This window comes from Mustela lutreola, chromosome 3, assembly GCF_030435805.1.
Source record: "Mustela lutreola isolate mMusLut2 chromosome 3, mMusLut2.pri, whole genome shotgun sequence".
Taxonomy (NCBI): Eukaryota; Metazoa; Chordata; class Mammalia; order Carnivora; family Mustelidae; genus Mustela; species Mustela lutreola.
In genome coordinates, this window is record NC_081292.1 from 18960351 (window position 1) to 20113783 (window position 1153433).

At 40.9% G+C, this 1153433-nt stretch overlaps 10 protein-coding genes, 3 long non-coding RNA genes and 1 pseudogene across 24 annotated transcripts; 9 read left to right on the forward strand and 5 right to left on the reverse strand.

The window, feature by feature from the left end:
* The first annotated feature begins 230 nt into the window (after nucleotides 1–230).
* SNTB1 (syntrophin beta 1) lies at nucleotides 231–229818 on the forward strand. Its single transcript, XM_059165709.1, has 8 exons — nucleotides 231–1095; nucleotides 100662–100881; nucleotides 142290–142497; nucleotides 199839–199978; nucleotides 217318–217514; nucleotides 223087–223277; nucleotides 226376–228040; nucleotides 228254–229818. Exons 1-7 carry the CDS (start codon nucleotides 543–545, stop codon nucleotides 226466–226468), a joined length of 1602 nt encoding a protein of 533 aa, XP_059021692.1. The 5' UTR covers nucleotides 231–542; the 3' UTR covers nucleotides 226469–228040; nucleotides 228254–229818.
* LOC131826451 (bolA-like protein 2) lies at nucleotides 39009–39360 on the reverse strand. Its single transcript, XM_059165710.1, has one exon. The coding sequence runs from the start codon at nucleotides 39306–39308 to the stop codon at nucleotides 39048–39050; it is 261 nt and encodes an 86-aa protein (XP_059021693.1). The 5' UTR covers nucleotides 39309–39360; the 3' UTR covers nucleotides 39009–39047.
* A 12385-nt stretch (nucleotides 229819–242203) lies between the features above and the next one.
* Nucleotides 242204–317877, reverse strand: MTBP (MDM2 binding protein). Of its 3 annotated transcripts, XM_059165711.1 has the most exons (22): nucleotides 317710–317877; nucleotides 316776–316856; nucleotides 312322–312395; nucleotides 312078–312226; nucleotides 310364–310422; nucleotides 308104–308248; nucleotides 307005–307122; nucleotides 304346–304480; nucleotides 302183–302277; nucleotides 301305–301377; nucleotides 296497–296614; nucleotides 280544–280717; nucleotides 278911–279018; nucleotides 271175–271336; nucleotides 266368–266485; nucleotides 260058–260213; nucleotides 256577–256672; nucleotides 249559–249825; nucleotides 247455–247704; nucleotides 246750–246863; nucleotides 243328–243393; nucleotides 242204–242559 (listed from the first exon to the last, which is right to left on the reverse strand). In XM_059165711.1, the coding sequence occupies exons 1-22, from the start codon at nucleotides 317825–317827 to the stop codon at nucleotides 242521–242523; spliced, it is 2715 nt and encodes a 904-aa protein (XP_059021694.1). In that variant the 5' UTR covers nucleotides 317828–317877; the 3' UTR covers nucleotides 242204–242520. The 3 variants fall into 3 exon arrangements, with proteins under 3 accessions (XP_059021694.1, XP_059021695.1, XP_059021696.1); XM_059165712.1 differs by lacking the exon at nucleotides 278911–279018; XM_059165713.1 differs by lacking the exons at nucleotides 301305–301377; nucleotides 302183–302277.
* A 70-nt stretch (nucleotides 317878–317947) lies between these two features.
* Nucleotides 317948–363920, forward strand: MRPL13 (mitochondrial ribosomal protein L13). Its single transcript, XM_059165715.1, has 7 exons — nucleotides 317948–318229; nucleotides 320274–320397; nucleotides 330960–331053; nucleotides 337876–337936; nucleotides 345130–345216; nucleotides 351082–351203; nucleotides 363631–363920. Exons 1-7 carry the CDS (start codon nucleotides 318203–318205, stop codon nucleotides 363650–363652), a joined length of 537 nt encoding a protein of 178 aa, XP_059021698.1. The 5' UTR covers nucleotides 317948–318202; the 3' UTR covers nucleotides 363653–363920.
* A 17932-nt stretch (nucleotides 363921–381852) lies between these two features.
* Nucleotides 381853–600874, reverse strand: COL14A1 (collagen type XIV alpha 1 chain). Of its 2 annotated transcripts, none has more exons than XM_059165716.1 (48): nucleotides 600584–600874; nucleotides 584246–584371; nucleotides 574355–574471; nucleotides 566854–566997; nucleotides 562406–562495; nucleotides 537116–537271; nucleotides 535968–536087; nucleotides 534104–534268; nucleotides 531051–531212; nucleotides 523424–523575; nucleotides 522138–522267; nucleotides 521243–521388; nucleotides 518548–518677; nucleotides 516485–516624; nucleotides 510785–510911; nucleotides 508847–508986; nucleotides 508235–508367; nucleotides 506851–506910; nucleotides 505044–505195; nucleotides 499465–499594; nucleotides 496377–496499; nucleotides 493896–494045; nucleotides 490497–490613; nucleotides 482080–482226; nucleotides 478375–478431; nucleotides 476819–476958; nucleotides 473859–473982; nucleotides 473521–473664; nucleotides 472147–472311; nucleotides 471317–471355; nucleotides 471037–471175; nucleotides 467321–467463; nucleotides 464546–464655; nucleotides 460959–461117; nucleotides 451801–451878; nucleotides 448730–448816; nucleotides 437439–437492; nucleotides 433737–433832; nucleotides 432505–432558; nucleotides 431900–431953; nucleotides 420026–420079; nucleotides 419518–419589; nucleotides 410486–410521; nucleotides 409414–409480; nucleotides 405997–406185; nucleotides 386045–386122; nucleotides 384368–384523; nucleotides 381853–382746 (listed from the first exon to the last, which is right to left on the reverse strand). In XM_059165716.1, the coding sequence occupies exons 2-48, from the start codon at nucleotides 584331–584333 to the stop codon at nucleotides 382667–382669; spliced, it is 5394 nt and encodes a 1797-aa protein (XP_059021699.1). In that variant the 5' UTR covers nucleotides 584334–584371; nucleotides 600584–600874; the 3' UTR covers nucleotides 381853–382666. The 2 variants fall into 2 exon arrangements, with proteins under 2 accessions (XP_059021699.1, XP_059021700.1); XM_059165717.1 differs by lacking the exon at nucleotides 381853–382746 and adding an exon at nucleotides 383001–383583.
* Nucleotides 600875–621897: 21023 nt separating this feature from the next.
* Nucleotides 621898–667323, forward strand: LOC131826456 (uncharacterized). Of its 3 annotated transcripts, XR_009351602.1 has the most exons (5): nucleotides 641178–641283; nucleotides 641942–642041; nucleotides 656288–656426; nucleotides 666288–666582; nucleotides 667107–667323. It is a non-coding gene; the product is annotated as an uncharacterized LOC131826456 (long non-coding RNA). The 3 variants fall into 3 exon arrangements; XR_009351603.1 differs by lacking the exons at nucleotides 641178–641283; nucleotides 641942–642041 and adding an exon at nucleotides 621898–622002; XR_009351604.1 differs by lacking the exons at nucleotides 641178–641283; nucleotides 641942–642041 and adding an exon at nucleotides 653323–653449.
* On the reverse strand, nucleotides 645091–777582 carry DEPTOR (DEP domain containing MTOR interacting protein). Of its 2 annotated transcripts, XM_059165719.1 has the most exons (10): nucleotides 777257–777582; nucleotides 732805–732983; nucleotides 731423–731546; nucleotides 708842–709020; nucleotides 687861–688046; nucleotides 685624–685758; nucleotides 680773–680843; nucleotides 678755–678859; nucleotides 650362–650494; nucleotides 645091–645902 (listed from the first exon to the last, which is right to left on the reverse strand). In XM_059165719.1, exons 1-9 carry the CDS (start codon nucleotides 777394–777396, stop codon nucleotides 650366–650368), a joined length of 1248 nt encoding a protein of 415 aa, XP_059021702.1. In that variant the 5' UTR covers nucleotides 777397–777582; the 3' UTR covers nucleotides 645091–645902; nucleotides 650362–650365. The 2 variants fall into 2 exon arrangements, with proteins under 2 accessions (XP_059021702.1, XP_059021701.1); XM_059165718.1 differs by having other exon boundaries at nucleotides 645091–650494; nucleotides 777257–777581.
* On the forward strand, nucleotides 758189–764765 carry LOC131826458 (uncharacterized). Its single transcript, XR_009351605.1, has 2 exons — nucleotides 758189–758315; nucleotides 763567–764765. It is a non-coding gene; the product is annotated as an uncharacterized LOC131826458 (long non-coding RNA).
* A 12733-nt stretch (nucleotides 777583–790315) lies between the features above and the next one.
* On the forward strand, nucleotides 790316–804570 carry DSCC1 (DNA replication and sister chromatid cohesion 1). Its single transcript, XM_059165720.1, has 9 exons — nucleotides 790316–790755; nucleotides 792652–792820; nucleotides 794002–794136; nucleotides 795572–795662; nucleotides 796821–796959; nucleotides 797657–797709; nucleotides 797893–798047; nucleotides 800531–800679; nucleotides 803481–804570. Exons 1-9 carry the CDS (start codon nucleotides 790577–790579, stop codon nucleotides 803587–803589), a joined length of 1179 nt encoding a protein of 392 aa, XP_059021703.1. The 5' UTR covers nucleotides 790316–790576; the 3' UTR covers nucleotides 803590–804570.
* Nucleotides 804571–804950: 380 nt separating this feature from the next.
* Nucleotides 804951–896656, forward strand: TAF2 (TATA-box binding protein associated factor 2). The gene is made up of 26 exons (XM_059165721.1): nucleotides 804951–805319; nucleotides 805731–805785; nucleotides 814986–815146; nucleotides 823122–823240; nucleotides 824529–824670; nucleotides 825891–826122; nucleotides 828469–828653; nucleotides 830154–830267; nucleotides 831406–831505; nucleotides 833089–833174; nucleotides 836013–836148; nucleotides 837180–837334; nucleotides 838014–838128; nucleotides 838468–838577; nucleotides 840610–840675; nucleotides 841891–842143; nucleotides 843973–844113; nucleotides 847092–847202; nucleotides 851798–851991; nucleotides 852616–852755; nucleotides 855606–855675; nucleotides 862791–862900; nucleotides 872492–872721; nucleotides 874663–874768; nucleotides 884283–884405; nucleotides 895227–896656. Exons 1-26 carry the CDS (start codon nucleotides 805237–805239, stop codon nucleotides 895487–895489), a joined length of 3600 nt encoding a protein of 1199 aa, XP_059021704.1. The 5' UTR covers nucleotides 804951–805236; the 3' UTR covers nucleotides 895490–896656.
* A 23312-nt stretch (nucleotides 896657–919968) lies between these two features.
* On the forward strand, nucleotides 919969–921256 carry LOC131828010 (uncharacterized). The gene is made up of 3 exons (XR_009352182.1): nucleotides 919969–920128; nucleotides 920505–920659; nucleotides 920824–921256. It is a non-coding gene; the product is annotated as an uncharacterized LOC131828010 (long non-coding RNA).
* An 18459-nt stretch (nucleotides 921257–939715) lies between these two features.
* ENPP2 (ectonucleotide pyrophosphatase/phosphodiesterase 2) lies at nucleotides 939716–1047666 on the forward strand. Of its 6 annotated transcripts, none has more exons than XM_059165727.1 (26): nucleotides 939716–939736; nucleotides 968587–968689; nucleotides 978862–979017; nucleotides 983387–983512; nucleotides 985515–985575; nucleotides 987776–987873; nucleotides 988093–988172; nucleotides 989199–989318; nucleotides 997423–997478; nucleotides 1003120–1003185; nucleotides 1003855–1003927; nucleotides 1010554–1010662; nucleotides 1013423–1013548; nucleotides 1017146–1017177; nucleotides 1017876–1018003; nucleotides 1020103–1020190; nucleotides 1020357–1020444; nucleotides 1021571–1021755; nucleotides 1024501–1024552; nucleotides 1033778–1033852; nucleotides 1035145–1035281; nucleotides 1036324–1036459; nucleotides 1037315–1037392; nucleotides 1040436–1040568; nucleotides 1042304–1042460; nucleotides 1047066–1047666. In XM_059165727.1, exons 1-26 carry the CDS (start codon nucleotides 939731–939733, stop codon nucleotides 1047234–1047236), a joined length of 2640 nt encoding a protein of 879 aa, XP_059021710.1. In that variant the 5' UTR covers nucleotides 939716–939730; the 3' UTR covers nucleotides 1047237–1047666. The 6 variants fall into 6 exon arrangements, with proteins under 6 accessions (XP_059021710.1, XP_059021705.1, XP_059021706.1 ...); XM_059165722.1 differs by lacking the exon at nucleotides 939716–939736 and adding an exon at nucleotides 940844–941107; XM_059165723.1 differs by lacking the exon at nucleotides 939716–939736 and adding an exon at nucleotides 940844–941107 and having other exon boundaries at nucleotides 1021571–1021743.
* LOC131827692 (U6 snRNA-associated Sm-like protein LSm3) lies at nucleotides 995327–996429 on the forward strand (annotated as a pseudogene).
* A 69228-nt stretch (nucleotides 1047667–1116894) lies between the features above and the next one.
* Nucleotides 1116895–1124501, reverse strand: CCN3 (cellular communication network factor 3). Its single transcript, XM_059165728.1, has 5 exons — nucleotides 1124159–1124501; nucleotides 1123802–1124027; nucleotides 1122414–1122665; nucleotides 1121216–1121430; nucleotides 1116895–1118412 (listed from the first exon to the last, which is right to left on the reverse strand). The coding sequence occupies exons 1-5, from the start codon at nucleotides 1124228–1124230 to the stop codon at nucleotides 1118116–1118118; spliced, it is 1062 nt and encodes a 353-aa protein (XP_059021711.1). The 5' UTR covers nucleotides 1124231–1124501; the 3' UTR covers nucleotides 1116895–1118115.
* Nucleotides 1124502–1153433: the final 28932 nt, after the last annotated feature.

The window sequence follows — 1153433 nt, forward strand, 5'->3', positions numbered from 1 at the left end:
GCCGTGCTGGGGAGGGCAGCGGGCGCGAGGAAGCCGTCTCTGCCGCGCCGTGGGCTCCCGGGAGCGCGGCGGCGGGGGTCTGAGCCGGCGAGCGGCGAGCAGCGGGAGCGCCGGGGCTGCGGCGGCTGGAACAGGTGAGCGGCCGCCGGGCCGCGGGCCCCGCCCCGCCCCGCCCCGCCCCGCGGGCGCGCCTCCTCCTCCCCGCCCTCCCCGCGCCCAGCTGCGGCGCGGCTCCCCTCGGTTTGGGCTTTTGCAACTGGCGCCGGGCTTGCCTTTTTTTTTTTTTTTTCCCTCTCCCCTCCCCTGAGTCTGTCTGTCCTTCTTTTAGGTCGCTCCACCCCTCAGGCGAGGGGGAACGGGCCGGGCTGCGTCGGCCAACTCGCGCCGAGCGCGCGTGCGAACTCCCGGAGCTGCGTCCCGCGCCCGGCCTCCTCCCTGCGGGGCGCGCGCTCCCCGCTCCCCGGGCCCGCGGCCTCCCCCGCAGCCCTTCCCCACTTTTCCCCCCTTTGGCAATCACATGGCATTTTAAGAATGCCGGAAAGATGGCGGTAGCGGCGGCGGCGGCGGCGGCGGCGGGGCCGAGCGGCGGGGGAGGCGGCCGGGCGCAGCGGAGCGGGCTGCTGGAAGTTTTGGTGCGGGATCGCTGGCACAAAGTTCTGGTGAACTTGAGCGAGGACGCCCTGGTTCTGAGCTGCGAGGAGGGCGCCGCGGCGTACAACGGCATCGGCACCTCCACCAATGGCTCGTTCTGCAGGGGCGCCGGCGGCGTGCAGCCCCCGGACTCGCCCGCCGGGGTCCGCACCGCCTTCACCGACCTGCCGGAGCAGGTGCCCGAGTCCATCTCCAACCAGAAGCGCGGCGTGAAGGTGCTGAAGCAGGAGCTGGGCGGGCTGGGCATCAGCATCAAGGGGGGCAAGGAGAACAAGATGCCCATCCTCATCAGCAAGATCTTCAAGGGGCTGGCGGCGGACCAGACCCAAGCCCTGTACGTGGGCGACGCCATCCTGTCCGTGAACGGGGCCGACCTGCGGGACGCCACCCACGACGAGGCGGTGCAGGCGCTCAAGCGCGCGGGCAAGGAGGTGCTGCTGGAAGGTAAGGGGTTAACGCCGCGCGGGCCGCGCACACACCCCCTCACCCTCCCACCGCACGCTCACGCTTACCCAGGTGCCGGCACCACCCCGGGGCCCTGCGTGGGGGGCGGTGGCGGGGAGTTGGGACAACTTTAACCCACCTGGGGGGCCACTTGTCCCTACCCTAGAGTCGCTGCGGGCTTGGACCCAGCACGGGTGTGTGCAGAGGCTCGGCGAGCTGGGTTTCTTGAGCTACGTGGCAGGCGCAGGGTCAGATGCTTAGGGCACCGTGCGTCATTTTTACCCGCGGATAATCCGAGGGTAGCGTACGGACCGGAACGTGGCACTGGTGAGGAGCGGCAGCCGTCCGCGCTGCGGTGAAGGCTCCCTGAAAAACCGCAACTCTCTTAGTTTTCCGCTTGGGCACCATGTTCTCAGAAGCCTGGGCAATCCATTTAAGAAGGTTCAGTCCTAAAGAAGTCAGAAGTGGCCCTGTTTGAACGCTAAAAGCCCATTATCCTTCTGGACTTTCCTCCTCTCGGATTGGAACCCGGGGTTATGCTGGCGAGTTGTGCCCTGAGCTGGGAAGTATTTTGCAGCTTTACGCAGAAGTTCCCTTTCGGTGCCAGGTGTTTGGCCGGTCAGTCTGGATTCCAGGCTGCTCTGGGTGGAGGGTTGCTGAGGCAGTTTTTCTGCCTGCCTTTTCCCGGGATTTTTCCCTAGTGGGGTGGAAACAGTTTCGCATTTGTAAACAGTTTACCCTGAGTGTGAGGCTTCTAAGAATGGACTTTGAGATCCTGTGTGCATACCCTCCTAATTTTTCAAGTGGAGAGAACAAGTAACCCTGGTTTTGTATCCTTTTGCGGTTATGTGCAGAAAGGCAGTAAGGTATTAAGTGGATAATCACTCTTCGTTTCCCACCTCATCTGTATTTCTTACTTGATATCTGCCTCCCTGGCCCATAACTTAATTTGTACAAACCTCAGTCAGTACAAATATCATGTAATTATTTTTGTCTATTTATTCAGCTTCCCCTCACTGTAGGTGGAGATGTCTGGGGTCTTTTATTTAGTTACAGTTCATTTCCCCTGAGTTGATTTGCGTCCTGAGTGAACAAATCAATGAACCCATAGCCATGGAAACAAGAGTGTTTCAACTCAGATCTTGTAAACTGGTAGTTGATTTAAATCCTAAATTAAGGACTTAGGTCAATTTCCTGCTTACCAGATGTGGTGCTGGTGTGTGAAACTGAGAAAGTTCAAAGTTGGGAAACCAGCTTTGTTACATGTGACAGCTGATGCAACACATGGTGTCTGCCTCCTGCTGAGAATACAGAGGGCACCCCCCCCAACACACACACACCTTTATTTACCTAGAGGATTTGTGATGTCTTCATATTTAATTGCTACCCTGGATCCAGAAACTGGAAGGCCATTTGCTTTGGCTTGATGATTAACATAAGTAAACAGAAAAAAAGTTTTCATGACTCAAGTGTGTGTTGGTTTGTGTGACAGGGGCAGGTGGGATCTGGGGCAAGTGTAGTTTGGAGTGTAAACCGCTGGGCCACCTGCTTAGCTTGCAGTGTTTACTATAAACTATCAGGGGACCAGGAGACAAAAAACAGGTCAGTTCTGTTTCAAGGCACTGCCCTTCATTATGTCTTTTCTTTTCCTTGGTTTCAATTTAATGAATAATGACTTAGCAAAGAGATAAAAAATACCTCTCAAAAAGAGGAAGGTAAGGTGATTCCCTGCAGTTGAAAATAAAGAAAAAGAATCAGTTATGTGACTTTAGAGATGCAGCAACTGAAGAGTGAGTGTTGTAAAAGCCTCTAATGTGACATTCTTGCAACAGGTCGTGCTGTGTTGCAGACAGGACCTCTGGGGGAAGCCCGTTGAGTCTCCTAGACGTGAACCACCTGGGCTTGGGGCAGCAGTCTTAGCCCTTACCCCAGCCTGTGTTTTCAGAGATCAACTGCAATCTAGAGAAGCAAACAGAGGCCCTCCTTGAAACAGTGTCTCTTGTTCTGAGTTCCAGTGTTGGTTCTAAATGCAGTAGGAGAGATCATAGACCATGAAAGCCAGTATCACACATCTCTTTTGTAGCTTAATACATGGATTCCCAACTGAAGGGGCATATCAGAACCACCGGAAGGGCTTTTTAAAATCACATACCTTCTTGCCTGTATTCTGAAGTGCAATCTCAATGGCTGAATTTCTACATAGGAGTGGCTTTGCAGATGTAATCAGCTGGGACAGGAGGCTTAGGGAGATGTTTTAAAGATATGTTTATATGGAAAATGCAGTTTTTTAACTTAGACTGGTCTTGTTTTGTTTTTTGTTTTGTTGTTGTTGTTTTTGTTCTGGAGCGGATTTGGTGGGTTTTTTGGTTTTGTTTTGTTTTTTTTTTTTTGGGCCAGCGGGCAGCCAACACACCCCATTCCATGACATGCGCCCTCTAGTGGAGAATCAGCACCACTGCTCATGGAACACCCTGAAATGAAAAGCTGAAGAGCAAGTTTCAAAGCCTGCCTTCTAGTTCCAGTCTCTCACAGAGTTATCTGAACCGCGTTGAGCCTTAGTGTCTCCTGAAAAATGGCAGTAAGAAAACTCGGCTGGACATTCCTGCTTTTCAGGGCCGCTCTATGGAAGAGAATCTGAGAGTAAAAGAAAAAAAAACATGCATCAAATGGCTGCTATGATTAGTTATAATTACATGAAACGAAGCTGAAATTGTCCCTCCCAAGGGATAGTCCATTCCTCATACTGTGCTAGGGTTTATAGTTCTTATTTTTAGTATACTTATTATTATTATTATTATTATTATTACGTAACTGTAATGTTAGGAGACCATTCCTCTGTGGGAAGGGAATCATGGCAACAGCTAACATTTCTTGAGCGTTTCTATGTGCCGGGCTTTACTTGCATTTGTTCCTTACACTTTTTGTAACTCTGTGAGGCCAGTACTGTTGTTCCTTTTACGGATGAGGAAACAAGATTATAGACAGTGGGTTATTTGCTTAAAGTAACACAGGGAGGAGGCTTCCAGGTCTATCAGACTTCAAAGCTCATCCTTGTAACTTCTGGGTGAAACTGACACTCGGAGCTTCTCCTTCAACTATGTACTTAACGCAGTTGAAGATTCTTCAGCTCTTGCGCTCAGGATGTTCTTCCCCATTTCTCAAATATGCTGAAATGCTCGAGACAGCCTTGAGCAGGAGAAGCAATTGTGTGGGCTGCGCAAAAGGGAGGAACAGGGAAGAGGATTGAGTCTAAAAACCTTAAGGCACCGAGTGCCTGGCTCCCTAAAAAAGGGAGCTGCTGCCACATTGGGGGCTGTTTTGCAAAGAGGCAGGGTCTCTGTCATTTGAACACCTGGCCTGCAAGGAGATTACATTGTAATTCAAGCTGAAAATAAAGTGTGAATATACTGTGCTAGTGAAGTCAGTGTTTCACCAGATAGTCATCAGAGTTAAGACCAGATGTCTTCACGTTATGAACTCACTTCCCGTTTGCGGGAGTAGGGCCAGGGATCCTGCATTCAGCCATGGAGATATGGAAGCCCATACCAGCAGGGGACACGGTGTACACAGACACGGAGTGAATGGCCCCCTGTGAAGTGGAGCTGGGCACAGCTGCAGAAATGCCCTGGTAGTTCTGAGTCAGGGGTGGGATGCGGGTTTTTTTGCCCTTAGATTGATAGCGAAATAGTAATTTGGAATCTTTCAACATTTTAGTAACTGAAACTACAATAAGGTTAGTTTCTCCATAACTTTGTCCAGATTGGAAAGTGCAGAATGTTCTGGAAGACTCATAGTGGGATAGGGAAGGTGGGAGTGGGTGGTGAAAAGAATCTTATCTGGGTCCAGAAGGTATCCTAGGGAGCTGGACCAGAAGAAGTAGAAATTCAATGGAGAAGGTCAGAGACTCTTGTTGACAGGAACCCTGTCCATCAAAGCTCCTCCCCCAGCACTGCTCCCAGGAATGCCTGGCTGCTGAGATCATCTAAAATGTCACTTGCACAGTCAGTTCCTTAGTAGTAGAAGTAGGGACGGCAGGGCAGGGAGATGTGGCGCACGGCAGAGGCAGTGGTTTGGTTGGCGTGAAATCTCAGGACTGGACAAGAACTTGCATTTTAGAGAATCTTAGTTTACTTAAGATACAGGATCTTTTTTTAAAAGATTTACTTATTTTTTGAGAGAGAGAGCATGAGCTGGAGCCACCCTGGCGCCCCTGGGATGTACGGATTATTAAAGAATATCCAAGAACTGTGGAATTTAGAGTCTTGAAACTCGGGTGCTTACATTTTAACTAGCGGTTACTCTTTTCACAAGATGCTTTTTCTTGTTGGGCCTTGATTTTCTTCATTGGGAAGCTAGGAAGCTAAGTTAAGCCATTGCTAAACCTTATTTCACTTTATATCCTATAAATTCAGACCCAACACCCTTTTGTTTTTCCCCCAAAGATTTTATTTATTTGGCAGTGAGAAAGAGAGGGAGAGAGAGAGCACAAGCAGAGGGAGTGCCAGGCAGAGGGAGAAGGAGAAGCAGGCTCCCCACTCAGACGTGGGGCTTGATCCCAGGACTCTGGGATCATGACCTGAGCCGAAGGCAGAGGCTTTGACCCATGGAGGCACCCAGGCGCCCTGACCCTCCACTCTCCTGATGAGCCAGTATTCTATAAGAACGCTGATTCTGGGGGCACCTGGGTGGTACGGTCAGTTAAGCCTTCACCTCTTGGTTTTCAGCTCGGTTGTGATCTCAGGGTCATGACCTTGAGCCCTGTGTCAGGCTTTGTGCTCCGCAAGGAGCCTGCTTCAGATTCTCTCTCCCTCTCCCTCTGCCCTACCCGCTCTTGCACGCATGTGTGCTCTATTTCTCTCTCTCAAATAAATAAATAGATCTTTAAGAAAAGGAACGCTGATTTGGCTTTGCCCCTCTATATAGTAGTCCTCGTTATACGGGGTTTTGCTCTTCCACGGTTTCAGTTTCCACAGCCTGGAAAGCAGACAATCCCCACTCTGAGAAATTCTCAGAAGGTCACCGTAGCCTAATGCTCTGTCACAGTGCCTGCGTCACTCCCCCGGCTTCACCTCCTCACCTAGGCCTCTTAGCATCTGCCCTCATCATGGGAAGGGCCAGTACAGGACAGTAAGATATTTTGAGAGACAGGCCACAGTCACAGAACTTTTATGACAATATATTGTTGTAATTGTGCTATTTTATTGGTTATTGTCGGTGCTAACTAACTTATTATTACTGCCTGTTTCATAAATTAAGCCTTACCATAGTTATGTTTGCATAGGAAAAAACCGTAGTATATATAGGGGTCAGTAGTACTGTCTGTGGTTTTAGGCAGGCATCCCCTGGGGGTATCGGACCATATCCTCTGCAGGACCCTGTGGTGCCTACCGTTTTCCAGACTCTTTACATATGTAATAAAAGCTAACATTTATATATTCCTTGCATCACAGGAGATGCTTTTCTAAATGCTTTACGTGGACTAAATCACTGGATTCTCACAGTCACCAAAACTATTTCCAGATGAGAAGACTGAGGCACAGATCACCAAAGTCACTTGCCAAAAAAACACAGAGAATAAGTTCCAATGCTGAAATTCAAACACAGATTTATCGCTTTGAAGCCTCACGAACAGCCTTATGTGAGAAGCAGGTTAGGGACGCATATCCCTGGTTTGTTGATTAGAGTGAAGCTCCAAGAGGTCCCATGATTTGTCCAATTCAGGTCTTCTTGCTTTCTTGTCTACTGTATTTGTTTTCTATTGCTGCTCTAACAAATTACCCAAAACCTTAGTAAATTAAAACACAAATTTATTATTTTACAGTTTTTTAGAGTCAGAAGTGTGATGCAGATCTCACTGAGCTAACTTCGAGGTGTTTATAGTGCTGTGTTCCTTTCTGGAGCCCCTAAGAGAGAATCTGTCACCTTGCTTTTTCCACAAGCTTCTAGAGACCACTCAGGTGCTTTGGCTCCTGACTTCCTTACATTTTTAGCCTGTGGTGGCAGCTTGAGTCTTTCCCACATCAAAATACTCTAGCCAGCGTGCCTGGGTGGCTCAGTTGGTTAAACATCTGCCTTCAGCTCAGGTCACAATCTCCAGGTCCTGGGATCGAGTCCCACATTGGGGCTTCCTGCCCAGCAAGGAGTCTGCTTCTCTCTCTCTCTCTCCACCCCCTGCCCCTCCCCACCACTCGTTCTCTCTCTCTCTCTCAAATATATAAATAAAATCTTAAAAAAAGATACCACTTCAAACTTTATTCTGCCTCCTTGCATTGTCAAGGACTTGTTTGTGATGACTTCAGTCATACATAGATAGTCCAGGATAATTTCCCTTCTTAAAATCTATTTTAGGGTGTCTGGGTGGCTCAGTGGGTTAAGCCTCTGCCTTCAGTTCAGGTCATGATCTCAGGGTCCTGGGATCGAGCCCCGCATCGGGCTCTCTGCTCAACGGGGAACCTGCTTCTTCCTCTCTCTCTGCCTGCCTCTCTGCCTACTTGTGATTGCTCTCTGTCAAATAAATAAATAAAATCTTAAAAAATATATATATTTTAAACTATAACTTACCTGATTAGCAACCTGAATTCACTTTGCAACCCTCCTTCCTCTTTGCCAGGCAAGGTAACCTATGGTTGGGATCTGGAGACTAGGAGGTGTGCATGTTGGGGGTGGCGGAAGGGGGCATTTTTCTGCATATTGCATCTGGTTTGCTGAAATGGTAATGGTACAGAGTTCCCAGGTAGCTCTTCAGGAATGTCCTCCACCATAGTAAACAGTCCTGTCCTGTCACGTGGCAGAGGAGTTCCTCATTCATTCATTCATTCATTCATTTGCCTAACAGGTAACTTACTGAGTGTCCTCTGTGTGCCATATACCACTAGAGCTTGTGCATGACGGACAATATCACAGTGACCAATGCAGATAAGTCCCATACAGGCAGCTGCAGGATGCAGGGGAAAGTGCTACATCACAGGCGTTATGGGATGCAGTGGGAGCCTCGGAAGGGCATCCGGCCCATTCTTGGACAGGACTGTGGAAGGCAAAGGTCTCAGGGCAGCCCGACAGAGAGCTTGGCTCTCAGCTGTAGCTCCGTGTGGGTAGAGGTGGGGGGAGTGTGGCCTTCTGGCCTTGCTAAAGGGTGAGAATGGAAAAAAAAGACCGGAGAACTGAGCAGGAACTGCGGCTTCTAGGCCTTGCTTGTTACAGAGTTAGATTTCCTTCTCTGGGTGAAGTGTGCGAGGCAGGGAAATGTCATGCTGAGTTTCACATTTCAAGAAGTGCAAGGTAGGCGAGGCTCTCTTGAGGTGACCCAGCCTCACGGGCCCACAGCAGCCCGGGGTTCAGACGCTCGACCCTGACTTGTGCTTAGGAAGGAGCCCCCTCCGCCACGGGGCTTAGGTTTGTAAAAGTGGCTTCCAGCACATTGTGATTTTGTCACCAGGTCAACCCTCTGTGGGTGATTGGGCTGGGGGAATGAGCCCCCCTTTTTGTAGAGGAGGAAAATGGAAGTCAGAGATGAGGGGACTGGTCCAAGGTTACCTTGTGAATGGGGCAGCTGGACATCGGATTCTCTCCCACCCGCCAGGCTCTAACTACTGCACGAGACATTGTGTCAAGACGTTGTACAGTGGACGAAAGGAAGTCTGACAGGTGTAAGGCATGGCCTCTTGATTTTGGGGAGTTGACGGTTATTGAGGAGGTGGGGCATTTGAGGCTGATGGTGAATTTCTTGAGATTCATCATAGAAAGGGTGTGATTTTTTTTTTTACCCCAGCCTGTGTGGCATAGTACGCGGCAATGTATTAGGCTGATGGGAAAATGTCTTGGGAAGGAAAAGAATAGAAGGACAGAAGGGAGGAAGAAGGGGAAGAGAGTCAGTGGGGGCTAAGGGAGGGAGAAGAGGAAGGAATGACAGCAAGCTCCTGTTCTTGGGCCGGCTCTTGGTTCTTTTCCTGGCAGTTTCCTTCTCACGGCAGTATAATGCTGTGGCTTAGAGGATGGGCCTTGGATTTGCTCTAAGAGGGAAGAGGGAAAGTAATTTGGGGACCTGCTGACCTTTTCTGATGACGCCCATCCTCCAGCCCTCGAGCCCTTGGACTGTGGTAAGGATCCACTTTTAGCGTCGATAATGAAAACTCGATCCGGGGCTGTAGCGAAGAATACAGAAGCCACTTTATAGCCAGGGACGCGCTTACTTAACATAGACCGGTCTTGAAAGGCAAAAGAGGAGCCAGACATGATTTTTAAAAGTTATTGGAAAATGTAATTATCCTTTTAATGTTGTATTTATAACCACCTTTCCTCTGCCCCCCTGTGGCTCAGGGACCTACAAGTCTGAATATGTAAGAACACTTTCCACCTAGGGAGATAAAAACTGTCTGCTTAGATATTTTAATTCTTTCTTTCTTTTTTTTTTTTTTTAAAGCTGATGTATCAGCCTGAAAATTCAGACCATATTCCTTATGTGAAGTGGATCAAGACTGTCCTTCAGTTTCATGTTTCTGCTGTGGAGGGAAATGCTTTCCACGTTCCGTGGTGCATTGTAGCACTCACCCCTTGGAGTGTGTTTTAAAAATAACTCACTGCACACAGCTCCACATTTGTGAAAGACATCTAGCCGAAGCTACCAGTGGTCTGTTTGGTGAAGGGAAATTATTCTCCGGCAGCTAGTGGCCTACTAGGAATTCTATTGCAAATGATGCATTTCAAAGCAGTCCATGTTAAAGAAAGGCCAGAATTTCCCCTGCATTTATACCAAATGTTTTATATACCAGACCTCATTACCCACTTCACTGGCTTTGATCTATAATAATCGCTTGCCTTCAGCTCCGGCCTGCAGAGTGCGACTCCAGAGAAAATATGTAACACCACGAAGTAGTGTCCTAACAGACCCATGCAGATGAGGCCCGCTCCCAAAGTGGGACAGACAAGATGGGAAAGTTCACGCTCAGTAGAGATTATGACGGAAATTAAGATGATGACCCATCCCGTGGCTCAGTGCTTTTTAAAACTACTTCCCCTGCCTGTGATTGGAAGCGTCGTTTGTAGCTCATTGATAAATGTGGGAAGCTCCATCTCAGATTTGAGGACCAGTTGCTGAGTGTTACCATAGTTGGTAGATCCTGTTCTTGGGCCGGCTCTTGGTTCTTTTCCTTGCAGTTTCCTTCTCACGGCAGTATAATGCTGTGGCTTAGAGGATGGGCCTTGGATTTGCTCAAACTGGGCTTACATTCTTGTCCTGCTTCTTGCCTAGCTGTGTGAGCTTGAGCGAGTGACCTACTTACAAGCCTCAATTTCTTAATCAGTAGGTTCATTGTTAGGAGGAGAGCAATTGTGGATGGAAAGTGGTTAGCTCATTGCCTGGAACATAGTAAGCACTAAATATTTACTAATTAAAATATGTCATGTCGCACGCTTAGCTAAGTACGGTTTGCAGATAGAGGATCCAAGCATAGACGGGAAATGAGGGGGTCAAGCATATGTGATAGAACGTCTTTTAGGGGACACGAAGGAGAGTTTGGGATTTGCCATGTTTGGGAACCAAAGGATGCAACTGATGGCCCCGGGAGAGTTAGTTTGCCTTGTAAAGGTGAATTAGGATCCCGCAAGGGTCTGTTTCATTGATGACGTTTAGCAGCATCAGATGTTTTCCATCAGCCAAATCACAGTGTAGGCTGCTGTGGTTTCTGGTGGGCAAATGCGAACTTTGTCTTAAAATGCTGATCTGCAGGAATGTGCAGAAAAGTGTTTTGTAAAGGGAAAGTGGGCAAGTACAGATTTAACCTACACAGCAAAATTCAGAATTCTTTGAAAAATTGTCTAGGACTTATAGGAATGTGGAGATCTTATTAGCCCAAAAAAAACCCCAATATTTCCTTTGTTAAAATGTGAAAAGTGAAATATTTTTTCGCATTTTTAATATTTTGTTAAAATGTGAAATATTTACATAACTGTTACTAAGCCAGCATTATACTTTGGTTTTTTATTTTTTTATTTAATACTGTATTTCATGGAATCCAAGAGACAACCCAGTGGAAGACAGATCATTGTTCATGTGCCCTTGAAAAAGAAAAGATAATGTTTAAGATGGGCGTGTCTTAATAGGATATCTGCTTAGAATTAACGGTGTCGGGGCTATCCCTTCAATACAGGGATAAGTGAAAAGTAAATCCATCCCCCAGAAAGGGACAACAAAGGAACTCGCACATCTCAGATTGGGTTTTGGTAGAAGGAAGGAAAAATATTGTCTACTGAGGTTTTTTTTTTTTTTTTTTTTTAAAGATTTTATTTATTTATTTGACAGAGAGAAATCACAAGTAGATGGAGAGGCAGGCAGAGAGAGAGAGAGAGGGAAGCAGGCTCCCTGCTGAGCGGAGAGCCCGATGCGGGACTCGATCCCAGGACCCTGAGATCATGACCTGAGCCGAAGGCAGCGGCTTAACCCACTGAGCCACCCAGGCGCCCCTCTACTGAGGTTTTGAATTGCAAGTTGGTTCTAATAAATATTGAGGTCTGAATGTACAGTGTCAGTGTAAGTTAAAAAAAAAAGACGTAGGCAGATGATGTAAAGTGGTTTCAGATGCAGAGGGCCCCTAATGAATGATTGGAGTAGTTGTAAATTCTGTCTGCAAGAACTCAGCTTCCATCTGGGCCTCCAGCAGTGTTAAGGCACATTCCTCAAATCAGAAATGATAAAATCTGAAAAAAAGAAAGGACAGTTGGATTGATGACATATGGTGTATAATAATTACACAACTAGTTATTAAAATAATTTTTCTTGTAGTGTTTGAAAGGTGGCACCTTGTCAGTAGATTGAAGTAAAAATCTGCAGGGGGATGAGATGAAATTCCTCTTCTGAAATCGAACGTTCCAGAGGGAGACAGGTGTGGAGTAATAAATCAACATTTATATAAATTACAACTATTTCTATAATTATAAGTTATGTAAATACTGTAGCGGAATTTAGGGAGTATCAGAAGCTACTAAGGATACCTGGTGTGCAAAGGAATGGCTTACAGAAGAGGTGACTTGTACAGTGGGGTTACATAAGCAAAGTGAAGCTTAAAATATAGGTAATTACTTGGCTATTTGGGACCCTGCATTTCAGATGCTTTCATCTGAAAGCTTTTTATCTGCAGTAAAAATCAAGCTTAATGATTTTTCTTTTTTGCTTGCAGTATCCACAAACTATCCTCTGTTCTTTACTTCATGTTTAGAATTTGTCTAAATTAAGATAATGTAATGCTATATAATATATAATATAAATATAATATAGCATTCCTTTGCCCACCCTTGCCCAATACCTTTTTCATTGTCCCCCAGAATGTTAGAATACAGGTTTTACTTAATAATTTAGTAATTATTATTAGAATATATTAGCACGGTAGGCACATAATATTTGGAATATTTGAATATATTTCTAATTCTAATATACATATATAAAGTATATTCTAATATTCCAAATATAATATGCCTATGTTCTGCTTCTTCATTTCTCAGTGTCAGCCATTATTGACTAAATCATTCTGTTTTTATAAAATTGTCATCATGTCAACATTGTTTCATTTTCCGGCCACAGGATAGTTTTGATCAAGTTTCTTGCAGTTTCTAACAGTTTCTCTTTTTTTCCCGTTTGCTTCATTTTCATATACCTAATTTTTTTTTCCCCAAAAGAAGTACTAGACTTATCAAATTTCTAAGAATAACTTCAGACTTTATCAAACTTTATCAAATTTCTAAGAATAACTTCAGACACTCTTACATGGCAGATCACACCCCCATTCTGTTGATTTTCCTGCTCTGTCAACGGACGACTTCTCCCTTGGTCTGGTGCGTGGCCATCTTCCTCAGGCTGTCCTGAGCTTTCTCCTCTGTTTCCATGGAGCCTCTGTCCCCTTCACTTGTGGTTTACTCCCTAGTTTTTGCTGGAGCACATTCACCAGTCGCTTCCTGAGAAAGAATGTGTGGGAGGTAAATAGGTGAAAATATCTTTAATCGGTTCTCTCACTGGACTTACACTCTGGGTGTGAAAAGTCTGAATGAACATTTTCCCTCAGCAGTTTTCAGAGTTTCTGTGAGAAGTCTTTCTGCAGTGAAATGTCTCATTCTCTTTCTTTTACGTGTGGCCTCCTTTTTCTTGCTGGAAATTTTAAATTCTTCTTATCACTGATATTCTGAGTTGCATCTAGTGATTGGCCTTGGTGTGGGGTTTTCATTCATCAATTTTCTAAGCCCTGGATGGACACAGATGAGCTAAAACTATGGCTCCCAAACCGTGTGCCAATATGCCATAGGGTGCCCCAGTGAACTCACCAGGGGGCCATGGAATATTTTGAAATTTGGGGGAAAACAGCAACATCTTTTGGACACTGGGAAAATCATTAACTGGCGACTCAATAGGAGATTGCTACATTCCTTTTATGATGTCAGTATCTTTGCAAAACTGGTTTTTTGCAGTTGCCGTGATTTCAAAACAAACAAAAACAAGTGCCACACAAAATAAAAAGTAGTGTGGAATAGGAAATGAGGGTGGCAGCATCCGGTAGGATTCCAGCTTTTGGGGAGTTGTATAATGTCCAGCAGGTGCTACATTTTTAGGACACAATGATGTAGTACATTGTTTGGATTTAACTACTTAAAAACACTGAGTTGGAAAGTATCTCCTCGGGCCCCAGGGTGTCATCAAAAAGGTAACTGTGACATTAAAGGTGCCATTTAATGAGTAGACTGGGACCTGTGGTCTGAATACTCTTGCACTTCATTTCTGGAACATTTTCTTGTTTTATTTCTTTGACGGTTCTCCTTCTCCCTCTTCTTTGCTCTCTGTGCATGGAAATTCTTTTGGTTGGTGTCGGACCCTCTGTATTGATACTGTGCTGAAAAATAAACTGATTTTTGTTGCTGTCTTCTTGCTGTTTCTCCAATTGTCCCTTTCTGTTTATTTTTGTTCTTTTTCGTGGAGAATCACTAGATTTTTATCTGCAACTCTTATATTGATCTTTTTTTTTTTTTCAACATTTCATCTGTCATATCACTGAGTTCCAGGAACATTTTCTTATTCTCATTGCTCATTTTTTTAATAGCACCCTCTTGTTTTGTGGATGCCACGTCTTTGCTGATCTCTCTGAACGTATTAATAGTTTTTTGAAGATTTTTTTCCCACTAGTATTGACTCGGATGTCTCCAAGTTCCTTTCCCTCTGCTTTGCTTTTCAGTGTGTTACGTCTGCATAATCTAATAGTTTCATCTATTTCAAACTATTTTAAGATTTTATTTATTTATTTGTCAGAGAGAGAGAGAGCGCAAGAGCGAGCACAGGCAGAGAGGCAGGCAGAGTCAGAGGGAGAAGCAGGCTCCCTGCGGAGCAAGGAGCCCGATGCGGGACTCGATCCCAGGACGCTGGGATCATGACCTGAGCCGAAGGCAGCTGCTTAACCAACTGAGCCACCCAGGCGTCCCTATTTCAAACTATTTTAATAGTTTCAATCTATTCTGAGATTTGCTCCATTTTTGTATTCCCCTAGAGGCAGGAACTGACTTGAGGATCTCAGGGTAAGATGTTTACTTGGGATATGATCCCAGGAAGTGCTGGTGGTAGAGTGGGGACAGGAGATAGTAAAGGGAATGAGCCCATCAAGGCCATCATGGCCCCACAGTGGGCCACTTGGTCACTCTGGAGCTTAGCATATTTCCCCCTGAGGTGGGACGAAACAGGTAAAACTTACCCACTCTCCACTCATCCTTTTGTTAAGGGCTATTGCTGGGGGCATACCTCTCCGGTGCTTCTGTTGGGCATCCCCCTGAGGTCACGAGTACTCCCCTGCCCAAAAGATGCCCCCAGGCCGAGAACTGCAGGCACTCCCTGCCAGCAGCCTCCCTGGTGTGGACCAGACTGCAGAGGAGATACATGCCAGCAGGCTCCAGCGGGACCATGTGGCCTAATTTAAAAGTGTTCAGAGGAAACCTGGTGGAAGATGGACTGCGCTCAGATCCGGACAGACTTCCATCCCAAATCTCTCATAAAGGCTGGTCTGGGCACGATCAAGATGCCATATACTGCCCTGGGAAACTTTACGAAGCAGAGCTCTGGCTACCTGTGCCTATCTTTTAATTTCTTTTAATGTGAGGTCAATAGGGAGTTTTGCCTTCCCTGTTAGTTGATCGCAGTTCCTGTAAGTTGATGATGCACAAGTTAGATTAATTGAGTCGAAGGGGAGTGTAGTGTTTCTCAGCTTCGGTCCTGTTGACCTTTTTAGATAAGGACTGGCCGTGAGCAAAGTGGACCAACTAGCTGTGTGACCTTGGCAATAGCCTTACCTGCCTAGAACTCCATTTTCTCATGGAGGACAATAGTACTTTCTTTATAGGACTGATGTGGGAACACAGAACTCAGTACATAAAGAGTTCAAAGTGTGTTGACTGTCTTTGAAGTATGTTTGTTTGTCTTTCCCCACTAGACGGTGTTTCTAAGAGAAGGGATCAATCAGGTCTTTTCTGTCTTAGAACCTCGGAGAACCGAAGAGAATTGGCCCACTTATGGCAATTATGTTGGTCATTAGTGGTGGCCCTAACATGGCAGGATTTGGGGAAAAGCAAGAAACAGCTTTGGCTGGTGAAACTTGCTGACTATAAAATAACATACATGGTATTGGGTCCACAGCTGCTCAAGAGGGTCTTCAGGCCATAGGCCTTTATTATTTTAATTCTCAGTTGAAAGAGGGCCTAAGGTAACAAAGGTGATCCTTCCCCTTAAAACTTGGAAAATAGAATTTTGTAATGGATTTACTAATTTTCAAATATTTTAAAAACTTAAAAATTTTTTATTTTATATGGGCACATTTTATTTTGAGCTATAACTCATATCAGAATCATTATTTCTTATTTTGCCAGAAAATGTACTCTCTACCTCAGTAATAATGAAGTAACAGGAGACCTTGTGTTCCTGGTATGGTATGTGTATCAATCTATATCTATCAGGGAAAAATAATCAATATAATTTTATAACTGCTCCAAGAACTCACTTAAGTTGTGTATTCTTTGAAAAGACCCCGGGGTGCCTGGGTTGCTCAGTGGGTTAAAGCCTCTGCCTTTGGCTCTGGTCATGATCTCAGGGTCCTGGGATCGAGCCCCGCATCGGGCTCTCTGCTCAGCGGGGAATCTGCTTCCCCCTCTCTCTCTGCCTGTCTCTCTGCCTACTTGTGATCTCTGCCTGTCAAATTAATAAATAAAATCTTTTAAAAAAATTTAAAAAAAAAAGAAAAAGCCCATAAAGCCTGGAAGAATGATCTGAAAAAAGAAACCTTTTTTTTTTTTTTAAAGATGTTATTTATTTATGAAGGAGCAAGCTCATGAGCCTGGGAGCGGCAGGCAGAAGGGGAGGGAGAAGCAGACTTCTCTGCAGAGCAGGGAGCCTGACACTTGATCCCACGACCTGGAGATCATGACCTGGACGAAGGCATATGCTTCACCCACTGAGCTACCAAGGCACCCTAAGAAGAAACTATTTAAAGAAGGAATATCAGACACTGATTTGTAAAATTCCATTCTCAGCTAGTTTATTTTTTTAGATGTGTTCATATATGTCTATTTGTGTGCATCTAATGTCAAACATGCACGCAAAATACACTTTGGGACAATCAGAAGGTTCCTTGATACAGTTGTAGTGACAGAATGTCCAGCAGGAAACACATAGAACAGTTTTGCCAGGGGTGTGTTACAGACAGTCAGTGTCACCGTAGAGTGAGGGAGGGGTCCTGAAAGTGGGGACGGTGGGGAATGATTGTGCAGAACCAGGGCAGGGCCTGATCTGGACCCGGAAGAAGTCATTCTTGTCTAGCACTGCCTGCTTCCAGGCTGTGTGGAGACAGGATCCTTGCCATGCCAGCAGCTTTCCTCTGTCCACTTACCAGCCCCTTCCCGCCGGCGTGTGATGGACAGATTCTTGTGGCAGGACTCGGGCTCTGGGAGCCTCCCACTTCCCACACCCTGCCTGTTCGTTTTCGTGTACAGATGTGTTTGGTTGGGTTTTGGCTTCCCTCTCCAGTCTTTCTGACACTTTTGCAGATTTACCCCCTTCATAGGTTGCCTGTGTTCCTTCCAGATTCATACACTAAAGTGCATCCCCCTCATACCTCAGAATGTGGCATCTGGAAATGGGGTCAGTGCAGATATGGTTGGTCAAGATGGAGTCACCCTGGAACAGGGTGAGCCCCCAGAAGACTCCTGCCCTTAGAAAGAGGGAAGCTTGGACACAGACATCACACACAGATAATACCATAGGAACCTGAAGGCAGAGACTGAAGTCAGACATCTAAAGCCAAGAAACTCTAAAGATTGCCAGAAAACCATCAGAAGTTGGAGGCTGCCTGGAACAGACTCGCCGCCACAGGAGGAACCAACCCTGCCAACACTTTGACTTCAGAGCTGGGAGAGATTGCTTCTGTGCTATAGGCCGCCCAGTTGGTGGCACTTCGTTAAAGGGGGAAAAAAATTACACCTCCCATAGGAGGCTTTGGAATACAGTTCATAAAAATTCGGCAGGGAGTTTAGGGAGTGAGCAAATAGTAATTGAGACCTAGCACAGTTTTTTCTCTTTGTCAAATGTCTAATGAGACCATCTGTCGTTTACTAAGTGTTCAGAGATTTCTCTGTGAGTCAGTGCTGAGAGGGCTAGGTACTGGCAAAGGTTGTTCGAGGTTGCTGCAAGACATACATATGGCACCACTGAATTTTGCTCTCATGCATGTTAGCTTTGCCATGTTACTGTTACTTTGGAGCAGTTTCTCTATTTTTTGTGTGAGCCAGAACTCGAGATCCATGCTTCTGAGATCATTAATCTAGTTCCCAAAGTCTTCATATGCAGGGTTCCTGGGTGAAACACAGTTATTGGATACAGAGCATTTTTCCAAATATAAATATGTCCCGAATATCGCACGAGACATACATAGGCTCAAAAACATTTGTTGCTTACCTGCAGGTCCCATTTAACCGGGCATCCTATGTTTCTACATGCTAGAACTGCCTCCTTATTTACATGGCTTTCAAAATCGTGGACTTGCTGCCAACCAGTGACAAAACCGTGAGTCAGCAGAGAGAGACTGATCGGCGGGTGGATCATTGAAAATGGTTTTGTAAAGATGAAAGTAAACCAAGGAGCTGCTCAGAAGGTGTGGCTGTGGCCTTTCTCAGGCCCTTCTCAGAAGAAAAGAGCAGCAGAATGAGGGTGTGGTTCCTTTTCCAAAGACTGTGCCTCATCCCCAATTTTAGAAGGACCAGAGTTAGAAGCAGCCCCTAAGAAATGAGGCCAAAGGGCAAGCAATAAGATTGCCATAAATCCAGAATCAGCATGGACTGAATTACTCATAAAAACTATTATTACTAACATGATGTGAAGTAGAAGAATTCTGAGAATTGAAGAGTAGGTATCTTGATGTTGTAGCTACAAAACTAACTGTTAAAAAAAAAACTGCTAATAAAAACTAATTCTTATTAACAACCACCCCTTTTATTTTTACCCTGCTTTCTTTCTGGCACCTCGAAGTACATGTTTATATACATATCTATATGTGTGTGTGTATATGTATATATATATATATATATATATATATATATGCACACACATATGCTATACTCTATATTGTTTATTGGTTTCTTATTTGTCTCCCCTGTTCACAGCTATATTCCCAGTGCTCAGAGCATTGCATGGAACTCACTGCCACACTCAGTAAATACCAGTTGAATGGATGAACCAACCAATAGCTTTCTTTAACCCACGGCTTTGCCGAGGACCTCCAGTTGGTTTAAAAAAGGGGCTTTACCCTTTGAGCTTTGCCTGAGAAGTTTCTTCCACTGTGAATTAACTTGGGCTGCGGGGGGGTCTGAGAGCCATGGGGAGAGTTTAGACAGAGCAAGATCCCCTTGTCCAAAATTTCCAGCATTCCATTGGAAGTCAGTGAGTTGTATCCGGCTTTGGGACATTGTATGGTCTAAGGGACTTCTGCAGTCTCTCCAGCTTCTTACTGATTGGTGGAGAAGTTGCCCTTCTCGCATACTAAATCCACCAGCTGTTTGCACTTTTCTTCTAGTTTGATCCACTAAGGGGAAAGGAGACACATGGGAAGAAGATTTCATTTCCTGGATCTTATTGTCACAACTCAACCCAGCTGCAGGATTTATTTCTTTCTACATCTTAAAAAGTTGTTTGTTTGTTTTTTAATCGTGCTTGACCTGTATTAAAAATAAGTTGAGGGATGTATTTATCACCGAGAAAGACACTGTAAACTAGTCACAGTTACAAAGTTCTTTGAGGGGCGCCTTGGTGGTTCATTCGGTTAAGGGTCTGCCTTCAGGTCAGGTCTTCATCTCAGGGTCCTGGGATTGAGTCCCCCCTCCTTCCCTGCTCAGCGGGGAGCCTGCTTCTCCTTCACCTTCTGCCCCTCCCCCTGCTCCTGCTCTTTCCCTCCCTTTCTCTCAAATACATGAAATCTTTTTTAAAACAAAAAAGTTCTTTCATGTTCTTCCGATCCCATGTATGTATGAAGATGGCAAAACAACTCCAGTTTTTTTAGTTGTTCTTCTTTGGCAGTAGCATTACAATTCAGATTAAATCTTTGATTGTTAAGGTGTTCTAGAATCTTGTAAACAGGATTTTTTAAAATCACCTTAGAAAAATCGTTATTTTGGGGCGCCTGGGTGGTTCAGTGGTTTAAAGCCTCTGCCTTTGGCTCAGGTCATGATCCCAGGTTCCTGGGATCAAGCCCCATGTTGGGCTCTCTGCTCAGTGGGGAGCCTGCTTCCTCCTCTCTCTCTCTCTGCCTGCTTCTCTGCCTACTTGTGATCTCTGTCTGTCAAATAAATAAATAAAATCTTAAAAAAAAAAAAAAAAGAAAAATCAGTATTTTGTTACCTAAACCAGTGTAGAGTTTGAAGTTAAATAGCTGGTTTGCACAAAAACTTGGACCCTGATTGCCCAAATCTTTGTAATTCTAGTTGTCAGAGACCTAGGACTGGTGGGGGGCAAAAATTTTTAAATAGGAAGTTTGTGACTCGGATAGATTGTGTGCTGATAGATTACATTTGGGGACAGCGTTTCTTCACGGACAGCCTGTGTCCTCCCTTTCAGACCTCAGCCTGCCTTATCTTTTTAGCAGCATGATTAGAAGTGGTTGCTGCAATTGCTGTGGAAAAATCCACCAGGAGGTTATCATATTTAATGTTTCAGAAAACTTCCTTTGGAAGGCGATAACAGTATTTCTTAATCACGGTGCCGCTGGGCAAGCACAGGTGTGTTGCATACCGTTAAATCACTCTGTCCTTAGGACATAGTGTTGTTCTTTGAAAGTATTTGGCTCTCCTTCCCCCTTTTTCCTCCAACCCCCTCTTTATGCCAAAGAAAGCGCTTTTCCCAGACTTACTCTCCACACCCAGCAAGGTATTCATTCAGAAACCCTGAGTGATTTTTTTTTTTTAACACATCCCCCACCCCCCCACCCCCCCGCCCCGTTGCATCTCCAAGCTCAAATGATGCATGTTTCTTACTGGGTTTGGGTCCGCACATGTTGACTGAGAATCTCCAGTGTTCCAAGCATTAGAGCAGATTACAGAGATAGAAGCTTATTAACAAAGCACCCCCCTGCCCCCCAGGTGCTTCCGATCCCTGGGCCAGGAGCCCCCTAGAGAGGCCATGTTCTTCTCTCTGCTTCCATTGGAGTTTGCCTTGCACTGAATCGGAAGAACCACGGTATGAGAGATAGTTCAGATCTAGTAATGAAAAAGGTGGGTTGGAATTGATTTCAGTCCATTTTGGTTCCGTTCAAGGTATGAGTCATAAAAGGCAAGTGATGGGAAAGCAGAGGGCTTCTCTTTACGAACCAGTTCAGAAACATTTTGTAATACCAGCTTCTATTTCATTGTAACTGCAACATAAAACCCAAGTCTTTGGTCTGCCATCTGAACCAACTACAGGTTTAGCCTCAGCCTACTTTTCTAACTTTCCAGGTAAAGGCAATGCTTTAGCTAAATTCTTCTGCCTCCTACCTCTTGAAAACCCTGTGCCATATAGGACCTTAGTACTTGGCTAGCCATGGGCAATTAGTAAGTGCTCGGAGGATGAATGAATGAATACGGATGTAGGTGTCTCCTGGGCCATGCGGTTTTTTCACATCATTTCGCATTTTGAGTGGAGAGTATTGCAATTCCAAATTCCTCACAGAGAGGGACTCTGTTTGGTGTGACCTGGGTCAGGGAGCTCTCCTTTGCCCAGAGAGCCGTGTCCAGGAAAGGGCACGTGGCCAGGAGCTCACTTAGGGGGGGTTCTAAGCACATTCCCTGGAAAGGGTATCATGAGTATGACTGGCCACGCCTCCGAAGAGCTCACTGGGGCAGAGTTCACTGAGAGATCTTAGGGGTTTGAGTATTGAGAAGGGACAATAGGGAACGAGGAGTTTGCTGGTTTTTCTTCTTTGCCTTTGAAGGTGGACAGAAGTCAAAGAAATGGTACAGAACTGGAAAGAGTTACAAAGGAAGTGGTATTTTCAAGGGAACGCCAGGCTTCTGTCAGGGCAAGTAGAAGGAGGAGGAGGAAGTATCTGAAAAAAGATTTAAGATAAGGAGAAAAAAATTTTTTTAAAGATTTTATTTATTTATTTGACAGAGAGATCACAAGGAGGCAGAGAGGCAGGCAGAGAAAGAGTGGGAATCAGGCGCCCCACTGAGCACAGAGCCCGATGTGGGGCTTGATCCCAGGACCCTGAGATCATGACCTGAGCCAAAAGCAGAGGCTTAACCCACTGAGCCACCCCAGGTGCCCAAGGAGAAAGAATTTTTTATGACAAAACATAATTCATTTTATTTTATGCTTTCATTACACGTATTGACATATTTTTTGCTCATTATCTCATTTTTGATTACATAGGTGTTTAGTGAGTATTCAGGGCCAAGTCTAATATATAATATTGCTTTTAATTTAAACAGTGCCTTCCAATTTTAAACAGTAATATTACAAATTTGAGGAAAGTGACCCACTTTTGGTTAAGATTTGTCAATAATTGTTGAGTGACTCAGTGAAAAGTGAGTGAATGAATGAATGAGTTAGCAAAAACAAACGAAGAGTGAAGAGTAGGTGTATTTGGAAAATTATCAGTTTTATAATTTACTCTAATGAGAAATATTTCCTACTCTCTCTGAGTTTTCTGCCAGCATTTGTTTTCAAAATTAACCTGAAGAGTTCTCCCAAGTTAGATAGGTTTGCAAATGCCCTTTAAGCTAATAAACAGTTGCTTATTTTAGGAGAACTGTTGATTAGACAGACTGAATAAAAGGAAAATTTTCCCCTTTTAAGTTTTCTGTGATGTGCCCTTGCTGCAAAGACCTGTAGTTAGAAGATTTGACTAGGAATCAAAAGGAAACCTGTTGTCTTTGTTTTTCTTTCTGGGTGAAAAGCAAAAGGTAAATATCATGGTCAAATGAAAAAGTAAATTGGATTTTAAATTTTTATGTGTGTCTCCCCAGGTTAAGGCTCTCTGACTTCATTCCGCTCTATGGTTATAATTGACAAGACCCCCTAAAATGTGACATATCCACCTGAGGGTTGACAGAACTAAGGTAGTTATAGGATGAATGCTTTTACATTGTTGGGCAATGACTTCACTGGATAACAGCTGTTACATTTATAACATTCCATGTGTGTGGATAAACATATGCATATTTATTCATAATTTAAATTATTATTACTTCCTTTGATCCCAAAGCATCCTAGAGTATACAGTCACTTAGAGGCCATAATATTATGGTTAGCATTCTCTCTTTTATTTAGTGGAGGTTCAAACCTAGATAATGTAAAATGAATTTCTAACCAGTAAATTTTGTTATCCACTTGGGTTTAACTTTTAATGGGCTATATTCCTAGAAGAAAAAAATCTTTAGAAAACTCTGTAAATGTTTGGGGAAAAGCTTCAAGGATTTGGTTTTCTCCTAGTGTTATGGGTTGAGTTATGTCCCCTCCTCCCCACCAATCATATCTTGAAGTCCTAACCCTCCCCCTTCCCTGTGCTCAAAAGAGGAACTTATTTGAAAACTGAAATTGTTGCAGATGTAATTAGTTAAGAGGTCATACTGGAGTAGGGTGAGCCCATAATAATTACAAAATTCTTTTTTTTTTTCTTTTAAAGATTTTATTTATTAATTTGACAGAGAGAAATCACAAGTAGACAGAGAGTCAGCCAGAGAGAGAGAGAGGGAAGCAGGCTCTCTGCCGAGCAGAGAGCCCGATGCGGGACTCGATCCCAGGACTCTGAGATCATGACCTGAGCCGAAGGCAGCGGCTTAACCCACTGAGCCACCCAGGCGCCCCTACAAAATTCTTATAAGAAGGGAAATTTGGACAGGCAGCCAGCCACAGAAAGAAGACCCTGTGAAGGGTCACAGGGAGAAGTTGGGTGGCTCCCAGCCATTGGGAGAGCCTTAGAACACAGCCCTCAAAGGGAGCCACTTCCGACACCTTGATTTTGGACTTCTGGCCTCTAGGACTGGAAGATGATAAATTTCTGTTGCTTCAGCCACCCAGTTTGTGATACTTCAATAGAACAGCTGTAGCAGGGGCGCCTGGGTGGCTCAGTGGGTTAAGCTGCTGCCTTCGGCTCAGGTCATGATCTCGGGGTCCTGGGATCCGGCCCTACATCGGGCTCTCTGCTCAGTGGGGAGCCTGCTTCCCTCTCTCTCTCTCTCTGCCTGCCTCTCTGCCTACTTGTGATCTCTACCTGTCAAATAAATAAATAAATAAAATCTTAAAAAAAAAAAAAAAAAACAGCTGTAGCAGATTGGTAGACTTTGGCTGCTTAGAGGCGATCATACTGGGTGTCAGTGCTCCTCCTTCCCCCATATGCTGACTTCTTGGAAATCAATTCCATATTCCGGCCTCTGGTACTTTCCTTCTTCTCAATATTATTTTATTTATTTATTTAAGAGTTTATTTATTTATTTGAGCAAGAGAGAGCATGAGTAGGGGGAGAGAGATGGGAGAGGGAGAAGCTGACTCCCCACTGAGCAGAATGCAGGGCTCAATCCCAGGACATTGAGATCATGACCTGAGCCAAAGGCAGATGCTTAACCACCTGAGCCACCCAGGCGCCCCTTCTCTGTAACATTTATGATGTCTAATAAGGCTGAACTGTGATAGAATAATTGTCCAGGAGGACCTGTAGTGTAGCCTAAAAACTTCCCGAATAAGAATAAATCTATTTCCTGTTTCGGGAAATTCATCCAAAGGGGGCAGCTTGGAAATCTGTGGATAAAATACAGACCTACTAGAGTGGCTGGATTCTTGCTTTGGCTGTACTGTTTGTGGCCTTAGGTAGTGTATTTAACTTACCTGGATCTCAGTCTTTCTATTAAAGACTGTTTATTAAAATAAAAGAAAATCTCTATCTTTCCGCTTTGTGGTTACAAGTCCAAAAATCTATATCACGCAGGATGAAGTAAGCGTACATGCAGTAGTAACATTTCAGTGCTTTTTCTCGCTTTCGTACTATCCAAATAAAAATGTCACTGGTTAAAAAAATTGCAAAGTACAAAATGTCTTATAATGAAAAGCACAGCCTCCTGCCCCAACCTCCCCCCCCCCCAACCAGCCCACTTCCCAGAGGAAACCACTTTTAACAGTTTCCATATTTAGCTCTTTTACTGGTTACCACCCTAACTTTAATGATATGCTTATGCTACATTTCCTTGATGATCAGCTCTAGACATTATCTCTTCACTCCCCCAGCACTTACTAGTTTTAAAAGTGAAGAATCACTGATTCAGCAGACATTCCTGATAGCCTGCAGGTCATCGGGCCTCTTTAGGGCTCTTATTCTCTATGGATCTAATTTGAGAAAAGAGAAACCCAGTCAAAGGAAACCCAGGGATGAGATGATCTCCACCGGGCATAACACAAGATGACAAGAGTTTGGTTTAATTACTCAAGCTCAAACTGGGCCTGACTTGTTATGTTTTTGCTCTTTTATATTTTTCTGTCTGCATATATTTATTTTAAATAAAATAAGGCACAAACTGAACTTGGAACATCCTATGTTACTTTTATAAAAGGAAAAATATCTATCCTAAAGCTTGGAACAATAGATATTTAACAGAGATAAGATGCTCTTTTTTCAGACTTAAGAGCTGACCAGACTGCTGTGAAATTGTCAGCTGATGTTTTTGGGGGCACTAGCCTGATTTGGTTTGTACCTTACCCCTTCCAGAAAACTGCAGTTGGCTATCCAAAGACAGGGAGCCGAAGAAACCATGACAGTTTCTTGGAAACACAGCATTTCTGTAGTTCAGATTTTTCTGGAAATGCTGTTAAGCAAATGACTTTGACTTATAATTTAGAAAATGCCTTGGTCATCCATGAGGACAAATCAGATACACTTTAACAGGGTTTTCTCCTGTTCACCACTTGGGGTTCCTTTGAGCCCAGTCAGATTTCTAGCCCTTGATCACATTGGGTGTCTCACCAGCACTGGTGTTCATGGGGTCTTGGTCTCAACTATTACAATTACTGTAGCCACAGATCAGTATTCAGGCATGGCTGGAAAAGATGTTAAAGGATGTGTCTGAAAAAGGGACAAACAAATTTTGTGGGGACTTTTCGTGGGGACTATTTTTTCAGGACTGCCTCTGTCCTGAACTTCACGAAGGCCCACTGGACATTCTTGGGGTGGTGAAAGGAGTAGACAGGCGTGTGTTTCGGTGCTGATTGCTACTTACAGCCCTCTTTCTGGAATCTCTCTCTTGCCTCGTTAACTTCACACTAGCAGCCTTTCCCAGTTCTCCTGTTCTGCCGCTTATCTCTTTTCCCAAGGTCGCAAGGTCGTCATCCTCCGTAGGTCTCTAATGGGCTTTGGTAAGATTCTGTCTGTTTCTGCTTCTTTTCTACTCAGTGTTTCACCTGTCCTTCTCTGCACACAACATTCAAATCCCTTTTTCTAGCAACTGCCTCTGTCCTGAGCTTCATGAAGGCCCACTGGACATTCTAGCGTGAGTGACCCAGAAGTTTCTCAAACATGGTATGCCCCCAGCTCGTCTTTCACTTTCCTGCTCAAACTTACCTCCTCCAAGGCCCGTCAAGTGAGTAACAGACTCACACTTTTCCCACTGATCCAAATCAGGAAACTGAGGCTCGGGCGCTCTCTACCTGCCCATCTCTCGGAGCTCTGTTCATTGCCCCCAGGCAGTGTGCAGATCCTTACCCTTGCCTCTGTGCCCACGGCTCTTGCCCTGGTCGGGTCCTACCATCCTGTTTCTCCAGTGTGGCAGTCAGTGTCTTCATGTCTGGGCTATCACTCACCGGCCTTTCTAATCCTTCATTTTCATATTTTGGTTTTGGCCAGAACTATTTTACTCAACAGAAGTTGTGATCATGTCATTGGCAGCTCAGAAATCCTTGGCTGGATCCCTAGTGACATCAGGATATAAATGAAACTGTATAGCCTGACATCCGCCACGTTTTCATCTGTCCCCACTGGGCTTCATTCAGTATAACATGTCCAGGGCTCCATGTGGAGCCTGGGACACAGTAGAGGCCTGGGGAACGCATGAATAATGCATGAAGGCATGATTGGATGAATATATGAATGAATGACTCAGCAGGTGATAGGTATTGAGCTTGGCAAACGTGCGTGGCTCATGCTGCCAGGAAAGCTACTTCCCTCCTTTTCAGATGAGTGAGATTCTGTTCAGTGTGTCATTTTTGTGAAGTTCTTCCTTACTGTCTAGTCTCAGCGTCCTCCCAGTGTGCAATTTGGGGACATTTTACTTACGCCACAGTCATAGCAGTTAAGAGATGTCATGGTGATTTATTATTTTTTAATTTATTTTTTAAATATTTTATTTATTTTATTTATTTATTTGTCAGGGAGAGAGAGCGAGCATGAGCAGGGGGAGCAGCAGGCAGAGGGAGAAGCAGGCTCCCTGCTGAGCAAGGCAGCGATGCGGGACTCGATCCCAGGACCCTGGGATCATAACTGAGGGCAAAGACAGACGTTTAACCAGCTGAGCCACCCTGGTGTCCCTGTCCTGGTGATGTATGTGTGTCCTGGCTGCTCATAGAGCCTGGACCCTTCTATGGCAACAAAGACTCAGCCCCTAGCACAAAACCCGACACACACCGGAAATCGTCCACCTTTGAATTCCCACCATGACCACTTTCTTTCAGAGTCTCACTGCATTTCTTCCGAGGTTCTGCAATAGCTTCTTGAGAGTTTTCCCCACCTCCATTCTCTCATCCTGAAATCTACTCTTCACGGCCCTGCTAGGTTCATTTTTTTTTTTTTTTTTTTTTGTCCAGAAAATGGAAAGGTTTGCAGAAATGCTAGAAAAGCTACTTCCCTCCTTTTCAGATGAGTGAGATTCTGTTCAGTGTGTCATTTTGTGAAGTTCTTCCTGATGATAATAGGAGTTGGGACTCTTGATTTGGAGGTTGTTGCCTTCCCAAAAGCAACTGGCATTTTCCCTTTTTGGGGTGACTCTGATCATTCTAGAGTTTCAGGCATGCTCTGTAGCAAGATAAATAGAGTATCATTTTGCAGGGTACAGAAGATCCTTCAGTAAATTTTAGCTGCTTAACCATTTCACAGGATTTGTGCTTGGAGAGTAAATAGAGTTAGTTAGGAGGCAATGTTCCAGGAAGGAGACATATTTAAGCCTAAAATGAACTTAATAACTCTGTATTTTCCCTGCTAATGGGAGTCTTGGAAACCACCTGAGTTATATCAAATAAGTACAGTTATTGCAGTCTGACTAGATTATGTCCGTGTGCGCATAAAGTCTGGATGTGGCCAAAGCAAACGAGTGCACCGTGTTCACAGAGCTGTAGTTTGCACAACAGCTAAATAAGTTTCCGACTTGAGAAGGGACAGAGTTCAGGGAAACATCAGTCTCACCAAAGTGTTTCTGCTGCTGCTGCAAAATGCCACTGTTAATTGGAATTGCTTATTACTTCGGTTACTTTCAATAGTGCTTTGGGGAATACTGTTGCCTTCATATTGGGTAAATCTGTCCCTGCCACCAGTGACTGGGCAACCTATGGCATTTTTACAGGCGGCCTGTTACCCAAGACCAGACATCCAGTTTCCCGTATCTGAAGGACACATTTCTCTTGGGATTTTTACCTTCTGATCAAAGCCTGAACCATTTGGGGAGGAAAAAATGTGGTCCTAATAATATTTGCCAGTCACCTGTGGCTTGCGGAGTACTAAATGCTTATTAACTCATTAATCCTCTCCATGAACCCTGGGAGGAAGGTACATGTCAAGTCATGTTTGCTTCCTTCAAGGCCTATGAATTTGAAGCACAGATTTGCATGGGCAGTTTGGGCCACCCATGGGCAATCCCAAGAACTGACCCTCCCATTTTGAGGTGTCCGAAATCAACATTGGGCAGCTGATTCTCACCTTTTTTTTTTTTTTTTAAACCTATCTCTCCAAGATGGCTCTCCACTCCATAGCCACCAACTGGGAAAATCTAGCAGGAGACATTGGCTGAAAAATAAAACTTTGAGAGCAATTGCAACTGTTTGTCTGGGTGGGGACTAGATACTTATAACATCAAAACAATAAGCATGGTCTTGGAGTTCTTCTGAATCCAACATTTTTGTCGGTCTTTGGCTGTCCCATTTATCCATGGGGTAAAGTTTTGCTTCAACATAGGTTTCTTCCTAATCCCCTCAAAAACATTTATGAACAAAACTCTGGCATGTGCTTTCTTGGGGACCTAGTCTCTGGCTTCTGGAGAGTTCTGTCCTTCCTCATTGTATAAATGGTAGAAATATATCCCAGTTGAAGATTGGTATTGGAGACTTACAGTGAAGACGGGGATATTGTTTCTACTTAATAGTTAAGAGTCTTAATATATGCCCCCTTAGATCTATAGATTAAAGGGGATTTCTGAGGATCTACCCAGTTACAGGGCCGGACTATAATCAGCATGCTTTTCAGAGAACCATATTGTCACCTTACCATTTTCCTAATGAAGTATGCAGACCCCTAGGACATGCAGACTATTGATTCATCCATGTGTGCATTTTTCATTTAGCAAGTACTTCTTTATTATCCACGTAATTTTAAGTCCTTCTTTATGAACCACATGATAGCGATGTGCTCAGCTCCTGGCAGTACGGAAATGACCCGATTTATGAAAGAAGAGCAGGTGGCCCATTTTGCCTTAGGCCTCAGATTCATAAAAGGACTCAAATTGGGACTTCTGATACTGTTCCCAAATGAAGTTTTATTTTGGTTGTAAATAAGAGTCATTTGTGAAATACAAGCATTTGCGGATATGCGAGAATTTTGTTGGTCCCGTTTTGGCTTTTTTTTTTTTTTTTTTTAAGATTTTATTTATTTATCAGAGAGAGAGAGGGGGAGAGCGAACGAGCACAGGCAGACAGAGAGGCAGGCAGAGGCAGAGGGAGAAGCAGGCTCCCCGCCGAGCAAGGAGCCCAATGCGGGACTCGATCCCAGGACGCTGGGATCATGACCTGAGCCGAAGGCAGCTGCCTAACCAATTGAGCCACCCAGGCGTCCCTGTTTTGGCGTTTCTTAATTTCACAGCATATTGGGAGTTTCAGAAGTGGAAGTGAGCTGGGCCCCTGACAGCCTCTGAGAGTTTTCCGAACCTGTGTCTCATTACCCCTAGGAGAGATCAGGCATCCTTCCCTGCCAGAGAGAAAGAAGGTGGCACGCCAGGAGAAAGAGCATCTCCTGGGAGCATCGTGAAACAGGGATGTGGGATGGCTGGAAAGGACTGGAAACAGTTTCTATAGCCTGCAAAGGTGCAGGACGTCCTAACGCCCCACGGGCAGTTTATGGCAAAATGAGGCTAGAAGGAAGGTTTCCTGACCCAATGTGCTCTGCTCTTTCCGCCACAGAAGTGGATCTCAACAGAAGATACTTCTTGCTTCTGCATCACTCCCTGGGAATGACATTAGTTCCTTTATTTCTTCTCTTTCCTTCCTTCCTTCCTTCTCTTCTCCCTTTCTGTCTCTGTCTCTTTTATCGAGTACACTCTATTTTATACTTACAGCTAGGGTCCTCTTGCTGCACTACTGCATTGTTCCTACCAACAATAGAGGCTAGCTTACATCAAAAGCAGAAAGTTTGGTTTTAATCAGCACAATATTTATGTTGTGAGCTTTGATCTTGGCTCTCCTGCCCGAGGCCATAGCAGGACTTCACCACAACAGTGAACTTGGGGCCACGTGTTCTCTCCGGAGCTGGGATCATCAGGGTGCGGTTAGCCTGTTGCGGAATGAATATCCCTTGGACCAAAAGCCTGCAACTGGTTTTTCTCAGTAGATCCCAACTATATGAGGAAGAGCCGGAGGAAAGAACACACCCTCCCCAACCCCCCACCCCCCGCCCCCGCACACAAGCCACCCCATCCTCCCAGCAAAACACGCAGGAAACTAACCAGGCGCAAGGGACCATTTACCTGCCCCGTCCTGTTTGTATTAACTCCTTTTCTTTGGGTCTTAGACACATGCAGTATGACAAAAGTTTAACTCCATGACTTTTATCAAGTCTTCCCTGGAATTTTGTAATTATCTTTGGGCTGCCTCATGGGAGCCCCACTTGATGTGCCAAAGGCTTTTCAAACTCAGCACGCCAGGACGGCGCGTACCACTTTCCCCTAGAAACCTCTGCCTCCCGAGTTTTTGTAATCTGCCACCAGGCTCTCGAGCTAGAAACTTCGGATTCATCCTACACTCCTTTCTCTCACGCACTGCGTTCTGTCAATTTAACCCCCAAATGTCTGCAAATCCAATTACTGCATTCTAGCCACTCTGAACCCCACATGGCTGCCAGGGAGATGTGTCTAAAATGCAAATCTGATTGTGCTTTTCGTCCTCTGTAAAAAGGTCTGAGAATCCCCCAGGCTCCGAGAATCACGTCCATCATCCATACCCTTGAAAATGGGCTAACTGGGTGGTCCTCCACACCCGGGCTCAGCTACTAAGGCTACTGTGTTGTAAACCCCTCTGCAGCTACCCTGAATGTCTCCCTGTGCCCTCATCAGGTGTGCTTATGAGTCCTGTGTCTTTGCTCCCATCAGTCGCACCACCTGGAATATTCTTCTAAAACCAGTCGCATCGGGCACCTGGGTGGCTCAGTGGGTTAAGCCTCTGCCTTCCGCTCAGGTCATGGTCTCAGGGTCCTGGGATCGAGTCCCACATTGGGCTGTCTGCTAGGCAGGGAGCCTGCTTCCTCCTCTCTCTCTCTCTCTCTCTCTCTCTCTCTCTATGCCTGCCTCTCTGCCTACTTGTGATCTCTCTTTCTCTCTCTGTCAAATAAATAAATAAACTCTTAAAAAAAGAGAGAGAGAAAATGCGGCCTCAAATTCAGAACATGTGGCTTTAACCCCTCCCCACTGATATCGGTGACCTTGAACAATTACATTTGCTTGAGCAAATAACTCACCTTTCAGTACCTTCATCTGGATGGTCACAGTACCTGTGATGTAGGGTATTTGGAAATATTAAATGGGATCCGTGTAAAGTCACCATGTTTGGCAGGCAGCAATCATATAGTGGATGTTGGATGCAATCATTTTTTCCTGTGTTTGCCATACTGGATTGTGATTATTTCTTTACGTGGTTCTTTTCCTGTTAACTTGAGGATTCCGGAGGGGACCAGACCGTATCTTATTTATGCTTGTATCCTCAACTACTACCAGGAAGATTTTGGAATAAGCATTCAGAAGTTGTTTCTTCGAGTGGATAAAGCCAGGAGCATCTCATCTGAAGTTTTTCCCATCCCTTTCTTTTCTTCTCTGTCCATTCCCTCCAGGGACCCCTCCAGCCCTGAATGAATGCTAGAGCACTTCCATTCTTGCTCTGGACCCCAGAATCCACTAGTTTAGGGCCTCTTCTCTCCTCTTTCCTTTCTGTGGCAGGTGCACAGCAATTTGGGTATCCCCCAGCCTTCTCATTTCAGTTTAGTTGACTCTAGTGGTATTGGATGCAGGGAGATGTTTATCTGCCTCCTTGGTTATAATACATATTTTAAGAAAGTGTGTCCCTCACCTCATATCTACGCAGTCTAGAGAGTTCTTGACAGCACAAACAGAGGAAAGAGATAAAACGTGTAACATTGTTACCCAGCAGAATTCCTGAGAGTAGCATATTTTGGGAGACCTCTGTTAGTAGGGCAAAATTCTGATATAAAGATGCTTAGAGAACTTGATTACAGCTCTATTTGGTGTTAAGTGTCAAAAGGGCACAGTTTTGTTTTAAGCATGTTTTCCATTGTTTTCAAGTCAGACCCTTGAGCTGAAAATGAGTCTTGACTGGGAAGAAGGCTGAAAACAATAAAAGTTTTCTCCTGTCCAAACCGATTGACTAAGAAAAAACATGTAAGCATTTACATAATCTTAGTTGTATTCACTTCTTACCAAAGAAATTTAATCACTTGTGATCTAAGGGAACAGAAATTACTTATACATTTTCCCCTAAATCCTTTTCTTTATAATTGTATGGTAACAAATTTTCCACGTGCTTTTTCCTGAAAAACAATTGTTTCTCTCCTCTTCAGAAAACAGAAATAATAGAGACTAGAAGAGAATACCTCCCAGGGTTTCTATAAATTTTAATTCCATAAATTCTGATCTTCTTTTCTCTCACTCTCTGGATTCTGAGATTCTAATTTTTGACCAGGTCTCGACCTTTCTCTTTTCCCAAAACTTTGTTCACCTCCCTCTGGGACAGAGCAATTTCCTTTCCTGGGGATATGGGGCTGCTGGCTCCATTCTCTTCCAGCCACAAATCCGGGGTCACTGTCGCTGTTAGATCTGCCCAGCCTCCCCCCAGGATAATTTCTTTCAGCCTTCCATTGAGGGAGCAGTCTGGAGAGAGATAGTGTACTGTGCCTCTTCCTGCTAGAATTCCACCGTGCCTCCATACTTCTCTCTTTCCCATTCCCCAGCCCAGTGAAAACAGAGGCAAAGATTGGTACCAGAAATACACTGCTTGAGAAAATTAAGCATGGTCCATTTAGACTAAATGATTCCATTGTTAAGAGACTGTATTTTAAGAGGAACTTCATACACGCAAATTTTATATGTTCCTATTTAATATTGAAGGCTGAGTTGTTTTAAGGTCTAATGTTTTTCGGTAAGCACTGGGCAAAGAATGCCCAGTTCTTAGGCATAGCTCATATCATGAAGGCAGAGATGGGTATAGGGAATGAGGTGAGGAAAGTTTAAGGAAAAGATCCACACAGACCTGCCTTTTGGCAGAATGAACGGCCCTTGTTTTTCTTCTCTTTGTGTCTGTCCCTCTATGAGGATCAGTGTTTGCTGGGAAGAGAAAACCACCTGGCCGTGTGGGACTAACAGGAGAGAGCCTCGCAAGAGTGGTTATTGTCGTGGCAGCAACTGCTCACGGATTAGCGAGAACAGCCACTTGGAGGAGAGAGTGAGCCTTGGGCCAGGGGTGCGTGACTGTTGATGTTCTAGGCCCTGCGCAACAGCAAATTCGCTTTGTGAGTTTGGGTAGGTCACACAATACTAAGAACATCACATGTTAGGACCACCTTGAACGTTTGGTAGGTGTTTTTATGTGTGCTGGTGGTTTGTTGTTTTATTATTGGTTGAGCTCACAGTGTGGTGGGCTCAGGCAGACAGACTCCTGAGGCAGCTGCTGGGATCCCCTAGAGCGAGCGTTCCAAGGGACAGGAGGGGGTGGCTGCCAGTCTCTTCAGTCTGGACCCAGAAACTGGCACAGCGGGTCATTCCAGCCGTGCACCGAGTAAGTGAAGGCAGCCCCAGTGTCCATCCACATGAAGGAGGAAGAGAAGTCAACCCCACCTCTCCACAGGAGAGTCCAAGAAGGCTGCGGGCTGCGTCAGCCGCTCCTGGCTCTAGGGTACCGACACATGGCCAGGGGCCTCACGACTGGTGGGGTGTGAACGTGTGCCAGCGGGGTAGCCTCCATCCCAGGTGAGCCGTTGCTGGCTTTGCTGCTCTTTTCTTCGGTGAGTTTCATACACAGGAACCACTGGCTGTCTTCCCAGCAGAGGCCCCGGATCATCAGAATGATTGTGTGGCTCTTGGGAAGCTCAGCAAACCCACTGAGTGCGGCTGCCGTGAAATGATCCAGGCCCCAGCAAGATCCCGCTGCTGGGCTGGGCTGTGACCCCCTTCGCTCTGAGGGATTGCAGCGGGACTCTTGCGGGGGGACAGAGGGTAGCGTTTCTCCTTCCGTTCCTCAAGTTCTCATTGCCAAGGTCCCAGGAGTGAGACAGGTGAGTGTCAGAAAGGACAGAAAGGTAAACTGCAGTTACTTGTGGTAAGAATCAGACCACGGTGCTCAAGAAGCAACAGAGCTTGCTGAACGCCGGGGAACAGACAAGACTTTTAGGGAGGTGTCTTGGAAGGACTCTCTGTGTTTTATCCCACTGAAGGCCCAGAACGACCCTCTGAGGGGCTATGATCCCCATTTCAGGCTGAGGTACAGAGATGCTAGTGAATTCCCCAAGGTCACACAGTAATAAGCATCAGAGCCCAGGTCTAAACCAAAATAGTCTAGCTCTAGGGCCTGTTAACAGCTGCACTGCTAGAACCTTCTAGTGCCTTTTTTGTTTGTGACTGTTAGCATTTGCAAGGTCTAAAGAGTATATAAGCAAGCCAGGTGCTCCACTGCAACAGGAAGCTGATTGTATTGTTGAGCTACATAAGCCTGGGGTGCGTCTGAACACTTAATACACATCGCGGACAGCTATGAAGTACCTTGGGGCAGGAGGGGATTTTAGAAGCAGTTGATTCCAGCTTCCCACCCACTGCAGGGGTCCCCAGAGGATCCTTGTTCAGCTTTGTTTGAACTTTAAGTTCAGGCGAATAAAAATACTGATGGTCAGCATAAGAACTGATGCTAATAATTGCTGTAACTATGGAAACAAGCTAGATACAAAGGACGAAAAAGGTTTTTGAAAGCGAGTGAACACCATGTGTGCATGTGCATACACACACATGCACACACACACACACACACACGAGTGCACACGCACAAGGTAATGACTAGTTTTGGGAACCCAGATTAATTACGCCTGGATAATGGAGGGGAGTGCACTTCTGGTATCCTGTAAAACACGGCCTAACACTTTGTTACTTGTTTTGATTAGATAAATATGATTTTTTTGGTGTGTATTTGTGGAAAAAATCTCTGTGATAACCATTCTTATAACTGAAAATAGGATACTTGTCTTTAAGTGGATTTAGGATAAAAAAACATAGGTTATACAGGAAAAAAATAGCAGAAAAGAAAAAAGCCAGGAAACAAACGAACACTAACAATAAACCCCAAAGTGTATACATTATGGTAAATACATAGGTTTACATTTTTCTCTTAAAACATAGAATATTGCAGAGTGGATTAAAAAGACAGTAATCTGCATTCATTGCCAATTGAATAAAATTTGTCTAGTCCGTTACTCCACTGTACAGTGTTCTATCAGTTAATACCGTCTTCAGTTACCTTGAAGATGGACTTTATTCACTTTGGTATTGCCAGTAGATAGCTGGTATATGGTTGGTACTCAAATATGTGTGAAATGATTTAATAATAAAATAGACGGTAAGTGGATAACAATGAGAAAAATAGCATTGAATCAAAAAGTACTCTGTACAATGATTTCACATTGATAAATGGCACAATCAATAGTGAAGATATAATAGATTCAAAACTTTATGTGCCAAGGAGCATTGCTGTAAAATATATGGAGCAAAAACTGTTAGGAACACAGAGATGAATGGGCAGGAAGAGGCTAGGCTTTGTAATCAGTCACATCTGGGTTTGAATCCCTGCTCCGCTGCCTATGCTTGAGTCAATGATCTCTCTTTTCTGAACCTCATTTTCATCAGTTACAAAAATAGAAGTAACCTCATTGTTGTGAAGATTAAGTAAGGGAAAGTGGATAAAATACTGGCCCAGAGTAGTCAGCCTTTCTTCCCCATCAGGGCCTTTACTTTTTTTTTTTTTTTTTACTTTTTTTTTTTTTTTTTTTGACAGAGATCACAAGTAGGCAGAGAGGCAGGCAGAGAGAGAGAGAGAGAGAGAGGGAGGGAGAAGCAGGCTCCCAGCTGAGCAGAGAGCCCGATGCGGGACTCGATCCCAGGACCCTGAGATTATGACCTGAGCCGAAGGCAGCGCCTAAGGCAGCGCCTTAATCCACTGAGCCACCCAGGTGCCCCAGGTCCTTTACTTTTTGAAAGAGGAAGGAAGGGAGGGAGGGGGGAGGGAGGGAGAGAAGGAGAAGGACCGACATCCTGGACGTCGTCACATCTTTGCATTTTGATATCAGCCCATTACGTTACATTATCAAACTTTTTGATCTTTGCTGGTCTGATCAGTGAAAAAGGAACAGCATGGTAGGTGTGATCTGCATTTCACTTTGAGTGAGGTTGAGTATCACGTTGTAGATTTAAGAGACTTAAATATCTTTTCCTGTTTATATTCTTTGCCCATTTTTTTTTTCCTTTTTGTTTTTGTTGTTAGGCTGATTAACTCTTGTAGGGGTTCTTTATCGTTTAAGGAAATCAGCCTCTCCTTATTTGCAAGTAAGTTTCCCATTTGTTTTGGGACTTTGTTTTTAGTGGTTTTTTTTCATTCAGTAATTAAAAAATTTTTATATAGTCAAGCCACTAATCTTTTTAAATGGCATTCTGGTTTTATGTCATATGTGCAAAGGGCTACCTCAGCTTAAGATAATTTTAGAAGGTCATTTTTCTCCTAGTATCTGTATGGTTCCTATATTTAAGTTTATATCTTGATCCGTCTGTGATTTATTTTGTTAGAGGTATGTTATTTTAAAATGCCCTATAAATTGTATGTGCTAAAAATAAGTTGTGCTCTTTATTAATATCATGCCATTTGGTATCTTAAAAAGGGTGGGACTTTGTAGAAAAATGTTAAGTAGAGACACCTGGGTGGCTCAGTCGATTAAGTGTCTGCCTTCCATTCAGGTCATGATCTCAGGGTCCTGGGATCCAGTCCTGTGTAAGGCTGCCTGCTCAGTGGGGCATCTGCTTATCCTTCTTCCTCTGCACGCCCCCTTTCTCTCTCCTTCTCTGTCTCTCTAGCTCAAATAAATAAATAAAATCTTTTAAAAAATAATGAAATAAAATAAATGTAGGGAGACCAGGCAATAAGCTACAGATGGCCACCAGGTTGGTTGTGGAAAGGGGGTATGTCAGTTCCCTTAAGACAAAGGCCCTTGAGGGGCACCTGGGTGGCTCAGTGGGTTAAAGCCTCTAACTTCGGCTCAGGTCATGATCCCAGGATCCTGGGATCGAGCCCCACGCCGTCGGGCTCTCTGCTCTGCAGGGAACCTGCTTTCTCCCCTCTCTCTCTCTGCCTGCCTCTCTGCCTACTTGTGATTTCTCTTTCTCTGTCAAATAAATAAAATCTTTAAAAAAAAAAAAAAAAAGACAAAGGCCCTTGAAACTGTGAGCTAGCTACAGGGAGGCAGAGTTCAGCTCCTCCAGGAAGAAAGAATATTTTAACAATTACAGAGCCCAACAATAGAATCGGCTTCTTTCATCGATGGTGGAGTAAGTGAAACGGTTTTCTGAGTATTCCGGGAAGCCTGCATTTCTTACTACTATAGTCCTCTCTCTGATTTTTCATAAAGAGCTTTGCATTTTACAATGGGCGTCATTAGCAAGCAGTTCTTGGGAAATAAGTGTGTGTAGGAATGAGAGGTGTAGGGCTTCTCTTTAAAAACAACAAATAAACCCAACACTGTATTGGATTCCGGGGCATGAACGAATAAGATTAAACAAGGAAACTGTCCCCAAAGACCACAGCCTTAGCTTGTACAGAGGTAGGGACAAAATGTTAATAAAATCCACTCTTAGATCAACAAGGCCAAAAGCGCTGTACAGTCCAATCTAAACCGAGAAGGAATGGTGCCTATGGTAGAGTCACTTACATTGGCAGCGAACCCAGGGCTGACTAGCAACTGGATTGGAAATTCACCCCACCCTCCAAACCCAAACAATCCCCCTTCTTTCATGCAGGTAACACGAGATGACAGCACAGGGATCAGACCCTAATGCACAGCCTTTCATGAACCCCGTCCCTCTTTTCATCCTGATCAGGGGATAAAGGAAGTGGGTTTCCTGGCTGGTCTCATCCTGGTCAGCATTTTGCCTGCTTTGCAGAACCACTATCCTAGTTAAGTGCAATCTGTTGGACCTGCATTGGGTTGAAAACAGCAGGGTCTTTGTCAGTGAAAATAGCTGTGGCGACAGGGAGGACATTTGTAAAAATGCTGGCCTGGCTCACGTTCCCTGCCAGCTGGTGCCACGCTCTTTGATGTGACTCTTGAAATTCCCGACACTCAGCCCTTAAGGTTTAGCCAGGACCTAATGAGTATTGAGATTCAGTTCTCTGGGATCATGGTACCAGTGGCTTCTAAACATGGGTATTGTCCCACTGAAGCTGGCCAAGACTTCTGAGAAGTTGAGAAAAATAGGTTGTTCTTGAAGAGGTATCGAGATATTTTTGTAAAGAATTTTTTGGGTTCTTTTCCAGTGGTTTTATTTTTATTGGGTACCAGCGGTCCAGGAGTTGAAGGTCATGTGTCTTAGTCCATTCCAGCTACTGTAACAAAATACCATAGACTAGGTTTCTTATAAAGAACAAAAATTTGGGGCACCTGGGTGGCTCAGTGGGTTAAAGCCTCTGCCTTCGGCTCAGGTCATGATCCCAGGGTCCTGGGATCAAGCCCCATGTCGGGCTCTCTGCTCCGTGGGGAGCCTGCTTCCCCCCTCTCTCTGCCTGCCTCTCTGCCTACTTGGGATCTCTCTCTCTGTGTCAAATAAGTAAATAAAATCTTAAAAAAAAAAAAAAATTATTTATTTATTTATTTATTTATTTATTTTTTGGCCCTGATTCATTATTTAATGGCTGTGCAGGCCTTGGTCTCTTATTTCTGCTGCTTGCGGGCCCACTGCTCTGGGGTCAGGGTTTTCTGCTCAAAGGCATGAATGTGCAGAAGCTCTTCTGCTAGGCACGTGTTCACCAGCCGGTGTCTCTGAAGCAGTGGCTTCCCCTCGAACTTGGCCGACACCACCAGGACTCGGAAGCTGGACGCGCAACGGTGGGGAGTCATGTCCTCGACTTCCACATGCTCCGCCTCCAGGTCCCGCTGCAGCTTCTCCCAGAGGTATTCAGCGCTGAGTTCCATCGCGGCGGCCCAGAAGGGGCGACAACCTAGCCGGGAGGGAACCCCAGCTCCGACCCCCCAGAAATTTATTTCTTACAGCTCTGGAGGTTGGAACTCTTAAGATCAGGGTGCCAGCCGATCAGATGAGGGCCCTCTTTTGGGATGCAGACTTCTCATTGGATTCTTAACACAGTGGAGGGAAGGGTGAATGTTCCTTCTGGGGTCTCTTGTTAAGGCCCCCTCATGACCTTAGCACCTCCCAAAGGCCTCTCTCCTGGGGCCATCACCTGTGACATTAAGATCTCAATATGTGAAGTTTCGGGGGTGGGGGGTGGCCACAGTCAGACTATGGCAACATGGATAGCTGGAACCCAGCCTTCATGTGAGACCTGTGTCACAGTCCAGGTTATGCTTTTGATAAAAAGAAACCCTCCCACTAAAAGTGTCTGGTCGCTCCACAGAATGTCCTCTACCTATTCCAAATTACAAGTATAAAGATTGTACAGCAGTATGGAAAACGTCTGTGAAGTGATGCTTTGAAAAGCCTATTCCAGCTGCCTCTACCTTATGATCACTACTATCTGTATGGAGAAGGTCTAGGAGAGATCTCTTCAGTTAAAAATGTACGGTATGTCTAGGTAATGGAACGTGTTCAGAGATTTCTCTTTGCCTTTTAAAATTTTATGTGCTGTAAAAAATAAGGAAAAAATGACTTAAAACAGAAGGACTGTGTTTGGGTAAGTCTGTAGGCCCCTGTTCATTCTCCCTTATGAGCATGGACTAGGCCAGTGTTTGCATGTGGGCCTGAGCGTCCTATTTGCTTCTATAGAGAGTGGCAGGGAATGCCTGGCTTTCCCAGACCATTGCATAGGGGTGGGAGAACTGTGGCCAATTCTGGCCTACCACCTGGGTTTTTTGTTCACCTGCCTGGGAGCTGAGCCGGGTTTACTGATTGCCATAGGAGCTCTCCATGTCAGAAGCTAACTTTCCTCCGATGTCCTTGTTTTGATCTTCCCTGTTGTCTTGGGCTTCCCTAGAGACTCCTTCGTAAGTAGGATCTGAGCCTTGCATTTCTTTTCAGTTATCCCGTTATTACACAGGAGCCCTGTTGACGGTGGTAAGACATGGGGCGGGGGGAAGCACTCTGTTATCTCGTGATAACAGATAACTCTCAGTGAGTTTTTTGTCATTGCAGATTCAAGAGCCTTTTCATTTCTTTTCCTGTTTAGATGTTTTGCTCATTTTTTCCTGTTGTGTTGATTACCTTTTGTAGGCGTTCTTTATAGTTTCAGGAAATTAGCCTCCCCTTAGTTGCAAATATGTTTCCCATTTGTCTTTTGGTTTTGTTTATGAACTTTTTATTTTCCATGCAGAGAGTTAAAAAAAATTAATAAATTTGACTGCATAAAATTCTTCACAAGTTCTTCTCACGAGTTTTTTTTTCACACCATGGGCGAGACAGGAAGCCAAAAGGGGCTCAAGTTGGGTATTTCCCTTCTCTCACGTCAGTTAGGCTCTGATAAAACCCCTGTTAGTGGTTTAGGCTCTGGTAAAATAGTTTCCATTGAGGGCAGGTCTTGTTAAGGAGAACAGAACAGTCTGGGTGTATTTCAGAATGGCATCTTCCCCTTCCCTCTGCTTGAAGCCTGAGGAGAATTTCTACCAGTTACAGTGAGAAACTTTATGAGGTTCCTTGAGACAAAACCCAGGCAGTTGTGGGAGCCCCTCAAGGCTTGGCTTCAGAAGTTTTTAATCTCTCAGTATCCATTAATTAATAATTAAAGGATAGTCAGCCAGTTACCTATTAAATGTTCTTACCCAGTGCTGGTTCCAGCAAAGTCCTTGTTCAGGTAAGATGTGATTCTCTGTAACTACCCATCTCTCTAGGTTTGAGGGTATTGATTTGCTCTATGATCTCAGTTCTCTAAGGGACTTGAGAAGAGTTGTTGATTTCCAGTTTTTCAGCTTTGTTCTTGCCATGAGTATGGGAGTGATGACATCTGAGCTCTTCCCATGTCAAATCAGAAACTGAAATTCACCATCTTTTTTTTTTTTTTGTACAGCTGTACTGTGAATGGTTTCTATATCATTAAATGGCTTATAAAAGGAAAAAATATTTTATGACATGTAAAAATTATATCAAATTCGGTTTGGTAAATTTCAATTCAAATTTCAATTATATCAAATTCACATTTCGTATCCAGAGGTAAAATTCTACTGAGGCATAGGCACTCTCGTTCATCTGTGCATTGTCTGTGGTAGAATTGAGTAGTTGTGACTGAGACTCTACGGCCAGCAAAGCCCAAAGTATTTACTATCTGACCCTTTCCAGGAAAAGTTTGCTGAGCCCTAGGTTACCCCAGTCTGGTCACAAGTCCTGGGTAAGTTCAAATTCTTTGGTGCTGCGCTTGAGTTGAAAACGAACAGTTACTGAGCCCCTGTGAAGTGCTGGAGAGGATTGTTACATTCAGAGATGAATGAAGACTTAGGCCTGCCCCCAAGGAGCTTACAGGCTTGTGGGGTATACTGGAGGGCCAACCAAAGCAGCATTTAGTGGCCTGGTTCAGAACGAAAACCACTGGCGTTAGTCTCGGACAAGAGAGAGTCAGTAGAGCCCAGCCGATCTGATAAAATGGGAAGTACCAGAGGATGGGCTAAGGGCTGCCTCTTGTAGGAGAAGGTCTCTGTTGCCGTTTCTGACAAGCAGTGACTGTTAACAGTTATGCACACCCAGTGTTGGCTGTGGGCCCCTCAGTATTGTAAGGCCACTTCTGAATATGCACAACTATGTTCAGTGTGATTTTTAATTCTTAAAGTTAACCAGGAAGTAACTCCCATTTGGGAAGGAATTGGGCTCATTTCTGAAAAAAAAAGAGTTCAAAGTGGACCGCCTGTCGAATCTCAGATAATCGCCAATGATCAGGGAGAATCTCCTAAGCATTTATAAGGAGGTAGACATGCGTGAATATTTTTAGGTTGGTCTTGACTCTTGTCGGTAGTGTTTCCACTCGCTCTGTCCTCTGAAGGGGTCATGTAGGAGAGAAGCTCGGCCTCAAACTGTTGAGCACGGGTATGTCCTCTAACACAGGGTGGCTCTGTTGTGATCTCCATAGAGAACAGGAACCTAGTTCTCTAGAACCAAGCTCTAGCATCTGGAGATGCTAGAACTTTCAAACTCTTGGCCACAACCTGCTGTAAACTCCTTATTGTAAACAGCCCTTATTGTTATGAGCAACAGCTGTAAGACATCAGAAACACTTCCTCCTCTTGAGTGGGTTGTCGCTGACGAGGAGGGTCTGTGTGGGCCCAAAAGAGTAAGATGGATGTAGGCAGCAAGCAGATACACAATCTCAATGGCCTTATTCGCTAAAGACAACTTCCCTGAGGAGAGTAAGATGGCCACACTAGCGTCTTGAGCTCTCTTTGGAGACCATAGCATTAAGGTTCATGATCAGTTAGTAGCTTTAAGTCTTTCTGGCTATGTCCTGAGACTGAAACCCTGGCACCCTGGGCCCTGGTTTGGCAAGGAAACAAAGGTAAATTCTCTCTCTCTTTTTTTTAATCAGAGTGATTGTGAAATCTCCCCAGGAGGTCTTATAAGGAGGCCATCGCCAGATGCTATCAGACATTAATGGGGCTGGAGATAATGAAGCCAGTGACCCATGCAGAAGGGACAGAGGCACAAATGAAGAGCATGTTCTTGACCATCTCGCAGCTCTCCTTGAATTTAGACTTAAGAGGACCTCCAAATTAGTATGCTAAGATCTCCTTAATGAGAGTCGTGTCTTACGCCTTCCTTAATTATGTCCAGAGGTGGGGAGCTCGTGCCCTTACCTCAACCCGCACTGGGGTTCGCTAATGACTGGGCTAGGGTTCTTATGGTTGCAAGTGACAGAATCCAACTCACACTGGTTTGAAAGAAAAAAAATCAGCATTTTTTTTTTTTTTTTTTAAATCTCTTGACAAAACGTGGAAGGGTAGGTTTCAGGAGTGAGTAGAATCTGGGCTTGACTACTACGAATCAGTCAATTTCAATTTCTCCGTCCCTCTCCCTGCCTCCCTAACACTCCTCCTTTCCTCTTTCAGTCTGGAATTTTCTCTGCTCATCTTCATTCTGTGAGATTGGTGTTCTCCACTTCGCAGAACACACAAGTAACTTCCCAAGCTCACATACACATCCAGCTCCCAATAAAGGCTTAGGTATTTGTTCTTTCTGTTTCCCTTGTTCCCTGGGCGGGGGGTGGGGGGTGGGGAGATCTGGCTAACTTCACCTCCCTCTAGTGTCTATGTCTTTGCGGTCCCAGTGGCCAGGAAGGAAGGACACTCCCAGGTTATGGTTGGCATACAGGAAAGTTTTTCACAGACGAAGGGAAAGAGTGCCAGGCCAAGGAGACTAGAAATGGACATTAGAAACATCTTGGGTGATTGGGATTGCTTTCACCAATGCTGTACTTCCTCATTTGGCCTTCTCTTGAAACACAGAATGAATGAGTTCTTTCTTCGGCGTGACCTTTCCATTGCTTGAACACGGCTGCCACATCTGGCCACTTGGCCTTTTATGGCAAGCTCCTGGCCCAGGTGTCCTGTGTCTGCATTCCTGTGCACCCTTCCTTTCCGCTCCAGCAGGACCCTCGTGAGCTCCTCCCTGCTTCCTCTCCTTCAGCCTCCTTGATCACCCTGCCCTTGCTCCTCACCCTGCTCCTGTCCCCAGAATTCCCCTTAATCATTGCTCACTCGCCTTTGACAGCTGAGGACCCATTACCCAGTATCATGTAGGAATGCAGTCCTTTCAGTAGAAAACAGGTTTGGGAACCCAATAGATCTGTCTGGATTCCATCTTCCCCACTGAGTAAAAGTGTGACCTTGAGAAATTGAAAGTTAGCATTTTGCAATGTTGTAATAGGATTGTGGACCAATTAAGATCTACCACCTTGTCCCCAGCCCAAAGCCGGACGTATGAGCAAGCACCAATAAACTGTGGCCCTGGTTACTGTCAATTCTGACATCTCCTAGGAAAGGGACATGTAGTTAGAGACCTTATATTCCATCCTGTGCCTTGGAGAAAAAGATGGGATTCCTCCTAGCCTGGGAAGGACAACTTTGAAGATGAGACCTGACTATATAGGCAGGCAAAAATTGGACCTTTGGACTTAAATTTCTTTCTCCTGGAGGCCTTAGACACCTGGTCCACAGGGAGTGTAGCTGTTGATTGAGTTTCTCTTCTTTTCTATCTCGGATCCTGAGCTAATTGTCTTGATGAAAGTTAAAGCCCCATTAGCCCAAGCTAGGGAATTGGACAGAACATGATGCCATCTAGGTCAGCTACTACGGACCCTAAAGGTATAGATGGTTCCTTCCCAGGCCTTGCTGCAAGGGCCCACTCAGCCTGTTCAGTTCAACAGAAGAAAGATGGTTGTCATGTTCCTGCTTCTGCCAAGTATCTTGGCATTTGAGGCTCTCCATATGTTGTCTCTAGCCTACTTCTCCAACTTTAACTCCCTATACCCCCTTATACTCGCCTTCTACCCATTCAGATCATGTTCCCAGACCCTGCCTTTTGAATACAAGCCCCCCTCTGAAATTTTCCCACATCATTACCCAAGTGGGTTTCCTGCCACAAAATAAATTCTTGCACCTTATGCCCCCATCCCTCCATGAACAGCCATCCACTGAATGAACCCATGTTTGTTCTGTCGTATTACTCTTGTTCTGTTCCAGTATTAGAGATGTGGGTATGAATGACCTCGAGTTCCTGACCTCATGGCGTTTACATTCTAGTGAAAGAAACAGAACACACACACAAATAGATACTTTATGCCAGGTGTGTTAAGTATTGTGTTGAAAACGAAAGCAAAGTAAGAAAATAGAAGATGCCGTTGGGGTTGGGGAGAGGGGAGGGAATGACAATTTCAGATAGTCTCATCATGGATTTTAGAGTTTTAAGGATTTGGAGGATTGGGAAGTGGAAGGGCATCTAGTCCAGAATACCTCCTAATTTCAGGATCTCTTTGACAGCATCTCTGAAATACTATGAACCATAGAGGTAATACACTGTTGCTATTAAGAGCACAGGTCTAGGAGTTAGATTAACCTGAGTCTGAATTCTAGCTCAATTGCTTGTTACAACTTCCATCTCAGAGATGCGACTTTTAAATAATATATGTATCATTATATATATATATATATATATATATATATATCACTTATATAAACATATATATAATATATAAATCAACATAAACATTAAAATTTAAAATACTTAAAATCATTTAAAATGATGTATTTAAAATATGTAAAATTATATGCATATATGATATTAATTATATATTTAATATTTATTTAAACTTACTTATAATGCATGTATACATATGTGTTTGTTTGCTTATTGCTAACCCTAGTGTTTCTGGGAGGTTTAACTTAACCAGGTGGTCTGGCCTAAGATCAAATTGGATTTTTCATTACCTTTTTGGCTAATGAACCAAGTAAACCTGCCTTCTGCTAGGCTTGGTTTTTGTTAATTATCTCTTCAAACTTGATGTTCTTTTTTTTTTTTTTCTTTTCTTATTTTGCATGTTGTTTTTAATGAGACAGTGTTTTGGGGAGGTTTTATAGGCAAGAGAAAAAGGAGCCTGTCACCAACAACAGGTAGCGGGCTATAATGCCGACCTTCCCTAAAACATTTTAAGGGACATGGCGAGCCGTGTGCTGAGTTGCACCGTTTGTGGCTAACTGCTCTCAGCTAGAACAAGATGAATAAATGCGAATGAGTGGGCAAAGCTACGTGAACATGATGGCTGACGTTTCTTGGGCGCCCATAGTGGGCAGACACTGTACTCAACTAACTCTCATACTTAGTATCCACATGTTACAGAAAAAGGGATGGAACAGAACCAAGTTAGTAGCTCAGGATGATCTAACTAAGAGCTGAAAGAACTGCTGGGATGAGAACTTGTTTTTATTTGTAATAAAATATCCCATTGGCATACAAGGGAATAAAGCTGTAATCATGAGCCAAATGCATGAGGGAGAAGGAAAAATGGGGCCAGCTGTGAGACCAGACATTATCTTCCAGGGCCAATAGTAACAGTGCCAGCTCTGCGGGTAGAGACACAGTCGTGGGGACAGACCTCTTGCATGCAAAACCTAGCTTTTTTTTCTTTTTTTTAATAAATTTATTTATTTTCAGAAAAACAGTATTCATTATTTTTTCACCACACCCAGTGCTCCATGCAATCCGTGCCCTCCATAATACCCACCACCCAGTACCCCAACCTCCCCACCCCCCCCGCCACTTCAAACCCCTCAGATTGTTTTTCGGAGTCCATAGTCTTTCATGGTTCACCTCCCCTTCCAATTTACCCCAACTCCCTTCTCCTCTCTATCTCCCCATGTCCTCCATGCTATTTGTTATGCTCCACAAATAAGTGAAACCATATGATAACTGACTCTCTCTGCTTGACTTATTTCACTTAGCATAATCTCTTCCAGTCCTGTCCATGTTGCTACAAAAGTTGGGTATTCATCCTTTCTGATGGAGGCATAATACTCCATAGTGTCAGAAAGGATGAATACCCAAAACCTAGCTTTTAAGACATACGTTGTATGGCTATCTGAAAAGGTTGAATGAAAAAGAAGCAGAAATAAACATATATTTGGAGTCATTTGAGGGGCTTCATCCAACCCTCCTGTCCCAAATTACCTCCTCTGCCAGGGTGTCATGTCTGAAATGCTTTTAGTTAGAGATAATATCCTCGCATAGTTTTTCCAGGTGTCCTGTTCCTGAGGGCCGTACATTTCGCCTTTTCACATCGACTCCCCACTGTTCCCTACCCTGAGATAATTTCAGGTCCTTCCTTGACCTTTTGCTCACACGCTCTCACTGCTTTGTCCTCTCCAGGAGAACATCTCCATTCCTGACTCTCTGTCCCTCCCTCTTTTGTTCCGTGAAGCTGCAGTGGGCCCTCATGGGTTTGTCGTTAGATGGAACCCCTTAGCCGTCGGTTATGATTCCTCTCCTTAGAAAATAGCATTGTAATGTTGAGGGAGCTGGCTGATTCTGTGTGCTTGCAGTTTGAACTGTAGTTTACTGGGTTGGAGGGATGGATGAAGGGCGGCGGGCAAGGTTCTTATAAATTCACCAGACGCCTTTCCCAGTCTTCAATCCCGGCTCCCTCTGCTTATGCATCAAGCTGGTTCTGCTTGTAAAATAGAAACCAGCCCTTCGTTTTCCACCTGACACCTCATGACAGATGGCAATGTCCCTTCTGCTTCTCATCCTTATCTCTCAGCATCCTTCTTCTGTGAACAAATGAGCATCCGTGACTCTTCGTGAGTCCATTCCGTTGAAACAGAAGGCCAGATACACCCTGGTGTATTCAATTATTTTATAATCAATTCTCTCCTCTGCAGCATCTTTCTTCTGAGGGTCAGAGAGCGCTTTACAAACTGTATTGACAACAGAATGGGCTCAGAAGGCAGAGCCCAGTGACTGGCATCTGAGGACCATGATTTAGGAGAGAGGGAACATGAAAAGATGGATTTGACTTTGGTCAAGGAACGATAAGCCCTCTGTGCGTTACCTGCAGAAAGTGACACCGGGAGAAACCAGATCAGCAAATAAATCACGAACGAAAGCATTTCCGGCAAGCCAGTTGGTGTTGGGGGCAGTTGAGAGCCCAGCAAGTGATCTCTTGCTGGGGACACTTAGCAGATCTCTATGGCTTGATTAACGTTTTGAATGCATTAATTCTCACTATTTGTTCAGTGCCTGCGATGAGCCAGACACAGGGTCTGTGCAGCCCTTAGCATAGGGAGGCTTAGGCTGCTGCTGGCGATAGAGTTGTGAACGGATATCCCACACTGCTTGCCTTCAGGAGGCTTATGAGAAGACCCAGGAAAACGTGATAAAGAGGATTAGCAGAGATGAACAGAGGAAGCCGAGTGAAGACTGAATGTCAAGAGCAGAGGTTATAAACTGGTATATGCATAATGGCCCACGCGGTCTAAAAAGGAAATGTCCTTTTAAGTCAAAGTTGAAAAATAATGGAGTGATTGCACAACTGCACCCTGCCACGTGCGTGCCTACACGTGCTGCCACATGCACTAACACATACGTGCTGTAACACACACAAACACATACGTGCCCTCTGATCTCGAGCTGGTTTGGAAGAGCTCAGATCTGCTAACTTTAGCCCCGGTTCCCATGGTAAAGACTAGTTAAAGCAGAGTAACGTTTTAGACGGGGCTGTCGTGACGAGCCGCAGCTTCCCCACCCCCACCCAGTGCATAATTCGAACACATTCATTGCTGCGCAAAGTGGCCGTCTTTTGCAAATATGCCTCCTGGGCAGTCTAGCATTTAAGCCCAAAGTCGGCGGCCCGGAGGGGCAGGAGGGAATGAAGGAAGAAGGTGTCAGTCCTATTCTGAGAGGTGTCGGAGAGGAAGTGACTGTCTGTCGGATGTTGTTAAAAGCTGAAATGTTAATTAGGTGGAGAAGGTGGATGGACTTCCCCAAACGGGATTCGGAAAGGCAAGGCGAGCAAGTGCGTGGGAGCTGTGAGCTTTTGCCTGAAGCGTAGTGTTGGGGAAGGGATGCCAGAGAGAAAGAAAGGTCAGACCACTGGGGGGCTTTGCTGGACAAGCTAAGGAATTGGGACCCATTTGCAGCGTTTCTCTCTCTGCAACCCTCCCTCCCCAAAGACACTAATCCAGTGAACTAAAATTCTAAAAATGAGTTCAAGATAAAGCCACTTAGTTACTAAGGCCAGAATCGTGAGGCTTTACTTGATTCTTCTGTTCCTGCCCCTTCATGAATGTATTTCTCGAGCTCTGCCATTTCCACCTTCTGAATATCCCTCAGTGTCCGCCCCTTGCCATCTCATTCTGCCCCGTCGGCCGCGTTCCTGCCAAGGCTCTGTGCATTCTCAGATGTGCTACTTCTCTCCTCAGGGCTGCCTGCTTGCTGTGTCCCTGCCTCCGTCTTAATTTCACTTTGACAAGCTCTTACCCACCCTTTCGCTTCCAGCTTAATTGTCACTAAGTCAGGGTACCTTGCTCTGACCCGTGCCCATTCTCTACTTTTTTCTTCACAAGACTGGGTCTCCCTCTGTATGTTCTCAAAACATCCTTACGCTTCTCCACCCAGGAACATATAACAATGAAATGGTACTGCTTGCATAATTATCTGCTCAGTGGTTCTCACCATCTTTCAAGTGTTAGCTCCGAGGGAACAAGGGTTAAGTTGTATCCGGCCTGCCCATTGCATCACCTGCCCCAACCCCGAGCAGGGGTCAGTGGCATTGTCCCTGGGAAGTTATAGTTACAAAATAATTGTCAAAAACAATGCTGTGGTATAGTATACTATACTATAGTATACTATACCAAATACTGTGGTATAGTAATGCTTACTGCATTACGGAGGAGTAATGGCAGTGTGGCTATATGAGCAAAGGGACCTTCTTTCTTTCTCTCTCTCTCTCTTTTTAAGATTTTATTTATTTATTTGACAGAGATCACAAGTAGGCAGAGAGGCAGGCAGAGAGCGGGGAGGAAGCAGGCTCCCTGCTGAGCAGAGAGCCCAATGCGGGGCTCCATCCCAGGACCCTGGGATCACGACCTGAGCCGAAGGCAGAGGCTCTAACCCACTGAGCCACCCAGGCGTCCCTCTTATTTATTTCTTCATTCAAACAGTATATAATGAGGCTCATTATGTGCCTGGATTTGTTTTAGGAGATAGGGATAGAGGACTCTGTGACTCTGTAGGGTGCATTTTGATGAATACGTGAATGAAAGAGGCAGAAAAGGATGGATGGTTGGATGGATGGAAGGGGGAACGGAGGGGCGGGAGAGAAGGAAGGAAGGCGGGCGTATTCCCCTCAGTAATGGAATAATTTGTCTCTGGTAGAGAAGGTTGGCCTTGAAAATTCACATGAGATTTCTTAATACTTATTAATAATGAAAATCATCATGTATATGATGACTTATTTGAAAAACCAGAAGTAGAAATTTCTGTTCACATCCTGTGTTTGCTAGAGATTTATAAAGTAAAAACTTAAAAACTTGGAAAGGACCATTTAAGGGCTTCGGTACAAAGACTTGGACAATCTGTTCATCCAAGGAGGAAACAGAACCTAGACAAATGAGGAGTTAGGTGAGTCACAAGTAAACACTCAGCAGACAGGGATCCAAAGGCCAGTGCAGACCTTGCCCTACTGTTTCAGTCTGACATGAGGGTTGCTGCTGCTGCTTTCAGTGGAAATAGAAAGACAGGAAGTTACTCGGTTCCTAACTTCCCCTAAGTCTGTTTCAGTTTTCTTCTTTGCAAACGTTTATCAACATATTTTCATAAGACTTTCAGAATAACCAAACACTCTGCCATCAGCCCCAAGAGAGAGCCTCTTCACAGCACACAGACAACCACAAGATACCACCAGAGAAGGAGAATGAAATGTACTTGGCAGAAACATAGAGGGACTGTATAGTAGTTTTTGTAGAGTATATTGATCCAACTCTTGACATGGAAAGATCAATACATTTTAAGTAGTCTTAAAAAAAAAAAAAAGATTTGGCTTTTCAGTTAGTAGTCTGGTCAACTAATAGCGTACGACGAAAGGAATAATTTAAGACTTGGCCTCCATTGCAGCTAGACTCTGCAACCCTGCATAAAAGAAGGAGCATGTTTATCCTTTCTCTTTTACTTCCTCCCTCTATCGTGGGGCTGTTGAAGGTTTGCCATAGCAGTTAATTTATAAAGTTGGGGAAAACAGGTCGTTGAAAGAACGAGCTAGAAATAGGCTTTGACCGAGACCTTCTTGACTAATTCCTGGAAGGCTGTTCTCTGAATTTTTTTCAGGCATTTCCCTGATTCAGAGTTTAAAAAAACAGGCAAGCTAGAAGATGATATTATCTAACCGGCGTTAGAAATAGCTGTATTTTTGGGGTGCCTGGGTGGCTCAGTTGGTTGGACGGCTGCTTTCGGCTTGGGTCATGATCCTGGAGTCCCAGATCGAATCCCACATCAGGCTCCAAGCTCCATGGGGAGTCTGCTTCTCCCTCTGACCTTCTCCCCTCTCATGCTCTCTCTTACTCTCTCTGTCTCAAATAAGTAAATAAAATCTTTAAAACACACACACACACACACACACACACACACACACACACCATATTTTTATCACTTATATTTCTTTTATTAGTAAAGTAGCTAAACTTTACTGTTTTCCTTTTGGGTGTCAGATAGGATGCTGCCCACTACGTATATAATTACTGACAATTACAAAATCCATACAAGGGTGGGAGCAGTATGTCTGTTATTTTCAGGAAAAGAAACTGAGGCCCAGAGAGATGGATGCCAATACCTCACTCAGCGTCCTGCAGCTGCAAAGTGACATGGCCGGGGACCTAAGTGCCCGAGACTGCGTGGCTCTCTACCTGGACTGTGGTCACCACAGCAGGCTCACTGAAACCAGAACGCTTGCCCTACGCAGTGACACAAACATAGGTCATCAGCGCCATTCTAGTCTGTAGTTGGGCCCAGAAGTAGTAACCATGTGGCCCTTAGAAGAAATTCTTGTAGTTTAGTTTTCTGTGGAATTCTCTGCCTCAAAGTGACACAGCAAATTCAGGAAACTTCCCACGTCTCCCCTTCTCTGGGCAGTTCCAGAGCAGTCCTGTAGCCTCCTGTTGGAGAAGTTGGGCTTTTCCCAGGCAGCAGATCATTTCACCAATCCCCCTCCCCCTCTCGTCTCCAAGCTCCCCGCATGTGCCAGATGCTTCAGAAAACAAATCCTTTGTGTTGGATTTCCAGACCACAATTCCCAGACCACGGAAGGATGAGGACCAAGTTTTTTTTTTGTTGTTTTTTTGGTTTTTTTTTTATTCCGTCATCTTTATTTTTGTGCATATATTTTTAGAACAAGTTAAAAAAGGAGGGGGGAGAAAAACCCACTCCCAAACAAACAACTCCCTGCTGCAAATACAGAGAATTACAGGAGTCCTTACGTTCAGGAGAGTGGAGCAGGATGTCAGCTGTTGCTACAACAGAGCTTATTTGAGTGGACTCAGGGTAACCTACCTAAGAGAATGCCCAGTTGCCCAGGACAAAGGGGAGTGCAAGGTTTGGGTGACTTAGAGAAGCCAACAGACATTCTTTCCCAAGAGTTGAATAGTTAAAACTGACAGACAAGTCACTTCAGCATCTCATTCAACAGAAAATGCCTAGTAATGTGTGAAATGTATTTCTTTTTTTTTTTTTTTTTAAGATTTTATTTATTTATTTGACAGAGAGAAATCACAAGTAGACGGAGAGGCAGGCAGAGAGAGAGGAAGGGAAGCAGGCTCCCTGCTGAGCAGAGAGCCCGACGCGGGACTCGATTTCAGGACCCCGAGATCATGACCTGAGCCGAAGGCAGCGGCTTAACCCACTGAGCCACCCAGGCGCCCGTGAAATGTATTTCTTGTGGGGAAAAAAAAAAAATAGAAGAAAAAGGAAAAAATAATCACTTTTTATCTCTCCACCCAGTGGCAACTATGTTTTCAAAATTGGTGTGTTCTAGATCATTTTGTTTGTATAGGTACACAGGGAGCATGGATATGCTTAAATATTTTTAAAACAAAAATAGGGCTGTACTATATATTCTGTATTTTCACCTGCTTATTTTTAGTTTAAAATACACCATGGACATCTTTATTGGGTTAAAAAAAAGGGGGGAAGAAGAAGTCGGGGGTGGGGAGCAGGGCAGTGGAGAGGGAGAGAAAAGAAAAGAAAAAAGGAAAAAAGTACTTAATTATTCTTCATTGCTTTAGAGTATTACTGGAATGAATATCCAGTAGTTGTTGGCTATAGACATTGCTTTCTGCTTACCTATTACTAAGTATCCACATTGATATACTAAATCTTTATGCAGTACTTACTAATTTTCTTAGGGCAAATTAATAAAAGTGACATTAATGGGCTAAAAGCTCTGCACATATTCAAGGCTAAACTGCCCTTAGTCCCTTGTTTTGGTTTCCGGAGACTGAAATATGTCCCAGATTAATCTATGTGTAGCATCCATTCAGAGTTTCTTTTTTCCAGGAAAAACTCTACCAACGTCTAAAAAATAAGTAGTAAGATATTGAAATAAAAGGAAAAAGTTATGCCTATTGAGTCCTCTGCAATTACAGTGATGCATTCTATTTGCTGGTAAACCATGGAATTAATGCCATATCAAACATACGAAGAGTTACTGGAAAGTTTTGTTTTGTATCTGAGTGAATGAGATGATCCTTCTTCTCCAGACGAGTCAGCCTGAAGGCTGGGTAGAAGGATGAAGACAAGTGATAATTCATAATCATCATCTTGTGTAGCCCCAGGAACCCGTATGTCTTCCTAGTTCAGGGAATTGCATTAACATTGATCTTGGCTTAAATGGATCTGTCTGCTTTTAGAGGAAATGAGAAGTACTAGTTAATTCTTCGTGTGAGAGAAGTAAAATGCCCTTCTTCCAAGGCTGATTGAATCAGCTTCTCTTCCTAATAATACTAGAAATAAATGCAGGCAAAGACATGAATTTCCTTAGCACATTAGCTTTTTGTGGGAGGGATTTCCTGATCCAGAATAAAGAAAAAGCCCTATGTTTCTTTCATCGGACACTATGGTATAACAGTATAACAGTACTTTCAAGCCCGGGGCTCCGTGCTCTAGTATGAGACACACACGTTAAGGAGAAGATTTTAGCTATTTCTGTGCCACCTGCCAACATAGTAATGATGACACCCACGAAACCCAGGAAGTCCTGCCCCCCTCAGTGTGCCTCAGTCCCTAACTACTTGCTGTTCCTTTAATGTTGCATTCAGAGACTACAGGAGGGTCTTGGTCTATCAGGAGATGGAGAATCACTCCTTCTACCCCTGCTGCAAATCAGGCTCTGTTAGATTTTGACTTCCTTCACTGATGCTCAGGCCCGTCACCATAGAACCGTGTATGACCCTTCGCCCAGGATTTCGTTCCTGTGGTCTGGTCACTCTGCCTGCATTTACAGCCATCCGTTAACTAGAGTGATGCTGGCCAGGTAGCAGGAACATTGATCAAGAAGCCAAGGAAAGGGTGTCAAATGTGCTTCCATAATTACCTCTGCGTTATTTGCAATCTTCAGACTCTGAGTGATAATGAAACACAGTCAGGGGCTCGGTGTCGTTTTAAGATCTGTGTCCTTTGAAGATGAAGCTTCATTGGGATTGCCCTCACATACTCTGTTCCTACAAATCAGAGGTTTCCTTATGCAACTGAATGGAAAGGTCCAGAAAGAAGAATTTCTGATTCCATAGTGCAAGTCACTGTTCCAGAACCCAAAGGTGCCAGGCAAAGCTGCCAACTCCACACCTTCCCTAACACTCATGAGAGAAAAGCAAGTCTGTGAATTGGCATTTTGGGTTATGCTAATGGAACGACCAAAACCCAGCAGGCAAGTAAGATCACTTTAGACTGTACCTGTCTTCCCCGCACAGCTTGAGTTTTGATAGTTGTCTTAAAGGAAGAATCTTGGCTCTATTGTCCGGACACCTGCTTGTAGAACTTTTTGACCTTTTCTTTAGGAGTTCTGTTGTTCTAAGGACTTGAGTGTGCACAAGAACGATGTTAGATTTGCACGCAGAGTGCCACGGAGAGAACACTGAGAAATTTCTCCTCCTTCAGGTCTTTGTCTTGAATTTGGGAACCAGATGCCAGCCCCCACCATTGGCATGTGGTGAGCTTTCACTCTCATTCAACACAGAGATTCTGTCCTGGGTTATGCCTGCTCCTAAAGGTCCCCAGTATCCTAATCAGTAACTATGGATTGTTCCCTCGGTCTGTTCAGGCTGCTGTAATAAAAACCTATAAATGGGGTGGCTTGTAAACAATAAATATTTACTTACCACAGTACCTGGGGAACCTGAGATCGAAATGCTGGCTCATTCTAATGTCTGGTGAGAGCCCACATCCTGTTTCATACACAGCGGTGTTCTCACTGTGTCCTCACACGGAAGAAGGGACAAAGGAGGTTTTCTGGGCCTTTTAAAATTTTATTGCTTATTTTTTATTTTCTATTTTGTTAATCCTAAAACATTTTCATTCCAGTATAGTTAACACACAGTGTTATATTAATTTCATGTGTACGATATAGTGATTTTAACAATCCTATATCTCGGGCCCCTTTTACTAGAGCACTGATGTCACTGACGAAGAAGGGGCACCCCCCAGGGGCCCCGCCTCCTAACATCATCACCCCGCGGATGAAGAGTTCGACATCGGCATTGAGGGGGACACCAACAGTCCGTCCGCAGCGACTGTAAAAGCAGATAGACAAAAGGCTTTTTAGTCCTTTGGTTTTAAACAACTTTAGTTATGGTATTTTTCCGATCATAACACAGAATAGGTATAATGTCGATGGGGGCAGAAAGAACAAAACAGACTATTTGTGATGCAGAATTTTTTGCCGACCTTAGATGCTGTCTTTAGGATACAGTGTCCTTGCTTCCTCCATGTTTTTCTCCGACTACAAGGGTGGTTTGGCATCCTTTTTCTGTAGGTATACTCTTTCCCTAAATGCACTGTTCTATTCACCTTCAGGGAAGGGGCAGCCTCTCCAGTGACCCTCTGGGGCCCCAGAGAGCTTCCTGAAGATTACATCACCTCACTTTATATTTCTCTGGAATGTCTTATTTTTGCACACTTGGAAATCTTTATACTTTCTCTCCTTCCAGTCATTATTAAAAATCTGAATTGAGGGGTGCCTGGGTGGCTCTGTCGGTGAAGCATCTGCCTTCTGCTCAGGTCATGATCCCAGGGTTCTAGGATCGAGCCCCACATCGGGCTCTCTGCTCAGTGTGGAGCCTGCTTCTCCCCCTACTGCTCCTTCTGCTTGCACTCTCACTCTCTCTCTGTCAAATGAATAAATAAATAAGTTCTTTTAAAGAAGTCTTAATTGAGACTTGGCGTAGGTCTGATCTCTGGGGTCACTATTGGTTTTACTTGTCCCCATACCCCCTACCAGACTTGAGTTGACCTGTCTTCCTCCCTCTCTTTTGCAAGAGCCACAGGAGAGCCCTTGCTTCATTTTGAGACATTCGTGCTGTGTTTGGGGCCTTCTCTGATGTTTGTGTGGGGGTCCCCATCAAAAACAAAACCCAAAACCTATCAGTCTAATAATTTCCAGAAAGAGGAAGGAAAACCCATGATTCTAGTCTGTCTGTGATCATTTAAAGCTCATGAATGGAACAGCCTATTGAAATGCCACCCATATGGTTGAAAGAGTTAACAAATGTCCAAAAAGGGGAGAACGTCTACCCTAACTATAGGCAGAAGCTCCTACAGCTGGAGCAGGTACTTAGGGGCTGTCTCACCAGTGAATCCCTCTGCCTTCCATAGGAAAATAAATGGCCTCTGACAAATGTGATCCTTTCAGTTGAAAAACATCCTCTGGGACAGGTGAGCCTGTTAACCTCTTTCAGTAATTCTTCTCTTACTCAATAATCCTGCATCGGTGCACTTTTCCTTATAGCTCATGAAAATCCTTTTTATTGCTTTTTTCTTTTCTTTAAGATTTTATTTATTTCTTGGCGAGAGAGACAGAAATAGCAAGAGACAGCATAAGCAGGGAGGAGAGGGGGAAGCAGGCTCCCCGCTGAGCAGGGAGCCCCAGGTGGGGCTCGATCCCAGGACCCTGAGATGATGACCTCCGCGGAAGGCAGCCCCTTAACTGACTGAGCCATCCAGGTGCCCCCTAGAAAATGTTTTTAAAGGCACAGTTTTCTATCTCAAAATGTTTTCCTGAAGCCATTGGCCATAAATTGTCAGGCAGTGTTTCGCTTGAGTGGCAAAGGGCTTGCTTTTCTTCTTTTTTCCTTTCGTTTTTAAAAATTTGAACTTAGATTTTATCCTCTTGTTTGCACAGACTTGTCATTTCCTATTGTTGTTTTTTTTCCACTTTTATTTTATTTCTTTTCAGTGTTCCAGCATACCTTGTTTATGCACCACACCCAGTAGTCTGTGCCTTCATAATAGCCACCACCAGGCTCACCCAACCTTCCACCGCCCTCCCCTCCAAAACCCTCAGTTTGTTTCTCAGAGCCCACAGTCTCTCATGGTCTGTCTCCCCCGATCCAGGCCATTCATTTGCATAATCTACCCTCCCAGCCCTTGTGGATATTTGGGTTTGTGATTCTTGATTTAAACTCCTACTTTCTCAACAACTTTTTTTTTTTTTTTTTTTTAAAGTAAAAGGCAGTCTTTGTATGTATCTCCTATACATACCCAACTTTAATCCTGACCCTGGGATGGTTTTGGAGAATGAGGAGTTACTATGATGTATTTTTCTCCCATAAGGTTAGGTAAAATGTGCCAGTGTTTGCCGATTCCCATGCCGTAAATACTCCCACCGTGGCTGATGCCAGGTACCAGGACAAAGGCATCGAGTGCTGACTTGGGCAGACGTGCATGTGATCCATTATGCTCCACTATCCCACTAAATACTGCCACATCAGACCTACCATCTCTCTTTGATTGATTTACTCAGATAGGGGCTCATCAGATAAAGAAGATATTTGATTATGGCAGTGGACAGAACAAAATGCCTAGGGACAAAGGGACATACCTTTCTCCAGCAAACTCTAGAAATTATATAAAATATGAGATTGGCAGTTTTCTTCTATACAGGGCCAAAGAGTAAATATCACAGGCTTTGGAGGTCACATACGCTCTTTAATACACACTCTTCTTTCTTCCTCTTCCCCTTTTTTCTTCCTTTCCCTCCTCCTTCTATTTTACAACTTCAAAAACATTAAAAACAAAACAAAACAAAAATACTTTTCTCATATTCTCAGCAAGCAGACCTTACAAATGCAAGCCAAGAGCCAAACTGGCCCATGGGCTTTGGCTTGCAGCCCCCTTGATATAGAAAAGTAAAAATGGGCAAGATGCTCAGATTCATATTTTTAAAAACCAGGATAGGGTAAAATACCATATTATATGGTTACAGTTTTAACCATGTGTATCTGAGTATGAGTGTAGAGGACATGAATCAAAGTTACCTAGAAATTTTTAATTCAAAGAAATAAAATCACTGAACGGTTGCTATTAAGACTTAGGAAACTTGGACACACCTTGGGAATAGCATCATGTAAAGATAATGTCTCATTTAAAAGGAAAAGAGCTATAAGAAGTGGACGTGGGTGCACAGAACACCAAGAAGATACGTCCTTGTGTGCAGACTTATGGCCTCACCTAAGGGTGGGGGCAGAAGGCTGAGAGACTATAACTGGGCCTAACGGATTGAGAGCTTGAGCTGTGGATCGAAGTCCTTGCTCTGCCGCTGACCAGCTGTGCTGGAACCAGTCTTACAGATCACCTGGGCTTGGGTAGGGCTTCCTAATTCTGAAATTTTTGCCTTCCACACAGAGAGGGGAATATTGCTATTCCTCCTCTACTTTATTGGCGAGGAAGTGAGGGAGAGGGTCATAAATGCCAAGCAACTTATTCAAAATGGCAAAGTTAATGGAAGAGCTGGCGTGAGTGAAAATGGCGCAGGGCCTCCATTTCCACATCTGTACAATGGGAGTAATCATTGTAACCGTCTCGTCATGTTGTGGTGAAGATGGAGTCAACAGATTTAATGTGCTGAGAATGTGTCTAGCACGTATAAATGCTCTTGTAACTCTTAGTTATTATTATCGTTTGATGGCAAAATCCAGTAAAGGAAATGGATGATGCCTCCTTGAGGGGATCACTCTATAGAAGAAAGAGGTGCAGGTGATGGAGAACTTGGATGAACTTGGATGCTTTATTGTGCAAAGTACAGAAGCTAGCACGTGTCCCATTCTCACATGACGGTTTCATGGCTTGGCACATAGTGAGCATGATCACGGCCATGTTCGCTGTGGACTCCGCCTTGTCTTCGGCCATATCTGTAGGTGGTACATCACTCCCCTTCCCTTCCAGCTCTTCTCATGTCACTAAAATTAAAGAATTTTTTAAAATAGGTGGTGTGTGTGTGGGGGGGAGGGGTGGGGTAAGAATCCAGTATCTCGCCTGTGGCAAACACAGATCATAGAAATTTTTTTTCTTCATAGAAAGGAAGCAGGCAACTGCTTTCCTGTTGAATTTCTTTTAGGCCCATTAGCACATTTCTCCTGGGTCTGGATTGGTTCCTCTGGGAAGATGGGTTCATGCCTGACTGCATCATTTTCCCTCACACCAGCCCCAACTTCCATTAACTGCCATTTTGAATAAGTCACTTGGCATTTATGACCCCCTCCCCCCATTTCTTCACCAATAACAGAGGAGTAATAGCAACACTTCCCTCTCTGTGAGGAAGGCAAAAATTTGAAGAAGAATTGGTTAGCGCTATCCAAGCCCAAGTGATTTGTAAATATTTAATACCTAGTAGCTGAGGTAAATGTCAGGAGAGTGTGGAACTCAGCATTAATCTTTTTGTTCCAGAAGCCCTTGAGGTGTGTTTAATTCCCCAATCCAAACACTGGGGACCACAAACTCCTCTGACCATTTCTTCTTTTCCTTTTTCCACGACGCCCAAATAATTTCCTATCCAACATCAAATTAACAGTTCATTCTAATTCCTCTGCAAAAGGTAATTTTAGTTCATTAGGAGCCCCGGTGTCCTGTTCTCTAAATGCTTGCACAGATACACTAAGGCTTCCTTGGGAAATTCCCTTTTTTGACAGGAGCTCGCCTTTGTGTTTGAACCCAGACTGAATGCCGTTGCCCCAGAACCACAGCCACTGTTGGAATTCCTCTGTTCTTAGCTAGCTTACTTCCTTGGATCGGCTGGGACAGTTTCCCCTCAACTTCACAACCCCGCTGGGTCCTGATACCGAATGAGACCCTCCATCTGCTCCCGCCAGCAAGGTTCCCTGATTGAGGCTACAAAGGGTGTAGGTAAATTGGGGAGGGAAAGGGATCATTTTAACAATAATTTCAATAATGCCTGGAGCTCTCTCCAGATTAACTCTGTTCTTTCTCTTGAAATTACAAGAGCTTTTCAATAAACACGGCTCTGTTCACAGTTTCATGGGGAAGACTTGCCCCAGTCTGAGGATGGCTTTTGCTTCTGTTGTTCTCTGCTGTGCCCATATCACACCCACCTCGGCTGCCCGACAGAGGAACAATTCTCATGAACAATGATTTGCTTTGCAATTTTAGCTTATTCCTAAATTGCAGAAATGGTTGACAAGTGAAGTCTTCTGGTTACTTTTGATTGGAACAGAATGGAGCCCAGATGTAGGAATTCTTGGAGCTGCCCTGTTTGGTGAAGGAGAACAACCCCCAAGCAACAATAAAAACGTTGTCATTTTTGTTGAAAAAAAAAAACAAAAATGAAAAACTGATGCTGAGGTATGCATTCTGTGAAGCTAGATAGCTTATGTTTGCATAGCATTTTGCAATTTACATAGGGCTTTTAGGTACCTGATGTGTTTTTGAGGCTTTTGGTTGATGATTCAGTGACAGCTTTTGAGGACAGAGCTAGGATGAATGGGGAATTGTAGGGGGGAAAGTTTCTGTTACATTTCAGAAGGAAGGAAGAGGTGTATTAAGGGAGGGCAGGAAGGATGAAATCACTTAGCCTCTCCAAGACTTGCTTTCCTTATTAGAAAAAAAATATATTTTTTAAAATTTTATTTATTTTTTTAATTTTTTTAATGAGATAGAGAGAGACAGCTTGAGTAGGCAGGGAGGGGCAGAGGAAGAGGGAGAGAGAGAATCCCAAGCAGGCTCCATGCCCACTGCAGAGCCTGATGCAGGGCTTGATCTCCAGACCCTGATCATGGCCTGAGCCAAAGTCAGGAGTCAGACGTTTAACCAACTGGGCCACCTAGGCACCCTGAAAATTATAATCTTTATCCTATTTTTTGCATAAGATTTTGGATCATCTGCCATAGACTCTGTATGAAAGTGCTACTTCATTCAAAACATCCTTTGCAAGTTTGGGTGAATGTTACAGCCTATATCGGGATGATTCATGACAAGTAGGCCTACCTAAAATTCTTCATTCACTGGCCTACCACACGGTCAGGTTCCCACTTTGGGGGGCAACACAGTAACTGCTTAGCACTCATCAACACTTCAACCAGATTGGTTTAGCCACTTATGTGTTGTCTTCTAGGGGGAGCTACTAGAGATGAAAAATGGGATTATACTTATTACAGATGACAGAGGTTTGAGAAAATGTCTGAACTGGAGAATCACAAGGAACCAGTGAGGACTGCATTACAAGAGTAGGTGGAGAGCTTGCTGAAGCCACATTCATGAAGATAGACCTTGGCATGGTTGGCCCTGGATTTGCCCGCAGCCATAAAAGTGTCAGCAACTCCCTGTTCTCCTAATCGACATCAGAACTCCAGTGTCCTCCAGTCTCTCCGGAGACTGTGCTAGCAGTTAGGTTTTTCTGAGCTTGTTTTCGTTTTGGCTTTCATTTCTTTATCAAAAACTGCTAGTTTAAAAAAAAAAAAAACTGGTAATTTATAGGAGATGATGTTAGGTTTGGATATAAATTGCTTTTCCTCCTCCCCTTAGAAAGCACCAGTAGGAACATCCACTATACAAATCATGAGATTTGTTTAAACTGAGAACAAATTGATAGCTAACTAACATTTCTTTAGTGCCCCGTAGTCGACAAAGTATTTTTCTCATGTTGTATAATTTATTTAGAGCATTAACTCTGTGCAATAGGTACCCTGAATATTTTTGGAAAAATGAAGGTCATAATACACACTTGTCTCATGAAATTGAGAAGATTAAATGAAACAACATTTGGAAAGAACTTTCCATAGCCCCGTGGCATATAGAAAACACTTATTACTAATGCTTCTATTTTATGGGTGAAGAAACAAATTCAGGGAGATCATGTGATATGTTCAAGGTCACAGAACAAGTTGAAGGTGTACCCATCACTTAGGTGGCCACTCTTCCATGCTAGTGTGTCAGTGGACAAGCAAACCATTTGACATTTAAGTTTGGATTCCATGTTACAAACTGTTGAGAGAGAGAGAGAGGAGAAAGCAGAAAGAGAGAGAGATGTGGACAGATCGATAGAAGAAGCAGAGAGAGGATGCTGTGGTCTGAATGTTTGTGTGCCCCCAAATTCTTATGTTGAAGTCCTGATGCCTGACAGGAGAGTTTTAGGAGGTGGGGCCTTCGGGAAGTGCTTAGCTCTTGAGGATGGATTCCTCACCGATGGGGTTAGCACTTACGACAGAGACGTCCCAAGGCTCCCTAAGCCCCTTCCACCATCTGAGCTGCAGTGAAAACCCTGGGGCCCGGAAGGGAGGCCTCACGGGACCCTGCTGGGGCCCTCACCTCAGACTTCCGCTTCCAGAGCCGGGGGAAATGATTTCCTGTTGCTTACAAGCCACCCAGGTCTGTGGATTTTGTTATAGCAGCCCAAACAGACTAAGACAGAGAGAATTGAAAATGTTAACGCGTCACGACACAGGTGAGAGCTAATGAGTACTTCACCCAGGTGTGATTGAGGAGAAACGCCCAGGCGCACCTGCGCCTTCCGTATGGTAATGCAATCAGAGGGCTTATGGGAATGAAGTGGGTTTAATTTTCCTGCAGCTTCTGGCTTGCAAGACTTCCATGCCTTCGCCCAGCCACATCAGCCCTTGCAGGTTAATCGGTGGTTGGTTGGCATGGCAAGCCCTGGGGGGCGCAGGCTGAGGGAGAAGCGCCCTCTTCAAATCCAGCCTGGTTCACGTGAAGGTGTTCATGAGGCCTTTTGGCATATACTTGGCTTCTTGACCTCCCCACGCACATCATGGAAATGTAATTTCCCGCCACAGAAGTTTTGGTCTCAAATGAAAGTCGCCCTTGATAGACTTCTGAGGTAAGCAGATTCATGTTCCTTGGCTGTCAGCTTTCCTTTTCTTTTTTCTTTCCTCTTCTCTTCTCTCCTTTCCTCCCCTCCCTTCTGTCCTCTCCTTTTCTTTCCTTTTTAAGATTCACTTATTTACTTGAGAGAGAGCGCTCTCGAGCAGGAGGGCCAGAGGGAGAGGGGGAAGGAGAGAAGCAGGCTCCGTGCCGAGTGTGGAGCCCTACGTGGGTCTGGACCTCACAACCCCGAAACCATGATCTGAGCCAAAACTCGAGGCAGAAGCTTAACCGAATGAACCACTCAACGCGCCCCTCACAGTTTTTCTTTCTGTCTCCCGTGGACCACCACCATGCTTTGAGCTGACGTCTGCCTGCTGCAAAGCCTTATACTTGCCAAAGGTCTCTTCAGAATATCCTGAGTCTTAGCTATTCTGTCTCTCACTCCCCACGATCCATTAGTCTAAGGGGTACCTTCCAAAGGGCAAGGTTCACAACAAAAATGCTTGGGAGAATCGTTGAGAACTGACTTTGACTCTGCTTCTCCTTCCTCCTCCCGGGCTCTTCTTCCTTCCTGCGAGAATCCCTGCCTGACGCATGTCTCCCCCGTGTGTGGAGGTGCTAGGGGCTGCCCTAACAATTTGCCACAGACTGGTAAAGCCTCCCGGGAACCCGAGAGTTGCCATCTGCTCGTTTGGTAACTAAAGGAGTATTATGTCCCAAAGATCGCAACATCTTCATCTATAAAGTGGTCTTAACATTGCTGTCAAGCATAGATAGAGGAGGTAGCGGAGAGCCCGGCCCGTGGTAAGCCCTCAGTAAATATTAGCTTTCAGGACTGCTGTGCAAATAAAATTGAGCGCTGGTCTTGAACTTCTCAAGTTATAATCTGCCTGCTTCCTCTCTGTGTGTCTCTGTTATTTTTATTCAACAAAGTATTTATCGAGTATCTGATATGTTCTAAACACTGTGCTAAGGTCTTTACATTCATCGCTGGTATTTAATTCATGATGAGCCTCCAGGTTGATATTATTACTAACAGAACTTTATAATCCTGGGGTGATAGCCTTGAACTAGACAGATACTATACCCTCCTGCAGTACAGTGGGCAAGTCTGGCGTTAACTAGTTTAAACTAGCAATTGCAACAAAGTGATCATGGCAGCTACTCCTCCTTGAAGCATTGCCTACTTCTCCAGAGTGATTACTGGATCCTGAAGTTTGAATAGAGTTTGCCGGACTATTGCTAAGTGCTGGGAGTTGTGAAATTTATCACCAGTTGTGTCCCTTAGGGAGCTTATCAATGAAAGCGTAGAGATGGCAGGGGATCGAAAAGATGGGGTCGTTTGTACGTGGAGCTTAGAGGTAATTATTCCTCATTACCTAGTAAGCAAGAGACACAGATCCACACTCCGTTCCTTCTTCCCACAGGGCCCAAAGAGCTTGGAATTCTGAGCCAGCATCCCTAGGGAAGGCAGGTGAAGACAGAGAAAGGTTACTTGGTTGGCTAAGTGGGAGTTTAAGACAGACTCAGTGTCACTGAGACTGGGCCCTGCAACTCCACGAGCAATGTATTGACCATAGAACCGATTTTTTAAGAAAAAAATGAAACCAACACCTATGCCTATACCACCAGTGGCCGGCCCTGGGTTTTCTTCCTACCCCTCAATTTAAAGCCACAACCAGATTTTTTTTTTTTTTTTTTAAGATTTTATTTATTTATTTGACAGAGAGAAATCACAAGTAGGTAGAGAGGCAGGCAGAGAGAGAGAGGAGGAAGCAGGCTCCCTGCCGAGCAGAGAGCCCGATGCGGGACTCGATCCCAGGACCCTGAGATCATGACCTGAGCCGAAGGCAGCGGCTTAACCACTGAGCCACCCAGGCGCCCCCACAACCAGATTTTTAACACGGATAGAGTCTGACTTATGCAGAGCAGTCCTTAGGTATGATGATTCATTTCAGGAAAAGGAAGGGAACAGGCCACCAAATGATTCTGGAATCAGTTATCATGTGTGTGTTTTTAACCACTTTGTAAGTACCTCTTAGAGACGATATTTGGCCAACTCATACTTTGCGTACATATAATTTTACTCCCAATCAGGGTCTATTAGGTAAAATTAGTTTTTTCTGTCACTTCCCTCTGATTGATGTCCGTCCCCTGGACCAGCATTCCTGATAATTGCTAACAGCTATGGTTTGAATTGCCCCTTGAAAGCAATGTGTTTTATCCCAATGTACAAACTCCCCAAGTGAAAGCAGATACAGTTGACTTAATGCCCATTATGGAAGCAGTCATGCCCTTTCAATCTGACGGCCTGCAGGTGTCTCAAAGCAGCGTTGTATGCCTTCCCTATTCATAGATTATTTCTTTGTTTCAAAAAGAAAATGATCAGCTCTGAACTGAAGTAAATGATTTGAAATGATTTGGTATAATGATTTGAAAGCAAAAGAAAAACTGGCACGTTCAAGACCCCAGAACCCCCATCCTCAGAGTCTCTAGAAAAGTCTCCTTTAAATGTGAGCTCTGCTGGAGATGGCAAACATCATTTTGGATGTTTTTGCCTTTTTTTTTTTTTTTAATCATAAACTGTAATGTTGTCTTTCCCTCAGTGGCTCAAGGTTGCAGAAATGAGTAAACACACAAATTGTTGGAAGCTATTTGATAACCAGAGGGGACTTCAAAAAGTAATCAATTTACCCACAAGTCATATGAGCCCTTGGAAGAAGAGAACACAGCCGCCATATCCTACTGAAAGTGTCAGTAGTAAAGCTCTTTACAGAGGTTTTTGAGCTTTCCAACTTTTAATTTTCATCCCCTCGTGGAGAGATAAGCATCTTGAAAAGAGCCAAATTGCTTCATGCGGCTGTGGGAGGAAACTCCAGTTTTGAATCACTGCTTGCTACTTCTACACCTCCCCCCCCCCCCATTTTCATGAAATAAAATCATCGTACTAGTTGCCTTTGCAGAGATAATACGACATTTGGGAATGCTGAGTGTTTTCAGTTGAAGTTCGTTTCAGGGGGAAGTTAAAAATTTAACAAGTCATGATAATTTCGCAGAATTAAACCCATGGTATCTTGTAACAGCTGAGGTGCGGAACGACAGAGGGAAAGGTTCTGCTGCAGGCATCTTGCAGTTTTGGCTTCTGTTTCTGGGTTTGGCACTTGCTCTCTGAGTGACTTAGGGCAAGTGTCCCCCTCTGTGGGCCCCAGGTTCCTCCCTGGTGACCGGAGCCTGATGTCTGAGTGCTCACTCGGGTCCTTTTCTGCAGTGACACCCTGTGACTCCTGGAAAGGCCAAGTTGCCAGGCTTTTCTGATGCAACACTAAATAGTCAAGAAGTGTCAGAAGTCAGCTCTCGCAAACCTGGCCCATGGGGGTTTCCAAAACCAGCCAACCGAGTCGATGTTTGCTCTGTTGATCCATTCCCGTTCTCCTGCCGTTGACCATTTTTCATTCTTTCTGGATCTGGAAGAAAGCAGCTGCTGCCTCATTTTATGGAACTGTGTGGTTCTTCTTCTTCTTCTTCTTCTTTTAAGATTTTATTTACTTTTTTGGCAGAGAAACACAGCAAGAGAGGGAACACGAGCAGGGGGAGTAGGAGAGAGAGAAGCAGGCTTCCTGCCGAGCAGGGAACCCGATGCAGGGCTTGATCCCAGGATCCTGGGATCATGACCTGAGCCGAAGGCAGATGCTTAACAACTGAGCCACCCAGCACCCCTGGAATTGTGTGGTTCTTAATAATCATGGTCATGTATTTTCTTTACTTTAACTGGTAGGAAAAAAAAAAAAAGTTGAGAGAATGAAGCATCCTTTCTCCCACTCTTAAGCAAACTAAAATATACAAGGTATAATTTGACTTAGATTTATAAAACTGCAATTTATTCATTTAAATGAAAGTACCTATACTTTTTCTTCATAGCTAGATTTATTAAGCCACCCTGTGACAGGCTAAGCTAAGCCAAGCTCTCTTCAGATATACACTATTTAAAATCTTTAAGTCGCCATGAAAGATAGATGCCACTATACCCACTTTATAGAAGACGAAACTGAAGGGGAAAGATATTAAGTAACTTGCTCCATTTGTAGTGGAACTGAGATTCCAACTCAACCCAGTGACCTTAACTGCAGGACACTGTACCCAATGATTATGCGTGTGTACATAAAACATACTGAAGAGGCGTGAGTGACGGTAACACTACTGTTCGCAAAACAGTTTGTGGCAGAATGAAACTCATTTTGAGGTTCAGTTTGAGGTGAAGGTCTAGAATTCATTAGAACAGCCCCTGGTGTCTATGGCAGGTTCTCAGCTCAATTGAGCAGATACTGGGATTTACAACAATGGAATTTGTGGTTGGGTCGTCACACTGGGGTTGGTGATAGACTTGCCAGTGCATCCTTGTATGTTGAGATGATCGTTTTTACAATTTCTGTGTTTGCAACTTGACTTGATGCAACAGTCATTGGCACAGTGGCCATGGGACAGTAGCCATTGTATTCAGGGTTCTGGGACATTACTCCTCACTCTCTGCTTAAAAATATGTGGGTGGAGGGGCATCTGGGTGGCTCAGTGGTTAAGCATCTGCCTTCATCTTGGGTCATGATCTCAGGGTCCTGGGATTGAGCCCCGCATCGGGCTCCATGTTCAGTGAGGCATCTGTTCCTCCCTCTCCCTACAGCCCTTCCCCCTGCACATGCTCTCTCTCTCTCTCTCTCTCAAATAAAAAAGAAGTATGTGGGTAGAAATACTGGATCCAACAAATGGAATGTCACATCAGGCATGATTTCCAGTGGCACTGTCATTTTGTGAGGTTAATGCTAAGTTAGGTAGGGCTCCTGCCCTCCTTCAGCTGGCTCCAAAAGTGACAGGACTCTCATTGTGGGCATCTTTGATAAGCATAAGAACATATGGGTAGAATATGGAGTTATTAACAATAACCTAATAATAATTATAGCTCCATAGGGGAACATTTAAAAAATAATCTAACAATTTAATACTAATTAATAATTAAATAATTAAATTAATAATAATAAATAATAATCTAATAATAATTATAGCTCCATAGGGAAACACTTAAAAAATAATTCTAAGTATTGAACGCATGCTCGAGTACATAATTCAACAAGAATCAAAAGTTTCACCTCCCATTCTCTCTCTCATTTACCCCTCCCAGAAGCAACCACAATTACCAGTCTCTTCCAGAATATTCCAGAACTATTTAAGACATATTCAGAACATTCTGTATGTATGTATTCTTTTTCCACAAAGTAAAACACATTTTACACAGTTCTGTACCTTGGTTAGGAAATAGGATTTTCTTTAAAAAAAAAAAAAAAAGAAAAAAGCTTCCAGCACATAGGGGTTCATTAATAAATATTTTGTTCAACTAATTAATTCACAAAGGTTACAGGCAAGAGAGAGGGAATGGAGAAATGATATTTGCATGGTAACACCATCCCACAGTAAGGCTCAAGAAAGATTTGCCCAGGAAGCTGGCTTCTAAGCTATGAGATATAAGGTAGGAGGTGTAGCTAGAAGACCAGAGGGCTTGGAATCACACTCACACAGAATTCGTTAGGCGTTATTCACTCAGTGATCTGAGAATTCTCATAGGAAACCACCCAGCCCAGTGTTAGGCACATGGTGGGTTTTACACAGGAATGATAGAAACTTCCGTTGTGTCATGAATCTTCTCTACAGCATTTTGTCTGTACTTCAGCGTGAGTCTTGTCATAATATTCTACATATTGTGAGAAGAAAATCTGGCCTTAGATTTCCTTGTCTCTGAAAGCAGCGGCCATGAGTATTACTCACAGGTGGCATGGGAAGCACTTTGCCTACTGATCGTGTTGAAGGCTCACAGCAACTCTACGAGGTCGTTACGGTTATTACCATTATTTTTCAGACCAGAAACTGAGCAGAAAAATATTTTTCTCCCAGTGACCCCTCAAGTAAACAGCAGCTAAGGAACTCGGACCCTGATCTGCACGCTTCTTTTTTTTTTTTTTTTTTTTTTTTTTTTAAAGATTTTATTTATTTATTTGTAAGAGAGAGAGTGAGAGCTAGCACAGGCAGACAGAGTGGCAGGCAGAGTCAGAGGGAGAAGCAGGCTCCCTGCGGAGCAAGGAGCCCGATGTGGGACTCGATCCCAGGACGCTGGGATCATGACCTGAGCCGAAGGCAGCTGCTTAACCAACTGAGCCACCCAGGCGTCCCGATCTGCACGCTTCTAATGCCACTTGCCTGCCCCTTCTCTGGATTAGATGGTTACACTCCCTGTATACAGCCCTTGGACACCAAAGAGGAGAAGTGAACTTTCTACCTCAGCCTAGGTCCCAGCAGACATCCCTGAAGTTCCAGGAAGATTTCTGGAGCTTTTAAGTTATTGCAAATGCAAATAACAAGATGAGACTCACTTTGCCCCCATGTGTCAGAGATCCCGTACTGTTTCTTCCCATGTTGGTCAGCAGGGGAGGGCATGTACTGAGATGCATTTTCTGATCTCTCCTACTCCCACCTTTCAGCCCCCCTGTTCAGGAGAACCCCGGTGCCTCTTCATCTCTTGATCACAGCAGGATCCATACAATTCCTGAGGCTCAACACAAGAAGAGAGAGAGACAGTGTTGACTGAGAATCCTGGCAAACATTATTTAAGCTGAAGAGGGGCACTGCAGATGGACTGCTAGACTATTAGTGCTAGTAATGCCAGGCTGCTTTCTTGTCAGCGTTCCAGTTTCAGATGTTTATGACTGTTTAATTGCCTCCGCCATTGCACAGTGCCAGGATGTGCCTCTTGGAAACACCACTGGAAGTTCATTGTCAATTACAGCCCGCTACCCGCACTCTTTGCATTTTGGGTTTGAATAGCTTTTTTCATTCCGAGGACTGTCACCAATAGTCCAGATAACGGCTCTAATTTTCCCTTTTAGAACTCAGATTTTTTTTTCCCCAATTTGTACCATGAGAAGGAAAAAAAAAAAAAATCTAGTGGAACTGTTTTCTTTCTGCTGAAGGTGGGATTTTTCCCTTTAATGATATTTAAATAGGAGTCTTTTTCAAAATGTCTACCCTCATTCTTATATGCTATCTGAAATTTACTCGTAAATTTGTTTAGCCATTTGAATATTTCTGGGAATTGCGTATTTGACATCAAGGTTGAAAGAGAAATTTAATCCACAGAGGGTGATTTTATCAAGAAAATAGCTTTGCTATGAAAATATATGGTTCTTTTCTTTTACAGAGCAACAAAATGAATTCATATCCAATAAAATTTATAATTTTTATCAATGTCTCTGAGAACATCCAAGAAGCTGGAGAAGAGAGAGCCTAAGAGCTAAAATAATATTCAGGTTGTTAAGGGATACCTAATAATTTTTTTTAATGCAAGTGTTAAAAAATAGATTTTCGAAACTCAATGAGCACAGAGCTTTTAAATCATTTTGCTTATACAGCACCAGTGAGCAGGGAAAACTTTAGCTTTCGTCCAATACATGACAAAAGCAGACGCCCTTACTGAGGTGGGAAAGGAGGTTGTAATTCAGGATAATGAGCCCTGAACTCACACCCTGACCTTCCACGTGGCCATCAATCAGCTTGATTGGATTGGTTTATAACAAGCTACGAACAGTATCTTTTTTTAAGCTTTTGGTACTCGTGGTCTAATTCATTTCAGTGATAATGATAACCCTTAACTTCATAGAGTTTATGAATGATGTTGAGGAATTTTCCCACAGCAACTTTTAAGAAAGGCTCTGCCGTCTAGCATGATGAAGTAGCTGCCTTAAGGTAAGAAGACAGACATAGGTAGTGTCTTCAGATCGCTTTCAGCCCAATGTCACCGTGATTAATACTGGGTGTTGTAGGACCTACGTGGACATAATATGTGCTCTTTCTCTCTCGTGGCTGCTGCCACCAACAGCTTCCTTCCTTCCATCCTCTTTTAGTTTGGGGTCCCCTGAAAGAGAGTCTGAGATGAGGACTGAGGGGCAGCTCGTTTCCGTGGGAGGCGACCTCCAGAAACTGGAGTAAGGGCAGAGAGATGGATGGGGGCAAGAATGGGAAGTCCTTGGCGAGTGCAATATTGAGATACTGAGCTGGTTACCGCTTTGGGCAGGGAGGGCTCAGTCTCACTGGCGACCCTGTGAGGAAGTGCTCCGAGTGCACCTAGAGTGGCTCCCCCCACCCCGCCCCCACCACCATGGGTTGGAAGGCTGGAGCGTGACCCACCAACTCCTCCCCCTACCCTTGTTCTGTCCCCCGCCTCCCACTTCCCTGCCTCACGTTAAATCCTCCACACTTGGCTGAGTGGGTTCTGCAGCTTTGGAGAAAGTTCGGAAGCTTCAAGATGGGAGGCTCTCAGGAAACTGATGGCAGCCAGAGGGGAGAGGGGTGGGGAGTGGGCAGAATGGGTGAAGGGGAGTGGCTTCCAGTTAATGAATAAGTCGCAGGAATGAGAGCCGTGGCATAAGGAATATAATATAGTCAATGGTACTGTGATGACGTCCTGTGGTGACAGATGGTGGCTGTACCCCTGACGAGCATAGCGTAACGTGTAAACTTGTGTAGTCGCTGTTATACACTCGAAACTAATGTAACATCGTGTGTCAAGGATCCTTAATAAAAGGACGGGGTCGGGGTGGGGGGCAGGGGGATGTTCTCAGGGTCTGAGGGAATGGCCCGCCACAGCCCGACCTGAAACCCGATGTGAGTCAGAAGTGGCTGGAGGGCTATCGCATGAAACCCCAGCAGCAGCTGCCGTGATATGCTGACTCCTGTCCCTCGCCGCCTGCTCCCCCCGCCGCCCCGCCTGCTTCCCCCCTAGTCAGGCTCCACCTGGTACATTTCCTCCCACCACCCTCGGTGCTCCCAGCCCACCTCTCCCTGCTTCGCCCCGCTGTGCTTTTCTGCCACCCCTGCCTCTCTCCCTGTCTAGCTGATGTCATCCCTGTTTGGGGGCCCCTTTTCTCTTATCTGCTTTCTATTTCGTCAAAACAATGAAAGACCGCACCCCCCCCCCCCAAAAGTGGTTTTCAAAGCTCCAATCTCACATTGGGTTAGAGATCGTACGAGATACCGTGAGCTAGTTTGCAGCCCTGTGTTTAAAATCCAGTGCTTCCTTGCCATCAAATTATTCAAAACTCTCCTGTATTCCATGTTCCTTAGAAGGGACTCACTCCTGAAAATAGCTGTCAGAGTCAGAAAGCTGGAATAGGGTGTGGGTTGAGGAGTTCAGCTTGTTGGGGAGAGAACTTTATTCTGAGAGTTGCAGGAGACACACACCCCTGCGTAGCAGGTGACACACGACGATGGGACTCTGTGTTCCATAGCAGCAGCAAAGAACGTACGCCAACTAGAACTAGTGAAAGTAGGCAGGGCTGGGCCCGCAGCTGTCATTCCGCACCCACAGCTTGCCAGGGCGTCCAAGAGCTTTGACAGTCGTATTACCCAGGCACGTGTTGTTCACTGTCCCCTGAAACAGGGCACCTTTGCTGGGAACCTAAGCTGAAGGACTGACAGACAGCCGAGGGCCTTCTGCTCTTTGCTGTTTCTCCTGGCGTTCTAGCTTCGGGGGGCCTAAAAGAGTTGGCAGAGCCAGAAGTAATCTCTTTCCTTCATGGTGAATGAGCGAGAAGTTCAGCTGCCTCTCCCATTGGACTGAAAGCACCTTGCAGCAGGAGACACATCCTAGGACCTTCACTATGAGCTAGGCATAGTACTCAGGCTATAAATGTATCTCGTCTTTTTTTTTTTTTTAATATACAGTGTCCTCCTAGGTAGGTATTCCTATCTTCATTTTGTAGTTGAGGAAATTTGAGTGTGAGAATGGTCAAGCGTGAATGGGAATATACAGCTTTTCAGGACAGAATTAGAACTTGGACCCAGTTGTCTCTACGTCTAAGCCAGCACACAGGCCACTGCTCTGTATGTCCTCACTGCGTCTGTCCATGTGTCTCTTCGCCAAGCAGCCAACTGGGAGAGAACGAAGGAATAGAGAGAGTACTTAGCAAACCCCGGGCTGATCTCACACATCTATTTGCTTGCTGCATTTGGAAGTACGTGCCAATCACACCTATCTTTCTACATTGAGAAATGTCATGTTTCTTTGCTTTGCTTTATTCTAAAAATAATTCTAATTGGCTTTTTGTATAACATATAACATTGACATACACCCTTTAAGACTTTTCTGAGTATATATAATATGTAGCGTACATGCGTGTATCTATGTGCATATATTTATATATAAAATATGCTGTATAGGACTCATTGGAGCCCTCTTTGCTCATTTAACAACACCACATCACCATGAATATACTTCCATATTAAAATTTCATGTCTCTGTTACGGTTGGAACAAATGGTGAGATAACAAAATCAGACCAGAAAGGACTATTTGAAGTTATTACCCACCTTTATCTAAACCAATGGTCTCAAACTAATTTTTAACCATGACTTATTTCTTTTCCAACTAAGTAGCAGGAATAAAAATTCCCCCAAAGACAGAGCATTAATAAAAATGGCGGTAGGGTTGTGTTTGTATGAATTTATTCTGTAAGTGCAGCTTATGAAGCCAATTAGAGTAATAAGGCTGTTCCAATTAGCCACTCTTTGTAATTGGAAGTTGGGGATGCCAGCTGCAGTTTTCTGTGTGTCTCAGCACCTTATGTTGATTGTGTACTGATGGGAAGACCACAGCCACGCAGGTAAGTATTAGGAAGTGGTCCTCATTATGTAACAGAGTCCACAGCAATTAGCCAAAGATGTGCTGCAGAAGAAGCTCGATGTCAGAGCTTCTGCAGAAGTGAATTAGCCGCGTTAAGAGCAGTCTTGACCTTGTGTGCTCCGATGTGTCAGAGTTCCGGGTAAGAAACATTAGAATACACGAGCACTCCTTTTTACTACCGCTTTGCAAATAGTCAAAAGTAAATTCTTATTAAAAAGTGAAATCTTAACCAAATATCCTTGTAACCCCTTAAAGCACGTTTTGTAGAAATGAGGGATTCCATGACACCTTAGAGGTTTCTGGAACTTAGCTAAGAAACCACTGATTTAGCTACCCCCAGAAGTCCCAACAAAGGTATCAAAGCGGGGAAAACAGGGAGACTAGCCAAGAGCGCCCCAGGAACACACCCAAGTATTTAAATCCTGTCATTAGGCTCAGAAAATCGTTCCTCATGCCTGACTCGAGTCCTTTCACCTCCTGCCCAAGCTTACTGTATAGAAGCTCTTAGAAAATACTTGACGTATACTTGAGGTATCTTGGAGGAGTTTGGTCATGGATCACCCTCCTTCACATCAGGTAACTCTGAGATGTTCTCCTGCTTCCGCCGGGCACTGATTACCCGAGATTAGGCAGCCGTATTTTCTGATCAGCCCAACGTCCTGCCAGAGCAGTAACAACATCCATAAGTCACCTCTATATGGACGACACTTGATTCACTCAGTGTCTTTTCAGAGGTTGGGTTTGTCAAAGATCCTGGCTGAAGCCCTCACAGCACTCGTGTGTGTCCCTCTGACTCGCCTTGTTGTAACTCACGCTGGGCTAGCGGTCCTCACCGTGGGTCAGGTGGAGAGGGGAAAGCCAGTAATGTGATCCGGCCACTTGAGTCAACTAGTTGCTTGGGAGGTTGGATGCACTCAGCAGGGCAGGGCAGGAGGTCCTAGGCAGATCTGATGAATAAAGAAAGACCCCCCAGTTGTCAGAACAGGGTCACAGGGTCAGAGAGTCCAAGGGACTTGACATCTGACTGTGTGTTGTCAGGAGGGTAGGGAATCTGTCCTTTCTGGCTCATGTTGGGCCTGTGTGCTGGAGCCTCAGACGGGGGCAGAGTGGGGAGCAGGGGGAGAGGAGACTTGAGAGCGTGGGTGGAGGCAAGGTCTAATATGGCTCAGCCTTGGGCATATGGAGGTTTCCCCCCGCAGCGTATGGTACAGCTCGGGCTGTTGTGGACATGGCACGCCAGGAGGTGATCTAAATTATTTCGTGAGCTCTTGCTTCTCTTGCTGCCAGTCCCTTTACCCTCGCCCGTGCGGTTACTGTAGGACCCATCACCAGAAGGTGTAGTGGTAGCCCAGACGTCAAAGAGACTTTGCAGCTGTGGTCTAGTCTTGGCAGTGAGTATACAATTTTTATTAAGATATGGATAATTCGAAATCGTTTTCCACACATGAGGATGAGAGCTTTTAGCTCTCTGAGCATTTGCCATGACTCACATAATTGGATTCCTGCATAAAAGAGGAGGGAAAAAAAGGTCAGGCACCTCCCAGCATAGCAAAGGTGAAAGCTCAGAGTAGCCCCTGGCCTGCCATATTGCCTTGTCTCCCTTCCCTGTCTCTCTCTCTCCGCATCCTCACTTGAGTTTCTTGATATCACCTCCTAAATACGCCACCTGCCCCCAAGTCCTTGTTTCAGGCTCTGCTTTTGGGGGCAGAACTCCAGACTCCGGTGAGTTCGGCACTGAGACCATCTTCTCACACCAGAACATTGCATAGAGCAAAGGCGAGGCAGTGACATCAGCCCATGGGCCCTCTCAGCCCGAGCGAGCCAGAGAGGGGCCTGGCCCACCAGTCATCTGTGTGTCCACAAAGTAGGGGTGTGCCTGGGGTGCGAATTTGTGCGGGGTGCCGTGAGCGAGAGGCACTTGGGGGATGGTCCCTTGGAACCAGCTATGGAAAACTCGGATTATTGTATGGGGGATGGTCACTTGGAACCAGCTGTGGAAAACTCGGATTATTGTATGTTGCTTTTCTGTTGACTCTCTCCAGTGTGACACAGGGCTTTTTGTCACCCCGCTACTTGTCGAGGCAGAAGAGCATATTCTTCCTTATACAGAATCGACACCTTTCTGCCTGAACGCTCGTAACATCTGGAGTTAGAAATGCAGGGGGCGAAGGTGCTCTATTTTGATTTCTTCTGGCAATTTTCATTTTCCTTAACTTCCCCGTGGGTTCGAGGCGCTCTGTAGTACCTCCCACCTGCCCTCTAACCCTCACGCCCCAACTTCCGAATAACGCTTACTCTTTCTTTCCCTCCCAGAAGTGGGCAGGTGGGGGTGGGGCAGGACGAGCATTAGGACCAGACCCTAGTATCTTCAAAGCTCTGGGCGTGAGTACAAACGGAGGTTCACGTACTATTTCAGCACTATCAGTCAAACTCCTAAACATGAGAGGAAATCTGTCTGGCCACCTGCAGGGCTGGCTATCTTGAAACCTCAGATCCCTTGGAGTTCTACTCGTGGAAGTAGTGGAGGGGAAAGCTGGTGGGGGCCTAGGGGAGCAGTGGGCCTGGCCTGAAGCTTGCCACAGAGCTCTTGGGCCACATGTATGGACCCCCCCCCCCCCCCCCAGTCCACACAGACTCTGTCCACACCTTGCCCCTGCAAGCTAGTGTCCCTTTTGCTCCTCTTGAGCCTGGACGGTGGCATAGGATGGTTCAGTGGGCCTCAAGACAGACGGGGAGGAGAGATGCCTACATGCCCTCAGCCAGCTTGGAAGCATTTGGACAGGAAATTTCAGGGTCCTGAAGGAGGGACACAGGCTCCAAGTGTGTGCATCCCCTTGGCCTGGAGGACTCCGCAGCCCTTGGGGAGGAGTGTGGCCAGAGAAGGACCAGAGCAGAGCCCTCTGGGAGTAGAGCTCAGGGGCGTGGCCTCTCTTGCCTGGTTCAGAGGGCGGGACTGCACCAGGCTGGTGGATAGACACATCAGAACCTCTTGCCTTCTACCTGGAGCCTGTCCTCAGGCACCACGGATGTTCTTCTTTGAAGCACTTGAAGACAGAAGGTTCTGTTTCCCATTTCATTTTTGTTTTCTCTAGAATGCACTGAGGAGCTCTCTAAAAGCGTGGGGATTGAATAAGGAGTTTCTGACCTTGGCCCCGTTTCTGTTTTGAGCAAAACAGTGGACAGTCTGCCTTGACCCTCCTCAGCTTTCTTCCACCCTGCATGTCATCCTTGGTCCTGGATCTTCTGGGCCAGAGGAAGGACCCGTCTGAGGCTGAACCCAACCGTGGAGACCCCCGTCCAGCCTCTACAGCAAAGCTGGGAACTTCCTCGTGTTGGAGAAGGCAAACCTGAGTGCGCTGGAGGCTTAGCGTTATCGGCTAGCCGAGAATCTCCGTTAGTAAAACCGAAATCAGAGGGAACTTGTGCTGGCAAAGCTGGAACCAGAAAAAAAAAAAAAAAATGTAGCTGATGAGCAGGGAGTTTTAGTCACATACCCTGGGCCGTTGGAGTCGTCCAAGCAATTCTTTGACTTGGGCTGCCTTTCTGCGAGGGCCCAGTGTCTCAGCTCCCCACTCGCGTGGTTGGGAGAGCAGCCCTAATGGAGAGCGGGCCCATTTGAGTGGGGTTCAGTGGGTGGCATCTCAGGCTCCAAGATACCAGGTGATATTTTCTATCGTCTAGGCAGAACTGAGAGGAACATTAAACTGCATTTCCATTATCAGTGAGGTCCTTAGTGGCCTGAGGACCAGAATCAGAACATTCTAATCAGTCTGCCTCCTGTTCTGCGCAGCCTCCTACTGGCCCGAGATTAGTTTGCAAGGAAGGCGGAACCCCCTTCCCCAGGGAAAACAGTGCTGGACAGGAAAGTGTAGAGTGTTGACCCAGGGAAAGATTCAATGACATCTTGGAGGGCCTTGTACTGTGAGCCAAAGGGTCACTTCTGGGGCTACCAGAGGATTTCTGCAGGGAGGACTGGCTCCCTTGGCTAGAATAGTGAAGTTCTTGAAGGTTCCCGAGAGGAGATCAGGAAGGATGTTGCTGTTCAGAGAAGCCCAGCCTGGAGTCCTCTTTGTCTTTCCCTTTATCCCGTCCCCGAAACTACTTCACAGTACTAGCAAAAACTTCATTTGCAGTGCCAAATGGTGAAATGTTAGGATTTCGGGTTGAAGAGAAGGTCAAGGGCATCTCAACTGAAATGGGATCTTGGGTTCCTCTCCACAGTGCTGCCCGCCCACCTCCAGCCTCATCCAGAAACCTCCAGCGAGAGGGAGCTCTCTCTGCATGTAGCTGTGGGCATTTCTCCTTGTTAAATCTCTTCTTATCACGTGTTAAGATCCTGAACATCACCTGTCCAGAACCGGGGATCTGTATCTTAACGTTTAGCATCTCCGCAAGGGAGGAGGGACATCTGTAATTTGCAAAGCATTGACTCTCACAGGATAGGATAGTTTGCCTAGAATGTTGGCTAAGACATCATTTCTTTCTTGTATGAATGTGTGAAGAAAACAACAGTATTGTTAGGTGAACAGCTTAAACAGGGATGCAAATTTAAAGTTACTAGTATCTGCAAACACTTTGAAGTGTATTTTGAGTGAAAATAATCAATAATAAGAGAATTCTGCACAGAGTGTATTCTCTATCCCCAGGCAGTCAGTCTATGGCAGACGTGCCTGGGGTGGAAAAATTCATTCCCTGTATTCTCTCGTTCATTTATTCACACATTCATCAAACATTTATTGGGCACCGACGATGAGGTCAGCCCTAAAACAACAGGGATGGAAGACCTGAGTTTTCTCCCCTGCAAAGGAGCCCAGAATCCAGCGGGAGGGATGATTTAAACCATCCCTTATAACTCCCCAAGAAGAAGATTCCCGGGGTTCTAAGAGGACCAAGGGATTGTGTCTAGATTAAATCAGAAGGAATCTCCCAACATAAAATAGGACCAGCACAGGCTGTTATTAGCTGGTTCTCTTCATCACTTTCTCTAGAAAGCCTAGTTCCTTGATGAGTTTGAGACTAGGCTTTTTGATTAGTCCAGACTCTTGATTAGTTTCTTAAAATATTTCCTGCCACTGCTGTGCTAGCAGGACCCAGGGGTGCTTCCAAGATAGGAGATGGTTGAAGAGGAGAAGACAATGGAGAAGCAGTGCCCCCTCCTTTCCTTGTCATTTCAGCCTCCAGTAATGGGACCCTTGGGTCCTGCCAAGTAACTTTCTCAGTGCTTGACATCACATGAAATCTTGCATAGAAATGTAATCAAGTTCCTACCCACATTCTTTGTTTTTCTATATGTTCTAGGCATCTTTTGTTTATTACTCTTTTAAAGGGGACATCCTTAAATCATAAAACCCAAGTCTGTTGTTTTTTTCTTTCTTTCTTAACCACTTTTCTCCCCCAGATCCACAACTCATATGATACAAACTCATTTGCTGATGTTTTCTGGCTCTGTTGAGTAACTGCCAGCCACACATTTTGATGAGAATTGAGACACTGGAGCAGTGGATAAAAATAAAATGTAAACCCCCACTTAACTATAAGCAATTTATCCTTCATTAACAGGATAATGAACCAAACTCTCTGTTTCTCCCAGAGGGACATTGTGAGCTTAATGGGAACCAAACACATGCTTCTACTTTTCCTGCATTTAATCTAAACCTGTTTTGGAGAAGTGAATGGGTTAAGTCATGACTGAATGACCTTGGAGGTAACTTATTAAAGGGGACGGAGCTATGCGTGTATAGGAAAATGAAGAGAACATTCTAAGATAAAGGCTGGATGTCTTCTACAACTTCAGTAGAGTAGTGTATTGAAAGAATTCAGTGGTGATAAGGATTTATGTCTTTGGGGTACATGGAATTTCTCCATTTTGTGCTATTATGTAGCTCATCTTTTCACTGCTGACAGATCAAGAGGTTTAACATTTCAGTTGCTTTCAGCATTCAGCCAATGCAATAAATATCAGGGGTGGTTTGTGCTGAGTGTAAGAACAGATGTTCCTGCAAGAAGCAGGGTAGAAACTTACACCCACAGGCTTACACCTTCTCTCTTGCGGGAGATCTCTCCTACACCTTGCTCTAATTGTGACTTGATATTTTGATAAACTTTGTATACTTTCATGTTTCCCTGCAGGGGGTCCTTCTTGCCTGAGTTACCACCTGAACAAGGGGTCATATCCAAAACTTATCTGGCTTCTGAACTTTTTGCTTGAGAGTTTGTGATTGGACTTGGAATATTTCTACCTCACCTTCTGCTAAGGGTAGTTTGGGGGAAAATTCCGTTTGGGAATGATACCTGCTTCTCCTTTACAGCATGCTTTTAGTGAAGAATGCCTCTGCCAGAAAGGACTTAAGATATGCATCTCAGTGATTCTGTTTCCTTCTAGAGCGTGGATTTATTTATTGTGGCCAAATCGCCTTCTGTGAAATGCAGTATTGGTTTCATGCTTGTGAGGGCAGGTTCCTGCTCCCTTGTGAACACTGAATGATATAGCTGGGCAGAAGTGACAGCATAAACTTCGCTTCCTGCTGCAGGCTAGTGTTAATGCGTGGCTTTGCTTATGCTGGTCTCTCAAATGTAATCTTCTGACGTAGGTGGACCTCCATCTCTGAGGTGGGCAGAACTGGGAAAGTATGTTATCAGAGTTGTCTCTGCTTGGCAGAAAATTAATTTCTGGTCTGGTAGGCTAAATTCAATCCGCTTTCACCCAAAACGTCAAATATAAGTGTTTCGGCCATCGGTGCCCTTAAATATATAAAGAGTGTGACATGAGAGCCACTAATAATGAACGCCTTTCTCCAAATGTGTTTCAGCCTGTGACAGAGTTAGATATTCCTCCCCTTCTGTTCCTGGGTTTCCTCTTTTGAATAATAACTATTTTTGGGGGAAAGCCTTTAATTGGTAATAATATACATTATCTCTTATAATGCTTATATCCTGGTGTTATTATTGGGAATGGACAGTTAATAACACACTACAGCGTGGGTGAATGTCAAAGACATTATGCGCAGTGGAAGAAGCCAGAGAGCTGCAAACAATTACATACAGTACAATTCCGTTATAGAAAATTCTAAAGTAAGCAAATCAGGTTGCCTTTCTGTGGGATGGCTTGAGGGACAGTTGACTGAAGATGAACATGAGGGAAATTTCTAGACCGACAGAAATGTTCTGTATCTTAATATGCTTTCATCTGAACTCACTGAATGATACACTTAAGACCTGAGCACTTTGCCGTATATAAAGTATGCCTAAATTTTAAAAATTACCATTTCTATTGGTATATATAGACGAAGAGGCTGAGCTTTAGGAAGATGGAATGTGTTGTCCATCGTCATGCAGTTGAAGGAGAGAGCTGTGCCTCCAGCCAGGGATCCTAACTCTCAAGTCCAAGGTTTTCCAGTCTAGCTCAGTGTCCAAGAGTAATGATACTTATATTACTCCAGTCTTCGGTCAGTGCATTTTCAGATGCTTTTCATCCCGGGAGTAGAGATGGGTTTCTGAAAGCACATGCTGGATGCTAGAAAGAGCCAAGAGAAGACTGGCATCTAAGGTGTGCAGCACATGTAATGATTAATGGCTAGACCTACATTGATAAAGTGGGTTCAGATTCCCACTCTGCAGCTTACCTGTGTGTGTAATGATTCACCAGCAAGCCTGTCTGGGCGTCAGCTTCTCCCTGTGTGCCGTACTTTGTCGTGAAGGCATAAGTGTGGTTATTCATAGATAGTTCATAAGTGTCTGTGAATTACCAATGAATGTTTCCTATTATTCAGTTTTGGTTAAAGGAGAAATAAATGATCCTGTGGCATTAATGGGTTTATCATTATTCTGTGTCTTAACAGTGTGAAACCTTTGTGCTGTACCTTTCCAAGTAGCCACATAATTAATTTTTCATCATATTAGAGAAATGCGTATATAGCTAAGATTTAGTAATTCCAGTGCTTCTCTCCCTACATCTTTGTTTTGGCAGTGGACATTACTGAATAATTTAGAATTGGATGTACTTCATTCACTGTATAAATAATACCATGTATTTCTAAATTCTGGTAGAAAATTCATTCCAAGTATAATGCATTTATAAACCTACGATTCCATGAACTCTGGGTATGATTCACTGAAATATGTCTTAATGTTTGTAAATGATTGTTGAACTAGAAAGAACTATTTCTGGGAAGTAATTAGTATAGTATATAGTTTAAGGTGGGTGGGCTTTCTTAAAGCAGAATATCCATTTAAGAAGTATTTGGGGTGGGGGGGTGCCTGGGTGGCTCAGAGGGTTAAGCCTCTGCCTTTGGCTCAGGTCCTGATCTCAGGATCCTGGGATCAAGCCCTGCCCTGCTGAGCAGAGAGCCTGCTTCTCCCTCTCTCTCTGCCTGCCTCTCTGCCTACTTGTGTTCTCTATCAAATAAATAAATAAATAAAATCTAAAAAAAAAAAAAAAAGTATTTGAGGGCATTACTCAAGAATAGAAGACAAAGGAAGTCTTTTTTTGAACATACATATTTGACCAACAGAATATACTGCTGTAATAGCGTAAGTTCTGCATCTGTCATTTTAAGCATGTAGGACTAGAAGTATTTGATTATTTTATATCAGAACCCTCTTGGACCTTCTCTGGTCACAAATCCTGTATGACTTGTCAGCTTATCCTAAAAGGTAATATATTTTAGATAAGCATTATCTGTTGAACAGAAAAGAAGGAGTGAAAAGTTTAGAGCCTAATAGACAGTAAAGGGCTTATATTTTTCCAGCAGAAATACTTTGGACTCTCTGGTTCAGGCTCTTTGGATCTATCTGCAGCTCTCTCCACGGCAAGTTTGCATGGAGGGAAACCCGGATGGCCAGGTCAATGAACAGTGAGAGCGTTCAGTCTGTAATTCATAGCCAGGATTTCCCATTTCACAATACTAATCTCCTGGGGTTACTGTGTGTATTAAACCAGGTAATATATTTATAGCTTCTTACAAAAAAAAAAAAATTGTACCATAAATGGTATCTCCCTTTCTCATTTCCAACCAAGGCAGACCTTCCAACAACAGACAGAGAGCAAGGACAAAGGGAACTGGCAGGTACCGAACACCCTAGGATCACTGTAGAGATGGCAGCCTTAGTGATATTTTCCTGTTTGAATTAATCTGTATCTCCACCATCTTTCCCTTCTCCCACCTTCTTTGCAGACAGCCAAGGGCCAAGCAAAGGGCAGAGTGAGGCTCAGAGCTCAAAAGGGAAGTAGCCGTTGAACTGGACAGATGACTTAAAAGCCTTCCTCCTGTTCTAAAACACTGTCTCTGCTCTGAGATCTAATCTAGGAGCAGAAAAGATGAGGGAGGAGGTTGTGGGTGTTGTGAACAGAAAGCTCAAACTGAACAGGAAGCTTATTGGGTTATTCAAGAACCAGTATCGTTTAGCTACAGGATTACAGGCTTCCAATCAGACCAGTATGGCTCATGTTCTGACGCCTCCGCAAATGGCTACATGGAACATTTCCTGACCTCCCCAAGCCTCAGTATCTGCATCTGTTAAATGGGGCTAGTGACCCATAACTCGTATATTTGCTATAAATATTCAACTGGATAGTATTTAGCACACATTCAGAAATGTTCCAAAAGGCAGCTTTACCTGAGTACCAATATGAACCTCAAAATAATCACCAGAAAATGTTTTAAGGCATATCTGTCAGCCCTTAGAAAAGGATCTAAACCAGAAATCTTATTGTCTTGTGCAACAGACAAACCATCGTTTGTGGTAGAATACTGGAAACCATAGATATTCATTGATAGAGGCCAACACCAGAGTTTTAACAAGTCTGGGGCCAGCAACCTGAAAAATATCTCAGATCAATTTTTTTGATTCATGATTTGGCTTTTATAGACAAGTACTGATATGGTGGTAAGGTTTGCTTATTCTAGGTATTAAATTCAATGGTATATTATAGGCCGAAAGAGTACTTGAAATATATAAAAGTATATAACACCTTTAATATTGCATAATTTGAAAAAATAATGAAAAATGTATATTTACTTTAAATTTCATTGCACTAAGGCAAAGTCTGTCAAAAATGCCTCCGAGGCAAGGTCTCCCAGATCCCCCAGGCCAAAGCTGTGCTGTCTTCTGGATATATTGATGGATTTGGTTTGCTAATATTTTGTTTAGAATTTTGGACTTCTATTTATGAATGAAGTGAGTTCCTTTCTGGAAAGGAAAGCAAGTGTCCTTTCTGAAATTTTCTTTGTCTAGTTATTAACATTATACTAGTTTCACAGTTTGAAACAGTTTGAGTAAGATTTAATGATTTGTGTTTGAAAATTTAGTAGAATTCTCTGATAACATCTTGTTCTGGTGTTTTATTTGTGGGAAAAATATTAACCAGGGTTTCCATTCCAAGTGTTACAGGACTAGCCACACTTCTTATTTCTACTTAGGTCAGTTTTAGTAAGTTTTCAAATTTATTAACATAAATCTGTCAAAAGTGTTATCTTGTTATTTTTTTATTTTAATTACTTTAATTTGTTTTATTTTTTCAGTGTTCCATTGTAATTACTTTTTTTTAAATTTATTTTTTATTTTCAGCATAACAGTATTCATTATTTTTTGCACCACACCCAGTGCTCCATGCAATCCGTGCCCTCCTTAATACCCACCACCTGGTACCCCAACCTCCCACCCCCCGCCCCTTCAAATCCCTCAGATTGTTTTCCAGAGTCCATAGTCTCTCATGGTTCACCTCCCCTTCCAATTTCCTCCAACTCCCTTCTCCTCTCCTATTATCTTTTTAATCTCTTTTGTATCTGTTATTTTTCCCATAAGAATACTGGTTTTTCTGGGGCATCTGGGGGGCTCATTCAGTTAAGCATCTGAATCTTGATTTCAACTCAGGTTATGAACTCAGGGATGTGAGATCACGTCCTGTGTAGGGCTCAATGTTGGGTGTGGGGCCTGCTTTATTTATTTATTTATTTTTAAAGATTTTATTTATTTATTTGACAGAGGGAGAGAGATCACAAGTAGGCAGAGAGGCAGGCAGAGAGAGAGGAGGAAGCAGGCTCCCTGCCAGGCAGAGAGCCCGATGTGGGGCTCGATCCCAGGACCCTGGGATCATGACCTGAGCTGAAGGTAGAGGCTTAGCCCACTGAGCCACCCAGGCGCCCCTGGGGCCTGCTTTAGATTCTCCTCCCTGTCTCTCTGCTCCTCCCCCCCAAAAAAGAATACTGATTTTCTGTTACCTTTTTTATTTCATCAAATACTGCAGGGGGTTGTCTGTTTTTTTATTTGTTTGTTTTTCCTACACTACCTCTAGATTCTTCCCTTATTACAGATCTAGGATATTTTGATAATTTGAATTCTGATATGACCATTAGAGAATGTTTATTAGTTTAACCCCTGCCTATCCATAGACTTTGCCAGCTTTCCTAGCAACTCATTACTCCTTAGCTATAGTCATTTAGCCTGTATCTCCATGGCACTGGATCTCTTATATTGTTACAGCTGTGGTTATTAGATTTATTAGATGAAATACTAGATTTAGAACATGAGGGACCCAATTCCAGGGCTTCTGCTTCCCGGAAGTAAGATATTTAAACTCTCTGAAGCTCAGTTTCCCCCCACCTCTTCTATTGTTAAATTTTCCTAGGGGTCTAGTTATTATAAAAAGTCTTATTACCTCTTCTCTGGTGCTCACCAGCATCCCTTCCAGACTTCTTTAAAAACCAAAACAAACAAAAACAAGTCCTTCTATCTTGACTGGTCAGAGTCCATTGAAGTTTCTGGAAGTTCAGAGGAGAAACATGTAAGGTTTTATTCCCCTGGCTCTGACAGGCAGATCCAAGAAGCTTGCTCGTAGGTCTCTCCTCGGCCATCTTGACTGACTTCTTATAGTTCTTGGCAATTCCTCGTGCCAAAGAGTTACAAACAAGGCCAAGCTACATTTGGCCTTTAGGAGAAAATCTAGTACATCAGGTGGGTTCTGTAGGCATCGTTCTGTTGAGCAAGATGTGTTTGGGTGTGCATAATACACATGCTTGACCGAATTTGGTGGGGAAGGTTGCTAGGCTCTTAGCTCCTGGGGTATAGAGGTCTCAAGCAGATATGTGCATAGGCAGCCTCTTGAAGGACTTTTTGTTCACGCGTGGCTCTGTGGAGGCCCGTAAGCAGGCAGTGAGAAGGACTTTTTGTTCATGCGTGGCTCTGTGGAGGCTCGTAAGCAGGCAGTGAGATTGTGCACAGTAAGTGTTTTAAACTGTAACACACTTACAGTGTGTTAGTGGGTGTTCGTTCATAACATCGTCTAGTTGGGGAGACCCTGATGTTTCAAAATCCCTTCCTGCAGTCTCCCTTTCTTCCCTACTCCTGTATAATTGCTTTGGGTCCATAGCATAGCTTAGGGTAAAAAACAAACAAACAAACAAACAAAAAAACAAGAACAAAAAATTCTCAGACCTGGCCTGAGTCTGCTCTTGGTAATGACATTTTATTTACTTAATGTGGTTTCCTTTGGAAAAGCTTTATGACTCTGGGCCTCTGCCACCGAAAAGTAGCTGCAAATTTACTGAGGCTGAGTTTGAGTTGCAGGATGTTTTCACCAAGCTACACCTGGAATAATAGAGGGTTATTTTCCAGAGATGCCTGTAAAGAGGGAGTGAGAGCAGCGCTTCCTGCCTTTTGACGTAAAGTCCTATTCACATAGGATCCTCTGTATAAGAAAGAGTAAAAACAATATTAGGGCTTGAGTATCAGACATCCTTTCTACCCGTTACTCACTTCCTGTCTTCAGATGTCAGGGGATAGCTGTTAAAATAGTTACTGTATTTTCCCAAGGAGGAGAAATTACGATTATTTGCAGCGGTGAAGAGCCTGCAGCAAACTGTTGAGAGGTCAAGTCTGCAGACATAAGAATCCATGTCTTCTCAGTGCTTGCCACTCTAACGAATACACGTGAGGCTGTTTGTGTGTGTGTGCTGACTTACATTCAATAGCAATCCCCAGGTTTTTGGTTGGTGTCTTCTCTGATTGGCACGATCATAAAATTCTCAGAAGCAGTAACTTGTAAGTCTAACCAGTTATCCATCTTGCTAAGTCTAGTCCCACTGAGCACAGAGTAGGGGCTTAATTTATCTGCAGCGAATAAATAATGAAATGATACTTTCAAGCATTGATGATTTTGATAGCTTTGATAGAAAAGATATCGGTGTTCCCGCTATGCATTTTCTCATTTAAATCTCAGAAGAGCAACAACGACACAATAGTAATAGTAGTTAAATGTGAGTGTCAGGTATATCCTAAGTATGTCAAGTATGCCAGGCGCTGTCCTAAGAGCTTTGCATACCTTTTATTTATTTATTTATTTGAGAGAGAGAGAGAAAGTGAGAGTGTGAGTGGTGAGAGGGACAGAAGGAGTGGAAGAGGGGAAGCAGACTCCAGGCTGAGCAGGGAGCCAGATGCTGGGCTCTATCTCTTGACCAGGAGATGATGACCTGAGCTGAAAACAAGAGTCAGACGCCCAACCAGCTGAGCCACCCAGGCAGCCCTGTATACATTTAAAAAAAATTATTTAATCTTCATTAACAATTCTTTGAGATAGGTCCTGTTATTATCAGGTGAAGAAACTGAGAGACAAGGAGATTGCATACCCTGCTCAAAGAAGCCCGGCTTGGAAATAGAAGAGTTGGGGTTTAAACCAAAATCCTTTGACTCTGGAGCTCATTTATTGAAGTAATGCATTGTATGGCCTCCCTAAGGAAGGCACTGTGTTCTCTTTGTACAGGTGAGGATTCTAAGGCTCAATGAACTGTCCTCATGTCATATAACTAATATGTAGCTAATAAGCACGTAAGAGTAAAGAAATGGAGGCATGATTTTATTGGTATACAACCATGACCTGTCTCACTGTATTGGAGTCTTTTTGTAGTAGACATCTTAATCACCCACATTCCAGAAGGAACATAGAATGTGAGAACTTGAGGGGGGTTTAGAAACAATCTGTCCTTCCAAGGAGGAGACATCCTTTCTGAAACATGGAACATATCACCCTCTGGTTTCTGTTTGAATGTCACAAGCAATAGGGAACTCCCTACATCATAGTCTTTCTTACATTGAGCCCAGATTTTACCCTGATAATCTGTATTCACAAACTGTGACTCTACCCTACAGAGAAGCACAGAGTGAGCTTAGCCCAACCCACCACTTATTAGGTCCCATCATCTCTTTCTGAGGCTAACTCCTGACAATGGTATCTGACTCTTATGGTGTTTACTATGTCAAGTACCCTGTACATTTTTTAGTTTGAATTAAGTCACTCCGTCCTCACAACAATCCTCTGAGATAGGTGAAAGAATTAACATATGGGGAAACTAAGTAATTTGCTCAAGGCCACAGAGCTCAGCGATAGGAGAGCCAGGAATGGGACCCCAGCAATCAGACTCCAGACCCTTCCCTTCTGTGCTCTAGGGCCTCTTATTTAATTTATGTTCTCTTTGCTTCTTGAACCTTTCCACAACCTGGTGATTCTTCTTACCCTCATGTAAACATTATTCATCCTGGGGCACCTAGGTGATGCAGTTGGTTGGGTATCTTACTCTTCGTTTCAGCTCAGGCCTGATCCTGAAGTTGTGAGATTGAGCCCCATGTCCGGTCCTGTGCTCAGTGTGGAGTCTGCTTAGGTTTCTCTCTCCCTCTACCTCTGCCCCTCCCCACCGAGCCCTCCTCCCTCCCCACGGTGTGCACTCTCTCTCTCTCTCACAAATAAAAATAAATAAATCTTAAACATTGTCCAACCTATTAGGATTTCAGCTATGGACAAATGAGGGTGATAAAGAGGGGAACCATCCTCTCCTTTTGTGATCACCATATTTCGATCATTGGAGCCTAATGTCCTATTTATTATGGGGGCCATCGTTATGGAAATCCCTGGAACTCTCCTTCACAGTAACTATAATGTAGGTTTTCCTATCCTGCATGCTACAGTGATGCTTATTTTGAATCCACAGTGACAGAATGTTCCATCTTATATATATATATATATATTTTTTTTTTGGCGGGGGGGGGGCACGTGTGTGAAACTCTTAAAATCTTAGTTTTATCTTCTAAGGCTTTGGGTGCCTCTTCCAGCTTTATCTAGGAACCTGAAGTATAAAAGCAACATCTGGCTTATCTTTTTATTTATCAAGTAATCTGGCTTATCTTTTACTTTAAAGAAGGCCAAACACTTATGTATTAATAGTTTATACGACACTCAGGATGCTTTGTGTATTTCTGCAGAGTCGAGCCATGATCAGTGAACCCTCAGTATAGGAGTGAGATTTGGGTTCAATATGAGAAAAGGAATCTATGGAAGACATTTCAGACAAAATGGTGTTTGAAGAGCTTGATTCCTAAAATGTTCATGGTTGGACAAACAGGACTCAGGCAGCAGCATTTGGCTGCATGGGGAGGCAGTGTAGAGAGGGCAAGGGAAGAGCTCGTTCCCTTTCTAGTGATCAGGACTGGACGCTTTGGAGCTGGGATGCATCGGTCCAGGTCCTAGCTTGTCAGTCACTGCTCTGAGACCTTGGGCAAGTCTCTCTAGCCTCCACACCACTCGCCTTTCTTGTAAGGTAGGCATAATAATAAACCTACTTCATAGAATTTTTTTTTTAAGATTTTATTTATTTATTTGACAGACAGAGATCACAAGTAGGCAGAGAGAGAGGAGGAAGCAGGCTCCCTCCAGAGCAGAGAGCCCGATGCGGGGCTCCATCCCAGGACCCTGGGATCAGGACCTGAGCCGAAGGCAGAGGCTTTAACCCACTGAGCCACCCAGGTGCTCCCATAGAATTGTTTTTAAATAAGCTAATAGACCTCAGACATTTTAAGTGAGGCCCCATGCATAGTAAGTAGCCAATAATTGCTAGTTATTGCTACTTTTCTAAAGTTCCCAGGGTTGAATCAGGCCCACTGCCTATTTTAGTAAAGAAAATGTCATTGCCAGGCTGATTTGTTTGCATATAGTCCGTGGCTCTTTGATGCTAGAATGGGATCGTTGTGACAGAGACTCGAAGGTCCACAGGCTCCACCAAATTTTCTTTCTTGATTTTTTCCAGAAAAAGCTTGCCAACCCCCATTCTACAGGATAGAGGATATAGACTTCTGACCTTCATCTGTTGCTTCTTTGTCTTAAAACTTTGGACATGTGACAAATATCCTCTGGCCTCTTCTGCTTAGTTATAAGACTCCTCCCTAAGAACAAATCTGTGAAAAAGATCCTATTAACATTGCCATTCATTTGCTCAACAATTCCACGTTTGACAGCCGGACATTGTGTTCATTGCTTGGATATAGATGTGAATGCCGCGTTTTCTTTTTCTCTAGTGAGCACTTACCATGTGCTCGACACAGTTCGGAGCCCTCTGTCATTTGATCCACCAGCAGCTCTCTGAGGCTGGCACCTCTATTTATCCCCATTTTACAGATGGACAAATGGAGGAAGGAAATGCAACCTCGCAGGTCATTGCCTGCCATAGGTGCAGAGGCACCTATGATTTGAAACTATGTACTGTGACTCCAGACTCTAGAGTTTTAACTTCTCCTGTAGAGTAGTCACTCAGCTGGGAGGGCCTCCTGCTTGCACCAGAGAGACTTGTGTATAAATAAAGAACTGTGATGTGTAAGTGCTCAAGTGTGCGTAAGATCATGACCACGGTGCGTTGCGTGGCATAAGCCCTCCCATAACATTTCTGTCCCGATGCTGCTGCTACCAGGAGAGGTCACAAGGAGCTTCAGGTTGGCATATCTGGAGGTCTTGAGGAGGTTTTACCTGAACTGAGGCTTACAGGATGCAAGTTTTCCAGAAAGATGTTTCCCTGCAGAAGAAACCACATGTGCAAAGAGCAGAGGCAGGAGAGAGCCAGCGTGCCATGTTCAGAGAATGAAAGGTAATTTCTTCATGGCTGGTGTGTGAACTGTGGAGACCAAGAGGGAGTCAGTCAGCTGAGATGACAAGATGTGGGCAGGAGCCGGCTTGTGAGGGGCTCTGTGTGAACTGGGGACAGACCCCAGTCCTCCGGGGTGTGTGTCCTTCAGAGCAGTGCCCTATATTTATCCCCCACATGCATGGACACCTCACCATAGGCAGCTCAAGGGTGGGCACCCAGTCTGTCTTGCTGACTGTGATAATTCCAACACTCAGGGCCCTGTACGTAGCTGGAGCTCATTAAATGTTGTATTAATGGATAACCAAACCAGTCAGTGTGTTTCTGAGCCATGTGAGGACTCATGGGATAGGATAACCCCCTGGGTCTCTGGAGGCAATAATTTTGCTTCGTTGAAAAATTAGGGCAGAATACATCGAATCACTGTACTATCTAAAATAGGGTAATTTTGAGATAGATTTTTAATAGGAGGCCAACAATTACTAAGCAAATTCATAACCAGTTTATTTTACTCCTGATGCCACACATTATAACTCAGTACCATGTTGTACATAAACAATGAATCTTGGAACACTGCGTCAAAAACTAATGATGTATTTTATAGTGACTAACATAACACAATAAAAATAAATAAAAAATAAAACTCGAGGGGCACCTGGGTGGCTCAGTGGGTTAAGCCTCTGCCTTCGGCTCAGGTCATGATCTCCGGGTTCTGGGATCGAGCCCCACATCGGGCTCTCTGCTCAGCAGGGAGCCTGCTTCCTCCTCTCTCTCTGCCTGCCTGTCTGCCTACTTGTGATCTCTATCTGTCAAATAAATAAATAAAATCTTAAAAAAAATAAAATAAAATAAAACTCGATACCCTCACCCAGAATGTCCTTATGACTTCATCAGTGACTTGGGGTCATCCTTCAAATGTCCCTTAGAATCCTGCCTTGAAGGACCCCCTCCCCCAGTGGAAGGCAAGAGAAATAAATACTGGTAGGTGAGAATGAGAATAATGATCCTTCTAGACAACTCTGCAAACCAAAGGAAAAGTGACTTGAGTACATAATCTCCACATAGACTTCCTGTCACATGTGTCAGATGCCCATAGAGTTTGGTTAAAAAGTCACAGGATACATCCAACCTAAAATCCAAGAATGGGGCCCACATTTTAACAGAGCTATTTATTGGTGAAGACACAAAGAGCAAGGTGAGGTAAGAAAAAACCTAAAAATATATATATATTGTCAGAAGAGGCAGCTTCCCAAAGAATTGTAGACCGTTGGAAGGGTAGGGACTTCATTTCCCTCTCTTGACGGGTACGGAAAATGAGATCCGGGAGGGCAGTGACTGGCCCGGGGCTGGAGAGCTAGTTAGTGGCAGAGCTGAAGCTGTAACTCTGGTCCTCAACTCCCAAGGCCAAATTCTCTTGCCAGCTCAAGACTGCCTCCCCTGAGGTTCGCAATCCTGAAGATTTATTCCTTCCTTCACCATTTCTTGGCCTTTTTGGAAATATTGATGATCTCCCTTCCACTCCTTTCTTCTCTGAGATGACCTAGGCTAATGCCTTGAAGGGAACATCTTAACATTTCTGTTAGCAGATCCCCTTGTCACCAACCTGTCCCCAACCTGCAACCTTCACCCACAGTCCCAGTGCCCAGATTTCTTGCCTCCGGCTGGTCCCCTCTCAGCTTCCTTCACATTAGAAAATGCCCATTTTGTGTTCACCTCCCCCAGAGTAATGAAATATTTCTTTCCCTTCCTGTAATCTGGAAATCTGTTTTTTTGGGTTTTTTTTGTTTTTGTTTTTTGGTTTTTGGGGTTTTTTTGTCTGTTGTTGTTTCTGTTGTTATTTTTAAGAAGAAGATTTGCACGTGTCTGAGGGACTCGCTGGCTCCGGAGCAACCAGCCTGGTTGGCAAGCTGATTGGATTTGCCGCAAGCATTTCCTCATTAGTAGCCTGTGTGTTGCCTCTCCTTCCAAATGTCATCTGGCCGCTTCAACAAAGATTTAATTGTGGCAACTTGGGGCCTTCGCAAACGTGGGCTCTGCGGAAGGCTCTTTGGAAAGCCTCACTGCTGCTCGTCCTTGAGATGACAAACCAGAAACATATTGAAAGTGACTTGGTGCATTATTGGTTTGAAGACCACTCCTTCTGGGCTCCGGTCCCCCTCCCGCTTTATTTTTTTGCAAGTGAAGACTGGAATGTTAATTGCTCCACCACAGTTTTTTAATTCATGATGCCCAGAAAGGGCATGGTTTATTAATTAGTTCTGATTATGAGCACCCTGAACTGGGGCCTGGCTGCTTCTTGATCGGTTTCAACAACTCTTTGCCTGAAATTACGGTCTGTAAGCACATGGAGGTGTAATTATGCAAACACTAGCTGTTAAACCCTCTATTATGCATACGTATTACAATATCTTAAGAGGCATTTATTGAAATGCCATAGTTTAATAGTTTAGGCTTACAGAATCAAGCTCTCTTATATGACAGGCAATAGCCACTTAATTGGATGTTTTCTCCCAGTGCATAAAAATGTTGGCTTAAATACACACACATACACACACATTCAATTAATTAAAAAAAAAAAAGTGTGAGAAACAGTAGTACCTCGTCGTTAAAAGCATGAACTGTGGAGCCAGGCCGACTGGCTTTGACTCATGCTTCTGCCTTTTCTCGCCCTGTAATCTGGGGATATGACTTAACCCTTTCCTGACACTGCATCCTTGGTAAAATGAGGACTCCCATCACGGAATTGTTGTGAAGTTCTAATGAGTTAGTACACAAAAAACACTTAGTAGAGTTTCTGAAATCTAGTCATTGTGCCTTTTAATGGATCTCTCCAATGCATTTATTTGTACGGATGCGGTATAATGTCTAGTTGTGATGGGCTAACAGAATTAGGGGCATCTTTGTGTGGTAGAAACTGAGAGTCCTCCCCCTAATATCTGTTCTCTTCTTCTTCTGCAACAATAGCCTCCCTTCCCCACCAGTGCTTAGCTGGTTTGGCACCAGAGTTAAGAGTAAAATTTCTTTTCCTTCTAGACATGGCCGTGTGGCTAAATTCTGGTCTATCTAGAGTGTGTCAGCTTCTTAAGGGAGGAAGCGTCGTGTGTCCTACACTTCTTCCTCCTTCCTGCTGATGGGAATTTGGTCAAAATTCCCATTTTGGCTGGAACTCAAGCAGCCATCTTGGGTTATCAGATGGCAGGCTAGAGATGCAGAGCAGGAAGGGGGCAGAGGGCTGAGCTCCTGACAGCTTTAGGGAGCAAAGCTATCCTGGCAGCTCTTTTCTTTTGCTCTAGACTTTTAGTAAAAGAAAAACAAACCTCTCTATCATTTAATACACTGTAATTTGGGATACCTGTTGCAGTCAAATCTACTCTTTGGGTAACATTTTACCCTCCCTGAATTAGACTGTCCTCTCCTTACTTTAATTGCAATGTGAGGAATTATCTCAAGAGTCTGAAGCACAAAGAAAAGAAAAGGTTTCACACATGCTTTGTTTTCTGTTAGAGGCACCGCTTTACCACACCCAGGAGTCACTGTTCTTACTCTCTGCTTGAGGGGAGAAGGGACTTAGCCTCAGGCCTCCCTTGGTGATTAGAGAGGGACAGCTCAACAGTAGAATTTTCCTCATAACTGATGACCAAGTTTGTAGCAAGAAGGGATATTCTGACAATTTTATCATCAAAAACCCACCAGAAGCTGTGGGCCCTTGGAGAAATCCAGTGGCAATGTTCTGTTGCTTTCTTTGTTGTACACAAAACCAAGTTCTCTTTTCTATACATGTCAACAAGAAGCAAGATTCCTGAACAAAGGGGCTTTTTATGCAGGGATGAGTTGATGTTACCTGTTCTTCCTCAAGATTGATGTGAAAATATTTTGGTGATTTCAGCCTATCTTGTTCAGGAATGGTAATGATAATCTCTTTGTTTCCTTGTTGGTTTCCCCCTCCTCTTGAAATTGCAAACTTGTTTTCTGGTGGTACCAGAGACCTCTGGACTCATTTAGGGATTTGGCTGAATCTTCCTCACAAAACTTGTGAGAGGGAAAGGTGATCGATAAAGTTCTCTGAAGAAGCATGGTTTCTAAGGAGAGGATTAGCCTACTTGAGGTTGAAAGCAGGATGACCCCTTACTTCTCTTTGTCTTGACTGGGAAGAACACGGGTATTGTTTATCGAAGTTCAGTCAGGTTTCTTGAAGTCCCTCAGGAAAATCCTTAGCCTCTGGCATATTCTCTTAACTTCTGGGGCTCCAGTTAGACATATCGTAGACCTTCTCACTTAATCCTCTACATTTCTATTCAGTGTTATCCATGTTTTTATATTTTCATGCTACCTTCTATAAAATGTCTTCTGATCTACAATTCACTAATTTTTTCATTGATATGTCTACTATTGAAGTTTTAATTCTGGTTTATTTATTATAATTATATAGCAATACTTCTTATTTTGGCTACTACTACTAGATATTCTGTTTGGTTATTTTACCAATCTGTTAGGTCACTTTTTAAAAAATAGTCTCTGAAAGGGACACCTGGGTGGCTCAGTCGGTTGAGCATCTGACTCTTGATTTGGGCTCAGGCCATGATCTTGGGGTCTTGAAATCAAGCCCCATGTCCAGCTCCATGCTCAGCAGGGAGTCTGCTTGAGATTCTTACTTTCCTTCTCCCTTTCTCCCTCCCCCCTACTCTCTCTCTCTCTCTCGCAGATAAATAAATTAGATCTTGTAAAAAAATAGTCTCCAGAAGTTTCTCTCAAACTTTCCTTACATGGTAAACTGATTTGTTGCTTTGTAGTTTCTGTTGGGACTGTCACTGCTCTCCGTTATTTTTACCAGTTCTTGCTCATACTACCTCGTTTCTATGTGAACAACATTTTCTTAGAATTTATGCTGCTTATTGCCCTTGAAAGTGATTCACAGGGACTCTTTGAAGCCTAGGATGAAACTGTCTTCCTCTAGAAGGGATTTGCATTTGATTTTGCCAGTGTCCTAGACTTGTCTAGCTTGGGACCTCCTTAAACCAGGTATAAGATTAACTTAAGATCTCATGTCACCTACTCACTTCCCTTACCCCTTTTCTAGGCTTATATATATATATTTTTAAACAGGGACATATATTTTTGATCATCACACATGGGCAGTGTAGTCCTCAGCATATGATGAATGACTGGTGGATTTTAGATGAATGCATAAACCTTTAAATTATCATCCCTACTTTGTTAATGTATTCTGTCCTTATTTTCAGTTGGTCAGTTAAAAGGATTACTATTTTGAATATCCAAAATTACTATTTTGAATTTCCAGTCCTTTCTTCAAGGTATTGCTGCATCTTCTCTCTCTCCTTCATAAATTCCCCAAGTTCTATGCCATATAGGAAGTGGTTACCTGGTCAGTATTTGCTTCTAGGCTAGGACTTGCCATACTTCCCATGCTTCTGCCCATAGGTGGGTCAAACCATATATTTCTGGGATTCATCATGCTTTCCATGGCTATTTTGAGTATAGCTCCAGGTACCTCTGACAGTAACTCCCCATGGCTCTGTAATTAATGGGTCTACTTCTGCTGTCTTTTCTCTTTAGTACACCTGATCTTACTTTGCCAGAGTTCTCTCTATAGCGAACCTCTGATTCTGTCATCGCCTCACTCATAGACCAAGACCACTATGGATATCACCACTGCCTATGGAATAAAGTCCACACCTGTTAGCTTGTCATTTTTGCCTCCGTTATTGAGGTGTGGTAGCCAGATTTCATTAAAGAATGTGACCTCTGGGGGGCACCTGGGTGGCTCAGTGGATTAAGGCCTCTGCTTTCGGCTCAGGTCATTGATTCCGGGGTCCTGGGATCGAGCCCCGCATCGGGCTCTCTGCTCAGTGGGGAGCCTGCTTCCTCCTCTCTCTCTCTCTGCCTGCCTCTGCCTACTTGTGATCTCTGTCTTTCAAATAAATAACTTAAAAAAATAAAAAAAAAAGAATGTGACCTCTGGGAAGTCAGACCAGCTCCACCACTTACCAGCCACATAAGTTAAACTTCTGTGCATGATTGTGCTGTGCGTAAAATAATGCTAGCCTTGGAAAGGATAATATATGTAAAGTTCCTGGTGTCCATCAGAATAAGAATAGCCTTCCACGACATTTCTTTTTAGCAGAGTCTGAAAGGAATAGCAACTTACTCTTTCATTGCTTGCGGGTATGTGGTTATTCAGAAAGTGAAAGATCCCTTACCCATTTTTTCTCTGGATCTTTGTTGTCTTATAAATATGGTGGTGCTTTGAATAGTCATTTTGAAGCTTAAATGTGGAAAGACATGTTAAGTCGCTGGTTCCATAGATTGTTAGGTATATAAGAAATGTTGGTTCTTTATTCCCCTTCAAACCGAGGCCCAACTTTCCTTTCCTTTTTTTTTTTTTTTTAAAGATTTTATTTATTTATTTGACAGGCAGAGATCACAAGTAGTCAGAGAGGCAGGCAGAGAGAGAGAGGAGGAAGCAGGCTCCCCACTTAGCAGGGAGCTCGACATGGGGCTCGATCCCAGAACCCTGGGATCATGACCGGAGCTGAAGGCAGTGGCTTTAACCCACTGAGCCACCCAGGCGCCCCCAACTTTCCTTTTTTATGGGATGCAATATGATCTGTAAATCAGAGTACATTATATAAAAGAGGGACTGTTATTCCTATCTCTACTTTTTAAAGTCTTTTCTACCCTTTAAGGCCAAGTTCAAATGACACCTGCTTCATGAAGCATCTCTGCGTTCCCACTTAACCACACTCACGCCTCTTCCATCCGGAAGAATAATAATACAACCAAAGGAGAGCCTTCAAACTGTCTCAGCCGACACTTGAATTTCCTGTATGTAATAAGTTTCAGTCTATAATGTACAAAGCTAAGCAGTGTTCTAGCTTCTACTAAAATGTTTTTAGAGAGAAAAAAAAATTCAGTGTCTTCAAAACAGGTTTATTTACTCCAGCTTTGGACAGCTTACATCTGTCCTCCTAAATTTTCTGCATTTGTTCTTAGGTATGTTTGTGTTCCTCTTTAAGCATATTGCCCAGGAATAAACAATATTCTTTAAAAATACACCTGTCCTTTGGGCGCCTGGGTGGCTCAGTGGGTTAAGCCGCTGCCTTGGGCTCAGGTCATGATCTCAGGGTCCTGGGATCGAGTCCCACATTGGGCTCTCTGCTCAGCAGGGAGCCTGCTTCCCTTCCTCTCTCTCTGCCTGCCTCTCCGTCTACTTGTGATTTCTCTCTGTCAAATAAATAAATAAAATCTTTAAAAAAAAATAAAAAAAAAAAATAAAAATAAAATAAAAATACACCTGTCCTTTCTTCTTCTCTAACAGCACCTTGTGCTAACAGGTTTGTGGTGACCTTGGAGCTGTTTTCTCCTAATTGCACTTATATTAAGTGAATTATATTCACTTATATTAAGACCCTGAAATCTTCTTTTCTTTTTTAAAGATTTTTAAAATTTATTTATCAGAGAGAGTGGGAGAAAGCGAGCACAGGCAGACAGAATGGCAGGCAGAGGCAGAGGGAGAAGCAGGCTCCCTGCTGAGCAAGGAGCCCGATGTGGGACTCGATCCCAGGACGCTGGGATCATGACCTGAGCTGAAGGCAGCTGCTTAACCAACTGAGCCACCCAGGCATCCCTGAAATCTTCTTTTCAAATGTTTTGGTACTAAATGACATCTCTGTCTTGAATTAGTATGGCTATTTTTGATACCTGTGGTCGAGTTCCCTAATACTTGTCCATATAGTTTGCATCTTGGTGTGTTTGGCTTTATTAAATCACTGTGAACCTAACTGGTCACTCATATGCCTGGATTCAGTTTCTTGTGAGTTCTTCCGGCATACTTTATTCCTGTTATAACACTCAGCTCATTCTGCTTTGGGCTGTCGTTTATGGATTTGTATGAAGTCCCTGTCTTAGGTGGGGTTCCTGAGAAGCAGATCCTCTGTCTGGGGGATCAAGCAGTGACTCTGTAGCTTCCCAAACTTGATGGCTTCTGTTGGGTCAACACCTGTTTTCTGGAACAGGTGGGCAGCTAAGAGTTGTTCTCAGCCAACACAGAGCATCTAAGAAAAACGTGCTCAGGCTGGTGGAAGGGATCAAAGGGGACCCAGCAGCATCCACTAGAGTCACCCATGATTTTGGATTCTTGAGGATGGAAACTACCTATTGCTTATTTTGGTAGGCTCTATAAGCCTGGCCCCATGTCTTGCCCCATAAAGGTGTTAGTTTGTGGACTTGAATCATCAAAGATCTGGAGTAAATATCCTCCAGTGTGTACCCATTCCAGTCCACTGCCATTTGTACTAACAGATAGCAGTAAGGAACTTAGCCACACTCCCCTCTGCAGAGCAGCACAGAACCGAACTGTGTGAGCGACAGGGAGAAGGGTATAGAAGTTCATGTTGCACATTCTAAGAATCTAGTTGGCCTCTCAGTACAAAAGCTATCTAAGGACCAAAGGCTTAAATTCAGAAGAGGCAAATAACTTCTTAAGCCCGAGGAAACATATCAAAGAGCAGACTTTCGGTCTGCTCCACTCAGCTCTGGAAATTTTTTTTTTTTTTTTTAAAGATTTTATTTATTTATTTGACAGAGAGAAATCACAAGTAGATGGAGAGGCAGGCAGAGAGAGAGAGAGGGAAGCAGGCTCTCTGCTGAGCAGAGAGCCCGATGCGGGACTCGATCCCAGGACTCTGAGATCATGACCTGAGCCGAAGGCAGCGGCTTAACCCACTGAGCCACCCAGGCGCCCCTGGAAATTTTTTTTTTAATTTTATTGAAGTAATAGGCGCATATTGGCCAAACATAAAAACGGTATAAATGGGTTAATAAGTGAATAGTAAAGTCTATCTTTCCATCAGCTTGGCTTTTATTTCCACTCCCAAGAGCTAACTGCTGTTAACATATTCTTATGTTCCTATCCGGAAATGGTTGTATATATGCTAGCCTATGAATTTATGATTTAGGTACAAAAGATTACAGTATGTGCACTTCTCTCTACCATTTTTAAACTAATAATAGATCTTGTAGGTCTTTCTTCATCAACACATCTAAATCTATCTCATTTGTAAAAATGACTATAGATGTCTTACAATTTATTATTTTTATGATGGACATGTAGGTTGGCCCTAGTTTTCAGCTCTTACAGAAGGTATTTTTGCTCTTTCAAGTTCTTTCCATGCAAAATAAGTATCCTTTTATGTGAGGGGTTTTTTGGTTGTTGTTCATCTGTATGTTTCTTTGCATATATGTTTTCTCAGCACCCTTAACTTGAAAAGCCTGTTCTTAATTCTGAATAGGGGCGTGGTTAGAGAACATGGTGACCAGAACCCCTGCTTCTTTATGGAACAATTACGTGTCTTTAAGCCCTATGCTTTCTCCTCCACTTGTCTTTCAGCCTCTTCACCAGAATGTATCTTAAAGTCAGAAAAGATAAAAGTTGCCATCATTGAAAAAAGCTGAAATTAATTCTCAAGTTCAGGTCATTGTAATAGCAAGTTCTAAATACCACTTTGCGGGGAGCTGGGTGGCTCAGTGGGTTAAGCCTCAGCCTTCGGCTCAGGTCATGATCTCAGGGTCCTGGAATCGAGTCTCGCATTGGGCTCTCTGCTCGGTAGGGGAGTCTGCTTCCCCGACCTCTCTCTCTCTCTCTCTGCCTACTTGTGATCCCTCTCTGTTAAATAAATGAATAAAATCTTTTAAAAATAAATAAATAAATACCACTTTGGTATAGAATTTAAATAACAGAAAAATTGTTTTGAGAGGAAAAGAACTTGTGAGTCTTGTTCAGAAATTAAGAGGTTGGGGATCAGGAGCTCGTCTAATGCAAGTTTCAGAAACACAATCAGACTTTCCAGAAATTCCCCCTGACGCGCTTTAAAAGCACCGTTGTTGTCCGTTTCCTTGCAGTGAAATACATGCGAGAAGCCACCCCCTATGTGAAGAAGGGCTCCCCGGTGTCGGAGATCGGCTGGGAAACGCCTCCGCCCGAATCCCCTCGCCTCGGGGCCGGGGCCTCCGACGCCCTGTCGGCCGCCCAGCCCTGCTCCTTCCACAGAGATCGGAAGAACATCCCCCTCAAGATGTGCTTTGTCACCCGGAGTCTGGCCTCTGCTGACCCTGAGAACAGGTAAAGAAGGCCAGGGGTCTCTGGGTCTCAGCCACGGGGCGGCCGCTGAGGGTGTGAGGGCCGTGCTCGTGTTCGCCAAACACTCAGCAGGTCCCAGAGAAAAGCCTGGAAGGGCCCCGCCGAGATCCCGTGTATGTTGAAGCGGCGGCCGGCCTCGCTCTCTTCCTCCGTCCTCCGTCCTTCCTGTGATCCTCATGACTCACCTTGTGCTGAGCTTTGCTTCTGGGAAGAGTTAAGAATTGGAGTCAGGATCCTAAGTTGGTCTTCCCTGGTTGCTAGTGTAGGTGACTTTGGGCCAGTTCGGCAAACCAGTAACCCTGTTTTGTCATCTGTAAAATGGGAATCGTTGAAATAGATACCCCACTGAGCCAGGAATCCATGTGAAGTGCTTAGTGCAGGAAAACCTTCACGAATATAAGGTAATAATATTTATTATTAATATCGGGTAGTAGTAAGCAGGTCAGCCCCCCCGGACCTCAGTGCCCTCAGCTGCGTGCTCAGAAGTTTCCATGAGAGGATCCCTAATGCCGTTTTCCGCTCTAAACCTCTCTTTTGCTCAAGAGAGAAAAAGGAGTGGCTTTGATCCAACCCTGGAGTGATGTTTCTCGAAGTCCGCACATGATTTCTCACACCAGGGGAGAGATACATCACCTAGTTTGTGGTGATTATAAAAAGTTTAGCGAGACAAGCAAATATTTGGGGTCCCTGTTCCTCTAGATATCTTACTTTAGCTCCTTGGAACAAGAAAACATCTATCTGAGAGGAAAAATAAGAGCTGTGTGGAGGAGAGGGAGCGGCATTGAGCCAGCAAATGGGGAATCTTGGAGCTCTTGGCATCCGCATTCAAGTGCTAAAAATAGGGACAGCTCCACTGGCCCTTATTTGTAACATGTGTGGGACAGCTGCAACCCACCCGAGCAGGATGTAGTTGGCTCTGTTCTGAGTCGCTGATGGGGAAAAGCCAAAGGGAATAGGGAGAGGAAGTTACCTCCTTGGCTCAGAGCTCAGAGTTTTTTTTTTTTTGCTCTCTTCCTAATAAGCTCGCTTTAATGAAGCTGCTAGCCTTTCTGACTCCAGCGGCTGCAGGATCTAGCCTGCTCCTCTCCCATAGCAGTTAGGTCTGCCCGGGGATCAGAGCTGCGGTTGCAGGAGAGAGAGGGGAGTGTCAGCCCAAGAGGAGTCAGAGCAGGCAGACTGGAAAGGATTCAGCTGAATTCTACCATAAGCTCTCTCCAACCTGCTCTCTGTTTTGTCCTGCCCGGTTTCTGCTGATGTCCTGGGCCTGCAGCTGGATGTTCTGTTCAGTCGGGGCCTGATCTTTCCTGGTCTCCAGGCTACCCAATCAGACAAGTCCTTTCTTCCAAGAGTCTGATGTCTAAGGTGTCTAAGATCTGGTGCATTCATAATTTACCGAGTACCTATCTCGTGCTGGGCATTACGCTAATTACTTCAGCCTAGAGGCTGCCAAGTGGCTGCTGACAGGTGTACCCAGCCCACAGATATGGCCTGTCCAGTGTTTTAAAGAAATTGGAATTACTTACCACATCGAATCATTGGGAAATTCCACATGAGAAAGCCAGATTTCTGCTTTTCTAGAACCATGGAAAGATCTGGTGAGATGATTTGGCCCATTTTGCTGCAGGCGGGAGCCCAGTAGAGGTTTCTCCTTGTATAGGGGGGCAGACTCTCCTGGTCGCTCCTATTGCTGTACCCTTGGTTAGGGGGCGGGGGCGAATTCTGTTAGCTACCTGCCTGCTTCTTCACATCTCCTGTCCAGTCCTTAAATCTGTGACCCCCTTGGCCCTCTTAATGGCCCTCTGAGTTTCGCTTTGTCCCTATTCTATAGATAAAAAAACAGAGGCTCAGCTCTTATATAAGTTCCAAACATCCTAGACCTAATATGTGGTTTTCCTGGGTTTCAAATGCAGGCCTGTGTGGGTGAGAGCGTCAGCTTGCCAATACCAGAAAAATGCAGAGACTAGAAAGTGTGGAATATTGTAGAAAAGATTCATGCCTAGGGAGAGAGTTTAAGTAAATGATTTCTAGGCTGTGGACTGTATGCTATAACTAAGGCATTGAATTGTGTTTGAAAGAATATTCTGTTTGAAAGAATATTCTGGGAGACATCAGGTCTTGGCTCAAACATTGGAGACTTCCATCTTTAAGCCAGAAGAAGGAATGTATTTTTAAAGTGGTATATCCGTGTTCTTTAAGGCCACCATTGATGGGAGGTATGGAAGGCCCTCTCCTGCCAGGGTGTGAGAACCACAGGGCAAGACTGAAAACGGGAATCCAGCTAAACCAGAGCGTCCGAAGGGGACTTGCATCCGGACAGACTCAGAACTGTAGATAATGAGACTGACCTCTGACAGTGTACATGTGTATCAAATCACCATGCTGTCTGTTTTAAAAATCTTAACATTTTGTTAATTATACCTCAGTTAAGCTGGGGGCCGGGTGAGAAAAGAGCATGGTTTTAGCTGAGTCTTGACCCTGGTTGAGGAAGAGAAGAAAGGAAAAAGGAAACAAATATTTTATGGAACTCTGGTTACATGCTGAGCCAAGTACAATGTACCCGTCAGGAAGGCAGACTCTGCAAACCCCGACTCGGGGCTGAGCCCAGGACAAACCTAGCACAAAGTGGTTTTAAAAGGCAAAAACCAAAGAGATGGGCAAAGCGTACAAGGTAAATGCAAACTAACAGCGCTGACCAATGGTACCGGTTTTGATCTGGAAACATGATAAGGTAAAATGCAGACTGAAAGCATGAAACAGGACAAAGGACAGGTTGCTGCTAAAGGCCAGGGTGCACGAGGAACATTGACCACTTGTGAATGCGCACCAAATAACCCAGCAGTGGCCTTTGCAGCGGAAACTGTAGAAGACGCGAGACGAAATAGAAATGTACTAATAGCAGGTAATTCAACACACTCTCCGTCCAAGTGGACAGAAGGTCAGTGAAGATACAAAAGACCCAGACAACATAATTAATAAGGGAGATAGGGATACATCACACACTCTGTGCACTGATAACAAAGAATACATTTTCCTTTCAAATCCCAGATAGACCATTGATGAAATTAACTATAGATTAGCTCACCAAAAAATGCAATAAATCTCCTGAGTTGGAATACCGTACGCAGCATTCTCTGAGGATAGTGGAATCAAAGGAGAAAATTATTTGCAAAACCAAGGCACAGAAAGCCTTTCTTCTTGGATTTTTAAAAGCTCTTTGTGAAATATCTCTTGGGTCAAAGGGGAGATAGAAACTGAAATTGTAACATTTCTTAAAAGCTGAAAATAATGCATATGTTAACCATGAAAGAGAAAGAAGGAGAAAGGGAGAGTTGACTCTGCATCAGCTAGATCCACGAAGGAATCGGGGTTCTACCACTATGTGTGAATTTAAGCAACTATCTCATTCAGTCTAAGTAATGACCCTGGGTTGTAGGTACTTTAATCTCTATTTTATAGACAGTGAAATTTAGTTCAGAAATGAGAGCTGAAACAGACGGTAGGTCTAGGGTTCCAACAGGAAGCCTGGGTTCTTAGTCATGATACCCTAGTTCCCTGTGACTTCAGCACCTGGCAGAATGGCTCTCCTGAACCATAGGGACAATGGCCAGGGCTTAATGGGCTCCTGGATGCTAAAACCTGAGCGCTGATGACAAATGCCACAGCATCTTGGGGCTAATTCCCTTGGCTGGTGACACACAGCTACTTAGAGTTTGCATTAAAAACTCCAATGTTCAATTTCCCAAATAGAAACAGCCATAGAACAGCAGGCAGGATTGCTGCTCTTTCTATGGAAAAGGTTACCCAGCAGGCACCGAATCCACAAAAATATGCCACTGCTAGTGGTTGTCAATGATTACAACACTTTTTAAAAAATTCTGCTTCATAAATACCTCGTTGTTCATATTGAGCTCTTTGCTCGCCTAGTCCAGGGCTATATCCCCCGTTCTGTAGACTCTTTCGACCTATTCCCTACAAGGCGCTTCCTTTCTAACTTGCCTCTTCCCCATCCTCTACCATGTCCTCTTCACTAATCTCAAAACTCCACAGTATTACATAAAAACCTTATAAGGATCTAGATCTTCCCTAAGTGTCCAGTTCTACCCATGTCATCATTTATGGCCCAGTCACCCTTAAATAATTCACTTCCCTGACATTTCCTAAACACCTTTTAAAATTCAGCATAGGTAAGGCACTGGTCCCACTCTACCTTGTGTGTAGATCTTATCGTGGCACCCTTTATAATGACTTGAGATTTTTTTCTTATGTACCTACCTAGATCTTAAAGTCATTAAGACCCTTGAGGTCTGGAACACCCTTGTTACCATTTTAAAATCTCAGCTTTCTAGATCATTGCTTGATACAAAGCAGGCTTTCAAAAATATATGTTAACGATAAATGGCAGATTTACCTGTCCATTTTCAGTATTCTTATCTTCTCAAACTTTAAAAGAAAAAAAAACTTCCATTAAATAACCTTGAGAATAAAAGAACAAATAAAAATGCATTTCTAGGGGTGCCTGGTTGGCTCAGTGGGCTAAAGCCTCTGCCTTTGGCTCAGGTCATGATCCCAGTATCCTGGGATCAAGCCCCACGTCAAGCCCCTCATCGGGCTCTCTGCTCAGCAGGGAGCCTGCTTCCTCCTCTCTCTCTGCCTGCCTCTCTGCCTACTTGGGATCTCTGTCTGTCAAATAAATAAATAAAATCTTTAAAAGAAAAAAAATGCATTTCTATTCTGCCAGGCTCAGCAAACTTAAATAAACCAGAAAAACCCATTAGTGAATTTTGTTCAAGTAATAAAACCAATCTGGACTTTCAAGGCAGCCTAAGCAATGCATTCTCTCCATTCAAGAAATTAAATTGTCACCAAGGTTATCAATACAAGAGATGCTAACAGACCTTAAGAAGTGTTTTTTAGGGCACCTGGGTGGCTCAGTTGATTAAGCGACTGCCTTCAGCTCAGGTCATGATCCTGGAGTCCCAGGATCAAGTCCCGCATCCGGTTCCTTGCTCAGCAGGGAGTCTGCTTCTCCCCCTGGCCCTCTCCCCTCTCATGCTCTCTCTCTCTCACTCTCTCAAGTAAATAAAGAAAATCTTTTTAAAAAAGCGTATTTTAGACAAGGAAGCTGGAAGCCACTCCTCCTGGGATCAGGAGAGCCTTGCCAAGGTGGCCATTATGGAAATTACTATCTTAACGAGACCCCCCCCCCCCAATCTCCTTTGGGCTGTTCCTAAGGGCACGGGACTCCCTAGGTAGATGCCCCCCTCCCCTTGTGGTCACCCGGTTTGATTCCTGATGGGGATCAGAATTTTGGATTTCATTTTTGCTCATCAAATTAAATTGCTTTCTACTCTTGACTCCCCAGCATTGCTCCCATATCACTTTATTCTGAATCTTAGATAATCCTGAGTGCTTTAGTTCACATTTGTAAAGACATGGTCTTTTGGCGACCACCAGAAAAGAGTAATCATTTTACCATTTTAGCCTTATTTCCTCCTTTTCCCAGTGTTTAGGAGTGCTGTATTGTCTCCCTCACCCAAAGCTTATGTCAAGTTTTCAACCATACTCTTTAAACTTGGAATACTATTGAAAAGGCCCCTCTGTTAGTCCATCTGGGAATGAGGAAGATTCACACAATTCTCCTCTCCATCTCCTCTCCACAGTAAATCCTTGGATGTGAAAAGGGCTTCTCTTAAGAGGCTCATGCAGTGTGTACTTTCTTGGTTCTGTTTTCTCAGATGGACAGACCATGGTGGACTCATAATGGAAAGTATTGCCAGTGTACCATGATGGCATTGCATTTTGCAAAGGGAAAATATAAAATCGATTTACAGTGGCGCTATGGTCAGTGGACACAGTTTTAGTGTCTAAAACAGAGGCCCAAATTAACCACCTGCTAATATCAGTGAATAAAATTCTGGAGTTGAGGTTAGAAGAGAGGAGTTTGATTCCCAGCTCTGTCACTTGGTCCTTTCACTTTAGATAAATTACCAAATCTTTCTGATTTCTGGCTTCCTTATGTATACAGTATGCTTGCTAAGCTGACCATGTTTAACTGTTGTGATGATTTGGTGCCAGTGTAGACATCCCCCTAATTCCAGGCAGCATAACTGTGCCATGAATGCAACTTTCTTTTTTCTTTCTTTCTTTCTTTCTTTTTTTTTTTTTTTTTTTAAGATTTTATTCATTTAACAGAAAGAGGTCACAAGTAAGCAGAGAGGCAGGCAGAGAGAGAAAGAGAGAGGAGGAAGCAGGCTCCCCGCCTCGCAGAGAGCCCCATGCAGGACTCGATCCCAGGACCCCGAGATCATGACCTGAGCTGAAGGCAGAGGCTTAACCCAATGAGCCACCCAGGCGCCCCATGAATGCAACTTTAAATCAGAATACCTCCGTCCTGGATACAAGGGGAGGAAGAAGGTTTTGTTTTGTTTTCCCCCAGAAGAAAGGAGTTTCCAGGTCACCTCCCCAAACTGTTGAGCAGAGATTATTTTGTAAGACATTCTTTCACAGAGGTTTTTATCCTTTGGGGATTTCTGGTTCTGTGCAGGAAACTCGTTCCAGTTTCCCAAGTCATGGGCTCACAGACCCTTAACTGTCATGTATGTATTGAACGCCAAGTCCTCAGCGCCTCCCACTACTGACCCACTACCTGCCATGACCCCACTCCACTCTACTTTCTAAGAATGCCTTACGATCAACTTGAATAATACCCACCACTGTTGTTTTGAGTGCCTTCCCATCCACCTACCCACCTACCCCCTTTTTGATTGACATCTGAGGGTTTCCTTTTCTTTTTTCGCAAGCTCGGTAGTACATTAAAGCCCAAACAAGCAAACTTTTCTTATTACATCTTACCTAGTATATCCAGGTGTTCACAGCAAAAGGATTTCTGAATTTGTGTAGGCCACCATGGACCTGGAAGCTTCCTCACATGTCTAGGTTAAACTTTTACAATCATGTATAAAACTAAAATCAAACAAACAAAAAAACCCATAAATATTATCTTTTGAATGATCTACCACTTTTATTAGATAGTGCTGACTTCTCTCCACCACCAAGAGCACAGTTTTGGTCATGCTTATTCATCTGTCTGTCTCTGTCTCTTACCTCTGTCCCTCTCTCTGTCTGACTGTCTGTCACCTCTATCTACTACAGCCTTTATTACATATCTATCATCTATCTCTTCTTGCTTCTTACCTAGACAACCACTGAAATAAAATGAAATCTTTTTATTCCTCTAGAAGGGTACACATAAAAAGAGAGATGACCTTTGTGTTTGATGCAACCATGCTCACATTCTGCTTTTGAGAAATTCAGGAAGTGAAATACATAGTAATAAGTTCAACAGTTTGCTTAAAGGTGGTTGGGAAGGGGAAGTTCAGAGAGGTAGGGCTGAATTAGTAAAACATCTGAAAAAGGAAATGTCCTAAATAGTTGTGTTCTCTTTTAAGTATCCATAGTTAGGCAAAGTAAGGGGACATGGCTTTAGCATTCACAATAGTCCTAAGAAAATAGAAAAGATACTCCTTTTCAAAAGTTACTTTATTTTATTTTTAAAGATTTTATTTGTTTATTTGTCAGAGAGAGAGAGAAAGCACAAGTAGGGGGAGCAGCAGGCAGAGGGAGAAGCAGGGTCCCCAATGAGCAAGGAGCCCGATGCAGGACTGGATCCCAAGACCCTGAGATCATGCCCTGAGACAAAGGCAGACACTTAACTGACTGAGTCACCCAGGCGCCCTCAAAAGTTATTTTAAATTACAGTTGAGGGGCGCCTGGGTGGCTCAGTGGGTTAAGCCGCTGCCTTCGGCTCAGGTCATGATCTCAGGGCCCTGGGATCGAGTCCCGCATCGGGCTCTCTGCTCAGCAGGGGCCTGCTTCCTTCCCTTCCCCTCTCTCTTCCTGCCTCTCTACCTACTGTGATCTCTCTCTGTCAAATAAATAAATAAAATCTTTAAAAAAAAAAATAAATAAATTACAGTTGAAATGTTATTAAAACAATAAAGATAGTTTAAAAAATCAAATAGGTCTAAAAGATTTATTATTAAAAAATAACGGGTGTTTATCATTCTTTTTGAAACCTGTTTGTAAACTAATCACGAGACACATATCTGAGGTCTCAGAGATTTTTTCATATTATGTATTTGGCAATGTCCTGCTCGGTTTTCTTTTTCCTGCGTCCCCTGTTGCAAAGATGACCTCCTGGATTGATTTTCTAAGTCTGTTTCTTTCTCTCTTACCTCTGTCACTTTTTTTTTTTTTAAACTATATTTTTGGGACCTTTCTCATGAACACAGTGTGTTTAAATTTCAGCTATTATGTTTTAGCTTATTATTCTCTGGGTGTTCCTTTTTAAAGGAATTTTGTTCTTAGGGATACTGTATTTTCCTCTTACGTGTTGAAGACGGTTCGTTAGCTTTGTTTTCTTTGTGCTCGTTGTCTCTCCTGTTGTTAGTATTTTTTTTTTTTTTTTTTTTTGTCTCTGTTTGGATCTTCATCGGACCTGCTGGAGTTTTCCTCAGGTGTTTGGTGATCCTTTGCTATCTGCTCTTTTTTTACACTGAGGGATGAAGAAACCTATTGGAACCTCTGTGGAGCGGCGGGGGAGGAATCATCTGTTGGTGGAAATTCTTATACAGTTACTGTTTGGGAAGTCAGCTTTACCAAGAGACCTCTTCCAATTCTGCAGATGTTGGTGTTTGGAACTTTGGTCTGGGTCCATTGAATTACTTTCGAGAATTATCCAGTCTTTGGGTGGGTACAACCAGGAGAACACCTGGTTGAAAGCTTTCTGAGGGCCCCATCACTCAGCTTGCAGACCTCACGTGGGACCTTGTTTCTAGACCTGCATCACCCTTAATTCTCTCTTTCTCTCAGAAGGTTCCAAGCCTCTGCAGGTGTCCAGAGCCAGGAGCTCACACTTCTCTAGAATTCTACAGAGAATACAAGCCCTTTAGATTGTAATGTTCTTGGCTCCTTTTTCACTCTGCAATTGATCACTGGGCTGTCTGACCTCAGACACTGTCTGATCCATTGCTATCTGCCCTCTAGACACGTGGTGAGCACTCATTCTCTTGGGCTTAGATATATTTTACTGGGGTCTTTTAAGGGAGTGGCGATGAACACAAATGGCCAAGTCACTGTGTTTCCCTCCCAAAAGAACCCTTGCATGATTTGCATCTTTGTATACAACAGAGTGCACAAAAGGTTCATTTTAATGAGCTTGAAAAACATTTTCCTAGCCTTGTTATTTTTAAGAAAATCTGTTCCCTCCATAGATAAACTTGAGTATTCATCCTAATTATCATATATTTTTAATCAGTGGGAGATAAATTAGTAAGGTTTCCCTGGCAATGGTAAGCTAGTAAAAAGGGGCATTTAACTATTTTTGGGTAGCCTTGAGAAAAGGAGTTGAGGAGAATGCTTACCAACCATGGTTCCGTGATTTCATCAATACCCAATAAGATGAGTTCATTTTAGTTCTTTCCCGTGCCTCAAAGTACCATTCCAGGAAAATCTCAGTTTCCCCTCTTCTAAGACCATTTCAGGAGGTTGAAGTTGACCATCTGGGAGCTGAGAGACTTTTGCTAATGTTGACTCTCAATATTTAGGTCTTGATCCTTTGCTCTGGATACATTAATTGAACTCCATTTGGTTTACAAAAAGCTGCCCCAGGATTTTCCAGCTGAGATAATGAAGCCTCTGAAAATAGCCCAGTGCTCTAATGCAGGCATCTTCCATTCATCAGGTATCACCTGCCATGGGATGGGTACAAGAGGGTGAGAGGGGGATCCACAGAGCAAGCCTTCCCCTCCTTCCTCAGCTCACACATGTAATTTTACTTGCCTCAGCATGGATGGTTTGGGGGCACAGAGAAGCATAGATACAATTAGACAATACCTACTTAGGCATACATTTCCTGTGTCTGTTGACAGGTGCCTTCTTTGCTCCTAAACAATACTAGGATAGGAATTTTCACATTGCTGCAACATCCAGCCTGGTTGAGATTTCTTTCATTTTCTTAAATTTCAACATTTTGATGGACAGTCTTGACCCTTCGGGGTTTTGGCTAGGTCCTGAGCTGCCGCAGTGGCAGAGTGCTTGCCCTGACTCACCTTACTGTTGGGGGAGGGGGTGGAATGTGTGCAGACAAGCGGACAGTTACAGAACAGACCCTAAAAGGCGAGGCAGAAGGAAGGAGGTTCTGGAAGCTCCTTCACAGGCACACTACCTAATCCAAAGTTCTGTTTCTGGAGGGGGGTGGCGGGTGCGATTGTCAGAGGAAGTGATGTCTGGTGCTGAGAGTAAATAATAAAATAGAAGTTAGCCAGATCCAAGGTTGGGGATGGCAGACAGAGAGGGTATTCTTGGCAACAGAGATAGTAATAAGTCTAGGCACCGAGGCAAGAAAATGCATAGCGCTGTTTAAGAACTGGAAGTTCCATCTCTTTGGAGCACTCCATGGGAAGAATGTGTCTAGTGTCTGTGGACATGGTCATGATCAGAGCTAAGCCATTCTATTTTAGACGGGAGACTGAGGCTGGGGGAGCAGTCAGAGGGCTACTGCAGAAATGGAGGTGAGACATCATCCCGCCCGGTACTAGAGCAGAGCAGGAGCACTACAGAGAAGTTGGATGAATTAGAGAGATTTTAAGGACCAAAATCTGCAGGAGTTCCTGATAAAATGGAATGCAAGTTGGTGCAGCCTCTTTGGAGAACAGTGTGGAGATCCCTCAAGAAATTAAAAATAGAACTTCCCTATGACCCTGCCATTGCATTACTGGGTATTTATCCCAAAGATACTGATGTAGTGAAAAGAAGGGCCATCTGTACCCCAATGTTTATGGCAGCAATGGCCATGGTGGCCAAACTGTGGAAAGAACCAAGATGCCTTTCAACGGACGAATGGAAAAGGAAGATGTGGTCCATATACACTATGGAGTATTATGCCTCCATCAGAAAGGACGAATACCCAACTTTTGTAGCAACATGTACGGGACTGGAAGAGATTATGCTGAGTGAAATAAGTCAAGCAGAGTGAGTCAATTATCCTATGGTTTCACTTATTTGTGGAGCATAACAAATAGCATGGAGGACATGGGGAGATAGAGAGGAGAAGGGAGTTGGGGGAAATTGGAAGGGGAGGTGAATCATGAGAGACTATGGACTCTGAAAAACAATCTGAGGTGTTTGAAGGGGCGGGGGTGGGAGGTCAGGGTACCAGGTGGTGGGTATTGGGGAGGGCACGGATTGCATGGAGCACTGGGTGTGGTGCAAAAATAATGAATACTGTTACGCTGAAAATAAAAAATAAATTTTAAAAAAATGGGCTTCAAGGCATGAGGCAAAAGAAGTCCAGAAGTAGTTTTGCTCTGTCACCTGTAGACATAGAGCTATGGTCAGTCATCCCTGAGTCCTACTGCTAGGTGCTTACACTGGCGTTCAGTGGAGGGACCAAGGACAGGTGTGTTGTGGTGGAGGGTGGGAGTCGCTAGAAGCACAGGACAAGTTTCAGCCTTTGGAGATACTGCCTTGATTCAGAGTCAGAGTCTGACTGTCTTTTGATGGTCTTATGTCCCTGCCTGGATTCTCCAGCAAGGTAAGAGGAGCAGCGTGTCCTGCATTTCTTCTGTACTTGCCCCCGTTCTTAGAACAGTATGGAGGAGTCCCTCAGTAAATACAGAATGGCAATTGCAGTGATGCTAGGCAGGGTGGCTGGTGTCACTCCTGAAAGGTTAACTGAAGAGTGTTTGGTGAAGGGACCATTTCCAGAAGGGCAGGTTGCTATTAGCGGAACCAAGGACACATGGAGACACACCCAGGGCTCAGCCACCACGGGACTCTGCTTCTGCCCTGGGGCCAGAGCAGAGAGAGAAATTCCTGCCACCTGGTGAGGCCTGGAACCCTGAGAGGTACACCGAGGCCCAGGGAGGGTTCGGGGCATGGCCATATCCCTAACCTAACCCCCTCCTGCCCTAGCATCTCCTCTTGGTGCTTCTGATTGGCTACGTACAACTGGACACCAGAGTAGACATGTGTAGACATGTGTCTGCCCAGACACATGCTGGGTGGAGCTGTACTTACAGCACTGAGCAAGGCAAAGAAGAGCAGAGAACAAATCTGGAGGAGGCAAAAAACAGAAAAACTAAAATCACAAGAAGCATATTTACTCGGCGAATGGGTCTAATGTATATGCAACAAATGATACCTAGTTCTGAGAAAAAGGTAGTTTAATCAAACACTTCACTTCCTGATCTTGTTGGATAAAAACATCTCGGACAGCCTCAAATCCATATTTACAAGGTGCTGCTACATAAAAGGTGCTATGCTTCTTCTAAGTTTTGATCAAGATTTTCTTTTTTAAGATTTTATTTATTTGAGAGAGAGAGAGAAAGAGAAAGAGCACAGCAGCAAGGGGGCAGTGGGAGAGGGAGAAGCAGGCTCTCTGCTGAGCAGGGAGCCCAACCAGGAGATTCCATCCCTGGATCTTAGGATCATGACCTGAGCCAAAGGCAGACGCTTAACCGACTGAGCCACCCACCGCCCGGATCGAGATTTCTTTTAGGCCAGTGATGCTCAGGAAAAAAGCCTGTTGACTTCATTCCAGGCGGGAGCTGAGGATGGGCCCGGCGGCAAGACGTGGTCAGGGCGCCTTAGCCGAGAAATGAATGGCTTTCCTGATGCATTGTCGTCCTCTCCTCGGAAAGCAGACGTGCAGCGGGAGTGTCCCCTTCCTTTAGGACAAAGCTGGGGAATGGGGGTAGGAGTGCTGCAGTTCCTGCACCAAGCCGGCTTTAACAGTGACACTGCCATAGACACACGGAGATGTGAGGAACTGTTGTTTGTGCCGTAACTGTTGATCAGTGGCGTGAAGACTGCAAAATCCTTTTCATGTTAATTTTCTCTCATCTAAAATGCCAGATCATTTACCCTGAAGAGACACACTTGCGGTTGGAATGTGGTGCCTTTCTTCCCCTTAGAATAAAACCCTCTCCTCCACCTCTGTTATGAAACACACAGGAAAGGCCAAATAGTGCAATTTGTTTTTGTTTCCTGTACTGTTAAATATTCAGGCAATCAGAAGATGTTTCCTCATGTTACCTGGAAACAAAACACTAGATCCGGCCGTTAGAATTCTGAGAGCTGGTTTTCTCTGGCAATATTTTTTGTGGGATGTGTTATGCAATCTGGAGATGATTGACATTCAGGCCAGGCCAGTCTGAGTTTCCTTGCTAGCTCTTCTATAAATTATCTGCATGACTTTGGTCAATTTACGTACCTTCTTTGAATTTTTTAAATATATAAAATTAGGGAGATAGTGTTTCTATGTATGTACCGTTTTAAGGATTAAATAAGGTACGTACCTAATGTCTTAGTCTGAAGTAGGCACTTAGCAAATGGCAGCCTCTTTCCATTTACCTCTTTTATTCTAGAAATCTCCATTTCTCAAAAGATCACCAAAGGATTCTTTCAGTGGCAGGAAGATGCGTTAAGCATTTTTTTTTTAGATAGTTTTATTAAGTGCCGGGAAAACCCTGGGTAGAATACTGAGTTGAAAAGTATACGACAGCTGTTGGGACAGATGAACACCACACTGTGACTTTATACGTTTCTCTGTCTGATGCCGCAGCCGTAGGAGCTGGCAGCTTGAAGAAGTGGGTCAGTTTGCAAATAGTATCTTTAATTTCTCCAGGAAAGATGGAGACAGGGTTTGAATCACTAAGCAGGGGTGGAATTTTACCACGGCCACACAGTTTTTTAGAAATACTCCAGTAAGCCTTGATGGCAGAATTCACCAGCCTGCAGCCAGATACACAGAGAAGGAGAGGGACAGATAGAACAGCGTGCGTGTGCACGAGCCAGCGAAGGAATTGGAAGCAACATTTCTCTTGATGCCGTAGTCCTCTCAGAATCCTGTTGACTTCAGTTGCTATGAGGTTTCCAGGCTTCACGAGTCTATTACCATGAGGTATAGTGCCCAGAGTTAGAATAATACTGTCCGTGGGTGACCAGCAATGGAGAACATGGGTTTCAGTCATTTTTTTGTTCCAGTTCTACGATCTTTCTGCTGTGTTCCATCCATGTTTTCTTTTTAATCCTTCTTAAAGTGGGAAGTACACCATTTTGAGACAGATGCTTATAGCTTTTGAGGTCTTGGAAAAGAGAGAAGAGCTAACTAGTAATACCAGTCCTGAGCTAAGTGAACTAACCAAACCATTTATAAACCAGTGTTTGGAGTGGCTGAAAACTAATGAACTGTAGCTCTCTTAGAAGTCTGCGTGTTGCAGTGGAAAGAGCTCATGGCTTTGAAAACTGAAAGACACTAGGTTTAAATCCTGGCTGTTTGTGATCTTGGACACCTAATTTTAACCCTGTAAGCCCCAGTGAATCCATCTGTAAATAATAAAATAATGAAAGCATAGTAAGGGCCACTTTTTAGGATTTTTACATAGATTAGATGAGCTCAAGATGAGGGGTGTAGGGGTGCCTGAGTGGCTCAGTCATTAAGCGTCTGCCTTCAGCTCAGGTCATGATCCCAGGGTCCTGGGATCGAGCCCCACATCTGGCTCCCTGCTCAGCAGGAAGCCTGCTTTTCCCTCTCCCATTCCCTTAGCTTGTGTTCCCTCTCTCACTGTCTCTGTCAAATAAATAAATACAATGTATTTTTTAAAAAGATGAGGGGTGTATACCGTCTTGGATAAGGTTGGTTAAATCAGGGAATATATAAAGCCACTGAATGGAAAGGTGTACTTCCTGGAATGTGAATTACCCTGTGAATTTTGGGAGAACAGAATTTATTACAGAGTTCATTCCCATGCATTGTAAAGCTATAATGTGAGATTTAAAACAAATTTATGCCTGCAGTTATTTGCGCTCAAACCTAGATTCCCTAAAAGTACAGGTTTACTCGTTTCAACATTTAAGAGTTCTCAGAAAGTTGCTGGAGGAGCTCGCAATTTTTATTATATATATAATAATATGTGGTAAATGGGGTCGCCTGGGTGGCTAAGTGAGTTAGGCCTCTGCCTTTGGCTCAGGTCATGATCTCAGGGTCCTGGGATTGAGTCCCATATCAGGCTCTCTGCTCACCAGGGAGCCTGCTCCCCACCCCCGCCTGCCTCTTTGCCTACTTGTGATCTCTCTCTCTGTGTCAAGTAAATAAAATCTTTTAAAAAAAAAAAAAAATGTGGTAAATGTCATCCGTCAGGTTGCCATGAAAGAAACAAGAGACTGTTCTAGGTGACTTAAGCAGAAATGTATTTAAGGAATTAGTTGCTTGCAAAAAATGGGAAGACCTTAGACTAGGTCTCCATTAATGACCCCCAAGAGTCTCTAAAACTGATACAATCAGGAAAATAGAGAACTAGGAGGTTGCCATTGGAACCCTCAAAATGATGCAGGACCAGGGGAGTGATCCAGGAATCAGGGAACTGGGATGAGGGAATTTGCATTTTGGGATTATCTCGTGACACCCAGGCTGCTGAGTGAATGGATGCTGGCAGTTCCGGCTAGCTGCCCTTGCTCCTTGCCTTTGACCCTGACATCCTTGCTCACCACCAGTGGCAGTCTGAACTTCCACCTTCCCAGTCTCCTGGGAGTACATAAAAGATATATTGGGCAGAACCTATTATATTTACAAAACCTTCCCTATAAGGGAATGTGGGAACATGGGTTATTTATTTATTTGTTTACTTACTTTAGAATTCTACATTCTTTTTTTTTTTTTTTTTTTTTTTTTTTTTTAAAGATTTTATTTATTTACTTGAGAGAGAAACAGTGAGAGAGAGCATGAACGAGGAGAAGGTCAGAGAGAGAAGCAGACTCCCCATGGAGCTGGGAGTCCGATGCGGGACTCGATCCCAGGACTCCAGGATCATGACCTGAGCCGAAGGCAGTCGTCCAACCAACTGAGCCACCCAGGCGTCCCTAGAATTCTACATTCTAAAGAGGGTGCAATGAGGTTGAGTTAGCCAACTCACAGTACCCGTTACACAGCCTTGGTTACATGGTAGGAGCTCAAGAAAGGCTAATTCTCTTCCTTCCCCCGCCAAGACTCAAAATAAGAGCTTAAAGGAGACTTGGCACCTTGATATGGTTGGAGGAATTGTGGCAAAGATAGTACCTCTCCTACTGCATCGGTTTTGTTGAGTTTGGGAAATAGGTTGCTGTGGCAGAGAATAGTCCTTTTGTTCCCACAGAGTTTCCCAGTCTTCCTGTAGCTGTGTTGGGCCTTGTGACGAATTCTGGCTAATGAAACATGAGCAGAAATGATGTGTGTGCTTTTGAGGTGAGGCCCTGATGGGCACATGTGCTCTTGGAGCTGCAGCTTTGAAATGGCGGCGTTTCTTTACGCTGGGCGTCCTGAGTGACCTGCTGGAGCAGATCCCCACCCCACTCACGTCAGGGGATGAACATGTTATTTTCATAAACGTTGGTTATGTTAGATGACTGAGATTTCAGCCAGTCTGACACCACAGTGTAAACCTCTTGTGACCAATTAGGTCATCATGGAAATGACCAGACAACTCAGTCAAGCTGATATTTACTGGGAGATAACAGTAATTCTCATGCAGCTGGGTGTCGTTAGTAAATGAAAAATTTCCCCCTCTCTTTCTCACTTTGTATCGTTTTTTCCCCCACATTAAATAGTTTTTAATGTAGAGTCTTAAAGCAATCCATATGGCTTCTTTGTTAGTTGACATTATCCAGGTGAGTGAGCATGACCTAGAGGTACCTGATAAAGGACAAATCGGCCTTTTCACACTAAGAACATGTGAAAAGCATGCTGTGTTACTGCGGTTAGAGGTGTTGCTTTGGGAACTGTTATTATCTGTGGATAATGCTCTTTCCCTGTGAGTTTAGAGAATACCTTTGTCCAAAAGGAAGTCTCGCCTCTGTTGGTTTCAGCAAAAGTAGATGCCACTAGAGTATAGCCAGATTCTGTCCCAGCTGAAATGCTAGGATTTGTGTGTTTGTTTCTGGCCTTTCTTCTGCCTTTCTAGATTATAACGGCTTACATTTGAAGTATTGGCCAAGACCACCGATTTTTGATAAATGAAGAAAAGACTTGAAAATGCTCTATTCTCTTATTTACCCTCACCTCTACCAGTCTCTTATTTTCAGGCAGATGAGCTTCCCCTGCAATAATTCTCAACCTTTTTTATTTTTTTTAAACTCTTTTTTTTTTTTTAAGATTTTATTTATTTGAGAGAGAGAGAGAAAGAGAGTACAAGTTGGGGGAGGGCAGGCTGAAGGAGAAGGAAGCCACTGAGCAGGGAGCTCGGTGCAGGACTGGATCCCAGAACCCTGGCATCCTGACCTGAGCTGACGGCAGACGCTTAACTGACTGAGCCACCCAGGCACCCGCAACTTTCTTTTTAAATTCTTGTCATTGCAGCATGGGTATGAAAATAAAATGGTATATGTTGAATTATTTCATAAGGTATGAAGCTGAAGAATGTAAGAGAAAAATATGCCTCACTAAAGAAGGCTGCACTTCATCACCCCTTCACTGGGACCCAGGAGAAACCCAGGGCTTCCTCAACTTGAGTCCCCCTGTGTCACCCTTTATACCTCTTGCCATGTGGTGGTTTTGACATTTATTTGTATCTTGATTTGACTGACCTCTTATTGTCACTAACTCCATGAGTACAGTGATCTGGTTTGCCCCTGCTTGACATGCTTTCCCAGCCCAGTCAGTGACTGGCTCAGGACAGGCACTGAATGCATAGTCCCTGGACAAAGGTGTGTGCCAAGGAACGGACCGATGAGCGGGTGAGGGAAGGAGAACTCAAGGAAGACCCAGGAGATAGGGCAGAGCTTCTCAGCTTCCCCACTCTGCATTCCTACGGTCTGCCTGTTACCACTGATGGGGCCAAACAGACATTTAGAATTTCTTCCGCTGTGATCTCTGTGGGGCCTTGGAAGTTCCTCAAGATACTCTTGGTCCCCAGATGGAAAAATCCTTTACCATGATTGCCTCAGTCACTATATTGGGTTGCAAAAGCCCTAGCACACCATTTCTGAGAGAAAAACAACCCTACGTAGAGCGGCATGGACCTTGACCTCTGTGAGCTTATTTGTAAGAGTTGGGTGGCATTCCTACTGTGATGAGCTCCAGAGAGCTTCCCGACTTCTGTGTGACCAGTGTTCTGATTGCAGGGGCAGACCTGAAGCATAGAAATGCTTGTGGAGGGGTGCTTGGGTGGCTCAGTTGGTAAAGCGACTGCCTTTGGCTCAGGTCATGGTCCCAGGGTCCAGGGATCGAGCCCGACATCGGGCTCCCTGCTCAGCTGGGAGCTTGCTTCTCCCTCTCCCTCTGTCTGCTGCTCCCCCTGCTTGTGCTCACTCTCTCTCTCTCTCTCTGTCAAATAAATAAATAAAATCTTAAAGAAAGAAAGAAAACAAAGAAAGGGAAATGCTTATGAACTCAAGCCCAGAGGGGCTGGTGGGGAGGAGGGGGTGGCCTTGGGGGCGGCTTGGGGAAGGTCAGCGTCTGTCCCCTGGGTTTCAGGTGCAGGCCCTGGAGCCAAGCACTCATAGTGAGTCTAGAGGGCCCGAGCTGCAGGCACTTCTGGGACTCTGGCAGATCTGTGCTGTTCCAGACTGTCCAGCTGTCCCCGCGTTGACCTGTGTAGCCCAAGCAGAGAGGATGGCTCACAGCCAGAGGAAATCCACATCCAGCCGGCAGAAGCATTTCCGTCAGCGTCCAACCAGGAAAACAGAGTACTCTGGGCATTTTATTTTATTTTTATTTTTATTTGGCTTTTTTTGGGGGGGGAGGGGGTGCATTTTAAACAGCAAATGGAATGCAGTGAATTGGTTTTAATGGTCAAAGATGAGCTGAGAAGCCAGCTTGAGTTTTTCCTCCCTCTTGCCCTCTGGTCTCCCCCTTTGTCTGCTGCAGGCAGAAGCCATGTGACACAGAAGCCTCAAGTATGGATCCCCTCGTGATACTAAGCAAAGTCAGGGAAAGTGCAAGGAATGGATTTGAGGGCCGACAGGCCCAGGACAGGCCCAGGAAGGCACCTGATGCATCTCGATATTTCTAGTGGTTAGCACACAGGAAGTGCCCAAGAAATATTACACTGACCAGAATGAATGATCCCGTGGCTCTCATACTCATGAGGTTACATGTGTGTTACCTGACTTAGGTCAGTTTATCTCTTGGAGTGTGTTCTTGTACATAAAGGAGTGGCAGTTGGGTCCCCCATTTTCATCCTAACAAATACATGATTCTGATCTTCCGTGTCTTGCCAGAATTCTGTGTCACTTTCAAGAGCTTCTGTTCTCATTGTACAAGCGTTGTCACCCTGACCTCCAAGACAGACTCTGGAAGTCACTCTTGAGTGAGCCCTTCATGTCAAATGGCTTTAAAAGGATTTCTTCCTTTGATGGAGAGCCACTTCATGGCTCTGGTCCCAAGTGTGTTGCTTGAGGGCATCACTTTAAAATTGTTAATAATTTATTTATTTGTTCTTTTATTTTTTCAATAGTTAATACATACATCCAGTTTACTATGCACAAAAGGACATTCAGAGAAAAATAACCTTTAATTCCTCTGTCCATGCCACTTGGTTCTCCTCCCAAGAAGCAACCACTGTTGCCAGAATTTCATGTCAGAATGTTAATTTAATACAATTACCCCGAGGCAAATATATTTGTTTCCTAGGCCTGTAATAAGAAATTACTAAAAACTGAAAGTCTTAAAACAACAGAAGTTTACTGTCTCAGAGTTCTGGAGAGATTTAATCTGCTCTTCCCAAAGGATCTAGGAGCTGGTGGGGAGGAGGGGGTGGCCTTGGGGGCGGCTTGCTTCTCACATTTCTAGTGGCTCCCAGCAATCCTTGGCATTCCTCGACTTATAGCTGGTCACAACACTCCAAACTCTGTATGTCTTTTCTAACCTTGCCTTTGTGTGTGTGTATCTCTGTATCGTCTTTTTTTTTCTTTTATTTTTAGTGAGAGAGAGAGAGAGAGAGAACATGCAGGCATGAATGGGGAGGGAGGGGCAGAGGGGGAGAGAGAATCTTAAGCAGGCTCCGCACCCAGCGTGGAGCCTGACATGGGGCTCGATCTCATAACCCCTGAGATCATGACATGAGCCAAAATCAATAATCAGATGCTTAACTGACTGAGCCATCCAGGCACCCTGTATCCTTTTCATATAAGAATACTAGTCATTGGGTTTAGGGCTACCCTAATCCTTGATGACCTCGTTTTAACTAATTACATCTGTAAGGACCCAATTTCAAGTAAGGGGTCGCCTTGAGGTTCTAGTAGATAAGAATTTGGGGGGGGGGCATTTTTCAACGAGGTCTCAGTATCTTCCAGCTCCTTGTGACTCAAGCATGCGACAGAGACAACCAGCAGCAAAGCATCACATAAGGACTTGTGAGAAACACTAACTCTCAGGCCCCACTCCAGGCCTGTTGAACCACGATCTGCATTTTAATGATAATCCATCTCATTACCGTTGGAGAGGCACTTTCATTTTGACTCGATCACTGGGCTCTCCCAAAACTAATCTCTCCTCCTTTGGTCAAATGTCCTTTTTTCTGGTTTGTTTTCCAGAGCTGAAATTTAATTTCCTAGTGAATCCACAGGTGTGAGGAATTTATTAAGGAGGGGACGGTGATGGGAAAATTAAATGCACTCAGTGCCTTGGAAATAAAGCTTTAACAAATGATCAGGAAAAGTTCCTTCAGTGCAGATGGGATAACTGATTTCTGGTTTAGAATAGCACCCACCCTGGCTGAGATCCAGGCAAAATGTCAGTTGCTCCAACTCCTGAAAGGTCAACATATTGCTTCGAATGACTTTTATGAAATGCTCATCTCAAAATTGGAAGCACCGTGGAGATGGCTCTATGTAATCCAGCTCCTCGATGTCCTCAACCTTGTACCTTACCCCAGCCTGTTTTGTTCCCTCAGATCCTCGGGGGTGGGGGGAGCATTTACTGCTTTATCTCCTCCTGTCTGAAGTAGAGCCAGCTTTCTGTCCTGGTTACGGGAGCAGAACAGTAGCGTGAACTAGAGAAGTCGACAGCTCATCAGCATAAAGCCTTTCCCTCTAGAGTTTCAACTGCTGCCCCTAAGTTTAAGCCTAAGGGCTGCTTAAAATTAGCAAAATCCTGTGACTCGAGTTTCTTATTCCCTCCAGCTGTCTTTTATGCATAATTAGCGATGGTGTTAGCAGGTGCCATTCAGAAAGAGGGACTGCTAAAAGCATGGATAATATACAAGCCCTATAATTGGTTCCTTCCAAAGTTGTCTGCTGTATCTAGAAACTGGGGCCAGGAAGGCAGAGCCCGTTTTGGGTGGGTTCATCTTTATAAACACAGTAACTACCTAATAAATGCCTTTGAACTGACATGAAGTGAGGACAGTCTAATCTGTTCCTTTATACATCAGTGATGGTGAATGCCATAATGCCTTCATTATGAAGACTATCATGCTGAAAAGACTTTATCGTAAAGGCTTATATTGTTGGGCAAGGTACAAGACTTCCACTCTGAGCAAGACAGAGTAACAGAAAGTTGATTTATCCTCCCTCCTACCTGAAACATCCAAACACAGCCGAAATGTGTGCTCGAGACCTTGGATTTCAGGCAGCGGTTTCTGTGAGATGGGAAACAAGACAGTCCCTGAGATTGCCCTAGCTTTCTGCCTTGAGAGTTTTTAGGCAATGGCACAGCGGCAGAGCACCCCAGTGGAGCTTAAAAGGCCCCCTAAGTTGGGAAGACAAGGAGGAGAGAGTCCAGAAAGATCAACACAGCGAGCCCCCACAAGACAGGTGGTGGAGAGGAGAGAGCTGCACAGAGAGGAATCTGGAGATTTAAACAATCTGGAGATTTTAAAGAGATTTAAAGAGGATCCCCTCAAGGTGAGCGGAGTACTGATCAGCAGGCATGTAAGCAAACTTCAAGAGACCAAGGGGAAAACTACCCCCAAAGGATTAGAGGTAACATTGCTCAGCACTCACGTAAGGCCAGGAATAATGCCTTTCCTGAGGCAGGACTGGAAGATGTCAGGATTCACAGGAGTAGAGAGTCCAGAATGCAGAGAGGGACAGAATTCATTCTAGGTGGAACACCACCCCAGTTCTGCCTAACAAGTCTTGCAAACAACACCTGAAAAGATCAAATGGTTTCCAAGTAACTTAACTGTGTCCTGGGAAAAACAAACAAACAAACAAACAAACAAACACAAAACTCTCAAGAATATTTTTAGGAGTATAAACATAACCAGTGCTCAACAAGGTAAGATTCATAATGTCTGGCATCTACTAAAACATGAACAGACATGCAATGAAGTAGGAAAAATATGTTTCCTGATGAAGACGAGAACCAGTCCATTGAAATTGATCAAGAAGCGACCCGGATATTAGGATTAGCCAACAAGGACATTAAAACAGTTCACGTAACTGTACTCCATGCCTTCAAAAAGCTAACCAAAGACTTGAAAGATACAAAAAAGATCCAAATCAAACTCCTGGAGATGAAAACTACATTGTATGAAATGAAAAACACATTGGATGACATTAATAACAGAAGAGACCCAGTAACAGAAACTGTCCATAGTGAAACAAAGAAGATAATTTTTTAAAGACATGCACAGAGGGACATCTGGATAGCTTATTCCTTAAGCATCTGCCTACAGCTCAGGTCATGATCTCAGGGTCCCGGGATCAAGTCCCATGTCAAGTTCCCTGTTCAACAGGAAACGTGCTTCTCCCTCTCCCACTCCCCCTGCTTGTGTTCCTGCTCTCTGTCTCTCTCTCTGTCAAATAAATAAATAATCTTACAAAAAAATACATAAAGACGTGAACAGAGAATCAGTGAGCTATGGTACAAATTCAAGCAGCCTAATATACCTATGGTTGGCTCCTCAAAGTGGGCAGAGGAATAAAAACTTCCAAAGAAAAGCTGATAACTGGCTGGTAATTGTCCCAATATGATAAAAACTACAAACCCACAAATCCATCGAAGCTCGATAAACTCTATACACAAGATACATGGAGAAAGTGACACCATGGCACGTTATTATCAAATTGCTCAACACCAGTGATGAAAAGCTTAAAAGCTGCCAAAAAAAAAAAAAAAAGACACAGTACATAAAAAGCAGCAAAGAAAGGGCAACTTCTCCAGATGAATGTTTGGGTCCCCGTCCCTAATTCCCTGTTGGAACCTAATCCTTAGTGTGATGGTGTTAGGTGGTGGGAACTCAGGGAGGTGTTCAGGTGTGAGGTTGGAGCCCTCATGATGGGGTTACTGCCCTTTTAAAGAGATCCTAGAAACTCCTGCTCCCTTCCACTATGTCTTCTCACCAGACATGGAATCTGCAGGATCCTTGACCTTGGACCTCCCAGTATGCAGAACTGTGAGCAGTAAATTCGTGTTTATAAGCCACCCAGTCCATGGTACCCCATGATAGCAGCATGAGTCAACCAGGACAGCAGCTTATTTCTCTTTAGAAGCAATGCAAATGAGAAAGTAAAGCAAGATCTTCCCATGTACTGAAAGAAAAAAAAAACTGTCAAGTTAGAATTCTATATCTAGTGAAAATACCTTTCCGAAATTAAGGTGAAATAAAGATTTCTCCTGACATACAAAAAAAAAAAAAAAAAAACCACCTAAAAGAACTGGTTACCTGCAGGTGTATGCAACAGTAGCTAAAGAAAGTCCTTCAGGCAGAAAGAAAATGATGGCAAATAGAAATATGGGCCTACAGAAAAGAACGACTATCTCTTTAAGAAGACAGCTCTCCCCTCATTGATCTGTGGGGGCATCGCCACAGTCATCAAAATCACTATGAGTTTTTCTACGAAAATTGATTAAAAAATTCATATGGAAATGCAAATAGAATATGCATACAGAAATAGCCAAAGAGCTTTGAAGAAAACCAAGTTGGGTGACTCGCACCATATCATTCAAGAGTTTTTATAAAGTTTACAGTTATCAAAAAAGTGGGATAATGATTGGTTGATGAAATGTAATACAAAGTCTGGGAAAAGACTCCTGCATAGGTGCACAACTGATTTTTCAAGAGAACCACAGAGGCAATTCAGTAGAGGAAGAGTAGTCTTCTTTGTGAGTGGTGTAGCAAAAATGGCGTATTCAGATGCCCCCCCAAAAAATGAACTTCCAATCCCTGCCTTATACCCTAAACAAAAACAAGTTTAAATGTGTCATCAATTTAAATGTAAAACCTAAAACTATAAAACTTCTGGAAGAAGACGTAAGAGAAAACTTATGTGGATTTAGATCAGTCAGAGTTCTATATGTCACCTAAATCACAATCCATAAAGAAATGTTGATAAATTAGATTGTATGTAAATTAAAACTTACTCTTTTTTTTTTAAAGATTTTATTTATTATTTATTTGACAGAGCGAGATCACAAGTAGGTAGAGAGGCAGGCAGAGAGAGAGAGGAGGAAACAGGCTCCCTGCTGAGCAGAGAGCCCGATGTGGGACTCGATCCCAGGACCCTGAGATCATGACCTGAGCCGAAGGCAGCGGCTTAACCCACTGAGCCACCCAGGCGCCCTTAAAACTTAAGAGAATGAAAACACAAGCCACAACCTGGGAGAAAATATTGTTCACCACAGAAGATAGCTGAATAGGAAATAAGCACAAGAAAAGATACACATCATCAGTCATTACAGACATGTAAGGTAAAACCGCAGTGTGATACCGCAACACAGTTTAATTTAGCTAGAATTAAAACCCTGATCATATCAAGTGTTGACAAGGATGTGGAAGAATTAGAACATCCATCCACTACTAAATGGGAATGAAAAATTGTACAACCACTTTAAAAAAAAAAAAAAGATTTTACTAGTCATTTGAGAGAGAAAAAGTAAAAGCATGAGGGGGGAGGTGCAGAGGAAGAGGGAAAGAGTGACTCTCAAGCAGCCTCTGACTGAGCCTGGAGCCCACCATGAGACTGGATCCCACGACCCCAAGACCATGACCTTGGCTGAAATCAAGGGCCAGCCACCTAACTGACTGAGCCTTCCAGACATTTTGCTATAACCACTTTGATACACAGTCGTGTAATTCCTTAAAATGTTAAACACAAACCTACCTACAGTATGAATCAGTGATTCTACTCCTAGCTGTTTACCCAAGAGAAATGAAAGCATGTGTCCATAAAAAAAACACATGTTCCCAGCACCATTATTTGTAATAACCTAAAACTAGGAGGAACCCACATGCCTATCCAGAAGTGCACGGAGAAATCAACAGGGGTGTATCGTACATTGGTTACTACTTGGTCACAAAAGGGAATGAACTCCTGATACATGCTACAATATTTATGAATCTCAAAATAATTATACTGTGTATGAAAAAGGAATATATACTAAATGATTCTGTTTATTGAAATTCGAGATCATGCAAACTGAGCTGTAAGAGAAACGGAGGGAAGCAGAGTCATCACGGTGGATGTGCATATGTCTAAACCTATTGCTACTGAAAGTACATTTCACTGTATGTCAGTTAGATCTCAGCAACACTGTTAAAAAAATACAGTGCAGTTACAGAAATAGTTTTCCAGAAAAACTGGGCTATTTGCTATTCTTAAATACCCTTAGCATCTCTGTCGCTGGTCATGGGTGGTCCCCACAAACCGGAATGCCCCCGCTTCCTTCCCCATCTGTCAAAATCCTCTTATACGAGAGCCCCATCTCAAATGCCTTTCTCTTCCTGAGCTATTTCCTGATCCTTACTCTCCAACATGCCTCCCTTGGATACTGTGTGTTTCTTTAATGGCACACCTGTTGTGCCCTGTATTATAATTATTTTGGTACCATCCCCCTCACTAGGCTATAAATGGCTTGGGTTCCATCCAACTTATCTTTGTATCCCACGGCCTCCTCCCATGCCTCCCAGACTCCTGCATCCATGCCTGGGTATTTTTGAATTCAATATTTGGAGGAAACATTGTCCCAAAGATACAAAGATAAGATTCAGTATTAATTAATTCAATCTTTGTATTAAGTATATCAAAGTATTCATAAATCAGATGATCATAATAGAATAGAATAGAATAGAATAGAATGCTCTTCTTACTCTGCTATAGTTTAACCTTTAATATCTAAAGTGGTCTTTCCTTTGCATTTCTACTGCTGCCACCCCTTTCCCTTCAAAGATGTCCAAGCAAGTCTCCACGCCTCCAGTCTCTGTCCCTTCCAATCCCATCTTCCCAGCGTGATCTCACTAAAATACAGCTTGATCACGTCCCTTGCTTAAATGAAATTCTGTCGGTGTGTCCTCTCTGGACTCACCCATTTCTGTTCCCACTTCCTTGCCTACCTCTCCCCTAAATTTTGTCTGAGCCTTTCAAGTACTGTACACACTTTCCATAATGTACAATGCAGTTTTCCCCTTCTGCCCTTTGCTCAGGCTGCCCCTCTCCCTGGGATACTCCCCTTGGCTACTCCTCCTTTTTGATTTAGCCAACTTATCCCCTTCCTTGAAAAGGAAGGAAAAATAGAACAAGATAAAAACAGAGAAGGAGGCAAACCATAAGAAACTCCTAACTCTAGAAGACAAACTGAAATTTGTTGGAGGGGAGGTGGGTGGGGGATGGAGTAGCTGGGTGGTGGGCGTTAAGGCGGGTACTTGATGTAACGAGCACTGGGTGTTGTATGCAACTGATGAATCACTCATTTCTGCCCCAAAACTAATAATACACTATATGATAGCTAGATTGAATTTAAATAAAAAATGTTCAAACTAATTAAGCTTTAGGATTGTCACTGTTCCAGGGGTTGTATTTGTTTAGAACTCAGCCAACTCCTGTTTGTAGATGAAGAAACTAGGATGCAGAGAGGTTGAGGTCTTCACTCAAGGATGCTCAGCTCATAGGCAGTGCACAGACCAAGGTCAACTGACTCCATTAATGACGTTCTAACCACTGTCCCATGTGGCCGCTCCTGAAGGGTGATCACTGGGTTCTTGTCTGCTAGCACATCCCTTCCACCCCATGGACAATAAGCTCCTTGAAGGCCATGGCTATGTTGTTGGACTCAGTGTCCTTGGCACCTAGCAGACTGCCCGGCCGAGAGTAAGTGTTCAATAAATGTTTTTGAATGAGTGATTCAGATGTGATTAAGGTTACCGGAACTTGCCCCACATAAGTATCTGGTTTGTTTTAGGTTTTGTGGTTTTTTTTTTTTTTTTTTTTTTTTTTTGGGAGGGGATATACTGAAATCTTGAAATAAATAAATACATAATTAGATCAGTCCAGGCTAATTGATAAGCAGCCCTCGTGCAGATTGCCCAGGGGCACAAAGCCAAAAATAGAAAGTTCAATCAGTTGACTTGCACATCTGGAGGGAACACATACTTGGAATGCTATAGGCAGAGGCAGGCATCTGAGCAGCCCAGAAGCTCATCTGTTCCAGGTAGCAACCGCAGAATCAGGGCACTCTCCTCTCCCCTCCATGGCGTGCCCCCGCCCTTTCTTCCTCCCCATGCACCTTCATGTCAAGAAGTAGAAGCTTTAAGTAAATTTCCTTCATGGGTAACAACTTTTCTGTTCTACTGTCTTAACACATATTTTCTTTAAGGGGAAAAAAAAACTAATAAAATAAAAAATAAATTAAACAAACCTAACCCATAGCTTTGCTCCTTCACAGAGAGATTGACTCTCTTCCCAACTTGTTTGGCACCGTGGCATTTACTGTAAGAATGAAGAAGATTGAATTTCATGTAGCGTGACCTTTTGAAACTTGGGATGATCATTAGCAATATTCTGATTTTCACCCTCTCTTGCAACCAGTACAGAATTGCATGACAATTTAAAACTTGTCTAGATAGTTCAGATACAGATTTTTTTTTAACATAGCAATTTTGTGGGTAGCTGATTTGTTTGTGCTTGTTTAAATCCTTCAAGTAATGAAATGATTATTGCTATCTACAGAAGAGGTGAACATGTCTTTGAGCAAAGACCTCACAGAGAAAATAATTATAAAGCTGTCATTTCTATAAATACTTTGACAGTGAAATATCTACAAAGTATTACAGTGACTGTTTCAAATGCAGAAAGAGGTATTGGCCCCCAATTCAGGACCACCCCTCTGGAAGACTGTAAAGAAATGTAAGGTGGTCTCCAGCGTGTGAGCTCTCTGTACCCATCCTCTGACCTTGAATAAACATCGTTGTTAGGAATTCTGGATTCCAGGTTCAGTAATTCTACTACCTGCAGGTGTAACCACAGATAAATAAATTACTTCTCCTCCTGGAGATTTTTCACCTTTGAAATTAGTGGTTGGGTTAAATGACCTTTGAATTCTTTCTGGATTGCTAATTCGGTTTTTGATCATTCGTTCGTTCATCCATTTAACTGGCTCATTTTGGTTTCTGCTTCTCTTCCTCTAGTGCTCCCTTGCTAACTAAAATTGCCCGTGGCCCTTTCCACTTTTCCGAACCCCAGTTCCGTGGCTATTCTAGTTCCTTTGGGTGGCGTAGATCCTTTTCAGATCCTTCTCATCTCATCCAGCTTTTCCCTCGTCTTTTCCCTTCTCCTGGGGCCCTCTTCTCTGCTGAGTGGTGGCTACCAAGAATCCTTGTGGGAAGACAGTAACAGCTTCATGGCCTTCCACCAGTGACATCTTTCTCTGTATAGGGGCACTGGAGAGACAGTGCTTTTGTCCTTCTCCCCTTTTCCTCTCCTCCCCACTTAAATAGAAAGACTTAGTAGAAATTAAAACAGAACGGACGAGTGATATTTTGGCTTTGGTGAAGTACTATTACTATGTCTAAGCAGCTGTGGACATCACGGTGGTGAATTACTGCTTAGTTTATTAAGAACTGAATGAAAGATTGTTCCTAAAACAGATACAAATTATTCTCTCATGGTAGGAATTTTGCATGTTATTTGAAAACTTAGTGTGTGCTTGTCCAAGATTGCTAGCCTAGAATCTCAGGAACCACAGAAACCATATCTGTGTTCACTTCCCTTCCCCTCGTGTGCCTCGTTTCACGGCTAGGTGCCAGGCACTCAAAATAATTGATTAACGAATGACAATCCGTCTTGTAATTTTGTCCAAACATCCCACAGAAATGACTTAAAGGGCATCCACTCCTGTTCTTACCTCTGAGATAGAAGTATTCCTTGTTGCGTTAATTTTGTGTCATCTTTTGACCCTGATTTACACAGTTGCAAGTCTGTCTGCTTTTACATCCAACATGGCAAGGCTGGCAAGATCACAAATCGATTATTTTAGCCCAAGAAAATTACGTATGACAAATTGTCTGATAAACAAGGTAATGTGAAATTAACCAAATGCTTCAGAATTGACTGTTGCACATCATCTGTGGAAACTACCCTCCTGGGACATTAAAACATGTTTGACTTTACTTACTTAACTATAGCAAATAAATCTTGTGATTTAAAACTGAAGCACTTTGTACCATAGAATTAAATTTCATTATGCAAGACCGAAAGAGTTCACATGTAGTAAGGCGAAAACACAATATAAAGGGAGGTGGTTGTAGAACCTTAACAAGGAGTTAGAAGTGGGGTGGGGGACGCCTGGGTGGCTCAGTGGGTTAAAGCCTCTGCCTTCAGCTCAGGTCTTGATCTCAGAGTCCCGGGATCAAGCCCTCTGCTCAGTGGGGAGCCTGTTTCCCTTTCTCTCTGCCTGCTGCTCTGCCTACTTGTGATCTCCGTCTGTCAAATAAATAAACAAATAAATGAATAAATGAATAAATAAATCTTTAAAAAAAAAAAGAAGAAGAACTTAGAAAGGGAGCCACCATCGAGTCTGGCAAACTTTTAGTAATAGAGCCGTCCGTTCACTTAGCCCAGGAGAAACTTATGGATTAAAAAATAAATAAATAAAAATAGAGAAAGGAAGAGAAAGAAAGAAAGAAACTTATGGATTATGCCCCTCGTGTGTGTCAGGCAACAGGAGGAGATTAACAGAATTCATATCACACCTTCAGAGAATTTACGGTTTGGAGGGAGAGATACAATCTAAAAGGATAAGCCTTGAAAGAGAAACTGTTGGATGATGGAAAGCCACGACTCTCTCCAAGCTTGGGGTAGTGGGGAACTACATGTGAGAGCTACATTTCAAAACACTTTCTGGAAATATCAACTAGACAGCATGAGTGCTGCCAGTCCCCACGCCCATGTCCATGGCAGATGTCAGTATATGACGATGCTCCTTTTTCTTGTTGAGTCTAGAATGAGTCCTCAGGCTCTCTGATATCATCTCAGGCAGCTGAAAGCTGGCCTACAAAGTAAACCTTACATCCCATCCTAGACAAGCGCTTACCCTAGTTTCGCTGCGAAAACTTGCTAATTTACAGTGTAGCCATCTCTTTTGAAAGGGAGATACCACCAGTATAATATTGATAAAACTTGGAGACGGGATGGATCCTGGGAGAAGAGGACTGGAGACATCAAGAATGATTGGGTCATCTAACCTGAGTTATTGGGAAGATGTTGATCCCGTGGAAATAAAATAAACATAGAAGAGACAGACCCTTGGGGGATAGGTGGTCTATGTTTACATTACAAGTTTGAGGTTATTACAGGATACCTAAGTGAAGATGGAGAAATTTACCCAAACTCGTGTTTTTTGCCCAATCTGGACCATTTTCAGTTTTTAATCTTAGTAACAGACAGACACTGCCCTTCATTCAGCTCAGCTGGAAAACTCCGTGACCAACCTCCCTCTTCCCTATCCCTCAGAGCTGATCCATCATGAAGATTATCAGTTTTATTTTCTATGCACTTTCTAATCCCTGTTCTTTATACCACGTCTACCACGACATATGGCACAAGACGTACCTAACCCTAAAAACCTTTCGTTATTTACTTGCAATTCAAATTTAACTGAGCATTGTATATTTTTATTTACTAACTCCGGCCCCAAATAATCTAATGCGAAGGAAGCAAACATAGATGTTCAGACTGCAAATGCTTTGCTCTGGACCAGGCTCTGGGATGGACTGTTTATGCTGTCAGTGTAGGATATTAAGAATCTAGAGACAAATATAAATTTATTTGACCTGCATAGCACATTGTATATTTAAATGGCTTTAAAAAAAAAACCAGTTGAGCAAGGTCAAATCACAGAATATTCTGTGAGGTACAGATGAAGTCAGTAGTGGAAAAACAAAATGTTTCTGTAGTTTGACATTAGCTGACTCGTCTCCTAAAACTTTGATAATGATATCATTCCCCTAGGAAAGTCGAAGTGCTGAAATTCTTCACATATTTTGTAAATTTATGTGTTACCGAAAAACTGAAAGCTACCCAACATGAAAGATACCGTCAGGTTCCCTCCGAGCCTAGCAGAATACTACATCATGCATGACCTGTTTTTGAAATGGAATTTTGTGAAAAATAGCAAAACACCTTTTCTGGCTCCTTTTCTCTTTACTGCTCACACTTGACATATTCCTTAGGTGATCTCAGTAGCCCCCATCATGGCAATGAGATTCTGAAATCTGCATTCTTAGCAGGGGATTGTAGTGTCAGGCAATAGAATCAACTCTGGCTGAGGATATGAGAGTGGTCACCTATTTCTCAAAGAGTTCAGAGAGGCAGGCTAAGCTCAGTGCCCATTTGCATTGTGAATTCCGTTCTAGAAGAAATCCCACTGCTGTTGCCATCTAACAACCATGCCACAGTTGGGCAACTGCCTCAGCTTGCACCAGTAACAGCTCACGACTGGCCAAGATCTGCCGCCGCTGCCAGTTAGAGCTGGATGCCGGCGCCGCCATACTTGCCAAAGATGTCTTCCCTCCACAACCACTTTCTCACGGTGCCTCCTTGCCGTTTTGGGTGAGGGGCTCTGAGCCCCACCGGTAGGAAAGATGGGGAACCCGAATTCTGGCTTCTAGCATGGGGAAGCACAACTCATAATTTTGAAAACTTTCCAAATACACAGGAAGGGTGTCTGAAAGATACTGAGTAGCAACCAAGAGGAGAAATGTTCTCTACTCTTGTAAGCAACAAACCACATTTTGCAAACACCCTGCTCAATGGAGCTGATGATTAAGACTCAGGCTGTGTAGTCACGTGCTAGGGATTCAGTTCCAGCTTTTCCTCTTACTTACAGGAAGATTGAACAAGTTAGCCCTGCTGTGGGGCCATCTTCTCATCTGTAAAGTAGACACACTAATACCATTCATCTCACAGGCTGGTGGAAGAGACAAAATGAGGAAAGGGAATATCCTTTCACTTGGCGGTGATGGAGTTCTCATCCCCACAGGACAGCTTCTCCTCCTCATTATGAATATTGTAAATATAGATCTCTTATCTCTTTCTTTTGAAGTCTTTTTAGTTAACAACCAATTTGAGGATTTAAGAAAAGATTCTAAATTTTTTCTAACTTTTTCTGTCGTGTTTTCTTATTCACCTAAAGATACTTTTCCTAGTGAAAAAGGGATGCCAACATTCCTTTTCTTAAACTTTTTTCCTCTTATCTGTCTGATTATATTGCAAAAAATTTAGAAATGCAGGAAAAGCAGAAAGATGAAGATAAAAAATATCTCAAAATTCAACTATCTAGAGATAGCCAGTATTCATGGCGTGCCATATATTTGTCTGTGAGGAAATCTTTTGTATCAGCCTTGGGAATCACAGATTCATGGAGCTGGGAGCAACCATAATGACAGGAACCACGTGGTTTGAATTCCCCTCCATTCCCAATGGTGGCAGCAAGCCCTCAGGCCTTCTCTTCAGAACTACCTTCATCTGTGTTTTCTCCAGCCTCCCATTGGAGGGGAAAGGTCACGTGAAGCCTTTGTTGCCAGGCTGCAGGTTCTACTCATCAATTTTGTGTTGGGAGGCTTCAAATTTTATGTGGCAGCCTCATGTTTCTGAACAGGGGAGCAGAGAATTCTGGGAAATGTTATTTGTCTCAGCGGGAGCCTTTAAAAGAGTAAGAGGGTAAGAAAATTACTCTTTTATTGCGAGGTTTGCCAAATGATCTCTGAGAAGCTGTGATATCATTCACAGGCTGTGCCAAGCTGGATCGAAACTGCTCATCTTGGCAGACATCTCGAGTGAGCGTGTAATTCCTTGGGGTTGGTATGGGCCTTTATCAGAAATAGTTCCATAGGCAGTATTTACATAACTGTGGTGGAGTGTGAGAATAAACACAGCTGTGGCATTGCCCTAAATATTTCTATTCAGCGGAGAATTAAAAGAACTTTATCGCTGAACTACAGATAAATACAATTCATCAAGCAGTGGTCAGTTCAACTGGGGAACAAAACAGGAGTCGTAAAAGACTGTCCTGCTGAAAATAGCTCCAATCAACTGTCCTAACTTTATTGCTCCTTGAGGTGCTTCCTCCCTCCTCTTTCCCGGCTCCAGAAATGTAGGACTCATCAGCTTGCAAGGAGGTTGTCTAGATTTTTTTTTCTTTTTTCTTTTTTTTTTTTTTTTTAATGCCAGGAGGGGAGTAGAAGGCACCCTCATTTACTGAGCAGGGGTTACTATGTCCCTCATTTCAGGAGGGTTTCCTTTGTCGTTCTGGTTGTAGAATTGAATGTTGGTGGGGGTAAGAATATTTTTTGGTGTTTTTTGTTTGTTTGTTTTGTTTTGTTTTTGCCAAGGAAAAAACTGTGTAACTCCCACATGCCACTGAAATAGAAGCATGATTGCCGTAGTCCTAAGTGATCTGCATCTTACGAGTTACTTTCAACACCTCCATATTTCACACATTAACGCAGTTCCCATTCAACTATGCGCAAAAAGATGGTTATACCGTGTATGAGTTTTCTAAGACCACCGCAACAAAGTGGGCACTGACCGGGAAGCTTAAAGCAACAGAAATGTACTCTCTCTCTGTTTTGGAGGCCAGACATGTGAAATCAAGGAGTTGGCGGGGCTGTTCCCTCCAGAAGCTTTGAGGGAGAAACCACCCCATGCCTCTGTCCTAGCTTCCGGTACTTGCCGATCTTTGGCAGTTGTTGACTGTGGACGCATCACTCCAGGCTCTATGGCCATCTTCACATTGCCTTTCTTCTCTGTGTCTCCATGTCTTTTCTGTCTCTTACAATGACAGGTCCTTGGATTTAGGACCCACTCTAATTCAGTGGGTAGCTGAGTGAGATAAGAATCTCCTCACCATCCTTGCTCTAATTACTTCGCCAAGACTCTGTTTCCGAACCAGTCACATTCTGAGGTTCTGGGCAGTCATGAATTTGGAATGATGCTATTCATCCTGCTATATACATGGTGAGCTTCGTGGGGATAGGGACGCCCAACACATGCTATAAACACCACGAGTTCTCTTGAAAACTCACGTATAGACACAGCATATCTTTGTGTACATGTATTAAGAAATCACCGCATGTTTCCAGCTCCATTTTGTAACTCAAGAGATTTACTTGGATTTTGTTTCAATGTGCATGTCTTGTCTCTTTATTAATGGTGTAGCTAAGAAAGGACTAACTTGCTCATATGGGCCGACAGTTCAAAAGCATTGTCTTCACTAATATAGTGCCTTTTCCCAGCTACTGAGCCTACAGAAGAGTCTTAAAATGCCGAAAGCACACATGGCACCTGCTAATGTCAGGATTTACAAGTCGCAAAGCACTTTCACAATTATTATCTCATTTGATGCTCTAGTAACCCCGTGAAGGTTTTATTATTATCACTTCCGTTATTATCGTCATTATCACTTCATCATCATTATCATCATCACCATCCCGCCCCTGTTGTCCAGGGGATAAAGAAACTCAAGCCTCATAGAAATTATGTGACCTATTTGTGGTCAGTGAGTCAGCACTCGTAGTTGTATTTGACAATCCAATTCAAATAGGTTTGTGCAAAAAGGGGACCATAGGAGAAAAGTACAAGGATATGCTGTGTGTCAGGTATGGCTGGATCCAGGCCCCTCAGCTTTGTTTTCCTTTGTGTTGGCTTCATTGTAGGCAGACCCTCTCCTTTTGATGGCAAGATGGCCTTCAGTAGATCCATGATTTTCTCTGACCCCACAGTAGATGTGATAAGGAAAAAACATCTCCTTGGCAGTTACTCCTACAGAAATCCTGGGCCAGATCTCCACGAAGCTAATTAGATCACACCTACAACACTCAAACCATTGAGCCCCCAAACCACTGAGGCTGAGAATGGGGGTAAAGCCTTTTGCCAGAAAGGGGAATGGAAACTGGGTAGACAGAATCACAGATGTGATTGTGTCACTCAAAAGTGACAGAGCTTGGATTTGAGACAAGGTTGTTGGAACCTACAGCCCGGTCCTCCTGCTCTTCCTCCTCCTTCTCCTCCTCCTCCATCACCATCCCAATACAGTGAATACACAATGGATACCTGGGACAAAATTCAGAAGACAGAATATGAGAGAGCAAAGTCTCCTTTCTAATCTTGTCTTCTTTTCACCCCATTTCCCTCCTCGTCGAACCCTCCTGGATACATTTCCCAGCCTAGTGTCCACATTTACAAGCATTTATAAAAACCAGCTTGACATCAGTGATAGGACACTACTCTCACTGTTCTGTCCCGTGCTTTTCCTTTTTCTAAAAGATTTTATTTTATTTATTATTATTTTTTTTTAAGAGAGGCGGGCTGGAGGGAAGAGGGTAGAGAACATCTTAAGCAAACTCCGCCCTCAACACACAGCCCCGTGTGGAGCTCTTGAACTCACAATTCAGAGATCATGGCTTGAGCTAAAACCAAGAGTTGGTCTGCCTGTCTCACTGAGCCCCCCAGACACCCCTGCCCTGTGCTTTCTTTGCTTCCATTGTCTCATGCATTTGGGGTCCCCCGACTTTAATGACTTCAGCTCCCCAGCCACAGTAGCGTTTCCACCCTAGGCCTTTTCTTATTTCCCTTTGTTTCCTGTCCGCACGCCTCACCTCCTCTATTTCTACTTCATTTCTTCATCTCTATCTCCTTCCGTACATTTACAGATGGACGAAGTACTTACTGGAGTTGAAATTGCTTTTGAAAAATGGGCTATGTGAAATATATGAAAATGGTTCTTTTATATATGTTATCAGCAAAATATTTCCAGAAGGTAAAACAACTCCCCATCTCCTTTCACCCTCACCGTTGCCAGTTAGTTCAGCCATTGAGAAAACAAAGGGGCCTTGGCAGATGCTTGTAGCTCCAGTGTTGGCCCAAATTCCTATCAGCATCCTGAACGTGGGTCTCATGGGGCTCTTTTAGGTAGAACAGAGGTAAAGGGGATAACAGGGGTTGGATTCTCAAGTTTACCCCAAATCATCCAAGCTCTTGCAGAAGACACTCATGCCTCTCCCCAAAGTTACCCTTCCTTTTCCATCCCAGGATATTAGGAATAGTCCTTGTTTACTTTTTTTGTTTTTCCTGCATCTGGATTTTCCTTCAAGTCCACACTGGACTTGGGGAAAGAGTTGAACCAAAGCCAATCCTGGAGGACTCTCCCCGCCATGGGGGGGGGGGGTGCTCTCCTTGTGTTGCACGCCTTTGGGAAGACTATCCATGGCAAACCAGAATCAATCAAGACCGGTTGGCATTGTGACAGCTCGTGTACACGTTATCTCATTTGGTCTCTCCAAAAATCTTAAGAGGCAAGGTTACTGAGCCATTTTACAGATAAGGAAATTGAGGCTTCGGGAGGTTAGTGACTTGCGTGATGCCTCACAAGCCAACAAACTTTAGAGCCAGCCTCACCCCAAACCCCACGTGCTTCACAGCTTCCATCTGGCACGTGTGCTTTAAATTGGTGAGAAAGTAGGCTGGTGAAGAAGGAAGGATGACACTGCCTGCCTGGGAATGGAATTTTGGACTTTCTTTCTCTAGCTCTTCATACTCTAAAACGTACACTGACAGGATCACATTTTGGTAAAGGGAGCTTCAGTGACAAATTAGGCCAAAGTGTGTGTATTTGAGACCAGGTCATAAAAAGAAGAGCAACTCCTTCTTGCTTTCCGGGGAAACCAGCTACTATGCCATGAAGAAATTCAGTGACCTCTGGAAGAGCTCACATTGCGGGGAACTGAGGCCTCCCCACCAACAGCCAAATGAGTGCAGCATCTAAGAAGTGGAGCCCCAAGTAAGCCTTCAGATGCCTGAAGCTGCAGCTGACACCCTGCCCGAAAACTCACAAGAGTCCTTGAACCAGAACCACCCAACTGAGCCACTCTCTAATTCACATGCCACAGAAACTGTGAAATAATAAATGTTTTGCAGCCATTGGCCACTAAATTCAGGGGGAGGCTGTTACTCAGCAGTGGATAGCTGATACATTGCCTGCCCAGAAGCCTTCTGGTAACAGTCAGCTATAGGCACAGCTTTACAGGGGACTTGAACTTGGGCTCAGAGAGGCCTGCCATGGTCCTTAATCAATATAATTTATGGAACATTTATTTTTTTTATTTTAAAGATTTTATTTATTTATTTGAGAGAGAGAGAGAGAGAGAAAGAACAAACAGAGGGTATGGGCAGAAGGAAAGGGAGAAGCAGACTCCCTGCTGAGCAGGGAGCCCCATGCAGAAGCTCGATCCCAGGGGCCTACGATCATGACCTGAACCGAAAACAGACGCTTAATCAACTGAGCCACCCAGGCGCCCCTAATTTATGGAACACTTAAAGTGAACACCCAGGCCTCAACCTCTGGAAATTCCTACTCAGTAGATCTGGAATGGGGTCCAAAGCATCTGTGTTTAGTCAAGTGATTCAAAACAAAAGCAAAAACCTATTCAGGGGTTTCTGAAGAACACTTTTGATTGAGAACTTCTGTCATCTTTTTTCATTTTCCTTTTTTAACTATAAAAAGCCACAGGTCGCTCTATTGTGTCCTCTGAGTTCTTTCTTTGGGCTTGCAAGACTGATTGGAGGAGCTCAGTGCACCTTTTGGCTACAGGAACCCTGGCAACCAACCAAGCTCAGGGCTTCTTATGAACTCCTAGAGCAACCTCCCTCAAACTTGAGTTGCATCAAACTTACCTGGAGGGTGATTCCTGGGTCCCACTCCCAGAATTCCTAATTCCGTGCCTTCAGAGTTAGATCCGAGGATTTGCTTTTCTAGTTAAGTTCCCTAGTTGGTGCTGCTGCCGGTGGGCATCACTTTGAGAACCACCACTAAAAGCACAGGACCTGTTTGCCCCGGAAATAGTCCAAGATCCTCCCTGTATTTCAGGCAACAGCAGCCAGGGAAGACTAAAACAAACAGATTTTGGCTGAGATAAAAGTAATCTCTGGTAATAGAAATCCGAATAGGGGCGATTTGTTTGGGGGTGGGGAGGTAATAACTGGGAAGGGGGCATGAAGGGGACTTCTGGGACCCCGCGTGTCATGTCCCGTTCCTTGATCTGAGTGGCGGTTCCACAAATGTATTCCCTTTGCAAAAGTACATTTGTGCACTGCGATTTGTACACTTTTCTGTCTGCAGGTTATACTTGAAAAGTTTACTTAAAAATTAGTGATGATAAATGCTGTGAGGGCCTGGGAGAAACAGGTCTCTGTATCATTAGCCTGTACCTTTGTTTACAAGTCAGCTTTCCTCTGGGGACAGGCTGGCAACCCAACAAAGATGTTCTTTGTTTCCTTTCTTCCTTGCTGGAATATCATTTGTGTCTGTGTATGTGATATCTGGGGAGTGGCGGCTTCCCAAACCATCATTTGTTTAAAAACAAATCCGGATCTTCAAAAGAAAATAGCGTAAATGAAATAGTTGCAGGATTTCAATTTCTAGAATAGCGGATCATGTTAGAATAAATTGAAAAACACACTGAGGGGCACCTGGCTGGTTCAGTCAGTGGAGTCCTGCAACTCTCAATCTTGGAGGTTGTGGGTCTGAGCCCCATGTGGGGGTAGGGAGGACTTACAAATAAAATACTGGGGTGCCTGGGTCAGTGAGGTGTCCAACTCTTGATGTCAGCTCAAGTCTTGATCTCAGTGTCGTGAGTTCGAGCCCCACGTTGGGCTCTATGCTGGCCAGGGTGCCTACTTGAAAAAAAAAAAATCGTTAAAATAAGGAAAAAAGAGAAAAAGAAAAGCGCATGAATGCTTTTTGAGAACCCTGGTTGGTATTTGACTATGTAACTTTACTGAAGAGTGAGATCTGCAAGCAAGAATTACCTCTTGTTTCTTTGAAAAGTGCCCAAAAGGCACGAGATTTTTTTTCTTCTGAGGACAGATGTCACCTGAAGAAGTCCCCGTTTTATCACACACACACACACACACACACACACACACACAAGCCAAAAGCCTTTGGAGTCTTTGTGAGGAGCCTCGTTTTGCAAATTTTTGACCAAAAAAAGCGCTAATTTTTGCTAAAACTCCCCCAGAGACATTCTACTTTCTAATTCATTCCTTTTCTACAATTTTAGTTTGTGAGTAAAAAGGTTTACTTGCTCTAAAAGTTTGGTTTCGAATGTTAACGAGGCCAGGTTGTGTTGGGACTTCCGATTTTCAGGGGATCTGCAAATTGTTATTTTGAAACTCAGGACACTACTGAGCATGAGAATGAGACTTCAGACAGCTGTGCAAGAAAACGAGTGCCCCCCTATGGGATGTTGTCCCTTTTAAAGGAGAGACACTGTAATACAGTAGCTAAATTCCTGGGATTTGGAGCCTAACCAACCTAGATTTGAATCCTAACATCACTGTGTGGCCTTGGGTAACTTCTCTCTCCCTCCAAACTGTAGTTTTTTCCTTCTATTAAATTGGACTAATAATAATCAGTCCTAGAGAAATGAGGAGATCCATAAGTAAATAGTAAACATTCAACGCTTGGTAGCATAATAATTAAGGGACGAAGTAACAAATGGATCATTTTTCTTCAGTTTTGAATTTTCCCAATTCCTCTCTTTCTGGTGCAAACGTCAATGTAAAAATATTTACTTGGATGTATACATGAATGAATAAATGTGGGTTTTTTTCTCTCCCTGCAATACAAATGAGCTGTGTAAAAAGTACAGGTGTGAAGGACAGGTTAATGGTTGCTGGGGATTTGGGGGTGACAGTGGCGAGGCGAGCATTGTAACTATCAGGAGTGGCTGGAGGGAGGGTTTGTGGGATTGGAATAGTCGTGTGTTCCGAGTGTTGTGATTCACAGGAGACAAAGTGGCACAAAAACACCACACCTACGTTGTACCAATGTCAGTTTCCATATTGTATTCCATAACCTGAGGGAAAAACTGGGAGAAGGTTATAATGGACAGAGGGTTCCATTATACAGTCCATATATACTGTTTTTGCAATATCTTGTTAATCTAGGAGTACTTAAAAAAAAAATCTATCTAGAACTTCCTTTTACCACAATCACAGTATGCAAATCTCATTTATATCTCAGGTGGTCCCTGTGGACCTCCAGGGTAGGCTTGGTGTTTGACTTTTGCCTGCTTGCTTGCTTGCTTTCCTTCTTTCTTTCTTTCTTTTTTTTTTTTTTTTAAAGATTTTATTTATTTATTTGACAGACAGAGATCACAAGTAAGCAGAGAGGCAGGCAGAGAGAGAGAGAGAGGAGGAAGCAGGCTTCCCGCTGAGCAGAGAGCCTGATGTGGGACTCGATCCCAGGACCCTGAGATCATGACCTGAGCCGAAGGCAGTGGCTTAACCCACTGAGCCACCCAGGCGCCCCTTTCTTTCTTTCTAAAGATTTTCTTTATTTATTTGACAGAGAGAGAGATCACAAGCAGGCAGAGAGGCAGACAGAGAGAGAAGGAAGCAGGCTCGCTGCTGAGCAGAGAGCCCGATGTGGGACTCGATCCCGGGACCCCGAGATCATGACCTGAGCCGGCTTAACCCACTGAGCCACCCAGGCGCCCTCTTTCTTTCTTCTTCTGCCTTAAAGAGAGCCCTTAGTGTACCTCTCTCCTCCACTATTACCCCTTCCTAGGCCGATTCATTTCTTCATTACACATGCCCAAGGATTAAATGGTAGGAAGTGTGCCACAGACAGGATTCCGAAGGAATGCAAAGTGTGGTCATCTTTCGTTCTTAAATATTGACAGTTACCTCTGAACAGTAGGATGAAGCATGTGCTAGCTATTTCCAGTTGCCTTCCTGTGTTAGCAGCAAGCATGTAAGTATATTCTTAAAATCTTGAGGATTGAGAGGGAAAGCAAATTAGTATCAGCTCAAAGTTTGGAAGTCCTGAAATGATACTGTGGATAAGCCAGTCAGCTGAATAACAGGAAAACCAGACATCCTTAATTCAGGTGATCTGGGGGTTGAATAACTGTGTCCCCAGTATCTAGACCAATGCCTTAGCTCTCGGTGGATGTTTGTGGATAAACAAATAAGTGAAGGAATGAATGAATGAATGAGGGGAGCATTAAGATAAACCAGGCAAAACTGGCAAAGTCCGAAAGCAAGAGCAGAGAATTTAATTCACCTTTGTGTCCCAGGACTTGGCAAAGCATGACCTACTAGGGAGCATTCTAACCCTTCTCTCTCTGTGTCTCTAGGCAGCTTGAAATCCACTCTCCAGATGCAAAGCACACGGTGATCCTAAGGAGCAAGGACTCCGCCACCGCCCAGGCCTGGTTCAGTGCCATCCATTCCAACGTTAGTGACCTGCTGACCCAAGTGATCGCGGAGGTCAGAGAGCAGCTGGGGAAAACGGGCATTGCTGGGAGCCGAGATATCAGGCATCTCGGCTGGCTTGCAGATAAGGTAAGGAAAAGGCTCCCTCGGGAGTAGATATTCCCGCCCCCTTGCCCCTACCCCTGGGTACGCCCAGCACTTGTGGCAACCATGCTTTCAGTTGCTTTGTTCCATAGGCTGGATCTCTCATTTGCATACTGTTTGGACTTTCTGTCCAGCTCCAGCAGGCTTGTGTCGTACATGGCGGTGGGTGGGGCGCTGTGTCCTAATCAGCTTTGATTCCCCCACGTAGAGTCCAGTATGTTGCAGATTGCAGGTGTTAGCAGATTGGTGAATGGGTGAGTGAGGGAGTAGATGCGTAGCTTGACTGTCACACACGTGAAGGTGAGGGAAAATAACTCAAACGTGCAATGGACCTTTTGCCTTGTGAGGTGAGGAAGTGGAAAGGTTGCTTAAAAAGGGGGTTCCTGTGAGCTTTCATGAACCTGCTTATTAATAATGTAGATATGAGAGGGTGCCTGGGTGGCTCAGTGGGTTAAAGCCTCTGCCTTCCGCTCAGGTCATGATCTCAGGGTCCTGGGATTGAGCCCCGCATCGGGCTCTCTGCTCAGCGGGGAGCCTGCTTCCCCCTCTCTATCTCTGCCTGCCTCTCTGTCTGCTTGTGATCTCTGTCTGTCATATAAATAAATAAAATCTTTTAAAAAAATAATGTAGATACGTTCATTTAAAGTAATAGCAATAATAACAAAGAGCCTTAGCAACTACCAGGTGTGGACTCTTTTGATATGTTATCTTATATTTTATCTGTATTCTAAAGCCAGCAGGCCCTGAAGGTCGTCATTTGTGAGCTCCTGTTTTGTGCAGGGCCAGGTACTAGGCAGGAGTAAAGTATTTAAGGATGAATGAAGATTTAATCTTTGTTCTCACGGAGGACAGTGACTGTGGAAAAGGACCTGGGGACATGTTAACACTGTCCCTCTGATTTCTTTTCCCAAGCTACATGATACCTTAAAGACAGTAAAACTCACTTTGCAGCCGTCTGCTGGGAGTTAACCCTTCTCTTCATGTCAAAGCATTCAGCCTTTGCCATTATCTATACCTGACTGCTGTCCCTTGAACTTGACCTGGAGTGCTCAGGAACACTGGGCTTGTGGACCAGTCTGACCTCCCAGTGACTCACATTGTAATAGGCAGTAAATGGGAATGATGATTGTCGCAATAAACAGCTTTCCTGCCGGGGAACCATGTCATCTGAGAAGGCCCAGTCAAACAGCACTTGAAAATAATACTTGAACACAGCATTAGGCTGTTTTTCCACCATTGTTCTTTGTTTGTACCAGTTCATGCCTGGGTCTCAGCCACAAAGTTCAACACAGAGTGGGTTGTTTGATTTGGTGTTGTCCCATCTCAAACAGAGTTCAAAGGATGAAAGGAACAGTGCAGGTGGTGGTAGCACTGAAAGTGTAATAAACAAGAACCCAGGTAGCCTCTCATGACCTGTGTGCTGGGGTTCTCGATGAAAACAATACAGCAGTTGGGGATGGCATCATTTTATAAGTCAACAGTCTCCAATACTCTCTGCTTTTTACTTCCTCCAAATATGTGGGGGGTCTTTCCATTGAAAATGACAGAAAGCTCAACTCAGCTTGAGCAAAAAAGGGATGTATCACTTTTGAGAACACATAGAGAACAGTACCCAAGGATCAGCTTCAGGCATGGTGGGATCCAGTGATCCAAATCATGTTATTAGGCCTGCTTCTCCATCTTTTTGCACCCTGCCCACTTCATTGGTGTACATGTAGGCAAGCCCTCATCCTTGGCCCGACAGTTCCAGGCCTACGTTTTCCATTACGGCTACTTGTCTACCCGAATAAAAGCCTCTTTGCCCTCATGGTTCCAACAGAAGTCCTGAGATTAAGCCTAATGGAACTGACTTAGATCAGATGTTCACCCTGAGTTGTGCTGAGATCAGTCTCATCCAAACCTTGTGCCCTGAGAAATGAGGAGAGGTGGTTCTCTAATGGAAAGTTTGGCTGTTGTACAAGCAACAGACTGAATGGATTCTGGGGAAGCCAAAGCAACACAGACATTATCTGCTAGAGGAGGAGAAAAGGATTGGGATGAAAAGGTGAACTCGACTGCTTGGGGCCTGAGTAGATGGGCAGATGTTCTGGAGATCTCAGGGTCCTGGCAGGAAGTGGATGGCAAACTCAAAAGTGATTGGAATGGATTTAATGAAGGGATAACTTGTAAACTGTGGCCAAGGTAAGGAAAACCAGGAAGAGATGGAGAAGCACTCCAGCGCTAACAACAGCAAGAGGCCACAGCCACCCCTTAATCTGAAATGGCAAGAAAAGGAGCAGTTACCTGAAACTAGCTAGACTTGTAGCTATAGAAAAGGGCCACCGCTGAGAGCTATGGTCTTTGGGAGGGAAGTACAACCCCTGTGACCCCGCCCACTGATCTCCTGCTGGTGTCTCCCATTGGCTGAGGCTGACCACAGGCCAGAGGCAAGGGAGCCCCTCTGATGCATCTGGATAAGCGGTCTCCAAAGGCATAAGCAGGGGGAAAATGGGTAGAGACTAGACCTGGGGGGGCAAAGGGCGCTGTCGAGCCCACACATCTCTCTACTTCAAAGAGACTGAGATGCTCTCAACTCCTGGAGGTTCTTTTTTTTTTTTTTTTTTTTTCCTTTTTTCCCTCCATCTCTTTTAACACAAACTTCATTACTATTTGTGTAGCTGGAAAATAAAATTGTGTCATTAATAATGTTGAAATTTTCCCCAAAGTTTCCATTTTCTCGCTTATAAGTTGTCTGCTTATACCATATTATCAGTAGAGTCATTATTAGGCATTCCCATGGAGCAGGAATAAAGGCTCATAAAAACTCTTTCTGGTTTTAGAATAGTATTGTTTTTCCAATTTCAGGTAATCATTACAGATGTTTCTTCAAATTGTATTATGTGTTGTATTCCTAAGAGCGATAATGATTTACCATGGACAATTACCAGAAGCAAGAATGTCTTTTATTGCCTTCAGAGCTTCAGAACTTCTGAAAAGATTACCACAGATCAAGTCCTAGGGAAAAAATCCAAGCTGGAATCTTTTTTGATTAAATATTTAATACTGAATCCTAGTGTGGAGGCATACAAATGGTTTTCAGCAAAATGTTACAACGAAAGGCAAATCCCTAATACTGTGGCCTTCTTATATTATCACAAATATCAGAGAATTTGCTTGGTATTTGTAAAGCTATAAAGTGTGATCCTATATATATTCAGCTGTAATTTACCTTAAATTGATGTCCTTTGTCTTTTCTTATGCTGTTAATCTTTGATTTTTGTGATTAATAGCAGCAGCTCTGGGCCATGATTTATACATATTAAATTTAATTTCAGATTTTTAGAACTGGCATTTACATGAGCTAAAACAATACGAAACAACAACAACTTCCCTTTTAAAATCCTGTCTGTGGGGCACCTGGGTGGCTCAGATGGTTAAGCATCTGCCTTTGACTCAGGTCATGATCTCAGGGTCCTAGGATTGAGCTCCACATTGGGGTTCCAGGCCAACAGGGAGTGTGTTTCTCCTTACCCCTCTGCGTCTCCCCCTGTTTGTGTGCTCTGTCTCTGTCTCTCTCTTCTCTCTTGAATGAATAAATAAAATCTTAAAAATAAATAAATAAGATCCTGCCTATGCCAATCCTAAAATTTCCTCTATAGTACACAGAAGGAAAACTTTGTATTAATGTTATTCTTTCCTCTGAGATGGTCTGAGGACTGGAAGAATGGCTCCCACAAAATGGCTAGTCCTTGAGGCAATGGGGAGAGTTCAGTGGTCTCCAAGAGAGGAGAATGAACATGGAAAAAAGTAGAGGCAATGGATTAATATAGCTTGTAGTGAAGGCATGCTAGAGATTGATCTTAAGGCAGGTGAAGGTTCATCAGACACATGTGATACCTTGGGTGGCATCCAATTATGGAAGACTTTAAAAGCTGGATAGATGATTTGAATTTGATTTGGTGGACAAGAGGGAACCTTCATCTACAGTATCAGAGAGAAGGGACTCAGAGGTAATTGCTAGGGACTGAACATTCCTGTCCTCCCCAAATCCATATATTGAAGCAGTCATCCTCAGTGTGATGGTATTTGAAGGTCAGACCTTGAGAGGTCATGAGGCTTGGATGAGGTCATGAGTGTAGAGTCCCCACGAAGGGACTGGTGCCTTTCTTGGGGATGAAGAGACCAGACCACTCTATTCCACCATGTGGGATAGAGCAAGATGGTAGCCTTCCAAAGGCCAGGGAGAGGACCCTCACCAGCACCCTGTTCTTACACTTCCCGCCTCCAGAACTATGAGAAACAAGTGCTTGTTGTTTGAGTCACCCAGTCTGTGGTAGTCTGTGATAGCAGCCTGAACTGCGACAGTGACCTGAACTGACCTCTTCTTTGTACAGATGAGAAATCTGGGACCCAGAGAATGGAAAGTGTTTGATCTGAAGTCACACTCTAAATCAAGATACAGGAATAATTAAAGAGTGGAAAATGTGATGATATCCTTATTTCTCTAATTTTTAAAAGAATCCGCTGCAGCTTATCCATTGCAGTTGATTTTAGTCTTTCCTTGAACTCTCATAGCCATTCTCTGGACTTCCTACAGTGTCAAGGTCAGCACTGGGCCAACTGCCCTTGGGCTGGGGCCATTTTTTTTTTTTCTTTCTCCTTCACTTCCTGGCCTTCTGAACTGTGACAGTAACAGTCCAGGCCCTGTGCTGCTTTCCCTGTGTGCACACTCAGCTGTAGATGGGTCAAGTGTACCAGTGTGGTTGCTCCCTTGTTTGTCTTGGTCTTAAACCTCTTACCTCCTTCCAAGCCCTATATCCAAAGGGCCTATCTATACCCAAAGGGCTTATCAATGCTGATCTCTACCTGGAATTGTAAAATATAATATGCCCCAAACACAGTCTTTCAGTCATTGTTCTTTCATGTTTTTGCAGTCATTATTACTGAGGTGTTTCAATGGTCCAGTTTCAAACAAGAGAGAAAGAAGCTAGGCTCTGATTCTTGCTACTTAGATAAACGCTAACCAACAGGGACATGGCAGAATTGTTGGATTTCCTTTTGTGCTCAGTTCTTCATGTGTTGCCTTTGCTTTACTTTGTTTTCTTAGTTTGCAAACTATTTCTTATCGGATTAAAAACACAGAAACAGCACAGGGAAACAACAACAAAAAATCCAGTTGGGAGCTCTGAGATGCAAATTCAGTTCTCAGCTTTCCTCATTTCCACTTCAGATTTTTAAAAATGGGAACATTTATATAGCTGTGCCTCCCCAGGGTGTTATTGGAGGAAGGGAAGTTGGTAATTAGTATTTATTGTGTGCCTAGTCTGTCGCCTGCGATGTGTTTAAATAATTCCTATCCTATGAGGCTAGCCTGCAGTAAATTCACTCCTCCAGCAAGTGGCAGGGACAATGTGAACCCTTCTTTCCACTCAAGTCCAGAATTTTCCACTAAGCTGAGCTCCTACAGGGACCCAGGGAACATGTGTCCGTCTACATGAAACCACCGGAATCCAAAGTTAGAGCATTATCACATACCAAAAGCATTGTTTCCTCATAAAGAGACATATCAAAAGAACTCAAATATTTTATGTGTGTTTATGAAAATAAAGGGGGTCTTCATCCATTCAGGCTGCTGAAACAGAGTACAGTAGATCAGGTAGCTTATACACAGAAGTTTGTTTCCCGCAGTTCCAGAGTCTGGGAGTCTGGGATCAGGACACCCACAGAACTGAATACTGGTAGAGCCCTCTTTCTGATTTATAGACAGCCCTCTCACTGTTGCCTCACTGGGCAGAGAGAAAGGAATGGTAGCTCTCTTCTTTTAAGGACGCTAATCCTATCATGGATTCCACCCTTCTAATCACCTCCCTTGAAGGCCCCACTGCAAATACCATCACATTAGGGCTTCAACCTGTGAATTTGGAAGGGAAGCTATTCAGTCCATAGCCGGGGACATGCTCATATGAGCACAGTGCAACCCTTACTAAAATCTTTTTTTGCTCCTATCCACTTTCATCCTAATCTTGAACTACTTTCATTCCTTTCGCGGTCCTAAAAAAGGAAATCCAAGAGAAAGAGATTATTCTCTGTTCTTCCTGTCACACCTAGCTGGCAGGTCTCGGTCTTTATTGTCCACACAGTGATCCTCTGCCTTTCTCCACTTTCTTCCTGTCTTGTGCTGTAGAAGTCCAATGAACAGGACCGACAAAGACTGAAATGGTCTTTGTTAGGACAGGTTAGGGGAAGACTAAAACACACACACCCACACACAGAGTTGGCCTTGTTTTGAGTGTTTCCAATATCTATGAATTCAGTTATGTTCCAATTTCAGTATATGTGCTGCTGAAGCAAGCACTATGAATTTGGTTATCATGATTCAAATCAATGCCCACAGTCTCTCAACAACACAGTTCATAGTTCAGTTACTATGGTCTAATAACTGCGAGTAATTTTATAAAGTACAGACCTTGCTGCCAGCTCCTCATTCAGAAAATCATTACGTGAACAGCCAATGTGTGTTGCCTGGTGACCAATCCCGTGATGCTCTCGCAGTCGGTCAGTGACCGGCCACAAATGTGTGTTCATTCACACAGACTGCAAAGCGGGTCTTGGTGTTTCCTCCTTGTTTCCTGGTGATAAATCTATGACGTTTGCTAAGCATGGATAATAGAAAGGGGGAGCTGTCCAAAAAAGATGAAAGTATGGTCAAGTAGAAAGTGATCCTTGTGGAAGTGAGCTTCTGATCAAACGGGAATAGAATTATGGAAGAACTGGTTGACTCTGGGAGTTTGGGGGCCAGTGCTGTTCCAGAGAATCTTGCTTTGCGTGCAGAAGGCAGTGAAGAAAGGATGAAGATGCCCCAGAAGAAGTGAGAAGCTTCCCAGTGTGGGAGCGCTCCGAGACATTTCGCCTCGCTGAAAGTAGAAAGGATAAAATGTTGCCGGCTGATCCAGACTTAGAAAGGAGTAGGATGGCTTGTCAAGGCCTGGAAAAGACGCTCACTGAGAACCTCACTTACATGATGAGGAGAAGGCAACAAGCACTGTTCACACTGCACTCAAGTTTTCGACAAAGGAATAAAATACATGAATTCTCAATCTTCCTAATGTCTTAAGGGCTAGGTTACTAAGTAAATAGGTTTGACTACTTTTTTCATTTCCCTGTATATCTACAGTTGACAGAAAGACCATTTTTAATGTTTCAATAAAAAATTTTAAGTGTCCAGAGAACAATACTAATTTTTCCACGTGATGGAGAGCACTCGGTATGGTTTCAGCTCGCACAGTCATTTTTATTGGCCAGCACTGCTGTGCCAAGGCAGAACTGTCTCTCTCTCTCTCTCTCCACCTATCCATCTGGCCCTATACCTGTTCATCCATCCGTGTCGTCCTCCGTCTCTCTCTCATCCCTCTCTCCATCCATCCGGCTCTCTCTCTGTCCCTATCCATCTGTCTCTATCTACCCGTCTCCCATCTGTCAACATATGTTCCCTATAGCTCACATCATTCCCTAGACCATCATTAATTTTCAGCTCCAACAATAACAATTTATTTATCCACCCAAATGCCACATGAATATCACCAGTTTCATCCTGTGGCTGCGCGGCCCAGCTCCCTTAGAGGAATCTCAAATGCAAATGTGCAATAGCCTTGGTCAGAGTGAAACAAGCTGCCGGTAATCAAGATCTTGACAGTGTAATTAAGGGAACGATATTTCTGGAGCCTCTAAATATATCAGCTTCACCATCTGCCTAAAAATCACCTACGTAGGAATTTCCCACCACTTCCCAGAGTGAAAATAGTCTCTGACCTGAGGGAACTCCCATCAGATAAGTAGAAATAGAACTATGGTCCAGGCTACCCCTGATTTGCCTCATCCCTAAATCAAGTCTGTTTGTTATGCTAGGAAACAGACTGTTAATGCAATTAAGTGCTAATGGGCCTGTTGTGCTGCTTTTAAAAGGCAAGTCATCCAGTTCCGGAGTGATTCACCTCTGAGATGGATCAAGACTGGGGAAAACTGGCAACAGCCTGGTTATCTTCCTGTTAGTCTTCAAAGCCACCGCACACATGTGAATGCAGATTGCGCCCATCTGCCATTCTCTGAGAAATGGGGGCTCTAAAATGGGGGTGGCTAGGTGGGCGGAGAGGCAGCTCTAATGGAAAGATGGAAATATGCCCACTTTGCTGTGTGACTTCACAGCACAATTTGGTAATGGGAGGCCTTGTGGGGCTGATTCCCACCAATTCATATGAGCCCTTCTTGATCTCTTGGGAGACATGTGTAGACCTCAAGATGGAAAGCTCTGTGCCTGGCTGTATGGCCAGCACACTCTGCTCAACTCTATCTTATTGGTCATCACCGATCACCGTGCCTTTATGAAATCGATCTCTTCCAGAAAACCTTCCTCTCTTCAGTAAAGAAAAAAAGATTTTCCTCTTGATTTCCATTACTTGATTATTCTGATCACCTTCTATTCACCCCCTTGGTGAGGGAGAGAGCCTCACCTTGAACAGCAGGAGACGGCAGATCCCATGACCGCAAACACTGGACAGAGGAGCCTGGCGGCAGCTCATTACTGACATTTACCGAGAGCCTGGGGACAATGCTGCAAGCCTCGCAGGACCCCGTAGGGTTCCTAGGGGGCAGGGGAAACAGCAGGGACTGTGAGACAGGCTTTGTAGTAACTAGAGGGCGAGATGCTCTCTGGATCCAGTGGGAGTATGGAATTGGCTTGTTTGAATCATTTTGCGGGCTGTCAGAGAAGTAAAACCCATTAGGGTTAGGACTAGGGTGAGTGCAGGGAACGGAGGTTGGGAGGCATATCCAATGAGAGCAGGAGCCCTGGGAGGCTCCAAGAGATCAAGACAGCACGTACGGCATGTCCAGTGTCTTAGGATTCTTTAGAAGCCAAGTTGGAGATGGAGATTCTAGAGGAGGGACTTACAGAGAGGGCACTCAGGAGAAATCTGTAAGGCAATGGTTAAATCGAGAGAGGTTGAGGAGGAAGCTAATAAAATGTGCTATCAGCTAGAGTCTAGCCTCATCCCAGTCGCTCCACAGGGGGCTCTGGAACAGGAGGGGCAGCCCAGACTACCCACCCCCACCTTACACAGAAGAGTTCGGATTTTATGTCCCCATATGAGTCAGCCACTGGCTGTAGGCTACTTTGCAGGTAAAGAGAGGCCACTCCTGTGGGCCAGGGGCAGGTCTGGAGAGGAAGAGAAGGCTTATACTGTGGGCAGTCATTATTCACATACCATGAAGTCTGAGGGCTCTAACCTAGAGAAGGGAATTTTGGCAGAGGACCAAGCGATACCTGCTGTAATCCCTGGTGTGTTCACGCAGGGAAAAAACATTCCAGCCCACATACATAAGATCTTCAGGGGGCAAAGGGATACTGATAGCCAGTTCTGAGACACGCAGGGGGCTCTAGCCACCACCTAGAAGTTTCCTTTTCTTTACAACTATAGTCAAATCCTAGTAACTCACCCTGGCATTTACTCATGACTTTATCCCCCACACCCTGGAAGAATTACTTTCTAATGCTTTGAAATTCCCAGTGTCATTTTCAGAGTCCCTCCACAGCCTTACGTTTTTGGCGTGGGCTTTTTATTAGTTCTGATAGGACTAGGTTGCAATATTACAAATGCAATGCAAATAACCACGTTTCATTTTTCAGCCTGAAACTCTTTCAAGTTGGTATTTTCAGGTTTTGTAAGCTGAATCAGAGTGATTAAATTTGAAGTCCTTTATTGATTTTAGGTAGAATTAGGAACAGGCATGCAGATGTATCTAGAGTTGTAGAATCTGATTTAAGAACACCCATAATATCATAGGGCCTGAGTCAAAATGAAAATGAGGGTCTTTACGGAGCTTCAGAGGGCAAGAGGGATTCTCAGAATTACTCTTACCCATTGCCCTTTCATAAGGATTCAGGGAGAGACCCTAAACTACTTCTTGATCTGTCTTGGTCATGCAAGTACAATCTGGCAGAGAGAAGAGGCAATTTCTTATTGAGGCTTCTTGCTCCAGAGCCTAGACAGTGTCTGTAGCGTCAGATGCGTGACGTGAGTCAGTGGACTAGTGGCAGTAGCCAGAAACGTATTCTCCGTTGCCAGCAGACCCTGCAATAGAGTCCTCTGAGAAGAAATACAGTCTCACTTTGCCTGTTCAACACGGCTTTGTTGGCAGAGGAGAGGAGCAACCCCAGGCACCTGACCCTCATTTCTGTGTTTTAAAAAATCATCTTTCCACATGAGGATTCTTGGACCATAAACTCGGTATGACTTAGGGCTTCCTTTATTTGAAAATGTCAAGCTTCTCAATTTTGAGTGAGATGCAGGAGTGATGAGTGGTGGTCTTTGAGTGCCTTTAATGTTTTATGAATTTATCATCCTTCCTAATGAGAGCACTAGATTTAAAATCAGAAAAGGGGGCGCCTGGGTGGCTCCGTCATTCAGTGTCTGCCTTCGGCTCAGGTCGTGATCCCTGGGGTCCTGGGATCAAGCCCTGCATCAGGCTCCCTGCTCAGTGGGGAGTCTGTTTCTGCCTCTCCCACTTGCCCTGCTTGTGTTCTGTCTCTCTATCAAATAGAAAAATAAAATATTTTTTAAAAATAAAAATAAAAATGGAAAGGAGGTTTCTGGACTCAGGCGGCTCTGGGCTCTCTTGCCCCCAGTAAGTAGCACAATTCAGGTACATGATTTACTTATTCCATGGGTTCTAAGAATCAGAACTTTAGAGCTATAGGAGGGACAGGAAAAAAAAAAAAAAAACAGAATATGAATTGGCAGTGTCATGTCACTTGACCGTAATCATGTAGCTAGTTTACTCGAAATGTGAGACTAAAATTCGTGTATCTCTGACTCTTAGCCCAGGGCGTGATTGGCTCTACCCAGGACACCCCACCATCCACGTGAAGTGTCCTAGGAACGGTTCAGCATTATGCAAATATAAAATCCTTTGATTGCTGTTTTGCCTTTGGGGATCGAGAGGGCCTGCTGGTCTGGAACTTTGGTGAGATGAGAGGTCGGGATAGAGATTGGGAGTACCTTGTAGAGAAGATCAAAGGGTTGAAGAGATCTCTGGGGAAATAGAGAAGGAAAGAGTAAAACGTTGGGGAGTACCAGGAAGAGGAGATAGAGGAATGTAGGTTTCTGGTCATGATGGCTCCTGGGCCAAGGCCCCTCTCTCCCTAATTAATATGGACACCTTCCTCTTGTCCTGAAAGACTTCTAGAGTAGCACCAGCAATGCCTCTTACTGCACTTGTCTAGGAGACTTTGTTTTGGCTTACGAAACATGTCTGTGTAGCTCATCTACCTCTCCAGTCTCCCTCTCCTACCCCCAGCTTCCCCACTCGTCACTTCTTCTTTGCTCCACGTACAGAGAGACTAAGTCTTGTGGGAACCCTACCCTGGTTTCCTCTCAGATGCAGCATCCCTAGAATTTCTTTTCCCTGGTTAGCCGTCTACCTTAGGGCTGCTTTCTGCTCCTTAGAAGTAATGGGTTTGAAAGGGAGAAATGCAAATGAACCCGATCTTTATCAGAGGCAGTGGGGAAAAAAATGTTTCCGGGGACTCTGTCCGTGAAGACGGAGCATGAAGGCCTGTCTGTGTTTCACAAAAACTTCAGATGAACATTCTGTTTTGTGCACGCAGATCTCCCAACACAGACACACAGCACAAAGACAGCCCGAAGTCAGTAGTGTCAGCGCTCAGAACACATAAAGTGTCCTTGGTGTGTGTGTGTGTGTGTGTGAGAGAGAGAGAGAGAGAGAGAGAGAGCACAGTGGGCACTGTTATTGTCTCTGGCTTAGCAGTTGAATTCAGGAACCAAGCATTTTGGCTAAGGTGAATTTAGGGCCTTGAAATGAGGTTGGAGTCAAATGAATCGAGTAAGAACTGACTGAGTGAATGTGTAGGAGGGGTTGTGATGAAGCAGGATCTCGAAGAGGAGCACAGGGCTTTGGACCGGGACCTACCTGCATTTTAATCCCTGCTTTGTTACTTACTGGTTGAATGACTTCAGACAAGTTTTGTTTGTTTTGTTTTTTTAAGTCTCTGATCCTTTGTGTCTATAAAAAAGACATTAATACTGGGGTACCTGGGTGGCTCAGTGGGTTAAGCTGCTGCCTTCTGCTCAGGTCATGATCCCAGGGTCCTGGGATCGAGCCCCGCATTGGGCTCTCTGCTCCGTGGGGAGCCTGCTTCCTCCTCTCTCTCTGCCTGCCTCTGCCTACTTGTGATTTCTGTCTGTCAAATGAATAAATAAGATCTTTAAAAAAAAAAAGACATTAATACTTACCTCAAAAGAGAATTTATAGGGTTTAAATGAAATATTTTATGTCGCTGTCTGGCACAGGGCCTGACACACAGCAGGCTGTAGATCGAAAGCAGTCTAAGAAAGCAGTCTACGAAGGCCGACCCGCGTATTTTACTGGAAAGGTAGCTCTCTTTCCAAAGCAGCTGTTTTGAAATGGGATGTCTATAGAGGCCTTTAGAAATCCCCAAATCTGTGAATGCTAATAAAATATATGTATATATATTTTCTTTTATTAAATGTGGTAAAAAGGATTTGCTCTGGTTCTTTCACAAAGTACTGACTTCACGGTGAACTCAGAACTACCAAATCAGTGTTCTAGTGTTTCGTTTGTCTTTAACTTCTGTTTTCTGGCAGGAAACCATCACTTTCATAATCAGTACTATCATTTGCCTTTTTAGGCTGTTTTCCAAAAAGAACAGAGTAGAGTGTACACCCATGGTGTGTGTGTGCATTTTTTGTGTGTGTGTGAGGTTTTTGTTTTGTTTTGTTTTTTTAAAGATTTTATTTATTTGGGGCACCTGGGTGGCTCAGTGGGTTAAAGCCTCTGCCTTCAGCTCAGGTCATGATCCCAGGGTCCTGGGATGGAGCCCCGCATTGGGCTCTCTGCTCAGTGGGGAGCCTGCTTCCTCCTCTCTCTCTGCCTGCCTCTCTGTCTACTTCTGAGCTCTGTCAAATAAATAAATTAATTTTAAAAAAAAGATTTTATTTATTTATTTGAGAGAGAGTCAGTGGGAGAGAGCATGAGAAGAGAGAAGGTTAGAGGGAGAAGTAGACTCTCTGTGGACTGGGAGCCTGATGGAGGACTCGATCCCAGGATTTTGGGATCATGACCTGAGCGGAAGACACTTGCTTCACCAACTGAGCTACCCAGGCACCCAGTGTGTGTGTGTGTGTGTCTTTAATGACGTCACGTATGAAGAGAACAGCAGAGCCAGACAGGTGTGTGGCGGGAAGTCAGCCTGCACCTTTAGAACTGGTCCCTAGCAAAATTACAAATGACTGCAAGCAAGCAGCATTTGGGGTCACGCATGGTAACAACTGTATTAAATCCGTGAAGGCCAAAGATCTGCTGTCTGTAGTGGACTGAAACCTGAATAAAAATATATACCCAACAATAATGCTGCCAAAATTAGGAAAGGAGAAAGAACAGTATAAATTGTGTTTTCTAGGAGAAGCTTGGTGGCAAAAACCAGACTTGAGTTGGTCCTCAAAAAGTGAAAAGATTTGTACTTAGCCTCCTTTTTAATTTCACAGAGAAAGTCCGTAAATAAAGGAGCTTATTACATGATGCCTGGGAAAGAGGTCATAAGTCATAAGTACAATTGATTGATTGTGAATCTGTCTCAATTTCCCTGTAAACACAATATGAAATTCATATATATGTGTAATTTTAACTAAGACCTTATTTATTAAGCTTATAGAGGTAATTCCATATTTAACCAACTATAAATTATAAAAACACCTTTCTAAAGTTTATATAAACTCAATTAAATAAAGCAATAAATAATAAGTATTATAAAGTTTAAATAACTAAACGTGTAAAAATGAATTTCAAGCAAAAGCATACAAAAAGGTATTCATAATCCCTGTTTTTTCTTTTCCCTAGAAGAGATCAGAAGTTGAACAAGTATTTGTTCAAAGTTTAGGTTCTAATACATAAAGTTGTATTTTGTTGTTTTCTCCATTTTATATTTAAGCTTTCTTTTTTTTTTTTGAGAGAGAGAGAGAGAGTGCGTGTGGTGAAGGGGTGGGGAAAGGGCAGAGGGAGAGGGAGAGAATCTTAAGCAGACTCTGCGCCCAGCTCAGAGCCTGATGTGGGGCTCCATCTGCCGACCCTGAGATCACAACCTGAGCTAAAATCAAGAGTTAGATGCTTAACCGACTGAACCACCCAGATGCCCCTGTATTTAAACTTTCTTGGTAGCAAAAGAGAGCCTTAAAAATAATTGCTAGTTATTCAGGTTTCTAAGAACCTCACCCCGTACCCTTATATTATTTTGAGAAAGCAGACCTTAGAATTATAGAAGCCCAACTTTTTATTTTTTTTAAAGGTTTTACTTACTTGAGAGAGGGTGTACAAGCGGAGGGGGGGGTGGGGTTGGAGGAGGGTGTAGGAGCAGAGGGAGAAGGAGAAGCAGAAGTTGTGGGAATAGAACAGAGAACAAGTGGGCCAAGTTCTCACTGCAGTGGAGCGTGCATTTCGGCAGACGAGATAGAGGACACACAAAAAACAATCCAGATACAAGTGCTAGGAGGGGAATGAGGAATGTGAAGTTAAGGGCTTAGGTGAGTTATTCTAGATAACTGTTTAGAAAGGGCAAGATACCAAGATGTTCTCTGACTCACAGACAAATGAGAACAATAGATGTGGAAACTAAGAATTTTAAATATATCTGCTCTAAATTTCTGTGTTGTAATGGTGCCTAGGAGTGTAAGAACAGTATTAAGTGGAATCTTAACGATGGGGAAAAGAAAGACTTTCTTGGTAGCAGGAATTGCGTGTGCAAAAGGCGCATAATGCATGGCCTCATTTCAGAATGGCCATTAATCTTGGGTGGCTGGAACGCGGAATATATATATTCAGATGATGCTGCCTTTCTTAGCAACACCCTTAGGCAGTTGTACCTTCACTCCCATGGTGCTGTATTGCATTTTTAGAATTCTTCTTTGGAATTGCCTTTCAAGACCATTTCTTAGTAATGTAAGAAAATCTACTCTACGGTCACGTGGGCATCCCTCCTGGTCGGAACGTGTTCTGTTTTTCACTTTCCCCCTGCTTGGCTCAGCTCAGCACCCTCCATTCCTGTAGACAGTGGTTCCCGCCTCTCAGACCCAGGTGCCTGAAAATTAGTCTTGCCAAGAGCCTTGGAATATAGTTGGGCAATGGTGTGGTGCCAACTGAGGCCGACCATGAGGGACATCACACCCAAAATGCATGATGAAACCGAATGGCATAAATTCTTAAGGAAAATAATTCAACAACATTTATGAGTGCCTACCACTGGGCCGGGTACTCTGTTCTGCTTTGCTCCTAGTTCTAGTGAGCTTTACTTACTAATTTCATCTTCACCCCATAACACAAATCTGCAAGCTCATGACTCTCCTTCTTTTAAAAAGTTAGAAAACTGTAGAATATTGCTTCTTATGAGATACAGCCTAGGGCCTTGTGTATTGGTCCCAAATCCATTTAGAAGTGAGCACTTCAGTGTCTCTCCCACACCAGTGTTCTTCCTTGGTAACTCAGAACTGCAGAAGTTATAATAAACAATTGTGTTGATCTGTTTGGGCTGCTCTCTATAATAAAATACCATACCATAGACTCGGAAGCTTATAAATAACAGAAATGTATGTCTCACAGTTCTGGAGGCTAGAAGCCCAAGTTCAGGGTGTCAGCAGGGGCAGATAAGGACTGTCTTCTAGACTGTCAACCTTTTGTTGTGTCCTAACAGGGGGAGGAGCCCCAGGGTAAAGGACCTCTGTGGAGTCTCTTGAGCACTAATTCCATTCACGTGGGTTCCACCTTCGTGACTTTATCACCTCCCAGAGCCCACCCCTGCCTCCTAATACTGTCACCTTGGACATTAGCTTTTCAACATATGAATTTGGGGGAGACATAAACATTGAGACCATAGCAACAATGAGATATTTGCCTTAGGGCTTTATGAAGTGATTTCATGTCTATTTCCCTTAGCGCTCCTGAGAACGCCCTGTTTCTATGACCCACGACTCCCAGAGAACGCGTGAGCCCATGCCTGTGTGCAGGTGTACCCAGGTTAGAGACGTGAACCTCATTCCTCCTGTGCTCTCGTGTAGAAGCCACATTCCCTTTCAGGAGGGACACAGACACCATCCGAGATGTTATGCCTGCCTCGCGGTTGTCATGGTGCAAAGTGCTTATTGGGATTCTGCCAAGATAGGTGTGATCATGGAGAACAGAAGCTCCTCTTTGAATCGTGCTGACAAGAAGGCTGATTCTCAGTGTTGGAGTGATTAGTTTGACCTTTCATTTTTAAGTGGTTTTATGAAAATGTGAGCCCTGCGTGCTCTGTAATTTTAAACATGGAGTTTTCTTTTTTCGTTTGTTTGTTTCTTCTTTTTCAAACCAGGCCTACGAAACTCAAGCTACTCTTAAACACCCATGTGGGTCGGGTAATCATCTCCCCAAATCACCAGCTTCTGGTGATGTCTACTCGTTTTGCCAGCCTTAACAAAAAGGGAAACTGTTAGTAAAAGCATGAGAGTCCTACCCAAAATGACCTAGCAAATCATTGCTTAGAAACATGACAGGCATGGAGATCTGAGGAAGCCCTTCTTTCCTAATAGAATTTTCCCGCTCCTACTAAAATTTTTTGTCCTCCAGAAGGGGTGATAAGAAGCGTTGAGAGCAGGATTTATGTGCCAAATGAGGCATGGCAGGGGGTGATTTGGGAGGCCTCACTCTGGGGAGAACAGTTAGTTTTTCCTTTAAGATTTATTTGTTTAAGAGAGAGAGTGCATGTGTTTTCGTGTGCAAGTTTGCTGGGGGAGGGTCATAGGGAGAGAGAGAGAATCCTGAAGCAGACTTCCTACTGAGCAGGGATTGGGGAGCTGGATGCAGGGCTCAATTCCAGGACCCCAAGATCATGACCTGAGCCAAAAGTAAGAGTCCACTGCTTTACTGAGCCACCCAGGCGCCCCAGAATGGTTAGTTTTTTATTTGACAGAGATCACAAGTAGGCAGAGAGGCAGGCAGAGAGAGAGGAGGAAGCAGGCTCTCTGCTCATGCGGGGCTCAATCCCAGGACCCTGAGATCATGACCTGAGCCAAAGACAGAGGCTTTAACCCACTGAGCCACCCAGGCAGCCCAAGTTTTTTAAAGAGCTATTTATTACTGTCTCGTTAGTAAGAGCTTAAGGAAGAAATTGGTAGGAAGCAAAAAAGAACAGACAAAAGAAAAGAAAGGAAGGGGGAAATAAACAGGAAAAACACATGCCATTATCATTTTACCTCCATTGGATTTAAACCAGTTTACATCAGTTAAAGGATAGAAATAACATTTGGATGTAAGAGACGTGCTATAAATCTTTTCACCCTGACCTTGAGGCTGCTTACTTGGATCCCTGATGAATGGTGTTTGATTCCTGGAAATATGATAATGCCACTTGTTTTCTTATTTTGGGTGATAAACCCAGCACATTCCTCATGTGAGCAGAAAGGCACATCGATAACCACGAAGGCCCATGGGTCCTGCGGAGGGATTTTCCCTCCCCTCAGTATGTAATGCCCCACACTTGCCTTTTCCCCCATGGCTGCTCTGAGCCCAGAATACTCAGAGTGTGCTCTAGAACCAGTGCCAACCTGCTGACTTCTGCGTCTGATGAGGCCTCAGTTGAGGCCTGACCCAAGTTCCAACATATTGTTGGAGCGGTCGGTTTGATTCTTGGCTCCGATGCTAACGGGCAGCTCCTGAGTTGCACGGCGTCCAGAGGAACCCGGGCTCTGGCAACGCTTACACCAGACGCGCGATGAGATGCGCTTGGGAGGAGGGCAGCGAGACGCCCTGTGCAGGGGCATCTAAGAGACGTGAGCAGTGAGAACAGTGACATTGCCCAATCACCATTTCGTAGCTTAGGGGAGGCCATAAGCAATCAGGAGGTGGAAAAAAACATGCTGTCTTCTAGCTCCTCTTAAATTTAAAAAAAAAAAAAAAAAAAAAAAAAAATCCCCCCACATCAGAGAGGTGCTTTATGAGCTGTGAAATGGGGAGGAAAGTTGAAATGTTTAAAGAGTCAGGTAATAGCTTTTATCATCAAAGGGAAGCTGACTTCCAGCCCTGCTGGTGAGTCACGGTAGATTTCAAAGCCTCGGGCATGGCCATGTGGCACTAACCACAAGGACACCGGTGATATTTCATTGCAATGCTCTGCTGTCCCTGCTGTCCAGCCCCTCTCCCCCCGGAGGTGGCAGGCCAGAGTCAGGTCACAAGAGGGCATGGTACTCTGGCCTGGGAAGCAATTTTTCAAAAGGCAGCTGCACACAAACATTTCTACCGGCACATTCCGTGAGACCTAATCCTGTGTCAGAAAGGAGCTGTGCCTCTCTCATTGCCGGCAGAGTTCCTGGCACGGTGAGTGCCTCCTAGTTCAAGACAGATCTCTTGGACTCACTAAGGAGCTATGAAAACGGACTGTAAGAGCCTTGCTACTAAAGATAGCTATTTGACTTCGGGTGAGGTACTACTGCTCTTAAGTTTGTTCCAGATGACTCATTGCACAGATGAGAAAACTGAGGCAAGGAAAAGGTAAAGAGCTTTGCACTTTTACTGCTCAGCTTCCCTTAGGCGCTAAGGTTATATGGGAAGGAAGCGTGTCTGCATGTGCCCTGGGGAAGCAGTGGACCCCGAGCCCAGGGGCCCAGGTCTGATGCTCGCACTGCATTTGTGAGCTCTTTCTTCTTAGATGAACTCTTGCTAGTCTCTCTGAGCTTCTGCTTCCACCCCTAGAAATGGCGATGGTAGTAATCCATGCGAAGGCACTTTGTAAACTGCAGAGCCCCATGTAAATGTAAGTGATGATTGATTTTCCAAGGCACCGTTCCCCAAACTCTGTCATTACAGTTGTTTTTCTTTTGGCTTTTGTTTTGGTCTTTGTTTGAAGGGGTCACGTAAGAGTAACGGAAGGAGTGGAATCCATGACCAAATGACTGTAAAGTGAGGGTGCTTGGGTGGCTCAGTCAGTGGAGCTTCTGACCCTTGGTTTCGGCACCCGTCATGACGTTGCGGTTGCAGATTCTCTCTCCTTTCCCCTCTGCTCCCCCCAACCCATGCACATTCTCTCTCTCTCAAATAAATAAATAAATAAATAAATCTTTTAAAAAATTACCTTGAAGCAAATGCTGCATTTTTCCATTAACATTTTGCTTATATTAAAGGCTCTGAGAAGTCCTGATATAAAGAAACCCATTTGAATGTGTTTTTATTTTGTTTTAAGGATTTAGCTATTTATATATTTGAGAGAGAGAGAGAGGGAGCCCGTGAGCCAGGCTGTGGGGCCGGGAGGGTGGGTAGGACGCAGGGCAGGGGGAGGGACAGAGAGACTTTAGCAGACTCTGTGCTAAGCACGGAACCTGACATGGGGCTCAATCTCATGACCTGAGATCATGACCTGAGCTGAAACCAAGAGTCGGCCACTTGACCAGCTGAGCCACCTGGGTGCGTCCATTTGAATATGTTGAATACCATGACTTAAATCAATCTTAACCATTATAATTTTTCATCTTTACCCACGGAGAGACAGATGTGAAGAATGTCACGTACCTATTTTGTGTGACTGTTGATAACTGTTAAATTCATTCATTCACCATCGCTGATTGAGTGTCTGGTGGGCAAGCAGCAGACTGTAGTGTTTCTCTGTGGGCACTGCCCAGAGAGGGAGTTGTGCTAGTTAAATTGCATCTGGGTCCTGCCCCAGACCTCCTGAATCAGAATAACTCCAGGGTCGGAGCCTGGGAATATGCATTTTCCACCAATCCCTGGTGACCCTGACCTGCGCTGAGGTTTGATAACCACTCCTGTGTGCTGTGCTAAAGAAGAACTTGGTTTCTTGGGGTTTAGGAGTTACTAGCTGTGTGACCCCGGGCAAGCTACTTCCATGTTTCTGAACTCCTTTGTAAGAAAAGTGAAAAGGGGTATCACCACTTCATGAAGCTTTTGTGAAGATTCAATGCTATAATGTATGCAAAGTGCTAATTACATCTGTATTCGTCTTTCTGGGCAGCTGTTACCCAAATTAACACAGATTGGGTGGCTTATAAACCGCAGAAATGCATTTCTTACAGTTCTGGAGGCTGGGCGTCCAAGACTACAGTGCCAGGTGGGTAGGGCGAAGGCCCTCTTCTGGGCTCTGGATGTCTCCTTGGATCCCCACATGGGGGAAGGGGGTTTCTGGGATCTCTTTCATAAGAGGGCTAATTCCATTCATGAGGCCTCTGCCCTCATGACCTAATCACCTCCCAAAGGCCCCATCTCCAGTACCATCTCTTTGGGGATTAGGACTTCAGCATATGAATTTTGGAGGGATAAAACATTCAGACCATAGCAACATCTGCTGTAGTGAGATCTCATTAATGGTGATAACAGCTGTTGTTGTTGTTGTTGTTGTTGTTGTTGTTAAATGTTATTCCTGGGACCACTATACAGGTGGAGACATAAAATAAACATGATCACTGTCCTCCAGTGTTCTGTCCAGCCCTGGAGTGAAATTTTAGCAGTCAACCACAGACACCATGATCTATGTGCTATAGGAGTGAAATCTAATGGAAAGCCAGACATTCACTGTGTAGAGGGGCTCATGGAAGGCTGTACACAGAAGATATTTGAGCTAACCTAGAAGAAGGGGTCATTAGTTAAGAACCAGTCAACCCTGCTAATACATAGAAGAAAAAACCATGAAGAGTCCTTCGAGCCAGGACTCTTGCTAGAAGAGACATCAGAAGGAATGTCACCATGAACTTGGCCTTGCCTTTTTGGTAACTCTGGCAATTGCCTTCCCACTCATCACTTTGTGTTCCAGAGGTCTTCTTTCTCTGATTTAATTTTCTTCACAGATTGTCATAGGGAATACTTTTTCCTTTAAAAAAACAAACAAACAAACAACTCTGCAAATATTCAGAAATAATTTAAAATAATAATTCTAGTTTCTTTGTTGACTCTTCCCCTGACCCTGAGCTTCTGGTGGTGATTTGATAACTTTTGATTTTGTGGCTTCTCTCTTTTTTGCACTCTTGGTTCTCTTGCCAATAGGTGGCTAAAAATGACCATGAAGAAAGATCTAATTAATTCCAGGCTGAGTGGTGGATAGGACTAATAACAACTGGCATTAATTTCATAAGTGTTCTATTTAGCATTAATAAGAAAATTCAGCCAATTTTAGTTGATTGCCTGCTATAGGATCGGTCTTGCTCAAGGGTGTTAGTAGGCTCTAAATGCATAGTCCCTGTCCTTAGGTAGCTGATTAAAGAAGGAAATGACAAAGTGAGAAGTTTCAGAGTCAAGTAGTGATCCACAGAGAAACTGCAAGGCAAAACATAATCCTATTCAATTCAATAACTGTCAGAATCTTTCCATGATTAATTATGAAATCAGGTGGGCTAAGTACATTGGTCCAGCCCTGTGCAGTATTCCAAAAGAAAAGATTTGTGTGGAAAATACAAATTTAGTAAATTTCCCTTCTGCCCCTCTGAGGGATGCGTATTTTCTCGTGGGGCAGCTGGTCTGTGCCATGTTTCCAGAGCAGATGGAGCCAATTTTTCAAGTATTTTATGCAAAGATTGGAAAACATCAGGCAGAGCAGTGACCCAGCATTGCTGCAATGTCCATGCACACAGACAGGTAATAGGAGATAAATTGAGACACATCTCTCTTCCCTCCCCCCAAGCAGAAAAGGAGGAAGAATAAATGAGAGGATTGATTTGGTTTGGCTTTAAGCCATTTTGGTGATTTTTTTTAAACTGATTTTTAAAAATTAATGTGTGCCCATTGTGAACACTATTTTCCATTCATTTTTCAGTGCGATTTGGATATTGCAAGAGTGGCTCCCTTGGGGATGGGAGGTAGGATGGGTTAGAACTGCTCACCTTGCAGAACCAGAGTCTTCTGATGGCTGAGGGAATCCTGCCTGGTGGCGGGACTCTGGCTGGTGGTCACTTGATCCCCCGCGTAGGTCTTTGGTGAGAGAAATACCCTAGCACAGAGCTGTATACGTGGTCTTCCCTGTCATTTCCCTCAGTTTAAGGAACACAGAACATGAACCACAGAGGAAGGAAGCAGGCAATTTGACACTGAGTTCTTCCTATGTTACGATCTTTGCTTTTTCTGTTGTTTTCTTTCTTTTCTTGCCCATGTCTTATTTTTATTTTGTTCTTCCTCTTATTTTTCCTTTCTGCTCATTTTGGTAATCGTATAGTCTTCACCTGTTGTTTTAATAGTTACCCTTTAATTTTTGGTATGTGTATATGATTTAAAATCGAAACAAAATTATTATCTCTAACCCCTTCTCCTCAAATACAAGGATCTTAGGAAGCTTTCACACCACTCCTGTCTTCCACATTATTTTGTTCAGGATCTTACTCACCACCTCCTTTTACATTCCCCAGACTGGTCGTCACTCTTGTTACCCAGCAGTGATATTGGCTTGGATTTTATCATAAGTTGACTGGTTTCTTTGTTCCCTGTTGTTCTCCACTCCCACTCCTGTGGGATTCAGTTTCTTTTTCTCCTGAAGCACTTCTTTAGTGCTTGTTTGGCTTTTCAGCAAGAGTACTTGTCTTATTTTATGAGTATGGCTTCTAATGCTTTAAACAGACTTCTGCTACGTGTCTGTCCTTTCTTGTGTTATAGTGCATCGTATTTGTTTCCCCGGGGCCGCCATAGCAAAGTAGGACAGCCCGAGTGGCTTAAACAATGGAAACATACTTTCTCACACTTTTGGAGGTTTGAAGTTTGACAATAGGTGTCCGCTGTGTTAGTTTCTTCTGAGACCTCTCTTTGGCTTGTGGGTGGTCATCTTCTCCCTCTGTCCTCACATGTTCCTCTACCCATGTGTGTCTACCTCCTAACCGCTCTACTTACAAGAACAAACACAAATAGTAGAGTAAGCCCCACTCTAATGACCTCATTTTACCTTAACTGCCTCTTTAAAGAACTCTTGTCTCCAAATACAATCACATTCTTAGATACTAGGGGTTAGAACTTCAACATATGGATGTAGGGGCCAACAGAGACACAGTTTAGCCCATACCATAAGGTTGTAGTGGTCTAAGAACCCTCATGTGATGTGTCTGTTGACTCATTCTCATGGAGGATTTTCATCCCATGTGCTTTGAAATTTTGGACTGTGAGCTCATCTCTGCTGGGTGTTTAACCGTGGGAATGTCATATGTGTGGGTGAAAGGTGTGTCCCTATGGAGCAGCTGTATCCAGAAAGATCTAACAGGTGCTGCCAGAGTTTCAGTGGCTCAGGCCAATGTTTATGATAATTACCCTGCTTGGGGTTTCCCCGATCATGTAGGCTATAGAAGTATCAACCCCAGACCCTCATGAATCCTCTAAGCCTGTGGTTCTAAAGCATCAGAGGAGAACTTTTATCCTATTCAAATTATAAGATGCTATGAAGACAGGTTTTTTTCTCTCTACTCTTTCACTAGCTGTGAAGCCCTTAAAAGGTTCAGATTTATGCAGAGACGTTAATTACAGCCTCTCACCTTGTAAGCGTGGCCACCCACAGAGTTGCCCAGTAAATAATCATACGTGATGCTGAAACCTGTTTGGGGTTATAGAGACTAATTACCTCTCTTTCGTTCTATCCCTGCTTGGTCATAGCATCAACTCATTGCTTCACATCACTTCCCTCTTTTTCTCTTGCACCCGAGGCTTTCACATACTCATTCAAATCCGGTTTTATCTGGCATGTTCAAGTGTTTGGAACATAAGGATTTTCAAGACATCTGGTCTTCCATTACCAGAGCGAAAAGTTAGGTGGTGGGGTTTATTGAGATTGGTTTAAACGTATAGATTAATTTAAGGAGGGGGTGACATCTCTATGATAATGAGTAGTCCCTTCCAAGAAGTGGAGATTTGTTTAGATTTTCTTGGTGTCCCTCCACTAGGTTTTTAAAATTTTCTTTGTGTAGTTTTGTACTTCTGTTTCTTAGTTATCTTTAGCTATTACACATAGGATCTTCTTTCATTTTGATTCTTACTTACTTTGCATATGTGAGGCTATGATCTCCATATGTTAATCTTGTTCCTAGCTAACTTGTTGAATTCTTCTATTGTTTCTCTCAGTTTTCTAATTGCCTCTCTTGGGTTTTTCAGGTATGCAATTATCTCAGCCCTAAAATATGACACTCTTACCACTTGTCCTCCCCATTTTTTATGCCTCTATTTTATTTATTTTGCTATATTGATAGTACTTTTGTAACAATGTTATGTAATAGTAAGACTAGAGAGCATTTTTTTTTTTTAAGATTTTATTTATTTTAGGGAGAGGTGCATGCAAGGGAGGGAGAGAGGGAGAGAGAGAATCTCAAGCAGACTTCCCACAGAGCAGGGAGCCTGACTCGGGCCTCAATCTCACTCTACCTTGAGATCCTGACCTGAGCCAAAACCAAGAGTTGGATGCCACCCTAGTGCCCCAAGAGTAGAAAGCATTCTTATATTTTTCCTAATTTAAACAGGAATGCTGCTGTTGGTGTCTTGTTAAGCTTGGCTTTGGCTAACTCGCAAATTAAAGTGACTGCCATTTATGTAAGTCTCCAGAATTTAAAAGCACTTTCGTGCACATTGTCATGTTGAATTCTTGCCCCCACCTGGTTTTATAGGACACGGAAAATACTCAGTTTGATCAATTTTTTTTAAAGACAGCTTATTGAAAATTTTCCCTGAGTGGCCAGTGATCTTCAGTTGTCCTGGCAGGTGGGTTTTATCCACTTTTGGTTACCAGGTAGAGGGATAAGACCTACGTAGTCACAAACATCCTATTTTATGTTTTCATATTGAAAACCAAAATCTGGTTTTCTTTTCTTCAACTAAAAAGCACCTAGGAAAAATTTCAAAAAAGCAGTGTAATGTTTTGGACTGAAATATATATGTCTCAATATAAACTTTTAGAGTAGTCTCTCTTGCTTTAAAGGGTATTAAAACCCCGGTCTGGTCTGTTTGTCTTTATGCAGTTGGCATTCACGGAGCTGCTTTGTAAGCCTCCTTGAGCTCCTCGGAGGTGCCCAGCAGTGGGGGCTAGTTGGGGAAAAATCCAGAAAAATCCACTGACATTCTACTTGCTAAGCTTCCTGTTGTAGATGGTGGCGGGAGCCTGACCCCCAGGAGAGGAAAGGGCTCTGTTTTTCAACATAAAGGCTCATTGGTCGGCCCTGCAGGGCTGCGTCCAGAAGAGGGTGCCTTTCCCAATTCTCTTAGAGAGTTCATAAGGCTGATAATTACAACCTATGGGTTGAACTGACCCCCCCAAAGCCTAATTCCGTGCAGTCTCTCCTTAGAGCTGTAGCAGGTTTTTTCTCATCCCAACTTTAAGAAATATGGGAGAATCTTCATAGAAGTTTTTGTAACTCTTTTATAACCCTCTCTGCTTTGCAACACAATGCCGTCTCCCTAGCCATCAACTTAGCATCTGTGAAGCAAGGATCCCTAATGAGCACAGGGTAGGAAAGGAGCTGACCACACAGCTTCGCGTGGCTACATAACAAGCACTAGCCAAGGCTGTATGTCATGGGTGGTCTTGTGAATGTACATTACTCCTGGCCAAAGTGAAATTTCTGAAGAAGCACAACCAGATGCAGTAAGGGGCCCTGGGAATTACATAGTCCATTAGCTGTGTAGCTGTTTCCTGGGAGTTTGGCAAGCCTTGTGGAAGAATGAGTAAGTAAACTCTCCTTCCAGAGCCAGTCATGAAGAATGAGGAGCACACTGACTCCTGATAGAGGTCCTGTGCCTCTGTCCATTGCGGACGACTCAGCCCTTCTCTTGCTGTTCCTCCACAGTTTGGAGAAAGGGGGCTGCAGAGTCAGCACTGATGAGTCTGATAAATAGAGAGGTGGAAGGAAGGAATCATATACATCGTCTGTGCTGTACTCCTCAGATATGAGGAATGTGGGTTCGGGAATGTTCTGTACCATCCCAGGAGCATAAGCTTGTCAGTGGGAAAGTAGAGACAAAAATGCAGTGTGGGTGTGCCTGGGTGGCTCAGTGGGTTAAGCATCTGACTATTGATTTCAGCTCAGGTCATGATCTCAGGGTCATAAGATCGAGCCCCGCATCTGGCTCCACACCGGGCATGGAGCCTGCTTAGGATTCTCTCTCTCTGCCCCTCTCCCCCCACACCCTCTCTCTTCTCTGGAAAAAAAAAAAAGAAAAATTGCAGTATGGACCTCATCTTTGAGATTCAAGATGTCACTCCTTGTGAGGTTTCAAGCACTTTCACTCCTTCAGTAGAAACTTATGACATACATACTGTGTGCATTCATTGTCTCTGGAATCGCGATAGCTTGAATAAAGAAGCACGTCTTACTAGACACAAGTGCCTGGTTCTGAATCCTGATTTCTAACTTTCTTACCCAGAAATCATTACTGTTGTTCAGTCTTTAGATCTGATGCTTCTATTTGTGGAATCGTTGGATGTATGAATATACGACACAAAAGTTGTAAGCCTTCATAGGCTAATCAGTGGCCTATGACAAGACCACATGAGAAAAGAAGAGTTGATATTTGGGGAGACAGAAGAATGGGACACTTAGCAGTGGAAGCCTAATGGACAGGTGATGGAGACTCAGGTAGGAGAGCTCCTCCATGAACCCTGAGAAAGCTGTGCCCTACGCCATATGCACAGACCGGCGAAGGGAGAGATGGAGAAGTACTCTGCTGGCTTTCCCCTTTTCAGAAGGCCTGGCTCAGCTTCCCCCATGGTCTTTGGGTTCCATGAAGCCTCTGCATCCTCACCTCCTACTCTCTTTATTGGCCCATATGAGTAATTTTTCCTCTTTCACACAGCGTCTCTACCAAAGCAACCTGCCCCTTGCACACTTGGACATGGGCCCTCCAGGGGGGAGCAGGATTCCCTTCCCCAAAGCCCCAGCCTGACCACGCTCTTAGTCCCTCTGGAGAAGGACAGCAGCCCCTCTTTTTCGTCATTCACACTCAAAACCCACCAGTGGGGAGGTAGGAACTTCACACAAACACGTTCTAATCCTGTTAGAATGAGCTGTTCCTGCAAGTGATTAGTGAATTTTAGGTCTGAACCTGTTGAGGTGATTTCTGCATGAAACTTGAATCCCACAGAACCTCTGGGCACTGGGGCACTCAGCGGATGCCCCTTCTCATCCTTGAGCAGAGAACACTCGAGCACATGGGCAAGGGCCCCCCTCCTTTCAGGTCATGTTCCACAGGGCAGGGCTTCTCAGACTTTCCCTTGCAACAGAATCACCTGGAAAGTTGCTTGAATCACCACCTACATGGCTGGGCCCTACCCCAGCAGTTTCTGGTTCAGGAGGTCTGGGTTGAGGGTCCAAGAATTTACATTTTTAACAAGCTCACAGCCAATGCTAATGATGCCAGTTCTGAATCACACTTTGAGAAACACCGCTTTAGACAGTGCTTTTCAGAAGACAAGTGATAACTGGAGAATGACCAAGAAAGCATCCAGGGGCTCCTCTGAGGATAACAGAAATATTCTAAAATCAGAATACAGTGGTGGCCATACAATGCTATACATACAGTGAGACTCATTGATCTTTATATTTTAAAACATCGAATGCTAGGGGCACCTGGGTGGCTCGGTGGGTTAAAGCCTCTGCCTTCGGCTCAGGTCATGATCCCAGGTCCTGGGATCGAGCCCTGCATTGGGCTCTCTGCTCAGCGGGGAGCCTACTTCCCCCTCTCTCTCTACTTGTCTTTCAGCCCACTTGTGATCTCTGTCAAATAAACAAACAAAATCTTTAAAAAAACAAAAAAAGGGCGAAGTCTGTGGTACATCAATCATGATAATAAAGCTGGTTTTTGAAAGTCATTACTTCCTAGAGTGAATGGCAAACAACATCTTTCTTTCAATTAATTAGAATGAAAGAGAAAATACCCTGTGTTTTACATAATGTATGAGGAACAGTATCCTGATAGGATACTCACACACACACACACACACACACACACACACAGAATGAGAGAGACCCAAATCCGCAGGGCAGGCTGGCCGTTCTGGCTTGAGTTATATCTGCATTCTTGAGCCCAAAGGCAGCCGAGACCAAATCTTTCCTCTTCGGGGGATCTCAGAGCCCTTCCCACCTATGGAGGGTAATCTGCTGTACTCAGAATGCACTGATTTAAACAATCACATCTAAAAAAAAATGCTTTCACAGCAACACCTAGACTGTTGGATCAAACAGCTGTGCACCAGAGCCTCGCCGGCCTGACGTGGAATATTCACCATCAGACACAATAAAAATACTGTTGGGCAAAATGGTCATTTCCATTTTCACACACACACACGTACACACACACACACACACATACACAGAGGCACACATCTGGGTGAACTGGCCAGTGGTTTAAAATGTCTTCATCACCGTGAGTCGCTGCTGAAAAAATACCGAAGCCTCTGCTTTAGAACACTTCTTCAGAAAATAGACAAGATGAGCCGGGAACCAAAAGATCGGCTTTTATACTCTTGGTAGAAGCACACTAAATGGAACTCAATGGAATCTTTTTACGCCTTGAGCTTAAAGACTCGGTTGAAAGAAAGTAGTCCCCAGACTCCGGGAGCCCTATCTGGCTATCACCTTTATTACTCTAGACAGCCATATGCTTGTGACTGTCTGAGGGCTCGTAGTGCCAAGTCTGGGTTGATTGAACCGAGTGGAAAACGCGTGTAGGCTGGCAGGCACATCTTGTAGACAGATCCAGATGATTAAGCAGAGCTTCCCTGTGCCATTAACATGTGACCAAAGCAGTTCCTTTGGAGGAGGCTGTTGTGCTCTGCATTCTTAACCAGTTCTGTGCCTGGCTGGTGATCCTGAGTTCCCACTGCATCCCCACACAGGGCTTGCTATACGAGTGGTGGATGGGTTGAGACACAGGAAGTGGACGGTGGATGATGTGAGGAACAGGAAGTGGACAATGGGTGGGGTGAGACGCAGGAAGTGGACGACATGGTTCATGATATACATTACTTTTATTTTTTGTTTTGGAGAGGGCTTCACAATGAGGGTCTTTGCTTTTTAGCTTGAGGGAAATGATGAGGTTAGAGATGGGGTCAGGCTCAGCATGACAGAAGGATGTCTGTGAGATATTTTGGGGAACACCCTTCCAATTTACATTTTTTATGGTAATTTCAGATCGTCTCATCCAAGTAAGATGTCTTCAGATATCAGATATTTTCATCCTCATGTGACTTGAGAAATCTAAATCTAACATCCAAGTTCCCCACGCACCCCGCATGCTGCCTCCCCCTTCCCACCTTGAGACCACCCTAATGATAAGTAGCGGGAGCTGGCCCCATTCTTCGCTGAGATTCAGGATTATTCCCCAGAGTGGGGTGGAAGGACTGGGAGACAGCACCCAGCCTAAATGCTATGGCCCTCGTCCTTTGTCTGAGACTCTTGGGCACCAAGCTCTCTCACCTGCTTGAGTGTGGAGAAGTGTTAGCATGCTTTCCCACCCACCTGAACTGTGTGCTTTTTCTTCCAGTTTCAGTCTAACCAAGTCCCTTTTCTCAGTCTGAACCGGACTGGGCCTAGCTATGCTGGGTTCTCATTCTGTCTTCCTCTCTAGTCAGATTTTCCAAGATGGCCCTGCTCTGCGGTGTCTGTTTCTGCCTCCTTCACTCCACAGGTTGCAGCTGTGGTCCATCCCACTTCCCGAGGACCAACCCCAGTTTTCCCTCCTCTCCTGGCCAGCCCACAACCATAGTGACACAACACTGTGCTGACCAAGACAGTTTGTAGGTGAATTCAATGATGAATTTGTAGATAGAAGAGACAAGTGGAGAATTTCAGCTATCTATTCCTCAGTAATATCTCTACCTATTGATTGCAGTTTGCAGTGGCTTAAAACAATCATTTATTACCTCTCACAGTTCTGTGAGCTGACTGGACTTAGCTGAAAAGTACTTCTCCATTTACTATCATCTGGGGCAGCAGTGTGTGGAGGCTTGACTGAGTCATCCCATCCAAGATGGCGCTCACACATGTCAGGCAGTTGTCAGCTGGGACCTCGGCTGGGATTGTCGACTGGATCACATGGGTTCTCCATGTACCTTCTCCATATGATCTGGACTCCTTGCTGCATGGCGGCTGGATCCCATGGGGGAAGCAGTCCAAGTGTACAAAAGCAGAAGTTTCTCCCGTCTAGAACCCAGCCTCCAAAGCTAACATAGCATCAAGTCTGCTGCACCCTGATAGGCAAAACTAGTCCCAGGACTAGCCTGCAGAAGGGAACTAGATCCCACTTCTAGATGGGTTTGTCTTTAATCTGTCACGTTTTTAATCTATCATCACATCAATACACGTAGATAGATAAAGAATAGCTGAATTGAAACATTCCAACTACAGTTTTCAGGAAATAATGGTGGTGGTTATGTACTTCTTGTTGTTGTACTGCATTTTCTGATTGTTCTAGCAATAAATGAATTGCGGCTTTTTAACTTTGATAAGTATCATACATACATAAATGTGCATATGTTATCAGTATGGTGAGGCGAATGTTAACAAATTGTGCACGCCCTTGTAACTTGCATCTAGATCAGTAGAGAGAACATTATCTGCATTCCAGAGATCTTCTTCAATAGCTGTTACTTTTTGCTAAGACAAGAAGCATTTAATATTTAAAGAGAAGCGTCTATTATAAGAAAAACAACAGTCCTTACCAATCTTCTATTCTTTACAAGTAAAACACATCTTTGACATTTGCAAAATAACCACAAGCCCTTAATGATTCTTTAAATTATAGATTTCAAGGCTCAATTGGCTAATATCCAATAATTTGCAGCAAATGAATAGAAGTGGATTTTCCCAACAGTTGAATGGCTAGTCTGAACATTTAGTGAATTGACCGATGGCCTATATCCTTATCAAAGCTTTTATCATTGTCAACGGTTATTTAATTCTTCAAACTTGTTTTGAAGTGAGGCATAAATAAATACAAAATCAGGGTTTTTAGCAAAAGCCTCTAACCAGCAATTAGCTTCAGGAACATAGAAAAAACAAATCCTCATATGCACTAGTGTCATTTCTGTCCATCTTACCATTTCAAGAGGCAGTAAGCTTGATTTTCATGAGCTAGAAATGACACATTTCTACAGCTCACCATTATGCAGATAATTTGCATAGAATTTTGATTAACTTTTAATGCACATTTATATTTCGAGATGGGCCCTGATGAAGAATCAAGGTCCAAGATTTGTTCTCATTCTTTAATTCTTGACCTAAATGTCCCTCATGGCATTCACCTTCCCTGGCCATGTCATTCAGAGGCAGTGTCCTTCTTCCCATCCTGATGGTTTTCCGCAGAGCCCTTGTGGTCATCTCAGCAACGGCCTCCAGGTGTATTCAGGTCCTAATCCCTGAAACCTGTGAATGTTATCGTCTATGGAAAAAGGGTCTTTGAATATGTAATTTAAGTTAAGGATTTTGTGATGAGTAATCCTGGATTATTTTGGTGGGCCCATGTGCAATCATAATCCCTCTTGTCTTTCTGAGAGGTGGTCAGAGAGAAACTCACAAAAAAGCAGAGGAAAGCATTCAGGGCGAGAAGACACTGTACTCTCTGACTTGGAAGGTGGAGGAAGGAGCCCTTGAGCCAAGGCCTGCAAAAATGCAGCTGTAGGTACTAGAAAGACAAGAAAAAATTATTCTCTAGGGCCTCAGATGGGCTCGGGTTTGTAGGCACCTTGACTTTAGCTCAATGTCAGTACTTTCAGACTTGAACTTGAACTTCAGACCAGAACTGTAAGAGAATGGATTTTTTAAAAAGGATTTTATTTATTTATTTGAAAGGAAGTGACAGAGAGAGCATGAGCCTGGGGTGGGGGATGGACAGAGGGAGAGAGAGAAGCAGGCTCCCCACTGAGGAGGGAGCCTGATGTGGGGCTCCATCCCAGGACCCCAGGATCATGACCTGAGTCAAAGGCAGACGCTTAACTGACTGAGCCACCCAAGTGTCCCCGGATCTCTGTTGTTTTAAGCCACCAAGGTGTGGTAACCATAGGAAACCTATACAGTACCTGTCACAATTTGAATTATTTATTGACTTACCGTTTTTAATTTTTATCTCCCTTGCTGGACACTAAGCTCCTGGAGGTAAAGACCTGGTTTGTCTTCCCTGCTGTAGCCCCAGTACCGAGTTAGGAGCTTGGCATAGAGTAAGTGTATGCCAAGTGCTTTTGCAGCTAAGGACAAGTTGGAGAGGGTGCATGGACATTAAGGGATGGGGATGGTAAGAAGGCGGGGGGAGAGCATTCCAGATGGTTCTGTTGTGAACAAACATGAAAATGTGAGGATGGAGAATTAATGTCGGGTTTGAGGAATCCCAGGAGAAAAAAAGACCAGATAAGCCTGGAAAATCAGAGAGACCCCCGGAAGGAAAACAGGAGGCCAGATTAAGGACTTCGAGGACCATGAGGAGCCGGGAGTAGCAGCAAAGGATGTGGTAAAAGCCGATGGCTTTGGTCCATGTGCAGCTGGCTTATCCGGTGGTCATTTCTAAGCACCAGCAAAGTGGTGCTCTCCAAAAAAGAGAGAGGTTGAGCCCTGGGGAATGAATGAGGAATTTTACAGCTGGAAGGAATCTACCAGGAGACTCCCTCCTTCAGCATACAATATATGTTCTATTTTGAAGTGAAGTCTTGATGTTAGTTTGAACTATGTGTAAGTAAGCAGAACCACAACACAACCTTTCTTAGGATTTCAGGCCTCTGCAGATCTCAGGCCTTCAAGACCACAGAATGGGATCATCCCTGGTAGGAGGCCGGGTCCCGTCGCTGTGCGTGTGGCACGGGGTACCGCACGGTTCCCAGTCAGCCCAGTCAGCAGAGATCAGCAAATGAGCTCGCTCTGCTTCCTTCTTGGAGGTGCTCCCGCACCCTCGCTTTGCATAATTAGCTGCTGACTTAGTCCTCATTAAGGGCTTACCAGTGAAAGTGGTGATCAGTTAGCGAACTCATTCATTAGGATCTTTCTTTGTGGCTCTGTTGTGAAGGATACTCTTTTTTCTTTTCTTTTCTTTTTTAAACTGGTACTCTTGAAAACTGCCATTCTGTTAAAAAAAAAAAAAAAAAAGCCAATGTAGCAAGAGCACTGGCTATTCAGCAGATGTGTGCAAATCACACACACTTACAAAAATCCTTCACACTACTTGTGGGAGGCAAATTAATGCCCCATCCCACATGGGGTACTACTTTCTGATGGCTGCTGTAACAAATTACCGCAAACGTTAAGGTTTGAAATTCTACACAAATATCACAATCATTTGAGGTTCCTACATCAAGACATGAGCTCTTTAGAAGAGACCCCCCTCCCACACACACACATGTACTTTGTGAGTGACAGAAATCATAAAGACTCATTAAAAACTCAAACAATACAGAATTGGGTAAAATAAACAGTGAAAGGCCCTCCTCCCTTTCTGCGTGATCCTAAGAAGAAACGCCTTGAACAGTTCCATATTTATCCCCTTCTAGACAAGGACTTTTTTTTGTATCTGTGAATTCGGGCAAGCTTTAAAAATAGGCTCCCCGGATGGTTTCCTAGATGAGGTGATTTATGGGATTAGGAAAAACCCCTGTCTGATGTGCCGTCTGTCTCTCCAAATAACTTTCTCATTATGCCATTTTATGGCTGAAATCCCATCATTAACGATTCATTTCTTTGGCTTAGTGGTTTGTCCCTTCTGAAGATGCAAATACTTCGTACAAGACTAACCCTGTAAGCCCTAACAATCCTTGTAAGAAGGAGCGTGTTTAAATGGAGCCGTTCCCTCTCTCTGACCCCTCATCTTGTCTTTGATCACGATCACAGTTCGCAACTTTGGGGGTCCCCTTGCCTTTTTCTTCTTCGTCTTCTTCTTCTTATTATTATTATTTTTAAGATTTTATTTATTTATTTGACAGACGGAGATCACAAGCAGATAGAGAGGCAGGCAGAGAGAGAGGAGGAAGCAGGTGCCCTGCTGAGCAGATCCTGATGCGGGGCTCGATCCCAGGACCCTGGGATCATGACCTGAGCTGAAGGCAGGGGCTTTAACCTACTGAGCCACCCAGGCGCCCCATTGCCTTTTCCTTCTGTCACCACCACTGACTCGAGTCCCGTGAGGACAGGGAGTGCTTGTGCCTTCTTCCCAACCACTTACCGGGCGACAGTGACATAGGCTGTGATCTGTCAGCATTTGATTGGATGAAAAACCTTGGACTACAGGACTCAGGCATGGGTGCTGGAACTCAATGGAAGGCCAGAAAAGTGCCATGTGAGCTGGTGAGGCTGCCTCCCAGGTGGCCCCGAGGCTGGTGCCTCCCGCTTGGGACCCAGGGTTTGCTTCCATGCTCCCCGCCCCTCTTCGATTGGTGGCTGTGCTCTTGTTAAATAGTTAGACTGTCACTCCTGGTGTCAGAGCGAAATGTTACTGACCTCACAGTGCTTGCCATTCTCCACCCTACAAATCAAAACCCTCTGGAACTGATTGTTTAAAGTCTGAGAAGGTGGAAAAATCAAAGCAGGAGAGGAGTATCTATTTTGGTTGGATATTGTGTGTTGTTTTATTGAGTGAGTCCCAAAAGCTGATTCTTCCCCCCTTTTTCCTTTTAACAGCTGTATAAACATTCGCCCCCCCCCCCAAAAAAAAAGAAAGAAAGAAAAAGAAAAAGCCATGGGAACAGGGTGTGGGTGAAGGATCTGTTATTTGCAAAAATACATCCAGAAAGCTGGCAACACCCGTGTCCCCTTTATTCCAAGTGGCATATCGGATTCACTGACCTGGCTAACACTTGCCATTAATGGCGATCAACGCAGGGGGAACGGCAGAATGAAGAATAGCAAAGCTTTGTACATGAGAAATGAGCATAACCTGGCATCATCTGTTCTTCAATAAAAATTAAAACAAAATAGGGGCGCCTGGGTGGCTCAGCCAGTTAAGCTTCTGCCTTCGGCTCAGGTCATGGTCTCAAGATCCTGGGACCGAGCCCCGCATCGGGCTCTCTGCTCAGCAGGGAGCCTGCTTCCTCCTCTCTCTCTGCCTGTCTCTCTGCCTACTTGTGATCCCTCTCTGTCAAATAAATGAATAAAATCTTAAAAGAAAAAAAAAAAGAACAAAGCAAGAGAATAGCAAAGCATCCAGAGTAGGAGAAAGTGGGCTTGACTCAGTTGCACTCCTACTGTGTAAGCCTCGTAAGTGGCAGCAGTTAGTACCACGTGTAATTGTATATTTATTGTTTGTTTGATGCTTTATGGAGCATCTGTCCCCCCTTCCAGCCTAGAAGCTCCATCTGGGGAGCTCTGTCACGACTTGCCCAGTTGCTCGCACAGCACTTGGCATACAGCGTGTGCTCGGGAATCTTTGTCCCGTGACTGAATACGTATCACCTCATTTAGCTGGGATGGCTTGTTCCACTGTGAATGGATTTGTAAAAATTGCTCCACATCTTAGTTTGACATAGGACTCTTCATATTTTTTTTGTCTAGGTAGCTTTCTAGCAAGGCTTTCAGCCTTTTTTTTTTTCACACTTAAAAAAAAAATCTATGTTTATAGATAACTTCGTTGTTCTCATGCATGGGGTCAACTGTAGATAATTAGTGACTGTTATAATAGAAGTAGTAAGAAGAGATTGTTCCCTAATATCCTCTTAATGAGAAAGTAGTGAAGCTAAACTCAAGTGGTCTGTTGTTTGTGGGTTGTTTTTTTTCTTGTATCGTGTCTTGTCAACTGGATGATCCCTTCTTCAATTTAATTTAATGAGAATGGATCTTTGCAGCCACTGAAACCAAAATGCTTGCTGATCAAGTAAAGCACTTCTTTAACCTAAGTTACACCTCTTTGCACAAAATGCAAATGACAGAGAACTGAGCTCTTATGGGGGCGGGAGAGAAAGAGCGGATAGAACTGTGTGGGACACTCAGGAGGACAGGGAGGAAAGGACTCCAGAATTCGTTGGAGGTGAGGCTTGTCTCAGGCCAAAGAGGTCCAAAGGAGTGTATTGACAGACTCATAAAACTGAGAGCGGTAGGTAAGCAGCTGCCGTACATCAGGGAGCCATGATGCTGTCATTTGGTTAATGTGTTTTCCACCCAAAACCTACTCCCCACATTGTGAATCTAAAGCCAGAGTTGTTCTGAGATACTCCTTCCTGGGAGAGAGTGAGGAGGTCCCAGAGTTGCTGTGCATCTCTGGCCAATCTATCAAGAATGGCATGAATGCCTTTTGAGCCTTTTGATCCTCAAGTCTTAAGATGGCTCGAGGGAAAAAGTGAGTATAATGGAAAAGGTCACCAATTCTCTAAGGCAGAGATGAAGTAGACTAAATCCAACAGCGTGGTAAATGAGAAGCACATCAGAAGACGCTGTAGGAAGAAATAAACGGTTGGAAGCGAAAGATGAAAAGACGGAAAGTGTGTTCTTGAGTTTGAAATGGCTAATTTTCAGGACTTACTGATGATCCAAGGACCCAGGACGGAAGTGTGTTTGCGACTCCATGATGCTGAGTGCCAGGCGGCTTAGGGTCTAGGTTTTGTGCGTTACCCTCCCCTACAGAGGCTTCCTTCAGGGAAGTAGGATGCCTTGCAGACAACCCATTCCAGGCAATCAGAAGGCCTGTCGTTAAAACACGTGATTAGCACTGGGTAGCGGGGATCAGACTTGGTTAGGGGTGTGCCGATAGGACAGTGATGTCATTTCCTATCTGATGAGTCCTGCAAGGCCAGCAGAGGAACCATGGTTGATAACGTTTGACCTCATGTACTCCTCCTGTTAACACTCCATGTAATACTTAATCGTGCTTGCTCCTTTTCGTATGATACTTCATTTGATTTTCAGTTATCCTGTGAAGTAGATACTGTTACCTACTTAACTTAGGCCAGTGTGAGGCACAGGTAGAAATTGGAGGGCAGGAGCATGGAGGAGCTGAGGTATTTCTTCCCTCTCTCTGCTTGGAGGACCATCTCCTAGAGCAGCTATGCCTCGTCTCATTCTAGCTTCTTCCTGACAGTCCCTTCTTCCATGGGCCAGCTCCCTGTCATCCCACCATGGTTCTGTTTCCTTTTCTGGTCCTCAAAAGCTCCCCCTCCTGAGCTATTCTCTTGTTACTACCCTTTCTCCGTCCTGTTCGCTGTACCATGGGAAGAGCTTCAAGCCTTGGCTGGCCTAGGGTTGATCCTTCATTCCAGGATCTTGACTTTGACTTTTTGACTTTTCAGCTGTTCCAAAGACTTTGTAACCAGCTCCATAGAATCTGTCCTCTGGACTACCAGACAGTGCTCTGTTTTCTTGACTGGACCCCGAGTAATACATCGTAGACTGATTTTTATTACATTCAAGGTAAATACTACTTTCCAGATGACTTTTGAGTGTCAGGGAGCACAGGTGTTTACCTGCGTTTCTGAAGCCAGAGAAAGAGACAGAAAGAGAAATTGATTTAGTTCAAGGAATTGGCTTGTGTGATTGTGGGCGTTGGCAGATCTGAAATCAATAGGGTAGACTGTTGAGAAGGACAGGCTGGACACTGAGAGACTTAGAGGACTTATGGGTGGACCCGAAGCTGTCTTCCACAGGTGAACCCTCTTTTTCCTCAAAGAAATTTCAGTTTTGCTGATAAGACTTTCGGACTGATTAGATGGGGTCCTCAGATTATCTAGGATAATCTCCTTTTTTTAAAAAAAAATCTATCATGGGAAATGCTCATGGCCCAGGGCATAGTCCAAGTGGGTGTAGTGTAGGATTTCCCAGGAAGGGAAGCAGGACATGCTGGAGGCCTCAGGTGTGATTCTAGGTGGTTCTGGGTGTGTTGGGGAGAATAAGTTTGGGTCCAGATGGAGGGGCAGGCAGAGTATGCCCCGCGATATTCTGAGCATCAGAGGGACTTCAGAGGACCGACCATGGAGTATAATATAAACAACTGATTATAGATATAAGCCACATCTACACATACGTTCCCAGCAATACCTTGATTAGTGTTTAATCGAGTAAGTGGATAGCATAACCCAGCCACATTGACACATGAAACTAACCATCTCACTGGAGGAGAGCAAGAAATGGAACAGAGAGCAAACAGACAAACGAGTGATTCACTGTCTGAAGACACACACACTATTACAAAAACACAATAGAGCACAGGTATGCTTACAGCAGTGATGGCAGTCTCAACCATTTGGTAGAGTCCTAACCCTGTCTGTGAAGTCTACAAGTATCTACCTCCTTAGGTCACTCCCTTTGAGACCAGTGCCCCCTTGTCTAGTAGTCTTGGTAATAGCCAAGGGCTCTTTTGTGGTTTCCTGAACATTCTAGACTCTCCTGCCTTCAATCTAATTTGAGCTTCTTGCCAAAAATTTAGAGTCTCTTGAGTAAGTCATTGGCTTCTTCTTCAAGTTAATCTTTCATTAAGCCAACAATACACACACACACACACACACACACACACACACACACACATAAATATACATTGTAGCTCCTCCCATCATCCATGGGATGTGATCCCCCTCCCCTCACTAGATGTCTGAAACTACAGATAGTACCAAACGCTATATAAACTTTGTTTTTTCCTATAAATATCTATATGGTAACATTTAATTTAAAAATTAGGCACGGTAAGAGATTAATAACAACTAAGAACAAAGTAGAACAATTACAACACTGTACTATAACAAAAGTTCCGTGAATGTGGTTTCTTTCTCTCAAAATATCTTATTGCCCTGTACCCCTATCATATGATACTATATCCCTCTTCTTCTGATGCAAGATGATAAAACACCCGTGTGATGAGGTGAAGTGGGCGGAATGATGGGGACTGGGTGGCTCAGTGGGTTAAGCCTCTGCCTTCATTCAGCTCAGGTCATGATCTCAGGGTCCTGGGATCGAGCCCTGTATTGGGCTCTCTGCTCAGCGGAGAGCCTGCTTCCTCCTCTCTCTCTCTCTCTCTCTCTCTCTGCATGCCTCTCTGCCTGCCTCTCTGCCTACTTGTGATCTCTGTCTGTCAAATAAATAAATAAAATCTTTAAAAAAAGGTATTAAGAATTCCAGGACAGCAATAGAAGGCATTAAACCAAGTGTGAGACCCTTCTAAACACAGGGCGTTTGCCTCTGAAGCTAGCGTAGATTCCAGTGATCTGGCCTTGACCAGTTACCCAACAGAAGTAGGTATTTCTGGTCCTCTTCTTCCAGTGGGAGTAAAACGTAGAGGAAAACTATTCTGTAACTGTGGTCCTCTTCCTCAGGGAGGGATTTCCCTGTTGGCCTTCTATAGACAATAGTGAGCGTCTCTTATATGCTAGGCACTGTTAAGTGTTGGGGTCAGGCATCCTTTGTGTGTCCATCAATAATAAACCACAGAATATTGTGTCACAATAAACAATAAAGTAGAGTTGTATAAACTGGGTATGGGATTCGAGATCTCTGAGCAACAGCTTGCCTAATTTTATAATGAGGATGGTAATTGTATACCTCACAGGATTGTTTTAAGGTTAAATGAGATATGCTTATAAAGTAATGCCTGGTGTTTGGTAAATACTAAAAAAAGTATTATTATTATTATTATTATTATAGCAACTTAACTAGACTAAAGTGGTAAGAAACTGCAGAGTCTGTTGCCTAAATACATACTCAGGAACTACCGTGGAGATAGTTTACCGTATGTTTAAATTAAAACTCAAATAAATTCTCACAAAGGAAACTCCTTCTGCCGCAGTGTTGGAATGCTCATTCAGTAAAACAGGGGTGGTACCACAGAAGGAAGTTGGGGCTGAAGGAGAAGAGCTAAATGAAAACATGTAGCTCATTCTAGTAGGAATAAGGCTGAGTCAGGCAGTAGGGCTTCATTTGAGGGGTAGCGCTAGGTCCAGTCTATAAAAATTATTTACGATACCAAGAAAAGCGAAATGGAATGAGCTACGCAGTTGGGGTACATGCAGAAGTCCAGGGTGTTGCCTGAGTGGGAAGCACCGGCTAAGCTCTGCAAGCGTCCCCTGAAAGTAGCTCAAGAGATAGAGAGCCAGCTCCCTGACTCTGCCTCGGCAAGATGTCCTAAGGGATTCCTGCTGCCAGTTGAGCAAGGCATACAGAGGGAGTGAGGGGTGCAGGAGGAGAGGGGAGAGGAGTCAAAATGATGTAGATTAGATCTTGCTACAGGGCTGGCCTCTCAGCCAGCATCACCAATCAGGTGGCTAGCCAGATGCCTTCCCCGCCTTTCTTCTGCCCATCTTCTGCTTCCGCCACCCCACGTGGCCAAAAAAACCAAGGGTTCAGATAGTTTCATGGCGCCCAACCCTGTATGAAGCACGAATTCATGGCTGTGTTATGAGAAAGGTTTAGGGTGGTTCCTAGTCACGTGTCCGGTATAACCAGGGCACAGAATCTCAACCTGTTGAGGTAATGGAGCTGCCAAAAGGGTTCTGATGAGGGGGTTCCACACTGCAGGGGAGCAGGCGTTATTGATGGTGCCTGGTTCCACCATTGGTGCGGTCTTTGTGCTCCAGGTTCAAGAGAGACAACTCTCACCAAAACTATCCCAAGGACCTACTCACTCACCGCAACACTGCCTAGCTTAAAAGGCGAGACCCTGCACCAAGAGTATGTTGTAAGCACAGAACATGTGGGTTTGGGGAAGTTAAGTCATGTTTTGTAAAAAAAAAAACCTTAGTGGTTTTGTAACCCCTCAGATTTGCTGCTGTCTTTCCTGTGTCATCTCTTCTCCTCTTCAACAAACATGCCTGCCCCGTAGAACTGGCGACCATTCTCTGGATACATTATTTCTCTTCCTAAGCTTCTCCTACACCACTAACTGTACTCTTGGACCTTCCTCCTCCTCTTCTGTGTCTAGAAGAGTCCCAGCTGTCGCTTCAGAATAGATGACTTCTCTTCCATTCTAACCCTCATCTTATGAGGCAGGACCAGTGTCTTCCTACTTGGAACACACTGAACGTTTCCTCTTCCAGCCCTTCGGGTCTCCTCCTGCTTGTGTTCCTGAGATGATGATCCCCTTAGATGTAAGGGTGAAGTCGTACTCATTGTTTAGTCCCTGAAGCCTGGCCCAGGGCTTGGCTTGTAGTAGAAATTTGGTAAGGACTCCTTACGTAATTGAATGAATGGATGGATAACCATCTATTATTATAAGAGTTACCATAATATTTTGTAGATTTCATATCTTAAAAATACTTGGTCGACTTCAGACTTGCTGTGTAAATACCCTCAAAGACTATAGATTATTAAATCAAAGTAAAGATAGTCCTTTTAAAAGTGTTTATCCCTATTTTGGAAACATGAAAAAAATCCTTAGTACTTTTGCAAGTGACACTAATGGATGATTAATATCACGGAAGCCAAAATTTAGATTTAGAAAAATTCTCCACAGAGCTAGAGCATTGAACTGTCAGAGGACAGCAACTGAACTGTTCCTAAGAGAAAATTTCTGTTACACTTTATAGCGTATTCAAATCATATTAGCCTGTTTGTTTCTTTGTAACACTTGCCTCAGTTACTTTTTTATATTTCTGCTTATTTACTCTTTCCTGGCTTGTCTGCCTTATACCTCCTTTCGGTGGCAGCGAGGCATTGAGCAGAGGACCCAGCACACCTATATGCTATAGAAATGTTCACTGAGGGACATCTGGGTTGAGCATCTGCCTTCTGTTCAGGTCGTGATCCCAGGGTCCTGGAATAGAGTCCCACATTGGGTTCCTTGCTCAGTGGGGAGCCTGCTTCTCCTTCTGCCTGCTGCTCCCCCTGCTTGCTCTGTCTCTCGATAAACAAAGTCTTTTTTAAAAAATGTTTATTGAATCAATGAATGTGTTTGGAAAGCCGGACAGGGAAAAAAAAAATGACAAAGTGTTCTTTATTCAGAAAACCACGTTTTCTAGTTTAGTTTAGTTTTTTTTAAATTAAGATTTTATTTATTTATTTGACAGAGAGAGACACAGAGAGAGAGGGAAAACAAGTAGGGGGAGTGGGAGATGGAGAAGCAGGCTTCCCACTGAGCAGGGAGCCCCATGCGGGTCTTGATCTCAGGACTCTGGGATCATGACCTGAGCCAAAGGCAGGTGCTTAATGATTGAGCCACCCAGGCACCCCATTTTTTAGGTTCTTAATAGTGTACTGCATTTACAGTTTGAGCAGGGAGTCTGATGCAGGCTGATCCCAGGATTATGACCTGAGCTGAAGGCAGATACTTAACGACTGAGCCATCCAGCACCCTGTTTTTTAGATTCTTAACAGTGTACTTCATTTACAGTTTTATAAATCTGAAGTTGGGTCTACTATTTAAATAGTATAAAGGTAATTTTGTATGAAACTTGTAATTATAAGTCTTTGGAGAGGTCCAAGATCATCCAGAAAAATGTTTATGCCTGGAACGATCTCCATACTGACATGGTACTACATTCACTGCCTTCTTATGTCTCGTTTGCTGCTGTTGGGCTTCCATAGAATGTTCGAATGCTCTTGGAATTTTCCTTGTGGTTCTTTTACTCCAGAAGGGGACATGTCGGCCACAAATAGGTTGTGTGTTGCAGAAAGGCAATCTTAGGAAGAGAATGCAAGGCTGGAAAGAGGAGGGAGAACACGTCACCCTGTTTTCACAGTTACTTTACTGCTCAGAAATAACATTTATATCATCTCTCGTTGGACAGCTACAAAGAGCATACCAATGGACTTGAAAGAGGCGTGAGGGATGTGTCTGTGCATATGGTCCAACCCAATGAGTGTCAGGTTGGATATAGAAACAAGCCTACTGGGTGAAGACAGAAGACGTCAGTGTTGGGATTGTTGGATAGGGGGACAGGAAGTATAATTGGGATCTGGGAAATAGAATTTTGTAACTGGACATATTGTCACTTCTAATAATCTTGGAGTCCTTTTACTTAAAAGAAGAAGAAAATAGATACTGGGTGAGCGGCTAGTGGTGAATCCCATTAATGGTATAAGTGAAGTCAACAAAAATCATGAAAATGGTACCTAAATAACTAGGGTTTGGAAAAACATCCTAATGTTCATGGATGTCACATTAGGAAGAAATAGGGAGGGGTTCCTCTTCTAAGAGCCCATGGTCGCTCAGAGGTATATTCGGGCAGATACACCTCTATTCAGATCAGCTGATTTTTTAAAAAAGATTTTATTGACTTATTTGAGAGAGAGAGAGAGCGCACGAGAGGAGAGAGGTCAGCTGGAGAAGCAGACTTCCCGCTGAGCAGGGAGTCTGACGTAGGACTTGATCCTGGGACTCCAGTATCATGACCTGAGCCAAAGGCAGTTGCTTAGCCAACTGAGCCCCCCAGGCGCCCCACAGGTCAGCTGATTTTAACAACAGGCATTTTCATAGCATCATGGACACTGGCTAAATGGTTAAAAAAATGAAGGACTAAGAGCCGGTATCACAATGAGTTATATGAGCCAGGGAATCCCAAAGCAGGCTGTGTATCACAGTCTCCAGAGAAGTCGCAGAAACAGAGATGTGTAGTTTCAATCCTAGATACCAGCATTCAGTGGATATGGGGTTCAAGAATTGGTCTTTCCACCAAGTGCCTCAGTGATATAGAGGCAGGGAATCCGAGGGGACTGGTCTTTGGAAAACGAGTTCTATATACATTATAATCATGGTGACCGTAATTAACATTCATTATAGGTGTTCTCGAAGAGTCGCACACACCAGACTTATCCAGGGCCTTTGCTGTAAGTGCAAGTTCCTGATACTACCTCTAGCACTTCCCCCCGCCCCTTCTGCCTTTTCTTTTTTCAACCCCTAGCACTTTTGAATAATTGGGTCTTGGAAGGTGCAGACATCAGAATGTGTAACTCGCAGCCTCGCTGATTCCATGCAAGTTATCTGTAGACCAGATTTCGAGAAACACTCGTTTTTGAAAACTTGATCTTTGCTGGGCACTGTACTATAAGCCATTTATACACATTATGTGATTCCATCTTCCTAATGGTCTTACGGGAGAGGGACTTTTATTACCCCCATTTTACAGATGAGGAAATTGAAGCGTGGAGGAGATAAGTAACTCATTCAAGATCACACTGCGGATAGCTGAGCTGACTTGCAGACCAGAACTGTCTGACAGCAAGATTTATGGTCTTAATACTACATTGCATCTTTGCTTCCAGGAGGTCGGGGGGGGCGGGGGAAAAGAATCTTCCTAGTTGGGGCAGGTTTTATGAAGGCATTTAAACTAAAAGTAGGATAAGTGGACTTTGGAAGTTGTCACTGGGATCTTGGTCATGTGAATGTTGAGCTATCTCTAAGAAATGAATTATTTTTTGCTTCTGTTTGTTTAGTTTTAAAAATCTGCCAACTGGAAGCGAACATGTTGGTATTTCTTTCATACAGTAAATAGTGTTATGGTGGCTGACATTACTGGAGAGCCGTAAGAGCACGGCATGACTTCAGAAAATGCTGACATGGTGTTGAGAAGCTAGATACTCCCTACATTTTAATAGTTTTCCTCTTTCAAAGCACCCTTCCTTTCTCCTTTGAAGGAGAAATAAAATTCTCCACAGACACACCCAGTGAGAACAAAACAAGATGCTGAAGGAGAGACTTTTTTTTTTTTAAGAACTCGCTCCTTTTGGATTTAATGATAATGTCAACTGCCTTTCAAAAGATAACTTTTTACCAAATTATGAATTTCTGCTGCACATCAGCATCCCTGTAAAGGGCATGTTTCCTGGGTGTTAGAGAAGGAAAGGCTGTTAGTCAAAGATAACTTATTTACCAAACAGGGTCTGTAATTGAAAAGGCCCTTTGGAGTTAATGAAAATATAAAATAGCTTTCCCCAGACTGAGAAGAGTCTAATTTAATTATCTGTGAGGGTCACAGATTAGAAGCAGCTTTTCATCCATTTCTGGAAGCTGAGTCTGGACAGCTCACTCCTTGTGAAAGAAACAGGGAATTGGAGCCCTGGCTGGTTGAAGAAAGCCCATGAGAGACACAGAGGTCACGGACGCCTGGGCTCTTTAAACAGGACTGGATGGTGACGGTTTCCTATTATCTGGGTATGACTTCCGTCCTTCAGAGTTCAGCTGGAGTCTGTTGAACACCCCCTAGATCCCAGGCATTAGGCACGTACCATGGACACCTCGCAAAAATACAGAACCAAGAGCCCATAGGGACAGTCATCCCACCCAAGATGAGAATTTCCGGAGGCAGTGTTTTCAAAAGTTAGAAGGAATGAGTAAGGGGCAGAAATCGGTAGCATGTTAGGGCCAGAGGATTATTTTGGAGAATCCCCAGATCTTGAGGCCGCTGTATAGGAATTTCTCCAATAAACTTCAGTTTTGCAAGATTGCTAACTTACATCTTTCCCTGACCCTTCCCTTGATCCCCTGCACTAGATGGCGACTTTTTTTGGTATCCATTTTCATGTAGAGACAGAGGAGGTACTTCTTCAAGGGAGCCACGAGCTCGGCCACGATGAATAAACACACGCGTGCGCACGCGTACACACACACACACACACACAGATTTTGAGGATGGAGGCTGCTCTTAGCCAATCTGTCTCAACAGCTTATACACCTGTTATACCTCAGCCTTCAGATAATTCAGATCACACTTGTACTTCAGTGGACTGTTGCGGGCCCTTGAGGAACACAAGGCACTCAGGGGAACCCTGCCTGTGAGTTCTGCAAATCTGTTTGCCAGGATTGTGCACCTGTGCATTGTGTATTTCTCAAGTAGGTGTCTTTACTTAACAGCAGGTTGGCAGTCCGTGGGCCATGCCTGGCTGCCTTGCAGGGGTATTTTCTCAGTCCCCATATTATTTAGTTATTTTAATTTTTATTAAAGGAACTTTTTTTAATTTAAAAAGAAAAAAACCAATAATGAACCTCCAGGTGCAAATTACCCAATTTTTTAAATTTTATTTTTATTTATTTATTTGACGGAGATCACAAGTAGGCAGAGAGGCAGGCGGGGAGTGGGGGGAAGCTGGCTCCCCACTGAGCAGGGAGCCCGATGCGGGGCTCGATCCCAGGACCCTGAGATCATGACCTGAGCCGAAGGCAGAGGCTTAATCCTCTGAGCCACTCAGGTGCCTCACATATAACCCAATTTTTACAGCTGCCTAGAGTCTGTTTATCTTGTTTTCTCCATTTACCCATTTTGGCGGTGGAATGGAGGGAATAGGACATGCTGGAGATTCTTAAAGAAGTGCCGGGCTTCCTACGACTTCACTTCATATTACTGTTCTTCTAATTTGAATTAGTTGCCAACTGATAAGCAGAATAATGCTTCCCCAGAGATGTTCGCATCCTAATTCTCAAAACCTATAGATACATTGTCTCACATAGGAAGAAGGACTTTGCAGATGTAATTAAGGATCTCAAGATGGTGAAATTATCTTGGGTTGTCCCAGAGGGAGGGGCAGTTTGGTCACATGGGTCCTTCAATGAGGAAGGTGGGGAAGGTCAGAGTCAAGGGTAGGTGATGGAAGCAAAGGATGAAAAGGCAGATTGATGGGGAGTCATGCACCAAAGGAATTAGGGAAGCTTCTAGAGGTTGGAAATGACAAGGAAATGGATTGTTCCTTAGAGCCTCCAGAAGTAGCAGACCTGCCGACACCTTGATTTTAGGACTTAAAATTTCCACAACTATAAGAGAATAAATACCACTGTTTTTATGGTGATTTCTTAGAGCAGCAATAGGAAACTCATATATGAACTTCTAAAACTAGGGAGAATTCACATTAAAAAATACAAACTCTCTTGAAATGCTTCTTTTGGCAATACTGTGTCTACTGCCTTCCCTGGTAATGAATGATTGGCCAATGCTAAAAAGAATCTCCCCCATAAATGGGGTGTGGGTTGTCTTTTTTCTTTCCTTTTATTTTCTTTTTTCATTTTTACATCTGGTTCTCTGTAGTCTCTAAATTTGTGACTCCTTGTCTAGAATATTCTATGGTTAATACAGCCACTATAACATTGCTGAAAGCATGTACTTCGAATCTGGAGTTTTCTCAGCCAGGAGCTAGAAGGGCCAGGAACCGCTTCACTTCCTAGTGATTCAAATATCTAGGAATGTATGGTAGCTACAAATATCCAAATTTCATAGCCTACTGTGCTCTGTTCTGTGTTGCTGAACATAGGATACATGGTTGATTGAGAACTGCACAGCTCATTAATTTGGACTTAAAACTGGCAGACGTTTGTACCAGAGTGAACACCACCAGCAAAGAATAAGGTGTGCTAAAATAACAAAAACATGCAAATTAAATTTATAGTATAATAGAATATTTCACTGCCTTTAGAAAACAGACATGGTTCATTGACTAGCCGTTCAATTGTGCAATGAAGAATAAACACGGGAGACTAATTTTGTCCCAGCTACTCATTATAAATAGAAATATCCCTCAGTGGAAAGACGTATTAAGGGTTATGAGTCATTTACAACTTAGTCTTGAATTACTTTAATCAGATGTGAGACTTGGGGAATAAAGAGCTTTGATTACTCAGAGGAACTTGTGCTGAGCCGACGTCTGGCCGGAGTGGAGCCCCGTGTGCCAGGAGGTGGGAAAGAAGGAAGGAGGAGTGTGTTGCCGAGTTGCACAGAGCTGGACCCCGTGCACCCCAGTCCGTGGGAGACACTACAGCCGAGTTCCCAGCTGGTCTTCTTCCCTCCTGCCTTTTCCTCCCGTCCCCACATCACCCCCCTTTTCCTTTCTTCTGAGAAGCAGCTTTGTGATCTGAAAATATCACAGTTTTGAAGTCAGGAAGGCACGTAAGTGGCTTTGTAACTATCATTGCGTAACTTCGGCTAGTGTGGGACCTCTCTGAGCCACAGTTTCTCCTTCTGTAAAACACAGATAATAATGCACGCCTCAAGGTGTCGAAGGGACTGAGGGAGGGGAAGCTGAGTGCGGCGCTTGTATTGTTTCCTAAGGCCGCCATAAGGAGCTACAGCAATCGGACGACAGCAATGGATTGTCTCGAGGTTCCGGATGCCAGCAACTCACCAGTCGGGCACTGGCAGGCTTCCTTGCTCCTGAGGGCTGTGAGGGAGTATCCGCTCCATGCCTGTCTCCTCCCTGCTGGCCAGCTTTGGCATCCTGGGGCTTGATCACTACTGTCTTCATGTTCACATGACGTTCTCCCCAAGTCCACATTTCCCCTCTTATTAGCACATCAGCCATATTGGTTTAGGGTCTGTTGTCTTCCAGTATGACTTCGTCTTAATGAACTACATCTGCAATGACCATCTTTCCCAAAATGGTCACATTCGGTGGTTTTGGGGGTTCGGGCTTTGACATCTGAATTTGGAGGAGAGAGGGACACCATGTAACCCACAGCACACGGCCGGTTCTTAATACACATTTACCCCTTTAGTCTAGCCCCCCTTAATAAAAGAATTATCTTCCTGGGATGTAGATTTTGAAACCATCAGATTGAAAGGCTCAGAATCCAACATGTCACATTCTCTCTAAACCTTTCTCTCCTAAGTGCCCCTTCTAACTTACTTCTACTCTTGAGGTCCGAAGATAGAGCAAATCTCAAACAATTCCGACACTGCTCAATTACAGTATTGTATAATTCAGGCAGGGCACAGAGTTGAAATTTACTTTTGGACTTCCCTCAGAAAAGGTTGAGCTGAGCACACAAGTAAACAAGATGAAAGGGAATGTTTACAAGTTTCAAAGAACAAACCCATACAAAGCCGTGTAAGGAATTCATTTTCGTAGCAGCAGCGGTCTCCACTTCGAACAGCTGGTGTTTGGACGTGTCCAAAGGAAGTTGCCAGGTCCTGGGGGGAAACTCGGGTTGTTCCCAGTTGAGCCAAGACACCAAGTGGAGAGGCAAATATATTCTGACTCTAAATGGAATGGTTGGTGAGATAGGCTCCCAGGAGTTGGGGCTCCCTAATGAGAGAAGGAATTGACAGGTCAGGCAAGTCAAGATTCAAGAAGCTGGGTAAGGGAGGTGAAAACAGCTAATGGCCACGGAGCCAGAGCATCTCTGGAAGGAAGGAGAGAATCAACTGTCTAGTGATAAAAACTAATGTGGGCAGGGGAGAAAAAAAAAAAAAAGACAGGCAGAATTATTCAAAATGGGCATGACAAGGGAACACACAGCAGAATCCAGTTTGGAGCGTCCAAGTTCATGGCCAGATTTTCTTCCAGAATGCGGAGTGTTAGGTGGTTCAGAGTAGAATTTAGGTAGTGTGACCACACACCCGTTCTCCTTTCTGGGATTCCCAGCTGAGAGTGAGAGGGAATGATGTACTAATGAGAAACAAGAAAAGAAAACCCCATATTTATTAGTAGCTAAGCAAGTGCCCAATAAACCCTAATTAATACCAAGCTCAGGTAAATACTGCATCCTGTAGAACATGGCTGAAGTGATGTGTCTTTCCTCCTGTGGCCTCTTTTGAATCTAGGATGCTTGGGTATTGAAGTGAGTGAACGGTGTGGACCAAAAAGAACAGTCTGCCCTAGGACCAGTCCAGCATGTGTTCCCGTCATGCAAATATGATGATGTGCAGTGAGTGGGTAGTGACCACAGTCACTCACTTGTGATGAAGATGACAATGCCCGCTGTTAAAAAAAAAAAAAGACCCCGTGACAGGTCTAGATCCAAACAATTAGAGTCACAGCCCCTCTTTCCTTAGTGGGGAAGTTAGTTAGACTAAGACGATGGGCAAAAGGAGGGTGGCAGAGAGCTCCTCTCCCCCTTCCTGTGGTTGGATTCTCTGGTAAGGTTGTCTTTCTGCTTTTCAAAAGGCAGAGAAGAGTGTAGGGTAGAAAATCAGACCCAACTTAACAAGACAGCGGCTTGGGTGACTGGTCTGGTTCTTCCAACTTGTTAGTCCGAAATGATTGTGCGTAGCCTCAGCTGGGAGTGACAGAGATACAGAGTCACCCGAGTAGAGTCCAGCAGTCTTTAGGAAGCAAGAAGAGACCTCGGAATCACTTCCTGGAACATATCTTAGAATACATCCGTCTCATTAGCAGTAAGCAAAATGAGACAGAACAGTGGGAAGGCCAGATTCACGTGGTTGAAGTGCTCTGTGCCTTCTGTCTCCTCTTTCCATGATGCTGTATGACGAAAGAAGATATAAAAACCAAGCTCTGCACTCATCTCCTTGGATATGTGCCATCTGCCCTTAGGTTGGCTTCATTGTGAAATCCCGGGGACCAAAGCATTACTTTTAACAGAGCCATCAAAGGCTCCTGTTAGAGTACATTAGCATCTGACCTTCTGCGTACTCAGTAGACAAGATAACTTTTAAAAAACATACTCCATGTTGCCAGATGTTCCAAGAGAGAACTGGAAAACTAACTGAAAATGTTGTGGGTTCTTGCTGTTGTCTTAGGATTAATGTCTTGGCTTTACCCGCCCCTTCCCAATTCATGTCCACTCGGGACCTCAGCATGTGACCTAACTTGGAAATAGGGTCTTTGCTGATCTAATTAGTTGAGTTCATGCTGGAATTGGGGGGGGAGGAGGTTCTGAATCCAGTGGCAGGTGTCTTGATGAGAAGGCCACGAGAAAACACAGAAGGTCTATGTGACAATGGAAACAGAGATGGGACTGACACAGCTTCGAGGAACACCAGTGGCTACCAGAAGCTGGGAGAGGCAGGGGAGAATTCTTCCTTCTAGAGCCTTGAGAGGGAGCCCAGAAGCTGGGAGAGGCAGGGGAGAATTCTTTCTTCTAGAGCCTTGAGAGGGAGCGTGGTCCTGTCCCCGCCCCCCGGGAGTGACTTATCTACGATCCTACTGTGCTAATTCGTACGTTGACTCTAGTGCAAGTCCTACTTACGAACCCTGAATCTGGGGCTTTACTGCAGACAGCTTACAGAATTGCAGAGCCAGTTTCAGAATTTCGCAGGAGGAAGCATGTTGGAAATCGGGGAGTGCTGCTGTTGGGAACGCTGACATGCAAAAATGATACCCTCCTGAAACGTCCCGCAGCCAAACCATGTTTTCTTTTCCTTATTTTCATTCTGCTTGCTCTAACATTTTTCAGCATTGTCTTGACATCTAGTGAACTGGACACATTCATCCCATGTGCCCCCCAATGTCATCCGCCTGTGGATTCAGCCTGTGGTCCAGGTGCCAACAGTTTGGGAGCTGGGCGAGAAGAGAGAAGCAAACCCAGTAGTGAGGCCAGTGGAGCTGAGGCGCCCACAGAGCCCCGTTTCCGAGCCTGCTGGCTGCTCCCGCTCCCGCTCCCGTTCTCTGCCCTCTCTTCCTTCCCACTCGGCTCCGCATCCCGGTGTGGAGGTTCCCCCTGGCTCCCAACCGCTGGGTCCCAGGGATGTTGGGGACCAGCTAGAAGAGGGCTGCAGACCGCGGCCTGTTCGCGTGTTGCCCTGTTCCCATGGCCACTCTGAGACGTATTCCTCTCCCTTAGGTAAAGGGGAGGGGGTCTCCATCGGCCTCTTGGAGAGCTGGTGCAAGATTAATTATCTCCTGTTTGTAAAGCATTTGGAACTTGATAACCGCTCATTATTATTACCCTGCTATCTCATCCTTTGTTCTACATTCCTCCGCCATCGGAGGTGAAAAGATTTAAATTAAAAAGTTGCCGAGATAGCCGTGAGCTCCCAAACCCAAGCTGCGATTGACCTTCTTTCTCCGTGAACTTTTCTTGATTCTGCCATTAGCCACTCGCCTCGCATCCAGACCTTCCTCCCGGAGCCGGGGAGCTGGAAGCAAGCGTGCACGGGAGCCGTGTGATGGGGATAGTTGAGCACCTCCAGTGTCTGCCATATGGGAGACTTTGTATACACGGTCTCATTTAATCCTCATAATACATGCACAAGAGGCCGTTTCGGGTGTGTTACCCATCGGTGAACAAGTGCTTACAGCAGTTAAGAAATCTCTTCAGATCCCTTAGCTGAGCAGTTACAAAGCCAGATTTCCCAGACGTTGTGGTTTGGCTCCAAAGCCTCGGAGCTGTACCTCCACCCTGTGCTCAAGTAGAAGGCATAAAATCGCAGTGTTAGGAAGAGTGGGTTGGCCTGGGTGGGGGGAAAAGAATCCATACATTGGGGTTTTTGCCCTGTAAACAGAGTCCACAGAACAAAGAAGAGATAATAAAGCAAGAGTCCTATAAAGCAGTCCAAGCCTGGGAGCGGGGCGTTTTAAACTGAAAAAGACGGTTTGACTTTTAAGTTGGAAGGCTGTCCGCAATAACTTTGTCTTACCCTTTTTTTTTTTTTTAAGATTTATTTATTTATTTTGGTGGGGGGGGTGGGAGGCACAGAGAGAGAGGTAGAGAGAGTCTTAAACAGACTCCGCGCTGAGCTTGGTCTGACTCGGGGCTCGATCTCAGGACCCTGAAATCACTCCCTGAGCCAAAACCCAGAGTTGGACACTTAACTGACAGCCCCCTCCCCCAGGCGCCCCTGTCTTACCACATTCTTTGGCCAAGGAGGACATTAGACCCAGAAAGGCAAGGATTCATGCCCACGTTTATTCAGATCCTTTGTTTGATCACTTACTCCTACTTTGATGTGGTAGTAGAATATCTAGCATTTTCTTCTAAATTAATGTATAGTCGACAACATACAATTCTGTATTAGTTACAGATATGTAGCATAGTGATTGGACAGTTACATATATTACAAAATTATCACCACGGTAAGTGCCATTACTGTCAGTCACCATAGAAAGTTACTACATTATTGACTATCTTCCCAGTGCTGTGCTTTTCATCCCTATGACTTATTTATAACCAAAGTTTTTATCTTTTACTCCCCTTTACCTATTTCCTCATTCTCCCATCCCCCCTCACCTGACAACCACAGGTTTATTGTCTATATTTAAGTCTGCTTCTGTATTTTTTAACATTGTTTTGTATTTTAGATTCCACATATAAGTGAAATCTTACATTATTTGTCTTTCTCCGTCTGACTTATTTCATTTTACATAATACTCTTTAGGTCCAACCAAGTTGTCACAAATGACAAGATCTCATTCTTCTATATGGCTGAGTAATATTCCATCTTATATATGTGTGTATACACACGCATGTATTTTCTTGACCCATTCATCTGGCAATGGACGCTTAGATTGCTTCCATATCTTGGCTTTTGTAAATAATGCTGCTATAAATATAGGGGTGTCTATCTTTTAGAATTTGGAATAACTACTATTTTAAAAGGTTTGCTTGCTTACTGTATGCGAGACACTTTTCTAAGCTTTCCATATGTATTATTGATTGTATCATTACAACTTTGTCTAGGCAACTGCAGTAGTATTCTTTTTTTTGGAAATAACCACAGAAAAGGTAGGGAGAGGTTTTGGCGCAACAGTCTCTTTAAAAGTGATCTGCAGATTCTAGATATTTTAGGGAAAACGAGGTCAGAAATTTTCCAGCTGTATCCCAGTGGTTGCTAGGAAGCTCGCTCAGAGGTGTGGCTGGCGTGTGGCTGGTGGTAGGACAAAGAAAGACATGAAGTCTCAGATCTCCGCCAGGCTGTAACCTCATATAGAGCCTCTTTCAATTGTCCTATATTTTGCTCTTTGACCAGTGATTGAATCTGATCAGAGCGATCAAAGACTTTTAAATGTTTGAAAGCTGCTGATGTAGATGATGTATGAGACCTGTCTCAAATAGGGGATTTAATGATTCTACTTCCCTTCATTTTTTTTAATTGAAATAGAATTGACATGTAACATTTTGTAAGTTTGAGAGATAAAATGTGCTGATTTCCTACCTTTATTTCTACTTCCCTCAGTTGTTACCAGTGACTTCTTCCCACTCTCTCAAATTATTCTTATCATTTTTTTAAAGATTTTATTTATTTATTTGACAGAGAAAGATCACAAGCAGGCAGAGATGGGGGGGATGCAGGTTCCTCGCTGAGCAGAGAGCCCGATGCGGTGCTCGATCTCAGGACCATGAGATCATGAACGGAGCTGAAAACAGAGGCTTTAACCCACTGAGCCACCCAGGCGCCCCACCTTCTTCTTGTCATTTTGTAAACAGGCTCTGCCAAAGGGACTGAGGGGACAGCATTCAGCTCACCCCGGTTGTGCTTCAGGGTCATTTCAGAACAGTGTGTCTGTTTCCGTGTTTTCTCCTTCGCCTTCTTCATGAGAAGCACGATCGATTCGTAAGATACTGCCGCGGCAGGTGGCTGGGATCGAGATGGGAGTTGTCACATCTGTTTCAGGAGTCACGTTTTAATAAAATGTAGGCACATCCCAGAATGGTTGCATTCATGCTGGAGAATCTTTGGGTGCCTGGAAATTGGGATTTGTCATGGAAGTTGTCAACGAACAATAGCACAAATGCTCCAGCCTGAAAAAGAAAGTGTTCTTGGAAGGCTTTGCAGTGTAAGCTCACAGAGCACAAAAAATGGTATTAAAACCCCATTTTCAGCATAACATTTTTCTCCTTGCAAAGTCGGTTGTCCTCATGGGCAGATTTCTAGCTTCGAGCATTCACATAGTATTAAAATGAAAGCTCTGCACACAGAAGCTGTGGAAAATGCTCACTGAGTATTCTCACAGCACAGGTAACAAATCCATGAAGCTCTCTTGAACGACAAAAAATGTTATAGGGCTTTAGAATTACTCATACCTATATATACTATTTGACATGTGGTTGAGCTGGTGATTTCACCATTAGAAAGGTCTGCATTTTACTCTTGGCATTCACTGTTAGGGTTTGTTTTGCAAACTTAAAATTGTTTCTGAAGAATGATACTTAGTTGTGTTCACATTTAAATGATCCCAAAGTTAATGGATCAGATCTGACTAGGTAAGAAAGGTACTTTGGGAGGATCATTTGTATCTTTTTCAGTCCAATTTAATGAACTGGAAAAGAAATTTACTAAGTGTAACAAAGAGACTGGAAAAATTTTATTCCAAACCCCCCAGATACTATGCCTTGAGAACATAGCTTGGTTACCTTGTGAGGTCTAGTACATTGTCTGCTGTAACAATTCATTTTGATCTCTTTAAAGATGCTGTTGTTCTGTTGGAAAAAGCACTAGGCTAAAACTACATTTTTAAAATTATGTATCAAATGCTTAATGGGAGAAATGAATCAGGTTAGTCATTCACATTCTAGTATAAATAACTTTACAGTGGTTTCTTCTTTCTAGAAAGGGAGGCTTTTTTTTTTTTTAAGATTTTATTTATTTGAGAGAGGTAATGAAAGAAAGCATAAGCAGGGGAGAGGAGCAGAGAGAGAGAGAGAGAGAGACAGACTTGCCCCTGAACAGGGAGCCCAATGTGGGGCTTGATCCCAGGACCCCGGGATCATGACCTGAGCTAAAGGCAGGCACTTAACACACTCAGGTGCCCCTGAAGGGGAGTTTTATTGAAATTGTTGGAAGGGATGCATGGTCATTGTGTTATGGATTCTTCCTGGAAGAACTTTGGGATGGATGGGAAAAGCATGAGTAGAAATTATATAGCACCAAAGATATTCTTGGTTTTCCTTATATGTTTTTTTCCAAGGAAAGTCTGTACTTTGACATATTGTTGCCATATCCAAAGAATTCCTTTTGACAAGTTTAGAAACCAGTGAGTCAGTTTCCCACCCTCTGGTTCACTGAGGGCCTTACCATCTGCCAGATGTTATGCTAAGCACACTATAGACTTACTTTTCTTTCTTTCTTTCTTTCTTTCTTTCTTTCTTTCTAATTAGGCTTCTCACCCAACTGGGGGCTTGCATTTGCCACCTTGAGACTGAGTCACATGCTCTACTGACTGAGCTAGCCCGGCACCCCCGTGTACCGTCTCATTTAATCTCCCCTCTAGCATTATGAGGTAGACGCTACTAAGAGGTAGGCATTTTCTGCATGTGAGAAGCATTTTAGACATTTTAACTCAACCTTCGCCACAATCTTCTCATATGCATACTGTTATTTCCCCGTTTTACAGGTGTAGAAACTGAGGTACAAAGAGATGAGCTGACTTGGCCGAGATCCCCCAGCTAGTAAATTGGAGAGAGCTATGATTTATGTTCAGGCATTCGGCTCCAGAAGCAACATTCTAAACCACTGTTGTGTATGATACTATCGTTATCGGTGAAGAAATAGAAGGACAGAGAATAATAAGTCTCCCAGAGTTACCCGGGCAATAAATAATGGAGCAGGGACCCAGATTCAGGCAGCCCATAAAAACCACGGATCCTTCCACAACCCCCCTCTGCCATCCTGCCCATCTTCTCGGCTTTGATCGTTCTGTCTTAAAGCCACTTCAATACAGATGTCACTGTGGCACTTAAGAAAAGTAACGATAAGAATACAAAGAGAAGAAATTAGCTTTATCACTTAGGCAACTTGCTGCCTAGCTTAATTTTGAATAGATTTTGGACTGTGGTTTGTCATGAAAGGGTGGAATCTTCACTGAATCGCCAGCGTCAAAGACAACCTTGATCTCATCTGGAGCAGTGATTCTTAATCTTTAATGAGCCACCCCGAGGTCTTGCTAAAATGCAGATTTGATTCAATATGTCTGCAATGGGCCTGAGACTCTGCATTTCTAGCAGGCTCCCATGTGAGTCTCCTGCTTCTGCCGTAGGATCTGAGCTTCGAGTCACAAGGTTAACACACTGAGTGTGTTCAGACTGAGCATAAAGACTTATCACAGGGCTCAGAGTTCACATTGGAAAGAGGGAATTTTCATAGATGAAAAACATGTACAGAGTTTGGGATGATCAATACCGGGGTGGGGTGGGGGTTGACTCATAAGACTGAGCTACCTGACTCCCAGAATGGGAAGGGGCCTTAAAGGTCACCTGCTCCAAACACCCAACTAGACGTTTGAATCCTCTCCTATCCCCACCGGCTCATTTCACCCCCAGAGTTAAGGAGTTTTCTGTGCCAAGTGGAACTAAAAGAATTTTAAGATGCTGCCTGAGTTGCAGAAACAGTGTCAATGAAAGGCTGTGATGTCTCCTACCTCTCTAGACAGACAGACATTTGCCTCCATAATACATTTTTGGAGCCTTTGGATAGTTCTTCAAAAGCTTTCAAACCTCACCGTTTCCTAATAAAAACAATGCACTCTACCAGAGAACCATCTGGGCCTGCTTATTCCCCCAAGCATCTGCATCCCACTCTGAAATAATGATTTCAGTGCTGACTGGCAGGTGAGAAACAGTGACAGATGTTCGGCAGCTGGGCTCCTTCTTGCTGTACTGAGGATCCATGCCAGGGCCCTGGAGAAAACATCTTTTCCGGAATCAAGCATGGTTTCTTTTTTTATTTCATGACCTGAACACAAGGCTCCTGTGGTCGGGTCTTCTGACTGGTGTTGGGGGAGTGGGGGCAGGCAGCTTCTCCTTTCCAGTCCCCCCTCCTTTCAGGCTGTGACTCAGCAGCACCCTGCTTTCTGTTCCAGGTGCCCGGGGAGAGCGAGAAGCAGTGGAAGCCAGCCCTGGTGGTGCTGACCGAGAAGGACCTTCTAATCTATGACAGCATGCCGCGGAGGAAGGAAGCCTGGTTCAGCCCAGTTCACACGTACCCTCTTCTTGCCACCAGGTAGCCTTGGCCTTGTGTGTGAGTCTGATGTCTTTTCCGTTTGAAACCCTTCTAGTCAATTACGAGTATATCAGCATGTTACCTTCCCGCTTCCTGTTGCATTGGGAACGGAGAACTCGTCCAGAATATAACCGCACATTTCTACCCAGATAGGTGAATTACCCTTTATGGCCCAGCGTGGGGTCACACGGGGCCACAGAACAAAATGCTTGTCCATCGTGAAGGAGCGGTGACATCTGGGAGATGGCCTGCGCCTTGTCACCTTCCCCGGTTCCTTTGAGACGAACTATGCCCCTTTGTTCGCAGTCTTGAGATTCAGGTAGCATGGTCAAGCAAAGGTCTTCAAACGTGGGGCGCAGAGGTTGTCACGCGGGAGTGTGCCGGGACTGGGCTTTCTACGGTTTACTCGGCACAAGATCCCACAGCTTCTGGTTGGTGGTGCTGCTGCGTCTGTCTGTTTCATAAGACCTTCAGTGCCTATTTATTGTTCATGAGACATACTGTCTTAATGCACCATGGGCTCACCCTCTTTTTGAAGGTCTGTATTCTGAGCACAAAGCACATCAGATCTGAGTCTTGGTCCAAGCAGTTGACCGCTCCTGGCTCCTGTTGCCGGCTCTTTCCGTATGTGCTTTAGGATAATGGGCATAGCTTTCATTACCCCTCTATCTCTCCTTCTTGACCTAGAAGGCAGGCATGCTAACGTGACGCTTATGGCCTCCCCGGTATTGGGCTTGGTGATATAGGGCCCTAAAATGTCTGTGGAATGAATTACTGTGTGGGACAGATTCTAGAAGGAGTTTGGTCCGACAGACAGAGAACATAGCAGATGGAGGTTTGGGGGCATCAGTCCCAAGCAAGAGAGAGAGATAGAAGCAAGGTGGGTTCTCCAGTTCTGAAGGGACTGAGTTGTGCCACACGGGATATAGCCAAGGCTTGGGCGCAGGGAGCAGAATGAGACCCAGGGGCAGAACATGAGGGGACAGGAGAGTAAAATGGCAATGATGTGTGGAGCCGAAACGCCTTTCACAGCCCTCTTACTTCCACTTACGGTGATTATGGAGAACAGCTAGGGTGACCCGAAGAAGGCGATTATTGGCTCCAGAGGTGAGTAGAGGAGGAGGCCTTCAAGGGGGCAGGGGTCGGGGCCACACCTAGATCATTCAGATATTAATGAAATGAAATGAAATGAAGTGAAACAGTAATTAAATTTTGAGTATCCTAAGCCTGAAAATCTTTGTCAGGATAGCTACGAAAACACTCTGGATGCTTACAATAAAATCACAACAGTCAGAGTCCAGACATCGTAAAATGTTCCTCTGGAGCTTTGGGCTGTGTCTTGGGGTCCGTTCAAATTCAGCCCAACCACCAGCACTTTCCATAGCCCTCACCTACGGGCACTGATGTGCAGATTCTGAGACATTCTCCCAACTGGAACCAAAGAAAGATCAGACCTTAGTCACTGTCTTCCAGGTACTAAGAAGAGAAACTGGCCTCATGCCTCCTAGACTGATTTTCAGGAACAGAAGTCTGAGAAAGGTAAAGTTTCTCTGTAACTCTCAGGCAACTTGAAGATAAAACTTACCCTCAGGCATAGCTTTCTCCTCGAAGTTTCTAGGCATTCTGACACGGAGGCTGCCTTTTTTATTCAGGCAGGTTTGCATTCGGGATTTTAAAAATCCAATGCCTCAGTCCACACTAGCCACATTCCAGGCACTCAGTAGTTGTGGCTGGTGGCTACTCTGTTGGACAACACTGATCTTAGAACATATCCATCCCCACAGAAAGTTCTGATGGACAGCTCCACCCTGCAGCCTCTGTTGACTACCTCTGAATTTGTCCTGATTCAGGCGAGTGACTGGACTGACTCACTCCAGCGACCGTATGTCTAGAGCTCAGGCTGCCTGACGGGAGGTCGTCCTGCAGGGTCTTCTGGCCATCCACAGAGCAGACCATCAGTGTCTCCAGGGGGAGGGGTGCACAGGTACAGCCAATGGCATCTGAGGAGGTCCGGCTGGGGGCACCAAAAGTAGCTATGACAGGCTCAGGAGCCACGAGCATGCCAGGTATGTCTGGGCTGTGAGCAAAGCACAGGAGTAGCCTGAAACCAGGAGCCTGCATCCACCGTGGAGATAAAAATGGAAACCCTTTCAGTGCCACCTGGGCTTGTCTAGAACAAGAGGCATCATAAGAAATCGGCGCCTACCGTCTAAATGCAAAGGAGATGCAGCGACGGTAACTGACCTCTCAGTGTACTGTCTCTTTCTCTCATCACCCTGCCTCGCCGCTGAACTGCAGAATAAGACTGTGTTGTTGGCACGTATGAGCCCTGTGGGCAATGGGGAGCTTAGGCTTATCGACATGCCCCTGACCTCTAGCTGTAGCCCGGGAGGCAGAGGACATCCAAGTTGCTATGGCGGCCCTGGTGGTTCCCTCTTATTTCGTCCCTTCGAGTTAGTGGCGGACTTGCAGCCTGCAGGAGCTGGAGTTTCCATCTTTGTTTTCCTCCGGCCAGGAGAGTGCTTCCCCCTGGGCTGTTGGAGATGGGAGGCTGGGCTGAAGCTGTTCGCTTCCGGCAGAGAACTCACTGCCAGAGGAGGTAGAAGTCAAAGGGAAATTCTGGATCCTTCCATTACCACGTTACCCCAGTACTTCCACTGGCTGCTTCCCAAAACCACATATTTAAGTCCATCGAGTGACTCATTTACTTGCCGTGTTCCATGCGGTCGCACGGGGCAGTGTGTCCTGCACAGATGAGCATTCAGACACGTCGCCTGTCTAGTAGCGTGATTTGTCTTTGAGTGCATTTTTCTTCTTTTTTTAAAGGTTTTATTTATTCATTTAACAGAGAGAGTGAGAGAGATTGGCAGAGGGAGAAGCAGGCTCCCTGCTGAGCAAGGAGCCTGATGTGGGCTCAGTCCCAGGACCCCTGGGGTCATGATCCGAGCCGAACAGACGCTTAACTGATTGAGCCACCCAGGCACCCCGAGTGCATTTTTCAAATGACTTTTTAAAATTTCCTTTTAAAACCTTTTGTTAATGTATGATTTATAGGGACACCTGGGTGGCTCAGAGGGTTAAGTATCCAGCTTTAGTTTCTGCTCAGGTCATGATCTCAGGGTCGTGGGAACAAGCCCTGCGTCCCGCCCCACATGGAGCCCCCATTGAGCCCCTTATCAGGCTCCCAGCTCAGTGCAGCATCTGCTGGAGATTATCTCCCTCTCCTTCTCCCTACAGGTGAACTCTCTTTCTCTAAAATAAAATCTTTTTAAAAAAGATATGATTTGTAGGGGCGCCTGAGTGGTTCAGTGTTAAGTGTCTGCCTTTGCTCAGGTTCTGATCCCAGGGTCCCGGGTTCGAGCCCCACATCGGGCTTCCTGCTCAGCGGGGAGCCTGCTTCTCCCTCTCCCACTCCCTCTGCTTGGGTTCCTGCTCTCCCTGTGTCTCTGTCTAGTAAAATCTTTTAAAAGGAAATATAATTTGTAAATAGTAATGTATACAAATCTAAAATGTACACTTCAAGTAATTTTTATTTATGGAAATAGAGCTATGTTTTCTAAAATTTTATTACAGAGTATCTACTAATTAATCGTGCTGAGTGACATTATCAAGAAGGCCGTGGTGAGACTACTTGCAAACAGGCCCAGGTGCTAATCAGCCAGTGGCTGACCTTCATAGAAGGAGGCTACGTACAGGCGTGGTGCTTTACATGGATTCGATTCAATTTTGCAAAACATGACCAATTTAAGAATCACCTGGCTGTTTACTAAAGAGGTCGGTCCTGGGGACCCTGCCCTGGAGATGTGGCTCAGTAGGCGAGGTTCAGGAGCAAGTGTTCTCCGAAAGCATCAGGCAAATAGCCGCATTTAACCGACCCTCCACCCCTTGCCCTCTCAGGTGTAGGTTTTATTCCTGTTTCACAGATAAGTAAACTGACGAGCTAAGAGGCTAAGTCATAAGCTAGTAAGAGATAGACGTAAGATTCGGAACGCACCTTTTTTTTTTTTTTTTAAAGATGTTATTTATTGGACACAGAGAAAGCGAGTGAGAGAAAGAGAGCAGGAGGGACAGAGGGAGAAGCACGTTCCCCGCTGAGCGCGGTCACGATCCCCTAGGGCCCTGGGATCAGGAGCTGAGGGCAGATGCTTAACCCACTGAGCCACCGAGGCGCCCCAAACTGAGCAAACTTTTTTTAACCACTGTTCCCTGCAGCCTCCCAAAAGAGCATGTTCTTATTCCCTGGAGTTTTAGTGGCTCTTTGAAGTAGCTGAGGAGAGCTATGTAGATCTTTCCTCCACCCTCCTGACAACTGTGTCATGCACAAGGTAGCCACCCAGATCACACGACAGAGTGAGGACAGGGCTGTAGATGCCATCGGAGACCTGGGCTGTGACCAGTTCTCAGCATGGGCACGAGCACCACCTGGGAGCTTGTTAGGGGTGCAGATGTCCCCCCACCCCAGCCGAGGCACTAGACCAGTGGATTCAGGCACTGGAGGCGGGGCCCAGCCTCGCTGCGAGTCGAGGCCCCCCCAGGTGTTTCCAGCCCAGGCTCCATTTCGAGAGCCTCCGGTCGGAAGACCCTGAGCAGGGACGTGGATCTTCCTTCCCTGCGTTCCTGCAGAAGCACCGTCTCGCCCCTCGTAGTGTCGACCGCCGATGCATGCGTTCAGAGGCTGTCCTGGATCCAGTGCTCGCCGAGTCATCGGAAGCTCCTCAAATGTGCCGTTTGCTCGCCCTGCTTTTTCACTTGACATAATCCTGTAGGAATTTTCCACTGATATTTTGTACTCTGCCGTAGCTTTCTTTGACACCCTGCCTCGCGTTCCATTGCACGGATGCTCCCGGGTACAGATTCTGGAAACTTCGAGCATGGCTCCAAATCCCAGCTACGTACCAGCTGCGGAAACTTGGGCAAATTTTGTAATCTCTTACTGCCCCATGTCCCTCATCTGTGACGGGCATAATATCTGTACCTACCTTGGTAGGGTGTTAGAAGGTTACATTAGATAACGTAAAGGCATAAGGTAATGCTTGTTGCGTGCTAAGTGCTAAATAAATTTAGTTATTATTACTCTTGCTTTTAAACCCTTTCTCTATTTTGGGGGGTTAACAGTACAATGGCCACATTTGAAAAACAACTTCATCACACTAAAATCTTGGGAGCAACTGAAATGCACAGATTATCATTGGAGCACTTTGGAAGAAACCTTTTAAAGCCCATCCTAGCAATCAATCAGTCAGTCAGTCAGCAAGCAAGCAAACGGAAAGCCTGAAAAAACAGCTCCTTAAAACGTAAAAACGGCAACTTAATTTGCTGGTGGAGAGGAGAGGTCACAGTATTGGGTTTGACAGCCCGGGCTTCACGTTCCAGGCTCGCCCGGTCAAGCCCCAGAATTTACAGGCTGTGTGACCGTGAGCAAATCCTGTCGCCCCTCGGATCCTGCTTCCTCCCCTGAAAACTAGGATCAGAACCCCTACTGCAGTGATCAGGAAAATGACGGAATTGATGACTGCGTCCATCAGCTCGGGAGAGCTGAAGCAACTGGTAATTCTTTTCTCACAGTCCCGGAGGCGAAGGAGGCTAAGACCACAGCGCCGGCACGGTTGGTTTCCGGAGCGAGCCCTCTCCTCGGGACATAGGTGGCTGCCCCCTTGCTGTGTGCCTCTGTGACTTCTTTGCCCTGGAGCTGGGCCACACCCTTACGACCTCATTTAACCTTCATGATCACCTTGTCGGCCCTGTCTTGAAACATAGACGCACCGAGGGTTAGGGCCTCAACCTACGAGCCAACGGGGTGACAGCGGGAAAGGATTCAGTCCACAGCCATGACAGGAGAACCGCCTTATTTAGCATCACGGGGCCCAGCAGTGATGGGCAACCTCCAGTCCCCTTCCCTCCCCCTTAGCAGGGCTGGGCAGCCTCGTTCAGAAGGTCAGACATGGTCTTTCCTCTTGTACAAGAACCGGCAGGGCCAGAGCCAGAAGGAAACAGGGTTCTTCGAAAATCGAGTTATTCCCTCAGACAGTTCATAGTTGATTTGTTTAGTTTGTTTGGGTTTTTTTGTTTGTTTGTTTTGTTTTTTTTTGGTAGTCCCAGGCACATCTAATTTATATTTTTCTGGAAGAGAGAAAATTTGATTGTGTTTCATAAGAGGGGCACTAGCCTTGCTCGTGACGTGTTCTTGGTGTCCACACCTATGTGGAGAAGTTTCCAAGCCGTCACCTCTCCTGCCGGAAAACAGGGATGGCACCTGTGTGCCTCAGTAGCTCAATTATTGGTAACAATGCGCTTGGGAAGTCTTCAAACACTAATTTTAGCTGTTCTCATCCCTCAGTTTTTATGAGTCCTTGGGAAAACATTTTTTTGCTTAGCCAAAGCTGCTTTGATGTTGCTGAACATTTAAAAAAAAAAAAAGGTACTCTTGCCCATATGGAGGAAGCTTATTGTTTTTGTCACCGTCGTCAGAATTGGCGAGTGAGCTAGGCCTACAGAGAATAAGGATTAAGGTCGCAGTGCTTCTGAAATGCTAGAGGAGATGCAACCAGAAATTCTGCCACACCCGGTCCCCGTGGCCGACAGAGAACTTGCGGGGGTGGGGGGCGGTGGTGGGGATGCTGCTCTGTGCCTGGTTCTCCCACCTGGGGGCCCCAGAGAAGGCTGGGGTCGCTGGGGACCGGAGTGGATGAATGTGCCCTTCTCTGCTCTGACTCCACGGGGAGCCAAAGACGCTGGCCTTTCCTTTCGCTTAACCACGCTGGGTTATCTTCGGTGCCTCAGGAACTAACCGGTTTCTGAGTGCTAAAAGTAGTTTCTGCCTCAGGCCAGCCTAGAAATTTCAGGAATGCTTTCTTTACACCAGGGGAAGTTGGGCCAGTTGTGTGGGTCAGACATTAAATTACAATCAGCTTGTGGTTTTCACGCTAAACCTGGGAGGCCTCTTCTGTTAGGGAGGGAAGGTGGACAAGCGTACACCATGGGCACTCCCTAGGGTAGCATGCGTGGCCCGTGGGTCCACACTCTGTCACACTGAGAAGTGCAGAGGCCGCCTTCACATCTGCCCATCCCGTTGGCCCCGGGATCCTGGGGTTCACACTAGCTGCCAGCCTCCTGTCTTGCCTCCTATTAATCCAGCAGCTTCTTCGAGTTGGGTGAGTGAGGAGTGGGGGAGGTAAGTACAGAGGTGAGTAGGGAGACTGGAACTCCTCACCCCCGCTGCTCCGGAAAGCCAGCTCTGAATGATGCTTGTAACAACACGGCTGGCCTGTTGATGGCTTCTTCCTTGGAGCAGGGATGTAGGGTTCAATTTAAGAAATGTTTAAGAGTCTCCTGTGAGGGGCCAGCATTGTACCAAGTGCCGATGGTAAGGGGATTTAAAAGAGTGCTGAATATGAGAGCTAAAAGCCAAGAGTTATAAAAGTTCATTGTTCAGGTTATCCGCTCGTGGTTTCATTTTCCCAGTAAAAGAGAACAGATTTTAATTGTCATTCTCTTCCATGGAGTTCTTGAAGGTCTTTTTATAATACATATTCAGTACTCATGGTGATGTTCGTTGAGGTAATTAAAACATGGATGGGATAAGGGAATATGGAAGAGATAACCAGAAAACTCAAAGAATATATTTAAAAATTAAAGTTATAAGATCGCAGGATACTTGGGTGGCTCCATTGGTTAAGCATCTGCTTTTCAGCTCAGGTCATGGTCCCAGGGTCCTGGGATCAAGTCCCGCATCAGGCTCCTTGCTCAGCAGGAAGTCTGCTTCTCCCTCTCCCTCTGTCTGCTGCTCCCCCTGCTTCTTCCTTTCCTTCCACCTGCTGCTCCCCCCCCAAAAAAAGTTCTAAGATTGCTAAATGATAAAAAAAAAAAAGCGCTATTAACTTAAAATGATAAAAAGACCATGGACGGTCACGATGTGAGATGACCCATCAGATGGTAACCCTTGTTCATTTCTAGACATAGCACGTGTGTGGGTGTGGAGGTGAATTAAATCTGTGAGTGACCTGAAGAGCTCATTATTGTCTCTCACTGTAATTTCCTTTCTGCATATAGTTGACAAGCTGGAGTGTGGCCCCTCTTCCTGGTATCGTGGGCTTTTTAGTGACTCTCCCCTCACCTGCCTAGACACCCTCTTGATTGCTGGGTCCCACTGGGGTGGCCAACGGATAGAAGTATTCAAGAGTACCTGAACCATTTATGAGATCGGACCAGTTGCTTTCCTTTCTTTCTTTCTTTCTTTCTTTCTTTCTTTCTTTCTTTCTTTTTTTTTTTTTGTGTGTGTGTGTGGCTTGCATTGTGACATCTGCCGGGAGATGCTAATTACAGCAATTAAGTAAAATGAGAATGTAATATTGCTTAGCAACCCAGTTACCTAATATGTAATTTCACTAATTTGGCGGAATCTGTGTGCTGCAACTGTTTTTGTTTTAATTAAGGATATTAATAATAATGTTTTTGTATGGAACATTTTATGCAACACTCTCTAACACCCATCCAGAATTAGATTAGTGCATGAGCATCCTTTGTGAGACAGGTTTTTTTTGTTTCTGTTTTTCTCAAAACCAGTCAGGCAGAGGGATATATCTGAAGAGGCAGAAACCGTGTGCAGTCTAGTACCTCAGTTATTGGTAGAGATGCATTTTGCCTGGCCTTCTGTGGGAATGAGAGGATTTCCTACTGCCAAGTTCCCACAAGTCTCAGACAAAGAATTTGACCAGTGAATGGGTTTATCCCACAGCCACACTGAGCCATGTAAAATCCTCCTTGTGAGCCACTTTGGGCCATTGCAGTAATTTAGAAACATTTCACCCTTTTTTTTTTTTTTAATGTGGGTGAGGGACCCATTTATATTTAAATGTAGGTGGCTTGGATCCAGCTAACCATGAATGTGAAATCTTAAGGACTTGTTTGTTTTTGTTTTTGTTTTTGACAAAATGGTCACCTTCTACTCCGAGACCAAAAAAGAAGAAAAGAAGATAACTCTGACTCCCTAAACAACCAAGTCACTGCTGAAAACACTAGTTGCTAAAGGTAGATTGGAAGGAAGGAATAGGAAATGAATGTTATGCTAATCCCATAAAACATCACATCCCAGTTACCTTTCTAGATCCCTTTCTCCAGGATTGAATTAATCTGGAAACGAGCATATCGTGGATCAAAATCCAAGTCTTTGGATCCAGCATCAGCTACTGTTTCACGTGGATGGAAGACCCAGGGTGGGAGAGAAGTCAGGGTATCTCATGGCAGCCCTTAATCACAGACTTCTTGGAAAAGAGTCCACCGTGTATTCTGGCTACTCATTTCGCAAATATTTACTGAGTGTTTGCCACGGACCTGGAATTGTTTTGGGTTGTACACGTACAGCACGGAACAATCCAATAAAAATCGCTTTCCTGATCAAGCTAATGGTAACAGTTGCTTCACCTGTGTATTCTGTTCCAGGTGCTGTTCCATGCAGTGTTCACATAACTCATTTCATCCTTAGCAACAACACAATGAGGTAGGCATACAGCTATCCCCAGTTTGCATTCGAGGAATCCAAGGCATGGAGGGTGTAGGTAACTTGCCAAGGTCCCCCCGGTTGGCAGAGAGCCGGGTTGGGCTCTCTGACTCTGCTCTGTCCCCTCACATCCAAGTCTTCATTCTCCTGCCCCACTCATGTTATATGGGCCTTTCAGTGGTTCAGTAACTCATATACCCAGATAATAGGAAATGTAGAGTCTTGCTGGAGTCTGTGGCTTTGGTTTCAACCATGGGAACGTGTGTTTGAATTCGATAACCAGGGAACAAAGCATGTCCTTGGGCTTCTCACGCAGGTTCCGATAAAACTTAGAAACTGGGTGTGAATTGCAACTTGAAAGCCTGTCCCGGGCTGCCTGCCCGTGTCTTCTTCCAACTGAGTAAGAAAGTTATCTTCTCTGGGGAGAGCATTTTCTTGGTTGCTGTTGCTTCGTCCCTGCCACAGATAAGAGACACATGGTCGTATTTTTAAACTACACAAATAGCTTAAAATGTAAAATAATTGAAACATAAATAATAGCTATTTCAGAGTCTCCCTTGAGACTGCAGATCAGAAAAAAATCTTTGGGAAGAATCTTGAGAGGAACGTCAAAAGGCTGTTCCTGGCAGAATGGAACAAATTCTGGCAGACGCGTTCTTTCCCGACGCCCTGCCTTTCTAAATGGGCACCTGATGACTTTAAAAAATCTTAATGTCCGCCTGACCTTCACCTGCTATTTAGTGTCCAGAATCCAGCTACAGTGATGTGTTCCCCAGTATGGCCTGCAAACGAAGACCCCATGAGGGGGGCATTTTCGCTGCCCCGTGTTTCATAGCATTTCAGAATAGGTCGGGGTGTGTGTGTGTGTGTTTTCCTTTACAAAATTGAACTCACATTTTTATTTTGTATTTTTAAGATTTTATTTATTTGAGAGAGAACACCCATGAGCAGAGGCAGAGGCAGACTTCCCTCCCTCCTGAGTAGGGAGCCCGAGGCGGGCCTCGAGTCCAGGATCCTGGGATCATGACCTGGGCTGGAGGCAGAGGCTTAACGGACTGAGCCACCCAGGCGCCCCTGAGCTCATCACATATTTAGAACGTTTTTGAAAACTTGTATTCGTGGAGTTACTCAGCCAACAGAATCAGGGAGAGATGCCGTAAGTCTACTTACTAAAGGCTACTTTAAAGGAATCCATTACTGAATTTGGCCTGGGAATGAGGTCTAAGAATCTACTTTATTCCATGCTCTGAAAATCAGGATATCGTTTTCACTTTTCCAGTCTTGGAACCTCTGACTTGTTCTCCCTGAGTTCCTAAAGATCACTGCCCTGCCCCGGCCCGAGTTTCCCTTCTGCAGCGTGTGAGCCCTTACAGTTAGTTCCTTGGTGTATATAAGCCTCCCCGCAAGGACTCGAGTTCATCGGAAGCAGCAGGCAGCTCTTTTCCAAGTGCCACTCCATTCTCCGCTTCTGTGTCACTTCACTCAGGCTCCCATCTCAAAAGCATTCTTTTCATTAAAGCAGCAAAGCAAGGATTTTCAAGTCCTATATTCCCTCAGGCATCTGTCAATGTCACTGTTAGCCTGGAGAGGCCAGCTGCGTCTCCCTTATCGTCGCACACCACCGACATCTAAACAGAGCGACTCGAGTCATCCTTGCCAACGTCAGGAAACCCTCCCTTGCGTGGAGCCTCCATCTCCTCTCTGCATGACTGTTTCTTTTGAATAGCGGTTTGACTCCCAGTGAAAACAACCTGTCCTTCGCAGTGGACGTGGTGCTTGTGGGTCCTGGTGTTTCTTCATTTGGAACCCAGGTATTGGGTTCTTAAGATCTCAAGGAACTTGGGCAATGTGGCTTCAGCCTCTGTTGATTGGAGGTGCCTGCGAGCCCTGAGTGGTGATGCTCAGGGAACAGTTGGACAATACAGTATCCACTGTTGTACAGCTGATTATTATTTAATTGGTTGGATTCGGATGCCAATACAAATTCATCTAGCGAAAGATTTCACGGAACATTTATAAATGTCATCAGGCCACTGTTTTCCTCTATATCTTCCTTGTAGCTGCCACTTCTACTCCCGTGGCAGCCCACATGACTAAATAGAGGGAAGAGAAAGGATCTTGGTCTTACCTTGTCAGGTGGCCTTGTCCCGTTTCTGCACTGCCATGATTTATAAAACCTCTCTGTTTGGATTTCTCAAGATAGCGTAGCAGTACACGTCCACATCTCTGTGGCTTGTCTCCGGCTTACTACTCTTGACAGAAGCAATTAGTTGGGAGTGATATAAAGAGCAAAGAAATCTATACTTCCAACACCTTGATAGGAATGAAATGACAAATATGTTGACAAATGTAGGGTTCTTCTCTGTCCTTGTGCCAGAATCCACTGCTCTCCATTGTTGGGATGGGACGGCTCTTACTCCAGGTTCAGGTTCACCCTCTGGAGAAAGACCTTCATAGTAATCAGGTTGCCCCACTGAAGAGGAATAATTCTCCACCTGGCCACCTGACCCTGGTTCGTTTCTTCCACTTGACATCTGCCAGAGGCTGTTTCCGACTTTCTTCCATGTTCTAGGAGTGAGACTCCCAAGAACGGGGACAGAACCTGGAGTGACGCGTCTATGAGAATCAGGGGGAAGAGGGCACTTCTCCTCTTGAACTCCGACTCATCTTTTCTACTCACACCATGGCTAGCCTTGGGTTTGCATAGAGTAGGTGCTTTTACTGTTGGCTAGGACGCCATAACAAAATACTACAAAGCAGGTGGCACACACAACAGAAATTTATTTTCTCACAATTCTGGAGACTAGAAGTCCAAGATCAAGGTGCTATCAGGGTTGGTTTCTGGTGAGCGTTTCCTTCCTGTCTTATAGACAGCTGCCTTCTTGCTCTGTCCTCACCTGCCCTTTCCACTGTGTGTGTATGGAGGGAGAGAGATCTCTGGCATCTCTTTCTTTTCTCATAAAAAGCCGTCCTCCTACTGGCTGAGGCCCTGCCCCATCCCTGTGCCTTCACTTAACCTTTATTAGCTCATTATAGGCCCTATTTCCAAATATAGTCAACACTCGAGGTCAGGGCTTCAACTTATGAGTTTTAGGGGGACACAATTCAGTCCATAGCAGTGTCCCATAAATGTGGGTAGGATATATCAGTGGGCGAATGGCAAAATCTTTATTGATTGAATGAATGAATGACTTTGGGACTTTTTTAGTGGTCATTTGAACAGAAAAGACTTGAACAGAGCAGGAAGCTCTTCTAAGGCCCCTCGGAGCACCCCCAAATCCAAAAGTGCCCTGTAACTTCAACTGGCAGGTCTCAGCATCTCTTCTGTCTCATTTGCTGGAGGCCCGTTGGTTTGTGTAGGTTTCATCCCACGTGGCTCAGTTAGCTTCACGTTGAGATAGGCATTTCCACTGCATGTATTAAGTCTGAAGAGCTAGACGGGGATCATTTAGATCCACCCTGACATAAGCACGTGCAGGAGAACATAGAAGAGCTCATCTGGTATTCCAACCCCGACTTGACACCAGTGTTAAACAAATGACAGACAAAACACGTATGATGCTCAGTGTTGGAATGTATGTATTTTTCAGCGGAGTGGAAATTTTCAGTGGAATGGAAAACTTTATAGAAGAAATGAAATCACCTAGTAAATCGCTCAACGTTTTCATGGATTTATTTCCAAGTTTTTCTTGTACATATTTGAATTGCATACCCAGAGATTTTCGATTATATCAATCTATATACATTTCCCCACACTGGTCATATGTGTTTATAAAATAATTATCAAGGTCTGTGTAATACTCCACACAGAGGAGTGTACCCATACGCATTGTGTGAATATTGGGTGTAGTTCACCTGATATTTTTTAGAGATTTAGTTATTTATTTGAGGGGGGGATAGGGAGGAGCAGAGGGAGAAGGAAAGAGAAGCCCAGGCTAACTCCGTGCTGAGTGTAGAGCCCGACGCAAGGCTTGATCCCAGGATCTTGAGATCCGGACCTGAGTTGAAATCGAGAGTCTGATGCTTATCCAAGTGCACCACCCAGGTGTGCCTGTAGATCACTCGATTTTAATCTAGAAAAGTATCTTTTTGTTACCAATATGCACATTAGGTAGCGGAAAAGGAAATTTGCTTTCTCCGATTGTTTACAGACAGCGCTGCATGCTTCATTAACTGGTGCTGGTGTATTCAAAGGAACGCGTTATTCAGCATGTCTGTTCTTCAGATACCAAATCAACTTGTTCTTTGACCGAGAGACTAGATAATCCATGCTTGATTAGTGGAAAAATCCATTTCTCCTCTTCTCTTTCATTTTCACTGAATGAAATTTGGTGATGAGACGAATACTACGGCAGCAGTCTTCCTTCCGACGGCTCTTTCCTCATCATTGCTGCCTGTAACACCCCGAGTTTCCCTGTCAAGGACTCCCTGTGCCCTGTACCCAACAGCTGGATACAGGCCTTTCTCATACCTTGTTTCACTGGGTTAATAATTTCATTCCCTATACCCAGATCTGCCAACAGCAAGTTTTCCAATAAATCTCATTTTTCCAGTTATTGGCTTCAATTTTATAGTCTGCCTGGAGGAAAATTAATATTGGTAGGAAATTCACAAACAAGTGACATTCTCCACGAGGACAGTGTATCTTCTTCTCCCTTCACTTGTGCCTCTGTGTTACATTTCTGCTGGCCCTGGGTTGTGGCAGAGCTGACGTCCCCTCGGTGGAAATTTAGGGATGGAAAGCGAGAACATGCCAGGCTAGAGAAGGCATAAGGGAACTATTGTTTACGGAATGCTTTTTATGATCACTAAACACTGGATGAAGGGCTTAATGTATTTTATGTTATTGAATCCCAAGCGTGGGGGCAGGAATTGCATTTTTAAAAATAAGGATTCTGAAGGTGGAGGCACGAAGGGTAGGGAAAGGGTTATGGGAGTGATACTTAGTACAAACCGTACGCTAGGTCTGTGCCGAACGTGGACAGTTTACAGTATTATTAATACTGTTATTTCATAGAGTTCGCAAATTATTTCAGTTATTTAAGTAATCTGTACACCCCACGTGGGGCTCGATCTCACCACCCTGAGGTCAAGAGCTGCGTGTTCTTCAGACTGAGCCAGCCAGGCGCCCCCAACTGATACAGATTTTAAGATTTTAAAAAAGGAAGAACTAGGTGTATTTCCTGAAGCAACTAAAACGTAAACACCATTGAGTATAAAAGCACTTCTGAGCAACTCAGAAAACACTGTAAACTCTCAGTTTTTTATACCTGTTCTTAATGATTTTTTACCCGGCCCTCAGTCCCTTTAAAACCTATGGCAGGTTTTTGAGAAATGCTTTACTTCTCCTTTAGTCTCTCCTAGATTTTGGAAACCACGTCAGCACACCATCCCAGATTTTTCTCTCCATGAGATTCGTGGACCTTCTCTTTTATTATTATTTTGTGTTGAGGTGTAATCGATAAAATTTAAAATACATAAAATAATCATTTCATATACATATATAGTGAAATGATTACTGCAGTCAAGTTAATTAATACACCTAGCACCTTACCTAGTTACTTTTGGGGCATGTATGTGTGGGGAGATGCTTAAGATCTACTCTCTTAGCAAATTTCAAGTATGTAATACAGTATTATCATTAAGTACGGTCATCATGCTGTACATTAGATCCTCGGGACTTACTCCTCTTCTAACTAAAAGTTTATACCCTTTGACCAACATCTCCCTCATTTCTCCCACCTTCCAGCGGCTGGCAGCCACCATTCTGCTCTGTTTCTGTGAGCCGGACCTTTTTCAGATTCCACATTTGAATAGTCACACCCAACATTGTCTTTCTCTGTCTGCCTTATTTTGCTTAGCCATAATGCCCTCGAGGCTCATCCATCCTGTTGCAAATGGCAGGATTTCCTTCCTTTTTAAGGCTGACTACTACATGTCGTGTGTGCGGGTGAGCATGCTTGGGCACATGTGCCCTGTTTACCCATCAGTGGTCATGTAGGTTGTTTCCGTAACTTTTCTGTATCTTGGATCTTGTGAATAGTGCTGCGGAGAACGTGGTGTTGTAGATATGTCTTTCAGATACTGATTTTGCCTCCTTCAGACATAGTCCCAGAGGTGGCATTGGGGGATCTGGTAGTGCTAATTCTAATTTTGTTTTTGCAGAACCTCCATACTGTTTTCCAATCTGGTTGCACCGATTTCCATGCCCACCGGCAGTGTGCAGGGGGTCCCTTTTCTCCCTATTCTTGCCCACATTCGTTGTCTCTTGGATACTTCTCTATCCTCAATGAATTTTGCAACCAAAAAGCTTTTCTTCAGGTCAGCATTGCCAAACAACCCTCCCACCAATTTGTGGACAAAAGAAAGCTCCTCGGAGTTATACCACAAGCTCGTTGCTAGAAACTCAACAGCACGCGATGTTTTATTTCACCAGTACATTTGCTTTACAATATTTAAGCTTACGAGAGAAAATAAGCTTTTGGGTTTCCTTTGTGCAGTTCTTAATCTGGAGAGAATAAGCCCTTTGCCTAAGAAAGTACCTCTCCCGTGCACCAAGTGAATAGACACCTGGAATTCCTCTAACAAATCCTCGTGTTTCTTTCTGTATTAAAAGATAAGGCTGGAAATGCAAATATCCTGGGGAGAGGTAACATTTACTAAATTATACTCGTGCCAGCCTGCAAATTATTGATAGCGGCATTTCTCTCCAAAGGAGGTTGAGATACCAAGGAGCAGGATAGAGAGCAGGAGAGACCCAGGGGGCTCAAGGGGACACGTGAGAAGTAGGAGCCAGTGGCTGCTCAGAAGGGTAGCACTTGGAATCTGAGAGTCCTCTTTTCTTCCGTCTGGCCTCTCGGAAAATATCTACTGCGTGAGTCACATTTTATGCTGGGCGTGTTTTAAAGCCAGCGTGAACATCACGCGGTAAAGATCACCCTCGGAATCCCCTGAAATCTCCCATAAAGCACAGTTCTCTTGCTTCTCGTTCTTTCTTTCTTTCTTTTTTTTTTTTTAATAAAGGTTTACTTATTTATTTGACAGACAGAGATTACAAGTAGGCAGAGAAGCAGAGAGAGAGGGGGAAGCAGGCTCCCTGCCGAGCAGAGAGCCCGATGCGGGGCTCGATCCCAGGACCCTGGGATCATGACCCGAGCTGAAGGCAGAGGCTTTAACCCACTGAGCTACCCAGGCGCCCCACTTCTCTCCTTTTCTCAGGAAGCCCAGTATCACTAGCTCTTCTTGGACACAGGATTGCTTCACACAAGGGCACAGATCGCTGCTTCCTCCAGTGAGACTCCTGCTGGTTTGCTTGTACTTGGACGCTGTGCGCCCATTGGACATGTCCCCAGAAGGACAATGGGCGCAGCCAGATGCTCGAACCACAAGGAACACAGGGGAAGGCCGTCTGATGCAGGAAACAGTGTCACGCTCGCCCTGGGACATACACATGCCCAGGAATGGAACAGAGGAAGGAACTGACACGTTCTTCCAATTGTTCTCTTTTGCGCTTTCTTAATTCTCTTTTTGACAGAGCAAGCATAGTTGAATTTGTCTCGTTAAAAGCATGTCATTCAACAACTCTGCATGTGTCACCAGAAGCAGGCCCCCTGGGCACCTTTAAGTCCCATTCTAGTCCTGGGGACAAGCTGGCTCCGCAGAAGGCAGAAAAACCACGAGGAACACTAGCACGAGACCAGACCCTCTGGGTTTAGGGCGGAAAACCGAGAGCCAATCACCAATCTGGGAGCTTTTTACCAGGTGACAAGTCAGGGGAACACAGTGGTTTTCGGTTTGATGATTTTCTCTCTCTCTCTCTCTTTATCTGTTTCTGTCTCAACAGGCTGGTCCATTCAGGTCCGGGCAAAGGCTCGCCCCAGGCTGGTGTGGATCTGTCCTTCGCGACGCGAACGGGCACCAGGCAGGGGATTGAAACGCACCTGTTCAGGGCCGAGACCAGCAGGGACCTCTCCCACTGGACGAGGACCATCGTGCAGGGCTGCCACAACTCGGCGGAACTGGTCACCGAAGTCACCACAGGTGAGTCCCACCGGCTCTCAGGGCACCAGCGCGCCCCGTTCTCCACCCCTCCTCAGTGTAGTTCCAGGCTTGGCCTTCTGGGCTGTTTGGAATTCTAGAAGTGACCTTAAATGCTTTCAGATTAGGGCACAGTCTTTTCCCATCTCCATTCAAAAAAGAGTTGGTCACCTAGAGAGTCAGAGGTCATTTTCCTACCTATGACCCCCCGGGGGGCTTCCTGCAGGCACAAGCTTTGAGGCACTCAGACCGACTAGCAGGGTTCTTGTTTTTAACAGCGGAGACTGACTCTGAGTCATTTATCACAGAGTAAAATTCTTGGAAATAATAATTCTGCTAGCTCACGGAGTTGATGGGGGAAACTGGGGCACCAGTTTCTGAAAAAGCAGAAAGCAGAGGCATGGCTTGGGGGTGGGGGGTGGGTTTCAACAGCAAAGAGCAGAGCCTTGAGAAGAGACACCGGTGCCCCTGGTCTGAGTGTTGACGCCGAGGCGGGACAGAAGGAGTGCACAGCAGCCCCGTGCATGCCGAGCTCTGAGAAAGGACTATTTACATGGATTACATGTTTGTAGAAGGAAGACATATATATATATATATATATATATATATACATATATATACACACATATATATGTATACACACACACACATTTTTTTTTAAAGATTTTGGTTTTTTATTTGACAGAGAGCGACATAGTGAGAAAGGCAACACAAGCAGAGGGAGTGGGAGAGGGAGAAGCAGCTTCCCGCTGAGCAGGGAGCCTGATGTGGGGCTCTGTCCCACAACGTTGGGATCATGACCCAAGCCAAAAGCAGGCTCTTCAGGACTGAGCCACGCAGGCGCCCCAGGAAGACTCCTTCTATACCATCCTATTTATTGAGTGTTCTCAGGACATGCCAGGCATTTCATATAATGTCTCTTGGTGTTTTCCACACTATGAGAAACAACCCTATTATGGGTCCAGAACTCAATGAGTCGAGGCAAGACCAACATTTAAAAAATTAAATTAAATGGAATGCACATATCAGTGTAAATACTGCTTAGATTTGTGGAACTTTGGATTCAGGACTGTGTGTGTCCCGCGTCACAAATCATTGCCTTCTCTCATCGAATCCTCCCAATTCCCTTGCCAGTCTGACTTTACCGAATCTGGAAGCAAATCCTTAAGAAAGGTTAAGTAACTTGTCCAGGATCTCACAACTAATAAATGTCAGGACCAACATGAACACTACGTTGTGTCCTTCTAAAACCCATTCTTCATTGACTCCAGGGCCTACCGAGGCCTGGATGCACTGCTGTAGCGCTGGTCAAAACCCAGCAGTTCTGTTTAGGCAGCTGTGATGAATGATTTTCATGCCACTCTCCAAATCAGATGATTGATAGGTGATTGATAGGTGACAGACAGATAGATAGAAATGCATCTGTATGTAAATATATAGATAATTAAATTTTTTACTGGCCAAAGATAAAATTAGAGACTAGAAACTAATATGAATTTCAGCTAAAGTGAGTAAGCTAAGTACATACTGTAAAATATTGGACATTGGGGCAACAGGGTGGCTCAGTCCGTTAAGCATCCAACTCTTGGTTTTGGCTCAGGTCATGATCTTGGGGTCATGAGATCGAGCCCCACATCGGGCTCCACACTCAGCACAGGGTCTGCTTGAGATTCTCTCTCCCTCTCTCTCGGGTCCTCCCCACCTCTCTAAAATAAATAAATAAATCTTTTTTTTTTTTTTTAATGGTGTTTATTTGCTAAGGTGGAGTCCACATGAACCCGGTGATTTTCAGCAGCCCCCACCATGTACAGTTAACAGTGTCGTTGATGCTGTTGCTCCTGGTTTTGAGATCTAGGATTGTTTCTGGTTCTGAGATTGAAGGCCAACCTCTCTTCCACGTCTCCTGCCGTCACTCATAACAAGGGTGTATGTGACAGAGTAGCTGCTCTCCTCAGCAGCAGTCTTCCAGAAAATCCACCTTTCAGTCTCACCAGCTGCATCTTACAATACTGTCCCCTTTCCCTCTTCTGTCATGTTTTCTCCTGTGCTTTCGCTTCTCTTTATCTCTGGGGAATCAGTACAAGGAAACAGCCATGGTGTGGGATGTAAGCCAAAAAGCCCTGGATTCAAATTCCAGTCCTCTCTCTCTCTTTCTTTCTTTCTTTTTTTTTTTTTTTTTTTTTTTTTAAGATTTTATTTACTTATTCATGACAAACAGAGAGAGAAAGGCAGAGGGAGAAGTAGGCTCCCCACTGATCGGGGATCCCAATGTGGGGCTCGATCCCAGGACCCTGGGATCATAACCTGAGCCAACGGCAGACACATACAACCCGAGCCACCCAGGGATGCCTCCTATTTCTTTCTTAATCTCTTACTTACTCTTACTCGAATCTCTTGTTTTCTTCATCTGTAAAAAGAAGGAAATAATAGTACCTACCTCACAGAGTTGTTGTCGAGAACGAAGAGAAATAACCCACATGAATCTCCCGGCCCAGTGCTTGACACATAAGCTCTCTCTACGTATTATTATTAACAATTAGTTGTTACCCTGTCATTATGTCCCCAAACCTGTGCTGTCCAGTATGCTAGCTTCTGGTCCTGTGTGTCTATTTCAATGTAATTAATTAAGACTAAATGAATTAAAACTAAATGAATTCCTTAATCACTTGAGCCCCATTTCCAGGGCTCAGTCACCCCCTGTGCCTACCTAACGGCTACCATGAAAGGTGGTGCCGATCTAGAACATTTCCGTCATGGCCCAGAGTGCTACTGTACTGCTGTGCTCTAGAGGAACAGATTTCCCGTAAGACATCTTAGGTGCAGCATTTCCAAACAGAAGTAAAGTTCTTTTTGGTTTACTCCTAAAACCTCAGATTGCTGTGATTCAGCCATTTGGGGTTGGGGCCTGAGAATTTGTACCTGGTAACATCCCAGGAGGTACGGCTGCTCCTGGGCTGAGGGGCCCTCTGGGAGCAGCACCACCTCAGGGAGCAGTCTCCCCCAGGAGCAACTCCCACTCAGGAGTAGTCGAAAAGACGGGACACGCGTTAGTGTGTGGCGGGGTTTCTCCACATTCCCTCTACGCATGCAAACATGAAAAACCAGATGTTTTGTAGACTGTCTGCTGCAGAAACTCCAACAAAATGGCTGTCTTTTTGTAATTACCCTGAAACTGATTGGTGCCCCCCGCCATTTCCCGCCATTGCTGGAAACCTTTTGAGAGTGTCCCCAAAGCTCTTACTCTTATGCTGCATCTGTACAGCAAGAAAAATTAGAGCTTTGGACCTGAGAGTTGGAAACCCAGAAAACTAGACCTAATGAACTGATACGTGAAAATGCTGGAGAAGTTCACGCCCCTTGCCACAAATTCAGGAGTGTTCTAGGAAAGCATGGAAAAGGCCAAGTGGATTTGGTTTAGTTTCCATTCCGCAGATTTTGCAAAATCTTTCTTTCTCAGTATGCTGAACTCTACTTAGACAGGAAAGCCACGGAGCGGTTGGTGGACTAGCCAAAGGAAACAACAAAGCACTGTGTGCACTGAGCTAGCCCGGTGGTGGGAGAGAAGAAATTTTCCGCCGTGACCGCAGGTGCATCCCTGTTACAGATAGAAAGATGCCTTGTGGGCGTGGAGGAATGGGCCTTGTGTTTTAATCAGAGCGTCAGTTAACTTGCTAATGTGTTCGATTCGTCCTGTGCGGATTGAGAACATCTTCAGATAATCAGGTCCATTACAGGAAGGCCGTGAACACCAGCTGGGGTCAACTAGAATTGAAAGTAACCACAATCAGTTGATTCTGAATGTCTGAGGGCATAGCTTTAAAGTTCAAATACAGAGGCAGAAAAAAGAAAAACCTGTTGAAAGCTCATTCGCGCACTTATTCTATAGGTAGTAGAAGTAAAGAGGGTCGGAAATAAGGATTCAAGATGGGAAACCATACCTAGACCCAGGCCACTGTCTCTGGCCATCCCAGGACGGCAGGGATGGTAGAGGTCTGGGGACTTCTGAGATGAGATTTGTGGAGGGGCTCTGCTCAGAAGGACTCAGAACTCTAGTAGAGAATGTAGTGGGCCTTTGGGAAATAGTAACCCTTAGTTACAAATTGAAAGATGCCTGTGGGAAGTCGGAGGAGGGGGTACAGTTTTAACCAGAGCTCCAATTAAAGGCCACCTTATTCTGTGAGCAGATAGAGTCCCCTGTCCCTTTCCCCCAAACCTGGAAGGTCCCCCAGCTGTTACAGTTGTCCCCAAAGGTCAACTCTCAAGGTCCCTCTCCACCCCGACTGCCAGAGTCTGAGAAAGATACATGACACAGAGTGGAAAGAACTTGAATTTCGAATTCTAAGCCACCTCAATTGGGCCACATTTCACCTATAATATATTAGCTAAGGTCCTGCTTTAGAAGTTTGTGGTAAGGTGGTAAGGCGGTAAGGTGAGGTTTAAAAAGCTGAGTTGAGCTAAGGATGGGACAGAGCAGTCTTACTGCTCCACTACGGCTCCCATCCTCCCCCAGCCCACCCCCACCCCCCACCCCATCCCTGACTCGGTTCCCCTCCCAGAAAAACGTCTGGTTGCCCTAAAGAGCTTTCAGATGTATATGAAGGTCTCAGCCAATTTACTTGCCTGCTGAGGTCTGTTAAATGCGTTGTTCTGTGAGCGGAGAAATCCAACCTGATACTTAATAACCTTTTCCAGAACTCTTTGATCAAAGGTTTAAACCTTTGCAAGTCTTCCTAAATAGGAACTAGGATTCTGGGGCAGTCCCCCGTCAGCTCAGACACTTCGAGCACTGATATCTTTTCCTAAACGCAGTGAGGACCACACATAAAAGCGGACGGCTGTTCTGATCAAGAGGTGTTAGTTTTGTTCCTCGGGATCAGAGGGTCCCCTGTGACCACCCCCTGAGCAGAGACGGGAAGCAGCCTCCTCCGTGGAAGGGGCCCTGTCTGAGAATCGCTCTGCAGTCCAGCTTCCCCAGGACCCACGATCCTCAGATCGCCAGGGGACCTTCTGAAACACTCATTTCTATTTATAAGATGAGATTTGTTGGACTTTTTTATAAAAAATAAAAATGGGATGATTTTTAAGCTGCTCACTCCCAACTTCTTCGGTGGGTCGCATTAGTAACAGGATGGAGGAATGCGCACTCCTTTCACCAGGTGGGGGCATGGCAATGGGAGGCACGTGCGTGCCTGCGTGTGTGTGTGTGTGTGTGTGTGTGATGACGCTGACGACTCAGAGCTGGCTCGCCCTCTATCAGATGTCAGGTCTTCCCTGACAAGGCCAGCAGAAGGTAAGTACCCTCGTACGGTCAGAGAAAGGCAAGAGCCCAGGTAAAATTCAGTAAATCCCAGCAAAAGGCATTCTTTCAGCTTATTTCCCTTGGTTTCATGGTTCAAGTTAAATGACAGTATCCAAATCAGTCCAAGGAGAATATTTTCGTGAGCAACGATTCATTTTCAACTTGGGGAGAAAAGTGTGGCCGGTCCCGGGACCGAGGAGACGGGCCGGGGTAAGTGCGTAGGAAATTGGACGGACCTGGCTGTGGCTACTGCACTCTCTCCTCTCTACCCTGCAGCTTGCACCTACAAAAACCAGGAGTGCCGCCTGACCGTACATTATGAGAACGGATTTTCCATTACCACTGAGCCACAGGAGGGTTCCTTTCCCAAGACAATCATCCAGTCTCCCTATGAAAAGCTGAAAATGTCTTCAGACGATGGAATCAGGATGCTGTATCTAGATTTTGGAGGCAAGGATGGAGAGATTGTAAGTGTGTTTCTACAGACAGCCTGAGTTCCTATGTTACTCATTGGGCAGAACATCCGTGAGGGCTTGTGAATGCACCATGGCCTTATTATTTATGTGGCCATTGACTGTTTACGAAGTACTTGCAAGTTCATGTCTTCTTTGATCCTTGAAAAACTATGATGAGATCCAATTATTCCAAAGTTCCTTACTGCGGTCTTGTTTTCCACTAGCATACCACCTAAATATTTGAACCAAGGAATCTTTTAGAAAGTTAGAATTAAATTCTGATCAGATGGGGTCCCACCGGCTTCAAAATGCACCCTTCTTTTTTTTTTTCTTTTAAAGATTGATTGATTTTTTTTTTTTTTTTGGAGAGACAGAGCACACAGAAGGCAGAGGGAGAAGCAGACTCCCCACCGAGCAGGGGCCCCGACGTGGGGCTCGATCCCATGACTCCCGGATCATGACCTGAGCTGAAGCCAGATGCTTATCTGACTGAGCCACCCAGGCGCCCCTGCACCATTCATTTTTAAAAAGTATCAAGTCTCTAATCTAGCTGTGGCGTTGTGCTCATGTCGGGAATATAAGGATGGAAGCTGAGCAGGGCCAGCCCCGGGGCAGGTCTCCGAGGAGCACAGCACATGGAGAACAGAGGTGGACGGTTGGAAACAGGGGCGGAGCAGAAGGAGCAGCGGGGAACAAAGAGAAACTTGGTCAGTGATACCCGCGTGCTGAGAAGGCCAGACGAGGGCCCAGAAGTTTCGGGCTAATGGCAAATAATGCCTAACAAAATTAGCAAATTTGTCAGTTAAGGTAGCTTTTAGAGTTCTATCAATAATATGCAAATAGCCAGGATATTTAAATTCATGATTTCCTGCGATCGATCGTCACTGCCTATTACAATAAAAAAAGTGTATTTCTTCAGTTCCGTGAAGGGTGAGAATTACCTGTTCTTTCCAGCCAGCGCAGCTGTTGACATTCTCAGGAAGACCTAGCATCTCATTTAAGCTGTCAAATGCTGGACTTTTAAGAGGACCTTGATTCTGTAATAACTAGGTTCTCTTTAAGTCCTTCCTAAGTCACTAGGTTAGTCAACAAATATTCATTGACTCCTGTTGATTACAGGGATGGGGAATATATAAAATGCAGGTAAACCTCAATTTCAAAGTAATTTCAGTGAAACTTGTGGCCTTCCACAATCCCTCCCTCCGCCTCCAGCCCCTTCAGTGGTTTCTCCAGTGGGACTGGACTGGGACTTCTCTGGAAAGAATTCAGGGGCTGATGGAAGCGTGGAACCGAGACCACACTCGAGAGCATGAGGCCTTCATTTCAAAGTCTGAGCAGGGCTGTTGTGGAAGGGGCGCCTCACAGCAACCCCCCCATCAGAACTTGCTTTCGGAAAACACTTCCCAGCCCATCATCTTCCTTTTAAAATGGATCTGTGGGGGACCTGGGTGGCTCAGTGAGTTAAACCTCTGCCTTCAGGTCAGGTCATGATCTCAGTGAGGGCCCTGGGATGGAGCCCCGCATCGGGCTCTCTGTGCATCAGGGAGGCAGCTTCCTCCTCTCTCTGCCTGCTTCTCTCCCTTTATCTGTCAAATAAATAAAAAAATATATTTTAAAAAATAGATCTGCAGGGCTTTACAGGATTTTTGCCTTATTGTTTGTATTTCAGTAAGTTCAGCCTGAAGCAGCAGTTTGGAAAGACACAAGTGATCTGAAAGTCCATTTTACTCGAAATACTTTTAATTCAGTTGCTGCTCTATCCATTGTTCGACCCAGTGCTCTTTCCTGAAGGTGACGGCTCCCTAGCAAAACAAAAACAAGAACAAAACAACCAAAAAAACAAAAGGCTCTTGGCCTTAGCCTTGGCTTGAAAAACCAAGGTTCTTTTTGCCAGTGAAGAAAATCACTTATGTCTAAATTTCTGCCTTTCTGAAGCCTGTAATTACAACCTGACTTGGAAGATGTAGGCAGGACTGCGCGTTTGCCACCAGTCCATCCCGCTGAGAAGGGCAAGTTCACACACAGCTTCCCCAGGCCTGGTTCTCCAGCCCCAGGAGGCAGGCCCCGCCAGGCCTTCCCTCTCCCTTTCTGGAGAAGGGAGCAGACATGGGCTGCAGGAAATGGAATAAATTGTTCTCTTTCTGTCTCTGTAACTAATTCACCAAATGTCTTGGGCACGTCCTTTTATGTCTTTGGAGCTGGGTCTCAGTCCATAAAATTAGATTCCTTCCAAAAGTTGCGTTCCGTGTTAGTGAAACAGAACACTGTGGTTCTCCCCAACTTTGGCATCACAGAAAGTCTTAGAACTTCTTCAGATCTCAGTTTCCCCTATAAAACGTGCAGATAATGGCCATTAGCTCATAATGGTTTTGTGAGAATTAAATAAGATGATGTAGAGGAAATACTCAGCCTGATTCATAATTAATACAACCCTAACTTTGCTAGGTGTTATTACACACTCAGGTGGCTGTCCCCCAACAGTGTCGTCAGCAGAAGAGGACTGGGGACAACTCCTCTCTCTCATTCTCTCTGATCACAGGTTGGGCCACATGTAGGAACTGCTAAGAAAGGAAAGACTTTAGTGGGGTTTTAATGGACAGGCGACACACATGTTACAACAGTCCAAGGGCACAGGACACTGGGGACACAGCCGCTGAGCGGTGTGGCTTCCCCATTCTGAGGGTTCACACGCTATCTCATTGAATACTCTAATTACGCTGTGAATTAGGTAGGACTAGGAAAAATTTTAAGTGACTTGTTCAAGATTACATATCTCAAAAGCTTTTTTTTTTTTTTTTTCCCTAAAATGTTAAAACCGGGACTCGAACTGAATCCTCTGATGTGACATTGAGTCCTGCTTCAAGCTTACCTCTCACTATTGGGATACCAAAAACAAACAGTTTCGATAGTCAAGAAAGGCAACATCAACATTTATGCTATTGGTATATGTAAATTTCACAGAACCTATTTCGGGAACAAAGATGGATATAAAAAAATAAGTTCACAGAGTTATTTTTTTAAACCTCACTGGGGGGCGAGGCAAGGATTTAAAAACCATAATTCTGCATCAAGCAGAATAGCTCACATGCTCTCTTCTTTTGGGATTTCAGCAACTGGACCTTCATTCCTGCCCCAAGCCAATTGTTTTCATCATTCACTCCTTCCTGTCGGCGAAGATCACAAGATTGGGCTTGGTGGCCTGAACCAAGGGGGGATTTGCCTTCGAGAAAAGGAGGGCGGCTGCGCCCCCGGCGGGTGCCATCAGACACCATGAACGGCACACCAGGTGTGGCATACCATGGTCGGCTTTGGATCCCCGAGTCCTCTCCACTGCCCCAGACTTCTCTATCCGCTTCGCCAACAATAGGGGTGTGGGAGGGGAGGGCGAGAAAACACCACAAGGAATATCAGAAGAAAAGTGGCTTTCTAGAACAGTAGAAGGGTAACAAGGTGAGGGCGAATGGGAATAAATACACAACCTGGTTTTGAACTAATGACAGTCAAGGCTATCATGACCATGAGAACTCGTCTACCAGTCCTAGGCAACTGGTTCACCCAGCTAAGCAAGAACTCCGTGGATGAAGAATGGACATTTCACCTCTCTGTCCCCAGTGACAGTGATCTTTTGTTTTATTGTGATTTACTGCCTCCTTCCAATTGAGTTGACTTTCGCTTGTAATGAAAGAGCAGTGCTTCAAAGGGAAACCCACCTTTTCAATTTTAAGTATGAAGCGGCTATAATTCTCTTCCTAATGACTTACCTTTCAGTGACGTGGAATGACCCTGCGGTATTCTCATTAGCGTATGCTGAGTGGGAATTAAATAAAGCCTCAGCTACTGATCTGAGCTGGAAGCTGGTGGAATCTGAGCCGAAGTAGACTGTTTATGTCGCAAAGCTTTGCGGTGCAGAAAGGTGGTGTGCCTGAGAAGTGGTTCAGCGGGGGACTGCACTCAGACCAACACGTGCTGTCTCCGAGCCAAGATGGATAGCTTTACTTAGAGAAAGGAAATTACGGATATTTTTTTAAAAGATTGTCACTTGAGATATATGTGGCATATATATCTCATATATATAACATATTATATATATACATATATATATAAACAATTCACATGAGGTTAACTAATTATCCCCATTTTGTGGTTTTCAGCAGAAGTACTGAGCAGTTGATTGACCCTTGTTTCTGCCTGTGCTCGCGTGCATGTGTTTTCAGACCAGTCCTAGAGTAGCCTCATAGAATTCTGACAGCTTCCACAGCTCTTGGGAATTGCAGGGAAATAATATAATGACCTGGTATTTTTCTACAAGAATATTTTCAGACAACATAGAGTGTATTGCTGATTTAATGCTTTTATTTTTACCTTTCAATTCAAATTCACTCAAAAGACACCTGTATTATTTGATTTTGGAGTCGCCTTCCTCGAACTTAAAAATTAGCTCTAGAGTTTCTGTAAGCATTTGTAACTCTCCTTTTCCCTTGTACTTTACGTAAACGAATGCTCTGGATTCGATCTGTGTGTTTTTTCAGAATTGTCTTTCAGCAACTACCTATGCAAAGAGCTTTTAAAGTCAAAACTGTTTTAAAGGAATGTAATTTTGCCCACGGAGACCCATACATTTATTGAGTTACAAAGCAGCATCCAAAGTGTGTATCAAGTAATACTAGTTCCAAAGGGCATTGACTGAGTGGTGTTTTGTTGTGTTTTGTTGGGGAAGGGGGGCAGTGAGAATAAGAGGTTTGATGATCAAAAATGTGTTGAATAGGGGCGCCTGGGTGGCTCAGTGGGTTAAGCCGCTGCCTTCGGCTCAGGTCATGATCTCAGGATCCTGGGATCGAGTCCCGCATCGGGCTCTCTGCTCAGCGGGGAGCCTGCTTCCTCCTCTCTCTCTCTGCCTGCCTCTCTGCCTACTTATGATCTCTCTCTGTCAAATAAATAAATAAAATCTTTAAAAAAAAAAAAAAAATGTGTTGAATAATAGAGGTAAGAAAGTGAAACAGATATCATGACTGTGGGCCTCCTCAAAAACGTCAGTGTATACATTGTGATTCTTCAAGGGGGGACCCCCTGTACCATTCCTACACTTTAAAGCTTACAGAGCTCCTTTCTGACAGCATTTTGGGAAGCAAGTGTTTTAAAACAAACAAACAAACGAACCAGGGGTGCCTGGCTGGCTCAGTCAGTAGAACATATGACTCTTGATCTCGGGGTCTTCCGTTCAAGCCCCATGTTGGGTGTAGAGATTACTTAAATAAAATAAAATACAAAAAACACTTTGGGAAACACAGCTTTAGGTCACTGATTATTTTTTTTTCCGTTTCCCATTTTAAAATGCTCAAGAGTGAAGTCCCACCTGAATATTATAGGGAAGCTTTGATTCGTTTGTGAATTAGACTGCACTCTTTCATTACGTATTTTCGAAGTCACTGGAATGTTGTCATACGAGAATTATGCATTGTAAATAACATTAAAATACATATATTAAGGCCAATAGTTCAACAATATGTAATCTGAGGTGCTCAGTACTATAGGAAGTATGAGTTAATTACTCATAATTAAATTGCAAAGATCCTATTCTATATTTATAGATGAATTAAAATGATCATAATTACAAATATTTCTTCATCACTTGAGTTTTAGACTGATTAATATCTGGGTGGGGGTCAACAAATTACATTCTCTGCATTTATAAAAACTTAATTTAAATATTTATATTTTAGAAAAAAATACATTTGAATAAATAAATGCATTTTCTGAATTAAAATGTACTAGCAAGAAGTAGACGATTTTACTAAGAGAATTATGTATATGAATCCTTGTTTTTTCCTTCAAAGTTAAGTGTGTCATATCAGAGTGGCTATGGTGAATTGATTTCAAATACTCATTTTTCCTTGTTTCTGAATTGAAGAAAGTACATAATGATTTTACACTGTAAATTTTAATCTTGTCTTGATGTGTGTTTGAATGTTGTGAATGACACACAATCAGACGTCTGGATCATGCTTGGGTAGAGTTGGAGAATTTGTTTTTGGCCAATCTGCTCTGTGTTTAATCCGTTTCTTATTGGTATCAATGAATTATTAAATTCACATATGTCCCTTTAAGGGCCAACCAATACTAATGACTGATGTTTCAGCTGTCCTTGTGGGAAGCCACCCATTTGCTCTTGGTGAGGTTCAGGGAGCTCTGAGCATCCCAGGGATTTAAAGAAGGCCAATAGAAATATAGTTACCAATCTCCTTCCTGACTTGAACTAAGTAGAAGAAAAAAACCATAAACCTCTTAAAAACACCTAGGTAGGGCGTTTAATTAATTCTTTCAATTGATATAATTAAAATGCTAAAAAATGCATTCGCCTGAAATTAATGAGAAGCTTTTCTGGCCTGCCTTTTACAAATACGAGGTATTCCATCTTGAGGGGATTGGAGTGGACAGGGGTGAGGGAGTAATTTTTGAATGTACATGGAGTTAAAAAAAAAATGTGCCTATGTTTATAGCACCATGGATGTCATGTAAAATTTATATATGAATTAAATAAATATTCACCTCTGAATATGGTGGACCGGCTGGCTGGTGGTTTCATCAAAGCCATAGAGGGAGTGTGAAGACACAACCTGCTCTTCTCTTCCTCCAGGACTGGCTCCAGAAGGTGCTAATGGGTACAGGAGGATGCCACTGGAAAATATGGTTTTTTGGGGGGGGAGGGTTGTGTATAATTTCAGGATGCGTCTGCATCTGGGACTTGGGGATCTTGGCTCTCATTTTAACTAAAAAGTTTCATGGAATTTAAGCTGTACGCCAAGCTCCAAATACTTAAGTTCTCTGTCCTACTACAACTTGGTTTGTGTTTCAGTTGCTTATTATTAATCTTAGTCTATGGCTGAGAAGTCTTTCTACTATTTGAAAATCGAGTAGTAGTGAGATTACATTTAGAACTGTAGAATCTCACTTTTGAAGAGACTTCAGAGGTCATCAAGCCCATTAGTGCCCAAAGTTTATTTATAATTTTAGCAATACTACCCTAGGATCTTAGGGTATATGATTTGCTAGTAACAGTGCAACATAATATATACATATAAAAATGAATGTGCGCCAATTAAATTTTTTTAAGAAGTCTGTATCACCCAGAGTCATCCCACATACACTCCTGGTCTAAGTAGTACATTTGGGGGAATGCCGACCTTGTATGTATATCCCTTACGGTTAATTCTGCCTGACATGGGAAGTTCCCAGCTATGGGATGAGAGCTCCTTCTTTCCCAAGGCAGTTCCTTCCACTGCTGGATAGTGAGAGTTGTTGCAAAGTTCTTATTCTTAGAGCCAAAATTTAGGTCTGCCTTTCAGTCATGACCCTGTTCTACCCTAGAAAACACTGGAAGTCTGATCTCTTTTCCACATGAATGTCTTAGAGGATAAAAAGACATATCAGGGCTGGGGGAAACCAGGGAATAGAAAATGATCTGAAAATGGCTTTAAGTTGGACACCTCAAATTCCTTCTTTTTATCTTTAAAGAACCGATTGGCCAAGATTAAAACTCTCCATACTACTTAGTGGTGGAGAGTAATAGGAAAGCAGGCATTTATAAGGCCGTTAGTAGGTCTACATTTGGCAACTATCTGCAAGGTTATCTGGCAATATCTAGAAAAATTCTAATATACATGTACCTTTTCACTGTAAGAATTTATTCTAGAGGGGTGCCAGGGTGGCTCAGTGGGTTAAGGCCTCTACCTTCAGCTCAGGTCATGATCCCAGGGTCCTGGGACCGAGCCCCGCATCAGGCTCTCTGCTCAGCAGGGCGTCTGCTTCCTCCTCTCTCTCTCTCTCTCCTGCCTCTCTGCCTACTTGTGATCTCTGTCTGTCAAATAAATAAACAAAATCTTTAAAAAAAAAAAAATTATTCTAGAGATAAAGTGCACAAAGACTAACATGGAAGAATCATCCTGGTGGCATTCGTTGTAAAATAAAGCTAAAAAGGTCAGGAAGATCATTAAAAGCCAAACAAATCCCAGCGCTTAGATGCACTAGATTCTGCAGCGTGACAAGGACCCATCTCTTAAGTGCTACTGTGACAAAGTTCCTAAGGGCAACTTCTGCAAAATACAGATAAAAACACAGACGTATGGGGATGCCTGGGTGGCTCAGTTGGTTGGGCAGCTGCCTTCAGCTCGGGTCATGATCCCGGCGTCCTGGGATCGAGTCCCGCATCGGGCTCCTTGCTCCGCAGGGAGCCTGCTTCTCCCTCTCTGCCTCTCTGTCTGCCTGTGCTTGCTCTTGCTCACTCTCTCTCTGACAAATAAATAAATAAAATCTTTAAAAAAAAAAAAAAAAAAAAAAACACAGACGTATGGATACGGATATGGAGTCCATGTGTTGTTTAAAAGGTGATTCTCCAGAAGAACGGCACCTGCCGGGACGTTTTGGGAATCTGTGCTCGTGCTGTCTTCACAATGATGGGGGGCGGGGGAGACACTTGGCCTTCACTGAACAGGAGCCACTGCCAGTAGATGTCCTGCAACAGGAGGACAGTCCCCGCATCCTGGGGGACCATTTCCCACAAACTGTTTTGTCCTGTGAGTTGTTCGGGTAGGTGAAACCCATGATTTATCTGAGTCTAGACCCTGACTACACCTTACACAGGAAAACGTGTTTTGACCGACACAATACATTCTGAATTTTCTAGGTATGGACCTAGCACGTATATGAAAGGAAGACTGTGGTTTTGGTTCGTTCAGGGCGTTTTATCAAACATTTTATCAGAACGAGTCACCTAGGTCCAGTGTGTACGCGGTGCTCGAGTCATCGACACGGAACACCGGACTCCGTGTACACGCATCTCAGAGACACGGCGTCTGAGTTATTTTACCTTTCAGTGTGGTTGTGCCCCAGCATCTCCATATTGAAGTGCATCGTATTTTATGATTATGACTTTCCTTTCCTAAACTTCTTTACCTTACAGTTAGGGAATATCGATTTTAAACAATCCCGAGCGCACGGAGGCTTACTGCTGGGCATAGCTGTCTGGCGTCCGAGACGCTCCGCTGCTGGCCCAGCCTGAGGCCCCACCACAGCCGGCTTTGCTTGCCCCGAGGGCTTGTGCTGCTGAGACCCGACCGGCTGCTTGCTCGGAAATGCTGCCCCTCCGAGCCCCGTGTCCGCTGGCTACCGCCACCAGGCAGCCAGCGGAGGAGATGCATCCTCGCATCTCTGGGTTTTGCCATCAATTCCAGACTTGGGTGAAAAGCCACACACCCTAGGCCCTAAGAACTGTGTCCTGGGCGGCCATGAATGACCTGAGCAGTCTGGCACTGTACAGGATTTCAAGCTTTGGGGGGCCCAACAGGAGCTCATAACAGGAAGGAGCCAAGTGGGAAAAGAATGCTCTTTGTCCTTCTGTGTACTGCCCCCAAGATATGGTTTCTGCATACACTGTGTGCCCTTAGACACTCCCTGTGACTGAGAACACGCCCGCCAGGGCTCGACAGGCTGTGTTCTTTGAGCCGGTTACAGGGCAAGCCGTGGCCCAGGAGTCATGTGTCACCTGCTCTGCTGGCCGCCTTCCCCACCTCTTCTCCCTTTTCCCCTTCACTTCTTGGGGACCTGGAATTGGACATTCCACAACCAGCGTGAGCACCTAATCGTACCTTACACGAAGATCCACTCAAAATGGATCACAGACCTAAATATATGAGAGAAAAACTATAAGGTGTAAAGATAACCCACAGAATGGGAGAAAAATGTCTATATGTCATATATCTGAGAAGAGCCTTGAATCCAGAATATGTAAAGACCTCTGACATTTGAACAACAAAAAGACAAATAATCCAACTAAAAATGGTCAAAGGAATTGCGTGGACAGTTCTCCAAAGAAGATACGTAAACGGACCAACCCGCACGTGAAGAGATGCTCAGCGTTAGTAGTTATCTGGAAAATGTAAATCGAAACCACAGTGAGATCCCTCCTCCCACTTCATGTCATTTGTCAGAAAGACAAATAATTACAAGTACTAGAAGGGATGCTGGGAATTTGGAACCCTAACACGTTCATGGCCGGTGGAAGGCCAGATGGTACCACTAGCTGCTTTGGAAAACCATGAAAACAAAAAGGTTAAACGTGGAGTTATGGTACAGTAAAGCAGTTCTACTCGGCACCTACCCAAGATAATGCAAAATGTATGTCCTTGCAAAACACTTGTTCACAGAGTCCATAGCTGCCTTATTTGTAATCGCCGAAAAGTGCAAGCGGCCCAGATGTCTGCGAGTTGGTGATCAGCAAAACGTGGCTGATTCACACCTTGAACGATTCAGCTCTGAAACAGGACGGGGCCTGCCACAGGCTACAACACGGAGGAACCTTGAAAACCTCACGCTGAGAGAAAGAAACCAGACACACAAGGCTATAATTTGTAGGAGTCAGTGCACATGACATGTCCAGGAGAGGCAAATCTGGAGATATATAAAGTAGATCAGTGTCTGCTGGGGTCTGGGAGGAGAGAGAATAGGGAATGACGGCCAGTAGATATGGCCTGTTTGGGGGATGAAAATGTTCTGGAAATAGCCGTGATGGCCACACGACTTTGTGAGTGTACCAAACCCACCAAGTTATCCACTCTACAGGGTGAGTTTCATGATGGCTGTGGGCTTTTTTTTTTTTTTTTAAGATTTTATTTATTTGACAGAGATCACAAGTTGGCAGGGAGGCAGGCAGAGAGAGAGGAGGAAGCAGGCTCCCTGCTAGGCACAGAGCCCGATGTGGGGCTCAATCCCAGGACCCTGAGATCATGACCTGAGCCGAAGGTAGAGGCTTAACCCACGGAGCCACCCAGGTGCCCCCCACCGAGATTCTTAAAAGCCCTTCTGCTTTTAAGAAGGGTCTGCTTTGAAATTACTAGCTATAAATATTTCTAAGGTCTTAATCAAGGATTATATAAGCACACCTTAAATTCGATCTTTTTCCTTTGAGAGACTTTCGCTATCAAAGATGCTGGACGTGGAAAACCATTTTATTTTCAGATCCGTAATGCCCTCATCCCTCAGGATTTCCTCTAAATGCTGGAAAGCTGCACAGTTCCTTCTCCGGCTCACCTCTCTTTTCCTGCATCATACCACATTCAGCTGAATGAACAAAGGGTCCACTGACACTTTTTTTTTTTTTTTTTAACATTCTGTCTAGAAATAACCAGAAGAATCCAGGAGTTCATTAGATGCAACATATTTTCCAGCTCCAGCAGGCAACAGTGTTGCCAAACGTACCATCTCTGCAGAATGCAGCTCAGCCGGAGGGGCCCAGTGGCTCCTCCTTTCCCTCCTTCCAAACTTCTCATCTTAAGGAGTGAGAGCTTTCAGCATCGTTCCCAGCCAGCCCCAGGAAATAATGCCCCAGCACAGCTGCTGTCGAAGCCCCGTCTCTGCCCTCTTTTGCGTTTCCCTTGGAAGGTCCCTGTGATGCTCGCCCTGTGTAAAGGCAGAGCAACTGCCTGGCAGGCGGGGCTCCTCGTGGGAAGCAGAGCCCCCAAGTTCACGCAGCTGCCCTCCAGGCCAGCCCACTCTGCTGGGAGCTCAGCTTGCACAAAGTGCGATCTGCCCAAAGCTCCCCGGCTAAAAAATCTTGCACGGTCAAAAGCTGACCTACGTCTCTGGACCTGTTAGGTCTCTCCTTTGTGCTTATCTTCACGTTTATTTGAAGTCTCTTGAACCACTTTTTACTTGGGAATTCAGGCCCTGAGGTAGGCAATGTGGAGATCATGCCGGGAAGGCAACTCAAAGTTTAGGAACCGATTTCTCCGATCAGTTGACAAGACCAACAGAGTTTTCCAAGTCAAAACAACCAGTTCGCTTTGGGGATGTAACTTGAGCTCAACAAAATCTCCAAAACACGAATGGAGTTACTGTGTTTTCTTGGCGAGGATCTATCTGGTCTCCCTTGTCTCTCTCCACAGCCTTCACCTCCCACCCTTCACCACCCAGTCATCTCCTCAGGCTCACAGGCCTCACACAGCCAACAGAGCTGTAGTGAGTGCGCAGTGCTTTGGAAACTGCATTTGATGACTCTTTCGAGAGCAAAATTGGTTGGGGATCAGCAGTTTCATACAGTTCAACCTGACAGAGAATACGCAAGTTTCATCAAGTAGATTGGATCTACTACTAATCATCTGGGACTATGACTTTGATACGACAATGGTATTTTATTTTATTTTATTTTTTTATTTTTTATTTTTTTTAAAGATTTTATTTATTTGTCAGAGAGAGGGAAAGAGAGCGAGCACAGGCAGACAGAATGGTAGGTAGAGGCAGAGGGAGAGGCAGGCTCCCTGCCAAGCAAGGAGCCCGATGTGGGACTCGATCCCAGGACGCTGGGATCATGACCTGAGCCGAAGGCAGCTGCTTAACCAACTGAGCCACCCAGGCGTCCCGAGGACAATGGTATTTTAAAAGGAAATAAGGCAGGGTGATTTTACTAAGTATCAGAGAACGCTCTAGTAGCCGTGTTACACAGCATGCACCAATTGCAAGTATGTGGTTTGGTGAGTTTTGATAAATGCATATGTAGTCAAATTAAAAAAGAATTTAAAAATGCAGCACAATAATAAAAGTACTCAATATTTAAAAAAGAAAAATTGTGTGTAGGCAGTGTAGCCACCATCCCACGCATGTTATAGAACATCTACACCACCACCAAGTTTCCTGGTGCCAGTTTCCAGTCACCCCAACCTCTGGCCCCAGGAAACTATTTGGACCCTGTATTTCTCTTTTCTAGAATTTCACATATCTGTCATTTTCTTCTCAGTGTATTGTGAGTCATCCATGTGGCTGATGATTTTAGTTTGTCTTATTGTACTGGTAAGTGGTATTTCATTATATACACATTTTATGATTTGTTTATCCGTTCCCTTATTGACATGCCTTTGGGCTGTTTGGCCAACCCATGCCCGGTTTGCCCAAGTGATGATGTACTGTGTGTTGGCTAACTGAACTTAATAAGAATTAAAAAGAAACAATGAATTAAGCCAGGGAGGAGAAGCCAACATGGTGGGGGAGGAGAAAAGCTCAAGTCCGTCTGGGGCCTCCGATATAGCCGGGTAGTTCTCGAATCATCCGGAACACGTGCGGAATCCATGGGAGATCTGAGAAAAGAAATGCTGTGATGCTCCCAGGAGAAAAGGAACTACCTTTTGGAGGGTAGGAGGTGTGGGGACTGGAATCTGATGTGACAGAGCCGAGGATACGGTGGAGGGGAGGCAACCTGCTCAAGGAGGCCGCGGGAAGTATTACAAGCAGCAGAGCACGAAGTCGGACCTTCTGGAAGCCTGCTGCAGGGGGATGTCCCGGGCTTAAAGGTGCTCGGATGACGAAGCGGGACGGAAGCCCAGGTGGGCGGCGTTGTCTGAGGACGAGAAGAGTGGGGGTGCCTGAGTGTGGCCGTTTCCACGCACAGGAGCAGGGAGGCCGGCTGAGAAGAGTGAATCGAGGCGCCGGCATTTTGCTCTGTGCAGAATGAGGGGCTCCACAGTCCGGCGCCCGCTGTCCTGGCGGGCGCCCAGCAGGAGGCAGAAGCGCAGCGGACCGTCACCCCCATCCTCAGAGGAGGAACAGCACAGGTGCGCGCCAGAGGAGTCCACAAACTCTGCGGTTTTGAAACTCAGTGGCAAAACTGTTACAGGCTGGGTGGACACAGAGTCCTGACAGAAACTGGGGAGACAAGAGTGATTGCTTTTCTGTCAGGGCTCACTGAAGAGTGGGGAGTATGAACTTTCAGTCCTGGGGTTAAATGAGTGGGGTGGGGGTGCCATATTCATCCCGCCCATCAGTGTGGAAAGGCTTCGGGGAACAAAACAGCGCCACCTAGTGGAAACGGGAGCCTATTACACTGATCCCCGCTTCCCTACACACCGGCCTTGGGTGCATTTGCAATTGGGCAAGTCCACCAACAGCCCCTCCTTCAGAAAACCAGCCAGGACAGCTGTTTCTCAGCAAGTTTACTGATCATAGAGGGCTGCAAAGCTTCGGCTCCTGGGGAAAACACTAGATAGCATTCTTTGTGCTTTTATTCTTTAGTCTTTCAGTATTGTTTTTTCAGTACTTTTTTTCAATTCATTTTTATTACTTTTTAATTTTAAATTTTATGTTGTATACAGATATTTTTATTTTTGTCCCCCTTCATTGTATTACTTTTATGTTATTTTTATTTTATTATATATAAATTATTGTTATTATAGAACTATATACTATAGTATTAATACTTTTTATTAATTTATTAAATATATACTATACATATGTTTCTCTTCCTTTATTAAGTTAAGATCTAGTTTCTTTTCACAAGCAGATAAAAATACACCCAGGGTGTAGTTTTTGTTTTGTTTCTTCTGTTTTATTTCATTTTTTTCTGCTGTCATTGTTGTTATTTGTGCCTTTTCTCTTTTTTTTTCTTTTCTGGATGTGATGACAAGACACAGAAACTCACCCCAAAAGAAAGAACAGAAGGTAGGACTCACTGCCAGGGATTTAATCAACATGGATATAAGTTAGATGTCAGAACTAGAATTTAAAACAATGATTATGAAGATACTAGCTGGGCTTAAAAAAGCAGAGGAGACACTAGACAACCCTTTATTATAGAAATAAAAGAACTAAAATCTAGTCAGACCTGAATTAAAAATGCTATTATTGACATGCAATCCCAAGTAAAGGTTATAATAAAATGAGGATGAATGAAGCAGAAGAGCAAAGCAGTGATACAGAAGATAAAATGAGGGAAAATAAGGAACTTAAAGAGAGAAAGAAAACTATTAGATCATTAAGGGAGACTGAAAGAACACAGCAATTCCAGAAAGTGATATAATATCCATATAGTAGGGGTCCCAAAAGACAAGGAGCAAGAGAAAGGGGCAGAAGGTTTACTTGAACAAATTATAACTCAGAACTTCCCTAATTTGAGGAAGGAAACAGGTATTCAAGTCAGGAGGCACAGAGAACCCCTCCTTAAAATCAATCAAGATAGGTAAACATCTTGACATATAATAGAGAATCTTGCAAATTTCAAATATAAAAACAAAATCCTGAAAACAGCTTGGGAAAAGAGGTCCTTAACCTACAAGGGTAGACACATAAGGCTGGCAGCAGACCTGTCCACAGCGACCTGGCAGGCTGGAAAGGACTGGCACGATATATTCAGTGTGCTCAGGGTAAACCAAGAATACTTTATCCAGGAAGGCTGTCATTCAGAACAGAAGGAGAGTGAAGAGTTTTTAGGACAAAGAAAAACTAAAGGAATTTGTGAACACTAAACCAGCCCTGCAAGAAATATTAAAATCCTTTGAGTGGAGAGTGAGCCCCAAAGTAACAAAGATAAGAAAGGAACAAGGACATTCTAAAGGAACAGTGACTTTATAGGTAATTCAATGGCACTAAATTTGTACCTATCAATACTTACTCTGAGTGTAAATGGACTAAATGCTGCAAACAAAAGGCACAGTGTATCAGACTGGATAAAATAACAAAACCCATCAATATGCTGCTGGACTAATTTTAGACTTACATCTACAGATTAAAAGTGAGGGGGTGGAGAACAAATTACCATGCTAATGGACATCAAAAGAAAGCTGGAATAGCCATCCTTATATGTGACAAACTAGATTTTAAACCAAAGACTATAATAAGAGATAAAAGACAAAAATGCAATCTACACATTCAATGCAATACCTATCAAAATAACACCAACATTTTTCACAGAGCTGGAACAAACAATTATAAAATTTGTATGGAACCAGAAGACAATAGGCAAAGTACGGTTGAAAAAGAAAACTAAAGTTGGAAGCATCGCAGTTCTGAACTTTGAGCTCTATTACAAAGCTGTAATCATCAAGACAGTATGGTACTGGCACAAAAACAGAAACACAGATCGGTGGAACAGACAAGAAAACCCAGAAACTGATCTCAACTCTATGGTCAACTAATCTTCAACAAAGCAGGAAAGAATATCCAATGGAAAAAAGACAGTGTCTTCCACAAATGGTGTTGGAAAAATTGGACAGCCACATTCAGAAGAATGAAACTGGATGATTTTCTTACATCATACAGAAAAGTAAACTCAAAATGGATGAAAGTCCTAAATGTTAGACAGGAATCCATCAAAATCCTAGAGAAGAATGCAGGCAGCAACGTGTTTAACCCCAGCTGCAACAACTTCTTGCTAGACACATCTCCAAAGGCAAGCAGAACAAAAACAAAAATGACTATCGGGACTTCATCAGGATAAAAAGCTTTTGCACAGCAAAGGAAACAGTTGACAATACTAAAAGGCAATCTATAGAATGAGAGAAGATATTTGCAAATGACTTATCAGATAGAGGGCTAGTGTCCAAAATCTGTAAAGAACTTACCAAACTCAGCACCCAAAAAACAAACAATCCAATCCAGAAATGGGCAAAAAACATGAACAGACATTTCTCCAAAGAAAACATACAAATGGCCAATAGAAACATGAAAACATGCTCAACATCACTTGACATCAGGGAAATACAAATCAAAACCACAGTGAGATACCACCTCACACTGGTCAGAATGGCTTAAATTAAGATGTCAGAAAACAACAAGTCTTGGCGAGGATGCAGAGAAAGTGGAATCTTCTTACACTGTTGGTGGGAATGCAAACTGGTGCAGCCACTGTGGAAAACAATATGGAGGTCCCTCAAAAAGCTAAAAATAGAGCTACCCTATGATCCAGCAGTCGCACTAAATATATATCCAAAGGATACAGACATAGTGATTTAAAGTGGTACACGCACCCCAAAGTTTATAGCAGTAATGTCCACAATAGCCAAAATATGGGAAGAGCCTAGATGTCCATTGACAGATGAATGGATAAAAAAGATGTATTACCTCTACAATGGAGTATTAATCAGCCATCAAAAAGAATGAAATCTTGCCATTTGCAAGGACTTGGATAGAACTAGAGGGTACTATGCTAAGGGAAATAAGTCAGTCAGAGGAAAAAAAATGGCATCATTTCATTCATATGTGGAAGAAACAAAACAGATGAACAAAGCGAAAGGGAAGGAAAAATAAAATGAGATAAAAATCGAAGGGAGGCAAACCATAAGAGACTCTTAACTATAAGTGTTTGTTTTACTGAGGGTTGCTAGAGGGGAGGAGAGGAGGGATGGGGTAACTGGGTGATGGGCATTAAGGAGGGCACTTGATGAAATGAGCACTGGTGTTAGTTATATGCAACTCATGAATTACTAAATTCTACCCCTGAAACTAATAATACAGGGTATTTTTTTTTTTTTTTTTTTAGATCTTATTTATTTATTTGACAGAGATTGCAAGTAGGCAGAGAGGCAGGCCAGGGGCGGGGGAGGAAGCAGGCTCCCTGGTGAGCAGAGAGCCCGATGTGGGGCTCAATCCCAGGACCTTGGGATCATGACCTGAGGCGAAGGCAGAGGCTCAACCCACTGAGCCATCCAGGTGCCCCAATATAGGGTATGTTAACTAAATTGAATTTAAATAACAAATTTAAAAATTAAATAACAAAATTTTTAAAAAATTAAGCTGGTGTGAGTATTTAGTAATGATTTGCCTTGGGTAAATAGGGGATGGCTGAGTGTTAAGTTGAATTTTATAAGAAAGTCAAATATTTTCAAAATGATTATAGCATTTTCCTTTCCCACCAGCAATACATGAGATTTCCAAATGTTCCACATAGTCACCAAGACATGGTATCATCAGTTTTAAAATTGGATCCATTCTAGTGGGTGTTTAGTGACCTCTCATTATGGTTTTAATTTGCCTTCCCCTGATGGCTGATGATACTGCACATCATTTCATGTGTTTATTGCCATTCCTATATCTTCTTTTGTGAAATGTTTTTTCTACTCCTTGCCTATTTAAAAAAAAACAAAAACAAAAACTTAGATAATGTAAAACAGTAAAGGTTCTTTATATATTTTAAATAAAATGCTCATCAGCACTATTTTCCGTCCTCAGAAAAAGGAAACAGGGACTCTGCTGGTCGGTGTCCAAACTAATTTCTCAGACAGGCAATTTGGAAATATTACCATCAATCTAAGAGCCACAGATTCCACTCCTAAAAAGTTATACTAAGGAATAATTGGTGATATATTAGAAAATTCATTAGAGTTTTATTTATAATACGGAAAAAGTGAGCCTGTATGTCCAATAAAGGGGACTGGTTAAACAAATTGTGGTTCCCTGGTATTATGCAGTAATTAAAATGATACATGATATAAAATTCATGGTTCATTTTTAAGTGAAAAGCAACCTATAAATTAATACACATATGTGTATGAGCACACATACACACATATGGATGACCCCCATTTTAAAAATATTTAAAAAATAATTATATATATATTTTTAAAATAGCAACAGTGGTGGGGTGCCTGGGTGGCTCAGGTCATGATCTCAGGGTCCTGGGGTCCAGCCCGAGTTGGCTCCCTGCTTAGCAGGGGGTCAGCTTCTCCCTCTGACCCTCCCCCTCCAGTTCATGCTTGCTCTCTCTCTCTCTCAAATAAAGGAATAAAATCTTTAAAAAATATATTAACAGTGGTTACATAAGACAGTGAGGCAATGTTGGAATTTGTTTTTTACTCTGTTTTGTATTTTCTGCATTTCCCTGATTTTGTACCATGGGAAAAGGTCTTATTTTCTGGTAATCTCTACTTAGTCATTCTCACTATATCTTATTTTCACAATTTCTTCCCTTTCTTTGTTTTTAATCCCAAATAAACATTGATAGCTCCAAGAGCAGTGGCTCTGGGGCGGGGGTAAGGGAAGATGGCTACCTGTGTGAATTTTTTTTTACCAATATTTTCTAAACCAGGAATCGTCCAATTAAGTATGCTGTTGGGTCACATAAGAAAAGCCACTGGCAATATTTCACTTGAAATTCAGTAATTTCAATAAGCCTAAAAACAAAGACATTTACCAAGAAGAAAAGAAATACCATTTTCAATTTATTGGAAATTATTAAATAACAAAGAGTAAAATTTTAAACACATATATAAAAATATTAACTTTAAAAATTAAAATATGGTGAAACTATAAAATAAGTATACAATTAAAGAACGCATTAACTGAGCATCCTCAAAACTATATAAATATTGGATATTTATGAAATTCTTTAGAGATGCAATATCTATTCTCTGAATAAAGTTTAAAATATTTTTATAATTTTCAAACTAACGAAGTAGCAATAGCTCTGTCCAATTTATAAGTGTCCAAAGTGAAAGATTCTGTGTTATTTCTTGCTTGTCTTTTCCAATACCCACTCAATCACCTAGAAGGAGAAAAAATAAGATAATTGTTTACTTCTACTGAAAACACAAGGGACAGAAAAAGATACAGTTAAAACTTTTAAATTGTGGTAGAAAATTTTAAACAAAGTCACATGTCAAAATCTCAAAACACAATTTATCTTAAAAAACACATTTTATTTTCTAACTGAAGAAAATAAAACTGAAGCTGGATTCCTACTGTAGAGTACCATAACCGCCCTCACCCGACACAATGAAGATTCTGCGCTGTTTTCTCACCTTTTTTTCCGGTTGTTTCCCAAGGGTCACCAGAAAGAAATTAAACCAAACTTTGAAAACAACTATGGATATTGGATTCATTTTTCCAGCACTTTGGATTATTTAACAGTTTTTCTTTCTTAACATCACCTTTAGAAACCCTTTTGTTGGGGCGCCTGGGTGGCTTAGTGGGTTAAAGCCTCTGCCTTTGGCTCAGGTCATGATTTCAGGGTCCTGGGATCAAGCCCCGCATCGGGCTCTCTGCTCAGCGGGGAGTCTGCTTCCCCCTCTCTCTCTGCCTGACTCTCTGCCTACTTGTGATTTCTGTCTGTCAAAATCTTAAAAAAAAAAAAAAAGAAACCCTTTTGTTAACTGAGCTGTCTGTTAAGAACTCCTAAATGCTCTGTTTGCATTAGCCTATTATTAAGTATGTAAAAGAGAGTTCTCACACAGCATATGTGACGGCATCGTAGCTGTCCTGAAATAAAACAGCAATTTAATTGAATGGAGTTTCTTAGGGATCAGTTATTTACCTGCACAGCATTGTTGTTTGCTGCTTTCTTCATTTCTTCAAATAGACCCCTTGAAGTCTTAAGATCCTAAAAATAACAAAATAAAGTATTTCACAAATTGTACATTAAATTACAGGGAATAAGTCATTATTAAATAAACTTGAGATTATCCTAAATCATTCTACAAGTATCAGTGTGACTCAGGAAATACTACAAAAAAATTGAAGTATTATTATAATTTAGCTTTATCCCCAAATATCAAGATTCTCTAACAATAAAACACACATACATAAATTTCTGTCATTCCTTTTTTTTTTAAAATTAATTTATTTATTTGAGAGAGAGAGCACAAGTTGGGGTGGGCAGAGCATGGGTGGCAGAGGCAGAGGGAGAGGAGATCTCAGGACCCCAGGATCTCCATCACCTGAAACAAAGGCAGATGCTGAGCCAACTGAGCCACCCAGGTGCCCCCACATTTCTGTGATTCTAACCTCCTATTCCCAGAAGCACTAACCAAATCGAAGCCCCATCCTCGATTATAAATGTCCACAAATGCTTTGGTACTCAGGAAATGAATATACAGCATTTATACCTACTTTTCAGATAAAATATCTTTTCTCTCTTCTTTTTGGTTATTTTACTCCACAACAAAGAGGGAGTCACATAGGAAAGGAAACTGAAACCTCTGATTTTTAGAAAATATGATTGTATCAAATTAGATTACAAAGTAAATTAAAAAAATCTAATTGTATTTAAAAAAAGCAGTCCTCTGGCTCTCCCTCTAAGTTAGGCTTCCCAGAGGGGAGAAAGCTGCTTTCAGTTTTTTCAGCTGCTTCCCTTATGTACACCTGCATGTTTCTAAATAATACGCTTATGCTGCTGCTTTTGGATTTCGCAATTTTAGATGATGATCGTGGTTAGCAGTTACAAAGGTAATGGATTCCGGTCTCTGAATCCCGCCACCTCGCTCTCCTTCTCAGTAACTGTTACACCAGTTTCGATCACTAAATAGTCCATGTCTGCATGATTAAACCTACGTACATACAGCTCAGTCCTGAGCTAAGTGATGGTATTCTAATTATCTTATGTTTAATCTAATGATCTAATGATTCGATTAATTCTAATGATCTAATGTTTGTTTAATCTCTATTTAAATAATATTTGCTTCATTTGACATGTATGTAATTCTGGGTCCCCCTGCCAAATGCTACAATCGCCTGATTAAATGTACAAATAGCAAAGTTGTTTCAAATACTCAAATACACTGGCTAACCTCTTGGTTCAGTTTTTCAAAAAATCTGATTTTTCATTATTATTCTGATTTTTCCCTCTGGTGATCCTTCTCCCACAGCCTGCTCTGATCTGGTCTGACTGCTCCCTGGGTTAGTTCTTTCTGGACTCCATCCCTGTTCTGCAGAACTTCGTTCTCTTGCCCATGCTTCTGAGGATGTACGAATGACTGCTTTTTTTAGACCTTCCCCATCTGAACTATCTCAGAATCCTCATATCTGATTGAATTTGTGACCAGGTATAACAAAGTAGGTCACCTCATTTCCCTTAGACTGGAAGGTACTTTTCTACTGTCTTCTAGCATATGACATTACTCAATGTGGAGAAATCCATGGCCATTCTGAGTCTCAGTTCTTCATATGCAAAATTCCCGTCTGCGAAGCTTTTAAGAAGTGTTCTCTCTATTGCAAGAGGTATGGAATCCCACAATGAGGCGGCTTGTTGTAGAACTGCCATTCACTGGGCTGGACAAGCTGTGTGCCACCATGGCTCCTGTGTTCTTCGGTTCTGGAAAACTTGGTTAGATTTTTGATAGTTGGCTTTCTTTTATTCTCTATTTTTAAAACTTCTATTAGTAGCATAGTGGATCTTCTGGATTAGTCCCGCCATTTTCTGATCCTATGTTTCATGTTTTTGTCATATGATTCTAATTTCTGGAAACTTTCTTAATCTCAACTATTCAGCCTCTCTGTAGGATTGATTTTATTGTATTTTTAATTTCAAAGAGCCTCCATCTTCTACAGAGATTCTGGAAACAGCATCCTGTTCTAGCTTTATGGATCCAATTACATTATATTTTCTCTTTCTGAGAAAATTATAGTTTTTTAAAGTCTTTTATAGCATTCTGCCCCTTAAGAGTTCCCTTCATTCCTTTATGTTCTGGTATCTCTTTTTTTGAAAAAGTCTCAAAAGTCTGCTAATCCTTGGCAGTCCAATCATACACAAAAATGAGACCTGAATCTTAGTGGAAGCTCTGTCTGGTGGCTTCACGAGGCAGGGTGCTAAGGCGGCCGTCGGCTTTTCCCTTGGGACCTTTACTTCCTTCTTCTCCAGAGGCTCTTTCCGGCAGCGTCACAGAGGTGGGGGAAGAGACGAACGTGCAGTGTACCTCGTAGTGACCTCCGTGGGAGGGCTTGTGGAGGAAGCTGAGGGCTCACTTTGTAGAGTTTATTCAATTCCCCTATCATCCACCTGACACACCCCTGCTTTCCAGGATACCCGGTATCTTCAAATCCTAAGCACCTCAGAGACTGTCCCTTGAAGAGGTTCGAGTCTCACTGGCGCTCCACGGCACAGGCACTTAGGTTCTAACTTCCTTAACTCTGAGATACCACACTTGTGTGTGCTTTGTCTTGTCCAATCCACAAGGGGCTAAACATTTTTTTCTCTCTTCTTTTCTTTGTTTTTGCACTTTAATACCATCTTTCTTGAGAGATTTTAAAAAGAAGGTGAATTGAATGCATGTGGTCAATCTGCAGTTTTAAGAACCCACACAAAACTGCGATTTGAGTCAAAAACTCTTCACTGGACATAACCTAACATCATCTAAGTTGTATAGAAGCGTCATCTGAGTCGCTGATCTGTCCAGTGTGTTACAACTAGGCGATAATGGACTCAAAATTAGAAATGAGGTATTCTGATACCCATTCCAGTTGCCTTTTTACTATATATTAAAACTACTAATTAAACATGTTTTGAGGGGCACCTGGATGGCTCAGATGGTTGGACATCTGCCTTTGGCTCAGGTCATGATCTCAGGGTCCTGGAACAGACCCTCACGTAGGGCTCCAAGCTCAGTGGGGAGCCTGCTTCTGTCTCTGCCCCTGCTTGTGCTCACACTCTCTCTCAAATGAATAAATTAAAAAAATCTTAAAAAAAGAAAAAAAACATGTTTTAAACCTTATTATCAACTTAAGTCAAAGACTTGTTAGGGAAATACTGAGGATACATTTTAAATATAGTTTTCTTCATATGAAGACAAAAATGAAACAAGTCTGATATACTTTGGCTCCAACTTTTCTATCTCCACTTAAAATATCTGGGAAAGATTATTAGCTATCAGTATAAAAATAACTCACTAAAAATGACTTTATGTCAACGAGGAACGTCAGAACATGACTTCAATTTTACTGTTAGTAGAGAAGACACCATACCTTCAGATAGAACTTGGAGATCTCAAAGAGACGTTGGCTGCATGCAGAGAAACATCCATGGGCCTCAGTAATGCTGTGTTTCTTCAGGGTTTCTGTAACCACCTCTTTCAGTATCTTGGATAGAACATAACATATGACTAATATTTCTTGGAAAAGGTACAAACCTATTATTTCATCTTTAGAGTTCAGTTGTGTGAATTACATCATCATGTAACTATGTGAAAGACAAGTTCACTAGGACAAAACAACTAGGAAAAAAAAAAGAAATCTGGAACATTTACATGGTCATACATGTCACCAGATATCTATTAGAAAGAAATGATGGCAGTATCTGAAGAGGAATTCAAATCATGAGTTCTGAATCAAAATCTGGGTGTAAAAGCTACATGTATTAGGGATAAATATGGGGGTGTATTTATTTTTTATTATGGAAAATTTCAAACACTGAGAAGTAGAGAGAACATTTTATAACAAATCTCTATCTTGGTAGATCAACCAGTTTCAATGAGGATCAATTTGTGGCTAATTTGGTTTCATTTATACCTCTGCCCACTCATCCATTGTCCTTCTTATTCAGGGTTGTTTTAAAGTACATTACACATACCATTTCATTTCACTCATAAGATTTTAGACATATATTTTAAGTGAACCAAATAAAGGAATTTCTTCCCATGTAGAACTAAGAAACAGGAAATAAATCTTTACCCGTGTGTGCTTCTGTGATCTCGATTCCTTCATTTGTCTTGATGTTTTTGGTCCATGCACACTTTTTTGACCTGACCTGGCCTTTGTAGTGACTTTTGGAGTTTCACAGCTTAGAACTGGAACTGATGGACAAGTCACAGGTAATGATGGCTCTGCTCGGGGTTTTCTGGATGTCACCACACGATGATGATGATGAGTATTGCCACTTGTTTGAGAAAGAAGAGAATCTGAACTTTCAGACTTCACAAGTCTATTGTGGAGAAATACATCAAAAACACAGATTAAGTGAATCAACAATGAGATCCATTTTTCTGTCCTAAACATGACAAGTATGTTCACTGAAACATAAACCCAAGAAAAGCAAGCAAAATTTCTTGCTACTACTGCTTTAAAGAAGTAATGTGACATCATACTATAAAGTTGCTCTGTTCTTCAAATGAGTGACTAAAACATACAAAGCAAAGAATAACTAGAATTTCAGCCAATAGGAAAAGCAACAAGCAGTGTCACCGTTGCCTTATAACTTCTCACATAAATCAGCTCTGGCATTCTAGGTGGTGAAATGTGAAAATTTAATAATCATCTGTTAAGTACTAATACTTTTCTATGAAGATAATTTTGACAAAAACACCTTAGCCTATACTTATTGTACCTATGCAATTACGTGGACAAAATAAGTATTAAATACAAATAAAACTATAAAATTGGCTCTTTCTAAAATGTTTGAATTTCCTTTCACAAGAGAGGGTCCGACATCCTTCAATTCTGCTAAACCACAGGCCACAGTGTACTTTCTTTTCTAGAACACATGTCTTTTTATTAGTCACAAGTCACAAATAAGGAAGTTACTGTTATAAATTACAGGATTGGAAATGTTAATGGATTTGCTTTTTAGCTTTATCACATTTAAAAAGTACCATGAATTTGTGAAGTCCCCATAAAAATAATTTAGTTATTCCATATTAGGGAAATAGTTCTATTATTATAAGAGAATATAGTAGAATTATTATAATGGAATATAATAGAATATTAAAAAAATACTCTCATATTTTCAAATGGTAAAAAAAGATTTAAAAGTCTCATTCTAATAATATCTTATACTTTTTGAAGGATTTACATACAGTAAAAATTTAAGATGCTTTAGATGCTAAAGACCTAACTTTGACCAAGGTTCTAAAGATATATAAATTCAATGGGAATGAGAGTGTTTATGAAAACTTCTGTTCCAGTATATGGACATTTTACTTATTAGGTAGCAAAAAAAGGACCAGGAAAAGTTTCATATAATATTATGCAGTGTTTAAAGCTCTATTTTACAAAAACAATGTTTCAGGGGCCTGGGCAGGCAGAAAGCAGTGCAAGAAGCCAGGAAGAGAAGAGCTAGCAAGAAAGACCCTCTTCAGGGGTGCCTGGGTGGCTCAGTGGGTTAAGCCGCTGCCTTTGGCTCAGGTCATGATCTCAGGGTCCTGGGATCGAGTCCCGCATCGGGCTCTCCGCTCAGCGGGGAGCCTGTTTGTCTCTCTCTCTGCCTGCCTCTCTGTCTACTTGTGATCTCTCTGTGTCAAATAAATAAAATATTTTTTTAAAAAAAGAAAGACCCTCTTCAGTAGGGCAACTCTGCTACTGAATCTATTGGACCAGATCTCTAGTGTTCCAGGGCTTAACAACCTGACGATCCATCATGCAAATGGATTATATATTAGAACAGAAAGCAAGAAATTGTGCTTTTTTCCCAAATCATTTTTTTTTTTAGAACTTACAAGCATAATGATAAGTGCGCAAAAAAAAAAACCCCAAAATTCCTGATATGAAGGAATTGATCTAAGATCTATGCAGAAAGCTACTTAAAAACAGGAAAGACTAATTTGAAAAAAAGGGTGGACACTAACATACTTTCTGTCATGTGACCTTTTTTTTTTAAGTAGACAGAGAGGCAGGCAGAAAGAAAGGGGGAAGCAGGCTCTCTGCTGAGCAGAAAGCCCGACGCAGGGCTCGATCCCAGGACCCTGGGATCATGACCCGAACTGAAGGCAGAGGCTTTAACCCACTGAGCCACCCAGGTGCTCCCGTCATGAGACTATTTTTAATGTACTTAATAGTTCACCTTTTTTGTGGATAAAAGCAATTCTGATCTTTTGATCTCCTTTTCAATCGAGAAACTTCAGCTCGGCGCTCGCTTTGTAACGCTTCTCCATCAGGGACACTTCCAGGCTCTGACAAGACGGCAGGGGATGGAAGAGGGCTCAACACAGTGGATACCGGAAAACTCTCTCTGGTGCAGGTGGTTTGGGTTTCATAACGGATAAGACGAGACTGAAGTTCAGAAAATCCCCCATCTCTTTCTAAAGCTTTTCGGTCATCCAAGCAGTATCTAAACAAGAGAAAGACCATTAAAATCACAGGCTCCACGACAGCAATAGCCTTTTCCCTGCCAATGAGGAAACAGCAAAACATCTACTTGAAAACCTCTTAACTTCCTAGTAATTGTTGGAGGGCTGAATGAGTGGCCGACTTTCCTCACAAGTTCAGTTTTTTCCTAGCCTGCTAGATGATATGGCAAAAGATTTAAAAATCTGAAGTATAATCTGATTCCTCTTTGACTATTTCTGGGCAACAGATTAAGTTAATGCTCTGGCTTATTTTCAGAATAATAGAGTTGCTGTTTTAATACTCTTTAAATCTCTGCCAACCTCTGATTCCTCAGCACAGCTAATATGTAACAACGTGAAATGCTGACTTCTGTTAGAAAGGGCAAGTTTATTTTCAACAAAAAGATGAAAAGGGTATAAAGGTATCCTAACTGGCTCAAAAAAGACAGCTCAGAACATCTGGAATTTTTCTTTGAAACTCCCTTCCCCCCTTACTGCTTGATTGACAGATTTTTCTTCAAACACGTTGGCTGTCCCTGTGCATCTGGTTTCTAGCAAAATCCGATCCAAGGAATCAAGGAGATGTTAGCTCAGTAAATGCTTTTGGACTTAAAGAAATCCCGTGTTGTTAAGTACAACACAGAGGCACAGCAGGAACATCACCTATGAGATACGTGACCTTGGACAACTCTTCACTTTCTTCTCTGCTACAGCTGCATCAGGGAAACACAAACGGCTTCACGGATGTCATGGGAGGTGATCCAAATTAAACCCTTCCTCGTTAGCCATCCTCTTGCCTTGTAAAGTTCTAAGATGCTCCCTAAAACCAGAACTTTGGGTCCATAAGCTTTTAGTTCAGCTCCTAACGAGTGTATCATTACCCTAATATCTGATGCCTGCCTGGTCAAAGTGTAGGGACTTTTTCTTTCCCTTGCCACTTTCATATTTGATTTCTAAGAGCTGAAATCCCTGGATTTAAATTTGGCTCCACTACTGATGAGCTGTTTACACTTGGCCAAATTACTTAACTTTATCTATGCTTCTGCTGGCCTCCTCTGCAATCTGAGATTTATAGCAGTCATTTCCACGAGCTACCATGAGGATTCCTTGCATGTGCCCTGGGCACCTGTAGGCACTCAGAAGCAGTGCCTAGAACATGGAAGCAAAACAGTCAGAAAATGCATGCTACTGTTGCTAGTGTTACTATTATTAGTGGCAGGTTTATTTGCCACCACACCAAATTTTATAGTATGCACATTATTTAAAAAGCTGTCTAGGTGATTCTAAAGCATAGCTAGGCCTGAAAAATCTCCAATCTAACCCAACAATTTGATTTAACAGGGGAGAACACTGAGATCCTAAGTCAGAACGTGCAGCCATGACATAACTCTAACTAGAACCGAGGTCTCTCAGTTCTGTGACATTCTTGCTCTAGTCTGTTTTTTAATAAAACACATGTCATTGAAAACCAGCAGTAATTCTAAGGATTACAGATGAGTTCCATTTCTCTCCTGGGCAACTGATGGAATCGAAAATAAAATCAAGAACCATGAATGTTAGGAAAGGTTCTAGGCAAGAGGCAACGTAATGCCTGATGAGCCTATAGAAAGTTTTTGAGAAAAAAAGATACAGTCTGACTTCAAATGAGTATTTTTTTCTACTCGGATTTTGAATCTAACATGCAGGTATTTTCCTTCCAGTTTTAATATCTCTTGATCACAGCTGTTCATAATGTCACTCCTTCAAATGAATTATGTGTACTGCGCCAGTTGACTTTGCCATTTAAAATGTCTTCAAATGATTACACTATGACCTGGCACTGAAACAAAAAGTACTTGTAAATAATAAAGCAACGGAAACAGAGAGGAACGGTGGATATTTGATATTAGTGAAGTAATAAATGACTACACTTCTGTATTTTCTTGCAAAACAATAACCAAATGCTTTGTGCATCCAAAGAAAGAAAAATATCTTCAAGAAGATGAAGCTATTTTGTTTGCTAACTACATAAGAGGCATGATACTACCCAGCACACACCAATGTCAATGTAGGCAGGAGAAATTGCCAAATGTCTTGGAACAGATTAAATAAATTTGAAACCAAAAGGATGCTGGTGTGGCCAACCGTCATAGTTTCACAGCAGAATTTAATTTCTTGTGAAAGAAAACTGTGCATCTTACAATCAATGGTATCTAATGCTCCAGGATAAAATGAGTGAAAAAACAAAACAAGCTACATGGGATATGTTTTATTTTGCCTTAAGAAAATACTGATTTGTGCTTGAGCAGTTATATATATCTAGTTTCCAAATATTCTTTACGTTTGGTATGGGAAGAGCTCAAAGATTCCAATGGCTTACAGCAGCATGAGGAAGACAGAACTCTCCTTCACCTTCATAATTACTTTGACATCACACTCGAATTTTGTTACAAGTGGAGTCATTATCTATGTTGAAAACAAATAGGCCCCCCTCCCCGCCCCCCACATGCCCAAGTCTTCTTGAAAAAAAGCACGTTCCTGGATTCACTGTGCTCGCCTCCTACAACCTCCCTAGTTCGATCTCAATACCCCCAGATTAAGGAACACAAATTCAGAGTAAAGAAAACGGAGTCACTGAAAGACTTATTCGTTTAAAGGGGTAGGTAGTTCCTCTTAGTCATTTTAAAGTCCTCAGATTCTGACTTCAACTGTTTCCACATGCAGACAGAAGGGTAATGTTATTGTATGTACCGATGTACATGTATGTTACTGTATGTTCCTTGTTACTGCTGACAGTCCTGCTCTGTATTCATACACCAGCTGGTCTATCCACTCTGTTGACATCCACCTAGGCTGTCTGCAGTTGGGGCTGTTACAGATAAAACTGCTCCTTGGTCCAGTCTTCTGTGGAGTTGTGTTTTCACTTCTCTTGGGAAAATACCTAGTGTTGGAACTGCTGAACCACAGGATCTGAGTATGTTTAGTTTTATAAGAACTTTCCAGATCCTTTTCTGGAGTAGAGATATCATTTCATAGTCCCGCAAGCAATGTACTACAGTTCTAGCTGTTGTGCGTACTTGTCACTATCAGTCTTCAATTTCAACCATTTTGGTGACTGTACGGAATTTTATGGATGTACTATAATGTATTTAACCAAGCCCCTACGGTTAGACATTTCCAATGTTTCTTATTTTAAATAACATTATGGAAAATACCCTTGCATAATACCTTTCAGTGTACACACTTTTTTCCCCATTAAGCTACATTAATCAATCTGATGTTATGAACATTTGCATGGGTTTTGGTAAATTACTGGGCAGCCCTCCAGGCAGGTTGTAGCAATTTATACTTCTATGGGCTGGCTTACTCATTCATGTCTCTTCACCACTAACATGACTTCGTAAGTGAAAAGTGTCCTCGCTGTTGTTTCAATTCACATTAAGAACGTGAATTAAAAAGCAGATTTTAAAAAGTTGATAAAAACGTGTCATGTATATCAGTGATCTGTACTTCCTCTTGGGTAAACAAATGGTTCAAGATTTTGCCAGCTTTTCCATAGGAGCATTTATTTTATTTTTTTTTATTGATTTGTAAGCAATCTCTCTTTAAAACATTTTTTATTTTATTTATTTATTTGTTTGAGAGAGAAAAAGCAAGGGTACGTAGGCAGGGGGAGGAGCAGAGGGTGATCTCGAGTGGACTCCAGTGCTGCGGAGTGGACTCAAGTGGACTATGGAGCTGATGCTGGGCTCAAGTTCATGAACCTGAGACCACGACCTGAGCCGAAATCAGGAGTCAGATGCTTAACTGACTGAGCCCCACAGGTGCCCCAGCATTCTTTAATTACAAAAGAAAATACCTCCGAATTTATGCTTAAAAATACTCTCCTCAGCTCAATCCTGAGTTTAAGAATTTCTTTGGTTTCTATCAATTATTGACATTGTTGTTTCAAAATCAGGACAAATCTATCATTCTTTTCTTGTTTGGTTTCTTCCTGACAATGTATTAAAAAAGTCTTCCCCACCCCTAGAACAGATTTTCCCCTAAATTTCATGATAGTCCTTTCCTCCCACAGCTTTTCACTTTTAATTCTGAATACTCTGCGATTTATTTTGATATTTGGTGTGAACCAAGAATCATTTTAAATTAATTTATTTTTATTTGCATATTTAATCATATTCTCACTGCTATCTACTGAATAGTTCATCTTTTGCCCTATGATTTGAAATTTTTCTTCTAGTAGATCAAATTCGTATGTATATTTGCTTTTTTCCTTGGATTTCCTATTTAGTTCTAGTTCTACACTGTAATTATTAATAGCTTTAAAATACAATTTTCTGGCTATATGATAAAATTAATCTTATTCTTTAAATAAAAGGAAGGAGATAAATTATAGAACTATTTCAGCCAAAGTTTCAAAGTTGTTAAAAATTATATTAAATATTTATATTTATTCCACAAGAATTAATGCCTCTAGAATATGATATGTGCATAGGGAAACAAGGCATGTTTCCCTGAAGTAATCAACGCTGCATTTATGCCCCTGATATAGGTTATTTGCAATTTTTTCCATTCTACATTTCTTGCAAAACTACTTCTAATATTTATGGTTTTATTGCTATTTTCAATAAGATCTTTTCTCGTAGTATTTAAAATTGGACATGGTAAACTAGGCATGTATTTTATCATTGGTCACTTTTCAAATTTACTACTTCTAACCATCTTTCAGGTCTCAAACAAACAAAAAATAAAAACAAAAAAATACTTCTACGATCTCCTTTTCGATATATATACTCTTTTGAGTTTATAACTCTTCAAAGCTCTCTACCTAGATTTACTTATTTTAACTGACTAGCCAAAACAGTGATTAAAACAGAAACATTCAGCACAATGGGTAAAAAGGAAAAAGCAGTGATCATAGGTATCTTTTAAACTCTTGCACCTGACTTTAATGGGGAATTTAAATCTGATGCTTGAAAATAAAATAACCAAATATTTTGCCTCTAGTGTCAAACTTACATACAAACTCTTTAAATGAAATAAATCCTATTTAAACATAGCAAGGAAAGTAAACATTTCTAGAATGACTTGCTGGCTGGCCCTCCACACCTTCCATATTTTCTCAATTGTACCACCGTCTTTCCAATCTGCCCAAGCTGGAAACCCTGAATTCTTGTCATCTCCTTTTTCTCATCTCTAACATCTAACGGGTCTAAGGTTCTTTAGACAGCTATAAGTTTGTATTCTCTTTCCTATTTCCACGGCCTTGATAGCCAAGCATATAATTTCATGCTTTAAAAATAAAGGCATTTTTACTCCTCAAAAAAAAAAAAAAAAAAAGATCGATCTCCCTCCCATGTCACTAGTGACCTTTGTGACTTCATGATTTCATCTTATTATAGTACAATACATTTATCACTCCTGTTCAGAAATACAAATCTAGTGACTCGGTGGCCCAGTCAGTTAAGCAGTATCTTTGGTTCAGGTCCCGATCCCAGGGTCTGGGACTGAGCCCAGAGGCAGGCTCCCTGTTTTTCCCTCTGCCCCTCCCCGCTGCTCAATCAAGCTCTCTCTCTCAAATAAAGAAATAAAATCTTTAAAAAATAAAAAATGTAATTTATCTTCCTAGAATCTGTAACTCTGTACTTTGTTTCTCTCCTAGACATTGCCTTTTCTGCCAGGTTTACTCCAATTCATTCTTTGAAACCTAGTTCAGATTTCCTCTTGGAAACACTCTCAGGTAGTTCTTGGCATTTAATTCTTCCAACCACTGGGCAGATATCTGTATTTTAACATATTTATAGTCTACTAAAATTATGTGTTTTCTTTCTCCCCTGTAGAGTATATGCTTCGAACTGGCAGAAATAATTGTCCTTTGTATCTTTAGCTTCTGAGTGAAAGACGGTCAGTATTTTTAAAGTTTACATGAAATGAAGATTAAGTTTATAAGCCAATCAAAATAGGATGTTTCAGGCAAATTATTTTACAAAATGAATCACCAAGGTCTTAAAAATTCATCATAAAATATTTTATCACCATTATTGAATTTCTTGTCCTTGTGAAAATGGTAGATGTGCATGTACATAGCCTCAGAAACTGCTAATTCCTTTATATAAGAGAATTCTCTGAACTTTTATTCAACTGGTCAATAAAAATTCTAGAAAAATTTACAGATAATTAACATAGTGCAAATGGGAACACATTTCATCTAATAGTTTCTGAGTAATTACAATGTAATTAGTGACCAAGGATTATTAATGTAACCAGTAGTATAAATATATATTTATAACATAGGTATGAAAATATTTTTGATTAAAATGTCTGGTAATTAATAATATAATATTTAGGGGCGCCTGGGTGGCTCAGTGGGTTAAGCCGGTGCCTTCGGCTCAGGTCATGATCTCAGAGTCCTGGGATCGAGTCCCACATCGGGCTCTCTGCTGAGAGCCTGCTTCCCTCTCTCTCTCTCTCTGCCTGCCTCTCCATCTACTTGTGATTTCTCTCTGTCAAATAAATAAATAAAATCTTTAAAAAAAAAAAAAATATATATATATAATATTTAAATGCTACAAAACTGATCAATCATCAAATACCTTTTTTTTTTTTAACAACAGAAGATAAACTCTTACTTGTGTACACACTGCTTTGTTCTCTGAGTGATACACTTTTCTTTAGCTTTTTATCTTTATATTTTATTAGAGATACTCTTCACAATGAAAAAAGAAAAGCTTCACCAGCAACATGCAGAAGAATAAAGTGTAAATAAAAACTTACTCAATCCCATGATAATGACACACTGAGGCTTTTTCAAAAGGTAAACCCTGAAGTTTCCGAGGACTAAGTTCCGGTGTCAGAACAAAAGTCTTTTCCCTAAAACAAAAAAGTTTTCATTTGTATTTAGTTTATTTAGTGAAAAATAGAGTTCAAGAAAGCATCTAGAAAACAAAATCTGACTTCCTTCTCTATAAGTGAATCTTACATGGGATAAAAATTATGTAACATGAAGAAAGCATAAGAAAAATCAAACAAGGTTAAGCCTAAGTAGGTTCTGTCTCTTACATTTCCCGTGCACGTCAACTTTCTGAAGTTATGATGTTATTTATTTCACAAGACTATTCGGAGAAATGGCTAAATCAAGAATGAAAAATGATTTGTAGTGGAAATTCAAGAAGCAGCATTATTCCAGAAGAATTTTTTGTTGTTGTTGTTGTTGGTATAGTGAACTAATGTTGTTGCATTTAGTTAGGTTCTTCTTAGGAGGGGGATAATTAAAGTCAATTCAAATCTTTTGGTAACAAAAGTATTTACTTTCTACTGTAACACATGAAGTATCCAGATTTTTCTTCCCCTGGGAATATAGTCCTGTTGACACCTACTTTAAGAGTTAGCAACCTGTTAGATATCAAAGGATATGGAGACTGCTGACTTCGGTTATGCTTTTGAAGTAGGTTCCAATCAGCAGGTATGGGAGAAGTAATCATATGGTGAGCTTACAATATTCATGCTCAACCCCTTCCATACTCAGACCCGCAGGGGTATATCAAAATCTCAGGAAGAAGGTCACTGCAATTAGGTCAAACTCTCCTGCTTATTCTAAGAGGTGCCCACTCTCCGCAACCCTCACCTTTCTCTTCCTGAGTTGAGAGGTACTGTTCCAATTCATCGGATCATGTTTCTGAAGCTCAGAACAGGTTAGATGGAAACGGGAGAAGAATGCAACAGCGCCTCTATGACTATGCAACATAGTCAAGAGAATGCAATACCAGGCGCCTGAATTCAGAAGACTTGGAGACGGTATACGGAAATGCAAGCAGATAGTATAGTTCCATGAGTAAGTACGTCCTCACATTTTTTGCCTTATGGTTTAATAATGAAAACTACCCACTTGCCACTGAAAATTATTGAGGGTACTATAATAAGCATTTGAAATTATTACATTAAAGTATAAGGCATATACCAAGTATGAACCTTAGAAAACAGAATTTATAATCTAATCCACCCATTTAAAGTGTTCCACAAAAAATAACACTAATTAATTGCAATGACCCCAGTATTTTGATGACTCACTATTCAAGTGAATAATTTCCTAATGTAAAACGATTTAGGTACCTAGCATTTCACTTCCTTCCCTAATCACGGTGTCTTCCATTTCTTATTTCAATACTCTCAGCAACTTTATGTATTTTTCTTTAGATTTACTCATAACCTATTCTTTCTAAAGGAAATGTTTTAGCAAATATGTATTTTGTCGACATTTAGTATTTCTTCGGTATACACACAGGAGTCATGCCTGTGGTTTGTTCAACATTTCAATAGCTCCTTACACAGGTAGACATTTTAATAAGAGCCTACAGGTTCCTGATTCATTGTTAGGAAAGCTCATTCTTCAATTTCAATGTTAATAGAAGATTATTGGGTAATGTGGTCATTCTTTATTAACATGAAGAAACTGTATCAAATTTCTCTAAATAAAATACCTATAAATTACAGAAAAAATAGTATCTCCTCTATAAGTATATCCCCTAATGTTGCATCTAGAAAAATGCTCTCTTCAAAGAGTACAACATATAAAATTCAGTTTTGGCAAATCTGTTCAACTTTGTCAATTCACACTTAATGATCCGGAAGGACAATATCCAATAGCCAACGAGTTGAAAAATGTGGATATACTTCTTCACTCTCTTGATTCCCATTAAAAAGAGTATCAATATCTCAAAGCTATGAGGAAAGAAAAATTATACAACTTTTATGTCATTAAGATCATTAAGTCATTAAAACCCATAATTACTAAGATTCTCACGTTTTCAAAGTTGCTTCTTCTCTCTCTCTCTCTCTCGAGTGAACATTCACATGAAGGCAATAAGCTCCAGGATGATTTATGAGATAGAACTAATGTCAAATAAATCGCTTCCCAAGTGTACCTTTAAAATCAATATTTGCCAAAACAAGTTTTGTAGAAGTGATTAAAATGATCTATAATTTTTAAGGTTCTCTGGGAGGTCTTCAAAATAATGGATGAACGATTAAGATGGGAGAGTGATCAAACGATTCAAATCTCATGGTAATTGACATCACAATTTTACCTGTAATTAAGTCAGCTGTAGTAACATCTGGTATTTATTATCTAGTAACTTAGTTGTCTTGGAAGTCAAATTAGCAGTAAACTCTTCACATAGACACTGAGTCCTCAGTAATATTATAGTTTCAAAAGCATTTTTATTATACTTTTCTGTTCTCTTCAGCTGAAGGCTGTGCTTTTTACTAATATTAGGCATGACATGACAATGTCATAACAGGTAATGGCAAAACTCAGAACTAGAGAATAATGTAGAAAAAAGAGTTTAAAAAATTTGCAAGTCAAATTACAATTTTTTCTTCTTTGTATACAAAATAGAAGCTACTGACTTCTATAGGGAATAAACTGAGGTTGCTTTTGCTTTTACTATCCTTGTTTTCCTTATATTCAATAACACCAAATAACAAAACATTGGCTAAGGTAAAATGTGAGGATTAAGTCCAACCGATAATCCCTGGAGCCCAAGGAGCATAGGCATCGATTAACTAAGGAAATGAGATGCAATGTGTTTTAAATGATTTTTAAAAAATTAATTGGTGGGCACCTGGGTGGCTCAGTAGTTTAAGCCTCTGCCTTTGGCTCAGGTCATGATCTCAGGGTCCTGGGATCGAGCCCCGCATGGGGTTCTCTGCTCAGCAGGGAGCCTGCTTCCCCCTCCCCACCGCTTGCTCTGCCAACTTCTGATTTCTCGTTCTGTCAAATAAATAAATAAAATCTTTTTTTTTTTTTTTTAAAGATTTTATTTATTTATTTGACAGACAGAGATCACAAGTAGGCAGAGAGGCAGGCAGAGAGAGAGAGAGAGAGGGAAGCAGGCTTCCTGCGGAGCAGGGAGCCCGATGCGGGGCTCGATCCCAGGACCCTGAGATCATGACCCGAGCCGAAGGCAGCAGCCCAAACCACTGAGTCACCCAGGCGCCCCATAAAAAAATAAAATCTTAAAAAAAAATTTAATTGGCATGGGGTGCCTGGGTGTCTCAGTGGATTGAGGCCTCTGCCTTCAGCTCAGGTTATGATCCCAGGGTCCTAGGATGGAGCCCCATATCCGTCTCTCTGCTCAGCAGGGAGCCTGCTTCCTTCTTTCTCTGCCTGCCTCTCTGCCAACTTGTGATCCCTATCTGTTAAATAAATAATAAAATCTTTAAAAAAAATTAATTGGCAATTATGTTTTTCACTTACCCCTTTTGGATCTGTAAAGGCTGAAGATCTCCAATTGGTAATCCATCTGAGGTAAAGAATTTTAGTAATTCTTTTGCATCCAATAATGTGATCGAGTCCCGTGGACTCTCTTTGTGACCCAGTAACTGTTCAGATGAACGAGGTAATGAACCAGTTCTGAAAAAATAACGTTATATAGATTGTTAAAAGTAGATCAGAATTCACCATAGTCAGGAAAAGGTGATATGAGCAGAAACCAGAACAAAGAAAACTACAGAACTATATACTGAGGAAGAAAATAAAGTAAAATCTTTGTGAATTATTTAGTATAAAAGTATATTTTTAAAAATCTGTAAGTTAAAGTGAAACTTATAGTTAACCATGTCAATAATGCTACTACTTGACTAAAATAAGCATAATTATTCTTTAAAAAAAATTTTTTTTAAAGATTTTATTCATTTATTTGACAGAGATCACAAGCAGGCAGAGAGGCAGGCAGAGAGAGAGGAGGAAGCAGGCTCCCTGCTGAGCAGAGAGCCCGATAAGGGGCTCGATCCCAAGACCCTGAGATCATGACCTGAGCCGAAGACAGAGGCTTAACACACTGAGCCACCCAGGCGCCCCGCATAATTACATTCTTTATAAATGATGGCATAAGGAGCACCTGGGCGGCTCAGTCCTTGAGCATCTGACTCTTGATTTAGGCTAAGGTCATGATTTCAGAGTCATGGGATCAAAGCCCTGCACTGGGCTTTGGGTTGAGCGGGTAGTCTGCTTGAGATTCTCTCTCTCCCTCTGCCCTTCACCCCTGCTCTCTCTCTAAAATAAACAAATTAGGAGAAGTGAGTTGGGGGAAATCAGAGGAGTAGATAAACCATGAGAAACTGTGGACTCTGAGAAACAAACTGAGAGCGGGGAGTGGGGGGTTGGGTGGGCCTTGTGGTGGGTATTAAGGAGGGCACGTATTCCATGGAGTACTGGATGTGGTGCATAAACAATAAACTTAGGAACACTGAAAAAAAATAAATTAAAAAAAATTTAAAAAGATAAATAAATGATGGCATGATTATTTAGTAGTGTGAAGTTATCCATTCTATAAAATTTCAATCTAAATGTTTTTGTATGTTCTGAAACCCCATAATCTCAAAAATTTTGATGGTAAAAAGTGAACTTGAAAGATTTTCTATGAACTTGAAAGATTACTTGAAGCACAACCATGAAATGAGACAGTAATCAGAAATCTCTCCCAAGGTCTCTCCTAGCCATGATTATAACATTACAAATAAGCACTGAATCATTATTATACCTGAAATATAGACAAGAGTTTATACTTCTCAAACTATTTGTTCTTAATCCTTACAAATTTCCTTGACAAAGATAGAACAGTTCTTATCTCAAAATGAACACCTGAAAACTAGTACTTTCTAAAGTGAAAGTCACCAGATCTAGAAAAGAATCATTATTACTAATTTTCAGAAAAAGATACTACCACACATTAGTTTATATTACAAGCCCAGGACAACAGAGCCATTTAAAATGACAGTCAGAACCAGACTGACTCTGAATTAGGTACTATTTCTACCTACACTCTCACTCTGTAAACCCAAAAAGCTCATGGAAGTTTAAAAACCAGAAAAAGGAAAATACTTGCAGAGAACGGTAGTGGTTTTATCAAGCACTGAGTCACAGATCATGCTATCGATCTGCCACAAAGCAGAAATAAAATCTTTCAATACCTGCACAAAAAATTAAATTCATGACTTTCTATTACTACAACTACTTCCTGATTACTTAATCACTCCAATTGAGCATATTATTGGTGATTATATAATTAAAATGTTGACATTATGGTTTTAGACTTCTATTTCTGTAAAGATCAATAATGTACCAACAGTGTGTCCTTTTCCCCCTCCTATCCTTTATTTTTATTTATTTATCTAAATTTTATTTATTTTTATTAACATATAATGTATTATTTGCTTCAAGGGTACAGGTCTGTGAATCATTAGTCTTACACAATTCACGGCACTCACCATAGCACATACCCTCCCCAGTGTCCATACCCCAGCCACCCTATCCTTCCTCCCACCCCCACAACCCTCAATTTGTTTCCTGAGATTAAGGGTCTTTTTTTTTTTTTTTTTTAGATTTTGTTTATTTATTTGACAGACAGAGATCACAGGTAGGCAGAGAGGCAGGCAGAGAGAGAGGGGAAAACAGGCTCCCCACTAAGCAGAGAGCCCGATGTGGGGCTCGATCCCAGGACCCTGAGATCATGACCTGAGCGGAAGGCAGAGGCTTTAACCCACTGAGCCACCCAGGCGCCCCTGAGACTAAGAGTCTCTTATGGTTTGTCTCCCTCCCTGGTCCTATCTTGTTTCATTTTTCCCACCCTATCCCCACGACCTCCCGCCCTGTCTCTCAAGTTCCTCATATCAGAGAGAGCATATAATTGTCTTTCTCTGATTGACTTATTTCTCTCACCATAATACCCTCTAGTTCCATTCACATTGTTGCAAATGGCAAGATTTCGTTTCCTTTGATGGGTGCATAGTATTCCATTGTATATATATTTGTGTGTGTGTATACACATACACACACACACCACATCTTCTTTATCCATTCATCTGTTGATGGACATCTAAATTCTTTCCATAGTTTGGCTATTGGGGACATTGCTGCTTTAAACATTCAGGTGCACGTGCCCCTTAGAATCACTGCATTTGTATCTTTAGGGTAAATACCTAGTAGTGTGATTGCTGGGTCATAGGGTAACTTTATTTTCAACTTTCTGAGGAACCTCCATGCTGTTTTCCAGACTGGCTGCACCAGCTTGCATTCCCACCAACAGTGTAGGAGGGTTCACCTTTCTCCGCATCCTCGCCAGCATCTGTCATTTCCTGACTTGTTAATTTTAGCCATTCTGTCTGGTGTGAGGTGGTATCTCACTGTGGTTTTGATTTGCATTTCCTGTTGCTGAGTGATGTTGAGCACTTTTACATGCGTCTGTTGGCCATCTGGATATCTTCTCTGCAGAAATATCTGTTTATGTCTTCTGCCCATTTTTTATTGGATTATTTGTTCTTCGGGTATTGAGTTTGATAAATTTTTAGATTTTGGATACTAGCCTTTTATCTGATATGTCATTTGCAAATATCTTCTCCCATTCTGTCAGTTGTCTTTTGGTTTTGTTGACTGTTTCCTTTGGTGTGCAAAAGCTTTTGATCTTGATGAAGTCCCAATAGTTTTTTGCCCTTGCTTCCCTTGCCTTTGGAGATGTTTATAGGAGGAAGTTGCTGAGGCTGAGGAGGAAGAGATTGCTGACTATGTTCTCCTCAAGGATTCTGGTGAATTCCTGACTCACATTGAGGTCTTTCATCCATTTTGAGTCTACTTTTGTGTGTGGTGTAAGGAAATGGTCCAGTTTCATTTTTCTACATGTGGCTGTCCAATTTCCCCACTACCACTTGCTGAAGAGGCTGTCTTTTTTCTATTGGACATTCTTTCCTGCTTTGTTGAAGATTAGTTTACCATAGAGTTGAGGATCCATTTCTGCGCTCTCTATTCTGTTCCACTGATCTGTATGTCTGTTTTTGTGCCAGTACTATACTGTTTAGATGATTACAGCTTTGGAATACAGCTTGACTTTTAAATTGAAAATATAAATCTAATAAAAACAGTCAAACAAGAAAATACACAAATGTTTTCTCTGAACTTCTTACCCTAAGAGGGTAGGAACTACATTATAAGTTTAATTTAATTTCTACACAGCTATTCTCTAATTGTGATTCACAAAGGTTTCTTAATGAATATTACTCCCAGTCAAATTTTATAGGCCAGATGCATTGGGGGCATGTGTAATTTGCATTTACATAGGACCCTGGACACAAAGATATCAAAGCAATTTCAAAGCACAGTTTGTGACAAATTACACCATCAAGATATGTCTTAGTTTAAAATCAATCAATCAATAAAATAATAGCATGTTATTTTGTCCAGTGTTTGCAAAGTTACAAAGTATTTTTTTCATAAATCATCTCTTTAAGCATTGACAACTTTGAATTAGAACTGGGATTGTTATCCCCATCTTAAGGATGAGGTAACAAAGTCACAGAATAGGTGAGTGTGTCCAAAATCAAATTCTTGCCTTCTGAATTTCACTATGTAAAGATTCCTTAATTCACCAGTGAAGTCTATTTTAACACAATACAAATTCTGAAAATATGCAAAGTAATTTTTGTTCCCAACCAAGAATTCAATGATATCTGCCCATATTGTGACGCACTGAGATGTAGTTGAGCATTGACTCTGTAAATATCACTGGAAGACACTAAAAAGAGTTCATTGATGATAATGTATAGACTCATAAACACTGCGTGTAATTTAGTAATATAGGTATGACTTGAGTAGGAGAAAGGAGGTAAGGAGAGTAAAAGGAGATAGATATACCAATGTAGAATGAGGTAAAAAAAGGTGCAATAAAATAAGCTTCATGACAAAGGTAATGATCTAGTCCTTGGGTGCTTAATGAAGGAAGAGAACACTGAGTTTCAACATTTATAAAAGGCTTAAGAGAAACGTGATATTTGGTCTAGACCTTGAATGACAAACAATCTAGTTCAAAATGATGGTGCATTAAACATACACATTAGCCTCTCCACTCGAACAAATGGAAATCACAATGAGGAAGTACCAAACACTAAATTCATAGAAAGGTTGAGAAATGTTAGATGAAAAAATGGTGGAAAAAAAAAAGTGATAAACTAGAGCAAGCATGTAAATTAGAGCTAGAGAAAGAAACAGAACAATGTGGCCTCTGTCTTCTTCTCATCCCACAATGCCACAGGTTAACACTCGACAGAGAGGCAGAGTGGCAGTGGGCAGAAATCCAGCAATGCATTTTAAGAGCCCTACTAGAACAAATGTTCAAGTACCATGCTACCACACCTCCCCTTATCCCTGCAATTTTACCTCAAGTGAAAAACAGAGAAATTGCTCTCTGAAGATCCAAAACTAGGTGCCTGTACCAGTCTCAGTGCTGATGCCCCCAGCATAAAGTGAATTCAGTATTCATTCAGTACTGAGTGAAGGACCAAGGCTGCCTACCTTCTGATACCCCCAGAGGTGTCCCAACGTGAAGTCTTCTAGGTACGCCCCACCCTGCATCTCCCTCCCCATGACATTCAGATGAGAACAGGCAGGAAACAGGACGACACATATAGAGAGAAAATTAACACCAACTACCTATACAAAGCAGCTTCGTACTAAATTCCAACCTAGTAACAATCAAGGACCATCAGACATGGGAGGAAAGCTACACATAAGAAAAAAACACCAGAGGAAGAAACAGAACAGGTCCAGGGATAATGAGATCATCTAAGGAACAGAGAAAACAAGTTAAAAGAAGTTTCCAATTAACATGCTTTTAGTATCTTCGGAATTCTCATCATTAATAAAAGAAGAGATTGCTAATGAAAAAACAGAGTTGAGAACCAAAAAAAACCTTTTAGGAATTTAAAATATAACCTTTAAAAAACTAAAAGATGAAAGCATAGGTCAAGGAAATATGCCAGATGTGGGAGTGCTGACGATACTGACTCCATCTTTGGCCCTCCATCCCATTCACGCAATGACCTCTCTTGGGACTACGTGTTTCGGGTCCCCTGGAGGTTGATGAACGCCCTGACCAGGATTTGGAAAGGCTTGTTCCGACCATCCCTGAAACTGTTTAGGTATCTAGCAGAGACAGCCTAGTTTCTTCCCCTTTCTCCTTTCTGGCACACAGATGGCCCCACCAGATATGCTAAACATTTTGACCTCACTACGATGACCTCTGCTCACCCCCTCACTCTACAAAGTCTACAGATTATGGTCCAGACTTTGTGGAGAACAGCTGCCCAGGGCTGGACTGTCATCTGCTTGAAACCCCGTCAGCAAGTTACTCTGAATAAAACTGTGTAGAAGGTATGGAAGGGTTTGCTTCGTTTTTACATTTCCGAGTGCCTTCTCAGTTTGGAGGATACCTTACTGTCCCTCTTCCACCTTCTAATACCCAGAACATACAGCAGTAAAGATAGTCTGGAAAGGGATCCACTAAAACGTTAAGAGTGAATATGTACACACAGAAAGTACAAGTAGAGGGTGAGAAGGGGCAGCACGGTCTCAACATCCTACTCTGTAATGCTCTATCTACTTAAAGTATGCATACATTCCTTTAATAAGGGAAATATTATTTCCTACGAAAACTAGAAAGTATGTACATTTCATAAACACAATGTAAGGATTAAGAAAAAAATGCTCATTTAAAAATACTGAGTTATTTGAATGTTACCTCATTTTCTGTTTAGCTTTTTCAAAATTTTCCAAATTTTGAAGAACATGCCTTTCTGGCCATTCTAGAGGGTTGTTTTCCATTAGATTTGAAGAAGTAGGTTCCACTGAACTGGTATCTAAAGGGAAATAAATCTAAGTAAGTACTGGAAATTGTTAACATATTGAATTTTGCTATATGAAAATATATACATATAGATCTATCCATCCATCCATGTGTACATGCACACACGTGTATATAAAGCTGTGTTAGGGGGCGCCTGGGTGGCTTGGTGGGTTAAGTCTCTGTCTTCAGCTCAGGTCATGATCTCAAGGTCCTGGGATGGAGCCTCTGCTCAATGGGGAGCCTGCTTCCCCCCTTCTCTCTCTCTGCCTACTTGTGATCTCCGTCAAATGAATAAATAAAAATCTTTAAAAAAAAAAAAAAGGCAAGAACAAAATACTTGATTATAAAAAAAAAAAAAAAAGCTGTGTTGGATAAGCTATGCAATACTTACCCACTGAGCCACCAGGTGCCCCAAAAAGTTCATGTTTTTAAAAGAGATTATTTCATTCTCAAAAGTATAATAATATAATAGATAACATAAGATGTTCTCAGATAAAAGTTACCTTAGGAAGAATTTTCACTTATCCATTTATATATACTATACATATATTATACATTATATACATACACATCTTCAAGTAAATCACTAACATTAAATGTTATTTCACTAACAATGTGTTTACTCTTCTAGCTAGTATGCTGCAATGAACTGAGATTGCTAATAACACTACAGTCTGTATCAAAAACAAAGGGACATGGGTGCCTGGGTGGCTCAGTGGGTTAAAGCCTCTGCCTTCAGCTCAGGTCATGATCCCAGGGTCCTGGGATGGAGCCCCGCATTGTGCTCTCTGCTCAGTGGGGAGTCTGCTTCCTCCTCTCTGCCTGCCTCTCTAACTACTTGTGATCTCTGCCAAATAAATAAATAAAATCTTTAAAAAAAATTTACAAAAAAAAAAAGGGACAGTTTCCATTTGCATTATAAATTATGAGTACATCCAAACTATTTCAGCACTGTCAAAATTACTAACTGTACTACTTTGGGGATTCTCAAACCATCTGGTTTTTAATATTGTTTTGAACTACTACATACTATTCTAATAAATTAGCTGAAAATTACTGGACATTAGTGGTCTGACTAACCAACAGTTCTGACAAAAATATCCATTTTATACTTTGAGGTCTTACAAAATGATAATTTGGTAAATGCATTTTTATACAAAAAAAGAAAAAACATAAAACCAAAGCCAACTGCATGTTATTTTCCCTTTATTCATTAAGCTACTCAACCTTGAACATTTTAAAAATACCTTTAATGACTACGTTGGATTGCCCCCTCCAAACACCATCTAAATATACTACTTCCCATCTCATAATAAGGGCAGTGAAATGCTATTTTATATGGCAATAAAATTTAAGATGAAATAATCTACTTTTTAATGTTGACATGGCTTTCCACTAGAAGTGCAAAGCAAATATATTAGCAGATCTGAACAGATACATGCTGAGAACTCAAAAGAACACAAGTCAGGTTAAATAAAAGTAGACATTAATTGTTCTAAATATGACAATATAATTAATTATTAATTATTGTTGACTACACAATTTACATAAATATAAATGACATAGACTAAATAGTAAGGAGTACATGGACAAACATTCATATGTACTTTTGGGGTATAATTTAATATAATTCTTACAGTAAAGCAAGACACAATATTTTATTTATGTGGCAGTCAGGACACTAGGACATGTTGATAACCAAAAAGCACAAAAAGGGCCTCTGAGAAACCAAGAATGCTGCTTTTTTTTTTTCTTTTTTTAAGTGTTTTACTTTACAGGAAAAACAAAGAAATGAAAGCAATGCAGTAGGGAAATAGGGACTCAAAACCCGACCTACACAAATCAAGGCCAACAAAAAAGAAGTAATACTACAGATGATAATACGTGCACAGCCATCCCAGCCTTACACATATAAATACGAATAAATCACAAAGAAAAGGTTATATTGTAGTCGGCATATTCTGTTTAATAAAGTAAGAATTATAAACATATACTAGAAGATTCTTACTAAAATATCTAAAATAATAAAACCGTGATCTTATAAAATTACCTAGAAAACTCATTTATGCAGTGTGTTTATGTGCCCCCATGGCCTGAGGTAAAGGAGACAGTTGCTGTATTTTGAGTCCAGATATGACACTTGGCATTGTGAAAGTTTTTAGCAACTTTGTGGCAATGAGTATAGAAAATGGTTCGATCAGGACATTTTCTCCCTGCTGATTTTCATGTTACACATGCTAGAGTGCTAGAGTTTTTATTTTAAAAAAAAGGACAACAATAATCCTGATGATTGCCAATAATTCGTAATGAGCATGATTATTAAATAATGGGATCAGAATATGAAACATGATTGACCTTATTGCTTCTTTTCCTGTATAATTTACATCTAGATGTATTTACTCAAATAAAAGCTACCAAGGATGTTAAAAATCACAGCTTCATTATTACGAGTCATATTCAAACATATAACCTGTCAAATTTCAGTTCAGGCTCTAAAAAAAACCTTCAGGGTTTCTTTCATTTGTTAAATGTTATTTTGGGAGGAATCAACTCCTCTATGCTAGGTACAGTCTTGGGCTCCAGGGCACTGGAGAAAGCAAGCCGACACACTCTACTCTCAGAGAACATATGGTTCACAGTGAAGACAAACTGTTATTAATAAATAATTACATCTACAGTATATAATTTAAAATAGGAAAAATAATAAAAAGAAAGATACAGAAGATGAGGACCACTGGAAACAATTTAAAATGAGGAAAGTCTGGAAAAGCTTCTTTGAGGAAGTAACATTTAAGTCAAGATCAGAAGAATGACTGTCAGTTAATCAAGTAAAGATTGGGAGAAAAATATTCCAGAAAGAGGACACCACATGTGTAAAGGTCCTGAGGTGGAAAGGAAGATGACATGCTCAAGGAACGGAAAGACTGTGGCACCAAGGAAGCAGAAATGTGACACTGGAGGAATCCAGAATGAGTATGAGGGTGGACATCATTTAGGAATTTTGTAAGCCGTATTAAGGATGACACATTCTATGTACAATGGAAAGCAATGACAAAGCTCTGAGCAAAGGAGTGATATAATCTGATTTACATTTTAAGATGAGCACCCCAATATGCTCAGGGTGTTAATAGTGTTCTAGGACTTGATCTTGTATGAGTAACTGTAAGACACGTGTCCATACTTACAGAAAACCCATGCAATGACTGCAGCCCTTCCTGCCTTGTAACCATTATCTCCTGCACAAATTCTCTGAGTAAGCCAGCTTCTGTCTGGATCTCAGTCTGCCCTTTCTTACCTCCATACTCCACGGGCATGCAGCTTCTACCCCCAAGAAAATCCTATCTTCACCACTCTACCTAGACCCTGTGCATTGCTCAAGACCTACATCCAAGTCCCTTTGCTCCTGACGAAGTGTTCTGTGACTCTCCTACCCTAGTTCTATTCCTCTCCTCTAAATTCACATTCATTTATTTAAAAACAAATATACAGCATTTCACACCAGGCAACTTTCTCAGCAACTTATAAATAACTCCTTTAATCCTCCTAACAACCTATGTCATCTCTAATTTAAAGATGAAAAAACCTGAGGCTCGGAGAGGTTAGAAAACTTGCCCAAAGTCACACAGCAAGTAAGCCGCAGAGCCGCATCCAGCCTTGTTCATCTGGCTTCAGAGCACATGCTGCAACAAAGAAGCTGTGTCTCTCATTTACGGAACACACCCCCCCATTCACAAGGACTCTTACACTGCCTCCAACACCCGTCCGATTACTCCGCACTGTTATGGAACATTCTTACTGGTATGGCATGATGATGATCATGATAATACAAACAGCTAACAGTTCTTTGGCATTTATTATGTTCTTACATACATCAACTCATCCAATCCTCACAATTAGTGAGTGGGAGACATTATTAGCTCATTTTAAACACGAAGAGGCAGAGGCAGGGAGTGGTGGAATAAGTGCCCAATGATGTCCAGCGAACAAGTAACAAAACTCAGACTTGAGCCCTGGCACCTGAGCTCCAGAGCCTGGGCTCTTGAAACGGCAGTGCGTGCTGTATCTGTAATTAGCTTCCGACATACATCATAGCCTGCTGAAAGTCAAGGATCCACATTTTTATTTCTTTGTGTACCTCTATGGTGTCAAACAGAGAAAGGCATCTGACAAACATTACTGTTAACTTGACTCTGGTCATTTTCTTATTAACCAATGGAATAAAAATGATTCTCATGGAATTAAAAAAAAAAATTACCCTGTACATTTAAAATGCAGGGCAATCATCAAATGCTTTCTTGTTAGATCTTGTAAAGCTTCACTGTATTCAAACATATCACAAGAATAGGAACCAGGAAGACAGAGCTGTAAGTTAATAGAGAAATGATTTCCTGTTCCTTCGATGAAGTTTGGGGACTATTCCTGCTACAATGAACAGCAAATAGGGAGCATCTTAATGCAGGTAGTTTTAACTATGGTAAACTTACTGTGTATGTTCTACTGTTCTCATCTTAGGAAAATATAGCTTAGTAGAAATCCAGCTAAGTACAATTACTAAGAGGACTCACCTTCAAATGCTTCTCCCTCTGCTCAAAACAATTATATTAAACATGCTTAATGAAAGAAGTGCCAGAAAGCTTTTAATGTCTAAATGATGAGAAATACGTACGAAAAGAACTAATAATTAAACTAACAAAAAACTTACCATTTAACATATTGGCGGTTTTAATTTTGTCCGTCTTTATTGGAATTGTTTTAGGAATAAAAGCATCAAAATGATCTAAAAAGCGTTCCCTTATGAGTATTAATAGAGTTTTGAGTTCATCAATAGAAACTACTTCAGGCAGGTTGGCCAACTTTCTCCTTTCTGTAAGACAAAGAAAAACCATGCAACTATTACTTTAAAAAACTCTCAAGAAGTGCATCTACTACTCTTACGATAAATATTTTCAAAAGTAAAACAGTTGAATTTCTCCAGCAAATCAACATTCCTATGTAGGCCTGTTTTCATTTTCAGCCCATCTGTAGGTAAAGATAGAATTCCCAGCTACACGAGATAAACAAAAATAGAGTAATCTGTTCACACCATGAAGTGATGAATGGTAAAGGCAAGTTTGCAAGTTTTCAGAATATACCGCAGAGCATTAAGAACATTGGTGTTTATGTGAAAAGTAAAACCTGTAAGACTTTGAGTTAAATGTGGTAGGTTGGCCACTTCCATCTTTTTCTTCTTCTTCCCCAAACCTAAACTCACAGCAAAGGAATTTAAAAAAGGACAACCAAAGCGGAAATAATTAATGACAGTTTTGGACATTTTGGAAGGTAAGATGATGGTGGAGGGGTAGCCGAGTTGGTACAGCAGAGGAAAGTCAACTGGGTCCCCGCAGAGGCACTGCTGTGAGGTGTTAGGAAGATGGTTGGCGGGACAGGCTGAAACAGGACAGCATGCATGGATGTTTAGGGAAGGGGCAGGGTAAAGACCTTAGAACTAAACGTCTTTACACCACCCTACATCCCTCACAGCTTGGAAACTCTGTTCTCTCTCTCTCTCTTTTTTTTTTTTTTGGTAGAAGCTGAAAAAGAGTCCCAGCCCATGGAGCATCAGGCACACTGAAAGGCAGCCCTGAAATGGGGGTTAAAACTGGGGGACAAAATGGAAGTGTACATACTGAAAGGTCTGACTCCAAGCCCTGGAGCTGGGAAGCTAGCAGCTATAATATAAATGCTCCACTAGAAAGAGCAAAGGGGTTCCCCTTTTGAAAAACTGAATGCCCCTTGAGAAAAGAGCACGATCCTGATATTGAAGTGGAGGTAGGGACAGGAGCTCACAACCAAGGATGTCTTGTCACTCCACCTGCTGTATGCCACAGATTGCCAGACAGTATATTAGAGCAAGGTATGTAAGGCTTCCCGTCTAAAACAGAACAGACAGAAAGGAATCACCGGACATTTAGGAAACAGTGATTTGGAAAGTCTAGGTGCCTCAGTTGGTTAAGTTTTCTACCTTCAGCTCAGGTCACCATCCCAGGGTATTGGGATCGAGTCCCTTGTCAGCCTCCCTGCTCAGCAGGGACCCTGCTTCTTCTCCCTCTGCCCGTTGCTCCCCCTGCTTGTGCTCTCTCTTTCTCTCTCTCTGTGACAAATAAAATCTTTTTTTTTTAAAAAAAGGAACATAGTGATTCAAAGGAGCACATGCATCCCAATATTTATGGCAGCAATGTCCGCAATAGCCAAATAATGGGAATGTCCCTCGACAGATGAGTACAGAAAGAAGATATGGGGTGTGTGTGTGTGTGTGTGTGTGTGTGCGTGCGCACGCTCACGTGTCCATCGAAAAGAATGAGATCTCGCCATTTGCAATGATGTGGATAGAACTAGAGGGTATAATGCTAAGTGAAATAAGTCAGTCAGAGAAAGAATAATATCATAGGATTTCACTCATATGTGGAATTTAAGAAACAAAACAGATGAACACAGGGGAAGGGAAGGAAAAATAAGATGAAAATAGAGAGGGAGGCAAATCATAAGAGACGCTGAACTCCAGGAAACAAACTGGAAATTGCTGCAGGGGCGTGGGTGGGGGGAAGGGGTCACCGGGTGATGGGCAGGAAGGAGAGCACCTGATGGAATGGGCACTGGGTGTTGTATGCAACTGATGAATTATCAAATTCTACCCCCAAAATGAATAATACAGTATATGTTAGCTATGTTGAATTTAAATAAAGAATTAAAAACAAAAAAGAAAACGTGTTGAGGAAAGAGGGGACTCTGCGTTTCCACGGTCTTATGTTTACACTAGAAGGACGGACTTGGATCCAGTATATACTTCCAGCTCCCATGGCCCTCCCTCCCTCACCGAGCCAGCCTGGAGAAGAAATAAGGCCCGCTCTGATCCTTCTCTCCAACTGTCCTCTGAGCTAGCAAGTCCTCAGGACGCATGCTCTCTATGTGGTAAAAGGCCCTGCCCTCCCAAGGTTGATCTTCATTTGCTTAGTTCTTCATTCAAGGGGAGGAAATTCAATTCTGGGTGTATCAGAAAACTCACCTGGGCATAGATCTAGAAAGTGTGTTGCTCAGTTTTATTTCTCAATCGGTTCAACTTTGGGAGAGTAAAGGGGTTTATTTTTTGGGACCTTCAAAAGAGCAAAAGTCCAAGATGAAAAAGAGAGACTAAAGCCAGCAAAAAGGAAAAAGGAGCCCAGCAGAAACAAAAACACTGCAGGGAACAAAAGAAAGCTTGCTCTGATTAATATTCTCATAGAACTAAGAGAATCTACTACACCCCATGAAACAAGTACAGGGTTCTTTAATAAAGGAACAGATGATGAACAAGAAAAGACTTCTAAAAATTAAGCACATGAGAGCTCAAATTTTAAACATTCCATAAAGGGGCTTAAAATAAAGCAGAAGATATTGCCTAGAAACTAGAACAAAAAGAAAACAATATGGAAATAGGAAAAAAAATTAAGTATTTTGTCCAGAAAATTAGGTATTCTGTCCAGGTATTTTTTTCTATATAACTAATAAGAGTTCTAGAAAGAAAGAAAAAAATTGAAAAAGAAAGAAAAATTACTAAAGATAAAGGTTTTCAGATTTAAGAATGTGAATCTTCTATTGAAATGGCTCATCATTTATATAGCTTAATAAACTGAGGACAGAGGGAGAGCATGGAGAATACATACACACCATGAATCAGAGTAAAGCTTCCAGGGACAAGGCTTCTGGAGATAAACATTTGAGAAAGGAGTAAAAACAAATATACCAAAAATAAAATACTACAAAGGATAAGAATAGTATTAGGTTTCTCAATAGGAATAGTCACACAGAAGATAATAAAGCAATGTCTTCAAAATTCTGAAGGTAGATGATTTTCAACCTAGGATTCTTTATGACCTATCAGTCAAGTAAAGATATTTTCAGATATGCAAGAGGTTAAAAAAACTTACATTCCACAAAGTTTTAGTCAAAGTGGTTGCTGAAAGATACACTCCAAGCAAACAAGGGAGTAAACCAAGAAGGACAGGTGGTCTAGAAAAAAGGAGAATCTAAAAGAAGGGAAGAAGAAAGAGAAGTCTCTAAGATGTTCTGTTATCAGAACGAAATATTAAACACTCTGGAAAGAAATAGAGAAGTAAAAAGGAACTGCTGTGTTTGAACATACAATGAATTTAATGTTAAGTGTGTAAAAAATGCTGGAGCCTCTAGAAAAACATTTGCCTGTACAGAGGAGTGGGCAAATTGAAAATGATCACCAACCATAAGAAAAACAAAGATAATACAAGAGGTGATCATCGTCATATATTACATGACTCAGTGGTAAGCTTATGTATACGGTGGTAATAATGTTAAAACTAGCCACTGATATAACCAAAATTTATGACTTCACTGTAAAGGGTGGAAAGAGAATGTGAAGATGTTAGGAGAAAGCTAAGTGTTTATCTTTCAGAGCTAGGTGCTAAGATAATGTCTGAAACTGGCAAATTAAGAAACAGCAGCATCCACCTACTATTAACAAAACTGGAGGAAATGTTAGGAAAACCAGCTGGAACAGCTGCGGGTCGCTGTCTACCAAGACTAAAAGATGGACAGGAGACAGTAGGCTACTGCTGGTTTCCACATGAAGTTTTTCAGTAGCATTTGCATCTTAAACATAGATCCCTGTATTACTTTTATAAAAATATTACACTTCTAAACACTTCTGGACTAATAACATTTTCTTCTATAATAAAACAGTAAATTGTAAATTCATACAGAAGTCAATTCAACATTATGTGCTGTCTATAAAGCACTATGCTGTGCCCTTGGACAGAGAGGATTAGAACCCATTATTACATGAGGTTGACACATAAATAATGCAAGAGAGTAGGCTGAGAAGGAAGCAGCTGGCCTAGAGGCTCTACTTTGGAACATGGGCTCTCCGAGGACACCTCTGAAAAATCCCACTATAGTAATGTGGATATTGGTAGGGTCGTTCCAGTTGTGATCCAAGATAAGGAACACGAGATTCTTGCACTCAAGAACATTAGTAATGGTAAAGTAAGATTGTAAAATATGCTGCTGTTATTACATCTTCTTAGTGAGAAAATAAAAAGTAATGAAGCTTTTTATTTTCTGTACAATCTGCTGGGAGCCATTCTAAATGAAAAGTTATCAATGGTTTGTTTTCATGTGAAATATACACAATAGGTAATGTGCTTTGGAACTCAGCTCTATATTTTTATTAATGTTAAAAAAAACCTTAAATCATGAACCAGACCCATGCTTATTAAAATAGTCAATTATATTACAACATCGGGCTATCTGGAAAGCGGGGTAAGACTTCCTCCTGGCCTTAATGACCAAAAAAGAAGAGGAAACAGATGAAGTTTAACAGGGTTATGAGCAGAATAATTTACCTAAGCAAAAATTATTCTCTACACTAATGAATGTACACATAAGTGGCAAAGGTTTGGGAGAAAAACATTGGACTAAAGTCTTAAAAATGGATCAGCAAAAGAATGTTATTCCTAAAAAAGCTAGCAATTACTTAGGATTTAGTAAAGAAAAAGACAGTGGAATATCCAAAAGTACAGGAGGCTGATGGTCAATCAGGTTTGTACTAGGTTCTATGAATTTATTTTATTTTTTAAAGTTTTTTTTTTAAATTTTATTTATTTATTTGAGAGATCACAAGTAGGCAGAGAGGCAGGCAGAGAGAGAGGAAGCAGGCTCCCTGCTGAGCAGAGAGCCTGATGCAGGGCTCGATCCCAGGACCCTGGGATCATGACCTGAGCCGAAGGCAGAGGCTTAACCCACTGAGCCATCCAGGCACCCCAGGTTCTATGTATTTAAAAAAGTTGTGGGGAATTCAGAGGTGTGACCGGAATACTGGAGCAAAATGACAACACTGTTGTTGCTTTGGTATTTGTCTGGCATCATGCTGAATGGTCTTTAATTTAAAAACTGTCTAGCATTCTTAAACTTTTTCTTTAAAAATCAGTGAAACAAGACAGTTATTTCCAAATATAAAAAAATTGTAAACTACCAAAAAATCAAGTAGAAAAACTTATAAAATTATAAATATCATTCTAATATGATGTTATTAAATATAATCTTAAGAAATAAAATAAAACTACTGGAAGTAATTATTCTAAAAAATTAAATCAGAACAGAAACTTTGATGTTTGTGTTATTTTAAGCAACAAAGTGTCTCAGTAATGTATGTACATTTTCATGCAAACTTTTCCAGTTGCTCTTTCTGATTCAATACTGGTCAGAGAAATAGTGGAGAGATAGTAAGTCTACTCCTTAACTTGTTGATAATTTTGGGGAAAAAAAAATCTTCTTGAACAACTTCTTATTTTATATCAAAGGCCATCATCTTTGTATTGATTCTGAATTGTTTATTTTTTTCCAAAGAAAGCTCTTCCTAGTAGAGTAGTTTTCACCATGTGTAAGTTAATTAACTATACCATTTTCAGCACTTTTACATTTATATTTCACTTCTCTGAAGATCACTGAAATACAGTCAGACATGCTTACATAAGAAACTTTGTTTTGCTGTCATTTTCTTGTCTTTTAAGATACAGGAATTCTTAACAGATGCAACCTTACCCCACATTTTTAATCCAGTATTAACTCTCTGGGTAGAGCAGAGCTTGGTTCAGCAAGTACTTCCATCATAAACTGATTAGCTGGGTTACTAATTTTCATCAAGATTACATGCCTTGGATTGCAAACTGGTCATTTCGTGGATAGGCCCAGAGCTGGTTTCTCCAGCAGCAACTAGCTGCAAGCCTTCCCTCAACTTCAGACCCCCACCTGCCTCTGCACCAGGCTCCCGGCGCGGAGCTGTGGCACCCTTAACAGCCGCAATACCTACGGCTCAGCTGCTCCTGCTCCTACACGTGGAGCCTTTACTTAGTGCTTGGGTAGAGCTGTCAGTCAGGCCTGCCACAGGAAGGTTAACCCTTCCTACCCAAAGGAGAAACGAGTCAGCTTCCAGAGCAGCCTATTCTTCCACTCTGGCAGGTTTTCTGGTTGGGAGGCTAAGGGAGAGAGGTGACGGACAGAGGAGACGGTGAGGGAACGGAGTTACAAAGCTGCAGCAGGCTTAAGGCAATGGAGCAGGGCCTGCTGACTCTGGCAGGGACAGAGCGAAGTCAAGAGATGAGTAACACTGCAGGCTGATATTTGAAATTAGGGTTTTCCAGCCACAAAAGTACTATTTCAGTATGTTTCCTTTTTCTTGGTTTTAACATGTACTATTTTTTACTGAAACTGATTTGCCTTTCCAACTATATTTTCCTTGAGCTAGTATCACTAAAACAAAAAAAATCAATGGTTGGAGGAGTTCAAGACTACACAATTACACTGATTTGTGCAACTGAAAAAGTAGGTTAATATAAAGAACAATTGAGACCAAGTATTCTAAAATTATTTTCCACTGAATAAAATAGGCTACTGAATTCCAGATATTTTTAAAATGCTTTTACAAAAACGATGATAGCTTTTATTTTATAATGTATCTACTTAATTCTAATATCACGCTTTTCTATACGCTACTAAAGAGGCCTCACAATTTGACTCAATTTCTTAAAAATTCCCTATCAGTTATCTTAAAATAAGTTCATATTAGGTACTAATGAATGATTATTTATTGAAGATTGTTAAGACTGATACGAACTAAACATTTAATAATAGCTGTAAAACTTAAACTATGACCCTTGGAAAAAGTGTTAATTTCCTGAATAAGGAAAAACCCATAATGTTAATTTCACTCTGCACATATGTGATATTTGTTATTATTAATAGTCATGGTTAAAGTCTAAGAATCAATGCTTAAGTTAGCACATTAATTTCTCTATAGTTGTATTTCCTTGTATTTTTAGTCTTTATCCTCCTGATAACAAAAATATAAAATGAGAAATTTTACAAAAATTCTATATTAATCAGAATTTTAAAACCATAGCTACCTTTTCCAGTACACAGTTAAAAAGATGGAATACAAAATTTTCCTAAAGAAATATTTTTATGGGGTGCTTAAGTGGTGTAGTCAGTTGAGGGTCTGACACTTGATTTCAGCTCACATTGTGATCTCAGGGTCATGAGATCGAGCTCGGCGCCAGGCTCCGTACCCAGTAAGGAGTCCGCCTGAGACTTTCTCTCTCTCTCCTTCTGTCCCTCCCCTTGTTCTTTCTTTCTCTCCCTAAATAAATAAGTCTTTAAGAAATACACTCTTATAAATGTTATTAGCAATGTATGAATAAATAGGAAGATTCTGCATCTGATGAAAAAATGTTGCAGACCTTTTCTACTCTGCATCACCTCTATCAAGAATAGTTCTAAAAATGAGGATTATACCTAAAAGACAAAGTAAGAAAAGAATGACAGTAACAATGCATTATTTCTGAACAGGTCAACATTCTTACAGTAAAATGAAATGTACAAATCATTACTTACTCAGACATTCTTTCAAAGCCAAAGCTTGAACATTAGCTAACTGTTTCTCTCTCTGTATAAGTTGTTCACCAGAAAAATGTGGAAGTGACAAGAAGTCAAAAGGAAAGCCTGAGAAATAGAGAAAAGTGTTAAGGATGTTCTATGACAATAATATTCAGTTCCCAGAAAATGTGTTATTACATAATTTTAAAAAATAAAAGTCAGTTACTCATCTCTCTTGCTCATCTCAAAATAATAATTAAGATGAAGAAATTAAGCATACTAAATTATTTTGCATTTTAAACTCTGATCTCCCTCTTCAACTGAAGGAATTTAGGTAACAGAGTAGAATTTCCTCCATCACATTTTCTTTTATGGCTTCAGCTACCGAAACTCCTATACAAAGCAGGGAGTATGGACCCTCCCTAATCAACCACACTTACTAGTCACCCATTGTGTCCTTCCACAACGAACCCAGGCTAGCTCTATGAAAGCAATAAGGTACTCCAGTAAAGGTGACAGTGAATGAGTTCAGACTAGGTCAAAAAACCTGGAGGCTTCTTAGAACAATGCTCTAAGAGAAGATAGCAACCAGGTAAGAAATCAGACTATCCCAAGACTATAGTGTTGTAAGGAAGCCCAAGCTGTCTGTGAGAAAATAGACCAGGAGCCAAACAGGTAGGTGAAGAAGCATTCTTACACAACCTCCATTAAGTCTGCAGGAGAATAGAGCCCTAGCTTTTTAAGTGGCTGCACATGTATGGGGACTTCAAAATAGAACCATCCAGCTGAGCCCAGTCAACCCAAAGGACTATGAAAAATAATAATAAATAGTCATTTTTTAAGCTAACTTTGGAGTGGTTTGGCATACACTGATGGATAAGAAAAACTTGGAACTTGGAGAGAAAAAAAAAGGGCAATAAAATGGAACAAGATACTTGAGAGGAAGTAAGTAAAATGAGAGCTAAATTATAGAAAAATATTATATGTTTAAAGTGGAAAATACAGGGATGCCTGGGTGGTCCAGTCAGTTACGCGGCTGCCTTCAGCTCAGGCCATGATCCCAGCATCCTGGCATCGAGTCCCACATCGGGCTCCTTGCTCGGTGGGGAGCCTGCTTCTCCCTCTGCCTCTGCTGCCACTCTACTTGACTGTGCTATCTCTCCTCTGACAAATAAATAAATAAAATCTTAAAAAAATAAAGTGGAAATACAAACAGGGTGCCTGGGTGGCTCAGTTAAGTATCTGCCTTCAGCTCAGGTCATGATCCCAGAGTCCTGGGATTCAGCTCTTTGTCAGGCTCCCTGCTCAGTGGAGAGTCTGCTTTTCCCTCTGCCCCACCCCCTCATGCTTCCACACGTGAGCTCTCTCTCTGAAGTAAAAAAATAAAATCTTTAAAAATAAATAAGTGCAAAATACTAAACATTTCCTTTTTGGAATCAAAAGCTGACCTACTAAATTATACTAAGTATAATGAAAAATGGATGAATTATCTGTACTCTAAACTGTTTGTACATGCTGTAATATGTTCGAAATAAAAGGTAAATTGAAAGTGAAATGGAGTTTGGGAAAAATAAAAGCATTAAAAACCACAGAAGTTAACTGCATATACTAACAAATATAGAAATATTTTCCACCTAAAATTAACACTTACTCAGTTTGGCTTCTACTGTCCTTGCTTTCATCTTTCCATGAATTAAACTCAGTGCAAACGAGCCATTGATCTGGTTGGCCGAGTGAATCAATGTGGCTTTACATTTTCTGTTGTCATTACCTTGTAGCAGGAGATAATAGCTAGAACACTCTCCCTTCACTTCAACATCTGGAACTAAGCAAAAACAATGATCTTGTTAAGTATGTGAAAATTCAGCATACAACAGGGCAGAATCAGTCATTTGACCCATAGGGCATAATGACTTTCTGTTATTTAAAAACAAGCTGTTAAGCAACCATTTTAAGTAGCACTTGTTCATTTAACTCAGAAAACAGAAAGCAGACAATCTTAACAAAATGATATAAGATGTACACATTTTACCTTAAAATGATGTGTCCTTGTTCATTAACTTTTGATGTTGCCCACTAGAGTTCCATGATATCTTTCTTACATGACCACACTCATAACATATCAACTACTCTTTTCAACTTCTATCTCTTTAAAAGAGAATAAACTGACCCTGTGAGCACACACACAATTCCACTGATGGAGAAGAAGTATACAGACGCACTCCAGGGTAGCTCTTTGGTCCCTGCAGCGGCCATCCATAATGTATTTTACAGAGGGAATGGAGAGCATTCATTAATCTGGTGTGCCAGTTACATGAAGGTCACTTAAGACAGCTTCTTGTGTATTTTAAAAACAAATCAAGTGAGGGTTATAGCGAAGGTCAAAGAAAAACTGTGAAGCCTTTGAGATTAAAAATAGAAGTAGAGTCCCTTTTTTGTTGAAGATGGTAAATTGGACATAAGCATTCATTTTCACTATCTCTTGAAATTCCACAAAATGAGAATAAAGAGATTTTTAAAATAGCATAAATCTACAAGGACTAATATCTGACAGAAGAGACAACAGAAACTAATTTTGAAAGCAGGAAAGCAAATGAGTAATTGGTACAGACTGCTAAGGAAGCTGAGAAAAACAGTGGAGAAGGCTTAGAAGCAACATAATTTATATTACAACCCCTGACAAGACTCTGGGTTGATGGTCCCAGAAGGCACTGGAAGCAACATGAAGGTGAAACAGGAAAACAGGTTGAAGTGTCTGAGCAGCTTGGCCTCCTGGCCAGTCCTTATTCTATTGAGGCACATGATTGTCCTTTTCCTAGTCCAGAAAACAAGTGGTTTATTCACTGCTGAAAGTAAAACAAGGTGTCTCTGGCCTGAGAGATAGTGGACAGAGAGCAGGGTTAGAGTTAATTCTCAGTGGATTAAGCATGTACTTGTATATTGAGTATTGAGACCCTGTACTCTTCTTCACCCATATAACTTCTGGAATTATGCAAGCTAGATAACAGAATTGAGCTTTCTTGGAAATGTGGTCAGTCCTAGAATAATGACTGAAGAATCCCAACATTGGAGTCAGCTAAGGTGAGTTCACCCTAAAACAAAGATCAGAGTCAACAAGCTACACTCATGCACCCAAATCTTCCCATTAGCTTTCTGGTACTATCCCTTAAATGTGAGTAGGCAGACAAATGTTACAAGATCTCAAGGAAGGTTGCTAGTATGAGAACTAGATGTCAACATGGAAAAAAAGTGACTTGCAAGGAAATAAAGAATACACAGTAAAAAGAAATCACACACACAAAACCAACCAACCAACCAGTCGGATCACTACACTCCTCAGAGAAGATTCTGCATACATTAAACAAGAACAGGAGACTATAAGAACATTAATAAGAAAGAGCTCATGGAAATTAAAATTAAGAAAACGGGTAGAAGAAAAAGTTAAGTGAATGTACAAAATGTAAAGTAAAAATACGAAGAAATGGAAAATAAAAAAGAAGATAAAGAAAGACACACAAATCAAGAGGAACAGCTACAGAGCACTAACAGAAGTGAGAACATAAACAGAAGGAAGGAAATTTCCAACAAAACAGCTATAAGAACACTTTCCTCCATTAAAAGGCAAGCTTCCAGGCATGCTGAGAGCCCAATACAAGAATAAAAATAGACCCACCAAGGTGCATCATCATGAAAATTCAGAAGACTAAGAATAAGGAGAAGATTCTACAAAATTCCAGAGAAAATATGGGTTTTCTTTAGAGAATATAAGAATGAGAAGAGCACTAGAATTCTAAACAGTGCTAAAAGCTAGAAGACAACGGGGCAATACCTTCAAAATTTCAGGAAGATTTTAACAAATCTGCTCCACCAAAATAAGGACAATTAGATTAAAGGCACCAACAAAGAAAGGGCAAAAGAAACTTCCATGACGATGAAAAAATAGTCTTTTAAATCCAAAGCTATAGAACAAAGCTAGAGAAACCATTCTGGATTAGACAGGTCACAAAGAGCTGGAAGAGATTTCTTACATATCCATGATTGATAGAATACCTAATGTGCCTGAAGGTACTGAAAGGAGTTTCGCCACTGGGGGAAGGCTTTGTGGCTAGATAAAAAAAAAAAAAAAAAGATTCAGGGACGCCTGGGTGGTTCAGTTGGTTGGACGACTGCCTTCGGCTCAGGTCATGATCCCGGAGTCCCGGGACTGAGTCCCACATCAGGCTCCTGGCTCCATAGGAAGTCTGCTTCTCCCTCTGACCTTCTCCTCGCTCATGCTCTCTCTTACTGTCTCTCTCTCAAATAAATAAATAAATAATCTTAAAAAAAAAAAAAAAAGATTCACTGAATCTAGCTGAAACGGAATACTGTACAGGAAAGGAAAATAAGATATATTACATGGCTCAACTGTGAAGAGTGATTATATAATCATAATAATTGAAAAATTAATATTAATTTAAAATAAAAAATTACCGTGAGAGGGAAATGTCAAGAATTTGAGTGTCTGTCGAGCAAAGGAGCTTAGAGGATTCATACTTCCCTGTTTGAAAACTTACTATAAAGCTACTGTAACCAAGGCACTGAGGCGCTGGTGTTAACAACATACAGGATAACAGAACTGAGAATCCAAAAGTAAACAGTCATGATTTTCAACAAAGGCACCAAGAAAATATGATGGGAGAAGGAATAGTCTTTTCAACACATGGTCTTGGAACAACCGAACGACCAATATGCAAAAGAATGAAGTTGAACCCTTACCCACCTATCTCACATATAATTCAAAATGGATCAAAGACATAAATTTAGGAGTTACACTGTAAAGACCTTACAATAAAACAAGGGCATAAATCTTCCTGACCTTGGGAGCAGGCAATGGTTTGTTAAAGAAGAGATCCAAAGCACAGTGAAGGAAAGAAAAAAGAGAGAGAAAACTGAATTTCACCAAAATTAAATCTTTTGGGCTTAAAAGTACACCATCAAGAGAACAAAAAGTCAGCCTGCTATGGACTTGGGGTAATAATGATATGTCAGTGAAAGCTTATCAGGTTTAACAAGTGTACCATTAGGGTTGAATGTCGGTAATAGGGGAGGCTGCCTGTGTGTGAGGACGTCGGCTATACGGAAACACTCTGTACTTTCTACTCAGTTTTGTGGAGTATCTAAAACTGTCCTAAATAAATAAAGATTATTAATTTTAAAAAGTATCTATGTGACATGGATAAACATGAGAATTAAATACAAGATGCTGTAGGGAAAGTCCTTAGATCAATGCCTGACATATGCTAATTATTGAGTAAGCACTACCAATTATTAGCTAAAAAGACCATGTAAATCAAAACCACAAAGAAGAACCATTTCACCTCCCTTGGATGAATGTAACAAAGAACACAGACAATAACAGGTACTGATAAAGATGCAGAAAAAGTGGAACTCTTCATACTGTTGGGAATATAAAAATGATATAGCTACTGTTTGACCGTTCCTCAAAAAAGTTAAACATATAATCAATATATGACTCAAAATTGCCACTCCCAGGTTTTTATCCAAAATTATTTTAAGCATATGTTCACATAAAAACATGTACACAGGGCGTCTGGGTGGCTCAGTGGGTTAAGCCTCTGCCTTTGGCTCAGGTCATGATCCCAGGGTCCTGGGATGGAGCCCCACATGGGGCTCTCTGCTCAGCAGGGAGCCTGCTTCCCCCCCTCCCTCTGCCTGCCTCTCTGCCTATCTGTGATCTCTCTCTCTGTCAAATAAATAAATAAAATCTTTAAACAAACAAACAAACATGTACACAAATATTCACAGCAGCATTATTTACCCGAAAGGGTCAACAGTTAAAGTGTCCTTGAACTGATGTATGAATAAATAATAAGTGATACGTCCAAATGAGGAGTTGTATTCAGCAATAGAAAGAATGAAGTATTGGTGTTGTCATACAACATTATGCTGTGTGAGAGAAGTCGAACATTAAAGATGACTTGTTTATTGTATGATTACATTTAAATAAAATATCCAGAATAGGCAAATCTATACAGAAGGAAGTAGATGGGTGATTGCCTAAAGGTTGGGGGGAGGAGCAGGCAATGGGTATAGGGAGGAACCGCTCAAGGGTTTGGAGTCGCCTTCTGGAGACGAGATAATGTCCTAAAATTGACTGTGGTGATGGTTAAACAATCCATCCTATGATTAGGCTAAAAACCATGGAATTGTATAATTTAAATGATTGAACTGTACAGTGTGTGAACTGTATCTTAACATAGCTTTTTGTTTTAATTTATAATAATCTTAGGAATGTAAGGTCTGCTCACAAAAGAAGTTCTTAGCATTTTGGAATTTATATGCGTGTGTGTGTCTGTATGTGTATATAAGTATACATATGTACGTTTCTATGTACATATCTGTATGTACATAGTGTATGTGTATGTACACTATGAAAACTGTACACTAAGAAAACTGTAATTTTATTAGAAAACAATTTATTGCACAGATGAACATACTGTGATTAAAGCTTATTCCCCCAAACAACCATGAAGTATAAAAATAAATTTATGCAATAGATATTAATACTGTTCTTAAACATCAATCATAAAAAAGGAATTTAAATAGAGGTTTTAGGAAGGAAAAACACTGTTGTTACCAGTTGCATTTGAAACTAAGGTTTGCTAAGACTTATAGTGACTTTTTAATTCGTTTACCAACTTGGCACTTAGCCAATTCAAGTTACCGGTGTCCCTTCAATCCATGGCATTCTTTCCACGTTTATTTTAAATCCCAACCCCTTAATCATGGAAGCCTGTAATTACAGCAATCTTATTTTCCTCAAAAGAAAAATATTTATTTTAAAGAACTCCCCTAACCATAATGACTATGAAGTCATTTAAAAAATGTTCCAGGTTTGGCAGGTGTTAATTGAAGACTTATTAAGTAATTTCTATGTAAATATCACGGAGAGTAATAGATTTACAATTAGCATTGTCACTCAAATTTCATAGTTCTCCCTAATGAAATAACAGTAAGTGATTACAACAGAACATTTGTTCTCTTTTTCTTTTTCTTTTCTTTTTTTTTTTTAAGATTTATTTATTTATTTTAGAAAGAGAGAGAAAGAGCACACACCAGGACGAGGGGCACAGGGAGAGACAGAACCTCAAGCAGACACCCTCCCCCGCTGAGAGTGTGGGGCTCCATCTCATGACCCTGAGATCATGACCAGAGCAGAAATCAAGTCTGAGACACTTAATGAACTTAAGGCACCCAGGAGTCCCTATATATTTTCCTGTTATTTTTTATAACATCAACTTGTAAGAGATTGGCTTGCATGCCTTCTCTTCACGAAAACAAACACCTATTTTGGATCTACTATACAGGTAAAATGAGAGAGGCAGAATACAAGTGCCATTTAATTGTATCAAATTTTACAAATAACATATAAACTATAATGAAGAGATAGATCATTATTAGTTTCATTAGCAATCAAAATTCTAGCAAAATAAAAATAAAGTCATATTTTATACCAGTAAGTTTCTCAGTGGTCCTTAAAATTCTGTAATATCCCCTCTTTTTAAAAGTTTAACAATATAAAATGTAAGATAGTATTTATGTAAAGAAGAAATAATATCGATATATTGAAAAATATCTCAGGATGATGAGGGTAGTAAAGTATTCTAGTTAAGTAAATCTTCTGACTTACTGACAAATATTTTATATATACGTACGTCTCAAGAAACAACAAAATAATAAACGTAATTATTTTGATAATCAAGTTAAACATTAAATGGTAAAATAAAATCTAGCCTTCAACGTAGGCATTTTAGGAGGCTACACACTATCAATGATATCATTGTTCAAACAATTCTAGACTCAACTTTTTGAAATGGTCCGTAGGGTCAGCTGGGGAATCAGAAGGGGAAAAAAACCGACAACAATGAGGTAATTATATTCACGAAGCATTTTCAAAAAATGTATTGCCTTCCTTGATTTCCACTTTATTCATCAGACCAGGCTTTGAGCGATTAGGCATAAAACTTAGCTTCAATGAGACTAGCCAAGAAAATGCCCTGGCTCAACTCTAAAGATAATTTGAAATGGTTTAAGAAATGATAGTATTGTTGAATGGCTGTATGACACCTCCTACTGTGAAGATTCCAAAACTGCAGAAAAATTTATAAATTGCACCATGACTATTTTAAACAAGAAACGTTCAGATCAAAAACAGTATATATTTCCCTTTAGTTACAACACAGTAAAATAGACAATTTGAAGGCGCCGAATCCTAGCCACTAGACCACCAGGGAACCGCAAAATAGACAATTTGAAAGCTACAATGAATAGAGAAACTTCAGAAGACATTTGAAGATCTTATTATCATGAAGAACAATGATCTCTATTGTTCCACAGATGAATCCTTAAGGTTGGACAGAATAACAAAAAGCTACCGCAGAGTTTACAAAGTGTCTACCATCACTAACTGTGACTGAAACAAGTTTGTGAGATACACTGAGCAAGTATTACTATCCTGATTTTCTAGCCAAGGAATGAAAAGCCTAAAATAGCGATTCTTTTTTTTCTTTTTGGCCTCAGAGCATCTGAAGGTCTTTCTCTTCAGTAACAGTGGCTCTCTAGCCTAGGGTTGAAAAGAGCACATCTAGGGCAGAAGTTCTTAATACTGGATGCACTTGAAACACTTGGGTACTTTTATAAACTACTGAGGGTCTGGTTTCCTCCCCAGAGATGTGTATTTAACTGATCTCCGGTAGAGCCCTGTTTGATGTTCTTCCTTTTTGATTTTCTTTCCTTCCTGCCTTGCCTCCCTGCCTCTCTCCTTCCTCCCTTCTCCCTCAAACATATGCATATGCATATGTCAGAGTATAAATGTGATTAATTTAAGTAAATTGTGTAATTAGGCATCCATCACTATAATCCAGTTTTGGAGAATGTCCATTATCTCTCTGCAGTCAATCTCCCCTCCTATTCCTGGCCTCAAGCAACCACTGATCTGCTTTCTGGTCCTTAAGCTTTTTATAGAAATTCCATATAAACTTAACACATATAGGTACACCCAAAACTTTTCATGCAATATGTCGAGCAATATTCTACTGTCTGGACAAAACGAACTATGTTTATCTCTTCACCAGCTGATGGATGTTTGCATAGTTTCCAATTCTTAGCTACTATAAATACGCCTTTTATTAACAGTTTCTTGCAAGTGTTTATGTGAACATATGTTCTCATTTCTCCTGGATAAATACCTAGGATTGGAAATACTGGGTTGCAGAGTGAAGTATAAGTTTAGCTGCCACACTGTTTTCAAGAGTATCGAAGCCATTTTACACCATCCCCAGCAATGTGGGAGATTTGCAGTTTCTTCACATCCTCAAGATTTGATAGTCACTATTTTTAATAAAGCCATTCTAGTAAGTGTATTATAGAATCACATTGTGGTTTTAATTTGCACTTCCCGAAAGACAAATAATGTTGAGCATCTTTCATATGCTTTATTAGTTATTCACATATTTTTAATGAAATATCTATTCAAGTCTCTTACCTACTTATTAATTGGCTTGTCTCCTTATTATTGAGTTGTAAGAATTTTTTTTTTTTTTAATGTATCTGGCTACTGTTGGACATGACTGGAAATGTTTTCTCTAAGTAACCTTTAAAAATTGTTTTTGGAGTTCCTGGCTGCCTCAGTAGGTTAAGCGTTCACTCTTGATTTTAGTTCACATCATGGTCTCAGGGTCCTGGGATGGAGCTCCACATCAGGTCCCACGCTCAGCAGGGAGTCTGCTTGTCCCCTTCTCCCTGCCCCTAACCCTGCTCAAGCATACATGAGCTCTCCCTAAAATAAATAAATTTTAAAAAATAAAGTAAAATTGAAAAATAAATAAAATTTTTTTCTTAGTGTTTTTCAAAAAGTAGACATTTTTAGTTTTGGTGAATTTATAGATTTTTTTCTTTTTATAGATCCTTTTGGTAGCTGTATTTTTTTACAGAAATTTTCTAGTTCTAGTGTTTACATTTAGTTATATAATCCATTTTGAGTTAATTTTTATACAAAAATCTTATATATATATGTTTTACATACGGATATCGAGTTCGTCTAGCACTGTGTTAAAGAGACTCTCTTTTTCCCACTGGCACCTTTACTTCTATTTTTTCCACTAATAATGCATATTCTTTTTTTTTTTTTTAAGATTTTATTTATTTATTGACAGAGAGAAATCACAAGTAGATGGAGAGGCAGGCAGAGAGAGAGGGAAGCAGGCTCCCTGCTGAGCAGAGAGCCCGATGCGGGACTCGATCCCAGGACCCTGAGATCATGACCTGAGCCGAAGGCAGCGGCTTAACCCACTGAGCCACCCAGGCGCCCCACATGCATATTCTTAATTCAATACCATACTGTCTTGAATACTGTGGCTTTATATTTGGGATGTAAATCAAGTACTGTAAGTTCCCCAAAGTTGTTCTTCCTTTTCAAAATTGGCCATTCCAGGTCCTTTACAATTCCATATAAATTTAGCAGCAGTTTGTCAATTTCCATGTAAAGTCCTCTTGGGATTTTGCTAAAAATTGAATTAAATTATACGGGTAAATTTGGAGGGAAGTACCATCTTAATAATACTGAGTTTTCCAAATCACAAACATGGTGTTTCCCCAATTACTTATATGTTCTTTAATTGCTCTCACTAAGTTTTAGTTTTCAGTGTATAGATATTGCACTTCTTTTGTTAGATGTAGCCCTCATTAACTTCTAGTCTAATTCCTTCCTTCTACTTAAACTTGGAATTAGTCTTCTAGCTTCTTGAGGTTGATGTTTGGATAACTGATTTTAGATCGTATCTTCCATAAGCATTTACAATCCTCTTAGTACTGCCTTAGATGCTCTCCATAATTTGACAAGTTTTGGTTTTCTTTTCTTTTCTTTTTTTTTAAAGACTTTATTTATTTATTTGATAGAGATCACAAGTAGGCAGAGAGGCAGGTGAGTGTGGGGTGGGGTGAGGGGAAGCAGGCTCCCTGCTGAGCAGAAGGCCAGATACAGGGCTAGATCTCAGGACCCTGAGATCATGACCTGAGCCGAAGAAAGGCTTAACCCACTTACACATCCATGTGCCCTGGTTTTATTTTCAATTAAAAACATTTTCTAATTTCCCCTTTGGTTTCTCTTCTTTGTCCTATGGGTTATTTAGGAGTGTGTTATTTAATTTAATTTAATTTCCAATAGTTAAAGTATTCCTCACATTTGTGTTGCTGATTTCTTTTTTTTTTAATTTTTAATTTTTTTTATAAACATATAATATATTTTTATCCCCAGGGGTACAGGTCTGTGAATCGCCAGGTTTACACACTTCACAGCACTCACCATAGCACATACCTTCCCCAATGTCCATAATCCCACCCCCTTCTCCCAACCCCCTTCCCCCAGCAACCCTCAGTTTGTTTTGTGAGATTAAGAGTCACTTGTGGTTTTTCTCCCTCCCAATCCCATCTTGTTTTATTTATTCTTCTCCTGCCCCCTTAACCCCCCATGTTGCATCTCCACTTCCTCATATCAGGGAGATCATATGATAGTTGTCTTTTCTAATTTAATTCAACTGTAACTGAAGAACACACTTTTAAATTTATTAGCCTCATTTAATGGCCTACGATATATACAGTCTATTCTCAAGAACGTTTCATATGTGCTTGAAGAGAACGAGGACGCTGCTGAATGGTGTGTTCAATAAAAGTCAGTACAGTAAAGTTGGTTGATAGTGTTCATTACTGAATTCCTACCACCTAGAAGAATGCCCTGAACCCAGCAGGCAAACTATAAATATTTGCTGATTAAAAGATTACTTTGTCTTGGCCACTGAAGTCTCTTTCAAAATCTTTACCTGAGTCCTTTACCTTTTCTCAAGGTGGAATTTATAGATCAGTTACACAGTGTCATTTTAACCTTACTAGTTTCAGCTCAGTATTTTGAAACATTGTTATCACCCTGATTTGAGAATAAAGGTACATGCCTCATCAATTCAAAACATTTCATTAGTCCTTACTAATCTAGTCTCTTTAAAAATATTTTTATTAGGAGAGTTGTCAGTCAACAAAACAGTAACTTTTTTCAAGAGTGCCTTTAAAATATTTCCTTTCATAGGCACCTGGGTGGCTCAGTGAGGAGCCTGCTTCCCCCTCTCTCTCTGCCTGCCTCTCTGCCCACTTGTAATCTCTCTCTGTCGAATAAATAAATAAAACCCTTTAAAAATATATTTCCTTTCTGGGATGCCTGGGTGGCTCAGTTGGTTGGATGAATGCCTTCGGCTCAGGTCATGATCCTGGAGTCCCGGGATCGAGTCCTGCATCGGACTCCCTGCTCCATGGTCTCTCTCTGACCTCCTCGTTCATGCTCTCTCTCACTGTCTCTCTCTCAAGTAAATAAATAAAATCTTTAAAAAAATAAATAAATAAAAATATATTTCCTTTCAAAAGAATTCCAATTTAAACAAAATGAGGCAACAACAGGACTTAAGATTGTAACCATCATGGATGGTTTGCAGATGCATTGAGACTTGGGTGAAAATTCTGACTTCACCCTGTGATATTAGAGAAGTTTGTTGATTTCTCTATACTTTAGCTTATTCATTTGTAATGCACAGTTAGGCAAAGAGCAACATCTAAATTTTTGACAATTCTGTAAAACTTCTCTGTGAACATATGGTAAGCCAGGCACTTTTCATTATACAACTGGCTGTTCAGTACACGTTTTAAATATAGAAGTCTTTCTTCAGAGTAATTGGGTTTAGCTCAGTTGCCTTTGTTCACATAGTTCTTTTGCATTTTTCCTAGTATCATAATACTTTCCGAGTATCTCACTGAAAATCACTGTTAAAAATCATGAGAGTCAATTATCATATGGTTTCACTTATTTGTGGAGCATAACAAATAGCATGGAGGACATGGGGAGATAGAGAGGAGAAGGGAGTTGGGGGAAATTGGAAGGGGAGGTGAACCATGAGAGACTATGGACTCTGAAAAACAATCTGAGGGGTTTGAAGGGGCGGGGGTGGGGTGGGAGGTCAGGGTACCAGGTGGTGGGTATTAGAGAGGGCACGGATTGCATGGAGCACTGGGTGTGGTACAAAAACAATGAACACTGTTATGCTGAAAATAAAAAAAGATTAAAAAAAAATCATTCTTTGGCTATGCTTAATTTAGGCATAATTCAAATGGCACATTGTTTTTCATTTTAGGTCAAGTCATCTGAAATTGCTGATACTTGACAATTTTTGATATACAAATAAGCAATACCATATGTTTCAAACTATGTACGTATTTTATTTCATCAGAGATGATTTGTTAAACCTAAGGAACTGATAAAAATTGGGGCACAAATTTTGATTCACAATGCATGGATGGGATCCATTCAAAATCTTTTTACTTTTTCAGACAACAGTTATTACTACCTGGAAATATATATTTCATGTTTTACTTAACAACTATTTTGGAGTACCTACTAAGTATCTGGTACTGTTCCAGGCACTGAAAAGAAAGAAATGAATAAAAATTTAAAAATTCCATCTTGTCTCTTCTCACTTTGAGTGAGAGAAAAAGACACTTAGTATATTAGATAGTGATAAGTACTAAAGAGAAAAAATAAAGCTGGGGAAATGGATATAATGTAAAGAGAAGAGTCTATTTGCAATTTTAGATGGGATGGCAAATTAGGTCCTGAATGAGAAAATGTCTGAGTAAAGGCCTATCAAAACTGAAAGACATAAACATATGGGTTTCTGAAAAAATCTAAAATCTAAACCCAATACCTCCACTGTCATGTAAGCTTCCTAAGCGCATGGACTGTGTCCCATTTACTGCTCATCCAACATGTGTAACGGTGCCTGCTGTACTGCAGACACCTGATAAAAATATCTGTTGAAAAACTGAATAATTAATGCAAAATAGTATTTATATAAATAAATATGAATGAGTGCTTACACACCCCCTCAATTTTTTACCACAAATGTTAGCATAATAGCCTTTCCACATCTCACTTTTTTCAAGATACTATCTCTTGTGGATTTATAGTTGGTTGCTACTGAATACAACGTTATAATTCAGACTTTTAATGACTTCTTAATATCTATTTTCTATTACAGTTCACATTCCAGGAAATGATGAGCCACGTCTATCTTGCTCATTATTAATCTCCATATTATTGTATCATGCCTGATACACAGTATCTACTCAATCTCAAAAGAAAAAAATGAAGGAAAGGTATGACTGACTGGAGGAATGAATGAATGAGTAACAAGGTCATGAAGGACTAAAATGAGACAAGAGCTGAAGGAAACATTTTAAAGTTTAGGTTGGAGGACAGGGGACATGCAGGGCCAACAGGACAGCACAGCTGGACACAATGCAGTAAGTTACAGGAAACAATGTTGATTTAAGAGTCTGATCTGAAAGCTGATATCTTATTTGGAATAGTAAGAGGCTACTGGTAGTGGCACAATGAATGCGATACGAGGTTTTCCTAAGTGAGAGCTATTAAAACTTTATCCTCACTAAAACTTGGCTCCTCTTTAACAAAAGGAGTTCTGTCAATGAGATAAATAAAGAATTTCCCCTACAGAAAGGGCTATGGGTAGAAAAGAACTTAATAATCAACTGTACAATTTGATTGTTTCTACTTCTAAGATTAAAAAAAATACTGTAAAGTGTCAGCTTAATCAGCACTTAATGATAAAGCCTAATCAGTAATCAACAACTTGCCTTTGAAGATTATCATGTGATGCATGTCTTATTATTCAGAAGTTACCAATATTAAACTCCAAATTTCAAGAGGTGATAATTTAAAGAAATCAAATCAAGCCACACACTAAGGTAGTTTCTTAAAGTTGCAATAAAAATCATGAAAAAAAAAAAACAACAACCCACTTAAGAATAAATTTTAGATCAATAAATTATGTTAGAAAAAGTTACAAAGGCAAAATAAATAATGGGCTCTCCAGAATATACTGGACAGTATATTTAGTTTAGTTAGGAGATCTTAATATTCCTATTAGTTTAGGACATATTATATTTAGTTTAGTTAGGAGATACTAATATTCAATTCAAGCCTTAAACATGTGTAATATTGAGAAATGGATAAATATTATCCTATGATTTCATGTAAAATAAGTGAAATTGGCTCTGCTGCCACCTAGCAAATCTATTTCTGATTTTGTTTTAGCATCTGCCAAAATCATCTCATATACATCTATTCCCTGGGAGGAGTTGAGAACAGTCAAAGCTGCATCTCTTTATGTACTAGCACAATGCAACAAACTATATTAACAATATCTGTTCCTCCAGGAAGCTGTTCTGAATTCCTGAGACTATGTTAGGTCATACATTCTGGAAACACCCTCCACTTCACCTTCACAGTGTCCACTAAACAGATTCATAATGATTTATCAAAGTGCTTTCATCACTTGACTATAAATTTCACAAACAAAAGGGCTGTGCAACTACTTCCTCAAGTGTAAGGACCCAGTTTGACTCCCCTTTATTTCCCACACTGTATCATGCAATAAATGGTATTTTGATGTTGATGTTAATGACTATAGCTATCTAGGGTCTTCAAACCACTATTTATTAAATCATTTCCTAACTTTTCTTCCACTTTTACCTTAAATTCAGGTATTTCTGAAGATCCTAGCCATGGTTCTCTTTTCTAGCCATGCTGTCTGTATGGTTTTGTCCAACCACTCCTAAGGCTTCAACTATTACCTAACGACAGTCATGGCAGGCTTTTACATTGGTGGCTTCTTAGTATTCACACCCTTGTCTAGTCACCTTCCCTTTGAATCTGGGCCATTCTTGTGAGTAGCTCTAAATAAGAGAATACAGCAGAAGTGACACTGGGCCAGTTCTGAGACTAAGCATTAAAAGTCCTGGCAGCTTGATTTTTGTATGTTTTGGAGTCTTAAGACACCATGTAAAAATTCCAGCTAACCTGCTAGAGATCACATGAAGAAACCATGGGGCAAGGGAAAAGGCTCTGAGACTTCCTGGAGAAAGACAGTTGTCTCTGCATGCCAGCTAAACCCAGCTCTTCTGAACAATCCACAAGTTCAGTGCAGCCACATCAGCGACCACTGGTGAGAATGGAAGAACCGCCCAGCTGAACCTGGGTCAAATTGCAAAACTGTGAGCAAATAAAAACATTTGTTCTTTGAAGCCACTTAGTCTTACGCTGCTTTGTTATAAAACAGATAAAATAGCTGGTAAACTCAAAATCTAAATCTCTAGCCCTGACCACCCTCTGGGGATACTGGACCTAATTTCAAACTCTGAATTTAAATTTCCACATAGATATTATCTCCATTTCAAATTCAACATTTGCTAAAATGGATTTCAGTATCTTACCTATATAATACTGTGTAAGCTGCTGATTTTAAATGTGTATTCCTCAGAATTCTATGGCTCTGGACTATTTCTAGAGATTTCTTCTAGAACAACGCAGGTGGACATGTTTTAATTTTAGTTCTTAGTCCCGTCATATCATGGGTGATGAAAACTAACTCATGGGTGATGAAAACTTTCTACAAGCTCAATAATAATTCAAACAAATTATTGTCCAATAAAAACAACACTTACATATAAGCAAAGTATGAAGCAACACTCTTTAGTTATATGACTTTGGGCAAGTAATAATGTTTTGAGCTGTAATTACCTCATAAAATACTAAAGTTTGGATATAAATGATCTGATTTTACAACAGAAATTAAGATTTCAGTTGTGTGATGACATTTTGAATGTAATAAATTACTAGAGGCAATACAGTGCTGTACTTAAGAGCATAGGGCCTGGGTTCAAATCCTTGGAAAAGTTAGAGAGTTATTAACTGTTAGAGCCAGGATTTTAACCAAGATTCTGCCAATTAACAGCTCTGTAACTTCTTCAAGCTCCAATTTCCTAGTCTGTTAAATGGATATAAAAATAAGTTTATAGGACTAATAAGAATTAAATGAGCCAATATTTCTAACGTACATAGAACACTGCATAACATGCAATTGTTAAATAATTTCTAATTTCTCTAGAAAACTGTAATCACAAGTTTGCTTTTTTATGTACTGACCATATAATAAAACAACCACTTTCTCTTTTTTTAGAAAAAGATTTTGTTTATTTGAGAGAGAAAAAGAGAGAAAGAGAAAGGTTGATCATGGGTGGGGGGAGGGGCAAAGGGAGAAGCAGACTCCCTGCAGAGCAGGAGCCTGATTTAGGACTCTATCCCAGGACCCTGGGATCATGACCTAAGCCAAAGGCAGATACTTAACTTACTGAGCGACCCAGGCATCCCTCACCACTTTATTTTCATCAATTTCATTCTTGAAAGGTCTCTAAGAAACCCATGTTCAATATAATTAGCTATCTACTTAATCAAAACTTCTGCCTTTAGATTACTGATATTTTTTTGACTAAATAAGGTAGCATACACTTTTGATACTAACAGTAGGTTACTGAGATAATAAAAAATCTTAAAATGATGTGGGTTCTTTTTAATCAGTAGTAATAAATATAATTTTCTCATCAAGAATGTCATCTCCACTTCATAAACAACTTAAAGTATTTACTACTTACCACTGATTGTCTTGGGCTTTTTAGCTATATATTCTCTCCATTTTCTTGAACTGAGCTGGCTGGGAGGTGGAATAAGTACGTTACTAATAGTACATGGCAATACAAAAAGAGCACCAACCTGGATAAAACAGAATATGTTAAAAAATATATACATATATAAAAATATATATTATATATATATAAATATATATCACTAAAAGAGACTACACACTGAGATTAATTCTTAAGTAGTGTCACCTGACAATTTTTCACTTGAATTTCACCTAACATATACTTTGTAATGCTCTCTCACAAGGCCCCTGGAAAAACAAAAACAATACCTAAACTGTCAAAAAAAAGTAAAAAACTAGACAAAGGTAGACAAACATAGGCTCTCTTTTCCATTAAGTTATAGATCTCTGAAAACCTTGTTATTCACCAATTTTTTAAAAAGATTTTATTTATTTATTTGACAGACGGAGATCACAAGCAGGCAGAGAGAGCGGAGGAAGCAGGCTCCCTGCTGAGCAGAGAGCCCTTTGCAGGGCTAGATCCCAGGACCCTGGGATCATGACCTGAACTGAAGGCAGAGGCGTAACCCACTGAGCCACCCAGGCACCTCATTATTCACAATTTTGCTTCAAGTTCAGGTTATGGTACATTTCTTTGTATATCTGCAAACCAGTGAGAGCCTGGGAAAGCCATCATCAAAAGATTTTGTCATACTTAGCTATAATTTTATAACCTTTTGTCTGGATAAATTATTGTTCTGGTTTCAAAATTACAATACATCTGTAGGTAATTTCAACGTCTATTCCCAGAAAGCAGAGATTTAATCCTAACAAGGTATAAAATGCAAAGAAACCATGAATCATATGCCAGAAAACCTACAGCAGCTTCTGACTGATTTATGAGAAAACTCAGGTTATTCATCTTTGCCTTGCCAGGAATGGGCATACAGATGTTTATTAAATATTTGTTTTCCCAAAGCCAGCATATTATATTTAGGCAAAATCTCAATTTGATTAAGTACTGAATAAAATGAACTACACTCTGAAAGCTACATTTTTCTGTTATTTTAGAATATAAGCTACAACAATCAGCAAATCCCAATAAATATTTTTTTAAACTCCAGGGAAATTTAAGTAAGATATCTTATAGATCTCAAATCTAATGAAAAATCACTTTTAATCAGCATTTGTAGAAGAACGAGTCTCATGACATATATATGATACTAAGTCAATACTTTAATGTATTAGTTTTACTGCTATTTGTTATCTTATGTGTCCTTAGATATACAAATAAGTATATTAGGAGCAAAAAAAAAAAAGGGAAAATTAAATGTTTATTATATATATATTTAATATTAGTGTTCCTTATCTTCAATAACGAGATGCATTATGGATTATTTTATACCTGTATTAAACAAATTACAGGTTTTTGTCTGATTTTTTTTTTTTTAAGAGTTTATTCATTTATTTGACAGACAAAGATCACAAGTAGGCAGAGAGGCAGGCAGAGAGATAGAGGGAGGAAGCAGGCTCCCTGCTGAGCAGAGAGCCCGAAGTGGGGCTCCATCCCAGGACCCTGAGATCATGACCTGAGCCAAAGGCAGAGACTTTAACCCACTGAGCCACCCAGGTGCCCCATGTGTCTGATTTTAACTTGAAAAATTACCTATAAAAGTAATTCCTAAATATTGTATTTTATCTTCAAAATATCTAGAGGATACTTGGAGCTTTATACCTTTTAGGAAAATATTTCACATATGCCTGCCTATCATTTGGGCTAGATAAACTTCAAAGACACTAAAATCAGTTATCAACCATCATTTATAACATACTTGACAGTTTATAAAACATACTCCAATTTGGTTTTCACTGTAACTTTCGCAACAGGTAAAACAGGGATTATTACTTATAATTCACAATTTAAAAAGCTATAAGCCAGTGAATGGTAGAACTAGGATTTAAATCTGTTTTCTAAAGTACATTCATTCTTACTTGAGACTTTCTAATCTACCATACTCTTCTACTTCCCTATTTGAAAACATAGGTGAAATGATTAATGATCAATGATATTCTCATTTCCTAGAGTGGAGAGCCCCCCCATTAGGTGAACTAGATGAGGTTACACGGAGAACTATTTAGTTAATTGGGTTAAAATAGGAACAGATTTTTATTAAAATTCTTTGTGCTTTTTTTTCTTTTTCTTTTTCTTTTTTTTTTTAACTATACAACTCTGCAAGATTTCTATGTGCATATTTTTATAGAGATATATGATCTTATTAATCTGCTTAAAGTAAGTCCACCTGATCACTCTACTGCATGCAGTCTGCTTGTTTTCTTCATAGTTCCTTTGTTGCAGGGTGGGGAGTGTGAGGGGTGGGGGAGAGGGAGAGAGAATCGTAAGCAGGCTCCACTCGTGGTGCAGACCCCCACAGTGGGCTGGATCTCACGACCCTGAGATCATGACCTGAGCTAAAGCCAAGAGTCACCTGCCTAACTGACTGAGCTACCCAGGCTCCCCTCTTCATAGTTCTTATGATTTTCTCTTTCCCCCCACAACATGTAAGTTCTGTGAGGATAGTCTTCATTTGTGCAATCCATCACTGGATCCCCTGTATCTAGTAGCACAGTGTCTAGCACATAATAGGATACATGTTGGAAGAATAAGAAAATATAAATTTTTAAAAATTCACATTCTTTAGAGGATGAAAATACAGGCTAATATTATACTTCATCAAATAAACACTTAGGCACACTATTCAAAACTTAATTTTATGGAAAAAGAGGCTAAAAGTCAAAACTTTAAGATTTATTTATTTGAGACAGAGAGAGAGAACATGCAAGGGTGGAGAGGGAAACAGAGAGGGGGAAGAAAATATTAAGCAGGCTCCACACCCAGCATGGAACCCATCATGTGGCTTGATCACATGACCCTGAGATCATGACCTGAGCCAAAATCAAGACTCAGACGCTTAACCAAGAAAGTCAAAATTTTAAATTATCTATAGTCAAGCATCTTAAGGCCCAAATTGTATTTCTTTTACTGTATCAATTTTCTAAGGGAATTATAACCCAGTATTTGACTATAATGCCATGGGGAAACTATAATAATCATTTTCTTCCCTACAGAATTGTTCAAAATAGTTTATTTGTTGTTAAAGCAGTAAGATAATGTTAAGTAAATACTGCCCATGAATATTCTGTACATTAAAAACTGTTTTCATAGAAACACAGTAAACTGGGGTGCTTGGGTGACTCAGTGGGTTAAAGCCTCTGCCTTTGACTCAGGTTATGATCCTGGGTCCTGAGATCAAGCCCTGCCTCGGGCACTCTGCTCTGCAGGAGCCTGTTTCCTCCTCTCTCTCTGCCTGCCTCTCTGCCTACTTGTGATCTCTCTCTGTCAAATAAATAAATAAAATCTTAAAACAAACAAACAAACAGTGGGGCGCCTGGGTGGCTCAGTGGGTTAAAGCTTCTGCCTTCGGCTCAGGTCATGATCTCAGGGTCCTGGGATCGAGCCCCACATTGGGCTCTCTGCTCAGCAGGGAGCCTGCTTCCTCCTCTCTCTCTCTGCCTGCCTCTCTGCCTACTTGTGAACTCTGTCAAATGAATAAATAAAATCTTAAAAAAAACCCCACAGTAAACAACCAGAAAGAAAAGCAAACTTTTAGTTTTTTCCATTAAAAACTATACTTGACTTTACAGAGATTATATATATATAATTAAAATTATAGGGGCACCTGGGTGGCTCAGTGGGTTAAGCTGCTGACATCGGCTCAGTTCATGATCCCAGGGTCCTGGGATTGAGCCCTACATCGGGCTCTCTGCTCAGCAGGGAGCCTGCTTCCCTTCCTCTCTCTCTCTCTGCCTGCCTTTCTGCCTACTTGTTATCTCTGTCAAATAAATAAAAATAAAATCCTTAAAATTATATAATTAAAAAATAAAAATTAAATATAATATATATTTAATTATATAATTAACATATTAAATATATAAATATATTTAAATATATTTATATATTTAATATGTTAAATATATAAAATATATAAATATAAAATATAATTTTAATTATATATATGCAATCTAGTAAAGTCAAGTACAGTAGTATATTCAGTCAAGTATATTTATATATATATATAAAATTACTGAAATAGCCACAAGTCTCATAAACACCACCAGAATGAAGAAAGAAAAATGGAGTGATGCCTGGGTGGCTCAGTCAGTTAAGCGCCTGCCTTGGGCTTAGGTCGTGTTCCCAGGGTCTGGGATCCATCCCTGCACGGGGCTCCTTGCTCAGTGGGAAGCCTGCTTCTCCCTCAGCCTGCTGCTCCCCATGCTCGCTCTCTCTCTCTCTTTCTCTCTGACAAATAAATAAATAAGTTCTTAAAAAAAAAAAAACCTGAAAACTTACAAATGATAATACAGTGAGGCTTTAGAAGTTTTTCTCACTTCCACCCACCTGTCCTACCATAAAAAAGATAATGCAAGCATGAGAATATCTTCTCACATAACTGAAATCAGATGTTGAAGGAGTAGGTTAACAATAATCTAACATGTCTTCAAATTTTAAAACTAACAAAATTACCAGTCATGAAACTTATCTTTGAAAATCTCTTCTAAAAAGTTAACATCATTTCATGTCTGCAGAGGACTTTGGTGTTATTATGGGAAGTTCAAAGTTACCTTAATATCTATTAGGACCAAAATCCTTTGTTCAATTAAAGAAGCAAAATTATTATGCAAAAACAGATTAACAAACTATAGTCCCTTTTCTCACCCACCCTTAAATGTTAAGTTAAAAACAAAGTGAAAAACCTATACCTTCCCACGCAGAGAAGAAATCTGCTCGAGAAACAACATGGAATTCTGTCTGGTATTGTTTTTTGTCAACCCTCTGAACTAAGGAGTTAAAGAAATGATAGAATGGTAACCGTGAAACAATACTACTCCCTAAAACCAGTCTGGTGGTCTAATTCACAAGGTGCTTAGATTAATTTACTAAAAATTTTAACTGTAGGAATTCACAATTGCTCCTTTTCTTAAGGAAAAGTATTTTTCTAATGCTGAAAATACACCAAGAAGAAAGTGCCTCTATGAAGAGCATCCCTAGAAACTATCAGAAAAAGAGATTTGTAAAAACCTTAATTTCTACACAAATTTTAAGAACACTATGCTAGTGTTCCATTTCCAGGCAACAATTTCTTTTTATATAAAATGTTCTGTTCTTAGGTGTATTAAGAAAAATCATTTTTCTTAAAAGAGAGTCTAAAATATGTTGAATATTTGCAGATATATGAGATGGCATTTGTATTTACCGAAGTATATAAGAAGATACAGTGGACTGCTGCTTATCTATGCATCCTGCCAATGGCAAGAGAAACGTGTACATTTCAGGAGTCTGTAAATTACTCTGTTTTTCTCCACATATTCCTCACATTTCTCTATCCTCCCTACCCTATTAGCAATAAGTAGCAATATCATGCCTATTCTAGAAGCATATAGTACTTGAAGGAGAATTTTTTCCTTTTGAAAGTTGCACAACTTCTCTTAAAGCCATGGCAACAAAAAACATACTGAATGTTATTAAAGGGAAAAAAAAAACCCAGTATGGTCAAATATCTAGATGTGGAGGAAACATTCCAACACTCCACCTGACAAAGAAAATGTAATCTAAAATGAACATGTAAATAAAAGGATACAACTCAAATTCAATATCTGACATATAGCAGGAGGGTAGATCTGATAATTTTATCATCTGCACAAATTCTAAAGCAGGGCCATAATAATGGAAAACCTAGGAAAGAAATAAGATTATGTAAACTTTAAATTCTATAAATAAAATAAAGGCAAACAAATTAGTGATTAGAGTTTAAAACTTTAAAATGGATCTTCAAAAGCAGGTGTTTACAAATTATGCAAGCCAAAAATTAAATCCTTTATAGCAGGCAAGAATTTTTTCTATTTTAATTCTATCTTTCAGAGTAGAGACATAGACATTTCTCAGTAACTGAAAAGAGTTTTGACAGACAGAAAAATGAGTCCAGAAAGAGACAAGCAAAGGAAGACAAGAGTTCTCAACTTTTTGTGATTATTTTCAGCAAGACAGACAGGTGGCCCAAGAGGCTAGGATACCGAAGAAACCAGACTTAGAGGATTTGCAAGACTGAGAGAAAGAGAAGATTCTCCAGGATGAACTTAGATTGAGTGGTATGATGAGATTAAAAAAAAATCCTTGAAATAAATGCTGAAGAAGTTAACAGCGCTAGTGAAGCCAAGTGTCCTAATTAACAAAGACAGCTCCACTCAGAGAAATAAAATTGCAGTATTTCTTTGGGCAGAGTCTAAAACTAAGCTCCCAGTGAGCTAGCGAAGGAGGACAAATATTTTAGAAGTGGAGGCTACAATACTTCCCAAAAAGGGCAAAGAATAACAAAACCATCTTGAGGAGACTACCCAAAGTTTTAAACTTGAAGAAAGCAAAGTAATTTCACCATCTATAATTGTGTGTATATTATGTGTACATAAATACACACACACATATATATATAGTATATGTATACACACACAGAGAGAAAGAGAGAGAGAGAGAGATGGTACCCTAAGATTCCTGTCAATAGCAGCAACATTTAAATACATTATTCATACTTAAATGGCGTACTACGAAAGAAGAGACATTGAGGTCATCGATCTTACAATCTTTAGAAAAGAATCTAATATTCCTGTGAAAGATGGCCATGGTAGGTTACTTAAAGTAAGCAATTCCAAACAACTATCGGGAAATATGCTCCCATCAGAAATATGCCTTTTGTATTACACTTTGATCAGAAAATATTACCCATCGATCTGACATCCTTGTAACTTCAAGGACTATTGTTTTGCACATTCTTGAATTGAGTCTTTTTTTTTTTTTTTTGTCTTTTTAAAATTTTTTTCTAACTAGGTCTTTTAAAGTGAATTTCTAAAGGCTTCTATATAAACACCTCTTCTTTTTTTTTTTTTTTTTTTTTTTTAAAGATTTCATTTATTTTTTAATTTATTTGACAGAGAGAAATCACAAGTAGGCAGAGAGGCAGGCAGAGAGAGAGAGAGGGAAGCAGGCTCCCTGCTGAGCAGAGAGCCCGACGCGGGACTCGATCCCAGGACCCTGAGATCATGACCTGAGCCGAAGGCAGCGGCTTAACCCACTGAGCCACCCAGGCGCCCCTAAACACCTCTTCTTATGTTATTTTTTCCAATGTAAAAAAAAAAAAGTCAACTAACTAAACCCTTTTAAATTGTTGTATTTCATATTTATTTACATTTTAAGAATGAATCTATGGAGATATGGGATACAACCTAATACTTATTAAACTGTGAATGAAGGTACTGTGATCCCTTTCCTCAATTAACCTTCATAATAACTTTGTAAGGTACGTATGTTACTGTCTTCATTTCACAAATGAGTTAGTCAATCTCTGCAGGTTACAACGCCTTAGAGGTGATGGAGTCAGATTTCAAACCCAGGTCTACCTAACATCAAAGCCTGTTCTCTTTCCAGAGTATCATATTCCCTCCACACTGAGTCTCAGAAAGTTCCCATAGCAAAGGCCTCACCAAAGGAAGTTTCAGGCCTATAATGATCTAAGTTTCAGGCCTATAACAATCATTCCATTTTAAAAATAAAATAATAATAGTTTTGCCAACATTCAATGATGATAACATAGTATAATTTAAGTGCTTAATTATAATTATAATAAAAATTACACCAGTGAGCCCATTTAAGCACATATATTAGAAACGGTAATTTCAAGAGTCAAACATATCTTTTAAGAACAAAAATGTGCATGAATGAATGACTGCAAAATGAATTAAATATAGATTACCTTTGGTAAAATATTCTTATCCTTTGATGGTATTACCTTTTTGGCAAGAATGCAAGGATTTAAATTAGATGTACTAAAATTCTTAGGTGTGACTCCCTTTAAACAAAATTCAGGAAAACTAATTTCAAATCCAAACTGAAAAGAAACCAAAAGAACACAGTTATAAATACCATGAATAAACTTGCAAAGACCAATACATCTTATTGCAATGTAAAAATTGAGAAGAAAACCACGAGAAAAAACATTTTTTTAAAATATTTTATTTATTTGACAGACAGAGATCACAAGTAGGCAGAGAGGCAGGCAGAGAGAGAGAGAGGAGGAAGCAGGCTCCCCACTGAGCAGAGAGCCTGATGAGGGGCTTGATCCCAGGACTCTGAGATCATGACCTGAGCCAAAGGCAGAGGCTTTACCCCACTGAGCCACCCAGGTGCCCCAAGAAATAACATTTTCAATTCCTCAACTCAAAATGTGGTTCTTCCATTTATGTACACATCCTTCCTGTTTTAACTTACATATAGATCTTCTCATGAAAAGGTCTCCTTGGCTCTATACCAGCCCACAAGAGTATACTAAGCCCATTCTGTGCAACCACAGAGCCAGACAATCTCCTTTACATATACTTGTTCAATATCTGGCTTCCTATCACTTCCTATTAACAGTGCTTGTCTGTCTTATTTAAACAAATTCTTAGGACAGGGCCTAACACATAGTTTGCTTTCAAAATAAGTTGTTGATGAAAAGATCAATTCCTGCAGAAGCAGTATTAGTAGGGGTACTCATAGTAATGGTAACAATGGTACTAACATTTAATGAGTGGTTACTTTGTGCTTTACATAATTTAACATTCATAAAAATCTATAAGATAGGAGCTATTATGATACCTATCTTACACATGAAAGCAACTGTGGCACCAAAAGGCTAACTATTACCCAAAGTGTCACACAAAACTAGCAAGAAATAGAGTAGGTATTTGAATGCAGACAATGTAACTCCAGAATCTATGTCTTTAATCATTATAATGCCTCTACCCTAAAAGCTATTCTCCACCAAAACAAGTGATTTCAAGTTCTACATACATCTTGTGGCGATATAAACATTTAATTTCCTATTCATAAAAGAGTAAAAGAATCACATGAAGAGAACTCTGCCATTATTTTGTATATGCAAACATGTAGTTTCAAAAAATGAATACAAAAACAATTCTAGCTAATTCTATCCTATACACTTCCAGATGGCTATGTGGTTTGTTTACATTAAAACTACTTGTACAGAAGGATTACCTGCAGACTGGTATTTCCTAAGGTAAGGATGAGACAGCATGTAAATCAGCAAGAAGGACCCAATCACATTAAGTCCTATTGTCTTATTAGAAGTTTTATTAAGCCATAGTCAAGGGTGAATTGAAAAGGAAAAAAAATCTAGTAATTAGTGCAATAAATATTTACAGAAACACAAGACTCAACTCATATTCCCAAGTCACCCTGAACAAACACTGAGAAACTTTACGATTTTTGGTATTTTTTTTTTTTTTAAAGATTTTACTTGTTTATTTGTCAGAGAGAGAGGGAGAGCACAAGCTGGGGAAGCAGCAGGCAAAGGGAGATGCAGGCTCCTCACTGAATAAGGAGCCCAGTGTGGGACTCGACCCCAGGACTCCAGGATCATGACCTGAGCCAAAGGCATATGCTTAACCAACTGAGACACCCAGGTGTCCCAAGAAATTTTATTTAGTTTTGCCTATATTCAAAAATATGTAAAATACTAGATGCATGCTTTAACAAGCACACAACTTATAAAAGCCACTAAACATATTCATTCATCATAAAAGATGCCAAAATAGAATTGGAACCTCATAGAAATTGAAGATTAGAGAAGTTAAACTAATCTAATATTTTCATCTTGTAGTTGAGAAAGCTAGGATCTTGTGAGGTCAAAAAAAAGTTATTCAAAATCAGAGAGCCGATTAGTAGAAAGTAATGATCACTTAAAGTAGTACTACAACAGGGCATCTGGGTGGTTCACTCAGTTAAGCGTCTGACTCTTGATTTTGGCCCAGGTCATGATCTCAGAGTGTTAAGACTGAGCCTAGTACTGGGCTCTGCACTCAGTGAGGAGTCTGCTTGAGATTTTTCTTTCCCTCTCCCGATGTCCGGGCTGCTGCTCCCTCCCACTCTCTCCCTAATAATAAATATTTAATCTAAAAAAAAAAAAAAAAAGTGGTATTACAGTTAAGAGATGTTCTAAGCAGGTTTCTAATAGTCTATACATGTAATGAAATAAGGCATCTTGGATCAATGACATGAACTCAACTAATGTCAAATTCTGTATTTTTTAAAGAATCTTATATTCTAGAGTTGCAGTGTCCAAAAGATAACCATGGTGACTATATAATTAAAATAAAGTTAAAAATTCTATTTGTTGGTTGAAATAATCACTAATGTAATCACACATAAAGTGCTCAGTAGCACTATAAAGCCAGTGACTACTGTATTATTAGCACAGGCAGAACATTCCTATTATCACACAAAATTCTTAGAGCTATTCTAGAACATCTATATGAGGTACATTGTCATTCAAATTCATTTCAAGTATCTGTGCTGTAAATAAAGCTAAAAGGCCTGCTTTATAAACCGTGATAACTGAGAAATCCACTTACCTTTCTTTCCCATATCTGAATCTTTCCCCTCCATAATTCCTTTGAGTCAATAGCATTTTTGAGATCTTCTAAAGATACAACGTTAGCAGAGAGGTATTCTGCAATTTTCTGACAATTTCTACAAATAAAAGATTATGATGGTTAAATACAGGGTTTTATATCTTCCTTTGATTTAACGGTTATAGTTAACTATAATCCTAACAGGCAAAAATGCAAAGTTTCTATCATGGCTTTTATCTACTAATATTATAAAACATTCCAACATTCCTTAAGTCAGTCTCTGAGGGAGTCACTATTACATGTCTGTTTAATCTCATTATTCTGTTAAGAGGAATTACTCTTAACACTACAGATGAGGAACAGATTCTCCTATTACTATTTATTAGCTGAAGTGTGCCTGATATATACACATGTACGCAGATACACAGACTTAGTTATCAGCCCTTTATCTTCAAAGGGAGAACGGTGCTCCTAAAATTTTTCTCCTACAGCTCTGTATGGAATTGCATAGAAGCACTTACCACAGATGATGATGGCTATTCGCATTCCTAGTTCTCCCTGTATTTCAGTGAACTAGATCAAATCTCGCTTTCTTAACTCATCAGCATCTATTGCTGTGCTTGGCATAAAGTCAGTGCTCAATAAACACTTGTTAAATGAATAAAATCATGAAATTAAGCCCAATTGAATACTTTAAGGATACAATTAGTCCTTACTAAAATAAAAAACATAACAGTACATACTTGTTTCTACATTTCACATAAAACAAACAAGTAACAAATCTTGTGTATCCCTGTATCCAGGGTATTCATCCTGGTGCTCAATGGACAATATGTACCTATTTAAAGGCACACAGTGTGTTTAGATAATTAATGCTCAATAATAGTTATAAAACAGCACTGATGATATTTACTAAAAACTTAAATGTCTCAGGACTATAAAGTACGAAACGAGAAAAATCTAGATTCTTCTCAATAGATAAACCTCTAAGAACAGTATGACATAAAACTATCTTGAAATCTAAGTCTGTTAAAAACAGGATACCATGCTAACTGTAAAAACAGAAACACTGTGAGCAAATACGAACAAAGCAGCTTACGTTTCAGAGTGATTTCCTGCTATGGTAACCTTTGCTGAATACCATTCCTTCAGATGTTTTAGTGCTCCTACAGCAGGCAGACAGTCTTTCAATCTAGGAGGATCTTTTTCAGAAGGCAACAGTACTATATCTGTCATTGCTCGACCTAGAAAGAGAATAAGGCATTTTCATAATTTTTTAAAAAATCATATATATCTCAAAATAGTACTCTAAACACTGAATTTTATGTTTATTTGGAAGACAAAGAAGGATTTTAACTTTAACTTCTGAAATTCTTTAAAACAAAACATATCTTTAGAAGTTCAAAAGTTCTAAATGTTAATCATTTGATTTAAAGGCATGTTATCTTTAATAGCTAGCATATACTAGGAAACAATGGAGTCTATCATAATTACTTGCCAATTATGTGCCAGTGCTTAATTATATATGTTGCTCTTGAGATCACCAATGCTATTGTTGTACTGAACAGAGAAAAAAACCTGGGCAATTTCAGTATATTTTTCTACACTTAATTTACACAAAAGAGAATGAATTAATATAAAATTATAAGGTTCAAATACATTATTTCTTTTTATAGGAAAATAAAACACTCAGAAAACTCAGTTACACTGACAACATCATTAGCTCTTAAGGAAAAAAAGTATAATTGCATGAAACTTCACATTTTATAAAATTATAAATTTGCCAAAGGACCAAGATAATATAAATGAAACAGAAACCAAATAGAAATTTGATAATGGGGGCGCCTGGGTGGCTCAGTGGGTTAAGCCTCTGCCTTCGGCTCAGGTCATAATCTCAGAGTCCTGGGATCGAGTCCCACATCGGGCTCTCTGCTCAGCAGGGAGCCTGCTTCCTCCTCTCTCTCTGCCTGCCTCTCTGCCTACTTGTGATCTCTCTCTGTCAAATAAATAAATAAAATCTTAAAAAAAAAAAAAAAGAAATTTGATAATGAAAGCATTCTAATTTGCCAAAACAGCAACTATATATTTCAACGCATATTTTTAATTTTACACATTTCATTTAAAAAACTGATGTTTATTTATCTATTTATTCAGTTATCTTCCATATGGGACCTTTACACTAAAATAGGATCTTGAATATAAGGATTAGATGGTGAGCTATCAAGTCCTTCATGGTATCACATATGCTTTACTCATCATCACATACTCTGCTCCTAGTACAATGCATTACATATAATAGACACAACAACTATTTGCCTAATAAATGACCTTCAATGACGACAATATTCAAGAAATCTCTTCAAAATTATTTATAGATGCCAAACTGTACTGAGCTTTAGCTGCCAGCTGCGTGACTGACACAAAGAAAGATAAATTTAAAACAGAATACAGTTTTAAGAAAAGTATGGTGCAGTATTTCAAAAAATATGCTTTCCATTATAGTAGAAAAAAAAGGCGGGGAGCACTGTAAAAAAAGATGTTGAGTAGGGACACCTGGGTGGCTCAATCAGTTAAGTGCTGCCTTCGGTTCAGGTCATGATTCCAGGGTCCTGGAATCGAGCCCTGCATCAGGCTCCCTGCTCAACTGGCAGCCTGCTTCTCCCTCTCCACCACTTGTGCCCTCTCTTGCTCTCTCTCTTTCAAACAAATAAATAAAATCATTTTAAAAGACAACTGACTAAAGGGCTTCTTTTATCGTATAACATTCTACTCGATAATGTATATAGTGACCTCACATCTTATAAGAATGTTATCCAAACGATCTAGGTTAAAGAACTTCTTTCTCCTAGAGGTGTTCATAGGACTAGTATTCTATAGAACATACTGTGGAAAACAAGGGTATGTAGAGGAAACATTCCTCAGTAATAACTACATAAGGAAACGATGGGTATTTAATTCTCTAAGTTCTAATTTTTGTTTAAATAAAAACAATTATGAGAACTATAATGTCTCAGTAATATACTTTATTAAAGTAGTGGATTGTGTTTTGTATCAACTTCAATTAAAAAATTATTTTTCAGAGCACGTGGGTGGCTCAGTAGGTTGAGCATCCATGGCTCTTGATTTCAGCTCAGGTCATGATCTCAGGGTCCCAAGATGGAGCCCCACATTGGGCTCCACACTGGGTGTGGTGCCTGCTTAAGAGTCTCTCTCTCTCACTCCCTCTAAAAAAATTTTTTTTTTCATTTTGAATTTTGAAATTAGAAGTGAAAACACTAGCATAAAGACTGAATTTATCACTCATTCACAGAAAGTATAAGATAAGATATGAATTATTGAAAACAGTCAGAAAATATTACCAGGAGCAGGAAGTTTATCGGACAGCTGATGCAAATTTTCTGCAGATTCTTCATATAGGCTAAAATAAAAGGGTAAGTTAGAAAAACACATCCTCACATTACATATAATAATAATAGGTAATATTAAATGGACCATGTGCCAGATACTATTAAGTATGTTAAATGCATTATCTTATGTGATCTTCATGACAATCCATGATACACTACTACTATTATTATCCTTAAACAAATTTGCTTCAGTCGCATAACTAGTAGGTGTAGAAGCTAAGATTTACACACTGAGTCCAAGTTTTTAGCCACACCATCAAAAACAAACAACACTAACAAAACGGGGGTGGGGGGAACCTCTAAATTATACCTAGTATATGAAACATAAATCCTAAGTAATAGACCAAACATTTTTCTGAACTCTAAAAGTAAGTATTGCTAAGGGTTTAATAAAGAAGGATACTGCTTTTCTCTGAATGGCATAAAATAGCCCCAGTTGGAAAATATGATGATGTCCTCCAATTCCTCAAAATCTTTTCATTTTATCCAAATGATGATTTTTTTTCCTCAAAAATTCATAAACATAAACATAAATATAACATAAAGTTACTTAAATCCTTTGTCTAGAAAACTTAAGGTATCTTCTGATAAAGTATAGTTTTCAAGCTCCCTCTTGTGGAAATAATTATTAGGTCACTTACTAGAAATAATTACTCACCATCTTTTAATAATGGTGGGAAAACCTGGGATGATAAAAACTCTAAGAGGGGAAGGCACCTTAGAAATCACCTGAAAGGATCTCAACACTTCATGAACGAGAAAATAAAGGACCAGAGAAATGGAGTGACCGGCCCACCATCATGTACCTAGAAACCACCTTTAATGACCCCTGGTTCAATATCTTTTGCTCAGTTCTACAAAATCTCCTTTCATTAATCGTACAAACAAATATAATTTGAAAAGAGGAAAACAGAATTTTTAAAGTGTCCAGTAATTTACAGAAATATTATAATACATGAATCCTGCAAGAAACAGAAGTGGGATTTGTAATGAAATATTATAGAAGACTAAAATGAAAGGTACTAATGATGAGTTCAAGATGGGACATTTCATGAAGAAAAAAAATAATCAAAACTTTTGTCACCTGGACCAACTTGTATATTGTACCACAATTCAAAAGACCTGAAAGTGAACCCAATCATCTATACAATCCTCAGGAACTACGCATTTTAAAGTGTCTAAATGTTCAAGATATATATAAATTGAAGAAATCATATATTTCAACCTCAAATAGCAAAATGAAAATCACATTTTTAGAGTGAGTTTGAATGCCAGTTTTTAATTTTAAATAAAGTTTCTATTTGAGCTCTTAAAATTTATAATCCCAGGCAGAATTTATCTTTAGGAAAATAACATATTAATGAGAGTATCACTTTTTATGATTCCTGCAATTTTGTAAGCTTAAGAAACTAAACATTTTCAGATGCCCAGTTTTCCAATTTAAATAGTTTTATTCAAATAAAAGGCCCAAATTGCCTATCTTCCAAGATAAAGAACTGACAATTTCAATTAACTAAAATTGCCTTCTGATAGCTGCTAAAACATTTAACCTTCACTCTTGTGGCTAAAATACTGTCTAATGTTAAGCATTTTAAAGATTCTATAGAAAGAAAAAAAAAAGACATTATAGAAATATATTATTGAAAGTAAGATATTGTAAGCATACTCAGCCAAGGATAATGATTCTCTGCTATTACTATCTTCTTCCTCAAAACACTCAGCACTCAGACATTCTTCAATATTTGTTTGAAGCACATTTTCAATTTCATCATTTTCTATATCAAAATGTATCTCTTCCCAGTCAGAACTGCAAAACTAACACATGAAAAGATTGCATTAAATGATGGGTTCTTGAAATTATTTATATTAACAAGGACATTTGCTAATGGCAATTTTTGCATTTCTGTTACCTGATAAAATCCACATATTGCCTGCACTGCAAAGAACCACCTCTTGGAACCGGGTATGCCACCTACAGAACATGCTTGAAAACAAAACAATGCTTATCAGAAGAAAGGCATACCACAAACAAGCAGATGTTATAGCACATATACTTAGAGAATTATGTAATTTTTGATACATACTATATAGTTAAGATAGGTGTGTGCATAAATGCATTTACAAATACATAACATGGGTCTTTTTTAAATCCCCCCAAATTCAAACAGAACAATCTGCCTGATGTGCAAAAGCATTCATTCACAATGAATACTTTTATTTTGTCAAAATCAAAACCCATACTATTTTATTCATCATTTTAAACACTAAAATTTACCCCCCAAAATACACCCACTCACTTACTATTGAGTCACACAAAAGTGTGTAAGTCATTTTAGGAAAAACGATTCCCTCTTCAAAGACCATGAAGGTCTGATTCATCCCGGCTAGGGGGAGAGGAGATAAAACTACAACCTAAACGTTGGGAAGATTCTCTTCTTGGAGACCGGAATGTTACATGAGGATATGAAGTTAAGGGTCATCTCCGGGATGCTTGTCCATTTAGAGCCACAAAGAATGTAGAACTATGTAAAGAAACTGGATTCCCAGGAGGGAGGAGAAATGTGGTAACTGAAGCTTAACTCATGGGAGCCAGGTAACACGGTAAGTGCTTATTACCACTTTCTGCCAACAGCCTCAGCAAAAGATTTTACCTCCTACTTCATTAAGAAAATAAAAACCGTATTAGGTAATTACTCCCAAACACGCCATCAGCAAACATAGGACACTATTCGCATTCCCATTAGTCTTCCCTCATTTCTTCCTGGGACTACATGAGGACCACTGCCCTTTCAATTCAAAGTTATCCGTCAGTCTTCCACAGAGATCCCAAACTCTGATTAGATTATCTTTCTTGCACCTTCCAGCTCTCCTTTTCTGTAGTTCCTTCCCACTAGCATTTAAGTTTGTACAGATATTCCTCAAGTTATTGAGGAATATCCATTTCTTTACTTCAAGGATAAACTGAAAGTTTTGCCAACACTTGACAGTCCCTATGTCCTCATCACATTCTCTACTGCCCTCTAAATCCATTTCAGTCGGTTTTTGTTTTTGTTTTTTGTCTCCAACATGCCACTGTAACTACACCCCCAAAGGCATGTTACTAAATGTGACAGTTTTTACTGCTGTTGTTACTTGACCTCTCAACTTAAGAGTAAGAAAGGAATCAAGGATGACAAAGTTGTCATCTTTCTCCTTAAAACACTTGGAACCTATCTTTCCAGTTGCTCCTCATGCCTTTAAAAATCAGTGCTCAATTCCTTTAAATACTGGGATTCAGTTCAAGATTTTCTGCTCTTTTCACTGTCCTTAAGCAAGCCCATTCTTTCTCATGGCTTGAACTGATATCTATACACTGATGATTCCATACTCTTTTTTAATCTCCAGCCTTCTGAATTCTGAACACATGTATCCAACTTTTAAAAAACATTTTTACTTTGACATTTTAAAGTGTTTCCATGTTCTAAACTGGACAGGTCACTAAATGCCACCATCTACAGTATAGCCAAGCCTGGAACCTATTATCACTCTTTTTTTTTAAGATTTTATTTATTTATTTGACAGAGAGAGATGGCAAGTAGGCAGAGAGGCAGGCAGAGAGAGAGGAGGAAACAGGCTCCCTGCTAAGCAGAGAGCCCGATGTGGGGCTCCATCCCAGGACCCTGAGATCATGACCCGAGCCGAAGGCAGCAGCCCAACCCACTGAGCCACCCAGGCGCCCCCTACTATCACTCTTGATTGCTTTCTCCCTCTCCCCTTCTCCTAAACCACACCAGTGTAACACTCAGTCAGGTGGATTCTACCTCTTTAATTTCCTTCAGATCTATCCATTTTCCTCTACCCTGACTGCCTCTCTCATTTCTCAGCTGGTCTTCTGCAGCAGCCCCCTCATAACTACACTCTTCTCAAATCTGTCTACTCTGCTGTAGCCAGACTACTTCACTAACACAAATGCCACCACGTCTCCTCCTTCCTTAAAGCCTTTAATGTCTAATTATTGTTATGAAAAAGTCCAAACACCCTGACATGATTTACAAAGTCCTCCACCTAGCTATGCTTACCTCTCCAGCCCTACCTCAATTATAATCATACTGCACTTTCAGTTTCTCAGACTTGCCGTATTACTGAAAGCAGTAATGCTCCCAGGGTAAGAAATTCAATGCCAGCAGTTCTTTGCATGGTTCCAATATGCAGATTTCAGTTACCATGGTTTCAATAACTCCTGGTCTCCCAAAACATGGTTCAAACTCCAGTTACCAAGGCTTATTAATTAACCATAATCACATAAAGTAAAACTTCACTGCTAGCTTCTCGGATCGCAAATCACTACATAAATCAAAGATGTGTATCACGATCAGCAATCAATCGCATTGCTACTGTCCAAGTTTGCTGACTGGTCACTGCACATCTGTTATTCATTCAGTTCATATGAATAGAGGACAAATGTGTAATTGTGTTTCCTTGTTTTCTCCCAGTGATAAGTCTACGATATTTTACAAAAATAGGTAACAGGAAGAGGAAATGGGCAAAAGGAAAACAAAAAACAACATCGCAGCAAAAAACCCACAAAAAGTGGTAACGCCAAAAGTGATTTTCAAATCTAATGTAAATAGATTCTAGAAATAGCTGCTGTAATAAAAACATTGTGACACAAAACAAACTGAGGGTTGCTGCGGGGGTAGGGAGAGGGTGGTGGGGTTATGGACATTGGGGAGGGTATGTGCTATGGTGAGTGCTGTGCAATGTGTAAACCTGGCGATTCACAGACCTGTACCCCTGGGGATAAAAACATATTATATGTTTATAAAAAATAAAAAATTAAAACAACAATAACAACAACAAAAACCACATTGTGACAAAAAGAACGAAAACGTTTCAGAGAAAATGACGCTGGCAAATACCTTTGAATTAAAGGAATGCCACAACATTGAAAGTGCAAAGGATAAAACATCAGAAGCCAATACAAACTCAGGAGTACGGCAATTCACCAAAACATAGAAGAGATGCTCACTCTATATCCTAAGTTATACGATGACAAGAAAGTGACAAGCACTGTTCAAACTACTCTGGATCAAGTCTTTACAAAAAGAAAAAGAAAAAAGTTTAATTCTCAATGCTTTTAATGCTTCAATTACAGCCTATGAAATAACTCCATTTCCTTTATATGTATAACCAATAGTGAGAGAGTTTTTAAAGTTTTGACAAAAAAAAATGTCATGGAACAATTGTGATTTTTGTCCCGTTGATTTTACATTAGGATCGCTTTGCATGGCTTCAGCGTGCAGTCACCGACATAGGCTCAGACTCCTGCGCAAACAAGGACTGCATGGATAAGAAATGTCTATCCACCCAAACAGGAAGTGGAAGTTACCGTGAGAATGCCTAGAATGCTCCCAAAGCTCTTTAGCATATACTTTCAAGGCACACGTGAAAAATCTTTCTTGCAGTAATAGTACTACTGACGTAAATCATACCAACTTGAAAAATTAGTGAGTATTACGCAATTGGGCAAATGGACTTGGGAAATACAAAAACATTAGAAATAACTTCCCAAGGGTGACAGTTTAAACCTGACAAACTAGAGGTTCTCTAATGAAAGAAGACAGAAAGGAACAGGCAGTCCAGTCACGAGAATTACAACATTATCAAAATGAGCACCCTATCCTAGCATCTCCAGAAGCTTCCTTTAGCTTGTAGGCCTTGGCCTGTTTTGCTTATCTCTTTCTCTGAGTCTTTGCATGACACTCTCAGAGGCCAAGAAGAGGGAGTAAAAGAGAAGATATTGATTTAAAAAAAAAAAAAAATAAGCTGATGGATTTGTATAATGTCAATAGAAACCACAGGAGAAAAAGTTTTCTGTGTTTTTTTTTTTTTTTTGAGAAAAAGATTTTTACAAAACAAACGGTGGTCACAAAAGACAAATACTTAGAAAAATTTAAAACAGATAAGAATGGAGATAAGATCATTGTGCTTTTAAGAGAATCAGTAAGAGGTAAGGGTGGAAAAAATGGTAAGAAATGGATGTAAAAGCATTAATAATGTATGTGTACTTAGGAAAAAATTGCAAATCCTTCTTATAATGCCATTTAACCCTATTTTATATGGATCTAAAGATGGGCAAGAAAATTCTATAAAGGGAACAAAAGTTACGCTGAGAACCTAAAATAAATTTCATACAACTTAATTACATTCAAGCAGCAACGAGAGGGATTTTTTTCCGTTTTCAGTTCAGTTTTTTCAGCCACTATCCCAGTGGCTTATGCACAGTCAACAAATATCTCTTGTACCTTTAAGTGATCAAATTCATTACATTTACTTCCAGTACAAATGCAGAGTCAGAGAAATAAGAGGTTTCTGTTACACTTACCGGGAAAAGTACTATCTTCTGGATTCATTGAAGCTCTAATGCTTCTTTTCAGGAGATGATAAACATTTGCTGCTGTTAAAGCTGAAAAAGCAAAGACATACTAACTCATTAGGCTCGAGAGTTATGCGATCTAGGCATATTCCAATTTCACCATCAGAGACTCTCAAGAATATGTTGTACACATAAAAATTTATGTTGTACATAAAAGAACTACAAACTATCTTAGTTTCAATATAATAAATTAAATGCAAACAGAGAAAACAGGAAAGGTGCCCAGTTTGTACATGCTAGTCAGTTAACAGCAATCCAACCATCTCCCCGAAGAATTTAAAGTGGAGAATAGAAACTGTCACAATACTCTGGACACAACCACAATCATTTTCTCCTCAAAACGCTTGCCCAGTCAAAACAAATAAAATGCAATACGGATTACAGACAGAAACACCAAAAGGGAGTGCAATCTCAAACGGTTACAATTGTTTTTAAATTTACCATTTTTTTTTTTTTTTTTTTTAGCTTAGTTTATGTGTGGGATGTCTCCTCCCATTAGGATGTAAAATCTAGGCGAGTAAGACCCTTTTCCGTCTTGCTCCTTTTTGTATTGCCCGCCTTTGGAACACACAGGAGGCGGAAACGCTACGGAATGCATATATTTCCAACAAGCACACATTCCACTGCTAAGGCGCAGAGAATTGTTCAGTTAAATCTTTACTGTGCTAAGAACTTCTGAGCGCTGGAAATTTGCATCCACACATCTGCCCCTGTTTTTCCATGAAGATAACGACCTTTGCCAGCCCTTACTGGGCCGATCGCGGAGAGAAACAAATGCCCGGGAGAACTCGAGATAGGTCCCTCCCCTGCAGAACTTGATCGCCAACTTCCATTTCTTCCCTCCCCGCAAGCCGTTCCCGCTCCTTCTCAGCCCCGCGCTTACCCGGCAGCTTCTCGGTACCCTCCACGGACGCCCCTCCAGGCCCATGCTCCGCCTCCCCACCCGCTGCGGACGGGACTTTTCCTTCCCCCCAGATCACAAGGAGCAGGTACCGATCCATCTCCTCAGAGCTGAACTAGACTGTGTCAAGTCCCGCTTTCCACATCCAAATCGTCGCGCGCTACTGATGTACTTCCGGTTCCCTTCCACTTTAGGTCGGCTGGAAATTGGGCACCTTCCGTCTGTTTGCTGCAGCTTTTCCGGCCGGTGGGTTCTTTCGGGGAGTTATTCTTTCTGTAACCGTATTATTTGCTCCTTTCGTAATGAAACTGCTACCATGAGAAGATTGGAGGAGACCCAGGAAGAGCAGAGAAGCCGACGAAGCCTGGCTGACCTAGGAACTGTCATGCTTGGCTTTATACGTTTCCCGCCGGGCCAGTGACGCTGAGGTCTGGCCTTGATCCCGAGGACAGGACGGTGCTGTTCCTGGGGGAACATGTCCAGTTTTTCTAAGGCTCCACAGGTGAGCTCGAAATCTTGTAGCTTGAAGGAATTCATTACACCGGCAGAAGGAAGACAGGGGCTTAGGTGGACTTAGTGATGCTGAGTCGGTAGGAAAGCTGAGTCTCTGGGCCAGGATGCCTCGGGCAGGCACCGGCGAGGGTCGTGATTGTGGCTGCTGCTCGTCGTGCTCTGGGCGCTTCTTCTCTTTTCAGCCAGGACTTTTCATGTCTCCCCGCTCCCCGTCCCCGGATAGGGTATTCGGAGAGAAGGTCAGAGTCATAGGGTGGATCAGACAGGGGCATTGTGGATCATGGTGAGGATTTTTTTTTGTTCCTGGGTAAAACGAGGATCCGCTGAAAAGAATTGGAGTCAGGGAGTAACGTGATGTCACTTAGGTGTGAAAAGGGGCGCTCTGGCCGCCGAGCTTAGACTGTTGAGAAACGGGGATTGGTGGAAGAATCCGTCTGGAGACCAACTGCAGTAATTGAGGCTAAACGTGATGGTGGCACAAACCAAACTAGGAACAGTGTAGTGTTGAGAAGCGGTCAGGTTCTGTTTGAAGGTGGAGGCAAAAGGATTTCCTGAAGGATTGAATGTGAGCTGACAGCAAAGGAAGAAACCGGGGTTACCCCAAGGTTTTCTGTTTCGGTGAGGGGAAGGGTGTGCCCTCAGCTGAGATAGGGAATGCATAATATTTGGGGGTCCCTGGGTGGCTCAGTCGGTTAAGCATCTGCCTTCAGCTCAGGTCATGATTCTGGGATCCTGGGATCGAACCATGCATTGGGCTCCTTGCTCAGCAGGGAGCCTCCTCCCTCTCTCTCCCTTCTGCTGATAACATAATAACATGATTATCTATGTAAAAAATCAGATGGAATCTAAGAAAAGCTATTAGATCTGATAAATAAGTTTAGCAGGCTGCTGGTTATAAGACCAACATGCGAAAAATGAAGTGCATGTCTATAGCAACAATCAAATTTAAAAATACAATGCTGTTTACAGTGGCATCAAAATATACGGAATACTTAAGAGATAAACCTGACAAAAGATGTGTGAAGAGAACAAGATAGAAACTAGAAAAGTGAGAGAGGAGAAAAACAGAAATGGTGAGCAGTTTAGAAGCGGATTTGAAGTTTGTAATAAAACTTAAAGTAAAACCAGTTAGTCTTGTTGTATTTTTTCCAGCATTTTTAAGCAACTTAATATATGCATAGAGAAAACATCTGGTTGAGATCTTTCTGGGTTGGAATTTTCTTAGAATTTGAAGTTACTGGTGAGTACCGCAAAGACAATGGTGTGTGCCTGAGGCAGCTTAAAAATGTCTAAGTAGCTATTTAAAATTTAAGTTTATTTAGCACCATTCGTCTATACTTGTCTACCTATATTCTGTTACTGTATTCTCCCATGGAATTGAACTTCTGAATAGTCTTCAGTTCCTACTTGGTCACTCATCTTTCAATTTAATATATTTCAGTCTCGAAACAGTTTTGAAGACCTTTATAAACAGTTTCTACTTTCATAAGAGTTTCTCGTTACCATTCCAGAAAATGCCGTAGTATAAAGGAAAATATATCTTTGAAATGTTTTAAATAAAGCATCATTGGGAGCACCTGGGTGGCTCAGTCATGAAGTGTCTGCCTTCAACTCTGGTCATGATCCTAGGGTCCTGGGATCAAGCCCCACGTAGGGCTCCCTGATCAGCGGGGAGTTTGTGTCTCCCTCTCGCACTCCCCCTGCTTGTGTTCCCTCTCTTGCTCTCTGTCAAATAAATAAAATCTTTTAAAAACTTAAATAAATAAATAAATAAAGCATCCACGTTGCAGATAGAAAAGCAGTCAGGAAAAATTACTGTGTTTAAACTTCGTAGAACGAAAAAAGAACCTCCTTTTCCAGAAATAGAGATGAAAACAAAACCAAAAAAAAAAATTTATTAAGCAAAGGATCTTTTTGATCTATTACTGATGTTAACTGTAGAATATTATGTGATAGTATATAATAATAACTTTGATTATTTCCATTTTAATTAGGATTTTCTTTGTTTTCTCTCTGTCTTTTTTCCCCCCCAGCAATGGGCCACTTTTGCTCGGGTTTGGTATCTTTTAGATGGGAAAATGCAGCCCCCTGGCAAACTAGCTGCTGTGGCATCAATTAAACTTCAAGGATTGCATAAACCTATATACCATCAACTGAGTGAGTATCATTTTAGATCTGTCACTAGTAATCATAATTTTCATCCCAGAATAGAATTTTGAAGAAATCTGTCAGAACTACTTCTGAGGACCTCTTTTTTTGCTACGATCCCTTATTCCATTCTTGCAAAAAAACCTACTGGGGCACTAAAATGAGTTTGGTGTATTCATAAAAAAACCATACAGACCACTTTGCCTGAGACAACCCCATTTCATGCCATTACAATAGCAAATTATCAGTAGCCCTCCTTTCATTCTCAGATATCCTGATTGGGACTATAAATCAGATGTTCACTCTTACATGTTTCTTCATATGGTTATGTGCATTTGAGTAGAGTTTCTGAAAATGAAGAAATAAATTTGCCCTCTCTTCTAAAAACATTTTCCTCTAGAAAGATGGATAGAGCTAACTCGACATGAAAAGTTTACTGTTTTTAATTGATAAATTTGATTTTCTGTAACCTTTTTCCAAAACAAAAGAAAAAAGTTGTGTTGATACTAAAAGACTTTTGCTTATTACATGTAGTTTTGATTGATTTTACTTAACCTGGCAGTTCAGGGACCATCCAGCAAGATCTAGGTGTCAGCTCTTACTGTTCCATCTTTTTTGACCTGTCAACAATATTTTTTGCAGTTAATCATAGTTTTAACTTTTTGAATCATGAAGTTGTAAATAAATCCCTATTTAAATATAGGTAACATTTTTAAAGAAAATCAACAGTTAAAATGACGAAGTCAACACGCACATTCTCAACATTTGGGTTATTTCCAATTTTTTTTCCCATTACAAACCATATTACTGTCAGCGTTCTTGTACCTTTTCCCCAGTGCATGTGTGGAAGAATTTCTCTGAGGTGTGTCTGCAGGACAGTAGTTACTAGGTTCAAAAGTGTTTGCGGAACTAGTTAGTCTTTATTCTGATGTCCTAGAGAATTTGTATTATCCCTCCTCTTCAGTAACACTTGATGTTTTCATTCTCTTTAAGTTTGACTCCTCTGGTAGATGGGAAATACACTCTTGATGGCTTTGCATTGTCCTGATTGCATTGGTGCTGTGTATCCTTTTCTCTTCATTGGCTTTTTATCATTTCTTCTGTGAAATGTCCGTGTCTTTTGACCATATTTCCACTGAGTTATTGGCCCTTTACATTTTTGTAACTTTTATTGTGGAAGTTTTCACATTTTCAGAAAAGCTCAAAGAATAGTACAGTGATTTTATACCCTCCAGCCAGATTACAGTTATAATTTACCATCTAATGTATATGTTATATTTAATACATAATTTGACATGTAATTTTTTACACAATCATTGGAAAATAAGTTGCAGATGTCATAGTAAATCCCCCTGAATGCTTCAGCTTATGTCTTCTAAGAATAAGAATAGTTCCCTATATAACCAAAAAGCCATTATCACACATAACAAAATAAACATGATTTAATTGTGTAGTTTAATATCTGGTGCATTTTCAAATTTCTTTAGTAGTTCCAAGAATGCTCTTTATAGCTGTTAATTTTTTTTAGATCAGGATCCAGCCAAGTTTATGTATTGCCTTTAGTCGTTATGTTCCCGTAGTCTATTTATTTGTTTATTTATTTATTAAGATTTTATTTATTTATTTGACAGAGAGAGAGAGAGAGAGAGAGACAGCAAGAGAGGGAACACAAGCAGTGGGAGAGGGAGAAGCAGGGTTCCTGTCAAGCAGGGAGCCCGATGTGGGAGCTTGATCCCAAGGATCCTGGAATCATGACTGGTGCGGAAGGCAGGTGCTTAATGACTGAGCCACTCAGGCGCCCCTAGTCTTTTTTATATAGAATAATCTTGTCTGGAGTGCCCGGGTGGCTCAGTGGGTTGAAGCCTCTGCCTTCGGCTCAGGTCATGCATGATCCTGGAGTCTTGGGATCAAGCCCTGCATCATCGAGCTGTCCGCTCAGCGGGGAACCTGCTTCCCTTCCTCTCTCTCTGCCTGTCTCTCTGCCAAATAAATAAATAATCTTTCCAATTTTAGTATATGTGCTGCCGAAGCAAGCACAATAATCTTAAAAAAAAAAAAAAAAAAAAGAAGAACCCCTGTCTTATTTTCTTCTTGGAGTTAACCTTTTGGGGAGTCCAGTCTAGTTTTCGTGTAAAGAACTTTCTTATTAAACACATTCTTCATTTGTTCTTGGATGCATTCTCTTGCTAGTTCCTCCTTCCCAGTTCCTTTATTCTTTTCAACTTTCTAATTGCCCAGTCTTCTCTCATTAACAATTAGGAGTGCTCTGGAACCTGGTCCTTGGATACCGTCACATTCATTGAGCAATCACATTCAGTTTCGTATCTCTATCTTTAATATCTTTTATTGTGCTTATAGCTCCCAATTTATATCTTCATTTTTGACCTTTTTCCTGTATTCGAGACTCATATAATCATATTGCTACTCAGCCAATCTTCTTAGGTGTGTGGTAGACATCTCTAGCATGTTTTGTGTATTTAACTTGGAGATAACTTACTTCCTGGATTTCCCCCACCCATACCAACCTGTTACTTCTAGTTTCCCCATCTTAATTAACAGCTTCTCTAGTCTTTTTCTTACTCTAGTCAAAAGTCTTATCTTCATTTTTGACTGCTCTTTGTTCAACTCCATGTAAAGTGTTTCTATGTATATATATGTGTGTGTATATATATATGAAAAAATATATGTACCTGAAAGAAATATATATATATCTGAAATTCAGTCACTTCTCATTAACTCTCTCTTCTACTGTAATTTTAAACCACTGTACTCTCTATTCTGGATTATTCCAAAAGCCTCCTCACTGATCTCCCTGCTTCTGTTCTTGCCCCAGTAGGGTCTTTTTTCCCCAGATCAATTACAATTATCTTTTCCAAATGAGAGTCAGAGCAAAAGCCAAAGTTCTGTCAGTGCCTTACGAGGAACTACATGGTGTGGCTCCTGTTATCTCCCTGAGTTTATTTCCTACCTCCCTTGAGTAATCCACTTAAGGCTTACTACTGTTTCATTAATATACCTGCCAACACATTTTTGCCTTAGGGCCTTTTTACATTTTGTTTTCTCTGCTTGCATGGGATTTTCCAGATTTATGGCTTTTCCAGATTTATGCATTGCTCCTTCACATCTTTCAGACTTCTCCTACTTACATCCTGAGAGAGGCCTTACCCAATTCCTCCGTCAGCTCCCTCTTTCACTTACTATACTTTATGTTGCCTTTTAAAAAACATTAGCATTCACGGATCACACATATTATAAAAATGTGCATCATCCACCTCCCTCTACTAGACGAAGTTCTAAAAGGACAGGAACTTTGCCTGAATTTTTCACAGCTAGAAATGCCTAGAATGGTGTTTGACATATAGTTGGACAGCATAAATGTTTTCTGAGTGGATATATGCATTCATGAATACCAGTTTTGAGAATGAAGAAATTATTTTTAATCAGGGCTGTAGCATTTCAGCTAAGTTAGATTTGGGATCTGTGGACCGAGGAGGAAAAGACGTGTAGATGGTTTGATTTGGGTAAGAGCAAGAACATAGAGTTCCTCCATTTCTCTTACTTGCTGCTCTCATCTTTCTCTTCCCTTAATGAAAATTTCACAGAAAGCCCACAGCCGTGCAGTCTTTAAGTACGGAATTTGAACGTAAGAATTCTGTCTTGGTGATCTTTGCTCTGCAAGCACATAGTACAGTGTCTAGTCCTTCAGAGATGCTTGTCAGAAACATTCTGTGGAATGACACTTTCAAGAAAATGTTTTATGAGCACAGTCAGTTCTCATTATTCACTATAGTTCTGGTCTTTAAAGTCACCATGAGGGGCGCCTGGGTGGCTCAGTGGTTTAAAGCCTCTGCCTTCGGCTCAAGTCATGATCTCAGGGTCCTGGGATTGAGCCCCGCATCGGGCTCTCTGCTCAGCAGGAGCCTGCTTCCTCCTCTCTCTCTCTGCCTGCTTCTCTGCCTACTTGTGATCTCTGTCAAATAAATAAACAAAATCTTTAAAGTCACCATGAATGCTGAATGAGAGTGGACACCGAACCATTGCTTCTAGGGGAGACACAGAGTTAGGTTCCTCTGAGCCTCTGGTTACAACATTTTTTTGTCAGCCAGTCAATACATAGTCTTGTTTGTTTTATGTGTGTTTCTGTTTAAAGACACCTTATTTAATATACATTTTGTTGACCTCACGGCCAACCGCAGAGTAACTCATGACTGAATAATGCTTATCGAACACACATTTTCTTTGTAAGACATACTGGAACCGTCTTGCACTTAGGAACACTACATAGCACTTGAGCATCAGACTTGAGGGATATTTAAAAAGTAAAGGCACTTTAGAAAGCACAAAAATGCCAAAAAGCTAGGATTAAATGGACCATAAAGAGACACTTGTTTATGGTAAAAGAGTCGAAACAAAAGACAGCCAGTGCATTATGTTATTTGACCTCAGTTGAAAAGAGTGCATCAAGCCACTCACATTTTTCACTGATGTGCATGTGTCTGCAAATGACTGAGAAAATACTGTAGGCATTAAGATTACAAAGAAATTTGAAGAGAATAGGCAAATTCGTAATGTAGAATCTGTGAATAATGAGGAGCACTTGGACTTCCAAAGTAAAATAGTGACCAGCAGACTTATACATGACTGATTAGAAATTTCTTTACTTTAAAAATCTTTTTTGGCAGACAAGGAAAATGCTATAGTCCTCAAATTACCAAGTCATAGAAATTAATTCCTTAGGCCTTCAGATACTTTGTTTTCCTGCCTCATTTATATGAGAAAACTAAAATCAGAAGAATAAAGTGACTTTCTCACTGCACTAGCTGCTAGATTATAATAGAACTGGGACCAGAACCCAAGTACTTTGTTTCCTCAGGTAGTAATATTACCCATTCCACTTTAGTGTGCTGGTTCTTAGCTGCTTAAACTGTGTTTTCCTGCTGATTTGGTTTTTTTTTTTTTTCTTCTTAACCTTAGCAGTGTTATTAACAAGGTGATATACGAGATCTCTTAGGTTGTCTTTGTGGAAATACAAACAGTACATAATTTGAGAAAAGTAGAAATAGTAGTAAGTATAGCACTTACCGGTTCACTGAATTAAAGTTCTGCTTTCCGGTAAGCAGGTCATTATTGGAAATGTATTCTTTAGGTACCTAATGAGAACATTCTGCTAGAAAACCAGATGAGCTTTTGTGGCTGCCTGTCTGGTTCATCCTTTTCTAGTAAGGGAGAATAGCATTTCTGTGAAATTAAAAATTTACATTTTAAAGACAAAGAGTTATTTTTGTTTCATTATACATTTTAATGTATAACATAATCAGCAAAACCTTATATCCACAAGATGTCACTAAAGTCAAGACTTAAATTGCAAACAATTTTTTTTTTTTTAAGGTTTTATTTATTTATTTGACACAGAGAGAGAGATCACAAGTAGGGAGAGCGGCAGGCAGAGAGAGAGAGAGGAGGAAGCAGGCTCCCTGCTGAGCAGAGAGCCCGGTGCGGGGCTTGATCCCAGGACCCTGGTATCGTGACCTGAGCTGAAGGCAGAGGCTTTAACTCACTGAGCCACCCAGGCGACCCCCAAAGAACTTTTAAATAAGGATTTGGTGTTGTAAATGGGGATGAAAAGATAAGCTACAGACTGAAGGAAAATATTTGCCAACCATACAGCCCACAAGAAATAAACATATAATTAGAGAATGAGCAAAGGACATAACCAATTATGTTGGTCATGTTGGCAAATAAACACGAAAAAAATTCAACATTATTAGTTAGGGAAATGCAGATTAAAACCACAATGAGATATCACTGCTCATCTATCAGAACAGCTGAAATGAAAAATAATGACAACAACAGATGCTATTGATGATGCAAAGAAGCTGGATTACTTACACATTGCTGGCAGGAATGTAAAATGGTAGAGCCAGTCTGGAAAAGAACATGACCATTTCTTAGAAAACTAAACACAAGTTTACCATATATCAGTTGCACTTCTGGACCTTTGTCCCAGGGAAGTTAAAACACAAAATCCTGTGCCAATTAATAATACTTCTGTATTACTCTTTATCCCCCTATATTTATCAGCTCCTGGCATACTGTGTATTCTATTTACTTGTTTATTGTCTAGCTCATCCCACTGGAATGTAAGATTTACTATGAACAGGGATTTCGGTTGCATTCATTGCTATATTCCCAACATCAAGAGCGGTACCTGGCATTAGTAAGTGGTAAGTGGAAAAATTAATCAGTCAATGGAAAAGGAATATAAAGCAGATTTGGGAGGAGAATCCTACCAAGCTTACATACGTCTCCATCTGAGTCTACCCATGTATGGAATCTGAGTAGCTCAGACAATTTTGAATGGTCCTATTTCAAAGATAAGAACCAGGAGTGTCTCCCATGTAATCTAGGAAAGGAATTGAATGGGAGCCAAGCATCATAGAACAAGCCCTATTTACATTAAAGTGAACACCAGGAATTTTTTTTGACACTTATTGTGACTGGTAACTACCATTATATAAGAGTCTACATTCATTAAGAATCCTCAGAAGGAAACTTGTGATGTAGGTGGAGAATAAAATGTGCAAATGATAGGACAAAATAGAGTTAAATCAGTATCGTAAGAGAAATTCAGGCATCTTTGTGGACTCAAAGGACGTTGGCTTTGGTGTTAGGAAAGGCTTTATGGAAGGACTGGTATTTATTTTGGAACTTGATATTTATGTGGAGCTTAAATTTTATGGATAAAATTTAGCAAGTGGAAATAAGTCAGGAGAGTATTTCTAGTAGAAGGAGCAAAGAAAAGATAAGACTGTATATATATGTGTGTGTGTGTGTGTGTGTGTGTGTGTGTTTTGAATAGAAGTAATGGAATAATGCTTCAGGGAATAGCAAGTATAGCAAGTAGTATGGCTTACCTTGTACAAACTTTGGTGTACGAAAGAACTGGTAAGACTAGAAATTTTGAGGCTATGCTCTAGGTCTCTTTGAATACCTTATCTGAAGAATTGGTACGTGGTGAAGTACAAACGTGATGATGAAGTCTTAGAATATAAGTGAGATTCGGTGGGGTGTGGTCCGGAGCAGATGACCAAGAAAGAATTTTTGAGACCTCTTTTGTACGAAATGGTGGTTTATTAAAGCACGGGAACAGGACCCATGGCAGAAAGAGCTGCTGCCCCAGGGTTGTGAGGGGTGGCAGGTTATGTAGGGTGGGGTAGGGGGAGGTAAGGAAAAGGGAGGTTTCAGTAGTACTTTCATATGCTCACAAGGACCTATAAGAGACTGGATGCCTTGAGGCCTTGTCATCATCAAGGTTTTTTCCTCTAGCTTGGTATTAACATTAAGATAGTTGGGAGATTTCTAAAGAATATCACATATGTCTGGGGAGGGGGAAGGTTGCAGGGTGTCAGCTTTTGCTTTGTCCTCAGCCAGCCTTCTGTTCTCCCATCAGTGACAAATAACTTGAAGCTAGGAGGAGTCCGTTGAGAAGGATTTCGGAGCTGTCCTCAGAATTTAGTGGAAAGGTGTGCGTGATCAGTTAGTGACGGAGATCACTGCCTCCAAATGCCGTTCCCCCTGCCACCCCTTTGCCATCCTGGTGTAGTAAAGAGGAGAAAATTTGTCTTTGAAGTCACTAGAATTGTATTTGAATCTTAACTTCACCACTTAATTAACCATGCGATCGTAGTGGAGTTGTTCAACCTCTGACTCCATTTGCTTATTAAAAAATAAGCTGCTGGGAGGGAGGAGGTAGATAAAGCCCACTTCTATGATTGTGAGACTTACAGTGCCAGAAAGTGAACATGAGAGGCCTCCACAGGCCCTCGCACGTGGAGGATATAGACTGAATGTTACTTCCTTTCTCCCAGGCAATTTGGAGGAAAAAATGTGAGTTCTGGCTTTGGGGAGAAAACGAGCCAAAATACTGAAGCTATAGGACTGAGAAACACCCCTGATCTGTAACTCCTCATGAGACCTTCAGTTCCCTGACAGGAAGCTTTTGAGTTTCCACTTGGATTGACTTGGTCTGAATTTATTTGGCCCCTGATTTTTTAAAGTAATTAATTAATTTTATCTATTTAATTTACCACTGAATATTATAAAAAAGTGTCAAATAACATTACACATCTAAGGCGAGAATTTTTACAACTAAAATCACAATTCCTATTCTAAAAATTACTTACTGAACTCTTTTTAATCTGGAAGAAATTTCTCTTGGAACATCTCTTCATCAGGCAACAGGGTTCCAATTTATATTCATTTGGTGCATTTTATAAAGCATAATTTTTTAGTTAAAACTTTAAAATGAAATCTGTCCATTTAACTGAAATTTAAACAGAAATGATTATGCTGTATTCAGGATTTTAGCCTTTAAAGATATTGGCTTTTGTTTTAATATGTAATGCAGTAAAAAACCCAAATATTTAATTGCTGGTTAGTTTTATTTAGAGTCAGAGAAGTGCTTCTAAGAATATATTTAATAGAGATCTGGCATAAGTTATTGAGGGAGATTAACTTTTCCCAGAGTAGATGTTCATACCTTAGAGATGAAAAAACGTGATTTTCATCTGCTCTGTGGTATTCTTTCTAATGTCCTTTGAAAGATCCTTTTTGATCTCTACAAATAAGAGTAGGTTTGTTTGGAGTAGCTTAAGGTGCTTTTTGCATTCTCAAAGCTTAAGTAACATTTTATAAGTAAGTTCAGCTTTTGTTTGTGTAAAAATTTCATTTTTCCTCCACATAAGTGTCACTGAAAGAGCCAGAACAGGTGTTAAATAACACAGTGCATGAGCTTTGGCAGATCACTTAGCTAAGCAGGCCTTAGCTTCTTCAGCTGTAAATGTCTGCTCTAAAACTAGGGTAACTTCGGCATTCTCTGAAAAGGTGTAGATCTCTTCTCACCATCTTTGTTTTTCTCATTCATTCGCCCAGTTGCCTTAGTAGCCCACTGTCCATCACTTTTAGGAACTTCAAGCAATTCACCAAACACAAAGCTATCTTTTTAGTCCACTCACAGTAAGGTTCCTGTGTCTTTCCTTTATATTTCTAGATTCCCTTTCACTGTGGTAAAGAAAACCTACTGCTTTATCCTCTTTCCTTTACCCTTGGTCCACATAGACTATGTACTTCTCTCTGAAATTGCAATCATTCAAATTCAGAGCTTTGCATAGATCTGATCATGTAATCCTTAGTTTACATATATGATATTTATTTATACTTATTTTTTCATTTTTTTTAAATAAATAAGCTTTTAGAATCTTTTAAAAAATTTCCCTGTTAGTGATGAGGGAGCACGAGGCTGGCTGAGGACAAAGCAAAAGCTGGCACCTTGTACACCCCCCCTCCATCCACTTCCCCTCAGTCCTCTGTGTAGCATCCCTCTGGCAGCCCTGACTGCCATAAACAAGCAGGAGTCTCCCTTGGCTTGCAGATGTCCTAAATCTCACTAACAAAGACAATTGAGAGCAGGATTGTGACACCCCACCTAAAAGTCTCCCAACTATCTTAATGCTAATGGCTGGTCTGAAGACAACATTGATCAAGCCGCAAGGGCAAGGCCTGCAAGGGCAAGGCCTCCAGTAGGCCTCCGGTATCCCACCGAACCTCACCTAGGTTCTAGAACTTCATCACAAGCAGGGTAGTGGGAGAGGGAGAAGCAGGCTGCCTGCTGAGCAGGGAGCCTGATGACATGGGGCTCAGTCCCAGGACCCTGGATCATGACCTGAGCCGAAGGCAGATGGTTAATGATTGAGCCACCCAGGCACCCCTAAAATAGACATTTAAAAAGTTTCTGATTATTTGATCTTATGATATATAGTGACTTCTGTGAAAACCGCATGTTGACTTTTTATTACTTTTTTAGATGAACAGGCAAATTTAGGGGTATTTTCACTGGAAAATTAATCTAATCCATATATTTTCATTTTCAGGTCTTCTGTCTTATCAGATATGCATGTTGTCGTAATTGAGAGTGGCAGTTTAAATGTAGCTAGTTAAAATATAGGTGGAAAAAGCCGTGGGTTAGTAGTTAAGCATAAGATCATAGTACTCTATTGTTCTCTGAATTTGGGAAGAATACTCAATTGTGTTGTTTTACATTTGTTTTCAATTTGCCTATTGGTAAAACATACCTTTTTACTTCTATATGCGTATTGTTTTCATTTTGTCGTCTATTTTTAAGGGAAAGTTTGTATTAGATATTTAAAGGTATGTTAATATAAACATTTTAGCAAAGTGTGATTATTAATGGGAAAAGACAATAGGAATAACAATAGTTTGCCTTTCAAAGATGTGTTGTTATTATTGGCATCTTTATTATATTCTCTTTTACCTTCCAGTGTTGAGATTTTCCAAATGTCTGGCCAATTCTTTCTATACTTAGATGTTATGTTAAAGAGGAACAGAACAGCAAAATCCTGTGCAAGGATTTTGGTATTGCACTGTGACTTGCTTTATATTTTTTAATGTATTGTTTAGATTTTGAAAAGCTTTATAAATAACCAAGATCACTTTTTCTTAAAGTCATGACTTTCATTGTAAAATCTTTTTTTCTTTGTTCTTTTTAAATCTAGGTGACTGTGGGGATCATGTGGTCATAATGAACACAAGGCACATTGCATTTTCTGGAAATAAATGGGAACAAAAAGTTTACTCCTCACATACTGGGTAAGATAAAGCCATTGTCTAACAAACATATGAAAAGATGCTCAGCATCACTAACCATCAGGGAAAGGCCAACCAAAACCATAAAGAGATACTACCTTAACACCTGTCAGCATGGCCAAAATCAAAAAGACAAAAAATAATACATGTTGGTGAGGATGTGAAGGAAAAGGAACCTTCGTGAACTATTAGGATTGCAAACTGGTACAGCCACTGTAGAAGACAGTATGGAGATTCCTCAAAAAATTAAAAATAGAACTATCATATGATCCAGTAGTTCCTTTACTAGGTATTTACCCAAAGAAAATGAAAACACTAATTTGTAAAGACATACGTATCCCATGTTTATTGCAGCATTATTTATAATAGGCAAGATAGAAAAGCACTCCAAGTGTCCACTGATAGATGAATGGGTAATGATGTACACATGTGCACATGCACTGGAATATTAACTCAGCCACAAAAAAGGATGTGGTCTTGCCATTTGCAACAACATGAGTGTATAATGTTAAGTGAAGAGTCAGACAGAGAAAGACAAATATAATATGATTTCACTTATATGTGGAATCTGAAAAACAAATGAATAAACAAAAAGAATGAGAGCTATAAGTACAAAGAACAGATTAGTGATGGCCAGAGAGGATGAGAATGGAGGGGATGGGCAAAGTGGGTGAAGGGGAATGGGAGATACAGGCTTCCATTTACGGAATGACTATGTCCTGGGGATAAATGGTACAGAACGGGAATATAGTCCGTGGTATTGTAATAGCATCATATGGTAACAGAGAGTAGCTACACTGGTGGTGAGCCCAGCGTGACATACAGAGCTGTTGAATCACTAAGTTGTAGAGCAGAAATTAATGTAATCTTTTTTGTCAACTATACTAAAAAAAAAGATAATGCCATTGTCAAGGAAGATAAGCAGCTGAAATATATTACTGTAAAAATACTATTGGTCTTACCAGGGGGTACCTGGCTGGCTCAGTTCAAAGAGCGTATCACTCTTCCCCTCAGGTTATGAGTGTGAGCTCCATATTCAAAGTAGAGATAATTTTTTAAAAAATGTTTTTTTAAATAAATAAACCCATCCCTTAAAAATGTAATATAGATCTAATTTAAAGAGTTATTTTCAAAAATTGGCATTTAAGAAAATACTAATTTTGCATATGCTACATTTACTCAAGCAAAAAAACCCACAGAACTGTATCAGAACTAGTTATTAGTTTTTCCTAGAAACTTTGGATGTAACCTCTCTGGTTTAAATTATTCTAATTTTTTAGTCAGTCTTCTTTTTGTTTCCTATAAATCATTCATGTTACTGCTATTTCCTGAACCATCTTCAATATCTGAAAACACTTGAGATGTTTAAGGAGTGATGAACAAAATCCCAAATTTGGAAGATACCTAGAATCCCCACAACGTACCTTTCAAGATCTGGGTCTCCCTGCCAATGTTTGAATAACAGCCATTTCGTGGCTTGTAAGGCAGCCCATTCATTCCACCTTTGAAATGGTTTAAATTTTATTTTATTTATATTTTTAAAGATTTTATTTATTTGTCAGAGAGACAGACACAGAAAGAGAGCAAGCACATAAACAGGGGAGCAGCAGGCAGAAGGAGAAGCAGCACACCACCTCCCCACCACCGATGAGCTGGGCGCCCAGTGTGGGACTTAATCCCAGGACCCCTGGATCATGACCTGAGCTGAAGGCGGAGGTTTAACTGACTGAGCCACCCAAGAGCCCAAAAATGGTTTAAATTTTAGAAAGATCTTTATGCTATTGAATCACAATCTGTTTTTCTCTAGCTTTCCTACTGGTCTTAGTTCTCCTCTTCGGGCAGTATAATATCTATCTCTTCCACAGGGCATTCTTCACATAATTTTGAGGCTAGGATCAGTAAGAGCCCATTGATTTGTCTTTTCCCTTTGGCTAAACATCTGTAGCTCCTTCAGAGTTCTTCATATGGCCTCATTTCAACTATCACCTTTATATCCTGGTCACTCTAGAAAGACTTATTTCTTGTCTTTCTTAACTAAATATACTCACCTGGCTATGTTCTGATGGTTTTCTAGTATAGTGGGATAGTCTGGTATAATACAGTATAATGGATAGTACAATGCAGCCCTTTATTGCAATAGAACTTTTCTTCAAGGCCATATCATTGAGTAATATACTGAGTTCATGATTAGCTGAAATTCCCGAGTCTGTTTTAAACATGCTGCTGTTCAGCCATGTATATTCCATCCTGTGTGGTTTAGTTACATTTTAACACAAATGCAGTACCTTAAGTTAAATTTTATCTCCAGCCTTTTCAAATGTTTTGAGATCTTGAGTGTGTCATGTAATGTGGTAGTTAACTCTCCTGCTTCAGGTCGCATACACGTTGAATTAAGCATTCCTTCCATACTATCACGCAAGATATCCTGGAAAGGGGTGCCTGGGTGGCTCAGTAGGTTAAGTAGCTGACTGTTGATTTCAGCTCAGGTCATGATCTCAGAGTCCTGGGATCCAGCCCGGCATTGGGCTGCATGCTCAGTGTTAAGTCTGTTTGAGATTCTTTCTCTCCTTCTATACCGCTCCCCCACTCATACTGTTTCTCTTTTTCTCAAGATAAATAAATCTTTTAAAAAAAGAAAGAAATGTTGGCTTTTATTCCTGGTTAAAATTACTTTATTTCCAATTGCACCCTCTTCTTAGACAAGCAGACTTTCATGTCCCCATCTGTTTCCTCTCATCTCTTGCCTAAGTAGGTCTTAAATGCTGGCAATAACTTTTCTGCTTCCATTAGCCATCGTATGCTTTATTATGAAATTGTTATTTAACATAACCAAAATAATTCACATTGAGCTTTAGTAATTTCTACTATTGGGAAATCTCTATAAAATTCTATAAAATTAAAAGATAATGGGGGGAAGGAAATATGAAAAGTCAGAATAACATAATGTGATAAGAGCAGAAAGGGATGTATTGACCAAAATGCTGTAGTAATTACTGTAGCAATAATTTCTGTAGTAATAACTGCAAATGAAAGAAAGTGATAGCACCGCCAAGTAGCAAACAGCTAGTGTCATGCCCTCTGCTGGCAGTGTCCTCTTCAGTCAAGTTCTTTTTTCTAAGGATGAAAACCTAAACTATTGTAAATTATTGGTACCCAATTACCCCTGCTGCTTCAGAATCCTTCATTTTAGCCAACATATTGCTATTTCTTGCCTCTCTGCCTTTGCATGTGTTATTCTCCTTCATAGGAATGTTTCTCAAGACCTCTCATATTTCTCCTATTAAAACCTGACTCACGTGTCACCTTTTCTGGAAGGCCTTCCCTATTTCCTCATCCCCCATAGGGTTAGTCACTTTTTGTTTCTGGTTTTTTTTTTTTTTTTTTTTAAAGATTTTATTTATTTATTTGACAGAGAGAGATCACAAGCAGGCAGAGAGGCAGGCAGAGAGAGAGAGAGGAGGAAGCAGGCTTCCTGCTGAGCAGAGAGCCCGACGCGGGGCTCGATCCCAGGACCCTGGGATCATGACCCGAGCCGAAGGCAGCGGCTTAACCCACTGAGCCACCCAGGCGCCCCCGTTTCTGTTTTTCTTGACTCTTCACTTTGTTCCTTCACTTCACTAGAGGTACCACTCTTACTATGCTCATAACACGGATACCTCATGTATTGGAAAGTTAACTCTCTAGTTGTAAAAATGTTAATATATGGTAATTTTAGAAAATGCAGAAAAATGTAAAAGAAGGAACTAAAAATCATTTTCATCCTGTGGACTCAACATTTTAATTCACATACAAGTTTACACTCTTTTTCATTTTATATAAAATTCCCAGAAAGCTTTTTGATAAATATTATTATTAGTCACTATGTAGTAGTACACAGTACAATTTGCATAGAAAATATTGTTCTGTTTTTTTAATTAAAATTTTTAGTTTCATAAAGAGCTGAAAAACATCTTTATCCATTAGGCTTTTTCAATATATAGCGTATTCTAAATAAAAAGAAGAATGTAATGAATTTCAAGATTTAAGGGATGATAATAGATCTTTTAAAAGAATACCTATTTAAAAATACCTTTTAAAAGGTATTTCCAAACATTACTGTAATAGTGCACTAGGAGCGCAAAAGTGTCTGTGGTAAAGAACAGCTGACACAGTACTGTCATTAAAAACGATTTAATAATAAGATTCTGCTACTTTGATGGGCATCTGATTCTTTACGTTGCATTATAATAAGGTGTCAATACTTTCCTTAGCACTTTCTGTGCATATTTAATCTATTAAGAATACTATTCCACCATTAGATAGCATGTAGTTTTTATGAATTTTCTTTATGATGTGCTTTGTTGTATGTTGTGCTTTGTTATTTAACTTTTATATAATTAAATTTCTTTTCCTTTATAGTTTCTTCTGTGTTTTCCAGTCTCAGAAAATCTTTTCTCATCTAAGCCTTTCATAAACATTCATTTCTCGTGGTTTTAGAGGTCAGGCAAGATGTGTTATGTGTGCACCTTGAACTTTGACATCTAACTGCTCAGTCATCTAAAATGTATTGGTATGAGTTAGAAATAGAGCCTACTGTTAGATGCCTACTGTTAGATGCCTCAGAAGGCATCTAACTCAGTCATTTTTCCTGTGGACAGGATACTGTTATATTTATTGTATATCCCCAGCACTCCGCACAATAGGCATTTGGTATTTACTGAATTAATTTGAATTGAAAAAAATCTGACTAACATTTAAAACAAAGTTTCTTCTCTTCCTTCAGGCTATCCCTGGAGGAGGAAGTGTAATTACTTTTTCACCAGTTAAAAACCAACAGAGTATTTATTATACTCTTCAAGTCATTCATCTGCTCGGAATTTTATGCTCTTCTCCTGAAATAAAATGTAGATGGTATTATGCTTTAGAATTTGGCATCCCAGTGTTCAAAACAGAAAGGTGATCTTTAGCATAGAAGGTATAAGTACTTTTTTCCGTGGAGAGAATGAATACAGTAATTGAAGTCTAGACAGATATTTCTTTTTCTGAAACTGAAATTCCTTGAAACAAATGCAAGAGTATCACTTTGAAAATTATCCATCTTTCTCAGCAGACTTCTAAATCTGCTTCTTAAATTTTATTCCTGAAATGTGGTTTTTTCAAATGTTTTCAAGTCTTGTCGAAAGAAACTTATGAAAGGAATTACATTTAGGTAATCTTTAACTTCTTTTGTAGAGTGCACGGAGTTTATGTTTTCCTTTCCCCTTCCTCAGAAATTGTTTAGGCTGTGTTTATCCATTCAGCTGAAGGAAACCTTACATCTATATATTGTTTTTATTTTAAATTCCTTAAGCACTTTCACATTTTCTCATTGGCTCTTGTAAAAATCTTGAGAGGTAGGTGGAGCAGATAGTATCATTTTCTTTCTTTCTTTCTTTTTTTTTTTTAAGATTTTGTTTATTTATTTGGCAGAGAGAGAGAGAGATCACAAATAGGCAGAGAGACAGGCAGAGAGAGAGGAAGGGAAGCAGGCCCCCAGCCTAGCAGAGAGCCTGATGTGGGGCTCGATCCCAGGACCCTGGGATGATGACATGAGCCGAAGGCAGAGGCCTTAACCCACTGAGCCACCCAGGCACCCCTCATTTTCTTATGTGAATAAACTCTTATATGAAAAGGTAAAATGAGTTAAATAATATACTGGTAGCCACTGGCAAATCTAGATTCTAGACTGGGGTATGTGTATGTATGTGTGTGTGTGTGTGTGTGTGTATCCCATATACATATGTGTGTATATGTATATATGCACATATATATATACATACATAGTTATTAACCTCTAATTTATCCATTTTATATATATTTTTATATGAATGCAATGCAATATTTTATTACTTAGGACCAGCATATTACTCTTAGTGATCTTTTACCACCTTTTAATCGGAAACAGGATCATTCCCTGCTCAGAGTACGAATTCCACTTCATTTACTTATTTATTTATTTATTTTTAAGATTTTATTTATTTGTTTGAGAGAGAGATGGTGAGAGAGAGCATGAGAGGGGAGAATGTCAGAGGGAGAAGCAGACTTCCCTGGAGCTGTGGCCTGATGTGGGCCTCCATCCCTGGACTCCAGGATCATGACCTGAGCTGAAGGCAGTTGCTTGACCAACTCAGCCACCCAGGCGCCCTGAACTCCACTTTAGAACCAAAGTGGTCTACCACTATTTTCCCCAAACTTGACCCCTAGGTTATATAGACATTCTGACTTGGTAGGAAATGTGAAGCATATTGGTTTACTGCTTTTTCTTTCTTAATTCAAGCATGATAAACTGCCCCATAATGAATGAATGAGTGAGTGAATGAATGAATGAAAACTTTAATTCCCTAGAAAGATAATTATGTCAAGAATTTCCCAAGATATGGAACTTTTATGAAATAATGATATTTGACCACTTAAAAAGAATAGCACTTCAAATAGCATCGGGTTACTACTTATTTTTTTTTTTAAAGATTTTTATTTATTTATTTATTTGACAGAGATCACAAGTAGGCAGAGAGGCAGGCAGAGAGAGTGGAGGAAGCAGGCTCCCTGCTGAGCAGAGAGCCCAATGCGGGGCTCAGTCTTAGCACCCTGAGACCATGACCTGAGCCGAAGGCAGAGGTTTAACCCACCGAGCCACCCAGGCGCCCCACTACTTAATTTTTTTAAGACACTAATGAACAGCATGTTTTCCTAAAACAAGAATAATTTCATAATAAAAATAGTTTTCATATTATAAAACAGTATTCATTTCAAGAATACTATGTCATAGCCTACTCCCAGTTTTAATGTCTTTGCTTCTTTTCACAGCTATCCAGGTGGATTTAAACAAGTAACAGCTGCTCAGCTACACCAGAAGGATCCAGTAGCAGTAAGTTTATTGTATTTTTTATTGTTTATCATCTGTGGAAAAACTGGTTCAGAAACTATTTTTCCAGTCTTGATTCTCTTCTAATGTAGCTGGCATGCAAGGCTATAAATTCTTTACTTTAACTGTGTCTCACAAGTTTTGCTAAGTATTAACCCATCATTATTACTATTATTCAATTCTATATATTTTTCAAATTCAAATTATTCAATTCTATATATTAAATTATTATTGAATTATTCAATTCTGTTTTCAATTATTCAATTATATATATTATTATTCAATTCTATATATTTTCTAAGCACTATTTACTATGTTTTACATGTAGCCAAACAGCTTTGTTGCTTTTCTTTTTAATTACTTGATACCAGCCTGATTACCTGGAATATGATATGTTCACTGAAAACATTTTGCAGAGCATTGTTTGTATCTATGTATGCTTATATATTCATTATATCAAATATGCAAAATATGTTCCAGTCAAAAGTCTTACCCTTTTTTGGGACGCCTGGGTGGCTCAGTTGGTTAAGCGGCTGCCTTCAGCTCAGGTTGTGATCCCAGCGTCTTGGGATCGAGTCCCACCTCAGGCTTCTTGCTCCGCAGGGAGCCTGCTTCTCCCTCTGCCTCTGCCTGCCACTCTGTCTGCCTGTGCCCGAGCTCTCTCTCTCTCTCTCTCTCTCTCTGACAAATAAATAAATAAAATCTTAAAAACAAAACAAAAAGTCTTCCCTTTTTTTGTTCATTTGATGTATTGGTTACATGAAAGAGTTATGTTACAATCTCAATTGTGGATTTACTTTTCCCCTGTAGTTCTGTCAATTTTTGCTTTATATGTTTTGAAGATTTAGTGTTAGATGAATTTAAGTTTGGAATTATCTTGTTCCTAAGAATTAATTAGCATATATACTGGCCCTTTTTATCTCCAGTAATGCTTTTTAACTCCAGGTATATATATTTTTTATATTAATAAGCTGTATCAGCCTTCTTTTGGTAGTGTTTGCCTGAAATGTCATTTTACTTTACATTTAAATTGAATGAGATTTTGTTTTATTTTTTCCCTCTCTTTCTTTCTTGCCTTCTTTTGGATTAAGTTTATTTATTCTAAGATTAATCAGTATCTTTACTTTCCTCCAGATCAAATCAAGATCCTCAGAAGATTTTCAGCACCTATTCTCCCTCACAGTTATGATTCTTTCTCTATTCAGAAATTCTTAAAACCCTTCCAGTTCAACATTCTTGTTACTGTTTTACACAGTTAACTGATGTTTTATGATTCTCTTTGCTTATAAATCCTTTCACATAACAGCCTTCCTTTGGGATTAATTTCCTTCTTGAAATATTTCTTTTGGCATTCCTATCATAACATTCTCTTAATAGTAAACTCATTTTTGTCTCAAACTATCTTATTTTTGCCTTCTTTCTTGAAAGTTAGTTTTGCTTATTCAGTATATGAGATTCTAGCATAACTCTTTTGGTCTCACCTCTTTGAAGCTATTGTTCAAACAGATTTTAGGGTCTGTTACTGCTGTTGACAAGTCACATGTCAATGTAACTATTTCTTTGTATATATTTTGTCTTGTTTCTTTTGGTGTTGGTTTTTCTGTTTCTATTCAAGTCTTGTTATTTATTTTGCTTGAGGACTGGTATCTTCAGTTCTGAAAATTTGTCAGCACTTAGGTCTTTTAAATATTGGTGCCTTTATTCTTTATCTGTTCCTTCCTTTTGGAAATATGATAATATTTACAGTAGTTGTATTATTTCATTGTACATGATTCATTAGTTCTCTTTCATATTTTGTGTCTCCCTGTCTTTGCTGCATTGTCAATAATTTTTTTTTAAGATTTATTTGTCTGTCATAGAGAGATATCACAAGTAGGCAGAGAGGCAGGCAGAGACACGGGGTTGGGGGGGATGGCGAGCAGGCTTCCTGCTGAGCTGAGAGTCCCATGCGGGGCTTGACCCCAAGACCCTGAGATCATGACCTGAGCCGAAGGCAGAGGCTTAACCCACTTAACCCACTTAACCCACCCAATAATTTCTTTATTTCTGTGTTCTAGTTCTCTTTTTGCTTATGTCTCTAAGACATACTTTTACTTATGTCTCATCCTTTTATTGAGTCCTAATTTGAATTTTTATTTTTTTCTTGAAGATTTACTGTTTGTGTTTTTTTCAAGTTTGCTGGTCAGTTTTGATAGTTTTTCTGTTTCTTTGTCATACTTTGGTTCCTTCTTATTTTTTTAAGCAGAGTAAACATAATTCTTAATGTTTATATCTGATTCTGATATTTGTGGTCTTTGTGGGTCTATAATACATTGTTTCTGCTCAGGATACTTGATAAGCTCATGTACCTTAAAAGTTCATCCCTGAGAATTCTTTAGGACCTATATCTCCAGAGTAGATTTTGTCATAAATTTACTTGGCAGGGGCTTAGTTAGTTAAGTGCCCAACTCTTTGCTTCTATTCCGTGTCATGATCCCGGGGTTGTGAGGTTGAGCCACAGGTTGGGCTTTGCTTCAACCGGAGTGTGCTTGAGAGTCTCCCTCTCACTCTGCCGCTTCCCCTAACCCTTGCACATGTGCACACACTCTCTTTCTCTAAACTAAATAAATAAATCTTTAAAAAAAAAAAAAAAAAAAAAAAGATTGTCTTAGCTCCTGACAGGTACATGGGGCTTTAATATTTATTAACCTCGTTTTATTCTGTCTTTCTCACTTTCTGAATTCCTTAGAACTTAACACCAACCTAAGGCCTCTTTAAGCTATACTTTATAGACTTCTGGGTTTTGATCCCCATTTTTTTTTTTTTAAAGATTTTTTTTTTTTTTTTTTTTTTTTTTTTGTCAGAGAGAGAGAGAGCGAGAGCCAGCACAGGCAGACAGAGTGGAAGGCAGAGTCAGAGGGAGAAGCAGGCTCCCTGCGGAGCAAGGAGCCCGATGTGGGACTCGATCCCAGGACGCTGGGATCATGACCTGAGCCGAAGGCAGCTGCTTAACCAACTGAGCCACCCAGGCGTCCCGTTGATCCCCATTTTTTAAAAAAGGTGAATTTGGGGCCTGAGGCCTTGTGCAGTCAGGCTCATAGTTCTAATGTTTCCTATCAGTAAAGATTTGATTTTTTAATTTCCCTACTCTGTACCGTGGGTATTGACTTCTGTTGAAAATCTAGGCTTATGAGGAAGTCTTTGATCCTACTTCCTGACCAAAAAAGGGGTAGTCCTTTGAAATGCAAGCCCTGCACTAAACTGATGCCTCTGGGCAAATGCCAGCCTTAGGACTCTTTTGTACTACTTTCTCCTACTTCTGGCCTCTAGTTGCTTCCATGGTTTAGAAAATATTTTTTAAAACAGTATTATTAATTTCATTAATATTTATTTGTCATTTGAGTTATGTACTAGAAGTTTCTAATCTAAATATTAGCTGTTGATATTACTAAAAACAAAGTCTCCCATTGCCATTTCACAATTTTATTTTTCCTTCCTTAATTCTTCATAACTCAGTCTTTGAACTGTACTCATAGAATAAATAAGAGTTTTCCCCATTAGGAACTATTTTAGCTTTATACCTAAATATATTCATAAATGAAAAAGTGTTATGCTGTGAAGACATTATTTTTTATTTCCTTACGATGGTGAATAAAAATAGCTATCTACTGTCAGGATACAGTCATTTGTTTGGTGTAATACTGCCTAAAACTTTCTTGAAGATGATGGAGAAGGACGTATTTTGTTATAGTAAGTCCTGAAGTAACATTTGGAAGTTCCATGCTTTACTGTTTATTTTTATTTCTTATCATTTATAGGTGTTTTACAAAAATATGCTCAGAAGTTGCTCAAGAAATATTTGATGTTCTGTTTCAAAACATGTTTTTAGACTATTACAGGAAATAAAATATCCTGTTATTATGGATTGCATCTAATGGTATTAAAAAGTTATAAGGGCTTCTGTACCATATGTGCTACATGTGGTGCCATATGTACCATGCTTATATACCGTAAGTGCCACAACATATTGTAGTTTTAATATTTAATAAATATTTTTAAAATTTAAATTTCTGTGTTATTTAGGCATACTCACTATACACTAGGCGGCAGTATAGTTCCAACTTTTTTATAAGGATTTGGCAATAGATAACATTTATAGAAATTGTTTCAAGTTATGTTTTATAAACAAAGATTAAAATGTATTACAAAATGTTTATGAAGGCCTTGAAAATAGTTTAAAGTTAAATCCGTTTGAATTATTACCTCACTTAAACAATGTTAATTTTTTTTTTTTGTATCTTAACTTTGACTTTGTATTTTGAAAAAGAATGGCTTGTTAAGGAAGAGGTCAGTTATTTTACTTCCAAATCAAATATTTAAGTGTTTGTCTGGAGCAGTAGGTCTTCTGCCAGCAGACATAATTTGCTAATCAGTACTTGGTGTATGGGCTTGTAAGAGAATTTGTTTCATAATGCATGCTTCTCATTTCAGTATGGTCCTAGAATATTGTTTGTAAAATACATTAATTAATACATTTAAATAGTTATTAGTAGGTTATTAAATATTTCAAAGTATTTTTATAAATATACAGGTCCTTATTTGTAAACTAAAATAAATATGTTGATTCAGCTTTCCTTATCCCTCTATCATATATTTTAGTTTCATTAATAGTTTCTTTGTGCTTACATTTTTTTCTTTTTTTTAAAGTTTTTATTTATTTAAATAATCTCTACACCCAATGTAGGGCTTCAATTGACAACCCCAAGATCAAGTTACATGTACTTCTGACTTAGCCAACCAGATGCTCCACATCTTTGTCCTTATATTTTTTCCTAACATGGTTCCTTTCTTATCTTCCCCCCACCCCCATAGTTAATGAAGTTATTTTGTGTGAAACAAATGGTACATGCCCTGGTCTACAGATGTGGACGTTCTTTAATATTTATTAACCTCGTTTTATTCTGTCTTTCTCACTTTCTGAATTCCTTAGAACTTAACACTTAAGCCTGTACAGCTATAATTACTTGATTGCATGCACATGTTGTATTCTATTATTTGGAGTGAATATTGTTTGTATGTCTTGTCTTCCTTTTTTCTCTCTCCCTGTTGACTTAAAACCTTTCTACACTTTCTAGCTTTCTCTAATTTGACTGTTACATTTGCATTTTTTAATAGGGCAAGTTTAAAAAAAACAACTTATTAATTCGAGTGACTACAACTACAGTTTTTTAAGAACATGAACCCTAAATGCCACATAACCCTGCCATAACAATAAAATTGCTGTTGGGATATTCTGAGGACATAATGACTAGTTTAGCCAGAGAAGATGCTCAGTAGACTTAACACTGTCAGTTTCTGCTTAAGATTTTTAAAAATTAAAATTTTAAAGATGAAAAGCTAGACCACTGCTGTCCAATAGAAATTTCTGTCATGATTGTCTATGTCACTGTCAAACATGAAAACCACTAGACACAAATTTCCAATGGAAATTTCTGTCATGATGTTCTATGTTCACTGTCAAACATGAAAGCCAATAGACACATGTGGCAGTTGGCCACTTGAAATGTGGCTTGTGTGACTAACTGAATTTTTTTTTTAAAGATTTTATTTATTTATTTGACAGAGAGAGATCACAAGTAGGCAGAGAGAGAGAGGAGGAAACAGGCTCCCTGCTGAGCAGAGAGCCCGATGCTGGACTCGATCCCAGGACCCTGAGATCATGACCCGAGCCAAAGGCAGTGTCCTAACCCACGAGCCACCCAGGCGCCCCGAATTTTTCACTGCTTTTAATTTTAACAATAGTAATCTCTATTAAGATCTCCAGTACATAAAGTATTAACAGCACTAAACTGGGAAATATATATGGGATTGCATTTGCTTTTGTATGTAGTTGAAGATTTAAAATTAAAGAAATAAGAAATCTTACAGTGCAACACTGTTCTAACATGTATAGTTTTAGTGGGGTTAATGTATGTCAAGTTACATTCTTGGATTATGTGTACAGATGGTAAAAATTGATGCAGCGCTCCAATGTCCCTATCAGTGGCTTACTGAAGACCTCGCAGTGTATTTGTATATACTGTATACCAGCAGGCCCCCAGGAGATTATGGGACATAGCGTGACTCTGTGTGACCTTCTCTTGACAACGTTTATATCAAATCACATTCAGACCAACAAAGACAATAATCTTAAAAAGAGAAAAGTAAATTGCGTAAGATTAGTTTGCCATCTTGGGAATGGGTATGGTAGAGAGAAAGGGACTTTTTGTCTTCTTGAGAAGTTAGAGAGACAAACACATGATGGCCGTGATTGCGTGTACTGTGTCTATTCTGGGAGTAAGACCACCGCCTGGTTTGAATTCCAGCACTGCCAGTTGTTAGGTGAAATTGGGAGGCTCTGACCTCACTGAATCTGCTTTCTTGTGTGTGCAATGAGACTCAGCGTCACAAACAAGACAATAAATGGGGTGCAGCTGGCCACTGTGTACACAGTAAGTTTTCAGTGAATGTTAACTGTTACCATTGTTGTAGATTTGCAGCTTAGGGAGTCCGTTTCAGAACTGTCTGGCCATGCTTACTTTATGCATGTGAAACCTCCTGACCTGCCTGGAGGAAACAGGACTTAAGGCCTCCCTGGGTTCTGCTCTCTTCAGTATATGACAGATTGGAGCCATAGGTTCTCTTACAAGCCTAGAGAATTGCTTCTAGCAAACATCACATATATAGATTATTTTTAACATCTTCCTATTGTCCTTATCCTTTAAACATAAATTAAACCAGATAGAGCCTAAAGAAAATAGGAATGCACAAAACAATGACAATTCCTTTGTTGCAGCCACATATCTACTTAGGTCCTAATTTCTTTCATTTCTTTTGAGTCTTTTTTTTGTTTGTTTTTTAAGATTTTATTTATTTATTTATTTGTCAGAGAGAGAGCAAGCGAGAGCGAGCATAGGCAGACAGAGTGGACGGCAGAGTCAGAGGAAGAAGCAGGCTCCCTGCGGAGCAAGGAGCCCGATGTGGGACTCGATCCCAGGACGCTGGGATCATGACCTGAGCCGAAGGCAGCTGCTTAACCAACTGAGCCACCCAGGCATCCCATCATTTCTTTTGAGTCTTAACCCACTTTGTTTTTGTCACGATCTCTAAATGTGGTTGCCTTCTTATATCCCAAGTCAAATTTTTCTTATTGAGTCTTGCATATATCTGTTTTTCAGATCGTGAAACTAGCTATTTATGGCATGCTGCCAAAAAACCTTCACAGAAGAACTCTGATGCAGAGATTGCATCTTTTCCCAGATGAGGTGAGTCAGTGGTCGTTGGTAACGATGCTGCTGCAGGAACATGGCCAGAGCCTGTTAAATTGAGGGGGTACTCATTGCTAATTTTATCAGCTATTAAAAGCATGAATTTCATTTACATTTTTTGTAACTAGTAGCAAATCTTGTGTGATCATGGATTAATAACTTAGTTTTGGTTGCTAATTATTTTCCTTGATTTAATTTTAGAATACTTGTTCCTAACTCAAAATGTATTCAGCTAAAAACGTACTTGGAAAAAAAATAGTTCTATTTATTACTATTAAACTATTTTAAGTCCTTATGCTTTCTCTTTAGTATAATGTAATGAAACAGTAGAAGTTCTATAATAAAATAATTGTCCAGACTCTGGAATCAGACTGTCTGGAGTAGAATTCATACTCCACCATTTATTGACTTTATGGCCATGGGTGGTTACTTACTATCCCTGTTTTCTCATCTGTAAAATGGAAATAAGGGTACTGACTGGATTACGAGATTGTGGTAAGGGTTAAATGAGATAACATTTGTGGAATGCTTAGAACAGGCCTGGCACAGGAAGTGCCCGTTGCTATCATTACCACGGTTGTGATTGTTGTCCTTATAGTTCCTGCTAGAGGAATAACATGGAAACTAATTCCAGGATACCAAGTTGTATCAACTATTTAAGCCACTGAGTGCTCTATTTAGTTAGCTTACTGCATGAGTAAATTATTCATGCTTTTATCAAAATGGTTAATATATTACCTTTGCTTTGCATGAATGAGTAGAATTTTCCAGTATTCACTTTACCTCGTAGATGACAAGTATGGGAGCTATGTCATCATCTAAGAATAACTGTCTTTCATGAAATCACAATTATTAAAACTTGTTTCTGATTGTACTGTCCCATGTTTTAGAGTCCGTAATTTCTGAAAGACACACACACACAAAATGTGTATATATAAATAGATAATCTTAGTAGTAAGGTAGTCAGGTTTGAATGTAGATGTTTTAAGTATTCATAGTAGTTCAGTTGAACATCAAATTACTTAAATAATTTCAGATGATAAAATTAATGGGCCTTTCCCCCAAAACAGACCGTCAAACATTCAGAAGCTTTATAGCACATTTTGTTGTCCAGGCCATAGGGAAGTAGACACTCATAGATTGCTGGTAGAAGTCCAAAACAGTGCAACCCATAAGGAATCTGAGAATGAGGTAACATTGCATATAATACCAGACATACATAAGGAGAGCCACACTTGATCCAGCAATCTGTTTACTCTGAAGATACACAAGATTAATGTTTCTACATTATTTATAGTAATAAAATAATAGAAATGGGTTTATTCATAGGTAATTGTATAAACAATATTATATCCATTCAGTTGAGTACTATGTAATTATAAAAAAAGAATGCCATATATTCTTGTGAATTGATGTATTCCAAGATACATTAGTAAGTGAAAAAAAAGCAAGGTGAGAAAATGCAGATAGCATACTACCTTCTGTATGTGTTATACATATATATGTTTACACATATACACATATATACTATATCTGCTGCTTTTTGCATAAAGAAACTCAGGAAGAAAAAATGAGAAGATGAAATTGGCTACTTACTGAAGCATGGGGACAAAGAGATGGAATGAACTAGAGAAGAGAGAATTAAGATGTTTTGGAGAATGCCTTATAGATTATTTATTTTTTACTTTAACTTTCTTTTCATGGTAAGATTTTTATTCAAGGGGCACCTGGGTGACTTAGTTGAGCATCTGACTCTTGATTTCAGCTCAGGTCATGATATTAAAATTATTTTTAACACTTAATAATTTCCCTTTCCTTTCTAGAGAAGGAAAAGCTTCTCCTTAGAGAATATCATGTAAAAATGTTGTGAGATTGAGCCCCACCTGCGGTTGCATTCTCAGCTTGGAATCTGCTTGGGATTCTCTTCCTTTCCTTCTGCCCTCCCCCTGCTCACGCATGCTCTTGTGCTCTCTTTCTCTTTCTCTCTCTCTAAAAATAAATTCACAAAATCTTTTTTAAAATAAATAAATAAGTATTATATGACAGGACTAGTAGAATTAAACACAACTAGTACCCAGATCTTGTTTTCTAAGTGCTAGTCCTTTTTTTTTTTTTTTTTTTTTAAGATTTTATTTATTTGACAGAAATCACAAGTAGGCAGAGAGGCAGGCAGGGGTAGAGCGAGAAAGCAGGCTCCCTACAGAGCAGAGAGCCCGACGTGGGTCTTGATCCCAGGACCCCGGGACCATGACCCAAGCCGAAGGCTGAGGCCTTAACCCACTGAGCCACCCGGGCGCCCCAAAGTGCTATTCCTTTTTAAAAGGAACCAGGTTCTCATTGGAGGAATGGTTGATTCTAGGTCTGGAGCAGAGAAAGAACAAAGTATGGAGTATACACATGCACTTAATTTATTTCTATATTGTTTATACTGGTAAATAATAAGTAATAGAAAGTAAGGCAGTGCTCAAAAATATCAAGAGAACATGGAAGGCATTTTGAATTGGTGACCACTGACCACATATGGGACAGCGTGAGCCTCAAAATGAATGGTAATAATAATGGATTATGTTGAGTAGAAGGTGAAAATTTGTGAGCCCACGATTATAGTCCAAAAATTATTATTATTGGTTTTTTTTAAGATTTTATTTGTTTATTTGACAGATATCACAAGTAGGCCAGGAGGGAGGCAGAGAGAGAGGAGGAAGCAGGCTCCCCATGGAACAGAGGAGCCTGATGTGGCGCTCAATCCCAGGACCCTGGGATCATGACCTGAGCCGAAGGCAGAGGCTTTAACCCACTGAACCACCCAGGTGCCCCCCAAAATTATATTTAACACTTAGTAATTTCCCTTTCCTTTCTAGAGAAGGAAAAGCTTCTCCTTAGAGAATATCATCTAAAAAATGTAGAAATAACACTGAATTAGAAAAGCCACCATTTTATCAGCATATTCTGTAGTCACTGGGTGAAAGATTATTGTAGAACAAGATATTCACACAATTTCAAAACATCGTGTCATAGACACTTTATTTGAAGGGAGAGAAGATACTTTTTTATTTTAAAAAAGATACCTGGTGGACACCAACATAACCAAGAGATCAAACATATCATTAGTATGGGACAGACTGACATCACATGCCTCCCACTATGAATAAAGTACTGAAGACCCAACATTATATATAGCGTTCTGTCAAAAATGTTTAACCTGACTTTAATGGGGAAACAATCCTACAAATCCAAAGAAAAGGGCATTCCACCACATAATTGGCCTGGACTCTTCAAAAGTGTTAATTTCAGGGAATGACAAAGAGCAGGGAAAGGCTTTGTGTTAAGAGAGACTAGACTGAAGAACTTTGTATGTATGTGAAACAACATAGTAACAGCATCATAACTGCATGTAGCCTGTGATCCTTGACTGGATCTTAGACTGAAAAAAGATACATAAGACAATATTTTACCAGTTTGGAAAACTTGAATATGTACTTATATATCAGATAGAAAGTATTTAATCACTGTTTTCTGAAGCATGAACTTGTAATGTGGTGACATAGGAGACAAGCCTTCTATTTAGGAGATACACACTGAAATACTTAGGGATGAACTATTTACAAATAACTCTCCAGTGGTTCAGCCAAAATGAAAGTTTGTGTGTGTAGGTTTGTATATAGGTGAAAAGGAAAGCAAACATGTCCTATTCTGACAGTTGGTGAATTAGGTGAGTTTAGGTGTCTTCACTAAATTCTCACAATTTTTCTGTAGGTTTGAAATTTCTCTAGAAATTGAGAAAATTAATCACCTTGCTCCCTCTTTATTTCACTCATTCTTCTCCTTATTCCCCCCATTTAGGTTAATCAGTCCCTCCATGCAGCAGGAATGGTGAAATCTCTCACATCTCCATGCGCATATTCAGTTAGCATGTGTGGGTTACTTTCTTGGTGCGCAGATTAAAAGAGACGCTTCCCCTCTTCCTGGTTTAATGTGTAATGCCCAATCAACAACTTTCATTCCTCATTTTGCAGTGTTTTAATCCATTCTTTCAGTAAATTGCTCTACTGGTAGAGAAAATTTGTAAGCTCATTTCAGTCAGAATTCCTTCAGTTTGGCAAACATCTACTAACCCACTACGTTCCACACCCTCTGCTGTGTAAGCAGTTGGCAACTTTTAAAATTGTGAATGATAGAGGGATTTTTTTTTAATGGCTCCCCAAAGGAGTGTGAAATATTCATAAACTTTTGTAAATATCAAACTGGCAAATAGACTTTTCCAGGAAGTAAAAAATTAGAGCAACTTAATATTTATATGTCCAGACATCCTCTCCGTGTTCCAGTTCTGTGCAGTTAAACTTAAAGATTTGAATACATCAGGGGAGGGAAGTTAAGTATTTTTAAAATGCTTCTCAGTGAAGAAACACATTGTCAGTAGTATTTATTGTATTTTTTATGTACTGGTAGTGACTCACCCTGTACAAACCATAATTTTAAAAAGCCCACCTAACTTTTTAAAAATATTATTAAAATTTTGCCATATTAGATTTTAGAATACATTTATAATGCCTTAGAGCTCTGATTCTTTAAAGTTAATTGTAAAATTATATTTTGACTTGTAAGACATTGAATAGAAAACAGTGACTGTTTTGGTCCCTTGTCCTTGCCCAGATGTTTGATTCCCAATTATGTATGCTCTTTGCAGAGAATTGTAATTTACTATATAATCTTTTTTTTTTAATGTTTAGGAACATACAGTTATGAAAAGAGGGAAATATATCTATTATCCCTGTGGAAATACTCATCAGATGCTTTCCTCTTAACATCCAACCATTATTTCAGTAGAGTTTCCAAAAGTAACTTAACCATCCAGACTCCCAGGACAATTTCCTTTCCCTATTTCTGTATCATGAGCACAATATAAATGTAAATTCTTTTGGTTACTCATGCTCTTCATTTTATCCTTTCCTTTGCTTTAACATCTATTCTTCTTTTGAAATAACTCTCAACTATATGCTTTACTCTTTAGTTGGCTTTTCACTACCCAAATTCAGACTTTTTTGCATTTTACCTTTCCTTTCATTTTTCTGAATATTTGAATATATTAACCAGGGGAAAGTCATTGTGGGCAGAGGGAATGCTGTCAGTAAAGGCACCAGGGTTTCCCAGTGGAACAGAACGTGAGAGGCAAGGAGGCTGATGACTCAGACGCCGTGGACGGCTGTGTGGGAAGAGGTGAAGTCACAGGGGTGGCCTAGGAGTGAGGACACTGGTTTGAGAAGTGACATTTTTAAAATTATAGCCCTGTAGAGGCCATTGTCTTTTCATTTCCTTTTATATTCTGAGCACCTAGCATAGTTTCTGGTTCGTAGAAGGAGTTCTGTTAATGTTTGTTGGCTCAATGACTCAAGGATCCAGCAGGTTTTCATTTTCCAAAGTTTTTTCTGGCAACAACATGGAGTCTGAATTGAAAGGTTGTGTCCCTGGAAGCCACAAACCCAGTACATCCACTCAATCAGATGAAAAATCGTAAGAATCAGCCAAGGCAGTGCCTTCTGCGGTTGAAAGGAAGGGAATAAATTAAACAGTTGAGGAAAAAAAAGATAGAATTTAGTGACTCAGTGGTCCTCAGAATTGAAGATGTTTAATTTATCACGAGAAATAGGTTTGTCAAAATTAAAATATAAGGTACAGTATTATAATGAATTACTTGTATCATTAATATACTTTTCAGGGGTTTTCATGGATTTGTAAAGATTATATTGTTTTCCTCATTCTGTAAATATTCTTTTGTTATTTTTTAATATTTATTAAATATTACTAATTTATTACTAAGGGATATATTTTAAGAAAATTAAACGTAAATTTTATTTAACCTAGGACATACCAGAAGATATTCGTAAGAATTTAGTAGAAGAGCTGCCTCAACCACGAAAAGTACCCAGACGTCTAGATGAGTACACACAGGAAGAAATAGAGGCTTTCCCAAGACTGTGGTCTCCGTAAGTCTTTTCTCTTTACTTTCTTTTTTCTTTTTTCTTAAAGATTTTATTTATTTATTTGACAGAGAGAAATCACAAGTAGATGGAGAGGCAAGCAGAGAGAGAGAGAGAGGGAAGTAGGCTCCATGCCAAGCAGAGAGCCCGATGCGGGACTCGATCCCAGGACGCTGAGATCATGACCTGAGCCGAAGGCAGCGGTTTAACCCACTGAGCCACCCAGGCGCCCCTATTTTTTCTTTTTTTTAAGCTCAGTTTAGTATCCCGTCTGTTTCCTTAACCAGATGAAAAGATCTTGAAGATGGGAAGAGTGAACTTTTTTTTTTTACTCCCTTGGATACTCTTTCCATCTTCTACCTATGAATAAATTCTAGATTTTGATATTAGAACCAAAAAGTCTCTAAGTCTTAAAACCTTGCTATGTACATGCAAGGGTGTTCATAAGTGCCTATAAATTGTCAGATATTTTGTTTGGGATGACAATACTTGGATTGATTATGGTCTCTTAGAATCATAAATCATATAATTACCTAAAACAGAGTGATTCTCCATTTTCCAGATTGCTTCACTAAACTTGAGAATATCATCTAATGAAAAGTCATCAATTCTGGATAATTAATAGTCTTGATTCAAATAGAAAAACAAAATAACAGACACTTCTTGGTATCCTCTACACAGTTTCCTCTGTCTGAGTTCCGAGAAGCTGCTCCGTGTTGACGTACTACCTCCCATCTAATTGCTTCTAGGTTTCCTTATCTGGCCTACTGGGGTCTTCGTGACCTGGCTCCTCTCTCTCCCTGAAGCTTAAGTTCTTTCCACTTGACTAGTCTAACAATAGCAGCCTTTGAAGATTGTCGACCTTTTCACACAATTTAATCTTCCTTGTCTTCGTTTTGCATTATTTCGCCTAAAACAACATGTCCCTCCCCAATGCTCTGAAATAACTCTCACTCATTCTTTAGACCTTAGTTCAGATCCCACCACCTTTAAGAAGCCTTGTGTAAACATCAAGACCAGACTAAAGCGCCTAGCCATCTTCTGCCACAGCACCTGCTGTGTAACTCTGTCATTACCATGGTCAGCTCGTGAGGGGCAGGGGCTGCGTCTAGTTCATCACTGCGTCCTCAGTGCGTAGAACAGTACTTCATCTGATGGGTCTCAGGAACATTTACAGAATTTATACAGATCAAAAAGGGAACCACATATCCTTGTTGTTGGATCTACAATGGGCATCTTGTCTTCTCCTAAACGCTACCCTCTGTGCTATAAAGTATACTTACGGTACACTTCCTTTTCATTTACTGCATTTATTCTAATGTAATTAAGTACCTGTGTAATTTTTTTTTTTAATATCTTTTTCTAATTAGATTCTATGAGGGAACTCCAGGTTGTCTTATTTACCTGAGCATAACATCTGGCACATTCAGTAGGCATTCAGCAAATAATTATTGAATAAATAAATGAAGAAAGCAGGTTTTCTAGTATCAACTTTTATAAATGACATTAGGAAAGAACCTCTAGAAGATACGAAGTGACGGTGGTAAAATACTCCAATTTAATACTAGTCCTTTATGCTAGAATCATTGAAATTGATTGGCTTTATTTATTTATTTTAAAGGTTTTATTTATTTATTTGACAGAGAGAAATCACAAGTAGATGGAGAGGCAGGTAGAGAGAGAGAGAGGGAAACAGGCTCCCTGCTGAGCAGAGAGTCCGATGCGGGACTCGATCCCAGGACCCTGAGATCATGACCTGAGCCGAAGGCAGCGGCTTAACCCACTGAGCCACCCAGGCGCCCTGAAATTGATTGGCTTTAAAAACACTTTATTACTTTTGTTTCTGTTCACTGTATCATCTGAATTATCAATTTTCAGTTGACAGTAAATGAGTGATTAACAGACTCTTTATGAAAAATTGAAAAAACCAATTTTATAATATCTGATGATATCCATACCAGCTAGTTATCAGGATATATCCTCATGATAAATACTTTTCTCTAAAATAAAGAAGTACATTTTCTATCGCTTCTTAGGTTCTGGTTTTCATTGCTTGACAATGACCAGAACTATACATTTTATGACATGACTTGAGTCTAACAACTAATTTTAATTAGGGTGATTTTCTCCTTCTTTTGACCTTTATAGATACCTACTTAATAATTTGCCTTCTTTTCAAAACCCAAGAGTCTATTTTAATTCTTTTTATTTAAATTCATTTTTTAATCCAGATTATGTAGTGACTTATTTATTTATTTATATTTATTTATTTTTTAAAGATTTTATCTATTTATTTGACAGGTCACAAGTAGGCAGAGAGATGGGGCAGGGGGTGGGAAGCAGGCTCCCCGCTGAGCAGAGAGCCTGATGCGGGGCTCGATCCCTAGACTCTGGGATCATGACCTGAGCCAAAGGCAGAGGCTTAACCCACTGAGCCATCCAGGCGCCCCTATAGTGACTTATTTAGATAAATCAGTAGTTTCTGAAAATAAAAGGTTTTACCGTTTGTTTTCCATGCTATGATCTTTACAGTTCTTCCCGCTTTGGCATCTGAGAGATGAGACTTCTGTACTTGGATAAATTCTGTACTTTTAGAAAAATAATTTTGATTTAACTTGTTGTTACAGATTTACATAGTCATTTATTGCAGATATATTCAATGTGCCTTTTCCTACTTAAACTACATAGAACTTTTATTTACATTTACAACTGAACCTACGTATATGAACATTTTTCTAGGAAGACAAGCCTTTATAACTTCTTTTAAAGAGATGTACAAATAGAAATTAATCTCTAATTTATGAAAAACATTTACTAGCTTAAATTTACCACCCTGGAATCTTTAATTTACTAAGAATTCACATAATATAGACTTTAAACTCAAGCATTCAATTAAAAATTCACTTGCACTTTGGGGAAGTTAAAAGGTATTAAATGGGGGCTCCTGGGTGGCTCAGGCAGTTTGGTGTCTGCCGTTGGCTCAGGCCATGATCTCAGGGACCTGGGATCAACCTCACATCCAGCTCCCTGCTCAGAGGGGAGTCTGCTTCTGCCTCTCTCTTTACCCCTTACCCTGGTTATGCTATCTTTCTCTCTCTCAAATAAATAAATTTTTTTAAAAAATACATAAAAAGAAAGTATTAAATGTTTGGGGCACTTGGATGGCTCAGTCAATTAACTGTCCAACTCTTGATTTACGCTTAGGTCATGATCTCAGATCATGAGATTTAGTCCCACAACGGGCTCTGCCCTCAGCAGGGCCTCAGCTTGAGCTTTTCTCTCTCCCTTTGCCCCTCCCCTTGCTCTGTGCTCTCTCACTAAATAAATAAATAAATCTTTTTTTTTTTTCTAAGTGTTAAATGTTCATTGTAGAAACTATGCATAAGATACAAAATTAAGGGAGTAAATAATCTCACTTTAGTTAACTAATTTTGGTGTGTTAGCTTCCACTCTTTCTTTGTGTTTGTGTATCTATGTCTTCCCCCCCCCCCCCCCCATTGAAAAGGAAATGTAGGCACAGAAAGAAAAATAACTTGACTAAGATTGCATGATTGTTAAGTGGTGGGTTAGGGATTCAAGCCTAAGGTCATGATCCTGGGTCATGGTCCTAACCACTCTGCCTGAGTACCTCTTGTAGCATCTTGGTTAAGTATACTTAAGTCATATGTAGTTCTCAGATAGTTTGCTTTATAAAGTTACATCCTAAAAAAGTATTTTACGTAGTCTTTGGGTTTTGGTGGTTTACCAGGCTGTATGAAATTCTGGAAGTCCTAAGAATGTCATTCCTGATTTTTTTATAGAAACACCATCATAAATGAATTTATTATATTCCTAACCAAAGGGGATATGTGGTACCTTTATTTTTTTTTAATCTAGAAATACTAAAGGTGTTATTAATCAGATATGTGACCAAATAGATTATGCATTCGGAGTTGTGTATCATGAATAAAGAGCACTGATGAAACTGCTCATTTCACGAAGTGATTCCTGGCTCATTTAAAACAAATCAGAAGATGACTAAGTGCCTTTATTATATTAATGGAATTAGGAAGGGCTTTTCTGTAATTATTTTTAAGGAGACTTTTAGAGAAACTTAGAGTAACCTGATGAATTTTTTTAGTAACTACTGTGGAGATGTATTTTCCTGCCCTTTCTTTTCATCCCAGATTTCTCTCTGACAGGAATATGCATTAAGGCACCAGGCTTTCCTTTGGGCTTTATTACAATATGATCTTTCCTTACAGGTAGCCATATAACTTCCCCAGATGATAATGTGGTATATACTTACGTATTACAATTTAGATGGTCAGGGCTGTCTAATAGAATTTCCTTCGTGATGAAAAAACTCTGTATCTGAGCTATCAATACAGTAGCTCCTGGCCACACATGTACTCAAGTACTCAACACTTACACTGTGGCTGGTGTGACTGATAAACTGAAGCAAAAAAATAAATAAATAAATAAAATACTTTTATTTTATGTAATTTTAATTAAGTTTCATTAGCCCCATGTGGCTACTGACCCCTTTAGTGAATGTTGCCATTTTAGTTGTTTACCATTTCATAAAGTTCTAGTATTAAATATTACAGACATTAGAGTAAAAATGAAAATACCTAACACACTATACAGGGCTATCCATTGAAAATGGGATTTCTCATTACTGGTAGATTTGCTTTCATGAGAAAAATGTTTGTTTGTTTTTTTTCTCCTTTTGGAGAAGGAGGCTACTTAAAATACACTCTCATTCCACCCAAAATAGCTTGGCCAACAATATAATCTTCCTTTGGAATGTAGTCTTTGGAATTTAGTCAAGATAGATCTGATGGTGAAATCTGCAGAGACTTGACTGAAACAGATGTACCTGGATTGTACCTAAGTCAGCAGACACAAAACTAGCTTGCTTTGGTTTTTGTTTCCCTAGTAATAAAATTTTAAATGGGTTTATGGTATAGAAATGTACATTTTTAAATTGGAACTATTATTAGCTTTTCGTCAAATGTAAGTTTATTAGCTTTTCTAGTAGAAACTAAAGCTTTTGAGCAATGATCAAAGAGTGATGATAGTCAAAACTAAGCCTTGAACCCTTTAGGTGATTGACAAAGTTTTTTTTAATCTTAATTGAAAGCTCCATTTTTGGGATTTCATTTAAATCATTTACAAAAGTCTCTGAGGCCTAATTTTCGTTTATGCAGATTTTCTTATGCTAGTTGTGTAGCCATTTTTAAAACAATGTTAAACAAGAAGGAAAGAAACTGATATTTATGAGAAAACAACTTTTTTTAATAACTGAAAGTCATGTTCTTCTATGAGAAGTATTGCCCATAAACCTCACTTCTTAAATTAGTTGATATACTTGGTGTATTAGTATTTTTTATAGCTCGTACGTACATATATAGATTGTGTTAGAATAGGTTATGAAGTTATCCTTTGTTTCTTAAAGGTACAAAATAAACGTGTGGTTGCCATATGCAAGTGATAGTTGGAGGGTGTGCACTTAGAATTTGTTTGTCAAAGAAAAAGCAACAGCACTGTTTTTTCTTCACAATTCATTTCCCTGGGTTGTAGCTTTCAAATGGTCAACTTACTTTAAAGCTGTCAATAATTATTTCCATATTCATTGTAGTTTTGCCAACACATTACAAAACCACAGTAATCATAGAAATTATAATGCTGTCACTGTAATGGAAACTTTTCATTATGTAGGGTAAAAATAAAACTTGGATCATTTTAAACTTTTTTATTTTCATTTTTACAAAATTCTGTAGGAGAGCTTTTCTTAGGACAAATAAGGTATGTGGAAAATTTCATCTTGAGTTGCTTCACATAGTCCACAGAGTGAGTGGTGAAACAATACCAAAAAGAAATACATTTTTGTGTTCCTCACTCATTAAGTCTGTAATGCTTTCTTTTAAGCAAAACCCTCACCTTTGTATAGAAACTAAGTATGGAAAGTTCAGCATCACTAAATCTTGAAAAGAGATGTTTATAAGAAAACCACGTCCCCAGGTTTAACGTCCTCTACAGAGTGTGCTGTTGGAAGTGCGCCTACAAAGAAGAGGGTGGCAGGGCTGGAGGTGGAGAGATAGGAAGACAGTCGTGATTGGCCCTGAATTGTCTCTGCTGAAAGCAGGATTCGGTTTAGCGTGTTTCCTGGGTGATGCCTCCAGCACTGTGGAAGGAGCACAGGTGCGGGGGACATTAGCCTTGGAAAAGGACTGTGGTGAGCATCGTGTATAATTTAGTCTGTAGCTCTAGAAGAGAGCAGTGATTTAAATTTATACGTGCCCTCCCATAGGAAACGTATGAATTCGAAAAATCTCCACAGATTTTCAGTTGTATTTAAATTAATACCCAGAAAACAATATTTTTACCTATGCCTCTTTTATAAAAGTGCTTCACATCAGAGGCTATATTTAAAGACCATAAAGAAGGATTTTTACCTTTTCAAAGCCCATAAGGAATTGGGATCTGGACATCTTCAAGATTTTCCATAATTTTATGCTAGTCTGGTCATATGGCATTTTCCTACAAGATTTAACTTAATTTGCTGCTCTTCGCAGACAGAAGTTCTTAGCCGGACTTGAGGAGCAGGGTTACATTCCAATTTTCCCATTATTTCAACCAGCTCAGCACTGGCAAAAACTGTATACCTCAGTATTTCCAGTGCTGAATTTTGCTCAAATTAGACATTCTAAACTTTACTGTTCTTTTGGATATGAACAGATTAGGACTAAAAAGAATCTCTACTTGAGCAACCAAACCGTTTTTCCAAGCCAATAGAGCTTATGACTTAAAAATGATAATTGAATGTAACAGCAATTCCTCTTTATTTTAGCTGAAAAAAGCAGTAAGTAGATTAAAAAAATTTAACAGTCCTATTAATTTTGGGTTTTGATTGTTTGTTTTTTAAAGCACAGTTGGGCTTTTTTCTAATCAGGACGTGGTGCATGGTACAGTGCCTGGAGAAATGAGGATTAAGGCGCCATTATTCTGCCTCACAATTTCCCGTACGGCTGACATCTTCAGTTCAAAGAATTTTAGTTCAAGGAATATGCGATGTCACCAGATTTCCTCTCATTGTTTACTCTAAATAGTTTCACCAGTACAATGGAAAGGACTTAAAACTCCATCAAACTGACCTTTTATTGTTCTTAAGATTACTCTACTGTCTAAATATTCTTGTTTAAATATTTTGTTGGAATAAGCATTATATTGACGAATATTATTTATGAGTGAAAAGACATAAGACCCAAGGGAGAATAAGATATTTTTGAGATTTATTACACTTAAATTACACAAAATTTCATGGATTCACAACTGGAATTCAAATTTTTTTTCTTCTGAAAAATAAATTATCTTAATGGGACAAATAATATTAAGTATCTAACTGAAACATCACATAAACTATGTGTTTTATAGCTTTATATTTCATTTTGTTCACAAACCTAATGGATTTCTCTCATCATTTTACAATGAAAACTGAAGTCTCCCTAAAGATTTTTCCTGAAGTCAGAAGATAAATTCTCTTACGGGAATGTCCCCATTTTCAGGATAATTAAAATGTGTTGGCCTCTGTCATTTTTTTGTCAAGAATTTGAATCTCTGAATTCCTGAGAGGTACTTGTTTCATTTTAATGAGTGGCTGTATTTTACCTGTTTCATTTAGTGAGTGGCTGACAACATTTTGAATAGAGATGTCAATGGTAAAGGATTTTCTATAGAAAAGAGAGAATTTTGTGAGAGGTGGTATGATTTTAACATTCAAGTTTCTGAGCAATCACAAGTACCATAGAATACTTGCTCGAACACCCCATATTTAAGTTCTGTTTCCTCATTCAAAAAAGTGATTTTATTTTTCAAGCTATAGTGTTTGAAGGCAGTTTTCTGCTAGTGGCAAGAATTAAGTACAAAATGAATTACTGCTAGAGAACATTTAGTAGCTATCTAATTTTAGCACAGTTTAGAAAATGAATTAAGGAAAGGGCTAATTCTTTGAAGACTGATTAATCTCCCAAATTACACTAAATGTATATATGCAAGCTTGACACTTTTAGCTTTCATCTCAGAAGTCAAAGTGTACATATGTGTGTGTGTAACTGTGTGTGACTGTATGTGCATCTCCCTCTATGAGAAGCTGCATGATCTAAAGACAGGACTTTGTCTTGCTCGATGTTGTGTTCCCAGTGCCCACAGCTAGACGTGACACTCCGTAATCTTTGTTGAATGAATAAAGGAGTGGAATCTGATCTTCCTGAAAGAGGAATTGACTTAATTCATTAAGTATGGTAAATTCTTATTTTGGGCTTTGCTTCTTTCTTAAAGCTAGCTTAACAGTTACAGCTAAAATAGACATTTTCCTTAAAATCTGTGCTTTAGTGTAACTCTGATATATTTAATTTTGGATACTTTGTATTACATATATAAAGAAAAGGTTATGGTAATTTTGTTAAAATATAACATTTCTGTCAAGAGAAACATTTCTATAAAAATCAATAGAGATTACCTTTCTATAACAGCATTTGAAATGTTCCTTCAAAGATTTCCTGAGATTATTTTAGAATACTGTTATTTACAAAAACATTAACCTTACATAGGACTATCTTTTATTTTAAAACTTCATGATTTTTTATTTGCACTGAAACAGCAACAAATAATTAAGGCAAAGAAATACAGAATATAAATTTGCTCATCATCCTTCTAGCAAAGGATTAAGCCATTTAACTTCATTAAAGTTTCAAACAACATTTAAGCATCCGTACTATGAAAAGCAATATACTAGATGCTAGGTGTCTTCCTTTTAATAATTATTTAATCTAGTAACTACATTGACTACAATTTAATCTTTGTTTGATGATAGATACCAAAAGGATATCCAGCCTCAGTACCTGTTACCATAATTTAAAATTACTTAACTATTGCATCAGAAAAGCATAAAACTGTCTATTAATAAAGTCCTCTCCTGGGTAAAGAACTACAAAGGATACTGTATAGCAGATGAAATCAGCTCTAGCTAAGGAAGAAGTGTGTTACCTTCTCTTAGGCACAGCATGGTTTTTTTTATAAATTTATTTATTTGCTCCTTCAGCATCTTCAAGTAGTCATCCCCTCTGTCTTATGAGTAGCTCTGTGTGCGTGGCCTACGTTCACCTTATAGACTTGCTAAGTCACACTGTGGTCCATGGACCAGCATTGCAGTACGTGGGAGCTTGTTGGAAATGTAGAATCGTGAGCCCCTCTACAGATTAACTGAGCATTTTTACAAGAGCCCAGGTGATGGGTGTGCCCACTGAAGTTGGAGGGGCACTCAGGTAAACAGACCTCCCCTCCCTTTCTTATCTTGGATTTCTTTTAGTGGAAGAAGGTACGCGGTATAAATGCATTGTATGCGTGCCTGGCCTTGCGTGTATGTATGTGTGTGTGCGCGCGTGCATGCGGAAAAATAAAACCGTATTTAGTGTAAAAACCTCACTTTCCCCACAACGGTACCTCCTGAGCACCATGTAATATCATTAACTGCCTCCAGTAGGAGTTGATATTTCTGGCTATGCCAACATCTGAAGTACCCTTGGCCATGATACGGTCTTCCCTTCCTGGAAGCAGATCAGCCATCCATAAAAGATCCTGACTAGTTTCCATTAAAAAAAGGAAAGGATGAGTTTGTAAAACAAAGCGGCATTGTCAAGGCAGTGACTGTACTGTAATGACAGGTATCTTACAGGTGTCTGCTTTTTGGTGGGCCCAGTGCTAATTGCTGGAAGCTTAAGCTCAGTTACATGGGGACCTGCCTTCAAACGAACCAGCAGCCCACCAGAAGTCAGAATGAAATGGTACATGCAAGTCCTTGCAGTCAGAAGGTCTGCACTAGATCCTTTCATCCACTTCCTAGCTGTGTGTCAGGCTAGTTATCCAGCTTCTCTGGCCTCAGTATTATGAACTATAAAATGGGATTGATAAAAGTATTGATAAAAATATCTTTTTCACAACAGAATAAAATGACATGATGTATGTGAAGTGGTTAGTACACTTCATGGCTTATTAACCTTCAGCACATCTTACGTTAGTAACATTTATTTACATAAATAAAGGCAAGTATAATTTGAGAAACACTGTAACAGAAGTATGCATGATATCCTCTGGCAATTTTACAAAGAGGAGCCCGAAGTCAGAAAGGGAGGTCGTGGAGGGCTACCCAGCTAATGTGATTTTTGAGGTGGATTTTGAAGGATTAGTCAAGTCTACCAGGCAGAAAAACGCTCAAGTCCCCATGTCGAGAGGTGTGAAAGTTTTAATCTGGGCGGTAGCAAGTCGTGTAATGGGAACAGAATGTAAAGGAAAGGGATGTAGCAGGAATAACTCAGAAATGTTAGCTGAGGCCGTGCATGGAGGGTTAGATGCTGGTTTCCAGGGTTTGACTCGTGACAAAGCAGCGGAGGACTCCTGAAGATTTTTTAGGCAGAGCCACTTGATATGCAGAAGTGGGCCGAAAGCGAGGGAATCTGTGGTAGAGACTCTGACATGTCATTCTCCTAAACCCCACCTCCTAACTGCTGGTGCTTGTCGTGTCCAAATCTTACCCTATTCAAAACCAAGGTCCTTCCCTTCCGGTCTGTCCCTCTGCCTGTATTCCCGATCCTGAAAAAATCAGCACCGTTGCCATTCACAGAGGTCTTCAAGCTGAAGGGAAGAATCCAGATCCATCCCTGAATCCTCATTTTCTAGCAGTTTCTTCCCCCTCCCTCCCCCTGGCCCCTTCGCTCTCCCCGTCCTTCCCCACCCTCCCCACCGACGGAGGGGGAGGGTACTTTATGCCTCTTCATCCTGAGCCAGCCCTTTCTTCCCGCTCAGCGCCGCGACAGCCCCAGCACAGCCCCAGCACAGCCCTCTTCTTTATCCTCCTCACTTGCCACCAGAAAATCTTCTGGAAACAGCCTGCGGCCTTGTTAGCCCCCTGCAGCTTTCAGGTCACTGCCTACTACAGACTCTTTCTATCACAGATGACACCCTTCACACACATTTCCAGTTTTATTTGTAAATCCCACTAAAAGGTGTTTTTGTCATCTCATTGTTACTTACTAAATTAACCTTTGGTGTGGAAACAACTAGACTGTGACTAAGCACGTGGAGGGTTCTTGAGTGGAGTCGCGGCGACTTCTTGTCGGGACCTCAGCTTCGAAGATTCCTTTCTGGTGGCCTCATCGCCACCCGCTCATCATAATCACATGAACCAGCTCGACAGCAGAAGTGGTTTCTTGAAATGTGCTGGCGTCTTTGACTGGGAGCTGCTCCCACCGAACTGAGCGACAAGCCAAAGATGAGAAGGATGCGTTTCGGAGCCACATTCGCCCTCGGACCACACTGTCGTTTCCCAGACTTCGGATGCAGTTTTTACATTTGGAAAGAGACTTCAGAAACGGTGACAAAATTCTGCAGTTTCTCCTCTAGTCGTTACAGAATGGCTGCTACGGTGAAGCGTATTTGGCTGGTTTCCCAGATCAGAGCCTTGTTCCTCAGAGTTCAATACTAACTTGAAACTGTAATGTCGTTTATTTACTCAGCCACTAGACTGTTGGTCTTCATAGCTGAGCTGTCTGGTATCTTGTGTGTATTCTGTTGAAGAAAACATGCTGTGAGTGGAGAAAGGGACTAGATAAGCTATTTCAGGGCAAACAGTTTATCTACTTTTTAAAGGAATTCAAACTATCATATTTTTACAGCTGTTTCAAGAACATCTAGTTTACTGATTACACACTTCCTTCTGAAAGTCCCATGTGAGCTCAACACCTACAAACACACCTATGGAAAAGATAAAAGGACACTTTAACATTTTTCACATCTTGTAATTTCCCGTTTTTAAATCATAACAACGGAGAAAAAGTGTTTTTTGTTGTAATTTACTGCTGGAAGTAACTTTCGAGTATGGTTAATCCTATAAATGCATGAATGAGGAAAAGACCAGTTATATGTATGTAATTAAAATATCAGAGGCCTTGTGTTTATACATTTGTGTATGTATCATAATGAAAACTAAATTTTGCCTGATAAGATAATATAAATAGGGATATTACTCATTCAGAAATTGCCTTGATTGGGTAAATCCATATGCTGATATGGATTTTTAATGATCATAGCAGTCCTTTCCATCAAAAGGTCTTTAAAAAAGTATGTATTTAAAAAAGGAACAGAAATTGAATTCAAGTTTTTAAATACTGCCTTCATGCACAGGCACAAGGCAGCTTATATTTATACTCTCAAAAGAGCTTGGGAATTGTTGCTTCATGATGATTTGACTCTAGTGGTTTTCACCAAAAATCTACTATTTGTAGAGAATTTCTCAATGAACAGTTTACTTTCATTTTAAATTGAAAACTAATCTTCTTCATCAGGCAGGAGAAAATGATTTCACAAAGAAAGACTTGTTGATTTTGTCTTTCAGACCTGAAGATTATCGACTCTAGAAGAGTGACGATGGCAGGAAAGAGCCATGCGGTGACGGCAGCTTCTTCCTGAGGAGTCTCTCCGGAGCTCCAGGCAGAGGGAGACAGCCGCTGCGTTTTGACAAGGAACTTGACATGGGAGCTGAAAGCTTATGGAGAAGGCTCTGGAGGTGATACTCCTTAATAGGAAATTGCAACAAAATACATTATTTTATAGAATTATTTTATTATATAGTCCAATTTGAATTGCTGTAAGGGATGCTAAGAATAAAACTGCTTACTTGTGTAACTGTTCAGTTTTTCATTTAACGAAAACACACGTCCTGGGTAGCAGTGCAGGTAGAGTTGCCGACAAGTGCCCGTCCGTGCGGATTTGCTCAAGTTCCGCCATCGCTGTTCTGCCCCGCACCCGGGGGACGCAGCCCCACCTCTGCTCTTCCTTTCAGCGATGACTGTGTCTAACCTCCCACGGTACATTCATCCAGCTCAGAAGCGTAAGGTTTGCGCTGAGGTATTTACAAAGTGCAGTCATCTTTTTTCCATATAGCTTCTTGGTCTCCAGGACGCCAAATAAACTATGGCCTGTCTGCTCCCTGGAAATCTCACTGCCCTGCCTGTGGTGCCTGCAGACTCCTGCACGATGCCCCCGTATCTTCTCCTCTTGGCTCCGGCTCACTTTTGTGCTGGACACTTCGATTGGGCTGCTGAGATAAATAGCCCTCACAGACTCTCTTCTTTAGGAATTAAGATGCCAAACCATTGTATTTGGTCATTTTTGTGGGAGTTTGTTTTTGTTTTTGTTTTTTCTTCCCTTATCGTAGCCAATCAAAGAGTGAGTTTCACACCACTTTTCCCATTCATTCAGCAAACACATATTTGCAAGGCACAGTGCTAGGTGTTGGGAAAACAGAAATCATGTGTTTCTTCCCCCAGAACCTCTTGCCCCACCAAAGAGCATACAGTCTCCTGCGGAGTGGAAAAGGAGCTTTAGAGCGACTTGTCAATAAGTGCACTTGGGCGTCAGAGACGCAGAGGTAAACACGTACAAGCTGAGATGTAAGTATGTGTAGGGGAAAATTCAGTAACTTTTAGAAGAGGAAGTATTGCTAGTAAGCACCTGCAGACGTCCAAAGACAGCAGCTTTATGTAAATTCATGTAATCCATACGGCAACCCTATAATGTACACAACGCAGTCCTCCCCGTTTAAAACCAGAGATGCCGAAGTAGCGACAAGTTATGCGACTTGGCCTAGGTCACAAACGTGAACCGCTCAGTGGTCATCAGGATTTGAGCCCAGGCAGTCTGGTTCACGAGCCCATGGACTTAGCCGCTGCCAGCTGAGATCATGAGTGTTTGTTTTGGTCTCACAAAGTCTGTGGTAAAGCCTAACCTGGTACAGGTCGACAGCTCCCATTCGCAGGGAAGTGGCAGTTCTATTTTAAACTTTTGGACCAAAAAAGAAGCCTCCTCCCTTCGTGATGGGGAAAGGGTAGGTGTGAGTCAGTATGAAACAAGCCTCCAGCTCCTGATACAGTAGCTTTAATAGAGAGGAGCTGGTATAACCTGAACACCTGAAACAATGTCTCGTACATGTTCCTTGGCTGAGAAAGGCTCACTGAGGAAAGCCCTGGTTTCTGACAAAGCCGCAGAGTTTGAAGAGGTGAGAGCAGAGCCATGTGCTCTACAATGACATTGAGCCCAGTCCTCATCACATTCAGTAAGAAGATGGACACTGACCGCCATAAACCTCACTCTCACTTACTATGGGAGAGCCTGTTTGGTGGGGGAGGGGCCACCTGACCCTATGGAACCATCTAGAACTAAACCAAGGCTATGTTGGACTGAGTGGCTCCTCCTTACCATTAGGTGCTAACTCCATTTTGCATGCGGAGAGAATTAGAGCGGGAGGCTTTTGCACTTGGTACATGGCCTTCCGAAGCCGACTCTATTAGGCCTTCCACTGCTGCCCTTTTGCCATTGCCTGAGAGTTTATAACAGCCTGACCTGTGCATGTACTAAGAGAGCACAGCCACAGCAGCCAAACAGAAATCACAGCTCGCTGTAGGGGACCCAGTAACCTCAGCCAGGAAGACAAGCCGGCCCACTGGAATCCCATTGGCTCCCACTGAAGTTATGACTGAAATGAATAGAAGAAACAAAAGAGAGCATTAAAAAATAAGAGTTCTTGCAGAAAAAGAAGGAAGCCGTACTTATTTCAAGAGTCCTATGGGAAGGAAAAGAAAGCTGATAGACAAAATAGATTAGATAGGGCACCTGGGTGGCTCAGTGGGTTAAGCCTTGGCCTTTGGCTCTGGTCATGATCTCAGGTTCCTGGGATCGAGCTCCGCATCGGGCTCTCTGCTTAGCGGGGAGCCTGCTTCCCTCCCCCCACCTCTCTCTGCCTCTCTGCCTACTTGTGATCTCTCTCTCTCTGTCAAATAAATAAATCTTTAAAATATATATATAGATATAATGGCTATGTGTAATGTGCAAATCGGTGCAGATAAGGAATCAAATGACTAAAACCAAAATTATATTGGTTCATATGCAGTTTTGGACTACTAGCCAACACCAGGTAAACGTGAAAAACACCACCCAGCTGCGCGTAATGACCTGAGGGAGAATAATACGAAACACCTCCCTCAGTTTGGCCCAAGTGCATTGCCTGCTGTATTTTCTCAGTAGAACACAAGGAGGCGTCCTGACCATTAGCAGCAGAGGAAAAGCCTAATGGATTGCAAAGGATTGCAAAGCTCCGAAATCAGACTGTGCCATTGCAGTAGGCAGTCAGCCTTAAGCCAGCACAACGACAAACATAGGAGACAACACCGAAAACAAAAGAAGAGCGTAATCTAAACTTCCCAAGAGTCACCTGTTTTCCAGGTAACTGAAAACTGAAAAGCGCTCGTTTGCTGTGGGTTGAAGATGACCCCAAATCTGAGGCAGCATGAGAGCACTTTGTGTCATCTCCTCTCATGTGGGGCCACACAAACAGCTTCTTTATGGGAGGCAGAAACTAACAAAATGATAAAAATTGGATTTCTGTTTGAAGCTTATGCAGAGGAACAAAAGCAGGGCCAACAAGCCACAGCCGATATCCCATTCCTTCAAAAAACCTGAATCTTCCTTTTACTTATTTTCCATAGTTCAAAAGTCACAACCCCTCACTATCAACACGTCCACTAAGCAAACTTCATGTCTTGTCAAAACAACATTCTATATTTACTACAATGGTTATTAGAAACTATGTTTAAAATTATGGTAGTTTTCTTGAGACAGTACTGAACTTTCTGCCCCAAACCCTTTTTCCCATAAGCCCTGTTATTTTTGGAGTGCAAAATTCCGCCATTCAGGGATTATTTTTTTAGGAACGCATACACCACATTATAGGGCGGAGGGCTGTACTTACTGTAATCTCTGGTTTGGCACCTCCTTCTGCCAGGCCGACTTTCGCAGGGTCCTAAGAGGTCACACTCTCCAAGCCCAACAGAAGTGGCCACATGGGAGATACCGTGCTCAAGTCCGGTGCCATCCCCTTGTCAAGTCTGAGCCTGAGTCGGGAGCACCTCCCGTGAGGTGCCTCTCTTATAGGCAGAATGGTGCTCTTACCACAGCCTGCCCTCCCCTCCAGGCGGGGGCCATCTCCCGGATTCGATCAGCCCCTCGCAGGTGGGCTAACATAACACCTTTTAAAGGCATCGGTTCTACAGCAGGCCTTTTAAAAGCACCAGAACGCAATCCTTTTCTTCCCTGTCCTAATTGCTACTCCAAATTTACAAAGTGAATACTTGTTTTACTTGTAAGGTTTAATTTAAAGAACTGGGACCCGTGGGACTCATCATGTCCCTTAGTGTAGACAGGTGGGGCCATGTGCTGAGCCAGAGGCGAAGGTTGTGGTCAAAAAGAAATGCTGCCATCTTTAAAAATAATTGCAGGGGCACCTGGGTGCCTCAGTGGGTTAAGCCTCTGCCTTCGGCTCAGGTCATGATCTCAGGGTTCTGGGATCTAGTCCTGCCTCAGGCTCTCTGTTCAGCAGGGAGTCTGCTTCCTCCTCTCTCTCTGCCTGCCTCTCTGCCTACTTGTGATCTCTGTCTGTCAAATAAATAAATAAAATCTTTAAAAAAGAAATGATTTCAAAGCAGCATTTTGTTTTACTTGTAAGGTTTAATTTAAATGAAGGAAGATTAAAAAATGCATACAAACTGCCGTGATCAGATTCCCAGCATAGTTCCTTCCTCCTCCGTCGTGAATTCCCTGCTAGCTGCATTCAGACACCATCCCTATGCTTGTGCCCCATCTTTTTTTTCCTCTCTACTGCATTTGTTTTCTGACCTCCTGGAGAAGGGGCTTAGTACCACGTGTAGCCAAGAGCAACATTAACTGTCCACGTCCCTCCTGGCTGAAAACTTCCTGGCGGAACAGGTAGCAAGGTCTGAATTTGCAAAGCCTTCGAGTCCCAGGAGGGGTTGTGCTGCCAAGCTCCACAATGCTGAGTTTGAATTGGACAGAACCCTCCTTAAGAAGGTAGGCTCTTTCCAAGACAGACATGAAGGCTACATTTCAACTTAAACAGGTCCTTACAGAGAAATGGTATTTTTCTCTTGGTCCAAAAATCTGAAATAAGAGAGTTGAATAGTTTTGCAGCATCGTGACTGGTTGGGGCTTCACCTTAGAAGAATGGAAATCTGAGACCAGCTACTGGTAAAACAGACGGGGGCCCCACCCGCGCTCCAACATCTAGTGGGCTGGCAGCCAAGAAGTTTTCGGATACATTTTCCACATGAAGACAGCACAAACAGGACCTCAGAAGGAGACATGCGTTTGTATCCACGCCATTTGGTCCATGAGAAACCCTTTGATTTCAAACAGATCTTTATTTCAAGGCTTAACTTTGCTTTTACTGCCCTCACTTTCAAGTCCAAAGTTAATACTCGCTGAAGCCTTGCAAACAGAGGTCGCTAGAAGACCCTACTGTTTCAAGTGCGACCCCCGTGCTTTCCGGGCTGCTGCTTCGGGGCTCCAGCCCGTCAGCTTACATTAAACTGCTCAGAATCACACTCTGGAATGAGGGTGCCATCCGACACCTTCCTTCGCAATCACAAAACTAAAAGGGGTCTTGGTATTTGGAGAAAATTGTGAGCATAATGTAAGCAACTGTCTGACTTTTTGGCAAATTCACAAAATCCAAATAAAATATTTTTACAACTTTTGAAGAAAATATGGCCCGTTATTTCATTATTATGCACCGTTACCAGCACCATGTATATGTAGGGGCAGTAAATCATGGAGAAACGTGCATGTGTGTATCCTCCAGAAAATTGGACCCCGAAGTCTAAACTTTGGAAAGGCCATTCATCAACCTGCTCTCGGGTCTAGATTAACAAAGGATCAGCTGCTGTATTTCATTCAGTCATTCAAACAGTATTTATGTTCCGGAAACTATTCTAGGTGTTTGAAATAGATATGGGAATAAGTTTCCTGCTCTCATGGTGTGCTATTGTGATTTATAACAAGAAATGTAAATATTTGGTCTGTTTCTGGCACAGAGCTAAAACTCTTGGAATTTCCTGACTGAGAAGAGTAGTAAAGATGTGTTTTGTTATATTAATAAGATGACTTTGGGCTCCCACCTAAGGATGGGCACTGGTTACCAAGAGAACCAGACACATAAGTAGAAGATTGGACCCGCCAGTCCCACCCTGACCTCCAGGGAAGAGAGAGGGACTGGAGGTTGAGTAAATCACCAATGGCCAGTGAGTTCATTTAGGGGTGCCTCTGTAAAAAAGTCTCCGTAAACCCTAAAAGGCCAGGGCTCTGAGAGCTTCCAGATTGGTGAATCAGAATACAGCCACAGGTCGACATGCCAGGCCCCAAACCCCATGGGGACAGAAGATCTTCTGTTGGGGACCTGACCCGATGTGTCACTTTATCCAACTGTTGATTAGTATCCTTTTAATACGCTCTCTAATAAGCTGGTGATCTCAAGAGTCAACTAGCTGCCTGAGTTCTGTGAGCCACTTAACAAAGCAATCAAACCCAAGGAGGGAGGTGTGGGAACCTCTGATTTATAGCCAGGCAGGAGGCACAGGTGACAATGCAGATTTGTCATTGGTATGGAATGGGGGACTGAGTCCTTAGCCTATAGGATCTGTCACCAGGTCAACGGCATCAGAACAGAGTTGAATCTGTAGGACGCGATCAGTGTCCACAGAGAAGTGAGTTCATTACTTGAGGTGTTCAAGAAAAAGCACACGTTGGAATCATTGTCAGTTTCACACTGGCCTCTTGTACCCTAGTGAAGGGATGCGGAGAGCAGACAGGATACATGACCTAGAGAGAGGTTATAGACAAGTCATATTCGTAGGTGGTAAGTATGAGATCTCTCGGCTATCGACAGAGCCCTTTTGCAGAATACCACTCTAAAGCGATCATCAGCTTTTTCTCCTCTGACACATGTGCAAGTCGGCTGGAGTGCAGCCACGGTTTGAGTCTAGGTCTGTTGCACACGTCTCTGGGCATCCTTGAGCCAGTGGCTCCCCGAGGCATGAGGCACGTTCTCATGGTGAAAGGCAGAAACACAAGAAAGCAAGCCTACCATGCAAGCAAATGTCAGACCCCTGCTGGTGTGATGTGCGGGGACATCCAGTGTGTGTCATGCTTGTGTCTCATGCTGGCCGATGTCTTCCAAGGCGAAGTCGAGGGACTGGGAGGTATTTTGCTACGTTGGAGATAGAGGAACTGGGTGGGGAAGTGGATATTTTATATATTTATATTTTATATACAATTTACCCAAAGTGTAAAGGGAAGAAAATGTCGGATTCTGTGGTTTTTAAGACAGAGCCAGCAAGATTTTTGACAGATTGAAAGAGTCGGAAGGAAAGAGGTGATCCACTCTGCCCCTTTAACCAAACCTCTGAGCACTCGCCTGCGGCTTCCCTCACCCCAGAATGCCAAGACGGTGAAATAAGGAGGAAAAGGAAACAAACTTGAGTCTTCTTTTTTTATTTTAAGATTTTATTTATTTATTTGACAGACAGAGATCACAAGTAGGCAGAGAGGCAGACAGAGAGAGAGGAGGAAGCAGGTTCCCTGCTGAGCAGAGAGCCCGATGCGGGGCTCGATCCCAGGACCCTGGGATCATGACCTGAAGTGGAGGCAGAGGCCTTAACCCACTGAGCCACCCAGGTGCCCCCAAACTTGAGTCTTCTTAAGGGAGTGAAAAAATATATATATATGTGGTTTTCTTGACCCTGCTGTTGTACCACACCCTCTCCCATTTCTTTGCTTCTTTTTGCAGCAAGACTCATTCAAAGAGTGGGATATACTTGCTATCCCCGTTTCTTTTAGTCCCTCTTTTTCTCTTCAATTTTCTCAAACTTTTGCCTTTGACGTTCTACCAAAATTCCTTCTTGAAGGTTTCAAATGATCTCCACACTTCCTATTTATCTCAGAATTAAAGCCAACATGTATACCTTGGCCCATAGGCCAAGGTATAAATGTAATCCGGCCCCCAGTGGCCACTCTCATCTTACCTCCTGCAATTCTTCTGCTCCTTCTGCTTGGCCACGCTCACTTCCTCAGTGCTTCTGCAATACTTCAGGCATCTTATTACCGAGAGCCCCTATGCGCTCACCATTCCCACTGCCAGGAAGTCTCTTCCTCCAGATCTACCCCCCGGGCTTTCTCCTCTCCGTTCTTCAGGTCTCTGCTCAAATGTCAGTACTCATGAAGTCTACTCTGACCACCTTATTTGACCATAACCCTCTCCCTTCTCACCCTTGGCTCCTTCTATCCTCTTACCTTTACTTTTCCATAACCCATTCTTCCTATGTGTGTGTCATTTACTTCCTTATGAGGTTTATTATTTATTTTCTGTCATTCTCACTAGAATACAAGCTCAAATGAGAGAGCGATTTTTGTGTGTCACTCTTGCGTACACATTCCATTGTGCTTGAAATATGCCAGGGAGATATCGTTGTTGTGCCATAAACACATTCCTATAATTCAAATGTACATAGTAACTTGGGCAAATTGCACTGGTTCCTGACTTGTCTCCCGGACTCACATTTCTACCCTCACACTACATACCCCTTCTGCTCACCCGTGGCTTAGCCAGACTTGGGGTTCTGCAAGTTCAGACTCAGCCCTGCTGGCAGCATCCTATCTCATGAGTATGCTAGAAACGTCTTTCTGTCTCATAGTACTGTCATGCAAAGACAGTCCCCGACGTTAGGAGTTAATACCCCCCAAACCAAGGCTCAACCCGTGGGACACAGGGAGTCAGAGGAGGAAAGCTTCAGCCTCCCGCCCTCTGGAGACAGTTCTAAAAAGTGGTCTTCCACTCCTCAAAGGACATGAAGGAACAGAATCCCTACAGCCTACTATGGTGACCCTGGCTATATATGTTTATATTGGCTTTCCCTGTTTGCTGTCTCATTTGCCCTGCTCTTCATTGCTTGCTCCTGAGATCATCTCCCAAATAATCTACCTGCCTGAAAACCTTGTTTCATCCCAAAGAACCCGCGCCAACACATACCAATATCCATCCTCACATTGAAGCCAAATAGATACTTCTAACATAGAGGTCCCAAACCAAACTAATTTGGCGAGTCCCTACCACCTGGCCTAAAATCCACACACCTTATAATGCCTATAAGACTCTGTCAGATTTTTGTAAACCCATCTCTCCATGCTCATCTCCATCTACTTCTGTTGTAGGACTTTGCATTTCAGTCCTTCTTAACCATCGGTAATTGCCAAACAAGCATGTCCTCACGTCTCTATGCCATGGAATAAACTCTCTTCAACTCTCCTCTACCAATCCTATTTCCACCAATGCTCATACCTCTGTTCTTTCCAGGCATTCTTAAGTATTTCTTCTCCCTTGCTATCTCTGCCCCATGTAATATATCCACCATAACCATTGTCTTATTGTGCTGTAACTGTTTCGTGCTCCATTGGTGAGTTGAGCTTACTGAAGCAGAGAGTGTTTTTTCTCTTGTGTATCCCAGCATCTAACACAGTGTGTGGCTCATGGAATCCCCCAAAAGAGTGTCTGGCACATAATAAACCCATGGCCTATAATAAATATTTGTGGCATGAGTAACGGCAGCTATATTAGCCACGGTAAGGCTAGCTAATGTAATACACACACACACATTTCTGGGCTGTTGTTACTCTATAAAAGTTTATTTCTTGGTCATGTAACAATGTAAGGCAGATGTTCCTAATCAGTCGCTGGCCTTCCGCAAAGTCATTCTGGAACCCAAACACCTTCCATCTTATGACTCCTGCCTCCTAAAGGGCCTTGGAGTCCTCTGCATTCAGGTATCAAATGGAAAAAAAGCAAGTAGACAACATACACACACATCTTAACTCCCTTGACTCAGAAGTCACATATACATTTCATTGGTTGAGAACATGTTATATAGCCACACTGAGGGGGTCTGGGCAATAAAAAATCTACTTTGGGGATGCCTGGGTGGCTCAGTTGGTTAAGCAGCTGCCTTCAGCTCAGGTCATGATCACAGCGTCCTGGGATCGAGTCCCACATTGGGCTCCTTGCTCAGCAGGGAGCCTGCTTCTCCCTCTGCCTCTGCCTGCCATTCTGTCTGTTTGTGCTTGCTCTCTCCCCCTCTCTCTCTCTGATAAATAAATAAAATCTTTAAAAAAAAAATCTACTTCGTGGGGCGCCTGGGTGGCTCAGTGGGTTAAGCCGCTGCCTTCGGCTCAGGTCATGATCTCAGGGTCCTGGGATCGAGTCCCGCATCGGGCTCTCTACTCAGCAGGGAGCCTGCTTCCCTCTCTCTCTGCCTGCCTCTCCGTCTACTTGTGATTTCTCTCTGTCAAATAAATAAATAAAATCTTAAAAAAAAAAATCTACTTCGTACTCAAGAAGAAGAGAATCAAGTTTTGGCAGAAGCTAGCCAGTGTCTAACACAGAAGCCAATAGGAAATAATTGGTACACTCAATATAACTGTCTCTTTGGTGATACTAGAGTCAGGAAGGTAAGAAATCTTGACTTTAATCAGTTAAGGAAAGAATGTGTGGACAAGAAGTCCAAGATGATATAATCCTTAACAAGTAACAAAGCAGGTGACTGCTTCCAGATACACTTGCCTTTGCTGTAGTTAGGCCTTGCTTTGATAGGAACAAAAATCCAAAAACCAAGTAAATGTCAAGATTCAAAAATGGTGTCCAAGCCATGGTCTTCCTGGTAAGCATAAACGTCATTATTCTGTTGTCTAGAAATAGGATGATAGAAGCCATCAGCCTATTTCCACACTGCTAGGCTGCTGGGTTCATGGTCCCTTAGATCACTCCCCATCCTTGAACGCTACCTTTACAATTCCTTTGGAAAACACCCAGCTACAGAATGGTAGATATTTCAGGAAAAGAAAAGTAAACCTCCCCAAACCTGTAGAATGTGGACAGAAGGTTCCTGCTCTCTGCACAACCCGTTTTTGAGTTGCATCTGTTTTCTTTCCAGCTTTTCTGTTGCTCTCGCAGTCACCAGGCTCTGTCCTGGTTTGATAAGACACGCTCACACTTGACAATGGAATAGAACCCGTTGGCTGTGCTCCAAGGATATGAGCAGGCAGCCAGTGGACAACGGAGATTTAGTTAGCAAGCCCTCTACCAGGGGTGTCCAAATAGGACAGCTGCAACGTGCGAAAAAAGAACTCGGTTTGTGAAGTCTAACCCTGTCGGCTCCAGACTTGCCAGTTCACAGGTATTGTATGAGCAGGACGTGAGAAAGGACAGGTAGAGTAAAAACACGGGCATTTTCTAAGAACTGATTTCTCTTCAATACATCTCGTCGTTAACACATCCAAATAAAAATGATTCCTCACAGTGAAAGCTGAGCTGGTTAATGATTTTGTGACATGGTTTTTAGTGCATAACAGGGATACAATTTCATCAGGATTCACTGATTTGGGCCAGATGACAGGAGAATGAAAAATGGAGATAAATGTCTTCAGTAATTAGACTTTGCTGTTGGGCTCACTTAGTTTTGCTCTGTTACCAACAACATTCATTTTAGATCTGGAAAAAAAAAAAAGGTACGTTTACTTCCCTGGATTTCATTATAAAACTTATTTTAGCTTAAGTTAATGAAGCTGAATTTCACCACATGGATCATAGATCTTTTCTAATCAGTGAGATAAAACGCAATTAAATGAAGAAACAAACAACTAACAAAATATGGAAAGTCATGGCAGCATATGTTTTTTATTACTTAGCAAGATACAGAGAAAAAAATAAATCATTACCAACGTTTATGCATTTACAAATGCTACCAAAACAAGAAAATCATTCCACTACTCCTGGTAATGTGTTTAGCCTCCTGCCCCTTTAATTCTGCTTTTAAAATTATCGTTGCTTATGATCTTTCTAAATAGTCTAAAATGACTCATTTTTCATCTATTCCAAGTCATTAGTTATGATGAGGATATTAAGAAGTTTTTATAAAGCAGAATTTTATTTTAAAATCTTTTGTGATTTCCCTGTAAAGTATTAAGCTTCCGAGAGCACATGTTTGTTGCATCTACAGTATTGTCAAAAATCAGCATTTCCGTGAAATTAATACTTTACTTAAAAAACAAAGCTCCCCGGGGCGCCTGGGTGGATCAGTGGGTTAAAGCATCTCTGCCTTTGGCTCAGGTCATGATCCCAGAGGCCTGGGATCAAGCCCCACATCCGGCTCTCTACTCGGCAGGGAGCCTGCTTCCTCCTCTCTCTGACTGCCTCTCAGCCTACTTGTGATCTCTGTCTGTCAAATAAATAAATAAAATCTTAGGGCGCCTGGGTGGCTCAGTGGGTTAAGCCGCTGCCTTCGGCTCGGGTCATGATCTCAGGGTCCTGGGATCGAGTCCCATATCGGGCTCTCTGCTGAGCAGGGAGCCTGCTTCCCTCCCTCTCTCTCTCTCTCTCTGCCTGCCTCTCCATCTGCTTGTGATATCTCTCTGTCAAATAAATAAATAAAATCTTAAAAAAAAAAAAAAAAAAAAAAATCTTAAAAAAAAATAAAAAAGCTCCCCCAAATCCTGTACACAGGACATTACTATGGCTAAGTGTCTGGAGTTTATTCACCCCAATCTTTCATTATGGATGGATGAGCAGAATAATCAATAAATAGCATACATACTGATCAGGAATTTGCTTTTTTCATTTAACAATTCAGTTGAATATCTTGTGTCGGCCACATGTTTGATCAAATTACTCAAATGTAAAATTATTGCAAGTTCATTCCTGTAGTTAATTTTTCTTAGTGACAGAGTAATTCTAAAGAGTCAAGAAGAACCCAGACTTTGTAGCAAAGGAATTCTCTGAACTCGGAGCTTGTCCAGCACAAATGAACCTTTTACGTCAGTGTTTCCAAGGCCACATCAAATCAGAATATGACATTATGATTTTTTTTTTGAACTAAATATTTTGGTTCACACCTTGGAAACCTCCACTCTGCATCTGAACAGCCCTTCTGTTGGGGACAGCCCAAGGAGATTAAGTCCTGCCCGGCTGCTGTAGTTTAAATTAGTCATCCCAAATCATCCTGCCCTGTTTTGTCCTGCTTAAATCCCTGTTGTCTGCTCATATTGTACTTACTCTGGAAAATGCAAAAAACCCTCAAAAGCCAATGTGCCATGCTGAAGTTATTTTTTTTCCTCAAGTTTCTATCTCATGAGTGATATCACCCTTCGCACCATCTCCCAAACTTCAGATCTGGAAGCCGTTCTCACCTTCTGCCCGTCACCGTCCCCCCTCCTCCCATCAGTCATGGAGTTCTGCTCCTCAGACTTCCTCATCAGTTCTCAGAGCTGGCCCCTCCTCCTATTCCCATTTGCAGGGCTGTGGGAGGCAGGCCCTCTCCATCCCATCGACCGCAACAGGCAGCATGAGATGCACAGGCAAGGGGCCATGCGCTATGGCGGCAACCAGGTAAGAATCCCTTCTTTGCCTTTTTTATGTATGCGTGTAACATTGGACGTGTTACTTACCTTACACGATCCTTTGTAAAAAGGGAATACTTGGAGTAAGTTGTGCAAATCAACTGAATATTGGGTACCTAGAACAGAAGCTAGCAAACGTTAAGTCTTCATTAAATGTCTTTTTCCTTCCTTGTTCTTCCCTGACACCAGTCTGTCACACACACACTCTATCAAAATTTGGCCTCCAAAAAATAAGCACAACCAGATGGTTCATTTGCTTAGGTGCCCAGTGGTTTCCTACTGCTGTCAGCCAGAGATCCAAACATGTTAGCCTGGGATAGATCTTCCACTCTGATACAAATGAGCTTACTTGCTTCCAGTTCCAGCAGGAGGCGAGGAAGCTCCTATGACTCTGTATTCATCTTTTCTTCCCCATCACCCCAATCCATGGCTGAACCCATGGCAGATACTAATTCCAAATCAGATGGATGGGTGGATGCACGCTTGTGTGCACAGAGAGAGGGAGAAGTACATGAACCCATGAATGACTAGATTTACAGGAAGACATGGCTTATTTACCTCCTCTTCAGATTCTGAAATACTCACTAGATCTCAATTTGCAAGTCCCTATAGAAGCTGATTTGTTCCTAGACATTATTCCTGTCTCCCAGATGTTATTGTTAATATAGAGAGAAAACTCTTCTTACTGCAGGCAGGTTATAAATGAAACTGTGCCAGGACGAAATGATCCTACAGACATTTACTGAGCAGCTGTCAAGTAAGAGTTGAACTCCTAGAGAATGCACACAAATAGTATGGGGGCACAGAGGTTAAAGAACTAACTAGAAAAGGGGACTTTGATGTCATGGTTGTCAAGGTCGTCCCGATGGTCATGGTGGGTTTCAGGGAAGGCTTCATATTGGAAGAGGAACGTGGGTGAGTTTTGGAGGTGGAGTATAAATATAAATACGTCATTTAAACTGAGGTGGGGAAAAATAGGCAAGGAGTCAAAGAGAAACAAGAGAGAACATGCACCAGGAGTTTTGCAACTAGTTCATTGTGGCTGTAGTTTGGAGACTACTTGGCTGAAAAATATATTTCAAAAGAGAATAGGAAAAAACCAGGTTGAAGAGTCTGCATAAACAAAAATGAAAGAGGGGGAGAAAGATGGGGAAAAATCTCCAGGAGATCTCGTTCATTCCTGTGGCCTTTAAATGCTACCTACGTGTCCATGACCCTGAAGTATATGTCTCTGACCCAGATGACTCTCTGAAGCTCCAAATCACCTATTTAGCACTTAACTCTCAGTTTCTCTGCTAAACTGAACTCTTCCATTTCCCTGCCCCAAATCTGTGATTCTCAGGGGGCTGGATGTCTCCAACTCCCAGTCAGCTATGCCAGACACCTGGGTTATCCTAGTCACATCTCTCCCCCTCATCTCCATTTCTAACAAGTCCTGTCAATTCCACCACCTTGGTTCAGTCCTCCACAAGCTTTCCTCTGACCACGACAATGGTGTGACTCACGTTGCCTCATCTACTGTGATCTCCTCCAACCAACCCATTGTCCACTGTGCAACCAGAATGATGTCAAAATAGTGTTTCTCAAACTGTAGTTCACTGAGGTGCTTGGTTAAAAAAAAAAAAAATGCAGAGTTTCTAACCCAGACTACTGAAGCACAGTTTTTGGTGATTCCTCAGGGCCCAGGAATCTGAACTTGAATAAGCCCTATCTCCATCCCTTTTTACCATTAAAGTGTAAGAATTACCAATATGTGTAGGCAGAGTAGCCCAGGGATAGAGGGGATACTTTGAGTCAGAGTGTCTACATTTGATTTTCTAGCTGTGTGTTCTCAGGTAGGTAACTTAACTTTTTTGTGCTGCTGTCTCTTCACCAGGACAATCAAGACCACAGTGAACTAGCTCTTTGGTTGCAGTGATGACCAAATGATTAAGACCTAAGGAGTAGCTTTTATTGCTTCTCACCAATATTTTTGGTTCTTGTCTGCTTCCTGGCATGTGGGAAAATTATACTTCACCCCGATGAAGTTCACCGAGTTCATGTGATTTACATAGACCAATAAAGTGTGAGTGGAAGTCACGTGTGTCACTTCTGGAGGTAGTTGGGGGAGATGATTCTCCATGGCCTCTCTTCTCTTCTTTCGGCAATCATGGAGGTACATGTTGATATGGAAGTAGCGAAGAAATTGTTGTTACCGCAGCAGAGTAGAACCCAACCTCACTGGTTCGACTTTAAAGCCCTTGGAGTAGGCCCGGCCTAGAGTAACTGCTCAATGGCAGCTTCAGAAGAGAAGTTCAGCAACACGGCTCTTCCAGGTCCTAATGTCTCAAGAGCTTAACACAATATGCATCTATTTCTCGGTTACCAAAGAGAGCAGGGAAACCGTCCTCCATGTCCTGGCTCATCCTTGTTCCTCACTGTTTCTGTCTGAGACAAGATAAGGCTGGAGACCAAAGTCTCCAAGTCTTAGGCCAAGGTAGGCAGTGTGCCAGTTAGTGATTGAGATTTGAAGTTCCATGAGAAACATGGGTTCAGCAGACGACTGACGTAATCAGGTATATATATATATTTTTTTAAGATTTTATTTATTTATTTGACAGAGAGAAATCACAAGTAGATGGAGAGGCAGGCAGAGAGAGAGAGAGAGAGAGAGAGAGAGAAGCAGGCTCCCTGTTGAGCAGAGAGCCCAACGTGGGACTCGATCCCTGGACCCTGAGATCATGACCTGAGCCGAAGGCAGCGGCTTAACCCACTGAGCCACCCAGGCGCCCCTCAGGTGTATGTTTTAAGTTAGTTACGGCCTCAAATCTAAATCACTAACTGGCCCGTTGCCCTCATTACTCTGGTGTCAGCCTTATCTTGTTCACTCTCCTGCCACATTACCCTTTTAGCTCATTGAACTTGAAAGCACCTTTCGGATAAAGGGCCTTTGTATGTGATGAGATCTTGGCTTGGACTCTCCTCCCAAGCCTTTTCTTAGCTTCATGTCTCTGCTTAAACATCAGCCCCTCACAGAGGCTGTCTCTGTCCCCCCAGATGGAAGCAGATGTGCCCTTATCTCCTCTTCATATTCCGCTCTCAGCACTTTTCCTGAGTCTTTCCTCCTATCCGACGCAATTTGAGATTCATTTTGCTTCTTGATTCACTCATTTCCCATCTTTCTCTAGCACTAGAAAGGAAGCTCCATGAGGACAAGCCCACATTTCTCTTATTAATGTTTTTATCCTGAGAACAAAAACAGCTCCTAGTACACAGCAAGATTAGTTAGGAGAGGGTGGAGGGTCAGAGGAGGTAGGAAAGAAAGGGGGAGAGTTGTCCTGCAATTCAATTGAGGTTTTCCTGAATACAAGATACTACCCTAAAAGGACTATTTCTCAAGTCATTGAGAGCTTCTAATCGAAGTGATAAGAATTCTGAAAAGTAATGTTTTTCTTTATATGAGATAATGTTTTCTTACTTTCAGAAAGAGGATAAACTATAAGTTAAGATAGAAGCATATTCCTGCCAAAATAGGTAAGGCAATAAAAATGCAATTCAAAGTCAGTTTTTCACAAGGCAATTTATTGTAACCACCAAAGTCCTGAATCTAAGTTACACCTTTTATTTTGAACATTTCACTCAAGAGAAATCTGAAATACTGGGTCCAAGGGATGGCACATTCCAAATGAATGGAACCTTCCTCTAGCTAAAATAAACAGATTTAGACCATCCAATAAAATCAAAGCCAAGTGTATCTGCACAACTCAAGAATGATACGAATGGATTAGAACCTCTGCTGGTTTATACTTCACCATTTATTACAGACTTTGAGAGTCCTCTCCGTGGCACAATATTAGACTAGGCGTTTCCAAGAGCCAAGCACACAGAGTATTCTCTCTACTCACCTGTTAAAAGACTAAGAAATCTAACACAAAGGTATGAAATGACTAATGACATAACCTAGTCTTTTACAGAGGAGTTCTCTTAAGTGATTCTGGCTCTAGTCATCCTGATCAACCTTGCGCAAGCTTTCCATCTCATCAGTCCTTCTTCCTACATGTGGAATGATTTGCCATAACTAAAATGGAGCAGCTGTTGGTTATCTGCTCAGAGTCTTCTTTCATTTCCTGCAAAGGCACCAAAAAACTCTTTGCCTGAATCCCCCAAAGGCACATAAGTAGAACTGACTGTTTGAATCCTTTGGCTGGAAAGGTTTTAAATCAGATCTGTTTAGTGAAGGAAACCAAAGAAGGTCAGAAGACCTTACTGATCCAGGAAGAATCTAGCTTTTGGTTATAAGTGACCCCATTTCTACTCTTTAAAATTATCTGTTCCTCGGGAGATGCTCCAGGAAAAGGAGCATACACTAAGTTTACGACTCTCTTCCATCTTATTTTCAACAGGCAAATAATAGAACTGAAATTTTTCTCAAGTGTCTAGATTTTTCCTCCTTTGTGAGCAAAGGATATATTATAGTTCAGGTGTTAGAGTGTGTTGGGTTCAATCTCATTTCCTTTCTTCCTTTCTAGAGTTTTTCAGACTCTTCTTAATACTAGAAAAAAGATGGCTCTTCAGTCAACTGTTAGTAAGTTATTGGAGAACATTTATTTAGCACCAGTCTTGCATTTTCTTGTGGGTTATATAGGAGTCATAAAATTCTACCAGTCTGGGGTGCCTGGGTGGCTCAGTGGGTAAAGATACTGCCTTCGGCTGCAGTCATGATCCTGGGGTCCTGAGATTGAGTCCCACTTTGGGCTCCCTGCTCAGTGGGGAGTCTACTTCTCCCTCTCCCTTTGCCCCTCCCCTCTTTCTCTCTCTCTCTCTCTCAAATAAATAAAATAAAATTTAAAAAAATCTACCACTTTCTTTGGCCCAAATCAACCGCTTCTTCGGTTACGCTTCTTACTACACTCAGAATGAATGAGTGAATGAATGAATGAATGAAAATTTGAATACCCGTCTGAAGGAAACCAACTGTTGTTTTTCTGGTTAAAGCTCAGCTAAGACTGGGGTGCTTGGATGGCTCACATGGTTAAGTGTCTGCCTCTGACTCAGGTGATGATCTCCAGGTCCTGGATGACCTGGATCTCCAGGTCATGTCGCGCCTCCAGCTCAGCGGGGGGGTCTCTTCTCCCTCTCCCTCTCTCTCTGCCTTTCCCTGTGTTTGTGCTCTCTCGGTCTCTGTCTCTCAAGTGAATAAATAAAAAAAAATCTTTTAAAAAATAAAATGAAACTCGGCTAAGACTATAGAAGTTTAGGGTGACATTAATGTAGTAAAAAGAATCCACAATGTTGTTTTAAATTTTTATTTGCTTATAAAAGAGAATGGAAATGGGTTTGCAAAAAAAAAAAAAAGTATCTGCATGTACAAAGTAATCCATGTAGATAAAGAGGGCAAGTCTTGGAATACCGCTGGATGAGTCGTTCATCAAGATTGGATCTCTTCGCATCAGAACTGGTGGAAAGTCACTATTTTACATGTAAAGCCACTGAAAATACTAAATCTATTTTTAAAATCACCAAACTCAGAAAGGCTGTATTCTGATACATATTCTTAGACACCAGTGAAACGAGGTACCGAGTGATCTCAGAGCTGGATAGATCAGTTAATCAAGAGGTAGTTTCTCCAATAATATCCATTTTTCTTTTCAGAAAGGCCACAGGAGATAGGGATAAATGGCATAATCTTTGGATCTCTTTAAATTCTTATTCTGCTAGGGCCCCATTTCCTTTGAATACAATCATAGCTGTCTTGATCCATTTTAGGACTTGAGATCATCTAACACAGAAAAGATTCCAGAGTTCAACTTTTTTTTTTTTTTTTTGCCAATTTTCCTTTGAGCACTCTTCTCTGGAAAAACAAATAATCTGGCATGCCATTAAAATAACAAGGAGAAATAAATCCTGTGGTGTCATAGATGAAGGGGATTTTTTAAAATATAATTTTTTTTTGCTAATAATACCAATATTAACAACGTCCAAGGAAATTTAGGCTGGTGAGACAAGCCCCCCAAAGGTAGCATACAAACCACATAACAACATTCTTCTTGAATAAGTTTCTCTAAGAGTTCTTGAGGTTGGTCTCCAAATTAGTCCTAGGGCGATCAGATGCCTGAGCCCCACAGTTCCATGGCTTCTAGCTCGTCTTGGACAGGAGTGAATTCCGGTTGATCAGGATGGGGAGCTAGAGAGGAAAAGTGGGGTGGGGACTTGATGGGACCCAGGAACCATAAATTGATATTCTCCCCTCACATGGGTCCATAAGAGACACAGATTTGGTCAATAAATGAGAGAGAAAGCCTGCTTAGGTGGAAAGCACTAGCTCCCATTACCCACCATGCCACTTGTGCCTTCCCCCGTGAGGTTTCAGATGGTTAGCAAAGGAAGGGGCAGACCCGTTACAGCAATGGTTAGAAAACTAGAATCACGGCCAACTGCTTAAATATAGTATGTGTTTTATTTACAAAAGGAACCCTGAATCTCAGCAGAATTATAACAGGAAAATAAATTTTAAAACGGATCTCGTGTTAGAAACCCATCACCCAGGGGACAGTTGGGAAGGGGGGACATTAGAGGGGGAGGGAGAGGAAGGTGGTGGGGGAGGGACGTGCCCGTCAATCTTGTGTGGGGACAGGAAAGAGGAGAAGGCACATTTAAACAGTTATTACACACAGAAAAGTTGGGGATAAATTCTTGGTACACAGTCATAGACCGACATCCAGAAAGATCCAGAAGGACACAGAGCTGTCAGTTCCTGTCACGATGGACACTTGTGATCTGGTTAAGTTCCAGTATTATCAGTGTATGTGTCGGGATCAGGGAGGGCAAGAGACGTGACAGGGAGCAGGAAGGGAAGCAGGTGAGGCAGGGAAGCAGAGTGCCCATGGTTAGGGGCAGGGGCTGGGGGTGGTGGTGGTGGTCAACAGGACAGTTCTGGATCCGAAGCCAATTGCCCAGGCCCAATGGAGTCAGAGTGGAAGAGCTCCACCTCAGTGCTGGTAATCATTGTAAGGGATCAGATCTTAATAAGGGACACGGAAATTTGAGAGAACAGGGAGGGAAGAGATGAACAGAGAAAAATACATCAGCAAAACTCTTGACCAGTTCCTCTGGAAAATAAGGTTAAATTTCTCCTAACGCAGAATACTTAAATTCTTTGACTAAGAAGTTTATTGCCCCAAAGCGGTCTCTGAACATCTCTCTTGATGCTTCCAAGAGTGACTATGTCAGAAAATGTCCTATTGCACAACTCGCCGACATGCAGGCTGCAGATGTTTTTAGGAAGCATTATCTTTCACAATCTCAGGCCAGGAGTTAGTTATGCGGCAGAGACAGGCATGGTCACTCTTGTTTTTTCTTAACATTACCTTTGGTCACCGAAAATGGTGGGTATGTGGTGGGCAGAATGTCACCCAAAAGAATCTGAGGGGCCCTCCGCATTAGGGAGAAGTCCCAGGTTTGAGGCTTTTCCAAAGCATGAGTGAAATAGGACCACACCACAGCAGTAACCCAGAAAGTTCTAATATGTCCCCCAATGATCAAATATGAGGTCGGAGGCCAAGGTAGTGTGGACAGCCATTTGTAAACAAGGAAGGTTTAATTGTGGTGTTCTTTTCATTTTCCTCTTAAGGTTTTTGCAGGGATAGCCTGCACTTTATAGAAGAGGTCTCTGGATAATTTAAGGTAGTGAAGCATTCAAGTTTGGCTTCCCTCCCATAACTGGTCTACTGTTCATTGCACTCTCATCATTATAGTTCTAATCAAAGCAAAACATTGCTCAAAGCCCATGAGGGGCTGGCACTTACCTCCCACACCGTAGGCAGAACACGAAGAAGGGTCGCAGTATCCAGGCTGGCCAGAAGGACCCTGTGGTCCTGGCACCCCCAAGTGACCAGGTGGACCCCTGGGTCCAGGAGAGCCAGGGGGCCCAGGGCTTCCTGGCCGACTCTCCCCTGAAGGTCCTAAGAAGCACCCACAAAGGAAAACAGTTGGTCTTTGACCATCATAGATAGTTTTGAGACTACCAAGAAGGAAACGAACCCTTAAGAGAAGCCACCTCACATATCCTGACATTTAGGATAAGATGTCTCTCTCTGCGCATTGAGTTTTTACTTCTCAATTGGATTTGCTGGACAAGCACACCCACGTGTGTATGAACACTCCAATGCACACACAAACACACTCAGTCTCAGCCTCATAATCTGTCCTGCTTTCTGGCCTCAGGTAATTGAATTACATTAGCCTGAGTGGGAAAGAAATGATCCCGCAGGAGAAAAAGGCAAAGTCTGAAATCAGACCTAAAATACTGAACCAAAATTTCTTTAGGCTACCTTATACCGACGGAGCACTTAGATTGAGTGAAAAGAGGAGATTGAAATATTTGTGATTTTAGGAAGTCTATCAGGCTGGGTGTTTTAACGCTTACTTTTAGGCCTAGATTACAATAGTGTTTGAAAAGGCATTCTTCAATAAAAAATGAGATTCTTCAACTTTAGTGGAGATGAACTCTTCAACTCTAGTTCTACTGAAAATGAGGAATGAGTGTCGCCTTATATTTGAAAAGCACTGCAGCTCTACGTAGGTTCAGTCCCATTCAGTCTACACTCACCAACCATCCTTTCTGCGTAACACATGATGCTAGATCAGCCCCTCACACCAGCTCTAATGATAGGGGCACTTATGCTCAAAGTGACTCTTTTCCATTAGGAATCCCTCCTAGGAAAAGTACTTTCCAAAATCATTATTAGGATGGAAAGAAAAAAATGGATAAAGTATTCGATTTGATGTGGCTAAAACCAGATTAAAAATGTCCAACGGGACTGGAAACTTAACCATTCTAATAACGAGGATGATAACCCAGAGATCATTGTAAAAGCACACAGTAATATACACAAAACTCAAAACTGACATGAAACTCATCCAGTAAGACGGCCATGGTGGCAGAAACTCTGAGTGTTTCTCAAACATCCACATGTTCCTCTGTATTTGAAGCCTCCCATGTGGTTCAACGGAGACAGAGTGGTTGGTCCCAGCCAGTGAAATAGGCCTCACTGTGATGTAGGTCATTGTCCATTGAGGAAGGTGAAGGCCAATGTGCGCCTCTTTTATCTTTTTCCCGGAAGCTTTTTGTTCTAACATGGGGAAAAGCCACCTTACCCAAATCAAACTTCGGGGGACTATAAAATAAACCCTTATCGTGTCAATCTACTAAGTGTTTGGGATTGATTTGTTACTACAGCATAACCTAGCATGGCCTAACTCATGAAGCCAATAGGGTCCCAGAATATGCTAGAAGCCTTTGAGGCTTCTGTACTGGGAGGATTGTCACTTAACAATTGGCCTTCCAATAAAATGAATAAGAAAAACAGCCATTTCCATCAGATACGAGATGTAACAAGGCCATTTTTCTCATCGGTGATGCATGTGAATATAAAACGTTAAGATTTTCATCTTGCAGTTTCCTGTTAGGTAGGAAGATTTACCTGCTGGTCCCGGGGGACCTCTTGGACCTTGGGATCCTATGCCTGGATTTCCTTTTTCTCCCTTGATGCCAGTTAGACCTGTTAAAAAAAAAAAAAAAAGAAAAGAAAAGAAAAAAAAGAAAGTCTTTAAAAGAAAATCTAGGCAAAATCTTTCAAAAAAATACCTCTCTGGTAACGATAATGATAGGAGTTGGTTTGGGGTTACGGTTCTCAGGGGACTTTTAAATTAAATTCTGACACTGTGAATTACGTACGACCACATAAGGAAGGCTAGATCTGTAGCCGAACACGCTGTTTGTATTTGAGATACTGTAAGTCTATCCACCTTCCTACCGAAGGGGTCTGGCCCGCCAGGATCTGGCCCGTGTCTTTACACGCACCAGGCCATTGGACATATGCAGTTGGCGCTCCATGGTCACACAATAGAAATCACAAGTGAATGTGGCTAACATTTTCCTTTTGGTCCACCCTGTAATGTATCTGCAAAAGGCATGAATTATAATTAGGCAGCAAAGTTCTGAAGAGCGTGAGTTTCCATTAAAAACTTGGAAGCTTCGGGAAAGCCTGTGTTTGATTTGGCTGATTCAGCCCCATAAAAATCTAAACCTATTCGTGCTTCTTTTCCACTGAGCAGACTCCTTCTTCCAAATCATTTACAGTGCTATTAACAAACTATATGTTTTCACGGGCAAAAAAAGCCCCACAAAATAACAAGGAAACATACACTCTGACACCTCATCATCCAAACAACTATCACAAGACTGCGGGACAGGTGAGAACACGCTCTACTGTGGCCCACCCGTCCCAGAGAGAGTTGCATCAGCCGAGGTGGGGGTGGGGGTTACCCAGGCTCACAACACAGAAGGTCTCTGGTGTCTGTTTTTCATGTACAACAATGCTTTGAAGTAGCAGAATGGCATTGCATCTGCATGTGATTAGACTCACAAAGGAATTATGTGTGAATTGGCAAAGCCTGGAAGGAAACATAAATAAATGACAATAACCAATTTGAGAAGGCACCCCCTCCACCAGGGATTTAAAATGTTTAAAATTACAAGTAACTTCTCTCTCTTCCTAAAGGCGATGTGTATTCACGCCAGACAAACCAAGAGACACAACAAACATGGACACTTTTCACGTCTTGGTTTATAACTTCCAGAAAGCTAGGCGCTCATGTAATATGGGCTTGGAAAATAGTTGGAAAAATAAAATTAAAAAAGACTGGTGAGCAACTGGTTCTTTTTGCTACATGGCACATAGAACGACTGTCTGTTGATATGAACGCTGGGGTCTGCTGTGTTCCTTGGGTCCACCTTCTGAGGTCAAGGTCTATGTGGCCCCTTTCAAAAAGTCCTCCTGGGGCACCTGGGTGGCTCAGCGGGTTGAGCCTCTGCCTTTGGCTCGGGTCGTGATCTCAGGGTCCTGGGATAGAGCCCCACATCGGGCTCTCTGCTCAGTGGGGAGCTTACTTCCTCCTCTTTCTCTGTCTGCCTCTCTGCCTGCTTGTCATCTCTCTCTGTGTCAAATAAATAAAATCTTAAAAAAAATTAAAAAGTTCTCCTTCTTTGTTAGCGGTCCTCAGTGCTTCTCCACTCCCTGCTAGACCTCCCACACACACGCCTATTGTGTGGCCTCGGTGGTATTTTCTGAGCTCACAATAGACCTGTATTTTAGGGAGAGAGCCGGGCACCGAGCACTTGGCCTCCTCTTGTTTTGGGTCTGACTCTTGTCTTAGGAACCCAGAAGGAAGACAGTAATTTCTCAAGAATAAAAATACAATTTCATCTGAGTTTAAAAAGCACCCAACATACTCAGACCAATCAACGTGTAATACTCAACTGTTCACCAAACTGTTCAGACAGAAAAGCACCCTGGGTACACCTACTGGCTATTACCCAATTAGCTACCAGTTTAGCTCTTAGTTTAGTGGCTAATTGGAATAAGCACTTTTCAGCCAGTAGGTGTCCTCTCAGTTGCCAATGTACTTCACCATACTTAGCCTCTTCTTCTGTTTGAATGAGAATCACTTTCCCCACAGGGAACCACTAATTTTTAAAGAGTTAGAACACAATGAAATACACAGATGACTAATGGCAGCCTGCTCGTGATTAAGCGTGTGGTGACTCAGAGGCCTCCTATGACCTTATGGTACTCAAGGATCAACATTCACAGCATGGCTTCTGGATGATTCTCCAAAGTAGGAGATGCTGTCCATGAGGCTGAAGAGGACATGCAGGAAAGTGTTCTTAGGAATAGCTCTCTGGTGAGAGTTTCTTGATCTAGGGCGCCTGGGTGACTCAGTGGGTTAAGCCTCTGCCTTCGGCTCAGGTCATGATCTCAGGGTCCTGGGATTGAGCCCCACATCGGGCTCCCCACTCAGTGGAGAGCCTGCTTTCCCCCTCTTTCTCTCTGCCTGCCTCTCTACCTACTTGTGATCCCTCTCTCTGTCAAATAAATAAATATAAAAAAAAAAAAAAAGAGTTTCTTGACTTATCCATTGTTTCTTCATTGAGAAAGCAAAAGATGGGGGAGATTGGGCAGTGGGGATTCTGGTTGTTTCAATTTTCTAGTTATGTAGAGAAAAATGAGTGGCATTTGATATTACCTGTACTACAAATCAAGGTAAGAGAGTAAGAGTCTCACAAAAATATTCCAGCCCCTCAAAATGTCTCGAGAAAATTCTAGGGATATAATTATACTAATAGGGAATTAAAAAAAAATAAACATATAGTGAATTTTATCCCCAGGGGTACAGGTCTGTGAATCGCCAGGTTTACACACTTCACAGCACTCACCATAGCACATACCCTCCCCAATGTCCATAACCCCACCCCTCTCTCACAACCTCCCTCCCCCCAGCAACCCTCAGTTTGTTTTGTGAGATTAAGAGTCACTTATGGTTTGTCTCCCTCCCAATCCCATCTTGTTTCATTTATTCTTTTCCTACCCCCCAAACCCCCATGTTGCATCTCCACTTCTTCATATCAGGAGATCATATGATATTTGTCTTTCTCCGATTGACTTATTTTGCTAAGCATGATACCCTCTAGTTCCATCCACATCATCGCAAATGGCAAGATTTCATTTCTTTTGATGGCTGCATAGTATTCCACTGAGTATTTATACCACATCTTCTTTATCCATTCATCTGTTGATGGACATCTAGGTTCTTTCCATAGTTTGGCTATTGTAGACATAGCTGCTATAAACATTTGGGTGCACGTGCTCCTTTGAATCACTACATTTGTATCTTTAGGGCAAATACCCAGAAGTGCAATTGCTGGGTCATAGGGTAGTTCTATTTTCAATATTTTGAGGAACTTCCATGCTATTTTCCAGAGTGGTTGCACCAGCTTGCATTCCCACCAACAGTGTAGGAGGGTTCCCCTTTCTCCGCATCCTCACCAGCATCTGTCATTTCCTGACTTGTTAATTTTAGCCACTAATGAGGAATTTTAGATTTCAGTATCCTTGAAATGAAGATCTGTTCCAACTACTGGTAGGCTAATAGATTAATATCTGTCCATGTATTCACTTAGGTTCCGAGCCAAAGGAAACTTCGTGTCCATGACACCTGAGTTTGGTTGTAAATCTTTTTCTTAGAATGAAAAATCATGTTAAAAATCAATAATTAAGGACCTAAGATGAGGGCTGAGATGAAAGGCCAGGCTTAGAGACCTCACCTCTCTAAAAATAGATCTGCATATATTTTTGAGAAGCCTGTAAGCCATGGTTAAAAGGAAAGAAATCAGATGTCCCAAAATGTCCACCCATCTGTGAGATGTTGGCAGGCGATGAATAGATCTGGGCATAGTCCTTCTTCACAGAAAATATGCCATCATCACCCATAATAAGGGCTTCTCTCATCAATCTCTTCGTGAGGGCTGAAGGTGGAGCCCTTTGGTGTTTAGCTGAAGTCCCCAGAGCCAAGTGCCAATGTTCTCTCCACAAAGGCACTGGAACTCCTGAGTGCACAGGATGCCCCTCCTTCTGGAACACCCATTTCACATTGGATGTCTCCATAAATACCTCTCAGTCTTCAAGACCCAGCCCAGTGCTTCTTGCAACCATAATGAGCAGAAGCATACAGGATTCAAGAGGACTGGGATTATTGATCTGCTTCATGGCTGTATTGCTGACACGCCGAGAGTGTCTTCCACATACTATGAAGCCTACAGATACTTACTTATTTACTCACTGAAGGAATGAATGAGTTCTCTGATTCCATATTGTCCGTGCCTCCTCTGGAACCTACCCATTGCCTTGCTTGTCCTCATGTTCGCCTAGCCTAAGACCACGAGCCTCCTGATGGCAAGGATCATGTCTTCTTTACTGTTAGTGTCGGATCCAAGCCAAACCTCACACATGGTAGGTGGCCCAGTAAGTTCTAGAAACCTAACCGAATGACTGCATGTTTATACCAACATGCAGCTGACTGTTAAAAGCAAGCCTGACCTTTGAAGGATTAACAAACAAAATTCTTTACCCCAGAGCTTTGCTTTTTATTTTCACATGCCTGCCTTGTGGGAACACTGCTTTTTCTAACAAGTTCCTTGTGTGGCAGTTTCAGTGCTAGCGTTTCTTAGCGATGAATATAACCGATCACAATTAAATTTCTGCCATTTCTAAAAACTAAGCATAGCTGATATAAATGAAGCTGTAACTTTTCAAAAATATGATTTTAGATAAGATTAAAATACTTTCAGTTTTTTTTTGAGTTATCAAAAATATTTAGGATAATCAGAGAGATTATTATTATCCACCCATTCATCTGTTCTTCCTTTTAAAAACATTTCAATAAATCTATTTTTTTGCAAGGTTCTCAGAAATATTGAGTGGAAAGTACAGAGATTTCCCATGTATCTTCTGCCCCTACACCTGCTTCGTCAACATCCCCCAACAGAGAGGTACCTCTGTCATATTCATTCTTTTTTTAAGAGTCTTGTTAGAAACCATTTCAGGGCTCCCTGGTTCTCCCTTACCACAAACCTAACACTGACTCTCCAATATTTTCTTTTACTGGTATACAAAGGCAGAGACCTGTTCACTCTAGCTCTTCGTTACATTCCCAGTTCCAGGCATATACTAAGGCACTCAAGAAATACGCGTCAAGCCGATGAATGAATGAATGAAATCCCAAGTTCTATTGTAGACTTTGACAAACCAAGAATGTGGCCAGTGAGTTTATCAGCTAAGTCTAAAAATGACCGCTGTCGATTCCAAAAGCTAGAGGCTTGGGATGCAGGAGCTCATTTTGGCTTCTTAAGAACAAAGGGGGTGGGCACTACTATTAACCCCGAAGGAGGCTGTGATCCCTGCCCTCACCTAGGAAGGAGCACGAGCCACGATTTGATCCCAGACAGCTTGGTGCCGAAGCCCAGACGCTGAATCACTGCACTCCCTGCCTTTTCAGTCCAAGTGGGCAGGAGACTTGTCTTGTTCTTTGCAGTCGAAGCTTCCTGAGCTGCGCGCTGGGTCAGTCTGCACATCTGCTCTGGCCCCAGGCTCAGCAATCAGTCCCGTGGTTATCACATTTTCTTAGCTTACTTCCCTCAGTTGGCATTCTTGCCTTCTACTCCAAGCAAGATTCAGGGTTGACGCTGAGCGGCCCTCTCCGGCTCCTGCTGACTACATGCCCAGGATCTGGCTCTCGGTAGTCCATTTTCTCTTTCCTTTGGCCTGCTGGTCTCTGAATAGAGACATTTTACTCATTTCTCTGCCCTCTGACCACACCAAGCCTTCCACACTGAGGCCTCGTGCTGCTCCATTGAGCTCAGTTAGTCTCTCAGCCCAGACATTTCGAGCAACTCCCAGGATTTATGCCCAGGCAGATATGCAAAGGCTGGGCAATGCTTTCATTGTCACTGCACCAAAAAGTCCCAGAAACAGTGAGACAGGGCTTCGGCTATGTTGTTATATCGTCTGTTACCTAGGAAATGTGGACAATGAATGGCAAGCACAGTCTGCTTTCCATTCAGAATATGTCTGAATGCCTACTGGAAGCAATGTACTAGATAGGTACCTAGGCACAAGGTGGCAGATTCATTGGACATAATTCATGCAATTTCCAGAATCTGCTATTTTCTACATTTTCGGCCTGTAGCATTAGTACCAGCACATGGGACTCCATGTTTTGGCTAAGGTCTCAGCTAAGGGGACAAAGATTGGAAAATACATGATTTTTTTCACACTTGACCTTGGCCAAAAGGCCAAGAAGCGATTATACGTGATTGTTTTTAATGTAAACAAATTTTGCAAACCATGGCCAAGAGATTTTCTTCTTGTTGCCTTTTTGATAAAATAATGGTCCATCCACTTTGACAGGGTAATTCAGGCCTCAGGAAAAGATAAAGCATTCTACACAGTTCAGGCAAAGAGAAGTTAATCCAGGGATTTGTTTACATGGTTTGTTTACATGGGTGATGGAGGACTGAGAAGCCAATTAAAAATGATGAGGCAACTTATAAAACAGCAAGAGCAAGAAGTGACTCTCATCTTTAAGAGTATGGGGGCAATGGGAAGAAATGGTGGGACTGGAACCCAGAGCCTAGAACCTTCTGGTAGGATCTAGAAGCAGAGGGAGAGATTTCCAGTTGAAGCAGGAGCTGTGTAAGAGTTGTCACCACAACCAGAATTGCAGGGGAGCCAGGTGTAGGATGAGAGGAGAAATATCTTGACTTCTACCCTGTTTGAACCCTGTAATCCTTTTTTTTTTTTTCAAGATTTTATTTATTTATTTGACAGAAAGAGGCAGTGACAGAGGGAACACAAGCAGGATGAATGGGAGTAGGAGAAGAGGCTTCCCGCTGAGAAGGAACATGACGACCATGGGGCTCTATATGAAGACCTTGGGTTCATGACCTGAGCTGAAGGCAGATGCATAAGAATTGAGCCACTGAGGTGTCCCTGGAACCCTCTACTCCTTTTAAAAGGCTCCTATTGGCTGAATTTATACAGGAGCAGTGGGGGAAGGGAGCCTGGAGAGGCACTGACGCACAGCTAAAGGAGGGAGAAGCGCAGACTGAAAGCAAACTGCCTGGTCCAATCCCAGTATCAGGCTCTGAGCATCAGAGCCAGAAGGACCCCTCCTGCCTGTAGTGAGTCACCTTGTGGCAGGGAAAGGGACAAACGGAGAGTCATCACGCAGTGTGAGAAGAGCTACAACACATGAAAGCACAGAATTGAGGCGTCCGTGGGGAGTCACAGGGGGCTTTTGGATACAGCTGACCCTTGAAGCCAAGTCTTGGAGAGCAGGCGTCGGCCACGCGAAGAAGGGCAGATGCAAGTGCACGTACAGAGGCCGGCAGATGAAAGAGAACTGAGCGTGCCCGGGGGACTCCAAGCAGTTTGGCGGACTCTGGCCGCAGCAGGTGGGGGAGTAAAATAAGAAGCCAGTCTAGATCCAGTCGGGTCACACGAAGGGGTCTGGATACGGCCCTTCCCCCTCGTGTGCGCAGGACCCCTCCAATACCATCCCCCTAATTTTTTGTTTGTAACTTCACCTCCTTTTCTCAAAGAGGAACTCCAAGGTGCTGAAGCCTCAGACCCCTTAAAACATGGAACTGGCCCTGCTGGGTGCTACAAAACAATTCAATTAGTAAAGTGGACTGAGAAATCCGGCAGAGCTCAACTCCACCAATGAACGCTGAGCTAGTCTCCCAGCAAAGCCGAAGGAAAACATGTTGAAGCATTAAATAGGGCTGTCCAGTAGTCAAAGGAACCACTACCAGATCAAGATCAAGACAACAGGATATTTTGGACTTCAGGTTCTTCTATCAGTTAGAGACATGGTAATATTGGCCGGAGGCCCTCTGGTCTTTCGACCACACACATCTAAATTAGATACACTGATATCCGGGCAGTGAGAGCGAGGAAGAAAGTGCAGCAGGGAGAAGGGAGGTGAAAGGGGCAGCATGGGGGCTACAGAGGAAGAAGGGAGAAAAGAGAATGAAGGGGGCACCAACCCCATGTAGCCGTCCACAGGTTGGTCCCACCAGCGAGTGCGTTGCAAAAATGAACAGGGATTACATTGGACACCAGGAATCCTGGATTTTTGTCCCCACAGTTTTGCACACTGATGCTATGATCTTACGGGCATAAGAGTAGCAGACCAAATGCTCATCGACCAGTTTCAGCTCCCAAGTTCTGACCGATCCTCCTTCAATATTATTATATTATTTCCAGCATGGGCTGTTAGGAAAATTATTAACAACTGAAAGTTAATAGAAAAATGAGCCAATTTCTGTGGCTTCAAAAATGAACACATCAGGTTTGGCATGAATATTCAACCAGCTAATGATATATAAATTAGAGCTAGGGCTTGTTTTCATTCCTTGCGGAAATGAAAAGTGATATGATGCTCTTGACTCTTGGAAAAGAAGAGAGCTGTGCCAGGGCCTTGGGATGAGGTCAGTGTCTGCAGAGTTTAAAACAAAAGGCATTAGGACCAGCAGTCCTTCATAATGAGCAGGAAGAAAGCACTATTAAGATAAATACATCTTGTATCTAGTTAAACCTAGAACCAATGAAAATTTTAAGAGTTAATGAATATATCTTTTCTATGTATGTTTTTCCCTCAGCTATACAAATGCATTTTGGTATACTTGTTTATTGTACTTACTGCCTTAAATCCTTGTTAAAAAAAATTCACTGAAAATGGTTTACTATAGCCAATATAAACAGCTTTAGTTTTATCATCTAAATTAGTATATGTTATATTTCCATTTTACTTGTTTATGTTCAAGGCCAGAAATTTAGAAAATGGCTGAGTACATTCCTATATTTAAAACAAAGTGTCTTTCTCTGTCTGCCTCTATCAATATTTACATATAGATATTGTAAACACACACACACATGCCTCTATCAATATTTACATATAGAAATTGTAAATACACACACACACACACACACACACACAGGCATTATAAGCAGGATGTCCCTTGATCTTTTGACCAGACATCTAAATTAGACACACTAAAATGTGAGCACTGAATTGTCCAACGTATTTGCTATTTTATATATATTTCCTACCCAGTCGAAAAATCTTTCCTATTTAAAAATCTCACCCTGTTTTCCTGGCTGAATTTACACAATAATGACTTGAAGAAAACGTTGACTTGTCAAGTTGGCAGTAACTGGCTATTAACAGGATGTCTTCGCGTTGATGTCCTATAGCCACATGGACTTCTGTTTTTTTTTCATGGCTCTAGAGTGAAGGACAAATGGCAGCCAAAAAACTAGCCAAGGAGTAATCAACACCATAAATCACTCATGATTCACGAAATGACTATTGCTCTTCAGGTATTATGAAAAATAAAGGGAAAACCCACATTACGTTTGGTCTCCAGGGAACGTGCAGCCTCACTGCGGAGACAGGAATCACAGAGTGAAATCATCATTAAAAGGCAAGTCAAGAAGGTGAAAGACCCCTCTCCCGTTGCGAAAGGCTTGTTTAAGTAACCTGATGTCCCCACAGCACCCCCTCTCCCCTTGCTGAAGGCTTGATTGTTCCTATAGCCGGATGGCAACACATACCAGGATGTCTATTGTCTATGATCACCCGGTCTGTCAAAAAAAGACAAATGAGAAGTAGAGTGTAACTGGGACTTTCCAGAGTGCTGACCGAAGGAACCACCAGAACGCCCTGACCCCAATGCCCAATCATGCTTGATTCAAAATAATCAATCAGACTCCTGTAACCATGCATCTGCTTCTGTAAGCTCGCTTCCTGCCACCCCAACCCTGCCCTATATAATCTGCTCCCCAACTTAGCCCGGCATGCTCAGCCCACAAAGGCTGATGCGTCCACAGGCGCCTGTGTAACCAATAAACCTCTTGCAATTTGCATCCAGTGGAGGCGTGCTGTTTGATTCTTGGGTGCGGCTCCAGGGTCTTTCAAAGGCACCTTCTACCTGGGCGCACACTGGTGACGGACCCCGCTCTTGTTCAGGCTTCTTGGTGGGGCAGGGGTTGGGGGGAAGCAGAGATGAAAGGCCCAGCCCCATTCACGGAACTCACAGTGGGGTGGGGGGGGGGAGACAAACCAGGACACCAGCAATGACAGCATAATGAGAAACTGCTGCGGTGGACGCCAGCGCTCAGGGAGGGTTTACTCCGTCTGGCTCAGCGGGAGGGGAGCAGGGCAGCAACCACCAATACACCGGCCCGACAAACCGCGGGCAGAACGAGTGGTCTGGCAGCGGGGACTCCGGAGATGCGCTCCGAAGGACGAATGTGCCAGAGCACGAAAGAGGATTCTAGGGCGTGGGAAGGGCAGGTGGAAACCCATGCACTGGGACAAGAGCAGGACACAGTGGGAATCCGCACTGGGGGGCGCAGCAAAGGAAAAGCCACGCGTGAAGAACGCCCAGTCGCCCTGCCTCATCGCTCTGCGCCAGACTTGACGCCTGCTCCTGCTTTGCGCCGCGTGTACTTCCTTATTGCGTGGAGTTGGGCGTGGCCAGGGCCACGTGACCTGCTTTAGCCAATGAGATTTTAGAGGCAACAACAGGCACAGAGGCTTGAAATAGGCACCTTGGGTCGCCCTAATTTGTTTCTGCCACCACCGCGAGGATTACATACTCTAGGAAACTATTAGCCCTTCTAGCCAGGGCCCCAGCAGAGCAGAACTGCCCCTGTTTTCCATAGATCTGTGGTGGAAAAAAAAATATTTAGCGTTGTATCCTACTGAGATGTTTGTGGTTTGTTATGCAGCGAAAGCTGACTAATACTGAGAGCACAGAGCGGTTCAATTTGGGTAGAGCAAAAAGTACATACTTGAAGTCAGGCGGAAAATATGAAACGGGACCGTGCGAAGATATCTTGCTGAGATAGCATTAACCTTGAGTGGTTATTTCTAGCACAATGCCCTTTACCCCAGACAGGGACTGAAATCCAGTGCAAGAATCTGATCAGATCTACTACACAGGCCCTCCAATTAAGGGTTTCAAAGTAATTTAAGTTATAGATTAGTATATTAGCTTTCATGGCAAGAAAAGAAGACAAAACGGACTATAGCTCTTGCTGACATCTTGAAACAACCTCGTGGAAGACCCTGAGTCAGAAGCACCCAGCTAGACCACTCCTGAATCCCTGACCCAGAAAACCACGGTCGTATAAGTTTTGTTGTTTTAAGTTGCTAAGTTGTAGGGTAACTTGTTATAGAATAATGAGTCATTAACACATAGAGCTTCTCTTTGCAGCCATGTTGAATGCAAAGACTCAGTTTGTAACAGAGGGGGGGGGGGAAACCTTACAAAATGGAAGATGATACAACAAAGAAAAAGGAAAAGCATTCCTTTTCAATGCGTTTGGGTTACTATACATTAGGAAAACACAATACATCAAACCTTCAGAGAAAATCTTGTTTCCAATGCACATTCAAATTGGATTTTACCACCTAACTACTGGGTGAGAAAAGAGAAAGCTACTTTTACCTCTCCAGAGTTCATCTCTCAGGAGATGAGATGCAGGGAATGAGGAAAGAAATAAACAAGTCAGCAGATTTTTAACAGCAGTGAAAAGACTATGTCTCGTGCAAGCCAATGTCAAAGATAATACAACATCACAGGGAAGACTTGCAAATATTTAAGTTTCAACCAGCCAATTATTACAAGAGCCCTGCCAACCCTCTATCTTTAATTAAGTTGATCTGTCCCATAAAGATAATTTTTCCAGGAATAAACCAGGATAAAAGAGACATTGAGAAGTTCCACAGACGCTTAGCATCTAGGCATTCCTGTCTGGCAACTGCTTTGCTTTTATTCTGCATTCGTGACCAAAGTTTTCAGCCAAATGTATCTTCAGTGCCAACAGCTCTTTTCAACCACAGAAATACCAAATGCAAGAACCCAACTTCTCTCTCCCAGCTTCAAATTGACTTGAGACCCAGCCTTCTCAGCCTTGTTGATTCCCAGGTAAGGGGAATGAACCTTAGGGACTCAAGAGTTAGCTTTTGGGTATATGCAACTTCTTGACTCTGAATGCCATTTCTGTGTCTCCAAAGGGGGTTATCGCTGACTCCCAGCAGCCGGAGCGTGGCTGATTCCTTTTCTACCTGTGTTTGCTCTGGTGGGGTGGGAAGGGGGACTTGGTTGTGTTGCATCTCGTCTTCCTTCTCACACCCCCCTTTTCTCATTTCCTGGAACAAAGTCCATCTTCTTCAAATTAACCACAGGACTTAGGACTGATGCAAGAATTGATCCTTAAATCTTGTCTTTCTTTACATTCACTCCTTAGAAATTTGGTCTTCTGTGTCAGGGGAAACTCAAGGGGAATAATTTTCCAACTTCATAAAGTCATTCAAGGATTATATCCTCAGAGAACAATAAAAAATTAATCCAGGCAACAAACAGAGTGGGGCAGCTGTCCTTGCATCAAGCTCTTAATCAAAAACATGAAATCTTCTTGTGATTAAAGATGACATTCCAATGCTGTTATTATTTTTTTTAAGCCTCAATGCTATACTGCATCCCAAATATTTGATTCCACAGAGTAGGTATAAAGTGCTAATGAATGTATAGCAAACAATGCATTCCATTGGGAAAATCCTTGGAATTATACCTCCCAGTCGTTTTCACTCAACTTTCTCTAGGCACTAGCATGCATAAAGACATTACTACTGTCTGTGGGTTGGGGGGAGATAGTCAGTAGTATAAGGCTTCTCTGGAGAGAGCCCCAGTAGGGAAAAGAAATATAGTGGAAAACCAAGCAATCTGGTAATCAAGGAGCAGATGTCTGAAAAAGTAGAAGATAAATGTAGTTATTTGCATAATGCTGGTGATGTATTTGCTCTTATGATTTTTACTGTGAACACAACAGACACGAATGCAGAAAGACCCACTGTTGATAAAGCTCAGCTACATCAGCCTGAACTTGTAATGGTTGCACTCCCAGTAATTATTTAATATAAACACATTTTGACTTCTTCATTATGTTTCTAGTATAGTCATGCTGAGAATTTGCATATTGGAATAAACAGTCGAGGTAGAAATTACTTTAGCTTTACTTCTTTACATTACACTAGATGGCAGTCTAGTTGTTTGTTTGTTTTTTTAAATTTTGTGTGAAGGCAGGTTATATGTATTATCTGTGAATTTCATTTCAGAACAGTAAAAGAGATGTAACTTATCTGTGGGAAAGGAGACAATATGTTGACTACTTTTGAGAATCATGGCTTTAGAGTTTCAAGCCCTCTCGCACCTCAGGACCTTTGCATACGTTATTGCTATCTCTGCCTGAAATGTTCTCCTCTGACTCTCTTATTGATCTGCCAAACTCCTAAACTTTCAGGTCTCAGCTAAAATATCACTGACTTGCCAGTGTAAGTCAGAACCCCTTCTTCTACACTTGCATGGCAACATGGTTTTTTTTTTCATGGCACTTACAACTAATGTCACACTAAAGGAAACGATTCATTTAGTTTTTGTTAGTGCATTTAATATCTGGGTCCATGCCAGGTACAGGAAACATAGGAAATGTATGTCCTGTTTACCACTATGTCATTAACACCCAGTACGATGCCTGATGTGTAGTAGATGCTCAGTAAGTGCTGGTTAGGGGAATGAATGAAGATACAGAAAGATTAAGTTTTACGATTAAGCAGTCAAGATTACACAGCTAGTAAGTGGCCAAGTTCAGATCCTGACTTCTATAAGATTGATGCCCCAAATGACATCCCAGCCTGCCTCTCAAGTAAGCAGCACTGCAAACAGTGAAGTTAAATCAGTTTCTCTTCTGAAATATCACAAGGAAAACAAGATTGAATTGCCTTATTCCATGTTTCTCCTCTATTTCCCCTATTGTTAGATGTTATAATATAAGTAGAATTCTGTGGGTGCACCCCAAGCTGCTAGGTCCATGGCCAGCTTCCCTCCAGGTAGTTCCCTTACTTGGGACTCTTCTACAGCCTGGGCACATGCTAAAATTCTAGAAAAACCGTCAAGTGCCAAAATGTATAATCATGGAAAATATTTTTACCACCTTCATATTTATCCAACAAATCACCTCAAAGTTGGTCATTGGCCAGGTCAAGGATGTCCCAAGCCTCTCCCAAACCAGAACACAGCGTGCAGGGAGCTTGCCAATAGTACAACCACATTCCACTGTGATATTCTGGTCAGTTCAGCAGTTGACTTGTTTGTATGAACTGAGCCGTGAATTGTGGTTAGTAGGAGCCATAAGGAAATGGGGTTCACCAGACCCTGCACAGTTCTGGCCTTTCCTATGGCAGTTCCCCACTACACTATGAATTCCAAGGTGGCAACAGACAGAGGGGACAAGCACAGCTATTCTGGAATCACGCAGATGTGGACTTGAATTTTGGTCCCTTATGGTCCAGTGGGTGAACTGAAAAACTAACTGAGCCTCAGTTTCCTCACTTAAAAACAGAGATAGAGTCCCCTGGGTGGCTCTGTCATTTGAGCATCTGACTCTTGGTTTCTGCTCAGGTCATGATCTTGCGGTCCTGGGATCGAGTCCCACATAGGGCTCTGCTCTCAGTGGGGAGTCTGCTTGAGATTCTCTCTCCCTCTGCCTCTGTCCCTCCTCCTATGCTCACCCATGCTCTCTCTCTTTCTCTCAAATAAATAAATAAATAAAAACTTAAAAAGCAAAATGAAGCTAGGGATTCCTGGGTGGCTCAGTGGGTTAAGCATCTGCCTTCAGCTCAGATCATGATCCCAGGGTCCTGGGATAGAACCCTGTGTATCAGGCTCCCTGCTCAGTGGGGGGCCTGCTTTTCCCTCCCCTACTCCCCTACTTGTACTGTCTCTCTCTCTCTGACAAATAAATAAAATCTTTTTAAAAATTAGAAAAAATAATAAAAAATGGAGCTAATACTGACCTCTGACAGCATTTACTTTCCACACAGCTCACTTCGCGTTCACTCTCCCAATGTGCACATTTAGTAATGTTCCACATTCCTTCCTTATCCAAACCATGTCTTCTATTTTATCCAAAGGAGAGAGTGTGTATATAGGACTGGACACAATATTGGCAGATACATTTAGTGCCTAATAAGTGAAAGCCATAAATAAATAGTACTATCTCACATCCTGTCAACCCAAGAGACTTACGTGAACCTTGCATTCAGTAAATATTTACTGATTTATTGTACAAAATAAATGACATATAAATTCCAGTAAATTATGGATGTATAATCTGATCATGAAAATCTTCAGTTGGATGGCTCCTGTGATCCAATATTTTTTGGAGAATGACGGAAACTGAAGGAGTTGCAGAAACGCTGAAATCAGGAAACTGTCCCAGTTCTTTTCAAGTAAATAAAGAAATTCAGTTTGGCCATCTATAGACCAACCAACTGATTTTTTTTTTTTAAAGATTTTGTTCATTTATTTGACAGAGAGAGAGATCACAAGTAGGCAGAGAAGCAGGCAGAGAAAGAGAGGAGGAAGCAGACTCCCTGCTGAACAGAGAGCCTGATGTAGGGCTTGATCCGAGGATCCTGGGATCATGACTTGAGCCGAAGGCAGAGGCTTTAACCCACTGAGTCACCCAGGCACCCCAACCAACTGATTTTTGACTGGGTTAATAATATATGGTTCAAGACACCAATGTGAAATATGAACATTTCAATAAATGGAATAAGAAAATAGGAGAGTCATCATCCAGGAATAATTATACAAAGATCAGAATTAGAAACAGAGTTGTCTTCTGGGGTCTAGCTAGAATCACACAAGGCTGTGATTGCAGAGTGAGTTCCGGTCGGAAACGTCAGGACTCAGTTGTTCCAGTCAGGTCAGGGTACCAAAGAGGAATGCTATAGCTTTTGTGAACTTTGGAAGCCAGGATATAGAGCCATTACCTGAAGGCAATGCCGCATTTTGAGGGGACAGACAACTGTAGCCCATGGAAGAAGAGCTTGTCTTTGCTGTGCATGAGCCACGTGGTATATATAAGTGGCAAGAAAAAGCAGGTGAGAAATTGGGCTGCATAACCTCTTGCTTATACTTGTGCAGATGGAACCTCTTTACTTCTGGGTGGTAATAATCAGACAAGTCCAAGTTGGAGTTCAAGCCTTAGATGAACAACGTGAACCGCAGGAGTCCTTCAGTTCCTTACATTCTAAGGATTCTGTAATATTGCGATCTATGTGAGAACATGGCGAAACAGCTATTCCCCACAAACTTATGAAAGATACTTGAAGAGGCACCTGGGTGGCTCAGTGGGTTAAGCCTCTGCCTTCGGCTCAGGTCATGATCCCAGGGTCCTGGGATTGAGCCTTGCCTGGGGCTCTCTGCTCCAAGGGGAGCCTGCTTCCTCCTCTCTCTCTGCCTGCCTCTCTGCCTACTTGTGATCTCTGTCTGTCAAGTAAATGAATAAAATCTAAAAAAAAAAACAATTTTAAGTTAAAGGAGACAAAGGTTAATGAGAAGGAGGTAGCTAGTCAGATGTAGGCAGAATGCAGTCTTCTGCTGGGTGAGAACGAAAGTCGAGAACAGTCTTTATGTCACGTTGCTGATGGGGGAAGTATTTGGAATTCCTTTTCTGTTCCCCCAAAATGCATATTCTTTGGCTAGTTCAATGATAATGATTGAGTTAATCAATAGTGTGTTTGAACCAAGGTCATAAAATAAAAGGTTGCCCCTCAGCCTTTTGAACAGAGGCAAACCGGAAACCTTAGTAAGGATGAGTAGAATTGCTTTTTGCCTCAGTTTGACAAGTTTGCATGCATAAGACGGCATCACGGTGCAAAATATATTTCTTACTGTACATCCTGTATATGTATTTTTCAAAAAACTTCTGAAAAATTAGGGGTGTCTGGCTGGCTCAGTCACTGAAGCATGCAACCCTTGATCTCAGGGCTGTGAGTTCAAGCCCCATGGGGGCAGAGAGCTTATTTAAAAATTTTTGAAAAATTCTAATAGGAAAATCAGATAGAGCCCTTCTAATGAAAAATTAGCAAGCCAATGGAGTGGTGCATTTCTTATAGGAAGACTTACGCGGGACACATAGGAAGAAGAAAGTGAGGTTCACTTACACGCTGGGCCAGAGTACTCAACACTATATTTCTTTTTGCCTAGCTTTTGTAGTTTAGCATTTGTCTAAATACACTGCTGAGCAATAATACTTGTTTTTACTTATTTATTTTCTATATATTTATAAAATAAATAAATAAATAATGTAAAATAAATGCTTATTTATTTTCTATTTTAAATATAAAATAAGATATATTTTATATTTATATAATATAGTGTCCTTTCAAAATCATATTACATAGAGCAGTGTGATAATCCCATTTTATATAACAACAACAACAACGCCACAATCGCCGGTTTTCATTTCTAGTCCTGATGTTGGCTGATTTCAAGACTCCCTGGACCTCGGTGTCTTCATATGCTCCCTTTTACACAAAATGACAAAATGAGGGCTAGGAGAAAAGAAGAAGTCTGAATGCCTTTAGTTTTAAAATTCTATTGTTTTGATTTGGTGAAACAGTAGATATTTCTGTCTCTCAATACTTTCTGGGTATTTGGACCATGAGATCAGACAAACAAACAAACAAACAAACCATTGTCTTCCTTGCAGCAAAAATCCCAAGTGCAACAGGATTGAAATTCTTTGCTAGGAGCGGCAAGTCCCTTGGGCCTTGACCTAGAAACCCCGACCTTAAACACAAACCCATTACCATCCATTGGTGATCATCTAAAAATCAATTTCTCTCATGCCCAAAGGGCTTGTCTCACTTTCTGTCTCACTGTCATCCTCCACGAATTTGCAGGACATGATTCTGCTTTGTCTCCTGCACTCTTTACAAATACATGTATATATAGATATATGTAATCAGAAAATTATATCATGGAAATTCCTATTTCAATGGCTGCCTGGGCCACTGTTTGAGAATTCCTGAAAAAGTTTCCTCTGGCCTAAGCCTTCAAGTCCTCTTGCAGAGCAGGAAAGACTCAGTCTGGCAAGAACCAGTAGAGGACTTCCAAAAAGAACAAACACACCTTGTGACTCACGAGAATGACTCAGGCACGGGCTCTGTGCCCCCTGTGTCACAGGTGATCCATCACCGACACCGTCAAAGGATGCCCGGCGGGCGGCCAGGTCTTCCGTGCGCTGGGAGGGAACCATGCCCTTCTCTACATCTGCTGATTTCATGTCCTGGCACGGGAGGCACCTTCAGAAAGGGAAACCAGGACTGGACTGCCATGAGAGTAGCAAGTACTGAGGGAGGACCTACCTACTGTGAGCAATGTGGCTCAGAGCTGCCCCTGCACTTGGCCATGGAGCTGTTCACCTGTCCCAGAGGAGTGCTCAAATAGGTGGGACAGACAATCAGTGCTCAGGGGTCCTGGGGGGTGGAGCTACTGTGTGGTCTGGGGCAATCAACAAAAATGCCACTCCTGAAACAGAAGTGCAGCTGAGCCTTGCACGGAGAGTAAGAACCCCGGAGACAGGGAAAGCAAAAGACGTTTCCAAAGTGGGGAAGGAGGCCCATGAAAGCGCAGGGGCAGGAATGCGTGCGGCCTGTTAGCACCGATCAGGAACGAACTGTGAAATACTAACTTTGGAATCCGCATGTCACATCTCCAAGTGTGACAAAAGAAACATTTCCTACCCAGGTCTCAAAAGTAACAGGATTCATATGGCAAATAGGTAAGAGTTCGCTTTTCCCCAGATCTGCACATTAGAAAATGGTGTCTTAGGGTCGCCTGGGTGGCTCAGTGGATTAAGCCGCTGCCTTCCGCTCAGGTCATGATCTCAGTGTCCTGGGATCGAGCCCCGCATCGGGCTCTTTGCTCAGCGGGAGCCTGCTTCTCTCTCTTTCTCTCTCTCAATCTGCCTGACTCTCTGCCTACTTGTGATCTCTCTGTCAAATAAATAAATAAAAATCTTAAAGAAAAAGAAAATGGTGTCTTAGAAAATACTTGTCGTCCATTGTCTTACTGCCCATCACTTTCTTTGTGGTTCATATATAATCCCAATTTCCCATATCTCTTTAATCTGTTTCTGGAGTTTCTGGAGTCAATTATAGAACTGGGTGAAGTTCAATCAAAGTCTTATTATTATACTATGCAACACTGCTAAGACCTATAGGGGAAAACAAAAAAGGCTAAGTAGGATTTCTATTTTTAAGAAACTTTGGTACGAAAGACAAAACATTGGCCTGTAAGACTATTAAATGAAATATTTGCTTCATATTACATACAAAATATAATATAGGAAGATGAACCATGAACAGTATTTTCATTTGAAGTTTATAGCTGGCATGGTCTACTTAGGTATATGTAAATCGTATGTTTTTTTTTTTTTTTAAAGATTTTATTTATTTATTTGACAGAGATCACAGTAGACAGAGAGGCAGGCAGAGAGAGAGAGAGGGAAGCAGGCTCCCGGCTGAGCAGAGAGCCCGATGCGGGACTCGATCCCAGGACCCTGAGATCATGACCTGAGCCGAAGGCAGTGGCTTAATCCACTGAGCCACCCAGGCTCCCCTGTAAATCGTATGTTAATATGACCTATGACTCACCTGAGGACTGCCATCAACTGTTGCCCACTATGGGTACTGCGTTAAAAAAAGCATTAGACCTCAGAAGCGAGCTCTTGGCTTACCATGACATATGCGCAATGCCATATCTGTCCAGAGGAGGGCATCCTTTTCTAATTCTTCCACCTGGAAGGGGCACCTGTTCTTAATTCCTCCATCTAGAGGGGACACCTTTCATTTGCTCAGAAGTCTCTGAAAGGTGAGTTGGGGGTCCTGATCCTCCTTTTTCATAGGAGTAGATATGGCTCTTGATGAAATACTTTGTAATTTACTCAACTGACTCAGTCTTGAGGATAAATAAATAAGCTGGAGAACGGATGGGGGAGTTGATGAACATTCATTCTTTTGGACGTCATCATTGTATAAGCACCACTGTTCACACCGTGCTTCACTGCACACACCTCAGTGGCGTTCCAATGAGAGAGGTGACTCAGCTTACCTCGTTCTCCTGGGGTCCCTGGCACGCCTGCATTTCCAGGGAAGCCTGGCGTCCCTGGGGGTCCTTGTTCACCAGGGGTTCCGGGTGACCCTGGTCTACCAGGTTCTCCAGGGGGCCCTTGGATGGTCCGGACTGATGAGGACTGGCTGGGAATCTGGTTGAGGATGGCCGTGTACCTGGCCATATGACCTGAGACACACAGGGCAGAGACATCCTTCAGTGAACTGTGTCACACACAGAAGGGAAAACCGACGGTATTATCTGTCAAGGCGCCGAACCATTCTGTTAGACAACCGCAAGAGGAAAAGCACACCCCTCTGAAATATGTTGATTTCCAACTTAAAAATGATGACATTTTACTTTGGATGATATGAACAGCTGGACTGTTTTCAAGGCGCATCTCAAGCGTCTGGAATGCCACAGCTCACATCAGCATCTCAGTAAACAGCATGGGCAGAAGTCATAAATTTGATCTTCGCCCCCAACATTTATCTGACCCCTAAACCCTCACCCAGCTGCCCCTTTTCTCTAGCAACAGCACCCCCCCAACTTATTTGTCTTTTTTCCAACCCACAAAGCCTGCTACACCCTCTTGCTCACAAACCCCCAGACAAGTGTTTTGTTTCAATTTGACTCTCCGTTGCCAAGACTTTTTGCAGGAACCTTTCCTTGGGTCCCAGCTGCAGATACTCCCACCAGCTTTACTTTTTAAAAAAATCTGGCTCTCCCTCCTATAATCCCTTAACTCAGTTATGCCTGGATGAACGTATTTTAATAAACAGAAGTACACATTGGTAAAGTGCTTGATACCATAACGCCTCAGTTTTCCGGCAACATCAGGAGCTAAGATTTTCCCACATGAGTGTGTTTTCTAGATGATAACCTATCCCTTTTCAAACCTGCAAATCTAAATAAAGAAGAGTAACCATTTTTAGAAGGATTATTTCTAAAATATATTCAATGCCTTCTTTTTTTTTTAAAAGATTTTATTTTATTTATTTAACAGAGAGAAAAATCACAAATAGGCAGAGAGGCAGGCAGAGAGAGAGGGGGAAACAGACTCCCTGCTGAGCAGAGAGCCCGATGCAGGGCTCAATCCCAGGATCCTGAGATCATGACCTGAGTTGAAAGCAGAAGCTTAACCCACTGAGCCACCCAGGCGCCCCATTCAATGCCTTCTTAAGCATAGGACCACCACTGAAACTGATTGACTCGGGGGCATCTGTAGGCATGTCCACTATTGTCCGGGTGCAGTTGACATTTCCATATCTGCTTTTCTAGGTTCTTCCCCTGACAAGAGGCCCCCCTTTATCACCTTTCTAGCTCTCATCACTATGGTCTAACACAGCTTCCCACTTCACCTTTCCTAGGGTAATTCTTCTGATCAGCTCTGGACTAAAAACAAGATTAACGGAGCATTGAGGAATTAAATGCTAAACAGTGAATCAAGTTCTGAAGAGAATCCTAAGCAATGGAATAAGGAACCCAAAGGAACCTGAAGCAGCACATGGGAAGGGGGCTAAGGTGCCAGGCATAGTCCCCGGGAAGGTTGGGTCTTGCTCATTATGTTGTGTGCAAACTTTTCTATCTCTTCTCTCTCAGCTGCATCTACAAACAGGGCCTCCCTATTCTACAGGCTCCTGTCAGCTTCCTTGCATCACTCCCTGCTGGCTTCCATTTCCTCGAAGTCATTCACAAGAATCCGAGAACTCCCGAGCAGGGGGAAATGCAATTTTGAACTCTCAGTTTTTAGGGCATGTCTTAAATGATCATATATTTATATAAGATTTTTATTCTACAGTGGAATATGATAGCAACTATTGTGAGATCTCCCACATACTGTGGCCCATCAGTCCCATCTGGATTTAACCCCTAGGCTTCCTTAAAATGATTTCCTGCTCGTTTACACTGTATACTTGAAATGAGAAACCTACAAAATAATCCAAGGTACAGGATAGCTTTGGATGTTTTCAATGTTCAATTTAGCTTTCATGATGTTCAAGTTAGCTTTTATAATTTATTGTGTTTTTAAAGATCTTGTTTTGGCATGAAACTCGAATAGTTTTACTTAAAATTCCCTGAGATACACACATTTAATTTGGGCAATGTAATATAAATGAAATAAAGTTGAAACACAGGGAGCATTACTGTTATGTCAGAAGATGACAGCTTTTTACATGGTTTGCACAGCTTAGTCTTGATGAGAGCTCTCCCAAGCCGACATGCACCTTCACTCAGTGTCTTCCCAGAGATGAGATCAGGGTTTATCTACTATGCATGGGGTTTAGGAACCAGCCATTATGGCTTCTTTGACTCTTACGGGACTCCCAGACATTCCTGGGTTAAAAAAACGTAACCGTCCAAAGCTAAGACAGTCACTCGGGTAATGAAGGTGGAGTGGCATGCTTCCAGAGTCTAAGGCTCAACCCGGAGCTAGATGGCAGGGTTTGACTATTTCATCTCTACCTGGGCTTAGATCTTTTTGGAATTGAACAAATTATTGGCAAAGGCCCACACTAGTAACCCTCTGGTTAGATTCCTGAGACAAAATGTCCGTGGGCCTGGGGGAAACCCAAAAGGGGTGGGTATGCAAGTGAATGAACACAAACCAGTACTTGAAATACTGTGCTGCTGGCAAGTTCAAGTTGAAAGCGAAGATATGGGGTACTACATCTGAGACAAATGATGCACTATGTATTGCTAACTGAATTTAAATAAATTAAAAAAAAAAGAATGAAGCAAAGGATCTTGGGCTAACCAAAAGAAAAGGATTTTAAAAAGCAGGTATTGGGGGCGCCTGGGTGGCTCAGTGGGTTAAGCCGCTGCCTTCGGCTCAGGTCATGATCTCAGGGTCCTGGGATCGAGCCCCACATCAGGCTCTCTGCTCAGCAGGGAGCCTGCTTCCTCCTCTCTCTCTGCCTGCCTCTCTGCCTGCTTGTGATCTCTCTCTCTGTCAAATAAATAAATAAAATCTTTAAAAAAAAAAAGCAGGTATTGATTGAAATCTAGTGAGTTGACAGAAAACACCATGAATCATCTTTTTGAAAGCAGCTTCTCATTCCTCAGTCTGATAACTTTCATGCGCTGAGTACTTGAGGAAAAAAAAACACTATCCACTTCAAGACAAGGAAAAATAAGAAATCTAATCTGGGCTGCTAAGTTAAAACTACATGGGCCAAAGGAAAGCTCTTGGACAGGTGCCGCAGAGGATGTGGGTGTCTGTGACAAGGATGCAGGACTCCAGGGTGATCTGTGCTGACCTCTTACCTGGGTTAGTTACAACCACGTGTAAAGCTTACCTATCTGCACTGAGACCGAGTGTTTGCGGTGTTTTCCAGAGTCACTACCTTCTGGGCAAGGCAGATCCCGGTTTGGACAAGGGAGAGAGAATGACATTGGACACCGTGATGTACTTACTCTGGATGAGCTGTTCGCACACCTGACGCGCCACCGCTCGTACCATAGCTTGAGACTGCAGGTCCCCCTGCGTGAGAAGAAAGCATCCTCTGAGAACTGGCCGCAAGCCCAGCGCCATAGCCATACTTCTGGCATGCCGCTCTGACTCGACCCCCTGTTCCCCACACATTGGTTCCCCCAGAAAAGGACTGGCCCCCATGGTGCAGGCGAGGAGGAAGCGATTTGACACTCATGGTGCAAGGCTCCTGGGAACCTGCATTAAATGACAAATCAAGTCTTTCTGGTCCTAGATTCTAAAAAAATTTCATAGTTTTGACACAAATCCATATATGTTCAATACCCCACTAATAGCTCTTCAGAGCTTATAAAATCTAATACTTTCTCAGGCAGTGGCTTAGTTCATATTAGCAACAACTCCAAGGAAAGACGTTAAACCCATCTTATAGATGAACAGTTAAACATGTTGCCCAAGGGTTCACAGAGGTGACTGGATGAGCCCAAAGTCACGGTTGCTTCTACCACAGGCGACAGCACAATTCTATGAACCGCTGCACAATTTCTCAAAAGAGAGAGAAGCTCCCGAAAATAAACTGATTTAAGTTCTCCAACCGGTTGCCTTCACTCTGCATCCGCCATCGGCTGCCAATGTCGGCCCCTCAGGGAGAACACAAGCCCCATTCTACTACTTGGCATCTGTAGAGAGTTTTTCATGTTCTCAAGCCTTTTTACATCCATGATATAATTTTGTCATCAAATCCACTTCGGAGCTACTGGAGTTCGATTCTCTCCATTTTAACCTTAAAGAAAGGGCCCGAGGTCATCTAGCTGAATGGTAGCAGAGAGGCAACTAGAAACCAGCTCTCCTGACTTCTAGCCCATGGGGTGTCTTTCCACCTGACAGTGTGCCTGCAGTCCAGTGGGTTGAGGGGAGAGGGGAGAGAGGAAACGGAATCAGAGCGATGAACAGTAAAGATGGTAAGTCATGATAGTAAAGAGCCATCCTGTCACAGGCTTATGTAACGAAAGGTGTGCAGCTGGTGGTGCCTGGTAAACAGAGCCAGAGGATACTCACTCTTTCTCCTCGCTCTCCCTTGGCTCCAGGGATACCCTATAAAAAATTAAAATTGTCAAGTTACTTGTAACACTGCCTTCAGCTGGCCGTAATGAGAGTGGATCTTTTCTTATTTTATTAAGATGTTTTTCCTGGCTCTCACGGTTCTGCAGCAAAAATCGATACACAACAGAAATAAGCAAACAGCAAACAGAAGGAGCTCTTTTAAACTTTTTACTCCCCCAGCCTTTGAATACGTAGACACAGGAATTTTTCATGCAAAACTGAGATCAGGCAGCAATACTGCTTTGTGACGCCATTTCACCGAACAGGTCACTCACACCTTTCCGCCCTAAGCACCACTCCATAAATTGTACTCTACTGATGCTTCATGATTTATTTTACAAGCCTCTTTTGAATAGCTACATTGTTTCCATTTTTAAAAGATTATTTTTTGAAGAAAGTAAATGATCTTCCATCCTAAGGGTTCAGATAAGAGATGAGATTTGTGGAATCCTATACTTCCGCTTTCTGTCCATGTCACAGGACACGGTTCTTCTCCCTGATTCTCCCTGATAACGGGAACTTGTATTAATGCAAACTCTCAGCTGAATTATTATTTTGTTTTGTGGCTTAGCTACTCTTTGACCCGTAAAAAAACATATTATTACCGTAAAATTTTTTACTGAAGAAATAATGGAGATTTCAAGTGTTTCTGTAATGAAATTACACTAATAAGCAAAACATGTGTCTTCAGAGAATTTCATCTTTTTGTTTCAACTCTGAAGCAACATAACAGATTCCCCTGAATAACATTTTTAGAGCCTCTACTAAAAGGGTAGCAAATAGCCTTTACAGATGGAATCTACCCACATTGTCAGACGGTTCCCCGTTGTTACAATAAACTCAACAGCTCCCAACCAACTATCTTCTCCAGAATCTCTACTCAATTAACAGTCACCCAAATTCAAAATTCTGGTTTCACACCATTGGCGTGCAGGTAAATTTGCTTTCTGGAAAAATAAGATGCCCTGACTTGCAGAGTTTGCTGCTATTGGAGGTGTAAATCTATCTTCCGTGGTTGATTTCAAGCTACCCATGTGCTGTCAGTGAAGACAGAGTTGAGGAAGGAAGAGAAGCAGGTGCAAGCAGCTTGAGCCCACCACTGGTTCTGTCTTTCCTCTTCCTTGCATTGTGTGTGTCTATTCCACACACACACACACACACACACACACACACACACTCTTGGATTGCAATCTCTCATAGCCATTCCTTCTGTTCCATGACCCGATTCCCCACATAACCACGAGTCCTTCCTCAGAGACCACCAGCACTCAACCTAGAAAGCGCAGTGACTACAGAGTGACCACAGCTCTTCCTCTATTTGAATCACCTGATGATTCTTAGACATCCAAGTGACAAAGTTGGTTCTTCAACTCAAAATCTTTTGTTATTTAGCTCCAACCTCCCTATCTTCTACTCCTCAAAATGATACTTTCACACTCCCATAGACCTGATGATCGACTCATAGACCTGATCTACTCAGTGTGTGAAAACATTTGAAATGTGAGAAAAATATTAAAGTATTTATAAACATAAATGTTATAAATTAAGTAGCAACAGTAGGAATATTCTAATCCAGCACTTAGTTCAACTACCAGTGATATGACGCTGCATTTTTTAATTCTCCAATGTACTTAGTTACAAGTCAATGGATTTCTCTTCTATGTAGATGGTAAGATCTCTAAAACTGGAAGACATAACTTATATTACTTTGTATTTCTAGAACTACCTAGCCTGTTTCCTGCATAAAAGATTTACTCAAACATTCAACTAAATCCAATATTAAATTGAAGTAGTCTTTATAAATCTAGGACTGCTGTCTACTTCCTCTGACCTTGAGCTTCCTTTTGTTCTGTTAATAAAGTGAGAAGAAAAATATTAACTGACTTCAACTTGAAGAATAAATCCACCCTTTAGTGTACTATAAGATAATTTTTCAAGATTACAAATGAGATCAATAATCAACAAAGCCGAAGAGAACATTATTGAAAAATACATACACAACATATAATAGTGGAATCTCAATGCTGGGTATATAGGCATTCACTCTAAATCTTTTGAATTTTGTTTGAAATTTTTCACACTAATATTTTGGGGAAAAAATAAATGAGATAGGATCTCTAAGCCACTTAAACTCTCGGAGCTTCTTTGTAAAATCAGGCCATTAAGTTAAATGGTCTCTGGGGTTCCTTACAAGGATAATGTGTTAGCATTTCATAATATTATCATTTTTTGGAATGAGGTAGCACGTGGAACAGACCTTATGAAAAATACAAAGCTGGACTTGCCAGGGGAGAATCTCAAACTCTACAAAGAAAACATATGCTCTCTATAACTATTCTAAGCATGTAAATTCCATAGGCAGTCTATGTCTAGCTCACAAACTCCCGTCTCCCCAATTCCTAGGACTGTGTTTGGGCATGTGCTCAAAGATATGTTAACCGAATGAATGAATGAATGGCTGAATTTTACTGCAAGTCTGGATGGCAGCTTCATTTTAACTGCCTTGACTGAAAAAACATTCTCAGGCATTCTAGACCATCAGAAAAAGAGTTGATTCTGTTAAAAAGTATCCAAGAGTTGATTCTGCTAGAAAGTACCCAATTTCCCTTATAAAAACTGTTTGCAAAAGTAAGATGTACAAGGCATCCTTCACTCACAATTCTTTAGAGATAAAGATGTACTGCTGTTGTCTTCCTCATGTCTTGGCTCTACAAGTGGCCAAATCCCCAAAGATGCAATAATGTCTAACTGGAGAAAAGAGCTACTTATGCTACTATGAAATAAATCTTTAGTGGAAGCAGATTTTCAAGCATTACATGCAAAACAAAATCCAAATCAGCAACAAAAATAAGTAAATCTTCCACATTTTTAATATATTCAGAAACTATTGGTAAATACTAGCAGTTTAATACCGAAGCTGCTTTTTATCATGTTCTAAGCACTGTTCTCAGTGTATCAACCCATTGAACTCTATCACAGCCTTATCAGATTAATTTATTTATTTAATCCTTATAAGAATACCTATAAAGCAATCTAATTCATTCTTTCTAACAACCCTAGGAGATGTTATTTCCACTTTACACATAAGAAAAATGATTCCCCAAGAGGTGAAATAACTCGTCCATGATCCCACAGTGAGGAAAAGGAAACTCTGGGACCAGAACCCAATCAGCTGGGCTCCAGAGCCCGTGATCTCCCCAGCAAAGTGTTCTTTTAGCAGAGTGAATGAGAACGCCATTCAACAATCCTGCCATCCAAGATCTTCAACTCCATTTCCTAGCTAAACAATAACAAAAAGGCAACCAGGACTCCCTCCCCACTAACCCTAGCTGCTCAGAACTCAGTGTTAACCTGAGTCATTTCTTAAAAACAACTGATATCAAGTATTTTTTTCCTGAACCAATACACTATTTGACATCTCTATTCCTAGCTATCATTTATTAAATATGCTTCCTTGGAATGTTTAAAACTTAGAAAAAGAAGTTAGAGGGTGAACCCAAGTGATAAGAAAAAGCACACCGTATCAGCCCCTTCTGGTACATAGAGATGGATGTATTTAATCCGACCTGAAATTCCTCATACTCAGCCTCATGATGCTGGCTTTTTGGTAACTACAGGACACAGCTAGGAAGTCTCAGTGAAAGACCCATTTAGTAGAATATCTGTACAACAAGAAGTTATTTTTTATTCCAATGTCCCTAACATCTTTCCTTTGATTTTTGCAAAGTAAAACAAAAACAAAATAAAAATTCCTGAGCAAGGGCAGGTCCATAACTCCACCAAAGTACACTTTGAGGGAAAACACATATTCCCTGTAGATGTGGGAAAGAAAAATGGCACATTTTCCTACAATTTTAGGAACCCTTGAAATGTAAAGAAATGAAACTACAGTAGCTACATTCATAAAGTCACAGAATTTTAATGCTGAGGGAAGAGGAATGATCTCATCATGGTCCAAGTCCTACATATTAAAGATGTCTGTTAACACAAATCAAAACATCCTAGCTCGGCTCTAAAGGTCTCCCACGTTAGACCATGAAGAGATAATCTTCTAATACTCCCTAGGACATCAGCCTAACTAGAATGCAAACATGCCTTCATTCTTTCTTTCTTTTAACAATGACCTATTAAGAGCCCTCTATGAAACGAAGCTGGAAACTAGGAACAAAAACATGTGAGTACATGAGTATGATGACATTTCTGCCTTTGAGGAAGAGATCATTTCAGTGGAGGGCTGGACGTGGTCTCAGCCTGAGGAGGTGAGTGGCGCCTCACACAGGAAGTACCCAGCTTTAAAGAAAGACTAGCCAGAAACTCAGCACGGTGAGAAAGGAGGAGAAACCAACTCAGATGAATGGAAGGATGTTCTGAAGCCTAAACAAGTGTGAAATGGTATAGTATGTGTTGGGTCAGCTCTACATAATTTTAGATGACTCAACTCCAAACAAAGAGACGGTGGGAGGCCAGTCGGAAGGTCAAGATAGGGACCATGATGAAGGGCCATGTCTACCTTGCTTAATATTTGGGACCCATCCTCTGGCTACCGGGATCCAGTGAGGAGACTCAAGGCAGAGAATGACACATCAAAGATGTACTAGAAGGATCACTCAGCACCTGGGGAATGGACGGACCAGGGTGAAAGCAGAGGCAAGGGGGCCAGTTAGGGCTGGCCGTGATAAACTCTGTGAGAAAAGAAGAGAGGTCAGAATAAAATTGTGGCAGTGGCCATGATGTAAGAGAAAGAGTTGAAAAATTCTAAAATGTATAAAAGATGGGGTGGTTTGTGTTTACTTTATGTCTTAATCACAACCCCCATCAATGCCCTCTTCCTGTCTTTGTGGGCAGAAATCACACCCACATCTCAAGATCCAAGCCAAATGCTGCCTCATTCGGGCACGATTCTCCCTAGCCCGTCAGCTCAGGGTGTAGCTCCCTCTCTGTCTCTCTCTGTCTCTCAGTGGGGCTTTCATAGCAACTTCGTTGTCTTTCCCTCAAGACATTTCTTACATTCTGCCTTTTATTATACCTATTTATCGAAAAAACATTCTCTCTAGATTTTCCATGGATGTGGAAAAACATCTTGGTCATCTTTCATATCCCTAGGAACTCCTTGCCCCCATGTATCTGGGTCCATATCATGGCTACCCAGCACATATTTTTAAATGAATGAATGGGGAAGCCGATGTCCTGAGAGCCTAGATAAATTGCTTAAGGGATGTGGCAGGCACAACTGGGTAAGATCATAGCAGGGCCACCTCCAGAACCCAGGCATCCTGATTTCCAGTGCAGTGCTCTTTAAATGCTGGAGGGGACCCCTCTACTTGTGTCGATTTCAAGCTGAACCTATGGCCACTTCTTATACGAGCTTCATCACCATCCCCCGCGCTGGAAGGGAGACCCTGCATTTCAGCCCAGTCTGCAACCTCAGGTAAGAATTATGAGTGCTACAGCCACAGATGCACGTTCCAGCCCGGGCAGCCGGTGGCTGATGGCAGATCGCAGGAAAGCACACGGTCCTGGCACTGCCCTAGGAAACACGTTGCTATTTTCAGTGGGGCCGTCTGTCTCTCTTGGTCTCTTTCCCTCCTGCCTTCCTAGACAGACATCCATGGGAAATCAATCAGGGCCCTACCACCAGGACACTGAGCCTGCTTTACTGGTCACGCCAGACTGGCGGCCAGCAGGCGTCCCAGCTGCTCACATCCCAGAGTGATCAGGAAAGTCTGGGCTGGACAGTTTGGAGAACAACTGGCTTTGGAGAGGAGACCCAGAGCTCACGACTGGGGCAACACCTCCCCCACCACCACCACCCCAGTGCCTTTATACTACATGGCTTCTGTCTCTGATAAAACTGCTAGTGGCACGGGGATCCTCACGCACCAGCAAGCGCCCTTTTTCATTGATTTACAATAATTGAAGATAATGTTATAAACAAGTACTTTATTTCTGGGACAAAGTTTATGGGCATTTTGGCGTGCCCCATATTTACAGTCTATTTGAGAGCTCCATCCACCAGGTGGTAGGGCAGGGTGGGGTTCTACTTAGCTAATGTGTTCACCCTTCGTGCACCCATTTTCTTCCCCTAAGGACCTCCGACAGCCAACCCTTCTTTCCCATTCTACTGTTCATGGATTTAGGATCAACCCAGCTTGGGGTAAGGGACACAAGTTCTAGGAGGGGTCCGCAAGAGGGCCGGGGATGAAAAGAGTGGCTCATATACCCATATGTTAGCTCATTGCCTCGTCCAATGAAAGCAGCTTTCGTTTTCTCTCATTCCACTTTGGGCGGCCTCCAAGCTTCTGAAGTCCTAAAATCTCTTATGGCTTTCTGAGAAACAGGTTTTATACGCACAGGTCTCTGACACTGCTTTAAGCCCTGTTGAAATATTCCAGAGCTCTTGTTCCCAGGAGCACATTTTGGGAAGTGGACTGAAGCCTGGTAGCAGAGATGAGGTTTTCAAATCTCCTTTCCAGTAAGAAACAGCCTCAAGCCAAATGCATAGAGAAGTTTGCAGTAAAAGAGTAGTAGAGATAGGGCTGAGAGTGTGGGTACACGTATGCACGCACGTGTGCTTGTGTGTGATTACATGTGTGAGTGTACAGTATGTTTCCATGTGCATGACCATTCTCAGTAACATCACTGTGGGTTTAAAAAAAGAGGTGCGGGGGTGCCTGGATGGCTCAGTCATTAAGCATCTGCCTTCAGCTCAAGTCGTGATCCCAGGGTCCTGGGATCGAGCCTGGTGTTGGGTTCTCTGCTCCAGGGGAAGCCTGCTTCTCCCTCTCCCACTCCCCCTGCTTGTGTTTTCTCTCGCTCTTTCTCTGTGTCAAGAAAGAAAGAAAGGAAGGAAATAAATAAATAAAAGAGGTGTGAAGACAAAGCAATAAAATCTTTTCCTGTGACCCATTACCAGCTGGATTTAAAAAGAGGAGCTATGAAAGTGTTTTGAACAAGGACATTGTACTTGGAATGAGTATACCGTTTCGTAAAGTGGCTGCTGAGGAAAACATTCATTTGGGTGTGCAAGTAAGGACGTGCTGGCTCAAATCTGGAGGCATTTTCTATGTTCCTATCTTGAGAAAGGACCCTGAGGATGAGATCTTATTGCTGTGAGTTTTGAAAATAAAAAGTAATATGGCTTTCTGGGTGGTGAGAGGGAGACAGGTGTCCTTCCAAATGAGAACCAATGTTTCTGTTCTGTTTTGTTCACTGTGGTAGGGAGAAAAAGCATACCCTCCATCCCTCAAGAGTATCTATGCCCTCATCCCCAGAACCTATGAATATATCACCTTATGTGGCAAAGGGACTTTGCAAGTGTGACGTAGGCAAGCGTCTTGAGGTTCTCTAGGGCACTCTCGAGGATTACGTGGCGGCCCACATACAATCATATAGGTCTTTAAAGCAAAGAATCTTTCTGGACTGTGTCCAGAAGGAAATGTGATGATGGAAGAATGGCCAGAGAGATGAAACACCGCTGGCTTTGAAGATAGAAGTTGGCCATGAGCCAAAGAATGTGGGAAGTCTTTGGATGCTGGAGAAGACAAGGAAATAGTTTCTCTCCTAGAAGCTCCAGGAAGGAAGTGCCAACACCTTGATTTTAACCCAGTGAGACTGTGTCAGACTTCTGATCTGCACAACTGTAAGTTAATACATTTTTGTAGTTTTGAGCCTCCAGGATTGCAGTAATGCGCTATATGCAGCCACAGAAATTTCACTCATGGGTGCCTGGGTGACTCAATTGGTTAAGCAACTGCCTTTGGCTCAGGTCATGATCCTGGAGTCCTGGGATCGAGTCCTGCCTCGGGATCCCAGCTCCACTGCGAGTCTGCTTCGCCCTCTGACCTTCTCCTCTCTCATGTTCTTTCTTATTGTCTCTCTCTCAAATAAATAAAATCTTTTTTTTTAAAGATTTTATTTTTATTTATTTATTTGACATAGAGAGATCACAAATAGACAGAGAGGCAGGCAGAGAAAGAGGGAAGCAGGGTCCCCGCTGAGCAGAGAGCCCGATGCAGGACTCGATCCCAGGACCCTGAGATCATGACCTGAGCCGAAGGCAGCTGCTTAACCCACTGAGCCACCCAGGTGCCCCAATAAATAAAATCTTAAAAAAAAATTCACTCATTAACTTCTCCTACTTCATGCTTCAAATTTCACTCTTTTACAAATTCTTTACATGTCTGTGGTCATACATACATTTACATGTCTCCAGTTACTTTAAGGTATGGATCCAGGGTCAGTATATCACAGATAATGTCAGAATGCTGACTAATACCTACACCTAGAAGAAACAGCTTGAAAGTCGCTGAAGACAACAGATGCTTTGGAGGCCACTTAATGCAGCCTCCTCAACTTACAGATGAGGAAACTGACACAGATGTGCTCATTTTTTTCTCCCCCATCCTCTCTCTACTGCTCCCACTGGTCACACTTGAACACACGGAGAGATGAGAAGCACAAAAATGGGAGGTCTTTAGTTCTATTCACTGCCTTTCTTTCACTTACACTTATTTGCTTATGTGTGAGTTCGTGTTTGAAGGGAAATCCTGTCTTTCTTGTAGAACTTAGAAAGAAAAATCTGTTCCCATTCTTACCCATCCTTGAATTTCTCAACTTTGTATATATATTTTTTTTTTAACCAGGAGACAGGCCCAGTTAACACATAGCTGTTGTACCCAATCCTTGTAAAGATGATGTTGAATTTACTTAGAAAAATACAGAATAGCAAACAATGAAAAAATGTATAAACAGAAGCATAGCTGACTATTCCCTTTTGGGGCCATCTGTCTCTAGCCACGATATATGCACAGCCTGATCTCAATCCTTCCCCTGGGAGCTTCTCTGGTTTCCTTTATGGATGCCACAGAGTCTAGTAAGGAATAAACATTTTGTCCAACAGAGATGCTGGTAAATTTAAATAAGTTTAAATAAATAACATAAATAACATAAATAATCCAAAGCCAACTGGCTACTGTTGCAATACTCACAGGTGGCCCCAGGGCACCTTGAGGTCCCATGCTTCCTGTGATCCCTGGGACTCCAGGGGCTCCGGGAATGCCCTAAGTAGACAGACAGGAAAACGGAGCAAAGGTGAGTACTCACACATTCTCATCGAAGACAGCCAGCTCTCAAGAAGGATTAGCAAATACACACAGTGATGACTTCCCTCCCTCTCAACACCAAGACTTCAGGATCCATGGCTCATTCCTATTCCCAACTATCAAAAAGGTAGGGGAGACAAGTCAAGTGCAGTTCTTTCAAACTCAAGCCTTACCTAAGTTCAATATAAAAGCTAGATCATGCAGGGGATTGTAGGGACCGAGTGGCTTTGATAGAGTGATCAAGCCACATGGAAACTGTAGGGAGAGCTCTGCACCAAAGAGGGGGCTGTTACCCTAGAGCAAAGATGGCTGCCCAGGTGAAAAGCTGAGCAAAAGAAAATTTCTCAAAAGAAATGAAATGCTTTAAATCCTAGTAGTTTGTGGAAATACTCACAATTGGCCCTGGTGGTCCTGGAGGGCCAGAGGACCCGTCCTTTCCAGGAAATCCCTGGAGAAAAGAAACACAATGTGTCAACTATGCAGTTGCTTTATTTATGTGGTTTTCAGAGTAAATGTGCCTAATACTATTTAATATTGGCGGGGGAGGGACAAGTCCTGTTGCTTGCTCTGGACTTCCAAGGATTCACTGCTTTTAAACTTCATGAGAATTGTTCCTGGCAACACTTTTGGGTCTGTTGGCTCTGTGAAATTGTCCAGTGTAAGAATTTTAGGTCCAAGACATGCCACTTACAGACTAAACAGGAACTTGTTTCCAGAAAGTGTTTTTTTTTTTTAATTAAACCAAGCATAACAAAGGAAAAGAAGATGAAGTCTTGGTAATTAATCAGACAAAAAAGGGAAAAGATGAGCTAGTGTCTTTCATGGCCTAGAGTCAGCGAGAGTTTGGGGGCAAAGACTACCTATCAAAGAAACCTACATTACAAATTACTACAAGTTCTGAAACAGCAACTCTTCAGCAAGTGCCTGCAGGAGACTGTTGGGGGGATTTCCTGTTGCAATGACAGAGTTTTGACTGCTGGGTCAGCTTGTTCAATGTGTGTCACCGCCAGCTTACAAATGAGTAGACGTTGGCTTCCCATTCCATGCCGCAAGAGTTTAAGGCAGAAAGCAAATTATATTCTTTCTAAAAATATCTTCCTAAATGATTGAATGTGGTGTTTTGTGAAAATATATAAGGAAGGGCTAGAATGGGTTACACTTAAATGGTTATAGTTCTTAATTGTGGATGCTGGTCTTTGCAAGTAGTTAAAAATATGAAAGAGGTTCTTCAGTCTGAATTTTATAATAGGTTAATAAAATATGGACCAGAACATCATCTTCTACTCCACCGAGAAGTGAACGTTTTATCCTGAGATTTGTCTCTTTTAGGAATAATCTATTTCCATCTCAAACCAATGCATCCAAGTCAAACCAACCCCTTTTTGCTCACTTGGGGAAATTTGAAATTTCTGCCACTCTTCCAGTGACCCCTGTTTTTTCCTCTGTCTTATCCATGAAATTATCTCCTTACAGCTCCTCATCCACATTCACATTATCCCTCCCTACCTCAAGGTGTCAGATAAGAGAGTAAAGATGAGGTTGGAAGAAAAGAAATGGTATGTGAGTGGGAAGAAAGGAATAAAAAGGGGCATGAAGAGGGGTTGGGCTAAGTGTGTAGGAACAGCACTGGGCAGCAAAGCCCTCTCCAGCATGCTCTCAAACTCCAGTATACTGGCAAGTCTGAAAACCAGAAAAGGCTGATGATTCCAGATCTCACCAATGTTCATGATTTTCCTTTTCTGCCCAGGCACAGTGTGAGGCAAAGTTCCCAGCCTCCTGTTCCAGCAATCATGTTGGAACCACAGTACTGAATTCTGGCCAATGGAAAGGGGCCAGTTCTAGTCCTGGCTTTTGAAAATTTCCTGTGGGTAATCCTTCACTTTCTTCTCCCCTTTTGTAGCAACTTCAGAGCCCATGTGTTGAAGATTAAAGTCTCCCAAGATGGAGAGACCCCATGTTCCCCAATGACCATATAGAGCAGAGACTAGACCTCCCTACGCCTCTCTCTATCCCGTTGACAGTATTCGGTTGTGAACCAACAATAGACTTTATTTTATTTTGCTGCATTAAACCACTGAGATTTTAGAATTGCTTGTTACAGCAGTTATCCTACATTAATATACAAGCTAGTTGGTTTTTTGGGGGTTGTTGTTTGTTTGTATTTTTTACTACCACTTCTGTTTTTTTCATTTCAGACATTCAGTCAAAAATATTAAGTCAGAGGTTGCCTAGCTGGCTCAGTCAGGAGATTATGTGACTCTTGATCTTGGGGTCATGAGTTCAAGGCCCGTTTTGGGCTTAGAGCTTACTTAAAAAAAAAAAAAAAGCAAAACTAAGTCAGAAGGCTGCAGTAATAGAGGTTGATACAGATTAAGTTACACACACACACACACACACACCCCTTTTTTGGGGATTTACTAACTAAACAGCAAAAATTGATGCTGACCTAATCTGCAAGAAATTATTTTGCATTTTGTTTAAATACAGCATATTCGAGAAGAGGCCATAAAAAATCAGAACACGTGAGAGAGGAAGAGGGCTTGAGAACTGCAGTTCAATCTCTTCATGTTATAAGGGAGTAAATCTGGGGCCCAACGGGGTTAGGGGAACTTACCATTTAAAAGGTTGGGGAGAATTAAACACATTTCTTAAAAAGGAATTTAAAAATCTGTGATTTCCTCAATAAAGTTCACGGAAGAAAAAAAAAGGATTCTGGGCACATAGCCCATAATTTAAGATGTTTTAGAAAGAACATATTTTGGCTTCCTGCCCTAAAACTCTTCCAGCAGGGATGGGAAGCCCCCACGCACCCATGCACAACCCCCACACGAAACCCAGCCAACACGACACTCAGCCACCAGCACCGCAGCACGAGGCCCGCCCCAGGACACAGGGGCGATTGGTTTCACGGAAGGAACACACCGACGCCCCGCCCCCGAGTTGCGCGGAAGGAGACGGTAAAGCTGTGATGCGCCGGAAGTCTCCGCCAGTAAAGTGGTGATGCGCCGGAAGTCTCCGCCAGGCGCTAAAGGACAAGCCTGAGAACCGTTCTGCATTGACCTGTCCTGCTAAATTGGGCGGAGGGGCCAGTGCTTTAGTGTGCTCCAAAGAGGGTCCTAGACAAGACGTTTGTTCACTTCGTGTTCTTCTACCTACCAGAAGCTGAGAGAGCAGAAGCTATACTTGATTCCTTGTTCCATTCCTACTATTTCCCTGGCACACTGCTGGCACAAAATAGGTCCTAACACAATGTTTAATTTGAACAGCACTGGGGCTCCTGCAAGAAGGGCTCTGATTATCCTGTTGACTCAATAAGCGTCGGTCTCGGATAGTACTAGTCTGGAAATAAAGCGGGTGGGGAGGAAGTGCCGTGTCATCTGTCCTTGTGCCGGAGCCCTCCGTGAGCACAGAGGAAAGGGGTCAGGCGTCCTGCACCCTCGGAAGCTGACATTTCATTTCGGTGAATATCCTCAGGGTACTGTCCTAGAAGCGGACCCGGATGCCATGCCTTTGATTTACAGATGGACTCTTCTTGGGAGAAACCAGCCAGCTAGTGAAGGAGGCAGGGGAGGGCAGGGGAGGAGGCATGAGATTTGGCTTTCCCTGAAGTTGGCCACCAGCTCATCCCATGGGGGGAGCTGCAGTGTGAGTTACAACCCGCAGTGACCCGTCGTCAGGTTTTGTTCACCCATATCAGTTAGTCATGGACTGGAGCCAAGGTGCCATTTCCAAGAGCAGTTCTCTGCGGAAGGGCCAATTCTGAATCCTTAGCATCAGCATCTGTAGCTGCTTAGGGGTGGAATATACCTGTCAGGAAAGGGGGATCTGATGGGGGCGCCAACAGTGCATTTTACTCTAGCACTTTATTTCATGGATTGTCGTGAACAATCGAGAATTTTTAGACACTACAGTTCAAGAATAAAGGCATTAAGTTGCTGGAGGGGAGGCAGGTAGGGGGATGGGGCATCAGGGTGACGGGCATTAAGGAGGGCACATGATGGGATGAGCACTGGGTGTTGTATGCGATTGACAAATGATTGAACACTAATGACATTGAAACTAATGACCTACGATGTGTTGGCTAATTGAATTTAAATTAAAAAAAGAAGAAAGGCATGCTTAAGATTACTGTGAGTTACCCGTTTCCCTGATTGCAAATTGAAATGTACTTGTTCCACATTGTTATAACTAAAAGGATGTTACTTCGAATACCATTTTAGAGACATCATCAAACACATTTTTCCAAAGTTTTTTCCTAACCCTAGAAAATAAAAACTTCACATTTTTCATCATGTAAATAGTTTTACATTTTAATTTTTTGATTGCACGAGTAAATTTACCATTGAAAGATTATTAGTTGTAAGCCACACATTTGTCACATTAGAAAAGTATTTGCAAAGCTACTCTGTGCTGTGCATTCTGGTAGGATCTGGATAGCTGATGATGAATGAGACTGTCTTTCCAAGGAGCTTACGGTTTTGAGCAAAGCCTATAGCCAACGACTGGTAGCAAATGATAGTGTTATGATGATGGACAAGAGAGTTCCATGGGAACATGTAGGAAGAACAGCTCATCCTGGCATAGGAAGGGAGAGAGGGCTTCACCAGGGAGATGTTTAAATCAAGGGACCTGGGAGGGCTGGGCTACTGCGTGAATCTCCCTGCTCAAGCGTCGCTGTGGTGCCATGTTTTAGCCCATCTTTGCAAGCCAGGCAATGCTTAGCCAGGGCTCGGGTCCCCCTTCTCACCTCTTCATCTCAGGGTGAGGAGCAAGGGCAGCAGTTTTGTTTTGTTTTGTTTTAATATATAAAAGCAATAAACTTGGTGAAAAGAAAAACTCTGTAAAATGTCTGCATGTTACAAGGCAAAATGAACGACAGATTCTAGCTTTGTGATCCAGCTTAATCTTGATCAAAGCTCACTGGAGGAACGGTCTTCAACCCATCTCAGCTCAAAATGTGTTTGCATTTCCCAGAACATTTCTATACCTGTAAATTTTCCATTTCATATATGCTAGCCAATCTGGAAAGATGTGTGCTTGTGAGTTAAGCACCCTCATAAAAAGTGGAAACCCCAAGCACACAATGAAGAATGAATAGCAGGGAATAGAAGTAAGAGATAAGCATAATGTAGACATTCACTTAAGCCAACAAACATATTTTTCAAGAGCCTGAAGTCCACAAAAAGGCATGTTTTAGAACACGAATAACTCCAGACATTTTTCTTTTTCTGAGATTCTCACCTCAACATCTTAATATGCACCCACAACCCACATTAAAAATGAGTTTTGCTATAAAAACTTGAAGGGATTTTTATAATTTTGTTTTTGAAAAGAGGTGGCTATGAGCAAGTTACTAAATTATGGTTGGCTGTGATTTATCATCAAAGGGAAATTAGCCTTAACATTTGCTTTCAAAAATCACTGATATTTGAATGAATACTAAATTTACCTATGGACGAAACTGGCAAAGTATACTGTTTTACAGACATTTAGTTAACCATTCATTAATGTCCATTTTGCTGTTTCCCTTGCCCTGCTTTGGAAAATATATAATATACATACAAATTTCCTGTAGGGTCTTAAAAACTTTACAGTTTCTAAGTTCTGTGCCTCTGGCACTTAACAGCGGAAACTGACGTGCCCACAAAGAGTGTTGTAATTAAAATTAAAGTCAGAAGCAGAATATTTACGTTTATGTAGCTATCACATGGCGCTCAGAACTCGTGACTCAATCATGATACACACCACGCATGCCTTTTCTGAAGCCTGGAATGGTGAGTCACAGATATTAAGCCCAGATACTGGAACATGCCGATTGTTCATGTCCTCTGACCTCCACCGTGCTCTAAGGTAGAGTGGGCTGTCCACACAGCTGGCGTCCGATGAGTTTGCTTAGAGGAAGCAAACCCAAGCGGTGAGGGTCAGAAAAACACTTGAAGAAACTCCTGCTGGATGATCTCCACCCTGTGGCATGGGTCTGGACTGCTGGGAGCACCAGCAGACATCCCAGCAAGGCAGTCAGCCATGAGAAATAAGGCTGCTACTTGCAGCAAAGGATTACGCCCAACCACCAGAGTAAGAGGCCAAGCACCAACAAGCCACAGACTCTGTAAACACTACCCCAGCCTCGATACCCAAGATCAGTCCTTATGTGTGGCACCATGTTGAGCCACCCTGGGGAATTTTCAGACACACACACAGTATCTGTGTGTGCCTATAAATAGATATACAAACGTGCACATATTTACATATATATGCACAATACACTTAATATGTCCATACATGTATATATTACATATGTAACTTAATGTATATATATAGAGAGAAATACAGACATATTTTTAGTAACCCGAAGTGATGGCTTGGGTGAATTAAAGCAGCAGCAAAATGCTGTGCAAGGAATTACTTAGCCATACAATAGGCCTAACCTGCTATACTATCCAGTGATTCTAACTCCCAGCTGATTATGAGAAGCATTAAGCTTTTTATTTCTTTTTATTTTTTTTAAAAGATTTTATTTGAGAAACAGAGGTCACAAGTAGGCAGAAAGGCAGGCAGAGAGAGAAAACGAGGGGAAGGAGGCTCCCTGCTAAGCAGAAAGCCCAATGCAGGACTCGATCCCAGGACTCTGAGATCATGACCTGAGCCGAAGGCAGAGGCTTAACCCACTGAGCCACCCAGGCACCTGAGAAGCATTAAGCTTTTTAAAACTACAAATTCCAAAGTCACACCTAATACCTTGCATATCTAATTCTCTGAGGTCGAAGCCCAGGAATTGGTGTGCCCCAAAACAAAGCAAAACTTGGAGCGCCTCGATCCCTTACATTGGGGAACCACTGGCTTGCAAATATTAAGCATCTGGCCTGACCCTGAAGGATGGCCCGAGACCAGAGAACAAGGCAGATTTCATCCATGCCCTAGGCTCCAACAGGAGTGTCTGTAAACTGGTTAAAACATATTACAAATTCCCCAAGTAACTGCTCTCAACTGTGCCCAGATGTGTCACCATCCAAATAAGTGTGAAAAGTAATCAAAAGCTATTCCTCTGTGGGAACTATCAACTTCTGCTTCACCAAGTAGCCCAAACTGGTTTCTTCCAGCCCCCAAATTCAAGGCAAGATATCTTCCATCCTGTTTATTAAATATCTCGAATTGAAGACTTTCCTACATGAACAAAATCTCCCAGTGACCTTTATGAAACCGAATTTTGTGGAAAGAAAGAGCTAAGTTTTGGAACCAGAGAGATGGACCATAATCCTGGCTCCAACCCTTGCTAGCTGAATGGCATTGTGCTGCCCCCCCCCCCTTTTTTTAAAGCTCCAGATTCTTCATCTATACAGTGGAGTAACAGGGTTTGGCTTTCGTGGTCCTTCTGAAGATTACAGAACATCCATTGTAAAGCACCTGCACTTAGTCAATAATTAGTAATAATGATTCCTGCCATTTTTATTCAGATAAGCTGTGAAATTCCAATGGTGTATAGTGTCTATCGTTGTGGATGATTTATAAAAACCCATCTAGGCTCACAAGAAGGAAAGTCAAATCATCCTCCCCACTAGTTTTGTGATGGCTAAACACTTCCTCTTCTGAATGAGGAAGATACTCAAGGGGGATATTATCTTGAATCTTCGTATTTAACAAAATATTTCCTAGATCAGTCTCTCATCGCTGCTCAACATTGGTGACAGGAATTAAATCCAGATAACTGACTGGAGTTCCACTTCTCAAGGATATTTTAAGTCCAACTCACTTTGATGAAACAGGACATTCATTACAAAAACGGCTTTGTATGCATTGAACTCAAACCTACATCTAAAGGAAGCATGTTCCAAGTGTCCTTTCAACGTGGAATCCAAGAAAGTTAAACAAAAGCAACAAACCCTTTGCTTTTTCTTCAGGTTCTTTTTTATAGTTCTTTAAAATCTTCTAAGCTATCTTAATATGTCAAGCACAGGCATTATAAAATAGTATACTGTCCTGACTTATGAGGTTCACATTGAAAACAGTGAATAATTAGATAAGCTAAAATTAAATTTTTATATAGAAATTCTTTCTATGAATTTATTCCCTCAGTAACTCTACGGAGTCAAATATTTTTTCTGCTTCACAGATGAGTAAAGTGAGGCTTGGACATAGTAAGCAACCGGTCCAATGTCATTATGGTAAGGGTTCAAACTCAGGCCTGGTTAACAGCCCAAATCTATCATATTCACCACCGGCACATCCTGCTTTTCACAACCTCGCAAGTTCAGCAGAATTCATATGCAGAAGAATTTTTTTTTTTTTACTATTTCATTTTTTGCAGCTGAGAAAGGAAGGCTGTGGTTATGGCATGGAAATGCAGGGAACAGGAACCTGGGGCAAAGGAAGCTTTCCAAATTCAGTTCATTTGGAATTTAAAAATGAAAACCCTCTGTATTCAGACAATGGAGGAATTACTATCTTTCAGGTGCCATAAAAGCTCTACCTCCTTGTCATTTTTATTTCTTGTCTCTCTGCCGTTTTTATATAACCTTATTAAGAATTGGAAAATAAAAATAATTTTTACAATTTCTATGTGGAGCGTTTGACAGAAAGCTCATGGTCTTGGGTCTTGGATGTCAGTGAACTTCAGAACTGGGAAAGAGGTTGTGTTTTCTATGTTTTCCTCCCTTTTCTGTTCATACCCTCATTTCTTCTGTTTATCATCCCTGCCTTGCCTGTTCTTCCTAGTTTTGCTAAGGACCACCGGATGTCTAGGGTGGAGGCTGAGACCCACCCTTCATCAGAGGAGCTCAAAGATCACAGGAAAGCCTTAGGGTCACAGACACCAAGGAAAGAAGAGGGAGGAAGAAGGGGGAGATGGCAAGACACATAGTGAAAAAGAAAGAGGTGCCCTGAATGTTGTTGGCCAGAATGGTTGGGAATGAAGGTGTCTACACCCAACTGTTGAGTCTTGACTTGAGCTGTTATACACAGTTACCTTCTTATATTTTTTATTTTTTGAATATACAATTTCTTCTCAGCTTTACTGAGAGATCATTGATGTATGGTACCAATGTGCTTACTGGATACATTTATATATTGCAAAATGATCGCTACCATAACCTCCATCACATCACATGGTGACCATTTCTTGTTTGTGGCATGAACATTTGAGACCTCCTCTCTTAGCAATTGTTGCCTTTCAAAATGTGGCCCTGCACCATGTTTTGTCACTTGCCAAGGCTTGTTCAGTGAAGAAGTCCAACTTTTGCTGGACGAGCTTATGGCCCCAGGCCCAGAGCCGAGTATGAGTTGTCTCTAAGAGTCAAAGATTCCCCTTGGGAAAAGCCAGAATAAGCCAGGAACATTAGAAAACATGTTCCCTGTTTAAAGAGGAGATGTTTAATCTTTTCCCTTTTATTTTTGCTAAGCTCTCCCTCCTTCCAGGCCAAATTAAGGGGGTAACATTGACGCCAGCTCTAGAAAAGACGTGCTAATCTTTCCCTAAGCCGGGAGTGGAGGAGAGGGTGCTACCTCTGGGCTGGGAGTTCTTACCTGTCAACAAGAGAAGACAGAGATGAAAAAGAATGATGGGTGAGCAGGAAGGAGTAGCCCACTGTTCTTCAGCCTGCCTCCCGCTCTCACCTCCGAGATAGTCCAAGGACCGAGAGGCACATGTTGGAAACCATCAACCAGGTTTATTCCAACTGCTCCCTTCTCTGTCTACAGTGGGCTTTCCTCACTCAGGATCAGGGGCCATGAAGGTGAGGCAACAGGAAGTGATTTCAGCTGGTAGTGGGACGAAAGGGCAACATAGCTCTGCCTTCCTGATTCCCTGGGCGGTCAAGCCTAACTGGACGGTTTTCTGGAAGTGGCTTTTCAGGCATTTCAGTGGGAAGTCTCAGCATCCAGTGCCTGTTCTATACTGAAGTTGTTATCATTTCTTTTATTTTCTTCTTTGCCTTTTAAAATGGCCAAGGCAGAGGAGGAATAATCATGAAGTTTTGTCCCTAGGACTCTCAGCGACACCTGTCTCCCACTGCCGAGCCATGGAGACCTGCTGTACCAGAAGGACCTGGGCTTCCATCAAGGTGCTCTGTGTTCTGGATCTGCTGGGACCCCCATAAATCTTGGCTCGGGACCTCCTACTTTACTATCCTGATCAGTAACTTATTATTTTAGACCTTTCACTTTCCTTAAGCCCCCATAGATCAGAGCCACCTAAACAACTCTGTTTTCACCCACTTTTCCTTCTTTCTCTGCTGTGTCTGAAGAAGACCCATTTGTTTTCCCAGGTTAAGAGTCAAGTTCCTGACACCACCATATCCTTCCATGTCCTATAAGTAGATGGTCTAGGAATTGCCTCCTTTAACTATTGAAAGTCTTTCTTCTTCTGGATCCTTCTGCTCTGGAGCACTGGAGAACTCTCTCCAGGCTGAGCCGAGCACACGGCATGTAGTATGTGCTCAATTAAGATAAGTGCTCAACTAATATCTTATTAAATAAGATCTATGCAGCTTCTCCCTCAAGCAGGGCTGCCATGTTGTACAGCTCTAGGGGGCGCCATTATATTTTATTCTGTGTTAATGGCACCCCTTAAAGTTCCACACTGAAATACTATTTTCCTTCTCTAAAACAACTGTCACAGAATTGGCACAATATTTTTTAAACATGAGTCTGCAAAGAACGAGTATCTCCTGAAAGCCAGTAAGTCCATCTGCAACCAAGAATTTTTCAAAATGGGAGCTAAACACATTCTGAAAGGTTTTTTTGTCTCCATACTGGGGGAGAAAGGACAAAAAAATCTGCATACAGATATCTCATCACTTTATTACAGCTCTAAGACTGTTCGTTCCCTAAAAACATGTTTGAAGAAATAGCAAAATAATTATAAAAAGTCTGTGTTAGTATATAGGTTTTAAAAGGAAAAAAAAGAATTTTTCAAAGAAAGAATTCTAAAACCAAATGATTCAAACACCAATCCAATATGTTTGATTTGGGAGTTCTCTGCCAAGACTCATCTCCACACATAGATAAATCAAGTAAATTCACTGAACCAAATCTTTAGAATTGCCATTTCCAGAGCTTCAGGCATCATGAAAGATTCTAGGTGTGTAACCGAACAGGATCTTAGCCTAAGCCTTTTGCCAAAACATATAAATATTTCTAAATACTCCTTCCACATACACAAGAAACCTACATAAATCTAACTTTACAGTTACATGTACATGATTTACAGACTGAGTAGTTCCATTTAATGGGCAAAGACTAAACTGAGATTTTTAAGCAAATGAAAGTTTGGTGAAAAAAAAAAGAACATGGAAGGAATTTAAGGTCCCATACCTACATTTCTATAGAAAAAACGATCTCCTTATTTTGAGCCATATAGCCACTCTGAGCTAAAGGCAGGTCTTGTTTGAATAGACAAACGAGTCTTCCAGCCACTTGCTATCCCAGTGGGTAAGTTGTAACAAAAATAAGCAGTGCACGCCAAATGTGCTGGCCTTCATTGGATTGGACCTAACTAGTTGCCGCTCCATATAATTTTGTCTTGAGGGAAACTGTAGAGCCTCCCATATCCTGAATCAGTGACAGTTAAAAAAAACAAAAAAAAGATTAACTTGAATTTGTGTTTACCTGTCCAGTTTCACTCCTCGACAGTCTTCCCAAATTTAAATGTGTGCACGTGTGTGTACACAGATATGCACACACACATTCACACACTGCACTCTACTCCCTAGCCACACTGAACTCTGTGCAATATGGAAAATGGCCCACTTTATCTTCATCTTCATGCCTTTGTAGATTCTGTTCTCTGCTTGCAATAGCTTTCCTATCCTCATTGCTGTCCATATGGATAGGTTAAAAGACATATTAATTGACATATATCAAATAAATGAAGAACACTGTGGATAGTCATAATGCTTAAATTTCAACTCCTGTGATCCTTGATTTCCTTTGGGTTTGTGTCTAGAAAATTGAGAAAAAAAAAAACCTGGAAAATCTGCTAAACCAATGCACATAATTCAGTGCAAGTTGCATTCTGGTTATGGGTATGTTCAGAAAGAGGTGTCATTAATTTGGGAAGGTTTGATAAAAGTTCTCAGGTTTTGATGAAACTAATGAAGATGAAACTAATGGAAGAGGTCAATGAGGGGAAAGAGACAGGATAGGCAGAATATAGATAGAAGGAATAATAAGGAAAAAAACCATCTAGTTTCACTTCCTTATTAGAAAACTACCAGAAATAAGGAATGTCTTGGTAAGAAATCTAATGCACTAACAACCTTGGGCAGGGCCTTACCCGCTGGCCTGGAGACCCATCGCGTCCTGGTGAACCAATGCCTCCTGGGACACCCTAGGTAGAGCAAGGACCAAAAAAGTTAGAGTCACAGAAATTGGAAATCAATTTCTACCCACCTTCCCTGAAATAGATCAAGGGCTCCAAACAATTTAACAGCATAAAGGTGAATTCAGAATCCAGAAATGATTTGTATGAAAGAAATGTCCCCCACTGAGACTTGTCCTCGGGAAATTCTATATGGCTCTCAGAGGCAACTAAGGTGAATGAATACAGGTTAACAGTCTTTAATACAGAAAACACTTACTGCTAAAATCACAGCTGACTTTAGAAGCTACAACTTTCCCCCCAAAACCCCCCACCTTGGTAAGGCTCTAAAGCTAAGAGCATATGGTGGGGGACAGAGAGAGAAGGAGACAGACAATCTTAAGCAGGCTCGATATGAAGCCTGATGTGGGGCTTGATTCCACAACCCTGAGATCATGACCTGAGCAGAAATCAAGACTTGGATGCTTAACTGACTGAACCACCTAGGTGCCCCAAGCTAAGGTGTTTTTTTGTTTTTTTGTTTGTTTGTTTTAAAGCAGATTAAAAAGTAAAACTCATACCTGTGGGCCAGGAAGGCCTGTCTCTCCTTTTTCTCCTTTAGCACCCGGCATTCCCTGAATAGCCAAAAGCATTCGGGGTTACATTCAGGTAGGGTAAATTCTTCGTCTCTTCTTTCTCTCCACTGACTGTTCTAACATTGTCAACATTAACTTGCTTTCATGCTAACACCCAAACACAGCATGTTTCGCTTCCCACATATGCTACCTCCCATATGTAAGCATGCCTACGGAGCTGAACATTTATACAGTGGAACATTTAAAACACAGAACACAGTCTGATATGGGTGAGCCCATACTGTACATCTGTGGAGGAGAGACTGAACAGTTTGATACTATTGATAGCTCAGATTTTTGAGGTTCACATCTATCTACAATTCTGCTTTTGTTTTGGCTAGAAAGATATAGGAACAGAAAAGCAAACACAGGACCTGGCAGGTAGCAAGACCTTACCAAAGACTTATTAGTAGTAGTACCAATTGAGTCACTGGAATGCTAATGCTTTCTAAACCGTGAAAATAACCCAGAACAGGAAATTTCTCAGTGAGGGAGACAGAGTTATATGCCCAGAAAGATGACTAAAAATGTGATTAAAAGACTTGTTTGCTTCTAATATTAATTTTGGTTTATAGAAATTGGTTTTATTCTTGAAATCTTGATCCCTAGAGGAAGATTAATGAAAATCAGTAAGTGGTATTAAATTTGTTTTCCATGATACAAACAGCTTTTACAAATAGAGTTGGCTATATAAAATACACTTTCTATAATCCCAAACTCCAGCTAAATGCCCTGTCCTTTGATGCCCATTGAGATAAAAATCATAAATAAATGGCTTCCATCAATCTATATCCATGATTACTACATATCCATAGCAAACAACTTGAATTTGTTACTTTCTAGATTTTATTACATCTGTTAAGGACTTGATCCAACAAGAAAAAGGAAAATAATTGTCATAGCCCCATTTCTCTCCTTAGGCAAATTGCTTATAGATATACCTATTCTGTGTGGATGTAACTATTTGTAAAAACCATCAACGCTTAACAAAAAATTGGCTAGTGAATGAACTCATGATCTCTCAGTTAATGCTTCCATTTCTCAATTCTTTTTTTTTTAGGGGTTGAAAGGGACTGAGGCTCATTATATAAAGGGCACAGAAGACAAAAGTTCACTCTTTAGAACTCATGAAAAAGGGATCCCAATAAAATCCACACAAATTTTTACACACTACTCACAGGCATTCCTTGAATGGACAGACCACTTGGTCCTTGGGGTCCAGGGGGGCCCTGGGGTCCTGGAGGGCCTGTGTCACCTCGAGGGCCCTCTGGTCCCTGGAACATAAGAGAAGAAAATAATTCCAGAGGCAAGTTAGATTCTTGGTACTCAAACAGTATTTCTGCTTAGAGCACTTGTAATTTATTTCCTTACAGAAATGTTCCTGAGACACAAAACGCTGATAGGATAGCAAGACAACATGCCTCAGATGGTACACCTCCCAGACAAGATGTCATCAGTAAACCAAAAGGGTAAACACATAGGGGTTGTTGCAACTTTAATTTTTTTCTTCTGTAAATAAGAGGGTTATGCCAACTATGTGAGTAACGAGACCCCCCACACTCCATAACATCCGAAAGATAGAAAGTACTTCGAGACCACCCTCCTGGTCTGTGGCATGGAGGTTCATCCCATCTGGCTGAACTACATTCTCTCCACCTCCATGCCTGTCAGCCACCCATCTCGGGGGCACTCCTGCGTTACTGAAGACTTTGCACCCAGTCCCTGTTTGCTTCCTCCTCTTGATCCCACCATCCCTTCGTGCCTCTTCCTTGTCTGCCTCATGACCTGCCCTTGGGGCACTATTACTTGATTTCCTTCCTTCTCAGAATCAGGCACTCCTGTTCTATTAGGAACTCTCATTTCCACAGTTTGGATCTTGTGATTTGGCTAAAGCTCTATCACCTCTGTAATCCTAGTTCCAGAAAAACTACCTCCTCAGCTTCTTCTCCTTGTCCTTCTCTCATTCTGGGACTCCAGTGAGAACTAGTGAAAGTTAAGATTTCCAACACCTGGATATCATGTTAAATGTGAAGCTGATGAATCCGTTACTTGGGACAAGCAATGCAGAAGAAAAAGTGGGGGCAGATAATGAGCATAGTCGGTTACGTTTCAAGTTCATGGAGATAACCGTGTGGACACGTCCAACAGTCTGGGGATTGAGAGATGTCTGAGCTGGGATGGATTTTGGAGTCGGGGGAGACGTGTGTGTGGGTGAGGTTCTTACGGAGACTGCTGAGACAGTAACAGAAGAAACTGGAAAGATGAGATGAAAACAGGTAGAAAGGGGAGAAAGAGAAGCCTGAGCAGTGTAGGAAAGGCCAAAGGTACGGGGGCGAGAATTTCTAATAGGAAGGTGCCCAACCATATCAAATGCTGTAGAGACCTCATATAAGATAGGAATGAAACTGTAGCCTGTGGATTTGATAACAAGGAGGTAATCGGTGACCTTAATAAGAGCAATTTTACAGGATTCTTACAGGAAGGGAAGTCATATGCAGGTTAAGTACGATTCCGGTTATATGTAAATAGAATTATATACTGTGAACTTCATTGGTTCATGCTTCTTTCATGGCTCAGAGTGGTGTTGAGTTTCATACATTTATTTCATGTCTTCATCGTATGTTCCTTTCAACTCCATTGCATGGCTATGCAGAAAATTGTTCATTCACCTATTAATGACCACTTGAATCATTTCTAATTTTTTGCTATTGTGAATAAAGATGCTACAAATATTTATGTACCAAAACAAAACAAAACTTGGAAGTGAGGATGCAGAAAACAAATGAAAACTATTCTTATAAGAGACATAGTGTAAGAGGAGGAGAGACAGAGGTAGTTAGATTTAAAAAATATGATGGAAGAGACAAACCAGTAATTGATAAATATTAGTTAATAATTATAATCATTTAATCATATATTAATTAAATATTATTAAGGAACTAAGAGTGGAGCATAAAGGCAGAAGGTATGTGATCTCATTTTATTCTATACAATATGAGCCAAAATGACTTGGAGAGCCCAGCAGCAGGGCAGCTTTAAGATGATTAAGATAATTAATTAAGAAAATTAAGATAATTTAAGATAATTCTTATTATCTGTTTGCTACAGTTAAAATATGGACCCACAAAATGGAAAATAACACAGCATGGGATTTCCATATGGAAGGTATACTTCATCTGTTCCTACACTATCGCGTTGGTAGACATGTGAGGATCCTTTGTCTAACAAGATATTTTCCCAAAATAAGTTATAAAAAATATAAAAATATAAAATATAAAATACAAATATATAATATATAAAATATAATAATAAATATAAATAATATAAATATAAATAATATAATGAATAAATAATAATAAATAAATAATATAAATATAAATATAATAATAAATATAAAAAATAAAAATATAAAAAAATAAGTTATTTTCCTAAAATAACTTCATACTTTTGATTCATCAAAATCATTGTGGAGAAGCAACCACCTCAGTAGTGGTCCTGGAAATGGATTATCAGAGGTAAGAGGTCAATGTTGGGATCATCAAACATCTTTGAACTTCTAACAAGTCTTCATGATCAGAATCATCACTCAGTGAGAATGCTGAAAAAACAATGGGATCCTGCAGGGACCCCAATGGGCGGAGGAAGCCAGAATCTACAGGAGCTCCTGGGCACTGCCCCAAATTGGGACTGAGGAGGACCTCCTATACTGCTGTCTGAGAAGAGGCTTTTAAATCACTGGCTTTCATTGTAGGACCAGAAGAGAGAGAGCCAGGTAAGAAACATCAAATCTATGCCTAAGATATGTGTAACAATCTCAGAAAATTAAACCAACAGAAAAGGAGATATCTCATGATTGGAGTTTTGGGTTGGCTAGGGCCTCCTTATCTTCAGTCTTCTTTCATTTACTTCTTACCCCTCCCCCCATGTTAGCTTCTACCTTGCTTCATTTGTTTCCAGTTTTATAGTAAAATTTTTTGTTCTCTTCCCCAAGAAAAAATACCATGCAAATTGAGTGAGTGACTATACTGAAGCAGTAAGTCAAGACTACAGGTGGGTGGAGAGGAGATCACGTGGGGCAACAGGTACAAATAAAACGGGGGTCACATCACAGAGGGCCTTGAATGCCGCACCACGGAAGGTGAATCGTATACTCTCTAAACAATAGCAGCCTATGACTATAGTTTTTAAAAGTATGATATGACACAGCATAACTTTAAAGAAATAAATCTGGGGGCAGATGTAAAGAATCAATCAGAAATTCAAAATCACTGGAGCCAGGAGACCAGTTAGAAGATCTGCCAAAAGCCAGATAGAAGATGGTGAGGCCTGAAATCAATTAGTGGCTGGGCTTCTGCCCATCCCTTAGGGCGCCTTTGTGCAAAATAGGAAAACGTGTGCGTGGACATGGCTTGGCAAGGCTTGGTCATCTCAGCTGGTGCCTTTGTGCAGCACATGGCCCACACCAGCACCCGTGGTGGCCCTGGGCAGTGAGAAAGGAAAACAGAGCTGTGTGTTTGATTATACCTAGTGGAGAGGGAGTAGGACTCTAAAACTTGAGAAATTACCCGGGAGGGAGTGCTGCCTAGTTGTGATTAGATTTTTCTCCTTTACTTTGTTGTAGGTAGAGAAAGAACACTACCTGGGAAACTAAAATACTCAGAACACTGACATTCTATTTTTGACCTGGAAACCAACATTTCTTTTACAGAGTTCTTAAATACTTTTATGAAAAAACAGAAGTCTTTAAGAATAAGGGAAAAGACTTAGACACAACTTTTTGCAAAAACACAAGGGGTTCTAGACTGCAAAGGGTAAACAGTACTGAACTCCAAAATTACATTATTGCTATTTTTGAGAAAGAGATACAGAGAGAACATTACCTTTGGACCCTGTTCACCTCGTTGGCCCTTTGGTCCTCGGAGTCCTGGACCACCCTGGCAAACAGATGTTAAGTATTAGCACAAAGACAAGTCTTAAATAGCATGTTTCATCCATTTTCTTCAATAATATGGATTATGTAATTCTTATTTTGAATAAAGGCCAACTCATTGTGTAATGGTATATGTTCATTATGATCCTTTACTGGAAATCTGCCACCTAGACTCACCTCTTCCTGCAGATGATTTCATAGTTTGAGAAAGCGTTCTATGCCAAATCCTTTCAAATTAAAAAAAGCTATGGTCTTTTGAAATTTAGTGTGTAAGACTACTACTATTAATAGATGCAAATAAAATACACTGTTAATCTAAAATTGTGTGTCTTATACCACAACTTTGTGATTACTCTTTTAAATTATAAAAAGAATATAAAAATAGTAACAATTTAATTTTATTTACACCATAAAAGAGGCTAATCAGCGTTACTGGAACTTCAGTTTTTTGCATTCTCTGTAATATTTTTGCTTTATTAATGCACCACCTGCACAATTACTTAATATCATTTTCTTTATCTAGAAAAAATGTACATACATAATACATATCTATGTATGTGTATACGTATTCTTGGGAACATATTCTTTGTATATATGTGCATAAAAATATATGTGTATACACTGAATATTTTCCAACTGACTATTTAAATCTAATCTTAAAAGCAAATATTTTGGCACTATAGTTAATTGAAAAATGTATTACTTATTAAGAATAGAAGGTAAACTTAAAAGTCACATATTGCATGGAATACTGGGTATTGTACATAAACAATGAATTCTGATACACTGAAAAGAAATTTAAAAAAATAAAATAAAAAAATACTATAATGTTATAATGTTTCAATTCAGCTAGATTTTGTTTCTATTGAAGTCTGTGAGCCATGGGCTTGTTCTTTGTTAAAAAGATTAAGCAACACCCAAAGAACAAATAATCCAATCAAGAAATGGGCAGAGGACATGAACAGACATTTCTGCAAAGAAGACATCCAGATGGCCAACAGACACATGAAAAAATGATCCACCTTACTAGGCATCAGGGAAATACAAATCAAAACCACAATGAGATACCACCTCACACCAGTCAGAATGGCTAAAATTAACAAGTCAGGAAATGACAGACGCTGGCGAGGATGTGGAGAAAGGGGAACCCTCCTACACTGTTGGTGGGAATGCAAGCTCGTGCAACCACTCTGGAAAACAGCATGGGATTTCCTCAAAAAATTGAATATAGAGCTACCCTATGACCCAGCAATTGCACTACTGGGTGTTTACCCTAAAGATACAAACGTAGTGATCTGAAGGGGCATGTGCACCCAAATGTTTATAGCAGCAATGTCCACAATAGCCAAACTATGGAAAGAACTTAGATGTCCATCAACAGATGAATGGATAAAGAAGTTGTGGTATATATACACAATGGAATACTATGCAGCCATCAAAAGAAATGAAATCTTGCCATTTGCAATGACGTGGATGGAGCTAGAGGGTATTATGCTTAGCGAAATAAGTCAATCAGGGAAAGACAACTATCATATGATCTCCCTGATATGAGGAATTGGTGATGCAACATGGGGGGCTTGGGGGGTAGGAAAAGAATAAATGAAACAAGATGGGATTGGGAGGGAGACAAACCATAAGAGACTCTTAATCTCACAAAACAAACTGAGGGTTGCTGGGGGGAGGGGGTTTGGGAGAGGGTGGTGGGGTTATGGACATTGAAGAGGGTATGTGCTATGGTGAGTGCTGCGAAGTGTGTAAACCTGGTGATTCACAGACCTGTACCTCTGGGGCTAAAAATACATTATATGTTTATTAAAAAAAGAAATAAATAACCAAATCCAAAAAAAAAAAAAAATGAGTAACTATTTGCACCAGACTGAGAATATCTCTTTTTCCTGAGCAGAAGGATTAAAAGCTCATTGAAAATGTAATAGGTTGGGGTGCCTGGGTGGCTCATTTGTTAAGCATCTGTCTCTGGCTCAGGTCATGATCCCAGGGTTCTGTGATCGAGCCCCGTATTGGGCTCCCTGCTCAGCAGGAAGCCTGCTTCTCCCTCTTCCAACCCCCCTGCTTGTGGTCCCTCTCTTGCTGCCTCTCTCTCTCTCTGTCAAATAAATAAATAAAATCTTAAAAAAAAAAGAAAATGGAATAGCTTTCTCAGTGTGTGTTTCCAATTTATTTCCTGCTACATACAGGACCCTGAAAAGCATTTTGTGTACCATCAGCAAAACACTCGCATGAGTGGGAAAAGACTGGATCCGGTGATCTCGAAGGTTTCTTCCAGCTTGTTTTAGACACTTAAATTCATTCCCCTGCCCAATACCTTGTTGCTTATCTTCCAGGCTTTCATTTATTTTTTTTAAGATTTTATTTATTTGAGAGAGAGCACAAACAGGGGAAGGGTAGAGAGAGAGGGAGAAGAAGGCTTCCGGCTAAGTAGGGAGCCCAATGTGGGGCTCGATCCCAGAACCCTGAGATCATGACCTGAGCTGAAGGCAGATGCTTAACCACTGAGCCATCTGGGTGCCCCTCCTCTAGACTTTTAAAATACAATTATAAAACTGCATTTTCTGCATATATGTACCTATAGAAAATATTACCTGTAATATTATTGTGCTATTATATGATATATTATAAATTACATATGTGACATCACACTTTTTACATAGTTCTAAGTTTTTTTTAACTTAATATATTTTAGAGATTCTTTTCTATGACATATTATGATTTAACTTATAACAGTATAACAAGAACATTGTTAACTTAATAACAAAGTATTAGATTATACAGTTGTTTGTTTAACCATTATTCATGACTGGAAACAGGGTTTGCTTGCACATTTTTTTTTTGTTTATTTTTTTAAAAGATTTTTATTTATTTGAGAGAGAGAGAGAGCGTGCACAAGCAGGAGGAGGAGCAGAGGGAGATGGAAAGGCAGACAACCCCTGAGCAGGGAGCCCGATGTGGGGCTTGATCTTAGAACCCTTGGATCGTGACCCGAGCCAAACACAGAAGCTTAACCGATTGAGCCACCCAGATGCACTTTTTTTTTTCCTTTTACTGTTTAAACACTTCTGTAGTTAACATCCTTACACAGACCTCAAGCACAAACTTCAATATTTAAGTACAAATGTTAATATTTAGGATATCAACAAGTAGAATTATAAATGAAATTTGATGCGTAGGCCAATATATTGTCAAACTCCAAAAAAGCTGTGCCAGTTTACTCATCTACCAAGAGTTTAAGAAGGTTCCTACTTCTCTAAACCTTAGTCACCACTTGATCTTGAAAGGGAGCACAATTTGTCACCTCACAGTGTGCCCTTTGGCAGAAGAATTATTTCAGCCTGATTATTTAAGAAACTGCAGACACAGGAGAAGCCCTGAAAAGGAAAAACCGAGTAAAAGTTTTATAGGAGACATTTACATTTATGAGGCATGTCCCCGTTTGTAAAGGTGTCTCCCTCTCTGTACCAAAGAAAGGGAGAAACTAGAGAAATCTCTAGAAACCTACTTAAGAAAAAGGCAGAGACTTGGAACTGCATAACAGCCTCTTCCTCCTCAAACTGACTCCCTACCCTTGCTTTTTTTTTTTTTTTTTTTGGGGGGTCTTTAGCTTAAGATGATATTTAAAGTGATGGCTTCAGCCACTTTGGGGAGTTACTCAGTTCTCCTGGGTATCTCCAATGTATACAGGAAGTACACGTGTTATTAAACACCTGATTGTTTCTCTTCTGTTAATCTTTTTATTAAAAGGGTATCTTAGTCAAGAACCCAGAAGGGTAGAGGGAAAATTATTTTTCCTCCCCCACCATGTTGTCAAACTTTACATTTTTACCAAACTAACTGGTGAAAACAGTATTTTACTCTTATTTTAATTTTCATTTCTCTTAACACTATGCTAATGGGCATCACTTATAACTTTTGCCCATTGGCATTTCATCTTGATGCAACTACTAATTTCTATACCTTACTCAGTTTTCTAATGGGTTGCATTTTTTCTTCTCTTTAATGTGTAGAAATTCCTTAAATATTTGGATACCATACCTTTTGCTGCTATGTAGCATGCAAATATTTTTCCTCAGAGTGGCAGACACTCTTGGTTGGCTACCAAACAGTCTTTTCGGACTCCCTTCTCTATTTTATTTTTCCTACTACAAAGGCTGAAAAAGACGGATTTGCTTGCCCCACCTTCTTTGCAACCAGGAATGGGCACATTAACCACTTTGGGCCAATGTCATCAAGAGGCCACAAGCCTTTAGAAAGGAAAGTGGGAGGCTGGGACAAGCCTGGGGGACCATCCACCTCTAAATCTTTTGTGAGCAAAGAATAAATACTTAAATGTCCCAATGGTTTACCCTACTGTGCCAGTCAAACTTTCTGTTCCTTGCAGCAAGCTCAGGTCTTCCTAATTAATATACCATTCTGGCACAAACTCCTTACCTTTCCCTGTGCATCTTTAATGATTGGTATTTAACTGCAGGTTTTGTTCAGATGTGACAATTTGGCTTGCAACTATGCATGCCACAGGCATCTTGTCTAAAAGCCTGGAACCTTTTATATTTGTAACTTGTTTTGCACCTTATCCTTAATCTTCAACACTGAGCACATGACAAGAATTCAATACAGTTTTGTGGATGTTAACTTCCATCCTTTTTTTTTTTTTAAATATTTTATTTATTTATTTATCTGACACAGAGAGATCACAAGTAGGCAGAGAGGCAGGCAGAGAGAGAGAGAGAGAGAGAGAGGAGGAAGCAGGCTCCTAGCAGAGCAGAGAGCCCAACGCAGGACTCGATCTCAGGACCTCGAGACCATGACCTGAGCCGAACCAGAGGCCCAACCCACTGAGACACCCAGGTGCCCCAAGTTCCATCCTTTTAATAAGAAAGGGTTAGTTTAGGCAAAGGGAATATGGTTCATTCACCCATGACTTCCTACAGTTCTTTTGTAGCTTTATTGGCACAAAACACCCACGTATAAATTCTTGAATGAGAAAATAATAACAACCATGTCAAATCATTAGTCAGGGTTTACTTCATATTGTTTGGGATACTGTTTCTTGAAGAGTTTATTATACTTTAAATATTTGAAAATTTCAATAGCTTTTCCCCTATTTTATATCTTTCTTTCCAAGCCAGAGCTCAACCCTTCTCTTTCACTTCTCTGCTGCTTTTTTCTCATTACAAAGTCTGACTCTTAGGCCATATGTAAATATTTTACAACCTGTTCCAGCAGTATTGCAGATGAAAACACTTGAAAACCCCTCCAGCTAATAAAGCTTATTAATGCTGCTTAAAATAAAATAAACATTATTATAATTAAGAACTGAATGCATAAATACCAGAAATGAAGAAACAAAAGCCAGAGAAGCAAGCATGTGGACAGAGACTGCCTTGGGGGAAGATGGAGAAAATTGTTCAGGATTGCTGCAAAGTCTGTATGTTAGAGTCTATGCAAAGCAAGGAAATGTGAACTCGGTGGGAGCAGAGCGGAAAATGAAATGTTCTTTAAAGCTGAGGAACTTGAAAAGTTTCACTGTGAATTGGGGGAGGAGGGACAATAAAAAATAGCAGGTGGATGACCAAGATGTTGCTTCCAATGCAGCTTTGGGAGGAGTAGGAAATGTCTTTGTTAAGTAACATTACCCAGAAGCTGATTATCCCACAATCCAGGGATCATTGCTCGTCAGAAGCAAACAACGTCTAGGTGGATTTCAGTTGGCTCTCTACCCAGGAGCTTAGCAGAAGTGGCACAGATATTCTTTGAAGGAATATAGCCCCAAACTGGCTCACAATATCCCCCGAGATAAAATTTCACATAATACAAGCTCAAATATATACCCTCCCAAATCACACAATACATATGGAAACAACATAATGTAATACCAGCACAAAAGAAAAATGGCAGACTCAGAATCACATACAATGCAGATATTGAGATGATCAGATAAAAAAAAGAAACTTTGTTTAAAATATTGAAAAAAAAAGTTTTGAAGTATTACAAAAGAAGAAAGGGTATAGAAATGCCCAGAAGTTCTGAAAAGGAACCAAATTTAATTTCTAGCTTTGCTCTACATAATCATAAAAATCAGAAATACAATGGATAGGTTAATAGCTTATTAAGCATAGCTAAAGGTAGAATACACTAGAAACTAATTTGGAAGAAATCACACAGAAGAAAGCTGGAGAGAAAAGCAGAAATAAAAAAGGTTAAGAAACATTGAAAGTAAAAAAGTATATCAGTTGAATTTTAGAAAAACATAATGGTGATGATAGGAAAGAGGCAATATTTGAGGAGACAGTGACTAAGAAAACTCCAAATTTAACGAGAAACATTGCCATTCAAACTCATGAAGTCGTAAGTTTTCCAAAATGGCAGATCATCTACATTAAAACCATGCCCCAGAGCACACTGTGGCCAAACTTCAGATCACTAAAGACAAAGGGATCTTGAAAATAAGATCTTCCCGTTTATTAGTTTGGAAAGTTGTCTCACTGCTTTAATTAAGGCCAATATTAACCTTATTGTTCTCTTATATTAAAATCCGAACTGATAACTGGTTTGGTGTTATAGAGTATCTTTACCACATACGACAATGTGGAAACTCAATTGCTTCCATTTTATTACTCTGCTGTGTGCTAGGACACTGCTTATCAAAGTGAACCATTACCACATGTTCCTAGAGTAGTATGTTGAGCGAGGCGAGAAGAGATAAGGAAGTAATTTCGTTTTCACTTAAGAACAACATCTAGGTTGGTTGCATATTGCTTTTCTCTCACTGGCCAGATCTTGGTCAGAAGGTGATACCTACTTACAGATGCTAAGAAGTCAAGTCGCCAGCTGAAGGCCATGGGTTTAGCTAAAACTCAGGGGCAACTAATGCCAGGGGTACAATCAACAATCTCTATAACAACCATCAAAACTATCTTTTGATAATACAAAATGAAAATATGATAATATTTTGTGATGAACAAAAATTGAAAATTTTCTATCAATAGTCTCCTTAAAAGAACATCCTGGGGCACCTGAGTGGCACAGTTGGTTAAGTGTCTGAGTCTTGGTTTTGGCTTCAAGGTCACGATCTCAGAGTTGTGAGACAGAGCCCCAAGGAGGGTTCTGCACTCAATGGGGAGTCTGCTTGAGATTCTTTCTCCCCCTCTCTCTGCCCCTCCCTCTGCTTGCTTGCACTCTCTCTCTAGAAAAGAAGGAAGGAAGGAAGGAAGGAAGGAAGGAAGGAAGGAAGATCAAAAGGGTGTATTCCAGGAGAAATAAAAATGATACCAGAAGATTTTGTGAGCAAAGGAATAGCAAGTATGGAGGCAAGTCTTAACACATAGTAATTTATACCAAGTACTAATAAAATGTCTAGTTTATGATGTTAAAAAACCTACTAAAATACTAGATAGCCAACGGTGCATAAATTATAAAAAGGATGACCGAAGAGAAAAATATTCCAAGAATATCCTATCTATTGAAATATGGGTGAAAATCTTAATTCTTTTTAGACTTTGTCAAGCTAAATATGTTTGTTAAAATCTCTTGGTTGACCATTAAAAGAACAGGTATAGATTTCCAAATTAATGGAGGGGAGAAGAACAGAATAAAAAACCAAAAAGCCAGAGAGTGTAAATGAGTAGATAAAGCCTTGACCAACCAAGAAAGGCACATATATATCATGTGGGACAAATAGAAAGCAAAAATTAAGGTGATAGATATAAGAATATTAGCCCAAAGAGGTTAATTGTCACAAACAATAGAATGAATGGACTAAACTCTAAAAAAAAAAAAAAAATTGCAAAACCAGATTGAAAACAACACCTAGCCATATACTATTTAAACAGAACACATCTCAAACATAAAGACAACAGAAAGGCTGAAAACTAAAAGGATGAAGAAGAGGAGGGGCATTAAGGAGGGCACGTGATGCGATGAGCGCTGGGTGCTACGTGCAACTGATGAATTACTGAGCTCTACCTCTGAAACTAATGATGTACTCTCTGTTGGCTAACTGAATTCAAATAAAAATATATATATGTGTATCAAGAAAATAATCCAAAGACAATGTTGATATGGCAAGTCACTAGCAAGATGAAGGTTTTCGATTTTTTGAACCCTGGAACACCATCTCCAGATATACAATGCAGAATTACAAACCAAATTGGACAGATTGAAATTGAAGTAGAAGATTTTTAATATCTGTCTCAGCAATTGAAAGATAAAGAATTAATGCAGATAAAGAAAATTCTAACAACACAATTTACAGTTTGATTTACTGGATATTTATGTTTAGAATTCTAAACTCCACAATTAGAAAACACATACTCTTCTAAAGCATACAAGGAACAGCTGTAAAACTTGGCAAAAGGTCACAAAGCAAATGCCAAAGAATCAATAAATGTCCAAAAATTGGTACCTTGCAGACTATCTTCCATAAAAAAAGTGCAATAAAATTAATACAAGAAAAAAAATTAAGATTGCACATACTATTGGAAACTTAAAAAGACACTTCTAAGTGAACCATGGCTAAAAAGAAGGAAAACATAAAAAATGATAGCTCACAGAAATATTAAATTTAACTACACCAGCATTAAAATTTCTAGACAATAAAAACTCCTATAAACAACAACAAGCAAGCCACAGGCCAGGAAATGACATTTGTAAACCATATCATTAAAAAAGGATTTGTGTCCAGAATATATAAAACCACTTAGAAAGTAAAATAAAAAAATCTCTGTACCACAAAATCCTAGAAAAGTTTATAAACAAGTATTTATATAGAAAGGAATCCAAATGACTCAGAGGCAAATGAAAAATTGCTCCATCCTACTAGCACAAAGGGAAATTCTTATTTAAAATAACAATCACAGGGGCGCCTGAGTGGCTCAGTCAGTTGACTCTTGATTTCAGCTGGGGTCATGATTTCTGGGTCTTGAGATCAAGCCCCAAGTTTGGTCCTGTGCTGGGCATGGAGTCTGCTTAAGATTCTCTCTCTCTCCCTTTGCCCCTCCCCCCAACTTATTCTCTCTCTTTTTCTCTCAAGAAAAATAAATGAATGAATAAAATGAAACAACCACCACAGGGTTTTATACCCATCAGATAAGTAAAAGCTCTTAAATCTGGCAAGACCACTATGCTGGTGAGATGCAGGGAAACCAGACCCTTTTCTAGAGTCTGTGGAGAGGATACTTGGACAACTATATAGAAAGGCAATTAGTGGTTTCTTCGTGAGGCTGAAGATACACCCTCCTTATCTTTTAACAAATCTGATCCTCAATGTAACCATAAGAGCACTCATGTTTGCAGAGACATAAAAGGATGTCCACTATAATAATAGTGTAATCAGGAAGTTCTCCACAGTCATGGGTCAATAATCTCTAGTTTATGTAACAGAATAATGCGCATTACCTCTGATAAAGTTCAAAGACATACCGTTATTTTTTTTTAAAAGTTATATTTATTTATTTGAGAGAGAAAGCACATGAACACAGAAGAGACCACAAAGGGCTCAATCTCATAACTCTGAGGTCATGAGATGAGCTGAAACCAAGAGTCAGGTGCTTAATTGACTGTGCCACCCAGGTGCCCCTCAAAGACATACTTTTGGGTTGAAAAAAAAAAATCAAGCTATCACAATTGAAAGCAAATCTGTGTTTCCAATTCCAAGATTAAACTAAAGGCAAATCCTTAGATTTGACTGATATTTCATAATGCACAGAACACTTATATGTATATTATCTTATGTATTCCTCAGAAAGACAGAGAGGTGTAAGTTCGTTTACATATGTGGAGAAATGGAGGTTTGCAGCAGTTCAGAGACTTGTCTAGTCTTAAGAGCTAAATTTAATGCTTTTACCATGATTCCACTTTGGCTTTTTTGGGATAAAGAGTCTTCTGTTCAAAAAAAAAAAAAAGGAGTTGGGTTCTACAACTACACTCGAAAGAATGTTCTACATGCCAAAGGCAAAGGAGAGGCTGCTGGGATACATTTCAGACACATCAGCAAGCAGGTTCTCTTCCTTTTTGTCAGTTCAGGAAATGAGGTACAATTCTGAATGGGGGGGCCAACTTGGAGTGAACCTTCATGCTGCCTGTGTGGTCTACTGCACGCAGTGGGCGGGCCCACCTGCCTCGCGCAGCCAGTGTCCAAGGACTGGTAGGACATCAGAATATTCCTCCTGCAAGGTCTGGATTTCTTTATTTGCTTGTACTTCTTCTCCCTGTTTTCTCTGTCTTTCTGCCTTGGTCCATTTGCCCTTTCCTAACCATAGACCCATAGACCCACTATATCACCTTAAGGAAACACCCATACCCCCAGGTTAGCAGGTCAGATCGAAAATGTCACTTAAACACATTAAATGGAAAGGTCCATTGTGGTAAATTCAAAGAGCCAGGTAGTGCAATTATATACATTTTATATTTTACAAATATTTTCTTTCTCTCTCTCCCTCCCTCCTTCCTTGCTGCTCCTTCTCTCTGCCCCCACAGGGCCAATCTCCCTCTCTTCCCATTTTGCAGGAAGTTTCCATCAGTAGTGGAGAACTTCATGATCAGATAGGGTATTTTTCCTGGTGAAATCCTTCCTTCATGTATCAATTTTAACACGTAAGAAATCCTTCCTTCATGTATCAATTTTAACACGTAATAGGCAAAGGGAGGGTACTTAAATCTTACAGGTGCAAGTAGAGAGCCAACGTTTGAAACATTCACACTGAACATAGACCACAGGAGTTTAAAGGGAACATTTTGAAATATGTAACAATTTGAAAGACAGTATAATATACAGGTCAAAGAACATCATATATAGGGGTCATAGAGATCTGGATTTAAAAAGAAGTCGTGTTCTTTAAGCAAGTTTCTTTCTTTCTTTCTTTCTTTCTTTCTTTCTTTCTTTCTTTTTTTTAAGAATTTATTTATTTATTTGACAGAGAGATGGAGACAGCCAGAGAGCAAAAGTGTGTGTGTGTGGGGGGGGGCACAGATGGAGAGGAAGCAGGCTTCCTGCTGATATGGGGCTTGGATCCCAGGACCTTGGGAACATAACCTGAGCCAAAGGCAGACACTTAACCACTGAGCCACACAGGCGCCCCACTTTAGGCAAGTTTCTTAACATCTCTCTGCTTTGGTTTGCTCATAAGACTAAGTACGTGTTTAGCACAGGGGCAAGCACATATTAGACACACAAGTGATAGCTATGAATATTTTTAAAGAACATTTAAGTCTGAACGAAGCAAGACTTACTGGTGGGCCTGCTGGCCCCAGAGTCCCCGTATTGACTTCAGAACAGGAGCAGGAATGCGGTAGCTCTGGGCAGGTCTCCTCATCCCTCTGAAGAGAGAAAAGAAAAATAGCACAACTGTTACTTATTTATTTGACAGAGACATGGAGACAGCCAGAGAGCAAAAGTGTGTGTGTGTGTCAGCGGGGAGCAAATGGCTATACAAATGGCTTTATGGGCTCAAAGAAAACACTTCGATTTAGAACACTAAAAAAAAAAAAAACAAAACAAAACCAAAAACAAACAAAAACAAAAACAAAACAAAACAAAACAAAAAGCCACTCAAGTGAACATTGGTGTGGAAAGGCAAAGAATATTCTTGCCCACAAAATATTTTCCTTAAAGAAAAATGAATGAGTGTCTGGTGAATCATTGATAATCATCGTTACCAAAGGATGTTGATAAAATTAGTTCAGGGATGGAGGTGAAGAAAGGAAGGCAGAAGCGGGTGTAAAAGAGATTCTGATGACAATTTTATTCAGTTTGAGAAGGAGTACTCTGTGAACTAAAGGTCTTGAAAACCATCTTACTTCTATTTCAAAGGATTAAAAAAAAAAAAAACAAGTTGGAATAGTCAACTGCATCTGAAACACATAAAACAAAATAAAAACAGTGGTTCAACCCATCGTCAAGTCCCTGCAGCAACTTCCCTTACGACTCACGTTCTGTGGTTGAACGTAAGGAAACACCACCGTAGCCACCTAACGCTGTGGGATAAGAGCTCATTTTCCTTCTCTTGCCCAATTTTGTGGCCACATGACATTACAAGATAGATAATGAACATCGGGCTGGACATCTCTGGATATGTTACTGGGATACGAAGACAGAGCGCCAGCCAAGAGCGATCACAGTTTGTGACCAGCCCATTCGAAGCTCTGGCCAAAAAGGAGTCTGTACCAGGACAAGAAACTGCAGAAGACCATAGGGTCCACTGGTCCTGTTGGGCAGGGGGAAAATAAGCTTCACTTCTTAAGACTCTGGAGGAAAAGTAAAGCTGAACTGAATAGAGGACGGTTGATAATTAAAGGATCAAGTGGAAAATAATCTCCATCTCTGAAATGTTCACAACAGGAACCAGAAAATGTTGATCAGGAGGCCCAGGTATCCTGTATATACTTTTCTCTGATGTTGGACAATAGTCAAGGCTTTCTTTCAGCTCATTATAGGAAACCCCCCTGCTAACACATCTGGCCTGATATCTGGGTAGCTGGAGTGGAAAAAGTATCCTCAAAGAGCCTCTGAATAAGGCTGACACCAGGTCTCCTGTGACCAGAGGCTCCATAATGGTTTTGTCATGGCTGCCTACTCTCCCTCCATCCATGTCTTCCTACCGTGGAACGGTCACACCTTCAGTGATAGAAATAACTGGAAAAGCCCTTATCAGGCCTGGGTCCTACCCAGGAAAAGTGGGGATCGCATTTTGCTCAACACAGCCTGGGCTTCTGAATGTTTCTGCTTCCAAATTCCAATCCATCTGTGCTTAAGCATAATATCCCAGAGTCTCTCTGATTTAATGCTTCATCAGAGTTTACTTGGAAAGTAATTTTGATGAAGAAAGAGTAAGTTACAGCTCACTCTTGAACAACCTGGGTTTGAACTGCACTGGTCCACTTACACGTGGGCTTTTTTCCCCCCAATAAATGCAGTACAGTACTACGAATGTATTTTCTCTTCCATATGATTTTCTTAATAAGTCATCTTTCTTTAGCCTTCTTTAGTGTAAGAATATAGTATATAATGCATATGATATGCAAAATAGGTGTTAATCAACTATTATGTTATCAGTAAGGCTTCCTTCCAGTCAATGGTAGATAAGTTTTGGGGAGGCAAAAGTCACACACAGATTTTTGCCTGAGTGGGAGGGGGGCCGGTGCCCCTAACTCCGACGTTGCTCAAGGGTGAACTGTATTTTCTTCTCAAAAAGAGTGACCATGAATTGAATGCCTACAATCGATGGTGTGATCTGGTGTAAGGTTCACAAGGCCAGTCTCTTGGACTTTATTGGACTGCTCCATGCCCATTCTTCAAGTTTACTTATCGAGACATGACTACTCTCCAACCATAACAGCATCATCCATTCAGCCACTGTCCCTAAGAATGCTAAGATATGAATCTGTTTTTATATATACAGGTAAGCTCCCCAAATTATACTTGGTATTAATAATGATAAAAGTCTGGTTTTCTAGTTACAGCAAATAGATTATACAGATTATGACTACGATTTCAGAACTGTGTGCCAAGATGCCCTGGGGCACCTCAGCAAACTTACGGGGGCACCATGAACATTTTAGAACCTCAAGAGAAAGAGCAATATTTATTGGGCACCCACTGGACTTCATGTCAGCAAGTAGCTCAAGGTCGCTCATAATCTTAACATTAGATACTGAAATATTTTCTTGATGGTGTCATATACTTACAAATCTGGGGTTCTGGCAGTTTCTATGATGGAAAGCAAGTACCATGGAAAAAAGTCAATGTGGGAAAAAAAAGAGAGGTGGCGATGTCCAATCAGATTCTAAGACATGAAAAATTGGGCACTCCAGGTAGAACCATCCTCATCCTAATAGTGAGTAGTTGTGGTTATATAAGAATAAAATAACAATACCGCTTTCTTCTTTCGATTCATGTGTCTTATTTTTTCACAAGGCTACTGAGTTATTAGTGTATAAACACTTACGATTTTTGGACCTAATGGATTCATATATGGAATTGTTCAGCATTTCTTTTGGCTTGGGGGTACTATGGAAAAAATTATTGCAACACCACATGTTTCCTGAACCAGGAAGTTTGAGAACCTCTGGACCCTCTGTAGACGGCACCCCCTGGAGGTGTGCAGCTCCCTCTACGCATGTCAGTGTGCCCTGCTGACGTCAGATATGCCTCTTTCTTAACCTCTTCTGATTTTTATCATCATCACAGTGAGTTAGCTCGTTACGGGTTTTATGAAATAGCATTCAATTTTCAGAGAAAATTACATAAAACTTTAAAACATCTCAATAAAGAACAGACCTACTAATAAAAAGAGAATTCTTACCAGGCCTGGAAGTTCACAGCATTTGTCTCTATCGGCCCATGATGGGGAACAGATAATATCAAACATCTGTAACTGGAACTGTAATTTAAAACAAAATTGTCATTCAATAAAAAATAGACACACTCCATCTATAATTATGATTTCATATCCTGTATCACATAATACAACACTCATACGTGTGTAACATAACTTTACAGTACATAAAGGCATTCCAGCAATATCAAATTATTTTTGTTCCTCCGACACACAGCGATTCAATATTTTGTCTGTAGTTACTCTGTAGCTAGTCCATCCAGCCTCCAACTTCCCCTTTCACCCCTGCCTAAAGGAGCTTAGCTCCTCTGTTGAAACTTGCCCTGTTCTGCTCTCATGGTCATGACCAGTGTCTCTGCGACCCTACAACACTCCATGTATCTCTTCTCTGGCACGTCTCCCACCATACAGTGTGATTATTTATATTAGCTCCTCCTTAGACTGGGAGCTTTTCAAGGGACAGAGAACTACTTCTTCATCTTTGTATCCCTGTCATATGTGGGTGGTAGTAGGGATTCACGAAGTCTTGTCAAGTTCATTCTGACTCTAATCGCTTATGCACACACTCAACAAATTTTTCTTTACTATATAGTGCAAGCCAGATACCACATCCACCTTTTAGAACATGACAATGAACAAAACCAAAATCCTGCCCTCAAGATCTTACTGGGAACTAGAGCTACCTCATGAGTGCTGTTTACGACATTGTAAGTGTTGTGATAAATTCACAAATAGTACTATCGGACTCTGTGCTGAGTGTATTTTTTTAAAGATTTTATTTATTTATTTGACAAGACAGAGACCACAAGTAGGCAGAGAGGCAGGCAGAGAGAGAGGAGGAAGCAGGCTCCCCCTGGAGCAGAGAGCCCAAGGTGGGGCTTGATCCCAGGACCCTGGGATCATGACCTGAGCTGAAGGCAGAGGCTTTAGCCCGCTGAGCCACCCAGGCGCCCCCTGTATTTTTAGTTAAGCCATTGATCATGCCATCAATATTAGTCTTGTTCTACTCATGTATGTTGGCAAAACTCAACGTACATTTGAAAATACACCGAAACATCACTGTAATATTATTAAGGGCTAACATTAGCTTCATGACCCAGCCATTTCTGACAATATATTTATTCAAATATGATTTTCAAGTATTATGCATGTCACCGATTATTACAAAGCTGGGACATTTTTTCATTTTGAATCTAGCACCTTTCTTCAGTGGGTAGTGTTTTCAGCAAGTGCTAGAAACTCTCCAGGTACCTTATTTTCCCCGAAGAAATACAACTCATCCCTGGCAGGGGTCCCATGGATGAAAATGAAAATGCCCAAGTAGAAAGTACTGCAAAATAGTTACTCACAATGCAGGCAGTATCACAGAATAGCCTGCTCTAAATGACAGTAAGGGGAATAAAACCAGGCTTTTTCTTGCAATACATAAGAACTGTGCTTTGTTGCAAATCTCCTTTCCCAAGTGAGTTTTGCAAGATTGATAAAGTAAAGCTTAAGTTTTGAAAGCAGATCTATGAATCAAGGCATCGCAGTTTTTTTGATGGGCTTTTTTTTAAGACAACTATTGGTGTTTGAAGAAATATGTGCATGGCTCGCTGCTCTTTTTTCTCCAGATTAAAGAAAAACTCCCAAAGGGTAGGATCCAAAGGTATGTTGCTCTCTGGAGAGCAACAGTAAAACAAAAATCATGATCATTAAAAAATCCAGTTTTGCTGAGTGAAATAAGTTAAGCAGAGAGAGTCAATTATCCTATGGTTTCACTTATTTGTGGAGCATAACAAATAGCATGGAGGACAAGGGGAGATAGAGAGGAGAAGGGAGTTGGGGGAATTGGAAAGGGAGCTGAACCATGAGAGACTATGGACTCTGAAAAACAATCAGAGGGTTTTGAAGGGGCGGGGGTGAGAGGTCGGGGTACCAGGTGGTGGGTATTAGAGAGGGCACGGATTGCATGGAGCACTGGGTGTGGTGCAAAAATAATTAATACTGTTATGCTGAAAATAAAAAATAAATTTAAAAAATCCAGTTTTTAAGGTTTTTGGACCAAGAAAAAAATAGGTTTTTCAAATTAAAATAGTTTAAAGGAACACTGATGTTTATGATCAATAGCAACAAAAGTATTTCAAGGACCATGGGGTTAGGAGGCTATGGAGCTAGACCGCCTTGTGAAGCCTCGGATCCTCCACTCACAAGCTAAGTCATTTTGAACAAATTATGTAATGAGCTCAGATCCTAGTTTTCTGCATCTGTAAAATTAGGATAATAATAGCAGCTAGCTCTTTAATAATAGCTATTTATGAGTGTAATAATAGGAGCTATAACAGTAAAATGAGTCAATGTACGAAGATATGTATAACAAGGCCTAGAATATAGTTATCATAAACAATAGGTATTATTATTTAAAGATTTTATTTATTTATTTATTTGAGAGAGAGAGCGAGCGAGCAGGGGGAGGAGGAAAGGAAGAGGGACAAGCAGACTCTCTGCGGAGCGTAAAGCCCAACACAGGGCTCAATCTCACAATCCGAGATCACAACCTGAACCACGTCTAAAGTTGGATGCTTAACCAACTGAGCCCCCCAGGCACCTCTAAATATTATTTGAATGGAGCAGGTACAGCTCTTCCATTATTGAATTCCTTAAGGTACAGAAGAATATAATACAAAGGCCAGAAGAGTCTAATCTAAATCAAAGCCATGTGTGCTGAGGGCAGAAATAGAACAGTAGTTTGTTTCCACAATGATCCTATCTGTTTAATACTTTGAGAAAAATCTAAGCAAATAAAGACAACAATTGCAGTGGGCATTTGCTGGAAAACTACTATGTGCCAGGCATTGTCTTAAGGCCTTCACCTGTATCATGTCATCTTTAGATCACCACTAAGGGGTATTATAACTAATGCCAACCCCATTCTGCAGATCAGGACCTGGAAAGGAATTGCCTAAGAAAAGTAAGCCCACGTTGAAAGTGGAGTTCTGGTTGGAATTTGAACAACACGTTTCATTTCTCTTTCTTTCTTTCTTTCTTTCTTTCTTTCTTTCTTTCTTTCTTTCTTTCTCTCTTTCTTTCTTTCTCTCTTTCTCTCTCTCTCTTTCTTTCTTTCTTTCCTTCCTTCCTTCCTTCCTTCCTTCCTTCCTTCCTTCCTTCCTTCCACATTTCATTTTCTTGTGATCCATTTTGAAATGAAAGGATCTTTGGTCTAATGTTCAAAATGCGGATACCCCAGCCTAACAAACTTTACAATGCCATTTGTCTCAGAGCATTTATTAAATGGGGCCCATTAGGACCGTATTGGATACATTCAGTTCAATCTAAGTCATTCATCCATTAAGAAATTCCCCATTTCTGAATAGAGCCCTCAGTGTAAAAGTACTTTATTGAATGGAAAGATGTACGTAAAGGAAAGGACTTCCATTAGCCCCAGTAAGGATCAGGCATTCTTGAATAAACATTCGAATAAACATTCACTACCTAATCACCTATAACCCTATGATGTCTACATACACACCTTTGGCTAAACTTCTGCCCCATTGAACAGAAGTTTGGGATCTTTAGGAGTTCATTTTACTATTCAAGGGGGTAGAATAGCCCACTAAGTGCTGAATGAAGCCAGTACTACTGTTTGAGGAATGCTTGTGGGCTGTCTGCTGTCTTTTCTTTTTTCAAGTTTGATGAAGTCAGCAGTCTTTTGTGTCTGTGTGTGTGAGTACAACAAATTTATTCATAATTGTTTTGCATTCGTAATAGCTTAGATTCCTCAGCCTTTATTTCAGGACTTCTTTCCAAGGCACATTTCTGAGGATTGATTAAAAAAAATAAAACCCTGAATTTTATTCCAAAAGCAATGACATACAAATTTGTAGGGCTATTATGAAAGAAATGGTACAGACATTTCAAAAGATTTTATATTTGAGTGCCTGAAAATGCAAGATGATGTGTTTCAAAATAAACAAGAGTCAGCCCCTTTTACTTCTTGTAATTTCTTTTCTTCTAACTTTATAAAAAAAGCAGAGTCACGCAGCGGAAGCGTGCTGGTCCCATAACTTTATAAAAAAATAGATGTGTGAAAAAGAGGGCGAGAGAAAAGGATGAGAGAAAAAGATGAGACAAAAGGAGAGAAAAGATATGTAAGCCCTCACTTTCACCTTATCTAATGCCTTCCAAGGGAATGCTTAGCCAATTACAAAGGCTCGTTTTTCATTATTGGACATTTTGGTCTGGGTGTAACACAAAAGGCAAGTCATGTGAGGTCAAATGTCAGCACGAAAATAAGATTAAAATATTTCTCATCAGTCGAGTCACTGTGATCTGTGAATGGGCATAAAAATGTAGCCTGATTGCACTTTCCCCTCATTACCACATTTTACCCTCTGATTTTTCTCCAGCATAGCATAACTAACTTGTAGTTTGAGGTCAAGCTATACCAAAAATTATACAAATATTTAGAGAGATTTACATGGTGCAGGAACACTGGAGAGAGGATGCTGACCACCCTCTGCTTTATTTTGCTGTTTAATTTTTACTAACTAAATCTCAAAGCTAAGGTTTATCAAGCACTACCCCTTCCCAGCTAGTGAACATGGTGTTTTTATTTGATCTCAATCAATTTATTGAATTTAAGGGAAACCATAATGGCACTAATTCAATGAGGAGATGAAAATTAATAGCTCTTGTACCCATCGGTACAACAATGGTACCCAATGGTTTCCACTGGTAGTCATTAAAATGTTTCCGTGGAGCCATACTTTGTGGGGACCGTTTTGATTGCTTTTACTTTCAGGGTCAAAACTGAAATTATGGTGAACCTCTGAACATGTCAGTGAACAGACAGGGCCTAGGCACAGACCAAACTCCCTTCTCTGCTTTACGTTCCTTAATGATCAGCCTGACCAGCGGACGAGAGCTTAGCATAGTAGGCAGGTTTCCCTGTGCAAGTCAGATACAGTCTCTTATTTTCCTCACTTTTTGAAAGGGATAGCTCTCTAGCTTCTTCAAGTCTCAGTTTCTGAATCTATAAAGTGGGGGATAATACAAGTATCTCTTCCTATGGTTATTGGAAGATTGAACAAGACAAATAAATAAATGTTGCTACTATTAAAATTTTAAGGATTAAAATATATAATTCATAGGAAAACATGATCATTTTCATATAGTTTAAAAACACTGGTTTCTACAGTATCATTGATTAGTCTACTCTTGATTCCTATATAAAAGCTTAAACTCAGTAAGTTATGTTATTATAAACTCTATAACATAACTTGCAATTGTCTTTCTTTCTGTAACAGAGGACCAGACAAAAGTCAATTGGATAATCATAAAATGGTTAGATTTGAAAAGGGGGAAGAAAGATGCTAAGAACATGATCACATACCAGAAGCTCAAAATATTTCTAGGATTGTCTCTGGCCCCATTATAATTTCATCAGGTATCAGAAAAGGTAGAAGAAACTTCTTAGGAGAAAGAAGAACAGAAAAGAGAAGCACATTCATTAAGTTTCTGCCCTTGTATGTTTTGACAGCTCAATTAAGCCAACTTACTAGTTGAGTCCCACTAAGGACTCTTCACCATCTATCAAAATCTCACATTACTGAACACAAGTTGTTTTTATTACAAATGTGAACAATTTGGATATTACAGGTTCTGTATCCCCAAATCCATTAATCTCTCCTCCACTCAACTTTGGTTTAAAAAGAATCTGTTTTCTTTAAGGACTGTATATTTAGAGTTTTCCCATCATCTGGCATTTTTTTTAACCATTGCTGAATTTTCCAAGGAATGTTGACCTGTAAACTCCTCTTATATGGTAATTACTCCTCCTGAAATAATCCCAAACTTGCACAATACATGCTCCCTTTTGCTCAGTATTGGGGTACAGATATAAATCAAGATTATGTTACCAGTTAGTAACTTCTAAATTGAAAACTGAAGACTGAAGTGTCTCTCTTGTTTTGCACTCAAACAGTTAATAACCCAAGAGAGCAAGTGAGTTTCCAATCACATTCTTGAGATCTAATCTAATATTATCCATTTCAACGTAATCAAATTCTTCAATAAGTGGGCAGACTAAAAATCCGTTTAGCAATCCTTTGTAGACTTCTAGAGTCTAACAAAAGCCACAACTTTTTTCTTAGTAGCCTTACAAAGAACTCTTTAATTATGGACTTCTATAAATTCCCCTTTGTCTACTACTGGCTGGAAGTTATGACAGAGAATGCTCTGTTTAATTGCTTTTCCTTCATGTCACAAAGTAAAGATTTATTACCGGTAGACTTAAAGCCTACAGGCACTTTTGCTTTCAGAAATAAATTCTACGATATTTCATTGGTCATATATTTGGAGTACCATTATTACAAAAAGTATACTTTGAAACATAATTAATATAATTATAAAACTGATTTTAAAATACAAACTATACTTAGGGAAGGTAGGATGTATATAACTAGTCTATTATCAATGCCCTGTATGGAATACAATATATACAAAACAACATTTTAAGAAAAGACAAGATAAAATTTAAACAGATGACATTCTATTTAATTTCCATCAAGTGTTTCTTAAGAACTTGGCCTGTTCCTCTGAATGTATTAGATACTGTGATGTGGGATAGAAGGAGGCAGTAGTAAATGGAGACCATGACCTGACTTCTAATTTAAGGGATTTATACTCTGGCTAGAGAGGTAAAATGTACATATGCAGAAGAGCGAGAAAATAATAGATGGCCACAAATAATCAAGTGTTAAGCATTAGAGGTTTAGAACAGGTTAGGTAGTACTGACAACCTTTAGTAACAGAGAAGGTAGTACTGACAACCTTTAGTAACACCTGCTCTTCATCAAATGCTACAAAGTGTCCCAGATTTTATGTGCCTTATCTCTAAAAATAAATAAATAATAATACTACTAAGTGATTTGGCCCCAGAATCTCAAACACCTAGAATCGTTTCTTTCTGACATTGGAGCCTATTCATTCATCCATCGAAGCCGCCATCTATATACGTCCATTTATCCCTACAAGATAATATCCCTAGTTTGCTAATTACGGAGCCTTATAAATTCTGGAGTATGCTATCATAAAAGTCTCTTCTGTGGAGGAGAAGATGGTGTGTTTCTTACTCAGCATGAAATACAAAACATTAAGAGTTGGCAACTCCTCAATATCATGTAAACATTCTTTTGTGTGTGTGTAGTGAAAAAATTTATATTTAAATTTAGCCGCTGGGGTCAGTTTGGTGATCCCAATTTTGTCGGCAACATTCAAAGCATTATAGTCAGGAACCAGTGAAACGTATGCATTCTTCTCTCCACTGGCATTGATCAAGGTGCTGACCTTGGCCACAACAATGTCATAGAGCTTCTTCACAGCCCACTTGACCTAGTACTGGTTGGCTTTAATACATACAATGAAGACAACTCTGTTGTCTTCTATTTTCTTTATGGCTGACTTGGTGGTCAGAGGAAACCTGATAATGGCATAGTGGTCATCAATGGTCAAACTTGTTTCTTCTAGCAGTGCTCTTTCCAGGATACTTGGGCTGTTTGCTGAAAGGCAGCGCCTTGGGTCCTCAGAAGGTAGGTACATGTGGATCTTTTGTGTGTGTGCTGTGTGTGTGTGTGTGTGTGTACACCTTTCAATGCCACTTTCTTGGCCTTCAAATCTTTGGCTTTGGCAGGAAAAGGGGCTTCTTTCTTCGTTTTTGGCACCATCCTCTTGAAAGTGTTATAATGTAAACATTCTTAAAAATCCCTTACCATAACTGAAAACAAGACAGCCTTCCATAGCTTTCATACCCTCTCTTTCCAAACATCTAATTCATGGTTCTCCAAAGGTAAGTAGAAATAAAAGCTACATCAGAGCTAAGTGTTAAATTAATTAGCACCTATCTATCAAGGTCTGAAAGCATGAATGATCCCCTGTGTATAAGGATTTCCTTGTATTTTTACCAAAAACAAAAATGCCACTAAATAGTGAAATGTCTCAAAGTACTTCCCTTTCCCACTCTGGGACTGTTTGCTGGTATATAAAGTGAATGGGTCATGCTAGATTAGCGGAATTAGAACTGTGCTCCTTGAAGCTCTCTTAGGGACCTTTGGAGGGTGGGGTAACCTACAGCTCCATGTCCTCTCTCCCATTCCATTAGCATGGGTCTGTTTTAATATTTATATTTAATATTTATTTATTTGACATACTAGAATATTTCATTTGTACAAAGTGATCTCCAGCTTAAAAAGACTCAGAACCATCAAGGCATTCTCTAGTTCCACATAGCTTGCTACTGCTACAGATCTAGAAAGCACAAGACAGTAATAGTGACTCATAATTAACCTGATGATTCTATTACATAGAAATGTTCATTAAAATAGTTGGAATTGCTTACAAGAATAAAATGCCCCCTGGGCTAATTGGTTCTAATTATGGAATGACTCAAATTAGAGAACATTGCTAATTAGCTGTGAACACATGGTGTTAAAACAAAACTTGTGTACACTATTCTTTTTTTGTGGGTAATGAGAGAAAAGAATGTGATTCCTTTGCCACTTGGAAGTCTCCTTGTCTTAAATTCTATGTTATATAATGAAAAATGTATTATCTTAGAATGATTTGTTACTTAAATAACTTATGATTAAAGGGTCCACTTCACATTAGCAATAACAAAAATCTAGTTTAAAAATACCCAAACCTAACTCAAATGAGAAACTTACATAAATTTCCTGGGTATACTAATGTATAATGGTCACATATTTTGCATGAATTTATATTTGCTTAGAGTTCTGATTTATTGTTTTGACTCTGTTAGCAGACCTTTTATGCCATAAACAGTTTGATAAGTATTTTACTATTTGCATTTTTAAATGCCTTTAGAAAACAAACTAGTCTAATTCTCAGAGTGTTCTCACTGTAATATATTAGAAGTATACAGCCAAGAACTTTGAATGTATATTTTATTTCACTTAAGGAGGCTGTTATTTATCCAGCCAGCCAACCATCCATCCATCCATCCATCCAACCAGCCATCATCCAATCATCCACCCATCTATCTATGCATCCATTCTCTTACCAAATTTGTCCCTTGGAAAACTCTTTTTTTTCTATAATGACAACACAGCTCCACTTATTTATCTACTTACTGGTGCAGAGTTTCCATTTGGTCCCCTTGATCTGACCATTCTCCCCAGGACTTCAACACCATCCGACGTGATATTAGCTGAAGCATTTATTGCCTTCTCAGCCACATGCTTGCAGTCAATGACCACTTGGACCAAAGTCTTGCTGACAACGATGTGTATCTGGGTAAAAGTAAAGATGCTTTAGGAGATAGGAAGTAGGAGGAAATATTAATCATCCTTATGTGATTGCATGACCCGTCACAAAAAAGCAGACAAGAGAAGGAGATCTGTCACTATGCATTTTGCTACAAGAGAGAGTTTCTACATTTACCGCCACCATGATTGTCCCACAGTCGGGTAGTACGCCTATTTTTATTTACTTCAAACTTTCTTTACAATTACTCTGAAAGGACCCACAATCTAGCCTTCATCTAAAGCAGCAACACCCAGAAAGGAGAGGATTGGCACACCTGCTTATGCCTCTTCTGAATGCACATTAAGATGGACACAAACAAATTAAAATAAAAAACGCTAATGGATTTACCAGCAAAAGTTAGCTGCCAGGTGTTGGCAAGCCGCATTTTGATAATATTTACTTAATTTAAAATGAAAAGAGGAGATTTAGAATCTGAAAGGGAAGGAGGAATGCCTTCTGGTGACTCCAGGACCAAAAGAACTGAAGTTCTTTGGCTTAACGTGTGGCGCAGTGTTCTCCATGTGAAATTTCCAGAATCTGTGTGTCTAAGATAATATATTCAGGAGTCTACATAGTCTCTGTGAGGATTTGTAAAAATGTGCATTATTCCAGAGTTAAGAGTTGAAGGTAAGTATATTCTAAATGAACCACATTGGAAGCAAGTTATGCCATTAAATTTCAGTGCTTATATATATGTCTCAATTTATGATGGTGTTTGCCTCATGAACATTTCTTTTATGGAAGCCCTTTTTTAGTGAGCTTAAAAGAGTGGAATTAATAGGCAAATAACGATTTCACAATAAGAGAAAGCAAAAAAAGTTACAAATACCTACATAGGGAAAGTAGGCTAGTTCAAAGAAAAAAAAGTACTAGCCAGCAGTTAGGGGAGTTACAGCAGCTAGTACTGCACTTGTATTTGTGAGCAGAGGTCGAATATCAGTGAAATGTCATCTTTCATATTAAAATACTGTTATTTTTAACTTAATTTTTTAAAAGATTTATTTATTTTAGAGAGAGAGTGCATGAGCAGGAGGAGTGGCAGAGGAGGAAGGAGTGGTGTAGCAGACTCCCCACCGAGCGGGAAGTCTGACGTGGGGCTGGATCTCAGGACCCTAAGATCATGACCTGAGCTGAAACCAAGAGTCAGACCCTTAACCAACTGAGCCACCTAGTGCCCCATTAACTTTATGGGTTTTATTCAATCTTTATTTTTGTTTCATAGTTCCATAGGCACTGAAAGCATAAGGATGTATATCAATTTTTACTTAAAGTTTCATTTATGTTAAATCATGATAAAAATAATTTAAGTCAACAGTAGAAGTTCCTAAGAATTCTTTTTTCTGTGAAGAGGACTTAAATCATTATTCAAGTGGAAAAAGGCTGCTGGAGAAAATCTCCCACATTATTTCCTTCCTACTAACATCTCTCTTACAATCATTCAGAGGGATCTAATTTGACTCTTGTATGCTTCTGAAACTTGGAATACTTTTCATGATGACAAATTACAGGAATTTTCATACTGGGTGTTAGACAACCTCGTATATAAACTTCATGCTTTAAGAACAATTAACCTGTGTGGAGATCATTCAGGTTTTTTTTTTTTTTTTTTTTTCTTGTCAATATCTTTTGCTTTACAACAGGAGACATTGAAACCTTTTCAAAAATATTTTGCTTCTTCAATTGCATTTAAGGATATGTTTATATCATTATCAACTTTTTGGTCTTGGGGCCACACTTCATATCCAAAGTGTAGAAATTAAAGCCAATTGAAAAACGGTAAATCAAATCTGATCTCCATACATCGAATTTGCATCAATATTAGTAGAGCTATTAATGGAGTAGTTTACTACATGATAAACCTTTTCTTTTCGGCTTGTTTGGCTATTTGGTTTTGTCAACAATACTGAAAAGAGTAGAGGAAGGCTTTTTAAAAATCACTTTAAAACACTAGAAGGTTTTTATAAATTTAACACCAGGTTTTTAATGACTCTTACTTTTCAGATCTTTAAGCTTAACATTCACCTAAGACTCATAAATGATTCTTCAGAATGAGAATCACAAGTTTATGTTATGATGGCAATGTGTTTTTTACACTTATGGACTCTCACTTCTCCCTTATAATTTTTCTTGACTACTCTGCAATAGACTCTGCTTAGCCAAGAAAGAATTGTTTCAAGACAAGAGGAAGTTGGTGAGTGAATGACAATATCGCCACAAAGAGATGCTAATGGAACTATTTTGAACCATGAACTAATAAATCTCTGAGTGTACCTAGTGGTTTTAAGACGTTATACTTCTGGTTGTCCAGTCCTATTAAACAACAACAAAATTTTTGTATGCAACTTTTCTTGTGCCCCAAAGATTGGGAATCTTGGTATACAGTTGTTCTTATGCAGGTAGGGTATTCACCCCAGAGTAGCAACCCTATGTGAATTAGATGGACTTGACCATGTTCTATGTCAGGAGACAGAAGCCCAGTTGAAGATTGCTCTGCAACATCCCTTCCTTCACTCGACATGCAGAAGGGAAGGTCAAGTGCAAGGTTTGTGCAGCACGGCCTGCAAATGCTCTATTCTACCTGCAGCCTTGGAGCTTGCTTTACTTAACAGCCCAGAGATCAGTGGGATCATTTGCTAAACACAAAGGAAAGTCTATGTTGGAATGAACCATGACTACTCTAGTGAGGACCAATACTAAGTGTTTCAGAGATATGAAGTCACAAGGAACAGAGTTCTATCACAAATACCAGGTAGAAATAAAAATTACAGTGAGGTTTCACAAAATTCCTCCTCCGAGTTACTTTTAAAATGGTAGTGATGGGTTGTCTGTATATATATATATATACACACACACATATATGTATATGTATAAATATGTATACATATATGTATGTGTATGTATACATATACATATACAAATATATAAATTTATACATATAAATATGTATAAATAAATATACATATAAATGTGTATAAATATATCAGCACAAACTGTCTTCTACAAACTAACATGACTTGGTTTATTGTGCTTTCATCTGCACTGGTGACAGGGTAGACCAGCAATCCATTCCGCATCACACATAAGGTAGCAAATTACCAACTGTCCTCCTTGTAATGCAGTATCCTCTACTACACTTTTCCTTAAAGTGTAGACCTGGACCACTTCCATCAACATCTCTTGGGGAACCTGGTAAAAATGCACACTTTGTGGTCACATCTTAGAACTACCAATTTGGAAGAAGCCCACAGAGAATTCTTACTCCCACTGAAATATGAAACCCAAAGCTCTTTGGGATTTATTTAACACTTCTCTGTTGCTTGGCCCACAGCAAATAGAATAAAGAATGAACACCTCTGTTACTTTGCACATAGCAAACAGAATAAGGAATATACATATATAAGGGATTACTCACCTTGTGAAAGCTACCGTGGAAAATTTTCCTGATTTCAGGTCCTTCAAAAGTAACCGTTTGAAAATCCCCACTGTAGTCATAGTTGAAATATGTTAAGGTTTTACCACCATCTAATCAAAGGAAAATAAAAACAGTTTAGAAAGTGTTATAATGGGTAAACAATTTTTATAAACTTCAAGACAGAATAGTGCATCCTTTGATTTAAGGCTGTGTTTAGAGCAAAGTGATGATTCAGTAAGGAAATGATCTCTAGTCCTTGGGTTGCTCCAGGCTTTTAGTTGGCCAACTAACTGACTCAACCATGTGGTGATGCTAGTGAAGTAAGGACCCTACGCCTATTCTTCCCCTGTTTCCTTGCTTATACTCCCATCCCCAACACCTTCCCAGGACATGGTTGTCTAAAGCTGGGAGTAGAAGCAGAACAAAAAAGGAGAATAAAGCTAATCATATCTTAAGATCTAGAAACCAAACTCTTTGCTTTATTTACCCCTGGAGCAGCCAACTTTCCAAGACATGCAACTTACACCACCCCCCAAATGATATCCTAATATGACTCGTATTACGAACAAACTAAATCCACAAGTAGAATGAATCTTCCTAATCTTTAAGACAAGAAATTACAAAAAAGAAAAAAAAGGAATATTTTTTCACTAATTAAGTCCCAAGTTACAATTTAATTATTCACTGTGATTTCAAAGGGAATAGGCTAGTCCTTTTATTTTTTATTTTTAAGATTTTATTTATTCATTTTAGAGAGAGAGCATGCACAGGAGAGTGTGAGAGTGTGAGTGGGGCGGGCAGAGGGAGAGACAGAAGCAGACTCCCTGCTGAGCATGGAGCCTGGTGTGGGGCCCCACCCCCTGAGATCCTGACCTAAGCCAAAACCAAGAGTTGGACGCTTAACCCACTGAGCCACCCAGGTGCCCTGGGAATAAACTAGTCTTCCTCATCTTGAGAGATTTCTTTGTTTTCAAGTCCCATGTGAATATGGAGTTAATTATTTATACCCTTTTAATCTACAGCTTTCCCTTAGTTTCAGGATGGATGCAAAATGTTTTCACAATATCATATTTAGTTGTTGATTCATTTCCATGTACTGAAAAGTCCTTTTACAAATACTGGTCGGAGGTAAGCTTAAATACATTCCTTATCCAAATATGTGAGTGAGCATCTAACAATAACCACTGCATTTTGGTTCCTAGCTTGATTGAAATCTTAAACAAAAAAGGTGATAAGAGGTTTAGAATAAGGAATATATGTATATTATATATATATTATATATCAAATATAATGGGTAAATATATATATGTTGTGATATTATAATTTATGAGAAATATATATTTGGCTATTCAAATACATATGAAAAACACATATTTGGTGTTGGTCCCTCACAGCTCCTAAAACACTTGATATTTTCTGTGATAAGAGCTATAAAGATGTTTTTTGTTATGTTGATAAGGTAACTTTTAGAAATCCCTTAGGCAAGCTAAGTGTGGAGGACTGGTTGCCAAGGGAACCAACCCTGTGATTAGAGGGCTGGAACTTTCAGTCCCCATTCTTTCCCCTACTTCTAGGGAGTGGAGAGTAGCTAGAGATTCAGTTCAGTTGCCAATGACCAATAACTGAATGACTCATGCTTATTTAATAAAGCCTCAATAAAAAAACCAAAAATGGGGTTCAGAGAGCTTTTGGGGTACTGAATACATGGAGATTAGGAAGGGTGGTTTGCCTGGAGAGAGATGGCCCTCTGTGCCTCTTCACATAAAATGCATAAGATGCCTTATGCATCTTTTCTAGGTGGCTCTCCTGAATTACTTCCTTTTATAATAAAGCAGTAATTTAGCAAATGAAATGTTTCCTAAATTTTGTGAGCCATTCTAGCAAATTAATGGAGCCCAAGGAACAGCTTGTAGGAACCTCTGACTGACTGATTTTTTTTTTTGAACCTCAAATTTATAACCAGTCAGTCAGAAACATGGGTAACAGTCAGGCTTGCAACTGGAGTCTAAAGGGTGGTGGGAGGGGGGCGCACAGGCTTATGGTACTGAACCCTTAATCTATGGGATCTGATGCTATCTCTGGGTAGACAGTATTAGAATTGAATTGAATTCTCAGTATCCCACTGGTATCTGAGAACTGCCTGGTATTATGTGTAAAATTTTCTGCCCTCCTTACACCCCCCAACATACACACTGGAACTGGGTCAAGGACCCCAAAAGAAAAATCTTACATTTATCATATCCATGTGCAAAAAATGATTCTAGTCCCTCCCCTCCCAGTGACCCTCCTGACTCCTCCCACCATCAACTTTGTTCTTCTTGCCATCTTTACTATGTCAGTAATTGTCTCCTTCTGCCTTGCCCAGTGCTGAGTCTCGGAGCCTAGTAGTGGCATGTAGTAGAAACTCAACCAACATGGTCTAAAAGAACGAGTGAATGGATGAATGAAACAACTATTACATAATTTATTGCTAGTATATACTCATGGCTCAAGATAAATGAGCTATTCTACAATATATAGTTGACCCTTGAACAATGTGAGGGTTAAGGGCACCAACACCCCAAATACTGAAAATCTACATGTAACTTCTAATGCCCCAAATCCTAACTACTAATAACCACATTTATCAACAACAACAACAATCCTTGTAGAAGTGGACTCATGCATGTCACACCCATGTTGTTCAACGGTCTAGTGTACACAAAACAGGCAAGATGCCATGCCCTACATATTACTCATACATATGTGTGGAAACATATAAATGAATATACTTACTATCTAAAATGACTCCAACCAATGGGTCAGAATTTTTATTTAAAATCTCCCAAAGAGCAAATGGCTCCTCTGGAGTGTCAGGAAGAATCCGGAACAGAAAACTCACTGTGTAGTCAGAGGGCAATCCTTCTGGATGCAAATATCTGAAAAATGTAAAGAAAGTAACACTTCATTGCATCCCTTTCAAAAAAAGTTTTTGATCTGATTATAAAAGCAAATACACTTTAATTATAAAGATTTGAAAAATGGAAAAAAATAACAGAAGACTATTAAATTTATCCAGAGATGACCACTGTTTTGATGCACTACATTTCCCTCCAGTTTTTAAAGAATGTCTGTAAGTATTTCTCCCATTTATATAATGTTTCCCCTTTTCTTTTCTTAGCACCATTTCCTTAAGTATTTTTAAAAGTATGATATTTAATGTTTGCTCAATCTTTTCTTGTTTGGCTATTGCATAATTTGTCTAACCATTCACTTCTTCTCAAACATTCAAGTTATTTCAAAAGTTTTGGTATTACAAATAGTGTTTATCTGAAGTCTTTCTATAAAACTTGACATTGTCACTTTCTACTATAGGTTGTAGTTAGTTGCATTTCTGTCTGTGCTTTGTGCTGGGATGGGCCATCTAGATCTATCTTTAAGAGTTGAGAATATATTACTCCTGCTGCTGGGAGTGATGTCTGTAGACAGCTCTCAAATACCAACTCCCATCGGACACTGCTCTGCAGAAGGAAGGGCTCTCCCTAGGTCATGTCAACTTATTTTATGGCACCTGTTTTCAAGGACTGGTCTTTAAGGGTATATGAAGACCAGAGCCTCTCATTCCAATGGAGGCAGCTTCATTTTCAGAGCTCCTGTATGTGGACCACCTAGACTTTCAGTGAGATTGTTTCATGGCTTGACTTTTCTCCTTCGTCTCATCTCGCCTCCTTCTGTTCCAGGAGAGCACACCCACAGCAGCTTCCTCCAACACTCATCTCCACCTCTGAATCTGCCTTGGAGGAACTGAGCCTGTTATACCATCTTATCTCTGTTTAACAATTAAGCGGATCACTTACAAACTTCTAAATTTTCCCCCAAAGCAACAAACATAGCCCTTTTCATACATAGGAGCTCCATAATTGTTAGTAAGTGGATAAATTTGGGACTATGGGAATTCAGCATGAATTTGAAAATGAAATTTTGATTTGCATAGATTAAAAATATTTCATTCATTTTGTTTATTTATGCATTAGTTCATCTACTCATTCAACAAATATTTATTATGTGCCTACTACATGCCAGACATTATAATAAATACATCTGCGAATAAAACCAACAATGCTCCTATTCTTGTAGAAGCACTTAAATTCTAGGAGGATGAATTATACAGTGTATAAGAGGGTAAACATGCCATTAAAAAAAGAAAGCAAGAAAAATAGAGCAGTTCAATGGGGACTGGGAATGTTAGAATGTACTATTTTGCAGTATTAATTGAAGTCATCATCACTGGTTTCAATTAGAAGCTCATTGAGAGGGTTCCACCTGAGCAAAGGTTTATTGGGAAGGTTACATTTAAAGGAAACCTCAGAAAAGACAAAGACATCCAGCTAGTACAAAGACACCAAAGACATACTCCTAGTATGTCTGGAGAATGGACTGAAGGAGATAAGAGGTAAAGTCAAAGAGATGATAGGTGCCAATAATGTAGAGCCTATGGTCCATTCAAGAGTTTTGACTTTTAATGCAAGGGGAATGGGGAATCATTGTCGGATTTTGGAGTGACATCATTAACATGTTCAACGAATCACTCTGACTTCTATTTGGAGAATAGACTCTGGAAAGGCAAAGGTCTGAGCAGGAAGACCCATTAGAAGCCTGGGGCAATGAGCTTGGGAAGAGATGACAGTGCCCCATGGTGGGTGAAAGCCGGGGGGACGGTGAGAAGGCTTAGACAACAGGATTCCTTGGGAAAGTAGATGTGGGACATGACAGCAATAGTCAAATTTTTTTGCCTGAGAAACTAGTTGGATGTAGTTGTCAGTAAGATGGAAAAGGTTGTACATGAAGCTGGTTGGGAAGCACAGGTCAGCATACTCTTGAACATGCACAGTTTGGAATGCCTCTTTAGATATCCAAGCAAGATGTCTAACACACAATGAGATATGCTAGTCTAGCTATGGGGAAATGGGTCTGGATTAGAAATACAAATTTAGGAGTCATTGGCATGTTTGTAGAAGCGCTTAAATTCTAGCATAGACAATGGTGAACACTACTCAAAAGATCACCAGGGAGTAGGTATAGACAAGGAAACAAGAATGTTAAGGATCCAGGCCTAATCCCTCCAGCATGAAGAAGTGGAGGCAAGAAGAGGAGGCAGCATTTTATTTTCAATGCTGCATTAAGCCAGTAATGTAGGCAGAAGCTTAAAAAGAGTGTGTGCCCCAGAAGCCCGGGGAGGAGAGTGAATCCAGGAGGAGGAAGTGAGCAACTGTGTCAAATGCTGGGGATGGGTGGATTAAGATGAGGGCTGGGAGCCAGTGAATGGGTTTTGCAAGGTGGATGGCGTTGTGCACTGGACCAGCCATTCATTTCGGGGGGGCGGGGGTAAGAGAGGATTTTCCCTTTGGCAATTCTCATTTTTGGCTAGGACTCCATAGAAGGTTTTTCAAATATCCATTTTAATATTCATCCCTAGACTGTGGAAAAAGAAAACCTGCTCAAAGTTCACAGCAGGTGTTGGCTTTATCTAAAAGCACATATATTCTATAGGTCAAAGGCATTTTCAACAATTTTCTAGAAAATGAAGCTTCACCTATAACAGCAAATATTTTACATTATTAATAGAGGTCTACTTATTTCAAATGTTTTCCTCCCAAATGAAGCACAATACAATAATTTGGATAGTACTGTAATAGGCTAGAATTTAATAACTAATATTTTCAAAGAAGCTAGCAAAGCAACTTGCATAAACATTTTTGGATAGGTGAATTTAATACTCGAATATGATCTCTCCCATTGGTCCGTGCACAGGTGCACACTACGTCAACATCTGGACACTGAAAATGTTTCACATTGGAATGCAAAATAGCAGAGAACATCTTGAGAGATGATCTCTTGAACCAGGGATTTGCTGTAAATGGGTCCAGGAATCCTATGTGCGCTACGAGCTCTATAGCAATTAGATAATGTGGTTTGTACACACATCTGATACTACTCTTCTGCTACAATGGAGTTGCTGTTGTGACTTCTCAAAAACGAAAAATAAGCCGAATTAAAGGCACTAGCATGACAAGATTCAGGGTGTGGGCTCTGGGGCCTGATTGCCAGATGTCAATCCCAGCATTTTCACTAAACAAACCATGTGATCTCACTCAAGTCATTTAACTTCGTGCTTCGGTTTCATTATTTCTAGAACTGAGAGAATAAGTAAATTTAAGGCACAGAGCTGTTTGGAGCTTTGAGTGAATTAAGGTGCATAAGGGCTTAGAACAATGCCTGGTATATGGTAGTGCTGGTAAAGATCAATTATCTTTATATATTTTCTTAGACTAAAGTTCAGCTGGCATCATGGGTGACTCTGATGTTTTTAAACAAAGACATCTAATCGTTCGCTCTTATCATCATGGAAAATCCTCCCGGGAACTATAACAGTGTATTTCAAGTTGATATCATTTTCGCTTTGAGATACAATAACCAAGGATTGGCTTTACTGTCTTGCAAGGGAAACATACTTGGTTGGCTGGGAAACCAGAGCATCTTTATGAATTCGGTAACACGGATACACATTGAAGGTACCAGGCTCCATGGAAACCCCTTCCACAGATGAAAAATCCTTTTCAACCAAACCAAACATTTCCATCATCTTAAATCCTAAAGTGAGAGAGAGAGAGAGAGAAACAGACATTTTAGGATTTTAAATTTCAATATTAGTTTTTTAAAGGTAAAAAAAAAATCTGGCCCTGTTTTGTAGTTCCCAAACGTATTTGGTTAAAAAAAGTGATAATTGCATACCTGCTATATCAACGCCATCTTTGTATACCAGCGGGCAGGCTAGGAAACAAAACACACAATATAAAACCCTAATTTAGATATTTCCCAAACATATTCTTTCCCCATCCAAAGAACAGGAAGCTAACATAATCTTTGAGGAAGTCAGCTGTGAAGGGAATCCAAACCATATGTGGCTATGGTTTTCTGTTTGGACAGATTCCTAAAGATTGAAATGCTCTCCCTCGGCCTGCTTCCACTGAAAGGGCACAGCTCCCTTCTCCTCTCTTGGGTCTATTAAAATCTACAGCGGTCTCTTAAGAGCATGCATTGGGAGAAGTCGAATTCTAAAAGAGTTTATTTATTTATTTGATAGAGATCACAAGTAGGCAGAGAGGCAGGCAGAAAGAGAAGGGGAAGCAGGTTCCCTGCTGAAAAGAGAGCCTGATGTGGAACTCGATCCCAGGACCCTGAGATCATGACCTGAGCCAAAGGTAGAGGCTTAACCCACTGAGCCACCCAGGCGCCCTGAGAAGTCACATTCTAATGGATGACCCCAATGAGCAGTGTTGCTACATTTTGAAAACCATTGGCTACAGCTGTTTAGGCAGAGTTGCTTTTAGACCTAGACTCTCCTCTCTTGAGGGAAAGTTTGATCCACTGAAAACCCTAAACGGGGGAGAGTGGAGGCTTATTTCCAAATGTTCAAAACCACAAAACTTAATGTCTGTGTAATAAACAGCCTGCGAGTCCATATTCTTTTCTCAGATCAAGATGGGACTCATTATTTAACTGGTATGAACTATTTCAGCCATTGAGCAACTCGAGTTAAGTACAAATTCCAAAGAACTAACTTGCTGATGCGGTTTCGCAGACAAAAGTAATCAACTCGTCTTCAATTTTCTTAAAGGCGTCAAAGTCATCCACAAAGAAGACGTGCCGTGAGCTGGGCTTGCTGCCGATGCTCACCAGCTCTGAGTAATCTGCATCGGCCACTCCAACGGCGAAGATGCTGTAGCCTGCGGCAGGAGGGGAAGACGGGGCTGATTATTTTAAACTGCGCAAAATACAAAATCATGCAATGTAAGCCGCCTCCCGGTGTTTAAAATGTGTTTATGAAGGAGACCTGGTGGGGGGTGGAGAATTCATTTTTCACAGTCCATCAGAACTCTGCACGGGCACATGCCCCATGTAATAACTATTCCATCCTCCCCTAAGCAATTTTCCATTTTAAACAAAACCCAAGGTGGCCAATGTCCCCAATGACTGCTTAAGATGAAATAGTTGTTATCGGAGGATCATCTTTATGCTATATATCTATATATGCTAATAATCATTTAAGGTTTAGGGGATAAAGTGTAATTGAGACAGAGAAACTTTATCTCAGGTCTCAGGGTTTTTTTTTTTTTTTTTTTTGACATGTAAAACCTGAAATATTAATAGACTAGCAGGCTGAGGTGGGTCATGGTGCCACGCTTGGCAAATAAATGTTCAATTACTGTTTACCAGGCATGTCTTAAAAAATATAGTCTTTGTGATAATTCTATGAGAATCTCCATGCTACGGATGAGGAGGCTGAGGAGTTTCTGTGATTGGTTCCCTCCCTGGACGTCCAGGATTGTCCTTTTCACAGTATTGGTCTTAATTATTATAATTTCCTATATAGGGCCTTCTGTATGTAACAAAAATATTGGAGAAAATACAGCCTGGTGGTGGGTAATATGGAGGGCACATATTGCATGGAGCACTAGGTGTGGTGCATAAATAATGAATTCTGTTACACTGAAAATAAATTTAAAAACTAAAATTTTTTTTTAATTTTTAATTTTTTATAAATATATAATATATTTTTTATCCCCAGGGGTACAGGTCTGTGAATCACCAAGTTTACACACTTCACAGCACTCACCATAGCACATACCCTCCCCAATGTCCATAACCCCACCCCCCTTCTCCCAACCCCCCTCCCCCAGCAACCCTCCGTTTGGTAAAAAACTAAAAAATTTAATAAAAAAAAGAAAACATAGCCAAATATTAGATTTGTAACTCAGAAATTTTTTTAAAAATCACATTTTCTAGTTAATATTAAGAAAGATTTTGATTAACTATTAAGAAAGACTTAGAAACATTTAAGTCATTCTGATGTGGCCGATACATTTGTATTCCGAAAGCAATGGTAACGTTACTATCCGTGGCTCACCATTTGATGGCATCAGTGTGAAACTTACCATTTGATTGCATCTCCCCAGAGATTTTGTTCACGTCATCTTGTGACCTTCCATCAGTTATAACCACGATGACCTTGGGGATGCCTCTTCTGGTTCCTGATTCTGCAGTGAACAAACTATCTCGGACATGCTTGATTGCTTTTCCTGAAACAGAGGAAGGCAACTGTTCAATTTCATTCCTCCTTTGATTTCACTGGGGAAAGGCAGGCAGAAGTTCTGGGATCAGTGAAACATCTTTTCAAAAAATCTATATTCTTATGCCTCCAAAAAGTCATTTCAGTAATTACTAATGAGGACTTACTTTGAGTCTTTGCTTTTGTTGTTTTTGTTGTTCTCACCTGTTTTTGTATTTCCTCCTTTGTATGAAATACGTTTAATTGCATCAAGAAGGGTCTCTTTGGTATTGTAGGCATTGAGTTTAAATTCTGTTCTGGGGTCGTCAGTGAACTGAACCATCGCAACCTGGGGAGAGACAATGTGTTAGTGTTCACATATGTACAGACTTCCTCCAGCGAGCCCACACAATGGCATGATTAGACCTACAATTTTAATTTCTTTTTTAATCCAAACCACACTTTCCTTGGTTTAAAATTTCACAGAGGTTGCAGAGCAAATCTGACCACACATTAAATAGATCTTTTGTTCTCTAAGTATTTTTCAGGAAGCAGGTTATTTTTAAATAATTTCTCTCAGTCTCATAACAATCTCTTTCCAAAGTATGTAGGCCTTTTGCTACCTTGTTTGACAGGTGGGAGGCAAAAAAAAAAGCAGTCCTGTAATTTGACAAAGAGAACGGGAGGGGGATTCTTTCCAAGGACGTCCTCATGAAACAAACCTGTGAACTAATTACTACTGTTTCACTGTTTTACACAGGAGAAGACAGAGGCACTCAAAGTCACGTGCCTTGCACAAAATCCCAAGAGTGACCTTTGGCGGAACCCACAGTTGAAGCCAAGTAAATGCTACTTCAAAATCCGTGTTCTTTTTTTTTTTTTTAAGATTTTATCTATCTATTTATTTATTTATTTAGAGAGTAAGTGGAGGGGCAGAGGGAGGGTGAGTGTCTTAAGGAGACTCCCCGCTGAGCACAGAGCCGGTGCAGGGCTCCACCTCAAGACCCTGAGATCATGACTTCAGCCAAAATCAAGAGTCGGACACCCAACTGACTGAGCCACCCAGGCACCTCCAAAATCTACGTTTCAACTACTACACTACAAGCCTTCTTGGCTTCATTTCCTATAGTTTGCTTTTCTTCCAGTGGAATTTGGGGGCCATCTTTGACTTACTGGATTTTTTTGTTTGTTTGGTTGGTTTTCATGGGCGGGAATAAATACAGCATCTTCAAAGTACTTTCTTTGACTGTGTGAGCCTTCAGCTGCTACCAGCTTTCAAGGGCCACTGCTGCCGATATCACCATCTCTAAGGGAACCACATCTGACCCCTCTATACAAAAAAATTCCTCCTTCCCCGAAATGCCTCAGCACCTACTCTATTTTTTTCTTACGGTTTCCTTCATAACCAAATTTTCTCAGCCATTCTTCCATGATACATTCTGAATCTGTTCCTACCCATGCATCTTTTTGCTACCACCCATGTCCAGGCCTCCAGCTCATCTTGCATTGGACTATGGTCTCTCTGTGTCCACTCTTACCCGGGTTACTCTTCATGCTCCACAAAGCAGTCAGAATGACCTTTTTAAGAAAGCAAATCAGATCTTCTCTCCTTAAAACTTTCCAGTGGCAGGGGCGCCTGGGTGGCTCAGTTGGTCGAGCGTCCGACTCTTGGTTTTGACTCAGGTCGTGATCTCAGGGTTGTGGGATGGAGCCCCGCATGCACTCTGTGCTCTGCCAGGAGTCTTCCCCGCCCCCCACTCCTGGCATGCATCCTCTCTCTCTCAAGTAAATACATAAATCTTAAAAAAACACCAAAACTTTCCAGTGGCTTCCCACTGCATTTACGGTAACATCAGCTCCTTCAGTGGTTCATGAAGGTCAAGATGAGCTGGTTTTCTCTTTTCCTTCCAGCTGTTTCCTACTCTCCTCCCTTGCCATGCTCATCCACTGTGTTCTAGCCACAAGTTTTAGCATCTAAAGCCTCAAAACTCATTTTCATCTTGGGTCCTTTGCACTTACCATCTTCCTTTTCTGGAAATTCTACTCTAAGCATTCTCTACATCATTCACATCTCAGTTCAAAGGCCACCTTCTCAAAGAGGTCTTTGTGGACCACACAACTTAAAATACCCCCCCCCCCCAATTTAAAATAACCTTCAGTGAATTTAAAATCACATAACTGTTTTCATAGCTTGCATCCCTACCTTGTGAATTTATTTGTTGTCTATTTTTCCATCTGTTTCTCATCCTGACTTTCAGATTCTGAGCACTCTGAAACTGCGGACATTGTCATAAGCATTATGACAGTATTCTACCTGACCAGATAGAGTACTTACTGAGAATAAATCCTCAATAAATTTTATTTGGCTGAGGATAAATTAGGCTTATATTTTATGTGTTTCTTGATCTATAGGAATTTATGGCTATAACCTTTCTCTTTTAAGATTTTATTGTCCTTGAGGACAGAGAAAATATTGGATTTATTCTTAAACGAGCTACTCTAAAAGAAACATCTACTGGGGTGCCTTGGTGGCTCAGTGGGTTAAAGCCTCTGCCTTCAGCCCAGGTCATGATTTCAGGGTCCTGGGATCAAGCCCCACATCGGGCTCTCTGCTCAGTGGGGAGCTTGCTTCCCCCTTCTCTCTCTGCCTGCTGCTCTGCCTGCTTGTGATCTCTCTCCCTCTGTCAAATTAAAAAAAGAAAAAGAAAAAAGAAACATCCGCTGATGTGGCCATTCTAACCTTTCTTAGTTTGCTGAACACAATAGCTTTTTTTTGGTTTGTTTGTTTGTTTTTTTATTTGTCAGAGAGAGAGAGGGAGGGAGAGCAAGCACAGGCAGACAGAATGGCAGGGGGAGGGAGAAGCAGGCTCCCTGCCGAGCAAGGAGCCCAATGTGGGACTCGATCCCAGGACCCTGGGATCATGACCTGAGGCAAAGGCAGCTGCTTAACCAATTGAGCCACCCAGGCGTCCCTGAACTCAATAGCTTTTTAAGGAACAGCATCTTCTCAAACTCTATCAGGCATCAGTAAGCTGCTTCCAAACCCAGACTGGTCTATCCTCCCATTTAGGGTCAGAACTGATCACTGATATATGACCCGTATCAACTGACAAGCAGCCATAACAATAGCTTCGGATAACTTTTTAATGCACAGAATGAATTAGAGATTGTTCAATTAGCCTTACTTGAGTTCCATCTGCACCGATCTTGTTCAGGGCTCCAACAGTGCTGTACAGAAAGTTAATGATCTTATTGAAATTCTCATCTCCAATACTCCAGGATCCATCCACCATAAATACCAGATCTGCCTTGGCAGCTCTGCATACTGAAGAACAGGAATGACATTTGAATTAGAGATAAGAGGAAAACATAGTAGTTATTACAACCAACAAAGCATATGATGGTTTCCTTCTGGTAACTACAGTTCTTTCCCAAAGGAAAGGTATATATCACATTCTAAGTTCTTGCTCATTATACTTCCTGACAATCATTTCTTTCCTGTAGCCAAGGGAGAGCTACACTTCATGACTGAGAAGTTTTTATCAAACATGTGGAATTATGGAGGGAAAAAATCCACCAATCTCAGCCCCTCAAAATAGAAAATTAAAGAATAGAAAAATGAGGAACCAAAGTGATATAGAATAGAAATAGAAATAGAAAATGAAAAATAGAAAAATGAGGAACCAAAGTGATTTAGAGACATAAGTAGCAAAAAACACTCTCTCGTACCCACTTATTAGAAGAAAGTCCAAGCTACTACTCTAGGTAGTAGGTACTCTGCTTATTGAGACAGTGACTTCAGAGAAATTCAAATTCAGAAGGAAGGCACAGGACATAAAGGAAGCAGATTAATCTCCTGGCTTCATTCCAGCCTTGCTCTAAAATCTGTCTATGCTTTTCTGCCGCCCATTGGTACTTGTCAAAAAATGTATGCTAATGCTAGCTCAGGGAGACTATTATCAATAGTTATTACTGATACCAAAATAGCAAGCAAAAAATACACCAACAAAAGGCCACTCCACCGAAAGCACTTTTCAGTAGTCCTTTGTTGGTACCCTGTGCTATTTCAGATTATCTATGCCTATCTTCTCCTTTGTAGTGTGGATCTTTGTGGTTGACTGTTTTATGATGAAATAAACAATTTACTCTTCAATAATCTGAATCTTTCAATCTTAGGCCAGTTGCACATAAATATTCTATGAGATAATGTGCCTTTTTCTTTTCTCTAGGAAAAAAAAAATTCACTTGGTTTTTGTTTTATTAAGTGCAACTTCATCCCCTTAAAGCTATTTATAATATAGACTAAACCATCTCCAGGTGAGGTAATACTCCAGGGACAATAAAGATCTGGTAAGGTTGTTCTTCTAAGTTCTGAGATTTATAAAATTTTACAAATTTATGGTTTGAATTTAGAGCTGAAAGGGATCACAAGATCTGCTAACTCTAAGCTTATTAGAGAAAATGTGGTCCTCTGTTACTGAAGAAAAATGAAATCAAGATTAGATTTCAACTTTGAAATGAGAGCCAAGTCTATGTGAAAATATACTCAAAAGAAAAATTTCTGTAATAAATCAAAGAAAAAAATACATCAAAAGGCATGAAGGGATTACCTCTGAGATAGAAATTGTGTTCCTAATTTTCTTCCTAATACCCTTTTCTACTTCTTAATGTTTGTTTAATAAACAAAAGCAACAGAAAACCTGAACCTAAAAATCAGAGCATTATCGTATTATCCTTTTACCTTCTTTTGCTGGTGGAATGGTTGGAGGAAAAGTAGGTGGCTGAGTAGGAGGTGACTCTGTAGAGGGAAAAGGAACATGGATTAGCCATCATGTCTGTGGTGAAGAGAGGGAGGTCATGGAGTAATAATTCTTTCTTCAGGAAAGTCAATGAGTTTGACCATTGTCTTCTTGGAGAATTTAGGGAAGTTAGTGACTACTATACATTAGCCACGGCCTGTGAAAACTGGCTCCATCTTTCCCCTAAAACTCAGACTGAAAGCTTGAAATGCCATTTTGCCACAATTCAGTTTACCCAGCAGGAGTCAATGTAATCAAACTGTCAACTACAAAGTGGTTCTGATAGTGATTTAAGGCATGACTTGCCAACCCATTTCAGATTAGTCTCTGGCTGCTTTCACACATACAATAAACTTCGTTTCTATTCTGCCTAAGGACTGACCATCAATCCTTGTTCAATAGCACTTTCCCCCTTCTCACCCTAAATCCCCAGGATGTGGTCCCCAGGGGAATCTGATTTGCCCTCTCTTCTGCTCAGACTCTATTTGGAAAACTTCCAGTTTTAAGGACCAAACAGCAAGACATTGGGAGGCTACCGTGTGTCCAGATCAGTTCAACCTAGTTGATGAGGGTTGAGAAGTTCATGTAATACGCAAAGAGTGATTGGCTAAAGGAACAGGGGGTAGGTACATGAGAGCTGTGACTTTCACAGCAGTTCATGTGGCACAGAGCAAGGAAATTATGGCGTCACTAGGTAAGCATCTTAAATGTTACTATATTCTTTTCTTGTTCTTATTTGGCTCTAAAAAGGTAAGAAAAACTGAGAAAACTCTTTTTATTTCCCAGATTAACATGAGGGAAAACTCTCAACCAATTATAGCCGTTCACTCTGAGACAGGTGAGCACCAATTGGCTGGAAAGATCTGAGTTCAGGCAGACTGATTGCTTGGTCAGGAATGTAATAAAAGGGATTCCTTCACTGGCAGAAAGGTTGAGAGATATGAATTTTAATTTTAAGGCCTCTTCCAATTCTAAGAGGCAATAAAATACAATTCTTTGAGTAAAATAATTTGACATTTTAAAAAATGAGCTAACTATATATTACCAATATGGAAAAATGTTTGAGATTAATTAGTATGTGAAATGAAGCAAGTCACAGAACACCATCCTATGATCCTATTTGTGAAATGTCGAGAAATCTATCAGATATACATGTATCTGATATATATCAACATATCTCTATATCTCTATATAGATACAGATTAAATAGATAGATAGATTAGGGAGAATTCTGGAAGGAGACAAAGCTGTTACAAATGGGTACTTGTGGAAAGGAATACCAGGGAAAGAGGGAAGTCAACTAAATACTTTTTCCCTTCTGTTCCATTATTATGGATATCTATCACTTTTATTTTTTAAAGGCAATTTTTGAAGATAAAAAGTATAATAAAAAGTGAGAAATCTTAATACCAAAACTAGGACTGTAAAACTTTCTTGAAAGCACCATAAAATGCTTCTAAAGCCAGATGTATTTATCTTAAAATCTGTGGAAGTAGTGGGTCATCTTTATAATGGGTCCATCTTCTTTATTGTGGGAAACTGAAGCATATCCTAAGTTCTAAGTCCTAGGAACCAAATCAGTGAGAAGCAATGGCAGACAGATCAATGTGTTTGGGCAGAACTTCTGACCAAAGACTCTTTTGGGTAGGAAGAACCACAGTGAACTGGTGACATATGCTTATATCCTCTGTGTGGCATATAGATGGTTCCTGTCGTCAGTGTGTAAGGCGCTGTCCCACAGGAGAGGGAGCAGTCTTGATCTGCATTGATTCAGAAGGTTGAACTAGAGCCAGTGGGTAGAAGCTACCAGAAGACAGATATTCCCAACGTAAGGGAAGCACATCAAACGGAGCTAACCCAATTAACCCGGGATGGGTAGTTAAGACTTGTGGAGCTAAGGTTAAGGGATGCTGAAGTAGGCCAGGGATCATAAACTCATATATTTTTAAAGGTCAGGCAAATAACAAAAATAAACATTAAGGAGAAGCAAACTTGAGAGCACATATAATGTGTAAAAGAGACAGCAGTTGGTCTCAGCAGATTGGCACCACAATATGTGTGTCCTGGGTTGTCAACTCTTTCTGACTTTCAGAGAAAACCTTTTTCACGGTGATATCGAACCCATGGCCATCAGTTTGTGACTTCTAGGGAGATAGCCATGGTGATATCGAATACTTGCTCAGTAAGATACAGGTAGAAAAGTTCCTCAGCAGGTTGTCCTGGATCTTTACCACCACCACACAGGATAAGAGAGCAAGTAGTTAATTTCTATTGCTGAGCAAAAAGCAGCTCAGAGATGTGGAACTGCTCGAGGCCACGATATTAGAAAGGGTCCCAATCAAGTTGTTTGACTTGAAATCTTGTGCATTACCAGGCCCCTAGTAACTTCAAAATAATGTGATCCTCTATCTACAAAACAGAATTCTAATCAGCCATAAAAAGAAACATACAATGGACACATCCCACAACATGATTAACCTCAAAAACACATGCTAAGTGAAAGAGGGCAGATGTATCTTTGGAATGTCCAGAGAAGGTAAATGGATAAGAAAAGAAAGTAAATAGCCTGGGACAGAGGAGTGTAAATGAGTATGAATGAACTCTTTGGGTTGTGATAATGACTATACAACTCTTTAAATATACTAAAAATCATTGAGTTGTACATTTAAAATAGGTAAATTTTACGATATATAGATTATCTCTCAAAACTACATGCAATATAAAATGTGAAATATTTTAGTGTTAGGAAATAAATCTTCATTTCAAAAAAAAATTGCATGATGCCATTTATTATGCTTTCACTGTCTGTTTTTGAAGGTCACACATTGCTGATGATTTCCTGCTGCCTGTGCCAGACCAACTGAAAGACCTTTACATAGACAGAACTTTCCAAATGTCAGATATATGACAGAGGGGCCACCAGGAAAACCCATCACCCACCACCTATTCAGATACAAATCCTCAGGGACTTCTAAGTTCCAGATACTGAGTCAAGCACACAAGTTTCCCCAGAATTCACTACAATCAAAACCATTTTCCTGTTAGTGGCCTTTACGTCAGGAATCTCTGATTAAAATCCATTCCAAGAAGTTCACACTCTCCTTGGTCTTTAGAACATGTAAAAAGTGCTTTGTTTTAATTTTATACTTTGCCTTTCCCTTCAGTACATCAGATCTGTAGCCAACTTGGAAAAAGTGCAAGAGCCTCTTAAGTAGGGAATAACTCGAGGGTCAGCCATTTGGAACATCTTGGCTCCATTCCCGCCTCATAGCTGTGGTAATATGCCATTGTTTGAATGTCAAGACCCGGTCCTTAAACTTCATTTCACACTCTGCATACCACAAACGTTCCTTATGGATATAGATCACAAAAAAGGTCATTGTTTCAAGCCCTTTGCTATCATATGGCCTTACAGTCCTTTGTGAAACATATGGAGGGTGGAAAAAACCCATCCAGATGACATCAGTGGGCCATATGCAGTGAATTATGGGACCGGAGAAGAGGAAGAAAACTTGTATTACAGATATCCCTGGGCAGCAAAAGCTAACATTTTTCTAAATGGAATAAAGGTTTTGAACCAAAACAGGATGCCTAAAATACTATTTGTCTATGGAGACAGGGAGCAGGAGAGGACACACTTGACTTACGTGTTTTTTCCATTATGCTGACACTGGGTCCCTCGATCTCCTGAAGCTTTGTGTAAACACTGATTTTATATTCTGAATCAGGCTGAAGTCCATAGAAGCAATGCCTGGTTGTTCCTCCACCCACAGTGGCTTCTTGCTTTTTTGTGTCTATCATAAAACAAAACATACAGATGTGAAATTTTTAAAAACAGCTATCGTAGACGATTTGCTTCGAAAATGCTTAATAGGCATGGCCTTCAGGACGAATTATACTTTTTTAGGTCTGTACCTTTTTCTAAAGAGTTAATACATCCACTGATTTTTTTTTAAATAACGGAAAATCACATTTTCATATGTTCAAAAATGAGAATAAAAGTCTCTTGAGATCAACCCTTTAATGGAAAAGTATTAGTGCATGTAATTGTGTGTGTATGTCAAAATTGATCTTTTGGACAGGTGTGGAGGGGAGCATATTTGCTTTTTAAAAACTAGAATATTCTTTTATCAACATGATTCTCCAGAACAGCTAGCCAATTACAAAATGACAAAAAGACATAAGCTTTTGGTCCCATACAACTTACTACCACACAACAAGAAGCCCTTCCTGGCAGTGGCCTAAGAATATAGGTATGGTGCTGGGGCTGGCTAGCTTAGTCAGGAGAACATGAGACTCTTAATCCTAGGGTGGTGAGTTCAAGCCCCACACTGGGTGTGGAGCCTAGTTAAAAAAAATAAAAATATAGGTATGAATTTAGGGATTATAAAATTCTAGGTAGTTCTGCCTGTGGATGAAGAGGTATGTTTCCAGGAGCCCAGAAGCTTCATCCAGGGTTCCAGACTATTTTCGGAGCTGCCACAAATGCAGGCAAGAGTTTGAAGTGGCACTGAGATAGCAGGAAGTCCCCAGAATGCCCAATTTCCGGCATTCATTTCTAAATGTTACTCATGATTTCTTTTAATGGCAATGATGACTCCTGGGGAGCTCAGAGAAGGCTGGATCCACTCTGAAAATCATTTTCTTTTCTTCTTCTCTCTCTCTCTTTTTAAGATTTTATTTATTTATTTGACAGAGAGAGAGTGTAAGTGGGGGAGTGGCAGGCAGAGGGAGAAGCAGACTTCCCGCTGAGCAGAGAGCTGGGCGCAGGACTCGATCCCAGGACCCTAGGATCATACCTGAGCTGAAGGCAGCCGCTTAACCCACTGAGCCACCCAGGCGCCCCTGAAAATCATTTTCTGTTCTTTCACAATCATAACTGAGTAAGTACATTCTGTAGAACTGTTTCCCAACTCCCAGTTCCGAAGTTCTTTTTGTTCTATCCAGAAGGCAATCATATCCAGCATCTCCACAAAGGACCTTCTCTTTCTTGTCTCCATGGCAGAAGCACAAAGAACCGAGTAGACCCAGTTTAACTGTTGGCTACTTTTATAGCAAGATGGCTTTGCCTTCCTGGAGAAATTGATGCTGGCTCTTGTGTCTGGAGTCTAGGGTAGCTGGATTCAGGATATTCATCATTTTCTGAGGGCTTACTGTGTGCCAGGTCCTGTGCTGTGCATTTCATGAAACAGCAAAAAGAACGATAATGATAGCCAATATTTAATGAGCATTTATCACGTGCCAGGGACTCGTCTAAAGATCCTTATAATGTATAATTATCCCCAATCTAAAGACAAGAAACTGAAGGCCAGAAAAGTTAGTCACCTAATCAAGTCCATATGCTAAGTAGAAGAACTGAAACTGAATTCAGAACTCTAAATCACAGTCTCAAAAGACGCGGCTGTAATTTCCACTAATACATCATAAAATAGTGGAAGTCACATGTACAGTTTTTTTTTTTTAAATAAAGCAGTTTGAGAACTGCGGAGTACATAGGAAATTAAGCAAATGTGATAGCTGGCCGAGATCACAGAAGGGTCCCTGATGATTCAGTGCTTTATCTCGCCACGGGATAAAGCTGCTTGTTGGGTAGCTTTGATTACGGAGGGATTTCAAATGGATTTTCTTCATTGACATAGAGTGTTTCTTTCTTTCTTTTCCTTTCTTTTCTTTTCTTTTTTTTAACCACGTGGATAGTTGGTTAAAAGGAAGAATCACTACTACCATGAAAAGAACAATTATTTAAAAAGCTCTAGGGCATCTGGGTGGCTCAGTGGGTTAAGTGACTGCCTTGGGCTCAGGTCATGATCCCAGAGTCGTGGCATCAAGTCCCACATCGGGCTCCTTGCTCACGGGGAGCCTGCTTCTCCCTCTTCCTCTGCCTGCCTCTCTGCCCACTTGTGATCTCTGTCAAATAAATGAATAAAATCTTTTAAAAAATATATGAATACGTGTACATATCATATCAACAGAAGCATGGAAAGCTACTGAAAAAAATTCACTACCCATTCATGACTTAAAAGAAACTCAGCAGGGCGCCTGGGTGGCTCAGCAGGGAGTCTGCTTCTCCCTTTGACCTCTCCCTTTCATGCTCTTTCTCACACACTCTCTTTCAAATGAATAAATAAAATCTTAAAATAAAAAAAAAGCTCTAGATTGAGATTTATTTCACCCATAGTCTGCATCTGTCTACTTAATGCCTTACAGAGCTTAATTTCTAGGAATTAAAAAGCCTGTGTTAAAAACTACATTGATTGAATACATTAAATATATTATCTGATGGTTAAAAAGAATTCCTTCCAAATGTTTATTGCAGTTTATTAAATATAAACAAAATATAGAAAGCTTAAAAATAGAATAGTACAAAACATAAAAAATGTCAAGTAGTAATTTTTCTGTTTCAAATGTATAACACCTATTAAATTTCAATCTATATTTTAATCATATGTTGGAACAAAATGTACATCTATTACAGCACACATATATCAGAACAAATAGGACATATGTCATTTAAAATTTGTCTATGGACAAAATCCTCTTTTAAAAATATAAATAAGATTTTTTTAAATGTAAATAAATTAAAGCTACTTGTTAAATGGAATTTGAAATTTATTTTTTTTATTTTTATGATTGAGACTACAAAGGAGTTTCAAAAGTTAACTTTGTAATGTAATCTTTAGTAATATATTTGTTTAGAATGCATTAAGGTCTACTTTAGAAATTTTCCTATCATATATACTACCAAATGATGAAATAGTTAAAAAAATGGTTCAAGTATTTGTGATATTACATCTTACTGTGACAGGAATTCGATAAGTGAGAAAATGTTTATAATCCCTGCACTCTGCCTTGCTCATGTCCAAGTTCAATCTGTGGTTCCTAGGCTCAAGACCCCACACGAATTCCTTCTTTCCAACTTTACCCACAACTTTGGAGCCTCTTGCAAGCTTTTGTGAGTCACCTGTAAAACAAACATTCTATGGCATGGATATTAATCCATCTCCATAAAAACTTCCAGGAACTCTCCAGGAATCAATTCTAGAAAGTGCTTTTCTGTCATCTCTATTTGTCATGGATACTCACGTACTTTATAGACCCTCAACAATAGAATATAAATGAATTTTACTGCTTAACAAACAAACAAAAAATTCAAAACATTGGAGAACTGGAATAAGCACGTAAAATTACTGGGAGACAGTATTGCTTTAATTCCCAATAAAAACAAAGAGGGGTTGCATGAATGGGGATGTATCCATGTTGCTTTTGGCATGTGTGACTTAAGTCTAATGGCTTTGCCTTAAAGGAAAACATTTAGACTGATCAAATGATGACTAATTTCCTCAACCTCTTGTGCCCAAGGCAGGGAGTCAATTTATTTTTTTGGAAAGGGGGAAGAAATTCTGTCTTTGTGCCTTCTTTTTTATGAAGCAAGGGTAAATACATTGTCTGGGTTGTTATTCTGCTAGTAATGATGCTACCAGCTTGACTCCCCGAATGCCCTATGAGTAGCTACTGAGATCCATAAGCAAAGAATATCCAGGATCTAGAATACTCTGTTGGAATTTTGTGATATAAATGTTTTCAGTCCCCAGGTCTCTCAAATACCCTGACCCACAATCATAATTTCACTGCTTCAAAAAGCTTAATCTTGAGAATATGTTTTGTTTCATATTGTCTTTTGCTTTGGATCTGTTTTCTGATAAGGTAGGTCCTCTACTATTCTGTCATTCTTGTTTGTCAGTGATACCACAAAACTGGCATTTCAACCCCCAAAGACAGAAGACAAGTTGAGCATCCTTTGAAACCTTCCTTAAATAGAGAAATTCACCAAGTTATGGAGATTAGGAAGGGAATAAAGTATTTGGGACCATGTAGAATCTGAATATGTGAAGTGAAAGGGAAATGCTATATCCAACATTGGGTGCCAAGTCAACTCAAAAATAGCTGGAGAAAGAGACAGAATGCCAGAGAACCAATGGAGAACCAATGGAGAACAGAACCAATGGAGGGTCTCACGGGGTTCTAAGCCACCCAAGACCAGCCAAAAGTCTCTGACTTTGGTCTGTCCTACCATTAACCCAAAGCTCACAATTTAATTTGGCAAGTGGATGAATGACTCAAACACAGATTTATTTCAGTCTCTCCTGAAAGGACCTCATCCTTCTGGTAATCTTTCTTTCTTCCTTTTTTTTTTTCTTGGCTATAAAAAAAGTCATAATATTTATATGAGTAGAGGACATCTGTTGTTTTTGCCTGTTTTGCATCTATTTCCTCCTTCTTTGAATCTCTTCTTCCCCACTCGTGGTCTTTATGAGTTGAGAAGAACTCAATAACAACCTTTTTCTCCTCCAGATACAGAGATGGGAGACAACCAAGTCTGACCAGTCAGCTTATTTCATGCCCTTGAACTCAGTGACAGATTTAGGGGCGTGTGACCAAAGCCAAGCCAATATGACTCAATTCCTGGACTTTTGTTGGAATAATTGAGAAAGAGAAGCTCTCTTTTCACTCAAGAGACTGGTTAAGCTGTAAGCGGGGAGGGTGTCATTCTGAATCTGATTGGGGCCAACTCGAGAATCTGGCTGAGCACAAGCACAGAGCAGAAGAGAGCAAGACTCAGTCTTGATGGCATTGTTTGAACACTTAGATCCAGATGGGCCTGCTGTTCCAAATTTCCCAGTGTATTAGTGAGTTAATTGACCCTTTGCCTAACTCCCTTTTATCTGCATTGCTACCATTTACAAACAAACCTGAACAATACAGCCTACTTCATTCACAAAAACCTTGGAAATTTGTAGGTATTATCTCAGATAAATGCCCTCAAAAAAGTAATTTTAGAGAAACTCAAGCCCAGAGAAGTTGACCAGCAATTATGGTTAAAACAGGGGTCTCTCCAACTGACTTCATCTCAGAATACAAATGCACATGACTAGACCATGGGGACTATGTTTAAGAGAGAGAGAGAGAAATAAATGGAAAAATGTACCTGTCAAACAGTAGGAATTTGTAAGAAGCATTCAAAAATAGGTCACTCTGGAACAAAGCTTTTCTCTATCACTTGTAAGAATTAGATTCCATTTCTAGGTCTCCTCTGGAGTGAAAGGACTAACATTTCTGCCCAGGCAGCATACGGAGCCGGGGGGGGGGGGGGGGGGGGAGTGGGGGAGGGTTTGGGGTTAGGGGGGTGTGTGGGGGGGGGTTGGTTTACAAAGTTAAAACAAAGGGGATTCGGAAACTCCTCTCTCTGAGGAAGTATCTGCATCTGACCAGAAGTCCTCCAAGGCACCAGTCGGGATAAAGCTTGCATTTCTTTGTTAAATAAAGGAACTCAACCTAAAATCAAGCTCAAGAACAGATCCCTGGCTGCCAGAGGCAGGAGTTGGGGGTGGGGAGTATTGTAGGAGAAATTGGTGAAGGAGATCAAAATGTTAAAAAAGAGGAAAAGAAATGCAACCAGTACTTCTCTACTCGAGAGTAGGAAGACTTCCTTGATCTAAACTATATGCTAAAATATTTAATCCTACTCCCTACTGCTCTCCCTACCCCCAACACCCCTCTTTGAGGCTGTGAATTCGAAACTGTTGCTGTCCGTTAATTAATATTACTCAGTTAGACAACTGGCTGGATGAGATGTAAGCTAATTGGGCTCATAAATCTCCCAGCTGTAAATGTTGACGAAAAATCAATTGAGCAGCACTTTGTTCATTCTTGTTTAATTGAGGCTATCAAAGCTCAGTTGAAGAGGTTTTTGGCAGCCTGGAAATAACACTGACGGAGTACAAGTTATCTTCACTTGAAGATAAGAAGGAAATGTGGACTCATTTTTTTTCTTTTTCTAACAAAGCTCTTGGCTTCAGAAAGAGCTTTTCGAGGTTTTAGACTACCAGATCAATGTTATCGGATCCATCCGTCATATCCTTTGATAAAAATCCCAGCGCTAGTTTGCAAAATGCTAAAGACATTTAATTTAAAAAAGACTTAGAGAGCTCGCGGATTCCATTGATAGAGGCAGTTTTGATATATCTTTTTGTCAGTCTATGTAATTTTTATGAAAGACAATGAACATCCGTAGGAGCCTAGGTCCCTTCATCTCAACTTCTTAAATGATATAAAAGGTTAAAAAAATTATGGGATAGTTTGGGAGTGTGATTTTTATCCTTAGTATTTTTTTTAAAGATTTTATTTATTTTATTTGACAGACAGATTACAACTAGGCAGAGAGGCAGGCGGAGAGAGAGAGAGGAGGAAGCAGGCTCCCTGCTGAGCAGAGAGCCCCCCCACCATGCGGGGCTTGATCCCAGGACCCCAGGATCATGACCTGAGCCAAAGGCAGAGGCTTCAACCCACTGAGCCACCCAGACGCCCCTTTAGTATTTTTTTTTTTAAAGTCTAACAAATACCACGAAATGTCAATCCTTCTATATGAAAATGTGAATTAACTGGTTTTATAAAGATATATGAAACATAGCTCAAGATTTTATAGTTGTTTCTCAAACAATTGCATGGTTTTCATGTGCTTTTGCTTAAACATCCCATAAATCATATTAAATACAACCACAAAATCCCCATGACTTGTTCTGACTTTGCCTTACTCACTGTTTATTCCAGAATAAAGCCACTCCTGTATGTTTAGTCATGCCATGCTAAAGGAATCCTTATAGGATCACACACAGGGAATCAAGGAATTAGTGGCTTAGCACATCTCTTGAGACACTGTCTTGGCGGGGGCTGGCAGGAGTCTCTCCTTGTGTTGCTTATGTTCTAGTCTCACATTCTCCCCATATTTCCAAATGCCCTCACCGCTCTTCTAATCTGTGCTTTCCACTCTCTGGATTGGATCCAAAGGGAGATTTCTATACTTTGGATGTAGTCATACCCAAGACATGGGCTACTGAGCCCAGTCCCCTTCAGACCCCAAAATTAGCTCCTCCCGATTTTTTAAATGAGGAAACCATGATCGTTTGTCTATAAAGAAAGTTTTTTTTTTTTTTTTTTTTTTTTTTACCAATTTCATTACTCAATTTGAAAGATTAGACGAATCACTTGGGATTCTCCAGTGTCTCTAGATTCCCCCCCCCAAATAACAAGACACATCTTTTCTACTGATAATACAAATCGGATCAAAGTAATTTTCTTTATTTGATCTCATCTTCTGAACATTATCCAAGCTGATAATGTGGAAACAGGATTAACAGCCCCTAAAAACTCACTTTTTGGGGATCAGGCTCTTGTTGTTGCTCTTGAAACTTATAATTGAAATAAACAGACATTTTTAGTGTTTCAACTTTGAAACTAAGTCCCAAATTACAGATGTACCTGAGAAAGGTAATGCTGGAAAACCTGCCCATGAGGGCATAAATATATCAAACCATCTCCTGAATGAGTTAGTTGTTCACCAACTATCCCCCAAAATAAAGAGTCAGTAAGAAAAACGTTAAAAGTAAACTGAGATCCCCATGGAGTAAATACCGAAACAATAGCACCATATAATTCTACTGAGTATTAGTCCTGGCGGTGTGTCTCTTACTACCAATAGCAGCTAACATATTTTTTTAAAAAGATTTTTTTTAATTTATTTATTTGATATAGAGAGAGAGAGACAGGGAACACAAGCAGGGGGAGTGGGAGAGGGAGAAGAAAGCTTCCCACTAAATGGGGAGTCTTACGCGGGGCTCGATCCCAGGATCCTTGGGATCATGACCTGAGCTGAAGGCAGACACTCAACGCATTGAACCACCCAGGCGCCCAGCAGCTAACATTTTTCTGGAGCTTAATCTGTGCAAAGCACCGTTGCAAGTGTCTCACGTGGATTAATCTCAGCTTGAGCCTTATAGAATGCCACAAGATCGGTGTGGATATACCCATTAAACAGATGAGAAAATGATCACTTAGAGAGGTCAAAGAGTTGGCTTAACTAATCATTCTGGCTCCCTATCCTGCGTCCATAATATAATCTTGTCTCCTCAAGAAGAGGGCCCTGGTCTAATGTTACGTACCTGTTGTCCACAGAGATTTGCACAGAACCGGGTACGTGAGGGCCTGACAAAATCAGGCTTGCACTTACCCTGGAGTGACTCTATCACCACCCTATAGGCAGTGGCATGGCGTTGCACCTGCCACCGGGCACACAAGCTGGTCATCTGAATCTGGTCCGCTTGAAGATTGGTCACACCCAAGAACACTGGAATGAAACAAAAGCATGCCTATATCACACTACAGACCATGCCAGAAATGTCCCCAAGTCTGAAGTGAATGTTAATATAATGAAATTCTAATTCAAAGAATCCAAATTCCCATAGCCAGTGGTGGGAAATCCATCAACTCAGTAAATTAGGGCACAAAAGATAACTGGAAAGAGCAGTTGCAAAACATTATGAATAATAAGGTCTGTTTGATATTTGTAAACAAAAAAGGAAATACCTGTTCACGCAGAACAGACCAGATGTGATGGATAGTGAGATTCAGAGTGATTTTTAATCTTCCCTCTTTATTTATTTGTGTTTTAAAATATGCCACAATTAATATATACTTAAAAAAAACATATAATGTATTATTTGTTTCAGGGGTATAGTCTGTGATTCATCAGTCTTACACAATTCACAGCACTCACCATAGCACATACCCTCCCCCATGTCCATCACCCAGCCACCCCATCCCTCCCACGCTCTCCCCTCCAGTTTGTTTCCTGAGATTAAGAGTCTCTTATAGTTTGTCTCCCTCCCTGGTCCCATCTTGTTTCATTTTTCCCTCCCTTCCCCCATGGCCCCCTGCCCTGCCTCTCTAATTCCTCATATCACTGAGACCATATGATAATTGTCTTTCTCTGATGGACTTATTTTTTCTTAGAGTCTACATGTCCATCAACAGATGAATGGTTAAAGAAGATGTGGTCTCTAGATATATAATGGAACACTATGCAGTCATCAAAAATGAAATCTTGCCATTTGCAATGACATAGATGGAACTAGTTGGTATTATAATACTTTTATAATAAAAAAAATTAAATACCATGTGCACTTATCAACCACTGAAGGATATGGCTTTAACTTAAATAAAAGGGACAAGAAAATTGACAAAAAGAAAGTCTTACTCAAACAGGAGCAGTTTCATAAGGACTGGCCTTCAAAACATGGTTGAAGGAGATGAACATGTTTTTGAAAATGTAAAAATGAAAGATTAGCACATTAAAATTATTAAAAAATACACAGATTCCTATTCATCACAGAATATTGTGATATATAAAAATGACCCACAGAAAAGTTATCTGGGGGAAGCAATAAAAATAGTGTTTCTCTAATACAAGAAAGCAGCAAATATCTAGTGTTTATCATTTAGACCCAAGCAGAAAAGTAGAAAATGAGTATTTCCTTTCTCTAATGACCTCTGACTTTTGTCCACATCATTTTCTCTTATTTTTTCACTCTCTGTTCACTACCTCCTATCATAAAAATAGTTTAAAATTATTTTTCAAGATGGTAAAAATAATCTTGTCTAATCAAAATTACATCTTTACATTGTTCCTTTCTGTTAGATCAGAGAGAGAAAAGCTCTTTTCCCAAGGCCAAATAAATAAGCCCTCCTATTCCATTTTAAAAAAAAGGAAATCACTGATGATTTATGTCATCACGCTGAATTTCACAAACACCTCAAATTAATTCATTTGCATTGTATGGGCTTTTACTTTGCTTGGGAGAAAGAGAGAAAAGAAGTGAGAAGCCCATCTAATTTTTACTTTAAGGACAGAATATAAAATAATTCAATACTCTCTTTGAAGAAATATTTGGAATACCCAATGTATTTATTGAAGAAGAGAAGAGAGACGAAACAGAAGAAGGAGAGAAGCAGAGAGAAGAGACAGAAAGAGACAAGGCAGAGCAGGGAGAAGAGAGGCCAGTAAAAAATCACAGAGACAGAAAAGGTGACCCAGAGAGAAAGAGTGATCTAGAAAGGAAAATGAAGATAAGCCAGTGAAGGGAAGAAAGGGGGTGGGAAGATACGCAGGAGATTCTAGCGGCTCCGAGGGTTCCTAATAGAACAACAGGAAAATCCCTTGGAGGTCACACCCCAGTGCCCAGAACGGCATCACCTCACCAGCCAAGGACAAGATCAGAACCATAGGCCAAAGCCAAAATGGATCTGTTGAAGACAGACTATTATTTCTTTTGAGATTTAAATGGATTCTATAATCCAGCCTTGAAGGTCTTACAATAATCCATAAAAAAAGATTCAGGAAGCCTCCTCGCATGTAAAGCCTGGCTCTATCTAACATGTCGGTGGCCGGGGGTCTGCTTCAGTATATGTCCCATTCTTGCATCATTCCATTCATCAGATGAATTACTTGGCGAGGGATGAGAGTGACTTATGGGCCAAGGGTATAAAGCACAATCATTACAATAATAATAATAATAATGGTTATTCATGAGTGTTTGCCGTAGGGCCGACATGTTACCCTTTATTTCTGCAACCCTGTCAATCAGTCTGTTATCTTCATTTTAGAGTTGAGAGAACTTGACCTCAGAGAAGTTAAGTCATTTGCCCAAGGTGACAGCCAATATGTGGCAAACTGAAGGAAGACTTCTCCTTTTGACTCTCCTTCTCAGGTGTGGGGCACATGCATAGCTGAGAGCACTCAGCATGATTTTAACGAGCACACGGCCTTACCGGGGTTATTTCCATTATTTGTGTATTATCTTTAAATGTGTATTAAAAATACCGGTCTTCTGTTTAGGATAATTATGTGAGTTTTGAAAAGTATTTAAGTTAAGAAAAAATGTAAGTCGATTTAGAGAAATATATTAAACAGATGGTGTGGAAGGAAAACAAACATGAGGAATATGGAACATACGTGCCAGAGTTTGGAAAACATTGCCTTATACCATGGGTGTCTGGATGTAGTCTATGCCAGTGAGAAGTCCCAGATGGTGTGCAGACAGCATGAAAACCCTTAAAAGGTACAGAAGAAAGTCCTTTTTGTATCTTTTATGGGTGGCAAGAGTGTGTCTGTGTGTGTAGTGGGTGTAGATGCACATATGTATGTGTGTGTGTGTGTGTGTGTGTTCACTAAGGGGGAGGGGCAAAGACTCCCCTTTGAAAAGGCAAACCTCCCCCACCCTCCCCTGCCTCTGGCCCAGCTTTGACTGGCGTTGGCCATGTCAGGCTAAAGACTGGTTGGAAAATTTCACCTAATATGAAAAATGCCAAGGAGACTTTCCAGAAGGAAATCCTATCTGTCACCATCGAATATATTTAAATGGCAGGTTCTGACATTGGGCTTGCCAACCAGGACGCCGAACTACAGCCCTGAGTGAGGCACACACCTTTCTTTCCACGAAACACCATCCAGAAAGGGTAATGCTGAGGAAAATAAAAACCAACCGCCAAGTTGAAGCGGGGGTTGAGTTACAGTGAAAGCAAAGCAGCAAAACCACATGCAGGGGCTGAGGCAACAGGACACCAGACTTACGAGTTTTCACCACGCCTGTTAGGGCATCACTGAAGCCTGAGGCCTGGGAAGCAAATATTTTCACATTGTAGTCCATTCCGCTGAGGAGGTTTGTGATAAGAATGGTATTAATGCCAGCTCCCACGAAAGTTTCCAGGGTTGGGCCAGCAACTAAGGGAGAAAGAGTGATTTCAGTTGCACTGGAATATAGAAAAATGGAAATACTCCTGATAGGACTTGTACTGGTTCAGCTGTGTTTCAGTTGCTCAGGATTACACAGAAGACAAGCAGCAGAGCTGGGATTTGAACCTAGCCCCGCCTGGCTCTGAGACTGACACACCATGCTAGGGCTCTTTTTAGGGATCTAGTCCTTTTTCTCAAATGCAGTTCTTTCCCTAGAGCTTACTGAGAGAAGCTGGTCCACCTCTCATTCTACCGTGCGCCATTTTGTAAGGCCTTCACAGTGGAGCGATTACATTGCCACAGGCTTCCAGACACTCGGTATACTGAAGAAGTCATTCTCAATTATTCCTTTTCAGACACCCAGCCTTGTTGTCCCCAGCAGGCATGCAAGACACAGTAGCAGCAAATTCTATGGATACTATGCTGTACTTTGCCGCATGGGGGTCCTGCGTAATTGCTACCACTATCAGTCCTAACCCCTCCTCTTAGCATTTTTCAGAACCAACAGATGACACTATTATTCCAAGGCCCTTGACCAGCTGGCTTCTTTGGGTCCTTACATTTTCACCACTTTTTCAGCCCAGTGGAGTCTTTGCTTTAGCACTAAAAACATTCCTTGCTAAGTTCCATACAAACTAATTTACTTCCCGCCTTTCCCCATCTGTGCTCATTCTTTAACAGTCTTGAGTTACTAACAAGTTCCTAAAATACTCCTTACTCTACTTCAGAAGCCCCTTCCAACAATGTATTTCTATATTTCTGTATGTATATGCTATCTCAGTAGTGATTTTCTCATGCACCAAAATCTTAACTCAAATGACCACATACAAGTCTTCCACATGACTTAGAGCAAGATTTCTCAACCTCAGTGCTATGGACATTTTGGGCTGGATGATTCTTAATTCTGGGGTGGTAGGGGCAGGTACTGTGACTCTTAAGATGCTTAATGTTACCTTCCAGATGCCCAGAGCAGCCCTCTACCCTCCCAAGTTGTAGCCACCAAAAATCTCTCTGTTGGGCAGCAAAACTGGCCTAAAACCACTGTGGCAACAACCACTGGCCTAAAACAAAGCAATTTTCCCTCAGAGAATCTGATAAATATTTACAAAATGGTCCAAAGCACGGATCTAGCAAGGCTGTTTTATGAATTAACACATGCTTCAGGCCTAGAGAAAAGCAACCAAAAAATTGGTGATGGGTTGCAAAGAATCAGTCTTGAGTTGGCCAACGCGTCCATGATATATTCTTGCTAATTTATTTTCAGTTCATAGAGATGTTTGTCTGGAGAAATTGGAGGAGGGGTATTTTACTTGTATGGGCCTGGATAATAGGACACAATAGAAAAAGCTGAACATATGAGATGACATACTGAGCCTTGTGTGCTCTTTGTGGGCAGAAAGAGTTTTTTCATGGTTCAAAGAATAGTCTTTAAATTTTCTTGCCAAATCAGTAAACATCATTAGAGACACTCTTTCTTATGAATAATCAGAGTCAAAGGCCCAAGTCCAAAAAATGGACAAGACCCCCCCTAATATCTATTTTTAGTTTTCTGTTGAAACTTCACAGAAGTGCTGAAAGTCAGGAGTTAATAGTGTAACAAGTGCCTCGTCTCTCCAGACATATGGACCAAGGCCATGATTGCCTTGGTTTGTGCCATTCTCCTGCTTTCAGGATGGAAAGAAGCGGCAGGTAAGGAGAGAGAGATCCCCTCGCCAAGACAACTAAGAGGCTGATGGAAGAGCCTTTTATAGCCACAACCTGAGGGGTCTGCTGCATTTTATAGTTTCCAAATTTTATACATTTTCCAATCAAGTTTCCAAAATAAAGAGACTAAGAAGTTGGTAAGCCAACTTTTCCCTACTAATCCAAGAAGTCAGTCAACTTTCTTTCCTACTAATCCAAGAAGAGGTAGAAGAGGAGTTAGAAATTAGAGATTCTGAATGTTTAGGGTTTACATATCCAATGATCCATAGAAGCTTCCTACTCCCACCTAGTCAAGGTGTCCTTTGACTGGTTCCTTGTATGGGAGGCGCCTAGGTTAGGTACATAACAAGGATGAATTCTGCTCATAAATGAGCCCAGTTATTTTTTAGGTGCAGTCATGACTTCATTGTTCTGATAATATCTACCCTAACACTGACCATACAAGGAAAAAAAATTTTTTTTCAAACAAAGTAAGGCCCTTCCCACTTCTTGAAACTAAAGATAAAAGCAAAGATAGACAGGAAATTAAAACAAAAATGATTTATCTTGAAAACCATTTCAGATGCCTAATCATGGTAACAATATGTATATATTTTTTTACGAAGCATTACTTACCACTAACAGGTTTGTAGACAATCCTATAGCCCTTTACGGGGGAAGATGGGGGATCCCATGTAATACGCAGCCTGTTATACCATTCTTCTGAGACCCGTAAGTTTTGGGGACCAGAGGGCGGCACTGAGCAGAGAAAAGAAAAAACTGGTTTAGTGTGGTTTCCATCTTACCAAAAGACACTGTTAATAAAATCCAAGCTAGCGTCCCATAACGTTAAAAATATTTACACGTAAAAATGTATTAACACACAGTGCGATTTTGAAAGTCTGGGATTGTTCAAAAAATTAAATATATAGAAAGTAAATTCTTGGGGTGAAACACTTCCATGTGAAGATCAGTAGTTCACTGAAGGTCATTCTCATTCCTTTTCTTCAGTTTATTTTGAGTGAAACTGAATTGAATCGTGTTTATTAAACAGTTCTGTCTATATACCACTGTGTTCCACTATCAAAGTATGTTTGTACAGCAGTATCAAGGGTGCACGCCCAGTGGTAATGATGGTAACTCGAGGAAGGAAGATTCTGGTGATTTTTTTTTTTTTTTTTTTGCTTTCATCTTCATACTGCCTACATTGTTTGAAACTGTATATTGTTGTTTACCAATTTTTTATCAAACCATTAAGCCATCGATGTGGAGAACCTTTGTAAACCATCGCACACGCGGACAGATACCATCGTCATCATTTCTGTTACTGTTGATGGAGTGGAGCTGTGTGGACTATGGCTTAAAATGGGAAGACCATCCACTAACACCTGGAAATAATTTTACTACGTAGATATTGTTACAGGACGTGATATTTCTGCAATGGGATTTAAGTCATAGTTCTATACTGAAAGTCTTTACAGGGTTTTTATTTGTGTGAGTGAATATATTTGCTCATCATGGAAGTTTTACATCTTATGTTAATTTTTTAAAAGATTGTATTTATTTATTTGACACACACACAGAGATCACAAGTAGGCAGAGAGGCAGGCAGAGAGAGAGAGGGAAACAGGCTTCCTGCTGAGCAGAGAGCCCGACGCGGGGCTCGATCCCAGAACCCTGAGACCATGACCTGAGTCGAAGGCAGAGTCTTAACCCACTGAGCCACCCCTGCGCCCCCATATTATGTTAATTTTTAACATAAGATAGTTAAAAGTAGGTCTTTGAGCCCAGGTGAGCAGTAATTAGACGGAGCCCTTTTGCCTTTTGCCTAGTGCCCCCCTTCTCCCCTTTTCCCCTCCCCTCTCCACGGTGGCAGGGTTTATGGTAACTTTATGGAACATTAGAGTGTTAAAAATAATCCAAAACCGACTCAAAACCAGAGAATTCACTACACTTATTTGAAACCAGCAATTACAGAATTTTAAGGATTTGTACACTTCTTTGAAAAACCCCCACTTCAGTGCCCAAGCACAGAATTCAGGCCTTGCCACCATTTTTGCACCTAGTCACGTGTAACTGTTCGGTGACGGTGGTAGATTAAAGCTGGGTGCGGGATTTTTAAAGCCCCTTCCTTCAAATCTGGGTGGGTTCTGTGAACACCTCACCCAACAGACTCCAGCAGAAGTGACCCTGGGCCAGGGCCAAACAGAGCCCTTAACTGTCCTGACAGTTTCCACTTTCTACCTCTCAGAACTCTTGCTCTCAGAGTCCTGAGTCATCACGTAAGACCTATGACTCTCCTGCTGGAACCAGCACAGGGCAAGGCTTGGAGACCACATGGAGAGAGAGGCCTTCCAAGGGTCCCGACCAACATGCCAGACATGTGGGTAAAGTTGTGTTGGATCCTTTAGACCAACCCAGTCACCAGGTGACCTTAATCCCTACCAGATGGAGCAGAATTTCCAGCAAGCCTGAGCTAATTCCCTGACCTACAAAATCAAGCACTAGAATAAAATGGTTCCTATTTGAAGCCACTGGGTTCTGGCGTAGTTCACGCAAGTACAGACGACTGCACAGCAATGAAGACATCTAAGACTCTGTAGTGCCTTTAACCAACGGGTTAAAGCGTGCTCCTGGGGTGCACACTCCTCGCTCGACTGTCATGGCCAATTCCCCCAAAACAAACACTGAGTGGAGCTCCCTCTGTGTCACCCAGCACTGCAGGAGCTTTGCGTGTCAAGGCCAACAGTACGGATGAGGTCCTGGCCTCCCATGATGTTGTTCTCCAAGGAAGGGAGACAAATACATGAGTCAATTAGAAAATATCAGGTAATCATTGGCGCCTTATCATGATAAAACAACAACAACAAAACAGCAACTAAAGAACAGGTTGAGGGCTTGGAGAGTGGGAGTTACTTTGCAGGGACTGGTCAGAAAAGTCCATCAGAAAAGTCTGGGGGGGGGGGTGATTTTGAGCTGGAGCCAAAATGATGAGAAAAAGCCCCAAAGGCAAACATCTGGGGAAGGATATTCTGTGTGGGAGGAAGCGCTAGTACGTCAGCCCTAAGGCAGGAACAAGCTTAAGATGTCCAGGGAAGAGCAGGAAAGTGGGTACTTTAGAGCTGGGGCACTTGTTAAGGGGTGAGAGGGAGGGAACTGGCGGGGTCCAGGTCTTAGAGCACCTTGCAGGGCCACAGGAAGGCTGCTGGGTTTTATCCCGAGTACCATGGGAGGCCAATGGGAGGCCATCGGGAGGCTTGACACAGAGGTCTGCTATGAGTTAATTTATATTTTGAGAAGCCTCTCGGGCTGCCGGGAGAAGAATGAAGGATCCAAGAGTAGAAGTGCTCATTTTAGCGACAGGAAGTGAGGTGCGGATCAGGGCGGAGGAGTGTCAGAGGAAGATGAGGACCGGCCGCAGGACACATTTTGGAGAATCAGCAGGACTTGTTAAGGAATTAGATGCTGGAGGAGGAACGCATAGTTTTTTAAAGTCTTTGCTTTTACATACAAGAAACTGCAGCCCAGGGCAGCTAGGCTCGCCTCGCCCAAATTCATACAGCTTGCCTGGGGGGACAGAGGATTCAAACAGATTTTTTTCAGCCTCCCAAGCTCTTTCGGTCTTTCCCCCGCACCACACGGTGGTTTTCAGGGCACATTGTCGGGGCTGGGCATTTTTAATGAGCTAGTCAGCTAGCAGGCACGGGGAGAAGGCTTCACTCACAGGTTTTTCCCGGTGCAGAGACGCTGACACCGTCTCCATCATCGTAGATGGGCGTCACCGTGACTTTGTACTCGGTATTGGGAAGCAGAGATTTGAGAAGGAGATTGTTCTGGCTTCCAGGCACCATAACCTGAAGAAAAAAGCAAAGGACCCCGGTCTTAGTTAAGACGTCTGTTCCTGTTGGTCTACGAATGGAGTAGGACTCTGGGGACCTGGAAATAATCAGAAGCAAGACAACGTGCTTGAACAGCAATGAGAAAAATAGGCATCCGTGCAAAAGCATTTGTCTGGAATCGCCCTCACAGCAGCCCTCAGCGTATAACCTCGAGAGCAGGTTTAAATTAGAAGCAATTAGGCTCTGAGGAATAGTCTCGCAGCATCTTTTCAGCATTTGTAAAGTATCCAGAAGTGAAAATCATCATGTCTTTGGAAAGCAGGTGTTTGTAGCTTAGGAGGACTTATTCTCTAGCACAGCCTGCTTATCATTTTTTATTCTACTTCAGTATCCTCTAGAAAATTGAGCCTTCCCTTCTTCACTCTCTCAGACGTAATCGAATCCCAGCACTTTAGAAAAGAATGGAAGCTGGCCGAGAACAACAGAACCAGGCATTAAATCCGTGTTTTCCAGAGCAAAACATAGTTCCCAGTAAAACTACAAACTGAGACAGCCTTTTTTTTTTAAATTTCTGAAAGGAGATGTCTTCCTCAATCTGAAATCACCATCACTTTACCTCTCACGGCTGCAAAAACTGAAAGGCAGGGGTGGGGTCCACACCGCACAAGCATCAGTTTAACGTGCCACGTGGCTCCTTGGGGCACGTTCTGGTAACCCCCAGCGAGCACACGGACCAGAAAAGCCACATGTTCGCAATGTTAAAACCACAAGACTTTCTGCGTCTGCTTCAGCAGTCAGACGCTGGCACACCTCAGGGCCATTTGGGGAACTTAATCATGGCTGGAAAAGTGCTAAGTAAGATCTAAGAACTGACCCAAATGTGTTTAAAGGAGTCACAAGACTGGGACAGCTGGAGATGCTTTTTTGATTCCAGGCCTGGGTAAAATGCCAGCAGGAAAAGGGCTGTGCTGTCTACTTCTGGATGAGGGAAGAGACCTATAAATCATGGACTAAGCCCTAGGAAGCCTCGAGTTGAACCCAGAAGGAGCTGTTGCTAAGATACTGTTAAGCTCTAAAAGCAATTTTCTAAGATATGCTGTTAAAAAGGAAGTCTGAATTAGGTGACTTTATAATGAATTAGCACGATTTTACTCCTTGGATGAAAGGGACATTGAAATATCCTACAGGGGTGTGTTGATGTGGACCCGGAAGGGAGTTTTTTTTTTCTCTCTCTTTTTTTTTTTTTTCTTTTTTTAAAGAGCTCTGCTTTATTCTCGACTGAGTTAGATAAGCCTGGCATTAAGGACAGGTAAAGGAAGAACAGGGGTTGCCCTGACTTGCATTATCCCATCAGTGTAGCTTCCTTTAGGGCACTTCTTTTATTTTTATTTATTTATTTTTTTAAAGATCTTTATTTATTTATTCGACAGAGAGATCATAAGTAGGCAGAGAGGCAGGCAGAGAGAGAGGGAGGAGGAAGCAGACTCCCCGCTGAGCAGAGAGCCTGATGCGGGGCCTGAGTTGAAAGCAGAAGCTTAACCCACTGAGCCACCAGGCGCCCCAGGGCACTTCTTTTAAATAACTCCTCTGAAGCACAGAGCTTGGGCATTCGGTCCAAGCTGCCCGTTTAGCAAACCACCCATGCTGATATTCCTGAAATAAGGTCATCTCTCAAACTGAGAAATGTATGAGCTTGGAACCAATCCCATTTAGACCGTGGAATTCTGAAAAGCAGTAGAGCTGTTTTGGAGAAATCACTGAGTTAGCTAGGAAGTAGCTGATGTGATTTAAAATATTCGGCCTTTACCCAGCAATTATTATGCACCAGGTGCTACCCCAAGAATTTTAATATAGCAATTCACTTACTCTTCACCACAACCCTTTGAGGTAAGAAGTAACCTTACATTAATTTTACAAATGGGGGGAAACTGAGGCCCGCACAGCTTTTGAGTAACAAAGCCATCCTGGAATCCTGAATATCTAGCCTGAGCCTTGCTTTAACAAGTACACCCTGCTGCACGTGGCTACACTGTCTGAACATTTTTACCCTAATGATATTCATTTCCAAGAATAAAATGTAAATCTCCTCTTGGAGAATGCAACGTTCCTTCTGCTTGGCCTCTGCTTGTTTGCACAGAGCAGGGTAAAGATGGGCTCTTACTAAAAACAGATGCTGTAGATCACAGCAGATGGTGGTTTTGTTTATAAAACAATTCTATAAAAGATGCTTTATGGTTAAATGAGATGCAAATCTAACCAGTGAACTTTCACGTTTTAAATTTTCTTTTAGAAATGGAACTTCATGTCTGGCTCCATTATTGCCCAAAGCTGTTCAGAGCAGCCTGGATCCCATCAGGAGAAACAGGGTTCCCTGCGTCTCATTGTGTTCCCAGCTTATAAAACTATGTCTAGACGGTGAGTCAAACACTATCTGTGATAGGGGACTGGGTAACGTTGGCGCTGCTGTTTTAATTCCAATCAACTGAAGACTAATATTTTTATAAAATACAATAACACAAAATTTCTGAAAAAAAAAATCATGTCCTTGGATGTTGCAGCAATGTCAAATCACTATAAATATTTCTAAAAACTTCATCTTAATATCCAAACTTATCTTGTAGGAGACAGAGCCACACACTGAGTCTACGTGTTCTGGAATATTTCTTGCAAATCAGAATTCAGATCATGGTTATGGATGTTGACATCTAGGCTCTAGAAAAGTCTGAAATCCTGATCAGCCTTTTACAAATAAAGACGTGTGTGACCTCCATACACTGAGAACAAGTTCAGGGCAAAGTCACTGCTGATCAAGTAGCTTTACTTTCTCCAAGGTCAAAAGCTTTTTATTGCAAATATTTGGCAGATTCGATTAGGTTTAGAAAATATATGGATACTTCACTTATTCCATTGGAACAGGAAACAGTTCTCCTTGTTTTCTATACACTGAAATTTTACTTTGGTTTACGAATGTTACAGACATAACACCATTCTCTCACTTGATCATTTCCTCAAGTAAATCTAATCAGCTTTTACAGTTAAGGAAAATGTGGTAAGATGGTAAGAGGCATTTCTCTTATCTGGACACAAGACCTTTCTCACTTTTATAATGTGCTTTAGCTCTCTGCCTTTGTCTGTCATGCATTATTACTTAAAGATACTCCTTTGGTGTTGGGAGTTCAAGGCCTTTAGACTTTGTTACAGATCTGCAATGGCCTGCCCTATTTTTGTTTTATAATCTAAATCTAGATGCATCTACTTTCTGTCTCTAATACAATAATACACTTATGTAGAAGTAACCTTTCCTAAACACTGAGATAGAAATTCTCAATTAATCCTCAGTTGGGTCCTTGAAAAGATGCCTGTAAATTAAATGTGCACAAATCCAATTCAAGTGGGATTTGGTAGAAGAGCTTGATATTAAAGAATTCTACAGTACTTTCTTCAGTTTATCAAAAACACTTCTGCACAGCAAATAATCACCACCAAATTTATCAATATTTTTCATTTTTATGAAGGGTTTGCTTAACTGGGGCACATGTGTATTTCAGACCTTTGATCTTTTTTTCCCTTCATGTAGGTGTCCAAGTGTTTCAAAATAAACAGTGTGAAATGAAAGAAACTAGCAAAGGGAATATTATCTAGAGACAACCCAAAGTAAATATTATTATTATTTTACCTTGCATAGCTTACAAGTGCACGCATGAGATTAAATTGTGTGTTTCCAAATTAGCAAGAATAATTTAGCAAGAAGCTTAATATGTTTCTTGGAAAGAGTAGAAACAAGAAACAAAAACCAAAACTCTTACTCTGGGAAGTTTTTATGGGTCTCATTTTTAGGAACTAAATTAAAATACGGGACAATAACAGGGAAAATTAAACATCCAAATTATGTCCCTAGTTACCATTGCTAAGTACAATTTTATTTTGAATTTTTCAATCATGAGTCATTTAAATGTATGATCCAGGTGAATTTACAACTCAACTTATTTAAGTGTCTTTTAACTTTCTAAAAGTACCCACAGACCAATTTCATGGACTCTCTGGTTATTCTCTGTGGATGTGACTATTCCCGAGAATATCACGCTCTGTAACAAGTCCTCCATCAGCCTGAAATTAAGTACTTTCCTGAGACAAATCTGGGCTCAAATGATTGTTTATGGAAGCACATAAATAAAAATAAATTTCCATCAAAGGCTTTATACTTAAGGAAGAGAAACAAAGGATAATAGTGTTATTCTTGAGCAATAATGAATTTGGAGATGTCTTTCCTAGAGTGTCTCAAAATAATGCAGCAGGGGCAAGAAATGCAAGTAATGAGGTTAAATAAGGCATAGTCCATGACTAAAAAGAAAAATTTCCTTTAGATACAAACTGGTCTGGTCTGATGGGAAACTCATTTCCTGAACGTTCAGGTTCTTGAATAAAAGGAATGATACAGTGTAAATTAAGAAAACATGGGAAGGCCATGTCTCAACGTATACTCAGGTTTCTAATACAGAAAAACAAATTAAATGAAACAAAGAAAACTCAGCATATAACAATCCCAACCCCCTTAGGGAAACAGTCATATTTAAGGATAAGTTAGAAATGACTATAGAACTGCTGAAAATGAGTTGATGTCAGTGAAAACATAAATATGCATGAATGGGTGCTATCCCATTAGAAACACTTCAACTATATAAAGACAACCTTTCATGCATGCTTTGCAAAGAAACTTTTAATTCTACTCCCAAGGGCAAAGAAGTTTAGTATATGTGTATATGTTAAAAGTTTCTATGTTAGAAGTTTATATATGGGTGTGGTTGATCCTTGAACGACACAGATGTTAGGGTTGGTGAGCCCCTGCACAGCCCAAAATCCATGTATAACTTTTGACTCTCCTAAAACTTAACTACCAATAGCCTTCTGTTGACCAGAAGCCTTACTGATTTGTGTAAATAGTTGATCAACACATATTTTTGTATGTTGTATGTATTACACAGTGTATCCTTACTATAAAGTCAGCTGGAAAAAAATGTTATCAAGAAAATCACGAGAGAAAACACATATACAAGACTGTATTGTATTTACCGAAAAAAAGCCACATATAAGCGGACCTGTGCAATTCAAACCCATGTTGTTCAAGGGTCAACAGTATATACAGACAGAGACAGGGCACAGTACACTACGTATGACCCAACTTTGGTGCTCCATCGAATTGGCAAGGCAGTGGAAGCAGCATGGGAGACAAGGTTCAGAAGCTTTCTCAATTTGAAGCAAGTTGTATGCAGAGCAAGTTTTGGAGCTAGAGGGGTCATTAAGAAACCAGGGGTTAAGTTTGGATGAAGAGAAAACATTAGTTTCGGGAGATGGTAGAGTCACCAAGAAATGAGTCGTCAAGCTTGCACGGGTCTCCGGGGACAGCCTCGTTAGGTCTGTTAGTCAGGGAACTGCGTGGTGTCTAGGCAGATGTGCGTATACAGACCGTTCCTATCACTTCTTCCGCATGGTCCCCTTGAGCAGTCAGGTAGGTCACCCTTAACTGCTGCACGCTGCTGTCTGAAATGTCCCATTTTACCCGCAGGCTAGAAGTGGTTTCGTCATCTACAACCAGGTTTCTGATTCCTGTCCGGAAAACTGGAATAAGCACAACCAAGGATTAAAGAACTCTTAACCCATCATATTCCAAAATGAGCTCTAGAGACCGTGTGTGGACATGGCAACAACTACCACTGATGTATCTCTCTAATGCAGAGCCATAAGAAGAACAACTCAGCTTTAGTGGTTAATGGCGGGGGGAGGGGGAGGTTGGGCATCATGTCTACCGGGAGCAGATAGAAATGAATTTAAGAGATGCTTCCAAGGTGGATCATGGACCCCTCAAAACTATCAGCCCCGTAGGTATGTATGTATATGTAGGTATATATGTATGTATGTATGTATACATAGACATATATTAGTAAGAGAACCTGGGGAGAAGCCCTTGGACAAGGGGAGCCTCCAAGGGAGCATGCCCACGAACACCTCCCACCAGTGCTCTGCTGGAGAAGCAAAAATGAGGGCCCAGATGTGGTCCACCTCAGGGTATGATCCAGTATCCAACATATATCCTATCTACCTGTTCCCTCATTTCTATTTCAACACTCGTCACTCAAAGCACACATCTCTCATCATGGCTGCCTCTATCCATTCAGCCCATATGGATTTTGTCCTTTCTCTGATATCTGTCCAAACGCCTTCATCCATGCTTTCTGGCATGTGTCAGAGATGCTGACCTCTACTGAGATCTACTCAGTAGAGTAGATCTCCTCTACTGAGATGCTGGCTCCCTCATTTATGCCATCTGTCTTCCTTTCGCTCTGTCCATCTTTAGAAGGCTCTTCCTTCTCTGCATTCATCCATTCATTCAGCAAACATTCAGTGAGTGTTCCCTTCATGCCGGATTGTGTTAGGCCTTTGAGATATACAGGATGAACACTTGACAAAAATAGTACAAGTCACAGAGGAGACATATGCATGACATTTAGCAGACAAAATTGGGGGAGGGTACTGGGTATTGGGAATGGGAGGCAATGGCTCACCTTCAGGGCTAGCCAGGAGTTCTAGATGGCAGGAGGAAATGGGAGAGCTTGAAAAACGTGGTGGAATCCAAGGAGAAAAGCAGAAGGATCTTGGATGTTATGATAAAGAGATTTGGGACACTGTGCTAAAGAAGGGCTCGATACAGATTAACTAGAAAATGAATGAATCAGTGAATGGATATGTGATGGAGAGCCACTGAAGGGTTTTAGGGAGGAAGAAAAAAAAGTATAATCAAATTTCTGTTTCATCTAGTTGACTGTGACCACCAGTTGGAAGGTGTCCCATAAAGGGGAGAGGTGGAGAAAGTTAAGCTGAAAGAGAAAGTAGCTGAGGTGGGAAGCCCATTAGACCAGTCAGGTCTCAGTTACCCACTGAAATACAAGGACACCATGATGTGAGTAATTCTCAACAGACAGCAATAGAAGTCACTGCGATCTAGAGAAGGGTAGACTCCTGGGCTGTGCTTTGTGAACATCTTTTGAAAGACTAAATAGGAACCCTAAACAAAGATGGAACAGGTAGAGATGTCACAGTGAGGTCCCAAGACATTTAGGGCTGAGAAGAGGTTGGGAGGTTCTAAAAGGAGTGAAATTTGAATGGGAAGGCACCATTCCTAAATAATAATATGAAATAAATAAAACTGGGATAACATAACTTCTGTTTAAATCAAATATCTTATGGGGAAGTGGGGACAAACCATTTGGCCTTACCTGACGTCACAGGTCTGGTGGGGGCTATGGTTGTAGATGGTTCGGTCCAAACACTGTCAACTAAAAAAATATTCATGACTTTAAAATTCTGTAATGATTGTAACTGCAAGTTTGCGTAGAGCCTATTATAGTTTTCAGAGCAAATTTCCTCTATATTGTCTCACTTGCTTCTCCCAACCATCTTGACTCTGATTGCAAGAAAGAAGAAACAAGCTGTCAGTAAGGCAGACGTGCTACCTCTTGGGCTGGTAACGAAACTGAAACCCACAGAAGCGAATGTTTCTAATCACAGATACCAGCCTTCATATGAACATTTGACTTACACATATATCTTTGTGAAACCTCCCGGTTACTGTGAAATGGGGCATAACCATGGTAATTGAAGGAAAATAAACAGTGCTGTAGATCATGCTGGGAAAGGGCTGCCAAACAAGACCACCAAGGAAGAGCATATGCATATCTTCCGTGTCATGTATACGCCGTGGGCAACCGGCACATTGGAGCAATTGTGTGGTTCTCCTCCCAGAGCCCCTCTTCAGGGTCGCTCACTCATCACCAGCTTCTGGAATACTGGCTGCCAGTGGCTCAGAGCTCTGGGAACAGCCTCCGGCTGAGGTCACAGACTCCATCAGGGGATGGCCCGCCTCCAATGACTGGAGATGTAGGGATACAAAGGCTCACCCCCACTGACACAGTTGGGGACAACTGCGGAGGGTCATCCCAGGTCCAGAACCCCTCATGGAATTAAACAAAGCCTCAGTTTTCGCTTCTCCCTATGCCTCATCCCACCATCCTTTCTTCCTTACAGATGTATCTCCCAACTACAGTCTTCAATTAACCTTCTGGCTGCAATTTTCTGTCTCAGAGTCTGATTCCAGGGAACCTCATCAAAGAAAATTTAATATGTGGTTAATACCTCATATTTAAAAAATGAAGGGATGAATGAATCAGCAAGTGAATTTTATACAAGATTCTTGGAACCGAGATTGACTTGGGAAATTCCAAAAGCTCTTGGACATGCTTGCCCTCCGCTTATTTGTTCACTCATTTATTCACTTTTAAATTTTTTACCCATCCATCGGCCATTCAACAAACATTTATTGCACAGTTAAAATACAACAAGCACTATGCTAGGTGCTGGGGGTATAACCGTGAACAAGACAGATATGGTCTCTGCCTTTAGGGTGATAGCTTAGGATTCTCATATGCTTCACGCAGCGGTGTCATTAAAGGTGAGGGCACATGAAGAACTCTGGGGGACATAGAGAAATTAAAGCCTTGTAGGCAGGAATAAGGTGGATGGGCAGGCAACCAAGTAGGCAGGAGGGTATCAGAACGGATGGCGGCCGCTGGTGAAGTCCCCCTCGGCCAGACCGACACTTACGTGTGGTCCCCACAGCCGTCACCACCTCACTCTCGCTCCCATCATCCAATATGGCCAAGAGCGAAACCTCATATTCAGTGCCGGGCTCCAGGCCTCCAATAACATGGGAGTCTTGGTCTTCTTTTAGGAGAACCTGGAAAGCATTCAGTGCTTAGTAACAGGGTTTACTTGAATAGCAGTGAAAGTTAAGAAAAAACTAATAAAAAGGAAAAACAGTTATCCTGATCATAAACAAGAAACAACTAAGCTTAACGAATTCCAGGGCCACCGAATTCCATTTTCAAGTCAAAGTCCTTTCAATTCCCTCAAGAAATAGCTATTCATATTGCAAAAGTACCAGTTGAAATTTTTGAATTCAGTGTCATGTATGAAAGTCAAAGGACCTGAAAATATATTAAATATATAATGGAGGTCCTAGCAAAAAACAAATGCCATTTTAATCTTAGAAAAATCATAGGATTTGACATTTATAAAACTGCATGCCAGGACAAAATAAACGACTTCTGGGATTCTCGATCTCTTTAAAGTGAAGACCCACGCAAATGTGCAGGGCTATTCTTTTCCAGAAAAAAACGCTCCAGATGACTTTTCAGTGTGTTTCAGACCACTCACTTCTTCGGTCTTGCCACCGTAGACTGGAATCCACATCAACTTGTGCTGCCCTTCGTCCGCCGAAAGGGGATGCCAGGTCACTCTGAAACTATCTGTCGTCACCTCATCGATTTCCAAGTATTGCTGGGCTGGAACCTCCTCTGTGAGTCAAGGAAGGAGACTTTGTCAGGGAACGGAGAAGGCAAGGAGGCCAAACCCAAGAAGCTGCCAGGGCCGCCAGGAAGAAGGCCCTCTGGGGGATCTCTGGCTTTCAGAAAGCACGTGGAAGCTGAGAAAGCCATGCCCGTCAGCCCAGTGGGACCTTGAGTTTCTGCTGTCAGCGTTGGTCCGCGGTACGAATCAGGAAGACCATGGATAAGGTATGTTTTTTAAAGTCTTCCAGTAATTTCCAGAACTCTTAGATTCTCTATTTGGCTCTTTTCATGAGCTATAAAAAGTAAGAGTGTCATATTTATTAGTTTACAAAGATATTATTTGCTCATCATGTGGAGGAAATTAACAAATTGGTGCCTTTGAGGTCTAGGGAATGTCCCTCTTAGTTTTATTTGCTTTCGTGACTACATCACCCCCTCCTAATAAGTTAAAGAAGAACTGGACATCTTTTTCATCTTGTACATATGGGTGCCATCGGAAATGAAAGACGATTCATCAGACCTTCCACGGTTTCCTACTTCAGGGATGTACAACAGAGCCCCAAATCCAACTTAGTGACAGTCTTTGCCAGTCATTGATTCTTATTGCTTGAAATTAAAGAGTTTATTTATTTATTTGACAGACAGAGATCACAAGTAGACAGAGAGGCAGGCAGAGAGAGAGGAGAAAGCAGACCCCCCCCGCTGCAGGGAGCCCGATGCGGGGCTCCATCTCAGGACCCTGAGATCATGACCTGAACTGAAGACAGATGCCCAACCGACTGAGCTACACAGGTGCCCTGAAATTAGAGATTCGGACACCGGGAGAATCCCAACAGGAGTTAGCCTGCAGGGTGTTTTGTGGAATTACTGAACCTTTTTCTGTGAACATTGTTTTTCAAAGGAGCCTATTTTGCATCTCTCCAGAATCGCTCCTCTTGTCCTCACTACAGCACTCCATTGCTTTCCCAAGCGCAAGCAACGTTAAGCTCAGAGAGCAAACAATAGAATTGTTGCCACCAAGAGGAAAAAATTTTTGTTTTTATTGACTACAGGGTATATATAGAAAAGGAAAATCACGCAGTCACATCTTGTGTTTTTTATTTGGGCATTTAAAAGACTCCATATTGTTGTATTAATATTTCAGGCCTCATGAATACATTATTGGCTACAGATTGAATGTCTGAGGTGACACAGTATGCAACTGTCATTCTTGCAGGTCAAAGAAAAATCTCTGGGTGTCAACAATTCTGGAAGGTCAACTTAATATATGTGCATACGAAAACAGAAGAAAGCTTTGAAATGTTTAGACCCATAGAACAAAAGAAATGGTGTAAGAGTAGGGACAGAACAGGATACACATTTACATAGCTGGGACCTTTTGAATTTGGATGAGCTCTCCTCTCTTTCCCTTGCTTTGATAGAAAATAATCAGGCAGTCTCATTCTGTTCACCTAATTGTTCAGTGCTTAATAGAATGTAGGGGGTGCCCCGGTGGCTCAGTCAGTTAAGCATCCAACTCTTGGTTTTGGCTCAGGTCAGGATCTTGGGGTCACAATACAGAACCCTGCTTGGGCTCCATGCTCACTGGGAAGTCTGCTTAAGATTCTCTCTCTCTCCCTCTTCCCCTGCCCCTCCCTCCCACACGTGCACAGTCTCTGTCTCTCAAATAAATAACTCAATAAAAATAATGATAATACAACATAAAAATCAAAAATCTCCTCAAAATCACAGTTGAGGAAGCTGCTTCAGCTTCTGGTCTCTATGGAGTTACTTGTGGAATCTTCCATACCATAAGAAGGCTTACCTGTGGTAAAAATTCCAGTCAGAGGCTCCGACTGCCCCTCATCATAGATGGAGATAATGGCCACAGTGTACTCTGTGAGCGGCGTCAAGCCCTTCAGAGGGAAGGTAGTAATAGGATCTACTTCAACCTGCAAAACAGAGACATCATACCAGCTACATTCAACACTCTCCAGACACGGGAAACAGAAGGCATTTTATTATTGTCTGTCGTTTACTTGGCCTGGCAGCAGAGCTATAAAGACGTCAAATATATTACTGAATTATAAAACCAGTCAGCTTCTGTATCACACATTTCTAATCTTCACCTTTAAATAGATTACCTTTCCATTAATTCTCGGGACATCTTTGCAACCAATATTATTTCCACATGATTGTGTGGAAAGGAAAGGAAGTGCACATGATTGACAATGTTACTAGAAATAAATATAATGTTTCCAGTCTGATCTGCCAGGACAGCCAGTTTTGGGCTTTACTGCCTAGGCCCCCTGACCCATGACTAAGTATCACATGGTAAGTCCTACAAGGGCTGCACAGATGAGCAACAAATTAGGGTAAGAATCGGGGGATAGTCATACCAAAGATCACAGTAAAGATTTGAAATATTCCTTTATCTTCCACAGAGAGATTTACTTGGGAAAAACAGGTTCCAATCTCTTTGGAGTACTAAAGGATGGAGGACTAAGGATAAGGACCCAGGGTATAGGACAGAGTAGAAAAGGAACAGCAAAGAAAGAAGAAAGAAACCATAAAGTAAGAAGAAATGGAAGCAGGATCTAGAACACAGAGCCCTGAGCAAAGCCATCCTTGAGAAAGAGAAAAAACAGACATGGCTTTATCATGGAAAGGTTGGGTATTAGCCCCCTGAGCTACCTAGCACCAGGGGCATATTCTAGACCAAGTAAATGGTGCTCCATTTAAGCATTGTCTGTACATTGTCTCAATTAACCCTTCCAAACCCCTGATAGGGGAGGCACTTAATAATAAGATACTCTAGCTATAAAGATACCCTGCAAAATTGAAGAAATGAACCTATTTACCTGATAGTGGATTCTGCCAAAAAAGATACCACTGAAAATGTTTTCAAGAGATATTTAGAGCACTATCGATAGGATGTGCTATTTAGAATACTATCAATGACTATACTTGATAGCACCTGAAGTTAAGGGGAAGGTGACTAAGCTTATAGATGGATTTGCTCACAGCAGTCAACGTGAACTTTACCAAAATATAAAATGTGTCACAGCCCTACTTAAAACCTTCCTTGGCTATCTCTACTGCCTTGCAAATCAAAACCAAGCATCCTGCAATGACCTCTTGGTCTTGCACAATCTGGTGCAGTGCTCCTTTTTCCTGCCATACTTTGAATCACCCAGGGGCTCCAGCCACACGGACCTGTCAGGTCTGTGTCTTTCGCACTCCAGGGCCTTTGCATATGCAGTTCATGCTGTTTGGGATTCTTGCTCTTTTCAAAACTAGACCTTTGCCATCTGTCAGGACTGTGCTGAACTTTTACTTCCTGATAGGAGGTTTCTGTTGTCACCTCTCTCAGCAGGGCTACCCCTAACACTGTCCTTGTTTGTTTCATCCAGCATCAAACGTAACCTGCGATTATTTTACGTATTTATTTTCTCCCGCATAGAGTGTAAGATCCACCAGGGCAGGACTTTGTTTAAGTTCTTCAGCATGTTGAATCATATTTGGTTTTGAGTGAATACAGGAGGCACCAAAGGTCATTTTTAGGAGCGATAATAAAGGGCTCATCTGAACTCAGAGCCAATCCAGAAACCATACACATCACTAAGAAATCAACTGCAGGTCAAAAGAGAGTGTGAGTCCTGGAGGGAGGAGCTTCCGTCTTCACCCTTGTGGAACCCTGAGCCATGCGGCTAAAGAGGGCCGAGAAACCTCAGCCCTTTCAGCCACCCCGGCTGAGATACAGGACCCAGGAGTGAAGTCATCTAGGAAGTTCGGGCTCCGTCAAGCTCCCACAGGAAGGCAGGAGTCACCTCAGCTGACTCCACAGGGAGCACCAGAGCCAAGTGTCCTTGCTGAGCTCTGCCCACGCTGTGTAACCATGGGTTATTATTTTAAGCCAAGGTGTGGTTTACACAGCAGGATTGAACCAAAAATACCGATTATCTTCTGAATCTGGGCCTGATAATATTATAGGTCATTCTTAGCATTTAACGTTTATTTTGGTTGGGTATTTTCTGCATGCTTTCTGTGTATTAGTTCCGTTAATCAGCCCTCCACAATTGGAGTAGCTAATTATTGTCCTTAATTTGAAGATGGTGAAACTGAGACTCTGAAAATTTAAGGAACTTGCCCAATGGAAAACCAGCTGGTACCCAGTGCATCAACACAAGGATTTTGGACCCAAAATCTTATGCACAGTATGGCTTCATTAAACTCGCAGACAAGACAAATCCATATTTAAAATAGGAGTTTAAGACATGTTCTTCTAAATGATATTTACATATTGCTTCTGCAGTTTAAACTCAATAACAGTTGAGTTTACTGAGCACTTTTGACATGTCAAGGACTTCACCACATTCATTGTTGAGTTTAGCTCGCTTTCCCTCCCACCAAACCCTCGGTATTTATAATAGCTATCTTACAAACAAGGAATGGGAGGCCCAAAGACCAGACCTAACTTCCTGGACATAAAACTATCAGCTGGAATGAATAGTTATGCCTTGACCTCTGTCTCAAATCTGTGACAATGGAATTTCGTGAGGATATCAAACATACACAAAGCAGATTAAATTCAAACTTTCTTAGGTACACCAAGAGACAAGAAGGGGAAAAGTGTGTATATACACACACATATATATGTATATAAGCATGTATCTTTTCAGCATACATATGTTGAAATATATATAAATATATATGTTGAAAAGATCTATTTTATTAAAGCATTAGTTGACTTTGAACAGACCATATTTTATGCATTACCTACTGATTATTTTATTCCATTGAGTGTAAAGTTCAAGATGTCATCTATTTTCATTAGTTATATTATGTTTTAGACTGAGTTCTGGAACTGATTTTGTTGGTAGTACTTTTAAGATGTAGGAGAAGAACTTGAGAAAATGATAACAAATGGCCATGATCTCATGGTTATATAACTCTTTTTGAAAAATTTTCAAACAGTCTGGCCTAAAAGCTTAATTTCAACCTAATTCTGGGAGGGATAAAGAAAGAGTCCTTAATGAGGAACAAGGGACTGGGCTCCGCTCTGGGCTCTCTCGTTGAGTCATAGCTGTCGGGAACTGGACTTGCGTCTGAGTCTAAAAATGGTCCTTTCATTTATAAAACTCAAAGGGGAGAACTTCAGTTTTCCATCCTGCTTGCACATTTCCCCAAACCCTCTCCCAGCACATGCTCTCTGAGATGGCCCTGTCCTTAGCAGACGAGTCATGTTTTCAGCATGTTTTCTCGAAGGAGGGCGTAAGGGGCTCTCTGTAAACCCTGGTTGAAGGGAAGCACTCAACACATGTTGCCACCATCATCATCATCACCATCATTATTTGGTTGTCTTTCATTTTTCCTCCTTGGTCTCCAAGCAGTTGGGAGAGAGAGATAATACAGAAAAGACAAAAAGGATAAAGAGGACATGAAGGAGGGAATTGGGAGGAACAGGAAGGAAAGCAGAGAAAAACAAATTGAGTCCAAAACAAAAGCTTATGGTCAATTGCATGTTACATACTAAGTAAATTTTGGTTGGGACATTTTGAGGTTCATTCCAGAATGTTTTGGAAGTTTCCTAAAAACCTAACTGTAGCATGACCTATAAGTAAAAGCTTTATTAATACAAGTTAAAGCAAAATATAGTAGGACTACTCACCCTTAAAATCATATATTCCAAAATTAGGCAAATTAATACCACACTTAAACAAAAGACATTTGTCTAGCAACATTTAGTCTCAATTGCATGGTTAAAAATTAAGAAGAACACACACACACACACACACACACACACACACACACACACACACCCCAGTCAAATTGGAAATGCTACAAAACCACATATTGTTTATGCATTTTACTAAAATAAAATTTTCTCAGATTTTCATTTATAGACCATTTTCTCATGTTTTAAATTCAGTTTTACCAAATACAGTTTTCTAATTTCCCAGCATAATACAAATTAGAAAGAGCAAGTACCAAAGGCATCTCCAAAACTGAAAAACACTACAAAAACCCACATGTGCTTCTTAACAAATGGATTAGTTTGGGATCATTCTTATAACGGCAAATAACCTAAAATACCATAAGAGACCACAACAGTATAACAGTTATCTGAGAAAATTTGGCAAAACTGAATTTAAAACACAAGAAAATAGTATGTTCTTTCTCCTTTTTGTCTTATATGTAAACAATGAATCTTGGAACACTACATCAAAAACTAATGATGTATTGTATGGTGACTAACTTAACACAATAAAAATTTTTAAAAAAGAGAGAGAGACCACAACAGTTATAATTTTTTAAATAGAATGTTAAGTACATTTCTTGTGCTGATCATTTTACAATATATACAAATATCAAATATTAGCAAATGTGCAGTATTGTGCATTCATTATCTAATGTCCCTTGTGAGGCAGTTCTCTGCAAAATACTGCTTGGATTTAATTGTAGGAAACAGTTTGTCTCTGCAAATGAAAATAGTTTCTTCATCTGGTCAGAAAATAGAAGTGATGTAATCCAACATATTTCCCTCTTGGTCTTAACTTCTTGGATCAAGTTGAGGAAAAATAATACTAACTTTGCTATCTATCCTGCTAAAATATATTCCCAAGGAAGGACTTTGTGAAGAAATGACTATTTGTGAAGAATTTATTACTGACTGAGTATAAGATAGTGTATCTTCCTAAGTTCTATTAAGTTCTGTTATTTGGAAATACTTGTCTACACAAAACTTGAATTATTCAGTTTTGTATTTAACTCACCTAAGTCATTTAACTATCTGAAAGATGGGAGATGACTCAAAAGCAGAGGGATGAGGAGGATTACACAGACATTATTTCTAGTTTACAACATCTAGGAAGAGACCTACTTCCCCACCTCCTTGCCCTGGGGCAGACTATCTATTCCAAAGATGGCCGCGTCAACATATATCTCCCATCTCTCCTGCCTCCCACCATAAGTGGGACCTGTGTCCCTCATGTCGAATCCAAGTGGGGACTTGTGCGTGTGGCAGAGGTGGTATTCTGTGACTTCTCTTAGTAACGAAAAGCGACACAGCTCTCTCTTTTAGCTCTCTCTTTCTCTCTGTCTCTTTGGACACATGTCTGGGGACTCCTGAGCCAGCACATAGAAAGTCTAGCTCCCTTAAACCTGCCATGCCTGAGGGATCTTGTGAAGACTTTAGTCAGAGACACAGAGAGCTGCTCTGGCTCCCAGCCTATCCAGTCTTCGCAGACCAGGCACGAGACATCTGAATGAATGTTCAGCGGTCGTTGTGATGACATCAGCATCAACCACGATCTGACTATGATCTCATAAGGGACCCCAAGCCAGGAGTATAGATCCAAGTAGTTGACACAGTTTCTGACAGAGACTGTGAGGGAAAATAAGAAATTTGTATTCTTTTAAGCCACTATGGTTTTGGGTTGATAGGTTATGCAGGCATAAAAAGTTAATACACACCCAGCCCCCCAAATAAACAAACAAACAAACATTATGATCCTCAACCTACCTCATTAATTTCAGTGCCATCTGCATTGTTATACATAATTCGATAACCACTGATCTTTCTTGACGTTGGGTCCCAGGCTAACCGAGCACTGTTAGAGCCAACATTGGAGATTCTCAGGTTTCTTGGTGGACTTAAAGGCACTTTGCAGTAAGTGGAAGAGAAAATAATTAAAATGTTAAATCACATACACCTTTAAAAGCCCCCCCCCTGAAAAACACCCCAGCATCTTTGATTCTTAAATAACTTACATATGAAAAATTTTACCCCGATAATAACTTACAACAAAGAAAATTAACAAATTAACAAGGAAAAAAAAAACTTTCCTCGTATGGAATGAATAGTATTAATAAGGTATACATGCTTAGAAAGAAGTAAGATTTAGGTACATTTTCTGTGTCTTTCTTCTCCAATCAATGCTATTATTGTAGCTTGCTATAAGGGCAAAAGATTTATACGATCTGAAGAGAAACCAGAGTATTATAGCTTGCTATAGATAAGAAAACTAACAGATCAAAAACCAGGGCACCTGAAATTAAATCTTAGCTACTTCATTCAACTGCCGTTTGATGCTGGCAAAGTTACTCTACTGCTCCCCTCCACAGTTTCCCATGTGTAAAGGCGAGTTTGATGGCCTCTGTCCTCTCTGCTTGGGTATCTACTAAGCCTTTCCGACTTGACCTGTCCAGAACTGAACTACTGACTCTGCCTGCCACTTCTTCCATTCTTCTCTCTCAATCTCCTCTTCTGAAAAAATTGGAAACTCCATTCTTCCTATTGCTCAGGCCCAAAACTCTTGAGCCATCCAACATTCAGGTTTCTGAACTTATGTCACTTTCCCACTGAGCCTGTCCAGGATCACCGTCTGGTGATCTAGAATCTTCCACCCAATGCTCCCGAACTGCCGTCTCTGGTTTATTTCTTATATTGTGCTTTTATCGATCTACTGTCTCTCTCCCTTTATATATTGTAGTTTCAGAGGATTAGGGGTTAATTCTGTTCCTGGCTTTATTCCCAATATAGCAAGTTCTCAATACATATTTGTTGACTCAATGAGCAGGAGTCCTGCCCTGTGTAAATCCCGCTGGATTTGTGGGTCTAAGTAAAAATGAACATTTTGCTGTCGCTTTAAAAATGTGTAAAGAGACACTGATATTTCTGCAGATTCTTGACTATCAGTTCCATAGCTCTCTGTACTTCCTCAAGAGCCTTCTCCTGATTTAACAGATTAAAATTCATCAATAATTTTTGAGAGTTTCACGAGCTTTTAGAGGTTTATAGTAAAACCAACTGTTCAGGTTTATCACATGCTCTATGAGTCTGAGATGTTCTGGAACTGATTATTATAACTCAGGTATCTCGTTAAACCCTTACATAGACTGTAAGGAGAGTATAATATCCCCGTTATATAGGTCATAAAACTGAGGTAACTCGGTCAAGGTCACAGTTAGTAGGAAGAGAAGAGCAGTTAGAGTTTAACCCAGGCAATCAGCCAGTTGATTCACAGCCTGTGATTAGTGCTGAGAGAGCCAGCAAAGCAAAAACCTAGAAGACAAACCGTGACAGTCATCAGCATTGCCACAAACTATGATGCTTCCTCGCCCAATTAGTGAAAAGCAAAAATTAGTGAAAAGACTAATTCTTTTCACTCATTCAATATATATTGACTATTTGGCAATAAAGAGCCTATAGACTTTAGTGACTCTCTTACTATTTGAGGAGCTAGAGAGAACATACAGGAGAGAGAAAGGCCGTATAATTGAGTGTGGTGTACACTTTGCTCCACATTTGTTGAAGCAGCATGGTATAAGGTCTAGCTTCCTTACAGCATAAAATTCCAGTCCCGGCAACAGGTACCCAGAGACATCATTTTTTTTAGGACCACTCCCTCCTTTTTTTAATCAACTAGTACAATTCCTGCCACTGAATAAAATACACATTTTCTTAAGTTACAATGAGCTCTTAAGAGGTTTCAACCTAAGCCAGCATTTCCAATTTAGAATCCTAACATTTATTTGGGCTTTTTTTTTTCTCTAGCATTTCCTCTGAATGACTGAGCTGCTCACGTGTGGTTTCTTGGCCTGAAACAGGATCGCTGGCCTCTTCTCCAAACATGGCATAAACTGTAACTGTGTACTCCGTATTGGGCAACAACCCACTCAATTCAATATCAGTGTGGGTGTCTCCAATCTTCATCTGAAAAGAACACATGTTATCAGATCATTAGCCAATGGGCACCATGAGTGGTACAACTGAGTTTGCTCAGAGTACAACTGAGCAAAGGGGAGACTTCATGGACTAAGACTTTGTCTCCTCACAACCCCTTTATTCAAACGCTTCCGCCCTGATTTTTTATTGTCTGCTGTCATCTGATATTAGGAACAGATGCCACGGAACCACACAAAACTGATCGCACCCATGCGTGCTGTTTCTACGTCTGGACGAGAAGTGATCTCTGCCAGAGTAACAGTGTCACAAATTTAGTCCTCAGGAAAGTGTGGGTGTAACTGAGCCAGAAATGTTGTCTAGAAAGAGTATAAGCTCTAGGCCAGTGAGCTCGGGACAGAGCCAAGTGGGCATCGCTCATCACTGGCTAATTCTAACCAGTGCCTTGGCTGGGTGCCCAGTTTTCACTTCGAGCCTGATTGGGCTGGACCAGTTTTGTTGCCCCATTCAACAAAAGGGCCCATGCCCTTGGACTGCAAACTCTTTCCAGGAGGCAGAAGAGATCAATCCACGTTGACAACCAATATGGCAATTTACTTTTTGATTCCGGGATGACTTTTCTGACCCCTGGAGTCAAAGAAACTAGCCAACATTCTCGCTGTGTGCTGAACACATGACAGCATGGCTTTGTTTTTGTTTGGGAAGGAAGCAAACTATCTCCAGAGCCAGTCTCCAGTCACACAACGGCCAATGCCATTGTCAAATTAGAAATTTTAATTTTGAAGTATTTTCATCTATATAAAATAAATGTAGAGAAAAGAATGTGATTCACCCTGACACATCCATCACTCAAACTTAATAAATATGAAAATGTTGTCATGTTGACTTCCAATCTTATTTTTAAAGGAGCTAATATATTCAAATCAACAGAAGTTCTTTCTCATTCTTTCTGTTCACTATCTCTACACAAATGATGCAGTCTATCTTCCTGATCCAATGTTTTACTTCTCCTACTTCTATCTGTAAATAATATACAGTTCTGTATGTTTAACGTACATGAATGGAATCCTATGACATAATTTTTTGCAACTTTTTTTCTATCAATATTATGTTTCGAGTTTTATCCATGTTGATGTGCAGGGATAAAGATGACATTATTAATTCCTTTTGTATTTTTTGGTATTCTTTTGTATAAATATTTGCTATTTTCCATCCCTCTCCTGATGAACATGTCAATCATTTGCAATACTGTGTTTTGAATAAATGCTTGCATCCCAAAAAGATATGCAGGAGGTTTCCTTAAAAAATTATATATATCTTCAACTTGATGATATATTTCAAATTATTCCCTAAGGTAGCTGTATCAATCTACATGCCAATTTACATACCAATTTACATGAATGATTCTGTTTCCCATATGCTCACTAATAATGCAGTTATTACTAATCTTTAAAAACTGTTTGCTAATCTACTGGGTGTGAACGAGTATTCCTTTCTTTCTTATTTTTCTCCTTCTTGGTGAGGCTGGTCATTATTTTTAGCATCATTTTTTAAGCCTCCTTTCTGCCAAAATAATTCAGATCAACATTAAATCCCAAATGAACTAAAGCTGTCTAAACCTTAGAAATAAAACACACACACATGTCACAAAAGCTCTGTTCCTGGCCCTCAGATTCACCATAGTTTTGGCCCTAAACAGTTCTGTCACCAGAAGCAATGTTAAAGACAATGTTTAGATAATAGTAAAGATTTGAGTTCTGAACTCCCTCTTGACTACTCTATCTGCCTATTCAAACACTTCCAGGTGTTACAGACATTTCCTTGTCATTCCTTGAATATCTATGTTGTAGTAATCTCTCCCTATAAATTAAAAACAAAGACTAAAATAAATCATTTGAAAGTTGAAGATCCATCATTTAAAATGGAATAAATGCAAAAAAACTCATACTAACACATTTTTCTACCTTTAAAATTAGTAAAAAAAAAAAAAAACACTTTCTAAGTCAGTGTAGCTATGGGGAAACGGCCATTCATGAATTGCATACAGCAATATAAATTATAACACATTTCTCTAGAATCATTTGCTAATACTTAGTATAAGCCTTAATAATTTGTATGCCCTCTGAGAAAAAGAAACCCCATTTCTAGGAATTTATCCTAAGAAAATAATCTGACAACCTTGCCAAGTTATATGTTAAGATTGATCACCAAAGCATATTTTACAACACATTATCTAAATGCCCCAAAACAAGAGATTAATTAAACATGACCTGGTACAAAACAACAGCATAATACTATAGCACCTTTTAAACAACCATATAAAATATTATTTAATGGTATGAAAGATCCTTACCATAAACAAAATGAAACAGAAGATGACAAAACTATTCCCATTTGTTGCATTTAAAAAATGTATTAAAAAAGACTTCAATAATATTAACAATAGCTATTTCCAGGCAGGGGGATGATAAGTGATTTCCCCTTTTACCTAAAGTGAATTTTCTAAATTTTATACCTTAAAATTTTAGAATAAAAAAAATATCCATTTTCAGGAAGTCAAAGATTCTAGAACTCTAGTGGGCAGCAGGTAGTTACCTCTTTTTCATCCCCAGCCAGACCCTCCGTGAGAGGAGCGTAGAGGATCAGGTATCCGGACGCTCCAGGCACCGCTTGCCATCTTGCCCTCAGACTGTTCTCAGTTACATCGTACAGTTCAAGGTCAGAAACCATAGGTAAGGCAACTGCAAGAGATTTTTTTTTTTTTTAATTCTCAGCCATTTATCAGCACATCTGTATGTTTCAAAGTATCTAAGTGTTACTATCTACAAAGTACACATAGTTTACTTTTCAGATAATATTCATCCTTAAATATGTTCACACAGTCTTGACAAACCCTTCTAGGAGGGCAAACATAGTGAATGTTTAAAAACAGGAGCAACGTCTTCTAGTTTCTTATACCCCGTTGCAGTGATGGGCACATTTCTCTGGAAGCCAGTTAAAACCAAGGAGACTATTCTGACCACTGTTGTATGTCCCTCCCTGAGCATTGTGTCTGCCATAAAGGAGCTGTTAAAAACAGTCACTGTGTCACTTAGTAAATGACAGAATGGATGGCTGGGTGAACAAATGAATATATACCCATCCAGCCAGTCAGAGACAGTGAAAAGACATGAATGAGTCCGTAGTTAAATTAGTTCATAATACACATTCACTAAATACTTGTTTATTAAGTGAATACATGTATTTTGCACCTTTCACCACCAAGGTTTCTCTCTCCTTATCAAAGCAGAGGTCTATAACATCCTTCTCCATATGTAGCACCTGTACACAGGACATACATACAGCAGGGACCAGCATAGAGCATCACACCCATGGCCTAGGACTCTGAGTCAGGATGCCCTCAGTACCACCTGAACAGAAATCCAGCTTAAGAAAGGTCACCTAAGCATTGTCGTACAAGGTCAGACGTGGGGTAGACTTCAATACATACGTGTGGTTTCGGTTCCCCGTAGGCCTTCACTAGCCGTGTGAGCATATATTGCGAAGACGGCTATCTGATATTCAGTTAAAGACATCAAGCCTTTCAACACCGTGGAAGACACACCTCCATCCACCACCACCTGATTAAAGAACAGTTCGAGGAATGAGACTAGGGAACACCTGATATGTAGAACTGAAACCAAAGAGCAAAATATCTCTAGCAAGAACATGCCATTCGATATTTTATTTGTGCCACATTGTCTTTTCTGCGGTGGCAATCAATTTTCCTTGAATTCCTCTGGGAAGCGATGCACCTTTTACGGAGTATATCCAAAAGTCCCTTATTAAGTCATATCTAATGGAGAGAGTATTTCCCAGGCTAATTGTTATTCCAAGCACCTCCACTTAGAATAGTTGACATGCGATATTTTTCCATGGAGCTTTGGGAAGCATTTAACAGACTTATTAGTCATGAAAAAGATAGAAGAATTGGAAGTACTCTGCCTTCTTTTTTAGTCCAGATGACTTAAATCTTCCTGCTCTACTCCTTGAACACTTAAAAAAAATGAAAAATCTTGCCATAATAAAGAAGAATATTGTGAAACATGTTGAGGTCAACCAAAGGTTAGAACATCAAAATGTTTGTACTTCAAAAAAAAAAGGGGGGGGGAGATTTCATCACATATCAACATATTCCCTGTGATTGTCAGTGTCAAAGGTAGGAAAAGGGAACGATCCAATCAATCATCTGACAACAGGCATTCTCTCCTGTGATGGCCAAACCATGAAAAAGGCCAGCCATGGATTCTTTATGATGACTTCTCAACTGCACTAATCTCCACAAATGGCCAGGAAATCCCAAACCTTGGAGGACTATATGACCACATCATTTGGAACACATAGACTTCCTTAAGACAGAAAATACAGACCACTCCCAAAGTTGAAAGAATACATGAATAGCCAAAAAGGGTTCTGGCCACATAATGCACTACTGATTCCTTCTGTTTTAGAACTTATTAATTTTAAAAAGGAAAAACATCAAAATAAGTTGTGTAAGAAATGAACACATGACCCATTTTGAGGGTTATTGGATTGAGATGGGAGGAGAAAGTATGAATGCCATAACCAGAGAGACGAGAGAACAAAGTAGACACTTGGCCAATAAATTTTCAGTCCAACAAATTTTCAATGTTTATGTGAGAATAATCTCCTTATACATACAATTCTGTCTTGTCCTCACTACTGTGGAAGACTTGAAAGAAGGAAAATAATGGTTTGAAAATACCATCTCATTACCTCCTCTGGTTTTCCGCCCCTGGCAGGGTAGTACACGACTCTGTATTTTTCCACATTTCCTGGGGCATGGGTCCAGTTAACCATAAAGCTTCTGGCAGTGACTTCAGAAGTAATCAGCTCTGTAGGCGGCCCAACAGTGGCGAGAGCTGAAGCTAAAGTATAGAAATATGTAAAGTGAACCTCTTTCCCAAAATTACTTCTCATAAAGCCTCAGATACTCCATTGGTCAGAAATGATGATTGGTTTTATGCTACTTCTAAGATTTCACCTCTAGAGAAATGGATTCAATTATTCATTCCTACATTTTTTCATTGAAACATTTAAGTGCCTATTATGTAGCGATCACTATGCCAGGTCCTGAGGATACACACTTAAATAAGGCAGTCCTTGATGCTAAGAAACTTTCTTAAAGACATTGCTATAGAAGAATTAAACAAACAAACAAACAAAACGAAACCAGAAACACAACACTGATTGAGCATGTGCACATCTACAGGTACTGTCCTGAGCTCTTGAGAAGTATTATTTTAATTCTCAGTAGTTACTGTTGTTGTCCCATTTGGTAGGTGAGAAAACTAAGGCACAATGAAGTTAAATAACTTGACCAAGTCTTACACTTAGTAAATAGTCTTACACGTAGTAGATATTAGCATTGATATTGATACTTGAGTTTTTAATATAAGAGCCTATGTTTTTAAGCACCAGGAGATGCAGTCTCTTTATGGAAGACTTCAATTCAATGAACGGCCAGTATCGAAAAGTCAAAAGAAAAGAAAAGGCAACTAACATATACTGAATGTTCACTATAAGCTAGACACTATGGAAGCACTTTATGTATGTTATTCGCATGTTAAAACAAATGAATATGTAAAAGATTTAGGAAATGTGAAGTTCAAAGTCCTTGAACTTTAGGATTTCTTATCATCTAGGGACTTATCCAAAGTAGCTTTAATAACCTTATTAATGAGGAAAAAACATAGTTACTGAACACTTAACTATGGCCAGGAACTATATTATATGCTCTATCAACAACCACAGGGAGAGATTTTTTTTTTGTTTTTTTTGGTGGGAAAAATTGGTCTCTAAAGTAGTCTCATTAAGAAGCTCAGAGAGGGGTGCCTGGGTGGCTCAGTGGGTTAAAGCCTCTGCCTTCGGCTCAGGTCATGATCCCAGGGTTCTGGGATCAAGCCCCACATCGGGCTCTCTGCTCAGCAGGGAGCCCGGTTCCTCCTCTCTCTCTGCCTACTTGTGATCTCTGTCAAATAAATAAATAAAATCTTAAAAAAAAAAAAAAAGAAGCTCAGAGAAATGTATTCAAGAAACTACTGCTTGGCTGTCCAACTTAGTCGCAAGAGATCTGGTCCAGAGAAAGAGGAATGATGGCAGAGATGGAGCCAAATAGAATCATTCCACACCCTGGATACAATAACGGCAGGAAATAAAACCAAATTCTCCAGGGAGGATTTGGATATTACTCTCTTCTCAGATCATATCCCTGTAGACCAGATATAACCTGCTGACTAATGATATCATGAGAGACAAAGGTTAAAAAATACATGATGATTGTGCTTCCAGGAAGACAGAATTGATGTGACTTTCCCCTATTATTTCTGCAAATTCTGAAAATTATGTAATAAAACAAGCATAAGAAGACACTGAAAGAAAGAACAAAGTGTATGGGTGAGGAATTGCAGGACTTAAAGAATGGTACAGTGATAAGTCCCCTGAGTTTTCCTTCTACTTCAAATGTCCTAGACATGGAGCTAAAGAATCCAGAATTTATTGACAAGATGACTGGACAGAAAAATTGGCAAGGATGTAGAACTCAACAAAGCCATCAGCCAAAGGGATCTAGCCAAATTTACAGAATATTTCATAGGACAATAGCAGAACACACACCCTTTTCAAGCACCCATAGGGCATATAGCAAGATAACCACATCCTGGGCCAGAAAGCAAACCTCAGAAAATCTGAAACAATAAAAGTCACAAATAGTGTGTTCTCTAATGACAGTGAAATCAAACTTAGAAACCAATCACAGAAAGGTAAGAGAAAAACACCCAAACACTTTGAAATGATAAACAACGACTTCTAAATAATGAAAGGGTCAAAGAAAATAAAAAATATTTTGAAATGAAATGAAAATACAACATATCAAAATTTATAGAGCAAAAAAAATTTTTGTAGAGCATAGCTAAAGCCGTGTGGAGAAAGAAAATTATAGCATTTAACTAATTACATTAGAAAAAGAGGAAACATCACAGTTCTCATGTCAACAGTCTAAAAAAAAGTATGATCAAGATAATCCGCTAAGGTCAGGAACACGGCAGGGATGTCCATTATCACCACTGCTATTCAACATCGTACTAGAGGTCCTAGCCTCAGCAATCAGACAACAAAAGGAAATTAAAGGCATCCAAATCGGCAAAGAAGAAGTCAAATTATCACTTTTCGCAGATGATATGATACTATATGTGGAAAACCCAAAAGACTCCACTCCAAAACTGCTAGAACTTATACAGGAATTCAGTAAAGTGTCAGGATATAAAATCAATGCACAGAAATCAGTTGCATTTCTCTACACCAACAGCAAGATAGAAGAAAGAGATATTAAGGAGTCAATCCCATTTACAATTGCATCCAAAACCATAAGATACCTAGGAATAAACCTAACCAAAGAGACACAGAATCTATACTCAGAAAACTATAAAGTACTCATGAAAGAAATTGAGGAAGACACAAAGAAATGGAAAAATGTTCCATGCTCCTGGATTGGAAGAATAAATATTGTGAAAATGTCTATGCTACCTAAAGCAATCTACACATTTAATGCAATTCCTATCAAAGTACCATCCATCTTTTTCAAAGAAATGGAACAAATAATGCTAAAATTTATATGGAACCAGAAAAGACCTCGAATAGCCAAAGGGATATTGAAAAAGAAAGCCAACGTTGGTGGCATCACAATTCCGGACTTCAAGCTCTATTACAAAGCTGTCATCATCAAGACAGCATGGTACTGGCACAAAAACAGACACATAGATCAATGGAACAGAATAGAGAGCCCAGAAATAGACCCTCAAATCTATGGTCAACTAATCTTCGACAAAGCAGGAAAGAATGTCCAATGGAAAAAAGACAGCCTTTTCAATAAATGGTGCTGGGAAAATTGGACAGCCACATGCAGAAAAATGAAATTGGACCATTTCCTTACACCACACACAAAAATAGACTCAAAATGGATGAAGGACCTCAATGTACGAAAGGAATCCATCAAAATCCTTGAGGAGAACACGGGCAGCAACCTCTTCGACCTCTGCCGCAGCAACATCTTCCTAGGAACAACGCAAAAGGCAAGGGAAGCAAGGGAAAAAATGAACTACTGGGATTTCATCAAGATCAAAAGCTTTTGCACAGCAAAGGAAACAGTTAACAAAATCAAAAGACAACTGACAGAATGGGAGAAGATATTTGCAAACGACATATCAGATAAAGGACTAGTGTCCAGAATCTATAAAGAACTTAGCAAACTCAACACCCAAAGAACAAATAATCCAATCAAGAAATGGGCAGAGGACATGAACAGACATTTCTGCAAAGAAGACATCCAGATGGCCAACAGACACATGAAAAAGTGCTCCATATCACTCGGCATCAGGGAAATACAAATCAAAACCACAATGAGATATCACCTCACACCAGTCAGAATGGCTAAAATCAACAAGTCAGGAAATGACAGATGCTGGCGAGGATGCGGAGAAAGGGGAACCCTCCTACACTGTTGGTGGGAATGCAAGCTGGTGCAGCCACTCTGGAAAACAGCATGGAGGTTCCTCAAAATGTTGAAAATAGAACTGCCCTATGACCCAGCAATTGCACTATTGGGTATTTACCCTAAAGATACAAATGTAGTGATCCAAAGGGGCACGTGCACCCGAATGTTTATAGCAGCAATGTCCACAATAGCCAAACTATGGAAAGAACCTAGATGTCCATCAACAGATGAATGGATCAAGAAGATGTGGTATATATACACAATGGAATACTATGCAGCCATCAAAAGAAATGAAATCTTGCCATTTGCAACAACATGGATGGAACTAGAGCGTATCATGCTTAGCGAAATAAGTCAAGCAGAGAAAGACAACTATCATATGATCTCCCTGATATGAGGAAGTGGTGATACAACATGGAGGCTTAAGTGGGTAGAAGAAGAATAAATGAAACAAGATGGGATTGGGAGGGAGACAAACCATAAGTGACTCTTAATCTCACAAAACAAACTGAGGGTTGCCGGGGGGAGGGGGTTTGGGAGAAGGGGTTGGGATTATGGACATTGGGGAGGGCATGTGATTTGGTGAGTGCTGTGAAGTGTGTAAACCTGGTGATTCACAGACCTGTACCCCTGGGGATAAAAATATATGTTTATAAAAAATTAAAAAAAAAAAATTTAAAAATTTAAAAAAAAAAAAAAAACTTAAAGTGAAAAAAAAAAAAATAAATAAAAAAAAAAAAAAGATAATCTCAAAACCAGTAAAAGAAAGAAAATAAGAAAAATAAGGGAAGAAATCAATGAAATTAAAAACAGAAGAGAAACGGAAAAATCAATGTAATCAAGAGCCAGTTCTTTGAAAAAGTTTTGTTTTGTTTTGTTTTAAAAACAAACCTCTAACAAGACTGAGAAAAAAAAAGAGAGAGAGAAGACAATACTTACCAATATCAGGGGGAAAAAAACCACAGACTATCACTACAGACCCTACAGACATCAAATGAATAACAAGGGAATTCTATGAATAACTTTCCACACATATATTCTACAAATTCTATGGAGTGAACCAATTCCTTGAAAAGCAGAAAGTCTCCCCCTCAGATGGGGAATAAGGCAAGGATGTCCATTCTCACTACTCTTATTCAACACAGTACAGGAAATTTCAGCCAGTGAAAGAAGGCAAGAAAATAAAAAGCACAGAAATCAAAAGCAAAGAAATAAAAGTATTCCTATTTGCAAAGGATATGATTTATTGCCTACATAGTAAAATCCCTGAAGATCTAGAGAAAAAACCCTAGAATTAGCAAATTCAAATAATGTCATAGGACACAAAAGAAATATACAAGAATATAATTGTGTTCATATGTGAACACCAAAATTTAAAAAAAAAAAAAAACTAAAATTCCTCAAAATAAAATTAAATACAGAGATGTAAACAGAACAAAACCTGTATGGAATTTGTATCCTAAAAGGTACAAAATGCTGATGAAGATCAAAGGATATGTAAACAAATGGAGGAATTTATCATGTACCAGGACTGGAAGAATCCACGCAGTGAGGATGTCAGTTCTTCTATGTTAATATTTGATAATTGAGAATTGAATCAATGCTATTCCTAACAAAATCCCAACAAGATTTTTATGTAAAATAAATATTTCTCTAATATTTATTTAGAAAGGTAAAGAAAGTGAAATAATGGAAGCAGTTTTCAAATAGAAAAAGCAAATGGGAGAATTCAGTCCATCCAATCTCAAGACTTCTATAGCTACTAGAAATCAAGATTGTAGGATATTGGAAGAGGGTTAGACTCATAGAACCAACAGAACAGAATAGAGAATCCAGACATAAACCCACACAAATTTGCCCAACTGATACCTGACAAAGATACAAAGCCATCCAATGGCAAAAACAGAGCATTTTCAGGAAGTGGTGCTGGAGTAATTGTACGTTGATAGGCGAAAAAACCCAAAAACCTTGATCTGAACTTAAAATCTTTTACAAAAATTTAACCAAGAACATGGACTTAAATGTAAAACATACAGTTTTTAGAATAAAAATACAGAAGAAAATTTGTAGCATTTATGGCCAAAGAGACTTAATACCTACAAAATGCAAAATTAATAAATTGGACCTAATCAAAATTTAAAACTTTTGCTCTGCAAAAGACCTTGTTAAGAGGATAACAGGCACACTACAGGTTTGGGGAAAATTGTAAAAAAAAAAAAAAAAAAAACCCACATATCAAAAAGAATTAGTATCTAACATATAAATGAAGAATTGTCAAAACTTAACAGTTAAAAACTAAACAAACACACACAAACACACATATTCATCTAATTAGAAAATGGGCAAAAGATATGAACAGCCCAAAACCAAATACAGATGTGAAATAAGCATGCACAAAAGATGTCCAATTTCATTAGCCATCAAGGAAATGCACATTCAAACCACAGTGAGATACCACTACATATCTATCAGAATGCCTAAAATAAAATGTAGTAACAACGGTAAATACTAGTGACAATGCACAGAAACAGAATCACACACATATGTTGCTGGTGGGAAGGCAGATTGCTGCAGCCTCCCTGGAAAACAGTGTGGCAGTTTTGTAACAGTAAGTGAAGCATGCTGCTACAATGTGATACAGTAATCTTGTGTTTGGGGTAATTATCCCAGGGTCATTATCACAGTAACATGAAAACTTACTTTCTTGCAAGAACCTATACATGAACATTCATAACAGATTTTTTTGTAACAGCCAAAAATGAAAACTCAGATGTCTTCCTTTCTTTTTTTAATAATTTTATTTTATTTTAATTCCATTAATTCACATATACTGTATTATTAGTTTCAGAGGAAGAATTTAGGGATTCGTCAGTTGCATGTAATGCCCACTGCCCATTCCATCATGTGCTCTCCTTCATACCCATCACCCAGTTACCCCGTTTCCCTACCTACCTCCCCTCCAGCAGTCCTCGTTGTGTTCCTACAGTTAAGCGTCTCTCATGCTTTGTCTCCGTCTCTGATTTCATTTTATTTTTGTTTTTCCCTCCATTCCCCTAGGGTCCTCTGTTTTGTTTCCTAAATTCCACTAATGAGTGAAATCATATGATACAGTGTTTCCCTGTATCCTCCCAATGTGTTCATGGCTAAGCGGACTGTGGTTTGTCCATAGCATGGAATATGGTACAGCAGTAAAAAGGAAAAAAGCTACTAATACATGTAACAAGTAGGATGAATTGCCAGGAAATCATCCTGAATTAAAAAGTCAGTCCTCAAAGATGATATACCACATAATTCCATCCACATCATATTTTCAAAATAGAAACTATGTAGAGAGGGAGCACTGATGAGTGGTTGTCTGGGGTGAGGGAGAGGCTGTGGGGAGAAATAAGTGAATGCGGCCATAAGAGGACAAAAGGCACGATTTCCATGATGGAATTCTGTACTTCGGCTCTCAGTTCCCTCATCTGCCTGGGATATCGTACTGGAGTTTTGCAATATGTCACCATTAAGGGGAACTGGTAAAGCAGACATGATCTTTCTCTACCTTATTCTTTACAACTTTAAATGAATGTATAATTACCTCAAATCCCAAAGTGCAGTTAAAAACAAACACCCGTGATGGTCTAAATCTGACACCACGGAGACAATGATCTGGTGGTTCCACTATTCCTTCCTCGGTGGGGCTGCTAGTATATTCCCTTTCTAAGCTGATGATTCACATCTTAGGGGGCCAAGGGGCTCTGTTTAGAAAGTCATCACGAAAAAGGATCAGAATTTTCATAATCCACGACAGACTCTTGGGCAGAGTAATTCCCACATCCCAGAACGACCGCGTTCGTTTCCTTGCTTTACCTTTGATCTCTCTGTCCTGTTCTTCCACCCGGGAGCAGACGGTCCTCGTCAGACTCTCCACGACTGTGTGCATCAGGTCAAACTCGGCCACATTGTACACGTGAGTGCTGTCCGGCTCAGAGGCGATCTCCCGTAGCTCGTTCTCGTCCGCGTTTTTCACCCCTTGCATTGAGGACAACAGGGAGGGTGGTGACACTCGTGCCCCCTTTGAGAAACCAACCTCCGTGAGCCTGCCCTGAGCCCATTATCACCCCCCAGCAATTGAAGCATCTTCTACTTCACATTGTTAGTTGTTTTCTTAAAAACCACCTTCAGCCATCACTTTTAAGTGATTGCATCCTAATTCCGTTCAGTGAATCTTAACAGGAAGATGCATTAATGAAACTAACTTCTGTCTTGCGTGAAGAGGGCAGAAGCAATAGTAATTAATCCAGCATTCTAAACTATCAACCCCTTGGGTTTCAATTGCTAGAAAATAACTTACTTAAATTAAGAGCTACTTTTAGAATAAAAATTATAAATACAAAAGTATTGTTATTACTATATATGGTATTATTTTATAGCATTAAGAGGAAGCTTGGGAAAGATTCTTTAATATATTCAAGTACAAGGGGCTGACTTGTAACACACAATTTGGCTAAATGAAAATAGGGAAGCTCTGTTTCTCCCACAATCTCTGTGGAATTCCATTGCTGTAAGTGGAGCACAATGCTGGGTGTTTGGAAGGCAGCAGGGAACCGAGTGAGACAGAAAGTTCTCAGCTCCCATGCAACGTTCCCAATCTATCTTAGCCATGGATGCTAACACTCAGAGTGAACCCACTACACCCCAGGAACTATGGTATATGTATGTGTGTGTGTATATATATATATGGAGACATTTAACATTTAATCCCCATATATATATAGAGAGAGAGAGAGACATTTAACATTTAATCCCCACAACCAACCCTACGAGTCTGGCACTGCCATCTCCCCCACTGTATCATCAGTAGGTGCTGCACAGAGAGGTAGATTAACTTCCTCAAGGAAACCCACAGGAAGTGTACAGCTGGGATTCCCACCAGGTAGTTGAGATCCAAAGTCATAGGCTCTTAACTAGTACATTATGTCACCTCTCAGAAGACTGCAAATTAAAATGAGTAAGTGAAATTATAAACAGAAAAGGAAGGCACAAGGTTGGGTTTTATGGGTGTGGAGGTAGATTTCTCTTCCCCAGGCTTCAGAAACAAGGAGCCTTTCTTTATAAATCCGTCATCGCAATCATCTAAGGGTATTTTTTTTTAAAGGTACTGTGGAGGCAGGGAAGGGAGATTACCCAGGGCAACATGAATGACTTCTCAGATGCCTGCCTGTACCATTTGATTTATCTTCCAACCCCAACATATTAAGTGACAAAGTCTGAGTTGTTTCTGAACCATGTGCTTTAGGGGGTTATAAGAATAATAAATACTAATGATTTCCAGGTAATTTCCAGAGAAAAAGTCCAAATTACATCTGCGGGTTCACTTCAAATTTTGTTTAAAAACTCATCCATTTATTATCAACAGGACCACAGAATGGAAACAAAACACATAAATTAATCCCATTAGTCATCTAAAAAGATTTCCTCCATTGGACAAAAGGATAGTAAAATAAAAAATAAAAATTAGATCAATTTCTCTGATGTTTCTTGCCTGAAGGACTTCAACAAAAGCTTCTAACATGTACAGCTGGATCAGTGTCCACAGGCACAAAAAGCACCAAGTACAAGAAGAGACAATGAACTTAACGTCAATAATGCCTTTGATGGCTTTTAGGTAAAACCAATGATTTTGTATTCATATAAGAATATTCTAAGAAAAAATGCCCCCTAACAACAACGACAACAACAAAAACTATATTCTAGGGAAGGTAGCCCGAAATGTCTATTATCTCTTTCTCATCTTTCCAAACTAAATAGTGTGTAGTAAACAGCTTGGAAAAGAGAAGAAAAGGTCATCATGACTGGGAAGGAATTTCTTCTCTAAGGATTTTGCCTTCCTCATCTTCGTGTCCCAGCACCCACCACAACACAGGGCGTAGACCATAGAAGCACAAACTTCTTGAATGGAACCCTCTATAAACCACATTTCCAGGAGAAAATCTAGGAACAGATCAGACGAATTGTTTCCAGTTGGGGGTTTCTGTTTGGTTTTGTTCTGTTTTGTTTCAGTTGGTCTCTACAGTAAAAGATCTTACTGCCAAAGAAACTGTAAACATTTTCATCCAGAGCCAAGTTGCATCATCTAAATGTTTTTGCTGTTAGTTATGCTGAATATGTGCCCCATGTATCCTTTCCACAAGAAGGATACCTTATAAAGAGTTCATCTCAAAGAAATAATACTGCGTATCTAGAACTTTATGCTTTCTAAGTAGCTCCAGGACCTGAATTCCTTGAAAACGATAAACTGGTTTCTCCCTATACTACTAGAGAAGGGACTGCTAAAAGCAATATTAAAGAGAAAGTCCTGGGGTATCTGGGTGGCTCAGTGGGTTAGGCATCCTATCTGGGACTCTTGGTTTCAACTCAGGTCATGATCTCGGGGTCACGATCTCAGGATTGTGAGGTCAAGCCCCGAGTCGGGCTCTGTGCTCAGCAAGGAGTCTGCTTGAGATTCTCTCCCTCTCCCTCTGCTCCTTCCCCCGCCCAAATAAATAAATAAATCTTTACCCAAAAAAGAGAAGAAGTCCTCACTAATTGAAAGATAAAAAACATGTACCTAACCTTTGCATGCTACTTTCTGCTTTTCACAACAATTGATGAATGGGGTAATGGGGTCTCACCCAGAGATCCTCATGCTATAGGGCACGTATAACATAGAGGTAGGTGTAAGGTACGTGAAAGTTACCATAGCCTCCATCTTACATGTAATGAAGCTGGGCTCAGATCAAAGGACTGGCTACGACTAGAGTCAGGACTAGAAACTGTCCAGGTCCCCTGAATTTCAATGAAGTGCACTCAGCATTACATATTCTTTTAACTGGTTGGGTGTCTGTGCCCGTAACTGAAGTAGGACCATGAATAGCACATACCTATGGCAAAGAGTTCGACACCAGATTCACGGAGGTTTCTAGATGGTGGGATAATATCATCTTGGGACTTTCCATCTGTGATCAAAATGCCGATTTTGGACACTCCGGTCCTTGATCCTGCTTCTGGTTTAAAGCTATTTTCAAAAATGTAGCTCAAAGCAAGACCTGGGAGAAAATAAGAAAAAAATGAACACAAACTAATCACCTCTAATAAAAAGCCTTCCAGTTCTAAAAAATGTAATCACAACATGAGTGACTTATTGAGCTAAAAGTTTATTAGTTATGAATTTTCATCTTTAGTTTTTGAAATGACCTTTTTCTTGACAGATCTGATGAAAGCTCAAAAATCCATCAGAATAGAGATAATATGAAAAACTGAACAGTCCATCATTTCAGAAACGAGCATTTATAAAGAACATTAAGTTCCTGGCCAAATGATGTTGACAGATCTGTGTACAAGAAAATGTAAACCTTAATAATTTAGGATGAAGCAGGAATACCTACACAGAAGCAACAACCCCAAATATTACCAAAAATTTGTTTACAATGGCCTAAAGAACCAAAAATTCTCTCTCTTTTTTTAGGGATAGTGGAAGCAGATTCAAAATGATCACCAAATTCCTTCCTTTTGATCATGGCACTTTTCATCCAGGAAAAAAAAAAAAAGAAGGCTGCAATATTGTTCTAAGATTTGCGTTTAATGAAGTTTTTTTTTTGTTGTATTAACAAAAAGATTATGCCTCAAACTGGCAAAGCAATTATCAAGATTCCCATGGTTTTGTTAAAAATCAATGATAGTGTTGTTACTGTTTAAAATGAGCAGCTGCCTTGTATACCTACAGAAGAAAAGATCAGGTACTAAGGTTAAATCCTATGACAACCCATTGTGGCTGGAAAAATTGTAATCTAAATATTCTTACAGTCTTTGTTTGCCAAAAATACGGTGATCCAAGGATCCATAAATATTTTTATGATAACTACTGATTGCAGAATAAGGGCAAAGAAAATACTTTCCTTGAAAATAAAGAAGTAGAAATTTGTTTTCACTTAAATGATGGGGTGGCTAGGGGCACCTGGGTGGCTCATTGGTTCACTGTCCAACTCTTAATTTCGGCTCAGGTCATGATCTCAGGGTCGCAGGATCATGCCCCACATCAGGCTCCATGCTAAGTAAAAAGCCTGTTTAAGATCCCTTCTCTTGGGGCACCTGGGTGGCTCAGTGGCTTAAAGCCTCTGTCTTTGGCTTAGGTCATGATCCCAGCGTCCTGGGATCGAGCCCCGCATCAGGCTCTCTGCTCAGCAGGGAGCCTCCTTCCCTCTCTCTCTCTGCCTGCCTCTCTGCCTACTTGTGATCTCCCTGTCAAATAAATAAATGAAATCTTAAAAAAAAAAATCCCTCCTCTCCCTCTCTCTCTGCCCCTTCCTCCCCTCGAGCTTGCGTGCATGCTCTCTCTCTCTCTCCCCAAAGTAAATAAATAAAATCTTTTTTAAAAATTAAATAATTAGTTAAAAAAATAAGTGAGGGGGTGGCTAGAGGAGAAAGCAGGTAAAAAGAGGAAAATGAACTGGCAGAAGCTAAGACCGCCACAGCTAAGACAGTCCCCAAACACTCTCAGCCTCAGCTTCGCTCCATCTCCTCCTGGCCTAGCCAAGCCCTTCTGGGGGACATTCATGTAGCAAAAGGAATGGCGTGTCTGGGTCTTAATTCTTAAGGCTGAGTTTCAGAAAAGAGTCACCTAGGAATTCCAGATTTTAGTTGAGTTTTAAAATACTATGCCAAGTCTTACAAAGTGGCAGAATGAAGAAATGAAATGAATCTTTGGGGAAGATAAGTTGCTAAAAACACGAACTGAATGAAACATACCTGTTAGTGTATTTCCTCCTTTATAGGGTAGATTTCGGACCGCTTCGATGACCTCATCTTTTGTGCTAAAGGCATTCAAGTGCCATTCTATTCTGGGGTCGCCGCTATACTGTGCAAGACCTGGTAAAAAAGATGAGACAGCCCACCCAGAAATGAGGGATTACTCAAAGATCTAGTGAATTATTATTTGTGAAACCAGAATAATAAAGGGCTTGATCTTTATAACAATTCTTTCTCTGCTTCACTATATATTTTCAAAAAGAATTCTTGGCATCAATTTCAGGAATTAGTTTGGACATATCTTGGGGCAGGAGGAATGTACATATTTTCTAGCCATTTAGAAGTGAGCACCTAATTAGGTACTTAGTACTTAAAAAACAAATCTGATTATATTTGTAGATAAAAGATCTAGATTTACTGGTTCATTTTTATCCTCAAAGGAATGATTTTGATTAGTGGCTATATAAAAGTGAAACTATGAGACTCTATATGATAAAGCCATAGATTTATAACTTTTTTTGATCTTAGCTAGCACTAACTTGGCAAAGATTATTTGTACTATAAAGCTACTTCCAATTTCCAATTTTCTTAGTTCAAAATTCCACTGGATTCCATTGTTTCTTTTAAATAAAAAGAAAACTTCTACCTGAAAAAATCCTTAAACCAGTTGCAACTTTAAAAGTTATTATTATTGGGGCGCCTGGGTAGCTCAGTGGGTTAAGCCACTGCCTTCGGCTCAGGTCATGATCTCAGGGTCCTGGGATCAAGTCCCGCATCGGGCTCTCTGCTCAGCGGGGAGCCTGCTTCCCTTTCTCTCTCTCTGCCTGCCTCTCTGCCTACTTGTGATCTCTCTCTGTCAAATAAATAAATAAAATCTTAAAAAAAAAAAAAAAGTTATTATTATTACGAGGCAGAGAAGATTTTGACATTTTTGAAAATTAAAATGTGTTCAATAATTAGCCAAATGACAGCATTATTCAGCGTAAATTAGCAGGAACAGATATTTATTGATCCAAACTTGTGCTCTTAGGAATATCACCATAGCTCCAACCCTGTAATTCTAGAAGCTGCTCTCTAAAGTTTTTTGAAATCTCTTATGAAGCTTATCTACATTGACAGCTGACTTGGGCTAGTAACAGAACATGTACCAATTCGTGTCTTCTCTGAGCCCACGTTGAAGGCTGTCACCAGGTTTTCCAGGAAAAGTCGAACCAGTCTGAAGTTGAATCTGCCAATACTCCACGAACCATCAACCAGGATCACAATATCAGCAATTGCTGGAGTTTCACAGAAAAACTTCACTTCTGCAAAACACAACCCAGAAAAATACCTGTATCACTGCTGGCACTTAAAAAAAAAAAAGTGATTCTATTTTATATCTTTCTGATAACTTCGTGCTAATAATACAAGAAAGTCCCTATTAAAGCAACGGTGTTTTTACAATGTTTCCCTTAAATTCATTCTTCCTAGGGAAAAAAAAAAAAATGTGGTAACAGCTGGCAGCAGAGGGAGTGTTCTGGAAATAGTTAGCAAAACACTGGCAGGTTCACACCGTTCTGGCAACTCAAGCCTTCTGTGTGTTTTAGAGAGTAGTGTCTGCGAAAAATCATCCAGCTCTGGGCTTTGGCCTGTAGATTCTTTCCAGGAAAGGTCTTAGCAACCAGTGTGAGGGAGTCAGCAGAGGTGGGACGATGGCCAGAAGGCAGAGAGGCAGCTCTCCTGTTCTAATAAGTTACCCTGGTGGAAGCGATAGAACAGAAATAGGGGCTTCCTGAATCCAAGGAAAAGTCACAGCCATGCATTTAATCTAGGAAAGGTACCCAGCGTGATGGGATGAGCACTGGGTGTTACATGCAACTGATGAACTACTGAACTCCATCTCCAAACTAATGATGTACCCTAGGGTGGCTAATTGAAAGTGAGTAAAAATTAAAGAAAAGAAAGGTACACAGACCTTGGCTAAAGTAGGAAGGGTTTGTGGAAGAAGAAAATTAGGAAAGGGTTTCCCCATATTCAAATTCTTTTGCATACTGTATCTCTCTATGACAATAAGACTTTGTCCCTAAAAATCATTTAGTAATTGATTCTTGAAATGGCCCAATTAGGCTGTAGAATAAGGTGCTAGAAAAAGAGGCCCAGAAGCCAGCGTGGTACTACCCTAAGCTTTACCCTTAGAGAAAGTCTTAGCTGGAGTGATCTTGGCAACAAAAGAAGAAGCTATCTGATGAAGGGTAGATCTGGGCTTGACTCGGTGTCACCCAGAGCCAAGAAACTAAAATATTCTTAATGTATTTCAGAACCTTTAGAATTCTGCAGTATTGTTAGTACCTTTGGTGAAAGTGTTTATACTCTAGTTTGTGCTTCCAAACGGGCTACTGAACTCTGCTCAGTGTTCATATTCGGACTACTGATCATGAAGACTGTGTGTGTTTCTTTGGGTCCATGTCCACTTCTTGAAACTGACCAACTAATTCCTATCTCATTTGTTTCCTAACATTAAAATGATAATAAAACAATATTTGAAATGCAATGTTGTTATTATAATGGGACCAAAACATGGAAGTGTTTATGAATAAATTGAATCAATTTTTCCCCCAGGAGAAAAATAATCAACCTACTATGGTTGGAGTAGGAAATTCAATAGATGCCCCTGAACCTACCAGGCCACATTACTCTAAAAAAAGCTTGTGTTTTTTTTTTTTTTTTTTTCCTCCCTCAGACATAAATATGCATGGAATACTTAGATCCTTTTACCAGAAGGAAAAAAAATGTACTTGCCAATGAAATAATCAGATACTCATTATGGGAGCTAAAGAGTACTGTTCAATGAATCCAAAGTTTACATATTACATTTTTGGGCACCAAATCTCCCTTCTTTAATAATAAAATACAAAGCCACTACACTGACGTATTCTAAAACAGAATGATTGCAAGAAGTCACGGGATAAAAATTAATTTGGTTTTTGGAAATAATCAGGGAAAATTGAAGTCTTTTGAAACTTTAAGAATCTATTTCTCTCAGTGTTTATGGGGGGAAACTTACTGCAAATGGAGAGTCCTTTTCTTTCTTTTCCAAAACTATTGGGGAGATACTGTTTCACTGTTTAATAAATTGTTTGAGTGCATCGTAGATAAGGTCTTAGAAAAGGAACCATTTCTCCATGCTTATTTTGAAGAGGACTATGAAAACTGATATTTTATGTGAGAGCAAAAACAAATGAGTTCCACCAAAATGCAGCAATTGGGATGACTCTTGGCAACACACCACTCTTTGGTAGGTAGCGATATTTGGTGGGGGGAAATAGGAATCCCAGAAAATTATTAGTAGTACGATATCTTTTTATAAAAGTAAAATAATTAATATAAAAGTACTCCCTTTTTTAGAAATATATATGGGCATTATAGATCTAGAAGGGGGAGTTGGGTGATGAAGATAGAGTCCAAGACCATGGTTGTCTTGGGTGAGAAGAACCAAGGAATTGGCGTGGCAGTAAAACCTTCTGGTGATATGTGGGTTGTGGGCAAAGTCTTAGCTTTTCTGGGAAACAGAGGGGTTTGAGTGATCATTATGCTATTAAAAATGACGGGGGGGGGTGGGAGTTGGGGTACCAGGTGGTGGGTATTATAGAGGGCACGGATTGCATGGAGCACTGGGTGTGGTGAAAAAATAATGAATACTGTTATGCCAAAAATAAATAACAAATAAATTTTAAAAAAATTAAAAAATAACAAATTAGATAACTAATCAAAAATAATCCTACTTGGAATGCAGAAAATATTGACTAGAAAAATAATTTCAGTGTTTACATCATACAACTTTAACAACAAACCTTAAAACACGGTACCATTCCCCACATACTTCATTTGAAATTAAGGCCTCTGTGTGCCCTGTCTTCTAACTAAAGCCCAGTATCTGTTATATCAGCAGAAAGATGCAGTTTTTAAGATATTGTTGGATTTCGGAAGTCAAAATATATCATCGGTTTTGCATTTCAAAGCTTGATTTCTCTTCAAGATTAGTGCACACACACTTGGGAACTGTGGAAACAGCATTTTTTTTTTTTTAATGCCCTAAACTCTGATCATTAGCTCTAAGGTCTACACAAACTCAGGGATGCTCAAGGCTATTTCCCACTGTAGCAGGCACAAATGCAGCATGTCCAGCCCCACTAAGATTCAGCTTAGGCGGAACAAACTGTGTGTATGGTTTGTGCTGGGTATATCCTGCCAAGTGTGTTTGTGCCCAAGGCAGACCAATGTTCAAACACCTGGGACAAGAGGCAGTTTTAAAGTTCCCATGTTCAAGTTCAATAATCACACATCTCAAACATGACTCCAGCTGCTCTAGTGAATCTTTTAAAATATATATTCAATTTTCATCAATTTTGAGTGTCTTCTGGGTATCTGGGTAGCTCAATCAGTTAAGAGTCTGCCTTCGGCTCAGGTCATGATCTCAGGGTCCTGAGATCGAGTCCCACATTGGACTCTTTGCTCAGTGGGGAGCCTGATTCTCCCTATCCTCCTCGGCTCCTGTCCTCTGTTGCTATCTCTGTCTCTCTCTCAAATAAATAAAAAATATCTTCTAAAAAATAATAATTTTGGAGTATATTCAAATCTTATTGAAAGTGAGAGCCCAGATACAGCACTGATGACAAGTGATACCTCCTTCTACTAGAAAATAGTTACCCTGTGTCTGCAGAGAGGGACCACTCAGAAAAACAACAACAACAACAACAAAACAAAACAAAAAAGCAAAGAAACCTAATGTTTAATCTTAAAATGTGTTAAAGAATCAAGTGGTAGAAAACCAGATACATCTGGGAGCCCAGATAAATGTCATGTAAAATTCTGTAGCCAAATATATTTTTTAAATGCATTTTTTTTTTTAGATTTTATTTATTTATTTGACAGACAGAGATCACAAGCAGGCAGAGAGGCAGGCCGAGAGAGAGGAGGAAGCAGGCTCCCTGCTGAGCAGAGAGCCCGATGCAGGACTCGATCCCAGGACCCTGAGATCATGACCTGAGCCGAAGGCAGCGGCTTAACCCACTGAGCCACCCAGGTGCCCTTTAAATGCATTAAAAAGGGATAAGTACATGTCCACATTAACCAAGCTATGGGAAGAGCCCAGATGTCCAACCAGAGATGAATGGACAAAGAAGACGTGGTCTATGTATACAATGGAATACTACTCAGCCATAAAAAAAAAGAAATCTTGCCATTTGAGATGGTGTGGATGGAACTGGGGAGTATTATGATAAGCAAAAACAAGTTAGGTGGAGAAAAACAAACATCATATAATTTCACTCATACGTGGAATTTAAGAAACAGAACAGATGAACACAGAGGAAGGAAAGGAAAAATTAAACAAGATGAAAACAGAGAAGGAGATAAACCATAAGAGACTGTTAACTACAGGGAACAAGCTGAGGGTTGCTGGAGGGGAGGTGGGGGAGTGATGGGGGTAACTGGGTGATGGCCATGAAGGTGGGTACTTGATGGAATGAGCACTGGGCGTTATACGTCACTGATGAATCACTAAATTCTACCTCTGAAACTAATAATACAGTATATGTTAATCAAATTGAATTTAAATAAAAGACCCCCCACAAAAAAACAAGAAATTCCACAGTTTTGCTAGTTATCAAGCTGCAAATCAGCCTAGCGGTCAAATATGACTGTGAGTTCTTAAAATCAAATGATAAACAGTTTATTGATAAAATAAAAACAAATAAATAAATAGTGGTAAAATACAAATAAATAAATAGATAAATAAATGGGATGTACATATCCTTTCATTGTTAAAACAGTATTCTGTAATTAATTACGGTAAGAAAATAAATCTTTCTAGCCCTCCGTATTGTATTTAACGTTAAAGCCAAGGAGCAGAGAAAATGATTTCTTGAATGGTTTTTTAATTCAGCTCTTTGCTTAACTATGGACTTATCTAAAATGCAATTCTGAAAATGCAGGGAGTGTAAGGAAAAAAAAAAAAAAAAAAGGAAAAGCTCAGCAGCTGATGGCAAGCAAAGGAAAGCACCCACCTGTCGGTTAGGTCACTAGCCTAACACTGAGGTCACAGATGGCATCAGAAGGAGCAGCTCCCGGAAACCAATGATGCCCTATCTGAAAGTTACATCCATCATGGCATTCAGTGTTAAGCCCTCCATGCTCATGTATGTTTCAGATCCCACAAGAGCTCTAGGACACAGGTACTATTTTTATTGGTCCCACTTCCAGCCAAAAAGTATGCTGTACATAGATTGAGTGATTTGCCTAAGAGGTCATACACTGAAGAAATGTCAAGGCTGGGGTTTGAGCCCCAGCATCGTATCTTTAAAATCTAAGCTTTTAGGGGTGCCTAGGTAGCTCAGCCATTAAAAGACAGACTCTTGATTTCAGCTCTGGTCATGATCTCCTGGTCTCTGGAGATGGAGCCCCACATTGGGCTCTGTGCTCAGCGGGGAGTCTGCTTGAGATCCTCCCTCCCTTTGGGCGCCTGGGTGTCTCAGTCAGTTAAGCATCTGCCTTTGGCTCAGGTCATGATCTCAGGGTCCTGGGATTGAGCCCAACCTCAGGTTCCCTGGTCGGCAGGGAGTCTGCTTCTCCCTCTCTCTCTCTGACCATCCCCCAGCTCATTCTCACTCCCCCCACCCCAAAATAAATAAATAAAATATTTTTTAAAAAAATCTCTCTCTCTCTCCTTCTGCCCTTCCACTCCATGTTCTCTCTCTCTCAAAAATAAAAAAATAAAAATCTTAAAAAAATAAAATCTAAGCTTTCAGCCAAAAGGCTGTATAGACTTCTTAAAAAGAGAGAGAGATTGATTTCATTTATTTATGTTGAAGAGAGACAGCACATGTTGGGGAAGAGGCAGAGGGAGGGGGATTTGAAGCCGACCCTCTGCTGAGTGTGGAGCTCCCTCTCAGGACCTGAGATCACATCCCAAGCTGAGATCAAGAATCAGAGGCTTAACTGACCGAGTCACCCACAAGGCCAGTGGGCTCCACAGACGTCTGTAAGGCCCTCTACATCATACGAATTTAGAAAGCAGAGGAAAGAGTCTCCAGTGTGAAGGGGCATCCCCACAGAACTGGCCCCTGCTGTGACCACCACAGCTAGTATGTTTTATTTGCAAGCATTTAATTGTCTGTCTAAAACTTTCCCCCTTCCCAATATAATACACTTAGTACTTAAATAGCCAATGCAAAAAGAATCTCTTTAACAGCAATTTTATACCAATTTTACTGTGCTATTGACATCCTGAGAGAATTTTGTGTTGAAAACACAAGTTAATTCAAGTACCCCTACCTGTCCACAGAGGCTTTGCTCCAGGCCAGTTCCTCCAGAACCAAGCAGTAGAACTGAACCCTTCCTAACCACCCCTGCCCCGGGGTTCTTAATAAAAGCTTTTCAGTGGGTCACCAAAAAACAAACAAAAACAAAAACAAACCTCCTCAATCAGTATAAATCAGTCTACTCTAAACTTATTTATTAATTTGATATTATGAGACTAATTTTCTGGATAACATTTACTTATTTATAAATTTGTATTTAATATTTTCTGTATACCAAGCACTGTTCTGGGCACTCAGGAACACAGCAAAGTTCTTGCCTCCCTGCTGCTTAAATTCTTAGTAAGAGGAAACACAGTCTAGCAAAACCATGTAAGTTCAGATTTTTTAAAGTGCTTTATAAAAATAAACATAATGATATAAAGAGTAATTGTGTATGGGTGGAGGGAGTGATACTTTGGTGAGAATGACATGAAATTACCAAATCAAAAGTCTTCCTTTTAAACCATATTATTCCTTTTATTCTAATAGCATTCAAATTAACAACCTAATTTGGTTTCTATAGGAATATTCACACCATGTTCATGGGTAAAAGTGTTTGCCAACATAGTTAATGGAAAAAGAAAAGAGAGAATTAACAAAAGCAGACTTTTCCTGTTAGGCAAACTCCTACGCATCCTTCAAAACCCAGGTCAGACTTCATGACTGCATACAGCTTTTCCAATAGTCCTCAGATAGGACTCATTATCCACCATGTGACCAGAGGCAGTAGTTAGGGACTAACTACTGCCTCTGGACATGGTTTGCTGTATTCATAACACTAGACTATTATGATAGTTTTTTCCCATTTTTATCTCCCTGATTTGACTGAAATCAGTAAGAGAAGAGAAATTTGCATCTTTTTTATTTCCTTTGTCTGGCCCAATTTTTGCCACGAAGCACATCAATGAAGTACATTGAACTGTGTTGTTAAAAAGGAATTCCTCTTTTCACATAATTTATCCTCCAGCAAAGCATTAGAAAAATAAACCATGACGGCGCAGTTAAATATAGTCTCTCCCCCCACCGTGGCTCACTACTACACAGGGAAAGTGGATTACAGATATTTAAGGATTGGAGACATTGTATCAGACTTGCCTGTCTTCCTTGCTATTTTTCAAATGCATGAGGCAAAGCTGGAAGAAAGGAAAGCATGTACTATATTTACTCACATTATCTCAGTATGCCCTCAGAAAATCTCACGACGATTTTCACCACAACTGGTTGGATTCATTTAGTGGCTTCAAATCATTTTTTCTATGCCACTAGCAAAATACCTAGCTAGGCCATTAATTACACAAGACATCTGAAGGAAAACTGTGGTCACAGAACAATTTTTCACTTAAGCCTCTCATGAGGTTAAGTGCAGATTTCCAAACCAAAAGAAAAGCTCACTTCCAAGACTGGCTTCGGCTACATCCCTGACAATTTTTTTTTTAGAGTTGACACTATTTTATCAATGGTTCTAAATAGGGTTTTTCAATACATTGGTACATTCTGGTTCTTTCAATGTTCGGGGTGTCATTATTGCCTCATTTCTTAAAAAAAAGAAAATGAGGTTCAGAGAGACAAGAGAATGAATGAATCAGTGTTTACACCATAGTCAGGGCTGGATGCCGGGTCTTCGAAAGGTTTGGTCCAACGTGACTTTTTCTTTTCTTTTTTTTTTTTTTTTTCTTTAAGATTTTATTTATTTATTTGACAGAGAGAGACAGACAAGAAGGAACACAAGCAGGAAAAGTGGGAGAGGGAGAAGCAGGCTCCCTGCTGAGCAGAGAGCCCGACTCGGGGCTCGATCCAATGACCCTGAGATCATGACCTGAGTTGAAGGCAGACGCTTAACCACTGCGCCACCCAGGCGCCCCCAACGTGACTTTTTCATCAGACCATGCACCACCATCACAGAAAATGTCCTCACATAATGCGACCCCCCTCCCCATTCTGTATTTATTTATTTATTTATTTATTTATTTATTTATTTTGCAGGACTTCTTACTTTATAATAGAATGGTTAATTTTATGTATCAACTTGATTGGTCCACAGGGGGCCTGGACTTTTGGTTGAACATCATTCTCGGTGTGTTGGTGGGGGCTGTTTCAGGATGACATTAGCATTTGCATCTACAGACTAAATCCTTTCCTCATCCAATTGACTGAAAACCCGAGCAGAGCAAAAGACTGAGGAAAAGGGACCTGCACCTGCCTAACTGCCATGAGCTGCAACAGCGGCCCCATCTGAAACATTGCCTGTTCTTGGACCTCGAGCCCGCCAGTTTTCAGACTAAAACTTCCACCATCAGCTCTCCTGTGCCTCCAGATTGCTGACTGCAGACCTTGGGACTTTTTAGCCTCCAAAATCATGTGAGCCTATTCCTTATAATTAATCTCTTTATATCGGTATCTACATACACATAGACACAGAGAGAGATAGGTATAGATATGGATAGATATTGACATAGATATCTAATTATCATAGTTACATAGTTACATATACATGTAGTTATTTATTTATTGACTGCAGCAAATAGTTGTCATTGCTTCTTTTTTTTTACAGTAATAAAAAGACCTGCCACATAGTGACTGCTTTCACCAGAAGCTTTGCATGTATCTTTTCCATTCCAGCCCCATATTCATGCTACAAGGTAGGTGTTTTTCTCGCTCCACTGAAAAAGAGAGGTTAGAAACTTAGAAAGGTTCAGTAACTTGCCCATCATCACACACTGAGCAGGTGGAAAAGCTGAAGTTCAAATCCAAGACTGACGTCAAAGCCTGAACCACTTTGCTATTGTCCTAAGCAGCTCCCTTCAAAGAAGTATTTGCAAGGAAGGAAGAGAGGAATAAGGAAGGAATGAGGAAGGGAAGGGGGAGGAAGAGAGGAAAGGGGGAAGGAGGGAGAGAAGGAGCCATTAAAAAGAGGATGAGGTTGCCTGGGCGGCTCAATCAGTTGGGCATCTGCCTTCAGCTCAGGTCATGATCCCAGGACCTGGGATCGAGCCCTACGTTGGGTTCCCTGCTCAGCAGTGAACCTGCTTCTCCCTCTCCCTCTGCCTGTTGCTTCCCCTGCTTATCCTCCCTCTGTTGAATAAAATCTTTAAAAAAAAATAAATAAAATACAAAGAGCATGAAATCAAAATCATATTCTCTTGCCTTCTAACCAAAAGAACATCTCAGCAGTCTCTCGGAGCCCTGCACAGGGCTCCCTCAGAGCCCAGCAGTAACTGACAGTCCCATAAACATCACTTTCATTACATTTTTTCTCTGCTCAAAGGCTATAAAGGACCAAGAGAAGACAATAAGCTGTCTTCAAATGTTTAAAGGACTGTCATACAGAAGATGGGTTAGCAGTGTTCTGTATGTCCACAAGGAAACAGATTTCACCTCAATTTGAGAAAGAACGAATAGTCAAGATTTCCCTAGATCACAGGGAAACCGTGAGATCTTTGTCAATGAGCAGATGGAGGTTAACCATCATGGGCATGACAGAGGCTTCTCAACCACCCTCGCAACTGGTGGAACTCCGTGGCTCTCCAAGCACCTGGCAATTCTACATTTTAAGATAACTTAACCTAAGCTATACATGGTGCTTCTCAAAGCTTTCCATAATATAAGTCCACTCGATCTGTCCCTACTGAGTTCACACTTCATGCCAATAAAACTGCCCTCCTTTCTCCCCCAAATGGTCCCATCTCTCAGACTTCTGACTCAATCTTTATCTCCCCTTCTGTCTCCACCATTTCTATCCTTTCTAACCTTTCCTTACCCCTATGCAAAACACCTAAAATAGACTTTACTTCCTTGGAAAATATATGGTCCTTTAAAAATACTTTTATATAGAGTTTGCTTTAACATTTATTTGTACAATTATCTGGTTATTTCCTGATTTTTCTAAGATAATACAGACTCAAGAGAGGCTGTTTCACCCGAACATCTTTATTTAAGAACAAAACTTGCTCAACGTCACAAGCCCGGGTACTACATGCACATTTATTTTCACGTCTGCATATAGTACTACATGACTTGGGCGTGTGTTCATGTTGGTTCTTAGGGGATTTTCTGAAAAATGCAACCACTCAATCATCTCTGTAATTCCAATTCATCCATAACAAACAGATTCTGACATTTTGTGATTTCTAAGGCTGAGATCCCTACTCAATCTGACAGCAACAGTCAGGCCTGCAGGTGTAGACACAAGAGGTTTAATACAAAATTCTTAGATAAGAAGGAAGGTATCAGTCAGACAAACCCAAGCATTCCTACAGCGGACAGACTCTACCAAAGTCTATAGCAGGACTCATAGCTCTAAGATATCTGATTTAAAGAAGAAAAACCCATACATTACAAGTTCTTTTAAAAATGAGGGACTTGAGGGGCACCTGGGTGGCTCAGTCAGTTAAGCGTCTGCCTTCGGCTCAGGTCATGATCTCAGAGTCCTAGGATGGAGCCCCACATTGGACTCCCTGCTCAGCGAGGAACCTGCTTCTCCCTCTGCCTCTGCCCCCTGCCCCCTGCTGTGCGCACCCTCTCTCGCTCATCTCATTCACCACTCTCTATCTCAAACAAATAAATAAAATCTTTTAAAAAAATGAGGACATTTGAAAACTTATTTAAGGAAGAACTATGTTCTCTTCCTACCAGAGAAGTCACAGGCAAGAATGATAAAATTTGCTGGAGGCCCTCAGACAAGGTCTGAAAATCCTTTTAAAATGTCTTAGCAAGCGTGGGGGACAGGCGGACTAAAGGAGCTAGAAGTCTATTGCGAGGAGAATCTCATCTCCTCGCCCTCAGGAAATCTTGTCATTTTACATACACAGGTATAACGTACTCTGCAGGTGTCAATGATTATTTTCTGATTCACTGATCCTGCCTCTTGTCGCTCTGAATTCCTGAACATATCAACTGTAATGCTTCACATCAAGGAAAAAGCCCCCAGAAATCAGCTTTCTGCTTTTTTATGATAAAAACACTCTTTCCGTTTACACAGTCTTCCTGAATCTTCTCCACAGGATTGTGACCCTCTCTCTTTGGGTCTAAAACAAGCTGCATCCCAATATTCAACAAAGAGCAGTTGATAATGTGAGGCACTCTGTTGCATTCTGTATGTTATTTTCTCTTCAAAATGAAGACATTAAGGAAATAGGAAATGGAAAATGGGTTGGAGACTGACAGTCCTTGGGTGCCTGAGATGTCCCAGGGCCTGTCATCCCTGTGCCAGAGGCTCATCCTCACATCCCTGACTTTAGTTACTCTGCTTTTGCTCTGAGAGGTCGGTAGTCCTCCCTTACCCATGGTCCTCCCTTATCCTGCGGTCATCATGGTCTAGAAGCAGATGATTCTCCCTCTGAGGTATCATCAGAAGGTCAAACGGAGCCTAACCCTTCAACACAGTGCCTAGGTCATTCCCCTCACGCCAGCATTTTATCTTTCACACCGTCACAAGGAGAGGAAGGCGGGTATAAGACTGTAAGGTAATTTTGAGAGGGAAAGAGAGACCACATTGACAGAACTTTTATCACAGAGTAATGTTAGAATGACTCTATTTTATTAGTAGTTCTTGTTGTTAATCTCTCACTGTGCCCAATTTACAAATTAAGCTTTATCATAAGTCTGCACAAGTAGGGAAAAGGATTGTATCTAGAACGTTCAGTCCCATACGTGGTTGCAAACGCCCACTGGGGGTCTTGGAACGCATCCCCGCAGATAAAGGGGGGACCCCCGTATGCCTAAGGTTGGATGGCTAGGTAGCAAGTGAGGCAAGATTTCACTCCAAGAGATGTTTCACCGCAAAGCCTGGGTGTTGTATTCTAAGCCACAGTGATCTCACAAAGTAATGAGGAAAATAAGGGTGAAAAGAGAAATTCAATATGGGAAGGAAAAAGTATTCTGAGAAAAATGTTTTTATTTATTCTCTTAAACCTTAGGCCGGAAAGCAATTCATATCATCTTCTGAAGTCTTCTTTGAGCATGTTTGCACAGACTCAGGGACCTATGATGTGTCTCAGACCTTATACCTGATAGAGCATTCTTTGCTCGCTCTGTGCTTCTGTGAAATGTTCTGGAATGCTTGGAGGGAAGAAGTGAGGGGCAGAGGGCTGTAATTATATCACAGCTTCTCTGTTAACACAGTTGTAACAGATGACGATTTCTCAACCTTTTTTTAAAATTAATAAATTTGTTTCTTCGTAAGACACATCAGCAGTTTATTAAGCAAGCTGAACTTGCTGAACTTCTCAACTTTTTCCTCACTAAATTAATAAATAAAATTACTTAACATCATTTTTTAAAAACAGTAGGGTTTTTTCATGGAAGAGGGGCAGAGAAGGAGAGAGAATCGTAAGCAGGCTCCACACCCAGTGCAGAGCCCGACAGGGGACTCGATCCGACAACCCTGAGATCATGACCTGAACTGAAATCAAGAGTCAGACGCTTCACTGATGGAGCCACCCAGATGCCCCTAAAAACAGGGTTTTGTTTAATATACCAAAAAGCTGAGGAACACACAAGAGCACACAGCTAGATCTCTGTCATTGAGAAATGGTGTCAATCAGTCCTTCTATTCCTCCTCGTTCTGATTTTGTCTTTTGAAGTCTTATCTTTGAATCTGGCGTTCTATATTTTCTTCAACAAGGACTCAGGGTGTAACTATCTACTTATGTTCTTCCAACCTCTGTTCTATTAGATCCCTTCTCAAATGTACATATTTTCTTTTTCATAGTCTGTCATAGTCTGTCAATCCCTTCTCTCGCTTTGAATATTTCTACGACTTTAATAATATTGTTTATTTAATCGTCTTTATGTCACCATTCCATAATTAAAATCCATGGGATCCTGAGACCACCCTTTTTGTGTCTTCTGATTCTTACTCATGGTACATGGTTTACTTCTGTGTTTCAAAAGTTTGGATTCCAACCTCTTTCTTGACATTGCTTTCTCCATGGCCATCTTTAGTAATTGAGTTATAGGTCGTGCCTCAAATGGGTGGATTTTGTGTTTGCATCTGCCAGGCACCTTCCTTTTGCCAACTCTGAGCAATTTTTATAGTAGTCTGTTGAATAGGAGGATCCCAGAGCATTTGACAAGTGTGAATTTGAATGCTTGATGTGAACATAGTATAGGCCCATGGTTATCAATTCCCAAGATGTTATCCCTCACTCAGGGCACAGGCATAGACAGAAAGGCTTCCACAAAATCTCCCTGTGCATATTTTAGTCCATCCTGGTGCTGTTGCTGGTACACTGTATCAGCTGTCTAGATAACAGTAATTATAACAATAAAGAGAAAAAGAAAAAGGAGCAAGGGGACAGAGAAGCAGAAGAAGAAGGAAAAGGAGGAGGAGGAGCCTCTATCGAGCATGTCCAAGGGCGAGGCACCCACCTAAACACTTTATTGCATGAATTCCAGCTCACAACCTAACTCCAACGTCCAGTTTATGAATGAACCCAATCCCTCCCCTCTCTCCTCTAAGAGTCAAGATCTAACCAGCATTAATCTCCAAGCCCCACCCATTCTCCTTTGTTGTCACTGATCTTCTGACTTCTGCCTTCCCAAAATTCAGATCGCCAGCAATCCCATTCTTGTCGAATTGAACTCCTAGCCTTGAGCTTGGTAGATCTAAGACCCAGAATAACTGGTGGAAAAGGTAGTAAAAATTTCTAAATTATCTCTTAACACTGAGCCAAGAAACCATAAAATTAACAGAAAATAAGCAAATCTATTAAATAATAATAATAAAAATAACACCTTCAGAATAATCATGTTTCCTGGCTGAGCTCAGCCACAATGATGATATATAATGAAGACCCGACTCTTCTCCAAAAATAACACCACAGGCACCAAGTCCCTGCCAGACTATGTTAGTGGAGTGAGAGTAGGATCCTACATACTGGGAGCATCAGGGATTCCCAGTGCCCAACGCAGCACTCAGCACCAAGGGGGTAACCGCCAAACCTCTTCTATGCATTCATTGTTAAATCAATAACATGAAAGATTGATCTATGGTTATAGTGATTCATGTGAACTCTACACTGCGATATCAGTAGCCAATATGTATGTAGCACTTACTAAGTTCTAGGTCCTTGACACATGTTAACTGATTTAAACCTCATAACCAAATTTTGGGAGCGGTCATGTCTCAGATTTGAAAAGAAGTCAAATGGGCTAGATAGTATGAGAAGCTACATCCACTGAAGGTTTATGTTGGGGAGCACATCTATGCCATCCTTATTGGAAATATCAACACATACCAGCTGTTCTCAGAAAAGCAATTAAATCACTCGGTTCATCAAACGATTCTGTTCCATAACACTCAAAAGCAAGGAACAGCAACCTTTTTCTGAAAAGGGCAGGATAGGAAATGTTTTAGTCTTTGCAGGTCACAGGATACCTGTTGCACCGCTCAGCGTGGGTTTTGTGGGAAAGCGACTGCAGACAATGCGTAAACGATCGAACCCAGCGGTGTTCCAATAAAAGTTTATATAAGAAAACAGGACTGTATGTGAGCCATAGTTTACCACTCCTCAAAAGAATAACTTGCACTCATTTCATTTTTTTTCCCATGGGAAAAAGACCCTCCCCTGATCTTCTCGTTGTAGAAAACTTAAAAAAAAATCATTATAAAAAAGCAAAGCGGGGGCGCCTCGGTGGCTCAGTGGGTTAAAGCCTCTGCCTTCGGCTCAGGTCACGATCCTAAGGTCCTGGGTTTGAGCCCCGCATTGGGCTCTCTGCTTAGCAGGGAGCCTGCTTCCCCACCTCTCTCTGCCTGCCTCTCTGCCTACTTGTGGTCTCTGTCTGTCAAATAAATAAATAAAACCTTTTAAAAAAAAAAAAAAGAAAGAAAGCAAAGTGGGTCAAAGGTCTTAATTGAAAAACCACAAAAAGTGGGGAAAACCTTCTATATGACTTTTCCTATCTGTTTCATAATCTCTTTCAATCAGGTTCTGCATTCTTGTGCAAAACACCACGAATAACTGAAGAAAGATGTTTGGACAACAAAGGAAAAATAGCCGTAAAGGCAGACACGCCAGTATTATGCTCAAAGGCAAATACCACTTATGTTTATGAGTTTGTCTTGGATTATTGAAGAAACATGTACTGTCAATTGAAAGCAAGTAACTCTTTCACTGCACAGCAATTTCTGTGAAGGATCTTAGCTCTTCCCATGTAAACGAGAACTCCAAACTATGTGAAATATGTCTGATTGTATCGCAACCACTATCAATGTGGACTCTTGGACCAACAACTGTAGACTGTAAACACAATAAGGAGCACCAGAGTTCAGTGTGAAACATGGGACTGACACACTTGTAAGAGGGGATGTGGCGAGTGGTATGTTATGACTGAGGTGGAGAAGGCCTTCTTGTTGCCTGCGGGCCCTGGGGACGTTCTTCTCCAATCGTCCGGGAGCCCGAACTCTTGCCTGGACTGTCACCACTGTTGAGAACTTATTTTTTTTTTAATTTTTTAAAAAAGATTTTATTTATTTATTTGACAGAGAGAGATCACAAGTAGACGGAGAGGTAGGCAGAGAGAGAGAGAGAAGGAAGCAGGCTCCCTGCGGAGCAGAGAGCCTGACCCGGGACTCGATCCCAGGACCCTGAGATCATGACCTGAGCCAAAGGCAGTGGTTTAACCCACTGAGCCATCCAGGTGCCCTGACAACTTACTTTTTAAGACAATCCTCCCCAGTGCCCTCAGCATCCTCACCAGCCCCGCACACACCTCACAGGAGCCCCTGCCAAAAACAGGAAGCCACTTCCTCTTCCACAAAACCTCTGACTGTCTTTGCCCTAGCCCAGGTCCTGATCACTGCAAGAAACACTTTGAAATAGCCCTTCTATGGAGGGGAAGGCCCCTCCATAATCATGTTTATTTTTTTTTAAAGATGTTATTTATTTGACAGAGAGAGAGCATAAGCAGGAGGAGCGGCAGAGGGAGAGGGAGAAGCAGGTTCCTTGTTGAGCTCCTTGTTGAGCAGGGAGCCCGATGCAGGGCTTCATCCCAGGACCCTGGGATCATGACCTGAGCTGAAGACAGAGGCTTAATGACTGAGCCACCCAGGTGCCCCATAATTGTGTTTAGTGAGTAAAGCAAATGCACCGTTGGTGGAATAAATGGTCCTTCATGTGTTTGTTCACAGTTATCGAAACATGTGTCCAAGAGATTCTTACTTTTTCATTGTCCATTTTCCTGTATTTAATTCACTTCACTGATCTTTTTAAAGTGCAGGAGGAAGGTGAATCAGGGAAAAAAAAAAAGAATTAGGATATTTAGGAATATCAAGCTATAGCTAAATTCTGGGGCCAACTCTAATCCATGAATAGAAGATAGATTTCACCTGGAGTGCCATTCTTTAAGCATTGCATGGTGAAGAATGCTAAGCCAAAACTCGCTGAGAACTGACATGCAAAATGCTCCAGAAAAATATGTACAAATCTGTTTTTTTTTTTTAAAGAAACAGTAAAGATAAATTAGAAACTAATGAGTTTGGTCATTTAGAAGGAGTGAGTAAAGCTAGGTAGATGAAACAAGAACAGTGATACTTCTTTTAAGTGTTACCCTTTTGTATAATTGTTTTGCTCTCAGAACCACATTCATGTTTACACATTCATAAGTTAACCCAGCTGTATTGAAAATGAATGACAAAACCACAATGAAGAGGGAAGAAAAGAATTAACCCAAGATCCTTTTAGACACAGACATTTCATTATAGATACATGCTAAAGGCAAACAATTGAACTCTAATAGATTTATTCTTTTTACCATGTATATGGATTAGAAATTCTAAAGATACTTTTATGATTGAACAATGGAAGCAGATATATTTAAGATATTGGGGGCCACGTTTCCCAACTGTGTTGCAAAAGGGTGATAAATATGGACAGGGGAGGCTAGCATTAATTCTGTGAGATAGGTCTAAGGTAGATGTAAGAAAAAAATGATGAGACAGATGATAGACAAATAGGGGTGTGTGGGGGGGGTACATGTGTACCCTCAGCTAAGAGGACCTAGAAGTAACAAAAATCTAGAGGCAGTGGGCACATCCAGTGGCCACATCTTGGTTTCTAAATACCATACTCCATGAGAAGGACCCAGGACTTCTTGAAGGACTGATGGATTTCAGAGCAGGACAGAAAAAGGCTCCGGAATGTAAGATTTATGCCAGAAAGTAGGAAAAGGTTAAAGAATGATAGGCATAGGGGACAGCTGGACATAGCTCCCACTGAACAAATCTGGTTGTATTTGAGCATTGAAATAAATAATGATAGTACTGGATTATAATCCATCCCATAAAATAAGGATCCATGAGTCCATATTGATACAAATAGACAAACAAATGTGGGAGAAGAGAAATATCTCCCTTACAGTAGAAAGCCAGCTAACACATGCAGAGTAAACAATGGAGTCCAGAAAATCACCATTTTCTAAACAGTATAGTAGTAACTGATTGAGACAAGAGTCATCAATGAATATTAAAACAAGTGGGTGAAATTTTAACAGGAAAAACAATATTTTCATAGTCTCAAAATGTCTTCTGACAGTTTATTTATTGCAAGGAGAAATAGACTTCATATTAACCGGGAGTTTACAAGTCAGGAAGTTCAGCTCTAATGGTCATCGAGGACCAAGAAATAAGACATGGAATGACTTCAGTGTGGGAGGTTGGAACTGATACTTCTCAGGTAAAGGCAGCACCCTCAAAAGGTTATATGTTCAGTGAAATGATGGAATAGAAAAATATCTGCTTTCCAGCAAAGACTCTATATTGACCTAAGATCTGTGTGGAAGAAAACGATCTCTCCTATGAATTTGTGATTATAGAAAAATTCTGAGTGTCCCAAGAGAATTAATAAATATAAATCATTACCACAAAAGGGCACCTCTCTGGAGAGGCCCACTCCTAAACCAAGTTGTGCAGAAGTCCCACAACTGAGCTCACAAACCAATGTGATACATCAAACAAGGAAACAAGCACCATGAATGAAAATCAGTACGACAAAAGAAAAAAAGAAGTTAGTCCCCAAATACTGTAGATAATATAATTATTGGGTTCAAAATATAAAATAAATACAATGGATATATTGTAATAATTTAAAAAAAACACTACAATGGAACAAAATACCATAAAAATTACTAGCAAATTTATTAAAGAACTAAATGTAATTTCTAGAAATAAAAGATTTACTCACTGAAAAGGATGTAAAAGCCTCATTGAAAAGGCTAAAAAGCTGATTTGATAAAGGAAAAGAGACAATTAATGTACGAATAGAAAGGTAAAGGAAATTATCCAAAATGTCATTGATAAAAATCAGAGAGGTAAAAATATGAAAATGAAGAGACATTGATCACTGGAGAAGAGTTTTTATGAGAAATCTAATTTAAATACAGAGAAAAAGGAATAGATAACTGAGGGGGAAAAAATATTTGAAGAGCTAAACATTAAGATTTTTCCAGAACGGGTGAAAGAACTCTTAATTCTGGGAACACAAAGAAATCTGTAAGTAGGCTGTTGTAGTGAAACAACAGAATGCCAAAGAAAAAGGAAAGAAAATTTGAAAGGCATCTGGAGAGAAAAGAGAAATTACCAAAAAATGAACATTTAAACTGACAACAGGCTCATCAAAAATGGGAGCCAGAAGATAGTGACACATCTTCCAAATGGCTGGAGACAAGAGCTCTCAACTGGGTACCCGGCTAATCTTTCAATATCAGGGGGGAAGGAAAGACATTTTTGGTATGAATAAAATTGAATTTATTAACACAGATCCTCCCTAAAAGAAATTGAACATCTAGAGAAAGTCTGACATACAAGACAGAATCCTGAGTAAATAAATTCATAAACATGGGAAAACCTAGATAAACCCAGGCTGTTAAAATAATAATTATTATAAATATATCTTCATGAGGCAAAAAAAAATAATAAGCTAAACTTAATGAATCTGCCATGAATTATATGAAATACAGGAGATGGATAACTGAAGTTAAAGTATTACAAAACTTTATGTTGGTTAGGAAATGGTAAACATACGGATTAGCTTTAGACTTTGATTTTATATGCATGTTAAAATAGTAATTATAACCATACAAAAAATACATAAGGAACCTTTTAGTTCGGTAGGGAGAGGAATGCATTTAAAAAAATTGACCAACACTTTATAAATAAGACATACAGGAGGGAAAACATAGGGGAGAATGTACAGTAATAGCACAAAATAAGTCACAAATCCAAGCTTTTCAGTAACTTCAAGATCTAAGTAGACTAAAGTCACCAATCAAAAAACAGAGATTGTAAGAGATAATATTACAAATCTAACTGAACACTCTTCACAAGATTACTCACCTTAAACCTTAGGACTCAAGTAGGGAAAAAGTTAAAGGATAGAGAATCACTGTGTTATGTCACTACTAAAGAAAATTAAGCCAGGATTGCTATATTAATATTAAACAAAACTGTCTTTCAGTCAAATATTGAATTACTAAAAATAAAGAGAACCATTGCCAAAAAAAAAAAAAGTCCCTGAGAAAATACAACTTTTATTTTACCTGTACCTAGCCCATTATTTAAAGGAAAATTACTAGGGTTATAAAGAGAAATGGACAAAACAGACATTAGAGAAAGAGATTCAAATTTTTCTCACTGCCCACAATTTAAAGATTTTATTTTTTTTATTATTTATTTGACAGACAGAGATCACAAGTAGGCAGAGAAGCAGGCAGAGAGAGAGGAGGAAGCAGGCTCCCTGCTAAGCAGAGAGCCCGATGTGGGGCTCAATCCCAGGACCCTGAGATCATGACCTGAGCTGAAGGCAGAGGCTTTAATCCACTGAGCCACCAAGGCACCCCCTCATTGCCCACAATTTAAACAATAAAATAAGTTTTCACAAATGTTTAAAAACTATTCTAACCACAATGCAATTTGCACAACACCAAAAACACATCAGTATCTTTTAAAAACTCTCCATAAGTTTAGAAATTAAATAACACAATCCTGAGGCACATGGGTGGCTCAGGCACTTGGGCATCCAACTCTTGATTTCAGTTCAGATCATGATCTCAGTGTCGTGGGATTGACCCCACGTCAGGCTCTGCACTCAGTGCGGACTCTGCTTGAGATTCTCTCTCCCTCTCTTTCTACCTCTCTCCCTGCTCATGCACTCTCTAAATAAATAAATAAACATATAAATACTAAAAACATTTAAAACAGAAAATTAAATAATACATTTCTAAGTAACGTATGGATCAAAATAAAAAGTCTGCTAGAAATTAGAAAATAGTATGTCCTACATAATAATAGTAATAATAATAAATCTCAAAATATCATGATATAGCTACAGCACTTGGCTAGTTTAGTCTTAAAAGTGGATATAACAAAAAGGAGAATTATTAATAACTAATAAGATAAAAATCCAATTCAGGATTTATAATATAATGTCATAATAAAATGACACTATAGACAAAGGGCTGACATCCAAGATCTATAAAGAATTCCTCAAACTCAACACACACAAAACAGTTAATAATGTCAAAAAATGGGCAGAAGACATGAACAGACATACAAATGGCTAACAGACACATGGAAAACTGTCCATCCTCATTAGCCATCAGGGAGATTCAAATCAAAGCCACATTGAGATACCACCTTATACCAGTTAAAATGGCCAAAATTAATAAGACAGTAAACAACATGTATTGGAGATGATGTGGAGAAAGGGAAACCCTCTTACACTGTTGGCGGGAATGCAAGTTTGTGCCATCACTTTGGAAAACAGTGTGGAGATTCCTTAAGAAATTAAAAATAGAGCTTCCCTATGACCCTGCAATTGCCATACTGGGTATTTACCCCAAAGATAGAGAGGTAGTGAAAAGAAGGGCCCCAATGTTCATAGAAGCAATGGCCACAGTCGCCAAACTGTGGAAAGAGGCAAGATGACCTTCAACAGATGAATGGATAAAGAAGATATGGTCATCTACACAATGGAGTATTATGCCTCCATCAGAAAGGATGAATACCCAACTTTTGTATCAACATGGACGGGCCTGGAGGAGATTATGCTGAGTGAAATAAGTCAAGCAGAGAGAGTCAATTAGCATATGGTTTCACTTACTTGTGGAGCATAAGGAATAACATGGAGGCCATGGAGAGATGGAGAGGAGAAGTGAGTTGGGGGAAATCGGAGGGGGAGATGAACCATAAGAGATTGTGGACTCTGAGAAACAAATGGAGTGTTTTGAAGGTGTGCGGAATGGATGTTGGATGAGTCTAGTGGTGGGTATTGTGGAGGGCACGTATTGCATGGAACACTGGGTGAGGTACGTAAACAACGAATTTTGGAACCCTGAAAAACTGTTAAATTTAATTTTAAAAAATTAAATTTAATTAAAAAAAATAAAATATATTATATATAAATATAATAAGGAAAGAATAATAGATACAAAAACATATAAATAAAGATACCTTAGGATCAACGAAATTGAAAATATGCACATACTACAACTGCATAATTCAATTTCTAGTTATATACTCTAGAGAAGTTCTACTGCATGTGCAGAAGGAGACATTAGCAGAAATATTTACAGCAAATTTGTAATAGCAAAATATCAGTAACAGTAAAAGTAGATGGGTTAAATACACTGGAGTACATTTATCTGGTGGGATTCGAGTCTACACAACAAAGAAGATGAGTAAATTGCCTCCATATAATTCAACATTAATAACTCAAAAAAAACCCCTAATATTGTGTTATTAAAAAAAAAGGCAAGTTGCAAAAAGATACCCATGGTATAATAAAATGTATATAAAATTTAAGATACAAATGCATAATTAAAATGTGGTTTCAGGATTCACATATATGTAATAAAATGATAAAGATACATGTAGGAATGATAAACACTGAATTTGGAATAATGGTAACCTCTAAAGAAGAGGGGAAGGGAATATATAAGGGTATATAAAGAGTTCCAACTAATTTTAATATGTTTATTTTTTAACTGGACAAAGTCATATATTACATTGTTTTTTAAAGATATTATTTATTTATTTGAGAGAGAGAGTGTGAAAGAGAGACAGCATGAGTGGGGGAAGGGTCAGAGGGAAAACAGACTCCCTGCTGAGCAGGGAGCCTAAGGTAGGACTCGATCCTGGGACTCCAGGATCATGACCTGAGCCGAAGGCAGTTGCCTAACCAACTGAGCTACCCAGCCGTCCCTTATCACATTATTTTTATACTTTTTGTATATCTGATACATATTTAACAATAAATTACAACAATATAGTTATATATAAGATCATAAATTATTTGACAATATTTCATGTTTCATAATCTAAGAAAATCACAAAGCCAAGACATCCATAAAAGTTAAGACTAGTGTAACTGTCATGAATTTTTAAAAATTATATTAAAAATTCTCAAAAATCATGAATAAAGTTGCAAGGCAAATAATACACCAAGAGAAGATATATGTAACAATATGACAATATAAGAGGAACAGTTTTAACACCCCAACTGTGTAGAAAACTTCCATGTAATCATAGAAAAAAACAAAAAACACAAACCAAAAGTGGACCAAAAATAGGTAAAAATACCAATGACCGCTGAAGATATGAAAAACAAAAAGACTCAAACTACGGAAAGAACCTAGATGTCCATCAACAGATGAATGGATAAAGAAGATGTGGTGCATAAAAAAAAATATATATATATATATAAATAATATAATATATATATATATAAATAATATAATATATATAAATAAAAAATAAAAATAAACAAACAAAACGTCTCAACTTTACTAGTAATCAAAGAAATAGGAATTAAAGCAATGAAACATTATTGGGAAAAATTTTTAAGCATTGAGAATTTCAGATGTTGGAAAGAATTTATGTTTTAAAAAGAATACTATGCAGCCATCAAAAGAAATGAAATCTTGCCATTTGCGACAACATGGATGGAACTAGAGCGTATCATGCTTAGCGAAATAAGTCAAGCAGAGAAAGACAACTATCATATGAGCTCCCTGATATGAGGAAGTGGTGATGCAACATGGGGGCTTAAGTGGGTAGAAGAAGAATCAATGAAACAAGATGGAATTGGGAGGGAGACAAACCATAAGTGACTCTTAATCTCACAAAACAAACTGAGGGTTGCTGGGGGGAGGGGGTTTGGGAGAAGGGGATGGGATTATGGACATTGGGAGGGTATGTGCTTTGGTGAGTGCTGTGAAGTGTGTAAACCTGGCGATTCACAGACCTGTACCCCTGGGGATAAAAATATATGTTTATAAAAAATTAAAAATTAAAAATTAAAAAAAACAAACAAAAACAAAAACAGAAAAAACAAACTACTGAAAAAGGTATCAATTTGATAGACCTGATCAAAAATTTAAAATTTGCACATCCCTTACCCCTGAAATTCCACTTTTATTTTTTAATTTTTTAAAAGATATTATTTATTTGTTTTAGAATGAGAGAGAGCAAGCATGAGCAGAAAAAGGAACAGAGGGAAAGGGAGAGCGAATCCCAAGCAGACTCCATACTGAGCACAGAGCCCTGTGCAGGCCTTGATCTCACTACTCTGAGATCACAACCAACTAAAACCAAGAATCAGACCCTCAACTGACTTAGGCACCCAGGCACCCCCCCACCCCCACTTTCAGAAATGTAGTGAAAACTCTACAGTATCTAAATGCTCATAAGTATGGACAATAGTTAACACATTATCTGGGCCTTAAAAGGAATGAGATAGACCAATAATGACAGCTCACATTATTCACAGGTAGGTAATATTCTAGGTATTTGACATGTGTTGACACAGTTAATCCCTAAGACATGTTTGAAATAAATTCTACAGATGAGGAAACAGAGACATAGAAATTAGTATAACCAATATAAATCACCCAAGTATAAGGCAAAGGCAGGCTTTGAATTCAGGCAGGTAAAACTGCACTGATGCAATCAAACACTAGGCTGTCCTGCCTCCTGTTTGCAGTAACATGGAAAGTTCTCAAAGCAAGAGAAGCAATGCATGGAACAACAAATACATTACAGCAGGCTATGCACACACGCCTGTACATTCACAGAAAAGTGACCAAAGAGTCACATGCCAGAGCATGAAAATAAACACTGGAGCAGGTTGTTGAGTGACAATATTTGTAGCTATTTGCATTTTACATTTTTAATGGCCCATTTAGTTATCTTTGCATTCACTGAATATTTACTTAGACACCTGTTATGTATCAGATATTATTAGCTACTAAGGAGTCAGTAATGACCTGAAACAGACAACAGTCCTGTTCTCTTGGATCATACAGTCAAGGGGAAAGGCAAATATTCCAATTATAAGGAAATATAAAATTATAACTCTGGCAAATGCTGTGAAGGAAAATCAGTTGTTGTATGAGGGCCTGTAAAGGAGGAGATAAGTTAGGGAAGGTTTCCAAGAAAGTGATGATTAAAATGAGCTTTGCAGGAAAAAGAGGAGGTATTTATGCAAAGTGGGTGATGGGGGAGAGTGTCTCCTGCAGACAATGCAGCAGAGAAAGACTAGATCTTTAAAGGCTCTGAAAGAGCCCGCAGGGCTAGAAAGCAGGGAGTTGTTTAATGAAGAAGGAGAGGCAGGGACAGGTAAGTTCCAAGGGTAGGCGGGGCTTGGAGGTCCAAGAGCAGTGGGAAGCTACTGAAGGGGTTCTAAGGTGTGTGTGGGAAGAGCCTAAGGTCAGATTTATTTTGAAAAGATTCCTCCAACTTCTCAGTAGAAAACAAATTGAGATTTTGCTAAATAATCCTTTACGTCGGGCAAAGAAGGGGCAGTTTCTCTGAGTACTGGCAATAGATGAGGAAAGAAATGAACAGATTTAGTCTAGTATCTCAACAGAAAATAAATCCATGAGAACTTGATGAGATACTAAAGATGGAGAGGAAAGGAGAGAAAAGTACTGATAGTTAGTAGATATGAAGAGTGGAGGAGTAGTGGGGGGCTGAGGGAGATTTCCATATCAGATCTGCACTCTTCTGATGGGGCCAATGGCCAGGTACGCGCATATTGCTTATGGTATTAAAACAACTCAAGCCCCCGAATGAGCAAATCCAAAAAAAAAAAAAAAAAAAAATCTGACCTTCTACTGGTGGAGTTGGTTTGTTCCCATTTCCTTTATCCACAACCTTGACTCTGGGTTTTGGTTCCTTTCTTTTTTCCAAATCTATAACTGGAAGAAAAGGAGAAACGCAACAACATGTCATGTTAACGTGTAAAAGAAAATATTCAATGAATTTTACTAAAACCCTTGAAAGTATTGGGAGTGCTAAGTAGAAATGATCTTCACAGCAGAATTCCATTCCCAAAGATTGGAAATGCTATTTTATTTCAGCTTGTCGTGGGAAGGTGTGGAAAACCCTTAAGGAATCGCTTTGGTCCAGTACTCACTATGGGCAGATGTATCAAATAAATTCAACCTTTCATAACTGCTATAAAATCAGCATGATTATCCCCATTTCGTACATGAGGGAAGCAAAGACCAGGAGGCTAAGTAACTAAAACATATTTCATAAAACCAGAATGTACTGGCCCAGGATTCAAGCCATATCTTCTAGTCTCTGAACAAGGACTATGAGTTGGCCCCTGTTCTAGAAGGATCTTGGCCATGAATATTTGGAGTTGGTCTGTCAGCAACAGAACATGGAGAATCCAAAACAATTTCCTTTCAAACTTTAAAAAAAAAAAAAAAAAGCTTCCCTATTAATATATAATAGTATTTCTTTGTCAGTATCAGTATGAAATATTCAGGGGTCCAGAATTAATGAATCTATACAATCTACTCCCTCATACCTCCACTTTCTACTGCTTAAACTCTACAGCAATCTCCTGCTATTGCCTGGCACCTTAACTTGTTTGCATCAGCTCAGACCACCGCCAATGGCAATGGTTTCTGCACAAATAAAACACCCATGAAAAGGCAGAAGGGATCCTCTGGTGAGATATTTCATTTAATTGTTGCATTCACTTCACAGAAATCAGCAGACTTACTGCAGGGTGGGCTTTGGAGGCGAAGGAATGATTTCCTCTGAACCACCCTTCCTACCTTCTCTAGGGTGTTAGTCCATTAACCCTGTCTCTATCACCCCTCCTCCTCCTCTTCTTTCTACTTCTTTCCATCCCTTTGCTGAAAGGGTTTGAGACTTGCCAGTTGCCAAGGTCATGTTGCTCTAATTCTATTACTTGTTTCCATAGAAACCATCCTTGGCTTTCTGGAGCCTAGAGGTTAAAGTCCAAGATTAAAAAATAATAATAAGATGGCTTGATCCTGCTATTCCCACTGACCCTCTAACTTTCTACATACATTTTTTTTCCAGATCTAACTCTCTTGACTTCTTTAGAAGCCTTGACCACTTTGGAACACCCCTTTCTCTAAATTCTTCTCTTCATCTGTTTTTACGAAGGCATTATCCTGGATTTTCTTGTATCCCTCCGACCCCTCATTTATATTCTCATTTTTTGGATCCTTTCTCTGTTTCCATTCCTGAATCGTGATCATATACTAAATTTGCCCTGCATCTCGGCACACCCCGCCTATCATTTTGTCACTCCACAATTTTAACGCTCCCACTTCTGTGGGTGATTTCCAAATCTATGTCTCCAACCCCACCCACCCATAGGCCATGGCCTCGAATTGCTTACACCCTGTAAAAGAAATCTGCAATTTTAACTCCAGAACAATTGTGCTGCGTGGTCATGGAAGCAGAGATAGATCTGGCAAAGAATAATTCCAGAGGTGGAGACCCAGGGACGCTTCACAGGGAAGGTAACATTTGAGCCAGACTTTGGAAAGACAAGCACGATCTTATAGGCAGAGGTTAGCAAAAGGTCATTCTAATGAGAAAAATGGCAGCCAAAGAGAAAATCTGGGCCATAGACCATTTTGATATATATATAACAGTCACTTTCCATTGTGCCCCAAGGTTACATGTATGATGCAACACATGTCACACCAAGCTGTCATCTTCCTCCTGCAGGAGGCAAACTATATTGGAAAACAGAAACACAGTAGCATTAATCACAAGAGCAACCATGCCCTACTGTGTGCTGAAGTGAATCAATCCACAGTGTTAGAGGCATATATCATTACCCCAACTTGCAGATGAGAAAACTTGAGGCCGGGCTTGATTTGCTCGGCCAAATACACACACCAGATCAGAAATGTCTTTCCCTCTTCAAAATCCAAAAGCACGATTTCTCATGCTTCCCCATGTATCAGAAGATGGACTTATGAGGACTTCAAATCTCTACACTAACTGTAAACCTACATGCACAGCATTTGTCTGGATCATTTTCCTGGATCCAACAATGGAAGTTTCCTGGGGAAGGGGAGCCAGGCTTTAGTTCCATCTCACGTGGAACAAAATGAAAAAGAAAACCAAAGTTATTTTAATATTATTGTTGCAAACTTTTATTTGGGAAGAACGAATCCCTGACAATAATAATTTCATATTGGTTTTAATATTTGATTTATATTTATACTTCTATATTAATCATTTATATAGGATTACCTTTAAGTTATCCAACTTACCAGTTAGACAGTCTCAATAAGATTATTGCAGCAGAACTAAGCAAACTGAAAACAACTGAACTTCTTTTGAAGTGTTCTGAGTAGACAGCTACTGGCAGAACTTTTTCAGGTTACCTGTTTCTCAGGCTGCTCAGTCAACGGACTATCTGGGATAATCCATTGCAACACCTTCCATCTAAAGGAAAATGTCTCCATGTCCTTTCACTGCTTCTCAAAAACTTGAAGAAGAGCTATTTTGCTTACTCGTGTCAAAATGTCAGAGGCCAGAAACGGAAGTGCGGTGCCAATAAAGGCAGACAAAGGCTGATTTATATTGGAAATAACATCAAAAGTTTTTCTGGAACTTCCAGATAATGTGAATCTCAAAAGAATGTCACGTTTAAAATATCTGCATGTCCTACTGACAGGTGGAATCACCCAATGTCTTTGTTCAGAAGTTTCAAGAGGTAGCAGGTTAACAAAGTTGGTTTCTTTTTTAATTAAAAAAAAAAAAATCACAAAATACATGCCATAAAACATTACTTAGAAGAGGAAGGGGAAAAAGGAGAGAGGGCAGAAAATCCAGCTAGAACATTGCTGCACGCACAGTTCTGGATTCGTAGGTAAATGCCACAGCCTTCCAGATCTGTGGAGTAATCTAAGGGCAGGATGTGAAAAGCTATTGTTAATCGAAATGATGTCCAGAATTTGCTTCAAAATTAGGGCAGAGTGGTGGGGGGAAGATAATAGATGAAACAAGACTGGCCATGAATGGTTACTTGTTGAAGTGACTGGTGGATACGTAGGGGTTTATTCTACTACCCTGCTAATTTTTTTAAATATGTTTAAATATGTTTATTAAATATGTTTATTAAATATGTTTATTAAATATTTTTAAAATATGTTTAAAATTATCCTTTAATAAATTGGAATTTTTAAAGAGTATATATTAACAATGAAGTAACACCAGGACAGTTAAATTATTAAATTATTAATGAAAGTTAACCAGGACAGTCCTCTTCTGTTTGCTTTCACAATACGCAAATCTTTGTGGTCCACATATGAATGGCCACTCCCAGGAAGAGAGGGTTGCTGGGGTCTCTGCTCACGAGAATATAGGGTCCATGGGTGGGGGGCAATGATTTGTCATGTTCTCAGTACCTAAAATAAGGCCTGACACTTAGTAGCCGTGCAATATATATTGGTTAAGTGGGGGAAAAAAAGAATAAATGAATGAATGAATATCTATCTCCCAAAAGACAAAAGAATCACAACCTGTAAGAACAACTTTTAAACTCCGTATAAGGAAAGGCTTTCTAATGACATAGATTGGGCTTTCTCCCCTGCTTAGAATATCTTTGTATGTCCTGCTTTTCATTGTCTGCCCAGTTTACTCTTTGAGAACTGGCTCAGATTTGAAGCTATCTGCCATCCATTCTTATTCCTGCCTATCACTGAGACAGAGAGAGCTTCTGCCTTCACAGAGAGCCCTGAATCTCCATCCCTGACCCTTACGGCATTCACAGAGCTTTTTGTCATGGGACCTGGCGTATAATAGGTTGATGATAAAAACCAACTGATTTATCAAGAGAAAGGGTCAAATGTCTTGTTATAAAGGTTGTTTACATAGAGGCTAGACTGCCACTTGCTAGGAATACTACAGAGCAGGTGTAGGCATCAGTCACTGAGTCATTTGGTATGTATTCACTTAGCACCTATGAGTACTGGGTAGACGAGATGTCTGGGTAAGGTTCAGAGGACATCTCGTCTACCCAGTATCTAATACAGCATGAAAAAAGTAAAATTTAAAGGATTTAAGTGGGCATGCATTAAAACAGGTTAAGGGAGGGGCAGAGGGGTAGTAGTGATAGAAGGAACTCATGGAAGATTTCACCAAATATCTTTCAAGATCTCCTCATCTAAACAATCCAATTTTAACCTATCATAGTATTTACTCCAGACTTTAACTCAGAGCTGAAACAGAGTCCGATGGTAGCACTTTAAGAACTGTACATACGTACTTCTGAATTGACCTTGGGCTGGCTTGCTTTCTTTGTCTTTATTGTATGCAATAATTTGAACTGTGTAATTCTGGTCTGGCATAAGACCTTGAATAATTGCCTTAGTTGCCGTGTTCTGGAGATTCAATTGATTGGTTTTGCCACCTATAACAAAACAGAAAGATAAATCAGGACTAAGAAACAGATTCACTGGATACATTAAGAAAATTTATTAATCAGCAATCAAGATTTTAAAGGGTGAAAACATTTTAAAAAATACACAATGGTGCATATGCATATACTACTTAATTTTAATATATTGTTCCTTCTCATTCTTAGTTGTACTCTTTGCATTAGATCATTTCAACAGTTGCCTAAATTAGACAAAACACATTCACAAAAATCTTTCATCATAATGCATTACTGCTTATACACCAGGGAAAGCTACAGTATAGGATTAGGAGAAAATAAGCCCTCAGCATAGATACAGTCTTCAAGGAAAGGGAAAGATAAAGGCAGACTGAACAACATTATCTATGCTGAAATTTTTGCTATGGTCTCTCTAAACTGAGTCAAAGCATCCCTAAAGCATTAGCAATTTAATTATCTTAAATCTGAGCATAACTGGCTCAGGATGTTGACAGAACCAATCATTGCCCAGCTACTTAAACGTTAGCGCGGTTCATGAAAAGATTTCAAATCTCCAGTATCTCTCCATCAAATCATAATGACATCTAAGGCTATTGTGGAAATACTGTTGATTAAATACTCAACTTTTATGCCAAATTCCAAATATGCTTTTCTTTTCTAATTTCTGGCAACAGTTACTAAGTATAAGAGGAAGGAAATTGAAAACTCCCTCGCCGCTAGCAATGACAGCAAAAAGGACCTGAAATCTGCAGAATGAATTAAACATAACACAGATTACAATGTATTTTAATCATATTCCCATAAATTAATGATGTTGTGTCTGAAATTTGATGCTGCTATCATCTATGCTGCCTGCTACTAGAAGGCAGAACGGAGCCCTTTTCTTGCCAAAACACATTTCTTTAAATGCATTTATGTCCAAGATGTTAAACCTGGTTTCACAAACGTCTATTATTTAAAACCCATCTTCTACAAAGCACACCAGATAAATCTTTCTTAATGCGTGTTTCACTAAAAAAAAAAAAAAAGTTTCTTAGAATACTGTGTATTAGACTCCCTCTCTGAGGGGCTTAGGTGTATTATTTTACTAACAGCTTTGAGAATTCTGCAAGTTAAAAAATCTTTAAACTCTTTAGAATAGGACTTCTTCAGTTTCTTTGACTATTAAACCATTTGGTTGTATCATAGTTATTAGCATCTTGTAGATTACCATGGAACACACTTTGGGAAAGACTGGTATAAACTGTATTAGGAACATGTCTTGAAGGGCTAAAATGTCTACCTTTTGTGTCTGGATGCATTTATTATTCTTTTTATTTACTCTAGTTATTTTATGTTTGACCAAGTAGGTAACAGAGTGTCAACACTGTCTTATTAGCTTGGGTCACTGCAGTAAGGGCACCGAGGCACTGTAAAAATGGAACCTGTATTCATGAAGGAATAATTTGCTTTCACTCTCAATTTTTATTATGTCTCTGGAAGTGTTTAAGTAAGAGCTGGAGGTTTGCCTTGTGAGTGTGGTATAGCAGAGGTGATTGAAGGATCTGGCTGAGATTTGGTTCAGAGGCTACACAAGTCACTCCTAAGACTCCCTGATTCCTTAATGCCAACTATATGTGTACTGAACAGTTTAGTATTATCAGTAACTAATACTAAAGGGAAAGTTAAGACACCAATTACCTGGAAGAAAAAGAATAAACTTTCAAGATCAGACATGGGGAATTCTCAGAGGTACCACAAATTAGAAACTTGTATTTTGACCTTTAAGTCATAATGATGTTCAAGAATCTTTTTTTTTTCCTTTTTCAAGATTTTATTTAAATTCAAGTTCGTTAACACTAAGGGTAATGTTGGTTACAGGAGTAGAATTTAGTGATTCATTGCTTACATATAACACCCAGTGTTCATCACAACAAGTGCCCTCCTTAATGCCTATCGCCCATTTAACCCATTCCCCCCCACCTCCCCTCTAGCAACCCTTAATTTGTTCTCTGCAGTTAAGGGTCTCTTATGGCTGGCTTCCCTCTGTTTTTATCTTACTTTTCTCTTCCCTTCCCCTATGTTCATCTATTTTTTTTTTAATTCCATATACGTGTGAAATCATATGGTATTTGTCTTCTCTGATTGACTTATTTTGCTTAGCATAATACACTCTAGTTCCATCCACATTGCTGCAAATGCCAATATTTCACTCCTTTTGATAGCTAATTTTCCATATTACATATGTATATGTATATATGTACATATGTGTGTGCGTATGTGTAAATATGCCACATATTCTTTATCCATTCATCAGTTGATGGACATTTGGGCTTCCTTTCTATAATTTTGCTATTGTTGATGGTACTACTATAAACATTTGGGTGCATGTGCCCCTTTGAATCAGTATTTTTGTATCCTTTGGATAGACACCTCGTAGTGCAATTGATGGGTCACAGGGTATTTCTGTTTTTAACTTTTTGAGGAACCTCCATATTGTTTTCTGAGTGTCTGCACCAGTCTGCATTCTTACCAACAGTATAAAAAGGTTTCCCTTTCTCTGCATCTTTGCCAACATATGTTATTTCCTGACTTGTTAATTTCAGCCATTCTGATGGGTGTGAGGCATTATCTCATTGTGGTTTTGATTTGTATTTCCCTGATGTGGAGCAATGTTGAGCATTTTTTCACATATTTGTTGGTCATTTGTATATCTTCTATGGAGAAGTGTCTGTTCATGTATTCTGCCCATTTTTTGACTTGATTATTTGTTTTTTGTGTGTTGAGTTTGAGAAGTTCTTTATAGATCTTGAATACCAGCCCTTTATCTGTAGTGTCATTTGCAGATATCTTCTCCCATTCCATGGGTTTCCTCTTTGATTTGTTGACTTTTTCTTTTGCTATGCAGAAGGTTTTTACCTTGATGCAATCCCAAAAGTTCATTTTTGCTTTTGTTTTCCTTGCTTTTGGAGATGTGTCTTCAAAGAAGTTGCTGTGGCTGATGTCGAAGAGGTTACTGCCTATGTTCTCCTCTAGGATTTTGATAAATTCCTGCCTTACATTGAGACTTTATCTTTGTGTATGGTGTAAGACAATGGTCGGGTTTCATTCTTCTGTGTATGGGTGTCCAATTTTCCCAGCACCATTTACTGAAGAGACTGTCTTTTTTTCCATTGGATATTTTTTCCTGCTTTGTTGAAGATTAGTTGACCATAGAGTTGAGGGTCCACATCTGGGCTCTCTATTCTGTTCCACTGGTCTATGTGTCTGTTTTGTGCCAATGCCATGGTGTCTCAGTGATGACATTTTTGTAATATGGCTGGATATCAAGCAATGTGATATCCCTAGCTTTGTTTTTCTTTTTCAACATTTCTTTAGTGATTCAGGGTCTTTTCCAGTTTCATATAAATTTGTGATTATTTGTTCCAGCTCTTTGAAAAATGTCACTGGTATTTTGATCAGGATAGCGTTGGGAGATTCTTAATTACTGATTCATTTTCTTTGCTGGTTATGGGTCTGTTGAAATTTTCCATTTCTTCCTGTTTCAGTTTTGGTGATTTATATGTTTCTAGTAATTTAGCTATTTTTTCCAGATTGTCCAATTTGTTGGCATACAATTGCTCATAATATTCTCCAATTGTTTGTATTTCTGCAGTGTTGGTTGTAATCTTGCCTCTTTCATTCATGATTTTATTTATTTGGGTCCCTTCTCTTCTTTTTGATAAGTCTGGCTCAGTGTTTATCAATATTGTTAATTCTTCTAAAGATCTAGCTACTTGTGTTGATCTATTATACTCGGTTTTGTAAATTTCTATATCATTGATTTCTGCTCTAATCTTTATTATCTCTCTTCTTCTGCTGGTTTTAAGATTTATTTGCTGTTCTTTTTCCAGCTCCTTTAGATATAAAGTTAGGTTGTATATTTGAGACTTTTCTTGAGGAAGGCCTGTATTGCTATATACTGCCCTCTTACGACTGCCTTTGCTGCATCCCAAAGGTTTTGGACTGTAGTGTTTTCATTTTCATTTGCTACCATGATCCTTTTTTAAAATTTCATCTTTAATTTCCTGGTTAACCTACTCATTCTGTAGTAGGATGTTCCTTAACCTCCATTTGTGATCTTTTCAAATTTTTTCTTATGGTTGACTTCAAGTTTAATAGCATTGTGGTATGAAAATAGGCTCGGTATGATCTCCATCTTTTTGTACTTGTTGAGGTCCAATTTGTGAGCCCATATCTGATTTGTTCTGGAGTATGTTCCATGTGCACTTAAAAAGAAGAATATCTGTCACTTTAGGATGAAATGCTCTGAATATACCTGCTAAGTCCATCTGTTCCAGAGTTTCATTCAATGCTATTATTTACTTGTTGTTCTTCTGCTTAGATGATCTGTCCATTGCTATGAGTGGGTTATTAAAGTGGCCTACTATTATTGCGTTATTATCAATGAGTTTCTTTAAGTTTGTTTTAATTGACTTACATATTTGGCTGCTCCCAAGTTGGGGGCATAAATATTTGCAATTGTTAGATCTTCTTATAGGATTGACCTCTTTATTATAATACAGCAACCTTCTTCATCTCTTATTACAGTCTTCAAATTAAAATCCAGTTTGCCTAATATAAAGATGCCTACTCCAGCTTTCTTTTGATGTCCATTAGCATGATAAATTGTTCTCTACCTCCTCACTTTCAATCTGGAGGCATCTTTGGGTCTATGCAGGATATCAATGGGTTTTGTTTTTTTTTTTAATCCATTCACACCCTATGTCTCTTAATTGGGACAATTAGTCCATTTACATTTAGAGTAATTATTTATAGATATGAATTTAGTGCCATTGGATTACCTGTGAAGTTGTCATTCCTGTGGTTAGTCTCTTTTCATTCTAGTCTTTGTTGCCTTTGGTTTATCTTTCTCAGTCCGAGTCCCCTTTAATATCTCTTGCAGAGCTAGTTTGGTGTTCACAATCTCCTTTAGTTTTTGCTTGTTTCAGAAGCTCTTTATTTCTCCTTCTATTTTGAATGATTGCCTTGCTGGATATAGTATTCTTGGCTTCATTTTTTTCCCATTCAGCACATTGACTATATCATGTCACTCTCTTCTGGCCTGCTAAGTTTCTGTGGACAGGTCTGCTGCTAACATTATATCTACCCTTGTGGGTTAAGGACATTTTGTCTCCCACTGTTTTCAGAATTCTCCTTTTCTGTATTTCTTGGTGTTGACCTTTTTGGCTTGGTATAAGCAACTCCAGCCTCCACTCTCTCTTCCTCTCTCTGTCTTCTCTCTGTGAAGAGGGTTTCCTTTCCTCCATGGCACCACAGCTTTTCTCTCCCCCAATTCATATCTCCAAACCTCACATCTGCCATGTTCTCTCCCTCTAATTGTTCAGATTGTTTTCTTAATCTTCAGGTCAATTTCCTAGTTACTCAAAATGATTTGTTTTTTGATCTAGCTATGTTCAAGGGATGAGGTAAGTTCAGGATCTCCCTACTACTCTGCTGTCTTAAGTCTCTCCCCAGGAATCTCTTGAACTTGAATTTCCCATGGTGGCTTATTTCAGAACACAAACTGCATTTTCAAAAGTCAAAGTTATTTCAAAATTGGGCCATACTTCAAAATGAAAATTCTGAACCAGGCTCGAGAATGAAATATTGCTTTCTGCAAGTGTGTCACTTCTGTGAGTCAACATGGGTAAAGTTGGCATCTGTTTCATTGAACCATGAATCATTCTAAAGAGTCTGGGTAATATTTGTTAATAACCTTCTAGAAGGTTCCTTTTTCATGGCCAAGCAAGAAGCCAGGTGTTTCAGCTGCTTGTTTTGGTTGAGATTTTAAATCTACCACTGGGTAAAATGTCTACAATTATCAACAACAGAGCATTTGTCAGTCTTATTAAAAGAGCTGGGAAAAGGACTCCAACAGCAAGAAGCCCAGGTCCATATAACCATCTTTATCAATATCAAACAAATATCAAACAAAAAATTAATTATCAAACAAAAAACCCTATCTTTATCCACCAATAAAGAGGAAAAATTATTATATATACATAAATACAGATGTATTATACAAATATGCTATTATTAAATATTTCTTACAGAATATGGGAAACTGGTTCCTAGGAAAGGAAATGAGACCTGAGGGACATACTCAAATCATCTGTATATCAATCTCAGGCAATATGATTGCACTCTATCTGGCAGTCACTGTTGTAAGTGCTTTATTTTTATAAATTAATTAAGTCCTCACAACAAATGCTTCCCAAATTTAACATGCATAGGAGTCATTGGGGGATCTTTGTCAAGGTCAGATGCTGATTCAGCAGGTGGGAGGTAGGGACCAATCTTCTGTATTGGCTCTCAGCTGATGCCTGTGCTGATTCTCAGAATACATTTTGAGTTCCACGCCTTACAACTCCATGAGGTGGGACTAGTGCTGTTTGTGGGTTTTATGTAAGATGACACCAGAGAACAGAGAGGTTTTACAACTTGCCCAAATGACATTTCTTATACACCACAGACCCAGGTGTGGAGCTCAAGCTATTCATGTTGTTGACCCCCTCTTTGTCTCCATGACTGTGTGTAATAGCAGCAGCTCCTTTCCATACTCTTTATTGTTTTACTAATCATATTTGTATAATAAAAACATAAAATAGAAGAAAGGAAAAAATTCAACCAAAATTTAATTTTAAAAATTTGGCATTACTACTTTAGCTTCATGATCAATAAATCTAACTTTTACTTTTCCTCCTTTCCTGCTTTAATTTACCACTTATTTTCACAGCGTCTACTTAGCTCTTTTCATTTTAATGTATAATTGCTGAATAATACACTATCAAGTTAATTCATCATAATTTACTCAGCTGGTCACAAGTGTTAGCCTTCCAGATGTATTGTATTTTTTTTTAAGGGTCAACAGGCCAAAAGTATTCATTCTATGTTGAAACAGAGAAGTGAAGATTTTAATAGTCTGGAAATTTCCCCTGAGGAGAATTACGATGAGCCCAATAGCAACTCTTTAGACTTTGGGAATATTATTTCTTTGATTAGAAGGTAAGATTTCAAGTGCATATATTGAATTGAAAAAAATCTTTCAAATGATTTTCAAGAAACACTTAATACTTCACATTTTTAGTTAACTATGTGTAAAAAGTTGTTAATACTCTAGAAATCACAATCAACTTTTTTGTTTGTTTGTTTGTTTTTAAGATTTTATTTATTTATTTGACAGAGTGAGAGAGATCACAAGTAAGTGGAGAGACTGGCAGAGACAGAGGGAGAAGCAGGCTCCCCACTGAGCAAAGAGCCCAATCCCAGTACCATGGGATCATGACCTGAGCCTAAGGCAGAGGCTTTAACCCACTGAGCCACCCAGGTGCCCACAATCAACAGTTTTTACCTGAAGCTGGAGTCACAAGAAGTTTGTAGCCACCAAACTTCCCCCTTGGAGCCTTCCAGGAAATCTGTATACTGTCATGAGATAATACATTATATCTTAACCGTGTCGGTGGAGCCACTGCAAAAGGAGAAACAAAAATCATTTAAATGTTGAAACATTTAAGCTGCCATTAGTTAAACCGAAGAGTCAACATAACGAAATCAAAACACATGACTTCATCAGCCTCAAAATATGCTCTTTCTATAGCCCCATTAATGAATTGATGAGTTTTCACAATGATACAAACCCAAGAGCATCTGTTTCTTACTCAAGAGATAAGCATTTATCAAATAGTAGTGACCTTACGACAAAGACCTATGACTTAAGGGTTAAAATGTAATACTCTAGTCTAGTTTAAATTGAAGCCAATCTTATAAAATGCATTCATTATATTATAAGGATGATTTTTCCCCTCAACTTGGAACACATAAGCTTTTATAATCTACTCTACTGGGACCTGTTTTATACCTTTAGATTTTTCACTTTAGTAATCCAGTATGTTTAACGATAAGGTCATTTAAGAAGGCAACAATGGACGTATTATAGTATTAAGATCTTCATTTAAAAAACATTTGAAAAAGAGATTATAAAGGACCAAAAGGAAAAGGATCAAATCAAAGATAATTGGGTTTTATAAAGTTTGATCCATTCTTAAAGTGTAGCTGATTTCTGTCTTTCAGAAAGATACACAGCATAGGCTCTTGAGTCATACCAGGACACTTAATCTTTTCTGATAGTTCACAAAATGGATAGGTCTATATTACTTCTTGTGTATGTCATTCAAACTTTAAACCTACATCAGTGCTCCAGAATTTCACACAAAATAGTTTAAGAAGATTTTAATTACATAATATTGAAATAGTTTATCAAAAAAGAAAAGCTTACATGTAACAGAAAAGCTTAGCTCTTACTGTCCACGCTTACACCCTGTCTTTCTTTCTCACTTTAGGAAACAGAAAGAGGGGGAAGAAACAGACATTCTCCTTAACAGGTATGTAGCACAATATGGGGTTTGGGCATTAATTTGATTCCAGTTCTGTCACTTATTAGATAAAGAAACTTGAGTGATTCCTCCTTCCAAAACTTTATTTTTAGGAAAAGTGATCTGTAAATATTTGATCCTCCGGCTTTGACTTCAACTAAGGGGTGATCTCAAAAGCTCATTTGATTCTCACAAAAAGATACAGTACCATCCCAATTTTACATATAAAGAAGCCAAAGAAAAACTGAAGACTTGCCCAAGTTCACGTACCGGTGAATGACAATCCCTGACCCCCAACTGAGATGCTGTTTCTTTGGCAGAAAAGCCACATTAAGAAGGCGCCCTTCGTGGAGATAGAGGAACAAGTAACTGACTCCTCACAAGTCAGCTCAACTTTTATTACCTCTTAGCAGAGAATGTTAGCAATTCAAAACAAAAAAAAAAAAACATTAGCTTCCCATTCTCAATGTGACCTGAATGGAAGAAAGAGTTGACATTTCTCTTGTTTATGGAAAAATATGGATTTATCATAAGAATAACTATTTTGAAATTCAAGAAGAGGAACCTAACATTTGGATGAACAGGAAAACTATTACAATTTTGCTTAGTCTGGAAACTGGTGAGAATAACCTGTTTATAAGTAGGCTCTTAAAAAAAAAAGATTTTATTCATTTATTTGACAGAGAGAGAGAGCACAAACAGGGGGAGCAGTAGGCAGAGAGGGAGGGAGAAGCAGGCTCCCCAATAAGCAGGGAGCCCGATGTGGGGCTCAATCCTAGGACCTTGGGATCAAGACCTGAGGCGAAGGCAGATGCTTAACCAACTAAGCCCCCCAGGCGCCCCTATAGGTAGGCTTTCATTACTTATGGAAAAAATTTAAAACAAGAATTAAGCAATTTTAAACAATATATCTAGTTTCTCAGCCAAATCTCACCAGTGGGCTGGTAGACGTCGTTGGCCAAGCTTACTACAAAGTTCTGCATGAATGTCCCGGTGAAAGATGGCGGACGTGCCTGGGACCCATCAAGTGGAGAAGTACAACCAACAAGCAGGATAGAGGCCTCAGTCTAGACCGCGGCAAGAGGACTGACCAATTCGGTCAGTTCCCCAGGTGTGCCGACTTCTCAACGAGGGCAAATAAGTCCACAACATTGAGAATTCCCAAGTTCAAGATTAGAAATCTTTACAACATTTTCTATCCAGGCTACTATTCTTTAAAGATTTTATTTATTTATTTGAGAGAGAGAGGGAGAGAGAGAGAGAAGGAGCAGGGGTGATGGTTAGAGGGAGAGAGAGAAACAGACTTCCTGCTGAGCAGGGAGCCCAACACAAGACTCGATCCCAGGACCCCTGGATCATGACCTGGACTGAAGGCAGACACTTAATCGAATGAGCCACTCAGGCGCACCACCAGGCTACCGTTCTTTAGATGTGATCTGAGATTATAGCCCTGCCACATTTTTTAAGTCAATAACCATAGCCTTCTGAACCCCCAGGAGAAAGTGATGGGAATAACAATGAACACGCTCTGATCCCATGGATCACGTCCAGACAATACAACGGGGCTCCAGATCCAGAGAGGCACTGGCTTCCGTTGAACTACTCATGGAAACACAGCGTGAAGCAAAAGCAACCATAAATCCATCAGTGTCCAACTTTTAAAATCATTTACAAATAATGCATGTGACTACAGTCCCATTATGGCTGCTAGCAAAAAGGAACACCACGCTTCTCTTTCATCAACAGACCACATCTCCAGCCTATATTATATAAGCAAAAATACTCTCACAATCGGTAAAAGAAAATCTTGGTTAGACACAAAATTTACATTTCCTTTAGGTTTTTGCCTTTAGGGGGAAAAGAGTGAACATAAAAAAATGCTAGTTAAGGGGTTCCTGGGTGGCTCAGTGGGTTGAGCCTCTGCCTTCGGCTCCGGTCATGATATCAGGGTCCTGGGATCGAGCCCCACATTGGGCTCTCTGATCAGCGGGGAGCCTTCTTCCCTCTCTCTCTCTGTCTACCTCTGCCTATTTGTGATCTCTGTCTGTCAAATAAATAAATAAAATCTTTAAAAAAATGCTAGTTAAGAAAGAAGTAGGCATGAGGTCATAGTTTCGAACTTCAAAGTTAACTCCTTTTTCTCCATATGGAAGAAAGACACTGGGACTTGCGTCAGAGCAAGGGTAGCCAAGATTGATAAAAACACTGTAAATGCAGTTCAGAAATCACTGCTCTTATTGCATGAAATACAAAGTTGGGTATATTTGATGTTAGACACATGATTTTTCTTTTTGCTAGCACAAAGAGATGATTCTGTACATTCATATAACTCCCAGTAATAACTACAAATGCTGATGTGAATTTGACTCAGAATTTACTTCATGTTAGTTAAAATCCTAAGTTTTTTAAGAAGACAAAACAAAACGAAACAAAACAAAAAAACTAAGTGTAAAATTTGATTTCTAGCCCACACTAAGAACCCAGGGAAACTCATTCCTTGCATGGTGAAGCCAGGCTTCCTGTGGGATTGAGCCAAACACAATATTTGTGAATATATGTATTTCATCCCAAAGGGGAATTGAGGAGGAAGAATGGGGACAGACCATTTTTTATTTTCCTCTCTCCTGCAGGGTTAGGCTTGTTACTGAAAGTATAGGGCTGCGTTTGTTTTGTTGTGTTATGAGGGTTTTGTTTGTTTGTTTGTTTGTTGTGAGAGGGAAGTTTTTAAAACTCCCAACGTTCACTACAATTATTCTCCTAGAAAACAAATCTTGTAGGCAGAAAATGAATGTTCACGTGATTTATTAAAGCCTCATTGTTATCCATAGGCATTTGGGAAATTTTATTTCATAATAAATAATGTGACTATTCAAGGGTCAATTTTCCATCCTTCCCCCCCTCCCTTCTGTCTTCCTTCCCTCTCCCCTTCTCTTTCTTTTCTCCTTTCTTCCTTTCCTTTTTTCTTTCTTTCACTCCATTTCAACAATAGAAATCTTTCTGTTTCTTTTTTTACAGAGAGAGCATGTGCATGTGTGTTGTGGGGGAGGGCCAAGAAGGGCAGAGGGAGAGGAAGAGAGACTCTTAAGCAGGCTCCACGGCCGGCCAATGCAGAGCACAACTTGGGGCTTGATGTCACCACCCCGAGATCATGACCTGAGCTGAAATCAAGAGTTGGATGCTCAATCGACTGAGCCAGCAGGCATCCCCAAAGATTTATTTCAATTAAAATATTTCCAGTAATTTCCTGAAACACTACTTTTTCTACAGGAACACTGAAATGAAGATCCGGTTTTCACGACCCATGATCACCACTTGTCTGTCTGCCTTCTCTGTACGGTGCCGCTTTCTTCCCCAGAACAATACACCCTCTGTACTGCAGGGGGCCTTGGCTGTGCGGTCAATCAGCCATACTCCCCTGGCTAAGAACCTGAAACTTGTGTCCAGCCATGGAAGGAAGGAAAATAGCCCATCAATTTCATTGCAATAACATGCCCTAAAAAAATGGTCAGTTTCCTAGAATTTTATCCAGTATCCAGGGTGTTCTTAGAGTCCCATCCTTTTCAAAGCTTAATTTAACTTTTTAATGATGTGAGCTACTTTGTTACCTACCAGTAAATACTTTTTTTTTCTTTTTTTGCTTCAATGGGCCAGAAAATGTTTCTTTTTTTTGCATCCAAAAACCTCTGACTGATCAAGATGGAGTAGCATGGGCAGTGAAAATGTGTTCTCTTTCAAAACATAGTTTTGGGTGCAGTATCAATAGAACAACCTCTTATATTTATTAAGTAAATGACCTTTAAACAGCAGAGAAATATTTGGTTTATTTTTCCAAGGGATCTAAAAACAGCCAAACAAACAACAAAAACCTTAGCTTTTTATCTGAGTTATTTTTCAATTAAATGCACTGCCTGGGGCGCCTGCGTGGCTCAGTTGGTTAAGGGCCGACTCCTGATTTTGGCTCGGGTCATGATCTAAGGGTCCTGGGACCAAACCCTGGATTGGGCTTTGCTCAGTGGGGAGTCTGCTTGAGGATTTCTCTCCCTCTGCCCCTCCCCTCTCTCATTCTCTCTCAAATAAATAAATGAATCTTAAAAAAAATAATAAATGCATTGCCCAATGTTCTATAAATAGAATAAGTTAAAATATGAAAGAAAGTCACTGTGGGATATGCTGAGGTGGGGAGGTTCTTTTTGTCTTACTTGGAACTTACTATGTTTCATTTAATGACCCATTATAAAGATGCTGAAAAGAGCAGTAAAGAAAATATTCTCCACTGTCCAAACATGTTTGATGACTACTAACAACAAAACATATGTGTAAATTTCTTAATACAGAGATCTTTATAAAGTTAAATTTAACTTTGATGCAAAGTCTCTAATTTTATATGCTTTGAGGTGTTTAAATGACAGTTACTTTACCTTCAGTGGTTTCTTTTTATAACCATCCAAAACAAATTTTGCTGGAACCCAGGGCAAACTTACTATGAAATACTAAGAAAGTCTTAGACCCACCATTCTGTCATGTAATACACTTTTTTCCCCCTTACAGCCAACACAACAATATGTTTTCTGTGTTCCAGTTCATTTAGCAACTTGTCTTGAAAAGAAGATGCTGGAATAACCTAGGTATAAACAACTATTTTTGAGCCAATGTGGGTTCACATTCTCTGGAGAGGGAAAGTTCTCCAGAAAGAATTACTTAGAGACTAAGTGGTAAAATACATTCTGTTGATTAAGCTATTTAGGAGGCGAAAGTTAATTTCCTACATGCCTTTTAATACAGACTGTATTAGCCACTTACAATAAAAGAAATGTATTATCTTACAGTTCTGGGGGTCAAAAGCCTGAAATGGGTCTCGCTGCGCTAAAACCAAAGTGTAGATAGGGTTGCCTCCCCTTTTGGAGGCTCTCAGAGACGATCCATTTTCCTGCCTTTTCCAGGTTCTAGAGGATTCCAGCATTCCTTGACTTGAGTCCCCTTTCCATCTTCAAAGCCATCAATAGCCTTGGCTAAGTCTTTCTTACATGACTTTCACTTTGACTTTCATTCCTCTGCCTCCCTCTTCTTAAACATTTAAGACCCCCATGATTGGGTCCAAATGGGACCCACCTAGGTAATCCAGGATAGTCTCCCTATTTTACTTTTTTTTTTTTTTTTTTTTTTTTTTCTTTTTTTTTTTTTTTTTTTTTTTAAAGATTTTATTTATTTGATAGAGAGAAATCACAAGTAGACGGAGAGGCAGACAGAGAGAGAGAGGGGAAGCAGGCTCCCTGCTGAGCAGAGAGCCCGATGCGGGACTCGACCCCAGGACCCTGAGATCATGACCTGAGCCGAAGGCAGCGGCTTAACCCACTGAGCCACCCAGGTGCCCCAGTCTCCCTATTTTAAAGTCAGCTGACTGACAGCTTCCATCCCATCAGCAATCTTAATTTCCCCTTTGCCATATAATTTGGCATATTTACAGGTTCTGGAAATTAGGATGTGTGTATTGTTGCGAGCACATTATTCTGCCTACCACACTGACCTTTCTTTTCATTTTGTGAATAAATGTGACTCCAAAATGTCTCTAAGAACATAAAGTTTGAGAGTAATTAGTGTCCGCTAGCAAGTCAACGCACCTGCCATTAGCAAAATACTGTATTGAATGTCAAACACATTCACGTGTGACTTTGCAAATTAGTGTCGAAATTGGCCAACCCACAGGAACTCACACTCCTATGTCTGCTTTAAAAGTAGAAAATCAAGGGCACCTGACTGGCTCAGTCAGAAGTGACTCTTGATCTTGGGATCATGAGTTTGAGCCCCACGTTGGGTGTAGAGATTACTTAAAAATAAATAAACTTGAAAAAAATTAATAGTAGAAAATCAATCACAGGCTCCTGGCTGGCTAAGTCTGTAGAGCGTGCAACTCTTGACCTCGGGGTTATATTTGAGCTCCACGTTGGGTATAGAGACTACTTAAAATTTTTAAAATTCTTAAAAAAAAAAAAAGGCAGAAAATCAATCAAACAAAGCAATTCACATGCTTTATTCTCTGCTGACACCATGAACGTTGTCCTGGGAGATAGAAATAAGATTCAGTTTCTTAAATGTCTTACATACTTTCCTAAAAGCCAAAGAAGTCAATGGCATCTGAAGCCTTTTCTTACTAGGGTTTCCTCCCGCAGGTGCCCGCCCGCCATCTTCCTTCTTCAGTTTCTCCAGCCTTCACTTCTAGGCCACGACACTCCCCTGACCCTCTTTACAATTGCTTTTTTGACAATTTCAATCATCATTTTTCTTCCTTTAACTTCTTCACTGTTGATGACTGCCGTATTTCATCCTCACTTCTCTCCATCGGGCCATGCCTTTTTGGCTCACCTCTGAGACCTCAAAGGTCCCTATCAGCTAACCTCCAAGCACAAAACAATTTAGATACATTTCCTACTCTCCACTCTTTTCATCTAAGCTCCTCACCACCCACTGCCCACCAGACACCTTGTCCTAAATGTTCCACAAGCACCTGAGGCTCCATATGTGTTTAAGACTGACCTCATCTCCTTCTTAAATTTGCTTCATTTCTTATTCTTTTATGTCTTTAAACATTTATTTATTTGGGGGGGGGAGTGCATGCACCACAGGGGATGGGGCAGAGGAAGAGAATCTCAAGCAGACTCCCCACTAACCATGGAGCCCGAAGCAGGGCTTGATCTCATGACTCAGATCATGACCTGAGCCGAAATCAAGAGTCAGATGCTTATTCTTGTATTAATCTCCTCAACAAATGTATACTATGACTGAGGCATTGTTCTGTATCAGAGATACAGACACTAAGGAGAGAACTACTGTTTTAACAAGCGTAGGTAAGCAAACAACTATGACACAAGGATACACAAGCAACAATAACGTAGCGGTCAAAACTAAAGGCTCCCTCTCCTCACTTCTCCAACAAAAAGACTTAGAGTCATCTCTGGCATTTCCCTTTCACAACTCTCTCCACGTCTGATCAGAAAACAAATTCAATCGCTTCCACCTCTGAAACGTTTCTTGGACTCATTCTCTTCTCTCTTTCTATCTGGTTCAGGCCCCCAACGGTTACTTCTCAGACAAGTCAATATAATCTTCGGATGGTCTCTCTTACTTTACTTATTCCCCAAACGCCTACAGGTTGCAGATACGAGCATCATCAACATTGCTGTCAGAGTTTCTTTAAAAAATGGAGCTGTTCAAAATTCCCCACAGTTTGGCTCCAGTAGACCTTTCCATCTTTGTCTCTTGCTACACCCACCATCCCCCACCCCACAAAAGCTTGCATGGTGATTTATCTGCGTATCCCCTGTCTCCTCAGGAGCAGTAAGCTGCTGGAGGACAAAGAGTGAAGTCTTACCTTGTATCCTGAACCTAACACACAAAATGTGCCCCATAAATATTCATTTAAAATGGAATTTGGCCAACAGTGTGTATCTGGTCGATGACACCCCCGAAAGTATGCCAGAAAGGCTCTCTGTATAATCAGCTGCTCCACAAAAGACCATTTCTGAACTAAGTTAGACTAAGATGACCGCTCTGAAGGGCTTTGTGATTTGCCTGCCCTGTGTTCCAAAGGCCTTATGTCTGGAATCCCACAGTTTAGATGGAAACTTATCTGGGATTTCTAGTTATCACTTCCAAAAGCATTCTTGTATTAATGTAAGTAGAGCAAGCAGAATTGATCTGTCCAACTGTTTCCTATGTGTTGCTTGAAGAGTTGGAAATACGGCTTTAACACTATTTGAACACGCAAAGGGTCAAATTCCATGCTTTTCCAAACAAGCATGTTTCACTTTGAGGAAGCAGGGTGTGGTGGGTCTTAACATTTGACTGCTCTATAACTGTAAATTCCAAGCCTTAGACATTAACACTCCTAAAATAACTTTCTTTATCACATGTAGATTTCCTTGCTAAGTCGATGAATAACAATTTCAGCACCAACATTTCTGTTTCTGCAAGATTATCTTGTTTACCTAGTAATGGAGTTTTCCTTACTTATACATGTTGTGCACTGACTTCGGAAGTCAGCATGCTTTTTTTGCAAAAGTCTAGATAATAAATATTTCAGGCTTTGTGGCCTACACAGTCTCTGCCACAATCACTCGACTCCCCGCAGGGTGAACGCAGCCACAGACATATGTAAACGCACGTCTGTGTTCCAATAAAACTTTAAAGACAAAAACAAGCAGTGGGTCAGATTTGGCAGAAACTCCTAACACACTTTATAAAAACGAGTGGAAATTGAGAATAAAAGTGCAGACCCCAGTAATACAGAAATTAGATTTCAAAAACTAAGTTCAATGAAAACAAAACCAGAAATCATTGGAAATCCTTAAAATGGCACATTAGCCGCTTATATCAGGCTTTTAGTAAGCTTTACACAATGTGCTAGTTTTTAAAGAAAGAAACAAAATGATAAAGACCAGGTAGGAAGTGGCAGACATATTTTGTAGGCCCTCTATTTAAGAGACAAGGCATGACTGGGGTACCGACATAACACCCATTATAGCTCTTCACTACTGGAACTGATTTTGCAGCATGCAAATTTGTCTTTTCCCAATGAAATCTGCACAGCCTCTTCAGAAGCATGTGAAGAATGAGCTGTTTAACAAACCACCACAAAATTACTATGCTCAGTCATTGGTGAGGTCTTAACCCTCATCAAAGTTGTGGCACATTTCTACAAAGTAAACAGCTGGGGAAACTGAGTAACATATGACCTTGCCTAGAAACACAGTAGCACACTATTAGGGTAGGTGTTAGGTGAAACACTATTACGGTAAATAAAGTAAAAAATAATAATCAGAACCAATATAGCTAGAGTTCCAGGCCCTAATGATTATCTTAAAGTTTTGCATTACCTTGACCCTGGACAATGGTGGAAAAATAAGCAACAGCCAGCAGAGCTGGAAACAGCCAGTGATGCATGTTGCACTGAAGAATCTTCATTTTATCCTCTGCTTTTCACATGGGATGCAGCAGCCGTCCTGGAAATAGAGAGCACAGGAAGATCTTGAGATGCCTGAAAATGAAGCAAAGGTAGTCATCCAGGACAGGCAAACAAGCCAACTTGGATTAGAAATGTCAGGAAGTCATTCATTCCCTAGGGCACCATATATGTCACTCTGAAATATAAACTGGTAAAAGAAAAATTTTTGAGAAGATGCTGCAAATGGAGAGAATGATCTGAAATATTTAGGGAAGAAGTTGACAGTCCTCTGTGAGTCTTTGTAAGACGCACACTACGTGGTGAATTGCCCAAATGGATCAATTCCAAGAGTTTACCTGAAATGACCATTGTCATCAGACAATCACAACTTCCTTGACAGTAATGTGCTCCTCCAGGATTTTTCACATAAACTTCAAAGTCCTACTGTTGCCTTCTATTGCCTACAAAGTAAAGGTGATAGATGGGACCTTCCCTCTGGTAATCAAAAAGAATTTGAAAAACCACTCTGTGCTAGTATAAAATCACTATTCTGCTGGGCTGAAAAAGCCCTAATCCTCTCCTCTTTTCTTATAACTTTTTTCCTTTCATGTGTGAATCTAAAAACAAGTCCAAGGTTTTCTTTTTCACGAGGAGATCAATGAGAGGAAAACTGTAAGCAAAAGAGAAAAGGGAGGGAGGAAAAGAAGCATGGAGAGAGAAGCAAGGGTGACTGGCTGGTATTAATTCCAAGGCCAAGGTCTCCAAACTGGTGACCACAACTCTATTATGAGCCATTACCGAGGAGAAATTCTGAGTCCTTTCACAGAAAGTAAAAAAGACATCTCAAAAGTTTTCTTCTCCCAGGACATTTTTTTCATTTGTATATTCATTCATTCATCCTCCAATATTGTTTCACAAAGGATCTGAGGCAAATTTCAGATAAATAGCATAATGTTTTTAGTAGGCCCCCTGTGATATTTGGGACATATTTAAGTACAAAATTTATTAACAGAGTTGTGTCCTCTCTCAACTTAAAACGTATCTTTTTTGGTTATAGCCCCATTATCAGTATTAAAATACTATGTTTCTGGAGAATCTATATATTTGTCCAGTCTGCAGTTTTGTTGAGAACAAGTTTTTTTTTTTTTTTTTTCTGGTTAATATTATGGGTTTTAATTATCTATTTTTGCACTTCTCATCAGGAATCACTTCTTTTTGTAATCCCTGCTAATTTCAGCTTTTATTCTTTTATTTGCTTTTCATTGTTCTTTGTAATCTTTTTTTTTTGTTAAATCTTTAACTAATGTAATACTATTCTTTACTTGAGGCCATTAATTTTCCTCTGAATATGCTTTGGCCACATCATGTAAGTTTTAATTTCTTTTTTAACTGAAGAGTTATCTCAGCGAATGCAGCAAAGTGTGTCTGTAAACTCTCAAACCAATATGACTGATGCACTTAAACCTCTGAAATCCTGGTGTTATTCCAGAATAATACAGTGTCTCCAGAGAAATAAATAACTGTCTTTCCTTCAAGCAATCATTCAAAAAAATTTTTTTGGCAAGTACTCATTTTCATAACACCTAATTACAGTCTTGCGGCAACTCTTCTGCCTTGCCAGTAAAAGGGAGATCTGTAAGCTCTGATAATCATATAAATAATCGAGTTAAGGTTCTATCATAAAAATTAAAGAAGGTACTCAGTTGTATCTAGAGATTCAAAAAATATCTTCCCCTATCAGCCTACCATAGTTCCCAAATGCTAGTTATAAAAGAATTATTTCCCTGGATTAAGACATTCACATAATGGCCGCTCCTTAAAATTCCTAATGGAAGAGGCAATACATTGAGTGTTTCTCCTAAGAGAATAAACAACACATTAAGGGATTACCATATGTATTTATTTTATATGTATTGAGCATTTTAGCTTGGGTTGATTCACTGCAGATTAGTAAACCAACCATTTGTCACAGCACAGAAGAAATTGGACAAACAGTGAATACATTTTGACGAATTAAAGAGGAGAGACCCTGCGGCACATAGAGAACCCTCCCTCTACAGAGGCAAAAAGAACAAGATTAGGTGAATTACCCAAAGGGATGGGAGTAGCACTTATGTAGACAGAAGGCATGAATACAGAGGATTTGGAAAGATATGGGAGTGGGCTTCATTCCTATTGTAACTAGGAAATCAACAAATCAGCCAGTCACCCAGAAAGCTGGCCACTACAACCCCCAAAACCATACCAGCAGAATCACTCTCTCAATCAAATAAAATAATTTAAGATTTTATACCCCTACACTACAACCATAGGTTTCTACCAGAACAAGGCAACGAAAAGGAGAAGTAAGGAAACAGGCCACATTTGTGTTTCTGGCATACACTTTAGGATCAGGGGACTTTTATCAGAAACCACATGATAGTATTTTAACAAAGAAGGAAAAAAAATCCTTTTACAAGCCATAATCCAAAAGACTTTCTCTGTTCTCTTCAAAATACTATAATTCTTGTGTCCAGGTGTTTTGAAGCAATAACTAATAAGACACATTGGAAGTTAATCTGCATCTCACGAATTTTAATTTTAATTACTTAGCTAATTAACTAATTCTACCGTATCCTGGGTAATTAAAAAAAAAACAGTATTATTTATATGGAAAAAATTGTAGCCATAGCTTATCTTTAAATCTTCCTTTTTATTGTTTACTTTAAATTGGGATGAGTAATACCACATTGAGAGAAGTGGAATTTTAGTTTTCCCAAGGTTTTCTGCCAAGTCTCCAAATTTTTGGACAGTAAAATAGGGGCAAGAAAAATCCCAATTCCTTCTAAAGTGCCATGAGATACTTCAACATTTACCAAAATGTCAAAGCCTAATTTGTTGAAACTTTGCCCAAAATCCTGCCCAAGATAAATAATTCTGCCTTAACTTTTTTGCTGTTGTTTAAAAACATGTTAAAACTTAGTTCTAAGTTCAGAAGGTATAAACCCAATTTTGGGAAAGTTGATAACGTTCAGTACAAGTTTTCTCAAAACACTGCCACAATTTCATATTTAGTAATTTAAAACTATTCCCGTTAGGACTAATTTACCCCTCTTCTACTTCATGTGTTTGTTTTATTTAATGTCACTTGTACAGTTGAGTTTAATAAGGAGCAAAGGCCCCGGGTACAGCCAGTTTTATCAAAATTCCTTAAAACAGTTATTCTAAAGTTTTTGTAAACCATTCATACACATATAAACACTTGCACACACTTACGCACATACATTCAAATCTTGAATAATGTTCTACTCGAAGAGTGCTGACTTTAAAAAAAAATGAACTTAAACAAAACTGTTGCTAGCATCTGGCATATGGCCTTGAAAGAGTGTGTTATCTGTAGTATTAGAAACCAAAGCTCTCTACTTGGTACTAAGGAAAATACAAAACTTCCTACTACATAATCCCTGATCTCCGTGATCTTACTAGTTTACTGAAAGGAAAGATCACAAGCAAATACATTGCAAAGCTACATAAACTAAGTATGAAACAGAAAAAAGAGTTAGCACAAAGTGATGGTACAAATAGAAAAATGGGAGGTAGGAAGACAATCTGCCAATCATTTGTTAGGGGTCCTTGGCTAACTGGTTTAACCACTCAGACTTGGTTTCTTTATACAAAGTGTGCAAATTAACATCTACCTTATCCAATGATTGAGGTAATGCAGATAATGTACTTAGAACACAGGGAGCTCTCAAAAAGTTCTAATTCATTCCATGTTAGCAACGGGCTGGAGAAACACGAAGGACAAGGGAATGATAACAATCAACAAATCTGATACTTGAGTAGATACTAAAGGAGGAAGGAAATGCAAGAAGTCTTTATCTACCCAATCATATTAAGGTGTTGGGACTGACTTGGCAAAAGTTTTAGGCAAAAACAGAAGACCCAGATAATGATAGAGACGCAATTATTTGCAGGGATGAACTGCTTTAAACTTTTCAAAATACATTCCTACCGATATTTTATGATTTTCCAGAGGACAGCTCTATATAGATTCAAAATAATCAACCATATGAGGATCTTAAGTCTAAGATTTGACTTAAGAGCCACTCATAGACTTAAAAAAAAGAAAGAAAGAAAAAAGAAAAAGGGGCAGTTCTAGTTGACAAGTTCATGCAAAGATTTAAAAGAAATGGGGATGTTTAAGCATGTTTTCAGCCTAGGAAAAATAAGAATCAGAGGCACGTGATGAATGTCTTCAAATATTTGAAGAGCTTTCATGTGGAAAATAAAACAAAATATTTTGTGCAGCTTCTGCAAATCAAACTTGAATCACTGGACTGGCCCACAGAGATGTGAATTTGGATGTAAAAATTCTCAAAACTTAGAATCGGTTCTTCTCTCTTACTAGAAGCTCAGAGGCAGTAGCCGGTTAAGTTTTGTCCATACCAGATGCTGTAGAAGGGAAGGGGAATGGGACAATATGACCTCTGAGATGCTTTCCCCAACCCTCCTTTGTTTATCCTTTAAGGTTCACTGTATAAAAGAGACTTTTATAGTTAATCAATGATTTAGGTCATTCAGATCTGTAGATTAAAAAGCAAAGACTAAAAACAGGTCTAATGTATTACCCAGCAGGTTGACATTGTTTACCATTTCTTTTTTTTTTTTTTTAAAGATTTTATTTATTTATTTGAGAGAGAGACAGTGAGAGAGAGCATGAGCGAGTCAGAGAGCGAAGCAGACTCCCCATGGAGCTGGGAGCCCGATGTGGGACTCGATCCCGGGACTCCGGGACCATGACCTGAGCAAAGGCAGTCGTCCAACCAACTGAGCCACCCAGGCGTCCCTGTTTATCATTTCTTATTTCTTCTCTCCAATGAAAATACCTCCCTCCTCACATCCAGAATAATCAAAGAAGTTTCCAGGACTGGTTAAGGAGGTCCACTTAAAAACAAGCCCCAGAGGAAGTTAGTGGTCATAACTCTTTTTTATTGTTGTTTTTTATTGTGTTCTGTTAGTCATCCTACAGTATATCATTAGTTTTTGATGTAGTGCTCCGTGATTCATTGTTTGCATATAAATCCAGTGCTTCGTGCAGTATGTGCCCTCCTTAATACCCATCACCAGACTTACCCATCCCCCCATCCCCGTCCTCTCTAAAACCCTCAGTTTGTTTCTCGGAGTCCACAGTCTCTCATGGTTTGTCTCCCCCCTCCAATTTCTGCCCCCCCTTTACTTTTCCTTTCCTTCTCCTAATGTCCTCCATGTTATTCCTTATGATCCACAAGTAAGTGAAACCGTATGATACTTGACTTTCTCTGCTTCACTTATTTCACTCACCATAATCTCTAATCCCATCCATGTTGATGCAAAAGTTGACAAGGCAAGAAACAACAAATGTTGGAGAGGATATGGAGAAAAGGGAATCCTCTTACACTGTTGGTGGGAATGCAAGTTGGTGCAGCCATTTTGGAAAACAGTGTGGAGTTTCCTCAAAAAATTAAAGATACAGCTACCCTATGACCTGGCAATTGCACTACTGAGCATTTGCCCCAAAGACACAGATGTAGTGAAAAGAAGGGCCCTATGTACTCCAATGTTCATAGCAGCAAAATCTACAATAGCCAAACTGTGGAAAGAGCCAAGATGCCCTTCTAGAGACAAATGGATCAACAAGATATGGTCCATATAGACAGTGGACTATTACTCAGCCATCTGAAAGTGGTCATTACTCTTATCTGTTAGCATTATGACATAGTAGAAAACACTTCTAGGTTAGGAATAAAGAAAACCTAGTTGGGGTACTATTAGCTTGGTGATTAGACTTTTTCTTCCTGAGTGAACACCCCACTGGGCATGGCCGTATGATTAGAGGTCAGGTGGAAAGCCAGTCTTAGTAGCATAAAGTATCAAAGAGCAGACATGTTCAGGAACTCCAGGGACTGGAAACTGAGAAGGGACATGTCAGAAAAGAGTGAGCCACAATAAAGAGAAATAAAATCAGGATAGAAATTCTCCTCAAACCCTGGATACTTCAGAATGATAGAGTCAAGAATCCAAAAAAACGTATCCATCTTAAATGTGTGTGCATTTAACAACAGAGCTTCAGAATCCAGGAGGCAAAAACTGATATGGAATGGAATGGAAGAATGGAATAATAAGCAAAGCTAGAGACATTAACACTTCTCTTAGAAATGGACTCAAAAACTAAACAAAGTATCAGTAAGAACACAACAGTTGTTGGTAACTCTATCAACAAATTAATATTTATTGAACATTACACCCACCAACTGTAGAATGCACTGTTTTTAAGTGTGCATAGAAAGTTTTATAAAGTCAGCCATATTCTGGGCCATAAAATGGGACTTAAAATTTTTCAAAAGTTTGATAATTTACAGAGTATGCTTTCTGACAGTAACAGAATTAAATTAGAAATCAACCATATTAAAATATCTGTACAAATTAAAAAACTGGAGATTAAACAACATGTTTCTAATTAATCCATAGGTCAAAGAAGAAATCACAATGGAAATTAAGAAAAATATTTGGAAGGGAACAAAAATACAAAGACAACACATGAACATCTGTGGAATGCAGCTGAGGGATTAGAGAAAAATTTCTAGGTTAATATATTTACATAAAAAGAAGAAAGATTTAAAACCAATGATCTCATGTTCCACCTAAAGAAGCCAGAAAAAGAAGAGCAAATTAAATCCAAATTAAGTTGAAGAAAGGGATTCATAAGGATAACAGTAAAAAATCAAAGAACTATAAAACTAATATTAGTGAAAATTAGCAAAACTAAAATTTGTTTCTCTGGAATATTAATAAAATAGAAAAATTTTAAGAAAGATTGATCAAGAAACAAGATAGGAAACACAACTAACAATACATGAAGAAAGGAAATTGTATCACTACATATTTCACATGCTAACAAATGAGAAAAGGAAAAATATTAACAACTTTTTGCCAGTAAGTCCAACAATTTAGCTTAATTGGAAAACACTCTTGACACACTCCACTTGCTAAAACAGACACATGAAAATACAGAAAGTCCAAGCAGCCTTCTATTATAGAGACTGAAGTTGTTATTAAAAATATTCACAAACTAATGGTTGCCAGAGGAGAGACGAATGGGTGTTGAACAAAAGGGATAAAGGAGAGTGGGGGATACATGCTTCCAGTTACGGAGTGAAAAAGTCAAGGAAATAAAAGGCACAGCATAAAGAATATGTCAATGACATTATAATAGCAATGTATCAGGACAGATGGCAGTTGCACATGTGGTGAACATAACATAATGTATAAACTTATACATAACTTATACATAAACTTAAATCACTCACGGTCTTGTACACCTGAAACTTATGTACTATTGTGTGTCAATTATACTCAAATAAATATTTAACATATATATTCCTGAAAAGAAAATTGTAACCCAAATGCTTTCACTAATGAATTCTATCAAAAATTTAAGGGAGGTAAAATATCAATCCCATGCAAACCATTTCAGAAAACAGAGGTGAGCTAGCATAATCCTTTTATTAAAACCAGATTTCATTACAAAATTACAGAATATTCCTCATAGAAATAGAAATAAAAATCCATTTACCTACATATAAAAATAATGAAAATCATTATTAAGTGGGATATATTCTACAAATGTTATGACTAGTTTAATCATTCAGGATGTTAGACCAATATATGAATAAATAGGGGCGCCTGGTGGCTTAGTGGGTTAAGCCTCTGCCTTCAGCTCAGGTCATGGTCTCGTGGTCTTGGGGTCCTGGGATCAAGCCTTGCATCAGGCTCTCTGCTCAGCAGGGAAGGAAGGAAATAAATAAATAAATACCAAATAAATAAAAACCTTAAAAAAATAAAAGAAACTCAGCAAAGTAAAAATAGAGGGGAACTTTATCCATCTGATAAAGAGCATCTATTGAAAAATCATATTGAATGGAGAAGTACTGAATGCTTCTCTCTTAAGATCAAAAATAGGACATGGATGTCAACACTGTAACAGTTTTACCATTTCATTCAGCATTGTACTAGAGGTCCTGGTCAGTGCAATAAGGAAGGAAGGAAATAAAGAGGAAAAGAAAAGAAAGAGAGGAATGAAGGAAGAAAGGGAGGGAGGGAAGGAAGAAGCAAAACCGTATTTAAAATCAACAAGATTTTTTGCACAGATCCTAAAGAACATATATATAAAAGAAAACAAAACCTACTTAAAATAGTAAGTAAATTTAGGAAGTCTGCAGGACACAGATCAATGGGCAAAAATTAATCATATTCTTATACCAGAAAACAAATGGGAAAGAAAATAGTTTTTAAAATTCTATATACAAAACACAAAATACTTAGAAGTCAGTTAGACATGATATATTTTACAGTCTTTGGCATAAAAACCAGAAAAATACAAAACTGAATTCCTAAGAGAAACTTAAAAATGCCTAAATATACAGAGCAGTATACCATGTTCATGGATCGAAAAATCCAATTGTTAGGATGTCTTCAAATTAATCTACAGATTCAAAGCAATTTATCAAAATCTCAAGCCATTTTCTATAGAAATTAACGAATTGATTATAAGAACTTGCAGGGAAATGCACAGGACTTAGAAAAACCAAAACACGGGCGCCTGGGTGGCTCAGTGGGTTAAGCCGCTGCCTTCGACTCAGGTCATGATCTCAGGGTCCTGGGATCGAGTCCCGCATCGGGTTCTCTGCTCAGCAGGGAGCCTGCTTCCTCCCCTCTCTCTCTCTGCCTGCCTCTCTGCCTACTTGTGATCTCTCTCTGTCAAATAAATAAATAAAATCTTTATAAAAAAAAAAATAAAAAAAAAAGAAAAACCAAAACAATCTTTTTAAAAAGAGCAAAGTCAGGGACACCTGGGTGGCTCAGTCAATTAAGCATCTGTCTTTGACTCAAGTCATGATCCCAGTGTCGTGGGATCAAGCACAGCACTGGGCTCCTTGATCAGCAAGGAGCCACTCCCTCTGCTGTGTGCTCTTTCTCTCTCTGTGACAAATAACAAAATAAAATATTTTTAAAAAAAGAACAAAGTTAGAGGACTCATAATTCCTGATAACAAGCCTAACTATAAAAGCAATTGCAATGACAATAGAGAGGCATATTATTCTTTGATGTGTCACTGGGTTCTATTTGCTAATACAAATTAGTTCATATTAACAAGTGCACTAATATTAATAAGTGAGAGGAGTCTGTAGCTTTCTTTTTATGCTGTGTCAAATGTGTATATCAGTATACATACATTTCACAAAAATATGAAATTTCTGTTCTTTCTGTAAATGGTCCTTTAGAACAGTTTTTTAATATTATTGTTCTTACTGTTATTTTTGTACATTTTTGTTAGCATCTAATTGCAAAACCATGGAATTTGGGCATTTGGGGAGGCTACTTTTTAACTACTTTTCAAAAATTTTATGCCTATTGTCTTACTTATAATTTCTGCAAACCTAAGGTATCTTAAAATTTTCTATTTTGTTAAAAATAATCCATTTCATCCTCATTTTCTAATGTATTAGCATACAATAATTGTAATTACTATTCTAGTCTTGTAAATTCCTCTAATTTTGTGATTGTTTTCTATTTTCCTTTCTTAACTTATGTATTTGGGCCCCCTCATTTTGCTTTTTTAAAATTAAAAAAAAAACTGAATCAAATTTACAACATTAAAATGGAAGGGAAAATAGAAAGCTGGAAATAAGGAAATGGAGGAGAGAAAAAATTATAAAGATTTATTTATGTATTTATTTATTTATTTGATAGATAGAGAGACAGTGAGAGAGGGAACACAAGCAGGGGGAATGGGAGAGGGAGAAGCAGGCCTCCCACTGAGCAGGTGGCCGGATGCAGGGCTCAATCCCAGGACCCTGGGATCATGACCTGAGGCACCTAGGTGCCCAGAAAAGGAAAAATTATAAAGATAAATATAAGGCAGTTAAGAAAGAAAGAAAGAAAGAAAGAAAGATAGATAGATAGATAGATAGATGAAGGGAAAGAGGAAGACAGTAAATAGTATAAAAACAGAAAGGATCTAAGATCACCCTTCTGGCCAGATAATGGGCCAATGTTACCTAGATTGGTGTTCCTCAAAAGCGTCGGTCTATGAACTGTTTGTTATTGGCCCACAATGAGATAAGGAAATTATACCAAAATGTAAATCAATGCATTGTCTTGCTTCCTTCTCCAGGAAAGCTTTGCTATAAAAAAAAATTCAGTTGAATTAACAGCGTACTTAGTGACCTATTTGATCTACATATTTGTGCTCAGTGACATATTTGATCCCAGGACAGTTTAATCGCAGCAGACAGAAGTAAAAATGTGTAGAAGGGCCCAAATCAGCAGACCATAATTTGTGTAGCAGCATCCAACACCCCTCCCTGCACACCTCCTGTGGATTGCCTCGCCCCTTATCCCACTGCAATTCTCCAGCTAACAGCAGGGCCTTGATAACTATTTTTACCTTCTGGATTTGGGGTATTGAAGATATCTATACAGCGGCTTAGCCCATAATCCAAAAGGTTCAAAGTGTATATTAGGTCATGGACAAACGTTGATTGATTGAATAATTGATGACTGAATAATCAGGGCTGACGTGTACAGTTTACAGTTACCGCACTGCACAATTTGCACTTGGCCGAGTGAGTGATGCATGAAATGGGCAGACGCTCTCCTCTCTGAGTTGTATGCAAAGCTGGGTCATTCAGAGGAAAAGCCACTATTCTCTTCTTCCAATGGCATGGCTATGCTCAGAGAGACCACCTCTCTCTAATCCATATAAAGACCCTATGTAGATTAACAGCAAGGGACTTGACTGCAAATTGACCTCAGAAAGGCAGCCGCTCAGTCTTAACCTAGGTGCTGTAAATTCTACAGGCTAGCAGGCACAGCCATCCCCATAGCATGGCAAATTAGAGTGACAACTCCCTGATTCAGGAATGATCCATTACCTGGCTTTTCTTTGTTCTCTTTCTTTAAGGACCGACATAGCTCCTTGGTCAAAGAAATGGGGCATTGCTTTTAACTAAACTCTGTATTATAATCCGTATAAAGGGTAGCTGCCCATCTCAGCATAGATATTCCAGCCCTTTAGGAAGCCTTCTCTGATCTTCTAAGTCTGGCCCGATGCTCCCACTGTGGTTCCTATGGTAGTCATCTTTATATTCCATTCTATAGCACGTAACACTGCACTGCGATCGGCTATTTGCATTTCTGCCTGCCCACGTGTATTGTTCGCCACTGTCTTTTGAGTGCTTAGCACAGTTTTGGGACATGGCAGGAGAAAAGAGGTAGAGGAAAAACAGAAGTGAAAACCTGCAGTGGAATAGCATTTTTAGGTTCATTTCAGTGTAGATATTAATCTATGTATAAAACCAGATGGAAAGCCATTCAGGAATAGATATTTATCCTATGAGACATCCCTTGAGTGCTCCTAGTCCAAGACACCTCCTAAGACACTCCACAGACTCAGCAAAGCCCAGTTTCCCTCTCGATCAATTATCTTTTCTTTTTTTTTTAAAGATTTTATTTATTTATTTGACAGACAGAGATCACAAGTAGGCAGAGAGGCAGTCAGAGAGAGAGGGGGAAGCAGGCTCCCCGCTGAGCAGGGAGCCAGATGCGGGGCTCGATTTCAGGACTCCAAGATCATCACCTGAGCCGAAGGCAGAGGAGGCTTAACCCATTGAGTCGCCCAGGCACCCCTCAATCAATTTTCATGAACAATCCAGGTAATTTCTGCGAGGAAAGATACCAAGCACTGCTCCCTTAAATTAGAAGTTTGACACACCTGCCAGGGAGCTCCAAGGGAGGAGCTCCAAGGGGAACTCCAGGGGAGGCCCATCACAGGAAGAGTTTTTCAAGAGCATTGATTTAAAAATCTCCTTGGGTGGGTGGTGCGGGGGCGGGGGTGGGGATGCTGGGTGGCTCAGTGGCTCAGCTGGTTAAGCAACTGCCTTCTCCTTAGGTCATGATTCCAAATCCTGAGTTCGAGACCAGCATCAGGCTCCTTGCTCAGCAGGGAGTCTGCCCCTCCCCCCACTTGTGCCCTCTCTCTCTCTCTCTCATTCTCTCTCTCTCAAATAAGTAAATAAAATCTTTTCTTAAAAAATCACTTAAAAAAATGGGAAGTCTAGCCTCTAAACACTGACATAGACACTTGGCTCTCAGAATTCCCATACCCCTTCTAGTCACCATCCTCTCAAGAAATGGAGCCGAGAAGGAGAGTCGGGGAAAGTGGAAAGAAGGAAGCAGCAGCTGCAGAGGAGAGGAGCTGTTTTTGTCTTCCAGGCTCTGTACTAGATCATCTTAGATCTTAACCCTCTAGAGTGGCCACTGTTAGCCCTGTTTTCTAGGTGAGCAAACTGGAGCTCGGGGGGGTTAAGAAACAAAGACAGGGGCACAAAAGGAGCAAGTCTAGATTTCACCCATATCTTCCCGCCTTCTACCCCCTGTTTCAGCTACAAGATTATGGGGCCTCAGTTGACAGCATCCAAGTCGGTCCCACGCCCCCCCCCCACCCCCTATCAAAGAAGCTGAAGGAGAATGGATCCGTGGGATTCAAATCTTAGACAGACTTTTCTTTTTTTTTCTTTTTTTTAAATTTTTTATTTTTTATAAACATATATTTTTATCCCCAGGGGTACAGGTCTGTGAATCGCCAGGTTTACACACTTCACAGCACTCACCAAAGCACATACCCTCCCCAATGTAGACAGACTTTTCTTAATCATTATCTGTCATGGGCTGGTTTTGTGACCCCAGGCAAGGTAGTTTATATCCCAGAAGCCAGAAGCTCAGGGCTCTGATCTCTAAAGGAAGAAAAATATTTGCTTCTGCAAGTATTTGAATTTAATATTTAAATTTTGTTAAATGTTCAATGTTAAATTTTTTAAATATTTAAATGTTTCTGAAAGAGAATAAGGCAGGTATTCAATAGGCACTCAAAAAAAAAAAAAAAAAAAAAAAAGCCAGTACTTCTAACTCTCTCTCTCTCTCTCTCTCTCTCTCACACACACACACACACACACACACTCTCACCACCCCTACCATGACAGGACGGGGTTGGTCTTCACTCAAGGCTTACCGTATGTGTGAGAGTAACTGGACCCCTACCACTTTGTGTTTAGTTCTAGAAGCAAGAGGACAGAGTTTTCCTGACATCCAGCCTTATGAAGGGCAAAGCTTCCAGGATGGAAGTTTGTTTTTGGCATTTTGCTTTAAGCTTTCCGCTTCCTCCCTCCACCACCCCTGCCATCTCTCTGTTCCCCCGGGGGACCACCTACTGTCTCTTTCACCAATGACCTTGTTCTATACAAACTGTCATAATCCCAGATAATGCGTTAGCCCAGGGAGATTTAAATAAGACCACCTTGGCCTGCAGTGATTCAGGAAGACCCCTGTCCTTGAAAGGAATCCTGGGTTACACCTGACCCTCCAGGAAAACGGCAGTCATTTGGCGGAGTTTGGGTAAAAATGACAGCAAATGTGGCTCTAGAGTCATATAACTGCTAAACTGCCAGCTTAAAACAGGCACAGATTTCTTGTGTTTTACTAGGTGACATTAGGAAGTATTGAAGAGCCAAAGGGCACACACCCCAAGGAGCCTTTTTGTGGCCTGCGGCTTGACTCAGTGTCCCTTAAGTCACACCTCTTTGCTTAGCGCATTCTTTTATTTTTTTTTTTTAAGTTTTTATTTATTTATTAGAAAGAGAGAGGATGAGTGGTTGGGGGAGGGGCAGGTGAGGGAGAAGCAGACTCGCCACTGAGCAGAAAGCCAGACACGAGCTGGATCCCAGGACCCTGAGATCATGACCTGAGCCAAAGGCAGTCGCTTAACCGACTTAAGCCACCCAGGCGTCCCTGTTCAGCCCATTCTCAAGAGAGCCTTGGCTGATTCAGGGAAGGCCCCAAGAGTCCTCTGAAATCCTTAGCTGGACCGTTAGCAGCAGGAAAAGGGCCAAAGGGCTCCTCCCATCAATCCTGAAGCCTGGGACCTGCCCAAAATTGTTCCAGGAATTCTGATGGGTTCCAAGAATCCTTCCCAGGAAATGACTGAGAGGCCTCACCAGTGTGGCTCCTGTCCTCTCAAAGGGACCCCCAGGAGGCCAGGGCTGCCGTGGAGATTCGGGTCTGTCCTGGCCTGAGGCTCTCCAGGCAGAAGGACGAGATGCCTAGTGTTGAGTGAGTGAGTATATTGTACATCATGGATAAACCCTGAAAACATTTTGCTAGGTGAAAGAAGCCGTTTGCAAGGGACCACACACACATTGTATGCCTCCATTTAAATCAATGTCAACAAAAAGTAGATAAGTGGTTGCCAGGAGATGAGGTGGGGGGGGTGGGGGGGTTAGAGAATGGGCAGTCTCTGCTAAAAAGTATGGAATTTCTTTTTGGAATGATAAAAAAAGGGGAATGTTCTAAAATCCCTTGCAAGTGCTGTTGGCTACACGAACTCTGTGAGTATACTTTGTGAATACAAAAACCATTGTTTTCTCGTATACAATAGTATACAATGTAATAGCTATTGTATACTTGTATGGTATAGGACTTATATCTCAAAGTTGTTAAAAAAAATCCTGAAATCTGCTTACAGTAACCAAGCCATGGGGGCCAGAGTCAGAGGAAAACCCATCCAAGTTGCTCATTTAGAACAAGCAAAAACCCAAAGGCTATCCTCTTATTCCCTCTTACTCATTTAGTCCTTCCAGATTTCCCTGCGAGTTCTCTGCGTGCAGAACTGGACCACCTGCTCAGAAACAGAACACCAATTTTCCAAACTTAATCCTGTTTGCTGAAGGATTTGAACACAGACCTCTTTACCCCATGCTGCAATTAGGAAGTGCCCTCCTAGGCCTTTTGTGGGTGAGGAGCCCTTCCCCCCCAACCCCAGATCTTTAAGGGGATATTTCAGGAAAACCTGTTTGCATTTCTGCTCCCCACAGAACCATCAAAGTCCTGCCCCTTATTTCTTTGTTCCTCCCCCTCCCATCGTCTTCAGTTGCTGCCCAGTGGATTCTCCAAAACTTCCAAAAGGGAGTCCAACCCGTCCAGAGGGCATGGGGCTTGGGTGGCAGTTCCAGAAGCAATTTTTGAGGGGGGAAATCCTGGCCCCTGTGAGAGCTGCACACAAGCTCCATCTGGGCATTTCCCCGAAAGACAAGTCCTAAGCCTGTGCGTAAGTAGAAGGGGTGACCTCCAGTCAACCCTGAGCTCGTGCGCCCCACAGGGCAGGCTTCGTGTAGAGGACCCAAGAACCTAGTGCCAAAATCGGAGTGTCCGTGGGCCAGGACTCGCAGGCGGCGTCCAGGCGCTCGTCTAGGGCAGAGGCCACTCCTGTGGCTGCACGCCCGCTCCTCCTGGCCTTTCCCTAACCCTGTCTAGCCTGTGCGCGCTGCCGGCCAAAGCCCAGCTCCACTGGCGGCCGCTCTGCCCAGGGGCTGCGTGCAGAACAGGAGGCTTGAAGCAGGAAGGGGAGCAAAGGGATAAAGCTGGAGAAGCTTAGGGGTGGAACAGCCAGGGCGGAGAGGACCCTCCAACACACCACAGCCCGCTGGTGCCCCTCAAAGCCGCAGCCACCAGCGTCCGGACCCCAAAACGAAACGCGCGAAGCATCTGGGGTTCCTGGAGCAGAGACACGTAAGAGAAGCGACTGCCAGCGTCCTCCAGCAGCTCGCTCTGTCTGGTTGCTCCTCTTTGCGCCCAGCGCCTGACCTCAGCGCTGATCCGTGGCGGTACCAAGGGGTGGCTGGGTGAATTTTGTCTCCCATGACCTCCATCGACTGCCCTTCCAAGCAGCCCCAAATACAATCTCAATGACAATAGCGTGCTATTCAGATAGAGCCCTCCAAGACAAATTCCCAAGCCCCTTTCTCACCAGATTGTCGCCTTTACTAAGCCCCTTCTACTTGGAAAGGCTGGAATGACCACAGTCTGGAAGCCAAACCCGGTTCTTCCCGCCGCGCGCTCACAGCACCCGAGAACCGGGCCAAGTTCCCGGGAGCAGCACAAGACACTGTCGCTGCCTTTGCATTCTCATCACGTAGCACCTCCAAACTCCCTGCCCAGCGACCCCCGCGAGGAGGCATCAGGGTGCACCGTCCCATCCCACTCCAGAAGTCCGCGGACCATTCAGAGCGCGCGCGCGTACAGAATGTCCATGGAATTGCACTGCGTCTGCAGGTGGCTCGCCCTCTCCACTTTTCCTTCCTCACCGATAGATTTTTCAAAGCCGACCCGAAGAGGGCCGAGAAAGACTGGAACTGACCTGTGCAGGGGAAAGTTCTAGTCCAAGATGGGGACCTCTCGATGCCTAGGTAGTAGGATCCAAGTTCGCCGCGAGTTGGTTCTTGGCGGCGCACGGCTCCTGCAAGCTGCCCGCGTTGTGCCCCCTTTTAATTAGCCTCTCCGCTCCCTCTCCCCCTTCCTCTCCTTCTCCCTCTCCCACTCCAGCTCCCACTCTGCGCAGCCCGCAGCTGCGCCCTCCCCAGCGCTTCCCTCCTGCCAGGCGCCCAGGATCAGATAAGAGGAAAGGAAGGCCAGCCGGCGGCCAATTATAGAGCGGAAGGTGGCCGCGGAGGCGGAGGTTGGGGAGGTGGGAGGCAGGCCTAAGTCTTAAACGCCCCCACCTTATCTCCTCCTCCTCTCCCCACCCCCGCCGCACTAGAGGTCCTCGGTGGAGCCCGCCCCGGAGCCGCCGACCGCGCCTCCCCAGACCTGGCGGCCACCCAGGTGCGCACCGTAGCCAGGGGTCGTGAGCCCAGAAAGAGTAGCCTTTGCCCCTCCACTCCGCCCGCGGCTCGTGTGGGACTGCTGAGTCAGGCTCTGCGGTCGCTTTGCAAGGTCTGGCGCCCTCCGGGAATCAGGTACTGGGTGCACACTTCCCCGTTCCCAAGACGCAACCTGCCTTCGCGCATCAAGGACCTCGCGCCTGGGAGCGCGCACGCACTGCGAAGGGGTACCCTTCCTCCCCTCTTCTTGCTTCCTTGTGGGAACGAGGGCTGCAAAACGCCAAAGCAGCGATACTCAAATTTCAATGTGCAGGACACTCATTTGAGGGTGTTGAAATGGATATTTTTGCGGGCTTAAAACAACGAATGTTGGCAGTGGCCAGGGCTCGCACTTTTTGAACTGCAGATCCTCACTTGCAAAGACCTTATTTCAATATTTATCCGCATTTAATAAATGCATTTTTCTGCATTTAGCAAACACCCTAGTGGTTCGGATCCACGCCGCCCACCTTAGGAGAGTCTTTACCCTGAGACATGAAGCACCAGAGGTGCGCCAGACCTCGCGCCAGGCCGCCCGAACGAGGGCTAAACTGTTAACCTCTGGGCCCCCTTAGAAAGTCTACATCGTTTTTGAACCGTGTGCGCCAATCCTCGGCGGCGTTCTTCACAATCCAGCTTTTGGTGCGCACAAATGTTGGGGAGGAGTTACAGAAGCGGCAGAAATTTAGCAACAACTCATTTTTGCAAGAAAATGCTTTCTCACGTCGGAAAACCGCTAAAGGCTGGTGATGGAGACCAGAGAAAGGGCAAGGGGTCCTCTTAACCTGCTTCGCACCTGCCCAGCTGAGAATACAGCAAGAAAGGCTTTTGAAACCCTTAAAAGAGGTCCATTGGACGTTCTAACAGTCCCACCCACTCTGAGCCACCAGCTCTGCTTTCCCCGATGTTGCGTGCACAATCGTTTGCTTGGAAACGCTCCGATCTTAACGCGGTCCCTGCGGTTGGAGTGCGAAGGGCCCGCTCCAGCCCGCACAGATGCTCTGCCTCCTTTGGTCCCTTTACAGATTGGCCTCAGCTCTGCCACAGGGAGGAGGGCTCCAGCCCTGAGCCCTGGTGCGGTTGCGCTTTACAGAACAATATTTTCTGGGGTCGGGCAGCCAGAGCGACTTTTTTTTTTTTTTTTTTTTTTCGTTTCAGCGTAACAGTATTCATTGTTTTTGCACCACACCCAGTGCTCCATGCAATCCGTGCCCTCCCCAATACCCACCACCTGGTTCCCCCAACCTCCCACCTCCCGCCCCTTCAAAACCCTCAGGTTGTTTTTCAGGGTCCGTAGTCTTTCATGCTTCACCTCCCCTTCCAATTGCCAGAGCGACTTTTAAGGAGACAGGCTTAGTCCGAAAGCTCCGGGGAGATTATTGCAAGTGTGCGAGCGCCCCCTGGTGTCCTCGCCTGGAGATTTGGGAAAGGGCGGGAACTGTAAAGTGACTCATCCACCTGGATTGAAGGGGCAGAGACCAGAATTCCTGAAATGCAGTGTTTTTTCCCCCGGAGGCAACCACCACTGGTGGCTGTTCCTCTGCCCCAGCTCCCCATGCAAGTGCCTACTTCCATCATACTCTGTTCCCCCTTTTCACTAATAAAATCTCTTTTTAAACATTTAAGTAGAGCTGACACACCGTGATACATTCGTTTCAGGTATACAACGGAGTGATTTGACAACTTTAGGTGTATGCTGTGCTCCCCGCGAGTCTAGCTACCATCCGCCACCATGCAGCACTATTACAATACCACTGACTATCTTTCCTATGCTGGACCTTTTGTCCCTGGGACTTACTCATTCTGTAACTGGAAGCAGGTAGTTCCTACTCTCCTTCACCCATTTTGCCCATTCCTCTACTCCCTCCCTTGTGGCAGCCACCAATGTGTTCTCTGTATTTGTGGGTCTGTTTCTGCCTTTCTAAAAAACAAAATCCACATCTACGTGAAGTCCTATGGCTTTTGTCTTTCTCTGCCTTACTTCATTTAGCATAATATCATCTAGGTCCAGCCATATTGTCACAATAGCAAGATCTCCTTCTGTCATGGCTGAGTAATATCCGTGTGTGTGTGTGTGTGTGTGTGTGTATGTGTGTGTGTGTTCTACACCTCCCTTATCCATTCATCTATTGATGGACACTTAGTTTGCTTCTTTATCTTAGCTGTTGTAAATAATGTTCCAATAAACATAGGGGCACGCATATCTTTTTGATTTAGTGTTTTTCTTTTCCTTGGTAAATACCCAGTGGTGGTATTACTGGATTGCATGGTATTTCCATTTTTATATAAAAAAATATCGGGGCGCCTGGGTGGCTCAGTGGGTTAGGGCCTCTGCCTTCAGCTCAGGTCGTGGTCCCAGGGTCCTGGGATGGAGCCCGGCGTCGGGCTCTCTGCTCTGCTGGGAGCCTGCTTCCCCCTCTCTCTCTGCCTGCCTCTCCACCTACTTGTGATCTCTGTCTGTCAAATAAATAAATAAAATTTTTTTAAAAAAAATCTACTCATGTCTTTCATTTTTTACCAAGACGTAGATGACTAATGTAAGCTCAGCTCTTTCTGTAATTCCTCTGGGGAAGGTAGTGGCATTTATCTTAATGTTTTAGGGGTGTGGGGGGGATATTTATGAAGAAACTATAGAAAATTAGAAATAAAGAAATCCCAGATGATTTTTAAGTGTGAAATATGTGCACAGAAATCCATGTGCAGCAAATAGAGAAGCATACTATTTTGTAAAAACCCTATATAATAATGCATATTGATTTTCTAACCACACAAAATGTTATTTCTCAAAATGTTCACTCATTCTTCCGTCATCTTTTTAACTTTTGACTTCTGGTATTCCACTTCAGTGTAAATAAACTCCAGTCAATGTTGAATTAGAATGGCTGGTTTTAATCAGTTGTCCGTGATGTTGCCGTTGTGTGTAAATTCCCAGTTCCTTCAAGGGAGTGTTTATTCAACATTTATCTTAAGGTCAGCCCTTAAAGTCTGGTAGAGTGCTGAGAACTGAATCATAGAAACGACTGGAAGCCTCCATTAATGGTCCCTCCACCTCAATCTAGAAAAAATTGTATGTGAACGAACATGCAAGCATCTGGAACCTTCTCAAAGATATCCAGAAATGTCCGCTTCCCATTGATTTCAGGACTGAACAACTCTTCTTAGACTCTCATCCTGAGTTTGACAGGACTGTGATCTTGTTTCTTTTGAAGGATTCCCCCCACAGCCACCCCACGCACACCCTGTCTCCCTTCTCCAGTCAATCCCCTGGAACCTTACAAGAAGACTATGGACACAGACTTGAATTGAAGGCACCCTGTCTCTTGCTTGTCACTTTGGTGAAGTTATTTTGCTTCTCTGAGCCTAACGCCTTGTGTATGAGAGGGGAGTTATTAATTGTATCTTGGGGGATGGTTTTGTGGATTAAATGACAGATGTGTTTATGGGCCTCATCCATGGTGACGATAAATGGTAGCTCTGTCACCCAAACTAGGACTGTCCCTCTTCTGCCCATTGCATATGGTTATACAGTCTTTAGTAGCCCCTTCCAGAAAATTCTCCTTGCCATGTTTCTCAACAGATGTGCTTATTGGCATTTTGGGTAGGACAGCATGACTGCCCCAGACATTAAAGGACATTTATTATTTCTGACTCCATCACCAATTTCCAGTAGACTCTCCCCTTCTCCTGGTCACTGTGAAAACCAAAAATATCACAGTCCATTTTCTCATATACTCTGTAGAAAACCACAGCTTCCAGCTTCTCCAAACTCCCTTCCCCCTGTAACAGCCAACTATGATTTTTCTCAGCCCAGCAGCCATTCCCCTTTCTTTTGTTAACACAGTGTTCATTCTCAGCCAGTAGGCAGACCCCAGTGCCATCCCTGTGAGCCATAACCATGGCCCAAGCCCCTGCTCCCTTATCCCCCCCCCCGCCCCCCTTCCATGCTGACATCCCATCCCTGCTTCTGGGACTCCCAGTGTTAGTCATAATCTTGTAGCAGCACATCTGGTAACAGAGGGGAGGGTTAACCCCCAGCACAGCAGGGAAACCTCAGAACTCTGCCCCACCGTCAAGGGCTGATGAGCTGATGATCCTTCTAGCTGATGGATGTTTCTGCCATACCATCTGTTAAATACTTTGTATCTCCCTCTAGAGTAACAGAGCTCCGAGTTCTTGGGAAATTGCTTCTACTCCATTGGATTAGCTGTGCTGAGCTGTCACTCAGAGTTCTCTCTTCTCCCCTCTCCAAGTATGGGCTTAAACTCTAAATCAAGCCAACCCGATACTCTAGCCCTCAAATGTGAGTCTAAAGTGGTGGGACACAAAGGCAGAAAAAAGTGTTTAGGGGCACCTGGGTGGCTCAGTCCTTAAGCATCTGACTTCGGATCAGGTCCTGGGATCGAGTCCCCCTGCGTCAGGGGGGTCCCTGCTCAGCAGGAAGCCTGCTTCTCCCTCTGCTTCTCCCCCTGCTTATATTCCCTCTCTTGCTATCTCTCTCTGGCAAATAAATAAATAAAATCTAAAAAAGAAAAAAAGTGTTTACTAAATTTTTATCTCAAATCATCCCAGCAATGAGGCCTGAGTTAACAATGAATAGACCTAGACACAGTTCTAACATCCAGCAGAAACCAATATGGCCGAACCTGTTGTTGAAATACTGAAATATTGCCACAGCAAGTGGTCAGTAACAGCCTGCCCATTCCCCTGAATGTCCTTCTCACCCTCCCCTTCCTAGGACCACCATCCCAGAACTCCCTTTGATCAACAACCATGAAATCAACCCTCGTGCTAGTGTCTAAATGTTTACCTCGCCCCAAAATTTGTATGTTGAAATCCCACCCCCCCCCCAAAGTGGTCGTATTAGAAGATGGGGCCTTTAAAATTCGCTTAAATCACGAGGCTAGAATCCTCATGAAGGGGACTAGTGCTCTTATAAAAGATGCTCTAGAGAACTCCCTAGGCTTTTCCACCAGGTGAGAATATAACGAGAAGTCTGAGATCCAGAAAAGTGTCCTCGCCTGGCCATGCTGGCGTCCTGAGCTCAGACTGCCGGCCTCCAGAACCGTGAGAAATACACTTCTGTTGTTGAGAAGTGCCCAGTCTATGACATTTTGTTACAGCAGCCCAGAAGGGATGGAACACGACAGCCTACCTCAACTGAGGGCTTCTAGGTCCCTGCTCCAGTGTGGCTAAGGGCAGCGCTTCAGATCAGGCGGTCCCTCCGCCATATTGTTGGTTCATTTTTTGAATATCAGCATTGAACTCCAGAACATCTCTGGCTTCTGCACTTCCTGAAGCTTCTGTCTCAGTTTCTAAACCTGCTTTCCTTTTTTGCTAACCAAAGTACTTCAAATGGGTGCATCTTCATTTTACCAACCCCGAAGCTGAGACAAAGGACAGGAGAGAGCTTATCCCAGCTTTCCTAGAGGATTAATGGCAAAGTGGTCAGCACTAGAATTCAAACGTCCTAACTCCTAGACCAGAGCTTTTTCCCACTAGAGTGCACTGATCCTTTTCCAAATAATACTGTGCTCATACAGGGTTTTAGCTTTACAGTGTGTGCGCAGGTACATCATCCTGTTTTAATACTTTGGCTCTCCAAGGCAAGGATCCTTCCAGAGGTTAGAATTGCTGCCTTATTCTGTTCTTTGGGGGCTGGGAGTCCCCTCATCTCCTCACAATCTCCTTTCATGTTCCTGAACCAGCGATTAAGACATTCCTCATCTTCTCGGGCCCATGGCCCAGATCAAAGTCAGGACTTTGAAAGCAGCCAAGTTTTTCATGGGTGAGAGCACCCTGTCCGTGTACACGTGTTGCATAAAGGGTTCTATTCATGGCATAAGAGGGTTGGTGCAGGCCTAAGGGATTAGACATGTGTGCTAACCCCTCCTCCTTCCAAATGAAGAAACTGAGGTCCGGGGAATCAAGCCTCCTGTCCAAATCCCCAGAAAGAATCAGTGGCAGATATTACTAGATTCAATATCAGAAGACAATGAGCCAAGACTCTTTCCAATAATAATAATACCCTAAGAATAAGAAAAGCCTTTACTGGGAGTCTTCTGTATATCAAACATCCGAGAAAACTCAAATGGACAATTTTAATTTTTTAAATTATTATCTTCTTAAAATAACTCATACGTGCATCTTAGAAATGCAAGTGATACAAATAGCTTACTTTAAACGATTGTTTTGCTTACCAGGAATAGACACTATTGACTCCTTCAGTTTTTTTCTGACATTTTCCAATCTTCATGTTTCTAAATGAAATGCATGTACTGCTATCTGCTTATTAATTAATTTTAAAATCCCTTATATGTTTCCTATTCTGGCAGAGGAGGATGTGTCCTTTAGGCTTCTATCCCCTCTTCTATTCTATCTTCGCAAAATGACTAGATTACAGTTTTTTCTTCGGTTTCCATGCGTAGGCTTTGTAGGTATTATTCCTATAAAAGCATCTTAATGCATTATGATTATTTTCCCTTTTTACTTCTAGTTTTTCCTGGAGTTACTCGTTACCTTGTTTATTCATCTGCTTCGTTTTCTTTTTGCTGATCTTTCCAACTACTTCCAATAATATCTTAATCCAGTGTTCCATAAAACCTCATATTTGGTTAAAAAAAATTTTTTTTTAAACATTCCTCCTTCTCCAGGCAGATTTCTGTTTAGACTTGCTGCTCAGTGTCATCCTGGCCTTTGCTTTGGTACTTGGAATTCCCTCTGGCTTTCTCCAAGATTGGCTTCCCTATTTCCTGGAAATCATGTCTTCCTCTTCCTTAGTATACTCTTTTTGTTTGGATGGAGTACGTCCTCCGGGAGTTTTTTCAAGTTGAAAAGATGGTCCAGCTGCAGCAGGCATGGTGATGAACCTTCTCTCTTGGGTCATGCCTCTTCTCTCTGAATGGCTGCCCTCTCTGCCAGAAGCACAATAATTATTCTGAGGGTTCTCATTCTTTCTCTCCCTGGATGTCCCGTCTTCAATTTTGCACATCTTCCTTGATCTAACTTTACTCCATTGCTTTAAGGAAGGACATCCTCTAGTGGTATCATAACATAGGTGCCTGGGGAGGGGAGATACATTTTTGAGATTTTGCACGTATTTACTTTCAAATTTCACGACTTGTTTGGCTATGCACAGACTTTTCGCTTAGGAGGAATTTTCCCTCAAAATTTTGAAGACATTGCTCCCTTATTTCTTGCTTCTAGCACTGCTGTTGTAATGAAGAAGCCATTTCTGACTTCTTAAGTCAACTCCATGCCAGGCAGAACTCACCTTTCCCGCCTTTGAGCTGGTTCAGTAATTATTGCCCCTTTTTACCCTCCCCCCCAAATCTTATATGACTCTGAGAGCTCTTCTATTGCTGGCCACTCTGGTTGGGATGTACCTGATTTCTTTCCTACTGGTCCAGGTAGAATGTACGTTTCCTGGGAGACAAGAAAATAGAGCAGTATCAAAGAGCATGGATTGGGGGGCGCCTGGGTGGCTCAGTGGGTTAAAGCCTCTGCCTTCGGCTCAGGTCATGGTCCCAGGATCCTGGGATCGAGCCCCACATCGGGTTCTCTGCTCAGCAGGGAGCCTGCTTCCTCCTCTCTCTCTGCCTGCCTCTCTGACTGCTTATAATCTCTATCAGATAAATAAATAAAAGTCTTAAAAAAAAAAAAAAAAAGGAGCATGGATTGTGTCAGAGTTCCGGCACCACGAATAAGCTTGCAGAAGTCACTGAACCCCTTAGATCCCATTTCCTTATTTGTAACATGGAAACAGCAAGTGTACTTAACTCATGGATACATTGTGACTGGTAAGGGAATTAATCCATCCAACCTAATTAAACCATTAAAGCCCTAAGAAGAGCGTCAGGCTCCCAGTCAGTTCCTCGCTGTTAGCCGATGTTAACTGCACCGGATACGGCTTCCTTTCTTCCACTTTTTATTCCGTCCTTTTGTACAATGACGTCTTAACCTATATGTGTGCACTTCAAATTTCCTATTAGGGAATTATATAGATAAAATATGCCAGGAATAACCTATATAAGTATTTGCCTTAAAATTAGTCCTAAATAGGGGCGCCTGGGTGGCTCAGTGGGTTAAGCCGCTGCCTTCGGCTCAGGTCATGATCTCAGAGTCCTGGGATCGAGTCCCGCATCAGGCTCTCTGCTCAGCAGAGAGCCTGCTTCCCTCTCTCTCTCTCTGCCTGCCTCTCGATCTACTTGTGATTTCTCTCTGTCAAATAAATAAATAAAATCTTTAAAAAAATTAGTCCTAAATATCCAGACATTCATGAGAAAAATGTCTATTTTTTACTAATTTGTAATATGTACTTTCTGTCATTTGTCATATGTATTTTTGTTTGGGTCAAAAATACTCGTCAATGACAGTGTTGGACCAGGACTCTAATAGCTTTAATGTTTGCACTGCCGGAAGCTCTCCTCACGATACAACTCTGTAAAACTCTAGAATCTTTTTCCTGTGTATTAGATTTGCCATTATTTGAACCTTAGAGATTGACGCCATTGTGAAACACACCCATGGGATAATCGACAGCCTAGTGCCTTGCTTGTAGTAGGGATTCCACAAAGGCTTGTCAGTGTAAGTTTATTTCAGTAGGAATCAGAAACAGGGTCCCAACTGGTTGAGGAAGTCTTTCTGCTTTGGTTCTTCCTGTACAAAAACTATTAATTACAAGGCTCCTACAGAGAAGCAGATGTGCTAAGATCAACTCTAACATAGGGCCTTACTCATAATTGGGACTTGATAAGTGTTTGCTACATTGAATTGAATGAAATTAATCAATTATGCCTCCCCAATTCTTCCCATATGGCTGTCACCAATTTTAAAGCCACCTAAATCCATATGTACAGCACATGGTGGCTGTCTTAAGAGGGCAGGTGACAGAAGCCTCAGGACCCATCCACTTATTTATGTATCCATTCCATCAGTAAATACTTATTTATCCCCTGTGACCTTCCAGGCAATATTCTAGGTACTGGGGATACACAGTAAAGAAATGAAGTTCTAGGTTCTTCTAACTTATTCATGGTGGGGACAGACAGAAAACACATAAACCAATAAATGTGTAACATAATGTCATTGGTAAGTGCTAGAAAGAAGAATAAGATGGGGATGGAAGTGACAAAATCTGCTCTTTGAGATGGAGAGGTCAGGGATGAGCCCTAGAAGAGGGCATCTGAGCAAGGAGCCAGCGGTGGAACTGGCTGGAGGATGCGCAGACAGAACCTGAATGGCAAAGCCTTGGAGGACGGAGGGATGACCAGGAGGGCTCTGAGGCTGAAGAGGAGTAAGCAAGATGGGCGTGGCTGAGAGAGGAGGTCAGAGAGGTCATCGGGTCCACAGGCAGACTTTGGGTTTCTACTCTGCGTGAGAAGGGCAATTCTAAACAGAAGAGTGACATGGTTGGATTTAACGACCAAGAAGATCATTCAAGCACACAGATCTGTCTTTCTCATGTTCTTCCCTTATCTGACAATCTCGTTTTTGAGAATCATAAGAAGAATTTTATGGGATAGCCATTTTGCTTTCAAAACTTCTCGAAATAGACAATTATGAAATAGACAATTAGATCCTCACCACAAAGCTATTGTTCTAGAAAGAGCACATGGTCTCACCCATTTGGAAAAATAATGGAGGCATAAAAAAATGAAATAAGAGAGAGAGGTTTCTTATAGGCCCGTGCAGATTCCCAGGGAGAACTACCTCTCCAAGAACACTACATAATTAATTGGCTTGAATTCTCAAACACCACAAAACACTTCCATTTAGAAACCCAGAGAAGGATCCAAGACCATAAAGGGTTACATATATTCCTTGCCTAGGGGACGTATCTGGCACAGAGACCTGGCCTTAAACTGGGGGAGAAAGGCTCATAAACCTTCAGCTCATTCTAAACCTCCTGGCAAGGGAACTTGCCAAGTCTGATCTGTCAACGCTTGTGATAATGGAGTAATTTTTGACTGCCTGTGATGATAGAACTGAACAAGATTTCAAAATATGTCCTTACTACACAGGACAAAAATGCATTCTCATCTAAGAGGTTTCAAATCAATGATCACAATAAATGTATCCATCCGACCTTTGAAATCAGTAGATGCTGCATGGTTGATATGCTTCGGGGGTACAATTTATATTCATTTGTAACACTGTGAGAGCTTTAGTCATTAAGCCCAACCACATCTAGAGGAAGCAAAAATTCTGTAAGTGAAGGTGTGAAATTCCAGTAAAACTGAGGCACCCCTCAAAAAAGGAGTTCCCTTTAAAAATTATGAATATACTTTCTATGTTTGAACTTCACAATTAAAGGGAGTGTTGGTCATCACCAAGTGGGGCTAAACTGAAAGACGAGAATTGACTTGGACGGCCTTACACAGTCTTTCTCTTTTTTTCCAATTATATGATGCATGCAAGTGGAATTTTCTGGAGTCTCAAGTGTATTCTTTTTGTTTTTCCCAAACTTTTGCATTGTATTACGGCAGCTGCTTTTATGCACAGTTGATCTTGTGAGGGGGGCATTTTCTTGCATGTTTGCCTGAAAAAGGGTCTGTTACAGTGTCCTTGGAGCTCATGACCCTACTGGTTTCCATAATACATTTCTGTCCATATACTTTTGAATCAATTCTAGAAAGACCAATTAACAATATAGACCTTAAAAGAGTTGAAAAATGTAGGATTCTTCATCTGGAATTTGTTAAATGAGGTAGTGGGGCAAAAAATGAGAAATCATTTCAGCCAGGGAACACTCATACAAAATAAAAGAATCATCCGCTGGAAAGCACTTGGGGGATTATCTCCTCTGTTTTCTGCTTTCAGGGAAGATATCATCTAAGTCATTTCAATTCCTCCAACTACCCTCAAACTTTTGCAAGACTCCAGAGAAGGTGAACCCACCTTATCTTCTCCCTTTGTACTGACATTCTCATTTTGGGAAAAGTCTTTTGTTCTAGATACCAAATAGCTCTCCAGAAAACAGAAATCTACACAAAAAGGATTTTGCTCAGAGGGGTGAAAACCAACGAAAACACATATCTAACTAGAACTATATCTACACCCATATTCAGAGGGAGAGAGAGAGACAGTTTAAGTCAGAGTTGATAAATTGTAAGAAACCCAAACGGCAATGGAAAAAACTTAACACCATTCTTGCTTAGTATCAGAATGTTTCAGTTAAGATTTGTGTAAATTTTAAATAGTATTTTTTTTTTAGCCAAATAATTCATGTTCCTTATGGAAAACTATAGAAGAAGAAATAAAAGAGAAAAGAATCTCCTAAAATTCAACCTACTTGAAATAGCTATGGTTAAGAGCCACTACTTAAAACTCTTTCCTTTGGGGGTAGCTCAGTCGGTTAAGTGTCTGTCTTTGGCTCAGGTCATTATCTTAGGGGCCTGGGATTGAGCCTTGCTTTGGGCTCCCTGCTCAGCAAGGAGTCTGGTTCTACCTCTCCCTCTGCCTCTCCTCCTGCTTGTGCTCTCTGCCAAATAAGTAAATAAGTTCTTTAAAAAAAAAAAAAAAGAAAGAAAGAAACCAAAAAACCCTCTTTCCTCTGTACTTAAGGACCTCTGAGAATATTTTACGATTAGGTCATACTTTTTACAATTTATAACTCTTTCTTTTCACTAATTGCAATATTACCATCTTTCTATGTTTAAAAATAGGTATCTATATCTTAGTTACTTTAGAATGTATTTAATGTTTTAAAAAATCACCCTAGACCTCTAAGACTGGCGGAGGTAGTATATCCTGAGTATACTTAACAACTTTTCCATCGGGGAATAAAACCAAAAAGCTATAGGAACATATTTTAATAAGGTCTATTAAAACACATTGTTAAGCTAGCAAGAAAGTTAAAAAAAAAATTTGGTGAGTGCTGTGAAGTGTGTAAACCTGGTGATTCACAGACCTGGGGATAAAAATATATGTTTATAAAAAATATATGTTTATAAAAAATAAAAAATTAAAAAAAAAATCTTAGAAGCCAAAAATTAAAAGGCAAGAATCCAGAGGTGAGCAAGCACTTAAGTATTCATCTACAAACCCCTGGAGACTAATCTATTTTTATAGCCTCTCAAGCTCAAGGCCAGGGTCCCCCAAGAGGGATTCTTCTAGGTGACTCCCACATACAGCTGGGAATCTAAATGGCTGGACCATCAATGAAAGGGAGATCCAGAAATAAACCCACTCTCAGAAGCACATAGTAAAGTGGTTTTTGTGTTGGATTTTTTTTTTTTTTTTTTTTTTTTTTTAATCTTGGAACTGAGTGAATGGGTGGGGAAAGAGATTCTCTGAGAAACTACAGCCCAAAGATAGTCAACCAGGTTTGTGGCCTGAATTCACTCTATCCATGGAATTAAAAAGCTCAAGGCTAAGAATTATTTTGAATGGGTCACTTGTTGGTATTGTCCCTTAACATCTAGCAGAAGCGAACTTGGGCCTCTCTGGAGGAACTCACTTTAACCACAGGCTTCAAATAATTCCATAGATAAAGTTCCAAAGAATATGAATGCATAATAATAATAAAAAAAAACTCACACTACGTAAGGAAATAAGAGACCATGAGGAACAGGCAGTAGAAAAGAAACACAATTGAGCCGGATCTGCAAAGGCTTTTTATAGTGAAATTAATAAGAACACAGTAAGTTATGTTTAAGAAAACAAAAAGATGAGAGGGGCTGCGGGGTTTGGGGGGGGGGGGATCAGTTGGTTAAGGGTCTGAGTCTTGATTTTGGCTCAGGTCATGATCTCAGGGTGGTGAGATCGAGTCCCGCGGGGTGCCAGGCTGTGTGCTCAGCAGGAGTCCGCTTGTTCATCACCCTCTGCTCCTCCCCCCTTTCTCACGCACGCGCTCTCTCGCAATTAAATACATAAAATCTTTGAAGAAAATAAAAAGAATAAAGGCTTCCTTTTCTTTTCAACTGTGCTTATCCACTTTAATAATCTTTCTTACTCCTATTCTCAATGTCATCATTCCTTTCCCTTTTTAAAAAAGATTTTATTTATTTATTTGAGAGAATGAGCAAGAGAAAGAGAGAAAGAAGGAGCAGGGGGAGAGGCAGAGGGAGAGGGAGAAGCAGACTCCCCACTGCACAGAGACCCCGACTTGGGGCTTAGCTGGGGGACTCCAGGATCATGACCTGAGCTGAAGGCAGACACTTAATGGACTGAGCCATCCAGGTGCCCCAAAAAGGGAGCTTTTAGAAAAGAAAAATTCTAATTCTTAAAATATTAAAAGCTCAATGCATCTAGAGAACAATATGAAAACACATACAATGTTAAAAATCTGAAAGATAGCAAGATATAAAATTAACATATAAATCAATGTCCTTCATATACACAAAATAATAGAAGAGTGAATTCTAATTATAATAGTAATAAAAAAAGATAAAACACTTAGAAATAAACTTGTATGAAATGTACAAAATCTACATGAGAAAAAAGTCAAAATACTTATAAAAGATTTATGAACTTCATCCAATGGACAGACACTCCTTGTTCTTGAATAAAATGACTCAGTGTTATGAAGATGTCAGTTTTCCATAAGTTAATCGTAAAACCTCCATAAAAATACCAAAAAGCTTTTATCTTAAAATGAGATAAGCTCATATGAAAAGTCACATGAGAAAATAAGGAATGAGGGTGGCAGAAATCTGTCAGATAGTCAAATACATAAGAAAGCTCTCACAAGAGTGTTGCACTAGTTCATGAATAGACACACCAATCAATGAAATATACTAGGAAGGACAAATCTATATGGAAATGTAATGTATGAAAAAGTTAGCATCTCCAGGCCCTGGGACCAAGATCCTGTTGGGACACCTGGAAATCTACTTAGAGAGAGATAGAATTGTGTTCCCTAATTCCTACTAGCACAGAGAGAATACAGAAAAGAACAAATGAATAAGAAACCTAATTATAAAAAAAAGAAACTAATTATAAAAAAGACGCCATGCAAATACTAAAAGGAAACTAAAAGTAGATAGATTTTTTTTTTGAAACCTGTAAGGAAATGCTTTCTGAATATGTCTAAAAATTCAGATACAGTAAAAGGAAAGAATATAAACTCAACAAGATAAAAATGAAAGAGAAATGAAAGGAAGTTGCATGGTAGAAAGCTCTGTAAGCAAAGTCAAAAGCCAAATTACAAAGTAGAAGACAATATTTGCAGCATATACTGCAGATAAAGAACTAATATCGCTAACAGGTACAGAACTCTTAGACATGAAATGAAAAAGGACCAAAACCCACATGCAGAAAACAGCCCTCTAGAAAGATACAAAGTATTCCTTGCACTACTATAGAAAGAACTTCAATCTTGTCAAAATTAAATTCAAATGAAAAGGAGAAGCACCATTTGCTACTTCTCAGAGTGATGCAAGTTAATTAGAACGATGGTGTATTCTGCTGGCAAAGCTGGAGAGACACTAGTACTCTCACACGTTGCTCACGAGTGTGCAAAATGACATACTCTGTCTAGCCAGCGTATTACAAAGACTGTTTAATTAGCTCTTATGGGCGTGTTTACTCTTCACCCTTTCAGTGTCTCTGCGCCCTGACCCTACACACGCTCCAGGGAGGAAGTGGAATTCACCTCTAAGGATTAGGAGTTGTGTTTGTGGTATAAAATTTGAGAAGTGCTCATGTGCAAATCATTGGCATCTCCTATCTTGTAACTACTTTTTCTTCTTCTTCTTCTCTCTTTCTCTCTCTCTCTCTTTTTTTCCCTGCTGCTATACTGCTTTTAGGGATACCTCTTAGAAGACAAACTCCTGGGCTGGGTCTGGGTGGCTCAGTCACTTGAGTGTCTGCCTTCAGCTCTGGTAATGATCCCCGGGTCATGGGATCGACTCCCACGGGTTCCCTGCTCAGTGGAGATCATGCTTCTCCCTCTGCCTGCAGCTCCCCCTACTTGTGCTCTCTCTCTCTCTTTCTGAGAAGTAAGTAAAATAATTTAAAATAAAATAAAACCCGACTCCCTGTCTCTTGTCCACTATTGGTCACATCACAAGAGGTAAAAATCTAACTCCTCTGTGCTTCCTGGTTATACCAATACTTCTAAGCACTTGTACCCATGAACTTCAATTCACAGCATTTATATCTAAGATTTATCAAAGTTGTCCCTTGAATGCATTTTAATCATGCAATAGATGGATAAAAATATTTGTGTTTGAAGGTCTAGGGAAGGACAAAATTCTTTTTCGTCTACCTCTCTTAGGGAACTCAATCAGTTAGTTAGGCTAATGAAAGACCGATTAAGAAGAGAAACACAAACAGAAGTTTATTAACATATGCCTTGTGCATTCACATGGGAGTCCCCAGTGATGAGGAACTCAACGGTGTGATTTGAACTTGGCTTCCATAGCACATAGTAGCAAAAGAACAATAAATTTTTAGAGCTGGCAAGCCAAAGAAAAAGGACTTCAAGCTTCTAGGGCCAGCAAATCACGGGAAGGCAACTATATGGGAAAAGTAATGGTAGATGAGAGCTAGTTTTAGCAAGATTTGTGATGTAGATTCCTCTGGTGGCATCTCTAGGCTGGTAGGGGTTTAGAATTGTCTCTGGTGATTAATGTGTCCATCCTGAAAGGTAGGGTGGGGGGAGGGGAGGAAATTTTATCAAGTTCTGTCCTGTTTTAGCAAATTGGGGGAGGGCGGAGAGTCGGTCTTTTATCTACTTCTCATAGCTTTTAGTTCAAAATAAGCCGCATACCAAAGTGCAAACATGGGGGGTGAGTGGCTGGCATATTCTGATATCCTTCACAGGAATAACCAGACACTTTATTTTATCAAATAATTCCGCAGCCAAAGGGGATATTATGGACTACAGCCGAACAGCAACACTGCTCTGAGGGTCGACGTATGTCCAGGTTGCGCTGGGAGATGAGAGGGCAGAGAGGGATTGGAAATGTGTATGGAAACTGGTTCTGAAACAGAGGAACTTCAAACTATGTGTACCATTTGACTCAGGAAAGGCAGTCATTACAGTTGTAGGAATTACCTGAGGGAATGGTCGTGACTCTGTGTGAAGTTTCAGTGACAAGGATAATCAGAAAGCAACTGTGTCCTCTAGGAATAAAGAAGATCCGGAAGAATATATATACCAAGGTACAGACCAAGGTTTTCCATGAGTCATGGGATATTTTTGGTTGCTCTCTATTGCTAACGTTCTTGATAATTATTATGCCTTGCTTTTATGGTTTTTACAGAGATTGTCTTGATTTTTTTAAGAAATTGTGTGTATGTTTTCTGACTTTGAGAACATGTAATGATGGTCTCTACTCCAGGAGTTAAATTCCAGGGAAGAGGAATCTAGTTGCAAAGGGGAGGGCTGGGGAAACATCCAGAAGGTGAGTCCCCTCCCCTCTTTCAGACTATGTGTTCTGATACCGAGCCAGGTGTTCCCCAGCCCACACTTCTGCTGTGAAATGACTCCCACTGCATCGTGTAGACACCTGCAAGGGGCCGAGGGAAACTATGTTTGGGCAGGGAGCCTGGAAAAATGGAGGGTACTTGCCAAAAGGGAGTTCAGATTCCTTTGGAGTGTAATCATTTTCTGTTTCTCCATAACTAGATGACCTCCTGGTCTTCTCCTTCCCAAGGATCCCCCTAAAGCTTGGGCATTTAGACAGGTCTCAGGTATAAACCATCTGGTAAGAAATTATTCTAATAATAAATCTTTTCTATACCAAAGGTATCTCAGACTCTTTGAGTCAAGTGTTAGCCCTGGCTCCTTAACAACCTTCGGATTCTCCCAGGTGTGGAGAGAGCGAGAAAGACACCATGACAGATGATACGTGAGAAGTATGTGCAAAGTTCTGTGGGGTCCAGTCCATCATGTTCAGAGCCCTCCAGAAATGCATTTCACAATATTTTGTAAGCAGAAATAAGAGAGATGAGCTTCCTGATGAAAATACAGGAGACTCTCTAAACCTTTCCCACAAGGTCCTCCCATTGGAGAGCAGCAAGGGAGCAAGCAGCCTAGATTTGGGTTCTCATGAAAATCATAGTTGGGCGACTATTTGAACCTCGATGTCTCTAGCACCAAAAACACGTTTTCCTTTTTTTGTTTTACAAACCATGCAATACTGTCACCAAGTATCTTAGTATTTTTAAAACTTTTCTCCTTACAATGAGAAAACTATATCATGATCCCTTACACACATACACACTCTACCACACACACACTTACAAACAAATCTTCATGAAACAATTTACACTTTTACTATGTTAAATGGCTCGTTTATAGTCTCTCCTATTGCTTCCTTTTTCGATGCTGGTTTCAACCCATTCCAAATATTTCACAAGCCAATAAGGAATCAAAACCAACCTATATCACTGACATAAGCTGTTTGGAGCATTTTTTTTTTTATCCTGAAACTAACTTTTAAATCCTCATGGGTCTATTTTCCATAAAAAATTATCTTTTGCTGATACTCTCCAATAGAGCACCATCACTGCAAAAAGGTGAGAGAATTTATTCAGTGGTTTTCCACATTTTCAGTAAGCTCCTCATTTAGATGGAATCTTCTTGGCCTTTTGCAATTCAGTACTCTGTTTCAGCTGCTTGCTGAAGCACAGGCGTAGGTAGTCAACCTCTGCTTTCCTTGTGACTCGCACAGACGACACTTCTCCTCTAATGCCACCCCCCCGCCCCCACCCCAGCACCTACCTTTGGGCTTCTCTGAGGCTAGATGCTGTCCTGGAACATGGGAGCAAGTGACTCAGCCATCCGCTGACTTCATCTGAATTCCTGTTCTACTACGTAACTGTGTGACCTTAGGGAAATAACATGATCTTTTGAGATCCAGTTCCAGGGTCTGTTCAATAGGCAAAATGGTAGTCTTGAACTCACAGCATTGTTAGGAGAACGAACTAAGATAAATTGGCTGATGCATATAGTAAATCTTCCTAGGAAGATCAGTTATCTCTTTCTTATTCCTATGTATATCCCATCGTATACTGTTATACTATAATTCTGTATCCATTGTAACCTGTTATACTGCAATTCTGTATCCCATCGTATCATGTTATACTATAATTCTCTATCATATGTATTATGTTATCTACAATTCTATATCACATCGTATCCTGTTATACTATACTTCTCTATCACATTGTACCCTGTTAGACTAGAATTCTCTATAACAATGTATTGTGTTATAACTCTATATCCCATTGTATCCTGTTATACTATAATTCTATATCCCATTGTATCATGTTATACTATAATTCTCATGGCAGCCCAGAAGTGCTAATATTTAATGGGAAATCTGTCCGTACATGTCTTTAATCCCAATGTCGACACTTAAGCAAATTATGTAGTCGCCTTCAGATTTTTCATTACTAAACAGATAGCCAAACGCCTAACTGGATGGAGTCAATGGGAAGGTTAAATGAGATGAGGCCTATCAAGTGTCCAGCACATAGCAGGGGTTCACCATATTGTCTTTTTCTGTCCAAGCTGCTGCTTTCCCTACTTTACCCTTTTCCCTGCTCTACATTCACCGTTCTCTCTCTCTCTCTCTCTCTCACACACACACACCTGTACATCTTCTCACCATCCTATTTACCTGGCCATACACAACCAGAGGGTTTCTAGCTCCAAGAATGATGTCCAAGGCCACCATACCCAGCTACGTGCCAGTGATATTAGTACAGGGAATCAATGGTGCAGCAACAGTCTACCAGGACCACCAGTGCGCCAGCCTGCAAGGGACAGTAAAGACATCTCTTGGGGGGCACCTGGGTGGCTCAGTCTTTAGGTATGTGCTTTCGGCTTGGGTCGTGATCCCAGGGTCCTGGCATCAAGCCCCACGCAGGGCTCTCTGCTCAGCGGAGAGCCTGCTTCTTCTTCTTCCACATCCCCTGTTTGTGTTCCCTCTCTCTCTGTCAAATAAATAAATAAAATCTTTAAAAAAAAAGAAAGAAAAAGACATCTCTTGGATGTCTAAGCTCTTAAGACAGAGACAGTGCTACTTTCTGCATTCCAGGAGATGAACAGAGGGGGTCTGATCCGATGGACACTCCTTGAGAAAAACAATGACACCTGGGGACAGGGCCACATTTTCTTAGTGACAGTTATTTTACTGGGACCAACCAACCAACCAACAAACAAACAAAAAACACACAACAAAACTTGGAGATCTAGTGAAATCTAGAGTCCTGTCTCCAGAGAAACTGTTACGCAGCACGAAATGCCAGGTGTGACTGGATTTGTGTGTCTCTTTCAATTCCAACTGGAAAGTTCTGCTTCCAGTTGGAACTGAAACAGACTGGAGCAGATGAAAGAGAAATAACACATAAACGGGGTTCTGGGTTACACCTTGGAATAGAAAAAGGACAATAGTTGAAAACTAATGAAAACTGGAAAAACATCTGCATTTTAGTAAGTAGCAATAGTACCAATTTTAGTTTCCTGGTTTTGATCATTGTGCTATGGTTATGTAAGGTGTTGACTTCAAAGGAAGGTTATTTGGGGCCAGATCTACCCCTGAGAAGAGCTAGAAAAGCTAGGATAGATTACTGAGTATAATCTGCATGGAGCAAAACGTACAAATCTTAAATATGGAGTTCAGTGTATTTTTCTGTGTGGAATAAATAAAATGTGACACCCCCCTCCACACCCAGCCCAGATCAAGATACGGAATGCTTGCCCTTTGCCCTCACCTCACAAGTCTGTATCAGCAGTCAAGAGAATGGTTAGCTCTGGGGAGAAAGAACTGAGTAGTGATTAGGAAGGGGACCTGGGGAAGACTTTTGTGGCCCCGGTATTATCCCTTCTCCTCCCTCAACTGTGTTGGATATAGAATTGGGATCACTTTTGATAACTGACTGAGCTATGCACTTCGGTTTGTGACTTTTTCTTAATGTATATTATACTTCTGTTAAAATAGTCATTTAAAAAAATAGGATTCCCATGGTGCCTCACCGAAAAAAACTGCAATCATTTAAAATTCCTGAAGTGATCCTAGGCACTGGAATTTGTGTTTGGACTGGTTCATTCCAAATCAAAGCATGACCACCTGGGTGGCTCAGTCGGTTGGGCACATCTGACTCGGTTAAAGCTCAGGTCATGGTCTCAGGGAGATGGAGTCCTGCCTCCTACCCCACCCCCACCCCTCCGTCCCCCCCCCCCCCCGGCCCCGGCCCCGTGGGGCTCCATGCTCAGTAGAGAGTCTGCTTGGGATTCTCTCTTTCCCTTTACCCCTCCCCTGCTTGCACGCTCTCTTTCACCAAAATAAATAAGTAAATCTTTTTTAAAAAGAAAGAAAGAAAGAGAAAGAAGGAAAGGAAGGAAGGAAGGAAGAAAGAAAGGGAAAGAAAGAAAGAAAGAAAGAGAAAGGGTGACCACCTTAATGGACAGGGGTTGGCATTTAGAAAAGGACTTTTATTTTTTCTTTTAACCAAGTATCAGTAATATTTGGCACAATGGGAGCTGAACGTAACGGGCCAATTTTCAAATTAAAAAATTTTAAGCTGTTTTCATCCATTTAAAATTAAGAATTTATGGGGCGCCTGGGTGGCTCAGTGGGTTAAGCCACTGCCTTCGGCTCAGGTCATGATCTCAGGGTCCTGGGATCGAGTCCCGCATCGGGCTCTCTGCTCAGCGGGGAGCCTGCTTCCTCCTCTCTCTCTCTCTGCCTGCCTCTCTGCCTACTTGTGATCTCTCTGTCAAATAAATAAATAAAATCTTTAAAAAAAAAAAAAAATAAAATTAAGAATTTATTTTTTTAAAATTGAAACTAGATGAGCCCTGAAAAACACAAGAGGGCAGCATTTCACAACATTTTATGAAAATGCTGCGGGGAGGGTGGCGCACAGGACTGCTGCTGGAATATTTTTAGTAAAGACACAGGTTTGGAGAATGGAGCTTGGTGAGAGCATTTTATCGGATGAGGAAACTAATGTCTGAAGGGTGAGTCACCTTAAGTTTCTTTAAATCACAGAGGTCAAGAATCACAAAGCAAGGACCACAGTTTATGTCTCCCAGGGGCCGACTGTTTTCCCAGACCCTGTACTGTTCTTTCTGGCTTCAGGATCACTTGCTGCATGCCGAAAATAGTTGGTTTTTCCCAAAAGACCCATGGAGAAGGTCTCTGTGGCTTGTGGACACAGATTAGGGCCTAGCTGCCCGGCACCTGTTCTGAAAATGAGTAACGAGTAGCTCAGCTGGAATGAAGTAGGAATCCACTTCCGGAGCAGAAACAGGCTCCCAATTTAATTATGTGCGCACCTTCAACGGAGAGAGACCTTGAGGGAATGGTTAGACTGTGGTTGTTTTAAAATCACAGCTTGCGAATGTTAAAGATGTGCATTTCAGTTATACCTTTGAATCTTGTTTTATTGCATTCTCGGGCTTCTGGCAAGAAGCTATTATTAAGAGTGGTAGATATAATGTGCTTGCCCTCTTTGTAAAAACAGTAAAATCTTTATGGGGAGAGAAAAGGAGAGTTTGCTGCAGCTTTTAGTGGTCGAGTTCATTACTGTATCAAGGTATCAAGGTATCAAGCCCTGTATCAAGCACTGTATCAAGCCCGGTGCACTAATTCCTAGACTTCTACATCATATAGAAAATCATCCTTTCGCAGTGCCTGGGTGGCTCCGTGGGTTAAGCCTCTGCCTTCGTCTTGGTTCATGATCTCAGGGTCTTGGGATCGAGCCCTGCCTTGGGCTTCCTGCTCAATAGGGAGTCTGCTTCTCCCTCTACTCCACCTTCCTGCTCATGATCTCTCTCTTGCTCTCATTCTCCCGCTCTCTCTCAAATAAAATCTTAAAGAAAAAAAAAAAAAGCTATCTTTTCGGCTCATGAAACCCAGGATATGAGGCTTGCTGTTCCAGGTTTAAAGGTGACTACAATGTCAGGAAAAATAAGACTAAAGTTCGCTTCTTCTAACCGATGGAGAAGGTGACCAGAAAGAGAGAAGGGCGATGAAGTGATCAGAGGGCACGTCCAGCTATCCTTTCCTTGGGATAAAGCTTAAAACCTGGAGAAGAAAGCCAATAGGAAGAGAGATTTCTACGTCCTCCTCAGTCAAGACTCTGGAAAGGGACCACCACTTCCCAGGGTGCCCGACTTGGCAATAGCCACGTCAAAGTAAGTCTGGTGTCCACCTTTGTGGTTGGTGGAGGGAAGCCTTGACTTCGAGTTTCTCTAGGCAGTTCCCTGTCCAAGGGTCCAGGAGATCCTGAAGCTCCAGGAAAGCCTGGAAGGCAGCAGAGCGGGGAACCTGAAGACCTACCGCTGGTCCACACTGAGAAAAGATGAGATAGCTCTGAGGCAGAGGCTAGGGGTGGGTGGGCAGAGCCAGAGGGCCAGGCGGAAGACATGGCTCAAACTCAAGTGAGTTAAGGGCCAGAAATAGCGAAAGTAAGACTAAGACAGGTAAGGAGGAACCCCGAGCCCCAGCCGGACAGAGAGAAAGCAGATGATACATTACTACAGCTACAGCCTGTTAAAGGCAGAAGATATGAAAATGTCCTCCCACTTGGGCCAAACACCTTTATTAAGTCACAAGCAAGACAGCTTTGCTCCCTCCACTTCTTTGGGGTGTCTGTTAGCCTGGCTCTCCTTTGCCTTTTGATTCATGAAAAATCCCTTCATCTCCCTATTTCTCTAGGGAACTTACACCAAGTCTCTGGTATTGAAGCCGAGAGCAACTTGAATGGCATTGAACTTAAAAACTTCTCTCTGTTAATCCCCAGCAAGTGTCCCAACTTTCTGAACCCCAAAACACTTTTACTCCTCGGGGAGCCTGCATGCCTTCTGTATCTGGCACGGTGCCTGGGAGATCAAGAGGAAACCACTAGTTTCCCCAGTTTGGGGAGTCTTAGCCCTAGGGACCAGACACCAGTTGTAACTCATGCATCAAGCTTTCATGCTACTAGGACTCTTGACCGTTGGTCCATGCCTAACTTGGACATTCTTTTTCGCGCTCCTGTTGGCCACAAAAATGCAGCTAGACTCTGAAGCCCTCACCAGTCTGAGGAATCTCAACAAAGATTATGACGTTTCAATCAGAAACAGAACTCAAGAGTCTGCAAAGAGCACCCATAATGTATCTATCTGTCTTTCTGCCAGGCAATGCAACCAGGGACGGCTACAGGTCTAAGGCTCTGGGATGACTCCTGCCACTGGTCTGGCCAAAATTCAAAAAAGAGTTGGTGGAGTGCGCGGAGGGCAAGAGATTTCATGCTGGTGACTTACTTAGATTTATGGGTGCTGACTGGACCACGCCCCCCCCCCCTTCCCCCGGCGGCTTCAATTCCCATCTCCGCCACTTCTGGTGCGGCTTCAGGAAAGTCGCTTAGCCTCTTGGTAACTCTGCATTCTCACCTGAAAAATGAGGGTCATAACAACACCCACCTTGGAGAGTTATTGCAAACGTTTAGTGATTCAGAATGAGATGATCCATGTAAGTCTGTGGAGTCTGACTCATAGGAAGGACAATAAGTCTTTTCTGCTATTTATTACGGGTTTAATGGCTTTGCTAGCTAGGAGAGGCAAAGTTTAAATACTCTAGAAATAAACACATTTTTATACCCAGATTGTACTGATCAATACAAAATCTTCCTTAATTTATACTGATTCTAAACCCTAGCCTACTAAACAGCCACACAGGGATATAATGAATATTATTCTCTCTACCTTTGTTTTTTTTTTTTTTTTTTTAGATTTTATTTATTTATTTGACAGAGATCACAAGTAGGCAGAGAGGCAGGCAGAGAGAGAGAGAGGAGGAAGCAGGCTCTCCGCGGAGCAGACAGCCCGATGCGGGGCTCGATCCCAGGACCCTGGGATCATGACCTGAGCCGAAGGCAGAGGCTTTAACCCACTGAGCCACCCAGGTGCCCCTCTACCTTTGTTTTCAAGAAGAATTATCACCCGGTTCTTGGGCGAATTGCCCGAGGCAGACTGTACTTAGAGCAGAACTCAAGTGGCCCATGAAAGGAACAGTGAAGGGGCAGAATCGTGACCTTCAGAAAACATGGAGACGAAGCTCTTGCCAGCTTCTGACCCTTTCAACTGGGGACTATGAACATGTGGGTTGAGCGGAGCCCGGGGCCTGCAGAAGTGTTTCGTTTTGCTGGGGAAGTGGATTTGTTCTATTTTGTCTGAAAACAAACAGCGCCAGGAGTTGTTTTTGGAGTGCACGTTCTGCATCACCCACAACCCCACAGCTTACTCTTGTCTTGGTCCCCATCGCCCCTCACGTGGCCACTATCCACCTGTCATTTAGGTATTTGAACTCTCTCCTCACTATCATGCGTCTCCTCTCAAAAATGCAGAATCCACACACAGCAGCAATCCCCAGAGTCAACACCCCTGCGAGGCTGCCTGTCCCCCTCTCCTTCTACACAGTTCTTCCCCCCCCCCCCCGCCAGCGGCACGTAGGTTGCATTGGACGGAACGGGGGAGGCTCCTTTAATCTTCCCAATGTTTCTCGCCTTTCTACCGGGCGAGACAAATTACTTGCTTCTTTTCACTGTTTCGCCCTTTTTTTTTTTTTTAATATTTTATTTATTTGTGTGTGAGAGAGAGAGCATAAGCAGGGGAAGCGGCAGGCAGAGGGAGAAGCAGGCTCCCCGCTGAGCAAGGAGCCCGATGTGGGACTTGATCCCAGGACCCTGGACCATCACCTACGCCAAAGGCAGACACCCAACTGAGCCACCAAGGAATCCCTCTTTTCACAGTTTTTAAACAGTGTGACTCTTGGCTCTGAAGTCTTCTTGGTAAACAACAAGGCAACAGGCAGACCCAAGGCTGTAGGGATCTTCTGACTCACTGCAGAAGCTGTAAGTGCAAAACTCCAAGCTTCAGGCTGGGTGGGAGAAGCTTCCAGGCTTTGGGACTCCTTTTCTTGCCTCCATGTTTCTTCATATCCAGCAGGAGCTCTTGATGACACCGTTTTTATTTCCTGTGCTCAGGTACATTGTAAGTTAGGTTAAGTTTCCGGAAACTGCATTCACTGAAAATGCATACATTTCTACCTTTATCTACTGCTAGCTTCAGAATTCCAATTCTTATATTATTTCGAAGATGGTCATTTGTTTGTTTCTTCTTTTGTTCTTTAGTCAGGAATGAAATATTTTAGAGGAGCAGACAGAAGACTGGTGGCATAACTACATAATGGCTCTGTTTCTTTTCGTCTGTGGCCCTTTGGTCATGCGCGCCCCACCTCCATCACAATTTCCCCAAGCCTCATTTCCTTGCATATGAAGATAGAATCAAGCAATATTTTGGGGTCCATTGCCTTGTGCTAAGAGCTTGGCTTACCTGGGAAAGCCAAAGAGAAAATGCCCATGCGAGGCACAGTCTGTTTGGGAGACCGCTTACCTGGTTAATGCCACCATGTTACACAACTCCAGGGGGCACCATCTCCACAGATTTGTGTCATTGTGTCTCCCACTGTTGTGCAGTATGAGGCCAACCTGGCCTGCGCATGCACTGACCCCATAAAACATGGTTTGACCTCTTTTGTACCTGAATGCCTCTACTCTAAATCAAATCCATGTATCTATTTGTAATAATTCCTACTGGGTCTAACTCAAGACTTTATAAAATGACAATAGAATTCTTTGGGACAGACTTACACAAGCTAATGATTTTCAGCAGTTCCTTGGTGAGAATTAATTGGTGTTCTCTGGTAGGACACCAGCGTTCAGTAACTGGATCTTAAGCTGCGTAATTATAGATGTTAACTGTATAGTAAGTATAAGTAATTTCATTCTAGAGTGTGGGTTCAGTCTGCCCCCGCAGATTTTATTATTGTTTCATAAATTCTGAGGTACTGGGGATTTCCTAACAATTCAACCCATAGCATCCATTTTCCTAAAGATGGCATTTCTATGTGCTGTTTTTTTTTTTTAAAGGTTTTTTAAAAAAGATTTTCTTTATTTGTTTGAGAGAAAGAGAGAGAATGAGAGAGAGAGAGAGAGAGAGCATGAGAGGGGAGAGGTCAGAGGGAGAAGCAGACTCCCTGCTGAGCAGGGAGCCCTATGTGAGACTCAGTCCGGGGACTCTAGGATCATGACCTGAGCCAAAGGCAGTTACTTAACCAACTGAGCCACCCAGGCGCCTGGCATTTCTACGCTTGGTACATATTGCAGTCTGACTCTGGACATGTGCCGGGTTCAGTCACTTGGGGTTTGCCGATGTTCTTCCAGATCAACAATCTGCTCCTCCTGTATCAAAGAACGTGATTGGAGTCTGCTCCCTTTGATGAGAAGAGAGGGTGTGATTGTTCGAAAATAAAGCACTGCTCTGTTTTGCTTTCTTTCCCCTTTGAGCAGAAACATACACACTACAACATTTCTTGTGTAAAACCAGTATAAGAATCTCTGATTGGCTAAAATTTGGGCCTGCTCCCAACTTTTTCACTGCCGATTGGGTATAAGCCAGTCCTTTTTAAGATTATGATTGTGATCAAGTTTGAAATAGATTTATTGGATTGTCACTAACATTTTTAGAAAAATGAAATAGAACAGGGCTGGATAGAATAGAACTCAATTAAATTGAAAAAGAGAACTACAGGGGCCACCTGTGGCTCAGTAGGTTAAGCATCTGCCTTCGGCTCAGGTCATGTTCCCGGAATCCTGGGATGGAGCCCCATGTCTGGGTGTCTGTTTCCCTGCTTAGTGAGAAACCTGCTTCTTCCTCTTCCTCTACCCGTCCTCCCTGCCCATGCTCTCTGTCTCCCTCTCTGCCTAATAAGTAAATAAAATCTTAAAAAAAAAAAAGAAAGAAAGAAAAAGAGAACAACAGAATGCATCCTACATAGTATGGGTATATATTGGTCATGAGTCCCCAGAGTAACAGAACTAGGATGTATATATAATATAGTATGATATGATATAATATAGGTAGTAGATAGAATATAGAGTTATTTTTTTAAAGATTTTATTTATTTAACAGAAAGAGAGAGAGAGAGAGAGAGAGATCACAAGTAGGCAGAGAGGCAGGCAGAGAGAGAGGAGGAAGCAGGCTCCCTGCTGAGCCCAATGCAGGGTTCGATCCAGGACCCTGGGATCATGACCTGAGCTGAAGGCAGAGGCTTAACCCACTGAACCACTCAGGCACCCCACGTATAGAGTTATTTTAAAAATATATAAGATACACATTTGTATCAGAATATATAGTATATATGCAAGAATTCATATATTAATATATTATGTATAGTATATATGATATACAGAGAATATATATCAAACATATTATATATATATATATATTATATGTATAAAGAGAATTATTTTAAGGAATCAGTCTATCTGGAGGTTAGCAAGTCCAAAATCTGCAGAATGAATCAGCAGACTAGAGACCCAGGAAGAGCCAATGTTGAATTTCAGGTCCAAAGGCTATCTCCTGGCAGAACTCCCTCTTGTTCAAGGGATGGTCAGTATTTGGTTCTACTCAAACCTCCAACTGATTGGATAAGGTCCATCCATGTCACGTTATGGGTGACAACCTACCTTACTTAAGGTCCACTAATTTAAATGTAAATCTCCTCTAAAAACACCCTCGCAGAAACATCCAGAGTAGTGTTTGACCCAATATCCAAGCCCCACGGCCCCAGCCAAGTTGACGCATAAGGTTGACCATCACAGTTCATATCTGTGGTGGTCATTCATGCTGTTGAGCAGATACTTTTGGTACTTTTCCCAGGCATATGTCAAATCACTTTTCCCCACCCTCTGGGTATCGCCAGGTGACTTGGTCCAAGAAATGTGAGCAGAAGTGAGACGTGTCACTCCAGGTGGAAGTTTTGAGCACTGGTGTGGGACCTGCCATGTTCTCTTTCCGTCCTTGACTGAGGGTGATAACCTTTGGGAAGGAGGCTGCTCTGTCAGCCTGAGTCCCGGGGTGAGGACAAAGTGAAGCAGGACCCCAGCTGCCTCATGATGCATATGACACAAGCCAGGACAAAATCTCTGTTGTTTTATCATTTGGAGATTTCTCATTTCTGTGGTATAATCTATTGGATCTGACCATTTCAGTATGCTCCATAAAATTTACATTTCAGTTATGTGTATGTACTTGTGTGTGTGTGTGTGTGCGCATGTGTGTGTGTGTGTGCACTGAGCCATTATACAAAATGAATCTCTTGCTCTAGGTTATGAATAAGATGCTTGATAGCCGATGACACCGATGACCATTTTACCTTATATCATTAATTAGCAAAAAAAAAAAAAAAAAAAAAGACTAGAACTGGAAGGGCATGAAGAAATGAATTAGTTCACTGCACTCTTTTTAGAGATAAGGCTACGGAAGCCGAAAAGGGTCAAGTAATTTATCTGAGGTCACAGAGTGACTAGGATTCAAACAAGATTAAAACTTCAATCCAGCCCTGTACCCTTGGGGCTAATAATACATTATATGTTAATTAAAAATTATTTTAAAAAAGGACTTCAAGCCAGCATTTTACTATAAAGCCCTACTTTAGCAATAATTTTGTAAAAGTGCCTTGAAAACTACAAAACATCAACAAACTGCAAAGTAATGATGTTATCACAAGAGACGGGTACAATGTGATGGTTAAGGGCTTAGCCTTTGTAAACCTGGTTTCAGATGCCGGCTCTGCCGCTTATAGCCTGCGTGACTTTGAGAACACTATTAACCTCTTTGAATCTCTGCTTTCTTATTTATAAAATGAGAATAATCTTATCTCATATTTTCCAGATGAATAAATGAGATAGTGTAAAGTTCTTCACGATGTGTTTAGTTAGGAGCACAATGTTTGGCTCATGATAAATGATAATAATTTATTTGTAATAAGTATAATATCAAAGAATTTGGCTTAAAAAAAAAAAAGTAGAGGAAAACCACTCCTAGGCTTCAAAAGAACCAGAATTTGGAGCAGAACAAGCACTGTTTCTCAGCTACAGCACTAGGGAAATTTGGAGCCAGGTAAATTCTTTGCTATGGGGGCTGCCTGTGCACGGTAGGAGGTTTAGGAAAGATATTGAAGTAGTAGACAGATGGTATGAGTCCGTTTCTAACCTTTGGCATTCTTGACATTTGGGGCTGGATAGTTCCTTGTTGTAGGGGGCTGTCCTGGGTAACGTAGGGTTTTAAGAAACATCCCTGGTCTTCATCCACTGGTTGCTAGTGGCTCCCAGTCAGAATAACCAAATATATTCTCAGACGTTGCTAACTATCCCTCTGGGGCAAAATCAGTCCCTGTTGAAAATGCCTATTGCATGGTTCTTCAATTACTTCTTCCTAGGAGCGAACTAGAACATAAAAGAGGGCTTATCTCTCTGAGAGAAAGGTATCCAGACTTCCTAGTCTTATACTTTATCGGCACTATCTGCTCAATGTCTATCTGACCAACTGGAACAAATTCCCCACGAAAGTCCTGCATCTGTCTTGTTTTCTGCTCTGTCTCCAGAGTGTATACAGCAAGCACATAGCAGATGTGCAAACAAACAAACAAACAAACAAAATGCAATTGAAATAAAGAGATGAAAGAATTTTTTTCGGCATTCCCTATCTATAACAATACAAACAGGGTTCCGACAGGATCAACAGGGCAGACTTGTTCTGTGGAAAGTTATCTCCTTTCTCCAGCTTTGTCCCATCTCTAAAATAAAGATTCCCTCAAGAGAGTCTATTCTTACAAAACAATTAAGATCTTCAGACAGGGGTCTAAAAAGAGCAAAACAGGGTCTCAGCTTTTACAAGCAGCCATGGGGGCTCAAGAGCCAGCACAATAAACCCCTTACACGTCAAACTAATAGAAAGGCAGGAGGTGGAGTTGCCTCAAAATAGCCTTTAGTGAAGGAAAGGACAGGTCTAGTGCTGGATCTGGGGCCTTGGGGGTGGTGGTTGGTTCTGGAGACACACAGGAAGGCATGGCAAAGTCACAGTAGATCTGACTCCAGTCCCCCCCCCCCCCCCCCCCCCCGCTAGCTGAGGTTGCAGGCTGCTCCCTGGAAACAGAGTTACCTAGGTCATGATATTTTCTTGTGTTCTAGATCACTCTGCCCTTGTTCTTTCTCCCGTGTGGTTGTGCGTGAACCTGAAAAAGGTGTGCCTCCTCTCTTCTGCTCTAAAACCATGTGAGCCACTTGCTGGTCTTGAGACTCTGCCCAGATACACAAGACTGACAATAACTATTCTGTTTCATTCTAACCTCTTTCTGGAAACAACGCCTCTTCTAACTGTTCTGGCAATCATGCATCATATTTCTCATCTATCAATTGAGTGGATTCTTGTGGTTCTTGGTGGCATCCATTCAAGACACCGCTTTGGCTTTCCTGCATCCAACAGCTGGACCCCATCTGTGCCCATGGCTTCCTTGACTACCTCCCTCAGTTTACTTTTCTCCATGAGTCTATGACTTTGTTGCTATGTATGGATCTCATTCCCAGCAGCATTGCTGCCCATGTTTATCATCTCTTACATGCTTCCCTGCATGCTTTCTTCATCTATCTCTTACTTTGTCCTCGGACAAAACACCAATCCCCTTTGCTTCTCTACCAAAGATGGTCTCTGTAAGGATCTTCCAGCAATCAGCAGTAAAGGGAGTGTTGTTTTTGTGACCCAACAGAAAATGAGCAAAGACTTGAACAGACATTCTTTTTTTTTTTTTTTAAGACTTCATTTATTTATTTGACAGAGATCAAGTAGGCAGAGAGGCAGGCAGAGAGAAAGAGGAGGAGGCAGGCTCCCTGCTGAGCAGAGAGCCCGATGCGGGGCTCGATCCCAGGACCCTGAGATCATGACCTGAGCCGAAGGCAGAGGCTTTAACCCACTGAGCCACTGAGCCACCCAGGCGCCCCTTGAAGAGACATTCTTAAATGAGAATATCTGAATGGCCAATAAACATAGGAAAATGTGCCTTACTGGCCTCCAGGGAAATACAAATCAAAACCACCATACACTGCCACCACATGCTCACCACAGTGAGTGAGGATGGAAAACACCCAGTGTTGGTCTTCAAGCTAGTGCATTTCAAGTGGTGCTATAACTTGGTACAACCACTTTGGAATACTGTCCACTAAAACTAAATATATGTAATCCCCTACAACAATGATTGCTTATGCCCCTCCAAAGACATATTCTAGAATGTTCATTTGGGTACCATTTTTAGTTGCCTCAAACTGGAACTATCTCAATGCCCAGAAACCAAAGAGTAGAAAAATAAACCACGTTATAATCTCACAATGGAAGAAGCACTGGGAATGAACTATGTACAATCTCATGCGGCGGCACGAACAAATCACACAAAATGTTGAGCAACAGACACCAGACACGAAAGGAGGATGTACTCTATACTACCATTCAGGTAAAGTACTAGAACAGATTAAACAAATGCATGCTCTTAGAAGTGATAATAGTTACCTTTAGTGATAGGGGAGCACGTGGGATGTCTCTTGATTTGGGTGCTGGTTAGATGGGTGTGTTCATTTTGTAAGTATTCATGAAGCTGTGCAATTACGATCAATGCGTATTTCTGGGTTTATGTTATACATTATCAGGAGTCAGATTATCTGGAAGCAGACTCCAAGATGGAGATTGATATACAGTAAGATGTTGGGGTGGGTGCTTTCACGAGCAACATCTTAGAGTCCAGGCATGATGGAGCAGAGGGAGAAATGACAGGGAAACAGTGTAAGCAAAGGCCTTCACCAGTCCAAGAGGAGAGAGCTCGGGAATTAAATGACCCTTCAGAGTCACCCCAAAGGGGTCAAGCCTTTTATGCCTAAACTCCGCAGCCATTCTCTTTTGAGAGGTTTTCTTTTTAGTGTTTGTGTGCTTTCTGTTTAGCAAGTTCATTCTTTCTTCAAAGCCATGGACTGCCCCCAGGGAAGGGGGCATGATCTAGGATGAGGCAGCTCTCTCTCTCTCTCTTTTTTTAACCTCCCCCCACCATCTCATGGTGAGAATACTTAAGTTTCTACTCTTGTAGAAGTTTCTACTCTTGATAATTTCAATTATACAATACTGGAGTCCCCGTGCTGTACATTAGATACTCAGACCACAGCCATCTTAGAGCTGAAAGTTTGTACCCTTGACCAATCTCTCCCTATTTTCCCCAACCCTAGTTCCTGATAACCATCTTTCCACTCTCTGTTTCTAGGAGTTCAGCTTTCTTTTTTAGATTCCATGTGTAAGTGATACCATGCACTACTTGTCTTTCTTGGTCTGGCTTATTTTCCTTAGCAGAACACCCTCCAGCTTCACCCACATTGTCACAAATGACGGGCTGAAGCAAATTCCATTGTACATTTAGACTGTATTTTCTTGATCCAGTCATCCAATGGAAGACATTTAGGTTGTTTTCGTACCTTGGCTATTGTGAGCACTGCAGCATGGCTCTCGTTAGCAGAGGGCTTGGACTGGAGGTGGCCAGCCAAGCACTACCGCCTACCAGCCCTTCCAGCAGCCAGACTGAGGAACAGGCCCCAGTCTACAACAAGACCACAGCAACTACTACGTATTTGAATAAAAAGATAAAAAAGAAATACTCTGTCTTGGATTATGAGACAAGAGAGAAGAAACATTTGAAAGAAGAAATGAACAAAATGGAACAGGGAACATGTGCACTGACCAAAGCCTAGTGCTAAAATGATCACTTCAACTTCCAGTAATTCGTTTCATGTTCCGGAACGCTGAGCCAAGGTGAACTATGGCATGTTTCATTAACTACTTATCCTGGACCAGATGCTAGTGCATGTTTGTTTATTCACATACTGCTGAGTTCTAAGAAGAATTTCCTGTGAGTTGTTCAGATACTCACAATCCAGCAAGAGAAAATTTACCTATTAATAGCCTGTTGAGGAATCTCCCATTATTATGTGGGGTTCCAAAGAATGGTTTCAGCTTCAACTTTGTTGCCTGTTTCCGAAGGGCAGGACTTACAGGGGACATTCCTGCTGATCAGCACTGTGGTAAGGACAGTCCTACCCACTCCATCAGGGCTTGGCTTAAACTGGTTGGTTATTCATTAGAGTAAAAGCTGCAGTTTTCTGAAAGGCACGACTTTGAGGTTGAAGAGCTCTCTCCACGAAGCACTGTGCCCTCTGTAGTGGCAAGGGGCCCATTGTGAAATCAAATTCCACTGGATCAACCCTCTACCCTGTCCTTTGGCTGGGAGCCCACATGGGAGCCCACATCCAAAGCCCACAGTCACCCAGTCCGCCTTCCGCACATTTGTCCACTTTTTTCTCTCTGGGAAGGGTTGGGCTGGGACAAGCAGATTGCTAGTGAGAGTTAGCCACCAAGAAATCCTCTTCAAGGTGGGTAGAAGGTGATGTCTCTGTGTTCCATGTTTCCTCGTAAATGGTTATGCTTTCCAACAGTGGAGGCGAAGCAGGGGCCAGCAGCAGCAGAACTGGGAGCTTGTTCGAGCTGGGACGGAAGGGATGTCCACCTCTAACAGTCTCCTTCTCAACCCTTTTCTATCGAATCCTCATTTTCCTTTCTGTTCCCCAAATCTCCATTTGAAACTTGAGGGGCTCAGTGCCTTGAGCCTCTGCCAATGGCTTTTTGGAGTAAGCTCCCTTCACTTGAGAGGTGCTAGAGGCTCGTAGTAATACTGCGTCCTGGGACCGTACATGTCACTAACAGGCCATTATATACTAGGTTATAAAGGCATAGAACAATCCAGCAGTTTCCCGGATTGCAGCGTTCATGATTCACACTCTTTCCAGGTAGCTGCTGCATCTGCCAGCTGTGTTTTATATAGGGTGTATTTTATCTAACAGCTGTGTTTCGTGTTTCCACACTGCCAGTGGATTTGGCAGGAGGAACTCTATAAAAGGCCATCATAGTGGGTGTGTACAGTTTTATCTCCAAGGAAAGGTCTTCTCTTTGGAAAAATGCTCTTCAAACTAGTGCTCCTATGTCTTCGACACTGGAAGGGCATAGGAACCAAGGTGAACCAATCATAGGAATCCGTCCTTTTGCTCACAAAGATTGGTCCAGGGTTGGTCATGCGACACAGGCCAGATGACTTGAAGCTGTGGGGCAGGACATTTCACAGTGAAGCCGATGGAAAAGCATCCTTTCCTCACGGACCGGTCAGCTGTAAGAATTCAAACCTGGCAGCTGTGCCCACTGCGACATAGGCTTGTGTGAATAAAGGCCATACACGAGAAGGAGAAAGTAGAGAAAAGTAACAGCTACACAGAGAGTGAGATCCTCGGCAGCCTTTTAGGTTTTACTCACCCTGATTTCCTAACACTCACTCAGTTTTGCCAATTCCCGGTTTGCTTAAGCAGGCCCAGTTTACACCTGTCGCCTCAGCTTAATCATTGATAGCTCCGTCTTACGTTCTCAGAAGTGTTCCAGGTGAATGATGAAGTGTATAATCATTGTTCTACTGCAATGCGGCTAAATAAAGCAATAAAGTCTCCCCGCGCCCTAAGTTAGTTTAAGCTGGTTTTATGTCACTTGCTGCCCCCAAAATCATGATTGATCTAGGGGTATCTGAGTGGCTCAGTGGATTAAGCCTCTGCTTTTGGCTTAGGTCATGATCTCAGGATCCTGGGATCGGGCCTGGGATCGGGCCTGCGTTGGGCTCTCTGCTCAGCAGGGAGACTGCTCCCCCCTCCCCACCCCACTCTCTCTGCCTACTTGTGATCTCTGTCTGTCAAATAAATAAATAAATATTTTTAAAAAAATTTTTAAAAATCATGATGGAGCTATCACTCTTTTCTAAATTAATCAGGAAATCTTTTCCTAGTACAACTCCAAACTTTGATCGTCTCCACTTGCTTGAATTCACTGGCAGACACCCGATTATCTATCTGTTTCTTGGTCTCCATTTATTCTATAGCATTGACCCCCTGTGCTGTTCCAAGCATACCCTGCCCTGATCACGGGCCCTTTACTCCACACTTCACCACCCAAAACCAGCATCACCCTAAGTGACAATGGAGCTAGTCTTTATATATTGTGTTTCTCCCCAGAGCATAGTCATGACCCAGTTTGGGCTCGTATTTATAGGAGATCCGGGGGAGGTTTCCTGCTGCACTCCTTCCCTTGCCTCAAGTCCATCCTGCTGGATCCTGTCCATCAGGCTCTTCCCTTTGCCAACATCACATCAAAGCCAGTTTCCAACACCCTCCAGCTTGATTCCGTCTCCAGGTGGAGTCTTTCTTCCTGATTGTATCACTCCACACTTCTGCCCTGTTCCCCATTTTTGGCTTCTGGTTTTGTAACACATTTTCCTGCTCATGGCTCTTCTCACAATTCTAAACTTTCAGGACTGTTTCCTTAGCTTTGCATTTTGGTTCTTTCTTTTCCCTCCATCCTTTCTACTACTTATCAAAGGCTTTGGCTGATACATCATTCATTCTAGTTCGGTTCAATCTACCACAGAGATCTGGTACCTTTTCATTAGCTTGCAGGAGGCACATCTGCTGGTTCATCCCAAACTGATGAAGGATGTAGTTTAAAAAAAAAAAAATACTGGTCCTGGAGTCAGACACACGTGATTCACATCCCAGCTCTGCCATTATTGTCAGTGTGAAACCCAGGACTTACCCCCAGCAGAATGACATGTTAGAGCTTTCCAAAAACCTCACACAGTTTTGCAGATTTGTTTCATGTGCAAATCTTTTTTCCTGCTTTATTTGGTATTAGTTATTAGATACATTTGTTCTCCTTTTCTCCAATACCACTGTATTAGAGTAAGGTCATTTATGCTACAATAACAAATTCCCCCAAATCTCAGTGGCCTCAATAATACGAATTGGTTTCCTGCTCATATCATAGCCGGACCTGAGTCAGGACGTTTTCTTTAGCAGACAATTCAGGGATCCTGGCTCTTTCCATTGTGTGGCTGCTCTATCCCAGAATCCTTCTCTTCTGGACCCATGTTAGAGTGAGAGTGGGAGTGTAAGATTTCACAGGATATTTTTATAGCCAGCCCGAGAAGTGGTATATATAATGTCTATCCACATACCAGTGGCCAGAACCAAATCACATTGTCGTACCCAAATTCAAGGCTGTAGACTTCCCAGGAAGAGAAAGCAGGATTGGCAAGTAAGCGTCTAGTCCGTCTAGGACAGTCACATTTCCTAGTTGGTGTGTGCGGAAAATAAAACCAATGATGGTATTATTTATTATAATCAGCATAATCATATTAAGCACTTACACGCCAAGCAGATTATTGGCTCTTTTCATGGTTCATCTCATGTCATTTAATGCTCACAGCAACTTTATGAGGTTCCAAATGGCTCGTGTAGAAATAGCTGGCGGAAATGTGGTGGTAGAAATACCGGTATCAGCAATCATTCATTTAATTTCTGTGTGTCTTTTACATTCCCCAGGGCAACTGCCCAAGTTAGGATGTTAAAATAGTGTCCTAGTGCTGTCTTTAATGCATATGTTTAAAGATAAACCATTTTGTAGTAGAGTCACATGCTAGAGGTCATGAAGCACTCTGACATGAGCAGACTAAGGTCTTCAGTATTAAGACAAGATAACTAGAAATATGGTTAATATGACATGGACAATTATAAGGGAATTAAGAGAAATCTACTTGAATTCTCTGATTCCACTGAACTGAGGTTGGTTCACAAAGACATCACCTGGCTGATAGAGACTGGAAGAAAGTTGTGGAAGATGTAGCTCGTGACAAAAGATCTAGAGCTCTCTTTCTGGCTTTAGTTCTCCCTCCTTAATGCTTCTTTGCCTTGTCTACATGATGATGACTTTTGGCTCTATCCCCTATTTCAGATCCTACAACCGCAATCGATCTTTCTGTTGCCTAGATGCTGATGCTTGACTCTACTCCTGTGTGTCATCCTACATAGACCCACCAACAGACAGAGCCCCTCCCTGTGGATTCTCCAGTGCTTCTTCCATCCAGTGAACTTTGTACCCACTCTCCTGTTTATGGTTGCCCCATCCCCGCCAGCCTCCTACAGATCGAGCTCAACATTCATTAAGGGCTAGATGAGGCTGCTAGAAACTGATAAGGAGAATTAATAGGTTTTAAGTCAAAATGGGGAGGAAAGGAGTTAAGAGGGAGGGAAAGTCAGTTGGTGGTTAAGGGAACTAAAGGTCAGGAGCATCTAAAGGAAATGCCTTGCACTCTTAACTCATGGTCAGGAGAAATTTTTAAAAAGGGAAGCTTTACTTGAATTTAGAGTCTAGACACTAACTGCAAAGGAAGTTGTCACCAAGAAAGGAGACTATTAAGTGAGAAGCTGTACATGCACTATTTTTATTTTTTACAGTAGAATTCCCTTTGAGAAACCAGGGGAAGACTCCAACTGTCAAATGAGAGACAGTCTCTGTTCATGCAAGGGGTGGTCTCAGCCCTCGTAGAACTCTCCAATTGTATGACCCCCACCAGACTTGCCAAAGAACCAATGCATGCTTTGTTTCTGGACTCGCTCTTTTTCATATTAAGATGTTGACATCATCCAAAGGCATCCACAGTGTGGTTGATGTGAACAGAAGGCATTTCCAAGGAGTAAGAAAGAGGTACTTCATCCCCTGGTTGAACATAGCTGAAGGGGGATGTGTGCATTCTGGGAGCTGGAGTCAGGAAGCCCCCTCAGTTACAAGCGCTGTGTTAAGCAACTGTAAAAACGCATATCCATTGAGATTTTCTTGCTCTGGGCACTAATGATCTTGGACTGTTAACAGCCACTTTCTATCCTGATAAAACTCTGCCATGCTCAGTAACTTAGCTTGGATATGGAAGTAACCTTCAAAAGTAGGTTTACATGTTCCTATTTGTAAGAGCAAACTCTAACACACTTTTCTTGACCTCTAATTCACATGAGAAAAGCACAACACATCTAAGAATGAAGAATTTCTTGGGAATTAAAAGACAACAACAATTCTCAGAGACTGCATTCGGATGAAAACTTCTTGTCCTTCAAGTGTGTGTGTGTGTGTGTGTGTGTGTGTGTGCAGAGTACAAGTCCAGCCCTGGACTTATAACCTAGTTTTCTATGTGGTGGGGGTTGTAGAGGGAAGGTAGAAGATCAAAGGTTAAATGGAGTTGAGGAATCATTGTGAGATGTATCATACGTAGAGTTGTTACTTGGGACAATGGGCATAAAGTCAATCCAGCAGTTAAGAACGGCCATCAAACCCTGAACATGTACATGGCATATAATAGACATTTGATTTCTCAATCATTGAGAAACTTTCTAGAAGTCTGGAATCACAGGGACTTTGCCTGGATTCCTTTAATTGTGGGTCTGCGACCATTAATGTCTCTCCTTCTAAAAGAAAAAGGTCTCTTTGTCTCTCCTTAGTCCTTGCTGTGAGCCCACTTTCTCTCCCTAAGCTCTAAAAAAGATGCCAGATTGAAGGTCTCCTGTGGTCCAGCAGATGTCAGTGTGGCCTCACTGGAGAACCAAGGGAAACCGGGCTGTACCAGACTGCCTGAAGGAATGGATGAAAAGGAGGGTCCGTGTGTTTCACAGGTCATCTCAGAAAGGAGGCAGGAAGGAGGAAGCATCAAGAAGATACCTAAGATGTCTAGGTCAATTTCCATTTGGAGGTACACTATCAATTTGAAGTGATTTTTACAGACTGTGGGTAGGGAATGTTACTAGGTCCGAGAGATACAAGATTCAGTGTAGCTCCTTCCTATCCTCTGGAACTCCCAAGTTACTTGTTGGCTGTCCACCTGTAGTGATTAGCACTTGACCTAATAGCATAGGAGGCATATATTATTATGTGTTGAATGAATGAAGTGAAATGAGTGAAAACAAAAATGTCTAGGTGTTTGTGTCCCAAGAACCATCCAACAAGGAAGCTAGAAAAAAGGGCCACTACATTGCCAGTTTGGGAGCAAAGGAAACCCTAGGAATGAGCTAAATGATAGGTAGTGATGTTGAGAAGAAAAAGGGGAAGACGGGGAATCCCTCGTGTGTGCAAGAGGAACACGAGCCAAAAGGGCAGTCACTAGGCAAGAGGGATGAGCCCTGGATCATCGCTGCTCAGGAGGGGCCCAGCTGTGGTCCCCCACAGCAACAGCTAGAGCGTGGCGTGCTCCCAGGGTGCAAAGTCTGGCTCTAGAAGGTTCCCTTGCCACCGCATGCATGTGCCATCTCGTGCCCTTGGACAAACCGGGTTGTCACGGGAGGCAGATACCGTCAGCAGTCAGAATGACTGGCTTCCAATCTTCGCCTCACCATTTGGCCCGTATGTGACCTTGTGCCACTGACTTCACCTCCCTAGAGAGCTGGAATCCTTGTCTACAAAGCAAGGATTTTACTAGGACCCATGTCATGGAGTCATGTGAGGATCAAGTGAGATCATCCATAAAACTACAATTATCAGAGTAGCTGGCATGTATTTCGTGGGAAATAAATATTAGTTATTATTATTATTGGTTTTTCTAACATCCATAAAATGAGAATAAACCAGCCAAATTTACAAGGCTTCTTACGGATTAAAAAAAAAAAAAAAAGGATCCTGATTTCTGGTTTCATATTTCTATTTCTATTTCTGCACTAAGATGGAAGTGTGTGGAGTCCATACAGGTGAGCCAGTTTTCTTAAGCAAGAAGGAGGAAGCTCAGGACGGTGGATGGCTAAGCCGAGATGTGAGTGGCTTACTGTGTGTTTGCGGTAAGAAACACCATGCACTTCACAGCTAAGTCGGTATATGACCTCCTCCCCCTCCATTTCAAGCAAAAACATTATTTTATTTTGTTTTATTTGAGAGACAGAGAGAGCAAGTGCACAGGTGTGTGGCGGAGGCAGGGGGAGAGGCAGAGGGAGAGGGAGAGAATCTGAAGCAGGTTCCCTGCCCAGCACAGAGCCCAACCCGGGGCTCGATCTCATGACCCCGAGATCATGCCCTGAGCTGAAACCAAAGAGTCGAACACTTAACTACTTAACTGGCGGAGCCACCCTGGAGCCTCTCTTACATCTTACGTAGCTCGGACAAGCTGAAAGAAAATCTGAAAACAAAACGAAACAAAATAGGGGTTCTTTGTCTAACAGACTCGCTGCCCTGACCTTCCAGTCTTCCTTAGAGCTCACAGGACTTGCTTCCTCCCTTTCGCTGTTAAGCTCCACACCTGGGAGTCTTCTGGCTTCATAATTAACGAACCTTCCTGTTCCCATGTCACATGCTCCATGGTCACTCCAGGTTCAAGAGTAAGGGCTCTCCTCTTCTTCAGCTTTCATAGCCTCAGGAACATCCGGATCTTCTGAACTCCGGGCTCCTCTCACGGTTTGGTGCACACACAGACACCTCTTCAAAGTTGAGGTAACAGATCAGATGTCTTTCTTCTTTCTTCTTTTCTCCTCCTCCTCCCTGTCCTACCCAGCCCAAGTCTCATCCACTCAGGCTGGACCTCAAGAGCCGTCCCTAGCAACTTTCCTCAAGTTTATATCATCAATCAGCCTTTGTGGACCCAGGCATTTCAGATTTTAGGGAGAAGCGAGTTTAATATTTAGTCCCAAGGGAGCAAGGGGAATTGAGAGTAAGATATGGAGTCCCAGGAGGCAATGAAAGAAGGTCACAATGGCCCAATGACAGGCGAAGGAAAAGGGAGCTGTCAAATCCGGGATGTAAGCGCCCGAGACGCTTTGCCAAGGGTTTTACAGAGCGCTCCTTTCTTCTGCTCCAGGACGTGCGTCAGATGTCCAAGGCAAGCAGCAGCCTGTGCCTCCACTCTCCGCCTGCCCGTAGCTTGTGCTAACAGAAGCACTAGCGGGTGGTTTCGCTTGCATAATTCCTGCATGAATCTCCTAAGCCTCTAGTGCCCACAAGACAAACGGAACGATGGCTCAATTACGGTGTGCTCAGGAAACCTTTATAACTTCTTGATAATCAAGACGGAGTTGCTGGTGTATCTGAGAAAGAGCGTTTGCCCTGGGACGTAAGGCACACCCGTTGATTACTTTCACTGTTTTCTTAACAGGCTATCAAACTGCCAGGAACCTGATCAGGTGGTAAACGGTTAATAGGCAGTGTTGTGAAATTACTCTGTATGGGATCTGGAGTTTCAAAGATTATGTTTGGTAAGTTATTTATTTGTAATTTTTGGTTTCAAAGTGAGGGAGCTGAGTAACTATCCAAAGCAGAAGGATTTTTACTCTGTCCCAACATACAGCCACAAACCCAGAGCTGTGTTTTCTAATCAACCTGGGAAAATCCTTGCTCTGCAGCAGACGAGGAGTATAACCAAGGTGACAGAGTGAGTGATTTCTTTTAATGTACTCAACTGAGTATAGCGAAGATCATATATATTTTTCTAACCCATCTATTATCCAGTCTATGGTAAAAACTAAAATGTACATGGTTGGTGATGAAGATATATATGTATAGACAATCTTATGAATTAGTGTGTGTCACCATGGCTGAAATTAGCATGATATAGTAATATTAATAATAATCAGGGTGCCTGGGTTGCTCAGTGGTTAAGCCTCTGCCTTCGGCTTGGGTCATGATCTCAGAGTCCTGGGATTGAGCCCCAAATTGGGCTCTCTGCTCAGCGGGGAGCCTGCTTCCCCCCTCTCTCTCTGCCTGCCTCTGCCTACTTGTTACTCTCTCTGTCAAATAAATTAAAAAAAAATTCTTTAAAAAAAAAGATAAAGTCTATGAGACCTAATTTTTTAAAAAAAAAATAATAATAATAGCTATCAGTCATTATTTTTAAAGTACTATGTGTCAAGCACCGTACTAAGACCCTTCAATGTATTAACTAATTAATCTTCATAATAGCCTCCTGAGATGATTATATCATTTAAAAATGAGAAAACCAAGACACAGAAAGATGCACTGAGAAGAGCATTGACTAAACATTCTGGGACCCAGGCTCCAGTCCCACATATACATTAGTTGGCATGGATTTGAGACAAGTCATAACTTCCCCAGAGTTCATTTTCCTTTCTGTTTAGAAGGCAGAAAAACAAGACAAGCATCCACTTACTGGTTATTTATTATGGATCAGGCATAAGGATAAGCCTTTTACTCGTGTTACCTCATTTACTCCTCACAGTAGGATAGACAAATGGGGTCAGTGCTATAATCCCCATTTTACAGATCAGGAAACTGATACCTAGAGACATCAAGTAACTGAATGTGCTCTTGAGCATGAGAACTGGAATCTGAATCTAGGTCTCTAGGTCTCCAGATCCCGTGCTCTTAACCCCTATGACCTTTCCAGCCTTAGTACATTTGGACTTGCTGCTTCCTCTGCCTGCAATACTCTTCTTTATTTCTTTAAGCCTTCTTTAGGTATTAAGGCCAACAACCAGGTTTGCAGAGGCTTTGGCTCAGAGCTGTTGCACTGCATAACTCCAGGGGGCGCTGTTCACATGGACCGTAATGAGAACGATGCCTCACTGGAACTGAGGAGCACCGTTTTACTGACCACCCTGCTGAAATCCTGGTCATTCTCCATCACCCCATCTGGTTTCAGTTACTTCTTAGCACTTACTCCTATCTAAAATGAACTGTTTTATTTATATAATTTATTTATTATCTGTGGCTCCCAAGAATATGTAAATTTCACATAGACAGGGACCTGTATTATTTGCTATTGTTTGCCGAAGACTTAGTGACAGACCTATAGCACATGCTTAATAGTTATTTGTTGGATGTCCATAAATATGTCATACTGACTTCCAATAATTCTTGCCTCATTGGAATCACAGGGTTGTTACAGGATAAAAAGTTTCAAGACATCGAGGCATCATGAAGACACTGATATAGTAAGTTAGGATTATAAATTGCCAATTACATTTTCTGTGCTTTAAATTTATGAGCTAATTAGGATTCTCAGTATCATTAACCAAATAGACATTTATTTGACAAAAATTAAGAAGTCTCAGAATACCAAGTGTTGGAGAAGATATTGACAACATGTATCACTTTCATATTTTGGAAAGGAGTGTACAGTGACTCACCATTTTGGAAACTAGTTGTGTCCTTGTAAAGTCAGCACTCACGTTTCCCATGACTCAGCACTTCTTCTCCCAAGTAAATGCCTAAGGTAAATTCCTACTCTTAGTCCCAGGAGTTGGTATAAGAATGTTCCTAACAGGGGCACCTGGGTGGCTCAGTGGGTTAAAGCCTCTGCTTTTGGCTCAGGTCATGATCTCAGGGTCCTGGGATCAAGCCCCGCATTGGGCTCTCTGCTCAGCAGGGAGCCTGCTTCCCCCCTCCTCTCTTTCTACCTGCCTCTGCCTACTTGTGATCTCTATCTGTCAAATAAATAAATAAAATCTTAAAAAAAAAAAATGTTCCTAACAACCCCACCAATGATGATGACAACAGTGGAAAGAACCCAAATGTCCAATGACAAGAAAATAACTTGGGCTCTAGAAATTTGTGAAGCTGTGAAAAATGAATGAACGATGACTACACAGAAAAATCTAGAAGAATCTGTAATATAATTCTGAACAAAAATATGCAAATCTCAGATTATATAAAACTTGATACCCTTTTAATACAGTTCATTAAAAAAACTAAACAATAATGAAAACAAGAGAATGGTAAAGTCAACACTGACTGCTGTGGTTATGTTGGGTAAGGGAAAGTGGGCACACGGGTTGTGAAGTTGTTGACTTTATCATTCTCTGGGTAAGTTGCTGTCAGTGTTCTGGTTCTTGGGTGAGATGGTAGTTTCTTGCAGTAAACCACCTGCTTCAACACCATGGTTTCTTATCCGGCCCCCCCACCCCTCCCATGGAGAGAGCACTTCTAGGAGGCAGGCCCAAAAGTAACTCATGGATCCAGGGTCATGTCTCCTCAGTTTTGTATTCCCAGGGCCTATATACAGTATCTAGCAGTGAGGTTTCTGGAAGGAAGGAAGGAAGGAAGGGAGGGAGGAAATGAGAGAAAAATGTAAAGTGTCTTTGGTTTATATTGAGTGTAATCCAATCATCCCATGCATTACCTGCTCCCACACATACTGAATTATGTAATCAATTTCCTAATTAGTTGAAAATAAAAAGAACATTCTCCCAGAGTAGTAAGCAACTCCATAACATTTTTTCCATATAGGTTATTCCACAATACTCATCAATACGGGGCTTTGTAGGGAGAAAATGATTCCAAATCAAATACAGTACAGAAAAAGCTTTTTAATGCACTTTTTTTTTTTTTTCAGGCAAAAGAGCGTCAGAAAACATCCATCATTAAGTAGTGTTACAAATGGCACTTTTGGCTACATTAGAGACTTAGATATGAATCCCATATGTTTTCTCTGATCGCTTAGTAGTAGAGCAACTTTATAATGCAACCCTTTTTTAGGATAAAAAAACGGCTAATTTGTCCTAAAAGACAGGAAAAGCTGTAAACCTAAAGTCACCACTTTAAAAATTTAACATTTATTTCATACTATACAATCTATTTTCATATTATAATTTTCAGTATTATGCTACAATTCTTAAGAAGGGAAAACATAAATTTCAACCTAATTTAAAAATAAACATATAAATTAAGTACATATATTAATGCATTTGATAATATCATATGCTAACTTTGACGATGAACTTCATTTTGGTATGCTGCAGATTTGCCCTTTTGGTGTTGAACTGAGGAAAAGCATATTATACCTGAAATTCTGCCTTCGATGAGTAAAACAATGCTCAGTGATATCAACGGATTCTTACCAGTTGGTAAAACTGAAATGTTCCCAAGTTCTTCTGTCGAAAATGAAACAGGATTAATACTCAACAGGAAAGAATAGCTAGTGTCAGTTTAAAATAGGTCTTGAGGGGCACCTGGGTGGCTCAACCAGTTAAGCGTCTGCCTTCGGCTCAGGTTATGATCCCAGGGTCCTGGGATCGAGCCCCACATGGGGCTCCCTGCTCAGTGGGGAGCCTGCTTCTTCCTCTCCCTTTGCTGCTCCCTCTGCTTGTGCTCTCTCCTCTCTGTCAAATAAATAAAATCATAAAAAAAAAAGAAAATAAGTCTTAAAAGTTGACTCTTGTCACAAATATTTGAAAAGAGTATTTGGAAATGTGATACTCTATTTTGAACGGAAAGCAATGATTCTTAAATTGTTAATTGTTAATTGCTACGACCCCAATGCAGTCACTTTTATAAGATGGCATGAAGCTGACTGCATTTCATCTACTCAAATATGGGTATCTTCTTCCGGTTGCCCGCCATTTCTCAACCAGTCCCCTTAGCAACTTGTGCAACTATTCATCAGACATTAAGAGTCAAACATCACACACTAGGACCGACCCAAAAGGCAACTGCATTTTTCTCTCTACAGCAGAGATAACAAACATGGCTTTCAAACTTGCACTGATAGAATATACCACACTAATGAAGAAACCAAAGATTTCCACCTCCATCACACTAACACAAACACACGACACAAACTCCTGAAAAATCCAAAGTGTTTTCTTGGGGAACAATGAAAGCCAGTACACACACACACACACACACACACACAAATGCGCATGAGAAAGAAAAGCTCTTAGGAGTATTGCTCACTCTTCATTTAGGATAATTCTTGAGGTTTCATTTAGAAGTGGAGTTCCTAAATTTTAAAGCAATTTGCCTGTTAAAATATCACACAAGATACTTATTTTTTAAGGATATGATTTCACAATCCATGGCCTGAGTTAATTAAAATGTAATCTCTCACCTTCACAGGTAGACAGCACTCCTTGTGTTTTATGAACACCCCAGAGCCAAAGGCCTATTTTCACCACATTTGTGTTTGCTACAGAAAGCTATCTTGTAAAGGACATGTCATTAGAAAGCAGAAGACTAGCATCTGACCCGGGCTCTCTCCCTAGCAAGCCTCATGAGCTCGGGTGTGCCACCGGAACGTTCCACACTGAGCTGTGCTCATCAGTAAAATGAGGACAGGACACTGTGCTCTCCATGGCCCCATGCAGCACCATTAGTTTAGGATTTTCCAACTTTGAAGTTTTCATTAGGCACTGGGCTCTATTCACAACCTAGTAAGGAACTTCTACCCAGTGTTTGGTCAATGACTTGCATCTGGGAAGCAGAGCCTTTCAGTAACTAGGTAGCTCCTTGGTCCTTTATTCCATGAATGGTGAGTACCTACTCTTGGTGCATTAAAAGTAGCCATAAATTCTTTGCAGCTCCTTCCATCAAAGGGAGAGACCATTCCCCGCCTCTTGATTCTCAGCTAGTTTAGTGACTTGCTTTGACCAGCAACACGCTACGTAAGTAACCCTGGGTCACTCCCCAGACAAGTCCATGAAAGCTCCTTGCAGTTTCCATTCTCACCTTCTTTGATCTCATGAGGTGTGATGAGGAATCCTCGGAGCTCTGGGGAAAGGCCACATGGGGTGGAAGGAGACACCTCAGCCAACAGCACCAGCCATCTGGGACACCCATGCACAGAGCCTTCCTAGACCACAAATGTTCATGGGAACCCACCCGGCACCACCTGGACCAGTGGCTGGCCATCCCAGCAGAGCTCTGCACCATTTGCCAATGTACAGGATCCTAAGCACTGAGAGTGTTATGAGGTATGTTGTGGGGTGGCACACCAGCAGCCAGGGACAGCTGTTACACTACCGTGACACCACCTGCTGATGCTCAGAGTGCAGTGAGGGAGACAGATACGTGATGGACAAACCTCCAAGTAAATATCATCAGTGCTGTAAACACAGGGCATTGATGCATAAGGGCCCATGGGAATTTAGACAAGGGGAGTCAAGCCCCTGGGGAGCTGGCAAAGATTTCTCAGAGAAGATAGAATCTAAGGGGAGTTACTTAGATTTCTCCAGGCAAAGACAGAGAGGTCATATTGCAGAGAGGAGAAGCTGAGGTGGAAAGGCTGGAGGGAGCTCAGTAGTGTCCCGATGGGAATGGGAGCACTCACTTTCATTACCACGTAAGGATGTCAGGGTGGGGGGTTGCCGAGGAGTAGCTAAGGCAAAGCTCTCTTGACCTTAACTAGAATTCTCTGGCATTTGGCCTTTCATCTGAGGGTGATGGGAGCTAAAGGAAGAAATAGTTCCTCCCTCCTTTCTTTCCTCCTCTTCTTCCCTTCCTATTCATTTGACCGAAGACATCAATAAACTCTGAATCAAAGAAATTCCACTGGCAGGAAGCTGAACAGAGTAAAGAAAGACAGATGCGTCTCTGGGGCTTAGATTGGTTAAAGGGAAGTGATATTATGCCAGGGCCCAAGACCATCGGCATTAGGACATGAGTTCAAAGTACGGATGGCAGGCAAGAAGAAGATGCCATCGACAAAGGTGGTCCTCCTTCTTTTGAACTTAATGAACACCTGAACAGAGGCAGCATTTAAGACTTGTCTTTTAAAGACATCCTAAGAACTTTCTGAGCTGAATCCTAAGGTCTCCCACTCACTAGTTGTGTGGTCTCAGTCACATGACTAATCTCTGTATGAATCAGCTTCCTCAGCTGTAATGGCGATACTGAATCTCATGGGTCAGGAGGAATAAGTGATGTATAGTTTTAGCACAGCGCTGGGTATAAAGTAACCCCAGAACAGTAGGTCCCTAAATGGGGAAAGGCTGGGGGAGGGGAGGTAACATGGGCTCTAGCATTAAACAAACCCGTGGTTGAATCTAAGCAGATCTTGCAGCAGTGAGAACATGGATATTGAAGTTTGCTTACATTAGTTTCCATATCTGAGAAATGAGGGTGATAATACCCTTCTTGGAGGGTTTTTTTTTTTTTTAAGATTTTATTTATTTATTGTCAGAGAGACAGAGAGCACGTGTGCATAAGCCGGTAGGGTGGCAGGTAGAGGGAGAAGCAGGCACCCCACCAAGAAAGGAGCACAATGCGGGGTTTGATCCCAGGACCCCGGGATCATAACCTGAGCCAAAGGCAGATGCTTCACCCACTGAGCCACTCAGGTGTCCCTTGGAGGATTTTGATGGAGATTCAAAGAGATCACATACGTCAAGTGCCGTAGCACAAAGCCTGGCATACAGTATAATCGCACATACACAAAAAATTGCTACTAGTTCCCAAATGGAGATTGACGGTACTAACGTTAGACGTTCTATATTACTTCAAAATCCTATTCTCTGACTAAAGCTAAGATCAGAAAAGCTGGATTACCAGAAACATATATATGTAACATCTGTAGCACAATATGTTCATTTTACTAGTACCAACACATTATGATAACCTATCACAAAAAGAATGACTGAGGTACAACATTCATATTTCATTGTTAATACGTGATAAGAAAGTAACCTGGTTGTTCAGAATGCATCACATGAAATCAAGAATTTGGCATTCCCTGACTACCTAATTTGGCACTTTGAGGAATTTCCTCAATACAACAAGCCCCCAAATGCATTCTTTTCTAAACCAAAAAAAGAAACATGCATATATACAGTGAGCTGAAAAATGACAACACAAGATGATGTTTTGGTGAAAAATAATCCCGCCAAAGAAGCAGGACATGTCATTCCTTAGAATATGTTACACTAGAAAGCTAGTAAAAATTCAGGCCAACAAGGCAATTTAATTTCAAGTTTTTATCACATATGGGCCAAGCTCTAGAATACTTCATTTAAAAAGGGACAACTTCAACGTGAAATCTTGCCAGAGGCTTGATATGTGTATATACAAATTCCTCTGTTTTGACATTCGACATATTCTGGATTAATTCTAGAATGCTTCTGTAGCTGATTGATAAGACAAAATTATTTAGGCTCAGAAAGAGAAATCAGCAAATAATCAGAAGTAGTATCCCCCTATGTATCCCATCTATATTCATCACAAGGTTTTTGTTTTCTAATGAACGCCATAAATGAAAACATAGGTTAGAAGTTGATACTAAAGGCAGGAATTAAGAAAAAGTCATTTTTTTTCAATGGCTTTTAAGCACTTGAATGCTTTAGAACCTCTTCAAAATGCTAGTTAACAGGTAATATTCCTTTGGATGTTGCTTTAATTTGAAGCTTGGTGAAATCCAGATCTTTCCGTAAAGAGTTCCAGGTTCATTTTGGTAAGAGAACAATTTAAAATCTGTAACAACTACTCCATTGAATCCTATGAGGCGATTTTAGCATGTTGCTGTTTTGGCCAGAGAAGCATTTCAACAACTTTAGGCAAACCAAAATAAAAAACAATGGCTGAGAACTACAAATGGAACCTGAGTAAGGCAATTCTACTACGTAAGGAAATTTCATTTCTGAACTTTTTTATACACTGACATAATTTTTTTTTTAAAGATGATCTACCTGGTTCTTCCACATTCAAACAGTGTATGAATCAAGATGTGTATGTATGGAGACATTTTGTGCGTCCAAAACCATCCATGTGCGTGGAAGTCTTGTCATTGCATTGCTTTGTGTTCTCCTGGCTTCAATCATTCTCAGGCCACTGAAGGGCCAGGATGTCTACCTGCTCAGCACTCTAACTCCTCCATGACTTCCATGACGATCGTCCGAGGGCCCGTCAGAATCAGATTGCTCACCGTCCGGTAGTCGACATGCAGCACATTGAGCCCATTTACAGAGACGACAAACTGACAGACCTAAAGGACAGACAAAGAGAAAGTATTTATTACAGCTCCTGCTTTTCCATAGACTTCTAATGAAGTCATTGTGTATCTCTAATGTCTAACATCTCTTAAAATACCCAACTGCCCCCAGCTGAACACAACAATTTCCAAGAATCTACACTTTTTCTAGAAGGCGATATAAGAGAAAAAGTTTGGCTTAGTGTTTTACAAAATTAGGATTAAATCCTAATTTAGCAACTTACTAGTTGGAGCTAGGTATTTAAATTTCTGAGCTTCATTTCCCTCAACTCTAAACTAGAAATGATTAATAATAATAATACCCACCTTATGTTGTAAGAATTAAAGGAAGTGAAGTACATCCAGCTTCTGCAGTGCTGTATGCCAATGGAGAACTCAATACATTTTCACAGTGTTTAGGGCTGTTATTCATTTGGAATCAATATTTAGGGAGCCCCTATGGCCCACTATTCTCAAGACAGCCCTCTTTTCTACCTACTGTTTCTGAAGGATTATTAATAGTGCTTCCTTTCACTTGCCAAGGTGTCCCTATTGAGATGATAAATTCCACACCTTTCCCTATTTCCATCCCTTATGAAAGTGGGTGAGGCTAATAAAGGTCAGCTTTTACACTAAGTATTAGTTAACCCGTGATAGGAGAGAGAGTTACAATAAAAAAAAAAGAAGTACCATTCAATAATGAGAGACCATAGTCAGCTTGAGAATGATCTACAGCTACTGCCTCAAAGGGAGGTACTTCACTTGAGGTTAGCGGTGACATCAGATGCTGGGTACTTTCTTATTTAGCTGACACAAAATAACAGTTGGTATATCTGTTGTGTGCCTAAAGAGGCAGACATGGGACATTCGAATGATTTATGTCCCTCAAATAGAAAAATGGAGAGACACACAGATCTCCAGCTGTCAGTGATAAGTATATCTAATTAGCAAAACAGAATCCCACAGAATATAAGTTCGTATAGTGCCTGGCACATAGTAGATACAATATCCCCAATCCCTGGAACCTCTGAATATTTAGTTTACAGGGCAATGGGGAGTTCGGGAATAGGTTGCTCATCAGCTGTTTTTAACATTAGGAGATTATCCTGAGTCATCTAGGTGGGCCCAATGTAACTGCAAGGGTCCTTATGAGAGGGAGACTTGCAAGCCAAAGGCAGAAGTAGAAGTCAGTACAGAAGCAAGAAAGTGGAGAGAAAAGAGAAAGGGGCCAGGAACCAAGAAATGTAAGTGGTGTCTATCAGCTGGAGAAGGCAAGGCAGTGGATTCTCCCCTCCGAAAGCCCAGAAGGAATGCAGACCCGCTGACACCTTTAGATTTTTGACTCCAGAGTTAGAGCAATGCATTTTCTTTGTTTCAAGCTGCCAAGTTTATGTCAATTTGTTACAGCAGCAATAGAAAAACCAATGCAGTAATCCAATAAATATTTATTGTTGAATGAATTGAATGTATAAATGCATTAAGCAAAAAAAGCACAATTTTGATTGACTCTGAAGGGTTTCTTGCTTCTTATAAATTATCTCCTCACTGAATAAGAAAATAAAAAGGAGGAAAGGAAAGAAGACAAAAAGGAAGAAGGGAGAGAAGATTGAGATAGGGGACGGAAAGGAGATTCTCTGGTTGAGACTGACTGATTGAATGTCTCCCATATCTGTGGTTATCATCATATTTCTTTATAATCCCCCAGTAATTAATATGCATATCTGATTAATTAATTTAGTGTTAATGACTCAAAGAATAGGAAATATGAAAATAGTTTGAAAATCATTATTTCCTTTTCTTATTTTCTGAGTGGGTAATAACTATCAACTCAAACACTGTATTGATACAATATAAATAATACAAATTATAAATGTTCAAAACACAAAATATATTTTAAATATAAAAATAAAATTAAATCTATAAATTAAATATAATAAAACACTATATTATTAAGTGTAAAAATACCTATCCTATTCCTCAAACCAATATTGGAAAGTATTAGAAAAGCAGCTATAGATGGAAAAGATATGGGATTTGGAATTTAATCCTAAGCATTTAAGTCTTTGGCTCCCTTTGTTTGATGACCTTAATCAAGTCATGTCTTCTCTACCATGTCTCAATTTATAAAACAGGGTTAGGTAAAAATGCTTATCTGCAAGGGCTCAAATTAGATAATGAATTTAAAGCCTCTTTGTACATGTCAAGCACTACACCATTGGTTTCATGAATTTCTTTCCCTTTAAAAATACCCACTTTCGGGGCGCCTGGGTGGCTCAATGGGTTAAGCCTCTGCCTTCGGCTCAGGTCATGATCCCAGGTTCCTGGGATCGAGCCCCGCATCGGGCTCTCTGCTCGGTGGGGAGCCTGCTTCCCTTCCTCTCTCTCTGCCTGCCTCTCTGCCTACTTGCGATCTCTGTCTGTCAAATAAATAAAATATTTTTAAAAAAATACCCACTTTCTCTGTGGTCACATGCAAAACAAAATGGAAAGTGCGCCGTGGTAAGCAAAGTGGTTATTTACATAATGAACACTTTCTGTTGTCATGAACCTCAATATTTTCCACTCCCAACCTATACTGCCATGGCATCCTCATATGTAAGGAGACCATACCATCACTGTTTCTCTTTTCCCATTTCCATAAATCTGTCCTCATGGATTCAGGGCACATGTTGTATAGAATCAGCAGTTCTCAACCATGATAGAAGTCATGTCATAATCAAAGTCATACTAGCAGGTTACAATCCCTCCTGAAGAAGGCCATGGGTAATTTGCAAGGTAATTGAGCACTAATTTAAAGTAAACATTCACGGTGCTTTGTTTTTTCTGTTCCAACATACTCATGAGCCAAAGGATAAGAGAAAGTCCACTCCCTCCTGATCCAGAGTGCTGACTTTAGACCTGGGTCTTTCTTTCCTCCAAAGAGATTAATAGTCCTTTTGTGATGCCAAATGAGAAGGCAGTAGTTGCCAGGTGAGCTCACATTCCAGCAAACCTTCATGGGCTCCGGAAGGAGAGATGTGTCTCTGCATCACCAGGGATTACCTTTAGCATTTAGTCTCAACCAGAATTATATTCTGTCTCTCTCACACACTGGTTGTTTTCACTGACCAACACTTGAAAAGTAGGAAATTTCCACATAAACATCTAGGATCTAGCTTCTCTGGAACAATCTAAAGCTCTAATAACATCAGGTCACAATGGCCACTTGCCAATGGCTAAGTAGGGCTACCCCAGTAGATGTTCTCTTACTTGCCATGGTTCACATGTGTTTCTCTGCCACCTAGAGGACAGACATTGGAGTCTATGCCCCTGATCTGGGGTCACCAGAGGCAAAGAGCTAAAGAGAGGGAGACTTGGTATACCAATAACCAAAGGATGCCAAATGTCCATCGATGGATGAAAAGAGAAATAAAATTTGGTATATCCATATCATGGAATATCATTCAGCAATAAAATGGAATCAACCTTGTGCTACAACATGGATGAACCTTGAAAACATGATGCTAAGTGAGAGAAGTCAGTTGCAACAGACCGTATATCATATAAGTCCATTTATATAGAAAGTCCAGAATGGACAAATGCACAGAGACAGAAAGTAGATTAGTGGTTGCCTAAGGCTGGGGGATGGGGAGGTATGAAAGAGTGTCTAGTCCATTCAAACTGTAACCAACTTGCAATCCTCAAAAATAATTGTTTCATTAAAAAAAAAAGTGTAGGGCTTCTTTCAGAGGTGGTGCAATTTTCTAATATTGATTGTGGAGATAGTCACATGACTCTGTGACTATGCCCAAAATAAGTGAGATATACACTTTACACAGTATATGAATTATAACTCAACAAAGATGTTATTAAAAAGAAGAATTGGAGGGAAAGGCGAGCTGATGTCAGCAATTCATAGATCTCTGTATCCTGGAGAGGGCAGATGCAGGATTGGTTGAAAGAAGGGGTCTTATGCACCTCCTGATTGCAGGGGCTCTTGGAGGTTCAGAACTGGAATGGTAAGGGCTGTGTGATTGGGAAGATGAGCCTTCCGTGGCCGCTGCTCAGGACCTATGTCCTGAGCCAGGGACAGTTGGACAAGGACCATGGGCAGCACAGTGGTCCAAGTCCTTCTTATTGGGGTGCCTAAACCCCAGGATGGGTGCTGGGGGAAACAACATAATTCCAAAGGGAAAATCATGGGCAATGGGACACCAAAACAATATTATATTGGACTTCTCATCAATCTTGGTGAGTGGTGACTTGATCTGCACTTGATTTTAGAGAAAGGTCATTTTAGGGGCACCTGGGTAGCTCAGTTAAGTGTCCAATTCCTGATTTCAGCTCAGATCATGATCTCGGGATCGTGAGATCGAGCCCCACATTGGGCTCTGCGCTCAGCGGGGAGTCTGCTTGGGATTCTCTCTCTCCTTCGCTCTCTGCCCCTACCACTCATACTCTCTCTATAAAATAAGTACATCTTTAGAAAAGAGAGAGAGAGAGAGAGAGAATCTTGAGCAGACTCCACACTGAGCCTGGAATCCAACATGGGGCTCCATACCAGGACCCTGAGATCATGATCTGAGCTGAAACCAAGACTTGGATCTTAACTGACTCTGTCCCCCAGGTGCTCCACTAAATCATTCTTTTAAAAAATTTTCTTTTGGGGCACCTGGGTGGCTCAGTGGGTTAAAGCCTCTGACCTCAGCTCAGGTTATGATCCCAGAGTTCTGGGATCGAGCCCCACATTGTCATGCTTTCTGCTCAGTGGGAAGACTGCTTCCCCCTCTCTCTCTGCCTGCCTATCTGCTTACTTGTGATCTCTGTCTGCCAAATAAATAAATAAAATCTTTAAAAAAAATTAAAAATGTTCTTTTATGGTAGCTGGTTTCTATCACTGGCCACCCATGATCAGCAGTATAATGCTTATGAACAAACTGAGTCTGAGAGGTTAAGTTTTTTGCTCAAGGTTAAACAACTAAGTGCGACTTCTGGAATTTGAACTCCATATGACTCCACAGCCTCACATAAATACAAATTTATAAAGTACAAGTTATATATGCAAGTTTGAGGAATGCAGAGAATAGTAGAAGACACATGTTTCTTCTCTTTGCTTTAACTATTAATTAAGCAGGGTAGGTCTGCTCAAATATCTTGTGATGTTGACAAGTGATATTTTGGGTCTTCTAACTGCGTAAAAAGGTTTTTACTCAGTTAATCTTGGATTGCTTTTGTGCCACTTAAAGTCCTGAGTGATATATGAACTTACATATTTATTTTGATTTTTTTTTTTCTTGAATGACGAGGGGAAAAAAGCCTTCCAAACATTCATCATGCTTGTATTCAAGGTGGTATTTTTGGAGTCAGTCTGTTAGTAAAAACGTCATCTCTCCCTAAGTGGTTCTCACAACTGTTGTGGCTCCTGCAGTTCCAATGTCCTGTTACTAAAAATGTGCAAAATGATCTGGAAATGCAGGTAGAATTGCATAACATATTCAGTTATGACGGACTTTGAATTAGCATCTATGGTATACTCTGTTCTGGAAATAAAGACATATTACAAGTAACCACAGAAAGTACACAGCCTGGGGAAAATGTTTTTTCTCTTCTGTATTAAAAAGCTCACACATACAAATACACAGAACATGTGACTAGATCTACATTAGGTACCGTATTACCTCCTACCTAGGTTCAGGGAACGTAGACGCCACCCGTAGGTAGAAATGAGAATTTAAGTGAGGGTGTGATGCTTTTCTTCTGCTTATAATTACCTTTATCAGATCTATTTTCAAAGATTTTATTGAAATTCTCTCATTTCCCGGTTCACAGAAAAGAGATCAAGCATGAGGTCATGTAGCTGCTCTAAACTCATTTCCTCCAAGACAGTGGTACGTTGACTTTATACAGAAGGGATATGGAGGACGTCATCCTTAATGAGAAGGAAGAACAGCACCTTTGTAAGTCATAGGTAAGTGATTTCTGAGCAAGAAGGCAGTGGAGAAAAGTCCTAGAAACCATGGTAGGTCTGGTAAGAGTTAATGGGAAGACAGGGGTAGGACTCAGCACATTTCAGGGTGTGATCAGGTTGGGATGAATATCTAGGCTGAACTCCAGCTTCTCTCCTGAGAAGGAGCCAAAACAACTAAATAATCTTGCCTCTAATTCCTCTCCTGTGCCAGTCCTCCCGACAGACGCCAGACAACCCTACAGATGGATTGAACCCTGCATTGCGCAATTGCACATTCGTCCTTGTATGGCTAGCGTTTCTTCACAATCATTCAATTGTTATCCAAAGTGGGAGTGAGGTTGGAAAGAAACACTACACCTATGATTACATAAGTGACTTCTTCCTGCCACGGAAATCTGTATTCACTGAGACACTCGCATCCCTGAAATGACTGCACTCACGTGAGAGCTACCCTGGCTTTTCCCTTCCTTTTCCTTGTGTTCTTGAAGGAGAAAGGATTGGAGGGTAAGCCTGTTTGAGGCTTTCCCTCAAAATAATAAAACAGTTGGCAAGACAGAGACCAAGAGGGGTGCCTGGATGGCTCAGTGGGTTAAAGCCTCTGCCTTAGGCTTAGGTCATGATCCCAGGGTCCTGGAATCAAGCCCCACATCAGGATCTCTGCTCAGCAGGGAGCCTGCCTCACTTCCTCTCTCTCTCTGCCTGCCGCTCTGCCTACTTGTAACCTCTACCAAATAAATAAATAAAATCTTAAAAAAAAAGAGACCAAGAGACAAAGTTTTAATACTATTATTATAATATTATTAATTATTAATTATTAATAATGTGATTATATTATTATTAATTATTAATACTATGATTATATTATTATTAATTATTAATTATTAATACTATGATTATAATATTATTAATTGATACAAATTTCAAAACTAACCTTATCTTAGCATTCCTGGGTAGTAGTTTCACTAGCAGCTCATTTTATAACAAACTGAGATGTGCCTAAATATTATGCACATTTTCTATATAGTGCAATAGAATTGTTTTAACTCCAACCTTTATAATTTACGAGTAATGGGACTTTGGGCAAGTTATAAATACCCTGAGTTATGCTTTACTCATCTGTAAAATGGGGATCAAGTTTATTATGAGGATCAAATCTGATTAACTACTAAGCCATGTGTTTAATAATAGTGAAACACTAAATAAATATTGGCTTTTCTCTTCTGTCCCTCTTCACATACAACCTCTCCCTGCAAACAGCCTCGTGAATGCAGACTGTTGAAAGGAAAAGACAGACCAACCATTGCATGGTGATTACCCAGGAAAGCCACCTTGGGTTCTGGTTTTGGGAGATGGAAATAAATACTGAGTTGGTATTATTTACTGAGATAAAATACAAAAAATAAAAATAAAAATCAAGCCAGGGTGATAAGAGAGATTTCTCCCTAAGCTAAGAGTGTCCCCCAAGGTTAGAGAATCCAGAAACCACTGCAAACAGTCAGCATAATTTTAAAGTAAATCGAGTATAGAATTCCTTAAGGAATCATTGGTCTTGTCTGTAGGATATTCACTTTAACAAAGACGGTGCAGAACTAAAGTAAGCTGAGTCAGAATGTGCTCATTACTTCTACAGAATGAATTCCTTACATCTATAGAATGTTTTATGTTTGCACAAAACATTCACATTCAGCAAGGATACCAGGAGTTTTAGACACTGCTGTAGTAAATAAGTTGTGTGTCTATATTTAGTGCATAATAGCCTTGACAGTGGAACATTGTTCTTGGGGAGGGGAAAAAAAAAGAGAAAGGGTTTGCAGCTGTATGTGTAGTCCCATAAATCTGTTCACCAAATATGCAACTGGCTAGAGAGCGAGTGGTGTGGGAGGCGGCAGAGATCCAGTTCTTAGACAAACACAGGATCCTCTCTCCAGAGAATTCGTTTTCCTCTAAGCTTTATGCATGTTCAGCACACTATAGGGCCCTGTGATGTCCCCAAAGAACAGACTGTGCCATCAGCCTCGAAGGAAAGTCAAGGATATGTTACGAGTGACTTTCCCAATAAAACAAAAACAAAAAGCAACACTGAAGAATTTTTGTTTCTGACTGAGGAATGCCAAGTGCCTGCTGGTTTCTAACAGAATCTCTCCCTTTCCAGCCCAAATCGACCAAAGGTCTGCTTCAGACCCAGGCTCACCCTTAGTCCACTTTGCTCCATTGTGGGGGGAGGGGCCGGTCATGAGGGACTGTGGCGTACTTCAAGGAGGGGGAGATATGGGGTTTCTTAGATTTCCAGATTTAGGATGAAAATTTGCCTTCCGGGGGTTCCCTCTGGAAATGGGGTTGAGGCTAGATGGAGGATTTGTGGCCTGTCCTGGTGCTTCATACCCTTTCCCACATGCTGCTCTGGATTCACTGGGACCACTTCCAAGATCTGCTTGTGCTAAGGCCAGACAACACACTCTTGACCTGGTGGTTCCCAGAGGTTATAAGCAGTGTCCAGGCACTGAAGAGAAGCAATGTACATACATTATAACCACAAGATTCCTTGGAATTCCTTTACTACTGAAGGAAAAAAATCTGCCATCTGGGAGCCTTTGAATACCACAGAGGATATGCAAATTATCACTCTTACCTTGCCCCCCCCTTACAAAGTTGGCTTGCACTCTGGATACAGAAAGTTCCTTCGAATTCCAAGAATGGCCAACTGGGGCTTCCAGCAGCAGGAGACACACACTCCCAACGCCATGTGTTAACTCCCACAGGAGCTCATGGCTAAAAGGAAAGAGGCTCCAGAAGGTCCAACTTCCTCCCTGACACCTAATTCTTTCCTCCACAGAAATTTTTACCCAATTAGCTATTTGCCCTTAGAATGCTTTTTATTATTAGGCACTTAACACCCAGAAATGATTATGCTTTTTTTTTGGACTATGCTAAAAAGCAAAATGAATATAGTAAAAGTTTTAAAAGAGACTAAAGAGGCAATACACAGTAAGGTTACTCATCAGGTAGACAATCACGTTTTTCATATACTACTTTACTCATAAGAGGTGATCTATAGTATGTTGGTAATATTATCTAACCTTTTTCTTTTTAAGAATTTATTTATTTATTTGACAGAGAGAGTGAGAGAACACAAGAAGGCAGAGCAGCAGTGGGAGAGGGAGAAGCAGGCTCCCCACTGAGTAAGGAGGCTGACGCAAGGCTCAATCCCAGGACCCCGACGCAGGGCTCGATCCCAGGACCCCAAGACCATGACCCAAGAAAGGCAGACGCCCAACCAAATGAGCCACCCAGATGCCTTGATATTATCTAACCTTTAAGAGTGAACCAAAGTCTCATTCTTTTTATTCTACCCCCAAGGTGGTGCCGCTGTGATTGGAGCTAAGAACAAAATGGTGTGTATGTGTGTGTACTTCGCAGAGATAGCACAGGTCACAAGTAGGTGGTAGTACTCTGGGTGGGGGGAAAGTAAACGGGTTGAAAATAGGTCTAAGATGGAGTGTGGTCTTTGTGAGCACGTTATCTGGACTAAGTAACCTCAGAAATTCTTTGTCATGGTCGCTGGGAGCTGAGTACCCCTGGCAGAGGAAACTATGCCTCTGATTTCTTCTCTAGAAACTCTTATTTTACCAGTACATGGGGCTATATTTGGTACCAAGCAATCTGTGGGCCATGGACAGGGCTGCCAATCAGGCTCCTCAGAACCATCTCAGTTTAGGGGCTTTTACTAAAGGACCTAGGGAGGTTCCACGCTGACTTGGCTAAAGATTGGGAGTAGACCCCACCCCACTCCCACCTCCCGGGGTCTAGCAATAAGCAGTAGGTATGACCTTTGTGTTATGTTATAGATCATAACATCTTTAGGAATCTTGCACACTGTATGGATTTGAAGACTGGGGTTCTGTCCAATATCTCCATTCCTAGAGGAACACCTAATCCCTGACAGAGTTGGTAACAGACTTTGCCAAGATTAGCCCATGTGGAAAAATTGAGGACCAGAAAATTAAATAATCCCAACACATTTGGAGGGTACCGTGATACAATGGAAAGACCAAGGGTTCTGGAAACAGACAGACCTGGGCTAGTCTGGCTTTTGGCTCTTCCATTTACTCATACAACCAGAGGCTATGACTCAAATTCTGTCAGTCTCAACTATAAAATAGAGCTAATATCCAGGTTATAGGGTTGGGACAAAGATGAGACAGATGATACACATTAAGTAACCGTCACTGTGCTCACCGTGACGCCCAAATAAAATGGGTTCCTTCTTCCTGTTATCCCTGAAGAACATACCAGACATTACATTCCATTAAGTGGTCTGCGCTCCTGGGCCAGCTCCCACACCCACGCATGTTTACTCGAATGCCAAACCACTGGATTCTGAGCCAGGACTGAAGAGCTTCGCTAAGTCTTAATGCAAGAAAGTGATTAATTTATAGGTTAACCCTGGAAAATGGGCTTCCATTCTGGGCATTCTAAAGTGATCCAGGAAAACTTACCAGATGGCCATAGTTAGTTTGGTCCTATGGCTTCCATCTTTCATAAAGTACCTGAGATGAGTCATGTTATGGACAGAACCAGAGTTTGTTAGAATGAGGTGTTTGTTTGTTTGTTTTTTAAGTTTGGAGAGAAAAGACCAAACAGGGGACTCCTATTTTAATTACTTCCTCTGTCTTGGGTCCCCACCCCAAGGAGCCAGAGGGAACAAAGAGACAGTTTTTGTTTATAGAGACAATGGTAGAAGCAACTCTAGAGGTATATAATCTAATTTCACATGCGGTAGCAAGTGCTGGGTACAATTCCTTGAGGTCATCCTCTTCATCCTCTCTCCTCCTTGACCGGAGGGATCTCATATTCAGTGTCCCCACCCCTTCCAAGTATTTGTACTGGGGATATTCTGTGGGCCTGATTTTAGGAAGAGCATGAATATAATAAGAGGCGGGGCTCCGTATGGTCCCCTTGGCTGGCTCTGTATGGTCCCCTTAGCCAAGCCAGAACTACATTTCCCAGATTCCCTTTCTAGTGTACTTCCAGGTCGAAGTGGCCACAAGGATAAATCTGCATACTATGTGGGAAGCACAAGTAAGACAGCGAACATCACTCATGGCTGCCGTGCTTAAATGCAGTGAGAGGCTGATACAGAGGTGCCATGGAGGGGTTCCGGTCTGTCGTTCTGTGCTGCTCCATATCCGGTTCTTCTCCCCTACTGATAGCCCTCTGATCAATCGTGTTGTCAAGCCTCCCAATGCCAAGGAGGCTACCAGCTTCTAGATTTCTTCCCAAGTTTCCCTTACAGTCTTATTCCAGAACGTTTGGAAACGAATGTTAGTGTCGCCCAACCGACACAAAGGTTTGGGAACCATAAACAAACGAGGTGTCTGTTAAGGAAATACATATGGAGAATGTAGTTTTTTCTCTGTATACATCCTATTTCCACAAGATCAGAAGCTCCTGACGAAAATGGCCTCAGACTCTCCAAAGAGTCTGAGACCCCTAAGTTGTGTTCCACACAGAGGCCCGCAGCCCCGAATTCCAGTGCACACAGACACAGGGACCCCTTGGCCCTCTGCCTCCTCTGACCTAGCTAAGGCAGGAGACAGTCATGCCACCAGTGGGCCTACAAAGATACAGTGTGTGCCTGGTCCTGATTACTCTGGCTCTGTGAATTTGACCTTGTCAACTCCAGTTGTGGGTACGTGCAGGTGGCTACCCTGCCTGGAACACAGCTCCATTAGGGTCCCACTGTCCCACTGTAGTAACACAGCTGGTCACACATAGCCACAAAGGCAGCTTTTTCCTTTGAGGTGCCGAAGGGCACTGCGGGCCCTCTCTAAGCAAGAGAGCCCCCTTTAACACCTTCCTTTGTGAACTTTTCATCAGTTAGCACAAACTTCTGCCAAATCTGGGTGACTAGACAGATCTAGGTATGAGGAGACGTTCCTCGGCAGAGAATCATCACCTCTTCAAACTAAAGACCCCACTTATATTTGAATTAAAAAGCAGCTGACCTCCACCAGCCTTCAACTTTCCTTGGCACGGTAGGCGGTCTATTTCCTTTTTCTTCTAAAAAGCCTCTGCAGCTCTAAAAGAACCTGACACAGTGCAATTTTCCCAAGGCACAAGGCCACAGTTGTTAAGTGGCCACCTCACCATCAAATGCGGCTGAAACCCCATCCCGAAATTCCATCCCGAGATACGGGACATGCAACGAGAGCTGTGTTTTACGCCGGCGGCTCGGGGAAGCTGGGTTTCTTGACCCACACATGGCACCACATAGTTCACAGCAGCCAGAAGTCAGCCTGAGGAATAACTGTGCGCAATCAGTGTTACTGAGGTTTACGGGCTGCTTCTTGGCTTGTTCTGCTTTAGGCCAATTCTGATATCAAGCGGAGCTAATGCATTTCCAAATGCGCTTGTCACTGAGATACTGCAAGTTAATCCCTCCAGGCCCAAAGTACACTGTCCGAATGTCTTCGCAGCACATTTCAAAAACAAACTATATGGAATGCTGTCTTCCCTTTGAATTCCAGGCATGAAAGTCAGGGAAGCCCCTTATCCAACCACAGGACAAGATCAGGCAGCATTGTATCCATCTTTTGTGAAGTTGGGATGATAATTCTCACTTTTGGCCGCTACACATTTAAGTCGTCTAGGAGTTTCCACAAAGCGCCCCATATCTGGGCCTCAGCCCAAATCAATTGTGTCCGTATCTTTGGATATGTCGGAGGAGTTTCCCAAGTGATTCTGATGTACAGGGAGACCGGAGAAACACTGGTCTGGGCATTAATTCAAGGAGCTTTGTGCTCTTGCTTTTGCTTGTTCTAAACAAGAAGATTCCATGCAAGCCTGGCTCCCCGAAATGGGAATTCAGGGCACACCAAGATCTGCCATTTCCTTCTCACCTGGCTCTGAACAGCTTCCCTTGGGTCTTGATTTTCCTGCGTGTAAAATGGAGTTTATAATACACACTCACTTCTATTTCAGGGAGTTGTGAGAATACAATGAGGAATGCTGAGTCTCCAACACAGGTGTCACAAAAGCAAGGCACTATTAGTATAATAATTATTATTAAAAATAGTTGACCATAATATAAACTCAAATAGCCCAAATCATATTAGTTACTAAAATGACTATGATAGTAGGGGTGGGGCATAGAAGGGATAGAAACAGTCTAAATTGAGTGTCCACGGGCCAAGCATTGAGTTGATCCATCACACACAGTAATCAGCATGATCAGGTCCTAGTTCTGGTTTTCTCACTTAACCCTGGGTGAGTCAGTTCATTTAGGTGGGATTCACTTTCCTTACTGATAACATGGGAAGGTTAGACTAGGAGATTCTTATCCCGGGATCCACGAATAAATTTTGGATAATCCGTGAACAACATTAAACTGTGTGCAAATGTATCTCTCTCTCTCTCTCTCTCACACACACACACACACACACACACACAACTTTGTTTTGCTTTGTTTTGTTTTTCTGGCAAGAGGGTTCATAGCTGTTACTGAACTCTCAAAGAGGCATATGACCCCAAGATAATATTAAGAATCAGCAGAATCTTCTAGCTCTAAGTTTCTGATTATTGATAGAGAAAATAATACCTTCCTTTGTTGTTGGTAATTCAACAGACATTTATACGATGTTGCATTTCAAACACATTTCATCTATAAAGATATTCAATGAAAACCCTGGACAAGAGTCAAGAATAAAATGAGAACCGACAAGCATTAATCACATAACCACAATGGCTTTTGTCCCCTCCCAGAAATCAAACTAGGCTGAAGATGGTATCAGGTCACAAAAGACCCAGAAGTCTTGCACTGGCCTAGAGAGGTCCTGGGGCCAGTCTATCCTCGGGGGTCTGCCAGCTTGGAGGTTCTGCACATCCTGCCCTCTGATTGCACCGTGGGACTGGTGGAAGGAATATGGATTTGCGTGGGGGCTGGAGGACAGATGGGGCAGAAAGTAAAGTCTTAGCTCAGAGAGAGACGTTTCTACAGTATGGACTCAGCCAGAACAAGCACTTGTCAGTGTCAGACAAAACACAGAAGAAAGAAAAACCAGATATTAAAGCCCAGGGTGGAACAAGGTGTCTGGTGACGTTCGGTCCAGGCTTTGCTTAAGGCTCTCTACAAACACGTCATCGGGACCCATACTTGCTATCAGGCGACACCAGGATGCATGCTTCTGGGCTTCTGGCCAGCAGAACACATTCATCCAGAAGCCCAGTTCGATGCTGGGGATCATACTAACATCTTAAAGATCCACAGATTTGGGCTGCTCGGATCTTTGGGACACAGAAAGTTGAGAGAAGGATGTGTTTTTTCTAGTTCCCCAAACTCCGCCCTTTCACTTTTAAACAGCTCAGTGATTTGGATTTCTCATTTTGCAAGAATGCCATCCATCAGTGTCATGGAACCGGAGGACACAGCTGTAGAATAAGAACCAACGCTGAGGGGCCCCAAATGCAATATTACGCTTCTGGCCCAGGATCCTCTAAAGCCCTGTGTTATTAAGAGTATTTCTGGCTTCTGTCTTCTCTTGATATAAGCCGTTCCACACATAAACAATAATGATTCCAAAGCATATGATCTAGACCCAGGCATATCTGAATTCCCATGTAAGTCTTATGCTTTGGCAAAATACTTAAACCTCCAAACCTCATTATTTTCCCCAGCTGTAGAAAGGGAGACAATACTCTGTCCCAGGACAGAGGTGATTGTAAATGAAAGCCCAGAGATAATGCACCTAGCATAGTGCCTAGCATGTAATGTTACTCAACAAATACTGTTTTAAATTATCGTAGGGCTGCTTTCTCTTGTTCTCCACGAAATCTACTGAAAGGGTGGGGCATGTGCTCCCAGATGGAAAATCTATCTTCTTTTGCAAATATGTTCAGTGCTGACTGCCTCTGTATCTGACTGAAATGATGTATTGTCTAGACATCACCTGACATGCTCAAATTCTTTTAAAAAATAAAAATGAGGATTGATTCTGTACTGGCAAGGTGCTGGGGATTTTCAGATGAATTATCTTGTTCTTGCATATTATATTATACATTGTATATTATATTATACATTGTATATATATACACTATATATACATATTATATTATATAGTACATATTATATTTGTCCATCTACCTAAGACTAATGATTGGGCCTTGGGAATCAACTTCTAAGGATTTAATACCTTAGAAATAGTAAGACTTGTATAAATGGAAACCAATTGACTGGGATTTCTAAAAAAAATTCTGAGCACCTGTTAAGGGTCACATGGTGTGGCAAGGGCTAGAATGAAATCCCACTGGCTACCTGCCATATTAACAAGCTTTCTATTCTAGGAAAGCAGACACAGTGTCCGGATTCGAGTTTCCACCATCCCTGGCCACAGAAATCAACTTGTTGACTCAATAAACATTTATTGGAAAGGTAGTAGAAGAATTAGATGTTGTCCCTGCGTTTGTAGAGCATGTGTCCTAGAGGAGGGTTAGAAAAAGACAAATAGGGGTGCCTGGGTGATTCAGTGGGTTAAAGCCTCTGCCTTCAGCTCAGGTCATGATCTCAGGGTCCTGGGATCGAGCCCCGCATCGGGCTCTCTGCTCAGCAGAGACTCTGCTTCCCTTCCTCTCTCTCTGCCTGCCTCTCTGCCTACTTGCAATCTCTGTCTGTCAAATAAATGAATAAAATCTTTTTTTAAAAAATGGGAGAACTCCTTAAGTTCTCCTTTAAGAAAAAGACAAATACTTATCTGTGAAGGAAATAAGCAGGGAAGGAAGAAAGAGAAAAACGAGGGGCTCGGCAGATACCGCAGAATTCAGCCACCCTACTTCGGCCCAACCTCTCTTTCTCTTGCCCTCTAAAAGGTGGAGAATGAAATACTGAAATCCTCAGCACCCCCAGAAATGACCACGCAACACAATTCCAGCCAATGAGATGCGGGTGTGAAAACGCTACGAAGACGTTCCATCCCCACTGAAGAGGAGGAGACCTGTAAGGGGAGGTGTAAAAAATAAGGAGGGATCCCATGACAAGCTGCAAGAAGAGCATCCTAAGAGGAAGGAGTGGCAAGTGCAAAAGGCCCGGGGAGAGAAAGCAATCACTGGTTTGAGGATCTACAAGGTGATGATGGAGGGGAGCAAGGACGAGCGTGGCCAGGAGGTAAGATTTCAAAGATAGGTGGGGGTCGGTTCACGTGGGACTATGTAGGCCATGGTAAGGTTTTTAGATTTCATGCTAAAAGCAACATGGACACAATGAAGGATCTCAAGCAAGAGAGTGGCAGAACTAGATTTCCTTTCATTGCAACATGGGGGACAGATGATAAGGCGACAAGATCACATGTAAGGAGACCAGTTAGGGCCACTGTAGTCCTGGTGACAGATGACAAGGGTTTGGAGGTGGGGGGGAATGAAGACAAACAGATGCATTCGAGATACATTTTGGAAGTGTCTTGCATTGGAGGAAGAAGAGAAGAACAAGCAGGACTTCTAGGTTTCTGGGCCAAGCAGTTGGGTGGAGGGTCATGATATGGCCTGGGATGGAAGAGGCTGGGGGGGTGGGGGAATGAGCAAAACAAAGCGTTCAATCAACTCAACATCCATAATTCCTGCTTCAGTGACCCGACCCTCTGCCAAACGGATGTTTTCCCATCTTGTTCTCCATCATTTTACTTTCTCTCACAGGCTCTCCCTTGAGAACCACAAGCTGTAACTATAAGACCAACAACATTTCATTTCATCTGGCGGAAGAAGAGCAGTGGGTTGAATTAAGAGACTCTGATGCTGAACGGGCAGACTCAGCCCCTGACTTCAGAATGCTCCTCCTGGGATTTTGAAAATGAATGAAATGTACAAACCTATAGAAATTTGTATCTGAGGCTCCAAGTCTTGCATGTGGTAATATGCCTACTAAACATAAACATCACTGTGCATAATTAAATATTGGTGTGAATAATTACTATCTCCCTTGTCGCTAGACCGGAAGCTCCATGAGGGCAGGGACCTCGCTGGCTTTACTTACCACTGGATCCCCACAGGGCACCGTAGGCAGTAGGTACTCAGTCAATATTTCTTGAAGGATGTTTGTACAGCTTTTTATGGTCAGTGACAGAAACTACAAGTTGTCCCTGAGTATCCATTGTCTTTTCTCTCTTTATTAATAGAACCTCTGTTTTTTTCCTGGACACATGGCAACTGTGTTAGGGCTACCATAACAAATACCAGGAACAGGGTGGCTTAAAACAACAGAAATTCATTGTCTCATGGTTCTGTAGTCTAGAAGTATGAGATTAAGGTATCATCAGCAAAGCCACGCTCTCTCTGATGGCTCCAAGAGAAATCCTTGCTTGCATCTTCTAGCTTCTGCTTGTTGCTGGCAATCACTGGCACTCACTGGCTTATAGATGTACCATCCAGTTCCACGGACATCTCCTCCATGGGTGTCTTCTGTCTGTCTTTCTACTGTGCATATCTGTCTGTATTTCTAATTTTTTCCTTTTTATAAGGACACCAATCATGGACTAGGGCCCAACCTAATGACTTCGTCATAACTTGATTACTTCTGTCAAAACTCTATTTCCCAAAGGTCACCTTCTTGGGTACTGGAGATTAGAACTTCTCCATGTCTTTTTCTTGGGGGGGAGGTATACAATTCAACCCATAATAGTCACTCAGAATAAACAAAATTTCCCAGATTTCCTTGTATCTAAGTGTGGCCATGTGTGGTCATATTCTGACCAATGGGATGTAAACAGAAGCAGTGTTTCTAAGAAGAATCTTTAAAGGAATAATAGTGCCCTTCTCCTTCCCTTCATCTTTTATGGATGGCTGGAATGCAAACCTCATGGTTCCAGCAGCCATCCTAGACCTTCAAGTGGCCTTGGCAATGGAAACTGAGCAAAGTGAATATACAAAATAGGAATCAGAGACCACAGAGACACATCTCAGCCATGGGCTGACTTCTTCCCAGCTTGTACATGTCAAAGAAATACTAGTCTTAACTAGGACTTTATGTCACTCATAAAATAGTGACACCTAATAGTCGCTGATCTACAGCCCCAAACTGTGAAATCTTCTGTAAGTCACACATCAGTGGAGACCGTAAACAGTATTATATTTATCTTCACTCTTCCAGATACTTGGATTGGTCATGGGTAAATTCAGGAGCATGGCTGCAGAAGGAGATGTCCAGCCTTGGTTGGGGTCGTTTTTTATTTCTTCCAGGTATAGGTGAGTCTTAGGGGGCAGGGGTCACTGACTTTACACCTGGAGGCAGTCTTAGGTTTATCTGCCCTTGAGGAATCCTTCAGAAGGTTGACAGGATTTGGCCTCACATAACTATTCAGGTGTGACGCAGAAAAATAGGGTGACCACCTAATCTACTGAGGTCTAAGGGGTGTCAAGGTTTTCACTTCTCAGTACTTGCCCTTCCTCCTGTCCTCAGGGATCCAACACAAAGAAAACTAGCATTAGAGCCCACAGTAGATCGGTGTAAGAATGGCTCAGGATTATACCAAGACATTTCTAAAACTTGACATGTCCTTGTTTTTGTAAAAGATGACTTTTGCAACAGTGAGGATCGTCTCCTATGTCTCATCACATATAAGATGCATTGATCGTAAGATGGAACCCGATTTCCGAGCTGTGCATCGTAGAATCAGCAGTTACTGGCTTTACGTCAAGTCCCAGCCCCACCAATTTCTATACGTCTATCAGTGAGTTTGTTTTGCTTGCTGCAAACCTTGTTTAACATTGAGTTGAAAACAAATGCCCAGCACTGAGCACAGTACCTGGAGACTTGAGCCGTTGGGAACATGGGATGGGCCACAAGATAAGGAATGAAAGGAAGGAGCATGACCAGCCAAGATAAGTCAGATATGGCTCTGGGAGATTCTGAAAGTGGGGGAACTAGAGGTGCTTGTAATAGGCTCACTGGATGAAGCCAGTGAGAAAGGACCTGTGTCCTCCTCAGCATAGCAGCAGCTTTCTAGAAGAGCACAGGAGGAGAAACATTTGGGAAATGAGAGAAGCAGGAAGGATTTGTGGGTCACAAGGCAAAGGGAAATACAGACTGTTAAGGCCAGAGCTCAGAGAACTAGAAGGATCACCAGGCCTGAAGTAATAATCATCAGGCTTATGCTCTAAGCCTGATCCCATCAGACGCCTCTTAGAGATGCCCGCGTATTCACACTGTGGGGAAGGGGGCAGGACAGCATGCCTCCCTCACCAACCCTGTGAGGAAGACTCCACATCTTTCCTCATTTACAAGATGAGAAAAAGGCCCAGAGAAATGAAATAATTTGCTAAACATCACAGAGACATGAGGCGTGCAGCCAGGAATCTATCTGACTCTAAAAACCTGAACTAATTTCTGGTGACAGAAATCATAACAGTGAGGCATGAGGGAACTTTCTGGAATGCTGGAAATGGTCTTTGTTCTGAAGGTTGTTACACAAGTGCGTACATTTGACAAGGTTTATCAAACTATACACTTAAAAGCTGCATATTTGGTTATATGACCATTACAATTCAATTTAACACAATTTTATAAAGCACCTGAGCTTCCTTCCCTAACTCATGCATTCTCATTAGGTGTGACTTAGCCCCCAAAGGTGAAAAACTGCCCCAAAAGGGAGTGTGAAAAAATCTTCTTCCTCTTTTTATGTACAAATCATATACACGTGTACACACACACGTACATACACACGCATGTGTACATAAACAGGAATACAGTGTATCTGTGTTATCCAAACTTCATGGGAGGGATGACTAGGGGGAAAAATGTCTTAAAAAGTCTCCTTCGGGAAAGATAATAATAAGTAAGTTGAGAAACACTCTACCCTATCTCGTTGCTACCTCTCCTTCCAGAATTCTCTTCACACTATAGTCTAGCCATGGCTTCCATTCTTGTCTTCTGAGGAACCATGATCCTTTTCTGGGTTTCTTCTATATGGAATAAACCCTTTGTGTGTATGTTTGTGTGCATGCATGTGTGTATATAACACACATGTGCACAGAATGCACACACACACACACACACACACACACACACAACGTGCACAGACACACTCAGGCTTAGTTGACTTCTCTCCCCTCTGTAGACCTCAGCTCAAGCATTTTTCCTGAGGGAAGTGTTCTTGTCATTCTTCCCACCACCCTACCAAGATGAGAAACTCCAGTCCTTTTCTTCATAGTTCTCATCTGCTTATAATTATATATTGAAGAGTGGAATTACTTGATTAATGTCTCTCTTCTCTAGACTGAAAATCCCATGAAGACCTGACATAGCGTCTAGTGCGTGGTAGGTGACTAATACCGACTTAACAAAGAACTGTGCCGAGTTGCCCTGTCTTCTGGAAGGCTGTCAGAGGTGGACGTGAAGACCACCTTCTGTTAAGGAAGGGCACAGAGCAGCTAAGGGTTCTGAGCTGAGGCCCTGAGAAGTGGCCTCTTGTGCAGGCAGGGAACCCCCCCACCGCCCCGCAAAGTGGTCTTTTCTTCCCCAACGCTAGTTCACGCCTAATGATGAGCAAAGGGACACTAACCCTACTGCTTTCCATCAACTAAGGGACAAGATGGCTAGACTCATAGCATGCTGCATAAGACATCACCTTTTATTCCCACGCATGAATTTCCTGAACTCAACTGGAAAAGAACTACCTTTAACACAGTTAACAGAAAGCATTTTTTTTTCATCTGTGTTGACCATGATCCCACAATTTGCTACTTGAATGCTCAAATTGTCTTGGCTAAATTAATTAGAAACTTCGGATGGTTTGCCCAACCTGGCCTCTCTTGGTTCAGAAGGAAAAGTCCATGAGAGATCTAGGTTTGTTGCTATGAGGAAGAAAGTCCAAAAAGCAGGATTTTTACTTTTTTTCCTTCCATATAAGAAATAGGAATTTCTGAAAGTGTAAAAAAAGAACACAATGACCATGCTTGCCTTACTCTGAGTCAGATAGCTCTGTTTCTATATAAACATGCAAAGAAACAAACAAAGAGAAAAGAGGCCCCATAAGTCCACATCCATCAATTCATCACAGCAGGAAACACGAGAAGAAGCCAGGAGTCTTGAAATCCCTCCCGACTGTTGGCACGGGTTGCATAAAAACTTGAATACTGTTTCTCACAGGATTTAATTATCCCCACCAGAAAAAAAGAAACTTTCCAGAAAAGAGCAAGGATAGCTTTTGTGCCTTATTTGTAAATACGGCTCAAATTTCTTCACAGTGTGAAGGCTGAATGGTTTACCCTGAAAGAAGGTGATTAAACTAACACGGACAAATATTCTGCCTCTTTCACTTGGGTGACCCAGTAAGATCTAGAGCTGACCCAAGTGAGAGGTTGGTGCCAAGAATAAAAATTATTTATGTGATCTTTAAGCCAGCACAGGTGAACATGTGACTGTCCTCATAATTCATTTGAATTAAATACAAATTCTTCCCACAGGAGATATCAAAGGTCATGCATCCCCGAGTAATTTGCAAGAGTTCAAGGTTTTATTGGGATGTATCATCTATTTAACTCTGCCTCGTGGGTTTTCTTTTTATGAAATAATGCAGTAGGAAACATTAGTAGGGCTTTGGGCAGTGAGACCAGGCTTGAATCTAGTTCTGACGTTCACAGACAGGGTGCCTTGGGGAAAGAGATTCACTGGGTCTCAGTTTCCCCATTCACGACGTCGGAAGAACGCCTCCCTTCCACTTTCAAAAGTTGGAAGAACAATAAAAGAGAGAATGCATATGACATGTGTGGGGACGCAATATAGGTGTTCAATGGGTGAACTTTTCAGCCTTTCTATGGAAGCACAGATTCATTGGATCATTCAAAAATTGTTTCCAGCACTTACTAAATGCTAGGAATTGTGTTAAGTACTGGGAACATAGTAGTTAAGACAGACAAGGTCCCTACATTTATGGAGCTACTAGAGACAGATAATAAACATGTAAGTACTATTATCAGATTCTGATAAATACTATGCCTTAAAAACCTAAGACACAGTAATAATGGTAAAGAGTGACTGGAGGGAGACAGGGAGACTATCCCAGGGTTTTTAACGGAAGCTCCTCTGAAAGACTGACCTTTAATCTGAGACTTTGATGACAATAGCAGAGCCTGTCATCCAGCCTTAGGCAGGAAAACTTGGTACTTGGGAGGGACACCAGCACGGCCAATGGAGTCTTATATAAGCAAAACAGGGTAGGAAGGTAATGTTATTCTCAGCAGGGTCCAGATCATGGACACTGCAGTCCACGGGAAGACATCTGGACCTTATTCTCATTGTATTGGGGAGCCATTAGAGGATTTTAAGTGCCAGAGCCACTTGATTAGATTTATTTGTGGGCAGATGAAGACACAAGCATGATGTATTTGTAAAATGTAAAAATTCTCCCCTGTCTACAGTGGAGAACAGCCACTAGAGAATCATGCAAAATAAAGTTATGATAGACAATGTGGTCCAGAAATGGGTTTTGACTTGATGTGATTTAAAAAAAAAAAAAAAAAAGGATGTCATTCAAGGTTATGATGTGAATCCATGTTTAAGTGATGGCCATTCAACTGTGGCCTGCAGTCTTATGGAAGACACTTTAATTCCTTTCAAAGTAGAAGAAAATAAGGAAGAAATAGAATTATTCCTCCTGGAACCATTTCTTTCTCTAGGATTTTAGTATTCAGATGTTGGTATTAAATGGCCTTAGGTACAGAAAAGGCCTAGTATGGTGCAGGGTCAGGCACACAGAATACACTCCCCCTTTTGCCTTGAAAGAAACCACAATCTACTGTTCTGGAATTCCTAAAAGGTGAATGAAGAGTTGTCAAAAAGAAAATGTAGCAAACAACCTCTTCTAATTGAAAATGTACTCAATGCTGGGGGAGCCTGGATGGGTTAGCTGGTTAAGCGTCTGCCTTCTGCTCAGGTCATGATCGGGAGTTCTGGGATCAAGCCCCACATCAGGCTCCCTGCACAGTGGGGAGTCTGCTTCTCCCTCTCCATCTGTCCTTCTGCCTTCTCGTGCACTCTCTGGGTCAAATAAATAAATACAATCTTTTTAAAAAATGTACTGAATGCTGAACGGTTGACTAAGCTTTTGATGATTCCCATATTTCATGCTACACTGTGGAGTTGTAATGCCCAGTGACTTTACAGTTTTCATTTTTTAAGCAAAAGAACCATCAGAAGGAAAACAACTCCAAATGCAAAGATGCTAGATCAAGTGCAAATTTTAATGACTCCTATGGCTGTTTTTTAAGGCACGGGAATGAGGAGAGGAGTCGTATGAGACAGAACATCTTAGAAAAGATGCAACTAATTGTTCTCTCTCTCTCTCTCTTTTTTTTTTTTTTTTAAGAGCATCTTGATTCAGACAAAACTAAAAATAAGGTTATAGTCTGGGGCCTCTTGTAACATCATTTCCTTTTAGGTCTCTGGGAACAAACATTTTCCTACAGCATGGAGAGCAAGTCATCAGAAGGGAAGGGGAGAAACCAGACTAAAGACACACTGGACAAACAAGCTTGAGATCATATAGAAGTCGAATAATTGACTGAAACATCTAAAATTCCATTGCATTTACAGCGGAGGTCAGGCTGCAACTTTCCCTGCTCTACACGTTTGTAGGCTCCCGGCCCTGTCTCTCATTCATTCTCAACTGGGATGCCCCACTTTGCAGTCCAGTTGTCTGACCCAGCCCTGTCTGCCTCAGTCAGCAGTGTAGACGGGGAGGCCTGAGAGCTATGGGGCCACAGGGCTAGGTAGCCCAGACACAAAGATCTCAGATGTCTCTACTCCAATCTAGAATTTCAGCAGACCCTATCATTCTCCTGAAGGATACCTGTTCTCTGAAGTGCTTCTAGACATTCTAGAGAATGTCTATTCTAGATTCTAGAACTCTAGAAGAACTCTATTCTAGAGAAGTAAATTTTAATACAAACATGAAGGTCTCCTCGCAGGATGGATTAAGGATGCCATTTAAACCGGGCAAGGAGCTCTCCTTTGGGTCTGGGAAGGTCTAGAAGCATTAACAGGGGCAAATGGCCCTCAGTTTCTTCAGTCTGGGGTCTGTCCTGTCCATATGCTGGTGGCCCACATCTTAAAACTTTCCGATCCCCACAGAAAGTTGACATAAGAGAGAGAAATGGTACCCATGAGAAACTTAGCTACAAAATGATCTCTGTTTTGGCAAGTCAAGTAGTGAAATTCAGTAGCCGTGGTCACAAAGGCTCCGGCGCAAGGCTCTGTCCACATCAGAAAGCTGGAGAAAACCAGGACCGTGACTTGAGGGGTGAGGCTGGCGTTCCACGGAGACAGTGACCCTGAACACAGAGCGAGGCTCTTTATACTATCCTGGGTCAGCTTCTGCCAGTCAGAGGTGCTAAACGAGGCTTCTGGCCAGAGCTTTGGATCATTCCTACTGCCCAGACCAAGCAGGTCAATCATTACGCAGGTCAGCGGGTAAGCTCCCGTGGGCTGCTGTCCCAACCGCCTACCCTCCCAGGGCTCAGCACCACCAGACACACCACCCTGCAGTTTTCCTGAACAACGGTAAAGGGCAGCAGCAATGTGACAGGTCAGTGGACACGAGCCTCTGGAACTGGATTATAGGAACGGATTTTTATATGAGTGAAGTTATTCGAGGGCAAGTAAATATGGTAAAATAGGAAATAGTTCAATGTTTTCTTCGAGAAAAATAATGTGCTAAGTAATTAAAATGAATATACACAGTTAAATTCTATTGATGTGGAAGGGCATGGTAGTCTCTGTCTTTTTCATTCAACCAGCAATACAATTCAAAAATATATCTCTATATATTCATCTCAATACACAGTTTGACCAAAAGCAGTTTCTTTGAACATTTTCTTTTTGGTTTTGTTCTTATTTTTGTTTTTAAGAGAGACAGCGAGAGCAGGGGGAGGAGGCAGAGGGAGAGTGAGAGACAGAATCTTAAGCAAGTTCCATGCTCAGCGCAGAGCCCGACGTGGGGCTCAGTCTCAGGACCTGAGCTGAAATTAAGAGTCAGATGCGTAACTGAATGAGCCACCCAGGTGCCCCTCTTTGAACAGTTTTAATGCTATATCTTAACAATCCTAAGATTTCATTTGAGTGTTTCTATTAAATGATAAAACACTGTGTTAGACAATTTAAACAAGTTTTTTTGCCTGCTGGACTTACCAGAATCTTTAATACGCCAACGTGCTTTGTGAATTTCTGAAAGGGCATTAAAGAGCACAGAAGTTTGAAATAATTTTAATTACAGGGTTCCCTGGGCAGCTCAGTCAGTTAAGCGTCCAACTCGATTTCAGCTCAGGTCAGGATCTCAGGGTTGAGAGATGGAACCTTTGCACTGGGCATCGAGTCTGCTTAAGATTCTCTCTCTCCCCCTCTGCCTCCCCACTCCCCACAGCTTGTGGGCATGTATGCACACCCTCTCTCTCTTTTAATTAATTAATTAATTAACTAATTAATTTTGATCACAGAACCTCAGGTCAGTATATTTTGCTGGACCAGAGAGCTGTATAATACAACTTTGGAAATGCTGCTCTAATAAATCCTGCATTGTTCTAGAAACATATGAAAACCATTGTACACCCCTGGAGAAACTGAGACTATAAACCATATGAAATAGTAGCTTATGATGTTGGAAAAAAACCTATCAGGTTACCCACTTATCAGGGTATATACACTAAGGACTTAATGAATGGACCGATCGACAATGCCTAGAACAGTAATTCATGTTAATCAATAAAGACAGACTACAATCAATTACATGGCCAAGCACAACAAGGTCTTTGACTGCAGCGTACGTCCATCACTTTCCCCAAAGCAAACATGCTTTAGGTCAAAGCCCTATGTGAGTGAGCACATGCTTAGCACTGAAGCATTCTGCCAAAAATAATTTCTATTAGGTGCTTTACTATGGAAATAAAATATAAAACTCTTCCCCCGGCCAAGAGTCCCATTAGAAAATGACAAATTCAGCCTTGGCACAGATACAAATGCTCGCCCTTTCTGCTCCCGGCCAACTTCCCTGCTCTGAGTTTCTTTGGTGCTGTGCCCGCTGCGGATGGAGGAGGGAGGAAGGGCCTGTCACACAGACGGACTTGGCCAACAAGGCTTCTGCAACTCAGCCAGAGCACAGCACCTGGTGAGCCCAGGCTTCCCTGCGTGAATGACGGTGTTCCGATCAGGGCATAGAGTCAACCCCTAATCCTACAGCACTGATTACCCAGACCAGCAGTAATCGGTGGTCTGTGTACCCTTGAGCTGGTCTCTGCTGCCCCGATTTCTTTTCCAGTGGGCACATCGGTGGAGGGTAAGTGTTGGACATCAGAGCTGTGAAGACCCAAGCCATGCCTATCACTTGACTGGTTTACTGGTCCAGGAAAAGGACTGACCATGGGAGGCGATGAGAGTGCTGAAGAAATGAGCAGAGATCTGTAGCTTTCAAGCCTTCTGCATCCTCCCACAGGCCCAGATAATCAAGACATAAATACCCTCTGAGAAATATTTTACAGATGACAGAAGAAAACTGCGATAGGCAAAGGTGTTTTCTGTTTTTGTTTTTTTTTTTTTAAAGGTTTTATTTATTTGAGAGAGAGTGAGAAGGAGGATGAGGGACAGGGAGAGAGAATCTGAAGCCGACACCGCACTGACTATAGAGCCTGACGCGGGGTTTGATCCCACAACCACAAGATCATGACCTGAGCTGAAACCAAGGGTCAGGTGCTTAACTGACCTAGCCATCCAGGCAGCCCAGGTAAAGGTGTTTTGAAATAGAAAACCAATGCTCTCAGCAACTTCTTATATGATATTTCTGTGTAAATAAAAACAATGTGCCAGATGGTGACTACCCTTACCCAGGTGAGCCCCGAGTCATCTATAGAATTGTCAAATCAGGATGCTGTCCAGCTGGAACTAATGTAACATTGTACTTAATTATATTCCGATTTAAAAAGCTTAAAGAAACCAACACACACACACACACACACACACACACACATATCCTTACATATAGATGTATGTGTATGTATATACATAATATAAGAAGTTGGAAGATAGAAATTAAAACGTGAACAGGACTATGCTTTATTGTATGTCAATCACACCCCAATAAAGCTGTTTAAAGTTAATGTAGGGGGGCCTGGGTGGCTCAGTAGGTTAAAGCCTCTGGCTTCAGCTTGGGCCATGATCCCAGGGTCCTGGGATCGAGCCCTGCATTGGGCTCTCTGCTCAGCAGGGAGCCTGCTTCCCCCGCCCCCGCCGCCTGCCTCTCTGACTACTTGTGATCTCTGTCTGTCAAATAAATAAATAAAATCTTAAAAAAAAAAAGTTAATGTAAATAGTGGTTACATCTGAGTTATGAAAGATTACAAGCAATTATCATTTTCTTCTGCTGGCATTCTCTACATTTTCTTTTGTTGTATTTTCTAGACTTTCTTGACTTTATATGTATTATTTTAGTACCATAAAATATCGAAAGTTATTTTCAAAAATCTTCCACAATTCATTCAATTTGTTTGATGTTTGTGTCATTCTCTGCACCTTATAAAGAGTTTCCACATATTTAACAGCAGAAGGAAATATATTATTTGAGAAAGGATAAAACGGGTTCTGAGGTAGTTATAGGACTTGTTCAATGTCAAAGATCTAGAAATTAGCAGAACCAAAATGGGAATCCCAGATCTCCTCTTCCAAATCCCATGACTTCTGTTTTCTTCTTCTCACTGCTTGCTGCCTCCCATGGTCTAAGCATGTTCCACTGACTGCATAAATGCCCCCAAAGTTCTATACGAAGTATAGAACCAAAGCAGTAGAGTTATCATATAAGACTTGAGCAAAAAGTGGGGCATTTGGGTGGCTGTCAGTTAAGCATCTGCCTTCAGCTCAGGTCATGATCCCAGAGTCCTGGGATCGAGCCCTGCACTGGGCTCCTTGCTCAGTGGGGAGCCTGCTTCTCCCTCTCCCTCTCCCTGCCTCTCCCCCTGCTTATACTCTCCCTCTCTGGGTCAAATAAATAAATAAAAGTCTTAAAAAAAAAAAAAAGACTTGATCAAAAAAAGCTACTATTTTTTGTTCAAACTCAGTACTGGTGGAGGGGAGAGATGAGACCAACCAAGCAAAGGCCGGAAACCAATGAGGCCCCATCAGAGTGACAGGAAACCTTTTCCTCCTGGTGGCCACATCATACACTCTTGGCTTCACTTCAACCCTCTTCAGAAAGGGTAAAGGAAACTTGACCAAAATGGGACCAAACCACTCAGGGAGGGAACGTACAGATGGAAACAAACAACGAAACGAGGCTAGAGGTGTTCAGACATTGCCCACTTGGAGGTACCTTCATTCCCGCTGCTGCTGCTGGGCCACTGGGGTCCACGGCCTGGATGTGGCATGGCTTACTTCCTCGTACCACAAAGCCCCAACCCACGGCGTCACCGACAATCTGGAGAGGAAAACCACAATGAGTAATCGGCAGATGGTCTCTAGCAATTTGTCTGTCCTTCCAAGAGAAAGAAAACCAGCCCAGGATTAAGGTGCACGTCCTGACATCTCTCTCCTCTGTTCTATCTGAACCTTGTGGGAGAACATGACAATTTGCTTCTTCCCAAACACAGGCATATCAATGTAGAAAGGGTGGGAGGGTCAAGAAAATACCTTTTTGGCAGAAAGAAGCTTCCGCTGTGAGTTGTACTCATCAGTACGTAACCAGCAGATCGCCTCTTTCTTGGGCTGCTATGCAATTTAATATCAGACTCCAATGGAAAATTTAGAAGATCGTGAAAACATGGTTGAAATTTCTCTCTAGACCCAAGTTCTGTTCCAAATTTATTCTTTTTCCCCTGGATCCAATGATACTTTCCTGGTGATCTTGTTATATCCGTGAAGTCCAAAGGAACAGTTTAAATTACCAACGGTGCGGAATATGAGGAGTTTCAGCTTTTTTGAAACACAACTTTGTCTACCAAGAAAAGTAAGTGAATAAGTACTTAAAGTTTACAATTTACAAGGAGGGGCTGTTCCAAAAGTGTTCGAAACTAGAGGGTGCCTTTTCCTATAGAATCATTACACTTGACAGTTACATTCCCTGGACAGCTCCCAGACATGTCTCTAATACATACCCCAACTAAAATGCAGAAGACACACGTTCACAATTACTAGCAATGAGGGCATTTACATTTAAAACAAAGAGAAATACTTACAAATATAATCAACTGTTTCTCGTATGCTTGAGAATGATGCAAGGCAGGAAAGCAAGTGCAATTTTGGTGAACATTCTCAAAAAAAAGTTTAGACCTTCCATTGGCTTTAGGTTTTGCTGGTTACTAGTTCCTTATACCTAATTCACTTCCAAAATATAGTTTATCTTTTACAGACATATTTCCAATGCATTTTTTTCATATTGATGGGTTAGGACTGACCCCATCTTTATTTCAACTCCTCGGTGCCCAGAATGTGAGGCAGGCCTTGACAAATATTTGAGAAAGAGAGAGAGAGTGCAAGCAGAAGCAGGAGCAGGGGGAGAGGCAGAGGGAGAGAGAAAGGGAGAAGCAGACTCTCTGCTGAGCAGGGAGCCTGATGCGGGGCTCGATTCCAGGCGCGTGGGATCATGAGCTGAGCTGAAGGCAGACTCTTAACCAACTGAGCCATCCAGGTGCCCCCCAAAGTTAGAAGACTGAAGGAAGAGTAGAAGTGCCTTCAAGGGCACGTCCATGTGGTTTTGTGCAGAGACTGAGAGAAAGAGGCAGGGAATGGAGAGAGCGTGAGGTTCTGTCAAGCAAAGCACTTTGATTCTGTTTAAACAAACCCAGTGGGGCTGGTAGTTCTAGAAGGAAGCCTGGAGGACCTCCAAGAAGGGGCCGGTGGCCAGGAGGGGCTCACAGGTACGCAGTGCTCCAAAATCCAGGGCTTGTATAACTCAAGACATGCTCAGCATTGTCAAAAGCACCATTACTTGTGGTAGAACAGATTATCCCATAGTTTTCTTTTCTCCCCTAAAGACTCCTGTAATGTCTTAAATGAATTTTGGGATTAAATGTAACACAGAAGGAATTATTGGCATTATTTGCAATGCCATTTGCCTTAAAGTCTGTAATTATATCAGACTAAGTATATAGTGGAAACCTTTTCTTAAGGGCACATCAAAAAGAGTTTAAAATGCTGTATTAATCATAATTTATGTCAAGTCCTAATGCATTTTAGTGCCCAAGGGTCAAGAAAATCTATTCTCATAATAATGCCAAAACAAAAGGGAAATTAGAAGGTTTTCAATTCTGTCCCTAAGCTACACACTGATTCACTGACACATTGACAGGGCACAGAGAGAAAGCATGAGAAAAACCCAAATGAGAAGCCTACCGTGAATGTCTTCCTTGCGTACGGAGCCCCAGGAGTCAGGAGTTCCTCCGAAGTTACAGGTCTCTTCAACACTGTAGACAGACACAAGGTCAAGGTGAAAACCCTTCTGCTCATTTGTTCATTCATGTAGCGGATCTTTACTGAATGCCTCGTATGTGACCGTCCACAAACAAGCATGGCAAGGATCCCCACCTCACAGTGTACCTTTCTAGCCAAACAGAGACAGAAAACATGAGCAGGACAATTAACCCTAAGCCCAACTTAGAGACTTCTGGAAAGAAGAAATGGCACAGGCGTGCGTTGATATTTTTCTATCAAGAAAAAGTTTCCTAGTGCTCACGCTTCTTTCTTTTGAATCCTGACAGGTATTCAACAGGACAAGGTTAAGAGAGAGACTTGACTCCAGCAGTCCCATAGCCATGTTTCAAGAGCTACCCCCCACAACATACGGCACACATCTCATCTCGCTCATGGAAGCTTTAGTTATTTCCTGATCAATACCCTGGACTACATGGACACGCTCACTGCCTCTTGCCCTGAGGAATGATGCTAGAGGAATGTTAAGCATATTCAGCGTGTGCTAGGCTCTATGCTAGGTGCTCCAAATATATTATCTCATTTAGTCATCACAAAAGCTATCTAGCTAGGTTCCACATTATCCCTATTTTATTAGTGAGACACCAGAGGTTTAGAAAAGTTAAATAGCTTTGTCCAGGATCTCAGCCCTCAGGGGTAGCAGAATCAAGATTCAAACTTGGGCACTGGATACCAAGGCCCAGCAGCCACTGCGACATGGGTCCTCCCATGCTCTCTTTCTCCATGAGCAGAAGGATGGGCTCAGAAACTCCAGAAGGCAGTGGTGAGTTGTCCTCCTAAGACGTCTGTTCTTATCAGCTCGCCACTGTTGCCCAGGAAGATGGCAAAGCCAGCAGCCAATCCCTGACTTGCAGGCGGCCAAAAATTCTGCCAATACCCTAGTCCCTCCTTATCTGTGGGGGACACATTCCAAGACCCCCAGTGGGTGCTGGAAGGCACGGATAGGACTGAGCCCTAGAGATACTACATTTTTTCCTCTGTGTATGTATTCATGATCAAGTTTATTGTAGAAATGAGTCACAGTAAGAGATTAACACCAACCCTAACAATAAAAGAAAACAATTAGAACAATACGCTGTAATGAATGTCTCCATCCATCCTGGGCTCACTAAGAACTTGAGGGGGGCTGCTCTGGACATCCAGAGAAGCCAGCAAATGGGGACCCAGGGAGCTTCCTTACCTAGTTAGACAGAGATCATGACCTTGGGTATCCCAAAGACACATGAGGGGCCAAGGCCAAGCCCCTAACCTGGCAAAGTGCCAGCCTTCAGTTCCCTTGGCTGGCAGCATTCAGAGGTCAGGGGCCAGTCCTGGAACAAGGGTACAGCAGAAAAAGATAAGGCAGCACAGGGCAAGACCTCAATGAACCACCAGGAAGCATGGCCCTAACAGACCCTCTCTCTGTCAAAGGCCATGAAGTGCTTCTCGTTGAGAGGACAGGCGGCTGAGATGACTGGTTGCTTTTATAAAGCTCATAAAAGAGAACATGAATTTACATTCTCCCCAAAAGAGGAAGCAGGTCGAGTATCAAAGAAAAGAACCTCTCAGATGAACAGGAGATAAGAGAAGAGGTCCACAGTTGAGAACTCAGACTTTTAAATTTCCTATCAGACAAGTCCCCCCGCCTCCTCCCCAAAACCACTTCTGGGTGTATGAATTTGGATACAGAAAGCACACTGTACTGTAATATTTATTATTACTGTAATAGTACCATGATGTTACTATATTACTACTGTAATATTACTGTCCACTTCTTTAATATACAGAATCTTTCTTTTTACTGAGCTATAATTGACATCTAAAACTATATTAGTCTCAGGTTACAGCAGGTTCAATATATGTATATATTTTTGGCAAACCATCACCACAATAAGTCCAGTTAACACCTATGAACTCACCTAGTTACAACCTTTTGTTTTCTTGTGATAACCTTTAAGATTTATTTTCTTAGCAACTCTGAAATGGACAATACAGTAGTACGAACTATAGGGGTCATGCTGTATATCACACCCCGGGACATACTTATTTTCTAATGGGAAATTTGTATTGTTTGCGCATCTTCACCCGCTCCTCTGGCAATGACCAATCTGTTCCCTGGATCTGTGAGTTTGGGTGGTTTTTGTTTTTTTCCCATTTTCATTCCATATATAAGTGAGACCACATATTTGTCATGTCGCATAAGGCTCTCAAAATCTACCCAGGTGGTTGCAAATGGAAGGATTTCCTTTTTTATTGTTTTTAATGACTGAACGATATGCAGTTGTGTCATATCCCTCGTCTTCTTCATCCATTCGTCTAGCCATCGACCCTTGGGTCGTTTCTGTGTCTTGGCTTTTTGTAAATAAGGCTGTGATGAACGTGGACATGTGGATAACCTTTCAAGCTTCCATTTCCTACCTTTGGATAAATACCCAGCAGCAGACTTACTGGATTATATGATGGTTCTGCTAGTTTCCTGAGGACCCCTCGTACTACTTCCCATGGTGGCTGCACCCATTGGCCTTCCCACCAACAGCGCACGAGGGTGCGCTTTTCTCCACATCCTTGCCAACACTTGTTATTTCTTGTCTTTTTGACAACAGCCATTCTAACAGGTGTGAGATCACAGCTCGTCGTGGTTTTAAATCACACTATACTGTGATATTTGACCACCATACTAATAAAATAAAATAAATTATAAATTAAAATATTTTAATACACTTGCCCTTTCTTCTGTTGAAAACTATAGAAATCTTGAAGCCCGTGGAATTATCCTTTAGCTTTCTCTTTTTGTGTCCTTTGGAAGTTATTTGCTCATTACAAGAACACCAATCACGGGATTATCTGGTAGCGCTTTTTTTTTTTTTTTTTTTTTTTTTTGGCTGGCTTAGGGTATTTATACACAGTACTAAAAAAAAAAAAAATACATCCAGATGTAAATATAATGATTAATTTTAAATGCCTTACTGTGAAACCCTGCTTATCTGCTTGAGAAAAAAAAAATCATACATGAGCTCACTGCACCCTGGGAACCCTCCCAAGAGTGAGGGAGAAGCTTGTCAGAATATGGGTAAGACGTAGGATTTATGAAGCACAGTTAAGACAATTGAGACAACCACAATGGAGACCCAAAAAAGGCAACCTGACCTTTCTTTATTGCCTCCTTATCAGCATACTTTCCCTTTGAGCCAAGGGGGGAAGAGAAAGGAAACAGGGCAAACCCACCCAGGAAAGGTGGATGTGTAGTTCATTTAAGTAATTAACACTTCGCTCTGACTCTACCATTGTATGCAAATGCAAGCAAGAAAAAAAAATGGCTTTAGCCTCGCTAACCCTTTTCTGAAATTGGTCTACTGCTTCTAACTCTAGGTTACACCTGTCAGATTTCGATCTAGGCTTCAAAAAGCCTATTTCTAAGAATACGGTTCTCCTTTCTCCTTCTACCTTATCAGCAGTGCTTGTTCATTGGAAAACACATGGGGGCTCAATGATTTTCTAGCCAGAGTCAGTGTGGAAGCCAGTTTCTTCATTCATTATGATTTTACTCTTCCAGCTAACCCTCCAGAAGGTAGCAAAAAAAGGTTAGATTAGGTAAAATACCCATTTGCCTAGATAACATCCTTACATAACAGTTTCTCCTAAAGCCCTTTGATCAATATCTATTTGTCCTTATTAACATGTATATTCTCTCCCCACCTCCAACCAGAGAGATGATGGGTTCACTGAGGGAAGGGGTCATGATCTTTCGTCTTTATATCTCCAAATGTGGTGATGAGAGAACAACATGAGCCAAAGGAACAAAGGTCCTTCCCTAAAGGTGATATACTGGACAGGGCGTGAAAAAAAGGGTGTTGAGGGTGTTTTCAAGGCAGTGATTATTGGCACGATGGACCACGCAATCTAACCCTGGCAGAGCGGTGGGTAAGGGGCAGTGAGAAGCCTCCTGTATCTGGGAGTTACAGGAATCTGTGGGCTGAAGAACCAATAGGGTCTGGGTCGCCTGGGTGGCTCGGTGGGTTAAAGCCTCTGCCTTCAGCCCAGGTCATGATCTCAGGGTCCTGGGATGGAGCCCCGCATCTCCGTCAAATAAATAAATAAAATCTTTAAAAAAAAAAAAAAAAAAAAGAACTGACGAGGTCAAGGAAGAAATGTTTTTAAGCACGAGCTCATCACCCATCTTTGTGCCTACCTAGACTTTTCTTTCTGGAATGTAAAGGCCATGGAGTTCGATGAATAGGATCAGAAATGCAAGGCACCAGGAGTCATTTTCAGAGAGCACAGGATTTGCACAGATCTGTGCCTCTTCTTTGGGGGCTGCTGGGACTCAAAAGATCTTTGCATCTGCTCAAACCCTCTTAGGAGTGTGGGGCTTCTCCCAGATGCCCGGACTGCGGATATCTTCCACTGTCTTCCCAACCGCCTCTGGAAAGAGCTGCCTTGCCCAAATTCCTGCCCTCCTCCCCAAGGGCAGCTGACATCGAATGAATGCTCAAAAATGAGGGTTGACAGGCCTGGCCATGTCACCCCAAGCTGGGACAACTCTGAAGGGCCACCCAGACTCCAGAGCTCCCCCTGCAGTCAGGGGGCAGCCTGACCCTCCCTCTGCCCAAACCTCCACGTTTCCCTTCCGTTCGAGGGGATGCTGGCACCAGATTCCCACTCAGGAGTCTCCCCCAACCCCAGCTGAGAATCTGCTGCCCCAGAGGGACCCCTCCTGCACACCCGCCTCCGCGCCCCAGTCACCGCCAGAAACGGGGCTGCCTTTCGGCCACTCACCGGACTTGGGGTTGCAGAGCACCGGGGGGCTGCCGCTCAGGGTGGGGCTGCTGCTGAAGTAGCCGCTGCTGCCGCAGCTGCTCATGCTACTCCTCCGCACGGCAGACACGATCTTGATCTCCTTGCTGGGGCTGACTGTGCGGGCGGGAAACACGGCGGGTCACGGGGGAGCTCGCCTCCCCTCCCCCGTGCTTGGCCAGGCCAGCCGGACAGGAAAGGGCACCCTGGCCTTGGAGTCAGAAAAGCAAGAATTTGGGCACCTGGGGGGGGGGGGCTCCGTCGGTTAAGCGGGGGCCTTCGGCTCGGGTTCTGATCCTGGGCGCTGGGATCGTGTCCTGCCTTGGGCTCCCTGCTCAGAGGGGAGCCTGCTTCTCCCTCTGTCCCTGCCCCCTGCTTGTGAGCTCGCTCTCTCTCAAATAAATAAATAATCTAAAAAAGGAAACAAAGAGAGAGAGAGAGAGAGAGAGAAAGAAAGAAAGAAAGGCGAGCAAGAATTTCAACTGCAGCCTGCCACTCCTTTCAGTTCTTGGAGCCTCTACTTGCCCAGCTGTGAAGTGGGAATAATGCGAACCCACGGGATCGGTAGGAAGAGTGGATTATGTGACGAATGGGAATGTACTCAGGCGCATAAAATGTTGTTTCAAGAATGACTGAGCCTGTGCTGAGCAGTCCTGGAAGGATGTAAATTACCTCCCGGCTTGACACTTCTTGGAGTAACAGTAATAATAAAGCCTCCTGATTTAATATGAAATCACTAATCACCCAGAGCCATGGAAGAGGGAGATTTAAACACAAGACCATGTATTCAGCTCTGAAAGTGTATGTGGGGCAGCAGTCGGGTCTGGTCCTCTTTGCCACAGAGTGTGTGGCTCTCAGCAAGGGAGAGGAGAGAGGAGGGTGTACGGTCAAGTGACAGAAGCCGCGGAGAGTCCCCGCTTAGTGCCTGGAACGTGGGAAACAAACAAATGCTGGCTTTTGTGGTGACCACGTCCCCTCTGTCCTCCTTTTCATCACTGTCACTTTCAGGTTCTATCGGGACCACAAGACACAGGCAGAGCTTAGTGCTAGAAGAGAATGGCAAGAGTCACTGTGCATTGGCAGAAGGCTGCAGCCCGAAGGGGACACACGGCTGGGATGTGTCTGTGCACAGACGGGGCCCCGGAGCGGCTGCGAGTCCTCACTTTCCCTGCGGGGCTCTTGCTTCCTTCTTCCTGCCGCCCTAGTTCTGTCTGCAGGATGAGGGGGGTTGGGGCAGAAGCACTGGTGTTAAGACAGAACTGGCGTGAGATCCAGCTCTGTCCACCCTTTTCTAGCTCTGTAACCTTGGGTAAACCCCTCCACTGCTCCATGCCTCAGTTTCTCCACCCACAAAATGGGAATAAGAAAAGTCCTTCCTCTGAGGGTATAGAGAGAATTAAAGAGGAAAACTACGCAAGCAAGCTTAGCTCAGTGCCAGGAGGCACAGGAAGGTGTCAATATGGCTGCAAGAGTTCTCACTGCCTCCTGCCGTAAGTAACCAAGACACACATTTTCACTGTGCCCTGAGTTTCAGGCAAAGCCCAGATCGTGCAAACCTTAGACCAACCAGTTTCTCGGGTTAATCCATACCAAATTTTCAGAGGGGTTGAAGATAGCCATTTAAGCATTCCTGCTTCTTCTGAAGAAGGACACCTCAAGTTAACCTTTTCCAGGTGAGCGGGGTTATCTTTGCGGACCCCTGTCAGTGTCATTTCTGGCAGGGGTCACTGTAAATATGGGACTGTGTGACCTTCCATGTGATGTCCTCGGCTTTATGAGCTCCTCTGCTTGCTTTTCACAATTTGTCTTTGTTCTGGGTCACCCCTTCATGCCAGGTTGACAATCAGTAGTCTTTTAGTTGAATATGCCCTCACAAGTCCTATTCACCATTAAAACATAGAGCTTGTCAGTGCTCTGATTTAGAAAACTGGATCATTAATGATATGCAAGAATTGTTTACAAATGAAAAGTAAATAAGGTAGCATGAGAGCTTAAGAAAATCTCTATCACGAAAAAACATAATTTGATATAACTATGTTTTCATGACATCTAAATGGACTGCCCAGGAACAATATGGTCATGCTGGGTTCCCCCCCCTCATACTTTTTGTTTATGAATAAATAAAAAGGTGCCGGAGAACAGCCTTTCACAAAGGTGAGGCATCACTAGTTCTCAAAAGACAAACGCACGTGATCACATACACAATGAAACTGACATACCGGACATAAAACTGGTAGATTTCCGATTGTCATGGCTCTGCTTCCTCAGGCAGAAGGGGCTGTCATGAGTTTCCTGAGACGAGGGCGATTTTTCATTGAGCAGCTCCATCAGTCTGCGTCTCCGCCGGAAGTTCATTCTGAACTGGTAGAGAAGGTTGCTGTCCACGAATGGGTGCTTGTTGGACACTGGGAAGGATACACAACAGACAGGCATGTCTCGTGTCCTGGCCACAGAGCACCGCAGCTAGGAGACTCTCTCCAGCAGGGGCAAAAGTCTTTGGAAAGAGTGTAGTTCTCCAGATGCCACATGAGCTTGTGGTCCACACACCATCCCAGGAGCTTTGCACGTGCCGTGCACTTTAAAAATTTGCTAACCAGGGGCACCGGGGTGGCTCAGTGGGTTAAAGCCCCTGCCTTCGGCTCAGGTCATGATCCCAGGGTCCTGGGATCGAGCCCCACATCAGGCTCTCTGTTCGGCAGGGAGCCCACTTCCCCTTCTCTCTCTGCCTGCCTCTCTGCCTACTTGTGATCTCTCTCTCTCTCTCTTTCTCTCTCTGTCAAATAAATAAATAAATAATCATTAAAAAAAAATTGCTAACCCATTCCTTGGGGGAAGTTGCCTGACTTCACTCCCGATCTAAAGTCATACTCTTCCTGGTGTTGTCTGAGCCTCTTTGCAACCTTCCACTGAGCACCTACCACATGGAGCCTGCATTGTCTGTTCACTTCTCTGCCTTGTCCACTCAGCTCTAGGCTCTCTGGGGCAGTGATCATGGCTTTATGTGATCATGTGTCCCAGTGCCCAGCAAAATCCTAGTCTCATAGCCATATATCCGTGTATTTTTAAACTTTTGATTTTGAAATGATTATAGACTCAAAGAAAGTTGCAAAAATAATACAGAGACTACATATACTTTGTTTGTTTGTTTTGGTCGGGGATGGGGGAGAAGTCCATCTCTTTCTTCCAACTAAGTCCCTCTGCTTAAGGGCCCAGACTGTGTCTTAATCATTCTGGCAACCTGAAATCCTAGACTACCCCATGTTTGGCTCAGAGTAGGTGCTCAGTAAAAGACTGGTAGTGAACAGTCTGCAATGGGTAGTAGTCGTGTAAGCAGTATGTCCAGAACACAGCTAACTTTAGACTATTTATGGCGAATCTATGCAACAGAGCTCACCTTAAACCAAGGTGTGGGTTCGTGGTATGTAGGTCATGAAGAAGTTACTGGGGCATAGGAAATTGGAACATTAAAGACAATGCATCTCTAGTCTTTCCTAAACTAAGTATAGTCCCTTTGAATCTTTTCCTTTATTCTGAAATGATATCATCACAGCTTTTTTGTTGTCCATTCACCCATCCAATTATTCAACTCACATTTATTGTCTTAGGTTGACTACCTTTTGTGTACATTTTTTGTCCTGCAATTATGAAATGATGGTAAAAAGAGATAAAAGGGGGGCGCCTGGGTGGCTCAGTGGGTTAAAGCCTCTGCCTTCGGCTCAGGTCATGATCTCAGGGTCCTGGGATTGAGCCCCGCATCGGTTTCTCTGCTCAGCAGGGAGCCTGCTTCCTCCTCTCTCTCTCTCTGCCTGCTTCTCTGCCTACTTGTGACCTCTGTCTGTCAAATAAATAAAATCTTTAAAAAAAAAGAGAGAGAGAGATAAAAGGTGTTTTTTTTTTAAGGTGCTTATTTTGGCAATTTTTTTAAAATGCGAAATTTAAAATTCTGTAAATCACTAAGAAAATAATCTAACACAAACACTGAGAATCATATTAACTCATTTATCAATAATAGTAACCAGTACAGCAGCCTCTTTAGGTGTTTCACAAACAGCATCACATCCCTTCTGGCTCAACACCAGGAAGTGAAATCTAGGATTATCGTTGTGTTTAGCACACACATTTGCTATGAGTAATTCTGGTTACATGAATATCCAAGCCTCAGAAAGGTGGGTCTCTTTTAAGAGAGTCCCCTGCTAACTTTTAACTTAGTGATTCTTATGGTTGTTTCACTCTTTAAATGGTGACTAGTCACTTTGGCTAAACGCATGATTTGGGCCACCAAGACAAATACACTTAATTCAGTGGTAGTTCTGCAATGTTCTTAATAAATGACGCCATTCTTCTTAATAAATGATGTCATTCTTGGATTCAGGAGATGCTGAATGCATCCTGGACCAAGAGATTAGCCAATTACACGTGGATATGATATCTACAAATAGTGGTTCTTTTGTGGATAGTCAAATTCTTTTTTAATTTTTATTTATTTTTTAAATTTCTTTTCAGTGTTCCATAATTCATTGTTTATGCACTACACCCAGTGCTCCATGCAATACGTGCCCTCCATAATACCCACCACCGGGCTCACACAACCTTCCGCTCCCCACCCCTCCAAAACCCTCAGATTGTTTTTCAGAGTCCACAGTCTCGCATGGTTCATCTCCCCCTCCAAATTCCCCCAACTCCCTTCTCCTCTCCATCTCCCCATGTCAAATTTTAATAATAAGTTTACTTTATCCCTACATTCAACAATGCTGTTTTAATAAAATTTTGTAGAGAAGTTATTTCTGGCAAACTTTTCTGAGTGTATTGAGATCTTTTAAGTCCTCAGGTTGACTTAGGCAACAGTACCTTAAATTACAACCTGAAAATACACACTTCTGTATACATTTATTAATGCCTATTGTTTTCTCTTTGGAGTGTGACATATACAAAACATTGGCTCTGGTATAAATAAATACAGAAAAACACTCTAAATCCAACCAAATTCCAGAATGGCCAAAAGTACTTTAAAAAGTATTTTGGGGGCGCCTAGGTGGCTCAGTGGGTTAAAGCCACTGCCTTCGGCTCGGGTCATGATCCCAGGGTCCTGGGATTGAGCCCCACATCGGGCCCTCTGCTCAGCGGAGAGCCTGCTTCTCCCTCCCCCTCTGCCTGCCTCTCTGCGTGCTTGTGCTCTCTGTCAAATAAATAAATAAAATCTTAAAAAAAAAAAGTACTTTTAATTGAAGTAGAAATTTGGCTGCCAATTTCGTCTCCTCAGGCTTTAAATACCAAGACCTAGAGTTGAAGTCATACCTGTGCTCCATTCTACACCTCCCCAGCTCCCCACTACCTACAGCTCAGAGGGTAAATCTGGCATCTGAGATGAATGGGTTAAATTCAAATAGTCTTTATTCATCCTATTCCCTCTCCAATCCTGCAAATGACCTTAAATGTGACCGACCGAATCAGGGAAAACAAAAGTTGGACGAGACAGTAGACCACACTTGATAAGCATAATGCCAAGTGGACTGTAAGAACTCAAAAAATTAGACCTCTATTATTTTACAAGCACTGTTGTTATTTTTACAATTACCCTCCTGTACTGATGATGATGCCATTTGGCTTATGGGAATTCAGTTTTATGACACACGATATTTAATGTCCCACTTCCATTTTCAAGGGCTCATTTGGATTTTCACACCCGAGGAGCAGCCACACTCTGTGAAAACGAAGGACTCCGTGTGTTCATCCTCCAGCTGTGTGGCTGGAACAGATGGAGTCCAATTCTCCTCTCAGAATAGAAAAGTGACAATTGCATGTGTCACCTGCATTGTTTTCAATAAATTATTTGGCTTTTAAAAGGGTTTTTTTTTTTTCCCTCTCTCTCTCTCATTAAAAGTTGGATGACATAAACACTGAATTTCAAGCATTTGCTTTGTTTGTGAGCATAGCCTTAGGTATACCAGAGATAAATGTAGTCACAAAATGTTGATGAGCACAGGTAGACAGCCATATTATAGCAATGATCAGTTGACACATGGCTTCCATTCATTTATGCAGCAATGTGAGCACCTACTAAATTTCGCACACCATGCAGTTCTCTCTCTTAGCACGGTGGCTGGAACATGACAAATTATCTGCTCCTCCTTTCAAAAACCAAAGACTGCTAAGAGACATTGCTTCATATAAGAATGAAACAATCAACATTCTTAACATATAAGAATGAAACAATAAACCATTACACACTCTCTTCGGCTGAGTAACTTTTAGAAACTAATATTACTCAATAAAAAGTGAAGGTTCTAGAGTTCAATGACCTCAGTTTTGATCTCAGTTCTGCCAACCTAACTAGCAGAGTGCTTTAGGCAACTTACTAAACTTTCAACTTTTCATGGCTTTGCTGTGAAGGAAAAAATGGGATAATGGATGTGAGAGATTTGGAATATTGTCTGAAATCTAGTGATTTAAGTCTTCTTGTTCTTAGACTCCTAAAGATTGACTTTAGCCTTCGGTCATAAATTCCACATGTAAAGTCTCAAGAAAGAAACAATGGCTAACTGACAAGACAGTTTATATTCCAGAGAGAGAAAAGCACTGGTTCCTCCTACACTTTAACATGACATTCACTATATTAAATCCAAAAGCCACTTGCTATATAGGCGACTTACTCTTTGGTAAACACAGAAGAGATAATCTAAACTCAGGAGGAAAAACATTAAAGAGAAGGAAAGGAAAACCATTTAGGGGAAGGTAACTGGTGGCTCTAAAACTTGAGGTTGTTCCAATTCTTTACTTCTCAGGTCCCAACACTGTACAGAACTTTTATTTAAAGTAAATATTGGGATACAAACAATTTGACAAATTTTGTTCTTTGCTCCTTGAGACTATGAACCTCTAACCAGGAATAAGTAAGACAGAATATTCAAAGCTGACATTCAGTATCTGGTTTTTCTAGTTGTGCTCTTTCAATTATAGTTATAATTGAAAAGTGATAATTATTTATCCATTCAATTTATAATTTCTGGGACTTATGAAGACTTTCCTCTCATATGGGTAGCATTCCCAAGGTAGCATTCCCAATGACATTGACAAGACATTGGCTTCGTATTAAATCAGACATAAAAATAAGAGTAAAAGCAGGCACAGCCAGAAAGCTGTAAATTCAAGAGGACCTAATTGCTTAGGAAAGTGGGGGTTCTAGAAGCACTAAGCTCACAATGTTGTCAATACTTGGTAAAAGAAAAGAGATCCTGATTTGCTGTGTGATTTTCCTTTTCAGAAAGCATGGGAGAAATGTTATAATAGTGTGACATACATAGATTCTTTTTGTAGACAATGTGGCTACATTTTTCTCTTATAAGTTTTTGGACGACTTCGGCAAACACAAAGAGACCTTGAAAGTGATTATCTACAAGAGGGGAAATCGGCTTCTCCACCACTGACACATAGAATCTAAACATGAATATAAAAATCTATCATCTTGAAACCTGTAAATTCAGCTGAATATAAAAGACATTTTAAGCTACTTATCTAGTCGGATTGAAGAAGGTCACATACTTTCATTCATCCTTGAAACGTTTGCTGGCAAATGACATAACACAATAGGCATCATGAAACAAGCCCACTGAACCCAGCAGTGTGATGGGGAGGGGGTTTGGAGGGGGGGGAGAGAATGTGCAGTCACCAACTGCTCTCTGGATGGCATTTCATCAAACCTTTAAACTTTTATATATTCTTTAATTTTTTTTAAAAGATTTTTTTATTTTTTTGAGAGAGTGTGAGTTGGGGGGAAGGGTGAGTCAGAGGGAGAGAGAGAATCTCAAACACACTCCCCACTGAGTGCAGAGCCACCCAACTTGGGGGGGGGGCACTTGATCCCAGGACTCCGAGATCATGACCTGAGCCCATATCAGGAGTCCGACACTCAACTGACTGAGCCACTCAGGCACCCAGGCACCTCCATCAAACCTTCTTAAAGGTGATCTTGGATCTGGGATTACATAAGTAACTCGGCAGAGTTAAAAGAGGGCTTAACGGGGGGGGCGGGGGGAAGAGGAAAGATAATGCTATTGCCATGAGGAGAATGAGGTGGGGGCACCATACTGGTGCTGAAGCTAAAAGGTCCTCCAGGTCACCCTGAAGACAGGAGACCCTCAGCAGCTACCCTGATAAGCATCCCTCAATGGTCCTCCACACAGCAGAGGTTGGTGTGGTTCACTCCTTCACCCAGGGCACCCTGGTGGGTGAAGGATCGTTCGGGGACCATCCAGGCTGTCACTCTATCCTACTCCTCACTCCATTTCCTCTCGTTTGCTTTCTCATCTCCCTTTACTGCGTCCTAAAAGGACCATTTCCCCCCTGCAAATACTGTATTGACATTGACAAGCGTACTGACCAAACCTCAAGACTAAACAGGTCACAATCTAGTCCTCAGATTTAGGGTTTCTAAAAGGCAAATAAAATGTGCATATGCAAGTGCTACACCTCCCCTGCCAACAAGCCCAAAGCCTTCCGTTGTCTCAGTGTCCAGGGAAGGCTTTGCGGCCTTTGGCCTCCCTGTTCCTGCTAATTCACCACCCTTCAGAGTCCAAGCAACCCATGTCGCTTGGTAGGCTGCAGATTTAAAAAACTGGCAAGACTAAAAAATACTGATATCATGCTTTTTAATCATGTGTTTGGTGGAAAACACACACTGAGAACTAACTACAACAGATTAAAGCTATTTTTTTTTTTTTAACCTGAGCTATACTTAAGGTCGTAATTACCCATCTCAAACCATCCTAAAGGAATGCAGGAGTTGAAAGAGCCCTGTTTCCCCAAGCAGCAGAAGTCCTTGATTCAAGAACATTAAGCAATTGTTTTTAAGTGCCTGTGGCACATAAGGACAGAGCGAGGTGCTTGGGATTCCTCAACTCTTCAAAGGGCAGTAACAACAGTGAGTCAGACAACTAAAATAATTACTTCCTGAGCACCGACAACATTAAGTAGAGGATATGAAAACAGGAAATTGGTTTTAGGGTATAAAGTCCTACTAACTGGTACTACTAAAACAAAACACTTCACATTCACAAGGTTAGAACCCAATTACACTAACTTAATTGATTGAAAGGAGGAGAGGATGGGAAAGAGACAAGGAAGAAGGACAAAAGTCACCCTAGAAAAGATAGCAGAAAAGAAGAAAATCAAAACATGACATCGCGATGGCATAGGTTTCTGCATCTTCTGTGTCTCAGTGTCAGAAACACAAAGGTAATAAACAGACAGTAGGTCAAATAATGTTTTCTTCTTCTCTATGCATCATTAAATAATAGCTGGGTACATTCCAAAGACCAGAACCTTCACTGTTAGTGATAGAACTCAAGACAAAGGGTATGTTTTTCAGAGACTAAACCATACCATAAGGGCAAAGGTCTAAAAACAAATTTATTTTGTCCAGGAAATGGAATACTGCACCTATAAAAGTCAATGAAAACCATTTTGTGACTCTGTTCTAGATCTTTTGGAATTGTTGGCATAAATCCAAAGGCCTCATGAGAGCACCTCCATGTTGATGGATTTAACATGTGTGCATTCGGCACAGAGTATGGATAAGATACTGCGTAAGACCAGCAAGGGTGAGCCCATCAACGTGATATCGATGCCTCCCCACTAAGGCATCTGATGTTGTGGATGTTGATGAAAACAATAAATGAAAGTAACAATTGATGAACATTTATTGAGGGAAACTCTGTGCCAGGCCCTCTGCTAAGCACTTGCATGATTTGTATCATTCTGTTCTCACAGCAACACTATGAGAGAGCTGTTAGAATTATTTCCATTTTACAGATGAGAAAACAGGATCACACAAAGTAAATTTGCCCAAGGTTCCATTGTTACTAACTGGAAGATTCAAGTCAGAAATACTCTGGGGCACCCTGGGTGGCTCAGTCAGTTAAAGACTCTGCCTTTGGCTCAGGTCATGATCCCAGGGTCCTGGGATGGAGCCCCACGTCAGGCTCTCTGCTCAGCAGGGAGCCTACTCCCTCCTCTCTCTCTCTGCCTGCCTCTCTGCCTACTTGGATCTATGTCTGTCAAATAAATAAATAAAATCTTAAAAAAAAAAAAAAAACAAAGAAAGAAATACGGACAGATGAACTCTGGAACACCCCTGACTCCTCTCTCGACCATCTCCCATCCAGAGATGTCATGCCAATGAAGAGCTAAATGAAATTACCAACACCAAAAACCCAGCTTGCCCCTCATTGATTCCTATCTCTAGTTTACAGAAGGCAGTTTGGACAGGCACCTTTTCCACAAAACTCTTCACCAGGACAGAACATTTATTACCATGGAATTGCTCATCTAAAGGATAGAATGATGACATAGAAAACACTGGTTGGGTCTCAGAGGACCCTTGGCTGAACAGCAGCTTCACTCTTCTTTTTTTTTCTAAACGATGAACTGCATTATATTTCTCCAAATAATACAGACAATTTTTTTCCACTATCCATTACACTCAGCCTGAGAAGATACAACCAGAATCTTCAAAGATGATTCATCTTTGATACTTATGTTTTTATCCAGGCCTGGATACCCAGTCTTTACTAAGTTACTTAACTGCCCTGAGCTCCAGCTGCATTCATCTGGAAAACAAGTTGAAGAAATAACAGAACGACATGGGTAAAAGGCCTGTTATAGTTTCTGGGCCAGGGTCGCTCCAGTAACATTGGCCATGTGTGGGTTTTCTGGAAGGCCCAGGGCTGTCGGGGCCTTAAACTTTTTAATGATTTAAGCCTCTGCAGACTCTGCCTATGGAGCCGAAGCATCTGGAAACAATTCTAGGTGCTCTGGAAGAAAAGGAGGCCCCCAACTTAAACCAGATCAATTCAGCAAGGTCACCAACATGGAGAAAAGCATCCAGCGGGAGGTTGGAGGGACCAGAATAAAATGCTACCCAAGAAATATGAAGTGTGAACGCCCACCACAGCCTCATTCCCAGATGGCATTTTCTAACTCTTTCCAGAAAGGTTACCACAGAACCTGATGGTGCTTCACCATCAAGTAATTTGTCAGGTGTTTTTATGACACCGAAGAGTGCAGTATCTTTGAAGTAGGAAGAAGCAGATGTTCAGAAAAGGAAGGAATCGGTGGTGAGATTTAGAGGTTTTTTTTTTTTTTTTTAAATGGTCTTCATTTATTTTCTATATCGTTTATATCTGTACTCTCCTTTTCTTAAACAAAAAAAAAGTATAGGAAAAAACGTTGCATGCTTTTTTTTTTTTTAAATAAGTTTTGTATTTTGAAATCTTCTTACATTTATGGGAAAGCAGTAAAGGTAGTATAGATAGTCCCCATCTACCCCGACACACCCTCATGTTAAGATAACCATGTGCAGTGGTCAAAACTAAGACATTGACATTGGTACCCCCAGCGATTTCAAATCTCACTTAGAGCTACAAGGAACTCCGTGAATGGACGCAAGAAGGAAACTATCCCTTGGAAGCCCAGTTTCCCAGGGAAGCATATTTCACTGTGAAATGATAAAAGACGTTTGTCCTTGTGGATGACAACGCTAGCTGCTTATCCAAAACCGCTCTCTCTTTCTTCCTCCTTTATGACTTGCCCATGGCAGCAGTGTCCCTGGGTAAAAAGCATTCGATCACTGATCGCCTTCTGTCAAGGGTGACCAGGTGACCCAGTTCTGACCCTCATGATGTAGGTGTAAGTGTTGAGAAGAGGCAACCTTTCCTAAACAAAAAGCCAAGTCTTACTAGGTGACCTCTCTCTGCCTTTCCATCTTTTCCCTGCCTACAGTACAGACAGGAAGTCTGGCGAACTCTAGGAATAGCCAAGCAGAAATGGATGGGGCCTTATCAACCTCTTGTCAGCCCAGGACACCCCCTTCCCCACCTCTCCCTGGAGCAGCTTCCTGCCTGAGGCAGAAGGACCTCTCTGTTCAACCTGTCATTATTATATTTTCTGTTATTTGTACCAAAACACAATCCTGATGCTGTTCCAAATGTAGGTCTGTTGACATGAAATCAAAAGCTTAAAAAAACAAATGCTTCCCATTTATTTGCAGCCCACACCTTACAACAAACTGCTTGACTCGAAGCCAAGAGGGATTAGACATAAAGTCATGCAGGCAGAAGATACGCCTTCCAGCCACTCGGCTCTGATTCCCCTGGGACGGAACTGCTTATGGACATTCCTTGGGCCTCAATTTTCACATCGGCAGAAAAGAAATTACAATAACCTCATCTTTTATCCATCGTAAGTGAAATTCATAAACATATGGGGACACACAGATCTCTGAAAGGCAGGTCACAATAATGTCAATGCACCATTAATAACTATACTGCTGCCAGCAAAAATCCAAGAGCCCACAAGGAAGAGCAGGAGTTTAAGCAAGTGCTCCTGAGCTTTGCGTTACTTACTGGATAAGCCCTTTCTGAGCAAAGAGGGAGCCTCCAAGATCAAAACCAGCCTAAGTGATGGCAGGCAACAGTTTCTGACTTGTGGAAATATTTAAAAATCAAAGAGAATATTTAAAAAACAGAAGAGAAAGAAAACATGATTGTGAAATCAGAGTGCTGAAAGAGAGAATTATTGTTGCCATTCCAGAAACTTCCACGGCCGGCAACCAGCTCTGTGGGAGTGTCCAAACTGGCATGGCAAAACAGAGATAACCAGGTGCTTCTTTGATGCAAATGTTCGGGTATTTAGCCACAGACAAAGATGTCTGAGATGGGGGCTGAAAAATGACAAACACATTCCCCAGGATACTGTCCTACCCTGTGATGGATTCAGAAAGCTCCAGAGCTTGGCTCTCTAGAATGACAGCCAAAGGACACATAGGCTTGCCAAGGACTTAAAATGTCGCAGAGTCCAAATTGAGATGAGCTCTGGATTTTTTTTTTTATTATTATTATTATTTATTAGTATTAGTATTGGGGCTTGAATGGGGCTTGAACTCACAACCCTGAGATCAAGACATGAGCTGAGATTAAAAGTCAGATGCCTAACTGGCTGGGCCACCCAGATGCCCCTGCACTGAATTTTAAAAGATTGAGTAAGGAAAATAAGAACATTAAAGAGCTGATCGGTATCTGTCATGTTAACCATATTTTGAAATGATATTTTAGAGACGGTGACTTCACATAAGATTATTGTGATTAAGTTCACCTGCTTCTACTGTTTTTACTGTGGCTCTTAGAAATTTTAAAAGTACATCTATGGATTGCATTTATGGCTTATATCATACTCCTGTGGGAAACAGGAATCAGTCTAGAGTAGAGGCTGATATGCCATAGGAACAGACCAGCTAGCCACCAAACAAGTTCATGCCCTTATGTGTAGCACTTTGAGAGCTATCTGTCGTTACCCCGAGCTTCTGACAGCTGAGTGATCGAGGGTTCTCATGACTGCCGTCCCTTTTCCTGCCCCCCACACTATGTCCCCCATCCAGTTCCTTCATTTTGATGTGGAAGCACTTGATGTTCCCACTTGGCAGGAATCCTTCTTTGTGATTATGCTCTCGGCAACTGTCAAAGATGATTTTAGAAAGACAGGAGCCAGCCAGTGGGCCAAACCAACACCTACCCCTTCTCCCCAGGCATGGTGGCTTTGGTAATTTCCAACTGGACTGAAACTGCAATCTCTCCAATAAGATGGAGAGAATATAGATCCCGATATGGAGGCCTTGCTTGGATAGAAGGGGGGGGCTCCTCCTTAGGTCCCATGTCACCACTGGGACAGAGAAGAAAGTGAAAGGAATCTTTTTAGAGAAAAGCTAGAGAAAATGTGAGAGCCTTTAAAATTTTATGTCAGTTTTTAAATAATTTACATAAAAATTTTACAAAAAGATTACTCTCTAAATTTGACCAAATTTGGTTATGAACATTAATAAACACATGTTTTCCATTGTAATCTGGATGTGTGTGCCTATGTGTGTGTAATTCCTTCATAAATTTTAACTTAATACCGTTGCATAGTCACACCGATCAGAGTTGACATATGGTCAGTTTTACACCCAGCAATCACTCCCCAGTACAAATACGCTTTATTTGTATGCCCAGTACAAATAAGTTTACTTAGCCATTCCTAGCAGAATAGGGGAGGAGGCAGCTGGAGAAGGAACTGGGGGCCCAAACACAAAATGACAATCCAGACACACCGTCTGGGAGGGGAGGGTCAGCAAGGAGAAACTGAGTTAACGGGAGCCTGAGTGGGTAAGGATCCTGAGCCAGGCGTGGCTAGTTGGGGACTTTCTAGAGGCATGGCCACGAGAGACTGCAGGACAGCCGCAAGGATGAAATGCTGTGAGAAAAATCCTTATTAGTATCCAAGGAGAACCTGGGTCCCAGACATGAACCCTTCCTCCAATGCCTCAGTCTCCCCGTTGCAAGGGACTGCCACAAAAAACTCACTCAAGACTGACGCTGACTCAAGAGCTAGAAAAATGATCTGCGATGGAAAAGAGAATGGAGGCATTTCATTCCTTAAAGGAAGGCCTCTTAATGTTTTGTCCTACCCCCCTCCATTTTGGCTTGAGGACGATGGTCAAGCTCATGTCCATCAGTAGCCCAGACTTAACATCGTGGTGCTTCCTGAGCAGTAGAAGAGAGGAGGGGCGTATCATGATCAGCAACCTGAACTGTCAGTTCCACCCTGATACGCCTTTCTAATAAACCCGAGACCTCTACATGTCCCACTAGAGATGGCCACGGAAACCCAGCGAAGTCCTTAAATTACCACCAAACACCTAGCTGAGTAGTACTTAATACAAGATTGCATACCTTCCACATACTTCACCTGCACAGCGATGGTGTTGTTGAACTTCAAGACTTCCTCGTGCTGTTATAAGAATGCTGCACCTGGGTAAACTGAGGACTACGTATGGGCAGGACACTGGACGGCGAGCTGTCAGGAGCGAGGCAGGAATTGGAATTGGTAGGACCACAGGTTTCAAGGCCAAACACTGTCTGTGGCTAGATCAGTGTCTGTGGACCTGACAAGTTATACTAACGACAACTGAAGATGGAAATGTTTGCAGTTTTGGCACTGTTCACAAAAGCCCTCTGTTCCTTATGCATCATACTCTTTTGGAAAATTACATGAGATAAGGCTATCTTTCATTCCCTTCATACTTTCTAATAGTTAAGTCTCAGTGTGGCTACAGACCTGTTTTCCTTTAACCAGAATCAACACTGTAATGTGTGCCAGCGCATTAGCCCTTGACTTTACCAAGCAACCTTGCTCCCTTCTGTTTACATTGCAGCAAAATTCTGGCTGTGTACATTTTCCTTCTTGCTTTGGATTCAGCTATAATAAAAAGTAAAATAGAGTCAAAGCACATCAGAAGGCACAGTGGGATAATTCCCCAAAATTCCAAATTGAGAAAATGAAATGGTTTTATTAGATTGTGGCTGTTCATAAAGATTATGCTTGAAAGAACTATTAAAAGTAGATTGAGGAAAATATTCTCCCCAAGCTTCCCCCCACCCTATTCAGAGTTTATCATTTAGAAGCGAAGAACGGTCATACTAGTTGCAAATCCTACAACACGGTCATCTAAAGCAGCAGGGACAACAATACCAAATGCACTGATTTGAGGGGGAAGGATTAAAGGAACTAACAGTGGTTAAGAACAGCCTGTCTTGTGTGGATCACTGGGAGTTACAGGCAAACAATGAATCAGGGAACCAAGGAAGTACTGTATGGGGTCTATCAAAGCCCAATTAAAACAAATAAACAAAAGAAAAAAAAAAAGCCTATCTAACACTTTTGCCTGCCTTAGCGCTCATTTCCCTGTGCTGACAGAACTTTCAACTTTTTTTTTTTTTTTTTTTTTTTTTTTTTTTTGGTGACCAACAGCCCTCTCCTCCTGGTGAGTCTGTCAGTCAAAGGGTTCCGCTCCTTTTGGATGAAGCCGTGGGCATGTGACCTAGTTCAGCCAATCAGAATCTCTCTGGAGTTGAGCTTGGAGCTGGTTCCCAGGCGGTGGGTGGCTGGAAGACATGGCCCTTTAGTCACAGGTTCCTGGCACCTGGATCCCCAAGTGGTGCTCTAGTTCTTCAGGCATCTGGTTTTTCAATGTTTCCTTTCACTGTCGGATAGCTCTGCCATATGTTTAAAGCCAATGCTGACTGGGGCTGCTCACACTCAAAGAACAGGGCATAAATACTCAGCCCTGTGCCCTGCAAATGGCAAGGCCTCAATTTGGGGTCATTACTGTCATCCGTTCATTGAACACTTTTTTACTGAACAGTTACTACACAAATGCCAAGCCGTTGGGGATACAAAGAGAGAAAACAAATGGTCTGCCCTTAAAGCACTTACATTCTAGTTAAGGGTAAAGAAAGATGAAGATATTGACTGGGTACCATTTGTAATAGAAAAATCTTCATTTTCTGGAGGCAAGAAGTGACCAAAAGCAAAAAGCAAGAAAATGTGAGTAGGAGAGTCTTGACAAGGACAGGAAGGGAGGGTAGGCCGGCAAGGGTAGGTTGCCATTGACAAAGACTTTCTCTGTGTTCTGACTTTGTAGCCAGGTTCCCCTGCACTTGATCTTAGCCAAAAGGCTGAGAAGGGATAGCCAGGTTCCCCTGAACCTTCTTTTTGATTAGGCCTTGACCTTGGCCCGCCATCCCGTCTTTGGCTTGCTTAGCCAGCCCAGTCTTGCGAAGAATCCTGCTAAGTCACTTTAGTGAGAACCTTCACCCACCACAATGCCCAATCACTCTTGATATTTGACAAGTTTCTCATCCTCCATCTTTGATGTATAAGTCCTTGGCCTACCTTTCCGAAGAATTCTCTTAAATTGGTTTAGCAGGAATCCCCCTACCCTGGATGCCCCCTATTAATACATTTCCATCCCCTGATCACCTTGTCCAGTGGCTACAAATCCCCACTAGTCCTTGTGACATTCAGAGTTGAGCTCCACCTCCCTCCCTCACTGCAATAGTCTTAGGGCAAGTCTTCCTTACTGTTTTAATAACGGCAGAAGACTTTCTTTTCTGCAGGATCCCTCAGTCTTGGGCAAGTTGCAATCTTGCTTTTGGCCTCAATCTTCAAGGCCATTTTTCTTCCTCCCTCCTCCCCATCTCTCTCTCTCTCTCTCTCTCTCTCTCTCTCTCTCTCTCTCTCTCATTCTTTCCTTGGCCAGGCTATTCTAGGCTTAGGCTGAACTCTATCAGTGATCTTAATTACTGGAAAGATTGGGTTCATTGTTGTCTCGATCTGGCACTTAGCTTCCTGTGTGGCAGATTCCAAGCTCCCTCTTCACGGCTGTCCGAGTGAATGTCTCAGCTACCGTCTTCCACTGGAGAAGGGGATAATCCCAACTCTCCCCCAGCAACTGGGAGGACTGAAAAGATAATATACATAAACCTGCTTTGGGAACTGCAAAATGTTATATAAATATACGCTCAAAACAAAAAGAAAAAGAGAGAGGGCTTGATGAAGTGTTGAAATTGCTGAAGTGCTCTGACTAAATCTCTAAAAGAGGAAATTATACGCCTGGACAGAGCAGCAGGAGCCTGATTATTCCAGGTCAGCCGCTGCAGCTGTGAGCAGCTGACCCATGTGATTATCTGGTTTCTAGCTCCCTCCATGTAAGGCAAAGTTAGCTGGAGAGCAGCTAGAGCATAGGCAGATACTTTACGTGAGCAGAGAAACGTGTTCATCACATTTGTGAAGGCTGCACAAGAATCCCAAGGTGTCCCAGCATTGTTTGGAGAAAGGGAATCATCTATGTTATGAGCTAACCATTTTTATGGCTAAAACATCTGCCAGGTGCTATGTGCCAAAGCAATAAAAGTGGGGGAATTACAGAGCTTCCAATGGGTCCGGTCCTATTTAGTGGTAAGAGCCAGATTGCCTGGATTTCAATCTTGAATCTGCTGTTTACCAGCTCTTGTCTTCCGCAAGTTACTTAACCTCATCTTTTTTTTTTTTTTTTTAAGATTTTATTTATTTATTTGACAGAGAGAGATCACAAGTAGGCAGAGAGGCAGGCAGAGAGAGAGGAAGGGAAGCAGGCTCCCTGCCAAGCAGAGAGCCCGATGTGGGGCTCGATCCCAGGACCCTGGGATCATGACCTGAGCCAAGGCAGAGGTTTCAACCCACTGAGCCACCCAGGCGCCCCTTAAGCTCATCTTTAAGAGGGGAAGAATTATGATACCTAACAGAGTCAGGGAGAGGAATGAGTCCATGAGGAGAGTGACTAGAAACAGTGGCTGGCACATGGTAGGGCTCTATAAATTTAAACTGTTATTTCCCGTCGATCAGATCGCATACAATAGCTGGCGTCTGGGGCCCCTAAGAAGTAGGCATTGTTCGGAAAGCTTTGCCAACCACTCTTCATGGAAACCTCACGGCAGCTCTGTGCTGGGGTTCCCACGGCAGCCCCGATCCAGGAGGGCTTGCTGGTGGGCCCGGTCTGAGGCTCGAATCTGGGAACTTGGCTTCTGGAAAGTTCCCGAAGTTACTGACTAATAAGGCAACTTTACCCACTTGGTACACCGCACACCGCTATACCAGCCTGCCTAGATTGTTTGTACAAACACTGTGATTTACGGAGAACACGTGCCTTCCTTCTGCGACTCTGCAGTGCGGGTAGTCGGCTGGGTCACACGGGCAGAGTGTCCCTCCATGAGCGGCCCCCAGCGAAAACCTTGTCCTTGAGTCTCGAGTGGGCTCCGGCGGGACAGAGGCATTGCCCGTGTGTTAGGGCAAGTCCCTGCTGGACGAAGGAGCCAGATCTGCATGGTTCTAGGAGGGAGGACAGAGAAATCCTGCGCCGGGCTTCTCCAGTCAGCACCTGAGGTGTCTTTCCCCACAGCGATCCTTCTCTGGGTCCTTTCACCGTAATCAGTCTTCGCCGTGAGGCGGACTTTATGCTGAATCCTTCCAGTTCATGTGTGAGATCATATGATCTTCCCCACAGAGCGAGTCAGTAACTCTCAAAAGTGGATAATGTGACTCTAATTTCATAAATCTAAAAGCCTCAGGAATGAAAGACTTGAGAGGTTGACAGGCTCACTCCATAGGTGGAAAAGCGGGGACCTGATCCTGTCTCCCGAGACAAGGTTCATGCCACTGTATCAGGCGGCCACACCCAGGTGCATACATCCTGGGCCAAGGAAAATGTCTAAGGCACAACACCTAGTAGTTACTGGTTAGCTATGCGCCCTTGGGGAAAGAGCTTAAAGGCTTTGCACTTCTGAATTCTTCACTGTAAAACTGGAATAATAAGAACGATGCAATGTCACAGAGTTGCTGTGAAAATGAAATAAGATTTTATATATATATATATCTTGTATATGTGATGCATACACACATCAAATATACAGTATAGTGGTGCCTGGGTGGCTCAGTGGGTTAAGCTTCTGCTTTTGGCTCAGGTCATGATCCTGGGGTCCTGGGATCGAGTCCCGCATGGGGCTCTCTGCTCAGCAGGGAGCCTGCTTCCCCCTCTCTCTCGGCCTGCCTTTCTACCTACTTATGATCTCTACCTGTCAAATAAATAAATAAAATCTTGATTACAGAACACATCATCCACCATTCATAAATGAAGCTAGTTAGAATTTCATGGGGGGCCTGATTTTTTTGTCTGTTGGTTTCAGTCTAAGGAATCACATTTATCCAGAAACCTTCTGCTCAAAGCCTAACATCGGTCTGTCTTTAATGGTTCGCCTGTGAAGTTAATTATTAGCTAGAGAACGCAGTGCTTTACATAAGACACTAACTGGCACAAGACACTAACTGTCATTAGCTCTAAAAGGCACATACAAGGTAGTCATATTTTCGTAACTCAAATATGGAACCTGTTATCTAGCGATGGACTCCTGGACCGGGAAACTGGGCTCCCTTGGAAACTCTGACGTCTCCAGGTAGAGAATATTCAGTCCTCCTGAAACTCCGGAAAGCAAACATCTGGGGGTTCATATTTGCTCTCGGTAATGCCTTCTTTTATCCTTTACATTGCAACTTCATGCTGATAGCATTACAAAACTACAATGTAGTTGATGTATAATTACTAGCTCTTGGGAAATCATTTGGAAACAATTCCTGGCACCTTCTCTCTTCTCTCTGAAGATGTTACAGTATCAGTCACTAAACTGTAGTATAAGAGGCTAGTTTTCTCTGGTACTTGTTATCACCAAGTTTTCCATCTATAGCAAAGACAACAGCACTAACTCTAACCCAAATACACCGTTTTTCACTGTGGATAGCCCCATACTCCAACCAACTCTGAGTTCACACTTATTAGCAAATATCCTTTTAGATGTTACTACCCGAGTGGCCTCAGATGAAATCTTTAGCCTGCTGGGGCCTTGGTTTCCTTTTCTGTAAAACAATGATAATAACACCTGCCTTATCGTCAACAATCCTATATTGGACACTTAGAAGTTTGTTAAGAAGAATGACCTCACGGTTGCTGTTCTTACCACAGAAAAATAAATTTAACCATAACAACAAAAAACATATCTGTCTCGGGGCACCTGGGTGGCTCAGTCCGTTAGGTGTCTGCCTTTAGCTCAGGTCATGTTCCCAGCATTATGGGATCAAGCCCCGCATCGGGTTCCTTGCTCATCGGGGAAACCTGCATCTCTCTCTCTCTCTCTGCCTGCTACTCCCCCTGCTTATGCTCTCTCTCTCTGTCAAATAAATAAATAAAATCCTAAAAAACAAAGACAAAAACAAAAACAAAACATATATGCCTCAAAGAGTTTAAGAGGTTTAAATAAGCCAGTATTGGTGAAATCATTAGAACGGTGCTTGCCACAGGGTATAAAAGAAATAAATGAAATGTCCAGTACTTCCTCTGTTTGCTAATTGCTTCTATAGCCATATTCAAGTCCCAACAAGACTCTAAGATGTCTAAGGCTGGAAACCACACTGGCACCCTACTTTCTACCCAACTTCCCACCCCCAATGAGCTTAGCACAGCAGATGACATAGGAGGCCATCAGTAAATGGTTGTAGTCCTGGCGGGGTTACTGAGGAGAAACCCCCTGGAATATAATGAGTGGCTTGAGGGCCTCTTTGGCCACAGCCTCTGTGCCAATGGGTTTCAAAACACTTGACCCCAGCACACAGTAATGATGTGTATGTGGCAAATCAATATGCACTTGACTATGTCCAATGTTTGTATCATTATCTCACTGAAATCAAAGTTTTACAAAACAATACTTAATGATATTACATAAACTATGCTTCTGATGTTCTTTTTGATTCATAAAAATGTACTTTTTATTTCATTAAAAAATAAACAACCTGTCTAATATCACTCCCCCTTCATGCAAACAGCTCTTGTGTGTCCTAGTTAAATCCAGTCCAGTGCACCTCAAGGTTTGATGTGCATTCAAACCACATGGGGGTCATGCTAAAATGTAGATTAGACTCAGCAGGAATTGGTAGGCTCAGAGATTCTGTGTTTCTTTCATGCTCCCATGGTGACACTGTACAGTCCCTGGCCCATACTTTGGGGAGTAGTCATGCTGGGAATGGCTCTCTAAATTGATTTCACAGCCCACTAAAAGGTTACAATCTGCAGCTGTGAAACACTGCTCCAAATAATTCTGAGTCTTTCACCTCTATAATTCCATTATTATCTTTCTAACCTTGGGATAGAAATCCCAGGCCTGTGTGGAAGTAGGGAAGTAGGGAATTCACAGCCAGAATGACTCAAGTAGGGGCACCGGGGTGGCTCAGTCAGTTAAGCTTCTGCCTTCAGCTCAGGTCTTGACCCCAGCATCCCAGGATGGAGTCCCACACAGAGCTCCCTACTCAGCAAGGGGCCTGCTTCTCCCTCTGCCTGCCACTTCTCCTGCTTGTGTGTGTGCTCTCTTCTCTGACAAATAAATAAGCACATAAATAAATAAATAAATAAATAAATAAATAAATAAATAAAAGAATCACTCAAGTCTGACCTTTCCTATTAACTTTTAGGCTGATGGTTCCCAGCCCCTTCCTCTCTGTTCAGAGCCTACACCTTGCTGCTGTGTTAATACACTGAGCACTTATTAAGATCAGGGCATTGAACTGAGTGGTTCACATCAGCCACATTTATTCTTACAACCTCCTGTGTAGATATTCCCATTTTAGAGATGAGAGAAGGCAAGTAGCTATAACTGGTGGAGTTGGGATTCCAGAGCCTTTGTTCTTGCAACAGCCAGCCTCCGGGATGGCTCAGGCGGTCTTTGCCTCCTGGTACTCCCACCTTTGCATAGTCCTCTCTCACCGAATAGGGCTGACCTGGTCACCAGTGGAGTCCAGAGGACATGACAGTGTGTGATTTCCAGGGCTCACTTAGAAGATACGGCAGTTTCGGTCTTGTATCCTCTTGAGTTCTCCCTCCTCAAGAATGGCCAGGTCTCCATGTCCTAAAAACTCTCTAGCAGCCTTATGAAGAAGTCCAGACAGCACTGGATGGAACCTTTCTGCCAACGTCAGCACCAACTTGTGAGGCACACACGGGGCCACCTGTGGAGGCCAATCCTGTAGCCGGCCAGGCCTTCAATGATGGTAGCCCTCGACTGACATCTTTGCAATCTCACAAGAGACGCCACCCCAGAACCACCCAGCTAAGCCTCTCCTAACCTGATGACCCACAGAAACTGCGGGAGGTAATAAACATTTATTATTGCTTTATAGCTTTTATGTCTGGGGTAATTTCTGATGCAGCAATAGATAACTAATGTCGTTCTTAACTGATAGGTTATGCCATCATCATTATGAGTCAGCCCTAAAAGGAAAGTTACACTCTTACAAGGCCTTTTGGATGAATCCTTCACTGTGGTGGTTTGCACCGTGGTTCAGCAAATGGTACCCTCCCCTTGCTCCCAACTTGGTGAGAAATATCTACTTCTCATCTGGACTGGACCCAGTGACTTGCTGTAACCAATCGGACACATGTGCTGGGGATGTTACATCGCATCTGATCAGGTTTTTGGAGATGCTGTAAGGATCCACCTGTCCTCTTTAAGCTTCCGGCCTCATCTATAAGAACAATATATCCCAGGGAGTAAATGTTCCTTTAGCCTGGGTCCCAGCACGAGAACGCACGGCCAGCGCAGCTGAACCTGAGCCCAGTTTGGAGACAGGCTAAGCGGAGCCCAGGCCCATGCAGAGGAACAACAAAACCATGAGTGAGAATCACACACGTGCCATTGTAAGCCACATGATTTTAGGGTCGTCCGTGACCTCGGCGGAAGCCACCCCGCACACTCACCATGTTGTATGATGCCGTGTTCCATGAGCCGGTGGCAGAGCTGCTCGGCCTCCTTCCTTGTGGTGGCCTCGCCTTCCTGGACCAGCCAATCCAGGAACTCAGACGCCATGAAGGTGCGCTCATACTTGACCCCTTCCTCTTCCCTGGGCTGCAGCAGCGTGTTTTCAGGGCTCATCAGCCTGGGAGGAAGGAAGGGAAGAAAAATAAGCCTACAGGGAGGAAAAATTGCTCCTTTGAAATCCCACATCCTATGTGTCTGCAAAGTCTCACAGCCAAGTTGTTAGACAGATGTGGCCATCACATGGTGTCACACATGTCATTTCTAACAGAAGGACCTACTTCAGGAGTGAACAAGATGCATTTTCTCCTGGTAACTGAGAGAAAAGGAAAACAAAACAAAACAAAACAAAAACTGGTGGGGTGCCTGGCTGCCTCTTTCAATAGGGCACACAACTATTGATTGTTGTAAGTTCAAGCCTCACATTGGATATAGGAATTTCTTAAAAAAAGAAAAGAAGAGAAGAGAAAAGAATAGACAAGAATAGGAAAGAAGAAAAAAAATAAAATAAAAACAAAGCCCTGGAAATGTAATCCGAAACCCACAGTAGCAGACTGCATTCCATTTAGGTACCTTGAAAAGGGCAATTTATGGACCCAGCCTTTCTAAAAAGGTTAGTATTTCTTTCCTCAAGGAGTTATCAGTTTCCCAAACCACTGGGCTTACAAGACAACTATCACAGGTTGAATACTTGTGTCCCCTCAAAATTCATATACTGAAATGTTGATGTCCAGTGTGATAGTATTGGGAACAGGGATCTTTGGGGGGGGGGTATTTCATAGGATAAAGCCCCCCACGATAGGATTACTGCCCTTGCAAGAAGAGACAGAGATCTTGGCTCTGCCTTCTTTTTTGACGAGGACATGAGAAGACTGTCTGCAAACCCAGGAGAGGGCTCTCACTAGACCCCAGGTCTATGCGGCGCCTTGATCTTGGACTTCCCGGCTTCCCAGCTGTGAGAAATAAGAGTTTATTGTTTAAGCCACCCAGTCTGTGACATTTGTTCCAGCAGCCTGCGCTGACGTAAACCACTCCTTCACAACACCCGCGTTCCCACAGAACTTGTTTCTCACGCCTCCTTCTCCGGCGTTCTCCAACTGCCCTCGCTTCTGTCCTCACCACACCTCCCGAAAAACTCCCACAGGGGCTGGAGTATTCTCCCTTGCATCCATATACGATGGGCATTTTGAAGATCCCCATTTGAGCTGGTGTTAAGAGCATTAGATGCTACTGAACATTTCCCTCACGCGGAGGAGCATCACCGTGTCCTGCTTTCCCTCTTGTCCCTCTCTTCCGACCTCCTTCTCGGCTATCTTTGTATTGGCTCCTGCTAATCTCCCTGGACTTTAAAGGCTGGAATCTCTTGAGATTCAGTTCCCCAAATACCTCTTTTCTTCTTGCTTAGTCTCTCAGGGAAGTTCATTCAACCTCCTGGCTTCAATTGCCATCCATGTCCCAAGGATCTCCAACATTATGTTTCTGGATCAGGCCTATATTCCCAACTCTGGACCTCTGGATCCATACAGACATCTCAAAGACCTCAACATCAACAAACCCAAACCTGAACCCAGGTTCTTCCTCCAAACCTGGTCCTGTGCCAGTGAGTGCTTCCATCCTCCTGCCAGAAAACAAGGCAGTATCTTCAATGCCTCCATGTTCCTCATTACCCCCCATTCAGGCAGTCATATGAATTGTGATTATTATATCCCAAATCATACTCACAGATCTAGGCCTTCCCCTCTCCAATGCTGTCACTACTTTAGTCCATAACACGGACACTTTTAACCCAATTACAATGGTTTCTTCATTAGACTTTACTATGTACCCCCTCCTGTTTGCAACCCAACCTCAAGCATCTAAGTTCAGACACAGCAATTAAATTTATCTTTTTCAAATTCAAACTTGATAATGTTTCAATGTTCCTACTCCTGCTGAAAATACAATTTGGTTGCTTTGAGGCTAAACATTGAAATCCTTTATATGGCCTCTAATGCATGCATCATCTTTCCCTCTATCCCTTTAGGACCATTTTCACCTCTGACCTCATGTGCTTCAGAGATGGTCTTCTTATAGCTCTTCAATATATCATACATTATCTGCCACAGGGCCTTTGAATATGTTATTCTTGCAGCTGGAATGGTCTCCCCCACCTTTCCACTCTTCTACTCCTTAAGACTATTTGACTTCTTATCCTTTGTTATCTCTGCTATCCTTGGGTCTCCATTAGGCCATCTCATTGCTCTCTGTACAATCTGTCATTATCAGATTAAAGACTACTGTCTCTCTACTCAATTATAAGGTCCACTAGGTTATGGACCACGTTTCCCCACAAAACTTTGTTCAATGGAAAACTGAATCCCATAAAATACCAAAACCATTGTGTCATCTTCCTCTTTTAGAACGATTCCTGATTAAGTTCCTGTCTTCTGCATGAACGTTTCTTTCTTTTAAGAACCCTCATTTTCTTTTCAAACTAACAATAATATGCAACACAAGTTGTACCGTTTCACTCTAGAGCAGGACAAAACCTTAGAGATCACAGTAATCCAACCCCCTCTTCATCCACACGAGAAAAATGTTACTCTCTAATACAACATTATATGTCAATCATATCTGAATTTCCAAAATCTAATTCTCATCCATATGAGAAAAAACTGAATGACGGCACTCAATGTTGCGGGTAGGAAACTTGCTCAGGGCCATGCTAAGAAGCAAGTTATACATATTTATAAATCATTTCATTTGGAGTAATTGAACCTCCACACCTGAAGGTCCATTCACAGTATATGCTTTTTCAGTGCTTTCAGCCCAATTCTGCTGTGGAAAGGATGCTGGGCTAGGAATTTGAAGACTTAAATTTAGTCGGAATAGAGCACTTGGGTGTGAGATTTAAAACAAGCCACTTTTCTCTGTTTCAGCCTCCTTTTTCTCGGGAGTAGAATGCCATTTTCACCCATGATTGGGGAAATCATCCCTGAGTGTGAATGAAACAACTCTACAGTTCAAAAGACGAGGTAGATACAATAAGTTACACTACTTAATCAATCATGGTGTCTATCCCAGGGCAGGATGGATTTGTGCCCAACAGCTATGAAGTGACAAGAGAAACTCCTTGGAACTCCCTCTAGGCTTCCCAGCAGAATCTTCAGAGTCCTGTTATATGGAAGTCATAGCCAGGTGCAGGATTGGGAATCTAGAATTCCTTCCCTGTTGACAGTCTCCATTTAAGACATACATTTAAGACCCGCCTGGCTTTTATCTCTCTTTATAATACACTGTCCCTTCTAGCTCAGCGATTTTCCTTTTGGGTGTGCGGAGGACAAGTGGAAAGGGTTTACTAACCAGAAACATGACCTGCCAGACCTCTAGAGCTCCTGCTAAGTCGCTGGTGGCCTCTGGACAAGTGGCTGGCTAGCCCCCATTGCCAATGTGAGCTTTAGGAAAGAGACCAGCTAGCAGGCCTGCCTGCACTGACGCAGCTTGCCGTGTAAAACATGCCCCCACCAGCCTTAGTTCTTCCTCATTTCATTTCTTTTTAAAATCAAATAATGTCCCTATACACGTTCCCCTCTAAGAAGAATACTTTCACAGGACTTGACTTTGGTACTAATATGCGGTCATAGAGTTAAGGCAAGACTGACTACTTGTTACTGTGTTTTGCCATGTAGCAAGCTATCCTCAAAGCTGGTGGCTTTTAAACAACCATCATTTCATTGTATCTAAGTATTCTGTGGGTTGCCTGGGGCTCAGCTGGCAGTTCCTCTGTCACTCTTGCTAGGGGTCACTCATGAACTTGTAGGCAGACGGTGGCTAGGACTCGGTGTCTGGTGCTGCCACGCTCCTCAGTCAACAGAGCATCTCCGTCCAGTGAGGCAGCCTGGATGTTGAGATGCAGAGCCCAAGAGGGAGGGGGCAGACATTACCAGAACTAGTCTGTGGTTTTTATTGAAACCTAATCTACTTACCATACAATGAATCCGCTTAACATGTATAATTCAACAGTATTTATACACAGAGTAGACAACCATCACTACAATCCATGTTAGAACATTTCCATCACCCCAAAAGGAAACCCCATCACAATGACTTCCCCACTTCCCCACTGCCCCATCCCTAGGCAAACATTAATCTGCGTTCTGCATCTACAAATTTGCCTGCTCTACACAGTTCATAGAAATCATATGATACATGGCCCTTTGTGACTGGTTCCTTTCATTTAGCATAATGTGTTTGAAGTTCATCCATTCTGGAGTATATATTAATATTCTATTTCCTCCACAGTATGACCAAATAATATTCCGTCCTATGGATATACTACATTTTTGCTCATCCATGCATCAGTTAATGGACATTTGGGTTGTTTCCATTTTGGGGTTCTTGGAATAATGCTGGTATGAATATTCATATAAGATTTTTGTGTAGACATATGTCTTTGTGTATTTCTAAGAGAATTGTTGGATCACTCTGGTTACTGTTTAACCTTCTGGGAAACTGTCGGATTGTTTCCATACTGGTTGCGCCATGTTCAGTCCCACCAGTGAAGTGTGAGGGTTCTAATTTCTCCCCATCCTCGCCAGCAGTTGATACCACCCATATATTTTTCTGAGTGCCGTCCTAGCAGGTGTGAAGTGGTATCTCACTGTGGTTTTGATTTCCATTTTCCCTGATGATTAATAATATTAAGCATATTTTCATGTACTTATTTCTTCATGTGTACATATTTGGAAAAATGTCTATTCAGATCCTTAGTTCATTTTTAAAATTAGGTTACTTGTCTTTTTACTTTTGAATTTTCAATGTCTCTTATATAGGCAGGATGCAAGTTCGTTATCAGACATATGATTTGCCAATATTTTCTCCCACTCTGTGGGTTGTCTTTTCATTTTCTTCACCGTATTGCTTGTAACCCCAAAGTTTTGAATTTTGAAGTGGTCCAAATTCTCCATTTTTCTCTTTTTGTCCCTTATGTGTTTGGTATCACAGCTAAGAAACCACTGCCTGGTCCAAGCCCAGGAAAATGTATTTGCTCCCATGTCTTCTTCTAAGAGTTTTACAGTTTCAGTCCTTATATCTCGTTCCATAATCCATCTTGAGCTCTTTTTTCTATAAGGCATGGGACTGGGGCCCGCCTTCATTCTTTCACATGTGGCTATCCTGCTGTTCTGTCACTATTTGTAGAAAGATTATTCATCCCCCGCTGAATTATCTTGGCACTTATCAAAAACCAATCAACCCAGCCAGGCTTTCTAAATTGTTAGGCTCTGAAGTCACAGAATGTCAATCGCCCAGAATTGCATTTATTGAAGCCATCAGACTCAGGCCAGACTCAACGGGAGGTGATACATGCACCAGCTCTTTGTGGAAAGAGCAACATGCGCATATAGAAAGAGGCGGGAATATCTGGAACCATCTGGAAAAGGAGATACCATGCTGATTTATTTTCATTAACCAATGAAAGGCAATTTCAATAGTTAGCTCATTTACAGCTGTGTGTTTTCTCTTCCTCATTTATTTAGTATTTTTTACTTAAAGTATAGGGTAGTTTCAAAAGTGTGAGATTCAAGACAAATCCAGCTTTAAATCCCAACTCTATATACATGTTAACCGTAGGGTCCTGCTTCCCTAAGTGTACACTGGGGAGTGTAAGGGTGACTATTTGGGGAGGTCTGCAGCAAGTGGGATAATGCACGAAATGTTTCAATCACAGTGCCAGCTGCCCCTGCAGCACAGAATACATTTTAGCCACGATGACGATGATGAGGATGAAGATGACAATGTTGATGATGATGATAAAAGTTTTCTAGATGGAGCCATCCTTTGATCAAATCAAAACCTTCTGTGGCAAAATGGATTGAAATTCTGTGTGTGTTTCTCCAGACCAGAAATAACAACTCTATTTTAATTAGTAATCAGAAGTATATACGAGGCTCAGAACTCTTATATTTTATAGAACAAATTCATTTTTCATCAAAATTTTCCTGCTCTCGCCTATAATCATGGCAAAAGGCCACATGCCAACTACAGTGCTAGGCATTAGCAATCCCCGCCTCCCATAAGCATGTATGAAACAGATTTTGATTGTGCATGTGAGTTGATGTCAACCTTTCCTGGATATATATCTGAGTCACATTTCCCAGACCCACTTTAACCAGGGGAAGGCAGCATTACAATAGAAGGAACTGCTACATTGAGGGGCCAGTACAGAAATAGAAATAAGATGATAGCGATCTCCTTGTGCCCTGAAAAAAAAAAAAATCAGAATAGTTGAGAAGGCCCTATATAACATGAGAACATAGGTAAATGGTACTCAAGGGCATAAGCTAGGGAGAGTCACAATGACCCATGGGCTATGTGGCCAAAAAGGTGGTTTAGGATTCAGAAAGTTAGCTTTTTAAAAAATCCTATGTTAACATAATGATAAATTATTTTGAAAGGCAAAATATGGAACTTAATATATATGAGAACCATTAAAAATTAAATATTCATTTACCCAAATATTAAAAGAGTTTCTTACCCCTGGGGGTAGTTTGTGAATGATTTTTGTTTCCTTCTTAATGGAATACTCTATTACTCAAATTATTCCCCAGAGAGAAGGTACTGTTTTTGTAACCTGGGGAAAATATTATCAATAAAGAAGTTATATTAAGTTTTGTTTTGTTGGGGTTTTTGTTGTTGTTGTTTTGTGTTTATAGGGAGAGCATGCACACACAAAAGAAGGGGGAAAGGGATGGGCAGAGGGAGAGGGGGAGATAGAATCTTCAGCAGGCTCCAAGCTCAGTGCAGAGCCCCATGCAGGGCTCAATCATACGACCCTGAGATCATGTCCTGAGCCAGGATGAAGAGTCAGATGGCTCAACCCAACTGACTGAGCCATCAAGTCTCCCTGAGGTTAAATTTATGCTTAACTGCATCACTTGTTCCTGACAAAACATTTATATTAATACCCAATACAATAAAGAAGCTCCCAATATATAATTATATATTTACCCGTATATTCCCAAAATATAGCTTGAATGTAAAACACTGACTTCTGTGATTAGAAAGAAGGTATTAATTAGGTAGAAATGCTTACATGAGTATGGGTATTTTTAAGTATTATGTTATTATCTATGGAACAGATGCTATACTGATAAACTGACATAATTTTCATATTAGACTTGGAATCAGTAAACAGAAAACTATTCAGTTAATACGAGTAAAGATGGTATACACTGGAAAGGGTGAAGGAAAAAAAAGAAAAAACAGCATTTTACATCCTTTGCCAATGAATATCTTTTACCTACTTTCACTCCTGCTTTCGTCTTCCTATTACACACTGAATTGAACATCCTCATTTTCGACTTTATTCCTTACTCGTGCTGTTCCCTCACATCTCCTCTCCTTTCTCTCTTGAAGAAATCCAAACCATTCTTTAAAAGGGGGTGGGGGGCGCCTGGGTGGCTCAGTGGTTAAAGCCTCTGCCTTCGGCTCAGGTCATGATCCCAGGGTCCTGGGATCGAGCCTCACATTGGGCTCTCTGCTCAGCAGGGAGCCTGCCTCCTCCTCTCTCTCTCTCTGCCTGCCTCTCTGCCTACTTGTGATCTGTCTGTCAAATAAATTAAAAAAAAAATCATAAAAGGGGGTGGGAGGTTGCTGTACAATGATACAGGTTGTTCACTGTACAAGGAAACCTGGCTTCAGGTAAAAAGGAGGGCTGAAGTCTAGCCCTAATTCCTCATGAGCAGTCCTGCGTGGAAAAGAATGCACTAGCCAGAAGGAAAGGGTAAAAATTACCCGGTTCTCATTTGCACTAGGTGCGAAATGATGCAGTTGGCCTCTTTTAAAGGGCTGGATTGAGTACTAACTCCTCTTTGAGGCTATCCCAACTAAAGTACAATCCAGACAGCTCTCCCTCTGTTTTGAACTTAAAATCAGTGCCATGGTTTACATATCCATTCAATTTTTAATGCATTTGAGCTAAGCTGGAAGCTTCTGAAAGATAGACACCATGCCTTAAATGTTTTTATTTCTTAAAAAACAAACATACAAAACAAACAGAAACTGAGCCTAGGAAAGGCGTCTACATGAAGTGCTCAAATAAATACTTGTTAATCAACCGAGGGAAAACAGAATATCACAAGCAACAGGAATCGAGAGGGTGATTTGTCTTTGAAAGGTGAAATTCCTTCCTCCTTGCTTGTTATTTTAAATCTTCTGGAAGAAAAACTAGAACTTTTTAGTATTGGCTTTATGCTCTGAAGAGATTGATATTTTGGAACCTGAGCTGTAATTTTCACATTGCCCGTGGTTTTCAGTGTTGTTGTAGTAAACATTTTCAGAACTTGAGTCAGCTTTAGACAGAAGCCAAGTGCTACTGCAAGGCCACAGCTGCCCTAAAAGGCCACATTCAGCTATGGTTTCATGACTGTAAAATTACACATGAAGAGGAGAAGCCGAGCATTTCTACAACATCTTCAAAACAATTCCAACCTCTGTTGGCCTCTTCCAACAACTGTCCAGGGAAGCTGGGTTCTCAAACGTATTATAAAGGCTTCTCCTAAGGGAATCGTTATTACTTATGTTGAATGCTTCCAAAATTATTAGGAAATAGAAACATTTGAGGCCAAAAACAAAGAAAGAAATGGGCAAAGAAAGAAGCTTAGGAGAGGCAAGATGAAGCCATGAAGACAAATTGAGGGCAATACCCACTAGGGAAAATAAATATTTTTAAAGAGGTAAGAAAGTGATGAAAAAACTGAACACAATGACAAGTAGGTGCTACTTTTGTACAGGTTCATGGGCTAGGTGACAGGAGGACCACTTTGTACTGTACTTTTGTGGAAGTGGTGTGAAAGAGGAAGGGAAACAGGCTCTGGTCTCTTTTTTCAACCAAGATCTTATGTTGTACAATCATAGGACTCCACTCCTCTTAAAACAGATTTAAAATCACTGTGTTGACACATCTGTGGTCAACTGATTTTTAACAAGGGTTCCAAGGCCACACAATGGGAAACAATTTTTTTCCCCAACAAATTGTGCTGAGATGATTAGAGAGCCACATGCAAAAATAATAACAATAATAATAATAAATTTTTAAAGTTAAAAAATGAAGTTAGACCCTTACCTCACACCTTATACAAATATATATATATATATATATGTATATATATATATATATATATATATATATATTAAAGACCTAAGTGTAAGAGTTAAAACCATAAAATTTTTATAGGAAAACATACGGGTAAATTTTCAAGACCTTGGATTGGGCAAAGGATTCTTCGTTAGGACACCAAAAGCACCAGTGACAAAATAAAAAATAGATAAATGGGACTACATCAACATTTACAACTCTCATACTTCAAAGGCACCAGTAAGAATGCGAAAAGACAGCTCACAGAATAGGAGAAAATATTTGCAAAGCATATATCTGACGGTGCATTTGCATCCAGAATACATAAAGAACACTTAAAGCTCAATAATAAAGAAAAATAACCCAATTTCCAAGTGGACTAATGATCTCAATAAGCCAGAGAAGACACACAAATGGCCAATAAGCACATAGAAAGAGGCTAGCATCATTGGTCATCAAGAACTGCTAACCAAAACCACAATGAGCTATCATTTCACACCCCTTAGTTGGCTAGAATCAAAGAATCAGATTATAACAAGTTGTTTGCAAGGATGTGGGGAAATTGGATGCTTCATAAACTATTGGTGGAAATGTAAAATGGTGCAGCCACTGCAGAAAACAATCTCTCAGTTCCTCAAACCACTACATGATTCAGTCATTCTACTCCTTGCTGTATAACCAGGAGAAATGAAAACATACGTCCACAGAAAAACTTGTGAACACCAATGTTCATAGCAGCACTATTCATCATTGCCAAAAATTAGAACCAACCAAGCACCCATCCACTGATGAAACTGAAAATGTTATCTATCCGTACAACGGAATAGTCTTAGGCTACAAAAAGGAATGAAGTAGTGATATAAACTACAAAGGGTTGAACCTTGAAAAACATAATAAATGAAAGAAGCCAGTCACCAAAGATCATGTATTGTATCATTCCATTCACATGAAATGATCAGAAAAGAAAAAGCTAGAGGGACAGAAAGTAAATTAGTTGCTTAGGGACAGATGAAAGAATAGGGAAGTGACAGGTAAGAGTTAAGAGAGTTTCTGAGGTGATGAAAATGTTCTACAATTGCAATTGGTAATGACTGCACATATCTATGAATATACTAACAAGCATTAAAAAGTATAGTTTATTGGGTCAATTACATAACATGGGAATTGATCTTAGTAAAGTTGTTAAAAATAATACTCATTCATCAATTCAATAAATATTTATTGAGCATCTTCTATGTCCCAGGAGATGCAGAAATGAAAAGACATGGTCCTTGACCTTAAATTGCTCACACTCCAGCAGAAAAGCAAACATTAAAAACCCATAGGCAAGACAGATAAATGTCATAACAGAGTCAGAAGTACACAGATAACAAAAGGAAAGCAAGGAATCTAGGAGTGATGTGGTTGATTCCCTTCTCCTCTGCTCTTCCCTATCAGCACAAATGGCTCCAGAGAGAGGCAATGAGAAGCAGTCCTGGGTTTGAATATCTATGATTTCTAAGCTGTGGTTGGGCTCTATGATCCTGGATTTCCTCTTGGATATAACGAAGATAATAATGCTTACTTCAATGGGGTTGTAAAAATTATAGCTAATCTATAAGAGAGTCAGGCATATCACCTGGCACAAAGTAGCAGTGAGCAAATGAAATACACAGGCACATACACACACCCCAGAGAGTCAACCCTCATCAACCCTGTCAGTCCTTGTCAGGTTGTCCAACAGTTCAAACTAACCAGAAGAAACAATTAATTCCAGGCATTTGGGGAGAGGAAGTGGCATTCAGGTAACAGATGAAACATATAAAAGCCAAAGAAGTTTAATTACTTAAAAATATATTTTCTATTCTAATGAATGTTAACACTGGTGCTAATGTCAATTTTGTTTAGAATATTAAATTATTGTAGACTACAGAGGCAAGTTTTTAAAAAATACTATTTGGGGAAAGGTGGTTTCATAGGTGGATTAAATTTGTGAAAATTTATTAAGCTGTACACTTAGGATATATGTACTTTACATATATTACAGTTCAATAAATTTAAATTTGTAGTTCAACTTTAAACTTGAACTACAAATTTAAATTTGATAAAGTTAAAAATCCAGCTTGCCTTTCATTCTGAAAGACTCTTCTGTTAGAGGTTCTGAAATTAATAAATGTTTTCTGTCACTTTGGTGCTTTTTTTCATTTGATCGAACAATGTCTTTGCTTATACTCCCCAGCTCTGTGTGAGGACACAGTAATTAAGTAGGGATGTTTTCATTTAGCAAATAAAGCAAGATAAACAGCATAGGAACTATACTTCTTGGATTCGTTTTGATATTTAAAGCCAAAGCCACCAACCTCAGGGAACTTCCATACAAAGGCTCTAATGTAAGAACACTCTCCTTCCTTAAAAACTCCCAACCACATCTTCCCCTGGTGCCACTCCTAAAACATCCACTTCTGCTTCGCTCCAAAATGTGCCTCTTCTCTCAGAAGGTCCTGCCCGCTCTTCTACTCTGTGTGCGTTCTCCTGTCCCTATGTGGCAGAATGTCTGGCATAGCCTCTTCGTGCCCATCCATTTTAGAACTTTAACATTTAAAAACAAATCAGCGATTTCCTCTAGAAAGGACTCTCAGTTCTTGATCGCTTCCAGATGTAAGCAGGGGTCATGGTACTCAAAGCATATTAGGGAGGATATTTCATTTCTACAGGTTCACTCAAATTACAATTTTAGTTTTTAATGCCAATTGTGGGGAAAAGAAGAGTGTGCATTATGAGCAACTTTGACGGGATCACTCTTTAGGAACTGGAGGTTTAAAGCGTGTTTCTTGGTCCGTCTCAAATTCACTTGCCTTACCTGTAAATTCATGGTGAAAATCTCTCCCTCTTACTTAGAGGTGTAGGAAGAATTAAGTGAAGTAATATGTGAAAAATATTTAGGATGGTGCCTAGAGCAGGGAGTGCTCAATAAACGATGGCTATGTTTACTATTCTTATTCTTTGAACAGCTATACTAAGACCCACTAAGACCCTACAATAAGTAAATACAAATACAGAGATCTTAGATGATCAAATATTCTCCCTGGTTTTACTCAAATTTAAACATGCCACAGTTAGGAAAAAGAGAAAGGGGCTAACCATTGGTTTCTTTCCTAAATAAGAATGACCTAGATCCATGACCTCAATGGGCTTCTGGTCCAACTGGAGAGAATGAGACCCAATCACATCGGGGAGATGGCTGCTGTAGTTCTGGGCTAGAACCCAGGGTGAAACAGGAGCAGAAAGGGAGCCAAAATAATCTGCTTCAATCCAACCACACTCCATACTTGCACAACAGTAGTGACTGAGAGAATCTGGTGCCAGTTCCAACATCCCGTCATGCTTTTTTTTTTTTACAGATGGAGTGTGGTCACTTCTGTATCCCTGTCCACTCAAGGAGGTACAAGATAACTCCTATCAGTGCCCAGATGGGTCTCACTGGCTTATCAACCAAGGTCCCCACAGGAAACGACATGGATGGGCAAATGAGCTACTAAAATTTAGTCCATAATGGAAGAGCTACTGATGCTATGGCCAGGGTTAAAGGCAATGGCCAAGTAAAGCTCCCAGACTAGTGGACTGTAGTGATCATTAACAACTCCAGGCCTGACGATTCTGGAGGGAGAAAAGGTTCCAAAGCATAAAAGAGATGTGGGGAAGGAGAGGGCTGGCTGACAGGAGCTGAGGCCTTCGATAGTGGGAAGGGAACAGAGAATTATCACCGTGACCTCACTGTCCTCCCTCCCACTTACTTCCTTTTCATGCCCCCCCATGAACTGAGGCTATGGCCATGGAGATGGTGATGACCTCTGCCCATTTGGTTAGCCCCTGGGGCACACAGAGGGCTGCGACCTGGAGAGAATGGAACTGGAGGATGAACAAAAATGTCCCACATCCAGGCGGGGAATCTCACCACACTGAATATGACTCTAGTGTAGAAAGGGACATGGTTTTTTTTTTAATAGTCTAGGTAACATAAGGATACTTTTGCCTATATGCATTTTCCCTTATGGATTAGAAATACACCTCCTGCATTAGATGAGACTCTGCTGAGCTTTACCTCAGTCCTCACAACAAATCTGTGAATTACACATCTTTCTTTCAATTTTGTAGATGAAAAAAAAAAAAAACAGGGTCAGAAAGGTTGAATGTTTCAATAAGAGACAGGCCAAGAACTCCGATACAGGCTTCTCCAATTCCAAAAATCATAAATGGCTTTTTCCTTTTACCAAGTTGACAAGGAGCAACAGAAAGAGACTGACTGGAAAACTAAATGTTACAGAGACTTGGCCCACAGCTCTGCAATCACACGAGATCAGGGAAACATGGCAGAAATAACCAGCACAGTCCACCTCCACTGCCACCGAACCCGGTCTACTGGTGAAGCAGCAATGCGTTTACCTTCAAATAATTTCTAAATAACACCTAGAGCTAGAAATCTACAGATGACAAGCTAGGGCTGATGGCTTCTCATGGGCACAGCTGGCCTGGTGCCTGTTCTGTGGGTTAACAAAGCTGGACTATTACAGCCATATGTTACAGGGGGATGGCATTACCAAGGGACAGCAAGAATACGATTTCCCAAACTAGACTCAAAGACTGTTTTCACAACCATTTAAAAATCTCCTAAGCTGCCTGTGGCTCACTATCATCTAGTGGTCTTCATTTCTGCTACCACTCCAGCTTGAAGCTACAGAAACTTTTTGAAGCAGAATGTGCAGACTGAAAAGTGGTTCAGAACATGGGCTCTGATGCTGGAAACCAAGTTTGGAAAGGGGCCTCGCATTTTCTGGCTGTGAAGGTAAGCAACTCAGTTCACCTCTCTAGCTTGGATCTCCTTATTTGCCAAAGGGAGGACAACAGTATTTAGCTCATTAGTTTAGAGTGAGGCAATTCCTTCAGTCAGTACCTAGTCCTAATAGTACGGGGATCATCACCTTGCTGTCTTTCTCAAGCTTGCTGGTACTCTAAGCTGACTGACTGCTTTCTGTCCACCTCTCACCAGCTTTGTTTTTTAAGTGATTTAAAAATTTTTAATTTATTTTATCTATTTAATTGTGACAATAAACATAAATTCTTCCCATTTAGCTATTTTTAGGTTATAGTTCAGTAGCATTAAGTAGCTTCATGTGAATCTACAATCATCACCACCATCCATCTCGAGAACTTTTTCATCTCCCCAAACTGAAACTCTATACCCACTAAATAATAACTCCCCATTAACCAACCCCACAATGCCAGGCTCTGACAACCTACTCTTTGTCATTATGAAATTGAGTACTCTAGGGACCTCGCAAAAGTGGAATCATATGACATTTGTCTGTTTGTGACACAGCATAATGTCACCCATGATGTAGCAAGTGTCATAATTTTCTTCCTTTTTAAAGCTAAATAACAAAAATAAATAAATAATAAAGCTAAATAATATCCCATTGTATGTAAATATCACATTTTGTTCATCCATCCATCCATCAATAGACATTGGCTCCTTTGACCTTTTATTTATTGTAAATAATGCTGCTGTGAATATGGGTGTACAGATATCTGTTCAAATCCCTGATTTCAGTTCCTCTGGGTACATACCACCAGAAGTGGAATTGCTAAGTCATCTGATATATATATGTTTAATTTTTTGAGGACTCCCTCCCCCACACCATTTTCCCAGTAGCTACACCATTCCCACCAGCAATGCAAAAGGGTTCCAGTTTCTCCACATCCTCACCAACACTGTGATTTATCATTTGTTTGTTTGTTTGTTTTGGTGACCACCACCCTGATGAGTGTGAAGCAGCTGTAAAACCACTTTTTGTGTTTCTAACGACTCTGTGTTCCCAGATGCATTTCACCACCCCTACTGCCCAGTCTCTGGGCATCACTAAATGTGCAGACACTGGCTAGTTCTATTCCTGGAGAACTGGCCCAAGCTCAGATACCTGGACCAAACTAGCCAGGAGGTTGGCTCCTACTTCACCCTTCCTTGGCAGGCTGAAGTTGCAGCTGTTAAAAATAGGAAAATCAACAAAATTAGGTGAACCAGGGCTGGTTCATTTCAACATGCTGCACATTGTCTTCCATACTCTCAACTACACTTAGAATGTATAAGGCAGTGTTTAGAGAAATTATTTGAAAATAACTGCAGTATAAAACTCATGTTGGGGTGCCTGGGTGGCTCAGTTGGTTGGGTATCTACCTTTGGCTCAGGTCATGATCCCAGTCCTGGGATCGAGCCTCACATCGGGCTCCTTGCTCAGCGGGGAGCCTGCTTCTTCCTCTGCCTGCTGCTCCCCCTGCTTTTTGTTTTCTCTCTCTCAATCTGACAAATAAATAAATAAAATATTTAAAAAAATAAAAAATAAATAATAAATAATATTTGTGTTGATATTGAAAATGATAAAACAGTGAGTTTGTTTTATATGGTCTCCCCCTGACAAATTACTAAACATTTTAATAACTCATCAGGTGAAACACAATTTTGCATAAAGAAAGCTTTTTTTTTTTTTTTTCTAAAGAAAAGAAACAAAGAAGAGGTGGTTAGGAGCATCCAGCAAGGATGTGGTTCTAGGTCAAAAGTTTCTCGTGACTCTACTTAGAGCTGCACACATAATGAAACTACGTACTTTTTTTTTTTTACGTTTTTGTCTTAAAATGATTGTTAAACACCCTGTGAGAGGGGATGATGGCCCTTTAAAACTGGCCCTGTTTTAAAACTTTTTAAACAACAAATCTCCTTTCTCAAATAAAATTTTATAGAAAAATCCCATTTTTAAAAATCTCATGCTTATAACACAACATTTACTTATAAAAGTTAAGCAATGAAACCTATAAGGGAGTTTTGATTAACATACAAAATACAGAAGTCAGGACACTGGTGAGGATATTCATTGCTCCCTCAATAATCAGCACAAAATCCAATTAATATGTGCATTTTTGTTTTAGTTGCCCGGAGATAATTCTCCATGGATCTTACACATCTCTTTATATCTTGCAAGCAGAAGCAGGGACAGCATATGTTCTAAACTATCTTTTCAAGAATACTTGTATAGTGAGCAGACTTGGAAGGCAGGTAGTGACAGTCTCTGAAGCAAAAGGGTAGATTGGCTTACTATCCTGTATAAGAAAGATAATGTCTTGCTCTGTGCTAAAGAGCAGTTTGCGTAATGACTATTACAAAAAACTCAGGTTCCTCAAGCTTGGGATCCTCTTCTGTAACCCAGCCCTGGCAGGCGTCAGGTGGCCTCCATTGTGCTATTCTATGGGAAGTGAGGCTTGGGGAACTGGTTCCAGAAAATATAATACTCTGGTTATTACTACTGCTGAGAGCAACAAACTGTCCCTTGTCTCTGACCCAGGGGTCTCCTGTCTTCTGGAAATGGTGGCAGGCAAATTTGTTAGCTTGCAAATAGGGTAAAATCTCAAGATTCTTAACAGTTCTTGACATCGAAATCATCCCTTGTGACTCAGACAAGCCATTGCAAAAGGGAACAACTTTTAACCCACTTACGATGCAATCCTAGGACACTCTCCAATAAACCAAGAAGACAGGAAAGTTTATTCCAAGATTCTATGAATCATTGTTAAACTGGGCAGCACAAGTAAACTGTGACAGTGCTGTACATAGCCTATTAGAAAGCATTTTTATTAGGGTATGCAAAATAATTAAAACACATTCTGAACACAAAATTTGAATCAATCCATAGAACTCTGTATCCTCATTTGGAAAGCACTTCTCTCCCAGAAATGGAACAAGATAGAGTCAAAAGTGTGAAGACTTTATTTATTTTTTTTAAAGATTTTATTTTATTTATTTGACAGAGAGAGAGAGAGAGATCACAAGTAGGCAGAGAGAAAGGGGGAAGCAGGCTCCCTGCTCAGCAGAGAGCCCAATGCGGGGCTCGATCTCAGGACACTGAGACCATGACCTGAGCCGAAGGCAGAGGATTAACCCACTGAGCCACCCAGGTGCCCCACTGAAGACTTTATTTCTATGTATTTACTTATTTTTGCTGCAGCTCCATGCTTTAGAGCTACATCAGTCATTAAGCCTCTCTCCAGTTCATGTTCCCCACCTCTGCAGTGGGATGAACTGTGTCTCCCAGGTTTTACTCCCAGAGTTGCACAGGGGATCACACACATTAATACATAAGATGCCTTGTAAACCCTAAGGAGGCAAGAGAAGGTAAATCTCTGATTACTGTTGTTTGCCATTAAAAGCAAGTTCTCTGTAGCTCTTTCAGGGACCAGGCTCGGCAGCTCAAGGCAATCACAGCGTGTAGAGTCCTTTGTTCATTCAACAAATATTTATTGTGCCAGGCACTGGGAGGGAACAGGAAAAAGATCCCAGGGGCACATGGTAGAGAAACCTCTGATAAGATAAAACACACAAAAGGACTTTTCCCCTTTGGATATAGTTTCCCCCTTATATTTCCCTTCGAGGAGAGAATATAAAGGAAGCAGTGGGAACTCTAATGGTGTGCGGTGGTTTAAAGCAATTCTTCAATCAGGCTTACACTCCTAAGAAAACTAATCAGACTATCAGTGGCTGGAGAGAGGAAACTCTTGCTGCTGAGAAAAACCAAAGGCTCTTTAGGTGAAAAACGAAACTAATGTCTTTATGAACCAGACCTAGAAGAGAGCTACCTCCCTGTGAAGACTGAGGTTAAACTAGAATAGAGAAGTCTCCTCCAGGTCTCATGACAAAATCAAGGTTAGTTTCAGATGTCCATTTCAACGACTAGTTTTAGTAAGGGAAGTCCAAATTTGTACGTTCAACTCATTTTCTCTTTTATAGCTACCTCTCTTTATCAGTTTATAGAACGGATCATCCTGAGTTCAACTCATTTTAAAGTGATCTCTTTTGCTGACTGCCGAATGATAATCAAATTTTATAGCTTGGAACATGCGCTCGAAGTATCTTCTACCACAGGACATTGCTCTTCTAAGTTACGGATAATTATCCTGTTCATGCAGGTCTCATTTGAAAAGTACAAATTGGGGCACCTGGGTGGCTCAGTCAGTTAAGCGTCTGCCTTCAGCTCTGGTCATGACCCCGGGGTCCTGGGATCGAGTCCCACATCGGGCTCCCTGCTCGGCGGAGAGCCTGCTTCTCCCTTTGCCTCTCTGTCACTCTCTGTTCTCTCTCTCTCATGAATAAATAAGTAAAATTTAAAAAGAAAAAAGAAAAGTACAAATTGTACTGTTCAGGAGAATGTGAGTTACAGTCATGCGTTGTGTGTCTGGGGTATGTGGACCCATGCAAAATTAAGTGGGAAACGGAAAGCCTCCCCCTGGAGAGATGGCAGGCCTTCTTCTAGGCACCTTCAGGTGCAGTGAAGGTCTGATGAAAACTTCTTGATGAAAGTGCATTGTGCCTTGAATGTGCTCAGATGAATTACGCAAAATGACAAAGTCTGGGCATCGATCCAGGGGCACATATCCTCTTTCTCACACTCGCTTCCAGCTGGCAGCAGGAGAGGAGCGACGGGATATGCTCCTAGTCTGAGGCAGGCCCTGTCCTGTGTGCCTTATACACTGTGTAGTTCATTTAAGCCCCACAAGGAGTCTGAAAGGTGGATACTGGCCATATATCCATCGACTAGGAGGGCGATTACAGGCACAGTTTGGTGAAGGCCCTTGATAATTAGGCACGGAGCCGGGATTCACACCCAGGTAGCCTGGTTCCTGGATTCTTAACTTCTGTTACGGGCTAAATAATAATGGGTATCATTTGTTTACATTATGATTTACTACTCTAGTAGCAGCAGCTAACTTTCCTTGGGTGCTTGCCCCATGCCAAACGCTGTGCTTAGCAAAAAGGGGAGACCCCCTCTTACTTCCGTTTATGACTACAGATCAGTGAGGTTCCGCTGTCAGCTCAAGGTCATGGAGCAAGCCAGGTGTGAGGCTGGGATTGGATTCGCACAGACTAATGTGTGAGCCCCCACACGGAGGGCTGTGCGACTCTGAAAACCACATCCACTGTCACTCACTCTGCAGAGGACTCATGTCACCAGCTCTCCCATAACCTTTCTATTGGTGGGACACCCTGAAAGGGCCAGTTTTCACCCCTTAACCGGAATTTGTTTGAGTACCTGTGAGTTATATTCACAGGAGCCACGTGGATCCTAAGAGGTAGCAGAGTCACTGAATTTAAGTTGGAAGGACAGCTTGGCCCTACAAACCAGCAGACTGAGAAACACCTCTACAGGTTAGAAAGCCAAGTGCACCCAAGTCAGCCAGGTTCAGCAAAACCCCAGACAGAAACCACCTGGTTTCAAAAAGTTCTATTAATAACACAGAACAAACAAGCAAGAGGAGAGCAAAAAGCAAATATTGACAATTCCGTCAGCCCCCCAGAGCTGCGGGGAGGTGTGGGGAGCAGCAGCCCACACACCTGTTACCCTCTCACGCTGTATCCCCAACACACAGAAATGACCTGATTGCCTCGGGTCCCAGATGCTCCTTCTCAGAAACAGGTTAGTAATGTGATGTCCCATGTATTTTATATTGTATTTTATACCGTTAATTACTACGCTATTATTTTTATTATTATTTGCCATTCTATCATTAGTCTATTGAGAGAATTCAGATAAAATAATCTAGTGGAAATGCTTTGTGGAACTTAATTTATAAATAAAAGATACTGTTTTCATCACATTTTATAAAATACCATATAGATTTATCTCTTTTTTTTGTTGTTAAGGTACCAATAATTATATTCCTTATGTTCTTTAGTCCCTAAATCTATAGGTAGATTCATCATGAAGAAAAATCACTTTATTCACCTCCAATGTCTACTTGGAATATTTTCATATTTTCAAATTTCCATCAGTTTTACAGAAAATTCCGTATCTGGATATTTACAATCCCCATGTTACATTTTAAGATAAACTACGTTTTGAAGAAAACATTAATTTAATCTCCATAAATAATAAAAAATGATAAATCTTTCCTAATAATAAACATTCTAAGATTTATCAACAGCCTAGTAGCAATAAGTTTGGGTTTTGGAAGTCTGGGTTCAAATCCCAGATGTTTTTATTAGTGAACTGACCTTGGGTAAGAAATCGAATCTCTCCCTGCCACATTTTCCTCCTCCATAAAATGGGTACAGTTGATCTAAATCAGGGTTTGTTGTGATGATCAAACAAATGAACTAGTCAGGCAGGATGCCTGATACATAGTAATTATCTTAAAAGGAAAAAATAAAAGGAACATATACTTTGCAAGGACTTCTTTCACAAATGTTAGAGATATCCTTATAAGCGAATTTCCTGGCAAAAAGAGGAAAAAAAGCTTCAATACTAAAGTAAATAAATTTCTTAAAAAGAGCTGTGAACAAAACTATTTTCTTCTTCATATAATTTTGAAAGTATACAAAGCTTATAAAATAATAGTACATGCTGGAATTCATAGAAAAGATATCCAGGGAAATATAATAAAAATGATATATAAAAATATATTAAAATTATATTAAGTCTCATATTAATAAATTTTATAGTTTATATTAATATATAAGAATAAATTAATATATTTATACCAACAAATTAATATATTTTATTATTATATAATTATATTATATATAATATATAATAAAAATTATATATTTTCAAGTAGATAAACTGAGCCATCATTCCAAAGGCCCCAATGTTTGTTCCAAGTGCATTCCAGCAACCAAGTGTAGGGCCAAGACTGCGAGGAGGCTGCTAGTTCATGCAAGGTTAAGTACCTATTAAATTACTTTTCCTAGTACTAATTTCACAAGCAGTTTGGAGGAATAAGTTTACTTGGAAATTGAGATACTGAACACTAATGACAGGAAGGCCAACTGCACACAGAAAAAAGACAGCAATATTGATCCAGGGAAATGACATGTATATTTTTGACAACATAGAATCTTATAGTTTGAAAGGACTGTCTTGGTGACCTAAACATCTAACACCTACTAGAATTTTCCAGAAGGAGCTAAGAAAGAAAAAGAAAACACCAACAATGGAAGACTCGTCATCACAGGAAACCAACTGAGGATTGCTTGAGGGGAGACGGGGGGGGGGGGTAATTGGGGGATGGGCCTTAAGGAGGGCACATGATGGAATGAGCACTGGGTGTTATATAAGACTAATGAACCACTGACCTCTACTTCTGAAACTAGTAAGATATTATATGTTAATCAATTGAATTTAAATAAGAATTAATAAACATAAAAAGAAAGAAAACAACAACAAAACAAGCACTGCACTCAGATATAAAAATGGAGGTGCTGATGGACACCTTCCTTCAAATTCATGTGAGTCTGGGAGAGGAGGGATTTTCTACACTTCAGTTTTAGAAAGCAAGCGATGGGAGAAGGAACACGTAGGGGGCATGACGCGGCATTAAGTGGTTGGACAATACCAGACTAATACCTGAAATGGCTATCATCTCTGGCGTCTGACAGCATACCACAGTCACTGAGCTAAATATTCAAGTACCTGACACATTCATTCTTTTAACTCCCACAACAGCACTGAACACCTAGGAGGTGGTCCCATCACCCCTCCTTAGTCATAAAAGAGGACACTGAGGTTGACAGAGGTGAGGTGACAGGGCTAGAATCAAACTTATCTGGCTCTTCACCATCACATTACTTAATCTGACTCCCCGGATCCGCCTCCCCATGCACCAACCCACCCATCACACAGTAGGCTCTTTTGTATGATGAAGACCTATTTTCAACCTATTTGAAAGGCACCCAGTGTTCTGGAGGGAGCGTCCCCCCCCACCCTCCTTTCTCCAGTGGCTGCCTTGGCAAAAAACAAGAGGTCGGATGGGAAAGAGGCCACAGGAACAGGAGATCCGCTCAGAGACAGACCAGTGGGGAGATCTGAGACTCAGCAATGGGTCTCAGTGATGATTCCTCTTAGACCATTCTGCTATCTGAAGTTCTCTCACTACTCATCTCTTGACCTGAACCTGAACTTCCCCCGTACTTGACACTGCTTCTCCAGCCACTCACAAGACTAAACCTCTGAGTTATACAACAGCCCTCGAAAAGAGAAGATAGGCAACTGCCTTACTTACTGCGGGCAAACATCGAGCTCCAACCTTTTTTTATTTGTGGACTTTTGCTAAATTGACTCAAAGATAAAAAATAAATATTTAAGTATTTTCTATTTAAATAAAGCATTTTCTATTTAAATAAATTCTTTATTAAGAATCTTACGAAATTGACTTGATTTCTGGCAAAGAGAAAAGAAAATGAGTGATCGAGTTTTCCCGTATTAAGAGGAACAGTTATGTAACTGTCCCACAGGGAAGAGCCAGGCTGAAGGCAGAATGATAAAAAGATGGAAATAGCCCTGTCTCTCTCCACAAGTTAAGATCACAGTGGGGGATTTCATGTGCGACATACTTCTCATACAGCCTCTGTCCCCTCATGAAGGCCTTCACTTCGTTGTCCAGCGGGAAGGTGCCATCATCCTTTCTAAAGCGGTAGAAGAGTTTGACGTCCTTGAATTCCTTGTGCTCGTCACACACTGAAACACAATGTACATAGAGAGGCAAATAAGAAAACAAAAATCTTATTCAAGTCCTCAGATGATGTGAAAGGTTAATTAAGACTTGTTTTACCATAAGAGATTCTTAATCTCACAAAACAGACTGAGGGTTGCTGGGAGAAGGGGGGTAGGAGAGGGTGGTTGGGTTATGGACATTGGGGAGGGTGTGTGCTATGGTGAGTGCTGTGAAGTGTGTAAACCTGGCGATTCACAGACCTGTACCCCTGGGGCTAATAATATATTATATGTTAATAAAAAATAAAAAATTTTAAAAAATAAAAAAAATAAATAAAAATGAAAAAAAAAAAGACTCATTTTACTACCTAAGTTCTGAAGCGTACCATTCTATGATTTTGTGCGCAGGTTTAGCACAGTAATATTAGCTATCATCATCATCCTCATCACCACCATCATTATCTAGTAGAATGGTCACACCATCCTATGCATCAGTCATGCCACAAATTCTTCTTGAAATACTGGGGCAGGCATCAGCCTCAAAGAACGTGACGTCTACTGAGATCATGAGAAATGTCAACCTGGAATTAACACAGGGTGCGAGGGGGCAACAAGAGAAGGGGGTATAGCATCGGGAGACTAGTAAGCCCAGTAACCTAGCTGCAGGGAATGGACACTACTCTGAAGAGCTGCATGTAGGCAGAGACCTGAAGGATGTCGAGAAACTAGACTAAAGCAAAGAGAGAGGGCATTTCAGCCAAAACAACAGTACGTGGGAGGTCTTGGTCAGGGTTAGAGAATTCCAGGAGAAGTGTTCCTGGAACCACTGAGAGTAACAGAAAAACTCAGAAACCTCTTAAATGGCCCTCAGCAGGAGAATGGGTAAGCGTACTCATTATATATGGCATAGCTACGATCATGGGAAATGTAATTATAAATGGCGTACACAACAGCAGAAATGAGCAAACGAGAGTTACAGTTACAGTTACAGAGCTGATCAAGTTGTGAAAGAACAAACATGCATTTATGTAATGATTTAAAGCACCAAAAGCAATACGATACCTTGCTAAGAGATGCCTATACAGAAAGGGAAATGTATTTAGAAGCAAATGGAAATAAACCCCAATGCCTCTTGGAGGAAGGAGGGGAATGTCACTGGAGACAGATGCACAGGAGACCCAGCGTTTTATTTGTTCAATGGGAGGGTTCATATCAGGAATGGAAGACGTGGTCCTTGGTTTCCTCCCACGTTACCGTGACTGTCGGTGGGCACCTCACTCACCATGATGAATGATGCCCCGGTCAGCTAACTTCTGCATGAGCTTGATTGCGGTCTCTCTGTCGGAAGCCTCTTTGTGCTCAATCAGCCAGTCGATCAGTTCTTTTGCGACAAAGCAGTTTGGGTAGGTTTTGAGATGATGTCGCCTATCTTTAATCACCTTTTCTTCATGCAGCCTGAGCCTGGAAAGAAAATTTGGCAATTACTGCCAGGAATTTTAATGGCAACGCAAATCATTCAGCCAATCCCAGAGCTCAGAACAAAGTAGAGGCTCTAAATATATCAAAGGGCCATCCACATACCTGCAGGTCGGGAGGGGGTTGCCACACTGTCCCAGCCCAGAGGTCCCAGGAAATGATTCTACCCCCAGATCTAGAGATAATACAGGTCAATGGTGGGGGGGTGTGAAACCACCCTGGACAAGCTAGAGCTAGAGCTCTCGTGCCACTTGGTAGGCTCCCTTCTTCCGTCGACCAGTGGGCTTATGGCTTCAACCAAAGAACAAACGAAAGTCCTCAACACTTGCTGAAACCAGGCACTTCCACTTCGTCACAGAGGTCCACTGCATGGGCATTCATGTGTCTATGCAACAGAAATGAATGAATGTCCACCACCTGCCCATTGCGTATTTCCAGGATTAGAGACCTACGTTTGAAAGTAGCACAAAGATCCCGGCCTCTGCCTGTCCCGCTCTCTATAGGGGCAACAGCTAATCCTTCCGTGAGGCTTATGAGGGTCCAGGTGCTGATCGAAGCACATTCCATACATGTTTGCAACAACCTCACTGAGAGTTGTTATTACCGTCTACACTTTTTTTTTTTTTTTTAACAGCAGAGAGAACCTCAAAGAGATTAAGTGACTTGCCATACAGCTAATAAGCGAAGAAAATTAAATTTGCACCTGATGGTCTCACTTCAGAGTCTGACTTCCCAACGGCCACTTTGTGCTGCCTCTAGCCAGGGAGGGATAAACAGAATATCCGGGAGAGATGGATGAAAGCCGTGGGGCAAATGTGATTTATTTACAGGCTGATGGATTAGCATGGAGAAAAGCGGTTGACCCAGAGCCTTCCCTTATACCCTTCAGAACTCTATGACTTTTTTTTTTTCCAAAAGAGCCTTCAACCAGCCTTTATTATTTTTTTTTTTTCCATTTGGTTTCCCTTCTTTTATCAGCCTGCATTCACTTTTTAATTCTCAAGGGTTTGAATTGGGTGAAACACAGGTCGGCTTTCTTCCTGCTTTGCTCACATGGTCCTATTCTAACCTCATATTCTCAGCATCATTGCGAGAGGGGAGTGCCACCTGAGTAAATCTCACTGTATCTGTGTGAGCGAGGCCAGAGGCTTACTTTTTCCTCTGTAGAATGAACGCAGTTCTGCTCACCCCAACCTTGGCTGTGTTGAGATTGGGCAACAGAATGTCAATTCAGCATCGGCACCCAGCAAGGCCCCAACCTCCTCTTGTCTACTCCTTAAGGAAGGAACTAGACTGTCTGCTTGCCTGCTTTTTGAACAGAGTTGACTGGATGAAATTTAATGGGTTTTGCTATCCCAGGGACCGTGAGTCTAAGTTGGGAGCACACTGGGTTGGGGCTTGGAAGCTCAGCTCTCTTCCTGGCTAGACCACTCCTATGGGCTGTTGTGTGTTCCCCTCAGATTCATTATGCTGAAGGCCTAAACCCTGGTACTTCAGAATGTGACTGTATTTGTAGAGAGGGTTTCTTAAAAGGTAATTAAATTAAAATGAGGTCTTGAGGGTGGCCCTAATCCAAGATGACTAGTGTCCTTATGACGAGCAGAGATTAGGACATACTTCTGTACCGAGAGAAGAGCGTGAAGACACACGGAGAAGGGGGTCACCTATGAGCTAGGCCTGCCAACCCTGCCCCACCCTGATCTCAGATTTCTAGCCCCCAGAACTGTGAGAAGGTAAATTTCTGTTGTTCAAGGCACTCCATCTGTGATACTCCGTAAAGGTGGGCTGAGCTGACAAGGACCACTAAGAAGGGCTAAAGCCTGGAGATGCACGAGTGGTCTGCAGATGGAATGCTTACCTGGGACATCAGCAGGGACAAGGGAGAGGAGGATAGAAATGAGAATCCGGGGGCATCTGGGTGGCTCAGTGTGTTAAAGCCTCTGCCTTCGGCTCAGGTCATGATCCCAGGGTCCTGGGATCAAGCCCCGCATCGGGCTCTCAGTTCAGTGGGGAGCCTGCTTCCTTCTCTTTCTCTGCCTATCTCTATGCCTACTCTCTCTCTGTCAAATAAATAAAATTAAAAAAAAGAAAAGAAAAGAAAAGAAATGAGAATCCTAATGCCTGTAAACGGCATAGAAAGAAAAAACCCATGTTGACTGCATTCCTACTCGATGCCTAGTACTCAACAAGGCACTTACATCTGTGCTCGCTTCACATCTACGGCCTGCATGTTATCCCCCTAAGTTCATATATCAAAATACTAAACCCTAAAAGGTCTGTTATGAGAGCTATCAGGAGCACAAGACTAGGAATAGGAACTTCTTGTTCTCATCCTGACACTGCCTGTAATTCCAAACAATCCAACTTCTGAGCACCAGAATCCTCCCTGATAAAATGGGGATAATTACACCCATGGTGATTACGTCATCACACAGTCATGAAGTTCATTAAGAAGGACAACGCAAGCATTCAAGACCTTACTAGGCACTAGGCACTGTTTTCACTACTTTATGGACAGCCATCCTCACGGTGGCTCCCGGATGCAGGTAATGTTAAAGCCACAAAACCAATGTGGAGTTGTAATTATTAATAAAAAATAAACAAAGGCTGATAAAAAAAAACATATTCACCTAGGCGTGCTAAAGTCTCACTTTCCTCTAATGAATTCAGTGACAATGACACTGAGTAATTTGTTTAACATGCTCAAAGTGGCAGAATGTGAAACATTAATTCTTAGACGTGATGTCTGTCAGGAATCCAAGAATAATGAGGACCAATTTATTTAGAAATCGAAACATGGAACAAGCTACCATATAATTTGGTGGAGGAGGAATATGTTATGAGCCAAAAGAGGAGTTTTAGCTCCTATAAACTTTCCATCCTAAAAAAAATTATTAGGTAATGTTTATCTTCAAATACTACAGAATAGAAACTTTCAATGTCTATCCTTTCATGAACCCGAGCATGGGGCTAATTCGTGAGCATTCTTGATTCCCACCAATTCCCACCCAGCACCGAGGGCAGAAGCCCTTTCTCCCGGCAGTCCCACCAGGGCCTGGCATATTTCCATGTTTAGAAAACGGAGCAGTCATCTGATAGAGGGGAAAGAACTCTGGATCCAGGAGATACTGATGGTTTTCAACTCACTACTGTAGTTAAAAACTTTTAATAATGGTGCTAGCATCTTTTTTTTTCTTTTTCTAAATTTCATAGTCGGAAATACAGAATTCTAAAAATACTTATGCATTCTTGGAGGTGCCTGGGTGGCTCAGTGGGTTGGAGGTCTGCCTTCAGCTCAGGTCATGATCTCAAAGTCCGGGGATCAAGTCCCACATTGGGCTTCCTGCTCAGCAGGGAGTCCGCTTCTCTCTCTCTCTCTCTCTTTCTCTCCTTCTGCCCCTCTCCACCACTCATTCTCTCTCTCTTAAGTAAATAAATAAAAGAAATCTTTAAAAAAAATTTTTTTAATTGTACTTTCCTAAAAAACTATCCCAATAAAAAGATAAGAATGTTCACTCTGCAGACATATAGCCAAGTGTTTCTGCCTAGCACTTCGGGCCCTTATTATTTGCTGAAAAAATGAATGTCCAAGGACACTAAGAAATTGTTGAAATTTTCAAAACTTTCAAAAAGGTAAGGAGGCTTCTAACTATTAGGAGTCCCCACCCCACAGCTTGGTAACCATAAATCTTTTTATAAAACTATTTATGCTTTCCATTCCAGGGTGATCAATCTCCAAAATTCTAATCCATGTTGCGTGTGTATGGGTGTTTTTCAAAAACTTATTTCCTTTTACTTGAACTTAACTTATCCGTTACAGGTTTTCATATGCTAATGTGCATGGAGGTCTCCAAAAAGGGAATAGAGTAAGGAATATTTCAAAGTCTTATGGAAAAATAGACATTTTGAGTAGCCATGCCTCTCCTGGAATAGAAAGACTCCACAAAATGCTGACGAAGGGGCTAAAAACCATACATTTTAAAGAAGACATGTTGCCTACACACGTTAGTCACATCATCCGCCATGTCCAACACCCCCTTTGATTTAAAACGGCCTTCCACACCTTATCTACCCCCAGCGGGGTCCACCACCCTGAGTCTGTTTTCTTTCCATGTGGGGAGGTACCTGACTGAAAGAGCCCATGACCTCTGGTGGCCCCTGCACATACGTGCCCATGGGCTGTTCAGTGAGACCAGAGGCATGAGATCTTACCCAACCCAAGTGACACAATCAGTGAAAACCAAACAGAATGGTTCCCTCTGAGATTTAAACTAGAGCTGGAGTTTTCAAACTCTACTTATGCCATGGAACACTTTGTTCAAATGGAACTCACCGGATGTGAATGTGTAAAACAGCAATGTGGGCCGTTCGAGCTGAAAGGCTGCCAAGTCCCGAGTACTTCCTGGTTTTCCCACCCGGTTGTCCCACATACACCCTCCGTATTTCCGAGACCATCTCCATGGGATTCCCAGAGCAAAGGTGAACACTCCCCACCAAGATGCTGAGGAAACTGGCCGACCAGGAATGTGAGGGGAGTGGGGAGGCCAGCACAGCGTAGCTAGGAGGTGAGGAGAAAGAGGTTGCAAAATGATAGACAGCGACAGATGCCTGTCCCTGGAGTACCTTGGTTTCTTAGGCTTTCTAGTTCTTCTTCCGCACTACACGTGCCCTACTAATAACCAGAACCAATCCCTTCAGGTGGCTGAGGAAGCCTCAGTTGTCTGAATCCAAAAGAACCACATCTACTCAGGCTCTAAGGAGGCTTTCCAAACTTCCTCACCTTCCTCACCTCCCAAACACAAACACACCCGCCTCGAAGCCTGGGCACACTGGACTCTTCCCCATACTCCAAAGCGCAGCCATCACCTCCCATGCCTCTGCTCAAGATGGAGACCCTCCTTCCGCCTTCAGCAATTCAGAAAATTGTCTTGGCTCTTCAGCTGATGAGGCGTCTCCTTTGTGAACATCCCCCCAAGCCTTCGAAAGCTACAGCACCTTCCTTCCTCCCTTCTCCCACGCTATTTTAGTGCCACGAGGAGAACATTCATCCCACTGTATTACAGTTAGACGAGGAGCAGGATACTAAGGGGGAGTTTATTTATTTGTGTCTCCCTAGTGCCTAGCGCAGAGAAGGGGATCAATTCACACTGATGTGAAAAATTAATTCACTCATGCAACGCACTCGTGCTAACAAGGCATGGGGCCGAATGGTCTTCTGACTTAACAGTCCAGATCGATCCACGCTGAACCACTGGGGAAAATAACCATTTCTATTTTAGCTGCGTTTTTCAATACCACCGACTAAGGAATGTAAATACGAAAACCACCTTCCTGTCCTTCCTCTCAGACAGCTGGTGCACAGGTTTTAGATTCAAGGTGATTTTGTAATATTCTATTCCTGGCCAACTAACCAGCTGCTGGGCTTGCATCAGACAATTTCCTCTTCTAGCCCTAGGAGAACACACACTACGGAGCGCAGAGTGTTAATAATCCCTGTAAAATTACCCTCCGTCTGATAAGAAATGCAGAGATTGTTTTGCGAAAAATAGCTTGCAGAGAACTGCACAGGTTGTCGGGCCCAGGGAACAAAGAGGGGACAGAAAGCACATATTCTCATTTAAAAACAGCGTCATAAATCTCAGCCAAAGTAAACAGTTTAATTAAAAAACACAGCAAGCCAAACAGTAGGGCTGACAGTGCGAGCCTTGTGATTAAGGCAATAGCGCTGACATAGATGTGCTGTCAACCAGAGCTGCTGCCTTTCCCAGATGTTCAGCCAGTATCTGTCCCTGGGGACCACGGAAGTCAGAGAGAATCATTCTTGATCACCTACCTCTGAGAGGACCGGAGTCTAAAAGGGTGAGAAAAAAAAAAAGACAGGAACAAATGAAACCTAACCTCCTGCATTTTCTTTTAAAGTTTGAATTGACTTTACAATTAAAATTTCAAAATTTCCAAATACATGCTCGTGGTAGATAAAAAGAAACTCAAATAGGTCTAACATGAAGCTGGGTAACGATGAGGAATTGGTAATTGTCAAAGCCAGGGGACAGGTGCATGGGGGTCTACTCCTTTATTGACTTTGGGGTGTGTTCAAAATTTTCCTTAACCCCCCACTTTTCAAACGAAGCTGATATTAATAGTTGCTTATGTTGAAGCACCTGGGTGACTCAGTGGGTTAAAGCCTCTGCCTTCAGCTCGGTCATGATCCCAGAGTCCTGGGATCGAGCCCCGCATCGGGCTCTCTGCTCAGAGAGGAGCCTGCTTCCCCCTCTCTCTCTCTGCCTGCCTCTCTGCCAACTTGTGATCTCTGTCTGTCTAATAAATAAATAACATCTTTAAAATATCGTTGCTTATGTATTCTTGCCAAAATCTCCTATGTACACATGTACAGCTAGTTTATGTATATCTTTATGTGAGATAGGATCATTATACACATTTCGGGTAGTTTTGCTTCAAGAAGATGCTTGGTTTCTCCCAACCAGATCAGAACAACAGAAAAAACACACACAGCGAAAGGAAGGAAAGGGCATAAAAAACAGGTTAACATAAATACAGACAATGTGATTCTGGAGACCAGCAGGAACTGGTCTGAGATCACACACACACAATGCAGTGACCACCTTCAATGACAGCAGCGTCAAATGTTCCACCAGCAAGACCCCTTTGCAGGAGGGTTATAAGCAACGGCTCTGTGAATCAGGAACAAAGGCAGAGCCATGGGCTCTACCCAGAGCCCTCCCAGGCCCCATGTCAGGTCAGTGCAAGCACAAGTCCTTTATGCTGTGTCTTGTCACCACACTAATTGAGATGGTAAGCACACCCATGAGGGAAGCATATTTGATTCCAAGTCCTACATACCATGCACTATATTTGAGATCTTGATGATGCCGTATTAGCAGAAATAATAACAGTTATTTCACATTTGAACAGAGCTGAGGCTAATGACATCCCTGTGACCAGGAAGGCACTATCATAGTCATTTGACAGATAAGGAAGCAAGTTCAGAAAACTTAAAGGGACATGCTCAAGTCACATTTTTGATCAGGAGTAATCAGGACTTGAACTCAGATCTTCTGATTTCTGTGTTTACAAAGCGTTTAGTGACGTCAAACTTTAAATGCCAGAAGCCTCTGTGTTCTGCTTATTTTATGCTCATGTAGACTACAGAAGAGAAAACATGGAAAGGTGAAAATTTATGCAATTTATACGTCCTATAGATACTGCCACCAACATAAATACAAAAGAAGTCATTGCACTGTCTCCATGTCTACTTTGAGCCAATGTTGTATAATTAGGATGCCACTCCTGGGGGGGGGTGGCATGGAAATGAGCTGATGAGTTGAGTTACACCATCCCAGAGAGCAAGCATCAGTTCATGAGGGACATACAACAAACCCTTCTAATGACATGTGCATAATAGCTCATGAGGCCCTTTTAAATCTTTCTTTTCATCCGGGAGATAAGAGGTAAATACAGGATCAAGACGGGAAGGTCTCTATGTCAGCCTTCCTTACCTCATTAGACCTGAGATTTTCACGGAGTTCTTCCTCCTGGGGGCTTTTTCCTATGAGGTCTCCTGTTCTGAAGGAACAAGGAGCACTGGCATCAACCTCCCTAGCTCTGATCTCTTTCTCTGATAAGGCAGAAGTTCTTCCTGCCTGCAAAGCGCCTTTCCAAGAAGCTCCAAGATTTTTTTTCCAAATGGGTCATTATTTGTTTACACCACACCCAGGTGTATCAGGCCTCTGCCATTTTACAAGTGAAGAAACCAGCCCAGAATGGTTTCTAGAACTCAGTGAGGACACAGAGTGACCCGTAGGACCAGTACTGGTTACTGAGTCAGCTGAGGAGGTAGCAGCAAGTGGGGGATAAGAAAGTATAGCTCTCGGGCAGGAACAGGGACTCTGGGGCATCTGTCAGCAGATTAACTTCCTGCTCTCCTCATTCACGATTTATCCTTCCTTTATAGCAGAGCTAGGGAGCCAGACGGACTGGGGTTCAAATACAAGCTCCGTCCGTTACTCGTTGTGTAACTTGGGACAAAACATTTGACTCCTCAGTACCTCAACTCTCTCATTTATAAAATGGGTATAACAATGTATGTCTCATAATGTGAGGATTAAATGAGAAAATTCTATGTAAAGTGCTTAGCATATAATAAGCTCTCCATAAACGTCAACCCTTACTGCTATTATTATGTAATATATTTCATTGTCATATTTCATCAAAAGCAGCCTCAAGAAGCCACTAAATATGTACTTTTTAGAACAAATGCTCAAGTTGCTGGCCCTTGTTTTCCGGTATGGGTGCAGGATTTTGCATTAAATTTGCTTAATATCTCTGGGAGTGAATCAGGGAACAAGGGGGGTGAATTAGCAACTCTATCTAAGATTACCTAAGTCTAGCCTACCTGTTCTTTGTTCAAGGAGGAGAAAGAGCCCCCGTGTGGGGTGGCAGGTAACGCAGAGAAGACCAAAGGTGAGACAGCATTCAGTCACTTCCTAAAAACACACGGAGGCCTCACTTCCTGGGAGGTCTACAAGAACTAATCTCACCCCTTCTGCCCCCTCAACCAAACCAATAACTAAAATCACTGAGTTGTTTTAACAGGAAAACACCTTCAGCCTATCCAGGCCAAGCCCTCCCTGACATCACTATTGGACAGATAGGAAAGCCAACATTTAGAAGCAAAGTGACTCGCCCATGTTTGACCCACTGGAACGTCAACTTTGGCCTCCTGACTCGATCCAGACTCTCTGCCTGAACTCCACGACAGCCTGGAAATGGTGACTGGTGGCACTCTAGCCCTTTACTGAGGACTGGCCCACTGATGGGCAAGCTGGCCTAGGCTCTGTGACAGCCTCTCAAGTCCTCTGTTGTCACGCCCAGTCTGTACCTGCCCTCCTTCAGAGAGACATGCACTGCAACAGCACCTTTAGTGTCGGAAACTGAAAACTTCTTAGAGCAGAAACTGTCTCAGGGCCCGTTTTAGACAAAGAGGAAAAATAGAGAGAAAGATGAAGTACAAAGATCATGAAATAATAACTAAATATTGTTCACTGGACCCCAAAGTGGAATCTGAAAAAACACCAGCCAGAAGCTCTGTGCTCTTGTGGGGGTAGTGGGGGGGACACACAGAGATTCAGGTTAGAGAAGGGGAGGGCAGTGATGCTCGAAGTCCTTCACTAAGATCACCAGGAGGGCTTGTTAACCACAGAGCGCTGGGCCCTCCCAGCTAATTTCCAGTTCAGTAGATCTGGAGGTGGGCCCAAGAATCTGCATTTCTTTTGTTTTTAAAGGTTTATTTATTCATTAAAGAGAGTGAGAATGAGAGCAAGAGCAGGGGGGAGGGTCAGAGGGAGAAGCAGGGAACCCAATGAGGGGCTGGATCCCAGGATCCTGAGTTCATGACCCTAGCCGAAGGCAGAGGCTTAATGGACTGAGCCACCAGGGGCCCCGAGAATCTGCATTTCTAACAAAGGTCCAGGTAAGGCTAATGCTGTTCTTCAGGGAGCACACTTGGCAAACCATCTGGGGTGCACCAACATTGTGTTGCAGAATAAAAAGAAGATAAAGAGTAAGGGGAGGAGGCTGGGGGAGAGTGACCAGGAGCTGAGCTAAGCACTGAGCCAGCTGACCTTCCAGGGCTGGGGACAGGGGCTGAGGATGGCGGGGGGGTGGGGGGAGTATCCAGGTGGGACATACTCTCAGGGAGTCTGTTTCCAGGCACTGGAGCGCCCTTCCGAGGAAATCAGAAGCCTGGGGGTCTATACCCCACATCTTGCCAAAAAAAGTAAAAGGCTGACAGGTGAACCCCTGGGTTCAACCTATGGTGTGATTCTTAGGGCTCCTTCTTCCTTTAAAATGTATCTCCCCATCTGCTCACAGATGCTTGTTCCCCCTTAAGGAGGAGCACAGCTGTCCATCCGATAAGAAGGTATAAAAGCCTTTTTCTTTTTTTAATAGAGGTCTTCAGCTAATGAACAGGTGACAACCTGAACTCATATTAAATGGCATCAGTTAATGTCCTCCATGCCATTCCTTATGCTCCACAAGTAAGTGAAACTGCATGATAATTGACTTTCTCTGCTTGTAGAGCTCCCTCAGTGCCAGATTCACTTTGATATGTTTCACTCAGCATAATCCAGGAAAAATGAAGGGGGGGAAATCAGAGGGGGAGAAGAACCATGTCAGACTGTGGACTTTGAGAAACAAACAAGGATTTTAGAGGGGAGGGGGGGGTTGGGGATGGGTTGGCCCAGTGATGAGTATTAAGGAGGGCATGGATTGCCCAGAGCACTGGGTCTTATACGCAAACAATGAATCATGGAACACTGCATCAAAAACTAATGATGAGGGAAATTGGAAGGGGAGGTGAACCATGAGAGACTATGGACTCTGAAAAACAATTTGAGGGTTTTGAAGGGGCAGGGGGGTGGGAGGTTGGGGGAGCCAGGTGGTGGGTATTAGAGAGGGCACGGATTGCATGGAGCACTGGGTGTGGTGAAAAAATAATGAATACTGTTACGCTGAAAAAATAAATAAATTTTTAAAAAAACTAATGATGTACTGTGTGGGGACTGATGTAACATAATAAAAATAAAAAATAAATGGAATCAGTTAAGTGGCACATATTAATGGTGGCATGGTACCTCTTCCCATTTTGACTGAGAGGAAGTTTAAAGTAGGGAGGTGCGTGACTTTGAAGGAAGAAGAGCAAAGAATTGGTCTGACTGGTGGGAAGGAAGCTCAAAGCAGAAGCCGGGCTCAGAAAGCAGACTTCAGGGTCCTCAAAGTCTGGGGGGGAGCCACAGACACTGGGTACTGCGCTGTCCCTGAGAGGAGTCAGGCCACCTAAGTGTAGTGTGTGCTGGTTCCATCCAAGTAACATGGCTCCGGCGGGGAGGGCTCTTAACTGAATTAGGACCCGAGCTTCCTATTGGGAACATGAGGAAACTGACTAGATGATTTCTAAAAAATCTCTTTCAACTCTAACTCCTCTGTTTTTTATGGATATGCTGAAGAGTCCCCAGGGTAAATCCTCGCTCATGAGATCAAAATGGAACAGGCCGTTTGGGGGCACATTCTGTACTAAAAAGAGTTACCGCAAACCACAAGGCCCGGGAGCACAACACAGCAATTTTGTTTCCTCTGGGCTTCCAAACAAGGATGAACATATCAAAGTGAATCTGGCACTGAGGGAGCTCTACAAACACTGTTTACGGTTACAATCATCTAGATTCAGCCCACGGGACAGACGCCGAAGCTGTCATAGGCTTTGGGTACGCAGGACATGAGAAAAAAAGTTTCTTTGAGTTTAAAAGTACTTGGAGGACCCTCAAAAGTGTTAACAGGGGGTGCCTTGGTAGCTTCATTGGTTAAGCATCTGACTCTTGATTTTGGCTCAGGTCATGATCTCAAGGTGGTGAGATCGAGCCCCGAGTGGGGCTCCACGCTGAGCGGGGAGTCTGCTTGAGAAGCTCTCTCTCAACCTCTGCTCCTCCACCCACTCACACTTGATCACTTGCTCTCTCTCTCACAAACAGATAAATACATTTTTTTTTAAAGTGTTATCAGGGATCTCTGCAGCTATTGGGAAGGCTGCTTTCAGCTAAGTGGCTCCTACAAGTTTTCTCAAACAATATACATTTATTGAGCTCCAACTGCATACCAGGCATGGCTGGAACAATGGCTCATGGTAAGCTAGCTTCTGTAGTGCAAGGACCATGTAACGGAAACCAGTGTTGTCTCTTCAAAATGAAAATGTTTTATCTATGTGTGTAGGGTATGCCCACCCCCACCCCCACCCCCACCCCCCCCCACCCCCCGCTGCCAACCGAAGTCTCCATATTATGTTAAGGCTGAATCTATCCAATTATTTTCCTCTTCTCTTACTGCCTCTGTTTTAGCCAAATGTGTCACCTTCATTTCTGCCTCTGTCCCTGTCTGTAGCCTACCCTTTTTGCAGGATATGCTCCATTGCTTTTCCTCTCCATCCAGGAAAGTCTAGCTCAACTCCACCTTCTTCCATGATGACTTCTCTCACTAACCAGATAAGATCTCGTTTCCCGACTCTTCTGTGATCTATTTTCTCCACTGCTCATGTTTACCCATATATTATTTGTTATTTTCTTCTTTTTTGCATCAGTGATCCTCAACTACCCTGCAAATTCTATGCTTATAGAACTATTTCATTCCTCTCACGTATTTCTCAGAGCATGTGGGACAGGGCTAATGGTAACTGATACTCAGTAGAAGGGTCTGGATTTTCATCTTTGTTTTCAGCAAGACAGAAAGGAACATGAGCACAGCCCAGAATGCAAAACTTGCATCTCTCCTCTCCGGCCCTTTGGTGGCTCTGTACCCATCCAGGTTGCAAACACTCAGCAGCACTACAAAGGATTTCTGCTATTTCCTTTCTATTAATATGAAGGAATATTTGGATCACATGTATGTGTCTGGTTTCCCCAGATAAGTAGTGTTCAATGATAATTCCTTCAGAAAGAGCCCCCACCCGGGCGCCTGGATGGCTCAGTTGGTTAAGTGTCTGTCTCTTGATCTCAGCTAGGGTCTTAATCTCAGGGTCATGAGAGGCTGGGTGTGGAAGCCGTTTAAAAAAAAAAAAAAGAAAAGAAAAAAAAGCCCACAATCTTCTTCACAGAACATGTATACAGCAGGTATCCAAGCTTTAGCTCAAGCTCTGTCAAAATCCAGACAGGTATGGACCGATGTGGCTCAGGATGGTGGACAGGGTGCCCCCACCCAGAAGGCCATTGACAGCTCAGGAAAGGAGCCAGACCACCAGAGAGGAGGGAAATTGGGAGAAGGCTGAGGTACCTGGTCAGCCCCCAAAGACACAGAGCCAAATCTGAAGGTGCTGTGTTCACTAAAGTTTTGTGAAGTGACGGGCCAGAGGCAGCCTCACTGTAGCAAAAAGACAAAAAAGAAAAAAAAAAGAGAATATGAAAGTCTCCGGAGCAGTGATACAAACACACATACACACACAAACACTGGGACACAAGAAAGTCACAAGAAGGGCTGTTGAGAGACATCCAGACTACTCCAACATAAGCCCTTTTGGGGGTTAGTGGTCCCTTTTAAGGTACTCAGCACACTTAACGACCAGATGTTTAGGCCACCTTTCATACTCGGGTAGAGTGTAGACACCAACTCCACTGGTATCGTGATTTGGTTTGTCTTATGACTAAGAGAATGCAAGTAAAATGAAACTCTGGGAGAACGAAGAGGTCATGGCAATAAAGGGCACAGCATAGGGAACAGACCCAATGACATTCTACTAGTGCTGCCTGGTGCCCGATGGCAGCTGCCCTTGTGGCGAGCAGAGCATCGTGTGTAAATCTGTGGAATCACCACGTTGTATATCTGAACCCAACGTCACGCTGCAGTCAGCTAGACTCACAAAAGGAAAAAAAAAAGTGAAATCCTGGGGGAAACTCAACCTAAAAATCTACATTTCACTCACTACTATGTAGAAAACAAAAACATTTCTGAGGGTCACATACTAAAATGGTATTTCACGCACCTAATATCCCCCTTGGGAAAATCTTTGCAGACCCGTGAGAGACCCAGCGAGGGAGAAGAAACTACCAGCAATCTAGTCATTGGCTTATCCCAGGTTCACATTTTCCCTTTCTTAACGTCGTTCCTGTGACCCTTACAGGAACTCAACACACTGTCAGCGAAATTTCCAGAATACGTATGTACCCATGGGGTCTCTGAAGACACTTGGTGTTCTCCTTGTTCCCATTTCAGGAGGCTCTGGTGCATGTCACCTCCTAGAAGGAGACCCACACGTGCCTGGATTCCAGGTCACTCAGACTGAGGAGCAGAGAGACGCAGAGGGCTGAAGCAGATGCAAAAAAAAGCACCAGAAACAGCCAAGAAGGGATTCCGTCAAGTGTGAAAGACTCAAGACGGTCCCTCTGGAGCATCCAGATTTCTGTAAATCTGAGTCCCACTGAGGTTCCACATAGTAGTAATGTCACAGTTCATGGGCTCAGCCCATCGTGGCTTCTAAACCACCGCCATTCATTTCATCCCATTTGATGTTTGCAAACAACCCTGTGAGGTACTTGGCGGGACAGGATTAAGCCCCGCCCGCCGGGGACAAGAGGGAGCTGTACCACGGGATGACTGGGATTGCCACTCATAGTTCACAAGGGGCAGAGCTGCATGTAACAGCTAGAACTTGATTGCTCACTTATCAGGAATCCACAGTTGAAAGAGTATATCCAACTTCATTAATAGGCATATCCCTCTGTGGTTAAAACTGGTGATACCAATGGTTGTATCTGTAGTATTATTTGCATATTTATGTTTTTCATGGGTTTTCTATTATTTTGATGAGCACCCCCAAGCCGTCCATTTTCTCGATAACTCCCTGTGTTGTTATGGTGGGTGGGTAGGCATTTAAACCATGCTGATGTTTTTATAAAGCATCTGAAAACGTAACCAGTCTCTATTTAAAGTCCCAGACGCCCAGCGTGGTTTCCAAACACCTGCGGCTGCTTATGAATTATAGCACTCTTTAAAGCCAAGACTGTATTTTCTAAAGATAGCCAGATAACTAGAGATCTGGTCCGCTCTCAGCCACATTCCCTTGACAGTTGTCACTTGAATGGTGGTGGCACTTGGCAACAGCTAAAAAGTCACACTCTCTTAGGCTACCCGAGGCAGGGGAGAGAAGGTGAAAGTGGACTCTTTGGAAATCCTTTAAAATTCCAGACAGCCTTTGGAAGACTTCTCTCTATTTAATGTCACCATGCTCCTGCACCTGTCTCCAATATCTTTCCCAGCATTTGTTGTCTTGTGTGTAAGACACTAGGAAGCAAAGCACACATGACAAACCTTCACTCTAGGTACCAAAAAGTAAAGGATACTGGTGTTCTGTGAATTGGTGGGTTCTCTCTCCTGGTTTTTAAACGAGGCCCGGGCATCTGTTTAAACCCGAGGTCTGTTCCGAGGGGACGCTGATGTACACCACAATTTCATCTGCCCCGGGCTAGCTGACGAGCTGTCTGGTTAGTTTCTTGAGAACGCTTAAAATGCCCTGCAAATCAGTCTCCATTTATCACACTTGTAACCTTCCCACTCATTACACAATGAAGAAACAGTGATTTGATTTGATTTGGTTTGATTGCTATTTGCTTCAAAAGCAACACAAGTTCTCAACTTCTTTGTTCTAAGGGAGGAGGTGCAGACAGAAAGTGGAAGCAGCCCAGAATAAGGTGTTCAGATGAAATCTGCATTTTAAAAATTAAATTAAATTTTTTATTATGTTATGTCACCATACAGTGCATCATTAGTTTTTGATGTAGTGTTCCATGATTGATTGTTTGAAACCTGCATTTTAAAATAAAGGGACATAAACCAAAGAATAGGGGACTGTGTTCACTTGATAATAGAAAACCAATGGCCTGAATATAATCAACATCATTAGTGGGTGAACATGAGCTATTATTGAATAGATAAAATTAGACATGTCTATGTTCAGAGAATCGCAATATTTTATAGTCCTTCCTAGATCATTAGAGCTATTTCTAAAACTCTTTTCCATAAAAAAGAATGATCTTTCTTCCTCCCGTTTCTGGTCTTTTAAAATTTATTTTTAATTAATTTCCTTTCATTTGCAGCAATAATGTGCTGTAATTAAGTTCCTTAAATCTTCTCTGAGCATTTAACCTGAAGGATGGTGAACTTCTTACCCAAACCACTCAACCAATGAGTCATATACCAATAACTAAGTCCAGATGCCATGTTGGAGGTACAATTAATTCTATTAAATGTGTTTATGGTATGACTATCTATTATGCCCTGAGAATAGCTCCCGTTCGTTTTTGCAATACATCACTCTATGTGGGTTCTATATTACAGCAGATCTATCAAACTCTTCCTTAAATGTTTATTCCACATTTCTCGACTGCATGAGCTAAAGAGCCGGAGGTAACCACTAGAATTAAAAGAAAGGTAAAAGTCTTAAATTAAGAAATCAGTGGTGAAAAATTCAAACCCAGATATTAAAGCTTTATTTGCATTTGAGGATATATGTGTTTTCTGCTTCATACTCTTTAATATTATTTTATACTCCATGGTACTTCTTTTGAGGGTCATATCATTGATTCCATAGCAAACACCCATGCTTCTAATTCTTCTCTTGACCCAGGAAGCAACATGAGGACAGGCATTTCCATCCATGGCACTCATTTTGTATTGCCAGACCCCTAGCTCTGCCCTACAAACTCAACATACAAAAAACATGGTAGAGACAAACCCACCATCATTTCAGTGGGTCCCCACCGTATCTCCACCCATAAACACACACATTCTCTTAACCATCCTTCCCTAGTAAGCTTGTTCCTCTTCCCAAACATCTGATTTCTAGGCACATGTCCTCCAAAAAGTCCAGCCACCCAGGCACTATTCCTAGCTACCTTGGACTAAGAATTCTTTCAAGTGCAGAAATTAAGACTTCATCCTTTTTTTTTTTTTTTTTTTTTTTTTTTGGTATTTCCAGCACTCAGAGTGCTGTTGATAGGAGCTCCATCATTGTTTCTTATACTCAGATTTCTTTCATCCCCCGTGTTTAACCTGTCACCATGTTCTACTGTTGACACCCTGGAAATATCCCTTAATGTGCCTTAGGCCACGGCTACTTTTCTAGTCCCGAGTCTTCTCGTTTAGTCTCTGGAATGCCGCTCATTCACTACACACCTGCTGCCTGCCTCAAGGCTATACAAGGACATTCAGAGGCTCCCTTTTCCTTTCGATATGCTACAGGTCCTGAGTCCTCTGTGTAGCAACAAAAAATTTCTGTGAGCCTTCCTCACTCTGCCTCTCCCCTTTACCAACCGTGTGGACCCCCGTTCTCAACCACAGGCTCCTGCCCTGGTAAAGCAGGCCCACACCCTACATCTATCCCATTTGTGTGTCTTCGCCCATGGTATTCCTACCTCTAGGATTAGGATTTCTGCCCTTCCCTACAACTGGTACAAAACCAACTCATCTTTCCTCATGTCCCACTCACCAGGAGGCCAGCTCCTTTTGTGGGGCATAAGGATTTCTCCTTTCTAAAACAGTAGCTTTAATTCTGCAGGGTACTTTGTAGCATTTTGTTCATCTGCCCTTCAATTATTTGTGAATTCTTATTCTGTTTCTCTACCTAAAAAGTCATCTTCCTGAGAGCAGGAATCACACTGTTTATCTCTTATCTTATGATATAAACAAAAACAGGTCTCAGAGCCTCCCAATAAATATCTGTAGGTTGAATAAGTAGAGATAAAATACTGTCGGCAGGCATCCATATAAGGAAATGATTCTGGAAAGAAAAGATGAAAAAGGCTATGTCCAGGTTTCTCCAAAATCCGCTGAAGCAATCTGTGCTCTTTATGTACCTCAAAGTATATAATCTTAACTAATAAAATGTTAAACTGCTCTCAGAATCCCAAATTTCATTTAGTCCTACTTATGGGAAAAATATAACCGGCCCTTCTATAAATGGAACTTTTGGTGAAGTATATATAATAAATACATCTACTGCAAAAAAAAAAAAAAAAAAAAAAAAAAAGCCTTAAATCATGTTCAAACCTATCCATGAATTACAAGGCACTGGAACAGACTTTATTTTCTGTTTGTTGCCAGGTGGAAAAGAGTTCTGTTATTCCAACATCACAGACTCCTGGATTCAAAAGTCACACAGAGGAATATGCTTTTGACATTATTATCATTAGCAATAAGAGCAGGAGGAAGAATGGTCCTCATTCTGTCCGCCTGTTTACACAAGGGCCACTTACCCTTTTGATAAGCTTTTCCTCAGTGCCACGTGCTTCACAAAATCACTCTTATTAGTCACTCGCCACAAGTGGCGTGTGATGTGTGGGAATATTAATGCCCTTGTTGAATGGTGTGAATGCCCTCATGAGACAGGAAAGTTACGTGAAGGCCTTACCAGCCCTAAGATAAACAGTGAGGGTCAGAGATTGAACTCAAAGCTCTGGGATCCTGCTTGGAGCCCTGGGAAAATCTAGCAAGGTCTCCCTTCAGCAAAGCCGAGAAGCATCTGTCACCAGCTCACGACTCCAGGCTAATTCTGGCCCATACTAAAACTCAGCTCAATCCAACAAATATTTATTGGTGCCTAGTAATGCTTGAAACTGTGCCAGACACTGGACTACAGCAGTGAATCTGACATGCTTGTAGACTTTCTTAAGAAGGAGGGGTCTTATACCATCCTTCGGGTGCAACTGAAAAAAATATGAGAATGTCTTCATGTATTTTATCTCACCTGTAAAAGAATTTCAATTGCTATTTTCATATATGTTTCTGATACATGTAATGCATTGGAACAGCAGTACATGTGGATAGCTGTTAAATTAATATGCTCATGTGGGGGAATCTATGATCAAAACATTTTTCTTTTAATTTGTTTATAAGATTTATTTATTTTTTGACAGAGAGAGCGCATGAGCCGAGATGGAGGGGTAGAGGAAGAGGAAAGAGAAAATTTCAAGCAGACTCCCTGCTGAGCGTGGCACCCGACTTGGGGTTCAATTCCACAACCATGACATTGTGACCCGAGCCGAAATCAAGAGCTCGACAGACAGAGCCACCCAGGTGTCCCTATGACCAAAACATTTGTGCAGATCAGGATAGGCAAGCAGAAACATTTGAAAACTGATGGACTACATGACTCTAGACTTTCCTAAATATGCCATGACATTTCTCATCTTTAGGTCTTTCCAACTTCGTATTTTCTCTGCCTCCAATGAACCTCCTCTCCCTTACCGTATCCTGAGTAAACTTCAAAACCCAGCTCAGCTGGTACCTGCTCAAGGAAATCATTACCCCCCTCTACCAGGCAAAGCTGGTCCCTTCCACCCGCTGCCCCCGGTGCGGCTTGTATGCGCTTCCGTTGTGGACGTCCTCCTACACCACCCTGGAGTCAGCATTTCCATCTCTGGAACTAGCTGGCAGGAGTCACTGCTTGTGCGCTCCTTGAGGACAGGGTTGGGATGTTTTCCTTAAGAGCTAGCACAATGTCTGACACGTAAGAGACATAGTTTGTAGGAGAAATGTACTCACTTAGGTAAAGAATCTCTTCACAACGTTTTTTCTAACTGCAATCGACTTGGAGAAGACAGAAATTTATGGGGGGGGCAGTCAGAGTGCATTGTATTTCCTCCTTCCTCTCCTTGTAATGGGACAGAGGAGCTCTGAGGGTGGGGAAAGGTGGTCATGCTCAAGACATCAGATGACTGCTACTACTAGAAAATGTAGAGCTAAGATGTGAGAAAGTTATACATTTTAAATTCCCCAGTGAGGGCTGGTCAGTTTCAGTCTTCAGTTAAAAATGGGGTACAAAGACTTCTGAGCAAAACAAACCAGAAATGCAGAGACATGCTGTGTTCCAGTAGAACGGTCCCATGAAGATGCTTGTGGGACAGAGGAAAGGTGTCCAGGAATGGGGGAGAACCTCACGTCCCGGGTCAGCTCGACATACACTAACCACTTCGGGGACTCTCGGTCTCCAGAGAAGAAGGTCATCTTGACTCCCCATGCAGACGTTCTGGGTTGGCACGAGGAAGTAGAGAATGGGGAGGAAGCAAGACTGTCAGTTCAGTTCTTGCTCTCGCACAAAGTCAAATGGCAGAGCAAGAGTCATTTACAAAGGCTGGACTAGATTCTCACCAAGGTCCTTCCAGCCTGAAGTTCAACAAGCTGGCTATGCTGATGACCTAAAAAGATGCAGTGTTGACCAACTGTGATATGATCACATTTTAGGAAAACCTTGACCAAGATGTGACTTGGAGCAACTACTCTAGTTTTCTAGATGTCCTCTGGTCAACAAATATGGATCGAAAACCTAGTGTGCATCAGGCACTGTGGTAGGCACTAAACATGTGGTAAACAAGCCGACATGGACCCTGGCCTCAGAAAGTTCAGTTCAGTACACTTCACTTCCCTTGTTGTCAACATATAAAAGTTCTTCCATGTCTAAAAACCCTGAAATGTGATGATTCAGTTTGAACTCCAAAATGACATGGCCCTCAAGATTTCCTCTGCAATTTCGTATTTTAAAAAATTCCCTTTGAACATAGCAGAACCACATAACCAATTTTAGCTGTAAAATAATCCCTTATTCAATTTAAGATGTCTGCATTTTAATATTTCAAGTATATTTCTTTATCTTAGCTCTTATCACTGAAAACTACTTCAGTGGCTCTTGTTGGGGTATTAGCATTACAAAACTGAGACTGGGATTTGGAATAAATCTGAGCTGCCTCCATCACGTAGTAACTGTGTGTCCTGTGACCAAGTCACTTAATCTCTCTGAGCTGCATTATTTTGCCACTAAGCAAATTTTTACTTAGGTCAACCAGGTACCCACTCCAGTGCCCAACATTATAGATATGGCAATGGACAAGAAAGTCGGATGAACTTTATTTAAACCTTCTCACCTATAAATTAGAATTATAATAATCATTCAGATTCCTCTTAGCTCACAGGCTAAGGATCAATACAATGTTCAGTATCAATAATACCTCTTTCTAGGGGCTCCTGGGTGGCTCAGTGGGTTAAGCCTCTGCCTTTGGCTCAGGTCATGATCTCGGGGTCCTGCGATCAAGCCCTGCATCAGGCTCCCTGCTCAGCAGGGACCTGCTTCCTCCTCTCTCTCTGCCTGCCTCCCTGCCTACTTGTGATCTCTGTCTTGTCAAATAAGTAAATAAAATCTTTAAAAAAATATATCCAAATTAAAAACAAGAACAACAAAACAAAACAAACAAACAAACAAAAAAACCTCTTTCTATAGGCACCTGCATGCACTGTTGGCAGAAATGTAATTGGTGAAGCCACTCTGGGAAACAGTATAGAGGTTCCTCAAAACACTAAAAATAGAAGTACCATATGATTCAATAGTTCCACTTCTGGTTTTTCACCTGAAGCAAACAAAAACACTAATTCAAAAAGATCTAGGCAACCCTATGTTTATTGCAACATTATTTATAGCGGCCAAGATATGGAATTCCATATTTACAATGGAATATTACTCAGCAATAAAAAAGAATGCCACCTGCCTTTAGCAACAACATGATAGACCTAGAGAATACTACACTAAGTGAAATAAGTCAGACAGAAAATGACAAGAACCATAGTACTTCACTTATATGTGGAATCCAAAACACAAAGGAATAAACAACAATACCAAAAAGAGAAACAAACTCATAAATATTGAGAACTAGTGGTTTCCTGAGGAGATGGGGATGCAGTGATGGACAAAATAGGTGAAGGGAATCAAGAGGTACAAAGTTCCAATTATAAAATGGACAAGTTACAGGGATGAAAAATACAGCATAGGGAATATAATCAATAATGCAGTAATAGCTCTGTACAGCAAAAGACGGTAACTATCCTTATGGGAGCATATCATAACATTTATAATTGTTGAATCACTGGGTTTTACACCTAAAATTAATATAATATTATATGTCAACTATACTTTAATTAGAAATTTTAGGGGTGCCTGGGTGACTCAGTCAGCTGAGCACCTGACTCTTGATTTCGGCTCAGGTTGTGATCTCAGGGTCATGAGATTGAGCCGCATATTAAACTTCATGCTCCGCTCACAGTATGCCTGAGATCCTCTCTCTCTCTCTCTCTGCCCCTCCGCCTGCTCATACTCTCTCTAAATAAATTTTTAAAATCTTTTTTAAAAATTTAGATAAAAATATAATACTTCTTTGTAAACATAAGATTTAATTATATCTGTTTAAATGCTAATGGTGTTCATAGTTCCTATTATGAAAGCTTTTCAGAAAAGAGAAAGGAAAATCATTTTAGAAATAATAAATTTCTTTTTTAAGGTTTTACTATTATTCCATTTATAATGCAGTGTAATATTAGTTTCATTTATACAATATAGTGATTCAACACTTCCATACAACACCTAGTGCTCGTCAGGATAAGTGCATTCCTTCATCCCTATCACCTATTTAACCCATCCTGCCACCCACCTCCCCTCTGGTAACCATCTGTTTGCTCTCTATACTGAACAGTCTGTTTTATGGTTTGCCTTTCGAGTTGTTATTTAAATTCTAGTTAGTTAACATGTAGTGTAATGTTGGTTTCAAGAATAGAAATTAGTGATTCATCACTTACATAGACACCCAGTGCTGATCACAAGTGCCCTCCTTAATATCCATCACTCGTTCAGCCCACTGCCTGCCCACCTCTCTTCTATTAATCCTCAGTTTGTTCTCTATAGTTAAGACTCTTTGATGGTTTGCCTCCCTTTCTCTTTCTTTCCCCCTTCCATATGTTCATCTGTTTTGGTTCTTAAATTCCACATATGAGTGAAATCATGTGGTATTTGTCTTTCTTCAATTGACTTATTTTGCTTAGTGAAATACACTCTAGTTCTGCCCACATCATTGCAAATGGTAAGATTTCATTCTTTTGGATGGCCGAGTAATATTCCATTGTACATATATAGACCACCTCTTCTTTATCCATTCATCATTCAATAGATACTTGGGCTCTTTCCATAATTTGGATATTGTTGATGATGCTGTTATAAGCATCAGGGTGCAGATGCCCTTTCAAATCAGTATTTTTGTATCTTTTGGGTAAATACCCGATAGTGCAATTGCTGGGTTATAAGGTGGAAGCTCTATTTTTAACTCTTTGGGGCACCTCATACTGTTTTCCAGAGGGGCTGCACCAGCTTGCATTCCCACCAACCGTGTAAGAGGGTTCACCTTTCTCTGCATCCTCGCCAACATCTGTTGTTTCCTGACTTGTTAATTTTAGCCATTCTGGCAGGTGTGAAGTCCTATCTCATCGTGGATTTGTATTTCCCTGATGATGAGTGATGTTGAGCATCTTTTCATGTGTCTGTTGGCCATCTGGATGTTTTCTTTGGAAAAATGCTTATTCATGTCTTCTATCCATTTCTTAACTGGATTATTTGGGGTTTTTTGGGTGTTAAGTTTGATACCTTCTTGATAGACTCTGGATATTAACCATTTATCAGACATGTCATTTGTAGATATCTTCTTTCATTCTTAGGTTGCCTTTTAGTTTTGTTGACTGTTTCCTCTGCTGTGCAGAAGCTTTTTATCTTGATAGAGCCCCAAAAGTTCATTTTTGCTTTTGTTTCCCTTGCTCCCCAGGACGAGTCTAATGAGAAGTTGCTACTGCAGATGTCGCAGGCATTGCTGCCCGTGTTCTGCTCTATGATTTTGACGGTTTCCTGTCTCACATTTAGATCTTTCATCCATTTCTTCATATATTTGTCTCACCCAGCAAGTGTTCTCTGTGATTCTACAGACTGAAGGCTCACAGCGTGACCTACTCCCATTTTTTCTGACAGCATCTGACCATCAATAACTGCTACAAATTCGAGACCGAGATGATCACATCTTTCTAACAGCATCTGAGAAAGCTAAAAATATTAATATGTTTGTGTGTCATCTTACCTTCAGTGCATAATCAGCTGACTCTAAAACGGAGTTCCATGTTTGTACCTAAACAGTTAGCAATTTTAACAGTGCAATGAAATGACAGACTAAATATAAAAAGACCAAAAAAAATGTGAACTGGTTCACAAATAGATTGCATAAGTGTCCTTGTCCATGAAAACATCTAAAATTGAAAACAACCAAATGAAATCCATTAAATAAAATACTCTCTGCTTCTTACTCCCAGTATAAACTCCAAAACATAGAGAAGTCCAGTACCTAAAACCTCAGGGTTTTCCAGGGCACCTGGGTGGCTCAATCAGTTAAGCATTTGGGCTCTGGTCATGATCACAGGGTCTTGAGATCAAGCCCCATGCTGGGCTCCATGCTCAGCACAGAGCCTGCTTTAAGATTTCCTCTCTCCCTTTGCCCCCAACCCCAGTTTGTGCGCTCTCTCTCTCTCTCTCTAAAATAAATAAAAACCCTAAGAGTTTTCCTATTTTTAAAGTAAAAATGGGGAGAATGAAATTACTTGGAAACTAAAAGCATTTCACTCTCTAGAGGGGATCAATCAATAAGTCTTTATTTTATTTCCTACTCCATTCCTAGAACAGTGGAGATACCATGAGAGCTATCAACACAGAGAAACAAGCAGCCATCTATATAACAATGTCATTAGAAATCCAACATACTTTTATGTATTAAAACCCATTCCAATGTAAGCAAACAATAAGATGATTGTTTTGACCACAGGAGCATTTTCTATACCAAGTATTATAAGCCTTTGTTTATATTCTGTAACAAGCAATCGTTTTATATTAATATCCCAACTCTGTGCATTTAGGGGGAAAAAGAGTGTGATACCTATAATTTTTGTCACATAGTATTTATAGACCTCATTCCTGGTGTTAATTTCTGTGTCAATAATGGCTGTTAAGAGACAGACACTTGGGGCACCTGGGTGGCTCAGTGGGTTAAGTCTCTGCCTTTGGCTCAGGTCATGATCTCAGGGTCCTGGGATAGAGCCCCACGTCAGGCTCTCTGCTCAGCAGGGAGCCTGCTTCGTCCTCTCTCTCTACCTGCCTCTCTGTCTACTTGTGATCTCTCTCTCTGTCAAATAAATAAATAAAATCTTAAAAAAAAAAGAGAGAGAGAGAGACAGATACTAATTCTGGCTAATTTAGGACAAACTGGATTTCACTGAAAGGATATAGAGGGTCTTACAAATTCAAGAGAAGTTTGAAGATGGAAGCTTAGAAGACACAGGAAGTGTACTTCTGGGAACCTGCTCCAGAGTCCAGGGATCAGGAGACCACCAGCAGCATTTAAAATTAAACAGGTGGGAGATTCCCAGAGACTTTCAAGAACTTGTGGATGATGAAGACCACAAGTTCTTGAAGTAGGCTAGAGAGCTTCTCAGAGCCATATAGTGATTCAGTGAGTACAAATTTTAGTTGTTTTGTAATAGATTTGTATTCTTAAAAAAGGAGAAGGGGGGGCTGACAAAGTAAAAGCATTCCAATGGCCAATGACCAAATATGCACTGAACTGAGAATTTCAACTAAAAGTTTAATCCACTGAGCCACCCAGGCGCCTCAACTAAAAGTTTAAACACATACAGATTCACACACAGATTTAAAGCCTTAACTGCCAGGAGACTAGGTGAAGTGTCTGAATGGGTCACGTGGTGTTCTTCGTCCACCTGATAAACAACTTCCCTCATCCAGAAGACATGGAAATGAAGGAAAAGAGTAGGTTACTCCTTCTGGCTTCGCTCAGTTCCTAGATTCGGTCCCGAGACCAAGAGTAAGAACGAACAGATGTGGGAAGAGACTTCCAGGTAAGTGATTAAAGTGCCAATCAGCTGAGTAGTAACAGATTTCTAGAGACACGAAGAAGCTTGAATACACAAGCACAGACGAGGAGCTACTTAATGTGTGATAAAAGGAAGAAAGCCTTATATCACAGGATAAGGAGGAATTAAAGAATAATAGGACTTTATACCTATAACACTATTTGGAAATTCATAGTAGCTGACAGAGGGTGGAATAAAGATTTAAAAAAAGGAGGGGAGGGAAATAAAGCCAGCATTTCACCTTTGGCTAAAACAGCAATACATAGTCTTGATATGGGTTTTACCAAAATATGGGCTTTTGGCAAAACTGCACAGAGAACAACCATTAGTCTACAGCTGCGTATATGTTCTTAATGTCATATTCTGTATCAGTGGAACAAATAATAGGCATCCATGAGGGGACAAAATAATTAGAAAACAAATAGTTTAGGGCTCTTTATGGTGAATCAAGTCTTTATCCCTGATCAAAAAATCAGAATGTTTCTAAACTTAGCTTCCTACTATAAAATACAAGTCTTTCAAAAAAGGTACAGAAAAGTAATGAACACCAAAGTTTCTCAAAATCAATTTATAAATTTGCAAAATACTCGTCTCTCATTTGGAAGAATGTCATCAGTTTCTGAAGGTAGGTGTCCCTAAATACAACTATGCACAAACCACACACACACAACTCTCTCTCTCTCTCTTTGATATATAATTAAGGGTTGGCAAACTTTTTCTATAAAAGACCAGATAACAAAGACTTTTGGTTTAGGAAACCATACAGGCTCATTTGTAATTACTTAACTCTGTTGTTATAGCACAAAAGCAGCCACAGACAATACACAAATGAAAGGACATGGCTAGGGGTGCCTGGGTGGCTCAGTGGGTTAAGGCCTCTGCCTTCAGCTCAGGTCATGATCTCAGGGTCCTGGGATCGAGCCCTGCATCGGGCACTCTGCTCCTCAGGGAGCCTGTTTCCTACTCTCTTTCTGCCTGCCTTTCTGCCTACTTGCAATCTCTGGCTGTCAAATAAATAAATAAAATCTTTAAAAAAAAAAAAAAAGGAAAGAAAGAAAGGACATGGCTATGTTCCAATAAAACTTTATTTCCAGCAGTGGGCCAGATATGCCCCACAAGCCATAGTTTTGCTTATTCCCAATACACATGTTTGATTTTTAATATATCACTTAATAATTCATGTTTTCAACATCATGAATAAATATGTACACTCTCATTTCATAATAGTAGAAAACGTGCTTTCAGAATGTTAACTTTGAGCCATGTTGATGTGATTACTATTACTGATAGTAATAACAACAACTAACAATGAATGTTCCTTACACACTAGGCCTTAATCTAAGAACTCTACAGGCATGTTACTTCAAGGACCCAATTTTTCTTACCATTTTTTAGAAATGGAAACAGAACTTTAAATTGATTTAGTCAATAAAAGCAACTACTTAGAGCCCAGGATCTCCTGAGATAGTTGATTTATTCAAGAACCCAGGCCAAGACTGCATAACCTCCTATAAATATTCCTTATCCCCTTCTCTGCTAAAGCAAGTCTTGTCTTAGGATACTTGAAAATTCTAGCATTATGCCTGCATATCCCCTTTTACCAGAGAAAATCTTTATACTCATTCTGTCTTGAATCCAAGATTCCCCAAACCCTTCTATTTTCTTCTAATCCGAAAATCAATACCTAAACTCTGGAACCCATTTTCCACCAAATCTCAAGGTCTAGTGTGAAAAAATAAGTTACAGTCATAAAATTATTGTCTAATCCATTCCTACAAATGAAGCAAGGGAGCCTGGACTAAATGTTCAGGATTTTTTTTTCCTATTTCAACTTCCACTCTGAAAAACAGTGAATCAAAGGCTCTATATTAGGGTCTAAGGTAAGGACCTATAGTTGACTAAGTAAAAGTTAATTTTAGCTCTAAACAGAAATTGAGCAATACCTTGAAAAAGTCTCAATCTACAATGTCCCAAATAATATTTGGAACATTTAAAAATGTTTCTTGCATGAGATTCTGCTGCCTAATCTATTCCTTATGTGTAAAACATAAGCTTAGAGATGTGCATTTTCTAGAATTTCAAAACATAGAAAAGCAGCAATAAATAAGTTTCCTTCTACAGACTAAAAGATGACCAGCTATATTCACCTTCCAGAACTTCCTTTTCTGGTTAATAAACAATCCACAAGCGAGGTGTATTTATTCTTATCTTATGATAAAACACACAGAAGTCAATCTGACATATTTCATCAATATGTTTCCTGATAATTAGGCACACAGTGTAGTGGAAAGTAGTTAATTATTCACACAACTGAGCCAGGCTTTTTGTATCTTTAAGTATTTCTTCATTACTTTTCAAAGGGATTAACATTGCTATTCATCATTTTCATGTATGTAGTTGCTATAATTCTTTTTTTAATTTGATTTTATTTTTTCAGTGTTCCAAGATTCATTGTTTATGCACCACACCCAGTGCTCCATGCAATCCGTGCCCTCCTTAATACCCACCACCAGGCTCACCGAACCCCCCACCTCTCTCCCCTCCAAACCCTCAGTTTGTTTCTCAGAGTCCACAGTCTCTCATGGTTTGCCTCCCCCTCCGATTTCCCCCAACTCCCTTCTCCTCTCCATCTCCCCATGTCCTCCGTGTTATTCCTTATGCTCCACAAGTAAGTGAAACCATATGATAATTGACCTCTCTGCTTGACTTATTTCTCTCAGCATAATCTCTTCCAGTCTGGTCCACGTGGATACAAAAGTTGGGTATTCATCCTTTCTGATGGAGGCATAATACTCCATTGTGTACATGGACCATATCTTCTTTATCCATTCATTTGTTGAAGGGCATCTTGGCTCTTTCCACAGTTTGGCAACTGCAGCCACTGCTGCTGTGAACATTGGGGTACAGGTGGTCCTTCTTTTCACTACATCTGTATTATTGGGGTAAATACCCACTAGTGCAATTGCAGGGTCATAGGGTAGCTCGATTTTTAACTTCTTAAGGAATCTCCATACTGTTTCCCAAAGTGGCTGCACCAACTTGCTATAATTCTTATAGCATATGAAAATTTCATTTTTACTCAACACAGACACAAACATTCCGAGACAAGTCAAATTTCCAAGGTCCAGGCAGTACACCTACAACAGCTGGGGCATTCTCTGAATCTGAACTCCAGGCTCCAATGACTTGGGATTGAGTCTAGCTGTTTCCTCCACCTGCAAACTCTAAGAGCATGGCTTTTGATGGAGCTCTGTGGTGTTGCAAAGCCCAGCTCTTCTGTTTGGCTGATAACTTTTGACCCTGGACAAGTTTCTTACTTTGTAAATCTTGCGACCCTGGACAAGTTTCTTACTTTGTAAGCCTGTGTGCCCCCATCTCGAGCATGGGACTAATGATACCTACTCAGGATTAAATGATACAATTCATATACAGTGCTTACCACACTATTTGGCACACAGTTGGGTTCAATAAAGACTGGTTATTATTGTAATGACTGTTATTATTTATTGAGAAGGCTAAAAGAAAATCAAACCAACACCAAACCAACGAATATCACAGTAAATAGTGCAGTAATAAAGCTTACACTCTGCTGCTGAAGGATGATTTGTCCACCTACCCTGGCAGAAGGAAAACGGATGGAAGCTCAGTGGTGAGCCATTAAAGAGAGTCAGAGGTTAGAAGGTGTAACCTAGCTTCACCTGTGAACCGAGCACCCTCAACCTTTACCTTATAAGATAAAGTAACATTCAAAGTCCTGGTTTCCAAACTTCAGAGTAAGTCAAAATGCACCTGCAGCATTAAAATACACTGTGCCTCTTCCTGGAGTTTATGCATTAAGTTCTGGACCTAAGATTGAACAAGGCAGCAGACCTCACCTCAAAGAGTACAGCTCTGTTACCTGTGGAGGGATACACAAGAAGTCTGGCCGTGACCTCAGAGGCCCAGCTTGCTTTGCCAGGTAGTGAGCTGGCTGGGACTGGGAGCCTGACCTTTCCCCAGCAGGAGTGGCTGCACCCAAACCCAGCTTCCTCTAGGACTGGTGGCCTCCCTTCCTGGCCGCAACTTCAAACAAACCTCCAAGGTCTCCAGCTGCTGGGCACCTGCTGTTCCCCAAGTTGGACTTCTTGGTGCCTGAGTTCACAATATGAGAAGGTCATGCAGCAAAGGGATAGGGTCCATCCTACGGAATAGAAACAGACTGCACGCCAGGCAGCTTCAGCTCATGGCCAACTTTTGGTAGGACAATAAGGAATGGAGGACCATATCCCTCCTTGCTGACCCTTTTCCATGTACGGGTCCCTAGGAAAAGTGTCCTTAATCCACGCCATGAAACATGGTGTTCACCTTCACCCCACACTGACCCCCCCACCCACACACACACAAGAGGGATAAAACCAGAAAGTGCTGTGGAGGCCTTGATGGAAGTCTGTAAACTACGATGGAAAGACTCAAACCAAGAGGGGCAGCCATCCTCTGTGTCACTGGAAGAAGTTTGGCAATGAGAGTTGGACTTTCCCTTTAGAAGGTGTCATCTTTTGCTGACACCTCCCATTCCTTTTTTTTTTTTTTTAAGATTTTATTTATTTGATAGACAGAGATCCCAAGTAGGCAGAGAGGCAGGCAGCGAGAGAGGAAGGGAAGCAGGCTCCTGCTGAGCAGAGAGCCCGATGCGGGGCTCGAGACACCTCCCATTCCTAAAGGTCTGAAGAGGAAAGGAAGATAGGTCTGCAGTCAATCACCTTGACCCCTTCTCCAGGAGAATTATCAAACTTGGACATAGGGACTCTTGGAAAAGAAAATACCTGCCCCTATGAGAAACACACACTTTGCATTAACAATCCTTCTGCCACGCGAGGCATGCGAGGTCGTACAGATGAGATGTGATTGTCAAGGACTCAGGGCCTGATACTATAAAAAGTCTGCATTCTTGGTTTTAAGTGACTGACTGAATTTCTTTTCTTTCTTTCTTTTTTTTTTAAAGATTTAATTTAAACCTAAAATAAATCTTAAAATCCGGGGTAGACGGAGAGGGAGAAGCAGACCCCCCACCGAGCAGGGAGTCCAGTGTGGGGCTCAATCCCAGGACCCTAAGATCATGACCTGAGCCAAAATCCAGAGTTGGCTGCTTACCAACTCAGCCACCCAGGTGCCCCTCACTCAATTTTCAAATGTAACCTTTGAACAAGTATCTGAACAGACTACAGTATAATTTTAAATAAGTGTCTCTTTGCTACAGGTTGTACTAGAATCCCCATGAAGGCCCAGCTCTCAGAACTCCTCAGACAATGCAATTAAAGAACTGTTGCTATGCCCCACCACGAATAGCATTGTTTACTACAAAGTCAAACCAATTCTCACGTTAGAGGGGGATGTTCCTTTAAGGACCACTAGGCTAAATTTTATAATGAAATTTCGTTTCACATAAGCTACCAACAAAGACTGCAATGATCTCCCCAGATGTATCTGAGATTCCATAAGCACGAGTGCTGTGCTGATGGAGGCTTCCTCCCACCCACCCTGCCCCAGCCACACGTTTAGAAGCTCATGAAGAACACATTGCATCTTGGCTACTGGAAGTTTCCTCTGGCAGAAGCAAGAGGGTCAACGGAGGAGCACTGATGAAGCAGAGGAACTCCAGATTGTGGAAGATGTTCTCAATCACAAAATTGAGGGAAAGGAGACCCTGAAGAAGTCACTACCACTCTCCCAAGGACCCTCTGGAGGCCTGGCTTCAGCCAGGAAGTCTTAGCATATAGATGGTGGCGGTCCAAAAAAGAATCAGACACGTCCAAGATAAGCCCCCAAATTCTCACAGTTTTCAGACTCCTCCCTGGGTAAACATTCTTCCAGAACTGCTGACAAATAGCCAAACCAACTTCCTCTCTTCAGGGTTCCCCTTCTGGAAAGGAGATTATCTCGCAACAAAATCTCCACCCAAAATGGAGCTAACAGGAAGACAGCTGAAGAGATTCCCTCTGGTTAATTAACCACATAAATACTGAAATCATTCTGTCCCGGAATAAATGAAATGGCTCAACAAATCCTGCTGCCTTGGAATAGTGGTTGGTAAGGAATTCCTGCCCCTGACTGCTACACCTTTTGCTTGACAGATGTAATTGCAAGTTACAGTGATGTCCCTGGTAATCAGACTCTTCCCTTCTTGGCTTAATGCCCTCATTGATGCAAAGTCAGCAAATGGCAAACGTGTAGACAAATGTGTTGGCTCCAAGCCCAGGTTCTTAGATTTCATGGATGTTTCTTGATGGGTTTAACTGGAGCCGCTCTCTTTGGTAGTGAATGCGGGTGTAAGAAAAACCACGTTTTTGATATCACAGTTTTCTTTTTTTTTTTTTTATCAGCACTTGAGTACAGAAGCTTTGCTACATTTGTGCATATACCAACCGTTCTGAAGAATAAAAGGCTAAATTCATACTATATTGTCTGAGAATCATACCACTTTTATTTGGATTTATTCCTATTAATTATCTTTATGGTAAGATGTAGTAAGGAAATCAATGCCAAAGTCACTATTGTAAGGTCAACACAACATACACTGAAATATAAGCTCAAACCACATTAATAGTGGAGAAAAACCTGCCTGATTGATAATCAAAGCTAACTCCCCTTTCCAATTTATGGAGAACAGAGGGGGAAATTGGCAAAATATACATGGGACATAAAAGACCTTTCTTAGTTAAGATAGGTAAGTAAAAAAAAATGTTTCGCACCTTTTCAAAAAAAAAAATCTACATCTTCATGATCACCACAACAACTTTGCTTAAACAAAGCAAGGACTTTTAGATGGCCTTGGCTTTCTCTGGATGGAGGGGTGCCTTGGAAAATCATCAAAATCCAAAGGATACAGAAATAATTCTTTGTGATTTGACCTTGAACCAGTTGCATTCCAGCCAGATGTTGAGAATTCGATTTTACTTCTATTACCAAGAAGTATTAGAGGCATATATTCCAATCAGAGGTGGTAAGGGGTAGGAGATGAGGGAGAAAGCATCTGGAAGCTGAAGAGGTGACCATCATGCTGGGGTGGTTTACAGGGGAAATTATGTTGAAAGCCATAGAGTTCAAGATGTACCAATGTCTCCTAACCTTTCTTATGCTGTGTCTTTCTTGTGGCTTTCCTGTGGACACTTTCTTCTTTTCTGCATAAGCTCCCCACTATGGACTCTGAGTTATTTCTCTCAAAGTCTTGATTTAATGTACTCTGCTCAAAAATTTTTCACTGATCTCTCAAATTACCTTTTGTTGAGGACATTGTGCTGATCTCCCCAACATTCAATGAAACCTTCTCCAAAGTACAACAGCTGTAATCCCTCCTCTTCCCCAAGGGGACCTACAGCAGGCAGGATAAAGGCATCTTCCTTAACACAGTATTACAGATGGTTAAGCCCAAAACTACCTGTGAAGAGCTTTGCTTTGCTGTAATATCTTGTGAATCTATGAGTTAAGATGGTCCCAAAACATCAAAGCTCAAGACTTCTGCTGATCATTGATGGCAACCAACTCTGTCTCTATCTCTTCAGTCTTCATTTGTTCAGAAAACAAATAGTGAATATTAGTAAATTGCATGTTGAAGGTTATAGGGGAAATATATTATAGTCTGCAACTCACTCCCAAGTAGACAAGAATAATAAGTTGGATGGAAGGAGGGATCGAAAAACAGTTATGTAATAAAGCAAACATGATAAAATGTTAATTGTGGAATCTAAGTGGTAGGTGTAAGGTATTCACTGTAAAATTCTTTTAACTTTTCTGTATGTCTGTAATGTTTCATGATAAACTGTTGGAGGAAAAAGCTCTTGTTCTTTACACGTGGATGTCCTTAAAATGCTTTGTGATATCTCTCAGCTCTTGTAAGTACAGTAAAGTGTTCTTTATCATGGCAGCCAAGGTCTGATCATGCCCTCCCATGATGGCTTAGGTTCTACCCACTATTCTGCTTGACAATCAGAGTCTGTGACCTAGTTGCTAACAAAATAAATTATAACAAATGTGAAGGAAAAGGAAGCGTGGTTATGCATTAGATCATACTGCCTTAAAACCTCATCTCTAAAACTGCTTTTCATTGTCAGTCCTTAAGAAGGAAAAGAGTACCATAAGTGGGAGCTTCGGTAAAGCCCTGTTTTAATCTACCTTATCACAGCTTAACTGAACACAAAATAAGGGGCATTCTATGGTTCAGTGTAAGACATACTCATACCACCACAGGGACTAACTTCTTGCTTTTTGCCATGAATATATTCTGTGAAAGTCACTTTCATTCATGGAAAAGTTAGAGAATAAAAAGGTAAGTAGAACTTTGAGAACTATTCAGTGAAAAGAAGATCCAAGTTGATTCCATTCTCCTATCCTCCCAAGGAAGAGGAAAGGAAGCAGGAATGACTTATAACCCAAGTAATTCACACATTGCTGCATTCACTGGATGTGCCTAGAAATAGCGAGCATATCTTTTAAGAGGATCGATCGCACGGCAGATAGCAAATTGACCCAGGATACCCAAAAGAAATATGTGCTAACCTCTTCTTTAATGTGAAAAAAATACAATCCTTTCTTAACATACTTGCCCAGTAAATTTGCACTTTCATATATTCTTCTAGGAAGGGTAAGAGAATGGTTGCTCTTAGACCCGCACATAATTATGTATCTCTCTACTACCCCCTTCCAATCCTCCCTGCTCTTTCTGTCAAGACAACACTCACGGCATATTCTTCCCAAAATCTCACAGCTTGTTAGAAAATGGCCAAGCTTCACACATAATAAAATGCAGTGGTGCACCTAACCCTGATGAAAAAAGGATAGCATGAAATGAGACCTTCTCTTTTCTTGAAAGAATGTTTATCAGAATGCTCGATTGTTTCTTATACCTGATGTCAAGATCAGAGGAGCTGCTATGCTGGGACTTGTCCTCTGACTGTTGCCTGATCTGCCCACAATGTCCCCTGCTCAGCTCTCCAGAGCAGAAATCATTCCACCACCCCCAAGCCGATCCTGTCCGAGCTGGATGATCTACATGAGGCCGAGATCTAGGTGGGTGCTGGGCCACAGCTCGCCTCCATAAAAGGAATCTCTGGACAAATATCAGAATCAGAAACGGGTAGGAACAAGTATTCAGGGAGACCGTATTGTCAGCATTAAAACTCATAAGCAAACCATCCCCACCACCACCAGAAGCACCAGGAGCAGCTGAGGGATAAGGGTGGGCAGATCTGAGCCTCTCTGATGACACTCGCGGCTGACTACCTCCTGCTACCTTCAGTGCAGCTGCCATCGGCTCCCCTGAGCAGGCGGCCCTGGCATTTGTCCTCTCTTGCCACACCCTAGCCACAGCTGTTCGTCTGTAAACTGCAGACACAAAAGAGGATCTTGTCCCACCCTCCCGGATGTGTTTTCTCTCACTTCATCTCGTCTCTCCTATCCAACCTTAGAAGTATTGTAAAAGCTACAAAAAAAGTGATTCTTTATGCACAGCCACATAAGTCAGGGTTCTCTCTTGGAGCCATCCCAGCCAGACCCGATGAACATAGATCCCACAGCCCCTGATGGCCACCAGGGACAGCTGCTTGCAAGCATGCTGTCTGGCCCGCGAAGCCGTCTGCCCCCATGCTGTCTCCACTGTTGTCCCCCCCAAGTATATAATAATCCACGAAAACCAGTCACTGACATGAGCTTTCTTCCAAGTATGGGTCAGGCTGATAAATATTGGAAGAAGGATCTTGATCTTCGCTCTAGAGTCCGCCACTCCTAGGGACAAGGAGAGGAGCATAAAGAAGATTGATGACCTACTGTGTAGAAAGACGGTTGACCATTGTTTCGTCTGTCTTTTCCTAGTTACTGACCTCATAGAAACCAACACTTAAGAGCCGCCCCTTAATAAAGGCCCCTTTAGGGAACCCTCCTACACTGTTGGTGGGAATGCAAGCTGGTGCAGCCACCCTGGAAAACAGCATGGAGGTTCCTCAAAAGTTGAGAACAGAGCTACCCTATGACCCAGCAATCGCACCACATATTTACCTTAAAGATACAAATGTAGTGATCCGAAGGGGCACGTGCACCCAAATGTTTATAGCAGCAATGTCCACAATAGCCAAACTATGGAAAGAACCTAGATGTCCATCAACAGACGAATGGATAAAGAAGATGTGGTTTATATATACAATGGAATACTATGCAGCCATCAAAAGCAAGGAAATCTTGCCATTTGCAATGACATGGATGGAACTAGAGGGTATTATGCTGAGTGAAATAAGTCAATCAGAGAAAGACAATTATATGATCTCTCTGATATGCTGAATTTGAGAGGCAGGGTGGGGGGATATGGGGGGTGGGGAAGGGAAAAATGAAAGAAGATGGGACCGGGGAGGGAGACAAACCATGAGACTCTTTTATTTTTTTTTAATTTATTTATTTGACAGGCAGAGATCACAAGTAGGCAGAGAAGCAGGCAGAGAGAGAGGAGGAAGCAGCTCCCTGCTGAGCAGAGAGCCCGGCGTGGGGCTCGATCCCAGGACCCTGGGATCATGACCCGAGCCGAAGGCAGAGGCCCTAACCCACTGAGCCACCCAGGCGCCCCCCATAAGAGACTCTTAATCTCACAAAACAAACTGAGAGTTGCTGAGGGGTGGTGGGGATAGGGATAGAATGGCTGGGTCATGGACATTAGGGAGGGTATGTGCTATGGTGAGTGCTGTGAAATGTGTAAGCCTGATGATTCACAGACCTGTACCCCTGGGGCAAATAATACATTATATGTTAATAAAAATAGTTTTTTAAAAAAAGGAAAAAAAGAATAAAGGCCCCTTAGTAAACGCCCCTTAATATATACCTAGTGAGTTCCCGATAAAATGAATACTGGAAACAATAGGAGAGGAGAACAATCTTCCTCCTGCTTACATTCTCTTCTTTTGAGAGGTATTTAACTTATTTGCAGGTTTATTAATTCTGAGAGATGGGAGCCGTGACTTCACTATCAGCATCGGCCTTTGAGAAAACACAAATATATTACTCGTTCACAACAAACACCCTAGTCATTTCAGAAAAGGATTTACATGAGAATACATCCAAACGGGTCTAAAATATTTCCACAATCATTTAGGGAGGGCTTACTAAATGTCATCTATTTGCATGATGCTTTTTGCACAATGTGACAAAGTATTTCCAGTGCTCTCTGCTGGTAAGAAATGAGTCATTACCAAGGGTCTGCTTTGTACCAGGGTTCTGCTCCCTATGCTCACATCCTAATTGTGAGGCAGAAAAGATGTTCACAGGAATAGAGTCTGTATGTTGGAAGAGCCCCTGATTCAAAGGCATTTAACGCTCTACACTAAGCTTTTCTGCATTGACTACAAATACAGTGATTCTATTTCCTCTAGCACCTCCCCGCTTTTCTTTAACCAAATAGGCAGTGATTTCCTGACTCGAGGATATCTCTGCTATTGAGAAGAATAAAAGCGTTCTCCTTGTATTATTTTATCTATTTTATTTTGTTAATTTATTTTATTTTTAAAATATAACTAAACATTTTTTCATTATGTATTATTTATTATATATTTTATTTATTTATATTTATTATATATTTTATTTATTTGTATTTATATATTATATTTATATAAATATACAATGTATGTTACATATAAATATCTATTTATCTATATTTATTATATATTTTATTATTTATTTATATTTTATTTCATTTATTTTATTATTAACTGAAATCTAGTAGTAGCTTCTAGGTGGTGGTTTCCTGTTATTTCCTTAGTTACAGTGTCTAGTAGAGTAAGTAAAGCTTCCAAATTAATGGCTTCCAAGAGGGGCTACCCCCTAAGACAATCTCCATGTCAAATGTAAAATTCCTTAAGTTCAAAATGCAAGGAAATAACTATTTCTCCTTTTTCTCTTCTGCATGCTCTAAATTTCTTATCTCCTATTTACTTTATTTGTAGCTTGGTTTTTGGTTCAATGAGCTGATTCTTACCTTTTACCTGCATACTGCATTAGCATTTGCAAATTTGGGAAATCAATTCAGTATTTGTTGAACGTGTTTTTATGAAAAAAGCAACAGAAAGTCTGTAAGAGTCTGGAAAGGCAGTCTGTTATAGCAAAAAGGCAAATACATCAAACAATTTGAAAGAACTACAGTTTCCTACAATGCAGCTAAAACTCATCGCCTAATAAATTGCTTGTGAGGAACCGGCTTTAGTGATTGTATGAGATTGTTGTAATTCGCATATTTAGTCTCGGTAGATGAGCATAACTGGAATACTTGAAATGTTTTCTCTCTTAATTAAGCATCCCTCATTACCTTCTTAATTCTTCTCCCCACTCCACTTCCATCCCCACAGCTGGCAAAATTGTGAACTGCAATTTATCTTCCCATTAAATGATTATAAATTCAGAACGAGTGGAGTCCAAATTAAGTTTTCAAAACCACATGGCAAGCAATTTAATAGTTAGTGGAGGAAGTGACCATTCTATCTTGTCAAAACATAAACACTTCCAGAAATAAATTGGATTTTTCCCAACAGAATGGAAAAAATCCTTTGTCTACTTTTTTGTTTGCAAAAAGATGTCACACTAGAATGTGATAAATCTTATACAGGAATCCATTTCTTGTTTGTCTTATCATTACGTTTTGTAACCCTCTAAATTGCTTAGCTGATGACACATTAAACTGTAGTCTAGCATCCTGCCTAAATGCAGGGACTTCGGCTCTACCACTTTATGCCTGGATAACCTATGGCCAGTAGTTTAAATGTTCTGTTCCTCAGTTTCTTCATCTATAAAATGGGGTGATAAGCACATCTTCTACAAGGAGTCGTTATGTGGATTAAAGATAGACATACATATATATAAAAATATAAATATAAGCCTATATTTATATTTTTATATATAAAAAATAAAAATATAGGGGCACCTGGGTGGCTCAGTGGGTTAAAACCTCTGCCTTCAGCTCAAGTTATGATCCCAGGACCCTGGGATCGAGCCCCGCATGGAGCTCTCTGCTCAGCAGGGAGCCTGCTTCCTCCTCTCTCTCTGCCTGCCTCTCTGCCTACTTGTAATCTCTGTCAAATAAATAAAACACTTAAAATATATATCTATGTATATGTTATATAAATATATATTAAAGTCATATATATGTATACATGTATACATACACTCATGCATATATCTCTTTGGCAGGTAATAAATGTCACATAAGTGACTCTTATTGTCATTATTACCATGCCTACAATCAACACAAAGAGAACAGTGAAACCCAACACAAACTTATTGTTACAACACTCTATCAAAAACCACTCTTAGGGGTGCCTGGGTGGCTCAGTGGGTTAAGCCGCTGCCTTCGGCTCGGGTCATGATCTCAGGGTCCTGGGATCAAGCCCCGTATCGGGCTCTCTGCTCAGCGGGGAGCCTGCTTCCTCCTCTCTCTCTGCCTGCCTCTCCGCCTGCTTGTGATCTCTCTCTGTCAAATAAATAAAATAAAATCTTAAAAAAAAAAAAAAAAAACTTTTATGGGCGCCTGGGTGGCTTAGTTAGTTAAGCGACTGCCTTCAGCTCAGGTCATGATCCCAGAGTCCAGAGACTGGGTCCTGCTTCGGGCTCCCAGCTCCATGGGGAGTCTGTTTCTCCCTCTGGTCTTCTCCCCCTCATGCTCTCTCTCTCTCTCTCTCTCAAATAAATAAATAAAATCTTTAAAACAAACAAACAAACAAACAAAAAAGAACCCCACTTTCGTGGAAAGTATCTTTGGGATTATCTTAGAGAAGAAACATGACATGCATTTGGGGTGTCTTAATTAGAGTGTCATAGTTACAAGTGCACAACAAATTTCAAGATCAAAGACATACATAGAGCACATAAAAATAACCAATGACTTGAAAATTCATAATATGAAATTCCCTTCATGAATTATTTATATATGGTTAATTATGTTAAAATGAGGAATGTTCTGAGATTTTCTCAACTACTCATGGCACCTTTTCTGTTCTGTATCAAGAATGATACTATAGGGGCGCCTGAGTGGCTTGGTGGGTTACGCCTCTGCCTTCTGCCCAGGTCATGATCTCAGGGTCCTGGGATCGAGCCCCACATCGGGCTCTCTGGTCAGCAGGGAGCCTGCTCCCCCTCTCTCTCTGCCTGCTGCCCTGCCTACTTGTGATCTCTCTCCCTCTGTCAAATAAATAAATAAATAATCTTTTTAAAAAAGAATAATACTACGTAAATTATAGGTTCCATTTGGTGTGGTAATAATGTGTTACTGAGTTAGTGATAAATATCATTGCATTCTTTGGCCAATCAAAAAAGCAAAAGTTTATATTAAAACTTCAAATATTTTGTCTTTATCACTCTGTAATAAAATGTGTCATCCAAATCCATTCATTTTTGTAATGCTTTTGTTGAGATGTAAGTTACATACCACATAATTCGTCCATTTAATGATTATAATGTGATGATTTTAAGTACATCCCCAGAGTTATGAAATCATAACCACAAACAAGTTTATAACATTTTCATCATCCCCAAAAGAAACTCTATACCCATTAGTACTCACTCTCCGTTCTCCCTCCCCACGGCTGCTGGCAACCACTCTCTGTCTCTATAGATCTGTCTCTTAGGGACATTTCATAAAAGTGGAGTCATATGATATCTGGCCTCTTGTTTCTGCTTCCACTCACAGCATATTTTCTTTTTTAAAATTTATTTTTTAAGATTTTATTTATGTACTAGGGAGAGAGACACGGGGAGAGGGAGAGAGAGAGAGAGAGAGAGCGTGAGCAGGTGGGGAGAAGTGACTTCCTGATGTAGGACTTGATCCCAGGACTTGGAGATCATGACCTGAGTTGAAGGCAGACGCTGAACCATCTGAGCCACCCGGGCACCCCTGCTCTCAGCATGTTTTCAAGGTTCATCCATGTTGTAGCATGACTTCCTACTGTATTTCTTTTTATGCCAAATAATAATCCATTGCATGGATATTTATCCATCCACCAGCATATGGACACCTGAGCTGTTGTTTCTAGCTATTATGAATAATGCTGCTGTGAACACTTCTGATAAATTTTTGTGTGGACATATGTTATCATTTCTTTTGACTATGTACCTAGAAGTAAAACTGCTGGCCCATATGTTAACTCTATGTTTTATCGCTGAGTAAATGCCAAACTGTTTTCCAAAGTGACTGCATCGTTTTACCGTCCACCAGCTGTGTATAAAGGCTCCAACTTCTCCACAACTTTGTGAACACTGGTTATGATCTATCTCTTTCACTGCAGACATCATGTCCGTATAGAGTGGTATCCAAATGCTTTTTTAAGATGCAAAACCATAAAGACACACTGGGCAAGGAAGTAAAATCTTTTATGAAAAGGGAAAGAATGATGAGATTAGGAAAAGGAACCCACAGTCAGGCTGGAAAAGGAAGCAGGAGAGGTTTCTAAGTTTGCTACTTAATTTCATGTCCTTATGCAACCCACTGCCCTTCAGAGTGTCAGGACTGTGGAGCCAGGCCTCAATTTCACACCTGGAGCTTCCAAAAACCATAACAATAACTAAATCTTCGTTTATTTTACAGAGTTCCCTCCCATATTCTAGCCTATTTGATCCAACATCACAAATCTTATGTGGAAGGATATTATCAATTCCCATTCTGCTGGTAAGAGCATGAGGCCCAGACAGGCTGACTTGACCAAGGAAGAATGGTTAAAAGTACATATATACATACGTGCACATGTGTGTTTCATCAGTAAATATTATTGTGTTTAATATATAGCATTAAAAATGCATTTATTTATATAAATATATGTTATTTATTATATAATTATATATAGCATATATTATATACAATATTATGTATATATTGTATACACGATATACATGTTTTATTTTTATATTTATATCTATATTTATTTATATTTATTTTATTTATATATATATATATATATATATATATATGGCATTAAATAAATAAAACGCACAGAGTTGAACCTGGAAGCCAAATTTTTTTATTTCAAATCTCAATCCTTGGTGTCCTGGTTCCTTACCACATTCATTTGCCTTATCTCTGATCACCAAGAAAGCAGTGGGAAACCAAGAGAGGACAAAGGGAGTTGTGTGTGAAGCAGTTAGAGGCAAGTGACCTTACATCACAAAGTCCTCCCAGTCAGACTATGGGAAAGCAGCTAAGGATGCAAGGACACGTTGTGACAGGGACAGCGTGGACAGATGCCTTCCCACCTGTTCATGAGAGGCTCTTCCAGTAACCAAGAAGCCAGGGCACACTTAAATTCCTAAATTCTGAATATTTCATCTGTATATTTAATCACATGTGCTCATCAAATATTTATTGAATAATAACTATGCGCTAGACACAATGCTAACAGGATTGGGATCTTAAAAAGCAATGATTTCAATTTTGCAAAGTAAAATTAAGGCGTGAACATTTTCTAAGGCCTTCACATGGAACATCTCATTTAATCCTCACAACATTCTTGCAAGAGATGTGGAAACGGGCCCAGAGAGTGAATCAGTAAATTGACCCCAAAGTGATAGAACTATGAAATGTGGAGGCAGAATAAGAAACCAGGCAGCCTGATTCTATACCCTGTGTTCCTAACCACCACCCAGTCTTCCTGCCAGATCTCACTTGGCTGGAAGTCCCATATGGTGACGCACAGAGACCAGTAATACTGATTAATTCCAGCAACCATTGTTCAATGCTCATTAATACAGAAGCTCAAGGGCACATTCCCACAACAACCCTATGAAGTACTTATCTGCATTTTCATTTTATGGATGAAGAAACAAAGGCTCAGAGAAGTGAGTTAACTTGTCCAACATCAGAGAACTATGCTAGCTAACGCGGACATGGTGCTTCCTTCTATACCTGGCACTCTTCCTCTAAGCACTAACTCATCTAATCCTCATAACAACACTGAGTTAAGTTCCACTGTTGCCCAGCAATCTTAGTTAAGTAACTCGTTCAAGGTCCCACACTAGTAAGTAGTAAACCCAAGGTTTACTCTAAAAGTCAGTGTTGAAAACAACCAAATGGTGACTTGGCTACAAAGTGGCTGAGCAGAAATTCAAACCCAGGTCTGCCTCCAGGGAAGGAGCCTTCTCTCTTAACCACAAGCTAAGCATGGCCCCTCAATCCTACCTTAGTATAGAGGGCTGCTGGGGAAAAGGAGAGTAACCCCTGCTCTGGAGATCTCCACAGAAAGGGCATTTAAGCTGCCTCCTGAAGGAGAAAGTGCTTCCTGGCCAAAGAGAGGCACCATCCAATTTTGTTATTTTAGAAGAAATGAGGGGCACCTGGGTGGCGCAGTCGGTTAATTGTCAGACTCTTGGCTCAGGTCCTGCTCTCTGGGTGGTGAGATCCAAGCCCTCCTCGATTGGGTCTCAGCAAGGAGTCTGTTTAAGTTTCTCTCCCTCTCTTCCTTCCCCCTACCCCTTTTAAGATAAAAAAATAAATCTTACAAAAAAGAAAAAAAGAAAAGTACCCGATGAGGACTTCGAAAAAGATGATACAGTAAGGAGGAGCAAATACATTATTAAGAAGTGACTGTTTCAGACTGAATCAGGAAAGCTTTTGATTTTTATTCAATTAGGAAATACTCTTGATGAAGGAAAAACGAGCTTTCATTCCCTTTAATTTTGACTCTACACTTAAAAGTCATGGAGGGATCGAAGTGTGCAATTTGCCTTTTGTAACGTTAAACTCAACTAACTCTGACTTCCAATATTTACTTCCTCAATCTAACCGCTGCAAACTGGGTGGTTACTAAACCTTCATGGATCTTTGCAAAGATTCTCTCTCCTAAAGGTCCTGAAACACAGCATTTAGAAACCAAAAGGAGCCTGGAGATTCAGGCCAAGCATTAGAAGGAACAGGCGAGCGCCTCATGCCAGCTGGGCCAGGGACGGGCACTCGAGTTGTGGCTCAAGCGCTTCAGAGCCAGGTTTTTTTTTTTTTTTTTTTTTTTTTTTTTTTTCCCTCCTTCTTCTCCTGGCAAACTGATTTATGACCCCTACGACCGGCAGCTGCAGAACCGGTCAGACCGTGGAAGCACATTACTCAAACATGATTCCAAGAAGGACCAGGATGGGATGCCAATGGTAAGGGGGTATGGGGGCGGGATCTGGGGTTCACTGCCTGTCCCGGGTGCGGCGAGACCGTCAATTCCTAATTCTCGCCGCAGCCGGGAGCCCATGGACTCTGCTCTCCCAAATGTGCGCGCTCTGGAAGCTGGCACAGCAGCGGGGCATCCGGACAAGGTGCCTCCACGCCCCCTCGCGGACGCGACCGATGACCGACCCGGCCGTGCCAATTTCGCGGTAGGCAGCTTTTCAGAACCTGGGGTTTAGCCCCCCACAACACGCTGTCAAGGCAGTCCCCGTGATCGGCCTCATTTCACAGACAGATGAGAACGCCGAGGGTCAGAGGAGTGAAGCAGGACTTGCCGACGGAAAGGAAAACCTCAAGTCAATCTTGGGTTGGCCCTTCCATCTAGGAGTCCAGGGGCTGGGGCTGGAGGCGGCATGGGGCGGCGCACCCACCCTCTCACTCTCTGGACGCACTCGGGGTCGCCTGGCAGCCAGGAGGCCTGGCAGCGCCAGGTGCCCGGGAAGAAGGAGCGCGCGTCTGCGGCGCGCGGGGCTGCAGCGGCGCGGCCGGGGCGCAGCGCGCAGCACCGGCTCCCGCGCGTCCCCGTCGGAACCCCGCGCCGGTGCCGAGTGGCAGGGCGTCCGGCTTGCAGCCGCTAGGCAGGGGAGCCACGCCGACCGTCCCCGCGCCCGCAGCGGTCCCGGAACCCGGCGCGAGTCGCAGGGCACAAGCCACGCGCATGTGCGCGCGGGGCTGCTGCGGGCACAGGCTGGCAGTGCCACAGCGCGCCCACCCGCACTGCCCCACGCCTTACCGAAGCTGCTCTCCGGTGACCAGGACCTCAGCCATGCGCTCTAGCTCCCTTTGCTGCGCCCCACCACTCCCGCTGGTGCTGCTGTCGCTGCCGCCGCTGCCGCCGCTGCCGCCGCTGCCGCCGCTGCCTCCCTCCTCCATGGCCGGGCTGCTCCGCTACCACTGTCTTCCCTAGCCGCCCTGGGTCTGGGTGTTAAATCAGCCTGCCCCCACGGAGGCCTCTCCCGCCATCTTTGTTAGGGGCAGTCCCGTTGCTCAGACGCGATTGGCTGGAGAGGGAATCCCTGTGGGTAGGCTGAGGCGCTTGGCAAGTCCGCTCCAGGAACTCCGGCTCCGGGCGGCGGCTGGAGCCCCTCGTGGTCGGGGGCGGGGCCAAGGGAGGAAAATATAAACATCTGGGCGGGGCTCCGGCTCCGCGGAGTGTGTGCTGGTGGAGGTTAGGTAGGTGACCTCTCCAGGCGTTACCCGCAGAGCCCATGCTGTGGGACCCTGGGGACAGGCCAGGAGGTTCTACACCAGTGTGAAGGTATTTTTATTATACTGACTCTGCTCCAAATGGCCAGAGTAAAAACAAGAACAAAATAGCTGAATAATGAACAATGAAGGATATAGAGATATACACGTCACTGCAGGGATTGGTGAAATTAGGCGTTGTTCTCGTCCCAGCCCTCTTCACCAAAGACAGTTTACTTACCTTACAGCGTAGTCAATAAAGAACGCTGTCCTGGGAATCAGACCTGGGATCCAGCTCCCACCTATAATTTCTTACCAAAACGTGCTTAATCCTCAGTTTCTTCCTTTACAAAATAAAAATAACTGTGGATACCACTGGTTGACATCTACCCTGCATGAAAGATGCGCGTGGCTCGTGCCTTGCGACTCGCAAGGTGATAAATGCAAGAAGAATCAAGCCCACACATTCCGGCTGCAGAGTTGGGTTCTTAAAAGACTGCTTCTTAAAATGGGGGATATTATGGGGTTTTTTCCTCCCTTATGGGGAAGATGAAAGGAACTTTGACTAATACCAAATGAATGTTCTGTTATTCTGTCTCATTCAGGGTGAGAGCTTGGTATACAGGAAAACAGAGTAATGCGAATGGCAGAGGTCATTATAGTAAAGGGATATCTGTCTGTCGACATTTTATGCAGCTTTTTATGATTTTTGCATATATAGAAATCTCTGCACCTTCACAAGTAAATGTAAAATTTTTTTTTTTTTTTTAGTGAATACTATATGGAACGACATGAAAATGAGAGGGCTGGTGAAAAGCAAATTATCTTCAAATAATCTTTGTGTATTCTATACCCATTATACTATTCTAAAGTATTTATACTCACTATCCTTCTGGTTTATTGCATTTTGTTATTCTGTTTTCTTGTCATTTATTTTTAAAAAGTTCACTGTAGCCTTTTCCAGTATTCTACAAGATCATTACCTAACTTAAAATTTACAATTCATCAAGCATTTATTCTGTGCTTCACATGGTGCTAAGCACTTTGTTTATTTTATTTACTTTGCCCTCACAAAAACCCTGATATTTGTGTATTCTTATTGTCAGCTTACAGTGGACAAGCTTAAGCATAGAAAGGTGATGAGATTTGCCTAAATTTCACACCTGGAAAGTCAGTTAGGCAGCCCTTGACCCCTGGGTCTGCAGACTCTCTAGGTTATGCTCAACCGCACTCCAGAAAAAGAACAATTGTACAACTCCCTTGTGAACTCAACAATAGCTATTAGGCAATGCCTTCTCCAAAAGAAATAATCTAACTTCCTTAACTCTTTAAATAAACCTCTGGCAAAAATGTGGAGCAAGTGAGATATAGTTCCAAATGAATGTGATTCTAAGAACTTCCTTCTGCATGAAGTATAAAAATCATTTAACAGAAATGGAGGTCCCAGAATTAATGAGTTTAACAGCTGGCTGTCCTTCATGGTTCAGAATATCAAGAGTTTGCAACTTTATGCTGGTTACTTACCTACTTACCTTCTCTGGGCCTCAATCTCCTGACAGGAATAATAATTCCTACCTTACAGGGAGGTTGTGTGGTTTAATAACAGTATGTAAGGTTATCATGCATATGATGTGTTCAAAAGCTGTTCTCTGTAATATCTTTATTGATTGTAATAAGAAGAAGAGAAAGAGGACGAAGGAGGAAGAGGGAGAAAGAGAGGAAAGAGAAGAAATTCTTGTAGGATTATTTTCCAGGAGTTTTGGTGCAAGGCCAAACACCTTTTCTCAAAGTTATCTCTAATTATTTTTTAAATTATTATTATTTAAATTATTGACTCAATTATTATTTTTGAAATTACTATAATTATTGAAAATGAAGAAAGGAGAAGTACAGGCCTGGCCCCCCTAAATCCCTTTTATTTAATGATATTAAGCTTTCTGGAAGTGCAGAATGAAAAAAAAATAAATTATCATTAAAATCATAAATAAAATTATAAAATTAAAAATAAACTATAAAACATTTCTGATTATCCATTGTTCAACAGTGTTTTATCCAAAAAGCTCTGGCTACATATTGTAAATCATCACTGTTGTCAATTGCCTTTTGCTTCTTCCGTTCACTCTAGTTGTGTTTTCATTTAAATTTAGGCAACTTCATCTGAAAAATAAAAATTCCAAGAAATATTTTTTTGCGGAATACTTTCTTGTTGAATAGTTTATGATTTAAAAAACTGTGGTAAAAAAAAAAGCTTTTATCATGAAAGTTTACAATTTTAAAAAACACCTTGACATAAGGAAAAAAAAAAATCAAGTCAGGAAAACACCTTGTACTGCTCCAGTAAGAAAGAGCAGAATTTGCTTCTCTTGCTCGACGAGAAGGGTTTTCCGTGTCTGTAGACGTGAATGAGAAGAGCGAACTGGTTTGCTGTCATTGTTTCAACCTTTCTTTGGCACATGAGACTGGGTTAGAGGACAGATCCTTTTTCCTAACATAGGGTAAGTTTGGTCTGACTCCCAAGAACGTGCAATCACCCATGCTGAGTCCATCAGCCCTGGAGCCACTCTTCCACAACAGACTGGGATCTGCAGGTGTTGCTGGAAGAGGGATGGGCACTGACATGGTGATTAAACCAAGCGTGAAGATCTTAGAAGGGCTGAAAATTCCAACAGACCTCGGTTTGATTCCTGGCTCCACTGAGGGTAGGCTCATGATCATCTCTAATTTTTGCTCTCTTGGGTAAAGTCAAGATCATACTACTAATCCTATTGGGCTTGGGGGAGGATTCAGTAACACTTAAGGAGCACATTTCTTGCAGGTGGGATCTATTAAATGTAAGCCTTTTCTTGCGGCTTGCTCTACTCACCTGCATCCTGCCTTCTGGCTGTTCCCGTGCTTGGAGCGAGTGCTTCTCAAACTTTTGGGAGATGAGGACCAGGTATGTTTGTGCATGTGTGTATGTGCTTTCAGTCCACTCAAGCTTGATACTGGATAAAATATTGCAGAAATGAATTTTTGGGGGAGGGAATTTTTAAATGCACAAAACACAGCCCAGTTTGTCATTGTTGTGGTCAACAGATAGCAGATTGGCAAATTTTTATAAACAATTCTCCTGATGTCTGTATGTCTCAATGTCTCTCAATACAGATAAAGGTCACCTTGGCAGACTGCCCTTTTAGGAGCACTGGTTTAGGGTAAGCTGCAATGTGAGAAGACGAACTTGAATAGAAGGAATGAGAGAGTATGGTCCGCTCTGAAGCTTAATAACAGGTAGCTCTGGGTGGTGGTGTTGCCTCTTCGTGGACACCAGTATTGCTCCCACATGATCTTAAAGACGAACTCAAACCCCACCTTCTCTGAGCTGTCCTCCTGTGTTGTTCTTCCCTGTGCCTCGCATGGTGTCAGAAGGTCGACGTTGCTACTCCCATGCGTGGTCTACTCCCATGAATGGGAGTCTCTCTTCCTCAGCTGCCATGATTTTTATTCTCTTTCTGTGGATAGAAGCAAATGGATGGGTGAGTATGAGCCTGTCTAGAGATTTCTGTTGATAGATCCTTTAAGAAGGAAAAAATAGAAATGGATGGAACTAGAGGGTATTATGCTCAATAATAAAAATAAGTCAATCAGAGAAAGACAATCATCATCTGATCTCCGTGATACGAGGAAGTGGAGATGCAACATGGGGAGTTTGGGAGGGGTAGGAAAGGAATAAATGAAACAAGATGGGATCAGGAGGGAGACAAACCACAAGAGACTCTTAATCTCACAGAACAAATCGAGGGTTGGGGGGGCGCGTAGGGAGAGGGAGGTGGGGGGAAGGTATGTGCTATGGTGAGTGCTGTGAAGTGTGTAACCCTGGCGATTCACAGACCTGGACCCCTGGGGCTAATAATACATTGTATGTTAATTTTTAAAAAATTGTAAATTAAAAAAAAGGAAAAAATAAATGTAAATAAAATAAAATGTTCGTGTGTCATCATTCACATCCCTTTTTAATATATTAGTCGCGTTTTATCCATCTTTACAAACATTACAAAATAAATGTGAAGTCTTTTTGTGCTCTAATCCCAGTCCCGCTAACCCCCCCCAAAAAGTTCTTAAAGCTGTAAGGGCATCGAAATGCTCAATAGGTTGGTCTCTACTGCCACTTAGTGGATGATTTTGCAATGACAGCAAATGACGGTGGGTCTTGGACCAGAGGACTACCCACCCGCAAGAAAACATTTTTGGAAAATTTGGGAGGGGATTGTGGTTTGTCACGGTATTAGGAGTGCTACTGGCTTTTAGTGAGCAGAAACTAAGGATGCTAGATATCCTCATTTTCCAGGGACTGCGACCTCATAAAGAATTAAATCCTGAATGTCTTTCCTAGGTCCTGTGGGATATTCCTGCAGATGAAAAACCTGTTCCTGAACTTAGAACCTAAATTGGTTTTACATAGAAACACAAGATTTTTTTTTTGCACAATTTTAATATAATTCTGACTTGTCCAGGAATACAATTATTATGTACATTGAGAAAAAAAAAAAGTACTTTCCTCAGAACTTTGCCGAGAAAGATTTGTTAGAAAAAATTGTTTCATTTGTTATTTGTGTGGTTAAACACGCTGTGAGTACAAAACACCCTTTTCAGGCTGCACTTGTTAGCGATTGCCTGTATGGTGACTCTATGTGTGTTTGTATAGGAAGATATTATTTAGCCAAATTTTAGAATGCCAAATATAAAAAAGAAGTGATAGCAGTGTTCAGTAAACTATTGTCTTCTGTTATTCTAAAATTATTCATTATAGGGGCATCTGGGAGGCTCATGATCCCAGGGCTCAAATCAAGCCCTGCATTGGGCTCCCTGCTCAGCAGGGAGTCTGCTTCTCCCTCTTGCCCCTGCTTGTGCTTTTGGTCTCTTTCTCTCAAATAAATAAAAAAGTCTTCTAAAAATTTTTTTAATTGAAAAATTATTCATTATAGAAAGTTGTAAACATCTTACCATCTCGCTACGCTTTCTATATTCACTTAAATATTAAAATAGATTTTATTTTGTTATAAAGGATTTTCTTTTTCTTTCTTATACTCTAGTGTAAGGACATCATACTGATTTTTTTTTATATGCACACTGAATTGTGCGTATGTATATTGAGAACATTGGCGGATTTTGAACAAAGGAATGCCATCATCTGACTTACATTACTACAAAGACGGTTTGAGATAGAACAGGCTACTCGGTTCTGTGCTTGATGAGGTAACTATATTAATGGATATTCCTTCGTTTTTCTAAGGTAGTGAGTGAGTGAACAGGGCAAAAACTGGGCCACTCTGTGAAACATGACACAATACCACCATCTAGTGGCCAAAGTCCTGATTATTTTCTAAGCAAAGTTTCAAAAGTTTACTTAACAAAGAAGGTGCAGTTAAAATTTAAACTGCTGTATTTCCTGTAAAATTAAATACATCTTGGTGTAAATCAGAAATTACTTATCTGAAATGATTTTAAGTAAAAACAAAGTAATACAGTTTCCAAGACACTACTTGATTCCATTTCTCCTATCTCATGAAATTATTTCTATACGGAAGTCTTCCTTCCTTCCTTCCTTCCTTCCTTTCCTTCTTTCTTTCTTAAAATAGGCTCCATGCCCAACACGGGCTCGAACTCAGAAGCCCGAGATTCCCATGCCTCTACTGACTGAGCCAGCCAGCCACCCCAGGAGGTATTTCCTTCAAGGCTTACGCTTCAAATATTGGTGAGGCTTCACTTTTTAGCTGAGTTTTGAAAAATCACTGATTGGGTTCAGGGCAGGCTGACCCCAAAATATGCCTCTTTGGCATACTGCCTATTTTGAATTAAAGTGAACCTAAGAAGCAGCTGTTACAAGAAGGCCTCTCTGACCCTCCTTGGTCTCCTTAAAAGCAGGAAATAAATCTCCCTTGTGAAAGGCACCTGTACCAAGAGGTAGAGAGATCCCCTTATCACCAGAAAAGGAGTTTAAGGCCCAGATGTTGCATAAATAAACCCTATCACTTCTTCACTGATTCACTACCCCAAGCTCGAACTTGATCATTTCAATCGTTTTGTCTAAAAGGAAAAAATCGCTGCCGGCTTTAGTCGCTTCTTTGAGTCTTGTATTTCTATGATCTCCCATATGTATGAATTACATTTGTTTTTCTCCTATTAATCTATCTTATGCCAATTTAATTATAAGAAAAGCCAAAGAACCTAGAAATTTTTCCTCCCTACATCACACTCTCCATGGGCCATCTCATTTATAGGCAGTCTTATAATCACCATATATGTTTATTTAAAAGCTTTATCTTTTAGCTTCTAGCCAGACCTTTCTTCAAACTCCCAAGTTCTAAATCCAACTTCGAAGTGTGTTCTCCCTTGTGTCTTCTCATAGCACATCAATTGCCACACAATAGAACCAGGACTCATGATATCTCATCCCAAATCTGTTCCTACCCTTCCTACAGTATGTTGTAAGAGAAATGCAGTTGCTCACACCAGAACTGAGAATATTTGATCCTGTTCCCTCTTCTTATTCCTTATGCCTAATCAAGTAGTTAATATTGTCCCTTGTAGCTCAAAAATTACTTTTTAAAAAAAATTTTATTTGTTTATTTATTTGACAGAAAGAGATCACAAGTAGACAGAGAGGCAGGCGGAGAGGGAGGGAGAGGAGAAAGCAAGCTCCCCAGCAAGCAGAGAGCCCAATGTGGGGCTCGATCCCAGGACCGAGGTCATGACCTGAGCCGAAGGCAGAGGCTTTAACCCACTGAGCCACCCAGGCACCCCTCAAAGATTACTTCTTAAACCCAGCCACTTCCATCACTCATGTGGGCTCTTAGAGTCAAAAAAAAAAAAAGGTAGGGAGAGACGTAAGTAATTAGAGAACTAAATGTAAAGTTGCAATTTACTTAAAATCTAAAAATCTCCTGCTCTGTAGGAGTCTGCTTCTCCTTCTGCCCCCCCCCTGCTTGTGCGCGCTCTCTCTCTCAAATGTATAAAATGTTAAAAAAAAAAAAAAAGAAACAACAAAAGACTCAGAGAGAAAAAAAGATACTAACTTAATTTCTTTTTATTTTGAAGTTTCACAACTTCTATTTTGCCTTTTCTACTGGTAATTCTGACACCATGAGTTGAAGGAGCTAATATGAGAGTCCTCAACTAAATATATCATTAAAAATGGGAATGACATTTGGGAGACGGAAATGACTTTTGACTGCTGGTTGACCGTTGTCTATGAATTCTCTCTCACCTCTCTGAAAATCTTAATTAAATCTATCACAAAGTCTTGGGACTTTTGCTCCATTACCTCTGTTTCCTTTAGTCTGAACTCTTTTATCTGATGACTTTCTAGATCTCTTTCTTATGTCCTTGGTCATCCTTGAGTGGTGACTTCTTTTACTTTATTTATTTTTATAAATGGTGATTCTCGGTTGTCTCTCTTCAGCTTTGAGAATCTGTGTTCACCCTTTCTTCACCCTCTGTTCTGCACGACCTACTGCCAGAGATTTGGGGGAAAGGGTAAGATCATACCTGAGCCTGAGTAGGGAGTTCTGTTGGTGGTTTGCCTTCGGGGGGTTTTTGCTCCCCACTCGTGGCATTCATTACCCGCCACGCATTTCTCTGCCTTCCCACGCACCTCTTTGGCTGGTGGATGGAGCTGCTGCTACCTCAGTACGGGTGGACACGAGGAAGCGACCATCTTCCCTCATCAGTCATCCCAGTACATACCCCGGAGCCACCTCTCACTTCTTTATCTGGACTTGATATTCCCCTAAGCCTTTGTATACTTTACTCAGACTCATTGATGGTTAACATTTTGCCCCACTTCCATCATTTTCTTTGTCAATGTATCTAATCGATATTCTGTTTTTCAAGTTCTTGAGAATAAGAAGAAGACATCATGCTCATTTGCTCCTAAATATTTCCATGTGTATTTCCTAAGAAAAAAAGACATTCTGTTATATAATCACAGCCCAGTTATCAAAAGCAGGAAATGTCACATTAAAAAACAAACCAAACCAAACCACAAACCCAAAAACCTCTGACCTAGCCCGCAGTCCATATGCAGATTTCATTACTGATCTCAACAGTGTATTTTATAGCAGTAATTTTTCCTAGTCCGAGATCTAACCTAGGACTTTATCTTTTGGCTCCTACCTGAATTAATTTTATTTAATTATCATGTCTCTTCACTTTCATATAATATCAGAGAGTTTCTCAGTATTTCTTGTGCTTCATGACCCTACTATTTTTGAAGAAGGATATAGGCCAGGTTTTGGGGGTTGTTTTGTTTGTTTGGTTTGGTTTGGTTTTTTTGGGGTTTTTTTTTTTTTTTTTGGTTTTTTGAATAGAATGTCCCTCTACTTGAGTTGCCTAAGGTTTTCCTTACATTTAGATTCAGGATATGTATTTTGGCAGGAATAACTCTATATATCCTATCAGAAGGCACGTGATGTTTAGCCCAGCATTGGTGATGTTCGCCTTGATCAGCTCATCGAGGTGATGTTCTGTTGGTTTGCACACTGGCCCCCAGCCATGGAGGGCAGGGTGGGACCAAGGAAAGAGGCAGACCACTCTAGGGTGATAGGTGACAGTTTTTTTTTTTTTTAAGATTTTATTTATTTATTTGTCAGAGAGAACACAAGTGGGGTGAGCATTGGGCAGAGGGAGAGGCAAGCGGAGGGAAAAGCAGGCTCCCCGCTGACCAAAGAGCCCAATGCAGGACTTGATCCCAGGACCCAGATCATGACCTGAGCATGATGCTTAAGGGACTGAGCCACCCAGGCAGCCCAGTAGGTGGCAGTTTTTAATAAGGAAGGGAACCTTCTTACAAGGTTTGTCTTAGACAGCAGTGAGAGACAAAGAAACATCAGCACCTGCACACCAGAATCTTAAAAGTTTATTATACAGAGGCTTTGACTGTATACCTGTATACTTTTACATATACCATCCAGATGGTTTCAACGCCTTACCGTCTCAAGGCTCTGTCCTTGGAACGGCTCCTACTGTGGGATCGGTGGGCCAAACTTACATTCCAAGTTCAAGGGAGGGGGGAGGAGGCTGTAATCCAGCTGGAGGGGTCAAATGACGATCTTGTCTTCTCAGTGACCTCCTCCAACATGCTCCAAGTTTACCATTGTGAAGTGGCTATTTTGTCTTTTGTAATTAGTAAGTATGTTTTAGGAAGATACCATGTAATTAATTAGTGTTTTACAGGAAGATACCATGTAATTCAGGAAGATGCCATGTAAATATCCTATAAATATCCTGTTTCTCTTCAAATTGTCACCTGTTAGAGTAAATAATCTTTCAAAATCTAATAATAATCTAAATAATCTTTGAAAAATCTAAATCTGATCAAGTTACTCCTCTGCTTCAAATAACCCAATGATGTCCTATGCACTTTCCCTTCTTTTAGGGAACTACCACCTTCCCCATTGCCCAGGTCCTACTTCCAAGAGTCTTTTTCAACTCTTCTCCCTTTCTCATTGCCCTCAGCATCCACAAGACCCACCCACCCTACTTTCTGAATATTTGTTTTTTCTCCTTCTGCTTTTCCTGATATCACAGGATCAGTTCAGGTTTTTACCAAGCTTTGCGCTTGTCTATTTAAATTTTCTGTCTCCTCTTGCCAGTTTAAGCCTTGGTTCCTAATCTACTCTCTGAACCGCTACCTGAAAGATCCTTCTTTCTTTCTATTTCTTTTCTTTTAAGATTTATTTATTTATTTGACAGACAGAGATCACAGTAGGCAAAGAGGCAGGCAGAGAGAGAGAGGAGGAAGCAGGCTCCCTGCTGAACAGAGAGCCCGATGCAGGGCTCGATCCTAGGACCCTGAGATCATGACCTGATCTCATGAGCTGAAGGCAGAGGCTTAACCCACTGAGCCACCCAGGTGCCCTGTAAAAGATCTTTCTAAAGCCAAATATCTATTGTTGATCTTTTCATATGTATATAAGAAAGTCCAACTAATAGATCTCAGAAATATAGAAGACGTGGGGGCATGGGGAGGGGATGTTCTCAAGAAAATCATGTAAGAACATTTCCCAGAAATGAAGAATATGAATGTTCAGACTGAGAGGGCCTAGCATAGGCCTGGAGAGATCTCTGTAGAGACCATGAGCTCCAGCTCACTGTTGTTTTGCAAGAATATGAGTTCCATGTACCAGATATCTTGATTTTTTAAAAGAAGAAAAATCACATTAGTGGAAACTCTAATTTTTCAATTATGATTGAAATTAAAAAAAAAAAATACATGCGCAACACCCACAAACATGAAACCAGAGGAGGGCAGGGGCATCTGTGGATTATAGTGGACGTGAAAAGCACTTGGGGGTGAAGAGTCTGGAAAAGCAGGACAGACCCAGTGTGAAAAGTCCTGGAAGCTGGCAGGAATATGAGCTTTTTTTCCAAGGGTGTGGGAGATGTTGATGATCTGTGAGCAAAAAGTAATGCTATTAGAGAACTCAGTGTTTAGACAATTTACTCATTGTGGCCTGGGGATGTCTGGGCAGTGGGAAAGAGGGATGGAAGGGAGGAAAGCCTAGACCTCAGGAGGCCACAGTAGTGGGAAATGAGAGCCCAAACCAAGGCCATGGTTATGAATCGTTTTAAGCTTTTGGAATGCCTGGAAGCCACTGTGCTGTTCATTAAATTTAAAAAAATAATGAGGGGGCACCTGGGTGGCTCAGTCAGTTAAGTGCCTGCCTTCCACTCAGGTCATGCTCTCAAGGTCCTGGGATAGAGTCCTGCATGGGGCGCCTTGCTCAGTGGGGCGTCTCCTCCCTCTGTCTCTGCCTGTGACTTGTGCTCTCTCTCTCTCTCAAATGAAGAAGCAAAAATGTATTTTTTTCCTTAAGGTTTTATTTATTTGTCAGAGAGAGAGAGAGCATGAGCAAAGGGAGGGGCAGAGAGAGAGGGAGAGGGAGAAGCAGCTCCCTGCTGAGCAAGGATCCTAGTGCTGGACTAGACCTGAGCCAAAGACAGACACTTAATCATACCAATACCCAGGCCCAGCTCCCTGTTCAAATAGCAAAATTGGATATCATTTATTAGTTACAAATGATATTAGTAAAATCATTTCATAAGTTACCTAAAAAATAATCAATTAATTAGTTATTATTAATTTATAATATATCATATATAATATATAAAAGAATATATAATATACATAGTACATAAATTGTTGATTTAGTAATAATATATATTATAAATATATTGATTATACTTGATATGATATATTAATAATTATTATTATTGTTTATATTTATTAATAATAACTAATACATGACCAAAAGCTGCCATTGAAAAAGTATCCTTTGCTTTCCATGCATTTTTGAATGTAGTTATTATCATCTTCTTTTTACAGACAAGGAAGTTGGAACAAGAGAAATGAAGTAAACTGCTCTAGGTCACAGAACTAGGGAGAGCAGAGTTCAGATTGCAAGCCAGGCGTGTCTGAGGCAAGTGCCAGCATTCTTCACACACTGAGCTGTTCCCACTTAACAGCGCACCTGCAATGGTTGATTCTCTTCCAATTCATAAATATCTCATCATGGAACCGCCTACATATTCAACATTTTTTCTCCATCATAGTCCTCGCATTCAGGTGTACTAAAAAAAGTTAATGAAGAAGTAGGTCGTAGGAACCAACCTTTCTGCCACCAACTAAAGCAGCGCCCGTGCCCCGGGGATGCCCTACTCTGTAATTGCGTATAATTTCACCCAGAAGTGGAAAGAAAATGCCCACTCATTTCCCTTGAGTTAAACCCCTCACCACCCACCCATCTCCTTCTTTTGCTTTAACCAAGGTCTGATGTACATCCCTAGTGGAACGTTCCTCCCGGGCTGCATCAGCTCCCAGGGAGCAGCAAGGGTCCCAGACTGGGGCTGCAGGGTCCTGGGAGAGTTCACGTTATGCCCTTACGAGCTACTATTGCACGTACGTGCGTATCTGGACGAGCTCTTCTCTTAAAACGTTGTCTTCATCGTAAAATGTGGTCTGGAAGACACCACAGAGAAAGCTGCGTGAACAGCTCACACACCCTGCAGTGGCGAGTCCGTCTGTCTTTCCAGCCCCAGAAAGGTGGCTTTCCTCGGGACAGGGGACTCGGCTCCTCTCCTGACACCCAGCTCAGACCGCGTATTCAATGGGTGGTAGGATCTAGTCCAAGCCATTGTCTCCCAGCTATGACGGTCCCCAGAGGCAAAGACGCGAGATTCCCTGACCACGTCTACCAGGGCCTGGCTCCCGCCCCAAGTGTTTGCAGAACACCCGGCTGCTTGTTTTCAGAGCCCCAACAGCGTGGTGGGGGGGTTGGAATCAGACTTCACTACCTCTGGCTGTGCCACAGCGGGTCGGGAGCTGGTCCCACTTGCCAAATGGGAAGAACCGGGACCACCTTAAAGGGTAGTGGTGAAGGATTTATCAAAGGATACGATACCTGCAGGGTGCTTAGCATAAGGCCCGCCCCTGGTGGGGGTGGGGGAGGGTGAGACCATTTTGACGGCGAGGAAATGGGGGCGCCGGAGGGAAAGCGGAAGGGGAGGGCGAAGGCTCCGCGCGGCGCCCGGAGAGGTGGCAGCACAGCTCTCACGGGGTCCCGCCGAGATGGCCCGGCGGAAGCGTGGATTTCCTCCCGAAGCCCGGGTCGTGCGTGGGGTGACGGGCCGCCGCGGACCGCACCCCCCCCCCCCGAGCAGCGGGGACCTTTGGAGCCTTCCGCGGACGCTCCGCCCCGGAAACACGCCCCCTCCGCCTTGGCGCGCTTTTGGAAGGCTGTCCCTTGCTCGCGCAGCTCCGTTCTCTTTCATTAGCCTTGCGGCAACCCTCCTGCCCCCCACCCCGGGCGCGGCGGGTCCCCCGGGCGCAGCGATGAAGCGGACCCGCGAGGAGGTGGACGCGACGCTCCAGATTGCCAAGCTGAACGCGGCCGAGCTGCAGCCCGCGGCGCACTGCCTGGCCTTCGGGCCCGGGGCCTGCGCGGCTGCCGGCGACTTCTGCCTGCTGGAGCTGGAGCCGGCCCTGTGCCAGCAGCTGGAGGCCGGGCACAGGTGACTGCCCCGCGGGGAGACGCGGGACGGGGAAACCGGGCGGGAAACGCAGAGGGCTCGCAGCTGCCCGGAGGCCTCCTCTCCAGCGCGCTGCCTTTCTAACGAGGGGTCCACGCCAATGCGGGTCCGTCCACGTAGCTGGACTGCGGTGATCCAGGGGACTGGCCCAGCTCATCTGGGGGGAACACAATGGGAAATAGAACCTCAGTGAAGTTTTGGAGCCCTGAACACTGATGTCAGGATCTGCGCTGAACAATTGGCCATTCTAGCTTAAAATCCGGTGCTGCTATCTAATATTTATATAGAGTTCTCCTTGCCTTCCGCTTATATTCCACTATAGGTCGGACTAGTGTATGAGTTGAAAGCCGTTCTTCACGGTTGGTCATTGTGGGAGGCCTCCAAAAGCCGACTCGCGTGGGGCTGTTTAATGGAAATCTGAAGCTGTTTCTCATTTTGGGTCAGCTACGCATGGGCTGCAAAGCCATGGATAAGAAATACAGAGAAGACGTCTAGAGATTCGTTCAACTTTGTGCACGCCCAGCATCTGGAAAAGGAGTTAGGGGCTCTGGTTTGCTTCTCTTCTGCAGCACCCCACCTCCAACACCTGTATCTTATGAGGCTGTTCTCTTGTAGATTTCTTTAACTTGAACTCTTCAGGCTTTCAGTTTTCACATTTACTCGTCTGACGCTGTTATAATTAACGGGCCTTCTGCAGATGCTAGCCTCGAAGGATCTTTAAGGAAGCCTAAGCGGAGCCTCATCCGTGGGTTTTCATTCCAGCTGAGTTGGGGAGGGGGCGGAGTTTAAGAAAGGACTTCAGGTGTGCGGACTTGCTCTTATACAGTGACTGTTCATCCTCCTGGCAATCCAGAAGGACCAAGAAATGCGTCCAAGAAATGTTTAAAAACCTTTTTGCCAGGGGACGGGTAGTTGCTTTAAACAAAATATTGAAGCATGGATAGTGCAAGGTGGAAATAAATGTTGAAGAGTGGGTACTTGGAACCTAAGAGTTTTTAGCACTAGGAAACTCAAAAAAGAAAACCTACTTATTTTCACTTAAATTAAGTCTTAACTTTATTTTATTTTGTTTTCTTAATATTTATTTATTTATTTGGCAGACAGAGATCACAAGAAGACAGAGAGGCAGGCAGAGAGAGAGAGGAGGAAGCAGGCTCTTTGCTGAGCGGAGAACCCAATGCGGGACTCCATCCCAGGATCCCGAGATTATGACCTGAAGACCTAGGCTTTAACCCACTGAGCCAACCAGGCGCCCCAAGTCTTAATTTTAAAAAGCCTCTACATATTCTTCTGTTTCAGGGTTTATTCTGATTTCTTTAAAAGAGGTAACTAGTGTGTAAACAAAACTGCTCGAGCCTCTGCCCTGTCAATGCCGTCATCTTTGTCCTTAGTCTTTCTTCTCCTTGCGCACTTCTGTCCTTCCCGTCCTCTTCTGGCTCTTTCCCCCCCGTGAGCCTTTGCCAGAACTTTTTTACTGCAGTTTGTAAAAACATGTTTTTCCTCTTTTTTTCATTCAGCGTTGCAGTTCTCTTTATAAAGTCCCAATTTCTTTGCAGCAGAGCTGAGGAGTAGGTTAGGGTGTGCTGCTTTGATTGTGAGGGGGATATTCAGAACAAAACAAGAAGAACCACTCTTAGGTGGGTACCAGGACCAAAAGTATAATGATTGTCTGAGAGACTATTAGAATTCTGGCTTCCAGCCCAGCCTGGCAGATTGGGATCCAGTTTTTTAACAAGATTCTTGGGGTGGAGGGACAGACAGAGCCTCAAGACTTAATTTTACATTCTACAAGCCTAGAGGATTTTGGAACTGTTTATGATGAAGGTGTCTGTAGGTGTCTCAGTAAACCCTGTATTTTCTCTTCCCATTTTCCTGCAGCCTTGTGATTCGGGGTGACAAAGATGAGCGGGCTGTCCTGTGCAGTAAAGACAAAACGTATGACTTGAAAATAGCGGACACTTCCAATATGTTGCTTTTTATTCCTGACTGTAAAACTCCGGACCAGCTGAAGAAGGAGGAAACTCACTGTAACATTATTCACGCTGAGGTACTGTTCTCTGCCTTCTAATTTATGTGAGAATCACAACACCTGTGCTAATACTGCTTTTAATTAAAATCTAGGTATGGGGGCACCTGGGTGGCTCAGTCGGTTAAGTGTCTGACTCTTGATTTTGGCTCAGGTCATGATCTCAAGGTCTAGGGCTTGAGCTCAGCAGGGAGTCTGCTTGAGATTCTCTCCTCTCCCTCTGTCTTTAAAATAATAAATAAATAAATCTTAAAAAAAATCTTTAGTATAATCACAGGGAATCTGAAAAGTTCTCTAATACAATTTAAAATGTCTCGGCATTGTTTGGAGTCTTGTGAAGTTGGCTTATTTTCCCTATTGGATTTTTAAGTCATAGGGAAGATGACCATTTTCTGCAACATGGAAAGTTTGTGATTAGGTGACATATTCTAAAAGTTTTACATATTTTTAGTGAGTCTTGCTGGAGATATGTTTGAAAGGAGGCTCCCTCAAGCCACAACTAATGCTTTAAGTAATGTTTACGAGGTGAAGAAACGAAGAAATTTGAATTTTTGAGGCAGGTGTGTTTCTCACCTTTGAAGTTGGTTTAGCTCATTATGGCCTCTAGCCATGCATAATAAATTCTTAATTATCATGGAGACTACTGATGACTGATACCAAATAGAAGTTTCCATCCTGTCTAGATTCTTACACATGTCATGATCCAAACACAGCCCTTAATTCTCTTGGAATGACTTTAGGCCAATGACTGCCTAAGAATTGGAATAGAAATAAGGGAAAATACTGGGAAATGTCAGTGATCCATCATGTTGCTAGAACAGAATAACTTCTAGTAAATTTTCTTTTTTTGGTGGGGGGGTGGTTCTGTATTTCAATTGTAATTAACTAGAAATATGGGCAGTTCAGTCTTTTGTAAAAGATGTTATTTTTTCATCATGTACCTGTTTCGTAGGTGTTTTTGCAGGTGTATAACGAAGAAGGAGTACCTCTGAGCTCTTGTTAAGGGAATTCTGTGCATTGAGACTGAGGAAAGTGTCACAAAGATCTACCAACTGAAGTTTTTTTGTTTTAAAGATTTTATTTTAAAGATTTATTTATTTGAGAAAGCGTGTGCTTTCTCTCTCAGGGGGACAGAGGGAGGGGCTTGTATGAAATTTTCTTTTAGAAAGGCTCCTGAACGGTTCTGTATTTATATTTTCTAGATCTTTGGTTTTTCTAATAATTATTGGGAATTAAGAAGATGCAGACCTAAATTAAAGAAGCTAAAGAAACTTTTGATGGAAAATACTTATGAAGGACCCGACAGTCAAAAAGAAAAGGATTCAAATCATTCAAAAGTAAGACTTATTTTCATTTTTTTCTTTGAAATTTGAAATTTCTAAAAAATAGAAATATAATTAGAGCCACTTAATGGCGACATTCTTACTTTTACTGTTTATATTATGAAAATTTCGAACATACCCCAAAGCAGAAAGACCCTCCCCCATATATTCATCACTCAGTTGAATATTTAGCAATATTTTGTCAATCTTGTGGCTTCTGTCTCTGCTATGTCCCACCTTATTTTTTTTTTCCCTCCTTTTTCTGGAATACTTTAAAGCAAATGCGAGATATCATGGTGTCATTTACATAGCTGAAAGCTTCACGTGTTCCTAACTATGGAATACATTTTTTAGAATTATTTTTTATTTAATTAAAAATATAATTAGGGGCTCTTCAGGAAAGACATTATGGAAGTGGAAAGTATTCTTATTCTCCTGTGAGAACTGATCGATTCATGGAAGTATGGAAAAATATTTACAAGCTAAGTCAAAAAAAATCTCAAGTTTTTAATATAATTCAAAATTATAGAACTGTATGGGCGTTCTGAAGACTGTATTGATGTTAGTTCTCGTTTTCTTCATCGACTGATTTTTTTTCCTTTTTCTTTTTTTCCTATAGACCAGATAGTTCACTCATTTTATTTATTTATTTAAAGATTTTATTTATTCATTTGACAGAGATTATAAGTAGGCAGAGAAGCAGGCAGAGGAGGTGGGGGAAGCAGGCTCCCCACTGAGCAGAGCCCTATGCGGGGCTCGGTCCCAGGACCCTGAGATCATGGCCTGAGCCGAAGGCAGAGGCTTATTAACCCACTGAGCCACCCAGGTGCCCCAGTTCACTCATTTTAAAGTGCTTTTAATTCAGTGGCTTTAGGAAATACACAGAATTGTGTGGTGAGTCACCACAATGACAATCAGAACACTTAAATCACCCCAAGGAAACCCCGTACTTCCTACTTTTAACTGTTACCTTCTAATCTTACTTTTTCCTACTTCCCTCTCCCACTCAGCCCTACTTACAAAACTGTGGCTATAGTCGACCTCACAAAGATTGACCCTATAGGGCGCCTGGGTGGCTCAGTGGGTTAAGCCGCTGCCTTCGGCTCAGGTCATGATCTCAGGGTGCTGGGATCGAGTCCCGCATCGGGCTCTCTGCTCAGCAGGGAGCCTGCTTCCCTTCCTCTCTCTCTGCCTACTTGTGATCTCTCTCTGTCAAATAAATAAATAAAATCTTTAAAAAAAAAAAAAAAAAAAAAAGATTGACCCTATATTTTCTTCTTAGATTTCATGTAATAATCATTACCCGTTATCAGAAGAAATTGAGCTATGTATAAATACTGTCTTAATCTGTTCTATGTATCTATTCTCCCAAATTCAGTGAGTCTAAAAATATATTCTTCAAAGGCCTTAAAGTGTTTTTTGTTTGTTTTTTTTTTTCCCCTGGTTTCAGTATACAACGGAAGATTTGCTTGATCAAATTCAGGCAAGCGAGGAAGAAATAATGGCCCAATTACAAGTTCTAAATGCCTGTGAGATTGAAGGTAGCGTTACTTACCATAATTATTCAATGGAATTAATCATGTAAGGAAGAAATTTATGGACATTTTCATCCCACTGCATATTATCTATTTATCTAGTTATCTTTTGGTCTTAAAGCTTAGGTTAGGGTTAGGGTTAAGGTTAAAAAAGATATACTTATTTTTTTGGATGGGAGATAGAGGCTACATGTCATGTTTACATGAAGAGGTCCAACCGACTGGTGAGTCCAGCCACTCCTAATGGTGCTTTTCCTTGAGGCACAGTTGATCCTAAGCCTTGGAAATAAAGTTTTAAATTATGGATGCCTGCCGTTAATTGCTATGGTATAGGAGTACCATGAATGTTGAGGTTAGAAACCAATGGATTTTAATGCCACCCTCTTCATTTTTCACTTCTTGCATGGGGATGGATAAAATTTTGGTATGTGTCGAGGGGCGCATAGTTTATTCCTGGCGTTTTCTCAGTCGACATCACACACCATCTTTTCTAAGGTCGCCTTTATTTTTTCAGACTAGCAATAGTAACATTCTCCCTTGGAAATGGTGGATTTGTACTTGATCTGTTTCTCCAGGGAGGATGGTGTTGCATTCGGGGATCAGTTGGCATTTTGTGATTTCTCAAGACAGGGAAAGGTATCTTGATGCCCAACCTTTATCTTGCCATTGATTCATATTGTACCTCTGAGTCTGTTGACTCTTGAGTGACCTAGGCCCCTTTATGAGCACGAGAACACCTCTGCAAGACATCTAGAGGAGAGTTACAGCCATGCCAGTGCCCCAGAGTGGAAATCACTCTGTGGGATATTCAACCTACAACCTTTGCCTCTTTTGTACAGTGTTCTAATGAAATCACTGAACCAGCTACAGGTTCCCGCATTTCCATTTAGATTGACAAGATTGCTCTGAACTAATTATTAAAGCACTTGAAAAAATCAGTGTGAGTCATAGGTAAGGTACTTTTTAAAAACCACTTGGGTTTCCCTCCAGACACAATTTGTAATGATGAGGAGAAAAGCATAAAAAGAAGTGTTTCCTCTAAAGAAAACTAAGATTCTAGTATCTTTTTTGTATTGGGCAAGAGCACACTGCTTCTTCATCAACCTACTAGCCAATTAATTTGCTTACAATGTCCTTTGTAACTATTACTTTGGGAATTGGTAGGTTATTGGAGGCTTCTTGAATTTGATTATGAGATGAAACTTCTGAATCATGTAACTCAGCTTGTGGATTCTGAATCTTGGTCTTTTGATAAAGTTCCTTTGAATATTTGTCTTCAGGAGCTTGGACCCTTGGAGCCAGAGTGAGTATTTTAATCACTGTCCCTCCAACTTGCTTAAAGGAAAGAAAATTATTTCCCGGAGTGGAACTAAAATAGGGCGTAGACTATTAATATTTTGATGTCTTACAGAAATTTAAAAAATAATATAACCAGGAAGGACTTAGAAGTTTTAGTCACTGGGCTGAGTAAATATCCATCATCTCTGTTTTGTTTGTTTGTTTTACTACCTTAAAAAAGACAGAGGCACCTGGGTGGCCCAGTGGGATCTGCCTTTGGCTCAGATCATGATCTCAGGGCCCCGGGATGGAGCCCAGCATCAGGCTCTCCGCTCAGCTGGGAGTCTGCTTCCTGTCCCCCCCTCCCCTCGGCCCGCCTCTCTGCCTGCTTGTGATCTCTGTCAAATAAATAAATAAAATCTTAAAAAAAATACAGTGTCCTTGCTACAATTCATAATGATGCTTTAGCTATCTTATGATAATAAATGTATGCTCACATAATTCATGAAAAAAAAAAAATGTTTAGTATGGGCCTGTCATGTATTAGCTTTCCAGTATATTGTACTTAGTTCCTGCTGTAAAAATTTTAATTGGCAACCAAAATCACTTAGTATGTAAAATCTCAAATTTGTATCTTAAGTTTTTAGTTAGCAATGGTGTTTAAGATACAATGCCTAAAAATGTATTGACAACTTTTCAAAGGAGTGTTTTAAATTTTTCAGGGCAATGATTGAACACTGTCTTAAATGTTACGGGAAGAAATATGTAGAGGAAGGTAAGATTTGGAAAGTATTTTAACTTGTCTGTGTTCAAATTGGTACACCTTTCTGAAATGTGCACCTGGGTTTGTGGGAGGTGAGTTGGGTGTAATTTTTCCTGAGAAATTTCACTGGGGAAAAAGAAACCGGAGTAGTGCATTGAATGGTCAGAAGACCATAGGAAACAACCTTTTCCTTAGGTGAAGTTTATTTTGCATTGAGTGCTGATAAAATTTGCAGAGCAACAGCACAGATGCTCCTTCAAAATGCAGTGAAATTTAACCTGGCTGAGTTTCAAGAGGTGTGGCAACAGAGCGTTCCAGAAGGAATGACAACGCGACTCGATCAGCTTAAGGTGAGGTTAGTGGTGGGGATTGCTGCCATAACGCAATGGGTTTTCATTCGTTACTGGGTGACATGAAATCTTTATTGACACTGTGAGTTGGGAGCCACTTTATTTTCCAAGCCACCGTTTCCGTTAGGAGCCGACGATGCATTCAGTCTGTCACTGCTTTGAGAATGTTTCTGTCACCTTGGTGAGGTCCTTCAGGCTGGTGTACAGTTAATCCTTCTTCCTGCCCCTGGTGTATTTCATCTTGCTGCATTTGTCTTCCCACCAGCACTGTCGGAACCCGAAGTGCCATATTTACATGGCTGTAAAGAGCAATGGTGTCCCTCCGATCCATTCTCTGCAGTGCTGCTAGAATGACTTGGAAAATGTCAGTGGATGAGACGAACGTCATGCTTAATGATGTAATGGTTGCCCGTAGCATTTAAGATAGACAATCCAGGAGGGCGCCTGGTGGGCCCAGTCGGTGAAGCATCTGCCTTCGGCTCAGGTCATGGTCCGAGGGTCCTGGGATCGAGTCTCACATCAGGCTCCCTGCTCAGCGGGGAGTCTGCTTCTCCCTCTCCCTCCTCCTCTACCACCTGCTTGTGTGTGCGTGCGTGCATGCCCCCTCTCTCAAATAAGTAAAATCTTTAAAAAAGAAAAAACAAAATCCAGGACCCATATCTTGGCCTGCAAAATGCTTCATCATCCCCCTAGAGCTCCATCTCCTCCTGCTCACTGTGTTCCAGTCTTTCAGGTTTTCAAGATCCTCAAGCTCTCTCCCACCTGAGGACCTTCACACAAGGCTTTTTGTTCTAGAACAACCTTTTTTGTAGTTTTGCCTTGCCACCTCCTATTCCTCTTTGAGTCACTGCTTCAAGGAGGCTTTTCTTTTCTCTAAAAAAAAATGTCTCCTGTTGACTTCACCGGAGCACCCAATATTTTTCCTTCATGGCGCTCACTGCTTAGCTCTGGGAAAATATTTAATTATGTGAGTTTTCCACTCTCCATGGTGATAGAATTTTCTTCACTGTTGCTTGTTAATAGTGTCGTGTATGCTCAGTAAGTGTTTGTTACAGTGTGGAAGGATTTGCTCAATACTGAGAGTTCCTACTACATCCAGGCATCATGCTGGATGCTGAGAAAAAGATGCCACATGCCATCAGGGTCCTCAGCCTGGGCTCTGGCAGTGGGGGTGCCTCTGACATGCATAAATCCTTTCTTACAACGTAGCATGATCTATGTCACGGGAAGGGTGTGTACAAGGTGTTATGGGAGCAAAGGAAGGGGACTTCTGCATCTCACTGACTGGTTGATCGGGGATGAATTCCTGAAAGCATGGCTGTTTGAGCTGCCGAGTTTGAAAGGATGAACTATGAACTCTCTAGACGGAAGGGCAGGGATGAGGACCCCGGAGAGCCTGTTCCAAGGCATGGAGAGCGAGCAATTGGGCACGATTGGTAGAGATGCAGGACTAGAATAAAATGTGCTGGTGAGTCAGTGAGGGACACTAGGGTCTGTGCGAAGGGATAGAAAGCTCTTGGAGGCCTTTTAGTGACATCAGAAGAGAAGACGACCTGATGAATTTTGCCTTTTGGAAAGAACACTGTGACCTTGAGGATGTTTGGATGGAAGGTTGGCTAGATTATGAAAAAGGAGAAATCTCCAGGCTTTCTACAGTTACAGTTACTTGTAACAGAGAAAGTGCTGGCCAAAGAAATTAGGTGATGAGGAATGGTTAAGGGAAATGTTGAGGCCTTAAAATCTATGTGATTCAGTGATCACATAGGTATGGGGTTTGAATAATGGAATCTAGGATAATGCCCAGAGTGTTCATGGTTTCCTAGGATAACGGGACTAGAGCAGGAAACTAGAGCAGTTTCCTAGGATAATGGGACTACTATCAAATGAGTTCTTAGATAGGTTTAGATAGGGTATAGATACTCCCTCAGAGGAGTAATTTGAGTTGAAGGTGCATGTGTTGCTGTCATTAGCGAGTAGTGTTTGCAGTCTGAGGGTGAGTCGGGTGAGTTGAGACACCCAGGACAATGACCTTGAACCAAGTTGCGGTAGCAGGGTAGGAGCCAAGTGAACTGCAACGCTGAGTTAGGAGGAAAATGATAAGACGGTGATGTCAGCGATGGAGATTCAAATAGGGAGGAGACAACATCAATAAAGAAGACGGCTAGCAAATCCAAGGAAGGGTGCCCCAAGATTTGGCAATGACAGGTCATTGGTGACCTTGAACTAGACCTATCCTGATAAACTGAGCAACGGAAGTCAGATTGTTGAAGGGAAAACGAGAATTCACCGTCTAAGGGAGCTCTTTTTATGAAAAACGCTATTGAGGGTCTCTCCTAGAGGAGGTGGAAGTTTGTGGAAGTTTCACGTAGCTGACGTCTTGAGTGGCTTGGGCTCAGCCAAACCTAAAGGTAAAAGAATGAGTTATATTTAGACACTAAGCCATTATTCTAACTGCCGTTTTTCATTTCATTTTTTTAAAATAGGGTTTAGCCTTGGTGGATCGACACTCGAGACCAGAAATCATATTTTTGCTAAAAGTAGATGATTTGCCTGAGGATAATCAAGAACGTTTTAACAGTCTCTTCTCTCTAAGGGAAAAGTGGACAGAAGAAGACATTGCTCCATATATTCAGTAAGTAATTTACCAAAGTGGATTTTGAGGATTTTCGTTTCTTTCTCTTTTCTTTTTTAAAGGTTTTATTTATTTATTTGATAGACAGGGATCACACGTAGGCAGAGAAGCAGGCAGAGAGAGGAGGAATCAGGCTCCCTGCTGAGCAGAAAGCCCAGTGTGAAGCTCGATTCCAGGACCCTGAGATCATGACCTGAGCCAAAGGCAGAGGCTTAACCCACTGAGCCACCCAGGTGGATGCGATGGTTCTTTTTATAAAGAGATTTTATAAAGAGATTTTTATAAAGAGACTTATTATTAGGATTTTTTTTTTTTTTTTGAGTATTCCCTGAGGACATGGCTTCCTCTGAAACTTTTTCAAGTGGTGGCTGTCTTTTCTGTCATTATTCACCTCTGATCCCAGAGGTGGGAATGTGTTGTCTTTCTTCCTCATGCTGCCTCTAAAACCACTTCTCTGCCCTTCTTCCTACCAAACTGTAGCTCTTCCAGGCCAAGTTAGACTACATGCCCCACTATGGCTCTAAAGCAGGCCCTCTCGCTGATGGACACCCCTCCCCCTTTCCTGCTGCCTCGCTTTAACATTTCCCATAGACCAGATTGCAGGAAAACGACCTAGCTCGTTGGTCACTGTTTACAGGACTCAAATCTCAACTGTACTAATGCTGCCACCTCTTCACTGTGTCTCAGCTCTCCTGTCCTCTCTTTACCCAGGCTGGACGTAGAAACAGGTAAGAAGAGACAAGAACAACATCTTTCCTACCATTAAATCTGCCAGCCTCCTTGGATTATGTCTGCACAAACGTCCTTTGCAGTCCTTCCTCTATAATGCATGAACCATCCCTGCTTCTGCTCCTAAGGCCAGTCCTTCTTCACTAGATCCTTCCCTCTGGCCTCATTTTTTAAAATACCCTTTTTTTTTTTTTTTTTTTAGATTTTATTTATTTTTTTGACAGATGGAGATCACAAGCAGGCAGAGAGAGAAAGAGAGAGAGGAGGAAGCAGGCTCCCCGCTGAGCAGAGAGCCCGATGTGGGGCTCGATCCAGGACCCTGGGATCATGACCCGAGTGGAAGGCAGAGGCTTTAACCCACTGAGCCATGCAGTTGCTCCATCCCTCTGGCCTTATTAAACACGTACCTCCTCTAGTTATCTCTGTCCCCCCTTTTGTTATTGATGTCTCCCTACCTGCTGTATTATTCCCATCAACATATGGGATTCTGTACTAGTGCTCATTTTAAAAAACAACAACCTACTGGACCCCATACCTTCTGCTCTGTTTCACAAGAAATTCCTTTTGAAAGTTTGGGCACTCATTTCTGCTTCTTTGTCTCCCATTCTTTCCTTAACCTGTTGGCATCTGTCTTTCTTACATTTCAGCGGTCAACCATCTATCCTTATTTACTTGGCCTCTTAGAACTGTTGGGACACTGTGCACCATTTTCTACTTGAAGCACACCGTTTTTGTCCCCCCTCTCTCAAGGCAGCTCCTTCTGTCTCTTGCTCAGATGTTCCGGTTCTTTACAACCTGTAAATGCTTCTGAGCTCTGGGACTGTTCTTGACTGTCTGCTTTTCCATTTGTATTTTTTTCCTTGGTGCCCTCATCTAGACCTGGATTTAAACTTAATGACTTCCTAATTTTATCTTCATATTTGAAGATATTTCCCTGAGTTCCAGTTTCTCTTACCTGGCTCTCTATTGAACACGTCCACTGGGATATCTAAGAGGAGTTTCAAACCAGACATGCTCACAACAGAACTGTGGTTCCACCTTGTCCTAACCCTATCTTCCACCTCTCAGTGACATCACTACCATTAGTCCAATTACTCAAGCAAAACATCTGGGAATCATACTCGTCTTTTTTCTTTTTTCTTCTCTCACTCTCTGGTTCAAACTATGAGCAAATCCTAATGGGTCTTCTAGGACCTGCCTCTGAATTGGTGTCCCTACTTATATTTTTCCCTCTTCTGTCCTATGCTTCAGACTTTTTATTTTGGAAAATTTCAAATGTTCAGAAGTGACAATATAACATAATGAATGCACCAGGTACTCACCACTTAGCTTCCATAATCATCAACTCCATTATTTAAAACTTAGATCATGTTCTGCTTTTATGTTAATGAAAACCCATCTAGTGACTTCCCTTTATACTTAGAATTAAATCCCAACTGCTCCTTTCCATGTTCTTTAAAGCCTGTATGACCATGCTGTTGCTCCCTTCTCCAGCTCCTGTCCCTTCATTCTTTCTTTACCCATACATTCCAGTGATAGTCCTTCTCCTCTTTGGGGTACAGAAGATGAAGCTAAAGTTCAGGGAGGGTGGGTAACATAGATAAGCACCCACAGGTAGCCTGGGACCCAGGGTCTCTGTCTATACCCTCCTATATTGCATGGCTTGTATTTCTGATTTGGAGACTGTGTGATACAGTGGTGAAAAAAAATTGGACTTAGAAGTCATGCAGACCTGGCAGCGAAGTTTGGTTCCATTCTTGACTACCTGAGTTCCATATGTAATGTGGGGTTAAGTGATATATTACTGTTACTCTTTCTGTGGTTAAACAAGGTAATAGGTGTATAGTACCTATTTCAATTAAGGCTTAGTAACCACTCCATACCCTATCTCTCCCACAAACACACATCCTTATGCTTGTTGGAAAGATGGATATAGTTAAGAGATACAAGTAATTAACACTATGAGTATAGTATATATATAGTGTATATGTATATGAATATAATGAGTATAATATATATATAAATAGCTCTATGAATATTCATGCTATTCATTTGGTTTTTTTTCCCCACAGAGACTTGTGTGGAGAGAAGCAAACCATAGGTGCATTGCTCACTAAATATTCTCGCTCGTCAATACAGAATGGTGTTAAAGTTTACAATTCAAGAAGACCCATTTCTTAAAAGAACAGTCTGTTCTTTGGGACTGAAGTTGCTTCATAAAGTTGATGGTTATAAGAAAAAGATTCTTGCATATATTTGCATATACAGATTTTAAAAACATACTTTGAAACGTTTTTCTCCTAATCCTAAGTGTTTTGAAACTACGGCTCTTTTTCCCTTAAATGAAATAGGACATTTATCTTTCAAGTTATTTTTTTATTATGCATACAGACTAAATTAAATAACGACAAAAGTGTTGTTTTCTATATTTAGTATATCTTGAGTCTATATGGTTTTATTTATAGAAAAGTGTTGGCCTTTTTTATATTTAAAATTGCATTCCTTTAGGATTTGACGTCCTAATAGTTAACAAATTTAAAGGCTTTTTTCAGAGAAGTAAATAGTAATACTTTCCTAGAAAAACTATTTGTTCACTAAAATGTCATTTCTCAAGTGATTTCCCCTCTATTTTCAACATTCCACCAAGACAGAGAGTCACTAGATCCTCTGTTATCTAAATTAGTCATTTACATTGATGAAGTTGGCCTGGTAATAGCTGCTATGTTGCCTGGCTGATGTCCATGTGAAATGGGTGTGATCCTCAATCTTACATGAAGAATACTCATAGAGCAATTTATAATCCTGTAATGGAGAAAAGGGACACGGCTAATACTGGAAATCTACAAGTAATGTCTAATGGGTTTGGAATGCTTGATAAAATGCCTTTATAGCTCTATTTTCCTGATTTGTATTCATTTGACCAAAGTTCAAATTAATTTTAACTTTGCTAATAAGCTTGTCACCAGGACAGTTTGAACGGTTAGGCGAAAGATAAATCTGATCCAAGGTTAAAAAAAAAAAAAATGTTAATGGGTAATCCACAATTACCTAACCAAGATTCGACTGTTCCTGAAATTTGCAACTGTTTTATTCTCTTGTACATAAATTGCACATGTCGATGGTTTCAAAATATTTGTCGTTTCAATAAACGTTTTGTATCTATGTGCGATTATTTAAAAAAAAAAAAAAAATATCGAGGCAACAGTACCTAGTGAGGCCTCTGAGTTAGGACTACCTGGGTCTAATTACAGGTCTCACAGCTACAGTCACTGGGGCTCAATGAGTTCATGCTGTCCCTTCACTCAGCAAACCGGCGGGACCCTCTTCTCCTGGTTTCATGTGCTCCTGGTTCTAAGACCCCACCCCCATTCCCCGCTCCGCTCTTCCCCAACCATTATATATTTCCTAATTTTTAACAGTAGGCATCCAAGTGCCGGGAAAAGCAAAAGCAAAACCCCCAATGCGATCGCGCAAGCCCCACCCACCGGCACAGAACTTCCGGCTCCCGCCCTCGGCGCCGTCCCAGTTCCGCTGACGCCAGAGGTCAGAGGTGACAGGCAAGATGTCGGCCGTCTGTGGCTTGGAGCGGTTGGTGAAAGGAGCATCTTCGTGACAAGCTCGCCGGAGACGGCGAAAAGGAGCCGAATCGCGGGAGCAAGTTTGAGGCGGCGGCGGATCGGACGCGGCGGGGTGTGGGCGCCGAGGGAGCCCTGGCCGCGGGGCATGACTGTCGGGAACGTGGGGGAGCGGGGAGTGGGAGGTGCCGGAGGCTGGTAATACCTCGCAGTCCCCCGGGAACCGGGAAGCCAAACTCGGTGGGAGCGCTTCATGCCGCCGACTGGTTTAGAGCCCGCCAGGATGAACAGGAAGAAAGGAGACAAGGGCTTTGAAAGCCCAAGGCCTTATAAATTATAAGTATTTTTTCGTATTCCTTTCCTTTTGTAGCTTTAGTTCTTATTAGTTAAATTTTGTGATTGCTTGACGCTGCCTTGGTGACCCTGGGAAATCTAGTGGGAAACGAGAGCCCACTCACGGTGGTGGAAATGCCGTTTGTAGGACCCTATGTGGGCAGTATGTATGGTTTTGAATGGCAGTGTTCAACATATTTAATGTCCCTTGCAGGTCAATAAGTGTTTTTCTTAAAATACCTAGCTTCCTATTTTTATACGAAGAAATCTATTTTCGTGGCTGTTGCTAAATTTAAAACGTGCAGTTACCTTAATTAGTAGGATTGTGAGCTGCTTAGAACTTCCTGATTATTCTTCCGCAGAATTATGTTTTTATTTAATAATAGTAGTATTTTCTTTTTCTTTTTAATATACAACCCATCAGGTTGTCTGCATCAACAATATAAACTTCCAGAGAAAATCTGTTGTAGTAAGTATATTCTCAACAATTATAAGCAGTAACAAATTACAATATTTAGAAATGTTCCCTTCTAGATGACTATGCTTCAAGACTAGGTAATATTCAGAATTCAGATCTGTGTGACTCCAAGGTGCATAGTCTTGCTGCTGTTCCAACTGCCTCAAATCTCCCTTCTTTCTCTCTCTTTTTGTTTCTGTATTAACATTTTATTCTGTTTAATCTGTTGTGGAATGTGAAAGTCGCTATTACCAAGCATTTTAGAATTTTGCATGACACAAGAATAAGCCCATAGTGAAATTTCTTCTGTGAGAAAAATTAAGGTTAGCGCTCTCACAGACTTAACTTGGCTGCTAAGAGGCCGGTTTTGTTTTCTGATACTTGGCTGACCTGGTTTAGGAGCATTGCTTTTTAAAGGGTTAGGTATGGTGTTAGGGTGTTTGAAATCTCTCAGACCTTGCCCCTTTCCTTTGATATTTATAGATTGCATATATAATCCAGTCTGGGACAGTTTTTGGCTACCCAAGTGCTTAGTTTGGGGGGACCTATATTAAAGAGACAAAATTTTAGTGAGCTTTGTTTTTTTGTTTTTTGTTTTCATTTGTTTTGTTTTGGTTTTTGCAGGGGGTGGGTGATGGCATGAACTTCCTTCTGGAACTGTTACCGCTGTATGCATAAGTTTACTCAAGATGAGCTGTATAGTTAAATTAAAAAGTAACCTATTATAGGAATCTTAGAATCCTTAAAGGTTCACTAAGTTCCATCTCCTTATTTAGGGAATTTCTCTGTCAATATTCCTTGCATAGGATTACAGCTGACCCTTGAATAATGTAGGGGCTAGGGGTTCCGACTTCCTGCATGATCAAAAATATGGGTATAACTTTGACTTCCCAAAATCTTACTGCTAATAGCCTACTATTGACCAGAAGTATTACCAGTAACATGAACAGTTGATTAACGTGTATTTTGTGTGTTTATTATATACTGTGTTATTGTAATAAAGTAAGGTAGGGAAATAATGTGTTATTAAGAAAATCATAAGGACGAGAAAATACATTTACAGTACCGCCCTGTATTAGGAAAAAAATCCACATATACGTGGGCCTGTGCAGTTCAAATCTGTGTTGTTCAGGGATCAGCTAGATTTACCTTGTACTTCATGGAAGGATATTTAGGTGTGTTGTGTTGTGTTGTGTTAGTTGGGCAGGGAAGATAGGAGAATTAGGAAGTTTAATTAAGATGTTACTGTAATAATCTTGGGGAGAAATGATGCAGCCCTGAATGAAATAACAATAATGAAAGTGGTGTAGAAATAGAATTGACGTGATTGACTGAATTGCAGTGAATGTTCATTGAGTACATTCTATGTATGAGACTTTACTAAGGTTTTATGTGAGTGATCTCAATCACAACCCCATGAAGTAGACACTATTTTAATCATAATTTTAAAAATTAAAGTGGCTGAAAGGCTGGAGACTAAGTAACTTTCTTCAGGGCATAAAGTTAACAAGTGATGGAGCCATTTTTAAATCCAAGATGACTAAAGAGTCTTCTGCAGCTCCTTACTGTATGTTCCCTCTTTCCACCTCCTCTGCCTCTGCATATATAATCCAGTCTGGGACAGTCTTTGACTGCCCAAGTGCTTAATTTGGGGGGACCTGTATTAAAGAGACAAAATCTTAGTGAGCTTTGTTTTTTTGCCAAAATAACAGATGGGAAGGAATTGCAGATGATTCGTACTAAAAATGTTAGGAAGGAGCTGTGAAAGAACTGGGGTTTCCCACTAGAAAAATTGGTTGGGTGGTGAATGGATTAGAGTCCTATAAGGAAATAAGCAGCATATTCATGCAGGTTAATTGAGGGAAGGTTGTGAAAGGACTAGTTAGAACAAACAGGGTTAAGAGAAACCGAGAGATGGTGGGGCACGCTGGGTTAGCAACAAGGAACAGTTAACACTTCTAAACCTGAAAAAGCAAAGGAAGAGGGTACTACGGTATAACAGACTGTAGTAGCTGTGGGAAAGTCACCTTATAGGATGTGTGGCCTTTGGTGGCAAAAGCTACTGCCTCCTTCAGCTGGGTAGCAGGGAACCCGAAGTTTAGCTGAAACGAGCTCACTTCTCTTCTCCAGTTTTCTCCTCATGCTTCCCATTGGACCACCCCAACTAGAAGCTAAAGAGCTAGTGGCCAGTTAATGTAAATCCCGGGGTATAGAATGGAGAGTGGATTCGGAGGGGCAAAAGGAGAATATGTAGAATAGTCTACCCATTTGCCCCCAAAAACATTCTTTCTTGTTTTTTTGTTTTTGTTTTTGTTTTTGTCTTTTTGAGATGAAAAGCTAGCATTCCCAACACAGGGAACTTAATGAAGTCTCACCCATTATTGTAGAGGTTGGCAATGGCTGACTACCTATTTTTGTAACAAGTTTTGTTGCAGTGCAGTCACATCCACTTATTTATATATTGTCCCCAGTGCTTTGGAGCTGCGCTGGCAGAGCTGAATACCTATGACAGAGGCTCTGTCGCCCACAAAGCCCATTTACTACCTGACCCTTGAGGGGGTTTGCCAGTCTCTCATCTCATGAATTCATGTGAGGATATGGCAGTTCAGCTCTACTCTCACTGAAGTATTAGCTCCCACCAGTATCTTTCATCCAAAACAGTTGAAAGAAAAGTAGTTAAGAGAATGGGAAACTTAATTGCCACAGTCCCTGCTTTCTTTAGCTGGTGTCAAGGCCAAATTTGATAAGCACAGCTTTCTCATTCTCCTGCCCGTTCCGTTTTCCCTTTTTCTTCTGCTGATATTTCTGTTGGTCTGACTAGACCTTCATTCCTGTAGGATCTGCAGCCTTGCCTGTCCTGTCTTTATTGAGTTGTTGCACTTTTCCGTTGATGAGGACTGTTGGCCAGGTGAGCCATAAGAGGCGTTCCATGAATCTTCCTGGACTGCAGACAGAATTGTTGTCCTTACAGTGTTGCAGAACCTATTCTTTGTTTGATAATTGGGATTAGTTATTCTAGTCAGTATAGTGGCCTCTTTCTCTGCCTGATGGTTTAGTGGCATGAGGAACCCAAAGTGGTCAAGGGACAGTCTCAGCTTCCCGTGTAATGGAACCAGGACTATGTGCCCTGGTGGATGCATGTTTCTCCTGACCAAATACGCCAAACCCAGGGTTACAAAGACAGCAAAGATTCCTTCAGTGTTTTTTTGTTTTTTAATATAACAGTGAGAAGAGTCACTCCAGCTTTTACCCTTGGTATGCAGATCTAGTTTGGCCATGGAAAACTGACCTTGTATATTGTCCACTAGTTCAAACAGCATCCTGTTGGAGGTCTCTCAATTGATGCAGTACCTGAGCCTTCAGTAGCTGATCACGCCGGCATTTCTGGATTATAGGGCACACGATGAAACGAGTAAACTTTGTGTGTAAGAGCCCATCACCACACTTCCCTGTATACTTAGAGGCATGTGTGAGATATTATAATGATATGTATGGTCTTATACAAGTATGTTGTGGTTGGGAGGAAAATCTAGAATATTTTTGCTCTTATAAAGACAGATATGTTTTTGATGTGCGCTGTCTTATAGTCATTCTCCTACCAAGTGACTGACTGGTCCTTCCAGTACCATACTGGATGCTTAGTATGAGCCTGTGCTAGTGGCAGTGGGCCTTCAGCAGTGGTGGTAGTCAGCACATCCCTGATGGAGTGAAGACCATGCCATAGGGCTCATGTAGAGCGTCTGTTCTGCCACTATGACCTCCTTGTGCATTGGGTAGGGTGTCTAGGGAAAGAGTCTGCTGTATCTACCTCATCTTGCCCATTGGTTTTGGGGAGGTCCTTTCTGCTGTGGGTGCCCTCTGATGGTCATTTATGTGTTAACAACATGGATATATTCACATTGTACCTGTTCTGAGAAATCCATCCATAAACTTCTCCTGCCCTCTTCCTGTTTTCAGTCTTTTAATTTTGTTCTTACCAAAGTCCTAACCAGCCTATTAGCAATTGTCCATAGATCTGTGTAGTTGTATACTTCAGGACATCTCTGCTTCTATAGTGTGGGTATGGCGAGATAAATTTCCCAAGGTTCTGCTGGCTGTAGAACTTCTTCCACTGTCTTTTAGGGCCACACTTCAGTGGCATTCTAATGGCAGTTCCCTCCACTTCCAGCTGGTGGTAGCATTCTGCGTGCTTACTCCTAATTCGGGCTTGTGCTTTGTGCTGTTAGCTGAGCATAGGGAACTCTCAGTGACACAATGGGTGTAGATTGAGGGAGAGGTAGAGGAGCAGTGGGAGGACGTCTTACCGGATTCTGAGCACCTGCTCATGTGTTGTCTCTCCTTTATGAACCTGCTTGGCCCTGGCTCAGATCTCTTGTCTCTATTTAAAAGTGAAAACTGCTGCACTTGCCCAGTTTTATTTTTCAGAACTTTATTTTACTCTCCTATCATTATGGTCATTTCAGGTAACAGTCTTTGGAAGTCCTATGGTCAAGTGTTGAGTTTCTATTGAAGGGTCTAGTAGCAAACCAGTAGTTGGTTTGAGTATGGTTAGCGACAGAAGACTTTGTGGCCTTCCTCTCAAAGCTCAGGAATTTGCACTGTCATTCTATTGGGAAAAACCAGCGTCTGTAGAGCACCTCTGTCTGTCATGGACATTCCTAGTGCCATCGAATCTACTGACTTGTAAGGCCCAAGTGTCAAGGTGACTTGAACCACGCCTGGACCTGCTGCAGAACCTTTTCTTGGTCTAGACCCCTCTCAAAGCTGGTAACTTAATAGGTTGCCTAGTAAGCAGTTCGCCCAGATCTAGATATTGCCTCCGGAATTCAAAGAAGCTTACCGAGTTTTGTGTCCTTTCCTCTTCCCCCTCCCCACCTTGGTGAGCAGTATGAAATGAAGCAACTTATCTTTTCTTTGAAAGGAATACTTTCATATGCCTCAATACTGGAGCCTTAGAAGCTTTATTAATATGATAGGCCCCTGAACTTTGATGCTTTTTAACCTGCATCCTCTGCCATCCATGTATTTTTTTCTTAAAGCATTTGGAGAACTTGCTTTTTTCATCCCATCATGTCTAGTTAGCATAACTCTGTCATAATATTCTAGTGTAATTCTTTTTTTTTTTTTAAAGATTTTATTTATTTGTCAGAGACAGAGAGAGCGAGCGAGCACAGGCAGACAGAGAGGCAGGCAGAGGCAGAGGGAGAAGCAGGCTCTCTGCCGAGCAAGGAGCCTGATGTGGGACTCGATCCCAGGACCCTGGGATCATGACCTGAGCCGAAGGCAGCTGCTTAACCAACTGAGCCACCCAGGCGTCCCATCTAGTGTAATTCTTTATAGCCTATCTTGGAATCAAGTGACTTTTGGACTATATTTTGATTGAGCAGGAGAATTGATAATAGCTTTTAGTTATTAGATGACAGTGAAGGGGTTCTGCTGTTTTGAAGAAAACCTGTGTCTGATTTTTTTTTTTCCTGGTAAGAATTGGTGGGGTGGGGGAAGCGTTTGCTTGATAATTAGTTTCGATACTAGTTACCAAGAGCTATGATGATTTGCTGCAGTAAAAATACTATATCTGGGGGCACCTGGGTGGCTCAGTGGGTTAAAGCCTCTGCCTTCAGCTCAGGGCATGATCCCAGGGTCCTGGGATCGAGCCCCACATCGGGCTCTCTGCTAGGCAGGGAGCCTGCTTCCCTTCCTTTCTCTCTGCCTCTCTCTCTGCCTCCTTGTGATCTCTCTCTCTCTCTCTCTCTGTCAAATAAATAAATAAAATCTTAAAAAAAAATAACTATATCTGAAACTGTGGTTGTAATTGGCAGGTTTGTGATAATTCATTGTCATTCTCCAAAACCTACTCAACTTTTGTATTGGCCAAATAATAGAGTTAAGTGAAGATGTAGTAGGCATCTTTCAAGTATCTGATGGCATGAATCTCTGCAGTTCCCCAAGGGATGTTTATTTGCTTTGACTTACTGTCTAGTCCTTCTATAGTAGTCCTCACTGTGCTGGTTAGAGAACAAATATGGGGATTTGTCAGTTACTAAAATATATACTGTGTGTTCTGAGACTGGGGAAATAAGCATGAGTCCTACTCTGAAATAGCCTTGGGCTGTTATCCCCATTAGTACTTGACCCCCAAAGACTTCCAGTATGACTAGTAGACTGGTAAGGTTTTGGGACTCCAGGAATTGTTTCAGAATCAAGATACAATACCTCCAAGAAGAGAGCAAAAATTAGTTCATTTGAGTGTGATAGATCTCAAGATTTTAAGGAATGATATGTGAGATTTGTACATGTTTATAGGCACAGAAAAAATTCTACAGGGAGGAGGCATGGTAATTATAGGAGAGGGTAATTAATAGAGTGGAATTTTAAAGGCTGCTGTAGGGTATGGCCTCCAGTGACCAGTGGAAGGATCACTCTTGAACAGTAAAGATGGCTACATGCAGCAGGAGGGCAAGAGAATTGGTAGATGGCAGAAGAATGGTTGAAATAAAGGATCTTGAATAAATGGAGAAGAAGGACTATGTAAGAAACTGGAGGAGGTTAAGGAATTGGAGGACTTCATATGGTTGACCAGGAAGACTGGGGTGGGAAATAACAGGAGGGGCAGAAGAATAAGCATGGCGGGCACTCAAGTTTGAAGTGTCGGCGTGGGAGTAATTACCAGCAGTAATGATATGTCTTTTGGAGTGTGGTCTCGATGCTGAAGTGAAGATTGTAGGAATTAAGGTCAAGGAACTTTGAAGCTGTGACTGCACGGATCAAATATATCTACATTCATATCACTTAGAGTGATGGCAGAGGTTAAAAAGGGGGAGTGTGAGCCTTTGATAAATGTTGAAGAATTTGGGAGATTTGAATAAAGAGGAATAAAGGGTAGTGGACCTATACGGCATGAATGTATGGGAAAAGAAGTAGAAAAGAATGATAAAGACATGTCTTAAGCATTTATTGGATGTCCACTATGATTTTAACCAACTGAGCCACCCAGGCGTCCCCCCACTATGATTTTAAAGGCTTTCCATGTATTAAATTGCTGAGTTGTCAGATCACCTATTTCACAGATGAGGAAAAGACAGAGCTAGACTAATCCAAGATCATACACTCATTAAGTGGTAGAGCTTGGATTTGAATGCAGTCAGTTTACCTCCAAAAAGCATAACATTTAAACATGACATTATCCTGCCCTTGCTCTTATAGCATATGCTATATAAAATCCTATGAGCGGTCTAGAGTAGCATTTGAAACTAGGAGGTCTCCTGTTTTCCCCTCCCATAATTTATAGTGAATGAAAGAATAAGTAACTTTGTCAGAGGGATTTCAAGAGACATTTTATCTAAAACCAGAAGGTATAGAACAAGTATTTGAAAAAGTTGAATAGCAAAAGAGAGATTTAGAACAGGATAGGAGTATGATCAACTGTGAAGTGTTTGGGAGGGAACAAGGAGCAGGAAGGAGATGAGACTAAGTGAGAGCTTAGGTGACTGGGGGCTTGCAGTAATGCCATTACTCAGAGATGACAGGGAATGGAGGCATGTAGAAATTAAAGGATCTGAATGTTGTAAGCAAATATAGGTTAGGGCTCTAGGTGGTGTCAGAGACCTGATGATGCATGGAAACTGGGCTTTCCCTATCTTCATGAAATACACTCCATTCACTGTTCTGTCACTGCTAACCTTAGTCTAGAAAGCCAAATCCTGTTCTTAGTCCCAGCCATGTAGCTAGCTACTGACTTAAAGCACTTTCCATAATCTTTTCTAGTATAGCTCACTTTTGCTGTTGTCTTGATTCTGCTCGCTCTCTTTGAGCTGATCCAAGTTTGTTCATATAGATTGGTCATTGGATTGCTGATAGGCTAATTAAGCTAGTAGTTTATACCTTTATTTTATAATTATTATTTTTTTAAGATTTTACTTATTTATTCAACAGGGAGAGAAAGAGACAGCAGGAGAGGGACCACAAGCAGGGGGAGTGGGAGAGGGAGAAGCAGGCTTCCCACTGAGCAGGGAGCCCAGTGCGGGGCTCAATCCCAGGACCCTGGGATCAGGACCTGAGCCTAAGGCAGATGCTTAATGATGGAGCCACCCAGGCACCCCAGTAGTTTACACCTTTGAACACAGCTTTCATCAGCAGTATTTTGGCTTCTTTCTATTCTCATTTGCTACCACATAGATCTGCATAGATAGTATAATTTAAGAATGTACGGCTCTCTTCATATTTGGGAATTAGAGGGATTGGGGCTGCAGAATCTCTAAGTATTTGAGCAGTTATGCTGAATGTTATAAAAAAAATTTTCTTGTGTATTATTTAAAACCTTGTACGAGAAACCTAGCATTGTAGGAATCCTTTGGAATCATTTAGATCTGGTTTGAATGTGAATCCTCCATTTACTACTTATATGACTTTCTTAACTTTGTTAACTTATCTGTGGAAAGTATAAAGCAGTACTTTTTTCGGTTGTTAGGTTGTTAGTGGGATTGGAGAGAACATATGCATGTAATGTCTGGCATATAGTAGCGCTCACTAAATAGCAGCCATCTTACTTGCTATGCTTTAGTCCTTTATGTTGCTGCCTCATTTCATCTTAGCTTTTCCCATTGTAGCTTCTCCAGTTTCCCTATTTACCCTGCAGCCCCTTAAAGGCTACTGTTTCATGCCTCCCATAATTGGCATTTGAGTACATCAGTTTTTTTACTTGAGATAGTAAAGTCAGTGCAGTAGATGCCATTTTCCAATGGCCCATCTTTCCCATTTGATTCCCATTTTGGAGGGCCATGTTCTTTTACTCACCAATCTGGTTTTGATTCTCATTCTGCTCTTTTTTTTTTTTTTTTTTTTCTTTCTTCCCTGTTTGAGTTCCAGTCTGTATGGAAATTCTTGAATTTGACAGTAGTGAGTCGTTTTACTTTTCTATTAGCAGAATGTCTAATTTTCACTGATAGTGAATCACAAAGAAGATTCAGTATTTATAATTTATAATTTCAGTATTTATAATTCACACCTGTTCATTCATTAGGACAGTAATGTTTGAAATGAAGATACTTGGAGAGCTTTTGTTTGTATGTAGCTATTTGAGATTCTGCTTCTAAAGTGTAGTATACATAGTAGAAATAAAAGTATAAGTAAGTGTAAGTAGTAGAGATTAAAAAATATGTTCTAAAACCTACCATTCTTAATTATAATGAAGTTATTATACTTTATCTTTGCAGGGATTCGTGGAACTGACTATATTTCCCACAGTTGCGAACTTGAACAGAATCAAATTGAACAGCAAACAGTGTAGAATATACCGAGTAAGGATAAATGATTTAGAAGCTGCTTTTATTTATAATGATCCAACCTTGGAAGTCTGTCACAATGAATCAAAACAGTAAGTTGTATACATTAAAAGTTAATATTTCTAACAGCTTTATTTTCCCGATATTATTGGATTAATTTTTTTGATAGATTTTTCTTAGCTGATTATTAGACTTCAAATCGCAATATTTTTCCGAATTGTAATTTTTCTTTTACCGCTCTGCTGAAATTTTACTAGCTCTGCCCAAAATAGTAAGTTCCTAAGTTTCCTTTCTTCAGACTGGTTTTAAAGAAGTATTATCTGAGAATTTGAAATAAATTTTAACCATTTTCCTACTTTTAATGGTTTTTAAAAATTACTTCATAAATATTAAATGTGATCTTAGTAGATTAGGTGTTTATTATAATCCCTGGAGCAGAGACCACTTACTTAGACAGTTTCAGACTATCATATAAAAATATTGTTTTAAATGCCTCTTTGCTTCACTTTACATAAATACTAGATCTGTAGAGGTTACTTCTGTTTTTTATCAGTAAATGTGTTGTGATGAGTTTTGTGTCCTACTTTTTACAATTAAGTGCTTTGTCTCCACTTTCCCAAATATGATACGCTTTACTTTCTGTCATTTTTATGGTCAGGTTAATATTCCATTTACTCAGTATTCTATAGTTCGCATGTTTTCCAGCTGTTCAGCTTTTGTATCCTAAGTAAAAGTATTACTTTTGAGATCTTAAGTAATGTTGAGTGAATATTTTGTCCCAGATCAGTTTATTTTCCTTTGAATTATTTCCTTAGGCAAATAGCATTATTTATTATTTTTAAGGCACTTAGTATTTTACTTCATGGTGCCCCATAACATTTGTGTTAAGTACTGTCAACTACATTTGAGGGCACATGTTTTTTCAAAGTTTAGATAGCATTGGATTGTATCATGAGTCTCTGTTTTGGGGTCAGGTGCCAAAACTTCATTAAAACTTTTTTTAAGTCAGGATGGTATTTTAATTCCTCTAGATGTACAACATTGCCTTAAAGCAACAGTTCTCTAAATATGATTTCCAGACAAGCAGCATCAGCATCACCTGGAAACTTGTTAGGAAAAAAATATGATAATAACAGAAAGGAAGGCAAACCATCAAAGACTCTTAACAATAGGGAACAAACAGGGTTCCTGAAGGGGAGGTGGTAAGGGGATGGATCCAGTACATGGGTGATAGGTGATCAGGAGGGCACTTACTGTGATGAGCACTGGGTGTTGCATGCAAGTGATGAATCACTAAATTATAATCCTAAAACTAATACTACGCTATATGTTAGCTGACTAGAACTTAAATAAAATCCTGAAAGAAAAAAAAAAAAAAGAAATGCAGATTCCCATGCATTGGCTTAAATCTACTGAATCAGAAACTGGGGATATAGTTCTACAATTTGCGTTTTTAACTAGTGTGCCAGGTGATTAGAAGGTTTGAGAAAAGAGGCTTTAGATGTATTTTTGGTTCCAATTATCATTGGTTCAGAAGCTTTACAACTCAGGGAAGAGAAAAGAAAATGCTGTTGGAAAAATTCAGGGAATCTCTGAATTGCTTCTTTAACTTCCCATTTCACAGAGATGAGTAGTTGTTGAAATTACATTACTTTTCAGCCACACTTGTAGAACTCATAAAAACACTTGCTGGGCGCCTGGGTGGCTCAGTGGGTTAAGCCGCTGCCTTAGGCTCGGGTCATGATCTCAGGGTCCTGGGATGGAGTCCCACATCTGGCTCTCTGCTCAGCGGGGAGCCTGCTTCCTCCTCTCTCTCTCTGCCTGCCTCTCTGCCTGTTTGTGATCTCTCTCTGTCAAATCAATAAATAAGATCTTTAAAAAAACAAAAACAAAAACAAAAAAACACTTGCTCATTTGCATCCTCTTTCCCCCTGGGGGCGCGGGGCGGGGGTGGGGAGGGTGGGGGGAGGAGTAGAAATGACTTGCCTTTGGGATAGTAAATATACACCACTATTGAAAAGAAAAGGCACCTGCAAAAAAGCAGGTAGGGAAGCCATTGCCTTCCTAGAGCCTAGAATAACTACCCATTTGGTACTAGAACTCTGCATTTCATGACAGGGTAAGAAGCCTCTCCATCTGCCAGTCACAGAACAGGGCTTGCACATCTGCTTTACCTGTTGCTCAGGTCTCAGAGAATATAATCAGTGCCAGTCCAATGACAGGAACAGTGGACTCCACAGCTGTTGAGGAAGCAAGCTGTACTTTTGCCATGTTTGTTTTGAGGTGATCATATCCCCTAAAATTTTTCTCTAGTGGTAGGGAAGATGCTTTATCACTTACAGCATTATAAGGAAAGGAAAGGAGGTTATAAAGGGAAATCTTTTCAAAAATGCACTTTAATCTTTTCAGCTAGAACCATAGCTCAGTTAGGCATGGTCACTTAGCAAATACTTGCTCCCTACCCCTGCTTTTCTTCCAAGCGCTAGAATCTCATTTATTTTTTAAGAGAGAGGACGTTAGTTACTTTTTCCTGGTTTTTATTCTCTGACTCATTTTAAAAAGGGTTTGAAATTGGTTGTAGAATTTTCTTAGACACCAGTTTTAAAAAGAAGCTAATGAAAGTAGTATGAACAGTGAAAAGCAATCAGGTAGTGGGCACATGCTAACAAAAGCTACTGCACAGTTACTGTGGGAGAACTAGACTTGGGTTTGGTACTTCTGGCTGCCATACCGAAGAGGGAAATTCTGTTGTTTATGTGATTGATAAGCCACAAGATAGAAGCATGCCAGATATTCAGAGGAAATTCTGCTTTCCTTAGAAGTTAGATGTGGAAAATCTCTCTTCTGGATTATATTACTTTTAGAGAACTTTGGGAAAGGCCGAGAGTTGAGGTCCTTACTGTGCTCCCTGGATACTTCCGTCACCTTTGTTTCTAAAGTAACTTTCAGAAACCAATAAAATTCACACTGAAGCTGAAACAGAAATTAAGTATAGCAGTTTTGAAATTGAAAATTAGATTCTGTGATAACATTTGATCTTTACTACCAGAATGTGTTTAAATGTATTTCAAACAAGAATGCCCTAACAGTCAAAGTAATATACTACTTCGTCACATTTCTTCGTATTTGTTTTAAAGTTAAGGCGCCAGGCCCTTTTATTTTTCATGGAAAGTGTGTGCTGACCTTGGTTGAGATTCAGTATCTTTTTACTGCAGGGAGAATGTAAGGAAGGGAAACATTTAGATAACAGACTAAAAGACATTTCTGTGTCTATACTTTTGCCTGTTTTACCCAACTAAGTGTTAACTGAGTTGTTAAATGACCAGATGCAGTTAAAAACCCTGTTTGTTATGTTACATGGATAGGGCCCTTGCTCACTCAGTCTCTCTCTCACTCTTTTTTGGGGCGGGGAGGGGGGAGGCTTATTGTCTGCCAGTAAAATAATTGCAGCAATTTTTCGAAGTATATTTTATATTTGAATCTTATATATTGTTGATAAATTACAGTTGGTCCTGTAGGAGTTATGGCTTTTTGGTTCTCTTTTTTTTTCCTTGCTATATTCTTTTTTCTTAGAATGAAATAAATGTAGATTTTGCAAGAGAAGCTGTTTCTGTGGATAGCCTGCAGTGGCTGACATCTTTTTACTTTGGTTCTTTTCCTTCCCTAGGTAGGCTTTGCGACTTTGAGAAGATCTTTTTTATTTTGCTTGAAAAGCTTCAGTCTTCCAGAGTTCCAAGCATCAGTTTAATTCCTATCTTCTATGTTCATTTTCACTCAGGAATGATAGTAGAAATGACCAATCTTGAGATATAAATGAAGTAGCTGTTGAGTGATTAGAATGATTATTTTTAGAGTAATTGGAGTTGATTTTTTTAATTGCTATTTAATTTTATTTTTTTGCTACTTTAAAAAAAAAGATTTTGTGGGTCCTTTATTTAATACAGGCTTCTACTACCTAAAGGTTTTAAATGTTATTTTACTAATACATAGTAGAAATAGGTGATTCCCTTATTGATTATGGTTTAGTAAGTTTTATATTAAGATAGTTTTATATTTTAACTCAGCTAGGATGCCTCACTACCAGTTGTTTTACTAGTATTAATTGGGATTAAGTTATGGTGGTTGGAGTAACATTAAAGTTGACTTAGTCAAAACATCAACAGGAATTTTTCCTGTACTGTTTCACCTTCTGCTTGAACGCTTCTAGCTCTGGAGAGCTCACTATATTTTAAAGCACCCCTTTCATTATTTCTGAATGCTAAAAAATTCCTTATTATATCAAACTACAGTTTGTTTTGCTCTGATATTCACAAAATTATCCATTTAAATATTGTTTTATCCTAATTAAATATTGTTTTCCCCTTTCTAGTCTACATGATCTAAATACTTTCAACCCTTCCTCATCTAAAACTCTTTCCAAATTTATTACCATTCTCACCCTTTGAATATACTCTGATTTGTCATTGTTTTTTCTTAAATGTGGTAGCCCTGAAACTAGATATAGTTCTTCCTATTTGAATTAAATGATAGATGCATAGCTGTAGAGTCATTTTGACCTTATCTGTGTTCATTATTCTATAGTTTGAAATACATTAGCCTTTCACAAATGGCTACTTTGGTTTTGTTCTGTTCTTGCTCTGTATTCTGGCTACTTGCGTTCTGTGAAAATTTATTTAGCTGTATATTTAGAGTGTATGTACTTTTCTGATATTATTGCACTTCCATGAGTTTTTTTTTTAATAGAGAAGTTTACAAATAACTGAATCTTAAGTTTTATAAAATCTGCACTTATAGTTTAAAGAAGTATATTGTTATATTGTTATTGACAAAGAATTACCAGATTATTTTAATATAAATGTTTATAATAGGTTCTTGGAGAAAATTCTTTTGATTAATCTAGTTTACTAGTTTTTCAGTATCTCCTACAACATTGCTTGTTTCTATAAGCTTTGTCTCCTTGAGGGGAGTTTGGGGATGATCGTGGTTACAGGGCAAGGACATATTAATATTTTGCAGTCACTATTATTCTGAAAATTGAAAACACTTATTATAATCCTGCCTTGTGATTTTTGGCTTTAGTGAGGTTATTATGAAAAGAAACATATTTGATTCATATTATGAAAGGAAACACTGAAATCCAAACCATGAGAAGATTGTTCCTCATAACTAACTTTCCAATAGATTCCACTTAAAATGACTCACCATTTTATTTGGACCACTTTACCTTTTCTCAGGAAATGAGGAGATTAAGTGAGAATAATTTCCCATAAAAAAAACTGAGTGGTCTAATATGTAATGTTTAAATATGGCTTTTTATGTAATGATTGCTTTTTATTTTTGAATTTTACAGATAACTGGGGGGGAAATTACAGGTCTCTTCCACTGTCTGTCATATTTCATGTTTCTGAAATTCTATTGAAAAGAAATTGCAATCTCTGATATACAAAGTAGCCTTTAAAATTAGATGGTATGTTAACTAAGTGCTGGCAAAAATGTGAAGCAACTGCCACTTTTATATATTGATGGTGGGAATATGGAATGGTATAGCCATTCTGGAAAACAGTTTGGCATATTCTTACAAAGCTAAACATATTTTACCATCTGACTCAGCAGGCCCGCTCTTGTGTATTTGTACTACAAAAATGAAAATTAAAATCACGTGAAAAAAATATACAGTTGTTCATAGCAGTTCTGTTTGTGATAGCCAAAAGCTAGAAACAACCCACATGTACTTCAGTGGCTGAATGAATGAACAATAATCAGTGGTCCAGTCTATACTGTGAAATACTGTTTAGTATAGGAAGAAAAAAACTTATTGATACATGTAATGCTTGAGGTGAATTTCAAAGACCTACTGATTGAGACAGGCCAGCCTCACAAGGTTGCTTTCTGTATGACTCCATTGATCTGACACAAGGCATAGCGCAAGGTACTCTTTGAGATGCTGGACCTCTTCTATATCCTGATTGTGGTAGTGGTTACACATGTGTAAGAACTTACAGAATTACATACCAAAGGAAAAAGAGTTGTTTTTGCTGTATGATATTTTAACAAAACAGATGGTATGTGAGAACACAGATTTATTCATTTTATTGTGATCCTGTAGTTTCTACACATTTTACATTTTACATTTATTTTACACATTTCACACATTACACATTTATCTGACAGGAAGAAATAGTTAAAATTATTACTTTTTTTTTGAAGATCGAGCAAGGGCACAAGTGAGAGAGCCGCAGGGAGAAGAAGAAGCAGGCTCCCCACTGAGCAAGGATCCTGATGTAGGACTCGATCCCAGGATCCTGGGATCATGACCTGAGCAAAAGGCAGACGATTAACCAACTGAGCCATGCAGGTGTCCCGGAATAGTTAAAATTATTGAGAAGTCTGATTAAGTGCTTCCAAAACGTTATGTAGTGTAGTTGTTAAAAGCTTTATGTACTAACTAAAGTACATAGTTAGTACTTCCTAGATAATAGAGGATGAAAACGGGAGAGGAATGACTTCTGACAGTTTCGGAGTTTATAACTTTAATTTTTTTTTAATGGCTTTTCCCATTTAATTTTTCCTATAATCACTCTGTATAGTCTATAAATCTTGCCTTTTAACTAGTTAAAATTTTATTAAGCTAGTGAAATGTAACTAACTTTACTTTCTGGATTCGTCTAGTGGCCAAAGGATAAGTCTAAAGGTGCACAACAAGAATATGGCTCATGGGGTTGTCTTTCATCTCATTTTCTTGTTACATCATTCCTTGTCTTTTTTCTTTTATCCATTTTGTCCGTATTCCTTTAACCAATTTCAGTGAGAAAATGTAATAGGTGTATAGATGGTCCCCAGCTTAGGACGGTTTGACTTAAAGATTTTTCAGCTTTATGATAGTGCAGAGGTGGTGATACGCAATTAGTAGAAACCATACTTTGAATTTTGATTACTTTCCTAGGTTAGCAGTATGTGGTACCTGTGTGTTGCTGTGCGGTGAGCCATAGCTCCCAGCCAGCCATGTGATCACAAGGCTAAGCAATCTATATACTTAGAACCATTCTTCATCCATACAACCACTCTGTTTGTCACTTTGAATATAGTACTCAATAAATTACCTGAGATGTTCAACACTTCATTAAAAGATAGGCTTTGTGTTAGATGATTTGGCCCAGTGGTATGTTAATGAAAGTGTACTGAACATGTTTGTGGTAAGCTAGGTGAAGCTTTGATATTTTGGTAGGTTAGGTATATTCAATGTATTTCAACTTAGAATATTTTCAATTTATGATGGATTTATTAGGACATAAACCCACTGTAAATGGAAGGAGATCTCTATGGGTGTGTATTTATGTGTGTGTGCTGTGTGTGTGTGTATTTAGTGAATTATACACATACATATATTGTTTTTAGTGAAATAAAATTGGAAAATTGGATGGGAACAGTGTTTTAATATTTCCATAAGACTTCTCTATGTTGTTTTCATTTAATGAGAAATAAAGCCAAGTAACTATTGAACAAATATTGATAGAGTAGCCCCCTGGCATATAGGAGATAAAACAGTGAAGCAGCCAAAGTTTCCCTCCTTCCTTAAGCTTATATTGTCAGGCACTGGTGAGTGATGGTAAGTATTATATTTTGAGGACTTGATACTCATCCTAACCTGTTTAAAACATCTTAATTTCTTAATTTCTGTCAGATCGTAGAGCTTGTGAATCCATTGAAATTTTTGCCAGCATGATCAAGAATATTTATTTATTCATTAATTATTAATTAATAATAATTCTAATATATATTCTTTTCACTTCTTTCAGGAAGGTATAATGGCTTTGGCCTTCCAAAATTAATGAAGGATGTGATAATCATAATAATACCATAGCATTGGCAAGTAGATTAAATATGACATATTTATTATTTAATAGGTTTTGTCATGATGGGTTGAGTAATAGTTACTTGGCTAAAAAATATTCTCATAGGTTACATAAAATGATACAATACTTAACAAATGCTATCAGATATTTAAGAAAATAGTTGGTGAGATGTTTGGCTTATTAGTAAAACAGGCTCTTTTTTTGTCTCTTCCAGGAGAAATCTAAATTATTTTTCCAATGCTTATGCAGCCGCAGTTAGTGCTGTGGATCCCGATGCAGGAAATGGAGAACTTTGCATTAAGGTTCCATCAGAGTTATGGAAACACGTTGATGGTAAAATACCAAAAATATATTGACTGGACAGTAGAATCATGTTAGGCTCAGTGACTGAAAATGTCTATGAAAATTAATGATGTCATAGTTGTAGATTAATAAGTTGAAATATACAAAAGTTGGAAGCTCTTTTTTTTTTCTTAAGGATCACTGGAGGAAAGTAGCAATTAAGGGCTGTGACAAAACAACCCATTCACTGTTGTTTTTAAAGTGGAAATTATTTTAAAAAATTGGATGGTTGGGACAGTTTGCCAAGAGTTGAGAACCCATGCAGTGTCAAAGTGGTTTAGAGTTACAACATGTCATAGCAGGAAGAATCCTAAAAAATCACCTGGTTCAGTTCCTTCCTTTTACAGAAGAGTAATCTGAAGTCCAGACAGTAAGTGACCTATTGAAGGTCACTAATTAGTAGTCGAATCAGTGCTAGAACATAGGGTTCTGTGTTCTGCACTTTTGAGCACACTCTGTCTTATTATTTCTAAACCTTCATATTCTCTTGTATAAAATCACAGCCATTACATTTACTATATATAACTCACCTACCTTTATTTAACCTATAACCAAGATAAGGAAGTAAAAAAACTTTTTGTTTTGGTTTTGCTTTTTTTTTTTTTTTTTAAAATAGTTGGTGTGTTTGTTTGGGGGGGGGCATTTTTCTTAAGGGGAGTTGCCCAATTTAGGGGACAGTCATAGAAGGCTATAATTTCATGTTCAGGGATTGGAGATAGTCCATATGAGTATAGGGTTTTAAAGGAAATTTTAAGAAACCCCTTTTAATCTTATGAAAGCAACATGTATTTGTTATGTAGAAATCAAAGGTAACATAATAAATAATGCATTATGTAAATCCTCAGGTAGCTTTTCCCACTCATCCTTTACTTCTATTCCCCGAAGTCAACTAAAGTCTGGGAGGCTTTTTAAGTTTTTATTTTTCAAGTTTTGCACTGAATCTAGTTTTGAACTGTTTTCTTGAGGCAGTATAACATTGTAAGAAATGTTGGGAGGGGGTTCTTGCATGACCTGAGCCATATTTTGGAAGAACACAGCTAGCAGTGAGTGGAATTGAGTGGAAGGAAGGACATCAATGGAGGCAGGCTGTTGAGTTCGTGTAGGTGGAGAGAAGGTGAGAGCCTAAACGAGGGTAAGTAGTGTAGCTTTTTCGTTTAAAATTGAGCTTTGATTCCCACTTTATGTTTAGTGTAAGTCTTTGCCCTTATTATATAGACCACTGTTACTTAATTATGTATTTATGTATCAATGTATATATATATATATTTATTTGTTGCAGAATTAAAGGTCCTAAAGATACACATCAATTTTTCTTTGGATCAGCCAAAAGGAGGTCTCCATTTTGTGGTACCCAGTGTTGAGGGAAGTATGGCAGAGAGAGGTGCTCATGTTTTCTCTTGTGGGTATCAAAATTCTACAAGGTAGATTATTTTTATATATTTCAGTTAATTTCATTTTCCAGTTGCATTTTTTTCTGTGTATGTGCAATACATGTGTTTCGTGTAAAATGAGAAGTGTGAGCTTGATCCTCAAATTTACGTCTTCTGAGTCTTGTTCGACTAGTCATTCATTTTTAGTCCTGTCTTACGTTTTCTCTTTGCCTCTCAAAAACGAGGCTTCTAAAATCACTTCAACTTTTTATTTTTTAACTTTATACTGACGTAAAATATCATACAGAAAATTATACAAATTGTAAGTAAAAAGAAGTTCAGTGAATTTCACAAGTGAACAAACCTATGTAATCTCACATCAAGAAAAAGAACATGACTAGCATTGTAGAATCGTCCCTCCTACCTATTTCCATTTATTACTTGCTCACCTGATGTCCTCCTGCCCAAGGTTAACCGTTGTTTTTATTTCTAAAATATCACAGCTTAATTATCTGTTTTTGAACTTTATATAGATGGCAGTTATGCATTATGCTCTTATATCTGGGTTTTTTTCAACACAATGGTAGTGAGATTTACCTTCATTGTTATGTATACTTATAGTTCCTTCCCAGAGTTCAATAGCTCACTGTATGTTATTGAAATATTATAGTATGCATAGTCTCTTCAGATTTTTAGTAATTCTCAGATTATTAACTCCTTCAAGCCAAGGATGATGTCTTATACTTTTTTGTATTGCAATATTAGGTACAGACCCTGACAGTAAAACCTGACCTTGATAGAAGGTGGTATAGAAATTTAATGGCTGGCTTTACTAACACCATTTGAATTAATACAGTGCATCATGTTCTGCAAAAACAATTTTCTAACTTATTCAGATTCTGAATATTGTGTTTTTTTAGACTTTATTATTAAAGCTTTCTTAGTTTCCGGAAATGAATACTACATAAAAACTATTGTGAATATGCAAGTGAAAATAATTTTTTAATTTAAAGATTCAAAGCTAAGAACTCCTTATCTCTTTTTGAAGCGTTTGAACTGGCAGTATCATATGATATATTTTCTTGATATTGCCAAATAATATTTGGCGCAAATTTTCTGTCTTTAATCAGATTCTTTCAAGTTACACAGTAAAAAGCAGTAGGCAAAGAGCTGAAGACCATTTTGTACCTATTCTATAAATGTTAGAATAGCTTATAAGGGGGAGGGAATATACTTGCACTATTTTTTTATGCTGTTGATATTTTTTCTAGATTTTGGTTCCCATGTGTTGATTCATACTCTGAATTATGTACATGGAAATTAGAATTTACAGTAGATGCCGCAATGGTGGCTGTTTCTAATGGAGATTTGGTGGAGACAGTGTATACCCATGATATGAGGAAGAAGACCTTCCATTACATGCTTACCATTCCAACAGCTGCATCAAATATCTCTTTGGCCATTGGACCTTTTGAAATACTTGTAGATCCGTATATGCATGAGGTAAGTCATAGCTTCTTGTTCCTTTCTCCTCCCAGCCTTTCACCCTGATAAAGGGAAGGATATAAAGAAATACTGAGTTTTTTCCCAACTCTTCTTTCTAATTATCCAGAATATTACTAGAGAGAAAAAGGATTCCTTATCTGATATATTAACTGATGTGAATGCTTGAATGAATTCCTTTTAAAATGTTGGTGTATTAAAGTTTTAGATTTTTTTTTCAACAGAGAGCTTAGAGTTCCAAATGAGTTTCAAGTGTACCTTGATTAGAATAGGAGTTGATTTATGTAACTAGTTTGTATTAGTGTCACCTTTTTGTTTGGCTTATGTTTATGAATGTTATGGTCCCATCTCTGGAATCTGAAATCCTGCAATTTTAAAATTAAAGAAGATTTGTTCTCAGTTAAGCAGCTACAGAGGAAGAAAGAGCAGGCTGAAGCTGAGTTTAGAATTCTATTCAGCACACTCATGAAGGCTTCTTGCAGTTTTCTTCCATCCCATATCTTGCTATAAAAGGTATATTAATTGGCAGACCAGTTAGCCCTTTTAGGCCTCCCTAAGGGTGAGACTTCTGGTGTTCAGGAAGTGATGTATTGGTTATTGATCCTCTCTACTTCTGTACCTGTTTAAAGTAACATTTGAATGAATCTCTTTTTATTTACTCTCGGTCCATAACATTTTCAATTTTAGATTTTTATTTCTTAGTATAAAGCTAAGATACACAATGACTATGTCTCAATAGTATTTCTTTCTGTTATGCTAGCAAGATGGAGGGCAGTTAGGTTTAGACTGTCAGTAAGCTCCTCAGTATGTTCTTATATTTGCTTTCCTGAAATTCACAAGATTTATAAAGTCACTTGTGGAAAATATTCAGGATATTTTATGAATGGTTTTGCTTTTACTGGCTTGACAATGACTCTTAAAAGTATATTCGCTGATAAGATTGGCAGAGAATTTTATTATCTTTGGTAAATGGTTAGCTGTAAAATCAATATTTGGTTAGTACCTACTTTGTGTTTCAGAAGAATTTTTTTCCCACTCCCAGGCCATTGGATGGGAGAAAGGTAAATGATCGTTAAGAAGTATTTTTCTTGAATACTTAGAGCCCACTTAGTCTTTCTCTGTTTCAAATAAATAGTTTTTAATGCATTATAGGATTTGCTGTCACGTAGGTCTTTCTAAAAGAGAATCTTTTTTTGATGAATAGTATTTTGGGTTTTGTTTGTATACCAAGAAGAGTGCTAATTATAATGCACCTTGGGCCCTTGACCATTAATCGTACATAGATCCTCATCACTCATGTATTTTAGTGTCTAATCTGTTCTAACACTGTTAGAAGAATAATTTTTATCATACATTAAAAACTTTCCTTGTCTCCACAATCCTGCAACAATCAGAATTCTTTAGTATGGCTTTCAGGATCTTGTAGAATTTGTCCCTAATTTTCCTTTCTAACTTTTTTCTCCATTACTTTACTGTTTCTTTCTTTCTTTTTTTTTTTTTTTTTAAGATTTTTATTTATTTATTTGATAGAGAGAGATCACAAGTAGACAGAAGGCAGGCAGAGAGAGAGGGGGAAGCAGGCTCCCCGCTGAGCAGAGAGCCTGATGTGGGGCTCGATCCCAGGACCCTGAGATCATGACCTGAGTGAAGGCAGAGGCTTAAACCACTGAGCCACCCAGGCGCCCTCCTGTTTCTTTATTATATTTGATATAGGTACTTAGATTTTCCTAACCATACCATATTTTTTTCTATCTTTGACTTTGTTTGAGAATGTCGTCTTTACCTCTTCATTCCTATCAAACTTTTTCCAGTTCAAAAAGATTAGCTCAGATTTAATCTCTACATGACACCTTAGTAGGTCATTCTAAACAGAGTGATCTATGTCATTGTTGATGCCATTTATTTGGCACAGAATCATGATATGGGGTGAGATGATATGTTATACTTGAGTGGCTGTGTCCAAGGTGGACCTAGTCACTAGGTGAGATATTTATGAATCGAAGGTGGATTTGTAATAAGCCTTAGAAATTTAAATCTTTCTTCTTTTGTATGCTTATTATGCAAAGGGCATTTTAATTTTGAACCAAAGTTGTATTTTCAGTGTATCTAAGCATTTCACAGACTTAAAATTCATCATGAATTTAATTTCTGAGTACAGTGAATATTTTATAAACATAATCAGTAAAAGTAATCACTGATTGCACACTAGCATTTTCCCTCATTGCCATGAGTTTGTTAAAAGGATTTATATGAATGAAGTTTTCCTTAAAATTGAGACATTTAGGGAATTTAAAATACTAAAGGTAACATTGTCTTTAAATGAACTTTCCTGCTTTTTATTTTCAGGTTACTCATTTTTGTTTACCTCAACTTCTTCCATTGCTTAAACATACTACATCATATCTTCATGAAGTTTTTGAATTTTATGAAGAAATTCTTACATGTCGATACCCATACTCCTGTTTTAAGACTGTATTCATTGATGAGGCTTATGTTGAAGTGGCTGCTTATGCTTCCATGAGCATTTTTAGGTTGGTATTTAAGATTTGCAATGCCCAAATGAGGGCAATGTTATGAAGACAGGTTATTTTGTGATCAGTTTTAAGATATGTTTCAAACATTTTCCCTTTCATTTAAATAGGATTCATTTTGTAGAAAATCTAATGCTTTTAAAATTCAAAATGTAGAAAAGCATAAAAAAGAAAATTTCCACGTGACCCAAAACACTTCTGTTACTTTTATCCAGATGTAACTGATAGTGATATTTTACAGATTTTTTTTTTTTAGTCTCTTCTTATGCATTTTAAAAAATCATATAAGTTATATAGCTTATATAAATGTCTAATGGGCTTTTTTTCCTAGCATCATTTAAAAATTTACTGATGTCGTAAATTTCTTTGCAAATTATAAAAGAGAGAAAACTTCATTTGTTTTCTTTCTTTTTCTTTCTTTCTTTTTTTTTTTTTAAAGATTTTATTTATTTATTTGACAGAGAGAGAACACAAGCAGGGGAAGTGGGAGAGGAAAAAGTAGACCTCCCAGTAAGCAGGGAGCCCGATGTGGACCTGAATCCCAGCATCCTGGGATCATGACCTGAGCCGAAGGCAGACACTTAACGAGTGAGCCACCAAGGCTCCCTTCATTTATTTTCTTTCTGCTCCTGCCTTACTTACTTTCTTTCCTTGGAAAGTTGCAGACTTATAAATTTTATGCCTTAGGTTCAATCATTTTCTCTTATCTGGGCCTAAACTTTCTCATCTGTAGAAGCGGAATAATATTATTGCCCCTGTATTTTCTGGAGTATGTTAGAAAGATCTTAATGGTCAGTGTATTTGAAAGTAAACAATGAAGCACAAAAAATTAATAGGGGTGCCTGCCTGGCTCACTTGGTAGAGCATATGACTCTTGATCTTCAGGTTGTGAGTTCAAGCCTTGCACTGGGTGTAGACCTTACTTTAAAAAAAAACGGGGGTAGGCGGGGGGGCTCCTGGATGGCTCAGTTGGTGAAATGTCTGCCTTTGGCTCAGATTGTGATCCCAGGGTTTTGGGATTGAGCCCCAAATCAGGCCCCCTGCTCATTAGGGGAGTCTCCATTTCCTTCTTTCTCTGCCCCTGCTTGTGCTCTCTCACTCACTCTGTCTCTCAAACAAATAAATAAAATCTTTAAAAAAATTAATAGTTATTATTGGGAAAATGTTTTTGAAATTAGAAGAGTGCTTTATAGGAGGATCAGTTTCTGATGAACATACCTGTTTCAGGCTAATGATAATTTCCCCTTCCCCCAGAAAAAGATACTTAGATTTTTCACAGAAATCAATGGGAAACATTACAGTCCTTGTTTTAGGCAAAAGTGAGTTAAGATTATGGATTCACCTAAATTTTGAAAAGATGTAAAAGTTTTGGAAGAATGTTCTGTTTTTTCTCTTTCATGTTGAACTTGAATTCCATTATTTTAAAAGTGTGATTATTTTATTTTGACTGAATAATTATTTATTTCTTGGTTATAATTAGCTGTCTCTTTTAAATTCCAGCACAAATCTGTTACATAGTGCCATGATTATAGATGAGACGCCTCTGACTAGAAGGTGTTTAGCCCAGTCCTTAGCACAGCAGTTTTTTGGGTGTTTCATATCCAGAATGTCTTGGTGAGTAATTTCATAGTTTACAACTACTGAGATGAAGAATTGGGAAAGTTTGATTTTGTTTTCTTTTCCTGTATTTTCTTTTCTCTCTGTATATTTAGAGAAAAATAATGAGTATAAATTTCACTCCAAATTTTTGACTATCAATGCACGGTAGTTCTGTAATTTTTAAAAGAATTTTGATAGCAACAATTTATTAGAAAACTAAATGAATACTATAGACATAAGTCCTTGAATGTGCAGAAAACTGTGGTTAGAATTCTAATGTCAGTGTTCAATGTAACTGGTAATGGTCAAGATCATGTATAAGGCAAAATAACAGTCTTCTACAGTAGTGATAATGATGTAGGTATTTTCCTGTTAGTGTTTACCTTTGTACTAATATACTTGAAAGAAGTAAGAGATAAGAACATAGGTTTTTTTTTTAACTTGAGATGAATTTGAAGAAATACATGAAACTCCCTTAGGATTATAATTTATTTTTCTGACCATTCTGTGCTATATATGGTAAACGAATATTGGTTGGTTTCTTTTTCTTTTTTGTTGGCAGAGGTTAAGTTCTCTTGATTTGTAATTTTTTCCAGAATAACATAGTTTCAGTGAAGAATAGTGCCTGGAACATGGTAGGCAAAATGTTTGAAAAAATAAATGGATGAATGGATAAGTGTATGAATGAACAGATGAATGAATTGTGTTAATTCCCTTTCCTCTTGGAAAACCAAAAATAAGTAATTGAACTTTCGATCTCAGAATCCCATTGATAATTTTGCATGGGATTGGCAAATGTGAACTTTACAAATTGAGCAGTACAATCCTGGCTTTGGGCAAGTATTTCCTTAGAGGCAGATGGTATGGACAGGGTTGGCCAGGAGGGAAGCAGTGCAAATGTAGGGACATTACTTGAAATAAGACTGGAAAGCAGATGTGAGGAAGGTGTAATGGATGGGTAAGTAGAACTTACTGGTAGGAAGTGGTTAAACCAAATATTTTATTAATACATTTTTTAAATTATTTTTCATTTTTTTAAAGAATGCATTAAAGTACACGCTCTGTGTTCTCTTATCCTCTTTGGCCTTACCTGAAAATTTTTATGATCAAGAGTTTTTATGATTAAAAGAATATATTTCAACTTTTTGTATAGGTCTGATGAATGGGTACTGAAGGGAATTTCTGGCTATATTTATGGACTTTGGATGAAAAAAACTTTCGGTGTTAATGAATACCGCCATTGGATTAAAGAGGTAAAAACAGCCAGATGCATTCCCATTTAGAAGTCAACAAGTCACTTGTCCTTTACTTTCCATAATTGTAAAGCACTGTCATTTGAAAGTGCCTAATTTTTCCCAGCAAAATGAAAATCACTTTACAGAGTAAGACTAATGGTCTCTTAGCTAATTCCATTGTCAGCGTTGACTTCCAAAGACTCTTTTGCTAATAAGCAAGGAAATATTTAGGCTCCTTCAACGTCAAATTAGTCATTACATATATCTAAGCTCCTTGTAGTTATTGGTAACATAACTCTGTGCTGCTTAGATTTGTTTAGATATAGAGCCTAGCTTCTGGAGTCAGATTACTTTTCAGTCTGCCTCATAGCATTTACAAGCTTTGTGACTTTGGTTAATCTTTTTCAGTGTCATCTTTATAAGGAGAGTAGATGGGGACTATGAGACATCATACATGAAGTGTGCGTGATGCCTTGTACATCACAAGTTCTTATGTGCCAGCTAGCCCTTCAGTGCATGTATGCTCTCTGTCATTGTCACGTCCTTTTCCTATTCATTAAAGATTTGGCCAAAAAGAAAAAAATCAAGTGTATTTTGCCTAGCCCTTTCTGTTCACGTGCATATACATTTTACTCCTCTTGTGCTTAACTCCTTCCTTCTCAAGTGGGAAAATTTCAACCTTTAATATCTTTATGAAATAAACCCCTCCATGTTCCCCTTTTCTCATTTTATGTATCTTCGTCATCCCAACCTAAACTCAAGTAAGCCGGAAGATAATTGTAAAGGATTTCAAACACATCTAAATCAGAAAAGAATTTATACATCTAAACTGGAAGAGTCCATTCTTCATTTCAAAAACTATTAATGAAGAGCAAAAAGAGCATATAGCACTTACAGTGTTTTGGGAACTCCTATAAACATTTTACAAATATTAACTATTAATTTTCCTAAGTAGCTTGTTAGTACTCCCATTTGACAGATGAGGAACTGAAACGAAGAGAGGTTAAATTACTCGGTCAAAGTTACACAGCTAGTAAGTAGTAGAGCCAGAATTCAAACCTGGTTTTTAACTACTTCACTATGATTTTTTACCACTTCTGTATATAGCTTACATATTATTTAAACTAATCATGAGTTTGTAACACAGTTCTGTTGTCTTTTTTTTTTCCACTTAAACTTTCTTTTTTGCTTTGATCTGTATCCTATTAGAGAAGACTGAAGAAGTTTTAAAATGGTAGATTCCTGACATAATTTTATTTTCATTTCTTTTTACTTGCCTAAATCCTCCACCAGAAACAAAATACAAAGAAGGAATAAATGAACTTGGAACACAGGTCAGAGAAGGTTGGGAAGAGCCATTAAGAAAAATTGGCAGGCTGCTGGCCAGCCCTGAAGTCACAAAGGAGAGAAGGCTTTTGGCTTTATTATTGAGCTGACTGTATAGTCTGCTTTGTTTATAAGAACATAAACTACTTTGTAAATACATTTAACGTATTTTAAGAAATTTACATTTTGATTCCAGGAAATGAGAAATCACAGTTCAGTTCTAAAATTTGATACGTAAAGAAATTTGCACTGACTCCTATTTTTATTTTTTTTAGGAGCTAGACAAAATAGTGGCATATGAACTAAAAACTGGTGGAGTTTTACTACATCCCATATTTGGTGGAGGAAAAGAGAAGGATAAGTATGTTTGTTTTTCAGAGGTGGTATTATAAATCTTGTATTAGGGGTTCAGTCTTTGAGGATTACTTGGGATGTGTGTTGAGGCCCACACAGACCAAAATAATAGTATGTAATATTGAAACCACAAATAGTGGTAATACTCTCATTACTTCTTTCCTTACTTTACTGTTTTTACTGCATGTGATGGCTACAAATGGATTTAAACATTAAAGACTCTCAAAAAATATAAGGCTTTACTCTTTTCCATGTTGATTTCCAGATGCTAGTATATTATACTGTTCTTAGAAAGGTTTAAAAATAATGGGAACAAGTATTTCGCTTACGGACCACCAATTATTTTTAAGTTCCGGACATCCTACCTATACCTGTTGGTCTGAATGGTCACCTGCCTAAACACTTACTTACTCTTTGCTTTTTCCCTTCTTTCCTTTTACTTCCCTCCCTCTCTACCTACCTTCTTTCTTTCCCTTTCTCTCCTTATGTTGTGTAGTAAATCCCTGTAAAGAAGACAGCCACTGACAGCAAAATAATGGTACTGGCAGGCAGTCTTGTTTGTTCTAGTGTCCATGGAGTCCCTAAAGGAATGTGGATTGAAATGGGTGGGGAAGTTTTTCTGTATTTTCACTCATTGTTAGCTGACATTTTATATTTTCCTTAACTATGAATGTAGGCAACGGACAGTGTATCTGTGACTTTGTCAACAGTAGAAATCATAGATCTTTTCCTGTCATGTTATAATTGTTAGCAGATATTTTGAAATACCCTGCACTTATCACCACCTCAACATTACTATAATAGACCACTGCCAGATCTCATTATTTAATGTATTAATAAACTAGCACATATATTGGCATATCATAATTTTTAAATATTTTTTATAACTGCATTTCATTATAATTGGTTTTCTATGTAATTCTGTATATTTTATTTTGTGCATATGAAAGCAGTTTCTCAAAAGAGGATGTATAAGATTAACTAGGCTGCCCCAGTGTCTAAAAAAATCACCACAGAGGTTAAGAAATTTAAAGTTGTATAATCAGTAGCCTTTTCTTTGTTGTAGCATGGTCACCAAGACAAGAATAACTTCAGAGGAAAGCATAGAAATTTAAAGTTAGGGAAACTTGGATTTTTGTCAATATTTTAGTGATCGTAGAAAATCACATAACCTTTTGTGTTTTAATATGTAAAATGATGGTAATAGTCCTTAACCAGGTTGGTTGTGAGGATTACTTGAAATCAAGTTTTATAAATACTAGTTCCTTTCACTTTCTTCTCCTGACTGCCTGCTATGTGGCAGTCCCAGCATATGATTAGAGCATTGCCATGGTGTGTAAATACTATTTACACTGAAGGCTTTTACTTTGGTTCTGCCCATTTATTTAGCTCTTGTATGTTTAATTTTTAAAGGCAAAAAAAGTCTGGAAGCAATATACCTCCCTCCCATCAGTTCCTCTTAGAAAATAGCCATAACCACTTTTTATCTGTGTGTGTGTGTGTGTGTGTGTGTGTGTGTGCGCCTTTATTTATGTATGGCATTACCAAATGTAGTTCAGTCATACATACATTACTGTGGAACTGCCAAATTGACAAATACTTTTAAGTTTTGATATGCCATGTTATTAAGCAAGTGTAATGACTACCCTTACACATTAATTGTGAGAGTGTAATTTGGTACAGTAATTTTGGGTAATTTGTTGGTACCAATTAAATAGCCATTTAAAGTAGGTGATTTTGAGATTCAGTAGTTGTATTTCTAACTCTGTTGTAATAGAAATTCTACTTCTAGACATTTGCCATACAGAAATACTTGCACATGTGTAAAAAGACATTCACTACAGCATTATTTAAAATAATGAAAAATTTTAAACATCTTAAGTGTTCATGTGAAAACAAGGTCTTGCTTACAGAAAGCACACCCTGGGTTCCAACTTCATTTAGACAAGAAACATATACATGTGAAAACAAGGTCTTGCTTACAGAAAGCACACACTGGGTTCCAACTTCATTTAGACAAGAAACATATACATGTGAAAACAAGAACATCTTAAGTGTTCATATATGTTATAATTTTTTTTTTAATAGACTGTACTTTTCTTTTTTTTTTTTTTTTTTAAAGATTTTTATTTATTTATTTGACAGAGAGAGATCACAAGTAGGCAGAGAGGCAGGCAGAGAGAGAGAGGAGGAAGCAGGCTCCCTGCTGAGCAGAGAGCCCGATGCGGGACTCGATCCCAGGACCCTGAGATCATGACCTGAGCTGAAGGCAGCGGCTTAACCCACTGAGCCACCCAGGCGCCCCGTAGACTGTACTTTTCTTTTAATGATTTTCTTTTAATGATGATGATGATCATTTCAGAATTTAGAATTTTTACCTAGTCAGTCTGGTCTTTGTCCCCTGGATTTTATTTATTTAGTTAGTTTCTTTTTTTTTTAAAGAAAGATTTTTCCCACCCTAAAATAGGACAAGAAATTTTTTCCTTCTTCTAGTACTTTTATAATTGTTTTTGTTATGCAGTGCACCTGGAATTTTTTGTGTGTATATGGTTTAACCTTGGAATATTGGTTAGAATTGTATTAATTATAATGATGAATTTGGAGAGCACTAAAATATGGACATTGTTCTTATCTAGGAGCTTGGATTTGTTTTTACTAAAATTTTCCTTTATGTTTTTTCATGAAACTTCATAATTTTCTTGCAGTTTAATTTATTTTTAGAAATTTCCTACTTGTCTTGCTCTCATGCTAAGACATTACTGAGTTATATTATCATGATGTGGCCATGAAACTTGTTTATTTAACACAAATTTGTCTTATTAAGTACAGTTGTTTATATTTTTAGTCCGGCATCTCATCTACACTTTTCAATAAAGCATCCACATACACTTTCCTGGGAATACTACACTATGTTTCAGTGTAAAGCTCACCTCGTGATGAGATTGATTGAAAATAGGATCAGTATGGAATTCATGCTACAGGTAAGTAGTATTGAAGTTAAGGACTTAACAGTTACAAAGAAAGATACATTCTATTTATATAAACTGAATGCTATTCTGTAGAATAGGAGTCAGGCCTCTGGGGTTGTAGGAGGAATTCTGTTTCTAATTAGCTGTTTGCTCACAAAGTAATCTGTGCTTTTCGTTTGTTTCCTCAGATGTAGAATGAGTATCAATACTTACCCATTTAATGCCGGATTGTCATGGTTATAAAATTAGAATGTGGGAATGAAAGTAAAACCTATTTGTATATATGATTTTGTATTTAGCATTATTTAAAATATTAAGGGTGAACTGCCACTTACGAGTGTTTTCAATAAAAAAACCCAAACCTGTCTAAAAGATGTTTATTTATGCTACTATTAAATTCTGTCATATATTTTAAGCAACTTTTGGTGTAAATAGTTGAGATCTAGTGGTTGAGGTAGTAGAAGTAAGATGTATTGTAAATGGTCAGCTATTTTTTTTTCCACTGATAACATTCTTACAGGTGAGTGAAAAAAAATTTTTTAGTAATTTTTAAAGCATTTTATGTTTGCCTTAAAATTAAGTTTCTTTAATCTTTCTGTCCTTCACCTTACCTTTAAAGTGGAGCAATATTAAATGAGAGATGGTCCATAAAGAAACTTGTAGAGCTGTGTAAGTCTTAATGAGTGTTCTCAATTTGCAAAATGTTTAGTTTCTTTGAAAGTTCATGATACAATAAATTATAGGTGTTCTATATTATTGTTATTATAATCCTTAAAAACAATGTTCATTGTTTGCCTAGGACATCATTAAAATTGATTTATATTTTGAGGAAGAACAGATTTATAGTCTGGCTGTTTAAATCTTTGCATACTTTTATTGCTAATAGTCTTTAACTAGATCTGCCTATATAGTAAGATATGAAATGTATTAATTTTGTAATTTACTATAGTTAAGTCATAATGCAAAATGGGTATAGTACAGAATTAAAAACAATGTATATTGTGTTACACAAACTTACTAAATGACCCTTTTCATCCGTACAGGTCTTCAATAAACTGCTAAGTTTGGCTAGTACTGCTTCATCACAGAAGTTCCAGTCACATATGTGGAGTCAGATGTTGGTTTCCACATCTGGATTTTTGAAATCCATCTCAAATGTCTCTGGCAAAGACATCCAGCCTTTAATAAAGCAGTGGGTGTATCCTTTTCAGTAGCAGCTCACCAAGGAGGGGAAGGGAATAAAGTTATATGTGTCAGGGGAAGGAGGCAAAAGAAAGATTTGGGAGACCAAAGGAGAACTATTTAAGTTGCTAAACAGTAGTAGAAATAACTAGGAACTGTAAATCATTTCTGCTGAGGTACCTATTAATCATTGAGATATACACACATATATGTTTATGCTTGTAAAATTTGGCATATTTTGAATTGCTTTTTAGTATGTGAGTATTGCAGTAGGCTTGATGGTGGGGGAGGTGAGTAATCCACCAGAAAGGCCTGGAGGACGGCTCGTTAGATGTAGCGGTCTGGTGGCTTTTAGATGTGGTTAGGGGTTGGCACAACTTAAGTGCTACCTGGGAACTTTTCAATTTTTACTTTTTTTTTCATATCAAAGAACTATTATATTAATAAACCAGTACAGTGGTTTTACTTCTTTCAAAACACAAATTTGTTAATATTTCAGAAATTTTGTTTAAATCTGGGGAAACAGTTTTCACAAAAATTTTGAATACTTTGCCACCTGGTTTACCCTGAAGTGTGTTCTCAGGCCTTGAACTGGTGAGAATGTGTCTGAAAGTTATCACCTACTATAATGAGTCAGTTATTTTGTTTAGTACATATTCATCTCAGAATTCAAAAGTTCCTTTACAGTTCTGTAGAGACCAGAGTGGAGTGGTAAAATTTTATGGAAGTTTTGCATTTAACAGAAAACGAAATGTTTTGGAATTAGAAATAAAGCAAGATTATACATCCCCTGGAACTCAGAAATATGTGGTAAGATTTTTTTCCAAGTGGCCTTTTTTACTGCTTTCTTCCCTGTTTCAATATAGGAAGAGCTTTTGGGTGGAGAACTGATTAGAAGATATATGAGATTTTGTTTGCAAAGGTGGAAATTGAGAAAACACAAACTATCAATGATGGAGGTTATGATGGAGATTTCAGGGGACACAGGTTACCCCAGTTCTCCCCTCCTTTGGTGCCAACTACCTTTCTGTGTCTCCTGATACAAATTTTCCATAGTACTGTTTTATATCTTGAAATACATGCCTGTATATGTAAGAATACATACATAGTATTTTTCTAACATTATCTTTGAACACTTTCTTTTTAAAGGGACCACTTAAAGTGACAGTGCAGGAGTTAGATGGATCTTTCAATCATACGTTGCAAATCGAAGAAAACAGCCTTAAACATGATATTCCCTGTCATTCCAAAAGCAGAAGGTAGGCATTGAATCATAACTTTAAACTGCAGTTGATAATTAAACTGAAAGTCTCACAGATTAAAATGCCAAAATAAAAATCCCAATATATACCCAAGTTTCAAGTAAAGAACACATTATCTGGTATCTTTTTTTCTTCCTTCTATTTCAAGTTGGTATTACCAAATATTCTTTATTTGATTTCTGTTCTTGACATTTTTTTCTTTGAATTAGTTAATTTAAAAACTTAGATTTAAGAATCTTTATTTTATAGGGTCACTGGGAGGTGGAATAGAAGTTTGATTTTTTTTTGGAGTCAGGAAAAATTCAAGGCAAATTGCTTGGTTTATTAGTCCCATTGGATTAATATCTATAGTAAACTTGGGGAAATGATCATTAAATATAAAGGAAGGCGCTGAATACCTATGTCATAAAAATCCGCTGCATTTTCTTTGCTTTATGTTTCTCCTTTTTTCTGTATGCCTTTACAGAACATTCTTTTTTTTTTTTTTAATTTATTTATTTTAAGTAATCTCTATACCCAGTGTGGAGCTTGAACTCGCAACCCTGAGATCAAGAGTCACATGCTCCTCCACCTGAGCCAGCCAGGTGCCCCTTCATTTATTTATTTTAAGCAATCCTATACCCAACATGGAACTTGAACTCCTGACCCCAAGATCAGGAGTTGCTGAGCCAACCAGGTGCTCCTTAAAAAATCTTCTTGTTGGGGCACCTGCGTGACTCAGTGGGTTAAAGCCTCTGCCTTCTGCTCAGGTCATGGTCTCAGGGTCCTGGGATCAAGCCCCGCATCAGGCTCTCTGCTCAGCAGGGAGCCTGCTTCCCCCTCTCTCTCTGCCTGCCTCTTTGCCTACTTGTGATCTCTCTCTGTGTGTCAAATAAATAAATAAAATCTTAAAAAAACAAAAAAAAAACAACCCTTTTTGTTGTTTTTCAAAAAGGCACATTGTCATTTTCCTTAAAAAGTACCTGTATCCCTGGGGCTATTAGTACATTATATGTTAATAAAAAATAATAAAGTATTCAACCGTTCATCTTCAATGTAGTATATTTTTTCTTTACCACTGTTGTTAGCTATTAGCATGTATTCTGAATAAAAAGATGGGAACATTTTTGTGCTTTGCTGGAGGATTATGTAGTAATATCAGAACTTCAGAAACAGAAGTTTTACAGTCACGACTACATTGAGGTCATGTCAGACAGATGAGGATGTCAGTTGATTGTAACGGCCTTCAGAAACTTGACTGTGAAATTTCCCTGAAACCATTTTTTCTCTGCAAAAATTCTTTCTTAGTTCAGGCTGAAATTTCTCTTCCTTTTATTCTGTTTCTGCCTTGGAAATTGGGAACATCCTATTGCTACCCTTTTCATAACATTGCCTCAGGGATTTTTCTCTATAGTAACAGTATGTCCTTTGGGTATTCTTTGGTGTGAGGAACACAGGAAGACTGTTCTCTGTTCCTGTTTTAATTTGTAGTCTTCCAAGTTTTTAGTAGATTTTATCATTCAAGAGTAATTTGCATGGAAGTAGTTGCTTTTTGGAGGACTTATCCTAAACCTTTTTCATATTGATCAGTTGTACATGTTTATTAATATTGTTAAGATGTTTTATAGTTAACCACATACTTCATTTCGTATGGGATAGCTCCTTGCTCCTTGTCTCGGTTCAGGCCTGGTTATTTTTTCAATTTTTTTTATAAAGGATTTCTTTGTTGATAGATCGATCTTTTCTGTATATAATTGCAGATTACCAGTTTTTAGAAGTATATCCATGTTTTAACCAGGCATTTAGCTATATATTTTTGCTTTTTGTTAAGCTTTCATCAGGAAGAGTTTTGAGTATCATTGACTTCTTTCCCTTCAGCTTCAAAATAGATTTTTTTTGGTGTTTAAATTCCATTACATTCACTATCCCTTCTTCCTTAAGCTGTCTTATAACATTGCCTGAAGTTTTTATTTTGAGCTTCAGCTGTTCTTATCTCCTTTCTGAATTGAAAATGTCATAGTTTGTAAACTTAACTTTTCCCTGAATGTAGGAATAAGAAGAAAAAAATTCCACTCATGAATGGAGAAGAAGTTGACATGGATCTTTCTGCGATGGAGTAAGTTACTTGAGTTTAAGGATGTAATATTGTATGCCTTGTCGTTTGTCTCATTACTACACACACCTAAAAGTATGTAAATGTGTTGAAATTGGTGCTTTTAAAACTTTGAAAGTCCATAGAAGTGCAATGTTTCTCAAACTGTAATGTGCGTGTCAGTCATGTGCGGATCTTCTTAATATACAGTTTCTGATCTAGTACTTCTCTAGTGGGTCCTGATAGTCTGTATTTCTAGGGAGCTCTCAGATGATCCAGGTTCTTTTTGTCTTTGGTCAAGGCTTCAGGGCATTTTGAGGCTCCCCGTGCTTTCAAAATACAATTTAAATATCACTGTTCTAAATTTTATGTGGTAGTATTTACTGATAGGCAGTGTTTAATTTTTTAAAATACTATAACTCAGACTTCGTTTTGCTCATCCATATTGTGCCTCTGTGGTTTTTTTTTTTTTTTTATTAAATATCTGTAATTATTTACTGGCTTGGTTGCCAAATGTTACTGCTGTTTATATATATATATATACACATACATATACATATACTTTTTCCATATCAAGTGCCTTTCCTGTAGTAAGCACCCACTAGTATTTGGTGAATTAAAGTAGTATTTTAGGTAGTGTCCTTTTGATGATGGTGTTGACATAGACTAGATTTTTTTAAACTGGGAGTTACTTTGACAAGAATGGGGGAATAAATTCATAATATGCCTCTGAACTATGATTTCAGAGCTTGCTATTTGAAAAAGATGATCATGAATCGAACATTTTTTTTTTAAAAAGTATTAAAAATCAGTTAATTTAGTAAAATAAATTCATTTCTTAGTCACAGATTGATTCCAAGAAATGATGGCGTTTATAGCCATAGTCAGTTAGGCTATAGGCCATGGAATGAAGAAATTTGATCTCATTCTTTTTTTTCACATTATATAATCACAAATCAAAATCCCCAAATTAATATTTTGAGATGGAATTTCTTTGTGACCACTGTCGTCTTATCCTTGAGGGATCTTTTAAGTAACATTAGTAAAGATTAACTATTGTGAGAAAGTTTGAAGTACATTAAATCCAATGAGAATGTTGTCAGTGTGATTAAAAAAATACAGTAAAAGTTCAGGCAGTCTTGAGTATTGCATAGAGAAGAGAATCTGTTTAATAAATGCTTAGTTTTTATTTTAAAAATATCTAAAATTGAATCAAAAGAAAATTTTATTTTCTTTCAGTGCTGATTCCCCTTTGCTGTGGATAAGGATAGACCCAGATATGTCAGTGCTGAGGAAAGTAGAATTTGAGCAAGCTGATTTCATGTGGCAGTATCAGCTCCGCTATGAGAGGGATGTCGTCGCACAGCAGGAGTCCATTCTGGCCTTGGAGAAGTTCCCTACGCCAGCATCTCGCCTTGCACTCACTGACATATTAGAACAAGAGCAGTGTTTCTACCGAGTAAGAATGTCTGCTTGCTTCTGCCTCGCAAAGGTGAGGTGATGCATAGTAGAAAGAAAACATGATTACTGCATTAAAAAAAACAAAAACAAAAACCCAAAAAACTCTGGTAATGAATTAGCATTTATTGAAGTCTTTAATTTTACTTGGTAGCTGGTCCCTCAAAAGCTTTTTTCCAAATATGTTTAATAAGACTGATTCAAAAGGAAAATATTTTGATCTGAAAATAGATAATGCATTAAAAGTTTGTAATTGTCGGGGCGCCTGGGTGGCTCAATGAGTTAAACCTCTGCCTTCGGCTCAGGTCATGATCTCAGGGTCCTGGGATTGAGCCCCACATCCATCCAGTTCTCTGCCCAGCAGGGAGCCTGCCTTCCCCTCCCCCTCTGCCTGCCTCTCTGCCTACAGAATGAACTTATACCAGAAGTTCAGACCAAGGTTTAAAAAAAAAATTTTTTTTTATTGTCAAACCGAAAGTCAGATTTTAAAATTCTTTTTTTTTTTTTTAAGATTTTATTTATTTATTTGACAGACAGAGATCACAAGTAGGCAGAGAGTCAGGAAGAAAGAGAGGAGGAAGCAGGCTCCTGGCTGAGCAGGGAGCCCGATGCGGGACTGGATCCCAGCACCTGGGATCATGACCTGAGCCGAAGGCAGAGGCTTAACCTACTGAGCCACCCAGGCGCCCCCGAAAGTCAGATTTTAAATTCAAAGAGGATTGCTCACCATTTTATTGAATTGCCAAACCCATCCTGTTAAAGCACAGAATGCATTTGGCAAGAAATTCCTTAGTTTGAGTGGTGCTTTACGTTAAAATTATAGGAAATCAGTTTCTCTTAACTAGTCTGTGTGGTGATTATTTCATGTTGGTTTGGGTTTAGTAACCAATATCAGTGATACATAACTTAAAATGATAGGTTCTATAATTTCACGTGCTAGAAAAGTTAATTTATTAAGAAAACTAAATATTTTTCTTTAGATGCAAAAAAACTGAAGGTAGAACAAATGAAAACCAGAAAAACGCAGACAAAAATTTGTCCAGAAATACTGGGTTCCAGGTATTTTTAAAAAAGTCTTGATATAGGTTCATTTGCATTTAGTGACTGCCCTGCCTTCCTCACTGCTAAAATCCATTTGCCCAGCATTTCTGAAGATTATAATGGTTAGATTCGTTTTGTCTTTAATGGTCACTATTGAGTATTACATTGCTACATCCTGCTCAGATATGTGAGGGACAGCATGGTATTTGATAGATCATCTGCTAAGGATATGATTTCATTGCTTCTACAAAGATCTTTGTGATTCTTGCATGCTAAATTCTTAGCAGGTCCATGAAATTATAGACTGTTATTTAAAATTATAAATTATTCTTTTCAGACATAATTTCTATATACTCTAAAAGTTTCAGTAGCAATATATGGTTTTTCTGTAGAGCATTCTTGCAGACTTAAACATTAGCACTGTACTTGGCTTATTTTTCAGTTAGGGTAGACTTTAAAACCTTATTTAAAATTTATGGTGATGATTCTGTTTGGTAATTTGAAGTGTTAGAATTATATTTTCTTAAATGAAAAGGACAAACTTATTCAGAATAGAAGCCTTTTGCAAATATTTTTTTTTAAAACATAACAGAATGCTCCAACTTAGAAATTATAGAAAATATAAGTGTACATAAGAATGGGGGGGAGGTGAGTTAATTTTTTTTGGAAATGGTAATAAAAGGCTAAAATTATTAAATTTCTGAGAATTAAAATTGTTGAAAACAAATCCAATTGTATTAATAGATTTTAAGAAGCTATTTTATTTATTTAAAAATATGTTTTCAGTGGTAATGGAAATTACTTCATTCTAATTATTTGCAGATTGCAAATTCAATGGTGAGCACATGGACAGGACCACCAGCCATGAAATCACTTTTTACTCGAATGTTTTGTTGCAAAACTTGTCCAAACATTGTGAAAACAAACAACTTTATGAGCTTTCAAAGCTATTTTCTACAAAAGGTACAGTTTACTTTCTACTTTGTTATAATTGTTTTTTGCTGTTATCTGTGTATCTCAGTTGAACTTGGGGACTATTTAAATAGCAGGTATGTTTACTTTTTTATAAAATGTTTGCCTTTGTTCTATTTTTGGTTCTTCAAAATGTTCCCCAGGGGCATCTGGTGGTTCAGTTGGTCAGGTGTTTGCCTTTGGCTCAGGCCCCGATTCAGGCTCCGTGCTCAGTGGGGAGTCTGCTTCTCACTCTGCCCCTCACCTGCTCATGCTCTCTCTCTCTTTCTCTCTCAAAATCAAAATCTTAAAAAAAAAAATGTTCCCCAAATTTTAATTGATAATTCATTGAGATTATGAGCTGTGTGTAAGTAGCTGTCAACATTTATACTAAAGTAAACAGAAATGGATAATTTGACCTTTTGGTTGGTCATCTAGGGGATGGAGGTATGGGTGAGTCCTTCTGATGGCAGTCATTCCAGAATGTGGACAGCCCTTCCGAAACAGACAAGTACAGTACCCATCTCTGGTTTCAGTCTTAGCTCTGCTCTCACTAGCAGTTTGCACGTGGATAAGTTTCTTAACCCTGTAAGCTTCAGTTTACTCAATTGTAAAATTTGTCTTTTTAAAAATCAAATAGACCAAGTATATAAAGTGTTTTTACACTATATCAGATAGAAAATTTTATATATATATATATATATATAGAAAGTCACAGTGGTGTGATGGTGTCACTGTTTTAGGAAGGGATATGGAAATGGCAGGATTTTCAACATCTGGGCAATTTGCAAACCACTTGTAAAATGTTTTGATTGGTTTAATGATGATGATGATGATGATGAAGATGAAGGCAGGGGTGCCTGGGTGTCTCACTCAATTAAGCGTCCACCTCTTGATTTTGGTTGGCTCAGTTTGTGATCTCAGGGTCGTGAAATTGAGCCCTGCATCAGACTCTGTGCTAGGTGTGGAGCCTCCTTAAGATTCTCTTTCTCCTCTCCCTCTGTTCCTCCTCCTCCTCCTCTCTCTCTCTTCTATGTGTGTGTGTGTGTGTGTGCTCTCTAAAAAAAAAAAAAGAATATATAATAAGGGCAGAGTTCAGATTAAGTAAATCAAACTGGAAAGAGGAATGAAGTTGAAGTAGAAAAAACTAACAAAGCCTATTTAATAATTTTGGTGTTGAGGAGTGGGAGAAAGACATGTCGTGGATAAAGCAGTGGGTTATTTTGTATTAAGGAAGAAGAAACTTGAGGCATGTTTGGCACAGAGAAAGGAATCTGTGGAAAGGGTGAGATGAAATATTCAAGTGGGAGCAAGTAAATATAAAAAAGAGAAGGCAAAGTCAATTCTAAAGATACAGGAGTGGGTGGGACGCAGTTGGGAGGTTTCTTTTAGAAAAGATAAGAACATTCCTTTTTCTGAGGCAGGTGGAAAGCAAATTGGAAGTGGGTGAAATGATAGATGTTGAGGGGTTGTTAGGTAAGGTGAGATTTATATTTGGCAGTGGGAGATACCTACTGAAAGCAGAAGTCATGATATAATTAGAATGAATTTCATCAGCAGAACAGATTCAGGATGAACCAGGTTTTGGGAAAGCCAATATTGGTGTGATCAAAGAAGTCTAGGTGACGTGTCATTTTAAAGGACTGAACATTCTCTAGTACTTAACTTGTTGCCCAGCTCTCTCTTGCCATTTCACTAATTCATGGTGTGGAGACAAGTTAATTTCTGTGTCTAACCAGAATGTTCCCTTCATTGTGCCATTGTGTCCATATACCTTATATTGTGTTTCATATTGGGAGGTGTGTCCCATTAGTGAGAGGGATGAGATCAGTTTGTAAGTTTTGGTTTGTTTGTTTGTTTGTTTTGTTTTTAAATAAAATAGTAGGCAGTATCAGAAGGCAACATATCTTATAAGGGTATAAAGTGTTTGTGGTTTTAATTAGTATACATGACATTTGTTTGTGTGTAGATTGGGATGTAAATGTATTTCTTATTGTGGGTTGCAGTCAAAAAAGTTGGAAAAGTAATGCTTGTAGACCAGTTTCTTTCACATAATACTTTGGTGCCAGAAAAGACAGAAAAGATTACTGTAAGTCAAACCTGAGTTTCTTAAGGGCAGAACAGGCATTATGCAGGTATTTCTGTGGAAAAGAACCTTTCCTTCCGTTCTTAGGGCACGGACACTGTCTTCTGTTACATTGTGGTAACACTGACGGTCTTAGCGCTTCTACTCCTTCATGCAAGCAAAGGAGTTTACCCTCCTTTTTGTCCTGCAGTTTGGAAGATGCTGTTAGTTTGAATCAGATGAGAGCATAGTCCAAATCTCCCTGGGTACTGAGGACTATGATGACTTCATCTGTGGTTCTTTCTTGAGTTTAAATAGCTTGGTTTTACTGGTAAAGGTTACCACTGTGTGAGTCAGGTTTCCACTTCTTTAGGAAAATTCCCTGTGAAAATCTGGAAAGGGAAAAGTTAGGCTGGATTTTAGGTAATATACCATTTTCTTTAGGTTGAGAGTGGGGGGGTACTGCAGAATCAGTGTCTCTCAGACTCGTGATCTCTTTCCTGTCTGTCGCATGCTTCCAGCCACTGTATCATCTGATCCTAAACATGGTTGTGAGGAAGCAAGGCTCTTAACTAGGCAGCTGGCTAAAATAATCGTTTTGGTAGTAGAGTAGGACTTGAAGAATAGTCTCTAGTGTTAAAACCCATTCCTTTTCCACTGTAAGACACAGAACTGCATTTACATAATTAATAATGACATATACTTTACTTCATCAAATGAAGACATAGGCACACAGGCTACAGACTACTCTGCCCTTGGTTTGTTACTCTGCTCTCAGTTGCAATGTGTCCCATGTTCCCAGTGAGAAGGGGTGAGAATTAGAGGGTTAAGCGTTAGTATATTCTGCATATACTAAAATGAATTGTCGTAACAGAAGAGGTTATTATATGCTTAAAAAGTTTTTTTCTTCCTTTTTTTTTTGTAGACTATGCCAGTTGCAATGGCTTTATTGAGAGATGTTCACAACCTTTGCCCCAAAGAAGTCTTAACATTCATTTTAGACTTAATCAAGTACAATGACAACAGAAAAAATAAGGTAAGGTACTTTAATGAATATTATGAAACTACCTAGTGACATTTTGTTCTTAAAGAAATATTTAGACTGTGAAATCATTGTTGAGTTCATGGTAGTTGAAATTTCTTGAGACTATCTACAGTATATATTTGTTTTATAATACACAAATATGATTTATTATAATAACCAGTAGAAGACAACCCAAGATTAGTTGTTTGTTTGAATTAGCTGTTTTTTTGCATGTTCCTCATACCTGTGGCAGTGTGGAAATAGTAGTGTATCAGATTTCAGGAATCCAACTAAAACTTGATTTGGGGAAGTCTGACAGCCCAGTTATTTTTTTTTCTTTTTTCTATTGCCATGTGATACAGAGAAAACAGTTCCCTCCGGGGATAATTTATTCATTAATAAATTTAACTTTTTACTATAATGTACGTTTATTAATTTATTTAGCAAATAGCTGTTGAGTGCTATGCTTCAAAAATCATTTCATCTTGTAATTCTAACAGTCAGCAAATGTTTTTGAAAATACATGCTATGCTAGGCAATATACTGTGTTAAACAGAAAGAAGAGTTGGTAGATGGCATCCAGAATTTTGTTTACTCATTAAACATCTCTTGAACAACTGCTGTTATTTCACAGTTTGACTCTGGACCCTCACAGATTCAACCTAATGGGGAAATCAGACAAGTAAACAGTTAATAGTCATCCCATAGTAGAAATATGTTTAGACTTTTCTAGAGCAATTCAAAGAAAGTAGTGCCTTCCAAAGGGTATAGAGAGACAAACTCAGGGAAGTTTTGTATACAAGTGGTGACTTTCAAACTAAGTCCTAAAGATGAATAGGATTTTCCCGGTGTTATTCCAGGAAGAAGGAACAGGACATGTAAAGACACATGTATCTGATAAGGCAGGTAATTAGAAATCAGGAACAGTTAATGAAACATCACAACAGTAAAGAAAAAGTGACAAATATATTTATTAAAAAATGGTGATTGGTAATGAAAATCAGGAAGACCAATTTTTCCTCAGGTCCGTAGAATAATATTCAAATGATTTAAGCTAAAAAGAGTCCTTAAAAAATTAATACTTTAAAAGTACATTATAGTTGATAGACTTTTTCTTTCCATTTTTGAATACTGTTAAAACATTTTTAGGGCCGCCTGGGTGGCTCAGTGGGTTTTGGCTCAGGTCATGATCCAAGGGTCCTGGGATCGAGCCCCGAATCAGGCTCTCTGCTCAGCAGGGAGCCTGCCTCCCCCTCTCTGCCTGCCTCTCTGCCTGCTTGTGATCTCTCTCTCTGTGTCAAATAAATAAATAAAATCTTTAAAAAAATTTTTTTATAAGATTCTTTTCTAGTCTTCTGGTTTGTTTTGACTTTGATTTATAGTATTCCTTTCTTCCTCTACACATGAATTTCTTTTATTTGAAGATCTTAGGTTATTTCAGATGATATCGAATCAAAATTACATTCAGATGGAAGGGGAATATACTTTGTAAAATTGTTTATGTCAGTTCTTGTTTCGGGGGGTTGCTTATGTAATTAAAATCATGGTAGCCCCAGTATAGTACTTTTACTTTGTAAAGTGATTTCATCTACCTTAATTTCTTTAAACCTTACTTTTTTTGGAGTTGACAAATGAAAGAAGAACACAGAGGTTGAGAGTTGAAAATTAACAGTAAGTGTAATCTGGGAATTGTGCTGTGAGCTGTTGCCACCCATCTATGTGGTGATCTTTTTAGTGCACCATGCTACTTTATATGACGCTATATTTGTAAGGTGCATACTGACAGTATGAAATTTTACACTTCCATTGTTTTTTTTTGCAGAACAACATAAGACTCAATTTCTTGTAACTTTGAGAAGAAGGCTAATCAGGTGTTATAGTTAGTGGCTGTAAGATTAGCATACTAATCTTGGAAGATATTAAGGATAGAATAAATACAATAATGATAACAATAGTAATAATAAAATAAACTGTATTTTGTGTGTTCCATGGCCAGTACCAAAATATGTATCATCTAATATGATTCTCATCAGATATCTGAAATAGAGACAATTATCTCAATTTTCCTTTGAGGAGATTAGAAGCTAATAAAGATTTACCTGAGGGTAATAAGCCAGATGTGTAGAAATGCCAACAAGAAGTTGAGAATCAGTGGAAAATATTTAAAAATTTTTTAACATCGGGGCGCCTGGGTGGCTTAGTGGGTTAAAGTCTCTGCCTTCGGCTCAGGTCATGATCTCACGGTCCTGGGATCAAGCCCTCCATTGGGCTCTCTGCTCAGCGGGGAGCCTGCTTCCTCCTCTTTCTCTCTCTCTGCCTGCCTCTGCCTACTTGTGATCTCTCTCTCTCTCTGTCAAATAAATAAATAAAATCTTAAAGAAAAATTTTTTTTTTTAACATCTCATTAACTGGGTAGAAACTGGGTAGAGCATGAAATTCAATACTCTGGGTAAGTTTTCAAGAAGTTTGAAATTAAACCCCCTTAAAGCCTAGTGAATAGCCATTTTCTATGATAATCTTTTATACATATATGTGAATTTCTAATAAATAATATATGTATATGGAATTTCTGTTTTGTTAATTACAGTACACAGAACATGGGTTGAACTATTCCTGACTCTCAAAGATCATTGTTAAAAACATCAGTCAGTCTTTGCTATAGTACACTGATACTGATGCCTTCAGGGTATTTTTTTGTTTTGTTTTTTGTAGGAATTTTCGCTATACCGAATACCTCCGACCTTCCAGGTGTTCTGCAAATTATTTCTTCCTCTTTGTCTCTTATAACCGTAAGGTGATGGGATAATCTAGCTTGTTCAATTAGGATTATATAGTAGCTGTGGAAATTGGATGTGGTCAGAGGGATAAATATTAAATCTTTTTGGTTTTCCTAGTTCACCCACTCCCCCATCTCATTTTTAAAGATTTTTAAAGATTATTTATTTATTTATTTGACAGAGACAGATCACAAGTAGACAGAGAGGCAGGTAGAGAGAGAGAGGGAAGCAGACTCCCTGTTGAGTAGAGAGCCCGATGCGGAACTCGATCCCAGGACCCTGAGATCATGACCTGAGCCGAAGGCAGAGGCTTTAACCCACTGAGCCACCCAGGCGCCCCTCCCCCATCTCATTTTTAATTTCCAAGTTCATTCCGTGATTTGAATACTTAAGTCAGAAATAGCGTAAATGGACTATAGTAAATTTACTATAGTAAATGGACTCTTGCTTTGTTGGCAAAGTAGTTACCAGAAGGTAATAAGAAGCAGATCAGAATATTTGAAGAAAACTGGTAATTTGAATAATCTCTGAATGGAAAGAGTCTTTCTAAATTGGAAACAAGACTTAGAACCTGGAAAAGAAAAGGTTGATAAATGCCACAATGTTAAAACAAAATTAGGCTGATAAAAATCCATGATTTTTTTCCCTGGCTCCGGAGGGAAAGATTAGGACTTTGAGAGATTAAAGTTTTAATGATTAATTTTGCAATCATGAAAATGATTTGAAAACAAAACTTGGTCCATAGTGAACATGTGCAGAGTATTTTTTCTTTGATTTTTGTTTTTTTGTTTGTGTCTTATTTTTTTCTGCCCAGTATCTAAACATAGGCACGTGTTGGGATTCTGTCGTTAAAACTGTCAATCTGAACTTCTGCCTCCACTGTACAGGGGCCAGGTGCTCCCCCTCAGTCCCCTGGCAGTTTGTGTTACTGAACCATATTCCCAATGATATAAAACTGTACCGTATTCCCACTGATGATAAAATTAATTGCTCCATATTCAAATTCCCAGGCTAAATCAAGCCACCCTAGATTGCCTTTCAATAAATTGTTTCTCTGGGAATTGACTGGGATATGGATTTAGAAATCATTTTGGATGGTTGTCTCCTCTCCTATCTCTGCTTCTCTTGCTAGATCTCCTGTTTGTACCTTATGTCTTCTACACCAGGCCTCTTTTTCTTTTCTTTTTACTTTGTATCTTCCTTTTTGCTTAGAATTTAAGGAACTTTTTTCAATTTTATATTCCAATTTAACTTTGATTCTGAATCTCTGCATTTTTTTTCCTAATCTCTGCATATTTTTTCTTTTTAAAATGTGTTATGCAGTTGGAAGGCATACCTTTGGTTATTTCTCAGACAGTGTCCATGATAGATTTTGGATTTTCTTCCCCCTTACCAGTGTTCTTTTCCTTGTGAACTCTTTCCAGCAGGTTGCTTTTCTTCCTTTTGTTTGTTCTGGTCTTCCTTTTTTATGTTGATGCTTTCCTTAAATATCTGGTGATTCGTGATTATAAATTTATATGTGAGAATAGAGCTAAACAGCTGATTTCAAGCTGTGTGTTACCAATAGGCTTTGTGGCTTGTGGTCTTCCTTTGAGAGGAATCTAACTAGGATACTCTTATATGCAGTATATACTAGTTGAGTAAACTAATGTATTCCTAATTAGTGAGTTACTCTTTTTCCTAATGTATAACTACACAAAAGACATAGTTAAATAATTACCAGAGAACTTGCGCATGTTTTCTGATAAATTATGTTTTGAAGTTATAAATATTTTATTAATTTTTGAACAGAAGTGTGAATTTTGCTTCTTGCGATTATTTTTGGCTTAGTTTTCAGATAACTATTATCGTGCTGAAATGATCGATGCCCTTGCCAACTCTGTTACGCCTGCAGTCAGTGTGAATAATGAAGTTCGAACTTTGGACAACTTAAATCCAGATGTGCGACTCATTCTTGAAGAAATCACTAGGTTTTTGAATATGGAAAAACTTCTTCCAAGTTATAGACACACCATTACTGTCAGGTATAATAAAAGTTACTTGCTTTTATAGTAGAAATTATTCTAATTATAGGAAATATAGTAAAGTAAAAGGAGAAAATTAAAATCCTTTATCATTATACCATCACAGATGTATTTTTAGTGTTTTGGAGAATGGCCTTCCAAATTTTTTCATCTTTTAACTAAGTACATTTTTAATTTTGTGATACATATTGTATATATAAATTTTTATATTCTGCTTTTATCACAATACTTTCTCATGTCATCGGAAGTTCTTCATAAGCATTATTTTTGATGTCTGGAAAATGTTTTTATCCCATTGGATATAGTATAAACATCTCTGTATCATTAAGCTTCTTATTTAGATGACTTTAGTTCTGTCAGCTTGTTTGTATATGGCTAGTAAAAGCTTGTTTCTTTAGAAGTTTGCTAAAAAAAATTGATCCAGTAGTTCAGATATCATCAGTTCTCACTTTTATGATGTTATTGACTAAATTATTGCAAAAAATTAATGTTACAAAGTTAAAAGATTCAGATCACATCAGTATTTCAGTTTGCTGTTACAGATTGATTCCTAATGTCTGGGAAACAAGTTTGATTTGATATATTTTTATGGAAATACTTAACTGCAAGTACTCTTTTTCCTAGTTGTTTGAGAGCCATACGAGTGCTTCAGAAGAATGGGCATGTTCCAAGTGATCCAGCTCTTTTTAAATCTTATGCGGAGTATGGCCACTTTGTGGACATCAGGATAGCAGCTTTGGAAGCAGTCGTTGATTATACTAAAGGTAATGCTTTAGAAGCATATGTGCATATCATTTTTTTTTAAAGATTTTATTTATTTATTTGACAGAGAGAGACATCACAAGTAGGCAGAGGCAGGCAGAGAGAGAGGAAGAGGCAGGCTCCCTGCTGAGCAGAGAGCCCAACGTAGGGCTCGATCCCAGGACCCTAAGATCATGACCTGAGCTGAAGGCAGAGGCTTAACCCATTGAGCCACCCAGGCACCCTGTGCATTATCATTTTAAAAGGAGATGTTCATTAAATATTTAAAGCCATCTTAGTTATTGGGGTTTCCTATTACGTAATAGGTTTTTAAATGTTAAATTCTTTAGAAAGTATTTTTGATAAATGTAGAACTTGCATAAGAATAAGTGAGGGAAAAGAATAAAATTAGAGATTGGTATATTTGGTTTTTCTAAGGAATCAGTGGTATTACTCCATAGTTCTAATTACATGTTATTAAAACTAGAAGATTTTTGGGAAGTTTCTAACTGAGGACTCAAGAAAACATCTTGTACCTTAGAACAGGCTTCATGAAATTGAAAAAAATATAAGAGCAGAAAGTGACTGAGAGAATATTGTATATTCAAAACATTTAAAGATATACAGGGCAGAAAAATAAAGAGATGAAAATATTAAGAATTCAGTCAAGAAGAATAGAACAGGTGGAAGAAAAACAATAATCCAAAATAGAATACTTGGAAAGAGTAAAATGAAACTTCTTAAGCTAAAATCTGATAAATTTAAAATTTTAAGGTTAAAGAAAAAGTGTATAAGTTCCTAGGAATATCAGAACCTCGTTATTGTACAAGATAAAAAAATAATGATTTACCTGTGGCCTGTGGCTTCTTCAGAATATGATTAGTTCGAAAGATAGTGAACAAAGGGTTAATGTAATGTTTAGGGAAAAGTGCAATCCTACCTTCTCTTTTTGCCAGGTTGTCACTCATATAGTCTTAAAGATTTAGAAGTACATCTCCTTTGTAACACTCTTTAAAACAAAATTCTCAAAGAATTTTCAGCTGAGCTGGAAGTGAATCTAAAATAACTCAAGATTGAAGAAAGCGTGAAATGAAAGACCCAGTGATGGGTCTAATAGACTATGCCTATTAAAAACAAAAAACTAGAACTAAGCTTAAATATTTGTTAATGGCATGGTTAGAAAATTTAATGCAAACTCCAAACATAATTTGTCTTTTATAAAAGATTGATTTATTTTGGTGGGATGGGGGGAGCAGAGGAAGAGAGCATCTTAAGCAGACTCCACACTGCGCAGGAGCTGCACCAAAGGCTTGTTCGCATGACACTGAGACCATGACCTGAGCCAAAACCAAGAGTCAGAGGCTTAACTGACTGTGCCACCCGGGCACCCCTCCAAAATAATTCTTTATAATATGCAGGGGCACCTGGGTGGCTCAGTCGGTTGAGGGTATGACTTCGGCTCAGGTAATGATCTCCAGGTCCTGGGATTGAGAACTAGTTTGGGCTCCTCGCTCAGCCGGGAGTCTGCTTCCACTCTCCTCTCACCTTTGTCCCTCTCTTGCTCATGCTCTCTCTCTCAAATAAATAAAATCTTTTAAAAAATTAAAAAATAATATGCAAATATAAGAACTCTGTAATTTAATTTACATATAGAATTCCAGATTTATGCTAAAATTTGGGAAGAGTAAAGAAGTTAGAGTATGTTATACTTCTCTTCTGACTTTGAAGAGAGGAAGGAGTGAGCAAAGTTCTTTAATAGATACTGGTTAATTTTTACATATTAGAGGAAATCTACTCAAATCTTTTATCATTTTTTTGTAAATTTCAATAGAAGTATGTGTGTGTATAGTCAGAAATTATAAAGGTGTAGGACAAAATAGTGTATTATATATGTTGGGCTAAGTTCAGAAAGGATGGTCATTTGTTCTTTTTATTGAGGGTAACAAATCTTTCTCTTAAGAAATGGCAGTGAAAATAGTGGTTTTTTTAAATGGATATTTTGTCAAGTAAAAATAATGTAATCTATCAGTCTCCTATTTTGTTTGGACATTTTACCAGTTTGTGAAATCTCGACATCCTGAGATCTACCAAATACGCCAGTATTCCCAACTTTCTTTCCCAAAATACATGAATGATGTTTACTGCCACATGAATATGAAGATTTCATGAATTAGTATTACCTGAAATGAAATAGAATGCTAATATTACGATTTCCAAAATAATGCTAAGTTAATAAATATAATTGAGAGGTGCTTTAGTATTATCCATATATCTGGATCATTAGAAAGTGAAAAAATAGAAGAGATCAGAAATAAAATTCTGATAGTAAAGGTTTTCAAATCATAAAAGCATAACTTGTTGAAAAGGTGAACAGAAATTGCTAATGAGTGCTTTTATCCAGGTCATTTATATTTATAGCACTATGTTATGTTATCTTATTAAGTTAAGACTGCTCTTTAGTCTTAAGTGAAAGAAACCACTTGGGTAAAAACAGTATTTCATATGGTATACTGTAATTATAGTTGAGATACTATTGGGTATCAAATTTTCCTGTTTAAGTATATTTTGTCCATTTAGAGTTACTCATCTGATTTAGGGATCTTAAATTATAATTTGCCTTATGTTGTGTTTGTCATTGATTTGAGCATTAGCAAAAAATAGGCACTTGTCCTGTTTTATGTTTTGGCTATATGTAGCACAATACCAGTGAAGTTTACAAAGTGGCCTGTTCATAAAAAATCTAAGAAGTCACCTACAGCCTTTAACTCTGATTTGAAATACAGCCAATGCATTGCTAAGTTTAAATTTCTCCTGTCACTCATTATTTCATTTGTTATAGTTAAAAACACACATTTCTTTATTTTTATTTTCAGTGGACAGGAGTTATGAAGAACTGCAGTGGCTACTTAATATGATTCAGAGTGACCCTGTACCCTATGTAAGGTTAGTTTTTGTGCTGTATTTTGATTTTGCAAGTCCTAAAGTGAAATGAGTAATTTTGGAAGATTATACATGGAACAAGTTTTTATTTTTTAAAAAATAGAGAAGTATGTTATACATTTATTAATGTCCTTTTTAAGGTGTTTTTTAAAAAATTGAGTGTGCTGGAGTTCCTGAGTGGCTCAGTTGTTTAAGTGTCTGCCTTGGGCTCCGGTCATGATCTCAGGGTCCTGGGATCGAGCCCTGCTCAACAGGGAGTCTATTTCTCGCTGTCCTTCTGCTGATCTCCCCCAGCTCATGCATGCTCTCGCTCTCTCTCTAATAAATAAATAAAACCTTTTAAAAAGTGTATTTTTTTAAAGGTTTTAAAAAATGTATTTTTTTAAAGGTTTTATTTATTTATTAGAGTGAGATCACAAGCAGAGAGAGAGGCAGGCAGAGAGAGGGGAAGCAGGCTCCCTGCTGAGCAGAGAGCCCGATGCGGGGCTCGATGGGGGGCTCAGTGTGGGGCTCAGTGTGGAACTCTATCCCAGGACCCTGAGACCTGAATCCAAGGCAGAGGCTTAACCCACTGAGCCACTCAGGGGTCCCTAAAAAATACATTGTTAATAAGCAAAGTTTATTTCCTGCAACTTTATATACAACTTCCATTGTAATTTAAAGAAAAGCTTATATAACAGTTTGTAGTAGACCTGGAACATCCCTTATATATCCAAATTTATAATATCTGTACTGATTGATTCAGTCTATTTACAAGTCATTGAGAGAAGTGTCTTGGTGTATCCCATTTGTTTCTTTCTATCGCCTATAAAATCTCCATTTTTAAAACACAGACCTGGGATTTAAAAAGTATAAGAGGAAAGTAGAAGAAAATCCCAGTCCTGACTTAGTAAGACTTCATTTTTGTGTTTCTTCTAGTCTTCATTTCTTTCACTTCTCTTGCTTTCTTTTTGCAAAGTAGGATCTTCATAGTGTATTTTTTATTAACATATAATTTTTAGTTATTTGAATAGGATTAAATTTTTTACCTTTTCTGTCTTTTTTTCTTTGTATATATGAGACGCTTAAATTTTTGTCATTTCTTTTAAGATAATGACTTCATAAAATAAAATTTGACCTGTGGTAAGTAACTTATAGTCATGCCCACTAGAAACAAGAACATAAACCTAGAGATGTTGTCTTACTCAGCTTTACACGTAAGATGGCAGATAGTTGTTTTCTTTCAAAAAGGCGTACAGGCAAACTGCTCTCTCCCCTTACTGAAATGCGTCAGGGCATGAGGAGTCTATGTAAGAGATTATAGTTCCCTGATAACGACATTGTCTTTGACCAGTGTTAGTTTTTGAGATGGATTGTAGCAGTGAGCTTTTGGTTAAGGGACCTTATTATCTCAGTGTTTTCTTTCTGTCTGTCTTTTTTTCAACTCTAACCATTTCAGTGTGTTTTTTTTTAACTTTATTTATTTTTTTAAAGATTTTATGTATTTGAGAGAGAACAGAGCAAGAGAGAGTGAGCATGAGCAATGTGAGGGGCAGAGGGAAAGGGACAAGCAGAGACCCCACTGAGCAGGAAGCCCGATGTGGGGCTCCATTGCAGGACCCCGAGTTCATGACCTGAACCGAAGGTAGACGCTTAACCAACTGAGCCACTCAGGCGCCCCCATTTCAGTGTTTTAAATGTTGCCTGTTATACGTGTACCTTCATGCAAAGTTTTGCTGTTAATATTTCATAGTTCATGATTTGTGATCTAAATTGTATTTTAAATAATTTTTCTTTCTGCTTGATATGTACTAAAGGTATGGTTGACATGGATAAAATGATCATCTGTTCTCAGGTATATATTCAGATAAAAGAGGAGAAGCAGGAAACCAGCTTCATCTCTTACCTGACAGGAGTTCATGCACTTGGAAGTTTATAAGATCCTACTGACAGCAAGTAGGAACAGAAATTAAAAATAGAGTATAAACAAAGTATATCGTGTATATTTGTGTTTTCAGTTCACAACATCAAAACTAACATTAAAGCGTGTATTTCTGAGATCATGGAACTGTGTTTTGAAGATCATTTTAGCAGATTGTAGTACTGTATAATATTTGAAGTCTCTGTATTTCTAAATTATATATTATACAACCTGAATGATTGTTTTTGAAGTTCTGTTGTGGAACTATTAATAGCATTCAAATTTCGAGAGTACTGTTATTTACAGTCTGAACTGAAAACCTTATTTAAAGATACACTTCATGATTATATTTGACACTTTTATTCTTAGTTGATCTGATTCATTTATATCATCAGTAGTAGGGAAGCTCTAATTCTGTACTTAATATCATCTAGCCCATAGTTCTATTTGTAGTTAAAAAATTCAGCATGTCTTTAAAAATCTTTACTGTTAATTGCCAGAGGATAGAAGTATTACCACGTAACAGTTAATGTATGTGTGTATTTAGTATCTGGGCACATCTGTCCATATTTTTGTGTTTCTTTGTTTTTAATAGTTTGAATAGGAACTCTGTCCTTTTCTCGTTGTTCCCATCATTGCTCTTTCTCCCTTTTTCTTTTCTTTCTTTTAGGTATAATTGACATATAACATTATGTTAGTTTTAGGTGTATAACACAGTGATTCAATATTAGTATATATTGGGAAATTGTCACCTCAGTAAGTTCAGTGAACATCCATCACCATACGTAATCACAGACTTTTTTTCTTGTGATGAGAACTTTTAACATCTACTCTTTTAATAACTTTCAGCTATACAACATAGTATTAATAACTATTGACACCATGTTGTATATCATATCCCTGTGACTTATAATTGTAGTTTTGTACTTTTTGACCTGATTCACCCATTTTGCCCCCCTTTCCCCTGGAACCACCAATCTGTTACTTTTTCTTAAACTCGTTAAGTAACTACAGTATAGATCCACCATACTCTGCTTTATTGATGGGATAGAATTCTTAGTCTTAAAGATGGGTGAATATTGGTGTCTGTCTTATAGTCACTGGCATTATTCTCGCCTACCCCAAACACAGCATTTTATTTTTATGGCCCTGGTTGATTTTTAAGCTAATGATGAAATGGTCTTCAATAAAAACTAAAATTTTTTAAAAGATTTATGTATTTATTTGAGAGACAGAGAGAGGGAGAGAGAGAGTGGGGGTGGGACAAAGGGAGATAACCACCAAGCAGACTCCCCTCTGAGTGCAGAGACGGACACAGGACTCAATCTCACAACCCATGAGATCATGACCTGAGCTGAAACCAAGAGTTGGATGCCTAACCGACTGAGCCACCCAGGCATCCCAGTAGGACTTAAATTTTAAAAATATATGTTGATTTTCTCTTTCTGTGTTTATTATTATAAATGTCAGAATTACTGATTTTGGTGGAGTTAGATAAAGCTCTGAAGAATTTTAGGGTGAAACCTTAAAGTCTGGAGGAAAAAAAACCCAACTACCTATAATTACTCCTTGCTGCTTTAGAGCTAAACTTGAAATTTCTTTCTGCAAGGATGCTTCCTTGATTCCTTGTACTAGATCATGTCCCTGAAATCATAGTCACCCATAAAAATCCTACTGTTCTTCCTATACTAAAGAAATACCTCCTGTATATATAAATATTAATTTTATAGCTAGAACTATTTGATTATTTTTGTTTCCCCCATAGGAATATAAGTTCCAAAGAGACAGGGACCGCGTTTCCTTTTGTCACTGTGTGTATGGAACATAACATTGTCCTTACAAATAGTTGGTTCAGTACATGTGAAATGAGTGATCGGATGCAATTTTTTCCTTTTTCCTCTAAACATCTGTATGGCTTTTCCCCTAATCATATGTATGTTTAACTTCCTTCATATGTTAAAGAGAAGTGATTTTATCTCTATGTTGACAACTGTATATAGAAAAAAGTTTTGGGACGCCTGGGTGGCTCAGTTGGTTAAGCGGCTGCCTTCGGCTCAGGTCATGATCCCAGCGACCTGGGATCGAGTCCCACATTGGGCTCCTTGCTCGGCAGGGAGCCTGCTTCTCCCTCTGCCTCTAGCCTGCCACTCTGTCTGCCTGTGCTTGCGCTCTGTATCTCTCTCTCTCTCTCTAACAAATAAATAAAAATCTTTAAAAAACAAAACAAAAAAGAAGTTTTAAGGTGTTTATCTTGAAATGCTGGGCAAGTTTTTAGTCTTTCATGTTGACTTGATGTTTTAAATATAATAATAGGGTTGTCCACTTTATTTGTATCATTTTCTTGCAATAGAAGATTTTCAGATTATAGCTTAGTTCTTCATTAAGGTATCTTGAGAATTGAAACTAAATAAATGCACTGTAGGTAACCTGTATAATCACCTGACCATTTACTAATGCTTTTTTTCCATAAAGTTTGCTGTGTATTTCACATGTCTGATTAGGCAGAGAAATAATACAAAAAGGGAAAAGAAAAAAAAAATCTAGATGCAGTATATAAATAATTAAATCTAGGTGTTATAGGGCGCCTGGGTGGCTCAGTGGGTTAAGCCGCTGCCTTCGGCTCAGGTCATGATCTCAGGGTCCTGGGATCGAGTCCTGCATTGGGCTCTCTGCTCAGCAAGGAGCCTGCTTCCCTCTCTTTCTCTCTGCCTGCCTCTCTCCATCTACTTGTGATTTCTCTCTGTCAAATAAATAAATAAAATCTTTAAAAAAAAAAATAAATCTAGGTGTTATATTTTTGAACTGAAATGAAATTAACATTTTTGAAAATTTTAGTTTCCTTTCAATAGGCATAGCTTTTTTCTTTTTCTTTTTTTCAAGATTTTATTTAAATTCAAGTTAGTTAACATATAGTGTAGTATTGGTTTCAGGGGCAGATCTTAGTGATTCATCACTGGCCATGACTTTTTTATTCCTATAAATTTGGAAAAATGCAGAATCACATTAAGAAGAAAACTTTAAATAGCCTATAATTATTTTAACCAGAAACACTTAACATTTTGGATTATTCCTTTCCAGTCATTTCTATCCATGAATATACTTTTTATATGGGTAGGAAGAACTATTAATTATATTCTTTAAAATGGATAAGAGTGTTTTAAAGATGACATGGAATTATGTTCTGGTTTTGGAATGAAGCATCCGTATGATTACAGGATATCAGTCCCTCAAGAGATACACATACATCTTGTGCTTTTTCTCATGAGAGATTTTGAGCATGTTTTTAGTTTTGACTTGAGTTTCTTATTGATAGTGATTTACAGTAGATTGGACTGGCCCACCAAGAAGATTCTCAACTGTTTAGGAAAATAATAGTATAAACCTATGACTTTCTCAGGATTTGCTTTAGGTCTGTTCCAGTTGTCTGAAGCATATAAGCGTATTCTGAATTTTTATATTTAATCTCTGTAAAATTAAGCATGAGATTCTCATTGTCTTCCCTTAAACTTCATCTCCTGAGTATTGCTTTGGGTATTTAGTCATTTATAAGTATTTCTTTGTAAAATCCTTTCTTCTATCATCTAAACTTTAGAGAAACACAAAGCTTTTGAAGAAATGTTTAATTTGATGATAGTAATACATGTGCTGATCATTATAGCTCTTTTAGTGACCGTTTCAAAGATACCCTCTGTTTCATCTTTACAGTTCATTGGCACAGCTCTAAAGAGTTTGTGATGATCTGAGTAAATGCCACAAAGTGTTATTAGTTGGGTGCTACCACTTTGGTCTTTGAGGATAACTGAGAAAGCAGCGGAATAGAAACTTAAGTTTTCTTGTTAATGCAGACTTAAAGTATAACAACATGAACATGCTGTAAACAACAAACTCATCCGTATTTTTAAAGATTGTTTACTTGTATTATTGATCTCTTCTTACATAGAGATTCTGAGGTCCTTAAGGATAGAAATTGTGTTTATTTTTAAAGATTTGAAAATATGAATATGAAATATCCATGAAGATGTGTGTCCCCTTTCATATTCCCTACCTGTGAATTGCATCTATAACTCCATTTCGCTTTTCATTCTCAAAGCTTTTCAGTATTTTTATTTTATGCAGTCTTAAAATATCAAAGCACAAGAGGATGTTAAAGTGGGAGTCCACATCTTCCAGTTTTACAGACATAAAATTGAAGCCGAAAGGGGTTAAGTATCTTAATCTGCAGCCTATTTGCTCCACTTTCCTCCCTTCTCTTTTTCAAGTACAAATCCAGTTCGATGCCTTACCACCAGCAATTAAATATAAAAACTGCCTGAGTTCACCTTTAAGGTTTTGCTAATCTCATTTGTAATTACAACCCAAGTTTCTTCTCCAGTTATATCCAAGTATTCCATTACTCTGTGGTCTTGAATCTCTTAGGCCTGGGCCTGGCTCTTATCCCTGCACTAAATTTAGTTAGACTACTGCCATAGCTTCCTTGCCTTTCGTTTTCTTTCTCTATCCTCTTTCTTTAGTGTCTCCTACACATAGCTTTGGACATTTTCTTTTTCAGAGATTGTTTCGGTCACACAACCCTATTTTTAGAAGACTCCAGAAGTGTTCAGATGGCCTCTCACAGGAGATAACTCCCAGTAGCAGAGTTTAACTGTTACTAGCATGAGGATGCTTTTACTAATTAACTCCTCTAAACTTCAGCTCATTTTGAGGAAACCTTTTTTTTGGTCTCCATATTTTGAGGGCTTCTGCACATTTCCATGCTTTAAATAAAAGGTACTATAATAATGAAGTGTATATTCATTTTATTACCTCAGTGTAGGCTTCTTGGTTTCTCGGTCCATATGTAATTTTTTTTTTTTTGCCCCATTTTAAGATTTTTGTATTTACTGACCAGTCTTTTCTTTAAAAATTTTTCTAAGGAGAATAAAAGGTTCATTTTAGAAATGAAATGGGAAAGGTTGGTTAGGAATACATAAAGTCATGTTTTAAAGGACCTCCTTGTACACTAAGGTAATTTTAGAAAGAACGAAGCCCCCAGAAACTTTCCAGTGAAAAAATGATAGTAAATATTATGTGTGAAATAATGTCTTTTGAAGTTAAATTAAACTTAAACACAAAGATAAATCTAAGAAGAGATGATAAAATAGGAAGGAGATACTACAGATAATTTTCAAATGCTTTTAGTTCATGGTCAGCAAAAGTTTGATTTTTCTTTATCTTTCAGACATAAGATTCTAAACATGTTGACAAAGAACCCACCATTTACTAAGAACATGGAGTCTCCATTATGCAATGAAGCCTTGGTAGATCAACTTTGGAAACTTATGAATTCTGGTAAGAATTTTTTTTTTTTAAGATTTTATTTATTATTTATTTGACAGACAGAGATCACAAGTAGGAGAGAGGGGGGAAGCAGGCTCCCTGCTGAGCAGAGAGCCCAATGTGGGGCTCGATCCCACGACCCTGGGATCATGACCTGAGCCGAAAGCAGAGGCTTTACCCCACTGAGCCACCCAGGTGCCCCTCTGGTAAGAATTTTTTAAAAAATTTAGTATCGGAGTATTTTCATTTTACAACAAGTTTTCAGTACTTAAAGAACTATGGTTAATTTTTTTTTTTTAAGACGGATATTTACCAAATCTGCCTTCACAGTGGTGAGCATGGTGACATTTACAAAGGATTTGTTCACTCCCTTTGCATCACAAAGTGGTTGAGGAAACAAAAATATTAATTTATATGGATGTATCCCACATGTCTAAAGAGCTATAAATATGGACCTGCAAAGTGTTACTGTTGTTATTTTTATTTCAGAAGGTTACAAAACGTTGAGAAATAGGTCTTCTCATCTGGTTTCCCTGGCCACCTAGTTTCCTTTCCCAAGGGGAACCAGTTTCCTGTGTGTCCTTTCACGAGCAGTGTATGTTGTTACCGTTCTGCACAGTGGATACCATCACACTTTGAAGTCACTTTATTTGGGAGAGGTATTGCTCCTAAGTATCAGCTCCAGAACCAGCGGGATGAGGGTCAGGTCCCAGCTGAATGATTTATGAGGTGTGACTTGTCTAAGCCTTTGTATCTCCATATGAAATGGGGGTGGTGCTGATTTCTGCCTCTGCAAACTGAAAATTCAGTGAGTTACTATCTGTAAAGCACAGTATCTAGTTCATATTAAGTGCCAACAGTGGTGTTAAGCTAACAGAGTAATGATATCATTATGCGTCTCATATAATTAAGCTGTTTGTAGTTCCTTTTTTGTAGGTCATTCATACTCTTTGCCATTTCTATTAAATAATTTTTGATCTTTTCCAGTTGACTTGTAAATGTTGTATATACTTCAAGAAAATATGCCGTATGGCTCTGATGTGTTGAAATTGTAGTACTAGTTTTGGTTTAAAATTCAATTAAAAGGTTAATTTATTTTACTTAAACTGTTCCAGGTAGATGGTGAGAGAGCAGTTGCTGTTCGTTCCAATATGTATGTTACTTTATCTGCTCTCTAGAGTATTAGAAAATAACTTTCCTCCTTATTATATTGGCGGCCACTTCTCTAAATCATGACTAAATACTGAGTTCTGATCTTTTAAACAATTATTTTATTTACTAGCATTGTGATGTTAAGTAATTATATAACTCTGTCCCCCAGTTTCATAATCATAGTGCAGCACCCCAGGTAAAAGCACTGTAGAAGGTATTAAATTGAAACACAGTAGTATGGCTCTTGTCCTCGAAGTATTCAGAAAATAACACATAAACCATTTCCTACTGATAAACCTAAATTATTTTTTCTGATGGTTTCCCTAATCCCTAGAAGAATGATTGCTGCTGTTTACATAATTTTTATATTTTGCTACTTGTTTTACCTTGAAGGGTGTTATGATTACTGTCATTTAGATCCGGGGGATGGATACACAAGTTTAGGAACTTGAAAAGGGTCGTTTAACAGTTAATATGTGGCACAAACTGTACTGTGTTGAATATATTCTTAACAAGATGCATGATTCCATGACTGGGTTGGGTTACAACCTTGAGGAAAGCATAGTTATGAAATAAAGAATCTCTTATCACCTTCTAGAGAAGATTTCTTGAACAAAATAAATATGTGTTTAAGATTAATGGGACAATTTCTCTAAGACATTTGAAACCCATTGGAAAACTGTGGTTATATACATTCAAGCTCAGATTGATGTTTTAGTATTTAATTTTGGTAGTGTTCAGTATAAAGTACAGTTGTTGGTTGGACTTGGAATTCTCAATGGCAGGTCTCTAAACAGAACAGATCTGTAGTTGTAAATAATTTATTGCTCAGCTCTTCAGAGTTATAAATAAATGGGAGTACTATGAACAGTGGGAGTGGCATGAATAGTTGGGAATAGTTTTTTTTGTTTGTTTTTTAATGTTTTCAGAGGGACGTTGGATATTAGAGAAGATTGGATAGAGGATTGCTCATTTCCCTTCCACTCCTGAACCTTTGGGATACATGAATGAATCTGATCTAAGAAATCCCTTTTTTTTGTTGTTTGATTTTTTTTTTTTTTTTAGGTTTTATTTTTAAGCAATCTCTACACCCAGTGTAAGTCTCGAACTTACAACCCCAAGATCAAGAGTCGTACAATCCCCCAACTGAGCCAGCCAGGCTCCCCATAATTTTTAAAGTGTCTTTTTAAAAAAATGGTAACATTAATATAATCATATTACAGAGTTTTATCTGAACCAAAACAAAATATTATGTAATTTTTTTTTTTTAAAGATTTTATTTATTTATTTGACAGAGAGAGATCACAAGTAGGCAGAGAGGCAGGCAGAGAGAGAGAGAGGAGGAAGCAGGCTCTCTGCTGAGCAGAGAGCCCGATCTGGGGACTCGATCCCAGGACCCTGAGATCATGACCTGAGCTGAAGGCAGCGGCTTAACCCACTGAGCCACTCAGGCGCCCAAATATTATGTAATTTTATTACATCCCCACTATTAACACTTAAGTATATTCAGCCTTTAGGGAAGAAAATTGTATATACATAGTTGTAGTTGAAATAAATGTATTAAAACAGCATTTTATCATGATAACTTCTCACATTACTATATATCTTCTTACTTGTGATTGTTTTTAAGAAACGGTAGTGAGAATCTGCTTGTAACAAATGGAGCCAGAACATCATCTGAGGCCCTAAATCCTACCGAAATCTGTCTGCCCCTCACTCCCTATTGGGGCTCCTTGGTCATCTGGTCATTTGCGATAAATATACGGAGAACAAAAAACTGTGAACAATGGGGATTTAATTATATTTATTTATTTCTATCCTGTTCCGAAGTGGATTTGAGATATGTTGACTTTGCATAGTTAAAAAATTTGTTGAACCCATTTGAAATAGTATAGAGAGACAGTATCATAGCAGTTAAGAAAATCTCATCTTAGAAGGTGGTCATCAGGTGTTTCTGAAGAATCAAAGTTTGCTTAACTGGTTTCAGAAAATTCTCAATAAGAGAGTACTTGTGGTAGGATACATAGCATTAGGGTTCCAGAAATTGAAATTACTTTGAGAGTAAGACAAGTGAACTAATTATATGAAATTATATTCATGCTCTTTTTTATATCATATGTCATTAATATTAATAATACTCTTTTTAGAAATAAACTACAGGTATTTAGAGCTGAGAGATAAAGAAAGTAGGGGCTCCTGGAACCTGAGTCATTCTAGCGGCCACATACCAGAAGGAAGGTTCCCAGACTTCTGCCTTGAGATCTACGGCTGCCTGGTCTCTGCTGTCTGTCTGGCGTGTGGTAGCTCCACTCAGTCTTAAGTTCTGGGTTGCTACTCTGTTTTTGTTTTGAAAACACTTGCACATATATACACCTGGACAAGTATATACACATACATACAGATATTAGATATCTTACCCCATTCCTCTAATTTTCCCACATACTTTTTTCCTCCCCCACATTATGTTCTTAAGACTTTCAAAGCTTAGAAAAAATTTAAGAAGAATACAGTGAATGACCGTGTATTTTCATCTTGGTTTTTACTAAGATGACTTTTTACCATACGTACTTTCTTTTCCCTCTCTTTCTTTGTTTATACGTACCTCTTTTTTTCCCTGAATTGTTTGAAAGCAAGTTGCATCATGATACTCTTCCCAAAATACTTTAGTATATGTTCCTAAGAATAAGGACATCCTCTAACCTACCCACTGTATCGGTAACCTGCCCTACTCCAGTGTAGATCTCGTATCCACATTTCCTCAGTTTTATGGCAAAATGTCGTTCTTGTTCTCATATGCTTTTTAAAGAATAATGCTTCTCAGAAAGAATAAACATTTTTTTTAATATTTTATTTATTTATTTGACAAACCGAGATCACAAGTAGGTGGAGAGGCAGGCGGAGAGAGAGAGGAGGAAGTAGGCTTCCTGCTGCCTGATGTGGGGCTTGATCCCGAGACTCTGGGATCATGACCTGAGCTGAAGGCAGAGGCTTTAACCCACTGAGCTACCCAGGCACCCCAAGAATAAACATTTTTAAAGAGAAACCTCTTTCACATTGTATCGTTTTTGTCTCTAGTTGTTTAAGAATCTTAAAGAAATAGGTTTATTTTCAATTAAAAGTATAACATTGTTCATAGGCAGTTCTTTTTAAAGCTTCAAGTATTCATTTATTCACCATTTATTTCCTGAGCACTTCCAGTAGCTACTGTACTATGTTTTGTATGTACAAGAATTTAATACAAAGAGATAGTCGCCGAAATAAGGAAAAGAGCAAAGAACTCCAGAAAACTGCAAATAGAACCACGAACCCTGCCCGGAATGGCAGAATGTTTGTTGGGTGGTGACTTTTGAGCTAGCTCTTAAGGAATGGAAGAGTTTGCCACAGGAGAAAGACGTTTTAGGTAAGAGAATTCTATTTTTAAAAAAAAAGCCTGAAGTTCTGAAAGGGTGTTTGGCAAACAGGGTTATCTGGAAAAATAGATTAGGGTACAAAAGTGAAGAGCCCTCAGGAGTTTGCATTTTATCCCATACATAGTGAGGAACAGGTGGAGTTGTGACCTGGCTCTCTTCTATTAGCTGTATATATATATTTCTCCCACAGTGAAAGAAATGATTTTCCTTTCCCAAAGAAAAATGTTGTAAAATTCAGAACATAGGAGAATCCTACCTCTTACAGTTCTATGTAAGATATTGGATTGTACACCAACATGACAGTGATTTTCTTTTATGACAATTTTTTTAAAAGATTTTATTTATTTATTTGACACACAGAGATCACAAGTAGGCAGAGAGGCAGGCAGAGAGAGAGGAAGGGAAGCAGGCTCCCTGCTGAGCAGAGAGCCCGATGCGGGGCTTGATCCCAGGACCCCGAGACCATGACCTGAGCTGAAGGCAGCGGCTTTAAACCGACCGCACCACCCAGGCACCCCAAGACAATTTTTTAAATTCCTTTCTTTTTTTTAAATTTTATTTATTTATTTGACAGAGATCACAAGTAGGCAGAGAGGCAGGCAGAGAGAGAGAGGGAAGCAGATTCTGCTCAGCAGAGAGCCTGATGTAGGTCTCGATCCCAGGATCTTGGGTTAAAGCAGAGGCTTTAAGCCACTGAGCCACCCAGGCCCCCTAAAAATACATTTAAAAATTAAGAACTTAGGACTTGGAGTTTTTCATTGGTGCTGTGCATTTTATTTAAAATGTAAGTACTCTCTCAAGTCTTTCCTGATTAACTGTTTTTTCATTTCTCAAGATAGAGGCCTCCATTAGATTGTATGTCATTATGAAAGAAATCTTAGCCATTATTCCCCAAGTTGCTTTTCAGTGTTTGGCACAATACTGTGACAATGACGTGAGAGCATTTATGAAATTGCTCGGGACATTGATGGCTGTTTACATCATACTTGTTAGTGTTTGGAAGTGTACAACTATACTCTAGGGGGTAGAATGAAAGCTTCTAATTCAAATTGTTCGGTTGAGTTTGCCACATTTCAGAGTAAGAAAATAGACAGTTTTGTTATTAACGTCAGAAGATTTCAAAGTTCTGGCCTTCTGGTGTTCTCCCTGTAAACACTCTCTTTTAGGAACAACAATGGTCAGGAAAATGAAAGCACACTAATATATATTTTGTAGGAAATTTCATCCATGTACACACACATGGCTGTGAGTGAAATTTTTATACTTTAGTGTAATAGGCATGGGGAGATCAAGATAGACTTGCCCTAGGGCAGTTGTTATTTGCCTGACTCAGCTCTGCTCAGATTTCCAGGGTTCTTTCATCAATAAGAAATGCTGGGTTTCTTGAAAAATGTCCTGGAAACAGTGGCTTGCTTTCCTTCTCTTCTTAGCAGTGTTTTGGCTTGATCAGCTTTAGTAGCAATCACTTCAAAAAATGAAAGGATGCTCTTATAGTGTCAGATTGGCCCTTTTGGGAGTTTGTCTTTAGAAACTTCGTGATTGGAGTAGAGAATATCAGTACTGGGTGTCCTCCGTTCTTCATGAGTGTTGTTCTTCTGTTTCAGGTAAGCAGGGTGGGTCCCAGAGTATAACCGCTAGTGGGGACAGGATGGGACAGCATTTGACCCGAGAGGAGCAAATAACTGTATTGTTCATATATTATTGAGCATTCCTTGCTGCTTCCGCGATTGGAGCCATGTAAGCTAGAAGAGCGTCTTCAAAATGCTGTAACTGAGGGTAGAAGTCAGGAACTGTTTCAGGGCTTCTCACTAATGGAATTGATTGATTTGAAATCATAGAATTTTAACCTGAGGGGACCTTACGCATTACCTCAGATGTGTGTTCTCCTTTGAGGGCCCAGGCACCTGACGTGCCCAAGATCCCAGAGCCAGCAGGTCATTTAGCAGAAATGTTTTTCCCAGTATGCCTTTCAACTTAGTTTCACTGTATATATATATGTACACATAAGTACATATATATATGGTACAGTGTAGTACAGCCATTTTCAGATTCTGTTCTATGATTTTGAAGTGGATTAGAGCTTTGGTTTTTTTTCTCTTTTGTAATTGCTTTTCATTTTTTAGCTCCCCCTTACCAGCCCTACATTTTAATACATACACATCAGTTCTTTGAGGGAGGAAACACTATCAGTAATTTCCCTCAGGAACAAGACAGTATTCATTCCTCCATCCAAATGAGGATCTACCGAAATCTTTAAAAAATGAAACAAAGTGCGGGGCACCTGGGTGGTTCAGTCGGTTGTGTCTGCCTTTGGTTCAGGTCATGATCTCAAGGTCCTGGGATCGAGCTGGGCGTTGGGCTCCCTGCTGGGCAGGTGATCTCCCTTTCCCTCTGCCCCTCCTCTCAGTCTCGTGCCCATGCACATGCTCTCCCTCCCTCCCACTCTCCGAAATAGATAAAATCTTAAAACAAAACCAGAAAGCCCCAAAATAAAAAGCATCAAAGTTCTTACTCTAGGGGCTCAGTGCATTTAGCAGCCTTCACTGTGCTGCCTAATTATCTTCAAGCTGACTTTTCAAAAAAACAAAACACCCTAGTTCATTTGCTAATAATTTTTTTTTAAACTTAGGAGTTCACACTGAATTGCCTGGCTGGTTTTGATGTCATCCACAACGTAGTTCAGCAGATGTAATTAGGTGATGCCAATCTTCAAGGCTAAGTTTTCTTCCAGTATAAATGTACCCTAAACCGTTCCAGTTTTCTTTGCTGATAAAATGCCTGAGGTTCACTCCTTTACTTGTGACGCCCATGAGTAGATAGTGCTCACTGCTCTGGCAGGATTCCTTTCTTCCCCTCAGAGGTTTGAGCCTATCCAGGCTTCGTAATAAAAGCCTCGGGAATCCAATACCTGCCCTTTGTGGAACCTATGTGTGGAAAATGCTTTGAGGAGGAGAATAGTGGATGCCTACAAAAACTTAAGCAGTGGTAGGCCATTAAAAGGTCCAGATCTCCATATTCCACAGAAAGAACTGGATTTCCAGCATAAAATCCTAACTTTTCAATCCCTACTGTTCTTGCCATGTCTAGTTTCTCTGTAGTTTTTATGGCAAAAACCTTGTCCTCCTTAGGAGCTCTTGCCTTTCTTTCACTTTTAACAGTGCTATTTGTCTGTTACCTTCTCACATAGTAGCAAAGTTAAGATGTCTCAAACAGGATTGATGTTAGCTGTTTCATGTACATCATGTCGGCATGTACATCAGATTTAGGCATGTAAGGTGCCTAGCCCAGTGTCGTATATAGCATGAGCTCTCCGAAATAATATTCCTCCCGTATGAATTTCCTTGGCATAAAATTTATGTCATGTTTATTACCTATTTGAGTATGTCTCATCAGAACCACTACATGACTGATGGCAATTTATTTACTCATTCTAATATTTGTTGAAAACCACAAAACCTAGTATTTATGCTGTCTGAAATTTGCTGTAGCAACCTCTTTTCCTACATTATGGTCCTCCTTTGAAATCACAGTTCTTGATCAAAATTAAGTATTTGTAGGATTTTTCTTATCCAGAAAAATTTGCATATCACTTTTCATTTATTTTAAATTCTGTAATTCACTTTAACTTCTGCCTAGAAGCCATAGCAATTCTTCAACCGTAGGTGACAGATTTTGTCCTTTCAGTCAGTTCCATTTGATTACAGGATCTTCCTGGAGGGCTCTTTTGGGGAAAAAAAGGAAAGTGAGAAAGAACTCTGGTATTGATTTGCTCTCTGATCTGCTATTATATGGGATAAGGTGTAATCTAAGATCAAAACCCTTATTTTGAAGATAAAAAAGACCGAGATTCATCAGAGAAATTGAAAGAACTTGTCTCTAGTCTCTCAATGACTTTAAACCGAATTTCTTCACAGTCAGTCTTCTGGTCAGTATGTGTTTTACCAGCTGTTGCTATCCATGGGATTTGCTTTTTTCTTTAATTTTTATTTTTTAAACAAATACCTAGTAGAGCAACACAAATATAAAGACATTTAGCAAAACATTTTCCTCCTCCTCAATGAAGTTTTGAATCATGTTATTTTAAGTAGTTGTAGGATTTCTTACCATATTTTAAACCATATTTCTTACCATATTTAAAACCATATTTTGACAGGAGAATTTGTTTCAAGTAGTAGGGTTCATAAAGTCTCATGGTATGCTATCTTCCTAATGGGCTGTTCAAGAAGAAAATCCAGCAAGATGAACAGAGAATGAATGAATGTGGAGTAGTTACTGAGGAGGAAGAATTAAAAGGAAGATTTAAAGCCAGAAAAAAGTACTGTTTGGGGAATATTAAATTTTTAGTGACTGTCTAATATGCCTTTGCTAAGAAGAACGGTATAATGGGGATACCTGGGTGGCTCAGTTGGTTCAGCATCTTACTCTTGCTTTCAGCTCAGGTCATGATCTCAGGGTCCTGAGATGGAGCCCCTGGTCAGGCTCCACACTCAGCAGTTAGTCTGCTTCTCTCCCTCTGTCCCTCCCGCTACTCACTTGCACTCTTTCTCTAAAATAAATCTTTAAAAAAAAAAAATGGTATAATGATAACATTTTTTCTAGTTATAAAACTCATTAGCTTCATTCACTGACATTTACTGCTTCCAGGGGCACCTGGGTGGCTCAGTTGGTTAAGTCTCCCGACTCTTGATTTCAGGTCAGGTCATGATCTCAGGCTCATAAGATTGAGCCCCACGTGGGCTCCCCAGTCAGCTTGCGATGCTCTCTCCCTCTCCCCTGCACCCCTGTTCACACGTTTGTGCATGCGCTATCTCTCTCAAATAATTTTTTTTTTTTTAAGAAAAAAAGCATTTACTGCTTCCATAACGATTTCTGAATATCTATGTTAAGTTGCATCTTGAGAGTAAAGGGTTTGCTAGCGGAGCCCAGGTCATTAGATGGCCCCTTGACATCATAATCTTTTCCCCTTTGTAGGTTGTGGAACAGTTAAAAATTTGTGGATAAATGTACATACTGACTTATTTCTTTATTATTTACTTCTTAGGAACGTCACATGACTGGAGGTTACGGTGTGGTGCTGTGGACTTGTACTTCACACTCTTTGGCCTCAGTAGACCTTCCTGCTTGCCCTTACCAGAGCTTGGGTTGGTTCTTAATCTAAAAGAGAAAAAAGCTGTCTTGAATCCGACCATAATTCCAGAGGCCATAGCAGGCAACCAAGAAGCTACGATTAATCCAAGTAGTCACGCACAGCTAGTTGGATTTCCGAACCCTGTAAGAATCCCATGCATTATGGAAGGTGTAGTTTTATCATAGAGGGCTCTCTAGAGAGGAGAATGGCTTTTTTTGACTGGCAGACTTTAAAGCCATGAAGAGTTTCATGTGCCACTTGAAAATAACAGCCAGCCAACAGTAGTTGAGAGCACTCTGGAAAGTGCTCCTGACAAGCTGCACGGCTGCACGTGGCAAATGAGGTCCTGCCAGTCCCTTTTCCCCTTTTGTCACGACCTGGTGTTTTTGTACTTGACTGTTGAATTTCTTCCTCGAGTAGTAGAAAAATAAAATGAATAGTTAATCTGATCTGTATATGCTGTTGGCAAACTATTTGAACACAAGGGCCCTGACTTTGTGTTTTTGTTTTGGTTTGGTTTGGTTTTTTTGCTACTCTGTGTCATACCTAGCACAATTCTAAGCATATGACAAGTGCCTGGCAAATGCTTTTCAAATTACATAACAGTGAATGGTCAGATAAATGAGTAAGCTGCTGATTTGGGAGGATTTGATATGTTACATTTTTATTTATGTATGTGTGTCTGTGTTTGCCTTTTAAAAAAGCTTTTATTTCTAGCTATGCATTAGAAAATTACCAGACTTTTTGCAGAAAGACCTTGAGGAATCATTTTACTGTAATTCAAAGAAAGTTTTCCAGAAATGATTTTCATTTTAATAACAAAATGTCCTTAATAACTCATGCTTCATTTTTCGCCAATATTTAGACCAGATTACTTGCCTGGCAATTCCCTGCTGGTGTTTTGACACTTGAAAACTGAGATTCTCTTCATGCTACTTAGTGATAATTATTTTAAATTTGTTTATTCACCTAGAATTTTCTGGAATAGAGTTGTACGTATTTGTTGTAAATTTGAAATGTATCCTAGAGTTTGGGTTATGAAGAAGTAAGATGATCTTTCCATAGGAAAAAAAGGAGTCTCATTAATGTGCTCTTTCAAATCTGAATATTTACAAAGTTGTAGACATAAGTATGTTTCTAATTCTTGCCCATTTATGTTAACTTATTCACATTCATTCTTGGAGTCTTCAGAAGAGGAGGAAATGATACCAAAAGATACATTCTTTTGGGAAAGCTCTAGAAGTTTGCTTATATACCTCCCATCTCCCCCTAAAAAGACCAGCAGACAAGAAAAGGTGAAGATTATTTTAAGCCCATTGCTGATAATTTTTAGGCACTGGGCATGTTCTAATCTGCATGGTTGCTGTAGCTATTAGTGTTCAGCTATAATATGAGCTACTTGTCTTCAGAAATCTAATTTTGATCTTGAATATTGCCGCAGGAAGATGATCACCTTGCCAAGGAAGCAACATGTAATATGTCAGCTCATCAGCAGGGAGTGAAGAGGAAGGCTGATACACCACTGGGGTCCCCACTAGAACCTGGTCAAATACTGGAGAAGAATGAGGATAGCAGTAAAGTCAAACTCAAAATCAGAGTAAGAAATACAGGTTCAACCTGTATTAATAGTGTAGGATATTCACCTTCTTATAAATCTTTTTGAATACTTCCATTGGTTTTTCCTTAGCAGGAACAGATGGGGCAGACTGACTCATAAAAGAACCCAAATGTCCATTTAAGATCTTCCATCTGATTATTTAACTTCTATTATCACATACTTCTTCTCTCTTTTGGGGGAGGAACTATGTGTGTGTTGTCTACCATGGCTCACTCCCTCTCCCTACAACATAGGAGTAGATTTTAGTTGCTGTTTCATTTCCAGTAATATCCATTCAGCTTCTTTTAAAGGCTGGCCCACTTAATTTTTTCTTACTCGTAGTACTTTTTGAGAAAAAGACTACTTTTCCTTTTAAGATGTGGGGGTATGTTCTGTGGCCTCTCTGCTACCTTTCCTAAGAGCTAAGATCCAAATGTAAAGCGATGTAATAGCTCTTTTTCTGCTTTGTTTTGTGTGTGTGTTTTAGTTTTCAAATTCTCAAGATGAGGAGGAAATTGACATGGACACAGTTCATGATAGCCAGGCGTTCATTTCCCATCATTTGAACATGCTTGAAAGGCCATCGACTCCAGGTAAGACTGGTGTACAGTAATCAGGATGTGATGAAGAGAGTTCTCCTGGTACTGCTGTTCTAAGACCTCTTGCTTTATTTACAAGTGAACAGCTATAAAGTTGAAAAGTAGGTAGTATCAAATACTAGATTGTACCAGATTATAATGCATATTAGCAAAGGAATAAGGATTTTTAAAGGATTTTTAAAAATTATGTTTCATTTTGGTCCTTTTTAAGTATTTGGCATACTTCTGGATTTATTTTTTATAATTAAATTTTGTTTATTTTTTTATAAACATATAATGTACTTTTGTCCCCAGGGGTACAGGTCTGTGAATCGCCAGGTTTACACACTTCATAGTACTCTCCCATAGCACATAGCCTCCCCAATGTCCATAACCCCACCCCCCTCTCCCAGCTCCCCTCCCCCCAGCAACCCTCAGTTTGTTTTGTGAAATTAAGAGTCACTTATGGTTTGTCTCCCTCCCAGTCCCATCTTGTTTCATTTATTCTTTTCCTACCCCCACAAGTTCCCCACGTTGCATCTCCACTTCTTCATATCAGGGAGATCATATGATAGTTGTCTTTCTCCGATTGACTTATTTCTCTAAGCGTAATACCCTCTAGTTCCATCTGTGTCATCGCAAATGGCAAGATTTCATTTCTTTTGATGGCTGCCTAGTGTTCCATTGTGTGTGTGTGTGTGCGCGCGTGTGTGTGTGTATATATATATATATATATACATATATACCACATCTTCTTTATCCATACATCTATTGATGGACATCTAGGTTCTTTCCATAATTTGGCTATTGTGAACATTGTGAACATTGCTGCTATAAACATTCGGGTGCACGTGCCCCTACGGATCACTACAGTAGTGCAATTGCTAGGTTACAGGGTAGCTCTATTTTTTGAGGAACCTCCATGCTGTTTTCCAGAGTGGTGGCACCAGCTTGCATTCCCACCAGCAGTGGAGAAGGGTTCCTCTTTCTCTGCATCCTTGCCAGCATCTGTCATTTCCTGACTTGTTAATTTTAGCCGTTCTGACTGGTGTGAGGTGGTATCTCACTGTGGTTTTGATTTGTATTTCTCTGATGCCGAGTGATGTGGAGCACTTTTTCATGTGTCTGTTGGCCATCTGGATGTCTTCTTTGCAGAAATGTCTGTTCATGTCCTCTGCCCATTTCTTGATTGGATTATTTGTTCTTTGGGTATTGAGTTTGCTAAGCTTTTTATAGATTTTGGATACTAGCCCTTTATCTGATATGTCGTTTGCAAATATCTTCTCCCATTCTGTCAGTTGTCTTTTGGTTTTGTTAACTGTTTCCTTTGCTATGCAAAAGCTTTTGATCTTGATGAAATCCCAATAGTTCATTTTTGTCCTTCCTTCCCTTGCTTTTGATGATGTTCCCAGGAAGAAGTTGCTGTGGCTGAGGTCAAAGAGGTTGCTGCCTGTGTTCTCCTCAAGGATTTTGATGGATTCCTTTCTCACATTGAGGTCCTTCATCCATTTTGAGTCTATTTTCGTGTGTGGTGTAAGGAAATGGTCCAATTTCATTTTTCTACATATGGCTGTCCAATTTTCCGAACACCATTTGTTGAAGAGGCTAATTTTTTCCCATTGGACATTCTTTCCTGCTTTGTTGAAGATTAGTTGACCATAGAGTTGAAGGTCTATTTCTGGGCTCTCTGTTCTGTTCCACTGATCTATGTCTGTTTTTGTGCCAGTGCTATACTGTCTTGATGATGACAGCTTTGTAATAGAGCTTGAAGTCTGGAATTGTGATGCCACCAACTTTGGCTTTCTTTTTCAATATTCCTTTGGCTATTTGAAGTCTTTTCTGGTTCCATATAAATTTTAGGATTATTTGTTTCATTTCTTTGAAAAAAATGGATGGGATTTTGATAGGGATTGCATGAAATGTGTAGATTGCTTTAGGTAGCATAGACATTTTCACAATATTTATTCTTCAATCCAGGAGCATGGAACATTTTTCCATTTCTTTGTGTCTTCCTCAATTTCTTTCATGAGTACTTTATAGTTTTCTGACTATGGATTCTTTGCCTCTTTTGTTAGGTTTATTCCTGGGTATCTTATGGTTTTGGGTGCAACTATAAATGGGATTGACTCCTTAATTTCTCTTTCTTCTGTCTTGTTGTTGGTGTAGAGAAATGCAACTGATTTCTGTGTATTGATTTTATATCCTGACACTTGACTGAATTCCTGTACAAGTTCTAGCAGTTTTGGAGTGGAGTCTTTTGGTTTTTCCACATATAGTATCATATCATCTGCAAAAAGTGATAGTTTGACTTCTTTGCCGATTTGGATGCCTTTCATTTCTTTTTGTTGTCTGATTGCCGAGACTAGGACTACTAGTACTATGTTGAATAGCAGTGGTGATAATGGACATCCCTGCTGTGTTCCTGACCTTAGTGGAAAAGCTTTCAGTTTTTCTCCATTGAGAATGATATTTGCTGTGGGTTTTTCATAGATTGCTTTGATAATATTGAGGTATGTGCCCTCTATCCCTACACTTTGAAGAGTTTTGTTCAGGAAGGGATGCTGTACTTTGTCAAATGCTTTTTCAGCATCTATTGAGAGTATTATATGGTTCTTGTTCTTTCTTTTATTAATGTGTTGTATCACATTGATTGATTTGTAGTTGTTGAACCAACCTTGCAGCCCTGGAATAAATCGCACTTGGTCATGGTGAATAATCTTTTTAATGTAATGTTGGATCCTATTGGCTAGTATTTGATGAGAATTTTCGCATCTGTGTTCATCAAGGATATTGGTCTGTAATTCTCTTTTTTGATGGGATCCTTGTCTGGTTTGGGGATCAAGGTGATGCTGGCCTCATAAAATGAGTTTGGAGGTTTTCCTTCCATTTCTATTTTTTGGAACAGTTTCAGGTAAATAGGTATTAATTCATCTTTAAATGTTTGGTAGAATTCCCCTGGGAAGCCGTCTGGCCCTTGGCTTTTGTTTGTTTGGGGATTTCTGATGACTGTTTCAATCTCCTTACTGGTTATAGGTCTGTTCAGGTTTTCTGTTTCTTCCTGGTTCAGTTGTGGTAGTTTATATGTCTCCAGGAATGCATCCATTTCTTCCAGATTGTCAAATTTGTTGCCATAGAGTTGTTTATAATATGTTCTTATAATTGTTTGTATTTCTTTGGTGTTGGTTGTGATCTCTCCTCTTTCATTCATGATTTTATTTTTTTGGGTTCTTTCTCTTTTCTTTTTGATAAGTCTGGCCAGGGCTTTATCAATGTTATTAATTCTTCAAAGAACCAGCTCCTAGTTTCATTGATTTGTTCTGTTGTTTTTTTGGTTTCTATTTCATTGATTTCTGCTCTGATCTTTATGATTTTTCTTCTCCTGCTGGGTTTAGGGTTTCTTGTTCTTTCTCTAGCTCCTTTAGGTATAGGGTTAGGTTGTGTATTTGAGACCTTTCTTGTTTCTTGAGAGAGTCTTGTACCGTGATATATTTTCCTCTCAGGACTGCCTTTGCTGTGTCCCACAGATTTTGAACTGTTGTGTTTTCATTATCATTTGTTTCCATGAATTTTTTCAATTCTTCCTTAATTTCTTTGTTGACCCATTCATTCTTTAGAAGGATGCTGGTTAGTCTCCATGTATTTGGGTTCTTTTCAAATTTCCTCTTGTGATTGAGTTCCAGCTTCAGAGCATTGTGGAATGAAAATATGCAGGGAATGATCCCAATCTTTTGATACCGGTTGAGACCTGATTTGTGACCCAGGATGTGATCTATTCTGGAGAATGTTCCATGTGCACTAGAAAAGAATGTGTATTCTGTTGCCTTGGGATGAAATGTTCTGAATAGATCTGTGATGTCCATCTGGTCCAGTGTGTCATTTAAGGCCTTTATTTCCTTGTTCAACTTTTGCTTGGATGATCTGTCCATTTCAGTGAGGGGAGTGTTAAAGTCCCCTACTATTATTGTATTATTGTCTATGTGTTTCTTTGATTTTGTTATTAATTGGTTTATATAGTTGGCTGCTCCCATGTTAGGGACACAGATATTTAAAATCGTTAGATCTTATTGTACAGACCCTTTGAGTATGATATAGTGTCCTTCCTCATCTCTTGTTATATATAGTCTTTGGCTTAAAATCTAATTGATCTGATAGAAGGATTGCCACCCCAGCCTTCTTTTGATGTCCATTAGCATGGTAAATTGTTTTCCACCTCCTCACTTTAAATCTGGAGATGTCTTTGGGTATAAAATGAGTTTCTTGTAGGCAGCATATTGATGGTTTTGTTTTTTTACCCATTCTGATACCTTGTGTGTTTTGATTGGGGCTTTTAGCCCATTAACATTCAGGGTAACTATTGAGAGATATGAATTTAGTGCCATTGTATTGCCTGTAAGGTGACTGTTACTGTATATTGTCTCTGTTCCTTTCTGATCTACTACTTTTGGGGTCTCTCTTTGCTTAGAGGACCCCTTTCAGTATTTTCTGTAGAGCTGATTTGGTATTTGCAAATTCTTTCAGTTTTTGTTTGTCCTGGAAACTTTTTATCTCTCCTTCTATTTTCAGTGATAGCCTAGCTGGATATAGTATTCTTGACTGCATGTTTTTCTCATTTTGTGCTCTGAATATATCATGCCAGTTCTTTCTGGCCTGCCAGGTCTCTGTGGATAAGTTGGCTGCCAATCTAATGCTTTTACCTTTGTATGTTAGATACTTCTTTTCCTGTGCTGCTTTTAGGATTTTCTCTCTGTCACTTAAGACTTTTAAATTTTACTATTAGGTGACAGGGTGTGGACCTATTCTTACGGATTTTGAGGGGGGTTCTCTGCACCTCCTGGATTTTGATGCTTGTTCCCTTTGCTGTATTAGGGAAATTCTCTACAATAATTCTCTCTAATATACCTTCTGCTCCCCTCTCTCTTTCTTCTTCTTTTGGAATCCCAATTATTCTAATGTTGTTTCATCTTATGGTGTCACTTATCTCTCGAATTTTCCCCTCGTGGTACGGTATTTGTCTTTTTTGCTCAGCTTCTTTATTCTCTGTCATTTGGTCTTCTATATCACTAATTCTTTCTTCTTCCTCATTTATCCTAGCAGTAAGAGCCTCCATTTTTTATTACACCTCATTAATAGCTTTTTTGATTTCAACTTGGTTAGATTTTAGTTCTTTTATTTCTCCAGAAAGGGTTTTTATCTCTCCAGAGAGCGTTTCTCTAATATCTTCCAAGCCTTTTTCAAGCCCAGCTAGAACCTTGAGAATCGTCATTCTGAACTCTAGAACTGCCTTATTACCAATGTCTGTATTGATTAGGTCCCTAGCCTTTGGTATTGCCTCCTGTTCTTTTTCTTTTGTGTGTGTGTGGTGAGTTTTTCCGCCTTGTCATTTTGTCCAGATAAGAATATATGAAGGAGCAAATAAAATACTAAAAGGGTGGCAAAGACCCCAGGAAAATGTGCTTTAGCCAAATCAGAAGAGACCCCAAATCATGGTTGGGGAGAAAGGGAATAAAAAGTTCAGAAAGAAAAGAAAAAGAAAAGAAAGAAAGAAAGCAAATTTTAAAAATATATAAAAAAGAAAAATATATATATATTAGACTGGTGACTAGAACAGGGTCACCCACTTAATTTTGGGATTATTTTGGTCTCTTAGAAGAAACTACCTCCCAAAATGTTAAAGAATGAAAAACATATGTAAGGGTAAACACAATGAAGGGATGGAATATGCCTATAAAGATGAAAAAAAAATTTTTTTTATTTTTAATTTCTAAAAAGGGAGTTGATTAAGTTGGTTGGGAGACTAAAGAAAAAGAAAGTGGAGAGATTTTGCTCAGGCTGGAGACTAGATCAAGCCTTGAGCTAGATTTAGGGCATATTTTGATCTATTAGAAGAAGTTCTACCCCAAATTTTTTAGAAGAAAAAACCCTATATATATACAAAAAATAAAAAGTTAGATACAATGAAGGATAAAATATGACTATAATAATGAAGTTTCAAACGATTATTATTTTTTTTAAATGAAAGGTATTGTTAAGATAAACTAGTTTAAAAACATTAAAAGAGGAAAGGGTAAAAGTTAAAAAAAATTTAGAAGAAGAGAAAACTGCAAGACTAAGGAATCATGGGGAGAAAGCCATGAATTCCATGCTTTGCTTTCTCCTCCTCTGTAATTCTGCTGTTCTCCTTGGTACGTGAACTTGGTCTTGACTGGATTTCTTGTTGATCTTCTGGGGGAGGGGCCTGGTATAGTGATTCTCAAGTGTCTTTGCCCCAGGCGGAATTGCACTGCCCTTACCCAGGCTAAGTAATCTGCTCGGGTTCACTTTTGGGAGCTTTTGTCCCCTGAGCACTTTCCATAGAGTTCCGGAGGGCGGGGATGAAAATGGCGGCCTCCCGGTCTCCAGCCCAGAGGAGCCGAGAGCTCAGGGCCCCACTCCTCTGTGCGCCCTCAGAGACAAGCGCTCAATCACTCCCATGTCCCTGGCCTCTGGCTGTGCTCTGAGCTCACCGAGCCTGCGACCGGTTCAAGGTAACCCTGAGCTGAGAGCTCACTCCTTGGCTCTGTCTCTGTAGCCGGCTTCCCCGTTCTAATACCTGCAAGCTCTGTGACACTCAGACACCCCCGATCCTTCTGTGACCCCGCCAGACCTGGGGCCATGCTGACCCCGCCTGGGCTTCACCCCAGTTTAGCCTCTGGAGTGAGGTCCCTCAGCGGAACAGACTTTTAAAAGTCTTGATGTTGTGCTCCGTTGCTCCGCCGCTTGCTGGGAGCTGGCCCTCCCACTGCAGTCTATCTTCCCATGGCTTTGGATTCACTTCTCCACCATTCCTACCTTTCAGAAAGTGGTCGATTTTCTGTTTCTAGAATTGTTGCTGTTCTTCTCTTCGGTCTCCTGTTGGATTTGTAGGTGTTTGCCATGGATTGATAAGCTACCTAGCTGATCTCCTGCTACCTGATGTAGTCTGATCTCCTGCTACCTGATGTAGTCTCAGCCTGCTACTTCTCTGCCATCTTGACTCCTCCTCCTGGATTTGTGGGTTTTTTTTAATTCATTCAACAATTCTACCAGTAGCTTTAAGGGTTCCCCCCCAAGCTTTTTTTTTTTTTTTTTTTTTTTTGTAGTTGACTTAACTTCAAAATAAAATACCAGATCTATTTTCTTTTTAATAATGTAATCATAATTTTAAACTTTGAAGCAATGCCTCCCATAACACTGCTTTCTCTTTTTGCCTGCCTAGAGATATTTGCATGCATTTCTCAAACATCATAATCTTTCCTTTTGAAAATAGTACCGGAGGGTGCCTGGGTGGCTCAGTGGGTTAAGCCATTGCCTTCGGCTCAGGTCATGATCTCAGGGTCCTGGGATCGAGTCCCCAGATCGGGCTCTCTGCTCAGCAGGGAGCCTGCTTCCTCCTCTCTCTCTCTCTGTCTGCCTCTCTGCCTACTTGTGATCTCTCTCTGTCAAATAAATAAATAAAATCTTAAAAAATAAAAAAGAAAAGAAAATAGTACCGGAGATAGTATTGGGTTGATAGACTATAATGTACCTTATTTTTCTGTGTTGGTAGGTGTTTAGGCCTAGTTTCAAGTATTTTTTTTATTATAGGTAATTCTGCACTGAATATCTTCATACAGAAGCTTTTGTTTCTTTATATTCTTTGGGTAAATTTCCCAAAATATGTTATTAGTGAAAAGATTAGTTTTAACTGTATTGTGAGATACTTACCTAAGGAAGATTTTCACAGTTGTAGATATATTGGGCCGAATATTTATGAAGAGTAAATACCTAGTTTATGTTATCATTTTATAACTTTTAGGGATAAAACGTTGTTGTAACTTGCATGTAAGGTATGAAATACAGTAATAAAACAAATACCGGAAACGTACTCTCCATTCTAACCTGTGTCTTGGGCTCCATGCCAGGGTCATTCCCTCTGTGCCTCTTTCTGGTTCTGTTCACCTGCTTTTGCACTAGAAGTAAAAACTATCTTCAGTTTCCTTTTTTACTTTTTCTTAATCATTCTGTTGCTTTTCTTTATAGTATGCCACATAAATACAGGATTTCCTTGCACTTGTTTTTTTAATTTTATGAAAATGGTATGATACCAGTGTGGCTTAACTTTTCTCAGTGAACATTATGCTTCTAAAGTCATCCATGTTGATATGTAAGATGGAATTTATTAATTTTCATTTATTTATCCTTTATCATTTTTGTATGCATAGTACTGTTTTGTTACCACTGTAATAACTTAAAAGGTACTTGTTAATTAATTGTAAATGATAAATCAAGTTTAGTTTACTTTTTTTTTTTTTTTTTAATAATCTCTAGGCCCAATGTGGGCTTGAACTCAGTGATACCAAGATCAAGAGTCATATTATGCTTTATTGACTGAGCCAGCCAGACACCCTCAAGTTTACTTTATAATTCATTTTTTATTGGAAATATGAGTATTTTTCTTTTTTATTTTTTTTTCTGGGTACTGTTCCTGTTTTCTTTTTTTTGAAAAAAAGGGAGTATTTATTTATACTCCATACTGATTATCTTTTTATGACCTTTATGTTTAAATGATATTTTTTTCTTTTTTCTTCTTGTTTTTCTTTCTTGCTATATTTGTGCAAAGGCCTCCTTACCTACCTTGGTCTGCTTTTTATTAAATTTTAGTTTTGAGACAAAAATTATTTTTCACTATTTAGGGATCTGAGATAAGCTAGTAGAATTTGAGAACTGACTTCAGGTAGAAGAATATGAGCCTGAGATACATTTGAAAACTGAAAGGTCATGAATTCTTAATCTTTTCTGATTTAAGAGATCTTAACAACTATTTATCTGTTCAATCCATTTTATAGATAAGTAAACTTAAGAGAGAAGTATAAGGTCACTTGCTCTAAATGATGTACTCAGGTATCAGCTGAGGTCTAGACTCATAGCCAGCTCAGATCTAGACTGACCTTAGAACTTTTCCAAGTGACAAATAAAGGACTTGAGACACGATGACATAATGTCTTACCTGGATTATCTAATTTGTTGATAATTTGGAATCAGAGCCAAGGTTTCCTGATAGCTCCTCCAGTGCTGTCCACATCATGCCATTAAAACATTTCCTGTTTGAAATGTCTTCTGTAACCCCTAGATTACTTTTACCTTTTTCTTGAGTAAATATTACAATAGAATTTATCAGCAAATTTTCAGGGGAGCAAAGAAACTTGACTATATGCAAAATTCCACACACATAATATAAAATACGGTTTCCACCTCAAATATAGAATCCACTTTATGTACTTAGCAGGCCAGTCACACTTCACTGTCTTTCCTGAGTATGTGTTGTTCTTAGACTTAAGCATATAGGAATCATGACAAAGGATTAAAATCAAATGGGATCTTTAGTAGTTAGGAGTATTCTTTTTATTATTAGAATTCTACTATTGAACTGCTTCTGGTTTTAAGGATAACCGATAAAAGCAGGTCAAGCTTTTTTCTTCTTTTAGTAAACCAAGAAATAAATACCTCTTTTCCCTCTTCCTTGGCATTCTAGGGCTCTCTAAATACCGGCCAGCCAGCTCCCGATCTGCTTTAATACCCCAACACTCACCAGGCTGCGATGGCACACCCACCACAAAACCCCAGTGGAGTATGGAACTTGCACGGAAGGGAACAGGTGAAATTATTATTACTATTATTATTTTGCTCAAGAACAAAGCTACAAACTTTACAGAGTTTATCAACTTAAAAAAATACATGAAAAATACAGATCTAGGGACTTGCTTTTCTTGCAACACATTGACTTTGTTTTATCTAACATAAAGAATATTTGATTTATTTAGTTTGAAGTAGGCTCTGGACCCAGCTTGGAGCCCAGCATGGAACTTGAACTCACGACCCTGAGATCAAGACCTAAGCTGAGTTGGACATTTAACCAACTGAGCTACCCAGGTGCCCCTAAGAATATTTTAGACTAGACTTTTTACTTTTTGAAAATAGTGCATTCCTATCATATAAAACTTGGAAGTGAGAAAAGAGTTGAAAGGAGAAAAAAAAAATCATCCCTCATTATACCATTTAAAAATACCCATTATTGCTCTTTTTTTGCAATGATTTTTCTTAGAGTATTATAACATTAAAAATGCCAGCGTCAGTAGACACCATCAGATCTGCACCTTTCACATTCTTTTGAAAAATGGGAAAGTCACCCACTTATTTCTCCTTTCCTCTCCCCCTGAAAATTTTATAATTGTTCATCCGTAGTCAGTCCTGAAGACTAGATGCCATACTATGAAACTAGGATGTTCTATCTTTTCAGTTATTAAATACTAATTGGGTTTAAGTTTATGAAAAATATTCCAGTTCAGATGTGTTTTTTACCTGTTCTGTTTTACATTGTCTTCCGCTACTATGTTTTTAGTTGCTTACTAAAAAAAAAAAAAAGATTGTAATCTAGATAACGAGTAAGCATTCAGTGCTGTTGAGCAAAGATTCAGTCCTCAAGTTTTGGAAGAACAGGGAGTGAAAAACAGGATACATAAGCGAAATTATTTTTAAAGAATAGTTTTTCCAAAAGTCATCAGTCAGATTTTAAGATGCTAACAGATGGATTTTGCTTACATAAACCATATTTTTATGATACAAACAAAAGAGTAACTGTTTATTGATTTGAGGAGCTGAAGGTCAACTTTGATTAAATCAAACCAAAGCAACATCTCAGAATATTCTGGTATTGAGAGCCCAGACTGTTGCTTTCTTATATCTCTCTGTGTGCTGCTCTATACATTTACTCATATTGATTCATACAGAATTTATTTCAGAAGGAAATCAGCTGGAGACCTTATCACTTCGTTTGATAAGTGAATTTTGACATTTCTTGGCCTTGGCAATTTTGTATTCTCTTGGTTTTATTTTTGATTTTGGTTAATTTTGCTTTATTACCATTATACTTATTAAAATTTTACTAAACATGAAAACTTTCCCACATTTTTAATTACATTAGCACTCAGGGTGTTTCAGACCTCTTGCTATAGTTTGAGAGTAATGTTTCTGCCTGTTGCATGAATTCCTATTCCAGAGAAGAATCTGAGTATGCTTGGTTTTTCTTTGTGATGTGGCACTCTCACTAACACCTTTTTGTGCCAACTGATGTGCCGTTGTATCATAGTGTCATATCGCTTTAAAAAACCCATCTTTACTGTTTTGTGGAATCTTACTTTACTAGGTCTTGTAGTTCTCATGACATTGTGTGGGAAGATTAGGAAGAGGATACGCAGGGCTAATGCTGGGAAATAGGAATGTTAACTTTGGTTGCTAGGACCCTTTTATGACATGAGGCAACACATATACCAGTATATTATTTAGACTGATCTATAAAACCTTAATTGTGAATATATTTTTAAAGTGCTTTTGTAATTTTCTTTAAATATGTTTAGGCTATTTGGTACCCTGTGGCCAGTGAGCAAGTCTTAAAGTTCAATAGTGATATTATGAGAATTTAGAAAACCTTCATTTTACAAATGGTTCCTGAAGATTATCTGTACATGTATTTATTTTGGAATTTTAAGTGTGGTTTTCCCATAGACACATTGTTACATTTGATAGGTAACTCCCAAACTAGCCTACAAAGTTAAAATCTCTTTTAAGGTACACCATACATGAAGAATAAAAGTCAGACTTAGCCACTGTGTGTAACAATGTTTTTGATAGAAGGGGCACTTAGAGCTCCATCTTTTGGGATGTTAGAAGCACAACTTCAGCCCAGCTCAAAATTGGCAGTAAAACGGGAACTTCCTCTCTTCCTGCCTCCCAGAAGGAGCCAGGGTCCCTTGTGGTGGTAGCTAGTCTGGCCTGGGGTTGTGAGTGGAGGGCTGAGAAGAGGAGGTGTAGAACCAGTTTAAGTAAGGGAAGCAGTGACCTCTCTTCGTTCTCTAAGGGATTCTAGATTAGAGTTCACAAATGACCCTTATTTGGAACCTTCCTCAGCACATCCAACTGAGGGACCTTTTTTTTTTTTTTAAATTAAGATTTTATTTGTTTATTTGACAGGGAAAGAGAGAACATAAGCAGGAGGAGTGGGAGAGGGAGAAGCAGGCCTCCCTCAGAGCAGGGAGCCTGACTCGGGCCTGATCCCAGGACCCTGGGACCATGACCCGACCTGAAGGCAGACGCCTAATGACTGAGCCACCCAGATGCCCCCAACTGAGGCATCTTTTACTTGGTCTATAGAAGTCTTGGAAAAATTTTTGAAGTAGTTTACTAAAAAGAGATTACACATAAAAATGTCGATTTCTAGCTTCTATCAGAAAAGGGTTAACTGAGAGGTCCTCTTAAGCTGGCATGTGCCTTCCATTTTGTGTTGTGCTTGGAATAGTGCTTACTCATTTATGCTGTCTCCTTCGGTCCAAGGCTTTTGAGGCTGGGCGCCCTGCTTCTCTGGGATGAATTCTGAGATGGCTCCCTTAGAGCCAACAAACCGGTGATAATTGAGAACTGGCATGTGTTGCAGATGTCATCTGGGGCGTGGGGGATAGAGAACAAATGGGGCTGTAGGTAAAATAAAGAAGAGGTGGAAACTTTTAAGTGGTGGAGAGGTCATATTTTCTGGTTTGTTCTTTTTTCCCTCCAGTTTTCTCATTCCTTGCTTATGATAGAAGAATATTTTAGGGATGATATGTGTGACAGGTTAAGCCATTTGGGTGTAAGAAAAGAGAAGTGGCAGGGATATTTTCCTTCCTTCCTTTACTGTCACCTCCCCCCAACCCCGGCCAGCCACTCCCGGAGGCAAGGAACCGAGGCCTTAGAGCCTCCCAAGATTTCTCCCCCACTGCAGCTGTGATGCCTGTCTATCTTCCAAGTTGCTGGGAGGCTTGTGATGAAGCACAGAGGAGGGACAGGCACAGGGGCAGAGGGAAATCCCTCGTGCTTTCTGTGGGGCAGAAAGAAAGGAGAGTTCCTGTAGTTTTGCCGAGCTGGGACTCCTGTGTTGTGTAGCACCTAGCATAAGTCAGAAAAGCACTGTGCTAGTGCACGAACTCTTTCCCACAAAAAGATACATATATATCTTGAGAGTACTGGTTCTTTCTTTTGAAACTCTAATATGAAAAACAGACTTGTTTTTTAACTTAAATTTTAAAATTTGCTCACTTTATTTTTTACAGTGATCTAAAGAATCCAAAGACTAGACTTCATACTTTTCCTAATAAAGACTGCAGGTTTTGTGTTAAGTTTAAACATATACCTAATGTGAACGAATTTAAGAGAATTAGCAGGTTACTGACTGTTAATAACACTTTAATCAGATGGGCTGAGAAGCTTCTACATTAGCCCTCTATTAAGTACTGTTTGGTTTATTTTGCATTTGTTAAATTGACTGCAGCTAAAATCCTTATCCATAGTGCATTTTACTAGATCTCTAGGAAAGATTTAATGTTGGGTAAAACAACAAAACAGAGCATTAGTGGGCACCTAGGTGACTTAGTCATTAAGTGTCTGCCTTTGGCTCAGGTCATAATGCCAGGGTCCTGGGACGGAGCCCCACATTGGGCTCCCCACTCTGCAGGAAGCCTGCTTCTCTCTCCTCCACTCCCCCTGCTTGTGTTCCCTCTCTCGCTATCTCTCTCTGTCAAATAAGTTAAAAAAAAAAAAAAAAAGTTAATTAAAGTGAGATTGTTATAAAAAAAAGAAAAGACCATGTGTTTTTTCTTTTCATATAACATGAAATAGGAAAATATATTCTGAATTATATATATCCTTTTTTTGATATATGTGCTATCTATCATAGAGACATATCTTTCAGGTCACTGAAAGGACTTTCTTAAGCTTAAAATGAGTGCTGCCTCACCTTGGGTGGGCCTCAAGTTCCCAGGAATCTGATAAACCCCTGAAATGATAGTGTAAAATTATGTTTGTAAATGTGTCTTAGGGATGGTAATATATGCATTTTTCTCAGTAGAGATTCTAAACATGACCTCATGCTAATGTGAAAGTCAACTCCTATGTGCCCCAAATCCAACTGTTAATACAGTTCCACATGGGAAGGAATTTGTACTTTCTTATCACCTTGGCTTTGACCTGGTAAAATTATCCAGGAAAGAGAGATTGGGCAAACAAACATAAAAATATATTTTGTTGGGGGTCCTGGGTGGCTCAGTCAGTGGGTCTGACTCTTGATTTCACCTCAGGTCATGATCTCTCAGGATTACGAGGTTGAGCCCTGCCTTGTTGTCAGGCTCAGCGGGGAGTCAAGCTTGAACTTCTCTCTCTCCGTCCCTCTGCGCCACCTCCTCCCACCCCGCACACGTACATGTTTTCTCTCTCAAATAATCTCAGTATATAGAAATAGATATTGTCTATAATAAGTGAAAACTTTAAGAGCTAAGGGGTGGTGGTGGTGATGGAGTAGCATTAGGTTTTATCAGAGGTTCTGCTGTTAAAGGGCACTATTCCAGCGAATATTTTTGTATATGTGTCTTTGAACATATGCATGAGCACATTTGTTGTGGGATAGATTTCTATTTATTTGACACAGAGAGATCACAAGTAGGCAGAGAGGCAGGCAGAGAGAGAGGGAAGCAGACTCCCCGCCGAGCAGAGAGCCCGACACGGGGCTCTGTCCCAGGATCCTGGGATCATGACCTGAGCCTAAGGCAGAGGCTTTAACCCACTGAGCCACCCAGGTGCCCCTGTGGGATAGATTTCTAGAACTGAATGTTCTAAATCACAAAGTATGGGCGTTTAGCATTTTCATGGATAGTATTCAACTGCCTTAACTTCTCCTTTTAAAAAACACTTTATTATGGGGCGGGCCTGGGTGGCTCAGTGGGTTAAGCCTCTGCCTTCGGCTGAGGTCATGATCCCAGGGTCCTGGGATCGAGCCCCGAGTCGGGCTCTCTGCTCAGGGGGAAGTCTGCTTCTCCACCCCTCTCTCTGCCTGCCTGTCTGCCTACTTGTGATCCCTGACTGTCAAATAAATAAATAAAATTAAATAAAAATAAAACAAAAAACACTTTATTATGGAAAGCTGTGAAGGCGTCAGACTAGTGTAATGAACCCCATCCATCCGTTACTCAGCTTCTGCAGTGATCAGCTCATGTCAGTCTTGTGTGGTCTATATCCTTATCCATTTCCACTCTCATAAACTATTTTGAAACAGATCCCACATATCATCACTTTATTCATGAACAGCTTAATATAGATCTCTAAAAGTTGAGGACTTTAATAGAGTCTTAACCACAGTAACATTCTTATACTTTAAAAAAAATAATTTTTTTCATACTTTTAAATACCCAGTCATTGTATAAGTTTCAGTTATTCTGATATTTATTTTTAACACTTTATTTTTTTGAATCATTATCCACGTCTTCACATTGCAGTTGGTTATATCCTTTACATCGTTTTAATGTTCAAGTTTTACCTTTTTCTCTCTTTTCTTCCCTTCTATAATTGTAATTGTTAAAGAAATTAGGGTTTTAATTGTAGTTTTCAAGTCTGTGTTTTGGTAATTCTATACCATGGTATAATTAACGTGTTAGAGTCCTCTTTATTTCTTGTAAATTTGTAGTTGGGTATAGAAGCTTAATTGTATTCAGGTTTATAGATGGCGTCGGGCTCTTCCATCTGGTAACGTATGATGTCTGGTTGACTTTTTTTTTTTAAATAGTGGAAGTTAGATTTTATTTATTTTTACATATTTTAAATTCTTTAACTTAAATTCAATTAATTAACATATAATGTATTATTAGTTTCAGATGTGGAGTTCAGTGATTCATCAGTCTTCTCTAACACCCAGTGCTCATTCCGTCACGTGCCCTCCTTAATGCCCATCCCCCAGTGACCCCATCCCCCCCCCCCCTCCAGCAACCCTCAGTTGGTTTCCTGTGATTAAGAATTGAGGTTAGGGCGCCTGGGTGGCTCAGTGGTTAAGCTGCTGCCTTCGGCTCAGGTCATGATCTCAGGGTCCTGGGATCGAGTCCCGCATCGGGCTCTCTGCTCAGCAGGGAGCCTGCTTCCTCCTCTCTCTCTCTCTCTGCCTGCCTCTCTACCTACTTGTGATTTCTCTCTGTCAAATAAATAAATAAAGTCTTAAAAAAAAAAAAAGAATTGAGGTTAGCTGCTAAGGTGATTAAGGTCTAGATCCATTATTTCACTACGGGTTGCAAGATGCTGATATGCCTTTTTTTTTTTTTTTTAAGACTTTATTAATTTATTTAGAGAGAGCGTGTGCATGTGCGAGCAGGGAGAGGGACGAAGGGAGAGAGAGAATCTAGAGCACACTCCCTGCTGATCATGGAACCTGATGCAGGGCTCAGTCTCACGACTCTGAGATCATGACCTGAGCCAAAATCAAGAGGGTCAGACACTCAATGGACTGATCCACCCAGGCGCCTTACAAGATGGTGCTATTCTCATTCATCTTTCCACTTTTATAAACTGGTTTATTTTTGTAAAGCTGAAGTCCCCCTCATCTATTATTACCCAGTGGTATAGATTATATAGAGGGAGAAAGGTAATGGCTTCTCTTTTTATTTAATAATTTCCTGAATAGTAATTTGGCTAACTAGCATCCTCCAGTGGGGAGCTAATTAATTCTAGTCCCTTAGTTATTGTTCTGATCACTATTCAAATTTTTCTCATCTTTGGACAGTTAAAACTCTTAGAAGTTGACTCTTGGGTCTTTTGAGAAGAATGTAACTTCCTTGCCATTATACCAGATATTTCAAGTTCATTTTGTAAATATTCTGCCCAGTCAAAAATCATTCATTTGTCCTGGGAACCCTGGTTCCTAACACCTTTATCTTTGGATCAAGTTAATCCATTGTCTTATTAATAGGCTAAATACAAATCAAGAGACATGCAAGATTTACAATCAGTGTGGTTTTTTTTTAAAGATTTTATTTAATTATTTGACAGAGAGACACTGCGAGAGAGGGAGCACAAGCAGGGGGAGTGGGAGAGGGAGAAGCGAGCTTCCCACCAAGCAGGAGCCCGATGTGGGGCTCGTTCCCAGGATGTTGGGATCCTGACCTGAGCCAAAGGCAGACGGTTAATGACTGAGCCACCCGGGCACCCCTCAGTGTATCTTTGATACTGAGTATAAGGCCATTAGACAAGAGATTGGACTTTGAAGTGATTATAAGTATTCCTTGGAAAAGAATATACCCAAGTACGCTCAGTTGTCTCTGGCAGTTGCCTCTGCTAGGAAGTACAGTTTCCAATGTAATTATTGGTTTTTCTGCAATCCAAGTAGCTTGGCAGGTGTTTAGGATGATGAAACTTCTCTCAGCGCAGAAGAGGACCTAGACTCTTAGTGCAGACAGCCAGTTGGAACCCTCATAATCTGTTGTTTTAGACTGACTAAATTATGAGGTAGGATCTGAAGGGATTTGTTCATGAGACTTTAAAGTCTCTTACCACTTCTTCTTATCACCTCGCTCTGTATCCTGTTAGGTATGGACTTATTTTCTCATATTTTGGAAACCTACTTGTGTAATTTATTTAAAATCTAAATTAAAATCTTACTTATGGTGGTATATTTGGCTGATATCTCTCAAAATTTTTCTGAATACTCTCTTGGTTACCAGTTAATTGCAAAAGATACAGATCCCTAAACTTGCTGTGTATGTAAATAATCTCTGTTATTAGCTCATGCATCATTATTAGTAATGTCTTTACCAAAGTATCATGAATATAAAACTATAATTTTGTAGTAGTAAAATATGAATCTGTGAGATCAAGAATCTTGATTTATTCATTTGTCCTGAAATGTTGGCACAGTGCCCAACACAAAAGAAGTATAGTAGCCCGTCAGTACCAGGTGAATGAATGGTCTTTAATAGTTTCTGTGCTTTATCCCTCTCGTTGCAAAATTAGTGACCTTCACATTTCATTTTGTTGGATTAAGTTCACGGGACATCCTCTCTAAAAGAAACACAGCTACTAGATATTTCTGTTGTATGAATTCATTTGTTTAGCAAGCTTTGGCAGGGGTGGGGAGGTGAAATGGAGGGGTGCTAGACGCCGGGTGACACACTGGGATACAAAGATGAAAGACCTGCCTGTTCTCAAGATGCTGGAAGTGGAATGAAAGAGACCCACCAAGGAAAAGCTGGGCAGCCAGCCGCCTGCACAGCAGTGCCAGAGGAGGGTGGGGGTGTGGGGGAGGGGGCGGGGGGGGGAGGGAAGCATGCAGGCTGGAGGCAGGTTTAGAGCTGCCTGTGCTGCCTTGGGCAAGTCACTTGAGTTCTCTGTGCTAGAATTTCCTTTCTGTATTATGTTGTGGGAACATGAAAGAACAAATTCTTTTTGGGCAGTTTGGGGAACACTTCTTAAAGAAATGACATTTGAGCTATTTTAAATCATTAAAGAGCATGAAATTCTTTTTAATCCCTTTGTCTGCTTTAGGTTACCATTTAAACATTACTTCCTTGCAGAAGTTTGCCTCTGATCCCCACACAACTCATTTAAGTTTCCTGTTGTGCTACTGGTTCACTCTCTTTTGTCTTTTTATTCCTTGGTTATACCTACCCAATTTCTTGTCAGCTCATTCGTAAATGGCAGGAGGACTGAGATCTGTTCAGTTTATCATTATTTTCCCCAGTTCCCCCTATAGTTCTGTTACTTGTTAAGGGAATCTGTGGGTCATACAAATAAGGGAAGGGCGTTTCGAGCATAGGAAGTAGCATTTACAAATTCACGGTTAACGAAGGGCCACCCTCAAGTGCATGGAAAGTGACAGGGGAACATAAGGCTGGAATTGTGGGTTCAGGACAGATTGTAAGTCATCAGTAAAATCTGATTTTTAAGAAACTTATGTGGTGATGTCTGTTGTGGTAAGATCCATGGTTTGGGGCTAGTTTGGATCAAAATTAGTGCTGAGAATTTACTTTAAAGGTCCTTTTCAGTGAAAAGCTTGGTTTTTTAGCTAGTTTGGGTAAAAACCTATATTTTCAGAAACTGTTGTGTTTAAGTCCAAGGAGTTTGACTTTTATTCTGTTAGTAGAACCAACTGAGTGGTTCTTTTTGTTGTTGTTGTTTTTAAAACCAACTGAGTTTTTGAGCAGGTAATTATGGATAGCTTTGTGTTTAGGAAGGTCATTACGCAGCAGGGTCTTCCAGCTTAAACAGTATTAACATTTTGGGCCTGAGAATTTGTTGTTGTAGGAGCTGTCCTGTGCGTGATGTGATGTCCTGTGCATCCCAAGGCTCTACCCACTGGAGGCCCATATCACTTCCACCCCCAGTCCTGCCTCAGTTGTGACCACAGTGTTTTCAGATACTGCCGACTAACACCTGTGGGGTGAAATCAGCTTCGGTGCAGCTGTGCAAAATACGGGTTTGAGTGTAATACACTTTAGGCAGAGGAATCAGTTCACAGGGGACTGGGGTGGCCATCCAGATGAGGCAAAGTGGTTTGAATTCATATGGTTACAGACAGGGTAGGGGCAGGCGAATGGCGTATTTGTATGTGAAAGCCAACGAGATTTGGTGACCACCCGGATTGAGAAAAGCGGGTGTCCAAGATGAATCTTGGGCTTGCCTTAGCTGGCTGCCTGTACAGCAGTGCCTTCAGTCCAGAGTCGTATGGAGAGAAGTCTTCCTCGGGATTGCAGCAGTGCAGGAAGCGAGAAATTGTTGTACACTAGAGTCTACGAACTCCTGCTGTAGATTCCTGGACTGATAGAATACTAAATGAAAAGAACTTTCCAAAACATTTGATTATTTTTTTTAGGTGAAGTAAAAAGAAGGAAGATGCAGGCTGAAGGTTAATAGCTGGATCTGTTCAAGAGCCTAGGTCTCCCTGTCTCTCACCTTTCTCTCTTCTTTTCTTGTGTGTGTGTGTGTGTGACACTACTCTTATCTTTTTAAGTAGAGATGTTCCTTGTATACACTAACTGCCTTTTCTAGTTTTCTTAAGTGCGCTAAACCTACTTAAAAGTTCACTTTTGCCTATCTGTTCCCAAGAACTTACCTTCAGGAACTTAGCCAAATGTAATTTTTGCTGCACTGTCATTATCCGTAACCAGTGTAACAGGTTTCCGTGTGTATGTAAGTGGGTCTTCGGTGCAGAAGTAAAGTACTGCCATTTCCCGCCCAGTACCTTAGGCTCGAGCTGTAGTTAAACGGGCTACAGTGGAAGGATGAATGTGGGTCTTAACTTATAACACACTCATGTAATCATTCTTATCATTATAGTACTTTAAAACATAAGTGCTAACTTGTAAAAGATGGTTTGGTAACACACTGGTATATATCGTAATTGGTATAAACTGTAAGGAATTGAAATATTTGTGTCCTGGCCACATGCTGAACACTTCTGTGTGTGTGACTGACTGGCTGGATATCTTCTTCAGCTACTTCTCCCATTCCTAATAATTCTCACGGACGTGGTAAGCACTTGGGAGACCCTCTTTTCTGTGCTGCCCATCAGCTCTCTCTTACTTTCATTTCACTTCCCTTGTTATCAGTGGGATTCATCTGGGTGTCTTTAATCTTGAAGGGAAGGAACAGTCCCCTCTGGAGATGGCTATGCACCCAGTGGCAGCGGCTCCGCTCTCAGTGTTTACTAAGGAGACTGCGTCCTCCAAACATAGCGACCACCACCACCACCATCACCACGAGCACAAGAAGAAGAAGAAGAAGCACAAGCATAAGCATAAGCACAAGCACAAGCACGAGAGTAAGGAGAAGGACAAAGAGCCTTTCACCTTCTCCAGCCCGGCCAGCGGCAGGTCTGTCCGTTCTCCTTCTCTTTCAGACTGAGAGGGGGACAGGGCACTTGGCCTCCGTGTCCTGAAGAATATATGTAACTAAAGCTTTGTTCTCTGTAAAGAATGATAAAAGGAAACCGACAAAAAAATAGTTGCCTTTCTCATAGAAATTCAGAATCTATGTAAGTTCTAAACATTTGACTTGTGTTATTTATGCAGTTGAGAACTAATTAGAAGAATGTTTTATAGTTCCGAATCAACCGTTTCCTCCCCATTTCCTCCTTAGACCACACACACGTGCACACACACGCACACACACTCAGCCAAACTTCGTAAAGGCCCTCATAGCCACTGGCAGTTCCCATTCACATCATGGTCTTCATGTGTACTGCCAAAATCAATTATGTTTTAAAGTCTTTGATGGATGTTATGGGGCAAAGTGATGTTTTAAACAAGCTACTGCCAGATCTGTGGTGAAACCACTATTTCCAGTGAAATCTTGTATGACACTACTGGGAACTACTGAGAAAGACTGAGGCTTTTCCATAGGAATCTTCTGTATTACATGGTATTTTTTGTGTTAACCATAGAGGCTAAACATCAGAATTTGTGAACAAGATGGCATGATATTTTCTTTTGCCCTAAAACACTGAAATTTTTAGAAGCAGCTCTTTAAAAAAAAAAATTGGGGGGGGGGGGATTATGATGTTGGAATTTAATAGAACTCTCAAAGCCACAGTTCTTAAATCAAGATGTTTAAATTTTAAGTTCTTTTTTCATTAAGTATAAGTGAATATGTTCATATATAGAATATGTTTGTTAAATGTGGACAGTTTACACACCCGACACATAATCTAAAATTATTTCTATATAACGCAAAGTCCAATACCTTAAAAAGGTGTTTATATGGTGTTTACTAACTCAGACAAGTCAGCCCTCATGTAAGTATACCAGAAACATTTAAAAATATATGAAACATTTTGGTTTCATACTTCAATAGTTAGTGTGTTTTTATTTCTGAATTTACCATGTGCTTTATTGTTTGTTTATTTAAAATGTTTTTCATACCTGTTCTATTTTTATCATTTCTCGTACCATTAGCTTGACAAAGTATTTCTTCCAGAATAGATGTCTCAAAGGGATCCAGTAATATTGGACTTTTAAGTAAATATACTTTTAGTTGTGTTTAACTTGTTTAATAAATAACTTTTTAAATTGACCATTCTGCCTTTGTGTCTTTTTATATCTTTGTTACCCTTCTCTTTGTGTATGTATATCACGTACCTGTCCACAAAGCTGCAGGCTTTGTTTACGGCGGGATCTGAGCTGGTCTTGCTAGGGAGAATGATTTCAGTAGAGATGGGGAAAGTTCTCTCAGTAAAAGAAACGGTGTTTTTTCCAAAAGTATGGAGGAAAGTAAGGGGATGCTCCAGAGTTGAAAAGAAGTGCAGTTGACTTGGAGGCTGTATGCGAAAGGGAACGTGATGAGATGGTGAAGGGCCTGCATGGCAGTTATTTCAAGATTCCAATTAATTTAGTGTTGGCCCACTGAAATTATTTTTGGAAAGTGGAACATTTTGTCACGGTGTGCAGTGTGATACCATTTACAGAATTCCCAACTTTGAAAATAGTAAGGATGTATTTCAAAATAATTATTAGTGATGTTGGAAGATGGTGACAAATAATAGCAAAGCTGTATAACTTAATGACGTGTTGTGTATCCAGCATTGTACTGGGAACTGTATGTTACCTGGGGTTTCTAAATTGGATATTTATACTGGGTGTTTCTTGTGAGGCACGTTTTTTTAATGGCAAGCTTTCAGTTATTTAAACTGATGGTTAGGAGCAAACAACACAAGAATTATTCATATTTTTTTGAAATATGTAATTACATGCAAACAACACAGAGTTCTAGTGTAAGTCTCTCCAGTTTCCTTCCCCAGAAGGAGTCTCTGCGGGCAGTATTACGTGTGTCTTTCCAGAGCTAGTCTGTACATACATCTATGCAGAGTGTGGACATTTTTTTTTAACAAACGATAGTTGTAGAAATTTTTTAAATTTTGGTATATCTTATCTACACATTTCGTGTCGTACTAACAAATGTCTTTCTTATTCTGTGATTATAAAAGAATTCTCCCATTTTTTTTCTATTGGTTTTAAAGTTTTATGTTTCAAGTTTCTATCCAACTAGAATCCATCTGGATTTTATTTTGATAGAAAATAGGAGGTGGAGAGATCCAGCCTCCCCCCCCCCCCAGAATGTTACCCAATACTATGTATTTAAAACTGTCTTTTTGGGGTCCCTGGCTAAAGTGCATGACCCTTGATCTTCGTGTTGGGAGTTCAAGTCCCACATAGGATGTAGAGTTTACTTAAAAAAAAAAAAATTGGGTGGCTCAGTGGGTTGAGCCTGTGCCTCCGGCTCAGGTCATGATCCCAGAGTCCTAGGATCAGACCCTGCATCGGGCTCTCTGCTCAGTGGGGAGCCTGCTTCCCCCTCTCTCTCTGCCTGCCTCTCTGCCTGCTTGTGATCTCTCTCTCTCTCTCTGTTAAATAAATAAATAAAATCTTTAAAAAAAATTTTTTTTAATTAATTAAAAAATAAAACTCGCATCTTTTCTCTCTAGATTTCAAGTCTTGCACACTAAATCCCCTTATAGCTTGGGCCCATTTCTGGACTTTGTAGCTGGTATCATGGATGGGTCTGCTCATCTGCCAGTACCACGCTGATGAGATCATGGTAGCACCAGGCCATGTTCCAATACAGTAGGCCTAGTCTCCCTTCATTACTTTTCACGATCTTCTTGCTGTCCCTGTGTGTTTTCTTTTTCCAGTTGGTTTATTAATTTACATACAGTAAAACTCCCTTCTTTTGTATATTCCTATGGTTTCGACAAATGCTTGGACTTGTATCTCCAACCATCAGTTCCATCGCTGCAAAAATTCACTCTGTAGTCAGCAGCTCCACCACCCAACCCCTGCCTTCCACTGACAGATTTTTCATTCCTATAATTTTGCCTTTTTGTGGATTTATTTTTCTACATAAATACTAGAATTAGGCTTTTTAGTCTCTCCCATGAAATTGCTTTTTAGTGAGTATTGGTCGTGTGTTAAATCAAGAGTGAACTTAAAATTGGTATCTTGAGGTTGATGATTTGTCTTAGTGATGTCCGTATTCCTATCTATTAGGACGGTATTCCTTTTTAACTTCACCATATGGTCGTTTGTTTTTGTTTGGTTATCTAGAAATGAAGTCTTTTCATTATAAGATTATTTTATGCTGATTTTGTGCTTAGCTACTGCATTAATCAGGGTTCTCGAGAAATATGTAGATATTTGTTATAAGGTATTGACAATTTTGGAGGTTGGGAAGTTCTACAATCTGCTGTCTGCATGCTAGAGACCCAGCAAACCTAGAGGTATAGTCCCAAAGCCTGAGAGCAAGAGAGCCTACAGCACAGATTCTAGTCTGGGTCTGAAGTCCTGAGAACCAAGACTGTAAAGGGCAGAAGGTCTCTGTCCCCACTCATCAGAGAGAGGATTCAACCTTCCTACACCTGTTCTGTGGAAGCCCTCAGCAGTTCTGGTGAGGCCAATGCACAGTGGGAAGGGCTGGCGCCTTCACTCATTCCACCAATTCCGATATGCAAATCTCCTCATGAACCAGCCTTACGAACACACCCCAGGTAGGGGGGCATCCATTGGCCCAGACCAGTTGACACCTAAAATTAGCCAGCATAACTATATGACTAAATTCTCACTATTTGCGACATTACATGTATTTCTTGGGTTTTACTTAAAAGCATCCATATCTGTAAATGATGATAATTTTATTACCTCTTGTCTAATGTTGATAAATTTAGTTTTCTTTTTAAGATTTTATTAATTTATTTGACAGAGATCACAAGGAGGCAGAGAGGCAGGCGGGGTGGGAGGTGGGGAGCAGGCTCCCCGCTGAGCAGAGAGCCCAACGCGGGACGCGATCCTAGGACCCTGAGATCATGACCTGAGCCGAAGGCAGAAGCTTAACCCACTGAGCCACCCAGGCACCCCGATAAATTTAGTTTTCTAATTTATTTTTTTGTCTGACTTCTTTCTCTTGCTGAAGTGGCCTGAGAGTTGCCAGGATGGCATAGTCTCTGATCATCTTGCGTCCCGCTTCACGTTCTCTGCTTCATGGGTTGTGGATTGTGTTTCACACTTCTTCACCTTGTTTGAAGTTGAAGTTTACGATATTTGTTTCCTTTGGGTGATTATCAAGGAGAGAATGGAGACACTACCTTACTACTGAAGTCTTAGAAAATCTTGAACAAGACATTTTGATCAAAGTGTCATGGTTCCTTTGAAATCCTTGTCTGGTGAATAGTTGGGAAGCTCCTTCGTTTCCCCATCCGCCTCTCCTAACTCATCTCTCCTGGTTGCAACCTTTTACTCTATAAAGACATGAAATTTCAACATATCTCATGGGCTCCAGCCCAGGTGGAACTGTCCTTTTAAAACTCAACTTCTGGCAACCCTGCCTTTGAGTGTAAGCAGGACTGAATGACTCACTTCCAAAGGATAGACTATGGAAGGGGAAAATAGTCACTTTCCAGTTAAAGCTGACAGACGCATCATTAGCCAAGTGACCATGTAAATAGCAGTAGTGGTAAGTCGTGTTAATATGTCCTCATTAGCATGATGTGGTGAGAAGGACACCTCTGTGGATATAAAACCCTACGATGCCAATCTATCTGGTCTAATCATGAGAAAAACATCAGACAAACAACAGAGGGACACTACAAAATTCCTGACCGTTATTCCTCAAAGCCCTTAAATTTGGGGTTGGGAGAAGGGGGGTGGGGTTATGGACACTGGGGAGGGGATGTGCTATGGTGAATGCTATGAAGTGTGTAAACCTAGCGATTCACAGACCTGTACCCCTGGGGATAAAAATACATGGTTATAAAAAATAAAAAATTAAAAAACAAACTAACAAAAACAAATGACAGAGAGACTGTCCCACCAGAGGCGATGAGGGAGACATGACAACAAGGCAGTGAGTTTTTTTGGATCGGATCCTACAGCAGAAGAAGAACATTAGTGAAAAAACTAGTGAAATCCAAGTACATTCTGGAGTTTCGTTAATGCACCAGTGTTCATTCCTTAGTTTGGACAAATGAACTACGGTGATTTTTGACCTTAATGGGAAACTGGGTGAAGGGTATTTGGGAATACTTGTGAAGAAGGAATTGTAATCTTGGAATTTTATTCCTTCTAGGGTATGAGTGTGTATTTTGATCATTTTTATAACCTAAATTATTTACTTTTTGAAGAGCTAAAATTTCATTTTCCTCACCTCAGCATTTTACAAGAGAGGAATATTTGGAGAGAGGTCACAGAGAGCAAGGATAAAGACCCAAAGGGTGACAGCTGGAAAGCTTAAGAGCAGAAATATAAAAGTTCTTACGAGAAGAGAAGAACAGGCCGAGGGGCTAACCATAAAAAGGAAAATTTTTTTTTTCCCTAATTAGATACTGTAAAAAAAAAAAAAAAAAGTGAGACTTTTGTGATTGGAGATAATTGAGAAAATGCATATTCCCTCTTACAGTTTCACTTAACAGTCAGAGGCCTCTCACAAGTTCCAAGAAGTTCTGTAGTAAAGAACCCTGTTTAACACAGTATTTTCCCAAACTTACCTGAATGTGGAACTTTCTTCTGTCACATCTGTGAAAATCTAAGGAACGTCTACTATAATCTTGGAAAAAGCTGTTCTGTAAGTCTGATTTTTTAAATGTTTCCCTGGAATTTATACTATTTGGACTATATTATCACTGAAATAGAGGTTTCTCAACCAATTATTCTAGAGCATTTATTGTCCCTTAATGGTCAGACCTTACTTAAGAATATCCTTACTGTTTGATCACAGACTTAAAGTTCTTGGCAATGATCCTTTAAAAAATTTTTTTATCTCTATCTACATGACTTAAACATAGTAATTGAATGGTAATAGACCCAGCACTGTTTTTTGTTTTGTTTTGCTTTGCTAAAATAAACATTTCTCTTGGTTTAGCCCAGTAATCTCTAAACAGTTTTGTTTGTTTACTCCATTAGTTAAAAAAAAAAAGTACATGTATCTAATGTGTATATATTTATAAGTATATATTAGTGCATAACATAGTTTGGTTTTGGATGGTGGTTTTTAAAATCTGTGCTGACGATCTTTGTCTTTTCATTGGTGTATTTAATGTCATTCACATTTAAAGTTACTACATAGTTTATATAGTTGGATTAATAGCTACAATATTCATCATCAAATTATACAAGGGGACACCTGACTGGTTCAGTGGGTTAAGCCTCTGCCTTTGGCTCGGGTGGTGATCTCAGGGTCCTGAAATGGAGCCCTGCACCAGGCTCTCTTCTCGGCAGGGGGCCTGCTTCCCCCTCTCTCTCTGCCTGACTCATGATCTCTGTCAGGTAAGTAAATAAAATCTGTAAGAAAATTATACAAGGAAGGATAAAGATGAGACAAATTATTAGTAAATGTCCTGAAGTTTGTGATATCTTCATAGTATTTAATAACTTATAGCCCACTATAAACTTTGTTCAAGGTTCATTAGTACTAAGCATTTGTCAATTTGTATTTCAAGTGAATTTCTTTTTTTCTTCTCCAGTCTGATTAAGGGCCAATAAAAATGCCCCATATATGATGCAATATTCTAAGTACTATGCATTAACTAACTTAATCTTAACAACAACTCCAGGACATAGGCAGTATGATTATGATGAAGAAATTGAAGCATGGACAAGTTAAGGTAAAGGTCACACAGCTTGTAAGTGGCAGCATTTGCATTCAAACCTAAGAACTTGGCCCTATTTATTACCTCTTAGACTTGCACTGTCCAGGATAGTAGCCACCATAGATTTAAATAGTGGCTATTTAAGTTTGAAAAATAAAAATTTTTAGTTTTTCAGTGTCATGAGGTGTATTTGAAAAGTTTAATAACTTTTTTTTTTAAGTTTAATAACTTTATCTGGTGGTGGCTACCATGTTGGACAGCACCACTCTAGAACATTTTGTCATCAGTCCTTTTAGGCAGCACGGACACGGGCAGCCGGTCTCACGTTTCTGTCTAGCGGTGTTGCTTTGGTAGAACTCATGCTATGAAGCAAGCATTGGTTTAGCTCTTTCTCATTTGTTTGCATGTGCTCGCCTGATTGGTATGGTCTTCAATCTGGTGTGATTTACAGAAATCTTTGAAAGACCATTGTCTACGTTGCGGTGTTTGGTTTAGTTAAAACAGGTAACATAACCCATAAGTCCATTTAACTGAACACAATAAACTGTAATATGTCAAAATAGAGGAATGGGTGAGGCGCCCCTGTCCCCAGTCCCTTGATGCTGTGAAATACCTCACAATGTTGTCTGACACAGGGTTCAGGAGATGATCTCACTGTCCATTTATATATAGAGAGATACATATAAGTAGAGCTCGAGAACAGTTTTCTATCTCTTGTATGCTCTTTGGAATACACAAACCCTCTACTTGGAAGGTCCCTATTCTAGATCTCCGACCTCACATTTTCGAGCTGTTTCTCCCTCTTCCGTGCCTTGCTCTTGTATCATCGCTCCTGAAGGGAGGCTTCGTCTTTTCAAAAGAATAAGCAAAACTTAGGCTTGAAACTGGCAAGACTGTTGCTCAGCAGGGGAACTAAAATCTTAACGGGACACAGATGTTCTCTCTATGGAATACAGGGCCAGAAGGAGGGAAGTAAGAGTTCTTCAAAGTGGTTTTCTTTGACTCTTATGAAAAGTCTCAGTTGCTTCTTTGACAAGATGAAAATCCTTAATGTCTTTTGCAAACACGTTTTCTGCTTTCAGTGCCGTGTTCTTTGACTATTTCATGAGAACTTTTTTCCTTGGTGCAATCATAAAAAATGATTATGACATTTTAACTGAATTTATCGTATACTGTGATAGAACCTGATACATCTTTGTGTACATGTGAGACAACAAAATAGGGATAAGTGTAATTTCACTTGCAAATACTTTTCATAAAGTTATATACATTGTGTTTTATTTTTTTAAAGATTTTATTTATTTATTTGACAGAGAGTGAGAGAGGGAACACAAGAGGGGAAGTGGGAGAGGGAGAAGCAGGCACCCTCCTGAGCAGGGAGCTCCACACGGGGCTCAATCCCAGGACTCTGGGATCATGACCTGAGCCAAAGGCAGACCCTTAATGACTGAGCCTCCCAGGCACTCCTACATTGGGTTTTAAAACGAAAGGTGGCAGGAAACGAGTAACCGCATTGCCTCTCAAGATTACACTGTGCTTCTCAGTAAGAGCACGATGGGGGCCGTCGGGGTATTTTGTGCAGGACTATCCCACCTGTTACCGGACGTCTGACACTCTGGTCCCAGCATGCTAACCAGGCCCAGTCTCTGGAACAATCAATCTCCTGGCCTATCTCCAGTGCTCCCCCGGAAGTGGGTAGTACCCAGGTTGAGAATTCTCGGGCTAACTGTTCACTGCAGACTCTCATTACTGTCTCTCGGCTTATAAGAGAGAATATTATTATAAATCTCTAATTAAAATTAGATGAAAATCCCCATTCAAGAAAGTACAAAGCCTTATTGTCTCTAATCACAGCTGCTCATTAAGCTTTTCCCATGAGCCTGGCACCGTGCTACCTACCACGTGTGCATTTGCCCATTCCAGACTCATTACACACTGTGAAATGAGTGGCAGTATCCTTTTTTTACAGGTAGAGAAACTCTAAAGTGTCTACTATGATTAAAATCTATCATCCACGATTTTGTAGGTACATTCTGCGTCTCGGCACTGAGATAAATTCATGAAGGAGAGGGACACAGTTTTTCCCCTCGCTGAGCTTGCATTTTAGTTTATGCAGCTATGTAAGCAGAAGCAACAAAATTATAATCCCGATCCGTCATTTCTAGAACCACCTCTCTTTTCTACCACCACCTCTACCCAAATTATCTCCTGAAAGAAGAATTTAGTCAACCAAGCTAATCTTAGTCAATGAGCTGCATATATATATATATGGACAGACGTCCAGCAGGATGCAATACATTTTATGGCCTTTCTCCTCCTAGAGGCTGCTGGAATTTTTCATACAGTTTTGGAGGTTCTGTTGTCTCCTTCAGGGCTTTTACTGTGATGGTATTCATTTGGAACATGAATGTGCATTCACTTGAGTGACAGTCTTATTTTGATTGGTATTACAGTTTTAAGTCTGCATGCCAGAGGATAGATCAATGTGCAGAGTTTTGTACAAAGGAGAATTGCATAAAGGATATTATTTTGTGCCTATTTTCCAACACTGAGAAGTAAACACTAGAGGACTTTCTTTTCAACAGGGCTATCTGGTTGCCTCTACCAGATAGTCTGTGTAACACGCACATGTTAGATATTAGGAATATAGTAGGAAAGAGGAAAGGAGTCAGCAAACTGGGTGGGTTGAAAAATTCAACAATTTTATTATTTCTCAAGATAAACTTTTACCCCAAAAACATGTTACTTGGGTGTGTGAAGTCCTTCCCGTTTAATTATGACTCACTGCGGGTGGAGGTCATGTCATTATCCTGTTTATGATGCTTATTGTCCCTTAACTATCTACTGCCACTGCGAGTCACTCTTGGCACTCACTGTGGGCTGTTTTGATTGAATTGAATATGAAAGCAGAAGGTGTTTTTATCAGCCAGAGAGTCGGTAATACTGTAGAAAGATCATGGTTCTGGAAAACAGGAAACCAGAGTTTTATATCCCAGCTTCTTCACGAGTGTCTCTTGTGATGGCCTCAGATAAATCAACCAACCTCACTGGGGTCCGTTTCCTTGAAAAATGAGAAGACTGGTTAAGATGGTCTCCAAGTTTCCTGCCTGCACCAATCTCCTGTGATTATTCTGTTACCATTACACAATAAATACCTGGAGAAGGTCACACATGTCTAAGAAAATGTGGCTTATAAGCTTATAAAGTTCTTATTTCAGCTTTTTAATGTGGATAGCCTGGAACAATTTTATTTGAATTTTCTAGAGAGAACTTCTTTGTCAGCCTCAGACCATCTGCGTATGCTCAGTCTGTGCATGAGACAACTTGGAGCTGGGTGTGTGAACGTGAAAGTTTTCCAGGGACAGTAAACAGTTTTCTCTTTTCTCAGCTCTTTGGACAAACCTGTCTTTACCTCAGACCCGCTTACAGGGACATTCATCAACTGCTATGATGAGCTTTTAGGATTTCTGCAGAACGCACAGTCATCAAGCTCACACCATGTCAGTAAGTAGATATCATTGCATGTATCTAAGTCCGCTGCCTCAAAGGGTCTAGGTTCTAGGCATAGAATTAAAATGAATATATGAGGAACTTGAACCCAGAGTCTAAAGAAAGTATGGCGCTACTTTAAGGCAGACCCTGAGGCGCTTGGGAAATCCTTGCCAAATTCTCTGCTCCGTTATGGATAAACACTGTCAAAATTTCCTAATACAGAATTTTAATTGCTTGCATCCTGAAACTCCTGGGTCCTGCCTATAATCCTGCCCCAGAGATTGTCCTTGAAACCCAGTGTCCCAATAGTCCATCCGAGAAAACAATGCCAGGACGGACTCTGTGACCTAAATGTTGATGTGTGGCCTATCAAGCAAGAAAAATTTGGAGGAGGCAGTAAGACTTCAGTAAAACTCATTCCACGTGAAGTACTGCCTTCTGCTTGGCACATAAGTATGTCCATCCTGGTAGCATGGTGTTCAAAATGTCCTTTTTTGAAATGGTGATGGCGGTGGTCAGTGGTTTGTTGTGTGGGTGGTTGATTGTTGCTATGATTGTCAGTTTCATGTTCCTACTTGGCAAGGTCAAAGTTGATGGTCCTTGAACTTCTCAAGAATAATAAGCGTTGCCGTTGGTGCCCTGTGGACATAGATTGTGTCTTCGGGAAATTTATCTTCTGCTCTTTCTCCCTATGGGAAGAAGTCGAGTCAGCAAGACTCTGCTCATTTTATGGTTAAGCAAACAGACTTGGAACCATGTGTTCTACATTTTCTATTAATGCAATGCAGGCTTTTCCTGGCATTGATTAAAAATCTGCTCTCCAGACACCTCTGTACACAGTAATTATATGTGTGGGGTTATGATGTATGAGGTCACCAGACCTCACGTTCTCCTTACACCTTGCAGAGACGGAACCAAGTCTTTCATGCGGTAGGGGAGGCATCGACTTCAATATTGTGGTTTTAATTAGTAATGGTAAGTTTCTGTAACTGAAAAATAGAGATGTCTGTTTTCCTGGCTAAAGCTTCTAACATCTTTCGAATATCTTGCTTTGAGGGGACACTTTACACATCAGGTTTTGATTCTCATATAGTTGTTTTCCATTCGGAGAGAAGCCAACGCTTATCCTAAAAGGTCAGTGTTTGGCTTCCATGCTTAATCCAACAATTGAGCTTCATGGCAATTTTTCTATTAAATATGAGAGTTTTTTGTTAAATGCAGATGTCTTTCTGCTTCATCTTAGGTAGTTGTCTGGTGATTCAAAGACTTAGGACAAGAGCTACATTGCTTCTTTTTCCACGAAGGACTGCAGGGGCTCTGGCTGAGCTATACCTTAGCCCCTCTATGGAGGAAAAAACCATGACTGTTAAGTAGAGCATAAAAAGGAGTTCGGGAGGGAAATAACTCTTTCTTTTTTATTAATTTTTTATTATGTTTGGTTAGCCACTATATGGTGCCTGATTTGTTTTTGATGTAGTGATCAGCAATTCATTAAGCATAACAACCAGTGCTTATCACAGCACCTGCTCTCCTCAATACCCATCACCCTGTAAATGCCTCTACACAGTTGCCCCAATGACTTTTTTTTTTTAATTGAAGTATCATTACTGTACAATGCTTTGCTAGTTTCAGGCATATGACATAATGATTCAACAATTCTATACATTTCCCACTGCTCATCACGATAAGGGCACTGTAGATACCCTTTACTTACTTGTTACTGCATAGGCTTTGGCATCCACAAGGCTGCCTTTAAATCTTGTCTCTGTTGTAGAGAAACTGTGGCTTGAATTCAGTAAGCTGTTCAACCTCTTAATTTGCAAATAAAATAGCTAACCTCTATTGGCCCTGGATGAGGACCTCAGATTGTCTTAAGTTTGCCCATGAATTCTCTCAATCCTCCGTGAAATCGTGTGGTGGACGCTTGTTTGGGCACTTCTCCCATAGTACTCATTCTCCCCAGCCTTGCTTCTAGAACCCCGATGTTGTGGGGGTGATAATGTGTCTCTTAGGTATTTGCTTTTCAGGCTTCACTGTGGCTCGAGTAACCATATAGGACAGGGTTCTGGCCATGCAGATGTAGCAGAAATCTGCTGGTTCTGCCTTAGTTTTATGGATCAAAGAGAACCGTCATGGCTGGTCCCCTCTTCTGTTCTCATTCTGCCCTAAATACTGACATGATGTCTGGAACTGAAACAGCTAGCCTGTGCTCCCAAGAAAAGTCTGAAAAACATTGCAGATGCCAGCCCTGATCTTGTGGAAATGCTACGCCAACACCTATAGTCTCTGTTTCTTGGGCTCTCTGTTATGTGGAGTAGACCCTTACTTGTTTAGGCCACTATTATCAGATATTTCTTTACTTGCCGCTGAAATACAGCCCTACCTGCTACAAAGTATTATTATCTTCAGTCTCCAGAAAAGGTAACAGGCCCAGAGGTGTTAAATAATGTATCTGATTTGCACAGCTAGTCTCTGATGGAATTGGAATTCAGACTCCCCCCCAAGGCTGACTTACAGTCTGAACTCTTAACTACTTGTGGTTTTTGGAGGAAGGACATGAAATTACTTACATAAAGCATTTTAGCTTAACATGGTGCCTGGCTTGTAGTACATGCTCATTAAAATCTTAAGACCTTTTCCACAATCCCAGCTTTTGCTTCACAGTGTGACTCCTGGTTTTTGATTCTCATGAAGTTATTTTCCATTCTGAGGAGTCAACTTTTCTCCCAAAAGGTTGGTATTTAGTTTCCATGCTTAATTGAACAATCTGGGTTCGTGGCTGTAATAGGTGCTCAGAAAAGTTTGTTGAATAAGTGAATATCTATTGATAATTTCTCTCTTAGAGAATTTTCCTAAGCACCACTTTTAAGAGATTACTGTATCCCTCTTTGGTAATAAAGCATTTTTTTTTTTTAAGTATTAGTATAGTCCAAAGCTTCAGTAAAGTTCTAGAAACTAGTCTGTCTTGCTTCAGATCTAGCCTCATCACTAACTGATAAACTGTGTGATATTAAGCAAGTAACTTAACCTCTCTGTGCCTTAGTTGCTTCATCTATGAGATGGGAACAGTAATAATCCAAATTCCCTCATAGTAATGTTATCAGAATTGACTGGAATAATAAATTTAAAACAGTTTTTAAGGGGTTTGGCATATGCACTCAACAAATGTTTGCTCTTACAACAGTAACATTTTTATTAATTCACATGTACCCTACTCAAAGTGGTTCCAGTTAGTGAAACCATGTTGAAAACAAGATCATCATGGAGTAGATGCAGCAATTCATATGTGGGTTCATAGTGATTTGCTCACATTAAAATGGAGTAGGGTCAGAATAAAAACGGGGGTCTCCACTTGGTAGGCGGTACCCACATGCTTGATTTCCTTCATAAACTGTAAGTTCACTTTAGTCTTGGTGTTTGCTTTTTAAAACTGGGGGGGGGGGTGGGAAACACTGTATACTTTTAATAACAGATTATAAAATGTTGTTCCCACTTGCTTCCCTTCCCCCCCGCCCCACTTCTATTTCAGATTTGCATGTAAGTTAGTTCATTTGAAAGGAATCAAGTCCACTTGATCAGGAAAAAATAGCATCTCTCTCTCTTACTAGCTGTTATTATTACAACTTGAAATCAAAGTCAGCAAAGAGAACCAAAACTAGCCATTATAATGTTAGCTTATGGAATTCTGTGTTTTAAAAGGGGCTAAGACTTTTGGAAGGTGTTAAGAGATTGACAGACGTATTCTCCAGGGCTACAAAATAACTAGTGAAAGTGATTTTTTTAAAAAAACACCAAACCACAACTCTTTAGAGTTTCTGGAAATTGTCCTGAGAACATACAGCAAAGGGAGAAATATTTGTTCAGCAAAATCTACTAAATATGTAAGATCAGTGAGAATCGGTGGTCCTTGAATCATCACCCTCTTCCTCCCTGTCTCTCCTTACTAGCTGAGCTTGGTAGGAGCTCTGATCCAGGCAGGTGTGGCCAGAAAGAGCTGCCATTCCGCTCCGTTCCCAATGAAAGGGCACGGTATTTTACCAGGAGCAACAGGCCAACATTTCTAATCCTATACAACTTCACGTTATAGACACTAAGTTCTTGGTGGGTGCTTCCAGGAGGCGGGGCTCTCCTCTCCTCCATCCAGCCCCTACTCATAGGTTGGAGGCTTTACTCCAAGCATGGTAGTCTGAGAATAATGGGTCCCTGATTATCCTCACCGTAGCGGACACAGGATGAAGATCCCATGCCAGCGGAGGCAAACGGAGAAGGATAGAAGCTACTACCTCTCCCCAGGTCTCTGCTTATAAAGCGGAGGTGTCTCTCTAAGAGAAGCAGGCCCCTGTCACTGTCTAACACCTGGTTCAGTGGCTCAGAGATTTTGCCCAGGGGGTGGGATGCAGCCAGTAAAAACATAGAGCTCTGAAGCCCCCCCCCCCCCCCCGCCACCAAAGGAACTGACTTTATTTGAAACAGAAGAAGGGGAAGTTCAAACCTAAGGGCATTGTCTAAAGCAATGAAGATCTGGAAGAAAGAAATTAAGAGGGGCTGGTAGTTCTGTGCATCAAACTAAATCTAGGCCAGCTAGTTTACAAGAAAGAATCAGGAAAACACGTAGCTTCTATGAGCCCCCTGATGTGAGAAAAAAGTTTCAAAGATTGGACCCCAATTACCCCAGCCTGCATTTAATTAGATCAACCTGAGGAGCAATCTATGGTGAAGAGAGAAAGAAGAGAAAAATTACAAGCAGTCAGTGGAGTCCAATAGCTGAGTGGGATATAAAAGAGCAGACAACTAAACAGAGAAGTCAGGGAACGAGAAGATTAAAAAAAAAAAACCCTGCTAAAATCACTGCCTTTCCAGGATGACTGGGTATATGCTGGGGCTTCATACTGTCAGATGCAGGAAGAGGAAATTACATTTCATTAAAATAATATATGCAAATGACTAAACAAATATATGCTGTATGCTCACACAAAAGCCCAGAAAGGGAAGAGAGAAATCATTACCCAGAATTGCTGCTATACATTACCTAAAATGTCCCATTGGAAGAAAAAAAAAAAAGACAGAAACAGGAAAGTCTGACTCATACATAGAAGAAAAACAGGCTACAGAAACTATGAGGGGGGTTAGTTGTCATATTAGTGGGCAAAGACTTCAAAGCAGCTGTTTTAAGTATGTTCAAAGAAGTGAAGAAACCATGCTTAAGGAAATAAAGGAAATTATGGTGACACTATCTCAGCAAAGAAAGAATATCGATTAAGAGAAATTACTTTAAAAATAACCAAATGGAAAAGTCAAACTGAAATGAAAAATTCACTAGAGGAACCAACAAATTTAAAAGAATCAGTGAAGTGGAAGTTAGATGGATAGAGACTACGCAAACCAAAGGACAGAAAACAAAAAGAATGATGAAAAATGAACAGAACCTCAGAGAAATGAGGAACATCATTACCCATACCAATAGATGTGTCATGTGAGTGCCAGAAGAGATAAAGAGAGGCAGAAAGGAGCAGAAAGGGAAGGGCCCCTGCCACAAAGAAGCTGAAAACATTACAAATTTGATGAAAATCAATCAATGAATCTCAAAAACTCAGTGAATTGCAAGGAGGATAAACACAAAGAGATCTACTAAGAGACACATCACAGTAGAAATATTGATATACAAAGGCAAAGAGAAAATTTTGAAAGCATCAGAAGAAATGGGGCCTACACACACACGTGTGTGTGTGTGTGTGTGTGTGTGTATGAATCCTGCTAAGAGTGATAGCTGACTTCTCAGAAACAATGGAGGAAAGAAGGCAGTGGAATGACATATTTGGAGTGTTGAAGGAAAATACCCGCCAACCAAGAATCTTGTGTCTTGCAAAGCTATCCTTCACAAATGAAGGCCAAATACAGACATTTCCAGATAAAACCTGAGAGAATTTATTCCTAGCAGACCCACTTTACTAAAAATAATAAAGAAGATTCTTTAGGATAAAGGCACATGACTGCAGATGGTAATATGAACCCTTGAGAAAAAACAGTGAGCACTGGGAATGGTAATTACATTATCATAAAAGGCAATATAAATGTATATTTATTTTCCTTTCTGTTCCCTGATTTAAAAATCAATGGTATCAAACAATAGCTATACAATTATACTTATAAACATATAGAAGTGTGATATATCTTACATGACAGCACCATGGGAGTTGGTGGGAACAAAGTTGTATTGAAGTAAGGAAATGACATTGGGTAGTAAAAAGAGAGGTGAGGAGTGGGAGGGGGCATAATGGATATTAAGATTTGAGAAAATTCAAAAGAGTCCCCTACAGGACCTACAAATACTTGCAGTCACTACGCTTTAAGTTGCATGTTTTTCTCTTTTATAAACTGGAAAAATTCATAGTTGATTTAATATCTACTTGTGTCCCAAAAGGCACACTTATTTTTTGACACTGAAATGCAGCCAGTTGGAATAATTGGTTGCTTAGGCTCCATGATTGCATCAGACCTTGCTTTTCAACTCAAGGAGAGAAACTACTGGAAATTTACTGACCTCAAACCATTTTATTTTTTCTTTTGCAAAAATGAATCAGAATATTTTAAAAATCCTTTAATGCATTATGAATTTCACAATTATAAATCAAGCTTTACCTGTCAAACTATATTCCTATGATTTGATCCTTGTTGAGATTTATTTAAAATTACAGGCATTGGTTGGCTATTTTGGGGTGGTTTTGCTTAGAAACCTTTCAGCAATTCCATTTTCGAGAATCTTATTCTGAGTCAGCTGAACAGTGATTGTGATATAATTTATTACTTGAGTTTCGTAGTTTCCACTTTCAAGGTGACCTGATTTATTTGACTGATACCTTCTAAAGGAAATGGAAGAGTAATTTAGACCCTCTACCACAAGGTTGTGATAGTAAGTTGTGGGTACATATTTGCAGCATCAGGTTTAATGTAAGCATAACTATATGCCCAATAGTGAGGTAAGTTCTGGGAAAATGAAGATATGAAGGTGAATAAGATAGGATAGTTCCTTGTCATCAAGGAAATGGTCATCTCAAGGGACAGTTTGTGCTGGAAACAAGGAATTTCAGTGCAGTGTGGTATTGTGTTAAATGGCATCCCAGGTGCTCTGTGACAAAGTAGAGAGCCTCAAGCCGGCAGGGGTGGGCAGAGAGAGTGGAAAGGAAAGCTCAGTCAGGGGGAGTTTTCAAAGGAGGCAACCCAGACTTCAAAAATGTGTGTTTGAGGTACAAACATACACACTCTCCTTTTCAGAAATTAATCATTATTAGATAGTAAATAACATTTTAGAATAATTTTAAAGAAATCATGTCAATGATAGACATTTCAGTCAGGAATTTCAAATGAAAGGGACAGATACCCAACAAAAACCAACTTAAGCCGAAGAGGGAATAAGACATTAGGCTTCAGGCACACTTGGATCAAAGAATTCAAATGATGTCATCTCTCTACCCTGTGGATCTGCTGCCTTTTGTATGGTGGCTTCATTTCCTCCTATTGCTGATAAGAACTTATATGTAGCTGAGGTGAAATGGAGGTCACTACTGACCCAGATTCTCTAATTCCCAGGTTAGGAGTCCCAGGGCAAAAGAGCTTTTCCACTATTGTATATACATCTTAAAGAACGTTCTATCTGGCCACATTTTGCCCATCCCAGACCTTGCATGGGTCATGTGCTCATCTCTTGACCAATCAATGAGGTGAGGATAGACGGTCATGGCTCATCCAACCTGAGTCACATTCCCACATCTGGTAGAGAAAGTACTGGATAGATCATATTTCCAGGGCCACAAGAAATGGTATAGGCTGAGGCAGTTTCTTAATAAAAAAGGAGCTCCTTTCCTAGGCAGGCTCCAACAGTAGCTACTGTAATAGAGCCTGCTAATGGTCCCTCCATATCTATTCCTCTCTTTCTCTTTAAGTGGCAACCCCCAGTGTTATCCAGGTAGTGTCCACCTAGAATATTTCACAGGCATATTTCTTAGACTCACCTGCAACCAGGTGTGGCCATTTGATGAAATCTGGCAAATTGAATGTATGTAGAGTTGCTGTGTAACATCTTCTGGAAATCCTTCTTTAAAAATAGCTATGCACCCTTTGCTTCACTTTTCTTGTTAGTCTTTTCCCTCCTCTCTTTTGGAATTAAGATGGGATGGCTAGCGCTCGACCTGCCAAATTGGGCCAAGAAGAGAGGTCTGTGAGTGAGAGTCTCTGGGGGCTTTGTCAAGCAGATCTGCCACACTTCGCTGAACTGCCTAGTTCCAAACTTTGAGGTGAAAGAGAAATAATTATCTCCCTTGCTTAAAGCACCATGTTTGATACAAACACATCGCAATCCACTTCAGGGCAAGTCAGTACTTCCTCCCTGATAACTGCTTTCTCAAACCTTAATTATGATCTTTTAAAAAAAAAATTATTATTTATTTGTCAGAGAGAGAGCGCGCAAGCACAAGCAGCGGGGTGGGCAGCAGGCAGAGGGACAAGTAGGCAAGAGAGAGAGAGAGAGAGAGAGAGCATAAGCAGGGGGGTGGGCAGCAGGCAGAGGGACAAGTAGGCTCCTACCGAGCAGGGAGGCTGATGTGGGAATCAATCCCAGGACCCTGAGATCATGACCTGTGCCAAAGGCAGGCACTAAACCAACTGAGTCACCCAGGCATCCCAACCTTAGTTATAATCTTAATTCTATCCAGATAGTGTGATGTAGTTATTCATCTAGTCAACAAATATTTACTGAGACCTACTATGTGCCAGTTCTAGGCAGTGGGGCTGCAACAGGGAACCAAAATGTTCAACAGACTAAGAAGCTTACATTGTAGTTGGACAAGGAGAAATAAAAGAATAGGAATATCATTTATAAATGTAAGACATGCTAAGAAAACATGAAGAAGAAGCATGGTTAAAGAGATAGAAGGGATATTGGAGTGCTAATACTATTTTACATAGGGTGGCATAGAGGAACCTCTTTCTGATAAAATAATGTTTGAGTAGTGATCCAAATCAATGGAAAGTGTGATGGCTCATTTTATATGTCAACTGGATTGGGCCAGATGTCTGCGTGTATTTGTGGGGGTGTTTCTGGTTAGGATTAACATTTGAATCAGTAGATGGAGTAGAACAGATTGTCTTCCCTAATGTGGGTGGGCCTCACCCAATCTATTGAAGACCTGAATAAAATAAAAGGCTGACTAAGAAAGAACTCTTTTTGCCTGCCTGTCATCAGTTTTCTCTTGCCTTTAGTCTCAGACTGGAACATACTCCATCATCTCTCCTGGGTCTCCAGGTTGTTGACTGCAGATCTTGAACTTGGAATTCATGTGAACCAATTCCTTAGAGCAAATCTCTTTTTGGCACAGGAAGGAACAGTGGGAGATCCAGTGAGTTTAGAGCAGTGGTTCTCAAACTTTTGGGTCTCAGGACCCTACAGCATTCCTAAAAATTATTGAGGATCCTTGAGAGTTTTGGTTACATGGATTCTATCTATATTCGACATACTAGAAGTTGAAACAGAAAATCTGAAAATATGTATTGATTCATTTAAAATTACAATAATAAACCTATCATATGCTGATATAAAAATTTTCTGAAAAATAACTATTTTCCAAAACAAAAACTAATGAGAAGGGTAACATTGTTTTGCATTTTTGCTAATCTCTTCAATGTCTGGCTTGCTAGAGGACAGCTAGAGTCTCATAGCTGCTTCTGCATCCAATCTGTTGTAGTATGTTGTTTTGATTTTAGTGTATGAAGAAAATCTGGCCGCACACAGATACATGGTTGGAAAATGGAAGTATTTTAATAACCTTTTATATATTTGCAGTTGTTCTTCTTTGCTATTATAGCTGACCCTTGAATAACATGGGTTCAAACTTTGTGGGTCCACTTACACATGGATTTTTTTCCCAATAAATACAGTCCAGTGCAGTAAATGCATTTTCTCCTCCTTATGATTTTCTTTTCTTTACATTTTCATTTTTTACTTTTTTAATTTAGTTTCGTAAACTCTAAATGCAACCTGGGGCTTAAACCCATGACCCTGAGATCAAGAATCACATGCTCTTCCGACTGAGCCAGCCAGGCACTCTCCTGCCTCCCTTTTTTTAAGTGCATTTATTTATTTGGTTTAGTAACTCCTTATAATCTCCTCAACAACATGTTCTTTTCTCTAGCTTAGTTTATTGTAAGAATACAGTATATTAATATAACATAGAAAATATGTCTTGGGGCAGCTGGGTGGCTTAGTCCATTAAGTAGCTGCCTTCAGGCCAGGTCATGATCCCAGGGTCCTGCGATCAAGCCCCATATCAGGCTCTCTGCTCAGCAGGATCCTGCTTCTCCCTCTCCCTCTGCCTGGTGCTCTCCCTACTTGTGCTCCTTCTCTCTTTCTCTCTCTGTCAATAAATAAATAAAATCTTTAAAAAAAAAAAAAAAGGAAAATGTGTATTAATTGACTATTGGTAAGACTTCTGGTCAACAGTAGGCTATCAGTAGTTAAGTTGTTGCGGAGTCAACGTTATACACAGGGGCCAGGGCCCCTAAACCATGCATTGCTGTAAACTGTACATCAAAACTCAACACCTAGTAGTCTTTAGAGGGTAGTTGCAATGTGGAATCTGAAACTATATCAAGAAAGCATTTGTTCCATGTACCCCTGTGACAAAATAGGCATGAAAACAACATCTTAGTATTAGAATAAAAATAACTGTGACCTCCAGACCCCTGGGAAGGTGTCAGGAACTACACTTTGAGAACCGTTGCTCTAAGAGAAGAGTAAGTGAGGAAAAATGGGTGACGAGGCCATCCGGGAGCACATGTGGGAGCTTGTAGCTCGTGGTGAGCACTTGGAAATTTGTTCTCAGTCAAGGGTGAAGTCCCTGCAAAGGGCTGAATGGTGAAGTGTGTTGGTCTGACCTTTAGAAGACCTATTCTCTGTCTCTATGGAGACAGACTGCGGGGGCCCAGCATGAGCAAAGAGGCCAAGGAGGACACAGGCCCAGTAGGTCCAAGCGAGATAATGACCGCTGGAACGCGCGGGTGGTGGGGCTCACCACGTAGACATCTGTGGAATGGCTGAAATGGAAACCTGTCTTTGCCTGAGGTCATTTCACCACTCTGTAAAGAATGATTCAATGGATTTCATTCAGCTAAAGCCTCCATTTTTCTTTGTGGATGCTTCCAATGATCTGTAAGAGCTCTCGGTGTCTCAGGGAATCACAGTCAGCGCATAAAAGAACCCTGGAGAACAATCTCGTCAATAATTTTTAAATTATTCTCGAAGGAGCCACAGGATATCTGTGAAAGTAAGATGCCAGTGATTATAGGAATTCAAGGAAGCCAGTAGCATGTGCTTCAGGCTTCTCAACTCTCCTTGGGTCTGAGCAAGTCCACTTTTATCTGTCGTATTAATGGAGTCTTTAAAAGCTTTTGTTCCAAGAAAGGGTTCAGTGGTTAAATAACAAGTTATGAATAAATCCTGGCACTCTTTGCTGAGTAGGGGGAAGCCTGAGTCCTCAACACAGTATTCCACTCATGTTCTAATAACAGGTCAGTACTGGCCCTTCCCATGAACACTACCTGCCATTCCTCCTGTAAGGCCCAGCTCCACAGCTCATCATATAGCCATCAGTTACTTTCAGAGCCTCTCCAACTTCACTGGTTTCCACATCGCACCTACCCTGCCTCCATAGCTGCAGACGGTCAGCCATGTAGAGATTATGCAATGATCAAGCCAAGGAAATTTTTAGAGATTCTTCAGGGACTCAAAATTCCAATGCTTTCAGAAGACAGGCATGTAGGAGGCTAATGGCATGGCCAAAAGTGGGAAGACAGAATGTGGATGTTCTGACTACAGCATTCCGATTCAAAATTTAGAAACACTTCTGGCAAACAATGACAAAGCACAGGCAAAGTAAAGAAACAAATTGCCTCCTACAATGCCTTACCTATTCCGGTTTGGCCCTTTAAAATCTCGAATTGGTTTGATTTGCCCATTTTTCACACGAGGCTCTCTTGTGGAGGGGCTGTGACTTGGGAGGTTGTAGAGGTTGGGGATGGAGAGCTTGGGTTTTGAGTCAGATTCACTGAGCTTGTACCACGGGACCACCACTGGTGAGATGTGTGATCTTGGAAATCACTTCTGTAAGTCTTCCTTCCCTCAACTACATCCCTCCAGGAAGCTCTTGGCCCAGGCGGCCTGGCATTAAGTGCTCAAAAACCATAGCTGTTCGTGTTGTTCTCGGATAGGGTCCCGTGCAGCAAACTGGGTACAAAACTAGAAGGTTCTGCATCATCTGGAGATTTGCTGTTGAAGAAATCTGACACCAGCACTTCTGGTCCCTTTGGTGCACCTGCAGACACTGCCTCCAAGCCCTCAAAAAGAAGAGGACTGGAGAAAGAGGGAGCCTTGGACAAGATGAGGAATTGAGGCAGAGCTTATGGCAGGACACGAGCTCCCCACGAGCCAGACAGTGATTCTCAGGAGCAGCTGTTTTGCCTTAAGTATGAGGTCCCCTTGGGGGACGTTGTTAATGGAAGATGATCTTTCCCTCAGGTTTCCCCAGCTCTGCCCTGGGCTTTGGCAAAGGCCAGTAGCAGTCAGCTTGTGTGCAGGCCACTCTGCCCCTGCCCCCTGGAGCCCCAGTTTCCAGAGAGTCTGGCGGGACTGCCGAGTGGCTGCCAGGAGGAACCACTTTTGGTCAGGTCAGATCGCGAACAGTATTTGAATTGATGCCCTGGGATTAAAGAGCCAGCCGGTCTCTGGCTGAAGAGAGACTGAAGTTTGCAAATGCAATTTTAAGCTTGTTGCTTGGATGGGTTTTATGTTGTCACATACCCTTCTCTGGAGTGTTAAACACTTTACGAATGTCTGTTGGGTGTTTGGGCACATTATGGTTTTGATTAAATTATATTCACAATTCTGGGGAACCGTTGTGCCTAATACACCCGCAGAGTGTGGGTTTGGGGGACTTAAAGGGACATGCTTTTACAGAGTGCCCACTCCCCTGATTCAGGACATTGGTTACTTGCAAAGGAATCACTTTTACTCAAGAATTCTCAGGGTCACCTGGGTGGCTCAGTGGGTTAAGCCTCTACCTTCAGCTCAGGTCATGATCTCAGGGTCCTGGGATCGAGTCCCGAGCTGGGCTCTCTGCTCAGTGGGGAGCCTGCTTCCCCCTCTCTCTCTGCCTACTTGTGATCTCTCTCTCTCTCTCTCTCTCTCTCTCTGTCAAATAAATAAAATCTTAAAAAAAAAAAAAAAAAAAAGAATTCTCAGTGTGCTTAAGGATGCGAAGTCTGAAGAACAAGTTCCAGCTGTCTGCTTTCCAGGCCTCATCAAGGCCACTTGAATCTCTCTGAACTCCTCTTTCTTCATCTGTTAAATGGGCATAATATCTCCCACTCAGAACAGGGTAGCCAGGAAATTCAGACTGCATCATGGGTGTTGCATACTTAGCCCAGTGTCTGGGGATTCATTAGTGGATGCGCTGGCACCAGAATTGCCATGCCTTACTCTCTTAATGGCCTTGGTCAGCAAAAATAATTAATCAGATTTGAACCTCCTGCGTCAGTGATGCATGCATTACGTGTCTTGGGTTCGGGAAGAGCAATCTTCATTTTCTTATACCACGTGGCAGGTGCTTGGAGGCAAATGCCACAGAGAACTGAGGTTATCATCTTCTGCACTTTCTGGGGCTTTCCAGAGATCAGTGACATTCCGCCTTGGTAGAGTGCCAGATAAAACACAATGGTGAAAGAAATTGGTTACCGGTGATCCCCAACAAAGCAAGTGTGACTCACGACTCTGGCGGGTAGAAAGTGGGATAAGAGTCTGTTGTACTGTGAGCTTAGGTCTCCGAGAAGCTCTGAGAATGAGGAAAGAGAGATTTCAGATTTCAGGACACATAGGTAGAAATGCCAGGCACATTTCTCCCTCGGGGTTACGGTGGATGAGACCGCCGGATAGGATCACCAGCCCTGGGCTCACCCAACAGAGCCAGACATGGGCTTTCTGGGTTCATCTGTTCTGCTAGACAGGGCTGCACCTGCGGTTACTTATGAGCAGGTGTCCCTCTAATTAATCTGCTCAAATCTAAACTGTCCCCTCTTTCACCTGCGAAGAAATGCTCCTCATTACCTTGGGTGTCCACCTTTCCTTTATGTGAAGGTGGTTTTTTTGGTTGTTGTTGTTTTTAAACCAACCAACCAACCAATCAACCTCTCTCTCTCTCTCTTAAAATAGATAACATTTCTGGGAGAGGACTTTTCCAGCTATTACGTCCTTAGCTGTGTCAGACTACTGATTTCCAATGAGACAATAGGTTGAGAGTGGGAGGAAGGACTTGGGGCTCATGAATTTTGAAAGAGGAAGACGTGGTGCCCGACACACTCTCCTGGGAAGTCTTTCAGTAAGTACGCTCTGAGCACCTATATCATCATTCTACCTCGGCCACTTCCAGAGAATTCAGATTTTTTTTCTACAGATTTTATTTATTTATCTGAGAGAGAGAGAGAGAGCATGAGTTGGCGGGGGGGGGGGGGATTGGGTGGAGGGAAGAGGCATAGGGAGAGGGAGAAGCAGGCTCCCCGCTGAGCAGGGAGCCTGATATGGAGCTCAATCCCAGGACCCGGGAATCATGACCTGAGCCAAAGGCAGATGCTTAACCAACTGAGCCACACAGGTGCCCCAAGAATTCAGATTTCTTTGCTCCACCAAATCAGTCTCCAGGGGCAAGATCTGGACATCTTTGTGTTTAACAAACCCTTAGGGTAATTTTATCACAGTTTTGTTTCAGTCCCAGCCCTGGTTGGAGAGTCCATGGGGTGAACCACGTGTCGTTTTAAGCTGCCAAATATATGATAGATCTGCTTATGTGATTGCACCTGAAGACGAAATTCATCTACTGTGCCCCAACCATGTTGCCGGAGTACACCCTGCTGTAGGTCTCTAGTGCTTGGGGGTTGAGTGCACTGACTGGTGGAGATGGAGAGGTGGGAAGAGAGGGGAGGATGCCCTTTCTTGTTCCCTCTACTCCAACTCCTTATTCTACATCACCTCCCAGGTAGGAAGACGCATGTCCTTTGATCTCCATTGTGTTCCTAGGATACCACTGTGAGCATATCTGGATTGTTTTATTTGGACTTTCAAGGAGGAGAGAAAAAGCATTTAGCAGCTTCTTACAAGATCCTCGGTACATGGCAAAAAGGTATCCAGTGAGCTTTAATACAATCTGCTCTAACTCAGAAACTCGCTCAATGCCTTTCCTGGTATGTGTACTCCTCAAGTTCTGCGGTAAATCTTTGTTTTGTTTTGTTTTGTTTTGTTTTGGCAGAGCCGAAGGGAAACTGTAATGGGGGTTATTTTCCATACTTTTACCATAAATTTTTATTTACCCATCAGGAAAGAAAAAGAGCAGTAAATTGAATGTTCTACTCTTTAAGAAGGACACATGCCAGGGAGGAAGGAAACTCACAAGGCTCTTAATGACATCATTTACAAAAGAAAGTCCTTAGAAACCTCTAGTGCTGCCAGGCCGACTTGCCTGGTTGATGTCTGAAGGAAATTAATTGTTTCCTGTTTTTGTATAGAGTGGAAAGGGCATTAGATACGACGAATAATGGCTTTCACCTTAAATGCCTGCGCTCCAATCCTGCAAACACAAACGCCCTCCCTGAGGAATTTTCTGAGAGCACTAGTTTAACTAAGTGACAGGACCTCTCTAGTGGTGTGGTTTCTGGTGGGAAAGGCAGGATTTTTGTATCTTTAAAAGAATTAGTTTTTAGAACAGTAGTCCTATATGAATGCTGAGGTTTGAATTGTATAACTGCACAAGAAAGGTTTACATGATCATGGTGAGCTTTCTTATCATTTTTATCTCTACTTGTCATGTTCATCAAGTGAAGATTGTATCAAAGGTGATTTAGTAACATTTGTAAACGTAAGGAGCGTTTACTCTGTCCTGAGCAGTGCCAGTGCTTTGGAAGTCTGATCTTGTTAAGAGATCAAAAGGGGTAGGTACCATCATTTTTATTTTATAGAGAGAAAACTGAGACTTGGAGATGCCCGAAGTTAACAAGAACGACAAAAAGCGGCTGAAAATATGTGATAGGAACCAAGACCATCTGATTTCAAAGTCTGTAGAGTTAACACAACCCTAGGCTTGTAGACATAGCATTTTGCTATGTGCCCACACAGATGGATGATTATTAGGGACAAAATATTGCTTTATTTCATTTTATAGGGTTCAGGTTCAAGAGAGAGAGGATAGTAGAGGAAAGAAACAGCCGCCCCACCACCCCTCAGTATGTTGGCCCTTGGAAAAAGTAGGTCAGGACTCTCACTCAGCCTCCTAATAGCTGTTTCAAATCATTTTGGCTTTGCATTTTAGTTTTGTTCTCTCACTAACTCTGTATGTTCATACGGGCATGTGTCAGTGTCCTTAACTCTGGGTTCTCTCCCCCAGGAAAGATGGAGTTGGATCAAATGACCATGAAGTTCATTGAGTTTAGTTCTAACATTCTACAAGTATACATGGTGCCTGCTTCAGGAAGCTCGTGATCTCCCAGCAGGTGTGAAAAACACAGCAATGCATGGTGCAAAGTAGAAGTTCAAGTGAGTAAGTGAAGTATCTCTCTAGGTGGTCTGGGAGTCAGTGCTAAATCAATGAGAAAGACTGTAAGGTAGGCAGAGAGATAACATAATCCTGATTCCATCTAGGAGTTCCCCAAGGGGATAAAAAAAGCTGGGCTTTTTAAAAGTTCAGACAACTGGACTTATAAACATTTATAAGATGAATCCATGCTCTCTGTCATGAGGCAAATACCAGGGGAGTATTCAAGCTGAAGGACAGCTAGGAGAGGTAGGGAGCAAGAGGGGATCCCTTGCCCTTGTATCGTCTGGTTTTTTTGTTTTGCTGCGTTCCCTTTAGCACTGCACACACATTACAGGTCTCTTCGTGACACATCAGGGCCTTTCACTTAATCGCACTTTCATAGGGTCTGGAGTTCCTCGATGACACTTGTAGATCTCCATATCTGGCACAGTGCCAGCACTGATGATGCACTTAATAGATGATGGGTTGGATGAATGGTTGACATATTTTGGATATGTTCATTCATTTAAACAACCACCACCACAACAACTCTATCAGTCCCTTTGGGGGCCAGGCACTCCTTGCAAAGATGAAAATGATCCTGACGCAGCTTTCACACAACTCCAAAATCCCGTAGAGGTGTAATCATAAATTGCAGAAATGCAAAGTGGAAAGGGAAGAATGCCTCAAGAGAAATGTAACTGAGGCCCTCCCAATTTGGGTAGACCAGAAGGGAGAGTGCAAGTAAATTCTCAACTTGATAAAACCGAAAGAGAAGACGTAGAATGGGCAAATATGGCCCCAGAGAGCCAGACGATTTTTTGGTTTTCCCCCTATCAGCCCCTCCACTCTCAAAGTGGATCAATTTCCTTAGGCCTTGGATGCTGGTTCTTGGATTTCCTTCACCCCTCTGGCATCTTATCCATTCGAGAGGCTCAGATCACATCCTGACTTTTGGGTAGCCATGTGTCTAGCCAGCAGAACCCCAAACATGAATAAAAACAATATAGAAAGTATTGGTTCTCATCACAGACAGAGCAAGAACTCAAGGGCAAGAGCTGGCCAGAGATTGAGGGGAAGGGCGAGGAGGATGAAAGCAGAAACAGCGGGTCTTTTCATTGCCATGTGTCTTCCTTCCAAAGAAGGAAGCATGGAAGGTCTAGGTGAGTGGGGGGTTCTGCTTTGAAACGAGCTAGTTACTTCGTTCGACAAGCAAGTGGAGCGTCTGTGATGACTCAGGCAGTGTGCCGAGCTCTGAGAGACCCTAGCATCTCCCTGTTTATGTAATTAAATCTGAGATAGAGAATGCAAAGTGTATTAGTTTGTTGGGGCCGCCATTACAAAGTACCACAGAGTAGGTGGCTTAAACCACAGAAATTTATTTTCTCACAGTTCTAAAGGCTAGTAGTCCAAGATCAAGGTGTCAGCCGTGTTTTTTTGTTTGTTTTTATTTATTGTTGTTTTTGTTTTGTTGTTTGTTTGTTTTCCCTGAAACCTCTCTCTTTGGCTTGCAAATGGCCCCCTTCTCATGGCTTCACAGCTCCCTGTGTGTTGCCTGTGTCCTGATCTCTTCTTATAAGAACACCAGTCAGACTGGACTAGAGCTCCCCCTCATGACCTCATTTTGCTTAATTATGGCCTTAAAAGTCCTGTTTCCACAGTTACCTTCTAAGGCACTAAGGGTTAAGACTTGAACCTGTGAATTTTGAGAAGACCCAGTTCAGCCCATTACATGAACTTCAAACTCGCAGCCTCAGTACAGGAAGGGGAGAAGCGTGGAGGTGTTTATTTTATGAAAGTTTACCTTTAATAGGTAAGTAAATCCATGTTCCTCAACAAAATGAAAACCAGCTTGAAAAAGCCAAAGCGTTAAAGTTTTCCATTTACTCAGGATTTTATTGTTTGATGAAGATAGTAATTTTTCAGTTTTTTTGGCACTAAGCTATGTTAACCAGCCCTGTTTTGTTTACTAAGTCCTTAGTTACAGCCTAGAGCTGACGTAGAATGTCTTGCTCTGGCAATGTGTACACAATGTACAAGCTCTGAAAGAGGAAAAAACATACTTTGCTGGCCTTAGGCTGAAATTTACTATAAAGGAGGATTTCAAGGGTGTTAAGAGAAGGGGATAAATGATGCTGCATGATTTTCTTCCAGTGGATGGAGACGCATTTTTTTGGACTTGGATAAGAGGAAACATTTTGACTTGGGATCAAGGGGAACAACATGACATTAAGATTGTTCGTTATGCTTATCAACAGGAACCTCTATGCTTGTTAAAGTCACTTCTGTTCCCATAGAGGACATTTTCATTTCTGACCTTAGTCATGACCTTTAAGTGCCTGTGTGAAATGATGAAAGATACTGCAAAATTCCATCCCTGAGCCAATTTTGTTATTATCATAGTGTGGCAACTTAAAAAAAAAAATCCTTATTCTGTGCATGGAGTAGAGTTTGGGGTTATTTTAAATAGTGCCACCTACTGATTTTAAATCTAATAATATTACCAATTTGGTTTTTTTTTTTTTCCATGAAGAAAACAACTTTGTATAAAGTATTCCTAGAGTAGTTGAATTCTAGGAGATATTATAAAATGCCTATCTTGTTCGTCTTCCTTATCTTATAGGGAAGAACCTGAGGTCAGCAGATGTTGCCTCTCTCTCTTTCTCAGTGAAAGAATCACAATTCAACCCAACTGAATCCAAGGTTCCCCAACTCCCTACTTAGGGCTTGTTCTAGCCTTAGAGTCACAGAGCATGTGCCAAATGGGACCTTGGAGACCATGGAGTCAACCCCTCTTGTTACTATTAATTCATTGATTATTATTAATTAAGGGCCCGGTGGCCCAGAAAAGCGAGACAATCTGTTGAGGTCACAGGGAATTGAAGGTAGGAAGTGGAACCTACATTTTTATTCTCCAAGTTCTGAGAACACCCTTCCAGGATTTCTCCTAGCACCTCCTGTGTGTCTCCTATGCACAAAAGTACTGACAAGGGCCCCGAGTCCTTATCTTACAGTAAGGATAGGAAGCACAGGGTTTGGGACTCCGCTTCTTGTACTATTTATCTTCCTTTTGTACAGAAGAAGAAGATAGGACAGGGTTAGAGATTCCAACAAGGACACAGACAGAGTTCCAACTTTATTTAAGTGTGGTGGATCCTTTGAAGAATGTGTTTCTCAAGTATAGACTACCTGCTAGGAAGCAAGGATCAAAAACAAAACAAAACAGAAAAATGATTTTGTGCTCTCTTCCTTCTCAGTGTGGGGAAACTAGATTAAAAACATTTCAAAGCATACCTAAAAATACACGGTGCATAAAACGAACTCACATACCAGGTATTTCTTTTATTGTAGTGTCGTGGACCTGTCTCCTCTCTCCATCCACAAATTGAAACCTTCTGGAAGCAAGACTGTATCTCAATCACTTTTATCTATAATACTTCGCATGACCAATACCAGTTTAACTTAATGAACTCACATTCAACAACAATAAAAGATGTCCTGGAACAAGATATCATAAGATTCCTACATTGGTTAGAATTAGACCCCACGGGGGAGGAACAGGAAATAAAGGCAGTACTTAAACAAGTAGAAATGTTTCCTACCCCACATTCAAGATGTTCATAGGCGGTAGCCAACACTTCATGGTGCAAGTGATCAAGAGACAGTTCTTTCTTATAAACTGTGGAGTATGGCTTCCGCTCCAAAATGGCTGTGAGAACTCTAGTGATTACATGTAAATTCTAGCAAATAGGAAGGGGGGAAGTGATGAAGAATGATGTGCCCTCTCCATTTAAGAAGACTTCCAAGAAACTACGTACACAACTTCTGCTTATAGCACAATAGCCAAAATTCAGTCGTGGCCATAGCTAGCTGCAAAGGAGGGGAGGAAATGTAGTCTTTTTCTCCTGAGGGAGTCACAGGCCAACCTTTAGAGGGATTCCATTAGGGAAGGTGGGGGAGGGTCTGGAAGAAAACTGACAGGATCTGTCACAACTCCAAGCTCTTGAAAGGAAAGTTTCCTTGTGGTATTTCAGGTTTTTGTTTCTTTGGTTGGTTTTTAGTTTTGGTTTGTTTTTCATGGGGGCCAGTAGTCTTTGGTCTTGTGATAAAGATTGTAGGTTTAGTAAGAAACAGATTGAACCCTGGCTCTGCCGATTACTACATGTGTGTGACTTTGGTTAAGGACCTTAACTTGTAGGATTATTGGATGAATGAAACCACACTCCTGGCACATTTGCCATACGCAATAAATGATGGTGTTTATTGTCATTTTTTCTTATTAATTTTCCCTTTAAGAACATGTATACCCCAAAACACATCTATAAAAGATGTGAGGATTTCGTCATTCTCCCATCAGATAGAGGGAGAATTATAAACTCACTCACCAAAGTGCCAAAAGCAAGGAATCATTCTTTCCTTCTGATGAGCTGGCATGGGGAATTGTTTCTGCGAATATTCTGTATATATGGGTCCTGACCTGTGGCCCCATGGGAAATGTCATTACATGTGGGATTCTGTGTATTTGGGAGCTAGGTGCTCTGGATAGAAATGGCATAGAGGAATTCCAGAACCCTTAAATATGTTCCCCTTATTAAGTATGTCCATTAAACATCTTTTTCCCATAAGGAGAAAAACTATAAAGTTGCTGGTACCCCTTCCAGCCAATTTTGTTGGTTGGTTGATTGTGGATTAGTGGAGCAATGAACTTGAGCACCAATGATGTGCCCCAGCCTTGATGTTTTTATACTTTTTAAAAAGACAGGCAAATGGGTTAGAGAACCACCTGCAGTGACCTCAGCCTGGACAAAAAAAAAAAAAAAAAAAAAAAAAAAAGAACAAACACACAACCCTCAGGAGAACAAATATTCATTGAACCCTGCTATGTGTCAGGCACTGTATTAAGCCCCAAAGAGCACTGATGTCTTGTAGGAGAGACAGAATCCAAGACAGATGATACCCTGAGAAAGAGGAATTACAACATAAGCTCACAGGTCAAGAAAGGTTACATACTCATCATTCTATGACATAGCTGGAAATTATACAGAACTCAGGATGGAGAAATTTCTACTAAAGAATGGGCAGGGAAAACATAGAGATATTTGCCTTGTTGCCTTTCTTTGGACACTAATTTTGTGACCTCTAGTAGTCTGTTAGCATTTTCTGGGCTCTCACCATTGCCAGGATGGAAGCCAAGGCAGTCTGCCTGTTCTGCAGGGAGCCTGGTGTGCTAGCCTCGTACCGACACAGTGCTGAGCGCCGTGATTGTGTTTTGCATGACAGCCAGAGTCCAGCAATAATTTTCTAATAGAAGTCACTAGGAAACGATGCTCTGAAACATACTACATGTTTTTAGGCTGCAGGCATTCATTGATTTACCATAATCTGACTTGAAAGATAACATAGTGGAGACAGGATTGTGCTTTGACTGCAGGATTTGGGTGTAAATCCAGCTGCCTCCTTGGCTTCCTTGGGATGGTGCAAGACTTACTTACTGTTTGTTAGCTTCTGTTTCCTCTTCTGGGGGATTTTTGTGGAAATTAACTGGAATGACATGTGCAAATCAGTGGATTGTCTGGGAGGTATTAGGTACTTAATACTAGTTAACATCTTCTCCTCCACTTGCCTTCCTTGTCCCCCGGATTGCTCTCACCAATGACCAAATTCTGTGGGCGACTTTTAGTGCTTGCCTCCTAAGCCTTCTCAACATTAGACACGGCTGACCATACATCCTTTCTGGGCACCCTCTCCCATCGTTTTGCACAAGGTCACCATCTCTTATTTTCTTCTTACCTACCATTCTATCCGTGGCTGAAGCAGCTTTCTGCACAGCCCCTGAAAGACTGGTATTCTCCAGTGTCTATCGTCACCCTCTTACTTCATCCTGTCTTTCTTGGCAAGTTAATCTATTTCATGGCTCCAGCCACCAGAGCGTTCAGTCTGCTGGAGACATAAATCCATACCCACTGCCTTCTTTCCCAAACCTTGGGTTCCAGCAGCCTGCTTTGTATCTTCCTCTGAATGTCCCAGCAACTTCGGCATACGAAAGCACGAACTCTTCTTCCCTCTGCTAGATTTCCTCTCTCAACGAGTGCATGGCCATCTATCAACTTACCTTTCTTTAACCGTTCTTTTTAATCAGTTACAAAGTCCTATTGATTGACCCACAGGATTTCTCCCAGACTTGTCTTCTTCCCCATACTACTTTAGCCCAGGTTAGCTTTACCTCTTCCATTTTCAATGACCATGCTAGCTTTCTAACTGGTTCCCCTGTCTCCCTTCTCTTCCCCCCTCTAGTGTGCCTGTTAAAATCATAATTAAATTTAGATCGATATATTCTCTCCTGCTTAATGATCTTCACTGGAGAAGTTCTGGCTAAAACAGGGCAGTAAAGCTCTTTCTACCCCAACTCTGTCTTCTAAAAGCAACTGAAAAAAAGGGAAAAAAAGTTTTCATCTTCAAATAACTTAGAAAATACCCACAACCCTAAGCTCTGAAAAATAATTGCTGAACTCAGTTAACAGTTGGATTTAATTGAGGGAAGACACTTAGAGTAAATCCACTTTTCCATAGTGGTCTCCAGAAAGAGACAGCACATTGTTGAAGAGACAGTTGTGCCTGGAACAGCATTATGTGGGGTTGTGGGCAGCCTAGGTAAGTGTCCAAGTCCCTGTTCTTCCCTGGGAAATGTCATAAGAAGCAGAGCCAGGAGAGAATCCTGCAGACGTGCCATCTTTACAAGAATTCTCAGAGGAGAGAGTACAGTAGAGATGGTAGGTGGCAATCTCGTCTGAGCCATTTGTTATATATAAGCAGACACACGCAAAACACTTCTCACATATGTGAGGCTTCATATGTGTGCCAGTCAGATCTTGTTCTTCCATCCCATAGTTCTCCAGAAAGAAAAAGAAAAAAAAAGCAGCTATATCAAAGAAGATAAAAACAGACCATGTAGTAAAAATTAGAAAACAAAGGAAGCATTAAAAATAGAAAACATAACTAAGAGAAGGCAACAAAGAATGAGCACATCTATTGTTAATAAATTTAAATGGGGCTAAAATCATCTGTTAAAAGAAAGACATAGAGAATGAATAACAAAACAAAATCCATATCTGATACCTTGTAGCAAAATGAACTCTTTGTTGATCAAAATTGGAAACATAAAATGGAAGTCCTAGAAGTATGAAAGAAAACATAGGTGGATTTTAAAATAATATTGGAGTGGAAGAGACATTTCTAAGACCTGGATGGGGCCCAGAAGCCATAAATAAAATCATGGTCAATTTGCTTATTTTCCCAATATATAAAGAGCTCTTATAAATCAGCAAGGAAAAGACCACAAACTAATAGAAAAATTGGCAAGGAAAATAAAAACCCATTCCCAGAGAAAAAAAAAGCAAAAATGGTTAATGAACATAGAAGCCGTTGCTCATCTTCACTCAGTGAAAGAATTATAAGTCAAAACAGGAAGTTAAGAAAGGTTAACTTACTAGAGTGGCCAAGATTTAAAAGTTTGATAACAGAGTAATGTCAAGGATATGTTGAAACAGATAGAGTCATACTCCGGTGATGGGAGTATAAATAGGTACTTTTTCTACTGGGCAAGCTGAAAGTAGCTCTCAGATTTTAAAAGTCACATACCTTTTGATCCAGCAATTTTGCTTTTAGTGTCTCCCCCCCACACACACAGGAATATTCGCACATACTTCCAAAGATATGAGGATGGATTTCAGCCTTGTTGGCAATAAGAAACCATTGGGAACAACTTAAATATCTACCAGCTGAGAATCAGTTAAACAAAAGATAAGCAACAACTAAAGTATGGAATACCATACTGCTATTCAAAACACTAGGTGAGGGGAGTCTGGCAGGCTCAGTCACCCAGGTTGAGTATCTGACTCTTGATTTTGGCCCAGGTCATGATCTCAAGGTCAACCCCAGCATCACCTTCCACACTCAGCCCAGAGTCTGCTTAAGATTTTCTCCCTTTCCTTCTGTCCCTCCCCCTTCCCTGCTTGTGCTCACTCTCTAAATACATACATACATACATACATATATAAAATCTTTTAAAAAACAGTGAGATGGAATTATATATGCTGAATTATAAAGATCTCCACAATATATCACAAAGCAGGAAATAAGCGCATACAATGCAGTGTGTAAGTATTTGCTCACAGGCAAATTTTAAGAGTATTTATATGTATTTACATGAAAGGAGATAGAATAAGGAGTAGACACAGTAATGTGGGATATAAGGACAGAGATTCACTTTTTTTTTCTCTGATTTTTTTAAATTTTTAATCTTTTATAAACATATATTTTTATCCCCCGGGGTACAGGTCTGTGAATCACCAGGTTTACACACTTCACAGCACTCACCAAAGAGAGATTCACTTTTTATTATAGCTCTTTGTACTGTTTGAACGCTTTCTGATATATGCTTGGTTTTCATAGTGAGAATAGAAAAATGATAAAAACAAAATACAATGGGATGCAAGAGAGAAAATTTCAGATCCTTTTAATGCACCTGCATTATTTATAGGATTAAGTTCAGAAGCCCCGCCTACCGTGGTAAACACTTAGCCACCTAACCTAGTGAATCTTGCCCATCTCATCTACTGGCATTTCTTTCCTTTGTCTCTCTTCTAGCCATAACTAACCAGTTATCACTTCTTGAGCACATCATGACCTCAGTGTCTTTATTTTCCACTTTTGTGTGAAATCTCTGATTCTATCCCAGGAAATGGTACTCATCCTTTAAAGCCAAGTTCAAATGAGGCCTTATCTCTGACTGTTCAGACCCCATAGGAGCTCCTTGCCCTCACAGCACTTTCCTCTGAGGGAGGCTAGATTTGTTGTCATCTCACCTGCTCTGTGAGTCCCAGGAGGACTAGATGAAGCTGATTCTCTACAGAACAGCCTGATCTGGTCTCCAGTTGCTGTGTGCATTGGAACCATCCCTCTGAGACTCCCGTGAGTGAGGTCTGTGTTGAAGGACTGTTTGGACTTCACATTTGCTTGGGCAGGTCGTCATACAGAAGGACGGGGCAGGAAGGCTCCAAAAACATGTTTGCTGATACACATGTATGTGTTTTACATAAATTACCTTGTTTGGTCTTGACCCTTCAAAGTCCGTCTTATTAGCCTTGTTTTGTAAATGAAGAAGGCTGAGGCTCAAAGAGGTTGGGTGAATCACCCAATGTAAATGGTAGAGTTTGGTTTCAAATTTGGGACTTTCTGGCTGCAAAGTCTGTGCCTGTTCCTTTCTGGAATCTGTGTTCTGTGGAGGGAGGGGGATTCAGGATGAAGTAACAGTGTTCTCATTGAGAGGCTCTATCCCAAAGTCTCTCTTGGTTTGTCATATGGAGGTGAGCATAGACTGGGCTGAGGGCAGAGGTGTGGAGGATAACATAAGGAGTAACATTACGGCAGATGGAGAAAGTTCAATATGGCATTTATTTGCTAATTCCTTCCCTCTGGAAGTCCCAGATTTGTGGATGTTCTCCTGACCTAGGTCCTGTCCTTCGAAAAGGCCAGCTGGAGCGATTCTGTTTTCTGGAATAACACAGGGAAGATGATGATTAATACTTGGCCAACTTCAGAGTAGGAAATGTGAAACACGTGCCTGTTCGGGGTTCCTTCACATGTTTCTAATCAACCAACCAGATTTTACTTGAATCTTTTATGGCTTCTCTGAAATTTGTAGTGAAATTGCAAGCCAAGTGTAGCCAGGGACCTATTTGCGGTTGCTATAATATCCCCTTTCCTGACTCCTTCCACCACTTAGTGAAAATTATTATTGCAGTAAAATCTCTTAGTCATACTTTCCAGGGGGTTGAAATTTCTTCGCTTGTCATATGGATAAATGTTATATTATGTTACTATAGAGCAGTACGGTTCGATAGGTCTTTGCTTGGAATTTGACAAAACACACAGTTGAAGTTAGATATTGAGAATTCTGTAGGTAGGATGTATTGTAACTTCAAGAAACATTCTGAGAACCTACCATATATGAGGTATGTGGGAAATGGGGATACAGAGATGGTTACTACCTTGATTTTGTATAATAGTCCATCACTTAACCCGAACACATCTGACAGTGAGCTCACTATCTTCACTGACCTGAGTTTTGATGATGACACCAGCAGGAATCCAGTTGCTGAAGCTCAGACCATGGGAATCATCTGTTATTCTTCTCCCTCATTTATAACTATAATAATAGAGCAAATCCAAGTAATACATTTTCTCCTAAAGATTTCTTGATTTTGCATCCTCATCTCCATTGTCATGGTCTTTTCTCTGGTTCAGGACTTCGTCTCTCGCCTTGAAGGTTCTAGTAGCTTTCTCTCTCCGCTCCCTGCCCTCAAGTTCTCATCTTCCTTATCCCTGCTTGAGCAGTTACTCAAAGCAGAAGTAGGATATGTCACTTCCCTGCTTAAAACACTTCATGAACTCACTATCCCACACAGGATGAATGCCCGGATATTCAAGACTTTCCAAAGCCTTCCACTATACTGCCTTGGCTGCCAAGTGAGGGGAGGATGGGCAGACTCATAAGTGAAGACACCATATAAAGACCATCTTTTCATTTGGAAATATCCAAAGCTCTGTAAAATGGGGAAGCTGTGGTTTTGGATGAACTAAGATGAGTTCCCAGTTCCTAGAGATCCTAGAGATCCATCCGCCATGGTAAACACTTAACAACCTAACCTAGATGACCTTGCCCAATCTCATCTCCCAGCATTTCTTTCCTTTGTCTCTCTTCTAGCCATAACTGCCTTCTGTGAAGGCAGAAAAAAATAGATTTAAGACAAAGTAATGAGTTTTGGAACTCTTTTAGTCAAAATGTGATGTTTATTGGAAGCATGAATTCAAGGGGTTTTTTCATAACATACTTATGTATCCATCCATTTATTCATTCACTTCTTTGATCAACAGATAAGTATTGAACACCTAGACAAGGGAGTTAAAGAATACTGTGATACAGTCTCTGCTCTCAAGGAAAGGCAGATAAATAGGCAATTATAAGACCAAAGAATGAGCGCTCTGTTGTGAAAAAACACAGGGTGTTTTGAGAACACGTATTAGGAGCACCTAACGCAGTCCAAGGAAGGTTGGGGAAGGTATGTTGAAGTGGAGAGCAGAAAGAAAATATGACTTACCTCGATGAAAAGAAGAATGAAGAGAAGTTCAAGTGGTGGAAAACATCGGCAAAGTCTCAGAAGCAAGACAGAGGGAAATTTCGAGATGCTAATATGGTGGGATTACAGTGCCTGAGGTTAGGATAGAAGCAAACGTGGAGATTAGATACGAATCTACAGCAGGAAGTAATAGGCCCTCCATTGGGACAGTGCCAGGGCTCCTGGCGGAGCCTGTGGAACACGGACTGGGCTCCAACTCACTGAGCTCCTTAGCTATGGACAACACGTTTATCTATAGGAAGCACTTTGACCAGATTGTTGCTAAATTGTTTTAAGGAGTTGATCTTTTATCTTCAGGACAATGGAACACCCTGCAGGGTATTCAGCAGAGGTCTTAGGTGGTTAGTTTAGAATTTTCAAACCATCTCTCTGGCTGTATCTTGGAAAGTAAGTTAGAAGACTTCAAAGTCTTCCAGGAGACTTTCTCGGTGGTCCAGCTGAGAGATGATGGTGGCCTAATTTCAGGTAGAGGCATTCACTGGAATTAGGGCCATCATGAGTCATTAAAAGAAATTCAGCAGCAGAGGTCAAGGAGTTGGTGGGAATTACAGTCTTGCTCTTTCTCACCGAAAGTCTGCCTTGCTGAAAGGCACAGAACGCTGGGCTTGTTGGACCATGATTTCAACTCAGTGAAGAAAAGTTTTTTTTATTTTTTATTTTATTTTTTTAAGATTTTCATTTTATTTATTTGACAGAGAACACAAGTAGGCAGAGAGGCAGGCAGAGAGGGAGGGGGAAGCAGACTCTGCTCAGCAGAGAGCCTGATGTGGGTCTCAATCCCAGGACCTTGGGATCATGACCTGAGCCAAAAGCAGAGGCTTTAACCCACTGAGCCACCCAGGTGCCCTGAAAATGTTTGTTTGTTTGTTTGTTTGTTTTTTAAAACAACAACAACAACAAAATTGTTGAATTTATTTCAGTTTATAACTGATATAAAAAACCTGCCTGTATCTAATGAATGGGATTTGGGGAGTTTGGACATATGCATACACCAGTTGAAGTAATAAATCTATCCATCACCCCAAAACAACTCTTAACAATAAAAATTCAACGAAGCAGTAGGAAGAAAAGCAGAACGAGATTGTTTGTCTCCCAAGCTGGCCCCAAATCAGTGCCCCCTACATAGGAGAATAACCTCACCAGAGCCTGACAGGGACATTTATGTTTGTGACAACGTGTTCTATATTTCCTCCCACTGGAAACATTTTCACGAGGCAATTAAAGAATCTCATTCATTACCTCAAAAAGCAACTTGGGCTTTCACGGTTGTGCAATCACATCAAGTTAAATTTTTACAGGCCCTCTGTTGGCCTGGCGTGGGTGAGATGTGAGCCTGCAGGGCGGGGGTGTGAGAAGCATGGAGAGTCAGACCCTAGTGGCATTAGCTATATGGCAATTTGGGTTGGTCTGTGTTAATATCCTTAGTCACCAACTCAGGGGTGCTTTGAGGGCTAATTCTTGAGTTCAAAGAACCATTAATGAACAAAATAATCATTCATAGTTTCTCTGGTTTCCTAAACACATAAAAAATCCGTTATTTTAACCAAAGGGGGAAAAACTATCATACAAGAACAAGGTATCGGGAGAGCTGAATTCTATCTCCAGCATCGTCCCTACTCAGGCATCAGGATGTTTGATAAGACACGACCTTTCCCGGGCCTCATGGCCTTGTCTCAAAATTCCTTTCAGAGTGAAAATTCCATGCGTCTGTGAATGTTGGCATTTTGAAGTATCAGCACCGAGTAGGCTCGCAACGTAATATCTTTAAAATGAAAGGAATGTCCGTTGTGTGCTTGGCCCAGTGCTATGCTTGTGGGACACAAAGATAAGTGAAAAAATGTCCTTGGGTTGTAGTTGTTCATAGTCATTTGTCCAGGTGATAACTGGAATTAGAGAGCTGTCCACAGGCACGTACAGAGGACTCTGAGGTCACAGAGGGGGGAAGTCAAGAAAGAGACAGTTGAGTAGAATCTGAATGGAGGTTGGCCAGATGTAAAGGAAAGACCATGCAAAGCAGTGGAATCAGGGAAGGATCTACTAAGACCCTTAATGCCTCCATGAAAGGACAACTGCCCTTAGAGCCAGAAGGATAAGTGTCAGATCAGCTGGTAGTTAATTTGGTACAGCCTGTGTCTACTTGCTACCAATGATTGTGTCTGTCTGGTCATGAGCTTGGCCACCGACGGTCAGCCACCAAGTGCTGATTTGAGGTGTATTGAAGAGACACCCCAGGAGGGCTTAGCAGAGGATGCCACAGACAGGTCCATATGTAAGAACAGTAGAAGGAAAAGAAAGAAATCACTACAGAGTGTAGTCCCTCAGGTCCATGGAACCTATAACCCCTGCTTGCTAGGGGAACTGATATACATTTGGTGGGAAGAACGAGGTTATTTCTGTCAGCTTCTTATGCCAGGAATGGACCTAACCTGCTACCCAACCCCCCTCGCTATTTGTAATTCCTCTTCAGCTTCAGCTAAATCTTGCCACTGTCCCCCACTCTCACCAAGCAGAATGCAGATGATCATCTGCATGGTGTATGAAACTTTCCTCGAAGAGTGACTTGCATTATTTTTTAAAGCACTAGAACCATCTTTCTACATTAAATTTTACTTAGAAGAACAGTATATAAACAGCTAGGGCCAAATTTCAAGAGCTACAGCAGCATAAATGTTTATGAGGCACTGATAATGTCTCAGGCGCAGTGCTATGCACTTGATCTTCATCCCCTCATTTACTCTTATAACAATACCATGATGTGTGGCTTTAAGACAGGAATTATTTTTATCATCTTTTTTAGAGATGAGGAGGCAGGGAATGAAGAGTTATAGCTCATGCATCACAAAACTCAAGTCTGACCTAGGCCATTGGCCCTTAGTGTGGACTCTCTATTGCACAGAAGGTCCTGCCCCAATAGGGGAGCTCAGACAGGGCTGGTGAGGCACAGGTGAGCCATCCCAGGAAGCTTCTATATCTCCTTTCTCCCAGCTCAGGAACTGGGATAATTGACCAGACTGCTGTGTAGTAAGGTCTAAGAAATACTGCCTTGATTTGTCCTCTAATATCTCTTCCAGAGTCTGTATTCTGTCATAGCAACTCAATGTGAAAGGAATGCTTGAGGTTAAAAAAGTCTTCAGAAGTGAAAGTAGATGCCAATCACACACACATACACACGCACACCCACCGCAAACAGTTATTACATGATTCCATTTATATGCAGTGTCCAGAGTAGGCAAATCTACAGAGACAGAAAGTAGAGGTGAGTGGTTACCTGGGATTGCAAAGCTGGGGAGACAATAGGGTTGGAGGTGGTGACTGTTAATGGATATGAGGTTTCATCCTGAAGTAATAAAAATATTCTAGAAGTATCAATTCTAGAATGGATTATTCTAGAGCTCTAGAACCTAGACTCTATAGATAGAGATCTATAGATTCTAGACTCTAGAATTCTAGAATCTAGAGATTGTTCTAGAATATTCTAGAATTCTGTAAATATCTGGAAAACCACTGAGTTGTATGATCTAAATTGAGGAATTGTGATGTTATATGATTTATAACTCAATATAGCTCTTAAAAAATAAAAATCAAAAACAAAAAATAAAAAGTAAGCCTAGGGCTTATCTCTCTAAAAATTCATCCATGTGTGATTTGTTAAGCTGTGAATTTATTCCACGGTGTCCGTGGAGAGCCATCTCTGGCTGGGGAGTCTGCTACACAGGAGTAGACACGGAGGCCCGTCACCACCCCCACCCCCCCCACTTCAAGAAGAGTCCTGACACAATAGCAGGCAGAAGCAAGCCTTGTCTCACAGACATATATGCAAGGAGAGAGGAGGCTCAGAGCTCTGTTGGTGCACTGGGATGACCTGGGAGAGGGGAAGTATTGAACCCAAACCTAGACCTTACCAGGGAGACCAGCAGCAGGTAGCCAAGATGGCATCTGGGTGTTCTAGGTAGAAATTGCTGCATGCGAAAGCTTGGAGAAATGAGAGCGCAGGTGAGTATCTGGTGGTTTATGTGCCTGGATAACAGCCCATTGTGTGGGAAGACCGGGAAGAAGGAGATTGGAAGACAAGCAGGAGCTAAGTGACTCCATTCCTTCAATATTCATTCATCCATTCATTTCTTTATTGATCAACACCTGTGTCTAAGGCAGAGGTTAGGTTATAGTGGTGTTAAAGTTGGCTCTCGGAATTGCCTGGAAACTTACAAAAACTGATAGCTGGGTCTCACCCTAGGAGTAACTGGTGTTAGGGTGCTTCAATCAGAATTTTTAAAGCTGCTCAGGGAATTCTGTTTGCAGTCAGCCCTGGAAACCAAAAGACTGTACAATGGAGATGAAACAAAAACAAAAACTAAAGATCAGAGCAACAATGGTCCTGGCACTTGCGAATTCACACTAAACAGATGTTTTCTGAGAACCCACCAGGTACATTCTGGACACTGGGAATACAGTAGTGAATAAGAGCCCCAGACCCCATAGAGGTCAGACTCGTGGAAGGAACAGAAAATAGGCAAGCCAGCAAACAGAGGAGTCTCATTACAATGTGAAATAAATGATAGAAAGTAAATAAAGATTAACAGCCAACCATGAGGGAGAGGATGGTTCATTAGATCGCCCAGTCATTAGATCGGCCAGTCAAGGGTGGTCTCTTTGCGGTGACTTTCAGCTGGGTTCTAAAAGAAAAAACTGGCCTTAGAAGATTCATGAGAAGTATGTTCCAGGCAGTGGGCACGTGTGTGTGTGTGTGTGTGTGTGTGTGTGTTATGTTCATTGTTGTTTTCATTATAAGGAACAGGCACATATTCAAATCCCATTAGGAGAAAAAGGAGTTCATTGTATAGAAGAGACCTGAATGTGTTTATAGGTTATGGTGTTTTCTTTATCCTTTTATGCCCAGAATCAATGGTGCTGACTGCATGTTATGGTTGTTTTGTAAATATTTACCGAATAAATGAACTAATGAAGTCAGTAGAGGAGAAACTGAAAGATAGGGTGATGGTTGATCAAAGAATGTTCCAGAGGAAATGAGAAGAGGGGGACTCCAAAGCACACAGCAGGAGGGGTGCCCCCGAGGTGGGAGTGAAGGAGCCCGGGCAGGAAACATGATTCCTAGTGCAGAGACAGGAAGTGGCGTTCTCTCCTGAGATCTACAGTGTTCCGCTGGAGGAGAGGAGGGTGTTGGCTCGAACCGAGCCAGGTGGACGTGAGCTCAGAGTTCTGAGGAGGTGGGAAGAGTGACTTTGTGTAACTGGAGAGGTGGGATGGTCAGGGACATTTGGAAAGATCACAAGCGTGGGTGTGTGCGCCCAGCCGAGGCTGCGGACCAACCACATGTAGATGGTGGTAGCCGTGGACATGACCGCATGACGACGTGCCGTGTTAGCAGATAACTGCGTTTCGGGGGCTGCTGACGGATGGGTGTGCCCGTGGTGTAGGACACGGAAATGAACACACTCCGAGTTTGGAGTGAGAGAAAGATTGAAACTGTTATTAAGGAAGTCGTGTAGAAGAGCTGAGCGGTAACAAGAGGAGGGAGCAAAGGGCAGACCTTCCTGAGTCGAAGGCCAGAGTGTGGTGGAGAGAAGGGAATGAGAGAACTGGACGGGACGGAGAGCCTTGCTTTCTCCTCGTTTCTCCACGGGAGGCACTGCACACGTCCAAGTACTAGAAAATACAACAAGAGCTACTTTCTATTGAGTGTGTGTATCAGAAGAAAAGGGAAGAGTTTTCCCTACCCAATTTCATCTCATTCTCATAGCAGATACCATAACCCCCATTTTATTGATAAGAAAACTGAGGCACGGTGAGGTTGAATAGCTTGCTCCTGTTCTTGTAGCTGGGAAGAGGAAACCACATGTGTCTGATGACGCTAATGCCCCTAACTTCCAAGCTGGGTTGGTAGAGATTTTTTTCTTATTGTAGGAACACCTCTATGGCTCCTGCATCCTGATGTGAGCTGGTCACCCAGGCTGGCTGTATTTATCCATTCACCATGGCGGGATGATGTCCAGATTCCCTGGAGTGATACAGGTGCCTGGCCAGAGTCCAAACCCACACCCTCTTTTCGAGGCTCGGCCTCCCACACCCCGTGCGTCTGCCTGCAGGAATTATTTTCAGTCTCCCAAGGCACCGGGACAGCTTTTGTAGGTGTTGGTGTCTGGCTCAAGTGATGTCCTTCCCCTTCTTCTCCTCCTGGCTGACTTCTTAGAATCCTTCCAAAATGAATGTGAGTATCACCTGCTTTCCCCTTCCCTAAGCTGAAAAAAAAAAATGAGAGCAATACCACCTGTCTCCAGGCCATCGCTATAGACCATCCCAGCATCACAGCTCTTCTCTGCACAATAAAATTGTGGGATGCTGACTCCTTGTTCAGGGCTCTGATCACAATCCCACACCCTCATTCCCTTTCATCATCTAGAAGGACCCAGAAAAGAGAGGGGGAACAGGCTCTGATCATCACCAGTGATGGCCTCTGGTAGCAGCCTCAGGAAACCCTGGTTTGTACCCAGACTGCAAAGTGGCCAGGCTGGTCCCTTAGCCTCCTTTTAGCAGCTGCTAAAGGGGGTCAGGGGGGAACCAGACAATTAAAAAAAAATGTACTCAATAAATTTGAGACATCTGTGGGTATCATGATATGGATATGATATCACAGCTATTATACTAAAGCAATTTCCAACCCTTTCGTAATTCAAAAATGAAAACAGTTGAGGCCACGACTATATAGTACATGCTACAATTATGTGTTCCAGTGTGTGTGTTTGTGCCTTAACTGACTTCCGGCTCTGGGCCACCCGCAGGGAGGTGGGTGCTTTGTGGAAGTGGCCAGGCCGCCAATTCAGAGGACGGAGATTTCACTTTCTGGTTGGGTGATTGGGGTAAAGACCTTATTTCTCTGGAGCTCCTGTTTCTCTCTGTGTGTAAAATGGCAGGCATGGGAGAGCCTCCCGGGCATTGTTTGAGGCCAGATGACAGCATGATTGTGAAAAGCGCTTTGTAAACCGTAGCATGCTCTAAGATGGGGAAAATGGTATTATTCCGGAGACCGTTAGAGGCGCTTCTCCAGCAAACTGCCCCCCCAGGTTTCACCTGGAGAGGCTAATTCGGGGAACTCAGCAGCAGCACGGCAGGAAACTCGTGCAGCAAAATCCTTTTGGAAGCAGGGGAAGAATCCCACCGAACGAGATAGAACCGCAAATCAAACCTCGTGGAGACTCTCCTTGAAAGATTACGGGATGAAAAATTAACTTGGCACTGTTTGGGGGCGGGAATGTGGACGGCTGCCCTGGATGCCCCCCGTCTTCAGCCTCCGGACACTTTTCCTTCCCCAAAGCCATTTTAGTCAAAGGTCATGTGTGAGTCTTGTCAAAGGCCAGCTTCCAATGGAATCATTGTCCCCCGGGACAGCGGCCCCCTGACTACATCTGCATTGGAGAAATCCCAAAAGCAAACGGCCCAGTGCAAACAAGAGCAGCCCGGGGCAGCCGTCCCGGGGCAGAGCTCACAGGTCCGCCGGCCCCGCAGCAGAGGCAGCGTCCGCAGCGCGGGGGCCCGGACCAGGCGCCCAGACGCCCGCAGCATGACCCGCCGCGCCGATCGGGTACGGTAGGCGCCCCACTCTCTCTCCCTGTCCTCCATTGCTGGGGCTCCCGAGTCCAAGCCGCTGTTCCGTCCGCCCGGGGAAACCTTGCAAAGGGCCTCCAGATTTGCCGGAAAACGGTCCCTGTTGGGCTGCGTTCCCGTGCACTCAGCTGGAGCAATTTCCAGGCGCGCAAGATGCAGAGATTAACTCGTATCGAGTTTTCGTGGCCAGGGAATGTTTGGGTTTGTAAACACTGTGTATTTCGTTTCTGGAAAAAGAGCCGGTGGAACTTGCGGAGAGGGGTCGTGGACGAGCCTCCGTTCACCCAAGTGCTCGAACCCGTGTCGGAGGGGAGCTCCCCGGGCCGCGGCCCGGCTCAGGGTGCTGTGAGCCGTGCGCTCCCGGGGCCGCGGGGCGCTCCGCGTTTTGTTTATTACCTGTTGCACAAGGGCTTTGCAGGAAGGATGGGGATTTTTAAAGCCATCTGTTTCGGTAATGTTCTCTGGGATCCCACACTTGTGTCCAGAGGAAAGGGAATCATCTCGCAGCTGGAGGGAGCCCCTTCCGCAGGGCCGGGGCCCCTCCCGGGCTCCACAAAGGAAAGATTTGATTGGCGTGCGCGGAGCCGGGCAAGCCAGTCTCGGGGCCCTTTGAACTTAACTATTTGAACAGGTCTTTCAAATGGATCCGGCTAATTTGGGATAGGAGTTGAGAGAGCCTGGGGTCTCCACGGAGCAGGCGTGCTTTTGATCCGGACTTGGCCATCTCCCAGGGCAGACAGAGCAGGTGGGCACAGCCGGTGTGCGGGCGCAAGCGCTGGGTCAAAGGGTTGTCTTTGCTGCCCTGCCACGCTCTGGTTTCATTTTAACAGGTTAAGCCCAGAACCATTTCTCCCTGATAAAGGGAATGAAAACAAAAGCCTTTCTCGCGCTCAGCAGGAGCTCAGCAGGACGGAGAGGGAAGCGGCGGTGGTGTTTGTTGGTGTGTTTATCGCCAGTGCCACAGAGGGGAGGAGGTTCTCCACTCTTCAGTCCCTTAGATGTTACTGGAACTTCTGCTCCTCGCCATCTCCATTTTGCCCTCCACCTTCCACACCAAACTTCTTGAGAGTGGGTGACACCGGCTGTCTCCACTCCCTCCCCGCTCAGTGACGGCTTTGCACCCTGTCAGCTGGCTGGCCTCTGTGATGGCTTTGAAGGGGCAAAGCTTGGGCAGGGCCACCCAAGACCTCTGTGAGCCCTAGAGCAAGTTCAGCTTTCTCTGGGCTTCTCTGCGTGGTTTTCAAATTTGAAAACTGAAGACCTCAAAAAGTCTCCCCTTCAGCAGTGCTGGTGCACCCCTAGAATTCTTCATTCTCTTCCCTTTTCCTCCCTTGGGAAATCTCATTGGTTCCCAAGGCTGCAACCATTAGGTACAAACCTATGGCTTAGTCTGATCTTTCTCCTAAGTAGCAATCTTTTATAAGGAACATCTTCACTTTGTGTGTGTGTGGGGGGTACTTGGTGTGTGGGGTTTCAGATCAAGGTGTTCTAAACTGAGTTTGTCTTCTCCCTCCTCCTTCTGGGCTTGTTCCTCCTCTTCCATTCGCCCCTACTCAGGGCCTGCCCAGGGTCCAAGTGGGGGCTCCCAATCTCATCCTGAGGGACCACCTCTGTTTCATTCAACCCGATCAGTCTCCGAGTCCCTACGGTACCAAGGCTCTCTTCTACCCACATCATACAATTCACATCCGTCCCTGTGTCTCCATCTTACTGGGCCTTGTCTTAGTTGAAGTCAGTACCTCCCCGATTCCATCTGGGTCACAGTTGCCCGCTCCGGAGCCTGTCCTGCGTATCCTATCTTACCCACCACACTACGTCCAATGATCTTGCTAAAATGTAAATATCATCATCCTTTTTTGCAGTCTTCAGTAGGTTCCTCTTTTTTTCCTGTTGAGTCTGTGTGCACAGGTGTTTCCAGGCCTTGCCTTTTACCCTGCCCCACAATCTCATCTCTTATCCTTTACTTCCTGTCCACATTTCATGCACGTTGCTTGCAAATTGAGACATACTAAACTATTTAGGAAACATGACTTTCCTCCTTGCCCTTCTCTTGCGTCTGTGTCTATAGTTTTCCTTGAAGAATCAGCTGAGAGCAACTTTCTCTTGGAAACTACCCAGACCATCTGCTCCCCATCCTCCAGAATGGGTGAGATGGCCCTCCCATATTCTTCCAGATCTTACTCTAGTCCTTCTGTCAGTGCATTTACCGGGTCCTCTTTCACATATCTCTTTATCTGTCTGTTTCCTACCTGCCTGGGAACTCCTCAAGGGCGGGGATCAGCACTTTTTGCCTTAGTGTCCTTGGAGCCGATAACCTGGACTCGACTGGGATGCTGAGTGAATTTGTTTGAATTCTGGCGCAGTTCTTGTTCAGGCCTTGAATAGGATGAGAGAGATACAATCTACAAATACAGTATGGTGGAGGATGAAGAGCGAAGGTCAACTGTGATTATCAGGAAAAGGCATGGTCTTCACCTTTTTAACAAAGGAAGGGTTTAGACTTTCTAGGTATTTAAGATAATTCCTCAAGTCTCCTGGCTCACTCTCCAATCCACATCTCAACTTCTGAGTTTCTCTGATAACTCCCTGCGTCTATCCTAACCTTGTTCAAGGCCGGGAAGAGCTGCAGGAAACCCCTTTTGCTTTGGCTTTGTGAAGGCGAAGGAATCCTTTTCAGCTGGAACCTGGCATGGCAAGAGGGTCCTGAAGGCCAAGATGGGCGGGCTTCTAGGAGAGCCTTCTGTTAAGCTGCTTCCAAAGATGCAAGCTGGTATCTTCTGATACCAGTCTGCAACGCCTTGGGAGGGACCAGCAAATGAGTTAAGTGTGGCTCGAGTGTGGTAGAAGTTTGGAGAGACTAGAGAGCAGAAAATGCAGCTTTGGTTTTCCAAAGAGAGAAATATGTGCGGCTGAACCTCTAGACAGAGGTGAATGATGAATGGGTTCTATAAAGAACTACTGAAACTGCAAGTTGTTTTTGTTAGAGCTGTGGTACTTTCGAGATCTGGATGGACCCAACTCTTCTTAGCAAAAATGACAAGATGCAGCACAGGCCACTTTCTGTAACTCTAAGAAAGTTCGTGCAAGTCCACACTCTCAGATTCCTTTGAGTTGACATGAACCTCAGGTTAAGAATCTCTAGTCAAGGGTTGAAAAAAAGAAAGCATCTCTACTCAAAGGGTTAATTCATTGGACAGATATTTGGGAGGGCAGGTGGTGATTAGAATACATCCAATTAAACATATTTTCTCTTTTGAGAGGATCCCAGTATAATGTGTGGTGTTGAACCTGAGTCACAGGACCTGGGCTCACATTCCTGTGCTGGCACTCACCAGTTGTGTGACTTTCTCTCTGGATCATGGTTGTATTTTGTATTAAGGAGGGATAATAGATCGCTTCTCGGCCTTTTGGCTAAGATCAAGTGAAGGAGGGATAATAGATTTTGGAAATTTTTACTAAAATAAAGCACCTGGAATATGGGTATACCTAATGATCACCAGTCAGTTCAAAACCTTGATTTCAGGAAGGGCCCAGATCTTACCTCTTCTTCTGGATTAGAAGGAGGCATGTGGGCTAAATGACGACCTGGTTGAGTGTGTTTGTTAAAGGCTACTGGATTAACAGGTGGATGTCTTTGCTGATATGCTCTGGGCTCTGTCCTTACCCCTCTTTTATTCAATATCACTGACATCCATAAAGGCATAATACATTGATCACATTTGCTTAGAAAAAGGCATAAGGATTAGGAGTCCAAAAACTAATAATCAGTTATAGTCTATTTTGGCTTTTTACATTGTGGAGATGTACGCAGAAATAGATATAAAATGTATTGTGCATGAGTCCTAGAAGTCAATTGCAAAGGATTGGGTGTATCTGTGTGAGAGGAAGAGGGGTGGGGGAGTGAGAAGTAGAGCGAGGAAGAGGAAGAGGGAGAATGAGAGAGGAAGAAAGGAGGGGCAGAGAGGCAAGGGGCAGGAAGTGACAGAGAGGGAAAGTTTAAGATAAAAGTCATGGCTTCGTGCAATTAAGGTTTAGGAATTTGACAACAGAATCAATAGTGAGATGTAGCCTCTAAAATAATGTTAGGTTTTGTTGTTTTTTTTAAAAAAAATATTTATTTATTTATTTATTTATTTGACAGAGATCACAAGTAGACAGAGAGGCAGACAGAGAGAGGTGGGGGGGGGGGGAAGCAGGCTTCCTGCTGAGCAGAGAGCCCGATGCAGGACTCGATCCCAGGACCCTGAGATCATGACCTGAGCCAAAGGCAGCAGCCTAACCCACTGAGCCACCCAGGTGCCCTAAAATAATGTTAGGTTTTATTTTAAAAAGTATAGAATATAGAACATGGAGGGTGACAGTCATTCTCCTTTATATTGTGCAGACCATATCAGAACTATTGTTTCTAGTTCTGGTTGATACATATTAATCCATTAGCATTTTTAAAGCATTTATTATGCACCAATCATTGTGCCAGATGCCAATGGTGCTAAAAAATATAGACTTGCTTTCATGGAGTTCAGAATATAGCAAAGGTACTAGAAGAATAAGCAGCTGATTCAAATCCAGTGTGATAATAGGGGAAACTTAGGTCCCTGTGGAACCACCTAACAAGGGATATTTAGTTCAGACTTTGTGGGACCAGGGTAGACTTTTTAGAGGAAGTGATGTTTAGGGTGAGTCGGCGTTCTCAAGGTGCAAGTGATGGAGAGAAGAGATTCCAAACATAGGAGACGGTGCCTTCAGTAGGCTGAACTAAGACAGGGGGACAGAGAGATGAGGGGGTGAGAGAGAGAGATAGCGGGGTGGGAGGGGCTGGGCCATCATGTAGCGCAGCTGTACTTGATCCCTGGGAGGGATTCGTTAAGAGAATCATTAACACTGTAAGCAAGGCGCAGTCTCGGTCAGTTTTAAGTTTCAGAAAGATCATTCAGGCCGCAGAATGGACAATGGGCTGGAGGGATGGTTGAGGAGGGGGGGTGTTGTGATACCATAAACTAGAGAGGATGATGGCCCCAACCTCATGGCAGAGAGAAGAGGACAAGAGTGGACCGATTCAGAAGCTCTCAAGGAGACATTAAGCAGAGTGACCACCTGCGGGAGTGCTGTAAGAAGGTGGCCCAGGACCTCTGCCTGCCCAAGGGAAAACTTAGAGGGGTCTGATGTCTTTCCATCTTTCACTCTCATGTGGAAGGGCGATTAGTGTTGTGCTGGTGTCTCTGAGATGGCAGAGCTGGGCCAAATGGGTGGGAGATACAGGGAGATACATTTTAGCTCCATACAAGGAGGAATTTTCTAACAGACCTCTTCCAAGGCAACGAGCATTTTTGTCACAGGTATTTGAACAAAAACAGTAGGTAACTATTCTTGTCAACTGTATTGTCAAGAGGAGGCCGGGCTGGGTGGGCGCTGACATTTCTTTCCAACTCCAAGATTCCAGGGTTCTGTGTGTGAAGTTCCACTATCTCAGCCCGGCATTTAAGGGCCGGGGTGATCCGGGCCTTTGCGCGGCACCCATAGGTCCTGGTTTCCTTGAGCAGTCCTAGTGCTGGCCTGATGTCTCCTGGTAGCTCTTGAGAATTCTCACATTCACTGTCCAAGGGTCTTAGCTGGAACAATGAATTTTCTGACCATTCATCCCCCTGCTTTAATATTCCTGCCTAGTCCCCTGGCATCCTGTTAGAAACCCTAGAAACGAAGCATACTGAACTATTTGTTACTCTCCGAGGAGACTCGGCATTTTGCTGTGTGTTTGTTTACTTTTGCCCTTTCCTATGTCAGGAACACCCCTCCTCTGCCCAACCTCTTTACCTCATTGAGAAGATACTTTTTTCATCAAGGCTTGACCTAAATCAAATGCTGAGTCCTTCATCAAGGCCTCCTTTAGCATCCTAGGCTGAATTATAGTGTTGAGTACCTAATTATTTTTATACGTACCTGGGCTCCTTCTGTTATCCCCTAAAAGTCCAGTACTGATATCTATGAAACATTCAGTAACCCTGGGGTATGAACGGTGTTAGGTCTAAGGCAAGAACCTTTCAGAAGGAAATTTCCACTTGTTAAAAAAGTCCTATTTTCATTTTATAAGGGAAACATGCATTTTGTAGGAAAAAGCTAAATAAGGAAATTATCCAGAAGAAAAAAAAAATTGTCTACAGTCTCAGTACCTGGAGATAAGCATATGAACACATGGGTAAACACCCGCCTATGATTTTATGCACATTTAGTCTTAAAATCCTGCGAATCATTCTGTAGCCTGTTTTTCACTTAATAATATACCAAGAGTATTATCCCAAGACAGTATGTATTTTTCAAAAACATGATTTTTAATGAGTGCATTGTGTTCCATTCTGCTGTCTCATAACTTGTTTGACAAACTCCTCTTGGTGGATATCAGGCTATTTCTACTTTTTTGATAGCACAAATGATGTTATAATTATCCCCAAGACAGGTCCCCATGCACCCACATATCTATTCTATATGGGATGTTTATAATTTCTCTAATGACAAGATGGTTTATGACTAAAATAAGGATACTGAGTTGCTAAGAAAGTAAGATTTTTTTTTTAAAAGTTTAATTTTAAAAAATTTTTATAAAGATTTACATTCTTATTTTAGAGATAGAGACAGAGAAAGCACAAGTACAGGGGGAGGGGCAGAGGGAGAAGGAGAGAGAGAATCTCCAGCAGACTCCCCACAGTGGCCCCCTGACATGGGACTTGATCTTATAAAACTGAGATCATGACCTTGAGATCATGAGCTGTGCCCATATCAAGAGTCAAGCACTCAACCGATGTAACTACCCAGGCTCCCCTGATTTTACTTTAAAAAACTTCATTCCTATTCCATGCTATATAGATATATAATATATAAGACATGTAAATTTATTTATTTATTTATTTTAAAGATTTTATTTATTTATTTATTTGTCAGAGAGAGAGAGAGAGAGAGAAGAGAGAGAGAGAGAGCACAGGCAGGCAGAATGGCAAGTAGAGGCAGAGAGAGAAGCAGGTTCCCCGCTAAGCAACAAGCCTGATGTGGGACTCGATCCCCAGGACCCTGGGATCATGACCTGAACTGAAGGCAGCGGCTTAACCAACTGAGCCACCCTGGCATCCCAAGATTTTAAAATTTTTATGTGATTATATATTTACTAACGTTTTAGAAAGATTTAATGAGAGCTTCTGATTTGGAGATGTGGTAACAGTTAGTAAGCTTGATGCAGAAGTGAGAGATAACCAATAAATACATTTTTTAAAGAACTGAGTTTGAAATCTAAAAACTTCAACATCTCTGTGAGTATCAGTGTGACAAATTTTTATTTCTATGCTAAATATAAGGAAAAATGATAACAAGTATGTTACAGGATAAAGATAATTCTCTAAAACGAAGGACACTACCTAATATTTTGTTGTCTGGGGAAGGTATATGGCCATGGCTTTAGATCCTTATTCTGAAGTAAATAATTTATCATCTTAGACACTCAGCAAACAGGTAGGTCTCCACTGTAGAGTGAAGTGTGTTCATCTGAGAAGCAGGCCTTGATTAGGAAACACTGTGAATCGGTTTGCTACTTCTTAATAAAATAAATGAAAGATGTTTTCATGGGTTGAATTGTGCCTTTCCTTTACCTCCCATGTGAAATCCTAACCCTTGAGTACCTAAGAATTTGACCTTATTTGGAGGTGAGAAATGGCTCACATGATTATGGAGGCCAAAAGTCCCAAGATCTGTTGTTTGCAAGCTGGAGAATCAGGAAAACTGGTGGTGTAATTTAGTTTGAGTACAAAGAATGGGAGGCTGATGGTATAAGTCCCAGTCTAAGTCCATCAGGGGCATAGATGTATGAGGGCAGAAGAAGAAGATGGATGTCCCCGCTTAAGCAAAAAGGGCAAATGTGCCCTTCCTCCACCTTTTTATCCTATTCAGGACCTCAGTGGATTGGGTGATGCATTGGTGAGGGTCATCTTTATTCGATTCGACCCAAATGCTAATCTCTTCCAAAAACATTCTCATAGACATACCCAGAAATATTTTTTTACCAAGTATTGGGTCATCCCTTAGCCCAATCTAATTATCACATAAGACTAACCATCACAGGGTCTTCACAGAGGTAATCCAAGTAAAGTGAGATCAACAGGGTGAATCCTAATTCAATAGGACTGGTGTCCTTACATAAAGGGGAAATTTGACACAGAGATACACATAGAGACAAGAGGAAGGAAGAAACACAGGGAGAATATGGCCATCTATAAAGCCAAGAAGAGAGTCCTGGAACAGATCCCTCCCTCACAGCCCTTAGAAGGAACCCACCCCGCCCACACCTTGATTTTGGACTTCCAGCCTCCAGCACTGGGAGTTAATAAGTTTCCGTTACTCAAGCCATTTGGTATGTGATACTTTTGTTATGGCTTAATACAAGCTTAAATTAGTACAGATTTCATGAGCGCTTAATTCCTTGGCATGGTTTCAACTAGTAACACTCATTATTATTATTTTGCTCTTCAGTCACTGTTATTTATTTATTTATTTCTGAGATTCTGCTGTTATTTGCAGGAATGGTAGATGACAATGTTTTGCTTTTCTTAGTTAGCAAAGCATTTCCATATTCACAATCTTCTTTGACCCCAACCAAAGCATGAGAGATGATAATTCTTATATCTCTGTTTTAGGAATAGGAATTGGAGGTTCAGAGAGATTCAAGATTACGCAGGTTAGATGTGGTAGAGCTGAAACTCAAACATAGAACTTTTGATACTAAATACTAAATACTTTGTTACTTTCACCTTCATGGGCATGTCAAATACCATCTTTTGTCTTAAAGTTTGAAAAGACATGGGTTGTGGCATGCTGAGTCATATTTCTCTCTCTCCCTCCCTCTTTTTTATTTCTAAATCCCCTGAGAAAGATTTTATAATCCTACTTGTTGGAAGATATCTGATGCCTAAAGGCACCTACTTCTCCCACGTCTTCATTATCAAATATTTATCAGGACTTGAGGCGCCTGTGTTTATGCGTGCAGAATATTTCTTCTCCACTCAGAAGCTTTGTTTACTGACAAACCGGGCTTTCTCAGTGCACAGTTTGATTGCTGACAAATCCAGTTGCAAAATTTGGACATGTTGGATATAATTGGGTTTTTCCATCATTAATACCGCTCAGATATTAATTCAACAGAGTGTCGTGAAGGGTGCCTCACAGTTTCCAGAAGCTGCTTGACTTTAATCAGCAGGAACAAATGCAAGATTATTGCACTTTTTCCTTGGGTGACCTAAGCTTGTTCTTGGCACCCGTGAGCGCAGAGCACTGGTTGTCTCATAGTGTTTCAGTGGCTTCTACCCAGGGGACTTATTAGTTTTGAACCTTGGGGATAATTCCATAAGAATGTAATTCTTTTCCTCCCTGAAGGAACAAAATGTTGCTTGTGTTGGGTTATTCTTGTTATGGGACAAGACCAGTGTCTTCCAAATTGTGGAATCATAGAGGTCCATAGGTAAGTTTGTCAGATTTAGGAAAAACAAGCAAACCAAAACAAGCCACAATAACAACAGAAAAACCCAAGATTCTCTGGTTAAACTTCAATTTTAAATAATCAATGAATGCCTTTTTACTGTGAACGTGTCCTCAATATTGCAAATACTAAAAGATGATGGTCTCCAGCAGCCCTACTTATAAAGTGATGTTAGGGATAGAGTGTTGGTAATTTTTCAACATTTCAAAAAAGTCTATGAAAGTTATCCATTTACCCAAGTAAGGCTTCAGAAGTTCCTAACAATGTTAAATTTACTTGATTTTGAGGTTGGAATTTTTTTTGACCCAAGTTGAAAGCACTGGTCATCTCATGCTGAAACCATAATTATACTATCTTTTTTGATGAGTTGTTGTATGTTAGGGATCACGCAGAGCACATACATTATCTCGTGTAATCTTCAAAATCAGAGGCTGGCAAATTATAGCCCATAGGCCAAATCTGGTTGCTGCCTCTTTGGTAAATAAAATTTTCTTGGGACACAGCCAAACCCCTTTGTTTCTGGAGAGTCTGTGTGTGCTTCACGCTGTAAGAGCAAGTTGGGTAGTTATGAGAAGGATCACTGCGTGGCCTGCAAGACTGAAGATATTATGATCTGGCCCTTTATAGACAAAGATTGCCCGCACCTGCTCAAAACCACCCTTTGAAGGACTTATTGATATTCTCATTTTTAGAATGAGAAAAAATGAAGGTCTCTAGGGGTTCAATAATTCAGCAATGTCTCTCAGCTCTTAGGAGTGCCTTCGACGTGAAGCGATGGAGGCTTCTCACAGCTCTTCGAATTCAAACAAAGGTCTGCTGAATTCCAAAACTTCCGCTCTTTCTACAGCTGATGTGAAGGCTGATTTTAGATTGTACCTGTCTTAAGTGGGCGTAACCATGCAGAATATGAGTTATGATTTGATAACAATTAAAGGCCATCCATCTCTGAGACCAGGAAGACGGGATGGGTAGTGGTTCAAGCACTCAGGCTCTGTTTATGCCCCTTCATTCTCTGTACATCTGCTTCTGCCCTCGTAATTTACAGATGATAATAGTACCTATAGGTGTGATTGTTACCCAGATTCAATGAGATGATGTCTAAGAAGAAATTAGCAGAGTGCATGTAATCCACACAACATGTTATTTTTAGTTCCAATGACTATTATTTCAAACTCAGGGTTAAAGAAGAGTTTGGGAAAGTTGGGAACATTTGCCATGGTTGGTGGACAGAACACCTCAACCAGGAAGCCTGCCTAGCATAGCTACCCCTGCGGGCTGGATAACAGTTAGGAAGGATGCTCTTCCAACTTCACTGGCACAGACGTCTTTGGTCTGAGCATGTTCTTGGCTGGCCATGTTTGCCTTGGGAAGGCGTGTTGTGAGATGTTACAGGATGTTCATCCCGAGTTCGCTGGATCCTAAACCCCTTATTACTATTACCCCCGATTATTTATAGTCTTACCATCCACTCCCAGTGGCTCTAAACTGACTAAAAATGTAGTCAGCCTGCCAGGGAATGACCTTCCTAAATAACACAAGACAAGCAATTTTCCTAAGAAACACCTCAATCTATAATTTGATCCTTAGGCAAAAACAAGGAAAATTAAAAAAAAAAAACAGTTTTTACCAGTATTCTCACCCTCCAAAGCAAATTTTCTGTGTGGAATCCCTAGGAATAAAATTTGTAAGTAGGATGTATTGAGCGTCTTAGAATAGCCTTGATCTGTTGAGGAGATGAGCAGATGAAGTTGTTCCCTGAGAAGGATGGGAGTCTCCGGCAGGCTTGAAAAGCTTGGAAAAGTTTTTGATGCTGTGTACAAACACTTTGGCTAGTCAATTTGAAGTAACTGAAGACACGGCTGAGGCTCCTGGAGGCCTTGTTCCAGTGAAGAGGCGTACGTGTGTGCGGACATCAGCAACATGGGTCTGGGGTTTCCCCAGCCTGTCTTGGGTGTGTGGGGACAGGGACAAGAAAGTGGCCATATTTTCTAAGGTTGAGCCTTAGCGCTCCCCTGGGATCTAGAGAATTCTTGAGAACTCCAGCCTCGGGGACCAGGCTGGGGAAGGACAGAAGGAGAAGGCCCCAGCCAACCCTGCCGCCATTTCACAGAAAGGGGCAGGGCTGAACATTGAACCTAGGTTCATGCCTGACTCTAAGAACTCTCTACTTTTCCCTAAATTATAACCAAAAGAAGAATCATACTTGCTCTCAGAATGTTTCCATTTGGCTGTGTTGGACTGCCATGAAGCAGCTTGAACTGCATGAAGGAAATCATTCATTCACCCCGTGTGGTCATCGACGAGGGGTGGGCCACACGGCGCGTGGAAGCGCAAATCACAGCTGTGATCACCACGACCTCGGGTGCTGAGGAAAGCCTTGTCAGGCTGGAGCTGACGTGATGCTGCCAGTCGGCATGCCCTTCGAGTTCTTCACAATGCGTCCTTGAGTCCATAGGATGGGCCTTCATTAAAATGCAGGCCATGTGCCTCCCACTTGTGTATTCCTTTCATTCCTAAACAAACACCAGTCTAATAAAGAGGCAAGCGAGGCAATGCAGGACACAAGTCCGCCTGGGAATGCAGGTGTTTCCAAGACGTTAGGCTGCGTCTAGCCAGCTGCCGCTGCACCGTGAGCTCTGAATGTTCCCCGGCACTCTGGGATTCAAGGGTAGCATTGCCCGCTGTGCTAATTACACATGGGGACCCGCTGCCAAGCGAGGTTGCGTGGGCAGCCATCTCTCTATCTGTCTGGGGAATGCGGCCGGTCCAGAGGCAGGAGCTTCAGCTCAATCCTGGCAAACTTTCAGGAGGTGGTGGAGATGCAGTCCCCGTCCTCAAGACTCTTTTGGTTCAGGGAGAATTTTGGACAGAACGAACACAACAGAGAGGGCAAGGTGCGGTGGAGAGATCAGGGACTTTGAGCCGTTCAGACGAGGTGTAAATCCTTTCCCCACCACTCGTAAAATAGGATTCGATGATAGAAGGTTATGCGATCATATAAGGTCATTATATAGTACCTTCGCAGGTGGTTAATTATTATAATCATTGTTATATCTATTATTGTCATTATCAGAATATGGCAGATTCTTGTTTTTTTTTTAAATTTTTTTTATTTTTGGCAGATTCTTGTTTTAACAAGGATGACTTTTGGATGACTTTTGGCAAATTACTCAAACTCTTCATCTGTAAAATCAGATAATCTGAATGGCTTTATTTGTGTGGTTCCAGGGCTGGCTGTGGTCTCGCATCATTCCCACCATCCTGTTTTATCCTTTACTCAGAGCTCTTAACACTAATTGACATATTTGTATATTTTATGTCTTTTCCATCCAACAAAATATAAGCTCCTCAAGCAGGCTTTCGGGTTCTTTTCTTAATTGCTGGTGCCTTTTCTGCCTAAAAGAGTATTTGCTGCCTAAATGGATGAATGAGCGAGAGTGTGCTGACCCCTATGTTAAATGTTTGGCCCATGGTTTGCTCCCGGTAGGGGTGACTGCGCTCGGGGCCATTATTATGATTAGAATGTGTTGTGTGCAGTGAGAGGAACCAATACACAGAGTTTGCTCCCAGCTCCGTCAGGCGGCGATCTTTGGCCTTAGCGCTGGCATCTCATCAACGGTGTTGTCATTGGGTAAAACAACTAGGTCATTGTCAATAGTAAGGTCACATGAGATTAACTGCAAAAATAAGAGTTAGAGCATTTTGGTCAATTCTCAGGAAGAAGGGGAAGCAGCAGCCTAAAGGGAGAGCACACTGGGAAAAGGAGAAAACGGCATCTTTTGCAAAGTGCTCTGTGACCTGAGGCCTTCGGCTACAGAGCTGTGACGGAGCTCCGCCAACTCCAAACCTTGAAGGCATGCAAAACCAGCTGCCTCGGTCAGGGGACCGAGAGCATCGGTAGAATCGTTCCAACCAGCAGTTGGTGCCAAAATGAGAAACTGTTCTTTACAGAGTCTGTTCTGTATCTGAACTTAAAAAAAAAAGAAGACTTATTTATTTTAGAGAGAGATAGAGAGAAAGAGTGGCAGGGAAGGGGCAGAAGAAGAGAGGAAATCTCAAGCAGACTCCCCACTGAGCACAGAGCCAGATGCAGAGCTCAATCCCACGACCCTGAGATATGACCTGAGCTGAAATCAAGAGTCCAATGGTTAACTGACTGAGCCACCCAGGCGCCCCTGTATCTGAACTCTTAAAGATACCAAGAGAAAACCCCCTCAACTGCCCTCTACATGTGAGATTGGATGACTTTTTTTTTTTTAAAGTAATAAACTCAATATATCAAAGCACAGTAGACTATGTTCTATATTAACTAGAAGGTTAATAGAAGTTCTTATAAGCTAGACTCTGGTTACACAGACCTGAGTTTGAGTGAATTTGCATGAACTTGGGCAAATCCCTTCAACTTCTATGAGCCTCTGTCAAAAAGAGAAATCAATATGTACTTTGCAAGACTGTTGAGAGAATCTCTGAGCCATGTCTGGCATATTCTAAGTGCTCAATAGATGGTAGCTATTATAATTAACAATTAATGTCATAAGGACCTTTTTACTTAATCCCCCCAACAACTCTGTGAGGGAGGGGTTGGTATCACTCCCATTTTACATATTTGGAAGCAGAGGTCTAGTGAGGTATCCTAACTCAGGCCACACAGCTAGTGAACATCTGAGTTATGACCTTAACCAAGCCTGACAGCCCAGTATTTTAGAAATTACCAAGTTGTATAACATCTCTCATTAGAGCCCCTGAAGTTTAGTGGGATGCTGTAAAGTTCAGAACGTCTGCATTCTCTTGCATAATGCTCTATTGGAAAGCTGAGGTCATTGTATTTCAACTTTGCAGTGGCCCTCTGTTTACAGAGTATTATAAGAGACCTGTAAGGCTAGGAGAAGAGGTATAAGGTCAGCTCATTTTATGCCTATATTTTAGATCTACCCAGAGCGGATTGCTTTATCTCTTACTTAAGTCCATCAAATGGTTCTTCCCTCACTTTATCTAGATTTTTGTTCAGATGTCCTCTCTGCAGAGAGGCCTCATTACCATCCAATTGAAAATAGCTGCCCCCTTTCCTTTTTGTTCTCTGCTCAGCTTTGTTTTCCTTATCACTTATCAACTATCTGGCATTATGATACATTTCTTCTCCCGCTAGAGTGTGGGATCTTGGGGAAGAGGCTTTGTCCTGTTCCTTTTGTGTCCTTAATGCCTGATGCATATTAAGGGCTCAATAAAAGTTTAAATAAGCTAATGAATGAGTGAATTAATGAGGGGATTGGGTAACATGGACTCCTCATCATCCTACTAAAGCCTTTCTCAAGTACTGAAACGACCTCCAAAGTAAACCCAATCCAGATGGGAGTCCAGGCTGTGCCAGGCTCAGCTGAACTTCTCTCTCCTGGATTGGGGAGTAATTGCCTTTGAAAGGAACCCAAGGTATAATGAGGTCATTGAGAGCTGTGGTCAAGCATCGCCTTCCACAGAACCTGCAGGTAACAAAAACTCCCAGCTCTCTTTTACAAAAACTGTTATCGGAGGAAAAGCCAAAAGGGCAGGAAGATGGATTGTGTCCCATTCTGCCATTCAGATATCCTGTGCAGAAAGACAATCTCAGGAGTATAATTGGCAGAATATGTAAATTGCATCTATAATGCCTCCAACAAAAAATCTGCAAGACGAGAGGGCTCCCTGGGAGTGGAGTGGAACAGAGATGGAATGAGCCAGTTCTCAGTGTCCCCCTAACATACCCGTTGCATACCTCTGTGACAGAACTCACCAGAGTGTGCTTAACAACCTGTTGACTTCCACATCTCCCAGTCAAAACATGTTTTTTATGTCAATATCCCCATAGCCCTGGCATAGCGTACACTCGCGATAACCGTTAGCTTATGTTGTAGTGAGTGCTTGTGAAATCTGCCTTGAATCAATGTTATATGAATTTGTAAAACTCTGGATTCTCAAAGTTGAGGGCAATTGTCTGACAATGATGGGCCTTTTCTCTAATCTCCTGGGAACCTTGAAATGACATGGTTTTGATGCCCACAGTTATGGTCAGTCACTTCCTCACTTCCAACCAATTTTTTTGGGGGGGGTGAGAACTAAGTCAGCCTAGAATAGAATTTAATCTGTGGCTTCTGATATGTTCTGAATCTGGAGACATTATCAAGTATTAAGACTTATCAAACATTCATCAGATTCTCTACTTTGAATAAACTCATGTTTCTCCCAGCAAATAGTTAATGTTCCCATCCCTTCTAGATTTTCCCAGTTTTGTAATCCTCATTAGGAAATCATAGAGAACAGAGGAGTCCCCTATTTAACTGATACTTGAACTCAGGCAGGTCTCCTGATATACTTGAGCTTGTTTTCTCATATACTAACAATACCAATACCGTGAAAGTTTTAAAGAAGGTTAAAGAAGGCAATACATATGTATATAAATGTCTCTAGTATGTTGTCTGGCAAAGAGCAGACCTAGGAAATTACTAGCTATCACTTAAGGAGCGTCTGGTCCATGCCAGGTGTGGTATCATGCATACATACTTGCTTTCCCCTTTCCCTCCACCTTGTCTGAGCTGCCATGATCTCTCCCAGTCAAAGGTATGTTAACTCTGTGATCTTGCCTATGAGTAGACTTCTGGTTTTCCTGATCACAAAGTAGAAAGAGTGAGCGGGCCTTGGTTCTTCTCATAGGGCTTTTTTTTTTTTTTTTAATTGTTAAAGTTAAAAATTTAATTAATTTTTAAATTAAAAAAATGCCTTGACATATAACATTATATAGTTTCAGGTGTCCAACAGAATGATTCTCTATTGGTATGCATTGCAAAATGATCACCCCAATAAGTTTAGTTAATATCTGTCAGCAAACATAGCTAGAGAATTCTTTTGGTTGAGACGAGAACTTTTAAGGTCTACCTTTTTGTTGACTTTCAGATATGCGATACAGTATTATTATTGTCACTATGCTGTGTATTATATCCCTATGACTTATGTGTTTTGTATCTAGAAGTTTGTACTTTTTGACCCCCTTCACCCATTTTGCCTACTCCTTGTCCCCCGCCTCTAGGTGTATGAGCTTTTTTTAGAGTCCAGCCATTAAGTGAGTTCATTCCGTGTTTGTCTTTTCTGTCTGACTTATTTCAGTGAGCATAACGTCCTCAAGGGCCGTCCATGTTGTTCCAAGACATTGTTCTTGAATTCCCACAGCTGTCCCACAAACTCTGATTACAGTGTGTTGCCATTAAGATCCAAGCCCCTTGAGATCTGTAGGCGAGAACTGGGTTTTCATTTTATTTTAAAGTAAAAAGGAAACAGGGAACTTGATTAAAGTATTATGACCGAGACTGAAGTAGTCCGAAAGAGATCCTCCTATTTTTAGGAATGTGAAGGGTTTCATCACACACAGGGGCTGGTTTAAATAGGTCCACACCACGACTCAAATGCTTGTCCCTGTTAATTGAAAGGTTTGGAGGGTAACTGAGGTGACTCTGTACACAGCTTGGAAGGCACTGACCTGAGAGCTGAAGGTCAGGGTTAATGTTCCTTTCCTGTGGGTCCAGATGCTTTGGAATTTGCTTCACTGCAGGGATAATCTCACTAGCTCTCTCTGTCTCTCTCTCTCTTTTTTTAAGCAGCATTTTTTGAGATATAATTCATAAACCATTCAAACCAATCCTTTTGAACTGTACATTTCAGTGTTTTTTATTACTTTCATGGAGATATGCAAACATCATCACTGTGTAATTTTAGAATGTTTTCATCACCCCCAAACAAAACTTCGTACCCAAAGCAGTCATTCCGACATCACCGGACAACCACTAATCTACTTTCTTTCTTTATGGGCTTGTCTATTCTGGATGTTTTATATAAATGAAACAATACAATATGTGGCCTTTGTGTTTAGTTTTTTTGTGCCTGATTTTCTTTCCAAGTTCATTCATATTATAATGTGTTTTGGGACTTCATTCCCTTCTATTGCTGAATAACATTTAATTGTATTGATATACTTAAGTTTAGTTATGCATTCATGAATTGATAATTCTGCTATGAACATTTGTCTACAAGGTTTTATATGAGCATATGTTTTCATTTCTCTAGTGTATACCTAGGAGTGGAATTGCTGGGTCATATGGGCACTCCATGTTTAACATTTTGAGGAACTACCAAACTGTTTTCCAAAGTGGCTACACTATTTTACAATCCTATCAATAATATATTAGGGTTCTAATTATTGTCACATCCTTTCCAACACTTGTTATTGCATGTTTTTAATTTTAGCCACCCTAGTTGGTGTGAAGTAGTATTTTATGGTTGTTTTAACTTGTATTTCCCTAATGACTAATGTTGTTGAACATCTTTTCTTGTACTCATTGTCCATTTATATGTCTTCTTTCTAGAAATGTCTATTCCAGTCCATTAAAAAATGTGGGTTATGTGTTTTTTTTAACTGCTGAGTTGCAAGAGTTCTTTGTATATTCTGGGTATTAGCCCCTTAGTAGATGTATGATTTGCAAATATTTTCTCCCATGCTGTGGACCACCTTTTTCATGTTCTTGCTATCTTGACAATAATGTCATCCAATCTATGAACATGGATGTCTTCCCATTTATTTAGGTCTTCCACAGTGTATTACAGTGACATTCTCTAGTTTTCAGTTTACAAATCTAATACTTCTTCTGTTAAATTGATTCATAGTAGTTTATACCTTCTGATCCTGCTATGAGTGCAATTGTCTTCTTAACTTTATTTTAGATTGTCCATTGCTAGTGTACAGAAACACAAGTGATTTTTCAAAGTATTTAGCTTGTATCATGCAACTTTTCAGAATTTAGCTATTTGAAGAGTTTTTAAAATAGATTCATTAAGATTTCTACATACAAGTTCATGTTGTCTTGTGAATAGAGATAGCTGTATTTGTTCCTTTCCAAGTGGAATGCCCTTTGTTTGTTTTCTTGCCTAATTGCTCTGGCTAGAAGTGCAGTGTTGACTAGAAGTGGTGAGAAAAGACATCCTCGTCTTGTTCTGGGTCTTGGAGGGAAAGCATTCAGTCTTTCAGCATTAAGTATGATGTTGGCTGTAGGTTTTCACAGAAATCTTTTCTCAGGCGGAGGAAATTCCCTTCTGGTCCGAGTTGGTTGGATGTTACTAGCTCTTGTTTGCTTGCAGGGGAAATCACAGAAAGAGCAGTTTTGCTTCCTCTCCAAGAGGGTACCATTGTGCTGCTAAGCATGTGATGATACCATTCCAGTAGCAAGCATAAACTTCCTTTGAGGTTTGTGTTCAAACAAATTTCTTGAGTTGAAGCTCAAATTCTTGGGGCTTTCCAATCGAGTGGAGGCTCTTTGTTATTGTAATTCAAACTCATGCCTTCAAGGCTGTCCCCAGGTTCACCCCACCTTCTGCCAAATAAAAGCCGCTCATTTTCTCTTGAGGTCAGAGAGAATGTGACAAGGCTGGTTTGTAACATTTCCAACTTTAAGCTCCATATCGTCTCTCGAAAAGTAAAGGAATTTTCCTAGAACCTGTGTCACAACTAAGCACCTATTACGTGCTCAGATCTTTGCTGACTGCTGAGAATATGATAACAGATGTACTCGTTAGCCTCCTATATGCAATAATAGCTAATATTTGTACATTTTCTATGTTTCAAGCAGTGTTTCAAACATACTTGCTTAATATGCATTCTTACTAGTTCGTCTTCACATCAGCTCCGTGTTGTAAGAACTCACGTTATTTTTGTTAATAACCCATAGCCTTGGGAAAGTCTATGAGTCGACTGAGATTTGGGTGAGCACTATGGAAAGAGGAGGACTTCAGAGCTGAAAAACGGCATGAGGAGTTGTGTGGAAATTAGCTCGAACTTGGAGACGGGGAGGCGGCTGGTGGGACAGGATCCTGGCTCCCCCCACTTAACGCGGAGCAGCTCCCAATTTAGATGTTACTATTCATTTTGAGATTTTATTTGAAAATAAGGTTTTTATGCTTAAAAATGTTACAAAGGACTACATTCACCCAAGAGTTCTGCTTTATAGATGCAGAAACATGGGCTTGAAGTGACCCAGGTAGTAGTTAGTGATGAGGGAGCACGAGGCTGGCTGAAGACAAAGCAAAAGCTGGAGCCTTGTACCCCCACCCCCCATCCGCTTCCCCTCTGTCATATGTGTAGCATCCCTCAGGCAGCCCTGACTGCCATGAACAATAAGCAAATAGTTAACTTGCAGAGCTCACAATCCGGCTAGACAGGAGTCTCCCTTGGCTTAGAAATGTCCTAAATCTCACTAACAAAGATGATTGATAGCAGGATTGTGACACCCCACCAAAAAGTCTCCCAACTATCTTAATGTTAATGGCTGGTCTAAAGACAACATTGATCCAGCAGCAAGGGCAAGGCCTCCAGCAGGCCTGGGACATCCTGGCACCTTGTAGGCCCTCTTTAGCATATGAAAGCTCCGTAGAAACCCCCCTTTTCCTTCACCTCCCCCCAACCGCAGGGTACATAACCTGCCATCCCTCACAACCCAGGGCAGCAGCTCTTCCTGCCCACGGGTCCTGTCCCCGTGTTTTAATAAACCATCATTTTGCACCAAAGATGTCTCAAGAATTCTTTCTTGGTTATCGGCTCCGGACCTCAGCCCACCGAACCTCACCTAGGTTCTAGAACTTTATCAGTTAGTAAGAGAGCAAGGGTTGAAGTTTGGTTGAAGTTCATTTGAAGTTCCAATTCAAAGTTCTTGACACCAAGTACTTCCTTCAACAAACGTTTATTGTCTGCCTGTTATATCCCAGGAAAGATGCAAAGCGCTGTGGAGTACAAGGATGACTGGTCCCTGAGTTCAAAGAGATCCCAAGGGACAGAGAGGCCTCAAAAGGGATTTATCAGCAATAAGGGAGCAGAGCTGAAGAGTCCATTGGTCTGTATAGGAGAGGCAAAATCACGGAGGGTTTTGCAGAGGAATGACCCCTGACCTGAATTTTCATGAATATGTTGGAGTTTGCCAGGGAGATTTGGTGGAGAAGGGCATTCTAGACCAAAGCAACAATCTATATTAAAGAATGGATGTGCGAGAGGGCATACCTTAATCGAGGAACAGCAAATCTTCCTCTAGTTAAACAAACTTAACATTTACTAAACATTCTTCTGTGCTGGGCATTGAGCTAGGCAATTTGCCCAGATTATTCCAGGTAATTCTCTTAGGAATCCTATGAGCTGGATACAGATGAGAAAACAGAGTCTTAGGGTGGAGAAGCAGTTCGCCAAAGGTAATGTAAGGTCTCACAGTTAAACAGTAGTAGAGCTGGGATCTGACTCCGGGGAACTTAATTTTGGATTTAGAATCCTATTTGCCTTGCCAAGGACTTTGGATTTTATGCTTTAGGTCAGTGGTTCTCAAACTTGCAGCAGAAACACATGGCGGGGGGGCTGTTAACACAGAGTGGTGGCTCTACCCACTGCAACCCCCTGAATTTCTGATTAGGTAGACATGAGGTAGGACCTAAGGATTTGCACCTTTCCAGGTGACCCCGGCTCTGCTGGCCCAGGGATCGCACTTGGAGAACTGCTGCAGATTTTGAGATTGGGAGGAAAATCAGCAGATCTGCATTTTATGCCAGCTTCTCTGGGCACTAAATGGGAATGAATTAAAAGAGGCTTAATTAATGACCACAACTTGGGTCACCTGGTTGGCACAGTGGGTTAAGCGGCAGACTCTAGGCTTCAGCTCACGTGGTGATCTCAGGGTCAAAAGCTACCTGCGGCTTTGCACTCAGCATGGAGCCCGCTTGAGATTCTCTCCTTCTCCCTCTGCTCCTCCTGCTCATGCTCTCTTTTTCAAACAAATAAATAAATCTTATATATAAAAAAAGAGAGGTCTCAAAGAAAGGGTGTTTGGAGGGGACAGAAGATGCAAACAGGTAGAACCATTTGCATGAGACAAACTGCCCATGTGTGTCCCAAAGAATGAAGATGAGGGGAGCATCTAAAATATTCACATGGGAAGACCATTTAGATATTAGTAACGCTCAGCCAGCTCTGAGAAAGGATGGTAATAGCTGGAATCAATATCTAGAACCCATAGACTTGGTGTCTGATGATAAGGAACAAGAGACGGAGGGATTGCAGGAGGTTTTCATGAGAAGGAGTGAACTTGGGAGGTGAGCCCCTTGCCTGGGCGGCTGCATTCTGCATGTGTAGAGTCGAGGCCCTCATGTGGTTTAACAGAGGGAAGTCATGCGAGGGTGGGAGAGGGAATGAAGCTGGCTTAGGTGACCCGGGTTCTAGACCTGTCTTGGAGATGTCCCTTAATTTTGGATCTTCCATTTCTTCATCTGCAAGTGGAACGGGCAGCAGCTTTGCAGCCTGCTGGGGTGAGAGATGGGAAGGCAAAGGATGAACCTTTAGCTCGGGGGTGGACGTCTTTTCTGCAGTCGCACACGCGGCCATACGTGCAGCGTGTTCCACAGCGCTCCGTACAGAGCCAACACGCCCACAGAACCTCGCTCGAGCTCCTGCACACGCAGGGGAGCCATTTCGCCCACCTGTTACGTCCTTCCTCCACGTACCTGGAAATTGAGCATGCGGCTTTGAGAGTAGCTGAGAACAAGTAGACAAACTGACTTCTACGTTTTAAAGTGTTTGTATTATGAGCTAGAGCTAGCAACGGACTGGAGTGTTCCTGGCAGCAGTTCCTTTTGAATCTCAGCCATGAATGCGTGTATCTTCAGCATTTCAAGTCCAAGGTAACTTGAATGCAACTGCCTTAGGTGATTTTTTACAATTAGGGACAAAGGTGTTAAAGCTATTAGCCATATCCCTTCATTTGAACTAATTCTGGAGTGTTAGCAAGCGGGTGCGTATCTCCACGTCTGTTTTCTAATCCAGTTAGCACCGAAGGAGTGACTTTCCTGAGCGCTCTGTGTACTTGGTCATCACCATCCAATTCCAGCTTAATTCGCTCGGGAGTCACACTTCACACCTTCCTGCGCCTCGTTCCTTGAACCCAGTTCGTTGACGGGTCTTTCCCTAATTCTCCCAGTGTTCTCCGTCCCCATCGCTACGACCTGGCTTGGTGCCAGTTGTCACTAGCTCCGTCACTCCCACCTGATTGACGGGATCTGCCCTTGACTCCCTCCACTTCCCGTCTACATTGTACAGAGATTTGTCCTTCAAATCTGGGTAAATCACCTTCATAAGCCCTTCTATGGTTTTCCATTGCTCATAGGGCCAGGCAATAACACCCCACATGACAGATGAAGCCCCACCGAGCTGGCCCCTGCTAACCCCTTGGTCCTTGCGCGCTACCCTCACTTGTGTTTTGCAGCTCTAGTCGACCAGCTGTCTTTCTGTATCATGGGTGCGCTGGCCCTCCACCCTATACAGAAGCTTTGCTCATGCTGTATGCTCTGTCTAGTATCTTCTCCTCTCTTACCTCATTGGTCCCACTTACCCTGCACATCTCCACCCCACTGATACCCCACAAAGTCTTCCATGAGCCTCCTAACTAGATCAATGCAAAATTGTATGCTCTCATAGCCAAATTTACCTCTGCATTTCTACACGTAGCCAGGTGCAACTTTGCTTTTATTTCTGTGTCTGTTTGATTGATTTTAGGGGGCTCAGGGGGCGATGCTTGGTTCAGCTCCCCATATACCCCTAGTGCTCAGAACAGTGCTTGGCATGCCGTGGAAACTAATGAATATTTGTGCAATGAATGAAGATTCTTAGAGGAAAGAGATTGTTCTGGTGTGTGTGCAGTGGAGGGGGGGGCATATGCTTAGATTCCATTGGAAATAAGTATCATGCAGAGAGATTTACTATATAAATTGTGGTCATTGAAAGATGTGCCAGTGTTGATTTCAGCTTTCAATGGTGTAATAACTAATAACATAAGTCCTTTTCGCATTTGAATAGATGTATGTTATTTCTCCACTGGAGAACCCCCTGGGGCCATAGATTACCCATAAAACCTTGCATCGGTGGTTTAGAATCTTAAGTGGTGTCTGCTTTGTACACATCTGCTGTCCCGACTTGTGGGAGCAATTGTGCGCGCTCGCTCCTCCATTAGCCACCATAATTTTTTGCTCAATTTAGATTGGTAAACCCCTTTCGCAAAGACTGCTATCCTGTTTTTCTCCTGAATTTTCTAACAGCCGGCAACCACAGCAGAATTTAAAAGCAAAACTCAGCTCAGAGAGTTTTAAATTAAAATAGGGAGAAGACACGTGGCTGCTCTTTTCGTACTTTCTGAGCATATGTGCTGTATTTATGCCAAGAGATACCGCTGAAAAATCAGGTGGTTAGTAACTGCCCAACACCGACCTCTAAGGGAATTCCAGGAATAGGGTCAAGCTGCAGTCAAGATGCCATGATGCAGTTAATTCTGCATCACGAGAAAGTGGATGTCGATAAAGGCTGAATCAGTTCATGAACATTCCGTAATTACCGCAGGAGGTTAGAATGACAACCTTCAATTATGTATCTTTCGAATCTCACTACGAACCTCAAGCCCTCTTACCTTCATCAGGGCTCTGGAACAAGGATTCACAGAACCATTTCATGAAAGATAGACTGTGCGTTAGTTAGTATAAATGCAACTACTGTATCGCGATCAGGCAACACACACACTGCGGCTTTGTGCCACCAGCAAAGTAAATAAAATTCTGTTCTGCTGCTTACAGTTTGGAGATGATTCCCATGGAGGAACAGCCATGGTGTGTCATGAAGAACTCTCGACTTTTATGTCCACTTAATAGGGAATGAATGCTTTTCATCATGTATGAAAATTACATTAGGAAGGAGACCAAGCAATTCAACACACAGGACATAAACCTATTAACTCAGAATAATTTATTACAATGCTCTGTGCTCTCAATGTGTTTCTGACATCCCTTGTGTCAGAAAAACCTACTGCAAAGTTCTTGTCTGACCTCTAGAATCCTCATTTCTTTGCCTTGCCCCCTACACCCATAGGGGTGAATCCAAATCTTGGGGAGCAGGCCACAAATCCTGGCCTGATTCTAATGCCCAATAAAGCTCGAGAACCACAGAGTGATTACTAAGGCCTGAGTCTGTAGCAAGATTTGTTATAGTTCTGGGTTTTTTTTTTTTTTTTTTTTTTTTCTGCCAGGGGGCAGTGTTCTCTGACATATGGCTGGATTGATAAACCATTCTGGAAGTTAATTTGAGTCTTTCTTTTACACTTCCTTGTTTACTGACCCAGCCACGGGGGGCGTTATTCCAGAATCTGAAAACTACCAGATTAGGTAGACTTTCTTGATTGGGTTGTGTTAACAGAAGGTTTGGGACCACATTGCAGTCACTTGGTTGAGTTTCTAGACCTACGGTATGCTTTTCCAGATTTTTTTGGTTTTCTGTTTTTGATAATGAAAGGTAATTGTATTTTGTAGTCGATTGTAGTCGATTGTAATTGTATTTGTAGCCTGAGGTGGGGACTTCGGTCATCCCCCGAGAGGTAATTCATCATGATGTCTTGTAATAAAATTCTGTTTAATTCTGTATGGTTAGATGGGGTGTGTGTGTGTGTGTGCGCGCGCGCGCGCATGCACACATGCACACATGCACATGTGAATATGTGTGTTTTAATGGGTTCCGTGTGCACAATGACCTGAAGACAAAACTCCTTGACAGAACGGTTGATGGAAATAATGCCTGAGCTCAGTCCTCTTAGATAATTGGTAACAAGTGCTGTACAGAAGCCAATTATGGATCGACTATTACACTTAAGGCTTTTTTCTCTGCACAGCTTCACTGTATGTCAAAAAAAAAAAATTAATGGACGATGCTCAGCTTCTGAGTCTTTTTTTCCCCCCTCAAGAGGAGGCTTCATTATCCTCAAGCTGGGTTTCTATAATCAAATGTCAGACAGAATCTGAAGTTGTTGGCAAGGACCAGAGAGGTTGGAGAGAAGGGGAAGCAGGGTTTTAGGGGAACATTCAGAACACCATTGGCATACAATACGAGGCAATCCCAGGTTTGCCTTGAGCTTTTCCTTTTCGGTGTATCATTTTCTGCTGTAAAAAGCAAGGCTGCACCTTGAACTCGAACCTGAGGAGTAGAGGACTCTTACAGGGGTCGAACATCGTTCCTAAGCCTTGCTCAATACCCGACTCCAAATCATTTCAGTATGGCACCGAAAATAAAGCAAGGGACTTCTGGAGAAAAATCCACAAGCCTGCCCTCTCTGTGAGAGTACAAAGCTGAACGGATTCTAAAAAGGCAACTTGAAGTTTGGCAGTGTGTTTTCCTTTTCTCAATTAGCTGTTACTGAATTCTAGAATATATAATGAAACCCAGGCCGACTGTGCAACCCGCTGTAAACAAGGTCTTGCTTTTGTGCTCTCGTGTTTGATTTGAGCAGAGCTACTGCCCGGTTCACAATCTGTTGCATGCTAAGTGCTGTATTTGTTAATGTACACACATGCCCTCAGCCGAGATTGATGGTCCCCCCGCCCCGCCCCCCGGGCGCAAGGGAAACTGAAGGCAAGCCTTCTTCCCTCCTCTGAATCCTAAAAGCAGACAATATTTAAATAACTTTCAGATTTAGAGACCTTGATTTCTTTCAGAAGCCTTCTGGTTGCCAAATGCTTCCTAAAGAAACTTAACATTTTAACATTGACAACGGCCTTAGAGGACAGCATTGGGGGGGGCGGCGGCGGCTAGAGGACAGCACAACTGGGGAATAATCAGGGAAACAATTTTTAAAGCTAACTTCTTGCTGCCATTGGGATTCCTTCCTAAATTCAATCACTAATAAAGCTTCCCCATCCAGCGCCCCTTCCCCTTCGTCCTCCCCTTCTCTCCCCTCCCCCTCCAAATATAAACCAAGCTGACAGTATTTTTTCAGGAAGAAGAGACAGGCTGAAGTTATTTTGTCCTTCCTCACAGGGCAGAAGGACTCTCTGCTGCTTAGCTGGCATTCCCAGCATTTTGATAAAAGTTACTTCTTTAAACGCTAACAATACCACGAGGAAAAATAATGCTATCTCTGGTGTTTAGTTACAATCTTGGGAGATTTTATCGTGAGAAATATTTGAGTAGTCGGGAGTAGCCGAGCATGTGGCAGTAGGGACAGGGTCATTTAAACTGCCAGAGAAAAATAAATAAATGGGAAAGACAGGGAAAGTTGTTAGGTTCATAAATTATAAAACTTTCCGTGTGTGTGTGTGTGTGTGTGTGTCTGTGTGTGTGTGTGTGTGTGTGTTTTTAAATAAAGCCGTGAGGTTGACTACATTGAATAATGACATTGTAAACCTTAAAAGCTTAAAGCTGGTGGAAACCCTTTTGCAGCTCTGTTTCATTTTGATCGGATCAAATACATTTGGTTTCTTTTTTAAAAACCATGTTTTTGTGAGGGAAGGAAAATGAACATGCACTGTTATTAACCACAGCAACATAAGAAACCCTCATGTTACCAGAGGAAACCACATGAAAGTGTGTGTGTGTGTGTTAGGGGCGGGACCGATAAGGGGGTGGGGAGAAGGAGAGGGATGTTTCCAGCCTCTCGGGCTCAGAGCTGCCATTTGTGAACCAATCGTGATGAAATCTAGCTCCGGGCAAATCAGAGGCGGCTGTCAACCTCCCAGGTGGGATTACTTGTAGTTAATAGACTGGACTCAGAGCCCCAAAAAGCAGTGCATTCAGTGTAGGCAAAAGAGAACAGCGCACTGCAGAAGGCTTTCCAAGAACCCTCGGCCATGGCCAGGAGAAGCCCGGGCCAGCCCTATCAGGTAGGAGAGATTACGGCATCTCTTGGGAAGGACTGGAGGGGAGAACTGGTTCCTGATTTGGGATTTTTTTTCTTTTTGTTTTAAAACTGAAGACGGCGCTTTGTGGTGCATTTCAGAAGTCATAGGGTAGGGTGGTGATGTTGAAGTCCTTCCGGTTGCCTTCCTGACATCTGACTCCTTGGTTTGACACCTCAATCTCCTTATTCCTTTAGGTCATATCCCTGTTCACTTTTGCTGTCGGAGTCAATATCTGCTTAGGATTCACCGCTCATCGAATAAAGAGGGCAGAAGGTTGGGATGAAGGCCCTCCTACAGGTAAGTGTGGCCACTGCTCGTGCTGTCAGTCCTTTTAAAATACTAGGCACTGGGTAGTCCTTGTCAGCTCCTAATGAAATGCATCTTTAAGCTAACCTTGCAGTGTAACTAATTGAGTCCCAGATTTCTTCAGAGTAAAAAGAGCTCTGTGTTTAATTCAGGTGAGAGAATGTGGTTTTGATGACAAGAACATGTAGGCTCGCTCCGTGATAACTGGCTATTTCAATCTTTGTACTCTGAAACTCACACATTTTAAGATAAAATTAAAACTCTCATTAGCAGGGGCACCTGGGTGGCTCAGTGGTTTAGGCCTCTGTCTTCAGCTCAGGTCATGATCTCAGGGTCCTGGGATCGAGCCCCACATAGGGCTCTCTGCTCAGCAGGGAGCCTGCTTCCCCCTCTCTCTCTGCCTGCCTCTCTGCCGACTTGTGATCTCTCTCTGTCTATCAAATAAATAAATAAAAATCTAAAAAAAAAAAAAAAAACTCTCGTTAGCAGACAAGGCTGAGAGAGAAGTGGTGGGAACAGGTGCTGGTTTAATACTGGAGAGACATGATTTTGATTTATTGTCACGTGGCATAGAATGTAGAATTTGTCTCCAGAAACTTCTGATCTACCAAAAAAAAAAAATTAATAAAGGGGGTGTCAGTGAGCAAAAAAGCAGTGAACTGTCTTCCTGAGACTTCAGAATTTAGAACTATGAGATTATGATTTACCTAGAATAGGAAAAATATAAGAGAGAGGAGATGCTTTGAAGAGCTCCCAGGATTGACTTGCACCCAGCTTTCTCTTTTGGCATAACGGCAGGTAAGTTTTAATAGTGTACCTTGACTTAACTAATAGAACCAAAGTGAAAGAGTTTCCTTTTACAATACACTGTGCCATAAGCAGTGTGGGAATTCTTATAAAGGAGCTCCTTGTGCAGACCGAGGGGGCTTAACTGACCAGGTCTTAAGTAATGAGTTGGTTAATTTCCTGGAAATTGGAGCTGCTGATGGTTTTATAAATAAAAATTACATATTAAGTAATGGGTACCCTAGGGGGCAATATTTTCTTGACTTTTTCTGACATCTCAGCATGTTTGTCTACCTTTCTGCGGATTTTGGATTTCTCCGTATTTTTTGACCTGACTGATCTCAAAGACGATCACCTGTCTCTACTGAGCCAGCATGAACTTTTATTAACCAAGTCATGATATATATATATATATATATATATATATATATCATATATGGAATATATATATATATGGAATACTAGGTCATCCTCACCTCAAGTAAGTTGCTTTTTGAGTCATGCCAGAAGATTGAAAGAATAATATGGGGAGTAGTTTAGTGAGTCCAAGTGGGGTGTGGTTGGGGTGCAAAGTGAGAAAATAGATCATAAAAACTGCACCCCAGGGAGCCAAATGGGCAAAATGAGTTGTCTTCTGTTGGGGAGAAAGAGGAGAGATCACTGGGCTGGAGAATCCTGTTTTTATTGGTAACAAATGCTGTCTTCAAAGACCTATTTTTCTTGTTCTAGACAAGTATAACTCCCATTAGCACTGACTGTAACTGCGCAGACTGACAGGAGGATTGGAGCCTTAGTGTTATCCTGTGGGCAAACGAGCCCCTTGAGAGCCCACTGCTGGTTCTTTCTAGAAGGAACCTCTTTTCTGCCTTAGAGTCCTATATTACTTCAGCCAAAACCAAGAGGGGACAAGCTGTTTTCTTAATGAATGTGTAAAATGAAGTAACTCATTATTTTCATAGTTGATTTTTTGGGGCAAACAGTCATGAGGTCCTGGACTGACCACTCGGATCCTTAGAATCTGCTGTGTGGCCTTGGGCAAGTCACTTGGGATGTCTGTGTCCTTAGCTGTATAACGAGACGCAGGCCTAGATGATTTCTAATTTTCCTTCTGGATTAAAAAAAAAAATAGCTCATGATTCTATCCATTCTGTTTCATTGATCCTTGAATTTGGATGCGCTCTACTGGAGAACTTGGAAAGTATAGAACAGATTTATTAATCCTGAAATATGTTTTATGCATAATTATCTCCATACATTATAAGAAGCAGCTCTAAGAACTACTGAGTCTATGTTACGTCTGTAAAAATAATGTAATTTATATTGTAATGTGTACATCTAAGTGAATTTAAATGTAGCACAGCATATTTTCTCCTTGAATTATTTAATTAAATTGTGGATTATTTAATTTATGGTATCTTCTAAAATAATCTTAGTGGAAATCCTACTTCTTTGAATCTTAGTGGGGATACGATGACGTTTATGTCTGAGTTTTAGGATTTTGGTATGCCTGCACGCTTCTTATTTTTAATTTATCTGTTTGCGTAGTTTACCAGGGTTTGGGGCACTAATGGTTGATTTCTCCTGAATAAAGCCCAGAGATGTACTTTGGAAACCAGGATGAGTGCATCATGCAGAAAGTTTAATCAGGTTCATCTCTTTAAATGTTCTATGTGCCCTGAAAGGGCCTCCCTCAGAGAATGTATGAGGCCAGTTGCTCTGTAAGCAAGACCTTCACATCAGAAAACCCTGGGCAAACTTTTATATGTGTATTAGGACAAGATACTAAAAAGGAAAGGCAGCCATGCCAATTTTCAGCAATGCTTTCACATTCCAGAGAAATCCGGAGAAGCTCAGAGCTCCAAGACTGTGTGACCAAATGGAACTCCAAGGGTATTAATTTATGGCTGGCTTCAGACTGTCCAGAGTAAGAGCTCCCATTCAAAAGCACGCACCTTCTTGTTTGGTAAACGTAGTTTCTCAGAGTCCTCAGGATTAGGTGAGAAAGTTCTACCCATGGGGCAGACCCTCACTGCTGTACTCTGGACTGGGATGTTAGTTTCAAGGCTGTGGCTGTGCAAACAGACTGTTATAATTAACTAACTAGCACACTTGTTGGCTGGTTTATTGTTAGGGCCTAGTGACCCACCGGAAGTAATGCTAGAATGGGATTTCTTCTACCAGATGGTAAGAGATCCACGGATTTCTTAGGAGATATGAAACGAGCAGAGCTAAGTATAATTCTCTTGGGTAAATATAATGGGCAATCAGGGGCACGGGATGGATGGAGTATGTTTTCAAAGAGAATGTAAATAGGAAGTGCACATCCGTTTGACATCTTTGTTGCATATGTCTAGGGGGTAGCCAGCTTGATTTACCTTTAAGGTTGTGAGGGAATTGGTATGCATACAGGTGTGTGTGTGTGTGTGTCTGTACTCAAAGACATATGTGTATGCGTATGTTTGTAGTGTGGAGTGGAGGCGATTTCACTGAAATCTGTGATGGATTCCCTTTCAGTCTCCGGATGGAAATGGGCTATCCTCTGAAATTCAAGCCACTTAATACTTTCGAGGCCCAGGAAAGTTTATGAGCTTGTGAGTGACTGGCAAAGAGAGACTCGAAAGCCCCACCCAAGTCGTCATCATTTTTAGTGACTCCAGAGCTTAAAAGTGTGTGAGTGTGAATGAAATTCGTGGGCAGATAGACAAGGAGGAGTGTCTCTCACAGCTTTATGAGGAAAGTGAGTCTTTCTTTGTGAATCGCAGAGAAGACAACCAGGGTAAGAGGGACGAGAAGGTTCGTGTTCATCCGATAAGTCTGAGAATCGCCTTCTACAATAAAAAAAACTGTCTCGATGGTGGCAGAGCAGCATGTAGGAAGCTGCAAAGCAGACAGATACAACAGCCGTGATTCTGGAAGGAAGACCCTGTCATGACTTAAGATCAGGTTTTGGGACTTGATGTTAAATAAAATGTGGAGTCAGGGGTGTTTGTTTATTGAGAGAGAGACAGACAGAGAAAGGCAAGGAGGGGAGGGACAGTGGAAGAGGGAGAGAGAGAATCTTAAGCAAACTCTGTACCCAGGATGGAGCCTGACGCAGGGCTTGATCTCACAACAGTGAGATCATGACCTAAGCCGAGATCGAGAGTCGGTCGCTTAACAGACTGAGCCACCCAGGCACCTCGAGTCATGGGGTGATTTAAGTAAATGGAATAAAACTTTGCAGAGTAGAGTCTAAAGAGGGCACAGGTCATTCAGGGCTTTGTTAAATGAAGCTCTGGAATAGGGGTTTTTCATTTATCTTAAAACTACACAGAATTCTCTATCTTGTCGGTATACCCAGAAATCTTAGTCCCCCATAGTTACCACACAGATTCTCAAACCAAAAAACTTTCCAAATCATGTCTTCATCAGAGTCATAGACTGTGTACAGAATTTGGAAAAATCCTTTGTGAACAAAAACAGTGCGATAGTTGTATTCAGATGATCTAAAATTTTAACCAGGCCCTTTTTTAGCTAAGATTAGCCTGAGGGTTCGGATTTTCCAATCAGGAAAACAAGGATAAGGTTACCTTTTTATCGGAAAAGGTTTTTGAAAACAAAATGCCATATTAGGGGTGATGAGAATATAAGGTGTTAAGTATTTGATGATACATTTAATTTATCTTCACTTATGTTTGAAGGCCAGTGTCTAAACTTTTACCTTTTCAAGTCGCTGGTACCTGTGATTTTGACAACAATATTTCCTTGTTTGGGGGCAGATTTGCAAACCATTCAGACATACTCTACTGACTACCATCCTAAATGCTACCCGGGGGGTTCAAAAGTTGAGCTAAAGTTTTTAATCTATTTTATTTACGTCACATAAATCAGTTTTCTTCTAGTATATGAGAACTTTCTACATGAGAATGATATGTTAATAAATTCTTTAAAAGTGCAGGTGTCTGAAAACTTCCCAGGTAGGCCCATTTACTGAAAAAGTTGTCCGTGATAGCTGGTCCAGAATCTGACAAGGAGGAGAGAAGAGTGGTGTCACCAGAGTGGGCATCTATAGGAACTGATGTCTTTAGGAAGCAGAGATACTGACATGGAGACTTGTCTGTAAGGGCAACTCCCTGTGGGGTAAGGTCAGTTGTATCAGGAACACATGGCCACGGTGGTATGAGAGAGTATGACCAGAAAGGATGAATCATATACTCCAGAAGAGGCATAAGAGAACATGAAATGCTAGAGTTGGTCAGCATCTTGAATGTCATCCATGTTGACAGCCTCCTTTCCCTGTGGTTTCTACTTCAGACATGGCAGGCAGACAGAGGAGAACCAGTTCTGTGTCAGTGCCCTTAAACAGGAGGCCACATAACCACAGCCCACAGCCCCTTGTAAGGCTTCCCTCTCACTTTCAGGAAGCACTTGGGCTGAAGACCTCAGAGAACGGGAGGAAGAGACAGGGCGCCATCTCTCAGACCCTGGACACACGGCCACCGCACAAAGCTTGAAGAAAGAGTCTTCCAGCTTTAGGAAATGAAAGGTTTTCAAACTTCAGTACTGCTTCCCTCACTGATCAACCTCCAGATATGAAAATTTCCATTTTGCCGAGGGATTTAGAGGATTGATGGGGATTAGAGGATGATAGGATTGGGCGTCTGGGATGAACTCATGGGTAGGTCACCACTCTTGTCATGGGTTACGTCCTTTCCCAATGGCCTGTTAAATTATCGGTAGTTTTTCCCCATATAAATGGCACCAGAAGTCTATGACACTGCCTCTGTGTGGTAAGATGCCTATGTATGGTTAAGATGGAACATTGTGTGTTTTTTTTTTAAAGATTTTATTTATTTGACAGACAGAGATCACAAGCAGGCAGAGAGGCAGGCAGAGAGAGAGAGGAGGAAGCAGGCTCCCCACGGAGCAGAGAGCCCGATGCGGGGCTCGATCCCAGGACCCTGGGATCATGACCTGAGTCAAAGGCAGAGGCTTTAACCCACTGAGCCACCCAGGCACCCCCATTGTATTTTTTGTTTTACCCGTTTAGAAAGACTTCATTTATTTATTTATTTAGAGAGGGGGGGGAGGGGGGAGGGGTAGAGGGAAGAGGGAGACCGAGAATCTCAAACAGACTCTTGCTGACTGTGGAGCCCAGTGTGGAACCCAATGACCCCAAGGTCATGACCTGAGTTGAAAACAAGAGTCAGATGTTCAACTGACTGAGTCACCCAGGCGTCCCAATGGAATGTTTTAGAAATAAGATTTTACTTACCTAAATGAAAACAATTTCACCTGGGTCTATCAGAATTATGAATTTGAGCATAATAAATCACATTTTTACATTGGTGGTATTTAAATCACAAAATGCTTCTGTGAAGAATAAGGAGCATGTAACACTTTTATGCCTCTCATATATGTACATATATACCTGTTTTAAAATTTGAAGTCCCTATTTTAAGAAAAGGGTCTGTAGAGACTGTAAGAGTTATTTTTTAAGATTCTGGAACTGAGTTACAACTTTAAGCAAAATAGCATTATTTAAATATGTAATGAGGAAGGCAGCGATAGAATTTGAATCTCACAAAAGCACTGGCAGATGTCTCGTAGGAAATTCTAAACCTCCATACTTTTCCCACATTTTCGACTTGATCCTTTCTAGGTGTTTGTTTTTGTCATTTGTCTTCCTTGTTGGTTCTGAACTTTTATGGGCCTCTCCATAATTATGAGACACCACAAGTCCTCATCAAACTGATCCTGCAGTTTTTATCACCCCATTCAATAAGTTATAGAACCTGAGCGCTCAGATCGATGTACTCCTGGTTTAGGTCACGTAAAGGAAAGCTTTACAGATTTTAGAATTTAGACATATAATAAGTCAGAGAATCTTTCTGTATGGAACCAGGTTTAACATTTTCCAATAAAAAGCCAAGACCTAATACCTTAGGCTGGTGTGGGGCGGAGGGAAAGACATGAGACACGGGTATGGAATGAAAAAGCCAGAAACAAGAGTATGGGGGTCAGAGCTTGTTAGGAAGATGGTGGGGATGGGATAGGCCCTGGAAAGGCAAAGTGAATGTGGCTCTACTCTACCACCTGACTTGACTCACAGAGGTGCGGAAGTTCAAATTCTTCAGATTATTGGACTGGAAGGACTACATGGATCAATTCATCTTTGCATATCTCTGGCTGACATTGTCAGCAGAGTCCAAGTCAGCCAAGAACGAATTTGGCCTGTGTGTCCCCAGTCCGTCCCGGCCCCTGAACTTAGCCTTACTTGCAAGCTGTTGGTAAACCTTGAGTCCAACACTTTTTACCATCTGTGTGTTTGCATGATGAACACATGAGCAACACTTCCTTCACAAAGCTGTCTTCCGTTTAAGGCTTGGCAAAGATGATCATTAGGGGGAAGCAACTGAGAGAGAGTCAATGATTTTCAAGAACAAAGTGGGGGATACAGTCAGGATAATCAATGCGGTAGGGATGCAGTAAAAATCACGTGACTGACATGGATGGAGAAAGGCTTAAAATGGCTAAAATTCCACACAGATGTTTTAAAAGTAAAGAGAGAAATAGGGAAGAGGTCGTGATGCAGGAAAAGCAAAGGGCATGCCCAGAGGAATATTTCAAATGCCAGGTGGACGCCATAAAGAAGAGAAGACAGGACGAGTCAGCAACTACGAACCATGTGCCTTTGGACCTCGTAGCATCATCTCAGCAATAAGCCTAGCTGAGCGTATTTGTGTATGCAGCTCACGGGAGTGAATTCTGCTCAGAATTTATTAAATGGCCACAGGGTCTGTCTAAGCGGTACCCCTAAATAAAAGAATAATTCAATTATAAGCGCTTTTCCTATCTTTGTTTTTATTATAGGACTTTCTCTATTTTTACTTTTTGCACATCTCAACCTCTCCTCGCCCTGCAGTTTCTTATGGCCCAGCATGCACTGTTGCTAGGTTGGCCAAAGTCAATAGAAAAATGTGGTTTTTGAACCAGAGGTACGGCACTGCATTGGAAACCCGACATTATTTCCTAAACTGAGCTGGTGCGGTTTGTATGTGTTTCAACATCCCAGAATCAACCATGCACAAGTGTTTCACATCTCATGGTCTAGTGAATCTGTTTGCTTTACTTGAACTGATCTGATGCCATAAAGGCTATGATGGGGTGACTCTGACTTTTAAAAGGACAAAGGACTGAGGGATGGACGGGATGTTCAGATGAATGGCTTCAGCGAACCTGGAAATGTTATTTAACTTCTGTTCTCCGCCTGCTTCTTCTGTTTGCTTGTTTTCAAAAGTAATACATGCCAATTGTAAAAAAATGAAAAATTCATACACAGAAATAAGGAAGTAAGAGTATACATAGCATGTCATCAGTAACAATTAAGCTATTTCTATATAGTATATATTATATAATATATACTTTATACATAAATATGTACACAGAGTTATAAATATATATGTTATATGTATAAGAGGGATAGAAATAAGCAAACAAACAAAAGAATTGATAAAATCCTAGAAGTTTCAAACTACAGAAAGGAAAAGAAAAATCCCTCTGCTTCTCTCGTTCTCAGTCATTTTGCTCAAATATAATTCCTGTAAAGAGTTTCTTATGGGGGGGGGAGAGGAAGGTTATTGACACCTGTACCTTTCCTCAATGCCTCTGCCCCCCCTTCTCTGGCTCTGTTTTTATTTTTATATTTATTTATATCCTTATCACTCTCTTTACCTCTATTTATGACCCAGAATATGATGTTTAATACTATCATACTGTTCTGTTGCTTTGCTCTTAAAAAAAACACATTAATATAATTTTATAGATCTTTCCATAGTACCCTACACAGCTCTAACTCATTCTTTTTAAGGGCTGGGCAATATTCCATTAATGGATACGGTGATTCTTTTATATGTATCTTGGTAAACTTGTACAAATATACATGAGAGGTGAATTCCTAGTAATGGAATTTCTGGGTGAAAGATTCATATGCATTACCAAAATGTGTTCTGTTTTACAAAAAATTTCATTCCTAGCAACAGGTAGGACACTGCTTATGCCTTCCATTCATCAGAAATTAATTATTTTGTAAGCTATGATGACAACAGAATTGCATTTTTTCCAGTCGGCCAGTTATTCCAGCACTACTTACTAATTAATCCTTCTTTTACCTCCTGATTAATGCCTCTTTCTTTCTCCAATTGCTTTAATCATAAATAAATTCTCATATATTTGACTCTATTTCCCATTCCCACTTTCAGCATTGATCTACTTATTTCCTGTTCTAATTATTTAACTCCAGAATATACTTTACTATCTAGTCTTCACCAAATTACTCTTACTTTCAAGTGCTTTTCATTTCATTTATTCATTTTTTATAAATTTTTAATATCCTCTCCAGTTAAAAAACTCCTCTTTATATTTTTATTGTGGTTGCATTGAACCTTTAGGTTCATTTAGGAAAAACTGATATTTTTATAATATTATTTTTATCTCTAAGATGGTATATCTTTCCATTTAATGAAATCTTTTGAAATACCTTCTTGTAGAGTTTTAATGTGTTCTTCAGGTACGTCCTACACGTCTGATGAAATTTATACCTAATATCATATCTTTTAAGAACTATGAGGAATGGAACTTCCATTGAATTTTTGAACTTATATAATACAAACATGTAGAATTTTTGTCTCACCTATTTTTTCCCTAAAATTTTAGTTGATCCTGAGATTTCTAGATATATAGTCATATCATAGAAAATAAAAAGGATTTATTTTTGACAAGCTGAGATTATGGTGTTCATGTTTGTGTAACCCCAGTTATGAGTATAGATTTATTTAATGGCTGGAAGAGGTCTTACAAGTCTTCTATTTCAGTTCCGTATGTTCAGACTGTTCTCGGATCATTTAGGCTCAAATCTCCTTACAAAAAGTTACAGCTTTTCAAAGAGGGACATGAACTCTTGTTTCTAAGTGTGTACATCAATGTTCTCTTCTCTGTTGGCATCGTTAACATCCGCAGAGACACTAACCCTCCCAGATTTGTAGTAATAATAATTGTAAACAGTAAAATAAAACCATCGGCCAACATTCATTGCACTTACTGTGTTTGACAGACTGCTAAGTGTTCTGCTTGGATTGTTTCCTTGAATTCTCATTATAATCTCCAGTTACTTTTGTTAATCCCCCCACTTTGCAGATGAGGAAACTGGCAGGAGGTTTGGCGACCTGCCAGGGGTCCACAGTGACCTGCCCAGGGTTCACAGCTAGAAGGTGATGGTGCCAGGCTGCTCAGCTAGAGCCTGACTGTGTCACCATGCTGTGCTCCTTCCCACGGCCCCTTCTCCATGATGACAGGACCCATTTCCCAATCCCATCGCCGTTGCCTCTTATATCTTGCAGTGTTATCTGACTCCCCCTGGACCAACACTTCTGGATCATGCAAGGGCAGATGCTTTGAACTTCAAGAAGTTGGGCCCCCTGACTGTCGTTGTGATAACCTATGTAAGAGCTACAGCAGTTGCTGCCATGACTTCGATGAGCTTTGTCTGAAGACAGGTGGGTAAATTTTGGGTCCTCTGGAGACTTGGTTGGAGAGCTTAAATGCCCTCACTGTTATTCTCCCCGGCATTTGCACCTTGCTTTAGTCAAACCAAACTGTGTGCGTTAGTTTTGTTTCTTGGATGATTATTGATTGTGACTGTTGTTTGCATACCAAGTCCACTCAAAGAACGTTCTTTGCAACCGCGGTCATTATTTACTGATTTTGGAAATATTTATGGCCAGGCTTTTTTTTCCCCCAATCTTCATCATCTGTCTCTTGCTATCAATTCCCACATTCACTGCTAGGGTACATGGACTGAAACTAACAGCATTCTTATTTTTAATTTTCTGTTTTAATTTTAATTTTTTAAATTTTTGCTTCCCTGCTCAGTATACAACATTTGCGTTATTTCGTCTTATCATGTAGTAACTATTGGCCTGCTCTGATGTAATTCCCCATTCTCTGTGCAGGTGGAAAGTTGTTATGGAGTTCTACTTGGGGTCTCATGCTCAGGGTAGCTCCGAAATATTCCTCTCAGTCATCCTGGCCTTTCTTGCCATGTCTGCTCTACTGGAACCATCAGTAGAATATATGGACTTCAGAATGAATACACTTGAGTTGAGAAGAAGCGGTTTGGAGACATTTGCCACCCCACCTGCTCTGTTTCCAAAGCCCAACACTTTAAGTAGGACCCGGGAGAAACCTTGCAGGCTATCCAGCACGCCTCTGGGCAGCACTGTATGTAAACTCTGAAAAGATGACTGTCAACAGTGCTAAGATCTCTAGACACAGCTTCCTTGATAAGTTATGACTTGGTTTTGGACTTTTATGATTTAAATGATTCTTTCAAAAATCTGACTCATATTATCATTGATATTAGCCTCATATTTCTAATGATATCATTAGAAACAGACATGTTATTCTCCTTTACTGAAGAAATAGCCCTTGATTTATATAAAAACCGATGCCAACTCCCTTACCAGTTCTGGTTTGTTTGCTTTTCCCCCACCAAACAAGAAGAGTTTTATTAGGCTGTATTCTGTATAATACATTTTCCAAACATGTAGCCATTTTTTTCTTGTTACTTTTCTTTGGAACTTCTCCCAGGTTCCTTAGCCGTGGGTCTGCAAACTTAAATGCTGAGAACCTTGTAAACTGAACATATGGATGGAACAGATGTTCTAGTAGAGCCCTTTGGCTCCGAAACATTATTTCAAACCAGCAGCCTATGATTGCTTGGCACTGGGGACCTAACCGATGTTCGTTTCCTTTGCACCACGAGCATCTGGCCTCTGACATGGCCTCTGAGGTCCAGATTCCTGATCTTAGAGCTCCTTGCAAAGTTGAGTGGATGTCCCCACTCTACCTTTGCTCTTTCCGAATGTCGTTCATGCCTCTCTTTCCAGATGTAATAAATACAGATGATAACAACATTTTTGAAGTAGTTTATTTTCCTGTGTACCAAGATAACATATGCCAAATGTCGAAGAATCAAATATCAAACAATAACAGAAGGTTGAAGGAAAAAATAAAAGTCCCTGAGATCCTACAGGCCTCAGAGATGGCCTACAGGCCACTTTCCAGAGATAAGCACAATGTTTCAGTGTAGACCTTGACTACTATGAGTGTGTGTGTACATGTATTTATATGAGTGTATATATGTATATGTTTGGAAGGGGATGTGTCTATACTCATATATCTCTTGACACACTGTCTTTTTGAATGTCTAAATAGTATTCCATTGAACAGATGCAACCTGCTTTTTGAGTAACTGATCATTATTTAGATTTCCCCAGTTGTTGGTATTATGAAGAATGTATCAATGAATGTGGTTCATGATTATTTGAATTTTGTTTTCCTTAAGACAAATTCCTAGGAGTGGGATTTTGAAGCAAAGTGTACATTTTAAAAATATAAATATATGATACACAATTAACACTTCTCAAAGTTTATATTCCTCTCAAAAGGCACAAGAACCTTTCAGCACTCCCTTTTCAACACATTCTCACTTTTAAAATACATATTTTCACTAAAAAATTGCTTTTTCTGATCTAATAGGTAACTTTCTTATTATTCCATAAGGTTAATTTTTTTTTCTGTTTATTTCCATGTTTGTTTTCAAAATTATACAGCTGACTGACTTCTACCTTGCTTGTGGTTCACTCTGAACCCTGGTTTTTAAAAATTCCATTTTTACACAAAGCCAGTAGTTCATCAATAAGTTCAGCTTGTTAATAGTGATTTTTTTAATAAACAAAGGGATTTTTCTTATGAAACTAGAGCAGCAATAAAAGTATATGTGTTATATGAATTATCCCTGAATTGGGGAAAAAAATCAGTCTAAGTATCCTTGGAAATTTGCTAACCATTGAGAATAGCAGGTCTTGGATAAAGGAATTTTAAGCATTTCATCTGCTTGGGAAGTGAAGGCAGAGGAAGAGGGGATATCAAAAAATCAGAGAAAATTTGGATATAAATGTAATTCTAAAAGAAGGGAAATTAAACAATAGTTGTATGGTTTTCTAGCATGGCAACTAGTACTTCTTTATTCATTTATTCATTTAGCAAAGTGTCTATTGGTAGAATATTACTAAGTAGCAACATAGCTTCCTAAAACCACTGCCTTCCACTTACAACATAAAATAAGGGGTGAAGACCTCAAGTGTCCTTAGCTCAGAGAGGGTTTTCTTGACCAATCTATGTCAAGTAGCATCCCTTTTCCACTCTGTAACTCTCTATCAGTACCATCGTATTATTTCCTTCATAGCACTTGACATGAGCTGAAATTATCTTGTTTCTCCTGGTCTGCTTGCCTATGGTCTGTCTTTCCCAATTGGAATAGAAGCTCCACGAAGATGTCTTGTCTTGTCTTTCTTGTTCTTCATGACCCACACCCCCAGCACCTGGAACATGGAAAACATAATAGAAATATGTATTGAATAAATGACTTTATTATGAAGTTTCTTAGTACATCAACCCCGAATTTAAAGAGTTGTGTTTTATTTTCATGATAATTTGCAAGTAGATGGAATGCATGTTCAGGGAACACCTAGCATGTGTGGAGCACAGTCTCAGATATTGGAGACATAACGGTGAAGAGAGATGTGTTTTTCTTTCCCCCCCCCTACTATGGAGCTTCCAGTCTAGTAGATGAAAATGCAAGCAAAAAAATATAGCACTCTCTTTTATTTTTTTTTAAAAAGATTTTATTTATTTATTTGACAAACAGAGATCACAAGTAGGCAGAGAGACAGGCAAAGAGAGAGGGGGGAAACAGGCCCCCTGCTGAGCAGAGAGCCTGATGCGGGGCTCGATCCCAGAACCCTGGGACCATGACCCGAGCCAAAGGCAAAGGCTTTAACCCACTGAGCCACCGAGGTGCCCCTAGCACTCTCTTTTATTTTTATTTTTCCCAGTGGGTTCCCACCTACCCCCCCCCCCCCCACTGAGGGATGTGGGGCACACGCACACGCACGACCCGACGGGGCCGCCAGGTAGCCCCCTCCCGATGGCCGCGCAAAGACTGTGGCGTGGTGCAGCAACCCCGGCCCCGGGGGGGTCGTATGTGTGGCAGAGTCTGGGAGAAGGGAACCCTCCTCCCCACCGGCCGATCGCCCGACCTGAGGTGGACGGGCGACCCCCAAAGGGTCTTTAAACCTGCGCGCCGGGACGCGCTTAGCACTCTCTTTTAAATGAAAATATTAATTTTCTTAAATATTTACTGTTGATAGAGTCCATGAGCTCTGAAGGACCATAAGTCCTTCTTCCTAGCTGTAACCCATCTACTGGCCTCCGGAGAGGAGGGGCTATGACCCCTCATTGTAGATGAGGCCATATTTTGGTTGATGGTTGGCATTGCGAGTGTTTTTCATATCCCTTTAAACTCTACATCTCTCTGTTTAGGACTGGACCCTCCAGCTGCAACTTAGAGCAGGAGAGGATTTGGTTGCACTATCGTTTGTAATTAAATCAAGTTCCTTAATGTCAAGCAAAGCTACTTTGGGAAATAAAAGAGCCCAGCTGTAGTTACTCTGCCTAAGATGGTGGAAACACCTATCACAAACCTTACATACCATACATTTTCCTGTTTTTTTTTTTTTTTTTTTTTTTTTTTTTAGTACAGTGTACAAATGGTAAGGGTTCCGTTTTTCCAAAGGAGCCCAATTATGTTTGGCTTCGTACTCTGATTTGAAAAATTAGGAATTCAACCTATTTGTAAGTCCTCCAAATATCATCTAGGCCTCAGGCCAACTCTAATTTCACAAGCAGATTAAATGATGTGGGATTTTTAGCTCTTTTTGTTGGCAACACTTGTGAGCAATTGTGGCCTCTTTCATTTGGTCTGTGAGAGGCAGTGACAGTGTTTTATTGTGCCGATTTCAGCGGGCGGTTGGGAGTGTACCAAGGACAGATGCGGAGAAGTAAGAAACGAAGACAATGCTTGTCACTGCTCAGAAGACTGCCTGGCCAGGGGAGACTGCTGTACTAATTACCAAGTGGTTTGCAAAGGTACATGTTTCCATGGGTTGGCTAGAGCTTTAAAAGATTAAAAACTGGAGATGCTCCAAGGAGTCTTGGATGTTGGGGCTGTAACACCTTGGATATGGGTTTGGAAGGAGGGACGGGGTTGTGTTTTTAAATTTCTCGTGCTTTTTTCTTGGTTTTGCTTCCCTGCATTTCATGGATCTGAAATAACAAGGAAATCGCCCCAAATTCCAGAAGGTGGTAGACTCCTAATAATGAAGAGTTTACTAAAGTTCCTGTCTTGGTCTTAGATCAGGTTGTCTGAAAGCAGAGCCTGAGATGGAATGCCTTGCGTGGAACGTGTTGAGGGAGTGCTCTGTGGGAAAACCACGTCAGGGAGCAAGAAGGAGTTCAGGGCAGGGGGCAGCCAGCAAGGATGTGGTTTTAGGGGAAGCCTCACCTTGGCGTGATTTACTGCAAGGTCTGGAAGGTAAATAATAGCGTAACTTTGAGGTGGGGGGAATATGGCTTTTGTACCCATTGGATGTAAGCTATAAACTGAGGCACTAGCAGCAGCCTAAAGATGTGTATACCAGCTGGTAAAGAGGGTCGGGGCACGCACAGTTCCTGCTGTACCCCAAAGCTCTGCACACATATCTGTTCTCTTGGTATGGTCAATTGTGGAATATGATGGTTTTATTCTAATAGTAAATACCAGTCGGTGAACTAACAAAAGTATAAAAGATGATGTTTCTGTCTCTAAGGATTTCAAGTTACCATAGCACCCAATTACAGAGGTTAATGGAAAGATCCAAGAATCTTTATGTAAACTTTGCAAGTCACTTTATTGTCAAAATTAAGTCCTTCTTCCTAGCTGTGCCATGGAACATTTAAAAAGAGTTTCTGTGAAAAGATTTCAGGAAAAAAGCAAATCCGTTCTGAACGTGTTTCGTGTTCAGTTTGTGGTGGGAAGGTATTCCATAAATCCTGAATTTGGAAACTTTCCCCTGCCCAAACAGTTATTGTAACTTTTGATAAAGCGTACAATCAACTGAGACTCTTATTCCCCGCCCCCACCCTCCCATGTAGTAAATGTAACAATAAACTACAGAGGCTATTAGAAAAGACCAGAAAAAGTCCTAGGTGTCGCTGGTCACTGAACCATTCAACATTGGATTTTCCTGGTTAAAACTTCTAGTTGTAGTACTTTTGTAAGAGCCCTGGGTTACTAGATACGTGGTAAAACTCCCCCCAGTTTAAGGAGCATGTTACTAACCTACCCAGCTGTCAGGAGTCAGATTCTTTCTTATTGACCAGGGCGATTTCCGATTTCCGATGGTCAAAATACGTGATGTTTATTTGCCTTAGGGCCATTTAAATCAAATGCTTTTTGATAATTTTCATTTTCTCCTAAGGAAGCCTCGTTGTTAATGTTTCTTTAGTTTTAAACCTGAACATTTTTCTGTTCTCCATTCTTGACGGGGTAACTCAGGAAAGCTCTTAGACCTTGGAGGAAGAGAAAATTGAAAGAGCATTGATTTTTTTCCCTAAATTCACAGGCTGAACGCTGATCCAGTGGCAAATCATCTTTCTCTTGCAATCTTCCAATCTATCATTCCTGAGTATTCTAAGCCTTTCCCCGCAACTGAAGGGAAGTCGTGCCATAGTTTCTATGGCTCTGAGATGTTCAGTGGTGGAGAAAAGAGTGTTCCATCTAATGACCAAACAGTTTATTTCTGGAGGGAAACAAACATGAAATTTTGTTCACTGACGCCACTGGTGTTTTTATCTACAAACCATTTAGACTCAGAAGGCTCGCATAAACACCACTTGGGGCTATTAAATATTAGCTTTTCCATTATGTATGGGTGTACTTTAGTAAGCCAAACCACCACTGGACTTTATTTCAGAGTTTCTGTTTAGATGGTGTTCCATAAGCAAGGAGTATCCAGCAAGACACGGACGGGGCCTGGGGTTGCGGTCTTTAGGGCTCTGGCTGGCATTGACCATGAGATTCACAAGTGAATTTACCCACTTTCCCTTATAGGAGAGACACACTGGGTAGATGACAACTGTGAGGAGATAAAGACCCCAGAATGCCCTGCAGGGTAAGTGCCTTTTATAAACATGATGAAGTTTTACATATTAGTTGATAAAACATCCCAGGATGCAGATAGGTAAATGGTGACAAACAATGTAAAAGCTGAGATCATCTTATACAGGTAAACTTATACTCAAGTACTTGTAAGTGATTAATTCATCGAAAGCTAGAATGTACATCTTGAAGTAGTACATTTTTATTTGTATTTTTTTTAAGATTTCATTTATTTATTTGAGAGAGGGGGAGGAGCAGAGGAAAAGGGAGAAGCAGGCCCCCCGCTGAGCAGAGAGCCTGACGCAGGGCTGGATCCCAGGATGCTGGGATCATGACCTGAGCTGAAGGCAGAGGCTTAACCACTGAGCCCCAAAGTAGGGACTTTTTAAAACCTTTTCTTCTATTGCCTCTGCACATATTAAAGACTGAATATCTCTGTACTTCACCGTAGCTGAAGATTTTACAAAGTGTATGTAAATACCACCAGAGAAGGAAAGATACATTTCTGGCATTGATTTGTTATTTATTTTTTGGTGTTCTTTTTTTTGGAGGGTTTTTTTTTTTTTTTTTTTTTTCCACTGGGAAGGCTGCTTCTGCCTTTTTGGGCAGGGGGGTGGGGAAGACTACAGAACTTCTCAAAAATATAATCCAAGCTGGTAACTCCTACTGGATGCTGCAGGAACTTGACAACTTGACAACTGATCGCTGGGGTGTGACCAGGCTTGAGTGACCCCCACAGCTCAAGGGCGACCGGCGTGAGACACTTACTACGCCTTCCAGGAAACTGCTGAAAATTCATGGACCCTTAAAATGCCTGGCAGAAAATAAATTATCAACAAGTGTGTTATCATGAATGTATTTGTTCAAGTGGATTTTTGTTTCTCGGCAGCATAGCCTGCGATGCAAAATCCGAGTATTTTGATATTGTCTTGATTTTCATCTCCTCCTTTGGCTTTAATGAGCCACTTGTACCTCTTTGGACTTTCTGAATGGAATGGCCATCATTTCTGACTGTTTAACATGTGTTCAGTTATTTTGGGGGACAAAGCAGTCTAGCAGTAGAAGTCCTGTTAATGGAGAATAGTCACAACTATAATGAACTCTTTGATAGTATCATTCTATGTGCTTTATCTGTGACGCATCTGAAATACGCCTAATTTGTTATGTGGCTTCAATAAACTCAAGTCAAACTATCAGGAAAATATGTTTTCCTGCAGTTTAGTATTCTCAAGTCTGACTGGCCAATTCTGTCCTCAGACTATAACTGAGGACCTATTTTGTCAGATCCTGCTGTAGTTAAATGAATCGTCTGGTCCTTTATTGATGAACTTTTTAAAGGTCTTCATCAATTTTGATTTTTTTTTTTTAAAGATTTTATTTATTTATTTGTCAGGCATAGAGGGAGAGCGAGCGAGTGAGCACAGGCAGACAGAGAGGCAGGCAGAGGCAGAGGGAGAAGCAGGCTCCCTGCCGAGCAAGGAGCCCGATGCGGGACTCGATCCCAGGACGCTGGGATCATGACCTGAGCCGAAGGCAGTGCTTAACCAACTGAGCCACCCAGGCGTCCCAATTTTGATTATTTTTAAAGTTATTTTATGATTAAACCTAAAAGAATTCTTCTATAAGTTTTAGGGACAAGAGTGCCACTGCTATAAATTTCATTCTCATTTACTCATTCATTCATGTATTTGATAAGCATTTATTGAAGCCCTACCAAAAGTCTATGAAATAGAAAGATGGATAAGACATAAACTATGCATCGAAATAATGTAGTATGTATGTGAATGCAAAAAGAGGTATGAATTAATATCTTAAAGGAATTCAGAAGTGTGAGCAGCTAATGTTATAGAAAAGAAAACCTTGAGGTGGGTTTTAAGGAATGAATAGGAGTTTTATGGGTAGCAAATGGGAGAACACCTATTCCAGGCAAATAAAACAACTTTATACTGTGTGAAAAACCTTGTTTGCAGTGTGAGAGGCGGCAAGGGAAATCTGGAGTCCAGTCTCTTCCCTGGCCATTTTATGACCTTGGTCACTTAACTCTAGACTTTGGTCATCACAAATGCCCTGTGGCTGGCAGCCCAGGCCTTAACCAATAGCCTCACTTGAAGTTTCATCTTGGAAACTCCTGGTCTCAGTTGTGCAGAATGAGAAGGCACAATGGAAACTTTGTAGCAGGATGTTTTCTAAAGCTTAATATGTTATTCTTGAAGGTTTGTTCGCCCTCCGTTAATCATCTTTTCGGTCGATGGTTTCCGTGCATCATATATGAAGAAAGGCAGCAAGGTCATGCCTAACATTGAAAAGCTACGTAAGTCCTTTTCATAGTGTATTCTCGTCAGTATCCATGATCTGCCCAGTGCATGCTCAGCTATGAGCTTTGAGAGCTCTGGACAAGTAGATGTAGTCTATTATTTGAAATACAGAAGTGATTGTAACTCAAGTCTTTGGTGGTTTCTGAAGTGGAGTCCCATACGTGAAGTGACTCCTGTTGGGTCTCTTGTCCTAATGTCTAAAATTCTGTCCCTAGGGTCTTGCGGCACACACTCTCCCTACATGAGGCCCGTGTACCCAACGAAAACTTTCCCTAACTTATACACTTTGGCCACTGTAAGTATTTTTTCTCTCCTTTCTTTTTTTAAAAATTAATTAATTAATTAATTAATTAATTTGAGAGAGAGAGAGCACACGAGCGGGGTGGGGAACGGAAGAGGAAGAGAGAGAAACAGACTCCCTGCTGAGCAGGGAGGGAGGTCCCCATATGGGGCTCCATCCCAGGACCCCAAGATCATTACCTGAGCCAAGGGCAGACGCTTAACTGCCTGAGCCACCAGGGTGCCTCCTAAGTATTTTTTCAAAGGATGTAGATTCAAAGGGAGTGGATGTAGATTTCATCCTGAAATGACTTAAAGGGTGATTAAAAAAAAACATGTTTCTCAGTGGTCCAGGAAAATCTGTCTGTTTTTTATCTTGTCTGCCTGAGCTGTTCACGGTAAGTGTCTTTTACAACTTTGTCAGCGACTGAACCTCACGGTCACCTCAAAACTGAAAACTTTTTTTAGGTACTGTTCTGTTTGGACATATACATTAAGCTTCTGTCAGATACCACAGAATCTGTTGTTTATTTTCTGGGTTTTCAAATAAAAATATTGACTTTGGGGCACTTTGTTTTCGTTTTCAGATACTCCCAGTCCTACCTTGTTTTCTTCTTTAAAAACACAATTTGTTTATTTATTTGGTTATGATGAATTCGAGGGGTTCTGAGGTAGAAGTAGAACTTAGGGAAAAGGAAAAGTGTATTTATAAATAGAAGCTTCTTTGGAGGCACATAAGTAAATTTCAATTTGCAGGTTAACTTATTGCAATAAAAGTTATTGTCATCTTACTAAATCACAACAGTTAAAAAACCCCAAATATTAACTTTATTATCATCATGTTAAGTCTCTCAGATCGCTTATGATTAATAAGACAACATTCCTGTTTGCTTAGACACACACAGAGTATACATGTATCTTATATAAATTTGGGAATTAAACATTGCTATAAAACTTCCTATGATAAGAAAATATATGATATAACTCATATGTACAGATTATCATACTGGTAGTTTAACAATAAATTTTCTTTTACACAAAGGGACTGTATCCAGAATCACATGGAATTGTTGGCAATTCAATGTATGATCCTGTATTTGATGCCACTTTCCACCTTCGAGGACGAGAGAAGTTCAATCACAGATGGTGGGGAGGTCAACCAGTAAGTTCTGCATTTTCTGTGTATGTGTGTCTATGCACTGAACCTTTTCATCCCCAAATTTTTACCTGCATAAAAGATGCATATAATTTCCTCAGACTTGGCAATGTTTCTGCCCTTTAGTGTTGTGTATATATATCTGTGCACATAATACCTATATATATGTGTGTAAATAATGTGTATATCTCTATGTCCATGTGTGTCTCTATATATGTGTTTATATGTGTAGGTGAGGTTATGATTATAAATGTGCCAGAGGATAAATGTCTTTATTAGATGCTGGTGATGGAAATGGTGACAGAAAGGTGAATTTCAGAGACATTTTGAGGAAGGAATATATAGTCAGATCTTACTGATTTACTAGATTTAGGGGTACGATGAAAAAGAGAAGTGAATGATTAGGACTACCCCCAAATTTTGGCCCAGGTACCATATGAACAGAGACAGAGAAACTTGCTGATTAGAAGGAGCTCAATGAACCCACTGGAAATTCATGAATTCTTTTGTTTAATCCACTTTTTGAAATTCTTGGAAGTTACATGTAAGTGGAACCCTATCTTCATTTTGGACCAGCAAATTAATACTTTGAAAGAACTCATCCTGTTTACTTCAGATCTAATGGATGGGCAGAAAGTAAAAAAAGGATGTAGGTGGCTTTCTACATCATATTTTTCCCATGACTGTATGCGAGGTTAGGCAACTTGATTTGGTCAGACATGAGCAAAAGGGCAACGTGAGACAAGGTTGTTGAATGTGCAGAATTGACCCAAGGACACACGCCCCAGGGTAAAAAGGCCAAGTTCCCCACAGGAACATGGCGCAGTATACACAGCCAATGAAAAACATGTAGAAGAAAGAAAAGAAGAAGAAAGACAGCAAATGGTCCCACCTTATGTCAACTCTGACTGGAGGCCACGACCTCCCAGAACTCTGGTTAGGACAGAGGGCTGAGACCCTTGTGTATCGGCCATGACATGCAGATGGCCAGTGTCTGCACACGTCCGTGAATCTACCATCCCCGAGCAGTTCCATACCCAGAAATCTTTGCTCCAATCTGCGGGCAAGCTAGAGAACAAAAAGTCAGAAAAAAATGGTATTGCTTTGATTAAAGGTCATTCATGATTACAAAAATAGATGCATGCCTAACAAAACCGTATGCAAAGCTAAACATAGGCTTCTCATTAAAAAAAAAATAATAATAAGTATTGGAAGACTCCTTGTATGTCTGTAAAGTGTTTCTTTATAGTAGAGGTTCTGATTCTGCTGTCTTTGTTCAGGCTGGACTCCCAGAAGTCTGTGATGACCTGAGCTGTGAGCTTAGTGCAATTGGTTTACAGGGTGGATTTTACAAATTTTATGATAGAGGAACATTTTATGTGTAAATAAAATTATTAACATGAGAGTTCTGTCAAATATTGCTCATTGGTTTTTTATATTCATTTTGTCATGGAAACAAAGTTGCCTGAGGAACCACACAGGAGATAGACAGCAATAGTAATTTTATCAAATTGGATCACCTTACCCCAAGCGTTGACATTAGTTTCCCTCTGGGTTGGCGTGGCTCAGAAGATCCGTCCACACCTTCACTAACTTCTGCAGAAACAGAGCAGAGGGAATGCTGCTAAGCTGCCGCATGGAATGAAGTCGTTTTCAATTCTGTTTGCCTCTTTCCTGATTCTCAGTGTTGACAGATTTGACCAAGTTTAGTGTTTTCCTAGTGTTGACAACGACTAACAGTGGAATCTGTACTTCGGTCTTCTTCTTGATGTGTATTTCTATCTTCTTGAACAAAGGGGACACCATAAAAATTTCAAGGAACATAGTAGCTATAATTTAAACATGTATTTATTATTGAAATTAAGCATATACAAAGAATATAGTGACAGAAACTGTAAGGAACTACAGAATAAGAATATAAGAAACTAGAAATATTAGAAGAAGAGATGAGCCTTAATAAATGTTTCTCAGGCATTTATCCCATCCTCTCAGAGGCTTCTGCATTTCCCAAAATCACCAGTGGAAAAAAATAACTGGGGTTGAGAAAATATTTATAAAAATCTTAGGTAATGAAATTAAACTCAGTTTGTTTTTACTGAATGATGAAACCATGAAAGACATTTGGCTAAATAAGAAAGGAGTCAGAGTAAATGATAAATAAGAACCACTCTAATCCTACTTTAAAATTTAATAGATGGAGTGAGGCATTTGTATATCATGCATCTGAAAATTTGAATCTTACATTAGGCTTCCAAAAATAATTTCTTTAATTTAATTTCACCCCTCCCCCCCCTTTTTTTTGTAGCACAGATATAGCCATTTTAGCCAACTCAGGTCTGCTTTTAATCTGTTAGTCCTCCCAATGGGCTATTAAAAGTTGTCATTCACTTTATGATGCTACAGTTCTCATACATATTTTAATGGGATTCTTTTTGTTGTTGTCATTGCTTTAAAATTATACTCGGTTCTTATTACGACAGTACGCTCCATACTTCTACTGAAATTCCTTAAGCGTGTTCATTTCTTTGAAAAATCTCTCCGCTCTAATCCTGCAATTACCGAAGATATCTCAGTGGGAAATTCTCTGTTTAGTTTAAATCTGGACTCAGCAAAGTGGACAATGAATGAGACTCCCTACGAGACTCCAACTCCACAAAAGATGGGGATTTGAGAAGCCCAACACCCCCCACCTTCAACAATGCAAGTCCTCCGAAGCCACAGTTTCTAGAGCCAGGCGTTTCCAGGAAGAGCAGGTGCTTTCTTACCACTCCTTTAGAGGCTTGGTCTGCTGCTGCGTCTGCCAGCAGCGGTCACGCAGTGAGTTGGTCCGGAGACCACCCTCGTGAACTACTGTAGTGGGAAAATGCAAGAATGATGGCAAAGAGAAGCAGGGTGACATTAGAGCAGGCGTGAAATTCCCGCCCTAAAGGGTTGGCTTGACGGAAAGGGCCAGTCATTGTTTACCTCTCTTCCTGCCTAGTTCATTATCCTGCTAGTGGGAGGTTTTGCTGTCTTGTCAGGAAAATTTTACTTTTTACTTATTCTGTTGTTTCTTTCCTATAGATTGCTATAAATCTGGGCTTCTCTCCCCCTCTTTTTACTGTATCCTAAGGTACTTAGGTTGGACTCTGCTCTGCACTGAGGGGTCTCTAAGCTCACTTAACCGCTTTGCTCCTAGACTCCTAGTTATCTTTCAAATTTCAGTTGAAATATCTGTCCCCAGGCGGTCGCTAAGCTCCTCCAGCCCTGGCTAAGCTCAGGGACCCTCTTTTGGGTTTTCACATTATTTCTGTCCTAAATGTGACCATATATTTTTGAAATTTAGACTTTGGACCCCAAGGGGGTCCAAATAATACAGTCTCAGGCTGTAATCCACAGCCTGATGCATTCAGGGACCCCACTACTGTGTCCTGGATTGAACTTGAACTGGACCATATCTGAGGCATATTTGCCTGTACTTTTTCCTTGTAGTTTATCAGTCACTGTCTTCAGGCCCTAAGCACTTCCTAAGCGGGCTCACAGTCTGCTCTGCTGCAACCCCAGTCCTCATATGGTAGCTTGTTCTGATCTGAATCTCAGTAGGTGATTTCCTACAGCAGATGCTACAGCCCCAGCCAATCTCTCTGGTCTCCCAGAATTCCATTCATCCTGGCTCTGTGCTTTTGAATGCAAAGGAATCATTTCCCTGCGAAGAACTGCTAGAAACACTACAATAGTAGCTCCTGTCTTTGAAAAACTTATTTGCTTATTTTGTTTTTCAAAACTTCTCCCCTTCTCCTATTCACATTTAATTTAATGTGATCATGTGTTGGATTTCACATTTAAATCCTCTGATTCCAATGAAAAAGCATTTTTTAAAAAAATTCCTAATAACCTATCAAGTAGGTGCAAAAATTTTCCCACTTGTTCCCTCTTCAAAATGTCGTAACTAAGACATAAATGTTGAAAGCTGCCTCTAGAAAAAGCAGAGCAATGGAGAATTATTGGCATTAAAGGTGGGGAAATCAAACCAGTATCCTGTCAGGTTATTTTTGTTGTGCTGTTTTACCAGTCTTGGGGGAAATTTATATTCATTCAAATTCAGAGAAATACTGATTCCCTTTTCTCTGAATTAACAAGGAACTTGAAACTTCTCTCTCTCTCTCTTTCTCTAATAGCCCCCAAAGCTCAGTTTCAATTTTTTTTTTTTTAAAACAACATTTTAGTGACTTTTTTCCTCTGTAATTACTAGAATTAATTTCTGTGTTCAGAAATATAATATATACATATGACCTACAAAGGAGCTTTTAGAGCTACTTATGATCTGATTTAACTTAAGAATGTCATGTTTTAATCTCCCACCATTTGCTAAACCCTGACAGAATGGCTGCATTACCACGAGGATCCCTTTGTTTGAGGTTTTTAAATGTTTTTAAATTTTAAATATTCTTCCATTTGTTCACTTTTTGCACTTTTCTGACCATGCTCCCACTTTTCTTTTGGAAAATATGGCCAATATGATTTGTACCAAAAAGCAGGAAGAATGTTTTTGCTTCCTTTTTTTTTGAGAAGAAATAAATTTTTAAAAAATGATTTATTTATTTATTTGAGAGAGACAGAGTGTTGGGGGGCTGGGGAGATGAGCAGAGGGAGAGGGAGAAAGAAACCTCAAGCAGACTCCCTGCTGATCACTGAGCCTGCCATGGATTCAATCCCAGGACTCTGAGATCATGACCTGAGCCAAAATCAAGAGTCAGACGCTCAAACAATTGAGCCATCCAGGTGCTCCAGAAAAAAAAATTAAATTAAATTAAAAAAAATACACACACACACACACATATATACACATACACATATAAAATTAGATATGTAAACAATTATATATAAATAAATATATATATAAATAAACAATTACCATTTAATTGTCTTCATGGTTTGCTTGCTTCTTACAGTTGACCATTTTTTTTTTTTCTAATTACAAAGATGTTAATTGTCACTGTAAAAATCTGGGGAAGTGCACAAAAGTATAAAGGGCACATGACCCTAACTTTACCCTTGGGAACATTCTAGCATACTCCCTTCTGCCACTCTCTCTCCCCGTGCTCTTTCCTTATACCATTGCAAAGATCCTTCTGGTGCTCTTTTCCTTGTGCATTGCTGAGCTAAAGGTTACCCATAGGGCTTCCTGTTGCCCAGATAACGTCAACATCAGCATAATTCTACAACATAACTTTTGAAAGTGCGAGCTCATGATTTGGCAAAATTGCATTAAAAAATTTCCGTTAGAAAACCCCAGATTAATCTTATATTTCGCAACTGCAGGATAATGCCTAGTACAACTTCTTTGTAAATATGAAGGCACTGGATTTTGTATGCAGTTGTTTGGATAGGAAAACACTAGCGTGAGTCTCTGAAATTAAAGTAAGTTTGGAAATAGATCATTTAATGTAAGAAACTGGTTGGGGCACCTGGGTGACTCAATTCGTTAAGCATCTGACTTTTGATTTAGCTCAGGTCATGATCTCAGGGTCGTGGGATCCAGAAGGCAGGTGAGGGCTTCAAGCTGAGATGGGAGTCTGCCTGAAATTCACTCTGTCCTTCGGAACCCCTCCTTATCCTCCTCTCTCTCTCTCTCTCTATATATATGTGTGTATGTGTGTGTGTGTGTGTGTGTGTGTGTGTGTGTGAGAAATGGTCTCTCTGGGATCTGATGTGGTTTTGAGTCACTTGGTGGATGCCCAGAACTTAGTTTTGACTGAATCTTGACGGTAGGGTTGCTGCCAATGAGATAGAATGGACATGTCCAGTGCCTGGACATGACCTTTCCTTATGAGCCCAGCTTATGCGTCCCCCAGAAGATCTGCCCCAGTCTCAAATGACCAATGCAAACTCCTCAAAGCAAAGGGTGCATGGCAAATTTCTTTCTACTTCCCTGACATTGCATTTTCTCAGTTTCTAGAGGCAGTCGGGGTGGGTAGGGGATGGGCTCGTGTTCTCTTGCCAGAGGTGGGATAGAGCACAAGGTTTGAAACTTGGTAGACCACGTGGACCAGCAGCAAACCACCTACACTCTAGAAGAGTCCCTGGGTATCATCAGGCTCGGTCTAGATGAACAAATTCATATGGAAATGAGAAAGGACAGAGAAATTTGAGGCAGATTACATGCTTATGATCAACATTTAAATATGATACTGGAAACTGTGGAAGAAACTGTGACTACTATAGAAATCGATGAGAAAACACACGGAGATATATAGATCAATAAACTGGAATATTCCCGATGCTCTTTGTTTGGGGAGATGGTGTTGTACTAATTGCCCTCTCTGAAGAGTTAGCTGAAACAAAGAATTTACTGTATATGGAAAAAGGGAGATTTGCATGATCGCATCTTCAAGTGTAGAAGACATTCAAAAGAGAACCCTGCCCAGATTTTGAGATTAAGAAATAATGACCAAGGATTCTTCCACTCCCAAAATGAGTTGGCTTGCAGATAACTCAAAAATTCATAAACTAAAGGGATCTTTTTTCCCCTAACCCTTTCAAAAATGTGATCACCAAGGAAAAAAAAAAAAAGAATGAATTCTGGTTGAAACGAAATGAATTTTGAATCCTGGTTGGCCTGCGGTACAGAATGTCAGAGTTTGTCTGTAAAGCAGACGGATGCTCTGAACTAAAGTCTGGAAGGGCAGTCAGAGCCATCAGAGATCCTTATCGCTATGACCCATCCCTATGGGATGAGGGCACCACCTCCCCCATGCTGGTGTTCCCAAGGCAGCTCACACCTCCTCCAGTCTGAGAGAGTTCTCCAAGCTCTCCTGCCCATCCCTTTCTTGCCAACTGCAAGAGCTATGATTCTTCCAGGCTGGAGATCTTCAGTCCTTCCTCAGGGGTTTGGGAATCTGCAGAATTCCCCAAGGCCGGATGTCTCAGACCCTTCCGAAGACATAGCCAACCTCATGGAAACACCACACCTCCCAATTTTCCCCTTTCCTCAAACCCCAGAGGTTTCCCCTGGAGTCTGTAAGACCCTCTGGAAGTTTGGATACAAGGAAACCTGAAAAGGGTTGCTGCAATTCCTAGACCATTTCTGCTTGGGTCTTATAACAAAGCAGCCACATTTCCTGCTTGCCTCCTGAGGAGTGGGGGGAAGGTTCTTTGTACACACTTATGTTCAGTGGGACACTGGCCATCCTAAGCTGTTTTTAATGTTCCTAGAATAAGTGGATTATATTTCTTTCCATTGCATCATAATTAAGATTAAAATTGATCCAGCGGTCACCAAATGCTAAGACACTGCTTTAAGGACTTTAAAAGTATTAACTCATTAAAGCTTAGAATAATCCCACGTGCTTGGTAATACTATCTACATTTTAAAGGAAACCAAAGCCCAGAGAGCTTAAGGAACTCACTGGAGGACTGCACCATTGGTAAGTGACAGAGGCAAGGCTTTAAACCCAGTGATCTGGTTGCAGAGCTCCGGTTCTTAACCACTGAATCTTCTGTGCCCTACAACATGTGCTGGAAAGAATATTTTAAAAGCCTCAATGAAATGCTTGGTTCCCCTAACTTATCCCAGGAGCTTATTCCTTAAATTCTATTTATTGAAAGGCTAAATAAAAGATACATGAGAAAATCCAGGATAAAAAATAGCCTTTTTTTTTTCTTTTCGTCATTTTCATTCACCTTGTTTAAAACAAGACGAAACCAAGTTCCAAGATTCTGGCATCTGTGTACCATTGGGGTTCTCCTCTGTTGGCTTTCAATAGTACAGGAAACATATGGTCCACTCCTGGGTCCTTTGATGAGCAGAATTCCGTCATATAAGTGAAATGTTCAAAACAATGATCAGAAAAGACAGGTACAGGGAGACTTTTGAGATGAAATAAGAGTTAAAAATGCCACTAGGATCACAGAAGAGTTTTTGAAAGCTTTTGCAGAGAATGTATTCAATGGCATTTATGAAAATAATAATTCTGACTTCCAGATGTGAAAAGTGAATGATTACAAATAATATGAAATTTATGGTGGGATGTGGGTAAAGTATAAGATATCTGACCTAATATATTTTAAAAATTTCTTCTTTGACAAAAACTCAGAATATTTTATAAGCCTCTTATATTTTCCTCATTAGCTATGGATTACAGCCATCAAGCAAGGGGTGAAAGCTGGGACATTCTTCTGGTCGGTGTAAGTTATCTTTTTTTGTCAATGTTTGTAAAATTGCAGTCATGATTTAGCTGATGAAACAGGAACTCAGTTTGGTTTTACTTCAGTTAAATCTAAAAGAACTCAAGCTGTTAAATATTTTCTGATTAGAATGATCTCCCAAGTATTTTTTTTAGAGGTCTTCTCTCTCTTTTTTCCCCCCATCGTTCTTAACAGAATGTAAAGAATATTTTCTCTTCTTCTTGTCATCCTAAAGATTTTTCTGTCCCTGTTGATTTTGGTAACTTACCACCTGGGGAATGTATGTTTCTCTTAGACTATTTATTGCTGGGGTTTGCATTATCATTTTCTTTCAATATATTATGACTTGCTATATTTATATTGGCTGACAACATTAAAAGTCTAGTGTGGTCTCAGACAGCTGATGTAGAGGACTAGAGATTGGAAATTCCAGATAGGAGACAAATGGATTTCCAATCCATTTTCCACCAAACACTAGGATTTCCCTAATAAGAAAGATGGAACTACTTCTTCTCCCCACAGAGGCAATGGGGTATTAGTAGTTAATGTTCATAAAATAGTCTTATGATGAAACTTACCTAATAGAAGTGGCAACATGTTGATTACTTTTAAGGCTCCTTAGTAAGAAAAGGAATCTGTTTCAACTTTCATGGGGATTTTGTTCCCACTGAGATGTTCTTTCCATTTTTTTTTTTTTAACCACCTAAAGCTCTTTCCATATTTGCCTCTTATGCCTTAACAAAAATCTGACTATTCTATAATAGTTGTGTGCTGAAAGCAATCACAGGTTCACATTAATCCAGAATGGGACCATCTATATTCTCCAAATTCGGGAATAAAAGTAGCTTTTTCAGATTTGAAGGACTAAATTGAAATTGGGTGTGGTGATTTGAAGGCAAGACAGTGACCTTGTAAAAGTCTCCTTTTCCTGCCTATTTTTTTTTAAGAGGTTTTTTGAGTTGAGAATTAAGTGTGGGTATGTTAGAAATGACACGTAAATGACATGTTGATCTACCAATTTAACCCTGGACGGTCATAGATGTTTATAGAAATGATTTCTTCTGCCCCACAACATACTTGTTTGGCAGAATGGAAAGAGGCCAATAACATAATTAATACCTAGTCCCCACCCTGGCCCCCCGATTCTGTCGTGGAGCTTCATTGAAAAGGCCCAGTGTTCTGATTTTGAATGGTAATTTCCTCCACCCATTTCGAGCTACTTCTAAGAAGGTAGCTTTTGTGTGCTCTAAATGTGTCTTTAGTTTTACTTTGCTTTCCAGGCTATTGTTCTTTTGTCTCTGTATTCTGGGAGTGACTTGGAGTCAGTTTTCCCTTTCTTTCTTTCTTTCTTTTTTTTTTTTTTTAATCTTTTTATAACTAAACAAAACAAAACAAAAAAACAAAAACAAAAACAAAAAAAACAAGCCAGGGTTTTACTTTCAGTTATTTAATGAAATATACATCCGGGGAATCGACACATGGTACATTCTGAAAATTCCTGAATTTAGAACTAGATTTAGACCGCAGACTTAGACTCTGAAAGCCATCTTTTTAACGTGGCTCAGGACTGCAACCTAGAATTATTCTTGCTATTTACATGATAACATTTTATTTTTAAAAATTTTTTAAAGATTTTATTTCTTTATTTGACCGACAGAGATCACAAGTAGGCAGAGAGGCAGGCAGGGGGTGGGGGAAGCAGGCTCCCTGCTGAGAAGAGAGACCGATGCGGGGCTTGATCCCAGGACCCTGAGATCATAACCTGAGCAGAAGGCAGAGGCTTTAACCCACTGAGCCACCCAGGTGTCCCTACATGATAACATTTTATTCTAAAGTCATCCTCAGCTGATGCCCCATTACATTGCGTGTGTGTGTGTGTGTGTGTGTGTGTGTAAATTCATGTTCAAAGGCAGTAATTCCCTGAATGTATGCGTATTTACCTTGGTTCTAATCCCCACCTTGCCAGTTCATAGTCTGCTGACTGTGGACAAGTAGTTAAATCTCTCAGTATATTAATGTCCTCATCTTTAAATGGCAATGAGAACATCTTCATCATAGGGTGTTGTGAAGATGGCGTGGGCTAACTTATCGAAAGAGAGTAAGAGGGTACTTAGTACATAGAAAGTAACCGATAAATGGTATTTGTTTTCTAATTCACATCATCTCTTTGGACATTGACTGGGCAATGAGGATATGTGTCCTGAGGTAATTCGTCCCCCCTGAACACTAAATACCTCATCTAGCCCTTCATTTTCCATTCCTCCTTTAAAAAAAAAAAAAAAACTTAAAAAAAAATTTAATTTATTTATTTGAGAGTGACAGAGAGCATGCACGTGAGAGAGAGAGAACAGGCAAGGGGAGCCGCGGGAAGAGGGAGAAGCAGGTTCTCTACCGAGCAGGGAGACCCATGCGGGACTCAGTCCCAGGACCCCAGGATCACGACCTGAGCCTGAGGCAGATGCTTAACTGACTGAGCCATCCAGTCAGTATTATCTTTTCCAACCATGTCTGACATACTTGGTCTCCTGACAACTTCTCTATCAAACCATGATGGTGAAGACAACAGCATGAGCTCCATTTTCCTTTCTGTTTGGGCTCACAGTCTTCCTTTGCCACGTCGGTTTGCGCTGTCTCTGTGTTGGATTTTAAACACTAATGGCGGGGCACCTTGTTAGCTCAGTGGGTTAAGCCTCTGCCTTCAGCTCAGGTCATGATCTCAGGGTCTTGGGATCGGGCTCTCTGCTCATCAGGGAGCCTGCTTCCCCCCCCACCCCCTCTCTGCCTGCTGCTCTGCCTACTTGTGATCTCTCTCTGTGTCAAATAAATGAATAAAATATTTTTTAAAAAACACTAGGCTAAAAAAAAAAACATGGCTAGGGCCCATGTCTTTTTGGTTCCTGGGATAATCTCATAGAGATAATCTAGAACTCCTAGGAAAGTTCAAGACCACTCTGTCCACCTCCTCATTGGAGAGATTAGGACACTGGGGCTGAGAGAAGTAAAGTGTTGTGCCCAGGATCATACTTAGGAAGGATACCCAGTCCTCTACAGTGCCCCTCTCCGGGTCTTACCAGGCGCACACACACTCAGCCCCTGCCCAGAAGTGACAATCCCGTCCTTGTCTTCCTAAACAGAGGACTGTGACTCTTCTGTAAGGGTCTTTTTAGTAGGAGTATTTTGTATCTTTATTCACATTCACACAAAAGCCTTGAACATCACATATGTTGAACAAGTATGTCACGAATGAGTGTGTCGTCTCTGTGGACTGGTGAAGCCAGTACATGAAGACAAAAGCTAACATTCTCTAAACTCAATGTCCTGGGCACTATCCGAAGTGATTTACATGTGTTCTCTCTGTGAATCCTTACAACAAACTTATGATATAGGAATTATTATTATCCTCATTTTATAGAGGCCCTGAAAGGTTAAGTAACTTGGCGAAGTGTCATCACGATAATACTTTGGAGTCAGGATTCAACCCCAAACCTTCTGGCCTTGGGGTGGACACTTTTATTCCTTGCTCACCACTGGCCAAACCCCGTATCTAGCAGAGGTGTGAGCAGGTGTGTGTTGTGAGCGCCACACAAATTCCATTAGCTTGTGTTTTTCCACTGGCATCAAGCAAGTCCGTCAGAGTCCACGTTTGTGACTTAACACTGATTACACAATATGAAGCAGCTTGTAGATAGGTAGGGAAGTGAGGTAAAATGGAAGCACAACAGCATTTGCTTTTTTATAAGTTAGGAAAGAATTCTAAATATGTAATTATTTTGTCCAGATACAGGGGATTTCTGAGGCTGCTGAATTAAATACCTGAAGTGATTAACGCGGCTTTGCTGTGCCTAGTCCTAATTCCATTATAGGATATAATAAACAGGGGCCTGTTTATTCAAGGGCATTGGATTTTGTTTAAATTAGGACTCTTTTTCTGGGCTGGTGGGATAGTCCTCGTCTGAGAGGGGGCCAGAGGAATGACAAATGTCCCATCTAGGTGTTGGCGAGTGTGGCTGGTAGAGGGTGGACATAGGGGAAGAGCTCCAGGGTTAGCGCTCCTGCCGGCTGGAGGTTTCTGCCTTGGAGAAAGATGCGTCTTTCTCGTGGCTTGGCCTTGTTCACATCCACCAAGAGCAGAAGTGTAGATCGCTCACCAGCATCCCACAGAAGTTTTCAGTAGAGTTTATTTTTTAGAGTAGTTTCGGGTTCGTAGCAAATTGAGCAGATGGTACAGAGAATCCTCATAGACCGCCGGTCCCCATGACACATGCTCGCCATTATAGTGTCCCCTACCAGAGTCGTGTGCATGTGTGTGTGTGTTACAACCCATGAACCCACACTGACACATCATTACCCCCTGGGGAACGTAATTTATGCTAGGGTTCATTCTTGGCCGCAGCCATTTTTAGTAACCACGGTTAAACTTGGGCTTTAGTTTGAGTTTGCCATAAACAAGTTCTAACTCCCGGTCTCAGATGGGGGAGCAGAAAAGCCCGTGGTGCTCCTTGTTAGGAAACAGCAAACCAGTCTCCCCCATAAATAAAAACATTGCTCTGCGCATGAACGTCTTAACGAAACCCAGCCCCGGCTCCGGTGCTGTCATGTTAGCAGAGAGCCCTTAAAGCTGGTGCCAGATCTCGGGTAATTATATTTCAACAGAGGAATGAGACTTAAACACAAAAGTCATTGTGGATGAAGATTATACCCTTTTTGTCAGTCTCATAATTATATGGGCCTGTTCTTGATAGATTTTTATAGAGCTAGAAGAGAATCTCCTACCTTTCCTAACCCCTTATTTTATAGAAGAAGAGTGGAGTTTCAGATTTACATTTCGAAAGTCATATAGGTCTTTAGAGTTAGAATGATAACTCATGATCATTAATAAAAATTAAAAATTTTTTGGAACATACTATGTGGTAGGCACTGGACTTGCCCTTTTGCCTGGGTTGTCTCATTTTTTAAAAGACTTTATTTACTTATTTGAGAGAGAGGGTGTGCGTGTGTGCATGAGGTGTGGAGGAGCAGAGGAAGAGGGAGAAGCAGGCTCCCTGCTGAGCAGAAAGCCCCATGCGGGCTCCATCCCAGGACCCTGAGATCATGACCTGAGCTGAAGGCGGGCACTTAACTGACTGAGCCACCCAGGTGCCTCTGTCTTGTCTTATTATATCTTCACAGTCATCTTTCTTTTATCAATAAGTAAACTAAGGCCCGGAGAGGTCAAAGTGGCATAGAGGTCAAGTGTGGTCACAGCCCCAGCAAGATGCTGACTGGGGATAAATGTTCTGGTCCCTCTGTGGCCACAACTGATGGCTTTATTCACTCAATGGTGAGGTTTCTGAGCCTGGGGTCCTTTCCACTTATAGCAGAGTCTCTGATCAATGGGGCAGGTTCCACATTTGACTGTGAACCAGAGTTTCTGGTCTCTCTAATGCGACAGAGGTTGAGCCATACAGTATGTTGCAGATGGATTGGAAGTTTAAACACGAATTCGAAAGAGGGCCTTTTGCAACAAGGAAGTGAAAACAGGTGGTAGTAGATAGAGAGCCCTTGGCCTGGCTACCAGAGCAAGGACTAAGCAGGCTGGAGGGTGTAGAACTGCGACCTCACCTCATGTTTGCTTGTTATGATCTCCCCCACCCCACACCAGGGTCATCCCTCATGAGCGGAGAATATTAACCATTCTGCAGTGGCTCACCCTGCCAGACGACGAAAGGTATTTATTGCTGTCCCTCTGACTTGCCCTCTTTCTTCTTTCTAGCACATTTCCCTCCTTGGTCAGAACAGGATCAGGACTAGATGGGCACGGTCGAGGTGTGGGATTCCTAAGTTTTGTGGTTCTCAGCCTTGAGCCTTAGTTCCCTAAGAAAGATATGGTGACATAGACCATAGGGGCTAGTACAACTGTTCATCCCGGACACTACAGCAGAGCTCTGGGGGGTTCCTGGCTTTGATAAATGAGCCAGCAGCAGCCTCCCAAGGACTGGGGAAGCAGTAAGACTGAGTTCTCCCTCTAATGGAGATGTTCGTTCAGGCCGCTGGCCCTGTGGTCCATGTGACTTTCCACTGGGCTCTATTATCTTGAGGATCAAAGACCTGAGTATGTGTTCAGATAATCCTTGGTGACATTTGCTCCCTGAAGGTGGTACCAGGCAGTTAGCACAGTGGGGGTAGTGGAGGGGGTGGTAGATGTGGAAAGAATAGAATCCCCTCCTGTCCCCACCCCCCAAGAAACAAAAGAGATCTTTTCCGTGTTAAGATTAATAGTGGTTGGGAGATTACTTAACTAGATTTGAGAGGAGTTTTTCTCAGTGTGGAGGGATACTTGATATTCTTTGCTATCTGTGGTTTGGGGGAGATTCTGAACCTTCCAATTTCCCCGCAGGCCTTCGGTCTATGCCTTCTATTCCGAACAACCTGATTTCTCCGGACACAAATATGGCCCTTTTGGCCCTGAGGTTAGTAGCTTATCATCTTCCTGAGGAGAACCTGGGCCCCCGGGCTATTGACTGGATTTCTGGATTTGTATAAAGTCTCTTGGGTATTTGCATCTGCAGGTTTATATATAGTCAAAGAACTACAAGATTGAAAACATTTAAAAAAAAAATCTTAAACACACCTACTTCTCAAACTACAAGATTAAAAAACATTTAAAAAAATCTTAAACACACCTACTTCTTAAGCAGGAATTTCTGTTCCGATTGATTTGCTATTCAAACCTAGCCCAAAGTTGGTGTTCATACGAGGGGTATGTGCCATCCCTGAAGGCATCAGAAGGCAGGGGATCAGGAAAGGTTGGCATTTGCCATCCCTGGCTTAGGAATGGAAAGGCATCTGAGGTTGAAACCTGCAGTACAAAACACTCAAGCTGAATTTCAGTTCCCTTGAAAGGATTATGCATTTCAGAGAAGGTAGGTCAGCTAAGTAGCCCTAATAGCCTTAGCAGGTACAATCAACCTGGCATCTGTTCTAGCACTGGACACTTTTTTGTTTGATAAATTTTGACACAGGGACATAGACACCTGTGAAGCCATCACCACAATCAAAACTGTGAACATATCCATTACTCCCCCAAATGAAAGTGATCATTAATTAAGGGAAATGCGCTACTGACGAATCTATTTAGCAGAGCAATGTAATGCCCTTTTCTCAAAAAGTCAGGAATCTCAGTTGAAAGCCATCTGTTTGTTAGACGCTAACCAGTCGAATTTCAAATTCAGAGTTGGGAAGAAGAGGAGGGCTGTAATGTATGATGTCCCTCCGTCATCTGGAATTGGAAATCTTCCTGGTGTTGCAGTATAGATCATTTTAAGACAGGATGGGATTTGCACATCTAAAATGGTTTCCATCTCTCATTCTAACTAGAGTGGTGAGGTCTACATCAATGCTTGAGCTTGATTGGGGAGGAGAAATAATTTCAAAAACTCTGCTGATGGAAACTGCCTCCCATTCTCTAATAGCCTAGAATAGCACCACTGATGATAATTAAGTTCATTGTGTTCAGCATAAGATTGAGTAAGAAACATAGAGAAGTATGTCTTGGTTTAAATATTTTTGAGCAAAATGCAGCATATGTAGCTAAAGGCAGTAAATACTGTATACACCAGAAATACCCAAGTATTTTTGAATGTTTGAGCATCAATGCTGTGGTGATTTTTTTCGAACACTGCAAAGTAATGGCTATGTGAAAGCATTCTTGGTTTGCCTTAAATCATTGCAGCCCTATAAGTCTGATGCTCTTTTTCCTCTCCCTTTGATGTTTAACGAGTGTCACATGATTATGAAACACAAATGATAAAATGAGATAAACATCTGTATGAAACGCAAATCTTACTCTTGCCAGTGCAAGCATGGCTGTTTTATCTTTAGGATGACTTTCTTTGAGATTAATCTAAAGTGAACCAAAGGAACCACATTTTATTAAAATGTTAAAAAAAAATCCTAAGCAGTTCCATGTGCCTTATTTAAAAGTTGAACTTTGCTTGGATAATAATGTCCCTTAGAAGATGCTATGGCTTAGGCAAGCCAGAGGTTGGTATAACCACTCTCTTAAAAGCAGGAGGTTGGTACCTAAAGAGATATGGGGTGACTCAGGTCACCTGGCCTTTAAGTGGACTTAGAGGCAGAATCTTAGAGCTCCTGGGTTCTTCCCATGGAACCCTTTAAACCTCCAGGAGATGAGCAGAGCGGTCAGGTTTGATTCAGCCATGTTTGATTCAGACAGAACATATTCTTTAGGTCAAAAGTTGGCTTTTTACGTTATGAACAGGTGGAACTCTCACAGTCCTCAGTTCTTTGAAAGTTATACAGCTCAGCAATAAGCATTCGTAACCCGCAAACATCCCTGGATTTCTCATCCATGTAGTTCCATTGTAATTAACATACTTGAAATTATATGTGCGTGTGTGTGTTTTAATCAAGAAATAAAGCGAAAAGCTTATTTTTTTTAAGTGCTGAGCAGTCATAATAGAACACAGTAGAGGATGCTTGAATTTGTTGTTAATGATGGCACTGTGCTCAGGCTACTCAGAAATATACAAAGATTTTTTTTCCCCCTCTAGAAGTTTCAAATTAAGACTTGGAAATATTCATGCTATGTTCTTTCTAATATTAATACCTCTTGTAAGCTGGAATATTCTCATATATCCACTGGGTAAAACACTCTTAATTAGATATTTTGGAATGTATCTTCAGTTCTGGTTAACCTGGAAACCTGGCCACTTTCTTCTGGTAAGGCAAGGAATATTTTCAGATTTCAACTCTTTTTTGTTTGGTTCTAGGAATCTTATTTTTAATGAGTGAAAAGCAAAACTGTTTACACTTTAAAAACATGAAACCAAAACAAGCCAGCAAAACTTCTCTTCTGTAGTCGACTAATTGGTTTCTGTCAATTATATACATGTGGTATATGAATAAAGACTTTATGAGCCAAAATATTATTTATAAAATCAGTGACATGTCATCATTTACATCTAAGGAGAAAATACCTTATATCTGAAGTTGAACTGAAGAAATTCAGTCTGGCAGAATATTACATGCTATGATGCAGTTAAAAATCTGTGCTTTATTTGCTTACTATCTAAGTATACTTTTTTCAGGCTATTAAATGAGATGACCAAACGGTGGGCTAATAGTCACAAGAAATGGTGTATTTATTGCTCCTGGTTTCATAGTGTAATGGTGAATGTTCAGAAACATGCTTGCTTTTGATTATTGGCTCAATCTTTTTCTCCTTGACCTTCTCCGCTTTCTCTATGACTCCTTGTTCGGCTGCTGTTCCAGGCCTAGAGGCAGAGCTTTGGCTGGCTAGTTTCTACCTTCAGATGGCAAAGTATCCTTCTGAAAAGCAGGGAAATTTGCCCCTCTACCTTCCATTCTCCTAATAACCTCAGGCTAAATCTTCTAAGTCAGACTAAAGTATGGCTGGTCAGTGAAGACAGCTTTCGTCTACCTCTAACATTCGAAGAAGAAACTACCTGAGATGTAATCCTTGGATGAAAACTCATTTTGACTAAATTCTGTTTCTCCCACTGCTCCTCTAACCCGCTGCAACCACACGGGCCCGCTTGCGGAGTCTTCGGAATGTTGAGGTCTCTTGTCTTGCGAATGGCCGAGTGTCTGATGGGCGGACGAGTGCTAGCTGAAATGGGTTCGGTGACCATGAACTGGGAAACCCTCTTTTTCTTTTGCTTCTCTTCTCATGGAGAACTGCCTGAATACTAGATGCATTTAAAAAAAAAAAACACAAAAAACAAAAAACAAACGGAGTCTGTGGGGCTGGGTCTTTCCATCGCTCTGCGGGAGAGAGAGGATGAGATAGAAAAGCCTTTGCAGTCGCTTGCTCTAGAACCAGTGACCTGGCATGGCGGATGGCCTCCTCCTTGGATACACTAACATTGTTCCTCCTGCCCCTTCCTGCAACTGAATGGTTCTTGGAGCAGTCCCAGCAAGAGAGAGGCTCAATTAGGGAGACCCTAGGGCTTGCTGCTTTAATTCACCTTTGCACCATCAACAAATCAGGGGCTTGGTTTTCTCCAGCATTTGGAAATCCCAAAAAGTTATCTTCCTTATTCAGCTTCTGTGTCACCTTCACTGCTCTCTAGATTTTCAAAATAGGACGCCAAGTACTGTCCTCACTTCCCGCAACAAGGGGATTTCTGATAGGAAGAGTATCAGCCCGTTGATTCTTTCTTCATATTAAGACCAAGATGAAGAGATCTTGATGACTTTTTATATGTTACCTAATTTTATAAGATAATTTGTTAAAAGACAGTCTTATTTATGGTTATCTTGGGGTTAAAGTTCCCCTGTGCTGAAAACCTAAATTATTAGTGAGAAGTTCTCTCTCCTGCTGAAAGTCTCGATTTGTGTAAGTACACATTCATGACCAAGGAGGATTGCTTATTATTTATGTGTCACTCCACCCTTGGTTTAAAAATATTTTTTCCTAATCCTCACCAGTGAAGGTGACCCTTGTTTTGATATATATCGGTGGTGTGAACAGATATCCATCGGATTCTGAACGGGAGTCACCTATATGTATCCCGCTGTCACCTTGAAATGACCAAATGGCTAGTGTTCTATTTGGTTTTCTTCTAGTACTTTAAAAGTGGAGAGTTTGGATAATGAAGGACCAGTCTCTCTCCAAGGCAGGAGTTATGGAATGCTGAACAGTATGTCACCCACATAGATAGATTCTCTTAGACTGTCTTGCTCTCGTGAAGAGACTGACGGCTGTGTCAAGGTAGATTGAGGAGGCTTCTCTCTATAGAGTTCCTGGAATCACTCCTCATACCCACTTTTTCTCACTTAAGGAGCCTTAGTTTTTCTAATTAAGGCTCTGCTGACCCCAGATGGCAAAGTGTGAGCTTTATTATCTGACCCAGAGGGACAGACGACTTCTGAGTCCAGACATCTCTATCCGCCAGTACAGGAGAGTAGTTATGGCTCACCTCTTACTCCGGCTAAGAGACCTAAGAGGAAGGTTATCCCTAAGAGGAGACAGGAAAGACCAGTTGCTCCTCCAAAGAAAAGAAGAAGAAAATTACATAGGATGGATCATTATGCTGCGGAAACTCGTCAGGACAAAGTAAGTTTATCTATTGTTCCAAAGCTTTGTGGCGGGCAGGTCTGAGTCAAAGGTTTCCTTCAGCGCCTTGGTTTGAAAATCAGCTGAATAAGTTTCAGAAAAACTCAGGTTGTGTCATCCTTGGCTTGGAGTCCAGAAGAATCTGATACTTCAGAGGTTAACATTAATGTGATGACCTCCTGAGCTTTCAGCAAGATAGGAAAAAAAGAACCTTCTAGAATTAGTTGCCCTAAAACTGGTATTAACATTTAGGCTTGAATGACTGTTAGGAAGGCTATTGGATTTGCTTGCACTTATTCATGGAATCTGTTACGATGCTTTGTAGCCTTGGTTCTTGAGAACAATCCAGAAAAGCAGTGAGGGGAGTCTTCAAAGACAATGTAAATTAGAACTCAACAGAAAATTGGCTTAGATTAATGGCCTGTACCTTTCAGAAAAGGTCCTAGTTTGTAGATAAGAGAACGGCTGAGACAGAAGGAAAGAGAAAACAATGGAAAGTTGGCATTGTGTGTATTTTCTCATAGATACATGAGTGATATTTGCTCTTTTCAGTACATTCAGAACAGGCTATAGGTTGTCACTTCTCTTGAAACCTTCTGATATCTCCAAGGCACTGTCTTGCTTATGACTATCTGAGCTAATCACTGGAAGGAGGTCCTGGATTTCAGCTGAGTTGTCTGGTGAGAACAAGTCATCGCCAAGGACTGATAAATATGGCACATTTTTTTTTGTCGAGGTGAAGGTCTTAGAGGAGAGCTTGCTTTTCTCAGAAGCAAATACCAGTTAGTCCCACACATATTAATGCTTCAGATGCTCCTTGCACGTATCATCCTGAGACTTGCACTTGTGGCTTACTCTTTGGGACAGAGTTTGAAACACTGACCCCTGTCATGAAGAAAAACAAGTTTACACCTAATTTTTACTGAGGACATGATATGAAGAAAGGTCTTGGGTCATCTGAGAAGATGCTAATGGAAGATAATATTGTATGTCTGAAATTTAAGAAAGTGATACGTAGTCCCCGCTGTTCTGACCAGTCTTCCTGTGTGTATGTGTTTGGCTGAAGCTAAGTTGTAACATTCATCCAGAGTACTGTCAAGTGTTTGTCTGATGAGGTGTTTCCTGGAAACCTTTCCATTGCACAGAGATGCCATGAGAGGGGAAGCCTTTATTGTGCGGGAGCATTCATTCTCTTAGATGCTTCCACTGGAAGCAAGAATATGAGAGACCGATTATGTTTCTTCGGCTTTGGAAATGTTCCTCAGGGAACTGAGTTCTTGTGTTTCCTCAGGCTGAATAAGAAATCTAGAACAAGCTCAGTGGTTCCCTTCTTGTGAAGTTAGGACTTTTATAGAATCTTTTTTTTTTTTTTTTTTTTTTTAACTCAAAATCAGCTTGAAAGGGACTAAATTGAGAAATAGCAGCTTATTTCTTGGAAGAGGTTCTTCTATCAAGAATCAATTGCTCTCAGACATTGGCAGTTCAATTCTTTGAAATATTAGATGGATTCTGTTGTAGTAATAAGGTTCTGTTTTAGCATCCAGTGGAAGGGTACCATTTTACCTCAGAACTGCTTTTGATTCACTTAGCCTCCATCTTCTGCCGTGGTTTAAAATCTGATGTGATTTAACCTAATGAACAAGAGGCTTTAACTATCCATCTGACTTTCTTCTCACTCTCAAAATTCTTGGATTTAAATAACATTTTTACATTTTAGAAAGGTCATTTTATCTCTGATAAAGAAAAGAATTATCCTTCATATTTCTGATATTTTTGTATCACAGAATTTTGAAAGGGATTGGATGAGGAGAGGTTTTATGTTCCTGAAATAATACAAATAAAAGTGCTCAGAACAGGCTTCCATTAAGAGTGGCAGGCAAAGCTCTGCCTCTGGGCCCAAAGTTTTCTTTCCAGAATGTTCTAGGGATAGAAGAACTATGAGAAACTGGAAGGATAAAAAAATACCTGCAGGGACTAATTTGCTCCTTTTTCCAGATGACAAATCCTCTGAGGGAAATTGACAAAACAGTGGGGCAATTAATGGATGGACTGAAACAGCTGAAGCTGCATCGCTGTGTCAATGTCATCTTTGTTGGAGACCATGGTAAAGCTTTGTTTTCTCTTTGCTGATAGGGCACCCACATAGATCATGTTTCTGATGGTATTTGGGGGAGGAACTCTTGCCCTCAGAATCCCAGATTGCTTTCTTCACCACCTTCCCCCTTTCTTCAGGGTAGGGAAAGAAATCAGGCCATGACTCAAAGTATGAGATGATCCAACCGTTTTGATCAAAACCAGGGACTTCCTGTGTCTTCCTTTTCTTTGCAGGAAAGGAAGTCTTTCTACAAAATTCTGTCTCTTACTAAAGTGTGTGTCTTACTAAAGATTTGCTTGTGGTGTTAATCACTTCCTCCATGAATGTGACATATCGAGTCCTACTACCGCATCTCTGTTAGTCACCTCCCCCAAAGGATCCTATCCGTTTATGTGGCCAAAAAAAAAAAAAAAAAAAAAAAAAGAATCTAAATATAAGGAAGAAGAGACAAGGGTTCTTAGCAAAAAAGAGGTGTTTAAATCAAATGATAACCCTGTATTCACTGAGGGAATTTGAAACCCAAACCAGAGGGCCCTACTTCAGTTACAGAAACTGTTAAAGAGAGGAAGAAGCAGATTTTTTTCTAAAGCACTGTATAAAGGAGAAAAATTCATGACCACTTTTTTGAACATCCTAAACATTAGATATTAGAGAGCTGGAAGGGAGTCCTCAGAGAGCATTTGTATCTCCTAGCTGTGCATCTTGAGTTCTAGAGAGTACCTCCTGCATTCTAGAATTCTCAGTTTGAAAGAGTGACCCTGGAATGTGGTCTCATGTTTCCTTCTAGGAGAGCATTTGGGGGAAAAAATTGGCAGACTCTTTGATATTAAGAAAGGCAGACAAGTCTCCCTAGTCAAAGGTCTGTTTTGGGTATGTAATTTTCTTCCCAGAATATTCTAGAACATTTAGGAGAAATTTTTAAAAAGTTGTGGGATTGACTTGATCTTTGGCAGGGGCTAAATGCAACCCTCTGTGAAATCATGCTCCATGAATTTGACTTGGTGGAGAGCTACAGATAAGACAGAGAATCTGGAACATGGAACACAGCTGATTCAATTTAAGTTGCCCAGACATGTCAAGAGCCTTTGCTCACAGGCTGAAGCTTGATATCTAAGAAGTGGATGGGTCCCAATCATATACTAGAGCATTTAAAGGTCTTAGATTAAAACCTTGTCTTACCAGGAGCAGGCTTCTGAGTTGAGTAGATCGCGTTGGCTTTGGAAAGCCATAGCATCCCTTTCTTGAAAGGTAGTGTGGTTTAGTGTTTTGGAGCCTGGGATTTGGAGTAAGAGTGGATTTCAATGGAGTTCAGATTGTACTGTGCCACTCAAGAGCCGTGAGATGTGGCCTTCTCCTATGCAGAAAGAGAACACTTAACACTTTCTACACAGAGTCGGAAGGATGAGAGGGGATGATGCTTGAGAAGCCCTTCACATATGGTCTTTGAGAGCAAGAGGGATGGTTCACCCTGGGGCAGCAGAAGTGACTTCCTAGACATATAACCAGTGGAAGATCTTTCCAGTCTTCCACTAATATGGATTTGTAGACATCCTTTTCCTGAATTAACAGTGTACTAAAACAGTTAGCTGTTCATTTTTTTACTTTTTCTTTCTGGGAGTTTAAATATTAAAGGACAAGTTCTATACCCTTTATGCTATGTTGGAATATGGTTTTGTCTTTTTTCATTCCAATTTGTATTGAAGAAAGAGGTGGGGGTGTCTTGATCTGGGACTCTCAAGAGGGAATAATTAGGATTTTATTAGGTCTGTGCCACTCTGGGTTATATTTCTTTATTTCAAAACCTTAAGGTGTCCTTTACAGAATCCCTTATTTCCCTGCTCTTAGAGAATATCTATCTATTGGATTGTGCCAAGAAGGATATTAAATCTTCACAGTTCCATGTCATCTCAGAAATCTCAAAATGACCAGCCTCCCTAGCCTGTTATTCTGAGATTTGAGTTTGTGTTGTTTTTTATTTATTTATTTTTAACATTGATCAAGACATTTTTTTGTAAGGGGGCAGGAAACAAATCTTGTATGAAGGAGGAATACTTTTTGGTTAAAAAAATTCCCTAGACCCTTTTGTGTTCTAGTCACTAGCCTTTAGTTTTGACTGATTATATTGTTTACAACTTGTTTTCAGCAATATTTTGTTTTTCAGTTTGGGTGGTCATTGGGGCTGACATTTTTTTTTTTTTTTTCTCATCTCTTCTTGCCAGTATTGTTTTGTCAGTAACATCCAAGGTCACCAGTGGAGACAGAGTGAGGACTGGTGATTATGTACTCAAGTCAAGAGATATATTGGAGAGAAAGAGAATTGAAAAATTACATTTTATAAAGGAGACACAGGACTATATATTCTGGTCATTTACACCACCCCCAGTGGGAAGAGTTTGAGGAAATCTAGGATTCTTTGTGTTTTGTTTCGTTTTGTTTTGTTTTTTAGAGTAGATCTTTTTTGTAATGGCTATGTAAGTAGCTTAAAAGAAAGATCATAGTTACTTCCTTTGTCTTGCTGTTTTTGCTGAATGACTTAAGATGATCGTTGAGATGATGCATTTTCAGTCTTCTAGCACTGCGAGATGATGTGACTAAATCAAAACCTGGTGAAAAGTGATATAAAGAAGCATTAAAAAATTTAAAATCAAGAGGGGTCCTCACATTAAGTTGTGACAAACGAACTAAGGAGACGCCTGGATGATATTTTTAGTGTCTGTGTTAGGATTTTAAGTTTACCATGGCCTGAAAACACTTCTTTTTCTCCCTTAGGAATGGAAGATGTCACATGCGACAGAACGGAGTTCTTGAGCAATTATCTGACTAATGTGGATGACATTACGTTAGTGCCCGGAACTCTAGGAAGAATTCGGCCCAGATTTAACAATAATGCAAAATGTAAGTTGAGTCTTAAAATACTAAGTTGTCAGAATGGTAATATAGTAGAGTATGTAAGGGCTTTTTCTCTGAAGCTGGACTACTTGCGTAAAAATCCTAATTTTGCTACTTTTTAGCTAGGTGGCCTTGAATAAGTCATGTAAAGTCTAAGCCTCATTTTTTTTTATCTGAAAAATCGGAAGCTTTGAGTTATTGTGAAAGTGAATCTATGCACATCCCTTAGAGTGCGTCCTGGCACATGGTAGCATTATGTAAATATTTGCTCTTGTTTTCTTTATGTGGAAAATACATTTAATTTGAGACATGCATACAACCATAAGCTTTTACAGGAGAGGACTGTTTCAACAAGAGGTGCAGGCTTGCTCTCTCGCTGAAGCTGGGGAGTCTAGGACAGGGTTGGCAGAACCACACGCAGACCCTGGATGCCCCTAGGAGCCCAGTTGAAGGGGACTCTTCACCTTTATGAAAGCGATTGACAGAACACAGGAGAATGATGACGCCCTCGGGAAATCGTAGCTGTTCTACAAGATATGAACAGGAACAATCTGGTCCCTTATGTTGTACACGTTCAGGTTACATATGCTACTGACGAGAACTTTTATTTATAGACTAAGGTGTTTTAGGTGGTGCCCATGTAGCTTCTGAAAAGTCCACAGTTTTGTTGGAGACATGCTGCATTTTGGGGGGAAGAAAATCTTTTAGAGGTTTTAGCCTTGGGAATAAGAAACCATTGGCACAAGTGCAAAGCTTTGGAAAATTAAGTTTTTCCCGAACTGCGTTCCTGAGTCAACACGAAAGGGAACTATTCCAAGGTCAGCTCCAGGCAACGTTGTAAAATAAACAAATGATCAGTGTTTCTGCTGCTTCTCTCCATGCCCTTTCTGTCCTCCGTATTCTCCCCAGTTCTCTGCTTACTTGAGACAGGCCGGCCCCGGCCAGCGACAGGACACAAGTCACTAGGGTACCTCTTGATTTAGTACTTTTATATTAGAGCTTAGGCAAGAAAGGCTTTGTCTATTTTGAAAGGTCCTTCACAAATCAGTAAATGTAACGGGAAAGCCATTTTAGGGGAAAAGGAAAATTTTCTTGGGGCCAATGAAATAATAAGCACCAATAATTAAATATTTCATACCATACAAACACTTGCAGATATGTGATTTCTTTTGGTGAGGGTCAGTAGAGGGGTGGTGAACGGTATGGACATTGGTGGTGGGATGTCTGGGTTCAAATCCTAACTCTGCCAGGTGGTCCCTCCATGACCTTGGATGAGCTACTTATAATCTCCATGCCTTGGTTTTCTCATCTACAAAGTAAGGATTTTTGGAAAGATTAATGAGAGATTATCTGCATGTCACATGAATTAGTGTTTAGCACATAGAGTTGTATAAATGTCCGCTACAGTGATGACGTCTTGGTCATATCACTATCTCAGCTAAACATGCAGTCTTCTTTAATCCTTCTAATAACCTTGTGGGCCAAGTGTTACTGTCCCATTTTGCAGAGTAGAAATCAAGGCCCAGAGAGAGGTGACGTCACTGACTAGGAGGATGAGAGCTAGGAAGTGGCAGAGCTGGGATGTGAAACCAGACTCCCGGTCCTCAAGCACCAGCCTGTGCTGGGGGACCTCTTCCCCGCAGGCAGAGTGGGAGCTGTCAGCAAGAGAGGCCTGAGAACTTCAGGACTGAAGGGTTGGTGTCTTAAGCATGGGCTTGGGCATTTGTTCTTTTCCAGTCATTCTCTGGGATTTATCTCAGCACAAGATTGCCTCATGCTATTTATTTTTCTTCATTACCAAAGAACGTGAACTTGCCCACTGGGGTCCCTTTGAGGACTGTGGTTTATGAGCTCACAGAGTGCAGAGCTTTGAAGCATAGTATTCTCAGTTTGCTGGAGTCCCTGTGGGCAAGCCCCTCTCTTCTAAATGCCCATTGGCTTTGTGAAGATTCTAATAGCAACTGCCTCCCAGAGTAGCTGGGAGACCAGAGAGAAAGTGTCTGCAAAGCTTGCACATGATTGGGACACAATTTGGGCTAATCATTTTGCTACCATGATTCCTTACTTGCTTTCCATTAAAAGACGCAACTAAGAAATGCCTGGGTGGCTCAGTCAGTTAAACGTCTGCCTTCAGCTCAGGTCCTGATCCGGGGTCCTGGGATGGAGCCCATCCCACATCAGGGTCCCTGCTCGGTGAGAAGTCTGCTTCCTCCATTTCCTCTGCCCACCCAGCACCCGCTTGGGTTCTCTCTCGAATAAATAAATAAAATATTTTTTAAAAAAGGTGCACCTAAAATTGAGCCCCAATTTAAGTAGAAATTTAAGAAGAATGGGATACACATTTTAGCTTCAGATTTCATAGCTTTAGAACCAAGATTCTGAAAACTGTCTTTGACAGGTGTGTACTTACACTGCAAGGCAAGTTTAGTCATGCATTTTCAACAAAATACAAATATTTATTTGTATTTTATTAACATGTTTATTGAGCGCCTAGTATGAATGAGGCCCTGGGGTATAGACATGACCTACTCTACTGACATGTAAATTTCAGGGAGGATTGCTTCTTGAGAGTTGCTATCTCTTCTGTATGCTGCTTTCCTTTTCTGCTGATTCTATAATGACACGCTAAAGCAGATTTTTTGAAAACAAAATGAAATTCAACCAACCTACAATCTGCTGCTTCTCTCCACACCACTCCCCCCGAAAAGGGGCCTTCAGATAATATAATCCTATCCATAGTTTATACATAGCCATCATTTACATAGTTTTGCTTTTAGCTCTTCCAGGGTACTGACTAAAATATCTTTTGTCCACTGGTAGTGAAAATAAAGGAGGTTCATGTGTGAGTGTGTGTCTGGAGAGGGACAACTACCTGTGGAATTAGACCCATGGTGTTACTGAGGAAACCAAACTCTCTGTGGAGAAAAATAACTCAATGGATTAAAGTTTCATCTTAAAGTTGATAACTTGTTTCCTAGATATGCAGATAAATAGGAAGTTATGCTAAAAGCCCCAAATGCCCAGTTGGGTTCCTGATGTCAAATTGCAAATAAACTAAAGCCAAGATCTGGAGGGACCATTTGGGGGTAACTTAATGATGTTTATCTTCCATTATCCTTGTGCTCTGGGAGGAGGAATTCCGTTCCAGAAGAGGAGAACCAGATCTAGCAGGGAAATTTACCACTGGAGTATTTCTGCTCCATTTCACTGGCCAAAATTTTAAAATACCAACATGCAATTTTACGTATGTGTGTGTGTGTGTGTGTGTGTGTGTGTTTTAGAGATTCATTTCTTTACTTAAGAGAGAGAGAGAGCAGGGGGAGGGAGAGGGAGACAAGTAGATTCCCTGCTTAGTGGGGAGCCTGATGCAGGGCTGGGTCCCAGGACCCTGAGATCATGACCTGAACTGAAACCAAGAGTCGGATTCTTAACTGACTCAGCCACCCAGGTGCCCCAATTATATATATTTTTTAAACAAATCTTAAATTGATAACTCTTTGGGGTGGGGAGAAAGAGAAAGAATTTAGTCTTGCTGTAAAAATTATTTCTCTTAGTGATTATTGTCATCTCTTTTGAAATTGTTCTCCTTCTCTCTTTGAACAGATGACCCCAAAGCCATTATTGCTAACCTCACGGTAAGTATTGAAGGTCACCTGGCCTCTGCCCTCAGAGTAGCTTCCACACGCTCACTTCCTAGGATCCCTTACCCTGAGGGGCGGGAGGAACATTTTCCTTACTGCCCGGCGATCCCATATATTTGTTTCTCTAAGAGTTTTCAAAACTTCAAAACTGTGGACAGCTGCAGGCTCCCTAATGGTCTTGGCAGTGATACAAACAGAATATTTGATCTTTCCATTAGAACTGAAAAATACTCATTCATGAGTAAACAAATCCTTACTCTCTCTGAACCAGATCTGCCCATCACCCCTTCCATCACCCCTCCCCGCCATGCCCCATGCAGGATGTCATCACACAGGCCCAAGTCAACGTCCTCCTCCACCCAACCTCCCATCCCTTGACTTAAATTAGTTGGAAAAGGCTTTAGAGTTTGAGTTGCTTTTAGTGACAGTCTCACAAGTCAAGAATGTATCTTAAAAAATTCCTAACTCCCTCTGATAACCTTCCGTGTCATCTACCAACCTGTCAAATCCCCTTTAAACCTAATTGTTTCCAGCTTGTGTTATTTGATGGGGGATAACAAATTCCACTTATTCACTAACGAACCTTTTGTTTGACTTAAAAAAACCTCCTTCGATTCTAGAGAGAGACAGACTATCTAGGACTTTTCCTAGAAAATACTCCATATAAAGTCCAATTTGCATTTCTGTTTCAGTGTAAGAAACCAGATCAGCACTTTAAGCCTTACATGAAACAGCACCTTCCCAAACGCTTGCACTATGCCAACAACAGAAGAATTGAGGACATCCATTTACTGGTGGACCGCAGATGGCATGTCGCAAGGTAACTTGGGGATTGGCAGGGACTGTTTTTGATCTTCGTAACCACCTCTTTGGTAACTGGAGTGCTATAACGTCCTTAGCCATTCAGAATCAAAAATAAAAGAGAAAGAAGAAAAAAATCTCTGTTGGAAATCCCACCATTTGCAAAGACTTTTTATGCTAGATAAACACTTACGTGCTGAGCCAACGCATCTCTGTTTTCTGGATCCCAGCCTCTTGGTGTCTCTTTGAAGTCTCTCAGTGCATCTCTGTGTGGTCTCTCTCTCTCTTTCTCTTTCCTTTTATTTTTTAAATTTACAACCTAGTCTCTATTCTTATTACCTATCAGGTCAAAAGTGTGCCTGGGACATTAACTTACCACAACTGGACTGATTTGGTCTGGGTTGACAAGACTTACCCCGTATCAGCATTTGTAGAAGAGTTTAGAAAATGTTGTTCATCTTAAAACTTCTGTTACTGCGGGCATGTTTTATATTGCCTTAAATATTTCAGATGTCCGCCTTCTTTTGAACTATAAAAGACTTTCCAATATTTAAGAGACTATTTTTTGCCCTTGAATCTGATATAGGATGTATCTGGAAATTCTAAGCACTTCCGCAGAATTAATCATTAAAAGTTTATCCATTCTCAAACAGACCTGGCAGAAGCCCTTTTCCACTCAGTCCTGCTCTGACTTTCTCCTTAAGAAAAGCTTTGTGAGCTGGTCTGTGGTAATAATTGAAGTACTATATACACTCTCGTTAGGAACGTCAATGAGTTTATAAGGGAGCAAAGATGACGAGAAGATGGTGGTCCTCTAGAAAATGACATCAGTATGAAACACCTGGTGGGACACACGTGACAAATACATAAATATCCTACGGCAATTGTCAGGGGGCTACACAGAATTAAATAGTAGGGTTATGAGGAGAGATATCCGAAGACCAGAAATTATTGAAATCATTTATAATGGATATAGAGCATCTTCATGGAATAGTTGGGAAGATGTGGAAGACATGGGCTTGGCTGAGTGTGTCCTCTGCAGGGCCTTTTACATATGGGGGGCTTGGAAAAGAGAGCAACTTCCGTGCAATTGGTAGGTTGATAATGATGGAAAACTGGGAGTTGAGCAGAAGTAAGAGATGATAGCAATTGACCAAATTAGAGGAGACCGAAGCCAGATATTTTAATCATCAGTAAATCTTTTTAATTCTTGCATTTCAAACTCTTGCATTGTTGTGTTATCATATGCACATATCTCATTATCCCAAGTGGAAAGTTCTTTTCCTAAGAGTGGGGTCCCAGATGTTCAATTTGTTTCCCACCAAGCACTTTAGCTCCATGCAATAGACCCAGTAAATGCTTACAAGGATCCATAGAAATGGGACCCATGAGAAAATTGGTATTAATAAACATTAAAGTGTTTTTGGAAAAGTGCTTTGTGACACAAAGCAAAAGGCATCTTCCTGTCAGGGAGGAAGGTCAAGTGGTTTTGATGCCTAGAGAGCAATGTTTTCACTTGCTCTTTCTAGATAGAGATGTTTTCTAGGTGAGTCTGGGCTTTGGTGAAACATGTTACTATTATATGTTAGGTTTACCACTCAGTTATACTCAGCTATACTCTCTAGTTGTAGTCTACTGATAGGTAAATTTGTGTGCAAATATTTTTATAAAATACTAACCTCCATTCATTGATGAAACATCCCATGTTGTAATAGCAAGCCTATTATGGCCTTGGCATTGTTCACTCCTATATCTCTATCACGAGGGACAAACATGGCTCCAGAGTGGAGAATCTTACAGTTTTGGAGCTAGAGAAGCATATAGGCAGACAGAACATGACCTTTGACAAAAACTTTGCTTGGTGCAAGCATGAGGTAAGAGGAGGGTACCTGATTTCTGTTCAGGGTTCCCATTTGTTGGGGGCCAATTGTCAAAATAAAGCCACTTAGGGAAAATAAATAGCATCATCTTTTCAACACTGCAAGAATGATACAATTAAAATAGAGACATATATGCCTGTAAAATCTGCTTCCGAGGGATATTTTGTGTGCCTAAATGGCCTTTTTATGAGGGCTTTCATGAGAAATCCTGGCTAATCCTACAATTATTTCAATGTAGGAAACCTTTGGATGTATATAAGAAACCATCAGGAAAATGCTTTTTCCAGGGAGACCATGGATTTGATAATAAGGTTAACAGCATGCAGGTATGACCACAGACCTATGCATTGAAAATGTATTTTGGTGATTCTCAGGCGGGCTGGAGAAGAGGGGCATGAATGAAGTTATACAGTGTTCATGAACAGGGGAGGGGTGGCTACTAGATAGTAGCAATGTCTAATTGTTTTTGTTCATTTTCTTTTCTTTTGGAAGACTGTTTTTGTAGGCTATGGCCCAACATTTAAGTACAAGACTAAAGTGCCTCCATTTGAAAACATTGAACTTTACAATGTTATGTGTGGTAAGTCACTTATCTAATCAAGGCCAATGAAGCGATCTGAGTTATCGTATGAACTTCTTCAAGGTCAGAGAAAGAACTGAGGTGTCTGTTTTCTAGGACCACTTCACCTCCCTGCCAGAAAAAAAAAAAAAAAAAAAGAAAAAAAAATGGTGGTAACATGCCCATTGGTTCAAAGGACAGAATCTCATCCCCTTCTAAGGCTCCTTTGTCTTCCTTTAACAGTTGACTAATGGGGAGTTTTCATGGTGTTGCTGTTGGCAGCCTCTGGTTGATCTCACATCACATTACAATTTGACACCACTGGTCAGAGACCTGGTGAAGCAAGAAGAGTTCCTCACAGAGCTTCCCCGCCTCCATCTCTCGTGCTGCAGCCCAGTTAAACTGTTGCCAGCTCGCATCCTGGCCAGCTATTTATGTGATGCTAATTATTTTTCTTCCTTGAGCTTCTAGTCACTGAGTGAGGACAACTTTTCCTATTTAGTAAGGGAGTGCCAGTCTAGTGGTTAGAGGGGGAGTCTGAAAGTCGGGTCTCCTGGGTTCTTTTCCCATCTTGGCTGCTAGCACTCCCCTGTCCTGCCTCTCAGCTTAGGCAAGTCACTGTGTGCCCGCTTGGCAACTGTTCACTTGCTATGAAATCAGCCTGTTCATTTCACAGCAGCCTTTCAAGGCACCGGGCCAACGCCTCCTCTTCTCCCCATACTTCTGTGGAGTGCATTAGAGGGCAGGCTCGAGATTACTTATTGATTATAGGTCTCATTTCAAAAGCTGGGATAAAAAGTCTCAGTGCCATAGAAAGGCATTGACCCTGATGCTGGTAGTCCCTGAAGAGGTCACAGACATAGCCATAACTAGGCAGGGCCCCGTTCCTTCCCTTTTTCTTTTTGGGAATGTCTCTCTATGGTCGGGCAATGACCGTGGCTATTTCAGAAAGCTGTGGCAAGACATGGTCAGGCTAGCGTGGTTTGGGAACTAAGAAGAGAGTGCCTACAACTAATTTTGGCTTTATCTAATTGGGATTTGTGTTCAGAGTTTTCAGACCCTTGGAATATAAGTGTTTTCTATACTTACTGAATCTCATCAAAAAATGTTTGTAAAGCACCTGGCTTTATTTCTTTCTTCTCACCAGATCTCCTGGGCTTGAAGCCAGCTCCTAATAATGGGACCCACGGAAGTTTGAATCATCTCCTGCGCACTAACACCTTCAGGCCGACCATGCCAGAGGAAGTTACCAGGCCTAACTACCCAGGGATTATGTACCTTCAATCTGATTTTGACCTGGGCTGTAACTGTGACGATAAGGTAGAGCCAAAGGTAGAAATCATCTTTATGTTTATCATGGAAGAACTTGCTGGGTGTAGAGCAGTGTTGTCCACTCGAACTTTCTGTAATGATGTAAATAGTCTGTGTCTGTATCTGTGCTGGCCACTGGGCAGATATGGTTTTTAAGCTCTTGGAACAAAAATTTACATTTTGTTTAATTACTTTAAATTGAAAGAGCCGTATATGGCCTGTGGCCACGATTTTGGGCTCATAGGTGTAGAGAGAACAAAGGCAGAGAAGTAGAATTCATGATGCTGTTCTGTAGTCACAATTCCCAACCAAAGATGCTTTCTTTTTTTCAACCTGGATCGTGTGTCTATCTGTCATGGTCCCAATAGGAAACAGATGGCCTATTCACAAAGGTTTTTAAAAAAGAGCATTTAAAAGGATTATGTGAATTATGCTTACTGAGAGGGTTATTTACACAGGCTGGGCCAGGTGGAGGCAAGGTAGTGAGGGATGGTATAGCACCTGGGGGCTAGCGGGGTGTCAATCCTGACCTTGAACATGGAGAGAGGACGATATAGGGACGAGTTACGGGATAGATGGGTGCTTCTAGTACACCGCAACCCGGTGGGGGGGGGGGACCTGGCATTATTCACTCCTATATCCCTACTGTGAGGAACAAATATGGCTCCAGAGTGGAAAATCTTACAGTTTTGGAGCTAGCGAAGCACAGAGGAAGATAGAACATGACCTGTGACAAATGCTTTGCTCAGTGCAAGCATGAGATAAGAGGAGGGTACCTGATTTCCGTTTAGGTAGGAAATTGTTTCTCTGTAGTTCCTCCTCTAATGCCCCGCTGGTACCTTGCGTGGGTGGAGGCTGACAGGGAGCTGGAGGGCAAGCTGGCTTTTTGGTGCAAGGTCAGTCTCCCGGGGTGCAGAGCAGGGTAGAGGCGGGTGTAGCATGGCTGGGGCGGAGGATGGTGCGAATAGAAAACCACCCAGCACTTTGTGTTTGGGTAGCTTCTGAACACCACACTGCGAGTGTTAAGCAACAATTTGCTTATGGAATTTTACATTGATCAAAGACCTTTATGGTTACCGATCTGTGCTTTGACAGCAAGAAATGATCAGTGTTACCACGCTGAGTGGATGTGATTCTAACGCAAAGCAAAAAAAAGAAAGAAAGAAAGAAAGAAAGAAAAAGATCTGTTATTTTTGCATGTGTGGTTTTATTATGGATAAATGTGTGAACTGTCTATTAGACCTTGGAAAAATGGAACATAGTTCTCCTGCCTGTCCTATTCCCTCCTACTATTTCCTACCTTCCAGGATTCCTAGGGACCTGGGAGCCACAGGATGGGAAAAGCTCACCACTGGAGGAATTCAGTTTTCTCTTCTTCCCCCATCCCCTTTTATCTCTCCTTCCTACTTTTGCTCCTGACAAGAACCAACAAAGCTAATTACTGTAAGGCAGGTAATTTCTTAGACCTGAGTTGCAGGTGTTGCATTGCCAAAGGCAATAGGAAGTAGCCTTTGAGTTGGATTCCAAATATAACTTTAGAGGAATCTCCTAGTTGTATCTTGCTCTCTGAATTACCTTTCTTCTGGAAAACAAGAGATATTTTGCTTTTGTTATCGGAAACCATTTTAGACGAATTCTGGATTGTCTTTATTTGGTCCCTGGGTTTTCCCACGAGACTTCATTCCTTTTCTTAAAAAAAAAAAATGCAGACATCCTGAGAAGGTATACTGATTAATAAAATAAATTCCACAATACACAATTCATGAGAAAGAAAATGTCACAGATTCTGCGGAAGCTCTATGTATATATCCTTCCTGCCAATCCCACTTTGTTCCTGCCCTAAAGGTAATTAGCATCTTGAATATAGTAACTTGAATATATATAACTGCCAGGCAGGTCTCTGTACTTCTACTCCATATGTATATATTAAATAATATATTAATATTAATATATTAAATATATATTTAAGTATATATTAAATAATATATTAATTAATCTGTAACATAGTTCCCTAAAATAATTTATAGTGTAGTTTTGTATATTATGCATTTGTATGTAAACACTACTATATTAAATGTGTCCTGCAATTATTTTGTTCATCGTGTTTTGAGATTTATGCACTTTAATACATAATTTTAGCTCATTCATTTTTACTTCTAATTGTTAATATTTAATTGTGTAAATATACCATAATGATTTTATTCATTTTCCTATTTGAGAACATTTGGTAATTTCCAGTTGGTAGTCCTCCAAACAAGGCCGCAGTAGACATTATGGCCCATGTTCTCATACACGTATGCGAGAGTGTCTCTAGGACGTATAACGAAGGATAGAGTTGCTGAGCCATTACTTTCCAATCTTAGAAAAAGTGATTTGGTTTATTAGTTTAGGAATCACCTTAGTGTACCTAGGATTAATCTGAAATATTGAGGTAATATCCTAATTAGTTTACATATCTGCCCAGATAACCATTCTTATCAGGTAGTTTGGAACTTGCTTCCACGATTATCCACAGCTTTAGGGAAAGGAAACAAAGTCATGGAGAGATTAAAGAAGGTGCTCGTGATCATAGATCTCGGAGGTAGAACCTGAAATGTCAGTTTGAGATGCCCATAGTAATTCCTCCACAGAATCCACGGAATTTAGGGTCTTCTTTTGAATTTAGCAAGATGCTAAGTAGAAAGAAGCCTGCAGAAAAGATAGGACATTTCTGATTTGCTTTTTTTTTTTTTTTCTCCTTTCCTTTTCTGGTTTTCACACATGAAGAACAAATTGGATGAACTCAACAGACGCCTTCATATAAAAGGGTCTACAGAAGGTGAGGAGTTGACGGGGGAGAAACAATCAGATAAGTTTTCGGTTTTAGTTTTCAGAGATTGAAGAGACTTCTTATTTATTTCATAGTGTAAGCATAATATGTTTGAAAATTAAAGTTTGGGTTGTGACGTGATTTTCATATCCATCTGGCAAAGGGTATTGGTTTATTCTGTGTATGCAAGATGCCAGTTTTTAATAGCCAGGAAAATGCCGTTAGCTTTTTTCTCAGTCGCTTTTAGGCTCTCTGAACAAACAGGCATAGCACTGTGATCTGGTGGGCTGTAAGTGAAGGTGCTGATGGGGACGTCTGTGAAGGGACTGGAAGTCACAGTAATACCTAATTGCAGCTGGTACCTATGAGGGAGCTGAGGTACCAGAGAGGCAATGATATGGGGAGAGACATGCAGAACGAACCAAATCAGAACTCCCCCTCTCTAAAAGGATCCTCTTGAGCCCTCTAACTCATTCTCCTCTTATTTTATGTACAAAAATACAATATACAATGATAACATGTGTGTATTAGTCAACTTTTGCAAGCTTATGACTAAAGAAGAGAGTCTCAGTGGTTTGTACCAAGAAAGTTGCGTTTCTTGCTCGCACTTCGGAAGGCTGACCATAGGCCTGGTGTGGCTGTGGGTACGCTTTATTCTGGAATCCAGGCTGAGGGAACAGCCCCCCCCCACTGGGGCACGCCCTTCTTCTGGAAGAGGGAAGAGAGGAAGAGCAGGCCCGTGAAGTGATCCTCAGTACTTCTGCTTTTATAAGGCGTTTGTGATGACGGTTCCTGGTGGACTGGTAAAACCAGGGCACTTGAGACCAAGGGAGCAGGGAAGTCTTCTTTCCACAGGGATGCTGTCCAGTAAGACACGTGCCAATGGGTGGTCATATGTAGTCCTTTCCAGAAAGGCAGTCAATAAGAAGGAACAATAATGCAGGCTGCCTCGCAGGCTCTTCCTTCTGGTTTCGAAATTCCAGAAAATGAGAAGAACATAGAAAGGGAGGGAAAGACTTCAGTGTAGGTTACTACAGGAGATGGCGTAGCTTCTTACAACAGCAAAGGAATGACAAGAAGTGTATTACAAAGCAGACAGAACTCAAACGCAGTGGCTCCAAGTCAGGCAGTGAAGAGAGACACATTGTGGAATTCTCCTGAGAGCATTATGTGGGTTATTAGCTTAGGTGGGGCCTTGTTTATCATATGTGTTGTTTTCAAGGACAAGGAAACCAGTAGATTTTATTTACTTGACTCACTTTTCTTTTTTATTTTTTTAAAGAGAGTGTGAGGGAGCTTGGGGGAGAGGGCAGAGGGAGAGAGAGAATCTTATGCAGACTCCACGCCCAACACAGAGCCTCACTCTGGGCTTGACCTCAGAACCCTGAGATCATGATCTGAGCGGAAATGAAGAGTCGGACACTAATCCGACTGAGCCACCCAGGTGCCCCTTACTTTCCCCTTTTAAAAAAAAAAAAAAGATTTTATTTATTTGAGAGAAAGAGGCACAGAGAAAACACAAGCAAGGAGAGGGGCAGAGGGAGAGAGATGGGCAAACTCTCTGGCAAGGCAGGGAGCCCAAGATGGGGCTCACCTCAGGCTCCATCCCAGGACCCTGAGATTATGACCTGAGCTGAAGTCAGACACTTAGCAGACTGAGCCCCCAGGAACCCCCCCCCCCCCGCCCCGCCTTTATTTGCCCTTTTGAGGAAGATTTTCATCTTCTTCCTCTTTCCCTTTCTGCCTCACGGAGCCCACAGACTCTTGGGTATGTAATTGGATTAACAGCTTTGAAAATAGGATTCAGTTGGTAGAAGGTCTGCACATCTCTCACAAACTCTAAAAGTGATTTGAAATGTTTGACACCTAGCTGCTAGTGAACTACACTGTCATTATACTTAGAAAAATGGAAACGTTGCCAGGGTCAAAGGGTACAGAGTCTTAGGATCAGAGTTTTTCAAATATTCAGTCACTAAGGCAGAGAAATAATCTAGATGTTTCTCCTCTAGAAGGCACTCATAAAATAGTTAAATATGATAACTTAATGGACTCTTGTGTTTTTGCTGGTTCAGGCTCTGGCTATTCAGGATACTAAGTCCTGAATTTAGGGGGAAAAAGAAATCCTGCATTTATCTTGGTGGCAGTATGCTCATGTGACAGAACCAGTCTCACGACTCAGCATAAACAGCAGTCTCAAATTTCTGAACATGAAAATAAATACCTTCTAGGTGAAGCACAGACTTTCAGGGCTGAAAGGAGCTATAGTTAGTGACTTTTCCTCCTCATGGCTCCACTCAGAAGTCAATGTAAGTGTCTTATTTCAAGATAATTTCACATCCCTGAAGTTTAAAGCTGATATGCTTTCATGGAACTAGACCTTCCCAGGTGTGAGTTGAGTGCCAGCCTGGGACTGGAAACTGATTTCTCTGAGAAAATTTGGTTCTGTCAGCTATGACACTGATAATTTCGTGCATGTGGACATCACACTGGTGACAGAAAATTTTAAGGGAGAATCATGGTAGCCTCTCTCTTTGGTCTGCTCCTGACCTAGCTGGATAGTCTTTAATGGTACAAGAGAGACTTTAGCACTATGACATGGGATAAAAATAATTATATACCATTATCTTATTATGTGCAAAGCATTTCCTTGTTTAGACTCTGGATAATGTGTAAGTCTCTGTAGTCTCTCCCTTGTGTTCCTGTATCTCTGCCTCTTGGTCATTGGCTGTCTCCTCATGTGTCCTGTCTTAGTCATTTATGAAGCTACAAGGTGACATTTTCTTTGTCAGAATTCTCTCCAGTCTTTATGGTGTTTCTGGGGTCATAAATCTAGTCTCCCACTTGAAATCTTGGATGTGTCCTCCACTAGAGGAGATCTTCACGAGACTGAATCCCTGTGTGTGTGAGCACATGCCGATGTCATGTTCAGAATATCACCTCTCCCTTCTGGATATCTTTGAATATATGTTGAGACTTTTAAAGGATTTCGCAGACCTAAAGTCCTATACAAATATAAAGTTGTATTATCTTTTTCCTAGTTTTTTTCCTTAATACACCTATAGGTAGCTAATTTTTTTTTTCCATAAGAAATCATGTACTTTGCACATTCCATTCGTAACCTTCATATGTGGCCATTTTAATGTCATATGCTACAAACTTCCTCACACATAATACATGTGTACAAGCTGTACATCACAGTAGTGAAACAACCCAGGGGATACTTGAGGTCTATTAAATTAATCTCAGGCAGTATTTTGTTGTAAATATTTAAACTGTTACAGGATCTAGTCTTTCACTAAAATGTAGAGGAAAAAACATAGATAACCTTCAAAGGCAGTGATCTAAACTGCTTGCTAAAGCCTTAATATTTTTAGATTTGTGGAGATTTCTGGATTTTAATTGCATGACTACTGTTGTTTCCAAATCACATGTATGTCATGTCTTAACAAATTTTCTGTGCAATGAAAACTTCTTTGTTTGAGCCATCGAGTCAATAGATGGATGAATGAATAAATGAATAAAATGGAAAATTTTAAATTTCTTACAGCAAGCAGTTTGGGCACCATAGCCAGGTATAATTTTCACTTTCAGAATAATTATACTATTTATTATTACCTTAGTCTTCCCTCTATTTACATTGGTTTAAAAATGTTTTATAATTTGTTAGATTAACATTCACTATCATCTTCATGAAGAAAGGAATTAAAAATCATTTTAACACCAAATATATTGGACCCTTTATCACATACAATAAGAAGGTAGTTTAGATAGAAAAATGACTGAAACACTAATAACTCTTATGAATTTTAAAGCAGAAAGGGACTAGACTAGCAGGGAATCTTCTGTGTCACTCTTTTTGATGCTGAGATCTTTTAATTTTTGTTATTTCTGGAGATGGTAGCTATCTAGAGAAAGGATCTGTGTGTTTATCCTTCTGTGTGGGTTGTGGAAGATTTGGAAGAAATCAATAAATAGTGTAATTCTTTATGATTTATAGTAAGATTCAAGATGAATTAGATGGAACAGACACTGAAATTTAAGAGCCTCTGCCTACCAGTATTCATGGTGCTGTTGAAGTTAAGGATATGCCTTTTACAAAATCGCTGCAGTTACAACTACAACCACTTTTGGATCAAGAGTGAGCTAGGTGCTTTACCTACTTCGTCTCTAAACAGTGCGATGTCCCAGGGAGACAGGAAGCTTTGGGAGGTTAAGTTAACGGAATCGCAGAGCTTTCAAGAGGTGAGCTGAGATTTGACTTCGGTTCTACCTGGCACTAAAGCCCTTGTGCTTTTCTCTGTAAATGCTTCCCATTCTAAGGGCTGATATAAAGAGAAAACATCAAGAGAATCTCAGTGCTTCTCAGGGTCTGGATGTGGTTTCTGAAGTTCTAGATGCTTTGATACAAATTGCTCTTCTTTCTTTGAAAATTAATAGATTTACTTAAATTCCAGTTAATGAACAGATAGTATATTAGTTTCAGGTGTAAAGTTTAGTGATTCGGTACGCCCATACAACACCCGGTGCTTAGCACAAATTCTCTCCTTAATTCCCATCACCTACTCAGCCCATCTCCCACACACCTCCCCTCTGGTAACCATCAATCTGTTCTCTATAGTTAAGAGTCTATTTCTTGGTTTGCCTTTCTCTTTTTTTGCCCTATGATCCATTGTTTGGTTCCTCAAATGCCACATATGAATGAAATCATATGGCATTTATCTTTCTCTGGTGACTTATTTTGTTTAGCATAATACTCTTTAGCTCCATCCATGTGGCTGCAAATGGCAAGATTTCATTATTTTTCATGACTGAGTGATGTTTCATTTTATATGTATTATTATATATATATTTCATTTTATATATATATATATATATATATATATATAATCTATTCATCAATCAATGGACACTTGGGCTCTGTCCATAATTTAGCTATTGTAGATTGCTGCTATAAACATTGGGTGCATGTATCCCTTTGAATTGGTATATTTCTATTCTTTGGGTAAATACCTAGTAGTGCAATTGTTGGGTCTTAGGGTAGTTCTATTTTTAACTTGTTGAGGAAACTCAGTAATGTTTTCCAGAGTTGTTGTACCAGTTTGCATTCCTACGAAAAATACATGAGGGTTCCTTTTTCTGTACCTCCTCACCAACACCTGTTTCTTGTGTTGTTGATTTTAGCCACTTTGATAGGTATGAGGTGATATATCGTTGTAGTTTTGATTTGCATTTCCCTGATGATCAATGACATTGAATATCTTTTCATGTGTCTCTTATCTGTATGTCTTCTTTGGAAAAATGTCTATTCATGTCTTGTTCCCATTTTTAAATGGAATTATTTGTTTTTTGGGTATGGAGTTGTTTAATAAGTTCTTTATATATTTTGCATACTAGCCCTTTATCAGATATATCATTTGCAGATATATTCTCCCATTCCTTTTAGTTTTGTTGATTATTTCCTTTGTTGTGCAGAGCTTTTTATTTTGATGAAGTCCCAATAATTTATTTTTGCTTTTGTTTCCCTTGCCTCAGGAGACATATCTAGAAAAATGTTGCAATAGCAGATGTCAAAGAGGTTACTGCCTGTGTTCTCTTCTAGGATTTTAATGATTTCTTATCTCATATTTAGTCTTTAATCCATTTCAAATTTATTTTTGTGTATGGTAACAAAACGTGGTCCAGTTTCTTTCTTTTGTGAGTTGCTGTCCAGTTTTCCCAACACCATTTGTTAAAGAGACTGTCTTTTTCCATTGGACATTCTTCTCATCTTTGTTGAAGATTAATTGACAATATAGTTGTGGGTTCATTTCTGGACTTTCTATTCTGGTCCTTTGTTCTGTGGGTCTATTTTTGTGGCAGTACCATACTGTTTTAATTACTGCAGCTTTGTAGTATAACTTGAAGTCCAGAATTGTGATGCCTCCATGTTTGTTTTTCTTTCTCAAGGCACATTGCTGTTCTTATTAGCTTCTTGCCAAGCATGAGTCAGGCAGAACTCATGCCTGGGAGTAGCCAGATCTTAATTCCAGTATGCCCTCCTTAGATAACCCAGGAGTTAGCATCGATTTGGAGGCCGCCCAAAATGCTAAAGAGGAATAATGGACCAGGAGGATAGAGGCCTACATTCTGGGTACTGCTTTGTAGCTGAATTATCTTGTACAAATCATGAGCCTCCAGTTCCTTCATTAGTAAAATGAAGATGATACTGATCTGGCTAGTGTATCTTTCAGGGTTTTATTAAGCAGGTCATATATAAAAAGTTAGTTCTTGAGAGTCATAAAGAACCGTGTTTTAAAAAAGAATAATACAATCATGCATGTATTCAACAAGTATTTACCAGGTAGATATTATGCATTTGGTATTGTTAGAGGTAGAGATACAATGATGAACAAAACAGAGAAAATCTTTATCTCATGAAGTTATTATTTTATCATGAGATTTAGCCGGTTGATGAATTACAGCATAGTATATTAAGGGTTAAGATAAGAAAGAACAGGACATTGACAGGCATTGAATCAAGTCTCAGAGGAGGTTGACATGGTGATAAATGATAGCAGGCCCTTCAAGGGAAAGGAGGAGAAAGGATGTGAAGGAAAAGGAAAGACCTTGGATAGAGATTATGTGGTAAAATCCAACAGCATATTACGTAGGGGTGAATTTTTTTTTTTTTTAAAGACTAAAAAAGAGAGATTTTCATGTGGTTCTCAAGTCAGCCTCCTAATCTGTGGGAATATGAATCAGGAAGCTGAGGAGGGAAAAGAAATACAAACTCAACGTCTGAATGACCAAATTTTGGAAGACAAAAGAATGAGCCCTGAGGAAGTCCACACCACTTAAAAAGATTTGCCTCACAGTATTTTGCCAAATGTGGTATCTGGAGGAGAACCTTAGCATGTACCCAAAATGCCAGAGATTACTGTAAACAGGGAACTGGGGTATGGAATGAAGACTCTGTCTGGAATTCCATGGAACAGGAACCCAGGCTGAGAAGACATGGAGTCTAGACCCATAACAAGAAATGAAGAGGAACGTATTTCACAAGTGGAGACTTGCAGTCTCCTCTCTGGGATGACTGGTCTCAAGATGAAGAGCTTATGTGTCCAGAGACTGAGACTCAAGTACAGTTTTATGGCTCAAGCAGGAACTCTTTGCTAAACAGAAATGCAATGGATGGCTTGTCCAAGATGTTACAAAGAGTAGCAGAGTCAGGCTGTGACCAAGAATCAGTGGTTCTTTTCTACTCTGACAAACTGAAAAAGGAAAATCTAAATTTTGACTCTGGACCACAAAACTTGTGTTTCTTTCTGCAAAGATTATTTCACCTCTTTCTTAGATGAAACAATTCTGCTTTAGGAAGACCTGGGTAAATTCTTTGGGATAATCAGGGAAATTGGTTAGATTTTAGGAAACCGTCAAAACCACTGTATTGTTTTTCCTTCATGCTGTATATACCAGTTAATAGTTAAGAAATTAGTCACATAATGATATGTTTGTGATCAGATATGTGCTCAAAACAGCAGTTGTGCTTAGCTTGGGAGCTATGATGAAGTGCACATTTCTTTTTTTAATTTTTTTCAAGATTTTATTTAATTATCTGAGGGAGAGAGAGAGAGAGAGAGTGAAAGCACGCAAGTTGGGGGAGGGGCAGTGGCAGAGGGAGAGGCACTCAACAGTGAGCTGACATAGGGCTGGATCCCAGGACCCTGAGATCATGACCTGAGCCAAAGGCAGACCGTTAACCAACTGAGCCACCCAGGCACAACTGAAGTGCACATTTCTCTAAATTCAGAGCAGAAGAGTGAATAGAGATGGAGACGCTCAACTGGGGAAATCTTTCAGAAGAAAGTGAATCTTAACATATCACTTTTCCTTTCCTCTCTCCCTCGCTCCTTCATTTCTCTTCCATGGGGCGCTGGACTATGTGAGCATGTTATTTGTCATCCACATTTGAGTATGGAAAGGGGCACTGTTAACAATTATGCTAGGGAAGCAGGCTTAGCTTTCTACCTTCTGTAAGGACTGTACTGATGCCATGTCACCCCCATCCATGGCAGTCATGATGCTCTGGGTTCCCATCGCACTCTGTAAATATCTCTGATGAAGTTCATACATTATTGCACTTGAGTTATTTGTGCTATGTTTGTCTCTCCCATTGAACTGTGAGCTTTTCAAAGGTAATGTTGTGGGAAACAGAGGCAAAAGAAAAATTAAATTTCCTGACCACTTATAGCCCATTGACAAGTCCTTGAAACAGGCAGAGTGACATTCCTCTAGGAACACAGCTGCTTCGAAGTTGATACTTTGCTAAAGGCAAAAGGCAATCTTAGCCTGATCCCCCAGGATCCTGCAAGTCTACTTTAACATGTAAAAATTCCTTTGGAAATTTCCTTTATCTCTACCCCCCAAGATACATGTTGGCAATCATCCCCCAAGCATATGACCCACTGATACACATCTGAAGGGTCTCATGACTAAGGTTTTATTAGATAAATGGCCTTTTCCTAACAACAGCTAGCCCCCTCAAGGTCCTGGAAACCTTGCTTTCAAATTCCTTAGAGACTTATGCTATCCTAACAGCTCTCCCAACTTGAAAGTAGATAATCGGGGCTACTCTTCACAGCCCCAGGGCAGCTCTTTCTGCCTACGGGTCCTGCCCCTGTGCTTTAATAAAACCACCTTTTTGCACCAAAGATGTTTCAAGAATCTTTTCTTGGCCTTCAACTCTGAACCCTAACATCTTTCCTACATCAGTAAGAACTCTCTCATCATTATCTTGGCCCAGTATCTCTCTACTATAGCCCAAGGGCTGGCACAAAAAAGGTGCTCAGTAAATGTTTGAAAAGAGAGAATACATTAATGAAAAATTTGAAGGGAGATCAGTGACAGGACTGCTGGAGAAGCCATTCCTGGTAGAAAGAAAACAAATCAGCATAGAATTGCTAAGGATGATAATGACCAGAGTATTATAAATAAACCAGGCTTCGCAGAAGTAAATGAGGACTGGAGAGGAGGCCAGATTTGGTGGAACCTAGACTGCCCAAGACTATTGTTGGTGGCTGATCTTAGGAGGGGTGTTGCAAGGAAAAACATGGCTGCCGTTTTGTTGTCTCTCAATGGGATAGATTGAATGCTAGCCCTGCATTTGAATTTGGAGGAATGTGTTTGGTAAGCATTAAAACTTGAATGATAAAAAGAGAATAGCTTCTCAAAGAATTTTGATACTTCTGCTTCCAGCTGAAACCAGGAAGTTCAGAGGCAGCAAAAATGAAAACAAGGAAAACGTTAATGGAAATTTTGAACCTAGAAAAGGTTTGGTTTGAGTTTTGAAGGAAAGTCTGACTTGGTTAACTGTCCCCAAGTACTACTGTTATGATTTGCTGGCTTCTTATTTCTTCATTATATTTCATTTATATAAGGTTATCCTAGTATGTCCTAATTCTTAGGGTGGGTCCCCAAATTTGGCAGCTTGAACAAGGCTTCTCCATTTTACTGCAATGCTGAAGAAGCCAGGCTTTTGCGATAGCAGTGTGGGTCACTTTGCCTCAAATCAGCAGTTCTACTTGGGAAAGTCTTGCAAAACATTCTACAAAGAGTTTTCTCTGTTACTTGCATAGAATGGTAATACTTTAATTAAAGCAACATGTATACATAATTTAATAAGTGATTGCCGGAACTGATTTCCTGTAATAAAAATAATCATAAAATTTTTTTTGATGATCACTTAGGGAATTGTGAATTGCCTCAGCCTCAATCTCTAAACATTTTGGTCCGTTCAATTTCCAAGAATCTATGGAAGTTCTGACTTTAGCCTATCCAAAACGGGCAGCTCACACTCCAGGCATTTATCGTGGGTGTGGAATAAAGGTTTGCACAATAAAGTCCCTTCTCTTCTTCTTAAGAGAGTAAGGTTTTAGACACCCCCCCCCCCAAGAGGAGAGCTTTCTCTTGGAGGTCCCCATTCTTGGGTCTTAACTGAATTCTTTGGTCTGTAATGATGTTCCCTTTTCTGTATTTAAAGGACCCTCCTGAATGCCCACTTAATTTATCTATACATGTTCCTTTAAGTTCTTACCTAAAGAGTTCTCCTCCATGTGACAAAGCTGCTTACTTTAAATGCTCATTACTACTCACCGTTTATGCTGAAATAATGCATCATTTGAGTTGCAGTTTGCAAATAATGATCAAAGAGTGCCTTCCTCTTAATTAAATCATTGGTTAATTTGATGAGCCTTTTCAGGGGTCAAATGAATGAATTCTGTAATAATCCTATTGACTTTGCATTGAGCTGAATCATTGTAATATTTACTATCATGTTTCCTTCCTCTACAGATTAAAATTCTTTACAACTAAAAAAAAAAGCATTCAACACAAATATGGCATTTACATAATACTTTTGGTAACAGTGAGCTTTGACCCATGCTTAGGTGGTCAGATAAACCACAAAGTGTTAGGAAAACTAACTTGATTAAATTAAGAAGAAGGAACCACACTATTAATAAGTAAGCAAGCAAATTTTGGACAACTTGACTCTTCCAATATTTCTTTCACATTTGTTGTAAAGTTTAATGTGTGTTTAACACAGTCTATTTTCTTTTTCTTAGAGAGACACCTCCTCTACGGTCGGCCCGCAGTGCTTTATCGGACGAGATATGATATCTTATATCACACTGACTTTGAAAGTGGTTATAGTGAAATATTCCTAATGCCACTCTGGACATCATACACTATTTCCAAACAGGTCATTGAAAAAGTTGGGTTTTATATTCGTCTTGCGATTACGTGCCTTGCACTCACGTAATGATTGCTTGCTTAACAGAAATCTGTCTTGGAAAAGATTTTAATTTTTTTTGATGAAAGAAATCTGACATCGAATCTATTGCAAGATATTTTGCATTAGGCTCTATTCAATGTTCTAACAACTTCACGGGAATATGTTCAATTATCGACACATCGAAGGGAGGATTCTAATGCTTGTCATCGCTTTAACTCTGCTTGCTGTTGCCCAGTAGTTACTGAAGACACCCAGATTTGGCTGTTTGTTTTAATAGCCTTTATTTATTTATTTATTTTTTATAGCAGTTTTAAGCTCACGGCAAAATTGCATCGGGACACAGAGTTCCCATATACCCCTGGCCTCACCCCTGCATGGCGTCCTTGACTGCCAACCTCTTCTTTTTTAATAAAGATTTAATTTAATTAAAGATTAATAAGATTAACTAATAAAGATTTAAAATATTTAATAAAGATTTAATTTAATAAAGATGTTGGGCGTCTCAGTTTTGGTGAAGATGAGATAGGTAAATTTATATCTGGAATAAAAAAAATGTATTTGGCAGTTGAGGCATGTTTTTGATTTTTGATTAGAAAGTGAATACTTCCGGTGCTGCACACCCAGCTTCCTGTTCATTTGTGCCCCTGGTACAGCTGTATGTTCAGTATCTCTTTGTATAGATGATATGTCTATATTATTATTTTTATTTTTTAAGCTATCTTCAGTGGAATCCTACCCATTTTTTTCAACAGTGCAATTTCTGCTTTTTATATTGTTGTTTTATTTAGGATTTTGATAAAAGAGTTCTGTCACTAAATAATACAGGAGTTTGAAAATTCCTGGCTTACTGTATTTGAAACTGAGGCTTTTGTTTTGGAGTCAGGATATCAGAGTATGAGCTCTAGGGAAAGCTAGAGGGGTTTTGGTTCAGCCTGGCTTCTGTAGTTCCCCATTGCTTCAGCAAAGTCTTTGTGATGACATTCCTAACTACCTCTGACTCACCATGCAGGCAGAGGTCTCGGGCGTCCCTGAGTACCTGACCAGCTGCGTTCGGCCTGATGTCCGCGTGTCTCCGAGTTTCAGTCAAAGCTGTTTGGCCTACAAAAATGATAAACAGATGTCCTATGGATTCCTCTTCCCTCCTTGTAAGTTATAGAACATCAGGATCTGACCATTCTTGAGGGATGTTATTTTCTGGAATTTGGACTGTTAAGATTTCAGTGGTCTTCATGTTTTTTTCTGGAGAAACACTGAAGAGATTGAAGAGGTGAACTTCTGTGGGATCTTTCCAAAAATCAGTCAGAAGAGAGACCACCTTTCACAAATCCTGTTCTCTAGGAGCATTTTGAAGTACAAGGGAATATACATTGTATATATATATTTATTTATATGTGATTTATTTATACCTCCTGATACTCTACTCTGAATGAGAAAGACAGAGCAGCCCCCCAGAGCCCAAATGCCCCAGATATTTGTAAGAGAGAAAGGAGGCCAGTGGGAGAGTAGTTCAAATGTTAAGCAGAAAAACTGGAAAAGCAGAGAGGGAAAGAAATAATAATGAGCCTTCATTCACATCATTAAGTGGGAACCTGAAAGTGAAATAGTTTATCATTAAGACTTTAATGTTTTAAATTCTATACAGGTGGTCGCTTAAGAATATGGGAAGTGTTTTTATTATTTCTCAGTAGCTTGATGACATTTTTAAGTCCAAATTAGACTAGTGAAATCAAGGAATTCTTTTACATAATACTTAGTTAACCCAAAACTCTGTAGGAAGAAGAAACATTGTAAAAATTTTGGGGAGAGAGCTCTTGGTGAAGAAAAGAGATTGGGTCGGAGGGGAAGCAGGGAATGCTGTGTCAAGTAGGGAATGAGTAGAAATAAAGGAGTAGATCCATTCGCCATTTACTTCATGCTGTTTGGACCATTTTAGAAAATTGATTTTTTATTGATGTAGATTTTGGTAAATGATGGACACTGTTTGTTTGCCTAATGTTTAGATCTGAGCTCTTCACCAGAAGCTAAATATGATGCATTCCTGGTAACCAATATGGTTCCGATGTACCCTGCTTTCAAACGTAAGTCTGATATTTACCTAGTAAACTACTACTTATGAAAAGAAATATTTCTAAATTTACTGCTTACATTTTCTACCTCTATATTAATTTTTATAATAATAGTATCTTTCATGTGTTTATATTTTCTATTTTTTTAAAAACTTTCTTTTTTTTTAAGATTTTGTTTATTTATTTGAGAGTGAGAGAGGGAGAGCAGGAGTCGGGGGGGAGGGGCAGAGGGAGAGGGAGAAGCAGACTCCCCACTGAGCGGGGTGGGGGGCAGATGCAGGGCTCAATCACAGGACCCTGAGATCATAACCTGAGCTAAAGACAGAAGCTTAATCAACTGTTATGGAGGCCACTTGGCATTTAACAACACCTACATTTATTTACTGACTGTTAAAAGCTACTAGCACTTCTCTCTTTTAGGGTTGATGGTGATGATGTATTCTGACTGTTGACTGTGAAATCCAGAAAGAGCTTTGAAAATTATTCTAGTTTCATTGAACACTTGTAATTTCTTTATATATGACATGATGGTGGATGATAGTGATGCTATGAATGGCATAGCAAGCCCTGCCCCCAAAGCCAAGTTCTAGTCCCCCGAGTAGACCACTTAGCTATATAATCATAAAAATGTCATTTAACTTCTCATTTATAAAATTATGAGATTTGATTGCATGATCTCTATGGCTTATATGGGTTTATGACTTAATTGTCCAATGGCCAGAATAATCCATTTCCTATTTCTGATTACAAAGAATCCACTCAATTGCCCATCCATCCATCCATCCATCCATCCATCCATGTATTCAGAGATAGAGAAAACATTCTGGAATAACATTTACCTCCCTTTCCGTGAAGAGACTTATATGCTTATAGAAAATATAGGAAAGGGAAGCACCTCTACCAGCTTCCACTTGGCAAAGAAGCACTGACTGTGTTACAGGACCCTTGGGGCTGAAATAAAGTTTCAGAATCCAAACATGTGACGGTAGAGTGCCATCAAAAGTACCAATCTCCACCAATTTGACATCAGCGAAATGGCCAACATCATTTAGAGAAAAAAAAATGTTTATTTGATGTCCTAGCTAGTAAGTGAAGGTTTATTCAAGGGTTTAGAATCCATGGCTTATGAGTGAAAATTAAAGTAAGCTTTTAAAAGGAGATTTCCTGGGTTTTTTCTTAGGCCCCACTGAGAAATGTTTCAGAAATCCACATAGATACATTTGCCATCATATTACATGGAATGCATCTTCATTTAATTTCCACAAATCAGGGTTTCCAGGATTTCTTTATTCTTTGCTGATGCTCTTTTGACCAAGTGTAATAAAGGAAACACACAGTACCACCCTGAGGCTGGCATGGCAAGAGGCCTTTCACAGAGGGCTCCCTGTTCTTCCCTAGGGGAATGGTTTTTTCACATGCCACATGTCTGTGGGTTTGGTCTTTTGACTGTTCTCATTGTTACTTCTTTCCCTCTCTGCCTTTCCAGTTTTTCTGCTTAACATTTGAAATACTCTCCCCCTGGCCTCCTTTCTCTCTTATAAATATCTGGGGCATTTGGGCTCTGGGGGGCTGCTCTGTCTTTCTCATTCAGAGTAGAGTATCAGGAGGTATAAAGAACAGTAGAAGCACCATGAGAAAAATAGCCAAGTGCTTTTTAATAAGGGGAGATAAGAAGTGATAATCGTTGGAACCTCGCCATCCCCATCCCCATGTAGAGCAGAGTGCAGTTAAGTTATACCTAACATCTTAGAACCAGCTCATTACGTGCCTTTCCTATTCTCTTGTCATTCCCTTCTTTCACTTTTCCTTTTCCCCCACTCTGCTTCCTTCCATCTGTCCGACTTACCATACTATAAACTGGAGCTAAGATGAGCAGGGAAGTCCTTCCCAGGGGTGATGTTGAACATGAGAAATGAAGAAGGAGGACAAAGCAGACGTGCACAGATCAGGGAGGTTTCCCAGCAAAGGGAAGAGCAAATGCAAAAGCTTAGTCTGAAGCAAGTTCGGCGAAGAGGAAGGCAGGACGAAAGCCATGTACCCGAGGGGGAAAGAAGTAGGAAGTAAAGTTATGCAGACAGGCAGGGGCCACAGTGGAAAGTTGGGACTTTATTCTAATTACAGTAACATACCACCTGGAATGTTAGAACAGGAAGTTGGGAAGAACGTGAAACAATCTGATTACAGTGCAAAATAATCCCAATGGCTGTTACGTAATGGGATGTGCAAAAGTAAGGGTTTCTAACTGGGAAGCTGTCTTCTGCGGTAGTTCTTTGCTAAGAAGGTAGTAGCTGAGATGGGTTGGATGCTGTGAAGATGGTGAGAGGTGGTCAGGTTTGGATGATGGGAAAGTATTACAGAGGTAAACCTGGAAGGGCTTGTTCACGTGTATGTGAAAGGAGCCACTTGACAATGACTCCTAGGATTTGGACCTGATCACGTGAGTGAGTGAGTGAAATTAACTGATGGAGATGCCAGAAGTTCAAGCAGGATTGGGAATGAAGACCAAGAATTCTGTTCTGATAAATTTTTGCTAGCCATGATTATTAGGTATTCAAGAGGACCATGAAATGCGTGCTTGAATCACACATCTGGAGCTCCTTTGAAGGGTCAGGGCTAGAGACACAAACTTGGAAATAAGCTTGTAGAAGGAAGGAAGGAAGAAAAGGTAGATGAAGGCCTTTTTTTCAGTTTCTCACAAACACTGTACTTCCTCTTTTGTACACACGGTTCCCTTGCCTGGTGTGTTTCCACCACTTTGCCTAGAAAACACCCACTTATCCTTCAGAACTCAGGAGCAATTTCAGTGAGAAACCCTTCCCTGACTCACTGGGCTAGGTGAGCTAAACTCCCCTACCAATGTCTCCATACCTTTCCCTTTGCTGGCTCATAAATGACCCACACACAGCTGATACTTCAGGGCGAATTCTTTTCAAGAATCGCAACAGCTCTAATGTCTCTTGGCTTGTGACCTTTGGCTTGTAGAATGCATCCTAAAGAGAATTCAACCACAGCAAGGAGTTTTTGTTCATAAATTACAGAATTTTTCCCCCCACAGGAATTTGGAATTATTTCCAAAGGGTATTGGTGAAGAAATATGCTTCAGAAAGAAATGGAGTTAATGTGATAAGTGGACCAATTTTTGACTATGACTACGATGGCTTACATGACACACAGGATAAAATCAAACAGTAAGTTTGTCATTTCTGTTCAGGGTGTGGTTTTAAATTCTAAGAGCTCACTTAGGGCTCTTTTTCAAATATTCACACACTCAAGAAGAGCTGATACCCCTGAAATCCTTTGCTCTTTGAATCTCCTTATGATTTCTTTGGTGCTTTTGGACCTTTGATGAAACATGGTAATGGTGGTTGGAATGGAATGGAGTTTTGTGGTGAAAACATAGACTTTTCCATTCCATGAGAGAAATGCACCAAAAGATTTTTTTTTAATTTGTCATTTATTCTTTAACAACTCTTCAGTGGAAAGATGATCATTTTCCCTTATCTCTATTTTTGTGTGTGTGTGTGGGGGGGCTTTTGGAATCCCTTAGATTTTCTGGTTCAGTATGTCTTTTTTTTTTTTTTTTTTAAGATTTTATTTATTTATTTGAGAGAGAGAAAGTGAGAGATGGAGAATGAGTGGAGGGAGAGAGGCAGAAGGATGGGGGGTTGTAGACTCTCCACTGAGCAGGGAGCCCGCCACGGGGCCCAGTTCCAGGATCCTCAGATATGACCTGAGTGGAAATCAAGAATCCGCTGCTTAACCAACTGAGCCACCCAGCCTCCCCTCTTTAGAAGTCATTTAATTTTATACATGCATGAAACAGAGAGTGGCACAAAATATGGGAGGGTTTAATTGTGCTTTACAGATACTTAGGAATAAAAAGCTGTTTTTTCATATATATAATTAATAAAACAGCAGTTCTCCTACTCTTTTTCTCATCATCCATAAGAGAAATTTAATCTTATTTATACATTTATTTTATTGCTAATCATTGTAACAGGTTTTAGCCAAAATTAAGTTATCATATTTCAATCATATATTTTGAAAATGATTGAAATTAATAAAAACCAGGTAAGGAATTGTGAGTTTCTGTACTTCAGTTTATTGGAAAAGATTTTTTTTTTTTTAATTTCTTGGTTCGTCACTAGCTCATCAGTCCTTAGTATTTCCTTGAGTAAATGAGGTCTCTGTACCAAGTTCAGCATCTCATTGTGGTTTGAAAGGGCTTGTTATTCCCCTTTCTCCAGTATCTCCTCCCTCAGGTCCACTTTACACAATTTTGTGCAAGCTATCTTCCTGAAACATGGGATCTCGTGATGACTCTTCCTGGCACAGAAACCTTTGATGAGGTCTTACTCCTTAAACCATAATGCCCAAATCCCACAACTTAGCCCTCAGAAGTCACCAAATTATGGCTCTTTTTTTTTTTTTTTTTAGATTTTATTTATTTATTTGAGAGAGAGAGAGGTAGTGAGAGAAGGCACAAGTTGGGAGGAGAGGCAGAGCGTGGAGCCCAATGTGGGGCTCGATCCCAGGACCCTCGGATCATGCCTTGAGGCAGATGTTTAACAGATTGAGCTCCCAGGCACCCCAAATTATGGCTTTTTATTGACTCTTCCAGCCTCATATTTCTACTCTCTTGATATGTTCATCCTGTCTAGCTTCTAAGTCTTGGCTTGTGTTGTTTTCTTTGCCTGGACCATCACTTTCACTCTGCCAAGTCTACAGAAAGAGGGGATTCTGGCAGCAAAAGCATTAGGTTCAAAACACAGAAGAAGGCTAGTTCTTAGAAGTGAAAAATGATTCTGTTGAATGGGAGTTAATTTTAACGACTTAGACAATATTCATTGGTCACCATTTAAAAAAGAAAGCTACTACGACAAACTACAGCAGTGGTCATTTTATTTTTCCTTCTCCCTCCAGGTACGTGGAGGGCAGTTCTATTCCCATACCCACTCACTACTACAGCATCATCACCAGCTGCCTGGATTTCACTCAGCCGGCCGACAAGTGTGACGGCCCCCTCTCCGTCTCCTCCTTCATCCTCCCTCACCGACCTGACAATGATGAGAGCTGCAATGTGAGTTCAACAGACCAAGTCCTTTAAAAAACAAGTCACCTTTGTTTCTTAATGTAGATTCCCACCGGGGAAACTTACACACTTACTATGAGCCTTTTGGACTATACAATGTAACCAAGTAGAACGAAGAAAGGATCCAAACAAAACCTGACTTATCACCTGGGGACTTGGTGTTTGAATAGCTTTGTCACCTTCCCTGTAAGGGTGTGGGGAGGAAGAGTGTGAGGGTGTTATTTCCTGTGGCTCTAATTATGTGTTCGATTTTGTCCACTGATCAAAGTACCCAAATGTCTTTGCTTTTGCAAGAGACATACTTTGTAAAGGTAAGATGACAGGAACAACATTGTGATACTTGTGGAAACTAGGTAAGAATTCACAGGGGTTCTTTATATTAGTCTCTACTTTTGTGGATGTTTGAAAGTGTCTCTAATAAGAACTTTTTTAAAGATACATACACAGAGGCATAAAGACATTATAAATCAGATATTTTACCTACTGCTAGTTATGAGAACAGTTGTAACAGGTGACTCTGACCCCATTCTCAAATAGCACAGATGACTTGTCCACAGAGGCAGGAAGGCATCTTGAGGAACACCTTGGCAGGGGATGGAGTCGTGCTGTGGGCTCCTGGCTCTGGGCTCATTCTGCCTACACTTGGGGACCGATCACATCTCTTCCCCAGATCTCTTTAATGTGACAGAACAGCTGCAGTCCAAGATTGATTTTAGAATAGTCCCTATGATTTTCCTTTATAGACTAGAAGGAGCAGGAATGTAATCTAGGGAAGAGGGTTTTAGTCACAAATCCTACTCAGCTCCTAAATTGTGTAAGTTGTGGTGGGTAAAGCAGCAGTCTGCTAAACATACTTACTACTCTAGGGGTCTGTTGTGGGCCAGAGCAAATAAAACAGGGGCAGAAACGGCTACAAAAGGCAAAGAGCTCTAAGAATGAGCACTGGGTGTTATACACAACTAATGAATCATTGAAAACCACATCAAAAATTAATGAGGTACTATATGTTGACTAATTGAATTAAAAAAATAGCTTCACCACAGATTATCAGCTGCATGGGAAAGGTAGCTATTGGACTATGGCTTCAGCTGTGGGTAAAGATGGCAGCTGTGGATATATCCAAAGCCAAGTAAGCAATACAGGAAAAAATGGAAATTTGAAATATGGCCAAGAAAGCTAATGAAGCTTGACCAGAATATTGAAAATGAGGGTAATGGTGGGACATAAGATTTGAAAAGTTTTTGGAGTCAAACTTGAAATAAAAATAGTAGCCATAGTAGCCATAGTGGCAGAGGTAATCACTGCCGCCATTTTCTGAGTCTGAGTTGCCAGCCAAGAACTGTGCCATTCCTCCTCATAAATTATTTCTAATCATCTCTTTACTCTACCAGGCAGGCATATATGGTCTTCCCTCCACTCCCATTTTATTCACTGTTTTGAAAGCTCTAGGTAATAAAGGAAAAGTATGATCCAATGTTACCTGGACAGTCAGTAGGAGAGCAGAACTTCAGATTCAAGTCTTCTGACTTCAAAAGCCCATCCTCTTTCAAGTTTATCAGATTTCCGTAGCAGAACCTTGGGACCTTAGAAACTTCAGTTGCACAGGCATTACGTAGCTATGGAAAATGCTGACACATAACAGCAACATTTTAGCCTTTAGGGAGATAAATTGAAGTTGGAATGGGTCAAGCATGGTGCTCAAAGTGCTTTGGCAAGATTCATGGGATTAAGGTCATAGAACAGGAAGAGAAGCTATGGTCTTGGGAATTTCAAAAAGAGGGTGGAAGGCAGCAGTATAATACTGAAGGATCGGTAAGATCTTATCAGTAATTTGATGGGAGGTGGAGAAGCGGGGGAACTGAAAGTGAAAGGCGGTTGTCAATTTATTAGCTCAGTGTCCTCCATTTTGATTACTCATAACCACAAGTGTAGCCAGCAGTGTACCAGCGTGATGTAATGCCTTGGCAAAACATGATATACTGTCTTTGGACTTTTTACTACAAGCTTATGGGGAGGTGAAAATTTCTGCAAAAAAAAAAAAAACAAAACAAAAAACCACCCCATATATTATGGGGTGAAATTGTAAATTGCCATGCATTTTTAAGACAGAAGACTACAAAGACATTCCAGACTGATAGTGGGCCATTTAAGGTACACACAGATTCCTGGGGAGCATATGTTCTGGTCTCTCTGTCATTAGGAGAATTTGGTGATGGGACGCTCAGTTCAATGGCATCTTCAGTCACCCCAAATTGCACAACTGCCAAATGGAATCCACAGACATCCTCCCAGGTCTTCCGATCCTTTCTGGCTCTGGACTCTGCGTAGAACTTAAAGATATTTCTTGTAGAGTTCGTGACGAGCCTGTGTCTTATGCTTATTCTGCCTGCACAGATGCCTGTCCTTGCTTTGAAGGTCACCTTACAACTGCTGGGGGTTGAAATCACAAACTTATTTAGGAGAAAGTCAGGGAGAAAAGGTAGGTGAAGAGTAAATGTCTGTAGCAAGAAAGACAATAAGCAAGTTGATGGGTGGGCTTTTTGTTCGCATTTATCTTCTTAATTATTTATTTTGAAAGCATTTCCTTCCTTTCCCTTGGTGCACATGAACTTTAATTTGAATTTTCCTAGTTTTGCCTTTCACACCAGAGTCTCCCCTAGCAAATATTTCTGTGGATTGCCAGCTTGCATCAGGCAGAAGATATTTTCTTCCTGTGTTGTATGGCCAGTATTTCCTAACCACTAGTGGCAGGTGAGATTTCTGCATGTGAGAACCAGAAGAAAATGCCCTTCAAGTGAAATTGGCAAATTACTTCCCAAGGAAAGAAATAGCAAAAGACAATTTTTTTTCTTCTTTGAATCCTTATAATCACAGCAGGCCAGTATTTAAATTAGGAAAAACCTTTCCACCCCTTTGTACATTTGAGTGACTGCATTTACAAAAGCGAAATTAGACCACTGAAAAATCAAATAAAGAGTTGAATATGAAAATTCTCCCAAAATATAGCTTCATGCTTACTCTACTTACTCTGAGGGGGTCCTGATCCATTTGGAGACCTCCTACTTTGTTAATTATATGGTCACAGTGAGGATTGGTCAGTACCGTTGTGGGCAGAGTTATATTTAGGCTTGTCTCTTCCTGTGAATCGTAGAGAACTTGGTTAGCTTGGGTTAGGAGGGTGGGGCACGGAGGGTTAAAATCCTTACTTCCCCAGCCTGAAAAGCAATTTCTTCCTATTTCTTCATTTTGCCTGGGATGACCAGGCCATCAGCTTCCTGAACCAACACCCTCGTGGTACATTTTTAGCACTGGCAAAAGCTGCTAGAGCCCTTTGTCCAGGTCTGTGTGGGTTGGAGCTTTCCGAGAAAACCCATTGCAGGTTCTTGGGCTTTGGTGGTGAATTCATTGAGAACACGTGCGGTGAAGGAGTTGGGCGAGGGCATTTTTGAACATGCTCAGCCTTGGGACACACAGCCACCCTTCCAACTTGTAGAATGGCTCTTGGGAGCTATTGCAATCCTGGGCGGCATTTGGGAATGAAATTATTTGCTCAGGTCTACTGATGAAGGTAGGCTTATCCCCCAGAATTCTCAGTGCTCTCAGATCTCATTCTTTCTCTTGACTTCTCACAAAAGTGAAAGAAGATATTTATAAAGTGCAAAGTACTACTCCTCCTGAATTACTTTTTAGTTTCATCATAGATATGAATGAATTATTTGGTGTGGGACATCTGAACATCCGTCATTGGAATTTGTGCCAAGGAGGCCATATTGGCAAATTGCTAAGACAGAAAGAGATTTCCTTCCTTTTTTCTATGACACTGTTTCCTTACTTTATCTTTGCCCCCCCCCCGCCCCGCCTTCCTTTTTCTTCTTCTTCCCACTATCCAAAAAAGCTGATGAAGTAAGCATTATTTACCATGGGAACCAATGAAGAAAGCCTAGAGAGGTTAAGTAGTTTGGCCAAGGTCTCCTCTTTAGGGAGTCATAAAGCCACAATTCCAACCTTGGTTTCTTGGACTTTAATGCACCAGATGTAGCTACTGAGCTGCTTTAAGTTGAACTCATTATTAAAAATATCAATTCCTTGTCATTTGATAGACCATGTATGTACTCGATTGTGGGCTCTTCTGAAAGACTAAGAAAGCACGTGTGAGATTTTGTGCGTGGGGCATCAGCTCTTTGCTTTCCTCAGGAGCCAGAAGAGCATTCCAGATTACCCTTGCTCTGTGCTCACCTGTGTGGTTTAACAGTAGCGGGGAAAGAAACACATTGCTGAATCCTCCAGGGCCTTTTGTTTTTGTAATTTTATGTTCTGAAAACCTATTGAGTCAAATGCCCTTTCACACCACATGTCTCATTTATCTGGTACAGCTAATTGCTGTTGAAAACATTCACAGCCAAGGGCATGTATTTGTGGTACATTCCCAGCAGGAATGTGGTAGAGTGGCTGCGGAGGCCAGGAAGGAACAAGACACACCGGTTCTGGGTTCAGGAGGATGGAGGGCTCATTTGTGGACTCGCAGCAAATTGACTGTTTGGAGAACCTGCTCTGGAAAAGTCTGGCTCTGATTGTCTTCTATTTCCACTGCAGAGCTCGGAGGACGAGTCACAATGGGTAGAAGAACTCATGAAGATGCACACCGCTCGGGTGCGGGACATCGAACAGCTCACCAGTCTGGATTTCTTCCGAAAGACAAGCCGCAGCTATCCAGAAATTCTGGCACTAAAGACATACCTGCATACATATGAGAGTGAGATCTAACTATCTGATCACCTGCAGTGCAGTCTTATCAACTGGTGTATATTTTTATATTGTTTTTGTATTTATTAATTTGAAACCAGGACATTAAAAAAAATGTTAGTATTTTAATCCTGTACCAAATCTGACATGTTACGCCTGAATGACTCCACTGTTTTTCTCTAACGCTTGATTTAGGTAGTCTTGTGTTCTGAGTAGAGCTTGTAATAAATACTGCAGCTTGCATTTTTAGTGGAAGCTTCTAAATGGTGCTGCAAATTTGATATTTGCATTGAGGAAATATTAATTTTCCAATGCACAATTGCCACATGTAGTCCTGTACTGTATCAAAATACTGATTTTGTAAAGTTGCATTCATTTACTGTTAATTATGACAGACATATTTAAGCCTTATAGACCAATCTTAAATATAATAAATCACACATTCAGTTTTTTTCTGGTTTATTTGGCCTTTGTTTCACTTATAACTTAGAGGGTTTGCTTCGGGTATATTCATGCATAAAAAGCATCTCTCTCTTTTTTTTTTTTTTTTGTATTGAGCTCTCTACCTCGCTGAATAGAATGCAAATAGTCAAAGAGACATCCATGATATTCAGTTACAGGGGCCTGGATGAAATAGTTTAGGTACGCATCTCTGAGAAATCAGGAGAGCAGAGGGGGAGGGGAACCAGAAGAACTTCTGAATACCCTCTCTCACCAATCTCTTTCAAAAATATTTTGACTTTTGGAGGAGTAGGTTCTTTTGATAAGTTGGTTCAAAGCTCTACGTATTAAACTCAACTGAGACTCTCTTAAGGATATATTTTGCTTAAGGTCAACCTATGAGCTATGGAGGATATAAAGAGAAATAAGATAGTGCGATGGAGGATAGTTATAAAAGTGTAACTAACCCATTTAGATAGAAAATAATAAATGCCACATGAAAAGTGTTAGTAATAATAGAATAGGACAAGGGTCGTAATGGTAGATGGGGTGATTGTAGATGGACACAGCTTTAAGTAATGAAACACAGAGTGAGGAAGTCATTGAGAGATTTTCAGTCCTTCTGATTGTGTCTTGGAGAAAGGATCACATTAGTGTCCTCATATCTCTAATAGTTGCTAATCCCCCTTTAAAAAAGAGAAGAGGAAAACATATGGCTTTGTTTTGATTATGTGAATTTTTATAGTTGTCCCTTTTATGGTCAGTGAAATGGGGTTTTAATTTTTATAAAGTTTGTTTCCTTTAAAAATTAAGAAGGAGAACATTGTGTCAAATAAAAAACCCATTACAGTAGAAGTAGGAGAGGTTTGACTGGGATATGGGAACCATGACAACAGTAGTAAGGGAAAAAAGCCATAATTGGAAACCAGCTGTTGGAATCCCTGGGAATAAGTGAACACGAAGATACTAAAGACTGTTGTAATTACCGAGCACCCACTATGTTCCACGCATATCTCTAGCCCTTCGTATGCCTTGTCTCTAAACACTGAAAAATGAGGAATTCAGGGGAGATTTTACAGAAAGGAGAAAAATGAGGATGGCAATGGGGAAGAATGCTTGCATTGGGCTTTTTAGTTTGCGTGAGGGTGAAAGTATGAAAGAAATGAATTGGAATATGACCCAGTCTTCATCTGATAGGCAATAACGATGTACTGATCACTTGCTACATGCTGGGACTGATACTTTCTGTTGGGGACAACATTGCAAAATATAGATGTGGTTCCAGATGTTGTGCTTGTGGTATATGCTGTGAAGAAATTAGACAGGTGCAGGGGGACAAGGGGTAGGAAGAGAAGAGCCTTGTAGATGACTTGACAGCCAAGACTTGGAGGGTGAGAGGGGCAGGGACCGGGAAGCATAGTGTGGCCGAGGACTGGGGGTGGGAAAGATCTTGGAATGTGTTAGGACCCAAAAGGAGACAGATGTACCTGAGCACAGCGGCGAGGTGGATAGGGACCAGGCAACTAGATCCTTAGAGGCCAACTGAGGCATTTGGATGGAAAATGAAGAAATGTCAAGCAAAGGTGAGGCAGAATCTGATTTAGTGTTTCAGTATTATTGACATACATCTGCAACAATGACATGGTATGTTCTAACTGTAATTCTGTATAAAATATACCTGATACCTATTAAGTGCTATGATGCTGTTTCCCAACAGTAACATTAGAAGAGAGGGGTCAGTTCTGTTTTTTGTTAATAGCGGCAACCATTGCAACCTCCTTGCTTAGCTGGCTTTCTGTATCACCTCAAGTTGAATTCTTCTCAAAATAGGTTATATGCGAGGCTTTTGGGGTGAGTGGTGGCAAATTTAGTTGAGTACCACTGCTCTATTTTTATCTGGAGGTCAAATCTTTCTTTCTCATAAATAAACTTTATCCCCAGAGAGAACATCAACCACTCTGTATTTCAGGTGAGTGGCTTTGCCGATAAACACATGTCATTAATTGTGGGGCTATTTACAAAAGTCCCTGAATGGACAGGGCCTCTATTAAAATGAGGCCTGAAAGACTATTTTAAGTTGGGGTATTTGTTATTTTTTTATATTGAGACCTTAGTCCATTCATGCTTTCATTGAGCAAGTTGCCAGCCGCTCGCTAGCATGGTGGTCCTGTGCATGGGGATGGATTCAGAAACTGCCTCTAAAATGAGCTCATTGTAAATAGTGTAAACCAGGAAAGAAGCCACATAGTTTCCCAAGAGGAAAAACATTCGGAATTGTTTTTAGGAGAGTTAACTTAAAAAAAAAAAAAAAAAAGCTCTGAACAAAAGTAAGGTTTGGGGCCAGTTGGGTTTGTAGAACTGCCCCAAGAGCCACTGCCCCCAAATCCAGTGCCCATGATTCCTCGTGGTGGTTGGGAAGAGGGTGGGTGCGGTAGGTCCCGATGACTCCTCCTGTTTGGATTTCTCTCACTTCAACTGTCTCTCACTGTGTCTCTGCTGAGTCAGGACCAGGCTGCCTTGTGGGTGGGAAGTGGTTAAAGCAATGGGAATTCTCCCATGACTTGAGCAGAGGGACAGTATGGGACAGTGAGGAACCAGTGTTAGATGTTTGAGTTTGTAGGTTGGGGATAAATAGAACATTGCCGGAGGTCCCACCAAGAGTGGCGGGAGTTCCTGTTTGGGCTGCATTTTTAGGAAGCACATGTCCTTGACCCCTCTTGGCAGGGATGTTCCATTTTGGCTGGAATATAAAATGGAATATAAAATGGATGACCCTGCCCTTTGAAATTTTGCATTCTGGCTATTGGGAGCAGGCAAAACTCCAGTTCTTGTGTGACACTGGGCCCTGTTCCCTCTAATTCCTTCCCTGCATTTAGGTAGTTGCTCCCAGAAAACCTCAAGTGGTGATCAGTGTGCCGTTGAGCGATTGAATGTTAAAGACCTTCTGCAGCATTCTGGAAAAGGAAGAGCACCAACATTTCAGGCTAGAGGCAAGGGGACAGGCCGTATCAGGCCACTGTTAAAAGCTGAAGATTTGCCAGGGCCCCTGGGTGGTGTAGTCAGTTAAGAGTCTGACTCTTGATTTCGGTTTAGGTCATGATCTGAGGGTCGAGAGGTTGAGCCCCGAGTGGACTCTCGGCTCTGATTGCGGAGTCTGCTTGAGATTTTTCTCCTTCTCCCTCTGTCCTTTCCCCCACTTGCACTCTTTCTCTCAAATAAATTTGCAATTACATGATATTGGGCAACATAAATTCCAATTCAAATTTTTTCATCTGTAAAACACCGATAATAATACCTATTTCTCAGAGTTGGTGTAAGAATTATGGTAGGATATCTCATTGAAACCTAATTTGTAAATTTGCTCCTTCACTTTTATCTCTATTTCCCACCAAGGAAGATATACCCTCTTGAAGTATTTTTTTGGCTTTGGGTCTTTTTGCAGAAGAGGGACAAGGAGCTGAAGTAGTCTGAAATGAATAGATTTCTCTTTTGTGAAACAGAAATCCACTGAATAGGTGAAAAGAAATAGCTTTTAGGAGGGTCCTTTCCTTGGATTCAGAACTGGAGAGCAGTCTGTGGATCTGAGCTTATGGTTCCACTCCAGGATGTGCTTTGTGATCGTTTTGGGGAGCTGGAATCTTAGGCCCTGGGGGTCCTGGCCAGAGCTTGAAAACAGGAAATCAACAAACCTTAAGGGACCTAGACACATGCACAGTGAAGATATGCACATCAATTGAACTTCTCATATCATTTTTCCTTTACTAGATTCTGGCATCACCCTGGGGGGGATGAAGGGAACCTGAAGAAAGACTAAATGAAAACATGATGTAAGCCATGTAAGCTGGACACATAGATTAGAAATGAAATTTATTTAAGGTAAATAAAGTTCTACTTCCTGTGGAGTGAGATATCTACCAGCTACATTTGGAAAATGCTTAGCACCATGCTTGCTACATGCCAGGTGTTTAATAAATATTACTGGGACAAAATCAAGCTCAGAAAATAAAAGAAAAAGGCATGGAAAGAGCAGCCTGAGAGTTAGGAAACAGTGGGTATTATGAAACTCAAGGATAAAGATACTTTTAACATGGAGGTGGTGGTCAGTGACATCAAATGCCAGAGAGAAGTTAGATGGGAATTTGAAAGCATCTGTTGAATTTTGCAATAAGGTGGTCATCTTTGACCATCCTGAAAGGACATTCAGTGAAGTGGCCTGAAAAATGGTCAAATTGCACTGGGTTGAGGAGAAAATGGGAGATTACACTGGAGGCAGTAAGTAGACACAACTCTTTGAAGAAATAAGACATAAGAAATAGGATAAATAGACAAAAATGCAGGCTGAGGGTAGAGTTGAGGGAGGATTTGATTCTATCTAGGATGGGAAAAAGCTTGTACAGGCTGTTGAGATTTGACAACCCTGCAAAAGCACTACTGGGTAAAGCAGTTGCATGGCAAACACATTTGAAATTGAAAACAATTGATGAAGGCAGTAGTAATAGATCTGCCTTCAAATTAAGGAACTCATAGAATTACCTCTTGGGGTAAGTGTTAGCATAGCACACATTGTGTACATCACACTTTGCAAAATAGTAGCCTGAAGTCTGGATACAAAGCACAGATTGCTTTGTTGTGCCCATGGGGTATTTTAAAAAAAGGAGTTAGATGCCAAATTTGAAAATCAACAGATTTCACATAAAAATCCAGCTTTTTGACTTCTCTTAAAACATTAAGAGTTTTTTGGTTAGTCCCTGAAAGCTATTGTTCTGTCAACAATCAGTGGAAGCTCATTTGGCTGCTCTTAAGGCCATCATTCTCTAGAACAGCGGTTGGCCATAAATATTTTCCATAGAACTAGGTTTTGCCATCTAGTTTCTAATTACTCATTTCTGCCACTGTAGGTGCAAAAGGAGCCATGGGCACCACGTCAATGAAGAAGAATCTTTGCTTTGTCCCACTAAACTTTATTGTGGACACTGAAATTTCAATTTCATTTCATTTTCATGCATCAAGAAATATTGCTCTTTGGCTTTTTTCCCAACCATGACAAATTTTTCACTGTTCTAAGTGTTGTAGCCAGATAGAAACAGGTGGTTGGCTGGATAGTTCCTAACTGCTGCTTTGGATCACCACCTGTCCCTGTCCCTGTTCTTTCTACTCTAGATAGTGTACAATTCCATTTTTAATTGTGTTTTGCATTTTAATTTTGTTTCAATTTGTTTTTCTCCAACTTGCCCTACTACATCAATTTACTTTGCTTGTCTTTAGGCATTTGACTTTGATCCCCATGTAGGGTTACCAGATGCCTTGGATTGAAGGACTGTCAGTACTAAAACCAGGAAAGTTTTGGGCAAACCATGAGGAGCTAGTTTATATTATTTTACATTTCTGTTAGCACTTTGCCTTTGGAAAGGCATTGCATCTTAAATAGCTCATTTTTAAAAATATTTTATTTATTTATTTGACAGACAGAGATTACACATAGGCAGAGAGGCAGGCGGAGGGAGAGGAGGAAGCAGGCTCCCTGCCAAGCAGAGAGCCCGATTCGGGGCTCAATCCCAGGCCCCTGGGATCATGACCTGTGCCGAAGGCAGAGGCTTTAACCCACTGAGCCACCCAGGAGTCCCCTAAATACCTCATGTAATAATCTTCAATCATCTTTCATCTCTTTCCTTGCATAGGGCTTTGTTTGCCATCTCTTAGTAACTTTAGCCAGTGTTATACTTTAATCTCTTTATCTCCCTCATCTCCAAAGTGGCAGATCTTGTCTCATTCATTATCTATTCAGAGCTCTTTGCATAGTGCCTCTGAAGGGTCTCTTATCATCAAGTGATAGATGGTGACTGATGAACCTCATTCTCTCTTCACCTTCTGAGACAATGCCATTATGAGTGAAAAACTGGGCTGAGATGAAGATCTAATGGTAATCTAGAGGCCCCCATCTTACTCACAACTTCTGTCTTCCTGAAATGAGAACTCTGTTTCTTCTTTGTGTTGGTGACATCCTCTCTGGGCCTTGAAAATACCCCAGCCAGAAACCTGAAGTGTTTTTGTCCTGTTCCCCTCCTTTGCTGAAACCCAGTTTCAGACTTGGTCAAATGAGTCCGGCCTCTCCACTGTCCCCTTTCACATAAACAGCCTGAATCAGGGACATGAGGAAAGACTCTATGGCTTTGAAATCAGATGTGGGTTCCAGTCTGGATTCCACCATGTGCTGGTTCTCAGACATGTTTCTCACATTATGACCAGCTCATCCTGTAACATAGGGATAGTCATAGTACGACTTTGGATATTGTGAAAAGTAGAGATAATGAATATTCAGCACCTAGTATTATGTCTGATTCAATGACTCATCAGCTATTCAATGAATCAGCAGTAAGATAAGCCCCAGGTTAAATCATGAATTTAAAAACCAGGGTTCTCAATCTTAAGCTGCCACTAATTTTTGGAATTATGTGCCTTGTCTCAAACATAAAAGGAGAGCAAGTTGGAGAATCTCTCTAGCTGAAGTCAATGATTAGAATTTTGTAATTTTGAATTTCTGGACTTTACATCCCATTCCACCCCAATCTCTGGATCTTCATCTACTCAATTTATTTATTTTTTCTTAACTTTTTTGTCTACTCAATTTAAATGTAGAATTCTTTATATAACTTTCACCAATAGTTTGTTCCAAAGTCAAGATTATTTACTCCCATCTTTGTGTTTCCATCACAATCTATCAAAGAGATATTTATCTTGACACTTTTTGGTGAGTGTTTGCCACTGCTTCCTCCCTGGCTGGGGCTATTTGGATCATAATCTCCATTACTAGTGATGTACTATCGGTTGGCTATTTGAATTTAAATTTAAAAAAAGTCTCCATTATGCATCAGTGTATTCTTGCTATCCAATAAGAACTTGATAAATGTCCCAGGAATGGATGAGTGCCTAAGAACAAGGAGTTTTAAGTGATTTTCATAGGGAGAAAAGAACATCAAATTACCTTACTTAACAAAATATGTATAACATAAATTGCTTTTACATTTTTGCTGCCCAGAGACATTGACAATGGCTGGGCATTTCAATACCCATCTCTTCTCACACTTCCCTCTTGATCTTTATTCCTTTTGTATTTCTTCTTCCCTAGTCAGCTGCTTGGAGAGACTTGACTCATCCAGCAAGATGGACTGAATTCTAGAACCCAGTGACATTTTGTCTTTGTAGTCAAGTTTTTGCCTTCCTTTAACTTTGAGACAAAATAAATTCAAGGAATTCTTAGCAGTGATCTGGGCACTCTAGCTCTTTTATGTGATTTTAAATTATATAGGTTCTTTTACACATATTCCCTACCTGACTGTGGGCAAGACGTCTTGTCCCCCAGGGATTATGAAGAGAAAATCCTTGTGAAAACTCTGGACCAGATTTTATGATTCTTAATTTTCAAACACGATCTCTAGCTTAGGTTGGGCTGGTTGAGAATATTGACTCATTCACTTATTAGCAATGAAAAGTTGCAACAGTAGCTTAACTTCACCAAAGCTCACTTTCCTATCTGTAAAATGAGGTTAATAAAGCACCTACCTCAAGGGAGCATTATGAGAATTCTATTAGATAATTGCGATAAAGCTGGCATGAAGATTGGCCAACACACACACACACACAGACACACACACACACACACACACAATTAAACTGTCACATCAGTCAGACTATTTAGTTGACTCTTGTTTATCTTCATTGAAGCTATCAGAATATATAGATTATAAAAACGACTCGGTAAACTGTGAGGGGAATTTACAGTGTCTTTGGCTACTGGGATCCACCTTTACCCCTTTGGGTAGAAGAACTCCAATCTCCTCCTAAGATACCACCTTCCCTTATCACTCTGAATTCACACAATTTGAGTGATAAGGATCCACTCCAGTTTTATGGGCATATTACTCAGACCTGACCAATTTTGATTTGTTTCTCCCTGGGCACAGTGAGTGGTTCTGAATGGCATGGGACCTAATCAGGACCAGAAACACAGTGGGACTTTGGCTCGAACATTCAGAGAGATTCTCTTTCCCACTAGACTTGAACCCAGGAGGATGTAAAGCTGGAACGAGATATTCTTCTTCCTGGAGAAAAAGACCACTCCAGATATGGTGTATTATAGTGGGCATAGAACAAGGTAAAGAGAAACAACCTGGTTCCCTGCCTAAGCCAAGCATTACCACTAACCCTTTCATGGGCCAACAAATGTCTTTTTTACTTCAGCTGGTTTGGGCTTGAATTTAACACATAATTGAAAGAGTTCAGACTCACACAGGAGCTGGTCATTTTTTCCATTTGTCCTTCTGCAGATTAAGGTATAAGAATCAATCCCAGACTGAGAAAGCAGTCGTAGTGACACAGCCCCCTTTCACCTCTACCATCATTAACTGCTTCATCTCAAAGCTCTTGCTTCAACTTCTTTTTGCCACACTACCACCTCCATTAATTCATCTTGTCTATGACCTTCCTGGGCACCGTCATATCCTCCTATGAGCTCCCTCCCAGTGCCATCAGTAACTACTGGTCTTTGACTGACTCTAACCTGGCCTCCCACACCCTTCAAGGGCAATAGTGAACAAACACATAACTGATACTAATCTAGCAACTGGTCCCATCACGTTCCTCCTGAGATTTCTCAGTTATAAGGATAAACCTGAGTGTCCAGATCTTGCATGAGGCTGGTGAGAGCCTTAGTTCCTTTCTTTCTTGCAAACCCACAGACCAGCTCAGCTCATTCACTTGAATTAGATCAGAGGAGCTCCAGAGGCTTCCACTGTGAAGCTCACAGATTCCTTGCTTGTAGAGGCTGGAGAAGAAGGGGAGGCAAAGGAGAGCCAGAATGTGGTGTGATCACAGTATAATTTTCCTCCCTCTGGGAGAAGTTCAAGCTTATTCTACAAATGTCAGGGAACCGATGACTCATCAAATAGTCGAGTGTTGGTTTTGGAAAAGGCAAAGGAAGTCACTGCTTTGGAGCTCAATGATGGATTTGCACTAAGGTGCGATCTCATCGCACCAGTGGGACTGAAATATTGGCAGTAATCCCTTGCTCTTTTCTGAGCCTGGGAGAGGTGCCATGTCCCCCAGATCCAGGAGTGGGGTGACGTACTGGCCATCAGAAAATATTGAGCGTAAGCCTTCCAAAGGTAACACCTCCTGTGCCTCCAAGGACCAAGCTGCTGTCTGCAAAGTGAAGCTTCAATTCTCTTAAGACAGAAAGGCGACCAGCCTCACCTTCTGTCCCACCACACTGGCCAAGAGGAAGATGGGGAGGGCATCTGTCACTTGGTTCATCTAGGCACATGTGAGCTGCAGATGAAACGCAGCTGTAAGAGAGAATCTTGCTAGACATTTCCACCCTTGGCCCATATGTCTGCTCCCCTTGCTGAGTCTGGTAAGTGAGAAAGCACAACTATTGACTCAGAAGCATGAGAGAGAGACATAAGCCCAAGAAAGGGAAAAACAACAACAATGGACGGGACTATTCAGCAAAACCCCCAGTTCCTTACATAACTCTTGCTTCATGTGAACTCATGCTACCCGTGTGTTACAGGTCATATGTAGTGCTGATGTGACTGATGTGCTGAAGTGGAGATAACTCATGTGGGGGGGCAGAGCAGTCATGTTCTATGACACTACTTCTTCTTCTTCTTTTTTTAATGGCCTTGAGCAAAGACTGTAACTTCCTGACCATTTCTACATGTTCCAGAAAGTGTATGCCTCTCCTGTTCAGTCTTTTCTTTTTTAAAATGATGAGGTGTGTGTAGATCCTTGTGTAGGTTGGTGGTAGTGATAAAAGTTAGGAAGGAAGTTCCATTGGGAAGTCATTGGGCCTGTTCCATTTCCTCTTAATAAGTCCTGGTGGTAGAAGTAGGGAAAGGGAGGGAGACAAGAACCTGGCCCCAGTTGCTGGCAGCCTGTGGTGGACACTCCCTTTAGAATGTGGCTTACAAATGGTAATTAGGTCCATAGCTTTTGGCCTTCATTGCAACTCTGGGATGCTGGGAAAAGGGCTACTCAGCAGCCTGTAACACCTACATGTAAAAAGAGAGCTTCAGTGACAGTCCTCATACTTGCTCTTCTCCCTTTCCTACTTTCTTGATCACCACCGTTGTCTCACATTGCTATGGCAAAATCCTAACTTACATCTGCTTTTCCAGGTCTGTGTCCGAGCAGTGTGGCGATCCTGGCGAAAGCCACCTGGGAGGGACATAGTGGAGTCACAGCATTCATGATCATCCCTCAAATGGGCTCTCCATCTGGTCCATCAGCTCTCTTAATGACTTTCTAGAATACCCACCATCACTCTGCCCCAACAGTTGACCATGTTTCAAGCCTCTTTGCTCTGAGCTTTTGATTTCTTCTCTTACTTTCAGTGGCCGTTGGAACCATCAGATTAGAAATTTCTTTAAACTCTGTACCTGTCTGTACCTGCCCAATAGCAGAACCCATCTTTACTTCCAGTTATATTATTGAGGTATCTCTCCTCCTAAGGTCAATCCCTCCCATTATGCTTAAGTTCTGCATTCTTCCATCTTCCTAGAGAACTTACACTATCAATGAGTCCCTGCAATGAAATCTTTTCATAAATAGTTAAACATGCTTAACTCTCAGCCTGCAAAAAAAAAAAAAAAAATTAAATTAAAATTTCTTTTATATTATACATCTCTTCTCTTACAGCTTCTTCTTACTATTTTTCTTCCAATAGTCTAATCCTTTCCAATTTTCAGAGCCAAACTTCTCAAAAAAAAAAAAATAATAATCTGTCTACACTTGGGGCCTCCATTTCCTCTGTACTCTGCACCTGGCTTCTGTCCTCTCACAGCTCCGACAGAGCTCGCTAAGTCCACTAATGCTCTTCATGCTATTTACTCCAATGGAAGCTTGTTAGTTCACATTTTCTTGACCTCTCAGCAGTATTTGATACCACGGCTTCTCTCCTTCACCATCATTCTGAAATGCCACACTTTTTTGAACTGCCTCCTTCATCTTTGGCTGAGTCTTCTTTTTCTTTGTAGCATGTTGCTTTTTTTTTTTTATTTTAAAGATTTTACTTACTTATTTGAGAGAGAGAGAGCATGAGTGGGTGGGCAGAGGAGCAGGCAGATGGAGAAGGAGAAGTAGAGTCCCCACTGAGCACAAAGTCTGATGTAAGGCTCGATCCCACGACCCTGGGATCATGACCTAAGGTGAAAGCAGACACTTAAACAACTGAGACAGCCAGGCATCCCCATGTCCAGATTTCTATTGCGTATCACCCCCACATGTTTCAAGGCCACCTTAGACACACTATCTCCAAGACAATGTATAAACTTTCCCTAAACCCACTTTTTTGGTATTATTTGCTATTTCAAAGAATGGCAAAAATTTGAGTCAATTTTGCCATTATCTTTGATCTGTTTCACCATCACTAAACTTGTCCATTTTACCCCCTTTTCTTTTTCCTTTTGGCACTTTGTCTGCTTCATCCTTTGCTTGTTTAACCCTTATTGCTTCCCATAGTTACGGTAACTGCTTTCTATTTGGACTTCCTGCATACGTTGTGGTCGTTTTCCAATCCACAATTCATGCAACAGAATGATCTTTCCACATACAAACCTAATTGTGGGTACCAGTCTTCTCCTTCCTCTTCCCCATGTCAACTATCTACTTAAAAGTCTTTAATATTTCATTGCTCTTTGCCAAAAAACAGAGAACTTTAATATGACCAACAGAATCATTCTTTTGTACTGGTCCCTGATACCCTCTCCAGCTCCATCAGCCATCACTTCCTTCTTCACTTTGTGCGCTTCTGTCACATGGGCCCTTCTTTTGTTTCTTGTTTAGGTTGGGTTCTACCTGGACACAGGGCTTTTGCACATGCTGTTCCCTGGAATAAACTTCCTTTCTTCTTCTGTCTAGTTCAGTAACATTTACTCTTTAGCTTGCCAGATAAGCATCATGTCCTCAAGCATTTCATGACCTCACAATATCGATCAAAGTCTTTTCTTATGTGGTAGAATAGTATTGCAGCATTCATTTTTACATGGGATAGCGCATTCATCTGGGCTTCATATCTGTCTAATCATCTGATTAGACCATAATGGAGAGCAGTGATTTACTCAGCATTGTTGTCCCAGTATTCAGAACACTATCTCAAACTTGTTAAGCACACAACAAATATTTGTAGAATGAGTGAACCAAAAGTCCTGTTAGGCTCCATTGTCTTCATTGTGTGACTTACAGAATAAGTGATAGCATTGTGTACACTAACATGGGTATATCAGACTCTAGAACCCAAGAAATACCTGATATACAATGACTTGTGCAGTGACCAGTGAAGCAGCTTATTCACAATGCCCTGTGTGTGTTTATTGTTAAACAGGGACCATAAAATTTTGTCATAGCTTAAGGAGGCTTAGATGTAAGTTGACCATAGGTCCTGATTTACGCTTGTTGTCTGAGTGTAATTGTTAACAGTGTGATTGTTCATCATGCCCTCTTTAAGTCTCTTTGACATTGAACCACACGTGATTTGGACATCCTGTTTATAGGCAAGGCAACAGGGCCAGTGTAAAGAGGGCTAGAGTTAGGAGCCTTCAGTAGTAGTTCCAGCTCTGCTTTTAGATTTGATGGTGGTGAGTTACTTTAGTAAGTTTGAAAGATGAGGTTCTTACTTACTTGAACTTGGCGATTTTTGTGGGATCTTCTGGCTAAATTATTAAAGGTAGGTTGGGTTTTAGTAGGAGGGCCCACTAAGCTTTAGGGACATGAGCAGGGCCAGAGAGATATCAAACATGCATAAATTGTTTAGATCACAAGGAACTTGGTAGGAGAGGGCAGAAATAGGTTGGAGATTGTAAATTAGACCATTTTTTTAGATTATCTAATTAGAAGAGACTATTTATTGAATGAAGTAAGATGAAACACAACTCTCAATAATTCTGTAGGACAGACATGGATCTGAGGTATGTAAGAAGAGCATATGAGAAATGTACTTGAAACAGATACAGTAAGAGGTGATAGAGGGCCAAAGCTGGGCACTAACAGCAGTAAAGAAAAAGGACTTGGAAATCAGAACCACCTTGAGGTATAAATAAATGTTTGGTGACTTGGGAGTAAGTGGATTGGGGAATGATTTATTCAACAAATATTTTTAATACCTGTTTTGTTCCAGATATTACATGGTGTCTTGTAGTACAAAGATGAAAAGACTTGATTATTGATTTCAAGGAACTATATACGTTAACAATTGTAATGAATACAACATAAATATTGGAATGGGCTTATGTTCAAAGAGAAGCTAAATCATAAAGAAGGAACTTTTAAGTCTTCCTGGGTGAATAAGAATAAGCATCAGAGAAGAGGTATTTGCCTTGAGACTGAAAGAATGAACATGGGAGGTGGTTGGATGAAAGCAGATCAATGCGAAGACTTATGTCTTAATCATCTTTCTATTCCTAGAACCCTTCTGGTGTCTACAAAATGTCGGGCTCTAGAAAGAGGTGGCTACAAAGGGAAGTAGAGGAGGATGAAGCAATGAAGGAGAGGAAGGAAATGATGACCATTCAGAGGTTGAACTTAAAGACTGCTTTGGTATCTTCCACATCCTGAATGGCACTGCCTAGCTTGAAAGGGCTGGATCTGCCTTTGAAGTTAGCTAGCCTGCAATTAGGAGAGCTTAGCCATCAGGAGACTCTGACTCAATAAGTAGAATTATAAATTTCTATTCTAATTACGTTCAGAAACCTTAAAAGATTTGATTATATTTTGGTCTAAGGGATAGGCCACAAATTTAAAGGAGTCAGAAGTCCTGATATTTTCTGGAATCTTTCTGCTCATCTTTAATTGAAAGGATATTTACTTTTAAACTCAATTTTCAGGTCAATCCAATTATGCTTCTCCGTAACACATGCTCTCATTTCACCTTGGCAGATTGGTTTCATTAGAAATAATCCATGGTGGGGGTAATGTTAACATAATATTGCTTCTAAACTAAGCACAGTTTGATGAAAGATTTGGATGTACTTGGTGGGTTGCCATTCCAATTTCAGACGTTTTGCTGGCATTCCCTGAAAGTCTGCCAAGAGCAGGGGATGACAGCTAAATGGGCTTTTCATACTCTGAGTGTGGCGGTGAAGGTTTAGCCTTGTGACTCTTTCTAAAAGCCTTGGGGAACTGATGATCAAGAGGCCCCAAACTCCTCTGAGAAATGTTATTTCAAAGGAGTACTTGCCAATTCCAAATTCACCAGTTAAAATTTGAAGATGAATTAGGTCACCTCTCACATTTATACATTGTTTAATCCAATTTGCAATGTAATGTCACATGCATTATCCCATTTGATCCTCATAGTAACTCTGGGTTGTAGTCAAGAATGGCCTTGCTTTTTCCATTTTATGGGTTTTACAGATGAGAACTAGGTTTAAAGAGAGTAATTTGTATGTCCATATTTGCACAGATAATTAAATGTTTATGAGGTCTGGGAATCAACTTGGTCTACTCATTCCCAGTCTAGTGCTTATTATACTTAACCATGAGGACTTACATGGTGAAGCTTTAAAATATACTCATTGAATAAATGACAACTCAGTCTTTGCAACAGATAATGTCCATATGACATATTTAGGCAGGCAGGCCTAATGAGGATAGAAAAAGCACAAAAGACAATGACTTTGCTCTTTAAGGTTTGAGCTTTGGTGTATCTTCTTCTTGTCAGCTCAATGGTGGCCTTACAGATCCACTAGTCCAAATACACATCAGCTTATCATACATATACCAGGCATCTCCTTCCAAGACAGAAAGGGCTCCATAAAGAATAAGAAGTGACTGTGATGGTAATCTTTTATGGGTAGAAATTTCATTTAACAAAGATGATCTGCCTTACCAGCTTAATAGTATAAATGAAGCTCCTTCTTTGATTTTTTTGATATTTAAATTAATTGTCTCTCAAGTTGCTTTAGCAGAATGGTATTTCTGGTCTAGATTATTGTACCTGCTGCAGTGATTTTTCAAGAGAGAACAGTCTGAACCCTCATTGTTATCTGCTGCTAAAGAATTTACAATTGTTATGGCTCTTTGGTTTATTCTCGTGGGAAGATGTTATTTTCACAGTTGCTCATAATGACTCTTGGATCGGGAAGAATTTAACATCAGCAAAAATCAGTGCTCTTCCTATAAGCAGTAGACCTTGGCTTTGAACCTAAATTTTAAGTCCAGGCTCCACCTTTCTTCATTGTGAACTCCATCTTGAAGGCTTTGGTGGACTTAGATTGACATAATTGTAATCTATCAAAGAGGGGTTAATGTTGAACATTGGAATGGAAGTTGAAGCCTCTACCACCTATGTATCTAAAAGTTCCTTAACCTCTGTGCTAAGTTTCTCATCTAATCACAGCGATGTCTTTGACACAACAGAACATCAGGAGGGGAAGTGTTTGGATAAATACCCCCAAATGATTCCATTTAAAAATGTCCTCTCACCGTATCTTTACCTATCTTAGGCATTTTAAGTGATTCTTCCTGAAGTCAAGAAGTCAAGAAGGTACTTCCTCAAATTTTTTACATAGCAAAAACTAAGGTTTGAGCTTTGGGGTTTGCCTGCCAAGGCAACTTGATAGAAGAGTATTGCAGACTGCTGAAAAAGTTGAAAGCCTTAGTGTGACACAAGTATTTGAATAAGCCTTCTGTATGGGAACAGACATTTGTTCTGACATTTGAATACTGAATAGATATAAAAAATAAATCTAAACAATTAGATAATAATAATGAATTTATGAACATCTGATTTACAAATACCCAGGAAGGCTATATTTTACTCTGTTGTCAGAGAAAAGGAATAGAAAGAATTGTCTTCTGTTAGAATGTCTTAAAGAGAAAGAAATGGACAAAAGTGAGGTGACAGGAAAGGCAACAGAGCTCTGAGTCCAAGAAGGGGACCAGGGTTGATCTGTCGCTGATGTGAAAATGTTGGGGCCAATGGACTAGTGAAAGAACGGCCATGAAGTTAAGGGTTATTGGGACAGCTGCAGTGGAGTTGAGTAGCCAATGGCAGAAGGGTTCAAGTCCAGGGGCACTGGTGCCATCTCTGATGACAGTGAGAATTCTATGGCAGTGATATCATTGGTAGTGGTGATGGTGTTCTGATTGTTTTTGTCTCATTTTATTTTCTTTGGAACATCATTTTCTAGCTTTCCTGTCTATTCAGAGAGCTACCAATTTTATTCCACTAAATTACTATTTTTGCTTAAGTTATTCAGGGTTATGTTCTGTCATTTATAAACAAGAAACTTGACCATTACAGATACTGGTCTGAGTATATGCAGGTATATCTCAGGAAGTTGTGAAAAATATGAGGCAAACTGAATCAATTAGAATTAAAAGCAATCGAAGTTCAGTTCAAATTCAGGGATGATAATCTGGAAGTTCATGGCATGCAGTTGGGAATCTGCCAATTAAGGCAAGAATTCAGTACAGTGAGTAGTTTAATGTCCTAAAATGCAATAAGGACCCACAAGAATTTGAGAACTATGGGTTGAGTTGTGTGTTATTTGGGATCTCAGCAGGAAAGAGATGGTACACTCTAGTGGGAGTTTTGAAGAGAATTTAACGGGCTTATTTACAATATTGTGGGCAGGGCTAAGAAAAATCAACAAGTAGTTTAGGGATATGAGCTACAAGATCCCTTACTGCCCCCTATGCCTGAAAGAGCAAGGTCCAATTACTAGAACTTAGAGAGAACCATAGCTGCAGTTGTAGCTGTAAGGTTTTCCGATAGGAACTGTGGACTTTGGTAGAAGAGTCCAGTCACTGCTAACTCATGGTTTGGCAGGTGGAGGGGGGTCAGGGAAAAAAGCGTACCCTATCTTCATCTAATTTTCCTCACATGCATTTCATTGTCCAGAACCTGAAGTGATAAAGTTAAGGTCACCTGGTTGCTACAGTACATGGTCACTTTTTTGGGGCAAAGAACAAGGAGGGAAAAAACGAAGTGTAGATCAGGATGGGCAAATGGAAATGAACATCACAGGACAGCTAATTCTAATGACACTAGATAGCTTTGAAGAGATTGACCAATTCAAATTCCTACATTCTTGGCTCAAGGCAAAACCTGAAAGAGAGGAATTTTCTATGAATAAGGAATGTCTTATGTCTTAGAGGCTTAGGACTGGGATGGGTCAAAAACCAATTTCAGGGCGCCTGGGTGGCTCAGTGGGTTAAGCCGCTGCCTTCGGCCCAGGTCATGATCTCAAGGTCCTGGGATCGAGTCCCGCATCGGGCTCTCTGCTCAGCAGGGAGCCTGCTTCCTCCTTTCTCTCTCTGCCTGCCTCTCTGCCTACTTGTAATCTCTCTCTGTCAAATAAATAAATAAAATCTTTAAAAAAAAAAAACAATTTCATTCTATGGTTTGACAAATTCTAATCAATTCAGTTCAAAATTTTATTAGACTTCTCCTAAAACTGGCACAATGAAATAGGAAGAGACTCCTAGATTAAATTGGAAATACGTGGGAGAATTTGGTGTAGTTGAAGTGAGCCTTCATGTTCACTTGGAACAGCACCTCCCTTTCCAAGCTTGCTGGAAGACTTTGTGACTAACTCCCTAACTCTTGCAAGGGAAAGCCAATTCTTCCTTTGTCCTCTCTCCACCGACCTCATTGATTTTCTGTCTGTAAAGTTTGCCCCTAAAATACATGGGATAGAAGAACAAATTTAAAAAATTAAATCTGAGAGGAGACATCTTTTACTCCAAGAGTATTACAAGAATTTACTAATTTATGTGGACAAAAAAAAATCTAAGATGTATATGCAAGAATGTATTCTGAGGGTGTCGTATTAAGGAGAGAAGAAGATAATTTTATTTCAGGCTGAATTCATTGATATTGGTCTCTTTCCTGGTTACTGTGGGCTCATTGGACAAGACTGAACATCTGGGAGTGGTTCTAATTGTTCACTTTGTTGACTGAAATCTGGGTCTACATGAGAAAGATACCAATACTGTCGTAGAAATGGAATTCAAAGACTTTCAGAGATAGGAAGGTTGAAACAGATTGATTATATATGACTCATTCACTCATTGCCTAGTCATGGTCTTGCAAAGGGCCCACAGCTTGATTCTTCTGTTTTTTACTAAGCTTCCTTCCTCACTTTTCCATAGGTGTTGATCCCAAGGGCTCTCCTAAATAAAATATCTTGGAAACTAAATGCCATCTCAGAATCTACTTTCTAAAGAACCAACAGGTAGCACCAGTTATAGCCTCATCTGAAGTACAAAAATGAGAGATGTAACCTGAAACCAAATCACTTTCCTTAGTGTGCATGCGCGTGTGTGTGCGTGCGTGTGTGTGTGTGTGTGTGTACTTGTTTTCCCTTTTCTTCTCTCTCACTCTAGCCCATCTTTATATGTATGAAAATTTTGTGTGTGTCGGGGGCTGGGTTTTAGTTTAGTCAAAGTGGCAGGATATCAGGAAGAAAAATAGACATCATCCTAAGATTCTGGACCTGGAGCTAATGATAGTACTAGACGAGGCCATGTTCTGCCTCCCATCAGGAGGCAGTGAGAGTTAGGTTGTCGTTTGGTTGTCATTTGGTTGTCATTGTGTTAGAAGCAATATTTTTGGAAATGTTGAGAAGGGAAGAAGAATCTGGGAAGATGTTAGGCAAAGTGGAGAACTGTGATGAACATTAGTCGTTTTGGCTGCTTGGAATCGAAGAATGTCCTTTGTACTTTGAGGGAAAGTCCTGAGAGAGGTGGGAGGAGATTGAGTTCTACAGAACTCAAAGGGGTGGACCATCCTCTCCTTATCTTGGCCATCTAGTTGCTGGGGCAGTGACTTGGGACCCATGTGTAACCAATGAGATTCTCTAACATCAAACTTTAAATGTTGATGCAATGACGCAAATAGCATGGTCAGTTCATAGTAGTTCCTGCAGACCACAGCAAACTCACAAGTCCAGTGTCATTATCGCAAGAATTTGGTGGCTAAGGAGCATTCCACATACAAGGGTGGCATTCTAGGCAGACTATCTCTAGGCAAGACCTTGGCTAGGTTTCCTTTGGTTCCCAGTTGTCTCAACTTCTTGCCGATTCTGTAAAGTGTCTAATGCCTGTGCAGTCAATTCCCTTTCTTGAGTTAGGCAGAATCTGTCTCTGTAATTTGCATTACAAGCTCTAGCTAGGCGTACAAATATCCCAGGACACTCATAAGTTCTAGGAGTATTGATACCTAATGGGGTTGAGTAGTTTAGGCACTGAGCTTTAAGGCAGATCAGTGCAAGGTAGCTGGAGATCTTCGTGTAAAAATACTTCCTTGTTCTTTGACCTAAGAAGCCTGGGACTTTGCGGTGAAGAAAATGACTCAGTGATAGGCCAATGAATATAAGTGATAGGGACTTGCTGTTCTGTGGCCTTGACTCTGTTCCTTGTAGTCTTTATTCTCTGTTTTCCCTGATTATAAGTGACACTGGGATATTTCGTGTTGGCAGGAATATACCTTAGATACCCCACTCCCTAAAAATGAAACAAAACAAAACAAAACTGATTTTATTTACAAGTGATTGCTAGTGAACTGAGGAGCAGTTGGATCATAGACTAGGACTGATCACTAAGTGAGGGACCCAGGGCCATATTTCCATTTCTGCCACAGCTATAAAACTGGCAGACACGAAGAAATGTGTTGGATCCTTCCAGTCAGAACTTGAGAGCTGTTGACTTTCTCCTCATCAAAGCAAAACCCCAATTCACTCACTTAGATGCATTCTCAAATTTATAGATCAGATTTATGAAAACCATAGCAATGGCAAGAAAAGAGGTTGCTTGGCAGACCTCAAACAGGCTGCCAAGACCACAAACTTTTACACGTACATTTCTTCTTAACTCTTAAGACATTCCCATTGGAACAGGTGAGTAACACATCTCCTCTTACATAAATGGCAGAGCATGTTACAGAGTGTTATGTTTGTTTCAGTTAATCCATAAAATGGGCAAGTTAACTCATAGCACCTGAAAGGTAGGGAATAGTTAATCCCTTAGGATCCAGGAAGGGGTCAACCCCTTCCTGGGTTGCTATAAAGACCATCCTAGGGACCAAGAATGAGCAGAGTAGAATTTCTTTGTGGTCTAAAGTTGGGGCACTGCTAGCAAAACACTAATATTCCCTTCCACTATGGACTGAATGTTTGTGACCCCCTGTCCGCACATTCCCATAGTCAAATCTTCAAGTCCTAATTCCTGGTGGCATTTAGAGCAGGGACCTTCAGGAGGTAACTTGGGTGAAGCCCTCATGAATAAGATTAGTGCCCTTTTAAGAAGAGACATGTGAGAGCTCTCTCTCTTCACCATGTAAGACATAGCCAGAGGACGGCCATCTGCATACTGGGGAAGGGCCCTCAGCGGGAATCAAACTAGCCATCCAGCTAGAAAGATCTTGGACTGTCTAGCCTCTAGAACTATGAGAAATAAATAATTGCTGATTAAGAGACAGTCCACCACATTCTGCCATAGCAGCCTGAGCAGACTAAGACCAAGATGACTTTGGACTAAGATGGCAGCAGGTTTTTCTTGGGAAGGTGGGAAACCATTCACTAAGGGAATATGATTATAGTAATGGCTTGGATCTCATAACCAACTTAACTACCACAAACTGAGAAACCTAGAGTCTTAGGAGAGTGATAGACAGAACATCTATCTTTTTACTTGTCAAAATTCACGGAGCCTGGGCTATACGCCCCCGACTGTGCTTAAGCCTATACATATATTTTCTCATTTCATTCTCTCAGCCATGCTCTTGAGGAGGTTCAATGGTGTTCATTTTACAGATGAGGCTCAGAGAAGATAAAGTCACTTGTCAAAGTCTCTTTTTCTGTGTGACAGTGTACATCAGAACTCAGTTCTGTCTGATTCTGCAGCCCAGGCTGTTTTTACTAGAGATGGAGCAAAACATCCATGAAATGTCTGCCCGCAAGATAGGCGTGTTTGCTCAGAGCTCATCCCTGCCCTTTTGAGGTTAACAACAACTAGTGTTTTGTTTTTAAGTTTTTTTTTTTTTTTTTTTTTTTAAACCACTTGTCCCTGGGTACCACTGTCAGATTCAGAACCCCAGGCTGCCCTGAAATTTGATCCTACCCAGTGTGGGATCTTTCATATTCTTCTGTTCTTTGGCCTCATGGTTTACATAAAGCACAACATCAATCCGGTTTACCCTGGACCGAGTTCTAAAAGAAATCACATTACTTTACATGCATGGGGAAGAGAAGTTCAGGGAGTTAGGTTTGAAACAAACTTTGTTTGTGAGAGTGCTTTGTTTTGTCACAAGGGCCTTTGTCACGTGTACTTTAAAAGAACCCAAACAACCAAACCACTGAGATGAAGAGTGGTTTTAAAGACATACGGTTTGAATCACCCCTGTTCCATAGAGTCACAGAAACAAGAGCTGAAAATGACCTGCTTGGCCATCTTGCCCTTCCGGAGCCAGTCCAGATGGCTCCCCGGGGATGAGGCTGCCTTAGCTCCATGGGGTTCCATGAGCCAAGCGTTGGGGGACTCCTTGCTTCCCTCCTCTGTGAGTCGGACACTGAAGAGTTCTTAGTACTTGGAGATTTTCCCAACCTCAAGCCAAAGTTTTCCTTTGTTGCGTTTCATTTAATTATTCCTCCTTTATGCTGCTGGGCCTCTGACTCATTCTTTTGTCTCTAGCAGTTTCCACTGTTCCCAAAGTCTCTCAGTCTTGGGGAGTTTCCCCAGGGCCCTTGGCTGTTTGTTTGTTTATTTATTTATTTGCGAGAAAGAGAACATGAGAGGGGGGAGGATCAGAGGGAGAAGCAGACTCCCCGCTGAGCAGGGAGCCCAGTGCAGGACTGGATCTGGGACTCCATCATCACAGGACTCCAGGATCATGACCTGAGCCCAAGGCAGTTGCTTAACCAAATGAGCCACCCAGGCGCCCCCTGGCTGTTTTGAATGTTCACCAGCGTCTCACCTTCTCCAAGCTAGGGAACCTCCAGCATGAAGCCCCGAGACTGATACACACAGGGCTTGGGTATGATAGCGAGCCTAGCTGGGTTTTCTCCAGGTGTTCTCTTCATAGCTAGTATTTCTTAAGAGTTGCGGTTAATATGTCCTAAATGACATAGAGGAGCGAACGGTGTTCAAAGAACACCACTGAACCTCCCCCAGAGCACGACTGAGAGAATGAAATGAGAAAATGTATGTATAGGCTTGAGTACAGTTGCTGGTGTATAGCCAGGGCTCAATGAATTTTGACGAGTAAAATGATGGATGTTCTGTCTATCACTCTCCTAAGGCCTGTATCTCAGAGAGATTTTTTTTTTTTTTGACAGAGAGAGATCACAAGTAGGCAGAGAGGCAGGCAGAGAGTGAAGGGGGAGGAAGGCTCCCCACTGAGCAGAGAGACCGATGTGGGGCCTAATCCCAGGACCCTGAGACTGTGACCTGAGCTGAAGACAGAGGCTTTAACCCACTGAGTCACCCAGGTGCTCCTCTCAGAGAGATCTTCAGGTAGTGCAAGGTACCTTGAGATTTCTTTGATATCATCTATTTTGTCTTAAATGTTTATATAATTTTTAAAAGATTTTATTTATTATTTGAGAGAGAGAGAGAGAGAGGAGCACAGATGGGGGAGGGGCAGAGGGAGAGGGAGAAGCAGTCTCCCCACTGAGCAGGGAGCCCAATGTGGACCTTGATCCTGGGACTCAGGGATCATGACACAAGCCAAAGGCAGACCCTGAACCAGCTGAGCCACGCAGGCAACCCTGAAATATTTATATCTTAAATGAATCCAGGTCTATTTTAAGGAGAAAATATTTTAAATGTTAACCAATTAAATTACTCAGTCTTCTACCGTCCCCACAACGTGCAGCCCCAGCCCTGCAAAATCCTCAAATAAAATTACCATTATAGAATGTGCTTTATGCTAAGTCCACGACTTCAAAAAAAAACCTTAAACATTGTAAGAATATAAATTCCAGGCTGAGAAGCACAACTCGGAGAAGCACAAAGTGCTTGTCAAATTCAAGTGAAGAATGAAGGATCTGGAATAAAGGAAGAGATGAGAGAGAGTTGAACTGAGAGAAAACGAACATGACCTGTCTTCGGGCAGACCAGGTTTGCATCCTGAATCTGTGAGAGTCGGGACGGTTATTTAACACTTCAGACATTCAGCCTCTGCATGAGGGGAAAATGAGGATCCCAGACTTCACTGTGAGATTTTAATGACAGCATATTTGCAAAATCACTTAGCCCAGGTTTAGCATTGTTGGCAGTCAAGAAATGTTACTTGCTTTTCATTTGAAGGAGGGCTCTGGAAGCGATGGCCATCAAGAGAAGAAAGCTATTCAAGGCTCTTTCTGGGTCATTTACCTTTCTAGTGTCGCTGTCTACAGCCCCACTCATTGGCTGGAACAGAACACTTTCAACTCACAGACGCAGCCCCTGCTTGGTCTTGGCCAAATGTGGCCATGTTTTAAGGGTCCTCCCCTTACCATTGAGAAGAACTTGGAATTACGGCCGTTGCCAGTGTTGTGCTAGAGGCGGGGGTGGACCATGGGGGTCTGCCCACCCTTTGAGCTTCCGTTCTCCTCTCCTTCTGCCTGGGCCTTGACCTCCCTTCCTGAGTGCATTTCCGTTACTTGGTTGAGAGTGAAGTTTGCTGTCAGCACCACATCTATGCAGCTGGGCTTGGCATCTGCATAAACCTGGTTAACTCCTTCTCACCAAGACATGGCCTGGAGTCTAGGGTTTCTGTCTCTTTGTTGTTTGGTTTTATCAGCCCGTTATCTGTCTCCCTTTTCTCTGTAGTAGGCCTTGACATCTGCATGACTCATTTACCACTTCTCACATGTGCGGAGCCAAGGTGATTGTCAGGTCTTTGTTCTTTGCATATTTTTTTTCACATCAGTTCCGTATCTTATCCCCTTCTGATTTGGATGATACTTCCCATAAGTTGAGGTAGGAGGCAGGGCCCCACCTCCTGCTAAGGAAGCTGACAGCCTGGATGTTTCCCCATCCTCAGCCCTGGCAGCTAGAAGATGGGCACTTGACTACATTTGCTCAAACAGAAGCTTCTGTCCGGGTCTCTGAATTTGGAGGCAGTGATTCCGAGTAGCAGGGAGAGGTCAGAATTGACTGCAGGGGTGGAAGTGGTGGCCTGTATTGTGTCCTGGCATCAGAAATGGCCCCGAGTCCAGGCTGTTTCCCTGGGAGAAATGTGGTTGAGATTTTAGACACTTGCCCACTCTTTGCTATTTCTGCCCATTTTCTTTTAAAGATCTTAACTTATTTATTTGACAGAGAGAGAGAGAGAGTGCTAGTGCACAAGTAAGGTGAGCGGCAGGCAGAGGGACAAGCAGGCTCCCCACTGAGCAAGGAGCCCGATGTGGGGCTCGATCCCAGGACTCTGGGATCATGACCTGAGTTACCTAGGTGTCCCAATATTCCTGCCCATTTTTAGCTTGTTTGTTGGGGTGACCCATCAATTTCCTGAAGGAATTCATGCCCTTCCATAAATCCTCTTACGCTTTGGGTAACTAGAGTCTGTTTGGGTCATTTGCATCCAAGAACACTGACCCAACAAAATCTTTTAATCCAGGCTAGCCAACCACAGTCATAATGCTGCCATCTGCTGGACCAGTTGTTTCCCTTTTGTACCTCTGGGGAGATCAGGACCTCTAGGAAGCAGAAACTCTACTAGGGTGAGCACTGTGGGGTGTCTCCCCCAATTCTCCATTAATGAAGGATTTGTTCCCTGAGATGCTAGGAGTCTGTTGGTAGATCAGTTTTGGCTGTCAGCCCTTTCAGTGATGGCCCCATCCATAGAGAGCCACCTTGCCAAGTCCACACCCCAGGATGGCTCCTATCAAAGGACTGGTGGATGTGGCCCTGTCAGCCCCACTGGGGACAAGTCTGAAGTGCCATTCTAACTCTAGGACTCCCTGTGAGGTTTGCTGAGGCTGTCACTGACCATGCATTACAGCTTGACACCCCTCTCTGCCCAACCTTGCTTCTCCCAGCCCTCTCCCTTCATCAGATATTGATCTTAATAAACTCCTTAAGAAGGCTCCTACATGCAGATCTCCATCTCAGAGTCTGTTTCCTGGGAAACACTGTATTCTGATAACTAAATTGAAGAACTGGGTTAGGTTAGAGTTAAGTGCAAAAATGCACTTGCTGAGAAATGGAGTGATTCCTTTTATAAACAGAGAGGCTAACCATCTCTTCCCTAAGAGGGATCACCACTCCTGTTCTGGATCCCATATATTCTCATCTACTATTGCTTCTCTGCAGACCAGTCTTCACCCTCTTCCTCAAGTTTCTTACATATCCCAATCCTTAAATATGGGAGTACCTCAGGGCTTTGTCCCAGGCCATCTTTTCTAGATAGTGTCGACCACCAACTTGAGTTGTCAGCTTCAATGTCAGTTAACAAGTCTGTTTGTTATATCCCCAACATCTATGGCAGTGCTCGGCACTTAGTAGCCACTCAACAAATATTCATTTTATTGACTGCAAGTTCATACCCTTTATATTTATTTCCCTGTTGGGAAAAGAAAGCTAACCTAGTAGCTGCATGGAAAAATTTTGGAGAGGAAGATTTATGTTAAGTTTCTGAGGTGACCTTTTTTTTTTAACCCCTTTAAAAAAATTATCTATTTATTTATTTATTTGAGAGAGAGAGAGAGAGAGAGAGAGAGTGCATGTGTGCCTGTGCATAAGCAGCAGGAGATGCAGCAGGGAAGGAAGAGGGTGGGGAGAAAGAATCTCAAGCAGACTCTGTGCTGAGCGCAGAGCCTGATGCAGGGATCTATCTTGAGACCCTGAGATCATGACCTGACTGAAACCAAAAGTCTGTCACTCAACCAACTGAGCTTCCCAGGCACCCCTTATTTTGCTTTTATGGAGTAGCATTTTTGTTTCTTAGAGCCCTTCTTCGGTCATCTCTTTACCCCTTTTATTCTTCATTCACATTACAGTGCACAAAGACAATGTGGCTAAAGCGCTGTTCTCAAAGGGAAAATATTGTTTTAGCTTGATATTGGTAATAGAAACGGGAAGTTTACTGCATAATAATCATAACCATCTCAGTGTTAGCTGCGCTTATTTTGTTTGGTTCTGCGAAGGAGAATGACTTCCACTCTCTCATTTGATGTCTACAATGCTATGAAGCCATTTTTACGATTTCCATTTCATAGCTGATGAAACTGACAGAACATAACCTTTTCCAACCCAGATTACACAGCCAGCAAACAGAGGCTCAGGAGTCAAATTCTTGTGTTTGATTCTAAATTGCATGCTCTTTTTTAAAAAAAAATATTATATTGATGAAGCAAAAAACCTAGAACTGCTGGCACATTTGGGTTGCCAGGTAGGGAAGGACTGGTCAGTTTCTAGCATAAACAACTGTGCAGTGAGATCTGTCTTCTTTACCAAATCTGAAACCAAGTTTCTTTCTGTGATGCCCTTGGAAGACTAACGTTTCTCAGTCCTATTGTCTGCTGTCTAGCTTTTTCTGGAAAAACTCCTGGATGAAATAGAAGCCTATCTTCACGTGGATGGTACCTCCAATTCATAGGATTTATGGATATTTGTCATGGGAATCAAATTCTTAACTAAGGTAGGAAAAGCAAAACAAAGCAACAGGGCATGGATGGGCCATCTGCACTGATTCAAATTTGACAATTTTATCCAACTACCATTGAAGCAAAAGCACCATAATGAAGCTATTTCTTTAAAATTGGGGAAGGAGAGAAGAAAGAGTCCTTCTTGAAAAAAGAACCAAATGGTATCCTGATAGTGATCTGGCTAGCCCCAAGCTCAAAACTGATTAATGTCTCCCCAGAGCATGGTCTTACCCACAGAACTCTTCATGCCAGAACACCAGCTGTGACTCTGCTATACTTTTCATTTGGAAACAAATCTTCCTTTCCAGTTTTCCAAGCCTTTCTGTCTAACCATGTTCTTGGCACACTATCTGATCACAGCTCAGAGATTTTTAACCTGCCTGAAAAATATCATGGATGGATTTTCCAGGAATGCTAACCTAGACTGGAAAACAATGTTTGATCTTAATTAATAGTTCCTTTTTTCTCTTTACCCACTGTCATGCACAAAATACACTTCAGTAAGTGGAGGACTCTGTGTGCCTGTGTGTGCGTGCGCACACACGCATGCGCACTGGAAAAACAATTTCAACTTATTGATGGAGGAGGGAAGTGCCTGAGAGGCAAATTCATTATTGATAATGTGGGAGAACTGGCAAAGGATAAGGCAAGATAATGTCAGTATAGTCTCCTTATGAGGTCTGGGTAATACTTCTTAAACATCTGTATTCCCTGCTCCCTATTACTCATCTGAAAGACTTACCCAGATTTTTAACCATTTCAGTGGAGCTGGAGATTTCTATTATTATTTCCACTTCCCTACCTTTTAAAAAAGATTTTATTTATTTATTCATGAGAGACAAAGAGAGAAGGGGAGAGGCAGAAACAGAGGCAGAGAGAGAAGCAGGCTCCTGAAGGAGCAGGGAGCCATATACATGACTCGATCCCAGGACCCTGGGATCATTACCTGAGCCGAAGGCAGATGCTTAACTATCTGAACCATCCAGGCATCCCCTACTTTTTTTTTTTTTTTAAAGATTTATTTATTTATATATTTGAGAGAGATTGAGAGAGAGAGAGAACACATGCATGTGTGCATGCATGCAAGTCGGGGTGGGAGGGAGATTAATGCAGAGAGAAAGAGGGTTCTAAGCAGACTCTGCTGAGCATAGAGCCTACTGGGCCTCTGTCTTACCACCCTGAGATCATGACCGGAGCCAAAACCAAGAGGTCATTTGTTTAACTGACTGCACCACCCTGGCACCCCTCCCAGACTTTCTCATAGCCAATATTTCTCAAGTAATCACCACTTGCTAGACGCGGTGTTAACTGATTTGGGAAGGTCGCTTTGCCAAAGCCCTCCAAGCCCAGGAGCTGGGTTTTAATCACTATCTCCACGTACATGTGAGCATGTGAAGTAGGCACGGGTTAAGAAACTCGTCCAGGGTCCTAGAACTAGGAAGAAGCAAAAGCTATTCTAACCCAGGAGTGTCTGACTCCAGAAACACCACTCATCACATTAAACAAAACTGTTTCCACCTAGAAGCTGCTGAAGGAGCTTGCTTGCCGAGAAGTTGCTAAACTGTCTCCAGGTTCCAGCCTTCTAGCTGTGGCCTCCAAACCTTCTGGGAGAACTTGGTAGGTGTCTGTGCTTTTCAGACCAAACGCAGGGTGAGACTTAGTAACCTGGGAAGCCAAAGAGAAGATGAGTTTAACAAACACAGACTTTCCCTTGCACAGAACAGCATTGCTGGCCGAGGGCTGTGATGTTTATTAGCTGTGGAGACAAGGACCTGCCTGCCGAGCAGTTTTATGACATACCAAGAACTCTGTCTGTGGCCTTTCCTACTTCTGAGAAAACCAGATGCCAGGAAACAGGATTGCAGTGAGTGAATATAAAACTGGTGTAGAGTACATCCTAGCTATTGTAATGCCCGCTGAGGATGTTAGCCCTAAACAAACAAACAAAAACCATCATGGTCTTTATGGTCCAGGTTTTGGTTCTTTTCCACTTCCTTCTTCAGTCCAGGTTTTGTTTCTTCGTTGCTTCTTCTGAGTGGGACACATTCTTTAAGGTGCTTTAGAAAATGCCAGATGGGGCGCCTGGGTGGCTCAGTGGGTTAAGCCACTGCCTTCGGCTCAGGTCATGATCTCAGGGTCCTGGGATCGAGTTCCGCATCGGGCTCTCTGCTCAGCAGGGAGCCTGCTTCCTCCTCTCTCTCTCTCTGCCTGCTTGTGATGTCTCTCTGTCAAATAAATTAAAAAAAAAAAAACCTTTAAAAAAAAAAAAGAGAAAAAATAAGAAAATGCCAGACTTCCTCAACATTATGGGGAGAAATACAACTTTGATATTTTTAAAAGATCGGGCGCATATAGATGGTATGTGTGTGTATGGGGGTGGGTAATTTTTAGGATGTTTTGCTTGCACATAGCAGAAACATAAACTCAAGTTGTAATCATAAAGAAAATATATTAATTTAAATAATGGTGAAGTCCAGCGATTGTGTGTTCTTTAAGCTGGGTTTGATCCAGGGGCTCAATGATGGAACCAAGGCATCAGTTTCTTCCCATTCTGCTTCGCCTTCCAAGGGTTTAACCTCATTATAAAGTCCTCTCATGGTTTAAACTGGGTGCTGGCAGCAACTCAAGCCAAAAGATTTCTTGTTTACATCTGGGAAAGAAAAAGGGAGTCTTCTCTCCACCATCTAACCAAAGTCCTTTGCTTAACTATGACCAATTTAGACATGACTACGTCTATGAATCAACCATGGTTGATTGCCATGTGAACTGGAAGAGCTTAACTCCACCAGCTCCAGGAATGGGTCCAGACTGGCTTAAGTCAGTGAGTATAATCTCCACTCTGTTCCTGTAGTAATTGGTTCAGGATTGGATGCATAGCTGGTGCCTAAGCCATGCTGAAAATGGGATTCTTTGGCTCTAGTGCTTGTTTTGTAGTAAATGGGGGCCGGTCCAGTGGAGGCTAAGCCTGGAGCTGCATCATCTACTTCAGAGGTAGGAGCAAAATAGAACCAACCAGTCAGAACTATCTAATTTTTGGTCATGGGAAGAAATACTTACATATAAGAAAATTAGTTACACTATTTTAAACAACATTAATCTTATTTGCATGCTGATTCTGCCTCTACTTAACTGAACAGTTTACAGATTCCTAGTTCACCTTCCACACAATGTTGAGGCAGATAATGTACGTCACTATAGTCACTATTTCTGGTCAAAAAAGAGTTCAGGAGCAGCTCTAGCTTTGGGGTTCTGTCTTGCTTTTCCTTAAAAAATTTCTTATTATATTTCCCTATAAAAATACACATATACAGAAAATGACAAGAAAATGTTCATACTACATTCACTGCATAAGTACAAAGTTATGTAAAACAAATGTCAAATTTTTTCTCTATCTTAATTACCCCAGAGATAAGTAATATTAACACCTTACTATGTACTTTCCATGTTTTTTACCCACAAAGAGCATAATTGCATGTGTAGAGTTGTTTTGGCTCAGTTTTTTAAATAAAAAAATGAAATATACACATTATAAATATCTTTTCTCACTTAAAAATACATCATTGCTATATTTCCATATCAATAGCTGTAGATTAATTTTTTTTTTTTTAGTAGATCCCAATTTGGAATATGTACTACAAAATTTATCCAACTATTGTGTTATTCTATTCTATTATTCATGGGCATTCAAGTTATTTGCATTTATTTCGTACAGAAAACAATGAGATTTCACTTCATTTAATTCAGAATGGGATATAAGTTATATTTCAATAAAACCGTTATAAAGTATGTGAGTGTGTGTGTGTGTGTTTTATCAATGAATCTATTTTCAGAGCTTGATCCTATGCGTGGCCCATGGTATCAACTAAGTAAATGTTTGTTCCCTTAATTTCCCATGGATTTAGAACATTAACCAAAGTAGTGAGCAACTCATCAGAAGTACATTCCAAGGCATTCAAAAACTTTCAAATTCTTAATACCACTTTTATCAGTCAAGGTTTGACAGGAAACAGATTGATATAAGGTGATTGAGGTGAGTTAAGTGAATGGACTAATGATGAGGGTAAGGGTCCATTTAAGCGAAACCAACTCAGAAGAGTAAAGTAGCCTGGAGCCAGCAGGGACCCTAACCTGGCCCCTACCTTGAAGACCAAGGAGTGGGAGCCAACACTGGAATCTGGAAAATGGGCTACACCTGGAGGAGAAGGCTGACTGTCTGGAACAGTGGGGTGGCTTCAACAGAGGAACCTGGTCCCTGCCTAACCGTGGCCTGCCCAGAAAGGGTTCTAGGGAGCTAACTGTCCCAACATTCTCCTCCTGTCCTTTCCTCTCTGATTGCTGCTTCCCATTGGCCAGTACTAACTGGACAGAAAGGAAACTCAAAGATGCTGTTGACAAAGGTCAGCCTTTTTGGCCCCTGAGCAAGATTGAACAGTTAGAGCATATAGGTTATGGTGGCACATAGTATACTTTTTAAAATTCAGGAATTGAGTGAAAAATGTAAATGTTACTGTTGGGTATAATTTTATACACATAGGACTAGAGTAATTTTACAAAGCTGTTTTTTTGTTGTTTTGTTTTCTGAGCAGTGGCACTACTTTTTTTTTTTTTCGCTCTTTATTTTTGCTGTCAACATTTGCAATAAGAACAAATAAACATACTACAAGCTCTTCAGTATGGGGTCATATCTGTGCTCCACAGTGACTTGCAAAGGGATGACTGGCTGGTTACTTCTGGAATTCCTTTCTCATTAGCATCATTACACCCAGATGGGCTAGAAAACAAGTCATCTCAGGAAAGAACTCCATCCTAGCTTGGTGAGACTGAGATTGAGTGATACTGTATGATTCAATTATTACCTCACCAACCCACTCTGTGACAAGATTTGTACCAGACATTGGGAAGAATGTAAAGAGGTATTAGACACAACCCTCAAAGAGCTCATCAGCTCCTGGAAGAGAGAGGCAAGTAAACAGATGTTTGCTGTATACTGTGTAAATTTAGTGCCAGAGCAATGCATGGTCAGTAGAGTGTAGGGATTATGTGCTTGTGTTCGAAATATGGTTCCATCACCTACAACATCTGTGGCCTTTAGCAAGTCACTTAACTTCTTAAGTATAAAAATAACTGTTGCAGATTATAGTTTCTCAAAATGGCAAAACAACAACTCCCTTCCCGCATGTAACATGACCTTGCCATCTAAGCCCCCCAACAAAGGGTGGAATTAAGTTTTCTGACCCCTTGAATCTGAGAGTGTCCTGGGACTGCTTTGACCAACAGAATATGGTAGGAGTAACACTGCCAGTTCTAGATATAATCCATGTTCATCTGGTCTGGCAAATTTCATGTCTAGCCTTTGGGAACACTGTATGATTGCAGTCAGTGATGGAACATGGAGTTCATGTTAACCATCTGGCTGACCTCAGTAGAGTCTAGATCTATAAAAAAACCTAAGTTGGACAAGGCTGATGATAGAAAGCTGTGGATGAGCCTGTTTTTTGAAGTTGGTAGGCTTCTAGAAGCAAATACTTTCAGACTAAACTGGTTGATATATTTGCATAGATTTTTCTTTCCTTTTTCTTTGGTTTCTCATAAGGCAAGTTCTGGAGGCTGGTAACTTGAAGAGGAATGAAGACTTTTGTGAGAAAATATTGAGTTTAAAAACTGTTCCATGTGGTTCAAAATATGTTTTAGATATTCAGTAGGAAAAAGTGTGGACTTAATCACAATAGTTTGATTTGGAAGAATTTTCTATCAACAGAAAACCCAGTGGATAGCTGGGGATTCTGAAGCATAACTTAAATGTTGATGTGCAAAGATTGTTCTCACCAGGGAACTTCAGAGGAGGGAATAAGTTCCCTAAAAGAGGGTTGATGGTGGTGGGGAAATGCCATATGATGGAGGGGTACATAAAAGGGTTGAAACAGCCCCATGGACATTTAATAAGGAATTGGCTGTTGATGAGTACATATATTTTTATTTTATTTTATTTCATTTTATTTTATTTTATTTTATTTTATTTTATTTTATTTTATTTGACAGAGAGAAACACAGCCAGAGAGGGAACACAAACAGAGGGAATGTGAGAACAAGAAGCAAGCTTCCCACCGAGCAGGGAGCCAAATGCGGGGCTCAAACCCAGGACCCTGGGATCATGACCCTAGCTGAAGGCAGATGCTTAATGTCTGAGCCACCCGGGAACCCCAATGAGTACAAATATTATCAACAATCAGGCAATATCTAGCACAGGTCTGGTGGTAGGAAATTTAGTAGAATCAAATTCATTCATCCTGTCATGTATGTGTTTAACACTATGTATGGTTGTGCAAAGACAAATAAGACTTCTCCATGAAATTTCTGCACTCAATCTAGCTTATTCCGCTTACCATAATGTCCTCAATGTTCACTCACGTTATTGCATATGGCAGGACTTCCTTCTCTTTTACAGTTGAATAATTCCCCCCCACACACACCCCACAATTTCTTTATTCATTCATCCATCAATGGCTTTAGGTTGTTTCAAATTATGTGAGGTATCTAAAAATAGTCAAACTCAGAAGCAGAAAGGAGAATGGTGGTCACCAGGGGCTGAAGGCAGGGAGATATGGAGAGTTTTTGTTCAATGGATAAAAATTTCAGTCATGCAAGATGAATAAGTTGCAGAGCTCTGCTGTACATCATTGTGCTTATGGATAACAATATTGTGCTCTACACTTAAACATTTAGGAGGATAGATCTCATATTATGTGTTCTTGCAACAATTTTCTAAAAAAAAAAAAAAAAAAAAAAAAAGCCTAAGACCATCTCAATCTTGGATAAAACAAGAAAGAGAAATGAAAATTTGAAGAAATAAGGATTCTAAGGTTCTAGGGAGAGGCCAGTTTAGGAGAACAGTGTGGCCAGGAGAAGGTTAAAATATGAGAAAATAGGAAGAAATGAGTGCCTGTGGTCACACTGAACACAGATCAGGAAGAGAAGTTAAGATGGGACCAAGTCAAGATGGGACATTAGGGACAGAGAGGGCAATTTCACAGTTTGCTACCCTTAAAATGGATAATTAAAGTTTAGGAAGCCCCTCCCTTTGGGCATATATGTTTTTTCCAACTTTTTCTTTCTCCACCCCTTACATTTTGTATGAACTCCTCAATTCTATGCCCTCACCTGCCCAGCAAAGATTGTTTTATCCTGATCAATCTGATTTTTTTTTTTAAAGTATTCTTATGAAAATAAGAAGAGACAAAGAGAGGCCTGGAGGAGTGGAAGGAAATGGAAAAGAATAATTCCTCAGACTGTCCTTTGTTATGGAGAAGCTGAAGGATAGATCATGCTGAGTGTTAAACTTGAAAGAAGTTATCAGTGAAGCTAGGCCAACATGCATATCAAAGAGCTAAGAGCAAGTAGAAAAAAACCTGACAAAATGGTAGAAGGGACGGAGAAAAAGGGAGAGACCCCTTTTTGGAACAGTTACAGGTTAGGAGGATAAAAAAGAGGGAAGGGGACTTAAAAGACTTTGCCTTGCATTGTTGACTAAATTTTCTCTAAGAGATGAATGTAATTCACTGAATTATATTAGTAATGGTTTTTATAACTGATCTGTTGCTTTGATTATCACATTTAGTTGAGAATGGACCATATTGAGACTTATTCAAAATACAGAAATTCTATCATTGACTATAACTTCAAGTTGACCTAGTAAGGATCAAATATTACCTATAATCATCTCCCAATTTGCATTTGCAAACTGGGGATAGCTACTATTAATTGATTTGCCCACGTCACGATATTAGTAAGTGGTAGATTCAAGGGTTAACCTCAGATGTGTTGGACTTCTTAGGCTCTAAGTTTTCTGCCATTTAAAAATGGAATGACTACAGAAGAGAATTTATTTTGAGAAATAATAGCCTTGAACATGTGTGTGACTACAATCGAGTAGCATGCAGTTACCAAATTAGAAGAAATGGACAAATGTCAGGCCTGCAGATGTGTAGATAATGATATCTTGGCAGATGCTGGGGTAACAAAGAAATCACAAGCCAGATTCATAGAACATTTGTCCAACCTTCATCACACTATCATCACATACTCAATAAATATTTAGTCCTTAATGAAAATAACTTAAAATTCTGAGGTTGATAGATGCCCTTAGGGAGAAGAGAATGGTATGAAGATGGCGTGAATTTACCAATGCGGGGTTTGCTAGATAGTGGTTGAAGAGTAGCGGAACGATCTTCCATTCTATGAAATAAATGTGGTGGATGAGAGGTCAGTGGGAGAAATCATTTATTTATTTATTTTTTAACAGTACAAGACTTGAGACAATTTCTCTCAATCTTCCAAAATTTCTATAACGATGTCAGATTCTTTTTTTACTTTTGTTTTTTTAATTTTTATTTCTTTTTAAAGCGAGAGAATCTTAAGCAGGCTTCACGCCCAGTGCTAGAGACTGGTGCCAGATTCAAGCTCACAACCCTGAGATCATGACAGAGCAGAAATCAAGGGTCAGAGCCTTAATGGACTAAGCCATCCAGGTTCCCTTATTGTTTGACTTTTAAAACTATCTTTAAGATGAAAGCTATTACATGGGTTCCAGAAGTCAAGTCTTAATTCTGTTACTTTGTTAGTGTATGTCTCTTAATAAGTTACCTAACTATTGACAATTTGGGTTTCTTGATCTGTAAAATAAGATTTATGATGGTATCACTTTATTAAGATCAATGTGTGGTATTACTTATTATCTCATTTAGATCAGCTGTGTGTAAAGGACTTTGTAAGCTAAAAAACATACTATGAATGCTAGTTTTACTAATAATGAGAGAACTTTTGTGGTCATATAGTATTGTAAATATTTTTCCTATTTCATAATTCTCATCATTATTCTGTCTAATGCAAGTATTCTACAAAACTGATGTATCCTAAGTAATTAGGGATGTGAACTTCAGTGATGTGAATTAGCTCACCCAGGAAATGTTGATACCAGGGTATGAACGTGGTTCTCCCTGACTTCAAAACTTATGCCATTAATACAATATTGCCTAAAAGAGGAAATACCTGTGTTGCAGTTACCCCAAATCTCTATCTCTGAATGCATAAGGAAAATAAAGTAGGAACGATTACTCTGCAAGGATAGGGCATAAATCTAAAACTGCCAATGTTCTCAGCTAGGGAAAGAAAGAAAATGGTTGTGTGTGTTGGGCGTGAGAAAGAATAAAAAGTGTAAAAATAAGTTTTGCTTGGCCCAGCTGACTGAGGAACAAGGTACAAAGAGCAGTCTTCATTTTGGAATCAAGGCTTCAGAGCATTTGCAGCTCAAGGTTGAATGAGCCGCCCCTTAGACAAATAAAAGGATGCTGCTGGCTTGTTCACTCCAGGGCTGGAGTAGAGCACCATGTGTTCACCTGGGCTGTACGGTTGGTCATGTGGAAACCCTTTGAAATAACATTTGTTCCCCTTCAACTATTATTCTGTTATTCTTAGGAATTGGGGCTTTTTTTCCCCTTCCAGAAAGCCAAAGTCTTGAGTATTACTCATCAATAATATGGACTAACTTGGCAATGAAATAAGAAGGATTGCTGTTACAGATTCAATATGGAACAGTTATATATACAGGAAAAAGAAAAGAAAAGAAAAGAAAAGAAAACAAACCAAAACTACAGCTCTTTGAGGAACTGATCTTTGGACTTGGTCTGTTCTCCAAAGAGAAAGAAAAATGTCATCTCCTCAGAAAGTTAGATTTATTTTCCTTCTCCAGATTGTGTTTAGAAGTTGTGGGTCAACCTTTCATTCACCAAACACCCAATGTTACCTGGGTAGGATGCCCAAAAAAACAGTAGCAGGAATGTCTTAGCTTGCCACCTTTCTTTCTTACGGTCCTCCAGCATGCCCCCTGCCCCACTCCACCCTTTTGTCCATTTGGCCAGTCTGTATGGTGGCCCAGAGCCAGCCATCCTGGTCACTTCCATGGTGTGGTGGTTCAAACAATCAGAAGCATTTAGTCAGTGTCCATTGGATGTTGAGTGCTCTGTTGGGCTCACCGTAGCAAGTGGGGGCAAACCAAGGAAGATTATGATGGTACACTAAGGACAGAAAAAGACATAAAAGCCATCCCTGTTCCTAGGGAGCACACAGTCTCTTGGGAAGATTACACAGTCAAATGTCTACGTGGAGCCCAGGCGAGTAAGGTCAGTGAGGGAAGAAAGTCATGTGGGGATTGCGGAGTTTTGGAGAGCAATTCCTCAATAGAAAGGGGCATCCACAACTCAACTCCAGAAAAATCGTTGCTATTCAGAAGGTTGGAACAGTGTGGCCTGATGTTTAAAGAAATACTAAAAATCCAATTTAAAAAATTGTGGAAAATCTCCACATTTATAATATTGTCAACTAAAGTGTTATTTTAGAGCATTATTTGGCTAAAAATAAAATACATATATAGGTTGGATATAGAGTGAGAGAAATCATTTTGTGATTTCTCCAAAGGGAGAAAGATAAGAAGGATGGTGATCTTCTGTTGTCCAGCCTGCTGCTCTCTTGCAGTGTAGTCAATAAACTTTTATATCTTTAAAAAGAAGAAGTCAATAAACTTTTATATCTTTAAAAAGAAGAAGAGGCACCTGGGTGGCTCAGTGGCTTAAAACCTCTGCCTTCAGCTCAGGTCATGATCCCAGGGTCCTGGGATCAAGCCCCGCATCGGGCTTTCTGCTCAGAGGGGAGTCTGCTTCCACCTCTCTCTCTGCCTGCTTCTCTGCCTCCTTGTGATCTCTGTCTGTCAAATGAATGAATAAAAAAACTTAAAAAAAAAAAGGAGAAGAAAAACCCTATACCATTTTGATGTGCTTTATGATAGGAAAGGTCTAGATGCTGTGTGAGCAGAGGCAGGCACTCATCCTGGCACAGGAAGTCAAGACAGGCTTTCCAGAGGAGGTGGCATGGGTGTGAATGTCTTCACCATCCTGGCTGGTTAGAAGGAGGGAGAGTGGATCACATGTTCTTGGCTAAGGACCCTGCCTGTCCAAAGTCAGGGACGTGCATGAGGCAGGATTTGTTGGGGGATCTGGATGTAATTTAGAAGAAACGAAGGCTGCCTACAAGTTATGGAGTACTGAGGAATGAAGCTGGAGAACTAAGTTGGTGCCAGATCACAAAGGGCCTTGAACATCATGCTAAGGATTTTGCACTTGATTCTGCAGTGTTGGGATTTTTTGAGCGAGTTTAAGCAGAGGATTAGCATAATCCAGTTGTGGTTTAGAAAGTCTATGCTATTGGAAAAAAAGGCAAAAGTGGATAAATTCATGTTTCTTGAGAGGTTCTTTTAGGGACTTGAGAGAGACATGATGATTTATATCAGTGATAACAGAAATACAGAAGAGGGATTCAAATGATATTTAGCAGGTAGCATCAGGGGGCTTGGTGAGAACAGGGAGGGAGAGAGGTGAGTTCAGAAAGAACCCAGGTTCCTGGTTTGGGGGATGGAGTTGATGGTGACCTGAAAGAAGGGAGGAGGTACAAGAGGGGTAGTTTTGTGTTTGAAGCTCAGGAGTTCAGTTTCAAGCAGGCTGAGAACAGGTAGAGATCCACCATGGCGGTGTTTTCTAGAAGATGGGGCAGGAGGAATGAGCCCCAGGTGGAAGGTGTAGATTTGTACTCACATAGGCAGGGGAGGGAAGACACAGGATCACACAGAGGATAGAGGATGGAACTTGATGAACACAGAGCAGGGGATGGTGGATCAAAGCAGAGACATTTAAAGGAAGTAGCCATAGAAGTTAGTAAGATGACCAGGGTTGGGGACACTCGGCTAACCCACTGCAGAGAGACTTAAGGAGGAAGTGCTACACAGAGCCAGATGCTGCTGAAAGACTAACACGTGGAGAAGGATAAATATTTGTCTATTGGATTTAGCTTCAGGATGGCAATAGTTGATCTTGGCAATGGCAATTTTGGGGATGGCAGGGGAAGAAGGTGGCCGAGCATTGAGGAAAGTGAATGGAGGTGAGGAAGTGGCACGGGGAGTCCCGAATACCTTTTTAAAGGTAGTAGATGATAGAGAAAGCGTACTAATGGAAGGACTATACGTGGTGAAGGGACCTATACTTGGAAGAGGCTTAGAAATGCTGATGTGTTAACAAAATGCTCATAGGGATGAGCAGCTCAGCTATTAAGGAGGAAGACTGGCCCAGTGAGTGGCCCAAGATGGATGACTGGATGGTCCTGGAACATGTGTCATCTACTGTCTGTTGTCCATCCCCCCCATTCCCACCCACCCCCGCCTCATGCCTTGGTCATCTTGTTTTATGCTTTTCTCTCAGCTCCTGCTTCTTGCCTGCTTTGTTCTTGTGACATCTTTGCTGGCATCTTTAGACAACTTCTCTGGCTGTGTGGTGTCTAGGAGAGGCTTGCCAATGACCCGGGGCTGGCAGACACCACTCTTACATTTCCATACACAGGACTCTACTTAGGAAATACAAACAAACAGGATCCATACAAAGTTGATTTGGGGGCCCCCAGGGAGTTCGGTTGATTAAGCATCTGACTCTTGATTTCTGCTCAGGTCATGATCTCAGGGTGATGGTATCGAGCCCCATGTTGGGCTCTGTGATGAGGATGGAACCTACTTAAGATTCTCTCTCTCCCTCTCCTTCTGCCCCCTCCCCTTGCACTCTCTCTAAACAAAACAAAACAAAACAAAACAAAGTTGACTTTGTATACCTTTTAATAAAAGAATACTAATAAATGGGCCTTAGGGATGAAAAGTAAAGCTTAGGGAACACAGTCAATAATATTGGAATAATGCTGTTCAGTGACCAGTAGCTACTACACTTAGCATGCTGAGTACCATGTAGTGTATGGAATTGTTGAATCACTATATTGGACAACAGAAACTAATATAACCTTCTATGTCAACTCTATTTCAGTTATAATAATAAAAGAATACTAAGAATTTTCTCTTTTTCCCGGAAGCAGAAGGCCAATACATGCAGTGGATGGTCTGCTCTTAGACTCCTGACAAAACCTGGCAAAGGGTAACAGTAAATGTGTCCCTTAGCAGCTATTTTTACTTTAACTGAATTGCAAATTGAAATATAAATTTTGTGTCCCATTTTTTCAAGTGACCCTAAAGGAAGAAGAAAGCAGAGAAGCTCATGGTTTGGCATGGGATTGAGAGTTGAATCAACAATATCCACCATGATTTTTTTTATAGCTGGTGTTCACTTAACTTTGTTTGGGTTGACTTCATGCTAAAAGTGTTGACTGCTACAAATGCCAAAACCCCTCTCATCCCTCACTCCCAATTCCCACCTCAGGCTGGATGCTGAAATTTGAATGAACTTTATCAAAGGCTGGCCCAGAAAGCTACCATGCAGACAGATAGTGCTGTAGTATGATTGGGTGGAGGCATCAATCCATGCATGGGGCAAAGTAAGAAGGACATTCCAAGATGGAGTGAACTATGGGGACTCCGGGTGAGAGGAGTGCCCACTTGGATGAGAGAAGTCTAGTGTGGGAAGTCAGAATCCAAATGCATTGAGGAGGGCTTCCGGTGGGGAATGTTAATGCTTGAGTAGATGGGAGGACATCTACCTGAGGGAAGCGTTGCTGAGAAGATGGAAGATTTGTTACCTAAAATGGGATTAATTATGTCAAAAGGAGTTACAAATATGGAAAGAAAGAATATCCAAATTAACTTGATGGTGTTGAACTCGACTTGACGTATAATTGTGAACTCATGGCATTCAATATATAGGTATATAGAAATACAGTGTGTGTGTGTGGGTGGGTGTATGTGGGTGTATCTGTTCTCCATTTCTGTTCATTGAGAGGGCCTGAGAATAGGGACATCCTTGTAGTAGGAAGCATACCTAGCACCAAGATCTTGACTTCTAAAATTTGTTCTCTACTAGAAAGAACCTGGAATCCTCAGAGAAATGGCTGATGCCAAGTCTGGGGCAGGGAAAATGCAACATGAGCCTAGAGCTAGAACTTCTTTTGTAAGCAAGCAAGGGGATGCTGAAGCAGTCTGAAGTGCTTCCTGCTGGGAACACCGGGAGGATGATGTTCATGGATGGTAATGTATACATTTGCATAAATAGGTGGTAATAGATAAACCCAAATAAATAAGAAACCAGATTCCATATGTGTGTGTGTGTGTGTGTGTGTATGAATAAAATGAGAGTTTGCTGAGGAATGGGACATTTACACAGTTTTCAAACTACTTTCCCCCAAAATATTTATTAATTTCAAGGGAAAAGAATTACTTTACAACAGAGGAGCCTGGAAGACCCCATTCCAAATAAGAGATAAAGGACACACCATCTCTAGGAGGACAAATGGAAATCATGTGCTGCTTGATTAGGTGTAATGAAAAAAAAATCTCAACATCACATTTGGGATATCCCTGCCTAAGGTGGGTAACTTGAATTTTATCATGAGGATCCATTATTAGATAGACCCAAATTGAGGACTATTATACAAAGTAACTTGCCTGTAATCTTCAAAAGAAACAAGGTCATGAAAGCCAAGAAAAAGGCAGAGAACTTAAAATTGAAGAATTTTCAAAGAGACTTGATGACTATTGCAATAAGTAATTTTTTCAGTAGTGATGATCTCACTGGGACAAATGGTAAAGGTTAAGTGAGGCCAGAAGTGTGAAGGTTGGAGGGTGTCAGTCACTCCTGATTTTGACGGTTGCGCTGTGGTCATATAGATGTCCCTGTTTCTAGGATGTGCACCCTTGGGAGGCTGGAACATACTTGCAACTGAATCTTAAATGGTTCCTTAAAAAGGTTCATTGTACTGTATTTGCCATTTTTTCTGTAAGTTTGTGATTATTCCAAAATTAAAAAAAAAAAACTATATATAAATATATATGGCATTATTTTTTTAGAGTAGTTTTAAGTTCACAGTAAAATTGAGGAGAAGGTACAGAGATTTCCCATATACACTCTGCCCTACATACACACAATTTTGCCCACTATACTCCCCGCCAGGGCACTACATTTGTTACAGTTGATGAACTTGGTGCTGTACATTGCCTGGGTTTGGACAAATGGATAATGGTATGTAGCCATCATTCTGGTTTCATGCAGAGCACTTTCACTGCCCTAAAAATCCTCTATTCCCTGGGCATTCATCCCTTGGAAGAGATTCCAACCTCTGGCAACACTAATAGTTTTACTATCTCTACAGTTTTGTCTTTTCCAGGATGTTGTATAGTTGGAATCATACAGAATTTAGCATTTTTGGATTAGTTTCCCTCACTTAGTATTATATTTTTACATTTCCACCATGTCTTTTCATGGCTTGATAGCCCATTTCTTTTCTTTCTTTCTTTTTAAAAATTTTTTTATTTCTATTTTTTTTAAAGATTTTATTTATTTATTTGACAGAGAAAGACCACAAGTAGGCAGAGAGGCAGGCAGAAAGAGAGGAGGAAGCAGGCTCCCCGCAGAGCAGAGAGCCCAATGCGGGGCTTGATCCCAGGACCCCGGGACCATGACCTGAGCTGAAGGCAGAGGCTTTAACCCACTGAGCCACCCAGGTGCCCCTCTTTCTTTCTTTCTTTCTTTCTTTTTTTTTAATTCTAATTATTTATTTTAGAGAGAGAGACAGAGAGAGAGAGAGAGCATAAGCAGGGGGAGGGGCAGAGGGAGAGAGAGAATCTCAAGCAGACTCCCTGCTGAGCTGATACAGGGCTCCATCTCAGAACGCTGAGATCATGACCCGAGCCGAAATCATGAGTCTGAAGCTTAACCGACCCAGCCGCCCAGTTGCCCTAGCCAAGAAATAGCACTGAATAAGAGTCCCTTGTCTGGATGTATCACATCCATTCACTTCATCCATTCACAAACTGAAGAACGTCCTGGTTGCTTCTGAGTTTTGGTGATTATGAATAAGAGTGTCCTAAACATTTATGTGCAGGTTTTTGTGTGTATCAATTAGAGATAGATGTATAGATGGAAATCATTTCAATCCAATCACTGGATTAGGAGGCATGAAAACCCTCGCCTAGATTCACTGTACTCATTAGACTTCCAGGGAGGGTTACTAAAATAATGTGGGTTCACCTTCCGCATAAATATGGTTTGTTTTTTTTTTTCAGATGAGGAAACTAAATCCCGGATAGTTTCAGTAATGCATTTTCCAGGGGCACCTGGGTAGCTCAGTCGGTTGAGTGTCTGTCTACAGCTCAGGTCATGATCTCAGGATCCTGGGATCACCCTGTGTGGTTGGGCTCCCTGCTGAGCAGGAAGTCTGCTTCTCCTTCTCTCTCTCAGTCCTTCCCCCTCCCCCACTGTCTTTCTCTCTCTCAAACAAATAAAATCTTAAAAAAAAAAAAAAAAAGAATGTGTTTTGTAGGTTTCTGGCCCCTCTGACACTTAAACCTGGGATCTTTTCTCCATGTCAGATTCCTCTCTTCCCCTTTCTACTCCTATGATGCTAATGGCCCAAGCCAACGCTCTCAAAGCCAACTTTTTCCAGGTCTTCTCTTCATATTTTCTTTTCTCAGCTAGATTTTTCCCCTGACAGTGGCTTCCTGGACTTGGCAGCTCCCCTGAGGGTACTTGTTTGGTGTTGGAGGCATGGATGATGGCGACACCAGGGTGTGCTTGGATTAACTCTTTGTACCGCCCAGTCTCATTTCAGGTCAGTTTCACAGACTCTTTGGATAAGGCAGCAGTATTTGGCCTCTAGTGCTTCCAAACAAAGACAGGAAATGGCACAAACTTCAAAGTAAGCCCCTGCATGGTGTCAGGGCCATGAGTACGGACCATTTATTTGAGCTTCAATAGTTGTAAATTAATGTCAAATATACATGGAGGCCAGAACTAGCTGGAGGGGTGAGAACAGACTACTTTTACCCTTGCTTCCTGAAAATTTAGAGCATTTTCCATTCTCCGTGTTTGGAAGTTTAGGGTCAAGTTGAAGGTTATAATTATTTTCAAACCTTTAAACATGCCTAAGCTTATTCTTGGATCTTTTTCTTGATCAAGTTAATGTTATTTTATTTATGCCCCATATATTCTTTTTTTTTTTCTAATTTTATTTATTTATTTGACAGAGATTGAGATCACAAGTAGGCAGAGAGGCAGGCAGAGAGACAGGGGTGGGGGGTGTGAAGCAGACTCCCTGCTGCGCAGAGAGCCCAATTCTGGGCTTGATCCCAGGACCCTGAGATCATGACTTGAGCCGAAGGCAGAGGCTTAACCCACTGAGCCACCCAGGCACCCCTGCCCCATATATTCTATCAATATTCCTTTTTTATTCATTTTCCATTCTATAAACTTTTTTTCAGAAGCAACTTTATTGAGGCATAACTTACATACAATAATTCACCTTTGAAAATACAGTTTGATGAGATTTTACAAATGTAAACACCCATACAAACATCACTCCTGTTAAGACAGGATGTTTCAAGTATCCTAGGAAGTTCCCTCTTATCCTTTTGCAGTCATTTTCTCTCAGTCTAGGGGCACTTGCTGGTAAGGTTTCTATCACCAATACTTTTGTCCGTTCTTGAAGCTCATATAACTGGAGTCATACAGTGTGTCCTCTTAGGTCTAGCTTCTTTTGCTTAGCATAATTTCTTGGAGATTCACTGATGTTCTTGCCTCTATCAGTAGTTCATTATTATTTTCCATTGTTAATATAACACTTAATTATAAGTCTTTTTAAAGATTTATTTATTTAGAGAGAGAGAGAGAAAGAGGGAGAACATGGGGGAGAGGCAGAGGGCAAGAGAGAGAATCTCACATAGACTCCCGGCTGAACATGGAGCTCCATAGGGGCTCGACCTCATGGCTCTGAGATCATGACCTGAGCCAAAATCAAGGGTCGATGCCCAACTGACTGAGCTACCCAGGCACCCCACATTTAATTGTAAATTCATGTAATTTATTCTTTATATTTTTTATTTTGAAATAATCTAGGCTTACAGAAAATGGCAATAAGATTAAAAAGAGTTCCTATAAACCCTATTAACATCAGGGAAATACATGTGCTTCTACTAACCCATGTATACACTTACATCTATATTTATTTTTGTATCTATCTATTTGTATGTACCTGATACAGGTAATATACAGATCCTAATATAAGCACACACACATCAGAACAAACATGAGGTCACACTGTATCTCTGACCCCAATCCAATGGCATTCCAATAGTGAGAAACCTGGCTTTCATTACCTACACCTTATTTATGAAATTGCTTCATACCTATCATACACATAAAGTGCTTTTGGAATGGTTATCTATATTTCCAAGAAAAAAATATTTTCCAACTAGAATAAAATGTTTGCATACAGTTTTTGTCTTTAACCTTATAGCATATAGTCAGAACAAATTTCTTTTTCTTAATAGCTGTGTCCTCTCAGCCCAAAACGTTTTTTTACAAAGTTATTAAGGCCAGCTCATTTCTTCCCCATCTGCTCCAGTTGGGTGATGTCCTTCCTCTGTAATAGAGTTAGATTTACTTGTTAAACTCTGCATTTCATCTTGGTTTGTCTTCACTATCTTGGTTGAATCTTTAAATTTTGCTTATGCTAAAATTCACTTCTTGTGAGGTATAGTTTTATGAGTTTTTAAAAACACATAAAATCATGTATCTACTATCAATAACATGCAGAACAGTTCCATTATTTATTAGTATTATCCCACTGAATAAATAGTTCATTATTTTGAGTACTATGTATAAAGCTTCTATGAACATGTACGTGAAAGTTTTCATGTGAACATATTTTCACACGTCTAGGATAAATGAGAAGGAGTGCAATTACTAGGTTGTATGATTGTTACGTGTTTAATATTTCAGACAAATTTCCACAAGATTTTCCAGATTGACTGTACCATTTTACACTTCCACACAGCAATGTCTGAGTGATCCATTTTCTCCACGTCTCCAGCATTTGGTGTTGTCGCTACTTTTTATGAGTTATTCTGAAAGGAGTGTAGCAATATCCCTCTGTGGTTTTAATTTACATTTCCCTTATGGCTAATGTTGAACATCTGCTTCTTTTCCAACTGTACGCTCTCTTTGACGAAACGTCTTTTCATGTCTTTTGCCTGATTTCTAATTTAATTGCTTGCTTTTTAATGTTGAGTTTTTCCATGTGTCCTTATATATTCTAAATAATACTTCTTGGTCAGATTTGTGGTTTGCTAATATTTTATCCCACACAATAGCTTGTCTTTTCATCCTCTTGACAGGATCATTTGCAAAAGCAAATGTTTTTAATTTGGAAAGAATCCAGTTTATCAGTTTTTCCTTTTATGGGTCATGCTTTTAGTGTCAAGTCTAGCTTTTGATCCTGAGGATTTTCTTGTACAGTTTTCTAAAAGTTTCATCATTTCACATTTACATCTTAGTTTGTGATCCATTTTGTGGTAGTTGTTTTTTTTGTTTGTTTGTTTTGTTTTGTTTTTTGTGGTTTTTTTTTGTTTTTGTTTTTTCTTAAGGTGTGAGGTTTAGACCAAGGTTTATCTTTTTTGTCTGTGAATGTCCATTTGATCCAGTGCCATTGTTAAAAAAGCTATTTTTCCTCCCTTTAATTGCTTTTGCAGTTTTGTAAAAAATTAGTTCTATAGACCTACTTATCTGCCAGTACCACCTAGTCTTGATTCCTGGAGCTATATAGTAAATAATATTCTTGTTTCTCAAAATTGTTTTAGCTATTTTATTTCCTTTGCTTTCCTAGATAACTTTTTGAGTAATCCTGTTTATATCTACAAAAAAAAAATCTTGCACAGATTTTGATAGCAATTACATTAAAACTTTATATCAATTTGGCGATAATTGACATCTGTGCCATGTTTAGTCTTTCGATTTTTTGTATGGTTTTCAGCATACAGATCCAGACATATTTTATTGGAGTCACACCAAATTTTAATTTATTCAAACAATTTATATCTAAGCTCTTTTATATTCTGGACCTGATAGTTTTGTGCTCCAAAGTCTTAGGAGATCTAAATCGTTGGTTGCTGTTGGTAGCCTTCATTCATGGTGGCTTATCTTCTGTACTTGGTGACCTTTGAGTATCATCTCTTCTAGGGCTGCTTTGCATTTGTGGGAATGAAGGATGCTATCCTCCAGAGATTATTTATATTTGCTTCTGCTGGACTGCAAAAGTTGATTCCCACTTGGGATCCTCTATGATCATTGGCAAGTGTAGTTTATTGGTAATTTTATCTCTATCCCTGGAACCCTCCTTCTGTTCCAAAGCTAGTTTCTGATTTGCATTGGAAATATATCCTTAAGGCAACCTTTGCTTTTGTCTTTACTTATTTGTCCTTCAATTAGTTTGAGCCTATTCTGCTATTATTCCTTTTTTTTTTTTTTAAAGATTTTATTTCTTTATTTGACAGACAGAGATCACAAGTAGGCAGAGGGCAGGCAGAGAGAGAAGAGGAAGCAGACCCCCTGTGGAGTAGAAAGCCCAATGCAAGCCTTGATCCCAGAATCCTGGGATCATGATCTGAGCTAAAGGCAGAGGCTTTAACCCACTGAGCCACCCAGGCGCCCCACTATTATTCTTTAAACACAATCTTGGAAATTTCCTTTTCTTCACTCATTTTAAAAGCACATTTTTGGGCAGAATTGATTAAAAAAAAATAGGCCTTAAATAGTAGGAATTCATGCCTATCCATTTAAATTTCCAAATTGGTTTTTCCCTCCCCTCAGCTTGTCCAACTCTAATGGACTCAACACAGTTCTTTGCTGCCTTCTTTGCATATATATTCTTCTAATATATTACTGATCTCTTAAAAATGTTCCTTTTTTACTAAAGGTAACTTTGTATCACCTCACAGGACACCTGGGTGGCTCAGTGGGTTAAGCCTCTGCCTTCAGCTCTGGTCACGATCTCAGGGTCCTGGGATTGAGCCCCCCATCAGGCTCTCTGCTAGGCGGGGAGCCTGCTTCCTCCTCCCTCTCTGCCTCTCTCTCTGCCTACTTGTCATCTCTCTCTCTCTCTCTGTCAAATAAACAAATAAAATCTTTAAAAAATATATATACCACTTCTTAATTTTTTGTGTCTTTACACTTCAGCACAGTGCCTTGTCCCTGATAAATGTTAGTTGAAATTTTTCTACCTTCCATATTTTATATTTAGGCAAACTGCACATAGTTGGAGATTTGGAGATATTTATTTAATGAAGAGTGCTAGAGTTAGAGAAAAATGGGAGCTGAATTTTCTTCTTTAGAAATATTCCAAATATGTTTGTGGAGAGATTTCTGAGTGGCATGAAGAATGGAGGGAAGGGTCAGGAAGTTCACATGCTGATTTTCTTTGAAAAATCACAAACAGCTAAACAAATTGGGACCTAGAAGAACTTTTCATTATCAAAACTGATTTTTTTTAAATTTTTTATTTTTTATAAACATATATTTTTTATATACATATATTTTGCCCTAAAGAAAATCACCTGAAATTGTACGAAGTATATGTAACTATGATGCCCCCTGGTGGCCATTTTCTGCCAGAGCAAAGAAAAGAATTTCAGAGTTCAGCAAACAGAAGTGTTGGGAATTCTGACATGCAAAGACTATAATATTTTCTTTAAAGTTTCAAGTTTTTAGTTAACTTCTAGTTAGTTAGCAAATAGTTATAATATTTTATTTTATTTTATTTTATTTTATTTTATTTTTAAAGATTTTATTTATTTATTTGACAGAGAGAGATCACAAGTAGGCAGAGAGGCAGACAGAGAGAGGAGGAAGCAGGCTCCCCACTGAGCAGAGAGCCCGATGCGGGACTCGATCCCAGGACCCTGAGATCATGACCTGAGCCGAAGGCAGCGGCTTAATCCACTGAGCCACCCAGGCGCCCCTAGTTATAATATTTTAAAATCAAAACTTCCTATACAGAAATCTAAAAAAATTTCCTCTCTCTATAAAACATTCTATTGTTGCAACAATAAAATCCCTTAAAAAAGCAATTTTACATAATAAAATCTTCTTTCCCCATCCACATATGGACTTTTGCTCTTTGACAGTCAAGAAGTTGAATAACTGATGACCCCTGCTTCCAAAAAGATCAGGATATGGTGAGGATACATACATTTGAATAAAAACCCCGGCTCACTGAGACAAATTCAAAGAGCAGAAATACAGTAGATTAAGGATGCTATTGAGATTTAAAGATGAATTGATCTTTGATTTAAGCTTTGAAGTGTAGGTATGCTTCTATTAAATAGAGCAGTAGAAGAAGGGGGTTCCAGGCAGATGAAGGGCAGGGTACAAAATCTTGAAGAGACAAAAACAAAAACAAAAACAACACACCTTCTCAGGCACTTTCTGGTAGAGGCTTTCACGTGGGCTACATGTGGAACTCTTGTAGAAAATATCGGAAGGAGGTGAGCACAGGAGTCAACTAATGCAAAAACATGCTTATCGCATGAAGGAATTTGAGTTTGTGTGTTAGCAATGGAAGATCATGGATAAACTTTAATCTGGACAGCGATTAGATTTTGTTTTTTATGACAGATCTCTGGTATTGGTGTGGAGGAGGGGTTGGAGGGGCATTAGTAGTACAAATCTGTTGTAACATTCCAGTAAAGAAATTATAAGGTGCCTATCTAGAATGTTGCAGTAGTGAAGGAGAGCCAGAGAATAATTATAGAGAGACTTTGTGATATCCTTGGACGGACTTGGCGACCAACTGAATGGAGGATGTGGGAAGATGGTGAAAGCTGTTAACTGTCTGCATGGATAAAATCCTGCTAACCTAGATTAAAAATATAAAGACAGCAGCAGACATGGGCAAAGGTCAATCATAATAAGACAGTGAATTTATTTGGAAGTAGGTTCAGTATGAGACATCTACAATATATGTTGAGAGAGCTCTTACTAGGCATTTGGAAATATGAGTCTGGAGCTCAAGAAAGAGAGGTCTAGAGTGCTGTTATATCTGTGGGGGAATTCCCCACCCTTTGAGTGTGGTTGATTTAAGGATTACATCCAATGATTGGGCAAGAATGGAATTGATCATTTGTGTCTTCAGAGATGAGGTTGTAAAAGGCACTGTGGATTCCTGCTTGGTGTCTTCCTTGGATCATTTGTTCTGGGGGAAGCTGCTGTGTTATGAAGACACTCACTTGTGAAGAAATCCACATGGCAAAGAAGTAAATTCTCTGGCCATCAGATAGCAGGGGCTGAGCCTTTCTGCCAACACCACATTAGTAAGACTGGAATAGGGTCTTTCAGTCCCAATGAAATCTTCAGATGGCTGCAGCCCTGTCCAAAATTTGGACTGCAGCTGAGTTATTCCTGAATTCCTGATTCACAGAAACTCTGCAATAATAAAAAAAAAAAGGACATGATTTTAAGCCACTAAGTTTGGGGATGATTTGTTATGCCCCATTATATGACTAACACCTAAGACCATGTGCTGGTTGGGTAGCTGCATCTCTGCCACAAATCGATTACTCTAGAAGAGGAGAATAGATTTCAGTAGATAGCAAGTTGAATTATTTTCTCTATCTTATGGTAATTAACTTGGATTGTAGTTAAAATACAATGGGAAGCTGCTAAATGGACAGAGGAGTGGACTATTCACCTGCTTTGTTATGAAAACAACTGAGCAGGGTTAGAGAAGAAATGGGAAGATGAGTCAGAAACCCTTCTAAGTAATTCAGGCAAGAGTTGCTTCTGCTCTAAACCAGCAAGGAGGAAGTGGGGAGACAGGTGACAACTCAAACTATGTTTAGAAAGTAGTAAAGATGATAGGACTAAGGACAGGATTAAAGTTTTTCACTGTCCCCAAAAGTATCCAGGCAAAGGGAAGAGGTCAAAGTATGAAGCCAAACAAGATGAAGACCTTCTGAAGCCAGTGTATGAAATGCATGGAAAGGACACTGGGCCTGTGATTGGCTTTAGCCTGGTTCATGAGTGTGCGTGTTGGGTGTGCTTAAGACAACCCGAGGCAGCAGATGTAATGTAGATTGTCTCCCCAGAACTATCTAACATCAGTGATGAACCTAGGTGAGGATGAAAGCTGCTATGTTTTTACCATGGTTCCAACATTACATATATTATCACATTTAATTCTCATAATAAACCTGTGAGAGAGATCTCTTAGATTTTCTTTTGGCAGAAAAATAAACTGAGGATCAGAGAGAATAAGGGTCTTGATCAAGCTCACAAAGCCAGAGTAGGATTTGAATACAGGTTTGTTTCCACCAAAGTCCTTACTCTTAATCACTAAGTCCACTTCCCACACCTGCTCAAGACCCAGCACTTGTCTGACACTTCCACCTGACTAGTTTGGGAGCTTGCAGAGACAGCTTTTTTTGGGTATTATATTCATATTCTCAGAAGAGTTGTTGACAATGACAATGGAAAACCTATCTCAAGCAATTTAATGAACAAGTATTGACTCAAGGAAATCAGAGCCAGGTAGAAAGAATATTGCATATTTTCAAATGGTTTCCATAGCTAACAGATTGAACGTGGGAATACACAAACATTTAATTTGGAGGATTCTCAAAATGCTTGAGGGAAAAATCTGGGTGTGTGTGTGTGTGTGTGTGTGTGTGAAGGATTCTGCAGATGTAGTTCAAGGTCAAGAACAGAAACTTTGATTATGAACATAAAGGTCACTTCATTTGTATCTGTAGACAAGAAGGAACCAGTGACTTTGAGTTACAGCAGTGCTCAATCCAGGGAGTAATTTGTGCAGAACTGATAAGCCATCGATTTGAATAAACCTGAGTAGACTTGAATATAGAAGCTTAGAGTTAGAAGGATTCTTAGAGGTCATATACTTTAGCCCTCTGGCTTAAAGGAGATCACTTTTCTTGGTAGCAAAGGCAATCATTTTCCTCATCCTGGCCTCAGAATGATAAAAAAAAAGATTATATTCTCTGTTTTCCTAAAAATGTAGCCTTCTTACAGAATGCAAATATTTTATGAACATTTCACACAAGTTTCTCTAACATTAACTGGAATTTGAGATTAATAAACTCAGGTTATAGACCATGGCTTAATATTTTGGAAGCATAATGATGAAAGTAATGTATTACAACATAATTTCCTAATTTGATTATGAATTAATCATAATACTGTTTTTCATATCTTCTGAATTTACATCACCTATTCTATTGCTTTATAATAATAATGATGATGATAGTAATTATTGTCTTTATAAAGCAACAGAATTAGGCCATCTTTGAATTCAAAATACCTTATGAAAAGAAAGGTATCTGATATTTGTATATACAACGATCTTGTTCATTGGTGAGGTAGGTATGATGATCTGCGAACTTGTTCAAATTTAACTTAGATAATAAATGGAAGAACTAGGACCTGAACGTATGGACTATTAAGCTTGTCTTGCTAACTTTCATTCATCTTTGTAAGTACCACTTCAGTCCAGTTGTTCTTGGGAAACAGTGCTTTCCCACATGTAGTTCATGAATTGCTTTGAATTGGCTTGACCACACCCCCAATGCAAAGGATGGTCCCTTATTGAATCTAACCAATCTTAGTTGGATAGCAAACACTCATCCTATGTCATCTTATGTCTACCACCACTCATTCTATGGTCCACCACCTTATGTCTACCGCCTTCTTCTTATTCCCCCCTCCTCACTTTTACCGGAGTGGGAAATTTGGGGCAATGAGAGAAGTTCAACAAATTCTTAACACACTACCTGTCCATCTACCTTAATTGGTGCTTACTTTCTCTGCCTTGCCTCCTGTTATTATGGATAAAATGTCTATCTACATATCTAAGGTCAGTTCTTCTGCTTATGTCTTAGATACCAGAGCTCTGGCAATTCTCTTCTTTCCAACCCCTGATTCAGGGAATTTTTTCCTCTCCTTCTCTAGTTCATTCCCATTAGCACACAAAAATTTTATAAATCCTTCCATAGTATAAACAAAACAATACAAAACAAAATAACCTCTTTACCCAATATCATTCTCTTTACTTCATTTTATTGCCAGCTCCCTGAAATGTTATCTGGAATCACTATTTCTGATTTATCTCCACCCGTTCTCTATTGAACCCAATCCATTCAGGCAATCACCCCATCACACCCATGAAACTGCGCCTGTCAATATTTCCATGACTAGGGTGACTCATGTCTCAGTTTGTACAGACAGTCCTGGCCTCTGCCTGTTCTCCAGGATTAATTTTTCACTCTCAAAGTGCCTTGATTTAGATGATAAATTATACATTCACCCTATTTGTGACTTTTACACTGATAAATCCAGCTAAATACAGCCTCTCAACGCTCATTATACTTGAACCAAGATGTGCATATTATCACATCTTTCTTTCTTCACTTGTCTTCCAGGATCTCATGTGGTTCTCCTCTTGTCTTTCTAGTAGCTACTCCTAAGTGTTCTTAACTGATTCCTCCTCATCTCCCCAGTTGGTGAAGGTTGCAGTGCCCTAGGGATCAATCCTTGGAACCCTGTTCTTCTCTACTCATCTATACTTATTCTCTTGGTAATCTCATCTGGTCTCTTGGTTTTAAAAACCTTTTATATATTAACTACACCTGCATTTATATCTTTATTCTAGACGTTTCCCCTGAGCTTCAGACTCATATACTATTTAACTGATAGCATCCCATCATAACATATCCAGAAGTGAACTTCCGACATATTCCCACACAAAAAAAATTGCTTACCCCAATCTTCCCCATCATAAGTACCAACTACAGTTTGCAGGAAGGGAACACCTTGACCTAATCTTTGAGCCTCATTTTCTCTCGTACGTCTCACCCAATATGTCATCAGATCGTGTTCTAACAGCAAGCCCAACATTTCTCTCTTCCTCCACTACTTCTGCATGTATTTCTCACGGGGAATCCTGTGGTATCCTCACAATAGGCCTTTTCTTCCATTGGATAGTTTCTCAACAGACCCGCCTGAGCAATCCTTTCCACAAATGCATCATAGCATGCAACACTCTTCTGTTCATAATTCTTTAATATCGTATCTCAGCATAAGCCCCAAACTCCACACAGGGACATACAGACCCGCTGCTATCTTCCTTCTTTACTCCTCTGAGGTGACTGCCTCCTTTTCTCCTCACTGCTCACCCTGCCCACAAGGGCACACGGGCATCCTTGTGTTTTCTCCCACCTCAGGGCCTTCACACTGCTGTTTCCTCTGCTGGGATCCCCATCCCACAGTTATCCGTGTGAGTCACTCCTCCATCTTCTCACTGAAGCTTTTCCTTCCCACCCTTCTTCCGGTGGCAATTCCCTTCCTTCCTGTATGAGTTTCTTGGGCTATTGTACCAACTTACCACACGATGTGTGGCTTAAAACAACAGAAATGTGTTCTTCCACAGTTCTGGAGAATTAGGTGTCTGAAATGCAGTCGTCAGGAGTAGAGGTCGTCTGTACTCCATCTCTTGGTAGAATCCTTTTCTGCCTCTTCCTCGCTCTGGTCAGGGTAGGTGATCCCTGGTATTCCTTGGCTGGTGGCTGCATCATCCCAGCATCTGCCTCTGTCGTCACTGAGGGTCCTTCCAGTGGATCTCTGTCTTCACATGGCGTTTTGTCTCCTTATAAGGACACCTGTTGCATTGGATCAGGGCCCACTCTAAAGACATCATCTTAACTGGCTGACATGTGCGATGACCTTCTTTCCAAATAAGATCACGTTCACAGGTGCCAGGGGTTAGGACTTTGGTCTTTGTTTTGGGGGATACAATTCACTCTGTAACACTTCCGCTGCACAATATTTCTTACCTATTCCCCTTTGGAATTTTCTGCATTCCATTTTACTGCCCCTTCCCTTACCAGAAAGTATTTCATAGATCATATTACTGACTGTAAATATAAGCTCCACAATGGCAGGGACTTGTGACTGTCCCATCTCTTGCTGTTACTCTGGTATTTAGAACAGTGACCAAAACATAGTACACATCCAATAAATAATTGTACCAATGTTATTGATGAACTGTTGATGTCGTTTCTTTTTGCAGTGATTCTCTCAAGTAGTCTTGAAATTGGGGGCAGGGTGGAGGGAACAGTTGCTTGTACAGATTGAGAGAGGATGGAAATACTGTCTTCCTTTGCAGGGGCTGGTAAACCATTGCCTTCAGGCCAAATCTGGTCTGCTGCTGCTTTTGTAAATAAAATTACAGTGTAATACAGATATGCTTATTTTGTACTGTCTAAGGCTGCTTTTGTGCTACGACGGTAGAGTTGAGTAACTGCGACAGGGACCACATCCCTCGCAAAGCCTGCAATATTTACTGTTTCGCCTTTTATAGAAAAAGCAAGTAAGTGGTCTAACTTCTGTGCTTCTACTGTTTCCATAAGTTTAGCTGTAGGGAGGCGCCTGGATGGCTCAGTGGGTTGAGCCTCTGCCTTCAGCTCAGACCGTGATCCCGGTGTCCTGGGATCAAGCCCCGCATTGGACTCCCTGCTCAGTGAGGAGGTTGCTTCTCCCTCTGCCTCCCCACCTGCTCGTGCTCTCTCTCTCTCTCTCTCTCTATCAAATAAATTTAAAAAAATTAAACAAAAGTTTAAATGTGGGGATTGTTGATCATTAAAAGAGGATTAGATTTAATAATTAATGAACATCTCTCAAGTGAAAATAAAATGAAGCAGGAGATGGTTTTCAGCAGTTCAGTTGATTCAGACCACTGGGTGTCTCTCTTCCCTAAACTTTACAAGGAAATGTGGCATCAGATATCAGCCAACTGGGACTGTGACATACCAGACAAATATTGACAGTTACTAAGACAACTGGGATAAAGCATTGGCCAAAGGATAATATAGGCGCCAATTGTGCGTGCCATGTTTCTCACATAGGGGAGAGACAGAGAGAAAATGAATGAAAAATATATTTCAAGATCCTTCTTTGACTGTGGCCTGAGAACAACTCACAGCTGATGTTTATCAGAACTCCTTTATCGTTTTTTCCTGGAAATTAACACTTTGGGGGCTGGGGGGGTGGTCCTTAAGTCAGCTAGCATATGTCACAAGGGGGAAATCTGTTCGGGTATCAATTCTCTCTTCTAGTTATCCCTGGAATTTACTGTTTTACACTGTGTTCTCATGGCCAACTGTAAGGCCAAATGCATTTTTTGGCTTGCTTGCTCTTTTCACAGAAGCAGTTTCTGCAACACCTCCTCTAAGAGATTTCATATTAGTCAACATTGAGATGATTAGACTGCCTTTCTCTTTGCCTCCTGTACCACAGTCTGAGGGAGTTTTTAACCTGTGAATTTGAGCTTTTGTCACTGATGGAACTTAGGTTTTTGTCATTATGCCAGGGCAAGGCTTTCTAACAGTGGTATTATTGATATTTTGGGATCGATGATTCCTTGTTGTGTGGGATGCTTGTGTGTTGCAGGGTGTTGAGAAGAATCTTTGGCCTTTATCCACTAGATGCCAATAGCAGCCCCCCCTCCCCGCCCCCTGTGATTAAGATAAAAAATGTCTTTGGATATTACCAAGCATCCTCTGGGGAGCAAAATTATCCTCTGTTGAAAACATTGTGCTAGTCAATGTTTAACCATATATATGTATTTTTTTCCCAGATTATTCTTAGAGCATTCTCAAGAAGAGCTCGAGTTTCAAAACACTAATGGGAGAAATTCTGGAGATTCTAGATTATTCAAGTTGTAAAAGAGAACTTCAGTTTTTCACAAAGTTAGGGAATTTAGAACGTAAAACATTGATGATAAGCGCAGAGATAACGTTAAACAAGCATTGCTTTCATTCAGTGAGAGGCAAAATAGCATCTCCCATAGGAAATTTTGAGGTCTCTTTCTGTATGGCATATTCAGAAGTCCTGCTATTGAGATCTCTTGCTTAATGAGAAAACATTCGGGATGGTCTCAGAACATGCCCCAGCTCTGCTCTCCCCAAAGTCTTGCAAATGACTGAGTTTGGCTGGCTGAGTTCAGAGCAGCTGGGGCTGATAATGGCATGGCATCTAGGAAACTTGTACATCTGATATTTGTCTTTTGGAAAACCATCTGCCTGTCCACAGTCCCTGTGAACTGCCCAGTCTTTGAGTCTCTCCTTGCAGGCTGAGTAATCTCATTTCCCCACTGGACAGGAGGGGCTGGCTGAGGTCATTATGACGATTCATTAGCAGCATGTTGGGCTGTAACTCCCAAAAGAGCTTGAAATATTGATTTTATGCATGTCATGCTAAAGATTGAGCAGTTGTAATCCTACTTTGTATATTACTTCTTGTAGATTTAGAAACAAGATGGCTTTGCCACCAGTGTAGCTGACATGCTCTAATTAATCTTTGTGGAAAAAAGTTGCACATGTTTAAATGAGCTCATCCAAATAGCATCACTTATCCTTTTCTGATATTGAGGATACATTGAAATGAAGCATTATTTGGGAAGAAAAGAAATCTCACCCTTCTTTTTTTTCTTGGCTAGATCTGTCACCTGTAAAATGGTTATAATTTGTAGTGCTGTAGAACATATTTTGCTATGCCTAACAATACAGAGAAATAGGCATATTCCCAATATGCCTATGTATGACCATGGGGCAATACCCGTTTAATGAAGATTGTCTTCTCCAACTTTTCTAATGGATACTGTTTAAGAGCTTTCTAGAAAAGGCCATAAGCCACAAAACCAGCAGGATTCTTTACTGTTCCTTTAGAAAAGTTAGGCAATTAAAAGTTTACATCATTTGTGGAAACATGACTGATGGTTCAAATGAACTTATTATAAGTTATTTCTTTAGAGCTTACAGACTGCATATTTTTCTCTCAAATGCCAGCATCATTAAGTAAAATGTGAGAGCACTGGAACTCTAAGGGATCTTAACAAGTAAAATGGGCAGAAAAATCAGTACCTCAGTGAGTAGTTATGAGAATTGGATGAGATAATGTGTCTAAGGAGAATTTGGAATGAGAACCAAACCTAATTAAAGTTGGAGCGATCTCATTAGGATGGAAGAGCATATATCAGACCTAAGAATCCAAGGCTCCTTCCTCAATAATTCCGTGGTCATTGTTTCCACAAAGGGTGAGGTCAAAGTCATCCTGAAAGGAAATACATCAGTTTTCATGTATCACAATAAACTTTTTTTTTCTTTTTGGTTTGAGCTTGTTTTGTTTTTGAGGAAAAATCAATTCTTGCCCTGAGATACTCTCCCTTCTTAGATTAACTCCTGAGGATATTAGTTGAATCTCTTGAGGACCAAAGGTGAAACTCAGAACATTCATTTTTTTGTCTCATTCACAGGACTCAGATCCAGTTCTATCCTCATAAGTCAAATAGGTCGAGTTGAGTAGAACTTCTATTAGCCTCGGGCTAAATCGTCAGACACTTGAGTTTGTAAAAGTTAAGTAGCCCTAAAGGGACTTTATTGAGGAGTGGTGGAGTTATATAAGAAACCATACTGGACTTTGGAGTAGAGGGCTTGAGAGAATATTAATATTCTTGTTATATAATGTTAATATAAAGAATTTATTTGGAGCACCTTTTCAAAGGTTCTCTTGCTAATGAGGCACAAAGGAATGCCTAAGTTGGACAAAGTTAACCTCTCCTTTATTACTCTGTACTCTTGTTTTGAGATCTACTCTACCTATCCCTTTGCATGTTTCCATCATAGCCTGGTAAATATTTGGTAGAAGGAAGAAAGGTAAGGTGGCTTTCAAGGAAGAGAAAGTATTAGTTTCCGAGTCATCTTGAGGACACTTGTGGTAATATAATTAGGAGAAAGCATTTCCCCTTATGTTATCCCTCACATACATAGATTACCAAATGAAGCCGTTAGAACTATTGGCATGATGGAAGCAGGTCAGAGGCCCAGAATCTGGTTATAGCATCAGGAAAGTTCCTTCCAGACTGGAGAGGAAATAAAAGTGAATTCTTTGAGTACCCTACATAGGTTAGCAATGAGTGTCTTCTGCAATAGGAAAGGAGGATCTTGCTGTATTTGAGTTTCATATGTGCTCAGTAAATGTCAGGTTAATTAATTCTCACCTTACGATACAACACGTTTTCATAGAATTAAGTTTGGGGATTCCAGACATTAAAATCATAGGGCATTTTACATATCACCTTCTTGGGAATGACCTTACCTTCACTGATTGCTTTATAAATATTGTCTTGTTAAACTGCATCAAGATAGAGAGGTGTTATTTGTGACACATCATCTTCTGTCACATAAAGAATATTTGTAACAGGAGTGACACTCTAACAAATTTGATACGATCTTCCACAAAGCACAGAAACATATCCAAAACCACCAGGATAATTGTATTGTCTGCCAGTGGTCATTGATTCTTTTAGTTAAATGACTCACATTGCTTGACCATTTTTGCATATGGTCAAAAATTTTAAAGCCTAACTTTAATATTTCCTTTTCTGTTTGCAGCACAGGTAAGGTACTTAAACTTGATAGGGAAAATGTCTACAAGATGACAAACATTGACTTTTCCTTCTTATTGATCCATTAACCATCCAGAGAGTTGGGAGTAGAATGCCAAATGGGCTTTTTCAAATATCAAGCATCTGGATGATGAAAAATTTGAATTAATATCCAAATGTCTTAGAGTTGCATAGACAGTTAATGACCCCTAATAATAACTTATGCCAAATGGGAATTTAGAATTTACAGATTACTTTTACAGACATCTCCCCACCTAGAGTTGAAGAGAGTAGTACCTTTTTAAAGCCACTATGGCCTTAGTCCTGATAAAAATTGGGTGTCAGGTCGCGAAGAAGAACCTTTAAACACAGTGACGTGAGAGCCTTTTGTTATTCAGGCATGGACAAAGGGAATCAGCAATATCATTTACGACTGTGTTGGTGTTAGGTCTAACAGTTTAATGAAACTATCTAATTCCTACATCTTGCCTTGATGGGTGAGTTGGGGGATAACAGTCCAACCTTGCTGGCTAGGGCCAAAGAGACAGAAAGGGCAAATTTAGGGAGAGCATGTTTGGATGACATACATCAGAAATTGGACCAGGTTAAGTCTAGGGACAAGAATCAACAGGAACAGTCCAAACTAAGACATATAACTAAAAGGAGGTTTGCTGTGAACCAGAAAGGGGAGCATGGAGAAGTAGGTGTGGGCAGGCATGAATACTGGACAGATTCCTGCAATCATCACTGATGGAACTTTCCAGAATTTTAGCAACAATTTTACAATGGTAAACTATTTTTTTAAAAGGGCCAGGGAATGACAGTCATAATTTCAGTTCTATTTGTTTGCTTATCTGTTTTCTCATCAATTAATTTTTCTCATCAATTAATTAATCAATTTCCACTCATATAATCTCTCTAATGATCCTTTCATCCTCTCAGTTTATTCTTTTATTTCTTATCCGGCACATATTGAATACCCAGCTTGTATAGAATTATTGCTTAATGTTTCATAGAGGACTGAAGAGAGTTAAATACAGCCCATGAGGTGTTACCTATGACCCATAATAATAGCTATGATAATTTCAGATTGAGTATGAGACTGCTCAGTGGACCCTATTATGGATGGATAAAGGTTTTTTCTTAGTTGTGCTTGTGTAGAGATTACTCCTGTGTTTGCTTTCCACCTCTTAAGTTTAGGGATGATGCCAAGATGACTCAATAAAGGCAATTTGATGGTTTAGCCTAGAAAAGAAGTCATTAGTGGGCATACAGAGCAAATGTTACAACTCACTGCCATCCCTGAGGACCCATGGACTAGGGACTGCTTGCACTTTCCAAAAATCTTTTGAAGAAAAGAAAGCAAGAAACTGGTAAGTTGGAGAGAGAAGAGAGGGAGGCAAACATAAAAGCTTGGAAATAAAGCAGCACCTTTTTATTATTCCTCTAGGTGGTTCTTCATGATTCGTGATGTATCAACTCTCCCTTAAAACCAAATCATGTAACTAGCAGGGGAATCTGAAATAGCAAAGAACACCTAAATAAGTTTTTTCTACTATACAAGTCATAAATCATGAGTAGTTTAAAATTTGGCCACGTGTCTACAGGAACTCTATATAACCAATAAAAGCACATTTGCCTCTGGGTTTACTGCCCCTGTACATGCTACATACAGCTAACCAGGGTGGGGCTGAGGCTTATAAAAAAGTCAGGGGGTCTTGACTGTTACTATATATTTCAGAGTGAGACTGCAGAGTTCAGGGAATATTGAAGTCAAATCAAGTCACTCCCCTCATCAGAATACAATAAAATATCTTCTGTGGACATTTTCAAGCTATTCACTCATCAAAGAAGAGAAAGACATGAAACTAAAAGAGTAGTGGAAGATAATGATGTGAAGCTTATGAAATTTGAGGTCCTTATAAACCCACAGCTAACTTATGTAGGATTGAAGAAGTGTGTAAATCAATACAAAGTCTTGGTAGAAGAAGATGCCCACTAAAACAGCAGGGCTTTTAGAAAATAGTACTTGTACTTTAATTGTGCTCCAAGTTTGAAAAATCCGTGTTGTATTCAACCTCTTGGTGTGGTATGGAGTTCAGCTCTTTTGTTAAAGAAACTGTGTCCAACATTGTAAGAATGGATCTGTGATAACCAATCTAATATGACAAGAGGTATGTGCTCAGACTTTAGACAATCCAAAGCTTCAGTTAAGTAAGAGTATTAACTAATTAATGCATTTTTCTTGGATATGTAGTGCGGGTTGATTTAAAAAATGTCAGTGAAGGCCTATCAAGTGGATGAATTGTTTTCGATATTTTGAATGAGTGGTACCTAGAAAGTAACTTGGGTTATAAAGGAATTGATTGAGTGAAATCTTCCATTTAAAAAAAATGATCTAATTCAACAATTCTGTTTACAAAGCTTTGTATTTATGGATGCATCTTGATACTTTGTTTGAGAAGCCTGACAAAACAAGTGGTCCCATTAAAAAAATGTCAAATTCATTGATTATTTAGTATAGTTTCTTTTTATGGCTATTTATAAAATGAAACTTTTAAAAAATTGAAGTATAATTAAAGTACAATGTTATATTAGTTTCAGGTGTACATGTATTGATTCAGCAATTCTTACATTACTCAGTGCTCATCAAGATAAGTACAGTTACCATCCATCACCATATAGCATTATTACAATATTATTGACTGCATTTCTTATGTTGCACTTTGCATGTCCATGACATTCATTCTATTACTGGTAGTTTGTACTTCTTAATCTCTTTTATCTGTTTCACTCATTCCCCAGAACCACCTCCCCTCTGGTAACTACCAAGTTTTCTCTGCATTTAACAGAGAGAACAGTTTGCTATCTGTTTATTTGCTGTATTTTTTAGATTCCACATATAAGTGAAAGCATATGGTATTTGTCTTTCTCTGTCTGACTTATTTCAGTTAGCATAATATCTTCCAGATCTATCCATGTTGTTGCAAATGGCAAGAGCTCATTATTTTTCATGGCTGAGTAATACTCCATTGTATATGTGTATATATCACATCTTCTTTATCTGTCAGTGAACATTTGGGTTGCTTCTGTATCTGGGCTATTATAAATAATGCTGTGATAAACATAGGGATGCATATATCTGTTCAGATTAGTGTTTTTGTTTTCTTTGGGTAAATACCCAGTAGTGGAATTACTAGATCATATGATAATTCTATTTTTTAATTTTTTGAGGAACCTTCATACTATTTTCCATCAGTGTGCATTACCAACAGTGCACAAGGTTTCCTTTTTCTCTGCATCCTGGCCAACACTTGTCTTTTTGATTCTAGTCATCCTGACAGATGTAAGGTGATATCTCATTTTGGTTTTAATTTGCTTTCTCTGATGACAAGTGAACTTGAGTATCTTTTCATGTGTCTGTTGCCCATCTTTGTTTTTCTTGGGTAAATGTTATTTGGGTCTTCTACCCATTTTCTTAATTGGATAATTTGTGGTTTTTTTGGTGTTAAGTTTTTTTTCTATATTTTTAATATTAACCCTTTATCAGATATGTCATTTGCAAATAACTACCCATTCAGTAGGTTCTCTTTTCATTTTTGTAGATAGTTTTCTTTGTTATGCAGAAGCTTTTCATTTTGGAGAAGTCCCAATAGTTTATTTTTGCTTTTGTTTCCTTTGCCTAGGAGACATATCTAGAAAAATGTTACTAAAGCCAATATCAAAGAGCTTACTGCTTCTGTTTTCTTCTAAGAGGTCTCCCATTTACGTTTTTAATTCATATTGAATTTATTTTTGTATATGGTGTAAATGGTTCATTTTCATTCTTTTGCATGTAGTTGTCCAGTTTTTCTGACACTGTCTATTAAAAAGGTTGTTTTTCCCCATTGTATATTCTTGCCTTCTCTGTTATAGATTAATTGTCTATATAATGTTGCTCTATCCTGGGTTTTCTATTCTGTTCCATTGATCTATGCATCTGTTTTGGGGTCAGTACAATGCTCTCTGGATTACATAGCTTTGCAGTATCTCTTGAAATCTGGGATTGTGAAACCTCCAGCTTTGTTCTTCTTGTTCAAGTTTACTTTGGCTGTAAGGTTGGTAGGATGTCATTTTATAGATGGTTTCCTTGGTTGACTTTTTCATATCTCTACCACTTTGAGGGATGTTATGTAGATACAGTTTTTATTAATATTTGCTTTGCTCATTTCGTTACCACACTGCCTACAGAGACCAGAATAAATCTGAAGTCCATGGTTGTTATTTTCTAATCGAGAAACCAGAAGTGCTTTTATTGTAATGAGTTCAGGCTTCAGAATGCTCATTATAAGAAAAGAGGAAAGAGGGGCGCCTGGGTGGCTCAGTGGGTTAAGCCGCTGCCTTCGGCTCAGGTCATGATCTCAGGGTCCTGGGATCGAGTCCCGCATCGGGCTCTCTGCTCAGCAGGGAGCCTGCTTTCTCCTCTCTCTCTCTGCCTGCCTCTCTGCCTACTTGTGATCTCTCTCTGTCAAATAAATAAATAAATAATCTTTAAAAAAAAAAAAAAAAAAAAAAAAAAAAAAAAAAAAAAGAAAAGAGGAAAGAAAGAGGAAGGACATTTCAAGCTCTTGGGAGCTGGTGGGAAGTCATGCTGCAGGCAGCCTGGTCTGCCTGGTCACAGCCGACGCCCCTGGGTGAGGCCTTACCTATCTGATCTATAAAATAGGACAATGGTACTCATCTTGTAACACTGTTATGAAGAAATGTTAGGTTGTAAAGATGATATTTATAAGTGCATGGCACATAGTATAGGTAGTCTGTAAGTCAATATGGATGGGAATCACATAAGTTGGTGAATTCAATATCCTTCTTTTGTGTACATAGAAGTCCAGAAGCTAACCAAGTAAAGCATGGTTTTTTCCAAGTTCAGTGTTTTCCAATATGTTCTGGTACTTAATAATCTTGTAAATATTATTTCTCTTTTTCCTCTACTTTGTCCCTTTTAAAAATCTTGTATTTTAAATTATATATATTCTAAAATCAACATTTAAAATATTTCACTGTTCATGAAATTAAGATAAATCTCACATTTGAGGGTGTGTCCTAAGTGAATTGGCATAATTTTTATTGCTTTTTGTTACATAAATTAATAATACATCTTAATAATTGATGGCATCTAAAATGAGATAAAATTGGGAATTATTGTTGTTACTACTAATTTGACTATGTGAAGTATGCAAGGAGATATGTGACTTCAGTGTAGACATTGTACATAATTCTGGGGCATCAGATTCACCTGAAGATTTGGGTAGGAAAAGTTGAACACACTAACCAATTAGAAATCTTTAATGTTTTTTTTTTTTAATATTTAACAAACATGGATATAGTAAAGAGAAATCAAGATTTACCTGAATTTTTCATTGAAAAATGTGGCATGCCATAGACACTTTGGCCTGAAATGCTGGATTTCTGCTGTAGGTGTTCATTACACTTAGCTGCTTGGAGTAATGTGAGAGAAAAATATGAGACACGCAATGAGAAGCAGTGGTGAGAAAATCAGACAAGGTCTCTGCTCTCATGGAACTTAGAGTCTAATGGGGGGACGGACTTGAAAGCTAATGACAGAGGTGTGGTGTTTTAGCTGCTGTGAGAGCAATTGCTTTGAGATGCAGTGAAACAGGGAGGAGGGCATGGTCAGTTCTGTTCTGAGGGGTGGCGGAGGTGCCAGTCAGGAAGTCTTCTCAGAGAAGGTGAACTTAAAAGTAGATTCTTGAGCAAGGATATGGAGTTTGGGGAGATGACGGGGTCCATCCAACAGGATCCTTGTAGTCTTTGTCCCTTTCTTCTGGGGGCTGAGATGCTCTGCAAAGTGTCAGGGAAGATTCTCACTGCTGAGGTTTAGAAATTTTTAGAGGAACCAGAACTTGGATTTACTGACATCTCCCCTGCCAAGGTCTTCCAAGGATCTTGTGGGTGGCCTTGCTTCAGCAGGACAAATCTGTGTCCGTTAGGAGCGTAGTGACCTTTATTTAACCCACACACAGAACTTTGTAACCTCTTTCAGACTTCTGAACCTCTGCTACAGGCAAAGCCTGCTTCTCAGATTTTGCTAATAAAATATAAATCCAAGCAACATCCTCGTCTTGGATTATAAAACATTTATTTCCAGGCTCCTTCCAGTAGAACCGGTGGTCAGTTCATTGTGTGAAATTCTGCTATTTGAATGGAACTATATCTTCTTTTGTAGTGCTCCCTGGGCTAAAATTCAGACCTTCAATTTCTTGTCCTAAGAACAGACACACATCTTTAGGAAGAATGGGACAACAGTGATATCCTTACCCTTTGCACGTCCTGATTATCCACAGAACAGCTGGCTTAATGAAACAGTAATTCAGAGTCCTCAGCGGGATAGCTGCAGAGAATTCATCATTATTCAGAGTTCAGGAAGTGCCAGTAGTGTTATTGAAGTGGTAATTGAATTTGGTGGACCCTCTGTGGTCCAGACAGCATAGCACTGCCGGCGAGAGCCATGCGGTGTGGTTAAGATGAATACGTTTCCAACAATAATGAATCTTCAAACCAAGCTCGATAGCACACAGCCAAAAGGACATACTGTTTTGATAATTTGATTTATGATATTGAGCATTTTGGATTGAAACCCATGCAGAAACATGACAATGTGTACCTACAGGAAGATCCTGGAAGAAAAATCCAGTCCTGCCTCGAAATCTCTGTCAAAAGTTCTATTGATAATCTCATCAAGCACAGATATGTATGTGACAAATTATTTCCTTGTGTAAAGACGTCCTCGCCACATTCTTGAACTGCATCCTTATGGGTTGGAAGAAAAATTCCCAAATAATTTTCAATGAAGTGTGTCTTATCACTAAAAAGCAATTAAGAGCTTTCAAAATTTCACATTCACAGAATGATCTCAGCCATCTCACTCCTTTGCAATGTTGTTTCTAAAAGAGAACATTTCTAGTTTGGGAAAATAGCACAAAAATGAAAACTGTTGGAATTGTTTTGGTTGCTGAAAATACACTTGGCCTCATGGCTGCAGCGCTGAAGAAAGGAAAGATCTTTGGCTCTGAGCTCGGGCAGACCCTGAGTTTGAACCCTGGCTCCTTCATTTACTGTGTCCTTAATAGGCAATTAGCTTCCTTTATACTCTCTGTATTTCCCTGTAAAAATGAGGTCAGTAATATCTACCTCTGAATATGACAAGCAGAGAATAAGGGGCAAAGCTTCATTCTACTGGGTGTTTCTTATGATAAGGGCTGTCATTTGCCAACCTACTATGTGTCTGGCATAGTCAAATGCTTATGAGCACATATTATCTTACAACAATGTGTGGCTGATAAACAGGGTAACCACTTTGGCCCAGTTTTCCTAGGATTGTCTGATCTTACAACCAAAAGTCCTGAGTCCCAGCAACCCTCTCAGTTCGGGACAAACAAAGGTGGATAGTTGCTCTATCAATATTATGGTCTCCTCTTACCGGTGTGGAAACTGAGGCTCAGAGTGTATGTGCAAATTACTCAGTATCCCATAGCTGGGAAAGAGTAGGCCTGGTATTCAAATCTAGGCTTGACTAAGTCCCAAACCTGCACTCTTTCTGTAGCCCTCAGCCCTGCTCAGTGAATGTTGCATTCCTTGCCATCTTACTAGAACATTCTGGACTTCACAGATATTTATAGATCAGATCATATTTTTTAAATGTCTTTAAATTGTCATTTCAGGACTGCATGCATTCATGTGTGTGTCTGGGTGGGCCTGAGAGTCGGGGATTGCTCTCCAAGAGACTGTGATCATGAAAATGATAGTTTAAAAGCCTAGCATTTATTTCAAAGAATGTTCTATCTATTGTCCATTCATTCATTTTGTCCATTCATTCATTTATTCATTCATGTGTTCAATGGGTATATAGTGAAGTTTTACTGTGTGCCAGATACTGAGGCAGATACAAAGAAGATTAAGATGCTGGCCTCGAGATGCTCAATGTAATGGAATTTAACGAATGGGTTATTAAATACTGTGACATGGTGGGGAAAGCCCTCCATCATTCCCACATCCCCTGGCACACTCAAGCCCAGCAAATTTTCTCTAATGAAGCGCCAAGCTTATTCCCGATGCTAGTTTTTGTTTTTTGTTTTTTTCTTTTTCTTTCTTTCTTTCTTTCTTTCTTTCTTTCTTTTTTTTTTTTTTTTTTTTTTTGCATTAGCTGTTACTTCTGTCCAGAAGATTCTTTCTCCTAATCTTGGTCATTCGGATCTAGGAAGAAATGTGACCTCTTTAGAAAGAGCTTCCTTGACCACCTCCAGCTAATATGACCACCAAGAAATTCTCTGTTAGATTGCCCTGTTTTGAGGATCTTCATAGGGTTTATTTATCACTATTTGATATTTCTTTTCATTGATCCTTTACTTGCTTTTTGCCTGCTTCTGCCAACAGAGAAAGAGTGTAAATTCCAGGAAAGAGAGGTGGCTTGTTTATTTTATCGTTTGTTTTACTTTCCCAGAGCTTAAAACAATACCAGGCACCCAGAAGCAGTCAGTAAGTGTTTTTGAATGAACAAAATGTACGAATTAGCAAGTGTTTCAGATGCTGGAAGGGGCAGCCAGCTCAGCATGAATGAGCAGAGGTCTGCTCGAAGGGATATCTGAATTTAGCCTTATCCTTTTATCCCCCTGCTTTTAAAGTAGTACGTTCTAAATTAGAAAAAAAAGAAAAGAAAAGAAAAGAAAAAGATAAAGAAATCACGAACAACAACAAAAAGGTCCAATTTGGCATAACACTATCATACTTTATTTTATATGGTCTCCTAGTTCTCTTTACATTTGTGTTCAGAGATACTTTTGAACAAAAACAAATCACTTTTCCCACAGTTCTAAACTTTCTGTGGTAGGTTAGTATTTTTTTATATTTTCATTTTAAAGATAGCTTTTTTTTTCATTGTAATGGCAGTATTGGATTTATCGAGCCAAATCTATATTGTCGGGCCTTCAGATAGTCCCATTTTGCCATTGTGAACAATACTGGACTGAACAGCCTCACAGAGAGATTATTTTTGCATGAATTCATGTGATATCTTGAAGTAGAAACAAAAGGACTTTGATTTGAGTTCGCGATCCACCAGTTTCTTTTAACCCTTTGTTTAAAAAAGTTTAAGTTTCCTCGTGTGTAAAATGGGGAGGAGTGTTCTTCACAGGGCCATTGGGCAAATTAGATGTTGTTAATGAAGGTAATGTGTTCTGCAAATAAGTGTGCAATAAATGTTAACTGTCCTTAATAATGTTCTTTGATTAAAATCTAGAAATCAAATTGGCTTTCCAATTTATCATAAGGGACAAATACAAACTTGCTAAATATATGGATCAGGCAGGAAGCTACAGGTAGTAGAAATGAAGTTGGGGATAAGAGAGGACAAGATTTTTTTTTTTTTTTTTTAATGTGGAAGAACTATAGACCCACTGAATGAACAAGAAACTTAAATATAAAGCCTATATTAACTTTGACCCTCACATTGCCCAAATGGCAGCCCTATTCACTGCTGGGCTCTGCATTGCCTCTGGAAATATGCTTTTCTAAGCACACAGTGAAGAGTAGGTTGATCAAGATAATGCTGGCGTTTTAAGCCTTGTAATTGGGAGGATGGAGAGCAATTTAAAACCAGGGAGACAAGTTTTGCTTGGTCCACATTCAATTTTTAATACATGAATGTGTCTAGCAGGTTGTCCAGAAAAACGTATCAGAGCTCAAGATGTGGGCTTGAGTAAGCAGTGTGGAGATTATCTGAGGCCTTGGCAATAGAGATCATCTAACTCAGAACTATCTTCTGTTTCCCTTCTGATAAGAAGCTCATCTAAAAATATCCACCTTGTTTTTAATAGATGCTGTTGCTTGGTGTCTGATTTAATTTGTAAATTTTAATTTTATTTGTATTTCTTTTTTATATGGAAGTAGAATTAACATAAAGTGTTATATTAGTTTCAGGTGTACAATATAATGAAACAACAATTCTATACATCACTCACTGCTCATCTCAAGAAGTGTACTCTTATTCCCCTCACTCTATTTCATGCACTTCCTACTCACCTCCCCACTGAAAACCACCAGTTTGTTCTCTGTATTTAAGAGTCTGGTTTCTTTTGTTTGTCTTTTTTCCTTTGTTTTGTTTCTTAGATTCCCCATATGAGTGAAATTCTATGGCATTTGTCTTTCTCTGTCTGACTTATTTCACTTAGCATTATACTCTCTAGATCCATCCGTTATTTATATTTTCAGTAAGCAACTCATAAGCACATAAGTAATGGCAGTCACACTTTGATAAAATCATGTTTATTTAGTGAGGTCTGACAAACAGAGAAAGTAAAAAGAATATATTTTTTAAAAAATGTATAACTTATATATAAATACTTTAAAAGAGAAAAGCTGAACACACGTGGTGACAAAAGAATGTATACATTTAAGTTTGCAGCCTATCTTGTAGCCTGACAAATTAGACACACATATGTATACACATATATCTTGTTCGTGAGTTTGTGTAATTAGGGCCCAACGATAAGTTCTGGGTATATCTACCATCATTCTGAACTCCCATAAAATTTGTGGTATTTTTCCACCACAGTCATGTTGATTTGTCCTTCTTTCTCAAAATCTAAGACCAGCACACTTGAAAGTCATCAAAGGTTGTAATCAGGTGCTTTGGGCCCCAGTTTACTCATCAGTAAGGTAAAGAAAATCTCTGCTGATGTGTTCTGCCTCTTCTGAGTGAAAAAGCAGTGAGCCCCACTAGCCTCCAGCATATAGAAATGTATGAGGGCTGAGAGGTGGGCCATCTCTGTATTAGGGGGAGTTTTCTGTTTGGTTTCTTTCTTTGGCAAGGAGTCTACTGTCTCCAATGGAACAAGTTTATAACACCAGTCCGCTTAACTAACAAATATTCCACTCCTGTAGATACATCTTGTTTCTTAGTATGCAACACAACAGAAGACTAACAGTCTCTGGCTTTCAAACTGAAGAGCTACACATTTCCTCAGATCTTGAACTTGGAAGTTGAGAGTTGAGCCACTCAAAAAGAGAGTTCAACAGAAACCCCATCAAGTCAAACCGCAATATATGGCAAAATATTCATATGACAACATGTTCAGTATGATATTGAACCTCACTGTGATGTTCATGACTGACATTTTCTTGATATTGCACTAGTGTATAACAAAATAAGATGAGTGTAATGTGATAGTCTACACAGTAAAACATGTATCTTATTTCTTAAATTTATACAAATTTTTGTTTGTAGTAAATACCACAGAAAAGTAAGTCATCCCTAAGTACTATCCTGAGCTTACCTTGATTTCAAGTTTACAGTTAATCATATCTTTCATTAAAAAAAAAAAAAGACAGATATAACTGGCCGCATATGACCACAGAAAATACATAGGATTCAGGGGTAAAATAATAATTCTTCCTAATTTTTCTTATATTCATTTGATGGTGGGTAGCTACAGTTTGCCTCTGTAGGTATGCTTCTCAAGGATTACATGTTACATTTCCCCTCTGCTGGTGTTTGGCTTTAACTCTTGGAGGAAGGCCTCGTGGTTATGAGGACAGTTGCTGTGACAGGTGCAGGTCCCGATGACCATCACTGGTTTCTTGATGATCTGCCCTGGGGAACACTGGAACTCCACCTGGATGGTTTTGGTGTTGTGGGGGGTGCAGCATCGGCCATCACTACAGACCCCACAGAACCTGGGCTTGTAGGTGTGGAGGCTGGTGCAGTTCTTGAATTGCAGGTGGATGGCTTTGAGTGACTTCGTGGTGCGGAGACACTTCTTTCCTTTCTAAGAAAGAAGAAAAAGCGGATTCATGGAATGGCTACCATTTCTCCAAAGAACGGTTAGCTGCCTAACCGTTATCCATTGTTCTTCTTTGTTAACATGACATTATTGTGTTAGGACAATTTGGTCAGCAGAATATCTGAGTGCTTGCGATGGCTTTGTGATCAAGTTCTGGCCAATGATACATAAACCAAGGGATTCTGGGAAATTCTTTGACCTTCAGACAGGTACAGTTCTTTATTGCTTCCTGAATTCACTATCTTCCTGCCTAGAATGTGGAAACCATGCCTACAGGTACATAACCATCCTTTGACGTGGCGATAAGCATGAGAGTGAAAGTGTATATGAAGAAATCTATTTTTTCAAGGCACTGAAACAGACTTTGATGTTGTTATAGCCAATGCATTTTTAGGCATTATAAAAAGAAATGGAATATACCTGGCAGCATTGCACACCTCCTAATGCTTCAAATACTTCAAATACTTTTCAGACATTAACTCACTTAACGTTACTAACATTCAGTCCTACAAGGATCAATTATTCATGTAAAGAACAACTGTACAAGCTTCACAGATAAGTAAATGGAGTCTCAAAGGCCTAAAGTCACCAGAAACATCAAGTTACTGAATATCTGACACAAGCCCATGTCTTCTATTACTATAACCTCAGGAACATCTAAGATAATGGGATTTAAGTTTATTTTCCATGAAGGCAGGGTAAGTGAAGAATTTATTCAATTTCCATTAGTAATGGCTGATGAGGAATCCTCATACAGATTCAGCACAACACTGACTCTATGTTTATTTCCCGCTCAGATTTCTTCACCTACTAAAATTGCAATAATTCTCTTCTGCTTTTCACTTTCCTAGGCACAGCCCACAGCTGTGGAGTGATGAGGCTTGGGATTCTCTTAAATCTGTGCCTCTCAAACGTTACATCAGAATCTTCTAGAAGGTCTGCTAAAACAGAAAGTGTTGGGCATTATACCCAGAGTTTCTGATTCAATGGGTCTGATGTGGGTCCCAATAATTTGCTTTTCCAACAGGTTCTTAGATGATGCTGCTGGTCTAGGGAGCCACACTTTGAGAAGCACCAGCCCATTTTAAAGCATCTCTTGTTGATAGGAAGTAATGATTATTATGCTGTTATTTCCCTAGTTTCCAAATAGATTTTGGAACCTTTATGAAATGTATGTATCTTAAATATAATATCTCCCAATATAAAACTGGGTGCAAGTTATACAAACAAATAAAAATTTTGGCAAAAGAAACAATAGAAAAAACAAAGTTTGGGAGGCATGACATGGAAAAGCCTTATTTAATAAAGAAGTGTGTCCTTGACAATGTTAAAGGTCCTTTGTTTCTTCCTTTTTGATATTTAATGTGTAACATACATTCTTGCCAATGTCCTCACAAAGGTACAAGGTCAGCCACATCTGTGTGTGTGTGTGTGTGAGAGCGGGGGGGAGAGAGAGAGAAGCAGAGACAGGAATAGACACAGGGAGAGAGAGACAGAGAGAGGCAGCTTTGTGGGTGAACCCACATGGGATGTGTGAAACCACACATCCCATGCATATTGTAATTCTCCTAAGTGGAGGGAAGGGCAGCTTCTAGCATATAATTTTAGGGATGTTTCTATGTGTTGTTTTAAAATTGGTGGAAGAAATATAAATTAGGATGGACCCCCCCCCCCAAATCATATAGCTATGTAGCCATATAACTAATGTGATTGCTGGAGACTTCTTTGAGCGATAAACAGAAATGATGCCTAATGCTAACAGAGTCATCTCTTCCCAGCCACTTTGTGAATTCATTCTATTTAATCCTCCATGACAACTTTGAGGTAGGTACTGTCAATGGCCTCATTATATGGGGGAAGGAATTGAGGCTTAGAGGTTAAGAAAATTCATCCAGATCCCACAGCTAGTTCCTGTAGTGTAAGCCAGGAGTTAGGCTGTCTGGCTCCAAAATCGCACCCTTAGGTATTAGGTGATATGGTGTAGAGATATGTAAATCATTCATTGTTAGACACTTTTTGGCTTTAGGGTTGTACAAATTTCCATATAATGGTCAGTTTGGGTATTGCATTTTCTGATCTATGGCTGGGGAGGAAGCCTGTGATGTCACCAGGAACCAATCAGAGCTTCTGATCCGCATGCCTTATGGTCAGTGTTAACACACTGAGTTGATTCACTTCCAGCAAAAAAGGAAAGAAATGTGCTATTTTATTTGGCACATATCGCCTTTTGCTGGCAAATGTACTATTCCCCCTAGACTTTTTGAAGCACTGAAAATAATTCCCAGACACCAATTCATTTACCCATCAACAACTGTTTATCAGGTGCACAGCAGGGACCAGGTAGGATGTTGGGGACGGAGGCTTGAGTGCAGAAGATTCCATTTCTACCCTGTGCTTCCTACAGATGGAGCTTAAGGGGTGTAAAATACGGAGGTCAGAAGCGACCACTTTCAAATCAACTGAGCTTGGCAAGCAAGAGGCCAGTTTTTTCCAGGAATGGGAGGAGATTTGCCAGACCTTCTCATCTGGGGACACGTCTATTGCTGGCTTCTCCCTCTGCCGCTAGACCTGCTGTGAGTTGCTTGGATATTTCAATATATGAAAGAGGAAAAATAAAAGAAGGTAAACTCCCTCACTGCAGGAACCACTTCCCCTTTTTTTCTGGGCTTCACTCCCAGCTAGAGCTGGCCTCTGTGTCGACTAGTGTCAGGGAGACTTTCTAGAGCCCAAGACACCCAGGAGGCAAAGCTGCTTCCTCTGGGTCGGGAGGCTGCCCACACGTTCTTACCTTATCTGTGGGCTGCTTGGGCTCTTGCTCACAGGGTCGCACAATGCAGAGCCGAGTCTGCTTCACCATTTCACACTGTGGGTTCCTGTTGGTGACCCGGGTGGAAAAACCCATGCCACAGCTCTTGGAACATGCGCTCCACTCTGTGGTCTGCTCAATGCAGTTGATGCTGGAGTCGGAGACCGCAACTCCTAGCGTGGCTTCTGTCCTGTAGGCTACGGAAGGGACCAACAAAGGTGGCCATATTGAGTAAAACATGTGGACTGTGGAAGAATGCTTTCAACCATCCTTGGAAAGGGGGTCTCATTCAATTCTGTACCTACTAAACCCGGGTGCTCTCAGAAGCGGATCTCTGTTTATAAACACCCTAAAGAGGAGCCACAATGCCGGCACGTTCTGGGCCTTCCAGAAAGTTCTAGGGGATGACTCTCCAACTTGTCCTGAACTAGCTTAGGAGGCCCTGTTTTTAAGAAACCTAGCAGTTTGAAGAACATAGAACAGGATAGCATCAACAACCATCCCATCAGCTGTCATGTTCTCAACATGGGATATAGACACTTGGACTTTGATTACAAACATTTCTTTCTCAACACTTAATAGGTATGGCTTGGGGGCACTTCTACACGGAAGTGTAGGCATGTTTGATCCGCAAGGCATGTTTGATAATGTCTGACCTCAGAAAACCTGCCAAGTCTGTGTACTGTCATCCTATATCTGGCATTTAGGATGTAAATCTGGCTAATGCAGTATCTGGCTGATATTGGCTCTTGAAATTTTTTTTTTTTTTGGAAAAAAAAAATTTCCTTTAGAAGATAAAGCACAAAGAGAAGCAAAACAAAACTCCTTGACCCTTCCTAGAGCGTCTGGAAAGGTGGCATTTCTCTGGGACACCTGTCCAGGGAAAAGCAGCATTCTTTAGAGAGGCTGGTCATGCAGTAAGACAAAATCAGTCCCCTTGCTCAAAAGAACCACTGAACGCAGCAGGTTCTCTTTTGGAGAAACCGTGCGCCTACTTCAATAACTTGGCAAGGATTCACACACACGTGATGTGTTTGATCTCAGTGGGCAATCCGGAATCCACCACTGGATGGCCAGAAACCGAGGCCAGTTTCTCATGGAGAATCCAAAAGAGCACACATGCTTCCTGCCTGCCCTTCCCCTGTGCGGTGATGACTTTCAGGTATCCTGAGTTTCTTACCTGGAAGGGCGAGGCCTCCCAACTCCCCCTTCTCATTTGAGTCACAGATCCACTTTTCACAGCACTCCCCCGGCACTTCAACTTTTCTGGGAGCTGGGCAGTCGGGCTGGGGCAGGAGCAGGTCCTCTCCGCAGCGGGGCACACAGCCAATCTGCCCATCTCTGCAGGCACACTGGTATTTGCAGCTTGGCTGAAAGGTCTCCCCGCTTTGGTAAATGACCCCATCAAACACACAGTTGTCCCCTTCTACCGCTAGAGCATCGGGGAAGCAAGGCAGAGACAAAAATCAAGAACAGAGTGTGATGGAGAAGCTATACAAGCTACACGCAAACCCAGGTGCCCCTTTTTTTCTCTTTGAAGCTATCTGTTTCTTCTCTCTCTGGCAGGGATATGTCCCCATGGAGGCCTCCCACAGTTAGAAGAAACCTTGAAGACCATCCAATGCTGCCACTGGTTTTTTGTTTTGTTTTTGTTTTTGTCTTTTTTTTTTTTTTTTTTCCCCACAGATGAGGCAGGGAGTGCACCACTGAGGAGTGACAGTCCCAAGGTGCCACGGCTGTTGTTCCCAATCATAAAGTCGGTTTGCTAGACCTTCCTTCAATTCTCCTACTCCAGCAGCTTAGAATTAGAAAGAAAAAGGTGCACGTCGAACTCTCCAAATAGATTAACTGGTCAAATCGGGAAGAGAGGTAGGATTCCTTGGCATTCCAGCACAATAAATCATCACTAACTCAGGGAATAAAGTAAAAGCCTATTCCAAGCCCTCTTATGGGGGTGCGTGTGTGTGTGTGTGGGGGAGGTGGGGACAGCCTCCAACTAAATGGCGCACCAGGTGGAAAAATGACCCCCCAATCAGTGTCACCAGCCTGAATTGGTTAGTTGCCTGCGTTTTATTTTATCCACAGTCCAGACTGGGCTGACAGAGTGGTCTCAGGAGACCAAAGGCTGCTTTAGCTCAAATAGGACCATTTCAGGTGTGAAAACAAACCTGCTGGGCGGCAGGTGGGGGAAACTGTGAGCTTGTGAGTCAGCGCAAGATTCCATTGCCCCCAAGCATCCCCTTGGAAATGTCCAAAGGAAATTATTTCACAGGCTCTAAACTCTGCTCTGCTCCCCGCCTAGGATACCTTGATTCCACTGTAAGGAGGCAAGCGATGAATGCTTCTCAACTTTGCCCTCAGTTTTCCCCTCCGGCTTCCCCAAACCTGGAAGCACCCCCTTCCCCACCCTTCCGCAGACCGTGCCTAGCGCCCAGTAAACTCTCCACAAGCATCACTCCCAGCAGCATCCCCGTTGTTACTTGCAAGTTACCCTCTGGGAAGGGGAGAAGGGGAGGAAAGGGGCCTCGGGCGGGAGCCGAGGGCCCTGAGCGCAGGGGCCCGGATTACCCATGCAGATGCCGGTTCCCGCGCTGGGGTCCGCTCTGCGGTCGCAGAAGAGGCCGCGGCTCTCCTCGCACGGCTCCAGCAGGGAGCAGCTCTCGCCGCGCTGGCGGGCGCACACCAGACAGCAGGAGCAGTCGTCCAGAACGGCTCGCACCCCGGGGGCGCAGGTTGGCGGCGTCTTGGGACACCGGGCCGGGCACTGGGTGGGACAGCGCTGGGTGGCAGCGACCTGGCGCGAGCGGGACAAGAAGGAGAAAGCTCTCAGCGGGGACGACCGAAGGCGGAGCGACCCGAGCGCCCGGGCAGGGGCCGCCCTGGAGGGCAAAGTATCCAGAGGCACCTGAGGGGTGCGCCACTCACCTGCCCCAGGACCTGGAGCAGCAGGAAGGCCAGGCCGATGCACCGCTTGGGCAGACTCTGCACGCTCTGCATGGTCAGGCTTTCCCCTCCGGCGTGGACGGAACAAGACCGGGCGCCCCAGATCCACCCCGCTGGCCCCGCTGCAGGTCGGGCGCCCGCCTCTGCTCCCCGGCGGCACCGGCTTAGGTTTTATAGCGCGCTCGCGGGACGCGCTCGAGCCGGTTGGCTGCAGGGCAGGGAGGAGGAGGGGGGGACCGGCTGGGTGGGGAATGGAACGAACCCCGGGGTTGCCATGGCAATTGGCCGTGGGTGCCGCTCTCCTTAGGGCGCGGCCCTGGGGCCTGCGTGTGCCTGTGTGTGGCGACTGGCTTTTCCCGGAGCGCCGGGAGGGGCAGGGTGGAGTCGCGCGGCCGGGACCCGGGGCTCGCTCGAGCGCGTGGGAAGGAAACGCCCGTTTCCTCCTGGAAGCCGCTCGGCCTTCCCCCGGGACCGAGACACCGGCACTGCCCATCCCCGCGCTGCGAGCCGGCCCTTCCAGGCAGGCCTGCAAACGTGGGGCTCGCCTCGAGGGGTGCCTGCAGTCTGGGGCCATCCGCGGGGGGTTGGCGAGCGGCCCAGCGGGTTAGTCATAAGGGAAGCACATGCAAGTTTGTCACCCTTTAGGGCGCTCTTTGAATGTGTGGAGGGGAGGGAGGGGAGGAATGGAGGGAAGCAGAAAGAGAGAAGAAAGAAAGTGGAGGGGAGAAAGCAAAAAAAAAAAAAAGAGAAGACAAAGGCAAAGCAAAGCATCCCGGCCCCGTTAGGATGAGGGATGCTAATGGCCCAACGGGGCAAAAAGTTCCTTCCATTCGAATCATTCCAAGATCCCACTGATTCTTAACCCTCACTCCTCCTCCCGATTCCGCAGGCTTGGAAGAAATAAATTGAAAACATAATAAAATCAGAGCATAAATACAAGCTTTCTTCCTGATAGAAGAAAGTCTTGAAACACCTGTTGCATCAGGCCTACCCTAAATCAGCGCGTGTCAAAACCCAGGAGCCCTTGAGAGTTGGTGAGACAGGTTCAGCTCAGCCACTGTCCAAACCTCAGTGAGTTAGGGAAGGAGGAAGGACGGGTTTGGTTTACTTGGCCGACCCCTCCAGCAAATCATGTCTCTCTCCCACCTGGCATCCGCCTTTAAAAAAGGGCTGCTTCCAAGCCCTTGTCATCTCTCAGGAGAATGGCTCCAAAGGTGAAACTGCTTGACGGAGTAAAAGAAAATTTCTCCCCTATTTCAGCTTCGCCGCTGCCTCTGGGATAACTATGCCCAGCTCCTCTGAGGAGAGCAGCCTTGGAAAGACACTTTATAAGAAAAATTATACAGTCTTGTGATGTAACTCTGGACTTGAAAAAGGGAGCAGAGTTCCTCTACATCATCCATGCCCAGCATGAAGGAAAGTGAAGGCAGCTGGCGGAAGGCGCCAGGCCTGTCCTGGCAATGCCTGTTCCTCGTGCTCAAGTCATCCCAAGTCCCTTGAGGAGAGTTCTCGGAGCACCTTGAAACTGCTATTATGTATTCCCAAGCTCGCGATAATTCTGCTTTCTTTGAGGTAAGCCAGACTCAGCAGTACTCAAAGCTTGACAAGAAATGGAACAGTTAATCTGCGCGCTGTCTAGGACCCTCGTATACTCTGGACAAGCTTCCCTGGACATCTGGCCCAGTGATGCTTCTACTCCTCCGAACATCCGAATCAACCAGCGTGTATTAAAAACAAAACAAAACAAAACAATTTTTCTGCCTCACCCTTGACCTACTCAGTTAGAGTCTCTGGTGAGGGCTCTTGGTAGACAGCACTTTAGTGTATTTCAAAATGGGGGCTGTCTTGGGGAACCCTGCGGTCATGGAACAATTGGGAGCACAGCTAACGGGGAGGCAAGAATCTTGGCCAGGTTTTCAAAAGTATGAATAGCCACAATAAGGAGAAATTGGCAGCCCTGGGGTTGGGTTGACTTTTCTTGGGAAGAGGGAAGATGAGAGGAGAAACGTGAATTCCAGATTAAGGATGAAAATGTCGAGAAATCACAGCTAACCTGAGCCTCTTGATTGCACGCACGTTCCAAATTGGAACTGGCTTCGGCAAGAGGACTTCTGGAGGAATGCTGTGGTATTTCACAGATAACTAATGGGAAAGGTGCTACTAGGCCTCAGAGGCCACCAGGACCAGGGCCTGGGAGCCAACAAGACTCTGTCCCCCTGTTTTCATTGCTCTTCTGGGTGTCAGCTTTACTCAGTCTTACTGCAAACCAGCTTCTCCCATGTAAAGGAAGTGTCGACCTTAAGGTCTCCCTAACCTCTTACATTGTGACCTGAGCACCACAGAAGGAGTGTCCCTCTCCCTTGGCTCAATTTGGAAAGTTCCAGGAGAGGAGCTGGAGGAGCTCACCCTGGGTTAACTGAAGGAGAGAAAGATGAGGAATGGGGATTAGCTGACACCACACAGTTGGAATGGGATGGAAGAGCAGTTCCCTAGGCAAGAAGGAATGATTCTTTAAGAAGAACGCATGTGTGACAGGCAGAAGAGGACATTTCCACTCTACTGTCTGCTGTAAACGCTCCTGGATAAGGAGCTACATTACAACAACTGGAAATTGAAAGTGAACCCATCTGATGATAATCAGCTCATGCTTGCTATCTCTAGGACACCTTCTGTCAAACCCCACATGCTGGGATAGATTTTGTCTTCTCCATTGGCCTGACACCAGTGCTTTTCTCTTCTATCTCTAAACTCACTGAATAACAATGATGTGACTGTTTCTGTGCTCATCTCCCTCTCCTGACCAGGAGCCCTTGAGAACAGAGAGTCCGTCATAGTTTCCATAACACTCCTGGGGATGGACAAGCGGTCGGTTGTTCTTGGACCTTCTGAGATACTGCAGACCTCGCTTTGAGTTTTGTCCCTTGTTTCTGGTTCAGGTAAGAAAGAACTGGACATGTTTTTCTTTAGCCACAGCTATCCACCATCACCATCTGCTTCTGACATGCACCTTCTCCCAGTCTTTCTTGGCGCTGAGTCCAAAGGATGGCATACAGGCTGGTGACGTCTTCTTGTTGGAAATAAACCCTGTGTCAGCGGAGATGTTTGAGGAAGTCAGGGAATGTTACATTAGAAATTCTGCAGGAGTTGCTGGTCTAGGCTGCCAACCAAGATGGCAGCTCTGCTTGGTTATGAGGTGCAAGTACCAGTGGATTCACCTCTTCATTCCAGTTCATCTCTTTCTCTCTTTTTTCCCCCTCACTGCAGATGTGACACCAGAGACTTATTGCTCCTTCTCTATCTCAGACAGGTTGTTCACTGATTTATATAGATACATTTTAAAGATTTTATTTATTTTGAGAGAGAGCAAACAGGGAGAGGGGTGGAGGGAGAGAGAGAATCTTAAGCAGTCTCCGTGCTGAGCATGGAACCCCGTACAGGTTCGATCTCATGACCCTGACCTCGTGGCCTGAGCCAAAATCAAGAGTTGGACACTTGACTGACTGAGCCATCCAGGCACCCCTGATTTATATTCTTATTACTCATTAGTCAATACTCCTATCCAGAGTACATGTAGAGAACTTGTTATCTTTTATAAAGGTAAAATTTTATAGAAGTTTCCACTGTTGTCCTATTTTTTCTCCTTTTTAGGAAAGATTTAAAAAATATACTGGCACTGAATTCTGTAGCAGGCAGGAGAAATGTAAAGCACAGAACCCCATATTAAAAATGAAACAAAGAGGGGCGCCTGGGTGGCTCAGTGGATTAAGCCGCTGCCTTCGGCTCAGGTCATGATCGCAGGGTCCTGGGATCGAGTCCCGCATCGGGCTCTCTGCTCAGCAGGGAGCCTGCTTCCTCCTCTCTCTCTGCCTGCCTCTCTGCCTACTTGTGATCTCTCTCTGTCAAATAAATAAATAAAAAATCTTAAAAAAAAAAATGAAACAAAGAAAAAGCGGTGACTATGATGTTTTCACTTCCAGGACAACTCTATCACTCTTCTCTCCTCAGTGATTACATTCTCCACAAACGCATAGAGTTTACATCTTCATTCAGTCATTATTTAGTGAAGCCACGTGTACTTAGCTCTGGGAATGTGCCTCCTAAATCAACGTCACAGCTCTTTAATGACTCAGGTGCTTTTTTCTAAATTTCCTTCATATGTTCCCTTCCTGCGGTCCCAGGGAGTTGGTAGAACACAAGGTAATTCCCATTATATGTTAGGCCAGTCAGCTCTACAAGGTATACAGTTCTATGGCTAATTTCAATCACACCCTCTTGCTTCTCTAACAGACCTCTTCTGTTCTTGCCTTTCTAGAATTGAGGAGGTACAGAGAAGAAGCAGTGACAGGAGGTGAAATATTAAATATATAATGTTGAGTGTTATCCCCTTTGGAAACATCTGCTCATCGCCCACATTTTTAAAAATTATTTTTTAGTGTATTTCTTAGACAAAACAAAAATCCAGAAGATTAAGTACAAAGAAATTCAAGCCAGAAATCGACTAAAAATGTGAGAAATAAGTTAATTTCTCCCACTGCTAAATGACCTCCTTATAGGGAAATGGGCTTTTTGAAACTGAAATAATTTTTTAAAAAAGTTTTTGAACTGGGGGGTGCCTAAGTGGTTTAGTTGGTTAAGCATCCGACTCTTGATCTCAGCTGAGGTCTTGATCTCAGGGGTGTGAGTTTAAGTCCTGCATTGGGCTCCTGCACTGGGGATGGAGCCCACTTAAAGAAAAAAAAAAAAAAAGAGTTTTGAACTGGATTGTAGTCTGTCAAGCTTTAGGTACATGACACATTCCCAGGCTCTAGGCACCAGCATTACTCATGCCCACCCCAGCTGAGCCAAGTGGCCCTAAACAATCCTTTCTATTGTGACTTCTCTATGGTTTATAACAGCCAGGTAGAATATAACCAGTTCTGCTCCATGGACCAGAATCCTTTGGACCAGGAATTTGTGTCAGAGACAAAGGCACATGCATAAGGATTGGACATCCGTATAGCCAATAGCATTTCAGGAGTGCTCCAGACTGGATGGCAGTGGATCCAACTCATAATTGCTGGTGGCCAGGAGAGCACAGAGAAGGAAAATGATATCACTTGAATACAGGCAAAGTCCTAAGCAATTTTAAGTGACTGTTTCTGAAAAAAGAAACGATTCTTCTTGGGACAAGTTCCTATTCCCAAATAATATCTCAGAGCCCAAACAAACTTGTACAGCCTCTCCTACCCAATTTATGAATTCTCAGCAACAAATAATAGAGACTTTTAGGAGAGGTGTGACCACAGAATTGTGTTTCTCTTGACAATGTTCCTATGTCTGATTTATTACATGATAATTTCTTATACCTCATGGCATGAATCAAAAATGAATGAGATGTTTTATATTTTCAAGGATTTTATTACCTGGGAGGAAAATGAAGTAAAAAAAAAAAAAAAACAAAACACAATTCCCACATAAGGCAGAACGTGATCATTTCTGTCCATGAATCTAGGAAAAGTCACATGGAGCATAAAGAAAGATGAAATTAACTCCTGGGAGAACATGGGAGTAGTGGAGGGTGGGGAGTGAGTGTTGGGAAAACTAATCATTCCATGTTCATTATTTGTCTTTTCACTAAGCCTTCTTGCCCTGAAGGCTAAATAACATTGAGTTGGATAATGCATGGGTGGGATTTTGAAACCTGGAGATGTGGGTTGAACAGAGACAATGGAAGAAAAGTATAAGGATAGGAAAATTCAGAACTTGTTCAGGAAATGAAGAGTGGCTTAATTTATCTGGAACAGAGCAAGGTAATGGGAAATAAGGTTGGAAAAGTGGACCACAGCCACCAGCCCTTGGAAGAATATAAATGCCAAACTGTAGAGTTTAGTTTGTTTTTTTAAAAAAATATCTATCCATATATTATCCATCTACTCTATCTATCTACCTATCTATCACTCTATCTCTTTATCATCTATCTGTTAGCAAGGAACTGCATGGTCAGGGCCATATTTAGGAACATTTTCTTCAAAAACTTATGCTTGATTACCAAAGAATGTGACTGGGGATAAGTAATGCAGATACACTGTTTTTACAGCAGTGCAAGGAAAGATGAAGACTGGAACAGGCAGAGTGGCACTGGGCACGGAAAGAGGAGGTTGGAGATAAAAGGTGATTTGCTTTACATGGAGCTCTGGAAGGCTGTGGAAGTATGGGGTAGTGATTATATAAGTATGATTCTAGGTTTTGACCCTAGATGACTATGTATGTGTGATAGCATTTAGTAGAAGTTGAATAGCTTCTGTGATAAAACACCTCTCCCAACAGACTACCTGGGTTCCAGTTCTGAGATCTTAGACAGTTTACCTGGCTGGTCTGGGCCTCAGTTTCTTTCTCTGTTTGTAAAATAAAAATGGTAATAATTGTTTTTTCTTTCTGGGATTGTTGATAGTATAAATAATGTGATAGATGGAAAGTCCTGCAGCCCTTCTCAGTTGGGTTCTGTCAAAAAATGAAGCCCTAACTCCATGAGGCATCCCATTTGATGAACTGACTTCTCTTTTCTGCATTTTAAACAGTGTTAGCATGTAACACACACTATGGGAAACCACGGGTCATCTTAGAAAGAAGTTAGTAGAGACTTCTTATGACATCCAGGCATTGGGTTAGGTGATCTTGAGGACAATTCAAGGAACCTGAGTTCCGTTCTGGATTGGGGGCTATCAGGAAGTAGAAGCAATTTCACAATTGGTTATCTTAGTAATCTTTATTGCAAAGGCAGGATGAACATAGCTTGGATAGAATTGTTTTGGAGGAAGAAATGATAGTTGCCAGGTTAGCTGGATCAAGGAAACCTTGGTCATTTTTGTGGTTGCACAGTGTCTTTAATTTCTGTCACACATGATGATAGAGTGGTCTTGTCATGGAGAGTCCTTATCAAATGTTGGTAATTCACAACAGAGGAAACTCACAACCTAGTTGGTAGCAACAGTTATAAGTCAGGGCTGCTTTTTTTTTCTTCTTCTTGTGAATAGCTTAGATTTTTTTCTTTGAGATAAGTAGAAGTAGAATTGTCAAAGGAAAGGTTTAAGTAATTTATGGGTTTGAACAAAAATTCGTGATTTGCTTTCAAGGAGTGTGTATCAGTGTACTCTTCTGCTAGCAGTGTAGGATAGTGGGCTAAATGTCGGACAGTTTCCAGAAAGCTAGTCCTTTGGGTGCTTGGGGTGATTTGTTAGAATGACCCAAATCTTTGGGGCACCTGGGTGGCTCAGTTGGTTAAGTGTCCGACTCTTGATTTCAGCTCAGGTCATGATCTCAGGGTTGTGAGATTAAGCCCCGTGTCAGGCTTTGCGCTCAACAAGGAGTTTGTTTAGGATTCTCTCTCCCTCTACCTCTGCCCACCAACACCCCCCCAGCCCCCACCAGTTGCCCTCGCTATCTCTTTCTCAAAATAAATAAAAATCTTTTTTTAGATGGAATTGGGAGGGAGACAAACCATAAGTGACTCTTAATCTCACAAAACAAACTGAGGGTTGCTGGGGGGAGGGGGGTTGGGAGAAGGGGGGTGGGGTTATGGACATTGGGGAGGGTATGTGCTTTGGTGAGTGCTGTGAAGTGTGTAAACCTGGCGATTCACAGACCTGTACCCCTGGGGATAAAAATATATGTTTATAAAAAATAAAAAGTTTTAAAAAAATCTTTTTTTTAAAAATGACCCAAACTTTGATGCTTTTAGTGGTTCTACATAGTTGGTTCTCTTTCATTAGGCTTTACTGCTGAATTTGCTAGTCACTTAAGTCATGCATATCATTCCTTCCCACTATTCTTCCCTCCTTCCTCCATTAGCAGACTCTTTCCTTTCCTGTTGATTGAAATCAACAATATCAGCCAACACCGTGAATCACTTTTTTCTTGTTACCCAGTCCTGACCATTTGTCATCCTCCTATCACTAATCAGGAATGGCTATCATTCATTCCTTCAAGTCATGTTTCCTTCAGGCTAACTGGATAACATGCTGTCACTAATCAAAATTCTCTTTTTCATTGTCTTTCTGGACTTCCCAGTGTCCTGCTAGATACTGTGAGTCTTCTTTTAGAAGAATCTCCTCTTGCTGGTGATAGCCTATGTGTGCCAGGTCACCTGTAAACCAACTTGAACGGAGGCTCTCACGTATTTCTGACCATGACACTTAGGGAGAAGTATACTGAAAATTTATGTCAAGAACAAAAATGCATAAACCCATGTTCACATATACACATACTGGTTTATATAAATAATTTCACACCCATAATTATATAATTAGAACAAAAGTTTCACCAAAAAGTATGTCTTTACTACATGGCCCGTGTTTGGATATTTACTATTCTAGTCCTTCTATTTAAATAAAAATCTTGTCATGATGCTCTAAATTAATGTTTTAGCTTCTTACTCAAAGAGGACTGTCTCCTTGGTTAGGGGAGGTGAATGGTAACATAATTAATCTGTTCCTGCATTCCTCTTTTCTCCATCTTAGAATTTCTTCCTTTTTCTTAGACCAAGAAATTTCAATTTGATTGGTACAGCTCAGCCCCGATTGTAGATATTCATTATTCACCCCCATCTACCTAAGTTAGAAAACTGAATTCAGAATCTCTGGTAAACTCAACCACAGCTATAAATTCAGTCTTCTCTCAAATGATGCTTCCTTCCTCCTAAATTGGATGATATCAGCAACCATTTTCATGAATACAATCCCATATTTTTTCCCAAAGCTTGGCAATTATTTTATCCTTATTTTTTTAACACTTATATGTTTTAATTTTAATTTAGTAAATGTAGCATTATTAAATTACAAATGTATATACGTCAGATGATAGTCAAAACTTTAATTCTCTGTATCAAGGAGCAGTTTACTTGGAGATAATATTTAAAATATATGAACATGACATAGAATAATGGGTTTATTATCAATGGAAGGAAGAGGCCATTTTAAATGCTATTCCACATGATAACTCCAGTAGATAATGACAAGTGTAATGGTCTAAGGGGATATTATCAAAGGATGGTGTTAACGTTGAAAACTTCCATCTTGAATACCATGAGAAGAAGAATTAAATGTATACTAATCTTCTTCTTACCCATTGCAAAAATATCCTCAAGAGAAAGCTTTTAGATTTTTTTTTTTTTGGTGTGATATTAACTACTGTGAACCTTAGCATGATTCTGTTTGAAACTGGTCACCCATTTGACAATTATTTTAGTAATTGTAAGTCTGTTCCTCCTTATTCTGGATTCTGAGGAATGGGAGTTTAGGACAGAAAGAGAACCAGATCACATGGGCAAGGTTAGAGTCTGAGGGAAAGAGGAGGCCTACCTTTAAGGAGGAGAGAAAACATCTCTATTAAACAGGGAAGGAGGAATTCCTTCAGTTGTTAAGCTATTCTTGGAGGGATGTGTAGCCCCTAAGCTCATAGGTCTTCCCATTTCAATTCCATTTATCAGCATCCAGCATTTTCCTTCTCCAGGATACTGCTAAGGCTCTGATATTGATTCCACTGACATTTCTCCACTGTGAAAATATTGGGTTTGGTTTTATTTGTCTTTTTTTTTTTTTTAAGATTTTATTTATTTATTTATTTGTCATAAAGAGAGAGAGAGAAAGCACACCAGCAGGCAGAGGCGGAGAGAGAGGCAGGCTCCCTGCCCAGCTAGGAGCCTGATGCAGCACTTGATCCCAGGATCCTGGGATCATGACCTGAGCTGAAGGTAGTGGCTTAACCCACTGAGCCATCCAGGCATCCCTGTTTATTTCAGTCTTATAGCTAAAAGAGAGGAGATTCTTTTAGCTTTGTGAAGAGGTTGCCCCTTCATCCTCTGCTATCCCATCAGTACTACCCAAAGTGGGAACTTTCCCCCAAAATGGATAGAAAGGTTCAATGTTAAAATAACTGCTAACTGTCCATATACAATGAATGAATTTCTAGCTTTTCCTGTATCTTTAAATTTAATATTCATGATTTTTGATGTACAGAGTTTTATAAATTTAAGTCAATACATTCATAGATATTTCCTTTGTGTTTTTTTCCCATTCAAGTAGCTCTTTTAATAATTTTTTAAAAAATTTCCATCTTTTAAGTGAAAAATCGAATGGCTTTTTAAAGTTAGTATTTATGCAAATTTTACTTAGTCTAAAAATGTCAACAAGTTCTATGTAATTGTAAGGAACAATAGTCTTCTGCCCTATGCTTACATTAATTTTCATTCTTTATAGTCAAACATTTAAAAATCTTTTAGCCATATTCATCTTCAAATATTTGCCCAGGTATCTTCCCATACTATATCTCCATATTAGCTTCTACCGCCTTTTTTTTTTTTTTTTTTTTTTTGCATTTTCAGATTTTCCTGTCACTCACTGACTTTCTTCTTTGCAAGATGAGGGTTTAGCTTTCTTACATCACAACCACAACTTACCTCTTCCCATTGATTCTCTCTTCCTTTTTTTTTTTCCAGTTGTCATAATTTCTGTTTAAATAAATGCTCTTTTATAAAATTTTTATTTTTTTAATTTACAAAAATACATACTGTTTTCCTTATCTGACTATCGTAATATGAGTTACAGGTGACAATGTACTGTACCTACATTTCCTTTTTAAAATTTTCTTTTAGAGAGAGAATGTGAATGGGGGGCAGAGAGAGAAGGAAGAATCTTAATCACACTCCCTCCAAGCTGAGTGGAGAGCCTGATGTGGGGCCCAATCTTGACTTGGAAATCATGACCCATGCCGAAATCAAGAGTCAAATCCTAACTGCCTGAAGCACCCAGGAGGCTGCTACATTTCCTTTCTCCTAAAACCTTTTGTTTCTCCTAGAGTTATTGTTTCATTTTTAAATTTGCTTTTCTTTGTACTTATCAGTAATTAAACTTCAAATTTTATGAAATAACTCCTCAACACATGGCCAAGTACTTCAGATAAATCACTAGTTGCCTTTTCTTTTCTCTTGGCTACATCTTACTTGGGACTCTACAAACTTTTATTTCAAATTGAAATGGTACGTTCCAAATCCACTTACTCGTTCTTGTACTGAGAGCTCCTTACATCCGGGACCTCCTTTCACTACATTACCGTGCCGAGTCTTCTATTTTTTAAATCCCAGATATCATGTTACACTTTAGATAATAACTTCTATTTAGGTAGAGCTGTATCAGTAATAGTTAAGTAGTCAAATGAAATGATCTACAAATACAGTAGTCCCTTTGTCTGCAGGGGATAAGTTTACAGACCCCCGTGGATGTCTGAAACTGCTAATAGTTCTGAACCCTCTGTATATTGTGTTTTTCTTATACGTACATATCTATGGTGAAATTTAATTTATAAATTAGACATAGTAAGAAATTAATGACAACTAATAACAGAATAGAACAACAGTCACAATATGCTGTTATAAAAGTTATGTAAATGTGGCCTTTCTCTCAAATATCTCAAAATATCTCACTGTACTGTACTCATCCTTCTACTTAAGATGATGTGAGAAGGCAAAATGCCTCTGTAATGAGATGAAGTGAGATGAATGATGTAAGCCTTGTGACATAGCGTTAGGCTAGTATTGAACTTCTGATGCTACCTCAGAAGGAATGTCATCTACTTCCATGGCTCTTGACTGTAGATCATTGAAATCATGAAAAGTGAAACCACAGGTAAGTAAAGGGACTATTGTAATCCAACTTAGAGGAGTTGATTGGGTGGAACAAGAGGGTGTGTCGGGAGACCAGTTAGAAGACCACTGCAGCTGACCAGCTGAGAGATGATGGATGGCCTGGACCAGCGTCTGGCAATAGAGATGGGGAGAAGAGAAAACGTTTCACATAATTATAAAGCAAATGCATTGGATTTATGATTTTTACCAGAAGTGACAGAAACCAAGCTAAACTGAAGAACAAGCCTAATTATAAGATTATGGGGATGCCTCTAAGGAAATGAAGTATATAGCTGAGACTTAGAAAGTGCCTGGAACCAAGAAGTGGAAAGTCTTAGGAAACTTATGCATTAACTTGTTTTTATCTCTCATTTCTATTTCTAAATTGTCACTGCTTTCTGTATCTGTGCACATTGGCTGAATCTACTCCATGTATATATGGTGGAAGATGGCCTTAGCACATCACCCACATTTCTACTTCTCTATTGAAAAGGAAGCCTACAAAACTGTGTTTTTTAATTTTTTAGTTTCAATTCAAATTCTTCAAGAGTGCGAACCAGGGTGGCTGGTCCACTTTGAATCTTTTTAAGTGGATTCAGGGAGAAGCTTTATGGTAAAAATAAGATTCTGAACATGCACCATATTGAATGGGGCTAACGTTAGGGTTAAAAATCTAATGACTTTGGGGGTCCCTGGATAACTCAGTTGGTTGAGCCTCTGGCTCTTGGTTTCAGCTTGCATCATGATCTCAGGGTTGTGGGGTTGGGCACAGAGTCTTCTTGAGATTCTCTCCCTTTCCCTCTTCATCCCCCCCTACCCCATCTCTTTCTCTAAAATAAATAAATAAAATCCTGACCAAAAATAATCTCATGATTCTTATTTCCTCATGAAGAGGTAGATGTGGTAATTGTTGGGAATAAGAGAACATCATAGAGTCAAAGATTTCAGGAGGCAGGTTAAGGTTAGAAATTATAATTAAGGTTAGAAATTATAATTGCAAAAAGAGAGAGACTGAGTAGAGAGACTTCTTATGACCCTAGGTAACACTAAGAGCCCAGCTGGAATGACAAATTTCAATTTATGGTAGTACTAATCTTCAAATTGACAGGGGCACAAAGAGTTTAGGTATTAGATAGTGATGGACCATTCATATTAAGGATGAGAAGATAGGGGAGACTTATGGGTAGAGGGAAAATAGAAAGAGCAGCATGTGTAAAGGCCCTGAGGTGGGAGAGATTTGGTGGGTTTGAGGCACCATGAGAAGTCTAGATTGGGAACACCTTTTGCAGGCTGGAGTCACAAGCTGGTTTTTCTTCATGCAGCAGAGTGACTCCAGTGTCCAACCCAGTACCTATTTGTAGTAGGTGCTCAATAAATATTCGTTGAATGAATCTAGACATATCTCTATCCAGCAATTTTCCTTCAAATTTTCTGTCCTCTAGATGGCACCCTTCCATAATTTACAGAGGTAATTCTGGCTATCTATTTTTATGTTGGAAAAATTACTTAAAAATTTTGGGTCTCAATTTCCTCATAGGTATAATAACACCCCTCCTCCACTTCATAGGTAGTTGTGAGGTGTCAATATGAAGTACTTACCTTTTGATTTGGGAGGCCATCAATACTTATTACCTAATGTAATTATTATTTTTATTGTTGTTATGGGTATTATTTCAGCCTGTGAGATTGTTTGTACTCATGTCATTGTCCCGTACAAAAATATCTCAATTTTTACTAGACATTTGTAAGTTGAAGGACACTAAACACCCTTTCCCATCTTAATTGTATCCTGAGTTTTCCTCTGAGATACTAGCTTTTCCTAATTCTGAATCCAAGGGTTGGGTTTTTTGTTTGGTTGTTTTTGCTTTTTTTTTTTTTTTTTTAGTCCAAGTGTTTTGAGCGAGATGTCCACTCCCAGTTACAGGGTACAACTCTGGAGACTTACTGTCAAAGCCTGTATTCTATATTTCATCCCCCCAATCTTAGGGAGTCTGGGAGTCTCACCAGAGTTGAAATGAAATATGCAATAATTTGGGACTTTTTTCTCTCCTCTATGGAAACACTGAGGAGAGATCATCACTTTTCCCCACAATCATAAGAAGTGAAGTCGTGAGTTTGGTATCTGTAAAACCATTGCTGCTAGAAGGTTGGCTAAGAGAGTCCTGAAGGAGAGCCTGAGGGTCAAAGCAGAGAGAGGCTTAAGAATGAAGTTCAAGGTGATATTTTTTTGAGCCTCTGGATTCAGTCCTGCCTGAAACTAGTTGTGTTTCTGATCTTTTGCAATATGTGAGCTAATACATTTCACATATTGTTTAAACTAATTTAAGTTGGGATTGCATAATCTTATTTTATACATAGTTTTTATTGAGAATGCAATCTGTCCACTTCATATCAAATATATACTGACAGAAATACAATATTCTTTTAATAATTTTTTCTAGAAATTCCATTAATATAAGAATCAATGGATGTTATATCATTAAGTAGTCGATAATTTTTTTCAGTATAAACCAAACTCGAGGACAATGTGGTCTTTCAAAAATTAGTGACTCTTTTAGTAATTACGCTGCAGTTCTCAGGGGCTATCAGTGGGTCAAGATATTCCTACACACAAATTAGTTTTTCTTTTATGGTTTATTTCACTTTTTAATGTAAACAAGAACATGAGTGTTCACTTACTATAAAGCTGAATTCAATTTTTTGCTATTTAAATCCATTATTTAATTTCTACATTTCCATTATATCCAAATTTTGAGAGACCATGGTTTTTATTACTCACAGAGAGAACGTTTGAAGTGGAAGGAATTTTGGAAACAGACTGAACTGAGTTCCAATTTAGCTCTGCTACTTGCTAGCTCAGTGAGCTTGAACTAGTTATTTAACTCTGAGACTCAACTGTTTGCTTTTCAAATTGGGAGTGATAACAGAAACTTTCAGAGAGAGAGAGAAAGATGTGGTGAGGAATATTGAGACAGCACACGCAAAACTCCTAATGTACATTATGATACCTAAAGGCTCATAACATGTGTTATTGACCTTTTTCTAATTAGTACATTTAGCTTTGTCTCCAAAAATTTTAGTGAGAAATCATGCCAAGCAGATATATTGTTCTGTGAATTAAAAGTATTAAATCTTCTTCTTTATTTACCAGTTTCTAAATGCTCAGTGAGAAACTAATGTGTATGTAGATTAGATCTTGTTCATTGCTAATTTAACGTCAGGTTTATGAATTACTTGCAGTAGTGTATCTAAGGATGATGATAAGAATACCCGTATTCCTTAGCACAGTATATATTTAGAATTATGGGGAGCTTAGAAAGCCATTAAATCCCTCTCTTATTATAATGTCCATACATCAGTTTTTCTGTATATTGTTTCAGTTCCACTGGAGAATTTTGGCTTCATGTTTTTTTGATTTATTGTTCAACTTTATATTATTTTATGTTGCTAGCTGTGTAGCTCATAAAGAAATTGGAAAAATGTGTGTGCAATCATGCTACAAACTGTGACCCATGCATTTAATATGAGCTGGGAGAGAAGTAGCTCCCCCTTTGTTTTATTTGTATTATTGAAACACTCTCAACATTTGGATTTCAAGTCCAAAGAAAGAGTTTTGTTCTTCGTAGTGTTTTTTGTACAAATGTCTTGAATGGATTTTATGTGAAATAAATTTTGCTTTCCCCCTGGACCTCAGTTCTAACTCTGACAATCAGCAATCATTTTTAAAATCTCCCAATTACATACCCTGCCCAATGGTCTAACGGCCATGACCTTTTCATGCCAATTGGATCCTTCCTCTCTTCCCAGCTGGAGACTGAGCTAGAGTAGCTAAGGAACCTTCTTAAACAGAGGGATAAACATATCCAAGTTTAAATTCGTCTGAATACTAGTATAATTACACGAATGACTTAACTATCCTTCTTTCTTGTTCAACATGAAGTCAGGAGGGAGAAATAAGCTCCTGAAAGTTAATGAAGACAGAAGTCAGAGAACAAGAAAGTATCGCCAGAGATGTCTCTTTAGACGTAATGATACTTAACAACTTATGACCAAGACGCAAGATGGTATGATGGTTAGAACAAGAGCTCTGGTGCTGCTGGCTGTGAACCCAAATCTGCCACAAGTACGCAATGCTGGGAAGGAAGGGAGCCTCCCAGTGTGCTTCTATGAAATGGAGATAAAAAAACAGGACCCACTTCATGGATTCTAAGAAGAGGTAAAGGTAAACTAAATAAGTACACTTAGAACAGTGCCTGGAATGCTGTAAATACTCAAAAAATATTACTTTTGGTTATTGTTGTGTTTCTAGGTATTTAATTTAATAATACTCTACAGAAATTTCATATAAATAAATAAATACTGACTAAATAAAAATAAACCTAATTTTAGGATTCCAGGAAATTCGATCCTGTAGAAATCAGTGAGAAGATATTTTATATTAATTTACATTAATTGAAATGATGAGCAGTGGCTGTCATATAAATTTTACAGAAATCTTCATAAATTTCTTCATATGCACAAAAATAGCACCTTACAAACAGACCCTAAAGGGAAAAAAGAGAAGAAAGCTTTTGGACTTCCAAGCAGTGTTTCTTCTGGAAATGGAATCTTGTTCCCTCTTTGAACTATTCCCGTTCTCCCCTTACCTCCTTTCTTAACCAAAATTATTAAAAGAATCCTCCCTACTTGAGCTTTCAATTTATTACCTGCAGTTTTCTCCTGGCCTCAACTAACCTCACTTTGCTGTTCCTTTGCAGCTGTCTTTTCAAAAACCATTGGAAAACCTGAATCTTCTAAAACGCAACAATCCTTTTAGTCATTATTGATGGATGCTTCAAAGCATCAGAGCATGTTTGTTTTTCTTTCTTTCTCAAAACTCTTCCCTTCCCTTGGCTTTCTTATGCTTGTTTCCCTCCTCAATCTCTATGCACTTCTTATTCTTCCCAGATACCTATGTTTGCAGCAATTTTTCCAATTATTGTATCCTTAGGATTTGTATCTCAGACATATCACTCTTAGACTCTCCTGGGTTGATTTGACCCAAGCCAATAATTTCTGGTTACCTCCCAAATTGTCCCATTTTATATTTCTCAATTTCTGTTTCAGTTGTTTATCTTTCCGTCTCTTAGATACTGGGGTGCCCCGTAAATATTTCAAGGTCACTGTGACCTCAATTAAAACTAAGTATTTTCCTTCCCACTCTGAAGTTGCTTCTACATTAATTTTTGTTTAGATGAGTGATTCTATCATCAACATGCTTATCTAAGTTAGAAACCTTGAAAGCAGAGAAGATTGTTTCCTTCAGATTTTCTGATATTTCCCATTGGTCCCCAAGGCAAATTGAACTTAACATTTGAAATTATTTGACCTATCCTTCTCTTTACATCTACAGTCCTACTATTTAGTTTTGGTTTTCCTCATCTTTTGCTTACATTATTACAATGTCAACTTTGGCAAGGAAAGACTATAAATGTAACTGAAGAACATTGAATTCTCAGAAAAGAAGAACTCTAGATAAGTAGAACCTTTTGAATAAAGAGGAGAAAAGGTGTGGTTAGTGGGCATTTGATGGAGAAATTTTGCAATAAGATGAACTCTTGAGTTGCTATCACTGAAATGTGTTATTCCACAGGTCAAATAATAATTAGGAGTGATAGTGGTATTTGAAGACTACTGAGGGATTGTCTACTCTGATGATCAGCCATGCCAGTCAATTTAATTAATCTTAGAAGTATTTAATAGTTGTGTAATAAAAATTTGGCAAGCACAAATACGGAGCTAAACCTATGACCTTACCCCCAAATCATCCTTCTTTCTGTTTTCCTTCTTTTAGTAGCTTACCCATGGATGGCCATTCTCCCACTCTAGAAACTTCAAGAATTTCCCTGCTCCCCATTCCAGAGTCTTCACCCTGATTCCTGACTTCTCATGGCTTAGTGCAAAGCTCATCATTCGTTTTCTTGAGAGGGGTAGTTCATATTGAATCTTTAGCACTCTACTAAACATTGACTTTTTAAATAAATGTTTGTTGGTTCTCATTTCAAAATCTTAGACATTGTCATTTATGATATGGACTATTCCAATAACCTTTTAATTTGATTTTCTAACGTTTTTTTTCTCCCAGTTCAACTTAGCCTCCATATTGCCAGCACAGTTATCTGCCTAAAAACTGAGATCAAATCAGTCTTTTCTTCTGGCTTTCAAAGGCCTCAAGCACAAGTTCAATGTCCTCTACTTGCCAGCCTAGGCCTTTTACCAGTTGACTCCATTTTCCCCCTATAGACACATTCCTGACACTTCCCTTCCTGCATCCTATGCTGCTATTACTTCTTGTGGTTCCTCACATAAGCTAGGCCTTCCTCCTTGTCTTTTCACACATGTTGTTCCCTTTGCAAAGAAGCCCAACTCCCTTTGTGGACACCCAACCAATTTCTTTTGTGCTCACAGGACATCCAGACAGGTAGCCTTTTATTCCACCATCCTCACCACCCTCCTAACTCTCCAATATATCTTTCAGTATTTTTAACAACTCATTCTTGTCTCTTTACCCCACTTCGTGAACACCTAGAAGGCATGAATTTTGATTTGGATATGCCTCAGAACTCTCAGAGTTTCTTACTCAGTGAATACATAGTTGTCTTAGTAAAGATTTTTTTTTTTAATGAATAATAAAATTCTAGGATGACATTCTATTTTCAGTTATGTACATATTTTAATATCTTACACACCATAAGCAGGCATGCTTTTTAATGTCATGTTCTAATATTTGACCAAAGAGATATTTTTATGTATGTTCTAAGGAAAAAAAAATAGAGAATCATTGTAATTGTATAAGATTTCAATTGAAGTGTTTAGTGGTCTTGTTAGCTAGATACCCTAGGCTCTTGAAAGAAAGAGAAAGAGAGAGACAAAAGAAAGGAAGGGAAGAAAGAAGGAGAAAAGAAAGAAAGAAAGAGAAAGAAAGGAAGAAAGAAAGAGGAAGGAAGGGAGAAAGGAAGGAGAGAGAGAGAGAGAGAGAAAGAAAGAAAGATTGATTAAACACAAATGCTAGAAAGGTCATAGACTAGCATCAGTTCAAATGTGACCTGGTCTCAGTAAATGAGAGGTTTTATCCAAAAAGTTCTGAGTTGTTATCTCCCTGGCAGTCATTCCACAGTGGCCCAACCCACTTTTCCACCCATATCTTCAACTTCCTCCAACCAATCAGCAGGATTAATTCATTACCCAGAACATGTCTTGGGTTCCCACTCTATATTTTAACTCCACTGTTTCCCTTGTCAGAATGCCTTTAATCTTCTATTCCTCCTCTCCTCTAAAGATCCTACCTAGTACTCAAGAGACTTTAAGATGTCACCTCTTCCAGGAAGAATTTTTCTGATCCTTGCCCTAAATGAAAACTTTTTTTTTTCCTCTTAACTTCTTCAATACTTTGTACCTTTTTAATAGCACTTACCACAACCTGCTCTATACCGTGATTATTTGTGTACTTGGTTTATCTTTCCTATTGGAGTATAAGCTTCTTCAGGTCAAGAGAGTTATTTTCATCCTTCTATCACTCTAAAGTAGTGATCTCTAGACTTCTTAGCCCTGAGACAGCATCACGTTGAGGAGGGAATAAGGTGGATTGTCAGGAGCACAGACTCTGGATCTTGAGTTGCTTCGGTCTGAATCCTGCCTCTGCCATTTATAAACAGTGCTACCTGAGTAAGCTACTTAACCCATCTGTGCCCCAATTTTAGTATCCATAAAACAAGTATTTTAATAGTACCTACCTCAAGAGGATTGTGCAAGAATAAAATGAGTTAATATATATAAAGGGCTTAGAAAAGTATCTGGAACATGGTAAGCACTCAGCTGGTTTTATTTCTTTACTTTAGTATTACTATTACATGCTCTTAGTGTCTATGCCTGCCCCTCCCTTGAAAGCATGAGCTTCTACATGATTGATACTGTATTTTCTTGGCCTTTGTATTTCAAGTGACTGGTACAGTACCTCATACAGAGGTAACACTGAAGGAGAAGAACCTGGAACAAAATTCCTCCTTGTCCTAGAGGTGAACCTGAACTTTCTTGCTCCCTGTCATGGATATTCAAAGAACTTCCTTTTTATGCTCTCAGTAACCTCATATTTAACCCTGCTGGTTTTCATTTACTTTATAATTCAATCATAATGAATTTTAAAATCCATTCTAACTTCCAAAGATCTCTAGAGATTTGCTTCATCAGTCTGACATCACGTTCATTTACATTTCTTATTTTTTCATTTCTTTGTATGAGGTCTAAGAATTGTTCCAATAAAACACTTTTAAGATTGTATTACATATACTGTGTGCTATTTATTCCTGGCTACATGTTCAAATTAACAAGCACGAAATTGCTAATGCTCTGATCAACTATTATAAACTGTAATGCTAGATCTGTCATAATTGAAAAAAAAATTGGAACTGTTCTATTCTTTTGTAACCATCTAAGCTAATAGTTTACGTGGAAAATATTTATACAAAAAAAACATAGCCAATTGAAGTTTGGGGAGTTGTTAGAAGCCATCTAGCTTGGTCACTCTCCCAAGAGGATAAGATCCTTAGTAGTCCCCATAATAAATAATTGTCTTTTGCCTAGATTGTTCCAGGAAGAAAGAACACATTGATTCTAAAGTCATCTTTTTCCTTTGATGGGCAATTTTAACTGGTGGGAAATTATTTCTCCTATTGAATAAAACTCATTGCTCTCAAAAACAACATAGGTTAGAGTAGATGAACAGCTTCATGATGGCCCTCAAATATTTGGAAACAGATACTTCATTTCCCCAATATGTTATAAGTCAACAGATTGTACTGATGGAACTCAAGAGTTTTTAGATATAGAAGGCATATAAGTATGATTTGACCCTATTATTTTGCAGATGAATACATTAAAAAAAAGAGAGGTTGACACTATCATTGTGTCCTCAGTCACCAGCTTAATAAATTTATAATTTTTTAGGTTAAAATAACATATAGTTTTATAATTTAGTATAACACAAAATTTTGCAGTTTATTATAACAAGTAAATTATCAAGAAATTTATAGGTTATTACAAACATAATGCTGAAGACCTTGGTGAATTACAGACAATCCATTTTCCTCCCTCTTTCCCCAAAGGCTATCACTAACCTGTATTTATTATTTAAGATTCAAACATATTGTGTTCTTACTGCTTCAGTGGAGAAACAGAATGTCTATGAGTGATGTAGAATATGGGATTTGTGATGGGGATTTGATTTTATGTGGTTTGTAGGTGCTCTGGAAGAAGTGGGAGCCTATTGCCTCTGCATCTGGGCCTGAAGTCATTGTTGGTTAGTAGAACTGGCAGTTAACACAAACCAGTGTTTGTGAGGTGAAATGAGAACAAAAAGGAATGTTCATCCATCCTTCACTGCCTCCAACCTTGACAATGATGGTGAAATAGAAGGAGCTGCTGCCTTTTGCTAGGGAACTGCACACATGCCTGCCATTGGACTGAGAAGTTGAAGGAGGAGTTGTAGGCCTGGACATTGTTCCCTGCCAACAAGATGAGTACCAGTCAGACCATCGTATGCATGGATGTGGTGGTCCCTGGCACCCATGCTGACCTTTGGAGCAAAACAGCTGCCCCACAGACTCGTCAGAATCCACAAACTACAGATCTCTTCTCTTACCCTATTTACTCCAGCAACTTTCTCAGTGTGGCCCATTTTTTTATGACATCATACCGGTCAAACTCAATATCTGAAAGACTTGCTCCTTTAATCACTCGCAAACAGAAAATGGTGATGAAAAATGAGAATCAACATATTGCCAACATTGTCTTGAGGGTGAAATGAGATGTTTATGGAGTACTTAATTTAGTGAGATTCAACAAACCACTGTAAATATTAATACCTAAAATCTCTTGCTGTTTCCACTTGATGTGTCTCACCATTAAACTATGTACTTCTTGAAAATAGGATCTATGCCTGATTCAGTCCTATATCCTTAGAAGCTTAGGTAGTAAAGCCATCAAATTTGGGGGGGAGGGGAATAAGTAAGAATGAACATGAAACCTTGGAGCAACATTTTCTTTTTTTTTTTTTTTTTTAAAGATTTTTTTTTTATTTATTTATTTGACAGAGAGAGATCACAAGCAGGCAGAGAGGCAGGCAGAGAGAGGAGGAAGCAGGCTCCCTGCCGAGCAGAGAGCCCGATGCGGGACTCGATCCCAGGACCCTGAGATCATGACCCGAGCCGAAGGCAGCGGCCCAACCCACTGAGCCACCCAGGCGCCCCTGGAGCAACATTTTCAAAGCATGTTGCTGAAGAAAGATTTGATAAAATATTTAATATTATAAAAATAAGAAAAATTGTCTATTTAAAAATCTCAGTGAACTAAAGAGGAAAAAAAATTGTAATGATATTTGCAAACTATTTGACTAAATGTCAATGTTCTTAACATACAAGAGACTCCAATAAACAAGAATGAAAAATATAAACAAGTCAGTAGAAAAATGAGAAAGAACGTAAACATTTTCCCCCATACATTTTATTTTATTTTTATTTTTTTTTTAAAGATTTTATTTATTTATTTATTTGACAGAGAGAAATCACAAGCAGGCAGAGAGGCAGGCAGAGAGAGAGGAGGAAGCAGGCTCCCTGCTGAGCAGAGAGCCCGATGCGGGCCTCGATCCCAGGACCCTGAGATCACGACCTGAGCCGAAGGCAGCGGCCTAACCCACTGAGCCACCCAGGCGCCCACCCCCCATACATTTTAAAGACTTATTTATTTTAAGGAGAGAGAGAACATGTAGGCAGCAGGGAGAGGCAGAGGAAGAGAGACAATCTCAGATAGACTCCCCGCTGAGCAGGGAGCCCACTGCAGTCAGGATCCTATGACCCTGAGATCATGATCTGAGCTGAAATCAAGAGTTGGTCACTGAACCCACTGAGCTACCCAGGGACCCAAAAAGAATCATTTTAACACAAACGTATTCTTTTATAGTTCTAGAGGTCAGAAGTTCAAAATAAGTCTTCTGGGGTTAAAATCAAGGTGTAGGCTGGACTGCTTGGTTTTAAGGGCTCCTAAGGAGACTCCATTCCTTGCCTGGCCCAGCCAGAGGCTGCCAGCATTTCTTGGCCCATGGCCACATCGCTCCAAACCCTGCTTCCCTGGGTGAGTTCTTTCTTACAGACTTTGATCTTCCTGCTTCTTTCTTATAGGGACCACTGCGATTACACTGGGTCTTTTGGATAGCCCAAAATAATCTCCCCATTTTAACTTAAAAATTTCTTCAAAGTCCTTTTTGTCATATATATAAAATAATATGTTTGTAAGATTCTGGGAAACATGATATAAATGCTTTGGGGGTGCCATTATTGAGCCTACAAGAGTGAGTCAAGAATCACTGACTATTATCTAAATTTGTTATACTCTTCTGACCTGGATGGATAACACCGAAATCCAGAGCAGTAGAAAAAGTAGACTAGATAGCAACCGGCTATGTCAGTTTTCCTGGCATTTGAGCGGTCTGGGCATGGCCACATGACTTCAACTTTCTCCATTTATTTTTTATAGCTTAAACACAAGTGAGTCTTTTAAGATGTTGATTGTGAACCTAAAAATACATTTTTTAATCAAAAAAATTAACTAACCATAAATATTGTTTTTGCTTCTTCATCTCTCATTCCTTAGCTTTATGGTATGTATGTTGAATATTATTTAAACCCCAAACAATTTTTTTTGTATTAAATTGAAGGCTGAAATGAATGTCACACCTCACCAAGGATTAATGATTTTCTCTAGCATCTTAATGGGGAAATCACCGCTCTTCCACCTTCTCACTCTGGACCCATCTTGTAATTCTCATGGAACACATGACTGGATTAATTCCTTTCTAGGCTTTCACACTAAGAATACCGTGATGACATCCAGACCCACTGTCCCTCAATACATCATTCAAAACAGCCTGGTAATGGGTTTTAAGGAGAGCATGGATTACCTGGAGCACTATATCAAAAACTAGCGGTGTACTGTATGGGGACTAACATAACACAATAAAAAATTAAAAAAAAATAAAAACCCTTCTAAAACAAGCAAACAAAAATACAGCCATGAAGTCTGTAAAAGGAAATTATAGCAATTTTTACTTTGAACTTAGTTGCTTGTTTATTTGTCCAGCATTGGTAGGAGACCAAGTTTTCTGAGAGCATTGATTAATACTTTATTCAGCACATAACACAATGCCTGGCATGTAGTAATTACCAAAAAAAAATTTTTTTTGTTAAATATATGAGTGAATGGAAGAACGAATGACTTCATTTTACTGCAACCTATCGAGTGGCCTTTGACATAAGGGTAAGGATATTACTATGTCATTTTAGTGCCTTCAGTTTAAGCAAGAAAGGAAATACTTCAGAAAAAAGTGTTCATTCTTTTTGGGTACTTAAACATTTATCTACCAGTCATTGGTAGTGGAAGAACAGCCCTCGGGGGTCCAGAAAGGGATCTGTTAGGCATTTCCCAGAAATATTCAGAGACTGCAATTCCTGGGGAGAAAGGTTGAGCTCAATGTTGCCCAGAGCAGGTGCTGAGACTGCCTATTGGGTAATCAATTTCCACTATGCATCAAGCATTTTCTTGCTTCAAGCATCACCTTGGAGCGGCTGGAGCAAAACTGTGAAAAGGAAATGAACATTCTTAGAAGTGGTTTGGATTTTGAGAAGAGGTTCCTTAAGGGGTGCCTAAGATTTTTAGGAATCCTAAAATTCCTTAAGAAGGTCACGTGATCAAGGAAGAAAACAAACGAGTTCTCAGTAGGAGAGAGTCAGACCAGATGCATTCATCTTAGGGTACAAAGTCTCATGTTATGTGTAGAAACACACACAGAAAATTACATTTAGAAGACTAGAGCTGGCTGGAAACTTTGGGAAGAGCTGATTCTGAGTTCTGAGTTCTACACATCAGGGTCCCATGGCCAGGGTGTTTAAGCAAACTGTCCAGAGTGACACAGGGAATCTGCTGCAGAGCCAGAGTTATAAAGTGGGGCACCCAGCTTCTAACTCAGTTCCAATCTCTTGAGCTGGCGGCCCAGCCCCGGTGCAGCAAGAGAAACTACTCCTGGGGTTATTTGGAAGAGCATCTGTCATCTGGCTGCCACGCTCATGGAAGAGCCAGACCACTTGACGGTGGAAAAAGAGGATGGAAATGCAAAAGGCGAAGATGGAACTGCAGTTTTTATATGGAAAACATGAACCAGCTATGGTTTGAAATATTAAAAATAGGTTAAATTCAATTTACATTCTATTGGACACTGACTTCAGGGCTATAAACAAAATGTCTGGAAAAATTTATGCAGCTATCTCTCTTTTTGCCACATTAGGTAGATTAATAGGACTGTGCCCCTCCTCTAGGAGCTTATTTAAAGGTTGAAAACATTAACCTTAATAAAGAAAAGGGAATGAAACACAGAACAAAGATTACTCCTATAATCTCTAAGCCTTGCCCTCTGTGATGTAGAAGCAACAGCCCTGGGCTGGAAATGCAAGAACCGGGTCCTAAAACTGTTTAAGCTATGACTTTATTCAACTTGCTAAAAATGCTCTGGGTTTCAGTTTATTGACCTGTAAAATGAGGAAATTAGGTTAGATGGAGTGTCTCTAACAGTTCATCATATTTAACATTCTAAGACTGAACCTTTTTTTTTTTTTAATGAGCACACATGTTCATTCATTAACTACTCTCTATGCCTCAGGTATCATGCGTGATGTTGTACACACAAGCATGAAGAAGAAAAATATGATCTCTGACCTCGTGGAACTTAGAGAGACAAAGAGTAAACAGAAAACACTAGTAGATAACTTATTACATTTTATCCATAAAAAGTAGATAATATAACTAGTGATAGGAGCTAAGCTAGGTTGGAGAGTAGAGTCAATGTCAAGAGAGGAAGGGCTCCTTTGAGTCTCATCCATGGAAGACCTCAAGCCTCAAGGAAAACATTTAAATAGACATAGGAACAACGTGCCTAGTAGAGAAGGCATCATATGCAAAGGCACTGTGGTCAGAAAGAGTTTGCTGTAATTGACTACCTGACAGAAGGTGACAGTGGCTGGGAGATAAGGATCAAAGGAAAGGAGGCATATAATGAGGACAGAGCAGGTCTTGCAAGATACTGCAGATCAGGGGAGGCAGTTTGGATTTTTCCCATGGGCAATGAGAAGCCAAAGGAAACTTTAAAACAAACGAGTGTCATGGTTTAATTCGTGTCTTAAAAAGATTACCTTCAATTCTGTGTAGAAAGAATGTAGCAAGGCCAAGACACAGAAGGCAGACTGGGAAAAAATGGTTGCAAAAATTTTGTTAAATGAGGTGGTGGCTTGGTTGAGAGTTACACAATGGAAATGAAAAGGACTGAGTAGATTTAAGAGAAATTTTAGAGGTTGTGTTGACAGGACTTAATTGCACATGGTAGGTCCAGTTGGGGGGGGGGGCGAAAAGCAAAGTCAAGGTTAGAGATGATTTGAATAAGTAGATGGTGGAGCCATACATTGGGGAAGGCTGGAGGAAGAAGAGGAGTCAGGTGGGGATAGAAATCAGTGATTCAGTTTGATCTTGTCAAGTTTGAGATGTCCCTTAGACATGTGCAGGGACACACTAAGTAGATAATTGGTTAGAGGAGTCTGGAGATCAAAGGAGTGGTCTGGGCAGAAGAGGTATACATTTTTGGAATTGCTGGAATACAGGTTGTAGATAAGACTCTGAGGATACTGATGGAGGGTGAAAATAGGGAAGAAGACCCAGAAATTGGGGCATAAGTGGGAGAGTCAGCTGCAAAGGCTGAGCAGGGATGACCAGTGGGTAGTTGGGCTACAAGTCACATAAGCAAGAACAGTGCTTCTTTCTTTCTTTCTTTCCTTCTTTCTTTCCTTTATTTCTTTGAATAGGATAAAAACACTTAAGTTTTATTGCTTGTGCACAAAGTCCCACTGATGAAATTGAGAAAAAATGAATGATCAGGGAAGGCAGATTGTCTACATTTTAGACAAAGAAGTATAAATCTTGGATAATTTATGAGACAATTATGTTTTTCATCTTCAGATGCTAAAATTAGTAAGGAATTCTAAAGATGATTTGATCTGGGGTTACAAACTGATAAAAGTAACAAAATTGACTTATATAGTTTGGACTGCCCAAAGGCACTAGAGTTTCTTCCTCTAAAACTCCCCTGGAATATTCACATCTTAAAAGCTGTTTGTTCTGTCTCATAGAACAAATTCTAAGTCCTGACAATGGATCAGTTGGATTCAACTTAGTTCAGGAGGTGGTGATGCTGGTGTGTTCCCAAAGTTAGGCGTTAGGCTCAGGAATCATGTAATAAATTACAGGTATTTCTATTCAGATAAATAAGAAACAATGGTTAACAAGTGTAGTAAATTATAAACCAGTTTCTCCGTTCTGGGTGTAGCCAGTTGAGAAGGTTTCTGACATCAGGGTCCAAGGATCTTTCCCTGAAGTGAAAGCAGGCAGTGACAATCAAGGAATTTTTCCTGGTTTGCTGGTATATCTCTGGTGACTTATTTTTTTCTTCTTTAAATCTTAATGAAGGAACATGTTAGTTGAGAGACGCATTACACACAGTGTAATTTCAATGATTTAAGCATACAGCTATTTTCATATGTAAGAAGAGAGTGTTTCAAGGAGGGAGTGGTCAGCTGTGTAGAAAACCGCTAAGAAATTAAATAAAATGTAGACTGAAAAGTACCATTATATTGGAAAACATAGAGGTAATTGATGATCTTTGCAAGAGAAGTTTGTTTGTTTGTTTGTTTCATAGTGGCAGAATGAAAACTACATTAGGATGATAGGAAAAATAATTGAGAGAGGAATATGTGGAAGAATATGTAGAAAAAAATTTAAGAAATTTTGTTGAGAAGATCAACAAAGAAATAATATAGTAGCGAGAAAGGCATGAAGATTCAAGAGGACACAATTTTTTTTAAGAATTTAAGACACTACAGCATGTAAAATAATTGTCACTAGTCTGCTAAGTACTAAGAGAGAAATAATGAAGAGCAGAGACTGGCAAACTATGGCCCACGGGCCAAATTTGGCTTTTCCCCTATTTTTGTAGACTATTAATGGTCCATGAGCATTTTTATGTTTGTAAATAGTTTGAACATTTTTTTTAAAAAAATGAATACTATTTAGTGATATGTGGAAAATAAAAAAAATCAGATTTTAGTGTACATCAATAAAATCTTATTAGAACACAGTTATGCCAATTAGTTTCTGTATTGTCTTTTAGGCTTTTAGGTTAAGATGGCATGGTTTGGATGTCAAGACAGAGACTGTATGGCCAGCATAGCTTAAAGTATTTACTCTCTGGGACTTCAGAGAAAAAGTGTAGAAGAAAATAAGTGAGCATAACTTGGGAAGGGAATGCATCTGAGTCCCAGAGGAACTGGCTTCTCATAGGGTCAGGGAAGCTTAATCAGTAGACCTGGAAGACGTTAAACATTGCATTTAAGTGTCTTGAGTTTGGTGACTGTAGGACAATATCACTCTCCATTATGCCTCTTTTCTCAATGACAGGTAAGTTACCTAATGTAGGCATAGAGTGATCCTGGAAGTGTGACCTAAGCCTTCTTTCCCTCAAGATAGAAGTGTCACAATGAAACAGACATATAATTCATGACTTTCAAGTCTCAAAAGTGAAGTATAATGAAATATCTTAAACTTGAAACAATTCTCTGAGCTGGGGAAGGAAAGAGATACTCTGAAGAAAGCCAATTAACGGTGATGCTAATGGTTCTCTGAGGGGCTCTGCCCTTTCCCTTCTCCTAGGATTAGTCATAAAGGGAGGGAAGATACAGCTCCCAAGCAATTTGAGGTAAATTCAAATAAATGGAAAATGGCTTTGATCTTCTTCTTTGAAGCCTGGGAACCATGTGGCTGGGAAACAGTAGAGGAGATGGCTACATGGGGGCCAGAACAGAGACAGGTGAGGCCATCCTGCTTTAGCTACAGAGAATTGGGTTAGACAATCCAGCCATACCATGGGACCCCTAAAATCAAGATACCAGCAGTGGATGGGAGTATGGAAGTGGGTGAAACAGACAATAAAAGCCAGGGACCAAACATGAATGATAGAAATGAAGACAACGGAAATCTAAGGAAAACCCCAAATCCAATGGGGCTTTATAAGCCTCAGTGGAAGTCAGCAAGGATAACTGAGGACCAAGAACCATGTCTTACTCTGGATGCTACGTAACTTTGAAGACCCCTTGATTGTTGGAGGCTACCACAAATGGGGCAGGTGTTGAACCATACGTTTTATTTTATTTTATTATTTTATTTTTTCAGTGTGAACTATACATTGACTGAGTTTACTTTGAATTAGAGTGACTGAATTTTCCTTGAAATTGCAAAATCCAATTTCTGCTCTAGGTGCCATAGGAGTTTTGGACAGAAACTAGGAAAAACACTTACATTTTTTGCATACTTGAGTTTTGTGGTTTGAAAATTTAAAAATCTTAACAGGAGTTGAAAGAGAGAGGGGAGAGTTTGAAATTTTCAGTTATGTCCACCCTCTGGAAGGAGAGAAATGTTTTT

Excerpts from the sequence above, each read along its gene's own strand:
- MTBP (XM_059165711.1), bottom strand. The coding sequence starts at position 317,827 with ATGGATCGGTACCTGCTCCTTGTGATCTGGGGGGAAGGAAAAGTCCCG. Across the intron at positions 271,337-278,910 it reads GGCTTTGAAAGAATGTCTGA|AAAGGAGAAAGTTGGCCAAC; the intron begins GTAAGTAATGAT and ends TTTGTCTTACAG. Across the intron at positions 242,560-243,327 it reads CAAACAACAATGCTGTGCAG|GTGATTGAGTGGGTATTGGA; the intron begins GTAAATAACTGA and ends TTCTCCTTCTAG.
- COL14A1 (XM_059165716.1), bottom strand. The coding sequence starts at position 584,333 with ATGAAGATTCTTCAGTGCAACATGCATCACTGGCTGTTTCCAGCTCTG. Across the intron at positions 461,118-464,545 it reads TCCACGGTAGCTTTCACAAG|ATACACATCGTTGTCAGCAA; the intron begins GTGAGTAATCCC and ends ACTTTTACCCAG. Across the intron at positions 437,493-448,729 it reads TGGGGCCAGCAGGCCCACCA|GGTGGTCCAGGACTCCGAGG; the intron begins GTAAGTCTTGCT and ends TCTGTTTGCCAG.
- DEPTOR (XM_059165719.1), bottom strand. The coding sequence starts at position 777,396 with ATGGAGGAGGGAGGCAGCGGCGGCAGCGGCGGCAGCGGCGGCAGCGGC. Across the intron at positions 678,860-680,772 it reads ACGCAAGGAAGACATTCACG|ATTGTCGGTGACGCCGTGGG; the intron begins GTAGGCTTCTCA and ends TTTCCTCTCCAG. Across the intron at positions 650,495-678,754 it reads CAGCAGCAGCGGGAATGAAG|GTCTGTCAGTTTGTCGTCTC; the intron begins GTACCTCCAAGT and ends TCTGTCCTTTAG.
- MRPL13 (XM_059165715.1), top strand. The coding sequence starts at position 318,203 with ATGTCCAGTTTTTCTAAGGCTCCACAG. Across the intron at positions 320,398-330,959 it reads ACCTATATACCATCAACTGA|GTGACTGTGGGGATCATGTG; the intron begins GTGAGTATCATT and ends TTTTAAATCTAG. Across the intron at positions 331,054-337,875 it reads GTTTACTCCTCACATACTGG|CTATCCAGGTGGATTTAAAC; the intron begins GTAAGATAAAGC and ends TTCTTTTCACAG.
- CCN3 (XM_059165728.1), bottom strand. The coding sequence starts at position 1,124,230 with ATGCAGAGCGTGCAGAGTCTGCCCAAGCGGTGCATCGGCCTGGCCTTC. Across the intron at positions 1,122,666-1,123,801 it reads GGGAACCGGCATCTGCATGG|CGGTAGAAGGGGACAACTGT; the intron begins GTAATCCGGGCC and ends CCGATGCTCTAG. Across the intron at positions 1,121,431-1,122,413 it reads GGGAGGCCTCGCCCTTCCAG|CCTACAGGACAGAAGCCACG; the intron begins GTAAGAAACTCA and ends TCCCTTCCGTAG.
- SNTB1 (XM_059165709.1), top strand. The coding sequence starts at position 543 with ATGGCGGTAGCGGCGGCGGCGGCGGCGGCGGCGGGGCCGAGCGGCGGG. Across the intron at positions 1,096-100,661 it reads CAAGGAGGTGCTGCTGGAAG|TGAAATACATGCGAGAAGCC; the intron begins GTAAGGGGTTAA and ends GTTTCCTTGCAG. Across the intron at positions 199,979-217,317 it reads TACCCTCTTCTTGCCACCAG|GCTGGTCCATTCAGGTCCGG; the intron begins GTAGCCTTGGCC and ends CTGTCTCAACAG.
- TAF2 (XM_059165721.1), top strand. The coding sequence starts at position 805,237 with ATGCCGCCGACTGGTTTAGAGCCCGCCAGGATGAACAGGAAGAAAGGA. Across the intron at positions 828,654-830,153 it reads GCTTCCATGAGCATTTTTAG|CACAAATCTGTTACATAGTG; the intron begins GTTGGTATTTAA and ends TTTAAATTCCAG. Across the intron at positions 855,676-862,790 it reads GACCCTGTACCCTATGTAAG|ACATAAGATTCTAAACATGT; the intron begins GTTAGTTTTTGT and ends TTTATCTTTCAG.
- ENPP2 (XM_059165722.1), top strand. The coding sequence starts at position 940,859 with ATGTGTGAGTCTTGTCAAAGGCCAGCTTCCAATGGAATCATTGTCCCC. Across the intron at positions 979,018-983,386 it reads TGAGCTTTGTCTGAAGACAG|CGGGCGGTTGGGAGTGTACC; the intron begins GTGGGTAAATTT and ends TGCCGATTTCAG. Across the intron at positions 1,024,553-1,033,777 it reads TATAAAAGGGTCTACAGAAG|CTGAAACCAGGAAGTTCAGA; the intron begins GTGAGGAGTTGA and ends TTCTGCTTCCAG.
- DSCC1 (XM_059165720.1), top strand. The coding sequence starts at position 790,577 with ATGAAGCGGACCCGCGAGGAGGTGGACGCGACGCTCCAGATTGCCAAG. Across the intron at positions 790,756-792,651 it reads CAGCTGGAGGCCGGGCACAG|CCTTGTGATTCGGGGTGACA; the intron begins GTGACTGCCCCG and ends ATTTTCCTGCAG. Across the intron at positions 792,821-794,001 it reads GTAACATTATTCACGCTGAG|ATCTTTGGTTTTTCTAATAA; the intron begins GTACTGTTCTCT and ends TATATTTTCTAG.
- LOC131826451 (XM_059165710.1), bottom strand. The coding sequence starts at position 39,308 with ATGGAACTCAGCGCTGAATACCTCTGGGAGAAGCTGCAGCGGGACCTG.